General features: G+C 41.5%; 1 protein-coding gene and 1 pseudogene across 8 annotated transcripts; one reads left to right on the forward strand and one right to left on the reverse strand.

Moving 5' to 3' along the window:
• Positions 1–127,896: 127,896 nt before the first annotated feature.
• LPP (LIM domain containing preferred translocation partner in lipoma) lies at positions 127,897–837,604 on the reverse strand. 7 transcript variants are annotated; one of them, XM_082624542.1, is made up of 13 exons: positions 835,915–837,604; positions 798,405–798,574; positions 765,689–765,805; positions 652,767–652,830; positions 598,705–598,905; positions 527,518–527,630; positions 497,251–497,373; positions 403,682–404,374; positions 304,445–304,571; positions 249,993–250,162; positions 150,565–150,743; positions 144,602–144,722; positions 127,897–143,093 (listed from the first exon to the last, which is right to left on the reverse strand). In XM_082624542.1, the coding sequence occupies exons 5-13, from the start codon at positions 598,895–598,897 to the stop codon at positions 142,965–142,967; spliced, it is 1,848 nt and encodes a 615-aa protein (XP_082480668.1). In that variant the 5' UTR covers positions 598,898–598,905; positions 652,767–652,830; positions 765,689–765,805; positions 798,405–798,574; positions 835,915–837,604; the 3' UTR covers positions 127,897–142,964. The 7 variants fall into 7 exon arrangements, with proteins under 7 accessions (XP_082480668.1, XP_082480667.1, XP_082480666.1 ...); XM_082624541.1 differs by having other exon boundaries at positions 798,405–798,599; XM_082624540.1 differs by lacking the exon at positions 798,405–798,574.
• On the forward strand, positions 826,241–826,848 carry LOC309806769 (large ribosomal subunit protein eL28-like; annotated as a pseudogene). Its single transcript has one exon. The product of its transcript is annotated as a large ribosomal subunit protein eL28-like (transcript).
• Positions 837,605–1,153,433: the final 315,829 nt, after the last annotated feature.

Consider the following 1,153,433-nt stretch of genomic DNA (forward strand, 5'->3'; position numbering starts at 1 on the left):
CAGCTTGTGAAATGATCCAGTTTCTAGAGGAAGGTGAGCTCCTCTTTAACCAAGTGAGAGAAAGCAGAAAAGGGAGGAAGGGAGACTGCTGCTGTCCTAAAATAGCTGTGGCTGCTCTGCACTTCAATAACCCCTCCCCCATTCTGTTTTCATCCATCATATCTAGAGCTGTGATGTTATGCAGATAAAGGGCAAAGGGGTCCCAGTTCAAGCTGCAGCTACTTTCAGCCTAAAATTGAGACAAGTTTGGAGACGCCCAGACTTATATAGAGGGGGTGCTCAGGACTGAACAGACCTGAGGAGTCTCCTGGGAAATAAGTCAGTCTAAGGAATGTTGCCAAAACCCAGGCAGAGATACCTGAAACTGCATCTGAACTGGAGAGAGGAATAATATTGAAGACCACCCAATGTTTTCCCTTAGACTCTTCACTCAACTCAGTCCCCAGGAACTTGTACCCAAATCCTGGGGAAAGAAGACTTGCAAGTAAACCTTTAATGGGACTTTTCACCCACTGTCGCCATGAAGTTTTGGGTGTAAGGGGATACACCACCATGGGAACAGTGTAAGAGACAATAGCACAAAGAGGGGGAAGGGATTTTCTCCATCTCATAGACATCAGCAGGAGTAGCACCAGTATCAGTAGTGGTACCAGCTTTAGAAGGCAGGCACAGAAATGCTCTTAATGGTGGACAGAATGGCATTCTGATTCCATTGGTGGATGCCAAGGGCCTCAGCCACAGCAGGAAGCAAAGCAGTTTGCCTGAGGTGGGATTTAGAGGACAAGAGAAAAGCCCAAGAGAACCCTTGGCATAACTCTCTTGGCACCATCCACAGGGCATACCAGCAGCAGGGACAGTGATGAAACTACCAGGGAAACGGGCACTTTGGCAACCATGACTGAGGAGGCTTATTTTTGCATCCGTAGGTGTACCTCTGGGAATGCTTAAAAATAATTGGTGGATGGTTAGAGAGTAGAGATCCAATATCTCACTCTTTTCTTGAATTTCTAGGGAGAGAGAAAAGTCAATTTAGTCTTCATTAATATTAATTCATCTTCATTAAAGTTCATTTTATTCCTCACCACAATGAGGACATCATGTGGAAGATAAGATTTATAAGAAATGTGATCTCACTTCACAGAGGGAGGTGAGACCCAAGAGTTATAACCGGGTCCCAGGGAAACTCTCTTAAGGATGGGACAATGTCTCTTAAAGGAATGGATCAATGGCCTGATTCCAGTAGATTCTTGATATTAACTTATTAGGGAATGGATATTTGTGGAGAGAATTCCATAGCAGTCTAGAGCTATGTTAGTTAACTTTTTGGAAGCCACTTCCAGCTCTAATGTTCTGTGGTTCTTTGAAAAACTAAAAAAAAAAAAAAAAAAAAAAAAATCTGGAATGAGAGGGAGATATCTGAGAATGATCTCCTTTCTGAGGTTCCCTCTGAAGTGAGACAAACTTCACTTATTTTCTTGGTTTTCCTGAAATGGCAGGAAAACAAGGAAAATTTTTGTTTTAATAACTTGGTGTTCAAAACTAGATTTGTGGGCTTCCCTGGTGGTGCAGTTTGATTAAGAATCCACTTGCCAGTGCAGGGGACACGGGTTCAAACCCTGGCCTGGGAAGATCTCACATGCCGCAGAGCAACTAAGCCTGCGAGCCTCAACTACTGAGCCTGTGTGCCGCAACTACTGAAGCCTGTGTGCCTAGAGCCCGTGCTCCACAAGAGAAGATGCCGCAAAGAGGAGCCCGTGCACTGTAACGAAGACTAGCCCTTGCTCGCCGCAACTAGAGAAAGCCCGCACAGCAATGAAGACCCGACGCAGCCAAAAATAAATTCATTCATTCATTCATTAAATTAAAAAAAAATCACAGATCATTACTTAAAAAAAAAAACAAAACAAACTAGAGTTGTGCTAAAACTGAAAAAACTTTGTGGCTCTTGGTACATGTTTTCCCAGCCATATTCACTTATGGAGTTGCTTCCCTTTCACTATGCAAAGGGAAAGAGCAGCAGGGGGTCTCCAAACTTCTAAACCTCCTGTCTGCACTCGGAGATATCATGGATTTCTCTTATTTGGCTGTCCCTGAAACCTATATTCTATCACCACCATCACCATTCTCCTGGGTTAAGAATTGCCTTCATCCTGTGCTAACAACACTTTTTTTAAATGCTCCACTATATTCCTAATACTTTTGATGTATTTAACTTCCTAGATAGTTTCCATAACAGAGCACTGAAAAGTTTGGAGAGTGCCAGGGAAGGGGCAGTATATGGGCCTTGACAGTGTCCTAGGACTAAGGTAGAATGGGGCAATTACACTCCAGATTCAGCAAGGAATACAAGCCTGCAGACTCAGGATAGCCTGCTCTAGCTTTATTATGCTTTGTTTCTTGCTGTTGTTTCCACCAAGCAACATCTCCCGACCCAAACTATAACGCTCTGACTATCCTTGTATATGCCATCTATGGCTCCGTGTAAGTTTCTGTAGGGTATAGATCCAGAAGAGGAATTTCTGGCCATGGGATTCACACATATTCAATTTCCTGACAGATTGCTCTACAGAATGGCTCACCAGTTTACACTCCCACCAGCAGTGCATGGGGATTCTCATTTCCCCACATCTGTGCCAACAATGGTACCATCTGACTTTCTAATTTTTCCCAATCTGGTGGGTGTAAAATGAGTCTCATTGTGATTTTAATTTATATCCCTCTCATTGCTTGTGTTGTTGGGGATCTCTTCATGAACATGTAGGTAATTTGGGTTTCCCCTTCTGTGAATTGCCTATTCATAGTCTATGCCAATTCCTCTCTTTTTATTGTTGATTTGCAGGAATTGCTTAATTATTCTAGATATTAATCCCTTGTCAGTTTTAAATGCTGTAATTATCTTCTCCCAGTCTGTCTCCCATCTGCTACCTTTATGTACAGTGTCCCTTGCTGAACAGAAATTCTTAATTTTTAATGTAGTCAGATCCATTTTTCTCATTATGGTTTGGACTTTTTGGGTACTGTTCAAGAAACATTTCCCACCCCAAAGTCACCAGGCTGTCGTCCAACATTTTCTCACTAGCTTCTAATTTATCTATACATTTAGGAGTTCAATGCATTAGAAATTTTATCAATTCTTATTTTTCTCTATTTATTAAGCCACTTTTGGCAATACTATATGCTAAAAAAAATCCATCTTTCCTTCACTGATTTATTGTATCAATCTAGTACATATAAGGACATCTAATCATTTATAATCCAAACTGAGAGAGATTTGAGAGTAAAGGGGGATATTATTTGTAATTTTAGTAGGCCAACAGGTACAAAGTTAGGACTTTGCCAGGCAAATTGGAATAGTCACCTTAATTTTATACCATATACCATATGGGACTGTTTATGGCTCTTTAATCTTTTCCATTATTCTATTTATCTGTTAATGTTACAGGCCTCATTGTTTCTTTTATGGTTATGTAGTAATACAGAGTACAATAATTATGCCCTTTTGCTTTTCTTTTCCAAAATTGTCATTTACTTGTGGACTTTTATTTTTCAAAATATATTTTAGACCCAGTATTTCAGATGTCTCTGCAGAAGTCTTGCTTACAATTCCAAGTGCAGTTTATTTAAGTTGGGAAAATTTGACATCTTTAAAATGTTGTTATCCCATCCATGAACATGGTTTATCTCTACACTTATTTAGATTTTCTTGTATGCCTTTAGATAGAGATATTAATTTCTCCAAAATCATCTTATACAATTTTTATTAGGTTAATACACATATCTTAAAGTTATATTGGCATACTGTGAATAACAAACACATTTTACTTATTTATTCCTGGTATGAAGAATGCTGTTGGTTGTTGTATCCATCATTTATCCAAATTATGATTCTACACCAAATAGCATAAAAGATTGTATTAGTTTCCATAAACAGTTATGTCATCTGAAACTCTTTCTCTTTCCAATATTGATATCTCACTGTGTTTCTTGCTTTATTATACCAGTTATATTCTGTAGCATTAGGTTAACTAGTAGTGTAAATAAGGCTTTCTTGTCTTATATGAAATATGTCTAAAGTTCCTTCTTTAAATAAGATGTTTGCTGGAAATATTTCATATATAGCTTTTAGCTAGTTAGTGATGTACTTTCCTATGCCTATCTTTGTGAAAAAAATTGTACAGTATGTAAAATTTGAATTTTATTCGGTAATTCTCTACCTCTATTGAATTAAGCATATGATTTATTTACTTAGTAAACTAATATGCTATTTACATTGATAATTTTTTGATGTGAAAAAGTTCTTTCACTGTTGAGTTAAACCACATAAGATCATAATGTGTTTTTTTTAATTAATGTAATTTGTGATCTAATGATTACTTTGGAATTTTTACATCTATGTTTATAAACAAAACTGGCCTTTTTTAACATATAACATTTTTATACAGTCAAAAATCAATGCTACACTAGCCTCAGAAAATAATTCAAACACTTCAGCCTTTTTTATTTTTTCATTATCTAGGACACCTGTATAAAGAGGATTATTTGTTTCTTAATTTTTATTTTAAGAAATCACTTACAAACCATTTAGTAGAGGATAGAGGTTGGGATGGGGACTTTTCCAAGAACCATTTCAGTTTCTTTTATGATGTTTGAATGTTTATTTATTTATTTATTTTTGGCTGTGTTGGCTCTTCTTTGCTGTACGCGGGCTTTCTCTAGTTGCGGTGAGTGGGGGCCACTCTTCGTTGCGGTGCACGGGTTTCTCATTGCAGTGGCTTCTCTTGTTGCGGAGCATGGGCTGTAGGCACGTGGGCTTCGGTATTTGTGGCATGCAGGCTCAGTAGTTGTGGCTCGCAGGCTTTAGAGTGCAGGCTCAGTAGTTGTGGCTCAAGGGCTTAGTTGCTCTGCGGCATGTGGAATCTTCCCGGACCAGGGCTCAAACCTGTGTCCCCTGCATTGGCAGGCGGATTCTTAACCACTGTGCCATCAGAGAAGTCCCTATGATGTTTGAATTTGAAATTATTTTAATTTCAAATTTTCTATTTCTTTTTCTGCTGTTTGTGGATTTTTTTACAAAAATTTAATTATTCCATCTAGGTTTATCAGTTTATAGGTCTTTCATGTATTTACTGTTTTTGTAATCTCCTTTACATGTATAATTATATATTATACCTATAATTATAACCATACATCTGCTCATTACATCTATAGCTATATCTTCCCATTTTGTATTTTTCTAACTTTTCTCTTCTTTTTTTTATCAATATTACCAAGTACCTATATATATTATTTATCTTATCAAAGAATTAAAATTTATTTGTTTATTTGTGCTCATTTATATATTTTTATTGTTTCTTATTTCATTAATTTTATTTTCTTCTTTTTATTATTTCTTTCTTCCTTCCTCATTTATATGGTATAATATTATGTTGTTGCTATTTTTCTTCTTCAGTGGAAAATGTTGTTCTTTTTTTTTTTTTCTTGTGGTAAATGGGCCTCTCACTGTTGTGGCCTCTCCTGCTGCAGAGCACAGGCTCTGGACGTGCAGGCTCAGCGGCCATGGCTCACGGGTCTAGCTGCTCCGCGGCATGTGGGATCTTCCCGGACCGGGGCACGAACCCGTGTCCCCTGCATCGGCAGGCGGACTCTCAACCACTGCGCCACCAGGGAAGCCCAAGTTTTTATTTTTATAGATGTTTTTAAAGCACCAAATTTCCTTCTAAATGCTGTTGTTCCGATCTTTTATTCCTTTTCTTCCTTTCATCTGTTTTAATTAAGAGTTTTCAAGGACTGCCCAACTCCAGATATTAATTTACCTTTATTCCACCATAGTTCTGTCAGTTGTTGCTTTATACATTTGAACATACGTTGTTATGTTGGAAGCAAATATGTTTATGATTGTTATATATCTTCATCTGTTGTTTGGGTTACCAGTATGTTACATCTATCTTTTTTTCCTGATGATAATTTTTCTCTGTTTCTAATTTGTTCAAATTTGAAATTGCTATTCTGACTTACTATCAGATTGTATTTGTCTAGTTTTTTTTATGCCTTATTTTTAATCTTCCTGTACGCTCTTCTTTAAATGTAGCTTATATAGATAACATAATGGTGTTTTTAATCCAAACTGAAAAGGTCTGTTTTTGGTGGGTGAGTATAATCATTTATATTTATTGTAACTACTACTTTGTTAGAACTTACTTCTACCAAATTGTTTTGTGTTTTTTATTTATAAAAATTTTTATTTGTTTCCTATTTTCCCTCCCAATATACCTGTCATTGGATATGTCAAAATTTCTTCTGGCTGTTTGGAAATTATGCCTTATATTTTTAATATACTGAAGTAATTCTTAAATTTTCAGGACACATACCTGTATTTAAATCACCAACAATTTAAAAGCTAATCAATATCTGTATATTTTCCTCAACCAGACAAATGCTTTAATGTGCTCTGATGAACCTTTTGTCTCCCCCTGCATCTCCCCAAACCTTGTGGGTATCACTGATAGTCTATAGATAGAATATTCTACACTTTTTTCTTTTATTAAGAGGGATAGCAATTTTACTGTTACTTGCTTAGTTGTCTCCAATATCTATTCTCCCTCTTTCCTATAGTGAGAGAGCATTGGCTTTTAATTGAGCACACAGCTACTCAAAATAAAGACTACATTTCCTAGCCTCATTTGTAGCATGACTATGTGATAAAGTTCGGGCCAAAGATATGTGAGAAATTATGTGTGCAATTTCTGGAACGTTTACTTCAAGAGAAGGAACATGATTAAATAAGTGGTGCTGGGAAAGCTGGACATCTACATCTAAGACAATGAAATTAGAACTTTTTCTAACACCATATACAAATATAAACTCAAAATGGATTAAAGACCTAAATGTAAGACTGGAAAACATAAAACTCCTAGAGGAAAACATAAGCAGAATACTCTTTGACATAAATTGTAGAAATTGGGGGTGGGGGGGTGGGGGAGGGAAGAATCTGTCTCCTAAAGCAAAGGAAATGAAAGCAAAAATGAACAAATGGGACCTAATTAAACTTAAAAGCTTTTGCACAGCAAAGGAAACCACTGACAAAGCAAAGACAACCTACTGAGTGGGAGAAAATATTTGCAAATGATATGACCAATAAGGGGTTAATATCCAAAATATATAAATAGCTCATACAATTCAACCTCCAAAAAAAAAAAAACCTAATTTAAAAATGGGCAGAAGAACTGAATAGACATTTTTCCAAAGAGGAAATGCAGATGGCCAACAGGCACATGAAAAGATGCCCAACATCGCTAATCATCAGGGAAATGCAAAACAAACCCACAATAAGATATCACCTCACATCTGTCAGAATGGCTATCATCAGAAAGAACACAAATAATAAGTGTTGGTGAGGATGAGGAGAAAAGGGAACCCTGCTACACTGTAGGTGGGAATGTAAATTGTTGTAGCCACTGTGGAAAACAGTATGGAGGTTTCTCAAAAAACTAAAAATAGAACTACCATATGACTCAGCAATTCCACTCCTGAATATATATTCAAAAAAAACCCAAAAACACTAATTTGAAAAGAGACATGCACCCCAATGTTCATAGCAGCATTATTTACAATTGCTAAACTATGGAAGCAACTTAAGTGTCCATCAACAGAGGAATGGATAAAGATACGGTATATATATATATATATATATATATATATATATATATATATATATATATATATATATATATATACACACACACACACAATGGAATACTACTCAGCCATAAAAGAGAATGAAATTTTCCCATTTCATTCTGGATGGACTTGCAGGGCATTATGCTAAGTCAAATAAGTCAGAGAAATACAAATACTGTATGATATCACTTATATGTGATATACAAATATAAAAAATAAAAGAAACTAGTGAATATAACAAAACAGACTCACAGATATAGAGAACAAACTAGTGATTACCAGTGGAGAGAGGGAAGAGGGGAGGGGCAAGGTAGAGATAGCAGTACAAAGATAGAGGTAAAAAGTATTATGTATAAAATAAGTTAGTTACACGAATATATTGTACAACACAGGGAATATTGCCAATATTTTATAATAAATATAAATGGAGTATAACCTTTAAAAATTGTGAATTACTATGTTGTACACCTATAACTTATATAATATTTTATGTCAACTATACTTCAAAAAAGAGAGAGAGAAGGGACATGACCTTTCTTTTCCTTTTCTTTCATCCAGCTGCTTGAAACATATTTTAGTTTTGAGACATTTTTGATCATCAATGTAACCAACATTTTTAAGAGAAAAGATTAACAAGGAATAAGCAGCCAGGATTCTTGACAATCCTGTGGAGCAAAACCATCCCACCAGTCCTATACCACCTACCATTTGATTCTTCTTAGGAAAAAAATAACTCATACCTTGTGTATTAGTTTTCTATTGTTCCTATAACCATCACAATCTTAGTGACTTAAATAAATTTATTATCATACAGTTTTGAAGATCAGAAGTCATAAAGTCATGGTGTAGACAGGGCTATATCCCTTCTGGTGGCCCTCAGGAAGAATCTGTTTCCTTGCCTTTTTCAACATCTAGAAGTTACTTGCATTACTTGGGTCGTGGCCCCTTCTTTTTATCACTCCAATGTCTCCTTCAGGTATCGGACCTCCTGTTCTGACTCTGAGCCTCCTCCCTCCTTATATTACACTGGGCCCATCCACATAATCTATGGTAATCTCTTTATTTTAAAATCTGCAACATAACCCCATCTGCAAAGTCTCCTTTGCCATGTAGTAACAATAGTCATGTGTTACAGAGACTAGGATGTGGACATCTTTCCAGGCACTGTTAAAATACCTTATAAATAATACCTTATTTAAATAACTGTTAACTTTGGATCAGTTTTACACATAGCTAGACCTAAATTCTAATATTCCCTTTTTTCCCAAACTCTATTAGATTCTTCTTATTATCCCTTGTTTTTGTTATTTTTTTGCTTCTTTTCTTGTTAAGATATTTCTTCCAAGAGTGCTTGCAGAGAAGATTGTTGTTTGGAAAACTCTCTTTGACATGTCATGTACAGTCTCTGTCTCCCCACTTCTCAAACAAGAGCTGCCTGAAATTTCCTCTCTTGGTCTTGACCACCCCTCCACAAAGCCAATCATCAACAGTATTAATAAAGAACCCAGTCTGTGCATATTTATATTTCAAGAGCCTAAAACAGTGCCTAGAACACAGTACTTACTCAGTAAAATTTTGCCAAACGAAGCACTGAATTTGTTTTTATGTGACATCCACAGCAAAAAGAGAAAAGCCAACAACATAAGGGATATGGCAGGAGAGACACTAGAAAAAATATTCAGTTATCTCTCAATATTGTATGCCTTGACTTCCAGAGATATGCACATCTATATAAAAAGGCTTGACATAAATGTATAGATATATATAACATCACTCATGCACATATCAAGTACATGTGTACCATATATCCTGTAGATAGGAGTTGTCTTGCCCACTTTTCAACTTTACATAGTTTTCAGTGCCTTTTTTAAATTTTGTATTGAATGTTTGCTCCAGCAGTTGGTGATGGAGTATCAACACTGACAAGAGACCTCTAATATTGTGGTCAAGGGCACAGACACTGGAGCAAGATAGTCTGGGTTCAGGTGCTGAGTTTGTCTTTTACTAGCTGACCTTAGACAAATTACTCAACATTTGTGTGCCTTAGTTTCCTCATCGGTCAAGTGGGATGATGGTGATAAGAGAAGCTAATTGATAGGATTTATGAAGGGTTTAAATGAGTTAATAAACATAAAGCATTTAACTAGTTGCAAGTAGTATGCTCTATAAGTGCTATAATTTTTAATGGCATTTATGAAGCCTTCAATCAATTTTAAATGAGTAAATTAAATCATTTTTCCCTTATACTTTATTGTGAAGTTTGCATGAGCAGCAGCGAAATGGAATCCATCCCATCCCATGAAAGATTGTCATAGACGATAATCTGCCCATTAACTTTTATTTATGCCTCTAAGAGGAGTGGTCCACTCCACTCCCTAGGGTGGACTAGAGTTGGGTGGGGCATGGGAGCACGTTTGGAGTAACCCTTCCAGCTCCTCTCTTTGCTTCTTCCCCTGCAGGGGGATTGCCTGCATTTAATTTTTAGTAATTTTAATCAGGAATAATCATTGCAAGAATGGGAAACTGGTTGTAACTCAAAGCCAAATTAGCCAGTCCAGATTTATTAGGGAAAATAAAAAGCTGAGCCCAGTGTATTTTGACTCCTGAGTCCAGTGACTATTCAAAACTCGTTTGAGAAAAGGGTATGATTGACACCTCAGAGACAGTGTTGCCAGATAAAATACAGGATGCTCAGGTATATTCGAATTTAAATTTAACTATGTGGTGGTTTTGTTTTGCTTTTGTTTTCATCTTTTGCTAAATCTGACAACTCTATTCAGAAATTCCAATAATCATCTTACTCAATTCCCTCATTTTATGATGGGGAAACTGTGACATTGATGATGAAATAAAGTCTCTTCCATCTAGCAAATGGGGTCCAAGAGTCAAACCCAGGTCTTATTATGTCTTTTCTTAAGTGAAGCACAAAAAATGTCAGGAGTATTGAGGTTAAAAAGCAAGTAAAGGGGGGAGAAACATCTCTGGTTTCTACCTCTGACCTAAAAATATCTTAAATTTGGGATTCAGCTTCCCAGTCATTTGTGAAGCCCTATACTACCTTATTGTTGTTCCTAAAATCATTAACCCATTAATTAAGATCTTGTAGGCCTGCTCTGGAAAAGCTTATTGAATTGCTTTTGTCTGTTCTACAATAAACGACAGACAGAGGCAGTTTGGCATTAATTACGTTAAAGCCCTATCCATCTCTATTGATGTTAGCTCACGTGAAATGTTTTATAACATCAATATTTTATACTGTTTATTCCCTGCTCTTTTCATCAGAAGCAACAGCATCATAAAACACTGCACCTCTAAGTGAACCACATTTCCACGAGCCTGTTTTTGACTGTGAAATCACACCTCACACATAAACTGATTCTCTGTTTTTCTCCTTGAACAAATTTAAATTTTGATAAAGAGGTATTATTTTCTCTGGCTCCCTTAGCACAGGCTAGTGGACATTATCATATTAACAACTTTAGGATAGAAAAAAAAGGGTTTAATTTTCATTGAACTTCTTCCACAACTGTTCAATCCTGTTCAACCCACCTAAAAAAAATTCTCACATCCAACCCACTAAATCACTTTGTTTTTTCCATCGAAAACACTTATTCGATTCCATCTCCAATAAGAAGTAGACCATGACTGGGGACATGCAGAAAGTTAAATTAGTCTCCCTTCTCCTCTATTCTAAGATTCTTGCTGTTTTCTCTAAAACGCTTGTCATAATCTGCTCTGGAGGCAAACTATTTATGCATGTGTCTACCTTGTCTGCTGGAATGGGAGCTCCCTGAGGGCACGGGCTATGTTGAACCCTAACCCACACAGTAAAAATAAATTATTGTATTTGTTTATCAGTTCTCTGTTTACAGAGACAAATGACCATGCTAACTGCCATTCATTGAGCTTACCATACTTCAGGCAATGTGCTCAGCATCTTATCCAAAGTATATCACAACAATACTGAGTAGTAAGAAATGTTAGCACACCTCCCTTAAAGGTTAAAGAAAACAAAACAAAACTGAGGCTTCAGGGATAATTCAAAACAACTAGAAAATGCTAGAGCAGGAACTTAAATCTAGATCTCTTTGCACCAGAAGTTCTTTGTTTGCTTAATCATTAGTTATAATTGGTGAAGACCTCAGATGTGAGACCATGACTGTGATCCTTCTCCATCCTTCACTTAGTACCAAGGAGTGCAAAAGCAAATGCATAGAAAGTGATGCTATGGCCCTGGAGAAGAGATCATTAAGTGACATGACTGATCATCTTCCAAAGCTTGATTATCTGGCCTTTCATTATTTTCCCCACCTTTATACAGTGGGCAATATGAAGAATGCCCAAGGGTCTACCTCAAGCGCCAGTGTTACGTGGCAAGTAGGGCACTGGAATGGGGATCAGAGAGCTCGAAGCCTGGTCCTGACACTATAATTTACCAGAGTTTCTCCATCTGTAAAATCATGAGATCAAACTGTATAATCATAATATAGATAATAGCTTCCTGAGAAACCCAGCAACTGGCACACAGTAAGTCCTCAATAATAAATACTTGGATAAAGTAATGAATACATGAGTGAATAACAAAAATATGGCTCTTACTCCAGTTCCTAGGAAACACAAATAAGGTTTTCCTTCACTTCAGTGCATGAGAGAGGATGCGAGCTCACTGTTTGCAATGCTGGTGTTTTTAAGCCTTCCAACACACTTCCATCTGGCCCTGGTTTTCCATTTTTCCGATCTGAAACAACTTTTCCCACTCACTGGAATCACTTCTTTTCTTATGTTTACAAAACAGATGATTTGGTGATTTTACATAATTCATCCTAAACATAGACTAACTCAAACTGAGTCCAAGTACCATCCACCAGCAGCAGGGAACATTGCATTGGATGTAAAAAAAATGATTCTGTATGCCTTTGAAAACCTAGTGACAACTGCAACCTGACAATATTTTTAATCTCAGTAATGTTGCCTCTGTGAGCTTGTCCTGCATACACCCTGCATGTGTTTACATTCTTATACAGGGTTTATAGTGTTTTGGTTCATTACAGACTGGTTGTTCAAGTGAATCCAGAAAAATGAGATTTTTAAGCATAGTTCTGGCTTTCTATTTACTTACCTTACTTAGTCCAGATGTAAACTTTTAGAACAGCTGCATCCCTTAGATGCAAAGGATTTACTGGTTGCTTACAGGCATTTTGGGTTTCTGGTGGGGTATATTTTGAGTTTCTCTTGGCAGGGTCAGTGGAGGCAGAGTGGAGAAGGCTGAAATATAGTTGTTTACAGAAGTAGGCCTGAGAGATAAATGTAGTGGAACCACAGGCGTCATTAAGTGAAAAACTTTTATTTTCTGGTTGGTCAGGGAAAAAAGAAAGTGTTGATTTGGGATTTTTGTCTAGTGCTTTCCCACCTTCACTATATAAGCAAACATTTATAGAGCATGCCAGGTACTTTTCTAAGCACCTTACATATACTGACTCATCTAAAACTCATAACACTTTGATCAGCCCTGCCTTTCTTACAAAGAAACAAAAACCCAGAAAAGTAATGCCATTTGCCTAAAGTTATTCAGTTATATAAGTGGTATAAATCAGGTTTGAAACCAGACAGCCTGGTTGAGAGTCGATGCTCTTACCAACCATACTGTACATACCAAGCTGTGCCTGGACTATCCATTCTTGATTATTTCAGTGGCTTCCTAACTGGCCTCCTTACTTCCCACCTAATACCCACACCTTCCAACTCATCCTTCACCAGCATAATCTGCTTATAATGCAGCTTTGACCCATGTCGTTCCCCAGCTCAAAATTCTTCAGTGGCTCTCAGCCATCTTCCCAAGTCAAGTGATACATCCTCACCCTGCTACTCCAAGGCTCTATAACTTTGCCCCAGCCTCCTTTTTCAACCTATTTCCTGTATCTCTACCTCCACAAGTATGCTATTCCAGCTAAACTTAAACCCTACCTGCCATTCCCAAAACACAGTTTTGATTTTTCTATGTCCATGATCTTGTCCATAGGGCATGGAAAACCCTCCCCAATACCAAGGCTAATATAAACCTCACCTGCCTTCCAATGTGCAAAAATCACATGTTCTCTGTCATGGTCTGAATTAAATCCCCCTAAAATTCATATGTTGAAGCCCTAACCCCCAATGTGACTATATTTGGAGATAGGACCTCTAAGAAGGTAAGTAAGATTAAATGAGGTCATAAGGCTGTGTCTAAATCCAATATGTCTCATGTCTTTATAAGAAGAGGAAGAGACACCAGGGATGCACACGCAGAGGAAAGGCCATGTGAGGACACAGCAAGGAAGTGGTCATTTGCAAGCCAGGAAGAAAGGCCTTCCCAGACCTCTCTGGCATCTTGATCTCGGACTTCCAGCCTCCTCAAGTATAAAAAAATACATTTCCGTTGTTTAAGCCACCCAGTCTATGGTATTTTGTTATGGCAGCCCAAGTAGACTAATGCACTCTCCCTTACTCCTTAAGGTAGGGATTCTCAATCTTGTGTTCAGTGACTGTTTTTGAGTCCTTTAAATTTTGGTAATGCCCTAATAGCAGACTAAAAATTAAAAAACAAAAAAAAAACCCTCAAAAAATCACTATTAAAATCAACACGATCACTTCTGAGGAAAAACAGTGTCTTTGAATGTTTAAATATCACATTTTTTGCACTTTTTCTGGGTCATTGTACTGAACTGTATTTGTTTTTATTTTAGACACGTTGACTGATCTGATAGTACTTTCTTAAATATTTGAAAGACAACATTCTTACATATTCTAGAGAACATTCCAGAAAGCAAGCACAGGCTTGATTATGCCAAGTCTCTTCCTTCTCACTGTCAGTAAGTTTCTCCCTGCTCTTACCCTTATTTCAGGTGAGATGTCAATCACTGGAGTGTATGTAATCACTAAGACCACAATTTAGTTTAACACTGTTCACATTTCATCAGCACTCCTGAAAAGCACACCAGCAAACCAGTTAAGAATTACTGCATTTGGGCAATGACCATCTGAGAATCACAGGATAACACTATAGGTAAATATTAGGCATAAATATTAGATTTATTTCTCTTAGCAAAGGACTTTGCATTAATAAATGAATAGAAACAAAGGACCAGAAAGTGTTGGTAAGTAGAAGGAAAGATTACGGGGTGATTTTAGTGTAGTTTTCTTTTTTTAATGTCTCTCTGCATTTCCAAATTTTCTCTGGTGATCAAGGATTACTTTTAGAATCATGGGGGTGGGGGAGGGAAGGAATTTTTACTGAATAGAATTCCTAGCTCTCTAGTCTCCAGGGTCCTTCCTTATAGGATGTCAATGGGTCTTCCTTCCCTAATTAGCACGTTTCTTGCCCTGCTCCTTGGTCTAGCATCCACCCTTAAGCATCATTTACATTCACCAGGTCAATATCCTTTCCCTCAGGTCAGTCAAATAATTGACCATATTAATGGGAACTAGTGAATTAGTAGGGTTCAGTGCTCTACAACCCCGATTAATACATTTGAATTTTGATCATGCCTTCAAAAAACACCCCCCCAAATTTGGACTTTCTAGCCTTAGTACTAGCCAGTGGTCCATGAAAGTATGGGTGGGGCTAGACCAGCCTTCTAATCACTAACCAGGATGTGGTCACTTATTCAGTAGCTCTTCTCTGTGCCAGAATAAATCATTAGTCCTGTGGTATCAAACAGACAGCTGCAGCACCACGCCAAATTGCAAGGCTCTAATTAATTCCCATAACCTTTCTCGTAACCACTTTTGCTGATCCACTCACTGTCAATCTGGAAAAGTCAAGAGGCCTTAGAGAGACAAAAGAAAGTATTGAGATGTCTATGCCTTACCCTGCTGGGAGACAATATAGCATAATGCTTAAGGACTCTATTCAAACAAACAGATTTTGTTTTGATTTGTTTCGTTTTACTTAGCACATCTTAAATTCCAAATGGACTTGCCCCATGACTGTTTCCTTTACCGTACCCATTTGATGCCTTCCAGAGTCCATAAACCCTGACATGCATCATGCATGGAGCAAGAACAATCTCTGACAGCAAAGAGCACACCCAAAATGAGAATGACATTACTTTAGAGCCTCCCAGGCATCCTCCCAGCCCAAGGAAGACAGTAAAAATTCTTGCTTTGAAAGAAGGCATAGGATACCAGTTAATTTCTCATTGAGACATTCCACTATTTAGTTAAAATAAAATAGTGCCAGAGCTTGGGTTAGAACTATATTTCAGAAACCCAGGCCAGGGTTATTGTCACCACATTAATGATTCTCAACCTTGGCTGCACATTGGAATTACCTATAAAGCTTTAATAATTACCAATGTCTAGACACACCCCAAGAGATTCTGATTTAATTGGTGTGGAGTATGGCCTGTGTATCAAGACCTTTAAAAGATCCCCAGGTGAATCTGATATGCAGCCAAGCTTGCAAACCACTGATCACAGTGTACTGCCTCTCCTAGTGACTAATGGCCAACAATCCAGGTCCCATAGATATAGTGAATGAAATAGTAGATGGACCTACACTTTTCGCCCCAGCTTCCCCTTTCTGCCCCCTCTCCCTATTCACATATGTGCACGTACATACTTAACATAACGAGTTGTTTATTTAACCAGTGGCTGTTGCATGTGTCATTGCATTTGGTACAGTGGCTTTAATTTAATAGATGCCCAATTAATGCTAAATGAATTGAATTAGTTTACTAATGATTTGTTTATATAGGCCTATATTTAAAAATTCCTTCTACTCTTAACCCTTTTAAGAGTAATAAAAATTATCCCCAAGGGTAGAAGAGAATTAGATGACTTTTTTATAAAAAGACAACACATAAAGGGAATTTCCTTCCCAACTCAAAGGAGAATCTCCTTGGCCAAGTGCACATGCCCAGAAACACTTTTGTTAACTACTTAAAATAAGGGAACATAACTCCCAGCTGATTTCTCTTCCTTATAGAATCATTAATGCTTAAAAGGTCACAAAAGCAAAGCTGTCAGCAGGATTTTCCTGGATGAGTAGATGCTCAACTTTGGCTGAATCATCAGTAAAAATGATAATTTCCTCTTCATTTAGAATTTTTCTCGGAACACACCTCAAAATACCCCTGGAGCACTCTGGAGAGGGTCATAAGTTCCGTCTCAGAGCTTGATTTGCAGATACCTCACCCCAGCTCCCCAGTCACCTCTCACCTGCTCCACTGGGAAATCAGTAATTGCTTAATTAAGACTATGAGCCCCCACTATGCATCAGACACTTTACCGGACACCGAGGTGATGAAAGATCTATGAGTTCAAGCAGTTTATGATCTGATGAGTAAGAACAGATGTACAATTCTGAAATGGACTCTAAAGTATTCTACGGGGTGTTGGCTTCAAATTCCAGACAGACAGACAGACAGACAGAGCAAGGTGGGCCAGGGTAGGCGGAGAAAGCTTCCAAGGGCAAATTCCCAGCTCTAGACTTCTAGTGGTACATGTATTTGCACTGAGTACAGGCCTCTGGGCAGGCATTTGAGGAGATAATGGCTAGATGAAGAGGAAGAAGCTTTACTAGCTGGCTCAAAAGGACATCTGAAGAGCAGGTTCCTGAAGAGTTCTGCTCCATGCAATCATTGAGGGGTCCATGCTATCTTGTGACTCTTCCCTCCTCTGCATCCCTGGGTTCCTCACCATTCAGACAGATGGTGAGTCCTAGGAGAGACAGGATCAAAGAGAAAGGTTCTTAAGGGCCAAGCCTGGAAGTGGACACATCACTTCTATTCTTATTCCATTGGTCATAACTCAGTCATGTGGTCACCCTGGACCACAAGGAAGATGAGAAAAATTTGTCTGCATGCTCAGAAAGAGGAGAATAAATCAATATTAAAGACTAGTAACAGCTTGCACCACAGTGTGCTGTTCTGGCCATCAAACTTCCAGTTTACTTTTTTTCAACATATTGAACACACTTACATCCTCCCCAAAAAACACAACACAAAGTCCCATCCAGTCACTGCACCAAACTCAAAGTCCAGGATGTCTGAATCCATCCTCTCTGTCCAATCTGGATATATCTCCTTGTGATCCAGTGACCTACAAGCTACATGGAATATATAATAGTGAATAAGGAAGGATTACCAAAATAGAAATACTCATTTAACAAAAAAGAAGAATGGGAGACATGCAAAAGTGACGCATCCATATTAATTCCTAAATCTCTCTAGGAAGGCATTTTGAAGGCCTCCTACTATGCGGGTGGGGAAGATTAGTTGACTAGATGTTGAAGCTGCCCTTGGGAAGAGCTCTCCTGTCTATTTGTTTCTATGACAGCTGGCTCCCTCTCTGGAAAGTTCTTGCCTGTCCACCACCCTATGGCCATATCTGAAGTGAATGTTTGTGCTCTTTTGGAGCAGTCCAAATTTCACAGCCAATTTCCTACTGGTATAAATATGAGAACCTGAAGAAAATAGAGCAGCTTTTTCAGTCCTGGATCATAGTTTCTCTGACATTACAATGCACTAGAAAATTTGATAGGTTTATAATCTATTTGCTTCTTGTTAGTTCCTCATGCAAATACACACACTCTAAGTCTTTCCTAGAGAGAGGAGAGATGAATGTTGGTGAGCATTACTGGTTTCTGCTATAACTACCCAGTGTGGAAGAAAGGGGGGAGATAAGAATATGCATTTATATTTACTTGTTATTTTAAAAATAAACAGTAGAATGATAAGTACAATGAGCAAGGGGACACAAAGTGAATAGAGACAGGCTGGGAACCAGATTCTCAGTTTATATCTGTTAACACTGTTTGGATTTTTGAAACACATAACTGTAATATTACCATTATGCAAAAATGTATTACTATTTCTAAAAAATAGCAACTTTTAAAATGTACATAAAGAAAACCTGGTGCTCACGTACATCCCAATAGCCTGTCTTCAGCTCTTCAGAAGCATCAGTTCTCTTTGTGGGCTTCACTGACAGTGTTTATTTTCCCTAAATTTTGCTCAGATAAAAATGTGAGCACATTGAATCAGGGGCAAGAACCAGGTGGTAAGATTCACTCCTAAATCCTCAGCCTCTCTCCAGCTCCCCAGAGGAGTGATGGCAAGAACTAAACATACAGCTACAGGTGCACCTAAAAAATTACAACAAGGACAACTCTGAGGAAAATATAAGCCATGGCATTCTCTGGCATACATGAAAGGTCTTTTTTAAAAGTTACAATTGGGGAATTCCTTGACAGTCCAGTGGTTTGGACTTGGCGCTTTCACTGCCAGGGCCCAGGCTCAATCCCTGGTCGGGAACTAAAATCCCACAAGCCACTCAGTGTGGCCAAAAAAAAAAGTCACATTTGGATAAGTAGAGGAAAGGAGAAAGGACTTCTCAGACTAGCCTGCAAGACAAGAGGAAACTGTGAAACCAACCCATCCAAGGGTCAAATGAAATCTCTAATTCATACCCAGACACCAAAAATGAAGCAGGGTTTACACAGGGTCCTGCTCTTAGAAGGGCCCAATCTTGGTTTAGTGCTCACTCTACCATCTTGAAATTCTTAACAATTTCTGAACAAAAAGCTGTATAGTCTCATTTTGCACTGCCTCCCACACATTATGGAGCCAGTCCTGCTCTTAGATAAAATTTTCATATCTTACTATAGCTTATAAGACTTTCATAACTAGGTCCATTTTCTCTGTCTTGTCAGCCACTCATCTTGCTCTTTCTGACTGAAAACACACACACGCACACGCGCACATGCACGACTCAAATATTTGCACCCCATCGCCAACCCTTTATTAAAATACTATTCAATCTGTAGATCTCTGTTTCAACATTATTTTCTCTGCCTTATCACACTCCATTCCATAACTAGTCCCAATCACAGGCTATCTCTGCTGCTCCAATATGTCACTCATCTCCCTCTATGGCAACTGTTATTTGCTTTTCTGTATCTTTCAGAGAATGCTAAGATCCATGCCACTGTGTACTACTTCATCCACCATGTATTATATAGTTCCTATAATATTATGGATATATGTACCTAATACTTCATAGTGAATGGTTAACAAACAGTAATTGTCGTTTTTAATTTTTTTCAAAAGAAATAAATATGTAAATGCTAAATAAAATAAAAATAATGAAGCAGGGAACTAGGCAACACAAAATGACTCTGAAGTCAGTCAATATACTAGGCGCAGCTCTGCAACAGCATTGCACAGTGATTAACTACAATAAGTCTCCATAAGTTTTGAAGGGCGGTGTTAAAGAAGAGGGCAGAAACTTGGTCTATATGGTCCCAGGCAACAGAAGTATAAGCCTAGATGAAAGTTCCAAAGTGTCCCCAATTAAGAAAGTTTAAAAACAGTGGTCCAGGGCTTCCCTGGTGGCGCAGTGGTTGAGAGTCCGCCTACTGATGCAGGAGACACGGGTTCGTGCCCTGGTCCGGGAAGATCCCACATGCCACAGAGCGGCTAGGCCCGTGAGCCATGGTCACTGAGCCTGCACGTCCAGAGCCTGTGCTCCGCAACGGGAGAGGCCACAGCAGTTAGAGGCCCGCGTACCGCAAAAAAAAAAAAAAACAACAGTGGTCCAGATATGGAATGGACTGCTTTGCATTTTGAGGAAAGAGTGCCACAGAGGCCTGGGGCTGCACTAGCTGGAGGAGCTGCAGGAGCCCTTGGGGCCAGGTGGTCTCTCAGTCCATGCCAACCCTGAAGCCCGGGGACTCAACACCTTGTGGGTGACTTTGGCACTGTAACTCTCTCTCATTCTCTCCCTTTCTGTGCCACTGCTTGAACACTATGCCTGGGACGTGGTGTGGACCAAGTAGTAAGTAGTACACAAACACAATCACTGTTTCTGAAACCACAGCTGCAGGCGACAATGGCATGTGAAAACAAAAGTGTTTGTTTCGCCTTTAACACAACTAAGGGGATAAGCTGTGGGGAACACATTACAGAACTTCATTTGGAAGATTCAAAAGCCATTAAAAAGATAATAATAATAACAGCTGATATTATTAAACTCTTAAACATATATGCTAGGTGTGGTTAAGTGTTTTTTATATTTTAAGTCATTTAATCCTTGGAGGAAGTGGCCTTTGAGCAAGTGCTTAAAAAATAAAAAAAGAAACTGACATTCAATATAGTGGGCGGGTAGAATATAATGACTGAATTCATGTCCTGGGTGAAGCCTGTGTTGGTTCAGAGCAAGGTCCCAATAATGTCCTCTAACCCTTTTTGGTACTGGAGAATTCTGGCTCAATATTCATCAGATGAAGGGCGACATCTATAGACATGAAAAATGTAGATTTAGAAAACTCCTTAGGGTCATCATTTATCAGCGTGTAGCTACAGGGAGAATGGAGTAAGCAGAGTTTTGTTTTGTTTTTTGGTTTTTTGTTTGCCTTTTGTTTGTTTGTTTTTAAGTTCTTGAGTTTGGAGAGACATTTGGAGAGCTTGGTATGAAGTATTCTGTTCTATAGCTGGAGCTGCTAAACCTTCATGGATAGACTTACATGTTTTTGTTGTGGTTGTTGAGCATGAAGATAAATAGATTGAGCCAACCTGATTGGCAAGACTCTCCACAGTTCAACAACTCGTATCTAAGAATTACAAATAACTCCAAATCACAAACTCCTAAAAAAGAGTTTGTAGTCTAACAGCAAAGGAGAATGGTAAAGACAGGGACTAGGAGCCAGAGAATCCTGCTTTCAAATCCAAATTTTGCTACAAGTGTTGATAACACTTGGACACAATCTCTAATCCTCCCATTCAGCAAGGCTCTGGTGATGGATGTGAAAAGACATGTCTTTGATCCCCCTGAAAGGAAGGTCTTTTTGACCCAGTTGCTGGGATTGCTGTCACAGGTCACATTCAGCAGTCAACCCTCAGGGATTGCCTCCCATGAAGAGCTGCCTTACCCAAGGTGACACCCTCCCTGTTGTGGCACATATCCAAGAATGGAGGCTGGGCTGTAAAGGCCTGGCCATTGCAGTCAAGGTGGGACAACTCTGATGGACCACTTTAGCTTCAGAGCTCCTTGTGGTATTAGCTGAAACTATCAGGCAACTGTGTTCCCTTATGGCAGCTCCACTTCTCCCTCTGCCTACTCCTGCATTGGCCCCCTCCCTCCCACAGGCACTGATCCCAAGGATGATCCCTAGTAAATATACTGGTAACTAATCTCTGTATTAGTATCTCCCTCCCAGAGAACTCAATCTTCCATGGTCACTAGTATTTATCTGCATCATCCTTCAATAAAACAAAGGTCAAATTTGCATGGAGTGACCTTGAAAAATTAGTTTACCTCTTTGGGCCTCAGTTTCCATCTATAAAATGGGGGCACTGCATATAAGGGCTCTTCTATATGTATGAGCCCATATAATATGTGGAATTTGCCCAGTGACCAGCAGAACAGAAAGCCCTACCTACACAGTGTGAATCCAGAAACTGAAAAATTCACCTTGATTTAAAATATTACATTTCTGACCCAGGTCTCTAATGCCTAAAGAGTCACATTTCTGCTCTATGATTTAGACTTCAGATTTGTCAATAGCTAAAATACATTAAACTCATATAAATTCAAATAAAAATGTTATACTGTAGGATGTAATACGTAACCTTCATGGTAACCACAAAGAGAATAGCTATAGAATACACACAAAAGGAAATGAGAAAGAAACTTAAGCATTTCATTACCAAAAATATAATTAAACACAAAATAAGAAAGCAACACAGGAAATGAGGAACAAAAATGTATACCACATACTGAAAACAAATAGCAAAATAACAGAAATAAGACCTTACTTATCAGTGATTAAATGTAAATGGAGTCAATTCTCCAGTCAAAAGAGAGACTGCATCAGAATTGATGAAAACTCATTACCCAACTGTATGCTGTTTATGGGAGACTCACTTTAGCTCCAAAGACACAAACAGATTGAAAGTAAAAATTTTAACAAAATTGACAAGGCTTTACCCACCTGTACTGAAAGATAAGAGAGAAGAATCTAATCACTGAAATCAGATATGAAAGTGGAGACATTACTATCTACTCTATAGAAATTATAAAAGGGTACTATGAACAATTGTATGCAAACAGATTTGCTAACCTAGAAAAAATGAATAAATTTTAGAAATACAAAATCTACCAAGACTAAATCATGAAGAAACAGAAAATCTGAATTGAATCTATAACTAGTAACGAGAATCAGTATCAAAAATCTCCCAGCAAAGAAAACCCCTGGTCCTGAGAGCTTTACTGATTAATTCTAACAAACAAATAACTAATACCAATCCTTCTCAAAATTTTCCAAAATACTAAAGAGGAGGGAATAGCTTCTAACTCATTCTATAAGGCCAGCGTTACCATGATTCTAAACCCAGATAAAGTCACAACAAGAAAAAAAAACACACAGATTAATATCCCTTATGAACACTGATGCAAAAATCTTCAATAAAATACTAGCCAACCAAATTCAGCAGCATATTAAAAAGATTATACACCATGACCAAGTGGAATTTATTCTTGGAATGCAAGGATAGTTCAAGAGATGAAAACTGATCAATAAAATACACCTCATTAACAGAATGAAGAAAAAAAATATGAGTATCTCAATTGATGCAGAAAAGCATTTGACAAAATTCAACACCCTGTCATGATAAAAACGCTCAACAAACTAGAAATAGAAAGAAACTATCTTAATATAACAAAAGTCATATATGGAAAACCCACAGTGAACATCATACTCAAGGATGAAACACTAAAAGTTTTTCCTCTAAGATCAGGAATAATGCCAGGATGTCAAATTTAAACATTTCTAAATAAAGTAAAATCAAAATGCAATAAAATTGGAAAGGAAGAAGTAAAATCATCTCTGTTCTCAAATGATATAATCTTATATGTAGAAAACTCTAGAAATTCCACACACACACACACACACCAAAACAAAACCTGTTGAAACTAATAAATGAATTCAGCAAAGTAGCAGGATCCAAGGGCAACAAGCAAAAATCAATTGTATTTCTATATACTAGCAATGAAAAATCTTAAATACAAAGACAAGTTCATTTACAATAGAATAAAATACTTAGGAATTAACCAAGTAGGTGAAAGATTTGTACAATTAAAACTACACAATAGTGGTGAAAGGAATTGAAGACATAAGTAAATGGAAACACATCCCATGTTTATGAATTGGAATATTTAATATTGTTAAGATATCAATAGTACCCAAAGCAATCTACAGCTTCAATGCCATCCTTATCAAAACTCCCAATAATTTTCTTGCATAAATAAAAAATCCACCCTAAAATACATACGGAATATCAAGGGACCCCAAATAGCCAAAACAATCTTGAAAAAGAACAAAGGTGCAAGACTCCTGATTTCAGAACTTACTACAAAGCTACAGTAATCAAACCATGTGGTACTAGAATAAAAATAGACATATAAACCAATGGAATAGAATAAAGAATCCAAGAATAAACTCTTGCATATATGATCAAATAATTTTTGGCAAGGGTGCCAAGACGATTCAATGGGGAAAGAACTATTCAACAAATAGTTCTGGATATCCACATGCAAAAGAATGAAGTTGGATCCTTACCTAACACCATATACAAATATTAACTCAAAATTGGTCAAAGACCTAAATGTAAGACCTAAAACTATAAAACTCTTAGAAGATAAAGTAGCACCAAAGCTTTATGACATTGGATTTGACAATGATTTATTGGATATGACACCATAGGCACAGGCAACAAAAGAAAAAATGGATAAATTGAAATTCATGAATATTTTAAAAATTTGTATATCAAAATATCAACAGAGTAAAAAGGCAACCCACAGAAAAGAAAAAAATATGTGCAAGTCATATTTCTGGTAAGAAATTAATTTCCAGAGTATATGAAGAATTCCTAAAACTCAGCAATAAAAAAACAACTCAATTCAAAAATGGTCAAAGGACTTGAGTAGACGTTTCTACAAAGAAGATATACAGATAACCAATAAGCACATGAAAAGATGCTCAATATCACTAATCATTAGAAAAATGCAAACCAAAACTGCAATAAGATACCACCTCACACCCATTACAATGGCTACTATCAAAAAACAAAAACAAGTGTTGGTGAGGGTGTGGCAAAATTGGAACCCCTGTGCACTGTTCGTGGGTGATTATAATGGTATAGCTACTGAGAAAAGAGTATAGCAGTTCCTCAAGAAAATTAAAAATACAATTAACATATGGATGATCTGGCAATTCAGCTTCTGTGTATATACCCAAAAGAATTGAAAACAGGATCTCCAAGAAATATGTGTACATCCATGTTCATAGCAGCATTATTCACAATAGCAAAACATAGATGTGACCCAAGTGTCCATCAACAGATGAATGGTTAAACAAAATGTGGTATATACATACAATGGAATGGCATTCAACCTTAAAAAGGAAGGAAATTCTTCAATATGTTATCACAGGGATGAAACTTGAACATTATGCTAAGAGAAATAAGCCAGTGACAGAAAGACAAATATTGTATGATTACACTTATACGAGGTACTTAGAGTAGTCAAAATTATAGAGACAGACAGTAGACTGGTGGTTGCTAGGGGCTGGGGAGAGGGGAGAATGAGTTGTTTCATGGGTACAGAGTATTTGGTTTTACAAGACGAAAAATGGTTAAGGAGATGAATGTTGGTGATGGTTGCACAACATCACCAATGTATTTAATATCCCTAAACTGTACACTTAAAAGTGGTTAAGATGGTAAATTTTATGTGATGGATATTTTACCATTGGGAAAAAAAAATTTCTTCAAGGGAAAACATTCTTCTCCTTCCCCTTCTTTCGGTTTCTTTGTTTTATTTTTGGTTTTGTTTTTGCTGTTTCTCTTTCTAGCTTAAATATCTCAACACAAATTTGTTGAACCTGAGGAACACCTAAATGAGTGAATACACATCCCTGGTTGGGAAGATTTGATATATTATGTTGTTAACATTCTCCAAAATTTATTTTTACATTTAATATTATTCCAGTCAAAATTTGAAGGTCTTTTTGAAACGAGAGTTCTTTGGAAGACTTATACACCCAGAAATAAAATGGGATTAAAGAGCTATAATTCTTTAAATAGTGGAGCAGGAACACAGAGATGGGTAAATTGAATGGAGAAGAAAGCTAAAAAAACAGAGCCAAACACGTACAATAATTATGTATTTACATTAAAAACGAGGTAGATGCATTGCAGTTTTAAAATCCAGTCATCTGTATACTTATATAGGAATTTTTGCAGGTATATCTCAATAATTTGAGAGGGCAAGCATTTTAAATTAGAGACGAAATAAAAGATTCAATGGTTAAAGTGTATTGATCAATTTAACTATTTTGAAAAATAAAACCTTAGATATTAAACTTATACCATAGACTAAAATAAATTTTAGTTTAATTAACCCTTTAAAAATATGACTGATATTTGTATGATATCAGTATAAGGAAGGCAGCTGTAATATAGTAAAAGATGTACACATTGAATCCAACAACAATCCACTGATCAAATAAATTAGATTGAAGCATATGTAGCAGTAAACAGTTGTTACAAATTGAAAAAAAAAGTCAAATACTCCAATAGAATAATGGCCAATGGCTAATTTTTATATATAACTTTCAGTCTACTCAATACTTTTTAAATATCAGTTTAATCAGTAGGGACATGTTATTTTTTTCTATCAAATTGGTAAATTTGTTTTTCTTTTTCTTTATGATAATGTCCAAATTTGGCTACAGTGTGAGGAAATACACAACTAGTGGAAATATAAACTGGTATAATCTTTGGCAATATGTAGCAAAAGCCTTACGTCTTGCATCTTCCAGGGTATTTGAGCCAGCAAATCCAACTGTAGGAATTTATCTTAAATAAATAATCATATGGAAAAATAGGTATGTATGTGAAAATTGTTTATTAGAGTACTATAGCTAATAGAGATTATTGGAAATAATCAATGTTTGACAAAGGGGAAGATCAATTATATAATCTATAATATATTCATATAATGGATATCATACAGCCATTAAAATAATTTAATAAATGCAATAACTTTCATTTCTTGCCAGACATTCTCCTAAGTGCTTTACATGTGTTAATTCATTTAATCCTTATGAAATCCTATGAGATATATACTACTTATCCTTCATGTGGAAACGAGCAAAGAAGTTAATTTGACCTATATCCATGGTTAGGAAATGGCAGGATGGAGTACAAAGTTGAGCAGTGTAGCTCAAGAGCTACAACTCCTAACCACCTTGCACAATCCCATATTGTGGTGAAGGAATATTTAATACTCTGCACAAATGCTTTGCTCCCTTCAGAATCGTATCTCTTTTTCAGTAGCTCTTATTATAGGCATGCCATGAGTGCTATGATCAATGAAGAGTGTTCAGACACCAAAAGCCACTTTTTTGCTCACGTCAAGAATCCAAGAGGCATCCTTAATTCTTCCTAATCTCCCACCCCTATGCCATCTAGTCCAACAGCAAGTCCTATTATCTGTACCTCCAAAGTATGTCCCAGATATGACCACTTCCTTCCTTCACTGTTCCCACCCAACAACAAGCCAGTTTTTACATTCATTTGAAAGATCTCAATACCTCCCTAATTTGGTCTCACTGCCTCTACTCTTAACTCCTATGATCTTTCCCACACAACAGTCAAAAAGATATCTTTCTTTTTTAATATTTATTTATTTATTTGGTTGCCAGGTCTTAGTTGCGGCAGGTGGGCTCCTTAATTGTGGCATGCGAACTCTTAGTTGCAGCATACATGTGGGATCTAGTTCCCTAACCAGGGATCAAACCCAGGGCCCCTGCATTGGGACCTTGGAGTCTTATCCACTGCGCCACCAGGGAAGTCTCAAAAGATATCTTTTTTTTTTAACATCTTTATTGGAGTATAATTGCTTTACAATGGTGTGTTAGTTTCTGCTTTATAACAAAGTGAATCAGCTATACATATACATATATCCCCATATCGTCTCCCTCCCACCCTCCCTATCCCACCCCTCTAGGTGGTCACAAAGCACTGAGCTGATCTCCCTGTACTATGTGGCTGCTTCCCACTAGCTATCTATTTTACATTTGGTAGTATATATAAGTCCATGCCACTCTCTTTGTCCCAGCTTACCCTTCCCGCTCCCATGTCCTCAAGTCCATTCTCTATGTCTGCGTCTTTATTCCTGTCCTGCCCCTAGGTTCTTCAGAACCTTTTGGGTTTTTTAAGATTCCATATATATGTGTTAGCATATGGTATTTATTTTTCTCTTTCTGACTTACTTCACTCTGTATGACAGACTCTAGGTCCATCCACCTCACTACAAATAACTCAATTCCACTTCTTTTTATGGCTAATATTCCATTGTATATATGTGCCACATTTTCTTTACCTATTCATCTGTCAATGGACACCTAGGTTGCTTCCATGTCCTGGCTATTGTAAACAGAGCTGCAATGAACATTGTGGTACATGACTCTTTTTGAATTATGGTTTTCTCAGGGTATATGCCCAGTAGTGGGATTGCTGGGTCATATGGTAGTTCAATTTTTAGTTTTTTAAGGAACCTCAATACTGTTCTCCATAGTGGCTGTATCAATTTACATTCCCACCAACAGTGCAAGAGGGTTCCTTTTTCTCCACACCCTCTCCAGCATTTATTGTTTGTAGATTTTTTGATGATGGCCATTCTGACTGGTGTGAGATGATATCTCATTGCAGTTTCAATTTGCCTTTCTCTAATGATTAGTGATGTTGAGCATCCTTTCATGTGTTTGTTGGCAATCTGTACATCTTCTTTGGAGGAATGTCTATTTAGCTCTTCTGCCCATTTTTGGATTGGGTTGTTTGTTTTTTTGATATTGAGCTTCATGAGCTGCTTGTATATTTTGGAGATTAATCTTCTGTCAGTTGCTTCATTTGCAAATATTTTCTCCCATTCTGAGGGTTGTCTTTTCATCTTGTTTATGGTTTCCTTTGCTGTGCAAAAGCTTTGAAGTTTCATTAGGTCCCATTTGTTTATTTTTGTTTTTATTTCCATTTCTCTAGGAGGTGGGTCAAAAAGGATCTTGCTGTGATGTATGTCATAGAGTGTTCTGCCTATGTTTTCCTCTAAGAGTTTTATAGTGTCTGGTCTTACATTTAGGTCTTTAATCCATTTGGAGTTTATTTTTGTGTATGGTGTTAGGGAGTGTTCTAATTTTATTCTTTTACACATAGCTGTCCAATTTTCCTAGCACCACTTATTGAAGAGGCTGTCTTTTCTCCACTGTATATTCTTGCCTCCTTTATCAAAGATAAGGTGACCATATGTGCGTGGGTTTATCTCTGGGCTTTCTATCCTGTTCCATTGATCTATATTTCTGATTTTGTGCCAGTACCATTCTGTCTTGATTACTGTAGCTTTGTAGTGTAGTCTGAGGTCCAGAGCCTGATTCCTCCAGCTCCGTTTTTCTTTCTCAAGATTGCTTTGGCTATTTGGGGTCTTTGGTGTTTCCAAACAAATTGTGATATTTTTTGTTCTAGTTCTGTGAAAAATGCCCTTGGTAGTTTGATAGGGATTGCACTGAATCTGTAGATTGTTTTGGGTAGTAGAGTCATTTTCACAATACTCATTCTTCCAATCCAAGAACATGGTATATCTCTCCATCTGTTTGTATCATCTTTAATTTCTTCCATCAGTGTCTTATAGTTTTCTCTATACAGGTCTTTTGTCTCCTTAGGTAGGTTTATTCCTAGGTATTTTATTATTTTTGTTGCAAATGGTAATTTTTGTTCCAAGTGTTTCCTTAATTTCTCTTTCAGATTTTTCATCATTAGTGTATACAAATGCAAGAGGTTTCTGTGCATTAATTTTGTATCCTGAAACTTTACCAAATTCATTGATTAGCTCTAGTAGTTTTCTGGTAGCATCTTTAGGATTCCCTATGTATAGTATCATGTCATCAAAACATACGTATTTTTAATGTGATTCAGAACACATCACTCTCTGACTCAAAATCATGCAGTGTCTTCACCCAAATTCTTTACCATAGCCTTCAAAGCCCTAGCATGCTCTGGTTCCCTTCTATCTTTCTAATATCATATAATAGCATATTTGCTTCCTGTGTCCCAGCCATATTGACCTTCTAGATGTTTTTCATACAAGTCAAGCTCGTTTGCATTTAGGAATCTTCATGTACACACTCTTCCTTTCTCTCAATCTTTTCAAGACTGCCTCCTCCTCATATTTCCAGCTACAATTCACATTCTACCTCCTCACAAAGGTCTTTCTTTAAAACCCAATTTAAAATACACCTCATTACTCTTTATCCACCCCACAATTTTATTTGTATTTACATCTAAATTATGTTACTCTTGTATTTCACACATTTGTGTGTTGGCTGTCTACTCCCACAAGAATGTAAGTTTCACATACTTTAAACCATCAAACCCCCAGAACCTAAAATAGTGTCTGGCGCATAGTAAAAATTCCATACATTTTTAGTTGAACAAATGAGTGAATGAATGAATGTGAATGAATGTGAATTTTTTTATTTGTCCCTGAATTGTTTTCACTCACAACACTTCCAACACTGAATGTGTGTTTTTTTCCTCATGCTAACCAATTCTCACACCAACTGGGTGTCTTACATTTCAATTCTGATGCTAACTACCCCAAGTTAGCTTTCAGGGCTCAGTTCCACAAGACTGTCCCCACTTCAGATGCCAGCCCTAAGTATTGGATCCTCAAGTTACCCATGCTTCTGTCTAACTTGGCTACAAGTTTAAGAGTTCCCATAACCACCCCCCCAACCCCATCCCCCCTGCAAGTTTCAATATTTGCTAGAACAACATACAGAACACAAGAAAATGCTTTACTTACTATTATCAGTTTGATATAAAGTCTACAACTCAGGAACAGCCAATCAGAGGAGATGCATAGGACAAGCTACTGCAGGGTGATGTGGAGGCACAGAGCTTCCATGCTTTCTCCAGGAACACCACCCTCCCAGAATCCTGTTGTTTTCACCAACCTGGAAGCTTTCTAAATCTCATTGTTCAAAAATGTTTATAGAGCTTAATCTCCAACCACACCCTACCCCTTCCTGGAGGTTCATGGGTGAGGCTGAAAGTTCCAACCCTCTATTCTCTTGGTCTTTCTTGTGACCAGCCCCATCCTTAAGCTGTTTAGGAGCCCTATCCTAAATCTCTTCATTAGCATAAACTCAGGTGTTATGAATAAATAAAAGACATTTCTACCGTTCAGGAAATTCCATGGGTTTTAGGAGCTTTGTGTGTCTCAAGAACTGAGACAAAGACCAAATATATTTTTAAATTATATCACAGTCTCTAAGAGTAAAGTTAAATCCTGGTGTGTAGGAAAAAGGTATATCTCTAAGGTAAAGCAAACTGAGGGAGAAGAAGAATCATACATCTCAAACAAGACACTGGGGGAGAAAGTGAAGGGCATCCAGGGATGGCAGGAGGAGGCAAGGAAGATTGCAGATGAACTGCAGAGGGGAAAGCCTCCCTCTTTTGAGTTGGTAATAGGCAACAAGATGTATAGGAGATCACTCCTGAACTGTAGTCATTCAGATGTTCCTTCCCTGGATATATTACCAGGAGCTAGAAAACTAAGAACTCTTTTCAGGAACCTGAAAGTTTATGCTAGTTCTTTGAGGCTGGAGGGTAAGTATCTCAGACAGTGAGCTAATTGGGCAAAATATAGGGTGACCAACACATCCTACTTTACCTGAAACTGTCCCAGTTTTAAAACTGAAATTCCCATGTCCCAGAAACCTCTTCAGCCCCTGGCAAACTAGGATAATTGGTCACCCTAAAAGATCAGAACTTTGCACGTTCATAAGCAAAACTTTATATTTTTCTCTTTGACTTGAGTTCCCTATCGCTTTCCTCAGACTTTGATATATTTAAAAATCCCAGGAACAACTTTCTGCAATATACAGAAATTAAGAGTGTTTAAAGGGGACCGCCTGATGGTGTCAGTGTGATTATAGTGAGTGAGCCCCAGGGGAAAAATGACATATAAGGAAACAGAATTTGTGCTTCTTGGCCTAGCGATTCTCCTACCTATGCCAAATCTTGAAGACATTTTGCCAAGAAAAAAATGAATGGAGAGAAGGAGAAAAACATAAATGATTTGAATTAAAAAGCATATTAATCTGGCACTGATGAACCTCAATTCCTTTGAGTTGTTTTACCATCAATAAAGATGGAATTTATGCCAGTTAATCTGCCCTCTCACACCAAGTCCCTCTTGTGGTCAAGTTGCTCATAGCTAAGAGATGCCAGCAAGACCACCTTCTCAGAGTTTAAGATTCCATTTCATTTGAAAATGTATTTGATAAATTCCAACATTCTTTCCAGGTTAAATATTTTTTTCAGTGGATGGTATCTCATTTTTTTAATAAGCTTTTAAAAAATTAAGGTATAACATGCATACAGAAAAGTGTGCAGATCCTAAGTGTACAACTCCATGAGTTTTCAAAGTAAACACACCCATACAACTAGTAAACAGGTCAAGCAACAGAATATTAACACCATTTCAGAAATCTCTCTTGTTCCTCCCACTTCACTGCCCTCACTCTCACACAAGTGTCCACTATACTGACATTTTTTTAACAGCCTTATTGAGATATATTGACACTTAGTAAACTGCACAACTTAACATTTTGATAAGTTTTGACATGTATATACCTGTCAAACTATCATCACAGTAAAGATAACATGTCTATAACCTTTAAAAGTTTCCTCGTGTCCCATTATAATCCTTCCCTTCCAGTCACCAATTCCAGGTTAAATTTTATAATAAAATCGGAAATAAGAAGAGATGGATATACCATTTTGATTTCTGATCCTTTGTATGTGACATTTTCTATCATCTAGCAGCTTTTAGAAACTTCTGTTTGTCCATGTTATTCTGGATCTTTTTCATTCATTATGATAGGCACCACAAGTACACTTCCAACCTCAAATGTCATGTGTTTTGGATTGGGGAGATTTTATAAAATTGATACTTGAATAATTTCTTCTCCACTGTTCACTCTGGTCTTCTGGAGTGCCTAGTTGTTGGGTGTTAGACCTTATGGTTTGACCTTCTAATTTTCTTTTGTTTTCTCTTGTATTGATGGTCTCTGTGCTTTTATTCTAATAACTGGCTTATTTCCTTAATTTTATATTTCAACTATTTTTCAGACATTTTTATTGTCATATTTTTAATTTCTCAGAAGCTCTGTCTTATTCTCTGGTTGTTTTTGTTTGTTTTATCTTTAAATATATTAATATAAAACATCTTTGTCTTATTTTCGGGATGTTTTATTTTCTCTTACCACTCTGAGGAAACTATTTATAATATTTTAGTTGGCTTTTCTATTAAGCCTGCTTGTTTCAAATTCCTTTTTATTTGCTATTTATTTATTTATTTATTTATTCTGTTTTGTGAGAGACTTTTCTCATATGTTTATCTTTTTCCTTGGAATTGTCTGTTTCCTTTGCCAAATTTTCTGTTAGTCTGAGAATTTCTCTTGGTGCTATTAAAGAACTCTTTATATATTAAGGATATTGTAGGCAATCATTTTCCTACTGAATAATCATTTGTCTTATTTGAGTATCTGTATAGAAAATTTTTAATTTTATGTGGTTAAATTTAGTTGTCATTTTATTCAGAAGTTTGGATAATACTGAGGCAAGCCTTCCATAATCCAAGATTGTATTTCATAAAATGTTACATTTTTTCTAAAACATTTATTTTTTAACATTTACATTGTTATTCCATCTGAGACTAACTCTGGTGTAAAAAGTGAAGTAAAGGTTCCACTTTGTTTTTTCCCAGATGACTAGGTACATGTCCTAACATAATTTATTGAGAAATTCACTGATTTGGTACATTTAGCTGAATATCTTAGAAACCTGATCAAAGTGATTAAATCAAGTAGATGTTTTTCCCCATATTTAACCAGAAAGCTGAAAATAAAAAAGTCTCATAGCAGGTTTTGTAATGTCATTAATATCCTAGTCTCTTTCTATTATTCTCTTCCTTGAACACTTTATTTTCATGGTTGCTTCAAGTCATATAAAGGCTGTCTGACCCCTTACATAAAATCAGCTTATTCAGGGAGGAAGGGAGAAAAGAGAGGATAAAGAGAATAAAGGGAAGGAGAAGTATCTTATGGATCTCCTTATGAGTATCTCATGAACAATATTTGCTGCAAGAGAGGCTAGAAAATAATTTTTTAAACTATATTTATTGCTGCCCTAAACAAATATTAGGCTTCCATTAATAAAAGAGAAAGGGAGAATAAATTTTGGATGCACTACTAACAGTTTTGTGTACTAAATTGTTACCTGTGGACTTGGTAGATGACCTACTGCATTTGACTACATATAAAATAATAATGCAGAGCATTTTATAAAGTTGTTAGAGCACATGGGGATTAATTAGTTATATGTACTTAAAAATGAAGAAAATTAATAAGGCAATCATTAACTCCAGGAAAACCAAAGAACTGTATACAAAAACTCAAGCAATCATGATTTACTATTTATCTCAACAATAAACCTTGCTTCTATAATCATGATAATGTAAATACTGAAGTCCTTCTGACTTCAGGAGAAAAGAAAAAACATTCCAAACAGCCTTTAAGGTTCCCATTTTTCCATCCTTGCTCATCTCCTGGGTTCCAGGTTACAGTGCATCAAGGACCTCTGTGAGGAGACTAGTAACAACAGGAATATCACAGGCTCTATGGATTCAAGTGGACTTCACATCAATTAGGACACTCTCCAGCTTAACTTTTCTCTACAGAGTCCCTGATAAATGGTTACTTGCCTTCTGCTTGAACATATCCACTGACAGGGAGCTCACTATTCCTCCAGACAGTCTATTCAATTCCTGGACAGCTCTAATCACTGCCAAATCATTTCTTATAATTAGGTTAAGGTCAACCAATTCTACTTCACTCTACTCACCCTTTTCTGCTCCATAAAGTTTTACAGTATATGTTCAATTCCTCTTTCACAAGAAAGCAATCAGTTATTTGAATATTATTGTCAAGCTACTCACTCATAATCCTCCCCATGTCAAACTCTTCCCCAGGCCCAATCATTTGATATGGTTTTACATTCCAGTGACATTTTGGACATCTTCTTTTGGATGCACTTCATCCAGTTAATGTCCCTCTTAAAATACGGCACTAGAACAGAACACATGATTGCCAGATGGAGTGGGAAAAAATATGAAATCCAAAGTTTCTGAATTTCACATTATATTTAGAAGGTACCTTGTAATATGTTTCCTTTTGGGGTCTTTTTGGAGATTTTTGGCAAAAGATACGACTGTTTGTCTTTATAAAAACTTATGGAAAACCATGCATTTCATCCCCCAGACTTTTACCAAAGACATCTGTCCCTTTTCACTATCCACAATGCTAAAAAAAATGCCAAAATCTAGGCATGAAGTGAAAGAGAACGGGGTCTGAGTGAGCCATCCTCTCTTTCAGGAATCAAAGGAGAATTGTAAACTAGGATTCTTTTAACAATGTTGAATATCAAAGAAGTCCAGGATGAGATCTTTTTCCAACACCCTGCCCTACCCACAAGAGACCATGTCCCAATTTGCTGGATTCAAACAGCCAGGGTCTGTTTCTGATCTGCAGTCTCTGTCAGTATTCTTTTTCTTCGTATCTACTCATTCCTCTTCTTTATACTCATTTAGAATACAGTAATGGAAGTAGCCTGCCACGAGGCTTTCCTTTTTGCCACTTTTTCTCGGGAAATGTGATTAAAGAACTTGGAGTGGGCTGTTTTACGCACAAATATTCCGACAGTCTCTTAGCAATAAATGGCTGTCGCTTCTATTATCTGTCTGGCTTTGAGCTCTATTATCTGTTGTGAATTGTTGCAGGGCTCTGTAAAACAGTGTTTAAGCAGCCTCATTACTCCCTTCCACACCTTCTGCTCCATCTGAGAGTGCTGCTGCTGTGATTGCTAGGTAATGTTTGCCATTAGACAAGGCACATAGAAGAATCAAGTTATGACTAATTCACTTGATGGCTGTGTGCCCTGTGTCATGCTCATTAACACCTCTCGACTTCATTATTAAAGAGAATCACAGAGCAGATCTCAGTGGGCTCACATTTATACTATAGTATGCTTTATTTTTCCATCTGAGCCACATCCTTAACACCAACTTCTCCTGATCACCCTTACATTCTACCCCAGGCCTATTCCACTCAGCCACACTTAACTAGGTCTTTCACTGAATAAATAAATGTTTATGGGGGTCTGTTGCCAAGAGGCCTTTAGGTTATCTGGAAATGTGAGTTTATGCCCTCTGAAGAATCATCCAGCCAACTTTCAACTGAAAGTCATCAGATATGCTCCTGATGGAAGTCCAAAGGGAAAACAATAACACCTTAAAATATTGAAGTCTACTCAGCCCTTTTGTAATTATTATTTAATTTGAAGTTTACAACAACTTTTTGTGGTAGACTGAGTAAATAGTACTCTATCAGTAGCTTGAACACTAGATTTTCTAACTCTGAAGAAGCATCATATAGAAGACAAACAGGTTATCTACAGTTACAATGCTGGGCAAAATAAAAAGCAATAGTATTATTTATGCTCGACTTTCCCAAGCTTAGTGATCAAAGTAATAGCAAAAGAAGAGAGAGAGTATTTTCCTTAGTACTGTCTTATAGTGTTCTCATCCAAGACTATAGGGGCGTCATACTTAGCTGCCTTAATCATTAACTCCAGCTGAATAGTCATAAGTTCATATGGTAACTATTACTATTGTTCACTATTATCTAGGTATCCTCTACTTCTGAGTCCATGGAGGATTGCACTGATCTGCCTCTTGAAGTTGGGCATGGCCATGTGATTTGATTTGGCCATGAAATGTGAGTGGAAGTGACAAGCATGGTTTTCATGTGGAAACATTTATTTGCAGATGCTTTAATCTATAGCTTAGCTCTTCCCTTGCCATGAGAATTACAGAAGCATGTAACCATATGGCGATACCATAAGATCTAAATAGCCTAAGATACTGAGTTAGCACATGGGAGACAGTAGCTCTGGAGGAACACTTGGACTTTTAGTAGAATATGAATGAGCACTAGACAAAATTTTGTTATGATAAATTACTATGATTTTGGAGTTGTTTGTTGTTACAGAGTGTATAGCCTATACTGACTGATGTAGTTTTCATTTGCTCTAGATGTATCATAAAATTAAGCCATTTGTGGAAAAGAAAAATAGATGCAGCATGGCTGAAGGCAAAAGGAAATAACTGAACTTAAAGTCAAAAGTTCAAATCCACTCTACGACATGAACTCTGCCGGGTACCAAATAATGGTTGGCAAGGTTTTACAATGCACAAGGACAACCATCTGGTATGGACAAGTGACATCTGAAATCTAATCCATGCTTTTCTCATCATGGTTTAGTGCTATGCCCAAGAGCAGGTACCTTTCTCCAATTTACACAAAAGTGCTTTATGTGAAAGCCGATCTCACTTACTTTTAGATGTCCTATGAGACATCAATTAACTTCTCTAAAGTTTTCATTTTTTTCTCATCTTTAACATAGGAACAAAAATCTTCACCTCTTTGTCTGTTAGGAAATTTAAATTAAATAAGAGATATAAAAGTGCATATATAGTATCCATATGATAGACCAATAGCATTCAAACCTGAAGCATTAACTTTGATTGTTGAAAGACCCCTTCAGAAAATGTGGAGGTAATGTTTGTATTACAAATGACCACTTTTCAAACTAAGTGGTTTGGGAAGCTTCACAAATGTGAGTTACATTGCACTTGTTCCAATGTTATGATAATATGTGTTTCCAAGTGACAGAAATCTGGTTTGAACTAATTTAGTAAAAAAAGGGAAGGGGGGGTGAGTGGGAAGAGAGTGGTAATTGGTTCACATAAACAAAACAAGATTTGAGTAAGCCAACCGCCAGAAGAGGAGAGATGAAGCTGGACTTTGAAACAACTAGAATCAGGGACTTGAACATGATCATACACCTCTCTTTTTTCACGTCTTTTTCTTTTTTGCTCTTTTCCTCTCTATTTGTCACTTTCCTTTCCTCTCACTGCAAACTTGCTTGTTCCAGATAACAAGAAACAGAGCTGCAAAGGTTTCTTGACTTACTCTCTTTCTCAATAATATTTCAAGAAATTCTAGAAATAATTCTGATGGCCTAGTCTGATCAAGGACACACACTTAGACCAATAAATCATTTCCACATAAGAAAACACCCTGGGACTTCCCTGGTGGCTCAGTGATTAAGAATTGCCTACCAATGCAGGGGACACGGGTTCAATCGCTGGTCTGGAAAGATCCCACATGCCGCAGAGCAACTAAGCCCATGCACCACAACTACTGAGCCTGCACTCTAGAGCCTGTGAGCCACAACTACTGAGCCCACGTGCTCTAGGGCCTGCATGCCACAACTACTGAGCCCATGTGCTGCAACTACTGAAGCCCGTGCACCTAGAGCCCGTGCTCCGCAACGAGAAGCCACCACAACGAGAAGCTCGTGCACCGCAGCAAAGAGTAGCCCCCACTCGCCACAACTAGAGAAAACCTGCACACAGCAATGAAGCCCCAACGCAGCCAAAAAAAAGAAAAAAAGAGTACACCCTGACTGCCCCAATTTGAGTAATATACCATCCATGGACCAATAAACTGGCCAAAAATGGGATCAGGGTCATAGAAAATCATGGCAGCCCCAAATAAAACCAATCAGTTGGAATGGAAGAAGAAACAAAGAAATGAAAAATATAGATTAGAAAATACTATAGATGTCCAGTTTAGATAGTAATTTAAGGTGAATCAGTTGGGTAATGTGAAAGTAACAAAAACAAATTCAACATTCTGATGGGAAAGGAAGATCAAATTATCTTTATAATGGGTTCAGTGGCAGAATTTAGCAATGTATTTCTAGTTGTTTGAGTAATTTTCCAGAAAGACAGATTGTCTGGGCCAGCTGGATGTTTTCCCATCCATTACTTCTCCCATTATGGGGCACTATCCATTCATCAGGGAGATTTAGATGAACCAGAAGCCATTTAACTACATTTCTCAGAATCCCCTTTGTTCTATAGTTCTAGATAGGGTTTATCAATAAGAAAAGCTCACATGAGATTTTGGAAGGCAGAAGTGATTTAGGAGGTCAAGGTGGCCACACAGAGGGCCAGAGGAAAGTAACATAGCCAACCAAAATACTCGATTGGGAGCTTTCCCTGAGACTCAAGAATTGCAGCAGTTTCCTGGTGAAATTTTTGAAACTACTCATTATAGGGTTTGAGGCTGTTTCTCTGATATTTTAACTGCACCCTTCCTAATCTTCCCTTTCCCAGAAAACTCTCTAATTCCTATATTAAAATATTATTCTATATTCTATATAGAATTCAAAAACTCTATTCTTTATATAATTCAATATTATATACACTTATTTCAATATAAAACATATTCCTGCATTGCTTAGACTGACTCTGTTTTCCTGTCCTAACAAGACTGGTACAGGTGAAGATTCAGTTTGGTACAGGTGAAGATCCAGTTAGATGCAAGTAAAGAGATTCTAGGCTGGTTCACTGTAAAGTACAAGAATCAGAGTGAGTTTAGTGAAGAAAAGGAATGAAAGATAGAGAGAATTGGGGGATTGATCACCCAGTAAAATAATACAGCAAATCTCAGGATGCAACCTGACAGAAAGAATATACTTACCTATAAAATGTCCAAGTTTTTTTTCTTGTGCTACAAAGAATGTAAGTGGGACAACTGGTAACTGTAAGATTAGATAATATTGTATCAATGTTAATTTCCTGATTTTGATAATGTACCACGGTTATGTAAAAGAATATTTTTGTTTTCAGGGTGTACATACAGAAGTCGTTAGGTTTTGCAACTTATTCTCAAATGGTTCAAAGAAATTGGGTGGAAAGAGAGAGAGAAAAGAAGGAAAAGAAAAGAAAACTGGAACTCCCAATTCTACCCAGCAGTAACAAGGAGCTCACCAACTGTGTGTCAATGGAGACCAAGTTGGGAACCTAGCTTCCAGCCCTACATGGCAGTAGCAATGCAGCGTCCTACCCTCCCCGTGCCTAAGTGGACTCAGTAAAAGAAAGCTAAAACAGAAGGTTTTAGTAAGATCCAGTTTCTCATAACATAGTTCAAAAATGTCCAAGTTTCAATTTAAAAAAAAAAACCCACTCATGCCAAGGAAGATCTCAAATTGAATGAAAGAAGACAATCAATAAATGCCAACACTGAGATGACAGTGATGTTAGAACTATCTGACAAATGTTGTAAAGCAGCCATCATAAAAATGCTTCAATGAACAATTATAAACACAGTTGAAGCACAGGACAAAATAGGAAATGCCAGCAAAAAAATAGGTCCCAGCAAGAAACAGAAAATAACTCCCTCCCCAAAATTAACATTTTAGAACTTAAAAATACAATAACTGATATTTTAAAACTCAATGGATGGGTTTAACAGCAAAATGGAGGGAATATATTAATTAGTGAACTTTAAGAACAGTAGAAATTACCCAATCTAAACAAAAGAGAAAAACAGACTGAGAGGAAATGAGCAAAGTCTCAAGTACCTCTCAAAGTCTCAAGCAAAGTCTCAAAGTCTCAAATATAACAAAAGATCTAACATTTGTGTAACTGGAGTTCTAGAAGGAAAGAGAAAAAGGGTGGGACTGAAAAAATACTTGAAGAATTAAGCCTGAAAACTTCCCAAATTTGTCAAAGAAAATGAAAAAAAAAACACAAAAACAACACATAAATTTCCAGATTCAAGCTGAGCAAAGCCAAAGAAGGAAAAAAACAAAGAAATCCCCAACAAGATGTATCATAGTCAAAGTTATGAAAATTGAATACAAAGAAAAAAATATTTGAAAGCAGCAAAAGAGAACCAAAAGCAAACCTCTATGAAAAACACCATTCAAATTACAGTGGATTTCTCAGCAAGAGCAAGTGGAAGCCAGAGCAAGTTGCACAACATTTTCCAGCATAAATAAAAGAACTGTCAATCCAGAATCCAATGTTCAGTGAAAATATTTTTCAGAAGTGAAAGGGAAATCAAGACATTCTCAGAAACAGGAAAATTAAAAGAATTTGTCATCAGAAGACCTACCATAACAGAATGGCTATGGAAGTTCTCTAAACAGAAAAGAAATCATAAAAGAAGGAATACCAGGAAGGGAGAAAGTACATGTAAGAAAAAATATGGATAAATAAAAATAGACTATCCCTCTCCTCTTTTCTAAATTATTCTTGTTTTCTAAATTATTTTTGACAATTGAAACAAAAAATCATAACACTATGTGATGAGTATCTAAAGGTATGTAGAGAAAATGTTTAAGCAAGTTATATTTTAAGTGGGGGAAGGCAGAGAAATATAAAGGGAGGTAAGGTTTCCTATGTCACTCAAACTGGTAAAATGACACCAATAAACAGTGATAAGTTATGTGCATATAATGTAAAACCTAGAGCAACCACTGAAACAGCCATAAAAAGAGATAACATTCAGTTATGAGTCATAATTCTAGTTATTACTTTAAAATGTATATCTCAGAAATAACTAAATTTCCTTGTCAATTGCATTATTATGAACTTTCATCAAATCTTTAACCATGGTCATTTTTAAGTCTTTTGTCATTTACAGACAGTTCTGGGTGTACTCTGACGCTTTTGCAAATATGTTCCTATAAAAAGGTTTCATCTTCAAGGAATTCATGGAAAAGACTCTGACAAGTACATGTTTCTGGTAACTGACTGTACTGCTGAACTGAATGAATAAGCATTTTCAGAACTCTAATGGAAAACTGATGAACTCATAAAAGTGCTAACAAAAGATCAAGATGAAAGAAAAATTAATTACATGGGACTGAGTGAACTGATGAGGATGATTATAATTTTTGTGACTTTCTGTTTGAATTAAAAAAAAAAATCCCACAAGGACTCAGAGGCAAAAATTATACAAATCCATTTTCACTGAAAAGTAAAGGAGCTGTTACAGTGGAGGATTACTGGACTGAATGTCAATATTATGACATAGTATGAGTGTGTTTTATGTTTGGTAATTGCAATCATTGTTGCTTTTGTTGTGGTAATCCATTTACAGTGCTTGGTGTCAGTCTATTTATCTCTTGTAAAAATAAAATACAGTGTGTGTGTGTGAAAAAAAAAATGAGAGGGCAGGATATTCACTCCCAGAAAATGAAGAGGGGGTTGGGGGAAGGAAACCAAGGAAGGATGAAAATCAAGGACATAGTCTGCAAAACAGATGGCTAGCATTTCATATTTTTATGGTTTGGAAATAGAGGTCTTCAGAACACTGAAAAAAAAAAGAGATAACATTCAAAAAAGCTATAGAAAAATCAAAATGGAATTCTAAAAACTTTCAAGTAACCCAGAGGACATTAGGAAAAACAAAAACAGAAACAAAATATAGAATAAAAAGACAACAAAAAAATGGCAATCTTAACCCTAAGATATCAATAATTATAGTAAATGTAAACAGGCTAAATACATTAATAAAAGGCAGAGATTGACAGAGAAGAAAAGAAGAAAAAAGTGATATAAATCATGCTACTTGATATTAAGGCTTAGTATATACTTTCATTAATCAATTCAGTTTAGTATTCATAGAGGAAAAGACACATAGATCTGTGGAACAAGATAGAGAACCAAGAATTAGATTCACAAAAATATGCCCAGCTGATTTTTGACAAAGGTACAAAAACAATTCAATGGAGGAAAGACACCCTTTTCAATGTATGATGCTGGAGTAACTGGACATCTACAAGCAAAAATAAATAAATAAAAAGAACTTCAATATAATCCTCACATCATCTTATATAGAAATTAACTCAAATGGACTTAAATGTAAAATAGAAAACCACAAACTTTTATTTTAAAGAATAGGAAAAAGTCTTCAGTATCTCAGGCTGGGCAAGAATTCTTATAATTGACACTAAAAACATGATCCTTAAGGGGAAACAAATGATAAAGTGGACTTCATCAAAATTAAACTCTTACTCCAGGAAAGACTTAGGCTATAGTAGAACAAGATACAGACTGGGAACAAATATTCACAAACCTCATAAACAACAAAGGACTATTATCTAGGATATATAAAAACTCTCACAACTCAATAGTAAAAACAAACAAACAACCAAGCATATAAAAGATGTCCATTGTCATTTGCTAAGAAATTTAAATCAATACCATAATGAGCTATCACTACACACCCATCAGAATGACTTAAATAAAATGTAGTGACCACACCAAATGCTGGTGAAGCTGCAGAGAAACTGGATCACTCATACATTACTGGTGGGAATGTAAAATGGTACAGCTACTTTGGAAACAGCTTGGCTATTTCTTTCAAAACTAAACATGTAATTACCATACAAACCAGCAATTGTACTCCTGGGCATTTATCCCAAAGAAATGAAGACTTGTATTCATTCAAATCCTTACACACAAATGTTTATGGCACTGTGTTAGTTTCTAGTGCTGCCATAACAAAGTTGCACAAACTGGTGGCTTTAAAAACAAAAATTTATTATCTCACAGTTTGGGAGGCAGAAATCCAAGATCAAGATGTCAGCAGAGTTGCTTCCTTGGGAGGGTTGTAAGACAGACTCTGTTCCATGCCTCTTACCTAGCTTCTGGCAGTTTGCTGGCCATTCTTAGTGCTTCTTGACTTGTTGAAGCATAACCCCAATCTCTGACTTCATGTTCACATGGTGCTCTCTCTGTGTGCATGCCTGTGTCCAAATTTACCTTTTTTATAAGAAAAGTCAAACTGGATCAGGGCCCATCCTATGACCTCATTTTTACTTGATTACTTCTGTATAGACGCTGTTTTCAAATACAGTTATATTCTGAGGTACTCGGGGCTAAGACATCAACATACGAATTCTGGGGAGATGCAATTCAATTTATAACAAGCACCTTTATTTGTAATATTCCATTACTGGAAACAATCCCAATGTCTTTCAATAGGCAAATATTTAAACAAACTGTGGTATGTCCATACCATGGAGTATTACTCAGCAATGAAAAGGGGGAGGGGGATCTATTGATACACACAAGAACCTGGATGACTCCCCAGAAAATTATGCTAAGTGAAAAAAGCTAACCCCAAAAGATTACATACTGTATGATTCCACTTCTGTAACATTCTCAAAATTATAAAATTATAAAAATAGAGAACAGATTAATGGCTGCCAGGGGTTAAGGAGGTAAGAGGGCAAGCCAGAAATGGGTATGGCTAAAAGGGGAATAAGAGGGATCCTTGTGGGAATGGAATGTTCTGTATCTTGACTCTATGAAAGTCAAAAATCCTGGTCATAATATTGTGCTATAGTTTGGAATGTCTTACCATAGGTAGAAACAGGGTAAAGCATACACAGGATCTCTCTGTATTGTTTTTTATAACTGCATGTCAATTTTAAGTTATCTCAAAATAACTTTTTAAATATATACATAAATACATAAATTAAATGTTAGTTTTAAGTTTGTGCTATTTTTCTCAGCTTGCAATAAACACATATGACAAAAGCTGAAGACTTAGAAAATAAAGGATAATACATGGGGAAACATTTTTAAATCACTCATAATACACATAAGGTTGGACTGTTATTTCTAAAAAGTAATGAGGTTACAATACATACATCTGGGATCACCCTGCCCCTTAAAGGGTAGATAAGATTGAGTCAAGTACATCCTTACTTCCATGTCCCTTTCAGTGTTCTATAAAAATTGAAACAGTCTCCCCCGATTTCTGTTCTTGCCTGGAGGTAGGAGCAGGAAGTGATTAGAGCTCACAGATGCCTGTGTTTCTGAAGTCCTGCTTCGGTTGAACCAGTTCTGTTTGTGGATCATCTACCAATTCTGCTCATGACATATCCAAGTTGTTGCAGTCCCACCCCTTTCTGAATATTCTACTCTCTTGAGATAGGTGTGTGCTTAATATGTTTTACTAGTGATCAAAGGAAGGTAACTGAAGAGAGAACTACATCACACCAACAAAATTGTATTCAAACTGAACACCAGACTTCTTTGCTCTAGGAAGCCTTTGATTCTTCCACAAATGGATATTGTCACTGTCCAACTTTCTCCTGAGGTCTTCAGCCTTATGCTACCTTCTAACATCTTGTCTTTTCCCTCTTATTTGTTCACTTTTCTTCCCACATTCCCAAATTCCTATTCATCATTTATTCAAAGACGGTTTCCTTCTCCTTTGTTTTTCTAACTCCTGGTAGCCCATGACCTCTGAGTATCACTTTTCCAATAAGCATCTTGTCAAGGATTTTTCTAAACTAAGACATTATTTTCCTTAAGAGAAATTCCTGTACCATTTGTTAAGGAAACCCATTTATTTCACTTACCACAGTACAAAAGTGTATGCTCTCAGTGGATTCTGACTAGCCATGTGTCAAGGGACATTATCTAGAGACAGAGGTGATCAAATACTCTGATCTTTGGTTTCTCTGTATCATTTCTAATATTGGCCTGTTCCAAACTGGTTAAGTTTGGGGAAATGAAGGATTTAAACAATCATTACATGAAAAAATAATAATGCTAATAAGTGAGGATATCTGTTACAGTCATTCTTCCTTCTTTCTTGTTAACAAACCCCAATGTTGCCTGAGCAGTAATATGCCAAATCCCAAAGTATCAATCATAATGGATATTATGAGCTGGATTGTATCTCCCCAGAACTCAGACTATATTGAATCCCCATTACCTCAGAATGTGACTATATTTGGAGATAGGGTCTTTAAAGAGGTAATCAAGTTGAAATGAAGTCATTAGTGCATTAGAGTGGGCCTTAGTCCATTATGACTGGTGTCCTTATAAGAAGAGGAGATTAAGACACAGACACACATAGAGGAATGACCATATGAAGCACAGGTAGAAGACAGTTATATACAACCCAAGAAGAGATGACTCAAAAAATAAATAAATAAAAAATAAACAACCCTGTGGACACTTTGACCTTGGACTTCTAGCCTCCAGAATTATGAGAAAATTCATTTCTGTTGTCTGAGCCACCCTGTCTTTGTTATGGGTGGCACTCTGTTATGGCAGCCTTGAGAAACTAATACAATGGCTCCAAGTCAATCATGGAAATGTATTTATATTTTGCATATGGCCTGGTTAGGTATAACAGGTAGTCTTTAAGAGCTTTCCAAAAACTCTTATGTTGTGCTTTAGACATTATTCTATGAAGATATGATGCTTGGAACTGTAATAGCCATCTTGAAAGCATGAAAGAAATACAAAGAAAATTCCAGGAACATTGGTCTTAACCTCTGACACTGATGAATTGCTGACCCAACCCGAGAGCTGTTAATCTCTGGATGTCTTATTTTGTAAGTTTTATTAATAAATCTGAACTGTTTGGATTGGTTTTGAGAGGTACTCACTATTTGCAGCCAAAAGCATCAAACTGTTACACCTGTAAGCATTGCTACAACTGTTTTCATGTGAAGTCAGTCCCATTCTTTGTCTAAAATCTGAAAGACTCATTTTCAGAGGTAATATTAGTATAGCAATCACCAGAATGAATTTCAACACATTTCAGAAAGTGGAGGGAAATGGATAGAGGTACACTAAAAAAAATACCATTAAATTGTATCTAAAGCCTTTTGGTAGAAGGTATTCCCTCCCTAGTCTTGGCATATTAATTCCTTCATTCCAAAAACATTTCCCGAGCACCGTCTACTTATACTATGTTGGTGTCATTTCCATTGAAAGAGATATTGGGCTTATTTATACTTTTTCCTGACTCTGGTTCAAGATTGTTTACTGTGTATATGGAGACTAAATATTTCAGCAAGACCCATTTGGCTGACGAATAGAACCAACTGAGTGAGGTAAAACCTGGCCTGGTGACTTTGGCTCCAAAAGCAGCCAGACACTGTTCCTTCCACTTTCTTCCCCACACCATGATAGAGCATCCACACTGGTCCTATCAGAAAATACCTGAAGAGACAATGTTAAAATGCACAGTCAGTTGGTGGCTACAGAGGGACGGTGCAGCTGTGAGTCTCTGCTCCAGGGAGCATCCCAATGACACAGGCTGCTTTCCAGAGAACAATACCATTTGTAAAAGCATGCTGGCGCCACCAAGACATGGTCAAGCGTCATTCTCCCTTGAGTCTTGCTGCTCCAGAGGTGAGAAAACAGCTGACAAAATTGATGGCAAGTTAACTCATCCTTCTGAACCAAGCAATTCATAGCTAGAGTGAAGAGGGGAAAGTAAAATAAGCCTTGGGTTTTTGTTTCTGTATGTATGTGTGTGATGACAGCCAAGGAATCATTATTTTCTCTCCAGGTGCCCAATAACTGAACAGCCACTTTTGAGGGCGCCAACGCTACCAGCTCAGTATTGTTGTTACCCCATTAAGGGGTGGGTAGAGGCTGGCAGTGAGACAGACTGTTTTAATTGGCCTCCTCCTGGAAAGGAAAGAGCCAAACGTTTGCGGAATGCTTATTCGAGACAGTTTCAAAGTAATAAAAGTGCATCTTTGATACACAGAGAGTTTATGTTCTTCATAAAAATGCTAATTGCAATCTTTGCAGAAAGGAGTGGCTTGAATGCTTACCCCTTCAGCTTTTTAATATGAATACGGTTTACTATGTGGATGACCTTGTATTCATTAACAAGGGACAAGGCTTAAGTCCTCTCTGCAGCCTTTCAAAACCCACTTCAAGGATTCTACCACTGCGAATCTGAGAGCATTCAAACTCTTTTCATGGAAAACTGGAAAGCAATCTATTTGTTTCTTTTAAAAAAAATTTCTTAATACAAATACAGAGGGGGAGTTTAGAATATTTTTTTCCTTCAGTGAGTATGTTTTTCCAAGGTCAATTTGGAGATTCTTCCTATTTGGCTGAGAAAAACTGGAGCCCCAGTAAGCGTGTTCACAGCCCTCTCTGTGGCTTGGAAGCCTTCCACACCTACAGATGCTACAAGAAGTTGCTGATGTTTTTCCAGGGTCCCACTATTTGCTTCTCTCGCTACAGAGAAGGAAGACAGGGTGATGAGTGAGGTTTTATTTATCCTGTGGGATGACTCATTCAACGAGACTTTCCAACCCAGAATCCTCATCTTTCTTTGCTCTATTCATCCGCACCCCCAGCCCCTTTTAGTTTTTGGTCCTTGGGTGGGTTTCCATTCACCCTCTCCTGTCGAGCTCTTCCTCCAATCTCAAAAAAATAATAAGAATTTTTTTTTAAGTTAAACTTCCCACAATTGCACTCAATTTACTCTGGGAATGCATTTAGAGGGCACGGGTTTTGAAACATAATCAACAAAATAATCAGTCTGGGTTACATTAAATACCATCTTTCCAGACTGAGCCAAGCCTTAAGAGGGAAAACAGCTCCCTTCGATCCCTCCCACCATGAATGGGACTCTGTTTCTCAAAAAGGTTTATTGAATATTTCCCGAAATGATGTCGTCTTTCCAACCGGGCCTATGCTCAGTCTTTCTCAGAACCCCGTCCCATCTTTGGTCCAGCTGCAGGCAGGTGTTACCCAACAGTGTTGGGCTTCTCTGCTACTCACAGCGTCTCCACAGCAGATGCTCTGTATTCTCAGGAATCCTGCTCTTTTTTTTGTTGTTGTTGAAAAGGGGTGGGGTGAGGAGACACTAAACAGAAGGGAATCAAAACAAAGTAGACTAACTGGACTGACAAAACATCACATCATCTAACCAGTTTTTATTGCAGCCACACATCCAGGAGATCAAATGTCAAAATCTGGGTTCATAAAACCAATTTCTAACTTCTCTATCATCTTTTCTAATTAATTATAAAACATACAAGATATTGCTCTTTAAATTTTGTCCTTCCCCATCTGCAAATTGGACAAAGAGAAAGAAGGAACACAGAGCAGTAATATTTCTTATGAGATGCTGCTGCCCAGTCACATAATAAAATAGTTATATGGAAATCGTCTCTTCTGCCTGTTCTAGATCTGGCACAGTCCAGTACTGACCAAGGAGCCCAGGTTAATAGTAGCTTCTGTGGACTGCATCTTATAGGAGGTCAGGCTCTACCCCAGGCAAAAGTGACCAAGGCTGGGAGTGATCAGACAAATCAGACTGTGTGTTAGGGAAAGCAGGGGGGGTTTTTGTTTTGGTTTGTTTTGGGTTTTTTGGTTTCTTTTGAGTGTAACTGCTTTACAATGTTGTGTTAGTTCCCGCTGTACAACGAAGTGAATCAGCTATATGTGTACATACATCCCCTCCCTCTTGGACCTCCCTCCCACCGCCACCCCCATCCCACCCACCTAGGTCATCACACAGCACCGAGCTGAGCTCCCTGTGCTATACCATAGGTTCCCACTAGCTATCTACTTTACACATGGTAGCGTATTTCAAAGCAGGGGTTTTAACTCAAGGAAGACATTCTACAAATACCAAGTTTAGGTCAAGGCTAGCATCACAGAGCCAAGAGTTCACAGCCAAATTAATCAGTATCAAATGCTACCATGCTCTCCTAAAGAGAGGACAGGTACTTAATGGGGGGCGGGGGATGAAGCTGGTGAGTATGTTATAGTTGTGAGGAGTGGAGAGGTCTTCCTAGAAGTATTGATACCTGCATTAATGAAGGTGTCTTTAATTAACCAAGTGAAGAATTGCTGGGTGTCACGAGATGAAAAAAAGTAACAAAGGAAGAAAGAACCACAATAGCAAGAGTATGGAAACAATAAACAGCATTGCATGAGGGAGAAGCACAAGAATATATAAATGATGAATTAATGAATGGCACAAAATGAGGAAGTAATGGCAAAGGACACTGATGGCATTTGAGAAGGAAAGCAACACAGTCAGATAAATAAATATAGCAAGAATGTGTTGCAGGATCTTGGGAGAGTCATAAGACAGAGAAACCTGTGACCTCCCCTGTTTTACTCCTGTGGTCACACTATGTGCAGTTTTATAATTTAAAATTTTTAATGTATATCTTCTCCCAGGTACGATTCTTTTTTGTCTTCACCATGTCGGTATCCCCAACACCAGCTAGATATCTAGCACATAGGAAATATCCATCAATGTCTGAGTATACATGAGTATATGTATATACATATACATGAGTATATGGATAAATGAATATATAAAGTGTGTAAAACCCAGAGCAATGACAGCCACGATAGAAACAGAGATAAACCCAGGCAAGTCTCTATGAGGTGTTAAAATCCATAGCACTTGGTGATTGAGTCAATTTGAGGAACAAAGAGGGAGAAGACAAAGGTGACAGTTTAGGAACTAAGTGTCTGAGTAAATGCCACAGGTTTGGGTGGAGGTGATAGGAGGCTACATTCTCAGGACCCAGAGTAAGACCAGGTCCAGATGGAGAGGAGGTTGGCTTTGGTCCTGTTGAGTTAGGGTAGTGACAGTTTTTGCTGAAATGTCTAAAAGAGCTAAAAATACAGAACTGGGGCTCAGAAAAGAGGTCAAAGCTAAAGAGAGAGATTTGATTTTACCTGTGGAGAGTTTGTTCGTTAAAGCTGTGGGCAAGGATGAACTTGTCCAAGAGGGTGGAGAGAGAAAAAAAAGCAAAGACAGAGCCTTAGGGAGGGTGGCAAGATGAGTTGGTGTCTGAAGCTTGGGGACTGTGTCTTGATATCCTGATTCAGTTATCTGATCTCTCAGCCACCCAACCAACCCAGAAAACAGCATAGATCCTTGTCCTGCCTAGGGAGAGGAGGCCTTTAAATGCATGCGGCATTCCAGCCCTTCACTACAATCAACAGTTCCTGCATTAACAATTAACAGCCACAGAGCAGCTCAAAGATTGCCACTCGAGCCTGTACCTTGCAAACTTATTTTTCCCTTTGATGCTATTTAGTGTCTGACAATGTTATTAAAATGAAGGAATTTTTTTAATGAGCTGGAAGGAAATCCATTTAACCAAATTGTTCGAAAAAGGAATAAAACACATCAAGACTCTTTGCTTTGCGCCAATCCACCAATATAGGATCCTGCAAAAACTTTCTTATGTAAATATTTACAAGGAGAGTAAAAAAGGAAAGTGGTTTGGGGAGCAACCAGATGGAATAATACAAGAACAAACTTGAATACAGTCAAAATGGGATTCGGCAACAACAGGGCATCCTCTTAGGGATCTACTATTGCCTGGGGGGAGAGCAAAGAAAAATATAGAATTAAAAAGAAAACCAGCTCTGGGAGAGCATCTCTTGAGCCCCATTTCAGCTAATCTCTGAAAACTGGGTTTTTGTTTTTATTAAAATCTTCAAAAACCAATTATAGTAGGTTCCCTAATAATAACATGTATGAATTAATTCATTATTCATCACTCCTCTGGAACCAACTTCTACCCTCTCCGAAGTCTTTCAAAAGATGCCATTTTGGTGCCTGGGGGTCCATGAGCAGGAGTGGGGCTTCCCCCTGGGTTGTGAGCCTATGATGCTTTCTCAGTTTTCATTTCTCCATCTGCCTTGGGTAGCTTGATTACAAAGAAAGGGTCATTAACAAATATATCAACTATATAATGTTTTTGTAACTGCTTTCCTGCCCTCCCCTCACCTCTCCCTGGGTTCCCAATGCAACCCTCTTCCAACTCAGGGAACATTTGAAGCAAGCTTGGCTCACAATGCATTTTGCAAACAAACCACAGAATAACAGGATGGTAAAAATGTTAGCTGCAAATTTAATAAATAAGGAAATAAATAAGTGCGTAACCACAGAGGCTTGTCTGGTTCCTCGGCCCTCTGACCACAGAGGCCCTCTGCAGCCTGTCCTCACTAGTGGGGAGGCCAGGAAACTGGGAAGACACTTCAGCCTTGCCCAGGGGTCTCAGAGGTGGAAGTTACACAGAAATGTTTTTTTTTTCTCTCTCTCTCTCACTGTGAGGTAGACAGTTCTATGTCAAAGCTATCCAACAACAAAAGACATCACCAGAGAGTGGGAGAGGTGGGCTTCTTGCCACCGTTGTCTCAGATTCACCCACCATTTTTGAGCACATAATAGGGGTCTGTGTCTCAATGCTTTCACAGGACATCTCTTTAGTAAGCTGGGGAAGAGGATATGATTAGTTCCATTATGCAGATGAGCAAACTGAAGCCATCAAGAAACAAGTAGAGGTCAGATGACAACATTTCACAGATGCTATAAAATCTCCCTAATAATTGGAATGGAGGAAGGGAGCATAGAAGAGCCATGTGTGATTTTTAACCCTGCTTTCAAGACTGGCTGCTGACACTATTTATAATAGCCAGGACATGGGCAACCTAAATATCCATCAACAGAGGAATGGATAAAGAAGATGTGGTACATATATACAAGGGAATATTGCTCAGCCATAAAAAGGAATGAAATTGGGTCATTTGTAGAGACGTGAATGGACCTAGAGAGTGTCATACAGAGTAAAGTAAATCAGAAAGAGAAAAACAAATATGTATATTAATGCATATATGTGAAATCCAGAAAAATGGTGTAGATGACCTTATTTCCCAAGCAGAAATAGAGACACAGATGTAGAGAACAAACATATGGATACCAAGGGGGAAAGGAGTGGGGTGGAAGGAATTGGGAAATTGGGATTGACACATACACACCATTGATTCTATGTATAAAATAGACAACTGATGGGAACATACTGTACAGCACAGGGAACTCAATGCACTGTGGTGTCCTAAATGGGAGGGAAATCCAAAAGGGAGGGGATATATGTATATATACGGCTGATTCATTATGCTGTGCAGTAGAAGCTAGCACAACATTGTAAAGCAGCTATACTCCAATAAAAATTAATTTATAAAAAGTAAATGTATCCAGAAGACAAAAAAAAATAGACTGGCTACTGAGATATCGTCATTTACAAAGATTTTGAGATGAAAACACCAAAGTCAAAACACCAGGCTTGCCAAGTTTTTTCCTAACTTTTACTTTGAAATCCTGATGGCCCCAAACTCCTCTTCACCAGAAGACTTCTGTGGCTGATGGGTTCTGCTAAGAGTATGACCACTACAGTCCAATCAAAGATGCAATGGGAGGCTGAGGCTGGGCCTGAAACTGAATAATAGAGTGCAAAATTTTTGATTCAGGGCCCAGAATCCAGTATTCACTAATATTTTATGCCCTAGGACAGGGCTTAAGTATCAGGAATAGAAAACAGAATCCCTCATGTTTAATATTCACCGAGACAGCAGCCTGCTAGGCACTTTAGTCAGACCTCCTGCATCACACAACCATAGAGGACCCCATTCACTGCATGGTCATGTGAATAGTGTTGGGCAGTGTACATGACCTGCAATGCCATTCAGGAAAGTCTGTCTTCAAGGAGATACCAAAAAAAAAAAAAAAAAAAATCAAGAAAAACACAACCTCAAATAAGTTAACAATCAAATGAGGGAGACAGATGTGGATGCAAATGATGCTTAGAGGTGGGGGTAGTTATAAGCACAATGCATAGGCTGAGAATGAAACCACTGTCCAGTTTACTAATTTCACATCAATTAATACCTTTGGTTGTCACAACTACTCCATGAATAAGAGGTATTATCCCCTTTTTTTCCAAAGAGGAAAACAGAGTTTCAAAGTAGGAAAGTGAGAGACTTCCCTGGTGGCGCAGTGGTTAAGAATCTGCCTGCCCATGCAGGGGACACGGGTTCGAGCCCCGGTCCGGGAAGATCCCACATGCCACAGAGCAACTAAGCCCGTGAGCCACAAATACTGAGCCCATGTACCACAACTACTGAAGCCCATGGGCCTAGAGCCCATGCTCTGCAACAAGAAGCCACTGCAATGAGAAGCCCACACACCGCAATGAAGAGTAGCCCCCATCTGCCGCAACTAGAGAAAGCCCGCACGCAGCAACGAAGACCCAACACGGCCAAAAATAAATAAATAAATAAATAAATAAGATTCAATGCTTCCTTGTAAAAAAAAATAACAATAAAAAACATAACAATAGAAAAACAAAGTAGGAAAGTGATTTTTCTAAAATCTCTGGCTCTTAGGTAGGAAGCTAAGCCCAGCCCAGGTCCCGAGGCCCCACCTCAGACCCCCTCCCCTGCCCCTCCCCGCCATGTTGGAAATGCTGTAGATGAGGGAACAATAGCATCAGGGTGCCTGCTGCTAAAAGCCACAGTCAGGGAAGAAGGAAAAGAAACTTTAAGAATGCAGGAGGCATAGAGATGATGCAAAGGAGACTGGAAGATGGGGTTGTGACATACCATGACTCACAGCACTTCTGGATTTATTAAAAGTCAAACCACATTATTCCTTGTCTAGAAGGTAGCATTCCAAATGCTGAAGCTTTCTGGCTTTAATACAAATTTTATTGTAACTCAATTGGGAAGGAACTCTTTCTAAAATCGATTATGCATTTGTCTGTATTCTAAAACAAAGCATAAAGAATATAAATTAGCCGTTTCTGAAAGGACTAGAGGCTGTCATTTTCTTCACTGAACTCTAACGTCAGATGACATTCTAGAGGACTCTCTCAATTTCAGGACTGCTTGACTCCACACTCGACCCAGATTGCTGTGATTTTTCCATTCTTGAGGATTTGTGGTAGGGTTTTGTTTTGACTTTCTGTCTCCTCTTTTATCAAGCCATCCCCCTTGTATTTCTCTCCATTTTCAAGAGCCTACCTGTAGTAGCCCCTTCTCTCACTTTTAATTTGCTGGGTTTGGTCTCCTATGTATTTATAGGTGACCAAATTTATTAGCAGTTTGTATAAACTAAAAGTAATCAAGCTCTGAGTGAAGACTACAGCCCATCAGCAAACCGTAAACATTTGTGCATTAAGCGTGAGCCCTTCTTGTGGCTGTGCCCAAGTCCTTTGCTCTTATTTGCCGGGTTTACTTGTGTTCTTCAGTGAGTGGCCTTCAAGATCGAAGTCAAGTAAAACCTCCTTCAGAAAACATCCCATGAGTCCCCAGCAGAAATCACCTCTGCCTCTGAACTCCCAAACCACCAGATGTGCCTCTGGGGCGGGGCGGGGGGCACACTGCCTACCTCTGGGTTATTGTCAGTGGGGCTGCTCCCTCTACTACAACGGAAGTGTAAAGACATGATTTGCATTTGACTTGTCTTTAATATCTTCCCCCAACCAGGGCTTTGTCCATAATGAAGACATAACCTGTTGTCTTTAAGGGGATTTCATCCTAGTAGAAGAGGCAAAAGGGAGGAGGAAAAAGGGGAAAAGTTGGTGGGGAAGGAAGATAGGGAGGAGATGGGGAAGGGAAGAAGAGAAATAAGAGGTGGAAGACCCTTTCTTCCCTTAGCTCAGTTCGTTTTCCCAAACCAACTATCAGCAGTACCAAGTGGGACCATTTCTGGCATTTCCTGAGCATCTTGCTAGATTCTGTCCAGTGGCTGCCAACAAATGTAGACAGTTGCCACCAGAGCTAGGACAGAGGGCTGAACGTGGGCACCCAGGTGAGCCCCCCCACCCAGGCCTGCCTGAAAGGACACCAAAGGCCAGGAGGCACACACACACACACACACACACACACACTGCCAGGAGGCTCGCGGGAGGAGAGCGCTGCCCCAGCTGGCAGGAGGCTATACAGTCCGGTCACTGCAGGCTCTGCCTTTTCCTGGCTCCATAGCCCTGAGCTCATCCTGGGGTGAGCTCACCAGAGGCCCTCCTGCTTTCTCACAGTTATTCAAATGAGCGAATGTTTTATTTTAAAAGACTTTGTTTAAAAACATGGTCTCAGACCTTTCTCTGTTCCTCTTGCTCTCGTGCTCACCAATGCCAGAGTAAGAAAACTAGGCCAGTTTGAAATCAACAAAATGAAAGCTGTTAAACATTTGGTTGGACTCCCAATATATGCCCTATGAATATCCCCGTTTTGGAACTTCCACAACCTGTCTTCTTCCAGATTTTTTGTTGAGTGAATTGATATTCTGATTCACCACGGTATCTTCCCAACGTGCGAAGCATGGTGTTGCCACATAGTGTTCGCCTTTTAAGCTCTTGTGGCTTGGATGTTGCAAAGTCTCTCTGTTGTTTTGACCTTTCCAGTACCTACTTTCTCCTATTCTGGCAGCAGCACTTCACTTTTCCTTTAGAGAACCACCGCTCCGGCTCTCAATCCATGTGGTTTATGAAGAACTGACCTCACTCCTCTAGGCTCTATTTGTGGAGGAGACCCAGGCTTGGCCAATCAGCATATCTAAACTTGCTGGCCACAGTGAACGACTTAGAGATGGGCACATGCCCGTGTCACTCCATGGAGAGTTAATTGTGGAATTTTTGCCAAAATTACTTGGGGAAAATAAAACAACTTTCTGTTACCGTTTGTGAACTGATAGGATATAAACCTGCAGCTGCTGAGAAACACCAAGAAAAAGATGCTTGATAAAGAAGCCAACACAGAGAAAACCATAGCTGATGGAAAAAAAGAAACATCGTTCTGACTTTCTCACTGGCTATCTGTTTCAATTATTTCGTTAGGTGGCCAAAGCATGATTTTTCACTTAGTCGACTTTGAGTTGGGTTTGTTTGTTGCAACCAAAAGTGTCCTGATTAGTACAGGTGCAGAGACACATGTAATATAAAATTCTTATTGTTATAATGTTTTATAGTTTGTAAAGTACCATCATATACATTATCTCATTTAAATATCATAAAAATTCCCAAAAGTGGCTATTATCATGTTCCCTATTTAATAAATGAGAAAATGGAGATTAATGAAATTACCTAAGCTCCAGTAGCCAGTAGGTACCAGAGCCAGGACTGAAATCTTGTGTTCCTGCTCTAAATCCAGTGTCACCCACCCTTGTTACAATCAAAAGGAGGCAAGGTGAGCCCGTGTATAACGTTAAACAACACAAAACATGACAGTCCGTTCAATGGTAAAATATACCAGACAAGGCAGCATTTGTTTGGCGGTAACATTGATGGCCCTTAGAGTAAATGATGTGTGTCCTCAGAGGGGAGAGAGCTCTGAGGACTGGCCAGCATTAGGAGAATGTATGGAGGGGAAGGGATTGCACTGCTGGTAAATTTTCCTAGAGGATTTTAAGGCATCTTGGGGTATCACATTCAGAAAGACCTCTAAAAAATCTTCTAGTCCAATCCCATCTTTTTACAAAAAAGAAAGAAAGAAAGAAAGAAAGAAAATAAAGAAATAGTAGGATTGGTAAGAGAAAGGGGTTTGTTATTATTATTATTGTATTATTGGTCTTTCACTGACTATCTACCGACTTCCAGGCTCTATTTATGTACATTATCAACACTGCAAGTTAAGTATTATTATCCCAATTTTCCAGATTTGAAAAGCAAAACCCAAAAGTTTTTTCCTTGGTTCTTTTGTACAAGCTGTGCTTTTACCACAGATGCCCTTCCTTTTTTATCCAAATGAGGAGCACCTTCTTATCTTCCAAGATGTCCCTGAGGACACCTTCCACAGAGACTTTTCTACCCTCCACTCAAGCGCCAATGAACCCTGTCAAAGCACAACACTTCATTAGACTTAGAGGTTTGCATTCACCCAGCCATCTCCCCTCTACCAGACTGTAGGTTCCTTGAGGTTAGATACTCTATTTTATTTACCTTTGCATACCCAGTACCTGGCTTAAAAGCTGGCACCAGAGCTGATGAGAGGAGTGAGAGAATGAGAGAAGAAAAAACAGAGGACACAGCCTTAAGTTTAGGGATATGCCCAAAGTTAGGAGGCTGTGAAAGAACTGAAGACGGTCAGGATGGAGATGTTTGAGTAGAACCAGAGTAACGTTGGGTCTCAGGAAACACTGGGAAAGAATGTCTAAAGTATGCAATGCTGCCAAGAGATCCAAGAAAACCAACTGGAGAGAAGGTCAGACAGTGGATAACCATGCTGGTTTTGCAACCTGCTGGTAATTCTTTGGAACAAATTATCAGGGCTTTTAGATTTATTGAGAGAAAAGCTTTCTTCTGCAAGCAATCTGGAGGATTTATAAAGTTGAGTGATGGTATAATTACGCTTCTGTCTGGTTTGCCTAAATGACCAAGGGTGAAAGACCTTTGGGGCTTCCGGTTTGTTTCCATCTTCAGAGCAGAGAGAAGGGTTGTAGCAGCTTAGCTCTCCAGGGGGAAACCCAGCACAAATGATAGTGAAGCACATTTTGTATGCCAAGGATATCAGGGTTCAAAGCCAAAGTGTAAGCCAAACTGATAATAAGCTTCACCAGGGTTTAGTTAAACTCATAGGTGAGAAATTCTTAGTGGATTACTAAAAAGAAAAAAATCTAGAAATACGGGAGCGACTCCCCTCGTTTTAATTGTTGCAGTGAGAGAGACAACCCAGGTCCTTCTCCAGAATACTCTCCCTGGCCACTATCAGAGACCCAGTCCAGGGTGGATTAGCCTTGGGTCTCTTCCTAGGGGCAGGAAAGAACAGTAAACCAGAAGACCTAATTTCAGTGTTTCTTCTGACCAGAGGCGTAGTGGTTATGCAAGACATTCCCCTGCTCTGAACCTCGATGTTTCTACCTGTGAAGTGGGTAGTGTAATAATAGCTGTCCCACAGGACTGGTGTGGGAATCCAGCAAGATACTGGCCTTAAAAATTATTTCTAGGGGCCCCCCTGGTGGCGCAGTGGTTGAGAGTCCGCCTGCGGATGCAGGGGACACGGGCTCATGCCCCGCTCTGGGAAGATCCCGCATGCCGCGGAGTGGCTGGGCCTGTGAGCCATGGCCGCTGGGCCTGCGCGTCCGGAGCCTGTGCTCCGCTACGGGAGAGGCCAAAACAGTGAGAGGCCCACGTACCGAGAAAAAAAAAAAAAAATTATTTCTAAACTCTAAAGTGTTATCCCAATACTACAAATTTCCAGCCTGGTAGAACTGCTTTCGTTACCAGTAGAGGTAAACAGTGGAAAGGGCCCCAAAGTGTGAAGTCCAAGCCCACACAACTCAATCTTTTTTCCATTTATCTTTTGACCTTTAGGATTCATTAATCTCAGTATAAGCATCTGCTGAGATAGGGACTTAACATTTTTATTCTTTCATTGCATATTTACTGAATACCTATTATATGCTAAACAGTGTTCTAAGCACTGGACATATGAAGGGAAGAATAACAATAGTAAAAATAATAATAACGACAACAACAACAAATACCCAGTATTCCTTGAGCGTTGTCTATGTTCCAGGCTCTGTATTAAGCAGTTGACATGTACTCCCACATTTAATCTTTTTAACACAATAGGAGTTGGGCATATTTATTAACTTCATATCACGGATGAGAAAACTAAGACTTGAAGACATCCAGTAATTCACCCAAAGTCACACAGTAAGTGGCAAAGCCAGGGCTAGACCTAGGATTGCCGCAGGCTGCTTGTCCCTAAAGCCTATATGGTCACCACCGTGCTAGAGTGCCGCAGTGGACAGACAGGACCCTTCCTCTCACAGCACTTGCAGACTAACCGAGGGTGCAGACAGGTCGTCGGGCAATGACAGTAATTGCCCCCATGGGGAGCACCTGGGGAGAGCAACCTCTCTCAGGCAGGGGAACATGCAGGCCTGCTGCCCTGTGCCTGCTGGCCAGGGTCTGAGGCAGAAGGCAGCACCTGACTCTAACCGGACACTTTCAGTACAGAATATTTTCCTCTGAAATGGTTACAACCTTTTAGATCTAATCATAATACTACCCCCTCACATTTCTGTAGGGCTTCATGTTTCTGACCTCTGTTTACAAGGTATTTTACACTCATGATCTAATTTGATCCCACAGTGATGTAAGATGGGCAGGGCTGGGACAGTTAGCTCCATTTTACAGCTAAGAAAACGGAGGCCCTGAGAGAGAAGGGTCCCGAGTCATTCCAAGTAGCAGACCGGGACTTCAAACTAAATCATCAGACTCAAGTCCAGGCTCCACCTAATACCATCTAGCATCTTAGTCCAGAAGATGTGACAACACTGAATTACCTCTCTTGTCAAACCTGCAGATGTGTTACAATAGACCTCAGAGTAGGGTTTTGAAGTTCTGCTTTCCATAAACCTATAATTTTTTAGGTAAAGCTACTTTGTAGTTATAGAGTGTCTTTTGTTACTTCTAAACACTTTCAGCCTCAGAGTTCAGAGAATTTTGTACCCCCAGGATTACTTAGCCATTAACTTTGATTTCCCCTGACCTTGTCTCATGTGATCATCTAATGTGATCACCTTAGTAATTTTAAAACATTGCTGATCACAGTACATATCACTTAGGGATGCCTGGCACACACAGAGCACATCAGTATCAGAAATGCACTGTACTTATTCTCTGGGGCAAGGAGAGCCCTCCAAGCAGATTTTTCCATGGGCCTGAGCTTAAGAATAGCATTAGGATATGAAATCGATTTCCAAGTATCATGAAAAAGTCTTCAGAGACTTTGAACACATTTTCTACTTGCTGAATATAGTCAATAGAGTTTTAAATACCAGAATATGTTATTTATTTCCACCATTTCTCTCTCCCTCTTGCCCTTCTTCCCCAAATGGCACCCAGCCATCTTGCCAGGGGAAACTCCATGCAGGCTGCCACTTTTATAGTGATTAACGCTTGGTAAGGACAAAAATTATTACCACTGACTCCTATGTGTCTTAGTAGTTATGAAGAATAAGAAGGTGGTGAATGAGGGGGTTCTATATAGAGGTCTGAAAGCTATTAATGTAAATTTAAGGCTCTTTCTCTTCTAAATCTTATCCAGGATTGTTCATGTAACCAAACATCCTTGAGTTTGATTTCTGTTGGTCCTGGGCATGTCGGAGAGTTTCTGGGATAACCAAGCTGAACCACAGATTCCTTTTCTTAGGAGACCCAGGTTGAAATACTTTGTTATTCATCAAACTCAAAATTTGAATATGTGATCTGAAATGTATACATGTCTTTACAGTGACAACAGAGCAGAAATCCAATGCAACCTGTAAAACCCTGGGCATATGATGATTGCCAGGAGGAGAGGGTGTGGAAGGGAAGGCCCAGCCAGACTGCAATTTGAATGTGTATCTGGAGGACTCAAGGCTACTAGGGCAAGCCACCAGACATTGTAACTGTGTAACTGAGGGCTGCTGAAATCACTACTCTATCCTCCAAAGCTATCCTTTGAAAAGAGCACAGCTCTGATCATGGTACTCAGCAGTTCAAAATGCATCCCTTTCCATCCAACTCCAGAGTGGTCCATGTTGTTTGTCGCAAATGTGATTCCCTCCACCTGGAATGCCCCTATCAGACTTTTTCTCCCTGGAAAACTCCTACATCCTGATCTCCAGCAAGCTCAAATGTCACCCCCTCTGAGAACTCTTCCCTAACTACCAGTACAGTTAGTTGTTTAGTTGTTTCTGCCTCTGTGCCCCCTTAGCACTCTGTACATACCTCCAGGCTAGAAGTAACTGTTGCATTGTAATTTTTTATAGGTCTCTCTCCTTGGCTACGTTAGACAAATATCATACTATATATATATATATATATATATATATATATATATATATATATATATATATATATCTTCTCAGTGTCATACACAATGGCTGACACATAGCAGGCACTTAAATGTTCGATGAAAGAAAGAAAAGAGAAAAAAGGAAGAAAGAGAGGGAAGAAATCAGGGAGGAAGGAAAGGAATGGAGAGGTGGAAGGGAGGGAAAGAAAGGAGAATGAAGGAGGGAGAAGGAAACAGAAGAAAGAATGAAAGGAACTCTGTTTTCCCAACTGATAATCCTACTGTGAAATAGGAATAATCCCTCCTCCCTCTTTGCAGATATGAAGAATCCATATTTATTTCACATTCTCTCAATTAAGTTGCTTATTTGGATCTACTAAGACACTTATTGATTATTGGTTTTCTATTGATTCTGAAGAGATCCTTAGGAAGATTTGATAAGTGTAGAAAAGATAAATAAGTGTACAACTAATAAACTCTAGATTACATAAGCAAACATTACTTAATTACATTCCTATTAATACACAGACTCTGTAATGAATGTTGAGGCATTTAATTATCAATTTGACAAGATAATCTAGGGGTAGTCAACGATTATACCAGTAAATTATTTTTCAAAAATCACTGAAAATTATTAAGTCTTGTAACAGACATCAAATTAACTTGCTGGAGCTGTCTGGTTAAATAGACAGCAGTTAATTATGAGGTACTTACACATGCCTCACATTTTAATGTGCAAGCCTTTTTAATTGTGTAACGTCAAAAATGTTGTGTAGGGGAACAGTTTACCCACGGGGGATATTCCTGTTCTGTGCAGTGTGGCCACTGGACAGCAGGAGCATTATCTGTGATGTCCAGTCTGGCTTGTCCCACTTTTCATCTTGGAACAGAAAGACAGAACTCCCTGAGAAACAATGATTGTCATATGCAGTCCAGCCTCTGGGGCCACTCAAACTCTCTCTCTCAAAAGGAGCGATGGAAAAGTGCTCACATGACAAAAGTTTAGGATAATAGTGGTAACATTTGCCACCTTATGAGCACCAGCTATGGGCCAGACACCATGCAAGATGCTTTACATGGACTATCTCTTTTATGGTCAAAAGGTAGACAATCCCATCAATAGGCAGGTTTCCCTCGGAACGCTTAGTGGAGGAGGAGGAATAAGAAATTACATGTACCAGGCCACTGAGATGACTTCATCTTAGCTCTAAAGAAGGCTGCTGGCCACAAGGTCTGGAACCAGACACAGAGCAATGGTCCCAGTGTTGAAGACATAAACCCAGCCAAAGATCATTTACTCTTCAGGAATCCCAAGTACCTATTTTTCCAACTCTTCTCCAACCTGGATTCTGTGGTCCCAGGAGACACCTCTTTTCCCATGGCTGGGCCGCTTTTTATTTAATGAGCAGAGGAAAGGTGAGATTTTATAAAGCATCTTTATTCTGACCCTCACAGTTCCAGATTTGACATTCTTTCTGGAGACTGACTTATTCACCCTATATCTTACTATCATCAAAACTCACAAACTAAACACTGGCACAAACTAAACACTCAAGAGAGTATTTCTTGAGTTGCCATGAATTGAACTGAATAGGATTGGACTGGATTGGCTTGGATTGAATTGGATTGATATGGTTGGGTTGGATTGGATTGGATTGGATTGGATTGGACTGGATGGGCCTGCATTAGATTGCAATCCATTGGACTAGACTAATGGAATTGAACCTTGTAAGGAAGGAGAACAGACTCTAGAACCTATGTTTCTTTACTTTTAGGCCAAGGCACTTTCACTGATAATAAAGCAGCATGAGAACTATGCAGGGACTCTGTCGTCAGACTACAAAGTCCTAAGTTAAAAGTTCTAAGTTCCTAAGTGGTGATCAGTGCCACCACTTATCAGCTCTGTGACGTAGGGTAAATTCCTTAATCTCCTTGTACCTCCCTGAGTAAAGCTAGGACAATAGTTGTACCTACTTTATAGTACTGCTATGAAGATCTATTCAGTTAAGTCCTTGGAATAATGCCTGGCACATAGAATGCACTATATAATGTTTTTAAAATAAAAATAATTTTTAAAAAATCATCATTTTGAATTGTATTCCACTTTACCTTTTACACAGCCCTTTCACATATGGCAACTCACATCACAGATGCATTGGAAGGATTATCCCTATTAATCCCCATCTTGCGAATAAGGAAACCAAGGCTCATAAAAGCAAGTGCAGATCAAGAAGTCAAGCAGAACGTAAATAACCATAGGACTTGAGCTCAGTTCTGTCTTTTTTTTTTTTTTTTTTTTTTTTTTTCATTTTAAATGACTTGATCTTTATTTTATTCTGGGAACTCCAGGGAGAGAAAATATACCTAGTGAAAAGATCCAAATGGAAACAAATTCTTTTTTTCTTTTTTTCTTTTTTTTTTTTTTGAAATTCTTTTTTTTTTTTTTAATTTTTTGCCTTATAACAAATTTAATCAGTTATACATATACACATGTTTCCATATCCCCTCCCTTTTGCGTCTCCCTCCCACCCTCCCTATCCCACCCTTCCAGGCGGTCACAAAGCACCGAACTGATCTCCCTGTGCTATGCGGCCGCTTCCCACCAGCTATCTACCTTATGCTTGGTAGTGTATATATGTCCATGCCGCTCCCTCACTTTGTCACAGCTTACCCTTCCCCCTCCCTACATCCTCAAGTCCATTCTCTAGTAGGTCTGTGTCTTTATTCCTGTCTTACCCCTATGTTCTTCATGACATTTTTTTTTCTTAAATTCCATATATATGTGTTAGCATACAGTATTTGTCTTTCTCTTTCTGACTTACTTCACTCTGTATGACAGACTCTAGATCTATCCACCTCATTACAAATAGCTCAATTTCATTTCTTTTTATGGCTGAGTAATATTCCATTGTATATATGTGCCACATCTTCTTTATCCATTCATCCGATGATGGACACTTAGGTTGTTTCCATCTCCGGGCTATTGTAAATAGGGCTGCTATGAACATTTTGGTACATGTCTCTTTTTGAATTATGGTTCTCTCGGGATATATGCCCAGTAGTGGGATTGCTGGGTCATATGGTAGTTCTATTTGTAGTTTTTTAAGGAACCTCCATACCGTTCTCCATAGCGGCTGTACCAATTCACATTCCCACCAGCAGTGCAAGAGTGTTCCCTTTTTTCCACACCCTCTCCAGCATTTATTGTTTCTAGATTTTTTGATGATGGCCATTCTGACTGGTGTGAGATGATATCTCATGGTAGTTTTGATTTGCATTTCTCTAATGAGTAAAGATGTTGAGCATCCTTTCATGTGTTTGTTGGCAGTCTGTATATCTTCTGTGGAGAAATGTCTATTTAGGTCTTCTGCCCATTTTTGGATTGGGTTGTTTGTTTTTTTGTTATTGAGCTGCATGAGCTGCTTATAAATTTTGGAGATTAATCCTTTGTCAGTTGCTTCATTTGCAAATATTTTCTCCCATTCTGAGGGTTGTCTTTTGGTCTTGTTTATGGTTTCCTTTGCTGTGCAAAAGCTTTGAAGTTTCATTAGGTCCCATGTGTTTATTTTTGTCTTTATTTCCATTTCTCTAGGAGGTGGGTCAAAAAGGATCTTGCTGTGATTTATGTCATAGAGTGTTCTGCCTATGTTTTCCTCTAAGAGTTTGATAGTGTCTGGCCTTACATTTAGGTCTTTAATCCATTTTGAGCTTATTTTTGTGTATGGTGTTAGGGAATGATCTAATCTCATACTTTTACATGTCCTTGTCCAGTTTTCCCAGCACCACTTATTGAAGAGACTGTCCTTTCTCCACTGTACATTCCTGCCTCCTTTATCAAAGATAAGGTGACCATATGTCCGTGGGTTTATCTCTGGGCTTTCTATCCTGTTCCATTGATCTATCTTTCTGTTTTTGTGCCAGTACCATACTGTCTTGATTACTGTAGCTTTGTAGTATAGTCTGAAGTCAGGGAGCCTGATTCCTCCAGCTCCATTTTTCGTTCTCAAGATTGCTTTGGCTATTCGGGGTCTTTTGTGTTTCCATACAAATTGTGCAATTTTTTGTTCTAGTTCTGTGAAAAATGCCAGTGGTAGTTTGATAGGGATTGCATTGAATCTGTAGATTGCTTTGGGTAGTAGAGTCATTTTCACAATGTTGATTCTTCCAATCCAAGAACATGGTACATCTCTCCATCTATTTGTATCATCTTTAATTTCTTTCATCAGTGTCTTATAATTTTCTGCATACAGGTCTTTTGTCTCCTTAGGTAGGTTTATTCCTAGATATTTTATTCTTTTTGTTGCAATAGTAAATGGGAGTGTTTCCTTGATTTCACTTTCAGATTTTTCATCATTAGTATATAGGAATGCCAGAGATTTCTGTGCATTAATTTTGTATCCTGCAACTTGACCAAATTCATTGATTAACTCTAGTAGTTTTCTGGTAGCATCTTTAGGATTCTCTATGTATAGTATCATGTCATCTGCAAACAGTGACAGCTTTACTTCTTCTTTTCCGATTTGGATTCCTTTTATTTCCTTTTCTTCTCTGATTGCTGTGGCTAAAACTTCCAAAACTAGGTTGAATAAGAGTGGTGAGAGTGGGCAACCTTGTCTTGTTCCTGATCTTAGTGGAAATGGTTTCAGTTTTTCACCATTGAGGACGATGCTGGCTGTGGGTTTGTCATATATGGCCTTTATTATGTTGAGGAAAGTTCCCTCTATGCCTACTTTCTGCAGGGTTTTTATCATAAATGGGTGTTGAATTTTGTCGAAAGCTTTCTCTGCATCTATTGAGATGATCATATGGTTTTTCTCCTTCAATTTGTTAATATGGTGTATCACGTTGATTGATTTGCGTATATTGAAGAATCCTTGCATTCCTGGAATAAACCCCACTTGATCATGGTGTATGATCCTTTTAATGTGCTGTTGGATTCTGTTTGCTAGTATTTTGTTGAGGATTTTTGCATCTATGTTCATCAGTGATATTGGCCTGTAGTTTTCTTTCTTTGTGACATCCTTGTCTGGTTTTGGTATCAAGGTGATGGTGGCCTCGTAGAATGAGTTTGGGAGTGTTCCTCCCTCTGTTATATTTTGGAAGAGTTTCAGAAGGATAGGTGTTAGCTCTTCTCTAAATGCTTGATAGAATTCGCCTGTGAAGCCATCTGGTCCTGGGCTTTTGTTTGTTGGAAGATTTTTTATCACAGTTTCAATTTCAGTGCTTGTGATTGGTCTGTTCATATTTTCTATTTCTTCCTGATTCAGTCTTGGCAGGTTGTGCATTTCTAAGAATTTGTCTATTTCTTCCAGGTTGTCCATTTTATTGGCATAGAGTTGCTTATAGTAATCTCTCATGATCTTTTGTATTTCTGCAGTGTCAGTTGTTACTTCTCCTTTTTCATTTCTAATTCTATTGATTTGAGTCTTCTCCCTTTTTTTCTTGATGAGTCTGGCTAATGGTTTATCAATTTTGTTTATCTTCTCAAAGAACCAGCTTTTAGTTTTATTGATCTTTGCTATCATTTCCTTCATTTCTTTTTCATTTATTTCTGATCTGATTTTTATGATTTCTTTCCTTCTGCTAACTTTGGGATGTTTTTGTTCTTCTTTCTCTAATTGCTTTAGGTGCAAGGTTAGGTTGTTTATTCGAGATGTTTCCTGTTTCTTAAGGTGGGATTGTATTGCTATAAACTTCCCTCTTAGAACTGCTTTTGCTGCATCCCATAGGTTTTGGGTCGTCGTGTCTCCATTGTCATTTGTTTCTAGGTATTTTTTAATTTCCTCTTTGATTTCTTCAGTGATCACTTCGTTATTAAGTAGTGTATTGTTTAGCCTCCATGTGTTTGTATTTTTTACAGATCTTTTCCTGTAATTGATATCTAGTCTCATAGCATTGTGGTCGGAAAAGATACTTGATACAATTTCAATTTTCTTAAATTTACCAAGGCTTGATTTGTGACCCAAGATATGATCTATCCTGGAGAATGTTCCATGAGCACTTGAGAAAAATGTGTATTCTGTTGTTTTTGGATGGAATGTCCTATAAATATCAATTAAGTCCATCTTGTTTAATGTATCATTTAAAGCTTGTGTTTCCTTATTTATTTTCATTTTGGATGATCTGTCCATTGGTGAAAGTGGAGTGTTAAAGTCCCCTACTATGAGTGTGTTACTGTCAATTTCTCCTTTTATGGCTGTTAGTATTTGCCTTATGTATTGAGGTGCTCCTATGTTGGGTGCATAAATATTTACAATTGTTATATCTTCTTCTTGGATCGATCCCTTGATCATTAGGTAGTGTCCTTCTTTGTCTCTTCTAGTAGTCTTTATTTTAAAGTCTATTTTGTCTGATATGAGAATTGCTACTCCAGCTTTCTTTTGGTTTCCATTTGCATGGAATATCTTTTTCCATCCCCTTACTTTCAGTCTGTATGTGTCTCTAGGTCTGAAGTGGGTCTCTTGTAGACAGCATATATATGGGTCTTGTTTTTGTATCCATTCAGCCAATCTGTGTCTTTTGGTGGGAGCATTTAGTCCATTTACATTTAAGGTAATTATTGATATGTATGTTCCTGTTCCCATTTTCTTAATTGTTTTGGGTTCGTTATTGTAGGTCTTTTACTTCTGTTGTGTTTCTTGCCTAGAGAAGTTCCTTTAGCATTTGTTGTAAAGCTGGTTTGGTGGTGCTGAACTCTCTCAGCTTTTGCTTGTCTGTAAACGTTTTAATTTCTCCATCAAATCTGAATGAGATCCTTGCTGGGTAGAGTAATCTTGGTTGCAGGTTTTTCTCCTTCATCACTTTAATTATGTCCTGCCACTCCCTTCTGGCTTGTAGAGTTTCTGCTGAGAGATCAGCTGTTATCCTGATGGGGATTCCCTTGTGTGTTATTTGTTGTTTTTGCCTTGCTGCTTTTAATATGATTTCTTTGTGTTTAATTTTTGACAGTTTGATTAATATGTGTCTTGGCGTATTTCTCCTTGGATTTATTCTGTATGGGACTCTCTGTGCCTCCTGGACTTGATTAACTATTTCCTTTCCCATATTAGGGAAGTTTTCAACTATAATCTCTTCAAATATTTTCTCAGTCCCTTTCTTTTTCTCTTCTTCTTCTGGAACCCCTATAATTCGAATGTTGGTGCGTTTAATGTTGTCCCAGAGGTCTCTGAGACTGTCCTCTGTTCGTTTCATTCTTTTTTCTTTATTTTGCTCTGCAGCAGTTATTTCCACTATTTTATCTTCCACCTCACTTATCCGTTCTTCTGCCTCAGTTATTCTGCTATTGATCCCATCTAGAGTATTTTTTATTTCATGTATTGTGTTTTTAATCGATGCTTGATTCATCTTTAGTTCTTCTAGGTCCTTGTTAACTGTTTCTTGCATTTTGTCTATTCTATTTCCAAGATTTTGGATCTGGGAAATAGAATCTTGGATCATCTTTACCATCATTATTCTGAATTCTTTTTCAGGTAGACTGCCTATTACCTCTTCATTTGTTAGATCTGGTGGGTTTTTATCTTGCTCCTTCTCCTGCTGTGTGTTTTTCTGTCTTCTCATTTCGCTTATGTTACTGTGTTTGGGGTCTCCTTTTTGCAGGCTGCAGGTTCAAAGTTCCCGTTGTTTTTGGTGTCTGACCCCAGTGGCTAAGGTTGGTTTAGTGGGTTGTGTAGGCTTCCTGGTGGAGGGGACTAGTGCCTGTGTTCTGGTGGATGAGGCTGGATCTTGTCTTTCTGGTGGGCAGGTCCACGTCTGGTGGTGTGTTTTGGGGTGTCTGCAGACTTTTTATGAGTTTAGGCCACCTCTCTGCTAATGGGTGGCGTTGTGTTCCTGTCTTGCTAGTTGTTTGGCTTAGGGTGTCCAGCACTGTAGCTTGTTGGTCGTTGAGTGAAGCTGGGTGCTGGTGTTGAGATGGAGATCTCTGGAAGATTTTTGCCGTTTGATATTATGTGGAGCTGGGAGGTCTCTTGTGGACCAGTGTCCTGAAGTTGGCTCTCCCACCTCAGAGGCACAGCACTGACTCCGGGCTCCTCAAATTGGGATGATGTGCTGTCTATTCATGTATTCCACAGATGCAGGGTACATCAAGTTGATTGTGGAGCTTTAATCCGCTGCTTCTGAGGCTGCTGGGAGAGGTTTCCCTTTCTCTTCTTTGTTCTCACAGCTCCTGGGTCTCAGCTTTGGATTTGGCCCCGCCTCTGCGTGTAGGTCGCCGGAGGGCGTCTGTTCTTCGCTCAGGCAGGACAGGGTTAAAGGAGCAGCCTCTTCGGGGACTCTGGCTCACTCAGGCCGGGCGGGAGGGAGGGGCACGGAGTGCGGGGCGAGCCTGCAGCGGCAAAGGTCGGCGTGACGTTGCACCAGCCCGAGGCGTGCCGTGTGTTCTCCCAGGGAAGCCGCCCCTGGATCCCGGGACCCCGGCAGTGGCGGGCTGCACAGGCTCCCGGAAGGGCGGTGTGGGCAGTGACCTGCGCTCGCACACAGGCTTCTTGGCGGCGGCAGCAGCAGCCCCAGCGTCCCACGCCCGTCTCTGGGCTCCGCGCTTTCAGTCGCGACTCGCGCCCGTCTGTGGAGCCCTTTTAAGCAGCGCTCTTAATTCCCTCTCCTCGCGCACCAGGAAACCAAGAGGGAAGAAAAAGTCTCTTGCCTCTTCGGCAGCTCCAGAGTTTTCCCGGACTCCCTGCCGGCTAGCTGTGGCACATTAGCCCCCTTCAGGCTGAGTTCTCGCCGCCAGCCCCAGTCCTCTCCCTGCGCTCTGACCGAAGCCCGAGCCTCAGCTTCCAGCGCTGCGCGCCCCGGCGGGCGAGCAGACAAGCCTCTCGGGCTGGTGAGTGCCGCTCGGCACTGATCCTCTGTGTGGGGATCTCTCCACTTTGCCCTACCCAGGTATGTGGGGAGTTTCTTGCCTTTTGGGAGGTCTGGGGTCTTCTGCCAGCGTTCAGTAGGTGTTCTGTAGGAGTTGTTCCACGTGTAGCTGTAGTTCTGGTGTATCCGTCAGTTCTGTCTTATTTAAGGCATATTTTCAGTTCAGTTCAGTATGATATCCCTGATAGTTTTCATATGTAGTCCTGACTGCAGTGTATGCTGTTAGTTGCCTGATAGACAAGAGTTAAGTAAAGTCATAGCATCCTCAGTGTTATTGGAATAGGCTTTTTCTTACCCAGTACTCAGCAAAGCAAAGGATTGCAGCCTGGACTAAGGTGAAAGGTCTGTGATGTAGTGTGATAGAAATAGCTCGACTAAGGTGAAAGGTCTGTGATGCAGTGTGATAGAAATAGCTCCATTGAAGGAGTCAGGAAACCTGAATTCTGGCCTTGACTCAACCACTAACTTTTGTCATACTGATAACTAACATTGATTGAGGGCTTACTCTGTGCCGTGCCCTGTATGTATGTATGTATCTTTTAAACCTCACAGCAAACTGTGGGCATAGAGACTTTTATTATTCCATTTTTCAGGTGAGGAAACCAAGGTATAGAGTAAATAAGTAACCTGTTCAGGTCAAATTGCTAGTAAGTGCCATAATAACTCTTATTTGTAGAATGAGGGCATTAGACCACTATGACCTCAAAGGTACTTTCCAACCCAGTCCATCCATAATTCAGGGAGTTCTTGCCTAATCCTCACTCCCCTGGGGGGTAATTCTGTGGTTCTGAGCAATGCTACATCAAACCTCAGACATCTCAAGGTCTCCCAGGACACCAAGGTTGAAAAACTAGTGAATTGTTGCATAATGTGGGATTTTTCTAATCATTGAAAGAATGAAACTTAAGTGAAAAATAGTCAGAAAATAAAAAACCCAACTCTTCCCCCACTTACCAATTTGTAATCATGAAGTTCATTCTATTTTGCATTTTTCTTTCTTCCCTTAATTTACTATCACAAACATTTTTCCAATAATTATGGCTAAAATTCTTCATAATTATCATTTTCATGACTATATAAACAATCAGCAATAACTACCAGATGATATTTGACCAAAATATCATAATAAAATGATTACCCCTTTGCACAATTATTTAAGCAGTTTGGGGTGTATTTTTTAAATATATAATGCTGCAATGAACTTATTTGTGCAGTTCATTTTTCTCCTCAGATATGTTGTTTCTATAGCATACATTCCCCAGAAGGCGAGGCTAAGCAAAAGGTGTACCTATGTTTGTGGCTCATACACTCTGTAAAGACAGAGTGTAATGTTGATAGTGACCACAAATGGCCCTGCATTGATGAAATCTTAAGACAATGAACAGTGAATCTGGTTCCAGATTTTGAGTGAGTATTACTGGTTTGCTAAGGTGAACAAACATTAATTTAATAGAGGTTTTGAATGCTGAATTCTTGGTGCTTGGCTTCAAGGGGGAAAAGGTCTGTAAGAAGCGCTTACAAGAAACAGACTTACAGGAGTAAAATGAGATTTTATGGGAAGTTTAAAAAGGCAAAACCTTCAAGAGATTAGTAATCAGGAGACATAAGCAAACCAGTTCTCTTGGACCCCACTGGGATATTTTTATCTTAATACTAAAGAAACACACTGCCATCAGTGTCAGCTAATCAGAAAATGTGGTAAAATTGGGAATCATCTGACATATTTTAACTTAAGACATTCATTTGCCAGTCAGTAGGCCAAGTCCTTTCTTTAAGCATACCTTTTCCAATTCCAGAGTTCCTTCTCATTTTTCTTGACTAAACCACTCCCATAACATATACTCCATTATTTCCAGTTTCAAGTGTTTTTGTTTTTATTTTGTCTGCTTTTGTTTTATTTGTCTTAATGGAGGAAATCTTTAAAAACTTGCAGAATTCTTCTAGATTTTAATTTTTGTCATCCTTTACAATTGTTTCACCCACAAATTAACTATAGAGTATTTTTTGGCAACTCATCCCCTTTAAGCCTTTCCAAAGCAATTAATTATCATTGAAACAATCTCTTTGTTTTCACACTCATACTTCATTTGTTTGCATAATATTTAAGTTATATAATTACATTAACTAATATAATTAGCATAAATAAGTTTGGGGGGGAAAGGTCAACTGATCCTTGGTAAGCATACAGTTCAACTGATGGGAGGAGATGGGCACAGGACACCAGACAGCAGCCTCACAGCCATGACTATTTAGTGTGCTGTGGGCATCTGTCAGAATGCTTTACAAAGGGAATTGAGGGCTTCTGGCAGCTAAGTGGGAGTTACATCTACTGACTAATGAGTGTTCCTCAACATGGAAGAGAAGGAAAGAATGAGAACTGAATTCCTGGACCCTGAATGCAGAAGCAGTGTATACCTGCTGTCTCCAAGTCAACAAGGGGCTAAAGAGACACTAAGTGTAACTCTATGAAAAGAGTTAGAGCTTACGTCTTTCACTTTATTGTAAACCTAATTCTAAGGTTAACTTGGCGATTTATATGAATTTTGGGGTGATCCTAGACCCTTCTGGTGAAATCTAAGGAGGTTTTTTCTCTCTCTCCAAGAAAATTCACAGAAGCGTTAACGACTACATGCAACTTCAGAAAGCTCATAGATCTCCTGGTGCAACCTGGTCCTATAGGATTCTGAAGATCCCAAAATAGGGATTACTATTCCAAAAGGGAGGAGTGCTTTTGTAATGGTAACAGTGCCACCATTTGGGAGGAACTCTGCCAAAATGCAATGTACACTTGAAAATCTTAAACATTAGCTCTGGACCAGCCCTTAGAGATCACGTAGTTTCCCTCGTCTTAATAAATTGGGGCTCAGAAAGGGCAGCAGTTTGTCTGAAGTCGTCTGTCCATGAAACAGTGCTCAGAACAGAATAAATTATTTTTCTGTACTCTACTAGCTTAAGAAAATAACCTCTCTAATGGCTAGTGAACAGGGCCGTAGGTGTATTTGAAGCCTAAATATCTGGCCAGAGTCCATCTTCCAGATTCACTGAAGGTGAGAGATTCTGGAAGGTGTAGGAATTGGATCCTGAAACTAGAGCACCAGCAAAAGGTCCTGGGATCCACTTCAAGCTTTACTACAAAGTCACTGATGCTGGAAGTCATTTCTATTCATGTTTAATTAGTCCCATTAGATAGTTTGACTAGGAAATTTCTAAGACTCATTACCAATTCCCAAAAAGAAGTCTGGGTTTTCCTCCTTTTCTTGGCCTTTTTTTCCCTTTTGCACAACCCAGAGATGATGGCCACTAGGGGTCAGACTTGCAAGAAAGAGCCCAAGTCTTGGGTTTTTTTTGTTTGTTTGTTTGTTTGTTTTTTAATTGGGAGGAAATGAGAGATCTCTAGCCTGGCAAGTAGCACCACATTTAAACTCTTTCAACATGAGAGACTCTATTATATTCTTAAAACTTCTAAGAAACAGAGGTTTCCACAACCCTCTCTTCCAAGAAAGTCTTCCTTATAGTTAACGTAGATCTCTCAAATATAATTTGAAACTCTTACTGCAGTGCTTCAGTGGATACTGGTAATTCCTGGCTGTTATCCTCTGGGTAAGATGCATGTTCTTCTGAGCAAGCATCAGTTTATGTCTCACTCTTTCAATAAATAGCACCTAACCACCTGACACTGTTCACAGGATACACAGACATGGACCGGCCCTCAGAGAGTTTTGATGATCTCCAACATCTCTAGTGTTGGCTCCAAAGTTCAGTGATGAAATGAGATTACGTGTCATTTTCTTATGTAGGGCCTCATTTTACACTTTTCAAAATAGAGGAGTCACAGTAAATGTCCTTTAAGCCTCTTTCATGTCTATGGCTGTAGGATTCTATGGTTCTACTTGCTGGGCTATTCTAATCCTAGTAGCCTTCTTTCAGAATTCTTTCTTTCAACCATCTTAATTATGCTTTATACTTTGTTTCCCCTCAAAATGTGTCCATATTTTATGCCTCAGATGCACCTTTTCTCTAAGTATTCTTCTCACCCAGAGTTTACCATCTGCACTCATTTTCCAGGCTCTGTTCACCCAGGAGCACAGAGGGTGCCCTGGCAGAAGGAAAGCCCAGACACATGCTCCTCAGCTGGACACAGCACAAGACCCACAGCCTCTTCCCATCCCACAAGGAGCTTAGTTTAGTTGTTGTCTTGTTTATAAAATACTTGTTCTATATTATAAAGTCTCTGTACATGTGTAAAAATTTCAACCAGTAAAAAAGTGTCTAGGGCTTCCCTGGTGGCGCAGTGGTTGAGAGTCCGCCTGCCAATGCAGGGGACACGGGTTCATGCCCCGGTCCAGGAAGATCCACATGCTGCAGAGTGGCTGGGCCCATGAGCCATGGCCGCTGAGCCTGCGCATCCGGAGCCTGTGCTCCACAGCGGGAGAGGCCACAACAGTGAGAGGCCCACGTACCGCAAAAAAAAAAAAGTGTCTATGTTCAAGAATAAAATTTCCCATTTCTTCCTCTTGCTCCAATTGCATGTCTCATAGGTAAAAACTATAAACATTTTGGTGACTTTACCTCCATATTTTTTCTTTTTGTACTCACACACACAAGCTTTTTGTTTTTACCAGTTCAGAATTCTCAAGGAGGTATGCGCACCACTTACTAAAGATAGCTTTTTAGTGGGAATGAACAAACTGCCAATACATACAGTAACAAGAATGAGTAATTGAAAACATTATATTGAATGAAATTAGACTTATACAGACATGTACAGACTATATTATTCCATTTATATGAAGCTCTAGAACAGGTCAAAATAATCTATGGTGAAAAAAATCAGAATAGAGTTTCTCTCTAGTTGGGGAAGACAGGGATTGACTGGGACGGGACACGTGAGAACCTTACAGGGTGATGTTAATACGCCATATATCCTAGTAGCGGTTTGGGATACACAGATGTACTATTTGTTAAAATTCAGTGAATGTGTAAGACTGTTCATTTCATTGTATATAAATGTATATTAAAAGAAAAAAGTCAACAAACATGGATCTCTAGCTAATGATATTCATGCTGAAGAATTTAAGAAGTGTACTGTTATCTGCAAATTACTTTGAAATACATAAAGTGTGGATTGATGGATAAAGGAATAGATAAACAGATAAATGATAAAGCAAGTTTGGTAAAATGTTAATGGTAGAATCTAAGAAGTGGATATATGGGTGTTATGAAATTATTTCATCTTTGCTATAGGTTTAATTTTTTTCACAATAAATGGAAAAAAGAGTACCTTAAAAATTTTTAAAACATACAAATAGAATAGACTATTATTGATAATTGATTATTATTATTGATAATAAGAGTAAGTCATCACATTTTTGAGCCCTTAAGAAATAGCATAAAAGCGAGAGGCCCAGTGCTGTCCTCTAGATCCTCACAAATTAGTAGCTACATCATTCACATAGGCTCCAGGAAGAAGAAAAAACTCTCAGGAAATAATAGTAATAGCTATGATATATTGCACACTCCTGCTATAAACTTCCAATACATTATGTTGCTAAACCCTTTCACTTTGAAAAATATTAGTTTTCCTACTTTAAGGAAAAACACGATAATAAGGCTTGGACTTAAGGCAACTAATTCAAAAATCACATGACCAGTGAATGGCTGGGCCAGGATTAAAATTGAGTCTTACATAACCCCAAAGCCCATGTTCTGCTCACTAGAATACACTGTCTCTCACACAATGCCCCTCCTGGCCTCTGCCTGCCAGGGAGAACCACAGACCTGGCATCAAGGAATGCAGAGGATGCAGAGAGAGGGGTCCCCAAAGTTGTAATGGAGCAGTAGCTGTCTTGGTCTCTTGGACCGCTGTGGTGATGGCTAAAGTTAGCTCCAGAAACCCTCAGAATCAATCAGTGCAGGCTTCAACATGAAGTGACAACCTTCAGGCTTTGTAGAGGAAGTTAAAGGCAGTAAACTCTAAGCCAGCAGTAAAAATTAAATGTGTTCTGATGTGTTGGATCAAAACTTGGAAACCTCATGGATTCCGCCCTCCCCCTTCCCCACATAACAGCTGCAAATGTTTGTTTTATTTCTCTCACATCTGGCCAGCCCATGTGTAAACAGAATGAAGGGTCAGTGTGAGGATCTGAACTCCTCATTTCTCACAGCCTCTTAAGGATATGGTGGAATGGGACAGAGCCTGGGTTAGGAAATGTTTTTTAATTTCATTGGGATTTAAGCAGCAGTTTCCAAAGGCACATTAGGATCTCTTACATATGGGTCCTTTTTCACGCCTTTGTAGGGAAGCAGTGTTGGGGAGTGGTGAGACCTCTGGATTGAGAATTGGATGACCCAGATTCCAATCCGGGCTCCTCTAATAACTGCCCTTGAACTTTGGAGAGATTTTTTCTTTCTAGGTCTCATTGTACCATCTGGGTTATAAGAGGGTGAAATCCTCTCTAAGGTTTCATCCAGCTTTAATATTCCATTTTTTCAGCATAATTTCAGTGTTTACCATATTACTGCCTCTATTTATTCAGTAAGTATATTCCTAGCCACTGCCTTTCCATTGTCTGCATGGTACTTCAAAGAGTATCAACCCCCAAAACTTTTTAAAGTTCGGTAACTTTCACCTTGTTTCCCTCCAAAGAAAATGTTAGAACTAAACTCAATGCTAAAGACAGGGTTCAATCTACCAATTATTGCTTCTGTTTAAAAAGCTAATTATTTAAGCAAGGTCTTTTGCCTTGTTCAAAATTATAAGCAGATGAAGTATTTGCTGAGCCTGATTTTTAATGTGAAATGTATGACTTTGATATTCAAATATACTTTTAAAAATTTCAATACATTTTCATTTCCTAAAAACTAGATCAAGGTAAAGTTCTTGTTTAAAGTAAGCATGCTATTAGCCTTGATAAATGAAATGCAAACAAAATAATGCATTATGAATTTATAAATATACCTTGAATATAAGGTAAAGACTGTTGACTTAATTTAGTGAGCAATGAATGGCTGATGACAGTTTTTAACCTAAGGAGTAATACAATCTGAGATTAGAAATTGAGTTATTTTAAGAAATTGCCCTTTGAAACCCAGCCATTAGGCCTCAAGAAAGTAGAATCTATAATTTTATGCCCATTTCACTAGACCCAGTTTCCCCTCTTTAAATCCTATTTTTCCACCCCAAGATGAACTTTTAGGCTGAATTACCACGGTGGATTCTTTCCCCAAATACTAATCAGCAAGATGAGACAAAAGAAAGAAAATTGAAATAGAGGGAATGAGAAATGGAAAGGCAAGAGAACCTCGGGAAATGGATCCATCTTATTTTGAGCTTGTATTTAAATAAGGGGAGCTCGGAGCTTCCCCGAAGGGGAACCCAGGTCTCAAGAAAATCCCAATCCTTTTTCATCCTTTCAGAGTCCCTGTTGGCCCCATTTCCAAGATGGTTGAGACTGCTGGGGCCTGCTCTGGTCCAGCAGAGGGCACTCTTGGAACAGAATTAAGGACAGTGGTGGGAAACTCTGGGAGGACAATCTCAACCTCCTTCAACGCAGGGCTGGCTGGTGTTATCTGAGCCTTCTGCGCTGACCTGAAAGACACATCATTGGTCCTTCTTGCCTTGTCATATAGAATTCTGCCATAGTCCAGTTAAACTGCTGAAGACCCCATTTTCCAGTTCTACCTCTCTTCCCACTACCAAGAAAAAAAAAATGACTAACTGATCCTTAAGAGATAGGAAATGAGTTAAGAAACGTGGCATCCAGGTGACTGCACAGAAAAGCTGCTGAAAGCTGAGAAATCAGGAAAAGGTTAACCAGGCTTGGTATGTGTCAGAGAGAGTCAAAGCAGCTTAAGCAAAATCACCTGTCTGGCTCTCCTTACCTCACCATCCACAAGAAAATACCTACATTTTTTTAAGTGGTGGCAGATATCATGGACAGAGCCCAAATAATGACACAAAATGAACCTTAAATTAGGAATGAGTAGCAGAAATCCACAAAGGTTTTTGAGCCCAAGGATGATGCAATCAAAGCTTAGCAACTGGGTCGCCTAGCAGAAGATTTATCCATTGCAACCCAGCTAGTAGCAAAAAATAAGCACCAAGGAATAGTGCAGATCTGGGGTCCAGCCCTGGCTCTGAGGCTTCTTGGCTCTGTGTCTTGGGCCAAGTCCCTTGGGTAAGTCTCTTTAAGCCTCATTTTCTTTGTCTATCAACTGAAGGAGTTGAATCACACAATCTGTCAGACTCCTTTCACATTTTATATTCAGAGTATGGGTTTCTAGCATCTTAGAATTACAATTTAAAATATTTGGGGGGGAATCCATGTATGGCAGGTTAAGGGTAGCTGTCCATTCATTCAATCACTCATTATTCAGTGAACACACAGGTCCTTCACAGGACAGAAGAACTTGTGTCAGACTTTCAGCCACATCGCCACTCCCCTCCAGATATGCCCTTCATTCACCAGCAGTAGGGGTGTGGTGTGGGGCTACAAGTAAGGGAGAAAACATCAGTTTCTTAGCTGGTTTATAGACTCTGAGGTGGATTGTGGAGCTCCGTCAGTCAACTCATATAGAGACTTGTAGGCAACTAGAACACGAGTACTAAAAGGGACCTCAAAATTCAACTGCTCTCCCCCATCATTTGATAAACACTCAGACACAGATCTCAAGACAACATAGTAATTGATAGAATCAACCTGGATTATTTAGCCCTTATGGGTGAAATGTCACTTTCACCATATAACCTCCATACCTGCTAATCCCATAAACTCACTAGATTATTTAGATTTTCTTCTTCCAATTATTATTGGGTCCTTGCACTGCTTACAGAAAATCACAATCCCTTCAAAACTTCTGACACAAAACGGCAACTCAAACAAAGGAGCACTAAGAAAACAGTTTGAGTAAAGGATGTTTTCACTAGGGATGCTCTGATATTTTGATATTTTGCTTCAACTAAAGTTAGGAGGGCTTCAATCAGTTCATTAGTCATAAGTGGACTTATTTCTCCACTTCACACAATGACTCGGATCAAGCTGAACCCTCATTTATTTATTTATTCACTTATTTACATAAACTTATGTGGAAAAAATTTTTAGGAAGCTTACAATAAAAAGCATACGTATTTTTCGGCTTCCCTGGTGGCGCAGTGGTTGAGAGTACACCTGCTGATGCAGGGGACACGGGTTCATGCCCCGGTCTGGGAAGATCCCACATGCTGCGGAGCGGCTGGGCCCGTGAGCAATGGCCGCTGAGCCTGCGCGTCTGGAGCCTGTGCTCCGCAACGGGAGAGGCCACAACAGTAAGAGGCCCGCGTACCGCAAAAAAAAAAAAATACGTATTTTTATAAGATTTTTTAAAATTAATTTATTAGTTATATTTGTTTGCATTGGGTCTTCGTTGCTGCGCGCGGGCTTTCTCTAGTTGTGGTGAGCGGGAGCCACTCTTCGTTGCGGTGCGTAGGCTTCTCATTGCGGTGACTTCTCTTGTTGCGGAGCACGGGCTCTAGGCCGTGCAGGCTTCAGTAGTTGCAGCACGTGGGCTCAGTAGTTGTGGCTCACAGGCTCTAGAGCTCAGGCTCAGCAGCTGTGGCACACGGGCCCAGCTGCTCCATGGCATGTGGGATCCTCCCAGACCAGGGCCCAAACCCGTGTCCCCTACACTGGCAGGCAGGCTCCCAACCACTGCGCCACCAGGGAAGCCCAAGCATACGTATTTTTAAATCCAACTATAAGACAGGAGCATACATTCAATTATCCCTGAACCTAAAGGAACTATTGCAAACCCCAAAATGGCCCCCAAAAACCCCACTTTTAATAATATATTCTTCTTTACTATATGAGTTCACCAAGGGTTTTCTATGTGGGTCTTTACCTAAGAACCATTAAATAATTTAACAGACGATGTCCCAATAGCACCTTCATAATAAAGAATCTTCTAGGTGCCAGTCTTATAGTGGACCTGGGTAAATGGCAAGGCATATTGTCAAGTCGTATTTTAAAGGCAGAGTTCTGAGGCCCCGAACCATGTAGCCCTGGATGGTATAAGCCTTCCTGGAAACCTAACACAGGAGAGGGTGAGATCCAAAGCATCTTGAGGGGCAGCCGGTTAGCATGAACCTCAATTCAGTCTTCTCAGACAGCAGCTGCCTCAGCCCGACTAGGAAGTAGGCAGCAGACAAGTCTAGATAGAGGTTGCTGACCAGGCCTTAAATCCAGATGTGCTGTGTTGGGACCTGAAGAAAGATCTCTAGGTTCTGGACACACAGGGAGTCCTCCAGACCTGCTTAAGCTCTTAAGACTGCTCAGGCTTCCTACCTGAAGACCAAGGCTGCCAGACATAGCTTTGTGTCTAACAGAGCAGTTACCACCTCCCCACCCCCTCACACACACACGCGCGCGCGCTATTTCCTGACGGTCTTTACTGTAGCATCACAGCATGTTCAAGTTATTCAGGGCCATTTTACCCATTTATTTTACAGAGATGGAAACAGAAGCTCAGATGGAGGAGAGCCGTCATTTGCTTAAAGCCAAACTGGGATGTGACAGATGCCAGCTCCAGAGTCTGCCCCTCCATCTGACAGATGTGTCTCACTAAAACACACTGCAGATTGTGCCGTGCCCCGACTCAGTCCCCTCCACTGATCCCCCGCAGCCCTCAGGAGAGAGTGCAAATGTCCCCACCCAGCATTAAAGCCCTCCGTACAACAGTCCTGTTTGCTTTTTATTGCCATCTCCCTGTTCCCCTTCTTGATTGCTCCCATGACACTCACTCCCACTCAAACAGCCCAGACTCATTCCCACCTCCATCTTGAGACTGATTCTCTTGCCCACTTCCAGTTTCAGAGAGGTCGTTCTCAGTGAACTGAGGTGTTCCAGAAACTAAAGCAGCATCCTAAAATGGCTTCACATACCCGCCATGTGTGCCCCTCCAGAGAGTCCAAAATACACTGACAGGACATTTTTACTTTTAATCATACTTTTTTGTATAATTACCAAGGCCTCTTAAAGCCTCAGCCCCCTCCTGTGTGGTAGGAGTGGCAAATACACCCATTTTATAGGGGAGATGAAGGAAGTGAGACCCAATGCCGAGAAAGGGCATATGATTCATGCTCCAGAAAGCAGTGAGTCAGAGGAGAAGGCGAAAAGAAGACCCAGCCTTCCTGACGCTGGTGCTCCATTCTCAAAGCCAGGCATCTTGCCTGCTGTTATTTCCAAAGGCTTGGTGTCTTTAAAAATAAGTCAACAAACACTCAGCCCAACAGGCTGACTTTTGAGAAAACTTATGATGCAAAAGGCAAGAGACCATATCCTTCCTACCCTCTGAGCCATACCTAGAATGTTAACTATATATTTTGTAATAAAGCAACTCTGAGCTTTCCAAGTTGTGACCTCCTAAGGCAACTACATAAATGAAAGTAATTCTGAAGAGTGGGACTGTTAAAGAAATTGGGCAAGACCACAAATCCAGCTGAGGCTGGAAATGAGGGCTTCATCCCACAGACCGAGTGACCTTCTCTAGCGTTTGATACATATTTCCAACACCTGGCAGCTCTCCGACTACTGAGGGGCTGAGAAGCATAGGAAGAATTGGAGTAAGCCACTTCTAGTTGGGTCAGAACATCTGTAATCTTGGAAAGGCTCGTCAAAAAGAAAGTGGCACTAAGTCCTGTAGTTCTTCCCGAGGGAAGAAGAAGAGAATCAAATGCCTCCAGGCTGGAGAAAAAGGTAGGGCTGAGAGCCCCCAGGGAATTGGGTAAGAAACAGCTCTTATATATTCTTCACAACAGTTCACACATTTATTAAGTCTACTCATGTGCCAGGTACTTGGATAGAGACCCGAAGTAAGGTAACCACAGAATTTACCCTCCAAACCAGAGCACTCCAGAGTGAAAGAGGGAGCCATTAATTATACTAGGGCAACGGGCATAAAGTAGGAAGGCAAACCAGGATATTTGGTCACCTTAACCTTCAGAGTTGAGATCAACAATAAAGAGTCCCTATTCATAGAGAAATGTCTACCCCATAAGAAGGATATAATAAACACAGAGACGGCTGGTTATACTGAGACAGTATTTAAAAGTCCCAAGAAGAGTTGAAAGAGAAAGATATCACATCTCTAGACTCTTTCTAAAGAGGAGTTGTCATTTGAGCTGAGTTTTGAGGGATGCAAAGGATCTGCATGTGTGGTAATGAGAGGTCAGTCTTCCAGGTGACTGTAAAAAAGCAGCTTTGGTCAAGCTCCAGTGACAGGGGAGCGTGGGCCTCCATGGGACATGGTGAGGAGGCAGAGTGGATCTGCTGTGGCCGCAGTGGAGGGCAGAGTGAACCCAGTCAGGGATGGGACAGGAAGAATGCTGATGCCCGGTTGGACTCGGTTTTAATTTTGTGAACACCACCAGGGATGAGCTGTCCTTTCCTAAGTGGGGTTGCATAAATCAGCTTTCCCGGTCTTGGACTTGGGGTGAGACTACCCAGATGTTCAGACTCACAGGGCATAGGCTGCTGCCGTTGTCACCAGGCCAACTGTCTTCCCTCCACTACGTAAGGGTGTCTCATCATTTGAGGAACTGCTCGACCTCTTCTGGTTTCAGTACCAAGCACTTTCTCCCTCCATCCAGCCGCTGGAGAAGTGGGTTTGGACGTTAGGGGGAAGTATCTGTTTGGCAATCCAACAGGGCTAGGCAGCTTGAGGGGGGTGGATTTTAAGGGCTTTCCCCTTGTGAGTATTCAAACCTTTGAAGCTTCTTGGTGAGACTACTTGTATTCCTATTTTTCAGGAGTACACACAAGTCCAGAAGAAGTTTGGACCTTGGGGCTTTCAGAGGAGTCAAGAGAGACAGAGAGAACATCTGTGTATCTGTGACACTTAAGCAGAGCTTTGCTGTTTGTAAGTGACATTCACATTTGAGCCTCACAATTTTGCGAGATAGGTCAGGAAGGTGTTATTGTGGCCGACAATTGACATATAAGGGAATGAAGGAGCAGAGAAATGGGTGACTCATCCAAGGTCACGCAGCAAGTGACAGAGCTCAAGTCTCCTGGAGCCAGGCCCTGTATGCAGGCAGCCACCCCACAGCCTGTTCTCAGAAAGGAGACAAGAGAGGAGGGGAAAGAGGAAGAGGAGGCCGAGTGGGAGGAGGGAAGGAGGAAGAGGGAGCGTCGCAGAAGAGGGATGGCAAACCCTTCCCTCTAGTCGTGGGGTCTGGGACGGACCTAAAACCTTCTCCCTTAATCCTTTCCCACCCCAGTCCCATTTTCCCTCCTGGACCCAATAAAATGGGCCCGAGGCCGTGCGGTAGGGAAGGGCTGCCGGGTAACGTCGTCCCAGAGGCGCGAGCTTGGCCCCGCGGGGTGGCCCGGCCTTTCAAAGGCCACTTGTACACTGGGACGCGGGGCAGGGGCGGCCGGAGAGCCCGGGCCAGGAGGAGGGGCCAGGCCTGCCTTTGGTGCCTAGAAATCAAAGCAGCCAACCTTGGGCTTTTTCTTCCCCTCACACTGAGGCACTTTTATTGGCGAGATGAAGGGAGGCAAAGCGGGCCTACAGTCCTCGCTTTGCTTTTGGAGGTTAATGACCCAGTTAGCAGCTCTTGGCTGCGTTTCCGACATTTTGCAGACATCAAGCCCCGCGTCTCTGCCAAGTACATTCTGTTCCCTGGAGCTCATCCAATGCATCTCAGATTACTATGTAATGCGACAAAGAGGGAGAGGTGGCTGGGAGGGGCGGCGGGGAGGGCGGGGGAGCGGGCGGGAGCGGGGAGGGCGGGACGCCGGAGCGGCGGGGCGGGGTAAGGGGGACGCCAGCCTAAATATAGCTCTCCTGCACACGCAGCCCCAAGGTGAGGATGCGGAGGGCGCCGGGGTCCGGGCAATACGTGAAGGAATCCTGCGGCCGAGAGCCAAGCCCCCGACCCGGGGCGGCGGCGGGGTGGGGGCCGCCAGGGACTCTGGGCGCGGAAGGCGGGGAGAGGAATGATAAGGGGAGGGCCTAAGGGAATAGGCCCCGCCCCGAAGCCCTTCCCCCTGCAGCGCCAGCTGTGGCCGCAGCCCGCGCGCTAATTATAGACGTGAATGGAAAGCGGCAGCTTTTGAATGATCGTGTTGCTCGCGCTGCCTTTGGAGGCTGAGGAGCAGGTGCTGCCCCGCTAGATACAAAGTGATTCATTTAAAAGCCCTCTGTCACGCACGCACGCTCACCGACGTGCACAAATCCTCTGGCTCTCTCCCACCACCTCCAGGCAGTGCTTCCAGAATTGGTTTTAAGAGGCCTGGGCCTCGGGGTGTGGGACAGAGACTGGCGGGCGGGCGGGGGGGGGCTTTTCCTGTCTCTTTCAACCATCCTTCGAAAACTCCCCGTGAATAACAAGAACCTTAGGCCTTTTCAAGCCGTGGGAAAGTAGCATCTTGTTTTACGGATGGAGAAACTGAGGCTGGGAGAGAAGCTGGGATGTACCCAGGGCACAGGATGAGTCAGTGCAGAGCCAAGAGAGCCCGGTCGCCTGACGGCCTCTCCCTTTCCCTTACCAGGGTGGAACCTGAGCAGAGTTCACTTCCGTGACATTCACTTCCAGGCATGGATCCTTCCTACGTCCATCCATCCTCCCCCTCCTTTCCCGCTTCAGCTCCTCCCCCATCCTACCCCGCACCTCCACCCACTCCCACACAGAAAACTTGCTAGCGCCATCTGATTCTCACTGGTAGGTTTAATACTTCCAGGCCTGGGAACTGGGTAACATGGAAACCATGCCCATCTTCCTGTCAGGATTGTGGGAGTCAACCTGATGTGCCCTCTGTCAGCATAACCATGGCATAACCACGTCGCGAGGAATTCCAGAGGCGGCAAAACCTAGACGCGTCTTCCTCAGGGTCTCATGTGCCCCTAGCACCCACAGTGGGCTGAATGCTCTCACTAACATCATGACCTAACCCAGGCCACACAAGCACAGTAGAAAGTCGTATGTCCATTTCACAGAGTCCCTGTAGAAATGGGGTGTCGGAAGGGGAAGTGACCTGCTCACAATCATCTGCTGATGAGTGGCCAAGTTGGGAGCCAAACCCCGGACCCCCACCCATGCCCTGGGGTGTGTCCAGTACTCGTGCTGTGGTCTGCAAGGGGGAGCAAGGATCCACTTAGTCCTAGAGAGGGGTCGCTCAAAGTGACCTGGGCGTCTCCAGCATGACCGCTGGCCTCCCCTCCCCATGATCTTGGGTCACTGCCCCAATATTCTTGCCTCCATCCTAGGCCATGGCATGAAACTGGGCACAAACAGCTGCTGCTTTCCCTAGGGCCAGAAGTCTCCAAGCCTACTCACTGCTCCTGACTCCCAAAAAAAGGCCAGCCTCACTCACTCTGGGACTTATTCTAGCCCCTTACCTTTGCTGACCACTCTGGACATAACTCTTTGCCTGTGTCTCCCCGGTGCCTTCAAGATCTCCACCAGATGGATGGATAAAGGAGCAACAACAAGTATCACACTGAAAAAAACGAGAGAGGGAATAGGTGTGCATATTTTAATTGTTTTGTATTTGCCTCTTGGAAGCAAGGCACTGTATCCTAGTCTTTGTAAGTCCCCACCCTGCCCAACATACACAGGGTCCAGCCCAACGAACTGAGCAGAGCAGACCCACAGATGTTAAAGAATCACAAAACTTTCACACGGCGGAGGAAATTTGTATATACCTAGGCTGGCCATTGTCATGTGTCTCTGACAACACAGATGAGTGGTTCAAGAACATGAGCTTTGCATGTACAAGACCAGGCTCTGCCCCGATCAGTTGTATGATATTGAGAATATCGTACAATTCTAATCTCTAGTTCTCAGTTTTCTCATCTGTGAAATGGGCATGATTATACTTCTCTAGTTCTCAGTTTCTCTCTAGTTCTCAGTTTAATCTCTCTAGTTCTCAGTTTTCTCATCTGTAAAGTGGGCATGATTATACTTCATAGAGGTCTAACCGAGCAGTACTGGCAGTGCTGATCCTATGTGAATGATTGTCTACCTAGTTTGGAACACACATTCAGCTATGGGTAAGTTTTTTAACCTCCACATGCCTTAATGTCCTCATGTATAAGATGAGGATGATAAGAGTACCTCTCTTATAGTGTTGCATGAATTAAATGAGCTGATAGATGCAGAGGGCTGGAAATTGTGCTTGGCACAGAGTAAGTGCTCAGTACACATGGCTGTCCTTTTTATTGGAATTAGATCTAATATATGGAAAGTCCCTAGCATATTGCCTAGCAGAGTGTCAGCACCTAGTAATAATAATAACTATTATTATTTCCTCATCTATAAAATGAGATTGTAATAGCTTCTCTCACACAGGATTGTTCTGAGGATTAACTTAGATAATATCAATATATATGAACTCTCTTTGTAAAACTATACAGGACTGTTCACATGCTTCATTATTAACTGTATTATTGGGGCAGTGATTCAACACATATTGTGTGTTACCTGCACCTCTTATTTGAGATTCAGAGATAAATAATATCCATGTGTTCAAGGGGCAGATAAGCAGGTAAGGCCTAGGACGGGTATAACTATACATAACTATCCCACACCAGGCAGAGGGTGATGAGCGCTCTGACTAGCACAATAAGGTGAATGCCATGAGGCATCAGGGAAGGAAGGCAAGCAGATACACTGAGGCAGAAAGAGGAGTTCAGGAATGGCTGCAGCAAGGATACAGGTGCATAAACAGAACCTGGATGAATGAGCAGGATTTAGACAAGTGAGGATAGAGATGAGAGAAAGACATTCCTAGTAAAGGAATCAGAAAGAGCAAAGGCCCAAAGCAGGAATAGAAAGGGGGTAATTGGAGAACTGCAAGCATGTCCGTGTTCAGAGAACAGAGCCTGACAGAGAAGGGCCGGGGAGGTAAGCTAGGAGGCCAGGCAGCATAGTCCCAGGGAGCCCAAGAGGGCCCTGTGATCCTCACTGATGACATGGAGGAACGATGTGCTGGGGACAGTCTAGGGATGAGGATTCATGGTCAAACTGAAGAATCCCATGTAGCAGAAGTGCAGACAGAATGGAGGAATGCTTTTGCAGGGCCAGAGCTGAAACGGCAGGAACTGGGATGGTTTCATAGCTCCTTCATAGCACCTCTCAGATTTCATAACTGTATATTTACTTTTGTGTTTTGTTCTTTATTTTGACATGTAGGCTCCCTGAGTGATGAGAGTAAGAATCTTTCTTTTCTTATTTATCCCCAGTGTCTGCCATGGTGACTGACACATAGTAGGAGCTCAATAAAGACTCACTGAGCAAATGTATGCTCCCTTGATTCCAAGGCCAAAAGCACCACCCACGTGGTCCAAAAGCAGTCAAAGGATTCTCCGAGGTTTTTCCTACCTTTTGCTTCAGCAAACAGGTGTCCCCAGGGTTAAAAATTCGCTGAACAGGAGAGCCGGACTTATTTCACAATCCTTCAGATAGCTCTATTTTTAGAAAATAAAATTAAAAAAAGAACTGGGAAAAAAGGGAAAAGAAGAAACCTGGAGCAGATACAAAATTCCTCCTGTAACTCTCCATCTCTTACCTAGTTACCTTAATTAGCATCTTCTGTTTTTAGTCCTTGCTTTCTAAAAAAGTAAAAAAGAAGAAGAAGGGAAGAAAGAAAGAGAGAAGAAAAGAAATTATCCAAGAAAGCTATGAGTGTGATCAACTGGTTTTGTTGCCTTCTCTACCCCTCTATGACCTGGATCCCTTCCCAGCTCAAGTTGGGAAGCAGAAAAGAAATCCAACTGGTTTCAGTTGTTAAGGATTTGGGACAAGCATCTGGCTGATAGAAACTTTGCCTATTCTCTTATTTCAGCCTTCTTTAAAATATCAATGTCATTGCCTTTCTTCCTCTCTCTTGGGATGGCAATTTGGTACTATGATTCCTGATCAGAGGCACAGAAGGCCAGAGGTGGAACAAACAGAACCTAGAGGTTATTTGGTTCAACTCCTTTATGTTATAAATGAGAAAACCAAAGAAAAAGAGAGAGGCAATGAATTCTCCAAGATCATCCAGCTCATCTGTGATGGAGAACAGGGCCCAAGACTTCAAATTTCAAGCTGAGTCTCTTTCTATACTCCATGAAACCCCCTTTAATGAAGTAACATTCATATGATAACATATATCACATCATATCTCCCTGAAAAAAAAATAAAGATAGCTTTGAAAGAAGCAGATCTGGGTTTGAATCCCAGTTCTACTATACACTAGCTGTGTAACCTTAGGCAAGAAGCCGGATCTTCTACAATAATAATAGCCATCATTGCTGGGCACTGATCTTGTGTCAAACTCAGAAAAGTTAAGAAACTGGTCCAAGGCGGTACGAGTTTGAACCCAGTCTGTCTTATTCTAAATCCCATGATTTTTCCATTGTACTACACTGCTTCTCTATGCTTCAGATTTCTCATCTGTAAAATATGGGATATTTTTAAGAATAAATGAGATTAAAAGTGCCTAGAACTGTACTTGATGTATACAGTAGGTGCTCTATAAACAGCAGCTATCATTATTTTGAACAACACATCTTGAATACATGTTACACCTGAGGTCTTACCATTTTGATTACAGTATATTACTCAAGAATGTTAGCTACTATCAGTCATCATCACCATACTCATCAGCCTCCCCCACTCCCAGTCTCAGCTTTCCCCTGATGTGTTCTCTCAAGGGGTTGGGTTCCAAACATGGAAGATCTAAGCAGAACAGGTAAGGCAGTGTGGGACCTGAACCCACCTACTGGTGCTGGAATGCTGAGCAGACAACTCAGGTCTGGCAACAGAGCTACAGCCATTCACAGACCAGGCAACTGAGTATCCAAGTACAGATACTCTGGAGGGCAGAGTACAGAGATTTGAGATGGGCAAAGCCAAAGGCAGACAGACCACGGCTTCAAAGACCAAATCATGGGAGCAAGGTCCAAGTTACCATTTCTGGCAAAAGCCAGACAAGATGTTAGCTAAGAGGAAATAAACCTGGGTAGGAAGATCACCAGAAAAAGAACATAAAAACCAGGATTAAAGCAAAAACCAGTTGGAAGCAATCGAGATTAAATGGACCTAGGGGAGCTTCCCTGTTGGCGCAGTGGTTAAGAATCTGCCTGCCAATGCAGGGACCCCAGGTTCGAGCCCTAGCCCGGGAAGATCCCACATGCCACCCGTGAGCCACAACTACTGAGCCGGCACTCTAGAGCCCGCGAGCCACAAGTACTGAAGCCCGCCCGCCTGGAGTCCGTGCTCCGCAACAAGAGAAGCCACCACAATAAGCCCGCTCACCTCAACGAAAGAAAGCCCACGCGTAGCAACAAAGACCCAACGCAGCCAAAAATAAATTAATTAATTTTTAAAAAATTAAAAAATAAGGCTTCCCTGGTGGCGCGGTGGTTGGGAGTGCGCCTGCCGATGCGGGGGGCGCGGATTCGTGCTCCGGTCCTGGAGGCTCTCGCGCGCCGCGGAGCGGATGGGCCCGTGGGCCGTAGACGCTGCGCCTGCGCGTCCGGAGCCTGTGCTCCGCAGCGGGAGAGGCCGCGGCACAGTGAAAGGCCCGCGTACCGAAAAAAAAAAAAAAAATTTAAATTTAAATGGACCTAGGTCCTCTGAACACGACAGATGAGTCTTTTATTCCCCCTCTGATTATAAAATCTAATAAATAACCATGAAATTGTCTTGGTTATATAAATAACCATGATATTATTTGTGGATACATCGTTTGGAGTGAAAGTAAGAAAACATTCGTGGGAATGATACCTACCAAATTCAAATGGTGTTTTCCTTGGTAGAGAGTAGGAGGGAAAGAAGGAGGGAGGAAGAGGAAATGGCAGGTGGGGGCTTTAACTATGTGTGTTACATTTAATTTCTTTTACGAAAAAAGAGATCTGAAGCAAATATGGCAAAATGTTAGCATCTGTTAATTCTGATGGTGAGTACATGACATCTGTTATATCTTTTCTGTACGGTTACATAGTTAATAACTTAAAATAAAAATATAAAGCATAAATGTATTTAAAATCTAATAAATTGTATTAATATGTAATCACTAGAAAATCTGGGGATTTCACGAATAATAACATAGGCAGATAATGAGTTTTAAAAGTTATGATGTTGGTTAGCTGATGTGATATTTCTCAGGTAAGACAATAGGTCTTAATCCAATGAGATTCATAGAAGAAATTCGTGGTAGGTTTGCGCACTGACAGTCCATATATGTGTGTTAGGAGGAAGACTTCAGGATTCTTCAAATCATACTATCTGGCCAACTATTCCAGAAGTGCCCAACTGTTGATCCCTAACCTGGCTGGCCAGAAAGTCCCACTTTAAGATAAGAACCAAGATGTTATACTCTCATATGGAAAGAAAATCTAAAGAGACTTCTGGACCATCAAAGCTAATGTTACAAACTTCACAAACTAGAATTCATGGATGGAAACCCAGCAAGGATATGAAGAACAGAACACCCCCCTCAACCACTGCATCTGATTGACATTTACAGAACACTCTGCCCAACAAGAGCAGAATACACATCCTTTTCAAGTGCACATGAAACATTCACCAAGATGGACTATATCCTGGGTCGTAAACCTTCTGGATGTCTCCCATGAAACAGGGACCTTCAGACCCTCACTCAGAAATGAGTCTCATTTTACATAAAATTGATGGACCATCTGGAGTCTCTGATCACAGCATGACAGAAGAGAAAAACAGAATTGCTTCCCGATGGGCGACACTCATCAGTAATAGCTGGCTGCCAAGCCATTTGGGAGGAGACAAAAGAGCTATAAAATACAGACACAAGGGCCCAGAGCTTAGCAGTCGAGGGCCATCTAGTTCAGGGCCAAAGCATAACAGGCCCAAATGTGCCCAAGGCACTCCTGTACTAATACACTCAGTGGTTTAGTAGAAAGAGCATATGTGAGTCAGCTGAAGAGGATTTGGGCTTGGCTCTACCACTAACCCACAAGAGGCTGTGGGCCGGTCCCTTTCACTTCTCCTTTCTGGGAACTGGCTTCCTTTTGGGCAAAATAGAGTCACTAGAATCTAGTGGCTAGGTCTCCAAGTTGATTTCCACTTCTATCTCTCTGTGACTATTTTTGTGTTCATTCTAATACCCCTGGGTCTTCAAAGAAAGGATAAATAATTCTTGGTGACTTTTGTGTTCGAAAGCAGGGCACAGTGTGAGACCTCAGAGGGCGTGTTTGCTTTCATGCCCTGGCTTGTTCCCCTCCACAGTCGTAGGCATGCTCACAAGTATCCCAAAGGGTTCCACAAGGACATATTTACAAACAGCTTCCAGAAAGCAGTAAAATGGCAAAAACAAGCCTTGCAAGAGAAATTCTGTATACCAGACAATTTAATTCAGAACAATGAACCACATGAGGGTGTATAAATAACTAATTACGCTGGACAACATGAACAGCTTTTGGGGATGATTGCAAAATTGGGGAGGAAGGAAATGTGATGGGTATTTATATATTTGGGCTTCAGTCAAAGATTTCATATTCACTCTTAAGCAATTTGACTTGCAAAATTAGCTCAAACTAGAACACGGTCAAACGACTTGAAACTGGCAGAAAGTCTGCTATCAAAGGGGGATGTTTGTGCCCAAGCGTCCAGGAGACTGGAATGGAGGGCTGGGTGCATGCCCGTGCCGTCTCTGCAGGATGTTCCGTGAGAGGTGCCTTTGTCTCCACAATGACCCTGAGGAGGAAAGACTATTCAGGGACATTTGTAATAAGTAGTTTCAATGGGAAGTCGAGCTCATCTTGTTATCACACAAGCACATATTCCTGGACGCTCAGTTCCACATTTTTCCTGAGTCTGTACTGTGTGATCAGTACTCTGCCAAGTCCTGGAGATACAGGGACTGGACCTCTGTAAGAAGCACTGCGATACCTCACTCACCACTGTATGTCTGGTGCCTACCTCTGCCTCTGGTACCTGTATACCAGGTGTGCAGAAATACTCGTCTGACCAGTGAATTGTTGAATGAAATGAGTAACACACAGTCCTTACCCAAACAGAATGCTCGGTCTAGTGGATGACATAAAACTGGGCAGTTCTCTCTAATACAGAGTGAGTGTCAATAGTGTGATCACCAAGGTGCCAAGGGCTCTGTGAACACAGAGGAGAAGGAGTAGTCAATTCCGACCTTAGGGGTTGGCAAGGCTCTTTCCTTCCTGCTGCAGTGTCCTCACACACCCATTTCCCTGTTGATACCTCTGCTAAGTCCTATTCATTGTCATAACATCACTTCCAGATTTGAGCAGGACCTTGAAAAAGATTCTGACAAAGAGAGATTTAGGAGAATTCCAAGAGGATATGGTAGCATGACCAGAAGCAAAGAAAGAGAAAAATGCAGATAAGAGCGACTGAAATGGTCCCCAGGAGCAGACCTGTCTTCCCCACAAATGACACACTAAGGAATGGCAGGGGGAACCATCAGTGATTTTTGAGGTAGAGAAATAAAAGCACCAGAGCTGAAACTTAAAAAAGTGGCTCAAGAAGCTTTCTGAAGGATTGATTGGTGGAAAGAGAAACTGGAGAGAAAAAGATAGTTAGAAGGCTGCTAAAGTAATCCGTGGAAAAAGGGATGGGGATCTGACCAGGGCAGCCCTAGTAGGAATGAAAAGATCAAAGACAACGCTGCAGAATGATTGGAAGGAATCAACATGTGAGGAGACAGGAGAAGGAGAACCCAGCAAGAACCCTCAAGTTTCTGCCTGGGAGACTGGCTTCAGGGAATTGAACTGTGAGCAGAGATTGCAAAGCAGCAAAAGGAGGACGAGTTTGGGAATGAAGTAAAAGAGTTTGATAGGGACAGCCAGCGTTGGAGGTGCTGAAGAGCCATTAATGGGAATCAGGGAACCACCCCCAGACACGAGGAGATCAGGACTAAGATGTGGACTTAGGCGGCACCTGCCCAGAGTGGGTACCTCCATTTTCCCTGCACAACAGCTCAGCCTGAGCCTCAGACAGTGACCCCAATCCTCCAGGATGCTAGAACCCTCTTTCTGCGCCTTTGCTGGAAACAGCGGAGGCACACCCTGCTTGTTATTCAGTCATTGGCACAAATGGAAGCACAGCTCTTGGATCCTGGAAAATCACCTCTCTAACTTGAAAAGATATTTGACTGTCTCTCCTTCTGCTGGGTTCTTCCAACCAGTGCATGTAGCCTGGGCTGTCCCAGCCCACACTCCTAGTGAGACAGGAAGGAAGGCGGCAGGGCACAACCATTAAAAGAACAACACAACCGTTAAGAGTGGGATACGACATAAACTGGTTAGAACCTACTAGGTCCAAGATGGCAGAAGATTCAACTTCCGGTAGACCTTGAGCCTCATTCTACGCTCATTGTAATAATTAGCATGCTAAATACACACCCGCAGGCATCATGACAGTTCCAAGACTGACCATAAAAGGCCAAAAAGTGGGTGGTGTCCCAATTCCTGGAAATCCCCACCCTTCTCCAAGGTAGACTATTCTTCCCACTCGTTAGCCTATGAAATTATCCAGCCCATAAAAACTAACCTCCCCATATTTCGGGGCCACCTCTTGCATTGTGAGATGGCCCACACTCTGCCGATAGAGTATGTATCTCTCTAAATACAACCGCTTCCACATTACAGTGGATCGATCTTGAATTCTTTCCTGTGGGAAGCCAAGGACCCTCACTTGGTGGCCCGTCCCAGGGGCTCACCCAAGACCTGGGACATGACCACCCTCTTGCACCCCAATTTTCCAGCAACACAAGCAGCCAAAGCTAAATCCCCCCTCACCATGTTGAGCCAAAGAAAAAAATGGACTTGGCAGAAAAAGAACACAAACAAAATCCCCACATAGCTAGAAAACATTCTCCCCCCTAGCAGAAACTTTAGCTTTGACTGACAGAAAGATTACACCCCTAAGTTTTTCCAAACGTAAATAATAAGGAAATGCAGCCAAGTGCCAGATGGCTGTGAAGGAACTGCCCAAGGTGAGGGGCACCACACGGTTAGTTGGTCATGACAATGGACAGAGAGAACATTGCTTCTCACCAGATGTCCAGGGTCAGGCACAGGGAGGGCGAGGCCAGACCGATGCAGACACCCTCAGCTCTCAAGGAGTTTTTCCTTGAAAGAGAAAAACAAAGGCAGGATGAGAACTCCCCCAGCTGCTTCCTCCAGGAGATCTGCTGCGGCAGAAGTCGCCCTTCACAGATCTGCCAAGAAGGAAGCTTTGAAATTACTACTGACGAGGACACAGGGTCAGAAGTTCCTAGAATTACTTCCTACTTGAATCAAAGAAGCGCAGGAAGAGAAGGGGGTCTGCCGTCAGATGTGAGTGATTTTGAAGCCTGGCCCACGCTCCGATCCCCTGGAGAGCTTGACTACCTCTGGAAGTGAAGGGGGATCCTGCCTAGCAGCCTGACAATCAGCACAAGCCATTTGCTCTTTTTAAGGCCCCAAAGGGAGCAAGAACATTACTGCCCTAGGGCAGGGCCACAGCACCCTTCTCCACCTCTCTAAGGGATGCCCATTATTTTCGTCTTAATTTCAAAATTATTTCTCGTCTTTGATGTTGGTATTCTTCTTCTTACTGTGGGAGGCAGCAAATTTGGATTTGGAAAAGGCCCGAGGTTAAAACCCACTCTGGGGCTTCCCTGGTGGCACAGTGTTTGCGGGTCCGCCTGCCGGTGCGGGGGACACGGGTTCGTGCCCCGGTCCGGGAGGATCCCACATGCCGCGGAGCGTCTGGGCCCGTGAGCCATGGCCGCTGAGCCTGCGCGTCCGGAGCCTGTGCTCCGCAACGGGAGAGGCCACAACAGTGAGAGGCCCGCGTACCGCGAAAAAAAAAAAAAAAAAAAAAAACCACTCTGCCACTGGCAGGTCTTTTGGTTTCCCTGCGGAGGGTTCTCAGACCCTTCTGAGGAATAGATAATACTGTATGTGCACATGGGAAAGGGCTTTGTGCCTTTATGCTCTCCACACATCAGAGATCATAATCAGGCACTGACTAAACCTGTCAGGTAAGTTTTCTTCCTCCTCAACTACTGCTCCATTTCCCCTGAGGGTCATGCAATGTGGTAAATGGCCGTCACCTGCCTTCTCCGGCTGCTTTCTCTCTGTCTCTGGCTCTGTCTCCGGTGGAACTGACATGTCTACGGAGCACGAGGCTACTGAGCATCTCCAGTCTGTGAGAGCTGCTTGCGTGGCTGATGTTAGAGCAAATTAGACAGGAAAATAAAGCAGAATGATTCCCACCATTAATATAATCCATAACGAAGCACAGCCAAGCTGATCAGAGGATGCTAGATCAACCAACCTTGCCTAGAATATTTTCAAATAAAGGGAGTTCATTCGCATGGATGGGAACTTGGAGCCAGATCGTCCTGGGTTCCAGTCGCAGAGCCAGTTCTGGCTGGGTCACTCCAACAGGGACACCTAACTTCTCACACTGTCCTTATCAATATAATGTGGTTAATAATAATAACTAATGAAAAGAGTTATCAATATTACATTAAATGAGATAGTAACTGTGGAAGTGTCTGTCACATAATAAGTCCCCAGACTTATGGGTTTCCTTCCTTCCTCACAGGACCAGTAATAGCAACAATGACAGTAGAAGCTAATGTCTATATAGCATTTGTGACATAGCAGGCGCTGTTCTAGGAGCCTTACTTGTATTGACTCAATCTTCACAACTCTTTCCATCCTCATGTGACAGATGGGTGAGCTCAGTGAGATTAAGCACATACTTGAGGCCAATTAGCTCTCAGGAGCAGAGTCAGGGTTTAACGCAGGTAGTCTGACACTCAAGCATTGCGCTTACCCACCATGCTCTAGTGCTTCCCATGATCACGGATAATAACCCACAAGGGCGCTTTCTGCTTAGTTCTGAGATTCGATGCATAGGCTTTTCCCCTCTCATTAATAAAAAGTGGCCTTCTAGAAAATATATATTCTAATTAGTTTTTTTAATATTGCAAATGTGATTTCCTGTCATTTATAATGACTCAGCTTCTGACAAGCTTGTTAATTGAATGCTATTTTTCCCCCACCTAAACCTCCTTGGCAAAGTTCACACGCGTCATGCAGTTATTTATGGTTTCAATATCCTATATGTAAACTGAAGAATGTTTACTAAAGTTAGCATTAACAGTGATTGATTTAATTTCACTGAGTAACTGGGGAACTGAACAGGTAATTTAGTATTTACAGAAGAAGGTCAGGCGTGGTTTCTGGGAGGGGCCACCAGATCTCTTCCAGAAGACTTTGCTCAGCCTTGCCTCCCCCAAAACTACCCCACTGTGGATCAGGAAAGAAAAGCACCGCCTCTACATTTGCTTCTGGCTGATTCACTTTTCTCACTGTGATGGGATCTACTCCGACACCTCCACAGACACTGTTGCCTGTGGAATAAAACCAAGCCTCAGCTAGGCCTCAAGGGTCCTCCACACTTGTCCAATATTCCAGACTGTTTCTCCAAAACTCTCTTCTACCACACTCTAGACTCTGCTCTTCCCCAGTCACTCAATGATCCCTCCTTCCCCCGGGCCTTTGCACAGGCGGGGCCTTCCCCTTCCACTCTGCCAAAGTTCTAGTAAATGTTCAAGACGGTTTAACCTGTGCCTTCCCCACATGTATGTCCCAGATACCCCCAGTTCAGAATTATTTTTCCTGCTTGAGTTTCCCACTGCATAAAACTTTGTTAACATTTTAGAATTCATCCCTGATCATCCTGAGTTGTGTGTGTGTGTGAGCTGAGAGTCCACCCCCAGAGGCTAAACCAGCCAAGGAACTTTTTCCACAGTGACTATGAGACAACTTCAGCCATCAATCTCTGAGAGCTGGAAAGAAAACTCTTCTTCAAGCATCTGGAGCTTTACTTAACTAAAAGAGTCATTCCTCCAGAACGTGTGATTGTGATTTCTCTTATTATCCAGAGTATGAATAAGAATCATTATCATGATAAATTAGTGGCAAGAGTCATTGATTTATACAAAGGAAAATTAATAATGCACCATGAAATTGTCTTTATAGAACCTTATTCAGGCATTCTTTGCACATACTCTCTAATAATAAGACTTTGGACTTCCCTGGTGGCGCAGTGGTTAAGAATCCGCCTGCCAATGCAGGGAACATGGGTTCGAGCCCTGGTCCGAGAAGATCCCACATGCCGCGGAGCAACTAAGCCCGTGCGGCACAACTACTGAGCCTGCACTCTACAGCCTACAAGCCACAACTACTGAGCCCACGTGCCACAACTACTGAAGCCCGTGCGCCTAGAGCCCGTGCTCTGCAACAAGAGAAGCCACCGCAATGAGAAGCCCACGCACCGGAATGAAGAGTAGCCCCCGCTCACCGCAACTAGAGAAAAGCCCGCGTGCAGCAACGAAGACCCAACGCAGCCATAAATAAATAAATAAATAAATAAATAAATAAATAAATAAATAAATACAACCATACGAATATTTTAAAAAAAAAAAAGAGTTCACTCTGTAGCATTTTACAATTGGTATATCAACATATGATTTCATCCTCATACCAATCTAGAGAACCTGGACTCATTGACAATTTACAGATAAGCAAATCTAAGTCCAGAGAGACAAAGAGACAAAGAATTAGTTAGTGCTAGAGTTGGGCCTCAAACTCAGGACCCCTGACTATATGCTGGATTCTCTTCTCCCAGATGTTGTGTTATAGACTGAATGTTTGTGTCCCCCCGCAAAATTCATATGTTGCAATCGTGATGGTATTAGGAAGTGGGGCTTTTGGGAGGTGAATGGGTCGTGATAGTGTAACCCTCATGAATGGGATGAGTGCCCTTATAAAAGGGACCCCAGAGAGACCCTTTGCCTCTTCCTCCAGGGACATGACAGCCATCTATGAACCAAGAAGCAGCCCTTCACCAGACACTGAATCTGCCAGTGCCTTGTTCTTAGACTTCCAGCCTCTAGAACTCAGACACAAATGCCTGTTTTTTAAGTCATCCAGTCCGTGGTTTGTTATAGCATCCTGAACAGACTAGGACACATTGCCAAGGGTGGAACCTCCAAAAGGTACATTAGTCAGGTGAGCAGCTTCCTCTCCAGGCACCAGGGGTCTTCTCCGAGGCCTGGGTGTATATTGTTTGTGCCACCCTAGCTACACTTGGGCAAGCACACTTTAGGTGTCTCAATGCTGTGGAATTTCTCATCCTCAGGTGTTTCGGTATCTATGGCTCTCCAGACTTCTGAAAACATCTCAGGGACTTACTTTCAATTTTTGTATCCAAGTCCCCTACATTCAAGAAATAATGTTATATCCTTAACTCTCTAAACCCCTCCTTCTCCCTGTCACCTTCACCCTGCACCATAAACTGCCTTCTTCTTTCAAATTGAAATTAGTGACATAACTGTACCCAGAGGAGGGGTTGTTCTAAGTGAGCTCAATCTGCATCTAACTCGGTAGAACATTAGTTTACAAGATAAACTCCCCGGTTACATAGAAGAGAGCTCGGCACACAGAAAGCACTCGGTACATATTATTGCTGAGGAAAGTTAAATAAACAAGAAATAATAATATTAATCAGCATGTTATTTAGATTTGGGGAGGTAATCACCATCAAAACTAGAGCCAGGGTCTTCCCTGGTGGCGCAGTGGTTGAGAGTTCGCCTGCCGATGCAGGGGACACGGGTTCGTGCCCCGGTCCGGGAAGATCCCACATGCCGCGGAGCGGCTGGGCCCGTGAGCCATAGCCGCTGAGCCTGCGCATCTGGAGCCTGTGCTCCACAACGGGAGAGGCCACAACAGTGAGAGGCCCACGAACCGCAAAAAAAAAAAAAAACTAGAGCCAGGATGGTTAGACATCCTTGCCTCTGAGTAAAATGACTCATAGTGGGAGGGACATAAATCAGGAGTGTATTGCCTTTATTATATGCCTTCCGCAGTATTTGACTTCAGGGAGGAGTCAGCCTAATCCCAGCCAAAGTCTTTTTTTGGCCTTTCTACCTGTTAACCACATCTTCCCCACCTGAAGATGGAAAACCGCCCACTGGGGAGCCCGATGTTTGCACCTGTTTTAACCATGTGTGGCTGTATTAACTTTAACAAGAATTCAAACATTCAATATATTTTACAAATCAGTCTGTTTAGATGCTTTGCACCTGTGGTTTCTGGGTTGCATAAACAAAGGACCAAAAGCCTCTAGCAAGCATGCTTCCTTCACTCTCCTGCCTGTAGCCTAGAACAATGAGGCCAAATGGAAGAAATAAGCAAACACCAAAAGAGAGACGCACAGCCCTTTCACAAGCTCAACAATGTTTCTTTCAGAATGGTTTACTAAGCCATCTCCCCATCAATTTTCTCATGATCCTGGGCCCAGTGTCCACTGAAGTCCCAAACCACCCCTTATGTCTCCTGCTGTCCACAGTGAATCTCAGGCCTCCTTAGCCCGGGGCAGCCCTGCCCATGCAGAGGGCAGAGGGAGTGTCCCTCCAGGCTGGTCTCATAGAAGGATCCCAGGGCACATCTGTAAGCCTTCTGATTAGCCGGATGCTGAGGCTGAGTGTGGATGACGTGCCACACTGGAAATGACACAATTTAAATAAAAGCCCCAAATAACTGTTTAAATCTGAAATTAAACGAGTGACAAAGTGGAGTGGGTAGAAGGAAGATGTGGGCTCTGGGCCTGCCTCTGCTGCCCAGTGGCTGGGGGTCTCTGAACAAGTCACTCCTCTGGACCACAGGCTGCGACTCCTCACAAGAGGAGGACAAGACCCTGCCTTGCCAGCCTCGTAGGCTGGCTGTGATCCTCAGAGGAGATGGAGGGTGTTAAAAAGTTTGGGGAGCTATCAGCCTCTGTATATTTTGAAAGCTTCTGTTACCATGCATTGGGTTGGAAAGAGGAGAAATTATTTTAGTTTTCCCTGGTCTGGAACTTTGAGTCACAAAGCAGCTAACTCAGCAGCTTTGGGGCAGACTTCGGGTAGGAATTCTGGCCTCCTGCCTCTGGTCCTAGTTGTTAAAATCCAGCACATTGCTCTAGAATAGAATTCATCCTATACATGTTAGCTTTAAAAGCCAGCCCAGAGGGGCCGAGGGCTGCTCGCCAGGCCCTCCCCGCAGGACCCCAGAGGACAGTCGCACTGACTCTCTGAAACCTGTGCTTTCTCCCCAGGCTTAAACTTTCAGAGTCAGGTTCAGAAAAGAGGCATTGAGGGCCTCCTGTTTCTGGGGAAGGTTCATGGCATTTAGCTGAATCCCAACAACCTGTGAGGCAGGAACAATTAGCACCCCATTTTCAAGATGAGGACTGGGGTTGAGAAAGGTGAAGTGAGTTACTCAAGCCTACCTGGAATTCCAGGCCCAGATCTCTTCAGCCTGAGCTCCTGGGCTTTATGGTGACTGGACATGGGGCCAGGAAACCAGCTGTGAGGTATCAGAACCCAGCTCCAGGCTAGACTGGGCCAGAGGTGGTGGATATCCCACCGTCCTCCCTCCCTGCAAAGCACTTACTCTCCAGGGAAGTTCTAGAGGCTTCTGGGAGGAGCTTCTTTAACCCAGCAATAAGAGTGCTGCCAGCTTAGGGGAGACATCGAGAGGGCCTGTCTGTTTCTCTGCTCGAAGGGGCCCTTTCAGGGGATGGTTATACCCACCATAAATCTCCAGGGTCTTCGTCTGGCAGGGTACCCTCTCCGGGTGACCTGCCCACGTCAATTGGACTCAGGCTGAGTGGGCGTGGCCTGCACAGGTTCCCAGCCAGCCACGGCCTCGTCTGAGACATCCGAGTTTCCGGTATGCACCCGGGAACAATTACAATAGGTTCTAGGAGAGGGTCTCTTGGTCTCTGGTCAATACAGGACTCAGGAGAGAGGGCTGTCATCCTGAAGCTGAAGCAGCCCTTATATTCTCTAAAGATCTCTGGAGGCCACGCAGTCTTTGTCTCAGGGTTTGTTCTATCCAGCTCAGCATTTGATATAGGTTCCAGCTCAGGACTAGGGGATACTGGCTCTAGGACACCCTTAAGCTAAGAACTGCATTGAATCTCTGGATCTGGAGGAAGCTCTGGAGCCAAGGCTGGGGTCCCAGATAGAATGCACTCTTCCACTGATAGTGGGTGCGATTGTTCCCACAGGCCTAACAGATAGCCCTGCCCCTGCTCTCTCCAGGTAGCTCAACCTCTTACAGTTATGCTTCAGAGCAGCCCCTGGGCTCTTCAGCTCCCACCTGGGCCACAGGGAGGTAGGTGGACCTCTGGGGAGCGAGAGGCTCACAGCCTCCTCCCGCCTCTCTGACCATGGCCTGGGACTTCTGGGTCTGGGTTTAGGAGAGTCAGTCTGTGGCTCTGGGACCAGGGTTTCGGAGAAGCACTGAGGCCTGAGCCTCTCACCCGGAGCCAGGCACTGCATAAGGAGGGGCTCCAGGAGGGCTGAGGGTATGAGGGGCCAGCTCAGGGTTGCTGTGGGGGAGGATGGCAAGCTACGCTTAGGCTTCTTGTCTCCTTAGCCTCTGGGCCTTCAGGAAGGAAGTTGCTTGGCTTCCCTGACCCCTGGCAGTGGGCTGGCAGGAATCAAATTCTGATAGTGGCATTCTGAAAGGGCACAGCCAGGGCAGGCAAGGATCCTCCCTGGGCCTCTACACATACGCAGGCCATGAAAGGGATCTGTGGGGCTGGAAATGGGTAGGACCTCGACAGGGTGAAGGCTGCAAGGTTGGGGCAGTCACAGATTTTCAGGCCTCAGAGTCTGAGTTGTCTTGGAGGGTTCTGGGCACCAACCTGAACTGGAGGTGATTCAGAGAGAATTTGTGTATCCTCCAGAGCCAGAGAGAGGGAGAGAATTTGGGAAGGCCTGGAACCTGACTGGGTTTGGTTGGAGAGCTGCAGGAGCCACTTCCTTCCCTACAGTCTCTGGAAATAAACCCATGGGTCGGTCTCTCATTCTGGGCTTTCCTGGGTCTAGCAGGAGAGGCCATTGCTGGGCAGAGGCCTGCCAAATTCTTCTGGCACAAATCCAGGAGCCACAGGTGGAGGGACTAGGTTGTTAGAGCAGCTGTCCTGAACAGATTTGGAGGGCCTGGAAGGTTCGAGTAACCGTCAAGCCCTTCCACTCCACAACCCTTCCCCCAAAGGCTACAGAAAGGCCAGGCTTGTGGGCACAAGCACCTTGTCAGGAGAACACAAATCTAGGCAAAGGGAGAAGGCTGCCAGGCCACCTACTAATTCAGGAAGGTCCTTGGGGGGTCCTGGGAGACAAGCAGAGCATGGCAGTGTGGCTGGGGACAAGCAGTGAGCAGAAATTCAAGTAGTGATGGGGGTCAGGGGACCTGGAAGAAAGTACACGTTCCCACACCTGGGTCAGCTTTGGGGGCAGGCCAGGTCCCGCTAAAATGGGAAACGTGAGAAGTCAAGGATATTAGCTGGAAGGTAGGATTCCACTCCATGAGTTTATAAAGGCAGGGCCCCAGGCCGAGGAGGAGCAAGATTGGCCCCAGGTTCCAAACGCAGGCAGAGGAATCACAGCACCAGGGCCAAAGGGGTGAAGTAGCCACGGTGACTTGGTGCTTATTTCCCAGAACTACTGATCCTGGGCTTCTTAAATTCTAATTGATTTTTTCCTTAATAAAAATAACATTTATGCACCAAAGAACCTAGGGCCAGGCTGAGCCATTACAGGGTCTACATGGAATCTGGTACAAGTTACTGGAAAGAGGATGGAGAGCCCAACTCCATCACTAAATCCCTGTTTGGCCTTTAATAAACCCCATCACCCCCTTGGGCTGTCGTGACCTCATGTGTGAAAAGAGGGTGTTGGATCACAGCAGAGGTTTCCAAACTGCTGTCTGTGAAGCCCAGCGATCTGAGGAGGGGTCTCAAGGAGTCAGATAAGACGGAAGCTAGAAAAGGAGGCCAAAGCCCCATACCCACAAATGCCTAGAGTACTTCCATTTTTAAGTTTAATACGTTAGATTTCCATATAAGATTTTATGTGGAAGCTGCAACAAGAAAAGGAATGAAAAGGAAAGGAAAGGAAAGGGGGAAATAAAGACTAGAAAAGAAAAGGAAAGAAAGGAGACAAGACAAATAAGGGTTCTGAGCTGGATGATCTCCAAGCTCTTTCAGTCTTGTCCTTCTCTGACTCACCATGACGCTCTCCTGCTCACATTTTCAAGAACCACTTCTGTTCCTTCCTGCCACCCTCTCAGGGAAGCATCCATACATAAGCCCAGAAAAAGCCACTGGTGAGATCTCATTTCCCAGCTCGGAGGAGTGCTGGCTCACAGAGGAGGAAACTGGGGGGTTTATGTGGGCTGGGAGGGAGGAGATTTGAGGCCCTGAGCTGTAAATCAGGCTCAGAGGTTTGGATTCCCTGCCGCGTGACCTTCAGATGCCCCCTCCACTCCAGAAGCCGGCACGCTAACATCCAGGCCGAGGGAAACATGCCCAGCTCCCAGGCTGCCCCTGAAAGCTGGGCCCACTCTCAGGAATTGTTTTGATTTTTCAGGGAAAACTAGTCCAAGCCAAACCTTCCCTCCCAAAAGCAACACAGGCAGGGATTTTCAATGTGCTTGGGAGATGAAGCCTTTGGGCGGCTCTTTGCCATTGCCCCCGGACAGTAAGACCAACAGATAACATCCATACCTGAATCAGTACAGATGGCTCCTAATTGCGATTTCTTTCTATTCTAAACACCTCCCACTCCTGCCGAGTCTCGGGACTTCCTATTTTAAATGGGTTTGCTCTCCCATTTGCCAGCCTGACTGCATGGTTGCACATCCATCAATAGCCAGCCCACAAGTCCAGGAATTCCACAGTTGCTTGCAGATGTGGCAGTCCAGCTTGAACTGGGGACCTCCTTTATGCGCACACACGCCACCCAGCCAGGGTGCCCTGACTGCCCTCTCACACAAGAGGAGAGTGGGTGGAAACTACCTGACCATGTAGGATGGTGGGATGAAATCTGGATTCCCTGGGGCCATCACAGCTGGACCCTCACTCCATGTGAGCCTCGGTGGATCACCTGCCCTCTCCAGGCCTGTTTCCTCCTCTGTGAAATGAGGGAGATCCCTCACTCACTCAACCAGCATTTACCACGTGCCTGCTTTCTGGTGAAGTGGTTCTCCTTGACCAAGGTCACAGCCCAAGGAATGGCATGAAAGCCACATCAGTCAAATTAACTCTGGAGTTCAGTAAGGTATCTGATGTCAAGACAGTTCTGCCTGTGTAAAGGAAATGAATTAGACGTATTCTCATCCCTGGGAAAGCTAACAGTGTAGGGAAGGAGAGTGTGGCATCGAGGGATAATCACCTAACAGGGTGGTAAATGCTCTGAGAGGCTGCTCTTACAGTGCGTCCCAGAAGAAGTGACAGCTAAGTTGAATTTTAAAGGCTGAGCACCAAGCAGGGGAAACAAGGTGGAGAGAAGAATATGGGAAGGGGTGAGTTTGGAGAGTTTCAAGTAATTCACCAAGGATAGGATGCCATTGGGTGAGAAGGGCAGAGGAAGTGAGAGACGGAGCAAATCAGCTTTCCAGGGGCCTGTGTCCGTCAGGCCATGTGTATTTCAGGTTATGGGCTACTATTTCCGTTGCTGTTGTTGTCAGTGGGGAAACACTAAAATGCAGGGGAATAAGATAATCACATTTGTATTCTAGAAGTCTCACTCTGGCCGTCTTGTAGGGCATGTTTTGGAGAGGAAGAGAAATGGAAGACAGGGATATCACTCTGGAAGCAAGAGCAAGAGGAGATGGTGTCACAACCCATGTCAGGCAGGACGGGAGTGAAGAAGGAAGCGCAATCCAAGAAAAGAGTAAGGGCTGTGACTAGATGAGCATTCTCCACTGCTGACTTTCTAGGACTCGATAGCTAAAGAAGTCTCCCGGCACACATTCCACCTCCCATTTTTATCCATCCCTCCTCCCATCTCCCACACACCGCGAAGTCTGGCCGGACCCTCCCACTCCCAGGCTTGGATAATAGGTGTGGCAACAGGCCCAGGAGTTCCCGCCATCCCTTCCACCAGCATGTTCTGCTGCCTGAGCAGTTGGCTGCCACCATGAGTGTTAATTGGAGAGACATCTGAGGTGACCAGACTGGTGACGCCGCTGCCATGATAGACGCACTCCATCTGCTCCAACAAAGCGCGTCTCCTGCACACAGGAGGCCGGTCCCACTCCCTGGGCCTGGGACTTGTTAGAAGTGAGACTCAAAGAAGTTAGATTCACGGGCTTTGAAACTGAAAAACGCCTCCGAGAACGTTGCACCCAAGCCGCTCGGTTGATGAGGAGGAAACTAAGGCCTATGCCACCCAGGCTTACTCTTGGAGCTCAGGGCTAGGACGGCTGCTGACCTGTCCCCTGTCCTTTCTTTGTAGGTGGGTAAGGTGGGAAGCCGGAGACTGAGCGTCTAAAATCATGAGCTGACCTGTATGGGTCCCTCCACAGACCTGCTCAAACTCTCCACGAACTAGTAAGTGTAGTGACTTGACTTTAGGATGAAATTTTCATGGAATCTATCAATTTCTTGGAAAATTTTTATGGAAGTTTATTCTATGATCTAGCTGGAAGGGACTTCAGAAATAGTCCAGGCCAATGGTTTTCTCACTGGTATTCATTTATTTGGGTTTTGTTTTTGTTTTGTTTTAGTACTAGAGCCTTTTTCAGATAATGAAACTGAGGTTCAGAAAAGGTAGCACTTGGGTAAGATGACATAAGTTTAAGTGATGAAGTTACAAAACATGGTTGGAACTAAGCTCTTGGAACCCCAAGCACATAGTTCACATCCGTTATCTTATTTGGTCTTCGCGACTACTCCCACTGCTGCCCACCCCCAGTTCCACCATGGATGGGGACAGAGAGGAGAAAGTTCCGTGGTGAATAGTGTCTGTCTTATTTTAAGCTCTAAAATCTTCTAGAACAGACTCTATTAATATTGCCTGATCAATGTATGGTATTTTCTAATTAAGTATTCACTTTCACGTATATAATCTCATGTTCACTGTGAAGAATGTCATGTATGCCATTTTACAGAAGGCAGAAAATAGAGAAATGAGGGAGTCCCACCCAGGGGCCCCTATACCCGGGAGTGACCGTGCATCCTGAGAGTACCCCCACCTTCCTCAGTTGCCTTTTGTGGACTGAACTCCAGGGTGAAGGAGGAGAACTGAGCTGCTGAGCTGAAGAGATGCTAAGATGCAGCATCACAAATAGCACTGCAACTTCCTTGATCTTGGTTCATCAACAGGGAGATAGAAGTCACCAAAGAGACCAATCTGAGATCTGTAGTTAACGAGGAGCCAAAGCATCCTGAGGAACCAGCAGTGATTGGAGGTCTCAGTGAAGAGAAGAAGGATGTCTCCTTCCTGAGAGTCAGCCAACACCAGGAAGCCCCAGCGTGGCCTCCTCTGCTGCCCAGAGGCTGAGAAGGTGAATACGTTGGACCAGGCCTGCCAAAGGACAAAGGTGAAGCTACGTGGCAGGCCCTAACATCAGCAGAGGAGGCAGTGCAGGTGAGATTGGATGCCAGAGGACCAACAAGGTGCTCCTAGGAGACCCTGGTCATCTGTGGGCCTGAGGCACATCCTCCATCTGGGTGGGGGATGGAGGACCATGCCTAGGAGGGGCTCAGGACTCTATCAACACCCCTCCGCCTGGAGAGTTTCAGAATAGGTTAAATCTGGCTCTAGTGACCCTGAGAGGGAGAGAAAAACAATGGAAAATGCAGCTATAGTCAGGGCCATGGTTTTTCATGGAAGGGGGCTTCAAATGCATTCTAATTTAGCCTATTTTTGATCATGCAGTGATTGAGTCACTTGGCAATGACAGCTGCCTGATTCTTGGAAGCAGCTAACAGCCCTCCCACGGCAATAATAGTGATAAAAATAATAAGAATAGCAGTGGTAATTATTAGTATAAATATATATTAAAATAACTACTATTACTTTAAGGACAGTTAACAGATATAAACAGCTTTTAGTCCACAGCAGTCTTTACTGTTCATTATAGCATTTGCTTTTCACAAAACTCACAGTTGGTAGGCAAGGCAGGAATGGTAACCACACCCATTTTACAGAAAAAGAAACTGAGGCCCAGAGACTAGGACTGGATTCCCTAAATTGCACAGTACATTAGTGGCAGAGCAGCCAGGATTTGGAGGTGGGAGAAGGGAGGAGGAAAGTTGAATAATCTGGACCTGCTAAGTCCCAATGAAGAGGGATGCAGATTTCCCTTTGGAAGGGATGCATAGTGTTCATCCTCCTGGGTAAGGTGGCCTTGGAAGGATACACTGTTGAATGGGGAGTCAATATCCCCAAAGATCCAGCTGTGTATGTGGAACGTGCCTTAAGAGGAACACCTTAAAAAAGGGAGATTCCCGGGACTTCCCCAGCCATCCAGTGGTTAAGGCTCTGTGCTTTCACCGCAGGGGGTGCAGGTTCCAATCTCTGGTCGAGGAGTTAAGATCCCACATGCCCCGCTGCATGGCCAAGAATGAATGAATGAGTGAATGAATAAATAAGTAAGTAAGTAAGTAAGTAAGTAAATAAAAAGGGAGATTCCGGTCTCTGGGCCTTGAGCACAGAGTGGACAACACTCACAGCTGCCCTGGCCTCACCTACGTGATAGATGCCACAAGACCAATGGAATAGAATGAATAAGCTGCTTATACACATCTCCGGCATTGCTCTTAAAGATCGCGCTTACCCCCTGCCCTGTCGGCTCCCGCTGCTCTGATGGGAGGAGCTTCTTGATGTCCAAGACTTGTTTTCTTCTTTGTCTTTGGTGCCTATTACATTGCCGTGATCAGTACATGTTGATTTCATTGTGCATAAAGAAATAGATGGATATACCAAGAGGCAACTGACCTGGAGGCTGGGGAGACATGAAATGCAACTCTTGACGGAGATAACCTGCTTTTTGGTGCCAAGAACTTGGTCTCTGTGTGTCTTCCCCTATGAGACCACTAATATTTACTCCCTTGGAAAGTTCAGTGGAACAAAAACAACATGGAGTCTGAGAGACAAAAGGTTAAATAGCGGCATGCCCCCCAAGGCATCACTGATAGGCTCTGCTTAATAAATGCCACACAGATGACGTCCCCCTCCACATTAGGCCTGGCATCATTTCTAACCTGATGAAAACCCAGCTACCTGAAATGATGCCTCTTTAGCTGTTCCAGCCCACCTGGCTTCACATGTACAACAGTTACAATCTAGTTCTGGGACTTCACCCAAAAGACCATTTGGTTTAAATGCAAATACCCCAAACAGGGCATTTGATTTAAATTCAAAGGCATAATAAGCATCTACATGTGCAGAGCTCTGTGTCAGGCACCCAGGGGATAAGACCATTAATCTGATTGGTCCTTGCTCTCAAAGAGTTTGCAATATTATGAAGGACAAGATAGTACCAGGCAAATAATAAATAAATGCTAAGTAGAGAATATTAGTTTCTTCTTGCAGCTTTAAAAAATTACCACATACTTCATGGCTTCAAATGACACAAATGCCTTATCATATTGTTCTCTAGGTTAGAAATTTGAAAAGGGGCCACCAGGCTGCATTTTTTCTGGATGCTCTAGGGGAGAATCTCCTTCCTTACCTTTTCCAGCTTAGAGAGGCGACCTGCATTTCTTTGCTCCCGGCCCCCTTTCTCCATCTTCAACAACAGAACGGCAGCCAACAGAATGTCAGCTTCTCTTCTCTCTGAACTTCTTCTACCCTTTTATAAGGACCACTGTGATTACACTGGGTCCACCTGGATAATCTAGGATAACTTTCCCATTTCAAGATCTTAATTGCATCTGCAAAGTTCCTTTTGCCATGTGAGGTGACATGGTCACAGGTTCTGGGCATTAGGACATGGGCATTATTGGGGGCCATGATTCTGTCAAGCACATAAAGGAACAGTTAGAAGCTTTGGGGGTACAAAGAAAGCCATGGTAAATTCCAGCAAGAGGCTTGAGGGTCAGAAGGGCGTCACATAAGACAAAACATTTGAACTGATCTTGAGGGATAGGTAGGATTTTATAGGGTGAGAGGACAGAAGAAACGATGACAAATAATCTGGTGAGAGTGGAGTATAAGATCTATATGGGAGGGAAGCACTGGGAGAAGATGCTAATGGTATTGTTTAGGCCAAACTGAGGAGCACCGCCAATGCCATGTGAAGCCCTTTGTGTCCTCTATGCAGGAAGACCTCAAACATTTTTTAGAAATGTCCTGTCCTTCTGAAAGATCATTTTCGCAATAGCATGGAGGATGTATAAGAGAAGAAGAATGTACAAGAGAGGGTAAGGCGACCAGTTTGAAGTTGTTGTCATAGCCAATGCAATAAAAATGACGACCTTGGCAACGGTCTGGAAAGAGGGGAAGATGTAGAGATACTGAAGAAGTAAATTTGTGAGGACTTGGTAATTAATTTTATAGAGAAGGTTAGGAACATGGAAGAGGTAGAGCTATAAATGCAGTAACTTGAACTGATACCCTTATGTTGATTGTTCATGAAATGAACCATTAGCTAAAATGCATATGGGAAAAGGAGCAGGTTGGGGGAAGGAAGGGGATGGGTTCAGTTTAGGACATGCTGTTGAATCCATGGGGCTTCCAGGTGGAGATGCCAGCAGATAGGTGGAGTTTCAGAATTGGACAATAACTGACAGAGCAAGACCCCTTACATCTGGCTGCCTCCCATCTCTCCGGTACTAGGGTCATAGCTAACATAAGTTTTTGAAATGAGTTGTTGAGAATTGTCATCACACGGCAGAAATTCCAGTTCTCAAGATTGAAGGAAGCATGACAAGAAGACACACTGCCACCTCCAGGCTAGTGATTCTCAGACATGAGATTTTCACATGTCACAACGAGGGAACAATTGTGGGTGCTGTTCTCAAAGAATCAGGAACAGAACCCCTGTGTATCCATGACCAAAGCCAGCCTGTGTGGGGCTCAGGTTATGAGCAGAGGCAGAGAAGAGTGGGTAAGAAGACAGAGCTGTCTAGGAGTGGGCTTACTCTCCTCCATTTGTATGTGTTCCAGCTCAACCCTCCTTCTACTTTCCTGCCTCTATGACTTATGACCTCCCCTTCCACTTAGATTGCTTTTTCTTCTTCCCATCAAGGCTCAGCTCAAAGGCCACTTCCTCTGGAAAGCCTTCCATGGTTCACCTCCAAGGACATAATACTCTTTCCTTACCATTGGTTGTATATTTTTTATGATTTCCTGCCTGTAGTATCTATTACAATCATCTGTGTTATAAGTATTATAATTAGTATTATAATCATCTGTGTATTTAAGGCTCTCTTTCTCACCTAACTCAGAATTTCTTGAGAGTGCAGATTTTGCCTGATCTATTTTTGTGAGCATGCCGGCACCTTACGTAATGCCCTACACACTGTCAGTGCTCCGTAAATGCAGGATGAATGGATAAAAATAGTTGTTTAGGCATTTACGTTATTCCCTCCTCTCTCCCCACCCTTTGATAAACAGACTTTGAGTGACATCCTTGTGGGCAGGGGTCACTTCTTACTAAACTCCCAAAGCCTTTCTTATGGATACCTTTCAAATGACCGGAAATCCATCAAACATTGTTGAACTCACTTGGGTTGATGACTTATGACTTTAGCAAAGAGACATAGAATAATGAGGCCTGGGATATACTTATGTTGAAGCAATATGCCATGAGACATATTTAGGGCAGGAACTCTGCCTGTCTGATTCTTATCAGTAGCCCCATACTTTGTGTTTGTCATATTCTAGGTACCCAATATTTGTTGAGTATTTGACTACCTATAAAATAGAAAAAGGTTGGGGAGTAAGAAGAGATGATTTCTAGGAGAATTCTGTCTCTCCTAACTGTACAACTGTACATGTCAATCTGTATACCTCTGATGCCCTTGGAAATCCTGAAATGAAATATAAATTTACGTCTCCATCATTATTGCAATGACATGGTCTTTGATATGTAGTTGGTGGCCTAATTCTTCTTCAAGCCTCTTGAAAATTCTAACAATAACATTTTTTGTTTTTGTTAAGGACTATAATTTAAAATGCATTTCCTCACTTGATCCTACAAGCACCTATGGGGAAAAGTATTATTATCTTATTTTACAAGTGAGAAAACTCAAAGCTCAGTGGGGTAAAGTGATTAGCCCAGGGTCACACAGCTTGGCTGTGGCTGAGGCTCCAGGTATCTTGATCTCAAGTTCTATGCTTTCCCCCTAGATCTCACTGCATCTTAGCCATCAGTAAGGTAAAGCTCTATACTGTATGAAAAACAGTATATGCAAGACAAATTCTCCAGTCTGCAGTTGCTACCTCGCCCATGCTGGCATAAGCAGGTGGGTTCACTGGGCCAGTGAATTCTTCTGTCTCTCAATGCAAAGTCAGTCCAGCTGTGTCAATACTCTGGCCTGTGAGGCCCAGGGACTCTGGTCATGGAGGTAGAGAACTTTACAGTGAAAAATAGAAGAGTACCTAGATATCACCTACTTTTACCTGAGGCACGAAGAGGAAGTGCCTTCTGAGTTCTCCTGAGTCCAGATCTTTAAGTCATTGTACCATAACTACTCAGTGTCTCATGAAGACACGTGGGGCAATCAAAAGTGGATTCTCTGCTTTAGGAAAAAAGTGAGACTGGCCTGCATTTGCCCTGACCTGGTGGGGAAAGCCTGAATTAATGAGGCAACAAAGACTAAGAGCCCCTTCTCTCTGGGGGTAAAGGAGAGTGCACCCCTAGGTCCTTCAGAGCAAATCCCACAGCAAAGATGCTCTCAGGAGCCTGGGGGAATTGAAGCCTCATCCCTTGAGGAGTATGACAACCTGAGAGTCTCTGCTCCAAGCCACAAGCTGCCTCTGCCTATGCAGGTGGGCTAGAACAGGCCAGGCCCATAGGTAAACCTGAGTGTTGCCCCAGGAGAGGTCTTACCTCAAGATCCCCAGATCTAGATGGCCTCTAGGGGACACAAGGTATGGGACTTGATTTTTCCCTAAATTCGATTAAAAAGTCAAGCTCAGGTCCTCCATTTTCTCCTCTGTAGAGTATGGCAGGACAGCCAGGGGAATTAAGTGATTTCATCATTGACAGACACTAGCCCACTGGAACATTACCGTTTTATCTTTACTTCTAAAACAGCCGACCACTTAATCCATAAACAAGGCAAGAGAAAGGTGTTTTCTGACTTTTGGCATTAGATAGGATTTTCTCCGTTAGTGCTTAAAGCACTCTACACACCGTTGGCATGTTGTAATTTAGTAAATGCTTTCATAGTCATTATATCACTTCACCCTGCTAGTAACTCTTGTGAGGGAGACAAGCCAGGTTCTCATTCATTCACCGGGTAGTTACTAGGTAATGAAAAGGCTTTGCTCTGTGCCAGAAGCTGTGCTAGATGTTGGGATCACGTGTGCAAAAGGTGACAGAAGGGGAAACTGAGGCTCAGGAAGACAATGTGATTTTTCCTAGGAGTACAGAGGTACTCTGCAGGGGAACTGGAACCCAGAGCCAGTTCTGCCATGTGGCCTTTTCCTTGTCTACACACACCTCACTGCCCATTTCTGCACACAGAAATTCAAAAGGATGATCATCTCTCCCTCTTCCTTTCTTCTCCTAATTTACATATTGCTAAATGATGAAATTATACAGTACATAATTCCACACCAACTCTGCTGCTTAAAAAAAATTGGGAATGGAGTAATTAGGCAGAAAGTATTCTCAATTAGGCAGTGGATTCTGTTTCTAAAGCAGTAAATGGGGAAGAGATATTTTTTAACTGTCTCTTGCATACATTGCCACAGAATGATTGCTGCCTTGGAGAGCAGCAGCACGGCTCTGAAATGGAACCCTCTGGTCTGGCCTCCAAGCAGTATTTTGTATCTGAGTTTCCTGCCTAGTTCCAGACTCTCAGATTTCAAAGGTAACCTCACACTTTAGAATCTTTGGAACAAAGTGGCAGTCAAGACCACCACTTAATTCTAGGTGTCTTCTCTAGATTTCTTTGTTTATTTTGAGGTTGGAAATGTGAAAAGTCCAGAGGTCTTGCCAGAACCCTTTGTGCTGGGAAGCAGCAGAAAATGATGGAAAGTATCTGGGTTTTCCGGAGCTGTTGTTGAATTCCTGAGCTGCCACCTCCAAGTTGGGTGGCCTTGAAGAATTCTACCTCTCTGAACTTTAGCTCTCTGGGCTAATGAACACTGGGTGATTCCAGCCCGAAAATAATAGTGAGGATGATGGGAGGTAATAGTAGTAAGTGTAAGGACATGATTTTAGTTCCCAACAAGTCCTTTCCTGGTCTTATCCACACCGGAACATCTATAATCCCCTGTAACGTTCTCTCAAACTATTTCTGAGCAGCCTGAGGGGGTGACTCACACATGCTCTCACACACAGCATCATTTGGAATATGTCATTTTGGCCCTTCTAGTTCCTGCTGTTGACTCTAGCAATGAACTGAGGCAGAATCTCCACACTGCCACCCCAAATTCAAGTTCATGTAACTGTCAAAGGTGCAGACACCACTCATAGTGGTACCCTCAAAGCATTAGAGCTACCTTGTGCTGCCTCCTTCTATGTTTTGTAGGCTGATGTTCCATGGGCCCCTACTGGAGCTGCCTGGCGTTGCTAATCCTTATAGACTTTAATGACACATTGCTTCAGATTTATTACAAGCATCCATTCTCCTGAATTCTGGCATGGGTAGAGGCAAATGGGTACAATATTCTGAGAATGGCCCCTCTCCTTTCCCAAGGTTCACATTCTATGGACCTTTGTCCTCATCCCTCTCCCATCCCTTAGAAGCCTTCCTTCCCAGCAGGTTTCTTGGTCACCACTGCAAATAGTCACCCGCTGACCTATCCCACAGACCTTCCAGTCCTCTGCCAACAGATCTGCATCCTATGCTAGGATGAACTCAGCCTAGCTGCATGTCAACATTTCCATATCACAGATGTCCACACTATATACATACACGTGTATATATACATATACATAAATATACAATATACATATATATATATATATATATATATATATAAATCCACAGATAATAAATTGTTACATTGTGCTATACTGGCAACTGGAGGATACAAGTAACTATGGGGTAGATTTTTAGACTGTCAGGCTAAAGTTGCTTTCTCTCAGATCTTGAAAAGTGCAAGAATCATAGTCTGTTCCAGGGACATGGAATGGGCATCAGCTGTACTGCACTCTTTCAAGTATAAGTGCCACCCATGTGAAATCCATTTCCATAATTCAAATACTCAAGCCAAAGGCTGCTGGGGTATCCTGAACCTCAGCTGGACTGGGACCTCTCAGAGGTGGGTCCTCTCATTTGCAGAAGCACTCAGATATCCCTCGCCAGACCAATGGCCATCCGCCCAGCAATGCCTGGCAAGGTCTGCAGCATCCTGCTTGGAGGTTTTTCTCTTAGAAGGTGACGCAGAAACTCCTTAAATGAAGAGAACTGAAGACAATAGATCACTTCCTATGTCCATTTCACAGAGGAAGACAGTATTTCAAGGAAGCGGATGTTTTATGTCTACACAGATTTCCACTTAGCCTCTGACCTCTTCTACGGTTGCTGTAAATCTGATGACTGCCCAGCTGTCAGCTTCCCAGACGGCATTTCTCTGCCATGCCCCTTTAGGAGAAGAAAAAGTGCACCAGAGGAGAGAGAGACTGTCTCAGGCAAGATCTCTGTGAACAAAGCAAATGGCTGTAGCATGACATTAATGAGAAGCTGAAGGGGGGTGAGGAAGAAAGGGGGTGTGCGTGTGCAGGCGCATGTGCGGATGTGTGTGCCCCTTGAAGCTCTGTCCTTCTAATGATCTTTTCCTCTTGGTACCTCAACTGGGGTGGGAATTGTTGCTTAGGAATCAGTTCTGAGGTTGCAGTTATGGCAATAATTTTGTTTTAGGATTTCAGAATTGGATTTCAATCTTATCCCTAGTCACCAACCAACTAAGTGACCTTGAACAATTCCTTTAACCCCTCGAGTCTCATTTTTTTTGCATAGCTGAGAAAAATGTATTTATCCCACAGCATACATGGAGCACCCACTCTGTACCAGGCTCTCTGCTAGTTGTGGAGTTTTGCGGGAGGAGGGGAAGAAAGGAAATAAGCAACACTTTCTATCAAGTTCTAACGGGACTGCTTGATTCTTAACATTCTCCTCTCTCGGCTTGCGTGGCACCATTTGCTTTCTCTGTGATCAGAACCTGTCTGGCCCCCACTCCCGATCTCACCTTTCCCTGCACAAGCATCTTTCATGTACACATCTATAGACTCTCTCTCCCTTACGCTACCTTCCATATTCTCGCTCTCCTGAACTATGAAGTACGTGTGCTATTTAGATTACCCGACATTTTTCTGCATACACCCTCCCAAAGAACGATTTCTTTCACCTTCTTAGCATTAGCACAGTTATAATTTTATCTTCATCCTTATTCTTTAATTAATGACTATTTCACTCATTTGACTGAAACTTTTCATGTAGATAAGACTCACACCTGCTCTTCTTCACAACTCTATCTGCAGAGCCTAGCACGTTCCCTGGTACCAAGCGGGCACTGAATATCTGTTAAGTGAATGAAGTAATAAACAGTTTGTTTCTACCCTGCTCTTCCATAGATTCTCCTTCGGGTTTATTGAGCCCAGCTGCCTCATTTTACAGATGAGAAAACTGAGTTCCTGGGGGAAAAAAATTTGCTCAACATCACACTGTGCCTTAAAGCCTGAGGGAGAACTACACACCAGGCTTTCTGACTCCAGGGCAAGAAGATAGAATACCTATCATGCTGTTCTTCCTTTCCTTTTGGAGTGTAATTGAAATGCCTCAGGGCTTACCAGTCTGTGACTACCAAAAAACAAAGAGGTAGGGGGAGACTTATTTTTTACTGAAAGTATGATAATACAAACTCCTGGTTGCCAGAAAGCAGCTTCCGTTAAGGTAACTCCCATCTGTAGTTGGGAGTCCCCAAAAAGGAGAGTCACAGGGACCCACAGAGCAGAGTGTCAGCAACAACCACCATTCATCCGCCCTACTCTTTGCCTCTCCGCCCACTTGTCCACAACCGATTTCTACAGAATGAATTCTAGAAACCTCCCGGTTTCCACCCACCATTGCAAGAACATCAATTTTGGTGTCAAGCCTTCTGTCTCCAATGTTTTTAGTCTGCAGGATGCAAGACCGTCACTTGTTTCCTGCAGAAGGAAGGAAAGCAACTCCTCCCTCCCCCATGCCTTATGTACTGTTCTCTGTGCTCAGTCTCACAAAGGCTTGTGTCAATTCTCCAGATCCTATCAGTCTCACACTCTTCTCTCTACAGGAGCCACAAATCAGCCTGAGGACCAGTGAGGGACAGCAGGTACCACTGATACCCTGGATCGTCTTCCCCAGCACAAGCCCCCAACCAAGTCTCTCAAGGGACCTTGATGAGGACTGAGACTGGGGAATGTGACGTGGTGTCTGTCTGCGCTGCCTTAGTCCGAGCTTGGCAGTCAGTAATGTAACTTTTCATCAGTACCTGGGCTGAGAGCGCACAGAAGCTCAGACGTTTAGACAGCAAAGCTGATGACCTTGCTTCTCCTTTGTAACAAAGGCACTTTTTGCTGAAATCAAAGCATCGCAGGTAAAATTACCTATTATGTGTCAGGGACTTCCTTTATATTGTAGTGCGTCTCTCACTGAGTGCAGCCCACTGTGCTTCTCATAGAAGACCCCTAATACATGTGCTTTCCATTTATAGCACATACAGGGTAACTCAATTATTTTGATGCCATGGATTTTGTCAAAACAAACACGTAGCTAAAAGTCATATGCCAAGTTCAAAGGAGAGTGAAATGGAACAAAGTGCTACTTGGTCTCTCCCAGCAAGATCCTAGAGGGTGATGGAGTTTCTCTGCTCTTTTCTCCACCCCTTCATTTATTCATTCATTAGGATTTGGGCTGGGACCTGGGGCTCCCAACATAATAAGACCCAGGCCTTGGCCTCAAGGTGCATTTAATGTCCAACTCTACTGGACACATGAAAACAGAAACAACCTAGCATCCGGCTTGCTAAAAAAATGCTGGCCATGGGGATGTCTGGGGGAGAAATGGCTAGAATCCAGATATCAGAGGAGCACAAGTTAATTCCAGAAAGATCTGAAATAAAGAGGAAAATGCCAAAACAGGAAATTGGATATAATATGGACAAACAAAGTCCTGGAAACTGAATGGGAAAGCAGATGGCCAAGTACGTCCAGACATTAGGTAAGGTCACCAAGCCATGTGTATTTGGATGGCAACAGAACCAAGCCAGGAGGAAAGAGAGAGCACATACAGGATCATAGCCTCTCCAGTCCAGGCAGGCTCCTGGGTAACTTGGGCTGACACAGCCAGGAAAGCGGAGGGGCAGCTCAGACCCTCTGCTGGGCCTCAAAGACCTTGCAGGGCCCTTTGTGGACTGAGATTTGATGTGTGACCCCAATTTAACAATGTTCCCGTCTTGGGGGGCAACTCTCAATCACTTGATCAAGGTCATATTGAAGAAGATTTAGGGCTAAAAATAGGGCCCCCAGACTCCACAAATTCTCCTGGTTGTCTGAGGACTCACAATTCTGCAGAAGACAAGGCCCAGAGAGCTCCCCTCAAAACTACGGATGTGGTAGGGAAGTGGAAACCAAGCCGACATTTGGTGTGTTGTAGCATTCCCAGCTCTGGTTTAACACAAGTGATGTGTTTCGCTCACAAACTGGCACTGAGAGCTCATTTACATTTAAATAAGAGGCTTGTTAATGCCAGCAGGAGGACGCTGTCAATGCCAAGCCTGGCTCAGGATTCCTGCCAAGGAGTTTCTAAGAGCATTGCTCTAGGAAACTCCCCCAGAAGAGAAGAAAGCATGCCTTCTCATTAAGACAACTCCACCACAGTGACATTTGCCTCAGAGCGGCAAGCCTTTGGCTGGGCTGGAAGCAAGTTGTCAAGTCTCAGAAAGTTATTTGTCTCCAAGACTGTCTTTTAGCTCAGTTTGGCTCCATACACACTCCAAGACCACCTGGCACATGTAGGGTGGCCTGGTCAGGAGGGTGGCAGGTTCATTCCTGACCGCTGGCCCCTCCAGTCACATCAGGAGTTACCAAGAAGCACATGCAGATCATCTTGCTACATAAAGAGAAGACCTACCCCATTATTGGACAACTCTTATTATTGGAAGTTCCTTCCAGGCATTGACAGGAAATATGCTTGTCTCTTGTAAGGATGGTTCATTCAAATACCTACATATGCCAAGCAGGGAACATAGAGGATGAGACGGGCTGTTTACAAAACCCTCCAAAGTGGTTGGGATTGTAGCTGTCTAGCCTAAAGGGGAATGCGCTACTCAGTGAGAACTGATTTTGGTTTTGTAAACATGGATCTTGTTCTCTGTGGCTTAAAAACTAATGGGGGGACTTCCCTGGTGGTGCAGTAGTTAAGAATCCACCTGCCAACACAGGGGACACGGGTTCGATCCCTGGTCCGGGAAGATCCCACATGCCACGGAAAAACTAAGCCTGTGCGCCACAACTACTGAAGCCCACACACCTTAGAGCCCGCGCGTTGCAACTACTGAGCCCACTCGCTGATACTACTGAAGCCCACGTGCCTAGAGACTGTGCTCCACAGCAAGAGAAGCGACCACAATGAGAAGCCCATGCACCTCAACGAAGAGTAGCCCCTGCTCACCACAGCTAGAGAAAGCCTGCACGTAGCAATGAAGACCCAACGCAGCCAAAAATAAAAATAAAAATAAAAACTAACGGGGAAGTCAGATAATTAGACAAGAATCACAACACAATTAATGAGATGCTATGATGGGGAAGTAAAAAGTGCTGTGGGGTACACAGGAGTAATAGGGGTACCTAACTCATAATTTAAAGGTCATGAAGGGATTGATGTTTAAGTTCAATCTGAAGGATAAACAGAAGTTACCTAGAAAAAGAGGTTTAGGAGAAAGGGAGGGGCAGGTACCAAGGTCCTGAGGCCATAGCGAGAACAAACTACAATAGAGAACCTAGAGAAATTTTGTATGGGGAGAGCTTAAAATTCAAGGGAGGGAAAGGATGAAGAGGTAACTAGGGACTAGACTGTGAAGGGCCTTCCAAGCCACTGAAGTGTTTAGGCTTTAACCTAAGAGCAATGAGTTTAAGCAGAGGAGTAACAGGATCAGGGTTGATGCTGGCTGAGTCTTCTAAAGGTTAAATACCCCCAGTTCTGGTAAAGGAGGCAGCACAGTGAATAGAGAAGAGCTCAGGACTTGGAGTCAGAAAGCTGTGGCTCTGGATGTAGCTCCATCACTCTGTAAACATGGACAAGCCTCATATATCTCTCCTGTAAAATGAGAAGAACATATACCATTGCTGGTGAAATAATGGTGACAGGGTACTGTCTCACTCTGCTGGTGGTAACGATAAAAGCATAAATTATTATGAAAATGTTGTCGGGGCTGTCTGACAACATGTATCAGAAGCCTTAAAACGTGCATTCTCTTGGACCTAATAGTTCCATTTCTAATATTTAGCCTAAAGAAAAAATTAAGTATTGTTTGCAAATATTTAACTACAGTGGTATTCTATGAAGTGTTTGTAAGAGCCAAAAAAAAAAAAAAAGAGTGTAATTTAAGTGTCTGCTGACTGGACATTCTTCAAGTCCTTTCTCCTGCTGAGGTCATTTTGATATTTAAGCAAGTTTGGCTCAGGGACTCATCTCAAGTGCAGGGAAAACCCTGGGACCCTGATCCCAACATCTCTGGTAGTTCTCGTTCTCCAAGTTGACTCTGCCTCCAAAATCTGTTTAATTCTCCATCCCTACTCTGTTTTTGCATCTGCCCCTACTGTCGCTTTTCTGTCAAGTACAACTCTGCGTAAGACAATCCACCCCAAACATCTTTCACTCTCCCATGTACCTTGGCGAGGAGTACACAGCAAGGAGTGTGGTCAAGTTTTACTAAGGGTTTGGACAGTGAAAGGTTTCATGTTCAGCAGACAACTACCTTTCTCAGTGCCCTCCTCCCCCCATTCTAAGCCTCTTTCCATCTACTCTCTTCTTTGCTTTCCAGGATCCTGCATTCTTGGCCTCTTCTTCGGCTACCCACGCCTAAGCTATTTCCCTTCCCTTATACTTTTCAGATTCATCTGGCTCTCTACTCTTCAATTCCTACCCCGTACTAACCAGAGATTCCTGAATGGACTCTACTCAGTATCTTGTCCATTAACAGCACAGAAGAGCCTTAACTTAAGATTTCTTTCCCTTTCTTGCTTCCTCAATGGTGTCTGTGAACGAAAAGACACACCAGAAAGATTTATTTCCCCATTCAAATGCATTATTCCAAACTCTTCCCATTTTAGAAGGCAAAAGACACACAAAAAATTGGTTTTGGTTTTCATCTTCTTACCACCCTTGGAAATAATCTCCATGTCCCCAAATCAAGGATGAAATCAATCATGTTACAACTGTGCAATGGAGCACAATGAAGAGGGTAAGATTACATTGTGGAACAGATATCAACATGTGAAAATGTTCAGGATCTTTGGTTAAGTGAAAAATGAAACTACAAAACAATATATGTATTGCAACTCCATTTAAAAAATATGTATCACTTGTTTGCATGTAGGAAAAAAGACTGGAAAATGGCATTACTGCTTATCACTAGAATTTTAGTTTTTAATGGGAGTAATTTTGCTGCTAGAGGGCATATGGCAATGTCTCATGACCTGTTTGTTGGTCCAGTGGGGGGAGGAGACAGTGTACTACTGGCATCTAATGGGTAGAAGATGCAGGGATGCTGCTAAACATCCTACAGTGCACAGGACAGCCCTCCAGCTCTGAATGTCAGTAGTGCTGAGGTTGAGAGAAACCCTCCTCTGGATGATGGGCTTATGGAATACTAAAACTTTCTTTTTTGCTTGTTTTTATTTCCTACTTTTTCTACAACGAGCATGTAGTTCATGTGTAGTTTTTATTTGTTTGTTTTTGTAAAACACATTAAGAGAATACTTCTGAAAAAGATTTGGAACAAATCCTTATATTTTTTCTATGGAGATAACTCATATGAAGGTACTTAGCACAGTTCCTCAGGTCTCCTCATCACCACGGTGACTTTCTCTAAACTCACGCTTTTAAACTGGGGCCAAGGGGCAGGGGACCCTCTACCCCAGAAGAAGCAGATGACCCTCTCCCCAGCTGTGCTTCTAGTCAGTCTCCCTACATGGCCTGAGCCTTTGGGCACTGTCATCACACAGCTGACCCAGTGAACTTGCTATTCACAAGTTTGTCATATATGTGGTCTCCGAAGGCATCTCAACAGAACTAGAAGCGAGGCAGGGTTCTGGCAGAGGAGACAGGGTGCCTTGCACACCCAGAGTTCCAGGCTACCAGATCCTCCACTCATGGAGCCACGCCTTGGGGATGCCATTACCTGGGAGAACCTTTGCCAAGGAATGGTTCTTGTGGTAATCAAAGTGTGTTTGCTTAGAAGCTTAATCACTTGAAGAAGTGGTTTATTGCCCCCCACAGACTCCTCTGCTGTGAATGTTAGTCCTAATCAGTAGCTGAAATAGTGATGATTTAGCAGAGCCTCTGTATTTGATGGCTGTGGTTTCTGGGCCACCAATCACAGTTGAAAAGGAAAAGGCAATCATCTCTGCCTTGTAATGAATCCTTCATCCTAACTCCCAGGGAGCTAAAAGGCCCTGTGGGAGGGAGATCACCTTGGTGCTTTGTGACCACCTAGAGAGGTGGGGTAGGGAGGGTGGGAGGGAGGGAGACACAAGAGGGAAGAGATATGGGGATATATGTATATGTATAACTGATTCACTTTGTTATAAAGCAGAAACTAACACACCATTGTAAGGCAATTATACTGCAATAAAGACGTTAAAAAAAAAAAAAGGCCCTGTGGGGACTGGCTTTTCCTTTGACCCTAAACCTGGTAGAAACTGAAAGGCTGTAGAAATGCCTTGCCCCCTGAGAAAAGTGAATCCAACAGTTGGAAGGGGCTTTGGTTGATTTTCGGAGCAGCGCTGTGCCTTCCTATGAATGCATCCAGCTTCTTTCAAAGAAAGGAGCAAAACCACAGAGAGGGGAGATGTAGTATGGGAGAGTTAATCTCCTCTGCCACCAGACTGGTTGGGGGAGAGGAGAAGTTGAGTGGAAGCTAGGAGGGCCAGCAGCCTGGAAAAGTTGGGTGAGGCATGGGCTGGCATCTTCTGATGTTTTGGAAGGAGAGAATGAATGGAGAAAATATTGGGACTGAAAAGCTTGGGTTAGACGATTTCAGCTATCCATAATCTGCCATGATGAGGGAGAAGGGACTCTTCTGATCTTCCAAAGGCACATTTGGTGGGTGTCCTTCCTCTCTGTTTCCACTCTTTGAACACAGTTCTAGGGCTTCGGTTCTGCTCACTTCTCCATTTTCTCTCTGACAGAAGTCATTACCAACCTGTATCTAGTGATCTAGTCCACATGGAAAAGGCTCGGGACCTCTTTACTCTCTGTAAACACCACTCTGCAAAAAAACTTCCCAGAAGGCAGAACTAAGAGGAATAGTCTACAGGGAGATGGAAGGAACTGCTGGCAGCCCAAAGGTGTGAAGGCTTGTTTTGGAAGGAACAGAGCTCCCGAACTAAGAAAAAGGGTGTTTACATCGCGCCTGATGGGGGGGTGGGGGAAATGTCTTGGTGTCCCAGGGACACCACAGATCTCAGGATGGGCAAGGAAAGTGTTGAATCCTCACTAGATGACCTGGGCAAGGTCCCTTCCAATTTGGATTGTGATATTCTTTGTTGCTGTTGTGAATAACACAGGACAATAAAAACAAAAATGAAAAAATCCAAGAACAAAAAGCCATTGCTAAACTTAAGGGAACCCTTGGGAGGTTGTTTTTATTTTTTTCCCTCTTCCATTTTTTTCCCTTTCTCGAGTGGTTATGATGAGCAGCAAATTATCCTGTCCAGACAGCAACGTAGAACAGCCTGGAACATTTCCATTCTACTGAGTCCAAAAAAAAAAAAAAGTGCCAGAGGAAGTAATATTAGTCAGTACTTAGTCACACTTGAAAACAATGGGATAGTTTAGGTTGGCTTGACATCACACATTTGCATCTGGCTATGGCCACGATGAAGTCCTTTTAGTGAGCAGATTTTGTCCCGGGTTTGAAGAGATTCCTCCCTGCCCCTGGATTACAGTAAAGCATACAAAATGGTTCTTCACAGCTCCTGAGAGAAAAAGGGTTGCATACAAACTCAGAAAGACTTGAGAATGAAAAAAAAAAAATGGAGTGGGCAATCTCTCGGCGACAAGAAAGGGCAAGTGTGTACTGGTCAGGTCTTCCTCTCCTCCTGGAGAAGTGTAATTGTTTCCCTCCTGCTCTGCAGCCACACCTCTGTGTCCATTTCCTTTAGGGACCACTCTAGCAAGAGAACATATCTTAACCCTTACCACCCCGTACAGAAGTGCCCATTTACTCATTCATTCATTCATTCATCCAGGCTCCTCTTCATATGCATGTATTCCAGGCCTATTACACCTGGCTCAATGCATACAGGGACGAATAAAACACAATTTTCAACCTTCAAGGTTTCAGTCCAGATGGAAATTTAACTAGAAGAAAAGAAAGAAAATTTTACTTTAGTACAATAAGTATGGGAGCTTTGCTCCCCATTTTCCATTCATCTGCATCTACATTTACTAAAGAAGTTATTCGTAGGATTTTATATAAAAAGTGCTGAAAAGTGCTTAGCCTTCTTCTAAGGCAGGCTTAAGGTCATTAAGGATGTATTGAGCACTTGACTCTGCACTGGAGTGGAAAAAAGAGTTATCAGAAAGCATTTCTTTTGGAATTCCCTGGTGGTCCAGTGGTTAGGACTCCATGCATTCACTGATGAGGGCCTGGGTTTGGGGAACTAACATCCCACAAGTTCTGCAGCACAGCCAAAAAAATAATAATAATAATAATAAGAGTATTTCTTCCTTTTCTTTCTCTCTTAACTATTATATTATGAGATATATGATAGGTATATAACACATATTATAATGTATAATAATAAAATGAAGGCCTATGAACCTACAATCCAACTAAAGAAATCTAATATTAATAACAGCACTGAAGATCCCTTATGCCGTGTTTTTCACCAATCATATCTCCCTCTTTATCCTAACTCCACAACATAATGAGTTTTCTTGTTTTAAAATTTCCTATAAACAATATGATATGAATATATCTGTTTATGAATGTTTTCCTCTAACATTGTTTCTGAGAATTGACCGCATTGATTTATTCAATTATAGATAATTAGTTTTCAGTGTTATGCATCATTTTATTGCAGAAATATACTATTATTTACTTACCAACTCTCCTTGGAAGGACATTTGTCTTATCTTCAGCTTTCTGCCATTACAAACAGTATAGCGCCGTATGTCTTTGTACATGCCTTTGGGTTACATGGGCAAGAGCAGCATTGTTGGTCATGGGATTTCCACATCAACATCTTTATTAGATAATGCTAAATTATTTTCCAAAGTGATTTTAACAATTTATACTCCCACCAATATTGTATATAAATATCCATTGCTCCATGTCATCTCCAATATTTGACATCATCAGCCTTTTAAATTTTTGCTGATCTGGTGGTATATGATACCACCAGATAACTTATATCTTATAACAAATGATAACTTATATTGGTTTTCATTTGCATTTCCCTAATGACTAACATAAGTGTTTCTCTTATGTCAATTGGCCATTTGTATTTCCTTTTCCATAAAATGACTGTTCTTGTCCCTATTTTTCTATTGAATTTTCTTTTTCTTAAGAATTCTTTGTATATTCTGGATAGTAATCCTTTGCTATTTTTATGTCTGGCAAATAGCTTTTCCTAGCTTGAAGATATTATGAGTCTTTTGATTAATTACATTTCTTAATTTTAATGGGGTTTAAATTATTGTTTTATTTACAGCTTTAATGTTTTTTATTTTGTTTAATAATTCTTTGTAACATAAAGATTCTTTTTAGCAGGTCTTAAAGTTTTGTATACATGAGGTAGGCTTTGGATGTTATTTTTTTCCACATGGAAAACCAATTATCTCAGCATCTACCCTTGCCATAGTGATCTGAAATATCATTCATGTCAAAGATTAAGTTACCATAAATGGATGGTTTTGTTTTAGGATTCTCAGCTGTAGTCCATTTAGATTACACATGTCTTTTTCTTATACAAATAATACATTGCCTTAATTACTATAGCTTAGAAAATTTTTATCTGGTAAAGAAAATTATCTTTTCTTGTTCTTTAAAAATTTTTTGGTATTTGGCATTTGGTTTTCTGAGTGAATTTTAGACTCAGCTTGCTAAAGTCCATAAAAATTCTGCTGGGACTTGGATTAGCATTCCATTAAATCTATGAATCAATTTAGGGAGAATTTACATTTTTATGATATTATTTTCCTATCTTTGAAGATGGTATAACTTTCCACTTATTTAGATCTACTTTAATGTCTTTCAATAAAGTTTTATGATTTTCTTCATTTAGGTATTTTATATTTTAAAAAAGATATTCTAGGGTACTTTACATTTTTGGTCACTATTATATATGGTTTATTCAAAAATACATTATCAAACTCTTCGTGGCTATTGCACAGAAATAAAATGCAGTTTCGGTATACTAATGTTATATCTAGCAAACTGTTATGTGTATAGCATACTGATTTGACAACCAAATACATTAAGAGATGATCAACCTGATAAGTCTAGTAACCATCTGTCACCATACAAAATTATTACTGTTATACTGACTATGTTCTTTATGTTGTACATTACATCCCTGTGACTTATTTATTTTATAATTGGAAGTTTGTACCTTTTAATCCCCTTCATCTATTTCCCCCAACATCCACTCTCCTCCCCTCTTGCAATTACCAGTATGCTCTATCTATAAATCTGTTTAATGTTATTTATATATTATTTTGGGTTTCTATATACAGTTTTCTGTAGTTATATCATCTATGAATAATGGCACTTTGGTTTCTTACATTCTATTCTTTATATCTTTTATTCATGTTTTTATTATAACTGTACTGGTTAGAAACTTCAGTACAAAGTTGAATAGAAGTGTTGATAGTGGGTATCCTCTTTTATAATTTAAAATAACTACTTCTAATGTTTCACCATTTGTGGTGATTTTTGCATATATAGACTTTACTCAAGTAAGTTTCTTTCTACTCTTAGTTTGCTAAGGGGTTGTTCTTTATTATGAATGTTTCATTATATTACATTCTTTTCCTGCATCTACTGAGATATTATGATCATAACACTACTATTTTGTTCTGTGAAAGTGGTGAATCACATTAATAGATTTTCTAATGCTCAACTACTCCTATATTCTTGGGATAAACTCAGGTTGAGATTGAACTGTATGATTGCCATTCTCTCTGCTCACCATTCCTTGTGCATCACTGATATTCCTTCCTGGTTTATTTTCTTTCTTCCTGAAATATGTCTTTTAGAAATTTTTTTAGTTATGCTCTATGGACATTAAGCCCTCTCAGTTTTTGTTCATTTTTTAATTGTCTTTCTTCTTCCTAGAAATGGAGATTATATATAAAACTCTTTTTCTACTCTCTTCCACATTATTAAAGCTGTCAGTATGATAGCACAGGACTCAGGGTCAGGCCAGGACACAATATCCAGCCTTGTAATTAAATTACATTGTGACCTTAGGTAAATTCTTTCCTCTCTCTGGGACCTAGTATTTCCTCACAAAATCAGAGAACATGCTCTCTATTTGCCCTTTCTAGCTCTCACATTTGATGAATAGGGGCAAATAAATATATGTGCAGTGTTAAAACACAAAGCAGAAGGGGGCCAAAGAACATAAAGTGAGTAATTTGTGGAAAATAGGGAAAGGAAAGGCAAGTTTACATGTTGTTACATGCCCTTCTCTGTTTACAGCTTTCTGGCAAGAAGTTATGAATACGCCAAGCCCCAGTGATGTATCTACCATTTGTTAATTCAAAGACACACCTGTGTCTTGTACCTTTGAAAACGGTGGCCTCTTGCAGAGCTCTCAGACCCCTCAGCATTTGTAGGCTGAAACATGAGGTTGGAGAGATAAAACCCAAAGCCTAAGTGGGAAGGAGTTTCATGTACCCTCTAGTTCTAGTTGCTCTTATGTTTTAGACTGGACTAGGGGTCAGGGTACTGCATTCTCTTGTAGATCTGTTTAAAAAGTTAAAAATGAGTGTTCAGTGAACGAATGGTGATCTTGGATTGTTAACTTTATTTCCCACATTCTTAGCATATTCATCTATAAAATGTGGGCAAAAATCCTTCCAGATCACAGAGCTATTAAAAATGATATGATAAATAATGAAAAGTTTTGAAAATGCTGACTTATACTCTCCCAAGTGTCTGATTCTTCCTGTCTTCTTACCATGGTTATTTGTCAGCTTTACTAGAGACTTCTTGAAAGCAGGAGTTATGTCTGATTTATATCTGTATCCCTCAAGGAGCCTAGCACAGAGTAGATTCTCAGCATGGGAAAAGTATGCATAAAACAGGCGGAATAAAAGTGTGAAAAGTCAGCCAGCCATTAGTGATGTGAGTGGAGAACTCTCCATTTGCTGCCCCCCACCCCAGGAACTGATTTATTTGGATCCAACTTTAAAAGGGGAAAGTTTTTTACTTGAAAGTTTAAGACAAAGTGGTCAAGTAATTCCTGAACATATCTAACCTTAAGATCTTCTGTGCTAACAGTGGAGAAGAGTGGGTGCCTTCATTCTCTTGTTGGCATCATATTTGCTTTGAGAGACGTTCCCTTTCTCAGAGGACCATATGGAAAGCAAATGATGTCAAAAATGAATCACAGTAAAGGAGAAGAAAGAAGACAGGGATTATCCATCTCAAAAAGAATTCCACACGTAGGCAAGTAAATGTAATAACTTTATTGGATTTCTAAATATAATAAAGTAGTTGCAATTCTTTTACAGAAAAAAAGGAATATGATTTTCATATTTATTCTTATAGAGCATTGGAAAAACATAATTGATAGGAAAAAATTGATAGAAGGTAAATAGAAACATGATTTAATATAGTTGGTAATGTATAAAAACAAAAGAAAATAACCCAAATCACTTGCTTATAACAGGTTTTATTCTCTTATTTTCATAAGGAACCACGAGGGCTATTTTGGATATGTCAGTGATGGTTCATGATGTAGTGGAGAGATGCAATTTGCTAAGAATAAAAAAGAGAAATCTGTATTTTGGGAATACCATGGTTCTGTCAGTATCATACATGTGAAAAAAGGCCTATTCCCTATATGTTTTGTGTGTGTGTGTGTGTGTGTGTGTGGCTTTCCCTAAGTCAGAGAATGTTATTCAGACTCGCAGCTGATCATGGTGGGTCTATGATTGTATTTAGTTAGTAGGAAGTTCTTGTTCTTTGACACATTTAGCACAGAGAAAACCTGGTTTCTCCCCCTTTTCCCTTGATCTGTCTACTTGTAAGTACCATTTAACATTACATAAAACTCTCTCATAGTCACAATCAGATTGAAACCTGGAGCAAAGCCATGCTGCCTCTTTCCCAGTCCATCTTGTTTCCAAGGAGGAAAAACTCTGTAGTATCCCAATGCCCCTTTTGACATCACACAGAGATTGAACTCTTATCTAGTACTAACATCTGATTCTCTAAAAAAAAGAAAGAAAATGACTAGTGTTGAAACTGAATACAGTAAAAATGGAACAAGAACATCACCAGGAAGGGTAGACAGTTTTAGTGAAGAGTATCACTTTTTCCAAGAAGACAAGTGGTCTCATAAAGTGATAACTAAGGAAGGGTGGTCCACACTCTGGAAATTATGAAACCATGATCCGTTCCACCCTCCTCCCTAGTTTAAGTAGTGGAGCCCCTTAGATGGAAAGCAGAATGGTGGCTGACTTCAAGGGCATGGGAAGCATCTTCTACTGCTTGTCCCCCTTTACTTCCATTTGGTGAAACTAGGTGGCATAGGAGACAACTTTGTGACCAAGAGGATGCCAAGAGCTTCCTTGGGGAAAGGCTAAATGGAGGTATCCTGCCTTCCCAAAGCAGAGGCAGAATCAAGTGAATGTGGAGCCAACTGACTTGGGAAGAGAGCGACTTGGCAAGTGTAATTTGCCAGCTGGTTGAGTCAGACGACACATTGAGAAAGATCTTTTTTGGAAGCACGTCCTCCCTTCAACCCTTTTCCTAAAATCGTGCATAGTCTACCTCTTCCTATTTGTCCAGACCCTCTCCTATTGCCACACCTGGGTAAGAATCCAACTTTCTAGGCTGAGCTGCGGCTCCATCGACAATATCTACAGTTATAATGTCAGTGACAGAACCATGGAAACAAAAGCCATTAAATAACATGGGCTACTATTTTTAGGAGTCAAAGTAAAGATGCTCTAAGGATCTGGCAAGGGCCTTTGGCCCCCTGAGCCTCCAATTCTCAGAGCCAAGACTTTTCTTTAGTTTTCACTGATGTTATCCTGAGAGATAAAAGGAGAAGCAATGTGCTGACATGCTAAGCTCACCAATGCTTAGTTTATAAAACACACATATGACACACATCCTAATACAGACCCTGGCTCATTAATTCCCTTAAACAATTTTTTTCCTGACTAAATGTTCCAATTCCATAAAGCATAATATATTCCCTTGAAGTAGATACAGGAAACCTCAGCAATATGCCACCACCCAGTAGGATAAAAATATAAAGTGGCTGTATCAGCAAGGAATGCTCAGGGAATGTGCCTGCAGCCTGTTTCACGGTGCCACTTGGGAGGGGATATTGGAAACGAGGGACTTTGATTTGGCAAGGTTTCCTTATCTTAGCACCTACTCCTTTCGATGGTATGTTTTTGAAGGCTGCACGGTATGACTCTGGGTACCGTGTGTACATACATATGTAGGAATAACGTCTATGTTTCTCAGAATAGGCACTTTTTTGAAGGCAGTAAATCTAAAAGTAAAGTTAATAGAGCCTATATTTAGTGCTCATCTTCTCACTTTGCTGATGTGTATGCTGAACAGAAGATCACAGATTTGAGTCAGTCTCGCAAAGAGGCCGGAGTCGGCAAATGGCTATATTCAGAGCTGGGGAAGTCTTGCCAACTCAACTGTAGCTGTTAAAAGGCAGACTTGGAGAAGGTGCAATCGTTTTTCTCAAAGGTGACAGCACAGAAGGAGAAAAGCCTGTGACAAAGCCATGAAATAAAAGCTGGTGTGTATGGCTCAGAGAAAATTACTATCCTCCAGCTCTGCATCTTCATGTCACATCTACATCATGGCACAGATTTGCAACCCGAAAGTTCTTTCTTTTCCCTTCCTTTTTTGGGGGGGTGCATCTCATAATTGCACATATTCCCAGTAGAGAAAGAGACAGCCCCAAATCTGTTTAACTAATGATAAAGAATGATAAAGGTAAAGTTTAAAAGGCAAAACAAAACAAAAAAAGTAATTAATTGCATAGATACCAAGGCAAAAGTTCAATACTGCATCCTGCTGTGAAAGTTTTGCATTTAGTTTAAATTTTCACTGAAGGCACATTAAATCACATAATTTTATTCATGCTAAATAATCAGACAATCAATGCCATCTTTAATTCTATTTGCTTTTTCATATGTTTCCTGAAAATTAATGAGGACTACTTCAGATTTTTGGGGGGGAAATATTCTGACTTTGTTTAATAAGAAATAATTCTTGGAAAATTTGCTCATTAGCTTTCCCAAGAGAAAAAAATGGGTACTAAAAGGAAGAAAGTCATTTAAAAATGATTTTGCAACTAGTTAAATAGAAGCTAATGATGGGTGACAAGATTTAGTTTCCAGTGTCCTAAATCTCTTTCATCAAGGATACACCTCAGTTAAGATATTTCAGTTAAGTAAGAAGGCTGGTACGGTTTATCCCAGTTTCAACTTGCTACCCAGTGAGGAAGGTCCAAGGCACTTTAACACTTTTTGGCAATTTTGCCCCGATATGTTAATGTAATGACATTCATCTAAAAACTAAGCAGAAGGCATATAGGGTTAGTAAAATGCAAACACTGCCCAAATATCAACTCACCTTCTACTGTTTGAAAGTTAAAATATGAGGCCATTCCTATTGTTGGCATTTGAATGATAAAATCCCTTTTCCTCGCAAAGTCTGTGTTTGAAGGAATGAAGCATGTTGGCAGATACATCATAACCTGGCTAAGCTATTCGCCTACTTCTGGTTTACAATTACTAAGTGATCATCAACTGTCACCCAAAGAGAAAGAGAGATGAAAAGAAACTGGATTTTTTTCCTTTATATTTGTCTCCCAAGAATGAAGAAAAATGGAGACATACATCCAGGAAAACCTAGCTCTCCCCCTTGTGCACTTTCTAAACTAGCTCAGAAATGGAGTGAAATAATTTGGTGAGGGAAGACATTCAGGCTTTAATATTTACTCCCTCGTGATGGGGGAAAAGGAGTCAAAAAAACAACTCATTCGTATGCCTCGGTAGGAAGCAAAGCAGGCACAGTACAAGGTGGCAACACAAATGCATCAAATAATAATCGCCCAAGAATAGTTCTTACCCTTTTCCCAACAGGTAGAAATATAAAGAGAGCCTCAAGCAGCAGAGATAAATACCTTAGTCTCCACCCTCACCTCAAATTGCTTTGGCATATTTTAAGAGATAAATGGATGCATACAAAATTTAAATAGCTTTTTCTTTTCTTTTTTAGCAGTCACTAAAATGGGTCAGGTCTAGGAATTATTAGTTTCTTGGCCTGAAAAATCCAAGTGTTTTAAAATAAGATTTCCTTTTTGAAGGATCAGCCTTCTTGGAAGATGTCTGCATGTGTGTGTGTGCATGTGTGTGTATGCGTGTGTGAGAGTGTGCGCCTGTGTGCAAGCACGTGCATGGATGAGCATTTTGAGGACAACACAATTGTATTTTCCCTAAGTATGGGGGGTAATATTGTGTGTAGTGGAGGAAGAAAAAAAATGCATTCATAATTTCCTTTACATTATGTAAAGATAAATCAGAGTTTGTGGCTCCCTGGATTTTTTTAAAGGGCTGCTTTTTCATATTCACAGCTTCACTGTCCTTTTATTCCCTCTAAGACAGCACAGTTTCTGCCCAAGTGAGTCTCGGCTCAGGTGTACTCACCCAGATAATTCTGATAAGTTCTCAGAATGCTGCTTCTGCTACTCCACTCCTGTAGTGGGGGTTATACCTGTTATTCTACGAGAAATCATTTTTCACTCTATCAGTCATCACATTAATCAAACCTCACAGCAAGATCAGCCACCTTTCCAGTGTCTAAATGTTGCCATCTCAGCCAAGGAGACTCGTCTGCTGGCCTCGCCGGCCCCACCTATATTTCCCAGGTGTGAAGACTGGAAAGGGGTGAGAGGCCATTTGTTATTTAACTTGGCCCTCATTAATCCCGGGGAATTCAGCAAAGGGATGATGAGAACAGCTTGATGGATGGAAGACTCTAGGGAGAGAAAATGCCTAGAAAGCTTATTAGATAAGCTCATTTTAAAGGTTCCCTGCAGTAGATTTAACTCAGATGAAGATATTTTTCAATCAGTGGACAGATTTTAACTTAAAACCAAACAACTATAATGAGAAATGGGAGGAACTAAAAACCCAAGAGCACATATCAAAAGGCACAGCTTCCTAAGGGATGCAGCTCAAGAGAAGGCATGCCCAGTTGTTGAAATGCCATGTAGAGCAGGCTCTAGCATATATACGCAGGCTTCCAAGTAAGTATGCTGGAAACAACATACTACCAAACACCTCATGATAGGCACACACAAATCACAAAACGACCACAGCTCGGTAAGCCCAGGCTATCAAATAGCAAAAGCAAAAGTCGCAAAAGCCAAGTCGCAGAGCGGCAGTCAATCCCATAGCCTTTGTTCACAGACATTTCAAGGTCAAGGTCGGTTGGCTGGCTCGGAAATGCCTGATGCTGTGACATATACTTGGTGGGCCTCGATAAATATGAACTGAGAGAAGAATATGCATTGTTTACCTACAGCAGTTCCTGACTCTGTGGGGCGTAAATCATAGCCCACAGGAGAATCGTCCTAAGGGTCAAGTCACTTCTGCATGCCACTGGATTCTGAATGACATGGTCTTGGTTGATAAACAGAACCTCACAGTTCCAGAGAGTTTTTCAGTTAATGTAAAGTAAACCATGGTCTCTGGGGAAATTTGCTGCAGTGTACTTCAGTGCCACAGTGTTTGTTCTTAGCAGTGGCCCTTCCTCACCGGCTCCATCACACTGCCAATCAGAATACCTAGTAGTTTCCCACAAGATGACACAGAAAATGCATGCAAGCTCTAAATGATCTCAAACACCACAGTACACACATGGCTCTGCCACCTGATAGCTGAGTAACCTATGTGAATTTCCTTGGATGCCCTCAAACAGGGGGCACGGTGGTCTGTGAGAAGCATACAGCGTGCTCTGAGGTATTTTGTGCCCTGAGAGCGGCCACTGGAGAGAGCACTGGACTTGCAAGACCTGGGTATGTCCCCAAATCTACCACTTACCAGCTCTATCGCTTTTGGCAAGTCACTTAACAATTCTGAGCCTCAGCTTTCTCTTCTAGGATAGGGCTATTAATAACCTTCCTCCCAGGGCTGTTTTATGTGTGAAAGCAGTTCGTAAGCTCTCTTAGGAATTATTATTTCAGAGCTCAGAAAGCCACCTCCAAGTCCTGCCCAGGAGCCTGATGACAGGTTCTGCCGATAGGACTCTGGTATTTAAGGCTGGGATAGAAGGGCTGCAAGCCTTGTCCTCCCAAAGACCAAGGAATGGTATTGACACTAAATAGTAACTCGGGACAATATGGAAAGAATGTATAAATTTCTATGTAAAATCATGACATAATGTAACCTCCTTCCTTTCACAGACGACAACTGGCCAGAGGTGATGCATTTCAATAGAACCAGTATTTTCTGCTTTTGACGTTTTCCTTGTTAGAAGTGGAGATCACACGCTGACATTTCCCAACATTTTAAGGTCATTATCAGCAGAATGAATAACAGGAGAGGGTTTCATGTGTTAGTTACTGGTGGAAGGCATGAAGCTATAGAACAACGGTCAGAACAGTTTGTCTTTTGAATAAGAAAGTAAACACAGCAACCCCAAACTCATACTCTAAAACCTAACCCTCAGAAAACCCTTCAGACTATTTTTAAGGATGTTTAAAGGTTTTTATAATCTTCAGCTAAAACAAAAATCAAAGTTTATTCTTTGTAATGTGTTGCCAAAAGCAAAATATATTTGGAAGGAAAACAGAGGGAGGAAGCGACATTTTATTATGTACTAAAGATTAATTTTGTATGGCACCAAGGAGCACCTAAGCCCAGAAGGCTGTTTCTGGGAGCTTGGAACAAAGCATGATGGAGGAAATGGAAGAGCTTAAGAAGTAATGAGCTCCTTGATGCAGGTGATGCTTAAGCAGAGTCTGGATTATCACTTAGCAAGAAATCTATAAGGGAATTTTAACACCAAGTGGAATAGATGAATGTGGAGTCCTTTCCAATTGTGGACCTAGAAGTAATAGGAAAATAGAGGTGTCCTGCTCATTGCCTTGTGGGATCAAAAGATAGGGGTGTTTGGTGCAACAGTGGAGTACAGAATTATGAGCCAATGCAAATGTGCATTTTGTATGTTATCAAAAAAGATTCCTGTTGATACTGTATGGGTTGGATTATAATTTGACAACTTATCCCATCTTACATTTACATAGAGATGAAAATGCAAATTCAATCAATCTTGCTCTATGCTTTTCCCTTCTCACTGACCTTGAATATCTGGAAGCGTTTTCTCCTGTGAAGGACATTCCAGAATCTGTGATACTTAAAGCAGGTCTTCTCTGAACATAACCTATGCTTTCCTTTTGTTTCTGGTGCCGTCAATGTTCTTCTCTAAACTTCTAAATCAAGCCAGTGAACCAAGATTCCTTAACAAAGTTCACTCTTCCATGAAGCCTTACTGATACCACTGGGGAGAATTACTTTTCCTGAAGCTATATTCCTTCCTGTGGAGTGCAGACTGAACCTATTTGATTTTACTGCAGTTAGCTTCAATCAAAGTTACTTAGGGGCTGATTCTCTTAAAGTGATTATTACATTGAAGAGATGAGTAAGGGGTAAAGATGTTAGAAAGACAAAAGTATAGAGAAAACATGGACTCCTAAGGGTAGTTCTTAACTGATCAAGTAGGGAAGCTGCTCACTTGGTCTAGAGTGCAACATCTATAGGTACTAACATTTGAGCCCAGAAGAATGAAAGCAAATCTCAAAACCCAACCAGCCAGAAATATTTATGTGGAACCTGTAAAGAGCCCAGGACTCCTTTTGTGTATTCAGTATGGGAACATGGACAAGAAATGTCTTATTCTTGAGAAGACAAGAACAAAGGGAAAGGGTTGAAGAGAATTTATGAACATTGACCAAGAAGTGGGAGTCTTATGGATGACATATATACTAAATAGCTCACTTCCTCTTTTGACTTTTTGGTAACAACAAAAACAGTAAAGGACATAGTGTAAGAGGACTGTTTTGCACACATGGGAGATCTATCCTCATCAAGCTTTCACTCTCCTGGGTCTGAGTCCTTGGGGGAAGTTTACACATCGAATATCAGTTTCCTTTGGATGACTCCAATTCCACTTACTTCCAACCCTGAAGAAAGTGTTTTTACCTAGCCTGACCCAAAGTGCTGGCCACATTTCACCAAGTAGATTGAAACAAAATTAGAAAATATTGTTGGGTCCAACTGTTCAAAGGAGAAGCAAGAGGGTGATTGGACTTGATACCATGTCAATCAATGAGGAAAAGTTGAAAGAGTTAGTGATATCTGACCTAGAGGCAACCATTTAGACATTAGACATTAGACTCCTTGTGCATAGCTCCAGAGCCAGAGTTTTGTTTAACACGGAAGAACTTTTGTAGAAAAAAGCTGCCCCAATGGTAGAAGGGACTGCCATGAATACTACTACATACTAGCCAGCTTTAAGAAGATGTGAAATGGAGACTTGTCAGGAAAATAACAGGAGATTCAGATCCTTAAAGGACGCATGATTTGTCTAGGAACAGCACTGGGGCTTGGGGTCAGCTATAGCCCTCTACACTGGTGTAGAACACAAGATGACATAATGACACCTGTCTCAGTCTTGGTAGATCATTCTATTCCTGGGGTTGAACACTGAATTTAGAAGCTATGTTCAGTTCCAAGTTGATTGCATTTGTGGGTCATTTAATAAGACTTCTATTTGGGCCTATTAGGTAAATGTCTAACAGAGTTAGATGAATGATGTTTTCTCTTGACCATAAGTGAATAAGTATCCTGGAAAAAGTAGCAAGCACACAGTAGGGAAGGATTAATGTAACCATCTTAAGGTATTACAAAAGAATTAGCTATCGGTTTCCCTCATCTTTCTAGTATACATAACATTTTGCTTGTAGAATCCTACAAAATCTGTGCTATAACAAGGGCTAGGATAAGAGATATTTATTAGTGTGGTTAGAAACTGCTGTAAATTAAGTAACAATCAGGAATAAAGAGCTAAGATTTTAGTAATTTTTTTTTTGTAACTTCATGGGAGAAAAGTCAATGAGTTTAATAAAATGCATCTTCCACACAACTTCCCACAAAATAAGCCACATGCATGTTGGATAACAAAATTATAGAGTCTACAACTTTTTGCACAGGGTCCAGGAAAATAAAAGAGGTAAAGGAGTAAGTGTCTTTCTATATTGAAGGAAAAATATGCCATTTTATATTTCTTCTTCTTTGAACTTAGTAAGCTAAAGTTAGTTTTCTGTGCTTGTAACTAAAAAGGAAAAAAGCAGTACAAATTAATTCTAGCATGGCTGTTTAGGCAGGGCCTTACAGGACGTGGATGACTGGATTTGAACAAGAGGCCCACAGACCAAAACAACGCCTGCTTACTGTGCTCACCAAGTAAGTACATCAGAAGGGATGAAATACTGAATGTGTGAAAATAGAAACCTCTAACCTTCAGAGATGCTTAGGGTGTAGTACAGCTTAACTAAGACTACGTAAGAATATGCATTGCCATCTGTCACAAAGAGAACGAGCTATGGCCCTCTCACAGAGGGATGAAATGACATGTATTATAAAAGTCTTGTGTAGTTATGGCCATGCCATGGGGCTGAGAAGCAGCTCACATTTTAATTCTCTCCTGACAAGGGAAAAATACATGGTTAGCCATAGTGATTTTTAAACACCTCATAAACTTGGAAATATAAATATTTTACTTGTTTAAAAAACTACAATTGCCAATCCTTAAAACCCTTATGAAAATTCTGAGTTACACTGTACAAGAATCTTATTGTTTAAATTGTGACCTGCCCCTTCTCTCAAATTCCTCCTTCCCCGCCAAAGCCCTCTCTTCTTGGAGACAGGTAAAAAAAAAAACCAACCAAACAAACAAAAACCCCAAAAATCTTCTGTCTGTTTATCAAAACAACACATTCACTGAGACTATCATTAATTCTCGGCCAATACATTTGTGTATTGAATTATGTATGTGTTAGTTATGCTTTTACTTTCCTCATATGTGACCCTCTATATAAAAAGGAAAATAAAGATCAACTTGTATAAAGCAGAAGGGCAGAAACCAAAAATAGAAATACAGTCCTAGAATTATAAGCTTTTTCTAAACAAATTTATAAAAAATGGACACGGAAGGCATGTTTTGATCAGTATTAGCCAGAGTTCAAAAGAATCTCAGACTCATTTTAAGACAATGTTTTACCGAAAGACCCAGATTGTTCTTCTCAGGTTGCTTTTTATAAACAGACTACAGGTCTGTAATCTGTGCTTCAGGAAAAACTCTGTTGCTGACCTACTCCCTGCAAAATACTGTGATTCAAGTATTAGGGTTTAATATTATTGTCATGGGAAAAATGCTGATATGTGTAAAAATTCCAGAAGGATAATAGCTTTCCCCTGCCGTAAGGAAAGCTCTCAAGTTTCATTGATCTAAAATAACATGCCACCACTTAAAAATATGATTGTTTTGTTGGTCAAGATGCTTTGGACTAAAAAAAATATCAACCTAATCTTAGAAAGATCACTTTGCCTATAGCTGGGAAAAGTAGGCCAGTCATAAAGGAATTTGCCAAGAACTCTGTGATCTGAGTCCCTGATGAAAACTCATTAAAATAAAACTGAAAGACTCTATTATCTCACCTCACTTTATGAATAAACACAATCTGGAAAAATAGGCACTTTTAAAGAAAGAATTGATGGATGACACATATATTTTGCGGTACAATTCTTCCTTTAATATGATCATAATTCCATATGGATTGTAATGCATTGATTTAACTTATTTATGAAAAGTCCAAGCACGATAACATTAATGAGTAGGAATGGGAAGGAATAAGTAGGGAGACAAGGGGTGGCGGGAGAGAGAGAGAGAGGAAGAACTCTCACCACGCCACACAGCTTTAATGAGATCACTTTTTAAAGGTTGAAATAATAAGTGAACTAAACAACAGCTTCATGAGAAAAGTTATCCGTCAAGGAAATAACTTGACCTGAAATGTTCATGATTGCACCATAATAATGACTCAGAACCAAGATCCTCAACTTGTTCTGTACACTATTAAATTAGAAAAAAAAAACAAACAAAAAATTGTGGCAATTAAAAAAAAAGTGGACATGCCGAATAGATGTTAAAGGCTCAAGTGGAAGTCTGTCTTCCTTATCTAACTAAAATGAGAGTAAGACTGCTAAGTCACTAACAACACCCAAGACATCACCTTGTGGCATAAGAATGTTTACCTAATTGAGGAATCCGTAAGGTACTTCTAAGAGATGGCGAGAACAGAAATACTGTTAGAATACATTAAGATGAAGAGTTCAGATTTCTCTGGATTTTGACTTTTTGATAAGTATATCTTGGAGATTTGGGGATGGTTATTTAAGTGACAGACTCTTCAGTGGAGCATTCATAGTAGTGTAAAGATTCTTTAAAAATAAGGCACAAATACATGTTGCTCTCTGATTGTCTCCCATGAAAGTGCACCAAAAGAGCGATCTCAGGAAATGAACTTGAGGCACATTTTGCAGAGGTATATCTTTTCCAGCCTCCTGGTTTCCTACAGATGGCTAAAGCATGGTATGGAACATGCTGTCATATTTCATTCATAACACACATGTACTGTAGCTCTAGGCAACAGATGGACAATCGCTTGTTTAAACTACAAATGTGAAATACTAAGGTAGAATAGCAATATTTCTAGAAATGTATATGGAAAAAAAGCCTTTCCAAGCCAAGAGGAATGGTGAGAGGCTGTGAGGTTACATCAGTGTTTCCCTGATCTCCCTGGCAGCTGCCATAACTTCCCCAACACCCTGCAAAATTTGATAATGGAGGGATCAAGGGGCAGCCGACACAGATTTGACAAGAGAAGCCCAAACCATATCAAATAGAAATAACACTGTTACTCCTGGCTGGTTCACATTAATAGGATTTTTACTAACTAGGAAAACTGTTGGAAGTTGTGTTTTCAGAGTCCTGTCTATATTCCATAAACCCTCTATTATAGCCCCATGGTAAAATGCTCTTTTTTTCCCCCTGGGACCCAAATATAAAACACTTGAGAGTTTTATATGCTTGAAACATCATCACAAACATCTCTGCAGAATCTTTCACAGTGAGAAAACAATTATACTGCTGATATCTCCACTGTATTAATCAGCATACACTCAATGTAGTAATTTTGATCAGAGAAGTTGCTCTTACAGAAACTATTTGTTAATGAAAGAAGAAAGAACCCACATCTTTGAGCTGCAGAGGTGTTCAGGATCTCAAAGTCTTGATGCACTTTGCTGGGACACATGACTTATTTTTGAGTTTTAAAGGCCGATTTGTTTGCAGATGAGTCTCCACACTGAGTCGCCATGAGCTGGAGATCCCGGCAATGGAGAAATCTAACTGTGAAACGGTCTGCAGAGCCCAAGACACAGTGGGTTTCTTTTTCCTTTTCCATGTCTCTCATGTTACATAAAATTACCAAATATTTGTGTTCTTGACAATTTTTTTTAAAGCCAGTATATTTTTAGTATATTTTTACAAACTTTCTCTTATAGACTCTATGATTCTTTTCTATTATTTATGTATTTAAATGATTAACAATCAAGACAATATATCAAAAGACAGTAGAATTATAATCCTTAAGGTATTAGGTCTTTATATCTCTGTTATAGGCAAAATTTCATGTAGCTAAAACAGTAAAATGTGATTTGGCATTGCTGACACCAAATGATTAATAGAAGATAAGAAAGCAATATAAATCATATATTTAAGAAATCCTGAAATAAAATATTTTAGGATCCTTTCCTTATTATACCTTGTGAAAGAAAAAAAAATCTAAATCTAAATATCTATATATGTAGGTGTGCACATTCATTATTATAAAAGTATGATAAGTCTATATTAAAAAGAGATTTACTTTAAAAATCTTTGGTAAAGATACTCTGAGGTTATGTGATAAAAATGCACTATAAAGATTGTAAGCAAGCAGTATTCTGGCAATGCCACAGTGAGGGGTCTGTGAAAGCATTTTTTTATAACTCTCTCTTTTTTTTGGCATGTAAACATTCAGTTACATAAGGACTTAAATGTAACAAACAAGTAGAATGTTATTGCATTTTTGTAGTATAAATATTTCGTAAATTCTCCCTCCTTTGGCAAAATTCATACTAATAGGACTGCACTTTAAGAGATAAAATCTATCTCTCAATAAACTGGGCTCTTTGCTTTTGACAAAAAGACAATTTCCCCCCAAGTATTTCATAGAAAACAAGTTACTGAAACAATTCAAGCAGATTATATTATCATTATCACCTCAGTTGTCTAATAGTCAGTATTCTTTGAGATCATCAGCATGGTCTGGCCTTTCATTTGGAAGACAGAAATTCAGAGATACAGGTGCCATTGTATCCTAAAATTCACATGCTGCCCGAAGTGGACCCCCTGTATTTCACATTATGAGAAATGTGAGGTCAAGGATAAGGGCAGCAAGGTAAGGAAAGGACAGTGGTCAAAGGACCCTTTGAAAAGCTGTAACTGTGGTGGTTCTAAAACAAAACCGTTTGGTGACCAAAGCAAATGAGCCACAGATTAACTCAGAAGAGCTATAAGCTTAAGAATTTCTTAGAGAAAAAAAAAAAAAAAATCAACCACCTTTATGATTATCCCTACTAAAGTAAAATAAATTTAATTGGGACTCTTGAGGCCTGGGTTGCAATTCAAAACACGCACAATTTTTCATTTCTGAGAGTTAAAATTAAAAATTAGAAACAAAAGTCAGACTAGAAAACTTTATCACTTTCTAATCATGAAAAATATCTGCGGAATCAGGGAAGGGTATACAGGGGAATGTAGCTATATTTGTTATATTTGATTTCTTAAACTGGGTGGCACAGAGATTCATTATATTATCATTTATATTTTTGTGTATATTTAAAATACTTCATAATTTAAAAGTATATACTTGTGAAAAATTTGAAGAAAGTTTTAACTAATCTTAATCCAAGATACTTAATTAGTTTACAAAACGGTAACCTGCTACTAAGAGAAGTGCCCTTCCTTAAAAGAAACATGTTAAAACGTAATAAAGTATATGTGGTCCTGGAGCTGGCAAGCAAGCATTTCACTGCCCAATAAGAGTTTGAATAAAGATTCTAGGCAGAGACTCTGCATATTTTTAGCTCAAAAAGGCAATTTTTTTTCAGTGATTGTCTTTGTAAGTGTGGTGTAAATGTCACATCGATGATATGAAAATGTCTTCTGCAGTATGTAATTTGAGTTGCAGAAGGATTATAAGAATAATGAGACTGTGGTTTCACAATCTTTTCAAGCTTTCCTGTCTTTTTAAAGTAAACTACACAAAACGAACACAATTTTATGTGCCCTGATTTGCAACTGTCAGGCAAAAGGGACCTGGGCCTGGAAAACAAAAATTTTAACTGCTCTTTATAGCTATTTTCCTCTAGAGAAAAAGTCAATTTTGGTACTTGTGTTTGGATATTTTTTAAAAATGGCAATATTTCTGACATGAAAAGCGAAACAGTATTGGAAATGTTATATTCTAGAGAAAACCAAGTTTGTCCATATTATTATGTCCAGGTAGCATGGAAAAGGAAAATCTTAAGATAATATTTTGGGGTAATAATGAGTTTTTCAAATATAACCCCAAAATGCTTTATCCAGCATACCCTATCTGTAATTTCTTTAGAAAAATATTGAAGTTTGGTTCTCTCTCACCAGTATCTGTTTTCAAATGAGCCCCAAACACTGGTCATTATAGATTTTGAATTAGGATGGCTGCAAATTCAATGTGAGCTTCTTTTAACCTATGTAATTTACAGCTTAAATTCTTTATAGCCTGACATATAATTGTGCATGTTTTTTCCCCAAGGGACATGACTAGTTTAGAGCAACAGAAAGATCTATTTTTCAATACACAGAAAAAGAATGGCTATCTTTTATGCTTACTGGCAATGTGGAAGTGATAGGATGGAGCCTTCAAGCCTAAAAGCACCTGTGAGTTGGCAAACTCACCCAGGAAAAGCTGTGTGACAGCAAATACCACACTAAAAAAAGCCATTCAACCAGATGAAAAGTGAGACAAACATAGGGATTAAAAGTTAAAGGAATGCAGAAGTGAATGGGATGGAGCATAATCCGTGCAAAAATGTGCAAGTCCTTGGGAACAAAGGCCCATCAAGGTCCTACATGATTAAATGTGAAATGTGTATTTGGTAAGAACTTTAAAAAATCTCATACTCTATGTGTTTCTAAAGAAAGGTTAATAGTGGATGAAGTAGAGACCATCCCATAGCTTGATTGCCTTTCCTCTCTTTTCCTATTTCTCTTCTTATATTTTTCTTGTGTTTCATCCTTCTCAGAGCCACCAACTAACCGCTAAATAGGTGACTGGATTTAAAGGTCAGTGCTAGCCTTGGCGGTCAACACCCTGATGCGGGCAGAGTTGCAGGTCTTGCAGAGGATGTGTCCATCCAAAGGGTAGCAGCCTTGGTTATCTCCTTCAGACAGGAGACCACCACAATCCTGGAAGAAGGAAGACAGATGGAAAGGATATCAGTGAAAATGGAAACAAATTCCTTTGCTTTCCATTCAAGGCTTCCATAATGAGGCCAACTACTACCTTTCCTCTTCATACACCACCAACCCCTTCAAATCCTTCTGCAGGATATAACATGGTATGTCCTGCATTAAGCTTAAGTAAAGACTGGGGACATCAATATGAACAGGGTGAAATGACCCTCCTGAGATCACTTAATGGGAAATAAAGGTACAGGAAAGGAAGAACCTGAGGGTCTAGGCTCCCAAGTAGTAGTTTTGCTCCCCTCACCCAAACAACAAGAACAAGCACAAGAGAAAATAAAACAAGAATAGATCCCAAATCATTAATTCATCTTTGCCATTTATCATTCATTTAAAGATCTCTCAAAAGTAATATACAGGTGCAGGGACAGAATCTCCTGGTAATTCCAGGGCAGAAGCTAAGTTGTAGAGTGACTCCTGCTAAGCAGAAGGGTCACCAACGGGCTCTACTTACTTATTCCAACTTTAGAAAGAAAATAAAATCTTAAGGTTTGGGGGCAGGGGGTGGAGGGAAATGACCTGCTGTACTTCCTAAAGGATACAGCACAGAGGAGAGGACACTGTTTCTCTTTAGTCATAAAACCTAGTGTAAAAGCTGGAAGTCTTTTATTCTCTTTGCTCATGTGAAGGTCAGAGAGAGGCATGTAGGGCCAAACAAAGCACACTGCATGAAACAGGTGGTCGTTACAGCTCAGGCGGTGAATGGAATGACTGCAGTCCTGGAGAGCAGGGGCCACACTGCCAACCCCACCAGCCTGCGTCTTGGGAAAATCTCCTCTTGGGACTAGAAGAGACAATCTCATGAGGATGTGGTAATAAAGAAGTTCATACTATCTCTCGCAGACAGCTAATGCTAACTGCTGCACTCAGAAGAGCTGGTAGAAAACAAGAAAAGTGCTTTCAAAGAGGGGCTCTGGGCTTCCCTGGTGGCACAGTGGTTGAGAGTCCGCCTGCTGATGCAGGGGACACGGGCTCGTGTTCCAGTCCAGGAAGATCCCACATGCCGCGGAACAGCTGGGCCCGTGAGCCATGGCCACTGAGCCTGCGCGTCCGGAGCCTGTGCTCCACAACGGGAGAGCCCACAACAGTGAGAGGCCCACGTACCGGAAAAAATAAAAAAAAATAAATAAATAAAATAAAAAAAGAGGGGATCTGGGTAAGTCATAGGACGAGGATAAGAAAATGTTTTAAAATCATTCTCTGAATGTTTTTATACCTTTTCATACCCAGATTAGAGGAGAAAGACTTGCTGCCCTTTGCTGTATAAATGAAGACATGGCCCTCGGGCAAGAGGCTTCCCTTGTTACTTCAAGCCTGGATTACAGGCCTCTTGTAAAACACGAGTCCCGTGAACACAGACACTAGGGGCTCCCCCAGATTTAATAATTGCTATATTTATGAAAATTCGGCTCTAGTGGGCCTGGCAGGGTGAGGGGGCACTGACCACAGACCTCACACCGGTAGCAGTGAACATGGAAATCGCGATCCAGAGCCACAATCCGGACAGTCTCTTCCTGGCCGGGGGCTGGCATGATAGGCTCCTTGCACACAGAACAGCGGGGGGCAAACTTCCTGAAAATGGAGAGATAGTTCTGGTTAGATACTGAGCATAGACACTGGCAAAAAAGATGAGACTTGGAGGTGAAAAGAAAAGAGCCAGGACACCTGGTCTGCTGTCTTGTGTGACCTTGAGCAAGTCACTTTCCTTGAGTCGGCTTCCTCAGCTTAAAATAAGAGACTCACACTTGGTGACTGTTGAGGTCCTTCTAGATGATAAGTACCATGATATTTGGTGAGGTAGGGGAGTGAGTGTGTGAACTGCTTCTGCATGAAGAGCTACCGTGGCGTGGGATTCACCTGTGATCGCAAACACAAACCCTGGGCTTGGGCAGGTCAGCCAGAGAGGCAAGGAGGCCCCTACTTGTTTCTGACTTCTGCTTCTAGACTTTTGTATGTGCTCCCCAGGCCCTACCCAAGTATCCCAAGTATCGGTAACTCTGTCTCATTCCCAATTATTAAGCCTCTTCTTTGAAATGTGTCTTGAATTCTAGGAATGAACACAAGAAACCTCAAATACGTATCTTTTCAAAGCAGCAGAGGTTAGCGAGTTTAAATACTCTTTATTCCAAACTTCCTATGGCCAAATCTGCACTTCTTATATCTTGGTTGTGTTAAACTTTTGTTTAAAAAGAAAAAAATTATAAAGCTGTCCAGTTCTCTATTCTTCAAAGGATTTTAGAACTTCCAAAGGGTATGTGTATATGAATACACCACCCAACACACACACACACACACACACACACACATATACATACACACACATATACATACGTTTTTGAGGTTAACTCTTGGTGAGGAATTTTTTTTTTTTTTTTTTTTTTTTTTTTTTTTTTTGCTGTACGCGGGCCTCTCACTGCTGTGGCCTCTCCCGTTGCGGAGCACAGGCTCCGGACACACGGGCTCCGCGGCCATGGCTCGCGGGCCCAGCCGCTCCGCGGCATGTGGGATCTTCCGGGATCGGGGCACGAACCCGTGTCCCCTGCATCGGCAGGCGGACTCTCAACCACTGCGCCACCAGGGAAGCCCGGTGAGGAATTTTAATATTTCCTAATCTCTTAATATTCCTTAATATGACCAATGGCCATAACATTTTTTTTTCTCATAACAGATTAATAGGCTGCAAATATAGGCTGTGCACCCATCTGTATCTTCTGGAAATTAGGTGTGGTATTTATGAAGGTGTGAAATGAGACGTGATTTGAAACGGACATGGATAAGAACTGAAAAGATTAAAAAAGAAAGACTGAGCAGCTCAGTTTGACTGAGCAGCTCAGTAATGGTTTTAAGATTAATGACGTTAAAATTTATCTATTTGTAGAGAGACTTAAAAAGAAATAATGATAGTAATCTAACTCTTTGCAGAGCACTTTATGGTTGTCAAAGCATCTTTACATACATTATACTCTAAATGTACATATTAATTTTCCTGGCAGCACCCAAAAGGCATCTGTATGGCTGCAATCTAAATAAATATGAATTAAGCAGCAGATCAATTGATTGCTATGAAAGAAAAATTTAAAGGATCATGGTACAATTGCGGCAGTAATCAGAGTTGTTATAATTGGTATTTTATGCAAGAAGTTCATACTCAGTGGCAAAAAAAATTGCTTTGGACTACTTGATTATTTTTGAATCTGGGTCATCAGTAGTGAAATAAGCAGCCTTCTGGAATCAGCTGCAAAATTTCCTTCCCCAAACCCACTGGGACTGTAAACTCTGTGAGGTCAGAAGTGTGCCTTGCCTATCACTTTATCTGTGAGTCTTCCCCAATGTCCCCAAGTAGGATTACTAACTCCTTGAGGATAAAATATTTTTCACTGAAATTGCCTATTTTAGCAGTAATTATCTGCGTATCTTTGGAGACCTCAAAACTGTGAGCTTCCAAAGGACAGGATTTGCTCTATTTCTGAGTTTCTAGAAATAACTAGTGTGACTGGTGCAGAAGGTAGAAAGTCAGGCAATATCTAATGGAATGAAGTATTTGCCACATTTCGCATAAAAAGATGTTGCTTAGGCCTTTATGTTCAATCTCGAGGTTCCTCTTTGGAAAGGCACAGACTGTATTCTTGCTGAGTAATGATTTCTTCTTACCAATTGGCCTCATTTCTATGATGGGAAAAGGCAAAGTGAAGAGACAGGAAGTGGTTTCCACCGTCCCCACTGTGTTCCTTGGCCGGCATTTTGAGGATTGTTAAAAATCCCAGGTGGTCTATTTCAAGGCTCAGCTCACTAAGCAGACAATAGTAATAAAATTAATTTGATAAAAACACTTCTGATGGTTAAAACTGTGTGCTTATTATTGTGCCAAGCCTTGTTAAGCACTCTATACACTTAGCCTTATTTTTTACTGATAGCAAACATTATTAAGAAATACTTTTATCATTTCTGCTTTACAGCCATGGGAGCCAAAGCTCAGAGAGGGATGATCTTAATCATGGGGTCCTGGCACATTTCTGGCAATCCACAAATGGATGCTGAGTAAACAAATAAATGGATGCATGTAACATCCCTGATAAGAAAGCACAGATAGTGGAATAAAGACTCAACACAGTGAAAGGGTCAGTTAAATAAATCTGCTTTTCTGAGCTCACTGTCCTGGCGCTGGGAATACAGAAATAAACTCAAACTCCAGCAATCACACTGGTGAGGGAGTTCTACGTATTTCTGCATTTGTTCTATTAACATATATACATATCCTACCATATTGCAAAAATGATTTAAGGGGGTTACTGTAAAATAGCGTGTGTGCCTGTGTGTGTGTGTCTGTGCATTCTTTATTACTAATCAGGCTATGTAAAGTGCTATCTATAGTGAATTTACAAAACTATAAAACATAGAGAAGGAGATATAAATTCAAACATGGGTTTAGGGAGTGTTTGAGATCAGAGGAGGATTATTAGAGCAGATGATAATTGAGTTGGGCCTTGAAAGATGACCATTTAGGTGAAATGGGAAAGTAAGTCTGTGTATGTGTGTGTGTGTGTGTGTGTGTGTGTGTGTGTGTGTGTTTTGGGGGTGAGGGTGCGATACAGACAGTCTGCCAGGGAACCAGTTTGAGCAGTCATCTGAAATGACATATGGGAAAGAGTTTCTGCCTAATAGGATCGAGGATTTGGGCCAACCCTAGCTGATGGCAGTTATGGAGGGGATGGCCCATAAGCAAGGCTTTAAAAATAGCATTTCAGAAGCTTGTTACTCAGAGTGCAGTCCAAGACCACCTGGGACCTTGTCAGAAAGGCAGAATCTTAGGCACTCCCACCCCAGACCTCCTGAACTAAAATCTGCAGTCTAACAAGACCGCTAGGTGACTTGTAAGCCCACTGAAGTTTGGGAAGCACCAGTTTAAAGGACGGGTTTCTAAGCAGGAGAGATAAATCCCTTCTCTTGGGCCTCCTGCATCTCACCATAGCTTCTATTCGCAGGCTGTTCTAGTTTCAGCCAAGCGGATCTTTCTTGAAAGCAGAGAGCCTTTCTTCACTCTGGGCCCTTTGTTATTGCCTGAGTTGTCCCTTCTGCCAAGAATTCCATTTCCCATTTAAAACACTCTGCTTCCAGAAGCCTACTCAGATCCCAGGGCTGAGTAATATCTTCTGGCTCTGACAGCTCAAGCCCTTGCCTGTGCCTCACGTCGTCACCTTTACAGTCTTTTCTGCCTGGTATAACACAGAATCTGCACTTATTCTGTCCCTTCCTCCTGGCAAGCTCCTTGCAGACAGGGGCTTCTCTCTACGTATTTCTACCTATGCAATTTCTCTCCTTTAGCACTAAGCACGGTAATTGGCTCATAGAGGGCTCTTCATAGATGTGGTTGAACAGAATTGAAATACATCTCCCAAATGCTCACAAATGGGAGATCTGTTCAGAATGACCAAGAATCTGCAGAAGGCAGCTACATTCCCCTCTCTGCAGTCCACTCTTCTTAGCCATGCAATGTCCATGGCTAAGACATGGCTAATGGGTTGGACTTGTAGCTGCTTTTTATTCCAGTCCTTTCAAGACTCAGAAACGGAGTTCTGTAAAATGTATCTTTTATTCTTCCTTGGGAAATGGGGAAAAGATCAAAAAGCTTCTCCCCCTGCATACCTGCCAATCAGGCAGACAACATTATTTTTAATAATTTGTATTTTAACTGGCCACTGAATTAGCGGTGATGGAGAGCATTGGGGGTTTCAGATTCTTTTTCCCTTTCAGCTGCTCAAGTCTGCCTTCCTGGAGTGTTCAGACCCACACACATGTCACCAGTCACAAGTCTCTAATTATGCTCCCCACTCCTAGAAATGAAAGATAAATGGCACAGATATAAACTTACATTTGTCAGAATTGATTTCCTGTTTTAATTGAGGGGTGTAACATATCAGTCTTTTTCAGCAACAGAAACATGTGTGCTCTGATTATATCTATCAGTCTTTCTTGGATTTGGGTAAGTCTAAGAAAGGAGAGAAACAGTGACAGAAATACCCTCCCCAATGGTATCTTTTCACTTCCCTTAAATAGATGCAGGTTTTTTTTTTTTCATGTGTAATTAGAAGCTAAAAATATCAATAACGTGAAGTACAATTTATGCTGCGACTGCCCTTTCAAAGTGAGCCCTTTCTTGTATAATTCAGGTCGAGAATTCCTGCCTCTGGGTTTTTTTTTTTTGTTTTTTGTTTTTAATTTATTCAGCCTCACATCTTTTGGTGAGGTTTTCACTTTCCCTGCTACTTGAAAAGTGGTCAGGAAATTCTTTTTTTAAAATATGAGTCTCAGGTCCCCAAACTATTTGTGGCAAGTACCTCCCAGTTGTTGACAATCAACAGAGCGGTGAAAATTAACCCACAAGACTGCACATCTGGAGGCCATAGAACAGATACCCAAACTGGTGAGCCATATGAGCTTCATCTCTCTGAGATCCTCAGACTGTTCTTAAAGCCACTGCGAAGGAAACACGAGCCAGAAACCTCCGTGTCTGCCATTTACAAACCACATCTATAGCTGTCATATGGTTCCTAGAAATATGCAACAAATGTGATCAACCAATTAACCAACCAACAAACTGGCCAAATAAGAATAAGCAAAATGCAAAGCTATACAATTTTCATGAAAACTCCAGCCATAATAAAGAGGGATCTACAAATTAGAGAAGTGAGGAAGTGGTGACATAATTTTCCAGGCCCATCAGTTAAGTGGTCTTGACCTTAAGATTCCACTTTTTAATCATCATCGAAAGATTAGAAAATATCCTGAGGAAGAGAAGACCTGGGTGGGGGAAGAGCTTAGCAGAGGGTGTGAATATGCTGATAATGGCATAAAATAGCCTCCAAATATGTGAGAGGCTGCATTAGCAAGAGGGGTTGAACTGTTCTCTGTGCCAGTCCCTCCCATAACCTTCTATATGCAGAGTGGCCAAGATGTAGAGGTCAGCTCTAGAGAGAACCCTAGGCTGTCAAAGATGGGAAGCTTTAAGACAGGGTCTGGTCTAATGACCAAACTGAAGAGCTCAGAGAAATTGGGCAATTTTTCCAGTCACATATCTTGTTCATGTTTAGGCCAGGGAGAGCTACCCCAGGATCCTGCCTCTTTCCAGTACACATGTTCTGTGGCTAAGTCAACTTCCTCATAATTAGAGCTATACAAAGATGTGATGGATAAGCCCCAGGGAAGTCTTGAAGCAGAGGCCAGGCTGGAGGACTACATGGAGCACCTAATATCAATTCCTGCATTGGAGGAGGGGATAAATAACCTCTTTTTAATGTCCCACCAAATCCGGAGATCCTATAGCTCGGAGAGAGAAGAGTGTGAAGCCCAGATACAGGCAGTAAGAATAGACCCCAAGAGGACAATTAGGCTGCAGGAGGGAGAGTAGGTTGCCTACTTGTGGAAGTCTTCGATGCAGTGGATGAGGCCGCCAGCGTCCACAGTGAACGGGATCCCATCCAGGCTGCGGTGGCACATCACGCAGGTAAAGCAGTGAGGATGATAGGCCTTCCCAGTGGCTCGGAGAATCCGCTCCATGATGGGCTTGGAGCACACGCTGCACTGCTCCAGGGTATTCTGAGGAGGAAAAGAAAAATGCCAACGTTAGGCTAAGACGTGAAGAGCTCCATTTATGTAGTAACTTACAGCATGACAAGCACTGTTACAGAACACAGGGGCTCATGTGCTTATCACAGTATTGGAGGAAGGCAGAGTATATATCTTTATTACAGAGAGAATGAAACACAGATGGATCAAGTGGCTTTTCTAAGGTCATGCAGGTTCTGGGTGGCAAATCTAGGATTTAGAACTCATGTTGTCTGACTTCTACTCGTGTTCCTTTCCAATACAGCAGGGGTAATAGCAAACTTTTCTGTAAAGGCCCATGTAGTAAATACTTCTAGCTTTGTTAGAGCAACTCAATTTTGCTGTAGTAGCAGGAAGGCAGCCATAGACAGTGTGTAAGTAAATGGGCATGACTGTGTTTCAATAAAACTTTATTTACAAAAGCAGGCTGGATTTGGCCATGGCGATAGTTTCTTGACTCCTGAACTACACAATCCGGGTTCTCCACTGGAAGAATACTTCTCTATTACTTCTAAAACTTGATTAGTCATCAAAATCCTCGTGGGGTCACCAAGGACCTTAACATTTTAGAGTGGTCTTTCTGACGACCCAGACTCGTAGAGAGCATGCTGGTTGCAAAACCCAATCAGAGCTCAGCATAATCAATGAGGCTTTTGATCATTTAAAGCCTTGATTCAAACACCATCTCCACGCTTAGTGTTGTGAACTCTTGATGGAAATGTTGAACCTAGAGGGGTTCCAGTTTTGCGAAATGAATTAAGAAAGTCAATTTATTTGGCTTTAAAAATATGCTCAGCTTTAAAAATAAATCCCCCCCCCTTTAAAAGGGATACCATTTATTGAGTCAGGACTCACAAAGATTGATACAATTAGCTGTTAACTTTCCATCTTTGCCTAGAATACCATGCTCTCTTACCAACAGCCAGGTTTCACATGTAATATGTTATATTCCAACTGAGAAGTCTGGATTGACTCAATGAGTTTACGATTTAGAATAAACCTGGGATGGGGATCTGATTAGAAACATGCAGAACTCGAAGGGATGTGGAAATCAAGGAATAATTTCCCTCTTACCACTAGAACCTTTAAATGGGCATGAGGCAAGGCGAGCCTATAGGTAGATAACTAGTGCGATGATGACAACTACAGCAACAGTTCCTGACTGGCTTCTTGTTTCCATCTCTCTTCCTGTAACACTTGCCCATCCTCACAGTGACTTCCAGTTTCCTTTCTAAAACACAGATGTGACCAAGCAGCTTTCTTGCTAGACAAACTTAGATGGCTCCACAATGTGAAAACAGCTCATTCTTTACCTGACATGCAAACTCCCTTTTTAGGCTCAGATTCCCCTGATGTCTCAGACTGCTCACGTTTGTTCAAACCTATGAGAAACTTCCATATTTCTGTGCATTGGCTAATGCCTAGAAGGAATCACAATTTGCTATTTTGACCTTTCAAGGTACGTGTCAGAAGGCATCTCCCCGGTAAAGCCTTTCTCAATGCCTTCAGTTGGAATAAATTGCTTCTTTCTCTCCCCTTCCTGAGCACTTAATTCATGTTGCTTAAAGCACTTACAGTGTTCACTGTATTGAAATTATTTGCACATATATCTATTTCCTCTACTATACTGCAATTCTTTAAGGGCAGGGACTATGTCTTAAGAATGTATTTCTCTGTTCCATGCTTCACCCAGTATACTACCTGGAATAAAAAGAAACTCAGGATGAATATGTGCAAAAAGAATGAAGGAAGGAATATTGTTTACATCCCACTTTGGCATCACAGTGCTGGCCTGATTCCCCTAACTCTGGAATCCAGAGGACAGTAAATCCATCACCGTACTCTCCTCCAAGTTGCGGTTGCTGGAGGTTCTGAAATTGCTTAGTATGCCTCTGGTCACAGTCTAAACTCATGGAAACTATTAACCTATTTTCTCCCCATTTTGAAGTGGTGAAATTAAAATAGCAGAAGAACATAAGATGAGAGTCTGGAGATGACGATGGTCTCGACAATGAAGGCCCTGGTTCTTTTCTACCCTGGTGATCTGAGCTAATGTGGCTGGAAACTGTCTTCCCAGGGTTTGTGTTTTGCTCTTCTGTGGGTTTTAACTTTTTTCTTCTTTTTTTTAAAGCCAACCCTGTAATGGAGTTGAACAAACGAGAAAATGCTTGACCAGAAAATATTTTTGTTTGCATTGAGGCTTGGCTGCAAGATTCAAGCCCATTTACTCAAAACCAGCAGCAGCATATAAGGTAGAGTCAGTTTCTAAGGAAAGACTTTATGGTCCATGTTTAAAGAACAGGTAATCTGAACATTTCTGCTACAAAGGAAGAATAGTGTAAAATATACCTAAAGTGAGACTATTGTAAAATGCCCCTAAATCAGAAAATAAAGGCTCCAAGAATGCATCTGACTAGAAGCTTGGACTAGCAAATGGTTGAGGAGGACATGTGAATCTTCTTGAGTCAGTTCTCTTTACTTCTCCTTTCAGTCTTCAACTGGCCCACTAGGACCCTTAGACATATCTGCTCCTAAAGAAAGGATAAAGACTCTTAAAATGTCTGGGAGGAGGGCTCTGGGAGTTCCTCTAGTCCAGGCCTCTGATTTCCCAGGTGAGAAAACAGAACTGGAAGACTGATACAGCTGGGACCTGAGTCATGGAGATGATTAGGGGCAGAGGATGGGTTGGTACCCCAGTTTCCTGCCTCCCAATAATTCAGATAGGTATCTGATGAATTCATTATGTAGCCATAGAGAGACAAAGTTGCTTGATGAAGAATATGAATTGTCCCTCTGGATTTGTCAACATCTACTGTATGACCTTAGGTAAATGATTTCTTCTCTCTAGACCTTGGTTTTCTCACCTGTAAAACAATGATTAATTCCAACTCTGCAATTTTGTTACTCCGTGATATATCAGTATTAACAGAAACAGGTAAAGGTCAATGTTTCCATTACTAGAGATATACTAAAAACAACTGGACAACTCTTCACCTAAGGCTTGAAATGAGGGTTCATGTGTTAGAAATCTGGACTATCTAAACTTTACTTTACCTTACCACTTGGAATTCCAGAAATTGCTAGTGGTAGAATTTTAAGCACAATAGAGAAAGATCTTTGTGTCTTTTTATAGAAGGTTATTTTAAAGCCAGACTAAAAGATACACTCTTTATATAAACATGAGGCTTTTCTAAAGTAGGTTAAAATGAAACGGTTAATAAATAAAATAGTATTTAAGAAAATAGAAAAAGAAATAACAAGTCTTCAAGCAAACAAGTGGAAGCAGGGTGTCTCTAAGTATATCTACTCCGATTACATCTTGTATGTGAAGCAGGGGTGCCAAGTTTGACAGACGGGAATTAGGAAGGAAGAGGACACTCCAGCATAAGAACCTTCAAAATCAGTAGAGTGCTTCACGGCCTGGCTCTGAACCCATCTCTTCTGGGACCCCACCCGTGGAGCCCACCTTCCAGCTGCCACACTGAGCTCTCTGCCACATCTTTAATAAGCTGTGTTCTTTTACAAACCCAGACTACCTCACATCCTTCTTTGTCTAGAGAAGACCTACTCATTCTTAAAAGTTAAGCTCAAACTTAACCTCTTCTGCAAAACCTTTCGTAATTCTTCCTTTGTTATACTCCAAGCAAAATAAGTCACTTCTTCCACTCCCATAGGATTGTATGATGCTTCTATGACACCGAATATTATAATGTCCTTGATTTAAAGGTTTATGTCAACCTCCGTGACCAAACAGTGGCACCCTGCTCTCCCCGTATGGAGCTATAGTCATAGGTTGAATTTGCTAGGAATCAGATTCTGAAACAGAGCTTTGCACTAAAGAAGTTATTGAAGAGTGGCTTTGAGCTCATGCCTGTGGGTGAGAACAGGAAGCATCTGGATAGAGGGAGGAATTGAACTATGATTCAGTTATAACAAAGGCTTCTGATGGTTTCACAGAGAACTCTGGAGTTAGGATGGCTCTGCAGAATTGTCTTTCCTTGAAGCTAGTGGGTAGGGCTTTTATATCCCTACATCTGCCAGCCAATGGATACGGGCTGCTTGCAAGGAAGAAGAGAGGGACTCAGCTGTGAACCATCAGCAGCCAACAATCCCAGCCAGTGGGGGAGAGAGAGCCTCAGTCCTGAAGGGCGTCTGGGCAGTGCAATACAGCATCCACAACAGTAAGCATCCTTGCCCAGGACCTCCATGGTCCATGACACACATTAGGCAACAAGTAACCAGGTGTGAAACACCTTCTAGATTAAGCTGAATGAAGAGTCTAGATTTTACGCTTTTTAAAAATCCTAGGCCCTGTTTGAAGATTTTTAAAGATTTTTTGAAAATGTTTTAAGCAGTTACTTCATTGAGAGTGTGGTTAACAAGAGATGTTAAGAGTAGCATAAAAACCAAGAAATTATTTAACTGCTAAAAGGCACAGCTTATAAACTTTTCTGAAATGATGGCAATACAATTGTGATTAAAGACAAAAATTTAAGTGAAAGTAAAAATAAAATCACCAACAAATCTTGTACACAAAACTCCCAAATGCAACTGTTTTTAAATTAGAGATACAATCTGGTTGTATCTTTTCTATCCTTGGATATTGTATAAATAACTTCTCTAATTCACAGTCAGAAGAGCTGGAAGAATCATCTGAATCTAAATGAAGCATACAGGTAACAGAAGCATTGACTACTAGTTAGATGATGGAGAAAATAATATTTCTAAAATTTATATATTACTTAGGTGTATGTGTATTCACTGTTGAAGATTTTAAATCAAGAGCCAAATATTTGAAGACTTGGAAGACTATAAAGTACTGCCATTTAGAAATGTTAAAATTTTCATTTCATAAAATTAAAATGTGATCTTATGTTCAGTCTTTATTTATTTATTTTTAGGTACCAAAGCAATACTGGAACAGAAAAGACTCTTGGAAAGATTAAGGGTGACATCTCATGTTCTACATACAGTTTTGGTCTTGTTGAGCTAAGAATAAAAGAAAAAAAAAAGGAGAGTTAGAAAATATGAGACTTTTAAAAGTCTTTAGAGATTATTCTGGTCCAGAAGTTTTCAACTTCCCTCACTTGCCTCCCTCTTCCATAATCCTTTGTTCAGGGAAACAATTTATCAAAGAAGCACATCCAAAAGAGTCCAAAATCACTTCTGGATGAAGAACAGGAAAGGATGGAGCCTATGGGGAATCCATATAGTACAGTTGAAAACCCATCTGTCTGGTCCAACTACCAGATTCAAGAAACTAAGGTGCAGAGAGGGAAAACTACTAGTGGAAGATTTGGAATTAGAGTATAGGTCTAATTCTCCATCCAGTGGATAACCCCACTGCTATACCACAGTATACCTAGTCCATATTTCAGTAGACATACTCCACATTACAAATATAAGGCTGACGACCTGCAAGCTACATGCATATAAATAAAGAGAGGAAACATGTTGAGATCTTAAGATAGTTCGTCTACTGTCAATTTTATTGGCTCCCATGGGTTAAGACAGAAAATTCATTGTTGGATCCCTAGCATCTACAACAGTATCCTTGCATAAAATTGATGCTCCACAAATATTGGTTTCATCATGAATAAACTCTGGATACTTGACATAAAATAAAATTATTCTATTTAATCATGCAAAACAAGTCTCTAGTGCAAAGCTTCTCAACCGGCGGGCTAAGACACAGTGCGCCTCAAATGGGCCCCAGGAGTACCATATTTGGGAGGGTCAGAAGGGGCCAGAGATTCCATAGTCCCTGAGCAGTCACCTTGGGCCAAGAGAAGCCTCATCTACTCACGCCAGTGTGCTGAATGAATGCCATCACTTTCCACATGAATCGTGATGTGAAAAAAGTTGGGAAGCACAGCCTAAGTGTAGGTGTTCCCAACAGAATAGCAACGCGGTACAGTAAGAAGAGAACAGGGCTATGACTCAGCAAGCTCCATTGAAATGCCACTGACATTATTTAAACTCAAATAATTGTATTACATACTTTAATTCTGGAATACAAACTTATTCTTGATTCTGGTAATCAAGGCTTCCCAGGTAATGACAGTACTTCTGGGTTTCCCTCACAAATGAAGACATCATTTTATCTTGGTAATTTTCCTAATAAGCCTGCAGTACAAAACTGCCCAACAGCTCTGCCTCCCAGTGAGGCAGGCGTTACTTATTGAAAGTTTTTGTGCACTTTCCAAATGTCCTTTGCCTATATCTGTATCTTAATCTAAATCTATACTGTATTTATATCTAATATGTGTTTCAAAACAGACTGAAAATAACAATGGTAAGCCTAGTGATACCCCATCCCTATGATTGTGATTTTCCAATTAGAATAAAAATTCCTACTCTGTAGATGAGAATTCTGATTTTTCAAAACAGGAAAAATTTTGAGTCAATTTATCAAATGGCATCAAAACCTCAGATGTCTTTTCTTTTGATGTCATTACCGCCACACACAAAATGACAACTATGAAACATGTAACTGAAAATTCAGTAAAAGGACTTCAACATTCTTATTTTTGTCACTTCTGTTACTCTTTTTGAGCACAACTCTTTGCATCCAATGCCTGTGTTACCTCAGCTTTCTCATAAATACCCTTTAAAAAAACTTTTCACATGATTTTCTGATGAGCAGAGCTGCCTCCCCACATAATTTAACATTGCAGGAAGCCTAAAGAGTGGGACAAAACATTTAACATCCTGGCAGGTACGGCTGAAGAGAGAACAGACGCACACCATGCCTGCCCTCAGAGGTTCCCACCATGGTAGGAGAGGTAGACACTTCTGTAAATAACTGACTAGAGGCGAAGGGGACAACAAATTGCTGTTATAGAGGAATGAGTAATGTGTGATGGGAACACAAAGAAGAGAGTAATTACTTATAAATGGTGAGGGAGCAGGCAATGTGGTGGTGATGTACGATTCTGGGAATCTATTCTAAGTGGGATTTGAGTTGGCTCTTGAAAAAAAACCCCACATTATAACACTTTTTGGAATTAATGTTGTGTTATAATAAAAGTCTTCATTATATAAGTCCCAGATATGCCTACACTGAGGCAAAATTCATTTCACAGGAAGAATATTGTAACAAAATCAGTGTATTGGGCAGCATTGGTAAAAGGGAACTCAGCGTTGCTAGAGATGTGTGTCTTTGTGTTAAACTAACTCAAACAAAACATGTGTGACTATTAACATAGAATTTGGGGAAAACAATTCTTATAAGATTTTCTGTTTATATTTGAACTAAATAAACTGGAGTTAAAATTAAGAAATGTGTCTTAAAACTGCAAGGGAAAAAACCCACAGAAAGGACACAAACATCAAAGCAATTAGATCATTTTATTCAATTTTGCCATGAGCCACAAATCACATTCTTCACAAAGTAAATAATGCCCTCCTGTTTATTCTGAAGCACTTAGGTTGGGCTTACAATCTGAGCTTTAGCGAATTAAAAAAAGAATCGCCATTAAAGGACATTTAGTTTGTCTATACCTTCAGGCCCAGACAGGTGCTATTTTACCTTAAAATGTGTAGCCCTTGTGGAATGCTAGTTCGTTCAAAACAGAAACAGTTATCTTGAACGTCTCCTAACCCTTGAGAAAAATGATGGGGGAGCTGGGACTTGATGGGCGTGTCAGACCTTTATGCCAGAAGCAAAATTAAAAGATCACAGCACTCCACTGAGATTATTGTGAGAGGGGAAAAAAAGAGTAGAATTCCTTTCCTTCCAAGCTAAGTCAGATCATAGATTTCCCTTTACAACATCATTAAGGTACAGTCTGTTGGGACTTGTTAACTCAGGAACCAGAGAAGAGTCTGTGTTATGTGAGGTAAGAGAATTACTGGTAGATTTAAGAGACCTGGGTTTGAAATCTAGGCAATTTTCCTGACCTCTTCGATCTTTTGTTTCCTCATCTAGTATAGGAGAATGAAAATATTTACACGGCAGTGTTGTAAGGACTAAATGAGATCACATATATGAAAACAAGTACACAGTGCCTGGCTGTATAATAAATGTTAGTTTTGTGTAATTCTTACAAATTCTAGGAGAGTAGAACATATATTGAATTAATTTGACATTCCTTGATCATTAAATTATTATATGTAAGCACTACATTTCCAATTTTTTTTGTTTCACTATCAAATCTCTTATATTTTACATCTCTACTTAAAGAAATGGATTATTGAAGGAATTCTGTTCATGATACTCTGGGACAACTGGATTACATAATAACATAAAATGGGCTTCTGGATTTCTAAGAGGTTTCCCCCCTACTTCCATGAGAATTTTGTGGAAAAGGTGTTCTTCCTTTTATGTAAAATTATTATACCTCAAACCCTTAAATATCTTAGTTCTTCATAAAAGCAATTTACATCATTTTATACTCTCAAAACAAAAACTGACACTTTGCTTTGGTAGTTTTTAAAGTTTAGTAACTGTACACAACCAGGACCTCATTTGATCTCCACAACAGTCAGTAGAATGGTAGAATTCTTATCCCTGTTATATTCCATGTGCCTATAAATGTGGTTGGATTTGAAACGCTATGTCTTTTAAGTCCAAAGACAAAGTTGTTCATTCTTCTACTTCACACTGTTCTCCAATTAACAGATTTTTCCTATCTCTTGCTATCTGGTTCCCTTTAATGGCAATTACATTGAATGGAGATATTAACCTTTAGCAAACTGCTGTGCTATAGCCTTTCACAAATACACAGTTTGCTTGAACTTGAAAAAAATTATTAAAATCATCTTGCCCAACTCTCTCGCCTTATATACTAGGACACTGCATTCAGGGAAGTTGATTGCCTAATGTTGTAAACTAGTGAAAGAGCTGAGCACTACATAGAAATCAAGGTTTCTAACCAATTACCTTGGCTTCTAGGTAGTGCTCTTTCCAAACCCCATACTAAATCCTTTTTGGAGTACCAGAACTTCTTTTTGGTGTTCCAGCCCTTGTTAACAATAAGAATATGACAACTCTTGTTGATTAGTTATTGATAATTATTTACATGACCAATGGAAAATCATTAGGTGGAGTATATTACATTACTTGGGTTTTTGTCACTGTCAAAACAAGGCTGTCTCACACTGTTAAGTATAGAGGTTCTCTGGCCAGTAACTCAGAGGGGCTAATCCTAAACTCAGCATCATGGCATGATGTATTAGGTCCAGCTCTTATAATGCCTGCTATTTGCAACTTGTAAACAGAGGTTATTAATAGACATTCAGACCCGTTTCACTGAGGCAGACACTTTGCAGAGTAGCTAGAATATCACGGCATCTTGAACAAAATTCCATAATCTGAGTGTCAATTTTCTCATCCATAGAATGAGATATAATTATCCTGTCCTGTCTACCTCCCAGAATTGTGATAATTAAATGAGATGAGAAATGTAAGACGCACTCTTTAAGAACATAAAGAGATGTAAAAATATTGTCATAAAGTTCTTTTCTCTGGGTAAAATTACTGTTCCACGTGGGAACAGAACCTAATTATTAGTTCTTCAGTTTCTGACTAATCAACTGAGAGGTTACTTTGCATTACTCTTATTACTGGAGAGGAGAAAATATGATCTGTACACACAGACATCCACAATACTATGTATATTGAGTTTGAGAAAATACAGTGTGTTTTTTTCCTTTCATTTTTGTTGTTTTGTTTTCAACAGATATTTTTCTTATTATAATTTTACATACCTGGAACACCTAATAAGTGATGGACCAATTACATATCAGGCACTTAGGATGTACACAGAGAAGCCTCATGGAACATGTAGTTTACTGCAGATACACCTGGCAGGGTCCCTAACTAAACCCCTGATACCTGTGCCTGTGAGGCACCATCTTAATCACCCTCAATCATGTTCTCTTCAAGTTAGAGTAGACAGGAGGTGCTGATGGGGAAAATGACTTGTCTCTGGGTCCAATACTAAGCCCAGCACTATTTGAAACTGGAATTGTTGAAATAGATGTTTATGGAAATCCCACATGGTACAGTGACAAAGAGAAATGACCCTAAGCCAAGGGCTGTGCTCTAGTCTTGCAAAGCCCAGCCACTGGCAGGGAGGCATGTGCAAAGCATTTGCTTCTCTGGGCCTAAACTCCTTGACCTCTAAAATAAGAGACTTAAGTTAATAGACCTCTTGGTCCCTCGAAACTCCATGATTGCTTTGAGGCTGAACAAAACTTTCAATAGGGCAGGGCTCATTGTCTTGTCTACTGCTTCACCTCTAGTTCACTGAAAAATGACTGGCACGTAGAAGGAACAGAATAAATATTTTATTAAGTCAGTAAATGAATGATTGGGAATGAATACTCCCAAGAGTCATCCAATAGCACTTATTCCCATAGACAGACCTGAAATTCCATCACCATCCTCAGATGGCCTTCCATCACCACACTATGTAAGCAGTCCCCTCTCCTGAGCCAGACTCTAGCTCGTGACCCTGTTCCTTTCTTCACAGTCCTTATTACTATCTGATATCACCTCCTGGATTTAGTTGCTGACATACTTAGTGCTTATCTCCCCAGCAGCCTGAGACACGAATGCATTCACAGCCTTTGGAGCAGTACTTAACATATAACAGGCACTTCATAAGTATTTGTTGAATGAAAAAAGTAAATGACACTTAACTACCTAAGGTCTCTTCCAATTCTTGGGTTTTTTGGTTCTACCTCAGCAACAGTATGTTTCTCAGAAAAATCAGTGCTACAAACTTTGCTAAGAATATAAATGATCTGAAGTTAATCATACAACATAGTAGGTAGGACAACACTCTTTTTACTTATTGTATCTGTCTACCATGGGTAACTGACCCATCCAGGGGCAAAATCTAAAACTGGGGTTTCAGTGATGATGTTTTCAGCCCCATGTATACATAGCAATGACTGCCTGCCTGTGCATTTCAGATCAGAATTAAATCTATTGTGAATCATCCATTAGAATCAAGAACTGCAAGCAGAGACTAGAAATGTTCCCAATACCATTCTGCTCACGTGTTGGTTCCCTTCAGAACTGCCTGAAACTCAGCTCTGCCAAGATGTTTATCTTCTACCTGGCTTTATGAATTGCAATTACTTCCTAAATTATAACAAGCCGTAAGTGGTCTGAGCCAAACAACTAGGGTCACAGAAGGTCTCTCCTTGTACTTCTGGGGATGACAGAAAAGCTTGTTTGAACCAAACTTGATCCTCTTTCAAAAGAAAGAAAACTTTAAGCCTTTGACTCCTGGGAGTGGCAAAGAGAACAGCCAGAGGGCCATGAGCTAACTTGGATTCTCTAGAGATCAGTCTAACAGATTTGGCAATGATTTGGCTTCTGGTGAAAACAAGCCCTTCTAATTATAATTCTGCCTGTGGAAGACAAAAGACAGCACCATCACTTAGAAAGACCATGATGACATGGCAACATCATGGCTGTGACTGTGTAGTTTCCTTCTGAGCAGATCACTGTCAATGTATATGTCAAACACTGGGCTCTGGCACCTATTTATGAAGACGTGACCTTCTGAAGAGTACAAAGTGAAGCCGGTGAAGTGATTTCCTTTCCTTCAACTATATCTTGGCTGTAATATTTTCTGACACGAGAAATAAAATAATTCCATGTTTTGGTTCCTCTCTCTACCCTCACTGTGCCGAAAGTGGTTTACATTAAGTAGTTAAGAAAGGCAGAAACAACTAATATAGGGTTTTCCATTCTGTAACTACTGAAGAACAAAGGGGACAGAAAATACAGATGTTTTCTCTTTGCTGCTAAAAAAGCGTGGTGGACTAACTCTTTCAGTGTCTCTGGAATGCAAATTTTCTTTCACAGTTTAGCAGTCTTTTTTGGATTTCAGCACAGTGAACTAACACTTTCCTGGATTCCAAGACCTCCAGAGAACCAGATGGATGAGAGGAATTGGGAAAAAAAGAACCCACGCTACTTGAAAAAGGTATGAATTTCTCACTCTGCATCTAGCCAAAAGCTCTGAAAATTAGAAGAGTGAAATCACTTTGGGTTTGTTCAAATGCATGCCATCCTAGAGTTGTTTGTGGTGGGGTAAAAAAAAAATCTAAAATGATTTGATGGTTTAGAGTCTGCGTTCAGTTTAAACTAGGAAGCAAACTTTAACAGAGATGATATGTTTACTATCAAAGGCAGGAAAGGATGTGGATGGAGATTACACAAGAGCATCATCCAATATGCCTGTGCTCTAAAGCCAGTCACTACTCCCCAGTGCCGAACTTTTTAACTTAACACTCAAGGCCCTTCAGGATATTGTCTTCCCTTCCCTTTCCAGGAACCTACCCCACCATTCCCCCAGTACAGTCTTTAACCTGTCAATCCAAACTTTTTAACACTTCACACGCCTTGTTCTTGCATGATTTTACATCCACTGTTGCCTCTGCCTTGAACATTTCTTAACAAGTTAGATGGCTCAGATTTTATGATCCAGGGCATGTGAATGCAACCTTCCTTACTAATCATTTCCCTACTCTTCTGTTCTTTCACGGCACTGTGCATACCTTCATTATAGCACAGACCCTGTGTAGAGTGTCATCTGTCTATATGCTATGACACAGTGTACTTTCCAAAGATGGGACATCAACACATATCTCATCCCATATACTCCTCTTCTAGTGTGACCCTGACAGTCCATCAGGCAGAGATGGACGCTTGGGAGGACATTTGTAACTGCCTGGCCAATGGAATGTGGTAGAAGTGATGCTGTATGACTCCCAGTGCTACTCATAAAATGAGAGATGGTTTTCTTTTGAGACACATACCTTTGAAGCCCTGAGTTGTCACGTTAGAAGCTGAGCTACCTGGAAGCTGCCACGCTGAAGAGACTACACGCAGATAGAGGGAGATGCCTGAAGAACCCCAGTTGTTCTAGAACAGGTACTCAAGTATTCCCAGGCTGGGCACCAGACGTATAGGTGAAGAAGTCTTTGGGAGAACTCAGATCCAGGAATCTCATGAGGGACCCCAAGCCAGAATTGCTCAGTTGAGATGCTATCAAATGCCTGACCCACCAAAAGTGAGAGATAATAAATGTTGATTGTTCTCTTCAGCTACTAAGTTTTGGAGTGGTTAGGCATGTAGCCATAGTAACTGAACCATAAGCACAGTTTCCATATTTGATTACGAGCTCTTCCAATATAACAATTAAAAATGTATGTTTCTACCGTGAAAGAGGGTGAATGAAATATGGAAGAGATTGTTGAAGAAATACTTGAATGAATAAATATTAACTTTTGGACATGGCCATATAAATTAATATCCTGTAACTTGATGAGGCCAGTTAGGTTTATTCAGCTAGGGCATTCTGAGTAACAATAATGCCCAAACCATATAAATGTAAAATAGATCTTCCTCTTCCATACGGGGGGATAATGTGTTTTTCAAATTTGGCAAGCTATTGTTTATTCCCAGTAATAGCCTGAGAATAAACTGGTACAGAACTATATGTATAGAGATCTTTTTCTTCAAAAGCTTCCAGTACTATTCTTAACATCTCTACATGTGAAAAGATAACAACTTTCTCTTAGTGTTGGCATCAGTTAATAAAGACAAATTACCTATTTAATTGTACTGTCAAAAAAATTAAGGGGCTACAACTTCACATACAACATGCAGTAACATCAAAGTGAGAAGGACCTTAGGGACCATCTGCCCCAGTCAATCTGTCTGATCCATAAATCCCCTCTGTAACATCCTCAGTCAGTCAATCAACACTTGTCCAGTCCCTGGGACTGCTTGTGCCATGTCCAGTCACAGCAGACTGTCTCAGAAGGTGTCCATTCTACCAGTAGGTCTAATTGTTAGAATATTCTTTACTATATCAATTTAAATACCCGTCACCTCATTAGCCCTATTTCCGCCCTCTCAGGACAAGTCCATTGCTTTTTCTATATAACAGCCCTAAAGAATACTAAAAAAAATTGTCCCTCCTCTTAGCATTCTCTTTATTGGGATAAACACCTGGATTCCTTCAACAATTACTTATGGGACATGACTTCTTTCATCTTATCCTCTTGACCATCCTCTTCTGCACCAGTTCCCTTCAATGTGTGGGCCCCAGGAATAAACACATCACTCTAGGAACTACTGTTTCCCCTCTTCTACACGCTCCTATTTATATGAGTGCTGCTGAAGGTGCATTTACTTTGATGTAGTCTTATTTATTATTATTGATCTTGGTGTCAAATTGTCTCCCTTACAAGTCTTTTTTTTTCTTTTTTTTTGACATGAATGTCTGTCAAAATAAATGATCCTCATATGTACTTGGAGAGTTAATTTTTAAAGCTGAGAATAAGATTTGACTTTTGTCTCTCTTATATTTTACCTTGTTGGATCTGGGTTACTGTTCCAGATAATAAAAAATTTTAGTAATATTAATGATCATATTTTACATATTTTCCTCCCATCTTTTACCTCAAACCAGTAAGTTCAAGTTAGATATATTTCAAGAGCTACAATTCTGCTACTATTAAAAGATGTTTGACAGCAAAATCAGTATCAATTTCCCTCTTCCTGCATCCCATGAGGCACCAAGTTCTACTATTGTGCCTACTAAATATGTAAATTCATCAATTATTCTCTTTCTCTACTGTATTATTCTATCATCTCTCACTTAGGTATAATCACAGTAGCCTCCTAATTGGCCTCTCAGCCTCCCTGTTTCTGTCTACTCCAATCTGCCACCATATTGATTTGTTTACAACACAATAGCACGGACTCATCAGACAGCTTTAAAAACTAAAGATTCCCGGACCACTCCCAGACCTATTTCATCGTTATCTCTGGGGTCGGGGCTCAGACATCCATAACTTTTAACAAGTTCTATGATTGTGCAAGAGCTTCCCGATCTTTGAAGACTGTCTGAAATGTGAGTTTTTATAAAGCAAAAAGGAACTGATGATGCATCTAAACAAATTTATTGTGGGTATCTGGAGAAGAGTTTTGTCAAGGATTTAGATTCCTTTCAACGACCTCCTAGGAAACTGAGGTGGCCTCAGAGGAAACCCGAGGAAGCAAGGAGAAAGGAGATGGGAACTAACATTTGCAGCGCTAGATACCTACTTCCTTACTAAGCACTGGACTAGGCTTTTTCATGGGTATTATCCCGTTTAATTCTTAAAACAATGCCACTGATAAAATACTATCATTATTTTAGAGGAGAAAAAACTCAAGTTTATATTTTTAATCCATATGTACCTGAAGTCACAAATTGGAACACAGGAATTAAATGTGGGTCTGCCTGACTCCTATCTACAAGGCCTAGGGATTAATAAATACAAAAATATCTTAAGCAAAGGAGAAACACTGCATGTTGTATGGACACATACAATGATGAATTTATACATTTCAAAGTGGTCTATAGGCTTTAATTAAAGATCACATCTCTGTGAGAAAAATCTAGAGTCAGGAAACAGATAGTCCTGGAAATGTCCTGAATTTGCCATGGTATGCCTTGATAGTTGTTGTTCTGTAGCTGCTCTTCCCATCTTTCTTTAGAACCTCCAAATTTTAGCTAGGTACACAGCTGTCCTGAATAAATATTACATTTTTCAGCCTTCCCTGCAGGTAAGTTTGGCTAGGGACTTGAAGGTGGAATGGAAGTGTCCTCAGAGGGAAGGGGTCTGGTCTCAGTCCACTGGGATGCAGGAGCTGCCATCTTGGGCCCCTCAGTAGGCGCCACAAGCTGAGTAAGGCTGAGGAAACCAGCAGGAGACTGGGTCCTTGCCTACCACTGTCCTGGATCTCTACTTCCTTCCATAGAGAGAAATCAACACTGTTTTGTTTCACCACTGATTTCTGTCACTCCAGCTGAACCTAATTCTACTGAATACACTTGCTTTGTGATGTTCAGTCATCCCCCTTCTTTGTGTTTCAGTTTTCTCATTTATGTTAGAAAAAGGTTGGACTAGATGACACCTAAGGTCTATATCACATTCTCTATGACTGAATGACATGCCCTATAGAAAAGATTCCAAATTGAAATCAGGCTCTCAAAGAGATATCTGCACTTCCATGTGCACTGCACTATTCACAATAGACCATGTATGGAAACAATCCAAGTGTCTCCTGACAGACAAATGGATAAAGAAAATGTGGCATACACACACACTGGAATATTACGCAGCCTTAAAAAAGAAGGAAATCCTTCTATTCACAACAATATGGATAAACCTGGAGGACATTATACTAAGTGAAATTAATCAGTCACAGAAGGACCAATACTGCATGACTCCACTTACACGAGATATCTAAAATAGTCAAATCACGGAAGCAGAGAATACAATAGTGGTTGCCAGAAGCTGGGAAGAAAGGGAAATAGGAAGTGCTTATTGAATGGGTATAAAGTTTCAGTTTTGCTAGTAAATTCTAGAGATCAGCTCTACAACATAAATGCCTATAGTTAATAATATGGTGTTGTACACTTTGAAATTTGTTAGGAGGTCAGATCACAGGTTAAATGTTCTTGCCATGAAAACCAAAGCAAAACAAAAGGGACACAAGGAGACTCTGGATGTTGTTGGATATATCTATTATCTTGATTGTGGTGATGGTATCATGGGTGTTTGCATTGTCCAAACATCAAATTCTACATTAAAAATGTGCAGTTCTTTGTATATCAATTATACTTCATAAAGCTGTTAATGGAAAGAAAGTCCTAATGTTCTAAAAAAAATTCTTACCTCCAGCAGCTTGACACCTGACCTGCTAGTGATTGGCCCTTCAAAATCCATAAGAGGGCTATGTCAGTATCAGTGGAAGCTGCTGGAAGAGAGGAATCCACCCCAGTGCAGAATGCCAGTATAAACAGTTATCAAGCAATTGCCTATCGCTGGATATCCTAATGATAGTCCACTCAGCTCAGCCCCACCTGGAAACTCACGAGACAAGACTTGAGGTTTTAATAATACCCACAGGTCTCAATCTAGAGTTTGTATCACCCCATGGTGGAGACATGCATAAGAATTAGACAAGATTATTAATCATAAATGATTAACTGTAATCAAGGCCCGTAGACTCTCATGGGATGGAGAATAACAGTTTATGATTTGTGATCATAAATACTTATTTGTTTATTTTCAAAATCTGCCTATCAGGGCCAGGATTAAGGTAAAGCAAGTGAGGCATTTAGGGAGCAAAATTTCAGGAGGTGTTCACTTTTAGGTTAAAGGATAAGTGGCTGGACATTCAGCCACTCCTCTTATGTAACCTACAGTCCAGCCAAATCAGATGCTCGCCTTACCCTGAACATGTCCTACACTTTCCCCCTTGATGCCTCTCTTCATATGACTCTTCCCACTTCATCTCAGCCTGGACAACATCAGACTCCAGTCATATGTGCTCTCTTCTCTGATGCCTTACCCGAGTTAGTCCCTCTCAGGTAGAATTGGCTGATACCTCTTTCTTCATCCAGAAAACTTCTGCAGGTGTACTGTTGTGGCATTTCTGAACCACGTTCTGGTTTTGTGAACGTTGATCTCTCCCACCCTATTTTGAGCTTCTTGAGAAGGGACCAAGTTTTACCCATCTTTTGCATCCCCAGCACAGTGTCTGGTACAAAACAATAGGGATGAAATAAGAGTGCTTTTGCTAATGTATGACTCAATAAAAGCTCAAATGCGAGAAAGCCTTTAAGTTGATTTTGTTGAGGTTAACAGTGTGAATCCTCCTTTGGTTTAGTAAAGACTAGAATTCATAGAGAAGAGTTAGGTTTAAAAGACAAAGGGAATAGCCTGGAAGTTTGGGCAGCAACTGTAATCATTTTCCTTATCTGAGGCAAGTACAACAGTAAACACGTTGTAGCCATGTAGCATCTTTCTCCCGTGAGCTCTGAACACATTGCAGACATTATCTTCTTCACCTTGTGTTTGAATCAACTTGCTCCAAGGTCAGAGTCAGTATTTGACAGAAACAGCAGACGTAAGAGCTCTCGATTCCCATGTCAGTGCTCTGAGTTCCAGAGCACACTGTCTCCATTAACAGTGTTCTTCTTGTCAGGGATACACAGTATATACACAGGAGGAAATTTATGAAAGAAGCTGGCTCCAAGATCTGCTTAGATATGCTTCTACACCCACTCATGTTCCATCAAGGAGAACAAATCACAAGCACTCCAAACAGTTACCTGAAGAGAGGACCATTTCAAAATTCTAGACAAATAACGCATCTCTTGCAAGTGAAAATTTACTTTATGGTGTGGATCTTTTTTGTAATTCACTAATTCTCCCTCAAGCCCATTGAATTTCTTAATCTCTCTTAAGCTTTTTACCATCCTCCCCCACATTTTCTGGTGACAGGAGGATAGTTTCCAGATTTGGGGGCTGCCTTAGCCTCGACTACACCATCAGGAGACACCTACCCATACAGAGGTCTTATCTCTGCAATGCACACAGAGTGTGGTCACTTAGTAAACATTCTGATTATGCCCCACCTGGTCCTCCACTGGAAAACAGTGTGTATGAGGCCTTTAAGATATGATTTTCTGGATCTAATCACAATTTGGTAAGCTATAAGGCAATGATAAAAGATCTCAGACTCTGTAAGTGTGCACATGAAATTTACACTTTATTTTGGAAGTTCCAAAGTTAGAGATTAAAACTTCGGGCTTTAATTTTGATGTTATAATGAGGAGTAGCAGAAATGACAACTCCAAAGTAATTGCATTATCACCTTTATTGGGTTCATGCCTTATGTGCCATGAATTTTATATGTATTATCTAAGAACCTCAAAACAACCTTGAAAAATAGAGACTACTATTCCCAATTTACAGATAAAAATATCAAGGCTTAAAGAGGCTAAGTGATTATCCAAAGTTATTCAACTGGAACATAGCTGGGTCAAGATAAAAAAATTAGCCTTTCTAACTCTGCAAGTCCATGCTCTTTCTTGTCCAATATATTGCAAAGAATATACCCAAGGAGATGGATAATAAAAATGATAGATACTCCCCAAATCCATTTTTGCTTAGAGATAGAATTTTGAATTTTCCACTGTATATGAGTAAATATACTAACCTCTAAACTCCCTTGGTATCCAAAATAATTATATTATTTTGACTTAAAAGAAGCTGGAAAAATATCCTTCTTCACTGTTCATCTCCCTCCAGTTAATTTCATTCTAAGGACAGATACAACTTCTTAAAGTGAAGCAAAGTTGCCTTTAAAATAAAAAATTCATAGAAAACATTTCCCGTAGGGAGAATGGTTGTGTTTCAAAGACCCCCTCCCTCTTTTTTTTTCTATGAATTGGGAAGAGAAGGAGAGGAGGTATTAATAAGTTGAGTTCTAAAGTAAAACAGACACTGCCAAGTGAATAATATTAGCCCAGGACTAGCTGAAATATAGGTAGGCCAGCACTTGACTCTCTGGTGCCTAAACTCAGATGACACAACTATTACTACAAACAGGAGGAAAAAACTTAAGTCAATAGTTTAGAATCCACCACCAAAGACAATGGTTCAACATGGAAGGGAGAGAGAAAGTACAAATCCACAACGTAGTTTTGAAGTATGATATAAAATACAATAAAGTATGATATTGCTGATTAACTTTGCAAATTAATAGTATTTAAGAACATGACAAATAGGTGAAAATTTAAGACCCAACACTTTTTAGGGAAATCTTTCTTGCAGCAAGTTCCAGACAACATTTCTTCTCTATGCTCCAAGTCTAGAAAAGGAACGTGTGGGGTGTGGAAGAGGAATAAGGACCAGAGATATTTGTCGAATAATCTGATGCTTTGGATACTTCACCACAGAGATGTAAAAGAGTGAAATCCTAGGACTGACCGATAAGGATGTGATGTGTAGAGCCCAGAGGAAGGATTTGCAAAGAACCATGGGATCTCTGAGATGAAAGAGCTGAAGGGTTATCCAGTCTAACCAGACCATTTTACTGATGGAGAAACTGAGGCTTGGTGATGAAGTGGCCAGTGATACTGCTGAGCGGGGGCAGAGTTGCTGTCTGAACACAAGTCTCTTGACTCTCAGGCCAATGTTCTTCCCAATTCCACAAGACACTAGTGGAAACAATGACGTAATAAACGGCTACTAGGAGAAGCAAAGGTATATATGCCTAATGGTTCAGATTGGTTTCAGGTGACAAACACCTGAGGCCCTTGGGCCTGAACAAAAGGTGGATTTGACCCAAAGATTCAATACTTACTTATATCTCTATGTTTCCCACTTATATAAATTCAGGACCAAATCAAAAACGAGGAGAATGGATAAAGGAATTGGGAGTACGTTCATACAATGGAATACTGCTCAATAACAAAAAGGAACAGACTGATGATACAACAGCATGGATGAATGGGTGAATCTCAAAAGCTGCATGTTGAATGAAGAAGCCAGACACAAAAACAAATACGGTGTGATTCTATCTGTCTGAATTTTTAAAAAAGACAAATAATTTATGGTGACAGAAGTTGGAAAGTAGTTGCCTTTGGGGTGGCAGGTGGATATTGGTTGGAGAGATTCACAAGGGAACTTTCTGGGGTGATGTATACAACTGTCAAATCTCATCAATAGTTTAGAGGCCCCTAACAGAAACACTCATGATCTGAGTATTTTATTGCATGTAAATTATGCTTTTTAAAAATGAGAAAAAAGCAAGAAGCAAGTAATAATATTAAGTGATATTATAAATAAATGCTAAAATATACTAATATAATATTTTAAAATTAAATAAATAAATAAAAATAGGAAAAACATTAACTTTATAGCCCATTTAACAAAATGAATGTCCTAACTAGGCAGGGGGCTTACTCTCAGAGTGCAAAGAAAGAAACTAAAATTGTGCTTTTTCTTTTTATAAGGATGGACATCATTAGAAAGAGATGCTCTATTTCTCTGCTGCCTTAAATAGCTCCTATTCATAACTTAACCTTTTTTTCATAATGAGATCTGTAGCTCTTTCAATCAGCTCTTTCAATCAACATAGAAAAGTTAAAGAACACTTTCAGAGAAGGAAGGGATGCTTGAAATCATCTGGTTCCAACACACAACTGGGTAGTTGAGAAAACAGATTCAGAAAGGGGAGGTGACTTTACCAGAAGAGGCAGGACTAGAAGTTAGTTTTCTAAGTTTTCAGGATAAGCTCTTTTCACCGTACCACACTAGCTCATGACCTTGAGAGATGCCTTAAAGTTAGCCTGCCTTCAGACATTCAGCTTTATAAAGCACTGTCACTGAGAATACTAAACGCATACAGGTACAAGTTATAGAGATTGCTTTTCTAATGTGTCTTCCATGTGGGCTGACAAAAAGAATCCACAAAGATTGTGTCTCACAAGCACATTTTATCGCTAGGCTTGTCCTCATGAAGAACCTATGGTACTTACGGTTACCTACGGTAACCCCAGCCCTGGTGCTCTCCTAATTCTCCTGATAGGTCAGGGGTGATCTGAAGACCCCACAGCCCACAGTAACCCTGTGCATTGGGACCTGAGAAGGAAGGCAAGTCCCAAAGACAGCACCATTTCCCCACGGGGTCTGGATGCTGCCACATCAGACTGCTGCTTCACCTTTAGTACAAACTGAGCCCGAGCTTGCTCTGCGGGCCTGAGGGAGCCAGAAACAAGGCTGGAGGTGGAAAAGAACGTTATTGGATTCTGGAACAAGCCAAGATGCTATTACTGGCTCATGTGATTTCATATCATGGGCAAGTAACTTCACCATAGTTTCCTCATCTGTAAAACAAAGATAATAACGTCCCTTTGTGGGACATAGTGAAAGTAAAATCCAGCTTCTCCAAATGCAGAGATTCACTGTTACAAGGGCCGGCATAACATCTTTCCTTAGCTTGGGGAATAGCTGTATGGCCTCCTTTCCCAATTTCAACATCTGGTCCTCTAGGTCTGAGAGGAAGACATGGTTATGTGCAGGTAAAACACAGCCTAACACAAAGTTGCACACCCAACTATCCCTCGAATTCACAGATACTGGTTCCCAAATAGATAAGGGGTGCAACAAAGATCCAAACATATCATTCCCTGCCTCCACCAACAGCTGGAAAAAGGAAGGGAATCTTGAGTTTCTTCGAATATGAAGGAATAGGAAAACATATGGTGGGGAAAAGAAACTACCTCTGTTTCGTGATAAATCTTTATGCCTTTTAATTTTCTAGGAACTAGAATTGGAATAATATCTAGCACCCTAAATTGACTTGATGGGTGCATTTTTTTTTTTTTTTTTTGCGGTACGCGGGCCTCTCACTGCTGTGGCCTCTCCCGTTGTGGAGCACAGGCTCCGGACGCGCAGGCTCAGCGGCTATGGCTCACGGGCCCAGCTGCTCCGCGGCATGTGGGATCTTCCCGGACCGGGGCACGAACCCGTGTCCCCTTCATCAGCAGGCAGACTCTCAACCACTGCGCCACCAGGGAAGCCCTGGGGTGCATTTTTCTCACATTTTATTTGTAAAGCAGACATTTATAATTTACTATTTGTGGATAGTAAAACTAAAGTTCAGAAAAGTTAAGTCCTTATCCTGGATTGGCTGTATAAACAGTTAAGTGGTGAGACTGGGTTTTATACTTAGGCCTGTTTGATTCATTCCTATGGCTTCTCCCCTTTTCTCTTGCTGTTGACTCAAATAAATAACCCTTTTAGCAGATGTCTGAGCCCAGTCTTGACAATCATTACTGCATTTACTGCTAGTCCTAGAAGTGACGTGCAAAATGTTTGCTAGAACCTTGGGGGCTCTAAGTACAGAATAAACATCAGCTATCCTTGTTGACCTCATAAGGGAGCTGGGCCTTGAAGTCTAACCTAGGGTAACAGCTGACACTTGCAGACAGCTTTTAGATATTTAGGTAAGACTCTATTAAAAGCACCAATAAAACCTTTTTCCTGTTTATACACCACACTGTCCACTAGCTTCAGAGTTTTTTTTTTTTTTTTTTTTTTTTTTTGCGGTACGCGGGCCTCTCACTGTTGTGGCCTCTCCCGTTGCGGAGCACAGGCTCCGGACGCACAAGCTCAGTGGCCATGGCTCACGGGCCCAGCCGCTCCGCGGCATGTGGGATCTTCCCGGACCAGGGCACGAACCCATGTCCCCTGCATCGGCAGGCGGACTCTCAACCACTGCGCCACCAGGGAAGCCCAGCTTCAGAGTTTAAAGAGGCTTTGTGTAGCCCAAATGCCTTTCCCTACTTGTAGGTGCAGTCAGGGTTCTCTCTCATTAAGAATTTTAGGTAAAAAAGACCTCCTCTTTGGCGATTCTTATCAAGTTGTGAGCAGACAGAGGTGTGGGAGATACCACTGCAAATTGTCACTCCCATCCCCCAGCTTGAACGTCCAAAGTCCTATAAGAAATTGCATTTCACATTTTTAAATGGGGAATGAAACCCACTCGTGTGAAATGAAACTGCTTCCAACCTAAAGCCGTATGTTTTCAAGGAATAAAATTCTTTCTGGAATATATTGTGAGAAAGACGAGACAGAGAGGGGTGAGGGGCTGGATAAACCAAACCATTCTCACTCCGATCATGTCAGATGTTCAGGAGCTCCACAGCCTTAGGAAAGAACCTGGGTTTAGGAGTTTCAAAATGTGGGTTTGAATCTCGCCCATTATTCAGAAGCAAACTTGTGTCACTAAGTCCTTTATTCTCCTACAGTCTCTCTTTTTTTGTCTGTAAAATGTAGATCATGATACATCCAATATTCTACTACATTCTATTATTTAATACATTCTAGATTTAAATATAATATATCTAATTAATGTAATATATATCTATATTAACATTCTAATATACTCTATTATTCAGTAATACAATACTAAAGTAAAAGAGAACATTTATTTTAATACTGGAATATCATTAGGTAATATTAACAATAATAGAATGATAAAATAATAAAGTACTGTATAAGTCATAAGATGTTAAATAAATAGTGGCTGTCATTTGAGATTGTTACTCATGGGAAGCTACCTGACCAAAGAAGATTCGGAATAGGAACCACTAGAGATAGTGGTTTTTAATAATATGAGTTTGCATAGGTTAATCCCTGGTCTGAAACTGTTCCACACTTTCCCATACTAGATAGATAGGGCGACAAGGTTTCCAGGGTTCCTGACGTTCCTAAACTCATAAGGCTAAAAGGACACCGTGCAAGGATTCAGACAAGGATTTTATAGAGCTAAGTAAGGCTCTCCTCATTTCCTAGCCATTCTGCCTCCTTTATTTGACTCGAGCAATACCCCTTCCTATTTCCTAACTTGTTAAGTTGTTAATTTTTCTCCAAGTAATGACAGTATTTAGAAAGACCCCTAAGGTGGAAGAGATTTTGGAAAGCAGGGCTGCAGGCATAGCAAAAACAAACCATGGCTTTAATAGTCACTGGCCATCAAACTTGAAATAAGAGCAATTTCAAGATTTGCCAGAAAATATGAACTCGGTCAGCAGAACAGAATGAATTTCTCAGCTGGTTATAAAAATGACTATTGTTCTCTTTTCCCCCGAACAAAAGCAACCTCAATTTAGCTATGAACACAAAGGACAGAGGTATTGCCTGACAGTGAGAATAGCATCGCTGGAAATGAAGCAGGTAGCCCAGATCACTTCTTAGCTCTTCTGTACCTATAGAACCAGTCAGTCTAGGAACAGTCACAAAACAGAGTCATATTACATTTGTATTGAAAAACGTATTGTGAATATATACAGAGTATCTTGATTAGGGAGAGTGCAAACTCTTAATTCATTCCCTAGCCATAAAGAATGCAAATGTCTCAGCTTCGTCATCTGTAAATGATATGGATGTAGACAGGATCTCTAAAAGCCTGTGCAGCTCTGAGAGTTTAGGAATTTAGGACACATGAACACAAAGTTAGGCAACCAAGCTGGCCATGAAACCCAGGAATTGAGTCTCATGGAGTGAATGCCATTTTGTGGGAAGATATTGAAAAGATTAACTCTGTCATTGGAAATATTTTAATTTCTAATCATTTGAGCTCTACTGAAAGTAGAGTAACACAAACCATTCATTTTGGTATTAAAAAGCAATAAGAGGGGATATGGGGATATATGTATATGTATAGTTGATTCACTTCGTGATGCAGCAGAAACTAACACACCATTGTAAAGCAATTATACTCCAATAAAGATGTTAAAAAAAAAAAAGGATAGGATAGTTATACCAAACCTTAAAGAATGGATAATATCAAGGCTGTACAAACTGTTTAAGAGAATTCACAAAGAGGTAAATGGCCAACTTTGTGCTTGCATGACTTGGATACAAAACTGGACAAGGAGTGTATAAGAAAAATATAAATGAATTAATCTCTGGTATGAAAATAGATGCACAAATTCTAAACAAAATATTACCACATTGAATCCAGCAATTTATTAAAAAGTACATCATGACTAAGTAGGATTCACCTTACTATCTCAAGGATCTTTCGGGCATCGGAAAATCTTTCAATACATTTCCTCAGCTTAACAAATTAAGGGGGATAATTCATATGATCATTTTAGTATAGGGAAGGATTTCTTAGGACAGAAAGTCACATTAGAAAAAGACTGATAAAATCAACTACATTAAAATTAAAAATAACATTCATGCTTAGTATAAGACACCACAAAATGTGTTTATAAAGCCACAAACTGGGAGAGATGATTGCAATGTATAACACTAAGAAGGGATTAGTACTACAAGATAATAAACAGACAAAAAAACAAAGAACAAACAAAAACATTGAAACAGTTGACAAAGGCAATTAACTGAAGATGGATTCTGAAAGGCCAGTAAACATAACCTCAGTAACAGTGAAATTTAAATTAAGACCGTTATGAGATACCAATTTATATCCAGTCACCAGAATGACACAAAAGTTCTGATTGATACAAAGTACTGTAAAGATATAGAAAAATAGGAACTCTTGTACACAGCTAATAGGATTATAAATAGGTACTCCATATTCAAACACAATTTAATAATATTTTAAAAGTTTTGAAACGCACATATTCTCCCATCTAGCAATTCTACTTCCAGGGATAGTTCTTTAAAACAAAACTCTAAGAATCTGAAGGATGTTCATTGCAACATTGCTTGTAGGAATACAAAATTGGGAAAAAATAAAATGTCCATAAGGAAGAGAATCACAGTATAAATTTTAGTACAATGGAGTATTATGCTTCAATTAAAATGAAAATACTAGGTTTACAAACATTTATTTGGATGTATCTTGAAAACAATGTTAAGTGAAAAAGAGATTCAGAATTTTACATAAAATATATTTATGTAAATGTAAAACACAGTATGTCCAACATATAATGAATATTAAAATAAAAAGCAATAAGAAAAATGTACCAATTAAATGTCTTATGAAAACCTAGGTGGTGCATCTAACAGAATTAAACAGCTCCTGGAATCAAACTGAAAATTCACCCATGCGTTCATTCATGCATTGAGCCTCTACTGAGTGCAAAGCATAATTATAAGCCCTGCAGGGATAGAGTGAGGAATCAGATCATGGATGCTACCCTTGTCACGTTGCACACACAGAAACAATACAAAGGAACCCCATACAGGCCTGGAAAGTTGACAAAACTGAAAAGTCATGGAACACCAAATGCTTATTGTGTAAGTCTAGGGAAAGTATGAAAGCCCTAAGACCGGCACCAGGAATTGCTATAGAAATATGAACACACAGAAACGTTTTGTGTTTGCCCTCCTCCAAGAATATAGACTAAAGAGAATAATCTTTTATTTTATGCTTAAAGGGACAACATCAAAGAGTTGAAGGCTCAAGATGTGGGGAAGCGAAAGCTCACACAAAGAGACATCAAAACAGTAGTTTGGCAGTAGAAGCTTTTGATACATTTTTCTTTATTATCCCCCTTCTTTAAAGAAAATTAAAATAAACATTTCCTGGAGTTTCAAAACACCTAACATGACCCTACAGTTCTAGACAGAAGTAATATATGAAATTTATCTGAAATAAAAGGCAAAATTGCCGGAAAGCATTTGTTCTAAATCCTGGCAGACAGGTGTTCACAAGATAGGTAACAAAGCCCTTGTTTTCTTTATCAAAAATGAAAAGACATGCACAGGAACAAGATGCACATGGGAGACGATTATAATGGTTTCCCTGCAACAAAAACTATTGTCCTTGCCTATGAAGACTGTGCAGAGGCTCGTCCTTGAATCAAGGACTGTTCCTTATTGTAAACACCTCTCCTGTTAGATAGGGATGGGCACACGCACCCTGCCCACACACACTCTACTGACATCGCAGTGGATGGAGCTTTTCCTCACGGTAGCAGATGTCCTTTCTTGCTGCCACCACTGATGGCTGCTGGAACTCTTTCTCATTTGCCTTATAGCTTATTCTCTAGGGTCAGGACATGTGAATAATTATTTTATCTAACGCTGGATTAAATGAGTTTCCCTGTGGGCTAAGGGATGCAACTAATTGGTATAAACGTCTGTGATAAAATGAGAATAAACCATAAGGAAAATACACAGAACCAAGCAGGAATTAGTTCTGCCACAAACTCTTCCCAGGACTTTCAGTGAGGCAAAGTGCTCCCTCAGGGTTGAGTTGCTTCATCTCTGAAAAGGGAAGGCTGTAGTGAATTCTGTCAAGACCTATGAATTGGAATACTCATTCATCTCTGAACTACTAGAACGTAACTCATCTATAATTTGGGCGCTTCCCATACGGATTGTCACCAATCATTCAAATCCTTTCACTTGGGGTCCCACATGCCATGGCAAAATTTAGGATTGCATTACTGGTCCATGAGAAAAGTGGAACCTATGAACAGTCATTCACTTATGAAATAAACAGTTATGGAACATCAGCTTTCTGCATTGTCTTATGCTAGGCACTGGGGTTATAATGAACAGGACAAGGAGGTTTTCTGCATTGCAAGAGCTTACCACCTAGTGGGGGAAACTGAGGAAGTAAGAGAAAACTTAAAATTTCAATGGTGGGCTTTATGGTAGGTTGATTAAAAATTCTCTAGGCTCAAAGATGAGAAAGCAGGGAACTTCCTTGGTGGGGAAGGCTGGTAGCATGACATCTGAACAACTGAGATCATCAGCCAGAGGAACTCCAAGAAACCAGGCTCAAATATTTCACTCTAGCATTCAGCTTAACACTGGACTTCAGGCCAAAAATCCAAAACAAACAAAGAAAAACAAAAAATGAAAATGAAAAAATAACAATGCAGGTTTGATAAAGGGTGAAGACGCACAATGTAGCACTGACAGCACATTGCTATACGCTCCGGCCACTTGTTACCACGACACGTATTATGCTGACAAGAGAACAGGGTGTGTACAGAGGCAGGTAAAATTCAGACCAAAGGTAGGAAACATTTTTGTGAGACCAAATATAAAAGGCTATATAGATATTTGGCTGACTGAACACTTGTTAATCTAAGTTTTTAAAAGGAGGGGTTTGTGGAGGATTTTGGCTTTAATAATGAGATCTTGGTTTTATGCTTCCTAAAGTGGGCAAAACAATAAAAATATCACTAAAATAAAATAGTGATACTTTTAATAAGAATGTGAACCATACAATGTAAAGATAGATAGCAAACAGCGTCTGTTTTTCTATTTTGCTTTTCCAAATGAGGAGAATCACAATACATAAACGGTCTGTACAAAAAGAATTAGCAGCGCTTTGCTGGGATATCCTTGAATGGACAGATTAAACAGCCTCATAATTTCTTGGGCTCTTGGGGATTAATTTACTTCATCGTGGCTCGTGTTTGTAGGGAGGACTCTTAAAGAAAATAAATGAGTTTGGGGCTGGCTGAAAGTGTGAAGTGGCTGGATTTGTAAGTGAAGACATTTTGCTTAGTGAAATCTCTCAACAGGTAAACTGCCAAGACTCCAACAGTCCTTCAAGAACAGACAAACACGTTCAAACCAGTTTTGCCTGTAGACAGAGCAACGCTAATTGCTTCACCCAGATTCTCTTGAACCTTCCTGCATGCAGAAACATTCAAATAGCCAAGCTGTATACACTGTCTCCAGGATCCAACCCTCCACCTGTGGAAAGGAATTCAAGTTTCAACTCTATCTCGCTGCCACAGGTTTGCTTTGGAGTCTAATTACCAACTAAGTTTGATGACAGTGTAACTGGCTCCAGGGCCTTCTTGTTCCTTCCAAACAAAACGAAAAACAAATTCCTGAAGCAAGACCTGAAATGCACTGCTGGGAATCCAGGGTCAGTGATGCAATTCCCAACAGGGGCTGGTCTCCTCTTATCTTCACATCAGCAGCTTCCCTGGAGAGCCTGTCTTCATAAGCATGGACCAGCTTTAACAGATATTTACTGACAAATGACTATTATTTTAATAATAATAATCATTTGCAATCATTTGCTGATGTACAGCCACCAATATTTTCATAGATGCCATCTCACTTCATGGCCACAATTCTATAAGGAAAATATGCAGAGCAGGGCTTATTAACTTATTTAACTGGGTGAAAGTTTAGACTGCGGCACAGCAGTAAAACTGGGAGCAAGAGATCCAGTGCTATCTACATGTCACATGCATTCCCCTTCAGTCCTCCTTTTATGAAAAAAGATGGCTCTGGACTGTTAGCCACTTGGCATAGTCCAGACCCAAGAGAACTAGGGCCTCCTCACCGGCCTACCTGAATCTATGGCTCATCCTAACCTATGTCTGCAGAGTGTATTACCTCCACAAGAGCTGAGCTTGACAACATGCAAACCTGTTTAACACTGAAATGGGTTGCCCTTTGAAATGGTAGCTCCCTGCCACTGAAGATGTTTAAGCAGAATCTTGGTAACCACTTGAGTTGGCCAACAGTAGAGGGGACTCCTTCACTGGGTGAGGCTTTTCTGAAAAGTATCTGTTTAGAATACTGTAAAGAGTACTGTATTAGCTTTCAATTGCTGCCTAACATTCTTAGTGGCTTAAAACAACATACATTTATTATCTCATGGTTGTTGAGGGTCCATGCATAGTTTTTCTGGGTCCTCTAGTAAATCTCACAGATTTGCAATTGAGATGTTGGCTGAGATGCATTCTTATCTGGAGGCTTGACTGGGGAAGAATCTGTTTGTAAAGGATAGTTGATCCGTGATGCAACAGAAACAATCCAGGATAACCACAGAATCTGAATAGATTCCTGGACTCTGCAATAAACTTGGCCCATAATGCTGAGCCTCTTACTATAACAAGACAGATCAACACATCACTTAGTATCACTGGATTGTACAGATAAATATAGAGACGTCTGGGGCTTGCCCAGAAACAACCTTCTTCACTGTTTCTTAAGTATGTGTGTTCATTGGAAGAGGGGCTATTTTAAAATGATATTTAAACTCTGGAGAGGGGGGTTGTGCATACACTCTTTTTTCAGCCTACAAGCTTAAAAATGCTTTCATAAATTCTATATTCTTTACCATTAGTGTCAAATCTTAGATATACCTGAAAATTCTAAAGGGCTTCTGTTTCCCTGGTGTGTGTGGAAATTATAAAAAGTGTCCATTTCTTTCCTTCACATACATCAGTCATTATATTTTCACAGAGTTTATTCATTCCCCCTGACATTTATACATGGCAATTTATATTTTCTGAAATTTCTTAACATGTCTTTTAATCTTCAAAGTATTCCTGTGAGTCAGGGAGGGCAAGAGTTAGTTTTATTTTACAGAAGTGAAAATTGAGACTTTAAGGCATTTTCCAGGGTCACAGGGTGAGTAAATAGCAAAACTCGGGTGAGAATGCAGGTCATCCAAGGGCCAGGCATGAACTTTTTCAAACTCGATATTATTGATTCAGGTAATAGGAATTCAGATGTTGACTCTGTCTTTTTTGCCATGTGCACTTGGATTTTTCACTTCACTCCTCTGAGCATGTTTCCTTACTAGAAACATGCAGCTGATAATATCTGAAGTTTGTACCTCACACAGTTGTTCTAAGGATCAAACGAGAAAATGTAAGAAATTGATCTTTTACTAGAAAGTGCTGAACAGCTAGAATAACATGATTACTAGAGGTATATGGCATGCATGTGGGTTTTGACAGGGGACTGGGTGACTCCCAAAAGAGAGAAATGGTTAAGGTTGCATGAAGGTGGAATGAGGCTATAGGAGCTGGCTGGATCCACGGTCAAATGATCCTCAAAAGGCTTCTGTGAAGGAGCAGAGGGGTGTGTGAGTCAGGGAGACAAGGACCATGAGTTTGGCCTTCTGTGAGAGGTGGGAAGGATGGTGATGAGAAAGCAGGGAGGGGACGAGGAGAGGATGCAGCTGGTGTTTAGATGTGATATGAGAACGGGGAGAATTAGAGAAGGATTCTAAAAACTGGCTTCCAGGAAAGATAACTGTGTCTAGGAAAGGGATATCCCATTTGTTTCTTTCTAATTTAGCAAGCGAACATAGATTCTTCTGTGTGCTGGGTGCTATGAGGGACACAGAGACCAATGAGAGGAGGTTGTTGTCTTCAAAAGTTCAGTCCAGTAGGAGAAACAGACACAGATGAAAATATAGGTATTTTGAGAAAAATGGAATATTAGAGGCACAACGTCAGATAAGAGTATCATACACACAACATATACACATATATACTATCTATACATCATATTTATATATTATACAATATATAACATCACATTCATAATAATACAAACTAACAATCATTCAGTGTCTACAGGGGACCAGCCCCTGTGTTGAACACTTAACAAGTATCATCTCATGTAATTTCCACAACAACCCAAGAAGATACCCTGAGAAGAAGATTTCTCTTATGATCCCTGATATAAAGACGAGGACTCTGAGGCCCCGTGAGGTCTATTAACATGCCCAGTCACATGACTTGGGTGGATGGAGCTGGGATTCCACCTCCAGCCCATGCTGTCTGACCTGGCACTGAGACCTTTGGTCCCTCCTCCTCTGGAACTCCCTCTTCCTTCCCGGCTTATTTTCTCTCAGCACTTATTACTTTCCCAATATTCTACATAACTTCCAATGATTTTGTTTATTGTCTCCCCCTTTGAATGGAAGCTCCAAGAGGAGGAATTTTTATGTCTTTTGCTCACTGTTGTATCCTCAACAACTAGAACGGTACCTGGGACCAAGTATGTCCCCAATCATATTTTGTTGAGCAGGTACATGAATAAATGTTAAGAGATCACATTATCCTACTGTGGGTCTCCTAGCTAGGGAAGAAGGAGGCCAGATGGAAACATTTGGAAGAAGAATGCGATGTACCATGAAAAGGTAGACGGAAAGGAAAGTAGGAGAATGGAAAAAGTTATGCAGATAAAGAAACACTGAAAGCAGGTGGTGGGGAAGCAGATGGGAGGAGCCGGGGTTGTTTGCAGGTCAGTGAGGAAAAGGATGATGAGAGAGATTTACAGTCCACATTCCACCAGGCACTCAGCTCAGTACACACTCAAAGCTCTGAATTCCCTCACGTCACGCTGTTATATGGTTGGAGAAAGGAATCTTCCCCCTGCCCCACCATTTGGCTCCTGCCCACGTCTCCTTCTACTGCTGAAGTGCAGAACTCCCAGTATTTTCTTCCTGTCTACTCCTCTCCCCGTTGTAGGAATGTCAGCCAGCTCCACTACTACTTCCTTTCGTGCTGTCAATGACCCAACTGCCTGACCTTCACTCATTCAGTCGTTTACCGAGTACAAAATTGAGTAAGACTTGTCTTATCCTCTTACCTGGGTTTCTGATTCAGCTGTGCAGAACCACCACATGATGGAAGTAGTCATGTTTTCCTCTCAAGTTGCTGCTATTTGGTTTGTACTCTTTATATCAGCAAGAAAATAAAGGTATGTGGTGGTGTGCTGTAGGGGTGGGAAATTATCTTCCCATAATCATGTGTCTTGGCAATAGTATGTTTATGTCACTATTATTTTAGCTTTGTTTCAAAAGAATATCCTGAGTGGTTGCCGGATCGGAGTTACAAGTCCTAGCTCTCTTATTTCCTTACTATGCGATCTGGACTGGTCATATATAAATCTTTGTTTCCTCATTTGAAAATGAAGATGGCATGGTAGGTGAGGTGGTGGTAACATTTTGAAGTTCCAGACGACTCTAATATTCCATCCCATTATTAATAAAATTTCTCAAATCTCCTGTATAATCAATCGCTTTTTAATAGCCCCAGTCAATGGAACAACTCACTTCGGCATCCTGCATATGGTTTCTGCCATTTATTCATACACCTATTCAACCAGTAGTCTTTGAACAGCTACAGTGTGTGAGGAACTAAGCCTGCCCTAAACCTGATTAGGAAAGGGGCAGGAGGAGATAAGATGGGACCCTACTATCATCTCAAGGAATTTCATATCTAGTAGGTGATAAAGCATATTCAACTAAAAAACAAATAACACAAGATAAAACGTGGCTGAGGGTATCCTGGGAAGTACAGAGATGACAGTGGAAATTCAGAGGAGAGGACTGTCACTTTCAGCCAGAAAAATTAGGGCAATATCTTTTCAGAGGATGAGGTATTTGAGTTAGGTCTTAAGGGATAGGACGCATGCCAGTGGTGGAGGTTATGGTGGTGGTGGTGATGGTGATGGTGGTGGTGAAGGAATTCCGGGCAGAGACAACAATACAAGCAAAGACACAGTGATGGGAAAACCTATTGCTAATGTGAGGGGATCATGAAGGAGGTTAAGGACATAGAGTTACCAGTCAGATCATGGAGGACCCACAATGCCAATCTAAGATATCTAGATAGTATGTGATAGATATTATTTGACATTGCACATTAAGCCATATTCCTGTTTGCATGCAGTCTTCTGCCTATTAAAATGTCTGTCCTAATACATACTGCTCAATTAAGACTAATAGGCCAGAACTTTCCAGATGAGACCTTGAGCTAATTACTACTGAAAGTTAATGGGGCAAGAATCTACACTGAGGACAGCAAGATGTGTCCAATAAGTAAATCAGCAGAAACCAGAAAGTGTTTTGTTAGTGCCCCAACCCAAACCAAGCATTAATTGGATGAATTCAAAAATGGCAAAAACCCCTCAGCCTACAAGAGAGCATGAGCCACTCTCGAGAGAGCTAACCTGTCCACTAGAGAGTCTGGAAGTGTTTGCAAGTGTACTGTTCTCTTCAGTCCATCTTCTGGCAGCTGCTTCTGAACCCAAATAAGTGACAGGCTATAGAGACTGAGCTGTCTGCCACGTAGAGCGGCACATAAAGACCCAGGGTAGGGGAGGGTGAGAGGAGACTTGAGGGGGTGGAGAGAGGAAAGAAAGGCTAGGTAGGATTATGTCAGCGGGTAGCCTAGGTAACAAGAAAACATCTTGTATATTCTGCTTGAGAGTTCAGTGGCACATGGAAGAAAAATGTGCCCTACTTCTGTCAACACCAACAGCATGGGAACAGGACATCTCTGTGCCTCGGTCAAGGTGAGAGCAGAGCTCTCCGGGACCCTTAAGTCTTAAGCATTTTGCAAAATAAGAAACACACAGATTTGGAGTGTGTGTGTGTGTGTGTGTGTGTGTGTGTGTGTGTGTGTGTGTTGGTGGGTGGGGGGAGGTGGCATTGGAGTGTGGTGGTGAAGAAAGCTCTCACAGTGAGTGGGAGGTATTGTGAAGGTCCCAGAGTATCGGGATTACGTAGTTCTGAAGGCAGCATCTTATCAACTCAAGGGTTGAGTGGATATCCTGCAAGGGAAGGGCTCAACCCAGCTGACAGGGCTCAACTCCAGAGACAGGACATGGAGACACGTTGTTATCATCCTCAGTTTGGCAGACCACAGGGTTCTGGGGCAGAGAGAGAGCACTGGACTTTGTAGGTTCACTAATGAGAATATTAGTGTCCTAATAATTATGGCTAATTTATAGCTAATACTTAATAGCACTTACAATGTGCCAGGAAGTGTACTGAGATATATGTCTGTGAACATACACATACATATATATGCATATGTGAGAATGAGTATATATGTATGAGTATACAGTCAGCCCTCAAGATCTGTGGATTCCGCATCCACATATTCAACCAACCACAGATCAAAAATATTCGGGAAAATGTTCCAGAAAGTTCCAAAAAGCAAGACAAATTTGCTGCATGCTAGCAACTATTTACAGAGCACTTACATTGTTTTTACAACTATTTACTTATGTAGCATTTACACTGTATTAGGTATTAATAAGTAGCCTAGAGATGACAAAGAATACAGGAGGAGGTGCATAGGTTCTATGCAAATACTAAGCTATTTTATATAAGGGACTTGAGCATCTGTGGATTTTGGTATCTGTGTGGGGTCCTGGAACCAATCCTCCCACATATATTTGTAGACATATATAGTCACAGACATTCTCATTTAATCCTCATGGCAATTCTGTTACAGAAACTTACAATCCTCATTGTAGATAAGAAAACTAAAACACAAAAAAGGTATGTAACTATGCCAAGACCATCTAACTAGTCTGTGGTGGAACTGGGAGTTCTACACAGACAGTCAGGTCATGGTCCATATTGGGGAAAAAAGGTGAAACTGCCAAGCATAAAGAAAAAATGTACTTTCACACTTGTGAGCTCTAGTGAGTATGCATGTGCATGCATGCTCATGCACACACACATGCACACACACACATTAAAAGAGATACTCAGGTACCACTGCACCTGTACTGAAATGAACCTCAGATTGTGAAGGCGGCATAAATGGTCACTACTCTATAACTTTATCACAGTGTTGTAAAAAAGAAAAATAGATGATATTAATAATCAGTACTAACTTGGGTATATGGTTTTATAGGTCATAAGCACTTTCAAAATCAGACATTTGCATAGAATGTGGGGGGCGAGCAACCATAAGCAGAAGGGGTATATATTTTTTGCTTTTTATGCAGCTGCTTCTGGTCACTTAAGATGAATTTCTGAGAATCCATAATAGCAACATGATTCTCAGATATGCCCTCACTCGTCATTCCCAGAACCATCATCCCACTTAACTTAAGGCTTCTAAAGTTCAGTACGTCATCCTCACCTTGGCCTTGGATGACTAAATTTATGAAGGAGACTGTGAGGTTTCATTTTGGAACTCAGATGAAGCCAGAGAAAAGTGCCAAAGATGACAATGGACATATGGTACTTAAAAATGATTCTGACAGAATTCAGAATAAGCATGCCCACTGATTTCACATCTGTGGTGATGCAGCTGACATGCCATCAACACAAAGTAACCACCCCCACCTAGCAGGTTCACGATCTTGCACATGGTTCAAGGAGAGACAGAGCTCTCTGAGGGTTGTACTGTTCCAGTAGCTCACAGGCCAACTCAAATTGATACCATCCACACTCAAACAGCAATTCCCAGCACTCTGGAAGGGGCTGTCATTCTAGATCAGTGCTGTCCAACAGAACTCTTTGCAATGATGAACTCTTTGCACTGTCCAGTATGGTAGCTACTACTTATTTGTGACTGTTGAGCATTTGAAATGTGGCCCATGGGACTGAGGAGTTGAATTTTTAATTTTAATTTATTTACATTTAAAGAAGCCACATGTAGCTAGTGGCTACCATATTGGACAATGCAGTTCTTGATCACCTAGACCAACATATTCATTTTACTCCTCCCACAAGTCATCTCCTTTAAACCTGACATCACCCAGATGAGTGAATGCACTGTTCAGAAGACAACACTGTAGTGACAGAGGGTAAATTACTTGCTCAAAATGGCACAGCCATTCCACAGCAGAGCCAGGATTATAAAATAAACCTCCTGATTCTTCTTCCACTTAACTACATATTTCTGAGATGAAATTATGATACAAATAAATAGATTAGTATGAGTCAAATCATGACCATTAACCTCCTCTTTTCTCCTTAAAATTAATGACTTTTGTAGCAAAGTATACTTAAGATCTAATGGTTTTAAGAATTAGCAACAGTGAAAACAACAAAAAAGGTCAGCCACAAAGACTGGATGTGCAAAGGGCAGAATGTAAAAGTTTTATGACTAACAAATGACAAAACTGGTGAGTTGAAGACATAATTTGAAAATCCTAAATTAAAAGTTATTATTAATAGCATAATCTTTTTGGACTAGTAAAAACATGCTAAAAACCCCCATTAGAATCTTTGCCACCTGATTACTATAGTTCAACATCTTACCCCTGCTATTTGCTAACTTTATTTAACTTCGTTTGTTATTTGTCTTTCTGTACTAAAGCAGTTATGGATTGTCATAAAAATCAAAAAGTATTTTGGAGTCATGGGAATGCAAAAAAGCCTCCTCAAAACAAAACATTTTAATTTGTTTTACTTGTTCTTTTTTTTATTAACATTTACAACATAGAAATTGTGTTTGTTTTTTCCTCCCTCCACCCAAATCTGTACCCAATAAAAAATGTTTCCAAACTGGGATGCCAAGTTTCCATTCAAATCCCATTTTATTTTATATCCCTGGGTGAACCCTCCTTAGAACAAAGATTTACACTGAAGCTTGGACGAACTTAAAGTTGAAATAGTGAGATAAACCATCCGGTAGCCATCTGAGTCCTCCCAAGCCTTGACGGCGCTGGGAGAGAAGCCTTCAAAGGAGAAGCGCCAGCTTCAGCAAGGCCAGGCTCTCTCTCTGGCTACTAGGGAAAGCTGCTTATAATCCTGAAGGTATTTATTCTCACCCATCTTCTCTAGAAAGGCTGAGAAATCTCACACCTCTTTGCCATATTATTTTGATTATTATCCTGGTTTGCTCCTCTCTCACAGATTGGCTGGAATTCTGAACAAGATTCTCAGAAGGAAGTACATAACTGAATTATAAAATGTCCAAGTAAAACCTTTACACAAAGAGACAGGCCATCTAACCTGAACCCAAGCCTTTGTGCAGGACTGCTCCCCTCTCAAGAAAGCTACCATAGTGTAAGGTTTACAGTTTCCTGTACATACATGTATGTATATATACACACACACACACAACTATGACAGGGGATTTTACTTTGGAGGGATTTCACATTGACATAAGAAAGAATTTCCTGTACATATGGTCCCCAATTTTAGACACAATGCATTCCTGGAAATTGTATCATAAAGCAGATCACCAGTAGGGAAAGCTGTGATTGTGCCTGCTTCTTTCATTCAACAAACATCTACTGAATGCCCACTATGTCCCAGGCACAATGACAATCTCTGTCCCATTCACATGGTCTTAAAAATGATCCATGCATCAGACTGGGTAAGACTGTAAGAACAGAAATAAGTGTTTAGGAGGCTATGTCAAATGAGAGAGCAGCAGAGCACTGAAGAGTAGGCACTGCCAGGACACTCTTTGGACCACTGAGTTTGGAACTTAATCATGAACTACCCGAAACCATGACTTTTCAAGCAGACTGTCAGCATCCTGTGAACATATGCCATGTCAAACTCAGGTGACACAAGACCCCATGGAATTTCAGTGCTCTCATCAATCTGCTGCTTCCTCTATCACTCTTGACCCATTTCTCCCAGAATTTGGCTCAGACCTTCCTGATGCCTCATACCTCCAAATTCAGGCTCACTTCTCTTAGCCTAAGTAGATGGCTTCAGCCTTCTTTGTCAGAGAAGATAATGTTCATACGCCACCTATTCCCCAATATTTTTCCACTCCACATCAAAGAGTCCTTGCTGTCATTTCATGACCTGTGTTTCCTTTCTCAGAGGAGAAAGTGTAGCCAATCACTTCCAAGATAACCTTGACAGTTAGTAGGGACTCTTTCAAGGCCAAGGTTCAATGCTTCTAAAACCCAGGGCAGGGCTTCCCTGGTGGCGCAGTGGTTGAGAGTCCGCCTGCCGGTGCAGGGGACGCGGATTCATGCCCCGGTCTGGGAGGATCCCACAAGCCGCGGAGCGGCTGGGCCCATGAGCCATGGCAGCTGAGCCTGCGCGTCCGGAGCTTGTGCTCTGCGACGGGAGAGGCCACAACAGTGAGAGGCCCGCATACCGAAAAACAAACAAACAAACAAACAAAACAAACACAGGGCAGTTCTGTATTAAGTTCTGAGTCTACAGGAAGAGCACAAAATAACAATTCCTTTAAATGCCAGAAAGAAATAGGGTACCAGGGAGCTCTCAAGGAGCTGCTACTACTCTCCTTCCTGTGGAAAAGCAGCCCACATAGAAAGGAATCAATAGATCACTCAATATATCCCCAAAGTAAAAACTGGATTAATGCCCCCAAATTGTTTAAGGATGTTTCCTGCAATCTTAATGTATAAGAATAGAAGAATAAGTGAATGGTAGTATAATCATGTAGTATAAATGTTACACAAATGTTGAGAACTAGGTTCTTAGAGAATATTTTTGGGAATATGTGGGAAAACGTGCCTGGAAATAAAAGAGATTTGGAATAAAACCACATACACATATTATCATCAACTTACATACGTAATGTAAAATATGTAAAAAGGTATCCAATATGTAAGTATAAATAAATTTTATATAATATATAACATAAGATCATATATATATATGATTGCAATTTTGTTTTAAAAAGAAACAAAGAAAAAGATTAGCAGGTAAGCTATTACAAAATGTTTGTAGTAATTAAATAGTGAATTATGGAATTACAGGTGTTTTAAAATTTCCTTGTCTTTTTTAAAAACGTGTTTTTGTAAAAAAAATGCTGAGCATCATAATAAAAAAAGATTTAAACCAATAATTCCCCACACGGGAATCACCTAAAGAGCTTCAAAAAATACTGATGCCTAGAACCCACCTTCATATATTCTGTAAGTGGTCTGAGGTGCTGCCTGGGTATCGGAACTTTATTTCTTATATATTTTTTAATTTATTTATTTTATTTGTGGCTGCGTTGGGTCTTCATTGCTGTGCTAGGGCTTCCTCTAGTCGCAGAGAGTGTGGGCTACTCTTCATTGCGGTGCACAGGCTTCTCATTGCGGTGGCTTCTATTGCTGCGGAGCACGGGCTCTAGGTGCGTGGGCTTCAGTAGTTCTGGCATGTGGGCTCAGTAGTTGTGGCTCATGGGCTCTAGAGCACAGGCTCAGTAGTTGTGGCACACGGGCGTAGTTGCTCCGTGGCATGTGGGATCTTCCCGGACCAGGGCTCGAACCCGTGTCCCCTGCATTGGCAGGCAGATTCTTAACCACTGCACCACCAGGGGAGCCCCTGGGTATCAGAACTTTAAAAGCACCTAGGTAATTCTAATGTTTAGCTATAACTGAGAATCAGTTTTAAAAATATGTTTATTTTCAACCATATGCCTTATTTATTTTAAATATACACGTTCAAAAAAGAATTTGACTTGAATTACAAGTAAAAGTCACATTCACTAAGGTTGTTGCAAGTAAAATCTGAAAAAAAAAAAAATCAGAGACTACAGAGAAGAATGGAGGAGAGAACTGTACCAGAAACCTAAAAAAGATAGTTACTGTAGCACAGCATTAAATTTAGGCTTGTGCTTCCTGGTGGCCAGGACAAAGAAAGGAATTTAATATAAAATAAAAATAATTAATTTCTATTAAAGAAACTTAGAACTAAATTCTAAGAGAAAATGACCTTGGACACTGATATAGTGGAAAACATATTTATCAATGTGTCACAAAAAATAGAGACATCTTTTCTTATAAAAGTTTCTAACACTGACTTCTCATAAAAGCCAAAGGTAAAAATAAAAGCAAAATACTATAAAGTGTTTGATATTAATTTTGTGAAACATTTCAGTGGTGGACTGAGCTAAATGGTCTGGGCTTACTGTAGGTGACAATGTATTTCTTTACTATAAAAAGGATTATTCAAGAACACTGGAAACTAAAATGTGTGTCCTTTCCATTGAACTTCCATGTATCTGTAACACAGAAGATAATTTCTCAGTTTGGTACTTTCAGATATGTAAACTGACCAGATATAGGAAATTTAACTTTGGGGCTATGTTGGGGAGTGGGGTACCTTGGGGAGATGCAAATACAAGCAAAGAATGAAATAGTTCCAGTCAGCAAATATGAAAGTAGGTTTTTGGGGAAAAATATTGGTGTGAACGTTTGAGAACTGCTTTCCACCTTTTATACCAATTAACACACACAGACTCAGCCGTAAACAAAAAAGATAACGCACATACTTCTGTGTTTTAGTGATAACTTCCAAAATATATTTATAAACATTTGACTCAAAATAACTTGAGAATTTCAACTTGAGTCTCCTCTGATCTTTACTCAATTGCAAACTCACACACATACACACACGTGCACACACAAGTTTACAGGAGAGCAAAACATACCAGGGAGTAAAGAAATTCTATGGGGGAAAATTTTTGACCTTTAACACAGAAGCAATGATTTATTGCTAACAATCTTTAATGTGAGGGCTTTAGAAAAATACTAAGCACACTTCCTTGGGAGAATCTGCTAAAAACAAAACTGACCCTATCACACAATAGTGAAAATAACTCGAGTCTTGTGGACTCTGCATGTGTAGCTGAAGTCACAGACACTACGTAAACTTTTGCAATCTCTAGTCTGCCTCACCTTAGAGCACAAAGCTTCCTTTTCAGATATGATGGCCAAATATTATATATATATATATATATATATATATACACACACATATATATGTATATACATATAATTGCACACACATATATATAATACATACAATAATTTAATCTCTTAAGGCTTTTAAATTGATGGCTGGCAGAGTTAGTTGCTTAAAAATCCAGGTTTGGTCGTGCTTATTCCACTGCTCACAAACATTCCTGTTGACCCCCAGAGGTGACACCACTCAGGACCCTCCTTGAAGCAGCCCTAAATGTTCCTTCTGATCCTTCTACCTTAATTTTCTACTTCTGTCTTTTTACATTCCTGCCCCACTGGCTGGATGATCACCACCCATGTGTTGATCTTGTCCAACTCTAATCCTCGGCCCAGGCTCTTGGATCTTTCTCCTTCTTTCTGCCCAACGTTATCTGCCAAAGATTCTACTCAGTATTTTTTTTTTTTTTGCGGTACGCGGGCCTCTCACTGTTGTGGCCTCTCCCGTTGCGGAGCACAGGCTCCAGACGCGCAGGCTCAGCGGCCATGGCTCACGGGCCCAGCCGCTCTGTGGCATGTGGGATCCTCCTGGACCGGGGCATGAACCTGTGTCCCCTGCATCGGCAGGCGGACTCTCAACCACTGCGCCACCAGGGAAGCCCTCTACTCAGTCTTTAACACGCAGTTCCCATCTCCTCTACAAAGTATCCTCTCCCTGATCACCTGGTTAAAATAAATCCTTTCTCACCCAATTTTATATTTCTATTATAACACCCTTCAAATTCAACTTTTTTTGTTTTGTAAACAACTTAAGGTTTTTCCTTTCCTCTTACAAACTCCCAGAAGGCAGAGTTTGCTGTGTGGGTCTTTGTAGCACCTACAGTGAAGTGTACCATAGGTATTTGGTACAGATTTTTAAAAAATGTAGTTGGATTTTTAAAACCAGACTAATCAAATAGAGTCATAGAGGAATAACAGAGATGGCAAAAATTTCATAAATTATACACATATAGAAATAACATATGTGTTGCAACTCTTTAAAGATGAAGGGAAACAAATTCTTAAATTAGCTTCAACTGAATTCTCACGACAATTATCAGACAATTATCTTCATGGCAAATTATTTTCTCTTCCTACAACCTAAGTTGGTGTTAAAACAGACGCTGACCATACAAGGATGGGAAGGAAGCTGGTACGTATTATGTGTTTACAAGGAGTCAGGTACTTCACATATATAATCCAGTAGAAACACTGCAAGGAAAAAATTTAACCCAAACTGCCTTGTGCTCTTTTTATTTGAAGAAACTGAGACTAAGAAAGGTAAAAAATTTTGCCCAGGGCCACACTGTTTGAAAACAGCATAAACCCTGGACTGTAGAATTACAAAATCTGCACTCTTTCTACCCCACCAAGCTGCCTCTCACAAATACATAGTTAAGACTTTAGCTGAAGATGAAAAAGAGAATGGTTCTCAAATGACCTTACATTGTTTTATGGCTTTAGAGCAACACCTGTCCAACTGACATGGAACTATCAATACAAAATCCTGACATTTGCTTAGAGTTGTAAGGAAAGAAATAGCTCAAGAGAGAAAGTAACAACAGAAACTACTATAGCACTCAGAAAAGCTTGAAAATTATTAAAATGAGGATGCATGCTTATATCAACTATTAAATAGTTCTGTCAGATTACACATATTGTATGTTATTATTCCCAAAAAGCACAGGTAGATGTACTAGAAAAACAAAAAGGGCATTGATTAGAACTCATGAGGCTGACTTCAGTACAGAAAACCATGGACTCAGCGGTGGTATCTTGAGTAAGTCTTTTCCTTTTCTGGGTTGTCGTTGTGGCCCATTTGTTCAGTAAAGGGGTTGATTACATGATTTCCAATGAACCCTTTGGTTCTGACATCCTGTGAGCCTGAGGCTACTGACTGATATACCTACAAGATCTCACTAACAATGAAGACAGACTCTGCTCATGCCCACCCTCTGAACATTATTTGATGTGCATTGAATTATGATCCACACCATTTTCCTAAACGTATTAACTCATTGTTGATGCTAAGTTAAGAATCAGAAGGAAGAACAAAAATGTGAACGCCTAAAATAGGCCTCTGAAGGCCTTGCTACTTTCCTTTAAAGGGTGCCCAGACACTTCACTGCACTGTAGCATCTATTTCTTCACTTTAGGTTAGGATGTGGAATTTCAGTTTTGAGACAAACACAGGATCTGGTTTTCCACTTTTGTTCTATATACAAAGCATACTTACAACCATTTTGAATTCAAGCAGAACTCCTTTCCATCCCACGAGCCCACAAGAATTCGAACAGGGCTGGGTTTTGTTTTGGGGTGGGCAATGGCAGGGCTGCAAAACTACTTGTAAAATGGAAGAAGATGTGATACGTTGCAGAAAAGGGATGAGCTGCCAGGAGCAGCGAGGATGGAAAAACCTGGCATCCTAACTGAAACAGCTGCAGAAGAGGCATCTAGTTTGTTATATTCATTTACGTATCTTTATAGTGCAGAGCTAAGTGCTTAGGCAGCCCTTTTGAAATCTGAAAATGTGTTTTCCATTCATTCAGAGCTTATACATTGGCTCAAACTAGCTCTTGTTAGGAAGGTCATCTGGGAGGTCATGGCCCATTGTATGCCAGAGTGTGCATTAACCTTCGATAAAGCTCTGGGAAAATAGGGTGAGTGCTGCTGGGAGGATCTGTAGAACTGTACCAATGTCCACTCCCACCAAACCACTCTGGTAGCCAGGGCCCATAACACAGGACATTCTCACAAACAATTATAATGGGGAGATGACAGGAAATGGACTCATTTGCTCAAAAAACTTTGTGTTGGCTTTATATTAATTCATTTCAAATTTATTTGAAAATGGCCCTGTCTTTTCAAGGAGCCCCATTTTCCCCTCTCCATTATTTACAAATGCCTGTTTCCATGCAACAATCAAAGAGGCAGAGGAATGCCAGAGTACTGGTTGCTTCTCACTGCTCCGTTTTGAGGGAGAAAAAAGGAGATCGAGAGAGGCTTTTCTTCTATCAGTGAAGGAGTTGTTATCAATGTTTTATTGCAATATTTTTTGTACCCCTACTGGGTGCTTAGCTCTATGCTAAGTGCTGGGGATTATATATGATTTTTCCAGTATTTAGGAACATAAGATTAGTTATTTCACATATTGGTCTTGACTTCCCAAGTACATTCAAGTTCTGTTTATTCCCAGCAAGTAGATAAAAAGCATAAGTTTGTTTGACACTGAATCCAAATGGCATAGGATTTTAGAAAAGGGGACACTCTCAGGAAAGGTTTCATTAATACTGATTTTAATATATATGATGGGAGGTATAAGCTCTGCCTGATTGAGGAGGGAGAAATGGGAGAGTAAATCAAAAGAGCTTCCCAGCAGATGAGGAGATTTGAGTTCTAGCTTAGATAAAGAGAGTAGAAGCAATGACTATGAGGTACCGAAGTACCTGTGGAGTGTTTTATAATTTATCAATCATAGTTTCTGATTTTACCTCAATGATATCATTAGGGAGAAGGTCAAAAGTGGGCAGAAACTTTACTCATTTGAAAAAAAAAAAAAACCTCGCAAAACTAAAAAATCATATGGGCAGGATATAGATTTATTTTTCTTCTTATGAAATTTACTTTTGGATTCTCTCTGAACACAATGGACATTAAGTGATCAGTAGTTGATGCAAAGACCTTAGTAATGAAATATGCTTCCCTGTGGCCTGTAAGAGCCTGCCTGCAGCCCACCATTGGCTTGAGGCAGAGAACATGGCTAGTCTACCCTGAACAGTTGCCAAGGGAACAGCCAGCAATTTATGACATTATGTTCTGATTAGGGTGAAACAGACTGACCCTGTAACAATGCCAGGAGAAGACCAGCTGCTTGGAAAATCACAATGCTTACCCAAAGTCTTCTTTCAAAAGACGCATGCAGCAACAGAAAATCCAAACCAACATATACGACCATGAAAACAATTGCTTTTTCCAACAAATCCACTGTGGAGTCCTGGCCTAAATATAAAAGTTGATTACTGCTTCTATTTTTTTTAAGCAGTTAGAATCCCCTGATATTTTGTCTCATTCAGAGATATAATCTTAAATCCAGACTTAGATTGTTAACCAACATCAGCCAGAAAGGAAACGAGTCTATGATGAAGTACTCTTAATAGCAAACCTATACCTGTCTCTATAGTCCTTGAACATCTTGGCTTTCCTCATAAAATATTCATGGGAATAGATGCAAAGTCTAATTATGCCTGTATCACATCAGAATGTTTACAGAAAGGCCAGAAAAGTTATCCAGGTGGCCTGGGAGCTGCCTTGAGTTCAAGGGATAGGGTTGAGTTTGGGACAAAATCCAAATGTCATGATGAGGCTTTGTTATCCTTAGGGTAGCCATCAGAGTGAAGAGTTAGGGGCACTAAATTCTAGTCCTTTAAATATGTACCTATGAATAAGTGCCTGGATCTTTGCAGATGTTTAATACATTTTGGCTGAGGTTAACAGTAACTAGTGTTCATTAAGTTTTAGTGTGTGTGAGGCACCGCCTGGCATGTATTTTCTCATTTAATCCTCACAATTGCCCAAAGGGAGGAAAGACATATTATCATTGTCCCCATTTATGGATGTGAGCACTGAGTCCTGGAGACAGGAAGAGTAATTAGCTTGATACTCCATAGCTCACAGGCAGGGAAGCCTGTCTTCTGAGCCCTGCCTCTAACCAGTCTGCTATCTTGCCTCTCAGCTGAGAGACTAAAGCAGTGCAAGGCCCAGCTTCCCACAGTGGGTGACAGATGAATCATATGCTGTTTCTGTCTTCTAAGAGGTTACAAAATAGTCTGTGTTTTAGTGTATATGTGTGTGAATGTGCATTAGAGTAAAAGAGGGGTGGAGAATACATTGTAGAACCAAACTAACCAAACATGGAGTCACTTATGTCAGGGACAGCATGGAGACAGTCAATGCAGGTGCAAAAAGGAAAATTCACCTTGCAGGGATTTACAGCTCTTCTCAGAAATCAGCAGAGGACACCAGCCAATCCCCAAATGCCCAGTCTGTTCACGCCATTTCTGGACCTCTTTGCTCCCCTGACTCAGCTTCCCTGATCCAAATAAGAAAGAAGACCACTAGGCAACCTATCAGCTGAAAAAGCCAAATAACTTCCATATTTGTCCCATACAAATCCGTTAGCCTGCGAGTAACTCGGAACTCACTGGTTCTGTAGCCTTGAGTTTCCTCAGCTTGCAAGTCAAAAGCTTTGTAATAAACTCATGTTTCTGCTTTGTTTTATTCAATATGCAGAGTTTGGGTTTTGACAACATAATGCGTGCAGACAACTCTCATCCAAGCCAGAACAAATCTACTACAAGAGAGGAAAGAAGAATTTGGGGAACAACAAAGAGGAATTTTAATCCCATTGGACCTGCGAGAAGCCATTTAGTTTATTTGAAAGGGAATATAGGAAATTCAGGTGAGGGGGCAGTTGAGTGGAATTTCAATTAGAAGTAAATAGAAAAGTAAATAGAAAAGCTTAATTCTTTAACCCAGAGCCATTTCCATAAGAGTGGACTGTAATACTGTTAGGGTATAATAAAGAAAGGGGGAGGAGGGATTTTTTTCTTTTTTTTTTTTTTGCGGTACGTGGACCTCTCACCATTGCGGCCTTTCCCTTTGCGGCCTTTCCCGTTGCGGAGCACAGGCTCCGGATGCGCAGGCTCAGCGGCCATGGCTCACAGGCCCAGCTGCTCCGCGGCATGTGGGATCCTCCCAGACCGGGGCACGAACCCGTGTCCCCTGCATCGGCAGGCGGACTCTCAACCACTGCGCCACCAGGGAAGCCCCAAGTGGTACTGATTTAATAGATCACTGATATGGTTAAATAAGATCTGGCATGCAAAATGCTCAGCACAAAAACTAGCACAGAATAAAGCATAAAGTCGGTGATATTACTGAAGAACCCAGAGGGACATGCATGATTGAATAAATGGGTGTTGGTGTTGCTGCAGTTAAATAGCTAAGGAATTTGTTCATCTCACTGGAGGCTAATAAGTTCATGCATATGAGAATATATGTAGTGTATAATTTCCATTATTCAAAGACCATTTTTAAATTTAATTCATGAATTCTGTATATATCTGGGTGGCACAATTCTTTAAGCTTTCAGTGCTCCATTTATTATCAGGACTGGTTCCAGAAATTGGGGAAAACAATAGAAAACTTCACACTGATTCAGAAGCTATGCTTTGTTCATAATCACTCATCAATTCCCCTATTCAACTGGGTTCATTCTCCTCTCCTTCCTCTGCCCTCACTGATGGATACTTTAATTTAAACAGAGAACATAAAGGACACTAAGAGAAGTGCAAATTCTTCTCTTGAGTCAAACCTGTACCTGGAACATTAGATGTCTGGAGTAAAGTTTATTAGACATAATATACAAAAACAATAAAATATAATTGGCTCCTGGGGGTGAAGGAAATCTTAAAAATTACCCATGAATAAGTGAAAAATATGTCACTCTGGGCTTAGCCCTTTGAATTATTTAATAATCACATCTACAAAGCCCACACTAATCTACTCCATCAATAAACATTCTGGAAACTATTTAGTTGGTTTTTAAAATATAATCCTAAAAAATCCTCAATATGCACAAGAGAAATGAAAAAATAAACACAGTTGTGAAAGAAACAAACTGAATTGTGCTTTTTTGGGTCCTCCTAGTCATCTTTGCAAATTCCTTCAAAGTATGCATTTAGATCTTTTTATGTTCTGATTACATTCACCATTAAAACACTGGGTAAAATCCACCATTGCTACTATTGTGGAATTGGAGGTTTATGCTAGCTGCAAGAAATAACCTTTCAGAATTCTCTGGTTGTATGGAGACTGTTATTTGCCCACTGGTACTGCAAGTACCAATAAAAGGAATTGGGAAGCATTATAATGAAGAATTTTGTACCTGAAACACACAGAGGAAAAAGAGAATAACCAGGATTCTCCAGGTTTTACTTTATTCTCTGCTGCCTAGATCATCAACTGTATAAACTACCTTTGGTTCTGAACAACGAACTATATTTATAAAATATTTAAAAACTTGCTCACCCTTGCCCTTGAACAGGCCAGGAGGAATTAAGGGAGTAAGAATTCTGTCCTGGGGCTTCCCTGGTGGCACAATGGTTGAGAGTCCGCCTGCCGATGCATGGGACACAGGTTCGTGCCCTGGTCCGGGAAGATCCTGCATGCTGCGGAGCGGCTGGGCCCGTGAGCCATGGCCACTGAGCCTGCGCGTCCGGAGCCTGTGCTCCGCAACGGGAGAGGCCACAATGGTGAGAGGCCTGCGTACCGCAAAAAAAAAAAAAAAGAAAAAGAAAAAGAATTCCGTCCTTATTTTTACAACCACAAAGTTCACTACCCAAGGTTTCACAAAGAATAAAAAGATGAGTAAGACAATGTTCCACCACTCAGAACTTTGCGTACAGCTGGGAGATTTCAACAAGTACATATCTTAGTAGAGTGCAACCCTGGTCAAGTCCTTTCCTCGCTCTGGGCCTTAGTTTTCTCATCTGTGAGAATTTAGGACCTGGCGATCCCTAAGGGACTGCCATTCCTTAATGAATCGTTCTGAGATTAGTTCTTCCACGGGAAAAAGACCCAGATATCCTCAATATCTCCTTAAAACAAGGTCATATATTTCATTCCTGACATAATGACTCTAAATTCTATGAAATCTCTGAAGAAGATGACTCTGAGATCAAATTGATGTAGGATGACGCTGATGCTGATAATGATGATGGCAGCTAACATTTCTTGAGCACTTAAGATATCCATGATGGCGCATTATTTAATTCATGTTGTTATTATGATTATTCACATTTTAAAGAAGGGAAAACTGAGTTTTACCCAGCTGGGATGTGTAGAACTAGGATTCAAGTTAAAATCTCCAGATTCCAGTTCTTAGCTGATATTTATACTACTATACTTGAGGGTCCACATCAAATGCCATGTTCTCCAATATGCTTTTCCTGATTCTTCCAGTCATGATTTCTCTCTCCCCACTCTTTTTTTTTTTTTTTGGACAGAACTTGATCACATCCCTATATTTTAAGCTCCTCAACAGCAGTGACTTCTCCTTCACCTTTCAATTCCTAAGTGCCTATTATGTTAACAGGTTCTCAGTTAATGTTTGAGTATGTGAATATCCATAGATGTGTTATGTTACATTTTAAAAGATGGCCTGTGGTCATTTAAGACAGGTGTACTTTTCTATAAGTTATACTTCATGGAAAATTTTTAATAAAAATAATTTATCAAGATGATACATATATACCTTATAATACATATGTATGTATATATATGTACTCTATAACTCATCAATTCTACTCCTGTGTCTATATCTTACAGAAATATTTATATATGTGCACTAAAAGACATGTGATCAAAGAAGCATTATTTGAAGTATTGAACCCAACTCTAACTAATACAAACTTCTCTCCATAGTAGAATAGAAAAAAATTTAATACTTTTTTCATAAAATGGAAAGCTATACATATAAAAAAATGAATAAACTGAGATCGATGGCTTCTTCATAGGATGAAGAAAGCTGGAAAGACCACTGCTACCATCCTTACAACAAAAAAACACGCCAGACAGTCTGCAAATCCACTTTTGAACCCATTAGAGAAGTGAGGCTGTTGAGTAACCAACTAACATGAAATCTAAGGAGAGACAGATGCCTCCAAGGAAAGACAGGATACCTGAGGCAAATGCCTCTGAATGCCATCCTATCTGGTAAGAAGAAGTCATCTAAAATTATTAACACATTGTTAAAGGCTGGTTGTGGATGAGTATAAGAACACAGAGCTCCTGGGCAGTGAAGATAGAAGGGAAATTTGATTCACGACCCCTTTGTAGCATTTTCTGCACAGAACTCACCAGATTCTCACAAGAACAGCCTGAGGTAGGGTGAGAGTCCTGATAAAGTGTCTGTTCTGGTGTAAGCCTAGGGAGGGGAAGAGCATCAGCCCTGCAAAAGGCCTAAAGCCCTGCCCAGATCCTTCTCTCATATTTCCCTTCAGAACAAAAGCCTTAAGCCCTTGGGAACAGGGCAGTGAATCCTGTTGCCCTTAGAGCACCAGTGAAAACCTACTGTGGCTAGGGAAGGAAACAAAATAAGACTCTAGTCCTAGGGGAGAGGCAGGATCATCGAGACAGCTTGCTCCTGAGACCCACAAAGTGCTGCCCTAAAACTGAGATTGAAACAGAATGGAGAGCACCTCTCTGGCTTTATGAACATCAAGTAAAACATCATAGCAGTCTAGTATTGGGAGAGAGACAAGAGAGAGTTCTCTGAGGTACAGGCACAAAGAAAAGACCTGAATCTGAGGGTGGGACAGATACTGAGAAAATCCCTTTGGCAAACCACTCCCCACTGCAAAGACAACATTAAAGGAATTTGAAACCTGTGTTGCACTGAGGGTAACCGAAGCAAAAAAACAAAAACACCCCAAACTAAGGGCAACTCATGACTAGGCTGACTCAAGCACCCTACACTAAAGGCCTAACAGAAGAAAAGATATGTCTATTTTCAGGCACAGAATATTTTGGCCTAAGTCTCTACTATCCTATACAAGATGTCTGGCTTTCAAGAAAAAATTACAATGCATATAAAAAGCAAAAATAACATTATACCTTATAGTGTATATAACTCTATAACCCATCAATTGTACTTCTATGCCTGTACTTTGTAGAAATATACATATGTGTGCACCAAAAGACATCTGATCACAGAAGCATTATTTGTAGTAATGGACCCAACTCTAAATAATATAAATTTCTCTCAGTAATAGAATAGAAATAATTATGTTATTTTTTATACAATGGAAAGCTATACATACAAGAAAATGAATAACTGAGATGGAGGGCTGCTGCATAGGATGAAGAAAGCTGGAAAGACCACTGCTGCCAGCCTTACAACAACAAAACATGCCAGACAATCAAGAGACAAAGCAAACAGCAAAAACAGACTCAGAACACAGATATCAAACTGTCAGGGAATTTAGAATAACTGATTAACATTAAAGGCTTTAATGGAAAAGGCAGAAAACATGCATGATCCGCAGAGACACAGAGACTATTAACTATGAGACTATGTCTTGTTGTCTCTTATGAGAATAAACTGAAAGTGCTAGAAATGAGAAACATAGAAGAAAAATGCTTACAATAGGCTCATGTGTACTCTCAATAACTGAGGAAAGAATCATCAAAAGTGGAGATAGGTCAATAGAAATTATGCAAACACAAGCATGCAAAAGAACAGAGCACCAAAGAGCCCTAGGACAATATCAAACATACATGTAGTTAGAATCCCAGAAGGCGAAGAAAGAGGGAATGAAGCAACAAACAACAATTTGAAGGGGTAATGTCTGAGTATCTCTAAAATTAAGGACAAACAACAAAGTGCAGGTCTGAGATGCAAGAAATTAAGGGACCATCAGGAAGGATATGTATAAAAACTAAAACTAAAATAAGAAAATGAAAAAAACCTATAAATATACCATTTTCAAACTGTTGAAAAACAAAGAAGAAATCTTGAAACCAAAGGAGAAAAATATATACTGCATAGAAAGCAAAGAAGAAAAATTTTACAGAGACTTCTTGTCAGACATTATGCAAGTGGGAGAATAATGGAATGACATCTTCAAAGGGAGGAAAGGAAAAAATCTGTCAACATAATTCTATACTCAGTAAAAATATCTTTCAAAATGAAGGAGAATTGAAAACAAAGATTAAGGGGGAATTCATTTCTCACAGACGTCTACTGCAAGAAATGTTACAGGAATTTCTTCAAGCAGAAGGAGTATGACACCAGACAGAAACCTGATTTACACACACAAAAGGAAGAGTGCTAGAAAAGCCTAAATAAATAAAGTTTTTCTTACTTTTAATTGCTCTAAAAATTGTCTAAAGCAAAATTAGCAGCAATGTGCTGTGTGTTCATAGCATATCCATAAATAAAAAGAAATGACAAGAGCATAAAAAATGGCAAGGAGAGTGGGAATATTCTATGGTAAGGTCCCGATACAGTACGCATAGTGATATATTATTTGAAGGTGGACTCTGATTAATTAAGATGTATGTTGCAAATCAAAGGACAACACTAACATTCAAATCAAGAGTATAAATAATTGAAAAAGAGTAAGAATAACATAGTTGTGAAAAATACACAACCCAAAATAGAAAATAGAAAAAGAATCCAAATATTTAGAAATTAAATAATATAATTCTAAATACCCAGGGGTCAAAAGGAAATAACAGAGAAATTAGAAAACATCATGAATGAAAATCAAAGCGCAACATGTTAAAATTTATAGGATGCAGTTAAAACAAGGCCTTTCAATTAAATGTTTATATTAGAAAAGACAAAAGACCTCAAATCAATGATTGAAGATTTAACTTTAAGGAAATAGAGAAGAGCAAATTAAAACCAAGGTAAGAAAGAGAAACAAAATAATAGAGCAGAAATCAATGAAAGTGAGAGCACAAAAACAATAGAAAAAATTATTGATGGAACCAAAAGCTGATTCTTTTGAGAAAAAAAAAAAACCAATAAAATTGCTAAACTCTATCCAGACTGATCAAAGGAAAAAAATTAGATAAGACATAGATTTAAACATCATGAATGAGAGAGAAAACAATACCACAGTACCTACAGACGTTAAAATAATAATAAGGGAATACCGTAAACCATCATTGTGCCTATAAATGCAGCCAGTTAGATTAAATAGACCAATTTCTTGAGAGACACAAACTGTTAAAATTCACTTAGGATAAATTAAATTTGTAGGTAAAAGCTTTCTAACAAAGAAAATTCCAGGTCCAGATGGCTTCACTAGCAAATTCTGCCAAACATTTAAGGAATAATACCAATTTCCACAAATTCTTCCAGAATTTAAGAGAGGATGGAACACTTGTTAATACCTTTTATAAGACTAGTATTACCCTGATACCAAATCCAGACAAAGACATTACAACAAACGACAACAACGATAAACTATAGACCAGTATCCCTCATGAAGATAGATGCAAAAATCCTTAACAAACTACTAACAAATTAGATCTAACAATACATAAAATGTTCAGTACAACATGACCAAGCAGGTTCTAAATGATCAGTGCTCTTTCCCCCAAGTTATCTCTCTGATATCATCTCCTACTATCCCCCGGCTTGCTCACTTCTCCATGGTTACTCTGGACACTGATATTCCTCCAGCACTGAAGGCACGCTCCTGGTCTAGGGTCCCTTCCTTGCAACTTTCAACTCACTGTTCAAAGATGGTCTTCTCAAGTCTGACCCTGACCACCCAATTAAACGTTGCAACTTCCACTTGTACTTCATTCTTGATTGCTTGCTTTTTTTCCTTTTTCCTCTCCATTGCATATATCATTTTCAAATATGCTACATAATATACTTTTGTTTCAGGTTTATCATTTATTGTATATCTTCCCCTGCTAGGAAGGCAGAGGTTTCTGCTTCTCTGATGCCTACAAAGACCCTGGAATATCTGCTGAAAGAACTGAATGAATAATTTTGAAGTAACTCTAGATAACTATATATCTTTAAAGGAATAAAGAAGATTTTTGAGTATGCAAGAGTAAGTTATCTTGTAATATAAATATCTACCACTTTCCCATTTAAAAAATCTATTTTAAATAAGCCTGTGAATTAATCTGTTATACTGTCTTATTTAATGAATAAACTGGTATAAAAGAGTCCTGTAGATGACTGCAGAATTTAGCCCCTTCTTAAATGAACCAACATAGAAAGAAGCATTCAAAAGAATGTCCTCAGCTACTACCTGGACCATTTAGAGTTATTACTCTGCTCTTATTTAAGAGAGAATGAAAGAATGAGAGCCATAGCTACATCTTTTTATTTTTTTCTTTCAAGTCTAAAAAACTAAACTGGGAAAAATCAAGCCCATTTCAGAGGAGATGAGTGCTAAAATATCAATGCTAGTCTACATGATATGGGGATATGTTAAAACACATTTAATTACCACAGTTCCTGTTCAAACTAGCAGTCCTTCTTTCAACACCATAATAAAGGGCAATAGATACTTGGATTATTCCTTGCATTTTTGTAAGGTACTATGCTATTCACAAAAGGTAAGAACATTCATTATGTCTCTACTCTACCCTAGTCAGGATGACAATGCATGCATTAGTACTCTCACTGTAAAAGAGAAAAAAAGAACTGAGGTTTAGAAATGCTAAGAAGATCTGCCCAAGATTAACCGGCAAAGAATGGCAAAGTAGGTAAAATAGGAGTTAGGACTGCAGTAGGAGTCAGGACTCTAAGGATCTGGGTACTTCTCTGGTATTAACTAGCTGAGGGTCCTCAAAGATTATCTCTTAACTTATAGAATTGAAAGCTTGGTCCAAATAAGCTACTCATAACTGTGGACAGCAGATTCCTGCTGGGCCTTGAGTCAGCAGGGTCCTCAGATGAATGCATCATCTACGAACTACATAAAGTAACAGATAATAAAGAAATAATCAAAATAATAAAATAAGTCCTGAGCATTGTCTATAGTCATATGCATACTTTCAGTTTCAAATATATGTTGAACAAAAATAAACAAATGGGATCTAATGAAACTTAAAAGTTTTTGCACAGCAAAGGAAACCACAGGGCTTCCCTGGTGGCGCAGTAGTTGAGAGTCCGCCTGCCGATGCAAGGGACACGGGTTCATGCCCCGGACCGGGAGGACCCCACATGCCGCGGAGCGGCTGGGCCCGTGAGCCATGGCCGCTGAGCCTGCACTTCCAGAGCCCGTGCTCCACAACGGGAGAGGCCACAACAGTGAGAGGCCTGCGTACCACAAAAAAAAAAAAAAAAAAAAAGGAAACCATAAACAAGACAAAAAGACAACCCTCAGAATGGGAGAAAATATTTGCAAATGAAGTAACTGACAAAGGATTAATCTCTAAAATTCACAAGCAGTTCATGCAGCTCAATATCAAAAAAACAAACAACCCAATCCAAAAATGGGCAGAAGACCTAAACAGACATTTCTCCAAAGAAGATATATAGATGGCCAACAAACACATGAAAGGATGCTCAACATCACTAATCATTAGAGAAATGCAAATCAAAACTACAATGAGGTATCACCTCACACCAGACAGAATGGCCATCATCAAAAAATCTGCAAACAATAAATGCTAGAGAGGGTGTGGAGAAAAGGGAACCCTCTTGCACTGTTGGTGGGAATGTAAATTGATACAGCCACTATGGAGAACAGTATGGAGGTTCCTTAAAACACTAAAAATAGAACTACCATACGAGCCAGCAATCCCACTACTGGGCATATACCCTGAGAAAACCATAATTCAAAAAGTCATGTACCACAATGTTCATTGCAGCACTATTTACAATAGCCAGGACATGGAAGCAACCTAAGTGTCCATCGACAGATGAATGGATAAAGAAGATGTGGCACATATATACAATGGAATATTACTCAGCCATAAAAAGAAACGAAGTTGAGTTATTTGTAGTGAGGTGGATGGACCTAGAGTCTGTCATACAGAGTGAAGTACGTCAGAAAGAGAAAAACAAATACCGTATGCCTACACATAGATATGGAATCTAAAAAAAAAAAAAAAGGTTCTGAAGAACCTAGGGGCAGGACAGGAGTAAAGATGCAGACGTACAGAATGGACTTGAGGACACGGGGAGGGGAAAGGGTAAGCTGGGACGAAGTGAGAGAGTGGAATGGACATATATACACTACCAAATGTACAATAGATAGCTAGTGGGAAGCAGCCACATAGCACGGGGAGATCAGCTCAGTGCTTTGTGACCACCTAGAAGGGTGGGATAGGGAGGGTGGTAGGGAGATGCAAGAGGGAGGGGATATGGGGATATATGTATACGTATAGCTGATTCACTTTGCGATACAGCAGAAACTAAAACACCAATGTAAAGCAATTATACTCCAATAAAGATGTTAAAAATATATATATAAGTTGAAGATATTATGAAGAGTAAAATAATTATCAGTATTAGGTATTATGGAATTCATGACAGCTATCTGTCAGCATCTTATGTGTATCGACATATATTAACAGATTTAGGTGTTTGTAATGAAATTGGAACTTAATGTTTACTTTCTAAGCACCCTTCCAATTTAAAAATGCTAAGTTGTAGAGCCTGAGACAGATCACTATGACAAATCTAGGGCTGTTTCTCCCATAGGAGTGGTTTTTCAACATCTTTTTAGACCCAGGAGACTTTTTTTTTTTAAGTCTTTATTGAATTTGTTACAATATTGCTGGTGTTTTATGTTTTGGTTTTTTGGCTGCGAGGCACGTGGATCTTAGCTCCCCGAACCAGGATCGAACCCGCACCCCCTGCATTGGAAGGCGAAGTCCTAACCACTGGACAGCCAGGGAAGTCCCCACGGGAGCCTTTTTAAAATCTCAAGCCCAAAGTTCAACATGAAATGCAAGTAAAAACTGGGCAACTCTGTTTGATCAATGTCTCTGTGTAGCTGAAGTAAGAAGGGGGAGGTAGGACTCTGGAGAGCCCAACCAGTCAGGTCAATTCTTCCTACTCAGGGTCTTCTCCAAGGAACCCACGAGGCTCTGCGGGGCAGTTTCAACATAACCACCAACAAAAGGTTAAAACTCATATTACTTCCGATACATCCATAAGAAAAACATAACTCAACCAAAAAAAGGACAAAAGATGTGAATAGGCAAATGGCTACTAAGCATATGAAATGATGCTAAACCTACTAAAAATTATAAAAATGGAAAATAATCCCATTTTGGGGGTAGAAACTTAAAATATGAACATGTACAAGGTCAGGGAGGGTATGTGGAATCAGATATTCTTATACACCATTGAGAAGAATGAACTGGGACCACCGTTTTGGAGGACTATTTCAGTAGGTATCAAAATGGAAATGCACATACACTTTTGACTCAGCAAGTTCATTCTAGAGATCTATTCCACAGAAAGTCTCAAAATTGCATAAAGATAATTGCACAAAGATATTTGCTTTTTTTTTTTTTGCAGTACGCGGGCCTCTCACTATTGTGGACTCTCCCGTTGCGGAGCACAGGCTCCGGACGCGCAGGCCCAGCGGCCATAGCTCATGGGCCCAGCCACTCCACGGCACATGGGATCCTCCTGGACCGGGGCACGAACCTGCGTCCCCGCATCGGCAGGCGGACTCTCAACCACTGCGCCACCAGGGAAGCCCGATATTTGCTTTTAATGGCAAAAATGGAAACAATGTAAATATCCATTGGTAGAGAAATGACTAAATTATGGTTCATGCACCCTATAAACACTATGGCACATGACAAAGGTAGATCCATATATACTATCATTTTCAGAAAGATATCAATCCTCTATTAGGGGAAAAACAAAAGTCCTGAGATATAGAATATTACGTATGCTGTGTCTGTATGAATACGTATGTACACGTATGTGTTTATAATGTATAAAAAATTCTGGATTCTGGAAGTAGATACACAGAACTGCTAACAATGGCTTCTAGGGAGAGGAGTTGGGAAGAATTTCACTTTTTATTTTAGATATTTCTGCGTAATTTTATTTTTTACTAGAAGATCAATTACTTTTACAATTAAAAAAAAGAACTCTACTGTATAGCATGCTGCCTCTCTACATAAACATTGCTTGAATGAGGAAATGTAAGCCTAAATTACACATGAAGTGCAAGAGACAATTCTGAACCTCACTTCCATACCCCTTTGCTGATAAAGTCTATAAAAAGAAGGTGACAGGCACACTTTATGGGAATTTCAGCCCTTTACACATTCTGAAGATAGAAAACACTAAATACTACTAATGATGGAAAGAAAAAGGATGTCAACAACAGTAAAAAAAAAAAGATTTAGTGGCATTAATAAAGACCTTTGTTAAAACAGCAAGACACTACTAAAATAATTAATAGGGTGAAGAGGACATGGAAACGGAAGGCAGTGAAGAGTGGAGCCTGGAAGTTTGCAGTGACCCCCATGTCATGCTTCTACAATTCTTGTGAAACGCATCTCTGAGAAAAACGAGATCAACGTACAAGCCCATAAAAAAGAGAGGTTTAAATTTTAAGTGGTTTTGTATCTGTTGAGAATACAAAGGTTAAATGGGTATTAAAAGAGCCATAATTCTTTCTGATTAAACTTTGATCCAAAGATAGAAGAAAATGTTCAAAATGAAGTGAAGACTTTATTAACAGTTACAGGAGATGCTATGAGAGTTAAACAAAATCTCACTGGCTGTGGGGGAGCTCTTCTTTCTTTTTTTTTTCCAGCTAAAGGTGAGGTTGTAAAATTGGAACCTTCTTGCTGTGCCAGACTGAAGGAAAACCTGTTAAAAGGCAGTTGACTAATTCTGGATTATTTTTTTATTATTGAGAAGACTTGGCTTACACTGAAGGGGAAAGAAGCAAAACAACTACACACATGTAGCTGAACTGGCAATTAAATAATTGTTCATCACAAATAGTTAATCACCCTTTTAAGTGAAGAGGGTGGAACTCAGCTGCAGCTGTATTTTCACACACTGAGCAAGAACATTCAGCAGCAAGTGACAGAGTTCATAAAACGTAAACCTGTAGAGGCTTCACAGAGGGTGAAATCTGCCTCCTCTTAAGCATCTTTCCCTCATTTCTATTCAGCATCTTCCCAGCCTGGGCCACCCAAGTGATGGTGAGTACTGACTCAAGTCAACAAGTGGCTACTTCACGGTCCCACTGAAGTGTTCTTTGACACCAGGAACTGTAACTTCTATTTCTGCCACCTCTCTGAGTAGTATTTCAAAGCAGCTATATCTTATACTTTAAAAGGCACATAAAAGAATTGGAACCTGTCCAGGGCAAAGAGACCAAGATGAACACAGGGAGAGAGCAGAAAATCTGACCTGTGAGGAAAGACAGGATGGACTTGGACTGTTTACTTTCCAGAGGAGGCTGTGTAGCGGGGAACTGAGATTTATCCTCGAATGTCTGGGAGAGTGAACAGACTTTATTATGTCCCTGGACATGGCTAGATTTACGAGTTGCATTGCCTATTTAAGTGATAATTCAGCTTGGAGAAAGTATCAAGAAGGCAGTGTCAATAGCACAGGTCCCGGAGTCTGACTGCCCGAGTTTAAGTTCCAGTACCTCTAACATCTGGACAAATTACTAAGCTTCTCTAAGTCTCAGTTTTCTATTTTATAAAATGGGATGGATCAGAGTACCCATCTCAAAGCATGAAATGTACCACATACGTATTTACTAAATATTAAAATTATTATTTACAAGATATTTTGTATTTCGCATAAACAGAACATACCAACCACAGACATATCAATGTGTGCAGGATATAAACTACCCTCTTTAAATACCTACCATAACAAAGTCCCACACCAGGAGTTCTCTTATAAGTCTTCTCATTTATTTCTCACCATAGATTCTCCTAGTGAGGAATTTAGGAGATTTAGATAGGTTAAGAAACTTGTCCATGGTCATAAATAAATGTTTTAATCATAGAGCTCTATTTGAACTAAATTCTTACTGACCTCAAAACACTTTGTCCCACTAGAAGGAGCTCTAGGAAACACAAATGTCAAGAAAAGTTACAGGCTCTTCTCTCAAAAGCTGCTCTTATGGAGAATATAAGACATACACATATAAAGGCATAAGTATATCAATAAAGATAACCTATGTCATAAAGTGAGTAGGAGAGAAAGTGATTACTTCCAAACTGTGAGACAAAAGGAAGCTTCAGGGATGAGATGACACTGGAGTTGGCCATGTAAGATTTTGACATAAAGGTGAAGGGAAAGGCATTTCAATGCAGGGCACAGAATGAACAAAAGCAGAAGGTCAGAAAAGGGTAAGAGTTTTTTGAGGAATACAAAACAGGTCAGGACAGCTGAAGTACAGGATGTATGAAATGAGATGAGATTATCTGCTTTTTGATAATTCGGGTCATATGAAGGCTTTGATTTCTCCAACTCTTCTCTATCTAGAAGTCTAGAAGATTCCATGATTTTAATCTTTAGGCAACACTGAATCTGTAGGAATGAACATTCATCAGGCAACATGGATGGGATGGATTGGATTAACTGCAAGACGCCTTACTACCATTTTAATCACCATGAAGCTCAACCCTCTGGCACAGGAAGCATTACTATGTATGGACTGTAATACATGGGCTGTATCAGCTCATGTACTGAGGAAGAACACTCAATAATAGCTTGACCATGGTTTTCCAGCAAATCCAGGCCAAAGATAGCCTTTGAGTCCTGTCAGTTTCTGTCTTTCCCTGCTTTGTTAAATCACCAAAGTCCATACTCCCGAGTTCAGAGCCCAGACTTGTGTTATCAAGAAAAATAGCTGAAGACAATTCCCTCAAGCAGGTTTTCTATTCAGTGGGAGAAGAATAAAATCAACAAATTTGTCCTCAGAGCAGATTTTGTGGAGATGAGAGTCTTGAGTTCCAATTTGAAAGTTAGTTCCAGTTTTAGAAGGAAAAGAAAGGTCATCTCAGTGGGAAGAAGAGGGGATAAAGAATAAGTGGCCTGGTTCAATCAGAAAGGGTGTTTTAAAGATTATGGAGAAGGGAGAACTACAATTGGATCTGTGTGGAAAAGTGGAAAGTATATTGGACTAGGAATCAGAAGGCTGTAATCTAGACCCATTTCTGAAAACAACTGCTGGAAAGTTGCTGATAAGTTGGAATTGGGTGGCAGAGGCAAGGCCTGGAAATATGACTCCAAATCCAGTTGTGTCTCTCTACTGAATCATGTAGTAGATGATGCAGACAGGGATCACATTTGGAAGAGGAAAAATCCTTCACTCTGCAGGTTGTGTTCTTAACTAAGTCATGTTTCCATCAAGCTTGTCTTACTCTTAGCTCTAGGAAATAATGAGGAGAATTGGGGACGTGGAGAATGCATGGTGTGTGGCTAAAAACCACAGCACTTAGGGAAAAGGCTCTGCCATTCACTTACTCATGATGTTGCTTTCATATCTCCCCTATTGCCAAAGACCTTTCAGGAAAAGCCTATGATGGATGAGTGGTGTAAGAAGTAATGAAATGGCTGGGCTTTCCTTTACTTTTGGGAGAGTGGCTAAAATCCTTAGCATGGCCTAAGTCGTTCATGGTTTACCTCTGAAAACCCACCTTGCATCATGCTTCTCCCTCAGCCTCTGAGCTCTGACCACACTGGCCTTCTTTCAGTTCCTCAAATCAGCATGCTCTACTGTCTGAGATGGCCAAACTCCACTCACTCCTCCTGCCTCAGTGAAGGAGCACTTCTTCAGGAAGGCTTTCTTGACCCCTCCGTCTAGGTCAGGTTCCTTTGTTTTAATCCTTTTAAGACAATCTTCTTTTTTTAAAAAAAACACTCTGTCCAGTTCTCTGTAGAACACAGACTTCCTGAGAGCAGGCTGCTTGTCTGTTTTTGCGCACCACCGAATATCCAGTTGCTGACCTGTGGTGGGCTCTCAATGAATATTTGGTGCATAAGTAAATAAACATTTTCTTCCTCAAACATAAGGTACATCCCACATAGAGGGATTACCTTATGTTTGAGGAGTTAGAGGTTAAATTATGGGCATGGAGGAGTTAGAGGTTAAATTCTCTAGTTGGGGCCCATGGAAGCTATTTGTTAGTCATTATTTTAAATCAAACCAAGATAGAAAACATATACAGGAATAAAGATAAATTACATTATGGAAAAGTGTCTTTTACATACTTTGTTAAGCTAAGTGACCCACAGAGTTTGATTTGGAAAATTCCAGGAAAGTACACTGATGATGATGATGATTAAAGCATGGCTAGACATATACCAAACCACTTCCTCTTCCTTTGGGGCACATGGTGGCTACGTTTCCAAGCATTCTTTGCAGCTGTAGCCAAAGGACTGAGTCCCGGCCAATGGAATATGAGTAGAAAGGAAACACGTTACCCAGTCTGGACCAAAACCATCCTCACCATCTCATGAGATCCTCAATGTTCTCTCTTCCCTCGTCTGAGAATCTAGTATGGGACCTGCAAACTCTAGGGAATGGTGGAGCCAGTGGATGGAATAAGGCAGAGACTCTACCTCCCCAAATGGAAAGCACCTGCCAAATATCTGATTTTATCAGAGAGAAATAAACTATTGTGTTAAATCACTGAGATTTGGGAGTTTATTTGATACAGCACTCAGCACTACTTGCCCAAACTAATACACCAGGCATGGCATTAAGAAAATTATATTTTTAAAGTTATCTTCCTCCATAATATTTGAGGTGAAATCATAAGGGTAGATTTCAAATCAACTTTCTGCCCAGTTCTACTGCTCCGTTTTTTTTGGTGCTTGTAGATTCCCCAGGGCTGGACAAGATCTTAGGGCCATTTTGTCTAGCTCCTAGCCAATGCAGAAAGTAATCTTTGTCATCACAGGTCACCAATAGTCTCAGCCAAGACCCTCATAAGAGAAGGCAGGAGGACCCTTGAGATGGCTCTTCTCAGCCTGTATTGATTGTTATAAAATCGTTTCTTTTTTCTTTTCTTTTTTTTTTTTTTGCGGTCCGCGGTCCGCTCACTGTTGTGGCCTCTCCCATTGCGGAGCACAGGCTCCGGACGCCCAGGCTCAGTGGCCATGGCTCACAGGCCCAGCCGCTCCGCGGCATGTGGGATCCTCCCGGACCGGGGCACGAACCCGTGTCCCCTGCATTGGCAGGCGGACTCTCAACCACTGTGCCAGCAAGGAAGCCCTATAAAATCGTTTCTTATGCTGAACCCCAAATCTCTCCTTTGGCTTCTTCCAGTGAATTATTCTTTTAACACTTAAAGAAATGGGTTTAAAAAACCATGTGCCCCTCCTTGCCTTCTAATATAAATCCAGTTAAACATAAATTGGGAGCATGATAGAGTGGTGGAGGACAACCACAGTCACTTAAACCACAGTTGCAGAACATGCGAGAAAGTTTGAGAAAAGAAATCTAAATTCACCTGTTTTGCTGGAGTCACTTAGGAGCTGTAGAGTTACCTTCCTTACAAATGAGCCGCTAAAAGTCAGATTCTTATGTGATATTTGATTATTAATGATTTGAAGTAATATATTGCCGATGCCTGGGCCTTACTTTTAAATATTCTGATTTCATTGTTCTGGAGTGGGGACTTAGCATCAGAGTTTAAAAAAAATTACCTTTTTTGTTTGTTTGTTTTTTGGCTGTGTAGCTTGTGGTATCTTAGTTCCCTGACCAGGGATCGAACCCACGTCCCCTGCAGTGGAAGCCCAGAGTCCTAACCACTGGACCGCCAGGGAATTCCAATTTTTTAATGATTCGAAAGCACAGCCAGAGTTGAGAAACAGTGAGATACACTTCTATCAACTATCAATATAAATTATCCATGTAGGAATACTGCAGGGAATAAAATGTAAGATTGCTTACAAAGATTCTTGCCCAAAACAGCCCCTAAAATCAGGATGGATTCATGGACTGAAGAAAAAAAAAAGCATCTTTTCTTGCCATGATTTTCACTCATTATCCAAGCACCCTAAATTGGAGGAGGATGATGAGTCTTGATGAGAAAGGCCTGGCTGGAGGTCAACCAAGACAAGGACTTATGTCCTGCAAAGCACTTCCAAAGGAAATTATGCCAGCAAGTCACTTTATGTATTACACAGGAGAAGCCCAGAGCTCCTTACAGACATGGGAATGTGAGTTCCAGGAGGACAGGGACCAGTGTACCTTGCTCCCGGCTCTATTCCAACATCTGCAACACCGGCCCCTAAGCACCTAAGGGTGCATGCAAATTCTTTTTATAGGTTCTTTGAATGATATTGAAGCTAGTTGGATAAGAAACTAGAAAAGCTGTCCACTCACTCATAGGAAGAAAAGAATGGCTTCTAAGAGATCTGGAATACCCCTTTGCTAATTACTAAAGCTCATATGCCCTAGATGAGCAGGCTTCACTTAAAGGGTGGTCATTCTGGCTTCAGAGCCAGAGAGTGAAATGATTGGTTACATCCCTCTTCTGGGTCTCAAATTCACTATCGGCACAATGGGAAAGGGTATCTTGAGTCCTTTATCTTGACAATCTCTTCCTTCTAGATTTCTAAATAACAAGAAACTCCTCTGTGCCTCTGACTGCTATGTGCCAGCCCCTCGGAAGCTAACAGCCACCACAGCTGGGCTCGCTCTGATGTGGACCAGTGCCCACTAGAGGGACTAGAGACACATTCACTCGCAGCCCACAGCCCTGACTTCTTCCCTTCTTCAGATGCTTCAAGATGCTGTGGCTTCTACTCTTTATAAAAATCTTCTCTTGCACCAGAAAGTGAGGGAGTTTGAAACTAAATGTAGCGTCGTCTTCATCTTCCACTCTCCCACAGCTAATACTTGAATGCAGTACCTCATTATCCCAGAGGTCTTATTAGCAGGGTAGGGTGACTGAGCAGAGGATCCCACTTTGATTTTACCTGATTTCTGATTTCAACACACATTATGAGTGAGTGGGGAAGAGGCGGGACAGACTGATCTAAACCACTCTTGTCTGCTTTTTGCTGTTTCTCCTCTGCCTCAGAGTCAGCCAGGTAGGGTTGTTTACTTTTAGAAGAATCTGTGAACTTCTAGATGGTTTTGACTGCACTGCCTTAGAGAAGCTGGTCCTGCCAGGAACAGGAGTCCTTCAGAAGAAGAGGGAACAAGTGATTCTAAAATTCTGCCAGTGCATATCTGAATTCTTGTCTTAAAATTTTTAATAAGAGGTTGACTGAAACCCTAAACAGAAAGGTAGGATACACGGTCCCACCTCTCACCAGTGTCCAAACTGGTAAGGCCCAGTACAATCAGAGGTGGAAGTAGTGAGCTGGCCTTGGGTGGGGGGGAGAAGGGTTATCATGGTGCCACCCCCTGAGACCATAATATTAACTGACATGTGATAAAGCCATCTGATTGGAGCTGAAATCAGGAAAGATGGAAAGCAATTCTCGAAGTGAGAATGATTCCAAGTATTCTAGCCCTTCCCTATTAAACAGAATCTTGAAGGACGTTAAATTGTCAGCTCCTATCCTGCCCTAAAAACTCTGAGGATATACATGATCATACTGGGCACAGTGCTTGGGCTGTGGGAACAGAACAAGGGGAAGGTAGTGGGAAGAGAGCCCAGTGTAGGAGCAAAAGCAGGGTGCTCAGGCTCAGAAGACGTGGGGTCTGTCTGATCTAAAGCTTATCCATGCAGTCCACGCTGATGATGCATCTACTGTGTGTCAGGCACCAGGTCATGGCAAGGGATGTAATAGTGCCTTCAGTACAATCGGAGGACAGAAACTTTCCCTGTCCTCTAAGAGTGGGCTGCAGACAAGCAGAGCCCAAATCCAGAGTAAAAAATAGTAGGTGCTATGAAGGGAGACCCAGAGTGCTATGAACTGCACACATTGGCAGGACAAAACTGTCTCGAGAGGCCAGGGAGGCTCCATGGAGGAAGTGAAAAGTCAACTGAGATCTGAAGGATGGCAGAGAGTATTCTAGGCAGACAAAGATTATGCACCAAAGGCTGTGGGTGGACCAACCATGGTGCAACTGGAAAACTCAAAGTATCTGAAAGTAACCCAATGCGGTCAGAGTGGAGAGTGAAGGGATGAGGCTGGAGAGATACAAAAAGTCTGCCTTATCTCAGCCACCTCTTTGGGCAGCTGACTCATTCAACACATGTGTCATCGGCTCAAGGCCAGTGACAAAAGGTCCCATAAACAAGGGCACATTTAAATACGTTAAGAAGCTTTGCATTTATATACAGAATAACTAGGGACAGGGAGCACTGGGGAGAACTGATTGAAGGGTTTGAAATAAAGGAGCAACATGATGAGGTTTGAATTTCAGAAAGATCATTCATTCTTCCATTAAGAAGATATTCTGGAGTAGGCGGCAAGCCCATGAATCTAGGTGGCAAAGGCGCCAGAAGGAGCAGAGAGTAGACAGGCACTCATTTGTCTCAGATGTAGGGCCTTCATCTGCAGAAGGAGGCTATTGTTGAGAGGTGATGTGTGGCCTCTCGGGTCCTCCCACGCTGAGGCCTACGCTCCATGACAGCTGACAGATCACACGGTGCAGGAAAGGCCAAAGATTAGTCACCTGCTTGCTATGATGATTTGGGGTGAAGGTGGATATTCTGACTTGCTGAGTGGGATTATTAATTTTTTCTTACTTTAAAAGTCATATAAATATAAAGCTTCTGAAGTGTGTTTTTTCTTCTTTAAGGTTTTTCTATTGTAGTCAATTAAATTGGGCAAACCAATGAAACCCACTGCAGCTCACTGAAATAAGAAAAACTGTCTAAGCTGAATGCTAACTTTTCAAATTTTTATATGTATACACATGTATACTCATTTAAAAATCAAATTGGCACAGAAGGATATAAAGTGAAAAATAAAACTCCATCCCAGAGGTAACCACCCCAAAATTGATGATAACTACAATTTTTCTATGCCTGTACATAAATGGGTGGTTGTGTGCACGCATGCACACATGCACACACACACACACACACATACATTCACACATAAACACCCTTTTAAAAAGTTGCTCTTGGGCCTCCCTGGTGGCGCAGTGGTTGAGAGTCCGCCTGCCGATGCAGGGGATACGGGTTCGTGCCCCGGTCTGGGAGGATCCCATATGCCGCGGAGCAGCTGGGCCCGTGAGCCATGGCCGCTAAGCCTGTGCGTCCGGAGCCTGTGCTCCGCAACGGGAGAGGCCACAACAGTGAGAGGCCCGCGTACTGCAAAAAAAAATAAAATAAAATAAAAAGTTGCTCTTTAAACACAAATGAGATCCTTTATGTACTGTTCTGCTCCTTGTTTTTTCTTTAAGGAGTTTTTCTTGGGTGTCTTTTATAGCACATATAGATTTATCATGTCTAAGTCTCCATGTTGTCGTATGAATTTGCCGTATCTTATTTATTTTGTAATTTTATTTAACTAGTCTCTACAACGTTACAAACAATGCCACAATGTATATTTCTGAACAGGTACTGCTGTGCCCTTGTGCAAATCAAACAGCATACTGTTTGAAATTAAATCATAGTGTCGAAATATGGGTATAATTAAAATTTTGAAAGATAGTACCAAATTTTGTTTCCAAAAGATTGTATAAATTTATACTCTAATCAAAAACACACAAGAGTACCTGTTTCCCTCAGCTTTGCCAAAAGCAGGTATTAAACTTGTAAATCGTGGTCATTTTGATGAGGGGAAAATTGGTATTTTAAACTGCATTTCTTTAAATAAAATAAGGCTGAACATCCTTTCATAGGTTTAGCAGCTATTTTTATTGTCTCTTTTGTGAATTGCCTGTTGATGTCCTTACTCTTTTTGTCTAATGGATGATGCTTTTTAAATCAATTTTCATGTGATCTTTATATAAAATCAAAACTATTTGTTCCACTGTTTATTATTTTTGTTCACATGAATAAGTCACTGAACCACAGTTTCCAAATGCGTGAGGATTAAATGAGATAATGGATATGAAAGCATATTGAGAAGTATAAAGCACTACAGACAGATAATTCTTAGACTTTACAAGATTTCTTCACTGGAGTGCTCCAAATCATTGCACACATATAATCTAGCCACACAATGGGACACAATGAGATGTGTTTACTGCCATAAAATAAAGACACCCTTTAAAGGGATGGGCACGTCAAATGCTCCACGGGAGCCCCTTAGTCAGCGGCAGAGCCAAGTGGGTCCAACTTTCCTGATTTCCAGTTCAATGTACTTTCCACTAAGCCAGACGTGTTATAATAACTGTTAAAAAACAACAAAAACCCCCGACTCTCTATGGATGAGGTAACATATTAGGTGAAATAACCATTGATGTTGGAGGGACGACAAACTGGGAGGATTAGCCACGCCCTACTGCGATGAGCCAGCCAGCAGAGTAGCAGCCACTAAAACTGAGAAGGAGCGCCAAAGACTCATGATGTCACACTTAGAGTCAGTATCGGTTAGACCCTGAGTCATTCTGGTCTATACAGTGTGAGAGAACTTGCAAAAACAATTGAGAAGAGGGCTGGCAAGATTCACAGGAAGTGACTAAAAGGTCTGGAAATCAGGGGCTGTGCAGTGGAGAATCATTCATCCAGTACACGATCATTTACGCCACAGCTGTCCCTATAGCACTTATGCGTATGGCTTTGTGTTCAGTGATCTCATCTTTGTTCAGTTCAGTCCAACCCAGCAGTCAAGGAACATTTGAGTGCTTACTATAGGACACATGAGGAACAGGATAACATCTCTGCCCTTGGGGAGAGTTTATAGAGAATAGGGTACATGAGAAATACATGGGTCATTGAAACACAATCTTCTAAGTGGTATGGTAGAGGTAAAGCAGAAAATGCTACCACAGTGCACTGGGGAGGACAAGGTACAAGGACCACACTTTTATTGATGTCTAAATTGAGGTCTTAAGGAGGATAATTCTTGGCTAGGTGATGAAGATGGAAGTGAGAAGGTCACGTATTCCAAGAATGGAAAGTATTTGCTCAGCCACAGAGGTAAGAGAGTCTCCCTGTTTCAGAAAACTGTGTGTGTGTGTGTGTGCACGCGTGTGCGTGCATGCGCACACATGGGCATGTGTATGTGGGTGCATGTGGCTATGGGCTTTTTATACGACACTCTGAGCAGTGTGAACTTTATCGTGAAGGCAGTGAAAAGTCACTGAAGGATTTCTGAAGGTAGATATAAAGGAAGCTAAAGTATTATATCAGAATTTGGTGAGTGATGGATAAGAGGAGACAGTGAAACAAGGGCAGGAATCAGGACAGCTCCTGTGCCTTTAATCAGGGAACGCAAGTGGTGTCATTCACCGTGGAGGAACGCAGGAAAGAGCTTTTTTAAAAGGGAAAATCGTGTGTTCTGTTTTGAAAGTGTTGAATTTGTGGGCCTAGAAGCCAATTTATGAAGACTGGTAAGCGGATAGATACATCCTCTGGAGCTCAGAGGGAGCTCTCAACTGCAGATCTTGGCCAGAGAGTTTTCAGCACATAGATGATATTTGTGGTCACGGGAGCCAATCACTTAGGAGAGCGTGGAGTGAGACCAGAAGGGGGATTAGGGCAGAACTCAGAAAAACATCGAAATAAGGAAGGAGGAAGGAAAAGGAAATCTGTTAAAAAAGAGTGGGAGCTGTGAGTACAGAGGTAGAAGGAGAACCCAGAGTGGATGGTGTCACAGAAGCCAAATGAAGAACACGTTTCGAGGAGACGGTGTCAACAGCTTTAAATGGTGAACAGGGTTCAAGCGAGATAAGCACAGAGCAGTCCCCAGCATATTTAGCATCAAAGAGGTCACTGGTGGTGCTGAGGAGTGCAGTGTAAGTGGAGAGGTGGGGACGGAAGCCAGATTGCAGGGGGTGAGTAGTGAGTAGGAGGTGAGAGAGCAGAGAGAACAAAGCTTAGATGTGTGTGTGTGCACGCACCTGCACGCACACACATGCACATATTTATTTCTAGGCAATTTTATTACATGTATACATGTAATATGTCCACCACCACAGCCAAGATACAGGATGGCTCCCTCACCATAAGGATCCCTTCCGTTGCCCTTTTATAACCACATCCACTCCTACCCATCCTTAACCCTTGAGTTCTCCCCTCAACTGTAACCCCTGGCAAATGGTGATCTGTTCACTGTATCTAGCACCCTCTCAAGAATATTATATTAGTAGAATTATGCAATATGCAACCTTTTGGGATTAGCTTTTTCCACTCAGCATAATTCTCTTGAGATTCATCCAAGTTGTGGTGTGTATCAGTAATTCATTCCTTTTTTATTGCTGAATAGTATTCCTGGGTAAGAATATACCACCTGTTGAAGGACATCTGGGTTGTTTCTAGTTTGGAACTATTATAGATATAGCTGCTATGAACAGATTTTTGAATAAACACGTCTTCATTTCTCTGGAATAAATGCCCAGAAGTCAACTGCTGGCGTATATGGTAGTTATATGTTTAATTTTTAAAGGAACTTCCAAAGTGTTTTCCAGCATGGCTATACCATTTTACATTCCCACCAGCAAGGTATGAGTGATCCAGTTTATTCACATCCTTTCCTGCATACTATCATCATTGGCCATTAGGGAAATACACATTAAAACTATAATGAGGGGCTTCCATGGTGGCGCAGGGGTTGAGAATCTGCCTGCTAATGCAGGGGACACGGGTTCGAGCCCTGGTCTGGGAGGATCCCACATGCCGCAGAGCAACTAGGCCCGTGAGCCACAACTACTGAGCCTGCGTGTCTGGAGCTTATGCTCCGCAACAAGATAGGCCGCAATAGTGAGAGGCCTGCGCACCGCGATGAAGAGTGGCCCCCGCTTGCCACAACTGGAGAAAGCCCTTGCACAGAAACGAAGACCCAACACAGCCAAAAATAAATAAATTAATTAATAAACTCCTACCCCCAACATCTTCTTTAAAAAAAGAAAAAAATAACTATAATGAAATATCACTATACACTTAGAATGGCTAAAATGAAAAACAGTAACAACACCATCCAGGTACCTATTTGAGACACGACAGCATACTGATGGTACTTAGATGCCTGGGAGGAAATGAGAGTGACTACAGAGAGAACTGAGGGAGAAAAGGAGCCAAGAAAAGCTAAACAATTTAGGGACATGCAAGAAGGAGCAAGACAGCGAACCTGAGAAGTAGATAAATAGAAAAATCAGAAAGCTGGAGATGTCAAGGGAGCTGGGAGGATAGCTTTTTAAAGATGAAATGTCCATCCCACCCCCTGCTGAGATATCATGTCAGATGAACACTGACTTTGATCTATGGTTCTGGCAATGTGGAAGTCACAAGTCACAGATGTCCTCAGCCAGGGTAGTGGAGGTAGGAGTGCTGGGGAGAAAAGCCAGAATGTGAGCTAAGGAAAAGGAGGCAGCATGTGTAATGAAAAATCTTCTAGAGTCTGGCTTTGGGGAGGAGATAATGCAACAGCTAGAGAGAGCTGTGTAGGCAATGGGGGCGGGGGGTGACAGGGAGGGGATCTACGCCATGCTAGAACACAACTGGATGCTAATGAGAAGAACCCAATCAAGGACCCAATCAAGGACAGGATCCAGGATGAAGAACAGATGAACAATGGAGTGAGGGTCCTCTCAAGATGAAGGAAACGGGATCAGAATACATTTATGCCAATTGGTGTTTGTTTGATAATCTGACGAGCTCTTCTGCTTGTTGTAACAGAAGGAACAGAGAGGACAGGCACAAATTTGACAGCAGAAGCTGAGGGAGTGTCTTCTGGTGGCTTCCATTGTCACTGCGGAGAATGAAGCAGTCATCTCTTAAGGAGGGGGGAGTGGGGATGGGGTGAAGATACTGGGGGGTAGAGTAGAGAATGTAGGTAACAGCTGAGAGCAGCATGTAAGAATGTAGGCTGTGAGTGGGGTTAAGGTGGGTCACAATTTATTCTGCTATTAACATGCCTGGATGTGTGCTTTTCTCCAGCGACATCCAGCCACTTTGGTGAGCAAAAGACAAGTGGTTGAGTTCATCCAGATTACAGTATCGCCAGGAAAGAGTGACAGGAGAGAAAAGCAAAGGATTGAAGGAAGACATTATGATGTAAATTTCTATGGTATACTTACAATCTATTTTCCAGAGGAGGTATGGTATGATAAATGTCTTCAGGGTGCATCTCAGCAACAACAGATAGCATTTATTAAACACCTATTAGGAGGCAGGCACCGTGCTTGGTACTTACATGAACTCATTTAACCTTCCCAGGGGCCCAAAACTGTAAGTATTATCAACCTCCTTTCATAGCCTTGCTTTAGAGAACTAAATAACCTTGACCCATCGCAAAGTACAGAGTAGTAAAGTCTGGGTTCAAACAAATTTCTCTTTGATTCAGTCTGAGTTCTGTGCATTGCCTTGCAGCCTTCAGTTCAGGTACATGGAGACTGAGCCAAGTGACAAAAATGGTCCCGAATGTCACAAGACACTGAATTTGGATTTTTCATCTTGGTATGTCCTGATGTGAATTTGCAGTTGCAGGTGCAGCTCAGTACCCTTTAACTAAAAAAGGCATTAACTGCTATTGTCATAGTATTTCCATGCAGGGCACATGAATAACTCTGCTACTCTTTAAAGAAGACAGGTATACCATGTGGGCTGTGGATGCAAGCATGTCGGGGCTTTATGGACAAACAGGTCCCTTTCCTGTGTTCGACTTTCATGTTGGGGAGACCGGTAGAGGTCATTTTCTCCACGGCCCCTTCCTTGACAAGAGTCGTCTCTGATGAGTGATCATCTAGAACCTGCTCCTTTCCTTCCAGTGGCAGGATGCTCCTGTTTGACATGCTGTGTTCAGTCTCTTTGGGGATCTCTCAGGTATCTGCCTTCCTTTTTATGCAGTACATGTTGCTGAGGGCTGAACATGACCCAGGAATGGCAGTAGCCATTGTCTCAAAAAGTTCTATCTGATATTCACAAAACCCTGAAAAATATTGTTATAGCAATTTTACATGAAGAAGAAAGTGAAAACCCTGTTTACCTCTCCCAGTGAGTTCTATCCCATGAATACACACAGGACCAATCTAACAGCTCTTTCACCCAAAAGCTCTCCAGTGCTGTCACAGTCAGGGTCCAGATGCATGCTTTAAATACAACTTGAAAATGAGGTTGCTTAATCTCCTTTGAAGGGGTGAGCATTGCTTAACAGCTGGAAGTGTCTCCTCCATTACTGGAATTGGCTGCGCAGTATGGTGGTTACTGGAATGGGCTTTATGGCTGGGACACTTAATCAAATGTGGAAAATTTCAGGAGCATTCTGAAAGAAAGAGTGGGTCCCATTTGATAAGGACATGAACCCAGAAACAGAATGGTGTGATGAGAAGGCTCCCCGGGCAATGGTGAGGTGGGATAGATGTGGAGTGATGGTGGTGAGGTCAGAGAGGCAGTGAGGAGGAGGTTTTTCACTAGAAGGGAGAAACAGGTAGAAGCATTGGACTTTTACTGCAAGTCCAGACTAAGCATAAGCTTGGGCTTCTGGACGACTGCGTCCGGGTGGCTGGGGAAACTGGCTGGAGACTAGGAGTCCCGAGCTTGAGCTCTTCCCCTGACCCCATAACTTATTTGTTTGGGATCATCACTCTTTTCACTGAAGTCTCACTTCTCCCACTTGTGTTTCAGAATTTGGATACAAAATGAACCTGTTGCTGGGAACCTTTAAAGAGGTTCCATTTGCTGTCTCAGTTCTGGTCCTCACAGACCACCCATTCCCCCAAGTTACCGCAGATTCATTTTGGACAGAGAGGCTACAATGCTCCAAAGAAATGCTGCTCTAATGCAGCTCCTAGAAACCCAAAGGATTACTTTCAAATTTACCAAAAGCCTTTGAATCTGAGTAACACCTCCGGCAAGGGTATAGAAATCAAAGCTCTCCCTCCCCCCCAAAGCATTTAAAAATACATTCTACCCAGGCAGAAACCAAGGAAGAGATAACCAACTAACCGATGCTCTGTTTAAATGACAAAGTTTAGAGCCACAATGTCTTACATTCAAATCTTCTGACCGGCTCTGCATTTTTGAGTAAGTCCCTTAAACCTTCTGAGTCTTGACTTCCTCATGTTAAAAAACAACAACAACAACAAAACATACATACAAAAACAAAACCTGTACACCAAGCTCAAATTTAGATTGGAAATGTTTTATAAACTGGAAAGCACTAGGTATTATTATTATTGTTCCTTAATTCTAAACAATTAATGGACATCACCTATACCAAGACAGTGCTGACTGCTAAAGGTGCAAAGAAATAAGTAAGTTACCCCTGGATAGAGATGAAACATGTACTTTAATGTAAGTTAGAAAATGATAAATGTCGTAAATCTCGTTTTACTTCTTATTAAAACAGATTGAAGAGAACAAGATCTAATATGCAATTATACTTTATTCCAGTAGAATTGGGCGATGGGTTATAAAATTTTCCAACTTTAAAACATGTATTGTTACTCAGAATCTTCTTTTTTGTTGTTGTTATGTATTTGTCTTTTAAATCAAGTTCTACGTATCCCAAGAGGTCAATTTCTTTACACAAGGCAATGGAAATTCTAAGTACTACACTGGAAGAATGATATTGATATGCTGGACGAATCCATTAGAAAGTGGTCAGGATGGAGAATTTCAACATTCATTCAACACATGAATGGAGAAGAAGAGAAGATTTAGATGGACTTGAGAACTTTCTTCAAATACCTAAAAGGCTTTCAGATGGAAGATGTATTAGCTGTCTACTTTGTGGACAGATGAGTAGCTGTTGTAAGGAAAGAGACTTCCGTCTAAAACAAGAAGTAACCTTATAACCTTTAGAGAATTCAACAAAGGAAAAAGCTGCCTTGAGAGCTAGTAAATTTCCCATCACTGGAACTACGCTTATTTAAAAAAATAAAATGATAAATCCATTGCAAAACAACTTTGCAAACTCCACAGCAAAAAGACTTCTTTTGAAAAGTGAGTAAGCACACCTCTGTTTCTTTCTTTCATAAACTGTTCACTTGCCTAACTGGCACAAAATGAAAGTAGACCTCTATAGGCCAAGACCCACCCAGAGAAAGAGAACCAAATGGCACACTTGATGAGTTTGAAGGGGCCTTTTATGTACTACTCAAGTGAGCCTCTGTCATCATTGGATCCCTGTGCTCCATCTTACATTGATCCACAACCCTTCCTGATTTTCTGCTGTCATTTGTACTAAATGCAATAACTTATTGTCTATAAAGTCTGCTTTACAATCTGATTTTACTCATCAAGGGAATGTGTCTGCAGTATGTACTTTCTCCAACATCCCTATCTCTTGACAACGTTATCAACAGGTACTTTTTCAGAAAGGGAGGTGGCAAATTACTTCAAACTGCATGAATTTCTATAAGTGCAATAACATTCCTCAATTTTTAAAGGGCATCTTTTTTTTTTTCTTTTAAAGTTGTCATTTGAATTCAAACTCTTTGGAAAACATGCGTAATAATCTTAATGATCCCACTGAGCAGTTTAAATTCAAATTGTGGAGCATCTGAAACACCATGCTGGCAGCACTTTCCATAAATTACTTTCAAATTCAATACACACACACACACACACACACACAATTTAACCAGTACCACACTCAAAAATATTTAAATTACACTTTCTCTTTTCTAGTCCCATTTAAATTGTTATTTGGTTGATAAATTAGTGTCATACTATCTGCTTATAAATTTCCAAATTAATTTTCAAGAAAATAATTTTGTGGTAGGCATAAATTTTTATTTGCCCTCAGGATAAATGGAACTTTGCTTTGTGGTAGGGTTCCTGGCTTTGGTGTGAGCTTGTGCTTGTGCTTGTATGCACACATGGGTGGGTATCTTGGTGTTTGGTATATCAAGTCCAGTTTACTCATTTACCTTGCAATTCACTCTGTACACTATCATTTTTAGGAAATGCTGGGAGACAATCAAAAAGGCCACTTTTGCTAGAGAGACTGCTCAACCTAGATTCTTTATAATGAGCTCCTATCTACAGCAGAATTGAACTAATTACATCTTGAGAATTTAATGATTAAAGGAAACTCTTAGATACATGAGAGAAAAACCTCATTTTTGCTTTATTTCTAGTATCTTTGAAATTAATATTTGTTCACAAAGCTTGCCAGTAACATTTCAGAAACCAGGAAATATATATAAGTGAGCTGGGAAATATTCTGTTTGTAATATATGGTCGAAATAAAGCAATACAAAATGTGGGCATTGTGCAGCAGAATTCCAAGCTTGTGCAATTGACACATTTAATCACAACTTGGCTATGAGGAAAAATTTCCCCATAATTTTGAAAATATGGGTGTTCTTTGGCACTGAATAGCACTGAAATCCATCCCCTTCCTGTGCAACACAGTTGCAATGTTTGATACCACTCAAATTATCAATGAAACAGTAATGATTAGATACTTGGGAATAATTAGAATTTTAAAGACTGATTAAAGGCTGTTTTGATGTGTTAACAGCCCCTAATGAAAGATACAATTCACTGACTGAAGAAGAGAACAGTCATACAAGTACAACACTCTAAACTGCAAATGTTGGGCAAAGACTGGTTAAAATAGAGGATCTACTCTATTGAGTATGTTAGTATTTAGAAGCTATCTCATAAAGTTGTTTATTTTTCTTAAAAGTGATTTTTAAAAGGCTAACTCAAATTTGTAAATTAAACTCTGCTCTACTCAAGGGCCAGCTGGAAACGTCTCCAGCGTGAGAGTCAGAGGGAAAAATCATCAGCATCATCAACAACAGATATTGACTGAACGCCAGCAGAGTATGAGGCCTGTGCTTGGAGTCTCGGGGGAGACAGAGACACATGCCATGGTAAGATATTTACAATCTAGCTGGGGAAACAGGACTGTGACATGCTTAGATAAACAGCTACAAAATTATTCCCCCAATCTTATGTGTCCCCCTTCCCTCAAAGACCCAGTATGCACTTAACATGCTACATATTTGTTTGAATGGCTATCTCCTTCAAATGGGGAACTCCCCAAGGACTCGGGGTTGTATCTTTCTAAACTTTGTAACCCTAATGCCCACTACAATACTTGAAATATAGAAGGTGCTTAGTAAATACTCAGTGGTTGGATGAATGACTGAAGACCATTTAGTCAGGCAACTGAGATGCCAAGGTAAGAAAACCAGACTCCCAGTCAGAAGATGGAAGTCAGAGCCCATTTCAGTTTCTTAGCTATATAGGCTACTTTCTCTGAGCCCTAGTTTTCTCATGTTTAGTCTAGGAATAACACCTGCCTTGTGGAATTGTTGTGAGCATCAAATGAAAAACAACTATAAAGGTACTTTGGGCACATGCATTTAAGTATAAGGTATTATTATGCTAAGCAACTGGTACAGGTGGTAAATGCTAAAAGATATATAATTATCATAGCTGGACAACAGGTAGGTTATTAAGTGAAGTTGCCTAATACCATCCAATAGTAACTTAGGGAATTGGGAGTCAACTTATTCCGCCCTGAAAGCCTAATCATTCTCTTCCATGTGAAGGTAACACAAATACTTAATAATAAACAGGTTGTTATGTGATTTAGGAAGTTCACTTGGCTCTCTTTCACCTAGAAAAACTGTATTCTGGGCTTCAGTTTACTAATATGCAAAAAGTGGGGCTTGGTTAGAGAGTCTTCAAGGTCCTTTCAGGTTTCAATGGCATCAATATTGACTTCCACTCAATTCTACTAGCAAAATGGACTTAAACCGTCTAAAGGTATAGTAGCACTTTTTCATAGCTTTTAAGTACCCACTTTTTCCAAAAAGGAAGAACAGCATCAACATGGCTTTTCCATTGGTTGCTGTTACTGGTGGTCTCAGGACAAAGGAACTTGGCCTTTGTAATAAATCCAATTAAGATGCCATCAGAAGAAGGTAATGAGTCCGAGACTATCTTGTTGCGTATACAGAAAAACCCATGAACCAGAAGATATTCTTTACTTCCTCTGTTCCCACTTTCTCTGCAGAATAATACACATATAATGAATGTTCAACAAATCCTTACTTAGCAACAGGCTGGTTTCTTTTCCTTTTATCCCAGGTGTTGTAAAGGAGTTCAACATGGAAAACAAGTGTTTAGAAATTGGAATTATTTTTGTGCATTCTTTTCCCCCTATCATATCCAACACTACTTTCAAGCCCTAGCTCAAATGCTGCAGCATCTGGGAGGTCTTTCTTGGTGCTGGTGCCCTCCAAACCCACCCTTTTCTGAGCTCTCATCACTGCCTGAGTCTCCCTCACAGACAGATTGTGCCTTATATTATACTTGTATATGTGTGTGGTGCTGCTTCTCTGTCTAAGGGCTCCATGAGAGCAGGGATTGCACCTCATGCTGCTCGTATCCCCCACAGCATTGTACAGCCCTCTGTACACAAAAGGTGTTCATTCGATGGCTCTCACAATCAGCAAATAGTTTATTCTTCAGTTAAAAATATTCAAGAGACATATGTTTAAATGCTTGCTTTTCCCAAGGCAATGGAGACAGTAATCCTCCCCTCCATCTCCTGGATTCTATTCCATAAAAACTCAGAAACACTCTTGAGCAAAGTCTGACAGCACAATTTCACAAAAACAACCTTCATTTTATTTTACTTTGAACTTAATTAATAGTAATGCTTAACCTACCACCTCTTAATTACATTGGCAAGTTGGTGAGGCTTATTGATCTGTGCCTGAGGAGTTAATTCCAAAAGAGACTTTGACAAAAAGCACTGTATTAGAGAACACATCGTTATTCTGGCAGCTTTTCTGGAATGACCTGAAGACACTGCCTGGCCAGACACAGGCCAGTTTGGCTTCCTGCCACTTGTGCCAATTTCCTAATGATCTAATAGGAATGCACAGCAATTCTCCAAAGAACCAAGTTTTTCTCTTTTCTCTGGTCTAAAAAATGAGGTAAGATCTAGTGGGTAAAAGTGTAACCTTAAAGGAAAATGCAGCAGGGCTATATGATGTTTTAAACATTAATAGGCCCCTATTGAGGGCCCACTAAAATTCTTTAAAGGCAACAGGATACGCAAACACCTGTTAAATATCTCAGTATGTAGCTTCTATATCTAGAAACACAGGATATTCTAATCACCACTCCATCAACCAGGACCAATAATGCATTTACAGACCTATGGCCAAAAGGTGTAGTTCACTGTTATGGACTGAATTGTTTCCTCCTAAAATTCATGTCCAAGCCCTAACTCACAATGTGATAGTATTTGCATATGGGGCGTTTGGGAGACAATTAGGTTTAGATGAGGTAAGAGGGTGGGGTCCTCATGATGGGATTAGTGCCCTTATAAAAGCAGACACCAGAGAGCTTGCACTCTCCTTCTTTCTCCCTGTCATGTGAGGGCATAGTGAGAAGTCGACCTTCTACAAGCCAGGAAGAGGTCTCATACCAGAAACCCACCATGCTGGCAGCTTGATCTTTGATTTCCAGGCTCTAGAACTGTGAGAAATTTCTATTGTTTAAGCCACACAGTCTGTGGTATTTTGTTATGACAACCTGAACGGACTAAGTCATTCATTTAAAAAGAAATAAGTACTAAATACCTCCCAGGGTGAGAGGTATTGCTTTGGGCACTATTTTGGAAGATGTGGAGTAAGGTTTGGGCATGAATAGGAAAGAGACACAAAGAAGAACAGGAAAAAATGAGCCTGCTTCTTAAGGAGCTCACAGTCTCTATACTTGAGGGTGAGACTCTCTGCCTAATGTAAGGTTAAGACAAAGGTGAATGATTAAAACAAAGGTATAGATAAAAGCTCTGGGGAGTCAGAGGAGGAAGTGCTTATCTTCAGCTGGAAGGACACAGGGAAGGATTCTCAAAACAGTGGTAACCAAACTGGGACCTGAGGGCTGTGAAAATAAGAGAGAAAAAAAAAAAGCCTTGTTGATTAAAAGAAGACCTATCTGATGACAGGCCATCTGTTAACTTGAATTTATTTAAGAGAAAGGTAGAGGCTAAGATTTAGAATGAAGGAGCTCAAAGTTCTGCTCTAATCCTATGCTAATTCCTCATTTTCCAAAGCCCTTGGTTTTTTTACGCCTTGATTTTGTTAATTTGTAAAAAGGAATAGTAACAGTTCTCACTCACCTGTCAGGGTAGAAAAAGAATAAATATGTGGTATTAGAAGAAACTAAGATTTACCATGTGACACACTGGTACTGGTCTCTTCCTCCACGAAGATGCTCTTGTTGAATTCCTCCTTTTTCCTCCAAATGTCTCTACTCCCTTCCCTTAGTTCTTTCCTCTGAGGCCCGAGCACATTCAGTGCTATCTACTTTATGGAAAAACTATTTGTCTATTGGTTATGCTTTTATAATAGAATTTACTTAGAGTTTTTGCCTAAACTAGAATAAAAATATAAACTTTCACTTTTTTAGGGATACATTTTAGAAGGTTCAGTTTTATTTTAACTACTGTGTCCCAATGGCTTTATTGATATAAATTGCCTCAAATATCTTTTAGCATTATTAAAGAGCCCATAAAGTAAAAGTAACTTCTGTGGAAGATGTTTATAATCCAAAATAACTGATACAATTTAAAGACTCATCACATATGTGCATTTGTGATTTTCAGATTTCTTAGAGTTCTCAGTGCATCTATGCATTCATGACATCCCAAGCAAGTCTTCTCCCCTCTCCTGGCATCCTATTTTCCTGTATTGTAAATGTAGGAGACTGAATCATTAAATAATCTTCAAGTTAAAAAAATACTTTTCAAAGACCTATCAGGTATACCAGATATACCAGGCCCTTGTCACTACGAAGGGTTCAAAAAGAGTACCTGCCTTGCTATAAAGATGATGCTAACCTCACCTGGCATCCCCTGACTCTGCAGGGAGGTGAGTAAAAGAGAGGTTCAGGAAGCAATTTTTTTTTTTTTAAGTAAGCCAGGCTATGGGAGATAATTACCATGTCCCATTCAAAGTCATCAGAACATCAGAGAAGCTCCACCCTAACTCCCCGGCAATTTTCCTGTGTGTTTGACCTTGAGTACAGCAGCTCATATGAAGATTCTACAGCTGGAAGCAAGACAGCTGGCTTCACTCTCACATCCCTCCTTTCAATCTTTTACATTTACATTTCAACAGTGACTGCTCCCAGGCTCCGGAGCCAAGTTCCCTTCTTTGCTTCTTATACACACATAGAGTTCCAAATCCAAGGTATAGCAAAGGGCAAATGGTCAAAGACTCTCTCAGCAGACACTGTGATCTAGAGGGAAACCCAGTCCCTCTCCAGCCCCTCTCATCCCCAATAAATATCAGAGCAGCCATAGGCTCGCATGTTGGGACAAGAACTAAGAAAAAGAAAAAAATGAATAAAATCTGATACCCCCCGACTCTAACATACCCTCTCTCTCTCTCTCTCTCTCTCTCTCTCTCTAAGGATTTCAAATCAGTAAGGAAATGTGCCAGAGTCTCAAATGACTATAATACCAGTTGTAGAGGGTTAAATCCTATAAGAGCAGGAGAAACAAAAGCCTTGCATGTTCAGGAAAGGCCACATCTATTTGGGGAAGTTCCAGGAAAGCTTTTTAAGGTTGGATGACACAGATTTTCAAATGATGGAGACGAAGAAAGGTACAAGACAGACAGCAGTCTGGGCACAGAGAGAGAAGGCTAAGATAGCAATGTCTGGGAGAAGTGTCCAGTTTGGTCAAATGTTCGAAAGGAATGTGTAGGAGAGAGATGGGGATAAAAGTGAAGTATTTGGGGGACTAGTTCTTACAGAAACTGGGGCTGGAGGTACAGGCACATGGATCTCAAACCTGAGCATGCCTAAGAATCTCTCCTCAGAGCCTTGTAAAAGATGCTAATTTCCTGGCTGGCTGTGCAGGGATTCTGGGGAGTGGTCCAGAATTTTATTTTTAATGAGGACTTCAGGGTGATTCCAAAGCCAGTGACCTCTGACACGTTTGGAGAAACCAAGTTTCCAGAGTCTCGTGACTGGCCACTGCCCTTCAGACTCTTAGAGCTCTCAAACCAGTAGTGTGCAGGTAACATTGCAGAAACTGAAATGCTGGAGAATAACCGTCCTTTGGTGATGCAAGTTAGGCAAACTTCCTTTGCAGGTTTTGTAGGTGTGTCCCTGAGGCTTCGTCTGTGCAGTTATTTACTGCTCAAAGCCCCCATACCTTGAGCTTTATTCAGCCCTGTCAACCTCTCTGAACCCTCACTTAGCCACTGAGGTAAGAAATACCACTTTCATTCTATTTGTGAGGAAACTTAAGCTAAAAGAAATGAGGTGAATGCAGCATAGTAGCTGGCCAAGCTGGGTGTGAATGAGGTCTGACTTTAAATTCCATATTCTTTCTCATTTGCTGCTTCACATCAGGTCCCCTAAGTGAAAGACTGATATCTTACCTAGGACTCTTGAACTTATTTTCAGGTTTATTTTTAAGATCAATTTGAAAGCATAAACTCTCTCTCTCTCTCTCTCTCTCTCTCCCCTCTGCCCAAATCCTTTTTCTGCCAATTGAAAATGCTATTTCATTTGTCTCTTCTGAGGGTATGGAGTAGTTCAGAAGACCCTACTAATGCAGGTTCCAAGCTGCAGCTGGGTAATTATCACTCCTTTATCCTTTAAGAGATATAAGATAAATATGAAAGAAAACGAGGAATAGACTCCTTCCCTATTTTCTTTCCATCCTTTTATCTCTAAAGTAGGAAGTTTACTGAACCACTGCCAACAATTCACTCAGCCTAATGAAGTATATAAGTAATAGGATTAAATAATCTTAAACCATTATTACAGTGGCCTGATGCTGACATTCATCCAAACTCTGGCAAACACCGAGTGGTGAGTTCATGCTTGATTTAAAAATAAACAAACTAGGGCAGTGGGAAGGTTCTAGCATAAAGTTTCAGAGGCATTTAACCTGGAAATCTGAGACTCTCCATCTTGGTTGGGGCTGAAGCAAATGCTGTCCTATTTCTAAACTCTCCAACCAAAATTTACGCAACCAACATTTTCTAGGGATGTTTCTCCGGGGCCTGTAGCCCCATATGGTTAAATCTCTTGATGTCAGTCACAAAGAAAGCAGTTCTTTGAAGGCATCATCAAGGCTCATGGTTTCTATTTCTGCCCCTGACATTAATAAACCATATAACCTCAGGCAAATCAGTCAGCTTTCTTGGGCTTTAGGTTTTCTTGGCTATGAAAATGACGTTATTGAATTTCTAAGGTTCCTCCTGGCCCTTAAAAAAGCATTCTAATTCTATGACAACAGAAATGAATATAGTTTGGGATAGGAACTGGAGGAAAAGGTTTTGTTCAGCTAGGTCTCTTTCTTATTCCGGGAGGTCTACTTACAGGTGTGAGCTTTACTACCCTTATCAAGGACTGCCTTGAAGCCTGCAGGGATGTGGTGGGCAGTAATCCAAATCAGCAAAGGACTGGGGGCTATCTGGGGAAAAGGGCTAAATAAAAACCATTAGCAGAGGACAGTGCAGTAACTATTCTTCTCCCACTGAAAGCTGTGCTGTTGTATAATTACAAGGTGCTGATATAAATGCCTGTTAAAGTGAGAGGTGCTTTCCAAACCATATTCAATCCCCAAATCATTTTGCTCATGAGTTAATTATCCTTGTAAAATTTTATAGCATTCTTCACTTAGATCATTTACACTTTGAAAGGTTTACCTAGGTGTTTCATATTTTTTGTAACTTCTGTATAGGGATTTTTTTTTCCTGTTATATTTTCTAAACTTAAATTCCTGATTTTAATGTTGGTAGGTTACTAAACTTTTCTTATTCTAATACTTTAGGTTTTCTCAGATTTTCTTAAACAATAATCTTATCATCTGTAAACATTTATACATCCTAGTCTTATAATTTTGAGTGAAAAAATCTCAGAAAGATAGGCATGATACAATGCCATTCATTTAAAATTAAGAAACACTGTATACAAACAATACTATATATATATATATTTATATTATTTATATTTATAGGTATAAATATATATTTTAGAGATATGTAGTAAAACTACAAAGAAATGCATGGATATGATAAAAAAAACAATTTAGCATAGTAGCTACCTCTGTACAGGAGTCTTGAGAATGTGATTAGTGACAAGGACCTAAGGGATTTGAACTGAATTTCTAATATTTTATTTCTTAAATTGGATAATGGATACATGGAATTTCATCTTATTATGTTTTTTAGCTTTATCTGTGTTAGAAATATTATGTAATTGAAATATATATAAAACAAAGAAAGAGTCATATATATATTTATCCTTTGTTTCTAAATTTCCATTACAAAGACTAGAATGTTAAGAATAATATTGATATAATAGCAGGGATTCTGTGCATATCTAGGAAAATCTAGGAAGAAGGCTCACTATTGGTTTATTTTATCCTGTTGAAATTATACATCTTTTTTCTTCTATTTTACTTAGAGCTCATTTTGAGTTACTGCAATTGTTTCTGTTTTTAAACAAGAACGTGTGACAAATTTCATTAAATACCCTTTTGGCATCTATGGAGATGATTATCTAGTTTTTTTTTAAATTTGATATATCAATACAATGAATTATGTTAAAACATTCCTGATACTATTCTAACATTGGAATCATGGAATAACCTGGGTTGTTTTATTATGTGGCATTCAATTTGCTAATATTTCATTTAGGATTTCTGCATTTGTGAAAGTTTGATTAGCATAGAGTGTTCTTTGGGGGTGAACCTAGGTTAGGTATTATTATTCAGGGTCAGGCTAGCTTTACAAGATGATTTGGGAAGCTTATCTTCTCTTACTAAGCTCTGAAAGTTGAAATAGCACAGGAATCAGCTGTTCTTCAAAGATCTGAAAAATCCTGTTAGTGAAATTTCTTGGTTCTTTCTCAGGAGGTAGCTCTGCATTTCACCCATGTTTATGAGGTTATTTAAGTTTTCTTCCCCTGTATTTAGATATGCACAGAAAATAGCCTCTTTTACATAAAATCTTAAGTGCAATAATTTTTATATGTCTTCTATACCTATGCTAAAAGCTTCTTTTTTCATTCCTAATTTTCTGTAAATTTTGTTTCTCCCTTTTTTTCTTGATTATCTTCACTGGATGTTTATTTTATTGTGCTTTTCAAAGAATCACCTCCTGGACCTGAAAATTCAGTATTTTTCAATGTATCAATAACTGCCTTTATTTTAAACTAATCCCTTCTCCCTGTGGGTTGATTTTGTTGTCCTTTTCTAGCTTTTTAGGTTCATATATTTGCACTCTTGTTGCAATTAATGATTCTAACTTTACTTGGAATTCAAGTTTGGCTGCATCTCATCCTCCTGTCATACGGTGTTATCATTATCACTACTTTCTAAGAATTTTTTAACCCAAGAGTGTGTTTGTTTATCCTTTTATAGATTTCTTGTCTTACTATAACATATGTACAACTCTGCCTGCCAAAGTAGGAACTGTCTACATTTTCCTAACAGACTATATTATGATGCTTTTCTAAATCTTCCACAAAGATTTGGAAAGACATAATCTCTTTCGTTGTATGGACCAAAGAGATTATATTAATCATATTAATCATATTTTCAACTTCTATAATTGGTTTGTCAGAGACTGCAAGAAATGTGTTACAGTTTTATAAAGACTATGGTTTTACCATTTTCATTTCATATTTCATCAATATTTTTATATCATATATTTCAACATAATGCTATTTAATGAAGAAAGACTCAGAGCTATTCTTTGGAAACTGTGACATTTATCAATAAAATAATGTTCTTTGGCTTGATAGTTTTGTCCTAAATTGTATTTTGTCTGCTATATTTTTTTCTCTCTCTCTTTTGTTTATTTGGCTGTGCTGCATGGCTTGTGGGATCTTAGTTCCCCCACCAGGGTTTGAACCCGGGCCCCCTGAAGTGGAAGCATGGAGTCTTAATCACTGGCCACCAGGGAATTCCTGTCTGCTTTTAATATTATAGTTAGTAGGTAATTAATATTATTTTCTTTTGGTCTGAATTTGCCATTACATCTTTTCCTATCTCTTTATTTATTTATTTATTTATTTATTTATTTAACATCTTTATTGGAGTATAATTGCTTTACGTTGTTGTATTAGTTTCTGCTGTATAACAAAGTGAATCAGCTATATGTATACATATATCCCCATACCTCCTTATTTTTACCTATTAGTTTTATTGGTTCATGGCTTATCACCAATTTATTTGCTCTGGATTTCCCACACACTTTTTGATTAATTTATTTGTCTGCTGGAATATTTCTTTGAGTCACTTTTTCAGAAAGGGCATGTACATAATACACATTCTTTTTGAGTGTCCATGGAATATTTAAAAGAAACTATTTCTGTAGAAGGCAAAGTTTGATACACTATTAAGTAATAAAAGCAAGTTATTAATTCATAAGAATAGCATGACCTCATTGTGTTTGTGTACATGTGTAAACATTTATACAGATGTGTGGTTACATTTATAAGCATATATCCATACAGAGGTACACTGAAATAGAAAAGGAATACGTAGTAAAGAGTAAACTGTTATAATATTTAGACGGGAGAGCTACATACCTTTTAAAATATTTTCCAATTTTTCTCTAATAAGCATGTAATAATTAAAAACTGAGTTTTCATTGTTTTTTTAAAAAAAGTTACTACCATAATAAAAAATATTCTGAGCTGAATATGGTAATAGAGAAAAAAATTAATAGGAAAAAAGAAGTCTAGTAATAACAAATGAGATTTTTTAGTGATTTGCTGGATATGTGGAAAGAGCTGGACTTGAGAATCAAAAGCCAGGGTCAAGTCCTGGATCTGACACTCATGCTCTGTGGAACTGAGCAGGCTGATTTTTTCTAAAACTCAGTTTCTTACTACTGGAAATGAAGGCAATAATAACTGTACCTATTTTCTAAGATCACGAGAGAGTGACATGAGATAAAAGAAAAGTGATTTGTAAAAGTTAAAGCACCACAAAAAACGTTAGTTATTCCTATATTATTTTTAACCATAAAAAGAGGCTTTTGTCTTAAAACCTGAGTCATTTCAAAGACAGCAAAAAGTAAATGCTCAAGAAAAGACAGGGCTATGGTTTTACGTTGGTAGAAGTTCAGCCTTTCAGGTTCTGTAATACTGGAAGGCATGACTCACGTGGTCATCAATGAAAATCGTGGGAATCGAAGGCTATAATCCCAGGCGGCTGTCAGTATCTGCACATTTTTAGGAAGCTGAACACTAGTTTCAGGGTGGCAGTATGGATCCAGCCATAAAATGCAAGTTAAATCTGTTCCCTAGTCTTCATTTTTGTCTTTTACTTTGAAAATATCAAAGCCACTGTAAATGGGACTAATAATCTTCCCCTTGTCTGTTTCACAAGATTCTAATAGGTATGGTAAGGTGCAGTAATAGAGGCTCAGGAGCACTGTAAAATGTAAGGGGCTGTACAAATGGAAGAGATAATTATTCATAGTAGTTAGCATGGTTAAATCTCTCAAGAGCATACTTGACAAATTCTCTTCTCGCTTGAAGCACTTTTCTCCTTCCTGGGTGAGTGCTTGTGGGATGATGACATAACATTAATTAGAAAGTGTGTGTGTGTGTGCACCCATGTGTGTGTGTGTGTGAGAGAGAGAGAAACACTCCTTGGAAATGAGAGAGCAGAGGTGGGCAATTAAGAAAAGAGGAGGAGGGAAGTTCATGTGAATTTTTCAAGTTTAGTCCAAACTCCAAGTCCTTTCCTAATACCCACATAAAGCACTGGTCATAACTGCTTTTAAAACATTTTATTAGGAGGAATTGAGCATATAAAAGGACAACTTTCCTGCAGTGGTACAAACCTACCTCCTAATGTAGCTTGAAAAGTTAGAATGTTTTGACTGTAGCCATTTAGTGACAGAGGGAGCAAATGGCTGTTAGTGTGTTGGCCACGAATGCGTCAAATTCAGGAAACTTCAAGTGTTTAGTCTCCTGTGGAGTTGGCCTCCTATTTCCTGAGGTCTTTTAATCACTTGGATTGTAACTATAATAAAAATGTCTGTACCAACTTCCACTGCTGGAGAGTCAGGAGGTGGATTTCACCCACTCTGAGTAAGAGCCCTGGTTTAGGGGAAGATCTTTGGCTGCCATTTCATAAACAGACTTTCTGAGAATCTCTGATGCACTGTGTCTCTAGGCCCAGACTCTTTGCCAATGCTGAGAACACAGCAATTCTGTTGTAAATCTGTACTTATGAGTAAACCCGTCTCATTAAGGGCAGAAGGACACATAAATGGGAGGCATGGCTGCTGCCTATACCAACACAAAAATCTTCTTAAGCAAAACATGAACCTCTTCTTCTCATATATGTCCTCATATTCTTTCTATGACATCTATTTATTTCAGTATTTCCATAGCAACTGCAGCAATGAAATTACCCCAGACATAGAGGATTTCTAAATTCTATCAGATTAAGCTAAGGGAAAAAGCAATGATAATAATGTTATTAATCAGATTAAGCCCTTATATTAGTAAACAATTTCTTCATGATGTACAAAGTATGACACTTGTTCATTCCTTCCCTTTGAAGACAAGGAAGAAGTTAATATCTCCCTTTAATAAAAGAGGATACTGGTACCCAGAAATTAAATGACTTATCTAACATCACACCAGGAGAGAAAGGACTAGAACCAATGTATTCTATTTACATCCCTTTCCTTCCCAAGGAAGCTTAGTGCTCTTAATTTTAATTTGTTCATTGATCCAAATCCATAAGAATAATCAAAACTAAGCTTTTAAGAGATCTATCATCAAAGTAGAAAAGCTTCTCATTGATTTTGCTAATCACAAAAACTCAAATTAAAAACTATTACATAATGCATCTATTAAAAATTGGTTCAAAATAAATGTAAACAAACCTCTTCAGTAGTGGATAGGGTATAGTTTAACATTTGGTCTCATTATTGCTCATGGTTCTGAAAATTGGAAAAATCTTTTAAGGTAAATCCAGTAAAAGTTCTCCAAATTGCCATAAAGTAAACTTGGTAACATAAATCAAGGGATTTATGTTAAGAACATAATTCAAAATAAAATAACATAAAATTTTTTACTCATTTATAGGCATGTTATGTACAATACTAAAAGTTTGGAAAATACCCAATATCTTCCTAGTGGCCAATGGTTTTAAAATGTGGTGTGTAAACATAATGTAAAACTAAACAGACAAAAAGCTAAAATGGAAATTATTAACAATGGAAAGCTATATACATATTTACATTAAGTCAATCAATAGAACATACAAAGGAAAGCATGTATAAAATGATTAAAGAGAATTACAATGCCTTACTAAATCCAATTTGTTTGATTACAGCTATGTACATGTAAGGATTAAGGATTCATGAGATCATAGGAAAATATGAATAATCATTAAATCAAAGATAAAGCCATAACTGGTATAGTCTCTCTCCAAATTATGTAAATGTTTAATTTAAATATGATCTTAAGTTGATCAGTAACCAACATAGGCAAGAATAAATTAAATTTATATTAGACTGGTCTCCTTCCTGAACTCAGAGCATCAAACAGGGTGGTCCTTACACAGAAATAATTAACTAACTAAACCACTATCTTCAATATTCTGATTCCATCAACCAAAAAGGAAGAAAAAAAGAAAAAAAAAAGGAACAGACTGAGCCCAGGGCTTAGGTTTTCTCTGTTTTGTACAGCATGTCTTTCAGACATCTTGTTTCCACTAGTGGAACAAGAGGCAATTTGAATGAATGACATTGCTCTATCCTAAGGGCTTTGGTTCCAAGAGAGATACATACAGCACTAGGGTCCTCCTTAAACAAACTCTATTTTCAAAACAAACTTATTTCATTTTATTCTCCCAGCTTCCCCAACCTCCCCCAAAAGAGAGCTCTTTACATTTTTCGTGTGGCAGCTTATTGGACTTATGAAAGTTCAGAAGAACTTAAAATGCTAAAACATCCATCTGAGGGCTTGAGGGCTGTGCTGAACTCTGAAATCAATATCGAACCAGGAAAGGTCTTTCAGTAAAGCTTAACTGAATTCCGATAAGAATTAAATTACATTTAGAGTCACCACGGATAGATCTCATTAAAGAAAAATCTTGATTAAAGTTTCTTCAGAGGGAGTGAAGTCAAAAAGGATGGTAAGAATTTCCATTATTTGAATTCACCTACTTCTTCCAAGGATGTGATTAAATATCACCCAGATAGTGCTCCTAGTCATGAGCATAGTATAGTAACAGGCAACCAAGTCCTAAGGAAACACATCCTAAAGAATCACTGAGCTGCTCCGCCTGGAATGGAGATGGAAACCTCAGTCCACCACTGTAGAAGCTCATAATTAGCCAGCTTACACTTTCTTAAGTTTTACTATGCCCTCAGGAGAGCAAGCAAAGCATTTAAAAATGAGAGAGGGGTTAAGTCTGCGATTTCCCAAGCCCGATGCATCTCACCTTACACATGTAAGGTGCTCACTTTCAGAAACGCTAAATAGGCCAGAAATCTTATGAATATTAATCTCAGAATAACGTTAATTCCATTAGCCTTCCCTGAGCCAGACAAGTGTACTTTACAAGGACTGCCTCATTTCATATTTGCAAGTCTGGGGAGAATCCAGCAATCATCACCATTATATATATGAGGAAACTGAGGCTTAGAAAGATCAAGGAACTTTCCCAAGGAGTCAAAGTACTAAGTGATGCGGCATGCCTCAGGCTGGTGTAACGTCAAGCCAGCCTCTGCCACTGCAGGCTCGACTCGCATCCATACACCTCCCTCGCCCTGGCCTGAGTGAGCCAGAGCCCCCGAATCAGCGGCTCCTTTAACCCCGTCCTGTCTGAGTGAAGAACAGGCGACCTACACACAGAGGCGGGTCCAAATCCAAAGGTGAACCCGGGAGCTGTGTGAACAAAGGAGAGAAAGGGAAATCTCTCCCAGTAGCCTCAGGAGCCACGGATTAAAACTCCACAATCAACTTGATGTACCCTGCATTTGTGGAACACCTGAGTAGACAATGAATCATCCCAAATTGAGGAGGTGGATTTTGGGAGCAAAGATATATACATATTTTTCCTTTTTCTCTTTTTGTGAATGTGTATGTGTATGCTTCTGTGTGTGAATTTGTCTGTATAGCTTTGCTTTTACCATTTGTCCTAGGGTTCTGTACATCCATTTTTTGTTTTTTTTCTACTTAAAAATTTTTTTTCTTAATAATTATTTTTTATTTTACTTTATCTTCTTCCTTTCTTTCTTTCTTTCTTTCTCTCTCTCTCTCTCTCTCTCTCTCTCTCTCTCCCTCCCTCCCTCCCTTCCTTCCTTTCTTTCTTTCTTTCTATTTTTACTCCCTTTTATTCTGAGCCGTGTGGATGAAAGGCTCTTGGTGTTGCAGCCAGGCATCAGGGCTGTGCCTCTGAGGCGGGAGAGCCAACGTCAGGACACAGGTCCACAAGAGACCTCCCAGCTCCACGTAATATCAAATGGTGAAAATCTCCCAGAGATCTCCATCTCAACGCCAAGACCCAGCTTCACTCAATGACCAGCAAGCTACAGTGCTGGGCACCCTATGCCAAACAACTAGCAAGACAGGAACACAGCCTCATCCATTAGCAGAGAGGCTGCCTAAAATCATAATAAGGCCACAGACACCCCAAAACACACCACCAGACGTGGACCTGCCCACCAGAAAGACAAGATCCAGCCATATCCACCAGAACACAGGCACTAGTCCCCTCCCAGGAAGCCTACACAACCCACTGAACCAACCATAGCCACTGGGGACAGACAGCAAACACAACGGGAACCACGAACCTGCAGCCTGCGAAAAGGAGACACCAAACACAGAAAGTTAAGCAAAATGAGAAGACAGAAAAACACACAGCAGATGAAGGAGCAAGGTAAAAACCCACCAGACCTAACAAATGAAGAGGAAATAGGCAGTCTACCTGAAGAAGAATTCAGAATTATGATGGTAAAGATGATCCAAAATCTTGGAAATAGAATACAGAAAATACAAGAAACGTTTAACAAGGACCTAGAAGAACTAAAGAGCAAACAAACAATGATGAACAACACAATAAATGAAATTAAAAATTCTCTAGAAGGGATCACTAGCAGAATAACTGAGGCAGAAGAACGGATAAGTGACCTGGAAGATAAAATAGTGGAAATAACTGCTGCAGAGCAGAATAAAGAAAAAAGAATGAAAAGAACAGAGGACAGTCTCAGAGACCTCTGGGACAATATTAAATGCACCAACATTCGAATCATAGGGGTCCCAGAAGAAGAAGAGAAAAAGAAGGGGAATAAGAAAATATTTGAAGAGATTATAGTTGAAACCTTCCCTAATATGGGAAAGGAAATAGTTAATCAAGTCCAGGAAGCACAGAGACTCCCATACAGGATAAATCCAAGGAGAAACATGCCAAGACTCCTATTAATCAAACTATCAAAAATTAAATAAAAGAAAAAATATTAAAAGCAGCAAGGGAAAAACAACAAATAACACACAAGGGAATCCCCATAAGGTTAACAGCTGATCTTTCAGCAGAAACTCTGCAAGTCAGAAGGGAGTGGCAGGACATATTAAAAGTGATGAAGGAGAAAAACCTACAACCAAGATTATTCTACCCAGCAAGGATCTCATTCAGATTTGATGGAGAAATTAAAAACTTTACAGACAAGCAAAAGCTAAGAGAGTTCAGCACCACCAAACCAGCTTTACAACAAATGCTAAAGGAACTTCTCTAGGCAGGAAACACAAGAGAAGGAAAAGACCTACAATAACAAACCCAAAACAATTAAGAAAATGGGAATAGGAACATACATATTGATAATTACCTTAAATGTAAGTGGATTAAATGCTCCAACCAAAAGACTGGCTGAATGGATACCAAAACAAGACCCATATATATGCTGTCTACAAGAGACCCACTTCAGACCTAGGGACACATACAGACTGAAAGTGAGGGGATGGAAAAAGATATTCCATGCAAATGGAAATCAAAAGAAAGCTGGAGTACCAATTCTCATATCAGACAAAATAGACTTTAACATAAAGACTATTACAAGAGACAAAGAAGTACACTACATAATGCTCAAGGGATCAACCCGAGAAGAAGATATAACAACTGTAAATATTTACGCACCAAACATAGGAGCACCTGAATACATAAGGCAAATACTAACAGCCATAAAAGGGGAAAGGAAAAATCACAGCAGGGTACTTTAACAGCTCACTTTCACCAATGGACAGATGATCCAAAATGAAAATAAATAAGGAAACACAAGCTTTAAATGACACATTAAACAAGATGGACTTAATTGATATTTATAGGACATTACATCCAAAAACAACAGAATACACATTCTCCTTAAGCGCTCATGGAACATTCTCCAGGAGAGATCATATCTTGGGTCACAAATCAATCCTTGGTAAATTTAAGAAAATTGAATCGTATCAAGTGTCTTTTCCGACCACAATGCTATGAGACTACATATCAGTTACAGTAAAAAATCTGTAAAAAATACAAACACATGGAGGCTAAACAATACACTATTTAATAACCAAGAGATCACTGAAGAAATCAAAGAGGAAATCAAAAAATACCTAGAAACAAATGACAATGAAAACACAATGACCCAAAACCTATGGGATGCGGCAAAAGCAGTTCTAAGAGGGAACTTTATAGCAATACAATCCTACCTTAAGCAACAAGAAGCATCTCAAATAAACAACCTAACCTTACACCTAAAGCAATTAGAGAAAGAAGAACAAAATAACCCCAAAGTTAGCAGAAGGAAAGAAATCAAAAAGATCAGATCAGAAATAAATCAAAAAGAAATGAAGGAAATGATAGCAAAGATCAATAAAACTAAAAGCTGGTTCTTTGAGAAGATAAACAAAATTGATAAACCATTAGCCAGACTCATCAAGAAAAAAAGGGAGAAGACTCAAATCAACAGAATTAAAAATGAAAAAGGAGAAGTAACAACTGACACTGCAGAAATACAAAGGATCATGAGAGATTACTACAAGCAACTCTATGCCAATAAAATGGACAACCTGGAAAAAACGGACAAATTCTTAGAAATGCACAACGTTCCGAGACTGAAACAGGAAGAAATAGAAAATATGAACAGACCAATCACAAGCACTGAAATTGAAACTGGGATTAAAAATCTTCCAACAAACAAAAGACCAGGACCAGATGTCTTCACAGACGAATTCCTTCAAACATTTAGAGAAGAGCTAACTATCCTTCTCAAACTCTTCTAAAATATAGCAGAGGGAGGAACACTCCCAAACTCATTTTACGAGGCCACCATCACTCTGATACCAAAACCCGACAAAGATGTCACAAAGAAAAAAAACTACAGGCCAATATCACTGATGAACATAGATGCAAAAATCCTCAACAAAATACTAGCAAACAGAATCCGACAGCACAGTAAAAGGATCATACACCATGATCAAGTGGGGTTTATCCCAGGAATGCAAGGATTCTTCAATATGTGGAAATCAATGAATGTGATACACCATATTAACAAACGGAAGGAGAAAAAGCATATGATCACCTCACTATATGCAGAGAAAGCTTTAGACAAAATTCAACATCCATTTATGATAAAAACCCTGCAGAAAGTAGGCATAGAGGGAACATTCCTCAACATAATAAAGGCCATATATGACAAATCCAGAGCCAACAATATCCTCAATGGTGAAAAACTGAAAGCATTTCCACTAAGATCAGGAACAAGACAAGGTTGCCCACTCTCACCACTCTTATTCAACTTAGTTTTGGAAGTTTTAGCCACAGCAATCAGAGAAGAAAAGAAATAAAAGGAATCCAAATAGGAAAAGAAGTAAAGCTGTCACTGTTTGCAGATGACATGATACTATACATAGAGAATCCTAAAGATGCTACCAGAAAACTCCTAGAGCTAATCAATGAATTTGGTGAAGTAGCAGGATACAAAATTAATGCACAGAAAACTCTGGCATTCCTGTACACTAATGATGAAAAATCTGAAAGTGAAATCAAGAAAACACTCCCATTTACCACTGCAACAAAAAGAATAAAATATCTAGGAATAAACCTACCTAAGGAGACAAAAGACCTGTATGCAGAAAAGTATAAGACACTGATGAAAGAAATTAAAGATGATACAAATAGATGGAGAGATATACCATGTTCTTGGATTGGAAGAATCAACATTGTGAAAATGACTCTACTACCCAAAGCAATCTACAGATTCAATGCAATCCCTATCAAACTACCACTGGCATTTTTCACAGAACTAGAACAAAAAATTTCACAATTTGTAAGGAAACACAAAAGACTCTGAATAGCCAAAGCAATCTTGAGAAAGAAAAATGGAGCTGGAGGAATCAGGCTCCCTGACTTCAGCGTATACTACAAAGTTACATACAGTAATCAAGACAGTATGGTACTGGTACAAAAAGAGAAAGATAGATCAATGGAACAGGACAGAAAGCCCAGAGATAAACCCGTGCACATATGGTCACCTTATCTTTGATAAAGGAGGCAAGAATACACAGTGGAGAAAAGACAGCCTCTTCAATAAGTGGTGCTCGGAAAAGTGGACAGGTACATGTAAAAGTCTGAAATTAGAACACTCCCTAACACCATACACAAAAATAAACTCAAAATGGATTAAAGACCTAAATGTAAGGCCAGACACTATCAAACTCTTAGAGGAAAACATAGGCAGAATACTCTATGACATAAATCACAGCAAGATCCTTTTTGACCCACCTCCTAGAGAAATGGAAATAAAAACAAAAATAAACAAATAGGACCTAATGCAACTTGAAAGCTTTTGCACAGCAAAGGAAACCATAAACAAGACCAAAAGACAACCCTCAGAATGGGAGAAAATATTTGCAAATGAAGCAACTGACAAAGGATTAATCTCCAAAATTTACAAGCAGCTCATGCAGCTCAATAACAAAAAAAACAAACAACCCAATCCAAAAATGGGCAGAAGACCTAAACAGACATTTCCCCAAAGAAGATATACAGATTGCCAACAAGCACATGAAAGAATGCTCAACATCATTAATCATTAGAGAAATGCAAATCAAAACTACAATGAGATATCATCTCACACTGGTCAGAATGGCCATCATCAAAAAATCTACAAACATTAAATGCTGGAGAGGGTGTGGAGAAAAGGGAACCCTCTTGCACTGTTGGTGGGAATGTAAATTGATACGGCCACTATGGAGAACAGTATGGAGGTTCCTTAAAAAACTAAAAATACAACTACCATACGAACCAGCAATCCCTCTACTGGGTATATACCCTGAGAAAACCATAATTCAAAAAGAGTCATGTACCACAATGTTCACTGCAGCTCTATTTACAATAGCCAGGACGTGGAAACAACCTAAGTGTCCATCAACAGATGAATGGATAAAGAAGATGTGTAATGTGGAATATCACTCAGCCATAAAAAGAAATGAAATTAAACGAAATTGAGTTATTTGTAGTGAGGTGGTGGGACCTAGAGTCTGTCATAGAGAGTGAGGTAAGTCAGAAAGGGAAAAACAAATACCGTATGCTAACACATATATATGGAATTTAGGGAAAAAAAAAGTCATGAAGAACCTAGGGGCAAGACAGGAATAAAGACACAGACCTACTAGAGAATGGACTTGAGGATATGGGGAGGGGGAAGGTAAGCTGTGACAAAGTGAGAGAGTGGCCATGGACATATATACACTACCAAACGTAAAATAGATAGCTAGTGGGAAGCAGCCACGTAGCACAGGGAGATCAGCTCTGTGCTTTGTGACCACCTAGAGGGGTGGGATAGGGAGGGTGGGAGGGAGGGAGATGCAAGGGGGAAGAGATATGGGAACATATGTATATGTATAACTGATTCACTTTGTTATAAAGCAGAAACTAACACACCATTGTAAAGCAATTATACTCCAATAAAGATGTTGAAAAAAAACAAAAGAAAAAGTATTAAGTGATGTAATCAAATTCAAACCCATGTTCTTCAAAGCGTGTTATAGTGTTTCCCAGTATTGTTCATGTGATTCCTAGGTCATAAGAGATAAAAGAAAACTGAAGGAAGCAGCCATAGGAGCATCATTCAAGTAACAAGAATCAACAATGCAGTCAAAAAAAGGGTGAAAAATAGACACAAGAATTACAAAAAACAGTGTATTCTGTGGTCACTTAGTGTATGGAGAAACAGCCATAGGTGTTTCTAGAGGCTGAGCTCACTGTAATAAATAAATTCACTGTGGTCCTAGATCAGTGTGAATGACAATCCACACAGTCTGTTTACAAAGGCAGGGGATTTTGTAATTTTCTCATTCAAGAAAGATTTCTAAGAGTGATATTTGAAACATTTTTACATCCTAAAGAGGCATACTTTTGTTCACTAGACTTTTCCTGATATGTAACTGTCCCTTCCAAAGCAACGGGATATCACTGTGTTTGTGTTTATGTTCTGGATAAAGCCTTGTGGTGTGTTTATGTTCTGGATGAACTAAAGCTTTGCAGTGTCTGCAACAAATACGAGACTAGTGTGACCAACTGAATTTAATCCTGGCTTTGACACTAATAAAATAAGTCATTTTGTTCCCCTCTGTGTATTCTCACTTCTCTTTTTTTTTTCTTTTTCTAAATTTATTTATTCATTTTTGCCTGCATTGGGTCTTTGTTGCTGCATGCAAGCTTTCTCTAGTTGCGGCGAGCGGGGGCTACTCTTCGTTACGGTGTGCGGGCTTCTCATTGTGGTGGCTTTTTTTGTTGAGGAGCACGGGCTCCAGGCACGTGGGCTTCAGCAGCTGTGGCACGTGGGCTCAGCAGTTGTGGCTCATGGGCTCTAGAGAGCAGGCTCAGTAGTTGTGGCGCACGGGCTTAGTTGCTCCGCGGCATGTGGGATCTTCCTGGACCAGGCCTCGAGCCCATGTCTCCTGCATTGGCAGGCAGATTCTTAACCACTGTGCCACCAGGGAAGTCCCTGTATTCTCACTTCTAAAGAGAGGAGTTAGACAAATGATCTTAAGCTTTTTTTTCCAGCTCCAACATTGTGTGGCACTACAATGATGTTTTATGTGGCCAAGTTGCCCTTGGGGAGGAAAATGAAATAAAATTGAACTTAAGAGATGCAAAACAATATTTAATCCTGCAAGATCTTAATCTCGAAGATATTTCAGATCATTGCTACAGATTCCAGGGCTGCAATGAGTTTGAGCTGTCAGGTTATGGGAAAATCCCAGTGAGGCCAGAAACTTCTGCAATAAACCTGAACCTTGGGGCTCTGCAAAGCTATGTGTATAACTTCCAATACCTCGCACCCAAGGTTTCTCTTACGTTGAAATGCCGGGGGTGCTGAGGGCCAAATCATGCCTCTTGTGTGGGTTTGCAAAAAAGCACTACTTTTTCCACTAACAAGTGTTCAACAGAGCGATAAAATCGTGTTAGAAGGACAGCAAGGAAATTTACTTTAGATTAAAAAAATTTATGTTCATTTACCAAACTGCTCTATCAGAAGATAGCTTAACGTGTAGATTTAAGTAGCCTGACAAACAGCTAAGATAATGTGACTATGAGTATTTTTTAGTCACCCAGCTATGTTATTAAAATATAGTTGTGTATTTAAAAAAAGGAGACAATTATTAGCTCAGTCAGCATGACTATTTATTTCCCTTTAAGGTACTCTATAATAGTTTCTCTAACTGCATCATGAAAACCTGTTGGGTATGACAGGTAAGAGAAATTCTGGGCAGAAAAAAGGTGATTCAAAGGACCCAGGAGTTTGAAAGAGCACTCACAAGTCCCAAGGCCCTGCAACGTTTCTCTACAAATACGACATCAAATACGGAGTGAGATCTAATAAGAAGTGGTGTGACTCTGCTACTTGGGAAACCTTCTGATGCTTTAAGGGGGAGCGCGCTAGCTTGTACATATATGCTTGTAAGCCACAGGGTGATGATCTTCCTGGCAGGCCACTAATTGAATGGTAGCCCCATCTAATGAACCCTTTGACCTCATATGAACAGGGGGCATGTGGATAAAAATTAAGATATACCAATTTACACACATGCATATTTTGAAATCTGATGAGAAGCAAAGATCTGATGGCTACGTTTGAGCTAGGGTGACTGGCATTTTGCCAAATAAGTCATCTTTGTAAAGGACCTGAGGACCAAATCTGAACTTACGATGTAGCAGGGCTCACAGTAGGCTTTCTTCTCCACCGCATAGAAGGGCTGCCCTCGGAGCTTGTTGTTACAGATGATGCAGGTAAAACAATCCACGTGGAAGACCTGATCCATGGCAGTGCATCCTGTACCTTCCCCTACTACATTTTCCCCACAGCGAGCACAGCGGCCTGAAAGAAAAAAGGGGTTGACTGTTAAGAACACCTTCAGTCCTTCTAAAGAAGACAGGGTGTGGTGGGGACAGCACATTTGTAATGTCAACAGTGGATGGGATCACCACCACCGCCATCACCATCATGAGCAGGATGACCACTACAGCCCCCATGAGGCCAGCATGACGGGGATTTGACGAATCAGTTGAGAAGTTGACCCTCACAGCCAAGGTCCCATGGAGAGTGACTGAGGAGAACTCAGGTCTCCTGATGTTGAGGCCAGTGATCTGCCTCTAATCTCACACACAAATTAAGAGGAACATGACTCAGGATGGTAGGAGTGGAAGGCATAATCTAGAAGAGTCTTTCTCCTTGGACAGACTATGTGTCCAGCTAGACTGTGAGGGAACTGGGTCCAAACTCAAACTTCAACTCCTTCCACAAAAGCCTGGCTTGCAAAACCTCTGCATCCAGCCCTCAGTGACAGGCAGATAAAAAAGTAGTCCCTTTTATTTCCAGATAGCGCTGACTGCTAGAAAGTGTTCTTGTATTGAGCCAGAACGCTTCCTCATTCTGTTACCCAATAGTCCCAGTTCTGTCCTTTAGGAACTCAAGAAAAAAGTCTCATCTCTTACACTTGACACCCTTTAAGATATTACAACTTAGCATTGCCTTCAAGTCTGTTTATAGTTTGAATATCCCTTAATCATGCAACATTTCCACAGACTGTAGGATTTTGAGTCCCTCATGGCCTTGGTTGTCACTGTCCAACCCAGTGTTCTGCAAATTTTCAGCATGATTAAATTGATTCGTGGGGCTTCTGACCACATATGGACACTGTGTTTAGGTTAAAAAAAAACTGCATTAAAATTTGAATAATAACATTAACATGTAATTTACACACAAAAAAGTTATGTCATTGAGAGGCACTGTGCTGGCTGCAGTCTGTATCCATAGCTGGCTTCACCATGGTAATCTTGAGCCAGAGGTCAGAGCCGCATTCAGTTTCCCTTCTTATCCTTTATTTCTACGAAGGTAAAAAGTTTTAACAAGTAATTACAAGTCACTGGGAACATCAGCAAGAATCGGCAGGCTTTTACAGATAGGCTTTAGCAAAACTAGTGCTTCCTATGGGTCAGGCATTTTCTGTGTGCTTTACGTATACTAACTCATTTCATGTTCACAGCAACCTGTGTGACAAGTACTATTAGTATCCCTATTTTACAGATGAGGAAACTGGGTTACCTAAGTGGTTGACTACCTTCTAGCTCAAGCAGTCTAGCTTCAGTGTCGATGGTCCTAACCATTCTGCTGTCTTGCTTCTGCCTAGTTCTGTGCATCAGGATTGAACACAGAGCTGACACTATGGAGAGATTTCTCACTAAAGGCTGCCCTCAGCCCTCCATCACATTGGATTGACGACTATTTCACACCTAGAAGGGAGGAGGTTTTAAATGTTACAAACTCGGGAGAAAAGAGGCAAATGTGTTTCTAATCTTCTCTTACGCTGGCCCTGGAAAGTATTTCTTTACATTTTGTTGCAGAATTTGAATGCATCTTTAAAATATAGCCCAAACTATAGAACATTTTCCCCCTAAAGAATGAGAAATATCAAGCGCTGAAAAAAGAGTCAAACTTTTGGAAACTGAGCCACTTTCACCACAGTTGATATTTTTATTAAGTCTCGACATCATATTCTTGACATTTGATAAACTTTTATAAAATAAATGTTTGTAATAAACTTTGTGGCTTGATTTACAAACTTCTACCCAAGAGTGAACTTGTGTCTGTTTTTTATTAAAAGATGTACAACCTTAGAAAGGTGCTTTAAAATTTTAGACTCTCATTGCCTTTAGTATCAAAATTAGGATTTTCATATGGCACTATTTTGTGATTATTCAGAAAAAAAAAACTTCATTGATTTACTAGAAAGTTCACTATACTATGTTTGAAAAGGATGCTGAAAGTCTGAGAGCTTCATGTCACTATCTGACAACATTTCACTACAGAGAACATATTGGGAATTACAGGCGAATGGATCACCAATCCATAAAATATAGGTGAATTGATCACCAATCTATAAAATATAATTAAAAAAATTACATCATCATCATCATAGCATTCCAAATTTTCTTTTTCAACTGCTTGTGCAAAATAATCACATTCATCCCAGTGTATATAGATTCATTTCCAATATTTATACTGGAATTGTCTTCACTAATGTTTACATTTGTAATATTAATCTAAAGTGGTATTTATGGGATTATCTTTACTACTATTTTTTCTACTTTCAAAGAATCACATGCAAATCACTGATCTATTTTGGCGAACTGAAGAAATAGGGTAATATAGTAATGATAAAAAAATGTAGGTTTAGCAGCAGTAGAAAAAAAAACATACTAATGACATGAAAATGCTGTGAGCTTAATGGCAATGTTACTGAACGTTGGATAAACAACACCGATCAACATAGGTTTGGTGGTACATATGCAATCTTTAAGAATGTGATTCATTAAGAGCATATTGGATTCCCGTGAATATTGTAGTTTTACAATTCAGATTCATTAAATGCAAGTCAACAAAATAATTATTTACTACTCTTTCCTTTTCTAGACACCAAACTGGACTCCTTGATACTCCATCAGGGACTACCAGTGATCTGTGGACCACACTTAGGAAAAAAAATCTGTTCTGGCCAAATGTGATTGACTATTGGTCATGGTAATCGATGAGACAGGTAGAGGTAGCAATTATGATTCCAGACCATGGCTGCCCAATGCGTAATATCTGGAATCCAGGAGGCTGAGCCTACATGGTTTATGGAGAGTTTGAGAACTACCCATGAGGATCTAGGAGAAAATTTCAATCACTGATTAAAGGGAAAGGTTGGAGCAGAGCCCTAAAGGGCAGGATGAAAAGCTAAGCTTTGGAATTCTCTTTGTATTCAACAGGCATTCCCCAGGTATTTACTCTTTGCCCAGTACTGTAATCTGTATGATACCCAGAAATGAATCAGGCGACGTCAGTGCCTTTCACATTAATTATGAGACTATATAACATCCTACAATCACATGACAAAATGTGCTGTCATCTGAGAAAGTGCTCTGGAGATGTGGGAGGAACATCACACTTGAGAGGGCTCAGGAAAGGTTTTGCGGAGAAAGAGGCATTTAAGTCCAACCTTAAAGGATGGAATTTTGACAGGTGGGGATGGAAGAGAAAAAAACATTCTAGTTTTTCCACATAGTGGATGAGTGGCTGGGTTTCCTGGTTCCAGAAACTCTGCAGTGGCTTGGTGGTGGGACAACAAGGTTTTGTCCTCTCAGCTATGAAAGCAGATGGACTGTGTTTACAAGGAACAATCTTTTCCTTTATATTTTGGAGAATATTCTTCCAGAGTGGGTCAGGCTAATATGCTGGACCCAGACATGACCAGCTTGCTGCCTCCCGTATTTTTCCTATTCTTGGGAGAAATCGGGGACACCATGCTCGAGGGCAGTCAGTCTGGCACCTTTAAAATCACAAGCACAGAAAAGGGCAAAGAACAAAAATTTAAAATAGCGCTCTCTACACTTTCTGTCTACAGCAGGACAGAAAAGATGCCCGAATGTTACCTTTTCACATTAACAAAAATGTACAAACTATACCTTTTAGGGAGACATTCACAATGGAAAGAAAGTCACTAGAGCATAATACGTCCTTGCCCCTAGAGGGGCTCATGCTACACATCATTAAAAGCATCCAGCAATCTTGCTGCCCATCTTGGAGACAAGTATCTCAGCGCTTTTAAATGAGAAAAACCAGGGGAATGGTACCAGACTTGGAGGCATGAGAGTATGAAGGAAACATTGTTGATTAGGGGCCAGTGGGAAGCTCAGGGTCAAGTTCAGACCCAGGGATGGTATGAGGAGCTCAATGGCAAAGCTTAGCACAGTAACTTAAAAAATCCAAGGACAGGGCTTCCCTGGTGGTGCAGTGGTTGGGAGTCTGCCTGCCGATGCAGGGGACACGGGTTCGTTCCCTGGTCCGGGAAGATCCCACATGCCGCGGAGAGGCTGGGCCCGTGAGCCATGGCCGCTGAGCCTGCGCGTCCGGAGCCTGTGCTCCGCAGCGGGGGAGGCCACAACAGTGAGAGGCCCGCGTACCGCAAAAAAAAAAAAAAAAAAAAAAAAAAATCCAAGGACAGAGGGTTAGACAGCCTGGGGAGAACTTTGTCAGTGAACTGAGATGCCGGAACCAAAAAAAGTTTGTCCATGTATTATCGTTTGTTATATATCGATAACGCTTTGTATCGATTGTGGAGCCAGTCAGGGACTCTTCTCACCCCTCCCCCTCCTTCTTTCCCACTCCCACAACTATTACAACCTCTGCAAAGTCTCTGAAATACTTCTCTTCCATCACAGGTCTGCTGCCCAGATTGGGCTTATTATCTTTCATGGGTCATTGCAATGACTTCCTGATTGTTCCACTAGCTCTGACTTACTCCCTCTTACAAATGGACAGGCTTTATGGTGGTCTTACTACTTGAGCTAAGTCTGGAAGTTTAGATAGTTTTTGAACAAGCCATTTTAGGAATGGCATGGGTGAAGGGTGACGTTACAGGCAAATCTACAAGTTAAGCAAGACAGGTGGAGTAGTGGGACATGGGTTTTCATATTCACTGGTGCCAGCTTTCTCTTTCTGTAATGTGAATTTATTTTCTTTATAATATGAAAATAAAATTTCATTTAAAAATGATGTTCTTGTGACCAGTACACCATTAATACGATAGGCCATAGACCCTCTTCTGCAGATACTGCTTGTTTCTGAGGTGAGACCAAAAATGTCCAGTCATTTTGAGCGTTGGTGGCATGGTGACGGGGGGTGACATACTCTCAAACTTGTGCATCATTCAACATCAAAAGCAAACTAGTACATTTATGCAGACATAAAGCCAGGTCACATATGTCTCCATCTCCTCCTTGCCACTTGCCTTGTAACAGAAATTTTTGGCATAAGCAAAATTAATAGTCTATCTTTAAATATTATAATGAATTGAAACTCTATATGCCAATTGTATGATCTATCAGCTTTCTCACTAAGCACCTTTTAAAATATATTCTGAACAAAGTCCTGCTCCAAAAGTTGAATCAATAAAGTTATATCAGAGTAGTGAACTGATAGCAAATTATTCCTAGAAAAAAGCTTGCTCCAATTTACCCTACATGTGTCCACTGGAGTTATTTTCCTAAAGCACAGGCTCCATTAAGTTGATTCAGAAATTATCTTCCACTGAAAGTACAAAAAGATCATAGAACAAGTTTGTACTCTTTATGTGACAAGTCCATATGACATTCACTGAAGTCTAAGATGATGGCATTTTCTAATCACCAAAGCTTTTACTTTATGAAACCCTGTAGTGTTAATGCATGGCATAATAGACAACCTGTTTTTTAAGCTGTGTTAAGTCCTAGGACAGTGATTCTCAACCTTGCCTGTATGTTGGAATCATCTGGGGAATTAAAAAAAAAAAAACTGATCTCTGGGTCCCAGCTCCAGAGATTCTGATTTCATTGGTCTGAGGTGTGATGTCTTAGGATTGGAATTTTTAAAAGCTCTCCAGGTGATTGCAAGTTAAGCCACTGTTCCAAGGGGTACCTATTTCTGCACTGCTTGTCAGAATAACAGCTGACAAGAATCGCCCAGACAGACCTCATCTGCACGCAAAACAGTTAGGGGACAGACTGCTAACTATGAGTTGGCTGAAGAAAAGAAATTTCTGTGGCATCATAATATATCTTGCTTTTCACCAACAAGAGTAATTTCCCTAATGCTGTCTCTTTATGTCTTAGTTTGAAGAGTTTTCAATGGCTTTCCATCCATTGATAACATACATGAAGAGAATCAGCTAAGTTTTACCATAAAATACTTTGACAACATTAAGCCAGAGAAAGCAGTTCACATATATTAATTACAAGTATTCCTATAGAAGAGGCTTCTTTTGTGCTGTAAATAAATTTATCATATGGCACTGCTATGTGGCCTTAGACAATACAGAACACACAAAGAATGTCAACCGATAGCCTTTTAAGGTAACGATACCACATAGTATACATCATACATCAAATCAAGTTTTATATATTTTCTTGGACTCTGCCTTTAAATACTGTACCAATATCCGGTCTCCTATGGTTAGTGCTATTTAGCTCTGTGAATCTTGGGATCCTTAACATATATTAAAAGCTGGATTGCAGGACACATCTAATTTTGTCACTGCTTGTGTGTATATAATTGTACTATACTACTTCACTGTTACTGCTTAGATGGTCCTTGCAGAGACGGCTTGCAGATTCAATGGGCACATGGATAGGAATGAGAAGCAGAGGGCACATAGCTGTTCTCCTCTCTTTCTCTTCTCTGTTCTGTCTCTCTCTCTCTCTCTCTCTCTCTCTCAGGCACACATGTGCACAGGCAGACAACAGGAAAAGGAGCAATGACTACAATAGCACTAGAACCAACGGTAGACATGTGGAGCTTTCAGAAGGAGACAAAATAAGAAGCATTTTAGTATAAAATAAGAAATTAAGCTAAGTAACAAGAAAACAAAACAAAACAAACAGACTCCCAAAAATTGTCCAAGAGAATGGTTTGGGAATTGGTGGACAGAGGCCTGGGCAACAAACCAGATGAGATGGAGTCAGAAATGAGTGACCTGGTAAAAGGAAGTCATTACAAAGTCTAACCATGAGGTGATTCATTTATAGACACATATTTGCTTAGGTTGGACCTTCAGGTAAGGAGGTAAATTGGGAGGGGAAGTCCCACATAGGGCTGCATAAGCAAGCATGTTTCACTGATGTAAATACACTGCATTGTGAAGGAGCATAACAAAAACATAAAAGAAAATGACTGTATTTTTTCCATTGGGTCAGACACTGCCTTAAGCTCTCTACATGCATTCTCTCGTTTAGTCCCATCAACATTTTTCTATTCTTATCTGATAGATAAGAAACCAGGGGTTAAGTCTCTTGGCCAAGGTCTCAAAGGTAGAAATGAGGTGAGGCTGGGATGGGAACCAGGTCAGACTTCTAAAGCCCATCTTCTTAATCAGCTTGTGGTTTTCTAGGAATACACTTCATTATTCAATCATAACTGTGATGTTTTTGGCATTGCTGAGGAGTGGGGTGTGTTCCCACTCCCAGGGAAAGAAGAGCCAGTAAAGCATCACTTCTCCAACACCCCAAGCCTCAGGCGAGCTTAGTGAAGTGTCAGAATCAGCTACACATGGTGAAATCAGTACAGCTAAGGGTCCTTCAAAGACCTTTGGTTGAACCCTAACCCTTACCCTTTGTTGAATCTCAAACTCTGGCTTCCCACCAGGAACGCTTTTAAAATAATACTGATGGCCACACTCTGCTTGCAGAGATTCTGATTTATTTGGTTTGGGGGACGGGCCCTAAAATCACGATGCTAATGCGCAGTGGGGTTGGGGACCATTGTTCTAAAGGGAACCACGCGTTCATATGTTCCACAAAGTGGAGTTCATCCTAGAGTGTTCTTAGAAAGCAGTGATGTTTGGGACCAAAAGACCTGACCCTAAGGAGCTACATCCTAGGAAACTGCAGAAGGAGCAAGTTCGTCACCATGTACCCTGGTCCTAACCTTCACTAAACTAATATACACAGGCACAGTGGTCAGGAAAATTACTTTCTGACAACAACTTCCAGTCTCAGGAGGAGCAGTAAAAACATAACCAAAAACCAGACAACAACAAAAGCAAAACCAAAAAACAATACTGCTTTGCAGTTTGGGATACAATATATGGTGCCCTTTGAACAAAATTATATATTCCATGGTATAAAGGCAATCAGACAGAATTGCGAGTCTTGCCTGTGTTACTCACTAGCTATGGGAACTTGGAAAAGTTTCCTAAATTCTCTGATCCTGAAGTCCCTTGTTTTCAAAACAAGTAGTTGAGTCATCTATCCAGTTATTCTTCTAAGAAGAATAACTGTGCTAAGTCCTGTGCACAGGGTTAACTTTTTCTCAGCCTCTGTAAAAAGGAATGGATAAACAACAAGGTCCTACTGTACAGCACAGAGAACTGTATTCAGTATCCTGTGATAAACCATAATGGAAAAGAGTATAAAAAATGTATATACATATATGTATGTATAACTGAATCACTTTGCTGTACAGCAGAAATTAACACAACACTGTAAATCGACTATACTTCAATAAAAAAAAAAAGTCAAGACGATGACTGCCTTGACTACCGGGTCACCAAGTTCAATGATGGGAACAGCTACAAAGTGCCTAGTACAGTCCCTGCTTATTTCCCCCTCCAACTAAGGAGGTAGAGAAAAACTTCAAAACGAAGAGCTCATTATGACTAGGACCAGAGATGGTGGTCCATGAGCGGGCAAGAGGAAGCTGCATCTATGAGGCAGTTACGTAAGATTTATATTTACCAGTATGGTATTAATAGAATTCAGTGCTCGAAATTCAATCCCAATCTTGAAAAAAATCTGTGGACCCCAGAGTGATGATAATCATCAAGATTTATTCAGCACTTATTATGTGTCAAGCACTGTTTTAAGTATTTAAATATATTATCTCAAGTAATCCTTCCAACAACCTGATGACGTAGGTCCTCTCTTTATGTTCATTATAGTATAAGAAATGGCAGCCTAGAGAGATTAGGTAGCTTGTCCAAGGCCACAGAGTTAACTACTGAAGCTGGAATTGGGGACCAGTCGGTCTGGCCTTAAAGCCCACTTAACCAGTCCTTTAACCTGGCTTTTGACTTTAGAATTCCAAAATTCTTAAAAACATCTGGCCTGGCAGATGTAAGCTTGCATAAACCTTACAACATTCCTAACAGGAATATTAGTATCTGTTTTGGCTAAAGCAAGATTTCTTTTCACTTTAATTTTTACACACGGGCATGTTCATATCCCGACTCTTAATTTTTAATCTATTCTTCTATATTTAAAATTTATTTCATGATTGATCTGTTAACGGAAAAAAAATCAGTGTTTACTAGTACAGTTAAAACTGCTACTGCAGTGTTTATTTTTGAATTATGATTAAAATGTGCTCTAGGGTATCTCTGATGGGAATGTGCATTTCCCTCAGCCTCCACTCAAAGCTGAAAAAAACTTTGTTTGCCATGTTACTTTTAGTTTGATTGATGGGAAATCTCCGAATGTATTTTGGTTATTTAAGAGCAAACCTAACACTGGGTGTTCCCGAAGCTACTGTATTTCAATGCCTAACAATAGCCATAATTTTCTCCTTATAATATTAACAAGCACTCTTTATATTTATATATTGCCTTATAATAGTAAATGTACTTTCTTACCCGACGCTACCAAAAAGAGCAAAATGAAATCTATAATTAACACTACTTCTTTTAGCTTTCTGATATATGAAGAATGAAGAGTAACCCTGCAAATTCACATAAAACTTCATCGTTTCCATGTTCTCATTTGAACCTTACAAAAACTAAAAGCCAGATAAGACAATTATCCTCTTTTAACAAATGAGTTAGCCTAGGAATAACCTTGTGCATGACTTGAAAGGTAGATAATAGAGTCGGAATTCAAGCTCAGTTCATCTGACCCCAAGACTACTGATCTTTGAGCTGGACCACGTTACCTGCTTGCATGGTGCTGGACCCAGAGATGGGTGATATTCTCACCTGACACGTCCCAGGGAAGCCAATTAGTCTTACTTGGGTTTTGGATTTTCTACTTAGTGCCGAAATGCCCATAACACATTGTTAGAGGATTTTAAAAGTCCTAAAATGTAAGAGCATGTGAAAACTTAGAAACCATCCAGTGCAACCTCATTTACAGATGAAAAAGCAAAGGCTCAGGCAGAGGCAGCGCCTAGATTAAGACCCTACAGCAAGCCAACAGCAGGTGAGACCTGAATTCAGGCCTTCAGGCTCTCAGTACAGTGTGCTTTCAGCTGCACAAAACTAATTCCCAATGTGCTGCCTCAGCTGTTAGTTTCTTTCCACTAGCAGGCGCTGTGGCCTGAGCATAAGGTAAAGTTTCACTGTATCAATAAATCAAAGTACTGTGTGGGGACTGCAGTCCACAGGATGACTCCTACATGATTCCAGAACAAGGTTAACGCCATTACCCTTGAAGCAGCACAGTCATTCCATTTCTGTCTGAAACACCTGGTATACTTTGGATTTGTACATCTGTGTGTTCTGAAAATGGAAAAAAAAGGCAGCAGGATGTGGGGTACCAGGTCCCGCAGAGGTACCTTGGGAACAAAGAAGGCCAGGTTCTGGTTCCTGTTTGACCATAGATGGTCTGAATTAATTTGGTTTGTACATTTGAGTTACATTCAATATTCACTTGATAGGTTTCCAGTTTTATTTTGTTATTTATTATTATTTTTTTAAAGACTAAGAACCACTTGAGTGAAATAAGTGGCAGATTTGTGGTTAGAAGAACTGGGTTCTTGTCCTAGAACTATCATATCTGTGGCTTTGGGTAAGTAACTAGGTGACTCAAAGTGTTACTGGGAGGAATATACATATACTAAATTATAAGTGACAAGAAGATGTAAGGAATTCCTTCAAAACATATCACTGTAAAATAAATTTTGTTATGAATATTAATACAAATCACAGGCACAACAGAGCAGAAAATATTTACGTATCTGGGACTTGCATCCAGAAATCACATTCTAAGGAATTCCTATGCAAAAGCTACAAGATGGAATGCAGTACTGGATGTGAGTGGAGACGTTGTGAGGAGCTAAGCTTCTTGGAAATGCTGGCAGTGCCATTTATCTTCGCAGTGGAGTGGGCAGATGGATGCCATGAATATTTGACACATGATGCTACATCGGAGCTCAGAGGGAGACCCAGGCGTGAAGTCTTAGACCTCAGGCCATCTTCGCCCTTGCGTGTCTGTAAAATCCTCATTGCTAAACTGCAGTCGGCATGGATTCCATCTCTGGCACTTGCATAGCAACACTGAGCTCTCTGAGCATTGAACTGACATCTTGGGAACAGTTATTAATACATGTATGTATGCACACAGTATGTGAAAATATGCAAGATTGAAAGCGATTAGTGGATTGCTTTTAGGTAATACTTCCCACCGGGACTATGCTCCTGGAAAAATTCCTCTCTCTCAAAAAGCTTGCACAATTGTCTGCTATCACTTACCAAAATGTTTGGGATAAAAATGGTGTCAATTTTAAGGAAACACACTTCTCAATTTTCTTTGTTAACATCTGAATAAAACATGAGAAGGTTCCTACTTTTCCCCTCTCCTCTTTCATTCAGAGAATAAGTCCCTTCACAACCTTGCTTTAAGTGAGAGAGGAAATAAATAGTCACCCTTCTTTGCCACCTCCAGAATAGCACTATCACTAAGTTTAAAGGTAGAAAAGTTTAAATTCCATTCTAATAAATTCCACTGGCTATCATCATTTCTGAGGTGCAGTGCAATGTTTTATAAAAAGAACAGAGCAAGAAATCACATTTCTACCTTGTAGAAGCTTATGGTCCTGTGAGATCACGGGAGAGCAGCACAAGAAAGGCACAGAAAGTTCTACAGGAAGGATCTGGTTGGGATTGAAAGAACACTTTCTGGACCATATGAGAGTTTGAGAAAAATATGGAACATTTCCTTAATGTAACTGGGCTGGACATATACTTTCTATCTCCTGTTATAAAATGAATACACTGAATTAACTGTCAAATGTTTTTCTAAGCACTCTCCCAGTCTTCAATTTTTCATTCTAAGGTACATTTTATAAGATGAATATGCAAATTGAAGTTAGATTAAGTCTGCCTGAGTGTAAGGAGAATAAGCTCCATAATAATCTTTGGACAGCTTTTCAAGACCCCAAATTTGTTGAAAAACTACAAAAGTTATGAACTAAAAAAAAAAAAAAAAAAAAAAAAAGAAAAAAAACAAGAACACCAGGCAATAGGCATGTTCTATTTATGTCAGCAGAGTATTTCTGGTGATTCCTCTTGTGCTAATGTAGTTTCCATTTTTAGATTATCATATTTGGTAAACATTTAATTTTTACAGGATGACTAATACCCAAATGCCTCATATCTAGTGAGATAAGTAAAGGGCTCTTCCTTACTAAGGCTTATAGGGAGCTCCCAGAAACCAAGTAAATCCACAGAAACTGCACAAAAACAGATAAGCTCAGTAATGGGTTGCTGCATCGGCTCCTGAGTATGTGCTTTTATTTGTAGTTCTGTCTTGGGCAAGAGATACCACACAAGGGGAGTGCAAAGTTGAAGGTCTTTAGCAAAAATATGGACTGTAAACACAGCCTGGCATTATCAGCATTCTGTTAAGTTCAAAGAAGAGATAGTTACAACAGATACAGCTTGCTTTATTTCTGAAACAAAACTGTGCACATATTTGTGGCCATACTACTAATTAACCTATAGATTGTTCCTTTCATCTATTCAGAGTGTTTTTCTGCCCCCTGTTACAACATGTTGGGGTTATTTTTTCCCACCTGGAATATCCTCAAACTGTTCTCTTAGAGGCACTAGAGAGAAGAATGGTACAAATATGAAGAGACTAGAGACACTGACTTGTACAAAAAGATTAGAGGAGCTATATCTGTACATATAACGTGGCCGAAGGATGACTAAGGAGTGCCACGATAATGGTCTATAAATATTTGAAAGGTGTAAACACCGAGGAATAATTTAGCTTGGTCCAGGTGGTACAATTGGAAGCCATAGTGTATCTTAAAGAAAAGGGAAGATCTCCATTAAAGAAAAATGTTTAAATAAATATAAATGTTTAAATGTTTCAGATGTTATCCATGGGATTCAGCAAAATTGAAACAGAAAGGCAGTTTAAAAATATTAGCATAAAAGTCAGAAGACATGGGCTTATGGGTTGGCTTTACCATACATACACAGCAATGTGACCTTAGGTCATTTAACCACCATGGGCCTCAGATACCTGTTTCATAAAGTGTGAGCCAGAATTAGATATTTTTAAAGTGTGCTCCGAAGAACCTTAAGGGTTCTGAGGATTCAGCTATGTTGGATCCTGAGAAAAGAAAGAAGACTGGAGGGGAGTGATGATGACCAGAGCCCCTTTATCAGTTTCATCTCTACACCATCAGCTTCCTCAGAATAAGTTTTTAGGAATTTCCTAAGTTAAAGAAGTTTGCACGAGAAACTTTCCAGCTTAAAAACTTTGAGGAAGGTATTAGAGATCAGTTTTAGACCCGTTCTTGTTCAGAAGACTCCTGAGAAGACAGAAGACTCATTAAAATTATGCTTTCACAAAATGTTTACTGAGTACCTACTATGGGCCAACATAGTTGATAAAGCAGTAATGCAGATACACCCTTGTGGAATGCACATTCCAAATTCAATTTTTAATATAGAATTGCCCAAAATTCTAAAATGAATAGAGGCTTAACTCATGTAATTCCATGTAAGATTGAAAATAATTCAACACTTATTGAGCACTTAGTATCAAATCCTTGAGACTCATGATATATAATATAGAAGGTAAACATTCAAATTAAGCAGATGTTGAGCACATACTATATGTGAGGCACTGTGTGACAAACTAGCAATCTTCAGTTTCCATCCCAGTGGCCACTCAGTCGTGTGTCTTTGTGCACAACCAGTGAACATCGCCATGAGCACAGCCTGACTCATGCTCCAACCTGCTACCAGAGTCAGCTGGATTTGATCCTAAACCTACTCATATCATTTGAACTTGTTATTGCAATTAAGCTATTTAATGAACTATTATGTAAGTTAGCAAAAAAGTGAAAATGTTTTAATTTTTTAAAATAACATCTAAATACAGCATTTTGGAAAAGTTCCAGAGAGACATTTCACTTAGGGAAAAAAAAATAAATTATTCAGTAAGGTATGAATAAGCAACTTTAAAATATTAGGAAAAAAAGCTTAAAAATTGTAAAGCATTCTGCACTCACATTATTTCACAAGTGTTTTTAAATTCTTGCTCTCCGACAATTTCCAAACAGGTTGGAAATTGTTGGGGACCCATTATGACATTATGCACAATGACACAACAGACACAAAGCTGACAGACCTCACTCAAATATGTCTTGTTCATATTTCAAAAAAAAGGTGAAATATGCATTTTATTTATTTATTAAAATAAACTTTATTGAGGTATAATTTACATGTAATAAATGAACTCATTTTAAGTGTGCATTTTGATAAATTTTAAGAAATTCATAGGCCCTTGTAACTATCACCATAATCAAGTCCTAAAACATTTCGATTACCCTGAAAAGTTCCCTTGTGTCCCATTAGAGTCAATCCTTTCCCCCAGTTTCAGAAATCCACTGACTGTTCTCTGTCACTATAAATTTGTCTTTTCTATGATTTCATACAAATTGAGTTATATAGTAGATACTTTTTTTTTGGCAGGGGAAGAGGTCTGGCTCATTTTGCTCAGCATAAAGTTTGTGAGGTTTTCCCACGTTGTACTTATTGGTAGTTCACTTTTTTATTAATGATGGGTAGCATTCCATTCTAAATATATAGCACAATTTGTCCTTTGACCTGTTGATGGGCATTTGAGCTGTTTCCAGTTTTTGGCTATTGCAAATAAAGCTGTTATGAATTTTTATGTACAAGTCTTCGTATGGAAAAATGTTTTCATTTCCCTTGGGTCAACATATGGGAGGAAAAATGCTGGGTCATATGATAAATATGTGTTTTATTTCTTTAAGACACTACCAAAGTGTTTTCCAAAGTGGTTGTACCATTTTACATCCTCACCAGCAATGTATGAGAGTTCTAGTTGCTCCATCTACTAGTTAACACTTTGTAATGTCATTCCTTTAAATCTCAGTTATTCTAATCAATTTGTAGAGGTAGCTCACAATTCGTACTTCTCTTAAGACTAAAGGTTTGGAACATTTTTTAATTTGCTTATTGGTTTTGTATATTTTATTTCAATAAGTGTGTTCAAATATTTTGCCAATTTTTAAATTGAATTGTTTGCCTTCGAGTAGTAAGAGTTCTTTCTATATTTTGGACACAAGTGCTTTGTCAGATACGTATACATTGCACTTATTTTCTCCCAATATATGGTGTGTCATTTCATTAAAAATTTACTGAGGTGGGCTTCCCTGGTGGCACAGTGGTTGAGAGTCCCACTGCCGATGCAGGGGACACGGGTTCATGCCCCGGTCCGGGAAGATCCCACATGCCGCGGAGTGGCTAGGCCCGTGAGCCATGGCCGCTGGGCCTGCGCGTCCGGAGCCTGTGGTCCACAACGGGAGAGGCCACAGCAGTGAGAGGTCCGTGTAATGCAAAAAAAGAAAAAAAAATTTACTGAGGTAACACTAGTTTACAAAATTATGTAAATTTCATGTGTACAACATTATATTTCTACATCTGTATACCCTACAGCATGCTCACCACCAAAAATATACTGATGGTCATAAGAGGGGAGGAGGGTAAAATCAGATGGTATTTGTCTTTCTCTTTCTGACTTATTTCAGTCAGCATAATACCCTCTAGGTCCATCCATGCCATTGGAAATGGCAAGCTTTCACTCTTTTTATGGCTGAACAATATTCCATTCTTTTTTATCCATTCTTCTGTGGATGCACATAGGTTGCTTCCATATCTTGGCTACTGTAAATAATACTTCAATTAGGGTGTATATTTCTTTTTGAATTAGTGTTTTTGTTTTCTATGGATAAATACCCATAAGTGGAATCACTGGATTGTACGGTAGTTCTATTTTTAATTTTTTGAGGAAACTCCATAGTTTTTCCCATAAGTGGCTATTCTAATATACGTTCTCACCAACAGTCCTCTAGGGTTCCCTTTTCTCCACATCCTTGCCAACACTTATTATTTCTTGTCTTTTTGATAATAGCCATTCTGAGAGGTGTGAGGTGATATCTCTCACTGTGGTTTTGATTTGCATTTCCCTGATGATTAGTGATGCTGAACATATTTTCATGTGCCCATTGGCCATGTGTATTTCTTCTTTGGAAAAAATGTCTATTCAGATCCACCGCCCACTTTTCAACCAGATTTTTTTGATATTTAATTGCATGAGTTCCTTATACATTTTGGATATTAAGAATATCATTTACAAATATCTTCTCCCATTCAAATTGCTTTTCACTTTGTTGATGGTTTCCTTCACTGTGCAAACATTTTTAATTTGATGCAGTCCCATTTGTTTATTTTTGCTTTTTTTGCCTTTGACTGAGGAAACAGATTCCCCACCCCACCCTCCCCACCCAAATACTGCTAAGACCAATGTCAAAGAGTGCATTATCTATGTTTTTTTCCAAGAGTTTTATGGTTTCAGGTCTTATATTTAAGTCTTTAATCCATTTTAAGTTTCTTTTTGTATATGGTATATGAAAGTAGTCTAGCTTCATTCTTTTGCAAGTAGCTGCCCAGTTTCTCCAAAAACATTTCTTGAAGAGACTGTCTTCCCCATTGTTATATTCTTGCCTCCTTTCCATAGATTAATTGACCATGTAAGTGTGGGTTTATTTATGGGCTCTGTTCTGTTCCATTGATCTATGTGTCAGTTTTTGTCCAATATCATTCTGTTTTGATTACCTTTGCTTTGTAGTATAGTTTGAAATGAGGGAGCGTGATAACTCCAGCTTCTTCTTTCTCAAAATTTCTTTGACTTTTTGGGGCCTTTTGTGCTTCCATACAAATTTTAAGATTTTTTGTTCTAATTCTGTGAAAAATGCCATGGGTATTTTGATAGGGATTGCACTAAATCTGTAGATTGCCTTGGTTATCCTAGGACTTGGGGCACGCTGGGTGACCTTAGCAGATAGGCTAGAGCACCTGGACCATGTTCCTGCAATACTATAAGGTGGAAGGGGAATGCAAAAAATGGCACTCTCTGGCTCCTCTGACACCAGAGAGAGTTCCAGCAGTTTCCTGACCATTTGGCAGATGCATTAGGGCTAGCAAATGGATTTTTTTCCCGTACACTCTAGGTGTCCTTTAAACTGCTCCTTTTTCACTGTGCTTCAGAGTGGGTGAGTCTGTGTGCAGGCCCCTCAGTGATGTCCCTTTCCACTGCAGGTTTCTGCTTTGAGGGTGGGGTTCCTGTCAGTACTGTATCTCCATCTGTCCTACCCATCTCTATGTGGTCCCTCTATCGTTTGTTGTGCAGAAGCCACTCAATCAGCTCTCAGTTCTTCTTCAGAAGGAACTGCTCTATATGCAGGTATAGATTTAGTGTGTCTGTGGGAGAAGGTGAGTTCAGGGTCTTCCTACATTGCAATCTTGGACTGGAAATTCATTTCATTTTTAAAATGGGGTCTTTGAAAAGCCAAAGTTTAAAAATTTTTATGAAATACAATTTACTGTGTGTGTGTGTGTGTGTTTATTTTTTTAAATTTGGCTTGTGGGTTATTTATTTTTTTTTATATCTTCTCTAGGAAATCTTTTCTTCCCCCAACATCATAAGGATTTTCTATGTTTTCTTGTAAAAGTCTTATAATATAGCTTTGACATTTAGGTCTATGACCCAAAACATGTGTAAGACCCTGACAATGAGAATCATAAGACATTGCTGAAGGAAATTAAAGAAGATCTAAATAAAGAGAGAAATATGCCATGTTCATGTATTGGAAGACAAGTTAAGGTGTTATTTCTCCCCAATTTTATTGGCACAAATTGGTAAACTGATTGTAAATTTTACATGGAAATGCAAAAAATGCAAAATAGTCCAAATAATTTTTAAAAAGAACACAGTTGGAGGACTTACATAATCTGATATCAAGATTTGATCTAAAGGTACAGTAATTAAGACAGAGGAGTACTGGTACAAGGATAGTATAAAGGTAAAAATATTAAAATTAAATTATGTAATCTCTCTCTCTTTTTCTCAACTGGGACTCCCCAATTCAAAGTGCATTTTGATTAGCTCAGTGGACCCAAATGCATTGAAGAAGGTTCTATTATATTTCTTTTCTATAAAATTTTGCCATGAAATTTCAAGGTTTTTTGTTTAAATAGCATGTTTAGGAAAGCATCACACTTCCTTTACTAATTTCCTCTATAAGGATACTAAAAACTAGTATTTTGATTTTTTTGATGGTTCATACCAGTGAAACATACTAATGCCTTTTTATTTGTTTTCCTCTCCAGAAGAACATTTGTACATATTTTATCAAATATATTACTATTGTCCCTCAAATTGTTTTATTTGCTAAAAAAAAATAATTGTGTATGGTCATGGAAACTGAGAAGAGGTAGATGATCAGCAGAGAGGTTTTACATTCTGTCAAAAGATGGAATTAATACCTGGTTTTTGATGTTAAACAAACAAAAGAACAAACAAAACTACACACTTTATTTTCCTGGTGTGGGAAAGATGATAATCATTTTGCAACTCACAGATTCAAATTTAAAAGTATTTCATTACGATGAAGCCTTTTTTTTTTTTTTTTTTTTTTTTTTTTTGCAGTACGTGGGTCTCTCACTGTTGTGGCCTCTCCCGTTGTGGAGCACAGGCTCCGGATGCGCAGGCTCAGCGGCCATGGCTCACGGGCCCAGCTGCTCCGCGGCATGTGGGATCCTCCCAGACCGGGGCACGAACCCGTGTCTCCTGCAGCGGCAGGCGGACTCTCAACCACTGCGCCACCAGGGAAGCCCTGAAGCCATTTCTTATGGATCACTACATAAAGATATGAATTTTACAACCTGCTGAGCATATCAAATAAGTTTAACTATATGATCAAAATCTGAAGACAAAAGACTTCTAAATGGTCCTTACCCTATGAATTCAGGCTTATTTTTCATTTCTTACCATTTATTGTGCCTGAAATATTTAAAGTAAGTTATGAGGGCCTGAAGTATGAAGCACTCCTTATAAAGGAATATTCTTCACTAATAAGTGAATGTAATTTTTCTAACTCTGTGGAATAAAATATTCATAATGGATTAATGTGAAAGGATAGAGACACAATTAAATGTAATTTCTCCTTATTAAAATTGATGTCAGATATTGGGCTTAGATAACTATGCTTTAATAAAAAATATGAATGTAGCAGAGCATAAAATATGTTACTATATTACCTTTTTCTTGCAGTCCTAAAATGCAAGACTACACTCGGAAGTCCGCAGGTAGATCCATTACTCATTGCTATTATTATGAGCAAATTAAGGCTCACAGCCTATTAGGTACCATAGTCCCTATTACAAAAGCAACATTTAGTAAACAAATTGGCTTGATGATGCCTGAGTTAACATCCACATTAGCTCTCTATTGACAACCTGGAGGAAATCACCTTCCAGAGTCTGTTAGTGCATATGGAAATACATTTTGGCCCTGGATAGACATAGATAACACCCTTGCAGAGTTCTGTGGGCATTCAGACTGAGAAGCAAAAGGCAAATTTTTTATTACTTTTTAGTATCAACAAATTTGAGACAATGATGGCCACTGAATGATAATCGTTGATCATTTACCTTTATGAAATGTGAGATACACGTGAAGACCTAAGAAGCAACTTTCAGAGATTATTATAAAAAGGCACCATTGTCAGTCAAACTGTTTTATCAAGCAAGAGTAAGGGATTACTCCCAATTCTGGCCTTTAGCAGGAGATAAAGATAGGATGATGGCAACTCAAAGGACTATCAAAAATTCTGGTCTTTAGTAGGCTTATAGATAACACTGTTACATCCACGTCAACCTGGTTTATCAAGAATATTTGTGACCCTGAAGTAACTAACTCCCATATTCAGTTACAAGGCTCTTCTATCAGATGGGAACAGATTTTCAGGAACTTCTGGATTTATCTTATCACCCCATCCCCAGTTTCCCAGAATTCATCTTCTAAAGAATCATGCAACGACACACCATTTGAAATGAAAAGTCCTCCATTATAGGAATATAGAAAGTTATCCCTATACAACCTCCTAAGAACCAGCATAGATCCTTCAATATTATAGAGAATTACGTGTTTCCCTCCTGACTTCTGTTTTCCAATTGCTCCATGTTTTCCAGCCTCTATGTCTTTGCTGAAGTTACTCCTACCTTCTTCATTCCCTGCAACCCCTTTTCACCAATCACAAGTATAAGTAATTATCCAAAGCCTGTCTCAAATGCTGCCTTCTGACAGAAGCCAGACAAGAAACCAGTCCTTTCCTTCTCTCTTTCTGATAAACACTGCAATATTCCCCTGCTATGAATTGCCTGTTTAAAACTTTGACCCATTTTTCTGTTGGGTCATTCAGGAACCCTTTCTTTATACTCCCAAAGTATATATAACATCTCCCTTCTTCAAATTATTGTAGAAATTTTGGCTCTTTTCAGGCAATCATATTAATTCAGTTTGTGTTACAGGGATTTATATAATTGACTGATCCCCACGATAAGATCTTGAGAACCTTTACAGCAAAAACATTTATTTATGTACTCCATGGGATCCCAGCCTGTGCCTGATAGAAAGACTTCAAATAAGTATATACAATGGTAAGCCCCCATTTTTAAGAGAATTTTTTGAACAATCAGGACAGCAAGTCTTTGCAAGAAAGGAGTTTGATATTTAGGCCAGTTAATGTTCTCACGGTGAGAGTTGAAACATACATTGCTCCTTGGTTTATAGGAATTATGTCTTGATAGTGCCAAATGAAGGAATAAAATGAATATAACTTTCATATCAAAAGTCAAATAGACATAGCACCAGGGATCCAATTAAATGTTCAAAGTTAAGAGTTAGGGGACACCAGAAAACTTGTGTTATCAACAAACATTTGTGATTAAAAGCAGCCCACATTCTATCAAGTGACTATGTTTGGAAATGGGAATCCCTTGTACCTATATAAAGCACCACAGTAAAATAGAGAGCTTTAAACTCACCACTAGGGTAGACTAAAATTCTCCAAATGGTCTCAGTCACATTACTATATTTAGAAAGGAGCACTCAGGAGCAAGGTTTCTGAAGTCAGATTATCTGCCTTTAAGACCTGGCTTTGTCACTTACTGGTGTGTGTCCTTGGGCAAGTCACCTAACTAACCTATCTGGACATAAGTTTCCTCCCCTGGTGAAGCACATATAATGTTTTATTATATAATAATATTATTATTCAATATGTTTCAAAAGGTATAGTCATACCTACTTAAGCAGAGTTGCTGTGGGAATTACATGTCAATGCATAAAAAGAGCTTTGCAAAGCACCTAGTGCATCTATAAATACCATCTTTACTGTTATTGTTATTGCCAAAGAGTCTGCGGATACCCTGCATGACTGATCCTCATTTGGAATAACACTGAGAGCTTGTTTGTTATGAAGTTTAATTTCCTTATAAACAGATCAAGATGTGGGACTAAGAACAAAAATGCAGTCCCTGACTCTACTGAAATAAGAGCATACAGGTACCAAAAATAATAACAGCAAAAAGTGGGGGAGGTGAGAAGAGGAAGAAAAAGAGAATGTATGTTGGGTAGGAAGGTTACAACAGACAAGATATTTCAATTTATGTCTGGAATTTTTAAAAAAACAAACAGCAAATGAGAACAGGTTGCCACAAGATGTGGAATAGGCTACATCGTAGAATAAGGTAGGTTGGAGCTAAGAAAGAGGTAAAGTGAAGGCTGAACTGCAGACCATTCTAAACTAAAGGTTTCTGGACATGATGACTACAATTTCCATCTGAATCGCAGGGTCGGAAAAGGTGGATTTACACTTCCTTAGTCCCATACTTAGAGGGCACTGCCACATTTCCTAAGGCTATTAAACATTTCAAAATCCATGGTGGGTATATTCAGCAACAAACCACAGCCAACGCCAGCCAAAAATCACTCTGATGTTGAAGTGGTGTGAGGGTCTAGAACTGCCTAAGAGCACAGATATTACTGAATATATGCTTTCCCCATCTCAAAGCTGATGTCAACTGGGAAGGGGACAACTGGCATCAGTAATTTCTTAGTTCTCTTCCAGAAGAGTGAAAAAGGATGATCAGTGGGAAGGAGTTCAGAAATTCATCCACAGGAAATTTAGTCTGGGCTACTTATTGTCTACCAGGGTTGGCAGGCCCATGGGTATACAGGGAAGGGCGCTTGCGTAAAACACTGGCTTGTAGAATCTTTGAGCCAAAAGAGACAATCTCAACAAACCTCTCTGGATTCTAGAATCCAGGTCCCCCCACTTCCAATCTAGAACTCTCTTCACTATCTCACTCACAACTTCATTTACTTGTTCTTTCTTACATTCTTATTTTGCTAGTTAGTTCTATTTCTCTTTTTTTTTTTTTTTTTTTTTTTTTTTTTTTGCAGTACGCGGGCCTCTCAGTTGTGGCCTCTCCCGTTGCGGAGCACAGGCTCCGGACGTGCAGGCTCAGCGGCCATGGCTCACGGGCCCAGCCGCTCCATGGCATGTGGGATCCTCCCAAACCGGGGCATGAACCCGTGTCCCCTGCATCGGCAGGTGGACTCTCAACCACTGCACCACCAGGGAAGCCCTATTTCTCTTTTTTAAATGTATTTTATGATTACAAAAAAAGCACATGTTCATTGTAGTTACTTTGAAAATTAAGGAAAATTATGAAGAAAGTAATAATCATATGATCTGATTAGTGAGAACTAGTCTGTTTACATTTTAATGTGTTTCCTTAAAGAACTTCTACACGTATTTTTAACTTACGTTTGATCATACTAAATACACAAGTTTAAACCATTCCCCCTCCCACAGAAGAGCATTTTCCTAAATATATTAAATTCTTCAAATACAGTATTTTAATATTGCATCATTTGGGATCTACAATATTTTATAAAACAGGTCCCCTACTTTTGGTCATTTCAACTTTCAATTTCTCATTATAAATTATTCCTCAGTGAACATTTTTGTAAATAGGTTTTGTTTAAATTTCTATTTCCTTGGGATAGGTAGATGATATATGTGTTTATATGTGTATCTATCTCCCTGTCTGCCTGCCTATCATCTATTTGGATTGAGAAATATGAAACATTTAAAGTTCTTGAAGAATATTGCCAAAAAATTTTCCAGAACTACTGGGCGAATTTATACTCCTACCAGCTGCAGATGAGGGTAGTTTTTTTTCCCTAAATCTTTGCTAATTTCATATGAAAAACTAGACTTCAGTTGCTTTAATTTTTGTTTCATTTTAGTGAGAATAAAATTTAAGTTAATCATCCACTGTACTTATTCTGTTAAGAGTTATTTACAGCCTTTGTGTTTCCCTATTGGGATTTCTCCAACTGTGTAAAAGTTTTCGTATCATACATATCATATATAATAAATATTTATTATCATATTTATTGCAAGTAAAATTCCCATTTATTTTTTCTTAATTTTAATCTCTGACATTTATAAATACTTTAATTTTTTCTCAAATCTATTGCTAATATCTTTTGTTATTGTCCTTATTGCTTTATAAGCATAAAGCATAAAGAACATCCTTTCTCAATACTAGATCAGATCAATTCAGATCTGATTACATTTCACCAGAGGTTATTTTTAAATTGTTGTTAGTTTTTAAACAGTGAATTCTTTAATTCATCTGGATTGAGCAGATAGTATGAGTTAAGGAACTTTTTGTTTTTCCAAAAGCACTATTCTTTGGATAAGCCATAAACCTTATTTTTAAAGTAGGTTTAACTTTCAGGAGAGGTTTGTGACAGGTCCTGTCTACCTCTCCTAATTTCACTCATCCAAACCACCTCTTGCATGCAAGGCTAGCGGGTCCCTAAGTCAGAATCCCTCTAACTCTGCTACAATGGTTAAATGAATCAGTTGGCCTATCCCATGTCCACCTTTGCAAACTGGCCATGGTTGGTTTATAACTCCTTATGTCTGACATATTCTGAAAAGATTTTGGGGCATTTCTCTTCCTCTATGACTTTAAAATAGATTAGGACATTACATACAATGAAAATTGGATCACAATTAAGGTGATTTAACTTGGTTAATTCATTTAAGCATTTTGCCTTTGTACCTATAATACCTTTAATGTTGATATGCTTAGGGCAGCTCTGCTGAAAGATTAATCAGACCATTTAACTGCCTGAAACGAAAACACAATAACCTCTGAGGAACAAGGTTAGAAATGTCTAGGTCAGTGGTCACTGCATCATGATCTGGCTTAATGAGAAGAATCAGACTCAACAGCATTTGAATTTATAGATATGGATCAGTTGGGCTACCTGCTAACAAAAAAAGAACTCTGCTTGTGATCAAAGATTTGAACTACATATGCATATAACTTTCAAGGGTGGAATAACTGAATGCTGGGTTCACATGTAGAGGATGGCCTTCTTGAATTCAGGGCACAGGGTGACACTGAGTGGCTACAATTTCAAGAAGGGCTGAATACCCTCAGGCTCTTGACCATATGCTCCCCAAACCTATCAGTGTTTCTCCTGGACTCTTTTCAAACTCAGCAAATGCATCCTTTCCACTGAAGTCACTGGGATGGATGAAAATCTTCACAGGTCATCTAATCCATGCACCTGCCTTTAGGCAGGGCTGCTCTTAAAACCACCCAAGACAGATGGTTCTTTACTGTTCTCAAAATTCCCCAGGGAAGGAGGTTCCACAGGCTGCCACAATAATCCATTCCCATGTCTCCCAGTCACCCGCAGGACACTGAATCCTAAGTATTTACTTAATAGCAGGTGGCAATGAGACAACTCTTTGTCTCTCTCTGAGGAATTGGAAACTGGCCAAATTAGCCATGGGGCAATTGCCAAAGTGTACAGGAACCCCAATGTTGCTCTGAGCTTTACAGATATCAAGTTAAGTGAGGGTATTTAGTGTTCCCAGCTGACAAAACACCAAATCCAGCAATGAGCTGGGCACGTTTTATAATGCTCAGTCTGGAATTTATATGTCAGTAATAAAGTTCAAGGCTTAATTTCTTTCAATTTAAAAAACAGAAAAATAAAAAGATGAAAATAACTTGGGAATAAATTTCTAAATAATTCTTAGATGGAAGAACTGATATAAAATATTTATAATAAATCTAAAAAGACATATCAAAAACCCATGGGATACAGATGAAGTTAGAGGAATATTTATAAAATTAAATGCTTTCATTATTAAACAAAAGAGACAGAATAAATGAACTAACATTCAGATTAAGATGCTACAACAATGGAAAACTAAGTGAACTAAAATAAGGTAGGAAATATAAATTAATAACACACTAAATGTAATGAGTTAGAAAACAAACAAACAAAAAACAACTCCAAACACACATACACATATATACATAAGAAAACTCTTAGAAGAGCTTGGCTAAAAGGAAAACAGGGAAATTAGGCAAAATTTTTAAAAAGATAAATATAGACAAAGATATTTTAAAAATTACAAGTGAGTAATGTGCCTACATCATGCTAACACAGTTAAAAATGTTGATGAAATGGATGAGTTTTTACAGCATTTGGATATAAACTACCAAATGAATTCCAAGAGAAGTTTAAACCCTTCAGCAACCCCATAGTCACTGAAGAAATTTAAAAGTTTGTTAAAGATTTACCAATGAAAAAGAGATGACTTTAAAATTCAGTTCACCCTAATGTTTAAGGAAGATATAATTTCTAAATGAATCAAACTATTCTAGACCATATTAAAAAATGGGAAGCTTTCAAACTGCTTTTAGGAGGTTAGCCTATGCTTAATACCAAAATATAATATTGTGCAAAAAGAAAAGTAGAGCTCAATCCTAATTTATGAACATAGGTACAGAATTCTAAATGAATAGCATTAACAACTTGAAGCTATCAGTTTATTAAATAGTAAAAATTATAAAGTAAAATGTAAACCAACAATGTAAGGATGGGTCTACTTCAGGGATTCTACTAACATAATTCATTTACATGAATAAATAAAAGAAAAAAAATGTAAGTAAGGTTAAGTAAATCTGAAAATTTAATAAAATTTAATGGCTATTTCTAATTTAAAAAATACAAGAGAGAAATAGATAGAAATCTCCTATAATAAAAAAGTATTTGACTGAAGCTACCAGTAAACATTATGTCAAAATATGAAATGCTGAACTCATTTCTATTGAAATAAGTAACAAGAAGAGATGTCCAATATCATTGCTACCATTCAGTAACATTTTAAAAAACTATAGTAAAGCCATAGGACAAGAAAATGAAATAAGCAGTATAAACATTGGAAAAGAAAGGACAAAATTGGTAAATAACACTGTATGATTAAAAGAACCCATGTAACCCCAACAAAAGAATTATAGAACTAATAGCATAATTCAGTAATGTGTTTGGATAGGTAAGTAAAAGTCAAGAGCTTCCTTTTATACAAGCAATTAACATTTAGAAATGGAAACAAATGAATACAAAAATTGCACAATAGGAACAAAAATTGATTTAGTTTACTGAGGAAAGATATATGACTTAGATGAAGAAAATTATTTAAAAAATGTACTGAAGGGCATGAAACAAAATTTAAATAAAGGGAGAGAATATCACAAGGAAGCCTAATTTTTTAAAAAATTGACTCTAGTACAGAATTATGGAGCAACATGCAAATAGTAACTTATTTTTCAGAAGTATTATAGAATTGTTTAGCTTTTTCACAGATTTTTTGTGTGTGTATGTCTGCATGCATATTAGCATGGATATACGTATACAGAGACATACATATACACAGACACATACATACATACACACATTTTTGGTGAAGGAAAATAAAATAGGATGAGTATACTTTACTGTAGACATAGTCACTCTGCAGCACAGAAATATAGGAATGTTCCATTTAGGCTATGCCTATTGCACAGTAACAATGAGACTTGGGTTAGAATTTAGGACTATAAAGGTAATCATCCCTAAAGAAACAAAGTTCAAACCCTCTGCGGATTTGACTATGGCAGCAGGAGCTCAGAGATAGCCAGTGCTGGTGCTTTTTCACCAAGTCTGACTTCCACTTACTCTCCCACTTTGATACCCATGGCCAAAGTAGTGGCTAGACCAACTTTTCTCCCTGGCTCAAGTAAGAGAAAATCAAGTATCTCTGAGGTGAAACAACAGAATAAAGAGGAGGAGAAAGAAGAAATTTTACAACTCTAATAGTTTAAAGAATATTTTTCACTGATATTATTCAGTTTGATCTATATCTCAGTACTGTAGGAGACATATTTAACAATTTTATGAAGAAGAAATATGAATCAGACACCTTAAATTTTTTTTACTTTTCTCTTGTCTGTAGGATATACTTTTATGATCAATATTGGTTCATCTAATTGTTATAATCAGTCAGCATTAATATGGCAACTTACAGTGCAGTGGTTCCTGGAAGAGGGAATTTTGGATGTAAATGCAAGTGTATCTTGAGGACTATTAAAACGCATCCCCTTATTTCTCCTCCTACCCAGACCTCAGAATAAGTTCACTCATTTCTGAATTCTGTCTAACCTGATTCTTATGGTCAGAAATAAGCATTTCCACTTGGGAGCCATGTTTGTTTTCTAATTGCGAGAAAACCCATGCTTTGATGAACACATCCTTCCCCATAGTACCAGTCATAAGATTCTTTATTTCCCTTTAGTGTCTTCCATAGAGCTACTACTCAATTCTGGAACTCTTGGCTTAACTATTTCCAGGAAACACAACCGTTTTATAGGGCTACCTAAGACTGGCAGGGGGTTGGGGATACAGAAGCTTTCCTCCTGGCCTCTTCTCTTTACCCATAAACTCTTTTTTTTTAACATCTTTATTGGAGTATAATTGCTTTACAATGGTTAGTTTCTGATTTATAACAAAGTGAATCAGTTATACATATACATATACATATATCCCCATATCTCTTCCTGCTTGCACCTCCCTCCCTCCCACCCTCCCTATCCCACCACTCTAGGTGGTCACAAAGGACTGAGCTGATCTCCCTGTGCTATGTGGTTGCTTCCCACTAGCTATCTATTTTATGTTTGGTAGTGTATATATGTCCATGCCACTCTCTCACTTTGTCCCAGCTTACCCTTCCCCCTCCCTTATCCTCAAGTCCATTCTCTACTAGGTCTGCATCTTTATTCCCATCTTGCCGTAGGTTCTTCATGACCATTTTTTGTTTGTTTTTTAGATTCCATATATATGTGTTAGCATAAGGATTTGTTTTTCTCTTTCTGACTTACTTTACTCTGTATGACAGACTCTAGGTCCAACCACGTCACTACAAAAATCTCAATTTCGTTTCTATTTATGGCTGAGTAATATTCCATTGTATATAAGTGCCACATCTTCTTTACCCATTCATCTGTTGATGGACACTTAGGTGGCTTCCATGTCCTGGCTATTGTAAATAGAGCTGCAATGAACATTGTGGTACATGACTCTTTTTGAATTATGGTTTTCTCAGGGTATATGTCCAGTAGTGGGAATGTTGGGTCGTATGGTAGTTCTATTTTTAGATTTTAAGGAACCTCCATACTGTTCTCCATAGTGGCTGTATCAATTTACGTTCCCACCAACAATGCAAGAGGGTTCCCTTTTCTCCACACCCTCTCCAGCATTTATTGTTTGTAGATTTTTTGATGATGGCCATTGCGACCAGTGTGAGATGATATCTCGTTGTAGTTTTGGTTTGCATTTCTCTAATGATTAATGATGTTGAGCATTCTTTCATGTGTTTGTTGGCAATCTGTATATCTTCTTTGGGGAAATGTCTATTTAGGTCTTCTGCCCATTTTTGGATTGGGTTGTTTGTTTTTTTGATATTGAGCTGCATGAGCTGCTTGTAAATTTTGGAGATTAATCCTTTGTCAGTTGCTTCATTTGCAAATATTTTCTCCCATTCTGAGGGTTGTCTTTTCATATTGTTTATGGTTTCCTTTGCTGTGCAAAAGCTTTGAAGTTTCATTAGGTTCCATTTGTTTATTTCCATTTCTCTAGGAGGTGGGTCCAAAAGGATCTTGCTGTGATTTATGTCATAGAGTGTTCTACCTATGTTTTCCTCTAACAGTTTGATACTTTCTGGCCTTACATTTAGGTCTTTTATCCATTTTGAGTTTATTTTTGTGTATGGTGTTAGGGAGCATTCTAATTTCATTCTTTTCCATGTAGCTGTCCAGTTTTCCGAGCACCACTTATTGAAGAAGCTGTCTTTTCTCCACTGTGTATTCTTGCCCCCTCTATCAAAGATAAGGTGACCATATGTGTGTGGGTTTATCTCTGGGCTTTCTATCCTGTTCCATTGATCTATATTTCTGTTTTTGGGCCAGTACCATACTGTCTTGATTACTGTAGCTTTGTAGTACAGCCTGAAGTCAGGGAGCCTGATTCCTCCAGCTCCATTTTTCTTTCTCAAGATTGCTTTGGCTATTCAGGGTCTTTTGCGTTTCCATACAAATTGTGAAATTTTTTGTTCTAGTTCTGTGAAAAATGCCAGTGGTAGTTTGATAGGGATTGCATTGAATCTGTAGATTGCTTTGGGTAGTAGAGTCATTTTCACAATGTTGATTTTTCCAATCCAAGAAAATGTTATATCTCTCTATCTATTTGTATCATCTTTAATTTCTTTCCATCAGTGTCTTATACTTTTCTGCATAAAGGTCTTTAGTCTCCTTAGGTAGGTTTATTCCTAGATATTTTATTCTTTTTGTTGCAATGGTAAATAGGAGTGTTTTCTTAATTTCACTTTCAGATTTTTCATCATTAGTGTATAGGAATGCTAGAGATTTCTGTGCATTAATTTTGTATCCTGCTACTTTACCAAATTCATTGATTAGTTCTAGTAGTTTTCTGGTAGCATCTTTAGGATTCTCTATGTATAGTATCATGTTATCTGAAAATAGTGACAGCTTTACGTCATCTTTTCTGATTTGGATTCCTTTTATTTCTTTTCCTTCTCTGATTGCTGTGGTTAAAACTTCCAAAACTAGACTGGCTGAATGGATACAAAACCAAGACCCATATATATGCTGTCTACAAGAGACCCACTTCAGATCTAGGGACACATACAGACTGAAAGTGAGGGGATGGAAAAAGATATTCCACGCAAATGGAAATCAAAAGAAAGCTGGATTAGCAATTCTCATACCAGACAAAACAGACTTTAAAACAAAGACTATTACAAGAGACAATGAAGGACACTACATAATGATCAAGGGATCAATCCAAGAAGAAGATATAACAATTGTAAATATTTATGCACCCAACATAGGAGCACCTCAATAAATAAGGCAAATACTAACAGGCAAACAAGGGGAAATTGACAGTAACACAATCATAGTAGGAGACTTTAATACCTCACTTTCACCAATGGACAGATCATCCAAATTGAAAATAAATAAGGAAATACAAGCTTTAAATGATACATTAAACAAGATGGACTTAATTGATATTTATAGGACATTCCATCCAAAAACAAGAGAATACACATTCTTCTCAAGTGCTCATGGAACATTCTCTAGGATAGATCATATCTTGGTTCACAAATCAACCCTTGGTAAATATAAGAAAATTGAAATCATATCAAGTATCTTTTCTGACCATAATGCTATGAGACTAGATATCAATTACAGGAAAAAATCTGTAAAAAATACAAACACGTGGAGGCTAAACAATACACTATTTAATAACCAAGAGATCACTGAAGAAATCAAAAAGGAAATCAAAAAATACCTAGAAACAAATGACAATGAAAACACGATGGCCCAAAACCTATGGGATACAGCAAAAGCAGTTCCAAGCAGAAAGTTTATAGCAATACAATCCTACTTTAAGCAACAAGAAACATCTCAAATAAACAACGTAACCTTACACCTAAAGCAATTAGAGAAAGAAGAACAAAAAAAACCCCAAAGTTAGCAGAAGTTAAGAAATCATAAAGATCAGAAATAAATGAAAAATAAATGAAGGAAATGACAGCAAAGATCAATAAAACTAAAAGCTGGTTCTTTGAGAAGATAAACAAAATTGAGAAACCATTAGCCAGACTCATCAAGAAATAAAGGGAGAAGACTCAAATCAATGGAATTAGAAATGAAAAATGAGAAGTAACAACTGACACTGCAGAAATACAAAGGATCATGAGAGATTACTACAAGCAACTCTATGCCAATAAAATGGACAACCTGGAAGAAATGGACAAATTCTTAGAAATGCACAACCTGCCAAGACTGAATCAGGAAGAAATAGAAAATATGAACAGACCAATCACAAGCACTGAAATTGAAACTGGGATTAAAAATCTTCCAACAAACAAAAGCCCAGGACCAGATGGCTTCACAGGCGAATTCTATCAAGCATTTAGAGAAGAGCTAACACCTACCCTTCTCAAACTCTTCCAGAATATAGCAGAGGGAGGAACACTCCCAAACTCATTCTATGAGGCCACCATCACCCTGTAACCAAAACTAGATAAAGATGTCACAAAGAAAGAAAACTACAGGCCAACATCAATGATGAACATAGATGCAAAAATCCTCAACAAAATACTAGCAAACAGAATCCAACAGCACATTAAAAGGATCATACACCATGATCAAGTGGGGTTTATTCCAGGAATGCAAGGATTCTTCAATATACACAAATCAATGAATGTGATACACCATATTAACAAATTAAAGGAGAAAAAAACATATGATCATCTCAATAGATGCAGGAAAGCTCTCGACAAAATTCAACACCCATTTATGATAAAAACCCTCCAGAAAGTAGGCACAGAGGGAACTTACCTCAACATAATAAAGGCCATATATGAGAAACACACAGCCATCATCGTCCTCATTGGTGAAAAACTGAAACCATTTCCACTAAGATCAGGAACAAGACAAGGTTGCCCACTCTCACCACCCTTATTCAACATAGTTTTGGAAGTTTTAGACACAGCAATCAGAGAAGAAAAAGAAATAAAAGGAATCCAAATCAGAAAGAAGAAGTAAATCTGTCACTGTTTGCAGACGACATGATATTATACATAGAGAATCCTAAAGATGCTACCAGAAAACTCCTAGAGCTAATCAATGAATTTGGTAAAGTAGCAGGATACAAAATTAATGCACAGAAATTTCTTGCATTGCTATACACTAATGATGAAAAATCTGAAAGTGAAATGAAGAATACCCATAAACTCTTTAATACATTTGTTTAACCCTCATCTTTCTTCCCTTAATCTTCTCCTTCCTTTCTTCCAGCACTTCTCTGTAAGTGAAAAGAAGGAAAGAAAGGGCGATAGGGAGGGAGAGAAGAAGGAAAGAATGAAGAAAGGAAAGAGTTAAGATATAGTAAGGGAAGGATTGGAAAAGAGTGAGCAATGTTGAGAGAAACCATAGCTTCGTTTCTAATAACTTATGAGCTTAAATGTTCCATCAAAAGGATCAAGCTTACCAGGGAATCAGAAAATTTGTTTTAGATACTCCAGGACCTTCCTATGGTTGTTTAAGTCAGAATGACTTTTTTCTCGCAGTGGAGTTATCAGCACAATAAAATTTGTAGACAAATCTCAAGTTTTCCTGTACTACAAGATTAGAATCCATAGGAAGAGTTGGGACCCTTAATAGATAGGTTTTGGGGGCACCTCCATCCATGTCCCAAGGATGAGCCTAGCAGTGTAATCTCTAGAAGACCACCAGAAATTTACCAGAAGAGAATTTTGGTAGGGAGCATAATGGTTTCCATATCCTAATCCCTAGAACCTATGAATATTTTATGACAAAATATAATACATGACAAAAGGGATTTTACAGATGTGTTTAAGGATCTTGAAATAAGGACATTATCTGAGATTACCTAGGTAGGCCCAGTCTAATCTCAGAGGTCTTAAAATCAGAGCGTTCCCAGTTGCGGTCAGAAAGAGACTTGACTATGGAGAAATGATCAGTGATGCTATGTTGCAGGCTTTGAAGATGGAAGAAGGGGGCTACAAGTTAAGGAATATGAGCAACGTCTAGAAGTTGGAAAAGGGAAGGAGGATTCTCTCCTGGAACCTCCAGAAAAGAATGGAGCCCTGCTAACATGTTGATTTTAGCCCGCTGAGACTCATGTTAAACTTCTGACCTACAGAACTGTAAGATAATAAATGTGTATTGTTTTAAGTCCCTATGTTTTTGGTAATAGGAGCAATAGAAAACTAATACAGGCCTCATAAACTAGTTCTGACACAATCCTTTATAGTTGATAAAATACCCTTTCATGTCACATCAAACCAATTTGAGAATGAAGAAGGGAGGAGAAGCCCTCACGTTCTGCTTACCCATGCCCTACCTTCTTCCCCTTGTGAAAGATGATTTGAACCAAGGTTGCTATGATAAATCCAATCATATACTTCCTTACCAAATTCCTCTAATATTCTTTTCTTATTGTTTCTACGTTCACAAATGAGTACCAAGATATCTGTTACCTTAGGATAACTCACTCAATCCATAACTACCAAAAACTTTGCAAATAAATGATACAATAAAATGAAGTTTCTTTCCATTTTTATAATGAATTTATAGTAATGGAAAGAAACAAGTTTTAACCTGGGCACTGCTACTCGGTGGCTGTGGCTTGGACTACTGCTTCTCTCTGGACATCATTTTCTTTATCAAAAAAATGACAGAATTAGGAGATGACTTCAAGATACTTTCTATGCTAAACACTTCATCTATTTTAAATTCTTAAGGAGGAATCCATACCTTGAAATGTTTTCTGCTTGAAGGTAGGACCAGCACAAATAACACACATGCACATACACAAACACAGAATGATTTTCTGAGGATCTGTGTATTTTTTGAAAGTTGAGAATCATGTTTAAATTTGTAGGTTCATATGATCACTTTTAAAATCTGCTGATCCTCCATCAGTTGAATCTGGTGAATTATTCACATAGCAGTACTCAGCAGCAGTATCGCTGATGTGCAAAAAGCAGAATACACACAAAATACACCAAGAACACAGTTTCCTTGACTTGCATTTTTGCATACCTAGGCACTTCCTGTTTTGAACTATGAGTAAAAAGATAGCCATTTCTTTTTTCTCACTCCACAAGTCACTTAAATCTGTTCTCATGAAATCTCCAGCTTCATTATCCCTTGTGAACTGGCTCTATAAAGTTATCTAGGCCACTAGTAGTGTTACATGGCAAGAGAAGTGGCTATCCCCTCAATTTTTTATAAATCACTAATCTGATATTGCCCTCTGTTTAACAATAGTTAACAATTTCCCATTCTTCCACAAAAAAGATACAAAAGTTCCTTTCTATGACATCACACCTGATCTTTCATCACTGCCCCTCAGGTTCTCTATACTCCCATGTCCCAAGACTTTTCCCTCAACTCAACTTTGCTTTAGTCCCAGGGAGCTTCTGATATGAAGTCTGTAATGCTTCCTGTTCCCCAGTACCTCCTGCTTTCCTACCTCTATTCTTTTGAACATGCTGTTTTTTCTCTAGCATCTTTCCTCTCCTTTTCTACTTGGAAAAATTCTGTTCCTCCTTGAAGACTTGGCTCAGGTATCACCCAGTAATCTCCGCACTCACCCACAGACCTCCAGACGTTCTCACAGCCACATGCACAAAGCTCCTTCATAACATGTATCACATGGTAAAAGGATTATTATATATTTTTTACTCTTTAACCTCTAGTAGTCTACCAATCTCTTGGGAGCAGAGATCTCTCAACTTAATTACTTATAGCACATTTTTCCCCCCAGAAAAGATTTATAACAACTCTTGATTCAACCCACCTAGGTCAGTGATGGACATACAGTAGGCTCTCAATAAATATCTACTTAACAAACAAGCCAAATAACCTTAGAATCTACTGTGTCATTACTAGATACACTGATTCACTAGAGAATAAAGATCACAGAAAATCTAGGAGATAATTCTCCTTCTGAGTTTTGTCATCTCTGCTATTTGTTCTGTTATCAAAGGAACAGAAATTGAAAACAGACACAAAAAAAGCTATGCAACCCACAAACCTACTATTATGAAATTGTGCATTCCATATTGATGAGCTGTTACTTTACTAGAACCAAGTGAATAGGTGGAGAACAGCATAATATAGCAAACTAATCCTCTCTTGACCAACTGATTTGTTATGGGAACTTGGGCAAATTAATCACTCCCTTTGTTTTGCCTTATATTCCTCTAGAACTATCAAGGAGGGCATAGTGCATTCCACAAAGGCAGTTCTGAGGAATAAACAGGAAAATTGCCTAATACCGAAAGTCAGAGGGCCCAGGTTCTACAGGTAGATGTGAAATAAATGAGCTGTGATCTTGGGGAAGTTACTGTCACTCTCTGATTCTCAATCTTTATGACATGAAAATTTATCAGCAATTCTCAAGCCACCCCCCTCCTTTTTTTTCTTTCCACCACCTGGGAACTATGGCACACTCCATCAGCTAAATTTTCTCAGAGTAATAGCATGTTCTCAGTGGAGGTGGGCCTAAGGTTATGTCAGAATCACAATGTGTGTACAAGGTAGGTGTGTGTGGGTGTGTAGGTTTAGTGATAAAGTTCCCTCAGGTGATTCTTAGTCTTCAAGTTGAGAACCAGGAAACTCCCTCCAGATCCTGCCAGCAAAAACAACCTATGATTTTATAATTTTATGAATGAATAGTATGAATGGCACAGAAAGGACAGTAGTGTAAAATGCAGACTGCCTGCAGCATAAGTAACTACTTAAGAAAAAGTATCATCATTAAAAAGTCATGTGCTGAACAAACAAGAATGGACTGGTTTATGAAAATTTAGTCTGTGCCTCTTACTATCTTATTTGTGTGACCTTGGACAAGGTACTGAACTGCCTTTGGACTGAATTTTCTCATCTGTAAAATCCAGATACAAATGCCTCCCTGCAGTGGGATTAAGCATGATCAACTATGTAAAACATTCAAGCATGGTGCTTGGAACATAGTCAGTACTTATTAAATGGCTGTCAACAGTTATAGGCCAATCTGTGCTAGATGTACATAAATGGATCCTGATGTATTCTTGTCTTTAAAGGCTAGGGTTCCATTTCTGGTTTAGAATCTCATATAACTCAGTTCTAGAATGAACTGTCTAGAACTAATGTGAGTGAAATGAATATCAAAGTTATTTTAATATGTTCTATATTTACTCAGTGACCCAAAGGAACTTGTTAATATTTTACTATATTAACTGGAAAATCCAGAAGAACTTATGTATGGCCATCATCACAGACTGGCTTCAAGTTTATACCCAAACATACAAAGTCTAAATAAGCTGTATCATAATGTTCTAATACTCTTAGTATTGTAATAATATAGTGAACATTTTCTGAACAGTAACTGTGTGTCAGGCACTGCTGTGAGTAATTTACATGTATTAATATTAACTTTAATCCTCAAAAACACTCTCATAAATACTATTATAATCATCCCTATTTTGCAAATGAGGAAACTGACGCAGAGAGGTAAAAATTCCTTAAGGCTGCTGTGGCAAAGGAGAAATTCAAACCCAGGAAGCCAGATCCCAGATCCCAAGCTTTGGGTCTGTCTGGTACAGTGGATAATGGTAGGAATTCTAGATGAACTGTTAGGAAACCTAAATGCTAGACCTACCTGGGTGTCCTCAAATAAGCTATTTTCTTTCTCTGTCTAAACTAAAAGATTTGGATTAAATCCAAGGCTCTCCAGCATTAAAATATCAGAATTATTATCCTGGTTCAAATATTCTCTCTCTCCTTTCTGTGAAATTCTAATTCATACTATCCAGCGTTTTGAATGACAAAGATTAGTGTCTGAGGGAGCCTCCGGTTTTTTACTTTAAAAAAATATGTATTTACTTTTTTTTGTGGCCTCTCCCATTGCGGAGCACAGGCTCCGGACGCACAGGCTCAGTGGCCATGGCTCACGGTCCCAGCCGCTCCGCGGCATGTGGGATCTTCCCAGACCGGGACACGAACCCATGTCTCCTGCATCGGCAGGCAGACTCTCAACCACTGCACCACCAGGGAAGCCCTATATTTACTTTTTTAGCTGCTGTTTTCTTTTGTTTTTCTTGGCATGTGTTATGTTGGCAACACAAACCATTGTGTCTACATTTCTGTGTTTGTAAATGTTTATGTTGCTATTTATTTCCTTTGTTTAGGAGAAATAACAATTTATAAAACACAAATGAAAAGGAAACGAAATTAGGCAGACCAGATTTCACCAGCAAGAGGAACCTCACAACTACATTTGTCACATTTTTACTGTGTTACTTCTACCCCAACCACCAATGCTGCATTCACTGTCCCCCTTCTTCTGCTCAATTTTTCTCTATAGGATACATCACCATCTGACATAGGATGTATTTGACTTATTTATGTGTTGTCTTTCCTTACTAAAATGGAAGCCCATAACAGAGGCTTTATGTCTGTTTTACCCCTGCTTTGTGTCAATGCCTACAACAGTGCCTGCACACAGCAGGTGCTCAATAAGCACCGACAGATAGAACTACATTGCTTCCGGATAAGGAGGATCTCGGGGGGCTGAAGGCACGTCACTACTGAACTTCTTCTGTTTTCTCACCTCACTTAATGTCATTATCCACCGAATACAGAAGCTCGGGAATAAGCCTAAACACATCCCTCTTACTCTCCCCTGAATTGTCACAACATGACTGCCTTGGCTCAGGCTCTTTATTGTCCCCATATACTGAGGCAAATGACCTTCAGTCTCCCAAATCACCTCCTGTTCAACGCCAGTCTCCCCAACAGTACCCAGCATGATCTTTAATCAACGTCTATCAGATCATGTAGTTCCCTTGCGTAAATCCTTCATGGATCCTCAGGGCCTTCAGGACAGACTCTAGACTCTTTAGCAGGAAACAAAAACCCCTTTTGATCTGACCACTGATCATCCTTTTAGTCTCATTTCCCCACTACATTACCCTAGTCATTCTGCACTTTTTGTAATCCTCTCTTGGTCTCTTTGTATCCACTGAGTCGTTTGTCTGAAATGCCCTTAAATTCATGGTTTACCTGGGAAATTACACCACATTCAGCCCCAACATCACCTATGCTGGAAAACCTTTCTCCACTTTTCCAATCACACTAAGCATTCTAACTTTTTTCCTCCCATAAGACTCTTCACCTAACTCCAGTAATACATTTATCATATTGTAATTCAGTTATTTTAAAAACTTCTCTTTCTCTTTTGTAGACTAATGTTTAATGGAAATTAACACAGTGCTTGGCACATAGTAGGCCGTCAACAACTACTGAATAAAGAAATGAACAAACAAATACCATAAATGTCCTATCTAGAAATCCTTATCCTTCTCATTTAAAAGCATGTTTATAAACAAATCAGATCCCAAATCCTTACCGACGAGACAAAAAAAGTTTAGAATTTTCCTAGTCTTACCTAAACACATCTTGTGGCCTGTCTAAGGTATCTCTTGACTTTGACAGTAACTGCAGTGCTGAGGCCATTCCTTCCATAGGTATCTTCTTACGTGATCTCCAAATGAAAATCCACCTTGAACCTAATGTATCAGTGAGAATGCTGCTATGACAGACACACGGTGGAAGGTAACCAGATGCACACACCTGAGTTGTATTTCCTTGGTCGGCCAGAGGAGAACCAGAAGCAATGGTATCCCCACACCACCTGTGACCAGATGTAGAGCAGGGGAGATGCCAGGATAGTAGGATGTGGGGTAGACTGTTCCCAGGATTGCTTTAGAAGCACAAGAAAAGTTTTCTTTACCATCAGCGTATCACAACAGCTTCCTGAAGACAACACACATCCAAAATTAGGAGTGGGAACTAAGTCGAAGAATCAGTTAATCAGTGTCTGGCTTCCTGAACCACCTTAATGAAATAAAATGCCAAAATTCATAGATACATTGACACTCCCAGCTGACAGCCTAAAATAGCATCAACTTCCGACTGAGTGAGCCAATTGCTAGCTATTGCATAGAACTCTTCTATCTGATGATATGTCAATAGGGTGACCTTATTTTCAAGATAAATTCCCTTCTCCTTGCTGTCTCTCATTTCTGCTTTGACAGCGAGACTGAACTTGGCTTTTTCTAAGGCTCACTAGATTAGAAGATGCCACTGCAGATGGATTGCTGAAAGTTAAAAGTAACTATTTCCATGTGTGAAAGAAAGCTTCACTGGATTGGGATGAAGCATTGGGGGAAGGGACTTTCTGGATTTAGATAATGTTAAAATCACAAGAAACAGGTTTCAATTTCAAGAGGGAACAGAGGAATAGAAATGTACATTTCAAGTGCTAACAAAAATAGTTTTACATTCAGCACTTGTCTTACATTGTCTGGAGTAAGTAGCACACATGGGCACTATTATCCTTGTAGGGGAGCCAAGACGGTATCCCTGAAGACATCTGGTAGACTGCAAACAGAATGATGGCATGCAGGGATTTCTATCTGCTGCCTGGCCAGTTGTGGGACTCTTCAATCAGAGGAAATCAAATCATACTAAAAAAAGTCCCCCAGGAGAAGCAGAGGGAGAAATAGAATGGAATTTGGCAGAAAAGCCATATGATGAGCACAGGCTTTGTGGCCCAATCTTCTGCCAGGCCTAGTTAGCTGACCTTCTGCAAGCTATAGTCATTGACAAAGTACATACAGTGGTTAGGAGGCAGACTCTGGGTTCAGATTACAACTCCAATAATTACTAGACCCTGGGAAAATTATTTACCTTCTTTTTGGTTCAGTTTTCTCATCTGGAAAAGAACAATGCCTACACCTCACAGGGTTATAGTCAAGAAATGTGTATAATGCATGTAAAACTTGCAGTACATAGTAAGTGCTCAGTGCATGCTAGTCTTATTGTAAACAGAACCATTAATGGGGATATTTAGAATCAAGTCAGACTAGAGAAACTCTACTGCAAGCAAAAGTCTTGATGGAGGGGCATAGGGAGATTTAAGAACTCATCTAGCTCTATCTCCTTGTGGTGCTCTTCGGGGAAGAGCATGATAAGGAAGAGGTGGACTTTCTTCACAATGATCTTATGGTAAGGTAGAAGGTATAGACATATAAACATATATTATGTATATTACATAGTATATATAACATATATACACATGTGTGTATGTATATATAGATGAGAAATAAAGGCCATAAAAATTATGAATAAAATACAACAGTAACAAAAATTTAAATGAAATTAATGCTGACTTAGAAATTGGAGACTATATCCTAGGGTAGGTTACAGTGCCTTTCTATCTGTACCAAACCCTTTTTTTAAAAAGCTAGTAAGCTACCTTTGCAAGTAAGGTAGATTATACATCTGAATCCTGGACTCCAGCAGGACAAAGCCTTCATTTTTCTTTAATCATTCACATCAATAACCCAAGTAAGTTAAATTCAAGGAAGCAGCAATTATACCCTGGCCAAGTTTCTGTTATTTTGCTGTCACCCTGCTCCCTACTGAACTGACAAAGGAAACTGGGATCAGATGTGGTCCAAGCTTGTCCCATCTCTGACTGGCCTCTAATTGCTCAATAGAGATCACAGGTACATTTCTGAATGCTTTGGACAACTTCTGATGAGTCCCAAACTCTCCTGATTGGAATGCTCTAAACAAAGCAGGAAAAAAAAATCAGCAAAGAAAAAATTAACCATGTTTTCTACTACCTGCAATTCTTAGCCTAGTAGTAATACACTCTTTGTTCTGTGGAAAAACACTCTATATTGATTCTGCTGACACTGACAGTAAAGCTGTGTGGTGGCTGGCTTTATTTTAATTTATTTTTTCTTCACATCTCAGATGAGAAAGTGGGTTATGATTCATCCTGCACAATCTGAGTCAAAATTCATTTTTGTCTCTTTTCAATTAGTTCTTCTTCATTCCACATTAAAAAGCAAGAGTAGTTTGCTCAGCAAATGAGAACACTGTGGTATGTCTGTGTGTTGCTTTCTCACACACAATGACTGAAAAACATTTTTTGTAATGATATTCCAATAACAAGAGAACATCATAAGAAAATTCAAAGTGTTAATTTAAATAGAGATAAACAGTGACATTAAAAATTCAGAGCGGCTGATTATTACACACTAATCATAAGCGGCATAAATCAAGCTAGATGCTGCACTGGGAAGCAATACTGACATCTCTTAAATTTTTGATTTGTTATGGTTTAGAATACATTTTCACATATATTTCTTTAACTTGGTCCTCACAATAATTATATAAAATAGATAGGATAACCTTTATTAATAGGTGAAATAACTGAAATTCAAAATGCTTAAGAGGTTATATAAAGTTGCTTAAAGTACATGTAATTTAATCCAGAAAACCTACATTAAGAATTTGGTTCCATCTCTTAACTGGTCCTTGTTTAAGCTGATTTCTCTCCAATCCTAAAACTGTTAAAAAAATGTTTTCAGGGCTTCCCTGGTGGCGCAGCGGTTAAGAATCCGCCTGCCAATGCAGGGGACATGGGTTCAAGCCCTGGTCCGCAAAGATACCACATGCCACGGAGCAACTAAGCCCGTGTGCCACAACTACTGAGACTGCGCTCTAGAGCCCGTGAGCCTCAACTACTGAAGCCCACACGCCTAGAGCCCGTGCTCTGCAACAAGAGAGGCCACCGCGATGAGAAGCCCGCGCACGGCAACAAGGAGTAGCCCCCGCTCGCCACAACCAGAAAAAGCCCGTGCACAGCAGCAAAGACCCAACTCAGCCAAAACTAAATTAATTAATTTAAAAAAAAGTTTTCAAATAACGCATAATATGTTCTAAAGCACATTTCAAATGTCAAATGTCACCAATGTCACACAGAGAAGATACTTGGATTTCCTGACTCCAAGTCCAGTTTTGGTGTCACTATGCCATGTAACAACAGATGAATTATTTATTTTTATGACAATGCTATATTATACACTGAAGACCATGATCACATTCATGGTTACTAATATTAATATTATTTATGTATACAAAGTATCATCAGGGAACAACATATTAAACCAGGAAAATCCTTAAACAGTGATGCTAGAATATCCAACTCAGTACACAGTGTTCCTTATGTTCTACAATCTTAGTTTATGTTTGTTAACTGACATTTAAAGCTACTTCAAATGATGTGAACCTTCTCGTAAATCTTAGGAAATGAGGAACAATACTGAGCAGAGTATAAAACAGTCTAGGAAATATAATTCTTGGGTTTCTTTTCCAATTCTTCTGAAGCAAGCAGTGTTGTAATTCTACATAGGGCAGCTATTTTCCTACCCACTTATGTTTTAACAGTGTATAGAGGACAGTATATGAAAAGTATTTGAGGTAAGTAAATTAAAAGGCCAAAGGATCCCAAGAGATCATGAATCAGTCTATGAGAGATGAGGTCCATGGAAAAGAGGCTGGCCTAATATGTCACAGCAAGATTGTGGGACAGTGACTGGCCCAGAATCTGGCCTCTGGTTACTTGATACCTGGCTCTTTACACCACTACACGGCCTCTCATGATAACATGATGATGCTGGGTATAAAAAAAATTTTTTTTTAGTAAAACTTAACTCAGTGGGTAACCTTTGACATCATTTCACCATAATATTCCATCAATTTATCTTCTGGTTGAGTTATACACACATTTCTCAGTATTTGAACATTGGAGGGTTCATGAATGAACATTTTAAATTTAATTATGGTATTTAGTTTCATGCCTTTTAGGGGAAAAAAAGCCACAAGTACTTTAATCCATAAAATCAAATTATGGATATTATTGACATGAATGAAGACAAAATAGGTTAAAAAATAAATGAATTGATTTAAACAAAAATGTTAGGCAAATAATAGTACAGATGGTTTGCATATGTGGTGAAAATTATGAAGCTGGCCTCCAATGACCAAAGAATGGGAAGCTTTCAAGTTGGAAGATTTATAGCCGGCTCTCTAACTGTGCCATGATCCTAGGGCTGAATGGTGTGTGTGTGTCTGTGTGAGTGTGTGTGTGAGTGTTTCTGTGTGAGTCTGTGTGAGTGTGTCTGTGTGTCCCTGTGTGTGTCTGTGTGAGAGTGTGTGTGTGAATGTGTCTGTGTGTGTCTGTGTGAGTGTTGTATGTGTCTGTGTGAGTGTGTGGAGAGCGAGACAGTAGATGTTAGTAACTGTTTTCAATTACCTCCTCCTACTGTATCATCTTAGCCTCCTTCAACAAGTCACTCCTGCACAGTGTTTGTGTTCCTTCTTGTTGAATTTTAACAAATGATGTTAACTTCCAGGTAGGAGTGGAGCCAGGTCCAGGACTGATATAAATTAAAATTTTGATAGTCAGAGAACCAAATGTGGACTGAGATCAGAACTGTGCAGTGCTGTAATGAAACTGGGAGAATTTAGTGTAACATGACTGGCATCAGCGTGAGAACTAGGAAGAAAATCAGGATAAGGTCATTAAATTTGGACCTGCTTGTGGGATTTCCCAGTTTATCGGCCTTGGATATTTTCTGCTCGCTTTTCTCTTAAAGCATTCAATTGTCTTTGCTGAGAACTCTGTCCACAAACAGTGCTTCACCAATAGGTCTCTCTATTCCCCAGCAATAGGTGGACTCCTCTGGCATTTTATCTGGCACAGGCCAGCTGGCAATAGCGGCAAAAGCCCCTGAACCTGAATGAAAAAGAATGTATTTTCCACTTCCAGTCATGAAATCTGTTTTCCATCAAAGCCCTTGGTGCTAGAGGATTGAACAAATGCTTTCTCTCCTTGGTCATTATGTTACCTTATTTCTTTTCTCTCCCATAGCACACACTTCAATGATTGGTGTATTGCAAGCACTCAGTAAATATTTGAAGATGAGTGAATCGGTTCAATTGAAAGTACAACAGATGCCTACCAAGTAGAACTCTGCAGATGTTCAAACAATGGCTTTGCTGACAGTCAATTAATTATGCCTTCTGACAATTCTAATGTCACTTCAAAGTCTGGAAGGAGATGATTATCTGGTTTTAGAGAAAGTTGTGGGGAAAGTTCAGGTTGGGGGAAAGGAGCGTGGTTTGCAAAGGAAAGGGAGTTGAGTTCACAGTTATCTGTATTTGTGTGTTTAAGATCAGAAAATGCGTAATTAGCACTTGTAGGTTTGGGTCGCAGCTCTGCATGTCTCAGTACACAACCACAGACAACCTACAAGTTGAAACTTTCTTTTGCCATACACATTGTGTGCCCCTCCAGCTCTTTCTCTCTCAGGACATCAAGCTTATTTCCACAGTTATTAGGTAAAGGATGCTTGATTTTAAAGTAAAAATCTCTTTTATACTTTTTTTTCATTCTTTGATAAAGAGAATGGTGATCCCAATGCAACAGAATGAGTGAGTATCTGCTGTATGTATGAAACACCAATCCTGGGTGAGTCTTCCCAGCCTTGAAGGGGTGGTAATATAAGAGAATGGTCTTTTATAACTGGTTGCTAGGGAAAAAACATGTAAACATGGAGAAAGGATTTTTTTTTCAGTGTGATGCCCCGCCCATCTGACCCAATTAGATTAGAACAGAAGAAAATTGAGGAGGTAAGAGATTGTCTTGGGAACCAAGGACCACAAAGGAATCCCAGAGGGAAGAAAATATGATATAGAACTTAAAAAAGGAAATCCTAACTATGTAATCTATCCATTGACGAATTTCAATCTTTAATTTTCAAAGAAAACACACGGAAAAGAGATCAAGTCCAAGGGTATCAAGCTAATTTTGACTGAAGTTCAATGATCGTAGCAACCATGTGCTGTTCTACCTTAAACATTCTCTAGTGTCTTTACGTGATTTAAAAAAGGAATGAGAAAGTCTGAGTTATAATCCATGGCTCTGTTACTAATTAGTTTGTAAACCTAGAAAACTCCCTTATTCTCCCAATATCTAAAAATGAGAGGATTTTCCTAGATAGTCTTTAAGATTCCCTCTAGCTGTAACATTTTAAGATTCCATAAGGTGTTAAATAAATGAAGTATTTTCCCTCTGTAGTTTATACCATGTCCTGCCACAAGGAATATGGAATGTCTGCTCACAATTTTTATTCATGATTTAATTAATTAATTAAACATTAAATATCTACTATGTGCCAGGAATTGATCTAGGACCAAAGATGGGGTCACAGCAGTGTACTAAACAAAAGCTACCTTCAATCAGACTTATATACTAGTGAGGTAAACAATAAGGACTACAAGTAAGTGACTTGATGAGTATGAGAAAAGAGGATATTGGCAATCTCTTCAGTTCATTTATATTTGAAAATCAAGGAGATAAGGACAGTATATGTACAAAGGTTCTAACAAGTTTTTATCATTTTATTTTATCATTTTTAAGGGCAATGTGTTCTTAACTCAAATTTGAATAAGGTGTCACTGCGTCTGGGTTCACAAAAATAGCAGGCCCAACCTACTCCCTTACCTTTGTGAACAGCCCTGCCGTTCCTCTTCTTACCATCAGAGACTAATTTCTATTCTTTGTTCAGAAAAGAAATTTTGGCCATAGAGTTCAAATCACTCCCAGCTGTATGACCTTGAACGAGTCATTTGGGCTTTAGTTTTCTGGAACATGAAAGGTTGTCCTAGATAGTTTCTAAGATTAAATTATTCTTTATGATACTACAAGTCTAGGTTTCCAAATCGATGCTTAAAAACACACTATGTAGCCAAATTAATTAAAAATTAACGTGTGCTAAGATAGAACACATAAAATGCTTAGGATTATTATTTATTTAGTGCTGTGACCATATATTGCCCCAAGCAAACATTTTACCAGAAATCACTACCACAAAAGGAAATACATCAAATATGTCTCATTAATAGAAAACATTCTATTCCCATGACCCACAGAGACCTTAAACAAAAAGCTAGAGAGAAACAAAACCAAGAAATCCATTTTTTTTCCCAAATCAATACCACCTTTTCTCTAAACCACTTATTTTCTACTTATTCTTCCATTGTGGTTTTGGGGTTTTTAATTAATTAGGTTATTTTTCTGTGAAAATAAGATCCTTACGGTTTCAGGTTCCATCTGTACTAAAGGCAGCTCCCACTTGGAATCACTTTCTAGTTTGTAATTGACAGGAGCACTTTGGAAACCATTTCCTTGACACAAAATAATAAAAACAATGAAATACAAATTACTTAGCACTTGCCAGTTGAAACCCTCTAAAAACTTTTCAAAGCAATCACATTGTTCCTTGTACCGATGAAGAAGCTAAAACACAGAGTATGTTCACTGATTTATCTCATAGTCTATGACCAATCCAGTAACATTGTGCTAAGAGAGCATGATGGGGTGGAAAGAGAATAGGATCTGGGATCAGTAGGCCTGGGCCCCTGTGGAATTCTGATGCTAATGGGATCTATGACTAGCAGGGGCGGCAGAGGGCTCTGAGGCATGGGGAGTCCCTTAATCACACAGATCCCGTTTCTTCATATACCAAATGGAAATAAACATACTGTCTGCTTTGCAGGGCTGCTGTCTAGTTTAAATTAAATTATATAACAAGTATAAAAGTGCTTTACAAAGCACTATATAAATGTTAGTTGTAATCATGTAATAATCATGATAAGCTGGGGGTAGCACTAGAAGTTAGATGCAAGAGCTTGATTCCCACGCAAGTTGAGACACCTAAGTCACTGAATATCAGAGTTGGACAAGTATTTTTGAAATCTAATCTAATAGTCCATTGAATGCTTGAGTACCTTTCACCACTTCCCCAACAAGGGGTTACTGGGCTTTGGCCTAAGCTCTTCCAAGAAATTTCTTCTGTCTGTTAAACATGTTAATTCATTATACCAAATGTAAATTTGCCAGCTTCCCCTCACTTGCCTTTGTAGCTAACTTTGGAATAACACATATTAAGTCTAGTACCTTTTCGACATGGCAGTTCTCCAATAGCTTTCAGGGCTCCAGGTTTCCTTTTCTCCACTCCTTCAACTGTAGCTCAAATAGTGGTTTCCAGTTTCCTAAGCCTCTTTGTCCAAGTCCTCTAGACATGCTCACTTATCCTTTGGTCTTACTAGAATAGAAAAGAAATAAACCATCTTCCCCATTGTTTGGGGCATTCTGCTTCTACTCACGAACATCCTTTGGACCTCCATCTTGCTCTCAACTGAGAAGATATATAGTACCAAGCATGGTGAGGTCGTTTTATCAGTAAAGTACTCATAGCACACTCCCCTCCATGCTTTTCTTCTCTTAGGGCTTGACACATGCCAGGTCCCCACTGCCTCATATCTTCCACCCTGTCCACCTGTCCTTTGAAGCAATAAAGCCTACTTCCCCTAGAACCAACTTCTGGCTTTATGCAAAAACTCACAATATGCCTCACTAACAATGCTCAAGAGATAAACAAAAAAATTCTTAGATAAATGCCAAGTTCTGTGAAGAGAATTTACCTAGTGCTGCTCTAAAGGCATAGGGATTCTTCAAATGGCTCACTAAACAATATTAAGACTCACACACTTCAGTTTTTTTTTGGAAGAAGGAATAAGACAACACCATGTAAACACTGCCAAGATAATTACAGCTTCCTGCTTAAAAATAAGCTGGTAGATATTTTTAGTCCATCCTCAGATATATAACATTGTTCATTTCCAGAGATACTGTATTCCAAGATTGTTGCCTTCTGCCTTAGGGTCTGTACAGCCAGAACGCCATTATTTTGGAGAGAATCATGCCATGGTCACAGACTGAGACATGGAACTTCTCACCTACAAACATGCTTTCTCTTTCAAAATGAATGAAAACACAAAACTTAGAGGCTCTAGGTATACCAACCAACATGGAGAACACCTGCATAAATTCACAGACATGGCTCAAGGATATCTAAAGACAAACTCAACTTTCCTTTACATTTCTCCCTCAAAACTATCTGAAAAATATAAGCTCCAAATGCTGGCCACTAGCCCTGTAAGCTCCCTAATTTTCTAGCAACGAAAACTTTCTCCCCCATTAATTTTAATAGCTAATTTAAAAATCCTCCCTCTCCTATTTTAAGTTCTGAACTTTACCCTAAATTATAGTAATTTATAGTTCATCACCCCCTGTTCTTTCTATGTATCTACCCCTGTCACTGAGAATCTCCTCTAGTAGAAACATAGTTTTCTAGTTGCCCAGGGAAACAGGTTGCTCCAAGATGCAAGCACTTGAACCAAGGCCTGTAGTCTTGCAAATGATGTGAACTAAAGATCTACTGCCTGGTTAACTGAATTAGATGAGAATTTCTCCTTACCTTCAACTTTCTTCTATATTTCCTCTCTTCCCCCTATAGCACAGCATTCTAGGCCCACTCAAGTACACCCTTGCTAATGGAAAGACACTTAGGAATCGGCTACAGCCAAAATTCAAGTCCAAGTAGATGAAAAATGTTCAGAACATGAGAGGCTATCTTCCCTTCAAAGATCTGGACTTATCATACTGCTCTACTATGATTCATCTGCTATGGCAGTTAGCTAATACTGTAATGCAACAGATACAATTTTTGATGAAGATGTAAAAGGAAGGGCATGGAAGCACTAAAACTAGCACATTTTCAGAAGAAATCATTAAAAAAAAATCAGCTCAGACTTAATTGAAGGTTCCAGCTTGTAATATTTTATCAAGAAATGACTTGAGGAAACAATCACTATAGCTCTTAGTGGTTTTTAGTGATTTGCTTTCCCTTAAGGTCAACAGTCAGCTAACATGGCTGATAGAGAGGCATTAGATGGGTTATCTCCCTACAGTATGTATCTGAGCCATGGCAGAAAGCCTATGCTTAGTGTCACATCAGTTAATTCAGGAGTTAAAGATAGTCAAAGTATATTGCCAGTGACACTGAAGTCTGGGCTACAGACGCCCTCGGAACAGTTGGTCTCTTACTTAAAGATCATGAGTTCAGGAGGTAAAGGATGACATGAGGCAGGAATAGCTACCTACAGGAACAGCTTATGCCTTTTTGTAACGGTAATGAATCAGAATGGACTTGCAATCTGAAGAATAAGTCAAAATCCTAAAACTTATAGCTGTGTGACTTGAACAACTCATTGAGTCTCTCTGAATCTCTGTTTCCTCATCAGAGAAATGAAAACTTCATGGCCAGATATATGAGTCAGACCATGACTGGGAGTGGGCTTTTTAAACTTGTAGAGCTTTAAGTAAATATAGCTTTCATCATTTCCACCACAATCGTTATCATCTCACCAACAATAGAAAGGGTATGTGTCCAGTAGAAAATAAAGAAACAGATAAACAAGAAAGGGAAATTTTAAAACAGTCAAGTTTACAAGATATAGGAATGACTCTCTACTTCTCCCGCCCAAGAAGGGAGTGTTAAGATGATTCATTTGTGGGACTTTCCTGGCGGTCCAGTGGTTAGGGCTTGGTGCTTCCACTGCAGGGGGCACAGGTTCGATCCTTGGTTGGAGAACTAAGATCCCGTATGCCGTGTGACACATACAAAAATAAAAGATAATTCATTTGTGATAGGCTTCAATACTCCTGGGGGGAGAAAGGGTATCCTTCGTAGCTGTGCAGTTATAGTATCTCTCATTGTTATAATCTGAAGTGATTCTGCCCTCCTCATAATATCTCTACATCTATCTATCTTGTTTCAAATAAGTTGCTGACATAATGACACTTTACCCTAAATACTTCAACATTTTGCTCCTAAAAACAAGGATATTATCTTATAGAACCACAATGCCATTACCATACCCACAAAATTAACATTGATGTATTATCTAATATATAGTTCATATTTAAACTTCTCTAAACTTGCCCTAAATACTTTGGGGTTTTTTTTGTTTGTTTTTCTTTTTGTTTTTTGTGGTACACGGGCCTCTCACTGTTGTGGCCTCTCCCGTTGTGGAGCACAGGCACCGGGCGCGCAGGCTCAGCGGCCATGGCTCACGGGCCCAGCCGCTCCGCGGCATGTGGGATCTTCCCGGACCGGGGCACGAACCCGTGTCCCCTGCATCGGCAGGCGGACTCTCAACCACTGTGCCACCAGGGAAGCCCCAATACTTTGTTTTTTTGATCCAGATTCAATCAAGATGCATGCCTTGCATTTGAATGGCATGTCTTTTTTCATTTTCTTTAATCTTGACGTTTTTAAAGAATTCAGGACAATTGTCTTGAAAAATGGCACATCATTTGGATTTGTCTACTTCCTAATGGTTGGATTTCAGGTTAAATATTTCAGCAAGACTATGTTACACAGGTGATGCTGTGTACTTTCTACTACATCATATCAGCTGGCACATGTCATTTTGTCCCATTATTGGTGATGTTAAGTTTCATCACTTGGATTAAGAAAGTTTCCAAACTCTCTATTTGTGAAGGTATCTTTTCTCCTTTGACTTAAGTCACCTGTGAGGTGATATTTTGATATTTCTCCCCTACTTTGAAGCATGCCATAATTATAGTTCTTCAAACAAAGAAAAAACTGCTAAGAGTAATGGGAAATTCCATAATGAAAAACAAAACAAAAAACAAATATATTTATGAATTATTCCACTCAAGGAAAAAGAAAATAGGGGCTGCACAGAAAAAAATGAACATGACCACAGGGGAATCTATTCCATTGACACCATTTATTTACATTTTGTTCCCTCTCACTCACTGGTGCAGCTCATAATCTAGTAGGAGATCTTTGACATGAAAGCATTTAATGACCTTCAGCAAATCAGCTGTAGTGTCAATGAAAATTCCAGCATTAAATAGGCAAAGTGATAGAAAAAGTGAGGGGGTTGAGTTGGGGCTGGGCATGTTAACACAAGAGTGAAAAGTTCTTTTAAGGTGGTGATTAGCAATGCTATTTCCAGCCCAGAATGGAACTCAGGTAAAATTCTGATAGAGAACAAGAGATGACTCTTCTTCATCTCCCTTGGGTCAGGCCCTTCTGTTGCAAACACATTATCATGTAGCCTTCCTTCTCTCATCTTCAGACTTAACTCTGTCTTCTATGCTCACCTAGTGTCTCAGGCAGACCCAACACAGTGCTGCACCCCTTGCTGCACTGACATTCCTTACATACCTGCCTCTCTCCTGTCCTTCCCAGAACTTGTGAATCCCCTGAGGGCAGAGACTCTGCTTGGTGTCCCTTGCACACAGCAGCAGGCATGGAAAACATGTTCGGGAAATGTTTAATGTTTGAGTAGAACAGTAAACCATAGTTCTGTTAACCCATCCTTTGCTTCCTGCTTTTATCTAGCCAGTGAGAGGTAGAGCTGGCATTCAAACCAAAGCATTCTGGCTTTGGAACCCACATTCTTAACCACATTTCATCAAACAGTTCCCATAACCTTTGATCTCAACGTGCAGCATTCATTGTATAAGATAAAGTGCTTAGTCTTTAGGCCATTGGTCCCAGCCTACCTCTCCTACCTTATTTCCCAAAATTTGTTCCGTCCCACATGGGTACCTCACTCCAATGATTTTATTGCCTATTATGTTAAAATTCTACTCCTCAGAAATGACATCACTTCTCTACTATCATCGCACTTCCAAATCTCTATTGCCATAGTTTTAAAAACAACCCAAAGGCTATCCACTCCACAAACACTTTTCCATTCCTGCCTCACAATGTTCTCTCTCCTTTCTTCTCAGTTCTCAAAGTACTTTGGCTGAACTTCAAATAAGTTACTGGTCGCTTTCTGCCTCATGTTAGGATTAAACACCACAACGCTGTACACATCCTCTCTTAAGACTATAAACTCCTTTAAAGGTAAGACCCACGTCTCCCTAGCTCCACATGTCTCCAACACCTACCTAGCACAGTAGCCTGCACATAATAGGCCCTTGGTGGATATCTGCCGTATAAAGTAATTTTCCTTAAAAAATCTTGGCCTCAATTTATATTTTATTCATTCTATCTACTTAGAAGAGAATGCCCTTCTCTTATTTTCCATCTGTCCAAAGCTGATCTCCTCTGTAAAACCCTTCCTAAATATCCAGACTAAACTTTGGTTGTGGTGATGGCAAATATAAGCGTACACATACATCCAAACCCACCAAATTGTATACATTAATTATGTGACTTTGTTTACTTCAACAAAGCTGTGGGAAAAGTTTTAGAAGAAAAAAAAAGTATAGACCTGGAGTTTGGATTCTAATCCAGTCCTGCAACTTATTAGCTGTTGGTATTGGGCAGATTACTTAACATTTCTGTGCCCTGATTTCCTAATCTGGAAATAATAATAGCATTTACTTCACAGGGTTATATTTTTTTCTGTAAGGATTAAATGAGTTAATTCTTAATAAAGTACATACTGTATAACAGTGCTGCCATATTGTAAGCACTCAATAAAACTTATCATTATTCCACATTCTCTCTCATGGTTTGTAATACTCATTTGGCAATGATTATTTACCAATTGGTGACATATGTTCTATTTTTGCTAGGAACTTCAGTTTAAATCACGTATTATTAATGGCTTTTTAATGGGCATATCTTGTTTTCTTTAGTAAAGCATGGGATAACTTTGATTATTGAGCATATTCTACATGCCAAGAACTTGGCTAAGTGCTTTCTATAAATATTTCATTCAGTACTCACTATAAAAGTATAAACTAGGCATTATTTCCACATTATAGATAAAGCAAAACAAAAAGACGTAGAGAATAAGCAATTTGTTCAAGTTGTCTAAGCTAGTGAGTAGTAGAGCTAGGACAGTTCTTGAAGGCAAAGATAATATTTAATTGATCTCCCAGAGCGATTAATATATACTCATTAACACAGTTACTACCTATGTTCAATGTTTTTTATTGGTATCTATTTTGTTGCTGTGAAAATTGAAGCATATATATTTGGTATGTTAGTTTTTGTGCTTGGTATACCTTAATACAGAGGCCTTATTTTTCACTCTTAATAAGCTTTTTAAAAAAGTTACCTTAGGCTCCAATATAAGCCCTTCTCCCACGTCAATGACAAGAGCGTGATATACTTTTAGTATATTTTAACATAACTAGAGACTTTTTTAAACTATTCTCTATGCATTTGTGCTAATCTATATCAACTTACATTTAACTTTTAGCTTTATGTACTTCTCTGCATTAATGCTGTTTCTACAGAGAACTTACTATGAAAGAAATGCTAAAGCACATTTGCTTCACACCTGTGATTCACCAAGGTGGGAAATGGGGTTGAGGCAGTTGAGGAACGGGCCAATATTGCTTAGCTGGTAAAAGGCAGAAAAGGAACCAGAACCAGAACTCTTTATCCCCACTACTGTGCTCTTTTAGCTAAGCTACACTGTCTCCTGCATACAAAGAAATGTCATGTTTTTCATATTTTAACCCAGTGCATTTATGATGTGGCTTTGTGACCTCAGTTTACCTGTCATTACATATTCCCAAATAGGAAGCAAGTGGGAAGACAGCAAAATAGGAAGTATATGAAGAAGTAGAAGTCCCGTGCAATTTTTCCACCTCTATGCCTTTGCTTCCACTGCTCCCCAAATGTAATATCCTCTCTCCAGATGCCTGAAAAGCAGTGCTACTCAGAATGATCTACAGATTCCTATCTGACTAAGACACTCTGCGATGAGACAAGTACAGACAGTATTTAGAAAATATGATAGCAATTTAATAGATTAATTTATTCCTGTTAAATCTAATAATGGTAAAACTCATTCTTCCATTTTGTATTCTGTTTATTTCATTTTCTTAGTAACTAATTTTAATTGTACTCTATGGAAATATTGGTCTCCAACAGATTAGGGAGAAAACAGAAAATCTGAAAGGCACTGCTTTGAGTCCAGGTTCAAGAACCACCAATTCTTCTCAAAAGCATTCCCGATGTTCTCGATGAATAGAGCTTTTACATTTTGTAATATTTGACCTAAGCCTCTCTTATGCCTCATAGCTTTCTACCTAGATTAGCAATTGTTTGTTTTTCTTATCTTTTCTAAATAATTCCAACCTCCCTGAGGATAGGTTATGTATCTTTAACACCTCATACTTGGCGTATAATTCATAAATTCACATTACACAAATGGACTGGATGGATTAACCATTGATAATTATTCACAGGTTTGGAGAGAGAAGTTAAAAAAAATACAAAGGGAACAACTTTTCCTAAATAGGGAACGGACTGAAAGCACAAAGTTTAGATACTACCCGATTTTACATTTTGTAAATGAACATTTAGATCAGTGAGAGACCTGAACACACACAGAAACCCTATTTCTGCCTAATAAGAAGCTAATAAATTGTCAAAAATTAACTTTTAAAATCAAATTTATATTCAAGAAACTCTGCATTGCCCCTGAAATTTTAGTCCAAGCTAAACAGACATCATATTTACGGCAGTCTCACAAAGCAATTTCCAGAACACCCAGGTGTGTGTGTACATGCATACCAACTCCAACGCATCCAGACTCAAAGCTTTTACCAGTGGAGCCGGTACTATTCCTAATTACTAATTAAGGAAAACAGAACAGAACCTTTACTTCACAACTCAGCCCTAGACCCCACTCACCAAAGTATTCATCGGCGGGTGGATTTTCCATGTCATACAGCATCTTCTTGGTCAGATGCTCGAGCTCATCTTCAGGGCGGAATGAGGAGGGGACAGCCGGAGGCCCCATGGATCCTGTTTGTCCACTCTGAAAGGCAGAAAACACAGAGTCCTTTAAGTGCAACCTAGACATCAACCAAGGCAATCAGGTAGTGTTTGCACTGTAGAGGAAAAAGCACTGGACGGGGCTATTAGGAGGCCTGGGTTTAGAATTGGTTTTATCAGCTACTCAGTGTCTGACCTTGGGGGCACTACTTTACTCACTTGCCTTATATAGATGAGCCATGTATCAGGCTTAGAAATCCATGTTTACAAAGAATAGGACTCTATTTCATTCAACAGTTGCTAAGCAGTCATTATGTGCCAGTTGTAGATTTATAAAAAAAGATGAAGAAACTGAGTCTCTTCCCTTACAGAGCTTACGGTCAAGTAAGAGATAAAGGCACCCTAGTAATTAAAGATAAAGCAACTGTAGAAAGTGCACAATCAGAGCACAAAGGGGACTCCCACGTGGCTGGAGAGGAAGAATTCCAGAGGAGAGGCATCAGCACAGACTAGGATTTATTCAGCTAAAGGAGAGGAACCATAAACGTTGAAGTTTTTTTACATTCAGGTGAGGAAGAAGCCAGGTGGCATACGGAACTCCTATGTATAAAGTTTGAGATAAGAAAAGAGATGAATATTATTGGGTACATGGGGTCCACAAAGTGAAGGGCCTTGTGTTCCAGTTAAGGAGGTTGAGTAACCCCCCTGCCCCACCCCACCAGACCACCCCTGCACTGCAAACAACCAGATGTCAAGTGAGGAGGTAAATCAGCAGCAGTAAACACTGGATTGGTGTTAAATAGGCGGATGTGCCTGAATTAAAGCAATGCAAGGGAATAATGTCAGGTGAAAGAACACTTGAGGTGATCAACCAAGAATCTAAAGTATGTAAAGAAAGAAGAAAGACCAGAGGCCAGATGTAAAATAGCTGGTGCTATGTAAATAAGAGGGAATTTTTTATATTTTCCTTTGCCTATATTATAACTTTGACCACTTCTGATATTACACCCCAGTATCTTCAAAGTATTAAAAATAAAAAGACTGTTAAAGGTTTAGAAATATCAGTGATGATATTCCCCATGGCAAATGGAAAGAGCTGACATTGGGAATGCACTGCCTTGATCTTTATGCGCTCTTAAAATTGTTGACCAAGAGTTTCTCCTTTCATGAATAGTTTACAAGAATCAGTTCGACAAGACTTGAAGCTGCATATTCATTCACCCGTTATCTTCACTATACCAAATGAGTTCTTGGATGTGACAATCCTGTGAAGAACAAATCCTTGTACAAAAGTTTCATTATTATTACCAGCAACATTTCAACAACTAAGAAGGGTATTAATTACTTGTGTTATGGCTAGGGCAAGAAATGCCTTCTAAACATATGTGAAATTGTTGATTGGTACCTATTTGGCCTTTTCTCTCTAATTATCTTTCATCTGGCATCTGTAGGATCATTACCTCAACCTACTCATTGTGAGGTAAAGAAATTGACACCCAGAAAGATCGGGCAGGGTTAATTAGGATAAAGCCAGGACAAGAGCCCATCCTAGACTCACTCATTTGTCCTAAACATTAATCTCAGGGCCTCCTCTAAACCGCAAATAATGCGTGCCCTATTGAGTTAGTGTGAGGGTTAAAGAAGTTCTTGACTCATTCATATTTGTTTTGCTTATTAGTTTATGCACACATTCTTACAGTGCCTATTTTGTGTACCCTCTGCAAGCATCAGGGAGGAACACAAAGACGTATTTGACACAGTCTTTGCCTTTGAAAGGACTGGAGTCTAGTGAGGGTGAAAGGCAGACACAAATGATCATCAGTTCTATAAAGCACACTATATTGGGGGGAGTGTATGCAGATATAAGCATTGGAGGAGTGATTTGCTAGTATAATTAAACTTCAAATTGCTCATATATGCTATCAACTTTCAAGAAAATTTTACAGAAATATTCATATAAGAACATAAATTTATTATGGCCAGAGATAGCGAAGGGATATATGGTGTAGCAGTGGCATTGTGGCTGGAGACAGATTTAATGAGATGAGCTTGTGAACCTGTCTGAACTTGAGACCCCCTTCTGTAAAATGGGCTTGCAATGCTTCCTCACAGTCTTTGTTAGAATAAAGATGAGATAGCTTGCATTTCATGCTAAATAGAGCTTAACTACTTTCAAGCCATGGCAACCAAGGGACTCTAGATCCCCCAACCTGCCTCTGAGGGAGGGGACTATCCCAGTTCAGGTGACAACATTGAAGACAAGATAGGAAAATTATCTACAACTTGTTTTTTGCAGGTTTGCAATTAAGAGAGAACTTGAGCCTCAAATTTGGTATTACCTGACTCTAAATTCTATGTATTCTTTTCCAACCAAACATTGCTTTCCATAGAGAAAGTGCTAGAAAAGTATGAAATATTAATGGTGGTGGCTGTTTTAATTTAAATCAACAACTAGTAGAGAAAATCTGATAATTCCTGCTTCCAGTCTTAGGGTGAACCCTCAGGGAATGGACACAATTTATTATTGTTTGGCCCTAAAATCTGCTGGCTTCCCTTTTCATATAAACAAAGGCAGCAAGAAAGCCAAGTCTGTCCTCTGTAAATAGGAGCCAGTAATTGAGATTCTACCTTTAGCACTTACATTTCAAGCAGAGGCATAATTTCAAAGTACTTAACTTGTCAGTATTTCACAGATTTTAAGAAACAATACGTATAGTATACCTTTTATTCTACAAATACTCCTTCCTATTTGCTTGTGATACTGTTTCTGAAGTTTGGAAAGGCTCCTTTCTTTTAGATTCTAATCTCATATATTGCTGATCTTGGATTCCTGGTATTCCTTCTGAATAAAGACCCCAGGAGATCATCTTTCCAGTGTTTCTGGACCTTATTTGGCTAGAGAACTCTCCCCACTGCCCCCACCTCCAGTGGGTAATACTCAACATCTGTGGAATACATAGTGGTAAAAAGTCAAGTTCTTCCCAGTTGTCTCTCACACCCAGGAAAATATAGCTCAGGACTTTCTTCAGGGTTCAAGTCTCGTAAGTAGTAGTTTAGCACTTTCTCACTGGGATGAAGAGATCCCTTTCAATTTCTCTCTCCCGGGAGTGCTTAGGACTCAACACATCCTAGGAAAAATTAATAATTGTGTCCAAATCATTTTTAAATAAGCAGCTTCTAAAATTGTGTCTGGGCAATAAAACACAATTGAAAATTTATAAGTGGGGGGTGAGGGAGGGCTGGCAGGGGATGTGATAAATTATTTTGTTTTTTATTTCTTCAGAAGTAGAAATATGAATAGTATCAGCAGTATATTCATTGTGACATAATAACAGTTCCTTGTATCCATATGACTTTTTCAAAGTGCCTGCTTTCACATATGTCATCTCAAATGTTTATACAACAGCCCTGTGTGATATATAATCCTATTTTATGGATGAGGAAATTGAGGCTCAGAAAAGATAACTGAGCAATGCTGTGCGCAGTACCAGCCCTGAAAGCCAGCAGAGCCCTGACTGAGACTAGGTATGCTGAGATGGCCGTGTTTTGGCTCCACTTCAATGCCTTGCTGGATTCCAATATTGTTATTTCCAAGCTGTCCAGCTCTATCACTATAGTCATTTGGATTTTAAAATACTGATTGTATTATCTAATAAGCAAAGATGTTTTTCAGAGTGGAGGCTTACTGCTAAATAGTGAAACAAAAGCACTACAAAACAAATATAAACACAGCCTCTGGCCTTTTCTAAGAAAAAGACATTCTTATAAGTATCAATATTAATCACTAATATGTGCATTCCTTGAAATGCCTGGATCTCCTAGTAAAGGCAAAAAAAAAAGAAAAAAAAAGACATTACATGACCCACAGATGAAATTATTGAGAAATAAATTTCAGAGAATTCCTTCACAATTCTCTTAACATACTTTTCCTAAGGGAATGCCAAGTACTAAGCACTATCATTATAAAGTCAAATTATTCAGGATTCCTGCCTCTGACAACTCAGTTTAGGAAGAGAGAGACATGAAAATAGGTAATTACCATAAAGTGTAAGTACAAAAACACAGGCATGAATTCAGTGTTCTGAGATAACAGAACACTGCCAGAAAGGAGGTGACCACTTAGTTTGATATTGAAGGATAAACTGGATTTTACCAGATGAAAGAAAGGAAGAAAGAAAGACAGAGAGAGAGAAAGAGGGAGAGAGAGACAGAGAGAGAGAGAAAGAAAGGAAGGAAGAAGAGAGAGAGAAAGGAAGGAGGGAGAGAGAGGCAGAGAGAGAGAGAAAGAAAGGAAGGAAGGAAGAAGAGAGAGAGAAAGGAAGGAAGGAGAGAGAGAGAGAAAGAAAGAAAGAAGAAAAGGAAAAAAGAAAGAGAAAAACAGTAAAGATATTCCAAGAACAGTATGTACGAAAGAACATGAATATTAGCAAAAATGTTAAGAAGTAGAGGAAGAACAGAGCTAGGATGAGGCTAGAGAAATGGGTTGTGGTCAAAGTCAAGACTGTTTTAGGCAACAGATAATCTTTAGGAGATTTAAAATGGTGGGCTGACGTTACTAAAGTCATGCTTCTGAAATATGCCTATTGGCAAATATCTCAAACCCAAAGCCAATGATGACTTAAAAAAATGCAACCAGACATCATGGTATTTCTGAGCAATTTAATGGTTAATATGCTTTAAAAGAACTTTGATATGTACTATGTAAATTTGCTAACTCCTCAGCAAAATGTGTTTCCTCTTCCTTCTGAGCACATAGCTAGATTATTTTCCATTCTCCCTTACAGTTAGATACAGCCATATGAGGCATAGGAAGAAAGGAGCTCACTCCTGGAGGAGAGCCATCCACTGACCAGGCTGGCTTGCCTCGAACTGTTACAGAAGGGAGACTGGAAAGAAATATGCTCAGAGGTTAATGGTTAAAAGTGATGGGCAGTGGTTTACATTCCTTTTATTTATACTTTCCTTTTTCTACAATGAAGATTTTTTCCTCAGATGTGAAAAAATATATATTTTTTCCTGACACAGAAAATATCCAAGTATCTACAGCAGACTCTTCTCTGCCATGGTTCTTTCCTTGCTAGGGGCCCAGCTGATTATCATTCTGGGGAAGGCCTAATATGAATACCACAGCCAAATTTGGATCTAGGCCCCTGGTAAAGGTTATGGATGAGACTGTGCAAAAATAAGAACTGTTTCTGCAAATAAAATGCATATGGACAGAATCTGCTTGGTGAGAAAAAACACTCTGCCAGATTAAGAATAGCACAAATAACTGTATCCATCATACTTATATAACACTTCATGGTATTTGAAGTGTTTTGTATTTTCTTACATCAGAACCTATTAAGTCAAAAGACCTATTTATCTCTCTAATCTTAGTTCCACCTTTAACTTGTCCAGTCATTTGGATCAAATCATTTCTATTCCCTGAGCCTCGGTATGTTTATGCGTAAAATGGTGTTTTCAAAGATTCCTTTGATTTTAATTCTATCACATTTTTGTACCCATAATATGCAGATATTTACAGATATTTATAGTGAAATCACAGGTATACATATTTATGGCAACTTTGTAGTTTATAAAAACAGAAACACTGAGCAAGTGGAGACCTCATTATTATAGAGATTTCCATTTACATGAGGACTTAAACCACTTGTCAGCAACCCCTGAAACAATCTAGAACTTCATTCAGCATTCTAAATCTGAGTAAGCAGCTGGCAGGTCACAGGGTTTCTGCAGCCTACAGAACTTTCACTACACATGGGGCATGAAATCAAGAACATACAAAGGTTAACCACCCTTTCCTACCACCACCCTTCCTTGGGTGGGGAAAGCAGAACTGTCCCTCCTAAAGAGAAAAGGAAGCATGGTAAACAGCCTATGCTAAGGTGCAAACAGCAAAGACCCCTAGGAGAACACCCACTTCCTTGAATCTTCGTTACACCAACTTAACTAATTAAATAATATGTGTTAAGAATCCATATTACAAAATGGCTACCTAATCTGTCATCACATCAGCCTTCTGGGTTACTCTGATGTTGACCTCACCATGGGCCATTTTTCTCCCATGAGTCCTTACCTGCTGTTGATTTCCTAGTTACAGAGTGCTAGGTAACTGGAACTTAGTGCAAATCTGAACCTTACCAGAAAATCACCGCCCAGGCAGATACAACACTGGGAAAAGGCAGCCAAGATATTCAGAGGGATTACATGATAATGAATACTCTACCACTCTAGGTACCAGAGCTTCTCATTTTTCTTGTCCACTTGCAATGATGTACAAGAGGTTCCTTCTCTCAGAGGGAAAATAACTTCAATTACGTGTTCTTGAAAAAAGAAACACTGAAATTATCTTCTTTCAAACCGTAGAATTAGCCCCGTTTTGAGCTGAAAGCCTGCCAGAAAAAATATATTTCTGATATTTTCGTTCTTTTTTTCTCCCCTTATTTAACTGTGTCAAGTTTTCAGTTTGCAATTTCCTGAGGCTGCTTCTACTTTCTGACTCTCACTGAATTACCACACTCTATGCTCAATGTCTCACTGTTCAGTGGAAGGGGCACCCCGCTTCAGGCCAAAGGCAGAAGATGTGCTGGACACCCACCCTGCTTCAGGTTTAAAGCAATGGGTCTCAGAGAAGGAAGGGGGAGGAGGAGAACCACTTATTAACAATTAGAAACCCACCAATGAACAATCCTCACAGCTGCATGGGAGCAGAAAGGCATGTGCTTAGTTCTTCTATTCCTAAGGTCCGTTTTCTTGGAGAATGAATGGTTAAGGGCACAAAGAAGACCATCCAGAAAATGTGACTTTAAAAGTTTGATTTTACCTTGGACATCCATGCCAGTTAGTCTTCAACTTTCAAAAGGTTTGTTTTCTTACAACCTGTTTTTCATATTCCCTTTCTCATGCCATGCATGGATGCCCCTAAATCACCCTTCTTAGGCCAAATTTGGAGTCATAGCCAAGGACTGATGATTCTGAATGACAGCCTGGTGGAGTTGCTGGATGTCACCGCAGCCAGGGGAAAGTGCTGGGTGTCCACCTAGGGGCTGTGGTGTTTGCACACCAGAGAATTACGGTAACGTAGGCTGAGCTGAGAGGTAGTGGCTTCTCTCCATGCCCACTCCACCAGTCCCCAAAGTATCAGGGTAGCCTTAAGAGTGCCTCGCTTGGAGCATGCTTATTTCTGGCCCTGACAGCTAGGGCACCATTTCAGTTCCCTAAGGGTTTGTTTCTAGATTAGACTTTCCCATCTATAAACTGGAAGATACTAATATCTAATTCATATGAAGAAGCTCTGTGAAATATTAAACATAATATTGTGTTTAAATTACAGTTGCGGTTACCAGGAGGGACACCTTACAAACCACTAACAAAGATGATTTTCTTCTTGGAAGTGGAATGTTTGCAGATAATAGTATCTCTCCAGTAACTCTTCACTCTTCTATCTGCTGATAAAGTACTTCAGTCTAGTCTATTTGAATTTCACATTAATTGTTGTAGCAAGAGATGTAATTCCTCTGAGTCTTTTTAATTGTAAACCTTGAAATACATGACATTTGGTGAAGGTATGCTTTGCTGGCTCTCCAAATTGTTAAACTCTCTACTTCTTAGCCTTTGGCACCAAAGATAAACAGTAAAGCAGAGCTCATGTTTGGTTATTCAGAACGAAGTAGCCTCCCTTATGTGTTCCTGCCTAGATGAGCTCCAAGCAAAAAAGGCATAACCACATATGCTCTCCCACCTGGTAGGCAGGTAGGAAAGGTCAGAAGCAGGAGTCCCAGATACTCAGGGTCAGGGAGAAGCTAAAGCAAAGATCTCTTACCAACCTGCTTCATAGTTCTCGTTTCATGACTCTTTCTCTCCATACTCCCATATTCTCCATACTTTTCATCCTTCAAGAAGGCAGGCCTTCCTTAAAGGAGAAAGCCAGTGGCCTCTGTGGCAGGTGATAAGATCTCTATTAATTTGCTTCCTTCTTATATACCACCATACATGATTCCTACACAAGGCTACTAGAAGCTATTTCCACAGCACGAGAACTAAAAGCTACCTGCATTTCTTTGCTCCATTAATTAGGCCTATGTGTGCTATGCAGAAGGGATGTGATACAACAAAGGAAAGAAAATGACAAGACATTATTTCCATTGGTAGGTTTCACCTCAACAAGACTCAAGACATAAAAAGTTTGATGAATGGGATGAACTGTTGTTCAAGGTTGCGTTTTCAAACAAAACGAGGTCTTGGTCTTTGCTGTGCTCCACTAGTACCTGGCAGTGACTTTCGCTGAAAAGACATTTCATCTTTATTTGATTGCCTGGAACAATGCAAAGGGCTAGCTGCTCTAACACTGGGAAGAAAAGTGTTACCACAATGCACTACTTTCCATGCACTGTCCCATAGAAAAGCCATCCTCAACCAGACATCTTACTGTTTCTCTTACCAGGGCTGCAGCCTTGACCATGGTTCTAATTCACTGGGGCTTTACCAATTCCTTACTGTTACATATTTAGATTGTTTCACAATTCTTGTCATTATCATGTTAAAAAAACCCCAGAAAGATATTAAAATAGTACTATCTGATAATTCCAAATGTATACAAATATATATGTAAGGGTGCCAGCATGTGTGTCTATGTAGGTATAAAAAAACAGATACTGGAAGAAAAAAATACCAACATGTTAACAGCTCATGTTAGGATGATGGGAATATTATTTTTTTTAAAATATTTTAAAATTATCTAAATATAGTAAAAAAATGGATGACCCTTAAAAAATAAGAACTATTCTTTACAAGACATGGGATTTCAGTCTTTTCTTTAGCATTTTCAGACACAAAGCCAGAAGAAAAAGAAGAATGTAAAGTGGGGACAATTTGTTGAAAAAAATAAAGGCACCTAGATTTTCAGTCAGATATGCACAGAAACACTTTCCTATTATACAAGCTGTTTCTATCTAAGTGGGCTTGACAGATGCCTGAACGTGACACAAGACACTGAAATAACATGCAAATCAGTTTTCGGTTTTAATATGCAAATATGACGCTTGGCACATCACTTTCCATGGCTGAGGTGAATTTCTGTTTTTGAGTTTTTCGTGGGAAATGCACGCCAGCAAACAAATGGTTAACTCCCCATATTTCACCTAACACAAGGTGGTTTTCGTTTGAGTCAGAAAGGTTCTTGCTCAGCAATCCAAGGCACTTAGGATGCAAAGGAAGGGCATGTGTTTTGTTCAGTAACAATGCCACCCGCAGCAAACAAGTCCATCCACTGACAGATGCGCTGATCACACTGGATTTCTGGGCCTTGGCGGGGAGGCAGGCGAAGTGTGTCCATGAGAATAACAGAGAAAAGGTTTTTTGCTTGACCTGTGAAAATCAAATCAAAGTAGCTCAACATGGTGGGAAGATTAGCTTCTGGAGACAAAGACAAGCAAGGAGTCAAAAGTCCTTGCTTCCAGGATACTGAAGCAGTGTGAAAAACTGTACCCTCGGTGAAATCTACATTAAATTATCCACAAATACTAGTAATTAGGCATTATGGCAATCATCAAGATAACTGAGGTGTATTCAATATCTCAATTACTGGAATTGAAATTCCAGTTCAAGGAATTTATAATTCAGTCAAGAAATCAAGGCACATGAGGGAGAAATAAAGAACGAAGCAAAACACTGACTGCTGATGGTAATCAGTATGGTTTAGACACTTAAGAGTATAGGCTCTAGGGGCTGGCTATCTGCTTGGATTCAAATCCCACATCCACCACTTACCACTAGTGTGACTCAGGGCAAGATGCTTCATTTTATGAAGTATTAGTCGCATAAACCATAAAATGGGGTCAATAGGATTTACCCCATGAGTTAAATGAGATGGCCCATATAAATCATTCACTGCCTGCACTGATTAAGAGCTTATTCTTTTTTTTTTTTTTTGTGGTACGTGGGCCTCTCACTGCTGTGGCCTCTCCTGTTGCAGAGCACAGGCTCCGGACGTGCAGGCTCCGCGGCATGTGGGAATCTTCCCGGACCGGGGCACGAACCCGTGTCCCCTGCATTGGCAGGCGGACTCTCAACCACTGTGCCACCAGGGAAGCCCTAAGAGCTTATTCTTATCCTTAAAGATATGCTACACAGTAATAGATAGCACGTGAATACTCCAATGGATGATATGAATTTAGAGGAAAGAGAAGTTACAGTGGACTGGGGCATACCAAAAACACGCCACGGGGGATGAGAAGATTGCATTGGGACTTGAAGCAAAGGAAGAAAGGCCTTTGCATTTCCACGCTCCTTCACAGGCAACAAGGAACTCTGGGGCAACACACACGCACGCTGCATTTTATTTAATACTTTCCAAGGCAGGACTGTGTGTCGTCTGTACAAAGAAACAAACAACGTTAGTGGTTTGTTAAGTGACTATGTTAAGTGACTTAGCCAAAATCACACCCATAGGAAGTGGCAAGCCAAGAGTTAAACATGAGTCTTCTGATCCAAGCTCAGTGTTTTTCCACTAATTTACAGCTGCCTCTATATATTCATTTAGAAATATGAAACTTACATGATCTGTCATAAAGATTAATCAAGACAGTCAACCTCACTGATTAAAGAATGATGCTAATTATATCAGAGGTTGGAGACCAATGTGGCCCCATTTACTTTCAGAAACATTGATTGTGGTGTAATGGAGAAAGTGTGGGCTTTGGAAGCAGAAAAAGCTGGTTCAAATACCAAGTTATATCCCTTATTTTGCATAACACTTCACAAGTTTTTTTAAACTTCTCTTAGCATAAGCATCTTCATCTGTAAATGGGGTCAGAGGGCAGGCAGGGAACAGGGAATGCTTCCATTTCAGGGCTGTTGTAATACCTAAGATGATACATGGCATGTGCTAATATTTAATCGGGGCTCATGACTTGTATTAAATGCTCACAAACAGTCTGTCAAATTTGAGCTATGGCTGCCTTTCAAATGTGGCAGAAAGGTGGATGAGGGAATATGAATGGCTCAGTGCCATTCATCAGCACTGCAGCAGAGGGGGAAATAGATCATGCTCTGATACTGAATCTAAAGGGCAATAGCACTGAATATTTCTAACTGATCAGCAACCTTGATTCAAATAACAGTAATTCTATTGAAGGAATATCTCCTTCCATAAACTCTGAAAGGTAGAAATATGTAAGTATTTAATTTATATATTTATTGATTTATAATTGATGACACTGAAAATAATTAAGGTATACTGAATAGTTTAGCAGGGACCAGACAATGTTCAAAATATGTTAACTCATTTAATCACTGCAGCAGCTCCATCAGATCAGAGATTCCAATTTTACAAATGAGAAAACTGAGGCACAGAGATCACCTTGACAGTACCTGGGGACTTGGAATCAGAATGCAGTCATCAATCCAGAAAGTGCATGCTTAACCATCATACAATTGCCTCAGCCTCTCAACCCATCTACATTTTTTTTCAGAGGGATTTTATGACCTATCTACTTATGTTTAGGAGAATTTAATCTTGTATTATGAAGTCTTGAACTACCAAAGGAAACTTCCTAAGGGACAAATACCAACAATTTTTTTTAATTGAAGTATAGTTAATTTACAATGTTGTGTTAATTTCTGGTGTACAGCAAAGTGATTCAGTTGAATATATGTAAATATATTCTTTTTCATATTCGTTTCCCTTCTAGTTTATTACAAGATATTGAATATAGCTCCCTGTGCTATAGGGAGTAGGACCTAACAGGAGTAGGACCCTGTTGTTTAACTATTTTACATATGGTAGTTTGTATCTGCTAATCCCAAACTCCTAATTTATCCCTCCCCTGCCTTTCCCCTTTGGCTTCCATCAGTTTGTTTTCTATGTCTGTGAGTTTGTTTCTGTTTTGTAAATATGAAGTATTTACTGTGTAGAAAGATGGCAACCTAGAAAATAACAAGCGTCCTGGGTAATTCTGATGTAGGTGGACTGAGCACAAGAAGTAGAGAGACAGGGCCACTTTTGATGAAGCAAGAGAAGTAGAACTGCTCTTCAAAAGACTACTTCCTTTATCAATCTCTGACACAAGCTGGGGGGTAATGCTAAATCTTAAAACAGTAAAAAGAAATGATAACTAGCACTGTACTGGAAGTGAGCAAAGGAAAAATCATGTAAAGGGTCATTAATACTCTGATATAAAAAACTAAAAGATAATACCATTTCCTAGTGACCAAAGTAATAATTTTTTTCTGCTGGGTTAAAAGTCCAAGCATGAATAAAACACTATGCAATATTCTATTCTAGAAGAACTTGGGTCTCACCGAAATGTAAAACGCTGTAGTCTGCGTTAGTCTACTGGGAGGTAACTGTAGATCCCCGGCACTCTCTGAGCATTCCAGAAACAGAACACACTAGACATCATTTAGTGGTAGGTGAATCCCCTCATTTATAATGAGAAAACTGACAGTCAAGGAGGGGAACTGAGCTTTCCCAGGTCACCTAAAAAATGAGTGGTTCAATCAAGAAGGGCTCAAATCAGGAAAGAGGTCTGTTTTGAAACTAGTTCGTTCTTTTTCCACCGTGAAAGATGCACTCAGCACAGTGATGCATTCTCGATGCCCTATAAAGTATGTTCCCTCTTGGCACGACTTTGGGAGCCCTCACCTCCATTTATGCAGCATTCTGAGATCCTGAGATGGAAGCTGCTTTAAAGTGAAAATCATGGCTGTTATTCTCGGCGAGCTTGCACAGACTGACAACAGCTGGCACAAACAGATGTGGTCCCCAGAGGAGTCTGCAGGCTGTGCTGGTGTCACCCCTGTGCCAGTCTCCTTTTCCTTGACTTAACAAAAGGTGTCTCGCCTCACATGATGCAGACCCCACAAGCCACTTATCGTCACAGGGGAGTCCAGAGTCCTAGACAAGTTGGCCTCAATATCGCCCCTCTCTTTTTGTCTTATCCATTGTTTCCTAATGACACACATGGCTTTCTGAAAGAAATACTTCCTTCTGGTAAGAATTTTCTTGATCCAGGGCCTTATTCAATTGCCCAGGGATTATAATAATACCGTTTATGGAGTCACTTACTGTCTACATGTGTTATCTCATTTAGCCTCTGAAATAATCCAACTACATGAACACTTTTGCTACTTCACTTTACAGATGAGGAAACAGACACAGAAGACTCCAAAGAGCTTTGCTCAAAGTCATGGAGCTGGTGTGAGAAGGAGCTTGGATATGTATCCAACCACACTGATTCTAGAAACCACCTCTCAAGTTCTAGTAACTAGAGATTAAGACCCAGAAGGATGGGGTTGAAAGTGTCACTATAATGAGAATGAAGTGGGGTGGTTAAGAATCCACCTGCCAATGCAGGGGACACGGGTTTGAGCCTTGGTCCGGGAGGATCCCACATGTCGTGGAGCAACTAAGCCTGTGTGCCACAACTACTGAGCCTGCACTCTAGAGCCCGAGAGCCACAACTACTGAGCCCACGTGCCACAACTACCGAAGCCTGTGCTCCTAGAGCCCATACCCTGCAACAAGAGAAGCCACCGCAAAGAGGAGCCAGTGCACTGCAACGAAGAGTGGGCCCCGCTCGCCGCAACTAGAGAAAGCCTGCGCATAGCAACAAAGACCCAACAGAGCCAAAAATAATAAATAAATAAAATTTTTTAAAAAAGAATGAAGTGGATTTGATATCATTAAGTGCCCAAAACTTACAAACAGTTATTGTTATAACACCACCATGAATATCATCAAAAACTCTATATGTTTCATCATTCTAACTACGCTCACTGATAGGTAGGAAGCAAGTTATTACTGGCTTTATTCTTTTTCTAACCAAGAGACGTATGGCAGTGACTGACCCAGGTCACTCGGCAGGCAGTGCCTCAATCCTCATGACAATGCTGAATGTTATGGACTCAGCTCACATTGCTTCTTGAATATAAAATGAGCTTGTGGGAGAAGAACAAGTATAAGATGTTATAGTACATCAAGCACATTAAAGATCACATTGTTTCACATATGAGATGCAACCTAGCAAGTTCCTAATAGCACAGAAACTAAACATAACTGAGGAGATGACTGTAAGTAATACATTTATTCAAAGCACAATTGCCGAGTGCCTAGCAAGTGCTAGAGCTAAAGAAATTAAAGAAATAACTGAGACATGGCCCTGCCCTCTAAGAGATGTAGTAGGAAATATTAGACATTTGGAAATATCCAAAAGTAAAATATCCAAAAATACAATAACCAAAGTTAAATGTTTTAATCAATGCTACCAGAACACAGAGAAAGAGGAGGTGGCTCACACTGGGAAGATGAAGGGACATTCACAAGAGAAGGTGGCATTTTAATCACGTCTTGGATGAATAAGGAATTTGGATATCCAGAGATGTAGCAAGAATGACATTCCAGGTGAAGACCCCAAGGGGGACACACGAGAGAGTCAAGTTGATAAGTTATCATCTTTCATTTCAGGTAAAAATCACATGTAATTGACCTTTGGCTCTTCTGCCCTCTATGTTCCTTTTTGTTTGTTTCACTGTGCTGTGCATGAAGATGTCCGTACTACTTTAGTGAAAGTGAGGGAATTGTCTACTGGGACATCCACCCCTACATGAGGCTGCAGGAGAAGAAGTCTACAGATCAGCCCATGACCCCGGCACAGCAGGTCAGCTGCTCCAGACTCGAGTGCATACTACTCACTGAAATGTTTGCTTTTTGCTGCTGATCTTAAAAAAATGATTGCTTTAGTGAGAGGCTGAAGAAAATGAGCGTACAAGTGGCTGTGATGATTTCTGATGCCAGCAACTCAGTGCCTAGAGGAAGGTCAGAGTAGAGAAACATGGGGGCCCGGGGATTTTGCTGCAAGGGCTGTGCGGACACATAAAAGATGAGAATCATGATGGAAGCTGTTTATGTATTTGTTTATTTGCTTTTGCAGGTTCCACAGAGGGATATGCTGTCTTTACGTAAAGCTTGGCTGTACGTTTTCAGGAATCCTCCCCATTTGCCCCTTAGAAATCTACATAGGTATCTATGTTCCAGTTGATATGAAACACTGTCATACAAAACCAGATTGAACAAAAAAACTAAATGTGCTTTACTGTCTCTTTAGCTTAATCTGCAATCTCGGATAGTAACTAGAGTCAAAAATTACTTTCTCCAACTAAGAAGTCTATATAGGAAACAAACACAGAGCAGCCTGGTGGTTAGGAATTTTAGGTCCCTCTTTGCCATAAACTTGCTAAATACAACTTAGATAGTCATTTCCCCTCTCTGGGTCTGGTTCTCTCCAATGGGTATAATCTTCAGTCTCCGAATGCATGTTTCTTACGGCAAACAAAGGGAGCAGGAGAGGTAAAATCACTCACGTAATTTGTGAACAGCAACATGCATAAAGGGGACACACAAATCATGCGCATCCTCCTCTTCCTCATCATCACAGCTAAGATTGATTGAGTCAGGACCTGTTCTAAATGCTTCAAATGCACCTCACCCTCCCAACCTCCTGCTCAGGTAGTTACTCTTATTGTCCTCATTCAGCGATGAAGAAGTTGAAGCCTGGAGTTGTAAGTATAGTGCTCAAGGTATCACAGCCAGAATTCAAACACAACTACAGTCCATGGCCTTGACTGCTACACCATGTGTGGTATTGTGAGTGTTGCACTGTCAGTGTTTTCTCTTCTCTATTTTCTAAACTTTGGGCTATGTTGTTATGTTGCTCTCGTAAGTTAAAATTAAAATTTATTAATCCAAATCGTATTTACTGAGCTGGCACAAGGTGGCAGATACTGCATGAGTCAGCACTTTGATTAGAAAGGTGAAGATGAGAAATGCAAAACACCCCACGACACGGTAGCATAAACTGACGTTAAATGTAGCTGATACTATTTCTTCTCTATGGAAAAGACACAGACAGACGTATCCTAAAGGGTAAGAAAAAGGGTCTTGGATGAAGATAAACAACAGTGGTAAGAGGTAACCATAATTACCAACGAAAAATGTCCAGGCATTGTACTAAATCAACGTTCTACAAATTACATGAAATAGTATTAGACCTCTTTCTCCAAATGAGGAAAACAGAGGCCCTGGAAGGTTAGATAGATTGTCTACAGTCTTGCAGGTAGTACAGGGAGAGCCAAGATTCAAATCCTGGACGGTCTGGCTCTAGTGTTTGTGTTCTTAACCATGAAACTACCTCTAGAAGAGGGAGGAGGATGGGGAAGAGGAGAAGAATGCCGTGACTGTTCTCTTATTCTACCTGGTTCCGACTACAGGGATTTTGGTGAGTATTTATAGAACCCATCTATATTTCACACTGCTATTTATCATCCTTTAAAATGTGTTATTGCTTGTGCTCGAAGGGAACATAGAAATTAGGCCAACCTCTCACTTCCAACTTGTAGATTAAAGAAACTTGGAACATTTTGCGGAATGTTAAAAAAATTAGAGGTAAAATTGGGAAATAAATGAAAACTTCTCTTTAAACAAGTGGAGCAGTCCCTTTAAAGCCACATATTTTTCACTTCGAAGGGTATATCACACCTGCATCACTATGGCAAATTTAGAAGCTTGTCAGTTTAGCTTTGCCAAGTTCTAACTTCCAAAGGGAAAGCCTAACCCACAGCAAACAGCAAGGAGGTCAGATGGAGGCTGAGATGTCAGATACTATAACAAATACCGGAGTCAGAGCCAGAGGACTAGGATTTCAGCCCTAAATCCGCCACATACTAGTCACATGACCCAGCATGTGTCACCTGATCTCTCTAGACCTTATTCTGGACCAAGTGGGTTCTACCTATACTTCACAGAGTAGGTTTGAAGATAACTACCCTTGGAAGCATTATAGAAATCTTTAAGAGTTTGTCAAACGTAAATATGGTCAATATATTGAAGACATGGTCTATGATGGAATAGGTTTACCTTGTGATCAGTCAGGGAAAGAGAGACAGCGATTTCACAGGTCAGAGAAGCGTATCAATCTTAAGAACCCCATTCTGCGCTGCCTACGCTCACTGACTGAGCCAAAAAACGAACCCAGATCTCCTGACATACCATCATGGGTTAATCAGACAAAAATGTACTAGTATCTTTCCTCACAGTTTCTCTGATGTAACAGCAAACCTCTTACAAACACATAGCACAAGGAGCTTTATGACTTTGGGCAAGTCAGTTTACTTTTATGGGTCTCAATCTCCTTGGTGACTGAATGAATACAGTAAAGTGTTCAAATTCCAACCACATGGACTTCAGAGAGATTTTATTAGGAATGAGTGACATCATGAATTGTGAAAATGCGAAAACAACAAAATGTCAGACAAAGACCAGGGACAGCCAACACCACCCCTTTAAGCCACTGTGAGAAGGACTCAGTCACTTGCGAATACAATTATAAGCACAGGCAAATCAACTTCTCTTGCCAAGAAGTTTTGTTGCCCTTGATGAAATGATAGCATTTTGGCCAGAGAGAAAATTTCGTCATTTTCCTTTGACTTTGCTTCTGACTTTTACAAGATGCATGCCTGGGATTCAGGGACTGAGGATCCAGAAGGCAGTACAGTCCTGACTGCAGTTCACAGCCTGGAGTAAGCAACTTGATCACTGCCCAAGCAGAGGAGAGATCTGCCAGCTACAGATCCTAGGCTGAAATCCCCCCAACCTCCAAGCACCAGAGTACACAGGCCTTCCAACCAGCCAGACATCAGAAGTATACTTCCTGAAGCCTACCACAGGCCAGGCACTGTGATACAGAAAGAAACAGATTACAAAGCTCCTGCTGTGTCAAGCACATCCTATCTTCTCATTTAATCTTTCCACATCCTCAGTGAGGCAGGCACTAAGAGCCCTGATTTACGGATCAGTGAACTGAGGTGCATACAATAAAAATAATAGAGCTGGGATTGTAATCCAGGTTTAACTCTGAAACTTGCACTTTTTTTTCAGTTGAACAAAAGTGCCTGCCCTCCAGGAGCTCACAATCTAGTGGGAAAGTCAGAAAGGCAACTCAATAGACTGTGAGCTCCTTGAGGGCAAGGACCATTTTTTATTCTTTCTTGTATCTTCAGAGCCAAGCGTGGTATCTGCCATGCAGAAGGTGCTTAATTATTGTCTGCTAAATGGATAAACCATAATCAGATGTTTTCTCTCTTCAAATACAAATCCACTTACACCACTCCTCTGTTCTCACACACCTCTGCTGGGTGCTCTTTGCCAATCCCCTGAGAATGACTTGACAAAGTTCTTTGCAGCCCTGCCTTCAAAGCCTCAACTTTCACTATTCATGCCCTTCCATATGCCCTGTGCTCCATTTCCCTAACCTCCAACCACCTGGCCATGGAGGTGGCAGTCAACAAATATTCACTGAATGAACACACGAATATGAGAAGGGAACAATCAGTGCTATGTATGAGCCCTGAATATAATAATGCCTTGTGAACACCAGGATTAGATTTATCCATTAGGAAGCTTCACAGAAGACAATGGATTTGGGCCATCTAACTCTAAAATCGCAAAGGCTGGATGACATTGCATAGGGAAAATTCAGTCCTTTTTTCTTTTACTATTAATTAGACAAGTGACATCAGAACAAAACATTTTTCTTTAAATCAGAATATAAGCTGTGGCAAATTGTATCTTCTCCTCAAGGATCTGGGTGCAGGGCCAAAAGCCCATCATATGCATTATTGTTTTTCCTCTCCTAAGTACTCAGGGAAAATTGAGTCTCATCTGGCATGCGGTTGCTCTCAGCAAGGTCATGGTTCTTCTGCGGTGGTGCCTAGGGCAGTTAAGGTAAGAACTGTGTTTTCAAAAGGAAGAAACTTCAGTCATCTTTGAAAATAAGACACATGGTTAGCCAGGATGGCATGGGAACAGTCCAGGCTTTGGTCAAGAAAACAGAAGGAGTAGGAGAAAGTTGGAGACACTCCTAAGTTAGCCCTTCCATCCTTGAACCCCGTATTGAGTAGACCATGGTGCACTGCCCGAGGAGACAAGAGATCTGTTGCTACAGGACTGTGAGATGTCGGGCATCACTCAGTTTGCTCATCTCTAACACGAGGCAGCTGGAACTGAACTAGATGATTTCCCATAATTTGGAAACTGGAAATGAGAAAGCACGGAGAAAAGAGATAAGCTGAAACCAAGCCTATAAATCTAAAGACTCGTTAGAAAGCCACAGAATTCCTTTATTATTTTGACAGCAAGCCAAATTAAGAAAATCTGTCCTTTCAGAGAGCCTGACATTGAGACACTCACATCAGTACATATACTTCACCTCAGCACGCACATACCAGGTGCCTTCGCTGGTCTCCACGCTAGAGTCATAAAGCCCCTGCTTACTACCTATTTGAAGATTAGAAGCAACTTTCATATCCTTGATGTTGACGTCCCCTTGCCCCTGCTTTTTCTGTACTGCCTGCAAATGTGGCCCAGAGATAAGAGATGGAGCAGAAGCAAAGCTCCAGCTCCCTGAGCACTTGATGAGTCTGTCTCACATTGATTCTTCTCGTGGTTGACGTCAGAGCATTTCCATTTCCTCCCTCGGTTCCCCCATCCTCTAAGTCATGGGTTCTGAAGCCTGGCTGCCCATTGGAATCACTTGGGGAGCTTAAAAAATAATAATGCCACTCCCCACCCAAGAACAATTAAATCAGTATCTCTGGGGATGAAGTTCAGGAATTGGTGTGTTTAAAAGGCTCCTCAGATAATTCTGACCAGCAAATGGGGACAAGAACAAGTGCTAGTTTAAACATTGGAAGTCATATACCAAGTTAACTTCTCTCTTTTTTACTGTCTGGCATTCCTCATGGGAATCCTCTATCCCTCCTGCATCCATGATGCCCATTAGATTTCTCCCCAGAGCCATCAGTCAGGGTAAGAGTTGCAAGAACGGCTGTGGGGATAAGTTGGAGTCACTCAACTTAGTTTAAAGGAGGCTAGAACTTTCTATACCTTCTCCTTATCATCATTGCCTTTCGTATAGGCCTGTGGCTACATAAAATAAAACCATCCAGAGGAAGAGCTGGTACTTTGATTGGTATGATTCATCTTTCATGTTGTTATCAGTATTAATAATGCCTACATTTATCGGACACTGAGAGTGTGCAGGCACTGGGCTAAGTGTTTTATATAGATTATTGCATTGAATCCAAAACCCCTGTGAGGCAAGTACAGATAATATCCCCATTATACAGATGAGGAAACTGAGGCTCAGTGAGGTGAGCTATGCATAACACACTCTGGCCCAGGCTGCCTGCCTTCAAAGCCTGTAATTATACACATTAGGCCATGGTGATACCCTGACTGTATCACTGTGTTCACAAAGATGGAGGGAAAATGAAGCTCTCAGTATGTCCACGTTTGGCTCCAAGAGTAAAAAGCCATCCTTTGGACCTGTTTGTGTGCCTAATAATACCTCTGACATTGGCCTAAATAATGGCCAAAGTGAGTGAAGAAAAGGGAGGTGGTGCTTGGTAGAGGAAAGAGAACCTTTAGAGGAAAATCGGTTGTTAAATTAAGAAAAATTTTAAGCATAGGTGATAAACTAAGCATGGCAGCTAAACTCAGCACAGGCTGTGATATCAAATGTTTTTTCAAAAGATTTCAAGAGGCATCTGAAAAAGGGAGCTGTGCAGCTCCCAGGCAGCGGGTTCGTCTTGCTGGTTGATAAAGCCAGCACCGTGGAGAAGGGAGAAGAGCTGCAGTTGTGTGTAAGCCATTGGAACTGATGCCCAGGCGGGCAAAGAAGCTTTCCTCAGCACTTTGCCCTGCTAAAGGGCACCCCCTTCAGGGGGCTCTTTACTCCTGTCTCTCCTTTTCTCAGTGGAGACTCATACGTACCTAGGAAGGGGAGACCCAGAAATTATTTAAGAAGGGTAGAGAAGGTTGACCAGGGGAGCAAGAAAAATGTCTACAACTCAGAATTCCTTGGCTCCAGTGGGACATGGGTTGTACTAAAGCAAATGGGTTGAATTTGGAAAGCTTCCTTCACCAACAGAGAGGTGAATACCTTTTAGGGAAGTGGTCCAGCTTGCTTAATTTGGTTTATGCAACTGGGGTGCTCTCTCTCAGGACGGCAGGTATTAGCAGTTAGCTTCTCTACCTTGAGCAGAGTGCTGCAGCAGACGCAGGTGTGCTCGCTTGCCATGCTGGTCTTAGATCTATAATTGCCTAGTGGCCTCACACAGACAAATGAAATTACTACTCTTTCAACACAACCACAGAGGCCATTTTCCACCTCAAGGCTACCGCCCATATTATGTCCACTGTCATGAATGCCAAGGGCCAGACAGTCCCAAACATCCTCTGTAGGGTCAGTGCTACTTGTCTTCACATCCTACTTCAGATGCCTCATTCCTTGATCGTGAACCCAAAGCAATTTCTTCTTCCTCTCACCTCTCAAAGCATAGCATAGTGCTTATGAGCACAAACACCAGAGCCTACTGCCTGGACCCGTTGCTATTAACTGTGTGACTCTGAGCAGATGACTTACCCTCTCTGTGCATCAGTGCAAAATGGAGATAATCACAGAGCTCACATTTCAACGGGCTGTTTTGAGGATGACATGAGTTAATAAATAGAACGGTGCTTGACACGTAATAAGTGCAATATAAGTACTTGATAAATGAATAAGTGCCCCCTCTGAGGCACCAATTACTGTACATAAAGTAGTGTACATTATATGTTTTTAGCACATTATAGGAACTCTTTTTTAACATCTTTATTGGAGTATAATTGCTTTACAATGGTGTGTTAGCTTCTGCTTTATAACAAAGTGAATCAGTTATACATATACATCTGTTCCCATATCTCTTCCCTCTTGCATCTCCCTCCCTCCCATCCTCCCTATCCCACCCCTCTAGGTGGTCACAAAGCACCGAGCTGATCTCCCTGTGCTATGCGGCTGCTTCCCACTAGCTATCTATCTTAAGTTTGGTAGTGTATATATGTCCATGCCACTCTCTCACGTTGTCACAGCTTACCCTCCCCCTCCCCATATCCTCAAGTCCATCCTCTATAGGAACTCTTAAGTGTTTGTTTCGGGATTAGTAGTGTCCATACTTTCACAGCATGGACCCAGCACCTGACCCAGAGAAGGCAAATAGTAAATGTTCACTGAAATGAATTGTGTTGAACTAATGAGTATCAATGCCACATTCCTATGATTCTGCAAACCGAATAGCAAAGCAAGAGGCTTTGGCTAAGATTGAGCACCTTTGTTATCCTATAGCATCTTCCCAACAGCACACAGAGAAAACTAGTAAAAAGGAATTTTTGTTTTCTTTTCAGTGTTGTATAATTTTGGTCTCATGTTAACATGCCTCGGGGAATAAAATATGTATTTACATAAAATTTCTGGTAATGGCATCTTGAAAAGTAATTAAATGAAACAACAGATTCTATCTGCTGAGGGCTCCGTTTCTAACACTAGGTGTGTGATGATGTTCTGGGATGTGACCTGGACAGCTGCTCCCCCCAGTCTACCCATGAACCACAGGGGAGAACCTGGCTCATCTATGACTTCAGGAAGCCAGAACTATCTTAGGAATATGCAAGAACCTGGCAGACCTTAGGCCCACTGACATAACTCCCTGGGTAAGGTGAACATAGGTGTTCCATAATTAAGAAGACATACTTCCTTCTCCTTCTCTGCCAGCTTTCACTCCCCAAAAGAGTTTGGGAGAGAGTTCAACCTAAGAACCTGGAGAAGATTTTAGGAATCATCTAGGTTAATGGTCCTCAACCTTTTGCCCCTAGGGCCTGGTGTGCCATGATACCTGTATAATAGAGCTTCGGGATGACTTCAAAATTTTAAAAAGCCTAGGGCTTCCCTGGTGGTGCAGTGGTTGAGAGTCTGCCTGCCGATGCAGGGGACGCAGGTTCGTGCCCCGGTCCGGGAAGATCCCACATGCTGCGGAGAGGCTGGGCCCGTGAGCCATGGATGCTGAGCCTGCACGTCCGGAGCCTGTGCTCCGCAACGGGAGAGGTCACAACAGTGAGAGGCCCGTGTAACACACACACACACACACACACACACACATACACACACACACACACAAATTTTAAAAAGCCTAAAATACATAAGTATTTGGCTGGGGTTAGACTGTTTACTGATAAGAGTATCAACTCATTGCAGTGACATTGGTTATATCACTCTATGATCAAAGTGTCTGAGCTGGAGTATAAAAACTGGAAACTGGATATGTAATATCTTTTATATGTAATATCTTTGCATCTATAGAATAAGATTTCTTGACCCTCCTATTGTTCACTTACACTGGCTTACTTGCTGTAAACATATAGACAACTAGAAACACACAAACACAAACACTGCCCTCCCTACCTCCCCAACTGTGATTTCCTAACTGACCATTCATTTTCATAAACTTGTTTTTAAGAAATTTCAAGAGTTTTCCCTCATTTCACACCTTGTGCCTTTCTGTCAGATTAGGAAATAATCAGAGTGCACAATCAAAAACCCAAGCGGGCAAGGCAGATGGACCAAAAACACAGCAGTTTGACAAGCTGTTTCCCTAGGAAACCAGGCAAAAAGCAGGATTTTGACCAAATATAGAACTGGCAGTCAAAATGTGGAAACAGAAACTTCCAGTCGTGGATGGGTGGGAAACCCAAACAGCCCACCTCTGCAAACCACATACAGGAGGTGAAACCAAAGGAGAGGCGTGCTTCATTGGGTGAATCCAGTAAGCTCAGAGGACATGCACTTCCACGGTGCTAATTCCAGGATGAGACACTCACATGGGTCTCCAGTGAGTCTCCTGAGCCATTTATGAGAAAGGAAAAAGGAAAGAAATGAGTCCTACCTACACCGAGCACCCCAAGTTCATGGACTACAGCCTGACTCATGGTCTAATGGAGAATCAGACTCATGAATGTGTAGACATGCCTTTCACCCCATTATGATCTGTCTGAGTGAATAAGAAGAGAGGCCTTGGGGAGTTCTTGGGCTACTCACTGCCACTGCCACAGAGTCTGTGACTTAAGATCTCCTTTGTACAGTTTTTTACTGACTCATCTCTCCCCTCATGGGCTTCGGATATAAGCAAATGCTTGTTTTCTCTTGTACTTCAGTGTAGGCCTGTATCACTGTATACCTTATTCCTCTTTGTAGTCATCCTGTTTTAGGATAAAAGCAAAACAGAGCAGTGCCTGAGAATAGAAAGTGACTGTTGCTACACCTCAATTTGCTGCCAAATGTCTCCAGGTTCTTCCATGCATCAGGGCCTTAAGGGGTGTCCTTTCCTGGCTGGTGTGTATGCACCAAATCTGTCTGCAATGATGGGGGACACGGCATGTGATGCCTGGCTTCTGTTTCAGTAAAACATGATATTTCATTCAGATTGCATGGTGATTATTGACACCCTTGGACACTCAGTACAACTTAGTAATTTGCATGGATGTTTATTGTGTTTGCCAATGTGAGCTACAATTAGGGTGAACATAAACTTTTGACAACAGCCCAGCCTAGTTCTACTCCTGAAATGCCTGCTCTGCTGCTTCCTTCAAGCCCTTTGCACTTGCCAAAGGGACCATAACAAACCCTGTTGCATGTCACTTGGCCTTGGCCTGACCAAGCAACAGCCCTGACAGGTACCAGTGCTATCAGGGCAGGGAGAGTCTATAAGAGGAATTAACAAGGGACTGGAAAAGTACAAGCTGAGAGCTGCAGGGTGTGTGTGTGTGTGTATGTGTGCATACACTGACACATATGCTAATAAAGGCAAGAGGATGGAAAAGAAAGGCTTTTCCTCCCCCAAAAATCACACAATCTGTGTTATCATTGGATTGAAAAGTCAGTAATTTCTTGTGTACGCATCATGCATTTAAATTTGGAAACAAATTTTCCTTGTGTGACTTTTCTTGCTTTGCTACTAATATAGCAAATTCCCAGAAGACAGAAGGGAAAGGATATGGAAATAGAAAATCTGAGTTCAAGTCTTGGTTGTGCCCATGACTGGCTATGTGACCTTGAGTGGTCTCGAGGCTTTAGGTTTGCTACCTGCAAAACAGGAAGACAAGCATGGTGTTGTATTCACCTCCCAAGGTTTGGATGACCAAAGAGTTAATATCTTCATTCATTCATCTAACAAATATTTATTGAGCTTCCCCTCTTTGTCAGGCACTGTTCAAGTAGCTGGGGATAGAGTCATGAACACAACAGTGTCCTTGCCCCAAGACAGCTTATGCTTGTGGGTGCACACAAAGTGTGTGTGTGTGTGTGTGTGAGTGTGTCAGAGAGAGAGAGAGAGAGAAGCAGAGAGAGAGCAATATACACACATATTAAAAAGATACACAAACAGATAGACACTACACACCCATGTACACAATATTAGGATAGTGATGAATGCTATGGAAACAGTGCAAAACTGTACGTGGTAAAAATGGCATACAAGTCAAAAGTGTTATTTAGCGTTATTACATTAGGGCCCTAGATATAAGCATTCTATAGTTGTAATATATCCTTCCTTTCAGCTTTCCCACCTTCCCTCCCTTCTCTCCCTTCCTTCCATAAATATTGGTTAAAAGCATACTTTGAGAATTGCATTGGGGTGCAGGTTCATAAGGGAAGCAGATAAATTAGAAGCAGCTCCTGCCCTCAGGAAGCTTGCAGATGGCATAAAGATAAGGCGTTATGTAAGTTACCATCGTTGTAGGTACATCGTGATCAAAGCGATTTCAGAGAAGAGTAGGTCTAATGCCTTGGAGATTTCCCCCAAAGAGATCACTTGCGCTTGGGAGGGCAACAGCTCAGGAAGTACCTCCTGGAGGCGAGGGGGAGGCAGAGCCTGCGGTGGGGAGGGCTGTCACAGGAAGAAAGGAAGGAGGGAGCAATAGGAGTGTGTCCTAACATGGACTCCTGACGCTGACTGTCTCTCAGGACGTAAACGGGAAGTGAACTTGGGAAGATGCAGTGGGGATCCATCAGCCCCGCACCGTGGAGAATCAGCCCACTTAATGTTCTCAGCTCCATTTTCTCTGTAACAGGAAGTCCTCACTTCTTCTGGGAAATTAGTTTTCCAGCCCCTAAGTTCTGGCCTTAACCAGAGTAAAACGAGATCTGTGTTTCATAATGAGATTTTCCCTAATCTCAAGGTTTGGGTAACTATTACACAGGCTCCTTTTCAGTAACAATGACACAATGATCCTTTCACACATGACTTCTAAGTAAAATGATAAGTAAAGGCATCTTCCTCTATTGGGTCTGTATCTCTACTTACTTCCTAAAGTTACACTTTGAGGAAAGCTGAGGCCTTTCCTATAAATTGAAGCAAATGATTCTTTCTTTTCTTGCTGCTGTTTGAGTCTGAATGTGTCACTGTCATTTTCCGCTGCTGATTTGGGGATAAGGCTGGGTAGTAAGGAAGTGTTCTTCCATTACTGCAAGCATCTGTAATATGAAGTTAGAGAACTAAGTTATGCTCTTTGGCTTGATTTCAAATACCCTTCTTATTATGAAGGGTGTGAACTGGAAATAAAGATGTCTTCTTTCATTTGAAAGATTGTGAGCATTCCTGCTTGATAGTCCAAATAAATGGATGAAAGCTGCCAACAGTATGTGGCTTCAAATTAGCTTGTTCTTAAAGCCACAGTGAACTGAGACAATCAGCTGTGATCCAATTTAGAAACACTCCTCTAATTGTTACGACTGAAGAACAAAATCTGAGCAGAGGGTAAGGAAGCATATAGTCAGAGCCTACATTTCCCATTTCCCTGAGAGATGGAAAAGAAAAGAAGAAGATGATGATGATGAAGAAGCAGCAGGAGGAGCAGACTCAGCTCTGTGTTTGTAAAATAGCAATTTGAAAAAAATGCCAGATCCCTCTAAACTACCAATGGCATTTTTCACAGAACTGGAACAAAAATTTCACAATTTGTAAGGAAACACAAAAGGTCCGCAATAGCCAAAGCAATCTTGAGAAAGAAAAACAGAGCTGGAGGAATCAGGCTCCCGGACTTCAGACAATATGACAAAACTACAGTAATCAGGACAGTAGAGTACTGGCGCAAAAAAAGAAATATAGATCAATGGAACAGGACAGAAAGCCCAGAGATAAACCCAAGCACATATGGTCACCTCCTTTGATAAAGGAGGCAAGAATATACAATGGAGAAAAGACAGCCTCTTCAATAAGTGGTGCTGGGAAAACTGGACAGGTACATGGAAAAGAATGAAATTAGAACACTCCCTAACACCATACACAAAAATAAACTCAAAATGGATTAAAGACCTAAATGTAGGACCAGACAGTACAAAACTCTTAGAGGAAAATATAGGAAGAACAGTTTTTGACATATATCAGAGCAAGATACTTTTTGACCCACCTCCTAGAGAAATGGAAGTAAAAACAAAAATAAACAAATGGGACCTAATGAAACTTCAAAACTTTTGCAGAGCAAAGGAAACCATAAACAAGATGAAAAGACAACCCTCAGAATGGGAGAAATTTTTTGCAGATGAAGCAACTGACAAAGGATTAATCTCCAAAATATACAAGCAGCTCATGCAGCTCAATATCAAAAAAACAAACAACCCAATTCAAAAATGGGCAGAAGACCTAAATAGACATTCTTCCAAAGAAGATATACAGATTGCCAACAAACACATGAAAGGATGCTCCACATCACTAATCATTAGAGAAATGCACATTAAAACTACAATAAGGTATTACCTCACACCAGTCAGAATGGCCATCATCAAAAAATCTACAAACAAAATGCTGGAGAGGGTGTAGAGAAAAGGGAACCCTCTTGCACTGTTGGTGGGAATGTCAATTGATACAGCCACTATGGAGAACAGTATGGAGGTTCCTTAAAAAACTAAAAACAGAACTACCATATGACCCAGTAATCCCACTACTGAGCATATACCCTGAGAAAACCGTAATCCAAAAAGAGTCATGTACCAAAATGTTCATTGCAGCTCTATTTACAATAGCCAGGACATGGAAGCAACCTAAGTGTCCATCGACAGATGAATGGATAAAGAAGATGTGGCACATATATACAATGGAATATTTACTCATCCATAAAAAGAAATGAAATTGAGTTATTTGGAGTGAGGTGGATGGACCCAGAGTCTGTCATACAGAGTGAAGTAAGTCAGAAAGAGAAAAACAAATACCGTATGCTAACACATATATATGGAATCTGAAAAAAAAAAAAAGGGTTCTCATGAACCTAGGGGCAGGACAGGAATAAAGGTGCAGACATAGAGAATCCACTTGAGGACAGGGGGAGGGGGAAGGGTAAGCTGGGACAAAGTGAGAGAGTGGCATGGACATATATACGCTACCAAATGTAAAACAAATAGCTAGTGGGAAGCAGCGGCATGGCACAGGGAGATCAGCTCGGTGCTTTGTGACCACCTAGAGGGGTGGGATAGGGAGAGTGGGAGGGAGATGCAAGAGGGAGGGGATATGGGGATATATGTATATGTATAGCTGATTCACTTTATTATAAAGCAGAAGCTAACACAGCATTGTAAAGCAATTATATTCCAATAAAGGTGTTAAAAATAAATAAATAAATAATTTTAAAAATGCCAGAATAAAATGATTCTTTCCTCTGATGGCTGCTCCTCTGGGAGCAATGAGCATTCAGTGCTTATTGGCTCATATTCACCAACAATTCTAATGATCATTTTGCTGCTGCTTCCTCATACCAGAGGAGATTAGAACCAGTAAACATTAGAAGGTGGTGGGAAGGACTGTGAGAGGCAGTGCAGTGACAGCAGAAATGGCAGCTGACAGCCTGAGGGGACAGGAGAGACAAATTCCTGCATTACAGCAAAGTCAATAATAGATGGTCATGACGATGACCTTGAGTCATCAAGAGGTTTCAAATGCTTAGAATCGTCTCTATGGACGGAGAGAAATATGAAATGTATTTGAATAAGGTTTTCAAAATAAGCCATTACAACTGCTTTCCATTATTATTATTATTACTACTAATTTTGTCTCTGTTAGAGGAGAAAGCTTAAGCTTTGTGGAAAAGTCAAGTGTAAGGTACAAAGTGGCTATATAGAGCATGTATATAACACATTCATGAGTACACAGAAATGCACCAGTTCTCCACTGAGACCACATGTTTCTCTCTCTCTCTCTCTCTCTCTCTCTCTCTCTCTCTCTCTCACACACACACACACACACACACACACATGTATTCAAAGTCTTGGCAAACTAAAGCAAGATAATCACAAATACTGAAATGTGTATTTGCTTGGCTAGAGTGGACACGGTAATAGACATGATTTTACAAACAGGTGAAAGGGCACAATCTTAAAGAAGGTGGCTCCTATTATATTCCTGATAGTAAGAAAACTAATGAGTGAACTTTCCCATAGATTTTCATGATTTACAGCCACACCTGTGTTGTTATCTGCATGTTTTCTAATCACCCTGTGAGGTGGGCCTTCCAATGATCTCCATTTTACACCTGAGGAGTCTGAGGTGTCTAAGCCTTGGCCCACGGTCACATGCTGCTGGGTGACTGGAGCCCAGGTCACTAGTTACCACCCCACATGGCTTCTTCTGTCCAGCACTACTCCTCCCTTAGTCAGGGGCCTCTCTACCAAACATACCCCAAAGCTCACTTTGCTACTCTTACTGTGGATTGTCTATTCAATGCCAGCCACTCCCCATGTCTTCTCATTCAATCTTCCCAACCAATCTGTAAAGCAGATTATTAGCCCCCATTTTTCACATGAGGAAACAGTTCTCAGAAACATCAAGTTACCTACCTACATCAGCAGATTTATAATCTAACTGCACTCACTTGAGCCTGGCCTTCTTCTTGTGCAACTTTTTCTTTCTTTCCACAAAACTCAGAATTTTCACTTCCTTAATTATCTTTTTCCTTATAAGGGCAAGATCTAGGCCTTATTTATCTGTGTTCCCTCATCATATCTAACATGGTACATGGGACATAGTGGATGCATAGAAAATGTTAGCTAAATATACGTCTGTGCATAAAGGAAAGAGTATAAAGTTTGGAATCGGCAAGACTAGGATTTATATCTCCTCCCTGGTATTTTTGAGCTTTGTGTCCTTGGGAAAGTCTTCATAAGCCTTAGGAGTTCTCTGCTAACTAGTAATGCAGAATTGTGTAACGTATTCTGAACCCAGAAGATAATCAATACTTTCTTGGAAGATAATCAATACTTTCTTGGTTAAGTTACAGTCCAATTGATTTCCCCATATTCTTTTGGGTGACCTATTCAGAACGTTTTAGAAATAGTTTAACAAAATGCTTTTAACTCATAAAATAAATCTGAGCTATATGTAGCTATAACAAATGTAATGTCCCTCACGGGAAGAAGAAAGTGGTTTGTCTTATTAACATTCAAGCATACTTATCTGCTCATTCATTTCCTTTTTCACTCATTCATTCAAAATTGAGGGAAACGAGCTGTAAGGCAGGACCATGATGGAAATGGAAGGTCCAAGAAGAGGGGCTCTGCTGATACTGGAACAGAAGCTGGAATGATGTGATGAGTGTTATAAAGATAGAAGTATGAAGTAGTGTTTCCGGGAACTTTCCAAATAGCTCTTTATCTTCCATTTGGTTGAGTGAATAAAGAAATGATAGAGAGCTTAGTTGAAGGTTTGGTAATTTCCCATGTAAGTCAGAAGAGGCATGACCATACTGGGGCCATATTGGGGTTACTCCAGGGCTACAACTTGTTTCAGAGTATTAGGAGTATTAGGATCCTCTGTCATTTCCAAACTGTCAAGCCCCTGTCTTCCAGCAAACTACACCTGGGGGTCACCTAGGCCCGCGGGAGATGAAAGAGGCGGCTCTGATACAGACACATCCTTCTTTTGGCCAGTTTGAGTGGCTGCCCTACTTCCCTAACATTCTTCAGGCTCAACAGTGACCTTGTAAAATGGTAGTTTCATTTTAAGCCTCCTATTCTCGTGATTTTTAACTGAATTTCACTAGAATGCAGATGATAGAGAAGCTCAAAGCATGACCTCCACACCCCATTTTCCAGTAGGAAAAGTTCTGATATACCACCTATGGCTCAGAAAGATTTAAATACAGCTCTCAGAGAAACTCATCTTCATATAATTCAACTGGATTCAGCAAGGATGTATCAATGATTTTCATCCTTATCCAACTTCCTTATAACACATAGTCAAGGGACATCTCCTTTGAAGAGATACTGGAAACTGAGAAGCACATTTAAGACCAACACAAAGCCACAGATAAGTCAATTCCTAAATAAAATACCCTCAATGATTCTGAAGATGGGGTAACAAGCCACTTTGACTTAGTAACTATTCTGAAGAGAATGAAAGATGAAGAAAATGGTGGATTCTAAAAATAACATGATTGTATTAACTATTGATGCACACTGATAAAAACGTAGTGGAGTGAAACAACGTACATTTATGGTCTCAGTTTCTGTGGGTCCTGAGAACCATCGTGGCTTAGCTGGGTCCTCTGCTTCAGGGTCTCACAGGCTGCAAGCAAGGTGTCTGCCAGGATTGTGGTCTCACCATTAAGTTCAACTGCGGAAGGATCTGCTTTCAAGTTAACATGGTTGTGGGCAACATTTAGTTTGTGCAGGCTGCTGAACTGAAGGCTTCAGTTTCTTTTAGCTACTGGCTGCCCTGAACTCCTTGTCACATGGTCCCCTCCTACGGCAGCTTACAACATGGCAGCTTGTTTCTTCAAAGCCACCAAGGGAGAGAGCCTCCTTGTAGGACAGATATTACAGTCTCATGAAGCACAATCCTGTATGAGTAATCTTGTACATGCCATCACCTTTGCTTTATTCTATTGGTTAGAAGCAAGTCACAAGTCCTGTCCACTCTCAAGGGCAGTGCCATACACAAAGGTATGAAAACCAGGAGGTGGGGATAATTAGGAGCCACCTTAGGGTCTATCTGCTTTCATGACATTTTCTGCCTTCTGAATAAATATCTGTCTAAGAGGCTGCAGTGGTCTTAAATACAAGAGAGCGGTTTTCATTTTCCAATTGAGAAGGAACTGCAGGTATTGATGAAGATTTTGCCCTGTCATCATTTGTCTGATACAGAACACTTACTTTTTCCTCTGTTAAGCACAAAGACATATGATAAAGAACGGAGAAGGGGCTTCCCTGGTAGCACAGTGGTTAAGAATCCGCCTGCCGATGCAGGGGACGGGGGTTTGATCCCCGGTCCGGGAAGATCCCACATGCCACGGAGCGGCTGGGCCCATGAGCCATGGTCGTGGAGCCTGCGCGTCCAGAGCCTGTGCTCCACAACGGGAGAGACCACAACAGTGAGAGGCCCACGTACCGCAAAAATAAATAAATAAATTTATTTAAAAAAAAAGAATGGGGAAAACATTTTTGTTGTTTTTGTTTTAAATCCTTCACAGTGTAACCTCTGGACAGAGTTAGAAAACTCAAGGGTTACTTTGAGACGCATTAATCCTGCTCTGAAGTCCAGCCCTGGACTCAACTTCAGTGCTAATGGCCTGTCCTATACCCACTTCAAATTACCTAAGAGGTGGGGAAACAGAGTAGGTGAGTGAAAACACTTAATTGAGAGTTGCTACAACCTGCCCTTAGGATAAAGTGTAGCTGTTTCAACAATTTGGTGTATACTCCCAAAAAGTACAAGGCAGGATTTTATCAAGAACATTCCATGAATAGACAAATATTCAAGGGTTGGAGTCCACTAGAATTTGGTAGTGACTGCTACTTACTTTTTCTCCAGCATGTTCCCTTTTCTAATGCTTTCTTCTCAAAAATATTATCTTTTTATCCAGTCTATCTCAAATTCTGAATTAGAGATGAGTCATCTTTCACTCCTAGTACTCTTTCTCATTAATAAATAAGGGGATTTCACTCGTCAAAACTTAAAACTGGCTTCCAATGTAAAAGGGAAGAACACCAAAACTTAAAACTGGTGACTATTATAAGAAAAAGGAACACAGCAGCAGAGACATTAAGGTACAAAAAGGAAAACTGAAAATTATGAATTTTGAAAGCATGATTCCAGAATGTTTTTTATAAGAAGGTCAGCCCTTAACATTTTTGAGGAGAAAGAACACACCTCTTTTGATGCATACTAAAGTAGTTAATATATGTCCCTATACTGCAGTGGGCAATCAAAGCACACTACGAATTGTAAAATCATTAAATGCTAGAGCTGAATTAGAACTTTATGATCATCCAGCCTAATCCCTACAATTCCAGGAGGACGCTGGGGAGCTGAGAGGTTATACACTAACAGTAACCTGACGGTAGGAATGGAATTAAACTCGGTACACTTGGCTTCTAAACTTAGTCGATTTTACCACCACCACTTTGTGATGTGTTGTTCTTCATACCCAAACAGCCATACATATACCAGGAAATACAGACTCGAAGATATTTCTCCTATTTGCTGGAGCTATTGTCTCCTTCTTTCTCCCAATCTCCTTCCCTCCTTTGTACTTGTGTTTTTTGGTGAAGTTTTTGAACAGGGAAGGAAGTCAAATGATGGAAATGGAGACCCAGGCTACCCATTCACATCTTATTATTCCTCAAAACTGGTTAACATCCACGCGCTCCCTCTGCGAGGCTCTCATTATACCCCAGCGAAAAGTGACTTGACACACTGCCTCATCTCTGTAAATTAACCTAATCAGTGCCAGTTATTTGATTGTTTCAATTCTTCCATCTTTTTATCTACCATCCAGAAGGACTATTTTTCTCCTTTTATATTATACAAATAACTAAGCCTAGTGCTAGGCATGTAGGAATGGCTTAAAAAATATTTCTTGATTATTCCGATGCCCACATAATCATAATTATTTTCAACGGGATTGGAATGGTATCAAAAAGTCATTTTGTCAATGACTTACACAACAGAATACCAATATTTCATTCACACATCTCTAGTTGCTAAGGCAGGATACATGCTCTGGGATTACAGACTTTGAAGTAATAGATATGTCATAACTGCTGAAGCTTCCATCTTGATCTTCTGTATGGTTTCCCATGAGGTGGAAAGAGCATGGACTTTGAAGTCAGAGATGTTTGGGTTCATAGCTCACCTCAGACTGTATCCTCAGGCAAAATATTTAGTATCTCCGAGCTCCAGATTCCACATTGCAAAGTGGAATGGTAACCCACACTTAGCAGGGTTACCATGAAGATTAAATGAGAAACTGTATAAGAAGAAGCCTAGCCCAGTGTCTGTTGCAAACTAGGTACCCATTATATGTTACTTTTCCTTCCTTACCTTCACTGAGAGTATGAGTTAACTCAGTACTTGGGCACAGCAGTATCAACAAAACCAAGTGAGGTTTACAAAGGAAGAGTTTCCTAATCTAAATCATATTGTGGTATGCTAAAAGATTCAAATGCATTACTGTGTATCCAAGACAGGATGGAAAAGAGGGCGGAAAGCCAAGCCACTTCTGCAATGAATGAAAAGTGAGAAGAAAGAAGGGAAAGAAATCAAGCAAAAATAGTAAAAATTTACCCTAAGTGTCTACAGAAAAGAGGTTGGGAAACAATGAATTGAAGAGTAGTAGGAAGAAAGATTATTAGGAATTTGAAAGCTGGGAACTCCTTTGTGCCAAAATTAAAAGTTAAAGAGTTTCCAACCACATTTTTGTAAACCTAGCGTCCCTGAATGTACTAAGTGAACACTTAGCCAAATATGACTAGCTCGGCTCAGAATGCGGCAATTCCATAGGGAGGGCTGTCAGGCTAATTCGGTAAACCAAGAGTTCAATAATATATTCCAGAAAGCGGTGGTGTTTGTTATGACATGCCCATGGTTATAATGGGTTGGGAATGTTCTTCCTTATACTCTACAGGAATGAGATGCAAATAACCCAAGGGGTATATTTCATCAGTCATCTCCCGGACAGACTGAATCTTACTCAATCTTCTCTGAAGGCAAGACAAAGAAAAAAAAATTACCAAAAAAAAACCAAAACAAAACGAGGCTCTAATTTTCCTCAAGAGACTGGGTGTCGGTCTTGGCCATATTCCAATTCATCGCTTTTCAGTTACTCCACCAATACACCACCCCCGCTCCAGTTTCAGCAGGGCATGTTAAGTTTTCATTTCTTGTCTTCAATATGGAAAAGCAGCAATGTGGTTCATTTCTTTTATGCCAGGAGGGGCAGGAAGGTGCACAGAATCCAGAAGCATAGCTTCAGGGAGAGCTAGAACAGTTGAGATCAGCTGGTTAAATTAATCCTTAGCTGATAAATGAATTCTGCCAAATGACCTCTCCCCCATGATGTCTTAAAAGCCTCAGAGACAGAAAACATGAGTCTAGTTATCATCGATATTATAGATCCTAATTTAAAATGGGAAAGTATCATAGAAGTGCTATGTCCATTAATTATAGAGGCTGTATGCTATCAAACCATATTATAAATATTTAACAGTTTACATAAATGTTGATGGCATGAACACATCTTTATCTTTCTTTGACACTATTTTATAGTTTTTGTTTGTTTGTTTGTTTTCACATGCAGGGCCCTCAGCCATTCAAGAAATGATGTAAACTGACCAAGCTCACAGGGGCCCTCACATGAAAAAAAGAAAAGAGGGCCTTCTTTATCATAAAATTGCTTGGCGGAAATAAGCTTTCCTGGCTAGCAATAAGCTTTCTCTCACTTGAACCTCCACAGGTTGTTTTATGTGTACCTCCCTAAGCATTCTCATCACTTGTAGGAAAGTTATTTATATGATATTTCATTTCCTCTATTTGAACAAACAGACCATGTGGTCTCCATCTTAGTGCCCAAATGGGAGTTAAGACAGTTGGAGAGTCTCAGTAAAGGAGTGCTGAATGGAAGCAAAACAAAAGAACAAATGAAAAAAGAAATCAGTTTTGTCCTCAGATATAGAATTTGTGTTAAACTTTATGTCATGAAGTCTACAGCAATTCGTACACTGTATCAACTCCATTCTTCCAGTTCCTGTCCTTTCAGGGTCCAGACATTTAGAAGAGAAGCCATTCTTTCTTTTAGCCACAGTTCAGGGAGCAATCCTAGAAGGTATTGTCAAAGCAGTGAAGAGAATGAACAAATTTTTTTTGTGGAAAGAACAGGTGACTCAAGAGTAGTGAAGGTGCAGACTGCAGTGGCATGGAGTAGGAGGAAGGCACCTGCCAGCAGTCCCTGGGGGCAGGGAGTGAGTTGGCAGCAGCGAATAGAAACAAAATGGTACATGTACAATCATTTTCAGGCACACTCACTGAATATGAGAAAGGGCAAAAGACAAATGGTATTTTTACTTGTGTCTTTCCCATCTCTGTACAATAACAAGAACAAAGACAAAACAACTAATCAAAAAAGTTGCATATATTAAAATAAAATAAGTGCAGCCCCTGTGGACAACAGTATGGAGGTTTCTCAAAAAACGGAAAATAGAACTACCATATGACTCAGCAATTCCACCCCGGGTATACATCCGAAAAAACCAAAAACACTAATTTGAAAAGATACATGCACCCGGATGTTCATAGCAGCATTATTTACAATGGCCAAGATGTGGAAACAACTAAGTGTCCATCAACAGATGAATGGATAAAGAAGGTGTGGTATATATACACAATGGAATACTACTCAGCCATAAGTAAGAACAAAATTTTGCCATCTGCAGTCCATGGATGGACTTCGCATTATGCTTAAGTGAAATAAGTCAGGCAAAGACAAATACTGTCTTATATCACTTACATGTGGAATCTAAAAAATACAACAAACTAGTGAACATAACAAAAAAGAAGCAGACTCACAGATGTAGAGAACAAACTATTGGTTAACAGTGGGGGGCGGCGGAGGAGTGGGCGGTACAAGCTATTGGGTATAAGAGAGGGTTAAGGATGTATTGTACAACACAGGGAATATAGCCAATGTTTTGTAGTAACTGTAAATGGAAAGTAACATTTAAATATTGTATAAAGATTAAAAAACAAAACAAGAGCCTAGAAGACAATGTACCAAACTCAGCAGGGTGAGCCCTGGGGAGTGAAGGCTGCTAACGGTGACTTCCACTTTTTCTTTCATATATTTTTGCATTGGTAATAAAAAAAAAATAACATCCTTTATAACAATTTAAAACTTAAAGACAAAAAGCTCACCCTAAACAGCATTTGGAAAACAGACTGCCTTTTTTTTTTTTTTTTTTTTTTTGCGGTACGTGGGCCTCTCACTGTTGTGGCCTCTCCCGTTGCGGAGCACAGGCTCCGGACGCGCAGGCTCAGCAGCCATGGCTCACGGGCCCAGCCGCTCTGTGGCACGTGGGATCTTCCCGGACCGGGGCACGAACCCGTGTCCCCTGCATCGGCAGGCGGACCCTCAACCACTGCGCCACCAGGGAAGCCCCAGACTGCCTTTCATGAAGTACCATGAAAGATTATAATAAAGCTGAGCCCTGCCTTCCAGGAATGCAAATAGCTTCCTCATTTCTGCTCCTCCCAGTTCTTACTTAAATTCTTGTACAGTCAGTTCAGACTCATTCAGTCCCTTGATACCAAAAGTGTGAGCAGGAAAGCATTCAAAATGCAAAAATGAAGATTAATGGAGGATTTTCAAGCACTTCTATTTAAACAATGTTTTGCACAGAGTGCGTTCTCACTCTTCGGCGGCAGTGTTGCTAGAGACCACTGAAGAATACTTATTTTTTTCATAATTAGATGTCCCACAAATGCAGCAAATGATGCCAAAAGAGCGCAATGTTCAGAGCTGTCCTTTATGGTCAAATAATTAGTCGACATTACATTCAAATGCTACCTCTGGTATTACAGCCTGAAGGGTTCTGTATTTCACTGAATGCAGGGACCTATTCCAGTAATTTGTCTAAAATAAAACTCCTTGCTTTCTGGAGAGAATGGGTCAACCCCTCTAAACCAGTTACATTTCAAAATGCAAATAAGGAACAGCACAGAATTAAGTAGAAGCTTTTTCCCCCTAAAAAATAACATATGCAACTACCTCTCAATTGCTTTTCAGTAAGTAATCTCCTTTATTTAAACCACATACACATATGCAAACATGTATGCACACATATGGGTGTGCATATACATGCTCAGTGAAAATGTTAATTAGGTTATCTTCACTTCGGAAGCAAAATTATGTTTGGTATGCAGCAGATTACCAGGCAACTCTTGAAAAATAGATGATACATGGGTATTCAAATTAATTCGCTCTTTGATGAGACATTTATTGCACCTCTGCATGCAGAAGACCTTGTGCTATATAATACCATGTGGGGAAATCAAAAGATACAAGGGACCCCCGTCTGTGCAGAAGTGTACAAGTACAGGGACAAGTAATACAAGGTTTAACACAGAGTGACTGTGTGCCTTAGCTAGGTTTTAGTCCCGGAGTTTTTCCAAAACTCAGTTATTACTAGTAATACTAGATGTAAAATGGTAAGTAATCTTAAACATCTATAAAAATACTATAGAAGCTCAGAGTACGAAGGCACTCTGCCAGTCTCACATAGAAAATGGTGACATCTTTGATTCCTCTCTGCCTCTCCCGCCCCACACCTAATCCAGTGGCAAATCCTGTCAACTCTACCTTTGAAATATAGACACAATTGGAACACCTCGGCTACCACCTGAGTCCAAGACACCATCACCTCTTGACCAGTCTATGGTAATAGCCTCTTAACTGCTCTCTTGCTACTGTCCTTTATCCCTACAGTTTATTCTCTGCAGAGCAGCCAGAGTCATTCATTTAAAAACTGGTCAATATGGCACATATACACAATGGAATATTACTCAGCCATAAGAAGAAATGAAATTGAGTTATTTGTAGTGAGGTGGATGGACCTACAGTCTGTCATACAGAGTGAAGTAAGTCAGAAAGAGAAAAACAAATACCGTATGCTAACACATATATATGGAATCTGAAAAAAAAATTGTTCTGAAGAACCTAGGGGCAGGACAGGAATAAAGATGCAGACATAGAGAATGGACTTGAGGACACGGGGAGGGGGAAGGGTAAGCTGGGACAAAGTGAGAGAGTGGCATATACATATATACACTACCAGATATAAAATAGATAGCTAGTAGGAAGCAGCCGCATAGCACAGGGAGATCAGCTCTGAGCTTTGTGAGCACCTAGAGGGGTGGGATAGGGAGGGTGGGAGGGAGATGCAAGAGGGAGGAGATATGGGGATATATGTATATGTATAGCTGATTCACTTTGTTATAAAGCAGAAACTAACACACCATTGTAAAGCGATTATACTCCAATAAAGATGTTAAAAAAAACAAAAAAACAAAAAAAACTGGTCAGCACATGCCATGCTTCAGCTCAAAACACACTATGCCTTCTCAACTCATTTAGCATAAAATCCAAGTCCTTCCATGGCTTATAAAACCCTACAGCGCCTGGTTCTTGGCTGCCTCTCTGACCTCATGTCCTTCAACTCTCCCCCATCGTTGCACTCCAGGCACCTGGCCTTTCTTGTTTCTGCATATTTCAAACCTGCTTGGGCTTCAGAGGCTTGCATTTCTGTTCCCTCTGCCTGGCACGTTCTTCCCCAGATCCTTCGCACATCCTACATGTCATTCAGGTCTCAATCCAAATGCACCTAATCAAAACAGCACTTCCATAATCTACCCCACTGCATCCATACTCCATCTTCTTAATCTTTGTTTTTCTTCCTAGCATTTAATATCATTGAACCGTGTGTGTGTGTCTGTGTGTGTGTGTGTGTGTGTGTGTTAACTGCCCTTTTCTACCCTCTAGAATTTAAGTTCCATGAGAGCAGGAACTTTACTTTGTTCACTGCTGGGGTGAACACTTCAGCACCTAGGACAATGCCAACCATATAACAGGAGCTCAAATTCTGGTGTAGGTCCTTAAAGGGTGGAAGGATCTAGACATGATAAGGATGGAAGCAGTATCCAAATTATTCAACCAACAAATGTAAATCAAGTTCCAGTGCTTTGAGGACACTCATTCATTCAAACTATATTGAACGCCAACTTTGTGTGAGGCACTGTGGTACTCTATGCATAAAAAGGCCAAAATGGAAATTATGGGTTGTCTATGAGTAGACCAAACTCCAAGAGGCTGGGAGATGTAAAATACCTCTCAAGGAAGTTGGAATCAGGTTAACCACTAAGGTCTACAGTGTTAGTTATCACCTGAAAGGAGAAGGCTAAGAGCACTTGATGTATTGAGAGTAACATCAATCCAATCAATAACCTCATTATTCAACCCGCCTTATGATGCCAGAGCTGCACAGACCCTCAGTGAACCTCCTGACCAATCTTCATTTCAGGTGGCATGAAAGTTGTATTTTCAGAACATGTCACTTTACTTCCATTGCCTAATCAAGCAGTTCTGATGGAGAAGCTGTGACATTTAACACTGATCAGAGCTGCCCTGACCCATTTCACTCTAGTGTCACTCAAGTTTGAGGAGTGAGCTAGGTTAGATTCTGAGAATTCATGAATTTGTGGATAAAGGGGGCAATGGGACAAACTGTTAATATTAACAAAAATGTTTCTCCTTTTATCATATCAAGATATAATTCTTCCTATTGCTATTGTGAAGGAAAAGGGGAGGGGAGGGTATTAGTCAATCGGATTTGTGCTTTTTGTTGAGAAAATTGCCAATTTTTACTTTTCATTTTCAGTGAAGTAAATATTGAAACATGATAAACTGAAGGAAATGCTGACAGCTTTGCCAACACTTCTAGATGTCAACTTTTATAGTTTTTAACATGATTGCAAAGAAAGTCATGTGAAATTTTTAGGGATATGGGATAGTATGCCAAAATAATTTATTTCCCATATATTTATTAAGTGAAAAAAAGGCAATGCTAGGTTCAATGGAGATAGTAACTATAAATACAAACTATTTCTCTTTTCAAGGTTGCAATATCTAGTGTCAGTATAATAAACTATAATCCAAGACAGGCTTTAATAAATGCCATAAAAGAGGCAGAACCATTTTAGCCTGGATGGTGCTTGATCTGAGACTTAAAAATTGGAAGAATTTTAAAAGGTAAAGAGAGCATCCCAGGAAGAGCTAAATTGCATGAACAAATGTGTGGAGAAAAGGCAACTGCTGTGGAATATGTGCTGGGGGCTGGAGGTATTAAAATTGGTCCATTAAGTTGGAAACATGTAACTGACAAGTAGCAATGATGGGCGCCAAGGCCAAAAAGGTCATGAAAGACAATTATGGAATGCTTCGGATGGCAATGGGGCCAGCAGTAATAATGGTACTGACTGAGATAAAAAGTCTGTGGCCATGAGATGTGACAGTTCAGAACTCCTTGACTTCATTTTGCTCCCCTGTCTCCTACCCCTATCCAGTTTGGAGGCAAAGGAAGCTGCATCCAAAAATAAGTAAAATCTTCAAATATGTTTGTGGTAAAGGCCTTAGCTCCAACCACATGTGTTAAATCCAATAGCAAAATTATAAAGGGGAAGAGGAAGTAATATGTGTGCCAACACAGAGGTGAGTTTAGTTCAGCAGGAGATCCGTCTCAAAAATGCCCTCAGCCAGAATTGGTTCAAACCCCAATGGCTGGCCTGAAGTAGCCTTGGCTAACAGTGGACACAAATATGAACTAAAAGGGTGGAGACTATTGGCTTAAATAGTGGGCAACCTGGGTTCTCATCTTGTGTTTTCTATTAAATAATGTAAAACGCCTATGTGACCATCGGCAAATCCCTTCCTCACCCAGACTCTTGCTTTTCTCATCGGTAAACAAGGAGCTTTGACTAGACAAATTAGGGCAGTCTTTTAACTCTAATAATCTGACTTCCTATGCTGTGTGCTCTGAGTAGGTAAGACTCTACAACCACCTGAGGGCCGACATGGAGTAGAAATGGCCTTTTCTCTATCATGATCCCACTGCCGTTGCCCAATATCAAAAGGCTCCCTACTTCCCTCCACAGTTTTCCTAAAATTATACCTTGTTCCTTCTCTCCTAGTCTATATATCACTTAAATATCCCACTGAACTCGTGTTTGTATCTGATAGAGCTCTTAGTACAGGATCTTACAAATAATGTTCATTCAATAAATATTTGTGGAGTGAATGAATGAAATGTCAGAGTTTTTGAGTAACATAGCAGATTATATTTCCAGAAAAATCTTGAAGTATTAACAATAAATATCAAGGAAGATTACACATTGTTGCTCCCATTATTATTATTTTACTTTTGTATATATCTTAGACAATTGGCCCCAAAAGAAGTAACTGTCCAAAGGAAAAATCAGCAAATCACTCAGCAATCGTGTATTTCCATACCAGATTGTGATTCGTAGCTAAAGTCTTTATCCCCAGATTCATGCATCAGAGAAGGATGAGATGTGAGGATCTAACTTCCAGGCTTGCCTCTTATGCTCACGTATCTATCAAAGAGGCCGATTACATATTGACTATTTCAGTGCCACTGGTGATTCTGGAATTAAGAGTTGTTCAGCACTGAAAATTACTTGTTTGTAAGCAATTACACATACTGCACTTCTTTCTAAGTTATCTAACACCTATTTAATACCTGAAGAGTTACATAGTTCACAAAGAAACCATACCACTGAGTTACGGTGTTTGCAGTGAACACCTCCCAATACCCACTCTGCATAACACACAGTGGGTGTAAACTAAATGACTTCCCATTGTACACTGTTCATGTCACAGGCGTAAAATCATAAGAGTTTCCATCTTCAGAGTCAAAAAAAAAAAGGAAATAGGAAAAAAAAAGCCCCTAATTTAACACATCATCTTTAAGAATAAATGAGGTTACAAATCTACATTTGGAAGAACAGAATCTAGTCCATATGTACTAGATACCATTTTTTTTTTTTCAAACTCAAACTCCGGATTTCAAAATGTATACTCTCTCTCTATACTGAGGTAACAGCTTGTCAGAGGAATGTGGCAAAAGCAACAGCAGGACTAGCACAGCAGATGGGTAGTATTTTTATACTGGCTTTTAAGTGATAATGTGAGTTTACATAGGGTCATCCTAAATATTGTTTAAGTGCATGGAATGACTTGAGTCACTGTCTAACCTTGAGTAGGCTGTTTTGCTTTCAGTTTTTGTCTAAATTTGCTGCCGTCAAGGCTTCATCGAGAGAAGTCTATCTTTTCTTTGAAATGGGAACTGCACAAATTTCTCAGAAACCCTCTTTTCCGATTCTTGTAAATGTTTTAAACTGACATTAAGAACATAGGGAAGAAAACAGCTATGATAACTTCTCTAGTTAACACAGTGGACTAACTCAGTCTCCGCCAACAGGTCACAAAGGATATGTGTGCTGGGAGAAAAAACATAAAGCCCTGCAGGGTGGTTGGTGACCCTAAGTTTTCATTTCCACTCTCCTCTGTAAATTGGCTTCAAAGAATCTCTGAGCCTCAGTTTCCATATCTGGAAGATATGCTTATCAATAACTACCGTACAGAGTTGTGGGGGGGGGAGGTATCAAAAACAAAGAAAGCACCCACCAACGCACTCAGGGTTCACACCCTTCCCTTCTTGCACCTGGGTCTAGTTCACTTTATGATAAAATGGAGGGAACAGTCTTGCTGACATTTAAGTTCAATTTCAAAAGATTTTATGGATTTTTAAGCAATCCTATGTAATCAGAACAAAAATTTCATCTGGTTCATTTACAAGTAATGTACATCAATCTTAAGAAAATCTTAAGGAAGCCTTAGGATGGTAACTATTTTTTTTTTTTTTAGGATGGTAACTTTTATCAACACCTTTTCTGTGTGGCAAACCCAAGGGATAGAACACACAAGGACTAGAAACAGTGGCTTCCTTTATAGTGAGACTTCTTAAATGTGGATGGGTAGGTTGGAAGAGAGTGGAGTGGAGGTTTCAGGATTTTGGCAAGGTGTTAGATACTAGTTCCTTTGAAAAGCTGGGATACCCAATATAATACAGTCAGAATGAAAGCACCCAGGAGGCAGCTATTTTTTATTATTGTGTTCAATACTGTATCTCCAGTGCCTAGAAGAGACACACTCAAAAATATTTATTAAAGGACTGTTAAATAAATGGCAGGCTCATTCAAGCATATCATTTTCCCTCTTCCCTACCGAAAAATCATGGTCTTAAAGAGATCTGTGAGGTATGCTCTTTTTCCCAAATAAGAAAATACTGTGTTCAGAATTAAACATCTTTCCTAAGTTTACATATCCAGAGAGTGCCTGAAGCAGGATGCCACCCCAACTTACAGTTTCCTATTCTTTCTCCTAAGCCAGGTTACCTTGATGAATCTTATAAGTTGAAAGGCATAAGGTCAACTCATTTGACCACAGACAAGGCTGTGAATCATTCTGACCTTTCAAGTTCCACCCCTGTAAGGATGAGTTAATAATGTAGTACTTCAGAGAATCACTGGCTCAAAAGAGATCAAATTATAAGTGAGTAAATGGAGAAATAAGAATGTGTTCTCAGGTCTCTTGGGTACAAATAGGAATATGTGACTTTGCTTTGTAAGTGATAAAATACTATAGAAATATTAATAATTACTGACATTATGATTCTTGGTTTATAAGCTTCTTTAGTTGAGGCACTTATTCACCTACTCATGAACGAACTGGCCAGCACCTGATAAGCAGTGTCTGGCAAAGTTGGCATTCTGAGATTGAATGACTGGATAAGTGAATAAGAATGATAAAATCTTAGAGGGGTAAATGTAACTGACTATATTTCTGGTAAAACATTAATTGTAGAATTATAGGATGGGTAAGATCCTTCCAAATAAGGCAGAAGTTAAGATAAAATGATGCACTAAATGCAAAATTCATAGGTCCCCATTTACTTCTTCAACAAAACTGATCCTTGTTACAAAGGAAAAGACAAGTTGGCCTCAAGATACGTATTTTTAAAATTGTACTTAGGAACAAAGTAATATGTTAGCTATATTTAGAGAGGAAATTACAATTTTCTAATAAAACAGTAACTACTCAAACATGAATTGTAGGAACTATGATGAAATAAATTGATTTACCAGAATCTTTCTTTCCTTTGTCCTAAAATTCTACCCTTTAGATTATCTGAAAATTTTATATTTTCTAGAACTTAATGTTCAGCACAGAAAAGGGGGTTGTACTATTTACAACAATATTCAACATATTCAATTCCATTAAAATGATAGTTTAAAAGGTCAAACAGGGCACACAGTAACAAAATCTGAATTTGAGAGGAACCAGCGAAAAGAAAAACAGCACAGGATTCTCAGGCAACCCTTGATCACAATCAGTGTTAAGAGTTCCATAAATCCAGACAGTGGTTCTCCAAAGACACCAGAGTGAGAGGATCGATTCCTTCAGGGGGCTTAATGCACTGGGAGTGTTTTTGGTTGTCACAATGGGTGTGTGTGTGACGAGGTCGTATGGGCATTTAGTGGGTAGAGACCAAGAACGTCAGTGTGCTTCCATGCACTAGACATTGCCAAAAAATGAGGAACTCTCTTGCCCTAAACGTGAATAACACCAGTTGAAAAACACCAGACTACACCCTACTTTACTCCCAAGTTTTCCATAATTTTGATCCCTAGTAATATTTCTGTAGCTAATCTGATGGTTAATTTGATGTGTCAACTTGACTTGGCTAAGGGATGCCCAGATAGCTGGTAAAATATTATTTCTGGATTTGTCTATGACGGTGTCTCTGCAACCAATTAGCATTTGAATCAGTAGACCAGTTAAGAAGATCTGCCCTCACCAATGTGGGTGAACCTCATCCAATCCACTGAGTGTCTGAATAGAATAAAAGGGTGGAGGAAGGGCAAATTTGCTTTCTGCTGGAGCTGGGACATCCATTTCCTCTGGCTCTCTGGTACCCATGCTCCGGGTTCTCAGGCCTTTGGACTGAGACCACAAATTAAACCATCAGTGCCTCCCCACCACCAACCATACTGCTCGCCCCCCCCACCCCGACTCTGGTTTGTAGACCTTTGGATTCTGACTGAATTAAACCACCACCTCTCCTGGTTCTCTAGCTTTCAGACAGCAGACTGTGGGATTTCTCAGCCTCCGTGATTGCTTAAGCCAATTCCTAAAATACTTAAATATATGGATAGCCTACTGGTTCTGTTTCTCTGGAAAACCCTAACACACATTTCACCTGAAAAATCAATCTTTGATCAAAAAGATCACTAACACAAAACACAAAACAGACGATATTGACAGTCTCAAAATTATTTAGAATTTTTAATTTTTTCACATAACTAGAGGACATAGCCGGTGTAATGGATCTCTCTCTCTCACACACACATTCTCTTTCTCTCTTTCTCAAATGGTAAAGGTAAGTAAAATTTTAAAAATTGTTTTGATCAGGCCACTGAGTATATGAAGGTGTTAGAATACACAGGCCTTCAACTTCACAGTTTTAATAAAAGCAGACATCTTGATAGTCAAAGAAATAGGTCAACTTGAAGCACACTGTGTGATTTTCTTTGTTCATTCATTCAAACAAGGTTATGGAACACCTTCTAGGTTTTATGCACTTAGCAGCATACCAACATAGGAAGCAGGAGATTAAAACTTCCATTAGAGGTGTATGATCAAGGGCAAGAGGAATTCAGAGAGGGCATTCACTTTTAGCTCAAGGAGCTGAAAAGGCTCACTGGCTAGGTGGCACCTGAAAACAAAATGTTCCTGCTCTACCCACCCCGACACTCTGAGTATGGCACATGGTGGTGATACACAACTTACAATGGACTGGGTGTGCAAACCAGGTAACATTTAACTGTATAAATTCTAAAGCCAATTTCATTATAGTACCTTACAAAGCATTTGCCCCAATTACAAAATTCCACAAAAATCATCCTGAAGACACTAAATGACAACAGTTGGCTTTTTCCCACTTACCATAGTTTTTCACATTGCATCAGAAAACAAGGTCATGGCAGTGTGTTCTAAACATACGTGTAATATTTATCAAGTGCACACATACCGCATGTAATAGCCATGCTACTTGTTGTATGTAGCTTTAAGCAGTAACATGCTTGATACTTAATATGACAAAGTAGGGTGGAGAAGAGAATAGCAAAAACTTGTTTGAAAGAACTAATTTTTAATTTATTAGGTGCAAAGGGATTTAGAAGGCCAAAAAAAAAAAAAATAGAGCCTCCTGTGGAAACACTTCATTTACCTAACAGCTTGAAATCTTTACTGTGGATTATCTTTAATGTGAGTTCCCCCACCCCTTTTTGAAGTTTGTATACTGCAATTAAAGGAAATATGAAGCCTAGAAGCCAGGGACACCACGGACCTTTAACCATCCAGATCTGAGATGCCTGCACTTGAAACAAGAATGGGACGTCCACGCAAGGTTCACGTTCAGATAGAAACGTCTTCCAGTGATTTTCATGCCACCCCCACCACTTGTCCTGGGTTTTTTCTTCTCTCTTGCTTCTCCTTTCCCTGCAGTTTTTCTGGGGACTTATACTGTCTTCTGTTCCGTTTGATGACACTTTGTCAATTAGATGCATTCCGTTCAGTTCAGAAGTTCATGAAATTCAGATAACACACCATTCTTGCAAACTGACTGATGTTTATTAATGTAACATGTGAAACGGGTAATTCACCAGGGAATCTGAGCCATTCTTTGCATCGCTCAGACACCTAGAATAATGCAGTGTGTCTGGAATTCATCAGGGACGTTATGATATTATTTACACATTTAAAGAATCCTTGAAAGTCACATGCCTCTGAGAAATTCAAGAATGTGTGCATTGTGCAAAGATAAATCAGATCTAGGCAATATGCTGATTCACAGCCCTAAACAGCTTTGATTTTTGTGTCTGCATTGTGGGGGCTGGAGAAGGAGAGGGGCAGGGGAGAGGCAATAAGAAGTTCTTTACATAATTAAGCGCTGGGTTTTTAATAAGATGTTTGAGATTTTTAACAGCTAACCTTTAGGTTAATAACATTAATCTTTAAATTTAAATAGTAAGTGCAATTTTCAAAGTTATTTTCCTCTGTTTGTTATGTCATTAAGCTGGGGTTTTCTATTATGTTTTTCTAAAGAATAAAAACAAACATAAATGAAACAAATATTAACTGATCCAGTCCTTAGTCACATAATCTTGCTAGCAGGAAGGATTTCCAAGTTACATGGAATTGAAAGAACTGGAACTCAGGGAAGGGCATATACCCACCAACCATCTGCTCCCTCAAATCTTTATAACCTTCTGTGCCAGTTGAGCCCATTAAGACAAAGGTGGTGAGCTGAAGCCCAATGCCTACCACCTGCTGGGCACTCTTAGATTCTCTTAGATAAATCTCTTCCTCTTTGGAAGCTCACAGTTTAGGAAGAAATAAACAAGTACCATGTGTGCATAACTGAGAGCAATTATTTAAATATTGCTAATGTTCCATAGATAAGCAAAAGACTGAGCTGATGATTCTGCCTTCTTTTCCTTCCTCTCTCCCCTCTCTCTTTCTGATGACACTCACTGCAGGCATTGAAATGTCATCGTGTGTACAAGTTTGTTTATTGCAGTAATGATCAATAATTTTACTTAAGAGTTAAAAAAAGAGAGATTAAGCACTCACTGAGCATCAGAATATTCTTGTATCCCACCAAGGCTGCTTTTTACTACATGAATCAAAGACAAAAGGAATATAGAGAACTCAAAGAAAAAAATCAGCTGCTTGCAAGTAATCTTTTAAACCCATTTCAAGATATGCTATAAACAAGGGATAGTACACTGGAGCAAATGTGGTTGGACAAAAACATCTTTGTCAAGGGGATAAGAAGACAAGCACAGATGGAAAGAAAATATTTGCGAAAGATATATCTGATAAAAATTGCTATCCAAAATATACAAAGAACTCGTAAAACTCAACAATAAGAAAATGAACAGCATGATTAAAATATGGGAAAAGACCTGGACACCTCACCAAGAAATATATACAGATGGTAAGTAAGCATGTAAAAATATGCTAAACATCTAATGTTACTAGGGAATTGCAAATTAAAATAACAATGAGATACATTACATATTTGTTAGAATGGTCAAAGTCCAAAACACTGACAACACCAAATGCTGTCCAGGATATGGAGCAATAGGAACTCTCATTCACTGCTACGGAAATGCAAAATGGTACAGCCACTGTGGAAGACAGTTCGACAGTCTCCTACAAAAATAGATATACTCTTACCATAAGATTCAACAGTCACACTCCTTCATATTTCCCTACATGAGCTGAAGACTTCTGTCCACGCAAAAACCTATACATGGATGTCTGTAGCAGCTTTATTAATAATTGGTAAAACTTGGAAGCAACCAAGATATCCTTCAGTAAGTATATGGATAAATAAACTGTGGTACATCCAGACAGTGGAAGATTATTCAGCCCTAAAAAGAAAGGAGCTATCAAGCCATGAAAAGTCATGGAAGAAACTTTAATGCATGTTACCAAGTGAAAAAAGCCAGTCTAAAATGGCTACACTAATGTACAAGTTCAACTATATGACATTCCGGGAAAGGAAACACTAAGGAGACTGTAAAAAGGTGGCTGATTGCCAGACATTAGAGAGGAAGAAGGGATGGATAGGTAGAGGGTTTTCAGTTAAGACTTTCAACGGTAAAACCATTCCGCAGGACACTATAATAGTGGATACATATCATTATACATATGTTCGTACACATGGAATGTACAACAATGCGAGTGAAAGTTACGTGAACTTGGGTGATTATGATGTGACAATGTAGGTTCACTGATTGTAACACATGAACCGTTGTGGTGCAGGGCGTTGATCGTGGAGGAGGCTGTGTGTGTGGAGGCAGGGCGGGTGGGAAACCTCTGACCTTCCTGCTCAATTTTGCTGTGGTCTAAAACTGCTACAAAAAGTAAAGTCTTTTCAAAATACACACACACACACACACACATCTTTGGAAATTCACTTCAGGCTGGGAAAGACAAGAAATCCTATGATGCTTAGCACTGTAGCCTACAATAGTTGAAAGAAAGAGGCTTTTAAGAGAGAAAGGATGGATTGACTCCAGGTTCTAGTCTCTACTAGTTGTTTAACAACTTCTCTAATAACCTCCACATCTGTAAGATGGGATGAAACACCTAAGGGGTTCTGTGAGCATGAGAATGAAGATAATGGACACACAAATGCTTCACACTTCAAAGCATGTGCGTGTTACTGAACGCTTCTGCTTTTAGGTGGTTGCAGTAACTTTCTTAAAGAACTGATTCCAAAGAACTTAGGTTTTCTGTTTGCGTATGCAAAAAGAGAAAAAATATCATGCATTCATGGCGGGGAAATAAAATTGGAGTAGGAGGTAAAAGCCCGGTGATTGGTGGTCTTAGAAGGATTCCCACCCATCCCAAAGACAGAGGCAGAAATTAAGGAGGTTGGGGGCTCCCCTGGTGGCGCAGTGGTTAAGAATCTGCCTGCCAACGCAGGGGACACGGGTTCGAGTCCTGGTCCGGGAAGATCCCACATGCCGCAGAGCAACAAAGCCCATGCGCCACAACTACTGAAGCCCGCGCACCTAGAGCCTGTGCTCTGCAACAAGAGAAGTCACCACAACAAGAGGCCCACGCACTGCAACGAAGAGAAGCCCCCGCTCGCCACAACTAGAGAAAGCCCACGTGCAGCAATGAAGACCCAACACAGCCAAAAATAAATTTTAAAAAAAAAGTCCTAAAGAATAAAAAAAAAAAAAAGAAAGTAAGGAGGTTGGGAATGTAAAATGAAAAGCATGTACACAAATGCACACATATGTGAGTTGTGTCATGTGTCATTCCACATCCATTTATTCTCACATCCTTAGGCATTAAAAGATCCAACCAATGTAGTCTAGAATCAACTCATTTCTGTTATACGTAAAATGAAAACAACTTGGGCAAGAGATGAAGAATGAAGGGAAATAGATTAAGAACAATAAGGATTAAAGACAAAGGTTAGCAGGATTGCAAAATCCTTTCCAGCTCTCAACTTGTGTGTGTCACATGAGTGTGTGTGTAGGATCCAATCCACAAGGCAGAAGCAATAATATAAAATTAAAACTGAATAAACTAATCAGTGCAACGCAAGAAGCCTGATGGTGAGAACCTTTGCCAAGCTATGAAATGAAGGAAGGATCTGGAGCAATCCTGCAAGGGGGGTACTCTGGCAGCACTTCTGGGCTCTAGTGGGGCCTCCCTCCAAGCCCCCAACACACCTGTTTCTCCACCAGACTCTTATTTAGTATAAATCGAACTTTGATAAACAACTGTGGCAACATTTGTTACATAAGTGAATAAATGAATGGCAAAAGAATATATTGAAGGCCACCCCAGATTCCTTCCTTTATTAGCAACTTGTGAGCCACAGAGATAACCAAGTATACTAGCTCATCTGATTGTTACACAAAAATGATTCTAGGGAATGGATTAGTAATGCTATTTTATAGATGAAAACTGAGGCACTGAAAGAAGATGTAACATGGGAATATGGCCTTTCTAGAAAGCAGCTGAGTCCAGGTCTCCGGACTTAAATAATAATGTTCTATCCACTGTATCATATTCCAATCATCTCTAAACAAAGATCATTAAGTTCCTGGGAGGCAGAGGGCAGAGAAATATATCACATATAACCAATTATTCCCAACACCTAACAGGTTATTTTATACCATAAAGAATCGATCAAGATACACTGTTGTTTTGCAACACTTATTAAGTATCTAGACTATATTTGTTAACAAAACTGAGATGAATATAGGCTGCCAGCTCTGTGGTCATAAGAGTACCTTGTATTTCTTGTAAGGACATTAAAAATTTCCAAGTTGTTCTATCATTATTTCTCCTGCAACTTTCAAGCCTTAGTGTTGTGGGGAAATGGGGCCCTAGAGGATCATCAAGTAACTCTTTTGGCTCAAAGGCAAACATAATCAGCCTAAAACACCAGGTCAGCAGGCCAGCAATGAAGCCAGCAGCAAAAAAAGGACCTCATTGTCACAGTTTCCTGATTTTGGAGGGAGAAAGGCTAAAGCCCCCAAACTGAGAGGCTCTAAAAAGTCAAACACACATACAGATGGAATATTCATATCCTTTGTATTGTTAATCCACAGTTAATGTCTAAAATTCATGAATCCTCAGATAGAAAACATGCCCTTTTTTTTTGAAACAGGGAGCAGTGCAAATGCCAGGGAGAAGCAGCTAAATGTTATTTGCAAAGTAGGACTGGGAGATTGGAGAAGAGTGGAGCATAAAAAGGATATTGTTTGTTTTACACCTATTAGTCCTATTAGGCTTGTTAAACTAGAAGAATGTATTACTTTAATTTAAAAAAAGAGAGAAAAATCTTGAGAAATATGGAACATTTAAATGACAAGATTGCACAGCAAAGGAAACCATAAACAAAACAAGAAGACAACCTACGGAATGGGAGAAAATAATTACAAATGATGAGACCGACAAGGGATTAATTTCCAAAATATACAAACAGTTCATACAGCTCAATATCAACAAAACAACCAACCAAATCAAAAAATTGGCAGAAGACCTAAATAGACATTTCTCCAAAGACATACAGATGGCCAATAGGCACACAAAAAGATGCTCAACATCGCTAATTACTAGCAAAATGAAAATCAAAACTACATAAGGTATCACCTCACATGGGTCAGAATGACCATCGTTAAAAAGTCTACAAATAATAAATGCTGGAGAGGGTGTGAAGAAAAGGGAACCCTCCTACACTGTTGGTGGGAACATAAACTGGTGTAGCCATAATGGAGAACAGTATGGAGGTTCCTTAAAAAACTAAAAATAGAGTTACCATATGATCCAGCAATCCCACTCCTGGGCATATATCTGGAAAAGATGAAAACTCTAATTTGAAGAGATACATGCATCACAATGTTCATAGCAGCATTATTTACAATAGCCAAGACATGGAAGCAACCTAAATGTCCACCAACAGATGAATGGATAAAGAAGATGTGGTATACACACACACACACACACACACACACACACACACACACACACATACACACACTGGAATATTACTCAGCCATAAAAAGGAATGAAATGATGTCATTTGCAGCAACATGGATGGACCTAGAGATTATCATAGCAAGTGAAGTAAATCAGAGAGAGAAAGACAAATATGATATCACTTTTATGTGGAATCTAAGAAAATGATACAAGTGAACTTATTTACAAAACAGAAATCGACTCACAGACATAGGAAACAAACTTATGGTTACCAAAGGGGAAGGGGGGAGAGGGATAAATTAGGAGTATGGGATTAACAGATATACACTACTATACATAAAAGTGATAAATAACAAGGGTCTACTGTGAGCACACTCTCATAGGGCTATAAGAGAGGTTCAATAACGTGCTGGGGGCATGCAGAGGAAGAAATTACTTCCATCTGGAGGAATCTGTGAAGGTGTCATAGAAGTGGTCTTTTTGAGTTTAGCTAACCTAGATTGAAAATGAAAAAAAAAAAGGAGCATTCTTCACAGAGGGACAGTTTAATTAAAAGCCGAGAAATAGATGACTAGTATGCATAAGGACCAGCACTTTGATTGGATTGGGTAAACTATGGAGACTGCAAAGGACAATTGGCAAAAAGTAATGGAGAGAGAACAACAAAAAGTCCATGGATATCAGGCTCTGCAGTGCAGGCTTCCTTCCATTGTCATGGGAAGCTGTTCAGAGCAAAATTAATGAGTAGCAAAGTGACTAAAGCAAAATGAAAAAGCATATAAAATATAAAGTAAGTAGTAGTAAGGCTAAATTTATATCAGCCTGTGATCGATGATTTAAAATACTGAGGAAGGGACTTCCGGGTAAGATGGCGGAAGAGTAAGACACGGAGATCACCTTCCTCCCCACGGATACACCAGAAATACAGCTACACGTGGAACAACTCCTACAGAACACCTACTGAACGCTGGCAGAAGACCCCAGACCTCCCAAAAGGCAAGAAACTCCCCACATACCTGGGTAGGGCAAAGCGGAGAGATTCCCGCACAGAGGATCGGTGCCGAGTGGCACTCACCAGCCCGAGAGGCTTGTCTGCTCGCCCGCCAGGGCGGGCGGCACTGGAAGCTGAGGCTCGGGCTTCGGTCAGAGCGCAGGGAGAGGACTGGGGCTGGCGGCGAGAACTCAGCCTGAAGGGGGCTAATGTGCCACAGCTAGCCGGCAGGGAGTCCGGGAAAACCCTGGAGCTGCCGAAGAGGCAAGAGACTTTTTCTTCCCTCTTGGTTTCCTGGTGAGCGAGGAGAGGGGATTAAGAGCGCTGCTTAAAGGGGCTCCACAGACGGGCGCGAGTCACGACTGAAAGCGCGGAGCCCAGTGACGGGCGTGGGACGCTGGGGCTACTGCTGCCGCCGCCAAGAAGCCTGTGTGCGAGCGCAGGTCACTGTCCACACCGCCCTTCCGGGAGCCTGTGCAGCCCACCACTGCCGGGGTCCCGGGATCCAGGGGCGGCTTCCCTGGGAGAACGCACGGCGCGCCTCGGGCTGGTGCAACGTCACGCTGAACTCTGCCGCTGCAGGCTGGCCCCGCACTCCGTGCCCCTCCCTCCCGCCCGGCCTGAGTGAGCCAGAGTCCCCGAAGCGGCTGCTCCTTTAACCCTGTCCTGTCTGAGCGAAGAACAGACGCCCTCCGGCGACCTACACGCAGAGGCAGGGCCAAATCCAAAGCTGAGACCCAGGAGCTGTGACAACAAAGAAGAGAAAGGGAAACCTTTCCCAGCAGCCTCAGAAGCAGCGGATTAAAGCTCCACAATCAACTTGATGTACCCTGCATCTGTGGAATACATGAATAGACAACAAATCATCCCAAATTGAGGAGCCAGGAGTCAGCTGTGCCTCTGAGGTGGGAGAGCCAACTTCAGGACACTGGTCCACAAAAGACCTCCCAGCTCCACATAATATCAAACGGCGAAAATCTTCCAGAGATCTCCATCTCAATACCAGCACCCAGCTTCACTCAACGACAAGCAAGCTACAGTGCTGGACACCCTATGCCAAACAACTAGCAAGACAGGAACACAACGCCACCCATTAGCAGAGAGGTGGCCTAAAATCATAAAAAGTCCGCAGACACCCCAAAACACACCACCAGACGTGGACCTGCCCACCAGAAAGACAAGATCCAGCCTCATCCACCAGAACACAGGCACTAGTACCCTCCACCAGGAAGCCTACACAACCCACTAAACCAACCTTAGCCACTGGGGACAGACACCAAAAACAACGGGAACTACGAACCTGCAGCCTGCAAAAAGGAGACCCCAAACACAGTAACATAAGCAAAATGAGAAGACAGAAAAACACACAGCAGGAGAAGGAGCAAGATAAAAACCCACCAGATCTAACAAATGAAGAGGTAATAGGCAGTCTACCTGAAAAAGAATTCAGAATAATGATGGTAAAGATGATCCAAGATTCTATTTCCCAGATCCAAAATCTTGGAAATAGAATAGACAAAATGCAAGAAACAGTTAACAAGGACCTAGAAGAACTAAAGATGAATCAAGCATCGATTAAAAACACAATACATGAAATAAAAAATACTCTAGATGGGATCAATAGCAGAATAACTGAGGCAGAAGAACGGATAAGTGAGGTGGAAGATAAAATAGTGGAAATAACTGCTGCAGAGCAAAATAAAGAAAAAAGAATGAAAAGAACAGAGGACAGTCTCAGAGACCTCTGGGACAACATTAAACGCACCAACATTCGAATTATAGGGGTTCCAGAAGAAGAAGAGAAAAAGAAAGGGACTGAGAAAATATTTGAAGAGATTATAGTTGAAAACTTCCCTAATATGGGAAAGGAAATAGTTAATCAAGTCCAGGAGGCACAGAGAGTCCCATACAGAATAAATCCAAGGAGAAATACGCCAAGACACATATTAATCAAACTGTCAAAAATTAAACACAAAGAAATCATATGAAAAGCAGCAAGGGAAAAACGACAAATAACACACAAGGGAATCTCCATCAGGTTAACAGCTGATCTCTCAGCAGAAACTCTACAAGCCAGAAGGGAGTGGCAGGACATAATTAAAGTGATGAAGGAGAGAAACCTGCAACCAAGATTACTCTACCCAGCAAGGATCTCATTCAGATTTGATGGAGAAATTAAAACCTTTACAGACAAGCAAAAGCTGAGAGAGTTCAGCACCACCAAACCAGCTTTACAACAAATGCTAAAGGAACTTCTCTAGGCAAGAAACACAACAGAAGGAAGATACCTACAATAATGAACCCAAAACAATTAAGAAAATGGGAATAGGAACATACATATCGATAATTACCTTAAATGTAAATGGACTAAATGCTCCCACCAAAAGACACAGATTGGCTGAATGGATACAAAAACAAGACCCATATATATGCTGTCTACAAGAGACCCACTTCAGACCCAGAGACACATACAGACTGAAAGTAAAGGGATGGAAAAAGATATTCCATGCAAATGGAAATCAAAAGAAAGCTGGAGTAGCAATTCTCATATCAGACAAAATAGACTTTAAAATAAAGACTACTAGAAGAGACAAAGAAGGACACTACATAATGATCAAGGGATGGATCCAAGAAGAAGATATAACAATTGTAAATATTTATGCACCCAACATAGGAGCACCTCAATACATAAGGCAAATACTAACAGCCATAAAAGGAGAAATCGACAGTAACACAATCATAGTAGGGGACTTTAACACCCCACTTTCACCAATGGACAGATCATCCAAAATGAAAATAAATAAGGAAACACAAGCTTTAAATGATACATTAAACAAGATGGACTTAATTGATATTTGTAGGACATTCCATCCAAAAACAACAGAATACACATTTTTCTCAAGTGCTCATGGAACATTCTCCAGGATAGATCATATCTTGGGTCACAAATCAAGCCTTGGTAAATTTAAGAAAATTGAAATTGTATCAAGTATCTTTTCCGACCACAATGCTATGAGACTAGACATCAATTACAGGAAAAGATCTGTAAAAAATACAAACACATGGAGGCTAAACAATACTTAATAACGAAGTGATCACTGAAGAAATCAAAGAGGAAATTAAAAAATACCTAGAAACAAATGACAATGGAGACACAACGACCCAAAACCTATGGGATGCAGCAAAAGCAGTTCTAAGAGGGAAGTTTATAGCAATACAATCCCACCTTAAGACACAGGAAACATCTCGAATAAACAACCTAACCTTGCACCTAAAGCAATTAGAGAAAGAAGAACAAAAACATCCCAAAGTTAGCAGAAGGAAAGAAATCATAAAAATCAGATCAGAAATAAATGAAAAAGAAATGAAGGAAACGATAGCAAAGATCAATAAAACTAAAAGCTGGTTCTTTGATAAGATAAACAAAATTGATAAACCATTAGCCAGACTCATCAAGAAAAAAAGGGAGAAGACTCAAATCAATTGAATTAGAAATGAAAAAGGAGAAGTAACAACTAACACTGCAGAAATACAAAAGATCATGAGAGATTACTACAAGCAACTCTATGCCAATAAAGTGGACAACCTGGAAGAAATGGACAAATTCTTAGAAATGCACAACGTGCCAAGACTGAATCAGGAAGAAATAGAAAATATGAACAGACCAATCACAAGCACTGAAATTGAAACTGTGATAAAAAATCTTCCCACAAACAAAACCCCAGGACCAGATGGCTTCACAGGTGAATTCTATCAAGCATTTAGAGAAGAGCTAACACCCATCCTTCTCAAACTCTTCCAAAATATAGCAGAGGGGGGAACACTCCCAAACTCATTCTACGAGACCACCATCACCTTGATACCAAAACCAGACAAGGATGTCACAAAGAAAGAAAACTACAGGCCAATATCACTGATGAACATAGATGCAAAAATCCTCAACAAAATACTAGCAAACAGAATCCAACAGCACATTAAAAGGATCATACACCATGATCAAGTGGGGTTTATTCCAGGAATGCAAGGATTCTTCAATATACGCAAATCAATCAACGTGATACACCATATTAACAAATTGAAGGAGAAAAACCGTATGATCATCTCAATAGATGCAGAGAAAGCTTTCGACAAAATTCAACACCCATTTATGATAAAAACCCTGCAGAAAGTAGGCATAGAGGGAACTTTCCTCAACATAATAAAGGCCATATATGACAAACCCACAGCCAGCATCGTCTTCAATGGTGAAAAACTGAAACCATTTCCACTAAGATCAGGAACAAGACAAGGTTGCCCACTCTCACCACTCTTATTCAACATAGTTTTGGAAGTTTTAGCCACAGCAATCAGAGAAGAAAAGGAAATAAAAGGAATCCAAATCGGAAAAGAGGAAGTAAAGCTGTCACTGTTTGCAGATGACATGATACTACATAGAGAATCCTAAAGATGCTACCAGAAAACTCCTAGAGCTAATCAATGAATTTGGTAAAGTTGCCGGATACAAAATTAATGCACAGAAATCTCTGGCATTCTTATATACTAATGATGAAAAATCTGAGAGTGAAATCAAGGAAACACTCCCATTTACCACTGCAACAAAAAGAATAAAATATCTAGGAATAAACCTACCTAAGGAGACAAAAGACCTGTATGCAGAAAATTATAAGACACTGATGAAAGAAATTAAAGATGATACAAATAGATGGAGAGATGTACCATGCTCTTGGATTGGAAGAATCAACATTGTGAAAATGACTCTACTACCCAAAGCAATCTACAGATTCAATGCAATCCCTGTCAAACTACCACTGGCATTTTTCACAGAACTAGAGCAAAAAATTTCACAATTTGTATGGAAACACAAAAGACCCCGAATGGCCAAAGCAATCTTGAGAACGAAAAATGGAGCTGGAGGAATCAGGCTCCCTGACTTCAGACTATAATACAAAGCTACAGTAATCAAGACAGTATGGTACTGGCACAAAAACAGAAAGATAGATCAATGGAACAGGATAGAAAGCCCAGAGATAAACCCACGCACATATGGTCACCTTATCTTTGATAAAGGAGGCAGGAATGTACAGTGGAGAAAGGACAGTCTCTTCAATAAGTGGTGCTGGGAAAACTGGATAGGGACATGTAAAAGTATGAGATTAGATCACTCCCTAACACCATACACAAAAATAAGTTCAAAATGGATTAAAGACCTAAATGTAAGGCCAGAAACTATCAAACTCTTAGAGGAAAACATAGGCAGAACACTCTATGACATAAATCACAGCAAGATCCTTTTTGACCCACCTCCTAGAGAAATGGAAATAAAGACAAAAATAAACACATGGGACCTAATGAAACTTAAAAGCTTTTGCACAGCAAAGGAAACCATAAACAAGACCAAAAGACAACCCTCAGAATGGGAGAAAATATTTGCCAATGAAGCAACTGACAAAAGGATTAATCTCCAAAATGTATAAGCAGCTCAGGCAGCTCAATAACAAAAAAACAAACAACCCAATCCATAAATGGGCAGAAGACCTAAATAGACATTTCTCCATAGAAGATATACAGACTGCCAACAAACACATGAAAGGATGCTCAACATCTTTACTCATCAGAGAAATGCAAATCAAAACTACAATGAGATATCATCTCACACCAGTCAGAATGGCCATCATCAAAAAATCTAGAAACAATAAATGCTGGAGAGGGTGTGGAAAAAAGGGAACCCTCTTGCACTGCTGGTGGGAATGTGAATTGGTACAGCCACTATGGAAAACGGTATGGAGGTTCCTTAAAAAACTACAAATAGAACTACCATATGACCCAGCAATCCCACTACTGGGCATATACCCTGAGAAAACCATAATTCAAAAAGAGACATGTACCAAAATGTTCATAGCAGCCCTATTTACAATAGCCCGGAGATGGAAACAACCTAAGTGTCCATCATCGGATGAATAGGTAAAGAAGATGTGGCACATATATACAATGGAATATTACTCAGCCATAAAAAGAAATGAAATTGAGCTATTTGTAATGAGGTGGATGGACCTAGAGTCTGTCATACAGAGTGAAGTAAGTCAGAAAGAGAAAGACAAATACTGTATGCTGACACATATATATGGAATTTAAGAAAAAAAAATGTCATGAAGAACATAGGGTAAGACAGGAATAAAGACACAGACCTACTAGAGAATGGACTTGAGGATATGGGGAGGGGGAAGGGTAAGCTGTGACAAAGTGAAAGAGCTTCATGGACATATATACACTACCAAACGTAAGGTAGATAGCTAGTGGGAAGCAGCCGCATAGCACAGGGAGATCAGCTCGGTGCTTTGTGACCGCCTGGAGGGGTGGGATAGGGAGGGTGGGAGGGAGATGCAAAAGGGAGGGGATATGGGAACATATGTATATGTATAACTGATTTAATTTGTTATAAAGCAAAAAATAATAAATAAATAAATAAATAAATAAATAAGAAATAAAAAATAAAAAATAAAATACTGAGGAAGGCCAAGTGTTTCAAATAACATAAGGGCAAACATTTTTGAAGTTAAGGTTGTAATGACAGTCACCAAATTCTTTGCCATTTTATATTGTTTCTTGCCCAGGTCAAAGTAAAACAACTATAATAAATGTCTTACACGCTCTGTTTTTGGGTATACATTCCTTGACAGCTCTGGGAAACTCAGACATCACTACAGTATTAAGGGGAATGTGCACACTGGAGGGGAAAGAGGAGAAAATAACTGAATTCAGATATGATATCCTGGGACAACTTAAACCCCCCAAACAATTAGGCAACTAATAACGTCCTTGAAAACTTGTAAAACATCCCATGGAAATGGGCCAACACGGACCCTATTTGGAAAGCCCTGTGAGAAAGTAGGAATCTGGTATTATTTTCAAAGGAGGTAACAGAATCTCCTTTTCAAGAGCTATCAAATGGGTGGTTAGCTAGAAGCAGGATCATGTAGTAGAAAGAACAAGTGATGTGATACCGGAAAGCCTGGGCTTGAATTCTCGCTTCATATTCTACTGGTCCTGTGATCCTGACAAAGCCTCTTCTCTAATCCCCAGTTTCCTCACCCGTTCCACAGGGCTGTTGTGAACCTCCAATGTCAATGTTAGTTATTAGTCACTATTATTCCCTCAAGTGGAGAATTTTCATGGAACCTTCATTCCAAACGGAGAAAATGAGCTTGATTTGCTCAACCTCATACCTCTAGCCAGTGGGAAAGTCATGTTAAGAGTGACGGCTCCAAAACCCCTCCAGATTTAACCACTAGAAATGGCTCACCTGCCAGGAGGGCACGGTCTGATGTCATTTGCTGTAATTGGGGAAAAACAGAAACTTAGCCACGAGGCCTTGGCAGGTGAGCAAAAAGGTTGTCGCTGTTTTTTCCCAACACTTTGTTTTTAAATGTAATTGTTTGTTTGCTTTTTTTGAGTCTACACAATCTGTTCTTTGATTTGGGATCTCAAACAGTTTGCTATTACTTCACGGCTTTGAAGATCAGCTTCAAGAAACGAAATCAACGAGCTGTCACAGACAATGAGCATTAAAGCCGCCAGTATTTGCAAGCATCACCAGAGGAAGGAGCCCTCAAGTCCTGTCTTCAGGACCCTTACTTAGAGGCCTGGCAGTACCCCTCACCTTAGCACTGCTTGGCATGGGGCCTCTTCTTAAATCAAAGTGTTTTCTAAATGTGAGATTTTTACTGCTTGCAATTTGGGCAAGGAAACATCAACATCACATGTTGATGTTTTCTGAAGTCACAGTTAAAAGCTGCATACAGTAAATTTTGCCTGAAAAGTTCAGACCAATGTCAGGATTATCTAAGATAAATAAATCTGCAGTTCAGCCAATTCTCTATAACCTCTAGTAGATACCTTTCTCTATTTATTCTTTGAGAAGAACTCATTTCAGTGACTAGAATCTTGGAATCTTGAGGCTGGAAACAACCTCCATGGTGATCTATTCAACCCCCAACCTCTGCTTCACTTGATGAATCCCCACTGCAATCTTCCAGTCCAGAGATGGAAATCTCACTACTTTCAAAAGCAATGGCACTTTATCTCAGACAGCTATGTTTTGGTCTTCCTGTCATTGAGCTAAGCTATCGTTTCTTCCATGTACCTTCTTCCACTGATCATTATTATACTGTCATGTTTATTAAGCAATCTCCCTAATTCTGTCTGCCAAAATTTTGCCTTATTCATTTTCTAAAACCCACTTTAAATTTCATTTTCTCCTAGAAACTCAGCAGGGCTATTCTACCCTTTTCGTATATCCCTTCTCTCATCTCGAACCTGATGGTGCTTACCAACCTCTGGGTTCTTTTCTATTCTGGACCTTCTTACCCTGAAGTTAAGAGGGGAACAGGGGCATATTTTAGACCCACACAGATATTAGGTGACTGGATCATGCAGATGTGTCAGTTAAAGGGATAGTACATCATACCCTTCACTGCAAAACAAAACATAAGCCTAAGAACACCTCATTTTGCATCTTCTGTTCATAGTTGGCTTTCCAACGATATACATGCCTTCACCCAATGAATAACTTCTACCACTTTATTTTATACATATATATGTTTTTTCCATATAAATTATGTCTCCTCCCACCCTACCCCAGGGCAATTTTCCCCTTCTACAGGATGCCAGCCGAACACTATGAAATCCCTGGACTGAAACTACTGATTGCATGAGTCTGTTCTCTGAGTATGATTAGGATTATTTTCTCCCTACTGGTGTAACCAAGTTGAAGCTATTGTCCTCATTACTGACTGATTAAAGGGACTGCAGGTGGGTGTGGTCTAAAGTTCATCTGGGAAGGGATCCTGCTACCTGCAGATGTAGATTCTCCTATCCTCAGCCACTAATCCAGGAAGGGACTGGCTAAGCTGTTGGAGACCACGAAGAAACTCAGCAGGACTGAGAAATATTGATAGATTTCATCATTTTGCTGAGTGCAGTGCTTAAGCATGCAGTTATTTGCAGAAAACTGTGGAAAACTGCTCCACTTGGCATTGTCATTGATTTGTGGAAACGTGTGGAGTTTGCGTATGTGTGTGTATGTATACACACCAGTTCAGAGAGAAAGAATTTGATTGTCTGCATTTTGAGGATTTGCTGATTTTTACACTAAAGTATGTGGGAATCTTAAAGTAAACTGTGGCAATATTAATAAGAGGTGCCACTTTTTTTTTTTTTTTTTTTTTTTTTTTTGCGGTACGTGGGCCTCTCACTGCTGTGGCCTCTCCCGTTGCGGAGCACAGGCTCCGGACATGCAGGCTCGGCAGCCATGGCTCACGGGCCCAGCTGCTCTGCGGCATGTGGGATCTTCCCGGACCGGGGCACGAACCCGTGTCCCCTGCATCGGCAGGCAGACTCTCAACCACTGCGCCACCAGGGAAGCCCCAAGAGGTGCCACTTTTAAGCCATACTAGCAAGCACAGGCAGCTTTAATCTCCAGAATTCTCTGTCTCTCTAAGTATACTCAAACCATTTCCTCTATCAGGAATATCACTCTCCTAATACTCTGTACCCTGAGGTCACTGATTGCCCAAGCACAGTGGTAAGACCCAATCAACACCACTTTCCTCTTGAAGCTCCTCTCAACTCCCAAAGGACATTGTTCCTCTTTGGGGCACTTAATATACTCTGCTTTCTGTACACATTTTATATTGGTGCAAGTCTATTGGATTTATCTTTTGCATAAACCTCAGTATTCTTGCTAGTTCCAAACATGATGAGGTCCCCAGCATAACTTATATTTATAAAGCATAAAATAGAGGTCATGGACATTTAATAAAGCAAGCAATGAAGTACCTTCATCGAGTCTAAGCTCACAAAGGACAGGGGATGCTGGTATGGTAACCTCTCACCCCATTCTAGCACCAAGCAATGGCAATAGTGGCAGATCACTAACCGAGCTCAGTTTACAAGCCTGAGGACAGATACGATAGGATAATCAATTAAATATCTGTCGGTTTTATATGTAAAACCCATGAGCAGATGCCATCCAACTACTGGCAGTCATTCCTTAATTAATGAGGAAATGGACATGGTCAAAATGTATAAAAGCAAAAGCCAACAAAGAAAATACATTTACTTCATAAACCAAATGACTGAGGGCTGTATACATGACCATGATTGGTTGCATTGGGGCAGGTGCTTTAGAAATGCCTGTCTTTGCAGACTTTGTTATCTTTCACCATCTGGCTCCTTCTTCAAGTTGGAGCATCTCATATAGATGAGTGACTTCAGTCCAAGAGTTTCTCTGTAACTTATCTTTTGGATATCAGGAATTCATGCTTTCATAAAAACAGTGCTCTAATTGGAGGTTAGGCTCCAAGGCTAACCCAAAAATTCTATTAAACCTGTGATTATGTGAATCATATTTTCTGAACCCCAAATAGAGACATGGTATGAAAAGTTCAAGGAGAAGAGAAAAACAATGATAATAACAATACTAACTAAAGCTTGCACAGCCAGGGACTGTCCTAAGAACTTATCATGTGCTCATTTAATCCTTACAACAGCCCGATCAGGAGAGTCCTTACCCAGAGACATTGGGAGATGTGCTTAAGGTCCAGGCTAGTAAGTTAAGTAGCAAGATTGAAATCCTGATCAACTCATTCCAGAGCCCATCTCTTAACCTCTATACTTTATGACTTCCAGCTAAGAAAAAAATGTACTGAAAGCTCCAATTTATTTTTTTCAAGGCCACTCTTGTTGGGATAAGAATTGGCAGTAGAATCTGTTCCTTTAGTTGCGGAAGAGCAGTGGGAAGACAGACATTTCTAACACACATTTACAATACAGTGTTAGAGGTTTCCATGGTCCAAGTCAGACAACTAAGGAGAAAATAGAGGTTTTGGGGGGTACAGAGCTTGAACATTTGAAGCTAGGGATCTGGAGAGATGACCGAGCACATAAATGGAGAAGAGACATCTGGAACAGGATTTGGTAAGGGGAGTGGGCACAAGGTCAGAAGCCCATGGTTACCAGACCGTGAATAATGGGACTTGGTGAATGGTGGCTTTTGAGGCCCCTCCCACTTCTCTCACATTCTATGAGGTGTTGGCATTTCACCAGATTCCCCACCCTCTGTCCAAAACTCCCTTAGTGAAGGAGGGAACTGTGTGATGAGGGGGTACAGGGTCTATGTGCTGGTATCCACACCAAGGAAGGGAAAGAGGGATGACAGAAAGCCAAGAAAGCTCCAAGTCAATGGAGAAGAAGAGAATCCAGTGACAATCCAATGAGGGCAGCCATACTTATATAAGAGGAAAGCATATGGAGTCCCGACCATGGTTACTTCAACCAGCAGCATGTACAATAATGCCAAGTGCAAAAAAACATTTCTTAGCAATGTCTGAAATAAAGCAGGTTACTTTAGTGCAGACAAAGTCAAAGGCCCCTTTCTCCCATCTTTCAGACCAATTACAAGTTCCAGGGAATATTTGTAGACTTAAGTCAGGGAAGTTTGACTCAGGGGGACAGTCTTGTGGCTCTGGAGCCAGAAGAAGTAGGGTCAGGTCAGTTTTACTGTTTACAAGCAATGGAAATTTGAACAAGTAACTTATCTGTCCTGATCAACTCTCAGTTCCTAAAAAAAATAGAAAATTATTATAACTAACTTCCATTGTAAAGACATTACAGATGAATAGTATTTCATAAACTGTGATGCCATTGCTAGCATACCAAATTATTTCAAGGTAGAGTTGAAGCTACTAGAAATAAAATATTTGTTTCTACCCTTGATCATCTATCAAGGCTCATCCTTTCAGATGCAGGTGAAATTTTAACAACCCTGTGATATCTTTCCCCAAAATTACAAGAAGTCAGGCCAGCCCTACTCTATGCATTCTCTCGGCCTCCTTATTCTATCTCCCATACAGCATCTATCACTGTGAGAGCATTTGCTGATTTGCATGTCTGTCTCTGCTAACAGACTGGGAGCTCAGACTGTGTTGTATTTGCCTGAATATCCAGCATCTGGCAGAAATTCCTGAAACATGCAGTATCCTCAGAACAAGCTGGTAGAAGAAGATGAGGAATTATACTCTATGGATTTCTTGTCCATCATCTCTTAGCTTGGGTTTTCTGTTTTAAGTTTTTTTCTCTTCTTAATTGTTCTGAGTTTTATTCATGGAGAGTTTCAGGACCACATGTTACATAAATAGAAAAGTATGATTAGGGACATTAGAATTTTTGTTTTTTTGTCTGCTTTCCTTCAGAGATTCATAAGTTCCCCTAGTTTGGCAAACTTCTTCTGTAAAGAGCCAGATAGTAAATATTGTAGGGTTTGTGGGCCATTTGGTCTTTGTCACAACTACTCAACTCTTTCTGTAGAGAGAATCAGCTACAGACACATACACAAACGGGTATGACTGAGTTCTGATAAATATTTACAAACACAAGTAGTGGACCGGATTTGGCCCAGGAGCTATAGTCTGCTGCTCCCTGTCCTAGAAACTAACTGAAATCTTTTTTTCTACTATTTCCAACAGCTCCAAGTCACTTAGATAATGTGAAACACTATGTATCAAATGCCCTATTGCTCCAACAACTGATCCTAAGTTGCAACCAAGTGCTTAACACTGGTGAAAATGCTCGCGTCTTGATTTTCAGTCTTTTATCTTCTGACAGCACCTGGTATAGGTACACTGAAACCCAACCACAAGGACGAAGATAATAGGAAAGACAAACAGCGCAACCAATGTGTACATATCTTGGCTAAGATGAGCAGAAGTAAAGGTGCAATCACAATGGCAAGCATTCAGGGTTAGAAACAATGTCTCATGATAGCGGAAGAATGTATGTCCTCACTTTATGCTAGTACAGTGTCTGACATGGAAGGAATGCATGGTAAACTCTCAAAAGATAGATGGGGAAATATGATTCTGGCTCACAGGCATCATTCACAGTAGAAAATGCCTGAGTTTGTGATTATAATGACACCATCTTCAAGAAGTTCTATGTGTCTCTTTTTCTTTAACTCTTTTATAGATTCATAACATTTACTCAGCTGTTTTTGTCTCCGTTACTAACTCACAAGTTATTCCTAACCGAATTCTTTATCTCCATTAGGATATAGAAAAATGTCTGTCATACTGAGGGTATGAACTTTTGCAGAATGAATGGATGGATGGATGGACGGATGGATAAATGGATAGACAGATGCTGTGTTATCATGTGAGGAATCTTTCCCAATATGAAACATATCATTAGGTGGTAACTCAGATAGATAGATATATAGATAGACACATACATAGGCTATAAATAGTAAATGACAATAATGATATAGAAAAAGGGCAAGGTAGAAGCCAAATTCATAATTATTACCTATGACTGAGGCAAATTCCTTCAGGAAGAATTCATCGAAGTCTCCTATGTGCTTCCTTGGTATCCTGTTCATTATACCTAGCTTACAAATTTGGAAATAGCAATTTACACATCTGTCTCCATTCCTCGATGATGAGCTCTCTGTGGACAGGAATCATAGCTGACTCAGGAATCATAACTGATTCATCTTCTGTCTCTGTCTCAGATGCTGCTTCATTTCTTCTGTAGCTCATTGCAAGGCCTGATCTAGTAAAAGCCTCCATAGCTATTTGAAGACTAAAAGCTCTTGGATGCCTGACAGAGGAATGTAGGGATTTTGCTATCACCTCAGCACTATAACGATGGTCTTTATCTAACTCACAATTTCACCTGTGGTTATCATTTCCCACAGGGGGCTGGGTTTCACTGCAGGAGCTCTGAGTTTTCTTACAGTCAAGTGCAGTCTCCTTTGGGGTGGCTGAGATGAGGGCTGGTTTGGTTACAACTGTTAAAACTAGAGAAGCATTAAATCAAAGTACCTCAACTGTCATCCAAAACCTGGAGGCCATTCTGGCAAAATAGCCGTATCCCCCGTTCCTCCAAGGATTTTTTTTTTTTTGCTTGAGTAGTTACAATATAACAATAGTCTGGATTAAGCATCATCGTTTACCTGTAAGTGGTGCTCTCAGAGCAAGATGTACTGGAAGCTTAAAGCTATTTTAAATTTAGGGTTTCGAGAACTGTAAAACTAATTAGCTTCTATTACTTTTTTGCATTTGAAATTTCTTTTGTTGAATTTACGTAAAATATGGAATATCCTTGGTACAAATAGAACATTCCTGCTATTAAGCTGAAAATGACAATGACGATAGCACTTTGACAAAATAACACGGTGATAAAAGCATTTTGTAGCAAACACTTCACATGCCAGAATTAGAATCAAGCAAACACTCCTCTCCTATCCTGAAACATTACAGAAAAGAGGGAAGACCTTTTCAGAGAGAAGGAAAACATATTTTTTGACATGTGCATCTTAGCTTGGTTACAAGAGCTAAGAAACCAACACAACCTAGCAACATGCTGGCCCAAACTGGCCAACAGTAAAATAGAAAGGGGAAAAAATAAACCCCCATGCCAGATCCGCCTCAAGCGGAAATCTTCTTGGTGCTTGACCACCAAAGTCTGCAGTTAACTCTGGAGAAATCCGCCAGCCTCAGGAATACTGGAAACAAATACCTAAATGATGGTGTCATTTATTTAAAATAAGGGTACCATGAAGAAGATGGTTCTAGAAGCATGGGAGCTGGAGAGAGCAATGGAAGGAAAGGGAAAAAATGAGAGACCAGTAGGACAAGAGGACAGAGCTTTTACTGCAATGGGCCAAAGCTGATGTCTCGAAGAGAGCCGAGTCAGGCCTACAGCTATGTCATGGTTCCCTCCTCATCCATCTTCCTTTGTGAGTATTCATTATCTGAAAAGAAAGACCCCATGAGCCAGTCATAAGCACACACCAGGATCTAACTTCCCATCCTGATTTGGCATTAGGTGAACCCCTGCTAGCTCAGTGTATTCCCAGGGGCCTGTGCACGTCATCTATAGAGTGGAAATAAGTAAGGCACAGCCCTTTGGGAGCTCATACTGGTGGTACAGAAAGAACTCAACATCCTTCGTCTAGCCTGCATGGCCCAGAGAATTACACCAGTAGCTCATCTTCTCCAAGTAATTCTTAGGGAAAGTTTAATCTGAAGTCGACTGCATCATGTGCTCAGATCAATGCAGAGTGTCAATTTATTAATGGAACATGAGAGAAGTCCAATACTAATTTTCCTATTTATATAGTGCTCTATTGTCTATGAAGCACTTTCTCACTGAGTCTCACATTTAAACCTCACCATAGCAGAGTGAAATAGACAGGCCAAATGTAAGTATCCTGGATTTCCAAATCAAAACACCAAGGCCCAATAGGACCAAATAACTGAAGTCCTATCTTCTGACCACAGGCTCTGTGTGCTGGCAAACTGTGCAGCTCCCTTCACTGGTGCTGCCTCGTCTTTAATTATGAAAGAGTAATACTTTTTGAGAAGTGAAAAATATGCTAGGTTAGCTAAGGCAGAGCAGAAAAGGATCAGGTCAGGACAACAGTGATACATTAGGGAAATGACCGGCAGTGACCCTTTTCTTGGAAAAATGTGCTTGAGGGAAATTCAGGTGCTCAGATGGTCTCTGTTAAGTCCTTGTGGCCAGAGTGGAGGTAATGTTTCTTCTGAGGCCCCCATAATAACCAGGACTCATGTGAACGCACACTCTGTCTCATACCCACACACCTTTTATTGTCTCTTAAAGATGTTCAAGGGGGAATGGGGAGGGAGGGCGACGGCAGAGAAAGGTTTCTCTTAACCTTGGAAGAGCCTCAGTAGCAGCTGTGTCCTGAGGTGTAAACACACTAAATTAAACAAAAACTAAGAGAGGGCAAGAGAAAAGGAGCAAGTGAATCAAGTCTTCTCTTCTGTTTACAGTCCTTCCTGGCAAATATTTTGTCACTAATGAAAGATCCATTCATGAAGCCCTATCTCCTAATTAGGTAGGTGCTTCCAACCAGGCCCTGCAGCAGAAGCCCCTTAGACTGGGCCAGGCCCCCTGATACTAAACACTGTATGAGGACCACTGTTAGGGTCCCAAGGTAGGCAGTGGCCTGCACAGGACAGACCCAGAGCCATCATGGTGGGACTGGGGGGTGGGAGGTGTACTGTGCTCATCTCCAAGTGGGGTTACACAGGGAAATACAGAAATGAATAGCCCAGAACAGCAGTCCTAATAGCATAAGAGGAGGATTGAAGGGAAGAAAGGAGGTAAGTATTAGTGGAGCATCCATTATGGGCCAAGCATTAAGCCAGACACTGACATGTTATCTTACTTAATAAAGGCCAACACCCTGCTTGGCATGCATTATTCACAACGAGGCTCAGGGAGGGGAAGCAACCTAACTCTACAGACATGCCCAGGAAGCAGTAATGAGATCTGCACTGAGGTCACAATGATTCCTTGGTCCTTTTATAGTTTCCTGATGCTTTCCTGTGTTTATGCATCTAACGCTCAGCACAATGTGATATAAAGAAAACTTGTGCTTTATTTCCACCTCAGAAACAATTTAGCCTTCTTCTGTCAAGTGAGGGCATCAGAGGAGATGATTTCTAAGGAAAATTTCAGATCTGGTAATGTTCCAATTCTGTGGAACTCTAGGGGCTTTCTGTACCTAAATGTAGCAAGCTACCGGTGGTTTTGAGGTCATGCTTCACAACATACCAGCTTACCAGGGGTGATTCTACTTGATATCCTTACCTTTATAAGCAACCTTACTTCTGTGGGCTTCAAATGACTCATCAGTAACACAGAGACAAAAATAACCCTGCCTTAACTAACTCAAATTTGCAGGGAGTTTATATTACTTTGTATACAAAAAGTCATTTTGTAAATATTATCAGCACTCCTGCTCCTCCAAGGGTTAGCCTATAGAGTTCCAGAACTGCCTCAATTTGCAAGACGTTGGGTATGGTTCTGTCTAACGCATTGCTGCTCCAGGCAGTGGACTGAGGTTCTGATGGCCATCGTTGGCCACTCCCCTGCATAAATCCTAAAGGACCATGGAGGGCAAACAGATATTAGGATCTTACGGTGAATGAATGAAGCTATATAGTATATTTCCCCAGCATAATGCCTTATCATATCCACAATATCACTCCTTCCTGACAACAACCCTTAGATGTAGGGAAAGAATATTTTCTCTACAGGTGAGGGGACGTATATAATGTCAAAATCAGAAGAAATATCAGAAATGATTTAGTTTTACTTCTTTATTTAAATTTAGGAAAACAGAAACCCAAGTTTTGGAAGATATGGGCAAAGGTATGAGATATAAAGATGTTTGGTACTCAACATTTATCTAATGACTAGAAAATTTTATTTTCTGCCAATATTGTTTAGAACTGCATTCATTCTTTTGATCTAAGTTATTTAAAGATTTTTTGGGGGAATTCCTTTCTTTTTTTTTCTGTTTTTGTTCAAGGAATGATATTTGGCATTGGTAAAAGGAAGCACACAACACATTTCTTCTAAATGTACTATCCCTTTACAAATATTTTATGACCAATGAAAGAAGGGCTCAATAGGTTTCTCTGAAGCTATGCTCAGTTACAAGGGACCACACGGCAGAAGTGATGTTAGAAAGAAGGGATCCAGGTGCCTACACAACAGCTATTATTGGGCACCTATCACCTAATGAGAAGAAAGTGACACTGCACTCCACTGGTGAGTCCACACCTCAAGGACAACATCTGATTTTGAGCCATACATTTCTTAACACGGATGAGGGCAACACCCTGAATACAGATGTGGTCCTCAAAACCATATTAAAAAAGAACCATTTAAGAATTGGCAATGGTCACCCAGATGAAGAGAATATTGAAAACATTTATGACTACTGATGTCAATATACTAAAAAGAAAGCCATGTAAACAGGTATGCCCTCCCTTCCTTCCTTCCTTCCTTCCTTCCATCTTCCCAATATCAGAGAAAAAGTTCCAGAGCTTAAAAGTAGCACCAGGGTTTAGAAAGCTTTCAGCTTAATAAAAGCAGAATAGATCTATTCAAAGATGGGATGAACTGTTTTGGAAGGTAATAAGCATCTCATCACTGGGAATAATTAAGCTTATAATAACTAAAGTAACCATTAACTAAGTACATAGTATGTGTCCAACAGGGCTACCTGTTTACATGTATTTTCTCATTTACTCTTTACCACAATCCTATAGGTACATGCTATTATACCGCTTTGCAAACAAAAAAGCTGAAGCTTAACATCACATAGTGAATATAAGGCAAAGAAAAATTCTGAGCCCAGTTCTACCTGATTTCAAGATTTATACTAACCTCTTTCTTCCTATTCCTTTCCTTCTCCGCACCCTATACCAGGCCACAGCCACCTAGGAATGGATCTCTCCAACAAATATAAGATTCAGAAGAACTGATTTTCCTTTTGTTGAGTTCATGAGTCTGCCTATAGTCAGTTTTATGCCACCCATCACCCATAAGTATGGCATTTCCTCCCAATTGTTGATCCCTTGAGTTAAAGACACCATCGTGCCATATAGCAAAGCCTCACAGATGAAGCCAACGTATCCCGAATCCTTAACATTAAAAGTTAATCTCCTAAAGGGAGACCTTACCAAACACTGAATGAGGGCATTTATTCCATTTCTTAGTCCGGCACTGTGTGTGGCTTCAGGAAAGTTGTTGACTACTAAACGTTAACCAAACATCCTATTTTTAGAAGAATATTTAGCTCCATCTTTATAGTGTCTGGACTTGTAACTACCCATTTCTCTAACATTAAGCTGAGCCACACAAGAAAATTACTACAGTGATAGTATTTCCAGGGCACACTGAGTCACTGTCCAATGTCTAAAATGGGAAATAAATAATTTGTGAACATTTGTTGGCACAGTGAGAAGGAGGATACTCCACTGTTGCTGTTCCGTAGTAAACCTCAGGGTTTAATGTGGGGGAAATGATCTATTTCCCCCCAAAGGGGGTTGCTATCTTGTTTTTTTAAATAATACTTCAGGTTTAGGAATAAGAAAGTAAGAGTGGGCCAGTACCATCAATAACTATCACGCGTCACTGCTGTAAAAGCAAAGATGCAGTTTGCTTCTGATGGTAACAGGCCTTTTTGGGAGAATGAATGATCAGAGTCACCCTACCCAGCAGCCAGCCAGGAGACAGGCCAAGGATCAAAGGCCTCAAGATTCAAATCCCAGGCCACACAGAAAGAAAAGGGTGTCTATCAGAATAGGCCAAATGTCACAGCTATTGTGGGAGGTTGCCCTGCCCCCAGATGAAGTAACAGAAGTGTTTTGTCTGTACTTCGTCCACCCGAAACCTTCCTTTGCTGCCAGCTTCACCTCCAAAGGAAAAGAAGAAGAAGAAAAACAAAACAAGCCCAACTGATTATACAGGCAATGGTAATGTACCAGTCTTCACTGTGGCCAACACTATTTTGATCAAACCTAAGCTTCTTCTTCTTTATTTTTTTAATTAATTAATTTATTTTTAACATCTTTGTTGGAGTATAATTGCTTTACGATGGTGTCTTGGTTTCTGCTGTATAACAAAGTGAATCAGCTATATGTATACCTATATCCCCATAAACTTAAGCTTCTTTTAAGATAGTTCTCCAACAAATATTTCTCTTCAATTTTGATCTTCTCATAGGTGAAGAGAAAGGAAAGGATAAAAGAGACAAACAAAACTCAAAATACGATTCACTCTCCCAGCAGAGCAGCATGGTGTAAACAAAAATAATAGTTACGCTCCTGGGTTCTGAGCCCTCACAGTGTTGCTGTAGAAAATAATTTTAATGGAGAGCCAGAGAGTCTTGCAAAACACATAACGAAGCCACAATAAAGTGGGATACTTCTCCTGCTGCTCCGATTAGACCACTTCCATTCAATGGTTGTAACTAATGGCTTGTTTTTCCTCTGGTATTAGGAGCCCTATTACTGTGCTGAACATAACATACCTCATTTTGTTTTCCTAGCCATGCTTGTCTCTTTCCCTGATGACTACAATTCTATATTTATGAAATCACATAAAAATAATCTATAATCTTCCTTATTACTCCCTCCCAAATAGCATAAAATTATTCAGAGGACAATAGATTAATGTACACTCCAATGCAAGTACCCTTTTTTTCCTAACCACTTCTAACTGACAGTCTTTATCCCTCTCTCTCTCTCTCTCTCTCTGGCTGGAGAACACACTGTACATTAGAGATAATTGACTGTGGAATATGATGATGTTTATTCAAAAACAGGTCACACAGACTGCAATTTGAGAGTCTTCCTTTATCCTCCTTACTTAGTCTCATCCAAGGGAAATGCATAATACTGTTTCCTGCCAATCAGAAATATGGAGCCTTAATTGCTCCTTTAGATTTAACCTACTGAGCAAAATCCACTGCAAATGTATCCACCTCGAGACTGGCGACATTTAGAAAACTCACTTCCGATTACTCATGTGTAACAAACTGGGATGAGATAGACGGTGCACTCATATCACTTTAACAGTACGTTCTACTGTTTCTAAACAAGCACATTATGACATTTAGACTTGTCTTCTCAGGAATTTCACAAATGGACAGTAACCGCTGAGCGGGAAGGTATGGTTGGGGGGAAAACATCTCGGGCTATCAATAACCTCTGGCAACGGTATGGACATGAAGACTGGTCTTTGACCTTGGGGTAGAGCTTTTCCTCCTGTCTGCTGCTGGTACATTCTGACTAATTCAAGTAAAAAATGGAGTTGTCCAAAAGGCAACGAGAATTCTGTCACTGAAAGTGTACTCATGTAAATCATTAATGCTTGTACAAAGAGGCAATCATGTTGAATGGGTTGAATTTCACCCTAAGGTGACATTCATAGGGATCTAGTTCTCAATCTATAATACCATTCAACTTTTAGGCCAGACACTGGGTAGAGCAGGTGACTAGTAGCATACTGTCATCACACACACACACACGCGCACACACACACACGAGTCCATCACTTTCCTGCCACTTCTTAATGTAGTCTAATATAGGCCTGTGTTTAGGAAATGGGGTCAGATCACAATCACAATGATCTCATTCATTATAGTCTTTTAATAAATGTGTACTGAGTACTGGGCTAGGTGCTCAGAAATATGCTAGGTCTAGAAACATTAAGGGAATGAGATATAAACCTGGAGTTAGTTAAGAACTTGTTATTTGAAACATCATTGTGATATGTCCTTGGTATTTATTTAGAGAAGTTCTCAATGAACTTGTGAGCTAAATACTAAGCATCTTGATTCATAGGCTCTTTAGGCACTTGTAAAAGAGAAAGGAGTCCAATTTCCTTGTTTCGTAAAACTGAAGAAAAGAGAGATGACTTGTCTAAAACCACTTATGGATTATTAACTAGAGCTAGAGCCTAGGATTTTTGACCTAGAAAAGTCTACTTTCCTATATCCCACACCACTTCATTTTTTAATTTCAGTTCGGTCACTTAAATCTGGTATTGACTTAACAAACGTTTATTGAGTGCTTATTGTGCCATTTGAATGCTGAGGAATAAATTTTCATTATTTCAAGGGAAGTACACATCGGTTCTTCCATCCCCCAAGGCATCCTCTCATTTCCCATGGCATCAAATTCCAAAACAGAGAACATCTAGACTCCAATATATCAGAAATGGTACCCAGGATGTTGGTGTATTGAGGCAATTCCCAGTCCCTGCATACTTGGAGTGGGGTACCCCAGGGACTCCAGCAGCGTTGTCATGTTCAGCCCACATGTGGTTCAAAACGCCCTGAGTATGTCGAAATAGTCTGACAAAGCCTGCTCTCACCATATTTGTGGTGGGCTAGAAACAAACGTGCTGGGAACCTCTTGAGAACAAGCTCTCTTATGAGATCTATGCTCCACAATTCAAATGAAAGAGCTTGAGAAACACATCCAGACTCTGTTTGGGTAGATGCAATGCAGGGTTTCTAAACTGCCACTACCGATGGCCAAGAAGCACTGTCACAAAAGGAAACCTTTCTAACAGCCCAGAATGTGAGACAGAGGCTTCTGAGATCTCAGATCACTCAAAACTCTATCCTTTCTTTTTCCAGATGTCTTTGGAATTAATACTGAACACCAAAATTCATAAATTTGAAGCATAAAGTTTTGACACAGAGCCCGTGAAGTTTGTAACTAGGAACAAGAATAATTTCAATCCAGCTGCAGATTCTCTGCGATGTCAGGGGTTAGGGGGATGGAGAAGTCGTGGAGAACCAGAACTGAATGGTAGGCTGAGAGACCTTGTGCTAGTCTCCCTTCTGTCCTCTATGCCTACAAGGCCTTGAGCACTGGGCTCTAAGCATTACTTTCCTTGCCTATTTCCTACCCGACTGAAGTCTTCACAAGCAAGGACTGTGTCTTCTTCATCTCGGTAGATGCAACTCCTAGCACAGGGTCTGGCACATGGTAGGAGCTCAATCAATGTGTGTGGAGTAAATGAGAGGAATAAGGGCTTGAACTAGATGTTACCTAAACCCCTCTCTAGCACTTTAGTTTATTAGTTCAACTGAGAAAATATCAGGGTGGTCGCTTGAAGGTCTGAGAAGAGGGACAATAAGGAAGAAAGCTTTGATTCCAGAATCTGAGGCACTAAGTGCTTCCTGGTACTTTCTTTTTATTAAGGTTTATGGAACTACACTTTATATGGAAGATTTTCATTCAGCCTTTTGTAGAGATCTCCTTAAAATATACCTTGTGCTGAACCTCTAGACTGACTGAAACAGGTAGTACGGTTCTGGTCTAATCAAGCTATGCAGTTTATCTGATAGTTCCATGGCAGACAGAATGACCCACGTCTGGAACAGAGCAAATAATGAGATCACAAAGTGAAAAGACTTCAAATGAATTCTTATGACCAAAAGCAAAAGAGAAAAAAAAAGAGGAATGCTATGTCACATTAGAAAATATTTTGATGAAACATCAGTCAAAGACAGAACTGTGATAGTTTGAAGAATTACTGTATGAGTGATATACAGATATATTTTTCAATTATATCCCTGCTGTTTTACTTGTAAATATTGTGACTGCATTACTCGCCATTTGTCAGAAGAGGGATTGATTATTTTTATTGGCATATTCCCCTCACTCCACTCAATTTTATTTTAATATACTCACGCCATTAGAATAAGTTATCTGGAAAAAAAAATCACCATGGGGAGCAAAATTATGTGAGACACAAATGTGCTCGAGACAAGTGTGTTCATTCAGAATAAATGGAAGAGTAGTGTTTGTACCGTCTTTCCTATTATTATTCCTAAAAACTCAGTACACAGACAGCCATTCCCACCAGACAGTAATATTAATAGTGCTCACAGGGCTGCTATCTGCCACCATTAACCCTTACAATACCAGGTACGTCAGCAACTGATTCATCATTACCTTTACTTCTCAAATTACAGTAAGAACTGTCATGGAAGCCACAACAAAAATCAATGTAACATTTACTGAACATGTGCTCTGTACAAAGAACTGTGTTTCCACAGTGAAGTGGGAGGCACCCCGGCTGGGTTCTGTTTAGACCTGTTGGTGCCTATGCACTACCAGTTACCAAGGTATTGTGCCCTTTACTACAGAGTTCCTTACTCTCAAGGGACTCACAGTCTAGTATGTTGACAGCAAAATGTCTCTTTCGCGAAGATTAAAATAACCAACAGATCTATATGACTTGGCAGAATGATGCAAAGACGACTGAACATGCAAATATCCCTATTGGTTCCGTCATCACGTCACACTGGGTGATGCCGGGCCAATCACTTGCCTCAGATCTCCTGTGAAAGAGAAATTTTTCTAGACTCTTCTCCCCCTGGGCCACGGAAAGCTCAGAAAGAAGGCTGTGCCTAGACTGTCTTCTATGGGAGACAGAAGAGTCGCTGGAATAACTGAAACAAAGGAGCAAATGGGAGTGGCGAAAAAAAAAGGAAACAAGCAAATACTAAATTTGGGAGAGAGTTGAGGATTAGTGAGAGAAAAAAACAGCAAGTCAAAAATGGAGCATCAACATTGCTACTAAATATCATTGAAGAATAGATTCTACCTGTCCATGGGTGGTAGTACTGAAACACGGGGTCTTAGTGAAAGGGTTGTCTGAAATCTATCTCTGGTGAAGTAGACAAAGCTATTAGCTTAATTCCTTCAGATGCTGTCACATAAATGACTTAAGGGATCCCACAATAAAGATGTGATCAGATGTTCTGAACCTTGAGCCTTAAAAGAGGCACCAAACTCTGGTAGACATTTCTCAAAAGCACAGAGATGGCCACCACATCAGGAATTTCCCCTTAGTCCATTTGTTTTGACCATGTTACCAAGTAAACCTTTAAATGTTACAGATACAGAAAAAGGTCCTGTAGGGGTGCAGCCATATGCAGCATCGGCGGTCTGGAAGGCTCTTTTGTCTTCCCAGTATCACCAGTCCCAATCCTAGCCATCCTTTAGGCTAGATCAAATGCTGCTTCCTCATAAAGACTTCCCTGATCGCTCAAGCTGAATGTGACCCTAAATCATCTGATACCAGTAGATTTTTAACAGCTTTGGCTACCCATCATTTTATCCTGTGCTGTAGGTATCATCATATGTGTTTTATCCCTCCTAACACGGGGTCTGGAATATGGTATGCACAGAATAAATATTTAAGAAAGAGAAATATGGAAGGAGGGAAGGAGGCAGGAAGGGAAGGAATAACTCTTCCCAAGCAAATACCCAGAGTAGAAGAGATACTTTTAAACAAACATGGATTGACAAGAAATGAAGCTTCAGGGCCCATCACTTCCTTCGGCCCCTTCTAAGACCTTCGGAGGGTCCAAGCAATGTGTTCCTTGCTGCCTCTTTCCACTCTGACTGTCCTCTGTTACATATTCATGTGGGACAGTGTTGGAATGGTGTCAGGAATTTGGGGGTTTGTTTAGGGGAAGATGAGTTGAGGATACATTTAGTTGAGCATCGTCGGATACATTTATGTACGGTTTGCTGTCACTACAGTGTGTGCGTAAGGCATGGCCAATTACCATTGTGTAGGAATGACTTCCTGGCATACTTTCAATGCCCCTGGGTCCACTACTCCCCTAGCTCTGGGACTCAGGGGTATGGAGCCAAAAATCCTGTGACAAGAATGTGTCCTGCAACACCCAGCATGTGGATTATGCTGGTAGAGGAGAGAAACAGGGTGTGAAATGTATGGAGCCAGAAGCTAGGTCAGCAGAAAGTGCTACCAATTGTCAGATGTGTAAAAGTATACACACAGAGAGGACTACTCAGTACTCAGTGATGCAAAAACAGATGCTTTCCCTTATTAGGACTGTACTCAGTGATGTACTAGAAGCAATTATAAATGTACCACTGACTTGATTTTCTTTTTTGATGTGGATTTCACAAAATAGAATGTATCAGTGTATGAACTTACAGCAACAGTATATGTATTTTTGTAACAGCTTTCAAATAAAAGAAACTTGATAGAAGATTCCCCAAATTTGACAATCATCTTAAGTTTTAGGACATTACCAACAACAGTTGTACAGATTAAAGGAAATTTTCCAAACTTTTAATAGTAATAATAATAAATTTCTATTAACCATTTAAGAAGAAAGGGTGAAATTATCTTTCTTTTCTCCTTATGGAAAAAAATTACAAAGTTGGGTTGCATGGAGAGGTGACCAGAGAGCATGCAGCCACAAAATGTAAGAATTTGGGGCATTTAATTAATTAATTAATTAATGAAAATGATATTTTTCTGGATTTTGCGACATTTGTCATATTTCCCAGATTTTTAAAAACAATTTAAAATATGTTTCATTCGCTTTTCTCACTTGAAATAAGTATTCATTTTCTTACATAATTGTTTTGGGGTGAATTATGTCCCCCCAAATTCATATGTTGAAGTACCCTAGTACCATAGAATGTGACTGTATTTGGAGATAGGATCTTCAAAGAGGCACTTACGTTAAAATGGGATTGTCAGGTTGGGCCTAATACAACATGACTGATGTCCCTCTAAGCAGAGGAGCTCAGGACACAGATGCACAAAGAGGAAAGAGCAACTGAGGACACAAGGAGAAGATGCCCATCGATAAATAAGCCAAGGAGAGAGGGCTCAGAAGAAGCCAACCCTGCCAGCACTGCGATCTCAGAATTCCAGCCTCCAGAAACATGAGAAAATAAATTTCTGCTGATTCAGTCATCCAGTCTGTGGTACTTTGTTATGGCAGCCCTAGCAAACTACTGCAATAATTTTCTGGTCATCATTTTGTATTTTTAAAAGAAGTCCCCCCAAAGTGATAAGCTTCAAAGCTTTAGGTCCCACAGAATCTGAATATATCTACACACACACACACACACAATCTCACTATTAACTGCTGGGTGTATTAACTATAGTAGCGAAAGCCAAGGCTGTTTTGTCAGAAATTCTTACTTTTTATACATACTTCTTTACAAAAACTTTCTATCTTGAACAGTCATTTATATTGTAGTAACTACCAATTAGGATTCAATCATTTAATCAAAAGGTTTATTTGGCTTCTGAGATTTGTGTAACCTTGGCATCTACAGAGACATCATCTGTACAGCCTTCCCAGATGGAGCACTGAAGAACACCTAGATATCAGTAGATATCAGCCCCAGCCTTTTATTGACTGTCCTGTTTAATGAATTTCCTATTTTTCAATCTAAATTTTAAGCAACTGCAGAGGGCATTCTGTAAACAGAAAAGCTGGGGATTGCCATTCCTTTTAGTTCCAAGTTGCATGCTATGGATTTTATAGACAAGGGACAAGGATTCTATGATTTATACAGTGTGCAAAATTGGGGAAGTGACTTGGATTCTCTAAAATTGTGTCATCATCTGTAAAAGAAGATAATTGCCCACTCTTTGTCCATCTCAACAAGCTTTGTTTTGAGGAACAAATGAGACAATGGATATGAAAATGTATTACGTTAAAAAGTTCACTGTTATTTTATCGAAGGCAATGGTAAAACACCTATCAATGTAGACATAGGATTGTTCTTGATCTCCCATATCTAGAGGTTTAAAAATTGTTTTAAAGTCCTGCCTGTGAGACCTTGGACAGTCATTCTCTGGGTCTTAATTTCTTGTAAATGGGCAAGATGGCTTCTTAGGAAAGCAAAGGGACACATTTCATCTCTGACAGCCTAAAAATCTGTGAACTTCCCATTACTGAGAACATTTTTGTGGTAATTAGTGTGTTCCATAAGATTACTGGGAAAGCTTGTTTTCATTTCTAGGACTTTTTTTTTTTTTTTTACTTTGTAATTGGTTAACACTCAAAGTAGAAAACTAGACTCCTGTTGTTTTTTTTTTTTTTTGCCATACGCGGGCCTCTCACTGTTGTGGCCTCTCCCATTGCGGAGCACAGGCTTTGGACGTGCAGGCTCAGCGGCCATGGTTCATGGGCCCAGCCTCTCCACGGCATGTGGGATCTTCCCGGACCGGGGCACGAACCCGTATCCCCTGCATCGGCAGGTGGATTCTCAACCACTGCGCCACCAGGGAAGCCCTAGACTCCTGTTTTTAACAGGGACATTTAGCGTGGAATAAGCATGGAACCAGAGGATATAAAATGGAAACCAATGACTTCCTCACCTGAACACCTCTTGATAAAGGAAAGGGTCCTTTGTAAACATGATCCATGCAGTTCAGAAAAAAAAGGAAAGCAAGCAGCAACAGCCCACTTGTGCTCCCTCTATTAATAGCCTGGTACTAGAACTCATAGAACTGCCACAGAAGGCTGAACAGTCCTGGGCTTTGTACGTGACCACGTTCACACTTCCACGGTTCATTCAGTAAGGCTTTCCAAACAAACATGGCCTAGGCTCACTCATTTGGCATTTCTCTTGTAGGAATGCAACTCAATGCTCTACCCAAAGGTTCTAAGAACGACAGTTTGGGATATTTATTGATTGATTTAATCCTCTCTCAGGACCAGCTCATTTTGAATCAATGGCAAATGTCACAAGTCAATGGAACATTCACTTTGTCTGGTTTTGTACTTTGGATATAAGTGGGTTGGGTTTTACAGCTTATTTTAACTTTTTCTTTCCCCTTACCCTTTTCTGATCAGCTCTTCAAAGACAATGTCAATTATTCATGCCAATGTACAAAACAATGTTACTCCTGGCATTTTGCAAGCAGTTAACATGTTTGGGGGGAATTATATCACACTTGAAAAACTGGGCATTGTTGGTTTTGTTTTCTCACTTGGAGACACCATGCTGATGCCACACATTGGCTCTGAGGAGGCCTTCATATCTTCATGCATCTTCATGCAACTTGTCCTGCAGCTCTCAGAGCTCAGTAGTACTTTCCTCTCGGAGATTCAAGGCTACTGGCTAGATTCTTGCCTATGACATTCCATTTGGCTCCATTCCATAGCCCACCCATCACACCCCTCACGCTGATGCTTCGTAAGTACCGGGCAGGAGAGACCAGTAGATGAGGAATGAAGAAATGAACTTATATCATCTATTAGAAAAATAATTAGGAAAGCTTTCCTGGCAGATAACCTCTCAATAGACTCATGCTAAGAAGAGGGATCCTCAGCAGCTTAGCATACGGGTCCTACTCATGATCAGAAAAGAACGTGATTTAAGGTTTACAGCTGGGTTGCTGCTCATTGGGGAGGATTTTTGTTAATATCCTTTTATAGAGAATTTGTGTAGCATCATGCATGGCTAAGAGCTTGTCATGTGGTCTTGGGCGAGTAGCCTAATCCCTCTCTATCTTGGTTTCCCACTTAGTAAAAATTCAGGATATTAATAGTACTTTCTTTTATACTTTCTTCCAGGACTAACCGAGCCAACGCACATGAAGGCATTGCAAAGAGAAATAATAACTCGCCTTGGGTGATATCTAGCATTCATATTTGAAAGCAGGTTTGAAAACTTCAGAACACACATACATTTTGCCACACTAGATTTTCAAGCATAAAGTTTCTCAAGTGATTAGAATGTGCTTGCTGAGGGGACATGAGTTCCCACTAGTTAAAAATCACTATTGTTAATATTCATCATTTATTAGGTATTACTTACCCACTAACTTTGGTAAGTAACAAAAAGCTATGTTACGGTCTTCACTAGGCATGCTTGTATTTTTTTGTTGTTGTTCATTATAATTTCTAAAAAATTTTTATTGAAATATAGTTGATTTACAACATTGTGTTAGTTTTAGGTGTACAACCAAGTGATTCAGTTATATTGATACATATATATAAAATATATATGTTTACTTTTACATTCTCTTCCATGATAGGTTATTAGAAGATATTGAGTATTGTTGCCTGTGCTATCTATACAGCGCAAGCTTGTCTTGCAGTTATAACATGTAAAGATGTAAGTGGTGAGCCAGCCCTTTACACTTATCTTATTTTTAGAAGGTAAATGTCAAGAAAAATGGAGAATCAGAATGGCAGTCAATTAATATTGAAATAAATCTAAGTTAAGGAAGATCTTTTGATTTCTCAGCCATTAGAGGCTCTAGATAATAAAACAATCTAATAAAAAAATGTTTTATGAAAAAAAATAAATAAAAATAAATAAAACAATCTAATCTTGGCTACTTTCCCACCCCTCACTTTGAATCCCACTGATTCAAAACTAATAGAGGTCACATCCTACATGAACCCTTGCAAAACTGAAGATCACTACCTCTTCTGAAGGTCACTAGAACTCTCTCAGGCCCTTTCTTTTAGCATTTACAATACCTGTTTTGTGTGAACTATTTGTCCATAAGTAACTGATCGTGGGGGGAAATGCTCTACTCTCTAAGCAAGTGGGAATGCTAGCTCTATTTTTTTTTTTTTTTGTACTTCACACTGATCAATAAGAAGGTAAGAATGGTCAGAGACCAGTGTCACCAATAATACATATCTCAAGCTCTTTGAGGATGAACTAAATTTTAGTTGACTTTTTGCTTATATTTTGGCATCTAGAAAAATGGTATATGTTATTTGTTGAAAGTAAAAATTTAAGAAAAATAGGTCTATGCAGCAATATACTAACATTGGTACTTTGTAAGCAGCTCTTGAGCTGCACAGAAAGACCTTAAGATATCCCCAAATTGCAGGTGCTGGGAAAGCGGTCCCCTATTGATAAACACTTTAGGCCATTTATACAAAGAATCGTTATAAAGACTGCAAAGTATTGCGGTAGTAGTCGTTTCAAGGCAAAGGGATAACCTGAAAAGATAACTTGAAAGAGGAGGGTGAGACAAAATATCGAGCTGATGAGAAGCACATGTCAAGGTGAATGACATGTGGTGTGAACAGAAAGTCTTGAAGAATGCAATGTCATCATCATCTGCCTTTTATTGGTTATACTGCCACCAGGGGTGGAGACTGGATGAGGAAGAAGGTCCCTGTTATCCTAGTGAGCCTGTCATAGAAATAGAAGAAGATAAAACTCTCATCCCTCACTCATGTCCATGCTGTCTTTAACTGAGTATTCAGTTTTTAACTGCTCAAGTGCCATTTAAAAAATATATATATAGTAGTGTCATACTATATCTTTTTTGGTGAAGTAATTAAAACCAGAAGATTTTGAAAAACAGTCAACTCTAGTTCATCTCCTAAACGTCTTGAACCATCATGGCTTCCATTACTACCTATCTTGGGAAAACTTGCCCTGCCACTTGTGAGAGAACAAGTGGTGTGTATTTGCTATTTCCACTTCTCATTCAACAACCACCCTCCTCCACTGTCCCTAGAGCCAGAGACTGTGAGTCTGTTTAAGTACAGAACTATAGGAGTCTGCAGATATAAACTCTGTACTCACAAAGTGGCCCATACCTTTGCAGTTTCTTAATATAAAAACTTTTCTATTTGCAAATAAGAAAGTTCATAAGCCCATCTTTTCAATAGTTTTAAGGGAAACCACAGAAGCATCAGAACCCAACAAATCTTCCTACAACCACTTTGATCTTACACAGTGGCTGGGATTATCTTAAAACAAAACCAGGCCCTATCAGTCCCTTGCTAAAACGCTCCAGTGGATTTCCATTTCATTTAGAATAAGGACAAACTCCTTACTACAGTCCATAAGATCTGGACCCTGCTCACCTTTATCACCTCATTTTATTCATTCTCTTCCAACAACTAAGTTCTAGCCTCCCTGGCTTTCTTTCTATTCCTGTAAATGCCAAGCTGAGAGGACTCATCCTTGCTGTCCTCTGCTTGTAATATTCTTCACCCAGATCTTAGAACGGCTGGCCTCTGTGCATTATTCAGGTTTTGGCTCAAAGGTCATTTCTTCAACGACTTTCCTGAGTTGGCTATCTAAACCAGCCACTCTCTATCTCATTATTAAAATCTTTTATTTTATCCACAGAAAGTATCACTGCCTAAAATTATGTCTACTGCCTCTCTTCTGAAAACACTACTAGAATATAACCTTGAAGAGGAATGAAATATTACCCTCTGACTCTAACCCAGCACCAAAAGTAGACATTGAGTAATTTTTTAATGAACGTACAAATAAGCCATGTGTTGGCTTCCAAAAAAATTGACCTAATTTGCTTTAACTCTTAACTTTGTTTATATTCATGAAAATTTATAAAAGAAAGAGTTTCTGGATTCAGTAAACTACTTAATCTCTCCAAGACTCAGTTTTTATCTGCAAAGTGAAAATAATAACACTGTCTACCTGAAAGTGTTACTGAGAAGGTTGCATGAGCTAATCCACAGAAAGTGCTTAGCACAGTACCTGATATAGCTTTAAAATATTTAACAGCCCCATCTATCACTTAAGATTTTTGGTTCCCCTCCTTTATCCTAAGTCCTTCAAATTATAATAATAACCTTTCAAATAGCTGCGGTATTTTATAATCAAAGAGTACTTGCCCATCTGTCATCACGCAGGACTTTCTTTGTAGTTTGGACTCCAACCTCAGATTTGATATCAAATACCAGGGTCTATCTACCATGTCAACATTACCATGGTGTCAAAGGGAGGGCTGGGGAGCTCAGGTAGTAGAAGGCAGGTGGGATGGGGAACACGCAGTTTGGGGAAATCACACATAAATGGGTGGCATATATTGGAAGACCTGAGGGCTTTGCACCCTTTTCATATAATGAAAGTCACTGTCACATCACTGCAGACTTATCTGGATAAAAAAATAATGGAGGGAATGATCCTGTGCCCAGCATTTGTTCATTCATTTTTTTCTGAGGACTTGCTACTTGTCAGACGGTGTTCTCCATATAGCAGTTAACTAAACAGAAAAACAAACAAACAAAACTCTGCTCTCGGGATACATTCTAGAGGGAGAGACACAAAAAAACAAATGATTAAGATACACAGTATGTTAGATGGAAATAAACATTACAGGGGAAATTGGGAGATCGGGATTGACATGTATACACTGATGTGTATAAAATGGATGACTAATAAGAAAAAATAAAGAAAAGAAATCAAACCAAGCACACTGTGGAGGCTCCAGATAGCTCAGAGCAAACAGTCACTATATACGGACTGCATGGCCTGCACTAGCTTTTAAAATTGTTATGTTTTTAAGCACTTATCTATGTGCCTGGTACAAACGATAAAAATACGTGGTCTCTGTTCTCTAAGAGCAGGAATGTGCAGTGAAATCATAATGTAACAAAAAAAAAAAAGAAAAAAACAAAAAACATTACAGGGGAATAAAATGAAGGTAGATAGGGACACTTTTGGGGCAGTGGAGGGAGTTTAGGGTGGTCAGGGAAGACTTCTCCAGCAAAGTAACCTTTGAGTGAGGTCCCACAGGAGGTGTGAGAATAGGCCACGTGGATACCAGGGGAAAAGGGCTCAGCAAAACACAGGCCCTGAAACAGGAGTGTGGCTGGAGCAGAGGGAGGGGGGGGGCGGAGCTAGATGAAGTCAGCCTATTAATGGGTGGAAACAGTGGGGCCTTGTAAGCACAGTTCCGGCTTTTTTTTTTTTTTTTCCCTTGGCTGAGATGGGAAGCTGTTGGAGAGTTTTGAGCAGGACAGTGAACGAATGTGACAAACAGGATCCCTCTGGGTTGAGAACAGGGCAAAGTGGAACAAAGGTGAGTAGAGCAGAGCAATAGGAGGGGGTTAAATGACCCAGGCAAGACGTGCTGGGGCTTGGACAGGTGCAGGCAGTGGAGGCGCTGAGACAGGGTGGGGTTTTAGACACACTTTAAAGGTGGAGATGAACGCGTTTTGCCGTGTGAGAGAAAAGAGGAATCAAGCATGACTTCAGGTTTCAGGCCTGAGCTCCTGGAAGAGCAGAATCACTTCTGAAGAGAGCAACAATGCCATGTGGGAGAAGGTGAGATCAGAAGGTCCTATTTCCCTCAGTGATGAAAAAAGCTTCTTTAGGTTTACCCATAACATGAGGTGTATGGGACAGAGACAAGAGCAATTTAAACTGACCACAACAAAGGAGGGAAAAACCACAATGATGTAGGCTGGGAAATTAACAAGGACTAAAATAGACTCCATCTGAAAGACGATTAATCTACTGGTAATACAAGCTAGGAGCTAAAGACCAGGAGAGACCAGGAACACAGCTAGAATAAAAAAAAAAAAAATTAAACACCTATAAAAGCGCAGCTATTAAAAAAAACACAAAGAACCCTCGGTAATAAGAACTGTATGTGGGTCCATGTCCATCATTTCACTTTGATTGATTCTTTCATTCATGAGTGCCTGACATATGCAAGATACTATGTTAGGTGTACAAGAAACACAACTGAATTAGACATGATTCACACCCTTGAAGAACATAGATGTCTACCTGGGGAGGCAGACACGTAACATGATTAAAATCAAATGGGATGTGGGGATGTGGAGGAACTGAAATGCCCATACACTGCTGGTGGAAATGTAAGATGGTATAGCTCCTTTGGAAAGCGGTCCAACAGTTCTTCAAAAGGTTAAACAAAAAGTTACCACATAACCCAGCAAGTTCACTGCTAGGTATATACCCAAGAGAACTGAAAGCAATGTCCATACAAAAGCTTGTACTCAAATATTGATAACATCATTCATAATAGCCAAAGTGGAAAAAACTCAAGCACCTATCAACTGATGAAAAAATAAATATAGTGTAGAATGTCCACACACTGGAATATTATTCAGCAATAAAAAAGAATGAAGTACTCATATGAGCTACAACACAGATGAAACTTGTAAATATTATGGTAAGAATCCAGTAAAAGACCATATATTGTATAATTCCAATGTCCAGATTTGGAAAATCCACAGATAAAGAAAGTAGATTAGTGGTTACCAAGGGCTGGAAGGTTTGAGGGAAACGAGTGACTGTTAATGGGTAAGGAGCTTTTTCCTGGGATGAGAAAACTGATGATGGTTGCACAACTCCATGCATACACTAAAATAATAATAACAATAATAACGATTGAATTGTACATTTAAAATGAGTAAATTCTATTGTGTATGAATTATATCTCAATAAAGTTATTACCTATTTAAAATATCCAATAAGACGCATGCTATAGTAAAGGAATTTTAAAAAGTGCTGTGAGAAGAATTCAGAAGAAAGACAAACTAATAATATGTGGGGACTGGGTGAATGGTCAAGCTTCTCCAAGCACTTAATATTAGAGATAGCTCTTGAAGGCTAAAGAGTAGTTGACCAGGCTGGGAAAACAGGAGGGATGCAGAATCTATTCTGTAAGTAGCAGGTTAATTTGGAGTTTTGATATTTAATTCTTCCCTGCCCCCAGATTCCCACCAATAACCTCCGGCTCAAGATGTAGTATATACTGGCTAAGAAAAATATAGCTGAAAAATATTCAAGCAATTTTAATGAGAACCTAAATTTTGCAAAGTCATTTCCATATTTTCAGTAAGGGGTTGATAAACTTCTTCTGTGAAGGGACATACAGTAAATGTTTTGGGCTTGGAAGATCTTACAGCTTCTGATGCACCTTCTCAATTTTACTGTTGTAGTGTGAAAGCAGCCACAGATAATATTTAAGCAAGTGAGCATGGCTGAATTTCAAATAACACATTATTTACCAAACCAGGGGGCAGGTGAGATTGGCCCATGGATTGCAGTTGGCAGGGCCTTGGTCCACGTTCCCCACCTGCCTTGCTTAACTCTTCTCTGGTTCTCTGCTGGTCACTAGCAATTTCCCCACCCCTGCAGTGATTATCAGCCTCAGCCGTCTCATAGAGAGCCTGCTTAATACTCTGCATCCTTTGGATGGGATGAAAAGCAGGATTAAAAATGGGGTTTCCGGCTTCCCTGGTGGTGCAGTGGTTGAGAGTCCGCCTGCCAATGCAGGAGACACAGGTTCGTGTCCCAGTCCAGGAGGATCCCACATGCTGCGGAGTGGCTGGGCCCATGAGCCATGGCCGCTGAGCCTGCGCGTCCAGAGCCTGTGCTCCGCAACGGGAGAGGCCACAACAGTGAGAGGCCTGCGTACCGCAAAAAAAAACTAAAAATAAATTTAAAAAAATAAAATTACGGGCTATTAAAAAAAAATGGGGTTTCATCTGGTAAAGATTTTAAGTATCATCTTTATAGTAAGTCTATCTAAATTCATGTTAAAGATTGCAAGTATGAACCGTGAAAAATACACTTAGCTAATAGATCTATAAAGAATACAAAGCACACCGCTACTCTCTTATCCCTTTTCACAACAATACCTAAAGGTACATAAAAAATAAACAAGGTGTCTATGTTTGAGCAACAAATATACCAAGTACTTATAAAGACAGAATAAAAGGGGGCCTGTTATCTGGAACTTATATTTAGTATATAGCTTCAACTCCTGGACTCTTGATATAATGTTGACTGAATCTTGGGTTTCAAATGTTAAGTGTGTTACGTCCCAGAAATACAACTCTAAGCTTTTAACCCCTAAAGTGTTTGGCCCAATGAATATTTGATGTTTGGATAACTGTACAGTGAGCTAACACATGTAAATACAGACAGCTACGAATGAAGGCAAGTGTCACAGAGTGGAAAGAACATATTGGGTTGGCAGTCAGAAGACCTAAGAGCTTATCCTTCCTCTGACATTGGGTATTGGTATGATACTAGGCAAGCTGCCCCTGGACATGTTACAGAGTTTTCCCCACATATGAAAGTATTTGGTAAATTTTGTAAGGGGTTACAAAAATGCTACATGTTATTGTTACATAAACTAAGATGTTATAGTTAAGTAAACTTCTGAAATAAACCATATTGTATTTTTCTGAAGAACAGTCACTGAATTCTAAGGATGAAATAGAGCAAACACTGTACCATTTGCTAAGAGTATATCCAAAAGTTGGGTTTTCCATATTCCAGAAAATCAAAGACCTAACATAACAAGTAAATATTTCTGGGACAATGGCAATTTTGGAAAGTTAACTATATGACTTTCACTCTGGGATACTTCCCAATATTCTGTGTGTAACATCTGTCAAAGGTTTTATATTCACCACTAATTATTATACATTGATAGTGGTTGAGTGTCTTTGTTTGCTGGGGAGGAGAACAACTATAGTTTCTCCTCTGAAATAGGACAGCATGGTTGTTTGCAGCTGGCCAAGAAGGAAAGGAGATTTCTAGAGGGACATATCACTGGGTCCACTTGCAAAATGAAGTGCATTCTCTTGCTCTTAAACACAAAAAAATTACTTATTGCTAGAGTCGTTTGTTAAAACTATTTAATTTTCCAAAGAGATTAGGGACCTGGGATACTTTCAAACATCTAAATCTATGAAAAACATTATACAAGTAAAATGAATAAATAATATTCACAGACATGTCTTAGTGTACTAAGACATCCATCCTCACGGTAACTTTTAAAATCAGGGGAAGGGGCTTCCCTGGTGGCACAGTGGTTAAGAATCTGTCTGCCAATGCAGGGGACATGGGTTTGAGCCCTGGTCTGGGAAGATCCCACATGCCACGGAGCAACTAAGCCCGTGCACCACAAGTACTGAGCCTGCGCTCTAAAGCCTGCGAGCCACAAGTACTGAGCCTGTGTGCCACAACTACTGAAGCCCACTTGCCTAGAGCCCATGCTCCACAACAAGAGAAGCCACTGCAATCAATGAGAAGCCTGCGCACCGCAACGAAGAGTAGCCCCTGCTCACCTCAATAAAATAAATAAAATTAAATAAATTTATTTTAAAAAAACTCTAATAAAATAAATAAATTAAAAAAATAAAATCAGGGGAAGGAGAGATGACAGACTGAGTCAAAATCATAAAGACTCTAAGAACCAGTCGTCTCACTGGAACAACTGTGAGCCTGAATGAGGAACACCAGAATGGCCTCCATTTTCTATTATTAAGAGGCCTTACAGAATTAGTGTGGAGGTATAAGGCCAGGAGATCAGCTCCTTTTAACAATAGTTATTATACCTTTTAAAGGTCCTTTATACTTCCGATCTCATTGGTCTTGAACCAATGTAGAGAGAAATTGTGATTTAGAAAAAAGTGTTAAGTTTTCTACTCAAATGTGCCACTTACGAGTTGTATAACTAACTCTTCAGGTCACTGTAACTCTTCAGGCCTCAGTTTCTCATCTGTAATTTTAAGGGATTATAACCTACTGATTCTGAAGATAATGTCTATGTCTGACAGTTTCAACAGGCCAGTCTAGAGGAACGGAGAGTAAAGATTTATTTATTTTTTTTTCCAATTTCCGTCCTTCAAATTTGTAGGAAACTGTCTCTTCTTCAATCAAGAAGCAAATCTTCCAAACAGAAAGGTGATGGATAGACTCTTATCCATAAAGGAAATAAACAGTTGAATCAAGAATTTATTTGTAGATGAAATGATCAGGTAGAAAAGCCTAAGGAGTCTTAAGAAGCTAGTAAAACTGTTAAAGAGGTCATAAGATGCAAGGTCAATATTAAAAAATCAATGGTATTTGTATACACTACAAAATGACTGCAAATTAAGAATTTTTTAAAAATACCATTTATAATGCACCCAGAATATGAAATAATTTAACAAAATACGGGTAAAACTACAATACATTGTTGAGAGAAATTAATTAAAAGCATAAATAGAATGAGAGATATACCATGTTCATGGGTTGGAAGACTCAATATTGTTACGATATCAGCTCTTTTCAAATTATAGATTCAACAAAATCTCAACTGAAATCACAGCAAGCTGTTTTGTGGAAATTGACAAGCTGATGCTAAAATGTATAAGGAAATGGTAAAGACTTAGAATAATCAAAGCACTTTTGAAAGAGAAGAAAGATGGAAAGCTTATATTGTCAGATTTCAAAATCTTGTATAAAAGTCAGAGATCAAGATAGTGTGGCACTGGCTTGAGGATAGATATACAAATAAATGGAAAAGAATAGAGTCCAGATGGACCCACACATCTGTGGTCAATTGATTTTTGTCAAAGGTGTCAAGGTATTTCAATGGAAGAAAAGAGTCTTTTCAATAAATCATGTTGGAAAAACTGTGTATCTCAATGGGGGTAAATGACTTTTGACCCTTATCTCACATAATACACAAAGATTAACTCAAAGTGAATTATAACCTTGAATTTACCTGTAAAACATCTAAAAGAAAGCACAGAATAAAACCTTTATGACCATGAGGAGGCAAAAATATCTAAGGAAACAGAAAGCATAAACTATAGAAGATAAAAGTGATAAATTGACCTCCATCAAAAGTAAATACTTCTGCTCTTAGAAAACAACATTAAGAAAATGAAAAGTCAAGTCACCGACTGGGAATGCATATATCTAAGGACTCTTACGCAGAATACATAATGTACTCTTCCAAAAAAAAAAAAGAAACAATCCAATTTAAAAAATAAACCAAAAATTTGATGACACTTCACAAAAGAAGACATACAAATGGCTAATAAGTGCGTGAATAATAAGTGTTCCACATTATTAATCAAAAGGAAAATGTAAATATAAACCACAATCAGATACATCTGTACAGCATGAAAATAGCTAAAATTAAGAAGGTTGACAATACCAAGTGCTGCCAGGATTAGGGAGCAACTGGACCTCTCATATATTGCTGGTGAGATTGTAAAATGGTACATTTAGGAAAACAATTCAGCAGTCTCTTATGAAGTTAAATATTTACCACACAACCTAGCAATTCCTCTGCTAGGTATTTATCCAAGAAAAATGAAAACTATGTTCATATAAAGACTTGTACATGAATGTTCATAGCAGCTTTATTAATAATCAAAAATGGGAAAAAAATGCCCCCAAACAAGTGAATGGATAAACAAAATGTAGTATATCCATGTAATGGATACATACACAAATGAAGCTCAAAAAAATTATAGTGAGTAGAAGGAACCTAGATGCGAGAGTGTATACTATATGATTCTATTTATATGGAATTCTAGAAAGGGTAAAAATAATCCGTGTTAGAAAGCAGAAAGTTTGCCTGGGGCTGAGGGTAAAGGGGGCTGACTGCAAGAGGGCTCGAGGGAGCTCTGTGGGGTAGTGGAAATGTTCTCTATCTTGATTTTGATGGTGGTTACCCAGGTGCATAAATTTGCCAAAGATTCACTGCCTTGTGCATTTCAAATGGGCACATTTTACTGTATATAAATTGAACCTCAAAAACGTAATTAAAGAATCTGAATCAACAAATTCTATGGACATTTGGCAAATGCAAAAAGTAAAAAAGACTGTGTACATAACAGCATACACATACACACATGTATCCCAGAAGGAATGTAAAACATTAGCACAATTGTGAACATGAGAAACTATCTAGCTACTTTGGATACTGAGTTGCTCATGTGACAATGTGTGTGTTACTGAGGTCACCTAAGCTAATCTGGTGGTGTAGGTTTGGGTTTTGGCATTTTGATCAACAATCTGCTAAGTTCTAAAGCAGGACTTACTCCTTATTTTACTAGGACGTAGGAAGTTTCTTCAAGTACCTTCATTAAACAAGAATGTATCATGTACTGTCTTAGTTACTCTGGCTGAAACAGTGCTCAGATACCATCTCTATCCCCCAAATCTCAGAGTCTAATATATGCTAGGGCATAGGCTCGTGAAGGACAGGTACATGAATGATTCTAGTACAGTAAGTGTGTGAAAATTTACATAAGAGAGGGTAAAATAATGTACAACTTAATTTTTGAAAGAGAAGGCTTCACAAGAGAGATTAACACTCTAGTTTGGTTTTAATGGGTCATGTTGGATATGCAAACATTTAATTTATTTGGGGGGAGGTCTGGGAAGGCATTCGAGGAAGGAAGAAGTAGCTCCACGATGAAAGCTATAGAGATGATAAATAACTAGGAATGTAATTTCTCAGCTGGAAGCTGGGATGCTTAAAAGGGGAGATAAAACTGGAAATCTAGGCTGGGGTTTCAATTCATTCCATAACTGGGTGGGGACTCCTGAAGGTTTTTGAGAAAAGGCAATTAGTGACGAGTGCAGAGCTGTGGGGTAGAAAGGTTAATCTGATAGCATGTGTAGGATGAACAGGTGTGGAGTGACTAGAGGTGGGGACACCCAATAAAGGGCCATTTTCAATGGCTCAGGTGAGAAACGGGGACAACTGAACCAGGACAGTAGCAAAGGGGGTTTCAGTAAGAAAACTGATTTGAGATACTGTGAACGTAGAAACACTGGAATAAATTGTACACAGTGATGGGAAAGAGGAAACATAGCCCCAAGGTGCTGAGCCTGGGTGCCCAGCAGGGATTTAACGGCGCTTACCCTGCAGCTGTTGATCTCATGACACAGCACCGCAACTGCCTGAGCCTATTGACATGTCTGCCTGTGATGTGGGCCATAGCGGAGCCACGCCCAGTGGCTGCCAATGCTGATGTGGCACTCCCCCCATCCAAACACCAAACCAACATCCATAGTTTACCAGGTGGAAAGCATAAGGACAAACCTTCTGAAAACCTGATTTGGAATCGTGGCTCACCCATGAATTTGACATACGACCTTAGGTGAGTGACTCTCATTATTGAGCTTTTGAACCCCTATCAGTAAAAGAGAGACAAAAATCCTCTACCTGTGCTTATCGCTTATGTTTTTTGTGAGGTCCTCAAAGCATTGTGGAAACTGAAAAACCCTGTGCAAAGGGGAATTACTAATATTACAGTCTGTCCTCCTCAAGCAATCTCTTCCATCCTCAGCTTTATACAGACCTAGGTATTATTAGCACCTGACTGGAGGCCTATATCCACATCTATCCTTCTCCCTACCCTAACTAACACTTCTTTTTTGTTTCTCTGATCCTGGAATTGAGAGATATTTAGCCTAGGGTTTACCATAAAGATAGTTTTCTCCCAAATGCCACCAATTCTTGCAGGGCACCCAATATATACAACCTCCATTTCACTGTGGAAAAGACCACAATGAAATGAAATTTAAATATTTTGATATTACTTGAATATCTGAAATGCTACTATATCAACATTCTCAAATATTTTCTTAATCTCAACAATTCCCAGGACTTGGGGATCCGTCAACACTGACCCTGGTGGTTAACTACCTTCACTCTCCTCTCTGATGCATTAAATATCCCCAGATTCAAACACTAAATGAACAGTAGTAATCTGTTCTGACTCTGGATAAGATAAACTTGGTGTTGGATTTATTGAAAGGTGATTGGTTGATCTCCAAATTCTCACTGTCCTGAAGGATTTTTCCAAGGAAATTTTAATAGATGGTTTTAGAATATAACTTAACCCCCCCACTAGTTGGGTCTCCACAGCTTTCCAGAGATGCACAGCACCAGCACTCTTAACATACTGCAGAGGAAATACCTGTCTCTGCAACAGAGCCGAGGCTGCCATAGATTAGGTTTATGACAAGGAAGAGGAAGCTAAAGCTACCTGCCACTGTGGGCCTGAAAGTGATGACTGCCTCTAGGTCCTGGCTCTGGGGCTTTCAAGCTGACTCACCTTACCTGAATATTGGAGAAAATACACATCCTACCTCACGGGAATGTGAAGATAACACACAGGACAAAAGTTCTGTGAACAACACAACAACCAGCAGATATCAGCTTTTATAAAATGGCAAAGAGAAAAGATTCCACTGTGTCTTTAAGAGGATTTCCAGTGAGAAGAGAACATTTCTCTCTTATAAAGACTTGCTTATAAAAATATTTTTCAAGGAATTCAGCTCACATGGTCCAGGAAACACATTATGGTCTACTGTAGCATGCAAATTCAGTGCTCAGCACATTATGGAAACACAAATATAATCACGATCCCCCAAGGCTTGTAGGTTCTGATTTGGTCTCCTTCCTTTCTTCATTCTTTTCTTCCTTTCTTTTTTTTCCTTTTATTTCCTACTTGCTCCTTCCCTTCTTCTACTTCTTCTTCTATATCACACCATGGCGTGGAAAAATTAAAGCAGCTTATCTCAAACCTAAAGGAGATTTATTTCTTTCATTGTTTGAAAACTTTTTCCTTAATGGGTTAAATGCCAAACTCCTAAGAACTTCTCAATGTAACAAAAGGTAATTGTTTTAAGGCACCGAGGTATGCTTTCCATCAGTGCCTAAAAAATTGGAAATAAATGAAAGCCAGTGAAAAAGCTGAATAGTCCTCACTTGGCAATTATTCAGCCCTTGGAGATTTCCAAGCCTTTTGCAATCATTAATTAATTAGTGAAGACGACATTCCACTTTACTGAGGCTGGGAGCATGACATAAAGAGGTCTAGAGGCTTTCCTCAAGCTCAAAGAAGAATATCAAGGGAGGAACTGGGATTAGAATTAGGAGCTCACTTCTCAAGCCAGGAGTCACATCGCTAAGCCAAGCAAAGTTAATATTTGAGACAATAAGGTGCTCTGTGCACAGGTGCAGTTGAATACAGTAGTGTTCTGCTCAAAGACCAACTGAGAAAGAGCCCACCCCTTCATCCACCAATGCTCCCACAACACACACAGACGACAGATATCTGTAGCTTCATCAGCCTCTTTCCCCTTTCCCAAAACAAAGACAGATGGCTAAATATCAGTCTCTAACCACTCTCCTTAATAATCACAGCAAAAAGTACATGATTTGATTTTCATTTTTTAAATGCACAATATGATGTTAAAACACATGACACTGTTGAAAAACAAATATTTCATAATTTTTTTTAAATGACATGAAATCCACTGATGTCCAGAATCCTTAACAAGGTAATAGATCATCCTGAATAATTCTTTTACTCCAATAAGAAGGAAAATCAAGTTTCATGCTTTCTGGAGAGTGGTTAGTAAAAGTTCATTCTGTTAGCCCAAGTAAGTTGATGAAGACAGACCAAGTACTAGTGATGTTTCTGGACCTAACATCTTAGAACCAGGTCTTGCAGCGGGTGCTGATCCTTTTGTTTACACTACTGGATTGGCTCCAGAGGGCCCAGTAACATGATGGGAAATCAGGAAACTCAGAGATTGGCTTTGTACTTCACCAGATCATTCTCTCCACCTAGACATACTTTTGCTCTGTCTCATGTCTGTTTCCCCAGGTGGGGTAATAGGATCCTTAAATAACTCAGGGCCCATCTCCTGCTCTTAGGAACATCACTCAGCCATCCTATCACAGTCAGGCTGCTTTGGACAGGGCAAAACTGCATACCTATTGGAACTTAAATGTTGATGGCCATTGTCCCAACCTAAATTTTTAATCTTCTGTAGGGGAATTTGTTGCAATTGTACCAAAGTGAGGTAAAGTTGAATAACCCCATTTTCTTCTGAACCGATTGCTCTGGGGTCAGGACAGACGAATGCAAATATACTGCAATGTTAACAAAGGGCAAGGTTGTCCAGCTTGGCTATTTTGGGCAATATTTATTTTAAAAACAAAACAAAACAAAAAAACCTTAATAACATTTTTCATAAAGAGATTTTTGGAAAGAAAGTCCTTCCAAGAGTAATGTTTCAAAAACACTTAACATTTTCACTTGAAATCTTTATGTTGGAAGATGATCATGGCTTGGTCCACTTTCATGTAATGGGCAATCATAAGGTTGATGGATGCCTCCAGCTACCCACAGGCCCCACTTGCTGGGAAGGGCTCTTTCCTCTAAGGAACCTAAAATCCATCTGCATCATTAACAGAGCAGATGCTTTCATGTGAGAATAGTGATTTAGTAAACTCCCTACCCAGAGAGTAAGTACCTCACTAAATTCTGTTATAATGTTGAAAATGTGAATGGATATGCCTGGAAATTGACAAACTCAACTGTGTAAAGGATTAAAAAACAAACAAACGTATAGTCCAAACTTCCACCCAGTACATCCTCCCAATTTATCACTGAACTTCTTGATAATAAAGGGCTCTCCAATTTCTGATTTCTTACAGTTCTTACTATGGGGAAGGGAGTGCTCGGTTCTAACACAATGGCTGGAAACTAGATTGGTTTCTCCATCTATCTCCTTCCAAGTAACTCTCCTTGGTTCCTCTTTTCACGGTGGGAGGAAACATCATCATATTGGTTCTAGGACACATGAAAAATCCAAGTTGTAGGTGAGTAGGTGTGTATAGTATTATATCTTACCTATTCACAGGAAGTAATTGAACATGTTGACTTAAAACACATACATGCTTGAAATTAAATCAAACAACAAAAAAGATAATTGTCATAAAGAATTTTTTTAAGTTGCCTAATAGGGTTAATGGTTGGAGAGTAATATTCTTCTTGGAGGATCATTAATGTAGATAAACAAGGGGTAATAAACAACTGCCATTCTCCTACAGCCCCTTCCCAAAGAAAACTAGACAAGATATCTGCATTACCTTAGATCTCCTTAGCCTCACCTGTCTCCTGCGCCCTTGTCCACTTGTTCATCCCCAGCAGTCAGTATGGTACCAACTTTGCTTGGGTTCTGACCGCCTTCACATGAGCCCAGACTGTCATCAACTCATCTCATGTTGCCCTGAGCACCTCTCACCTCCACATGTGGGAATTCCCTGTCCCTGCTGAGAAATCAGATACTTCAGATCTATTTAGTGACCAAGTAAATGCAACATCTAAGTGTGAGGAAGTCTATGACCCACAGAAGGAAGCTCTGACCAACAGGAAAGGAGCTGGAAGATAAATTATTTTCCCTTCCTCTCCCCAAACAGATTGTCCTGAGCTGCTATGGTTCATATGGTCTTTTGGAAGATGGTCCTTCAAGATTGAAAAATTAGTTGTACTTGATACTAAACGAAGCCATATTGGTAACATGCCCCCATATCCCCAAATAGGATCTCCCCATTTTCCTGCTTCGCTCATGCACTTCCTTCAGATTGTACTTTCTAATGAAATAAAAGTAGCATATATACTTCTGCCTTAGGCTCTGCTTTCTGGGGAAGGCAGACCAAGACAGGTACCCCCTTATTCCCATCACTATATTAATGAGTTCCCTACCTTTGGTTGCAGTGGTGGTGCACAGGGGGCTGAAACAGGATCTGTGATATAGGTCTTCTTGGGACCAGCAACTGGATACATCCCAGCAGGGTTCTGGTTCCCGGTGCCAGAAGGAGTATACCCTTGTTCCCGCTTCCAGGTATTTGGGTGACCTTGTTGACCATAGGCAGGATCAGAGTCATTTTTGCCCCCATAGCCAGGCCCCGCTGCACAATAGGGTTCATAATAGCGTCCTTGGTTGGGGGCATACCCATACCCAGGCTCAGGCTGAAGTCCTGGGGGTGGAATATACGCATAATCCATGCCTCCCCGTGTAGAAGGAGGTGGACCCTGCCCAGCGATAGGAACTGGTTGAGTGTTATAGCCCTGGGCCCCTGGCCCTGAGCCATAAAATTGTCCTGGTGAAGGGGCAGCCATGTAATGAGAGCTGGGCTGGGCTGACTTCACCTGCACATTGAAGGTAGGCCTTGAAGGGGTAGATGCCGTAGTGTAGGAGGCTGGGACGGGCTGAGGCTGGGGTTTTAGCGTTCCAATTGGAGCCACGGGGATGGGTCCAGCCTGGGGTACGGGCTGTGGCTTCAATGTAGACTTTTTCGTTGCCGTCAGAGGGGGCTGGTTTGGTATGATCATTCTCTTATGTCCTGTGACAGGGGTGGAGACTGGAGGAGAAGCTGTTGTTGAGCTAGTAGAGCCCTAAAGCAGAAAAGAGAAAAGGAAAAAAAAAAAGACAAAGATTATTGCTAATGAAAAATAAAAATACATAAACCGACAAATATTAATAAATGCCATTATTACTTTTGTATTAACTCGGCAAAACATAAACAAGGCATGGTTCCTGCCTTCTAAGAGTTCACAGACAACACAAAAATCAGTTGCGCTTCTGTGTACCAATTCCACTTATAATAACATGAAAAAGAAAGAAAAAACTTAGGAATAAACTTAACCAAAGAGGTGAAAGTCTTATACACTGAAAAGTACAAAATGTTGCTGATAAATTAAAGAAGATACCACTAAATGGAAAGACATATCATGTTCATGGATTGGAAGACTTGATATTGCAAAAATGTTAATACTACCCAGAGCAATGTACAGATTTAATGCAATCCCTGTCAAAATCCCAATGGAACTTTTCTGCAAAAATAGAAAAATCCATATGCAATCTCAAGAGACTCTGAATAACCAAAACAATCTTGAAAAAGAAGATTGGAGCTCTCACACTACGCAACTTCAAAATTTACTACAAAGCTATAATAATCAGTGTTCCATTGGCATAAAGACAGACATAGACCAATGGAATAGAATTGAGAGCCCAGAAATACATCCTTGCATACATGGTTTGATTTGACATGGGTGCCAAGACCATTTGATGGGGAAAGGATAGTCTTTTCAACAAATGGTGCTGGGAATACTGGACATCCACATGCAAAAGAATGAAGTTGGACCCTTACTTTACACCATATACAAAATGTAACCCAAAATTCTAGCTCTAAATGTAAGAACTATAACTATAAAACTCCTTAAAAAAAAACACAGAAGAAAAAGATTCATGACATTGGATTTGGCAATGATTTTTTTTAATACAAATAGAAACATCAAAAGCACCAGCACCAAAAGAAAACAGATAAATTGAACAATGGGATCTCAAACAAACTACCCGAAGACTTGGTCACCATACTGCTAAAAGGCAATACTAGAGAAAGAGAGCTGAAGGACTAAGCAGAGGGAACAAAAAAAAGCAATGAGGGGTGTTGGGAGAAATAAACAAATACTGCTGGTACAACCAAAGAAATACTAAATTTAGGATCAAAGATTCCTGTCAAAGAGTGATTTACCAAAGATAACTCAAATGCAGCCTCCTCCCTTTACATCTTTCTGTTTTTTATCACATTCATTTGTTCAATTCGGAAATACTTACTGAATGCCCTAAAAATGTCCTAAGGCCACAAAGATTAAAAGACTTTCTGCTGAACTGTGAGAGGTCTTGGTTAGGCTGGGGATAAGTAAAGGCTTAGGGAAGGTTTGAAGATCCAAACATTCATCCTAAGGCACTAGCCTATTAGGGATCTGTAAACATTCCAGTGACAGAATGTCTTAATTTTGCTCTGGCTTACTATGATTAGATTTGTTGATACAAGAAATGAATGACCACACCCTAATTCGGTTGTTCATTAATTTCCAGGTCAATTCTAGTATGTATAGGAAGAAACGACACAAGACTTTATATTACTCTAGTGTCATTTGCCCACACCAAGCCATTAGAGATACATACATGTGGGGCAGATGCTAACTGCTTCCCCATACCCACTGCCCTTCTTCATTACTCAAAAAAATTCAGTTTTGTTTGGGGCAGCAATGTGCCCACTCTTCCCTAGATTACTTTGCAGGTAGGAGTTGCCATGTGACACAGTTCTGGCCAATGGGATGTATGCGAAGCATTTCTGGAAAAGCTAGAGCTCTCCTGACACAGCACGATCCCTTCCTACTTTTCCCTTTTCCTCCTTCCTGCCTGGGGTGTGGATGTGGGGCTGGAGATAGTACAGCTATCCTGTCCCCACCATAACATACAAGTATACTGATTTAGACATATGGCTTTCTGGGAATAGCTTTCTGGTGATCTAGGTTGATCCAGAGATAAAGATCAAAACATCTCAGGGATGTTTGGTTAACATATAGTAGTTGTCTTTTTTTTTTTTTTTTTTTTTGGCCGTGCCGTGCTGCTTGCCCGATCTTAGTTCCCGGACCAGGGATCCGGGAACTAAGGGATCAAACCTACGCCCCCTTCAGTGGAAGCATGGAGTTCTAACCAGTGGACTGCCAGGGAATTCTCTGTATAGCGGTTCTCAACTGGAGAGGAAATCACCTAGTGACCAGGGAGAGTTTAGAAATGTGTGGCAATGTTTTTTACTGTCACAGTGATTAGGGGATTCTATTTTCACTGAATGGTTAAAAGGCAAAATGACATCATTGTCAAACCCAAGATGACAACAGTGCCCCTGTTGAGAGACACCAGTAAACTCTTGAGCCACATGTCTTCTGGGAACCTGATTGTGAAGTTCCCAGCTGTCAGCCAAGGAGGGTCACTGGTCCTTTCTAGGATCTCTCTTCTACCACACTCTCTCCTCCTATTTAAATCACTGCTCTCCCCCTTGGTCCTCTTGAACCTAGGGAGATGACAGTTCTGACTCTGCTAGCCCCAGATTATCACTTTGTCCCTAATGGCTTCTCTATACCCAAGTGGACCTATGTACACAATGCATTTATAAATCAGCTCCTTGAGAGGGACGAGTTTCTGTGTGCTCTCATTTTCATTGGGATCTGACTGTGACAGCTATCTTTTCCTGTCATTTGTGATTTGTCTCAATTGTAGTTTCCTAGAGATTTTGTAATTCTAGATTTAGTTTTCTGTTAAGTTACAGAAAGCTGTTGAATAATCTTTTTTTCCTTTTTTGATAGCCTCTGAGGGAGCAAACCTGCCATTTCCTTTTGTAATTTAAGCATCATTGAGTATTCTTGTCTTGGTGGAGTAGCCTTTCCCTTCTGTATGAAGGTGGTCCCAATAGTACCCAACAGAAGATGCAGTTTCCACATTAAGTGGTTTGTTAAAATATATATCCTGAAGAAATTCCTAAATAAATGCTCAGTAAGACCCTGACATTCTGTAGCAGAGAGTATGGAAGAGTCAGTTTGAACCTAAAAAAAAAAAAGTAAGGTTAGATTTTTCTAGTCAACCATGTCAGTCTTAAAAAATGTCCGCATTGGACTGACTCTTCCCCCCATTAGCGTGGTACTGGTCACTGAACAGAAAAGAAGCCCTGGCTCACACCTGGCTCTGGCCCTAGCCCCTCCATCTCCAGCCCCACCTCCTACCAAGGTGATAGCTGCCAGCACACCCTGGGGAAAGATGTAACTCGTGCTCACTTCAGATACAGTTCTCCCACCAAAGCCACTGGGCAGACTGTATAGGGATGCTCCCACACAAGGACACGTCTTCAAGACTGGGATGGGTAACTGTTTCATCAAATTTCATTGAGACAGAGAAAGTTAAGCAAAATGAGAAGGCAGAGGAATTTGTTTCAAAGGAAAAAAAAAACCTGAAAAAACAACTAATGAAACAGAGATAATTTATCAAATAAAGAGTTCAATCAAGGCTTTAAAAAAATGATGCTACTGTGCTATGAAATTTTGATAAAAGCATTGTTTTAAAAGTGCTTAAGTGTTTATCAGTGTTTAGGTGTACAGAATTGTGCAAAATCACTGATGGAGTATTTTTGAAAGATGATGATAATAATAATTGTTATTATTATTGTTAACTATAATAATTACAGCTTAAAATAGTTTATTGTGTTACACCCTCTACTAAGCAATTAACAAATCTATCATTTTATTATAATTTGTTAAAAGTTCCTGATAAATAAAAATTAAACTTGATAAATGTAAAAAAAAAAAGTCCACATGGATGGAACTGAATATAAGAAGGAATAAAGCTTTGCTTTACTTTGATGACTCAAGATCAGCAGAAACCCAGAGTTCCTATTTTAAACACTTTACAGACCCAACTATAAATGGAGACAGTGACTGAGCAACTGAGCTAATGACAGGCATACTCTGGGACGCAGCTGGAAAGGAGTCGACCCCAAAAACAGATACTTCAAAAGTCACATACTTTGAAGATGAAAACCAATCACGTTAATAAAGTAAACAAAAAAGAATGTAGACCTAACTCCTTAGAAGCAACTTTTTTCAACAAATTTCTCTTTCACTTTTTCTTTCTTGGTGAACATGCACACATGTGCACACACATTCACTACTTACAGATTCCTAAAGTCTTTGAAGGAAGGCATCAGGGAGCAATTTCAGGAGCAATTGCTATCTTCTAGGAAATATCTCCCTAGATGAGAAGGTTTCTCACAACTTTATTATGAATTCTGCTATGTATGTGCCGGCATGTTTCTGAGTATTTTCTATTTCAAAACTACGTGTGTGAAAATAGCACATTTAGCTCTATTTTTTTTCCTTTGCAATTTTAAATTCTTTACCTCATTGGAGGTGGAAGGGGTAAAGAACAGGAATCATTTTAAAGCATACTTATTTATGTTCTTGATGATAAAAGAAAGCTATGGCAACACTTTCTTGGCCCACATATTCAATTAAATACACAGCCAATCTTTTCTACTTACTGGATTAGTAGGCACTTGCAAATATTTATTTTGGGCATTTCATTTCTTTTTTGTTCTTTGCAAGAATTCTTGAAGTTTTATCATGATTTAACATTTTCATTTTGAAAAACAAGCACATTTTTAAAATTACACTCATACAGATATATATATTATATATATATATATATATATATATATATATATACACATATATATATACACATATACACGTATATACATATTTTTTCCCCTGAGACTTGAATGTCTCTGTAGCAGTGTTTTTATGTGGTTATTTTTCCATTAATTGTTTTCTAAGCATCTTCAATATGGAAAGCTCGGTGAGGTTAATGGGAGGAGGATAGTGTCCCAGGATGAATAGCACATGTCTTCCTGTCCCCCAGGAGTTTGTATGTAGTCTGGTAGAGGGACTGATCAATTACTGTTTGAACGGATGTCTCCACTACCAGGCAGAACTGGCTGTGGCCATGAGACAAGAACAGACAAGGGGCTGTAAGAGCACCTCTCGTGCTCACCTTTGGGAGCAGGCCCTCAACTTCCTTTTTGCCCAACTCAGAATAACATCTTACATTCCTATATCCCTCTTACCGTTGACCCGCCCATTCCCTGAACACACCCCGCATGTACGTACACACACACACACACACACGCACACCCCTAATCTACTATTATGTCTTCTATATAAGCCCTGATTACTTCTGGCATCCCTGTACTTTACCTCGGTCTCACTTTCTCTCTCCTAGTTCTGGCTCCCATCATCACTTCTCAGAGCTGTTTACTGCCATGATCTAACCTCACTTCTCTCTCCTATCTCCTCTTCAATACTGTCACAGTGATCTCTCTAGCGTGACTATCTGATCCCGGCTCTCTGCTGATCCAGATTTGCCAATGACTCTGCCTTGTGTGCAACTCTTTTTATCATGGTGTACTCTCTCTCCCTTTTTTAAATATACTTTATAAGGACGTTCCAATCTAGCCCTTGCCTTTCTGTCCAGACACCTCCTTATTTCCTATATTAGTCACAGCATATTAAGCCTAGTCTTAGGCTTATGTAGAGACGGGAATAGACCATACACTCATGTGTGTACTCATATCTGTCCACCAGCACCTCCTTCTATAGTCTATGATTTGTTCTTTATGACTCTCCTCCATGTTTCTCATCTGCAGCTCAAACATAGCCATCTTCTGCCTGGAAGTTGCCTACTGATTCTTTATGTCTCTGATCAAATGGTGCCTCTTCTGTAATGTCTTTCTGGAAGTCTGGAGACATCCATTAAACAGTTACTATGTATTAGCCCCTATACCAGACTATAAACTGCTGGGGGACAGGGAGACATCCTATCCTCTTCCCGTTAGCCTAACAGAGCTTTACATGTTGAAGATATTTACAAAATAATTAATGGAAAAATAAAAGCATAAAAAGACATAAAAATCCCCTGGAAGGATTTTGGGGGTTTTCTATGGTCCTCTGGCTATACCGCCAATGGGCTTTGTATATACCTCCATTAAAGCAAATACCTTACAGGGTTTTCATAACTGACTTGCATGTTTTATAAGTTGGGAAGAAGTCAAACTGTAAGCTACAGAAAATCAAATTATCATAGATAGAAATCTATCTACGGTCATAGATAGAAATTTGTCTTTTGTAATAGAAAGGGCAGCCAAGAACCACTATGTCTGTTCAACAGTGACAGCAAGGACCCAGGCTCTTGCTAGCTTTCTGCTAGAAGTACTTTTCCAATCTTTCTATAAAAGTGCTACTGACAACATTAGTCAACATATTGCCCAATCGCCCCTGAATAAAGATCCTTTTTATCTGACACAGGACCTCCTCTCCTCTATTAACTCTCTCCAGGACCACGCCCACAACTTGAAATAGCTCCTATGTATGATGACTCTCTTGAAGTTCTCTCTCCAGAATCCATCTGTACATGAAATGCTAGACCCCAATATTCAACTGTCTATTTCATGTGTTTACATGGAAGTTTCATTTGCTCTTCAGGCTCAAGATGTTAAAAACTGTTTCATCATCTCCCTTGAATCTGCTTTTCATGCCTTTCATCTGGTTTTCTCATCCACCCTAGCACTGTTCAAATGAGAACACTAGGAGTTATTCTTCAGCCTCTCCTTCACATCCCATTCAAGTACCAAATCCTGTGGATGCTATTCCCTAAATAGGAAATTCTATATCTCTCAAAGTTGTCTGCATTTCAACCATTTCCTCTGCTGTAATTCAATTCCAAGACACCACCACCTCTCACCAGGAATTATCCAACAGCATCCAAACTGGTCTCCCAGTATCTATGCTTGTTCCCCTTCAATGAATCCTTCATTCTGTAGGAAGAGTGATTTCTCTCAAATGCAGATCTAATCACATTACTTTCCTGCTTAAAAATCTTCAGTGGTTTAGTAGAGTGATTTGGACTCAATCTATTTCTTCTGTCTCTCCTTGAGAGGTACATGTCATGTCACTCTCGAGAAGTACATGTCATGTTACTCTCAGACACTGACTTCCTTTCATATCTGATGTGCTAGACTCTCTCCTATCTCATGGATTATACCTCTGGGCCTTCCCACCTCTCTCTGGATTCTATGTCAAGCTAATTCCTAGGAACCCCTGAAGTCTCAGCTTGAGTGCCAGGTTCCTCAGTGAACCTTTGCCCAAATCCTCTGGCACAGTGAGCTCTTCTACACATATCACACTTGTGTATGTCTGTTCTCATAAAGTTAGAGATTGTCCCTTTTATTCGCTGCTGCTTTTCCACTGGCTTTTTCATATCATAGTACATAGTAGGCATGTAACAAACATTTGGATAAATGAGTAATGGTCTCCCAATAAAAGTGCATTTCTCTTGTCAGATTACAACCAAATATGTAAAATATGAGCTATCTCATTTCTCTTATTACTTGACAATCAAGGAACTCTGATATAACACATTTTTTTAACATCTTTATTGGAGTATAATTGCTTTACAATATTGTGTTAGTTTCTGCTGTATAACAAAGTGAGTCAGCTATATGTATACATATATCCCCATAGCCCCTCCCTCTTGCGTCTCCCTCCCACCCTCCCTATCCCACCCCTCTAGGCAATCACAAAGCACCGAGCGATGCAGCTGCTTCCCACTAGCTATCTATTTTACATTTGGTAGTGTATATATGTCAATGCTACTCTCTCACTTCATTCCAGCTTACCCTTCCCCCTCTCCGTGTCCTCAAGTCCATTCTCTAGGTCTGTGTCTTTATTCCTGTCCTGCCCCTAGGTTCAACAGAACCATTTTTTCTTTTTTTTTAGATTCCATATATATGTACTAGCATACAGTATTTGTTTTTCTCTTTCTGACTTGCTTCACTCTATATGACAGAATCTAGATCCATCCACCTCACTACAAATAACTCAATTTTGTTTCTTTTTACGGCTGAGAAATATTCCATTGTATATATGTGCCACATCTTCTTTATCCATTCATGTGTCGAGGGACACTTAGGTTGCTTCCATGTCCTGGCTATTGTAAATAATGCTGCAGTGAACATTGTGGTACATGACTCTTTGAATTATGGTTTTCTCAGGGTATATGCCCAGTAGTGGGATTGCTGGGTCATATGGTAGCTCTATTTTTAGTTTTCTAAGGAAACTCCATACTGTTCTCCATAGTAGCTGTATCAATTTACATTATTTAACACATTTTTGACTGGAGGCGTATTATGGCCACAGGCGTTAGTTTCTGCAAAAATCCCCCAGTCAATAATGTGTTCATGCATGCTTAATTACAGTAATCTCATTAGTCTCTCCCTCCCTCTACACAGTTTAAGGACTTTACTTTTTGAATTTATTAACACTACTATCTTTCAAAGAAGCATTTGAGGTGCTTATTTTCATTTCAATGGTCAGATTGTATATGTAAGTTCTACTTGATGCCAGACCAAACTCCTACAGAAATAGTCAAAGGGCAAATTTTAAATAAAAGTACCATGAAAAGAAAGAGACTAAAGCATTTTAAAATAGTCTTTAACATGTACTGAAAAAAAAAAACACATTTTGAATTAACTATCAAAGAATTACAATATCCCAATCTCCTCAAATTTAATGAATCCAAGGTATTTATTAAACAAAAATTTATTGAAATTCTGCTGTGTCAGGCACTGAGCTAGTTGCTAAAGTCACAATAAGACAAAGTGAATCAAAGTCACTGCACTCAAATAATTCTTAATTCATTCAATTTTTTGACAAAATTTGGTGTAATGAGCAAAAATGATTTCTACTTAGAAAGGAAACTTTCTAAGGTAACAAAGGGGAAAATATACAAAAGCTAAAGCCTGACATATACACAGCAACATAAAACTCAAAGCTCCTTCATTACATTTTGATTCCAGCTATTACAAAGACATGAAAACATGCTTAAGATGCTAAATGAAAATGTAAATATTAAATGAAAAACATAGAATGGGAAATCAATCATGTGTACAATACAGTTGAGGCTACACAGAATGGTATTTCCATATGGACAAGGACCAGACAAACTATGGAAAGAGAGATGGTTGATTTGTTAGAAGATAGGGTTACAAATATTTCAACTTCAATTTTCTTTTCATGACAACTGTTTCAAGTTATTTGAACAAGACCTGATGACCATTTGTCACTTGTAGTTATGTATTTTATCTGTATATCACTGTGGCAGTAAAAACAAACTACAATACCTCCTGGTATCTTTAAAAAGATGTATAATAATAGTAAACACTTATGTAACATTTACTTTCCGTAAATATTTTGTATTCAATGCAGTTAATACTTACTCCTCACAAGTACCCTTGAGACAGAAACTACTACTTACCCCTATTTCCCAGATGAAGATACTGAAGTACAGAGAAATTAAGTAACTGCCCAAGGTTACACAGCTAGCAGGTGTCAGATCCAGGACTCAACCCAGGTAGCCTATTCCATAGTTCGAAGTTTTAAAAAACAATTCTACCTCTCTCGGGTAAAGAAAAAGTAAAATAAACCACATATGAGAAATTCACAAAAACACAAACAAGAGGCCTTCTCAGTCTATGTGGGTACAGAAAAATATTTCTCTCCTAGAAGAAAAATAATGGAGTAAATGGGACAACAGACAGCAAGTGATACTCAGTGTCATTATCTGGGAAACAATAGAGTGACATGAACTGTATACAATAAGAGTTCATAGTCTAAGGCAGCTGCTGTACTGCGCCAGCTGATTGCTGTCGTATAAAAAATGGAGCCGACATTCCTCTTCTGACTTTAAAGCTTTGCTCATGATTGATTGATTGATTGCAAACACCAGGAAGCCAAATTTTGCAACTTCCATTCTCAGTTAAGGACACTGGCAGATAGAAATATCACCAGGGAGGATGAACAATTAAATTGAAGGGTCATGCAGTAGAGCTCAGGGAGAAAACAATTCCAGCTTTGCCACTATTTAGAATTCAGTGACATTGAAAAATTCGTGTTATTTCTCCAGACGGACTCCTCATCGGAACAACAAAGAAGACCTAGGAATACTGTCATTTTCTCCTCCTATCTTTTTCTTCAAATAAGAGTCTTTCTATAACCCAAACAAGAAATGAGCTTCACTGGACAAGGCACAGAGTTGAGTGGAGCATGTCACACTTCTTGTTCTTCTAATACTATTTATTCCTCTACAAGAGAAGTCAGAAGGACATTCAAAATCCAGTGATTCTAAGAGTAAATTCTGAAAATTTGCAGTGAGTTTTACTGGCCAAAAAGAGCTTGATCTCATCATAAGGATTCACACCAGGTAGGTACCTAACAAATCATGACTGGATAAATGAATGGACAGGCTTGGTGTTTGAGTTTATACAGTGAGGGAAAAAAAAAAAAAAAAGAACCACGGCTTACCCATTTCAGTTATAAAGCCAGGCATACAGTATTTGCTACTTGTTTTTTGCTCGAGAAAAATTACTTAACATTTTCTCCAAGGCCTTAGTATAGAAAATAACTTAATTTTGCTTTATTGAGTCCCCTCACTGATTATCTTCCATAATTCAGGGTTTAATACTCACGGCTCCATTCCTCACTCATTCGAGTCACACCCTATCCACTTGATAGATGACCCCATGAGCTAGAAAACAACCCAACAGACTAAGAGTACAATATATGAATATGCTACTCTACATTTAGAGAAGCGCTTTTCAAGTCTGACTGCACAACAGAATCATTGAGCACTCTTTAAATACAAAGTATCTTGCATTTAGAGCTTTCTAGATACAAATTATCTTAGACCCAACCACTTGGGGAGTGAAATCTGGAAATTAAAAAGGGGAGGAACAAATTATTTTTTGTTGAGACCAGAGTTAAGAACCACCTTTTTAGGTTCTGTTGTTAAGCAGAATAGGGAATCATACCTGGAGTTGGGGGCTATGGGTGACGGGAGGCTTTTATCCCAATTGTCTTCAAAGGGCAATGTGTATATAATTTAGACTTAGGAACCAACGTGATATTTGTTTCTATAAACTTCCTATGGGTAGGGCTTCCCTGGTGGCGCAGTGGTTGAGAGTCCGCCTGCTGATGCAGGGGACACGGGTTCGTGCCCTGGTCCAGGAAGAACCCACATGCCGCAGAGCGGCTAGGCCCGTGAGCCATGGCCACTGAGCCTGTGTGTCCGGAGCCTGTGCTCCGCAACGGGAGAGGCCACAACAGTGAGAGGCCCGCGTACTGCAAAAAAAAAAAAGACTTCCTATGGGCAATCTGTGGGTTAATTTGGTGATATGTATCAGAAGCCCTAACAAAGTCTGTACCTTTCAAGAATTTAACCTAAGGAAATAACCATGGATGTGTAAATCTTCAGATTTCAAGAAATGTTCATGGTAATGTAATTTATAAAAGTAAAAGATTATATGCAATTTAAATAATCAATACATGGGGATTGGTTAAATAAATGATGGTATATTCATATAATGGAATACTGTATCATTAAAATGTTTCAAAACATTACCAACAATCTAGCAACTCCACTTCTGGATATATACCCCAAAGAGCTCATAGCAGGGAGGGACTCTAACAAGCATCTGTATACCCATGTTCATAGCAGAATTATTCACAATATCCAAAAATGTGGGAGCAACCAAAGTGTCCACTGACAGATGAATGAATAAACAAAATGTAGTATAAACATACAATGCTGTATTATTCAGCCTAAAACAGGAAAGAAGTTCTGAAACATGCTAAAACATGAATGAACCATGAAAACATTACACTAAAATGAAATAAGCCAGTTACAAAAGGGCATATATTGTATGATGCCAATGATATAACGTACCTAAAGTAATCAAATTCATGACGACAAAGTGGAATGTGGTTACCAGGGTGGTCATGGGAGGGGGAAATGAGGAGTAATTATTTAATTGATATGCATTTTCAGTTTGGGGGGAAAAAAAGTTCTGAAGACGTATGGTGGTGATGGTTGCACAACGATGTGAATATACTTAATGCCACTTAAATGTGTCCTTAAAAATGATTAAGGTGGTGAATTTTGTTATGTATATCTTACTACAGTAGAAAGGAAAGAAGGAAGGAAGGGAGGGAGAGAGGGAGGGAAAAGAAAAGAAAGGAAAAAAGAAAAAAAAATCAACAATTTAATACATTTTAAAATCACATTAGGGAATATTGTTTTATATGTGTTAATCAATATATGCATCTATCTGTATCTCTCATATACACATACACATGTATAGAGCTAGAAGGATTTGTTCCCAAAATGATAACAGTGGTTAATTTAAGGGGGTGATTTTGGAGTATATACTTCTCCTATTTTCCAAAGTTTCTAACACAATCACATATTGTGAAAAATATATATAGATCTTCCTCTGCTGTGTGCATATATACATACATACATACATATGCATGTAATATATATTTTAAATAATATATGAAATAAATTACTTTAAAAATTAATAGACACCAAAAAATAACATTGTAGTATCCCAGCTCGGGTGTGTTTGCGTGTACATAGAAAAAAAGGAAGGGACACAGGAAAAATTAAAAATGATTTTAAAATACTTTTAAAAGGTTAAAAAATGGCATCAGCTGATACAATTAACAGAAATTTTCATTTTTGTCTTCATATGTTTTTGAATTTTCTACATTAAAAGAAAAAGTTACCTCATGAATAGTAGTGGAAAACTGGTGAATGGTTAAAATGATCTCAAAGATTACTTTTGAATTAAAATCACCGTATTTTAACTGGTGCCACTGAGTTCAAAACAATGCTGCCAATATGGGGATGGGGACACTACTAATATGCTAATTTTCAGTCACTGATGGACACCTAAACCACGCACACACACCTGACGAGTCCCCCAAAGAGCTCTTGTCAGAGAGATACAAAAATGTCTTACTTCCGTGCATTGTATCAGAACTTGTTCACTTCACACTGCGGTGTTTTCGGAACACATACAACAGCTAGCAAGGGGCTATTCTCAATAACTTCAGAAGGCTGAAATTGAAAAAGCAGTATAGTCTGGTATGGTAGTCCAGGGCAGTTTTTGTCTTAGAAACTCTCCACTTAATTAATTCTCACAGCATTCTGAATGGTATAAGATACTTCAAAGACAAAGGGCTCCCTGGACTACTGAAGACATGGATGCCAGTACATCAACTTTCTCAGAAATAAAATCAAGGCAGTTGGGAGCACCAAGATGCTGCCTGAAGTCCTCCTTTCTTAATCCCTAACTATTCAACAGAGAAGCAATGACCCAGGTGGGCCATTCACATGTTCACATCTTCACCCACATGTTCATAAAACTAGCATGTCATCATGTTAAAGCCAAGAAAGCCAGTATTTTAAGGAGTGTTTCCCCCCCAGTAAACATCAAATAAGGTGGTATGTCAACAGTTTTGACTTGGAGAGGTGTCCAGGGCTCCTATTTATATAAATACCTGTACAGTACAGAACACTTAGTCCCTAGCATGCATGGGACTGGCACTGGATAAAACGCCGTTGTGATGAGGGTTAATTCAATCTGAGTGTGTTCTATAATCTAGGAATGTGGCAAGAGAAGAGCCTACTCCCATAGCAAGTGACCTCATACACTGAGTCATCCCCTCAAGGGCCTATGTGCTTTTCTCCAATAAGGCCAGGGGGTTAGTGAAAAGCACCTAGAGTTGAAGCTCCTAGTCAAGAAATAATAAAACACCCTCTCTGTGAGAATATGATTGTGCAGGTGCATTATTACATGACTGGTAGCACCAGAAGTTGGAATAATTCCTTTGGTGGGTAAACTGGCAATGAAAAGCCATTAAAATGCCCATAACTTACACTGATTGTACGTTTAAAAATAGAATATTAGAGGATGCTTGAGAAAAACATGGTGCATTGTTCTGACGGAACGTTATACAACTGGTAAGCAAGGAAGCAGGTATTCAAAACAATGGTCTATAAAGAAAAGTAAAATAAGAGTGCAGATGTATACTGATAAAACTGTAAACCAGTAATATTTAAGGTTAGTAGGTATTTCAAAGACTTATAGTAATGTGACTGAATGTTATAAATATGGCCATACTAATTTTTCTCCCCTTGGTATTTTAAAGGTTGTTGATTCCATCTCGTAATTACCTTCAGCCTTTCCAGTTCTCACTATTGATGTGTTGATACCCTAGTTTTGTCCACCATCACTGGTGCCCTAGTTTACTGCAAAATGTATACATACATATATATGTATACTGCATACATACACACATACGCAGATATAGGTATTTTTAAATATGACCTCTTATTGGTCACTAGTACACTCTGCTGCAATCAGAATATTCCTAAAATCTAAGTTGATCGTTGCCTTCTTTTATTAAATCTCCCAAAGGTTCCCATTGTTCTTAGGATGAAGTTCATTTTTTTTTTTTCCTGATACAGCCATCGCTTTGCTTTCCAGTCTCCTCTCTTCCTTCCCTCCCCCTGGGACTTGATGCTCCAGCCATCCTGCAGTTACCGGATTTGGACGCTTTCCAACCTGCCTCACCTCCCAACTCCTAACCAATACTCATCCTTCAGGTTTCAAATGAATGACACTCTGGAAAGCCAGTCAGTCCTGAGTCCCCATGTTTCAGTAAGGTATCCATCACTGGTGTTCCTTAACAGGCCATACTTCCCTTATGATAGCCCTTGTCCACTGTTTTGCAATTCCTTCTTTAATGTCATCTTCCCCTCTGAGCTTCATACAGACAAGGACTTTGTCTTTCTCATTCAACATATACTTAATGTCCAGCAAAAATATACTCCATATGTATTTATTCAATGAATGAATGATTTCAAGAATGCATTATTGACAAACCCTACAAAAGAGAGGTTCAATGAAATAAAACAAGAATGGCAGTAGTTGGCTAAATGTTAACCACTCCATACTCTTCTACTTTCCCCACCAGCTTTTTTTTGCCAAGCCGCACAGCATGCAGGATTTTAGTTCCCCGATCAGGGATTGAACCCACGCTCCTGTAGTGGAAGCATGGAGTCTTAACCACTGGACCGCCAGGGAAGTCCCTTCTCACCAGCTTTGTGAAGCCAAACCCTTAGTTATTTACTCAAGAAGTATTTAAGTATGATAGAGGATTCTGTAATTCAATCTAATTTTTAAAAAGTATTCTGAGTTAGTTTATGCATTTTAGGTTTCTTAGCTGTAGGTAATAGGAAATGTGGTGAGGCTGGTTCAGTAGCTTTTGGTTATAATCAACTACCATGATAGAACCGACCATTCCAGTCTATTGCTGCTACTCAGAAGCCATTAAAAGAAAGATAAATAAAGGAGTGAGATCCTTTCAGGAAACCCCCAAGTCCTATAGGGGTTTCTCATTGCTGAAGTTTGCCTGTCAGGGTGGAAGTTAAAATGTGGTCACCTTTGAGACACAGTCTGAAGAGAGCTATCTGGTGCAGATGTAGACACAAAGGAATTTATAAGAAGAAATAAAGTTGACTTATTTGTATATCAATAAAATACATGATATTCTTTACAGAATCACAGAGTATTAGAGCTGGAAGGAGTTTGAAGGTCATAAATTTCTACCTTCTCCTCAAGGAAACTAGGCTCAGGAAAGATTCGCCCAAGGTGATAAGGCCTTGACAGGTCAGAATTAGAATCCAGTTTTCCAAGACCACTGTTGGAACTCTAATACCAGTGTTCCTGCGATCACACCAGTATGACCCGACTTAGTAACAAGCTTACCAAAAGGCAACAAACCCAGTTTTGTTTCGTAACAAAAGTGAACCTCAGTATATAGACACTGGGCAGTATTGCGTGGAAATCACCCACGAGGCTCAAATGGGGACAGGTTGGGTTGCTGTGTTTTCATACAGGAGTTTCCAAAATAGTAGTGGAATTCAGTGAGGGAAGCCACCAGTGTGAGCAAGTGGCTATATTTGCTTCAGTGGAAACAAACAGACCCTTCGTTCACATATGTCCAAAGGAATCTGGGTGACCGAAAGCAAGTAAAAAGAAAAGGAATAGGTGGTGTGTTACAGTTCTCAGAGAATACGGTGAGCAAAAATTTGCTAAGACCTATTGAATATTTCAAATAAAATGCTGCAAGGACACCATATTTACAGTACAATAAGCTCATAGCACAGTCACTAGATGTTTGCTCTGTTTTTTTTTTCCTTTTTGCAGAAAAAATGCTCATTTTTAAATGATCACTGCATTATTATGATTTGAATATACATCATCCATATTATATATTGTATGGGAACATGAAGTTTCTCTTCTCCTAACATATTTGTTCTCAGAAATGGAGGCTGTTTGTCCAGTTATTGTAGACAGATAAAAGGGCTGAATCACAGAAGAGTATAATTTCTAAGGAGAGAGCACTTTTGCCACCAAGTAGGAGAAAGAGTAGAAAATGTTTTCGTAAAAAGCAACTATTATGGACAAATAAAAGCTCTAGTCACCAAACCTGTACATATCCCTTTATCCTTGTAAAACAAGCTATAAAAGCACATAATGACTAACTGCAGCAAAATTACTCACATTCTAACTTTGCACAATCGCTAAAATGGTTTTGGTTTTTTAACCCTCCCCCTTCAACAATTCTGCACTCCTAAAAATTTTTTTTTTCAACCACAGCACAAATGGTTATAGCAAACGAGTGTACCAGGCACATCTGCTGTTCCAGAAAGAATTCACTCTCCTGTGCCAAATCCACGTCTATCGGAAGAAATAAAAATAAATTGCGAGCAGGTTCAGCAAATGCCCGGATAAATCTCGCAGTGACCACATCGGGGTAGATTCATTTCTGCCCATTGGTGTGGCCAAAAAAGGGTGAGGCAATGGAGGAGTTGATCTGGAAGCAAAGGTTTCTCTCACGCCTGTCTTTGTCACTCAATCACGGAGAACACACTTAAGGTAGCTCCCTACTCGCTTTCTCTGGACAACTATTTAGATAATAGGATTGAGTTTTTATAACTTCAGATGTGAAGGGAAATTGGCACAGTGTTTTCCAATATATGGATAGTCTCCTTAAAAATACCAATGACAAGAGCAAAAATAGTCCTAGTGTGCAATGGCGCCCCAAACCACCCAACGCTATTCTGTCCATTTATATTTTTGAAAGCTTTGCACATAGAGTCCATATGATATTTTAGATCATGCAGTGTGGTAAATGTGCTAAAATTTGAAGTAGTAAAGAATTTGTTTTCTCTTTTCTAGATAGACATTGTCAGCTAGAAATTTGAAGATGGCTCATGGGAGGAACCACCGTTATTTTGGCCATGGCACATGGTGACCGAGCCCTAAGGAAGAGCAAGGGAATGATGGCTAGGCCAAGATCAGGGTAGCAGCACCACTACTAAAACCCTTCAACAGCTGAAATCCTACAAATGGCTGACAGAGTTCAATCATTTGGGGGCTCATTTCCTCAGTGGAACTTCCTTCCAAAGGTAAAATGAAGAGTTGTTTTATCCTTTTTTCTTTCTTTTTAGCATTACAAAATAGAAAACAATAACAAATACAGATAAATATTCTTTGGGACACAAATTTAAATTGGGACAACAAGGTCTGAAAGTCCTGGGTCAAAACAAATTCACTTATGTTGTTCTTTGGGTCTCAATCTCCTCAATTTCATCTTATAAAAAGACGAGGGGATTTGAATGGAAGAATTCAAAGATCTCTGGTTGCACATAGAGCATCTCAGGAAAGCCTTTGATCCCATGAACTCTGATACCTGAGGTCCTCTGTGATGGTGTATAAACTGAGACACTTCTCATTCTGATACTATTTTCAAGATTCACTTCGATACATCTCAAGATCTATATACTTACAGAATTCTAATCCCCTTATGTTATAACGTTACAAGAAAATAAAAGGACATAAACTTGTACATATAGCATGACTTAACTCCAATATCTGAATAAGAAAAAACACTGAGTGGTTATTATTAAGAAAACAGGTATTTTTCCCTTTCATTTTGTTTTATAAAATGAATGTGTATACTAATATTTAAGATAAAATAGCTTTATTTACACAGAAAAAGAATCGTACCTCCAAATATCTTTTCCTTTCAGAGAACACGCTGCATTTTCCCAAGCCACACAATAGCAGAGAAATACATTAGTTGCCCCTAAATATATGACTTAAAAAAATTTTTTTTTGAAAAATGGTGTCATTCGTACAGTCATCAACCATTAACTGACCACCTTCTAAATGCCAGGAATTTTGCCAACTGCTGGGTAACAAGTTATGGTTCCTGGCCTCAATGAATTCAACTATAGCCAGGGAAAACAGGCAGAAAACCAGTGGAAACTTCTCAGATTCCCAGAAGTCTGACAAACGCTACTTGGAAAACACTGCTCCACTGCAACCCATTCATTTTTTAAACAGAGAGCTGAGTTCGAGCCAGCCAAAAAGCACTGTCTTCAGAGGCCAAGGGCCAGGGTCCTTTATTCTACTCTGTAACTACTGGAAGACATTAGGCAAGTCCCTATCTTCTCCATTCCTCAGCTCCTTCTGCCTCAAGTGTTGGCTAAAAATCCTTCTTTTTTGAACATCACATAAGCAGCTGAATTCAAACATCTTCCTCTAGCCTGTTCTTCTTCTGATATCCAATGTATATCAGATAAATGCCATTATTTACATAATTCTTATGCACGCTCAAGTTTAAGAACTGTGGTGCTAAACAATGCAAGTTGAGAGTAGGGACTGTATTCTAATATTCATCTATTATCCTTTCATAACACTCAGAACATGGTAGCACAAAGATTAAGGCATGGCAGGCTATCAAAACATCATTGAGGAAAAAAAAATCATTGAGGAATTAATGAATTAATAAATAAATATATTTAAGAATGAAGTAACTATGAAGTTATCCTCCTTTTTCTTAATTTTGTGTGTGTGTCTGCCCTTGTGGGTTCTAGGTATCAAATATATCACTATTTGGTGATAAAAAAGGAAAATCACAGGAATAAAAAGAAAAATTACCACAAATGATCCCAGGCATCAGAGATGTAATCCATAGAGCTTTTCATTTTATTGCTAGATTTCTTCACTCAATACCCCAGTCATTTAAAAAAAAAAAAAAGCAGCAAAACATACAATTTCCCAGAAGCACTGATCATAGATAGCAGGCAGTAGAACTATTCAAAATGTTATTTTACCTTATAAAAAGATAATTCAACTTTGACTATTTATTGTGTCACTCCATGATTTTTTAGTGATGTTTGAACAAAATAATATAATTCATTTTTGAACAAATTAATATAATGAGTGAATAATATAATTCACTCATTTCTCACTGAATGAGAGCGCTAGGTGAGCCCTCATGTAAGTTGCAGTTTCCTCATTAAAACAGTAATACTCATTGTAGAAAATACAGGAAATATTAACAAAATTAATAAAGAAAATGAAAAAACTCATAATTCAAAACCTTAGTGACAGTAATTATAAATTTTGGTTAATTTCAAAGCTTTTTTTTTCTATGCATTTACACTTATTTTTTTGTATTTACATGTATGTTTGTGTGTGTGTGTCTGAGTATGTTTGTGTGTATGTGTGCATGTGTGCAAGTGTGTGGTTGGTATGGGTGTTGGTGTTTAAATGTGAACACTGTTTATGTGCAATTTTATATATTACTTTTTCTTTTAATATATCATAAATGATAAATATAAAAATTCTTCAAAAAAGCTGTTTACAATGTGGTAACCAAGTAGTCAACCTGCTTTAACAGATATGAACACTCAAATGCAATAACCTCCTATTTAGCATACATGTTTAACTGCAAAACCAAGACCAGGATGGAAAGCATTAAGATTTTCCCACTGTCCTGAATTATGCTATATTTTCTTGACAATGTTTCTGATAACAAAGATTTGAGGAGGTGCAATGGTTTATCAAAACACCAAGCATGCACTTCTAACAAAATGTCAACTCCCCACCCACTCACTTCTCATGTTTATCAGATGATCTTCTTTCAATCAGCCACGCTACACCCATGCATTCAGACCCACGCCAAATACCTCAATGTTAAACCCTCTGATATTGAATTCCACTCTGTTATCTCAAGACATCTGATATTTGAGATGGAGCATCTAAGAGCATTCACTAATTATTATTGCCATCATTATCATCATTATTATATTCCTTCTATCTGTATAACAGGTAGATTGTTATGAAGCCACATGTAGAATGATAGGACCAGGACTGTGTTAAAGAAATATTAATCTAGAAGCCATATATTTATGAAGGGCATAAAGGAAGCCAGATGAGAAGCTATGGCAATAATCCAGGCAAGGAATGATGAGGCCCAAATGAGGGGCAAAGTTTGAAAGAAAAAGGCTCCCACAGCGTCAACTAGAGAGTTTATACCTGTACAAATTCTGTCCCAGCAGATTTTTTTCTAGCATCTTTTATTTTGTACAATGCTATTTCCAAACATGAATAAGTACAGAGCAAATGAGATCCACTGGTGTAGCTGATTTGATGGAAACCAAGAAAATATAATTGAAACGATCATTGTTCGGACACCTAGGGTGTCAGAACAGAGAGAAACAGAATCATGGAAAAGGGCTGTAAAAACTGAAGGTCTCAAGTCTGGTAGTTAAAATTAAGTGATATTTTTCACATTAAGTAATCCATGGTTCCTTTAACAGAGTGAATGATTTGTTTCTTTTGGGAAATCCAAGTACTACAGCAGTCATACATATGTTTTAACAGAGGGGCTAGACAATTTTGTGGGGAAGCACAACATACGTGTCCCAAATGACCTAAATGATTTGAGTGCAGCCAAAATCCAATGATATAATCTTGTCTCTGATTTGGAACGCTATCATCTGGTTGTGGAGATTCCTATATAAACCCTCAGGGGGGAGAGGGAAAAAACCCAAATTATACTGTATTTATTTCACATACTTATTAGACTTTATCTAAATAGTTCAACCAAAATTGGGATTTGGCATTAGAAAAGCATGACCAATTTGGTTTTGTTAAATAAAGCACTAACTGATTGTTTTCCAGTGATGTCAAATCTCAAATTAAGTCTTAGAAGTCACAAGCCATTTAAGTAGAACTCAATCCCAGGGATCTAGCAACACTGAGTTTGCACTGCTACATGCAGCTTGGGTTACAGCTGCCATACTCCCTCATCACTTCCTAGTATTTCCCAATCAGAAGCAAGGTGTCAGTTAACCATATATCTCCTTGCTTGTACTGTGGTTTTTTCTCTAATGAAGGGTAAAGTGAAATACCTCGTTTGCAATAACTTGTCTATCTGAAAAATGGAAAGAATATTTGCTTTAAGAAATATGGAAGAATATGTAAATTATTCTTAGGTGTGCTCTATGTAAACAAGAAGCATCTATAAAGAGAAAACCTAACCTAAAAAGCCATTATGAAACAAACCATACTTTTTGGTCTGCTTTGATCACTTACCTGGATCTATGATGATGAAATTACAGCCCTAGAATAAATGCATTATCATTTAGCAATGAGAAAACATAGAGATTTTTTTAAACCTATGTACAAGAGTGCTGTGCAATGCAACAGAAACAAGAAGCAGACACGGAAACGTTGTTGCAAAAACAAACAAAAAAACAATGACAAAAGAAAGCAAAAATAAAATCAAGCAAAAAATGCAGCTAATAGTAAAACCTTCATATTTTCAAACAAGATATACAAGCTATGCATTTCATGTCTTTAAGTCAAATTTTGTTATTTTTAATAAAGTCTACAGCCTTTAAAAAATCCAATAATAAAACATTTCCCAATAGAATTTGCCACACTATCATGTTTTATGATTTTATGATTTGATTTTAAAATATAATCAAGTAGCTTCAATGTTTAAAGATTAAACTGCTTTAAGGCTCACAAGTTATCAGCGTAAAGAAATAACGCAACATAACTTTTATCATGGAATATAATGTTAAAATATTCTTTCAGAGTATAATATTTTTAAAGACATAACAGCATTAGAGTTTCCAGAATGTAACTGTTGGTTTACAACCCACATGAACATCACACACAAAAAATATATCATTCAGGCACAGAGTTTCTTGTACAGTTTTCAGAGTATATATGTGCATTAACTGTACATATAGTATTTAAATATTTTGTCTAATTATCCATCGATAAAGAACATCATTCACAGAAGTAACAGATCTGCTCTCATTTTCTTTTAATAAGGAATTTGTCATTCTTTTCCAAAACTATTGAGAGCTAAATGAGGGAAGGAAACACAAGAGGAACTCACATATTGCTTAAATGGACTAAATGTATCTATTTTGGTTCCTCCTAATTTTCTGACCTTTGCCAATGCCCAGAAGTGATAGGATTAATGTAAAAATATAGAACACATCATGTACATTCAAAAGTGTTTCAAATAAGATATAAAGAAAAGCACTCTTTGCTAATTAAATAAGCACAGCAGATCACAAGACAATGGGCTCTTTGGAGTAGGGTGAAATTCATCACGAGTTCCCTGGATTCAAGGAGCTTACATACCAGCAAAAGAGGCAAAATAACACTAGCAAATGCCTATAGCATAACAGTTGAGAATACTAAGAAACACAAGAGAAGTTATTAAGGTTTCAGATGCATTAGCCCCAAACGGCAGGTAAGAGAGAGGGGCTCTCTGAGCTGTCTCATGGAGTGGACACAAAGATGGCTTCGTGTTTACACTTGCACGTGCCTGCCTAGCAAGAGGAGGGCGGATTCTGTTTCAAGCAAAAGATGTGAGCAGTGGCACAGACAAAAGGATAGGGCACACAGGAGAGCAATCAAGTTTGGCAGGAATTTAATAATAGCTGAGACATTCTATGTGCCAGTCCTTACCTAAGTGCTTTACGTACAGCAAAGGGCCTGTTATTCCCATTTTATAGATGAGGAAACTGAGGTCTAGTGAGTTTAAGTAATTTGTCCAAGGTTACAGAATAATCTAATATTGGTGTCTGAAGCTACACTTTGCAGTTCCAAAGTTGTTCTGTTAGCCACTTCCACACTAAAAGCAAGTACCTAAAACAAATCTGCAAAATGAGATCAGGACAGATTGTGAAGGGTAACAGCTGTCTTTAACTGTAGTTGACAACTAATCTGATAGAATTAAGGGACAAGTATTAGGGCAAAAGAAGGGCAGGAACGGGACTCTCAGTGCCGAGAAAAAAATACGTTGCAAGGAGAACAATTACTTTCTGAAGAGAGACACTGTTGTTTCATGAAGAGTAAGGACACACACACCTCTGATGCAAATTACTTCTGTTTAGCTGAGGGTGACATTTTCAGTCTTGAAAAAGGCAGCTTACAAACTATTTTTTTTATTAAAGCCCTATCGTCATAGCTAGATACATTATTCTGTATCCACGTACAATCACAGTCTAAAAGATAATATTTTTAAATATCAAAAATTTTCCTCCATGTATGATGCCATTTAAAATTCTTTCCTCACAGGACACTGGGGGAATTTAATTATCATGTTAACACATTGTGAAAATTAAAACAACATCAATGATGGCCACAGAGCCAGAAGCATGACTTTCCATTTATTAGGAACCATCACAGTGCAATGTACTGTATACTTCTTGAAATTAACATTATTTAATATTGCTTGGGGTTTTTAGAAAGAGTTAGAGGGAGGGAGACAGCAAAAAGCCAACAGATGAACTTTTCCCTAAATATCTTAACTAGTGAGCCCAATGAAAAGCAAGAAATCTATTTTATTTTAAAAGAAGAAAAATAATACAAGATCCTTTATTAATGTAAAGTCCTGAGTACATTGCAGCAGATAATTCTGGCCGTCAATCTCTTTATTTAATTCAAAATTCAACAGACACAAAGCACATTACCACTTTAGGAAAGGTTGTTTCAAAACACAGTGCTTTTTTATTACCCTATTACACAAAAATCATGGTAATTTCTTAATGAAGTTATGGAAACAGGTCACACTATTAACTGTATTGCAAATATAGTATTTAATTAAAGATACATTATGCTGATAGGATTTAACATCTGGTGCTTGGGCTTTGCAGACCGCGTAGAGTAACAACATGAAAATACTCACTATAAATGACCTCTTGTGTTTCAGTCCTCAGTACAGTCAACTTTCTTTAGAACAACAGTTAAGGTCTATTATATGTTGTGGAAAATACCTAGGACTAAGGGAGAAACTCATTTGCAACTGCCATGTATTACATCACCCAGTTTTCTGTGGGTCCCCTTCTCTTGGGAGACATAAACAGCTTTTCTATAAGCATGTTAGTGACATGGGTGCTGTTTTGTGGACACTCACATACAATCAACTGTTTCTAAATTTAAAAATAGATACTCTAAAGACTTACATTAGTGTAACATCAAGTTTTCTTATGTATACTTCCCAAAGTTTTCCAGAATCTAATGTCAATTCGATTCTGGAAAACTTTGGGAAGTATATGGTGGACTAATGAGACGTAATTAGTAGTGATTCATCATTTACTGCACTTGTACTGTTGCCTACAGGGCTTTATTTCTCCCACTAAACCACAGTCATATCTCATTAGTATTGCTTCACGACTACATTCTGGTCTAAATTTTGTTGCTGGCACTTGGTTAAGTAAAAGATTTTTCCATAAAATCTAAAGAACCTTTTCCATTTAAAAATGTCAAGTCACATATATACACTACCAAATGTAAAATAGGTAGCTAGTGGGAAGCAGCCGCATAGCACAGGGACATCAGCTCCATGCTTTGTGACCACCTAGAGGGGTGGGATAGGGAGGGTGGGAGGGAGACGCAAGAGGGAGGGGATACGGGGATATGTGTATACGTATAGCTGATTCGCTTTGTTATAAAGCAGAAACTAGCACACCATTGTAAAGCAATTACACTCCAAAAAAGATGTTAAAATAAATAAATAAATAATAAAAATGTCAAGTCAAAGTGTTCCTAACTTAAAAATACTACAGTCAAATTAAGACGATTAATCTCAACAACAATAATAAAAACAACAACAAAAGAGGTATTTTTTTTTTCCTTCTGGTTTAAAAAGTATTCCAGGGACTTCCCTGGTGGTGCAGTGGTTAAGAATTCGCCTGCCAATGCAGGGGACATGGGTTCAAGCCCTGGTCCGGGAAGATACCACACGCCATGGAGCAGCTAAGCCCATGCGCCACAACTACTGATCCTGCTCTCTAGAGCCCACAAGCCACAACTACTGAACCCATGTGTGACAACTACTGAAGCCAACGCACCTAGAGAAGCCACCGCAATGAGAAGCCCATATGCCGCAATGAAGAGTAGCCCCGGCTAGCCAGAACTAGAGAAACCCCACACGCAGCAATGAAGACCCAACACAACCAAAAACAAATAAATAAAATAAATACATTTATTTAAAAGAAAAAGTATTCCACATTGTCACGAAAACTTGGACAAGCCTGCACACAGCCACTTCTGCAGGTAGCAGTGACCCTGCTCTGCTTAAAACCAGAATGTAAAACTCTCCATACCTCATCCTGCCCCAAGGAGACCCCCTCCAAAAAACTGTAATCTTTTATTACAAGATGCAGTATGTGACAGCATTTTGAGATGGATAAAGAAACTGTAGGAGTGTTACCTAATAATGCTGCTCCTTATGTAGATTTATATATGTATATAAATACACAGATATGTGTTTCTGTGTGTGTTTGCATGTATTTCACACACATTTAATGAAGGAACAGAAATAATCTTGGCAATTCAGATATAAAACAGTGCATTTACAAGTCCTCTATTTATTCCCTCATGAAATACTGATACCCCTCATATACAGTAATAGTTAGCTGTAAATGGAAAATAGGTTTTCAACTGTAAATGGTTTGGACATTTTCAACTTCAAAATTTTTAAGTTTTGTACCCCAGAGGCAAAAGCAGTATTTATATTCAAACTCTAGGACAGAAAGAAGAATGCCAAGACCCCTAGACTGGTCCATCCGGCTTATAGAAGGGACCCATTTCTCTATTTCACTGGGGGCCACGCTATCAGAGTTGTGAGAGAATCCTCTCTACTCCCAGGAGTCCATTCAGTTGCCAAGGGAATGGTTCAAGCTCAGAAGTCAGTCTTCAGAAAATAAGGAGAAGAAGAAGAAGAAGAAGAAGAAAAAAAAAAAAAAAACAGGAAAATAACCTGACATACCCTAACATAAAATAGTGAACCTTCAAAGAAGTAAAATGTAAAACAAAAAGGGTAAAGCCCGTGCATTTCAACAACCCATATAAACTTGTTACTAAAAAAAAACAGGCATTAATATGCTAAAGGCAACAAATTTAATAAACTTCTAACAAGTTATTCTACCTTCTTGAGGACTCTGAATTCTCTAAATGAGTCACTGGTTCTCTGTAGAATTATAAAAAAGTTGAGTCATGCCATGCCATGTAATTTATTTCTTTATTTGTTCCTTTAGGTTGCCAGCTGAAATGTAGGGTCCCCAGAGAAACGTTCAAATGACATGTATATTTGCCAGAATTCAGTGGAAAAGCTTTCCATCTCCAAGTCCTGTTGTAAATAAAACATGAAAACATATTTTCTAAACTCTTAAGGCAATGATGTTTCATTTCAATTATACCAAACAATTTTTGTTCAAGTTTTTTAAACTGTTGTAGAAATGTTACATGAATGAGATTTTTCAGAGAGGGAGAAATTTATATCGCAGAAGGAATGCAGACCATCTTCACCAGTTTGAATGTTAAAAAAGAAGTTGGTTGAAGAAATCTGGGTTTGAGAAGTGAGATGATGTGTAGCGTATTAAAAAGTAAGACTCAGATATAGAAATATGAAAGAAAAAATTGAGGGAACAGGATGTAAAAGTGAATAATTTAGATATAAAACATAAGGCATGAACCATGCCAATAAATAGACATAATTTAAATAGAAAATGTCCTGTGATTGTTTTAAGCCATGACCAAATTCACACAGATGCAAAAAGACCACAAGTAAAAAACAACATCGAAACTTATTTTTTCCTAGTCTAAAACTGGAAATAGGAGCTTACTTTTTAAAGGAAAAAAAAAAAATCCCTCATTTAATTCTTGTTCTTATCAGAGAACCTTCTTTGTCAGTTTTAACAGCAGATTAATCACTTTCACAACCTACGGAAAAAGTTTTCTGGAAAGCATAACAGCCTGCAAGTGTAAATGACAGTATTACTTTTCCTACAGCTCAGCCGCCTACAAATTCTCTCTCATCCATGACTCAGCATGAGGTAAAAGGAGCTAATGAAAAGGGCCACATTTCCTTTTAAAATTTGTGAACTTTCTTTCAGCATGTAGAACTGCTAAAAAAAAAAAAAAAAAAAAAAAAATCTCCCCAAAAGCTCAACAGGAAAGTAAAGCAGCTCTCCATGAATGCTTGTCAGTTATATACCTAGGAACTTCCTTCCAAGTAATGCTAAAAGTAGGTTTGTCGTTACCCATCCAAGGCTGAATGTTATAATCTATTGGGGATTTAGTGTAAACACATCTCTGTATTACATTTATAGGATTCTGGGGAGAGCATAAAAATGTTGCTATGCTGAAACCAAAATTTCAAAAGGAAAGACAGAAAACATAGAACTTCGTGGTCAAGACAAGGGACTTGTCCTGGGGCTTTCCCTCCTAGCAAAATACCACTTGATTTGATTGTGTAAACAGCTCTCTAGAAGCAGTCAGGTTCCTAGGGAGACACCACAGAGGTAGGAGAATTATATTTTTTGGCATGTTTTCTCCCACAGAAGGAACAATGTGATCACTTTGTTGGAAACATAAGTGAATTCGTGAGAGCATCTTGTGAACATTCATCAAATATTCACTGAGTGCTCAAACTTTGCTAGACACTGTGCTAAGCACTGGACAGCAGGGACAGGAAGCTTAACAAGATGGTCAAGGTCAGTAGTCAATATCTGCACAGAACTTACAGTGGGTGGACACTGGATGATCGAGTGGGAGGAGAAGGCAGTGAGTAAATGAGCATTCACAGGACAGGACAGAAAGTATGTGGATTAGGAAGTTCAAGGAAAAAGATACAGGAGCACATAGCAAGAGCACCCAGACTACATAAGAGCAGAGGGGGCTGCTGAACAATTTCTCAAAGGAAATGACATCTATGTTGAGACATGGCAACAGAGGGCTGGGAGCATGGATAGCGTTCAATGCCTTTGGGGATCTGAGAGAAGTCCAGTGTGGCTTCATGGAGCATAAGAGGGGCAGCAGTAAAAGAAGTCAAAGGGCATAAAACATCTTAAAAAACAAAAAAAAGTAAAGAAGAACAAAACAAAACAAAAACAACCCTGCTATCCCTATTCCTGTTTTACATATGGGAACAAACCATTAAAACTGGTTACCTGTCCAAGATCACACAGCACATAAGTGAGATTCAAACTCATTTCTATTTGATTCCAAAGTCTGTTTTCTTAATCATTCTGTTATACTACTGGGCTAAAAAGATAAGGCATTAGGGGAATTGTACAGTGAGATTTGCATTTTAGGAACAGAGTAGGTGGCAGGCAAGGGGCTAAAAGGAAACCAGTTAGGAGCGTATGGCCAATGCCATACATATGTGGTACATGTGAGAGCCCTCAGAGTCAGTGGAGATGGGGAGAATTAGAAAGTGTGTTTAGGAGGTAAAATTGACAATAAGGGAAAGAGAGGAGTGTAGAAATGGTACGCAGATTTCTGGCTTAGGAAAATGGTTAGATGGTGACACCATTAAATTTAACAGCACAAGTGGAGAAGGAATTCCAGGGAGAAGTTGATGAATTTATTTTAGACATGTTGAGACTAAGTTTTCTGTGATATATACAAATGCACCTGGCTGATAAGCACTTAGAAAGGTCTGGATCTGAAGTGCTAGAAAGCTTGCTGAGACACATCTATATAACAACATTACAGCACAGGTATTTGAGGCCACAGAATTGAGAGTTTCCAAACCAAACTGGGAAGTAGAACAAGAAGAGACTCCAGGAAAAACGTCCCCCACCCCTGGTCCCCATCACCACCACCACCAAAGAAAACGAATCTTCTGGCAGAAGAAGATGAGCTAAGGAGATCCTTAAAAGTGGAAGTGTTCAGAAAAGGAGGCAGAAAAACCAAGAGAGCATGGTATGTAAAAACCTAGGAAAGTTGGCAAGATGGCCTAAGTGCTGCACATTGAAACAGGGCAGGTACACAAATGAAACTCCGGAAAAAACTCCGGAAAAAAAAAAAAAAAAAAAAAAAAAAAAAAAAAAAAAAAAACTGGTGAAAGAAAGTCACCAGCGGGAAGAATGGGCTGAAGTATTGAACCATAGAATCTAAATTGGATAAGAAGAAATACAGTCAGAGACTGATGAGGAAATAGAAATAAAGATAATGGAAGGCAAAGATGCTGAAGAAGAGTAGAGTATGAGTTGTCTAAGAGTTAGAAGAATACAGGGTCGTGGTTTTGTTTTGTTTTGCTTTGTTTTGTTTTGATTGTTTGATTAATGAACAAGGCAATAAAAATATCCAGGTTGTAACCCTAGGATCGGTGGCTACAGTTGAGTGGAGATAAGAGTCACAGGAGATGTGAGATCAAGGGACTGAGAAGCCAGCGAATTAAGTCCTGAAATCTTCCAACAAGGCTAAAAGCCTGGATCCAGAGGAGAGACAGTGAGCCATTTGCCAAGAGGTCAGTGAGTGACAGCCAGGGCCAGGAGACTAGGGGATGATAGCAATGTGGAGGAAAAAGCATTTTAGCCAAATGCTTTCAACTCTGAAGAAGCATATAAACACGTTACAAAGTTGTATCGATAACTCAATACAGAACGCAAAAGAAACTACAATCAACTCTGATGTTTGGAACTTAGAACTAACACACAGGAATTATTTGACAAGCAATAGTTCTATTCCCAGAGCAGGTAGGCAAAGCCTTTTCAGGTCTCAACATGCATGAGGTAGAACACTAGTCTGTCCACATTTACTGTCCCATATACCTATCATCACTCCGCCACCAATCCCAATGATGCTGCTGGGATTCTCAAGGCTCCTCCTGCACCTTTCCTGCTTTCCCTGTTTCTGATATCAGTGCCCATGGCTTCTCTACCACAGATTGATCTTTTGTAGAAAATAGCTAGCCTTATGTGATGATCAGTTTTGTGTGTCAATTTTGCTAGCCTACATTCTCACCAGTTATTGAATCAAGCACTAATCTAGGTAGGGCTGTGAAGGCATTTTGTGTAAGTGATTAGAGTCCATAATCAATTGACTTTAAGTAAGGGAGATTATCCTAGATAATGTGGGTTGGCCCGATTGAAAGTTGAAAGGCCTTGAGAGCAAAGCAGAGACTTCTTTAAAGGAAAAGAAATTCTACCTGTGGACAGTAGTGTCAGTTCTTGTAGCAAAGTTCCAGCCTGCCCTTCCTAACAGCCTACACTACAGATGTTGGATTACTGAGCCAGCCCACACAATCACATAAGATAATTCCTTGCAATGAATCTCTTAATATTTATCTCCTACCAGCTCTGGTAAAACATTGACTAATATACCTTCCATAGGCATCACCAGTCACACTGGTTGATCTTTGACCAAACAACCATTCATAAGGTCTGCTAAAGTTGCTTCAAGACTCTATGCAGGGATTGGTTCAAGATGGTGGAGCAGAAGGATGTGCTCTCACTCCCTCCCACGAGAACACCAGAATCACAATTAACTCTGAACAATCATTGACAGGAAGACACTGGAGCTCACCAAAAAAGATACCCCACATCCAAAGACAAAGGAGAAGCCACGGTGGGATGGTAGGAGGGGCGCAATCACAATAAAATCAAATCCCATGACTGCTGGGTGGGTGATTCACAGACTGGAGAACACTTATTCCACGGAAGTCCACCGACTGGAGTGGAGGTTCTGAGCCCCACGTCAGGCTTCCAAACCTGGGGGTCCAGCAATGGGAGGAGGAATTCCTAGAGAATCAGAATTTGAAGGCTAGCAGGATTTGATTGCAGGACTTCGACAGGACTAGGGGAAACAGAGACTCCACTCTTGGAGGGCACACACAAAGTAGCATCGGGACCTAGGGGAAGGATCAGTGACCCCATAAGAGACTGAACCAGACCAACCTGCTAGTGTTGGAGGGTCTCCTGTAGAGGTGGGGGGTGGCTCTGTCTCACGGTGAGGACAAGGACACTAGCAGCAGAAGTTCTGGGAAGTACTCCTTGGCGTGAGCCCTCTCAGAGTCCGCCATTAGCCCCACCAAAGAGCCCAGGTAGACTCCAGTGCTGGGTCGGCTCAGGCCAAACAACCAACAGGGAGGGAACCCAGCCCTACCCATCAGCAGTCAAGCAGATTAAAGTTATACTAAGCTATGCCCACCAGAGCAGCAGCCAGCTCTACCCACCACCAGTCCCTCCCATCAGGAAACTTGCACAAGCCTCTTAGATAGTCTCATCCACCAGAGGGCAGACAGCAGAAGTAAGAAGAACTACAATCCTGCAGCCTGTGGAACAAAAACCACATTCACAGAAAGATAGACAAGATGAAAAGGCAGAGGCTATGTCCCAGATGAAGGAAAAGATAAAACCCCTGAAAAACAACTAAATGAAGTGGAGATAGGCAACCTTCCAGGAAAAGAATTCAGAATAATGATAGTGAAGATGATCCAGGACCTTGGAAAAAGAATGGAGGCAAAGAACGAGAAGATGCAAGAAATGTTTAACCAAGACCTAGAGGATTAAAGAACAAACAAACAGAGATGAACAATACAATAACTGAATGAAAAATACACTAGAAGGAATCAATAGCAGAATAACTGAGGCAGAAGAATGGATAAGTGACCTGGAAGACAGAATGGTGGAATTCACTGCTGCAGAACAGAATAAAGAAAAAAGAATGAAAAGAAATGAAGACAGCCTAAGAGACCTCTGGGACAACATTAAACGCAACAACATTCGCATTATAGGGGTCACAGAAGGAGAAGAGAGAGAGAAAGGACCCGAGAAAATATGTGAAGAGATTATAGTCGAAAACTTCCCTAACGTGGGAAAGGAAATAGCCACCCAAGTCTAGGAAGTGCAGAGAGTCCCATACAGGATAAACCCAAGGAGAAACACACCGAGACACATAGTAATCAAACTGACAAAAATTAAAGACAAAGAAAAATTATTGAAAGCAGCAAGGGAAAAATGGCAAATAACATACAAGGGAACTCCCATAAGGTTAACAGCTGATTTCTCAGCAGAAACTCTACAAGCCAGAAGGGAGTGGCATGATATACTTAAAGTGATGAAAGGGAAGAAACTAAAACCAAGATTACTCTACCCGGCAAGGATCTCACTCAGATTCGATGGAGAAATCAAAAGCTTTAAAGACAAGCAAAAGTTAACAAAATTCGGCACCACCAAACCAGCTCTACAACAAATGCTAAAGGAACTTCTCTAAGTGGGAAACACAAGAGAAGAAAAGGACCCACAAAAACAAACCCAAAACAATTAAGAAAATGGCAATAGGAACATATATATTGATAATTACCTTAAATGTGAATGGATTAAATGCTCCAACCAAAAGACAAAGACTTGCTGAATGGATACAAAAATAAGACCCATACATATGCAGTCTACAAGAGACCCACTTCAGACCTAGGGACACATACAGACTGAAAGTGAGAGGATGGAAAAAGATATTCCATGCAAATGGAGATCAAAAGAAAGCTGGGGTAGCTATACTCATATCAGATAAAATAGACTTTAAAATAAAGAATGTTACAAGAGACAAGGAAGGACACTACATAATGATCAAGGGACCAATCCAAGAAGAAGATATAACAATTATGAATATATATGCACCCAACATAGGAACACCTCAATACATAAGGCAACTGCTAACAGCTATAGAAGAGGAAGTCGACAGTAACACAATAATAGTGGGGGACTTTAACACCTCACTTACACCAATGGACAGTTCATCCAAAATGAAAATAAATAAGGAAACACAAGCTTTAAATGACACAATAGACCAGATAGATTTAATTGATATTTATAGGACATTCCATCCAAAAACAGCAGATTACACTTCCTTCTCAAGTGTGCACGGAACATTCTCCAGGATAGATCACATCTTGGGTCACAAATCAAGCGTCAGTAAATTTAAGAAAATTGAAATCATATCAAGTATCTTTTCTGACCACAGTGCTATGAGATTAGAAATGAATTACAGGAAAAAAAGGTAAAAAACACAAACACCTGGAGGCTAAACAATACGTTACTAAATAACCAAGAGATCACTGAAGAAATCAAAGAGGAAATCAAAAAATACCTAGAGACAAAGGACAATGAAAACACGACAATCCAAAACCTATGGGATGCAGCAAAAGCAGTTCTAAGAGGGAAGTTTATAGCTATACAAGCCTATCTCAAGAAGCAAGAAAAATCACAAATAAACAATCTAACCTTACACGTAAAGGAACTAGAGAAAGAAGAACAAACAAAACCTAAAGTTAGCAGAAGAAAAGAAATCATAAAGATTAGAGAAGAAATAAATGAAAGAGAAGCAAAACCAAAAAAAAATAGCAAAGATCAGTAAAACTAAAAGCGGGTTCTTTGAGAAAATAAACAAAATTGATAAACCATTAGCCAGACTCATCAAGAAAAAGACGGAGAGGACTCAAATCAGTAAGTTAGAAATAAAAAAGGAGAAGTTACAACAGACACCACAGAAATACAAAGCATCCTAAGAGACTATTACAAGCGAGTGTATGCCAGTAAAATGAACAACCGGGAAGAAATGGACAAATTCTTAGAAAGGTATAACCTTCCAAGACTGAATCAGGAAGAAATAGAAAATATGAACAGACCAATCACAAGTAATGAAATTGAAACTGTGATTAAAAATCTTCCAACAAAGTCCAGGACCAGATGGCTTCACGGGCGAATTCTAGCAAACATTTAGAGAAGAGCTTACACCCAGCCTTCTCAAACTGTTCCAAAAAATTGCAGTGGAAGGAACACTCCCAAACTCATTCTATGAGGCCACCATCACCCTGATACCAAAACCAGACAAAGATACTACAAAAAAAGAAAATTACAGACCAATATCACTGATGAATATAGATGTAAAAATCCTCAACAAAATACTAGCAAACAGAATCCAACAACACATTAAAAGGATCACACACCATGATCAAGTGCGATTTATCCCAGGGATGCAAGGATTCTTCAATATACGCAAATCAAGCAATGTGATACACCATATTAACAAACTGAAGAAGAAAAACCATATGATCATCTCAATAGATGCAGAAAAAGCTTTTGACAAAATTCAACACCCATTTATGATAAAAACTCTCCAGAAAATGGGCATAGAGGGGACCTACCTCAACATAATAAAGGTCATATACGACAAAACCACAGCAAACATCATTCTCAATGGTGAAAAACCGAAAGCATTTCCTCTAAGATCAGGAACAAGACAAGGATGTCCACTCTCACCACTATTATTCAACATAGTTTTGGAAGTCCTTGCCATGGCAATCAGAGGAGAAAAAGAAATAAAAGGAATACAAATTGGAAAAGAAGAAATAAAGCTGTCACTCTTTGCAGATGACATGATCCTATACACAGAGAATCCTAAAGATGCCAGCAGAAAACTCCTAGAGCTAATCAATAAATCTGGTAAAGTTGCAGGATACAAAACTAATGCACAGATATCCCTTGCATTACTATATACTAATGATGAAAAATCTGAAAGAGAAATTAAGGAAACACTCCCATTTACCACTGCAACAAAAAGAATAAAATACCTAGGAATAAACCTACCTAGGGAGATTAAAAACCTGTATGAAGAAAACTATAAGACACTGATGAAAGAAATTAAAGATGATACCAACAGATGGAGAGATATGCCATGTTCTTGGATTGGAAATATCAATATTGTGAAAATGACTATACTACCCAAAGCAATCTACAGATTCAATGCAATACCTATCAAATTACCCATGGCATTTTGTACAGAACTAGCACAAAAAATCTTAAAATTTGTATGGAGACACAAAAGACCCCGAAGAGCCAAAGCAGTCTTCAGGGAAAAGAGCAGAGCTGGAGGAATCAGACTCCCTGACTTCAGACTATACTACAGACCTACAGTAATCAAGACAATATGGTCCTGGCACAAAAAACAGAAATACAGATCAATGGAGCAAGATAGAAAGCCCAGAGGTAAACCCACGCACATATGGTCAACTAATCTATGACAAAGGAGGCAAGGATATACAATGGAGAAAAGACAGTCTCTTCAAAGTAGTGCTGGGAAAACTGGACAGCTACATGGAAAAGAATGAAATTAGAACAGTCCCTAACAGCATACACAAAAATAAACTCAAAATGGATTAGAGACCTAAATGCAAGACCAGACACTATAAAACTCTTAGAGAAAAACATAGGAAGAATACTCTTTGACATAAATCACAGCAAGATCTTTTATGACCCACCTCCTAGAGTAATGGAAATAAAAACAAAAATAAACAAATGGGACCTAATCAAAGTTAAAAGCTTTTGCACAGCAAAGCTATAAACAAGACGAAAAGACAACCGGCAGAATGGGAGAAAATATTTGCAAATGAATCAACGGACAAAGGATTAATCTCCAAAATATATAAGCAGATCACGCAGCTTCCTGGATCCCTTGGAAGCGTCTACTTATCCCACAAGAAGGTGGGGGAGCAATTACAAGACATAGAAAGCTAATAAAAATGTCTTCATACTCTACATACAAAGTGAAGTAATTAAAATAAGGAAGAGGGCAGCAATGGGTAGTAATAACAGTGGAGAAAAACATATAATTGAAGAGGCAGAGGTAGCAGGCATCACTGATGCAACGATTCTTTATAGGTTTTATCCGCATATAATTATAAATAAATACTAAATGCTTTGGGTCATATTTTTTAAATTGGGAAAGGAGGGGTTTATGGAGAAAAGCAATACTACAACCGTTATAGTATTACTCTCATGAGAAATACGAGAGGATTTATGATAAAATAGCTCTTGGAGCCTTGTCAATTGCATTGCATATAGTATTATAGTTTGTACAAGCTATGGTTTGAACCTGAGGGTCTTTAAAAGTATAATTAGATCCAGAATTGATATATCCTGACTAACTAGAAATACTATACATGTATTTTTTTCATTCTCTACAATGGGATTGCTTTTGTTGTCATCGTTGTTGTTTCATTTATTTTAGTTTAGTTAACACACAGACATGATGAACATGTATGGCCTTTCTGTTATAGAATAATCTAAAGCACAGTATATCAATGATGAAAGATCTTGGTCTGATATCCTTATTTTACACGTGATTAAATGCCAAGGAAGGTAAGTAACTTTTACAGTATGATGGAGATTAGGTGAAACCAGGTCTAGAATGCAGGTTTTCCAGCTTTTAGCCAGTGTTCTTTCCACCACACACTGCTGGTAAGAAAGCTTTAAAACATATTCACATACACACCTCCACATCCCTGGTTTTCCCTAACCGTAATAAAATCCCAAGGGATGCTTTCCGCAGGATGCAGAGATTGCTTTGGCAACTCTAACCTCATTCCTGGAATCCATTTGCAAATGCTGGTCAGCAGAGCCTGCTTCATTCCCTTTTTGGTATTACTCACTCAGTAAAGGTTAAGTATATGTGAATTATCATAAGTTTATTTTTATTCTCCCACCACCCCCTTTTTTTGGTAAGTGATCAGTGACTACAAGGCACAGGAAATACATTTCACTGAATGATTTTCTAAAATCAAAACTCCATCTGGGCTGGAACTGAGACAGACTTAGGGATGATCATTTATAACATTAATACCAGCTACAACAAGCCATTCAAAGATATCAGAGTGAGAGAGGGGTCTCCATCTTTTCCTGAAAGTACTTTCCAGGCTGAACCTTGGACACCACACTGTCTAGTGTGCCAGGTGGAAGAGCATACAAGCAGCTGGTGATCGCATTGTGACTCAGTGCACCTTGGGGAGGGGGGCCACAGGAGGAACTCACTCAGAATTGTAGAACACGAGTCTCAACTAGCAAGTACTAAATGTGGTCTCCTTAGATGGACAGATCAAATTGAAAAAAGAAAAAAGTGAGAGGATAGACTACTAAAATCAGTCTCCTTAAGTGAGAAATAATATTTCCCCTTAAAAAATTCAGAGAGACACACAAACAGTTGCTCCCTTCGCTCTGGATTAAGTTCATATCATAATAACTAAAATGAACGGTATCACATGGACTGACAAGGGAAACACTACACAAAGAAAAAAGCATAAGTAGAGCAGGGTGGTCCCGTAGCAGATATCTGTAGAGAAAAAGTAAAGTGTATAAGCTTTAGTTATTAGGACCCAAACTCCTGGCTGCTAAAAGCTAATGAACCAAGATCTTGCAAACTTGAAAAGAAAGGAAAAGAAATCATCATGGCCACTGAGAACTATAAAGGGCACCCAACCTGGACGAGTGCTACTAGAATCACCAGACTTGGGTTTAAGTGTTCTGTTCTCTCTCATCAGGGTGGTTGGGAAGGAAAGTCTATTCATTAAAGACTGAACTTAGTGTTAAAAATCATAGCTCTACTTTTGTTTTGAGATAGGTTCAATACCATGATGATATGTGGATACAAGGACAAGACATCTCCTCTCAGAACACACATTCTATTTTTCTAACACACTGTATTTAAGATCAATATTGTTTCAGTTTCTATTCTGAAAGGTGCTAAAAAGGTGCTGGGCAGGGACAAAAGAAAGAAAGAAAAAGGGATGGAGGGAGAGATTAGATAGATTAATAGACTGACAGAAAGAAGAGGGAGAGAAGAGGGAAAAGGGAGGAAGAGGGGAGGGAAGAAAAAATTAATGGTTTTAAAATTTTCCCCTGTAGATGTTTACTGTTAAGTGGTGTTTTACTTTGCCAAAATACTGTATGTGTGTGTATATACATACATACACATATTTATACAAATTTATGAAATGAGACATTATATATACATTTACCAAAACATTTATATAAATTACACTATACCTGTAAAACAAAAGCAAAGTACGTTAATTATAGAAACCTTAAAAATACATAGAATATAAGAAAGAAGTCTTATCTCCTATGACCCCCAAAATAACTGTTAGTGTATTTATCACTTCAAATGTTGTAAAATATGCATAGGTACTTGTATGTGTATGAAAATATATGTATGTCACAATCCAAGTAATATATAGATTCATATCTAATTAAGAGGAAATATAATAGATGTGGAAGTATCAAGGGTGTTATTTCTCATTTCACATGGAGTAAATTAGAGAAGAATTGTCTGTCAGGGAAATAAAAACAGAGTCAGGATATTAAAATCTAAGTCCGTACAGTTATACATAAGGAATATCAAAGATACTCTCAGACTGTTTTACACAACTAGAAAGTATTGGGGTAAGGAGAGAGGTGAATGTGAAAGATAGCTGGTAATCACAAGAGTGACACTACTACAGTCTAGGAGATTCCTTCTTTGCAGCGGAGAAAATACTTCTCACTCATTTCTTCACAACCCAACATACTTATCCAATATTATTACTGTTCCATTTTTCTCATGGGGAAATGAGGCCTGAAGACATCAACCAGAGTAGTTAAGGTCACTAAGCCAGTAAATGCAGGAGCCAGGACTTCAGTGAACGTCTTTAATTACTGACAGGTAGAAAAGCTAACACAGAATGTAGAATGTTTTATGAAGATGCATAATTCTCTTCACCATTTTGAAGTTCTGCTTCTGGAAATCTGTTCCCTGGTGACAAAGTGAGTCATGGGAACATCCCTTCTCCAGGGGTACACAGTAAGATGCGGCCCCCTCTCCTCCCTGGTTATTATCCTTCTCGACAGGATGTGCCAACACTCTTTTCAAGACAGAAATAGTTCTGGCATTAGAACTTCAAGAACTCAGATTCAGTGTTTTTAATCCTTGTGTTGTTTTCTGAGATACAGAAGATCGACCTTGACACAGTATGGTATAAAGAAAACACTGGACTCCAAGTTAGGAACTTGTGCTCAAAACTCACCATCATAACCTCACAGCCCTGCAAATGAGCAAGCCGTCTCTTCCAGCTTCTCCTTTACCTCCTCTAGAAAACAGAGCTAATAATAGAGCTGATGAAATTCACTGAAGTAATAGGTAGTGCACCTGACACAGTGCGTGATACATGCAAGGAAGTAACACAACATTCCACCAGCCTACCAGTTACCATCTCAGGGAGCTTACAGCCCACTGGAATAAAGAACATCACTTCCTCCAAGCTGGTGTCACTGGGGTAAGCACTGACTATCTTCAGTTCTATGTAAATTCTGTGTATTTAAAGGAAACTCACCAATCAAATCACTGTGAACCAAAGCAAATTCTTTGTGCATCAGAAGTCTGTAAAGGGCCAAAGAATATCGAAGAGCTGCATCTTTTCCTGAACCAAGTCTGGATATAAACCAATAGGCTGAAGTGGGATAAGAACCACACAAACAGATGACCATGAGCCTTGGCCATTCAGATCAGAGCCCTAAATCAGCAGACTGTGGTGGGGTGGGCGTGGCTACTCAAAGGGCAGGCAGAATCCAGTCAGGCTTTTCCCATGCACTTCCATGCTCTCCAGCCACTGCTGAAAGCCCATGGTCCAAAAAGACAATCCTTGTGTAACTCTCCAGTCCAATCAATCACCCAAAGGAGCATTTTTTTGTTTGTTTGGTGGAGTGAAAGAATGATTCCAAGTGCTCCTAAGAGGCAAGAACAACTGGTGAGAACCCATTTCTTAGCACCCTTCCATCAAGAAGTCCACGTCATCAGAACGCTAATTTAATAAAACCGGAACGGTGGTGCTATAATTGGATTGCCATTCTAGCTAGTGGGTTTCCAGGGTAACCGTGTTCTTGACATAGATGAAATGCACCTAGTAGCACAAAGATTAAGGGTTTGGCAAGAGTCAGTGTCAAACAAGAGGTCAAGAATTCAGGCTGAAGAGAGCTAGCTATACCGAAAGCAAATTAGTGAAAGTGGTCTAGATTCAAAATCGCAGCCCTGCCACGTCCCAGCTGTATGAATTCTGAAAAAAACAAAACAAAAACAAACAAACAAACAAAAAACCTTTAACTTCTCTAGGCCTTGTTTCCTCATCTGTAAGATGAGCATAATCGAGGCATCTGTCTCATAGGGTTGTTACAAGGATAAAACAGGGAACTTAAAACAATAATTGGTACATTTTAAACTCTAAGTAATGTTAAAAAAAAAAAAAAAAAAAAAGCTATGACAGATGTCTCTAAACCTAGATATTCAGAGGCCTGAAAAACTAGAACAGTAATTTTTGTTCTTTTCAGTTTAGTGCTTCGGAGGGAAAGACCCTGAAAGCTTCCCAAAGGAGCCTGGGATGGCTTTAAATCCACGTTGCCTTAAGGTCGTGCTCATGTTATTCCTGCCTCCAAGGCCCTGACTTCTGGGAATATGCTGCCATGTCAGAGGCAATCCAGCAAGTCTTAATTGAGGAGGGACACAGCTTTTCAGGCCACAAATTCAGGATCGGGAAATCTCCCTTGCTTAAGGGGTAGCAGCTAACAGGAATGGTTCATAGCCATAAATACAGTGGCCAACTTAGCATGCTTCCCCCTCAGGGGAGAGACTCAGCTGCTGTAAAAGTAACACTTATGAAGAAAAAGAGAAAAGGGAAATTTTCCTTTTGAATGAGAGAATGCATTTTGGGGGGCGAGAGGAGGCCGCATACCTTCCTTTGTGTCTGTTACAGTTAGAACAGGTATCTGAAGGTGAAAACCTAGAATTAAGTTCAGCTGTAAAACCTATCATGCTGGGACACCCCCACCCCACCCCCACACACAACAGGAAGTTAAGCTGTCAAAGGAGAAAGAGAGCCACTAATAAACGTCTTTTCTCACACTCGCAAACTTCCAGGCAACCAACAGCAAAGCGGCGACGAAGATGAAGTTTGAGAGCAAGAACATGTACGCACAAAAAAAGTTTCTGTTGTCCTCAGATTAAATGCTGAGGCAGGAAGAGATACTATTCTTGAATCAAGTGAGAAAAGATGGTAAAGTGTGATATTAAAATGCAGCACACTGGAATAAGTTTGCCTCTATAAAAACTGTTATGTTCTGTATGTGATTTAAATTAATGCCTATATTTGTTGGAGATAAAATTAAAATGAAGATAAACGGTGCCAACATATAACGTGTTTGCTGGAGCAATAAATAAGGCAGTGAAAGGTACTTTACATTTCAGTCACATCTATCCGAGCGGGCAGCTCACAGCATTTGAGGAACATTTGTTAATTGAATGCTATAATAGATTTGCGAGGCCCCCGGATGGTTAGTATATGCATCTTTCAAAGAGACAGGGAGGTTCAATGACCCAGCGTCCTCTGGATGCCGCTCATTTGGAAGCCCAGGGCGGTCAGGCAGTGTGCTTTCTAGTTCAGCGGATTCTCTGCCTGATGGTAGGGCCCAGAACATAGAGCTCCTTTGCCCTGCCCCATAACAGACATAAGATGTCCAGCTCTCTGTTTATTAACTATCTCAGTGGTGGACAAGACTGCAGTTTTAGCTGGGAAGAAAGGCAATAATTTTGACATACATTAACAACAAATCTCTCCTCTCCCCACTTACCTTTCAAGACTGTCCCATGAATGATTAAATACTGTCACATCATTTATCCTCAGCTTGAAAACTTGTCCATTGAGTGATGCCCTGTCTTCAAATCAACCTCTTCAATCCCGTCCTCCCCATGTCCTCACTAAGCCTGCCCAGCACAAAGCTGCCAACTAGTCACCGGCTTTCTGTTTCGTGAGTCCTATACTCTGAGTCCCACAAACTCAAGGACCTCAGTCTATGTTCAAAGGTCTACTTGATAGGTGGCCAGATTAACTTATGAAGCTAAGTCAAGCAGGATTGGGTGAGCACTGACACTTGTGTATGGACAACTGATAAGTTGGTATACTGGGTTCACTATAATCTTCTATTTTTACATGTGTTTGAAATTCCCAAATAGAAAAGTTCAAATAAGTCAAAGACGGAACATTCACAGCAACCCTGGCGGCCCATTTACTGGGACAACACTCCTCTCCTGAGCTACTAGGGGAAGTGTGCTGGTCAAGGAGGGCCCCTGGCTTCTGAAGATGAGGTTGCAAAAGAAACAGGGGGGTCACCTTTTTTGCAGGTCATTTTGGGATTCAGGTGAAATTTTGGGGGGCCTTAGGGATCACTTAGTCCACACTCTTGTTTTTCAGAAAAGAAGAAATCTCAACTGTATCTTCCTTTTACAGTTTAAAAAGATACATTCAATCCCATCAATGCAACAGATCCTGCAACAGCCCTGCTCTGCCTCTGCTGCACAGGTTAATCTACCGCTTTTCTGCTTCGGTTTCCCACCTGTACAATGGCGATCATGAGCATATATGCTTCCCAAGGGCTAAAGGACTCCACATCTGGAAAGCACTTATAATGCAACAGTTCCTGGTATATAGGAACCATTATTATTATTATTATTGCCAACTTTGTGGTAGTCATCAATGCTACTTTCCAATATTTCCAACTCTGCTTTCTGGCACCCTTATGGCTAGATGGAGCCATATGAAGAGTTTTGGCTGACAAGCTGTGAGTAAAGTCCACATGTGTTACTTATAGGCCAGAGCATGCAATTGCCAGGTAAAGACCCTCAGAGGTCTTTCACTCTGGGATGGGGGCCAGCAGTGTTTGAGATGGTGGCTATTCCATCAGCCTGCAAAGAAGTTCTGACCCACAATGAACAAGTAACAGAAGCAAAAAATAAGCTTTTGTCTTAAGCACTAAGATCTGGAAAATATTTGTTAGCACAGCATTGCCTGAACTATCCTGACTGATACTTCTTACTATGGTTTACAAACTGCTTTCACTTCTATTATTCAACTTAACTCTCATAATCAAGAGAAAAGGGCAGTATGTAGGTATTTAGAAGATGTGAATGTCGGCCCAAGTTAATGCAGTATCCACTGAATGAATGTAGGCAAGTCTTACTGATATAGCTGCAAGTCAAGTTCTCTAGACTTTAGGTAAATCCAAGGTATTCTTTCAACACACTTGACTCAGAATCAAAGGCCTTAGGACTGTTAACTTTGACAATGTACCTACCCACATTAACCTCAACCCCAATACTAATTACAACTGCTAGCATTTTCTGAGTGCTTACTACAAGGTCCCATCAAAAAAGGTGTCACCAATTATAAAATGCACCAGTAATTATTGCATCAGTAGAAACAAAAATACTCTGACAAGTTACGACAGTGTTTTATTATCAGAATTGTTGTTATATGTTATTGAAAGAAATGTTTGAAAATTATTTAGACAGTTTTTTAAAAACCTGTCACTCCACTGCACACATACAAACATATATAATACATGTGAAACAAACTGAAGCATTCCAAAAGCTTCTTCATATTCAGAGTTCAACCCTTTGAATCACTTTTCAACGGAAAATCATGGAAGTTTTATGCTTTTTCCCCGTAATACTGTTCACTGGGCCATCCATAACAATGACAAAAGAGGGTTCCATTACCACCCGCAGGATTTTCTTCCAAACAAGTGTTGATGCGCATTTGCAACAATGACAACTATGTCATTGTTAATTATTCACCAACAGTAATTAGTCAGCAATGGTTCAGGATGTGAATATGGGTTTTAGAATTGACAAAATATAAGTATGTGAGAGACACAGTGCTTTACTGATCTAGGTGTAGTAGTGTTTTACTCCTCCTAACAGCCGCATGAAGTGGGCACTGTATTATTATAGCCATTCTGCAATCAGGAACTGAGAGGCACAGAGATACTACATTGCCTGCTGAACTTCACACAGCTAGTAAGTGGAGGATTCAGAGTTTTGCATCTAAGGTAGCTTCCATCTTTTGAGTAACTATTCTTAGCCACTATGTGGTACAGCTTCTCATTACAGCAATCAGTTCAGCACTTTTTTTTGGCGGGGGGGGGTATGGGGTGGAGAGTGGAGGCATAAGAATTACAAACTCAAAGTAAGTGCTCACTTGTCTCTTAAAGTTTACACATTGGTCTGTTTTGTTTAAAGCAAACCAAAGGGGCTTTGGGGCTTCCCTGGTGGCACAGTGGTTAAGAATCCGCCTGCCAATGCAGGGGACACGGGTTCGAGCCCTGGTCCAGGAAGATCCCACATGCTGCAGAGCAGCTAAGCCTGTGCGCCACAACTACTGAGCCTGTGCTCTAGAGCCCATGAGCCACAATTACCGAGCCCGCGTGCCACAACTACTGAAGCCGCACACACCTAGAGCCCGTGCTCCACAACAAGAGAAGCCACCGCAATGAGAAGCCTGCACACCACAACGAAGAGCAGCCCCCGCTCACCACAACTAGAGAAAACCCGTGCACAGCCCAATGCACCCAGAAAGAAAGGAAGGAAGGAAGGGAGAGAGGGAGGGAGAGAGGGAGGGAGAGAGGGAGAGAGGGAGGGAGAGAGGGAGGGAGGGAGGGAGCGAGGGAGGGAGGGAGGGAGGGAGGGAGGGAGGGAGAGAGGGAGGGACGGAGGGAGGGAGGGAGGGAGGGAGAGAGAGAGAAACGAAAGAAAGAAAGCCAAAGAAAAACTTGTATTACTGCCAACTTTTTTTTATATACTAAATGGACAATTTAGCAGATGTCTTGGCCTCCTTTTGGTTATCTTCAAAGAATTATTGAAAAAAACCTGCATGTAGCTTTATCTTTTTAAAATATTGGGATGTATGTGCAGTGAACACAGATATATAACATCTATACCTACACAGACATACACGCTGTAGCTTTTAAAACACATTTTAATCACATTTAGTTTTATTAGTGTCTATATTTCTACATGAATATTATCTTTGGATAGGCAAAGTAATCACCACTGTTGGATATTTGAAGACCAAATGTGTGCTTGATCCTTACAGAGCATGAAATTAGACTTAGTCTATGCCCAGAGGGGACAATCTTACTGAACAAGTATAACAGTTGATTTTTTTTCAGCAGTTCTTTGTCTCTTCTCCTTTAAAAAGGACAGTTAGCACAACAGAACAATTACTTAGGAGGTACAATACAAAGCTTTGAGTGTAGCTCTTTATATACTCAAATGAGTATTATAATTTGCTATAATTCTTCCTCCTGATTACATACAGTAGCTATTTCATTCTCTAAATAATATCTTATACTTTTTTTTTTAGAAGTTGGTTAAATTGCTTAGGAAGAGAATATTAGGCTCAGTTTCTTTGAAGGGTAATACAGTGGGAGTGACTGTATAATTATCTCTACCGGGCTCTCACCCACTATACAACGTTGTCTACTATATCTACTGCTTTCCTGTTGGGAACTCCAGTTAATCCTAACTAACTAGCACACAGGAAAATGAGGCAAGAGGATTTTATTTTTAACTTGGGACTGAGAAAATAAGAAAAAGAAATGCTAAGATTGATGAAATCTGGTGCATTTGCAATTTTTATTTTAAGCCATTTTAGATATATGAGCTACCAAATAGGTACAGTAATTCAGGCCGAACAGTTACTTATGTAGCAGCATCCTATCCAGTACTCTCTGCCTGAGACCAATTGTCCTTTAAGCTACTGCACAGCTGGGCTATTTTATGTCTGGCAATTACTACTCTATTCTGGATGGGGAGTTTTATTTTATTTAACATTGATGTGGATTTTATCCTCAAAATGCCAAGCAGTCCAAATGCTTCATACATACTAGATTTTTATAAACAATTCAATGGCTTCCAGCAGAAAGAAGTTTAACACAAGTCCTTCAACAAATACATCAAGACTTCTAGACGAATTCCATTCCCCAGTGTTGTTCAATGATGTGTCTATTTATGTGTCGGCATCTCCAAAAGACAAATGAACTCAAGTGTGGAGCCTGGAGCAGTCTTACTCATATGCATATGACTAATGACTGACACAGGGCTGGCACTTTTACACTTCTCTGCCCTAAGCAGATGTTAGAAATTAGAAGTTCAAACTATGTTACACTCCTGAGTTACTGAGTAAGCCTATCAGATTGCTACTATTCAAAACAAACTGTCACTAAAATGAAATCACATTCATTTAAAGACTGATGACCACTAAAGCAGACTGGAGGTTACATAGGGTTAGAGGTGAGAATAGAGAGTGACTACAAACTGGTATGAGATTTCTTTTCAGGATGGAAGAAAAGTTCTAAAATTAGATAGGGGTAATGATTGCAAAAGATTGCAAAATCATTGAATCATTCAGTTGTGAAAAAGACAAAACAAACAAACAAACAAAAAAAACTGCCCCCAAATTCCTCCTCACCAACACAATTACTGTTAGTATTTTTGATTATGCATTCAGTTGTCAATTCTTATAATTGGGCTTAGTAGCTAGACTGTTTTTGGCTCAAACACCAGCTCTTCCACTTACTAGTTCCAGGTTTCACCTCTCTAGGCCACGATCTCCTCATCTGTAAAATAGGGGGAAATGATAGGCTGCCTCATTGGGCTTTTGTAAGGATCAAGTGAATTAATACATGGAAGTGACACAGTACATTTTCAATGAATGTTGGTTAACCTTTCCATATCTCTTTTTAATTATAATTTCCTCATATTAGAAATTATTGAACACTGGTGCAAAGGGTAATTGAATTTTATATAAAATGTTAACTAGAAAAACAATAGAGATGGCATACTCCTAAGTTTCATTTACAACCCTGGGCTCCTCTGATTCAAGTAGAGCCAGAGTTATCTTAGAAGATTAGAAGCATACTTCTGATTTCTTTTCTCAAATCTTCAATGTTCTAGTCTTCTCTCAAACTGCGGTCCCTACCCTCCACCCCCAGCGGCCTACAGGATGAAGAGCACAAGGTACAAATTCATTGCACTGCACGGAATCCATCCATAAGCTGCCCTTCAACCCTCCCCAAAGTACTATTTTGGCTCTGTTCTTTCTCTGTTTCACTTACCTCATCTTCCAAGCCCTTCAAATTCCTTACCCGACTGAAAACACCATTGTTTTACACACATCTATTTCTACAATTGTAGTTCCTTCTGCCTGGACTAACTGTAGACTGCCTCAACAATCTCCTAGACATCCTTTGTGACTCAACTCAAAGGTCACATCCTCTAGCGGACCTCATCCTCCTTTGTGACCTCATAGTAAGGCACACTCCGGCACACATTGACGGACTCTCTGACCTTCAGACCCAGCAGAAACTGTCCTTCCCACACCGTCCCCCATGCTCTAACTCTACTGAACTGCCATGGGTTACCTATGTCTCACCTCTGTGCGGTGGCATGTTCCTTTCCTCCTCCCTAAAAACTCTCCCTTCTCTTTTGTCCCCAGTCATCAACCCAGCAAACTCTTAACAGGCTTCTCAGATTCTGTTTAGAGATGACAACCTCTCAGAAACCTCCCCAGTTCTCCCAAGAGTGGGTTTTCTTTGTCTCTCTGATATATTCCCCGAGTACCCTTTGCTGACACCAAATGTTGGTCTTTAACACCATACTGAAGAGCCTATTAAACAGATCCACGGACACAGAAAACTTATGGTTACCAAAGGAGAAAAGGGGGTGGGGAGGAATAAATTAGGGGTTTGGGATTAATACATACACACTACTATATATAACATTGATAAGCACAGGGAACTATGCTCAATATTCTGTAATGACCTATAAGGGGAAAGGATCTGAAAAAAATAGATATATATATATGTATGTATAACTGAATCACTTTGCTGTACCCCGAAACTAACAAACACTGTAGACGAACTATACTTCAATAAAAAAAATAAAACAAAAGATTCTGTTGATGGACATTTTGTGAGAGGCTAGGTTTTGTAGAACTACTGTCAGTCTCTCTAACCTCAGCACCTAAACAGTCCCTGGTACATAGCAGATGCTCATAAAATACTTGTTGAGTAAATATATAATCATCTCCTTTAAAAATAATTTGAGTCAGTGAATTGTACAGTAAGTGAATAATATATCCAAAAAATCTGTCGTAAAAAAACTCTGAGTTACCAATCCGTGATTTTCACTATAGTTTAACCTCTTAGTTGCTGGACAGAGGTCTTATAGGCTTTGCATCCCTATTGTGGAGCCTAGTACCTATAAGATGATCAATTATATTTAATGTCATGATTTAACAAAAATGAAAATGTTAGCTAGATTCTAAGCTACTGAACCACTTTCTACAAATGTCCAATTTATATGATGTTTCTCAGTAAGTAAATTAAGAGTGATATCACAAATCATACAGCTAGAAAACTCATTTATTTCAACATCCACATTTTATAAATAAGGAATCAGGTGAAATAAAAAAAGCAAATTACCCAAGATCACGTGGATAGGATCCCAAAAGAATGCTTCCTCCAAAATCACTATCATTAATGGTGTCTGACTTAGAAAGATGCATGTCACTGTTAAAGTCAGATCGAGAGTTATGAGTGTAGACTATGCAAGGACCTAATACTGGTGCTAAAAGCTATTTTTAGAAATAATAGATCACCAATTTTTATATATGATCAGATTAAACAGCTGTTGATAATCATGAAAAGAGGAATAAATAAACTCTTCATGACCTAGGTCTTTCATTTACCAGTTGTGTGTCTTGGCTTGACATGAGTCATTATCTGATGGTCTGTTTCAAGACAGAATTGATATTTCTAAACAGCTGATACCAAGAGAGGCAATACCAAAGAACCACAGAAGTGGGGAAAAAAAAATCACTAATGATTTCTTTTACAGAACAATTCCATACACTGTGAAAAGTTACCATTTACAGATCTGTAGTATCGGAAACTTCCACTTGGAAGAGTGTAGGCTTTTAAAAACTCTCCAAAAAAAAAAAAAGAACAAAAACCTCCAAAACTGACACCTAGGCGTACGTATGCTTGGCAACTAGATATCACTAGCACTGTACAACATTAGAAAACTAACTAGGGAAAATCATTTCATAGCTTGTTCTTCAGTGTACTCATCTAGAAAAGAGGATAAAACAACCCATGTGCTTATATCCCTCTCTAGAATATAAGAACTTCCCTAAAGCACTCAAAAAAAATAAGCTTATAAGGTATGGTAAAGAATACCCAAATCCTTTTCTCCTGAGAGACAAAACTCAGCATCTGCTATGAAGCCTAAAATCACAGCCACCTTAGGACTGTAGGCATCTATCCCCCCTGGTCCACCTGACCCATTCCATGTCCTTAAAAGATTCAAGCTCATTTCTGTCTCAGGCGTGTACATTGTTCTGCAACTGCAAGTTCTCAACTTGACATTGAGTTATCACTTCACAAGTCAACTCCTCAGAGAAACATTGCCTGACCTTCTCAGCAAGCATCCTTTCAGACACTCCAATCTGTACTTTGTTTCCTGTTTCACTGTCTAAATTTGTTTACTGACTCGTTGTCTATGTCTTACTTTCCTCTCGCCTCTCTTCAGCATTTAAGGTCAGAGAAAAAAAATAAAAAACCTCATCTGCCTTAGTTATCTCTCATCCTCAGTACCCAGAGTTTATACTATGTAATAAGACTTAATAAAGGTGAGATAAATGTAGTATAAATAAAACAACCTAAGTTCACGGCCTAGGTCTTTCACTTACCAGTTGTTTGATCTCTGGCAAATATTCCTGGCTCTATTTATTAAAATAAAGATCAGGAATCATAAATATATCTGCCTCATGGTGTAGAAGTCAATGAGATTAGGTACAAATATCCTACAAACCACAAATATGGCATTCAGACAATGATAACAGTATCGCCCTGGAAGACCTATTATGGGCCAGGCTCTGTTCTAGTAAGCACTTTACACATGCAATATGATGCATTTGATAGTAAGATGCATTTTTTTTTTTTACTGGTAAGAAAGAAATAACTGGTTTCTATTAATCTGCAAAACAATGAAATCTTATCAAATCAATCACAGTGTGCATATCAATCTCAAAGAAATTAAACCATGGGAAAAAAAAGGTGCTTCATAAAATGGAAGGAATATAATTTTATACATTTAATGCTTTAACAATCCTATGAGATGTCCTACTATCATCCACATTTTCCAGATGTGAAAACCGAGGCACAGAGAGGTTAAGTAGCTTGTTTAAGGTTACACAATGAGTTTTAATGATGATAAGACAAGCAGAAGGACTCGTGAAACTCTGTGGCTTCAGCTCTCCATAAAATATCAAGAATTAGATTTGCTTTTTTTTTTTTTGTGCAGTATGTGGGCCTCTCACTGTTGTGGCCTCTCCCGTTGTGGAGCACAGGCTCCGGACGCGCAGGCTCAGCAGCCATGGCTCACAGGCCCAGCCGCTCCGCGGCATGTGGGATCTTCCCGGACCGGGGCACGAACCCGTGTTCCCTGCATCGGCAGGCGAACTCTCAACCACTGCGCCACCAGGGAAGCCCTGCTTTTTTTAATGATACAATTCAACCAGGAAATTTTCTTCACCAAAGTGTAGGGTGTACAAAATTCTAACAATTCTCATGGCAAAGTATTATGAAAATAAAAGTAGAAAGATACCAGTTTTTTGGGTTTTTTTTTTGTGTGTGGTACGCGGGCCTCTCACTGTTGTGGCCTCTCCCGTTGCGGAGCACAGGCTCCGGACGCACAGCCTCAGTGGCCATGGCTCACGGGCTTAGTTGCTCCGCGGCATGTGGGATCCTCCCAGACCGGGGCACGAACCCATCACCCCTGCATCGGCAGGCAGACTCTCAACCAGTGCGCCACCAGGGAAGCCAAGATACCAGTTTTAAATACTGAACTTCGCGTTCTTAATTTGCATCTTCTTTGCATTTATATAACTCAATTCTTACCAGACCAATTTGCACTCATTTAGATTTTGCTTTTAAGTTTTCTTAATCCTTTCATTTATCTGTTTTCTATATTCGTAAAGATATGGGCAGCTATTCTGGAGATGACAGTCTATTTGGGTTTAGATCTAATTTCTGCCCTTCACTCTCCACGCTTTTTGCTCTGAGCTTAGTAGGCATTAAATAAAGGTTGCTGACTAATTAAAAGCAAAAAAGAGATCTGATTTGGGATATTTAAAAAAAAAAACACAACTCAAGCAAATATTATTGTGAGCTTCCCAAATACGATTAGTGGCAATATTAGTGTAATTTACGTAAAGAGAGATATGGCTTTTTGAACTAAACAGAAAAATCCTGGGGTGTGGTATGTATGGGGGGGGGAGTCAAAAGCAACACATAACAACACTTCAGAGATGTGACTGTAATATTACCAAGACTTGATCATTGTTCTTAGTCTGATCATAGTTGAGATTAAAAAAAAAAATCTCAGTTATTTGGTGAGGTTATAAAAATAGCTAATGAGGGCTTCCCTGGTGGCGCAATGGTTGAGAATCCGCCTGCCGATACAGGGGACACGGGTTCGTGCCCCGGTTTGGGAGGATCCCACATGCCGCGGAGCGGCTGGGCCCGTGAGCCATGGCCGCTGAGCCTGCGCGTCCGGAGCCTGCGCGTCCAGAGCCTGTGCTCCGCAACCGGAGAGGCCACAACAGTGAGAGGCCCGCGTACCGGTAAAAAAAAAAAAAAAAAAGCTAATGAAGCTAACGTATGAAATATGACCCAGATTTTAAAGAGCACGGTCCCCATCAATGCTCATTTTGAAAACAACGTTCTTTTATATATAAAATCCCTCAAAGTACAGAAAAGTTGTTTGCCAAGTCCTGCTCCCACATACGAAAGTCAAGACGTAATATTCAAAATCACCTGTGAAATTCTAACATACATATTAGGAAAAGCAGACAAGGTGTAAGCCCTTTCATATTGCCTTATAATCAGTAAGGGAAGATCAAAAAGAAACACAGTTGTTAACTTCTGCAATTGTTCGTCATCAAAGATCTTGGCTAGTTGAAGTTACCGAGAATATAAAATTAAACCTTATTAACCCATTTTTCTATCATATGAAAAGTTCTATTAACTACACTGTAAAAGCTTCCTTGCGCATACACAGGTTAAGAACTAGAGGCTGTTCCAAAGTCATTTTGTCTCTAAATCCTAAATGACAGTACACAATCGCCCATCCACACCATCTCTTAGTGGCAGGTAGAGATGATTTGCATATTCTGGCAAAGAGCTTTATCCACATTTGCAAAAATTTGAGAGTTTGTGAGTAAAGGAACTTGTACACATTTTCCAATAATACGTGTTAATAACAATAACCTTGAGGTATAGTAAAAGTCCCTTTTGAGTCATCAAATATTGAATGTTTTCAATTAGTTTAGTATCAAATATATCTTATTCTATTTGGTTCTTTAATTCTTTCCCCACAATCCATAAGACACACAATATGCACCTGACAACATATTTATGAACAAATTAAAATTCTATTCAGCATAAAAAAAAAAACTACTAGAAATTTTAGCTTTGAATGGACAGAAATGGAATGAAACCTTTTGGAAGTTGTCAAAGCTGTGATGCTATCTCACAATTGTTTTCTAAAGGGCTCACTGCTATGCTAATTGTCTTTATCAGAAATCTGTAAAGTATGTGTGTATGTATTGCTAATTCATCCCTCTTAAGGAATATTGGCACTTTGAAGAAAGGTTTACTTGGACAGGAACTTACTAGCCCTATACTCACAGGTGTGTTTGTATATGAAGAGGCCTCTGTGAGGAACTGGACATTTCACATGATGGAATTAGCAATGTGAAAGTATCAAGGGAGCCAGTTTTTTCTGCAAGGATTTTACTGTTTGAGCTTTGACTAAACTTCTTTGGCTGTTAGTTTTACATTCTCTAAAAAGGCAAATACAAAAAGTTGTTCTTGAATACCTTAAAGAGTCACTAAGATGTGAACATTACTTCAAATGCACATCTTTAGTAATGACAGTAATTTCCTTTATTAATCATGCTCTTATGGGAAATTTTCCATTTTAGACGCTAACTAAATTTCACCGAGACTGCACGTCAGAAACCTAACGATTCTTTTTCATGCCCGGATCAGCCAAAATGACTATTTTACAAACTCACTTGAAAATCTCTGAAAGTAGGCACAGCTGATTGCAGATAAGGGAACGAGGCTCTGATGTGATAACTGCCATTGGAGGCAAGCCCAAACGAGCTTCTGCATAAGTTGTAACGTTAGGAAGAATCATGTAGTCTACACTGCCTTGCAGCAAACCTAATACAGCGATTGTGCTACCCAACAGTTTTGAAACCACAGTGAAAACTAAGTACTCATGGAACCTGCACCAGGAGCCCAAGGCAGAGGCAAGAGGAAAATGAGAGGAGCAGATATCTAAGTTACAGAACTTGTTAGCTTGCAAGCATGGGGGAGAAAGCCCACCTCAGATAGTCAGTTCACCCTGACTCATAATTCCTCCCTCTTTCTTACCCCACTGGACACTCAAGTCCACTCAGCAGTACCCACCACCCAGCTACATTCCAGACCTCACTTCCACCTCTCACCACACTTCCTCCAGAATAGGTGCCCCTTTAATCCTCTTTGCCTTAGCCATGTGGAGTCTCTTTTGTCTTTACAAGACATCAAATCACTCCACCTTCATCCAATCCCTCAACACCCCATTTGGAACTGCCATCACTAAATGAAGGGGGAAAGTTAATTCCATACTCGAGTTTTCCACAAGGAGGGACCTTCCATGAAGAAACATTCCTATCGTCGGTTTATGCCCCACTCAACCTCCTGACAAGGAGCAATGGCTTAACCTTGTACTTTGAGGAAAGAAACAAGGCAGGTACAGTTCAGCCCCTTTCCGAGCTCCACTCAGAATGGGCTGCCTGCAAGATCATGATTTTCTCTACTTCTTCAGGCTCAAAATTGTTTAGGGGAAGGGGGAAGGGTGTGGAAGACAGCTTCACTTCAGGAGGAGCCTGCAGGTGACAAGTGCTGACCACTATCAAAGGGCCACCTGTCTATTCAGAGGTAAAACAGTAGTAATTTCCTTGGACCTAAAGGTAATGGCAGTCATCCAAGGTACTTGTTTTTTTTTTCTTTTTTTTTGCGGTACGTGGGCCTCTCACTGTTGTGGCCTCTCCCGTTGCGGAGCACAGGCTCCGGACGCGCAGGCTCAGCGGCCATGGCTCACGGGCCCAGCCGCTCCGCGGCATGTGGGATCTTCCCAGACCGGGGCACGAACCCGTGTCCCCTGCATCGGCAGGTGGACTCTCAACCACTGCGCCACCAGGGAAGCCCCCAAGGTACTTTTATCTGTCATAAGGCTGACAGTTTAGTCTCCAACTATCTGATTCCTCTATTTCTCAATGGCTGATGAAGATGGGTAGAAAGGAGGGTACTATTTATTGTGTTCCCTGAAGTCACAACAATTAATACTCAATTAGCCTTGTTCCCTTGTTTTTCATCCAACGTCTCTGCTAACCTTTAACTCACAGTCACCTACAATGTCTCCTCCTTCCTTTCCTCCCTCTCTCCCTTCCTTCCTTCCTTCCTTCCTTCCTTTTATTTTATATTTTTGGTAGCTGTCTGGGATTGTGCAGATTCTTGAGAAGGGCAAGAAATAGTGCAGACCTCATCATTAGATTTCAAGTGGGCCTCAGTGCTACACCACAACCTTTTCATGGATCTCTTTATTAAACATCCCCCAAAGGGTCCATCTGAATGTCCTTGGCCTCACACACTCCCATGCCCTCTTTCTGCACATAACTTCCCTCCCTACTTTGGAGAAGAGTAAGGTTCTATTAGCACAAATGTTCTCCCCTAGTCAGTCACTTCTCATCAACCTATCTTTGTTTCCATAGATGTACTTGTCTCTCTCTGTAGGAACAGAGGAAAAATACACCCAATCTCCTTGCTAAGCAAATCCTTCCCATTGTGTTCTTGATTCCAGCCACTACTGCCTCCTCTAGAGCCCAGTTCCCTCATTCCCTCCCTTCTCCACACTCATTAGGATCTTCCATGGCTCCCACTCCATGGGTGCGTTTCCAAGGGAATACAGGTCTCACTTTTACTTGGGGGCAGAGGACTGTGGGCACTTAGCCTCAGTCCTCCTCTTCTCTTAAGCTAGCTTTTTCCTTTTTTACAGTAAACTTCTTGAAAAGATGGGTAAACTGAAGCTTAGAAATGAGAGCTGAACTACAAGAAGCTCCAATGCTTGTTGGAGTAACGTAAGAACCAGAATCTAAGTCTTCCAAATGTTTCTGGAGCATGTGGACTTGAATGCTGCATCTTCAAAACCTTCCAAATGGCTGAGTTAAAACCTCACCATGATAGAGGAGGGCATAAAATGTTGAGTCTCTACCACATCCACAGCTCTGTTTAATGTGAGAGCCTCAAAAAAAAAATTTTTTTTTTAAATAAATCCACTACCACATCTTTGTAAACAGGTAATTCTGAGTTTGGCCCACAGCTAACTGCATCAGAGACTGAACCAAAACCAGCTCCATGAGATGTGCTGGAGGAAGACGTGTTTCCCAATTTGTACTGGACAGGAACCAGCTAAAATAATGGATCCCATTGCTTCGAGTGCAAGGCATACAGAGAAAGAACAGCGGGTAGCAGAAATAGAATGGGGCAAAATCAAGAGATATACAGAATGGTATGGAGAAGCCCTAAGGCAGGAGAGGGCATTATAGAGTGAACATCACAGTGTCCAGAAGAAGACTAAACAGAATCATCAACAGGAGCACCAGTAGGAAACGGAAAGAAAAACTGAGTGAAGCTAAGTGCTAGGAATGGAGACCCACTGGTTAAGGAAACATGGGGTGTTTACTTGGAGGGGATGACAAAATCAGCTACTGTTGTGTCCTCAGTGATCTTCCAAGTTTCCATGGGGCTTGGTTGTCTGGCTGCTGACATGGTTTTTGAACTTCTTTCCTTCTCTTTGTAGCCTTTCCACAAATTCCCACCATCTAATGTCATCTGAGGTAGCTTTAAGCACATCTTGGATTCCTGCAACCGAAAAGGACCTAAGGACAACAAACCTGAGAAATAATTTCTTTATTTTAAAAGAACTTAGGCAAACAGGATTCTGACCTATAGTGGTATTTATGGTTTTTTAAATAACTAAAGCCTTTTAACAATGAAAAAGAAAATAGAAGGACGGGGGAAAGGGAGTTTATTTTGTGTCTCTGCTTGTCACACATTATTCGTGATTTGGGAAATATCTGTGAGCAAGCTCTTCTGCAATCTATAAACTGCACAAGAGCTCTCTTCTCTTACATACCCACATTTTCAGACTTTAACCCTATTAATTACCTCCAGTAGGAAGCAGCAAGAAAATGTGGAAAGAGACAGGATGGTTTGGAAGGTAGAATTGACTCTCTGCACACTCATGTAATATAACTGGTAGACAAAGTTAAATCATATTTTTTTCAAGCCTGATTATGAAAAACTCTTGTTTCTTAACAAAGAATAAATTCATGGTAGTTTTGAGCACATGGCACCATTTGCATTTTTAATTCTGATAAATATTTTCATTGCATTAAGTAACTTCTTCTAGCTGAATGAAGAATGTGGCTGTCTTGAGTAAACAAAATTGTCACAAGAATACCTTACTCTTCTTCCATGGTGAGTGCCACCTGTATGCAAGCCACAGAGCCTTGGAAAATAACCTCCCCAGCATTTACTCTCCTGGCCACAAGAGTCTGTTTAGAGAAGTGTCTAGATTGTTCCGAAAAACACATCCTTGAACAACTAAGTGGAAGCTCAGGTCTATAACATGGGCTAATATGAGGATTCTAACATTTGGGATGGTGGCTGAAACTGACTTCTGATAAACCTGGAAATTCCAAGCAATTCCAATTCCAGACATTTAATTATGGATTCACACAAAAACAAAGATACCATGCAAGGAAACTCATCTTAATATGACTTATAATAAAGAAGAGCTGAAGCCCATCCTGAATGCCTATCAGTGCAAAAGAGGTACATGATGGTGCATTCAAACTATGGAGCACTGAATGGGTGTTAAAAACAATATGGCACATCTCTGTTTATTGACATGAAAAGGTCTGGAGGAAAAGAACAAATTAGAGACAAGAGATAATATCATTCTACTTATGTTTAAAATAAATGTTACCTAGGACTTCCCTGGTGGTGCAGTGGTTGAGAGTCCGCCTGCCGGTGCAGGGGACACGGGTTCGTGCCCCGGTCCGGGAGGATCCCACATGCCGCGGAGCAGCTGGGCCCGTGAGCCATGGCCACTGGGCCTGCACGTCCGGAGCCTGTGCTCCGCAAAGGGAGAGGCCACAACAGTGAGAGGCCCGCGTACCGCAAAAAAAAAAAAAAAATGTTACCTATACAGCCATAGCCATGTATTGAATATATTAATGTATTGGTAAAAAAACTGGGAAGATGTACAAAAGGAATATAGTTATTACTTCATGAAAAAACAGTACGGAGTCGGTGTGGGTAGAGAAGAAATAAATAGAGTGGTTAGTGAGGGATGACTTTGAAGTGCTATTCTACATACTTCTGATTGTTGGGGTAGTGTCATGAGAGTTTATCCACATACTCCATTCATACATATGTTTCAATAAAGTTAAGGAAAAGGATGCCTCCCATGTACTGCACACATATTTGACTGATGGGCCAGTACAGAAAATTGGAGGAATCACTGGATTCAAAATCAAAATCAAGGGACTTCCCTGGAGGTCCAGTGGTTTAGACTCCTCGCTCTAAATGCAGGGCATAAGTTCCATCCCTGGTCAGGGAACTGAGATCCCACATGCCGCGCAGCCAAAAAAAAAAAAAAAAAAAAAAAAGAATCAACATCAAAATCAACAGGACCACTTCAGGAGCAGGCGTTTGGGGCAATCCATTCAACCTGTGTGTATTAAGGGGACAGTAGTTTCTGGCCAGGCAAACTCACAGACTTGTTGTCGGGATAGGGTGAGAAATGAACACAAGGCCGCCCTAGAAGCTGCTCAGCGCTCTGTAAACCTCAGCTACCAATAGTAGTGTTTGCAGTATTTGACCTCTCCAATTTCCCTAGAGAGAAACTGACAAGTTTGTGATAATAGATAACTTATTGTAAACTCCTCTGTTTGAGCCACATCTTTTTATCTCCTCTGTCTCCTCTCACTGAGGTCTGAAATGAAAACAAACATCAAATGATGCCATAGGATTCTATTTTATCTGTCACATACTGCTGTCATTAAACACACTTGAGATGAGTGGGTTTAGTTCATATAAAACTGCTTCTTTCTCAAGCTCAACAAACACAAAGTGGGGAGAAAACGAAGTCTGCACTTGAATCGCGCTTAGAAGCGCTACACTTCAAGGAGATCCATCTGGCAGGCTGACACAGTAATAAGTTCTTTTAATTGTCAGGTCAGGCAGATTACAGATCCAGGCTGTCAATTCTTTCATTGCAGTTTTATTTTGTTACTGGTAGCTCATTTTTTAACAAAAATTCTCCAAGTGGTTCAACATAAGAAAAACCACCTACTTTCTCTCCTTCCTAGGATTTTAGGCAGGCAGCAATTCAGTGCAACAAGCATTTCCCACCGAGCACCCACTATGCTGGAACCATGCTTGGTGCTGGATATTCAAGAAAGAATATATACAAAATTCTGTCCCACGAGAAGTCACTACCAACAGGGGAGATAAACTCTTACAATCCCAAATGACAATCATATGGCTCAAAGATGCTGGTATACCTGATTTTCTCCATTGTTGTAAAGGAGTTACTTCTCAGATGTACACATCTACTTAATCTTAACAGTTTATCTGCTTGCTGAAGTAAAAAGAGCAACAGTCAGGAGACCCTTAAAAGAGGTGTGTATGTGCATATGCGTGTGTGTATGTGTGAGCATGCCTGCAGTACACACTGTGGAGATCCCCCAAACTCACGCCAAACTGCCCTTCCTCACAGCCTTATCTCTAACTGCTCACCTCCACGCATATAGATCCTCGGTGACACCTCATTCTCAATAGAACCTGCACTTTCAAACTGTCCTATCATTACTCATAATTTCCTCTTTTGGATGTCTCCCTCCTCCAAACTTCCATTATACCTTAATTATATTTCTCATAGAATGCACTCAATACATAGCTGTAAAGCCTCCTAATTTTACATGCAACAAGCATTTCCCTGCAAAATGCAAACAATGACAGATAGTATTCCAATAAGTTACAAAGGAGAAAAACTTGCTGAAGAATTTACCAATCATTAGAGTTGAAAAGAACCTTAGAAAAGATTTAGTTCAATGCTTCATAAAAGATAAATGAGATGTTCAGCTAAGTGAAGTAATTTTTCCAAAGTCAAATAATTAGTGGAAGAGAACTTGGAATCTGCTCTTCTGACTTTTAGCCCAGTGCTCTTTCTACACCATACTGTTCCCTTACATTTTTGAGTAATGACAGGGACGTGTACTGACAAGCACAGTGGATCATTAACCATGGGATGGCGTTCCATTAAAGAGAGGGGAGAAAAATCAAGGGTGCTTATTAAAATAAGTGTGCTTTCTTTTACCGTGACTGCCTCTAGATAAACAAAAGCATAAATAATCTATGCAGTTCTCGGGAGACCTTAAGGGATAGGACCGTCATTTAAATATGTAGAAGGAAATGGGTTGGCATAGGTCAAACACTAGGTGAATCTGAGAGTTAGGACTGGAGTCCAGGTCTGGTGGATCCCACACTACCTTATGGAGACTGAAACAACAGAAGCCTAAGAAACACACGAGGAAACTGACATCACAGTGCTGAAGAGATCTGCTGGGGAGTGATCTGAGGCCTCACTAACCTGGATGGGATCCTGAGCGGTGGTTGCCTGCCATTTTTCCTAACTTATCAGAGCAGTGGAAGACCCCTTGGGGATAGAGTAGCAGAGAGAAAAAGCAGGTGAAGCAACAGAGACCACGGGCCATCTGGAGGAGGGGAGGCAAACCTGCACATACTATGGGTCATAGGATGGACCCATGCATGAATAGAATGCTTTCTATGCATTCTTTCTCATGATTCTAGCCACGTCAATAAGTAAATGTAATCATTCCTCTCTTACCAATGAGGAAATTAGGATCTAGAGAACTTCAATACCTTCCAGCACTCACAGAGCTGCTGAGTGGTAGAAGAGAATCCAGGTCCAGGATTATCAGAGTGAGACCAGGAGCTCTTTGTGCTTTGCCAGATGGATGGCCCCAGCCCTGTCCCAGCCCAGCAGGCAGAAGGGCCTGAGATGCTGGAAGGAGGAGGTCAGGAGAGCTGCTGTGTAGACAGCTGGCATTCAAAGGAGAAAGTGGTTTGGGGAACAGTGTTACATTCACATTTTCTGAAGTGAGTTTATGCGAGGTAAGTGTTTTTATTTTCTCTGATGGGAAACTGGGCAATTCTGGGTACCTTTTTCAAAGGAAAAATATTTCTCTTTGTGGCACTGCTGTGGTTAAAGAATAATAAAATATGCAAAACTATAAATATAACTGGTATGAGTCAGGAGCCAGAATGACTTGGACAAAGAGGCTAGCAGGAAGCTTTGTTTTCCAGTTTTGAGCGAAATAGTTGATTCTGTGAACATAGAGATTCAAGAATGAAAACAACACATGATCATTGGTTTTCCTTCCTACGGACAGTACTGCATATGGCAGCTCAGGCTTCCTGTAACTGGAGCTCTTATTACACCATCATCCCTAACTCACAAAAATCAAATTGTATTACTCCCTTATAATGTTCTTTCTCACTTGGTGCATATGTCACTTATCATTTTACACTCTAATGAGATACTGAATAGGTTACATTACATATACATCTGATAGAGTATTTAGGACTCAATTTTCACCATCACTGAACAGCTTTATGCAATTCATATATTCAAAAATGTGTGAATAATCAAGTACTTGTGATCATGACGGTGGGCCAATTAAGAGCTGAAGGTTGGGTCATATGTCATCAGAATGAATTACTCCTCAATCCCAACCTAGAATTCCAGGTGGAGGAAGCAATGGAAATTAACTACTTCCACTCCCTCATGTGACATCTGGAGAGACTAAGGCCCAGAAGGGGCAGGGACATGTTAGGGTCACATGGCTAGGCAGGAGCATAGGCAGAGCGCTGCACTGGAACACAGACATTTTGTTTCCTTATGTCTGTGGAGATCTGTGTCTCCCACTGGAGACAAGAAGTCAAGCTCTTTGTTGTAACAGTAACTCTTCTTTTACCCCTGAGTTCAGAATAGGACAAAGGCCATCGCTGCTCCAAGAAAAGCAGAGTCCTATGCCCATCACTAGACAGAAAGTTAATCAAATGTAATCAGTGTGGCCCACTATCCTTTAGATCATCACATTCATTTATGACCTTTGGGGAACCTGTAGTTTTATTTTGCTTGTATTTAGAACTGTAAGTGGGAGGTAAAAATGGCAAAAACAACCATGGCCTCATAGTCCTGGAAACTCTATTCGCTGAGTTGTTTTAATAAGTGTTGAAGCAGCCGCACAGCACAGGGAGATCAGCTCAGTGCTTTGTGACCACCTAGAGGGGTGGGATAGGGACGGTGGGAGGGAGGGAGACGCAGAAGAGATATGGGGATATATGTATATGTACAGCTGATCCACTTTGTTGTAAAGCAGAAACTAACACACCATTGTAAAGGAATTATACTCCAATAAAGATGTTAAAAAAAAAAAGTGTTGAAGGTTTAACTCCCACCACCCCCGCCACCCTTTGTCTTCATTGGTTCAGCAAACATCCACTGAGAGACTAACCCATACCAAGTATTTTTGTTAATTTTACTGATTGTTTTATTCCATTTACGGGTCATTTACTATGTGACAGATACTGTGCTAAGTGTTTATCTCATTCAATCCTCCCAATAACCTTATGAGGTGGATAATATAATTTCCTCCCTTTAAAAAGAAGCACAGACAAAGGTAAAATAAGTTGTACACACTTAAAACAACCAGTAGATATGGAACGAGGATTGGACTCCAGGCAATGTAATTCCAGAGTCCTTGTATTTAACGATAATTTAGTGTGGGTTCCACCTGGACAAAGGAAAAGTGAAGCAAGTGTGAGCCAGCAGCTCAGAGGAGTGGTGAGAACTGCTTGTGTCCAGGTAGCACCCATCAAAGGTTTAAATCCGGTGGTCCATTTTTAGTCCTCATGGCATTTAACCCAACAGTGCAGGTAACTGGCTCACTCCCTCTCTCCTGAAGCACCTTTTCCACAACATTTTTGGATGGCTCTGTCTCTTGCTTCTCCTCCCACCTCAATACCCCTGTTCATGACATCTCTAATGGTTCCTCTGTGTCTCCAAGAGACCTCAAAGTCGTGGCCTCACAGCTTAATCCAGCACCTGACATAATGTCACTCAGTGCCAAGATTTTAAATTCATATCTCCTGACTCCTAAATCTATATCAAGTCAACACTTTGCCCTTGAACCCCAGACTCAAATATATAATCGTCTACTCAACCACTACTTGGAAGGCTAACAGCTCAAATTTAACATCGCGGAAACCAAATTTCTGATCACCTTTTCTTCGTAAAACAAAACAAACAAACAAAAACAAACCACAAAACTAATTATCTTTTGTCCTCCTGACATCTCTCTAAATCGCATGTCCATCCTTCTCATTGCTCAGGCTTAAAACCTAGCAGTCATTCTTGACTCTTCCTTTGCTCCTATATGCTACATCTAATCTGTCCACTAAACTGGTTGATGATACCATCAAAATATATCCAGGGGCTTCCCTGGTGGCGCAGTGGTTGAGAGTCTGCCTGCCGATGCAGGGGACACGGGTTCGTGCCCTGGTCCGGGAGGATCCCGTGTGCCACGGAGCAGCAGGGTCCGTGAGCCATGGCTGCTGAGCCTGCGTGTCCGGAGCCTGTGCTCCGCAGAGGGAGAGGCCACAACAGTGAGAGGCCTGCGTACAGGAAAAAAAAATATATATATATATATATATATATATCCAGAACCCCACTACTTCTTAGCACCTGCTCCATAGCTACCAACCAACTATCATTTCTAGCCCACATTCAATTCTCCACAAAGCTGCGAGAGTGATCTTTAATGTAAGTCTGATCACATGACTCCAAGTGGTCCCCATCTCGCTCAGAGTAAGAGTCAAAGTCATCAGAACAGCCTACAAGGCCCTGTGTAACGGTCCCTGTCACCTCCCTGCCCTTATCTTTTCTCACTCTCCTTAAGATCACTCAGCTCCAGCTTCCCTTGCCAACTTTATTCTTTCTCAAACAAGCCAGTTGCCAGCCAGGCTCCTTCCCAGTGCTTTCACATGTGCACTTTCCTCTGTCTGGAACACGTTTCCCTCTGTTCTAAATACCTGCATGGCACACTACCTCACCTACGTGCCTTCCCTAAGCTTCTCTAACTGCCTGATGTAAAACAACCACAGTTATTCCACTCCAACCAAGGCACTCTCTCTCCCCTTTTTGTCTTGCCTTATTTTTCTCTACAGCACTTAACTCTATTGGACTTAAATGTTTATTCATTTATCTGCTTATGATACCTCTCCCTAGAGGAAAAGGAACTGTTTGAGGAAATACACTTTGTTTTATTCATAGATGCACCCTCAGCCTCTAGAAGAGACTTGTCACCCAACAAGTGTTCAATACATATTTGAAATGATCCTGAATACATGGCTCCTCTTGTTACTCTTATAGGGGTTCTAGAAATAAGACTCAACTTGAAGAATCCAATAGCATAAAAAGTAAGGCAGCAGTGTAAGCACTTCTAAAAGTGGCTTGTTGATTTAGAATCAAAGTAACATATTATATGTCACCATAGATTTGGACTGTGAGTCATAGACTATTAAACTTGGGAGGCAGCTGTGCTGGACCAGAAAGAAAGTAACTGGGAGTCAGGTGATGATGGCTCCAGCCTTGGCAGTGCTACTGACCTACTGCATGACCTCAGACAAGCAGCTTCAGTCCTGTGGGCTCTCCTCATTCATCCAAATAAAGAACAATTCACCTCAAATCTCTAACGTTTTGTAGTTTGGTATGAAATTCAACTACTACTTGTTCAACAGATACCCCTTCTGAGTTCGGGTAGAGAGGATCAGTTCACTGTTGTCAACTCTACTTGCAAGTTAGGAAAGAAGTCACATTTGAAATTGCATGCCTTCTCTGAAAAAATACATAATTAACATCTAAAATGGAAGACAGAAGCTTCTTCCACTCCATGCACCACAGTGGATGTTAGACATTATCAACTACAGCACAGAAGGAACAAGTATTCAGGATGCTAAACTCTTCCAGATACACACACCTACACACACATATGCACACACATGCATGCACATGAAATTCACACAAGGGAAAACAACTTGCAGTTTTCCTTCAAATATGATCATTTCCCATTCTTGATATTCAGTCTCACATAAGCATAAAATGTGTTTCCTCATAAGTAATAGAGATGACCTTTAAAAACACAACCCTCTCTTTATTCCCTAGCCTGCAATCTCATGAAGATCAAAGCCAGTTTGCTCTTCTGCATCAACATTTCTGCGATCAGAGATAATGTGGGCACCCTGATTCTATCTGTGTTAAGGCATCATCTCACAAGTGACTCACTTGCTAGATGATCAGGCATTGAACACGGCTCTGACACCATATCCTTTGAGGTTGATTCCCCCTTGGTAGTATCACAAGCCAACATCCTGTTTAGCTGCTTTCCTCTGCAAGACAACAGGGCAATTGGAACTGACTGAACAATAAATCTCAATTTCCCTGTTCCATCAGGAGAATCTTTGAATTTACTAGGCTCCTTCTATTCAGCAATTCCTCCTCAGGATTACGAATCATTCCTGAATGAGTATACAAGTTAACTGCCCACTTTTACATTAAAGGCAGAGGGTAGCAGTGCCAATTCTCTCATTAGACTTCCCAGATCTGTTCCTTGGGGACCCAAGAGAAAGCTGGGGGTTGCTCCTGGGTTGAATATATGAAGAGGCCATCCACCTCCTCACTCAGGCTCTGTCAGCTCCAGGAAGCACGAGTTCTATGTACCGCTGTTCCGAGGAATAGGCATCTCTTTGTCCACCTAAGCACCCCTTGCTGCTACCAAGTTCCAGTTTCCAAAATCTGAGACAACTTTGCCCGAAGAAAGCCATCCTGAACTTTTCACCCAACAAGTCATAGACCATGAATGGCATTCCTTCAGCCTCCAGAAAAACTAAGTAGGGAGAGAGGGTAGAAAAGAACATGGTACAAAGGAATGGGGAATGTAATACTATGCACAGGACACAAAATATATCCCAGGATACTAAGTTCAAAAATAGACTTAATTTTCCCATAGAAATAAATGCAAAGGATTGTTGGGTACCACTGAACTTCTTACTTCAATAGCTTAACTTCATTATAGATTAAATATCCTTGTACTAAAAAGAATTGACTAGCTCCCTGTTGCCATCAGGTTACTTTAGAACTCTACATAAAGCACAAAACACACTTCATGATCTGGCTACTTCAGCTCCTCTCATTTATATCCTCACTCTCTATACATTATTAACAATGTGTAATTATTTACATTCCCATAAAAAGACTATGGCTGACAGAATCATGGTTCCCCTGTAGATACCCACACTCTGATTTCCTGGAACCTGTAAAAGCATTACTTTGTTTGGCAAAAGAGACTGCATGTGTGATTAAGATGAAAGATCCTGAAATGAAGAGATTATCCTGGATTATCCAGCTGGCCCTTACCTAATCACATGGCTTCTTAAAAGCAGGGAACCTTTCTGAGCTGTGGTCAGAGGGAGACATAGCTATAGAAGAATGGTCAAAGAGGTGCAGTGTTGCTGGCTTTGAAAGGAACTGGAATTTCCTTTTGAGAAAAATAGGCCACAAGCCAAGAAATAGAGTGTCCTCTACAAGCTGGAAAAGACAAGGAAAGTGATTCTCCCCTAGAACCTCCAGAAAAGAATGCAGTTCTGCCAACACCTTCCTTTTAGCCAACGAGACCTGTACTGGACCTCTGAACTACAGACCTATAAGATAATAGAGAACTGTGTTGTTTTAAGTCACCAAGTTCATGATATTTTGTTACAGCAATAATAGAAAACTAATACATATACCAAGCTCATGTCCTCTTTCTGGCCTTTGCCCATAATGTTTCCTGAGCAGGTAATTGTGCTTACAGAATCCTCTACTTACTTCTCATAGAGTTTTCCAGATCATATTTAAATCAGAAACACATGACTATTCTCCCAACCCCAGTTCCCACTGGACTTCTCATAACTTGAGTTTATTCAGTGCTGGGCCCCTGGGACCTAGCACAGGGTGCTATAGATCTACTGTAGAACCACTGCAGTTCTATTATAAATATGTACTGAATAAATAATTCTCAGTGGGAGATTAAGATTGAATAATTCAAGGAATTAGGAAACGTCAGAGATCATAGTCACAACTTAGAAGTTAGAAGGTAAAGACTCTCATTTGATAGATGAGCAAATTGAAGCTCAGGGATGGGAAGTCCCCATGGATACAATGTCATTTTCTTTCAGTGAATCAGTGAATATTCAAACTATTTGCACAAGTTTTTCCACCTGACTTGCAAGGACCTTCATGATGGGATCACATCTTTCTAATCTGAACTTTTACCATTCCTTCCTCCTTGTATCCTACTCCAAATGAAAAGCTGAACTGCTCAGGGTTTCTTGAAATTGCTTATGCTAGAGATCTCTGTTCCTAGAGCAGCACTATAACCAGTATCACTGAATGCTCACAGTTAAGAAAATACAGGCCAGGCTCAAACATGATTTTTTTCAGTGTTGATTTTTTTCAACAATCTCCCCGGCAGAAAGTGACTCTTCAACAGCCACCACCATCCCTCTCACCTCCCAACACCCATAAGCTGTATATTCTCCATTCACCTCTTACAGACCAAAGCTCCTCCTCTCTATTCTCTGTTACTGTATATGTAATAGTTTCCCTACTAAAAGGTAAGTTTCTAAAGGGAAGGTTTCTTTTTTACAGCCTGGTGACTAACATAGTATCTGTTCCATACATATCTGTTAGTTTGATGAGAGGCCAACATATTTTTTAAATATTTGGAAATATTAGATATTCTATAAACAACTAGGTTTATTATTAAGTTTGATATTACTTCACTAGGTAGAAATTTATACAATTCTTACTGAAAATATCCTATGATCCAGTTTCTTACTGTAGATACAACAAGCTCCCTAAGGATCATAAGGAGAAACTTTGCCAAAAGATCCATGGACACCAACTAATATATGGAGACATATTTATTATGTCTTTCATTGATATCATCTCATTTAACACACAACCCCATGAGTTAAGAAGCACAGATACATTGTCTCCATTCTAGAAATCAGGGATATTCATTCATACAGCTTTTCTCACCATGATCTATGTTTCTTACCATCTCTAACCAGCAGCCTTTCCGGTCAACTCTCTAGTAACCTAAAGCCTGTAAGTGCAATGGACTAGCTGATCTGTGCTTTATAAAGATCTCAATTACCAAAAATAAATGAGTGCTTAAGGCTTAGCCACTATGGTTAATACCCCAAAACCTGGTTTGTCTTATTTTTCAAAAACTGTTGCACTGCTAGTTTTGGTTTATTTGATTTCTTATTCTGCTCTATCTTGAGTTCTACTTTTAAAACGTTGCACAAATCACTATTCATAACACACAGGATGTTTTCAATTTAAAAAGTTGTGGAGAGTGTCAAATGGGGAGAAGGAGCTCTGTTAAGATTCTGATAAAGTAAGATTGCCTTTGAATTCCCTTGGTCACATTAACACCAAAACACATTCCTTTTCTTTTACCATAGAAGTACCTTGTCAATATACTATCAATACATCATCGGAGACCTACACGAAGTTCAGGAAAGCTTCATGACCAGTGTGCAAGTGATGATGTAAATACAGTGACAGAGGTCACAAACACTACTTTCCACAAAAGTAGCAATGAAAATTTAGCACTAATATATATATATTTTTTCCGGTACGCAGGCCTCTCACTGTTGTGGCCTCTCCCGTTGCGGAGCACAGGCTCCGGACACGCAGGCTCAGTGGCCATGGCTCATGGGCCCAGCCGCTCCGTGGCATGTGGGATCTTCCCAGACCGGGGCACGAACCCGTGTCCCCTGCATCGGCAGGCGGACTCTCAACCACTGCGCCACCAGGGAAGCCCAGCACTAATATTTTAATGCACACCAACCTTGAACCTCCATGTGTTCATCAACTTCCAAGGTAGGAATGATGAACTAATGAAAAGACAACTTGACTGGTATGCATAAGTCCTATTTTACTAAATCCCCTATCTTCTAAATATTCTAAATACTCTGTAAATTTAAGGCAGTGATATGTCTCAGTGTTCTCAGTTATAGTAAAGTGCAACATATATGTGGCAGTGCTCTGGAAAAGAAATTGCTGAATAAGCCTAAGATACTGGTTCTTGCAGGGAGTGGAACTGTACACAACAGCTAAAAGCTGTGTCTTGGCTCTGAATATCCCTGCAATGAGGTAACAGTGAAGCCAGTCCAAGTGTTTGCTAGAATAAACAAGAGGCCACTGATGAGATCTGACATGGCTTCCCCCACCTCCCCACCCCCAGGCAAACAACTAGTCAACAAGGTCAACAGCAGAAGATGGTGTGAGAAGTAAGGGGACAAAAATAGCCATACCACAAATGCAGATATTTTTGCATGTTTTCCAACAGACCTCTTATGGGACCATCTCAACAGAACTTAATTACACCTCTATGTGGTTATAAACTGAATTATTTTCCCATAATGTACCTGCCCAAAATCACCAGAAAGAGACAGAGAAAGTGATAAGGACCTAGATGTTCTGATTTCTAGTCCAGATCTATTCCTACCATAATAGGTCACCTCCCTGTCTGGAAAAGTTACTTAATATAAATCTCAATGTGCAAAGAATTCTGATTGATTGATTGATTGATTGATTGATTTTGCGGTATGAGGGCCACTCACTGTTGTGGCCTCTCCCGTTGTGGAGCACAGGCTCCGGACGGGCAGGCTCAGCGGCCATGGCTCATGGGCCCAGCCGCTCCGCGGCATGTGGGATACTCCCGGACCAGGGCACGAACCCGCGCCCCCTGCATCCACAGGCGGACCCCCAACCACTGCGCCACCAGGGAAGCCCTGATTTATTTTTGAAGAGTCTTTCAAGTGGCCAAATCTTTTCTCAGGACTATCTCAGAGTACCATCGTGTAGTAGATAGAAGCTTGGGCTTTGGAATCAGACAGCCACCGCTGTAATTCCTGCTTACACAGTCATGGGCTGTGTGACTCTGGAAAACTTACTTAACCCCCTCTCACACCTCAGTTCCCTCCTCTGTTCAATTGGGATACTACTAGTACCACCTCCTAAGTATAAACGTGAAACAAGATGATGCACGCAAAACATTTAGCAGACTATGACTATTACGTCTTCAGACGGTAAAGATCACACCTCTAAGCAGTGCTCAGAATGTATGGGTATCTGTGTGTGCGTCTCTGTTATATGTGTAAGGTGTGTGCATAGGCATGTTAAGTGCAGAGGGGGGTGTGTTGCACATGTGTATGTCTGTGTGTGACTGTGTGTACATAATTCTATATGCACACGTATGCTGCATAAGCGTAGGTGTGTATATGATGTGTTTGTATAAATGTGTAAGTATGGGGATATAAGTGAATGTGCATATGCTTGTGTGCATGTAGAGGTGGGGAAGCTAGGAAAGGGGTGAAGGAAAAATTAAAGAACTCAGGGTCAGGTAGATGGGAAGAAGCTAGTTTCCAAATAAAAATAAAGGCCTTGACAGATAACACTTTAGAAACGCATATCCTGTGTTAAAAAAAAAAAAGCAGAAGGGCAGTTAGATATCTCATAGCACAGTAATGACACATCTTTAGATTAAGTTTCCAAATCTATCTTCCCACTCTAAGGCCTTTTCTTCTCCAAAATAGCTGGACAGGGAACGAGCATAAACCTGTGAGCCTGTGCTCAGATGTTTCTTACCCACTTCAGGAAAAGGCTGTGAGGTGGTCATAAGAATATAAACTTAATTGTTCATGAAGAACTTCATTCCCCCATAAAGAAAAGGAAATGGGTGGTGGTGGAGGCCTCTGTGCTCTTCAGTCTCAGGTAAGCTGAGTTTATATGTATTGGGTTTATCAGTCTTTTCTTCACCTCACATGCTATACTTGGAGATGATGAGATAAAGCACAATTCTATAGCCTTCAGTGGTAAAGCCAGACAACTCTTATAAAGCAGAATTATCTGGTAATCCGGCTTGGAGCTACCAAAGATACATAGACTACATAAAATTATTTTTTAAAAACCACTGTTTGCAGGTTTCTGAGATACCAGTCAAGTCGACATCCTCTAATGTCTTCAGATGGTGTCCACGGCATCAGAAAAAAGGATTTGGAGAGGTAGAATTACCACAGTGAGGCCTCATCAATTTATATCTTTCTTGGATTTTTTAAAAACAATATGGAGCTTTAATATATGAGGGGAGATAGTATATTCCAGTACTGCCATATCTTACGTTCCAAGTCAAAAAAACAAAACAAAAATGGAATCATTAATGAGTAAAACAAAACAAATACTTCTCTTAAAACTGTCCACCAACATCCAGCTTATATGGGAAACTGCTTTGTATTGGAACATCTCATAAATATAAGTTCAAGGGTTTTAAAGTTCAAGGGTTTTAAACACGTTAAGTACATTCCAGAAATGAGAGCGGCACCTGTTGGTATCAAAATATAAAGCTCATGGTTTTCTTTTCCTGCCATTCCTGTGGGAGTCTTTATTTCTTCTCAGTTAGGTCTCACCCCTAGCACCAAGCACCTGTTAATGACTATTTAGATGGACCCACAGTTTTCTGGGACATCTTAGGACCACCTGGCCCCTGCACCCACCGCTTTCCAGTGGAGGCCATTCTCTACAAACTACCCTGTAAAAAGAGTGTGCAGCAGCATTGTGAGTGGGCATGTCAGTCTCCAGCTCAGGACTGGTTGTCCTCCTCTTTAAGATTGAGGGGCTTGATCCAGAAGACTTCCAAGGACCCTTCCCACATTGTAGTATTGGACAGAGGAAAGGTGAAATATGTAGCCTTTTACAAAGGGCTCTGCCATCAATACCATCCTACCCCTCCTGGTGTCTACCTTGCCCTCCTTCCTGCTTTTTATTTTTATTTTATTTTATTTTTTTCTTCTTTTTGCGGTACGTGGGCCTCTCACTGTTGTGGTCTCTCCCGTTGCGGAGCACAGGCTCCGGACGCGCAGGCCCAGCGGCCATGGCTCACGGGCTCAGCCGCTCCGCGGCATATGGGATCCACCCAGACCGGGGCACGAACCCGTATCCCCTGCATCGGCAGGCGGACTCTCAACCACCGCGCCACCAGGGAGGCCCTCCTTCCTGCTTTTTAGATCTGAGTCAAATCTGTCCTGATTCTTATAGGACAAGAGATACAGTGGCTGGCAATGTTTTCATTCATAGCCCTTCTCCTTTTCTGCCTTTCCCCTCCCTCTTCTTCACCCCCAGGATTTCCTCACTTATTATCCCCACATTCAAGGCAGCAATATAAGGCAGGAAGTCTAATGAAATGTTTGAACCCAATGAACCAACACATGGACAAAAAGTGAGTAAGTACTTAATTCCTACATGATGATAATTTATCCAACTCAGGAGGCCAAGCTCTATCCATGAAACATGACACTTCTGAAGTATCTACCATAGGACGTCATGAAAGGGAGTAGGAAACACTAGGGTTGATCCTTTTGGGGTCTGAGGTAGGACAAACTATGTGTCTTCCTCAAGGAATGAAGGCCTCATGGAATATTTTCTAACAGAACCCGAGGGGACTTGGAATCCAAATCCTTCATTTGTGAATTGAAATGCTGGCACAAGAGAAGAGAAATAGCTTGTCTGCTAAAAATCCCTCAGCAAGTTAGGGGGAGAATTAAGATAAGAATTCACATGCTCTGCCCGCTGCACCAAACTGCCTTCATCATCTTCTGGTTCTTTTACTCTCTCATGGGCTGGGCTTTGAGCCACAGGAACTCATAGTAGGATCAGTGGGAAAACGGTGTGACTGACCCCACATGGGCAGTGAGTGACTCGTGCCCCTTGTTAATCCCACCCTCAGAAACAAAATGATCATTTGGTTTTTCCTGAGGGCTCCAAGGAAGGACATGAAGAATTAGCACAGTGCAATGGGACTGGTTTTCACGTTAGAGATGGAGATGCCTCAGGGCAGCATCTGGAGTGAGCAGGATGACACTCAGCAATGCTCCAGAGTCCCAACGCCATATTTTTTTTTTTTTTTTTTTTTTTTTTTTGCTATACGCAGGCCTCTCACCGTTGTGGCCTCTCCCGTTGTGGAGCACAGGCTCCGGAAGCGCAGGCTCAGCGGCCATGGCTCACGGGCCCAGCCGCTCCGCAGCACGCGAGATCTTCCCGGACCGGGGCACGAACTCATGTCCCCTGCATCGGCAGGCGGACTCTCAACCACTGCACCACCAGGGAAGCCCTCCCAACTCCATATTTTAACCAGAGCTGTTTCACTTTAGCCATTTTATATATCAAGTTCCAACTCAGAGTTCATTTAAACAGAGATCGCACTATAGAGGACCACTGATGTACTAGAAATGTGTTGGGACTTGGAGACAGAGGATATGCATTTAAGCAATGATTTCTCCTGTCTCCTTTTCGTGAGAATTAAGGCAAGACATTTCATATTTCTGGACCTAAATTTCATCTTACGTTAGACGGATTAACAACCTATATGTGCTAAATAATCAAAAAGACACTGTACGGTAAATGTGATTTTTGTGCAGTGAAGCACTTCCAAATCATGACTGTTACCACAGGACACTGCTACAGACAGGCCCAGCAGCTTTATAAAGAAGGGACGTGAGAGGAGAGGCTGACCCTAGTGGCTCCAGTGACTTATGACTGGTGTGATTTTACCCTGATGGGACACATGACTTTCTAGCCCCCATCCTGACAGCGTTTAGGTGAGTCATTGGCAATGAGGTATTTGCACTGAGGACAGACAGATAGAGGGATCACAGAGAAATGTAACACTGTGTACGTTTGTTGTCTGTTGCCTGAGATTCCCCATCCTGAGTCATCACTGTGTCTATAAGGCAGATAGGAAGACAGAATGAGGGAATGCATTTGCAGAAACATTTACCTGCCTTCCTTTCCAGGCATATACCATGACATCTGCCCTACGCACCCTGAGTTCCAACCAGGCTGAACTATTTCCAGTTCCTTAATATATCTACGTAAATGCCACCTCTGGAAAGCCTCCTCTGACCTCTCCAGGAGGGGACTGGAGCATCTTCCTCTATGAATCCATAAAGTTTTGTTCATTCCATTAGTCATATACCCCTGTTATCTGTTTAGGCATCTGTTTCCTACATTAGAAGTCCCCTGTGGGATGGGGAACAGTGAGAACTGTGATCCCCTTGATTTTAAACTGCAGCATCCTGTACTCAGCATGGGCTTAACAATTGTTGCTTGAATAAAGAAGTGATACGATTTGATGAATACATAAGTTTTAAAAACTGATACAAATTAATACATAATTATCTGTAATTTTCTCAATTTGGGGCTACACTTTAATAAAAATTCCAACATAGAAACCAATTCCAATATAGGATTTAGTTTGCTGGATAGGTCACCAGGCAGAATACCAAGTAGCTGAGCTTTGGTGGGACAAGGATAGATTCCCCTCAATTTCTTTAGTTTTCCAATATTGTCCCCTGTTGTCCATTTTCTCTTCTCATCTGTCTCTTCTTACTCAGCTGCTCTCCCTGGCTTTCCCCAGACTCCCATATGTCTTTTTAAATTAAAGGCAAAATCATCATACCACTGAAATTTCTGGATGGAACCAATGGCATGTTGTTTCTTTTCTTGGGGCCTCCTAGCATTGGTCCCTGGAGCACCCGGGGACAGGCTTAGACCCATCACTTTCAAGGGCAGTACTGCTCCTGCATGCGATCCCTCCCTATTAATATTGCTTCTCCAACTACCCACTCTTTTTAAGGTAGATAGATGGAGATGGGGATGGAAATGGTGTGGGCAAGAGCATGGTACGGGGCTTCCCTGGTGGCGTAGTGGTTGAGAGTCCGCCTGCCGATGCAGGGGACACGGGTTCGTGCCCCGGTCCGGGAAGATCCCACATGCCGCGGAGCGGCTGGGCCCGTGAGCCATGGCCGCTGCACCTGCGCGTCCGGAGCCTGTGCTCCGCGACAGGAGAGGCCGCGACAATGAGAGGCCCGTGTACCGCAAAAAAAAAAAAAAAAAACAGAGCATGGTACGGACAAGGATCTGAGATATAGATAAAAACGTATTAGTCATCAGGTAGAGTGGTTAAAAGTATGGGCTCCAGAACTAGATCAGATTAGAATCTGATTAGAATCTGAATTCTGCCACTTATGAGCTGGTTTGACCTTAGGTAACTTACTTAACATCTTTGTGCCTTGGTTTTCTCATCTGTGAAAATGAGAATAATGATTACTTCATAAGATTGTTGTATAAATTAAGTGAACGCTAAGAGAATTACAGAACTTACAACATGTCTGGCACTTAGTAAATACTCAACAATGGAAACCAATAAAATGTAACATAGGCCATTATAATATGATAGGATAAACTATGACATGATACAGTATAGTACAATACAATACAACAACAGATTATATTTTCCAAAGATGGCCACAACAGTATCTCTTGTACATATGCTATTGTAGAACCTTGCCACAACCCCATCAAAAGGTGGAGTCTAGGCTTCCCTGGTGGCAAGAGAGTCCGCCTGCTGATGTAGGGGACACGGGTTCGTGCCCCGGTCTGGGAAGATCCCACATGCCACGGAGCGGCTGGGCGCGTGAGCCATGGCAGCTGAGCTTGCGCGTCCGGAGCCTGTGCTCCGCAACGGGAGAGGCCACAACAGTGAGAGGCCCCCGTACTGCAAAAACAACAACAAAAAAAAGGTGGAGTCTATGTCTCTTGCCCTTGAACCTGGGTGAGTCTTTGTGACTATCTATCTTAACCAACAGTGTACAGTGGAAGTGACACTATACGTAACTTCTAAAACTAGGTCATAAAAATGCATGCATTTCCACCTTGTTCTCTTGGGATATTCACTCTCGCAACTCAACCACCATGTTATAAGGAAGCCCAAGTAGTGTGTGGAGGTATCCACGTGGGGAGAAACCATGATCCCTGATGCACAGCTCTAGCCAAGCTCCCAGCACCAACCTGCCAACCAATAGTCAGATATCTTGAAAGTGAATGTTCCACCCCCATGTCAAGCCACCCAGCCATATTTCACAGAGATAAACCATCCTCATGGAGCAGTACCAAAATTATAGATTTGTGAGCAAAATAAACAATACTATGTTTGAGGTAGTTTATCATGTACCAATAGATGACAGATGCAGATATAGAAATAGATAAAATTATCTGTATTTTTATGAACTGATATTCACCCTTTCTGGGAAAAGGGGGTGTTTGTTTTGTGCACATTTGTTTCAACAAAAACATAGTTTTTTCTAAAAGGCTGTTATAGGTTATAAGGAATTTTCACAAACAAGAGTCAATGTGTTCATCACACATAAATAAGTATACATGACAAATGATAGCTCCATGTTACCAAGTGAGTAACCATATCTTAAGAAAGTAAATCAGTCAAGGTCACACAGCTACTCAGAGGCAAATCAAAAATCACGAAGCCACATCTTTTTACCCCAAGTCCAGAGCTGTTTCCATTGTATCATGCTGACAATCTGGACAAAGAGGTTTGAAGACTTGATCCAACTATCGGCTCAGTTACAATCCCTGTGGCCTGAGCAAGGCCCTCTATGAGCCTTGGAGTCCTTGAGAAAATGAAGTGTTTAGATCAAAAGACCTCTAAAACCCCACACAGCTCAAATATTCTCAGAGAGTAGAAATCCTTCTACACCTGTTACAGCCTTTCATTACCTCTTATTCCTTCCAGATTGGATTCTTCTCTTGATATCCTACCTGCCTCCTCTGTCCTTGACTCACACATCCACCAGATTCCACAAGCAAATTCACGTTTGTGTTAAATCCCTGTGTACAAGAAGTCTTACTTCACCCTCTCCTATGGTAGGCAGGTTTCTAAGATGGCCCCTAGTGATCCCTGCCTCCTGGTATTCACAGCCTTGCATTATCTCCTGACTCTGAGCGTGGTCTGATCCCAGTCACTTACTTCTAACCAACAGAATGTGGTATATGTGATGGGATATCACTTTCACAATTAGGTTTCACATGATTATGACTTATATCTGGTGAGCAGGCTCTACCTTTTGCCTTCTCAGATTCCATGCTTTGATGTAATGAGCTGCCATGTTGGAGAGCTGCACATGACCAGGAGCTGAGAGCAGTCCCCAGCCAACAGCCAGCTAGAAACTAAGGCCCTCAGTTCAAGAACCCAGGAGAAACTGAACTGCTGACAACAACCAGCTGGGCTTGGAAGCAGATCATTCCCCAATCGAGCCTTCAGATGAGACTGTAGACTCGGGGGCCAATACACTTATTGCAGACTTGGGAGAGACTGCAAACTGATGGTCCAACTAAGCTGTGTCCAGATTCCTGGCCCACAAAAAAAATGTGAGAGTGTGTGCTGTTTTTAAGCTGCTAGATTTTTAAGCAATCTGTTGCACAGCAATAGGGAACTAATACTTTTTACTATGCATTAATAATAACAGAGATCCTCTGAATATCACTGAAGGGAAAAACTCACTAAAAACATGAAAGCCTTGCCTCCACCCACACCACCCAGCATCTTTATCTCAGGGGATCCAAAACAAGACACAGTCTTGTTACATTTTCAATCATACCAACAGAATCACAGCCCTAAGAAACCCAGTCAGACCCTGAAGGAAAGGGATGGTGGAGTTATACTGCATCATATGAAATGCAAACAGCAGTTAGGCCTGAGGCATGAAAAGGAAAATATACTATTAGAATAGATCCAGGTCAATGTGGACACTCTGTTCACAGTTTCTCAAGAAGGTGATAAATACCATTTAAAAGCTGCCTTATAACTCTAATACCATAGACACTATGAGTGGAAGGAATGAGTAAGATCTGGCCTCATTTACAAATGGGGACCTGAGCCTTAGACAGAGGAATTGACTGGCTTTACACAACCTGTTAATTGCAGAACTGGGAGCAGAATCCATTTTTGTTAGCTCAATTCAGTTCTGTTTCCAACGCAAATGCAAAAAAAAAAAAAAGATTCATTTCAAGCAAAATAGCAATTCACGTATTTCATTCTTAATAAATGTGACTTGCAGGTATCTTACATAAAAGGATACCAGGAGAAAAATTCATAGTACATGCATATGTGTATGACAACATCTCACATACATGTAAGTATTCAGATGCATAAATAGCTAAATGACAATTTCTAATTGCTTAGTTTTAAAAGCAGATTAGCAGAGAAATCAATGTTGGAAGGAAATGAAAAAAATTCTGTGCAAAAGGTGACAGGTTTATAATGTACTACTTCCTCCCCAAATCTGTTACAAATGTCAATATTTACCCTAGATGAGTGAGAGAATGATGTGCCTATCATAAAATATATTATGTTTAACATGATATTGCATCTGAAAACTGGAATGAGTTTGAAAAATATTTGTATAGCACTTCATAATTTACAAAGCACTTTAATGCACAGTATGTCATTTACTTCTCACAAAACCATATATGGTAAGCAGAGGAGGTATTCATATCGTGGATGAAGAAAATGAGGTTCAGAGAGATAAAGCAACTAAAATTCATACTTCCTAACATGGCAGAGCTGGAATTGGAATGCTAGTTTTCTAAATCTAAATGCTTAGTCTAAGAATTAGAGATGCAAATCATTCTCAATTAAAAACAAAAATCTTCCAGATTCTGTCAATTTACTGTGTAACCAGGGGGAAATACTTCTGAGTTTGGGTTTCCTCCTCTAGAAAATGAAGACATTAGGCTAGTGTCCACTACTGACACTACAGCGAGCCTTCAGAGAGTACAGCTGTAGATGTGAGACAAAGGAGGGAAAGGATGCTGCTTATAAAACATTTGACTGACAGATCAATGTTTGCTTTAAAGGGCTCTCAAAGTATGGTCCCAACATCAGCACCATCTGGGAACTTCTTAGAAATACGAACTCTTGAGAATCACTGCAGATCTACTGCAACAGAAATTCAGAGAGTGGAGGCCAGCACTCTTCTCAACAAACCTGCCAGGTCATCCAGAAGAAGAGTAACTTGACCATAGCTGTCCACGCTTTAGTCTCTGTGCAGGTGATAAACAATGAGAATAAACTATAACAATAGTCCAATATTAGGCTTATTAAATTGTGGCAAGTTCATAATCTATGAATCATAATTTTTGTTTTTAAAGTGAACCTTATTTGGTTATCAGAGGGATTACCCTACAATCCACAGAAATAGATGTTGATGATTCATGCATATGTCAGATGAAAGGTTATTTGCTCTAGCATTGGCTTTAGAATCCATGCGTTAGAAGCCACTAAAATAACCAAAAGAAATGGACAGAAGCTGAGGAACAGCTAGACCCACACTCTTTGGCATATTGTAAGAACGATTTCCGCTATATGTAAGATAGATAATCTGTTCAGAGTTGTATAGTGATTACAGACCAAATTTATAAACCAATCTTTTTTTTACATAAAAGCAGCAACTTGGACAATTTTAAAATAGGCATTAGCATTTAATTCCCAATAATAAGATCTGCTACTGCAAATGGTGCTCACCATATACCAAACACTGTTTTAAGTGCTTTACACATGGTAACTCATTTATTCCTCATTACGATCCTATGAGGTGGATACTATAACTATCTTCATTATAGAGATGAAAAAACTGAGGTACAAAAAGCTTCAGTGACTGATCTCAGGTCACACAGAAAATGGTAGAGTTGGGATTTGAACTCAAGGCAGTCTGGTCCAAGAATCTATGATTTTAATCACTACAATATACAGCATTTTGAATAATCTAAAATTCTATGAGGCTGGTTCCAAATCATCCTGAACACCATGAATCTGGGTTCACATTATCTTGAAAAACATGAACTTGCCCCTTCAATTTGCAGACACTTTCCTCTGGTTGCACATAATGACTCCCAGAAACTTCAAACCAGTCGTATTGAAAAAATCTTCTATAGTGAAATAATAAAAGAACAGAAAGAAAAATCAGTCTATACATATTTTTTCTTTTATACAGGGCAAAAGCCATACCAACTCAAAGCTGAAAACACCATGAGAGATCATCTCATTCCTCAAGTCCAGTTTACAGATATTGAAACAGACCCAAAGAGAGGTAGTGATATCTTGGCCAGTCATGGAAATTCTGGAGCTTGTAAGACATCTTAAATAATTGTTTCCAGAGGTCTAACCAAGTTGTCCAACTTGTTTTTAAGAGATGACATGTTTTTGCAAGGTTGAGGAAGTAGTGTCTTTCTGCTTCACCCTCACACTGTTTCACCTATAGCCCTTCTCAGTGTTCATTCGAGTACTGCTGATATTCGTAAAGACCATCTTCCAAGGTCATTGAAAGTTCTTGTCAGTAACAGTTCTTAAAAAAATCACACATCTATACTAGCTATTATAGCAAACAGCACAAAACCATTATTGAGGCTGAGTAGTTTGTCTTAGACACAGAAATAGTCAATTTGGGGGCCTGGAATAGGACCAAGGTCTGTCTTTCCTTCCAAGTTTTATATCAGGGAACAGAAAACTCCAAACCCTGTGACCAAGAATGAGAGTACCACAAAATCTTAGCATCATTCAAATCAATTCTCCCATCTGTTGCCTGAATTCTTTTCCCAGCATTATTGCCAACATTCATTTGATAATGATGATGGTGGTGAGAGCGAGAGTAATAACAGTGTCATTAAGTGCTAGACAGCGTATCCACACATTATACACACACCCATTATTTCATGTGGTCCTCATGTAAACTCTGAGATGTATTATTAACTCAGGTTAATAACCGAGGTTTTAGAGAGTTTAAATAACTCACTTGGTAAATGCCAGAGTATCATTTCAACCAGCTCCAATGAAGGCAAACTTGCCATTTTCTGAGGCAGCCTGCATTGAACTTCAACTGTCCTTATTGGTAGAAAGGTACTGTCCTTATACTGTATTGCCGATTCCCTTTCTTGGCTTCTAAATATTAGGCTTTGTTCTGCTCTCTGCAGCTGCATAGAGGTCTGTTCCTATCTGCAGAGATTCCTATCCAAGTTAACGATGGAAAGCACAGACAGCTTCCACAACATCCAGGCTGAGTTCTACCTCTTCCTCTTCCAGAAGCATTCTATATGTGTTTCTTTCTTAGGATGTATACTCTGTGCTGTAATTGTCAGTTTGTATTCTCCCAAAGAGACTGTGAGCTTCTTTAAGGCGGAGGCCATGCACAATTTTATCTATGTACTCCAGGCACACTGCTCGATATAGAGCTTTATTTGTTAAACTTTTAAGTGAGATATAATTTACATACCACTAAATCCACTCTTTAAAAATGTACAGTGTTCCTTAATATATTTATATCACTATCTAATTCCAGACTATTTTGATCATTCCCAAAATAACTACTGTCCCCACTGGTAGTCACTTCGTATTCTCCCCACTCCTCAGTCACTGGTGGCCACCAGTCTTTCTCTCTCTCTCTCTCTCTCTATATATATATATATATTAGCCTATTCATATAAATAGAATCATGCTACATGAAGTTTTTTGTGTCTGGCTTCTTTCATATAGCATAACTTTCAAGATTCATATATGTTATAGCATGTATCAGTATTTAATTTATGATTAAATAACATTCAATTTTATGGACATCCTACATTTTGTTTATTCATTCTTCGAATGATGGATGTTTAGGTTGTTTCCACTTTCTGGCTATTATGAATAACGCTGCTATGCATATTCATTGACAGGTTTTTGTGTGGATATATGTTTTAATCCTTTTGGATATATAATTAGGAATACAGTTGCTTGATCAGATGATAACTCTATGTCTAATCTTTTGAGGAACTGCTAGACTTATTCTAAAATGGCTGTACCATTTTACAATCAACCAGCAACGCATGACAATTCCAATTTCACTACATTATTGCCAACATGTGTTACTGTCTGTCTTTTGTATTGTAACCATCTTAGTGTGGGTAAAGTGGTATCTCATTGTAGTTTTGATTTGATTATTTCCTGGATGACTAATAATGTCAAGCATCTTTTCCTATGCATATTAGCTTCTTGTATATCTTTGGAGAAATGCCTATTAAGATCCTTTGTCCATTTTTTAATTGGATTATTTGTCTTCTTAGTGAGTTGTAAGAGTCTTAATATATTCTAGATACAAATCTCTTATCAGATATGATTTGCAAATGAATTCTCCCAGTCCATGGGTTGTTTATTCACTTCCTTGATGGTGTCATTTGAAGCACAAAAGTGTTTAATTTTGAAAAAGTCTAATTTATCAAAAACTTTTTAGCCGTTTGTACTTTTGGTATCACTGACTAATCCAAGGTCATGAAGATTGCTCCTATGTTCTCCTCTAAGAGTTTTATAGCCTTACTCCTGATATTTATGTCTTTGATCCACCTGAAGTTAATTTTTGTATATGATATGAGGGAGGTGTCCAACTTCATTCTTTCACATGTGGATATCCAGTTGTCCCAGCATTATTTGTTGAAAAAACTATTCTTTCCCCATTGAATATCTTGGTACCCCTGTCAAAAATCAATTGCTATAAGTGTAATGGTTTATTTCTGGACTCTCAATTCCATTCCATCATCTTATATGTATACTTTATGCCAGTACCACACTGCTTGATTCCTGTAGCTTTGTATTAAGTTTTGAAATGGGGTAAACCTCTGCATTTTTCTTCTTCAAAATTGTTTTGGCTATTCTGGGTCCCTTGAGTTTCCATATGAATTTTATATTTTACCTCCCAACCTCTACAAAGAAGAAAACAGGAAAATTCTGACAGGAATTAAATCTGCAGATCAATTTGGGGATCATGCCACCTTAACAATATTGTATCTTCCAAGCAAAGAACCCGAATATCTTTCCACCTATTTGGGTCTTCTTTAATATCACTCAACAATTCAACAGAGATTTTATGTTCAGTTATAATCAGTGAACAAAAGAAAAAACTAAATACATCAGTGAACAAACCAATCAATGAATAAGAGAGCTCTTAGTAAAACATACACAATGGCCACCTTCTCAAATCGCATTTCCCTTTTCAAAAAGCCACCCTTTATTAGTCCCAGTTTTCAAGCTACATTTCTGTCTTTTCCTCACATTTTTGTTTCTTGGTTTTTGCTTTTTTTTTTTTTTAATAAATTAAGGGCAGACGCGCCCACTAAGCAACTTGAGGCAGGGACAGCAGCACATGCATGGCAGGTTTCCATGAAGATTTTCTTTTCTTTTCTTTTCAGAATGGATATTTATTTATTTTTGGCCCCCTCACAGCATGTGGGATCTTAGTTCCCCAACCAGGGATCGAACCTGTGCCCCCTGCAGTGGAAGCAAACAGTCCTAACCACTGGGCCAGCAGGGAATTCTCACATTTTTGGTCATAAATTTTATAGTTTCTTTCTCTTTTTTCCATTGATATGATGCAGTGTGGTGGAGAGGTGATGGCTGAATGATGCACCTCCATTCACATCTTTCCTTCAGAAGGTCCTCCAGGAAACTTGTTCTAACACAGCTGCCAGCACACCACCCTGAACCTCCCTCTTTTTTTCTCCATGCACTGGTTGTGAGGTCTCATCTACAAATAGACTTCCCTATAAACAAAGTAAAGCAACATAATTTTTAGCTATGCTAGGCTGGCTGATGAGAAAAGGAGCCCTACAATTAGGATTACATAGAATATTATGTCATCCAGGATGCTATTTGTAAAATCTGTTCCCTGGCTTTGACTGCCTTGGTAAGGATCAATTTAACATCGACCATTTAGGAAATAAAACAGCACTCTGTGTAGGTTGGGTGGCAGAGAGAGCCAAGAAGACTCCTTACTACACCTCCAGCAGTACCTGAGAAATAACATTTTCCAGTATTTTCATATAAGTAGTACAATATCAAGGTGGAATTCAAAACAGTTCAAGACAATTTACAAATGATTCGGGTAATAGGCTTACATGTCTCACTACTAGTCCTTCAAGCTTTCTGAAACACCACATTTCTTAAAAGGAACAAATAAATATTCTGTCTCTTTAGCCCGCTTTAATTCTTTTATTTTACTTACACAACCAGAATATGTTACTTTAATGGATCCACTGTTTACCATCAATATAAGCAAAGAATCCATTTAGACTTAAGTTATCTCTTTAAAATAAGTATGGAGTTTACTTTTTTTTTTTTTTTTTTTTTTTTGCGGTATGCAGGCATCTCACTGTTGTAGCCTCTCCCGTTGTGGAGCACAGGCTCCGGACGCGCAGGCCCAGCGTCCTTGGCTCACGGGACCAGCCGCTCTGCAGCGTGTGGGATCTTCCTGGACCGGGGCACGAACCCGCGTCCCCTGCATCGGCAGGCGGACTCTCAACCACTGTGCCACCAGGGAAACCCTGAAGTTTACATATTTTTAAGGATGTTCACAGGGACATATAGATAGAAAGTTTATTTCCATTTAAAAAGCACAAGTTAGGTTAAGGCAATTAATTAGTTGTGAAATAGTTTATAATTGGCATATACTTATATCATTTCAAATATCGTGTCAGGAGGTATCAGAAATAATGTGGTAAAGGAAGGAGATGAATCATAGAGTCTCAAGCAAAAGTCATATGATAATTCTGCAGACTTTTGCTTTTTTTCTGAAAAAAAGGAAGCATATATCAGCTCATCAGTCAGGTAACTTTTTGTCTCCTATCACTGAATTCAAAGAATTGATTGTGTTGATCTTTGTTTTAGGCAACACTGAGTAACATGAAGGTCTTCTCTTTTCAGCAGTTCCTTAGAGGATACAGAAAAGAACTTGATGTTTATTTTTATATCAACCCAATAATAAGAGAATAGTTATAGTATTGAATTATAACCCCAGATAATATCATCTTTTCAACCAAGTGCATTGCCTTCAAGTGATATAAGGCAGTGCAGGGGTAAAGGTAGAAATTTTAGCTGATTCAGCAGCTACCATTAAGTTGTCCTTATAAAACTCATTTGCCTCAGCTGTACTATTTTTTATTGGTGCAAATACCTGTTAATTATGGAAAAATCAGAAAGCAGTTATAACTATGTCATATACTAACTCGGTATCAATTCCAGAGTGGGTTCTCTAGCAGATTTCTAGGGTGTGAATCCTTACATCAATATTGGATTTGATGACAATATTTACTTATTTATTCAGCACATATGAATTTGTATGTCTCTTGTTCGCCAGGAAACGAACAGATAATCTTGCCTCAAGGACTTCATACTCTGGTATTTAACACAATTATATTTTTACTGTTCAAGCTTAAGGCATTATGCACTTTTATACTGTCTCTGTAAGGTATAGTCTGTGAGGTACAATTATTAGAATTTTTACTTTATATTTGAGTAATTTGTGATTTAGAACAACAAAACATAATCCAGTTGTATTCTGTGGTCTTGAACTCCAATATGACAGCACAGATTAGGTGCATGTTTGGGTGAGGGCCTGGGACCTCAGAGAGGTCAAATTCACAGAGAGGCAAATTCTAAAATTCACAAGTGACCCTGTCTGCATTTACAGATGAAAATTATACTTACTGGCTCAACAGCAGTAAGTGCCCAATTTGTACCTTTTATTTCAATAAAATTCCAGTTTGTAGTTTTATGTAAACTGGAAATATGTATGTTCAAACTATGAAACATAACAAATTAAACTTTCATATTTGTAGTTGATATATTCACTGAAAGGCGATGTATAACTTTCCTGGTAATTCTTCCACAGTGTGAAAGGAAACTTAGCAATTATACTCCAACGTGGTATTTTGTGGAGAGGACAGACCAGTTACTCACCATGACAAATGGTGATATGTAGGATTGGTTATTAACCACCTCCAACCTTCTGTCTAGAGAGGCCATCGTTATCATCATTATACTTTAGTTTGGCATATAAAGGAAATGGATGTCAAAATGCACAAAACAGTGACAATATCTTATCTGAGATTCAGCTTTTGCTCTTAAAACACAATATTCCCATGTATTTGCCATGGTAAAATCTAATCATCTCGAGTAAAAAATACAGCCGGATTTGCATTTTGTTGTTTATTTGCTTTTAAATTAAAAAAGAAGAAGAAGAAGAAGAAGGGAATAAAGGGAACCATGGGGTTTGAGACCAAGGCTACTACCAAAATAGATATTTAAACAGTGGGAGAGGAAGACAGAAATAAGAAAACCAGTCCTGACAAGAAAGCTCTTTAATTTTGCAAATGTGATGTGTGTGTCTGCATGGACATAAGGCTAATTATTTCCACTAAGATGCTGTTGTAAAATGGAGAAGCTCAACAGGCATCTTTGTGAGTTTCTTTTTAAACCAATGCCTGGATGGAGTGACTAAGTGTAATGTAACACAATCATCTCTGAGCCAAGGTCTTGCAAACATATCACAGCTAAAGGTTACCCCAGGGACCATGGCCAGGGTACCATAGAAGACTCCCCCCATTCCTGCCCTAGGCTCCAGCAGAGCTGGCTTCTCCTGGGTACTCTCGGCAGCAGCTGCCTTGCTTACCTTCCTCCTATTTCACTGCTGGGAGCTAACCTACACCACATACTCAGAGCACACCCTTACATTGGGACAAGTAAAATGGGCATTTTGGGGCAAAAGTTTTGTAGAGGTTCAATTCAAGGTAGATCTTCAACCTAAAGTTCCACTCTGAAAATGTGACATTATCATGGTGCTCAAAACAAGATTAAAAGTTAACTTTATTATGCTTGTCATATAAGACACAAACACAAACATCACCCTCTTAAAAAGGAGGAGGAGGTATACATGTTATTGAGATGCAGTTATATACAATCTAAAAATCAATTGCCCATCATCAAACTCACGGCATGCAACTCTGAGTCAGCTAAGGGCTCCACCACCTCCACCTCATTGTTACTTAATGTTGAGGCTTCCTGGCAGGTACAGACTAATTCAAAATAACCCAGATCTTCTAAATATGGGCACCGCAAAGAATTAGATCCCCTGTTCTTTTAAAATGGTATTTTTGTCTCTATTATTTTATTGGACTCCATTTGGTATCATATATGAGGTTTCTACTATATTTCAACTTTGACCCTAGCTCTCAGAGAAAACTATTAGTAAACAGACAGTACAGACACATAGACAAATCTGTTTTTCTTTCTTAAGCAAATCACAGTATGCACCTCATTTTTTCCCAGTTGAATATGGGAAGAGAAAATGACACTATCCACACCTCTTCTCTTTTTCAAGAGTATAATACCCAGTTCCTATCTCCATTCCCAAGAAGCCAAACAAAGCAGCAGCAAAGTCCCAGTGTGCAGGGATAGTCTACATCTTACCACACAGTATCAGCATGTTGCAGCCTTCATCTCCCAGTGGCCTACATGTTTGGGTTGCAACGAATAATATGGAATATTAAAAACTTAATTCCTAATTAATCTCCCCTGCAGCTGCTCATGGCTTTTGCAGGCTAGAACATGGAGCATAAGAGAATATAAGATCCATGGCACCATAAGACTCCACCCTGATTATGCTGCCTGCAAGCCCTCAGGCCACATGAATTCCAAATAAAAAGCCTTCCATGCAACACAGACGCACCTGAAATAATTTCTTAGGTTGCCTCATAGATTATTGCTCTATGAAAGGGACTCAGTGTGGCAGCACTGGAATTTCAATTTGAGATGTGTCCATGTGACCAAACAGCATGTATGTACTCAGTTTCCAAATAGACTAAGAAATTACAATACTTTTTAAATGCTTTAAATGAGAAAGATAACTATATCATTGATAGCGCAACCAGCATTCAGAAAGGATAAACCCCAAACCTTCAAAGACCTGAAGCTTCAAAGTAAGCTCCAGACACAAGCTAGCAATCCCAAAACAAAAATGGGAAGGATTGAGTGGACTGTTGCTCAAAGCCAACATCTTATTTCTTGTAACTCTAGAACAATATGGTATCTCTGCAAAAGGGGAAAAACTGTAGCTACCATGCCCATTTTAGAAATATAGAAAAGGAAGCTAAGACTGGTGATGTGGAGAATTCACACAGTTGGAGCTCTTATAGAGAGGTGATCACAAGGAATTGAGAAGATAGTGCTCTTCTTATTGGCAAACTTGGGAGCCTAGACTATCAAACTAGGTCCAACCTTATTCTTATCCCTGGAATCTCTCCAATTTTTTTCATACTAGTCTAAATGAGGATAGTGAAATTTCAATTGCAAAGAAATTTGATTCAAAAATACTAAATCCCCAGTTACAATTAATATACAATATCTGAAAGTTCTTCCAAGTCACCTAGGTGCCAGCTCCAACCCTACTAAACTCACTTCAGGGAAGAAAAGGCAGCTTTGTAGTAGGAATTAGAAGGCCAGCACTCCAGGCCTGGTTTTGTCAAGAGAAGGGAAAGAAAATCGTAAGTCCATAGATTTATCCTTTGTCTTCTAAGAAATCAAGAGAATTTCAATGTGACCCCGTGTGGCTCTTCCCAAGAGTCTAAGCTGTACTTTTATTAACAGTAGAAAGCCAGATGGGTGGGATCTAGACACATACTAATTCAAAGACACTATACTATCATAAATTTTCTGTTTACCTTTATGTTTTTGATCTGTCTACTCCTTTATGTTTCCAAACCATATTTTAGGGAAAGTACCACAAAAGAAAGATATTTTGGAATAAACTAATTGAAATGCTAAAGGAAACCAAGGTGTCCCTTGGTTGCTCTTAGCATCCACAGGGAACCATTACCTCATGGTTCAAGCAAAACAGAAAAAAATCATTCATCCTACCTCTAGCTGAGCCTCACTGAGCAATGCTCTTTCCTTCCCTAGACAAAAACTTTCCTTCTGTAAAGTAAGAGTTTGGCTACATGACCTCTAAGCTGTGATACTCTCATATCATACTGAGTCTGCAATTCATCCCACAACCACTTCCAAGCTTCTCACACCTGTTTTTCTAAAACCACTCCCTAATACACACATTTTTAAATGATCAGAAATTTTACTGCTAAACACTAAGGTAGGTTAATTGCATTACTCTGGGCAGTGGCTGGCACAGATGTATAATTTATATCTTCTGTAAAACTTGCTAAAGCTGTTACCCCCAAACCCACTGTAGCCAGAAACACTGCTGCTACCCGCCCCTCCCCCCCAAATTTCTCCTTTTACTGAGAGAGTCCTTGGGCATCAAGGCTACTTAGGTATTAAATTAATGCCTGTGATTTCATCTGCCATTCATTTTGTATTCCACATACCCTATATCATAATTGAACTACCTTATTCTTCCAACAAGGCATTCACTTTCAACATTGCTTGACTTTCTCATTCCTGTTATTCTCTCATTTGAATCCCATGCCTTTCCCATGACATATGCAGCCAAGGGAACTCAAATTCTACCTGCTCTGTGCAGTCCTCCCTGACACTTCCCTAGAAAAGTATAAAATATAATGTTGATGAACTTCCCTGGTGGCACAGTGGTTGAGAGTCTGCCTGCCAATGCAGGGGACACGGGTTCGTGCTCCGGTCCGGGAAGATCCCACATGCCACGGAGCGGCTGGGCCCGTGAGCCATGGTCACTGAGCCTGCGCGTCCGGAGCCTGTGCTCCGCAATGGGAGAAGCCACAACAGTGAGAGGCCCGCGTACCTCAAAAAAATATATATATAATGTTGATATTCCTATCTTTGATTTCCCAACAATTTCAACATCTGGTGAGTCACACAATAACTTAAAGTAGTACATCCAACAAAGCCCTTCTTTTGTGTCCCTCTGAATTGTTTATGCATTTGTCTCTTCTGTAAGACTACGGATTACTCTAGAGCAAGAACATGCTGACACACTAACCTCTATATTTCCAATGCCTAATCCACAATGGGATCTCAGTAAATGTTAGCTGAATGAATGAAAAGGTGGAATGAAGCCATATTTCCCAAATAAAAATATGGATAAATAAGTGAACAGAAATAAAGTTGGGAAATCTGAGAGTGGAAATTGCCCCTTTCGAAAAAGGGAGAAAATGCCCCATAAAAATATATTTTCAAGAGCTCAGATATTTTTCAAAGTTGTTATGTGAATAGAACAACTTTGGACCACTTTTTAGTAAGGGAGAAAATGCCCCATAAAAATATATTTTCAAGAGCTCAGATATTTTTCAAAGTTGTTATGTGAATAGAACAACTTTGGACCACTTACTGTACAAACATTCCACCTATATGATCATTTTCTGCTCAATCCATGAGTCAAAGCAGCCTTGCAAAGGTGATTCAGAGGTGGGTTCGGGGAAAGCACACAACACATGCTTGAATATTGAGAAATCACAGACCTGCTAGCCTACTTTAAGTAGTCAGGTGATTCAACAGGTTTTGCAGTTTGCTTTGGATCAAAAATGGAAACATCAAAATTGGGCAGTAACAGTCTACATTTCTAGGACTTTTCAAGTACCTTTTGATTACAACACAACACAGACTACTGCAGACATCATCTTCTCTTAGCACATACTTTTAATATTTTAAGTGTGTGATTATTGTTCTCACAGCATATAATTATGTTAACCAATAAATACTAACACATCTAATTTAGTTCCACCAGAGTAAACATAATTCAGAAGAATGAGCTGCTTCTCCCAATTAACTCTTGCTTTCCTAAATTAGAATAATAAAGAAGTTAGGATGGATCACTCTTTAACTTCTGAATGGAACAGGCAGCTGAAAAGTGGAATTCTCAACCTGTTCTGCTTAAGAGTTATCATTATTAATTTTTTTAATTTTTATACAATTTTTAAAGGTAATTTTCCATTTACAGTTATTACAAAATATTAGCTATATTCCCTGTGTTGTACAATATATCCTTGAGCCTATCTTATGCCCAATAGTTTGTACCTTTCACTCCCCCACTCCTATATTGCCCCTCTGCCCCAATTTTTTTTTACCCTTTGAATATTCTTCTTTTTATGAGAAAGCCATACTCAAGGGACACTGTTACTCATGTGACTGATCAGTGTCCCTTGAGTATGGCTTTCTCATAAAAAGAAAAACATTCAGAGGGATATTCTCAATCTGGTTCTAGAACTTAAAAGTCAAACACAGGTCTAAATTCAAGGTCCAGCTGTGCTCACATTGTAGTCATATGTCCTAACTTAGTTTCCTCATCCACAAAATAAGCACACCATCTATATCTCAGAGTTGAGATATATGTATTTCACTGAAGTGTGAACAGATGTGAAAATGCTTTATTTTACAATCAGTAAAGCACTGTCCAAATATCAGTGATTATGAATTTGTGTGCACAGTGAGATTGCTCAAACAAAAATGTGGCTACTGAATAAACCCATTAAAATGCAGTGGTTGGGCTTCCCTGGTGGCGCAGTGATTGGGAGTCCGCCTGCAGATGCGGGGGATGTGGGTTTGTGCCCCGGTCCGGGAAGATCCCACATGCTGCAGAGTGGCTGGGCCCATAAGCCATGGCCGCTGAGCCTGCGCATCCGGAGCCAGTGCTCCGCAACGGGAGAGGCCACAACGGTGAGAGGCCCGCGTACCACAAGAAAAAAAAAAAATGCAGTGGTTTATGGGAGGCATGTGTAGACACAGTCTTAAAGGATGAAGGCTATATTAAGCAAAAACCTCTATGCAGAATCTCCCCAGTGTATATCAGGGTGTGAGAATTTAGGAGGGGGAAAAAAGAGCAAACAAAACTCCTATTTAAAAAGGGGGAGAGGGCATAGAAGTATTTACTCACAAAATGGATGAGTCCAGGGGCAAAGTCAGTGGCCTTGCTGTTCCGAGAAAGTGGGCTTGAGGTATTTGCTTGGGTGGAATTGGAAACATGCTTAACATCAAACTACAGTTTGCTGGAAAACATTTCTGAGACCTGGGTCCATCCTCTTGCATCTTTCCAGAGTTTGTTTTATTTCCTATGTTCCTTTTTCAGGATGAATTATAGCTTTCCCCTGCTTGAAAACTTTCAACTATCACCCATTATTTATAAAAGGCAGACCAAAATCTTAATCTGGCATTCAAACAAGTCCACAGGCTGTTAGCAGGAAACCTCCAGGCCTGTAGTCCACTTGAAGCTTTCGATGGCCTCGTCTGCAGCCACCACGCTGCTTGCAGTTCTCTGAATGCAGCCTGGACCTTCCTGCCCCATGACTCAGGCTGCTCACTCTCCCCTCTTTCTTCCAACATCACCGTTCCACCCATCCCTTAGCTGAACGTGCAGATCTTCAGATGAAACTTCTCAGATGTTGCCACCATTAAAAGAATATCTCGCTCTTTTCCTTGTGCTTCTATATATCTGCCATTGTTGAACTTAGGATACTATAGCCTCCTGGAAGATTACAACTCGGTCCTATTTTTCTCCCTTTCAACCTCCTAACAGTTCCCCCAAAGACCACAGCCCATGATACCTACCTGCAGCTCAGCACGTGTTTACAGAAATAAAGTGCATTTTCACCACTCACAGGTCTAGTGGAGCCAAGGGTAACGAGAGCTAAGGAAGAGCTAAGCTCTAGTGTGTTTTGCCTTGTGTCCCTACATAGCTGACAGTCCCATTGTATGTCTAGAAAAGGCAATGGGAACATGTCTAAAGAGGAAAGCACCTTACAAAGTTCTGTGTTGAAATGACTGACAGCAGAGAAGCAGGACTGGCTTTTAATCTGTGAAATGAACCATTGTGAATATAGAGGCTGCTGTTGAAGAACTGGAGTGCTGTAGGTCAAGCAAACATCACACGAGAGTTAAACAACCCAGTGACAACAGTGCCAGTCCAAGATCTGCATGCAGAGTCCTGCTGGCTGTCTTCTGAGGACTCACAAGCCCTGAAATTGATTTGCCGTTACTTTCTCAAGACTGGAGGGAGGCAGGGAATGACCACAAGCAGTGCAAGGTCGGCTTCCAAAATGCAGATAATAAATGAAGGTGCATGAGGATACGGGGAGGGGGAAGGGTAAGCTGTGACAAAGCGGAAGAGAGGCATGGACATATGTACACTACCAAACGTAAGGTAGATAGATAGTGGGAAGCAGCCGCATAGCACAGGGAGATCAGCTCGGTGCTTTGTGACCGCCTGGAGGGGTGGGATAGGGAGGGTGGGAGGGAGACACAAGAGGGAGGGGATATGGGAACATATGTGTATGTATAAATGATTCACTTTGTTATAAAGCAGAAACTAACACACCATTGTTAAGCAATTATACTCCAATAAAGATGTAAAAAAAAAAAAAAAATGAAGCTGCAGAAGAATAGCCATGCTCCAAAGGAAGCCAAAGGCCACAACGAAGAACTGGTAACAAGGCACCATTTGCATTAAAAAAAAAAAAAAAAAAAAGATTAATTGCTGTCACCAAATTCTGGTAAGATTGGGGAGAAACTGATATATTCAAACTGCTGGTGCCAGTATAAGCTATGTACCACCAGTGGAAAGAAAAGTAAAGAAAGCACTCGTAATCCCCAATGTAGAAATCCCGCTCCAAAAAAATCTGAGTTAGGGAAATAGCTCCAAAGAAAATAGACACGAAAATGCCCCACATAGCATTACTTCCAACAAGCAAAAAAGCAAGCCGCCTCAATATCCAACATAAGGAAGTTCTTAGAAAAGATGTAGCCCTCACCCTAACTTTAACATAGCCATGCTAAGCCATATTTCTGAAGATTATACCAACATATAACAAAATATCCACCTAGACAAAGCCAGAAAAAGAGCAGGGCAATGGAATAAGAGATTTAATTTTAGAACGTTTGTGTTTAACACCGTTGGGTTATTTTAAAGAAAATACTAATCAAATCAATGAAAGAAATGTCTGTTACCTAACACATGTTGATATTAAATAAAAAGACAACTTAGACTGTTGACTCTGAGAAAATCCAAAAAGAATGGAAGGGATAAAAGAAGCAGCTTGTTCTTTCAGATAATTGCAGGTTATCTGTGGTGCCTATTTGCAGATAGCTCTTACCTGTGGAGGCCGAGGCTTGTAGGGGGAGCTGCACTCCAGGTCAGCCAAGATGCTGGTCAATGAGTCGATCTCAGCGTCCAGGCTCGAGCGTCTCTCCTCAAGGGTCTTGCCTCCAGGATTTCCCTGTGAGAAGCAACACAGTCATGTTAAAAAGGGAAATTTCCAGTTTCCATCCATATCAATCTGAGTTCAAATTTCTCAAGTTATACTATGACTTTGTCCAACTTTTTCTGCACCTCATTTCTTTTAGCTTTTATAAAATCTCAGTGAGGTAGGCTGGAGAATTATCCCTCTTTGACAGGTAATAAAACTGAAATATATGAGGTGATTTTCCTAAAGTCATACTCTTATTTAGAGGATATTTCCTTTGATGAATATCCAAGTTAAAGGAAGTAAATGTCTCCATCCCTGCACTCAAGGAGCAGATCCAACTAGGGACATAATGCAAATTCCACGTTCAGAAACCACTGTATAGAATGATGACATTTTAGTTGGAGCAGGAAAAGGCAAGGAGAGACTTACAGTCCAGGAAGAGGAATGGAATCAGTGTGAGATCAGTAGACTAGGTGTGTCTGTGTCAGAGAGAGATGGCAAGCCCCAAGCGATGCCCCTAAAAAGTGAACTAGAATAAGACCGCTCAGAGTCCTGGCCAAGGGGCTGCAGAGGAAGCATGTGGCAGTGACCACTGATTATGAACCGGGGGATCTGTGGATTTCATATGTCAGTGTCCCATGTTAGCACAAGCACCGACTGCTACCGGCATTGAGAATTCATGTGGAGCGAACAGAGGGCAATAACACCGCCACAAGGGCATCCCCAGGAACTGGGAGCAAGCTTAGGAAAAACAAGCAAACAGTTTGCCTAGAGCTTAAGGCAAGGAAATAGAGAGTGAAATACAAAGGAACCATAAAGGTCGCCCTAGAATTTGGAAGCAGGGTGAGTTAAAATAATTTTTTAAGGTGACAATGTAATAAGGATCATGGACATGTGATGAGACTGTGTCTGAAGACCCCATCAAGAAATCAAAGTGAATCTGCAGTAAGGCCCAGTAGGAATGAAATAATGGGAAGTTAGTGTAATTGAATTAACTCTATTGCACTTGTCTAAGGAAGTTAAATATCAGTATAGTGTCTGGAAGAGTTTAGAAAAAAACCAAGAAACCAGAGTTTCCTCAGTGACAACAAAAACTAGGGTACCCTGACAAGCTAGCATTAAAATCTTACAATTCTCTAGGTAAATGTATCTTTTTAATGAATATGATGCATCAGACAATGATAGCATAATGGTATTTCCAATTAAGACCATTAGTTTCTTTTCCCTTAGAAGCTTGTTCCCAAAACCTTCCCTGAGTTCTTATACCTATTTAATTCTCTGCATAAAACATCTCTATTGGGACCTAGCATATTGGTCAGTCTCTTGTGAATTTGGCCAGCATGAGTTAATCCCTCTGGACCTTATCTATCCCAGGCACGATGATAACATCAAGATGTATGAAGCTATAGCCCAGTCCCTTGGAGCCAAACCCGAAGACTGCTGCCTGCCCCGCAGGCAGTGGCATCTGTTCTTGTGAGCCCTCTTTAACTATGGGTACATTTAATCACATTATCTAAAACAACCTTCTCATCATTTTCTCTTTCTGGATGCATCTGTATGACCCCTCTATGGCACTCTATCCCCTCACCCTGTTTTGCTTATTTTTCTTGTAATATCTATCACCATCTAACATTATATTTTATGTATATTTGTCTGTCTATTATCAGACTCCCCAGGAGAATGTAAGCTTCATGAGGGCAAGGAATTTGTCTGTTTCCCTCCTCATTATTTCCCCAGAATCTTGCTCAGGGCCTAATCCATGAACGTGTTCAATGAATAATTTGAGTAAACAAATGAATAAGTAATGGCAGACTCTGCCATAGGTCCAGCCCATAACCTTTTCCATATAAACATCTTTTGGGTAAAATCAGCTAAAAGTACAGCAGGATCAGTGGATACAAGGGAAGCAAAAAGGCTCAGTGTGCCTGTGTGTACACACTTGTGTGTGTCTGTGTATTTCACGCTGTACGGCCCAGATTTGAAGCTTCGTCATCCTTGTGAAAATTGAGAGGCTCTCCTCAGCCCTCTTGCTACAGCCAGAAATGGGAAAACAGTGAAATGACAGGTTGGTTGTGTCTTCTCAGAGTCTGAATTTCCATTTGACCAAACCCTCTAAGACTAGTGGGTCTCTGCCCTGGGACCAGATGTTTTCAAAGAGCTAATCCCTCTATTAGAGGTGATCTCATCTTTACTTCACTGAGTATTAATAACTATGAAATACTGTGGTATTATTAAGAAAAAAAGATCCTCAACAATTTAAAATTCAAGTGAACATTCTGGCAATGGATTCTGGTACAAGGAAAGTAGGATCTCAGTTGCGTTATGGAAGGCAACTGAGAATTGTGTGAACCTGATTCTCTTATATGCAGTTATAAAACGTGATTATTAACATGAATTTGATCACTATATTCCCATATACTCACAGACAGCACAAAATATTGGTAAGGGTGGTGGACTGGAGTCTAGTTAAATTCTTCCCTGGGCCATAGTTTCCTCATCTCTAAAACTAGGAGAACATCACCTGCCCTACCGAAGCCAGAGGGACATTACAAGACTCAGATAAGAAAATAGATGGGGAAAACACTCTTTAAATTGTAAAGCACTATGATTATTATGATTTTCATAAACTGCATTAATTATAGCAACCAGTAACTATAAATTAATATGAATAATATAGCTATTGTTAATTCTTCTTCTTAAAGGGAGCACAATTCATTAAGTATTCCCTTGGGGTATCAGTAAAGAGACAGGATTTAATCAGGTCTTCAACATCTGTACTTCACTGTAGCAGACAGCACAGCAACTGCCCAGGCCCTGAGTAAAGGGATACCATGGAGCCTCAGAAGTCACAGAATTACCCTGAGCCATGCAATGAAACAAGTAATTATAGTGTCCAACCAGACTGTGCATGTAAGACCTCTGAGTTGGGACGACTCCCCATTTTCAGTTTCTCGTATTAGGTTGATGCCAAGTTCCAGCCTAATGCTGTGAGATTTTTCACCCAAGACCCCCCTTGCTGCCCTACCTGGCTTTCTGATAAGAACTTTGTTCCTAAATTTCAATCCCCATTATGGACTAGGATAGGCTTCTTTCTCACCACTGATTCTCTACTTAATGTCTCAGTTCAAACAACTAAAGTCCTGCACAAGTCTCACCACCAGCCCTTCTCTTGGTGCTTCATCTACTACCACAGCACCTTTAGATCCGGGAACTACCTTGCTACTCTCAACACTTTAAACTACACACTGGAGGACATAGTCCTATAACCAGCTAATGGAATCCTACACACTTACCTACATGTCTTCTCCTTAACTCCCTGTCACTGCAGCCTTACCAGTCACCTGACAGTTGAATGACCTGCCCGAGGCCAAGTAACAATAAGGAAGAGTCTCCTGACTCTTGGCCTAATGATTTTTCCAGATACCAAAGGGCCTCCTATAAACTGGTCACTATAATAATAATGATTCTTACGCTCTTCAACAATAAGTAGAGAGATTCCATTGTCTTAGTCCAGGATCTGCCGAAAACAAAGCCTGAGACAAAGGCTTGTGTGCAGGTCATTGATTTTGGGAATCAGTCCCAAAAAACAGTACTGAAGGACCAGGCAAGTTAAGCAGGAGAGGAGGGAAAGCCAATTCAAAGGTGCTGAATTGAGCTGGTCACCAATACGGATAACTAGGGCTCCATTTTCCTGGGAGCCCTCCATGGATCTCCGTGAAAAGTGCCTCAGATTTTCCCATGTAGGGAATGAGAGAAGAGAATGTTCATCCTCTGGCTCTAGTTCTCTATTGGTTTAGAATCACCTACAGGGATATTAACTCCCTCATGCTTGTCCCAAGAAGTACAGAGGTAGCAGAAAAGTCCCAGGACAGAGAGTGAGAGAAAGGTTTTACAGCTGAGGCTGTGCTGCCTCAGGTACTGCTAGGTCATACCTATGCAGTGGTGGTTGCCATGGCAATGGCTGGCATCTGAAGGTGGAATGACAGGGTGAGAAGGAGGGCACAAAGGGTGTCTAGTGACTGCGTCCCCTTATTAACAGCTATACAACTCACATGAATAAGCCATTCATGGAATATTATTTCCTATAAGGCACTTAATTTCATTCATTCAATAAATATGTATATGATAAAAGCTCACCAAATCACAATCAGGGCTTATTATAATTTGGAAAATCATAATCCTTAGTGCCACTACTAGAATTACAGGGTGATGACTCTCCCACTGTAAGTACACAGAAATATACTTTAAAATAGGGCCCAGAACCAGAATTCATAGCATGTGAGGCCATTTGGGTTATACTGCTAGTCCACTAACTACAGGTGATAGATAAGGAGTGCCAGCAGTGAGTCATGAAAGAGCATTATTTATATTTATTTATTTACTCACTCTTTACATCCAAATATCTTATGTAAAAAAATAACTCATAGAAAAGTTGAACAAGTAGCAAAATGAACTCCATCCACACCCCCTTCACCCAGATTTATCAATGGCCAACATTTTGCCTCCCCTTCTAATAACAAAAATATATTTGCTTGCTTGTTATTGTAGTTTAACTATTTGAAAGAAGTTGCAGAAACTTCCTCTCCATATACTTCAGCTTACATATCCTAAGAACTAACTTTTCAATACCATTGTCACACCCAAGAAATGTAATGTGGGTGGCAGTAATCTGATGCACGCATGTTCACATTTCACCAGAAGTCCCAGTAATGTCCTTTTATCGATTGTTGCTAAGTTCCATCCAGAATCCAATCAAAGATCATACACTGAGGTGACATGTCTTTTTAGTCTCTTAATTTAGAACAGGCCCCAGCCTATTTTCGCCTTTCATGAAACTGACTTTGTGTAAAGAATTCAGGCCAGGTGTCTTATAAAAAGTTGAACAATATGGCTTTGTCTGATGATGAGATTCAGATTACACAAGTTCGTCGGGAAGAGTCCATGCATGATGCTGTGCTCTTTCCACTGCATCACATCAGGAAGCTCATAATGTTATTTGGCCATTTAGTGGTGACAAGTTTGATGACTTGGTTAAGGTAGTGTCCACCAGATTTCTTCACCGTAAAAGTGTCTTCTTCCCTTTTAAATCAATACACGATGTGTGAGGTGACACTTTGAGACTCTGCTAATATTCTGCTCATCACAAACCTCTCACCCAATGATTTTAGTATCCATAGATGATTCTTGCCTACATGGATTATTGCACTGGTGGTTGCAAAATGGTGAGAGTATCCATTATTAACAAATGGAAATAAATGGATCCTGCTTAGCATAATAACAATTTATTTGTTAAGTAGTCATTTCCTTTTTGAGGTAGGGAGCAGAACTAACTGCCAAGTCCTCTGCTCTGAGAAAACATCAGGAACCTAATGACCAAATCAGCATTGTTGAAGAGAGAGTTCTCCTTCACGCTGTTAAGAAAAACAAAGGATTGGGGAATGGTCTAGTTAATTAAGAACCACTCTCTACCCTAGGAGGTTAACATCCTAGAATTAGAGCCAATCCACAGTGGCACACTCCAAACATGCAAGAACTGACCTAATCCTCAACAACATCCAGAATCTTTGAGGTGGCCAAGCGATCACACTGACACATCGCAGAAGGGGGATTTGAAGAGCCAAGATCTGCATGTGACTGCTCAAAATCATCAGAGAGACCACTTGATGTTGGAGGTACTAAATCTGTGATATTTACATTGCATTTCAGAAAGCTCACGAAACTCCTCGGGGCAGACCCTATGTGTAACACTAAGGGACTCCCAACCCCTACCTATGCCTGGACTTCCCTTTGTGGTCCATTAGAGAAAAAAGCAGCTCTCCCTGAGAGCTGAGCAATATAAAGCTATCTCATCTTAGGGAGCCCTAGGAGGCAAGTGGCACAAAATAGTATATTCCTTTTACATACAATTTTGATTTTCTTTTCAATGGTATTATTTCAGTATTAATAATACAGTGTGAATTTCACTTCATTTTTTTCACTTCATTCCTTTATGGTTAATAAAGTTCATTATTCCCTTATTTCTAAATTAATGTTAAAAAGATAATGGTTGGTGAAAACAAAAAGGATACAAAAAAGCTGTATTATCTCTAAGCAACAAAACTAAGTATCTATCATTTATCCATCATCTTTCTTTCTTTGATGAAGCTGAGAATATAATCAATGAATTTCTTTGTGATCATTTTAATTGAATTCTACTCCCAAAGCATCCTTAACAAGAAATAAGTAGTGGTGGGACTTGCCTGGTGGCGCAGTGGTTAAGAATCCGCCTGTCAATGCAGGAGACACGGGTTCGACCCCTGGCCCAGGAAGATCCCACATGCATGCCACGGAGCAACTAAGCCTGTGCGCCACAACTACTGAGCCTGCGCTCTAGAGCCCACGAGCCACAGCTACTGAAGCCTGCGCGCCTAGAGCCCGTACTCCGCAGCAAGAGAAGCCACCGCAATGAGAAGCCCGTGCACCGCAACGAAGAGTAGCCCCCGGTCGCCGCAACTAGAGAAAGCCCACGCGCGGCAACAAAGACTCAACGCAGCCCCCACCGCCCCCCCCCCAAAAAAAGTAGTGGTGAAGGCTCTGGAGTCAGACTGGAGGGGTCTGAAACCTGTATCTGCCATTTATCAGTTTTGTGACCTTAAGCAATTTACCTAAGGTCTCTGGGTCTCAGTTTGTCATGCAGTTGTAAAGATTAAATGAGTTCATACATGTCAAGTACCGTTCACATCTTAAGTATTCAATAAACAACAGCTACTCAGTCATTACCTTGATCACAGTCTCAAAATAAATGCTTTGGCTGACATGGTCAGTCAACTGAGTAGGTAACTTTTTTTTTTTTTTTTTGCAGTACGCGGGCCTCTCACTGTTGTGGCCTCTCCCGCTGCGGAGCACAGACTCCGGACGTGCAGGCTCAGCGGCCATGGCTCACGGGCCCAGCCGCTCAGCAGCACGTGGGATCTTCCCAGACCGGGGCACGAATGTGTGTCCCCTGCATCGGCAGGCGGACTCTCAACCACTGCGCCACCAGAGAAGCCCATCAGTATGTAACTTTTCAAAGCATTTTGATTCAAAGTAAAAATCAGCTGCTGGGGGCTTCAATTTAGATGGGGCACCTATGCTTCTTAACACATGATGGTGCTAGGAATTAACTGTGAAGCATATAATTCTGCATCAGCAGTTCTCAAACTTTAGCCTGTATAGAACCACCTGGAGAGCTTGTTAAAACACAGATTATTGGATCCCACTCCAGAGTCTCTGATTCTTTAAATCTTGGGTGAGGCCCAAGAACTTACATTTCTAACAAGTTCCCGAGTGAAGCTGATGGTGCTGATCTGAGGACCACACTTTGAGAAGCACTGCTCTAAGTACATTTCTAACACAACGAACATTTGATAGGGTAAACAGTGTATATTTTATATGGTTATGGATGCCATGAAAATGCCAATAGGCAATCCAAATAATGAGTAAGAGAAACCTAGATCAAAATAAAACGGAAACAATAGCACCGCTTTTTAATATAATCCCGCACGTTATATAATAGTGTGAGCATCCTCATCACACTGATTCCGGTAATGCTGGGTTGGGACAGGCAGCAGTCAGCAGCAAGAACTCCAGAAAATATGGCCGAGTTTATCTAACAGAAATGTCACTTTATTGAATTTGGAGGAAAATGTTGAAAAGAGAAAGAAAATGGTTTAGTTCATGTGCATTCTTCTTCCCACTCATTGAGTTGAAGGGCTTACCTTTCCAAAAACCCATCTATCTCATCGTATATACTCCTCCAGGAGGGCATCACTGATAGCCCAGCTTATATGATAATTGACTCTTCTTTGTCTAATTCTCTCTGATAGCAGAGTTCACAGGGTAACTCATTGCTGGTTCACATGAATGGCTCTTCTCCCACGCTGCTCCATGAAAACTTTGCACTACGTAGCAAGCAGTCTAAGGAAGGCATGATCCCCAACCTCAAGAAGCTACAATCTACTGGACAATATGACTTTCACATCTGCCTAGTGATATCAAATACACTTATGTTCTTTAAGACTCTGTAAAGCTACACGGAGGAGGCAGAGATTTAAACAAACAAACAAACCTTCCCTAAGAAGCTTATTATCCAATGGCTGATAGAAATACAATTCAGCTTTTCTAATGTGCAAAAGCTAGGCTAAAACTGGAGCCTCATTATTATGTAAGAAGAGCCATCTACCCCACAGGTTAAGGACCGTTCAAGGAAAGGTGTCATAAAAAGCCATCTTTGGTGCAAACACTGTAGCCTGCAAAATAGAGACAACATCTTCACAATTCAAAGTAGAACAATAGTTTGGCAACTGAGAGTATGGCAATGAATAAACAGAAAGTAAGGTGTCAACAGGAAACAAAGAGAGGTCTTCATGGTTCTAGCATACTTGGAGCAAAAAACATCAAGATAAAACTTCAGCACTAGGCTTGACACAGGCCTCAGTTTTTTCCTTCCTATTCCCTATCATCCCATCCTTTTCAGGCCTAGAACACTCACCCAAAGTTGATAATGTTTGGTCAACCCACATCTCTTTAAAGGAAACAGTCTTGCCCCCAGACCTTGTTGCCAAAAGGCCATGCTTTGGACCATGGGACTCCACTTCACAGCACTGTGACCCACAAAAGCAAGGCTGGACAGCCCATCTACAAACAGCCTGGTGAATCTAACCTTTGGTCTGTGACAAAAAGATGAGCTAGGCAATAAACCTCCTTCTCTTATAAATATGAACTAAGCAACATGTGACAAAACTGCCATGAGGATGAACTGTGGTCATGATAAAACAAAGAGGATCATGTTCATGGCTAATAATCAGAGCATGTAAGAAGGTAAGATGCAATTATTGGAGAGAGGAGATTAATGGGAATGCAAATAATAGAGAAGAAGAGGATCAGAGAGTGAAGAAAGGAAAGGAAGAAGAAAAAGGGGAATAAAAACGAGAGCGATATGGTCCCATCCTTGAGCCTTCTGGTGTCAGATCTCATCCACATGGATCCTTAAGATAAACTCCTTTATATGGAAATACCCCAAGTGGCCTCTGCTTCACAGTCAGCCTTACTGAAGCAGCCAGCACAAGACCCACTCATTCACAGGGATGACAGCAAGAGGCCAGGTCTACTTGTGACACCATCAGGGAGTCACTTTTCCTTTCTGAAACCCAACTTGCACTTCTATAAAATGAAGGGTATGAACCTGCCAGGTCCACTTTTATTTTTTTTTTAAGCTTGAACATCGCATGAGTCTATAATGACATTTCACAGCTTGCCTGCCACTATCTTTGCTGCCCACTCGCAACCAGACCCAAACCCACCAGAGTTAGGCCCACTCAGAGTTTAAGCCAACTCAGATGTAAGGAAGGACAGGGCCATGGTTAAAGTGGTCCGTGCTTGAGTACACACAAGCAGTCCCTTTGTTCACTGCTCCATTCAGAAGCAAAACGTATACACACACAAATAAGCACACGCACACACACACAATATGGAATTATTTCTACTGAATTCTAATCTTCATAAAATAAATATTGATAATGTACTCTTAAAGTAGTCCCTTAAAATTAAAAAGTCAATTTGTATGAGAATAGCTATATAACATAGAAAATACATACAGTAACTATCCATCGATAAAATAAGAGCCATAAAAATAACCATAATAAGATTAATTATTTGACAGAAAAAGGGACATTTGGCATACCTCTATTAAGCAGCAGAACCCTATGGAGAAAATAAAATCATACGCAGAACCCCATTATTTAAAACAGATAAAAACAGAGCTGCTCTGGTTCAAGTACAAACAGGGAAGCGTACGATTCCACCCACTGGGTTTTTCCCATTGCCTCCAATAATGTCTGCTGAAGCAGTTCTATAAAAGATACTTGGAAAATCACTGCTGCTGATTTTCTGGGCGAGCTACAGAGGAAGAAACAGGATCCTTAGGGGGGCCACCTTGCCAGTCAGTCCACACACATAGTTTGGCAACACTGTACCAAGCTGCCTTTTCTGCACTGTGTGTGCCTGTGTGTACGTGTGTGTGTGTAAAAAGGAGATATAGTCAACTGAAATAGCTATAAAGATATCATCATATAGTGTCATGGAAACTTTCCCAGGAATGCTCTGCTAATACAAATAACACAAAATAATACAAGTATTAGAAGTTTTAAAACGTAGAGGAAAAAAGAGTTTGGTTTGCCCTTAAGGAAATAATATCTGAGCGGGGAGGGGAAAGAACAATTATCCTTCAAACCTACGAAACAAATAGACTGACGAAATATTTTTGGTCCCTGCTATAGCATGCAGTAGAAAATAGCCCATGCCAGGTATTTTTGCTATTGATTTTGTTTTAAAACCTCGTGGAAGATAGTTTTCTGATTTTGCATTTTGATAACACAGGACCAATGGGTTGGGGCATGATAAATTCCAGAAACCACTTCCTCACACTCCCCAACAATGCAACAGAAATACCAGAAGCAAATATTCAAATACTTAGAAATGTGATGGTAACATTATATATTGGTTCATCATCCTCACACCTTTTATCCTTGAATCCTTTCAGGACTCCTCAAAACGTTACCAAAACTGAAAACGAAGGGAAGTGTTCAGTTCCCATGTCAAGCACTCCATGTCAAGTACCCAAAGCTATAAAGCCAAGGGGCTTGTTATCGAAGCAGATAAGGGGTAAGAAATTCCTTTAAACTTTTGTGCTTCTGAATCTGTGTGCTAAGCACCATCAACCAGGACTTACAGATAAGAGAGGTTTGGCGAAGTGTGAATAGATTATAGATGATTAGCATAGAAAAGGTAACTCAGCCTCAGAAATATTAGAACTGGAAGGGGAATTGAAGCAGTCATTCCAGCATTTTCACTTAAATATAATAAAATGCCCCCAAAGAAGTAATTTAGATGTCAGCGATAATAATTCAGTGAAAGGACTGAAATCAGTCTAAAAACTGAACATCTTGTACTGTGAGAGATCTTCTCCAAAGCTATTTCAACTGTTCTTCTTAAGAATTCATGAAATAAGCAGAAAGTTACTCTCATCCCATCTTCCAGATGTGGAAACTTTATGGAAAAGAGGAGCACAGGCACTGTCTGAGGATTTCCAGCCTCACCTGTGGGACAAGATCAACAAAATTAAGCAAGGACTCCATCCTCCAACTGGTGGAGAATGCAATATGGACACACAGGTGCAAACCAGTGCTACAGAAATTCCTAGAAGAAAGACACCAGAATGGATGGAGACACTTAGATTCATTGAAGTGGCATTGAAGACAGGAAGATCCTTAGCTAACATCTATTACAATATCATAATCGTACCAAAAAGGAAACAAAGGCCCAGAGAGCATAAGTGATTTACTACTGGTCAAACAACCAAGTGATAAGGATGGCACAGGGAGACCTGAATCAGTGCTTCCTTGCCCCAGTCCTCCCACTCAAAACTCACTGTCAAGTAAATGAAGACAGGATTGTAATTTTCTCCTAAGAAACTAGTAAGTACACTAATGTCAGAAGATGACTGAATATTTAGAAATGTTGACCCAGAAAAGTGACACATTATCCACCCAGTGCAACCACAGAAATCCCTTTAGTGAATACTGAGGCGAATGTGTAGGCAAGGAGAGTAGAGAAACAACAAACTAGGCATTTTGTCTTGGTTCTGCCTTAATTCAGTAGGGTGACCCTGGGCAAATCATTTTCCCTTTCTAAGCCTGTGTCTTCTCAACAGCAAAATGATGGGTTTAGACCTGATCTTTATGTTTTCTTTTAGTTTAAAAGTTCTGTTATTCTAATACATTCATATAAATACAACCTACCTAACATTATAAGGAGTTTAAAGTTTTTCATTGTTGTTGTTGTTTTTTTCCCTTGTAGCCACTTACTGGAACCAAATTACTCTGTTTCTACTTAGTGTAAGTGTACTTTGATAGTCAACAATACAGAAGATATAGCGCAGATACTAACAAGATACAATTTGAAACACTCGTTTCAAAAATAGTGTTACTGATAACAACTTCAGAGAGGAAGCTGCATTCAGTTGTATTGTTTTCAGAGTCACTAGCTGACTAATGGAAATGGAAAAAGATAAGTGAGAGTGACAACATCCTAGCAAGCAGGCAGGAGGGGAAAAGGCAAAACACACGTCATGTCTTATCTCAAAGGCTAAGAATGGAAAAAATATGGGGGAAATTACCTAAAATGGCAGGAATCATATTTTCTAACAATCAATGATGCATCAGTTCCCTAATAATCATTCTAGATCTGTTCATCATTTTCTCTTGGTCAAACTCTCTGTTCCAAGACGGTTCTGGGAAATATCCTATGAACCTGCAGAATTGCTGGCCAGCTACCCAGTCCACTGTACACAGCCTGGGACATAGTAACTGCTGAGAACATGGAGAAAGAAAATGATAGCTCCCTCTCTCTACGCTGCCATTATCAACAGAGAAGTGCCTAAGTGTAGAAAAGTGCTTTCATAAATATTATCTCATTCAATTCTCCCAGCAATCATAGAGACTGGTAGCTATTATTCCTATTTTACAAAAGAGGATACCAAGGATCAGAGAATAAAAGACTTTTCCAAGTAACTCAGGTAGAAAACAGAAGAATTAAAATTAGGGACTCAAACATTTTGCTCCAGAGCTCTAATTCTTGTACTGTCCATGACACTAGGCTGGAAATGTTAAAGGCGAAAGGTCTTCCCTTCAAACATGAAACGGAGAGTATAAGGGCCTATTAGGTTACCATGAATTAGGTCACGGCTGCAGCTACTGTTAAAAGCCAAGCTCTGTTCCTCCCTCTCGCCTTCTATCTCCCCATTTAGCACAGTTTTCATTCACTTTTCCATAAATATGTATCAGATATTCACTACATATTGATATGAAGGACAGGAATTACTTTAAAGAATAAAAAAAAGGAGAAAGGAAAATCATCGATTCTCTGTCCTCCAAGGGCTTACAATTCCATTAGAGAGGTTAGTTCGTCCACATATAACCATACTATAGGGCTGAATACAGGCAGGTAAGTATTAAAGTATATGAAACACAAGATGCTAGAGCAAAAAAATAGAAAATCAGAGAGGGCTGCATGGATGCAGTGAGAAGTGAGACGATCTTAGAGGGAGAAAAATATTTAAGACGTATGCCACAGGAACATAAAGATATAGAAGGAAAACACTGAAATGTGCACTAGCACTTGGCAAATACAAGTGTCCTTTTAGGTAAAAATAGAGGAGGATCAGCTGTGGTCAGATTATGCAGGTGTGCAAACCCTAGGCATATAAGAAGCTTGGGTGGTGTCCAGGGAACAGATATCCAAAGGATAAACATGGTCCTCATGACGAAAGGAGAGAGTGGGCAGGGGTCATTGTAACCTGGGAACAAACACATCGTATGAATCACACATATTTTGGGCCGTGAACAGACAATTTACATGAATGACACTCCCAGGTGAAATTCCTAGTTTTACGAAAAGGTTGCCATTGATAAAAAGTGAGTATGGGACCATAGCAGAAAGTTGAATTCACCTTCATCAGGAATGAATGTGAGTCTGCAAGAAAACAAACATTTCTGCCTTTGACCTCGGGAATACAAATGAACAAGTGCTATGAAAAGTCTGTTATTACCCCCAACAGAAACTAAAGAAGCCAAAGGAGGCAAGTGATGATGCTGTATCAAGCCTCGGCGTTCTCATCTCCACTGAAAAAGCCTTCCTCTACTCCACAACTCTGCTCATGCCTCTTATCAGGCTTTCCTGAGACATGTTTCCCTTTCGTAGAATATTCAGAGTCAAGCCATAATCAAATGGCTCCTATTTACTTAGTGATGGTTCAATACCTAGTCTATATTAAAGAACCAGGACAAATAAGAAGGAAATAATGAAAAACTGAATTTGTCATTGCGACCATTCCTGCCCTCCTCTCACCTACTGCATCCTGAACTTTCTTCTTTATGACACATTCCACTTAAACCAGTTCTAGATGCTCTGTCCCCAACTGTTGTTCAAAGTGGAATCCAGGCCCCCACTTGGATTTCAATCAAAAGGGTTTAAAGAAGTGAGATATCTCACCAAGTCATATCCCCTCTTGGTTTTAGTTCCCACCTGTGAAATAGAAAAATAATAATACAACTCCCACAGGGATACTTTGAAAACCAGGTGGGCTAAGGTCTTGGGAACCACATGTCCTGTAGAATGCTAAGGGTACAGTAGGTTCTTCTGTCAGTGCTGGCTCACAGGGTGTTTGGAAATGAAAGGATTGCAGGATTACATGAAGCGAAAGGTAGGAGACCCTACAGATATTAAATCACAAGTCCTGGTCTCAGGATGAGGCTAGATTTTGGTGGTGAAAGAAAGACCCTACAAGAAGGAAAAGGCGGAGGTTTTGAAGGGACACTGAGCCACCTCTGAGGACAGAAGCACCTCAGATGCCCATTAAAAGGGAAAATCCTTAGGCCCCCTCCCAGATTTACCAAATCTGAACTTTTGGGAGCAGGGCCTAGTGATCTGAATTTAACAAGCCCTTTGCAACCCCTCCCCTAATTCTTTCCCACACTCAATTTGAAATCTGCTGGCCTAGAATTTGGTTATTGGGTGCTAATGCAAGTGCTAACAATAACTGGAACAATTTAATTAAAATCCCACAACTCTGAACACATTTAAGGAGAACTCTCTACTAATGTATTCTAACCCAATTCCCGGGGACAGGGAAAAGACTTTTCTCTCCCTCGACAGCTCTGTGTTCTCACCCACGGTGCCAACAGTGCAAACACAATCCACTTCACTTGTCCTCATCTGTGGAATGGCAGCAGCGTTCACCACCTTGAAGGGCTGCTGTGAGTTTCCATTTCCTGGCGTTTATAAAGTCTTCTGAGTGTTCTGATAAATCAACTATAAATTGCCATTACTCATAGCACCCTGTTGGAGCTTAATACATATTCAATTGGAAAGCAATGACAACAATACAGCAATATCCACAAATTAGCATTCATTATAGCAATGTATGATTCTCGCCCTACCGTCACAATTTTATCTAAGCAGAGCTGTTTCTGTCTGGAGACTGAAGAGTCCCTCCCATTAATGGGGAGTAATCTTTGCTCAGTGGTATCCACATTTCCTCCAGTAAAGTTCGCATTACACTTGCCTCAGAATTCTGATTTTTCAGAAGAATTTCCTATTTGGCAAACACTAGGGTAGAAAGCAAATGTCTCTTTCCTGAAGAAAGTCAGGATCCTGCAAAGCATCTTGGACCCCTCCATTTCCCATCTGCCCTCTTTCCAAATGGCTCTGGACTCTAGCTTCCCTTCGCCACGGTCATGGCCACCACCCCATTTCAGGCTCTGGTCTGCCTCACTAGACTCTTGCAGCTGACTCCAAACCATCCTACCATTGCCACTTCTGACCAGTCAAGGACTTCTATATTATAGAAAGCCATCTAAATGGAGACCAGGTAATTTTATTCTCTTTCATAAAGTTCTTTATTGTTCCCAAATGATAACTAGTATAGCCTCAGATTGGGAAAATCCCCAAACTGTCACCTAAACAGCTAAAAAGAAGTAATTCACTTACTTGAATTAGGGGAGCGGCTGTAAGGCACTCAGGGAAAGAAAGAGAGCAGAGAGAGACACTCAGGCAGAAGGAACAGCTTGAGCAAAGGGCTGTAACACTAGGTGTCTCTTTATCTATGTAGTTCAGAGTTCAGCTTTCTCCAGGGGCAACATCTGGTAGCCGGCCAAGACTCCACTGATGGAGGTGTCTCCCTCCCCTCCCCCTGCCTTCTCTGCCCTGACTCTCAGGAACCAGAGCACATCTTGCCATCCTCGGTTTTGCTGACTCCAGTCTCCTCCTCTGCATGAGCCTTTGACATGCATAGTTGAGGTTGAGGAATCTGTGCCTAGTGGGTTTGAGGTTTCATCAAGAGAAAAAGAAGGAACTTATGTGATTTCACTGAGTAACTATTTTCACTACAAAAAATTCCCATATTTATTTTTTTCCCTTTTTGAAATGGCACTAAAGAAATGCATGCCAGACTGCCATGAACAGGGTTGTACTTTCCAAACAGTAGCAAGGACTAAAAATAGAAAAGCTTGATTTGCTCAAGATGTATATAACATAACTTCCTCTCCCGTTTCCTTTCCCCACCATGCTGAGCCAGTGCACAGAAGTGTACATGTTGGACCCTTTGAGTGTTTACAACAGCATCAAAAGCATCAAAAGGGTGATAAGCCTATGTATAGTACATACTCCATAGAGGTTTCCAGAGAATTCTCACTGCCAAGACAAAGACTGAATCAATCAATCCACAAGTATCTACCAAATACCCCTCAATGAGATAAACACTATGGGTGATACAGGAATGTGAGCTGTGATCCAACCTTCCGACAGTTTCTAAAAGGGGAATAACAAGAGAATAATAGATAGCATTCAAATCTGTGAGTCCAGAACTTCCAGTTGGGATGGGGGTTGGGGTCACCTCTCCTACTGTGTCACCCTGGGCAGTTGACTCAAGAAATCTGGGCACCCATTTCCTCATCACAGGAAAGATGAAATGGATGACGATCCTTTCAAAGCTGAGGCTCTATGATTTGTGATGTTAAGTGATTTCCACAGGTCTCCCCCATGTCGTATTTTGATTCTGGCTTTATGATATAGAGTTTGGAGGCACATGATATAATTACATCAGTCCACAAACAGGCATATATTCAGTGGCAGGAAAATGAAACATAATTAACTGATTTATCCATTAACTGATTCACTGTAGCCTTTACTATGAACCAGATACTACTGGATACTCTATACTCTTTACCTTAACTAATCCTCAAAATAACTTTCTAAGTGATCATTCCCATTTTGCATGTGAAGGTAACTGGTAAGCAATAGAGCAGAGCTTCCTGGCACTAAACCCTAGGTTCACGTCACTTCACCACACCACTCAGTCAATAGAGTCAGGATGCAAAGAAGGGAGAGATGGGGATGACATATCTGGCGGTGTCAGAGGGTACGAATTAGGCTTTTAAAAAATGGGGAGGATTCCTGATCAGCTGAGAGCTGAGGATACTTCAGGCACCAAGAAAGACACAAGGAGAATTAACTTACATGGGAAACTGACAGGGACGCCATCAGCCTCGCAAGAGCAAAGATGAAAAGAGCACAGTGGGAGATGAGGTGTACTTTAAAGGATGAGGTAGGTCTTGGAGTACTCTGAAAATCAACTAAGAGAAGAAATTTAGTGTGGCAGTCAAAAAAAGCCATAGAAGGAAAATAACATTTTTCGAAGACTAATTGGTTAGGGAAATGCTGCTGGAAGGGAAAAAAACCACAAAGCAATGAGTCTATTGTGATACGGAGAAGGAATGAACTAGGACATCAAAAATGAAGAGACTAGAGCAAACCTGAGAGTCATTTTGAAACAAACAAACAAACAAAAAATCAGATGTTGGTGATAGATATATTTTAAAAGCAAGACCCATCAACAGTGACCACAGAGTTTAGAATTTGGGAGCCAAGAAAATATGGTGGTACCTCTAACAGAATGGAAGTTTTGGGGGAAGTCGTGAGTAGAATTTGTACACCTATTGAATGTGAAGGGGTTCCCTGTGGAAAGATTTTCTATGGATAAATGGCACAGTAGTTGTCAAAGAAAGACACAGTGCCAAGAGTCGTAACTAGTCCAAGTCATTAAATAGACAGGGATGGAAATGGACTCTGTGAGAGTTGTGAATTCTACTGAGAGAAGACAGAAGGTCAAAAGGGAGAACACTGAGTGGGCACCTAAAAAATTCAGGACAGAAGAAAAGAAAAAGGGAGTTCTAAGATAGAAAAGGAATAGCTGCAGATCTAGCAAAGGAACCAAGGAGGTTCTTTTTCTTTTTTTAATATTTATTTATTTATTTGCACTGGGTCTTAGTTGCAGCAGGTGGGCTCCTTAGTTGTGTCACGGGCTCCTTAGTTGCAACACACATGTGGGATCTAGTTCCCTGACCAGGTATCGAACCCGGGCCCCCTGCATTGGGAGCATGGAGTCTTAACCACTGTGCCACCAGGGAAGTCCCCCAAGGGGGTTCTTTTTAATGAAAATTGAAGGAGGAAGCAAGGAGGTTCAAGTCATCAAGAGTGTTCCTTGCCTGACAGAGGTATAAGAACGTCTCAGAAAAATAACAGTCATTAGCAAATCAGGGATTGGTGGGGTTGGGGTGGGGGTAGGTGGTAGCAGATGCATACAAGAGCCATTTCAATAGAGTTAAAATGACTTAAGTTCATGGTAGGACTGTAACTTAAAATCGGAGAGAAACATGGTGGAAGGGAGGGGAGAGAGCCTCATTTGCTGAATCTGTAACTGTGGAAATAGTTTTCTGTAGTAGTTGCCATGCCCAAAAACTGGTTTCTGTCCCCACTGGGTCAGAAGAGAAATACTAAAGTGACACTGTATGGCTTTCAATGAGCTAAAAGGAAATGGAAACAATCCAATAGGCACTTTTCAAGTTACAAAATGGCTTGATGTAAAATGATAATAAAAATGATGAAGTTCTCTGAATGTGCACAGTGAAATATTCTTCTGGTTGCTGTATTTTTTATTTAGTTGTTTGATCATCTCTCAATGGAATACCTGAGTCTCAGCCAGCCACGTCCTCTGTGCAGTTCTGAGACGGGTTTTCTGAAGTCAGGACCCTGACTCTCAGGTGCACATATCGGCGCAGTAAACTATGGCGTGAATCCTTAAATCTGTGTTCAGGGGACAGTTTGCCATGCTCTTTTCAATACACATCATACATCAAACATACTATTGAAGGCCATTCAGTTAATCATTGCTCGAAATATATAATTTCTAATAGAAAGAATTAAAGCTCAAGGATGCTAAAATAATGTTATGAAAAAAATATATTTTAAGGTAAATCCTTTAATTACTGATTCAGAAAGTGCTATTTGGGGTTATTTTCATCTGACTGTCCAAAAAAAAAAAAAAACCCAGAAGATGAGAGAAATAGAATTATCATACTAGTTCTATGACTGAAAAATTTAGAGATCTGGCTCTTAGAGATGATCCTCCCCAAATCACATATCATATGGATGTGTCATCTACAGGTCAAAACAGAAGGTGGTTTTAGGATAGGCACAGACTCCTTTAAGCACTAAAGGAAATGACACAAACTATGGGGAAAGGAGGGAGTGTCTGGGCTCTTGCTCTCGTGCCCTCTCTCTCTCTCTCTCTCGCTCTCTCTCTCTCCTTGTTTACACCAGGTACCACCAATTTTACTTTTTTCTACAGTAATAAAAATTGACATCTTTACTGAAGTTTATTGACAAAATAAATATAAAAACAAACAAAAAATTTGGAAAAAATTCCATTTTAAAGGCCTACAAGCAGCTTTCCTGTATTTTAATGTCAAACTACAATCTTCCAATCTGTAAAGATGCAGACAATTTTAAAAAGGCTAAACACAATATTGCAATAGAGGATTTTACAACCAAACTCATAAAAACATGGGCTACCAATTAATGAAATTACTTGGACAGGAACATGACAATTGGTGTTTTGTGTCCTTCATTGAAAAACAGTATAAAGGAAGAGTAACAATAAAGCAGTGCTGCCAAAAGAGAAAGAAATGGACTGGCGTGACTCAGAAAAAGGTAGGGTCTCGTTCCTGCCCCAAGACACCTAATACTATGGAAACCTGGACTACTACCTAACTCTCTGAGCCTCAGTCCCTTCACTAGCACAAAGTGGAGAATTATCCCTACCCTTCCCCTTCATAAGTTATTTAAAGCCTCAAGTGAGATAAAGTATATGAAAGTCTTTCATTAAAAACAAAACAATGTCAATTTTGGAATTTATGAAATTTACAGGGTAGGAGCCTTGGACAGGTCAAACTCACAAAAGTTAATGATAAAATAATGATAATAACAGCTTAACCCCTCAAGGATTCATATAAGTACTGCATGCAATAATATATTTTCAGTTTTAAATACCTGACTTTTGAATGGATCAACCCAAATTAGCTATGCACAGAAAATCCTAAAACATTAGAGTTTCAAAAATAAAATATGAGTTAATGCCCTCGGTTTTTGGTTTTGGCATCCTCTATGCCCACTTTTACCCCTTCTTTCGGATCAAGTTGTTTTGTGCTCATATTGAGTGGATTACGTAAATTACAAAGGAACTAAAGGATCTGTGAGCCCAATAGGGCTTCCTTACCAAATCCACGGATAAGAAGTACAGGGTACAATCGGTGAGGGGATTGCCAGGGAATATGCCGGAGGCTGGGATGGAAGATGTGCTTATTTCCACTAAAGAATTACAAAGAAAGCTATCTTGGTGGCCCCTGGCCACTAGCCATAAACCCATATTGTTGATGACTTTGGCTGCTTTTTGAGAATTTAAAATGATCTGCCTTCTCTCATTTGTAGGGATTTGATACTAAGCCAAGAGGCTTAAAAGTCCCCCAAATGCATTTTGTTTTTGTTTTTATCCATTCAAAAATAAATCACTGCTTCCGTGAAACTTGCTGTGAAATCTAAGCAAGCTGCCTCAAATCTCTGAGGCTTAATGTTTTTTGTATTTGTTAAATTAAATGTGTGCTATTCTTACTTGTGAAGATCAAATTCAATAATATAAAGTATTTTGCAGTTTGTAAACAACTGTGAAGTTATAAAAAGCTAATATTTTATTATTGGTAATAACACCTTGGGGTGTTGAATTTTAGAGTCATAAGAGAGCTAAGATTATTTAATTCAATCATTTTGACGAAAGAGCTTGTGGGAGTATTTCTTTGGTAAAAAGCCTTAAAATCCTCAAGTGAACCTTGGGGAGGTGTGGTACATCATTAATGAACCTTGGGGAGGTGTGGTACAAAGCAAAGGACAGCAATAACGATGCCAGAATTCAGCACAGAGACCAGTTAACATAGAACAGTGTAACCATAATCGCATCAATGGTAAACATTTACTAAGCTCTAGGCTATGGCAGGCTCATATGATATTCTCTATGTAACCTCACAACAACCCAAAGAGGTAAGTACAACAATTACTCCCATTCTACAGATAAGCAAACAGGGGCATGAAAAGGTTAAATAACATGATCATAGTCACATAGCTAGTGAGTGGGGAGCCACGTGTGACCCCAGGTAGTCTGGATCAGCACTTACAGTGTTCGCCATCATACTATGTTGTCCCTGAAGTTTTACTTGGCATAGATGATGCAATCGGGGAGGGCTTTTCTGTGGTGGCGCCCTCAAGGGCAGCAGCGTGAGCTTGAGATAAACAGCAAAAGATAGTAATATCTGAGCTGACTTCAAACTGCCTCGACAAAAAAGGTGAGGGGGTGGGGAAGCCTCTCAGAAAAGGAAGTTTGGGGCACATATTGAAAACCAGTCAAAACAGCAGTGAAATCACTTAATGAGTTCATTCTTTCTAATAAAAGGTACTTTGCCACAATCCCTGACACTCCTGGTGACACAGTCATCGAAAGGCATGAATGGGGAAAAAGTGAGGGAGGAAACTGAAAATTCAAGCAGAGAGCACCCCGCAGAAGGGCTGGCCACAGCCTACTGCTGCCCTCACTGGGCATATATGTACATCATGTAAAATAGGGGCTTTGCTACCTGCCAATGGATCTTCACAACTAATAAATAGCCTTGATGCTTGTTGTTCTGCTCTTGGCATGTGTATCCAAGGGAAACCTGTTCCCTGGCCTCCCACACAGTGACGACTGGATGCACAAGCCCTGTGGCTGACCTGATATTTAAAGGACTATATGTTGAGGTAGGTTCCCTCTATGTCCACTTTCCAGAGAGTTTTTATCATAAATGGGTGTTGAATTTTGTCGAAAGCTTTCTCTGCATCTATTGAGATGATCATATGGTTTTTCTCCTTCAGTTTGTTAATACGCTGTATCACACTGACTGATTTGCATATATTGAAGAATTCTTGCATTCCTGGAATAAACCCCACTTGATCATGGTGTATGATCCTTTTAATGTGCTGCTGGACTCTGTTTGCTAGTATTTTGTTGAGGATTTTTGCGTCTATGTTCATCAGTGATAATTGGTCTGTAATTTTCTTTTTTTGTGATATCTTTGTTTAGTTTTGGTATCAGGGTGACGGTGGCCTCATTGAACGAGTTTGGGAGTGTTCCTCCCTCTGCAACTTTTTGGAAGAGTTTGAGAAGGATAGGTGTTAGTTCTTCTCTAAATGTTTGATAGAATTCGCCTGTGAAGCCTTCTGATCCTGGACTTTTGTTTGTTGGAAGATTTTTAATTACAGTTTCAATTTCATTACTTGTGATTGGTCTGTTTAATCACTTCATTGTACAGCAGAAACTAGCAAAACATTGTAAAGCAATTATACTCCAATTAAAAAAAAAGTGGCAAGTAAAGGACTGTATGTTTCTGATCTAGATAAAAGATAAAGTTTGGAGTGCAAGTGAACTAGGTCTACCAGAACAGCAGATTCAGAGCGGCCCCCAAGCACATTTTCTCCCTAAATTCAGGTGTATATAGCATTTATAATTTGAGAGTACATCATCACCACAAAATTAAAAATAAAGAAAGGAAGCAAGCAATAGGGATTCTTCCATATGGTAGAACTACTGAAAAAGAATACCAATATGAAGAATGGGGGAAAAAATCCAAAACCATAAAATAGGGGTTCCATAAGGGAGAAGATGGCAAATGAAAAATTAAAACTCATTTTCCCAACATCACAAGAAAATCCCCCTTAGCTAAATAAAAACTTGACTCCTCAGATCAAACAGATTCACTGAATGCTGAGTAGAAATATTGGGGTGAGGGTGAGGGAAGCTGTATCTAGAAACAGTGTAGTAAAATTGCTGAATCCCACAAAGCTTACAGTTCAAACAAGAAAAAGTTACTAAATTGGAAAAAGAATCAGACTGGCATCAGATTTCTCATCTGCAACACTAAAGACTGAATGATACAAAGTAATAACATAGAAATCTTTGTTGAATATTGAGGTAAAGAACATTTGACCCTAGAATTCTACTTGCAGCCAAACTTTTACTTAACGATGAAACCCCCAAAAAAAGTCATTTTCAGATGTGCAAGGACTTAGAAAATATATCATCCATGTAGCCTTTCCCAAATAAATAAATAAACAAATAAGTAAGTAAGTAAATAAATATTTTATAAAGTATTGTAGGAGGAAGAAATTTTTTTAAAAAAGGACAAAAAAGAACGAATATGATCAATTCAAGAAAAAGAAATAGCAAACAAGAAACAATGCAATAAACAAAAGCTATAGTTTATTAATAATGTGATGGTACAATTTAATGTGAGAAATAATTCTTTAAAAAGAGGTGTTATATAGTTTAAAATATTGCAACACATTCTCCAAACTGTGTTAATAATACTTTAGATGAGGCAGGAAAAGGAGTGCTCAAACTTCATATGGTGTATATATTAGGAGTGGGGCACACATGCATATCATAATTTTCCCTTGATAGAGAAACATGTTTGAAAATATTTACTCCATATTGTTTGATTTATTTACATTACTAAGAAAAACATGCACTACTTTTTAGATGTACGAAAAATAAATAAATGTATTTCAGCTTTGAAGGAATCACTAAGATTCTTGATGGGAAAGACAAAATGGGATAAAAACTTCCACTGACTCAGAAAGAACCAACTTAAGTTTCACTTAATTTGGGCACAGGAAATTTTCTGAAATATGCAAATATTGTAAATTACTCCTAATAAAGAAACTCAGGAGCTAAAGCAAATCTAACCTCATTGGTTATCTCAACACACGACAGAACTGACCGCAACCTATTTCCCCATAAGACTTTTCTTGTCCAGCAATCAGCCAAACTTTCACTGCAGAATACATGCATGTGTCCTAGATTATTGCAAAAGAGTAGCAGCAGTGGTAATTGAGTTGATATGGGTGAATGAGCGTGTGTGTGTACACATACTCCACTATCGATCCCTGGGAAAGGGTTTACCTTTTAAAATAGATTCTTAAAGAACAAGGAAGAGAAACTATGACATTCAAGAAAAAGGGTCAAATTACTAAATGAAACATTGGAATACTCCCTATCGGCTGTGGCCTGCTACTTTCAAAGAAGTTTTTATAAGTCTACACACCAAAAATATCTCATTTCTCATCTGAATACCCAATCAGAGGATGATTCAGAGCGAAAGGCAAACAGGAAAACTCCGACATTCGCTTCTAGAGAGTCACACTGCCCGGAGGCTGTGACATGCCTAGGAACCCACCAGCCCTGCTAAACATGCACTCCTCTACATGTGGGGACCGTGAAGGGAGGAGATAATCATGAAGCAAGCTGCTGCTGCCACTGTTGTTGCCAGGGTCACAAACAACCCTACAATTCAACTAGGGCCCCTCGCTAACACAAGACCCAAAGGAACAAGGCAAAGGGCCAGGAAGAAATAAGCATCACGGTCACTCCTCTGGTATGTTTTCATGGATCAAGATATTCTTATATGCTCACTACACAGGAAGGGTAAGCACTTCAGAGTGGATTAAAGCTTTTGCTGAGCATTTTGGGTTTTCTCTGGCAATATTGCATCTCTACTCTTAATTTTTGTAGACTGGATCTCCTTTTTCACCCAGCCTCTTCCTTCCTCACACCACTACCAGGTAGCAGAAGGGATGACTTCTATGGTAGGGTATGTCCAAACCATATAAATAAAGCAAGGCCTGCTGCCTATTTCTGTGAGCTCATGAATGAATGTGCCCATGGCTGGGGGCCTGAGTTCTCTACGTCTACAAGTAAAATTCTGTCATTCCATACCTGTGATCATGATAGCACTAGACTAAGGGTCACAGGACACAGATTTCAGTTCCAGTTCTACTGAAACATCAATAGATTTTTAAGCTATTATTGATAAATGAAATACATAAAATGAGTAAGTAGATAAATGACTACAATCCACCATTCACCCTACACATCTATGAGCTTTGAAATTGTTTTCACAAGAGTAGAAATGACTTGGCCCACAAACTTTTGGACCCTGACTTTAAGACAAGACAATAAAGGATTTCAGAAGTTTCTCCAGAAACAGACTCATAAACATAGAGTACAGACCTGTGGCTGCCAAGGAAGGTTGGGGGAAAATGGGAGGGAGGGACAGATTGGATCCCAGGATTAGCAGATGCAAACTAATATATATAGAATGGATAAACAACAAGGTCCTACCTTAGAGCACAGGGAACTCTATTCAGTATCCTGTGATAAACCATAATGGAAAATAATATGAAAAAGAACGTATATCTAACTGAATCACTTCACTGTACAGCAGAAATTAACACAACATTGTAAATCAACTATACTCCAAATCAACTATACTCCAATAAAATAAATTTTTAAAAATTAAAAAAAAAAAAAAGTCTCTCTTCTTCCTTCTCTTTTCAACAAACTCTGGGCATTTCCCCAAGTTCAGTGAATAGCTCACATGACACTGTTTTCATGCTCTCCTTAGAAAAGTGACCTCTTTCAGGAGTTTTATGGATCACCCCCTTGAGACAGACACCACCTCTCTCTCTCCTGGCCTGACAGTTCCTTTGAATGCACATCATTTTCTAAGAGGGTAGGAAGAAAATCAGTATGAGGAAATCATAAAGGGACAAATTTCAGTTCAATAAGAGAAAGTACATTTGTAATACCTGGAGTAACCAGCAATGGATGAGACAGTCTGTTTTCTGAGGTGGAGGCGCTGGAGGTACCCTAGCAAAGGCAGCCACCTGCCTGAAGGGATGGAAGAGCTGATGGGAACTAGAAAGGTAAAAGCCCAGGGTCACAGACACGTAAAAGCAAGCCACAGTCTGGGCCACAAAGAGAGAGGCAGAGTGAGGAGGTGTCAGCTGGTGGTCATGAAGAAAAAGTCAAGCAAACATGTCATAAAAAGAGGAAGTTAAATATCGGGCACCTGAACTCAAAGCCATCAGGTATCAGCAGGTAAACCCCTGAGGAGCTCAAGGAAGTCTACCAGACAACTCAGAGCTATTTGCATAGGGCTTCCCACAAGGGCAACACGTTTTGTCTGATGGTGTGTTAAAAGCACCACTTGGCACCCAACAACAGACCTGGGGATGTTAACCTTATATTTCAATAATAACAAATACCTGCAATGATTTCAGAATATTCTTCAGAATATTCTGTATTCTTATACTTGTTGCTTTATTGCCTAAAATTCCATTCCCCCATTTGAAAATTAAGATCCTAATTAGCCATCAAAGTTCAGTTCAATTGAAATTGTTTCCAAGAATCCTTATTGCATGTCTCTAGACATGTTAATAGTTAATTTATTTTCCCCACCCTTTACCTCAACAAAGGACTAAGATTGTGCTTCTGACCAAAGCATGATGACTAAGGAATAATTTACTAGGAAACACCTTAATTTAGAAGTTGGGTATATATGCATCTTCCAAGCTTGAATCAGAGGTTGTATCTGATCTATTCCTTGGCCTTCAACATTGCCTCAGCTGTAGTAGTCACCCATAAACATTTTGTTAAATTGAAAAAAAATTAAGAGAGTTAAACGACAGAAAAGGCACTTAGTTATGATCTCTAATTCCCTTGCAAACCTGAAATTCTATGACATATTCTGCCTCTTTAAAACTTCTCTAAACAATGCTATATGCCTGCCCATTGGCTGGCTGAAATAGAAAGGAATTACCAATTGTGGCATGAGATCAAACAAAGCTAAAAGTTCCAACGTTGAGACTCAGGGCACTAGACCCATGATGACAAGTTCTAAGGCTATGAACCCCAGCATATGTGTCTGACTTATAGAAGTTTTTCAACTTATCATGAATGAATGAATAACAAATGAATGAAGTGACTGCTAAATGGTCACCCCAAACCTTACAGCCACTATGCTCGAACTGATACTGACAGAAAAGAAAATCTCTCATTGATTTTCCAAGATTCATCTCTTCCCACAAAAATGAGAATTCTCAAAACAAGAATTCTTGACACTAAATATTTGCCTTTTGCAAAGGAAAAAGAAAAAAGTTTACAGCATACATCAGAAATTCAGAGACAAGCAAAACTCCAACAACACCTGGTCCTTCCAAACAAAAGCATGTTACCCCCTCATTGGAACCTCAGTCTTGAGAGGCCTGAAGCAAAATCACGTGCACAGTGAAAGGAAGGACAGATAAAGAGTCAAGATTTCTCAAAAGAGTTCTGTCAGAAACTATAGGATCCACATCTTCTTGGGTCTCAGTTTCCTCACTTGTGAAGAGAGGGAATTAATTCATTCAGCAAGTATTTGAAAAGCTGTAACCAGATGCCTGGCACCAGGTTTAGACTCAATGATCTCTTAGGTCCCTTTCAGCTCTGAAAAATTTATAATTCTTAGAGTCACACTTAATAGAGGTTCTTTTGGCTCTGACCTGAAGATCTGGCTGGAAACATAAACAGATTTCTACATAAAAACACCCATTTACCAGCTATAATTTGGACTTGGCAACAGGAGTTTTCACCATTGGCTGGGAGAAAAACGTGCAGAATTTTCTCCTGTGATTACATTACTCTGAGTTCCATCGTAGCTCAAATCTAAAGTTGGGGCAAATATGGCCAGAGTGGGACCAAGCCTCTATCACATCACATCACCAACACACAAGGAAAGGACATGCCCATTTTCTTCTTCTTTTTTTTTTTAAATTTATTTATTTTATTTATTTATTTTTGGCTGCGTTGGGTCTTTGTTGCTGCACGTGGGCTTTCTCTAGTTGCGGCAAGCGGGGGCTACTCTTCCTTGTGGTGCGCGGGCTTCTCGTTGTGGTGGTTTCTCTTGTTGCGGAGCATGGGCTCTAGGCACGTGGGCTCACTAGTTGTGGCTCGCGGGCTCTAGAGCGCAGGCTCAGTAGTTGTGGCTCACGGGCTTAGTTGCTCCGCAGCATGTGGGATCTTCCCGGACCAGGGCTCGAACCCGTGTCCCCTGCATTGGCAGGCGGATTCTTAACCACTGTGCCACCAGCGAAGTCCCTGCCCATTTTCTTTTGAACTTGCCAACAATCTTCCACATATTCAATAACAACACACCTCTCTTACCAGATCTGCCCTTTTCCATTTGGCAAAATCTGTTTTATTTTTTTATCCTTCTTCCTTCTGTTTTATAGAACATAAGCCAACATGGCAACAGGCTTTTTGTTTATTTCCTTCCTTTTCAAAAACAAAGTCATAGTTTGGATATAGTTAACAGGACAAGATCTATACAGAAAAAGACTTATTGTAATTTTATGAAAGCCCCAGGTTTGATTTTTCTTAAGGAAACCCTTGGCAAGCCTTATTATTATTCTTATTGCTGTTACTTTTATATGGCGACAATTATAACATCAAAATATCTGTAAGGTGATTATAGTTCAGTACATTCAAATCCATCTGTATTTCATTTAATTATTAGAGATAGATACAGTTATCTTATCTTTAATTACAAGAAAAGTGGGCCTTAGGGTGACCTGGTCGAGATCATGTGACAAGAATAAGCTGCTCAACTAGTATCAAACACAACTCTTCTTGTCACAAGGTCAAGCAAACTTTTCAGAACTCAAGATTTTAAATGCTTACAAAATAGTTACATAACTATTCAAGAAAGAAGATAGACTAAACAAAATATTTAATTGCATAAATTAAACAATATGCAAAGAACAGCCCTTACTAACATGTAAGTTTCATAAGGGCAGAACCCTGTTTGTCTTTTTTGCTATAGAATACGTAGTGCTATAAAGGTGCCCACACAGAGCACAGAAATATTTGTTGAGTGAATTAATCATTTCTACCTTTGTCTCCTCTAACCTGAAATCTAAGAGAAAAAAAGTCACATGATGAACTGAACTACTTAAGCAGTTACTTTCTATGGCTTTTCCTCTTTAAAATTTATCATGGGAAATCTTAAACATATACAAAGGTAGAACAAATAATGAATTAAACCTCCATGCACCCAACGATTATCAACTCATAACTAATATTTTCTCACCTATATTCTCACTCAGTAGCTCCCTACTCTTACGATTCTTTTTTATTGGAGTCTAGTGGATTTACACTGTTGTGTTAGTTTCAGGTGTACAGCAAAGTGATTCAGTTATATGTACATATATATATATACACACACATATATACATATATATATACACATACCCACTCTTTTTTAGATTCTTTAGATTTTAAAGCAAATACCAGGCACTATTCCACTTCATTCACCAATCTTGCCGACATTTCTCTAAAAAATAAGGATTTTTTTTCTTTGACATATCCATAGTAATATCATCACCCCTAAAAATATGACAATAATTTTATGACAATATTATTTAGTTTTCCTTCCTGACATAACTGGCATTTAACTGCCTAAACAGTGGCAGCTGGTCACCAGTGGCTCTACATGAACACAGGCTGAGAAATTATTATTATTATTATTATTTTTTGCGGTACGCGGGCCTCTCACTGTTGTGGCCTCTCCCGTTGCGGAGCACAGGCTCCGGACGCGCAGGCTCAGCGGCCATGGCCCACGGGCCCAGCCGCTCCGCAGCCTGTGGGATCCTCCCGGACCGGGACACGAACCCGTGTCCCCTGCATTGGCAGGCGGACTCTCAACCACTGTGCAACCAGGTAAGCCCCTCAGGCTGAGAACTTTTACTGTTGCTTCTGAATCTAGCCCTGACTCACTTTGCTCTCAACACTCCCTGGAGCACAAATACTTCTAAATAGTCAACACACACAATACTGTGCACGCCTGACCTCACTGAGAAGAGAAAACCTAAGAAATTTTGCTGTTGCTTTTGCTAGAAAGATGTTGCTGACCAATTAGTACCCACAGTGACCAACCAGAACCTTAAAATATCAGCCTTACTCATTTAGAATGCAATGTCTGTGGAAAGAGAAAAAAGGCAATAAAAAAGCCTGGTTGTGTCTCCAGGATAACAAGAAAATGTGGACTTCTCAAATGGCATTCCTAAAGAATGACTTTCAGTTTCAAAATAAAATTAGTAGGTAAAAGGATTTCCAGGGCTTCAGAGGGCAAGCCAGCAGAACTCTGGGAAGCTTGAGCTGGCAGTTGGCATTAAAATGCCTTAGTGCTTTGTGAGGTGTAAAGCTCTCTGTAGGCTCTGGATAAATGTTTATCCACCACAGAAACAATCTCAGAATTCATGATTCCTAGCATGGCTTATAAACATGACTTCAACCCCAGATCTTACCTGTGCCCTGAAAGCACTGTCATCAAGGGGAGGTGGAGGAGGGAAGTTCCCAGAGCCCGATGGAGAAGCACTGGAATCATCTAGAGGTGGAGGCGGGGGTGGAAGAAAATCACCTGTGGAAAGGGAACACACACATGAAATTAACACAGATGCAATACTATAGCACTCTTACAAATACACACAGTCCCCAACTTATGATGGTTCCACCTATAATTCTCAACTTTACCATGGTGCAAAAGCAACAGGCATTCAACAAAAAACGTACTTTGAATTTTGATCTACTCCTGGGCTAACCATATGGGGTGCAATACTGTTGTGATGCTGGGCTTCGGCAGGCAGCCTCAGCTCCCTGTCAGCCAGGGGATCGCCAGGGTGAACAACCCATACACTTACAACCAATCTGTGCCCTCACAACCATTCTGTTTTTCACTTTCAGTAGAGTGTCCAATAAATGACATAATATACTCAACTCTTTATTATAAAATAGGCTTTGTGTCACATGATTTTGCCCAACTGTAGGCTAAATATAAGTGTTCTGGGCATGTTTAAGGTAGGCCAGGCTAAGCTATGATGTTTGGTAGATTAGGTGTATTAAATGCATTTTCCACTTAATATTTTCAACTTACAGTGGGCTTTTCACAATGTAACCCCATCATAAATCAAGGAAGATTTGCATTAGCTGGCATTTTACTGCTTTGTAATTGGCTTTGGCACATAATTTTTTGTCCTACACAGCAATTATTCCCTAAGTTCTCCTCAGTTAATTAGCATCCTTAACTTTCAGAAGAATGAGGACCAGACAGGATACTTAGAAGTGACATAAAGCTGGTGTAGAAGCGTGTCAAGTACATTTAGCCAGAACAGGGAAGGTGCTTGGAGCGGTGGATTACTGAGGTGTATTAGACTTGTTGCTTGTCCTCAATGAATTTTCAGTCAAGTAGAGATGGAAAAAATGTGTAAACAGGTAAGGTAACACAAGATGCAATTTATTAAGCTCTACAAACTCTTTTAGAAGTTAAGATAAAGGAAAGCTTACATTCATTTGGAGTAACAAGGAAGCTTTACTGGAGTATTTAAATTGCCCCTGAACATTATGATGTAGATAGTAAGTTCATGCTACACAGAAATAAAGGAAAATAGAGGCATAATGGTAAAAAAAAAATCAGGGTCTAGAGAGTAAAAAGCAAGTTACAATATAGCATAAACATAGGAATGTAAAATAACACTAGTAGGTTATAAAAATTAAAGCAGCATGAAAATAAGCTTTTAAGTGTGTTCCACATCTAGCATAGTGTTTGAATTTTATTGTGCATGCAGTGAGGATCCATTAAGGATTTCTGAGAAGCAAACACTTCTAAGAATATGATTTTCTAAAGACTAATCTAAAAGTATGTGCAGGACAAGATTAGGAGAAACTGGAATAAGAAACATCCAATTTGGAAATCTATACACGATCCAGGCTTTAGGATACTAGGAAATCTAACGTCGCTATGGGTTCTAGGTATGGAATCTTTTTAAATATTCTTTGCAGTAAATTCTATTAAGAAAAGGAAACCTTCATTTTCTAAAAAAAATTTCTCTATGTGCCCTTTTCCTTTTAGCAATAATGTTTTAGACATGTTGGGGAACTGTCCTCCTCTATGGATACATAGTTTTTCCTTGCATTTCAGCTGTTCAACACTTAGTGGTATAGTCTCTACCACTCAATGAGTCACTGTTGGATAGTACCAAAACATCACAACTTAGGTCTTCAGAAAAGAAAGAGTCTAAATCTCACAGTGGAAGGATGGTGACTTGGACTGATTGTTCTGATACACCTTTGAGATTGTTCAGTTGAGCTCCATTTGCCTTATAATTAACAGTCTTACACAGAGAACAGATTTGTGGTTGCCAAGAGGGAGGGGGAGGTGGGGTAGGGATGGATTGGGAGTTTAGGATTAGCAGATGCAAACTATTATATATAGAATGGATAAACAACAAGGTCCTACTGTATATAGCACAGGGAACTATATTCAATATCCTATGATAAACCATAGTGGAAAAGAATATGAAAAAGAATGCACATATATGTATAGCTGAATTACTGTGCTATACAGCAGAAATTAACACATTGTAAATCAACTATACTTCAATAAAATAAATTTTTAAAAAGTAACAGTCTTAGAGTTGGAAGAGTAGCTAACAGCTGTCAAGTCTAGCTCCCAGCCATATTCAGGGTACCAAGAAGTCAAACACACTATCTTTAGAGTACTCTGTGTTTTGGACTCTCACCATGCACCAGGCACTGTGCTAAGATTTTCCTAGGCTACCTCTTACTCCCGCAACAACTCTATGCTGATGGTTCTGAAACTTTAGAGCTCACTAGGATCGCTGGACAGTCTGGTTAAAACACAGATTGCTGGGTCCCACACCCAGAAGCTCTGATTCAGTAGGTCTGGGTCAGGGTCTGATAACTTGCATTCTTAATAAATCCCCAGGTGATGCTAGTACTCCTGGGCCTGGGACCACACTTTGAGAACCACTGCATTAAGCAAAGTGTCATAGTATTCCTACTTTGGACCCCATAGAATTGGAAAGGTTCAATGGCATGTCATATAGAAATATCTCTACTTTTCTCATTCTTCTGGGTGTGCACATCTGAAGATATATGTTGTCTATATCCTTATTAAAATTATAAGTCTCATAAATCTTTATTAACTCCATCTAAGAGTTCTAAACATTGGCCAGATACTAGAATCACCAAGGAATCTTATCTAAAAATGCCGATGCCCAAACTCTATCTCATACCAATGCATTCAGAATTTCAGGGATGGGGAAAAGGAATGGGGAGAAGGGATCAGATGCCCGTATTCCTTTAAAACCCAGATAATGCTAATGTGCCGCCAGGACTGAGAAATTCACTGGCCTTCAAAAAAAAAATGAAATACCTGTCAAGTAAAAAGGATCGTCACCAAGATCTTTTCTACATTTAAAAGTCATAATGTATGAGATGAAAGCTCACAATGAAGTTTTAGGTGATCAGCAAAGAAGTCTAGGTTGATGGAGACTTGATGATCAAATTCTACTTCACGGCTTAATTTTCAGGTTCAAATGTTCTATCTGGACCTATGTCTTCTTCATATTCAATTTAAAAGAGAATTTCTCAGCACCTTCTTATACTACCAGATTCTTTATGTCATAGGAGTTGTCAGACCATTAAACAGTATCAGAACTGACCAAAATCTTGGAGATCATATTATGAAGGTAGAAACAGAGGCCCACAAAAGACACATGAACTGCCCAAATTCTAAGAGCAAACTTGTCTTAGAATAAAAAGTACACCTGCCTGTCTCTGAGGTCCCTTCCAACTATATCCTTCTTGACCCTATACTTCTGTCATAGAAATTAAATATAGTGAGGTGCAGGTTAATGAGAGTCCTGGGAGGGTGAAAAGGAACCGAGAAAGAAAATACAATGTATTTTTTTAAAAGAAATATCTTGAAAACAACATAAATCTAGACCATGTGTTCTAGGCAAGATTAGGCAGATTATTAAAGTCACAGTGATAACCTCATAATAAGTATCTGCTTATTTTAATCAGTTACTAAGTTAGACCAAAGTTTTCCATCTTTCAGGCTCAATCATCATAGGCTTCCTGCTACATTGTTTAGAGTGGAGCTCACTTTTTAAAAGGATGTGGAGGACTGGGTAAACGTCTAGAAAACAGACACACACACATGATAAAGGGATAGAAAATGGGTCCTTTGAAGGGAAGCATGACTAGTTAAGACAGTTGCAAAGAAAAACTCTTCGTAAAGAGTTTTCAATCAGACTAAGGACTATTATGAGAATTCTGACTTAAGGCTCACCATTTTAACAGGCAGGTCAACAGAGGGAAATGCCTCTAAGTAACAGTAAGTTCAGCTTAAGAGAGAAGGTACACTTTCCATGTTTAAGGAAGATGGCAAAAAGGAAAGAACAAAGCATGTGTATATAAATGTTGCGGGGGAAGATCCTTTCCTCTTCAGTAGATTTCTTCAAACGATGAAAGAGCACCTGGCTGAGATGCTTGCGGGGCAACCCTCCTAGAGGAAAAAGCACCTGGACGGAATCAGCTGTAGTATCTTACAACCAGCAATGCTAAGCTGTAGACCTTCACATTAGTGCTTGCCCTGCCCTCTGGGCTCGCTGGGGAAATCCAAGTGAACTCCCAGACCCTGTGAATTACAGGGGCACTGAAAAATCAAACAGGCAAGCCAAAAATGGACACACATCAGGCAACTGGGGAATGTGGTGATACATAAAAGCTAAGAAACAAATATTTAGTTTTATTATGAGTAGAGTACTCACAGACACATGTCTATAAACCTGGTTTCCTCCTTACCCTTTTCCTCACCATACAAAGCCTACCCAACACGCAAAATACATTTATTCCCCAATTACCAGCTAAAATGATTTACTCCAAAGTTATACTGCTAGTGAAATACAGAGCTGGAAATGGATGTTCACAATGCCTTGGAGAGAAGCAAGGAAAGATCTTGCTTAATTTGCTCTATACCATCCCATCTCATTCAGCTAATATTCAAAAGGTTTTTGCTTTGTGCCAGATGTAGCACCATGAGGCAGTTAAAGGGTGAGTTCGGCAAATAAGGTATTATATCCCTGATTCCCAAACACTACTTTATTCCAGTTGACATCAGAAAATAGCCCGTTATGCATACCATTAACTTGAAGAGAGTGAGGAAAAACTCCCAGAAACCCAGCTATTTATAATTTCTCAAGCTACCCTTTCTAGTCTAGGGGTAAAAAGGCAGTGGCACTGAGAAGCAGATGTGGCTACTTGATTGTAACTGAGTTATCACCCACCGTAGTTACCCCAGTAACATGGCTCAGGCATATATAAAAGGCAGCTACCTAAAAAGAGTTTGCTTAGCCCTTCATGATATGAAGTCCCCCAGAGAGGGAGAAAATAACAAGAATTTACCAACAAAGAAGACGGTAAGTCACTGGTTATGTATGATTGTAGTGCAAAAATACAAGGGAGTAATTAAACTCAGATCATCAATAAAGTCTGGATTCATTTACTATGGTTTAAAAAAAAAAAAGCAAGTATCATTCTCCTTCTTGATCCAAATATCGATGTAAACCTACATACACACACACATACGGATTTAGATAACAGCCCCTTTTGTGCCTCATACAGGTTCTATCCCAGCATCTATAATACTTGATTGCATTTATGTGTTCATGGCCATTCTCTCCTAGTAAGAACTGAAACTCCTAACAAACAGAGCCCACTCATAACTTATCTTTATATCCCCACCACTTGGCATAAAGTTTGGTTCATGTCATCCCTCAGTAAACATATGCTGAAAAACTAAATGAATAAAAAGCCATTTAATCACTCAATTGTTTTTTTTTTATTAAATGACCTGGTGTCTTAGGTGCTTTTCAAACATCAATGTTCAAATCACCAAAAGGATCTAGCTAAAATGCAGGCTCTGATCCGCCAGGTCTGCGGTGAGGCCTGAGATTCTGCATTTCTCACATGCTCCCAGGTGATGCTGATGTAGATCTGTGGACCGCACATGAAGGGCCCTTGCAGTTGGCAGATGTTGGCTCTCTAACTTTCTTAAATGGAGAAATTCTGGTTGTTCAAGGAAAATCTAAACTTTAAGGTAATTATAAATAAAATTACTTTGGAGCTCCTCAAATTAAGAATTTAAATTATGAGTACACAAGAGATTGGGTTGGAACACATACATACACACACACACACACACACACACACACACACACGAAATAAAAATAATTATGGTGACCAAATCATAAGCTTCAAGTAAAGACAGTTACTCTTTTCCATTAATAGTAACTAATAGAGAAAGGAAATATGTTCCAAAGAAAATAGTACAAAATTTCAAGCCCAAAAACTTAAAACACAAAGCTTAGCTCTACCCTTTACTTTGGAAAAGGCAGTGCTACCATCTCAGGTTCAGTTTTCTCCACCTATTAAATGAGTATAACAATAGCCACTTCACAGTGCCACTCTGAAGATCAACTCAGTTAAAACTGAGACTCTGGACTTTTTTTTTTACTACAACCCAGAGTAAAGAAATAACCTTTTATATGATGATGCAAAACTCCTATCTGGACATGTGTAAGTACATGTATATCTGAAACAAGGGTTTCATGAAACCATACTTATTGCATGTAATCTACACTAACATTTTCTCTGTTATTTATTTACTTTAAAGGTGTTGTGTGTGACCCACTAAAGTGACTGTGACCCATAGATAGGTCTCAATCCACAGTTTGAACACTGCTAAGCTAAACTATATGTAAGTGACTTGTACAATGTGTACATGATAGACGACATTTTTTTCTTTTCACTTATGCACAAAAGAGCAGCTAAGTCTAAATTTGCCCACTCAGTAGAGAAGACCAAATCTGAGAAGACGAAGCTCTCTGAGCAAGGTTGAGAAAAGAGAACAAGTGAGAAGATAAAATAAATAGAACAGGAGTGAAAAATCTCTGTAAGGTGGTTGAGTTATATCACAGCTGTAGCATTCTCCTCATAAATGAGAGGCAATTTATTATGAAACCAAGGAACTGAAGACTTTGTTTACAATTTTACCCTCAAATCCATCTTCAGTTTGCATTAAAACACATGTGCCACCAAGAAAACTCCATCAGAAAGCACACTGGGTAAAATCTTTAAAAAATGAAGTATCAAGGTTTATGACATTAAGTAAATGTTATTTGTGTGATAACATACATACATATATGCCTGTAATATCAGGGAGTATCTTTTCAGTAGATTCCCAAGAAATTGTTAAAGGCAAGTTGCTTCTAAGAAGATCAATTCTGCAACTGGGGAACAAGAGTGGAAGAGAAACTCACTTTTCGTATACAAATTTCTAACCAGTCATTGTTCTACCCACTTATTTTAAAATGACACATACACACAATTCAAAAGAGAATTTTCAGTACTTAGAAATGTGTCATAAGTTTTTAAAAACCACCAGGAAGTATTGGGATATGGCAGAGATCAAGGAACCATTGAGGATAAGTCCCATTTAATGCATCACCTCCCAGTCTTCTCAATCTATTTACTACCCATTGGTTGTAACTAAAAATATGAAAGGAGTTGCACTGATTTACTCAATGTGTGGCTTCTATTACAGATAGGATAAAAAGCCTGCTTATTCCCAGAGCCAAAGCCTAAGCACCATCTCAGAGTGACCACAGACCTCTTTCTTGGATTAAGCACTCATGGAACTACTAATAAGGCAGCTCCCGAATTTCCATTTTTTTCCTCTTCTTTCAGTGTGCGGCCCCTTTGAGAACTCACTGGCAGAAGTGATAATTATCAGGGCAAGGTTGGGCATCCCTGGTTCCCTGTCCTCACTGTCATCAAAATAGCAACAATACTGCCCCCCTTAAATGACACATCTTCATCTGTAAATGAGAAGATATGTGACCTCAACCAAGTAGCTTCAGTCCTCTAGTTCTCACCAGAGACATTTTTGGAGTTCATGCTTTTATTATATATAATTATATATTAGAAGAGAAACTTTTCTTCCATTTTTACTTTCTGCTGCTTAACTAAAAAACAAACAAATTTTTGATTCTGATAGTACTTAATTTTCTAAGTCATGTTATTTAAATGAAAGGTCAAAATTAAAGAGTGATGAAACACAATAATGGTATAAGATGATATAAGAAATTCAGCACTCTTGTATGCTACTTATATATAAATAGGAGTGTTGAAGATAAAACGTTCTCAAGAAAATTTGGCAACAGGTATCAAAAGCCTTAAAAATGTTTGTACACTTTGATGCAGCAATGCCACTTATAATAAATTATCCTACTAAAGCAGTGACTAAAGACTATACAGGGAAGCATGTTAAAGAATCTTAATCACAGTGAAATACAATGGAAATGATCAGACTATTCATCAATAAAATTGGGGTAAAAAAAATCAATTGAAGTCAGTCACACACTGGAAAATTGTGTTGCCATCAAAATGATGACGTTGATCTAGATCTGACATCTATTTAGTCACTGATTGGGTGCCTTCTATGTGCCAGGGATTATTTTAGACACCAGAGGGAAACATCGAACAAACAAATAAATAAAACAAACACAAAGAGCTGCACTCGTGTAATTTATACTCTATCAGGAGAAGAACACTTAAAAAATAAATTACATAAAACATACTTGATATCAAATCTTGATAAGTACTATACAGATATATAGGACAAGGAAGGGGGAAAGGACTGCTAGGGTGATGGTGGAACGTTGCAGTTTTAAAGAAAAAGGTTGGAAAATGCCTCATGGAGGTGATATTTGAACAAAGACTTAAATCTAGTGAAGGTGTGAGTCATGGAGTATCTGGGAAAAGTACAAGAAAAACTGTTTCTGATGTATTACCTTGTGAGAAAAAAATGGGCTACTGAATATTGTTTATAATATGGCACTATTTCTGTATAAACATTTTGTATACGTTAACAATGTTGTCTATAGCTCATGGGATGGTTGTCTACAGCTCATGCCTTCTCCTTTTGGTTTAATTGTTATACAATAAATGTGAATTATAGGCATGTATTTTTTAAAAATCAAAAGGAAGATACTTTGAAATGAATTGCAGAATCTACTTAAGCCAGTGTTTAATTTTAATGCATCACTATATTTACCCAAGCCAAAATGTAATGTCTCCGTCATCCTTCTAAATAGCTTGAAATGCTCTTTCAGATTCTCAAATTAAAAGCAGGAAGAATGATTATCCTAAAGTAGATGAAGTGTCCCTGATTTTCAGATGGACAATTTCACTCTACATCTAGCTAATAAGGAATCCCTGGGTCGTCACTGAGTTCAATAGTCCTCATGTTTGACCACAAATAAATAGTCTGTGTGAAGGTGAAACACCTTAGGACATCATACCTAAGTATACTGTATTTCTCTATCACATAGTGGTTTCCATTTGTTGAAAAACAAATTCACTTTCTTAGTTAAGAAACATTGAATGATTTTCAAATAATATGAAATTAGGAGGACAGTCTGGTTCTGCGAAATGGACTAAAACCAAATAGCATTTTTGAATCCACCAAGTGTCAATTGTCTTACAAAAAGACAGTAATTTCAACCGGTGCAACAAACCACACACCATATAATTTGGCTTCCAAAGATGGGCATTGAAAATAAACAGGGCAATGATTTAAGCCTAAGCATCAATCTTCTACCAACTATTGAGATACCTTTAGCCCCACACCAAAAAGTGAAATTCTCTCAGTTTAAAAATTAAAAATTCATGCCGTGGACACAGAATGAGGCAACAGTCTAGAGAAACAAAAAATCTTAACTTACCACTGAAAAAAAGAAGCTGGCAAACAAATATCAATGTGCTGAGAGACTATTCCAAAAATACTCTTTTTTCTTGGAGATGGGACGTCACCCTGTGGCGGCCACTGAGGCCAGAAGCTTACCTTCCTTCCAAAGATGGTGATGGAGCTGGAGGGATGATAGTTTCTGAATAAAAACACTTTAAATAGCTCATTTAAACTTATTTCACCGCTGCTATATCTGGGTAGAGTGACCCATCATCCCCTCCAGTGACAACATATTGCTCCTTCCTGATTTAGCTCTATTGGAGCACGTATTCTGCTCTCTGTTAGTTTAATTGCGTATCTACTGGTTTCTCCTACTAGACTATAAGCACCTTGAGAGCAGGCTCTCTGTTTTAGAGGGCACAGAGAGCACACAGGAGATGCCTGATGAATAGTAATAATATTACTATTGTAAATGATTATTATTATAAATCTATATTATATTAAGCTGAATTAACTCTGAAAAAATGAACATATGTATTTCTACCATGCACCATTTTGCCCCTTTTCAATTACTGGCATAAGGTCGATACACTACAGTCCTGGGGGCAGGGGCGTCATAGGTTCTGCATGATGCTCATAGCTGGACAGTTAATAACATTGGTCTTAAAGTAGCCACCTAAGTTTTGCTGTTGTTGTCATTGCTATTGTTGTTGTTGCTGTCACTGTTTTTACACATTAACTTACTCGGAGCATGTCTTCAGGATACAGGCCCTGAGTCCTCATCCCTAAGTCACCACCTGGCTACGGGGACACCCTCATCTCAAGAAACACTGCAATCATGTGTACTGTACTTGATCTTTCTTCTGCAATAAAAGGTCTGTAGGTAGGTCTTAACAGTATCTTATCCCACAATGTGTCTAGAAAGTCCTTCAAATCCTCCAGAAATGTTGGAGGGTCAGGTTTCTGTCCATAAAGGAGACTTGGGAATGGAAGAGGAACAGGGAAGTGAAGGAAGTGGAAGGAGAGATGTCATGTGAATAGAAACACAAAATGGTAGCGCTTGAGGTGTTGAAACAGCTCTGACTTTTAAACGAAGGCACGCATCAGCATCTCAGGAAGCACTTTCTTTTACTGCATACAGCGAGGCCCCACTCCACGATTCTTAGATCAGAACGTTTGGGGTTGGGACCCAGACACAAGTATCTTGACAAGCTCCCCACATGATTCTGACATGTAGCCCTGGTTAACAGTCACTGACCTTCATAAAAGACAAACTACGACTGAGAAGCTATCCTAGCTTAAAGAAGACTAAGGAGACAAGGCAACTAAATGCAACTTGTGATTCTGGACAGGGTCCTAGACCAGAAAAAGAATCTTAATAGAACAACTGATTAAATCTGGATAAAGTCTATACATTAGCAAGAAGTATTGTGGTCAGTGTGTTAATTGCCTAATTGTGGTAACTGTACTATGATTATGTAAGATATCAACATTTGGGGAAACTGGATAAAGGCTAAGTGAGAATCCTTTATACTATTTTTCAACGTTTGTGTGAAGTCTGAGATCGTTTCAAAGTGAAACGTAAAATTTTATTTTTTATTAAACTTTAAGAAAAAAAAGTCATTGATCTAGTCCAATAACTTTTATTTCACACATGGAGAAATTTCAACCAGTTTGGTAAAGAGAAACACATATAATGTAGAACCATACCAAGAAACCCACTGTGACCCTGTATCCCCTAACTTCTGGCTGAGGACACATTTACCACGATAGGTGGCAAATTTAGTGTGAGAAACTGAGGCTGCTTGAGAATACGGAGGAAACCTGCTCGTCCCCTACAACTTCAGAAGACTATGAAGAAGAGAAGAGGTTCTTACTATTTAGGAGACTTGGATTAGATGATCAGAAACATGTGAAATACCTTCAATAACACCCAGGCTAAAGGCAACACGGATAGGCTGGGAATCCTAGCATGACGATCAGGAGCAATGAAATCCCATCACGCTTCCTTGGCCTGACTGTGTGAGCCCATTTCCCTGCCTCAGGAGACTCCCTGGGGATAAGAAGGGCTGTCTGAGACCAGGGGCTTTGTGTGATTTCTCCAGTCTTCATCTTTTATGCACAAATGACTTCAAATCCTTCTCACTGAGAAATTCTTGTTACTATTTATATAAAATGATGCCAACGTTACTCACGCTCCTTCAACCCTGCCATTTCATCGAGACTGAGGCTTAAGCAAATGCATAAATGCTTTAAAAATAATCAAACAGAGACACTCATTTCATCTCAAGGTGGTTGTTTTTTGGCATGTTTTTTTTTTTTTTTTCCCCAAAAGAATACTGGAGCTGACAGGTACTTGCTCTAAAAATTTACTTCACCACCTGCTAGCTGAAATATTGCTTTCAGGGGTTTATATTGTATTAAAAGGTCACTGGCTGTTTAAGTCTTAAACAGTTTTAATCATTCTAAAAGTCTCTTAACAGTAAGAAAAGGAAGCTCAGAACAAACAGCAGCAGGGACTCTAATTAAAAGGGCCAATTCATTTAATTTTATTTGGGGTTAATTATTCAGGATTCATTCTTTGATGTGTAAGGAATAGCAATTAGTAATTTTAGTGATTTGAGAATCATTGGAGGTGTAATCAGTTAAAATGAGTGAGTGTTTACAACACAAGATGGTGAATTAGTCTCTCTCAGCTGGAGAACAGGAACATTAGGCTCCAAGAGATCAAGGCTAAGGATTAGAGACGCTGGTAATAACAGTCACTTCAAAATAAAACACATGTCAACAGCATCTAGCATTCTCTTTCCTCTGAGCTAAGGCAATGCACAGAAGCTTCATGAAATTACCTTTCACCAGATCTCCATCTTTGCTGCTCTTGCCAACCACGTCCCTTCATTTGGCTCTTGCCACCATGGTAACCGTAAATGCATTACATTAAAAAAAAAATTCTACACCATTTATAAGCAACATAAGACCCAGAATAACCACGACACTCAGTTATTCCATGTCGGCATCTGTAACTGATGGCTGGGCATCCCCATCTGAACCTCTAGCTCAGTGTTCAAAACTGAATTCAGATTCCCTAACCCACAGACTTGCTCAGCTCCTCTTGTGTCCTTTATTTTTCTATGTATTTCAGTACAATTCTTCCAATCACAAAGGTTGGGAGAAAACCCCTTTTCTCTTTTTTGTCTCATTCATTCACACTGAATATAGCAAGCCATATTAAATTATTCCAAATATTCCAAATCCATTTACTGCTCTCCAACTCGACTGCCACCAAAATACTTAATGACTAGTTACCTCATATCTAGACTTATGAAACAGCCTAAATAGTTTTCATTCTTCCCAGCCTAGTCCTTTCCAACTAATCTTATACACTGTTGCCAGCTTGAAAACTTCCATTGGCCCCCAAATAACCAAAACAATCTTGGGTGGGGGGGAAAAAGGACAAAGTTGGAGAATTCTCCCTTCCTGGTTTCAAAACTCACCACAAAGTTACAGCAATCAAAACAGTATGGTGCTGGCATGAGGAAAGACATAATGACCAACAAAATAGAATAGAGAGCCTAAAAATGAACCCTCACATACATGGCCAATTGAGTCAATGGCAACTGAGCTGGAGTTTTAGAGAAGGATGGCTTGGGAATACTAGAGGTTTGGTAAGACCCCTGGTCCAGGTTTCCCAAAATCTGACAGCACCTCATCTGGCACAGGCAGAATCCTTAAACAGGATGGGTCTCTTAGGAGAAAATGGAGAGCAATGTGACAAGTTCACTCCACTGTATACCCTCCTGGAGTTCTCCGGTGAGTATGCATTCTTTGAGATCACTGCTGCCAACACCAGCTCTGCCAAGTTTAGCACTTCAGAACGCTGACTTTTGCTCAGCCACATGCCCAGTCACATATCTGACTACGTTCCTTGACTCTAATAATTTGCTCATGCCTTTGTCTGCATGAAGACCTCCCTCTCCACCATTTTTCATTTTGAAACCCAAGCTCTTCTTGGAGCCCAGGTCACCTGCCAACCCAACACAGCCTTTCTTGGCTGCCTCCCGACAAAAGCACCTTCCCAACTCTCACCCTCCAAAGCCCTTGGAGAGCATGTTCATGATGCATCTTGTTGAGAATACAGGACCCATTTACCTGCACCGTGTGTTCCTTGAGGGCACACATCATGTATGATTCATCACTCTATCCCAAAAGTACCTCTTCCCATGCCTCAGAGATTTGAGATGGACAAGAGTTAATAAAATATTTGCTGAGTGGGTATATGCACAAATTCTTGACAACTACAAGTTGAATCCCAGCCAAATTAATTTATCCTTTAAAGGAAGAATCTGAGTGGTTATCAATCTCAAAATAAGTGTATGTATGTATGAGGGAGAGAGAGTGAGAGTGGTGCAGGGGAAGGGAGGAGAGAGAGAGAGACAGAGAGAGACAGAGAGGCATAAGAGTGTAACTAAAACAATAGCAGAATGAAGTCCTAGCAGCCAAATAAACAAATACTGTGCTCTCCCCGGAATGTTTAGAAATCTTGGAAAGGAACCACATAAAAAGCCCTGAGGTGGCACTAACTTGGCACATCAAGTGCTTCTGTGACTGATTAACCCAACATTTCCTTGGGTCTGGGAGTATTACTAGGTCACTTTTATTATGGACAAACTGTTCTTGAACAATTTGTAAGACATAAACAAGCTATTGTGATGAATCAATCAAAGAGGTCAGTTTTGTCCTGAAAACCTGCCGAAATAGCCAAGGCAAAACAACCACCACCATCACAACCAGGCAGCCAAACAAACAAGAACATCCCCAAACCCCAGTGCCTTTCGCTGAGGTCTGAATGGGCTCTTCTTGGCCCACGTTGACCTATAAACCCACGCCCTAACACCTACAATGGGCAAGTCCTGCATCACGAGAAAACGTCAAAAGGCATTCAAAACCTATTAGATGCTGCAAAATCTATTAGATCCATAAACTTATGTCTTTTCGAATTAGAATAGAGAATTCAAACAGTAATCTCCTGAAAAGTCAAATTTTGTCTCTAGGGAGGCACTCCAAGAAATACCTCATTCTTTGTATTTCATTCACTCTGCTTTCTTCACTTCCTCAGATTAGGAAGTCATGTGATAGGAGACGGTCCCCAGTGCAAAGTTTGGTGACGTGTTCTGGGCAGAAGTTCAGGCACTTTGTTATTTTAACAGACCTGGTCTGGCTGCCCAAAGACATAATTTTGCTAAATGTGGACCTCGGCCCCTCCTCCTGCTTCATTTGGCTAGCTGTCTCAGAAGGTCTTTCATTCTGGAGGGCAATGGATTTATGGTTCTCTTTTATTTCTCCAACAGCAGTTCCACTTCTTTTGAGTTTCAAGTTCAATGAGCTCAGCCTTGGCATTCAAGGTTCCCCTTATGTCTCATCCTTAAGAGTGTTTGTCCCAGGTCCGTTTGTCAAGGACTTGGTGGCAGTTCCCTTCCTGACACTCAAGCTGGCAATACCATGCTTCTTCTTATAAACAGACCCATCCCATTACCTGAGTTACCTCTTCAAGTCCTACTGGCACTTGCATGGCTTAACTGGCACTAATGGTACAACTTTATAAACTCACAAAATCATCAGGTTAGAAAGGAATTAGAATGGAATAAGGAGGTTCTGCTAATCTACGAGTCAGCAGACAATGGCCAAATCCAGACTGTCTCCTGTTTTGTAAATAAAGTTTTATTGGAACACAGCTACAGTCATAAACTCATTTTTCGTCGATGGCTGCTTTTGTGTTCTGTTGGCAGAATTGAGTAGTTGAGACAAAGACCTTACAGCCAGCAAAACCTAAAATATTTTCCATCTTGACTTCCAGAAAAATTTGGCAACCCGGATACAGCCCTTGAACCCATTTCATACATGAGAAGATTAAGATTTGGTAAGGTTAAACAATGTTCCTAGGGAGTAAGCAAAATTTGCAAAGCACAATGATTAGGACAATGCTGAGTATAAGGTACATACACACTTGGTAAATACTAGATCTCTCCGGTGTCTGACAGAAAATTTTACTCCTTTAAGGTAGAATAGTGCTAAGTTTTTTTTTTTAATGACAACATTGTTGCCTTTGAGAAATGCATTGTCTAGAGGAGAGGAGAGACATAAACAGGTAATATCAACATAATGTTGTATCAGTTTTCTACTGCTGCTGCAAAAACTTACCACAAACAATTGTTTAAACACAACACAAATGGATTACCATACACTTCTGTAAATAAGAAGGCTGTCATGAGTCTCACTGAGCTAAAATCAAGGTGTCAGCAGGGTTGCATTCCTTGCTGGAGTCTCTAGGGAATCCATTTCCTTGCTTTTCCAGCTTCTAGAGGCCACCATCATTCTGTGGCTTGTGGCCCCCTTCCTCCATGTTCAAAGTCAGCAAAGGCTATTGAGATCTTTCTCAAATCACATCACTCCAAAGACCTCTTCCATCTCCATCATTCATTTCTACAGACCTTCATGATTAAGGACCCTTAATTCCATCTGCAACCTTTATCCCCTTTGCCATATAATGACATACTCACACGCTCTGGAGGTTAGGACATGGACAACTTTGGGGCCATTACTGTGCTAACCACAGGTGTCATAAAGAAGAGAAGTGTGCACACAGTGCTATAAACCTCAAAGGACAGTTTGTCTGCATAGGAGCACAGTGTAGGCAAGAGTCAAAGCTCTTTCATGGTACAAGTTTTCTGGAGTTTCCCACAATTTTCTGAAAATGTCATCCTATTTCACCATATTTTAAATTTAAATGTATTATTTAAAGTTGTTTCATTTTGTTCCACACACATAGTTCTCTTCTTTTGGCAACCATCATCCTGGTACCACATTTAAGAAAAGAAACCCTATTAGATATTAGGTTGAGGACTTTTAAGAAGGAAGTTTGAGTTAGAATTTCATACTCTCCCTGTGGGATGGCTTTTCTTAGGTCAATTCTGTGGATAAGGAAACTTAGATAGACTAGGAACCTGCCCACACAGACCCCAGCTAAAGCCTAGAGAAACTTATTTCATCTCTCTGAACCACATAAACAGAATGAAAAATGTTAGGGCAATGTTTTTACGATGATCTACATGGCAATGCCTTAAAAAGCCAGGGGTGGGGGGGTGATAAAATCTACTACTTTGAGAAAAATAAATGTTATGATTTAGCAAAATGATAGAGCTATACATTTTATTTCAAGTATAGTTAGCTCTTTAGACAAAACTATAACTGAGACTAAAGGACATAAAAATATGTCTTTACTGTTATTAAGATGTAGAAAGAAAAATTAAGTTTGCTTACACAAAATGTTAAGAATTTCACAGAAACATTAACAAATGTCTATCAATGGAGTGTAACTGCATTTACAAATCCTAAGGCATAACAGTGAAGACTGAAGAGAAATTACCTGGTTTGAGAATGTGTGAGTGACAAGTGACTGGAAGTGTTCAAGTAGAGGCAAGAAAACTACTTGATGTGTACATTATAAAGATCTGAGGGGCTTTCCTGGTGGCACAGTGGTTGAGAGTCCACCTGCCGATGCAGGGGACACGGGTTCGTGCCCCGGGCCGGGAGGACCCCACATGCCGTGGAGCGGCTAGGCCCGTGAGCCATGGCCGCTGAGCCTGCGTGTCCGGAGCCTGTGCTCCGCAACGGGAGAGGCCACAATGGTGAGAGGCCCGCATACCACAAAAAAAATAAAAATAAAAATAAAGATATGAGCTTTATAAACCCAACAGACCTAGTAAAATGGTCTTTAAAGGCCCTCTCAATACTGGTAGTTTGTGACTTCATGACTTAAAGTACCAGAGTCAATTAATGGCAAGAGAAGACTGAAGTTTCTTTTTAATGGATATAGTCAGAAAATGCCCTCTGATGCCATGATAGGACAGTTATCCCAACTACAAGTAGGTGCTTACCAAACATAGGACATAAAATAATTCTTGAAGCAAGATCCCACTAAAAGCAACTTGTAATGTAGGCAATACCTATGGTCTGACCCTGACTCCTGTGTCTCGCTGCCTCACTGAAATGAAGCTATTTGTATTCAGAATTTCCCCAAAAGTTATATTTTACTCACTATAAGGCCATAATTTTCCAAAGGACAAATGAGTGCTCACCTAAGCAGTGTGAAGGGGAGTACCTAGGCTGTCAATTCTGGCAAATGTTACCCCTCGGGAATCCATAAACCTGCTTCTTGGAAATAGTTTATTCCCTTTGACTTAATAAGTATATAAAAATCTGGTAGAGAGGGTTCAAAACATGTGAGAACTTTCTGACCTGGCCCTTGTTAACCAAGATGGAGGTGATGCAACAATATTTCTTAAATTAAGGGGTACACATTTCCACCCTTTACAATAAAACCAAGTAAAATACCAAATTACCAAGACGGAAAATTCCCACCATAAACAACCAGAGCTACCCAGAAGAGAAAAACAAGACATCCAGTCACAGGAATTCAATGCTCTCCTGTTTAAAGAAAATATACACACATTCCCACGCAGAATCCTTTCCTTGTGAATAGAGCTCAAGGTGCAGGAAATAGTTTGATAGAGACATTATATTACTTAGACAAAACTGAACTAGATTATCTGTTTGTTTATTAGATTATGGCTTTAGGCACATTGTTCTTCACTAAGAGCTCTTGACATGAGCAGACACACACATTCTTTGGAATGAAGGCTTTTGTGAGAGTATTTTATGGTACTTAGGCTCTTGAAAAGACTTGCGAAAGCCTTCACACCAGAGGATTAAACCCAGTCTTTGGGGCCACCACATTAGGAAGGTACAGTTCACTTCACACAGCCTTAACTAGGACATGTGAGCTTTCTTGGACATAACGCCAAAGGGTTCCAACTCATTCATTGTGGAATTTCTCATGTGGACCCCCACCAGCTCATCTTAGTCACAAACCAAACACCAGGTCTTGAGTGCTGGTGGATGAAACTGAAAGCAGACTACTCTAGAAATGGAATTCTACTAGGTTTCATTTCTATCTGTCACTAAAGAGGGGGGGGGGATATACTCTTGGTTTTATTTTTATTTAAATTTCAGTCAGAAATAATAAATAAATAAATTCTTAAAATAATAAGTAATAAATAAAATAATAAATAAATTCCCAGAACATATCACATCACATGTTCTAATTCTATATCTGCCTGTGAATAAAAGATCATGGATTAAAGATCATGGCATCCACACAGGTTCTACTTTGATTTTGTTGGTTTGTTTTCAATAGTAGGGCTTTTTCAGCCTCGAATTGGGTCTAAAATTAGACCAGTGTGTTGAATTCAAAGAGTCTCATTTTAAGCTTCCTTAACATTTAAAGGGCTCAGAATGACTGTTCATCCCAAGCTGTCAGAGGTATAAATGTAAAAAGACCACGTACTTCTAGATACAGAAAGACCTCAACCCTTTACTCAAACACCTGCAGCCTTTGTTTCTCTAGTATTTAAGGTGCTGGGCTGTGGAGAGTCTCTTAATCCCCTCAGTTATAAAATGAGTATAGTAAGTATTGATCTACCCTTGTAGTAAATGATTTTTTTATCTTGTTGTTCTGTTGATTATTGTCCATGAAATCATTTGAAATCATGGCATATCTCTATCACTGTTTCATCAATCATTAAAGAAAGAGTTCTTTGACTAAAACTTACAGAACCCCATAAGGTACACCTCAATACTTCTTCCTTTTTCTTAAATCTTCTGTCTGTAGAATCACGTATACCAATGCTGTACAACAGAAATTTCTGTAATTTTGGAAATGTTCTATATTGTGTCAATACTCACCAAATGTCGCTCTCTTGAGCACTTGAAATGTGGCTAGTGACTGAGAGACTAAATTTTTAAATTCTATTTAAGTTTAATTAATTCAAATTCACATTTGTACCTTCCACATTGGACCTCACAGATTTTGTCATATTTTACTTAGAATTTTACTCCCTACCGCCCCCAAAAAAATGTCTTCTATAAAAGAAATCCAAGATTTCAATAGCAAATAACTTAAACCGTATAAAGATTTTAGATTACGAGCTGGAAACATAAACACACACCTGCATTTCTATTTATTTAAATGGAGCCACACCTTTGGGAAGAAGAATTATGTCTCACTTTCTCTCAAAACTCCAAATCCAACACTGTTTGAAGCACGCTTACAAATGAAAGACTGTAAACGGGAAGAGTTTTCTTAGTATGCACTGGTATAAAAAGCACAAAGCAGCACAGGGGCCAGTGCTGGCTCTGTCATGGGCTTGCTGTGAACCTGGGACAAATCGGTCCACAGACAGTTCTCGTGCTTCCATTTAATGAATAATCTTACCTTTACTCATTAACTTTGCTATCTCTTTTTCTATATATGTGTTTAGTGTACAGGCTTGCATATTTTGTTCCATTAATGTCTGTCTATTCTTGTGTAAACACCTCCTCATCATCAGTGTAAGGATGTTAATGATGATCAAATTACAGAAAGGATGCAAAAGTGTCTCAGGAAAGCCTAGAATAGAACTGGCAATGAACACAAGCTGGCTAAAGTCTACTCTCCACCTCACCAAAAGGTGGATGAGCAAGAGGGCTGCACAGCTGGTGAAGTTCCTACTCAGGTCCTATCCCAGCCATGACAAGCTAGCACACTGCTCATGTCTTCTGACACAGAGGAGAACATCTAATAAAATTAAGTGGGCAGAACTGGATTCCTGCAAGTTCACTTTCTGTGTAAAGACACTGCAAAGGTGGCTAAGAAAATCTAAAATGAAACTGATGAGGAGGAGGTGTTTACACAAGAATAGACAGATGTTAATGGCACAAGATATGCGTGCCTATACGCTAAACACATACACAGTAAAAGAGATAGCAAAATTAATGAGTAAAGGTAAGATTATTCATTAAATGGAAACACGAAGACATATACATATGCCATTTAAAAAATTATTTTAGATCCTCACCTTAAACCAAAATTAGTTCCAGTTTGGTTTAAAAGCTGAATATTTAAAAAAAAAAAATTTGAAACCAACTTGTATATGCTTCCAAATTGGAACACAATTGAAAATAAACACCCAAAAAGGTAATGCATACATACATTTATATACAAAGCACAAATTGTCTAAAGACGCTAACACAATATACAAATGATTTTAAAAAGTTCAACGAAAAGGATATACATGTGAGAGACAGTAGAGTATCAGACTAGAGACTAGAGAATTTAGAACCACAAACATGCCACTAATTAGCTTCATTACATTGGGCATGTTACTTAGTGTTCTGTTTCTCAGTTTCCCCATCTGAAAAATGAGAGAAATAGTAATAATAACAACCTTTTTAGAAGTTAATTTAAAGCAGCAGAAGAGGTAGTGTATAAAGACAATTTAGCATCATGGCTGATTATATGTACCAAAAGTATAACTGGTTTACAAATATGTGAAAAAAAGTTGCCATATTAATAATTCAAGAAAAGGAAAAAAAATAGTTTCTCATAGAATTAGAGTATTTTTTTTTAATTATCAGCATATGGTTAAACAGGCACTATCAGCATATGGTTAAACAGGCAGGTAAAATAAATCCAAAGTTTTAAAAATGCATCATACCACTAGATTTAATAATTCTACAAATGCGAGTCAATCTGAAATACTGGGTGGGATGATGAGTGTAAAGAGATGGGGGTGGAGGGGGTATGGAACTATATGCCCAAAGACTTTAATAGTGAAAAACGGAAAACAACCTAAATCTCGAATGTTAGAATATTGGTTACATGGACACTAAAATTCTGCCTATAATTACTTATTTCATAAGGCTAGGCATATATAGAAACTTACCAAGAAGAGCACTGCTATTTAAGCTTGACTCAAAAAGTGAAGAACAGGGATTAAAAATACTTGGTAATACTGTATGGCCCCTATTATATTACAACTTCTTTCAACAGTTTCTCATAAGACGTGGTATCAAGCACTCTCTCCACCTTGGCTGGTTTTCTCTGGATGACAATATCTGTTTCACAGTGGAGTGCTCAGAAGTGAATAGCAAGTTTCCCAGTGGAGGTCTGGTTGGGGGAGAGAAAACTTAGACACAAGGCAAACTCTATTCCATTAATGGACACTCCTTGCTCTATATTGCTAACTCATATCAAGTTCATTCCAGGAACACACTCCTAATCACACAATTTCAGACATCACAGACTGGCTCCTTATCATCTTAATTATGCTCCCTGCTTTCAACTTTACCAATGTTCTTTCAAAGTAAAAGTTTAGAAGTAAAAGTTATACATATGGTCTTAGAAACTAAGAAAACATAGTTTCCTGAAATTTTACCATAAGTCATAAATAAAGAATCTGGAATAGCCCATTCTCTTACACTAGGAAAAGGAAAAATTAGGGCTGATAATGAGGGCAAAGGATTAAGGAGAATGCTGGTCCATTGGTCACTGTCCCTGGAAAAAGTCAAGTTTTCTGTGACGAACAAAGCCAGGTTTTCAAGTCCCACTACTGTCTCCAGGAGATGTTTAATCCAGAGATCAGTCATTTGAAGTCTACAAAGACCAAACTGGAGAGAATATTTAAGGAGTACCTTGTTCAATCTCCTTGTAGAGAATGGAGGAAACCAAATCTAAAGTAGAGATGCCATTCTCAAGGGCACAAGCTCTTTGTGAGAAGAACTCTGAATGGCCTCGATATCTGCACTCCAATTCCACACAACTTTAAGAACTATATACTCTTTGTTTATGGATCCTGTTCAGACTCAAAAACAGGAAAGGCAGGCACAGCCAATAAAGTTGGTGGTTAGTGTTGATGAACAGAAAGATGTCTTTAAATTAATGAGGCAGCTGTTTATATTCCAAAAATTTTCATCATAAGGCAGACAACACTAAAGCTAGAATTTTTACACAATTGACTACTCTACTCAATGTGCAGGAAATGAATTCATCAAACTGCTGCTATGAAATTGTCAACCAACTCTCCATCTTTCCTTGAATGTAGACATTCCAATCTCAAGCAAGAGATTCATGAACACAAGAAAGATGAAAAAACTGTTGACTAAGACAAAACATGGACACGTAACTGGGCATTCTCTTGATCTCAAAATGAAGGATCCCAAAAGAATAATCAACATATATTACTAAGAAGAAAATAGGTATGCTCTTAGCCTGATTCTATTGCTGACAGTCAGACATAAAAGCTCAGAACTACATTTGGTGTGAATATTATGAAACTCTATCTTTCCCTTGAGGTCACATTCGATTAGAAAGGTCCTCATGAAAGTGGATTCTCAGAATTTCCTTTTCCACAATTTTTATTTTAAAAAGCAAGACCATACTGAAAATAACTATTTTGGAAAATAGAGCTAATGAAGCAGGTTTCGTGGAAAAGTCCACTCTGGACAGGAAACTCACTGAGCAATGGGGAACCAGAACCAGTGTATAAATTCTTCTCCCTTCCTCCTATAAGTGGACTATTTTGAGACACTCTGATGGGGGATGGAGGGGACGGGCCTTTTGTGAAGACATGCTTTGAAACCAAGCCATCAATTCCACTTGTTAGGAAGTGTGGTCAGCTTGCTAATGTGGCCTTTATATCTGCTCTCCCTCCTTCAGTGTCTCGCTCTTCTTTTCCCCTGCTTTCCTTTCTTGCTTCCTGGGGGACTGCTCCTTCCAGTCAAGCAAGTTTTGCCTCAGGCTCTGTTTTCTAGGTAATCTGTACTTGGTACTAGGCTTGGTACACAAAGACCGACTTCCTCAACTCAGGGAATGGGAGGAATCACCGTAGTCAAGTATTAAAGTGCACTCAACCTGGGCTTACTTCAGTAACTTTACTTACAGTGCTTTTTTTATTTTTTTTTTTTAAGAAGATGTTGGGGGTAGGAGGGTTTTTTAAATTAATTAATTAATTAATTTTTGCTGTGTTGCATCTTCGTTTCTGTGCGAGGGCTTTCTCTAGTTGTGGCAAGCGGGGGCCACTCTTCATCACGGTGTGTGGGCCTCTCACTATCGCGGCCTCTCGTTGCGGAGCACAGGCTCCAGACGCACAGGCTCAGTAGTTGTGGCTTGCGGGCTCTAGAGCGCAGGCTCAGTAGTTGTGGCGCACGGGCCTAGTTGCTCCGCGGCATGTGGGATCCTCCCAGACCAGGGCTCGAACCCGTGTCCCCTGCATTAGCAGGCAGATTCTCAACCACTGCACCACCAGGGAAGCCCCTTACAGTGCTTTTTAAATTAAGACCACAACTCTGCTACAAATAGAATACTAAATGATACTCAGATAATTTAAGAATGCTAGCTGTTTGGGCTTCAGGGCAAAAGGATCGCTAGTGTTAATCTAGTTTACCTGATTAGGCAAATACACATAAACTTAGACTAACCTGCTGTCTCTCCCAACCACTTATAGTTTAAACCCTCATCCAATAACACCCTCACAGTGTGCCCCTAAAGCTAAACCTACCTCAAGAAAGCAGAGAAATGGGCAAAACAAAAGACTGCCTTTTCTAATCTCCTCTTCCATAAATCAGTAGCCACTCTCATACCAAAGCCACAAGATCAATAAATAAGCCTCTTTCAAAAGAGGCTTCCTAACATGTTCTTCATGGCTGTGAGAAATCTTTTAGACGCAACTACTAACAATGAAAATTTACAACAGCAATTAAATTATATGGTAGCTGGGATTAGCTTTAAAATAATCTTGGGTGCGGGAAAGAAATAGGTATATAGATGAAACAAGACTGGCCTAAGTCAAATCATTGCCGAAGCTGGATAATATATTCATGGATGTTTATTGCAGTATTCTCGTTACTCTTGTATATGTTTGAATTTTTCCATAGGAAAACGTTTAAACAATGAAAAGTAAATATTTTTAAAAGTTATAATAGCAACCCCATCTCTCCTAAGATTAAGAAAGGTAATGAAGCTTAACTGTTCACCTCATTTCTTAGCTGAATGTGCTGCCCTCATCTTGTTTTACAAAATAAAAAAGACAACTCTTCAGGATCAAGAAAAAGTCCATCTTCAAGCTAGTCTCAAGCCAGTATGTTTAATGTTTCATGTGGGTTGGAAGTACCTCAAAGCCTTGCTGAATCTTTTATACACATACCCAATTTACCCTATATACAAGTTCTCCTTCAGTTTTCTCTTCAGAGCTTGAAAAGGCATCTAGTGCATGCAAAACTAATAGTACCACTTGGTTCATATTTACTGGAAACTGTCTGCACTGGAATTCTAACTTGTGAACGCCTGAGGTAACTGTGCAAGTACAATATTTGCATTTGCCTAAGGAAATGAACTAAAAATACAATATCTACTGCTCCATATATCAGCTCATAGTTTAATTCCAATATGCTGCACATTACATCAATAATACCACCATTATTTGTATAGCACCAATCCAGTGACCTCAGAGGATGAGGGGAACACTACCATATTTTAATTCTCAAATCATCCCCCCAGAGAAGTGCAAGTGTTGGGAGAAATGACACTTAAACAACGCGATTCCAAATATGGGAGCATTTCATGTGTTTAGACCCAACATAGTGAAGAGCTAGTATTTTGCTCTCAGTGGGAAACTCTAGGCAAATTCTAGCACTTTAGTTTCTTCCTCTCTTTAAAAAACAAGATGGAATTAAAATTAGACTGGCACCCAAATGTCCCAGTATCCCAGTACATTTTTTCTGTATACTAGGATCTTTTGAAAATTATTATTTAACTGTACAACAAGATAGTAAGTTTAGGCTGAGGGGATGGGTTATAGAGTAGGAAAAGATCTGAATGCCATGGTGCCAACCTCTTACCTTACTGAAATATCTCCTCTCCCAGCTCACCCAGGAACAGTATTGTCCAGACTCCAAGACTTCAGTGCCTTCTGAGGAACACTGTCCCATTTTTTAACAGGACCAAATTCTGGGGAAGATTCACTCCAAGTTGACCACCCATGTGTATGTGCCCAGAGAAAACTGAAGGCTTCTTTCTAATAGTTCTCAAATGATTCTCTTCCAGATGTGAAATTCTGTGACTCTTTAGTACATTTCTGATTTGGATACCAAAAGGCAGTGCTAGAGTTTCTAAAGAGTTAATGCAAATACTAGAGCTGCCTAATTTTCTGCAAGGAGCAAGGCCAGCTCTGGTTAGTTACCTCTTGCCCTTTCCTCACAGGATTCAGGGACTAAGTGCCTGTCGCATCCTCTACACAAGCAATCTTAAAAGTAATTAGAGACTATTATCATGTCACTTCACGCACTTTCTTCATTGGACTTAGCTCTTTTTCTCATAAATCACAGGCATTCCCTAAAGCCCCAGCTCCATTGGTTTCGCTTACTTATTTGCTCAAGGTGCTCACATTCTTCTTAAACTCAGAAGCTGAGGTTAGCTCTGCCATCAGTGGCCAAAAGAAATGCAATGCTTCTTTGAAATATCACGGAATGTTTCCTCACCTTGAACCATATCAACACACACCAATCCCCACCCTGACTCTCATATAACAAACCCCATTCAGAATTAACCAACTGTTCAAGTCCAGCACAAATGTCACCTCCTCCATTAAGCCTTCGCTGATTTCTCCATTCAAGTTCTTTTCTGTTTTCACTGCATTCTCATAGCAGATATATGTGTCATCCTTTTGGCATTATCACTTTCTACCTTGTAACTGCATCTAGACCTATTTATGTGTAAGTTCCCTGCTGAGGGAAACTGTGACTGATTTCTATGACCCCCCACCATCCCCACAGCAGTTTCTCAGATATACTTGGCCATCAACCAGAAAAAGAAATGCATTTTACAGAGATCCAACACAACCTAAGTACATGTGATTGTGCACCCACCCACCCCTCCCCCCCCACACACAACTGAAAAGTTTTCCCAAACAACACTGACCCTCACTACACGTGACATGTTTATTTTTGCTGGGCAATATCACAACCCACTAATTTGATTTGTTACCTACTAATTGGCTGTAAACCACTTTGGTAACGTAGTACGTAGTACAGGGTTTCTTACGTAGTGTCAAACAATGCCAAACGAATGCATGAGTCAGCTAACAAAGACAGATTTACTTTTTCACAACCGTATTTGTCAACTATACTTCTCTTTGTTCCCTTAATAAAAAGATTCCCTGCAAAATGATGGACAAAACTAATATCCTTTTTACAGGTCAAGAACTGAGAGCTGGTTTTAGCATTTACCAGAGCAGGTCACATTCATTTTTTTGCCCTGAAAAGTTTATCAACATTGCCGTTCTCCTCCTTAAGTCATTATATTATGATAAAGAGATCACTTTAAGCATCATATTTAAATCAAGTACACATATCTACTGTTTTCAACCTTAACCTGTCTTACATAGAACAGGTGATGGATAAAATTCCACTGAATTAAATCTCATACATGATATCAATGACTTCACCAATCAAGGGAAGCAAGGATTTGAGCACTCTTCCTCTGAGGGTGTTTTATTTATTCCAAACATTAATTGAACCCTATTATCAGGAACACATAAAACCTCATCTTCAGCTTCAAGGAAATCACACTCTCCTGAGTGTGTGGAGATTCCATTTTACATAAACTATATAAAAGAATCTTTCTAGGAAGACAAGGCCAAGAATATCAGGTTAGTACCTCCCTTCCCCCGCCTTGTCTGTGCTTATCATGGTAACACTTTGCTCACACCCAAATTTTATTATTAATGATGATCTTGAGATTTCATCAGGCTCTCACCTAAAAATTTCGTTATATAAGCCACCATAAAACCACCCAGCTTAATGAAGTAACACCTATATTATCTATTAAACCGTCTTCTACTCTAATTGTCTCGCCCTAGAACTATGATTCTATTCTAGCTCAGCTCTTATAAAGACAAACATAAAAACAGGGTATTAACAATCTGTGTCATCTCCCTTGTATAAAGGCTACTTCTCCAAATGTTCAAGACTAAGAGAAGTTGTTTTTCCAATAACATATTGTGAATACCTTCTAGAACATAAGACAAATAGTTAGCTTATCCTTGTGTATAATGCCTAAAAATTGAAGTTGTTTGCAAATCATATAAATAAAGATTTTATGGCTGAATTATTTGCAGGTAGGAAAGTTTTACTAGTTTATCGTAAATTATAAATTTCAAATTCCACAGCTGAGAAATCTTTGAAAATGTTAAAGTCTTGAAACACAAATCAAAGAGATATGTTAGTTTTCCACTGGGATAAGTTACTGAGAAATATCATTGCCCACAATTCTCAAACATTATTAACTGAGAATGTCAGTGGCTTTAGGCTTCTATTTTGAGCCCCTGCTCTCCTGTAGCTTTGCAGGGCAATTAAGAGCATAGGCTGTGGAGCCAGACTCCTGGGTTGGTGTTCTGGCTGTCACGTGCTGGCTACATAACCTTAAGACAAGTTACCTAACCTCTCTCTGCCTCACATCCTCATATGTAAAGTGGGAACAGTAAGATCAGTTGCCTTAAAGAATTTCTATGCTGATTAAATTAAATAAACATTGAAATATGGAGCACAGTGGCTGGAATACACTAAGCACTCAAAAACAGGTAGACATTACTCCAGTACCCTGCTCTCAACTGTATTACAAAAAGGTAGGACTATACAAAAAGGAAAGAATGGGGTATGGTGGAAAGAATTTTTCATTAAAATGTGAAATTAGAGGGACTTACCTGGTGGCGCAGTTGTAAAGAATCCGCCTGCCAATGCAGGGGACATGGGTTCAAGCCCTGGTCCGGTAATATAGGACATGCCACAGAGCAACTAAGCCCGTGCGCTACAACTACTGAGCCAGCGCTCTAGAACCCGAGAGCCATAACTACTGAGCTCGCAAGCCACAACTACTGAGCCCACGTGCCACAACTACTGAAACCCGCACACCTAGAGCCCGTGCTCTGCACAAAGAGAAGCCACCGCGCTGAGAAGCCCACACACCGCAACGAAGAGTAGGCCCAGCTCACCGCAACTAGAGAAAGCCCACGAGTAGCAACAAAGACCCAATGCAGCCAAAAATAAAATAACTAAATAAATCTGTTACAAAGGAAAAAAAATGTGAATTAGAACCTCTACAGTTCTACCTGCTCTATTTGTGACCTGGAGTTATTTAAACTGAGTCCTGTCTCCTCATCTGTGAAATGCTAAGAAATAAAACAGAAGTACCCGAAAATGTAGCAGAAACTCAAAGGAAATGAAAATAACTCTTAGCTAAGAAATCAGAGGAGACTTCATAGAGAACGTACTATCTTGATATAGATCGTAGAATAGACACGTGGAAGTAGAAACATTGAAAAGTGTGTTCTAGACTCGAGGAAGGAAAGCATGGCATGTTTTCAGAGAATAGCACATGGTCCAATCTGGCCAGCACAAAGAGTGTAAAGGGAAGCAGCTGGAGTTGAGGTTAAACAGGCAGATTCCATGGGCAAGGGATCATAGGTTCCTGGTTGGATTGGGACTTATGCCCATAAACATGTGAATACAATAAAGGTTGCAATAGGCCATTAACAGGATCGGGTCAATAGTTTAGAAGAAACAGTGCAAGGTACAGAGTGATTGGAGGCCCAGGGCCTGGAGATAAGGAGTTCCAGAATCTATACAGGGTCTAAACAAAGCTACTGCCAAAGAATGGAGGGGTGTGATGCCATGGAATGGCAGAGAGGATGGGGATGTAGAACAAGTTGATCTCAACACCTGAGGAAGAAAGAAGCAAAAAAGAAAAATGACATAGCTGTGCAGTGTCATACACAGATGCCTGCGGAGGAGGAGATTTAAAAGCGATGAAACCAAAGAAGCCACAAGAGGTGGTCCACCTAAAGAGAAATCTTAAACAACCAACCACAGTCTCTTTCCTGTGTGCCACTGGACACAACTGAGAACCACATTCATGTACAGTATGTGAGCTACCTTAACGTAGAAGTGAGTTTGAACCTAAAGATCTAGGATCAAGAAAAGAACTGGGATTGGGGGAATGCTTGGAGAACAGAGATGTAGGAGCTATAACGAATGAATAAGATGTAACAAAACAGGGTTTTTTCATAGGACACAAACTAACTCCATCAAATAGACAAGATAAGGCAAAACCAGGCTATGGTCTCTCTCCCATGAAATGGACCATTTGCATTATGTATTATGCCTACTCCATCCCTTAGAAAATGAAGCAAGGGCCAATAACAAAATCTCCCCTCAACATCAGCCATTTTCCACTCACAAACATTGATGGTCGGGGGCAAAAGTGGTAGGTGGAAAACATTAAACTATAAGGTCGGGAAGTCAGGAGTGGGTAGAAACTGTTCAAAAACATATGTTTTTGTTGTTTTCCCTTTACATCACGTGTCAGTTAAAGGAAAAGGAGACTTCTGCACCCCTGGACAAAAAAATAAACTTAAAGAACTGTTAAGCATTTTGCATGACAATACTGACTGAGCAAACAAGAGCCTGACTTTGTTCCATAGCAAGTGCAGTCTTCCTGGGGACAAGAAGAAACAAGAGGTGTGGAGATCAGTCAGCTAAACAGCAGACTCAGAGCCCAAAAGCTATCTATTTTTATAGCAGCTCCACACAAACAAACTATGTGCCCTTTAACAACACATACTTTTGATATATTGCTGGGCTTATGGCAAAAGAAGAAAAATAAGAAGTGATATTTGCTGATAATAGCAAGGAAACTTAACAATGGAATGCACCTCCTCGTGATAGTAAGATTTCAAATCCTACAGGCCCCTGATGAAGAGGGTCTCAGACAAACTGTACCATCTTCTGATAAAGGTAAACAGAAGGTTAAAAGAGACCTGAAACCCAATCATTAAAAAACAAACAAAAGATCACTGGAACATGGGCTGCTTGAATTAGAGAAAAATCAAGGGAGATAAGTGCAGGAAAGAACCCCTTGCCTGCCTTCCCAAGTTCATCTCACTCACTCCTCAGTGCTATGTCTTGTTCACTGCCATATTCTGGACTATAGTAAGCACTCAACAAAAGTGTGTTAAATAAATGAATAAAAGCCTTCAAAACAACACTCATTTTTCCCTTCATTGAAGATACCAGATTCCCTCTTGCCTCTGGGTCCCTGCACAGGTTATTCTTTCTGTCTGAATATTCTTCCTCAGCACTTCACCTTATCCTATAACTTTCCTGACGTACAGCATCCCCACACACTTGCATCACATAAATATAAGTACGTCAACTACCCCCATTATATACCAGAACTGCTTCTGCTTCCTCTTCATAGCACTGGTCATGGTTCATGTTGACATGAGTGCTTGATTGACAGCTATCCCCCCAACTAAACTACAGGTTCCAAGAAATCAAAGGTCATATCTATTTTGCCCCCAATTGTGTTCCCAAGTACCTGAAAAAGTTCCTAAGATGTGGTTGTCACTCAATAAATTTTGGAAAAAATAGAGGAATGAAATGAAATAAGGACCCCTCAGTAACATCAGTAGAACAGTTTGCCTTGATAACACCACTTCCTCAGAGAATCTGTTCCTATCCACGAACCCTGCTGGCAATTTGCCTCTCATGACCACAGTCCTAGAGATCTATTTGACCAGAAATGGACACCTTGCCACTGTGAAACAAACCTGTCACCCTGGTAGTTTTGAGAGAACAAGTCTGTTTATTATGTGTAGAACAGAAGCAGAAACTAGAAGCTACCACTCTACACCCATCGTATTAGTAAAAAGTATAAAGTCACATGATACTGTGTGTTGGAGACAACAAGAATTCTAATGTTTTACTGGGGGAAATGGACCCCGGTGCAGCCTGCAAGTAAAAAAATTTGGCAGAACCTAGTGAAATTGAGTATGAAAACGTACTGGGACCAAGCACTCTACTCCTAGCCACAAAGCTGAGCTAAGTTCTGCCAATCCTTGAGAACACTTGTACAAAGATGTTCAACACAGGTCACAGGTCTGTGGGAGCAGGGAATCGGAGGCAGCTTTGAGGTATATGAAAGGACAATATCTGAGGGAAATGAATCCATGAAATGCAGTAGATACATACTCCAGAATACCCTGCAGTGTCAGAAGCAGTAAACCTCCTTGAGGGGCAGCAGTGTAAATATATCTTTAAAAGACAACGCTGATCATATAGTCAAATGCAAATTAATATAATTGTTTAACCTATTAGTAATAGTGGAGCAGTAGTTCCCATTCTGGGGGTAAGACTGTATATCAGAGATACTGCAAGGGTCCTAACGCTCACTGAGCGTTATTTGTGTATATGATTAAATATACCTCACACAAGCTTCCCAGTTTTGAAGTGTAGGCAATTTTTTCTCATCTGTTAAAAAAATTAATACCAATATTTTAGCGGTATTCAAAGTGAACAATCTAACCCATACGAATAATGTCTGATAAAACCTAAACACTCTATGAATGTTATCTATGTATTACAATTAATAAAAATACTACTTAATTTGGGGAGCACAAAAAGACTATACTGAGCCACAATAACAGCAAAAAAAGATAAGAAATAGGACTGGGTCTACAGCAGAGTACCATGATCTATGGGCACAAGAGCAAACTAGCCAAGAGGGAGATGTGCAAAGTCAGACTATGTGGGGTTTGAATCCTGGCCCTGCTACTAGCTTGCCATCCATGTGACCTTGGGAAAGGTACCTTCTCTGTGCCGTTTTCTAACCTATAAAACAGATAAGATAATAGTCCCTGCATCAGAGTTTATTGTGAGAATTACTGAAGTTAACACAAGTAAAGGACTTGGAACTGAGCTTAGCAAGTGGGAAACAGATGATAAACATTAGGCATTATTATTAGGTAAATTAAAGTGCTATATATTTGTAAAGATTCATGCATATATAAGGACTATTCCAAACACATTAAAGCAGGAATCTATGGGGTGGAAGGGAAATGGCAATAAGGATGAAGGATGAGACAAAGAAAAATTAAAAAAAAAAAGATAAAAATAAGAAAGAGGCTCTTCAAGAACCAACTGTGGAAATTTACCATCCTTGGAGTCATACAGTTAACTCAGTCTAAAGGAGGAAAGAGCAGAGATGTACATGGACTCGTGGGATGGAGGGGCAATAGAGTGAAAGTCTTGAAACTCTAGTTTCCGAGGACCCCAGAGCTACTGAGGTTCCCACCTTCATGGCTTTTGACCTCTCTTGAATTTTCTAACATACAGCAAACCAACCTTCACTTGGCTTGTATGAGTTGGTTTCTGTTTCTTGCTACCTTAAAGCATTTAACTAAGAAAGGCCCTCAAGTGGAAAAGAGATCAGACTTGCTCTGTGTTACCTCAGAAGGCGAAAGACTTGAGAAGACAGAATCCAGTATAAGAGACATATTTCCGGCATATGATTCACCCAACAAATAAACAGGCTGCAGGGAGTCATGAATCACTTATCACCTTGGATGTGCAAGCAGAGTCTATGCAAACATTAATCCAGGATGCAAGTCCTGGATGGGAGGCTGAACTAGTTAACGTCCAAGGTTTTTCAGGAATGCATGATTCTAGGACTCACTAAGATCTTTATGAGCAGAAAAAGCCTCAGGTATACTAAGGAATAGTGCAAAACGCATCTGTGATACAAATGTTGGAGGAGATTTTGTTGCCTTACAGGCACTGCGCCTGTTTCCTCCCGCTGGCATCATGTGCCATGCATGTTTCACAGGTGAGACTTGTCCATGGTCTGCCACCTAAACTCCAGTGAACGTCCTAAGCAAGACTGACAGAAATCACCCTTGTGATTTGGCCACACACTTAGTCCTGTCTCCATTGCTGCAGCAAATCTTAGACAGACCTGCCTTACTTCCAAATCAATTAACACTTATTCAGTATCTATCCTGTGTCAGCTTTCACATGTGTCATCTTGAGGAAACTGCCTAAAACCCAGGAAGAAGGGAAAATTTTCTCCATTATAAAGACAGGGGGAAAGACAGCTCAAAAGAAACAGAGTTTTCCCAAGTTCCCAGACCACACAAAGCCAGAATCAGAACTTGAACCCAAGATATTTGTCAACAAATACGACATCTTTACAATATACCACAAATACCTCTTAGGAACACATCCCACATTTTGAAGTATCAAGCCCTAAAGCTAAACCCTATGATCCCCTCCTTGGGAATCTATACACACCCACTTATCCAGATTCCCCTTAACATCCTGAGTCAACCACCTGCAAACACTCCCTGTTGATAACATTGATGAGTTGGAGCACTGAACACCCACCCTCCTGTCTACTCTCCTGTGTGATGGAAGCTCGGGAATTCTCCCCACCACCCAGGCGCAGAGGAGACAACCTGGCCCTCACCAAATGAGAGTCAATGGCAGTAAATGCAGTGGAAACAATGCCTACTATAGATCAGGAGACAGATGTTCTTGTCCCTATTCCACGGTCATACTGCTATGGGAGCCCGGGCAAGTCACCTTTCTCCTTGTAAAATCAGGTGGTGAGATGAACTCAGTGATTCTCAAACCAAGTTTCCCAGACCATATTAGAAACTTTGATAAAGTACTGATGCACAAGCCCACTGCAGAACAGTTAAATCAGAATCTCTGGTGGGGAAAGCCCTGGTACTTGTAGTTCATAAAAGCTCTGTTCCTGATTCTGAGGTAAAGGCAGGGTTGACAGCCCAGATGATCTTCCAGGTTTTTCCTCAAGACTTTCTAAGGTTCTTGACCCAAAAGAATCAAAGAGTTAGACCCCTCAGACCGCAAAGGCACTTCAGGCTTTCTGAAGCTTCCATGCTTTCACGCCTCAGAAAGCCTCTTTAAGGCCAACAGCCGAAGGAGAGACACCTTCTTGTCCTCCGATAGTCATGTGGTCACCAGCATCTGCAGTTTAGAAACAACTGTGAAAACAGCAGCTCAGCAGTTCTACGGCAAATAGGACATGTCTAGAAAGCTTAGAAATGAGAATTAGGGCTAAAAGGGGCACAGAGGAAATGTAAAAATGAGAAATATAAATTGTCCAATCCTACTCTGGACAACTCTACCTCACTGTCATTTTGAAAACATAAATCTTAGCAAGCAAAGGTTTTTGAAGAAGGAGAAGGCGAGCTGGGACTTGGAGATGACACGGAATGCAAGGCACCAAGAAAGGCTGACAAGTTTTGGAATAAGCTCAGTATTTTCATCAGTCAGTAAAAAATTAGGAAAGCTCAGGGAAATGAGGTTAGAAAAGTAGAGTGGGGCTAGATTATTAAAAAAACAAATAAGAAACAACAAAAAAATAAAGAAAAAGAAAACCCACAGAAAATTTCAGACACACTATAAATGCAGTCACCTTAGGAGTGACTAAGGCAGAGAAGTTTCATGTCATTCACCGTAACCAACAGGTCACAAAGACGCTTTTACAAAGAAAGAGCTGAAATGATCTATGGTCCATTTCATGAAGTGTTGGCCCTGATAGCCCACTGGCACAGAGCCTGGAGAGTGGCAGAAAGAGACACATTTCAGAAAAACTAAAAGCCAAACACCACCTGCTACTTTCACTTGTTCATAAAGGCCAGGTGAGATTTGAGTAGCAGAAGGAAGCCAAACCTTCAGGCTCACTTCAAGTGATGAGATGATCCTGGTGTGCTTACTAAAGAGAGCTGATTCTAGTCATTTCAGTGGTGCCCCACAAGCCTTTTTAAGGTAAGTATTGTGGACAGGACTCTCCTGAGATTATTAAGCACAAAACACACATGCAAGACCACTGCCTTGGAGCAGAGTATGAGAAAGTTGTTTTTACTGAAAACTGAAAGCATTAGGTGCAAAAGTGGCAGACAACTCCACCCCCCATGAGATGGGACATGGAAGGACCAAACGAAATCATTCATTATAAGAAGAGAGGCCTTTAAGGATGATGGGACTGATGGCAAATCATTACATCTGTTCTGTATCACAAATGACTGGGGAATTCTTTATCTTCTTACACTGATGGAAAACACACTGATACGGGTGTGTGTGAGAAAGATTTTCACCACCTGAGCCATTATACACTTATTTCTACATAGTCTATCCTCCTCCTTTTTACAGCATAAAATCCAGGAGGGCAAGGGCTTTGGTCATTGCTTATTCCCAGTCCTAAAACCGCACCTGGCACATTTGAGTTCTCGATGCTCGACAAAATGAATGAATGAACAAATGAGTGAAGTAGTGTCTTTTGTCTTCTATATAATGAATTTATGCTTGCATCTTTTCCTTCACAAAATCCTGAGAACCATCTCATTCAGGTATAACAGATATGTTTTCCTAGTTAATATGTAATCAGAGAAGCGGACATCAACCTTTTGATTTCAAGTTTAGTATTGAGATGCACAGCTAAAGTGATAAGACGATTTCGTCCATAATTGTGTCTTAATGTCTCAAAATGTATACCTCTACTCCACTTTCTTTTCAAAACATACATGCAGAGATACAAACTCAAACACACATAGATACAAATGGATTATCTGTATTATTTGAAGAAGAAGACAGCCCAACCGTATCAATGCTGTAGAGGCTGAAAATATGTCATCCCTGTAGTTTAAAAGATTGAAATCTTTCATTGTTCTCTTCAAAAGAAGTGAAAAAATGTCTGAATTGCCAAAGACGAAATTTCCAGGTTGGAACATTTTAATGAAGAGAGGAAAAACACAGATTCTGAACAGGTTTGCGACAGATTTAAAGGCGTATTTGAAAATTAGGCACTGTACATTCTTTATACACATGCTGACAAAATTAAGGGCATACCATCCTTTGCTGAATGAGAGCTTATTAGAAGTGCTGGTGTGAGCCATTTCCTTTTGTTCCCTGGAGAAAAAGCTAAGGCTTGAAAAAATACTTTGTTAATGAATCATCTTAAGCTGGCGAATTTAAGTCAGTAAGACTGATAAATTAAGGTTCTGATGGCAACACGATTCTTTCCTGTCATGCACATGGTAGAGCTATAACAGGAACACTAGTTTCCATCTTAAGGATCTGGGAGGATTGATACAACGCTGAGATTCAGCATTGCTAATTAGGAATGTCAGCAAAAGTTCTGACGCTCTCTGTGTTGCTGAAGTCAAAATAGCAGAGAAAGGTACATAAGATTCATGCTCGCATCTTCTCCTTAGCCAGGGGGTGAAAAATAACAGCCCCTTCATACTCGTTCAGCACTTGCAATTTACAATTCACTTCTGAACACAACTACCATCTGAACTGTATTGAATGTTCAAAACATACTGTTTATGCCCATTTGATATATCAGGAAACTGAGTTCAGTAGGATAAGTGACCTCTCCCATGTCACAGAGCCTGCAACTGATAAAGCCAGGCCTCAAAGGCAGGCCAGTACTTCATTTCTATATACAAGGCTGCACTGAATTACAGCACCGGCAAGAACTTGCCTTCTACTCTTTTTTTTTTTTTTTTTTTTTTACATCTTTATTGGAGTATAATTGCTTTACAATGGTCGCTTTGTTTCCATTACTTTCAAAAATAAACAGGGATTGCCATTTCTGTTGTTGGGACAGTGGTAAATGAATGAACCAGTAAATGGAGCCCAAGTATGGAAACAGCTTCTACATTTAGCAAGCATTATGTGTCCCTTTGTGTATAAGTGCATCGGTCGTAAAAGCATGGAAAGTCAAGTTCAAGTAGTGAAAATCGAGTTCTGAGAGGACAGATCACAAACATGCTTTCATGACTTGTCCATCTGCCTCTATCCTGCCTTTGAAACAGAAAGAAGAAAAAAAATTGTCTTTCTTAGAATGCTTTTTGCCATCCCCAAAATGGTTTTACAAACAGACACATAAACCCCTGCAATGTGTTGTTAAGTAAGGAGGCCCTGGGAGCCCGGGAGAGCTTCTCATGGTTACTCAGATGCTCCACTGCTTTGTAAAGCCAGGTGACATCCTCAGGACAAAACACCACAGCCTGACATACAACCGTGAAAAACACTAGGCATCTTGGCGGAGCAGTTTCTATTAAAAAAGGGGCTTATATAAAAAAAAAAATGTATTCATAGAGGTTAAGTTTGGGAAACTCTCCACAGTGAAAGTATGAACTGAAGCCATAGCCACAAAACAGTCTAAGCAAGAAAAGCCAAAGAAACCTACTTCAGGAAGCACCTCACTTGGCCTCGTGCTATGAGTGACAGAAAGTGTGGGGCTGCCCAGGCTGCCTACCTGTCACATTAATATATGAACAATCTAAGTGTCAAATTCTGACAAGAAAGACAGAGGGAGAGAAGAGTAAGGGAGAATGGTGGCATGGATAGTTAAGACAGGGGTTAGAGAAACACAATAACAGATGGATAAGGAGAAATAATGAACACATTTAACTTTGCAGAGTCACTCTGAGCCCTGACATCAGTGATCACAATTCCCACTCTCTCTCTATTATGACCCGGTGATTCATCCTCATGATCCATTCGCTAAATATACTGTTCTTTCTAACATTGTTCCCATTCACAAAAAAACCTACTTTCCAAGATCCAGATGAAATACATCTCCAGGAAGCCTTGCCCAATGTCCCTGATCAGAAAAAGTATCTTACCTCTCTCTGCTGTTCGCAATAGGCTTTGCCCAGAGCCCTGCTCGAATTCATTTCACATATTTTAAATGCCTCCCCCCCCAATAAATTATTAGTTTTTGAGGGTGGAAACGATGTCTTGTTTCTCAATACAAACTGCAAAGCATCTATGTCAGTGCTTGGAATAGAGGTTTTTAGTAATATTTTATTAAGTTGAATTCAAATACTTAAAGGGCTCCTTGTAACACTGACATTCTGGACTTAAGAAGTGTGTATCCATCTTGCTTAATCATTTATCCATTCATTCATTCATTCATTAAACAGTTATTTACTAAGCACCTATTGCCTGCCACCCATTGTGCTCAGACCCCTAAGATGCAGTGGTGCCCCCTTGGAGTTTACAGTTGAGTCTGGGCAGTGATCAAATAATTATGAAATTAAAACGGTGGTAAGTACTGCAATGGAAAAATTTAGGAGGATTTGTAAAGATCCATTCAGCTCTAACACTGAAACTTACAGGGACTAGTTATCAAAACACAGACAGAGGCAACTGTGATAAAAACAAGAAAAGGAGTATGAAAGGCCTTAAATGATGACAAATGCAGCTTCAGTTCAGTTTTATTTGTATTAGGAACTTAAGCAACGTTACAAAAGAAGAAGTAAATGTTCAACTTCATCTTATATCTGCGCTTCTAAATTGTCTTCTGATATATTCTCATACACAACATGGTGAAAGTCCTGCCTCAGGACTTTGAAAATCTGTTCAGCCCTTGCTCTAGAACACATCAGCTGTTGACTCTGACCTTCCCCATCTGCAAAATGGAGACCATAAATTCTGCTGTGACAACTACACAGGGTTGATGTGTAAGGATTCAATGACAGTGGAGTATAAACACATTTTATAAAGTGCGTATCGTGTGCACACAGAATTGTCAACCCGAAAGTCCGATATATATATATAACCATACAAAATATATACACATATTCATATATATACACATAAATTCATATATATATAATGTATATAGTTGGATTTTGCATTATGTTACACAGTTTTTTCATCATGGCAATTTTTCAGTCACTCTGTTGTTCTTCTTTACATTTTCTCTGCCAGCAGGGAATGGGAGAGGGAGGTAAGAGGATATCAAAGTCTTTCTGCCTGACTCCTCTGCTCACAGCCAGGATAAACAAAGGACAGAGAACCAAGGACCTGAGTCAAACCCCAAAGGTCAAGCTGCACCGCTGGATGATGGTACCAATTAACAGAAGCTCTTGTAAAATTGTTGCCAGCAATAAGTATCTGGAAAACTTCTGAGACGTTAATGATACCATGAATTGACATCGAGGGGAAACGGTAGCATAGTTTTTACCTAACGTTTTGTCAGCAATCACAGAAGAATACGAAACGTATACAACTGAAGCAGCATGTTTATATCTAGTTTCCTATATAAAGAAGGCTGACGTAAAATCCTAGACTGCATGTCTCTTCTCTATCCATCATAAAGAACGGCAAGAAAATCCTAGAAAGAAATGCTAGCACTTCCCAAGCAGCAGTAAAATCATTTATTGATGATAACATGTAGTAAATGCTTACTAAATGCCAGACACCGTTAAAAGAACTTTCAGTACAATAATATCCAACCTTCACAAAACCCTAGGAAGTAGGAATAATTGTCCTCTTTTTTTTATTTTTACAGAAGAGAACACTGAGACTCTGAGAAGTTCAGTAATTCATCTAAGATCACACAGTCAGCACTGAGCAAACACACTAAACAGTACCATTTATCTGGCACTGTGCTAGGAGGCCAGGACAGGTGAGGCAGGGAACAAGTCAAAAGGGAGACATCCTTGACCCAGAGATGAGTCATAGACTGCTTCAATCCAAAGAATCTGCAGCAACGCTGAGACATGAACATAAATGACTATAATCCAAGGTAGAAAATTTTAAGTACCATAAAAAATGCACAGTTAAGTTCCATCTTGCTATTTATGGGTACGCAGGCGGGGCGGACGTAAGGAGTATGTGCGCAGCAGATGAGATGAATTCTAGGCCGAAAAAAATTACAGAATTAACGTGAATAACCTTATTCTTCACAACTTTACAAACGTCTGGGGCTTGATTCCTTTAGGATAAGCCTATGGACTATGTATTCTCTGAGTTTGCTTCCTGGGGTAATTCAGTAATACTGTTCACAGTAAGTAGACTGGAAGGTTCCTGAGGACAAGTGCTGTCTGTACTGTATCCTCGTGCCTAGGATGCTGTCTAGGACACAGAAATATGGAATTAGGGGTCGAATGAATTAATGTGTTAGTTAAAAAGAGCAAATGAACGAATACAGAAGCACAAAGTCAAGTGTACACTGTTAAGAAGTATAGACCACACTGGAGTTCATGAACTCAAGTTCCCTGACTGCTAAAGCCCTGTCCCCAGGTGTAACTTTGCAAACACGAGTGCCAAGGGACTTTTGCTAGACAGCAGGTGGGAGTTCTCTTAACCGAGAGACCATACTGGTGACCCACCTGGTCAGTGATTTGAAGAATACCAGGAAGCAAAGCATGAACTCTTGTTTTATTCCCCATTATGGCAGGAAGCACGGAGTGAACCACAAAAGCTGTATTATCTAGAACTTTCTTGAGAGCTATAAAGTAACTCATTTGCAGGAGTCGTTGATTTCGTACATGGGGGCTGTTTGGTGAGACCGAGGAAGCCAATGATGGCTGACTTCCTGGAGTGAGTCATGGCCGTAACCCCCTTTGACAGTATTAATAGAACAGGGGGAAAATTTCCAGGAAACGTCAATTACCACAAGCACCAAAATAGAAAAGACGGCTAGTGACTTAATCACTAAACTTTTGGGGAGACTGCTCCCTTTCTTTATCAGAAAAAGCTAACAATACATCAAACTAACACATTTTGAAACTAGTTAACAGCAGCCTTTCATAGTTTGCAGAGTTATTTTTTAATTCTACACAAAGATTTTGCTTTAGCAAAATGACCATGCATACTCTGGGCTAATTCCAGTTAAACCAAGGTTCCGAGGTCAAGATTTAGACCTCCAAGAAACAGACATATGCACTGAATGAATCACTCATCCATTCATTCTTTCCTTCAAACCTTAAATTAATAGGTACTTAATGGGCATCTACTACTATGTTCCAGATTCATATTCCCTAAGAAACAAAGAAATAAATAAAAGAGATAATAACTATAATAAATGTCTTGATCTCTGTTCACTGTTGTGGCTAAATCTCTTCACATTGTTTGCAGGTTATATCATCATTAGGGTTAAGACATTACTTCTGTTTTGTAGCCTCAGAAAGTGCTAGGAATCTTAGGTCAATCTAATAGGTTTAAAATCCTAAGGGGTTTAGTCCTACTCTAAAGACATGTCATATCTGCCTTCATAGCTTCATTTCCTCATAACCTGGCAGCATAGTGTAGGACCTATGTGTACAGGTTCTGGGACCCAAATGTCTGGGTTCAAAGCCTAGTTCTGCTACTTAATAACTATGTGATTTAGAGCAAGTTATTCCAGGCCTCTGTGCTTCAGCTTCCACATCCAACAAATGGAAATGAATGGCAGCACTATTTCATACGATTATTATAGGGATTAAATGAGTGTACATATATACACACACACACACACACACACACACACACATATATATATATACACACACACACATATATATAATCAGGAGATATATATGTATATTTATATGTTTGGAATGGTATCTGGAACATAACACTTCAGAAAATTTCACTATTTTTCTCATTACTATTATTACCCCCACTTAGTCCAAGAGGGGGCTTTTTCATTACTCTGCACAGGAGCAGAATCAGTTGCACAGCTCTAACCCTGGTCACATATGCCAACTGACCTCTGTCTGCTCACTCACTTGCAATGATCTCTGTGCTCTGCCGTCCTGACTACAATGAGACCACATGCGCCAGCCCAAAAGGATATTATATCCAGGCAATCCAGTTGGACCACCTTTCCCTCACTGCAGTTGACTTGCTTCCATTGCCTATTTAAATTCAATAAGTGTGGCTAAGGAAATAGCCTGCCCATCCCATGCTCACCCACCTCAAACACATAAAAACCTTCTCGACTAACCAGTTCCAAGCATCCTTTTTGGCCCCCAAGTATTTCACTACAGCTGCTGTACTAACTGCAGAATGGAATTTAATTAAAAGGATATTTTGGCAAGAACCAGTAATAAGTTGGTCATAAACATGTTCCCAATTTCTTCAACATGCTCTTTCCTTAAAAAGCTGTAGCTGTGAAGACCTTCACTATGTTCTCTAACAGAAAACACTGGAAGCAACGTATATGATTGGCGACATGGCAATATTTGAATAAATTCTGAAGTATCTACTCCAAGGACTGTAATACCATTGCTAAATACGATGATGGAAATTCTTATTCTATAACGCTAAACGAAAAAAAAATGCAAAATTACATCTCTCCCGATTACATATTATAAAAACTACAGACCCATGTTACTGAAGACATAGAAAATTGGGTTGATGTGTTAGGGAAGCAGTATTGTGGGTATTTTTTAAATGAGTTTATTTTCTTATTCTTATAAAAAGCACATGTGCACATTTTAAAATATATCTCAATAATCTTCAAATTTACCTAAAGTCCACAAAGAAAAAAAATATCTTAAGAAGGATTTATACGATTGAAATACATTAGAAAACTTCAAGTGCAAAACACATCATCCTAATAAGCAAGAACTTTTCCCTCTGAAGGATACAAAAGTACTCCCAAAATTAAATCCAGGCATTACTCAGCACATCACTCAAATGCAGGCGCTTTGGGACGGAAGCTCCCAGATCCACCTACGCCTGAAGCCCGCAGAAGCAGCAACGTGCCTAAATCTCATTCATCAGCAGCCTCAAGTGCTACTTAGGAAGGGTGTCCACAACCAAGAGCATCATCTTAACTCCTAATTACTAGCATGTGAGTGGCTGTGTAAATGGCTGGATGACTCCCTAACTCCAAGGAGTTTTCATCCTTAACTCACACTATGGTTCTAGGCTCCAGGCTGGAGGGCTGGCAGTGTCTTCTCCTTTCCTTCTCTTTCATCATTCCTTCCACACCTAGGAGACCAGAACTCCCTGCTGGTGTAGTAGGCACCTCCTACTGCCATCGTAGTCACACATCTCTCTTCAGCTGACCACCCGTTCCACCCCAGTTCTGCCTGCTTACCCCTCACCATCCCACTCCACATCTCTCACCCCATGGCCAGTCTGTATCTATCCAACCTTCAGCACCACCTACTTTCGACTATCCAGGCCTAAAAACACACACTCTTTCTCAAAATTCCTACTGAACTTGAAGTCTGGATTTTTTTTTTTTGCGGTACACGGGCCTCTCACTGCTGTGGCCTCTCCCGCTGTGGAGCACAGGCTCCGGACGCGCAGGCTCAGCAGCCATGGCTCACGGGCCCAGCCGCTCCACGGCACGTGGGATCTTCCCGGACCGGGGCACGAACCCGCATCCCCTGCATCGGCAGGTGGACTCTCAACCACTGCGCCACCAGGGAAGCCCTGGATTATTTTCTAATTGGTTCATCATTTTTCAAATCTCACCAAAAGCACTTTTGAGCATTTCAAATATAAATCCCAGGTGTTAAGTTTTTGTCGTTGTTTGTTCCCAAGGCAATTAATAATACTGGACAAATATTAGGGCCTAAGTAAATATGTGCTTAAAGAATACTAATTATACATAGAAGATGTGGACAATAAAGAGGAGTTATCTGTGAAATGCACACATACTTCTCAAGTAATACGAGCGCTGTACAACGCTATGATCAGAACAGGAGACCTGGAGAGGGGTAAATCTGTGAGGTACTATGTTAAACCCCTGAAACAAGGAATTGAAGACCTGCTTCTGTGTACTGACCTCCAAAACACTAGGAATTCCATTTCTCTCAGCCTCAGTTTCCTCACCTAAAATTAGAAGTGTTCAAACAGATCATCTGAATTGTACATTGGCTGTGACCTTCCACAATCTACCTGACCTCCCTTGGCTCAGGAGTCAGGAGCTCTATTATTCTGGTCTTGGTACCGTGATGTTATAGGTGAGTCATAGGAGATGACATCACCTCTGGATACTTCAGCTGAGACATCTACAAAATAGGAAGAGTATCCCCTGCCATTTACCTATCAAAGAAGAGTTCTAAGGATCACATAAAATAATGGCTGTGAATGTTTTTCAAATGTAAAATACCACGTAATGTTAAGGAATTTTATTTAGTCCTGTTAACTAAATTTGCTAACATTAGGTTTGGGCCAGAGGAAGTATCGGGAGTATAATCTATGGGACAGTTGCTCTAGAAGAGACCTCTGAAGAGAAAGCAGCTCAGTAAATGAACTTCAAGAGGGCAATGCACCTTTCTGTCTCATTACACCAATAAGAAAACTTCAGAGAATTGGATGGTTGAGTAAGATATGTGAGTGTCTGGCGTTTCCTCAAGGAAAGGCACAAAACGGAAGCACAATTACAAACCCAAAGTCCTCAGATTCATTCTGGTGTTTGCACTTAAGTCCCTTAAACTGACTTAACCAAACCAGTCTCGTTCAGAAAGTGACATCACTGAGAACATTATTTCCAATATCACCAATAGTGCAGGGTATTTCCATGGTTTATAAACTACTAAAAGATCAGCTCAAACTAAATAAGGTCCTGCCTAAAGGGGAAAAAAAAAGAAAAAAAAATGTTCAAGCATTATTTGTTCTGAAAAAACCATAGGTATTAATTTGTATTTCCTTATTTACTTTCTTCACCCCCAGGGGTGAAAAAATTTGTAATAACACCTTGTATTTATATAAGCATGTGTCTCTTAGCAGCAGGGAGTGCTGTACAGATATTATTTAATCAAACTTCACCTTATCACTAGGTAGTGGGCAATAGGTCATTATTAAGGGGTCATGTTCGTTGGGAAGAAAAATGTCATAAAATATAGAAAATTTCAGGGTGGGATTGGGGGTGGGAATCAGCCCACCATACTGGGTTCAACATACTGAACTCATACTGGTGAGTTCAGAGAGGTCAAAAAACATAACTCAGAGGCGGCAATTAAGACGCCATTCTTCCATTACTTACAACGTTTAGTCTACCTGCATGACTACTATCATCAATCTCTGCGTGTATGAATATTTTTCCCCCCGAAGTCCAGCCCCAAAGCTTCCTCCTCCTATACTAATGTAATCTTCAGCCTTTACCTTCCCAGTCAGATTAATTTATCCTTTCTTGTGATCTTTTATATTTTAATTCTACTCTAACTGTAGTGTTTAATAAGTTGTGGGTTGTTTTGTTTTCTTGTTTTTTGCCACGCCGTGCGGCTTGTTAGATCGCAGCTCCCCAACCAGGGACTGAACCCTGGCCACAGCAGTGAAGGCCCAGAGTCCTACCACTGGGCCACCAGGGAACTCCCAAGTTGTGTCTTTTTTAACTTAGTTGTGTACACGTCGTTACTCCTATACCAGACTAAGACATTTGAGGTGAGAAACTAGGATTCAGTCTTTTGTGTACATTGCTTCCTAACACAGAGCCTTAGATTTAGGAAGAAGGGAGTCTGTCAATGTTCTTTTTCTCAAACTGAATCTTGGAGATATAGCGATTAGACTGGATAATTTCTGGGGTCCCTTCCAGCTACAAATTCCAAGATGTCACAGTCAGAAGGAATTTATGACATTATCTAATGCAACCCCATCACTAATCAAGGGGCTCCAAGTGAGAAAAGAATGTGTCCAGCTGGAACCAAGTCTCCTGAGCCCCATCCCGTGCTTCCCGGCCACACTATGGCACTTTTTCTAAACTGTTGACAGGCCATGAGGAATCGCCTCAGGTCTATTCCCCTAAATTTCAAGCCAAGATTTTAGGATGCATCTACTTGACAGATGACAAGAAAATATTTAGCTTAAATAACCGTTACTCAGAACATCACAATGCTGGCCAAGGCCTCCTCACCATGGCTGAACTCGCTGCTTGGCATCATTTTAATACAATTAAAATGGAAGGCAAATGCCGCCCCGAGACTAGTGTTTTTCAAACTGTAGAAAGCAACTCATTAATGGATCATAAAATCAATTTACTGGATCCCCAAAAGTATTTTAAAAACTGAAATAGAATAGAAAACATCAACGTGTATCATGTAAAGTAAGAGCATGTACAGTGAAGTGAAATTTTCTTTCACATCTTTATCTATATCTATATGTGTGTGTGTGTAATTATTAATGTAAAATCTATTTCTTACTGCCATTTGTGTCAAAAAAAAAAGTTTGGAAGTCACTACCTTGGACCAAAGTCTGTAGTGATAAACAGTAATAGCTACAGAGCTGACTGCTACACAGTTAACAAGCAGGGCAGGCAAAAACAGATCTTATAAAACTAATAATAGCACCTCTAGACTTTGCATTCCTGTTCCTTGGAGAGCATTCTAGTATTGCCAGTCTCATCTGGAAACACTGGGCACAATGAAATGACACCACCTCCCTCCCCCAGCATCCTCTCGTGCTTGGGGCCACCAAGTTCCTGTTTTAGGAGACAAAGATTCTTTGGTCCCTGCCCACCCTTGGCCTCTTTCTCCCTCTTTCTGAGATAAGTTTAAAAACACAAATTACCACAAGAGAGAGGAAGGAAGGCAAAGAAAGAAAGGTTTCTGTTTCAGATATTTGTTTGTTTCTTTACTTATTTATTTCTTACTTTCCTTTTAAAAAAAAAAAAAAAAAAGAGAGAGAGAGACCCAAGCCAGCCTATAGGAGCTGCCACGTAGAAATCATGTTCCTGAGCACTTTCAGCAGGCTTTCAGACTATTTTTCTTGCTACTTCCCTGGCTGGATGGCCAGGTTTGAGTAATTTTCTCTTTCTCCTGGGGTTGGTTGCTAAGAGACACTCTATTACTTCTCTTTCTCTTATGACCCGATTACTGTGATCAGCAAAGATGGCATGCAGACAACACCCTGACGTGTCTCATACAAGATCACTGGGCCTGGTTACAAAACAGTAGACTCTCTTTAACCCTCTCACAACTACAAAGGTGTAAGGATTTTCCTATCTTCCTTTAAATGGTGGCCATGATGGATCAACTGTATCCATCATTACAGCAGCCAATATTCATATTGAAATATATTTCCATAACAGTTCCATGCCATCTCCTTACTTTTAATATACATTTTTTTTTTAATTTCACAAGTAACCAAATAGACCAAAAAATACTCTGGGTTTATTGTCCTGGATAAGGACAATTGTCCTGGATAAGAACAAAGCTGAAAGGAAACTCTTAAATAGCTTCTTAGCCAGAGTCCTCCTGCCTTCCCTTCTTTGGCTCAAATACACAGCCAAAGTAAAGTTCCCACGTTGTTTACCTCTAATCCTACACAGCTCTTGGGTGTGTAGGATTAAATGTCCCAGGTGCTCAATGGATGTTTGCTGAATGAATAAATGAATGAGTGTTCAGATTAGGCTTTTATTCCCATTTCTGGAGGCTCCTATCCACTCCCCCAGCACCCACCACCTCCCGCTTTTATTTCAGTAGAAAGAAAAAGAAACAGTTACAGGTTCTTTGCTAAAGGTTTTGATACCCTCAAAACAGACTAGGATTTTTTTTAATAAATAAGTTTAAGGAAGTAACAAATATTCTGAATCTTTATCCAATGCATCTTCCCTAGTTTATGTTTCCTATATACTACCTCAAAGAATCAGGTAGCCAGCCATTCACCCATTCTCGCCTCCTGATCCCAAGGTTAACTGGGAAGAACTTCTATTTTACCACACTTCTTGCCACAAGGCCAAGTTCCTATATCATCTCTAGTATATATCCATAGACATCATGGCCCCCAGATTCCTCTCCTGGTATCTCCTGATATCTAAACTTTTATCATTAGAGCCTCATGCCTTCAGTTTAAGGTTCTGATTTCTATTCAAAATAGAAGTCCTTCTGGCAAGGTTCCACTTTGGCATACTCTCAAAGATGTAGACCTCCCTCTTTCTGATAGCTAGTTAGCTAGCTGGATTTGAATATACAGATAGAGGTAGATATATATCTGTATCTCAGTGTGGGCACATTTAACAAATATTTCTTGTATAGATTTTGGGAGTCAGCATACAAAATACAACAGAAAGATCATGAAATTTGGATTTAGAGATGGCTGGATTCAAATCAAAGATGCATTATTCATTAGCCAGGAGACATCAGGCAACTTATTTACTACCTCTCTAAGCCTCAATTTCATTATGTGAACATTTGAAATATTAGTACCAAATTTCAAATAATGATATAAAGATGATATATCAGAGACCTGCCATATAGTAGACACAAATAAAATGTTAGCTTCTTCATGAACTATATGTAGTTAAGAACATGAATTTCTATCGTGCTCTGGTGTAGGAAAAAGAATGTTTGAGGACATTAGCCTAGAATGGAAAACTTGAGAGGGCATGCAGGCGGGTGGCAGAGGAACATGCGGAGGGCACACAGAATGGAGAACCTTTAGCCCATTTCATGGTCTTACTAAGTGCATGATATTCCATGGGAACAATTTTACTCCACGCCTCTTAGGAGTAACCAATTTTACGCAATTTCTGTAGCTGAATCATATTTTCATACAAGTTTAGAACAGGAAATGAAGAGATAATATTGTTCAATCTCACTGTTTTACAACTGGGAAAACCAACCCCGGGTGGTTTGGTGATGTACATAGGCCATAAGTGCGTAGCTAGGAAGTGTCCTTTCCACTGGACCACACTTCCCTCTGGTCAGCTCTTGTCATGTGCAGTCGTTGCCTTCTTGATTGGCTGGCGCTTCCTTTTTGGTGTAGCTAAGGTAAAAATTTCCTTTATTCTGGCAAGTTATCTGTTCTCTCCTTTCAATTGAATATCCACACAATTCTGAGGTTGCATTCAGAACAAAGTCAAACTTTGCAGTAGATCCTAGCTATTAACTAGGATTCACGGTTCTTTATACTCTGGGGAAGAAATGACAAGTGCTACTAGGGTTGAGTTTATTTCTGAAAACAGGATGTTTGAATGGTGCCCACCTTCTAACTACAAGCCTTTGCCCTAGCATTCCCTCTGTGACTCTAGCCTTGCCCTTCCTCTACTTCCAGCAAATGCCCAACTAAGGCACTGATCGACTACCAACAAGTGTCCTGGCAGCTGTTGAAGAGAAGGAAAATTCCTTGTAATACCCAAAGTGAGCATAGATCCTAAGATATCTCCTTCTTCAACCTTAGGCTGATACTGTTTTCCAGGATAAGAGGCACCAATGCCCGATGACAATTTCAGTCTACAGCTGGCAATATTATCATACAGGTTAATTTTTATCTGGGCTATATCTAATATAGAGCAAACTGCATGGGACACACTGCTTAGGAATGTTATAGATTCACCACTCGCAAAACATGATGCCTCAAAAAACCCTATCTTTAAAGGGAGCTATGGCTGAAGCTCTCTGAAACAGTAACATTATTTGGAATCCAAGATGCCTGAGATAAAAAAAAAGAACTTAATTATGACATGGTTAAATGAACTGAAAGGAGATTATTGGCACAAATTAAATCTATATACCCCCCAAAATATCTACATTAAGGTGTGTGTGGGGGGGTGTTGGAGGGCTCAATGCCATCAGTGATGATGTAAAAGTGTTTTCAGTTATATTGAACTTGGCCTTATCTATGTGACTTTGAGTTTGAAGCCTGTGCCTATGCCTCTACCTTATCAGGTTGCCACAGGAAGATCTTAGAAGTTTCAGGAGACAATCTCACCAGTACCACCTCTCCAGATGTCTCTGGGTGTTGAGTCATCTGCCTCTATTACTCTAACTATGAATTCTTTACATTCTAAACAAATATATGGGATAGTAAATCACAAAGGTAAGTATAACTGTGGAATGAATGCTGCCACTTCATCACCTTAACTCATAGGCTGAGTTTTAAGAGTTTTGATGTTCACTTTTTCAATTAACCAATGTTTTAGGCATGCTACAACCAGGTAGGGGTAGCATGTAATTGCAACACATGAATAACAAATCACTGGCATAGGCAGAGGGAAAGTAGCAGATTATCCTTCACCCTTAAGAAAAATACAATAAAAAGAATAAAAATTAAAGGTCTGTAAAACAACTTGAACCCATGAACAAGATAAACCAGGGAAAGCTATTGCAAAAAACAATTACATGGGCAATGCTGATAATCTTCTTAATAATCTTAGTTTTGCCTTTACTATTACTCATTCTGAACTCTAACTTTTCCAATTTGTCCCCTCAAAATTTAGACTTGAGTCCCGTGAACTGCAACTTATTTATTGAACTACAAATACTATTTGCCCTAATCTAGCTACTTAATCTAATCACAAGAAAGTTCTAAATTCATTTGTTGACCTTACTACCCCCCAAGACCTTGTATTCTTTTCCATTTATAGTGAAGGAAAAAGAGTATTTTCAAAAGTATACACATGAATTTTTTAAAAGTCAACCATAATAATACCACATAGACTAGTCCTATAAGTAAGCCTGACAAACTGTGCTGAAGTTGTAACGGCAATCCTTGGTACTTGCACCTTCGTTTAGGAAAATGAATTCTCTTAGAGGATTTTGCTATTTTCTATCTGCACTCGGTAGCATTAAGTTCTGTTCTGGGTCCTGACAAATGACGCTTTCCAGGATAGGCTAAATATAATAAAATAATTAAAAGCTTTAGAAACCTTACAATGTAACTGTTCAGCTTGAAGGGGGGTAAGAAGATGGGGTGAGGGACAAATCACTATCTTGTAAGGCTCCAAGGCCTCACATAGGGAAGAGGATTTTTCTTTGCAATTCACCTGAATATAGGAAAATATCTTTTAATTCAAAAGAAACACGAGTGACTCTATAAATAAAATATGCTCCCACCTCCACCATATATTAAAGCCAAAGCAAACTTCAGATTGTCTAAGAGGACAGATCTACAACAGGGGGATTGCTACTGCGTCTTATGTCATTCCGGAGGGACTGAGGGTCATTATTTTGTTTTTGTTCTTGTTTGTGTGGCTAGAGAAGTTCTGTTACCTCTTATTAAATTTGTGCCTAGGCCTTTTAAGCTTTACTCCCTCTGCTAAAGGGACCTTCTCTCACTATATTTTCTAAACTATTGTTACATTTAAAACTATCAGTTTTGTATATTTAATCTGAGCCACCTTCATAAATTTCATACATATTATTTATTCAGTAAATATTCACTGAATGCACCTTAATCGTGTTAGGCACCGTGAATTTAATGGTGACCAGCATTCCTGCTGGTTCCTGCTCTTAAGGCCAAATCAGCTAGTTGGCAAGGTAACTCTGATGATGCCTCACTAGAATAAGTGCCTGCTTAATTTGTTTCTCTGTTCACTCTTCACCGTTCCTTTCCCAGAGATTCGTAACTCAAAAGTGGTTCCATTTAATGACAACTGGATCACAACTAGGGCAATGCAATTAGATTGTTACAGATTTTTTCCCCCTGAGGGTACATGCTTACAACATTAAGTACTAACTAAACTCCATGACAAGAGATTATAAATTTATAAGACTAAGTGATATGGCCACTGATTTTATGAAAGCAGATTTTCAAACCAGAATAAAGATGACCTTTCCAAAAACTCAGAACTGTCCAAAGACAGAAAGGCCAGTTTCAGTTTCCTGCACTAGAAATATTCAAGAAAAGCCTGAAAAACACCTTGTTAGAGACAGTAGAAACTCAAGTGTCAGAAGAGAGACTGACCTGCCTCAGTGGTTCTAAAGCTTCGAAAGTGTCTTTAAAAAAAAAAAGGAAAGGTGCCCAGATCAATTATATTAGAATATCTGAGGGTGAAGGCCAAGTCTTGGTATTTTTAGAAGCTCCCCGAGGTGATTCTTTTGCATGTCATGAGGGTAGAGAACAACTGAGAGACATTTAAATCGCTCTGCAATACAGTGCGGGCTGTTTTCTAAAATGTTTGTAGATTTTAAGCCCCATAGTAAAGGGAAAATATGGTGGAAAGACAGTGGCATAACCTCTTCCACTTTAGCAGGGTCATCAAAGAGAAAGGCAATAGGTAACGACATTGGCTGTAATAAAAGAGTCCAAGTTCTAAGATGGGTTCATGAAGGAGAAAGGTCAGAGCTCTCAGTAAGTAATACATTGAATGCAGACAGAGAAAGGGAGACACACATTTTGAGATTCCAGAGACGATTACTCTCTCAGGCTCTACATGGAAAAGTTATACTGAGTAAGATATGCATTTCAGATTGTTAGGAGTTCTTGCTCCTTTTCTTCCCTTTATTTATTTATTTTTTAAACCAGAAACTCCCCAGTCACAGTCTCACCTCTTCCAAAGCTGCAGTTATGTTAATGAGATGTTTGCAGAATTCACTGGAATTTGGGGAAGACTGGCAGGAGAAACAGCTTAGCAAAATTATTTTATCAAGGGTAGAGCTGTGGCTTTGGGTATTGAAAACAGATCTACCAAAGGCATAAAAGTAAATGTAAAATAAGCTCAAGGCCCCCACTGAATGTCTATGATTTCCAAGTACCATAATATGCTAACACTATAACACTAGAAAACAGCCTATTTTTAGTACTTGAGGTTGTTTTTGAAAATCACTGTGCCATTGAACCTTTTTTTTTTTTTTAGACTATATCTTTTCCATCCCTTCAGAATTACTAGTGATTATTAACCGAGATACCCTATAGCCAAAGGCAACAGTGGTAATAAGGTTGACAGAACCTGGGAAGGGAAAGGTCCACCTCTCCCCTTCAGTGACTCAGAGGAAGAGAAAGGTAAATGGGGAATAGAAAGGTAAGCACATTGGTCAAGGCCAGAATGAAAGCTGGCACTGGCCCCAAGAGAAAAATGCAGAAGTTCTGACTCTCAGCCTTATTGCAAACCACCAGCCATTCTCACTTCCCCTGCCAACAGAGCTGACTTTTGCCAGGGAGGGAAGAACTAGTTTCACAAACAATTATCACAACAAGAAACAAGGGTGGGGTATGAAGGAATCATAACCATGGTGGATTGTTTTTTTGACTATATGATTCACTGCCAGGCTTTCAAAAGAAATCAATTTGTTCCTTCAACATTTTACTAGACCAGTTTATAATAAAATCAAATCAGTAATTGTTGCTTGTGTTGATGTAGTTGAACTTTCTGTTTAAGAGTACAAAAAAGCTCCAGAGGATGGAGAGAGGGAAACTTGACCCAAACAGTTAACCTTCAAAATATAAAAGCTGCCAGAAGAGCCACCACAAATGAACCAGGGCAGGAAAGCAAAAGGGGATTTTCTACAGCCATTAATTGCCATATTACTATTATTATCATTATATAACACAGTAGCATATGGGGAGTATTAAATGGTGTACTTTCCAAAGAGACTCTGGCCAACTGGGTTAGGCAATGGCCTCCTTGAATCAAAACCTATTGCTCCTTGAGGCTTGCATAGCTGCCTTGATTAAACACAGCGGCAGGCTGCAGTTGAAGGGATGATTCTTTTTTTTGAAGGGAGGTAGAACAGAGTAATCGCCAGATGTTTGCAATTTTAGCTATAAAAAGATGGCTGCTTTCCATTCCTGAGTATGTTGAATCTTTTTTTTTTCTTTCTACCCAAGCTATTGTGGTTCGCTAAAATAGGCCACTGCACTGATGAATCATCATTCAAAACTGCAATAATGGAAGCAGAACAAATATGACATTTTAAATTCACATATAAGAGAAATAAGTAAAAATGTATGGGTAATAATTATATGCTAGGCAACAGAAAGCATGTTGCAGTATAAAGAACTCAAGAATCTCCTCTTGACTACTTTCTACCTGTAGGACCAGGTATAGTCAATTTCATTACAGAACCTCCATCTCCTCAACCATCAGATGGGAATGAATACCCCTGTGTGGTTAGAGCAAAGAGCCCATGCCTTATCCATCTCCATGCCTCGCCTTACATATGCACAGCCCAGAGGAGATGTGCAAATAGATAAAAATGTGTATCACAACCATATATCATGAGATAATTGTGTATATACGGTGTATGTTATATTGTACATTCACTGTAATTTCTAATATAATTATTAGAACCTGCACCACCATCACCACCAAATGCTCAGTTCTCTCTTCAGACACTGCCTCCTACATTTGGCAAGAGGAAAAGGAAACCCTGGCTTTTATTTAAGCAGCATTAATATTACTGGCTTGGGAGACTGGTGACCTCTTAGGCAGGGGATGTTGTCTTGCTTAATGAGTGAGTTAAGTAACTCTTTGAGGATTTGATGACATGTGGACCCTTTCCCTGAAAAAGACATACACATGGACCAAGTTTAAATACAACTTCAGGAGACAGGCTAAATTCCAAGTATGAATCCCAGAGATAAATGGGACCCAACATAAAATTCCTAAGCAAAGTAATTAATTATTTTTCTGTGATGATATAATTAATAACATCTCTAAAATCTCTCTGCCTCATTTAAGGATTTAGAAAACAAAAGGGTTTTTAAATTAATAAAAATGGTTTACTTTATATAGTTTGCTTTATATAATGTTCACTTATGTTATTATCTGTGATACTAGTTCAATAATAAAAATGTTCCTTCTTAAAGAGATAACATACATATGAATCCTTTTTCTTCCATATTGACATGGTTAAAGTAAGGCCTCTCTCTGAGAAAGGTGTTTTGCAAATTCCAAGAAGGACATATAAACACATCACAATTCTACCAGGAATAAGACAAGCTGATCCTAAAATGTCAATTAGCAAAACATTATCATAGAACAGATAAAACCATGGTTATTTTAAAAAATAGCCAGTAAGAATTATATTTAGACAATTATGATTAAAAATCTATAGATGAAAAAACTATGGATTATTACTCCCAGGGTTAATGTTCATGCTTTAATTTTAATAATAATAGCAACAATAATGCTGGCAGCTTCCATGGATTTCACCTTTATTTTGTGCCAGATACTATGCCAATTTATTCACTTAATTTTGAAAATTTGAGATACGTGTATCTCTATTTTAATGTAAGAACATATTGAGAGAGCTTAAGTAGCTACTTAACCTAGGTAGCCCAAGTTCCTAGAGAAGTAAGGGGCAAAATCCAAACTTGAACCCAGATCTATCTGATGTGAGTCAATGTGCTTAACCACTGCCTCCTCTGAGCCTCCCCTCTTTTATCCTTCCAATCCTGTCCCGGCCCCAAGTAGACTCTTCTTTCTGAACCCTCTGAGAAGTTAACCATAAAGCCACTTCACAGACAGAATTTATAGCTTTATATTGTTAGTTACCTGATCATTTTCATATGGCAGGTTTCTAATGAAAATATAAACTGCTTAAGGGCTAGCATGTGTTTTCACTCTTTCCCTATCTACTATAGAGTTCTGTTCAATAAAAATGGTATAAGGTGCATCTGAACTCGGCCGAGTAGGGGAATTGAAGTAAAGGCAGAGGGTGAGATATGAAAATGCAAATTCAGTCTACTGGGAACCATACTGGGTGGGTATGAATGACACCTCAAATAGTGATGTTTCTAGATACACATCATATAACTTGGAGATTTCTTTTTCCAGTAAATATATTTTTTACAAAGGAAGCACTTAATAAACTACAAGTCATTATTATATATGAACAGATCAATAACAAAAATATCTGCAAATCCATAATTCACCAGAATTCATGGATATTTCAAATGGTTATTCCAAAGGCTCTCTGAAATAATGTCTTCTTGGTAATGACTTACAGAGATTACTTTGGCTGTTTTACACTTTCATACATCATCCCATACACATCCATGCACAGGTGATTCTAAGTAATTTTCACATATTTTTGGACAAATTCAATTTTAAAACATCTCTGAATGGTAATGACTAGGGAAAATAATTGTGAGAATTTTCTTCTTTTAAAAAATAATAATAGCATTAACATGAGATGCAATGTAGTGCCAAGGAAAACCTCTGGACTTGGAGTTAGGAAGCAAGGATTCAAATCCCAGCCTTGCCCTGTGCTGGCTGTTTCACTTTGTATTATATTCTCTGTAGATTGGGGGTGATGATACCCATCTTTTATAGTGTAACTGAAAGATTAGGTTAACAATGAAGCAGATGAAACAGACTAATAAATCCACTAAAAAGTCTTTCACATCGTTACAACAAAGTTCTCCCAGAGAAACTGTTTTAGTAATAGCAGTGGTCAACAATTATTATGCACTGGTTATTCTATATTACCAATGCTTTACTTAAGGGAAAACACTCACGTTTGGTCAAATGTGGCTTCTACATTTATAAGCTTCGCTGTGAGTCCTCTGAATCTCAAATTGTTCATTTGTCTCTAGGAACCTTAATAATACAGGAACCATAATAATGTTACAGGATATGGTGGTAATTAAATTAGATACTATGTGGGAAAGTGCTTCAAAATCTATCCACACACACACACACACACACACACACACACATCTTTAAAGTTGCAAGTTATAGTGAATATTTCATAATAAAGTTCTTCCTTCACCGCTTCCTATTTTCTCAGGATCACCCCAAAAAGGAGATAAACCAGAACCAAAAAAAAAAAATGTTTTAGTTCCCTCACATCTCACATTCTTAAGGATGAGTGTTTGACTAGGTAAAAAAGGCTACTTTGACCTAGTTTGGCGAGAATTAAAAGAGACTTGTTTTTTTTCCCCTGCTTTTTTGACTTAGCATCTGTACAGACAGAAACATTTCATTCTCAAGCATGATAGACGCTTGGAGAGAAATGGCCTGATCCTTCTGGCCAAGACCACCAGGATAGTAGCTCTTGCCCATGGTGTAATAAGATCAGTATGCTTTGTTTCTTGGTGCTTCCTGCCTGTAGCTACCCAACTTCCTGGAGCTATTCCTAGAGATATGTGTCAAAGCACACGAGATGTTGAGTCTGCTCAGAGTGAAGTTACTTTGCTCATATTGTGAAGTTCCCAGGAGCCCCGATGCACCACCTAAGGACGTCAGCAAAGAGCTGCTAAAATTACAAGGGTCAGAACCGGCACCTTGCTCTGCATTTGCATATGCCGTTCCCTTTGCTTGGCATGTCATGCTGTCCACCACCCTCTTCTGCCTGGCTAACAACTAACTCACTCTCCAAGACTCAGCTCAGATGTCCCCTCCTCTGTGAAGCTTTCCCCAATTCCTCCTACACCACATCCTTCATCTTCTTTTACGGCACTTAACTTACAGAATTCAACTTCTGCTATTATATGTCTACCTTTACTAGCAGACCATCTATTCTGCTTAAAAGCAGCAAGATACAGAACAACATACAGAATGGATAGTAAGAGAGAATGCTGGAAGGTCAAAGTGCTAGCAGGGTCTAGGTGTCACCCCTCAGGGATCTGCCCTCCTCTCTCTCTGGTGCTGTCCTCAGCTGTCCAGTCTCTGGATACTGTAAATTTAAGGAAGGATGATAAAAATATAACAGTATGATCTTTCTTTTATAGCTCCTAGGGTCAATCATTGTTCCAGGGTATGATTTCTTTATATGGCACATTTGCCCAAAGGCTTAGGTGTCAGATTTATTTTTATAATATTCATAATGAATCCATTTATAGATGATTTACATAGGCCTGTTGTGACCCAAAATCGGCTGACATTTCAGGCATTGTTACCTGAAGTTACACAAGAGCAAGTGCTCTATAATGAAAAAGTTTGGGCACTGCTGAGGCATTCTAGAAGAATCTTTTTTATTTACATCTTCTTCTGTTTTTGGATTCCAATTAAAATTCCTTGGAACAACATATGCAGGAAACTGGTATTTATGATGAAAAGCACAGCATCATGAAGGACAATTCGAGCCCCTGAATTGCTACATTGTTCATACGATAAAAGATGCATAAGACTTCCACAGCCACTATCCTTTACTAAGGAGAGAGTCTGTACCCACAGGACCTGGAGAAGGTTCAAGGGCATTAAAAGATTGGCCCCTGGAGTTACTGAAATAAACAAATGGTTCCCAAACTTTGGTTGAGTGTCAATCAGAATTATCTGGCGAGTTTTATTTCATTGTGTTTTAATGCAGATTTCTGGGACCCATGCCCTGAGATTCTGATTCTGTAGGACTGACGTGAGCCCCAGGGACCATGTTCTTTTTTTTTTTTTTTTTAATGTTCCCCAAGTCTTTCTGATGACTGGCCAGCTTTGAAAGCCACTGGTGTAAACCACCATTATAACAGTGATCTTCAAATGGTGCATGCAAGATGGCACCTTGAGAAGGACAAGAAAATATTAAGAAATCTATATGTATGTATTTACCTTATTGTTCTGAAACTTTTTATTTTAAAATATAGACTCACAGAAAGTTGTAAAAACAGTATAAAGAGTCCCATGTACTGCTCATCCCGCCTCCCCCAATGGTAACATCTGATAAAGATATAATACAAAATCCAAGCCAGGAAAACTGACATTGTTTCATTACTGTTAACTAGCCCTTATTCAGTTTTTACCATATTTTAACCTGCATTCCTTTGTCTGTGTATCTAGATCTATGCTATTTTAACTCATGTATAGGTTCATGTAACCACCACTGCAATTGAGATACAGAACTCTTCCACCACCATTTCCCTGTTGCTTTTTCTTGGTATGAATTCCCTGCCCCATTGCATCCCCAATCCTGTCCCCTAACAACCATTAATCTGTTCTCCATCACTAGAGTTTACTCATCTCAAGAATGTCTTATAAATGGAATCATATGGTATATGTAATCCTTCAAGATTGATTTTTCTTTTTTCATTAAGCATAATGCTCTTGCGGTGAATCCAGGATGCTGCATGTATCAATAGATCACTCCTTCTTATTAATGAATAGCACTATTCCACTATATGCATGGACCTGAGTCTATTTAAACATTTACCCATTGGATGACATTTGAGATGTTGCCAGTATCTTGCCATTATGAAAAAAGTTATGAACACTCATGTACAGGAGTTTTTGTGAACATAATTTTTCATGTCTCTGGATTAAATGCTCCAGGGTACAACTGCTAAATCATATGGTTAGTACACATTTATGTTCATTTTAAGCAAAAAAGCTGCCAAAGAGTTTTCCAGAGTGGTTATACCATTTTACATACAACTACCAGCAATGTATGAGAGATTCAGCTTCTCCACACCTTCGCCAGCATATATGATTTTTTATTTTACCTGGCTTAATGGGTGTATGGTGACGCCTTATTGTAGTTCTACATTTATTTTTATTCTTGAAAAAGAAATTAAGCTTTCTTCATATTTAAAACATGGAGTGAAAATCGTATCACACATTTATATAATTTAAAAATGAAGATTAAAGAGCACCTCGCCACACAATATTGCATTATTCACAGTTTTTGGAGTCAGACACGGATGAGGAGTCTACCACCTCATGAAGGCATTCACTTCAGCAGTTAATTAAGCTGACAGGTTACAAAATAAAAGAGATTTTTGTCAACAATTCATGAATTTGTTTTTGTTCTAAAACATCTAATCCACTCACTCTGTGCACATACATTAATTCTATCATGGTAGGTTCTAAGCAAGTCACCCAAAACACTTCAGTGACACAGAACAGTGGCCATAATGGAAGGATCCACAGGATCCAGACTCAGCTTCACCACTTACTGTTCTGTAATATTGAACAAACCACCTGACTGCTCTGAGCCCTTAAAACTGAGGTAATAACCCCTGCCTGTATTCAACAATTTTGATTTGTTATTTACAGCATTTCTAGAGAAAAGGTCCTATACCTCCTAGAAATGTATTAGGGAATTAACCATCCTTATCTGAGAAATGAAATTGTATTAGATAATTTTTTTTTCTTTTTTTTTGCGGTACGCAGGCTTCTCACTGTTGTGGCCTCTCCCGTTGCGGAGAACAGGCTCCAGACGCGCAGGCTCAGTGGCCGTGGCTCAGGAGCCCAGCCACTCCGCGGCATGTGGGATGTTCCCAGACTGGGGCACGAACCTGTGTCCCCTGCACTGGCAGGCGGACTCTCAACCACTGCGCCACCAGGGAAGCCCTGTATTAGATAATTTTTAAGATTCATCCTGGTTCAAGAATTTTATAATATATACAATACTGAGGCACTGTGATTCCTATCACTGTTATTAGAGGTTAATACTGTTTACCAGTATTTATGAATGTTATTATTAGTAATAATTATATTTATATTACTATATATTTATTAGTCTTAGAGTACTAGTATTATAATTTAGAAAAATTATTAGTAATAGTGTGTATAAAATTATGAAATGCATTTATTAAATAAATACTGTTTTATAATTTTATCAATATTACTTAATATTAATAAAAGCAACTAGTTATTTTTATTATAACAAGAAATACACTCTATGAGGGCAGAGATCAATCTCTGTTTTGCTCATTACTTCAGCCCCTAGAAGAGTGTCTGGCACAAATTCTGTTTTAAGTAAATGATTGTTGAATAAGTATGCAAAAGTAATTCCTAGAGTCTTAAGGTATTTTATAATTTATAAAACATTTTTACACTCACTGTTATATTTGATCCTCAAAACAATCTGGTAAGATAATTAATATTAACAACTAGTTTTACAAATTAAGAAATATGGAATAGAAAATTGTCATGCCCAAGGTCAAGCAGTGAAACTGAGGCTGGCATGTAAATACCCTGACCACCAAGTCAGCACTGAACCTTGGCTCTTTGGAGTGTCAATAAGGCCTATGAATATTTAGTAAGATCTGATTTCACAATTTCACCCAAAGAATTACAAGTTCTTTCCTCTTCAGGAAGGTGCAATGTAAAGATCAAATTAATACAATTATTACCCAACCCCTTAATGAATGAACAGCTTGTCCTTTTTCCCCCCTGAGGCTCTGAAAATTAAAATGCATGTACTGGCACTCCACAGTGATAGATGAGGCTCAAGATGCTTACCCTGAAACAGAAAAGGGACATGCCAGTCAAACTCGAGTCTCATTAGAGTTCCTGATGTTTCAGTGAATCTGCGACTGTCCTCTTGACAGACCATGCATGGTTATAACAAACAGTCTGAGAAGTCTCGAGTGTTCTTCTGTGATGGCTGGCAACTTAACAGGACTGTCAGAACTACATAAAGAAGATGTTTCCCATTTGTACCTCCAAAATCACAGGCCAGATTCACCTTTCATGTCAGGGAAGAGAGACGATAGGACTCCAGAGACAGGAGCGTGAAGTGCAAGTATAAATATTTCGACATCACCTTGTTCAGAGCTCACCATCAGTCCTAATATATTTTCTACTACCAATTATTCCAGGTGTAAAAAAGAAAAAGCTTTTACTAACTGTAAGAAGAGAAGCAGCATCACATTGGCTTATACGGGCAAGATTAAAAATGGCAGAAAAAATACATTCTAAATTACTTCTTCAAATATATTGCCATAGGTGGCCATCCGTTTCCGTCACATTTTAGCTATCTGTTGAGAAAACAAATATGTCCTGCCTGACCAAGTTACATAACTTCATATCACTAAAAGCTAGTTCTGCACCAAGTAACAATAATCAGACTCATCAATTCCTAGGAACCAAGCCCCAACATTGTCTCTTGCAATCTAAGTCAGTGGAGACCCAATGGAATGAGCACATTTAGGGCCTGAGTTCTGGAGCCAGTTCAGCCCCAAACTCTTGGGTAACCTTGGGAAGACATTCTCTTCGCTCTCAGACTCAGTTTTCACATCTGACAAGTAAAACAATTGGCCTAGAAAACCTTCAAACACTTTTCTAGTTCTGCTGCTCAAAGACTTTGTGATTAAAACATGAAGAATGGCTCTGGCAGGAGAGTGGAATGGAAAACAAGCTTGGCTGCCATTTCCATCATGGGAGATCAGTTGCTTATGAGGACATTTGTTCTGGTTACTATGTTTACCCCAGATTATCAATCGCCTATAACTATTCCCTCTCCATAGAATGGGTTAGTAATCTCAGGTAGTAGAAAGCACAGAGAGATCTAGTAAAAAATTTCCAGGCTTAGGACCCTCACCGAATAGAATTCACTTCACCTATTCTGATTTGACTTTACAAGTCAAGGTGAAGCAAGGTAGGCAAAGCTTGAAAACAGAGGCTTTGTTTATATTTTACAGAAGTGTGTAAGGTAATATACATAGGAAAAGTTTGTGAAAAGAGCAACCATTTTGAAATTAATTTCAAAGAAAAATCATGAAATAATAAAATAATGGAGTTAAAATAGACGAGGCTGTCTAGCCCAATCTCTAATAAATAGAAACCTTTAAAATCAGCAAGAGCCCTAGATATAAAGAATAGAGGCTAGCTCTACAATTTTACTAACTACATGACTATGGAATAAGTTATTTCACTTCTGGTGGTTTACCACTCAGTAAAATGGCAATAGCAACTGTTCTACCTAACTCAGCGAGCTACAGTAAAAACTCTCTTTTGAGAATTAAATAACAATGAATATGGAAGTGCTACATGAACTACAAAGGAGTGTACAAGTAAAAGGAATTCTACTGAAAGGGTCACTTGGAATTTGTACCCTATGGATTCATTTTTTTTAAAAATCTTATATAAAAAATATTTTTTAAAAGAAACTTCAGACACTGGAGAAAGTCAACCTCAAGCCGTAAGATAACTCTAACTTTACAAACTTGCAAACCTTACAGATCATTCTGTATGATAATCTATTGTAATGAGGGATACAAAATATTATCAAATGTCATTCAGCCAAACTACTGAGAGAGAGAGAAAGAGACAGAGAAAATTTCCAACTGCCCGAGTTATAACAGTAGGAAAATTTCAAAACCATCTCCATAAAATAATGTATTAGTACAAGAAAAAAGCTCATGTACTTTGGTATCTACCAAGGATAAAAAAGAAAGATCTATACCCTATTCTGCCATCAAAGTCTAAGGCTTTTGGGAATTTTTGAAAATTTGAAGCAAAGAGAGGACCTGATTATAGGAAAAAGAACACTACTGCTGGGTGGGGCTAATGGCAGACTCCGGGAGGGCTCACGCCAAGGAGTACTCCTCAGAACTTCTGCTGCCAGTGTCCTTGTCCCCGTAGTGAGCCACAGGTGCCCCCCACCTCTGCAGGAGACCCTCCAACACTAGCAGACCTTGTGTCGAGAAGCAAGAACAACTACAATCCTGCAGCCTGTGGAACAAAAACCATGTTCACAGAAAGACAGACAAGATGAAAAGGCAGAGGGCTATGTACAAGATGAAGGAACAAGATAAAACCCCAGAAAAAAAACTAAATGCAGTGGAGATAGGCAACATTCAGAATAATGACAGTGAAGATGATCCAGGACCTCGGGAAAAAAATGGAGGCAAAGAGCGAGAAGATACAAGAAATGTTTAACAAAGACCTAGAAGAATTAAAGAACAAACACACAGAGATGAACAATACAATAACTGAAATAAAAAATACACTAGAAGGGATCAATAGCAGAGTAACTGAAGCAGAAGAACAGATAAGTGACCTGGAAGACAGAATGATGGAATTCACTGCCACGGAACAGAATAAAGAAAAAAGAATAAAAAGAAATGAAGACAGCCTAAGAGGCCTCTGGAATAACATTAAAGGCAACAACATTCGCATTATAGGGGTCCCAGAAAGAGAAGAGAGAAAGGACTCGAGAAAATATTTGAAGAGATTATAGTCGAAAACTTCCCTAACATGGGAAAAGAAATAGCCACCCAAGTCCAGGAAGCACAGAGAGTCCCATACAGGATAAACCAAGGAGAAACACGCGAAGACTCATAGAAATCAAATTGGCAAAAATTAAAGACAAAGAAAAATTATTGAAAGCAGCAGGGAAAAATGACAACATACAAGGGAACTACCATAAGGTTAACAGCTTATTTCTCAGCAGAAACTCTACAAGCCAGAAAAGAGTGGCATGATATACCTAAAGTGACGAAAGGGAAGAACCTACAACCAAGATTACTCTATCCTGCAAGGATCTCATTCAGATTTGATGGAGAAATCAAAAGCTTTACAGAGAAGCAAAATCTAAGAGAATTCAGCACCACCAAACTAGCTCTACAACAAATGCTAAAGGAACTTCTCTAAGTGGGAAACACAAGAGAAGAAAAGGACCTACAAAAACAAACCCAAAACAATTAACAAAATGGCAATAGGAACATACATACCGATAATTACTTTAAACGTGAATGGATTAAATGCTCCAACCAAAAGACACAGGCTCTCTGAATGGATACAAAAACAAGACCCATATATATGCAGTCCACAAGAGACCCACTTCAGACCTAGGGACACATACAGACTGAAAGTGAGAGGATGGAAAAAGATATTCCATGCAAATGGAAATCAAAAGAAAGCTGGAGTAGCTATACTCATATCAGATAAAATAGACTTTAAAATAAAGAATGTTACAAGAGACAAGGAAGGACACTACATAATGACCAAGGGATCAATCCAAGAAGAAGATATAACAATTATAAATAGACATGCATCCAACATAGGAGCACCTCAGTACATAAGGCAACAGCTAACAGTTATAGAAGAAAAAATCGACAGTAACACAGTAATAGTGGGGGACTTTAACACCTCACTCACACCAACGGACACATCATACAAACAGAAAATTGATAAGGAAACACAATCTTTAAATAACACAATAGACCAGATAGATTTAATTGATATTTTTATAGGACATTCCATCCAAAAACAGCAGATTACACTTTCTTCTCAAGTGTGCACAGAACATTCTCCAGGATAGATTACAGCTTGGGTCACAAATCAAGCCTCAGTAAATTTAAGAGAATTGAAACCATATCAAACATCTTTTCTGACCACAACGCTATGAGATTAGAAATCAATTACAGGGAAAAAATGTAAAAAACACAAACATAGGGAGGCTAAACAATACATTATTAAATAACCAAGAGACCACTGAAGAAGTCAAAGAAGAAATCAAAAAATACCTCGAGACAAATGACAATGAAAACATGATGATCCAAAACCTATGGGATGCAGCAAAAGCAGTTCTAAGAGGGAATTTCACAGCAATTCAAGCCTACCTCAAGAAACAACAAACATCTCAAATAAACAATCTAACCTTACACGTAAAGGAACTAGAGAAAGAAGAACAAACAAAACCCAAAGTTAGTAGAAGGAAAGATGAGAGCAGAAATAAATGAAATAGAAACAAAGAAAACAATAGCAAAGATCAATAAAACTAAAAGCTGGTTCTCTGAGAAGATAAACAAAATTGATAAACCATTAGCCAGACTCATCAAAAAAAAGAGGGAGAGGACTCAAATCAATAAAATCACAAATGAAAGAGGAGAAGTTACAACAGATACCACAGAAATACAAAGCATCCTAAGAGACTACTACAAGCGACTCTATGCTAATAAAATGGACAACCTGGAAGAAATGGACAAATTCTTAGAAAGTTATAAACTTCCAAGACTGAACCAGGAAGAAATAGAAAATATGAACAGACCAATCACAAGTCATGAAATTGAAACTGTGATTAAAAATCTTCCAACAAACAAAAGTCCAGGAACAGATGGCTTCACAGGTGAATTCTATCAAATATATAGAAAAGAACTAACACCCATCCTTTTCAAACTCTTCCAAAAAATTGCAGAGGAACACTTCCGAACTCTTTCTATGAGGCCACCAAAACCCTGATACCAAAACCAGACAAAGATACTACAAAAAAAGAAAATTACAGACCAGTATCACTGATGAACATAGATGTAAAAATCCTCAACAAAATACTAGCAAACAGAATCCAACAACACAGTAAAAGGATCATACACCATGATCAAGTGGGTTTTATCCCAGGGATGCAAGGATTCTTCAATATACGCAAATCAATCAATGTGATACACCATATTAACAAACTGACGAATAAAAACCATATGATCATCCCAATAGATGCAGAAAAAGCTTTTGACAAAATTCAACACCGATTTATGATAAAAACTGTTCAGAAAATGGGCATAGAGGGAACCTACGTCAACATAATAAAGGCCATATACGACAAAACCACAGCAAACATCATTCTCAATGGTGAAAAACTGAAAGCATTTCCTCTAAGATCAGGAACAAAACAAGGATGTCCACTCTCACCACTACTATTCAACATAGTTTTGGAAGTTGTAGCCATGGCAGTCAGAGAAGAAAAAGAAATAAAAGGAATACAAATTGGAAACAAAGAAGTAAAACTGCCACTGTTTGCAGATGACATGATACTCTACATAGAGAATCCTAAAGATGCCACCAAAAAACTACTAGAGCTAACCAATGAATTTGGTAAAGTTGCAGGACACAAAATTAATGTACAGAAATCTCTTGCATTCCTATATACTAATGATGAAAAATCTGAAACAGAAATTAAGGAAACACTCCCATTTACCACTGCAACAAAAAGAATAAAATACCTAGGAATAAACCTACCTAGGGAGACAAAATACTTGTATGTAGAAAACTATAAGACACTGATGAAAGAAATTAAAGATGATACCAACAGATGGATATACCATGTTCTTGGATTGGAACACTCAATATTGTGAAAATGACCCTACTACCCAAAGCAATCTACAGATTCAATACAATCCCCATCAAATTACCAATGGCATTTTTTACAGAACTAAAACAAAAAATCTTAAAATTTGTATGGAGACACAAAAGACCCCGAATAGCCAAAGCAGTCTTGAGGGAAAAAAACGGAGCTGGAGGAATCAGACTCCCTGACTTCAGACTATACTACAAAGCTACAGTAATCAAGACAATATGGTACTAGCACAAAAAACAGAAATACAGATCAATGGAACAGTATAGAAAACCCAGAGATAAACCCACACACCGATGGTCAACTAATCTATGACAAAGGAGGCAAGGATATACAATGGAGAAAAGACAGTCTCTTCAAAAAGCGGGGCTGGGAAAACTGGACAGCTACATGGAAAAGAATGAAATTAGAATACTCCCTAATACCATACACAAAAATAAAGTCAAAATGGATTAGAGACCTAACTGTAAGACCAGACACTATAAAACTCTTAGAGGAAAATATAGGAAGAACACTCTTTGACATAAATCACAGCAAGATCTTTTTTGATCCACCTCCTAGAGTAATGGAAATAAAAACAAAAATAAACAAATGGGACCTAATGAAACTTAAAAGCTTTTGCAAAGCAAAGGAAACTAGAAGCAAGACGAAAAGACAACCCTCAGAATGGTAGAAAGTATTTGCAAACGAATCAACGGACAAAGGATTAATCTCCAAAATATATAAACACCTCAATATTAAAAAAACAAACAACCCAGTCCAAAAATGGGCAGAGGACCTAAATAGACATTTCTCCAAAGAAGACATACAGATGGCCAAGCGGCACATGAAAAGCTGCTCAACATCACTAATTATTAGTGAAATGCAAATCGAAACTACAATGAGGTATCACCTCACACCAGTTAGAATGGGCATCATCAGAAAATCTACAAACAACAAATGCTGGAGAGGGTGTGGAGAAAAGGGAACCCTCTTGCCCTGTTGGTGGGAATGTAAATTAATACAGCCACTATGGAGAACAGTACGGAGGATCCTTTAAAAACTAAAAATAGAATTACCACATGACCCAGCAATCCCACTACTGGGCATATACCCAGAGAAACCATAATTCAAAAAGACATCCCAATGTTCATTGCAGCACTATTTACAATAGCCATGACATGGAAGCAACCTAAATGCCCATCAGCAGATGAATGGATAAAGAAGACGTGGTACAATGGAATATTATTATACAATGGAATATTATTCAGCCATAAAAGGGAACTAAATTGGGTCATTTGTAGACACGTGAATGGATCTAGAGACTGTCATACAGAGTGAAGTAAGTCAGAAAGAGAAAAACAAATATCATGTATTAACGCATATATGTGGAACCTCGAAAAAGGGTACAGATGAACCGGTTTGCAGGGCAGAAACTGACACACAGATGTAGAGAACCAACATATGGACACCAAGGGGGGAAAGTGGTGGGGTAGGGGTGGTGGTGTGATGAATTGGGAGGTTGGGATTGACATATATCCACTAGTATGTATTAAAAAAAAAAACCACTACTGCTAGTACTTTAAAGATAACAAGAAAAATTGCATCATCTCATTGCTCTCATCAGTAGAGAACAGAACGTGAGGAGACAAAACCATATATACATACCAACTTCATTCCATAGAAAAATACGTAAACACTTAACATGGTAAAATGTGCAAGAAGACAAAACAATAAAAAATATATATGGGCTCATAAGCATATAGTACAGGATACAAAGAGGCATTTGGAAATGCAGGGGCATTCCAAGACACACAAGTTGTTGAAAAAAAAATCAATGAAAAATGAGAACAATGGTAGTAAAATAAAAGGACCCTAAGGCCTAAAGAGCTACTAACTTGGAAAAAAAGTACACCTACTCTTAAATGTGCCAAAGCCCTTTAGAGAAAGTTATTAGCAAAATACCTTATAAAAAAATTATAACATATGGTATCACATAAATATAAGGTGATGTGGAAAACATGTGGGTACTTTTTCTACTTTCACAGTCAGAATTTAAAAATGAGAAAGCAAACCCCAGAGATTACAGACATAATAATACAAAGGTGAGAAATGTAATCGGTAACTTCAAGGTAGCAGTGGTTAAACAAATCCTGGGCTAAAAAGCTCAAGGAATGGGGAGAAGAGGTAAAAAGAAATTCAGACAGAACCATAAAGCCTAAAAAGTGGTTAAGAAGCTCGAATCTGTGCCTGGAAAAGCACGCTTATATTGCTGTAGTTTAATTATCACCGCAAACATCATTGAGTAGCTACTAGGTGTCAGGTGTCCTGCTGGATGCTGTTGGGAGTAAAGAAAGGCATGACTCAGGCAGACCCAGCCTCTTAAAGGTCCGAGTCTACCAAAGGAGACAGGACCATACACAAGTAAATCTATTAGAAGGACAGCTGTGAAAAGGATTGTATGAGACGCATAGAGGTTATGGCTGAGGGACAGAGTAGAATATAATACAAGGTCCCGATAACCCTGGACTCAAACAAAGCGGACCTGAGGACTGGTACCAACTTGACCACAAGCAGGCTGTGCATTTCTGAAACAAACACTCACACTCTCTGCACTGCAGTTCTCATCTTTATACCAGCAAAAGGTGGACTGTGTGATTTCTGTTAGTTCTACACTCTGCCTTTGTGGCTGAGGTTCTTGGAAGTCAGGGCCTGAATTAAGCTATGAATGTTAAGGCTTTATGGGCTAGAAATTGAGGGCGCGTATGTTCAGAGGCAAGGAATGGCAATGGCGTGAGCTGAGACATGAGACCTCATCAACTCACGTGGTAAATGAAAACTGTGTTACCTACTACCTGGGGATTTCACTAATGGTAAAGAATATTCTAAATGGACAAAAAAAGAAAAAGAAAATGGATATAAACTTTAGAAAATGTATAAAAAATTAAACAAAAATAACATGAATTATAAAAACACTGAGAGCAACAGAGGATGCACTAACATTTAAATTAAATATAAAGGAAAGCAAATCTTACACTTCTAACAAATATCATGTCATAATATATAGCAGATGAAGAGATGGAGCTATATTTTAAAAAAGTCTGAATATCCATGAAACTTTATCCATGTTTGTCTTTAAAATGTATATATGCAAGGGAAATTTCTTCCTTTACGTATTCAAAAAAGGTTATATTAAAAAGAAAGAGGGATTGGCAGAATTGCAAGAAAGACTCAAGACTTCAGAAATTCAGTGAGACTGAGTTGCTTCGAGAGAGGATGCCACATTCCAAACTGTTTATTGCAAGAGAAGAATTACTGAGCAGTGCACTCACCCATGCAGCCATCCGCCATCCATCCAAATGTATATACACACAGGAACATACAGACATACATTTGACCATACACAATCATTCCCACTAAAAACACAGTAGCATAATAAGAGCCAAGAGGAACATAAGGATGAGTGAGAAACCACGTCTTGTTGCTTAAATGGGGAAACAAAGCTTACATTCTTATAAGGAAGTAGGGAAGTATCACCATCATATGGGGCCCGAGTGCCACATATGCCAGGAAGAGAAGGACCAGCAGCAGAGCAGACTGGGTGAAGACAACAGCCTCACTTCAGAAACTTTGTAGCCACAAAACCACAGAGAATGTCACCTCTTTTCTCTAAGCTTCCATTTCTTTATGTGAAAAAATACTTAGTTCATAGGGTTATAGGGAAGGCAATAAAATGACAATGAAAAGCATAGTGCCTCAGACAGACTATCCGGTCAATAGTGGCAGATTAAGAAGAGCAGGAGGGGGCTTCCCTGGTGGCGCAGTGGTTGAGAGTCCGCCTGCCAACGCAGGGGATGCAGGTTTGTGCCCCGGTCCGGGAGGATCCCACATGCTGCGGAGCAGCTGGGCCCGTGGGCCATGGCCGCTAAGCCTGCGCGTCCGGAGCCTGTGCTCCGCAACAGGAGAGGCCACAACAGTGAGAGGCCTGCGTACCGCAAAAAATAAAAATAAAAAATAAAAAAAGAAGAGCAGGAGGAACAACAAAAGAAGTAGGAAGTTGACAGTCAGAATAAGATGTATGTGGAAACCCAGGGAAGGGAGTGATTACTTAGGATCTAGGTCAAGTCCAGACACTGGAGAAGGTGATACAAATAGGACTGTGACAGGTGACAGAAGGGTGTGAGGTGGCGTGTTAAGAAAGAACAAACAGTTGAGCAAAGAGCTGCAGAGGATCAGAGATGACGCCACTGTCCCTAGAGAACCAGCTAGACAGTGGGAGAACCTCACAGAGTACAGTGACGAGGATGGGGCATCTCAATGCAGGAAGAGTCGGCCAAGGGGACAACTCACCAGAATTCACAGCACTCAGGGTGAATCTGACCCCTTGTGGAGGGGTCTGAAGTGCAACCATTACCTGCTTCTCTCCTCCCTCTCACATACGCCAACACAATATAGGACCTGCCCCATCCTTCCCCTCGGGTGTGCATCAACTGTCATACCTACTAGACTTCCTCACACCTCTGCCTCCTTCTCTATAAGAAACCCTGTCTTTATTCCCTTCACATTAGAGGGGAGTCCACTGTTTGGCAGCATTTTTGGACACATGTCCATTGGCAAGAGGGAGGGACGACTGGGTGGTAGACACACTTCTACAGGACAGTGGGATGGGGATGGAGGACACAGCAGTAGAAGAGCACTGAGCTATGAATGAAGAGATGAGGGTTCTAGTTTTAGCTCTGGCCCGAATTCACTGTATAACCACAGTCATATAACCCCTAAGAGATCTCAATCTTTATGCCCAAAAGAAGAGCTGCCTAGATGGTTACTTGATGCTTTTTAACCTTTGACAGTCTATACACTATGATAACCACACCACAAATTCTTGAGCTACCTTGTTCCAACACAACATTGTACTGCAAATCACTTTTTATTATATTGAACTCTCCCATTTGGGGCACCCACCTCTGCAATCCTTCACTCACCTTCACCGCCAGGTTGCTTGTATGGGTTGTACTTGGGCTTTGGAGCAACGACTGGGGCAAACTTCTTCGGTGGTTGTTGTGTGGACACTGAAATGCTGGGGGTCCCAAAGGAATGGGTGGTCTCCATCCGTGCAGACACGTGGCCAAGGGGCTCAGCAGAGCTTTTGGGTGGCAGCCAAGATGGGTGAGACATTGTTGAATCTGGAATTAAAAAGAAACAAACAACAGTTGTTTTTAAAGAAACACAAAAATGAAGGCAATATACTTCACTTCGTTATTACTTCTTCTTAATCCATACTTAATAAAATCTTGAAAAAGGACTCTGAGAAGAAGGAGAGAAGGAAGGAAGGAAGGAAGGAGGGGGGGGGAGGAAAAGAAGTAGGAGAGTTATGAAAAACTTGCCTTAACTGGAGGAGGAGAAAAATTGAACACTCCCCTCAACCAATCTGGAATTCCTCTCTTCCAACAGTTACCTATTTTAGTGCCTAGGACTCTTCAGGAAACAGACATGAGTAAGAAATGGTCCCTAACCTTAAGAAGTTTCTACGGTAGGAGAATTTTATACTAGCAAGGTTGGAAAAAAGCTTCAATTTTATTAATAATCTATTAAAATGATTACCATATCAATTAAATGGTGGTAAGTTACCTAAATGAGGTGATATTATCTAAATGAGGTAAAAAAAATAAAGTGTTGCTGGAATGTAGAAAAAGATAAGATCACTTCTTGCAGGGAGCAGGACTAAGACCTCATTAATGAGGCAACCTTCAGACTGGGCCTTGAGTGCTGAGGAGAGGTCGGGCCTGAACAAAGGAGGCAACCTTGCATGAGCAGAAAAGTACACAGCACTTCATTTTAGCATGGCTGTGGGGGAATACGGAGAAGTAGCTAGCAAAAGAACTAAAAATGTGGGGTGGAACCAAAGCACTGACAGCTTTGCATGCAAGCTTGAGGAGTTTGAATTTATTCTGCAGGCATTAAGGAACCCCCAAAGGTTTATTCTTGAAACAAGGGTATGACTAATGCATGGCAGGACATTGAAAATGATCCCTCTAGCAGGAGCAGTTCTGCTCCTCACCAAGGGGCACTTGGAAATTGCAAGGAGGGACATGGTTTGCCACAATGCCTAGGACAATTACTGGTACTTAGTAGCCAGGGTCTAAAATATTCAACCCCTATAATGCACAGGGCAGCCCCATATAACACCCATCAGGAACTCTGCTGAGCGGATACCATACAGGACCTTTAGGAAGAACTCAGCTAGGAAGGGGATACACCAGCCAGTCCAGGGGCTATCCTACTGGGATTAAAATATACTCTGTGAGGAAAGAAGAACGATGTCTTGGTGTCAGGGTAAGCCAACCACCCCTACAGGCAGCCTGCAGGCTGGGGCCAAGCCTCACAGACTGCCACTGAGGAGGGCTCTCCAAGTCTGATTGCAAGAGCTTTCCAGCGCGGGGAGGCCCGGAAGGCTCCCTCACCCTCTCCCAGCCCCAAATCCATCCCATAATTTATTAATTGGACTGAATTAATTGAGAGGGCTCCATGATTACCTCCAGATGTCTGTAACAACAAAGAAAACTGGAAATGCAGGAAAAAATAAAGGCCTCAGCACGTGGCATGGCCAGGGAGAGATGGGGTGGAGGGGGAGAGATGGGGCCCAGCGTGGCCTGGGTAGCATTACACCACGCCAGGAGGGGTGACATGACCCTGAGCAGCTCCACTGCCCTTATCCGCTGTCCCAGGTTCCCCTGCTCCCTGTCCTTAACTCACAGAGTTTCATGACAACCAATGAGATGACAACATTAAAGTGTTTTATATACTGTCAAGTGCTAAGCAAAGTGAGGGGAGGAAAACTGTTGGAGGTGTAGGTCTCTCAATCAAAGAGGACAACATGAAGCAATGAGGAAGCCTCTAAATTAGGAATCAGGAGGGCTCTGTTACTTAAGCCAGTGGGGACACTGGCTTTTCACTCTGGTTGCAGGGCCTTATTTTCCTCCCCTGCACCTTGTATACATGCTCATGTACACAGACACTTGGTAAATTGTAGGTTCCTTGGAACAGCGGGGATCATATTTTATACATCCCTAAACCACCATTAAGGCCCAGCACAAAACCAATACAGAAAAACAACTGTGAATCTGGTTTACTCCTGGTTCTTAAAACTGGCTGCACATTTATAAGTCTTGGAGATCTTTTTTTTTTTTAGATACCAAAACCAAGCTCATGTCTCAGGGTTGAGAAACATTAATTTTGGTTTTGTTTGTTTAATTGAGCCTCAGTTTTCTACTAAAAGGGAATAAAGTGTCTGTTCTACTCTCAACAAGACCAAAGTGAGTATAAGTGGGGAACAAGCAGGATCAAATAAAGATTTGAAAATTTTAACGTGCCCTGCACATTTGTAGTATAAATTTTATTTGCGGATTTTTTTAAAAATGGGTTAATATTATCCTTGCAAATTTTCTATAAATCTCAAGTTATTCCAAAATAGAAACTTTCAAAATGGGTTAATATAGGATACAGTGATTTCTAAAGCAAAGAGGCACATTTCCAGAGCAATCACACATTGCCAATTGACTGTAGAATCCTGGCCTTTTCAGAAATTCTGCAGATATAAAGGAACAGGAAACTTCTGGGAGAATATGAAAAATGAAAATGTAAGCATCCATGTGCAAACCATGGACCCCACCATATTTTCAGTTATCCCCAGCACCATATATCACCCTTCCACTGTACTCTCCATGGAGGCAACCCCAGTAACACCTCCAGTGAGTGCCAGGGTCTGGCCAAGTACCTGTCTGCATAAGACCTTAACAGCATTTTTTCAAACCTTTCTTCTATATGTTACCAATGGCCCAGTGACACCACTCCCAGGATTTATAATGAAATGTAATGACCCTGAAGACTTGCTCATGCTGTGTCCACCATCTATAATGCCATTACTTTCTACCAAGTACACCCCCCCCCCTTTTTGTTATCTTGACCCAGCTGAAATGTCTCTGATGCTGTGAACATTTCCCTAGCTCCCTCCAGAAAGAGTAACTTAATTCCCAGGCTCTTGTTTCATACTATTAACAGTCCACATGTAAGCTATTTCATCACCTACCTATCTACCCCAATGAGCTGGAAGTTCCTAAGTGGTCTCACTATACCAGCACAACGCCTGGCCAGGAAGCCCTTAGAAAAATATCTTATGCATGAATGGGTGAATGAATAAATGCTGATCTCTTTGGTTACTCCTCCCTTTCTAGAATCTGCATCTCCCTTCTTAGCATCCACTGACGGAATCATCTCTTTTTTCCCCTCCCTTCATTTAGAGATGTAATGAATTGTGTTGATAGATTTCTAGATATTGAACCATCTTTGTAGTCCTAGAAAAAAATCCTACTCAGTCACAGTTGTCGTGTTTTGGTATATTGATGAATTAAATATTCTATTTTACATAGAATTTCTGTACGTATAATACGAAGTAAAATCATTCTGTAGTGTCTTCCTCTACTTGCTTTACTTATCATTATTAGGTTTTGATATGGGGGTTCTGCATCCTCTTCTACTGTTTGGATTAGTTTACTGATAAGATTGGAACTATCTCATCTTTAAAGGTTTATCAGAATTCAGTGTAAAGCCATCTAGATATGAAACTTTCTTTAATAATAGAGCTTAATCATATTTCCAAGAACTTCTACGATAATTGTAGCAGTTTCATACTTCTTTTGAGGTCATTTTTCAGCATTTATATTCTGCTGGAAATTCATCCATTTCCTCTAGGTTTTATCTCTGCTCCCCTTCACCCAAGCTACCTCTCGATTAAAAATGATGTCTCATGTACTATGTGTCATTTAGATCTGAGCATCACTTTCTACTAGTCCTTGAAGACATAATTCACATTCTCCGTCCTCCAGTTCAAGCTATGTCCCCTTTCACTACATTTCCACAGCACCTGGGATACTGCCGTCATCACTCCCATCACATGTCACTCTGCCTCTCTGCTTGCCTGTATCACAAACTAAACTCTTCAATCCTTGAGAGCAGAAGTAATTATCATGCTCTAACCTCACGGCCTAATACATAATAGGCACTCAATAAAAATGTCCATTAATTTAATAAATGAATAAATTTATTTGCCAAGCCCTAGAGCTCCAGATAAAGCAAAGTCTCATCCTGTACTCAGATGGTTCAGATTATCATCCTGTTTTCAAGGAGGTTAAAGCCTACCTGAGGAAGATATATTTTTATATGTGAAAAGAGAAAAAGGGCAACACAAAGTATACAAAAACAAAAAAAACCAATTGGGGTATGTCACAGGATCTAGCACAGGGGTACTCTGAAAGCTAGGGGGCTCTGAAAGACAAAGGGAATAAGCGAAAGGACAATGCTTGAAAATTCTGTGAACTGAAGGAAGAAGCAAGGCACTTCTTTGAGAAGGCAGCAGACCAGCTGAACTGAAATGAGGGACTTAGCATATTTGGGGGAAAGACTTGGAAGGTTAAAATGAGCCTTGCTCATTTAAAGGTCTTATACAGAGAAATAAAAAGCTAGAACTTTTATCTTTGAGCAGGAATCTAACAAGAGTGAAAATTCTATGTAAGAAAAACTAATCTATGCAAAATGGATCCAAGGAAGGAGATAAATACAATAGTATAGTCATAGAGTCCCTATGACCCCAGTTCTAGTCTCAGCTTTGCCAGTGTGACCTTTAACAAGAGAGGATGCTCATTTGCAGAATGAATGTCTGTAAAGTCCCAATCAGCTCTAATATTCTAGAGTGCTTTCCTTCTCTGAAATCTTAATTACAGCCCTTCATTTTGATAAATGGGTTTGAGAAAACCTCACAAGTTTAGTGAGCGGATGAACTAGAACATTTCCCTGGGGTTTCTCAGCTTCTCAGAAAGAGACCCATGGTAAACAGAGAGATAAGCACCGGTGAGAGCTGGTTTTGCTGGACCAAAACTTACCCTGCTCTTACTTCCTCTGGTTCTCGATTGGTTTCACTCTAAGCATATAATCATCATGAAAGCAAGAAGTGAAAGGGAAGATCTACACAGAGGCTCTGAAAATACACAAACACCATCAGAAGAGAGGAAAACAAGAGAAGTGGCCCTCCTCTAAGCAAGATGCCTACTGCTGATGGGAGTTAAAAAGCTGGGGCTCCCTAAGCACTGGTCTTTCAGGAACTGTCATCAAATGCAAAGCAATTAAGAAGAACCTAAGAGGTTTCACTTATTGCCGCTCTGTCGCTCTTCTGTCTTCTCCTCCTAACTGTTCAGTGGGTACAAGAAAGCTACAGACTGACAATAAATAGCAAGTGTTTATTGAGGACTTACTATATGCCAAGCAATTTTCTACTGGCCACATAATCATTCTGACTATTACATGAGGTAGGGTTATCTTTCTCCATATTTAGCAATCAAGAAAGTAAGGCTCGGGGCTTCCCTGGTGGTGCAGTGGTTGAGAGTCCGCCTGCCGATGCAGGGGACACGGGTTCGTGCCCCGGTCCGCAAAGATCCCACATGCCGCACAGCGGCTGGGCCCGTGAGCCATGGCCGCTGAGCCTGCACGTCCGGAGCCTGTGCTCCACGACGGGAGAGGCCACAACAGTGAGAGGCCCACGTACCTCAAAAAAAAAAAAAAGAAAAGAAAGAAAGAAAAGAAAGTAAGGCTCTAAGAGTTAAATAACTTGCTCAAGGATACACAGCTAAGGAAGAGCAAAGCTGAAGCTTGGACACAAGTCTTGGACCCAAAAGCCATGGTCTTCACCATGGTACTACCTGTCTATTTGCAGGAAAAAGAAAACACCATAATCCAAAGAAAGTCATCACTTAGAAACAGGAGATTTTGCTTTCACATCCATCCCTAGCTCCTACATCCCACCTGCCATAATGTCTTCTCTATTTTGTTCCATCAAACCTAACTATCATGAGCCCCAGGATCACAAATGGATGAAGCCAAAAGTCTAGCCAAATTGATCAGACACAAGAAAACACAAACAACTGAAAAAGGCCATGTGACGTCCAAGACCCTTCCTCTATGGGTGGGAAAACCTACGGCTACAGGTAAGGTGACATTTAATACTAAAAATGGCTACCAAGCCTCTCTAAAGATAGCATGTGAATGACAAATCACTGTCATCCACAAAAATAGAACCAACTAGTGCTTGCTCAAGTTTTGCTTCTTTTCTAAAATCAATAACAAGGGAGTTCCCTGGCGGTCGAGTGGTTAAGACTCTGTGTTCCCACGGCGGGGGTATGGGTTTGATCCCTGGTCAGGGAACTAAGATCCCATATGCTGCATGGCGCGGCCAAAAAAAAAAAAAAAAAAAAAAAAAGGCTTAAAATCGATAGTACTCTTCTTTAAACATTTACATAGCTCACCAAACTTTAAAAACAACCAAGCCCCGTTGTATGGTATTATCTAACACCAATTGCTATAAGCTTAAAGAAGTGGTTTTTAAAACTGCACACTAGACTCATCTGGGAATCTTTATGTATGTATTCTGATTCAAGGGTTGGGAATAATTGACTTAACTTAGAGTGTTTATTTTAATCTTTAAATTATGTTGCATTAGTCCCTAAATCTCCCTTGGCAATTAACCCAAGTAAGGCCTGGCTCTTGGTCAATGTTTGCTGAATAAATGAATAACACTGAAGGAAGAGACAGGTATGAACAACACTATTTTATTGGTAGAATAATTGAGAGGCTGAGGGGCTTTGTGACTTAAACATCAGAAGTAGTTGATAGCCGATTGAGTTTAGGATTCGTGTCCCTTAGCAACATTTTCTCCACTTAAACAAGCAATTAAGATTTAAATAACACTGTCCTACACCTTTGGAGATTTTTCATGATCTTTCCTCTTTGTATAAAAGTCAGTGCCTTCCTAGAGTTTCAAAACTGCTTTCTTAAGGGGCTGTTAAAATGGTACACTGTGCCTCCCTTCCTAGACTACAGTTAATTATCCTTTTCTACATCTTGGTCCTCAGATGCAAGATACCTGATCTTCTGAATTCAGACCCAGCTCCCAGTCTCAGCTCTGCCATGAGCTCATAGTGCAACCTTTGCTCTCTCTGGGATCACAGTGGCCTCCTCTGAAAATGATGTGACTCGATTATTAGATGAATGCTAATGACAACTCTACGCACAAACTCATGAGTCTAGGGAAGATTCTGACTGTAGAACTAGCCAGAAACAAGTAAAAGTCAGCCATGGAGACTCCAAATCATCCATAATTCTCCTCTTAGATCATCAGTGAGGAAACACAGCCCTCTTTTTTGTTGTTGTTCTTCTTCTTTTTTTGTCACCCATTTCCCTGTCTCTTCAAACCTCCCCATTGTGGGAGGGAACCTTAGAATGATCTCAGAGATTACCAAGGTATCAATCAAGATTTATTATGCACAAGTAAATAAGTACTTTAGGCAAACTTTTTCCAAACGGTGTAGGTAAGTCCCTACCAGTGTAATTACGAAGCAGATATGCTGTGGCATGTGACGGAAGCATGGGAAGACAACATTAAACAACAAGGCTGGCTGAAAATTGAACACAATTGTTAGTTGAATAGCAAACGTAATCACTCTTCCTCTGATGAGAGCTGGAAGGGCAAACAGGATCTGCCATGGGCTGAAAATGTCAATGCATTCACTCTACTTCTCTTTACAGGCAACTCTAGTCCCGCACTAGCTAAGTGCTCCACTCTCTGCATGGACAGCTGCCATTACTCGGAAGGGGTGACGAGAGAACAACTCTACAGAAATGCCAAACATTTATATAGACTATCTGACAGACAGATGGAAATACTGGAAAAAACACTGGACTGAGATGCAGAGGACTTGGGTGGATTTCCAGCTCAGCCACTGACTGGCTCTATGACTTTAGTCCCTTGACCTCTTTGAACCTCAGTGTGTCTCCCTATCTGTAAACTGAAGATGAGATGCCTGCTACCATTCCTTCCAACCCTCATGTTCCATGACTCCCCCTACAAGTCTGCCAGCTGAGTGAGCTGAGGTTTCTTACAAATTCGTCTTCACTCCTATGAGTCCCCTTGACTGGGGGTGGTAGAGTGAGGGGAGGCAGACCAGGAATCAACAGGTTAAATGCCAACCTGCCTTGCACAGAGTTAGTACGAATACAAATCAATGCTAAAGGTGCAATCCCTATGACTGGCAACACAGCTGGTGGCAAGAAAAACCCAACTACATTTGCAGATGCCAGTAAACTAAGAAGCAGAAAGAGGGAGAAGCATCAGTCCGTTCAAGTAAACATTTGTCTCTGATAAAGAAGTGAGGCGGAATAGAGACATAATCCACATTGCACTGTCACTTCAGATTCAGAATATCACACGGAAAGGGAACAAGCGACCCTGACAGGGAAACAACAGCACTGGAAGACCAGGCCTCTCAGAAGACGGTAAAGGAGAGAATGGAACCAAACCAATTACTACCTCATGGGCTTTTATTTGCCGCAACTGGATGACAACAGCCAGGACAGGCTATTCAATGGCTCAGAAGTCACAGGGAGTTGCACCTGGATTCAACCCAGTTGTTCTGCTTCCAGAAGGTGTTTGTGGTGGAAAAGTTTCACTAAACAAGTGAGAAACTCTTGCTTATTCTTGGATAATAACTAGAAAGAGTGGGTAAAAAGCACTGAAATAGACATAGGATTAAGGAATTTCTCTTCCAAAAGAGTCAGCACCCACGCCATTGGAGATCAGCACTGAAGTCATGAGACCCCAACTTTGCACTCTAGGTCACCTTTAACGACAATGGTTCTACTTGGCTAAGTGAACAAGAAAATATGTACCCTGTCTGGACCTCAAATTCTCCAGCTCTGATCAGCTCTGTGCTTTGTGACCACCTAGAGGGGTGGGATAGGGAGGGTGGAAGGGAGACGCAAGAGGGAGAGGATATGGGGATATATGTATATGTATGGCTGATTCACTTTGTTATACAGCAGAAACTAACACACCATTGTAAAGCAACTATACTCCAATAAAGATGTTAAAAAAAAATTCTCCAGCTCTAAAATAATGAGCATTAAGAAGATGATCTCCAACATGCTATGTTCTGCAATGGTATGGCTAGTCTGGGGAGTGTGCTGTGCTTATTTTTAAAATGTACTCTTAAGGAGCTTTCTCTAAGTCTCTGATTCTAGCAGACTTTTCTGTACAAGGCCAAGAAAAGGGGGCAAACAATACCTTGAGCCCTTTGAGTTCAGTAAGTCTACTTCTAAAAGTGGAAATCTGGATTTACAAAGATGAGATTCTGAGTGCCTGATTCATAAGGGTTTAAAATTCTGGTTTATACCCTGCCCCTCCACCAGGATGAAAAAGTGACCATGGGAAAAATCGCCAATAGCATCTGTAACAAGGCCTAGCAATCTCTTTGGTGGTATCTGGCTGGAATCCTCTCATTCCAAACCCACTGCCAAGTGGGTAGGTCCACAAGTTAATTGCCGCTCACTGTCTGCTTTCCCCTGACAGCTTGTTCAAACCTGCATTAACATACATGAACACCGTGTTTTAGCTATCTGTTTACAAGTCCATTGTACCCATTAGACAGATCAGAGACTAGCACTTGAGGGATGTTTTCATTGATTTTAATTTTTTAATAATTTTTTTGTTCTTCTTTATTACAAATTCACTTTGATATTCCAATACAACTATATTGAATAAGAGAAAAAAACTCTATTTTAGATATATCTTGAAAAGTAGAAATATTTCACTTTGTCTTCAATGAATATAAACCCTCTATTGACAAATCTCAGGCCATATTTACATGACACTACTATATGTGACACTGTGAAGCAATGTTTGCTCAGACCATATAACCTGCCAAGAGTAATCACAGCAACAAGACACAGAGTTAACTGTTACCCTCCAGCCTTCTAAACACTATATTGCTCACAAAACTGTCACCTGTCAACGCTGTTTGTATCCTAATATCTCATTACCGGTTGTAAACTAGTTCAGAGCTTTTGCATAGAGTTTGGATGCTGTAATTTGAATTAACATTATTGAATTTGGATAATATGATTATTTGGATAATATGATTATTACAAGTTAAAGTTTCCAAATTAATCTTTGTTTCTCTAATACTTAATTTTCATCTTAAATTTCTGATAAACCCCAAGTCTACTTCATTCTAAGGTTAAAATGTAAGGATATTGCTAAATTAAATTAAAATGCCCAGTCACTGGAAAAATAAAGGGGGAGGAAGGAGAGGCACAACTTTTCATCCTTCAAAGATCATAAGATACAGCTTTAAAGAAGAAAGAGACTCAATGTATTATATGCTCTGAAATAAAAATTTCCGTTTAACACCAATCCAAGAGCCTGGAGAAATTTCTCAGTATTTGAAATGGTACGAAAAACAGGCAGGCTTCTCATTAGAATGTGTTATAAATTCAAATTATGTAAGAGAGGCTAGTTTTCCAATTTCACATTTAATAGCAAAACAATTGAAACCATTTTCAACTGGTGACCTTCTCCTTAAGTCATGTTGGAAGCTGTTCCACCTTTATTTCAAGATTTTGAAACAGAGACAAAATCTGTAAGAGCATCGACCAATAGTCGCTGAGTAAAAACGAGCCAGGCTCTTTCGGATCAGTTTCAGAATGACATGGGTGGATGTTATTCCCTTTCAAATTTCTTTCGATGAGAGTGCTGATGTTATGCCTTCTGCATTTTTATTAATTACTGACTACCATGCAAAAAAGGCAATGCCATGTGTGAAGAATGTACTAAATTGGCTAATATTCTGGGGAAATAAAACACATACATACACATGCACTTTAGACATATGTAAGGCAGTAGCTACCAACTTACGAATATAGACGTTTTAATATCCAAGAAGCATGAAATTGTTAATGAAGTTATTTCTTCTAATATGGAGCTGAAGTTGAAAGTTAATCACCTTCTGTAAGTGTGCTTGTCCAAATCAATGACAAGGAACTTATTACCTCACAAGGCAGCCCCTTCCATGGCAGGAAAGTTATAACTGATAGAAAGTTACGTGAGGCTGAAAACTATTCCCCTAAGAACCACCGATCAGTCCTGCTTTTTCCTTGGAATCACAAGCCCTCTTATACATGGAAGCCCTCCAGATACTTAATTTTTTTTTTTTTTTTTTAGTTTCGTACGTAACTTTTTCTGTGTCCCAAGTTTAAAAAGTCCCATTCTGGACTTCCCTGGTGGCGCAGTGGTTGAGAGTCCGCCTGCCGATGCAGGGGACACGGGTTCGTGCCCCGGTCTGGGAAGATCCCACATGTCGCGGAGCGGCTGGGCCTGTGAGCCATGGCCGCTGAGCCTGCGCGTCCGGAGCCTGTGCTCCGCAACGGGAGAGGCCACAACAGTGAGAGGCCCACGTACCGCAAAAAAAAATAAAAATAAAAAATAGACAAATTGATAAAAGACTTCCTCGGATTTATTTAAATCTTCATCCTTTGGCAGAATACACTTCACTTGTGGGGGAAGTATAAAACGTATTACTTCCTTAGCCATCCAATGAGAACTATGCTATGAGCCAGGTTGAAAACCCTCTGCTCTAAAATCTTACAGTGATTGTAAGGAAATAAAGAACACAGACGGTATCTTCCTTTATTTTCCTAGGGCCTAATACAGAACCTCTCCCATCATCAGTGCTTAGCACGTGGTTATTATATAAAAGAGAAGGGAAACTTAAAGATTTGGGAATATAAAGAGTTAAACTCTGCTTCTGAATCGTGTCAGTTCACATTTCAAGCACTGTTCTCCACAATTCCTTATAATTAGGGTGACCATACATCCAATTTATGCCTGCTGTTTCAGTGTAATTATTAACAGTGTCCCTTTTCACTCTCGGAAGTGTCCCCATTTAGACAATACCTTATATATAGTCACTTTACTTATAACAGCAATAATGAGGTTTTGGTCACTGAGTCCAAGAGAATTCTGAATATGATAGGGCCCTCTCCCAAAGGCTCCATATGGCCAAAGACTTTCCAACTTTGAGTCTATTACTGCAATTGCTAAGAGGGCAGAGCAATTAGCAGTGAGAAGGTCTTGGGGGCTTCCCTGCTCCAGAAGCACGTGCTTCCCAGTAAGGATGGAAGAGGGTACCAGAATGATTGAGCAGGAGTAGAAAAATACAGGATACAGGAGAAATAAAGAAGAAGCTAGTATCAACTACCCTATTCACTCAGCCTCTTTCTCCTGAAGCAAAGAATATCACCTTTTCCAAGAAAATCAGATTATTTACTTCAATTATATATTTACCACCTGCCCACTCCTGTCCCCATGACCATCAATATTACCAGTGATTTTATGTCTACTCTGTTTCAAGTAGAAGGACAATTCGGAACAGGAAAAATTAGGGAGTGGGCAAGAAACAGAAATAAAATGTGTCCAAATGTATTCACTAGGGTACAAGAGTAAAGATGGAGGGGATTACTTATAAATGTTTTACATTTTTAAATAGGGGTTGGGGGAAAGTTAAGGGAAATGGAAGTCAAAAGAATTCATTGCTGGCCCATAGGCTGTATGTCAATTTAATTTATTTTAAATAAACGATTTTATAGTGATTTCCCTTGGAAATTCAAAATGTATATTCCACAGGGGCGGGGGAGGAGGCAAAGCATTCAAAGTGGAAAGTTGACAACCCCTGCCAAAGACGGAACTCCCCCCAAGACATGGTAAGCACTGTCGTATCATAAAATCGCATGTCTCCTTGTAGTACCTTCCAAGACGTTTGAAACCAAAACAGTTTAGAATACTCTCCCAGCTCAGGATCTTCCCTCCTTATGGCATTTTTTCTGACAAATAGGAATTCCCCTTAGGGATTCCCTAAAGTAAAACTCTTGCCTTCCCTTCTGTTATATAATTAATTACACTGACAAATAGAGATCTAATGGAACATCATTGTTAATCCATTCTCAATTTAATATCAACTACACACAGAGCCTTATGGAAGGCATGCCCAAAATGTGGCAACAACAACCCTTACTGTGTTGGAAATGGTGGATGAGCACTCAACCTTGCCATATTGCAGAGGCTGCCTGGCAGGGTAGGGTTTGATTGCAAAAGAGATTTTGCCAAAATATATGTACCAGCTTGAGACTTGGAAGATAAAAGTAAGATGGAAGCCACGTTCTGCCACTTTGGCTTGCTGTCTGCTGGAAACACGGTCATGGAGACAGAGGGTTTTTCTGCATCCACATTCCAACATTCAGTCTTCAGCCTTGTGGTTGTCAAGAAGCAGCTGCGGCAGAGAGAGCAGCTGGACTCCAGGTTTTAGGGTCCAGTTACTACCTTCCCGGTCGGGGCTTCTTAATCTCTGGTTCACAAGTAGTGTGCCGTATTCCTGACCACAGCAGTTCCATGGTAGCCTCATGAATCTCTGCTGTCCCACACACAGTAATTTTATGGGGTTCTGAGATTTACTATTGGAAGCTCAGTACACTCCTTCCAATGATTTTGAAGCAATCATAGCCTGCTCTGTACACTCCTGCTCTGTACACTTCTTCCAATGATTTTGAAGCACCTAACACCCTGAATTAAAACCTTTCTGCTTCAGATATCTAGAGTGGTTTGTTTCCCAGAGTAAACCCTGACTAAACCCCACCTCCATACCCTTAAAATTCCATTTGCCAATAGACAGTAATGATATTTTATCAATGAGACAGGTTCAAGTCACTCACTGTGCGAAGAAATCTTGAGTGCCTATGCAAAGCCCTCTGACTTTCACTAGGGAGCAGAACCATGCCCAGGGCAGACACAGTGCCAGCCCTCTCAGAGCTCAGAGACTGGTAAGAAGAGACATGACACGGCAGGGGAAGTATGAAGCGACATGCAACAAGCCAGCAGAGAGCCAAATCTAACTCCAGCAACCTAGCCTCTATTTTATCAGTAACTGGCCACGTTTTCAAATCAAGGGGGCTAGATGGATGAAAGTCCCTTGAAACTCTAACATTCCACAGTTCTATGAGTCTTTGTACTCATAAGGGAATTTACTTGGATTCAAGTCCTAACAAAACTTCCTAAATTTTCAGTTCCCTAAATCTGAAGGTCAGAGCACAAAGGTCACATAACACACAAGCCTCGTAGAGTGAAAATAGGAACAGGAATCACTGAGCCCCAAATGTGAAGCATTATAGCAGCCTACAACTAGAAAACCTCAGGGAAAAAATCCAAACTCATGACTGCAATGGTTGTTAAGAATACCAAAGAACAAACACAGTTTCTTCAGGGTCTCTGTCTTCTCTGAAAATGTCTGCCTCACTGTCTGAAAAAAAAGGGGAATATTTACATGTAACTGTCTTCTCTGAAAGTACTCAGGCCAATACGTGAAAGAAATATTAGGCAAATGTAATAATGCTTAGATCTCTCAAGAAAAGTCACCAGTTTCTTCGTTTCTTGGACAAGAAAATCCCTGAAACCCATAAAAGAGAAGCAATTTCGTGGACAGGAAGAAAAATGTCAGCAGAGTCAAGGTCATGCATTTAAAGGCAGTTCTGCTACCAGCTCCAAGGTCAGTTCAAGGCCAGGGCCTTCCAGACCTCGCTGGGCCTTCGTTTCCTCATCTGTAAAATGGAGACAACAATCTCTGCCCTGCTTACCTCATAGGTGTTGATGAGGATTAAGTGTAACACAGGACAGAAGAGCATTTCATAAACAGCAGATGATACATATATATGAAGAAAGATTATTAGTAAAGGAATTTCAAAGGAAAGCTGTGAATGGTACTTCACAGCAAAAGGAAATATAAATATAGCTATGATTTTACAATTTTATAATCAGGAGGAAGAAATAGTGTTCAGAATTGTGACAAACAATGATGTCCAAAAGAGAAGAGAAACCAGCTTGGCTCTGTCATAATGGTCTCAGTTCCTGTAGCACACGCAACAATGGAAAGACTGCAGGGAGGGGCCGAGGCACCCTTTGTGATGGCAGCTCACCCAGGACATGAGACCCTGGACCAAGAAAAGGACGCTTCCACCTCAGTCACTATCATAATCTCACGGTGTGTGTCCTCTAAGAACTTCCGTGTGGCTCTGTGCAAGTCACTTCACCATTTTCTCAGTCATATCTCTTGGAAAACAGAAATAACCATCATCACTCAGGAGTGAAACATAATTCTGATCATTCTTTAAAGTAGTGCAATTGGAGGGAGGGAGGCTCAAGCTCTAGGGTTTCTCACCAGGATAGACAGAAATGCAAAGGTAGATCTTGCCCACGATTGGATTTCAGGCCCCAAAGGGCATAGGTAGGTTCAGGTAATACTCAGACAACAACTAACTCTAAAGGAGCTGGAAGCAGCAAAGCACCACTCAGGATGGAGAAACAAAGTGGTCCTCCAGCCTCAGTCTACTGGCAAGTAGCTGGCCTAGGACATGGGTAAGAACTGAACTGAAAATCAAGTCCCAGGCCCTTGAGCACAAAGTTACAGGAAGAGTTATCATTCATGACGCAAAATGGTGCCCTGTTAGTCTGCACTGGTCTGGAGATACCACAGGTCTCCAGGGCCTTGAGACATCAAGACATCAAGATAAAATAAGTAAAACAAATTAACCCTACTTGTAATTCACTGAAGAGGAGACCTCAATGGAAAACAAATATAGCAAATAATAATAATAATAAAATACACATAATAATAATAAAAATACACATACACAACTTCAACAGTAGAGAAATGCAAATTAAAATAGCAAGGAGATACTACTTTTCACACACTGGCAAAAAAAATTAAAAGATACATAAAATTCACTTTGGGAACAGATGTGTGAGGAAACTGACACAATATTATGTTTCTTCTTACAAACAGATGTGTTCTCTATTTCTTTATTAGATGTGTGACTTGGCTATGGCTGCTTTGGTGCCACAATGGCAGAGTTGAGTAGTTGTGACAGAGACACTCTGGCCTCAAAGCCTAAAATATTTGCTACCTGGTCCCTCACAGAAAAATTTTGTAAACCCCAGTTCTAAATTTTAAAAAGTTATTATTTCCAATTACTAAAGATATAATCAATCTGTTCATTTATTAAAGCTTTTCTCTAGTTGTCTTTTTTTTTTTTAACATGACCTTTAATTCATAGCAAGGTCTATTCTGATATATATTCATGACACAACTCTTTCTTCATTAATGCCTACCAATTATCCCAATGCCATTAAAAGAACCCTCCCTGATCAGCTCAGTGCTTTGTGACCACCTAGAGGGGTGGGATAGGGAGGGTGGGAGGGAGGGAGACGCAAGAGGGAAGAGATATGAGAACATATGTATATGTAAAACTGATTCACTTTGTTATAAAGCAGAAACTAACACACCATTGTAAAGCAATTATATTCCAATAAAGATGTTAAAATAAAAAAAAAAGAACCCTCCCTTTTCAAAATGTTTCGAGGTGGTCCCTTTATTGCATATTGAATTCGACCTGCAGTTGCTCTGTTTCTGGGTGAGTTATGTCACCCCAATGGCCTTCATCTATTCGAGCACCAACACTTCACCACTTCAATTATGGTTCCCTTATAATCTACTTTAGCATCTGGCCAGGCTGGTCCCTGTCCCTCATTACTCTTGTTTTTCAAATTTCTCTTAGCTGTTTTGCCTGTTTATTATCTAGACCAGGTTAGTATTTTTTTGTTAAGATTCAAAAACAATTAACTTGAAAGTTGTGCTGAGATTACATAAAATGTAGGGGTACATAACTACTTAACAACCTTACCATTTCCATTTATGAATAAGGTATGTCTTTCAATTTATTCAAGGGCTCCTTCCTATGACTCAAAAAATTCTAGAACCTCTTTGGACAAGTCATGTACAATTCTCATTAAAATACTGATTCTTCATTTTGCTGTGAAGAGGTTCCCATAGATCACAAAGTATTCATTTTCAAATGCCATAAAAAAATATAACTAGACATGAGACATGAGGACAAACATTTAACCTCACAATAACCAAAGAAATACTAGTACCAAGAAGACAACGTATCTAATGCTGGCACCACTGGGGAGACACTGACTCACTCACTCATTCCTGCTGCAATTACAGAAACATCCCTTGTAGAACACAAGTCATCGGGGAATTTGAATAACCATAAAATGCTAACCTCTGACCCTGAGATCTCAACCCTCCAACATGTTTAAGATTTTTGACGAACTAAGCTATATTTATGCATAAAAATGTCAATCACAGCAATACATAAAAATATTGGAATAATTAAGTAAGATATGGTGTAACCACTCAATGAAATATTAAACAGTTATTAAAATTGTAATCTTTCAAGAATATGCAGCAGTACAGAAAATGCTTAATATATGATGCCATATATGTATATGATACATAGCACTATGGTAATTTTTGCCTAAGAGCTAAAGACTGGAAGGGAATATACAAAAATGATAGGTTGTACTTAACAAGATGGTGGAATTATGGGTGACATTTTTCCTCCTAAATGGTCTGAGTTTGATATAATGTTGCAAATTTACTTAAAAAATTTTTTAAAAGAGAGGACCAATTTTAGGTGCCTTCCAGATCTAAGGTTTGCAATTCCTTTGTTATTTAAAGTGGAAAAATGAGACTCAGGTGTGTGATCTGACTTTTCTAAGGCCCACAGATCAAGTCACAGACAGAATTGGGACTAAAACCCAGGTCTTCAGACTTGAGAGGTAGTATTCTTTCCTACACAGCATTTTGGTGTTGTCGTTTTTCTCAAACCAACTCTAGGGTCATTTAAATTTTTTTATACATTATTAATATATAAAATAACAATGAAACAATTAATATAAATGAAAATAACAAAGTTCAATTACTTCTCAAAGAGAGCAACTGCTTTTAAAAATCCTACAAAATGCTTTAATGTGCTAGAGATTGAATTAAACTTTTCTAAACATGGCTATTCAATACAGCAGAGGGTATCAAAGTATGTCTTTTCTACAAAAGCTTGCTTAGTAGAAATAGTCATTTCTGCATAAAATCATAAAGCAATTTCAGTGAGTTAAGCATTAACTTAATAAAAAGATAAACTCCGCCTTTGGACGCTTACTTTAGAAACTGTGAAGTCTCAACCTGCAGTATTATTACTCTAGAGGAGAAAATACCTTCGAAATTCAAAAGCTAATAAGAACTAGTTCCTTGACTTTTCTCACTGCATCCTGACAACAAATTTGGCAGGAGAGGTATTTATATACCTGTATACACAATGGATAACCATAATTAGTTTGTAATATTCCATAATACCTAAAGATAACATTTGGAACCCACATGTATTCTAATGTTCTGTGAATTTTGAGAGGTTCTAACTAGGTCCCAACGGAGGTAATATTTGGAAAAGAACAAGGTAAAGGAAGTCATCAAATAAAACAGAGTTAGGAATAAATGGTTAATAAGGCAGAGAGACTGGTGTGTGTGCATGTTTGTGTGCGTGCACACGCTGTGATTTAAGCATCATCTGTTGAAAGCACACTTTCCAAGAGTCTGAGCAACCACTTAGAGCAACTGGTGAGATAGCTTCCTGTTTCCTGATATGCTACAGACCTCTCTCCCTAATTCCTATGGTTTTCTAAACATTGACATACACATCAATCATCCTCATACTTTTTCTTGTTCATCTTCTGAAAAAAAAACCCATAAATCTTTCATTCTGCTTTGATACTATTCAAATCATAATAAAATTAAAATTAAAAGACTGAGAGTTAGAGTGAGACAAAAGCCAGGTAAAATTTTGTATAATATATAAAGAATATATATATATATATATATATATATATATATGCACATATACGTGTGTGTATATATAGTTTTAGTTTTAAATTTTATTTTAAAATTTTGTATTACATATAAAGAAGAATCACCTCAGGCAAGGAGAATGTGGGCGCTAAATACACAATGGTAAATGAGTATACTGGCAACTTCATGAGAGTCCCCACTCAAGTTTAATCTTTTCTTTTCACATACTCCAATACACACTTTTGTGCCTTTACTGTTGAAAGCATCCTAGCCCAACCAGTGCTAGAAACTTCCTGTTAAAATATCTGTCTCTTCCACTAGATGTAGAGCTCCTTGAGGGCAGGAACTACACCTTAACCATGTCTCAAGTCCTAAAGCATCTTACATGGTGTCTGGTTAAAAAAAAAAAAAATTAAGTGGCAAACCATGCTAAGGAGGTGAGGAGAAAGTAAAGAAAACTGAGAATAATATTTACCCAAAAATCAATTAAAATGGATTATGTGGATCCATACTGGAGACATTCAACACAATAAAACAAACAGTAAAATTTCCCCTAATACATGGCAAAATGTTTTCTACGCCTGGTGTCATTCCTGATTATGTCTAGGAACAAACGCACCACAAAAGGGCGAAAAGGAGAGTGCAATCTGAGGTAGAATAGGATGGAACTGGGTTCAAAAACAGAATCCTAATGAAATTTTAATGTGATAAAAGTCAGTAATTTCATCCCAAAATCTGAAAAAAAATTAAAAGGCAAGAAGCTAAACAAACATCAGTAAGCCTGAGTGGAAAGCACAGAACTAGCACCGATCTGAAACCAGGACCCACACTGACCTGAACCAAACATGGAGGAACCCTCTCTGGGCCTTAGTTTTCTATGAAGCAGTTGGACTCTATGTTCCTATAGGATTTAACTGTCAGCAGACACACTATCGGCATCATTGCTGGGGCAGAGTGAGAACATCAGGATATCAGGAGAGACCCACCTGATGGCAGGAGGACAGCACACCAGCAGAAGGTGAGACACAAGGGAGGGGACCAATAAAGTCAAAGAATAAATTCTTTATAGAGGAGTTAACACCCCACTAACATACAGGGAAAACTTCTTCAAAATAAATGCTACAACAACAACCAAAAAACAAAAAGCAGAAGAAAAGAAATAAGACTCTAATAATTATTGTGCAATGAATGTCTAATACATATAGGTACTGAGGAAGCTTAAAAGGAAAAAAAATGTATATGAGAGGAAAAAGTGTATATAAATGCAAAGGGACTTAGAGTTTACCTGGAAAGTGAAAACAAACATCATAATTACTATATTATAAATGTGGGGAAAAATTACAAAAGGAGATTTACAGGAGTTCTGGGGCTGGTGGACATTGCCCAGGTTAGTGACAAAGGGCTATCTGGGCAGATGGGACTTGAGATAGATGTCACCCTCCAGAAGGAAAGGAGGAAGAGAACTTTTCTCTCCTCAAAAGTTCCTTAAGCCATATCGTCTACTGCTCTGCTTTCACTGTATCCTGACAGTTCCCAACTTTAGTCCTGATCTTTCATCGAAATTTTAGTTCTGAACATACAATAATTCATTTGCTAACCTTTCAAGTCTGAAAAGCTAAAAACAACTCCCATTCTGCCCTATACCCACATAACAGAGGAGCTCCCTTCAGTACTGCCTATTTCAATGACTGCCACCATCCAGTCTCCAAAATTAGAAATCAGGGAGCCTCCTCTGTAGGAGGGTAAGACGTTGGCTCCAGGTACTTTGCTTTCCCTCAACACTGTTTCGTGTGTGACAGCTCCACCAACGACCTTCTGGGATAGCGACGTGTTGACCACAGAGGAGTAGGATAGTTTCCAGGTCCCCCACCACAAAACCATCTTGGGAACATTAAAACACTCAATTACTAATGATTCCATCTTAGCTCAGTGAGGTAAGTGCTCAATAATGCTTGTTGAACGAAGAAAGGAAGGGGAGAAAGGAACGGAGAGAAGGAGAGGGAAGAAAAGGAGACAAGAAGGGGGGGTGGTGCTTCCCTGGTGGCGCAGTGGTTGAGAGTCCACCTGCCGATGCAGGGGACACGGGTTCGTGCCCCGGTCCGGGAAGATCCCACATGCCGCGGAGCGGCTGGGCCCGTGAGCCATGGCCACTAAGCCTGTGCGTCCGGAGCCTGCGCTCCACAGCGGGAGAGGCCACAACAGTGAGAGGCCCGCGTACTGGAAGAAAAAAAAAAAAAAGAGAGGGGGGGAAAGAGAGAGGATGAGGGTCAGAAGCAGAACCAAAAGGTCAAAAAGGAGCATTTTTATTTTAATTTTAAAATGTGTGTTAAAGTCTCATGGTTTGACTTCGGGTCTGTTTGTATCATTGTCACATGTTGACAGGCATGTGTTCTTAATCACAGCACCAAATTGAACGTGTTTGACTTCTCTCTGGGCTTCTACTACCCCTTTATCAAAGGAGGGTCAATCAACTCCAGAGTCTAAACAAGGTAAAAGAGAGAAATGCAAAAGACATGCTTGGTGAAAAGGCATAAGCGTGAGAAGCATGGGCTCTGGCGTCTGACTGGAGGGTCTGAATCTAGGTTCTGTCACCTACCAGTTCTGTGACCTTGGGCAAGGTGACTTAATTGCTGTATGACTCAGATTCGTGATCCATGAGGGTGAGTTGTAAAGATTTAATAATATAAGCAAAGGAGCTCAATATGATTAGTATGGAAGAGATTTTTCCTCTTTGGAGGGAAACAAACCACTTCAGAATCTTACAGGCACTGGGGGGAAGGAGATAATGCCGCCACACAAATTTAGAGAATTACACAATTTCAGGAGGCTCATGAACCACTAACCCTTAGGTCAACAGTCCATGAACCAGATGATCTCCAAAATCCCTCCTCTTGCAAAAGCCTGTGACATAAGCAGCTCAGAAACAAGTAATTTCTGTAGGCTTTAAGGGAACCAAACATTTACCAACTACACTTGGGATACCTCTGACTTTCATTTGATTGGCAGGAATCTATCAAATGACTATAGGGAACATAGCCAAGGCCACAAGTCCAAAGGAAATCAAAACAAAGTAAGACTCTGCTACAGACTGAATTGTGTTTCCTACAAAATTCATATGTTGAAGCCCTAACTTCCAACATGATGATATTTAGAGATAGGGCCTTTGGGAGGTAATTAGGTTTTGATGAGGGTGGGAGGGCCTGATGATGAAATCAGTGCCCTTATAAGAAAAGACACCAAAGAGTTTGCTCTTTCTCCCCTCTCCATGTGGGGACACAGTGAGAAGGTGGTCCTTTACAAGCCAGAAAAATATACCGCACCAGAATCAGACCATACTGGTACCCTTATCTCAGACTTCTACCCTCCAGAACCATAAAAAATAATAATAATAATGATAAATTTCTGTTGTTTAAGCCACCCAGTCTATGGTATTTTGTTATGGCAGCCCAAACTTACTAATACAGACTCTGTATCCAAAACAGCACATGACAGGATACTGCAGAGGCAAGCAAATGGGCCAGAGGAGAGCCTGTTTCCTCTTGATGTGATAAACAGACATAGTGGGCTTTACCATGAAAATATCGCCTTATCCCAAGTGTCCAAGGAACAGCATTTTTAATCATAACCTATATAGTTTTATTTTTTACATGCTTCTAATAGTTTTTTAAAACAACTATAACAGAAAAAGTCACCTGTACTTTTTTACTCACTCCAGCTAAAAAGCAAGAGGCAGAGGCATAAAAAGCAAGAGGCAGTAGAATGTGAGGAAAAATTACTCGGGAGTTAGGAGTTCTTGATTTCACACCTGGCTTTCCACAACCAACCTAGGTGACCTTGGGAGTTTTAATTACCAATGTCTCTTTATCTTATATCTATCAAGTCATAGTACTCCCCTTTCAAAAACATCTACAACCTGAAAGAAGTTCAAACTTACTCCTAATTTTCATACTCTGCTCCAAAGTATATTTCCGTCTATATTTACCATAGGTTCCCCAACCAGCCCTACTCTGCAGACCCAAAATTCTACTTTCAACCCCTCAAACACAACCCATGCTTTCTTTTCTTTTTTTTTTTCTTTTTGCGGTATGCGGGCCTCTCACTGTTGTGGCCTCTCCCGTTGCGGAGCACAGGCTCCGGATGCGCAGGCCCAGCGGCCATGGCTCACGGGCCCAGCCGCTCCGCGGCATATGGGATCCTCCCAGACCGGGGCACGAACCCGTATCCCCTGCATCGGCAGGCGGACTCTCAACCACTGCGCCACCAGGGAGGCCCCAACCCATGCTTTCTTAAGGTCTTTCTCTTACCTCACCCTAGTGCATCATTTTGGGGTGAACTTCCTTGTTCTCCAGCAATCAAAAACCTACTCATCATGCCACAGCATGGATGCAACTGGAAAATATTACGGCAAGTGAAAGAAACCAGTCACAAGAGCACCCATACCATGTGATCACATACCTATGAAATGTTCAGACTGGGCAACTCTACAGAGCAGGAAGTAGATTAGTGGCTGCTTAGGGCCAGGTGAAAGGAGGTTTGGGGAAAGAAGGGGAGACTGCCCATAGGTACAGGGCTTCTGCTGGAGGTCAGAGGTCAATGCCAAAATTGATTTTGGTGATGGTTGTGCAACCCTGGAAATCTAATAAAAACCACTGTATTGTATACTTTAAAAGAGCTAATTGTATGATATATGAATTAGATCTCAATAAAGCTACTATTAAAAAAAAAAGAAGAAAAAACTTGCCCATCCAACTTGGCTTTTCAATTGCTGTATAAATTTACTCTCCCCACCCTGTCAGAATTAAAATCCTTCAATTAAGCCCCCTCGGCCTGTCATGTGTACCTCTGATTAACATATTTCCTTCTGGTTGGCAGTATAATTATGTTTAGTTATTCCCATGTCTGTCTCCCCCACTAAACTATGAGGGCTTTCAGAGAAAAACAAACCTGTGTCAGACATTTCCATACTCAGGCCTCTGCTAACCACTAGGTTCTTTTGAACACATTAGAAAAATGCACCCGGTCTTGGCTTGGCAAATAGAGGAGGGGCAGGATTTGATGCCCACTTGCCCCCCTGCCCTGGAGCAGGATATAATCCGAATGGCAGCAACCAGCAGCTCTGCCTCTCCCCTTCTCCTTCTCACCTCCAGAGGTCCATTACAATACCAAAGGGCCCAAGGGAGGCACTCTGAACAGATAAATAAATACATGCAGAATGAAAATGATACATCGGAAACCATTTCTTATGATAAGACACTCCCAGATTCCAGCAAAAAGCTCAAGGCATTGGTATTTCAGTTTTTCTCTACTGTTATTTATTTTTGTGTTACTTAACAATGACATGAAAAGTGTTTTTCTTACCAATTGGATTCAAGGACTTTGGGTGTACACATGAAATACGGTGAATTATTTTAACACATCTAGGAAGTAGTAAGGAAAACAGAGAGGTCTTCTTAAGTCAATTTACAATTACTAAACCAGGTCATGATGTTACAAAAGCCCACCAGTTATAGGAGGGAAAAGCACGGAAATATTCTTTTTTTTTAAATAAATTTATTTATTTAATTATTTGGGGGGGCTGCATTTGATCTTTGTTGCTGCGCACAGGCTTTCTCTAGTTGTGGCGAGTGGGTGCTACTCTTCGTTGGGGTGTGCAGGCTACTCATTGCGGTGGCTTCTCTTGTTGCGGAGCACGGGCTCTAGGCAGGTGGGCTTCAGTAGTTGCGGCACGTGGGCTCAGTAGTTGTGTCTCGCGGGCTCCAGAGCACAGGTTCAGTAGCTGTGGCGCTTTGGGCTTAGTTGCTCTGCAGCATGTGGGATATTCTCAGACCAGGGCTCGAAGCCGTGTCCCCTGCATTGGCAGGCGGATTCTTAACGACTGCACCACCAGGGAAGTCCAACAAGGAAATATTCTGAAAGGAGTTTTATCATCAAACCATTTTTTTTTTTTTTTTTTTTTTTTTTTTTTTTTTTTTTGCGGTACGCGGGCCTCTCACTGTTGTGGCCTCTCCCGCTGCGGAGCACAGGCTCCGGACGCGCAGGCTCAGCGGCCATGGCTCACGGGCCCAGCCACTCCACGGCATGTGGGATCTTCCCGGACAGGGGCACGAACCCGTGTCCCCTGCATCAGCAGGCGGACTCCCAACCACTGCACCACAAGGGAAGCCCCAAACCAGTTTTTAAAACATCCTTCCTCACCTCAGCTTCCACAGTACTTGAGCTGAGCACTGACCATTTTCTACCTTATATGAGAGGTATCTGTCTAAGCCCACTCCCCTGTGCCCATCTTTCCCTGGCTAATTCCGCTTCTTTCGGGAAGCATACCTCGCCCACAAACTAGGCCAAGGGGAAAAAAAAAAAAACTGTTTAATATTCCCACCACACCTTTACCTTTGCTTTGTGGCACCTATCACAGCCATAATTATATAATTATCTGTGAAATTATGAATGTGGTGGTTGTCACTCCTGGACCAGAAGTCCTATGATGAGCGGGCTTGTATCTGCTGGTATCCACAGTTCTGATACTCGGTCATGGTGGGCACTCAAGAACTAACTGTTGATTAACAAAGTGAATCCTCCCCCCTTCAAGGTATTAGATCCTTATAAACAGGGATAGGGTCACATTTATTTTGGTATCACTATTCTGTCTGATAGGTAGGTAATATCACATAATTCATATGTAGGTGAAGGAATAAGTGAACTCCAGAGTGGGTCACTTATGGGGACTGGAGAGACCATCCACTGGAGAGGTGTGTTAGTGGTAAAATCTACTGAGTGGATTAGGAGTTAAAGGCAACCCTCCAAGAAAGCTGGTCCCAGTAAGAGATCTTGGAACAGCATCACATAAAGAAGGAAGGCAGAGTCAGAGAGATGGAAGATGTCTGTGACCTAAGATTTACGTCAATGTCCTTGGGCTCTAAGAGAGTCAATTTTCTCCCAATTTCAATGGGTGTGACTCTTTCCCAGATGCAACTGGGCTACAAATCTTGGATGGTATGCAAGCAGAGCCCAAGAAAACCAGGCCTTCAGAAAAGTAAAATAACAGCACAACCAAAACAATCTGAAGCAGCCAGGAGACTCTGGTGGAGAATCTTCAACCAGAACTCACTCAGATAAAAGTTAAGCAGGCATGAGAAAGTCGGAGCGCGCACGTCACGCGGAAAACAAATGGGCGGCAACTTGAAACTTGCCTCCCCTGTGGAGACTTGTCCAGAGTCACACCGCAGCAACCTCAACTGGCTTTTGATGTGAAAAGGTCATTCCGTCAAACACACTTTGGGGAGATGCCAATGGCAGGCCTCCCTGAGGGGTTCAAAGACTCTAAGGTTGGCCAGAAACCAAACGGTGCACATACAGGGAGATACTACCCACTGCCAAACCCTGCATCAGACATTGGAAATACACATTCCAGCACTGAAAACCTGCAATCAAGATTCTGGAAATCTAATGTGGCGTTAAATGACAACCACCACCAAAAACCTAAAGAGCTAAATGATAATCATGGAGCTGATTAGATGAGGACTCTGACAACAGGACACACCTGGGATCGCTGGCGAGTTCTTCAAATCTATCTAGCTGCCGTCATTCTGGGGCACCAGAGCAGAGTTTGAATCCCAGCTCTGCCACTCACTGGCTGTGCAGCCTTGGGAAAGTTACTTGAGCTCTCTGTGCTTATGTGTCCTCATTTGTAAAATGAAGATGATGATGGCCCTCAGTTTAAATGTGAGCTCTGATTACTGATCAGCGACTGAACCTGTGAGGGGTAAAAGAACTGCTGAACAGAATCACAAATCCCAGAACAGAAGGGCCCTTACATTCGACCAGAGTCCAAGTGCTTGTTTTACAAAGAATACATCTCAGGCCCAGAGAAGGGAGAAACATACCCACAACCATTGAGTAAATCGCCAGCTGATCCAGGTAAGCAGCCGCCTGGTGATTTATGATGCCAGGTGCTATTCACTAACACACAGATCTGCTGTCAGAATTGTGAACTAACAGAAGTACAAGGCTTAAAATGGTACCTGGCTCAAAAGCAGCAGTGTACTTGTGTTTGCTATTATTATCGCTTACCTGATTGCTATAAATATGCTTACAAGTACTTATAGGGTGCTCTATAGTTTACAAAGCCTTTTCATATCCCTTATCTCATTTAATCCACACAATTCCAGGAATCATGATTCCCCGAGCCCCAGTGAAGAGATTGGGTCAAATGAAGCTCAGAGAGGTTTTTTGGTTTTCCCAGGATCCCATAGCTAGTTAGCAGAGAAGTGCAGCCCAGAACCCATATTTTCCACTGTTAACTTTAAGGCCCTTGCCTTCTTCACATGATACTACACCACCGTTATTGCAAGCACCAGACTACAGATTCTGCAGTAGCTTTTTAATGGGGAATTTCCTAAGATCTCTAACCACCAAATCCTTCTACCTAAAGGAAAAAACTCAAAGGCATGAGAATTTTTTTTGCTTTTTCTACAGCTGGGTGAAACCTCACAGAAGGAATGTCTTCCTTGTATCTGAGCTTTCTTTCCTGTCTTTGAAGCGAGATAGCCCTCCTGCTGAAGACATGGGCAATGGAGAAAGAAGAGAGGGGCTGAAACTGGGAGAAAGGGGGAGCGGAAGAGGAGAGAAATAACCACACAATGATGTATAACTAAGCCATAGCCCTCAAGCACTTGGTGACAGCCAGTTCTTCTCCCTATGTCGAAAACCTTAAATACCCCCTTGCTGTAGTGAATCTCTCAGACTGAAATAAGAGAAATTAAAATGTTTGGCATGACCCTCTTTTTCACACCTCTCTCTTCCATGGAAGTGAATCGATTTCTCAAGTGAACAGTATCAAAGACCTGGCCTGAGGTGGGTAAAGTTCTTTATTTTTTTATTTATTTATTTTTTTGCGGTATGCGGGCCTCCCACTGTTGTGGCCTCTCCCGTTGCAGAGCACAGGCTCCAGACGCGCAGGCTCAGCGGCCATGGCTCACGGGCCCAGCCGCTGCACGGCATGTGGGATCTTCCCGGACCAGAGCACGAACCGGTGTCCCCTGCATGGGCAGGCAGACTCTCAACCACTGCGCCACCAGGGAAGCCCGGGTGAAGTTCTTTAAAAAAAAAAAAAAAAAAAAAAGGAGACAACCAAGGAACTATGGAGGGTCTTCTTACCTTGAGGGTAAAAGAGTTTCTAATTATGAGCATCTATCTATCATCTGTGTAGGTACATATCTACCTACCTACTATCTAATCAAGAGAAGCAATTAACTCCTTTCTTTTTAACAGAGTGTACAATAAATAAAAAGTTACTAGGCTTACTTTAGTAAGTAAGTGAGAGTTCTTGATTTTTAGTTCTGGTTTTGTCACTAACTAGTAAAGAGACTTAGAAAGGTCACTGAAGCCTTCTGGGCCTCTATTTCCTCATCTGTCAAGTGCAGGCTGGGAAAAGATCAACAAGGACCCTTCCAGCATTTAAAAAAAAAAAAGCTAATATCCCAAATAAACAAAAAAAAATGCCATGATGGTCAAGCCAACTGTTTCAGAAAAGTTAAAGAAAGTATTGTTTCCTCCACAAGCCCTGGTTTTGAATGCAAGAAACATGTCAGTTTAAAAGTACCCATATTTGTGCCTTTGATGGTGAAAAAGTCCCCCACCAAAAGCCATAAAAGTTTTGCTTAAAAACAACCTATTTTCAGGAACAACTCTCCAAGTTAAAGCCCTAATTCACAAAATTGGGTTTGGCTGGTATAATACTGTCTTCTTTCTGCAATTATTAGGCTCTAAAAGGGTTGTTGTTTTTTTTCTCCTAACAACATTTCATTTGAAAGTGTTTGATCCTGAAATAAACCTGTAATTTCTCCTATGGAGAAGGGAGGGCAGGTGAAGGTCTATAGTTTAGCCCAGATGACTTTATATTTCACACAAGATTATTACAAGATGACAGATGTGAACCTTAAGAATTTTAACAATAAAGTCATGCTATCCAAAGAATGTTCCACAGAACACAAGTCTGGGAAATCATCCACAAAATGGTTCCATGATAAAATAAGTTTGACAAAGCCTGAATTTCACATTACAGAAAGGAATGGTGTGGTTATTGTTTTTTACCTATAGGTCTTCTCAGAGTTAATCTTGCTAAAGGTACATGAAGAATCTCCAAAATAGAGATTGCAATAAAAGCAACTGATTCACAACCTGATTTGGCCATTTGTAGAGCTAGTATACCATGGAGCACACTTTAGGAAATGTTGCCAATGGACCATGACACGGACAAAGCTTTATCCCTGACAAAATCCCTACCCCTGAAAGGTAAGGTCTACAATTCAATTAGGAACTTGTATGTTTAACTCTATCTTTATGTACACTAGATTTTACAATAGATGTAACTATAACCAACTAGAAACTCTGATAAAGTGATTTCTGTCTTGAAACTTTCTTGTAAATATAGAAGGAGCCTCATGCCAGGAGGGCTGGGTTTTCCCCGTGCTACAGATACACTCTGTAACGTAAGGCAATGCTAAAGGGAACTTTTTCCCCTCTCCCCTTCTCTCTCTTTTTTTTTCTAATTATTCATAGGCTTAACACAGAATCAATTTTCCTTAAGGCAGAGAAACAATGAGAAAATAAGCAGAGAGAGCTAACAAGGTAATTGAGAACGGATGTTTCCCCATCTAAGGGAAAGACCCCACTGTACACATCAATATTTGTCTCAGGGCCTCAGTTTTCTCCCATTCAGAATGAGGTTAGTGGATTTCATGGTCTCACACTTCATGCTTCTATGACTTTTTAGGGTGGCTCATCAGTATCTCTGAAGGCGATTCCAAGGATGCTTTGAGCAGTGGAAGCAACTTAGGACCAAGTGCTCCCTGTGCTGGAATGGTACCCCCACAAGGCGTGCTACTTGCATCTACATGTTCCAGGGTGTTGGCTAAAACTCCAGTCTCGTTATTTTGCAACATGCCATGTCATGTTTGGCCAGCTCACATTATGGTGCCTCATCTTGCTAGAAGTGTCAGTAAGTTTAAAGCCAGCTTGCCATGGCGGTGAGCTGATGGAGAGCAGCCACAGTGCTGAAACACACTCACCGACCTCCCACAGGGCTGCTGGTAGCATCCTGACACATAGTGACCTTCCTCTACAGGAAAGGCATTTAAATACCCAGATCTATTGCCCAGCGTATAACGTATTCCAGGAAATACTCATACTTCCTGCCCAGATTTATTTTTAAGGGCAGAGGATAGAGTGATGTTAATACTTGTTCTTAAAAAAAAAAAAAAAAAAAAAAAAAAGAAGAGACAAGGAGAAAAAAGTGACACTTTGAGATATATATATATATATATATATATATATATATATATATATATATATATGCAAAAGCACCTACATCTCCCCTAAAAGTGATCTGAGAAAACATAAAGAGCACTCACTTGGCCTTCATTATAATCCCTCTACAAACATCCAACATTTCCTGCCTTTGTCTCTCCCATTCTTCCTCTCTTACACCGCCTTTAAAAGACATTCATTAGAATGGCTCCTTTGTCCATTTTTTATACAGGACCTGGGGACTATGAAAGCCTCACTCACACACTCACTGGCTTTCCAACTGAGGTCCCACCTGCAATAACAGCTCTCCAAAGGGCCTGAATAGTGGCCAGAGGGCAGCACGAGGAAAACGTGAGAAAACCAAGTACAGTTCACACGCTTCACTTAGCCTGGGAATTCTTTTCCCCTTTTCACTCAGGTCAAATTCTACCCAGCATTCAGGTCCCAGATCAAATCCCTCCTCCTCCAGGAAGACTTCCTTCATTTTCTCCACATTTGCATTCAACCCCAACCAAAGTTAATGTCTCTCTCCTCTAAGGACCACAGATTCCTTAACTAGACCTCTTAATATTTAGGAATACTATTCAAATATCTTAACTCTCATTGGTGCGATCTCTAGTCTATCTCCAATAAGAGTTATCTGCATTAACTTTCATCAACCCCAATTTCCCCTTCAAAAAGTCCCTTAAGGGCAGAGACTGGGTCTTGTTGAATTCATCAAATATAAAGATAAAACCTGTCTAAAGAAAGACTTAAGACAAGTATACAAATAATTATCTTACAGGAATGATTCTATTAAAGATAAAACGACAAGGATAGATGAAGGATTCCAGACTAGAAGTGAAGCAAGTCCGTGTGGGATGTGTACTAAAGACCTTCACACACAGAACAGTACATTGCCTTATAAAAATGAAGGCAGCTAACATTAACTGAGCACCGGCTATGAGTAAGGTAGAGCCTTAAACATTTTCCAGGTATTAACTCTCTTAATCTTCAAAGCAACCTTGGAGGTAGGTACTGTTTTTACCTCCATTCAATAAAGGGATGAGGCAAAGAGAGCTCACACAACTTGCCCAAGCAAATAGAAGAGCTGGCTTCACACTTCAGCAAAGAGACTCCAGCTAACGTGCTTGACCACCACACTCTCCTGCTTCTGCAAAAGACTGTCCACATCCTGCACAATGGAAGAGGGAGGTGGTACTCTCTAGAACCCAGTCAAAGGAGGTACTTTTGCAAAAGGACCCAAGAAGTAACAGCATACCGGTAAAGGAAACTTTAAGGATAAACATCACATTCTAGACATCTCTACCTGCACAGTTTGAAAGGAGAAGACTAAAGCCACTTTAAAGCTGTAGCTTTTTCTAATTTACCTGACTTCCTCAAACTGGAACTTACTCATTCTTTGCTGAGAGCAGTGAGGCTGAACTTCTTTTTCCTTGCACTGTTATTTTATGAGCGAAAGAAATGGGGTTGTTACCTTGACTGCTAATGTTAGAGATGCTTTGTGATGACCTGGTCAGTATTTTCCTTCCAGAAAAGGGGAAAGGCCTTTTAGCAAAGAACTGGATGTGAAAAATCAAACTTTAATGATGAAAGAGAGCATCTTGTGGCCAATCTTAATGATACTTAATTCTCAGATGAGGAATTCTGTAGTAAACAACCTCTTGATTCTGTGCAAAACATTTTTAATTTCATGCCCTGCTAATCACACAGCTGTTAAATTTCCCTTCCCATCAGTTGTAAAAAAATAAATAGATAATAATTGTAATAATAATTTAAGAAACAGTTGGGCTTCGAACAAAATTTGAGCCATAATGAATTTCCCCATCTGGAATTAATAATGTAGTGGATAGTGAAATTGATTCACCATCAATTCAGTGGATTCAGCTGATATAAACTTATATTACATGATTATAAGTATCAAAATGTAAGGCTCTAAACATCAAAGGCTTCTGACATGCAGGCCACAGAATGTAAAGTCAATCTACACTGCATTCCCAGACAAGTCTGGCACCTGATGTTTCTTCCAACAGATTTTAACAACCTGTTTCCTTTCATTGTGACCTTATCTCCTCTTGGCCACAACAGGCACTATATGCATATAAGTACCACCTAGACTTGGTGTTACAGGCTTGGCATCCAGAGCCTGGAGAAGAGAAAAATTAGTGTGAACACATCAATCTAATCAATACACGGACATTTTTAAAAGGCAATCGTTAATGCTGCAAATCAAAACAAGAGTGAGGATGAAAGGGCGTTTTTAAATAGTTGGGGAACAGAGAAAGAGGTGGTCCAAAGGAGTATGATGATATGGTAGCAAGAGTGAGCCAGCTTTGCAGGCAAGAGAGGCTAAGGACCAGGAAAGAAAACACCAGCAAGGAAGTGGCAAAAAGGAATAACCTGTTAAGAAGGAGGTGACAAATATACTAAAGGAAATAAAATAAGCATAGTCAGATGGACCAGAATATCAGCAGGGGATCTTCAAAGAAGATCTTCTGTTTCTGTGCTTCAATACTTTTCCCATAACCTTGGCTATAAAACACTACAGGAAATGCCTGGAGTCTCTTCATCTGGCTTGCTCCAACCTAAAGTTGGTTTGCTGAAATCCTTTCAGTTCTTCAAGGCATTCTCACACACTACCTCCTTCAGGAGCCCCTCCTCCGGGTTCCCACAGCATGCCACCTGTGTGCCTCACCTTTGTCACCTAGCTGGTTTGGCTTTGTGAAACAGCTAGTTGTGCGTGTGTCTGTGTCTCCCACTGGACTGTAAACTCTGTGAAAGAAGAAATTACACATCCCACCATATTTTTATTCCTCAGTGCCTGATCTAGACTTTGTACTGTAGGCACTTAAGGAATGCATATGCTATCTTAAGAAAACCTAGAAGAGGACACTTCCTGTTTTAGGTATTCTTGTTACAGAAAACAGAAATTTAAGGGTTTATAAACTTGGCCACTAGCAGTCACCCTACAAACCCCTGTAAGTGACAACCACTATGAATATTTCATCACTCTTCTCAAGTTTACATGAGAAGTTCATAAAATGAACACAATTTTCATAATCATTATCATGGCCTACCTGAAGAAAAAGTTCAATATAAAGGCACGCTGCTTTTCTGACCTGAGCACGGGCTTATAACTGTCAGTGTCAGTGTGAGAATCATTTCCAGGAACTGAAAAGAACTTTCCTGAAATCTCAGCATCACTTCAGCCCCACCCTCCACTCTACATCTCATCAAAAACCAACAGCATTTCCTTCATACCTCATCATTAGTGATAAAGTGAATGAGTCAACTGCACAAAACAAAACACCAACAATAATTTACTGTGAACATTGTTGCATTTGTACCACACTTTACATACCCACTCTCTCATTTGATGTTTTCCATGAGCTTCTGCAGCAGGAGGAAATGGAATAATTATTTTAGAGGTGAGAAAACTCAACTCTACAAGATATGATTTGCCCCAAAACACAAAGGTCATAAGCAGCTATGACAACCTGTGAATTCAGGATTCGAGATTCTCCATCCGGACTTACCTTCATTTATTCAACGTTGTCTCGATTATCTAAAGCGTTTAAGCGGACACAAGAAGTTGATAATGAAGCCCCAGAGACTTACATAAATGAGAAGTTATCTAAATCAGATAGGGCCTAGGTGAGTTCCATTAGAATATGAAAGAAGGAAAGAAAAAGAGAGAGAAAGGAAGAAAGAAACCACTTTGCTTAAAGATAGTTAAGTTTCCTGGAAAACAGGGGTCTTGAACTGTACTTTAAAGGTGTATTAATCAAAGTGAGCCCACAAACTGACAGTTTCAGAATCATCCGGGAGCTTGTTAGAAATACAAATTCTCCCACGCTGTGTTCTCAGACCTCCGGGACCATAGCTTCTGAGGGTGAGATTCCCCAGGTGATTCCAATGCACAGCAAGTTTGAAAAGTGTCACTTGAAAGTTAAGATCAGACCTGAGCAAATAACAAGAAGGTAACAGGTAGGTTCCAGGAAGCGGGGGGTGGAGGTGGGGTGACATTAAAAATTCAGAGGCCCAGAACCCAGAAAACTCAAAATATGTCAGCGAAGAAGGCCCAGAACTCTGGGCTGGAGAAGAAGTATCCTGTAAAGGATGGGGTCTGAGTGAAGTTACGATGAAGTCACACAGTAGAGAAAGCCGAATGCAGGCAGAGCAGGGCAGCTCTAGAATCACTCAGGCCCCAAGTCTGAACCTTGAGAGAAAGCTTGTAGCCCTAAGCAACAAGAGCACCATGCAGTTCAGGACAAGAGGTCCCACGGGGTTAAGAAGGCCTTTAAAGGAGAAGCTCTTTTACAACCTGGAGAAACACAAGTTCACCAGGCAGACAAGGATGGAAAGGAACATGGTCAACGTCCAAGATATAAAACAATGTGATCTATTCAGCACCACTGAGACACCCTGGATTCGGTGTCATCATCTATACAAGAAGAGATTAATAATCCTAATCTAGGGCTTCCCTGGTGGCGCAGGGGTTGAGAGTCCGCCTGCCGATGCAGGGGACACGGGTTCGTGCCCCGGTCCGGGAAGATCCCACATGCCGCGGAGCGGCTGGGCCCGTGAGCCATGGCTGCTGAGCCTGTGCGTCTGGAGCCTGTGCTCCGCAAAGGGAGAGGCCACAGCAGTGAGAGGCCCGCGTACCACAAAAAAAAAAAAAAAAATTCTGACCTAGTGGGATTGTTGAGGGGATTAAGTGAGAAGGTGTTACAGGACGACTCCGAATGTGGTGTCTGGGAAGGAGTAGACACTCAACACAGTCCACTGCCTTTCTTCCCCTTTCAGGACAATGCAGCACATGAGAGTGAGCTAGGCTCCTTGCCCTCTCTGGGGCTGGCTGGCAAGCTCCTGACTTGAAGGATGTTTTCTCATAAATGTTCACAGGGCAGCCTGCTGGGGGTGGTCCTGTGGTTGCGATCTATTGCACTCAGACACATTCCAAGACCTAGGGTTCCTTCACTTCCTGCTTCTCACTCTTACTTTTTCAGAGGGGCTGCAGGTTCTCAAGGTTATCTTGAGCACAGCTTTCTTTCTAAATGACACATAACCATTTCTACAGGCAAAAGTGCTCTGTGCAACTTCTTCTTTCAGAATGGGACTTTGGGCTGCCCTGAGAGTGGATCTGCTTCTCCTCTCAGAGGATCTGTTGGACAGCAGACACAGATCAGTCCAGCTGGTGGGCTGGAGGTCTCTGGGTGTCTATCTACTCGGGGATGTTAACTAGGGTTGCTCAAAGGGAAAAACCAAGTTCCATAGTCAACTGAAAGTAAGCTGACGGCTGTCCCACAGGGCTTCCTGAAAGATTTAACAAGCTAACATACATTGTCAATACCTAAGAGGGCGCCAGAGTATGCTGCATTCTGCAGGCTTACGGGGGACACCTCTTTTTAGACTGGTATCTCCTTGGACTAGTATTTATGGACCACGCACAAGAAAATAAATTGAGTCAAAGCATGATCTACGTAAGGCAGGGATCATCTATTTGCCTAGAGTTGACTCCCAGAAAGATGATGAAGATGGCAGTTTTGGGTTATGCTTTTCCATCTTCCCATTCATTACCTTACTCGCCATGTCCTCCCCTTCCTCCACACGCCCCTTCCCTTCCCTGTTCCTCAGTGCACACTGTTCTGGAAAGAATCCGCTAAACTCATCAGCATCTGATGAACTAACGCCTTCTTTTTCACCACCCTGCACTTCGATGAGTCTATTCCACTGTTCATTCCATTTGCTCAGAAAGCCTCCCCCTTTATCAAAATCCCGCTCAAGGCCAACCCAAGTGTCACTTTCCCCAAGAAGCCCTCCTTAATCCCCTGCCCTCCACCCCAGTTGGAAGTGATCATTCGTTTCTCTTCTCCGAACTTTCTCAGCAAGTTTCTACTTCCTACTTCATAGTTATTTGTGTGCTGTCTCACCTTCACCTGTTGGTTCACCCCTTTCCTAATCCTTTCACACCTATCATCCTGTTTCAGCCTCATGACATGCTGGGAGGTAGAACAGGCATGTATAATTACACCCACAGTATGGAGACAACGTAGCTTAGTGGTTAAGAGAGCAGCTGCTGGGGACAGACTACCTGAGTTCAAGTCCTGGGCTGTACCTTTTGGTTTGTCCCCATGTCATCCCCTCTATCCAAACAATCCTTTATACTATTCCACTTCGACCAAAACTACACACAAAATGCTTCCTGTTCCATTGAAAGCTGGATGTCTAGAGTTTGACATTGGTTTAGAACATTTTGCCTCATCTCACCAGTTTCTTTAAGGAACAAGTCAGGAACTACTCCTTGTATTTTTCTAATTATCCTATACATGTATTTTGGGTCATCCCTTCCCCCCCAGCCCAATAAGCTCAGGTGCATCCCCAATGGCTGATATGTGACTTAATAAAAGAACATCCTGTCTTGGCACTCACCTACTGCTTCTGGGCTTACACCGTTTTGATGAGATCCGTTACCAAAGGGCCATTTCACTATAAGGAACTGTCATGACAAAACTGTACATTTGACCATTCTCTCCCTTCACAATTTCAGATATTAGGAGAGTTAAACTAATCCCCGAACTTCATCCCTGAGGAACTTTGAAAATGATGCTTCTGAATGTCTAGCAAAATAGACATTCATCCTCTCTCCCATTTTTAGGACACATTTTTTAATCTATGAGAAATATTTTCTCCAATTTGATTTTATTATGTTCATACTTAAAGGCTTTTCTAAAGTCTTGCTACGTCACATCCCTTGATCATTTATCATTCTTACAGTTTTTTCCTTGATTTGTAATTCACAACTTTTTAATTCACCTGCCCCATCATTCTGGAGAATATACACAGGAATATGTCCTACAGAGTGGATCTAGGCGGTAGTGTATGGGGTGGAGGGAAGGAGAAAATAATGGATGAAGTAAAATTTCAAGTTGTGGGTGCTCACCCTCCTCCCCATATCGGCTGAAATGCTCCAGCTTAAGGAGTAACATTCATATCCTCAACCAAAAGCAGATTAAATACCTGCGAAAGCTTCTATATCTTCCTCCGTCTGTACTTGTTCTAAACAATAGTCTTTGATGATGTAAAACTCTGCCAAATTGGAAAGTAAGTTTATTAAGACTAAAAAGCTGCAAGGATTAGAATCAGACATAGATGGGTCCTCAGTTAGTGGCCCTTCCCTCAAATCTCACCATGGAGAATCCTTTGCCATTGAAAGAACTTCCAAGGGCTTCCCTGGTGGCGCAGTGGTTGAGAGTCCGCCTGCCGATGCAGGGGACACGGGTTCGTGCCCCGGTCCGGGAGGATCCCACATGCCGTGGAGCGGCTGGGCCCGTGAGCCATGGCTGCTGAGCCTGCGCGTCCGGAGCCTGTGCTCCACAATGGGAGAGACCACAACAGTGAGAGGCCCGTGTACCGCAAAAAAAAAAAAAAAAGAAAAAAAAAAAAAAAAAGAAAGAAAGAACTTCCACAGAGGCCACATGGGTGCACAGGCAGAACCTGAGGCCAGATTAGCCAAGGTCTGCTGGTGTGACTGCCAACTGATATCTCTCAGGAAATGAGCTGCAGAATCAGAGAACACTGACTTTACATCGCATAGTAGAGTAGCTGCCAACAGGTAGGCAAGTTGGTCACTTAAGCAGTGGAGCCTTTTATTTAAATGAAATAGTATATAAAACTAAATTAAAACAGATCTAAGCGTGAGCTGCTCAGGCAGAAGGGCCTAGAGTCCTCGCCACTCTCCCCGCACCCCATCAACTGAGGCTGTACATCCACCCAGAACTCTAGGCTCCTTGAAGGTATAAGTTTAAAAATTCACTAATCTAATCTAATTTCAACCTTAACAATTCTTCAGAGGAAACTGAGGCCCAGAGATTGAGTGTGGTCCTTGTATCCAGAGCTAGTAAGTAGCATAGCCACAAATTCTTCCAAAGGAAACCATGCTGCTTTTTCCCAAGCATATAATATTTATGTCCTAGGATTCTGACCTTTTATTAGGATGAAGAAGTTGGTATGATCAATGTGCCAAGTAAAATTCAAAAATGCACCCAAGGTCAAAGAGTAAGGACATCTAAATTAAACCTTGGGAAACCCAGCTTGGAGAAACACAAAACATCCATTCTATCAAGGTTTCATGTGATGGCTTTGCAGTGAAAACAACAAAATTACAGTAGGGGAATTTTCTTTTTCTTTTAGCTTCTATACATAAATGTGTCAGGCACAAAAGTCAAACTACTCTGAAATGTTAAATCCATTCAGTTGTAAGTAAAGGAAAACATAGCAGCATTTGTGTGAGCTGTGGGAGACACATAACCCAAATGTGTTCTTTGGGTTAGTAACTTGAACTGGGAATTCATTGAAAAAGTGCAAGGAGCCTACAAGAAAGAGAACTGAGCAAAAAACACTGTGAGACACGTTTGATATAATAGTCATATGATTAACAAACTGTCACATCAAACTTTCCCACAACGTGGGAACACTCTGACACTTCATATTTTTAAAACTGACATTTTGATTCATTACTGTAAATAGCACATTGGGTTAAATATTGTGACAAGGAACAGATCATATATATATATATGATCATATATATACATATATATATGTATATATATATTCACTCTATATATTACATGTGTATATTTTTCCTAGCTCTGTAACATTTTAGAATATACGCAACCTTTTCTTACAGTGACAGTTTGGGCCAGTATGTAAACAGGCTATATTGCACTACTTAACTATCCATTTTTCTTGCAAGTAGGCAGATGGACAACATTTCTTCATTCCACAGAAAGTATATGAAGCAGAGGAATTTCAAAAGTAATGGGATGACTTCTAAGAAATTCTGAATAAGCCTATCAACTCCAAATAAAGGATGTTATCAAAGTTGTTTTGATTTACTGCACTTGAGTTCACAAAATCATTGTCACAAACATGCATAAAACATTTCTCTTGTCTTCAAGGTGTTCCCAATCTATTTAAAGAGACACAAACATATGCAATTCTAAAGCAAGGCAGACTGCTTCACACATGCAAGAAAAGTGCAAAGTGCTGCTTCTTTTTTTCCTTTCCTTTATTTATTTAGTGTGCATGTGCATTGCTTATAATAAATAACATGTTTTCTAAGCCATAGCGCAGTGTAAACTAATTCAATCAAATTAAGCAAAGTATGAGCATCAGTGGGGGCTGAAGAAATTTAGAAAGTTTGCAAGAATACTCAGATTCCCAAGCCAAGCTTTCTTCGCAAAGAAAATATAAAGATAGTGTTTGGTTTCCATCTAACACCACACAATACATTCTTCTAACCTTTCACTTTACCTACAGCTCTAAAACAAAACATAAGATATTCATCCCCTTAAACATCCAAGTTTTGATTTCAATTTTCTCTGGTAATTCCAAAGTTATTATGTACTTTCAAAGTATAGACAACTTTATAAAAAGACTGAGCTAATCACACACACACACACACACACACACACACACACACACACTACATAAATAGATTCCATGCATATTTGTTTTATGTATTTAACTTTCTCTCTGGACATTATACCATGATTATTCAAATCATTCTCTTATTTAAACACCTTGAAAGTTAGACACAAAAAGGAAACATGAGATCTATATACATCAAGATATTATGCTCACTACAGATAAGCTTTGCCTCTGTACTGAAATTTAAATTAGGCAACGGTGGTCTTCCAAAGCACATACATAAAAAAGGAAGACTGCTCCACATTTATGTTTTTTCAGAAAGGATGCAGGATGCTATCAACCAAATGCATCCAAATCCTATGAGAGTTAGGAGGCATAATGGATATCATTTAATGTATATGACAAATATTGAGAAAAACCTACAAAACATGAATATCAACCAAAACCCAGGCTTTAGTGGCAGCATGAAAAAATTCTTGTGGCCTTCACTCGTAACCAAAACAAGTGCTCTGATTTTGTTTTTAGCTAAACTAGTCAATTCATTTAGGGCAGAAGGCCTTTTTATCCCCATATTCTGGATGCATCCAAATGTATTAAAAGTTCAAAGAGTCTTACACACCATTTCAAAGTTTATTTCAAACTAAGCAAATTAAAGAATATAGAAATGTGCTATATTTCCCTCGGCTTGCTGGAAAAAAAAAAAAAAAGGCAGCCTAACGTTGTCCAAACCATAAGTCACTGTTTCAATCTGAGGACTCATACTTACTTTTCCAAACTCTTAAGGGGGTAGGTTACAACCTTCAAAGGTTGGAGACTCCTGGATAGAAGGGTGAACCACTGTCTATGGAACAACTGCTCTTCCATAGTACTGGGGAAGCGTAAAAGCAACATTATAACATTTGAAGACAGGAGATCTAGATGCAAATCAAATCTCACCATTTACTCCTTGAGGTGAATTGCAGCAGGTCACTTGGCTTTTGTTTCTTAATTGTAAAATGAGGATAATACTGGACAGTGTACTGGGTTTCATGAAGATTAACTATAGGTGTACAAGAAATCTCACTGAATCCTAATTGGTGAGAACACTATTCCCCCAAATTTTTATTTGCCAATTTTTACCATCCACTAATAAAAATGTTAAGAGGTCATCTGAATTCAACTAAGTTCAACTCAACAAAAATTTACTGAATGCTCATTGTATGTGATTTCAGTCTTTGCCAGGTGCCATGATTGAAGGAGGGCAGGGGAAGGAGGAAGAGAAGGAGGGAGGAAAAAGGAAGGGAGGAAGGTCCAGCAAAGACACAATTTCTGTCCCCTAAAACCCTGTAATCTTGTGAAGGAGACAGCATTTCACATATGAACTTTCTGAAGAATACTTAACACTATATAATAAAGTACCCCAGGGGCTTCCCTGGTGGTTGAGAGTCCGCCTGCCGATGCAGGGGACACGGGTTCGTGCCCCGGTCGGGAAGATTCCACATGCCGCGGAGCGGCTGGGTCCGCAACAGGAGAGGCCACAACAGTGAGAGGCCCGCGTACCACAAAAAATAATAATAATAAATAAAAAAATAAAGTACCCCAAAAAGGGTGGTGCTGACAATGGCTTTTAATGGTAGTTTTATATGAGGTGTAACGTGAAGTAAGGAAAGTGTTCAGAGCAATAGAGAACGTGACCTAATTATTCCCCTGCCCCTGTAAGCATCGACTTCTCAGTGGACCAACCTGTGGAACCTGATAGAAAAGAGTCTCTTCGGATGGGCCGTGCTGAGGGGCCCCTCGGGCGTTTACACTGGCCTCTGTCACCCCCACGCTATCCGTAACCCCCTCCTTTCCTCATTCCTCCCTCTGCACTGAGCTTCCCCCTCTCTCTCCACCTCCTCTTCCCATTCCTAGGGAAGCCATGTCCCCGGGTCTGGCTCATCTCCATCCACAGCCATCTGGGCTGAAAAGGGCCCTGAGGCAGGGGTAAGGGTGGCACAGTTGGAACATTAGAGCACCGAGGATCAAGAGACCTGAGTTCCCGTCCCAGCTCTGTCCCTACTTCACTCTGCGCCCTTGAGCAAGTCACTTCCACTCAATGGGCCTCAGTACCCTCACTCATCAAAGGAGACTAGAGGCTAGTTAACAGCCTTCTTGCTCCTAAATGTTCAGTGTCTGTGACCTGACCTACAGCTTCCAACAGTTTCCAAGTCCTAACTGGGGGCCCACCAGTCCCAGGCCTCCTGGAGAGGCACTGACATGACCACATCAACCGTTTCTACTGTGGGGAAGGTCAGGGACTCCTTCAGAAAAGAGCTGATCTAAACAGAGCCCAAGGAGTGTCATGGCAACACCGCTCGCACGCTGCCAGAGGTAGGGAGGAAAAGCAGCCAAGATGCATGTGCAGCTGCCACATTTCAGCACAGCACTCAAACCTCGTTAATATCATCTTGCTTAATACCGAGTCCCATAGATCAGAAGCTATTTTTACTGTGTATTTAACAGATTTGTGTACCGTCTTCCCTGCCAGCGTTTTCACAGTCCAGTACAGGAGACTCTGCCATCGGAGAGCCTTCAGAACCTGAGGCCACCCAGGGTTAACTCAGGAGAGGGAGGGAGGGGGAGAAGGCGAATGAATAGAAGGGAGAAAAATAGACGCAGTGGGGCTGGAGGCTAGGGGAGAGGCGGGAGTAAGATGTAACCAGAGCAAGAACGAGCCAATACTACCAACCCCCAAGTGTGAGGCATTCTTGTCTCAGTTCTCCAAAGACTCAGGGATGCACGTGTGGAGGAGAGAGGGGGAGAGCTGAGTCCTCTCTTATACTTGGGGGAGTACAGGTCCTCCCACGGCAATTGTGATCACCACCTCGGCTTGCTTTCATTGGTCTCCCCCATCAGTTCCCCTTAGAACAGCCAAGAGTACCACTCTGCAGAGCCCTCTGCCCACACTCTAGGAGGCAAAAACCTATCCACTACCGTGCACTCTTCAGAGCTTACAGGGAAGGGCTCTGGCTAAATGTCCTGTTTCAACCTGTCTCCCGCGTGTAGGGGTGGGAATTCTAGATGATGATGATTGACCAAGCTGAATGATGTGAAAGCACCTGCCACGGGCGTGTCACATAGTACGTCACAGTAGACACCCAGTAAACGTCTGCTTGCTTCCATCTGTTTCATACGGCAACAGCGTCACGAGTACCACCTTTATCCCTAACATTCTTCGTAGAAAGAAGGAACCCAGCCAAGGCTTGCCAAGTGGTGAGCAAGAGCTCAGGTCCCAACCATCCCTCTCCTGCTTGGTCATATGGGGGCGCCATTCTCAGACCTGCCACTAATTGGGCAGGCAAAGTAGGGTAAGCCATTTCTTCCCCGGGGTGGGGGGCTCAACTAGAAAGAGAGTTTTTAAGTTCCTTTCCCGTTCTGAAATTCTATAAATCTCTAAGTGTCATATCCATCTTAAAAACAAGCAACAAGCAGAGGGGAAAACCGTTGAAGAACACAGTTGTGTGTTTCTTTATTGAGCACGATACAGAAGGCACTGTGCCAGGAGCTAAAGGAAATTCAGAAAAGCAGAATGAAGTAGTCCTTAGATTCAGAGCCCTTATAATATATGTATATTGGCGAGGGAAGATAAGAGGAAATACAAAAAGATGGCAGTACAAAATAAAGTCAATTATAAAACAAAGTCCAATTCTAAGACTATACTTCTGAGCCAAGGGGTGGAGAGAGAAGGCTTCCTCAGGAGGAGGGATGTGTGCTGGTCCTTCAGACAGGAAAGCAAAGCCCACAAAGGCAAAATGGAGGAAGGTAGCATTTTATAAGAGTGGACCCTCTCCAGTGGAAGGGTCATCAGGTCTGCTGTAAGATGGTTAAATATCTTGTCTGTTTTATGTCTTAGATTATTTTAAAATTCTGTGTTTCATACATTAAAGGATAGAATAATAATAGTCATCCCACCCACTCATCATCATAATGCTCTGTGGGGTCACAGGAAGAGCAGTGAAATAGGAAACAGGACACTTGGGTTCTGAGACCTGCTCCATTGCCACTATGAGCTGACAGCCTTTAGCTAAATGGCTTATCTAGCTGTGGGATAGGAGATCTTGAAGAATTCCAGTTGGAGTTCTTGAGGCTTCTTGAGAACCAAATTGTCCAAAGGTCATGTTTTGCAGATGAGGAGACTGAGGTCTGCCAGAGAAGAAGTGATTTCTCTCAACTACATATTTCTGTCATCTGTGCCCAGTTCTCTGGGCAGGGCTGGTACTCACTTGCTTCTGGGACTTGCCTCAAGCTGATTCTTGCCTGACAGAGATTTCCTCTGAAGTCCCTGTAATATCCCATCAAAGTCCATTCAATCATCCTTCAAAGTCAATTCCAGTCCCTGGTTTTATATGAAACCTCCCGTAGAAAGAGCTCCCATATTCTCTCACTCACGAAGTATAATTTCTGAGCCCACACGTCACACTGAGTCCTGGCTGGCCCTGAATCAAACTCACCTCCACACACCTGCCAGCTCCCTCCTTCGATGTCTTAGCGAGCCACCTTTCTCAGTAAGTGCTAAGTAAATGCTTCTCAAGTTAGGCTGGTCTGCACCTCGGTTTCCTGACACTCGGCTAAGTACCTTCTCAAACATATCATGCTGCCTCTGATCATCACAAGCCTGGATGTGTGCAATCCCCAGAGCAGCCAAAAGAGCTTCAACCACCTCCAAATCCATCAAGCTATTTACCAGATCGACTAAACACACAGCAAGAGAGAAGAGACATAAAGAAAAAAGAGGAGGAGCAAAGGGCATGGACTGCAAATCGGATAAAGAGCCATGCCTGCGAGCTGAGATGCACTGGAATCACCATTCCGGGTTTACAAGGGAGAAATCTGCAGTGCAGACACCAGTGGGGGCCCAGAGTCTCACACATAGTCCCCAGTGGAGCAAGGAGGTCCAGTGCTGCAGTCTGAAAGGATGCCGTGGTAAACTGAGAGATGGACAAAGTCTCAATACCTAGCCATCGGTTAGGCAGGTCCGTTCCGTCTACTGCAGAGAGAGAGAAACATCTGGAAAGGAAGAGCATGGTAGCCCTCAACTGCAAAGGTTTTATACTGAGTGACGCTCCACCAGTAATGTCAGAGTGAAACATGGCAGAAAGATTCATGAGGTAGAGCTGTGCAACCCCAGAGGCAATCCAAGGCACACATCAGATGGGAATTTTAAATAATCCCTTTAAACACACGAGGACTCAGATGCCAGCACACACAGTGATGGCCCCAGCCAGACAGCAAAGGCATATTGGCACCACTGTAATTTGTCCATTCACCAATATGCTTCCGGAAAAACACCCATATGCTTTCTTTTAGCTTCCATATGCTTTTTTAGCAAGGAAACTAAAATATTTCATTAGTTTTGAGTAATTAATAATTACTTATTTCACAATAGTCTCCCTCATTAAAAAATGAAAATAACTGATTAAGCTGCAGGATCCCGGCTTTCAGCTCAAGCTTTTTAATTTAATTTAATTTTAATTTTTTTAATTCTTCCCCTCTAGGAATTGAGTAATAGAGTAAAACAGCAAGTGTGGAAATACTGGCACTATGGGAAATGAAGAGTTATCATCCACACAGCCCAGCATTCCTCCTGACTGAGACATCGTGGTTTAATGAAAAGAACACAGACTTTGGGAGCCCAAAGCCTTGGGATCCAATCCCAGTTTGACCCCTGGTGAATAGTACTTCTGAGGAAATGAAGGGCGTTGAAAAGATAAAGCCTGCTGGATTCCTGCAACCCGGCCTTCCATTACTCTCAGGGAGGGACTTCACAGGGCTCCCTCCTGTCTCTCAAGGCTTGGGGAAGGCATGTCACGAATGCTGGCTCAGACTCAGCCAGTGTCAGCAGGCCTGTGGCCAACAGTCTTGGAATTGGTCTCCAGTGGAAAACAATGCTTCGCAAACTCTAATGAGCCTAGGAACTACCTGGGGATCTTATTAAAATGCAGATTCTGATTAGGAGGTCTGGAGTGGGGCCCGAGGTCTGCATTTCTAACAAGCTCCCAGGTGATGCTGATGTTCCTGGCCTTCAGACCAAACTCTGAGAAGCAACTTGACCTGAAAAGTATCAAGATGAAGTTAGGAAGTAGAATCTGTAAGAACAGGACACGCGTGCCTGCCTCACTGGGATAGGATGAGGACTGTTAATCATATGGACAATAATACTTCTGTGTGTTGTACAGCACAATGGTATTTCACTTACCCTCACAACAGTCCTGCCAATAGGGTGTGATTTCCATTTTACAGACAACAAAACTGAGGCCCAAAGAAATCAAGTAATGCATCCAAAGTCATGCAGCTAATAATGCTAGGCTCCCAATCCAGTGTCAAGTATGAGCAGGAGCCGATGGAAGACAGAAAGTTTAAGCAGCTATTACTGTAGGGCGCCAGTGTGAAGGCTGGTTCTTGTTCTGCTGCCCCTTCTCGGGGCCTCCGTCTTCCCATCCAAAGCTGTAGCCCCTGAAAATCTCCAAGGCCTCTTCCACGTCTAACACCGGCCTTCATTCCCAGGGCTCCCACATAGACTCACAGTGGGTCACCAGGCACTGAGATTAAATTCACACATGTGGCAGTCATTACATCTTGGCACGATCCAAATTCTAGCTGCTCACATCTGCATTTGTGCTGATCTGTGCACTGCCAGAAGTCTATCTCTGGTAAAAAATCTCACGCTCAATATAACAGGGAGAAAACAACCAACGGAGTCCCCAAAGCATCGAAATTCCAATTCAGTTGATAACTTGCAGTATGGTCAGGGCTCTGTGACCCTAATCACTGTCTCCTCCTGCACTCACTTACAGAAATGGAGAGTCTGAGACCACTAACCTGATAGAAGTTTGAAAGAAGAGGAAAAACATGAGTTATTTATAATGCAGTTTATACAATTGCCCAGCTTTTCTTATTCTGCCTTAAGGTACCAGAAGGGCATTTAATTAATGAATTATCGTATAAATGATTCAGGATATGTGATCTTGTCCTTCTCTGAACTCCCAGAGCACACATTCACTGTACTCCTCAGGGGCCCACTGGCCATTTTCTACCAGGAATTTCTATCGTTTATAGAATTGTTTCATTGGCCCTATTCACATTCAGTGTTATCTCTGGAGGTATTCACATATTTTCAAGCAGATCTGGATTTGAATCCAAACTTTGCTATTCATTTGCTGTATGACGTTAGGCAAATTACTCAACCTCGCTGAGCTCAGTTTCCACGTATGAAAAGTGGGAAAAAATAATTTTCTATTTTATGAGATTAAATGAAATGATGTATTAAAATGGATAGCACTTAACAGATTCTGGGTTAAAAGTACATTTGAGTGAGTGAGTGAATAAATGAATAAAGCAAGCAGAATAAGAATTTCAATATTAAAACATCACTCAACAGTTTGAAACATAAATGTCCAGAGTCACACTCATAAATGAGTCTGACACTCAGAACAAAACAATAGGTGAATTGTGGGAGAAATCCAACAGCAAAGGAAATGTGTTACCCAAATGTCATCTCAAACTTCGCACATTGAGAAAAGTCTTTCGCTGGCTTCCCTGGTGGCGCAGTGGTTGAGAGTCTGCCTGCCGATGCAGGGGACACAGGTTCGTGTCCCGGTCCAGGAAGATCCCACATGCCGCGGAGCGGCTGGGCCCGTGAGGCATGGCCGCTGAGCCTGCGCGTCCGGAGTCTGTGCTCCACAACGGGAGAGGCCACAACAGTGAGAGGCCCGCGTACCGCAAAAAAAAAAAAAAAAAAGTCTTACGCTTAACCTAGAACCTATGTATGGCCTTCAGAAGGTTTACAAACCTCATGAAATTGTAGACAACATTCTATGCAGATGTGCATTTTCTAACTAGTTCATAGATTCATCCGAGTTTCCAAATATTCCGTAATCCTCTCCCCTACCACTACACGCACACACACGCACACACACACACACACACACAGGGACGAATTAATAACTACTGCCTTAGGCAAGTCCCTTGACAGAAAGGTATCTGCCAACTGAGAGAAAAAAAGTTCACTTAATAAAACAAGGCTGAAAGATACAAGCATGCGGTTTAGAAAGTACGGACAGTGGAAGTTTTTATGATAAGCGCTCCAATCCAGAGAAAAGAGCTCTGAATCTAAGACTCAGCTTGGCTGCAAACTTGCTACAGGACCTTAGGCAAATCAGAGACTCAGGAAAACCAGGATTTGGGGAACCTTTGACATCCAATCTATTTCACCCTCCTCCTCCTCCTCGCACCTCATAGATGGAAAAACTGAGGTTCAGAGGAAGGTAATGCCTTCACCAAAGTCATAGCAAATAAAGTAGAGCCAGGATTTGAATCTCAGACCCAGTAAAATGATTTCCACTAAGTGTGTCATTATTATGAAGTACAAGATAAGTGTTTAGACCCAGTGGCCTCTAAGTTAACTTCCAACTGATAGATAATTACTACTCTCTTCTCTGGACCTGGAAATCTCATGAAAACATTAGTTTGGTTTTGGCAAAGATCATTCTAGCTGCTTCTCAGCCCCAGCCCAGTCCCACTAGAACAAGGCAGAGAGAAGAACGGAAAGAATGAGAGATGCTGCTATTAATCTTGTGTAGCACAGAGACTGGGAACTGCAGGCCTTGAACTAGATTTCACTGTGTTGGCTATTACTCACCTGTCCTCCTGCGTATTAATCCTGCATCTGTCTTCTCTTTATTAATGTTCCCAACTATGCACAGTACACAGCCAGCTAGGAACTCATCCTTAGCTTCCTATAATTCATTGGATCAGAAAAGGGCAGGAGGAAACAGTGTGATGTCAGGGTCAAGTAATCTCTTACAGGAAGAACTGCAAGGGAATCCACAGCCTCCTAATAAACACAGAGAGCAGAGGCCAGCCAGAATCCTCTATTCCATGCTTCATGGAATAAACGATTAAGTCTGGCATCCACTTATGTTTCAAGGGCATCTCACATCCCTGCGTTAACAATAGGATTGGTTTTGCCTGAAAGATAATGTCCCTTTAAATGGTAGGAAGAGAAACGATACTTCACATAAACAGAGATTCCTCTCCTAAAGCAGAGGTACAACTATGGAATCAGAAGAAAGAATTCTAGCCTAGGATCTGCCACGAAAAGCTTAGACAAATCATATTCCCTCCCTGACCCCAAAATCTCCATCTCTGAGGTTTGGCTAGATGGGTCCTTAAAGTTCCCTCTGCCTTTGACATGCTGACCTCTCCTTACAGGTCACTGGCTCAACCCTGGAAAAGTCAAACAACAGAAGAGGAACCTCCCTATGTTGCTAGTGAAGTTTACCAGAGCCTCAAAACTGAGACCCAGATTATCAAGCACAGAAACATGAAGGAAGATAGATTTTTATTTTTTCCTTTCTAACCAGAAACTGAATGTTGCTGGGGGTAGGGAACAAGCAATGCATAAATGCCCAATCACAGTGTATATATAATTCAAATCACTAACTGCCCTTCAGGTATGTACAAGCATCAAAAGCTAAAAAGAACAACTATTTTCACACACTGAACTCTCCTATGACTTTGGAAAAGTGGAAGTAGTAGGAAGAAAGAATTGACCAAGAAATAAAATCATAGATATTAGGACATGTGACTAGAAATAATGCCATAAGCACGTGATCCAACTCTACCTGTTGTTAGATACTGAAATGGACTCCAAAGAGGGAAAATGACTTGTCCAAGGTGACACAGCCAGAGCTGGGAGTAGAATTTGATTCTCATGACTCCTCGTTCATAGAACATAACCCATAACACATTACTTCGCTCCTGCAAGCGATGAGACTCTATCCAGGTAACTAAGAAAATAATTTCAAATATTTTGAAATAACAATAACTCATAACTCAATGACAATAACTCTACCTCAAATAACAATAACTGATTTATTGGATTTAAGGCAGACTAAGGCTGTTTCTATCAAATTATAATAAACAATTCACTGTAGCAATATAGACAAGTCCATGAGAATTAATTGTGCATTATTCATCCTTGCTAATGAATCACCCTGTGGAAAACAGGGATAATCAACAGTCTACCAAAGGCCAGAAGCCTGTTCTTGCTCAAGTACAGATCTTCCCTGTTAAAGAACATCAGGTATCAGCTCTAAATAGTAAACAGGGTATACAGTTTCAGATTCCATGGAGTACAGCTTTAAATAGATTCGGTTTGGAAATGGGACATGGAACACACCAAAGGCAGTGGATCAACGTTGAAAGCTGAGAAAAACAATGATTACACTAATTAAGTGGCTACCTGTTGACACATCTACTGTCAAGTCTAATTATTTATTTAAACTGTTATTCTTTCTTCATTACTGCCACTGCCACCAATTATTACCACAAGATTATTTTAAATTTCTTGTAGCATGCCCCCAGAATATTGACTTCTCTACCTTCCAAAGGCTATGTGAGAAGATTTTATCCTTTTTTCCCACCAAATCCACTTCCAAAATAAAAAAGATAGATGAATAGATGAATGGATAGATGGATGGATGGAGTGATAGAGAGATAGAGACAGATGAAATTCCTCTTTCTCAAGAGCAGTTTTTCATAACCTTTACAGCCTTGCTTAAACTCTTCTTTGTAGCTTCAAGATGGGTTTCAGTGAGGAAATGGGGACATAGCTAACCACTTTTCAAATTTTATTTTATTAATATTTAACAACCGGCATTTGGAGGAAAGTTAATATAATAACTGCAGTTTCTAAGTGAACAAATAGATCTCTGCCTAACAGAGCGACCAAAAATTATGATATCACATGTTTATAGTACATTCTTCTCTGATGTGTTTATCCCTGAAAATACATGAAGTACATAGGAAAGGATTTTTTTTGCAGAGGTGTTTTATGGACTAGAGAGGGACAAAAAGATGGGCAGGAGTCACTCCTGTATTTTTGGCTACCATCTTTTTTTTTTAGTAAACCTCTCTTTTGTAGAAATGAGCATAAAGTCTAAACAACACAGGTGGCTTCTAGGTCTGATCTGCTCATAGAAGAGTTTCACAGTCCATATGTCCCCTCTCACCGGCCTTCTTTGCACATGACCCCTTCTTATTCCATGTGTATGATGAATATCATCTTTGAAAACCGTATTAATGTAACACCAAAATTTCCACTCATTTCTAAATTGCTAACTCCTGCAAATATGGGTCAGTACCAACAAACCTCAATTCTTTCAAAGGTCTGTGTAATTAAAATTATGTTTAAACTACTATATATAAAATTGATAATTAATAAGGACCTACTGCATAGGAATTCCCTACTGCAGGGAACGCTACTCAGTACTCTGTAATGGCCTATATGGTAAAAGAATCTAAAAAAGAGTGGATATATGTATATATATAACTAATTCACTTTGCTGTACACCTGAAACTAACACAACATTGTAAATCAACTGTACTCCAATGAAATTTTTTTAAAAAAATTATGTTTAAGATCATGGAAAGAGGGACTTCCCTGGTGGTCCAGTGGCTAGGACTCCAAACTCCCAATGCAGGGGGCCTAGGTTCGAGCCCTGGTCAGGGAACTAGATCCCACATGCATGCTGCAACTAAGAAGCCCGCATGCGGCAACTAAGAGATCCCACGTACCGCAACTAAGACCTGGCACAGCCTAAATAAATAAATAAATAAATATTTAAAATAAAAAAAAAAGATCATGGAAAGAACATACCAAAGGGATAATCAAAATATTCATCAGAACAAATGTTTACAGTACTTGAAATGCTGATATCAAATCTTCCACAAAGTTGCTATTCTATAGGGCCTGCAGTTAGGATCACCATAGTGACTACTTCACCTCTTTTTGGCTAAGACTTCTAGAAGATTACAGAGAGCATAGAGGAGCTAGCTGGGAAGTACAGATATCAGCTAGTTATCTGCAGAGGAAAACTCACATTTTGCAAATTTAAAAACTTTTTATGCTTCCTTAAATACATAAAACAAATTTTATGCTTCCTTATTTTTTTTTAAACTGGTCTTCATTTTCTTTTTCTTTTTTTTTAAACATTTATTGGAGTATAATTGATTTACAATGGTGTGTTAGATTCTGCTTTATAACAAAATGAATCAGCTATACATATACATGTATCCCCATATCTCCTCCCTCTTGCATCTCCCTCCCATCCACCCTATCCCACCCCTCTAGGTGGTCACAAAGCACCGAGCTGATCTCCCTGTGCTATGCGGCTGCTTCCCACTAGCTATCTATTTTACATTTGGTACTGTATATGTGTCCATGCCACTCTCTCACTTTGTCCCAGCTTACCCTTCCCCCTCCCCGTGTCCTTAAGTCCATTCTCTACATCTGTGTCTTTATTCCTGTCCTGCACCTAGGTTCTTCAGAACCTTTTTTTTTTTTATTCCATATGTATGTGTTAGCATACAGTATTTGTTTTTCTCTTTCTGACTTACTTCACTCTGTATGACAGACTCTAGGTCCATCCACCTCACTACAAATAACTCAATTTCGTTTCTTTTTATGGCTGAGTAATATTCCATTGTACATATGTGCCACATCTACTTTATCCATTCATCTGCCGATGGACACTTAGGTTGCTTCCATGTCCTGAGTATTGTAAATAGAGCTGCAATAAACACTGTGGTACATGACTCTTTTTGAATTATGGTTTTCTCAGGGTATATGCCCAGTGGTGGGATTGCTGGGTTGTACGGTAGTTCTATTTTTAGTTTTTTGAGGAACCTCCATACTGTTCTCCATAGTGGCTGTATCAATTTACATTCCCACCAACAGTGCAAGAGGGTTCCCTTTTCTTCACACCCTCTCCAGCATTTATTGCTTGTAGATTTTTTGCAGATGGCCATTCTGACTGGTGTGAGGTGATACCTCATTGTAGTTTTGATTTCTCTAATAATTAGTGATGTTGAGCATCCTTTCATGTGTTTGTTGGCAGTCTGTATATCTTCTGTGGAGAAATGTCTTTTTAGATCTTCTGCCCATTTTTGGATTGGGTTGTTTGTTTTTCTGATATTGAGCTGCATGAGCTGCTTGTAAATTTTGGAGATTAATCCTTTGTCAGTTGTTTCATTTGCAAATATTTTCTCCCATTCTGAGAGTTGTCTTTTTGCTTTTTTATGGTTTCCTTTGCTGTACAAAAGCTTTTAAGTTTCATCAGGTCCCATTTGTTTATTTTTGTTTTTATTTCCATTTCTCTAGCAGGTTGGTCAAAAAGGATCTTGCTCTGATGTATGTAATAGAGTGTTCTGCCTATGTTTTCCTCTAAGAGTTTTATAGTGTCTGGCCTTACATTTAGGTCTTTAATCCATTTGGAGTTTATTTTTGTGTATGGTGTTAGGGAGTGTTCTAATTTCATTATTTTACATGTAGCTGTCCAGTTTTCCCAGCACCACTTATTGAAGAGGCTGTCTTTTCTCCACTGTATATTCTTGTCTCTTTTATCAAAAATAAGGTGACCATATGTGCGTGGGTTTATCTTTGGGCTTTCTACCCTGTTCCACTGATCTATATTTGTTTTTGTGCCAGTACCATACTGTCTTGATTACTATACCTTTGTAGTATAGTCTGAAGTCAGGGAGCCTGATTCCTCCAGCTCCGTTTTTCTTTCTCAAGATTGCCTTGGCTATTCCAGGTCTTTGTTAAGCTGGTCACTGTTTTCTTGACAAACTCAAGAAGAATGAATTTTTCTGCCAAAGTCCCAACTCCTTCACAATGGTTCCCCAGGAGAGTGGAATGCAGACACTACAGGCCCTGGGTTTCAAAAGACTCTAACTCATGTCCTGTATTCTTAAGATTTTTTTTTTGTTGTAGCCTTAGATTATGTCCTTTTGAGATGTGTTTTGGGCAGTTAAGAGGCAGTGACAGACCCAACGAGTAAAGTTTGGCCCCTTCAGAGCCAGGTAACACTGGTAGCATAGTGTAGTGAAAAATGCACTCAATTGACAGCCAGGAAACTGGAGAGAAAGCCCTCCTGCTATATACTCACTGGGGATACAAGAAGGCACTAGATAAGAACATCCTAGGTAGAGAACAAACATATGGATACCAAGGGGGAAGGCAGCGGCAGAGGAGACTATGATACTATTATACATAGTATCAATAGTGTATATATGTCAATCCCAATCCCAATTGGAAGACTGGGATTGACATATATACACTATTGACTCTACGTATAACATAGATAACTAATGAGAACCTACTGTATAGCACAGGGAACTCTACCCAATGCTCTGAGGTGACCTAAATGGGAAGGAAATCCAAAAAAGAGAGGATATATGTATATGTATAGCTTGATTCACCTTGCTGCACAGCTGAAACTAACACAACATTGTAAAGCAACTATACTCCAATAGTAAGTAATTAATTTTTTTTGAAAAAAGGCCATCCTAGGACATGGCATACTATGGACACTTAAATACTTCCATGTTGCCCAGACTTTTGTGCTTTTGATATGAACCTTAAAAAGCTAGGAATTGAAAGAGAAATCAAATCAAGAAGACATAAAAGGGGCAAAGTTCACTCCTGGCCATTTTTCAGGTTTTGATGCTCATGAAATACCTTACTATTTCTTCTGTTGGGAGTGACACCTACCTTAAACTTTACTGGCTAAGATGACTATCAGCATTTCATAAACATGATGATGCCAAGCCTCTCTTACCTTGGACAGCTAGCTCTTGGAATGATCAGTGGACACAAGGTTCAGCAAACTGCAATGCTAGTGTCTGTAAATGAAACAGGTAAAGGTTACTCTTAGGTTCCAAGCTCTATTTATTCATTAACAGTCATAAACTCTTCTATCTATACAGCAGTTTCTTGTTTGCAAAACACTTCCACATTCATTATCTCATTTCACCCCATGACAACCTGGTGAAGAAGCAGGAAGAGATTATTCTACCCACTTCTTAGGTGAGGAGACAGAAGCTCACAGAGTGAAAAGGACGTTGAGAAGGGAACTAACATCTCTCTCTTGATTAACTTCACAAATATCATGGGAAATGGGTATTATTGTCTTGATTTTACAGATGTGAAAACTGAAGTTCAGAAAAAGTAGGTGACTTGTCCAAGACTACATAGTACAGTACATGGCAGAGTGAGAGTTTGGACCCTCTGAGCTCTGCCTGTTCGTCCAGTGGTCTTTCCTTTATACCTAGGATATTAGGTGGGAAAACACAAGGACAGACAACTCACTGACTAGATCCACAAGACTTAGTGGAAGAGGGAATAATGAAATAAAACCAGCTATTTGACTGATGTGAAGAAGTAGCAAAAACACATGGGATTTAGAGCCAGTCAGCCCTGTCTTCCTCTTACCAATGGTCTTAGGCAAGTTACTTAAGCCCCAAATGTCAATTTCCTTACACGTAAATGTGGCATATAATACCTACTTCATAGCCAAAGATGAGTTAAACTTTTTGTGGAAGATTCTCCTCCATTATTTCATATTCATAGGCATGGACAGCGGTGGTATACAAAATAGTAACATTTCTTCCTATGAGCCCACACTTATATGATCAAAGAATGTTGCTCTAAGCATGCAAGGCTAGATGATATCTCTGGGTTGGGTATTTCCTTGATTTGTGACCCTAGTTTTAAAATACCACAATATTTATCTATATCAATCTTAACATGGCCTCACCTAACAGCAGCACAAAGAACTTTTCTTCCAAATGGCAAAACCTCAAAGGTTAAGAATCATGTATCCCCCTCAACCCCAAAAAGCAAAAAAACTGCTTTAGGTGAATGGCCTGCAGGTTTATCACAGATCATTCTAAAGTTTGTGCCTGTATCATGCTTTAGGTTCAGAGAGATGGAGCTTCCAACAGGAGTTCAAGAACAAGGGGATTTGTTTTAACATAAGGATAGATTTACTGAGAAGTAAAGACCTCTGAGAAGTTTTATGAATATATCCCATTTTTTTACAGGGCTCAAATCAGATGATATGAATAGAGCATGGTTGATAGGATACTCTGCAAGAAACTCTTATCATATGCCACCAATATCAAGACATTAATCATCTTTAACATTATGCTTTATAGTTTGAAAAGTATTTCATGACCATGCTTTCTCAAATCATCCTCGACATATCCCCAATGAAACCTTACTATCCCAATTCCACCAATCAGGAAACCAAACTTCAAAAATCACGTGGTTAACACGGAACAGATAAAAGTTTAACCTTGTATCTTGATCCCCAAACAAGTAAAGGACTCTTCTACTACACGATGCATCCTCCCATTTGGGGGCGCTCTATTTGGAGGGAAAGGTAAAATGAGTATATACCCAATAAAAATCCATTGTCAAGGCACCAAAGCACATTTAGTATTCAGTCCTGCTTCACTGGCAAGTGAAAGGAGAGAGACTTCACATCTGTGGTCTAACCAGAAGGTGACACATTACTAAGCTGAGGCAAAAGAGTGTTCGATGCAGGGTTACCATGAACACTTTCTCAGCTCTCCCCAGTGAAGTTTCAGAGATGTGACATCCTTGGGCAAGCTATTGAAACACAAGCCACAGAAACAACAGAAGGCTGTACCACTGAATTTTCGTAAAGGGGTCTCCATCACTAAGTTTCATCTCACACCGCAGAAAAGCTGAAACCTTCTAGCTAAGAAGTTCACCGTCCTCTTCTCACACAGTTTGAGTGGCACGTGTCCTCAGTAACTCGAGTATTTCCCAGTGCAGTGGAGTTCTACACTAGGCCCATAAAGACATCTGGGACAAGTGACAAATCCCACTCTAGCGTCTTGGTAATAAACTCAGTTATCCTTGGCTGCCTCTAGATTTTATGACTGCTGGCCCAGAACCTGGCAGGTCTGTATCCTCTATCAAATCACCCATCCTCTCCCAAGAAAACTGTTCTCATCTCCAGAAGCAATTTCAACCAAAAATAAAGAAATCAGTATGATCAACCTCTAACTTACAAAATTTCAACTTATTAATTAGAATCAGTGCAAAAGCAAGACTCACCAAACCTAGCTGGGACTAGTATAGAATAATTCATCATTTCTACTGTATTTGGGGGAAAATAGGAGATAACAATGGAGCCAAAGGAAAAGAGAGAGAGAGAGAGAGAGAGAGAGGAAAGGAAAATGATGGGGAATAAGGAAAAAAGAAGAGAGGAATGGGAAGACATGAGAAATGAAGAGAGCAGAGAGACCTGTTTTGACAGGTTTTTCACAAACCATGGTAACCTCTGGATTGACCACTGCACCCCAGAACATTTTTTAGGCAACATAACTCTAGATGATGATCCTGACATTATGAACAAAAATTCCAACCAAATGGCATGAGAATCACTAAGGTCAATGTATAGATGCCCCTTGATATTTTACAAGTGCTACAGTACAAATAAGCAGTTGACAGAGCCTTGTAAAAACTTCCTCTAAGCCAATAAACAAGTAAGTTTTCAGTCTTGTGGTCCCAGGTTTTCTTTCTGAACAAGGGGGGTTATCTTGAAAAGAACACTAGAATGGGGAATGAGGACCTGAGTTCTGGTTTTAGCTCTACAATTCCCAAGTCTTTTAAATCAGAAGTTATATTAAATATACATTTTTCTACTTCTCTTTCCATGGGTCTTGACCATGGTTATCCCTAAACCACTGTGAAAAGGCCAAGAATTATTTTGTCTAGACTTTGTGCATTTTGGTAAGTTTTATGGATTGATAAAGGTGGTGGTGAGAGGATTATTTATAAATTAAACAATGTCATAATCTTAAACATGATTATTAGGAAGTCTGACCCCAAAAGCAATTGAAATGTGAGATTAGGCCAAAGGCTTTAGATGACAGACATGGAATGTCCTTCATTCCCATCATCAAACCCCGTACGAAGAACGTTTTTATTTTTTATTTTTTTATTTTTTGCGGTACGCGGGCCTCTCACTGCTGTGGCCTCTCCCATTGCGGAGCACAGGCTCCAGAAGCGCAGGCTCAGCGGCCATGGCTCACGGGCCCAGCCGCTCCGCAGCATGTGGGATCTTCCCGGACCGGGGCACGAACCCATGTCCCCTGCATCGGCAGGCGGACTCTCAACCACTGCACCACCAGGGAAGCCCCTGAAGAACATTTTTAAATGCACGCTCACCTGATACCCTAAGACGTTTATCAAGAATACAACGTACTCCATGGCTTATAAACAATTTGGTTGTCTCATTAAAGTAATGTTTGCCAGTATTTAATTGCTTCCCTCCCTGATTTTAATTTCCTCACCTGTCAGCATCTATCAAAGGCACTGAGATCTTCTGACATCCTGGCTGATTGTGTTGAAATTAATCAGATTTTTAAAAAGTAAACTGCATGGGGCCTCCCTGGTGGCGCAGTGGTTGAGAATCCGCCTGCTGATGCAGGGGATACGGGTTCGTGCCCCGGTCTGGGAGGATCCCATATGCCGCGGAGCGGCTGGGCCCGTGAGCCATGGCCGCTGGGCCTGTGCGTCCGGAGCCTGTGCTCTGCAATGGGAGAGGCCACAACAGTGAGAGGCCCGTGTACCACAAAAAAAAAAAAAAAAAAAGTAAACTGCATGGCCTAAAGGTAATGCTCATCTTCTTCATGTGATTTTTATAAGGGTTCTATCAGTGGAACTTATAATCTAGAAATTAAATCAGAGGCTTTAGGAATGCTAAGCAGAAATATAAGTAGCTCACAAATTTCCAGCACTGGACTTCAGAAGATCGGTACTTTAAAAAATTCAATCAACAAGTGTTTACCGAACATATTACACTTGCCAGCAGTCACTATTAGGTAAACAGAAGAAAGTAAGACAAAGCTACCTCAGAAAGTTTAAGAAACAGTGAAAATTATTTAATTAAGCTGAAGTGACCTTGACAAAGTAGCCAACAATCTGGTCACTCAAAAGATACATTTTGTATTTTCAACTGTGATCAGTTATATATACTGTGTTTTCACATGGGTTAATGATTTTATTGTTCACCTCAAGCCAATGAGGTGAAATTGATACTATTGTTAGTAATAGTAGCAATATTCCTATTTGACAAGTGACAAATGTGAGGCACAGAGTAGAAAAGGGACTCTTTCTTAGATACCTGGTTATGGGCAGAGCTGGTCTGTGATCTAAATAAAATCAGACAATACAGTATGATCACTTTGAAATAAAGAGAGAAAAAATTATTTGTAAATCCTCCATACATAATTATTCAGTGCTAATTCTTGTGCTAATATCTATCTGTAATAATGCTTAAGATACTCACTAAGGAAACCCACAGGCACTAACCTGTTCTATAAGAACAGGTGAGATGAGATGTTGGATGGGGAAAGACTTTGTAATGTGTCCTACCATCATGAGATTATTTTTATGTATTTATGTTATTATTCCTACTTCGGAATACAGAAATACGCATTCATGCAGTAATTAGGTCCCAAACACTGGTTCTAAGGCCCCAAAACTAACCAGAAAAAAGGCAAATGTTGCACGTATGCAATTCTGGGCAGCAGGGGTGGGGAAGTCAATGATAACACATAGAATTTAGAAGTTGGCTTTATAACCAAACATAACTAACTCCTAGTATATGGGTCTTATCTTTCCAGTGGACTCTAAGCCCCTACTCAGCCTTTAAGCGTATCTCCTACTATGAAGCTTTTCCTGACCCAAAGGGGTTTGCTGAAGCAATCTCTCCAAAGATGACCATAATGCCTAGTTTCATATCTAGATCACTAAAATTTTCACACTGTTTTATAACTTTTCCTTGATTCTATGTCTTGAAGGAGAAACCTTGTCCAATTCAACTTCTTGAAACCAAACCCCAAATCCAGAATCTGGTCCTTAGCACGTACTCAAGAAAATGTTTACTGAATGACTACATGAACAAATGATAAAAGTGTTCTATGTAATTTCTATAGCATTTAGATCAATACATGTCATATAACAAGTGCTTAGTAAATGTCAGTTGAATTGAAATTAACTGAACAGTTAATTTGAAAAGCATATTGTTCAACTAAATGATTCTAAAAGCTACTAAGTGAGTGGTTCAGTGAAAAGTTAAGTTAACCTGCAGTGGCCCAGCCATCATTAACCCAGTAGAGGGGTGAAGAAATGTTCTTCACAGGAAGAATAATAAAGGCTAGACATATGAACAGAAATGTAGGCAGGAGTTGAGAAAATTCATGTAGAGGAAAACAGTACTTTTCAAGAAAACCATGCTAAATGATAAAAAATTTAAAAATAGAGGGGGAAAATAATCTAGAGATAATAGAAATGTCTTTTAAAAGTATAGGTATAAATAAAATCCAAACAAGGAACAATGGAAAAAGAAAGAGGAAGGAGAGATTCTTGAAATAATGAACACTAAAAACCAGGTCATATGTGGGGGAAAAAAAAATCAAAGACAGAACGGGGGGTGTGTGTGTGTGTGTGTGTGTGTGTGTGTGTGTGTGTACACACACATATATATAAATATATAAAACTATATATATATAAAACTGAATCACTGTGCTATACACCTGAAACTAACATGATATTGTAAATCAACTCTACTTCAATAAAAAAATGAAGATTTTTTAAAGAATTGATCAAGTCAAAAGTAATATCTATTACATGCTATGTTTCTGTAACTGAGCTAAGCCCTTCACATATTTTAATCCTTAAAAATATTCTTATAAGTCATTATATTTCCCTCTTGCATCTGAGTAAAGGAATGCTTAGAAGAGTAAGTAATCTGATCAAGTTCACACACCTAGTAAGTTATGGTACTAGAATTCATATCCCAGCTTTTAGGCCCCCAAACTCATACTGTTCTCAGTATAATAACAAAGAAAAGAAGTCGGTTTGAAAGAGGCATTTAGAGTTGGATGGCAAGATGGAACTCTAGAAAGTGGTATGAAATAGGGAAGGCATAAAGAATATGAGCATCCTGGGACACAAGTAGCAAGAAAAAGACTGAAGGAGGAAAGAAGATGGTTGGGGAATCAAAGCTATCCTGAGGTATCTGAGGATGTGGATGAGGATGTTGAATAATCTACAGTGCTGGAACTATTAGGGTTGAAATGATAGAAAATCCAGTTTCAGAGCAATGCAAAGGAGAACATTAAACATGAAGCTGTCCAGCAGCAGAACCAATTGCCCCCAAAGAAGTAGAAGTGTTCAAGTAGAGGCTAAGTGGCCATCTGCCATGAAAGGCATGCATGACATTTGGTGGGAGGGATTCGACATGAGAAGACGGGCCAGTGCAGCTCTGTGTTTCAGAGATTTAGCTGGCCAATACTGAGATATAAACAATAGCTCAGATCACTAGATAAAAATCTGAAGAATGCCCTTTGAAGAAGAGGTAAAAATAACATCCACTCAACACATCCACGGAGCTCCTATGATGCACCAAGCTCCAGAAGTTCCGACAAGACAGCGGAAAACATTGTGAAGAGTTAGAACTATTGCTAGGCAATTTTTGAGCCTAATAAATGGCTGGGGAAAAACATAACTAGAAGTCTAAAAAAGAAAGAAAAAAAAGACTTAATGGTTTGCAGGTAACTAAGGGCCGGAAACATCAGTTTTGTGGAAAGAAAAGGAAGTTACCAAAGGCCTAGATTTAGGGAAGAGTTGATTCACAGGGTTGACCAAAGGCCAAATCTGATCACATTTGGGGGTAATGAAAACAGACATGGGGGAAGAATCAGAAAGTTAGAAAACAAAGTTTAGCTCACAAAGTTCACAGGTAAGGGAAAGCAATCAATGTTGGATGAGAAATAGGAAAAAAATGACATCTTGCAAAAGAACATCCAACTTATTTGAAAATGAGAGAACAATACACGTGAGGGTCTGCAAACCTACTTTTATGGCTTGCCAGACATACTCATTTTCATACACTGAAACTGCTTTCAACCCCCAACCTCCCTCAAAACTACTCTAAGACAGGAGGAAGGTATTCAAGAGAAAATGCAATGCCTAGATCTGGTTCTCCTGCCTCTCTCAGCATCCTTCATTACAATTTCAAACTCTGACCAATTTTTATTGAAGAAGACATCACATAAAACATTAACATAAGCAAAAGCAAAATTAAGAGTAATTTTTATTGGACAGCCTCCCTCCTTCAGGAAAGGGGAGAAGGAAAGTGAGAGAGAGGGAGAGAGAGGGAGAGAGAGGGAGAGAGGGAGAGAGGAAGAGAGGAAGAGAGGGGGAAAGAGAGAGACGAGCTTTAATAGAGAATTGAAGGTTGAGGGTGGCTGGCTGGTGAGATGATTTGTCGTGATATGAAAGATAATGGTTGTGTGTACAATTTCCTTTCCTGTGACTTTTAACTAATCTAGGTGAAGAAGGAAGTCGTTGCTTCAGCCCAAACTCACTGATTCTTTTCTCCCCACAAAGCTGGAATTCTAAACCAGAAAATGAATAAGCAGTCAACTGCTCCCTCACCTGCTCTCCACTTGGCAAAGACAAAGCATGCTCTGTTTAAAGAGGCAGCAGTGGTAACTACTGAAATATTGAAAAGCAGAAGAGAGAGCAGTGGTGAAGTGGTGAGTACAGAGTAGGGAAAATATGCAAAGGGTTTAATACGCAAAAGATTATAGAAATCTTCCTAAATATGTTCAATAATTATATACTTTGGCATTACCATATTCACAAAAGAACGTCACGAACATCTACCTTGAAATTTCTGAAACTGAAACAGGAAATCAAAAGAAAAAAAGAAAGAGGAATGCACTAACAACTGAGTTCTTGTCCCTGTTCTACAACTAACTGGTGGGGCTGTCTTGGGTTGGTCTTTTCCAGCTCCCCTCGGTCATAAAATGAAAAGACTGGATTAGATCAGTGACTCTCAGTGTGTGGTCCATAAACTCGTAGGTCCTCTAGACCTTTTCAGGGGAGTGTAAGTTCACAATACTAAGACGTTAGGAACCTTTTTCACTGCGTGGACATTTACACCAATGGTGCAAAAGCAATAAGTGGGTAAAAATGGCTGGAGTTTTAACATGGATCAAGGAAGTGGCACCAAATGTACTGATAGTCATTGTGCTTTTCACCAAGCACCCACAGTAAAGGGGGGTTTCAGGGGGATTGTTTCACTTAAGACTGTCCTTAATGCATTGAAAATCCTTAATTTTATTAAATCTCAGTTGTGAGGTTTTCACATCTTCTTTGTAAGACTGATACATCTTCTTAATATTCTGTGTGAGACAGAATTCAGATTCTGCTGAATCCCAAACTATAATGGTTGCCTCCAAGAAACACACATGTGTGATTGTTTATATTGAGAGATGAACTAACAGCTCTTTGCATGAAACACCGTTTTTATTTGAAAGAATGACGGACAAACTGTGGTCATTCTGACTTGGTCATATCATACATTTTCTCAAAAATAAACCAAAAGAACCTATCATTTCAAGAAAAACAACTAACAGGATTTATTGTCGTTGATAAAACTCAAATGTTAAAGTGAAAATTAGAATTTTTAAAATCTTGCATCTACTATTATGCACTTGACATCTTCCTAATACTTAAAATACCCTTTTTTGATGAAATCAGTGGTGATATTAATGAACATAATTGTTTTTTTAAATGCTAAAGAATAAAACATGTCAACATTTGGAAGATATGCATAACTCCACGAACCAATTAACCAGTGAATGATGTTACACAACCATAGGTGAAAATCAATTCAAAGTAAAAATTAGACCAGTGGATTTTAATATAATGGATTATAAAAAGAAAAAGATTTATTGGGCTTCCCTGGTGGCGCAGTGGTTGGGAGTCCGCCTGCCGATGCAGGGGACACGGGTTCGTGCCCCGGTCTGGGAGGATCCCACATGCCGCGGAGCGGCTGGGCCCGTGAGCCATGGCCGCTGGGCCTGTGCGTCCGGAGCCTGTGCTCCGCAACGGGAGAGGCCACAACAGTGAGAGGCCCGCGTACCGCAAAAAAAAAAAAAAAAAAAAAAAAGATTTATTGATATGAGTTCAGACTTCACATTGCAACTAAATAAGAAGCTACCACTTGTCAAATTTTGGTGTATTATCAAAGAAGAAAATCCACAATTACCTCTTTTTTACTTCCTTTTCCAATCCCTTCTGTAAATCCTTTCTGAATTTTCTTCATAAATTTTAATCAAAATACATGTTGCAAAAAAATACAACGCAGAGGTAAGAATCCAGATGCCACTTTTTTCACTAATTTCTTTATTTTGGAAAATGTACTTATTCTCATACAAATATTTTTATTAAAATATTGGTTTTATTTTTGTTTAATTTCTAAGATAATGAATAGCATTAGCTATCACTCACATAAACAAAAACTCATTTTTAAGAGTGTAAATAGGTCCTGAGACCAAAACACTGGACTTGATGGGATTTATGTCTGCTCCCTTCCCACCTCATACTAATCTTCTTTGGTTCTAAACCTTTAGGGAAGATACAGAGTGGCCTCGGTTCTGCGTTCAGATCCTGCTACCTGTTTACCTTAACGCAGCTGCAATGTTAGTGAGCATTTAGGAACACTGAAACATCTGTATGGTTTCACCATGGAGTAGTCCTTTGGTTAGTCAACAGACATTCACTGGGTGCCTTCCGTGGGGCACCCACTGGTTAATACGGCACGTGGACCAGAATCCAGACTCCATTACTACTTAAGGGATGCTCTTGGTCAAGATACAAAACCTCTCTAAACTTGTTTCTTTAATGTAAAAATGAGCATGACATTAGGACCCACTCAAGATTACTGTGTCGCTCCAGTGGAATGATCCACTGAAAAGCTTAGTATACACAGCACCTGGCCTATAGTAAAAACTCAGTAAATCGTACCAACTGTTATTATAACTAGGATGTCTCTTACCAAAACAGACTGTTTGCCATGAACATGAAAGAAATAAAAACAGTTTAACATATATCTTATCAGAGGCTTAAAACTCAACCCCAGTTACCAAAGCATTCAGCTCCATGGAAACATAGAAGCAAAATTATCCAGGAGCACTTGTTTCTCACTTCAAGAACAAGAATCTGGGGAGTTCCCTGGTGGCCTAGTGGTTAGGATTCCAGGCTTTCACTGCCATGGCCCGGATTCAATCCTTGGTCGGGGAACTGAGATCCTGAAAGCCGCAGCAAGGCCAGTAAATAAACAGATAGATAGATAGATAGATATAAATTTATTTATTTATTTATTTTAAAAATGTCATTCTGTTGTTAAAAAAAAAAAAGAAAGAAAAGAACAAGAATCTTCCTGTGACCAGGAATGGAATCAGGGTTATAATACTGACCCAGGCACTGCATAATTGCCTAAACTTTCTGTGGTCAAACGAGCAAGCAGTTCATACTCAGCATTATTCTCAGCACTGTGGTGACAGGACAAAGGACAAGAGGGGAGTGAGGATTCAAACCAAGTTCCTGATTAGACAAAACATTGACTTTTCCTTTGTTTGAGCAAAAAGTCATATTCATTTTATCTCTTTACTCCACTTCATTTGAAACCCAAAAGGAATAAGGTTGGGGAAAAATAAGGACGCTTGTCAATCTGCGGTCAGACCAAAAGTTGAAAAAAGATGCCCTAATATTGCTAAGTATGGATTATAAGCAGGAGAGAGGAGGTCCTTGATAAGTTTCTTTCTTTTTTTCTTTTTTTTTTTTGTTTTTTTTTTGACTGCATGGCACAGCATGCAGGATCTTAGTTCCCGGACCAGGGATCGAACCCATGCCCCCTGTGGTGGAAGCGCATGGAGTCTTAACCACTGGAGTACCAGGGAAGTCCTGATAAGTTTCTTTAAATAAAAAATATAATCTGGAGGAACAGACAAATACACACTTATCTCCAAATTTTTATAAATATTTAAAGGTACTAATCATTAAACTAGTTATATTGATGAGGCCCAAATTTCACTTTTAAAGGGAAAAAAAAAGACGTCTTTATTTCACTTTATTTCATCAGCTCTAAGTATAACCACTTCTAGTGTCAATATCTTACTAGCCTGATAAGACTTCAACTGCTGATTTAATAGAATGATGTAAGTTATGCTTCCAGAATAATGTATAGAAACGATCATGCCCCCTTAACAGCACTTGGATCTTCAATCAGGAAATTCAATTTTAGCTGCAAAACTATGTTTTGGCAAAAGTGCAATTGAACTCAGTGTACTTGTCACATTTCTAAATATACTCCAGTCACCATGACAACAAGGGAGACTGATGGATCGCTTAAAAGAGTACGGTATATTTAATTGTCAGCATTTTAAACTGACTCAGAAAAATGCTGTGTGATAGGTCTACTCACCATGGTTACTGCCGGCTGAGTCCATAATAATAAAAGGTTCACATACACACGTCGACAATGTGCGCACAAAGAACATAAAACTCGGAAGGCCCTGTATTTCCAACCAGGCCAATTGCCAAACTTAAGGCTTCAGAAAGACTTGTTCTCATTAAGGTGCCACTCAAGAACCTCTCTCCCAGATTTTCAGGACCTGCATCTGTACCCAAGGCCACTAGAGCAAATCCTAAATCAGATTCCAATGCCTGCTCCACCTCTTAGACTAAAGATAAAGACCAACTTAAGGGTAATTTCTCCTGGAACATATCTGGAATAGGGAGGAAAGAGACTCTTCTTTCCTTGCATGTAGATTTATTTCCAAATGACAATCTTCTGGGACCCATTCATTCCCTAAATAACCACTTCCCAAGTGCCTCTCCTATGTAAGGCAATCTTCCACAGTCTGGGGATACAGTGGCAACAGACAAGGTCCCCACCTTTAGAGAGCTGACATCCTAAAACAAGAGGAAGATAAAGATATCAATAAATAATACTTCAAGAGAATGAGATAATCCAATTACCTAATCCATTAGAGTATACTATAAGCAGTGCCTGGTGTATAGTAAGCACTCAGCAAGTATGCAGAAAGGTCACAAGGGCAAGTCATAAAAGTATCGAGACCGTTTCAGACTCTACTGCCATAGTCAAGGTTATGAATGGTGACTTCCACTGGGTCACTACTCTATCCCAGTGCTTCTCCACAGCGCACGCTCATCTGCTTAACCACCTCTTACAAAAGATGTAGTGAGAACAATCAAAACCAGGAAATATTCCAGAGGCAGAACAAACACACACTGGCCGAGCAGAGCAAAGGGGGTAGGTGGCAGCAAGTGGCATTGGATGTATTGGATGTAGGCCATGCAGCCCGGTAGGGAATGTGCCCCAGGGTTCAGCAGGTCTGGAAGGTGTTCGAGATGCTGCCTGTCTAGCAAGCTATGAGGCTTGACGGTGATGCTGTTGCTCGGGGAACCGCAGTTTGAGAACCAGGGCTCTAGGGGAGTCTGGAGGCAGGAACACCAGTCGGGCAGGAGGCAATGAGAACGTGTCTTAGGGCAATAATAGGTGGAACAGAGAAAAGGGAAAATATCCCAGAGATATAGCAAAAAAAGATAATATCCAAAACTTGAGGCCAAACGATCCATGAGCGCAAATATAAAGGAAGATGGCAGAACTGATTCCAAGCTTTCTTTAATGACTTTGTTCACTCAGTAGATAGTTTCCATCTTTCTAGTACAGAGCCCTTTCGCAGCGAAGGTTTCCTGTAGCCACAGTCAATCCCTAGAGGGCAGCATCAAGGAAAATGATTGCGGTGACAATAACAATAACAACAGCAAACACACCAGTCATTTATTGAGAGCTTAGTCTGTGCCAGGCACCTTACTCCATGTGCTACCTCAGCACTGACACAATCCTATCCCTGTTTCACAGGAGATGAAACTGAAACCCAGCATGTAGCTCGCCCACAATCACTCCTGCTTCGGCTGGACTCAAACACAGGAACGGACCCTATAATCCATGACCTTCACCTCAATCTTGCCTGCGAAGTTAAATCTATAGGAGAATTAGATGCCCAGGTAGAGCATTCATCCTCAAAGTCAGGTTTCTCTTCTAATCTGACTAAGCTTTAAGACTGCAAGGGGCAAAGCTTGATCCATGGACTCTGTCTAGTAGCATAGGAGTGAAGCAACCAAGGTCAGCTGGCCTGTCTGGAGCAAGGCTGTGACTCATTTCATACCCTCACAAAACAAACATGGCTTGAGTGTGTCTGTGCTCACACTCACATTTCTATATACCTACTCCATGTGCTTTTCCATGGCCCCAGGCTTACCCTCTCAACTTGATTCTGCTTTGCTTTATACTTTTTTCTGCCCGGAGAGTAACAGGCTCTCTATACATTGATGTATTTGGAGTAAGGATGTGAGAAAGAGGCCCTCGTTTGTGAAGATGCATGGTGAACGGTAGTGGATATTGACAAGGCATCAGCAGGTAAGAAAGATGAGCTTAGACATTTGCCAACCCAGGAAGTGGGTAAGAAATGAACCACAAGATCTTCCTTCTAGTCACCCACACTGTGCTTTCCCAGGATGATTCACAGGTATGGCTCCACAGACCTGACAAAGGGGACTGTCTTCAGGAAGATGAAAGCATGTTTTTATGCCTGCTCTCTCTCTTTTTTTATTTGTTCTTTCTTGAGTAGTAACTATTAATTGTGCTATGCGGGCAGTACAGAGATGAGTCTACCGGGAAACCAACACAAATCCATCAAGTGCTTTTAGTCCGAGCTTTTTAGAAGCAATTGTTTACCACATTTTCCCTGCTCTTTTTCTCACAGCTAGAATTAAAGTGGATTTTACCACATGATCACCGCAGTGCCCTCCTCCCCCACCTCCAAATGAAGACAGAAGATGGCTAGTGGTCTATCACCAGCAAAATCACAAGACCTGTGTGAGAAAACCAATTCATTTAGTCTTTGTAAAGCCTAAGGATTGGCCCCTTAAGTAAGTACTGCACCTTTATTAACATATGAGAACCCTGTGATGTAGATATTGTCCCATTTGAACCGATGAAGAAATTTATGCTCAGAGATAATATGTTGCTTGTCTAGAGTCTGACAACTAGGAAATAGCAGAGCTAGGAAGTAAACACAGGTCTTCTGACTCCAAAGCCAATACTTTTCCCACTCATTACAGCCGCCATGTACACACTTCCAAGAGAATCCACTACCTTCCATTCTGTTCAGCAGAAGAATCAAGGCTTCAAATAGTCTTAGAAATAGGCTGTATATAACCAAAAAAATCTCTTTTGAGAGGCCTTAATTAGAAATAGTGAGCTACAAAGCCATTGTACATTCTATAAGCCTTGCCTCTAACCCAGGCAACATGTCCTGGGCTGCATCTGGACATTAGGTAGAGTCCGCACCATGCATAATGTAAAATCAAAACTCATGGAGGCTCCTGAATTTCCCAACACAGGGCTCAGGCCAAATAACAACATAGCACAAAGCCTGCTCTCTCACCCAGCCCCAGGGCTTATACTGAAGAAGGAACACCCAAGGGAATGAACGTAATGGAAGAGTAAGGGCCTGTAAGTCATGTGTTCACAGAGGCTCTGGCTCAGCATGAAGCAGAATAAAATTTAAAAACCAGATGAAAAGTTAATATAGCCCAAGCTTAAACTCATTTTTCATTAGTATTCCTAGATCCTCCAAAGCATAGGTAGATAATGAAAAGGATCCAACAAGAGGAAAAATAAGAATAATCCAGTCTTCAGGCCCTTAGATTTAATATCTGAACAAGATGAGGATTAATTTGTGCAAGCAGCACCTTTTTCTGTCTCCCCTTACCCAGGGGGGTGGTAAACTTAAGCATTTTGAAAAGATTCTTTATCATAAGCAAAGCTGACAGGGACACCTGATGAGAATGATAATTAAATCAAGAAGTAAATAAACACTGGATCAATGTTCTTTACTTTTCATGACTGACTTAAGAAAAAAGGTTGCCTTATAAAGGGGGATATTTCTCTCTTCCAACCATAAATATAGGGTAGCTTCATAAGGTTTTCAGTTCTTTAAAAGTTATTCTCAACAAATGCCAGTTAACCACCTTCTACGTGTTAGTGTGTGGTTTGGCGGGAAAGGATGGTAGAAAGAGAAAGGACACCATCCCTATTTTCAAAGAGCTCAAAGTCTGGTACCTGAGGCCAAGCACAAAATGTTGTGATTTTTTTTTTTAAGTCAGCAAGTTATGTTCTCAATTATGAAAATACCAAATGTCAGATTCTTCTCCAGTCCAAGCAATCATGTAAAATGAACTAATTCTTCGGAATCAGACTTTTTTTAATGAAAATTATGACTGTTGAAGCCTTTCCTTTTAATGCCAACATTATTAGAACTCAGAGGAGAACACAAGGTCAATTCACTGTGCTCCATACTTTTCCCAGGTTCTAACCACTGTCCAACAGAAATATAATGTGAGCCACATATGCAATTTAAAATTTTCTAGCCACCACGTTTTAAAAGAATATTAAAAAGAAATTTATTTTACAAATAGATACAAAATTTTATTCTTCCAACATGTGGCAGAAGCCACATTTCAAGTGCTCAATAGCCACACATGGCTAGTGGCTGTCATATTGGACAGCACATCTCCAACTTCTCCTCAACCTTCACCTAACAAAGTGAAACATTTGTTGCAGAGAGTGAAACATTTGTTGCAGAAAGGTAACAAGTTTTGCAATAGCTATTAAGATACTCGACTCCCACAGGCAGACCCAACTCACCCAATATTGCAAAGTATTTCTCTCAACCTTATACCTCGAGACCAAGAGACTGTAGGTCACTGTGAAAGCAAATGCAAGAGAGAGAAAATGCTCCATCTCATATGTGAGGATGAGGAAAACCAAAGAGGGCCAAGGATTATGACCAACAAAATAGCAACTTAGGGCTTCCTTAGTGGCGCAGTGGTTAAGAATCCACCTGCTAATGCAGGGGATACGGGTTCAAGCCCTGGTCTGGGAAGATCCCACATGCCACGGAGCAACTAAGCCTGTGTGCCACAACTACTGAGCCTGCGCTCTAGAGCCCGAAAGCCACAACTACGGAGCCTGCGCACCACAACTACTGAAGCCCATGCACCTAGAGCCCGTGCTCTGCAACAAGAGAAGCCACCGCAATGAGAAGCCCGCACACCGCAACGAAGAGTAGCCCCCACTCGCCGCAACTAGAGAAAGCCCGCGCGCAGCAACGAAGACCCAACACAGCCATACATACATACATACATACATACATAAATTTATTTTTGAAAAAAATAGCAACTTAGCCACTCTACCCACAGGGATACTGATATTATCACATAGAGGACCTGAGATTCTACCCTCAAATCTTTTGTGTCTTGAATCAAGTTTGTTTTCCAACTCTAGTCATCAGGACTTCTCTTCCCAACCCGACTGTGTATCCTCTGAGAATAAGACAAGGTAGGTAAAAATTCAGTAAATGTGCAATGCGTCAATGCATGAAGCTACAGAAAAAAAGAAGTGAGAAACTCTTCACCTTTTCATATCTTATGGTTTGGGTCCATGAATATGGAAGATTCCGTTCCCTTGTCAAATGCTAAAGAGCTCTCCCTCTATCACTTTGTCCCCCAAGATAGGAAGGAGGATGATAATGGCTGGCATCCATGAAGCCATACCAATCAAGGAGAAGGATCATCTCCAGAAGTCTGGCAGAGCCCATCTCTCTCTCTCTTTCCTGCCTTCCCTAGTGTTCTCCTTTCTGTTGGAGATTTGGTTTCTAAGGTGGGCCCCAATCCCTGTGTTGTTCACTGGGTAAGAATGCACAAAACCAGCACCGTCGTTCAACTCTCTTCACAGGCAAGGCCCAGGGTTAGGACTGGAGAAATGTTGAAGCCAGTCCCAAGACAAGCCTCACGTCGGAACCACATTTTCTAGCTGAGCTTTGGCAGACACTTGCTTTAGGAGTTCTGCACTTCCGTTAGAATGAAGCTGGTAGCTTGAAGACTAGTCAGTGATGGTCACCATTAATGTGTCAAGATGTCCGAGTGTTAACAGCCCCAGACAAATAGCCTTTAGTTAAAACATAATAAAACAAAACTGACCAACAGCAATGCTAACATCCTAGTGAGAGGTCACGTTAGTATAATGTAGTCCCTGATATGAAGCCATGAGAAGGGCTTTACCTCTATGGTGGTCTTCCCCAAATCCACAAGCCTAGTCTAATTATGTGATAACATCAGAGGGACATTCTACAAAATACCCTGCCCAGTACACTTAAAAAGTGCCAAGGTCATAAAAAGCTAGGAAAGGTTGAGAACGGTTACAGACAGGAGACTAAGAAGACATGATGACCAAACGCATAGGAGTATGCTGAACTGGATTGTGGAACAGACAAAAGGCATTAGTGGAAAAACTGGGGAAATCCAAATAAAAGTTGTAGATTAATTAATCATGTGAACTGATGATACTTTCTTAGTTCTGATAAATGTACTTTGGTTACGTGAGCTATTAACAGTAGCAGAAGCTGGGTGAAGTGTATAAAGGAACTTTCTACTCTTTTCTTAATTCACCAACAGAAACAGGTAAAAATTACTGGGGAAATGAACTCACCAACAGAAACAGGTAAAAATCACTGGGGAATGAACACCCCCAGGCTGCTTCCAGCCAAACCAAAACTCGATCAGGAAAAGAGCTGACAACACTGAACTACGAGAAAAGACATTACATAAAGTGACTTCTTGCTTTTTGTTGTTCTTATAATAAATTAAAAAAACATTTCCAATTAGTTAAAAGATTCACTGCAAGCTAGAAATTAGCTGAATTAAAAAGATTTTTTAATTATAAAGGAATAGAATGTGAAAGGACAACTTGGCCAAAAAAAAATTGGTAACTGAAAAAGTCACATGTTTGCTAATTATTGAAATTTTTAATTTTATATTTGGAATGGCATTATATAGGGAATCATCTTCCCAAATCATGTTTGAAAGTTTCAAAGATTATATTGGCTCTGTTTTACTGAAAAAGAGTCTGTCTCCATCTGTGCTAAGAAGAAAAAATGCTTAGCCAACACATTCACAGGGTTTTCAGATAGCAGTGTGTCCAGACATTTTACTTCCCATCCCAAGTGTCTGTGAAACTGTATAACCTAGGCTGGAAAAAATCCTTTTCTAGGAATCATGACACTTTTTTTTTCTTTCAAATTTTTCTTTCAAAAGTCAGTTTTCCTTCAACTCAGCTGACTTGATTCACCAAACCAACCAAAGTCTAACGCATAAGAGAAACTAAATTATACCATCTTCCATAGATAGGCAGATAGGGAGGGAGGGAGGGAGGTGGGGAGGATAGTAGACAGAGGGAGGAAGGAAGGGAGGGGGGAAGGGAGAGGGAAGGAGAAGGAGAGAAGGAGGGTGGGGAGAGAGGCGGGGGAGAGAGAGAAAGAGAACAAGAATAAAAGCTAAGATTGTCTGAGCCCAGCATGTAAGCTGAAGTCCTCCATTAAAGGAAAAGGACTTTTGGAAACATTTTACTACTTCCCGAAGCCTTGGCACTGTAACAGAAATATCAACATATTCACTGAGAATTTTTTTAGCCCTAGTTTTAGAAAAATGTTTTCCCTTCAACAAAGGTAGTGAGTGTTAAGAAACCAAGTCATGAAGCCCAACACTTTTTGGATGAGGAAACAGTGAAGCTAAAACAGAAATGGAATTACACAAATCAGCTCTTTCCTGTCAGAACCCCTCCTAAACACTCCTTCAGATATTTAACCTTGAATTAAAAAGCAAGGCCCAAAACAATTTTTTTTTTTTAAAGGCAAGTATTGTGAACAAAGTGCTGTGCTAATGGCAGGATACGGAGACAAATAAAGAAGACAAGGCCATCCCTGACCCTAAGGAGCTTTAGAACCACTCTTACACTCCTTGGAGGGCATGTGGAGGGCTTCCTTGGAGATGGCTCTTCTCTGAGGATGCTCTTTTCCCTGCAATCTCTCTGTTTGTGTCTGCCTGTCCTCTCACACTCCAGACACACAGGGTCCAAAGCCACTGCCAGTATTTTTCTAGTCATTCCTTCACTATCACACACCCTGACTCTAGCCTCCTATTCTCCCACCTCTAATTTTTACTTTTACTTTTCCACTGAGACTTCCAGTTCCTAAGATCATCTCTTTCCTCCCTGGGCGCCATCCCTTCGTGGCAGCATTTTTTTTCCTGGTTTAAGGTAGAGCCCACGTACTACATTTCAGGCATTATTTTGGCCCTTTATCTGTCCTAACCATCCCCAGTGTTGGATAAATACAACAATCTGCCTTCCCAGCTCTCAAACCTAGTAAACATAACCTTAACAGACTAAATTATCAACAATGCAAAAATAACTTCAATAACAACCATCTCGATTTACAGTGTAGAGCTAATGAAGCATTCCCTTACTTATTAACCTCACTTGATTCCCACCACCCTAGTAAACAGGCACAAGAGAACTGGATGCCCATTTAACAGAGGGGAAGCAAAGTTGCAGAGATGGGAAGCAACCTCTACCAAGGGTTCACAGGAAAATTCTGGCACTGCTGAAACTGAGACCCAAATCTTCTCATATGTGGCCCAAGACGACTTCCGTTATCCCAAGGTTCTACGATCCCATGAACAACAAACGACACACCAGGAACAGAGAGGACAAATCTTAAACTACACCAGAATTAGATCAGCATTTTTAGTTGGTTTAGAAAGGGGGGGAAACTCAAAGAAAAAAGTTCTCCAACTGACTCTGGTAGAGACGATTAGCAGAAATATCTTGTAAAGAACGTGGGTGTCCTGGAAGACTCATCGTCGTCGTCATTATAATTTCTAATCATGCTATGTGGGCAGGTGTCCGTGCAGCAGAAACACCACTGGCACCCAGATTAGCAATTTCATCAGGGGACTAGAAACTAAGTCTGCAGTTCTTGGACCTCAGAGACTGAATCACAGCTTTCCCCTCCAGGATCAGCAAATAAACTGCCTATGCCTTAGCAAGGATTGTTAAGCCTGCCGAGGGAGGTCATCACATATCAGGTCCACGGCTTCCCTGGTGGCTCAGTGGTTGAGAGTCCGCCTGCCGACGCAGGGGACACGTGTTCGTGCCCCGGTCCGGGAAGATCCCACATGCCGCGGAGCGGCTGGGCCCGTGAGCCATGGCCGCTGAGCCTGCGCGTCCGGAGCCTGTGCTCCGCAACGGGAGAGGCCACAACAGTGAGAGGCCCGCGTACCGCAAAAAAACATATATATATATCAGGTCCATCAAAAAGCACACACTGGTGCAAAGTACAGGAGGCCTCCCGGGAGCCCGGAAATACCACTAAATGCAGAGACAGAAGGCCGGCGTTGTAGTCCCACTTTATGCCTCTAATTCACTGAGTAACTTTGAATGAATCATTTGCCTTCTTTGCATTTTTGTTTTTCATTCTCATCTGAAAATTGAGAGTTTTTGAACTTAAACTATGGTTTTCAAATGAGACATGGGAGGAGGTCAGGAGGGAAAGCGGCCAGCAGTAGGGTTTTGGGCTTCCCTGGCTCTGTGCCCTCCCCTCTACTATAGCAGGTGTGTTTTCATCATTTTACATTCTGGACTTGGGCCTGTCTGCAAGATTTAGCTTGAACAAAGGACCCAAGTCCACAAAAATCATGTGCATGATCTCTGATAACTCGTCAGCTCTCACATGATTCTACTCAAATATATTTTCTCTGGGCTAATCTTTACAAAATTCTTTTTACTCAGGTTTATTTGATTTGGGGGAAATTGTATTGGTAGACTTTAAAAATAAATCTACTAATAACATACTCTGAAAACAGAACGTGAAGCATGTCTAATATTTTCTCATGCCTCCACATTAGTAGATACCGAGAGAGACTGTCCAAAGGCGGCAGAGATGAGCTAGAGCAACAGGAGAGAACCAGCCACAGATACCATAATTATTTCATAGGGTTATTTATTCATACAAAAATATTTCTTAAGCACTTTCTATGTGATAGGTGCTATGGTAGGCTCAAAATGAATAAACAGACAGGTTCCTATCCTCATGATGCTTACATTATAACTGGATCTGGCATTTTAGAAAATTGTACATAGCCAAATAACTAAATCGAAAACAAAATGTATGGCATACAGCTAGAGAAATCTGTAAAGAAAAATGTATTCCTTATTTATATGTATAAGAAAACAAAAATGAAAATACGTGAATTAAGAGTCAAGCTCAATTAGAAAAATGACAACATAAACCTAGTCACAGCAGAAGAAACATACTATTGAAGATTTTAAAGAGAAAATAAAGAGTGGTACAGCCAATAATAAATCCAAGAACTGTTTTTTGAATGAATAATAAAACTTTTGCTAAACTAATCTAAAGGAGGATGGGGGTGGACAAAACCACAAAACTTTAAATAATAATGTGGAAATAACCATAAACAGAGAGGAAATGAAAATAATTACAAGAAATTATTTAACTCCATGCAAATAAATTTGAAATAGGTGACTTTCCTAAAATACAATTAACAAAAGTGCCCACAGAAAAGATATAAAAGAAAATCAGTCCAATTACTATAGAAGAAATAAAAAGTTTTTAAAAAGCAAACACCTCCACCGCTCTAAAAAAGGCGCCAGGTCAAGGCAGTTTCACAGAGGAATTCCAACACACTTTTAAAGAATAGATCACATAAATGTATTTAAACTATTTCAAAAAGGAACAAAGAAAAAGAAAAGCTTCCAAATTATTTTTATGATGATTTAAGCGTAACACTAATAGTAGAATCTGACAATACAAATACACACACATATACACAAACATAATTTTGAAATAGTCTCATTTATGAAAATTGATGCAAAAATTGTTAATAAATCACTGAGATCTAGACTCCAACAACACTAAAATAAAATAATGCACAAACTGTTACAAAGTGGATATTATTCCAAGAACACTAGCATGATTTCCTGTTTGAAAAATGTGTTTATACATTTCACCAAATTTATAGGATAAAAGAGAAAAACAACTCTTTTCTTAGAAAAGGGAAAAGGAGACAATGTATGATTATTTCCATAGTTTCCAAAAAGGTATTAGATAAACATTTAACAATGAGTCTCCACTTAAAAAAATAAAAATAAGAAAACACTCTCAGAATAAGGATGTTAAATAAAATTTAACACAATCTATTTCTCAAAACAAAACCCAACATCACAATGAACAGGGAACATTATGAGCATTCCCAGTCAGAAAGAAAAGGTCATTCACTCTAACACTAACACTACTATTCTATATTCATTCTTCTCTGGGTAGTAGAAAATATAATTAGAAAAAAGCTATGAGTTATAAAAATTAGAAAGAGAAAGGTAAATTATTGGCAGATGATATGATTACTTAACTAGAAACTAGAAAAAATTTAATTATTCAAGTAATAAAAGAATTTAGTAAAGTGACTGTGTAGAAAAAATACTGAAACCAAGAGGCTACACACACACACAATTAGTTAGATGGTATAAGAAATAATTCCATTAACTACAGCAAACAGAAAATACCTAGGAAAACAAACCTAGAAGAAACATGCATGGTCTACATGAAAAATTTAAACGCTCCTAGGGACATAAAAGAAGACTCCAACAAATGGAAATGCATAGTGTTCTAAGAACAAGAAATAACAAATTTACAATGCATAATGTATGAAGTTAATGAATAAATTTAGGGCAACTCCCATAAAAATGTCAACAGGACATTACTTTTAAAACTGGACAAGTTCATTCTAAAGTTCATGGAAAAAAATAAACAAGTGCTAAAAGACAAAAACTTGGGGAAAAAAGGAACTAATCAGAGTGAAGTAGCACCATCAGATAATAAAACATTACACAGCTACAGTAATTGATAATGATGCATGAAGTGACAGGTGAAGGCCCCCAAAATGAGGCAAATTCCTAAGTATTAAATATTTAAGTACTTAAGCACTAAAGTATTTAATATATAACAAAGGTGGCTTTCCAAATGAGTGTGGAAAAGATGGACTATTCAATAAATAGCTTTTGGACAGGTGGATCTGAAAAAATATAAAAATGGATCCCTACCTCACGTGTTTTACCAAAATGTAATTTCAATGAATTGGTGATGACAGAGAGAGAGAGAGACCAGATGAAACAACCAGAAGGAAAATTAGAAGATGTTTTTAAATAAAGTGGAAAAGGCATTTCAAAGTGTTACACAAAACCCAAAAACCATAAAACCAAAAGATTGAACTGACTATATATATTTTTAAAATTTTGATCTGCAAGTTAAAAAGACAAATGCAAAATGGCAGGATATTGCTCCGCCTATCACAGGCTAAAGGTTCATTTTCTTAACTGTAATAAATCAATAAGCAAAAAATCCAACAATACAATAGAAAGGGAGGCAACGGGCAGTTCACAAAAAAGGAAATACAAATGGGGATAGTCTATTTAAAATGATGTCCAAAAATCACTAAACAGAAATGTAAATTAAATCTACAAGATACCAGACACAAGATACTGATACAGAAATCATCTAGATATATGATTATATGAAAAAAGCAAGATGTCAAATAATGCGTGTAGTATGCTCCCCTTTGTGTAAATATTCTATATACACTGGGATATAAAGGAATATAAATACTTATATATGCTTGTTTATACCCAGTTTATTTCTACAAAGAGACATAAGGAACCGATAACAGTGTTTGCCTCTTGGTGGGGGGGGGGGGTGAGGGCACAGGCAGAGTCAAGAGATAAGACATTGATAAGAGTAAGATTTGCTTTTCATTACATGCATTTTTTTTTTTTTTTTTTTGCGGTATGCGGGCCTCTCACTGCTGTGGCCTCTCCCGTTGCGGAGCACAGGCTCCGGACGCGCAGGCTCAGCGGCCATAGCTCATGGGTCCAGCCACTCCGCGGCACGTGGGATCTTCCCGGACCAGGGCACGAACCCGCGTCCCCTGCATCAGCAGGCAAACTCTCAACCACTGCGCCATTACATGCATTTTTGTAACTTTTTAAATTGTGTACTATCCTTTAGTGTTGATTCCTCAGATTAATTTGCAGTTTTCTTTAGAGAAAGTCCGACCAACAATGCATCAGTGAGAACTTCAAATGGAGGGGAAGGAAGCCTGCTAGATGGCCAGCAACCTTCAGACTCGGGCAGCTGAACAGGGTATAGCGGAATGAGAATGACAAAGGTGTCAGGGTTTGAAGCCTAAAGCAGCTACTTAATAGCTTTGACTTTGGGGAAGTTCTTTATTCTTGCAATACTTCAGTTTCTACAGCTGTGAAACAGAAAGCTAAGATTCACACCTCAACAGAGCTGTGGTGAAAATTAAATAAGATAACAAGTATAAAGCTCTTAGCCCAAGGTCTGGCAAGGAATATATGTTCAATAAATGTTAGCTCCCCGTACTATAAGGACTATTCCTGAATTAACAGGAATGATAATAATAATAATCTTTCTAGTGCTGTGCTGCTCAACCACATCCATTCAACCAAACACCCACGCCCCACCCCTGGCCTCAGCTTCCCTTCCCACGGCCATGACACCCCAAGTCCCCATGAAGCAAGAGTTGAATAAATAATCACCAATTTTAAATACCACTCAGGAGAATGACTGGAAAACATCTATTTCAACTCCCACATTTCAGTGAGAAGTGAGCAGAGGCCAGCTGTGGTTAAGTGGCAGCCCCAAGGGATGAACACTCAAGTCCCTGACCTCCATTCCATAGACTTTTCACCACATGTCATGTGTGGGCAAGGAATGGGCCTCTTTCCCTCAACTCCACTGTTCTCTCATTTTTAAAGGGTGCTTTGTTTTACCTCCAGAGAGCTCCCTTTTGACTCTACAGCACACCCCTCAATCCAGCATCTCTGGCCTCTCTCTCCTAGTGAACTTGAATAGTCCCAATACACACAAAGTCATCTGTGTCAGGACGCCCATGAACATTAGAGGACAAAATTACCCTTCTTGCAGTGTCATAAAAGGCCAACTTCGCCAGTCCTCCAGAAAAGGGAAAAAAAGAAAAAAATTGTTTTAAGAAATGCAGGCCCCTTCCCCTAGAATGTGATGACTTAAAAATGGCTAGTTAGAGACCACGCATCCTCTGCGCACTGGGGTTTGTTAGTGGGGATGGTGGTGGTGAGGTTTTTGTTTGTTTATTTTGTTTTATTTTTCTTTCTGTGTTGGGTCTTTGAGAAAGATTCTATTATGGTTGCTATCAATTCTCATTTAGAGAAATAAGGACAACGGTATTAATAATGAAACAAAAGTACTCCTTTTTACTCTCTGTGGTCTGCAAGGAGTTTCATATTCCACTCAGATCAGAACTCCATGTTTTACTGATGTGAAAGTGTGTGGTTTTTGCGATAGCCAAGTTCTTCTAATATTCAACTTTCTGTTGTTTCTTACTTGCGACTTACAGTAAACGAATCCCAATTTTTCCCCTTTGTCAAAATCAGCCCATTTTCAAAACAAGAAGGCCACCTCAGACAGGGCACTCTTCATGAATATCATAGAGGCATGAGCCTATTCAGACCCAGTTTATTGCGTTAAACAATCTTAACTATGAAACAGATTGCCCAAATTGTATCTTTGGACTCCACAGAACGTAACTCTTCTGGAGAAGCACAGAAGGAAGTCCAGTCCCACCTTTGCTTTTCTCCCCTTTCCCCCAAGTCCTCTCAACCTTCACTTTTGGCTACATTTGGACAGAGACAGCAGGGATTATCATTCTACAAGAGGAGAAAGAACACTGCTGTCATCGCTCCCTTCATCATCATCCTTACCTTGGTTACAGTGCTTTGTCTCGCACGGGGGCTTATTTCCCATCCTATCAAGCCTGGGAAGTGAGGGGTCGCCAAAATTACGCTCCCTCACTTTGTATTAGAAGAAACTGAGGCTCAGAAAGGGCAAGTGAATTGCCCAAAAGCTTCCAGCAAGAACTAGCAAGAAGAGGGCCTCAACCCAAGTTTTATCTTTAGGAAACAATATCTCTTCCACTCCCCACCCCATCTGGGGAGAGCGGCCCAGAGTCCCCCTCCCTCCTGTGTACGTCGCTGGCTCTTGGCTGCTTTGTCATGACAGGCTCTGACTCCATTAGCAAGGCTGTACTTGATGGCACAACTGTTTCTGTCAGGGTCGGTTTTGGTGGTTCAGTGCCTGGGCCACACCAGCAGTTAAGTATTTTCACTGTCACCGAGGTCCTTCAGTTGTCAGATGTGTCACAAGCAATTTGTTACTGTCATCGTCAAAGTCCTAAAGTTCCAAATGAATTGTTTTTATTTAGAAACTAGTGCTCTCTCAAGGTTTATCCCTATGATGCTGTCGAGCACACTCCCACTGACTTTCTTAAATGGAAGAACAAGAGGCAGAGCTGTAGTTAGGTCTCTAGTTATTCCATGTAACCTCAGCCTGCCTTCCGTTGGTCACAGCCCATGGTGTTCTGTTCAGCCCATTCCTCTGTTAGAGGAATATTATCTAGTGTAAGAGTCTGTGATAATAAAGGCTGAGAACTACTGCTCTAGGTGGTGGGGGCAGAGTGACCTACAGAAGTTGGCTTTCCTAGAAAGAGAAGAGAATATCTGAATTCCCTGTAGACTGGGTAAACCTCTACCATCAGTGTTGAACCTGTTCTATGGCCTGATCTGTGGGTAAAAAAAACTCAGAATGCCCTGCTTGTAATCTCTAGCTGTCTCACTAAAACACTGTACCCAAACAGGGTAAGATGAGTGTGTTACCTATGACTCAGTTGACACTTACACACACACACACACACACACAACACAGAAGGGATCCAGTCCAGTACAGCAGATGAGCAAAAATGCCACACAGTCCATTCAGTACATGTCAAGACAATTTATCCTAACAACATACAAGTGATAAACAACAGTATTCCAAGTTTCAGTGAAGTCAGCATGACCATCACTGTTATCAGCTTCTCTCATAGAACCAAATATGTATTATCTGTTTTCTTCACTAGAATGTAAGTACCCGGTAATGAAGGACTGATTATTCAATCAAATTAATATTTACTAAGTACCTACTCTGTGCCAGGCGCTAATCTAGATGGTGGGGATACAGCAAAAAAACCTGAATAAATTCCTGCCCTAGGGGCTTCCCTGGTGGCGCAGTGCTTGAGAGCCCGCCTGCCGATGCAGGGGACACGGGTTCGTGCCCCGGTCCGGGAAGCTCCCACATGCTGCGGAGTGGCTGGGCCCGTGAGCCACGGCCGCTGGGCCTGCGCATCCGGAGCCTGTGCTCCGCAACGGGAGAGGCCACAACAGTGAGAGGCCCACGTACCGGAAAAAAAAAAAAAAAAAAAAAAAAATCCTGCCCTCATGGAGCAGACATCCCAGTGGTAAAGGCAAAAAATTCACAAACAGGTAAATGAACACATAACTTTCAGAGAGTAATTAATGCTCTAAAGAAAAATAAAACAGGGTACAGAAGGTCGGGAGTGCCTGATGTGGAGAGAGAGGTTGTTATCTATATTGCTTCTACCTCTAATCACTGATTTGGAGCTTTTTAAAAAATACCTATGCCTGGGTCCCAACCCCAGATATTCTGATTTAATTAGCTTGGGAAAGAGTATTTTAAGGGTACTCCAGTGATTCTAACATACAATCAAGTTGAGAACCACTGGTATGCTTGGTTTTGAAAATGAACAGGCCTGGGTTTGAAACTCACCAGTTACATATGATCTGTGTGATCTCAGGAAAGATACTTAATCTCTCTGAGCCTCAGTGTCCTTACCTATAAATTGGGATAACAATAGTAACAGTACCTCTGGGTTACTGTAAGAATTAACTGAGGGGCTTCCCTGGTGGCACAGTGGTTAAGAATCCGCCTGCCAATGCAGGGGACACGGGTTCGAGCCCTGGTCCGGGAAGATCCCACATGCCGCGGAGCAACTAAGCCCATGCACCACAACTACTGAGCCCGCGTGCCACAACTTCTGAAGCCCACACGCCTAGGGCCCGTGCTCTGCAACAAGAGAAGCCACCGCCATGAGAAGCCCACGCACCGCAACGAAGAGTAGCCCTCGCTCGCCGCAACTAGAGAAAGGCCACATGCAGCAACGAAGACCCAATGCAACCAAAAATAAAAATAAATTAAAAAAAAAAAGAATTAACTGATATATGTAAAGTCCAAAGAAGAGTGCCTAGGACATGGAATGGACTCAGGATGTGTTAGCCATCATTTACTGTGACCTTTAACAGTTAAAAATATGCACAGAAGATGCAAACTGGAGGGCTGCAGGTCAAAGCAGGTCCTTATATGGGTTCTGTTTGCCATGTACAGTGTGGACTTTTAAAGCGCTTTGTTGTTGTTTTGAGCCAAAGTTGATGTTACTGAGTGAGATCATAAGTTGCATTTTTCTCCTTCCAAGAGAAAGTACCTCTTGCAATGTTTTAAAAATATTTGAATGAGTTGCCAACATTCGAAAACCTAAACACTTCACATTAAAAATCTGACCATGCATTCCTATGTGCAATAACTGATCAGTGCCAGGCAGTGCCACCCTTCTCAGAGACAGCCTTCTCAAGCTCCCCATGTGCCCCACTACCCCCTTCAGCTCTCTCCCCAAGACACATGCTCAGACTGTGGCCAAGAACAAGTCCCATTTCATCAGCACACTTGCACTTTTATCTTATCTACGAAAAAAAGGAAAACAAAATATGTCCTGCTCCTAAGACTCTAAGACGGGAGAAGGAAAGCTAGATAAAAGGGCTTTGTGTTTCAAGCAAAGGGACCAGAAGCATTTCTTTGTGGCAGTCAAGGATCTCTGTCTATGAACTGTGCCAATGCAGTGTGTCTGTGTCAAAAGCGTGAAACTTACACATCATCTGCTCCCTCTTTTACATAACTCACATGACTCTGTAGGCAAATGACCTCTCATATCCTGGGCACTGAAATAGGAGCTTGGCAAACATTAGCTCCTTTAATCCCACAACTCCAGGGGTTACTTTCCATTACGACCATTTTCAAGGTGAGGAAACTGACCCTTGGAAAGGATAAGCAACGGTCTTGGGTCACATCAATAATAGATGGCAAAGTTAGGTATGGAACCAGAACCTTCTGACGTCAAAGTCGAAACTTCTTCCACCACGCGATGCTCCCTCCACCCAGGGAACGATTTAGTGTAATTTAACTACTGAGGTGAACAATAACTAGATGGGAAAATTCTTGGAAAGAACACCATTAGTTTAGAACAGGATACTCTCTCTCTGGCCAATATGCTTGCTGTCCATGCCACTGATGACGAAGGCCATCTGTGTCTTTTGGATGTTGCCAAACCTGCAGATGACACAATGAAACCTACTCCTCTCTCTACCTTTTGTCCCATGTAAAGATAGTTCTGCTCTTAAATCTACAGCCCAACAGATTGCAAAAAAAAAAAAACCCAAAACAAAAACCATCACCTTGTGTGTACAGGTGTGTGTGTATGTGTTGTGTTGACAAAGATCAAAACCAGTGGCTAAAATGAAAAAGCAAGACACATTCAGGTTCATCTCAAACAATGCCTCTTGGCTAAAGCCTCCCTCAATTCACCTCATCAGAATTAACCTGCCTCCAGATTCCAGCACAGGTTATTTGTATCTAAGATTTCCATATCACATTATATTTATGTGTTGTATGTCAACATCCCCACCAAACTAGTATTCCCTGAGAGAACGAACCATCTTTTATTCACTTTTCTATGCCGTCCCCAATGCAGCCCTACCCTCAATGTTATGTACAAAGCACGGCACAAAGTCAGATGCAAAATAAGAATGAATTAAGTGAATATGTAAAGATAAGACTGACCATTTTCTATCCATGTTTCTTTAAGTAAATGTATACTTAGTATGAGCACCTACAGAGCTAGGCTTTGTGGAGATGCAAAGATTAATTTTTTTAAAAGCTTTAATTCAAGATGCTCACCATCTCCTGGGAGAGACAAATGTACATATATAATCATAATGCAAAAGAAATAAAAATTAAGTCTCCTAAAGATATACAAACAAAGTTCTGGCAGTTGAGAGAAATGTGCAAGATATGAAATTCTCAGGAGTTTGCTATAATCTTTATTTTAAGTGGTCAATTAAAATATATCTTACCCAAATAAATATGCAATTTCTTTCGCTGATAATTTACTGACATTTTTTTTTGAAGTTACTGACATTTAACTATCAAAAGAGCTGTTAAGAAAGGTCTCAGCCATAATGAGGAATTCAACTTTTTTTAAAAGGAAATTTAAGTATCTTTGTATTTCAGCAATTCTGTAAAAGCCTGACTTTTCTGACAATGTAACTGCAAAGAAACTTGCATCAAAACACACAAGAAACAAAAAGGGTGCTCAAGATATTTCAGGTCTACAATTACTTGCTGAATACATGCTAAAGTGCCAGGAAATACATTAAGCTCTCCAGGGAAACAGAGCTCAGTGTTTATTTGGGGTAACAATGAGATATGGGTCCAAGAGAAGATATTAGGATATAACTTGATGATAAGCAGCATACAAGAGGTATGGGCAAAAGGCTATGAGAGTCAAGGGGAAGAGGAATTATGTAAATTAGCACCTTTATTGATAAATGTGGCATTGCACTATGACAAGAAAACTAAGTTGAATAACTTGGTATTTGCATTATACTCCTGGTTCTGCCAATAATTTGGTGACAGAACTTAAGCAAGTCACTGCTTATGTTTTAGTTCAGCTTCCCCCATCATTAAAGAGACATATGGCCCTCCCAGTGGTCACAGTCTACAAACCTGGGCATTCAATTAAACGACCTTTTGAATTGGAGTTACAGCAAGAGAAAGCAAGTTCTCTACTGTGTTGTTTGAATCCATTTGCCCTCTTAGATGTTTGCCAATCAAGAATTCGAAAGCAATAAATCTAGTAGCTACACAGAATTTGATGTTTTCATTATCATTTATACAACTGACTAAATTACCTGCCATCCCATCATAAAGGCTAGAATACTCCTACAAGATCAGTAGGGGACATATGAAGGTGGGCAGATAATTACGGTGGATATCTACCAGAGTTCCCCCTCCACTCTATGGGCAGAAGGTACAGCACAAATCTAGGTCCAGCTGCCATCAGTCAATACTGATTCTTTTGGAAGGAAAAGTAAAAATTTTATTTCCCATCAGAAATGACCCCAGTGTATCTTTCCTGTGTCATCTCCCACTACTACTTCCTTGCAAACCTTTATTCATAAGCTAGTATTGGCCAAACTTGCCTTACTAAATCAGAATTTCTAGGGAAGGTACTGGGAATCTGTATTATAAATAACAAGCAATTTCAATGATTAGGCAGGTCAGGGAAATCCTATTACAGTCTACATCTAAACTACTCATTATTCATCACAAATGACCGCTTCTTGTCAATGTGTGTGTTTCTTCTGCCTGCAGTGTGCTTCTCCCATCTCTGGCTGGTGACTTATATTTACCTATTCTTCAGGATCCAGTTAAAATACCACCTGATTCCTCTACTCTCATACATGTATTCTTATCTCCTCTCTTGGATTATGAACTCTTAGAGATCAGAGGAGGAGTCTCATTCATTCATTCATTAGTTCATTCACTCAACAAATAGTTATTGAGTGTTTGGCATCTACCACATGCCAGGCACTGTTCTAGGCACTGGTGACATCGCAATGAACAAGACAAAGTTCACAATTTCATGGGCATTCAAGTACTGGAGTTGGCAAACTGTGGCCCACAGACCGAATGTGGCTCACTGCATGTTTCTATTAAAAGTTGTACTTGAAACATGGCCACACTCAGTTGTTTACATGTTGTCTATGGCAGAGTTAAGTATTTTACATATTGTCTGATAGCAGAATGAGTAGCTGTGACAGAGACCACACAGACCACAGGGCTAAACTATTTACCACCTGCCCCTTTCTAAAAAAGTTTGCTGACCCCTGTTCTAGTAGATCCCCACATAGCAGAGTGCCTGGTAGACAGGAGGCACTAACAAATGCTGAGAGAAGAAACTGAAGATGGAAAGTGAGAAATGAGATCATGTAACGCCATGCCACTCTCTCACTTCATCCCAGCTTACCCTTCCCCCTAGAGGGGTGGGATAGGGAGGGTGGGAGGGAGACACAAGAGAGAGGACATATGGGGATATATGTATATGTATAGCTCATTCACTTTGTTATAAAGCAGAAACTAACACATCATTGTAAAGCAATTATACTCCAATAAAGATGTTTAAAAAAAAAAAGATCATGTAAGGCAGGTCCTATTGCAGAGCCTCTTTTATCTACTCTCTACCTTCATTCCTAGTGATGTCAAAATATTAATAATTAATAATTGACAATTTCTAGGATGTTATTAGCAATGTTACAGCTTAGGATGATGAAAAAAGAGGGGAGGGCTTCCCTGGTGGCGCAGTGATTGAGAGCCCGCCTGCCGATGTAGGGGGCACGGGTTCGTGCCCCAGTCCAGGAGGATCCCACATGCCACGGAGCAGCTGGGCCCGTGAGCCATGGACGCTGAGCCTGCGCGTCCGGAGCCTGTGCTCCGCAATGGGAGAGGCCACAGCAGTGAGAGGCCCACGTACCGCACAAAAAAAAAAAAAAAAAGAGGGGGGATAAGTTTTCAAACCTATAGAAAATTTAAGAACTAAATAAATTTGCTGTGTCTTCAAAAGTCATGACTATTTCAGGTCCACCTGTGATCATACCAGCTGGTCTGGCAAAATATATTACAATAGCTGTTATGTCTGGCTTTCCAGAGCTTACAAAAGTTTGAGGAGAGTTGTTACTGTATTTCACTGGTTTGTCTGCTTCATTAGATGCATTTTGTGGATGGGAACTTTGTGTCTTTCGGATCAAGCTGACTAAGAAGACTCATGTTAAATCAAACACAAACACAGAGCTGCACATGACGAAAACCCCATTCTGTCAAATAAGTCAAGTTTATAGATTCAGTCTTATATCCATATCCTCAGAACTGTCTTCTTTATCATGGCCATATGCAAACCCTCTCATCTTTCAAGAAAAGAACTGAAAGGATCCTTTTCAGAGGCTGAGTTACTATAAAATTTAAAGCGGAGAGCTGATATACAGCTAAGGCTTTACAAGTCTTCAGCACAGTGTCAGCGTGGTTTACTGCAAAGAGTAACAGTTTTAGAGCCAAACAAGTCTTAATTCCAAGAAAGCTGTGCCACTCGTTAACCATGTAAACTAGGAAAATTGTTGAGCTTCTTCAAGTCTCTGTCTCTTATCTACATAATGGGAATAATACAAGTTACATCACAGAGCTGATGTGAGAATTGAAGAAGATAGTTAAGTGCAAAGTAGCTTTCTCAGAATGAGAAGAAAATAGGTTTTCATAACAGTAGGTTCCTTTCTTCCCATTAACAAGTTCAACACAGGCCCCTACACCTCAAAAATACCCTTGTTTGATATATCTAAATTCCCTAAAAATGTTACATTTATTAAGGCAATAAATTTGGAAAGATGTCATTTGCACATCTCTGACTTTTAATCCAAACTCAAGAAAATTCTGTTCCCCTCTGAATTTACTACTCAAAAGCTATATTATAGCTCTTGTTTAGTCTATCTCCTGGTGACTGATTTCTAGCGAACTATTACTTGAAACAGCATTCCCCAAAATGCAATGTACTAAGAACCCCCTGATGAGCATCATAGAAGAGGTAATCAGGTCAGTTTTGAACATCCCCTCTGATTTCAAGGTGAAACAAAAATGGTCAAGTTCTAGTCATTTTCACTTTCTGGTTCTTGCGCCCTTGATTCCTACAACCCCCTTTGTAAAATGTAACAAAGAAATGCATGTGCTTCCATCAAAATAGTCACCCTTCACTGTACAGATAGATATGGATAAAGATGAGCAATGGAGACGGAGAGAGATAAGTGAGTGGGTAGATGAAATGGCCAGGGGAGAGATGATTAGATGGATGATTGGATGGATAAGCGGAAGGATGGATGGGGGGGCGTGGAAGTCAGGCAAATGTAGATGACAAGATGCCACACAGACATGTAGAAATTCATAAAGAGGCAAAGAGATAAATCTATGACAAAAAAGCTCAATCTCAGGACTGAAATACTACCACAATTCCCTCTCTAGCCCACTGCTCCTTAAATCTCCATTTTTAAGACTAGCCAAAGGTTTCTCCTCATCATTATATCATCATATTCAAATATATGGTAACCATAGTATTATGTATCTGCCCAGCAATGGAAATTGAACCCTTTGGGCAAAACAAATTGACCATATCCTCCTAGTAAGAGAAAATAAAAATTCTTCCAGAAGGCATCAAGCAACTTTTCTAATGCAGTACATTCATGAGACTACCCTTACTATGTTTCAATGTTTCTCTAATTAATGTTATGTTAATTAAGAGAAGGTGGCCTAATAGATTTTGTTACCATCAGAATTTTCTCTAAATTAACAATTCACAGGTGTAATTTTACCCTAAAACTGAGATCATAACTAAAAGTACTGCTAAACTCCAGCCCAATATATATTACTACAGGATGAGGTAAAATACGTCAAATTCCTCTACTGTAAAAACAGTGTCAAGGGCCCCTGCCTTGTTTTAAAGCAAGTTTTCTTCTTGATAAACAGTCAGCACTTAATAATAGGAACAATGGTCAAATATATCACAATAAATGCAAACACAGCCATCACATAATGCAGTATCATGCAGTGATTAAAATATGTACTTTTGAAGAACGTGTAACGACATGGGAAAATGTTTACACTAAATATTACGTAAAGGAAACATATACAACTGAACATGTGTATCATGCCCCCTCTTTAAAAAAAGAATAGAGTGGTTATATGTGTAAAACAGAACAGTGGTTATCTCTGGATGATGGGTTATGGGGGTTTTAATTATCTTCTTCGTGCTTTCGTGAACTTTAAATTTCTAAAATGAGTGTATATAACTTTTATATCTGAAAAAGAAAGGTTTATTTTGTTTTAGGAAAATGTCCAGCAGCTGTGCTAAGGTAACAAATAGGAAGGGTTTGTTTGATTTTCCTGTTTACATAGTATTTTCATATGCATTGGTAGCTCATCTGATCCATTCAACAATTCAGAGTGATGGGGTCAAGGATCCCCACCGAAGAGCAGTCAAGCTCATTTAGCAAAATGGGACAGAGCAGACCCAACTCAAGGTGTCCTGGTACATTATCGCTTTCTTTACAAGGTCCATTCATTTATCTCAGCAAAAGAGTTTTCTTTTTCAGGGATTTTTTTCTAAAGGGGCTCCAACCTTGTTTTGCTTTCCTCCCAACCCCAAAGTGTCAACATTCTATTAAAAAAAAAAAAAAAAAACTACACATATAAGCATACCTGGGCTCCCTAACACCTCACCCCAGAGTAGGAAGGGAATACTGTTCAAGAATGACAAAATGTCCCACTGTTGCTATTTTCAAAGCATATAAAGCCAATTATCCTAATGGGACCAGTCCAATCTATGAAGGGCATGTCCAGGCACTTTTTTAAAAGACATGGTCTGACCTAGATAAAGAAATCTGAGACAAGGATTCGAAAGCTGCTTAAGATGACAGAGTACTGAGGGAGGCTTCGAGTCAGCAGCATCAAAGAAGCACCTCAGCTCAAATCTTGCTGGTCTTGGGATGACTCACCAGCAGTGCTGTGACGCCTTCCTGCCCCATTCATCAGACGAGTTTTTTCCATTAGAATTTATTGCCGAGGTGCTCCCCAGAAAGGTGGTAAGATCAACTCTGCAGTTTGGGGGGTTTTTTCTTTTTTTTTTTGGCTGCACTGGGTCTTTGCTGCTGTGCACGGGCTTTCTCTATTTGTGGCAAGCGGGCTTTCTCTCTGCAGTGGCTTCTCTTGCTGCAGAGCACAGGCTCTAGGTGTGCGGGCTTCAGTAGTTGTGGTGCACAGACTTCAGTAGTTGTGGCTCGCGGGCTCTAGAGTGCAGGCTCAGTAGTTGTGGCGCACGGGCTTAGCTGCTCCACAGAATGTGGGATCTTCACAGACCAGGGATCGAACCCGTGTCCCCTGCATTGGCATGCAGATTCTTAACCACTGTGCCACCAGGGAAGCCCAACTCTACAGTTTTAAAATAGGGGAGATATGACTGAAAAGTCTAACAGTGATTCCACATACTACACTCAAAAAAGCCCAAGGAGAGTAAAATGTCAGTTGAAGGAACACTGGCCTCCATTTCACCTCCACCACTAAGTAAACACACCAGAGTCTGTTCTGGATTTTTTTTACTAAAGAATTAGCTGATTCTGACAAAACCTGGTGTATTACTAAAGGCATAAGACAGATTAGTTAGGTGGGGAATATATAGATGAAAAGGCTGGGCCTGCTTAGGGACTGCGGGCAGGAATAGAAGTTGTTTTTGTAAAAAGGTTAAAACCTATAGAATAAGATAGAGCCTCATGATTGGCCTCATCTTTAGTGGGAATGAGCTAGAAACTCCTGCTCTCAGTCCCTGTGCTGTGGAAACTTCTAGAACAGAACCCATAGCACATACATGTGGGAACGATGAGAATGTTGTTGGGCAAAATAAACACTCATTTTGGGCATGAGCCTGGGGAACACAAGAAGCGGATGGTCAGGACACTGAGCCTTGGTTCCCTTATAGCATCATCCAGCTTCCTCTCCACCCTCTTTGACTCTCTTTTCAGGCCCTGAGTTTGTCCTTCCCGTCTTGGAATCCACAGCTTAAATATCTTTTTAAAAGCTTTACCTCTGGGCCTCCCTGGTGGCGCAGTGGTTGAGAGTCTGCCTGCCGATGCAGGGGATGCGGGTTCGTGCCCCGGTCTGGGAGGATCCCATATGCCGCGGAGCGGCTGGGCCCGTGAGCCATGGCCGCTGAGCCTGTGCGTCCGGAGCCTGTGCTCCGCAACGGGAGAGGCCACAACAGTGAGAGGCCCGCGTACAGCAAAAAAAAAAAAAAAAAAAAAAGCTTTACCTCTAAGCACTGCACAACATAAGTAAACTGAAAAGAGTAGATTTTAAGCTGGAGTGCCCACTGGAATTACCCAAAAAGGTTTTCAAAATGCAAATGCCCATGTCCATACCCAAAGATTTAGGGATGCAGACTGAAAATCTGAATTCTAGTAAAACTTCCCTAAGGGATGCCGATCCACAAATTCAGGTGAGAAACTATTGCTATAGGGAGCAATCACCAAACTGGGAACTCAAGAGAACCAATGGGAAGAAAAGCAATGGGGTACCTGGGCTAGTGTCCCGAGGAGGACCAAGTGGCCCATAGGTAACCTGCATTCATGGTGGACAAAGGGAGGAAAGGAGGACCAGAGAGTAACCAGGGTAACAGACAGGTACCCCATGGGAAGACCAGTCTGTCCTGTCAAAGATCGCCAGAAAAGAGGATCCACTTAGGAGATATGGAGTGAGATAAACAGGGAAATTTGGACAGGATTTAGGTTCTGCAGGGATGGGTTTGCAAAAGGTATTCACCTCAAGAAGGCTAATTAATCAATTTATACAATATATTCAACTTATTATCTTGAAAACAGACAGGAGATAAAAATAGATGAGTATATCCTCTGCACATTTCTTTAAATATTGCTGTAACAACAAAAGGATCCGGATGAACCCTGAATGGAAAGAAATTTGTCATTAGCCCCCAAATCAAAGATGTATAATCCATCATGGCCACTAAATTTCTACGACAAATCTCTTCAGCCAAAACAAGGTAGAGCGCTTAGCTAATTACAACTCCCTGATCCCTTTGGATGTCAAAACCAAGTCCAATTCATTTGTCTTATGAGGCCCTATAAACAAATCCTGTTGTTTCACTTCAATATGAAAGCCCCAATATAAAACAAAAGATTAATCTGGCTGATGAAACCTAGTCCAGGTGTGCTAGGATAATGATCTTCATATTTGTCTATCATTGTTTCATCTGTAAAATGGGAATAACAGACTTCTCTCCACAGTATAAAAAAGAAATAATACCCTAGGCAGTTGCCAAATAATGAAATACTTAGCTCTAATTGCTAAATAAATGACTTACATAATTAAGATCTACGTTTCCTTTGTTTTTCTAAAAGCAACATCTAGTTCCTAATTTGCATCCTCAACCTATTCAAACCTGAATTGCAAGAATCCCTTCTGCTTTATCCAGAATTCCAAACATGGAATTTATCTATTTGATTAGATTCTCCCACTTCTGTTATTATTATGGAAGCTATGCCTTTACCCTGTGGATTTCTTTATCCTATGACATTCTCTGGAAAGAAGTCTGGGAGGGAAGCAAAGAGTCTGATATTCACATGTGAGGTCTGAAGTTTAACACTGAGGCATGGTTGCTTTTTCTGAAATGGAGGTTGATTCTGTGACTGATGGACCATAGACCCTGAAACCTGTTTATTCTAGTCTGAGTTATCTAAATGTGTCCTTCAGTGTTTCCCAAATAGATGAACCATCCTGAATGACTGAATTACATTATTCTTTGCTCAGAAAACTGTCCCTCACTTCACAATACAGCTCTGTCCTTCCTCCTAGCCTCCCACTACTGCCCCTAAAAAAACTATGTTGGGATCTGGGTAAGAGCTGGGGGGGTGAGGAACCTGGGGATGGCAGAACATCTCTTTTCTACCTTGCTTCATGCCTTTCTGTGTTGGACTCTCTCCACCCCCCTTGTCCACAGGGAAGAAGGGGTGAGTTATCTAATTACTGACTCTGGAGAAGGAACTGGGCATGGGCAATTCAGCCCCTTCCTCCCAGTCTTAGGATGTACCTGACTGCGGGAAGCACACCCTCCCTGCCGCTCAAGGTGAGGAATTTTACAGGCCATGTCCCCTATGGGGGAGTCGTCACAGGTAGAAGATATACGAGAGGAAGAGGGTAACTTTGATCCAGGGATGCTGTGTTAACAAGCCCACTGAGCTAACAGGCCTAAAGCCCATTCTCCAATTAGTCTTTATCTCCAGCTGCCTGACGCTGCATTACCTTCAACTGGTTTCTAGATGAACACACAAGAACAGGAGGCAGGATAGCAAATGGTGCTGGAACTGATGCTTAAGGGCCAAGGCAGAGGCTAGATTAAGCCTCAGCGAACTCCCTCCAACCCCGACATATCACCTAGTCTAACCACAATGAACATACCCGATCTTGCACATCACCTTGCACATGGTACTTTGGGGCTTCTGCCTTCACTCACACTCTTCACTCATGCTCAAACTACCTTTCCAAATCCTTCCGCTGGCCCCACCCGACCCGCAGGCCAGGATTACCCAGCCTTCTCAGAGGCAGCCAACCTCAGGGACCTCTCCATTCCCTGAATCCTCACTGCTCATTCTCTCTTGGTCTTTATCACTCTGTAATCACAGACATTTTTAAATGTAAGTCTAATCTCTGGAAGAGTCTTAGTTCCTTCACGGTCACGTCCCAATCACCTCCTCCCCCTCACTGCTCCACTGGCAAAAGTTAACTAGTGTTTATTGAGAACTTATTATGTACCAGGCATGAAACTAAGAGCATTATGTTCATTACCTTGTTTAATCTTCCCTAGGAAGTAGGTACAGTTATCATTCTCTAGAAGGAACAGGGTCTGTGCTCAGAAAGGCTCATCATGCCAAGCACATCTCACTGTGTCTGGTGTAACTATGGGAGACCTGCAGACTTGAGACAGAACAGCAGATGGGGATGGGAAGTGAGACTCAGGGGGACGAAATTCAGTCCCAAACTGAGGGTTCCACCTTCACTGCCTTGGCCTTGACCTTCACCTACACTTGCCCCTGGCTTTAAGGAGGAAAAGAAGTCTCACTTTAAAAAAAAAGTGGGGGGGGCTTCCCCGGTGGCGCAGTGGTTGAGAGTCCGCCTGCCAATGCAGGGGACATGGGTTCGTGTCCCGGTCCGGGAAGATCCCACGTGCCGTGGAGCGGCTGGGCCCGTGAGCCATGGCCGCTGAGCCTGTGCTCCGCAAGGGGAGAGGCCACAACAGTGAGAGGCCCACGTACCGCAAAAAAAAAAAGGAAGAAGAAAATGGAGAAAATAAAAGTCCAGGTGGTCACTGCTCCATTAAAGGTCTAACTGCTCAGTATGAAAAGGCTCCCCAACCTGAATCCTTGCTCTGAAAACAGAGGTCTGGATCACTGTGGTTTTGCCATGAGATGAATAACAAGCCCCAAGGATTGCTCGAATTACAAGGCCCAGACCAGATCCACTCAAATATAGCTGGAAGCTTTCTAGTAACTCTTACTGTGCATGGGGAATGAGCTGCTCAGAGAAGTGACTCACTTACTGGAATCTGTGCTGCCTGCATTACTCAGCTGATATTAATACACCCACTTGTTCATTAAAGTTTAATTGGCGTTCATGTGAATTGGTTTCACCGGATACTTAATCAAAGAGAAGTGTTTGTGTATGAAGTGTTCACATACAAAGCTAGAAAGCACAGCTCTTCTCCAGCCTCTGCACACTTCCACTGGCTGCTCTTCTAACTCTGTTGACACATAAGTTAGTCAGAGAGGGTGGGACAGTGATCTTGAAAAGAGAAGGGGGAAAAGCTGTCCAAACACAAAACAGGAATCAATGGTAAATCCTCTGTACCACACTAGACACGGTTCCTTAGCTCATCAGCGACAGTCTGACACTGGCCAGGACTCAAATGCCAACTCCTCAATACAAACTTGTTCCTTTTTGGAGTTCATTATCAAAACTGCAGGGCTCCTTTTCTCCCTGGGCACCTGTCTCCCAGCCGTACATCTTTATTTTTCAAATGGGTAGATAAGGAAATTAACCATCATTCAACACAGTCACACACTTTTCCTGTACTGACAAGCAAGCCATGAACGCAATCCCTAACGCCTATTTATACAGTCAGGGCTGTCAGTACCCTGTTATTTCTTATCGGATATCTCACTAATCAACATTCCTAGAAATGTAAGTTTTTAAAGCTCTTGAAAAGACCGTTCATGAAGTTGGGGAGAAAAGATTTCAAGTCTGGTGGCTCTGGTTGTATTATCAATTTTTCCTTAGGGATGGTCACCGTTGGAAAGTACGCATAACTTCCTGGCCCAAAACAAATCAAGGTGGGTTAAAAACTTGACACTCTAGACTAACCCTCAGAGACTGTAGGTTGAAAGGCAATGTACTGACTTTTTTTAATAGCTTTATTGAGATTTGATTCACACACCATACAATTCACCCATTTAAAGTCTACAATTCGGTTTTTAAAATACTCACAGGGTTGTGCAACCATTGCCACAATCTAATTTAATAACATTTTCATTGCCCCAAAAAGAAACCCATACTCATTAGCAGTCACTCCCTACCCCCCAACCCCACCCCTGCCAGCAACCACTAATCTACTTTCTGTCTTTATAGACTTTACGAATTTTCCTACTGTACACTTTTCATATAAATGGAATCACATACTATGTGGCCTTTTGTGACTAGTTTCTTTCACTTACCATAATGTTTTCAAGATTCATTCATGTATCAGGACTGCATTCCTTTTTATTGCTGACTACTACTCTGTTTTATGGATATACCAAATACTGCTTATCCATTCAGCAATCCGCCTTTTAAAAATAAAATAGATCTACCAAAGAATAGCAAATTATTTAGCAGCACTCAGCCTGGCAGATAATTTGCTAATCCCCTTCATGATCTAGTCACCGTCAGACCTGTAAGGTAAGTGGGGTTGTAGTAGGGCTTCACACATGTGGGAGGAGGCGGCAGAGCCTAGTAGCCTCAGCCTTTCAAAAGTGAAAGCTCATCACCATGACCCATCTGCGCATGGCTTCACAGTTTACGAAGAGCTCTCACTGGCGCCATGTAGCCAGGCAGTGGTTCCTTGAGGAAGGAGCTGCCATGTCTGCATCTCTGACTTCCCCAAGGCGCCCGGCATTGCTTGGAATGCACTGAAAGAACAACACGAGCAACCACTTCTCTCTCTAGGAAAGCCACCTTTTTCAGCTTCTTGAGATATGACCCAACTACTTAGTAATAGGCACCTACGATGTGCCAGGCACTATCATGGTGGTTAATAAGATATGACACCTGCCCTACAGGGGTTTAAAATCTAGTAGAAAAGACCAAAGGAATACACACAGGACAAATCAGTGCCAGATGAACAGAATTAAGGGTGTGAGAGAACTGAGAGAAGGAAATCTCTAGCTTATTACATCTCACTTGCCATGCTAGTGATTTCACTTCTAACCTTGTTTGCAGAGTGGGAGCTAATTACAACATGACAATCATAGATAATACATAGACTTTCATGGAGATAGAGAATTCATAGCTATGAGTGTCCTGAAAAAGTACAAACTGGTCTGCAACTGGAGCATAAAACAGAGCCAACTTCAGCACGCACACGATTAACATCACCAGATAATGTAGACCAAAAAAACAACCATCCAAGCTTCCCTGGTGGCGCAGTGGTTAAGAGTCCGCCTGCCGATGCAGGCGACACAGGTTCGTGCCCCGGTCCGGGAGGATCCCACATGCTGTGGAGCAGCTGGGCCCATGAGCCATGGCCGCTGAGCCTGCGTGTCCAGAGCTTGTGCTCTGCAACGGGAGAGGCCACAACAGTGAGAGGCCCGTGTACTACAAAAAAAAAAAAAAAAAAAAAAAGGAACCATCCAAGATGGAAAGTCAAGGGGGTCACCTGTCCAAACCAAAGGAATTTCTGCCTCCTTCAAAGCAGGCTTTTTAAGACACTGTCAGGAAGCTGGCAATTCACCCAGAACTTGCCACCTAAGAAACCATATACTGTGAAGGAAAGAAATAGGCTTCCAAAATACATGTAATCTGACCATACTTTGGTACATGAGGCCAATAATACAGCACTGGGCTTATTTGGTGCTATATGTCTAAGGGACTCAAAGACATTTGCCAAAGAGAACTCAGTCCTTCCCACCCCCTAAGCAAGTGTAGAGTTGACTCCTAGTCATTAAGAAGCTCAAGAGCATCTTCCATTCCTCTGTCCTGTATTCTGAGGACACACCTGAGCTCCCAGATAAAGGTACTTTGCCATCAAACGAGAAGTCCAACTCATGTTTCTGTTTTTTGGAGTGTAGGGATGTATACATTCCTTGGATCCAACTCATGGAACATGAAACATTAGGTTTTCACACAAACCAAAAACAATTGACACACTTAATGAGAGCTTCTTTGACTTAAAATTTCTACCAGCATGAAACCCTCTTTAGTATATTCATCCAGTTTGTGCATCAGTACAAGTGTTCCTTTTTAAATTCCTATAGCAAGTTCGCACATCCTGTCTCCTAATTACCTCATGCAAAAAAGGGAATTTTACCTTCACCTCTCTTGTTCATTAAAGCAAGTTTCAGGAAATACTTTGACATTTGATTTTTTAAAAATACATGCTGATTTAACAGAAAGTTTTGGAGATTCATTGCTGCTTATACTTGGGGAGAAACAAGTTAATATCAAATCATAGTTAACTTTTTAACCAATGGGAAAAAAGAAAAATAAAGGGGAGCATTTTTCAGGTTTATTGCAACTCTATATAACCTAGATAGCGCTTGGTAAGATCCCATTACACCCAAACAAGGGTGGTGAAGCAGAAAGCAGCCCAGAGTTAAAGGTTCTAGGTTTGCATCCATTACTGCTTTAAGAAAACTCACCTTATCTCTCTGAACCTCAGTTACATCATCTCTGAAAGGGAAATGAATGACAAGCTCTGCCTTGCCTACCTTATGGGGCTGTCATAAGGTGCACATAAGAAAAGGTGTATTTAAGTGCTTTGCAAACCGCAAAGTCCCATACACAATGTGAGGTATTCATAATATGAGGCATTATCTCAATATCCTTTCCTATAAAGACATTTTTAAATGACATGAGCAAACACGTGTGCCTTTCTGTTTCTATTTTGAATAAGCCAAAGAAACACCCCCAAAATCAGCACTACCAGTTCCAGGAAGCTTCTCTCTCTCTCTCTCTCACACACACACACACACACACACATGCACATGCACATGCACACACACACATATAAGCTTTTTAACGATAAGTGCTGTATAAGACAATAAGCCCAAGAAAGCACCAGCTCCTGAAGAATTTTCCATCTCTGAGCTATCCTCATGAGCACAACTTTAAAATTAGTGTCTTTCAGTGTATCTTATTTTTTGAAGGTGTGTGAAATATCTTAGAGTATATCACCTTTCAAAAACCGTTATGCCAAAATCCCTACCCACCTCTTCCTGGTGCAGGAGAAATGGTCCCAGAAAGAAGTGGCCCCAGCATATCAATGTCTTCTGGAGAGGAGGGAAATGGGAGTCAGCACTGAGGACAGGACCAGGCACATGCAGACTGAGAGAAGACAGAACCTGCCTGGGTGACACAGGAAAAATTCCACCCTACAGGCCATCTTGGATCAGCAAACTGACCCTCAGAGCCACATGGCAACGCTCCAGGAAGCAGCTTTATCAAGGATGTGGATGCCTTCAACTCCCCACGCGCACTCTATCATCTGAAGTTGACTCTCTCAACTACCATCTGCAGATAAGCAAAGATCAAGGACAGAGAAGCCAAAACTTTTCCAAGGTCCTGAGTGGCTGTGCAAATGCAATTCCTATGTCCCAGGCTAAACTGGTTCCCAGTCCTTGAGTGAACAGGCCAGGGTCCTAAAACAGGCCTAAATCGTTCACTTGGTACCTGTCCATCATTGTAGCAGGACGGAATAATGAGAACTAACACTTGCAGAGGGCTTGCTGTGCCAGGAACCATTAAATATGCCTTACACACATTTTTAACTTATTTGTTAGCTTACTGAACCCTTACAACGACCCTATGAGCTAAGTATATGAGATGAAGAAACCGAGGCACCAAGAGATGGAGTTGTTTGCCCAAGGTTCTATAACAACACGTAGTGGACAGATTTAAACACTGGTGGTCTGGCTTTGATGGCCGTTCTTACCCGCACACACTCTGCCTATCCCTGGGTACTTCCCACACTGGCTGAACACCCACCAGGAGCCAGGCACCACTGGAGGCTCTCACATATATTTTCTAATTTATTCTCACAGTGGCATTGGGAGACAGATTCTATTATCTGGAATTCAAAGAAAGACACAGAGACTCTAGGAGGTCACTGAACCAAGGTTTTAACAAACACTTAGAAGCACACTAGGATTTGAACCCCTGTCCAGTTTCAAGTTTGGTGCTCTCTGTAAACATCCAGGTTCCGCCCCAGCTCTGACAGCAGCAAACTACACAGTCCTCTAATCATCATTAGCACTGTCATTCTATATCTACCTAGCTATCTACTCATTCAGTTTATGACAAGTGGTGCAGCGGAAAGAACATGTGTTTAGGAAACAGGAAGACCAGAGAGGTTCCATCACTTACCAGCTGTGTGACTTGGACAAGTTATTTAGCTATTCTGTGCCTCAGTTTCCTCATCGAACCAATAAGAACAATGATAACAGTACCCACCACCACCTCAAGGATTGTTATAAAAATTAAATGAGATGATGCATGTACAACATTATGACAGTGACCAACACATCATCAGTGCTCAATAAGAATTCACTAATAATTGAGTGAAACCTGAAGATTAAATGGCATAATCTAAGAACAATTCCTAGTAGAGTTCCAGTCATATAATAGCTGCTCAAAGACAGAACTGATCTTCATTTGTTGTGCATTTCCTCTGATAGTCTAAACATGTCTTGTCTCACAGCCCTCTCTGACTCAGTCCCTAAACCCCACCACATAACTTGCACATTAGAGATGTTCCTTAGATGCTAATCTAAGATGCTAACTTCTCTGAAAGATCGGGAGCTTCGGTTGTCCATTTTCACCGGAAATGTTACCTTCAATGTGAAAATTACTACCCATAATTGAAGTCCTAAAACACACTAAAAGGCCTCAGTTGAATGTTCCTATTTATTTCTGATACATTTCTCAAGAACTAAAGAAGAAAAATGATTTCCCAACCTCCACATTTTTAAACTTTGTGTCTGTCTTCTCTACAAAGACTACAGCATTACTTATAAAATTATTTATTTTGCATCAGGTCCTTCACAGATGGTAATCACAGGGCTTTCCTCAGTCATTCACTAGTGAGCAAAAGAGAGGAGAAAGGGAAGGAAGGAAGGAGGGAGAGAGGGGGAGAGAGAGAGATGGGGAGGGGAGATTGTAAATACAAGAAATAGAGGACATTTGACATTAAAAGAAAATTCTTATGGCAGAACTGCTTCAACCAGGACATGAAAGGAAAAACAGCTGTAAGAGTACATCATTAAATTTGGTGGAAAGGAAAAAAATGTGTGTGGGGGGGGGGGACAGCTATGTGTGTATGTGTGTTTAGGTGTGTGTGTGTGTGTGCATGCACATATGCACATATATGAAAAAGAGCTAAGATGAAAACTATCCACCACTGGGCGGGAGAAGGGGTGCCCACACCAGGAGTTTTGGGCAGCGTGCAAAGGGTCACAATGCTGCCAGGGCCCTGGGGCTGGAGGACTAGATTTGCAGCCCAGCTGTGCTGTGCCATCCAACTGCCCCATCTGGAACAAGCCATGTCAACTCAGTCTCCTATGCTCAGAATGGAGCCCTCCCAGGACTGGTGTGAGACCTAAGCAACAAAAGAGATATGAAAGTGTTTTGGAAACACCTGTACAAACATAAATGGGCGTTACTAACCCGTTTATTCCAATGCCAAGGAGAGCCACTTTTCATCTGAGCCACCGTTTCTCAGAAGTAGAATCTACTCCCATCCCAGCCTGCTTTCAGCACAGGAAGAAGGGATATAGACAGTTTTCCAGAGAGGTGATGCTTTTTAATTTCTCTATTATTTCCACAACAAAATAGCAAAAATCTTCCCCCCTTTTGTTTTTCCAAATAAAATAAATGATAATCCTAACTTGCTAATAAATGCAGGTTGGAGCTGTCCTTAAGTAAAAGCTTTTGATAACAAATTGCCTGCACTAACTGCTATTTTACTGCTGAATTTTTTATTGTTGCTTAAGCACAGCAATTATGCTAATAAGCCTAGGAGGATGGTACATCGAGTATTGAATCTGACAGATAAAATACTCAATGAAATGCTAATCTCACCTGAAAATTGGAATCAGACAGGCTTATTAGTATTTATGGATATGGCATCTTAAACGTGTTTTTTTTCAGATGAATATATATGAAATCAATGTTGTCTCCTAATACAGCCTGCCATTTAGAGGCCTCTGTGTGCTTTAAATTCAAGATGACGATTCCTCATTGCCTCAGCGTTGCTTCTTGACAGAGAAACGAGAACTTATTGGTCATCTCTGCCACAGAAAGAATCAGGCAATAAAATGTGTTTCTTCCTGCACCTCCCTCCCTCTCTGCCCATCCCATCTAATGCCCCCAAAAAGGGAAGGTAAGAACTGTCTTTCTGAGCAGAAACAGGAGGCAGATTTGACAGCAACAAGAACCATTTGTCGGGCCTCCCTGGTGGCGCAGTGGTTGAGAGTCCGCCTGCCGATGCAGGGGATACGGGTTCGTGCCCCGGTCTGGGAGGATCCCATATGCCGCGGAGCGGCTGGGCCCGTGAGCCATGGCCGCTGGGCCTGCGCATCCGGAGCCTGTGCTCCGCAACGGGGGAGGCCACAACAGTGAGAGGCCCGCACCGCAAAAAAAAAAAAAAAAAAAAAAAAAAAGAACCATTTGTCAAACCATCTGGCTTCTCTCTTCACCTGACAGGAGGGAAGAGTGATGTGTCAGAAAGAACAGGGAATTGAGGATCCAAAGAGCTGGCTTCTCATCATGAGTTTTGCCATTTCCTCCATGGGAGGACTTGATGGGACTCCGTTTCCTACAAAGGGACCTTCAGAGCCCCATGATCAAGTCTCTCTGAGAAACAAGTCTCCACGACAGACATAAAAAATGGGGGCCAAATCCCCAGTGTCTATGAAGAATGAAATATTATAAGCCAAGGTAGACACATCATGAGAACCTGAGATTCTAGAACTTGTGCTTTGATTTATATTTACACGGTCCCTCCTTACCGTGTATCCCCAGTATATATTTGAAATGGTTCAGCTTAAATTCAGAGACCTCAGACACCAAATACAAAAAAAATAAACAAGACTGGACTGTTTACCAACTGTCCTCAGGAATTTAATTGGTTTTCTTCTTTGGTATCAATACGTTACTTCTGGGAGGGAGCAAAGAAGAGAAGTCAGCTGCCTATTTTAAGCAGCAGAAACTAATGCTATCTGAATATTGCATTATTTATTTAAAAAATCCTTCTTTAGGGGCTTCCCTGGTGGCACAGTGGTTGAGAGTCCACCTGCCGATGCAAGGAACACGGGTTCGTGCCCCGGTCCGGGAAGATCCCACAAGCCGCGGAGCGGCTGGGCCCGTGAGCCATGGCCGCTGAGCCTGCGCTCCGCAACGGGAGAGGCCGCAACAGTGAGAGGCGCGCGTACCACAAAAAAAAATCCTTCTTTCCTTTGATTTCCATATGAACCCCATAAAGCAGGAAAGAGAAAATCCTCTTCTCCAGAAGCTGCTGTAGATAAGAAAATGAAGAATCAGAGAGGACTTCCTCATCCAGCCAGAGTACACGGGTTCTGGGGTTAGGATGAGCAGTTTTGCCTTCTGACTAATTCCAGCCTGCCGCCAAGCACACTCAGGTCCTCTGGGTCATGGGCCTGTTGACTCACCCCAAACCCAAATACCCAAGTTACTAGTCACTGCTGGACAAGAGAGGCAGTGAACAGGAACCTCAACACCTGCAGCAGCCACATCAGTGACTTCTCCCACCACCTTCAAGGTTTCAAAGGGCTGACACCCCTTCCAGAAGTTTCTATCTCCCCCGGGTAGGTCGTAGGCATGGAAAAATTCAAGCTTGCCTGGAATGGAGGAATTTGACATGTTGTGACAAAACTGGGCACAGATCCCAGGACTCCAATTCACTCTGGGGCCTTGGAGAGTCCCCTTCCTCTATAAGCCCGTTTCTTCCTCTGTGCCGCTTCGCCTTTTCAAGACAAAAGATGTCCCTTGGCCATTAGCAGAAAGGAAAAGAGAGAGAAAATGGGCTTCAAAAATACAGAGTTCAATGCAACTTACAGAGGGCCCTCACAATCCTTTCTTCAGCAAACCCTCACAATGCAGTCAAAGCTGCACTGATTATTATCCCCATTTTGCAGATAAAGACGTAAAGGCCTAAAAATTCAGAAATTCCCCCCAGATAACACAAGAGCTAGGAGATCCTCAGCCCATAGCTGGGGGTTAGGGGGAAATGCTGGTACAGGTGGTCAGCCCCAAGGCAGGGTAGAGCCAGTAGATTCTATAGGCGTTAATCATAATGTTCCAAGACACACCACCTCCAAAAAAGAGAAAATTCTGGTATTCCTTTAATATTAGTGATCCACACCACCCACGGGAGCTGACCAACTCGCTACCATCCCCCTCTGCTTCACACACCTAGAAAGTCCAGACACCCCTTTACCTTTATCATACGAGGACCAACACTGCAATTTGCAAAGCATCATTACAACAAATTCATCAAGTAGGAATCAAAAAGCCTAAGAATAGACTAAGAAGTCTATTCACTCACCCAATTTTCATAGGTCTCACAAAGCAGGGCCAGCACCCAGACCCAGGCCCCCTGTTCTTTCCACTTGATTAAGCCACCTCTGAATTGCCAGGGCCACCATCTCTTTAGTAAACAACCACAGCAGAAAGTCAGCTCTGAACTGAGACATCTCCCAGCAGAGTAACGATTCGAGTCATACTTCGAGGAATAATTTCTGGGAAAGCAGAGGAGGTGATGCTATCAAACAGTGAAACCTAAAACTCCTACTCACTACCTGCCTGGGACGGAGCAGGAAATGGGGCTGAGGCCCTTTCCCTACAGGCTCCCCCTTGCCCATTTCTGTCGCTCACAGTCATTACTAAACTTAGCGCTTTAAGCAAATGAAAGATGTTTCCTAGCTGCACAGCCTTGGGTAAATCCCCAACCTCTTTGGTCCTGTTCCTAATACACACTTACGCACACATGCACATACACAGATGCATGCGTGCACACACACGCACACATACACACACACACACACCCTAGGACCATCCCTTCTTTTCCCTAGTGGGATGGTGACAACAGAAAGCTCCTGTCCTGCTTATCCTGCGAAGTCCCGCAGCTACACCATAATTGTTCATGTGTCTCCAGCCTCTGCACCCAATACTCTGACCAGAACCCTCCACCTCTTCCCTGGGCTTCCTAATTCCCATCCTCCTTCTGCTAAGCCCCACTTCTCCATCCTCACCTGCCACTCTCCTCTGTTAGGCCTGGTCACCTCCACCCTGGACCAGCACTAACTTCTCTCTCCATCACCAATCTCAACCTTCCCCTCGCATCCAAAATCCACCTTTCCCTAACTGAAATACTGCCAGCTCGCCAACAAACGAAAGCTCTTAAAACATCCTCCACTGGACTGGCTGTACCTCTCCAGACATGCTCTGGTTGGTATCCTCCTAAAATCAGCATCTCCATAACTAAGTCTATTCTACAGGTCTGGTTTCTAGAGAGAAAGGTTTTGTGCCCAGGACACAGGAAGGAAGTATGGCGCTAAGGGGAACTTCAGTCAACACCTCTGAGACACATCGCCCCACAGCGTACATCTCACCACTCCAGAGAAGCTGGGGCAGTGGGGAGGGTCAATCCCCGGGCCAGATGCTGAGAAACACCACCTTGCTAGGGCTTTTACAAACATTCTCTAATCTTTACAACTGAGCATGCAAGGTATATTTAATGCCAAATAAAATCCATTTAAATTGGGGCTCAGAGAGGTTTAGTAACTCAGTCTCACTGAAGTTATGTAAATCATCCTAATTCAAACAGCTACTGGAGCCCGGTTCATAACCAAGTCGATACAATTTCACTGAGATTCTCTGTTGTTGAACCATGTCCGGTGCTCTGCCAGATGCTTTGCCTAGATAATCTCAGTTAACATACATAACAACCCCTCCTAGTAATTATTAGTGTCCCATTTTACAGATCTGGAAATTAAGGCCACATGCCACACAATATGTCTCTGGCACATTTAGGACTGGAAGCAGGGGTCCTGGACTTGCTCTTTTTCTCTCTCCTCTGTATCACACATCTTTTTCACACTTGAAGTCTCCATCTTTATCTGTGATCTGTTAAACATAAAGGGTTTTTCTATGCATGAGTCACTAGAAGCAACACTCAGTAGTCTATGCAGAATCTACACTGCAAGTCAGGAAAAGGTGTTTCACAAGCAGCAACTGAGTTAAGATCCCAATAGTGATGGCGGAAGGTGGATTTCTGGAGCATGCCATGTGCGTACAGCCTGACCCTGGACTGTTCCCAAGGGTCAGAGTCACAAGGCAAGGCTGGAGTTTCACTCAGTTTCACAAAGCACACCTTGACTTGTCCACCTTCCTTGTAGCAGGGGCAACCGCAAAGTCTTTTTCAAGAAGGTTCATAACCAAAGTCAGAAATCCAGAGGTCATCACATAAACCACTTCCTCCTCTTCAAAAGGAAATCTTGGGCTTCCCTGGTAGTGCAGTGGCTGAGAATCTGCCTGCTAATGCAGGGGACACAGGTTCGAGCCCTGGTCTGGGAGGATCCCACATGCCACGGAGCAACTAGGCCCGTGAGCCACAACTACTGAGCCTGCGCATCTGGAGCCTGTGCTCCGCAACAGGAGAGGCCGCGACAGTGAGAGGCCCGCTCACCGCGATGAAGAGTGGCCCCCGCTTGCCACAACTAGAGAAAGCCCTCGCACAGAAACAAAGACCCAACACAGCAAAAATTAATTAATTAATTAATAAACTCCTACCCCGAACTTCTAAAAAAAAAAAAGGAAATCTTTTCCTTTGTTGAGGAGCACGGGCTCTACGCACGCGGGCTTCAGTAGTTGTGGCACGCAGACTCAGTAGTTGTGGCTCACGGGCTCAAGAGCTCAGGCTCAGTAGTTGTGGCACATGGGCTTAACAAGAGAAGCCACCGCAATGAGAAGCCCGCACACTGCAACAGAGAGCAGCCCCCACTCACCGCAACTAGAGAAAGCCCGTGCACAGCAATGAAGACCCAACGCAGCCAAAAATAAATAAATTAATAAATAAAATATTTTTTAGAAAGGAAATCTTTTCTGATAGAAGGAAGGTTGATACTCCAAGAACTTGAGAGCTAGAAGAAGACATGGTGCATTTTGACCTATCTCACTGGGAATGTCACCAGCATCTTAAGCAGACATCACCTTTCCCTCTGCCTCTGGAAAAACAGGATTAAGAAGGAGCCGGGGGAAAGCTGATAGCTGCTCTTAAGAGTTACAGGTCCCTAAATCAGCTCCCAGGAGCCCTTCTAATTCCTTGGGTTAACTGTAGATAACCTTCCAACCCCTCAGGCCTCCTAAGTAATTCAATTTAACACATATTTACACAGTGCCTAAAAATGCCAGCTACTGAGCTAGGCTCCAAAGGCTCAGAGGTACCCGCCTTCTGCAGATCAGAGCTCAGAAACAGATATCACCCATTAAAATACAAGATGGTCTGAGAAAGTGTTTCTGAAAATACAAACCATGGGATGGGGAATATAGGAGCAAAGAGACTGATTCCAAATGGGAAAGCTGATGTTTCTGAGAAGGCGGAATTTGTGCTAGGTATGGAAGGATGCTGCCTGGCATCCATAGCCAGCCAGGCAGAATGGCCCTCCATGTGGGATGAAGAGTATGAGCATGGGGTAGATAGGGGGAGTCAGAGAGCAGGGGGAAAGGCAGCCTGAAGTCAGATGGGGTAGGGCCCTGTGCAGGCTTATCACATATATTAAGGACACTGGGAGGCCAGAAAAACACAAGGCAAGTCTCATGACAGAGGCTGTGAGCTCACTACTCTCAGGCCACCCCACCAAAATAAAACCTACCCCTCCAAAAAACAAAGGAATGTGCATGTATATGCAGCCAAACTCCTAGCATGCCACAGACAGAACAAGGAAAGACATGTTGTCACTCACTCATGCCCCAATATGGCCTCTTGAGGCTGGACATGGTACCACAACCTCCAGTGTTAAAGACAAGGAAACAGAAGCCCCATAAAATATATTGGTGAGACCTGGAAATTCAGAGCTGGAACTGGGTGGCCAAAGCCTGATTCTCCAAAGGCCTATAACATCATGCAAAGTATGGTCTCTAAGACCCAATTTAAGCTAAGGACAGAGATTTTTAAAAATGAAAAGAGGAAGAAAGGTAAGAAGGTAGATAACCAGGGAGGGAGGGAAGGAAGGAAGAAAGGGAGGGAACAGATGAGAAGGGAAGGGTAGGAGAAGGAAGAAAGGAAAGTCTCCCAAGGTCACAGTGAGAAGGGAAAACAGTATAGGTACCACTGCCTACAGATAAAGAATGATTATACATAAGTCAAACATAGGGAATTCCTTAAAAAAACTAAAAATAGAGTTACTGTATGATCCAGCAATCCCACTCCTGGGCATATTTCCAGTGAAAACTCTAATTCGAAAAGATACATGAACCTTAGTGTTCACAGTAGCACTATTTGCAATAGCCAGGACATGGAAGCAACCTAAATGTCCAACAAGAGATGAATAAAGAAGATGTGGTACGTATATATAATGGAATACTATTCAGTAATAAAAAAGAATGAAAAAATGCCGTTGGCACCAACATGCATGAACCTAGAGATTATCATACTAAGTGAAGTAAGCCAGACAGAGAAAGACAAATATCATATGATATCACTTACATGTGGAATCTAAAATATGAAACAAATGAACTTATTTACGAAACAAAAATAGATAGGCTCACAGACATAGAAAAAAAAAAAACTTACGGTTACCAAAGGGGATAAAAGGGTGAGAAATAAATTAGGAATTTGGGATTAACAGATAACATAGATAAACAACCAGAACCTACTGTATGGCACAGAGCACTATATTCACTATCTTGTAATAACCGATAATGGAAAAGAATCTGAATCTATAATAGAACTGGATCACCTTGCTGTACACGTGAAACACTGTAAATCAAGTATACTTCAACTAAAAAAATAAATAAATAAGTCAAACATGGCACTGCAGCTCCAAGTTACCGTTTCAATTTTGATAGTCCTGGTATTCTTTTGAAAAAACAAAGAACGTAAACTTTTTACAAACAATTTTTGAGGGTTTTTTTAAACCAAGAAATAAATATATATTTATAGCAATATAAATGTACAGGGGAAAACTAGACACATACTACATTTTTAATGATGGTTCCTTCTTGGGAGAAAAAAAGGATGAGGGAGTAGGAAGGGGTTTGGTAAGCTGCAGAAAGGTTCACAAACTCACTCACTCCCTGCATCCTCACCCTTGCAATGTAAGTTTCAAGCTTCTCTACCCATGTTACTACAAAGCGTGTATTCGTTCATGGACCCATAAATTAATCCACTGCCTGTTTCATAATCCACCCTACACGTCTCCATGTTATCTAAAAATATGTAAAAGATTTTAAATGCTTTATTAAATTCAAAGGTCCCCATACTACGAGTAACGATAGCAACATTTACTGAACGCTTAATATGTGCAAGGTGTTGTTTTAGGATTTCACATGCATTATTTCATAGAGTCTTTCTCTGTTCTATCATTAGCCCCACTTTATAGAAGAGGGAGCTGAGTCACAGAAATTAAGCAACTTGCCTAAGGTCGTGTAGCTACTAAGCAGAGGATGCTGGATTTAAACCCAGACAACCTGACTCCAAAGCCTGCCCGGTCTACACTACGTCTATGATATCACTCTAATCCACCAGCTGATTAACTCAAACAAAAAGGGAAATGGCGAGGTGACCCTGTTCCAGCTCCTGGTGAACACAGCTTCCTTTCAAAGACTCATAAATCACCTGTCGAAAAAGCGAGTCTAGAATTATACCGGGAATCACAATAAAGTCAGCAGATCCTAGACTCCGGATACTGGTTTGTTTGGGTTTTTTAGTGTTTTTTGTTTTTTTTTTTGGTAACTGATATCTATTTCCTCAGCTCTCACTTCTGGCATTTCTGCTGATTTCCAGGTTTCCTCAGAATTACTGGCCGCCCTTCCACAGTCACCATCAGATGTTCTCTGTATCCCGAGATGCAGTACATGTGGCCCATGAACTTTGAAATCATTTAGTAGAGCAAACTGCTCTCTTGCAACCTCCTCTTCTGTCGAGGACATCAATTTCTTCTTAATAACGTCGATTCTACCCTTCCTAGCTCACAGATCATCCCCTTTCCCTTGATAGAGATGACTGACAGAGGCAGAAAACAGTCATCTGGGCCATTACATCACCCTCTCCAGGTTACAGAATACTAAAGGACTCCCTCCCCTGGAGCCCATTCTAATCCCATCCCTGTCCAAGAAGTAACTGGAAACGAAAGGCTGTGATTGGCTGCCAATTACATCATTGCTCTACAGGCCTGACTGAACTCTTAATTAAGTGAATGCCACTTTACTTCCTCACCTGACTCCACGGATGAATAAATAACCACAAAGAGAACAACATGGGGTGAAGGCAGTAATAAACTATAGCCTCTGGCTCAGGTAGGAAAGAGGAACCATTTGCTGGGGTCACCTGTCATTAAGAACGCTTTGGTCACCAGGTGAGGACATACAGTTCTCTATATTAAATTAGAGGAATGATTCAAAGGGGACCAGTTTCAGCTGACAAGAGCAAAAAGAAAATCAATTTCAGGTTGCCAGGACAACTAGACTTTTCCTGCAAGAATAAATTTGATACAGCCCTAAAATCTGACAACTAAATGTTTCCTCACATTACATCATATCCCCAAAACGTTTGTTGAACCAGTTAGATAATCAAGCCTACTAATTACTTTCTACAACATCCATAAGACACAGGACTGATGCTCTTGGCTCCAGTCTGGCTTTCCTCTAGCAGCTCCACTCAGTACCTTAGTTTTACAGTGAATGAGGACTATGTGCTTCTTCAAATAAATCTGAAGGCTTATCATTGTCAGGTTGTCCTTGGATCCTGGAAAAGGGAAGGTGAACACCTTTTTAATATACATCCCCTAATGGCTGAGATCTATACCCATGTTCCCTGTCATATCATTCACCAACTACCCCTTCCAAAGAAGGGGCCCAAAGTCATAGAATTATATTTAGAATTATATTTAGTCCCTTTAGACAATGTTGGATCTAAAGGGACTTGGGAGATGGCCCTTGTTTTACCAGAGAGTGAATCCAAGATACAGATAGGCAAAGCGATGGCTCAAGGTCAATACAGATGGTCAACAGCCAAGTCAGGACTGGAATCCAGGTCCTCTGATAATGGCTTCTGGGCAATTTCCTTAAATAGCTACCATCATTCCACCTCTGCCTTAGAGACTCTGGGAGCTAAAGTAAAGTCCACTTGGTCTCCTATTAATCCTCATGAGGCAATGACCCCAAATGGCCTTATCCCAGGAGTTCAAAGTCCTGACCCCAGATCCAATAATATCTGATGAGATGAGCCTTCTCTATGTGCTTATGTTCTCATAAGGTTGAATATCAACTTACCTCCAGGGGCTATTAAAAACAAGAAGAGCTAATAAATCACTGGAAAGCACTTTGCAAATGTAAAGTAATACAAAAATGCTAAGCACCAATAATATAAGTGTCCCAGGCTGAGGCAGGTCCCTGGAGAGCAGATGATTTCAAGGGGCTGGGCTGTGCTCACCATCATCCACCAGAAGATGTGAAGGCCACGCCTCTCTCCAAACTTCACTCTCTTTTCTTAGACTGCTCCCAAAATCTCAACTATATCTCTAGATCTTATTATAACATATTGTATCATGATGGATATGCAGGAAGGTACTTGCTATCAGTTCATACGGTCATAGAGTCTTCGCTAAGTGTGGAGAAACACTGAGAGGAGATCAGAATCCAACAGACAGGAAAGTAAATGTCAAGCTGTCCCTCACTGGTGATAAACCAAGTAAACCATGAAAAACAATGAACCCATTAGAAGGTGCCTGTCAGCAAATTCAGCCTTGAGAGCCAATTTAGAATCTGATGAGAGGTCAGAAGAACAGAGGGCTCTGGCTACAGGTGCCAATGGGAGAAAGAAGTGAGGACAGAGCATTCCTTCCATCCAATACCTGGTCCTTGACTCTCATAAGCAAGGTGAGCAGAAAAGGGCGGGAGAGGAAACCAGGGGTGAGTAGACTAATTCAGAAATAAAAGCTGGTGCCAAGCCCTGTCATCGCATTTTGTGTGATGTTGGGCAAGTTACTTAAACCTCTCTAAGCCTCAACTTCCTCATCCATCCAACATAGATAATACTACTACCTATTACACTGGCTGGCTATGAGGATTAAATGAAAGGAAATATGGAAAGCAATTTAGTCAGTGCCTCACATTTAGTACATGTGCAATAAACAAGAGTTATCATGCTAACCAGAGAGACTGGGGGCTGGAATCCAGCACAGAAACAAAATTCAAAAAGTAAAGCATGGGACTTCCCTGGTGGTTCAGTGGTTAAGAATCCACCTGCCAGTGCAGGGGACACGGGATCGAGCCCTGGTCTGGGAAGATCCCATATGTCATGGAGCAACTAAGCCCGTGCACCACAACTACTGAGCCTGTGCTCTAGAGCATGCAAGCCACAACTACTGAAGCCTGTGTGCCTAGAGCCTGTGCTCTGCAACAAGAGAAGCCACCGCGATGAGAAGCCCGCACACCACAACAAAGAGTAGCCCCTGCTCGCCGCAGCTAGAGAAAGCCCACACGCAGCAACGAAGACCCAACGCAGCCATAAATAAATAAATAAATAAATTTTTTAAAAAAAGTAAAGCATGATGTTAGAGGTCAAGATTATGGGAACAGAGAAGAAAATCTCTACCCTACCAGTTCTACTTTGTATCTACCAGGGAGTTATCATGGTCGCATTCCCAAATATCAGATTTAGGGGTAGATGACAATAACCCAGAAATGGTCAGTCATCTGCAAACCTCAGACTTGAGTGGAAATCCAGAAGCACTTGAAAATTCAACCACTTGATCGGTGTAGTGGTCAGCTCTCTGCATTTGAGCCACTAAAATCTAGGATTCAGTAATAAATGTGGCTCCAAGAGTCTCATCCCAAAACAAGAAACAAATTTTAGTTTTTGTAAAATGCTCCCCCTCCCACCCCCAGTTCATTTAACAGACTTTAACACACATGGACACAGTCCATGCTTCCTAGGGAGGTGAGAAATGGGCACAAGAACCATGAAATTAAAGAGTAAGTCCCATTAAGTCAAGCCCAGATAAAGAGACATGAGACTTCAGAGAAGCAAAAGAAACTAAACTTACTGAGCTTCTATTCTGGCAAAGATGCACGATAAGAATTGAGAGGAGAGAATCAAGGAAGACTTCCTGAGAGAAGCCCCTATGAGCTGATCATCTGCTGGAGTACCTAGGATTTGGGGCCACATCCATCTCTTCAACAGGATCCTGACAATGCAGTGCTGCTGGATGGGCAACCAAAAGCTCCAGAGCCACCAGCCACCCTTCCCTCCAGGTTCCAATTGTCAGCATGGGCATCTACCCACCACTCCATGCCTGGAGGTGAAGCAGGAGCACAGGGAAGCGAGGGTGTGAGCACAAAGTTGGGAGCAAGCCAGCATCAGGGCTCATCTGCTGCACCCCCATGTACAAGGCACAAGCAGACATGGAGAGGAGACAAAGAAAGGAATGAAGAAAACATGGGCTTCTTGGTAAGACAGGGTGAGAGAATAAAGGGTGTTGAGCCAGGTTACGAAGAGAAAAAAAAAAAGAGAGACAAGAGAAAGGGTAGGAGCAAAGGGCAGAAGCAAAGAGCTGGTGTGTTGTTTGTGGTGTTTATTTCTTTAAGCCTACTTCTGCCAAATCATTTTTTTAAAAATCACACTTGTGTTAAATCCTTCAAATGTCAGCTTGAGAGGACTTTGTTTTATTCGCTGACCAGCACTGAGAAGAGTTCCTGGAATATAGTAGGTGCTGAATAAATATTTACTAATTGAATGAATAATGCTCAGCTACAGTGGGTCACTGTTGCTGAGAAGAAAGAGGCTTTGAAAGTCACCAAGAAAAACAGCAAGATTCTGTTTATACTGCAGTTCACTCACTTTCATAAGGTGGGATAACACAGGTGAAAACGTAGTTCATGGCCCCTGGTGGGCAGTCACCGTATATTCACCAAATTTGAATCAGACTGACCCACGCTTCAGGACAAAGGAAAGGCAGGCCATTCCCTGGATGAAATCCCTCTTATACTGATGATTCAAAGGCAGGATGGGCCCTGACCATTCCACTGTCTCCTTTGGAGAAAGGTGCCATTTTCCATCGCTTGAGAATACCGATGGTCTGGAAGTAAAATAGAGGTGACTACAGACTCCGTAAAAGACATAACAGTTGAGGAAGAGGACAGGATCCAGAAAGGACTGGATTTAAGCAGGGAATTAAAGCCTTGCCTATCAATTAAAGACTTGCCTATCAATTTTCATGATGTTCCTTCCATCTCTCTCCTAACGATAATTGGAAGGCTTAATGCCTAGCCAGTTCAGAAAGTAACTTTGCCCACAATGAGGAATATACGGTGACTTGAAGATGGAAACACTAATTGCAAAATGATGAAAGGGGTCAACACCAACCATTTCACTCTACCACCGTAAGATCTATCAGAAGTTTCTATAGCCCGTTATTATTTATTACACATGAAGCACTTTCTATCTGCAAAGTGCTTTGGAATCGTGTTTTATGAGTTACTCAGCATTCTTAAATCTAAACACAGCTAAAGCCCTAGCGGAGGGGGGTTAACCCCCTGATTTACTTATTCATCACACTCAGTGGGTCCATACAACTCCTCCCAATGACTGAACAAGTTGAGGAAGGAGCAAAGAAAGCACAAAAACTGAGAAATCCAATCAATCCAATTCTTTTGTCAAGGCCCCCTGGCACTGGCAGTAAGAGGTACAGAAATATATCTGACACAGCTCTTGACCTCAAGGAATTTATAGTCTAGGGCTATCTGAGGGAATCTTTATGCTCCCTTGCAACTTGAAGAGTTTGCATTTCTAAGAAAGTATAAATAGTTTTCAAATACCATGTGCAGAAACATGTTCCTACATGATCCAAAATTTGAGCAATTATACAGATATAATTCTGGTCCCAAAAATGGAGTTGAAAGAATACAATACGGGCTTATTTCCCCCAATTTTCACCTTCCAGAATCAAGATAAGAAGCCCCAAATCATGTAAGAGGAAATTTTAGGAGAAATGAGAGCTAATAATCTCTCTCAAGAGCAGACAGCCAACCCAAGGAACTTACTCTAAGAAGAAAACATAAATTTAACAGAAGGATTCCATTTTCATAAAGCCACTTAACAGATGAATAAATTAACACTGATGGAAGTTAAAAATAGTTTGGGTATTTCTCTAAACGTTAAAGATCAAAGTGTTTGGAGCAACTACCCCCTACAATAAGAGATCACATGAAGTAGTCAAGTACAGTTGGACACATCACCTGATGAGAATAACAGAGGAGGGATTGATGGATGAGAGGAAAGATGGGGTATTCTACACGCATTTTAAAGTCCTTCCCAACCCTTGGTTTACGATTCACTTCTACGGATTAGCATCTAGCACTAAACCTGGCACATATTAAATGTTTGATAATTTTTAGTTCTTTGCTGTCTTAAGTAAATGAAAGTACACATGCAAGAATGAACAGTCCCAAACTAGAAATCCTCAGTTCTGTTCCCTGTCATAGTGCCCTAGTTGAGAATTCAGCTGTGAAAGTGAACTGACTGTCACATCACCCTACTCATCACCAAGACTGATTCACCAAATGTTATGGCTCGCACAATTCACAACTAATTAAATACCACTTCTACCATCCTCTGATGGGGGAGGTGGGTGTGTATGTATGTGTGTGTGTATGTGTTTATCCTGATTTATTGGATAGGCTGAAGCTTCAAAAAGAAACACGGTGCAGGCATAAAAGCACTAGACAAATCTCTGCCATGCCATCTCTTTACCCTGTGACACTGGGGCAGCCTCTTCAATTTTATTTGAGCATCAGTTTGCTCTAAAGTAAAGTGAGGGTATATTCTTTAGCCTGCCACCTCACCTATGAGGATCTGATGAGTTAATGGGTATGGAAAAGGGTTAGTCCACTGGAAAACCCTGTAGAAACCTACATCACATATTATACTCCCCGAAGGATTAGTCACAGCCAATAAATTATTACTGTTTATATGATTGGTCTTCCCTGTGGTTTTCTCATAATAGCGCCAAGCATTTGTAACCATTACAATGTATGCTTTCTACCAAAGCAGAAGATACACTGTGCTCAGTTTCCTTAAATATCCCCTAACTCACTGGTAGAGTCTATCACAGAGGCCCAGGATCCTAAGTTATTCTTCTCAATTCCACTCCAGCCCCAGTTACGTTGCCTGGTCATCGTGCACAGTCTCCTCTTTTTATACACACACCTATCTCTGTGGCACCAGAGGGCTCAAAGTCAAGATGAAGGCCACCCATGCAAGGAAAGGCTGCTGAAGCCCCCATTCCCCAACCCAGAACCATCAGTTGGAACTAGACTGTGAAGGGAGTTGAATGCCTTGCTAAAAAATTTGGTCAAAATAGTATAATGGGGGCTTCCCTGGTGGCGCAGTGGTTGAGAGTCCGCCTGCGGATGCAGGGGACATGGGTTCGTGCCCCAGTCCAGGAAGATCCCACATGCCGCGGAGCGGCTGGGCCCGTGAGCCATGGCCGCTGAGCCTGCGCGTCCAGAGCCTGTGCTCTGCAACGGGAGAGGCCACAACAGTGAGAGGCCCGCGTACCGCAAAAAAAAAAAAAAAATAGTATAATGGGGCTTCCCTTGTGGCGCAGTGGTTGGGAGTCCACCTGCCGATGCAGGGGACACGGGCTCATGCCCCGGTCCGGGAGGATCCCACGTGCCGCGGAGCAGCTGGGCCCGTGAGCCATGGCCGCTGAGCCTGCGCGTCCGGAGGCTGTGCTCCGCAACGGGAGAGGCCATGACAGTGAGAGGCCCGCGTACCACAAAAAAAAAAAAAAAATAGTATAATGAGTGGGAACCCACAGAGGAGCCATCCTGTCTTTGTTCTGTTGGACGTTAAAGAGGACTGGTCAGAACTCTGTGCAAGTTGATGAGCTCAGTATAACTGGGGATATGAAGTGGGAGCAATATGAGACATGCAGCAACGATCTAGAAATACGTTCAATTAAAGAACCTCCACGGCCCACTAGCATTTCACTTTCCAGATAGAGAAATGAAGGCCTAGAGACCTGAAGCGTCTTGACCAAGTCACAGAGAAAGCCCACGGCACAGGTGCCAACAGAACACAGACCTCTTCGCTCCCACTCTCTCTGGAGCAATCGCTCTCTGCTTCCTCAGTACTTGCCTGTCTCCTCCTCCACCATCTAGGACTTAGCGTCTATGCGGGAGCATTTATTGGTCCCCTCGAAGGGGCCATCGCAGCAAGGCAGAGCGGCACCAGAGCTGAGCCTCAGCAGGGAGAAGGGGCTCCCCTGGATGCCTGCTGAACCACCGTGGGCTCCTCCAAACAGCACCTTTCCATGACCGCTCAGCGTGCTGGTGGGCATGGGCTGCCATCAAGACGGGAAAGCCCGAGGGCTGGAACGTTTGGTCAGGGAACAGAGAAGCCTCCCTTTATCTCAACTGAGATAAATGAGAGAAAGAAAGAAATCATGTCTGGTCTCATAAAGTAGAAAGGACTGCGGTCCTCTCGAGGGCCAAAATTTTGTATTTTTCTTTCTTTCTTAACCTTCTTAACATGTGTGACAGGCAAGTGACTCATCCAGTTACTAAGTGGAAAGCCAACACCTCAATTTCACATCCCTAGTTCCATTTCCTGAGGTGTGAGGAAGTTTCTGGAGCTGCCTCCTAACAGCCCCGCTTCTCCCACAGAGGAGATGGAATTTATAAAAGACGCAGACAACTGGTAAGGCCACTACAAGGCTGCATTTGCTAAGTGCACACCTGTTCCTACAACTCTGTGTTGGGCATACCTGAATTTCTTCTCCAACAGCAAGAGGGACCAGCAGAGGGGGAAGACCTTGAGGATGCAGTAAATGCAACCATCTCCACCCTCAGTAAGAAGCTATCTGCCAAGTGAAAGGCTAACAATGTGTCCAAGTTATATTTAAGGAAATCACAAAGAAAAATTCAAGACCAGGGTTTTTATTTTGTCTTTTTAAGTTCAAACCACAGAAAGTATTTGGAAGAATTAGAAACTACTTTCTGTGGGGAATTCCACAGGAACTGGAAAATCTCAGGCAAAATTAGAACCAAAGGCAACAGAAATAGTAGAGATCTCAGAGATCATCATATTCAGCCCTGTCACTCTGACAATGAGAAAAAACAAGCCAGAGAGTTTCACAGCTGGATGGCAGTCTTATTGGGCTGAGTACCCACATCTGCTGACTCCAAGAATATTTTTTTAGTCCTAGCATTGACTTCAACATTGACTCCAAATTAAACCTACATGTGACCAAAAAGAAAAGGGAAAATAAACTATTCCCTGTGGCAGACGCTTGGAACATTGGCTTCTTTCTGAAAACGTCACAGTTTCATGTTCTGCAGAAGATGGAAACCAATGAGGGTCCTGTTTTGTCAGTTGCGAACGCACACTTCTCAGGAATGCATTTTATGTCTGGTATTCTCCCTCCGCTCCCTCACCCTGTTTCTCTTTTGGCCATATATGGAACTGAGCTCCAATGCCTGGGTCACAGAACTCAGGCCTCGGGTATGAAAGCAATCTGCTTTCTGAGCTGTTTGTCTTTACTGGAAATTCGATGAATCCATCTAGGAAACATTTACTAAAATGCAAAAGCCAGGGAGAATTGGTTCACACCCTGAACTTGGCACAGAGAAAAAGATTTTTCTTTTGCTCACCCAAAGGTATGCTAACCAGACTCTGTGGAGAAAGTGACAAATTTAACAAATGTAAGAGGGTCTCTTGCTCAAGAACTCTGTGTGTGTGTGTGTGTGTGTGTGTGTGTCTGTGTCTGTGTCTGTGCGTCTGTGTCTGTGAGTGTCTGTGAGTCTGTGTGCCTGTGTTTGCGCATGCTGACGTGTGTCTTGGGGGAGGGGAGGATAGTTGTCCTAATATAAGAATTAGAAAGACAAAATTGACACTGAAAAAAGCAAGACACCACCAGCAAAACAATCAGAATATGTATTAGGCATTCATCTTCCCTGATATGACTTAGTTCCCTCTTCATGTGGTGTCTGACTTTCAAACTTTGGCAAATTGCAATTCAGAAGCAGAAAATCTCTTTGAAAACTGGCATTACCTGCAATTATCATTTCAATTTAAAACAAGCATTTACTGAGCATCTATAATTCCCAACAATATTTTTGAAAGGACTTACACAAAGAGAATTCAATAAGCACGTTCCCCAGACATGTAAACTTAGGACAGAAAGATCAGGAAAGAAAAGCTATTTTGAGTGAGGAAGAAACCAAGGGCCCAGGAATAGAAATGACTTGCCCAATGGTGCACAGATCAGTAATTTCCCATGGTGAGCACATAAAATCTAAAAGGAAAGGAGAAGAGACTGCATAAAGATGTTACGAGCTCCAAGAACAGAGAGAAAATGGCCACCTGTTAACTCTCAACAGTATGCAGCACATACTGTAGCGTGTGGTCACCCACAAACTAGCCTTGTCATTTTCAAGAGAGCACTTTTGGTCTCCCTAGTGAGGACCAAGGATGGGCAGAGATCACATCCTCTATGTGAAAGGCCTCTGGAGGCAAGCAGTCCTGGTTAGAATACGAGGTCCGCTGACTCTGTGAAGAGGAACCTTCAGCAAGTTACTTGTCCTCTCAGTATCTCCAGCGATTCGTCTTCAAACCGGACATGATCATTTCTACCTTATACGGTAGCTGAAGAGATTAAATGAGCTTTTTACAAAGTGCCTCCCTAGCAGTGTTTGACACATAAATAAGCACTTAATAAACAGTAGCTGTTAGTAGCATAGTCATTCATAATTCCTGCTACAAGGAGAAGGAATACTTTGGTACAATGGTATGAGTCAGGGAGCCTAAGGTTCACATCCTCGTAATTCTTCCAACCTGACTATGAGCTGTGAGCCTAACTCTGATTCTACATGTATTACCTCGTTGAGTCTCCTTTGCATCTGCATTATTGTGAGGCTCAAGTGAGATCTTAGCTAGATAAAAAGCTCTTTAGAAATTGTCTTGCAATGTGAAAATGTAAAGTATGATCATAAAGGTCAGAACCTTCTTTGGGGAATAGTAGAGTGTCATACGATTGTAGGTACTGCATAAGTATCAATAGAGAAATGAGAGATGGCCCATGCTTTACTTTTCTGCCAAAAAGCAAATTCAGCATTTAAATTAAAAAAAAGGTTTCCTTAAAAATGGCTTGAATGCCATGTTACTCCTCTCTTAATGTTCCTGAGACAGAGGCTGTGAGCCCAACAATGGTAGCAAGAATTTACTGAGATGACTGCTCAGTGCAGTGCAATGAATAATTATGAGGTGCTGGCCAGGGCAGGCACAGGTCCAGGCCCAGGTGAGGAGGCCTGGGGACTGAGCAGCCACCTGAGAACAATCAGCAGAAGTGAGCAAGCCAAAAGGCCTTCAAAATGTGGGATTTCACAGCCAGTGTAAGATCATGTCTCCCTCTGGGCCCATCTTCCTCATCTGTACAGGTGCCACTTTCTTAACCTTGAGAGATGTCCAGAAAGGCAGAAAGCTTGAAGAAGCCAGAACCATGGTCGCCAGGGCTGCCAGAAGTCTTGAAGCACCTCCATTACAATGGTTTTCAAAGTGGGTTCCACAGAGGCACAGAGTTCTGGATGAGAACTTGGCCCTGGATAGAAGCCTATTTAACCATTTAACAACAGCATCACCATATAACTATACTTTGGTTAGTCTATATTCAGGTATCTTCTGCTTTTCGAAAGTTTTCTTTATAGCACTTTGCTTTTATGAAAGACCTACATTACATTTATTTTCACTAACCAAAAGAAAGCCGAAGGGCTTCCCTGGTGGCGCAGTGGTTCAGAGTCCGCCTGCCGATGCAGGGGACACAGGTTCGTGCCCCGGTACGGGAGGATCCCACATGCCACGGAGCGGCTGGGCCCGTGAGCCATGGCCGCTGAGCCTGCTCATCCGGAGCCTGTGCTCCGCGGCGGGAGGGGCCACAGCGGTGAGAGGCCCGCGTGCCGCAAAAAAAAAAAAAAAAAAAAAGAAAGCCAAAGAGGATTTTCACTTTACTCCATTTCAGCTCATAAAACATTTTATACGAACACTCTACTTCCGGATAGCAGGGGAAACCTGCATTGGGATTTCCCATGATATTTCATGAGGGCCAGTTAATGTCTGGACCACACAGACGTTTCTTGGAGGAAGGCCTGGGAATGAGGGGTTAATGAGAAACAATCAGAAGGGGTTAAAAGCGCTCCAGAGAGCATGCACTGCAATCAGAGAGGTCAACTTCCCCCCAGCCCCAAAAAGGCTGGAAATCTCTAGAAAGATTTGAGAAGCAAGAAGTGGAGAATCATGGGAGCCAGAAGGACAGGTATCCCAGGTCTGGAAGTTCCTTAACTTCTGTCCTCCACACTCATCTCTGGGTCTTCACACCCAGGTCAACCACCCTGGAAGAAAGCTCTTCCTGCATGGTGGCTGGGCCCTGAAGGAGAAGAGCGAAGCTGGGAAAGGAGAGCACACACTCTTCTCTGGCTCTTCAGATGGCACTCTGGCAGCTCAGGTTAAAGTCCCTCTTGGGCGCCAGTAGACTTCCGCTTTGCATTCCTCTACCTTTCCACGGGCCAGATAGGAATAAGAGGATCCACGTCAACCTTAGAGGAGTCTGGCGAAATCGCAGGCAGGACTCTCCAATCTGCTTAGTAACGGCAACAGAAAGTGCTAAATTAGTGAGTCAAGGAATATTTCTGGAAGAGCTATTCAACCGGAATGCTTGGAGATCCACCCGCGTTGCAATAACGCGATCTGTCCTCATCGTTTAGAACACCCATAAGCCCGGGTTTAAAAAAGGGCTTCACCGCTCCTGGGGGGGCCAAATAAATACGTAAACACATAGAAAGCTCTCAGCGGCTGATTGAAGTTGTGAGGGAGAAAGTTATGTTCTCAATAAGGATGCGATCTCTCTCTCTCTCTCTCTCTCTCTCTCTCTCTCTCTCATTTCACATCTTTCCCCAACCACTTTTGGTAGTGAGCAATTTGTCATGCTTCCAAGGGAAGCGACGCAGTCTCCTGCACGGCTGATCCATCTAAAAAACACATCATCTGTCTCTGCGGCAGAAAGCCCAGTTGGAAGAAGCAAGTTCTGTGCGTTCAACTAGAAAACACTTCTTGTTCTCACTGTCAAAATAATTCTGTATTAAACTTCTGGGATATGTGACTAATGTGCTTGGAACCTTTTGGAGCGACTGGTTTATTTATTTTAGGGAGGGGAGGGCTGCTGCTCCTGCTGGGGGTGAGGAGAGAAAAAGAGGAGGAAAAAGGATGGGAAACCGTGAAGAACAGGCCCAGGGTCTGCTCAGACCTCACATCGGCTCCCAGGAGCCGGCCCTGCCACACTTCATTATCAGAAGCCAGACAAGGCCCCAGGCCAGGCCGGAAGAGGAAAGAAAAGACATAGAAAGACAGGCAGTGCACGCTTCCCAGAGTCAAGGTTGCCTCACAGTTCCTAAAAAGACTCGGAAAATTAAAAAGTAAAAGCAAAATAAAACACACACGCACCAGAGTAATCCTATCACAGCTCTTTCTAAAACTCATAATCCCTCCCTTCTGCTTACAGGGGAAAAAAAACCCCAAACATAGAAGGGGGTGGAGGATTTACCCCTTCTATGATTCCTCACCTCCGCAGCCTGCCACTCCCCATTCTTCTGTCTTCCCATGCCTCTGCTGCTCCCTTTGTCTTGAAGACCCATGTCTCTCCTCCTTGTTGATTAAAGTCCTAGCCATCTTTCAAGACCTTTCAACACCACACCCCCCAGTGAAGCTTTCCCCAGCAGCAGCAAACAGCACCTCCAGGTGAACATCAGTTGTGGGCAGCCCAATCTACCTACTCCCTGGCCCCCCCTTCCATCCCCAGAAACCAGAATCCCCACAGCAACCACAGTGCGCATGTGCACGCACACACACAGCCAAGCCCTTGCAGTTACAAGTCCAATTTTCCTATCTCAGCATCCCCCGCAAATAGCTTGAGGCCTGCATGTGCCAAGCACTCAGTCAAGGCAAGCCCATCACTGAAACTTGGTGCCTTCCACACCAAAGCATCTTTAGCAGTAAACTCAAGAGACCAAAAAAAAAAAAAAAAGTCAGCTGAAAAATCTTCAGAAAAAGGCCAGGAATTTGCTCATGTTAAACCTCTAGAATCAGCACTTGAAAACTGCCCTGCTCACTTCTCAAATCCCGTTGTGTGGTCAGTCTCCTCTCCAGCTTTGAGTCAGAAAGTGGGTGGAAGTCTGGGAAAAGCAATGAGGAGGGGTGGCAGGAGGGGAAGCTCCCAGTGGGAAACAGATCAGGAAAACAAATCTAAAACACATCATTTTTCTAACTGAGATTGAAATTATCTGCTTGCCTTGTGTTTTGTTTTAATTTTCCTCCAGCTTCTCATTTGTAATACTTATACGATTTAAAAAAAAAAAAAAAAAAGGAAGAAGGAAAGAAGATGTTTGGAAGTGAAGAATAGGGATGGGAGAGTGACCAGGTCAACGACGAAAGAAAGACAAGAGAAAGAGCGAGTTAGTCTGCTTAGGCAGGCCCTCCCTTCTGAACTTTCTCTCCAGGGAGCTATTTGGCAAGAGAACTTCAGAAAACAGTTTTCACTTTCCTTCTCCAAACTCCACCTCCCTCCCCCACCTCATTTTAAAAATCAGCTCCAACCTCCTAAAGAGGGAAAGATAAAGTGAGACCCAATTCGCTTCACATTTTATACCGCTTAAGGAAAACCATTTCTTGGAGCGACTGCTTTACAGTTCAGAGAATAACCTTCTCTCTCATCCCGTTTCTCTCTACTTCTGCAGTTTTCCTTTCATTCCTGTCTTTTTTGCCTTTCTCCAGCTTGGAAGGGGTTCTCTGCCCTTGGAACTAGCCTCATCCTTCTTCCCATTCAAAATATCTCTTCTCTCTCCCTCTCCCTCTCCCTCTCTCTCTCTCTCTCTCATTTTACAGATAGAACAACACACACAGTGTTGTTCCTATTTTTTTCTATCTGTAAAATGAGAAGTTGGTTCTATTTTCAACACACACAGGTAGAACAACACACAGTGTTGTTCCTATTTTCTTGCCTTTATTAGAAGGTAATAAATACCCACAAAGTGTAACTTTATTCATTCATTTATTCAATTTAAATATAGCTTAATAAGCACCTACTAATAAGCACTCTGCTCTCAAAGAGCTAATATTCTAGTAGGGGAGATCAAACAAACTCATCGAAAACTGTAAAGCAACGTCGATGGTGATGAGTCAGAGGGATGGCAGAAGTGATGGACCTCCCCCAGCTCCAAGAACCATGGAAGCCTTCCTAAATAATGCACCTGGCACACAACAGAATCTCTAAAAAAAAAATCTGTTAAGGGAATAAAGATTATGTGAATTAGTGAAGAAAGAAATGGATAAAGATGCCTTTGAGCCTGGCCTTAAAAGGATGATTAAGATTTGGACACACATGAAATGAGAGAGCCAACATGTTAAAGTTAAGGGTCACAGCTGCCCCGAGGCAGGAGAATGAGGGGACCGTCTCAGGAATGACCAGAAGTCTAGTGCAAAAGGGAAATGCTATCAGTGGAGGAGTTGGAAAGGTACCCATTTAGTAAACAAAGAAAGCACTTTCTATGTAATGGATTAGGACCTAGTCACTGGTAAACCTTTACAAATCCTAACTCATTTACTCCCCAGAACAATCTTAGTGCCATTTTACACATGAGGAAACTGAAACACAGGTGCAGTATCCTGCCCAGGTAAGAGTGCTAATTGGCGGTGGAGCAGCCTGGCTGCCAAGTCTGGCTCTTAACTGCTACGTTATTACATCTCCATATTATATCAGTGTCAAGGATAGATCACAGAGGGCCTCAAATGCCAGGCAGGAGAGCATGCTTTGCTCTGTATACAAAAGGAAACAACTGAAGGTTTGGGGAGTTAGAATAATAGGGTCACATTTAGAGAGAATGAATAATTTGCATTTGTGTATAAGACTTATTGGAGCTCATGAATGAATTACAGACTAAGACGAATACACCTCAACTTCACCCCCTGCCCCACCCACCCCCAGTCAGTCATGCTCATCCATCACTGTTTCATTAAGTACACAAGTTTAACAGGATACGCAGTAATTTTTTTTCTGTATACACTCAGACCCTGAAATTTGATTGAAAAAGTCTCTTCCCATCTGCTTTCTGGGCCCAGGACTCCATGGAGCCTGCCGTAGAGGGAGAGCATATGGCTGCAGTCAGCAGTGAATGGCCTCTTGGTCCAGCCAGAATGCTGCGAGAGGCAGCATTGTACATGTATTGAATAGTCACAAAAATAGCTCTGAGAAAGGACACGGGGAAAAAACCTGCACTCTTTAGAACTGACGTGTTTTTCCTCTTCTCTTTCCACCACTGCTTCTATGACCTAGTAAGGAGGTATCACTGTCGAGTAGGAAGAGCCCTGGACCGGAATTCAGGAGACCTGGGCTGAAGTGTCGATTGCCACTTGTTTTTAATGTGATCTTGGACAAGTTCTAGGCCTCAGTTTTCCTACCTGTAAAATGAGAAGTTGGTTCTCAACCAGAGTGATCAGTCCCCTTTGTGTGAGTGTGTGTGTGCGTGTGTGTGTGTGCGTGTGTGTGTGTATGAGGTTAGCCTGCGTCAAAAGAGATGAATGTGCATTTTGGTTGAAATACAGTATTTTTTTAATCTCAAATGCTTTAAAAATATTATACAAAGTAGAGCTGAGAACTAGATTGTGGAGAGTGAGTTCAGGTAAAAAACCTGGGTCACATAGCCAAATAGAATTCCACAAATAAAATGTCAAAGTAGTGACCTGTCAAGGGTGGGATTACAAGCGGTTTTCTTTTTTTTTCTACACTTTCCTCCACATTCTAAATTGACAACATGAGCACATGTTACTTTTACCAAAAGAACCACTATGTTTAATATTAATTTGATTATTAATTAATTTTAATAACAACCGGAACCATACCTGCAGGGAATATCGGGAGAGTCCAGAAGCTCACTAACAATGTGAGTGCAGTCTTCATTTTGGTAAAGGAAGAACAGAATAGAGACTGTCATGACTGCCCCTGTGGCCCCTGCGCACCCAGCCACCCACCCACCGCAGCACATGCGGCTTCCGGGTGCGCGCGCTTCGGCCAGGCTGAGACCCCGATGGCGGAAGCAGCATCTCCGGCTCTGGTTAATGCCTGCGCCGAGCAGGGTGCCAGCCCCATTCTAAAAGCTTAGTCATGTGATATCACTCATATGTGGAACCTAATTTTTTTAAATGATACAAATGAACTTATTTACAAAACAGAAACAGACTTACAGATATCGAAAACAAACTTACGGTTACCAAAGGGGAAATGTGGGGAGGGGGATAAATCAGGAGTTCGGGATTAACATACATATATTACTATATATAAGATAGATAACCAACAAGGACCTAGTGTATGGAACAGAGAACTCTGCTCAATATTCTGTGATAACCTATATGAGAAAAGAATCTGAAAAAGAATGAATATATGTATATGTATAATTGAATCACTTTGCTGTACACCTGAAACTAACACATTATAAATCAACTATACTTCAATAAAATTTTTAAAAATGGAAAAATAAACGTTTAGTCAATATGTCCTCAAATAACAAACGACCTTGCTTAGAATTACTACAGGAGTAAAGCTGATAATATCCAATTTTATCTAAAGAACTTTTTTTAATCATGAAGACATAAAAAAGGGGAAAGGGTCATTTTAAAAGACATGTAAACAACCGCCACCATAAAAAATCCAGGCTCTTCTTTCACAGAGTTTAAACATGAGCCTCCCTCACCAGTGAGCCTGCAGGGGATATTCTGTAACTAGGTCACCGGATTTCACTCTATCACGGTAGACCTCTCCAAATGTTCACCAACGCTACCAACATCTCATGAGGTTAATTTTGGACAACTGCTGAGTTGAACTAAAAGTAACACATTTACTCAAAAAACATTCAGGGAACGGCTCCAATATTCTCGGCACAGCAGAAGACACCAAAATTAAGAGGCTGCCCCACCCTCCAGAAGCTTACAGAAGGGGAAGAATTATAAACACGCATAAATAAGAATAGCTCAAGGTACAATGTGATAAGTTCTAAAAGTGCTCCCACCCAAAGCAGTGTGGGGTTCTAGGAAAGAAAATGTTATTTCTAGCCTCTGGGATGAGGGTCTGAGGTAATGTTCCAACAGGACGAGAAGGGAACAAAGGCAGGGATCAGGCAGACCCTGGTCCAGGGTACAGTTCAGCTGGCTGGAGCCCAAAGACAGTGAAGAGTGGCCTTAATTCCAGAGTGAAAGACTGGCATCAGATGATGGGGAGAATTCTGAATGCCAGCCTGGGAGGTTGGGTGTACTTCCACCAGAGCAAGATGCAGTGCCTCTGCGTGCATAGTGATCTTGTCAGTTGAAGCCAGTCTTTTCTACGTAGTAGTAAATTCAATCAGTAAACAAAAAGTAAAGAGGCTACATGTAAACATATATCCAAGCTAGTGTAAATAAGCCACAATAGGCTCAAGAGTAAAATCCTTGGAAGTAATTGTAAATACCCCACAACTAGAAAACACACTCCTTCAAACGCTGAAAATCTGGTGCCGGAGTGGGGAGAGAGAGTGAATTAGGAGAGAAGGTGGCAAAAGTCATGGCTCTTTTGGTTGCTCCAGAGTGGCTCACTCCCGCCCTCTAAGGCCACTGATTTCCGTATCTGTGTCTATTCCCGTAACACCTTCTCCAAAGTCTAAGCCACCTCAGAAAAGCATGAATGCTTTGGATGAGTAAATTCAACCTCTCAATGGAATGATAACATCATAAGATTGAGGGTTCACTGAAGTCAGAAGAAAACATACCACATCAACAAAAGAGTGAAGAGAGGGCTTTTCTGCCCCTAACGCATTGATTTTGGCTGGACATTAGAATCCTCTGGGGTACTTATTTTTTTCAAATGCTGATACCCAGGGCCCCACCCCAGTCCATTTAAATCAGAATGTCTAGACGGGGGACACATGCATGGTTATAATTAAAACCCCAGGTGATTTTAACACACAGCCAGGATTGAGAGTCACTGCTAGAAGTTTGGATAAAATGTTCAAAGGAAAGCAAGACAGCAAACAAATGAAAAGGACTGACTGGCAGTTCAACTCAAGCAGCACAGTAATCCCAATCAGGCACCAGCTCCTTGTCAAGGAATCCTCCCTTCGGTTGGGGAGTCCAGGGTGAGCTCTTGGCAGGGGGAGGGGAGGGTCAGCTTCCCCCGGGGTCTGTCAGCAGATGCCAGTGGAGGGTCATCAGCATCCTGTAATTAATGCAGGTATGTCCCCCACATCAGAACACAAGTCAAGGACACCCGGGCAGCAGGAGCCAGCACTGGCTCATGTAAAGTTCTCCCTCCCACTGTACTAGGACAGGAGGAAGGAGGAGTGTGTGGATCTGTTTCCAGACTTCAACGCGGGGGCAGTGTGGAAGTGGGGCTAGAGGCTTTGCAGTTAGGTAAATGCTGACTCTGCCACTTTCTTCCTGAACTTAAGCAAGTCCTTTCATCCCTCTAAGCCTATGTTTCCTTATTTGCAAAATGGGAATTAGAATATAAGCCTTGCATGTCGTTTTTCTTCTAAGGTTAAGAATGCTGTGTGTTTGCAGCAACATGAATGGACCTAGAGATTATCATACTAAGTGAAAGTAAGCCAGACAGAGAAAGACAAATATCATATGATATCGTTTCGATGTGGAATCTTAAAAAAACTGATACAAATGAACTTATATCCAAAACAGAAATAGACCCACAGACATAGAAAACATATTTATGGTTACCAAAGGGGAAAGGAGCAGGGAGATAAATTAGGAGTTTGAGATTAACATATAGACACTACTATATATAGGGTAAGTAACCCACGAGGATCTACTGTATACCACAGAGAACTATACTCAATATTTTGTAATAACCTATAAGGGAAGAGAATCTGAAAAAGAATATATATATACACACACACACACACATATATGTATAGCTGAATCACTTTGCTGTACACCTGAAACTAATACAACATTGTAAATCAACTATATGTCAATAAAAAATAAAATAAAATAAAAATACAGAAAAAAAAGATGTCTGGTACATACTAGATGCTCACTGAATGACAATGAATATATTATTATCATTATTGAGCAAATAAACCGACCTGAAATTGTCCCCAAAATTGTATTCCATGAGCACACCGTGAACTGAAGACAAAAATAAGAAATATATGTGGCAGACAACCAATTTCATCTCATACACCAGGAACAAGTATTATGTGCACTTCCAGTGACAACGAAGAACCAGCCTGTTTGAACCTAGAATGTAATTTATTGCCCTCAGTCATACCCGTCAGCAAATACAAACTGGCGTAGACTCCAACAGTCATCAGGACTCACCTTTCCTCTACTGAGCCTTTATCACACAACAGAAAGACAAAGCTGAAAGGTCTCTGGAGAAGACATGACCATCAGGCTCACTGTGCGAGCGAGAGAGGAAACCAAGGCTGACGGGGACACACAGCATGTAAGGAGCACGTCTGTCCTCAAGAAGGTGGTCAATTTTAATTACACTTAGAAGCTACTGATGTTCAGGATAGAACTGTAAACACACCCTAATTAATGAGTTTACTAACACTTCTTCTCATGAGACAGGCAGTATGGAAATTAAATGCCTTACTCTATGTGTGCCAGGAACAGCTCCAAAGCCAGGACTAAAAGCCAGATCTGGGGGATTCCAAGCACTGGAATGGAGATGGGGTTAAATGTTCAGGGCCCCCCACCACCTGATCCTTAAGGATCAGGGCCTCCCACCACCTGATCCTTAAGGATCTCCAGCAGAATTAGTAGATGGCAACCATGGAAACCATTTGTAAACAAATTAACGGTAGATAAACGTGAGGAATTTGTTCCAGTCTGACCTGGAGACACCTACATGTTGTCTCTAAGTACAAAAGCATAAAAATCCACTGATAGAAGATTTGTACCCATTACCCACTTGGGCCAAATGCCAAATAGCTGAGTGTTAAAAATCAATACAAAGCCAAAACTGAGACTGAAATCTATTACCATCATCATCTAGATTTCCTTGATACAAGAATAAATACAAAATTTCTCTGTGTTGAAGATAATTTATCAATTATTTGTTGTGCATGATTGTGGAGGTTTTCCTGATCACGAAATGTTGCGGGGACAAAGTTGGCAATCTTCCTGTAATTTATCTTTTAAAAAAATTAAACAATTCTTAAATAGGACTTTTCTGGAAAGATTCATGGCCTTACGTAAAATTAAATACTGAAACTTAAAAACAGTTCCTAATAGTCACTCTTTTTAATTATGAATGCATTCACCTACCAATCCTATAATGATTCGAATTATAATCTAATTTAATCTCATAAAAATGCCTCTATTACAATTTATATTTTTATAAACACTTATTAGCTAAGAAAGAATATGTTCTTCCCAAAGTTACCTCACTAATGTACCCTATTAACTAAGATTTCACTAATCTAATACTAGCATTTACTATCAATTTCCCTAATTGTTTAACAATTCAAAAGTTCTTAATAATTATTTTACCCATAAATTTAATAGCTTTCACAATCACCATTAAATATTGTTGCATTTTGCTCTTATATACTTTTATATGTCAATGGATTTGTAGAATTTCAGGGTATAAAACACTTGTAGAAGACTTTTCACTACAAATTACATGTAAAAGATTCATCTATATTTGAAAGTAACAATCTGGAAATTAATTTGCCAGATATTAGGTGGAAAGTAATATCTGGATATAAACAACAAATCTGAAATACATGTTTGTTCATATTGCAAATGGTTTTATGCTGATATGACAGAACTTATGTGATATTAGCACTCAATCGCTTCTGGCACAGAGATGCCCAAAATATTAATGAAGTAGGCATATGGCTATCCTACCCTTCCAAGGGCTGAAGCAGAGATCTAAGCCAAAGAGCATCTTTACACCAAATATTAAAGCAAAAACCAAAGTCAGTGCATCCTTAAAGGCAACTGAGTTGCCTAATTCTAAAATGGCACTTCTAGATTTTTAGTGTCTTAGCATGGAAACACAACATGGGGCAAAAACTAGAATTTTCAATACATATATATCAAAGGCCTGACATGAATCTTACTTACTAAGTAAGATATCTAGAACTCACAATTCAGCACAGGAGACAAATATGTACACAACAACCATCACTGTGTTCATAGAGGTCTGGCACAGAGTGTGTGTGGTGGGGAGCAGGGTGTCAGGAAAACCTTCACAGAACAGGACTTTCAAGCCCCAAATGGAGGCTGCATGTCCTGAATCTATGAACAAGCTCTGAGAAACAGTGGTGCCCTAGAATGGCAGGGTGGACAGGAATAGTGACAAATGTCATGGCTTTCCAGACTTGGCTTTGAGTCTCAGTTTTGTGACTACTACCTCTGTGACCTGGGAGAGTAACATCAAATATATGAGCCTCAGTGTCCTCATCTTTAAAATGGGGTAGCATCTCTATTTTGAGTGGGTGTTGGAGAGATTGTACAAGGTATTTATTGGAAGCATCTAGCACAGTTCCTGGCTGTGGATATGGCATTCTGTGTCTTTTTTGCTCCTTTCCCAATATCGATGCACATGCCTAGTACATGACCGCAGCCAAATGGTTCTTAACCCTGTGGTTGAAACAACCAAGATGTTTCCACAACTCCATCAAGGCAGAGGGTACTTTCCCAAGAGCCATAATAGGAATAACACTTAAGTAAGCCACTCAAACATTTTTTTTTTTTTTTTTTTTTTTTTTTTGCGGTACGCGGGCCTCTCACTGTCGTGGCCTCTCCCGTTGCGGAGCACAGGCTCCGGATGCGCAGGCTCAGCGGCCATGGCTCACGGGCCCAGCCGCTCCGCGGCATGTGGGATCCTCCCGGACCGGGGCACGAACCCGTATCCCCTGCATCGGCAGGCGGACTCTCAACCACTGCGCCACCAGGGAAGCCCCACTCAAACATTTTGTAACCTCCCTGGCATGGGGTGGGAGTGAGTCGGGATGTGAGGGTTTATCTGTGTTTGTCCAGCACTACACAGAGGAGACAGACGCTGTGACTGGTGAGTATGGCTGAGAAAGACAAAGCCTCCAGGGATCTAAATATTTAGGCATCAATTTCTGTTAGAAGTGCTGTTGAGAGGTTACACTCCAGGAAGGCGACTATCCTTCGATAACAGTTGCCCTGGGTGATTTCTGATCCTTCAGCTACACATGCCACATCTTCCACCAAAGGAGAGGCAGTGAAGGAATTTTACCCACTGCATCTGGTGGGCACAAGCTTGTTGGGGCCCTGAGAGGAAGATGCCCATGGAACAGCGAATATTCTCCTTTAGATCCTCCAAACGCTTTGCTCTGATTCTTCCTTCACCATGCAGTGCCTCTAACAACCAATCCCATTCCAACAGCATCCAAGGCAGAGCACAGACACCGGCAAGCCAGTTAATGCAAAGCTCTTGCTCCCAGGCATGTATGAAAGTGGCACTGAGTTGATCCCAGGCTGCCTCATGTATCTGACTAATGCAATTTCCTCCCCATCCCACTACTGAAATCCTGATTCGCTATTTTAAAAAAGGGGAGTGGGAGGTTCCAGGCCTAAAATGATGAGGACCAGATAGATACAAACTGTGCTGACCACACAATAAACTGAGGCCCTGTCTCATAACTGGCAGACACTTTCAAATCAGCAGAGGTAACACCTACTGAACTGGTACAATCTTACTGAACTTGTCCTGCCCTTATAAGGGCACCTTCATCTGTAGTGGCTCTCACCTTCTTCTGTAGTTTTAGAATACATCACATGTAGAATTTAACTTCTTAAGAATAGGTGGGCATATCCAATTCTGGTTTAATGTCTAGTCACTGAAATTCATAATGCATTTATTGAGCAAAAACCATGTGCACAGACGGTCCTGAGCTAGCCCCTAGAAGTACAAAGGTGAACCAAGATACTACCATTGACTCACGTAGCACAATGATTTGCCTTGTAGGCACTAAGTAAAGGTTAACTGTTGAGTGTTGCAATACATAAATATTATAAATATTAACTGTAATGTTAAAAATACAGGACTTATTTAACAATGGAGGACTGGTTTAAAAAGCAAGCCACAGAACAGCAGTCTGCAGTGTGTACACACACACACACACACACACACACACACACACACAGGATAGAACATTATTCACTATAACGTATTTTGAGGTAATAGGATCACAGGCAATCCAAATTTTGTTCCTTATACTTTCCTGTGTTTTCCAAATTTTCTATAATGAAAGTTAATTACTTGTATATTCAGAAAGAACACAAATATAATGTTGAAAATAAAGAAAGAGCTTCCCTGGTGGCGCAGTGGTTAAGAAGCCGCCTGCCAATGCAGGGGACACAGGTTCGAGCCCTGGCCCAGGAAGATCCCACACGCCGCAGAGCAACTAAGTCCGTGCGCCACAACTACTGAGCTTGCACTCTAGAGCCCGCGACCCACAACTACTGAGCCTGCGTGCCACAACTACTGAAGCCCGCACACCTAGAGCCCATGCTCCGCAACAAGAGAAGCCACTGCAGTGAGAAGCCCGCGCACCACAACGAAGAGTAGCCCCCGCTCGCAGCAACCAGAGAAAGCCCGCGCACAGCAACAAAGACCCAACGCAGCCAAAAATAAAAATAAATAATAAATAAATTTTTTTTAAAAACAGTTCATTTAACTTTAAAAAAAAAGAAAAGAAAGAAAGCACACTAATAGCTCAGAATTCTGAGTTCCCAAAGAGCTCCTGTATTAAACCTAGATATCTGACACCTCAGCCCCTCACTCAGATGTGTGTGTGTGCATGTGCATGCACGCACCTAAGTACACATTTATGGCTGATACCAACTAACCTAAAATATGGGATCCTCTGTAAGATCCTGGTTGGGATGGGAAGGTGCAGGGAAGATTGGACAAGCTCCAGGAGATAGGTGGTCATCTTTCAGAGCAGCTGAAACTGGAATACATCAGCGCAGTCGCTGATCAGAAAAGCTATTCAAATCTATAAGATGCATGAGACAGAGAAAACCAACAGTGGTTTCCAGTCCAAGTCCTAAACTGAAAATGCAGAAGGTCAGAGCTCCCGAGCACAGGCATTGACTGGTAAACTAGCTGCTTCTCCCAGGGGCATTTCTATGTGCGTATTTCGGGGTGACAAGCGGCAATGTTTATATCATTTATGTAGTAATGATTCATGATTAAGCTTTACACCTCTAGAGAGGCCAGGAAGTTATACACAGAATTCTTTGCAAATATGTTATCTGATTGTTAGGACTAAAAAGAAAGAAACTGCTGTTTAAAACATATACCTTTGGAAGGGGAACCAAACCAGAAACACTGTAGCAAGATCAATGAGAGCTGACAACTTCAAGCTCAGAAATACTTAATGAGCACCTACTATACTCCAGGCACGGTAGGTATTTGTAGCACAGTAGGTATTTGTAGCACAGTAATGAATAAATGCCTTCACAGAGCTTAACTTCCGAAGAGTTTAGGAGGAAACAATAAAACCAAAAAGGGGATATGGAATCCTGCTACTATATGATACAATATTGCAGCCCAAAAACACTTGATGGTACAGATCAAAGTATCAAAGCTACTAATAGGTGTAAATGGGTTGGGAGGAGGGGGGCAGTTATTTGTTCCTGATTAAAGAAATTTGACAAATTCATACTAAGAGCTATGAGAAGTCCTACAGCAAAGAAATGTGTCTAAATTTGCATAAGCTGTCATTTCTCAAACATGTTTGACCACAAAAATTTCCCTTTTCATGGAATAGCTATCCACAGATCAAAGAAGGCTAACATTTAGCAGAACTCAGTTTGCAAAATGCACAAAAATGGCTGTGCCATCAATATTAAATTATCATCAGGTGAGTTCTTTTAAAGAAGAGGAGACATTTATTATGCGTTCTATAAAAATTAACAAACTTTTAAATTTTGACTCCTTAAGGTATGAAATTTATTTATTTGGAATTCTTCATTCCCCAAAATCTAGGAAAAAGAGATTTTGGTATATTTCCCAACTTGATGGAGATTTATGGAGCTGTAAAGCCAGCCCCCCAAAGCCCTAAAACCTCTGGGATCCCTTCTCACCCCATGTGGCTATGGGCTACAAGCAGAGATGTCACTGAAACAAAGGCAGTTGGCAGAAGTGGGCAAAGTGAGTAAACAGCGTGTGACCAGGTGCTACAGACAACAGACACAGAGTCACAGGTGCTCACCAAAGAGTATGCAGCCAAGTTCTCATAATCTATTTCAGGTAAGAGGAGTGCTTACAGATCACTGAGAAGGAGAGGACAGATAATGCCTAAACCCCTCTTTTGTTTTAAACATCTTTCCTGTTAAATATGTTAGGAGAAATGGATAAGAGAGGTACTTCTGATACTTGACTTATAAAAGGTCAAGTATTCTGGATTGAAAGTGAGGAGATATAGGTTTGATTCTGGTCTCAGTCTTTAGCCAGAACCTCTAAATTTTCCTCTAATCACCCTATATTCCACTGTTCACCATCATTCACTCTCCTTCACATCTAGTCAAGGTATAGGTTAAAAAGTAACCATCAATCTCAAGTCACAAAGAATTGTTTAACTAAATGGTGTTGGGGCCCTAGACAGCCATTTGGATAAAGATAAAATTAGAGCCATTCATCACATCACATATAAGAATAAACTGCAAATGAATCAGAGATCTAAATGTGAAAAGTGAAACTATGGGCTTCCCTGGTGGTGCAGTGGTTAAGAATCCACCTGCTAGTGTAGGAGACACGGGTTCGAGCCCTGGTCCGGGAAGATGCCACATGCCACGGAGCAGCTGGGCCCGTGCACCACAACTACTGAGTCTGCACACCTAGAGCCCGTGCTCCACAACAAGGAAAGCCACTGCAATGAGAAGCCCGTGCACCACAAGGGAGAGTAGCCCCCACTCGCCACAACTAGAGAAAGCCCACGCATAGCAATGAAGACCCAAAGCAGCCTAATTAATTAATTAATTAATTAATTAATTTTTTTTTTAAAGTGAAACTATGCAGGTACTAGAAGATAACGCGAGCGAACATCGTGTCAGGAAATGCTTTCTAACTATGATCAAAGAACAGAAGCAATAAAAAGAAGAAAAGATTGTTAAACTTGTCTATATAAATATAAATGTTGCCTTTTTTCATGACAAAAAGACAAAAGCACTATAAACAAAGTCAAAAAACAAACTGGGATAAAATATTCATAATATATTTCATAAATTAAGGGCTAATTTACAGAGATTTTTTGATGGAAAAAAAAGACCAAAATCCAAATTTAAAAAATGGGCAAAAGATACAAACAGACAATTCACAAAAATGGAATTTATAAAATTAACTAATATGGTCTTTTTTTTTTTTTTTTTTTTCAGTACTTGGGCCTCTCACTGTTGTGGCCTCTACCGTTACAGAGCACAGGCTCCGGACGCGCAGGCTCAGCGGCCATGGCTCACGGGCCCAGCCGCTCTGCGGCATGTGGGATCTTCCCGGACCAGGGCACGAACCCGTGTCTCCTGTACTGGCAGGCAGACTCTCAACCACTGCGCCACCAGGGAAGCCCAAATTAACTAATATGGTCTTTAAACACAGGAAAAGATATTCTACTTCATTCATAATAGGATATATGCAAATTTAAACTACACTGAGATATCATTTCTCACCCATCACATTGGCAGCAATTCAAAAGCTTGACGATACACTCTGTGGTTGAGGATGCTGGTGGGACACCCCCATGGAGAGGAATATGGCACTACCAACGTAACAACATTCTCCCTTGACCCAGCATTCCCATTTCTAAGAATATAGCCTGAAGATACACCTCCAACGTTATAAAAATAAATATGCATAATATTATTCATGGCAGGGAACTAGTCAACTGTCCAAGCATAGGAGATCAGTCATATAAAACAAAGAGAGAGAAAGAGAGAAAGAAAGAAGGAAGGTAAGGCAGAAAGTAAGGCAAAAAGATGGAAAAAAAAGAAGGAAGAAAAGACAGAGAAGGGAAGAGAGAGACAAAGAGAAAGACAAAAGGTTAGACAGAAGAAAAGAAGGAAGGAAGTTCTAAAGAAAGAAGAAGGGAGGAAGAGAGAAAGAAAGAATAAAAGAATTTTTAAAAAGCAAAGTACAAAAGAACATGTACGTTACCTTGTGTGTAAGAAAGAAAAGGAAATATGAAAGACACAAGAAGGATAACCAAGAAAACAATGAGGCTGATTACCTACAAGAGGTGTAGGGAGTAACAGGGTAGAAGAAATATTGGAGGGAGTAGCACTTCTCTGAGTATACTTTTTTGTTTAGTTTTAACATTTGAAGCTTGTTAACATTTTACATATTCAAAAAAATAAAATTAAATCAACAAGACAAAGGTGGGAAGGAGAGAAACTAAAATCCAAAGCCAAATGAAACAGCTGAACTCAAACAAATTTCAAATGAACAGCATAATGACACTGAGAGGTTGGGGGGAAGGATCATAAAGAAAAAAGAACCAATCCAGGTAATTCCTAAACACAGTATTTGACAATATACGCTCAATCCTGGGAAGGTTAAAGTTGGGGGAGAAGATCACAAGCAAACCCTGAACTCTTTTTAGCAGGTTTCTTTTGTGTCATGTACAATAATAAAAATAAAATCATTATTATTATTATTTGTATACACATATATGGATACACATCCATATAGCACAGGTATGTATATATGTGGGTGCTTTATATATATACATATTTGCCTATATACTTTTATGTGTAAAATTTCCCAGCTCTGGCCATTGGAAGGGCACAGGACCACAGGCACCACAGTACCCATGAGCATACGTAGCACTCAAATATTGGTCCCTAACACCATTCTCCACTGAAAAGAACCAGGACATAGTGAAGAAATGGTTGATTTCAGAGCTCAAGCAGAGAAGATACAAGATTAAACTAAAATACCTTTTTATCTGAGCAGGTAAATAAGTGCTACCAACAACAAAGATGGGGACATATCACAAGGACACAGGAGCCAGCTTAAAGGGGCTCCACTGCAATAGTCTGGGACAATTTAAGCATCACAATAATAAAATAGCACTAATGAATTATACAAGATTAAAACAGAAATCTGGAGTCCATACCTATATTTGAAACAGAGAGAAAGAGAAGGGAAGGAGTCTTGCTTAGACTAGACTGCAGAATGTTGCATAATAAACATTAAGAAAGCACTAAATATGGAAAACCATCATTTTGCAAACATCATAGTACAGACTGGTCTCACAAGAATTTAAAGGAAATTTTTGATGAGGAGCAAGAATAAAGTATCTCCTCGTGGACTGCTTAATAACTGCAGGGGAAAAACGGTAACTATATAGTGGAGAAACTGAACAATACCTTGACTCACCATCGTGAGCCTCCAGACAGAATTCCTGAGGAGGACACAACATCACCTACACAGTATTCTAGCGGGGAATGCATAACTGAATCTTAACACAAAGAAACAGTGGACAAACCCAACATGAGGAATATTATATTTCTCAAAAGGGGGGCACTGTATTCTTCAAAAATGTCTACGTCATAAAAAAAGAAGAAAGGCTGTGGAAATGTTCCAGATTAAAAGAGACTAAAGAAACATGACAACTAAATGCACTGCCTGATTTTAGGCAGGATCCTCTACTAGAGGGGAAAAATGCTGTCAAGTATATTATATAACTGGGCAAGTTGACAAAACAGGAGTACAAAACAATAGATTAAAGTATTAAATCAGACTACAGAAAAAGAAAATTACAGACCAATATCACTGATGAATGTAGATGCAAAAATCCTCAACAAAATACTAGCAAACAGAATCCAACAACACATTAAAAGGATCATACACCATGATCAAGTGGGATTTATCCAGGGATGCAAGGATTCTTCAATATATTCAAATCAATCAGTGTGATTGATTAACAAATTAAAGAATAAAAACCATATGATCATCCCAATAGATGCAGAAAAAGCTTCTGACAAAATTCAATACCCATTTATGATAAAAACTCTCTACAAAGTGGGCATACAGGGAACCTACCCCAACATAATAAACGCCATATACGACAAAGCCACAGCAAACATCATTCTCAATGGTGAAAAACTGAAAGCATTTCCTCTAAGACCAGGAACAAGACAAGGTTGTCCACTCTCACCACTATTATTCAACATTGTTTTGGAAGTCCTAGCCATGGCAATCAGAGAAGAAAAATAAAAGGAATACAAATTGGAAAAGAAGAAGTAAAACTGCCACTGTTTGCAGATGACATGATACTATATGTAGAGAATCCTAAAGATGCCACCAAAAACTACTAGAGCTAATCAATGAATTTGGTAAAGTTGCAGGATACAAAATTAATGCACAGAAATCTCTTGCATTCCTATACACTAATGATGAAAAATCTGAAAGAGAAATTAAGGAAACACTCCCATTTACCACTGCAACAAAAAGAATAGAATACCTAGGAATAAACCTACCTAGGGAGACAAAAGACCTGTATGCAGAAAACTATAAGACACTGATGAAAGAAATTAAAGATGATACCAACAGATGGATTCTTGGATTGGAAGACTCAATATTGTGAAAATGACCATATTACCCAAAGCAATCTACAGATTCAATGCAATCCCCATCAAATTACCAATGGCATTTTTTACAGAACTAGAACAAAAAATCTTAAAATTTGTGTGGAGACACAAAAGACCCCGAATAGCCAAAGCAGTCTTGAGGGAAAAAATCGGAGCTGGAGGAATCAGACTCCCTGACTTCAGACTATACTACAAAGCTACAGTAATCAAGACAATATGGTACTGGCACAAAAACAGAGATATAGATCAATGGAACAGGATAGAAAGCCCAGAGATAAACCCACGCACCTATGGTCAACTAATCTATGACAAAGGAGGCAAGGATATACAATGGAGAAAAGACAGTCTCTTCAATAAGTGGTGCTGGGAAAACTGGACAGCTACATGGAAAAGAATGAAATTAGAACACTCCCTAACAGCATACACAAAAATAAACTCAAAATGGATTCAAGACCTAAATGTAAGACCAGACACTATAAAACTCTTAGAGGAAAACATAGTAAGAACACACTTTGACATAAATCACAGCAAGATCTTTTTTGATCCACCTCTTAGAGTAATGGAAATAAAAACAAAAATAAACAAATGAGACCCAATGAAACTTAAATTTTGCAAAGCAAAGGAAACTACAAACAAGACAAAAAGACAACCCTCAGAATGGGAGAAAATATTTGCAAATGAATCAACGGACAAAGGATTAATCTCCAAAATATATAAACAGCTCATGCAGCTCAATATTAAAAAAACAAACAACCCAATCCAAAAAGGGCAGAAGACCTAAATAGACATTTCTCCAAAGAAGACATACAGATGGCCAAGAAGCACATGAAAAGCTGCTCAGCATCACTGATTATTAGAGACATGCAAATCAAAACTACAATGAGGTATCACCTCACACCAGTTAGAATGGGCATCATCAGAAAATCTACAAACAACAAATGCTGGAGAGGGTGTAGAGAAAAGGGAACCCTCTTGCACTGTTGGTGGGAAAGTAGATTGATACAGCCACTATGGAGAACAGTATGGAGGTTCCTTAAAAAACTAAAAATAGAACTACCATATGACCCAGCAATCCCACTACTGGGCATATACCCAGAGAAAACCATAATTCAAAAAGACACATGCACCCCAATGTTCATTGCAGCACTATTTACAATAGCCACATCATGGAAGCAACCTAAATGCCCATCGACAGATGAATGGATAATGAAGATGTGGTACGTATATACAATAGAATATTACTCAGCCATAAAAAGGAACGAAATTGGGTCATTTGTAGAGATGTGGATGAATCTAGAGACTGTCATAGAGAGTAAAGTAAGTCAGAAAGAGAAAAACAAATATCGTATATTAACGCATATATGTGGAACCTAGAAAAATGGTACAGATGAACCGGTTTGCAGGGCAGAAATTGAGACACAGATGTAGAGAACAAACGTATGGACACCAAGGGGGGAAAGCGGCTGGGGGCAGGGGTGGTGGTGCTGTGATGAATTGGGAGATTGGGATTGACATGTATACACTAACATTTATAAAATGGATAACTAATAAGAACCTCCTGTATAAAAATTATATAAAAAAGTATTAAATCAGTGTTATGGGTACTGAATTTGATAACTATAATGTGAATATGAAGAGATGATCTTTATTATTAGGAAATACACACTGCACTTAGGCATAAGGGGCCATGATGTATCATGACATATGCAACTTCCTCTCCATCACTGTAGAAAAAATACTGTAGAAAAAAATATATATGTATATGTGTTTGTGTGTGTGTGTGTGTGTGTGTGTGTATACACATAAGAAGAAGATAGAAATAGAGGGGAGACTGCAAATGGGATAAAATGTTAACAATCGGTGAATCTGATGAAAGCATATGGGTATTCTACCATATGACCCAGCAATTCCACTTCTGGATATATATGTGAAGAAAACAAAAACACTAAATTGAAAAGACACACGCACCCCAATGTTCATAGCAGTATCATTTACAACTGCCACTATATGGAAGCAACCTAAGTGTCCATCAACAGATGAATGGACAAAGAAGATGTGATATAATGGAATATTGTTCAGCCATAAAAAAGAATAGTTTTGCCGTTTGCAACAACATGGATGAACCAGGAGGGTATTATGCTTAGTGAAATGAATCAGACAGAAAGAAATACTGTATGATATCACTTACGTGTGGAATCTAAAAAATAAAACAAACTAGTGAATATAACAAAACAGAAACAGACTCACAGATATAAAGAACAAACCAGTGGTTACCAGTGGAGAGAGGGAAGTGGGTAGGGGCGAGATACAGGTAGGGGATTAAGAGGCAGAAACTACTATGTATAAAATAAATAATCTACATGAATATATTGTACAGTACAGGGAATATAGCCAATATTTTTAAATAACTATAAATGGTGTATAACCTTTAAAACTTGTGGGTCACTATGTTGTACACCTGTAATTTAAATAATATTGTACGTCCACTATACCTCAATAAAAAAATAATTTTAAAAATTTTAAAAGCTTATGGGTATTGTCTGGACTATTCTTTTTTATGTTGGAAATCACTTACAATAAAAAATTAAAGTAATAACCACTGAGAAAGAGAAGGGAAAAAAATGTAGCGATTAAGAAGTAGCTCTGGGACTTCCCTGGTGGCGCAATGGTTAAGAATCCGCCTTTCAATGCAGGGGACACGGGTTCCAGCCCTGGTCCGGGAGGATCCCACATGCCGTGGAGCAGCTAGGCCCGTGTGCCACAACTGCTGAGCCTGCGCTCTAGAGCCCACGAGCCACAACTCCCAAAGCCCGCGCGCCTACAGGCCGGGCTCCGCAACAGGAGAAGCCACCGCAATGAGAAGCCCATGCACCTCAAGGAAGCATGGCCCTTGCTCACCGCAACTAGAGAAAGCCCACGCATAGCAACGAAGACCCAGCACAGCCAAAAATAAATAAAATTTAAAAAGAAGTAGCTCTATTTTCTAACAGGATTTGAAAGTAATTAATAAATTAAGTCAAAACTACTTCATTCCATATAATGTGTCCATATGTTTCACAGCAAAGAATTTTGCACATTTTAATTTCTTAACATGGAAAATTATCCTATCATTTCTTCTTCTAAAACTCCTGGGGTAAATAATACATAACGTGTACAAGGCCACAGTGTATATGTAACCAGGGCTACAATTACAAGATTTGTAGGTCAATTCAAGCCTCTGAAATTCCAGTTCACCACATTTGCAATCCGAGTACTATTTCCCTTCTAGAAAGAGCAAGTTTAGAGTTGGAAGAAGAGCTATATCTAACAAGGTAATAGCTAGTATCAATTTTTTAAAATCTATCAGCAGTGGCCTTTGAGGTTAAGGATCACCAAGTGCACGGTGCTGGGGAGGGGGTGGGCAAGGAGCACTCTTTTTGTCAAAATATAGATTCGGTCACATGTGCTACACAGCTAAACTTCCCAGCAGGAGGAAAAAACAGTGAATCAGGCCTTGCAGTTTTCTTCCTGGATAAGTTTGGAGAGGGAAATAAAAAGATATGAAGGTTAGACATTATGAGGTCAAGAACCATCAACCAAATAGAACTTGATGTTTAAACAGAAACAGGTAAAATATCTGGGAAGGCAGCAGAACTCTCAGCCCTCTGGTTCCAAAACAGGGCCTGCTGACTGGGGGTGGTGGGGGGCCACGGGGAGAGAATATATATATATATATAAATTAAAAATTATACTGCAGCTGAATACTAGGTATTGTTCCTTGCCAAAAAGCATTAAAATATAAAGGTCAGTTAGCTTAAATGGTATTTTATTGCACATACTTTAAAAAGACCTGAACAATTAAAGCAATGAAATATATTCCTTGTTATCATTTTATACGTTCTTAGAAGCATAAAAGAAGACACGTACCAGTGTAAAAAATATTAAGCCCTTCTCTCCCTTTATATTTATTTTAAGGCCTCACAGAACTTATGAGCCTTCTCAAGTAGAGTTCCCAGTGCGTTCGTGTTATTTGGGTGAAATTCTTGGTCCTCCAGCAGTTTCACTTGTGTGTCAGGGGTGTGACAGCCCATGGAGAGAGATATTTACCAAGATACCACCAAAGACACAGGTTAAAGATCAAGACGAGATCAATGGGTCTCCAAGAAGCTCTAAAATAAGACTGAAGCTCAGACACTCTAATTCAGGTGAGCAGCTTAAGGACAGGGTATTTTTTTTCTTAGTTCCTCCAGAGATTTTAATAGGTGGCCAGGCTTGCAAACCACTGGACTGGAAGATTGTAAACTCCTCTGCAGCTCCTAAGCTCTAGGAAAAACTTCAACCACCTGCTGCTTTAGAGTATCCTTAGACTGACACTGACAGCATCCTACTATTTCTCTCCCTGGTTCAGTTTCCACAAAAATAAAATGGCAAAAATGACAAACCAATTTCACCAGGCTAGAGGAAAAAAAGGTGATGGACTTTAAGGTACTTTGTAAATGTATCAGTTTTTATCAACTTCCTTACATAATATATAAAAGCGTTCCTTAACTTTTCAAAGGTATTGCTCTCCTACCAAATAGTCTATAAGCAGTCTAAGCCTCTGAAAATAGCCTCAACCTTCTTTTCCCCACCCAAGTACCTGGCAACTAGTACCTTGGGAGTGGTACTTGACCACAGAATCATAGATCCCAGGGTAGGAAGACCTCCCCAGAAGTTGTCTGGACAGCCCTCCGCTTTCATGTAGAAAAGAGGTCATTGCCCCATTTCACGCATGGGTCAAGTGAGGCTCAGAAAGCTCAAGTGATTTGAGCTTAGTCACACTGATGTCCCACAACTCCACACCAACATGCCTCTCTGATTGCTGAAGGTCAGAGGCTTTCCTGTCAGGCCTTTAAGTATAAGATGACTACAGTTCCTGTTCTAGTTCATACAGGTGACGAGACAACCAGAGTCCCCTCACCAGGCCTTGGTTCACTAACGTCTAGCGAAGGAGGCTGAGACCCCAAAACCTCTCATCTAAGGCCGTAAAATGAAAGAAAAGCCTTAGATGTCAATATGTTGTTGTCACTTAATGGATTAATAACTTTGAGCAAGATATTTAGTGCAAGAGGGAAAGAATACCCTACAGTTACATTTCAAAACATGAGCTTAGGATATGAGAAAGGGCAGAGAATGTTAATCACAAACAAATTAGTGCAATGAAGTGCGGGGTGTCTGCTTCCTAGAGGCATCTGAAAATTACTGAGGCTGATGATTACGTGCGTTAAGGGGTCATCATTCCACTTAAAGGTCAGAAAAATGAAGATGCCTAGAAATATCTGTCCGTTCCCAAAACTCTCAGATACCATGGATTTAATGTTAATGAAGAAAAAAAAAAAAAGTTGTGGAGATCATTTTGATAATCTCATTTTAGAGATCAAGAAATGACAAGGGATAAAGAAACTTCCTCAAGATGACAAAACAATTAAGAAGCAGATACAACACCCAGGGGATACTCTCAGACATTTCTCCATTAGAAAATCCTTACACCATGTCACACTATTTTATGCTATCAGCCAATGCATAAAATGGAAAACTCTGAATATATATTTCAACAGTTACGGTCAAGAAACGGAAATCTTTGTTTCCCCAACATATTATGATTTCATGGACAAAGGAGAACGGTAAGAGCAGCACGAGATATTTACCATTATTTGATTTTTTTTTTTTTAGCAGAGCATACCCAAAAGCAGAGTTTTTTGACCTACAAAAAATGTGGGGGTTGGAGAAGAAAACATGCTTTATTGTTCGATTATTAAGTTTACTTTGCTGTCTTCATTGCACGGGAGGCATTAGCACACAAGCTGCCTCCTAAGACAAGGTAAAAGGCCTGGTGGCCTAAGACCTCATTCTTACAGCCCACGTTTTTTGTCAGCTCAAGAGGGCAAGGACCACACCAAAAGGATACATTAATTCACTGTGGACTTCAAAGGCAGATATAAGAAATTAAGAAATGAAGGAAGAGAGAAAGAAACCATTTGACAACATTTTGTCCACAAGTTTCTCGAAGAACCTTCCCAGACCCTGCCTTCTGCAATCCCAACCCATGTCCTTTGAGGTTTGCTCTCCCATGTTAAACTGCCCCAACTCTCAGTGTTTCCAGCAGTCTCCGACAGCAAAGGTGGGAGAGGATTGCCAATTTCTCGTGAATCCTAAAGATTTCCTTTCTGAGTCATGGGAAACTGAAATAACTCGGGGGGTGGGGATGACTTTAGAAAGAAACACAGTTTTAAATCAGTTCCCACTAATTTGTTCTGCTGTGTGGTATAAGTCCTGAACACAGGAAAAATTAAGTTTCTAGAGTTGACGCAAAAATGGGAGTTTTTGTTAGGTTCTGTCAATTGTCACCGTGGCAATTCTTATTAGGATTTTTCTTACTGTCATTTTTTTGTTAAATTAATTATGGTTTGATCAGTGTAGGAGCTATTTTGAATCCATGGGACTTTCCTCACCAGATTGTTTTGGCATTTTAAAGTCACTCACATTCAGGGCCTAAACAATATGGTAAGTATCTCTTTTCCTCTCTCATTTATACTCTAATTCTAAACAAAGGAACCATCTGTTCTCTCTCTAAAAACATCAGCCCTTGTTTTCATTTCTCCGTTAATAATAATGCCTCAAAGTTATAGCACGTCTTTTTCCAACTTGCTTATTAAAGCATTCTATAGATACTGCCTCATTCATCTGCAACATCACCCCTGATAAACTGGGGAGAAAAGGGAAATGTTTGTCAATTTTTAATTAGATAAGTGACTATCAGATGTTTGATGAGTTTTGTACAAATGACTGCATGTGAGCCTCCGAAAGGACGTGGCCATCACCTGGCCCAGCTCTGACTCTTCCATATGTAAAAGGGAGACCAGAAAGGAGAAGTCACTGCATGATCTATTTTTGTACTTGGTCCTCTATCCCCGACTGTAAGCAGCCAAGGTGAGAACCGTGTCTTACACTTTTTTTGTGTCTCAGGTAACTGATGTGTAAAAAGTGCTCATTTAAATATTTCTTGAATAAATGAAAATGTTGAGGGTAGTTCTGCAGATGGTTGTTGCAGAGCTGGGGTTGGAGCTCAGCTCATCCGCCCTCTTACTTAGTGTGTTATTTTTAAGACCAAATAGACCTAAATGCAAGACGAATCAAATAGGGACACCACCAAAAAGGGGGGGGGAGGCACATAAGATGCAGGCCTGTGTCTAGATGTAAGAAATTTGTTGAACAAAGCCAGTAGGCATCACCAAGTTTGGCCACTGGCCACGCTCAAACACAATCCATTGTAAGGCTGACTCTTCGAACGTTCTACGTTCCCTCTAGTCTCCGAGTACTTGGGGATTTGGTAGAACTAGTCCTTAAACATGACCCAACTGGAAGAAATGATGTGTCTTAATGCCGAAGGACACTATGTCTCTGTAACAGCCCTGAGCCCAGTAAGAGCGCGCCCTCCACCCTGAGATTCCCCCTCATCACTCTCTGTAACCTGAGAGCACTCAGTCTCAGGATCATGAAATCTACCAGCCTAGAGTTTTCCAATGAGCAGAGAGGTCACTGAAATCAAAACCTTTTTTCCATGTGCCTCGCTGGAAATCAGCAACTCATTTGGCACATTTTTCTTATTTTCAGAATGCCCTATTCCCCACTGCTACTCCTTGAAGCCAAAGGGAAAATAAATTGTTTCTAGAAAAGCAAGTTAACTGTGGGATTCTGTCATCCGAATTGCTTCTACACTAATAGTTCCAACAAGGTTGGCAACTCCCTAAAGAGTTTTCAAAAATAGATTTTGTCTGTGTAGATGAGAAAGCTGGAGGTCTGAGGAGAGAAGGAAAATCCCTTTTTTAAGTAAAAGAAAAAACAAAAGAAATCATAGAGCCAAAGAGAATTCAAGTATATTATAATGTGGTCTCACATAAGGTGAACTTGTTTCAGATATGAACAGGAAACAAATTAGTAACAAAATACAAACAGGATTTCCCTGGTGGCGCAGTGGTTAAGAATCCGCCAGCCAATTCAGGGGACACGGGTTCGAGCTCTGGTCTGGGAAGATCCCACATGCCGCGGAGCAGGTGAGCCCGTGCGCCACAACTGCTGAGCCTGCCTGCGCTCTAGAGCTCGCGAGCCACAGCTGCTGAAGCCTGCACGCCTAGAGTCTGTGCTCCGTGGCAAGGGAAGCCACCGCAATGAGAAGACCGCAACGAAGAGTGGTCCCCGCTCACCGCAACTAGAGAAAGCCTGCGTGAAGCAACGAAGACCCAACGCAGCCAAAACAAACAAATAAATAAAATAAAATAAAAATACAAACAAATCCGCATAAATGAACCTTCAAACAATTCGGGTGATTTTTTTCTCAAAGCGGGCAGGTGGGTGGGCATGGTGGGGCGGAGGGGAGAGAAAGACATGGGAATAAGGATGGAGCCACTTGAAGGCCCAACACGCTGTGTCTGACACGGACACAGAGGCTGCGGGCGGTTTCTGGCATTGTCCAGCCCACGGTGGGAAGCATTTATATCAAGCCACAAAGTATCAGCAGGAGAAAAAGACAGCGAGTACTTCAGGGCAGACAGCTGCAGAGAGGGCCCCTGCACAGAGCCGACGCAGCAAGCTGAATGCGTCTCACATCAATGGTCCTTCCCGCGCTCACCACACTCGACTCCTGGAGGCCTTCAGGGTCAAGGCTGTCCCCAGAACCATACATCATTCCTGCCGCCACTACCCGTTGACCCGCTCTCAATATGTTCCTGACAAGTTTGCCCTTTTCATACATACGGACCTTCCTGCTCTCAGGCTACCTCCGAAAATACCACCTTGGACTTTGCGTACATCTCCAGTAATCCAGCATCCTAACGTTTAACGTTTAAAAGTGAAAGGGTCCTACATTAAAGAACATGTAAAAGATCCACAAAATGTTACTTAACTGGCCTTCATCTCCAAACCTAACTTTTTCAGAAGATCATTTGGAAGATGGCCACTGGGGAGGTCGGTCAAGCGTTCATCTGACGTCTGATTAGGTGTCTGTCACGGCTGCAAGAACAGGGAAGACCTGTGCTTGGAGCTGTCACAGCCCTTGACAATCTCCTCCTGGCAAAGCCACCTCTGAGAAAAGAACCCCTAAGAAGGCAGATGCTTCCTCTCACATGAGTGGCCCTACCAGTAAATACGACTTGATAGTGATGATCAGTACTTTTTCAAATAAAAGTCTCTATCAAAGGATGTTGCCGGTGTGATATTCTAACTACTCAGTTCAAGTTGCATGACTGGGGGCAAGGCTCTCAACCACTCTGGACATCAGTTTCTTTTTCTACAAAATAAAGCAGTCCAGTTCAATAAGCTTTAGACTTCCTTCTGGCTCAGAAATCCTGTGCCTAATTATTTAGTTCCTACTGCCAAGTGGTCTGCCCTCTCCCTCCTAGTTTGTTCATCTCCATCCTCTCTCTCCCTCCCCACCCCACTCCTCTTTCTCTCTCTTTCTCTCCCCCCGCCACACACACACACAAACACACATAATCCACCCCAACATCCCTCTTATCCAGTCCACAAACTTGTTATTTAGGCAAACTGCAAGCAATTCCTATCCACAATCCCCATCACTGCTTCTCTGCTTAAGATTTGACACCAAAAGGATTTTTTAATTAGTTTATGAGAGAAAAAAATGGGACACATGGCCCCCCCTTTACACACAGACCTCACCTTGAGATGAGATCCTCTGGGGGCTCCAGCAGTCTCTTCATCCCCCGGCCACAGAGGCTGCCACCTGCCGGGACTCCAGCTGCTCAAGTATGATCTCTACCCCTTACTCTCTGACACCTTGAACAAGTCATTTTACCTCTCTGGGCCTCAGTTCCCCTAACTGTAAAGTGAGGCATTCGGGATAAAATAAATGACAATGTAACTACCAATTCTGACATTCTTCTCTAGAGCTCTGAAATTTCATCAGACATCAAAACAGACACCCTCCAAAGCCCTCTCTCTGATATTGGTGTGGACCTACAGGCTCCCAGATAAAAGCAAGTGACTTTTTGCATGATCTTGCACAATAAGTAATAATAGCGCATCAAATAGGGGCAAGTACTTCTAATTTGTGTTTGTTTATTTGTTTATTTCCAGGCTAAAGAAGTTGTAGGAACCACCTGCTACTGGCCTTGGGAGACCCCATGATGCCTTTTTTTTTTTTTTTTTTTTAACAATGAACCAGAAGTTCAGAAACTATAAAGGTAGACGTGGAAACCACACAGTAAAAACATGGAGCCTGAAGAATTGAGAAAATGATTTAGGGTAAATAATACCACATCCCTCTTAAAACTTTTTTTTACAACAACGAGAGTAAGAGGAGTACTATAAAGTAAAAATAAAATTGAGCACAGAAAAGACTGATTTGCCTAGGATTCCTCTCAGCCATGTAATCAGCACGCATAGCAAAGACCGTATAATACTCATGTTTCTATTTGTTGCCCTCAACTGACATGGTTGGTCGTTTGTTTTGTTTTAAATAAAATGGGGAAGCAACAAATATATTAAATCCATCTGCAAAAAACCCATATTTGCATGTGGAAAACAAATAAGTGGGTGTCTGAATGGGTGATTAGGCATGCAATTGCCCATCTGCACCCGGGGCCCCAGCCTCCCTGCAGGTGCGCCTGACGCAGGAGCAGAGACTCAGAAAGGAGGGTCCTCCACCACGGAGAGCAACAGACAGGAGGGAAACCATACCCTCCGCAACTGGACTTGTTCTGAGCTGCCCCCAGTACTGTCCCAGCTCTCCATCCACTGTCCCTGTATCTTAAAGCTGAAAGCCAGAAAAAACTTTCATCATCCTTTTCTTAGATTGCTGTGGATTCTTTAAATCACAAAGGCAATTTTTTTTTCTGAGCACCTTCAGTACGTGCTTAACAAATATTTGTTGTTGCATCTGTCTTTATGAGAATGGGCGGCCTCCTCTCCTGCACTCTTCACCTCGGTCACTCGACTCCAGCCACGCTGGCGTCCTCACTTTTCTGGAATGCGTCAGGCATGCTTCGGCCTCGGGGCCTTGGCAATTGCTTTCTTTCAGCCTGAAACATTCTTTCCCCTCTCTTCAGCTGACTGCCTCACTGCCTTCAGGCCCCTGTGCCTGTGTACTCGTATCAGTAAGAACTTCTCGGACCAATGAATTTTAAATCTGTGTCATCCCCACACTCTGTGCCCTTAACCTGCTTTATTTTTCTTCTGAAAATAGATCACAACCTAAATATTATCTATTTACTCACTGATTTATGTGTTGTCTGTTCCCATCAAAGAGAAAGTTTGTCTGATTTTGTTCATGGTTCTATTCCCTACACCTGGAATAGTCTAGCAGATAGTAGGTGCTAAATACCCAGTTGTTAGGTTAATGAGTCATCATCATTATTTGCAAACCACTACACTGGGCACCGTGGGTCCTCATATGGAATAAGACAGGATTTATGCTCTTCGGAAGCTTCTACAACCTCGTGGAGAAGGAAGACTGGAAATCTGCTTACATAGCAAAGCAAGGTGAATGCTCCACTGGAGGTATAAGCAAAGCACTCTGATAGTACAGAAAAAGCAAGCTGTTGACATTGGAGGGGGGAGTGGGTGGGGAGCGGATTGAAGGACGCCAACAGAACAGAATTCTTTGGAACCGTCTCGAAAAGAAGCTCAGAAATCATCCTCAGAACTGCATTCAGCACAAACAAGTACTAAGACATCCTTAGGTAGCCTCCTTTCCTTCATCAATAATGCTAAGTGAAACAAGATTGCCCAAGATAAGTCAGCATTTCTGTGTGCCAAGACCATGGAGAAAAGAAGAATCACTTCCCTCCATAAAGCCTTCGCTTTAAAATGGAAATTATTTAATTTGCACACAAAATGCACACAAAACATATCTATAGAAAATTCCACGCTCTCCGGACAGGAACGACCTTAAAGGGCATCTAGTCCAACGTCTTATTTCCTCTGTGAGGACCCATCAGTATCAGCCTCTACCTAAATAACCCTAACGCCCGAAATGGCCCACGCCACTGTGGTCTGCTCTTAATACTAAAACATTCTCCCTCACACTGTCTTGCTGTTGCTTCCACCCACTGCTCCCAGAACTCCTTCTGGGGTCACAAAGAGCAAGTTCACGTCCCCTTCCATGGCAGAGTCCCACTCTGCTCCCTCCTCCTCCACCCCCTTTCTCTCTTCTCCACACTAACCACTTCTGGTTCCTTCTTTCGTCCATCCTAAACGGCCCCCTTCCTTTCCCTCCTCTATCTCTCTCTGTCTCTCACTGTTCCAGGACTTTTTTTTTTTTTTTTTTTGGAGCTGACCTAGTGCTCAAGAAATTTAGCATTCTTTGGAGAGCTGAGCATTTTGTCTGGGGTCTGGGAGAGAGGCATAGAGGATCCAAAGGAACATGGGTTAACTCTGTGAGCCTTGACCCAGGAAGAAGACCCTGGCAGAGTAACCTAACTTTCTGACCTTGACCTTGAAATGCCACCTTTGGCATAAATTAGAATATTGTAGACATTATAACTCTTTGGAAGCAAAGAAGGCAAAGAGGTGAAGAGCATCTCCTGAGCCCACTCCACCCCAAGGACACAAAGAATTTAGGGAGTCTTGTGCCTCTGGTAAACCATGGTCCCTCTAGTCTTGTTAATCCCAGCTTCTCAACTCCCACGGCCAGGCTGCATTAGAATATGTAGTTTTTAACCATGTCTATATCTGAGCATTGGATTCTAACCACTACTTGCCTGTGTGACCTTGGGCAAGACACTTAAAGTCAGCAAATGAAAGCATCCCAGAGGTAAAACAAAAAGAGAGCTCTAAATCATCCAGTCCAAAACTTGCCCAGAGACCTCCTGTGAGCCTCCACCCTCCCTTCCCCACCCACAGCCAGGGCAGACACTGCTAAATGATCACGGACTCTTTCCTTCTCGGTCAGGATACCGCTTCAGAATCCTTCTCAACACAGCATCTCAAAGAGCCACTACCAATCCACCATGAGGCCACATGAAATGAAACCCAAACTACTCGTTCTTCAGATGAGGAAAACTGAAGCTCAAAGATGGGCCATGACCTCCCTGTGTCTCAGTGTTAGGAGCAGAACCAGAACTACAAAGGCCCCCTCCCCGTTTTCCTGAGTCCTTTCTCCTCTGCAAACTCTGATATTCAATCAGTGTTCCTTGCAGTGGGGATGGGGAACTTGCTGTTGTATTAAGTTCTGTGGTATTAAATACAGAGAAAGGGTTTCTAAATAGGAGGCAGAAGCTTCAGAGAAGGCTTGGAGGAAGAGGTGCACTTGAGCTGGCCTGAAGAAGTTTGGTATCTGTAGGAACCAGTGAGCTATATCTGCCTTTTGCCGAAGAAAATTCAGGATCAGGGAAGCATTTACTGTAGCAAGAACAGCATAAGCAAAGGAATGGTGAGGACCATGGTGTGATGAGAGGAGGCTAAGGGCTGCTGAGAGAGCTGTAGCCAAAACAGAGGCCAAGGAGAGCACTGGGGGAGGGGAACAGAGATGATGACAAGACGAGATTAGAAGAGTCAACCAGAGTCTTTGTGGGGTTTTAAATGTTGATTTTTTTTTAATTGACTTAAAGTCCTTAAGACTTACAAATGGGAAACAGAGATAAGAAAGGACTGGAGGGAAAGTAAAGAATCCATCTCTATTCTCAACGGAAAAAAAGCCTTGCCCTAAACTGTATTACAGGAACACTTTCATTATGTAAAAGCCTATTTTGTTTTCATGTCATTCTTAGATTACATCATAGAGTGGCTGTAGCCGGCTCGTACCATATTATAAATAAATCACCAGCTTAATCATAGAACAAGCCAGGGCCCTAGATTTAAGAGGAAAATATTAGATCATTTTTAATAACTGATATAACTCAAGCCAGTCACCACTGAAGCAGGGGGAAGTGATGTCATCCTAAAGGAGTCCAAAGAGGAACCGGAGAGGGTCAGCCCTGGCAGGTCCCAGAGAAGCTTCCATTTACAAAGGAAGAGGTGGCTGATGGTAGCTGAGTGGAACTCATCCTCTGGACTGAACAATCTTGTCATGAAAACCAACAATGACTTCTTAATAGACCTTCCTCATGAAACACAGTGTACAAATAGTTGTTCCCAAAACGACTATATTTCCAAAGACCAGAAAACATGAGCATATTTTGATGTCTGTTATTTACGTCTTGGGAGCCATTGAGCAAAATTATAAATGTTAAGGCTTTTAGTTATTCAGGAAAAGATGAAATCTGGGGTGACATATGCAAATGCTGCAGGTCTGGCCCAAGCCAAGGAGACAGTGCAAAGTGGGGACACTGAGATAATGGTCTGACAAAGAAAAGAACCAGGGTGGTTTCTAGCAGTTACAGACTATTAAGGAGATTGGAAATTAAACCATTTAATGTGCACCAACTATGCATTAAGTAGCATACACAACTGGCACTTTAAATATGTCATGCTGCTTTGTGAGCACAGAAGAATCTGTAAGATAGGTAGTACTGGCACAATATTTTTCAGATATGGAAACCAGTTTAAAAATGATTAAACGACTTAAGTAAGATTATGCAGCTAATATATGACAGTCTCCCTACTCCAATTCTGCTTTATCAGGGACACATCGTTTTTTGAGGCAGGAGCCCGATGTGTCCCCCTTTGCCTGGCAACGTATCAGTAATAAAGCTATCCTTTAAAAAAAAAAAAAAATTTCCACTTAGCTCGTTGCTTTCCCCCAATGAAAACTACTTCTTACTATCGACTTTCAATAAAAGTTAAATAACTGATAAGAAACAGTTTGAAAGTACCAAAAGTAAAAAAAAAATATTGAAATCCAAAAGGAACTGTGGAGTTGGGAATAGTGTTAACATTCTGGCCAGTGACAGTCTCAATGACCAAAGCTGGCCTTCCTTGTTTTGGCTGCAGGGCTGCTAATGAGTTTGACCATCCTTTTAAGTCTCCCATTTCCATTAATTTTTAGGAATGTTAAGGTGGGCTCTAAGGGAACCTGTCACCTTCTATAAAATGTACTGCCGAGCTTGGTTTTATAAAAAGACTATTTTGGTGGGGGGAGGAGACGGATGCTCTGGAAAAGGGCTTTCTGCCAGACAGGAAGTACTGACTGAGGTTTTCTGTCTGATCCTGTCAGTCTCACAGTAACGTTGTGTATTGGTTCACTGTTCTTAATACAAATGTTATTCATAACTGCAGAGACACACTGTCTGAGCCAAGTAATACTGATTTATGCAACTTTTCAGGACACAGCGTGACTCAATAAGAGATGTAGACCCTGAAATTTAACTAAAAGAACAACATCAAGTCTCAAGTCTCCAAATTTTGACCTATTTTCCCCAATCTCTTTCTGGGACAGGATAGAGGCTGCAAAAAGCAGAGAATACATGCCTAAAAGTTGAATGGACTGATTTGGAGGCAGAGACTGTGCGGAGAGGTGGAGGGGACACACTGGGCCAGAGTCTGAGGTGCCTTAGGTGTCCCTCCCATGGCTGCCCCTGGCTCCGTGGCCCTGGAAGAGTCTGTCCCCTCTCTGGGTCTTGGCATCTCATCTGCACAGCAAAGAGCTCAAGTAAGAACATGCAAACATTTCCACCAAAGCAGCCCTAACTGCTAAAGAAGGCAAAGAGTCAGAGGTATAGTAGCACAGCATTAATTAAAAACTTGTGTTCTTCCTCTGAAAAGCCATGCTAGTTTTTCATTCTGTGTGATTACATATCAATGCTTATATTCAGATTTTAAATGGAGTTCTCCCCCAAAAAAGTCTTCAAGTAAAATTGATCCACAGAGGTGCACTGAGAATATGCACTTTAGCACTTGCCATGTAAGCTTGGGTGTCTGAGGCAGGTAGCGCCCAGAGGGCCCCCTGTAACTCCACCTCCTGTGCTTCAGGCCCTTGTGCAGTCCCTCCCCTTGACTGGGCTGGATCTAGTGACTTGCTTTCAGCAAGCAGAACGAGGCAGAGGAAATGGTGTGTCACTTCCAGGATTAGGTTACAAAAAGGCTGTGGATGTGGCTTGATCTGAGGGGTTGTGTCTTGCTCACTTGCTCTGAGGGAAGCCAGCTGCCATGTTGGGAGCTGCCTATGGAGAAGCCCACAAGGCAAGCAACTGAGGGCAACCTCCAGCCAACAGTCGGCGAGGAGCTGAGGCCCCCAGTCCAACAACCCATGGGGAACTGGATCCTGCCAATGATGTGACTGAGCTTGGTGGTGGGTCCTCCCCAGCGGAACCTTCAGATGAGACTGCAACTTCAGGACAGACCTGGAGGTACCCATCTAAGCTGTTCCCAGATTCCTGACTCACAGAACCTGTGACATAATCAATGTTTCTTGTTTTAAAGTGCTAAGTTTGGGGTAACTGGTTATGCAGCAATAGATAGAGAAGACAGCATTCCAATCTGAGAGGTCCAGTCCTGGATTATTTTAAAGGCCCCTACCAACACCACCATTTTTCTTCAGGCTTAGGGAGTAGACCAAAAGAGACTGGCTGTCAGGAACTCTTGAAAGGAACCCGTGTCCCACAGAATGTAGAGATGATTGCTGGCTTGGTAACATATACCCAGGCATACTCTGGCAACCTGGAGGTGACCATGGAAATAATATCAGTGCAGGTCAAAATCAACATGACACTTTCGGCAGCAGTACAGTGATTGGAAATAAACCAGAGACTGAAGCACATGTGGAAGGTGAAAGGCTTCTTGCCTGCCCAGCTGTGTTCTGCCATCAGCTACATCACCATCAGAACCTGTCCAGCCAAACTGCAGCTCCATGGTTCACTGAGAAGTTCTGAGGTCAGGCCCCCTCCTCCTAGAAACCTTCCCCAATGTTCCCAATACTTTCCACTCCCCCATCCTTTCATCTAAGGCCCTTGAGAACTGAAGCTATAACTTAATTACCTCGAGTTCCCAAGCACCTAATATAAGACCTGGTGATCAGAGGGAGACCTTCAAGATGGCGGAAGAGTAAGACGCGGAGATCACCTTCCTCCCCACAAATACATCAGAAATACATCTACATGTGGAACAACTCCTACAGAACACCTACTGAACGCTGGCAGAGGACCGCAGACCTCCCAAAAGGCAAGAAACTCCCCACGTACCTGGGTAGGGCAAAAGAAAAAAGAAAAAAGAGAGACAAAAGAATAGGGACGGGACCTGAACCAGTGGCAGGGAGCTGTGAAGGAGGAAAGGTTTCCACACACTAGGAAGCCTCTTCGTGGACGGAGACTGTGGGTGGCAGAGGGGGCAAGCTTCGGAGCCGCGGAGGAGAGTGCAGCCTCCACAGGGGTGTGGAGGACAAAGCGGAGAGATTCCCGCACAGAGGATCGGTGCCGACCAGCACTCACCAGCCCGAGAGGCTTCTCTGCTTGGCTGCTGGGGCAGGCGGGGGCTGGGAGCTGAGGCTCAAGCTTCAGAGGTCAGATCCCAGGGAGAGGACTGGGGTTGGCTGCGTGAACACAGCCTGAAGGGGCTAGTGCACCACAGCTAGCCGAGAGGGAATCCAAGAAAAAGTCTGGACCTGACTAAGAGGCAAGAGACCATTGTTTCGGAGGGCGTGAGGAGAGGGGATTCAGAGTATCGCCTAAACGAGTTCCAGAGACGGGCGCGAACCGCAGCTATCAGCGCGGATCCCAGAGACGGGCATGAGACGCTAAGGCTGCTACTGCAGCCACCAGGAAGCCTGTGTGTAAGCACAGGTCACTATCCACACCTCCCCTCCCGGGAGCCTCTGCAGCCCGCCACTGCCAGGGTCCCGTGATACAGGGACAGCTTCCCCGGGAGAACACACGGCGTGCCTCAGGCTGGTGCAACGTCATGCTGGCCTCTGCCGCCCCAGGCTCGCCCCACATTCCCTACCCCGCCCTCCCCACGGTGTGAGTGAGCCAGAGCCCCCGAATCAGCTGCTCCTTTAACCCCATCCTGTCTGAGGGAACAGACGCTTTCAGGTGACCTACACGCAGAGGCGGGTCCAAATCCAAAGCTGAACCCCAGGAGCTGTACGAACAAAGAAGGGAAAGGGAAATCTCTCCCAGCAGCTTCAGGAGAAGTGGATTAAATCTCCACAATCAACTTGATATATCCTGCATCTGTGCAATACCTGAATAGACAACGAAGCATCCCAAAACGGAGGCAGTGGACTTTGGGAGCAGCTGTTGACTTGGGGTTTGCTTTCTGCATCTAATTTGTTTCTGGTCTTATGTTTATCTTAGTCTAGTATTTAGAATTTATTATCATTGGTAGATTTGTTTATTGATTTGGTTGCTCTCTTCCTTTTATATATATATATATATATATATATATAAATTTTTTTTTCTTTTTCTCTTTTTGTGAGGGTGTATGTATATGCTTCTTTGTGTGATTTTGTCTGTATAGCATTGCTTTTAGCATTTATACTAGGGTTCTGTCTGTCCGTTTTCATTTGTTTCCTTGTTTTTTAGTATAGTTTTTAGTGCTTGCTATCATTGGTGGATGTGTATTTTTGGTTTGGTTGATCCTTCTTTCTTTCTTTCTTTCTTTCTTTTTTTATTACTTTTTAATTTTTTTATTTTTAATAATTTTTTAAATTTTTTGTTTTAATAACTTTTTAATTTAATTTTATTTTTTTTTCGTTCTTTTTTTCTCCCTTTTCTTCTGAGCCATGTGGTTGACAGGGTCTTGGTGCTCTGGCCAGATGTCAGCCCTGAGTCTCTCAGGTGGGAGAGCCAAGTTCAGAACATTGGTCCACCAGAGACTTCCTGGCTCCATGTGATATCAAACAGCGAAAGCGCTCCCAGAGAACTCCATCTCAATGCTAAGAACCAGCTCCACTCAATGACCAGCACCCTACAGTTCTGGATACCCTATGCCAAACAACTAGCAAGACAGGAACACAACCCCACCCATTAGCAGAGAGCCTGCCTAAAATCATAATAAGGTCACAGACACCCCAAAACACACCACTGAATGCGGTTCTGCCCACCAGAAAGAGAAGACCCAGCATCATCCACCAGAACACAGGCACCAATCCACTCCACCAGAAAGCCTACACAAACCACTCAACCAACCTTAGCCACTGGAGGCAGACACCAAAAACAAGGGGAACTACGAACCTGAAGCCTGCAAAAAGGAGACCCCAAATATAGTAAGTTAAGCAAAATGACAAGACGGAGAAACACACAGAAGATGAAGGAGCAAGGTAAAACCCCACCAGACCAAATAAATGAAGAGCAAATAGGCAGTCTACCTGAAAAAGAATTCAGAGTAATGATAATAAAGATGATCCAAAATCTTGGAAATAGAATGGAGAAAATACAAGAAACGATTAACAAGGACCTAGAAGAAGTAAAGAGCAAACAAACAATGAAGAACAACACAATAAATGAAATTAAAAATTCTCTAGGAGGAATCAATAGCAGAATAACTGAGGCAGAAGAATGGATAAGTGACCTGGCAGATAAAATAGTAGAAATAACTACCGCAGAGCAGAATAAAGAAAAAAGAATGAAAAGAATTGAGGACAGTCTCAGAGACATCTGGGAAAACATTAAACACACCAACATTCAAATTATAGAGGTCCCAGAAGAAGAACAGAAAAGAAAAGGGGCTGAGCAAATATTTGAAGAGATTATAGTTGAAACCTCCCTAATATGGGAAAGGAAATAGTCATTGAAGTCCAGAGAGCGCAGAGAGTCCCATACAGGATAAATCCAAGGAGAAACATGCCAAGACACATATTAATCAAACTATCAAAAATTAAATACAAAGAAAAAGTAAAAGCAGCAAGGGAAAAACAACAAATAACATACAAGGGAATCCCCATAGTGTTAACAACTGATCTTTCAGCAGAAACAATGAAAGCCAGAAGGGAGTGGTAGGACATATTTAAAGTGACGAAAGGGAAAAACCTACAATCAGGATTACTCTACCCAGCAAGGATCTCATTCAGGTTCGATGGAGAAATTAAAACCTTTACAGACAAGCAAAAGCTAACAGAATTCAGCACCACCAAACCAGCTTTACAACAAATGCTAAAGGAACTTCTTTAGGCAGGAAACACAAGAGAAGGGAAACACCTACAATAACAAACCCAAAATAATTAAGAAAATGGTAATAGGAACATACATATCAATAACTACCTTAAATGTAAATGGATTAAATGCTCCAACCAAAACACATAGACTGGGGCTGAATGGATACAAAAACAAGACCTGTATATATGCTGTCTGCAAGACACCCACTTCAGTCCTAGGGACACATACAGACTGAAAGTGAGGGGACGGAAAAAAATATTCCATGCAAATGGAAACCAAAAGAAAGCTGGAGTAGCAATTTGCATATCAAACAAAACAGACTTTAAAATAAAGACTATTACAAGAAACAATGAAGGACACTACATAATGATCAAGGGGTCAAACCAAGATGAAGATATAACAATTGTAAACATTTATGCACCCAACACAGGAGCACCTCAATACATAAGGCAAATGCTAACAGCCATACAAGGGGAAATCAACAGTAACACAATCATAGGAGGGGACTTTAACACCCCACTTTCACCAAGGGACAGATCATCCAAAATGAAAATAAATAAGGAAACACAGCTTTAAATGATGCATTAAACAAGATGGACTTAAATTGATATTTATAGGACATTCCACCCAAAAACAACAGAATACACTTTCTTCTCAAGTGCTCATGGAACATCCTCCAGGATAGACCCTATCTTGTATCACCAATCAAGCCTCGGTAAATTTAAGAAAATTGAAATCGTATCAAGTATCTTTTCCAACCACAACACTGAGAGACTGGAAATCAATTGCAGGAAAAAATCTGTAAAAAAAAATACAAACATGTGGAGGCTAACAATACACCACTAAATAACCAAGAGATCACTGAAGAAATCAAAGAGGAAATCAAAAAGTACCTAGAAACAAATGACAATGAAAACATGACAACCCAAAACCTATGGGATGCAGCAAAAGCAGTTCTAAGAGGGAAGTTTATAGCAATACAATCCTACCTCAAAAAACAACAAACATCTCAAATAAACAGCCTAACCTTACACCTAAAGCAATTAGAGAAAGAAGAACCAAAAAAACCCCAAAGTTAGCAGAAGGAAAGAAATCATAAAGATCAGATCAGAAATAAATGAAAAAGAAATGAAGGAAGCAATACCTAATATCAATAAAACTAAAAGCTGCTTCTTTGATAAGATAAACAAAATTGATAAACCATTAGCCAGACTCATCAAGAAAAAAAGGAGAAGACTCAAATCAACAGAATTAGAAATGAAAAAGGAGAAATAACAACTGACACTGCAGGAATGCAAAGGATCATAAGAGACTACTACAAACAACTATATGCCAATAAAATGGACAACCTGGAAGAAATGGACAAACTCTTAGAAAAGCACAAACTTCCAACACTGAACGAGGAAGAAATAGAAAATATAAACAGACCAATCACAAACACTGAAATTGAGACTGTGATTAAAAATCTTCCAACAAACAAAAGCCCAGGACCAGATGCCTTCACAGGCAAATTCTATCAAACATTTAGAGAAGAGCTAACACCTATCCTTCTCAAACTCTTCCAAAATATAGCAGAGGGAGGAACACTCCCAAACTCTTTCTATGAGGCCACCATCACCCTGATACCAAAACCAGACAAAGATGTCACAAAGAAAGAAAACTACAGGCCAATATCACTGATGAACATAGATGCAAAAATCCTCAACAAAATAATAGCAAACAGAATCCAACAGCACATTAAAAGGATCATACACCAGGATCAAGTGGGGGTTATCCCAGGAATGTGAGGATTCTTCAATATAAGCAAATCAATCAATGTGATACACCATATTAACAAATTGAGGAATAAAAACCATATGATCATCTCAATAGATGCAGGAAAAGCTGTTGACAAAATTCAACACCGATTTATGATAAAAAACCTCCAGAAAGTAGGCACAAAAGGAACTTACCTCAACATAATAAAGGCCATATATATGACAAACCCATAGCCAACATCGTTCTCAATGGGGAAAAACTGAAACCATTTCCTCTAAGATCAGGAACAAGACAAGGCTGTCCACTCTCACCACTATTATTCAACATAGTTTTGGAAGTTTTAGCCACAGCAATCAGAAAAGAAAAAGAAATAAAAGGAATCAAAATCAGAAAACAAGAAGTAAAGCTGCCACTGTTTGCAGATGACATGATACTATACATAGAGAATCCTAAAGATGCTACCAGAAAACTACTAGAGCTAATCAATGAATTTGGTAAAGCAGCAGGATACAAAATTAATGCACAGAAATCTCTTGCATTCCTATACACTAATGATGAAAAATCTGAAAGAGAAATTAAGGAAACACTCCCATTTACCACTGCAACAAAAAGAATAAAATACCTAGGAATAAAACTACCTAAGGAGACAAAAGACCTGTATGCAGAAAACTATAAGACACTGATGAAAGAAATTAAAGATGATACAAACAGATGGAGAGATATACCATTTTCTTGGATTGGAAGAATCAAAATTGTGAAAATGATGGTACTACCCAAAGCAGTCTACAGATTCAATGCAATCCCTATCAAACTACCAGTGGCATTTTTCACAGAACTAGAACAAAAAATTTCACAGGTTGTATGGAAACACAAAAGACTCCAAATAGCCAAAGCAATCTTGTGAAAGAAAAATGGAGCTGGAGGAATCAGGCTCCCAGACTTCAGACTATACTACAAATCTACAGTAATCAAGACAGTATGGTACTGGCACAAAAACAGAAATATAGATCAAAGGAACAGGATGGAAAGCCCAGAGATAAACCCATGCACCTATGGTCACCTTATTTTTGATAAAGGAGGCAAGAATATACAATGGAGAAAAGACACCCTCTTCAATAAGCGGTGCTGGGAAAACTGGACAGCTACATGGAAAAGAATGAAATTAGAAAACTCCCTAATGCCATACACAAATATAAACTCAAAATGGATTAAAGACCTAAATGTAAGACCAGACACTATAAAACTCTTAGAGGAAAACATAGGCAGAACACTCTGTGACATAAATCACAGCAAGATCCTTTTTGACCCACCTCCTAGAGAAATGGAAATAAAAATAAACAAATGGGACCTAATGAAACTTAAAACCTTTTGCACAGCAAAGGAAACTACAAACAAGATGAAAAGACAACCCTCAGAATGGGAGAAAATATTTGCAAATGAAGCAACTGACAAAGGATTAATCTCCAAAAAATACAAGCAGCTCATGCAGCTCAATATCAAAAACAAACAAACAACCAAATCCAAAAGTGGGCAGAAGACCTAAATAGACATTTCTCCAAAGAAGATATCCAGATTGCCAACAAACACACGAAAGGATGCTCAGCATCACTGATCATTAGAGAAATGCAAATCAAAACTACAATGAGGTATCACCTCACACCAGTCAGAATGGCCATCATCAAAATATCTACAAACTAAATGCTGGAGAGGGTGTGGAGAAAAAGGAACCCTCTTGCACTGTTGGTGGGAAGGTAAATTGATACAGCCACTATGGAGAACAGCATGGAGGTTCCTTCAAAAACTAAAAATAGAACTACCATATGACCCAGCAATCCCACTACTGGGCATATACCCTGAGAAAACCATAATTCAAAAAGAGTCATATACCACAATGTTCACTGCAGTTCTATTTACAATAGCCAGGACATGGAAGCAACCTAAGTGTCCATCGACAGATGAATGGATAAAGAAGATGTGGCACATATATACAATGGAATATTACTCAGTTAAACTGAAATGAAATTGAGTTATTTGTAGTGATATGGATGGTCCTAGAGTCTGTCATACAGACTGAGAAAAACAAATACCGTATGCTAACACATATATATGGAATCAAAAAAAAAATGGTTCTGAAGAACCTAGGGGCAGGACAGGAATAAAGACGCAGGCGGAGAGAATGGACTTGAGAACACAAGGAGGGAGAAGGGTCAGCTGGGACGAAGTGAGAGAGTGGCATGGACATATATACACTACCAAATGTAAAATAGACAGCTAGTGGGAGGCAGCCACATAGCACAGGGAGATTAGCTCCCTGCTTTGTGACCACCTAGAGGGGTGGTATAGGGAGGGTGGGAGGGAGATGCAAGAGGGAGGAGATATGGGGATATATGTATATGCATAGCTGATTCACTTTGTTATAAAGCAGAAACTAACACACCATTGTAAAGCAATTATACTCCAATAAAGATGTTATAGAAAAAAAAAAAAGACCTGGGCAGAGAGCAAGCACATGCCCTGTGAACCAGGAGTAAATATTTGGCAGCAGTCTATACAGGACTCATGCAGTTCTCCATCCATTCGCCATCAGCCCCCCTCCACCACATAGTAGCCCAATGGGGGAGAACCTGAGAACTCCTGACAACCTAGGGCTCTGCCCAAGGTAGAGTACAAGTGTGTCCACTGTGCTGAGGTCACGAAATAGAAGCATGTGGAATTAGGAGGAAGGAAACAAAAGAAAGAGCCAGCTTCTCCTTCTACTTACATGGACAGCAAAACATCTCCAACAACACATCCCTTGGTTACAGAACAGCCACAGGGCCTCAGGAGTCTGGATGAGTCCCTGCTCAGACCCAACAACTCCTGTAACTTTTGAAGCAGTAGCATAAAAGCATTAAAGCTGGCTACACAGATGGTCACACATGCCCAGAAATCACCTGACTGACAGACTGGAGGGAGCCAAGACCTTCACCTCTGACGGAAGTGACCAATGCTTTGCTTCCGGTAGAGATTAATACCTGATTCTTCTGAGGACCAAAGAGGAAATATTAAAACTGAAAGCCCTTGGCTACCATCAACAATTGTATGCTAGTATCAACAGAGGGAAATAATTTCCTTCCTGACTCCCACTAGGCCAGTCATGCCTAGAGCAGAAGGTGTGATTATCTAATCAAACAACGCAAGTCCCAAATGGCTAGACTATAGCTTCTAGGGAACTTCTCAAAGCACTGAGACTTCTTCAGTCTCTGAATCTACCTCCCTCCACCTCCTGCTGCCTAGAGCAAAAACAAATAGGGAAAGTAATCATGATACGCAACTTCATCTCAACTTCAACCATGATCATTAAGCTAGGTTCCAGATCTAGCTCCTTTCCAAGACTGAGGACAAATCACTGCCCATCCAGTCCTGGGGATGATGTGGGTACAGAGTTGGAAAGGAAGGATACACACTGAGCGTATACTATGCACCAGGAACAGCGCAAGGGATTGCACATTCCATTGTCTTATGTTTCTTTATATTCAAGATCAATATTTTTCTTTATAGTCCATGTCTTATTTTTCTTTATATTCTTTATGCTGAAACTAAAGAAGAAAACAAGTGTAATGACCTATCATGTATGGACCACACTTTACAGTTTGCAAAACAAGTTGGCATCTATCAACCCACTTGCTCTAAACAAACACGAGAGGTGGGCAGGACAACGATTATTATTCCTAATCCTCTGATCAGGGGAATGAAGGCGGAGGGATGTTGTTTTCTAGGGTTGCACATCTAATATTTGGCAGGTCTTCTGATAACCCATGCCACCATACTCGCTGCCTTTTTATGCACTCTCAAACTTCTTAAGGTGTACTTGGTCCCAGAAGCCTATTTCTGTCCAGTTATTTGTTTCATTCTCATAAAACCATGAAGTTCAGCCTCATCTGTGCTAGAATTCCTAAAGCTTTCCAACAGAGAATTGGCCAGCACCTGATAGAACACCCTCAGGAAAAGGGCCAGTCACTACCTTTGGATTTAGTCTTTCTATCCAGGAAAATGCACTGTGCACCTATTATGTGCCAGAGATCCTACGAGCCTGTGGAGCTACACATATGAGCAGGAGATGCTGCCCCTCTTCTGACTGCATTTTATATTCTTAAAGGCCATTGTCATGTGTGCCCTGCATCCTGCCTTTGCCGGGTCTCATTCCTGTAACAGTGGGACATCATTTCCGGTCCTCTCAACATCCTAGTGTGGATAGGCCAGTTGGCTAATGCCCCTTTCAGAGGAGGAGGTAAGGACTAAAGTCCAACACCCTAGGAGAGCCCCAACAGGAGGATAAAAAAAAGGTTTCTGGTCGCCCACAAAGCCTTAGTCCTCTCTCTGCCCCCTATCAGCACTCACATACTCTTTGGAGGAGCCACCTCTTCTCCACTGTGTAGCTGCCATAAGCTTCCAGGTGACAGCAGGCAGCCAGCTCGTGACCAAGAGGGGAAGCATCCTGAGGATGCAGCCAACACACACACAAGAGGGCACAGCAAGGAGCACTGCAGAGAAGCAGAGCCCAGGTCCTGCTCAAACGGAGCCTAAGGCCCACCTTACCTCAGGACTTGCCGGCTTCTGGCAGGGTCACCCACCCTCGCTGTTCTCTCTGTACTGCAGTCTGAGGCTGCATCAGTGTTTTGGAAGACAAAGGCCACTGCTGGCTCATAATTAGCTTATGGACAACAGACACTTCTGAGTTTCTTCCAACGTGCTCCTGGTAAGGTGCTCTCTCCCATTCTGTCACGACACACTCGACTTTTTGTTTGAATCCAAGTACAGGCTTCATATTCATCACTATTTAATTTTAAGCACTGAAAAAACTCAGGCAGTAGAGCGGAGAACAAAGGTTTACAACTGATGCTCAAAGTATATGCTTGGGGCAAAACATTTCAGACCATGTTTGAAATGTTAACAGACTAAAATGTTTAAGAGTCCAAGCAGTGGTTTCCAGCCTTTCATCTTATGCAGATCCATAGGTGCAAAGAACACTGGGTGTCCTTTTAAGATACATTGATTAAGAAAACAAAGGGTGGGGCTTCCCTGGTGGCGCAGTGGTTGAGAGTCTGCCTGCCGATGCAGGGGACACGGGTTCATGCCCCGGTTCAGGAAAATCCCACATGCCGCGGAGCGGCTGGGCCCGTGAGCCACGGCCACTGAGCCTGCGCGTCTGGAGCCTGTGCTCCGCGACGGGAGAGGCCACAACAGTGAGAGCCCCGCGTACCGCAAAAAAAAAAAAAAAAAGAAAGAAAACAAAGGGTGACAAGATGTAACTGTAAACTCAGCCATACTTTTAAATGAAATTAGGTTTTATGGATCACAACAGCATCTGCTCCCTTTTGAAAAACTACACCATAAACGTGGCAACACATATTATTTATTTGGTAAAAAGCCAGAGGTGGGGCATATAGGGACTGGCCCTGGAGATGGAGAGCAAAAATCTAGAATTCTAAACAGAAGCCTTTCCCAGAATCCCCCAGCTATTTTCCTCAGATCCCCCTACAGCCCAGGGTATCCCATACCATCGATTCTTTTCTAGAATACGATGTTCTACCTGCTATAAACACAGGGGAATTCCAAAACACAAGGGAAAGTTTCCCTTACCTGCTCACCATTCTCCTTTCTGAGTGTGCAACAGGATTCCAAGATTCAAACTCAGATCCCTGTGGAGCCCGTGCAGGCCCTTTAAGACAAAGGTGCACACCCTTGACTAAGAGAATTTAGCTTGCCCTACCTCAAAGGGTTGATGTGAAATACAGTAGCATCACAGAAGAAGCATCTTGCACCGGGGTGAGCAAGAGCCGCTCAATACTACTACTTCTTTTCCTCAGAAACGCCCATAACACTGTTCATTGACACTTTCTTTCTGGTCCTTCAATTTCAAGAACATGTCCCTCCATGACAAAGGAGAAAGAAGGAAGCAATGCAATTATTGGCAATCTAAAATCCTCATTCGTCCAAATCTTCTTCCAATTTCTCTTCCTGCCACCTTCCAAGAGCTGAGTCCTGACTTTGCTTTGCCACACATTTTATTAGCATTATTATATCCTGTCCATTGCCAATGAAATCAACTCAGGAAGAACATTTTTTGTTCTTCTTAGTCCATCCTAGTTACCAGTGCCCATGCTTTAAATGGAAACCACTGATTTTTACAACTCATTAAAATATGCATATTGATTATAAAAGGAAAAAGTTTTCTTCTTTGCATAGGACTCACCAACTGGGGAAAAATATCTACCCTCCGATGAGTATCCTGTAGAACAACGGAGAAAGCACTAAACTGGAATCAGGTGACTGGATTCTGTCTTCAGTTCTCTTTCCTCAATGTTCCCACCTGTCGAAATGGGAGAAGAAGGTTGCTTATGAATCTCTAGGATCTTACCAGCTGTAGAACTTCCCAAGTTTATGAACTTACTGGGCAAACCATACTGGGAATACCAGGCTTGAAACCCGCAAATCTAGTGGCTGACCTCTGTATCTCCTAAGCTGCCAGTCAGCTCCTGGCACTTCTATTTCACTAATGTGCCTTAGAATGATGAGGAAGGAGAATGCTGGTACCCCAGCGTTCATACCTCAGCTTTTGGGGAGAATATGGCTTCATCATAATATCAGAAGTGAAAGAGATAGATCAATTAGATACTCACATTTTAGGCAAGAAAAAATTAACAGCAAAATCTGAACTACAATAAATAAAAAGAGACAAGGAATATGAGTTTGGAGATAGATTTCTAACTATGGGATCTAGTGGCCGCTGTGAACCTTAGTTTCCTTGCCCAAAACATGAGAGCCAGTGAGCAGCAGAGGGCTGGACAACCTTGATGCTTCCTGGGAAGTTCTCATTACTGGAGGACTTTATTTATTTCATTAAGAACAATCAGTATTTTGCTACGGATTCTGCAATATATATTCCAACAGACAATTCCAGGGTAGCTGGTTGTTAAAAAGTGTGTCTTTTGTAGACACAGGGGAAATCCACACACCAGAAAAATGACTACTCCCATTTTCACTGCTGTCATTTTAAACATTATTGAACCAATCATACAATTGTTTTGTGAATATGATCCCATTCAATCTTCAAATACCTGTACAAACTCAAAGTTGAGAGAGACCTTAAAAATGACCCACTTCAACTCTTCCAACTGACAGGAGAAGAACCTGGGGGCCAGAGGAGGGAGGTGGCCACCCAGGAGTGCACCATTAGTGAGTGGCAGGCAGCCCAGGGCTCAAGTCCAGGGCTCGCTCCACTGGACCGAGGTACGGCCACTGTAACAGAAGATGTCACCGACACTCGCTGGCCAGAGACCTGCCATCAGCCACACAATCAGCTTCGGAGGAAAACCAGGACTTACACACCCAGACCTCAGAACACCCGCTTCAAAGCTCTTGCATAAACACATGAAAGGATGCTCACCATCACTAATCATTAGAGAAATGCAAATCAAAACTACAATGAGGTATCACCTCACACCAGTCAGAATGGCCATCATCAAAACATCTACAAACAATAAATGCTGGAGAGGGTGTGGAGAAAAGGGAACCCTATTGCACTGTTGGTGGGAAGGTAAATTGATACAGCCACTATGGAGAACAGTATGGAGGTTCCTTCAAAAACTAAAAATATAACTACCATATGACCCAGCAATCCCACTACTGGGCATATAACCTGAGAAAACCATAATTCAAAAAGAGTCATGTACCAAAATGTTCACTGCAGCTCTATTTACAATAGCCAGGACATGGAAGCAACCTAAATGTCCATCGACAGGTGATGGATAAAGAAGATGTGGCACATATACAATGGAATATTACTCAGCCATAAAAAGAAACAAAATTGAGTTATTTGTAGTGAGGTGGATGGACCTAGTGTCTGTCATACAGAGTGAAGTAAGTCAGAAAGAGAAAAACAAATACCGTATGCTAACACACATATATGGAATCAAAAAAAAAGGTTCTGAAGAACATAGGGGCAGGACAGGAATAAAGACACAGACTAGAGAATGGACTTGAAGACACGGGGAGGGGGAAGGGTAAGCTGGGACGAAGTGAGAGAGTGGCATGGACTACCAAATGTAAAATAGATAGCTAGTGGGAAGCAGCCGCATAGCACAGGGAGATTAGCTCTGTGCTTTGTGACCACCTAGAGGGGTGGGGTAGGGAGGGTGGGAGGGAGATGCAAGAGGGAGGGATATGGGGATATTTGTATATGTATAGCTGATTCACTTCGTTATAAAGCAGAAACTAACACACCATTGTAAAGCAATTATACTCCAATAAAGATGTTAAAAAAAAAAAAAAGTTCTTGCATATAGCCCAACAGCAGAAAGAAACTAAGTTGGGAAAATGGAGTATAATCAAGGTGAGTCCAGCAAAGCAATGTGTTTCCTGAGAGCTAGCGCTCTTGACGGGCATTCGAAATTTCTAAGCCATCTCACTAAAATGAGAGAAAGGCATAATTTCAAACTTGCTGAGGGGATGGAATGTGAGGAGTCCAACACTGGCTCTGTGGACAGTGAAATCTCAAAAAAAATAAAAAAACAAAAAGACCCCACCTCCAAGCCCCAGAAAACCTAAGCTTCTCCTTGCAGAGGGAGATATCAATCATAACAGTTTCTACAACAGCAGCAAACGGTAGCTGGCTTCCCAGATTTTCAAACCTCGCTGAAAGGTAAAGCTCTCCACCTTGGGCCTGGGGCAATGTTTCAGGCACTGGCTAGCTTCTCTCCATGCACAAATGAACATGGTTCCCCGTTTCCATAGTCAACTTGTCTTCTAATTTTTTTTCTTCTTTTCCATAAAGAGAACAAGCAGTTCTGCTAAAAAACCACTGTGAAATGATTGAAGTTCTCAGGCAAACAAACCATTAGCAGAGTTCAAATGCAATTTAAATTACCAGTTGTTAAAGTGCGCCTCGATTTCTCTGTAAGTTTCCAAGGAGAATTACATACTATACACCATTTAATTGGTTGTTTTCTATTTTTTAACATCCATTTATTCCCCCCCATTTTATTTTCAGAAGTGTCTATAAAAGCTTCCCTTTAAAAAATTATACATTGTTGGATAGATTAAACCTGAAGATTGAAAAGTAGCAGAGAAACAGCTGCAGGATTATGCAGCTCAGCAGAAATTGATGGTTTTGACACCACAAGACATGCAGAGTTTTAAAATCTTAGGAGTCACCTGATGGTGCCCTCACTGTTTACAGATGAAGACACTGAAACCCTGAAAGGGAAAGGAAGGCTTGTCCCAAGTCCTCTCACTCGTCAGTGACAGGTGCCAGGTGAGAACTCCCTACCTCCCAGCCCCGTGCTGCCTCTTCCCACTACCACATGTTGGAGGAGATGATGGGAAATGCTCAACAGATTTAATTTCCACCTGTAATTTTTTTCTTAAAGAAAATATGAAGTCACCTTCAAATACATCCCTGACCTCAAAAGTGCAGCTGGCCAATGGCAAATATCTCCCCAAAAGGGAGAAAGAGAAGTAAAGGCTAATGAATGAGTATAGTCAAAGGCGCTCCAAATGAGCAGATTCCTGGCAGGAAAAGTCAAGACACTCTTCTAGACTCATTAAACAAGTTATGGGACATTAAGACTGCCGATTTCCACTGCTTTATCTGCCCCAGAACTTGTGGCTGCCCTGGAATGAAAGGATAAAGGCAGGTCTTGTCACTTCTGTAAATGGAAAGGATTTCTAGAGGCCATCACAAGTACAGGGCGAAATTCAAGGCTTTGCTATGGGACCTGTGTAAATTACTTAACCTCCCTGAGCTCAAGCTTTCCTGTCTTCAAAGTGGGGCTAATATCACCTACCCATCAGGGTGTATGTAATCATTTCTTGGGATGCCGTACCCAGCATGCAAAGCACAGAGCCTGCAGGCAGTGTGCATTAATCAATGCTCACCCCCTCATCTTCCAAAGTTTCTATCTACAATTTTTCAAAGCCTATGGGTCTGTGGTTCTAATTTATTAGAACTATAACTGAGTCTTATAAGCCATGTATGCTCACTAGGTCTGCTAGATACTGTGTGTCCCCTGACTGTAAATTCATTTATTTTGTCATCCAAAAAATAAAGCAAAATAAAATACATGCCTGAAAACTTACACATCCATGCATTTTCCACCAAAAGCAAACTCTCTGGAACTGCTATCTAAAAATGTCCTTCGAATCTAATTGATGAGCCAGACAGTAGTAAAAACCCCAATTTAATGCCCAAGACCTCATTTAAACTGTCCATCAGCCCTATGAAAAAGATTTCCCAATTGTCCACTGAGGAAACTAAGGGTCAGGGAGGTCAAACAACTGTCTAAGATTTGGGGGCTAGTAAATGGTAAAGCCAAGACTTGACCCCAAGTCTTCCAAATCAAGCTCTACGACCTGTGTTTTATTATTTTGCAGTTGAAACTATACTACGGACAGCTCTTCTGCTAGAGGCAGAAATATACCTGAAAAAAAATCTTCTGCTATGTTCACATTTTAAAACAAAGTCTGAACTTTCAAACTAAAAAATGTTCACATTAAAAGCAGATAGATCATTCTTGAATGTCACCTTGCTGTTATGTTCTTTTTTAATTTACTTTATTGAAGTAGAGTTGATTTACAATGTTGTGTTAATATCTGCTGTACAGCAAAGAGATTCAGATATATATATGTATGTATATATGTATATTCTTTTTCATATTCTTTTCCAATATGGTTTATCACAGGATATTGAATATAGTTCCCTGTGCTATACAGTAGGACCTTGTTGTTTATCCATTCTATATATAATTGATTGCATCTGCTACTTCCAAATTTGCAATCCATCCCTCCCCCACCTCCCCTTCCCCTTGGCAACCACAAGTCTGTTCTCTATGTCTGTGAGGCTGTTTCTGTTTCCTAGATAGGTTCATTTGTGTCATATTTTAGATTTCACATGTAAATGATATCATATGATATTTGTTTTTTTTCTTTCTGACTTACTTCACTTAGTATAGTAATCTCTAGGTCCATCCATGTTGCTGCAAATGGCATTATTTCATTCTTTTTTATGGCCGAGTAGTATTCCATTGTATATATATAGTACATCTTCTTTATCCATTCATCTGTCAATGGACTTTTAGGTTGTTTCCATATCTTGGCTATTGTGAATAGTGCCGCTATAAACATAGGGGTACATGTATCTTTTCGAATTATAGTTTTGTCCAGATATACACCCAGGAGTGGGATTGCTGGATCATATGGAGAAAAGGGAACAATCCTACATTGTTGGTGAGAACATAAATTGGTGCAGCCACTATGGAAAATTGTATGGAGGTTCCTCAAAAAACTAAAAATAGAAGCTGCCATATGATCTTGCTGCTATGTTCTTAAGTGAAATAAAGAGCTCAGAGCCCTGGCACTAAGCAGACATCTGCCAGGTATGTGAGAAGCAGGCCTGAGAAAGGTTAGCAATGAGCTAATATCAGGGCAACTCAAAAACATTATTCAAATGTCTGGGCTCATGATCAAATGAATCACGGGTAATCCTAGCATGAGCTTCTGAACACCCCCCGGCGCAACTGTTAGCTGCCACGATGTCAGATGCCCTGCATTCAGAGGTGCACAAAACAGGCATTTGCTGGCACCTCCTGTCCTTAAGAAGGCACAGTGTACGGGCCTCCCAGATATACGCGCTAAGTCAGACATGCCTTAAGCTCTCAAAGAGCTCACAGGTTCAAGAGGGACACACTCACCCGTGACAAGACAGAAGGAAAAGTGTGCAAAGTACCAGTACGTGCAGTGTCCTTTTGAGGGTCAGGAAGAGCTCTGCCAATGATGCCTTCTAAACTGAGCCTGAAGACCCAAGAGGATTTCCACATGTGAGGAGGAGGGAAATAGGCCCAGAGAACACAGTGTGCTAAGGCCTTAAGGAGATGAGTTCAGGGTGTTCTTCTTGGGGAAAGTGACTAATCTGGTGAGGCCAGTGGCAAAAAACATGGAGGGAAGTGGTGGGACATGAGGCTGGAAAGGAATGCTGTGGCCAGAACATGGAGGACCTTGTGTGCCAGGCTAAAACACTGGCTCTTGAGACTCATGGCTACTGCATTTTGGAAAATGACACAAGAGAAAGTTAGGTGGAACTGAATCCCCTTCCCTAATCAGCTTCCAAGCACAGCAAGGGTGGGAGTGTCTAAACGAAAGCTTCCTCTGGAGGGACCCCTTCTCTGTGGCCCCACCCAGAGAAGTCAGAGGAGTGGGTGGCCCTCAGAGTTGCCCCAAACCCACCCCCTCCATTGACACTTTCCTCAAGTCCGGAACACTCACCCATGGAAGACCCAGAAAAGAAACCAAGTCTCGTGTTCCAAACAGGATTTCCATTCTGCCTTTAGGGAAATGTCAGCACTACCCAATTTGATGAACCAGAAGAACGCAGGCTAAACACAAGCTCTAGCCTCTTTTCTGTCACTCAAGAAGCAGGAGCCAGAGGCCTATCCAGCACATACTATGTGTGCTCAAAGCTCCATATCACAGAGCTCCCAGCCAGGCTGGCACCACGTGACTGGGGCCTTGTAATGAGCCTGAACTGAGTGATGCCACCAGCGATGTTATAAGGAAACCTTTCCCTTAAAGGAGACTTTGTGGCAGGTCCCATATGTCAAAGGCACAGGCAAGATGTGACCCTTCCCGGGCCTCCCTGGTGGCGCAGTGGTTGAGAGTCCGCCTGCCGATGCAGGGGATACGGGTTCGTGCCCCGGTCTGGGAGGATCCCATATGCCGCGGAGCGGCTGGGCCCGTGAGCCATGGCCGCTGGGCCTGCGCATCCGGAGCCTGTGCTCCGCAATGGGAGAGGCCACAACAGTGAGAGGCCCGCATACCGCAAAAAGAAAAAAAAAAAAAAAAAAAAAAGATGTGACCCTTCCCGCCCTTAAAGACCTCCCAGTCTAGAAATAGAGATAAAACATAAAGTAGGTGATGGCAGGTGCCATAGAAGAAGCACAGATAACAGTACAAATCTTCACAACAACCTGTGGGTTGGTGTGATTATTTGTACCCCCTTGACAGATGAGGCAACTCATCAGGTTAACTGACCTAACAAATCACACAGCTAGGAAGCATCACAGCCAAAACTCAAATCCAGATCCCATGCCTGTAAGCACCACACAGGTATACTTTATTGCCTCCTGGCCCACTGTGTTGTGAGTTAGCAGAACAGAGAGATCACTTATAGGGGAGTATGGATGGTAGGGAACGGATGGTGATCAGAGGTTACTTCATTCAGAAGGTGGCATCTGTGCAGAAGTTTACAGGAGAAGCAGGAGTTCTAGGGATGAAGATGGGAGAGGTCATCTCGGCTAAAAGAACAGCATGAGTTACAGCATGAAGGTGAAAAAATGACTGAGCAAGAACATCAAGGGTGTTCACAATGGATAGGTACTGCTGTCTGGTTATGATGAGCCCTTGGCAGCAGGGGCAGGAGTTTTTACTTAAATGCCAGAAATACTAGGAAAATGTTATGAGTAACAAAATAGGTGAATTTAAAGTCAGGGAAATACCGCTGAATATACTAGGAAAATAATAAATGTTTCAAAGCAGGACTGTGGCATAGTCTCTGCTTTCCTTGGGATTGTGTGCTTCAGTGCTAAGACCATGCACTAGCCTTTCAGGACCTGGGCCAGAGTCAGGAATAAAGGGCCTTCAGGTCCTTTCAGGTCAATGTACAGCGGGACACTGGACCCTCTAGAGGTTAGGACTTCTATACCTATCTCATGGATCCTGACCTTCTCGAGAAGAGTTTCTACAGATAACTAAATGAATTCCAGGCCCTCGCTGGAGCATAAGTACCCCCAGTTGGTAAAAAGAGCATGGAGTACAGGACGGGAGTTATAGAATCAAAAGACCTTACACTTGATTCTTGGGTTCTCCACTAATTAACTATGGAATGCTGAGCAAGTCACTTCCTTTTAACGAAGGCACAGTTTCCTCAGTTGTAAAATGGAAATGATCATACTTACATAGCTAGGTTCTTGTGAGCATTAACAAGGAATCTGTGAGATTAAATAAAAGGATATGTGTTTCTACATGTGGGGTGACATGTTTAGAATAGGTGCTCCCCCTGAAAGCCACCACATTGATACAAACAGTATAAAAACTGCCCAATCCTCCTGGTGAAGTATCTAAATCTGGAATTGTCAACAATTTTCCCCCTGTTGAAAATTGAGCTATATTCCCCAGGCAAAGTCATTACATCTTTTTGTGCCAAATTGTTTTCATCTTTTAAATGACCCAGTAATCCCACTTTGGGCAATATACATAAGGGAATAATCCAAAAGGAAAAAAAGAAGGCAATTTGTTCAGAGATGTTATTCATAGTGCTATTTCTAGCTCCTTATATATCCCTCTATTATAGCACTTATCTCACTGTGCTGTAATTATCCACTCCCATACGCCTCCAAATTATCTTTGAATCCATCCCCGGCACCTAGCACAATGCCTGGCATACAGTAAGAACTCAATAAATGTTTGTTGACTAAATGAATGGGTAACATATGAGAGAAATTTTAAAAGAAATTCAAGTGAGCAAAAACAAAGCATTGTTTTTAAGAGATGATGCTAAAAGAGTGTAAAAAAACCCCAAAAAACAGAACAACACTGGCAACTATAGACTGCCAACTATTTGAAGAGGAGTTTGTGAAGAAGCCTCAGGAGTGAATTTCAGATGATTTTGTCTATAACCTCTGAGCATCTCCAGGCTTAGGCCAAGTGCAGTTTAAGACCGCCATGAGACACCCTGGGAAAAGAGGTCACATGCTAGGTCACTTTGGCCTGGTGGCCAGAGCACAAGGCTCGGTCAGGAATCTTGGATTCCCAAACTGACTCAGCCACTACCTAACATTGACTAATCACCTAACTTCTCTGAGACCAGTTTCTCCATTGAAACTTGGAGTACTTACAGGGAAGTCCAGTCCATTAAAAGGAATTACAGGGAGCAGGGCAAGGGCCAGCAAGTGTGAATTCAAATGTAAATAAAAGAGGAGGGCTGAGGGGTACCCTTGGACCAGGGTCCCAAGGCAAGGTGGGGCTTTGAAGCCCCAGCTCTTCCGGGCCCCCACTGAGACTTCTAAATCCATCTGACAGGGTGGTTGAAGGCGCCTCACCACAGAGTTTACCAGAGGCAGGAGTCTCTGCAAGAACAGAGGACACATCAAGGAAAAAACGTATGTTAAATATGGCCCATGAAGTCAACATCACTCTGATGTTCTGCATTCTTGGTGGGAAAGAATGCTTTATACAAATACCCAGAAAGAGCAAAGGAAGCAGCATGTTCTGCGGGGCTCGTGGTGGGGCGTTCCAGCAGCTCTCAGCCAGGAAGTCAGAGGCAGGAAGCCACTGCCCTCCGGTCCTTGGCCAGAAGCTCAAGGCTAGAAACCAAAGCGGGGAGCACTCAGACTCCTTAGTCCAAACCAGCTGCAAGTCTGTGCACCCCACTCCACCTCCATCGGGGTCTCTCAGATTGCTGCCCACTTGTGCTTGACATTTCTCTGGAGGAAACTGCACCTGACATCCTACAGAGTTAGACGATCCCACCATCCCCTTCTCTCTGGTTCCACTTCGACTACCCTCATCACTGGGACTACCACCTTTCACCTGGATTATGGCTTGCTTCTACTCCTTGCAAAGCGTTTCCCCCACAGAAGTCACAATGATGCTGGTAAACGTAACTCAGATGCTTCCATCACACCTCAACTCAGCTCCAAGCCCCTTCTCAAGCTCACTGACACCTACCAGCCACTGCCTTGCCCTCATCTCATGCTTCTCCCCCAGCAGTCCACTACTTTCTGGCACACTGGTCTCCTATGTTCCTCAAACACAAACTCATTCCCACTCCACAGCCCTGGCACTGGCCTTGCCCTCAGCCTACAATGCTCCCTGCCCAACCCCGACTTTCCCATGACTGGCTCCTTGTCATTCAGAGCTCAGCTTAAACATCACTTCCTGGGCTCTTCCTCATTCCCTCATGGGCAGAGCATCCTCTGTGAACCCTCCTAAGCGTTACTTATTATTCTCTGCTGTTTACATGTTCATCTATTACCTGCCTCCTCCACACAACCCTACTAGAATGTAAGTTCCAAGGGATCATCGTTTTTTGTGTCTTTTTCTTCACTCTAAACCCAATACTGGATCAGCGCCCAGAGCACTAAGAGGCACATAATTGGGAATCCAATAGAGACTTAATGAAATTAGATGAATGCATGCCACAGATGACAGAAGCCTCAAAGGCTGCTTCAAGGCAAGTAGCCCAGCACTGCGGCTAACATCCTGGGCTTCGGAGTCGGACGCGGATCACTGATGCTTGCACTCAGGAGCTGTAGGAGTTCAGGCAAGTTTTCCCACTTCTCTAGGCCTTATTTATCTCAACTAAAAAGGGGACAATAGGATTTCCCTGGTGGCGCAGTGGTTAAGAATCCATCTGCCAATGCAGGGGACACGGGTTTGAGCCCTGGTCCGGGAAGATCCCACATGCCGCGGAGCAACTAAGCCCGTGCGCCACAACTCCTGAGCCTGTGCTCTAGAGCCTGCGAGCCACAACTACTGAGCCCACGTGCCACAACTACTGAAACCTGCGCACCTAGAGCCCATGTTCCGCAGCAAGGGAAGCCACCGCAATGAGAAGCCCATGCACCGCAACGAAGAGTAGCCCCCACTCGCCGCAACTAGAGAAAGCCCGCATGCATCAACGAAGATCCAACGCAGCCATAAATTAATTAATTAATTAATAAGGAAAAAAGAAAAATAATATTAAGGGTGGGGCGGGGGGGACAACAGCACCTGCCTTGTGGGAGTGTGGGGAGAATTAAAGGAGATAAACCATGTGGAGCGCTTAGAGCAGGGCTCAGCACAGATGAAATGTTCGCTGTCATCAACTGCAGCCCCATCTTCCAGGCAGGAAAACTGAGACTCAGAAAGGTGCATGCGCCTTCGCCCAAGTTAGACACTGAGTTAACAGCAGAGTCAGGTTAGAAAATCCCCTTTTTAGTCTCTATCCACTGCTCCACAGACCAGTTATTCCTTAGACAATAATAATAACAAAAATACCTGATATCTTGTCATCGATTTATATATTCTGCCTTGTTCCAGAAAAAATCTGAAGTACCTGACAAAAGATGCACACGGTTCATGATTTTTTTTTAAGTAATAAAATTGGGAAGGGAGATGGAAAAATAAGGTGAAGGAAAGGGACAGAAATATAAGCCATATGTCTCATACCATTTGCTAGAGGTGGGCTTCACATTTGGCTCTGAGCTTCCCAGAGGCCAATATAAACCAGAGGGAAATACCTGTGTACATATGGTCCTTGGGAACACTTGGTTACTGAAATGTCACAGCACTGTGTGAGGAGGTGTCACCACCCAGGTGAGAATCACCCTGGTTTTTCACACTCTTGCCAGCTGAATTCCACCATCTGCTTACTCCTGATCACATGCACTCTAAAGCCACACGACCTGGGTTCAAATCCCAGCTCCACTACTGATTGCATGATGTTGGACAACTTACTTATTAACTCCTCAAAGCCTCAGGTTCTTCCGCTATAAAATGGAGGTAAAAAATAGTACCTAAATGGATAAATAAAATGTGGTGGCATATATACAATTTATTACTATTCAGCCATAAAAAGGAAGCACATTCTGACAAATGGTACAACACAGATCAACCTTGAAGACATGCTGAGTGAAATAAGCCAGTCACAAAAGGACAAATACTGTATGATTCCACTTCTATAAGATACCTAGAAAAGTCAAATTCATAGAGACAGAAGGCAGAATGATGGCTGTCAGGGCTGGGGGAGGGGAAAATGAGGAGTAAAAGTTTAATGGGCACAGAGTTTCAGTTTTGCAAGATGAAAAGCATTCTGGAGATTGGTTGTCCAATATATGACTGTACTGAACACTACTGAGCTATACACTTAAAAATGGTTAAGATGATGGGGCTTCCCTGGTGGCACAGTGGTTAAGAATCCGCCTGCCAATGCAGGGGACACGGGTTCGAGCCCTGGTCCGGGAAGATCCCACATGCTGTGGAGCAACTAAGCCCGTGCACCACAGCTACTGAGCCTGAGCTCTAGAGCCCGCGAGCCACAACTACTGAACCCGCGTGTCACGACTACTGAAGCCTGTGTGCCTAGAGCCCGTGCTCCGCAATAAGAGAAACCACCGCAGTGAGAAGCCCGCGCACCGCAACGAAGAGTAGCCCCTGCTCGCCACAACCAGAGAAAAGCCCACACGCACCAACAAAGACCCAACACAGCCAAAAATAAAATAAATAAATAAATATTTTTTTAATGGTTAAGATGATAAAAATCGTTATGTGTATTCTACCAAAATTAAAAATACAATTAAAACAATAGTCCCAACTGAATCACTTTGCTGTACAGCAGAAATTAACACAACGTTGTAAAACAACTATACTTCAATCAAATAATTTTTAAATAAGTAAGTAAATACCCCCCCAAATAGTACCTACTCACAGGTAGCTGTAGCAGTGAATCAATGTAGGTCAAGTGCTTAGCCCAGTGCCTGGTACCCAGAGAGCAGCAGTCAATGCATGTCAGTTCTCCTTATGGGCAGTAAAAGCATTCCCATTGGTACTACCAACCGTAACCTCTTGGTGCCCATGGTCAGCATCACAGCGGGAAAACATCCCAAGCCTCCATGCTTCGAGGTAGGCTCCTCCCACCTGGTGAACAGAGCCTACAATCACGGCCCAGGCACAGCGGGGAGGAGGAGATGGGGTGCGTGCAGGTTCCCGGGAGGGAAGTCCCTGTCTCCCCGTGCTTCAGAGCCGCTTAGAGAGCTGCTTCCCCTCCCTTCCTCACCAACCACACAAGCTCAGGTGTCAGAGCACTTCCTCCCCTCTATTGTGATCTGTCACCTAACGCCATGGGCATCAAAGCACTTCTCCAAAACACATCTCCAACATCCTTCCTGCACTAGAGAAAGGAGCCCCCAAGCTGATCAGAAACTGATCTGACTACGAAGAGTTAACTCACTGGGGTCGTGTAACATCCGGGGGACTGTAGTAGGGTGGTGCCCTCTTGGTCTCTGTCGAATGCTGTTGTCACAGCAAAGAAGGCTAAAGAAGTCTCTGTGTGTGTGTCTGTGTGTCTGTGTGTTTAAAATCTATTCAGAATCAGGGCTCGCCTATGAATGGGAATTATACTCCAGAATTCTTGCAGCGTTAAGAATAGTGGGAGAGGCTTAGATGGAAAGCCCTGATCAGTTTCTTTCAAGGCATAATTTCACCTCCAAGGGTAAAGCTGAAATAAAGGCCTCCACTATTCAGTTTCTCCTCTTGGACAAGCTATCATCCTCTTTCAGGGAAGAAAAAGATAACAGGCAGCAAAGCAGATCGGAAGGTAGCGGCTCACATTCAAACAATATTCACATGACCCAAATAAGAAAAGGGTAAGTAGAAACCAAAGAAGAAGAAAAAAAAAAGTGAAATTAAAAAACCAACAAATTCAGACCTTTGAGTCCATGTAACATGATAGAAAGAGGTCTGACCTGGGAGAACTTGGTTCCAGTTCTTAATTTCTCACAAATTAGATCAATAAGTGTGGGCAACTCTGGCATCCTGAGTCCCAATTTCCTTATCTGCAAAATGGGCATCTTCTCTGCCTTTGTCTGAAGGGGCAGCTTCCACGTAGTAGGAGGAATGACCCGAGAATAAAAAGATCTGGATTTTAATCCCACCTAACTAGCCATGTACCTGCGAGGCAGGTGAGCTGCACTCCTGGGCCTCCCCTGCCCACCATCATGCTGTAAAATGAAACAGATCAATTAAATCATCCCAACTCTGGCAGTCCATCAGATCTACGCAGTGTCCACACACCATGTATTTATTGCAGAGTGGATGCCGTGCAAATGCTATACAGAAACCTTTTGCGTACTCTTAAGTCCAACCATAACTCTGCTTTTCAAGATAAAACTAGCCCTCCCCAAGTGCCCACAAACACCCCTTCTGGGGTGTTACTCTAGTCCTAGCAATCAGACAGACAACAACACTCCCAAATTATCTTTCTCCCCAAATTAAGTTAGGCCTCAGGTGGGAGGAATACCTCTCTAATTTTTAATATACAAATAGAATTTTTCCTCAGGCATAGCCCGTCTCTAAATCCCACTGCGAGAAGTATTACCCTGGGAAAGCAGCTGTCCACACCCCAAATGAAAGCAGCTAGTGCTCCCAGCCACATGCCCCATCACCATGCAAGCGAACCAGCCCTCAGGACTCTGAGCCGTGGGTCTGCAGGCAGAAATGTCACTGGGTCTGGCAATAATGATATACTCACGCGCCGTCAGGCCCCACAGGCAGCTGGCCTTCCGCTGGCCCTCGCTCTCTCTCACACACCCTGAGTCCCACTGCAAGGAGGTGGTCCCCAGGTCCAAGGGGAACAGCACTGAAACCTTCTCTCCTCGGCTCCCAGAACAAGGGGCAAAGGAAAGGAGGGGGAGGGGTGGGGGGAGGGGGCGACTTTGTTTCTGGAAACAAGAATTCAAATCCTGCTTCTCCTAAACCCTGAGTCACCTCCTTCCCTTCCAATAGATCAGTGTGGTGGGTAAACATTTCCATATATGGAGAAGCAGGCTGGAGGATGTCAGAAAAATCACCCTTCTCTCCTCTGGCACTTGAAGAACATGCCCCACTAAAGGACAGAATTCCTTACTTAGAGTGAATGATTAACCCCCAAAGAAGTGGAGTCTCAACTGTTCCACAGGCTCTCCTGTTACAGGAAAAAGGCTCCCCTGTCCAGACAACGAAGTGACTGGTTTGAAAGGCTTTAAGTTCATCTTAGGAATGGGGCCATCTAGAATGCAACTACATTTATGAAGTCAATTAATTAATGGGGAGGGAGGGTGTTTAGGGGGATGCACCTGAAGAGGTCACCAAGAATCCAGCCCACAGTTCTTTCAGTGGCAGATGAGTATGAAAACAACCCTTGGACCCCAATCCCTGACCCCCTTGGGCCTAGAGTCCTCTTGGGAACTTAGTTTCGCATGAGTTCTTCATAGGACAGACACCAGGCAATAAGACCCAGAATAAAACTAGACTTCCAAGAGAAAACTGGGGGGGTGGGGGGGAACAGAAGAGTGACATGCCCAATTTAATTTGTAAGATTCATTCCCTTAGTTTGTAAGATTAATTCTAATCCGAAGGTCCTGAAAAGTGTCCAATGACTAAATTGAACCAGGGGAGTCAATCAGGAATGAATCTGGTCTGAAATGACTCCAGACTGAATTAGAGAAAAAAAGGAGAGAGATGAAATGGCAGTGTGGGGAAGTCGGGGTCTGCTCAGAGAAGGAATCCGTATCTTGGCTTCCTAGTGGTTCTATTCCTCAGCATGATCTTATTCTACTGCTGGCTGTAAAGGCTTTCTGTAGGTCAGATGAGCCATTGTTCAGAATCATCGCCCACGTGCTGCTTTTTGGGCCTTCACCATGAGGGTGCTTGTTCTCATCCCAAGGCAACCTTCAAGCAATAAACATCACTGGTCAGGGAGCAAGGGGACCCAAGCCCTAAGCCCAGACCAGTCACTCCTTACCACTTTGGACAAATCTGTTCTCCTCTCGTAGCTTATATTCTCTCATCTACAGATTGGGTAGATATCCCCAAATTGTCCAACTATGTGCTCTAAAAGCAGCTTCTGTCCAGCCTATCGAACAGTCCTGACATTTATTTTGATCACTTGTTTTCTATTTTTGCAAGCACGCCACAAGTACCTGAAAAAATGGCCAACACTTCTTATTCATTGCATGTTTCATAAGTAAACACAAATATAAGTGATTACTAAATGAGGTAAGGAAACAGGATCAGAAAACCTTCCACCACATGCCAGCACCAGAACTCAGCACAGAATTCTTGCAACTGCAGTACTCCCAAGAGGTCCCAGAAGTAGGCTTGAAGAGGGTAAGGAGATGGTCCTCATTTGTAACTGACACTAAACCAGCCATCAGACTTAGTGTTTCTGTAGAAAGACTGTCATCCTTTCAGGAGCTCAGAGTTCCTTCCAATATTCCAACAGGAGCATTTCAGCAGAGGAAAGAGATATTCCATGGAAAACAGCTACCTAGGGATGACCTGGGAACTGTGTAAACCAAGGACCAAGGAGGGAACTACAGAGACAGGAATGAAAACCAGAATGAAAGGTCTAAAGCTACCCTCCATTCTGCTAGTAGCATTTGGAGATCAGTTTCCATATCCACAAAGCAACCCTTCATTCCTTAATGTATGTGTGTCTTTCTTCCTCGTGACCCCTGACAACCACTGGCTCTGGGATCTCAGGGGAAGAAAAGACCATCAAGGCCACTGAGCCCAATGTCTCTCCTATTTATGAACCAAACCCTCCCCCCATGGCATCCCTGAGGTCTCCAGTGAGGTGGAGATCATTATCTCCCGCAGCTGTAAATTCCATCTTTCCAACAGAAAGTTCTTCCTTATATGGAAATAAATATGGCTTCCGGGCCTTCAACCTCTGCCTCCTTATTCTGCTTCTTTGAACCATACAAACAACCCATGTCTGTCTCATGGGTTTGGAACTTTTGTAGGTGAATGTGGCTACAAAAACAAAGCTCTCCAAGATCTCATTCCTCGGTCACCCTGGCTGCCTCCTGCCAACTTGAGGCCCATCCTTTTTGGATTTTTCCAATAAGCATTAGTGCTTAGTAACCCATTCTGCATATGTACTGCTGGCCCTGTGGGTTCACAAGACGTACCCTATTAAATCCCAGTCACTGAGAAAAGAGAGAAAACAGACTTTGAGATCAGTTCCTCATCCACCTGGACCCCGTCACCCACACCACATTCCCACCCTCCCACCCTTTGTGGACGAAGCTCAGGAATGCAGATCCCCTCCCCAGCTCCCCACTCCTGCTCTCCAGCCTGGCCAACCTAAAACTGTCTCCAGGATACAGGACTGTTTCAAGGAATGTTAAGAGCGAGCTCTGTAAGAAAAGAGCACCTTGCCAACATAAGCGCTCTCAGAAACACAAAGTGGCCTGCAGGCAGGGCAGCAGGGCCAATTGGCTGAGCACAAGGCTGGGAGCTCGTGATCCCTGACAACTGCCGGCACCATTCTCCTCAGTGTCCTTTCAAAATGGGGGGGAAAAATGTTCTTTTCTGCCACAGTTCTGATGTGGCACTATTTGAATTCAAGGTACGTGTGATAATGATGCCTCACATTATTGCATTCTTTACAGTTTAGTAAGTGCTTTACCAGACAGTCTCATTTAATCCCTACTGACAACTATCCCTGGAGGATTATACCCACTGTAGTGATAGGAAAAGTGAGGCTCCGGAAGGTTAAGTATATTCCCAAGGTCACACCGATGGTAAGTAGTGAAAAGAATGCTGGTTTAAGTGTTAGATTATTTAAGATTCCAGTTCCAATTCTGCTGCATACGAAATAAATGACCTCTGGCCAACTGTTTGACTTTTCTAAACCTCAGTTTCTGCAGCTGAAAATTAGAGATGAAAACAGCCCCTCTCCCTACCTCTCAGAGCGGTTATGAGGATCAACTGAGATAAGGCTAGTGAAAGCCCTCTGGAAAATGGGTAGACGTTACAAAAGTATAGGGGATTATTGTGATTACTTGTCAATGACTGTGCATTCCATTAAAAACACAAAAAGCAGCAAGGTCATTCTCAAGACAAAGACACATTAAGGCTCTGGGAATTGAAGGGAAATGATTGGACGTTCTGCTGGGTTCTGTCTATATGCTATTCATTCCTGCAGTTGAAACTCAGCAGCAACTGTCAGATTTTCAGCCCCACGTCACAAACGTCTCCAGGACTGCTCAAGACAAACTCGCCCTTTTGGCTACAAGCAAATGCCAGGCCAAAAGGAGGTAATAGAGATGGGCGCTGGGAAGACCCCCTGAGAGTCTCAGTTCTGAAAACGTGACCTGCAATGTTTTCCTTGGAGAACTTGTTAGAAACACAGGCTCCAGTCTCTCTGCAACAAGCCCGTAGGGAAAGAAATGCAGGGTACGGAGCTATTTACCAGAGAACACTAAGGAAGCTCCCGAGCATGAATTAATCAAGGGTACAGGATATTTCAAGCTGCAGATTCCAAAAGAAACCTCCAACCCATTAAACCTCCGGCCCAGCTCAGAGGCTCAGCCTGGCATTCGGGCAGCCCAGGCTGCAGAGAAGCCCATTTACATACCAGAGGTCCTGCAGCAGGTCACCAGGAGCCAGAAGGCACCCAAGAAGATCTGAGAGCTCAGGTGGGAGAGCCTGGCTTCCTTCAGGCCTCCCCCAACACACCAGTCATCAGGATTCTCTTCAGTTTCTGCAAAGATCCAAGTCATCCATGGCATTTATGGAAGGGCCGGATCTTCCCCAGAAATCCATTCTCAAGGCTGATGCACACACAGCTCAACGATGACTGTTTTCTAGTTTGCATTTGATCATCTGCTTCCTTATGCTTAACGGTGAAGGAAGACCCTACATTATTTTGTTGCACAGATGTGTGATTCCTAGTATGAGTGTGCACCTGCATCCTCAGGGATGCTATAGCAAAGGGCTTTGAGATGCAAACAACTTTGCATCTCAAAGAGCTCACAAGCATGGAATAGAAAGGCTGACCATAATACAGGACAAGAGACTTCAGTAGGGTCCCCCTTGATGGGAGAGATGGATTTCCCGGTCAGCTATTAAGAGGGTAGGACAGGAAAAGGGGGAGGTGAAGGAGTAAAGGACATTCCAGGCAAAAGGAAAGATTTGAGCCCAGGCGATAAGGAGCTATGTCCAGTGAACAGCTAGCTTAGCGGATGTGTAGGGAACTAGTGGGACAGGTGGGCAGGTGAGTGGAGACAAAGAGTAGCTCAGCAAGGTAAACTGAAGCCAAATGATAGCTGGAGGCTAAGGTGGCTGGATTCTAGTTCTAAAAACAGTCTTTTTCTGAGAAGCAATCTTTGATCACACCACTGATCACCTTTTAAAAAATAATCTCTTTGGCTGCTCACTGCTAAATAATCACAATAACAACCATAATTTATGGAGTATTTCATCTGTGCTGAGCACTGAACAAAGCAGGCTGCATACATTGCCCCATTTAACCCCATCAACAACCCTGTGAGCTAGGCAGGCTGGCTCCCATAATACAGATCAGGAAATGAAGGCTTAAAGACAAACTGTGCCAGTCTTAGAGAAAGAAAGTGGGAGAGGCCAGGATTAACTAACTCACAGTGCAAACTCAACCCCTTGCAATCCTAGACCATACTCTCCAATTTCTAACCTTCTTCTTTCCTACTGCCCAGACTCTTCCTATCCCATTTCTATGAGATAAAATCATCCTATCACACATAATAATCCTATATAACAAACATAATGATCTCCAAAAATAGTTGACAAAATTCCTTATTTGATTCTGTTTCCCCACAAAGCCCTTGGAGTCAGGAACCTTGTCTGTGTCTCAGCACTGTACACACAGTGGACAATCAATAATTACATGTTAATCAGTTAGACAACATCTTTGAAGGTTGGGCCGTGGAAGTAACACAATACTGGCTGTAATTTCCACTCTCTTCTACATAGAAATGGAACTAATCTCAGCGAGGGTCCCAAGATCCAAAGGGGAGACATAGCCAAGTTGAATGATACAGGTCAAGAATCATGTGCCTGGAGCAGCCTGAAGGCTCTGCAGCTACTCAGGGGATGCATGACTCTGAACCTACAGCCAGGTGCTCCAAAGGCCCATCAGAAGGAGGTGGACAGGACACATATTTCCTTGACAAAAGGAAAAAGCTCCAGGACCCTCACAGCTGTGACTTGTGCTATGCCACTTTGCCTTTCAGCCTTAGTACAAAGACAGACTGGGCCAGCACAGTGGTTTTCAAACTTTTTTTCCCTAGCAGTAGAGCTTTTCCATTACGCAAAATGCTTTGTGGATGCTTAGCTTGTAACGAACATAAAAGCAGAGCTGCTAAGACTGGGCTCCAGAGCCCCCTTCCCTCCTACTCTTCTGACCATTTGTCGCCTCCCTACCTCGCAGCCCAACCCCAAGGCCCCTCTCGGAGTCTCCCAGGCTCAGGGGAGCACAGCTTGAAAACCAGCAGCCTCTGAGAGCTTCATAGTACCTTCCAGCTCTGATTCTAGTAACTTCCAAGGTCTGAGATGTACGTTCTTTTAAGCAGCTCTGCATTTTTACCAGTGAGACAGGCAATATATGGTGTAGCAGGGAAGAAAGAGGTCTCAAAGTAGAAAACTTGGATGATAATCTATTTAAAGACCTGTGTTCTCAGAAGCAAGTTATTTAAATCTTGCTAAGCCTCAGTTTTCTCATCTGTAAATGGGAAATAATATTGTTATCCACCTAATAAGGCGTTTATGAGAATTAACTAAGTTCACACATAAGTTGCTTAGCAGAATGCAACAATAAATTATGATCACTCCATCTATAAATCCATCTATGTCCACAGATGAAAAAGCAGGTAGCACTGCATCCAGGGCAAAGAAGATGCTCAACAAGTGACAGAGATCCAATTTTTTCCTTCCTTGCTCTCATGGACATTTCAACCTAAACAAACAATATGATGGCAATAAAGAGCTAAAGGGAAGAATACATTTCATGTCCCAAATTCCCTACAGATCATCTTTGAAAATATTACATCTTGTCTCTGGAATCTTTGAAACTCATGGCCATCTCAGGCTTCCAAGGATGTCAATCAAGACAGTCCAGGGTGGAGAAGGTGAGTTTGAGAAAACCAGGGCACTGGCACAGGAGAAAGTGTGAGACTTGGTATCCCAGGATCTGGCTATAAAACTATTATCATTTTTATTATAATCTCAAGTAAAAAGTTGAACCACTGGGGCTTCCCTGGTGGCGCAGTGGTTGAGAGTCCGCCTGCCGATGCAGGGGACACGGGTTCGTGCCCTGGTCCAGGAGGATCCCACATGCCGTGGAGCGGCTGGGCCCGTGAGCCATGGCCACTGAGCCTGCGCGTCAGGAGCCTGTGCTCCACAACGGGAGAGGCCACAACAGTGAGAGGCCCGTGTACCGCAAAAAAAAAAAAAAAAAAAGGTGAACCACTGAAAAAAATAACTTAGAATGTACCCAAAACTTGGGAATCACCTCATCTTGAGGCCCCTGCTCCAACTACAAGATTCCCTGTCTCTCACCTGAGTTTTGCCCCAGGTTCCCTGAACATCCTGAAGGTGCTGCCAGGTTAACCCCCAATTTCATCCCAACTTTCGCAGGTGACCCCTCACCAGTGCTCTGTACTGCACAAAAAAATAATGTCCAACTTCCTTCAGGCCAGCACTCATGGCCTCCAGGATGGGCCTCAACCCATCTTTCCAGTCACACTTCCCATTATATTGTCACTAAGGGTACCAGGCAAGAGTATACCCCCAATTCCTCCCAACTCCAAGGTTTGGCCATGCTTCCCCCAGGACTGTGCCTCCAAATCTGAGTGCCAGATCTCTTTACTGTGCAGTGGGGAAGAGGAACCCTTGGGAGTGTTTTGTGATCAGGATGTAGTCAACAGTGTCTTCACTGCCCCATCCTTTCTCTAAAGATGGTCCCACCAACTACTGGTCCATAGACATCCACATCACGGGAAGAAGAAATATTTGTGTATTTCTTTGTTGTCAACAAAGCTTTTCACATGCCGCACCTTTTTAAACGCTTAATGTAAGATATGACCATGACACCCACTTTATAAATGAGGAAGCTGAGGGTCCAGAATATAGTCAGGAGCTGAACCGGTAGCCAAGCACAGGGCTTTGGCTCCAGAGCCCTTTCACACTACACTCTCCCCCAAGAGCTGAGTGCAACTGAAACCCTGCTATAAAAGGTGCCGTCCTCCTGGCCAGCTCACTGCATGGCCCTGGGCACATCACTTTCCTTCTCTAAGCCATAAAATAAGGGCTCTGAGGTCCTCCCACACATCTACATACCCCTTTCCCTCTCCCCTTGAAAGATTTCTGAAATAAAACCTTAGAAGGGAATTACCAAGGTAACATCTTGTGTATGTGTTTGGTCAGTTCCATCCCAAGCTTTCCATCCCAAACTCCCACACCCAACCCGAAAGAAGGAAGAGTGACTGACCCGAGTGTCAAAAAGCCACCAGGACTCTACAGGACACAGCACAGGGAATGCAGTGTAGCAGGATCACCATACAGACCAGCAAGCTGCTCCCCAAGAACAACTGCAGTCATGGTCACAGTGCATGAACCTTGTCAGCATATTGCTGGTTTGACTGGCAATTTATAATAAGCTCAAGATGCACAAGCATTAATGTGGACAGCACAGTATGCATCTTACATGCCCCATGGCCTATGGGCTCCAAGAGGGAGGGCAATGGAAAAATCCCTCTTTCCTTCAAGATTCTGAAGACATTAGCACATCTCCTCTCTTTAGCACGAGCAACTACAACTGCTGCCTGACCGGAACACTCCCATCCGGATGTGAGCAAGCTGCCGTGCCCTCTCTGTGCTTTCTCCTAAAGTCCAAATGCTGACTGCCAGGCTCTCCCAGGACCATCCTAGATCTGGCAAAACTCAAATAGCAACTGGTCCAACTCCTGTAAACAACTTGTCTGGGGGCATTCATTCATTCAAAAAGCATCACTGATGTCTCCTTAATGCACAGCGATAGGATGAGGCTAGGTTTCTGCTCTCAAGAACCCTGCACCAATATCTTCAGTGGCTTCTCAGTGGCCACAGAACAGTCCAAGCGCTTTATCTAATATCTCAAGTTTATCAATAACTTGGACTCAATCTTCTATTTCCACCATGAACTCCCTCCCACTCCCACTCAGCACGCATTCTTTGCTTTATTCAGACTGAACTCTTAGCTCTTGGTGCTTTTGCTTGACCTATTACCCTTCCCCATGCCAAGATCAGTTTATAGATAATCCTACAAGACCTACTGGTAGTTCTCAACTGGAACAAGATCGCTCGAAGAAAGGCAGTTATTTCAGCAGTGTCTCATGCATTACAGGGTACCGAGCATCTCTGGCCCTGACCACTGAATGACAACAGTGGTCTGGCCTCCAACACTGAGATAACAAAAAACACTCCACCACATTCGCAAATGCCCCTTAAAGGGATGTTACTGCCCCCCAACAGACAGTCACCGGACCACTGTCACCCTGCATGAAACCTCCCTTGCTTCTCAGTCCAGCCAGAATAGTCTCTCTTCTCTGGATTTGCTCAGCCTGCTACCAAGGACGTGGACAGTGACCTTCCTCGTACTATTCTCACTATATACTTGACATACTCCCTTTCCAGGGAGGGCTCCCAGTGGGAGAGTCCATGACTTATCTCTGCCCCTGGTGCCCAAACTAGCACAGCACCAGGCTCATAGTAAGTGTTTAATAAACATTTATGAACAAATTACATAAACAAGACAACTGTCCAGGGCATGACTCTCAAGAGGAGATTAAACCGAGCTGGAAAATCACAAATCAACCAGTGCCGTCAATACTAAGGAGAACTTATTGCAGGGCTGTGACTGAGCAAATGGCCTGCTTTTCGGTATATTAAGTACAGTAATGTTATACATTTTATCTAAATAAACAAATATGACGTAGAACACTCTAGCAGCTATATTACAGTATTATAATTAATTATACACATCAAGTATTTGGGGAGAATAGCTCTGGGCATTTTCAAATGACTGTCAGTGGCTGATACATTCTCTCAATTGGCTCCAAGTTCCCTTACACCCTCTGAAGTGCCTTCCTGTGCCACAGAAGCGATTGCTAAAAACTACATTTCCCACACTCCCCTGAAGCTAATAAACTAGATTCCAGGAATAAGATGTACTTGTGTGAGACTTAGAAGGTGGAAGTGAGGCTGAGGCCTCCTGCTGCTTCTTCTTCTGGCAAGCTACACCTTGTAAGCATACGTCAAAATGCTGTTCCGTTTGCTAATCCAATGTCCCGCCGCCAACCATGAGGACATTGAGAAAAATGTCAGAGGTCTCTGTAGGGGCTTCCTAATCCCATCTCCCTTCTCCCCGGATTGCAGCTGTGGAATAAATTCTTAAACTCAATTGCTATAGATGTAGCCTCCTGGCTCCCACTGCTCCAGCCTTTCCAACAATTTTGTTAGCATCTCTTTCCCCGAATTAATCTCCCTTTCCATTTAAATTATGTGGATGTCTTTCTTGCACTTAAGCCTGAAACACACGCAGGAAGGGGGGAAAAATGATCAATTAACTGCTCATCCATTCATCTATTTCCGATCTGATCGAGACCTCTGTCTATCTATACCTAGACCTTCTCCGTTGCCTGTGTGAGGGGGAGAAAAATATGTCACTTTACTGTAACGAGCCAAACAGACCTAAGGGACATGAGTAGCAGGTGTCATAAACTAGTTGATGATCAACAGAAACTCTAATTCTTATCAAATGAAGCACGCTTATAGCATAATTACTGACTCTTTCCTGAGAATTCTTTGGCTTGACCTCTTTGTTTTCCAGAACTGCCACTGAATCCTTCAGTACCTCAAAGGCACACCGGCTGCACACCTAGCCCATCTGCTCTGTGCAGCCCCACAGAAAAGGCCTCCAGAAATGTCTGTTCCTGTCCTTGTTTCCTTATTTGTAACATAGGGATAGCAATAGTACCTTCCTCGCAGGTTTGTTTAGAGGATTAGGTGGATCACTATGAATAAAGCAGCTACAAGAGCAACTGGCACACAATGACTGCTTACTACGTGTCACCTAGTGTATAACCCAGCAGCAATCTTAGGACACAGGTCTAAGTCCTGTTTTATTGATACAAATGAGGAAACTGAGACTCAGATTCTATAACTCTCCCAAGGTCAAGACGGCTGGTAAGCAAGGCGTGGAGGCAGGATCCAAATCCAGCTCCATGGCCTCCCACCAAATCCGACGCGCTCTGCACCTCATATTAGCAAGCATCCTGCTTGCAAATATGAACACCTAATGGAAAAAGGTATTAAACAAAAGGAGCAAAACCAGCCCAGACATAACGGGGCTGTACCTTGGGAGCTCTCTGGGCATCACAGGATGATAAGGCCAATGTCATAAGCCCTGCCCTTCAGCACAGTCAGCTCCTGTGGATAAAATTAGCTCAGCTGTGCTCCAGTGCTACCTGGAGCCCCGAGGCAAAACTCACCCCAGGCACAGCTCGACCTCACCTGACCCTCACTCTCAGGAAGGGTCTCTCATGCACCTCATTAGGGCCTGAGATGACTCATTTTGCTCTTTCCGGCTCTGGCTGCTAAGGTCACCTCTCTGCTCTCCAGAAAGGCAGCTCCAAAGGAGAAGTAAAGATAAAAAATCAAGCAACCGTCCTGCATTCCTTTCCTCCAGGGCAGCTCAGGAGCAAGGATGGGGTGCCTACCTGCCATGCCAGCTGTGCCCTGGGGGAAGGAGGCTGTGCTCAGTTATACAACCCGGCTCAGGACCAAAGACAGACACTAGCCCAGGTGGACGGACTCCTGAGATTATCCTCCTTATTTTACTCTGGTGATGATGGTACTGACCAGGGGAAGGGCCCAGTCTATATTCCTGTGTGCTGTAGAACACAGCACACTGATGATGACCACCAGGGTCTCCTCTGCATCCTCCCAACCCAGTGCCACTAGACTTGAAGGTGGAGCTCAAATGTCACCTCTCCTGGGGCCTTCCCTGCTCCCATCCCTACCGAGCTAGAATTTTCATCACAATTTCCACAATGCCTTACTCTACCCTTTTTTTTTGGCATTTATTTGTTCAACAAATATCTCTTGCATACCTATTTTGGACTTGAGGATACAGAAATGAAAGGAATAACCCTTACTTTCAAGGAAAGACAACCAACTGCAATAAATAGCCAAAAATGGGGGAAGTGGAGCTATCAGAGGTCAGAGGTACATGCCAAGCAGAGTTGATATCAGAGCAAAGTCTTGAAAGGAACCTGTGAGCTACCCTGATAAGGTGGGAGAGAAGCGATGTTTTGACAAGGAAACAGTATGTTAAGTCGTGGAGGCTACAGAGAATCCCATGTATATTCTGGAGCACAGGATCTGTCCTGGAGATTAGTGAGATGAGGATGAAAGGAGGCAGGGGCTAAATTCCCAACAGTCTTCTGTTTTATGCAAAGGGTTTTGGATTTTACCCAAAAATCATTGAGGGATTTTAAAAACAGAGATTTGGCATGACTGGATTTGCATTTTTTGGAAAATCACTCTGGAAGAACAGAGAATGGAATGGAGAGGGGTGAGAATAAAAAACAAAGAATAAAAAGCAAAGGCCAGTTGAGCATTACTGAAACCCTGCAGAAGAGAGATGCTGAGGGTCTGAACTGAGGCGGGGCAGCAAAGGCGGAGTGGGTAGGTCGGGTGTAGTTACATGCAGTGGGTGAGGAACAGCAGTTACCATGGTTGACTCAACAAGGTCTGAGGATGAATAGATAGAAAGGCGAGGTAAAGGGAGGAAGCATCCAGAAGGAGTCCCAGTTTCCAGGCTTGGGTGACTAAATAGACAGACGTTACTATCATTCACTAAGGTGACAATGCTAAGAGAAAAAGATAACACTAAGATTTCCAGGGCTTTCCTGGTGGCGCAGTGGTTGAGAGTCCGCCTGCCGATGCAGGGGACATGGGTTTGTGCCCTGGTCCGGGAAGATCCCACATGCCGCGGAGCAGCTGGGCCCATGAGCCATGGCCGCTGAGCCTGCGCGTCCAGAGCCTGTGCTCCGCAACGGGAGAGGCCACAACAGTGACAGGCCCACGTACTGCAAAAAAAAAAAAAAAAAAAAGATTTCCAATCGGAGCATCCAAAAGGCACTTACATATATGGCTCTGGGGCTCAGGAGTTCCAAACCCAATATAACCCCCTAGGAGTCATGAGCACAGAGACACAGAAGGAGGCTAAAGACAAAGCTTTGCATGTGAGCAGGGACAAGGGCCAGCAAAGGAAACTTGAGGACAGATGCAGGGAAAAAATGAAAGAAGCAAGAACGGTCAAGAGTGACCATACCACAGAGGCCAGATCAGAGCAGTGCTAACAAGAAATGAACTTGGCCCCATAGACCTGCGTGAGAGCTGCTTCTGTCAGACTGAAATGGGCTAAGAGGCCAAAAGAAGGTGAGGAAGGAGAGAGAAGTGTAAAGACAGAGAAGCAAAGAAGAGGGACGGCATGTTGTTGGAGAAGGTAAAATGAGTATACATCTTACTTCCCCTACTAGCCAGTAAACTTGGAGAACAGTGCTGCCCAGTAGACGGATAATGCAAGTATCACTTGCAATTTGTTATTTTCTAGCAGCCACCTTTTCAAAAAGCTAAGAAGAAACGGAAAAATTAATTTTAATAATATATTTTACTTAACCCAATATACCCATACTCATTGCATAGGTAATAAACATAAAACTTATTAATAAGATATTTTACCTTTTTTTTTTATACTAAGCCTTTGAAATCTGCTATTTTACACTTACAGCACATCTCAATTTGAACTGGGCCACATTTTAAATCCTCAACAGTCACATGTCATTCTGATTTTACTTTGACAAGTCAGGACTCAGCATGGAAGCTGACACATTGCATTTTTTTTAATATGATGAAATGAATGGACAGGTAATGGATGGAAGGATGGATGGATGAACTGTCATACCACTGAGAAAATTACTGAAGTCTCTGTGGTTCTTTGCCTTTATCAACTACACTTTAAAATTCCAGTCTTGGGTCATATTATGACTGGAGCCTTGGTATAGCTTGATATTAATATAAACAGCATAACTTCTATTCCTTGTAAACTTCCTCTCTTCCTTCAAAATTCAAAAACAGTGTCAGTCTCTAATTTTCTTAGAGCAAAACAACTCTGTCAAACACTGATCAGAAGATCTACCACTGACATAGATCTCAAGCAGGTCACTTTACCTCTTTGGGCTTCTGTTTTCCCTACCATAAAAATATAAGCCTAACTCTGCATATCTCATAGACTCATTGAAAACTCAAAATAGTGAAAACACTAAAGTATTACACAGAAGCAAGGTATCACCAAGAAGTTTCCCCTTATTATAAATATAAACCATATGAGCTCATCATATTATAAACTCCAATCGTGCCTACATGCACACATACAAAACAAATAAAACTCTGCGTGGCTACATTAATATTAGTATTTTAATTTCCAATACCACTATTCTTCCTGTCTCCTTGCAAAAACCACAGAAGATGTGGTCACCAGCCTTAAGTAGAGACTTGAAAGTGAGGGTCCAGCATGTGAGTAAGCCTGAGAGATGGTACAGTTGAGGGCTCCATGGCCTTTCAACAGATGGGACACGGAAAATGTCCTGTATTGGACTGACCACTAACAGTTTAACAGTGAAAATCTTCTCCACCCCATTCAACTCCCAAGAGCGGAATGGTAATAACTATTTGCTTTCATTCGGCTTTTTTTTTTTTTTGCGGTACGCGGGCCTCTCACTGCTGTAGCCTCTCCCATTGAGGAGCACAGGCTCCGGACACGCAGGCTCAGCGGCCATGGCTCACGGGCCCAGCTGCTCCACGGCATGTGGGATCTTCCCGGACCGGGGCACGAACCCATGTCCCCTGCATCGGCAGGCAGACTCTCAACCACTGCACAACCAGGGAAGCCCTCATTCGGCTTTTTGAGCGTGAGACACAAATACCGGGGGAGATTAGAAAAGGTGTGAAGCTGAAATGAAGACTTCTTAGGGGTACAGTTGCCAAATGGAGAGAAACAAATTAAGATGATCAGTTTGTTTCTTCTGCTGACCGGGGTCACCATCCACAAATGAGATTTTTTTTAAAAAATTCCTTCAAAACTCTGCAGCTAACTGACCAAGAATGAGGGCCACTCACAGACCCCAGAATGAAGGAGCTCATCTGACCATCCAGCACCTGATTTTAGCGGGGAAGAAACAAGAAGAAGAAGAGAGAACAAGCAGGTCCCTAGTTATAGGGGGAGGAAGAGGGTAAGAGGGGTAGAGGGAGTGGGTTACGCCTGGGGTTACATTATGTGAGAGGCACCGAGAAGCCTTAAACCCTGTTGATCAGAATCCAAATCTTTTGTTGTCTCCCTTTATGTGACCCCTGATTTGTTTAAAAGCCAAATTAAAATTACCCACTAATTAACCCAGCCAGATAAAACTATTGACACACAGCTTGCAGAGTATAATACCAGGAAAAATCTTAAAATACATAAACTTAGCTGTAAATGCCACTTAATCCAACCTCTGTTCTACTAGCAAAAGACAGACCTTTGTTCCACTTGGTATTTCTCAGCCACACATTTTCCACAGCCAGTAAAGTTCTTCTGGCAAACCAGCCATCACAACCAGTCTGCACCCGACCGCCCAACACGTGAACCACCCGACACGTGAACGCATCACCTTTCTATGCTGACCACACAGCAGAAGTCAGACTTGTGCCCTCATCTGCCAGGTTTTAAAGAAAAACCAGAACACACTAATACATCCTAGCCATGGAAGGCAGGGTCCATTTATAAAATATTGCTGTTGTTGATTAACAAACACTTGTTATGTGCCAGGTAATTTTCTAAGCCTGTTACCGATATTAACTCACATAACCTTCCCAACAAGCCCTATGAAGTACATACCATTATCATTATTCCCATTTTACAGATAAGAAAACTGAGGCACGGGTAGACACAGAGGTAGATAGTGGTGGGGCTGGGAACTGAATCTAGGCCATCTGGCTCAACGCCTGTGTTCTTCCCCTCCACGCTACACTGCCTCTCAGTTGGTTTTGTTTGTCCTCCTTGTTTTTATTGTTGGGGGAGAGAACACAAACATTAATGGACAGTAAGAAATATGAAGGGTGCACAACCAGCACATTCTCTCCCTAAAGTCAAGTGACAAGAGAGGCCAAATCTTAATGAGGAACCAAGTAACTGATTTGCTCTGAGAAAGCCCTTTCACAAGACCAGAAATACACAGTGTCCGTGAGATCAGGATACTCCCTGTCAGCATCAGGAGGTGGTCTCAGGAGAGGTGAAGTCAAGTCCAAGTTTCAGGGACGGCAGGAGAGGCAGACTGAAGCATCACCCCCGTGATGTCAGGCTGAGGGGACTGGGAGGCACGACCAAGGCTCTCTCTTCCCCGAGCACTGCCCATGTTTGGAGTAGGGACTCCGATCCCCATTCTGCAGATGAGAACACTGCTGCCCCCAGTTTTGTTCCAAGTTACAAGAGAAGCACCCATTCCTCGCAGACGTCACTACGAGTTCATGGGACACAGTGGTGACACAGTGCAGGGGGGGACCGTTCAGGCTCTGCAGTCAGACAAATCCAAGTTCAGATCCTGTTCCTGCCACTGCATGACACTGTGACAGTTACATGCAGAGTTTTGACTTCTTAACCCGTGAAGTGGGGAAGGATAAAAATCCCTACCTCCCAGGGTTACTAGGAGATTAGAGACAATGCTTGCAAACAGCGTAACACCTGGCCCAGGGCAGCTATTACAGTCCTCCCCGCCTTATCTGCAGTTTCAGTTACCCGAGGTCAGTGCGGTCCAAAAATATTACATGGAAAATTCCAGAAATGAACAATTCATAGGTTTTAAATTGAGGGCCATTCCTGAAATCTCAAGCCATCTTGCTCGGTCGCCCCCAGAGTGAATTATCCCTTCGTCCAGCATATCCCGCGCCTCTTAGTCACTTAGTAGCCGGCTTGGTTATCGAATCTACCAGCTCGGTATCAGCGTTTGTGTTCAAATCATCCTTCTTTCATGTCACAAAGGCCCAAAGCGCAAGTGTAGTGATGCTGGCAATAAAAGGTGAAAAGTTCTCCACTTAATAAGGAAAAAAAAAAAAAAATCGTATGCTGAGGTTGCTAAGGTCTACATACGGGAAGAACGAATCCATGAAATTGTGAAGAAGGAAAATGAAATCCATACTAGTTTTGCTGTCGCACCTCACACTGCAAAAGTTAGGGCTACAGTACACGATACGTACTTAGTTAAGATGGAAAAGGCATTAAATTTATACAAGATATTTTGAGAGAGAGACCACATTCACATAACTTTTATTACAGCATATTGTTATAACTGTTCTACTTTATTATTGTTATTGTTAATCTTTCATTGGCCTAATTTATAAACTAAACTTTATCATAGATATGTATGTATGTGTAGGAAAAAACGTAGTATATAAAGGGCTCAGCACTATCCACTGTTTCAGGCATTCACCGGGGGTCTTGGAACATATCCCCTGCGGATAAGGAGGAACCACTGCATCTTAAATAAAAATAAAAATTGCCTGACACACCCCCTGCCCCTGGATCTTTTCCTTTCCCTCGTGGGAAGGATAAAATAGACGTGGCACTCTTCCTCCTTTCTTCCCTGCTCTTTCAATGGCACTGCTATGCTCACAGTGACCTGGGCATAAAATCCCTTAAGCCCTTCAACCATTCAGTCATGTCCTCTGCGCTTACATACACTGGTGCTCTTATCCAGCTCCTCCCTTTTTTCCTAGAAAGTTTTTTACCAAACTCCTATTCATATTATAAAACCCAACTCAAGCCTCACTGACCCCAGGGAGCCATTCTAATCATCCTTCCTCTGTGCGTCGTATGCACATCAATTATTACAATGATGACACTAAAAGATAACTGAATAACCACGTGCAAAGCTGATATTCAGATTGGGCTTCCCTGGTGGCGCAGTGGTTGAGAGTCCGCCTGCCGATGCAGGGGACATGGGTTCGTGCCCCGGTCCGGGAGGATCCCACATGCCGCAGAGCGGCTGGGCCCGTGAGCCATGGCCAATGAGCCTGCACGTCCGGAGCCTGTGCTCCGCAACGGGAGAGGCCACAACAGTGAGAGGCCCGCATACCGCAAAAATAAAATAAAATAAAATAAAATAAAATAAAAAAAGCTGATATTCACAGCACACAGAGATGTGGCGATACAGGTTGCTAAAATATTTAAATATGTCCTTGCCCAGCTTCTGTTTCGAGGCCCCCAAATGTCCTCACACCACCTCAGTTTTCCCAATCCCTCCCTTAGGACCCCTCAAACCTCCCCGCAATCCAGCAACAAAAAGATTCCCTGTGGCAGAGCTTGTGCCCCTTCAGCACAGGGGATTATACACATATAAATATCACCTCTGTCTGTAGGGACAACTCACCTCTAAACTAAACATTGATTTACATACTTTTTGGAGCAGGACAGGTATTAATTACTGGCTAGGATGCTCCTTGAGAATCAGAAGCACTTGATTCCTCAGCATCCAGAACACGCCCCACAGGGCAAACTTGTAGCAAATGCCCAAGTGATTCACAATGTCTCTCCGATGGTTCTCCCTCCTCAGCCAGGACTTGGCACATAGTAGGCTTTCAGTAAGTACTTGCTGCCCAACGGCCCTGCTGTGTGCAGCTTTGGAGTCAGGCACAGTTTGACTCCCGCCTCCCCCAGCTGCCCAGTCCACCCCCCTGACCCCAGCTGCTGGCCCTCCAGTCCATCCTTACCCCCCAACGACACAACAGAGAGGCCAGCTCTCTGCTCCATGCCTCCAATGGCCCCCAGTTCTGACAAATCCAATCCAGACTCTCCTGAGACTGCACGGGCATCCTCATTCTTAACCTCCTTCTAGGAATACAGAGATGACCAAAGGGCACACCATTCCTCAAAGTACACAAAGGGCAGTGAATAAACATAAGAAGTTACCCTTTAAAAGTTAACCAAAGCTGTTAAAAGCAGCTCCTGATATTTTTATAACGTATTAGGGTTTTAAACACCTTTTACATCAAATTGATTCACTTCCTCCTCCCTCATCATCCAGTGAAGTAGGAAGAACAGGGATTACTTTCTCCAATGTTAGTGATGGGAGGTGACTTCGCCATGTAACACAGCTGAGTCACATCGGCCACGACCGAATTCTAACCTCAAGAACCTCAATCCAGAGCTGTCGGGTTCCCTTGGGTAAGCACATCTCCTTAAGGCACAAGTTTATGGACTAGGATTTGAAAACACAACATACAACTCTGTCGCTCGCTGGGTCCTAAAGCTTCTGTATTCTCCTGTGTAGCACTTTTCACTTTCTGAAAGCATGGATCTGTTTACTTGTCTGTTGTCTGTCTCACTCGCTAGGCTGCCAGCAATCCAAGGCCATGGACTTTGTCTGTCTCCTTCATCACTATATCCCAGCACCTAGAACAGAGCAGGGTGCACTTGACTGTGAAAAGAAAAGAGGATTTGGAGTCAGACCCAATATTGACTCCCTCCACCCTCCCTTACCAGCAGCCTAACAGTGGACAACTAAACCTCTCCAAGCCTCAATCTCGTCATCCTTAAAAGCCAAATGATGACACCTACTCCCCAGCATGCTGGGGAGGGGTGTAAAAAAAAAAATATTTGCCGGTGCTCCACACAAGATAAGCAGTCAATAAATGTCAGTTCCCTTTCTCTACCAGTCACCAGCTGTGCTTCCTTCAACCCCCGCCCACCCCTAAATGTCTCCTCCTATCAGTCACCCCCATCTCCTGCAGCCCTAGGGCCACAAATACGCCCTTCTCCACCTCTGCGCATCAGATCCTTCCTGTGGCCAGTGTCTACGAGAGAAGCCCAGGCTGAGCTCACAGCTGCAAACGACCACATTTTCATGTCTGCCAAGCTCTGACCTACTTCCCAGCCAGACCAAAGCAGGTGATGCTGGTAGTGATTCAGCAAGATCTCTTTTTTTCCCCCAAGTCATCTTGAACATAGGTCATAACACAGAATCATGGGCTCACAGAGCTCAGAGCTAAAAATGTCTACAAAGCCCAGCCCATAAAGTGCAACTCTCTTACTTTACAGACGTGGAATCTGTGTTCTAGAGAATGGAAGTGTCTTAGCCAAGAACAAACCCCCCAGGTTCCCCAAAGATCAGTTAACAACAGCATGGCTCCAGTTATATCCTAAGATACAACCCTGGCTTGACCACCACGTTCCCTCATCTCAGAAACGATTCCTTGTGTCTCAGAGCTTAAATTCTTGCTGACTCCATTCCAGGCAGATGTATTCTCTCCATTGTTAAATATTCTGCATCTCTGTAGATGATGGAATATTTCTCTAATTTTCAACCCCATGAACTACAGTTTACACACCTAGAAATAAAATTGCAGCTGTTTTAAATTACAAGAGATGGTATAAGAAAAGACCAACAGACTAGAAGTGAGGGGGTATGGAGTCTAAACTTGGTTCTGCTACTAACCATTTATATGACCTTGAGTGAGTCCTTCTCCCCTCTGGGTCCCCTTTCTCTCATATTAAAATGGGACTGTTGGAGCAGATCCTCTCCAAGCTGTGATATTCTGGATCTGTGTGTCTCATCATCACCTTCAATATAATATTATCACCCACTATCCAAAATAATTAGACTGTAACTCATTAAGCCCAGAATTTTTCCATAGTGTAACTGGGTATATGTCCTTTAGCATGTGATCAGTGTTGTCAATGAATTGTAAAGCTTTTCAAAAACAAGGGTCGCATGTTCATATAATTATGTCACACAGACTTTGTAAATACCATAGAGTAAATGCTGCCAAACTGATGAAGTTTTAGAGTAATGCATGCTATAGGGTGAGAATAAAACAATAAGACAGTCTCATCAATACATCAAAATTTAGGCTTCCCGTGACTGTGGATTTCTTCACAGTGGTTCCTTTATTCTAATAATCCTGCCATTCTTCAAATCCCTTCCTTATAAACTTTGTGAAGAAGCAGCTGTAGATCTTGTAGAATATTCTTAATGGGAGTACCTCTGATTTTGGAAATGGATTCTTATTTTTCCAACAGTCACTGAGAGACAATTCCAGTGAATAAGGGAGATAATCCAGTTGCAGGGGATCAGGCTGAATAATACTTGGCCAAGAAAATTATCACATGAAGTTTTTGGGTGATAACAGCATCATGGGCACAAGTCACAGAGCCACAGCTGACCCCAGAGGACTTACCTAAAGAGGCTGATACGATACTCAGTGGATTTCTAAGCAGTATCAGGTTTGCAATAAATCACACTAAATCTTCCTAAAGCTGCCAAGAAGACTCAACGTGCTGATTCAGAGGTGGTACTTCTCTCCTGCTTCCTACTGCTCTTTTTCCCAAAAAAGAAAAAAGTTTCTTCATAAATGCCAGGTGAACTCTGTTAGAACCCAACACGAGCATAGTCACTGGAATATGTCCTCAAAGATGATGACACAGGTTCCCCAGTTATCTTTCCCTACTAAGCACTCATAAGACAAACTAATGAAAAAGACCTTATGCGTTAAAATGTTCATAACAGTGTTATTTAGAAAAGCAGGTAATTGTCAATAATCCATGTCCAAAAATATGTAAATGGCTAAATTTTAAAACAGTACATCTACCCAATGGAATATAAGTGGTCATTAAAAATATGACAATTATATGGGACTTCCCTGGTGGTCCAGTGGTTAAGACACCATGCTTCCACTGCAAGGGGCACAGGTTCAATCTCTAGTCAGGGAACTAAGATCCCACATGCCACGTGGCACAGCCAAAAAAAAATAAAAATGAGAATTATAAAATAACCTGAAAGTGTCTATGAATACTCACTGGAGAAAAGAAAAGAGCAAATAAAACTGCCTAGTAAGAATAAGAAAGTACTAGTGGATAATATTTTAATAACATACCTTCTCTTGAATAATAATGATGATGACTAACAGCTAATGGCATGACTCATGACTCCTCCATGACAGCCTGGAAATATCTGAAGCTATGATAAAGACATAGGGGTTTAAATAGAAGGCAATCAGAAACTCCAGAAAAAAACAAAAGACTACATGAGAAATCATGACGCAAATTTGGAGAAACCAGTACAAAAGAAAAGAAAAAGTTGATGGAACTTCAAGAAGAAATGCAGAATAGACTCCAAGCAGGCGGGAGAGCAGTTAGAAAGACAGAAGATATATAGGATATGGTAGAAAATACTTAATTTTCTTTGCCCAATCAAAAAAATACAACCCTCAAAATTCAAGAATATTAACGACAACAACAAAAAAGCAAGAGTCTCAGTGTAGAAATAAAACAAACAACCTGGAATGATTTTAAACAACTAGAGGAGAATTAGAAGGATCTATTAGATTTTGATACTAACTAAGGGAAAGTTCAGTCCCCTGTGAGTGGCTTAAAGGTGGTGACCTCAGAAGCCTAGAAACGGAAATGAAACCACAGCACATGACTTAGCCCGGTATTGAGCAATATTTACCTAGAAATCATAATGTAAATGTTGTTGATTGTTTTCAGTTTTTGAAATCAATCCACAGACACAGCACAGAAGACTCAGTGATGGCTACAAAACTGTATAAAAGTGCATGTAGACATATATCTGTTATAAAAGCTGGAGATGCAAAAGGTAATATAAAACATAACTGACAAATTTTAAGAGTAAAAGTGGGAGAAGAAAGGTACAGAGAAACCTCAACATCTTCATCTTACAAAATGGTGGGTAAAGATACTGCCAAAAGTTGATATGGCAAGGAATGGAGATGAATGCACATTATATAAATTTATAAAGGAAACTAACCCAGAGAGAGTAAAAGAAATGATCCAACTGTCAAAAATTGGGAAGGGGGATGGGAGGTGCCAGCGTGTATGTGAGTTAGTCCTTGCCTATCACAAAAGACAAAAGTCAAACACCTAAAACTAATAACTTAAAAACTAAAGATATAAGCATACTCTTCGGAGATATGATAATAACCACTAGAAGAATTAAAAACAAAAACTGGTTACAAGTGGGGAAGGGACTGGGGTAGGGAGAGATGGGACAATAAATTCTTTTTCTTGGTTTTTTGGGTTTTTTAATAAACGTTTCTGTAGTATTTTATTGTATTTTTACTATGAGTATTTATTTGAACAACATTTAAGATTTTTAAAAATAATAAAAATAATATCTCAAAGGAAAAAGTAATTGCTCCAAATAGCACAACCCAGAGGTCACAGAGGTCGAATGTGGAGGGGACTTCTTGGGAAAATCATTACAAAAGGACACTCTCACGGAGATACTAAATGTACAGCCAGTCCCCTTTTTAAGTCACTTTGCCCCCTTTTAAAAACTTCCCTCTCCCCTTCTCTCCCCAAGCTCTTTAACTCTCTCCTAACATCTTCCTATAAAATTTTGAACACTCTATGTCCCTCAGTTTTCTTCGCTGGCTTCAAAATAAAAAGTAAACCTCAATGCAAACTTGAAAATGTAAAGAATCCCTGAGGAAACCCTAAAATCAACAGACAGCTCAGCCTGTGCAGTCCTGTGGCCTAGAAGCTCACCAGGGCCTGGAGGTTGGAGCTATAATTAGCTGCTTCTGGGCAGACAACAAGGACTCCTGTTCCCTGGAAAGGAGGTAATTAAAGGAAGCAGATTTAGGCCCGAGGTGGCAAGTCTCAAGGAACTGTGGCTCCGGGCAATCCCAGCCTACACCCCAAATGAGGAAATAGGAACCTGCTGGCCTGACACTCCATTCCTAAACCATTTTTTCTTCTCTCCGGTTTCTGAGGCCAGGGGAATGCCAGCCATCAGCCCAATCACTTTTTTTTTGGTCACTTAAGACCAATTTACTGGGCACCCCCTATGTACCAGGCATGTGCTCAGTGCTACAGGGAGGGTAGGGATGAGTCAGACCCGAACCTTGACCTCAGGGAGCCAACAGGGGAGCACAAGCAGAATTTAGAGCACACAGCGCTCCTGACAGACTTTCTCTCCCATTCCTGCAACCACCCAGCAGGGTAAGATGCTTTCCCCGTTTTACAGATAAAGAACCTGGAGCTCAGAGAAGAGAAACCACCTTCCCAAGGTCACGGAGCTGTAGAGTGGGCACAAACTCAAAACCAGGCTTCTCTAGCTCTAAAACCCAAGCCTTTTCTCCCTGTGCCACCAAAAGAAATAGGAAAAGAAGGCATCTCTGCAAAAGGGGCTAAGGAGATAGGGCAGTGACCAGGTATGAACCTTTCTCAGAGCTCAGAGCAAAACTCGTGGATTTTAGGAACTTCCAAAATTCCACATTGCACCTGTGCCAGTGTTTAAAGGGCTCCCTCTCACACCGTCCAACACCTTAGCTGTCACCACCTCAGCATTTAGAGCCTTTCAGAACGTGGGCCCTGGCTCAGCTTTTATCTCCCAGGGTTTGGCACTCCACAGGGTCCTTGCTTTACGTAGGAAAGGATCACCCAGCATGAGCCACCAAAAACCTACAAATCTGAGCTCCATCGCCACAAGCCTAAGGGAGATAGCAGCTCCAGCTTCATGCCCTTGTCTCGTATCTCAGCATCGTCCACCTGAGACCCTGAGACCCTCCAAATACAGTCAGGCTTCTAGGGTGAGTGGCCTGGAACAGCAGCTCTGCCTGGCACATGTCTCTCCTGCATAGGGAGGCCTGCCTTCTGCAGTTCTGTGTCCATCTGCTAATTTTCCCTGCATATCCACCCAAAACTGTCCCCATAAACTTGACAGGGGTGATGCCAAATTTCCTCTGCTTGGGAAAGAGAAGAGGCACAGGGGAGGGGAGGCTTCAGGTAAGACTGGATCGTAACCTTGTCATGAAACAAAGATTTAAGATACAACTCAGCTACTGGATGCACCAGTTTCCCCATTACATGTGGCAACCCCATGATTTAAGGACACTGCTTTGCTATCCTGTACAAAAAAGAAATCTAGAGTTTGGTGTTCAACTAAAAAAAATACAGCCTGAGGACAGTTCTCCCCATATCACATCCACTGATCAGTTCCTCTTACCCCAACCCTTCTTGTAGGCACATGGACATTCCTGGCCCTTTATCTGGGCATCCTGAAGTCAGAACCAAGGTTGGGACTGAGATTAGCTACTTAAATATAGCTGTGCCTTGCAAGTCCTGGCCCATGTTTGTAAGTTTGCTACATATTAGCAAGTGTCCACCTGGCTACCAGCTACCCAGATACCCCCATGAGAATTTTCCATGAATTCTTCAAAACTTTCCAGCCTATGAATTTAAGGGGACTTCCCAGGCATTCCCTCACCCATCCTTAACGGTCTTATATTACAACTGGAGGTGAGAAGTAACTTACATTGGGCATAAGTATATGAAGGCAGATGAGGGAAGTCCTTCATTCATACCTCTGGCAAAAATGTACTGGGCAATTAATTCATGTAGGCACTATGCTGTGTTAAGTGCCTGGATACAGAGCTGAAAACACAGGGAGGCTGCCCTCAAAATATTCAGCCTAATAGGAGGCCAAGGACAAGCAAATAATTGAACAAGTACTGACACAGCAGAAACCAAGCCATCCACTTCCTGACTCCCAGCCTCCTCACGGGCAGCAGTGCACATCTCCCATGCGCCAGCATCCCTGGACCACTCTAACAGATGCTACAACACACTTCAGTTCTCCCAGCTGGAAGTGGTGGGAGGAAGATACAGCACCTGATAGGTTAGTAATACACAGTGGAATCTGTTTCATGCTGAAGAAAAGGGGGAAAAAATAGAGATGAAAAGGAACTTTTCCAAGAGTTTCCTCAGCTTTCAATTACTAGAAGATACCAGACAGAGAGATGGAGACCAAAGTACTGGGAATTTCCCAGCTCTTTCTGGCACCACACACCAAGGCACTGAATCCAGATCAAGATCAAGGAGAGCAAAGAGATGTGGGACCCTTACACACCTCAAGGCCACAGAGGTAACCAAGTCTCATCCACACCTTTACCTACACAGCTCCCTCTTCCTGACAGGTCCCTGCCCGACCTCTCCTTCGAGCTCACCCCTGCTCATGCTTAGAGGTGGGCTTTGCTCGCTCCAGCCACAATGGCCACACAGCAAAGTGCTAATGGAATTAGATAAGACACCCCTGCTCTTTCTCCACTGCTTTGCAAAATAAGAGTTTAACAGATCCTTATAACTTTCGGAAGAAGCCCGAGAGACTCATTCTTCAATTTTTTATCAGCCGAGGCCCTCCACAGCAGGGCCCGACCTGCCTTCTCAGCATACAGTGAGCTCCATCCTAGAGAGTCTAAGCATCCTCATAAGCCCAGTTCAAGTCCAATACTGTTCATAGAACAGTACAATTCCCTGCTCATAGAACCCACCCCTTCCTCTAAGCCTATGGGGCCCACGCTTGTCCGCTTTCCCCACACTATCTGCTCTTGGGCAGTTTATCTTTTCAAGGGAGCGTGTCCTCCCACCCCTACTGGATGGGGAGCTCCCTGTGGGCAGGTCCTCACACCCAGGACACCCCAGAGCCTGACAGTCGTGGTGCATTGGGGGCACTCAGCAAACCACCACAGCACAGCTCTCGCAGCTGGAGGTACGCCACATAAAATCAAAAATTCACCACCTCTCAGTGATCAATCTATACATTTTCACATAATGTACTTTTTATTGTTTTATGACTAGGATCCTCCAATTAGATTTACAACATCTAGGCCAGTCCAATCCCCATATGACAGTCTCCCGCCAAGAGGCTCTCCTTGAACACTTCCAACGACTAGAAGTCTTTCCTCGCTCATTTTTTGATATCTTTTACCATGTATTCTTACATACTGAGTTCAATCTATCTCCATGGGCTTCCTGGTTAAATCCCTAGGAGCAGCAGGTGAAAGGGGGTTAGCACAGGACCAGCTGCAGAAGCAGTGTCACGTGACAACCAAGAGCATGGACTTGGAAATCAAGCAGAACTGGGTTCACCTTCCAGCCTGCCACTTGGGAGAAGGCATCAAACCCCAGGCTTCGGGCTTCCCTGGTGGCGCAGTGGTTGAGAGTCCGCCTGCCGATGCAGGGGACACGGGTTCGTGCCCCGGTCTGGGAGGATCCCACATGCCGTGGAGCGGCTGGGCCTGTGAGCCATGGCCGCTGAGCCTGCGCGTCGGGAGCCTGTGCTCCGCAACGGGAGAGGCCACAACAGTGAGAGGCCCGCGTACCGCAAAAAACAAACAAACAAACAAACAAAAAAACCCAGGCCTCTCATGGCTGTTAAAGGAGTAACAGAAATATAACTCGGGCAGAGTGCCCAGCACAGTGAGCACTCAATCAAGAGCAGCTATCGTGGTAATTAGTTCTATTCCTGTTTCCCATTCCGGCCTGCCGCAGAATCCGAGTGCTGATCGCACCCCTGACCTCTCCGTGATGCCTGTATCCCCTTCCATAGGAGGTCTTTGCAAAACCTCAACCAACATCCCGTTCTGTTTGCCACTGGTTGGCAGGACTGGAAGTAAGGGCTGACCACACTTCTCATTAAAATCCTGGCACCGAGAGGACCGTGAAAAGTTAGGGGGAACACAGATTCTTGAGCTACTGCCTTGAAGGGTGCTGTCCACCCACCCCTCCACCGAGTGAAAGACATCAGATGCCTCAAAAGCTGCCTCGGCCACTTGGAACTGTGGACGGTCCTCAAGCCTCTCCAATCACAGCCCCTAACGCCGGCACCAGGAAGGAGGGCAAAGGTAGGGACGAAAGGGAAGAGCAGCACGTGACCACGTCTGGCCTCTACAGCCAGGCTGCCGAGCCACTCGCCGCCCTGGGACACGTCTGTCTCCTCTTCACCCAGTTTACTTCCCACCCGTCAGCAGCTCAGGAGCTGCGTCCTCGGGTAGAAGACACGGGATCCAGTCCTGGCTTCGGACTAAACTCTAGGTGATCCCGGAGGCTCAGTGATCTCTTTGAGGCTCACTTTCCTCATCTGCACAGCTGGATACTGGCTTAGACTGCTGGTTTGTTAACCAGGGAAGCCTGGCAAAAAATTAGGGAATTTTCCTCTAAGTACTCAGGACCAGGCTAGCTCTCAGAAATTCTGATTCACGACTGGAGTGGCCGCTGGGCATGTATATATTTTTTAAATTCTCTGGCTGATTCTGAAGGTTAAGAATCACTGGCCTTAGTGGGCAAGGACAAATTAGGGGTATGCAATTAACAGGTATAAACTACTATAAATAAAATAGATAAACAATAAGGATTTACTGTACAGGGAAGGGTACCCATTACCTTGTAATAAACTCTAATGGAATATAATCTGCAAAAATACTGAATCACTATGCTCTACACCTGAAACTATCACAATATTGTAAATCAACTATATTTCAATTTTAAAAAAAAGAATTCGGGCTTCCCTGGTGGCGCAGTGGTTGAGAGTCCGCCTGCCAATGCAGGGGACACGCGTTCGTGCCCCAGTGCGGGAAGATCCCACATGCCGCAGAGCGGCTGGGCACACGAGCCATGGCCGCTGAGCCTGCACGTCCGGAGCCTGTGCTCCGCAACAGGAGAGGCCGCAACAGTGAGAGGCCCGCGTACCGCAAAAAAAAAAAAAGAATTCAAGGGGGAAAAAAAGAAGAATCATAGACCTTAAAGATCCCTATGTCCTCTCCAGCTGAGGTCATCACGCCTCAGCCTTGGGAAAATGTGTGTAAAGATCTTGGCACGGGGCCTGGCACACAACAGGTACTAGTTAAAGGCCCACTCCTTCCACCATCACATCCACCCTCCAGCCAAAAGCAACGGCAGCCGCACAGGCTCTAGTAGGCGAGATGGCAGCTGTGAAACAAACTGTGTTAGCCAACCCAGCCAGTCCGAATCAGTGCAGACCCATGGTCCACCCCCAGGAGGTTCCTACCAATGGAAAGAACGGGCAAGGGCTGCCTGTGAATAAACATATGCCCAGAAGAGCGGAGGTGAGCACTAGAGTGATGCTTCTCAAACCTTACGGTACACACACATCATTGCAGGAACTTGTTAAGATGCAGATTCGGAGGTGGGGCTGAGAGTCTCCATTTTTAACGAGTCCCAGGTAATACTGATGCGACTGGCCCGAGAAATAAATCTTGAATAGCAGTGTTCTGAATAGAGGCATTTGGAAGGGATAAACTCACACACGAATTTGCTGAGCATCCACTAAGTACCACTCCACCCTGTGCTGGGGCCGGCAAGACAGAGATGAATAAGATGTGGAAAAGAGACATCTCAGCAAACAGTCGCAATAAAAAATGCTTTAGTTCTACGTCTGAGGCAGAGCCAAGGTGTCCTGGGCATTCCAGCAAGAAGCCATTAATAATACCTGAAACAGAAAACCGTAAGGAGCAGTGAGGAGGTAGTTACCTTGTGGAGGAGAGCAACACAAAGTAGTATGTATGGCAGGGCCCCACTTTGGAGGCTAGAACTGTAAGGGTTCTAGCCAGTAGTGGTTTTTATATTTTTTAAAGGGAAAAAGAAGGAGGGGGAGGGGGACGAGGAGGAGGAGGAGAAGATGTGACATAGACTGTAGGAGGCCTACAAAGCCTGATATATTTACCATCCAGCTCTTTACAGAAAATGCTTGCCGATACCTGGGCTAGAAAGAGAGAGAGATGCGCAGATACGATACACAAATTTCACATTGGTTATTGCAAAGTGACTACAGGTAGTTTTTTATTTTCTTCTCTGTGCTTTTCCATATGTTCCTTATTTTCTTCAGAGACAATGGATTACTTTCAAATTAAGGGTGAAAAAAAGTTCTTGTACTTTGGGCAAGCAATCTCATGTCCAAGTAATCTATCTTGGAAAATAATCAGAGGTGCAGATAAAGCATTTGGTAAAAAGGATGTTCATCACAGTGCTATTTACAATGATGAAAAATTAGAAATTCCAATGTCAGCTACCAAAAAAAAAAAATTAACAATTATGGTATACTCTTATGATAGAATAATATTCAGTCATCAAAAATTACATGTATCAAGAACACCTAACGCCATAAAAAGGTGCCCAGGCTCTACTGTTTGGTGAAATGGTAACATACAAAACTGTATATACTGTTAAGACGTGAAGTCAGTCAAATGCACAGGAAAGTAATGAAAAGCACTACTCAATAATATTAAAAACAAAAGGGTGTTTGAATCTAAATCATGGATTTATGAGTGAGTCTCATTTCCTCCTTTATTTGGTTCTATATATTTGAAATATTTTATTATGAGCATGTACTGCTCTTAGAGCAATACTTATAAAAGTGGGCCTTGTTTTAAGCTTTCACAATTCTTCCTGAGGGATTGAGAGGAGGTTTGAGAGAAGGAGACATCTGTACTACCTTTTGAGGGATGAGCAAGTTGTTCACCAAATAGAAACAAAGGGCCCAAGGCCAAGAGAAAAGCAAGTGCAAAGACACAGGCGTGTGAGACGGGGTGACCAATAACACACTTGCGGTAGCTGAAGCACAGAATGTGACTGGCAGGGGTCGGCAGGAGACACTTCTAGAACCGAGGCAAGGTCAGACGATGGCAGAGCAGAGGTGTGCCCAGGGAAGGATTTTACCCACAGGCCATGGGAGACGGTGAGCGGGAAGGCAGAGGCCAGCTGGGAAGCTGGAGGAGAAATGCCTGCCCTAAAGCAGAGATGGGGATCTCAGAAGCCCAGGCAGACCAGGGAGAAAACTGGTAGGTGAGTGTCTTCCACTCAGTTCCACTCACAAAACGATTCTCCTTCATTTTCTCCTGACAAGGCTGTGCATGTATTTGTGCCTAGAAATAAAATTAATTGGGAAATCAAACCAACACGTTCCTATTGTCCCAGGCATTGTCAAAGGCCATTCTGACTTCCTCCTAAAAGCAGACCCAACTAACCCTCTGTGTTGTTTCACAAGTTACTTCTGAGTGTCAGGCACAGATGCCAGGCAAAGGAACAGGTGCCATTCTGTCCAGCGGACCCAAGGCAGGAGGCTGAGTGGACGAGGAGGAAGAAGAAGAAAGCCTCACACGAGGGGAACAAGGAGGATGAGGTAAGACAGGGCCAAGAAGGGCTGGTCCCTTCTCTAGCAGGAGGTCATGATCTTGGAGGAGAGAAGAGGCTGTGCTAAAGTCCTATTCAAGACTGGCTTCCCAGCAGGATGAGAAATGGGGCTCCAGTAAACCAAAAGGAAGGGTGTTGGTGGGAGACATTAGGACCTACTCACAACAGCTTTAAATGGAAATATGAGAGCAAGGGAGGAATTTAGAAGTGCAGAGCATGTGTTGGGCAAACAAGTGTGTCCAAGATATGGGCACCCCAGAAGGGCAGGGGCTCCGGAATCACAGGGGAAGGAGATCAGTCTGGCCAGCCCTCCCAGCCTCCAGGGGCCCTGGAGCCAAGGCAGGAAATGAGCTGCAGCACTGGGGCAGGAGCCCGGGAGATCGCAGGGCTGCACAGAGGGCTGCCTGGCAGAAATTCACGGATGAGCCAGAGAGGGAGGCAATGCAAGACGAGGCCGCTGTGGAAGATTCTGCACAGCCCTCAAGGATGGCAAACTCAAAAGCCCTGGGGTGGGGCCTCCCTGGTGGCGCAGTGGTTGAGAGTCCGCCTGCCGATGCAGGGGATACGGGTTCGTGCCCCGGTCTGGGAGGATCCCATATGCCGCGGAGCGGCCGGGCCCGTGAGCCATGGCCGCTGAGCCTGCGCGTCCGGAGCCTGTGCTCCGCAACGGGAGAGGCCACAACAGTGAGAGGCCCGCGTACGGAAAAAAAAAAAAAAAAAAAAGCCCTGGGGTGAGCACGCTGCCAAGGTTAACAGGGAATGGGGAGGACTGTGGCTCTGTAGGGCCCACATCAACGCTCGCAAATGTCTCTCTTTCTCTTTTTTGGTGGCCAAACATTTCTGCATGTCTGCAGAGTCACTGATCTGCAACCCTGACGGGCTCTCTCCATCACTCAGCTGCCAGGACGCTTCCTCTGTGTCTTATACACACACACACACCCGGCGCTGCTTCGCCCGCTGCCCCAATCTGGTTTGCATGTCTGTTTCCTGTGTCGACCACAACCTCGCAGACGGCCGAAAGGGTACCTTATTCATCTTCTCAACCCCGTCCCGGGAATGGCAGACAGTGGACACGGGGTCGACACGCGTCCTCTGCTCCACACGTCAGCGACGACTCTCCTTTGACACCAAGCAAAACGCCTGATGGATTCTCACTCTGACTCACCAACAGTGTGACCCATAGTTGAGGGAACCAAAGAGGCAAATGATCACCTAGAGTTTAATTCCAACCAAGGAAGAGCGGTTTGATGCAGTGGGTAGGAGCCAAACGATGGAAGAATGATACCATACTGTCCTGAGTGAAGATCTGAAGAAAGAGAGATTCCAAGACCTTGGAAAAGCACGTGGGAGGCAAGTAGCCAGGAGCTCGGAGTAGTCCCAGGCAGCAGAGAAGACAGACCAACCGAGGTGGGTGGAGAAGGCAAGATATGGGTGGTCGGGCTACGTGGAGTATGGCGCAAGGGGAACCTGCCAGGGGAAGGAGGAGCATGAGGGGAGGGGGCTGTGAGGGGCACGGAGGCCCTTCCCATGGGCATGTGGTGCACTCAGCGGGGGACAGACTTCCCATCGTGGATCACTCCCCCCATCTGTGAAATGAGTGGAATCCCTGAGGTCTCTCCAAGCACAGACTGGCTATGGAGCCACAAGAGAGCCTGGACACCCTGGGAGCACCATCCACCGCCCTGACACCCCTGTCGAAGTGAGACCACAAGAGCCTCACTTTCCTCACCCGTGTGAACCGAGGGTGCTGCAGTGTCCACCCCATCGGAGCCCCCAGGCCCACCTGAGCCGAAAGCTCCATGGATGTGAAAAGAAAAGAGTGTGTACTAAATCAGCCGGGGGCAAGCAACATTCTCGTAGATGCTTAAACCCTACACAGTCCTCACACACATACTCCCATCCTCCCAGCATCCCTGTCCTCCTCTGCGATGACTTCCCAGGTTCCTGTAGCAGCTCCATCTCCCCATCTCTCATGCTTCTGCAGCTCTTTGGGGCTCCCCTAAAATACGAACACCACGTAGGTCTCTGGTATTTCATAACCATGAAGTGTCTTCCCACAGACAAGTACTTTCATTCTTAATCCAGACAGAATGGAGAATATCAGCATAATCACCATCACTCCCATTTTACAGATAAGGAAACTGAGGCTTGTGGGAGACCTCACCTTTATCTTCCCCAGGACCACCCCCACTTCTAGCCAGGCCTCTCCCAGCTCCTGGACCAATCATGAAAGACAGAGCAATCAAATCCAGTACCTCTCTAATCTAATCTATTTGCTGCTAAATACGCCCAGAAACCAAGGTGCCAAGGTCAATCCTGGGTTCTGATCACTGCACTGTCTTTCATCCTGTGCTGGTCCAGAGTGCAGAACCATGAGTGCACCTCCAGGCCCTAGTCCAAAGCAGAGGCCATGACTCTGGCCATGCTCCAATGCTGGCAGCCCCCTCCCTGCCAGTCCTGGGGGCTCTCCACTGGTGGGGGTCCCTGACATGGGAGTGAGGACATCTCTTCGGGGTTGCAGGCGAGCCCCTCTCTGGGCTGGCTGGCCCCGTCCACCAGCACTGGACCAGCCCCAGGCCTGCTGCCCCTTCCAACACCAAGCCTCACGTCACCCAGCTCCTTCTGCTGGCCTCTTCCTCAACAAGAAGCATTCCCCATCAACCCGCAACTTGCACCTGGCAGACAGATTTCCACCTTTTCCCGATTTCTGTCCTTTTTCTTGCTCATTATGCTCTTCTATTAAATAAGCTAAGTCTACCTACTACAAATTATAGCTCAGAGAGGTCAAGTGACTTGCCCAAGACCACACAGCTAGTAAGTGTAGTAAGTGGCAAAGCTGGGACTTGAACTCAGCTCTCCTAATTCCAAGCCATGTGTTTGTTCCACTACTTCCCACTTCCTCTCAATTGTAGAGTTCAGGAAGCCACCTGTGCATGAGAGGGTAGGGACCACATCTTACCATCTTTAGTAATAATGATGGCAACAAAAGCTACCATTCACATAGTGAAGGCCGGGTACATGCTCAGCACTCTACCTACAGTCCTAGGAAGTGTTACTGTTCTCATTTTCAGATGAGAAAATGAAAAAGTAATTTACTCAAGGTCAGACTAATTGAAGCCCATGTTTTCAGACTACCACAATGCTACACCACCTCGGGTTCAAGTGCAATTCCCAGTGCACAGCAGTAGCCAAAAATGTGGATTAACTGAATAAGAATATGTAGGTGGAGACAACTAAATGGAAGGCCATGAAAAATAAATCGTGACTAGATCAGGCAAAGCTGGTGAAACCAAACCATCACCCTGAAGTAGAACTAAAAATAATATTGCTCCTGGACAGTCTCTGGTGACAGTATGGAAATGACTTCAAACCAGGATTCGTGGTTTTCACTCCAGCCTCGCTCCTGACAGCTGTGTGACTCTAGGCAAGTCCTTTCCACATACCTCTGCATCTCATTTCCCCATCTATAAAAAACCAACAGACTAGCGCTTGGACTAGGTCAGTGGTTCTCATCAGCACTGGCACAACCCGTGAGCTTGTCGGAAGTACAAATTCATGATCTACTGCATCAGAAGCTCTGGGATGGGGTCCAGCAAACCCTCCAGGATGACTCTAGTGTTCCTTTGAGTCTGAGAACCATGACACTAGATGACGTTTGGATCCTTTCATCCCTAACCACTCAGAACCTTAAGCGTCCGCAGTTCAGCATCATCAAAGTCCTCCCAATGTTGCCACTCTGATTTCGATCTGACGTGAACTTCAGTCAGCTGGCTCTCTCATCTGGCCATGTCTGACACCTCCTCCTGTGACTAATACAGAAGGCCCCAAGAAACAGACAGTTAACTCCACTGCACTTCTTTTTCCATTTACCACCTCAGCGGTATGCATCCTGTCACTATATTAAAAAAATAAAAGTAGAGACATTAGCAAGGAAGCCCAACCATGAGCACTGTGGCATCCTGGCACCATCTTTAAAAAAACTGGGATGAGGACTTATGCCTAAGGAAGTCAGTAAGGGACTTCCAGATACCCTGGTGCCTTTCTAAGCCCAGTGATCTCTCTTTACTACCAAGCCAGCTGAAGGAATGAGAGAGCATTTGCTTTGTACACCAATGACACATGTAGATGAAACAAAACATTTCTTGCTTGGTTCTTCTGTGTCCGAAGAAAAACAAATTCCAGATAAACCTTACAAGAATAAAAACATATCCCAAAGAACATTCTCTATGCAGACTATCAACAAATGGACCATTCACTGCTTCAACCCTGAAGTAGTGACTGAAAGTCTATTGTGGAATGAATGAATGAATGAACGAATGAATAAAGGTGCACCTTCTCAGTACTGATACTGGGGGGATGTAGAGATTAGCAACTTAAAATCCTACTCTAAAGGAATTAAGTTTAAGAGTACTATGGGCAATGTCAAACCTGTCCATCCATCCATCCATGCATCCGTCCATCCATTCGACAAGTGTTTGCTATACGTCTGCCAGATTCCAGAGGATCGGGAATGAATGTCCTAAAGAAGTTAAAGACCCCAAACAAGATAGAAACACAGATAACTACAATGGAAGGTAAAAAGTGCTCAGTGCCCTGCATGCAGTCCAGATAAAGGGCCATGGGAGATCATAAGATGGATTATGTCCTGCTTAGGGGCAAAGGGTGGAAATCAAGGCCTGTTTCATGGACGAAGTGCTGGCTTTGAAGATCAATTTGGATTCAAACAGGTGATGATGGCAGAAAACAGCAATCCAGACTGAGAAAACGTTCTGATGAAGCAAGAGTGAGGGAAAGTAATGGAGGTTAGGTTCTAAAAGTCAGTTGGTCCCATTCAACACAATCATAAATGGCTGGATAAAAAGGATATATGTGGAGACAATAAAAAGATCAGTGGTTGCCAGGTTTTGGGGAGACAGGTAGGTATGAATAGGCAGATGACAGGATGTTTAGGGCAGTGAAATAATCTGTATGATATAATGATGGATACATGTCACTATACATTTGTCCAAACCCACAGAACGTACCACATTGAGAGTAAACCCTAATGTAAACTATGGACTCTGGGTGATAATGATGTACCAATGTGGGTTCACCAATGGCAACAAACATACCACTCTGGTAGGAGATGTTGATAATGGGGGAGGCTCTGCATGTGTGGAGGGCAGGCGTCATGTGAGAAATCTCTGTTCCTTCCTCTCACTTTTGCTGTGAGTCTAAAACTACTCTTAACAAGTAAAGTCTTTAAAATTTTAAATTTAAAAAATCTTTTAAAGATATACAAAGGGTTTACTTCTCCAGGATTTTGCCACCGCCTGGACTGCCTTCAGCTTCTCCACCCGGTCTCCCCGCTGGAGATGGCCTCCCTCCATCTCTCCTGGCACTGAGCACGACGCCGGACACCTGCTCGCCTCATCCTGGGTACCAGTGCCTGCAGCAGGCTTAACTGTACTTACTATGCCATGTCGTTACACTACTGTTTTCTGTAATTTATAAAACACATACTGCCCACGAGTTTGTATTTTTAATTCCTATAAGAACTTTTGGGATCCAATTTGTGTGAAAGTCAGACTGCAACATAATGTTGTATTATATGATAAAAGCCTCCAAGAATAAAAGCAGACAGTATATACCCCACTTATCAGCAACTCAAACACTGGTTCCATTTCTGAGTGTCACAGATTTCCTTATGAATGACCAGTTTTGGTTTTGTATCAATTTGTCTCCATCTTCTTGAAATCAGTTCTAATGATAAAGTTTCCTAATTTTCAAAGCAACTTTTTTTCAAACATTTACTGAGAACCTACTACGTTTCAGGCTCTACTAAAAGTAAGCATCTTGGCTCATGTAACTTTCACAAGGAAAATGGTGGTACTTTGTGAGTATTAAGTACGGTGAGGTATCACTGACCGCCAAACACACTTTACAGATAAGAACAACTGAGGCATATAGTAGAAGAGCCTGGATCCAAACCCAGATCTTCCAGAGTCCCTGACTGTTGCTCACTCATCCATTCAACAACAGAGACAAGATTGGGATATTTCCATGATCCTTTTTTGACCTTCTCTGGGCTTCCAGTTTCACGCAGCATCATCACTCCCCATTCAGGGGTCTCAGTCTCCTCCCATGAAAACAAGGAGACTGGATTATGGTGATACTTAAGCCCTGTTTTACCAGAGCCTCTTCAAATAGAAAAAGCAGGGAAGGACAAGAAAGGCGGGTACATCCTGCACCATTTCATCCACAGCTGCTCCAGTTTATTCCTTCAGCATTACTTGTTGTAATAGGCTTTTCTATAAAGAATCCCTCTCTAACTATTAAAAAAAAATGAAAGTTTTAGAGCCACTCTAGGCAAGGGAGATATCAACTAAATGCAATGTGCTATCCTGGGTGGTATCCTGCAAAAAAGAAAGGACATTACTGGAAAAACTGGTGAAATCTAAATAGCGTCTATAGTTTAGTTAATAGCCATGTACCAATGTCAGTTTCTTAGTTTTGACAAATGTACCATGCTAACGTAAGATGTCAAAAATGAGAGAAATTGAGTAAGGGGTGTACGGAAATTCTCTGTACAATCTTTACAACTATTCTGTAAACTTAAAACGATTCCAAAATGAAGTTTATTTTAAAAGACAAAAAACAAAAAAACAAGAAAAAAGAACCCACAAAACCTCATTCATCTCTAATATCTTTTCCAAATCACAGTTTGCTGACTTTATAAGGATAACACATAATAACAGCAGCCAATATTTAATGGATACTTGGCATGTGTCAGGCTCTGTTCTAAAGGCCTGACATAGCTCACTTGATCCTCACAACAAGGAGATAGGTAATTTTCTTATTCCCATTCTGTGGATAAGGCAACAAAATCCTAAATAGACTGAGTAACAAATCAAAGTAGTAATGGTAGAGCCAGGAAGCAGCCTAGCTCCAAAGGCCATGCTCTTAAAGTGCTACACAGATCAAAGTTCTCAAATGTTTCTGGATTTTTTTCAAGTAGGCCTATACAACTGGGAAAATCCACAGAACTAATCACAAAGACCAAGAGGTGAGGGTTATGTTTAATACAAAGAAGAGGAAGCCAAAGGATTCTCAAGGTAAATTGGAAAATCTTTCCTGGAGCAGAACCAAACCTCACTGCCATTACCAATGGCGACTCCACATGTGAATGACACCTCTGGGCCTGTGCTGTGTTTTGTGCTCCCTGACACATCATTCTTGATGATTTGCACTACCAGCCCATGTTATGGCCTCTGGTGTGTCACTTACCAGGCTGCCTGCTGACATTTTCATCCCTAAAGTGTCTGTCCGGGTAGATGGTGAAATGAAACATGCAGGCTGCCTTTTCAAGGTCTGCAAAACAAGCTTCAGCTTTCCAAGTGATTAGTTTTCCTAGATGCTTAAGAGTCCATGCCGAGGACCTAACAGTGCATCGCCCAGTTCTAGAAAGCAAAAAACCTTCCTCTCCAATGTATAATGTTCCTCACTCACTATGGTTTCCATCAAGTGTCAACGAGACGTCAGAAAGCTTCTCACTGCCACTGTGGGCTCCCTCTAGGCAAGACTGGTCTCATTCATTGAAGAATATTTGTTCAATAGAGAAACAGTTCTGAAGAACAGATAAGTCTCCTGAAAAGATCTGCAGCTGGCCAGGACCGCCATTCCCCAATCTGCCCCACCATGGTAGTCATTTGTCTTTAGAAGGTTCCAGAGTGGACACTCTCCATGGGTAGAGCCAGAAGGGAAAAAGGGATCTAAGGGGGGGCTGGCTATCCAGTTGGGCAACAGGAGAGGAACATTTACAGCAGGGAGAGTGTTGGCAAAGAATTGGTAAGCTTGAGTGGCAGAGGAGAAGGAGGTATGACTAAAACGTAACAGGCAATATAAGGAAAATGAATCCAGTTGGAGGCTGGGCATAGGAGAACCACACCTCCCATGTATGGACATAGAGCTCTGCCCATTGCCCATTTCCAGGCTCCAAAACATGTCTCATCAAACAGCCCAGACTGACTCCAGCAAATGTTGACTTAGCAAATGCTAACACTCAACATGTTTAGTTGAAAGGATCCTGAGAGCACACTGAGCCTACACCTAACATTTCACAGATGGATAAACTGAGGCTCAGACAGGGGAAAAACTCGTGCCCAGAAATAGAACCCAGGTCTCCCCATTCCTTTGCCTGTGCTCCCTTCTGTACAGACATGGTTAACAAGGTGGGTACTGAAAGAACCCAAACTGAGGGCAAATCTCCCCTGCTATGGAGGACGAGATCTGTAGATTATCCTCCACTTCATCCAGCATGTTCCATCTGCTGGTTGCTCCTGGAGAGGAGAAAAATTCGTAGCACGATTCAAGTGAAGTAAATGACTTGTCAGGAAGAATATAAAGGGTAGCTTGCCTCAGATGGAGAGGATGATACAGATGGATAAGAATGAAAAATGCAGACACAGGCGACTCATCAGAACAAGGGACGCTAGGTTGGAAGGAAAGGTGGAGAGTGTGGGATGTGATGAGGCAAATGGAAACCGGACCTGCCAGACTGAAGCTGTCAATGAAGAAGCAGAGACGCCTCTTCACAAGGCAGAGGCTCTGCCCCAGACGGTGTCAGGATGCCTTACAGAAGGGATCCCTCCCGCAGATGGGCAGTCACTCGTTGGAACAAGGCCTAAAGAGCAGACAGCTCTGCACCAAAAAATCTGCCGCCTCTTACCTCTCCAGATTTAGGCTATAACAAAAATTAACCTAAGTTGTATCCACATGCTGGGGTGTCTCAACCAAATCAGCCATGTCAGAATTTCACAATTGTTCTGTTCCCGATGACTCTTCAGCAATCCTCCGGACCTCTCCACTTACACAAACTGTGTCTCTCTCGAAAGCCCAACTCTCCTCTATGAGGAAAGTTTGCTCTGATTTCACACCTTCAACCCCAGCCAAAAGTCCCTGTGTCTGAAATCACCCACTTTTTTCTGCACACCTTTCATACAAATTAGAACTTCCAACCCTGTATGGGTTACTAGGGTGCATGCCTGAGTACCCCTGCTAGGCTGAGATGCTGAGAGACAGGATCCATGGCTCACAGTGGCTTTTCCCAAAGCACATTGATAGACTAAGACCAAGAAACTTCCGGGGGCGGGGTGAAAGTTGGTGATACAGAGAGTCTAGGATCTAAAAATTTGAGAACAAACCTCTCGGGAAGTCACAATGCACATTAGTTTCCTAAAGATTCAGAAAAGTCCCACAGTAAAGATACCCATTTAATCCTGTTTAACCTGCCAAACTTTCTTGACTACAAGACCTTTTCTCATAGAACAATAAGGGACCTCAGAGTTTCTACAGGAGCACCTTATCCAATATTTCCACTACTGCTCATCTCATACTAGACTACATGTCTTCCTTAACAGCAAGGACCTTGTCTAAATCATCAGGGTATCTCTGACACCCAGCTGAGTGCCTTACAAGCTGTAGGCCAAAAAATATGTGTTCAATGAATGCACTAAATCCAGTCCTCTCATTTCTAAGGTGAGAAAATAAAACCAAGTATGTCAACATGACCTCCTCTGTATCTTCCTAAGTGTCCAAAAGAATGTCTTACACAGAGAATGTGTTCAACAATTCTTGAGGAATGGAATGCAATGGAATGGAATGCAATGCAACAGAACAGAAAAATTTCTCAGCTGCACCCCAAGCCAGAAGTTCCCATAACACAATAGACTCCTACCTCTTCTCCTCCTCCTTTACCCAAGTTGGGTGTCAAGCAGATGAAAATGAAGATGACAAATCAGAAGAGGAAAGCCATGGGAAAACCAAAGGCCCTTTGGGGAGAGAGGTGGGGAAATGGTGTTTGCAAACTGATGGGGATAAACAAGACCTGTCTGTATCTAATTTAGACTTCATAAGATAGTTTGCTGAATGTTAATTAATACTCAGTGGTTGTTACCAACTGTGGTGATTAACTTAATTTTGAATTAAATAAGCAATAAATGCTTAACTGAAGTTCTATTAAATTTTACCCAGCAAGTGAGGTATATGAGGCTCTTAATTGACTTTAAACAAGATAGTTATGGCAAGTTAGTTGAATTTTTATTACCTGAAGATAACTGCCTTATTAAAGCTAAATTGACTACTTTATTTGATAGAGAAATATGTCACCTTCTTCCCATTCACCAAAAACATGTCTAAAAAGGTTCACAGTTGGTCTAAACGGCTTAGATGGGGTAATTTTGTTTTCTAGTCCTATTTTAATAATAAGTGTGCTGGGGACTTCCCTGGTGGTCCAGTGGTTAAGACTTCGCCTCCCAATGCAGGGGGTGCAGGTTCGATTCCTAGTCGGGGAGCTAAGATCCCACATGCCTCACGGCCAATAAACCAAAACATAAAACAGAAGCAATATTGTAACAAATTCAATAAAGACTTTAAAAATGGTCCACATCAAAAAAAATCTTTAAAAAAATAAATAATCATAAGTGTGCTCATTTAAGAATGAATGTAAATGTAAGAGGCAAAGAGCTCTAGGAAGGAGTTGTATATGAGACTGAAGAACCGGGTGATCATATTTTCTAAATCAAAAATCATGACTCTGCTTTCTCAATGTAGATACAGTTTGGAAGTGTTGTCTAGATATCACAATACTGCAATTTCCAGGATATTTCCAAGGCTTAAAAGGCTACTAATACAAAACATATGAAATCACAATTACTGTTCAAATAAATGGTTGGCTCTGCTACTGAACAAGCTGAATGACTTTGGTAATTAATCTCTTTTTTCTAGATCTCAGCCACCACATATATTACATGAGGAGGTTGGAGTGGAGATCACTAACTTTACTCACTTATTTTTTTCTTTGTGGTATGCATAGCCTCTGGAAGAGTGCCTGGCACATAGCAGGTGCTCAGTAAGCATTGAGTGACTGAATGAATGAATACATAAACTAAAGTTTAGGCAACTCAAAACACTAAACATTTTTAGCCCTTTCATATGAACCTTCTCCAGCTCAGACCATTTTTAAATATTGCCATTTGAGAACTCACGCAAGGGGACACACAAACTCTAAACCACTTCTCAGGATATTTTTTCAGTAATTAAAGGAATGCAAATTGAAACAATAATGAAATATGATTTCCTACATATTAAAAGAAATTAAAACTTATTTAAGAAATTAAAACTTATTTAGCCAGCTGATAAACATGTATTTAAGGTCTACCTGCTATGGGTCATACTCTATGGGGAAATACAAGGGAAAGGATCTTGGCTGTCTTATCATCTGGTGGGTGACAAGAGAGAAAAGAGGGAAAAGATAACATTTTCAGCAGATCACATGGCAGGCTTCAGTGCTTTCCTACCCTGACCACAGAATCCCCTCCACAATGACATTACATGGAAGGCACTATTATCCTCTTTCACAGACAAGCAGTTGGAGGTTCAGAGAGGCTAAGTAACCAGTATGATTATATAACTATCAAGATACAGTGCCTTGATTTGAACCCAAACCTGTCTGACTCTCCAGCCATACATGCATTTTCTCCTGCATCCCTGAGGAGATAAGATACATAGTCACATAACCACAAAACACAAGGGACAAAATGGTAACCAATGTGCGGGAAAGTGGAAGTGCCAAAGAAATTATTGTCTTCAGGAAATAACTTAGAAGGAAGTAAAAGCTATTTATTTGTCCACTGACATTTACAACGCATGTTTTAACATACTGAATTGTATTAAATTTCTTTAAAAACTAAAAACTATCCTAGTGTCCACACGGGTAATGTCAATTTCAACAAATCTTTAGTTATATAAAAGATAAATATAGGGCTTCCCTGGTGGCGCAGTGGTTAAGAATCCGCCTGCCAAGTAGGGGACACGGGTTCAAGCCCTAGTCCAGGAAGATCCCACATGCCACGGAGCAACTTAAGCCTGTGCGCCTAGAGCCCGAGCTCCGCAACAAGAGAAGCCACCGCAATGAGAAGCCTGCGCACCGCAACAAAGAGTAGCCCCCGCTCGCCGCAACCAGAGAAAAGCCTGAGCGCAGCAACGAAGACCCAATGCAGCCAAAAATAAATAAATAAATAAATAAAATACATTTATAAAAAAGATAAAGACCAGGCCAAAAGAAGAAAGAGCTTTTCTTGTAATAATATTAAGTGGAAGGAAACATTGTACACAAACAGAGAAGTGGACATGCCCTTTCGGGGGGGTTAAGATCAGGGTTATGGTCCCCTAAAAGATCAGAGAGAGGTATTCAGGTAAAAGAGTTTTGGTGGGAGCTTTTCTGGTGGGTTTTTTTTTTTTTTAATGAAGTTGAGTAAATGTATTCTAAATGAGTTCTTTCTCATTGTCTTTTGATAACAGATTAATTAATGTTTAGAGGAGCTCAATTAAGTTTTTTTATTACTAAAGATATTCTTAAAACTCAAGTTGTCATTTATTACTTCATTTATATTATTCATTCACATGTTCATTCAGCAAGCACTGATTAAATCCTTACCTTACATCAGGATCCACAATGGATTTAAGGTTATCAATAGGAATAAAGCTAGAGCCTGTCTTGGGGATCTGCGCAGGCTGGGAATAGGAGGAATCTAAAATTGTGCAAATAAAAACCTCAAGTTGAAGTCCTGGGTTCAACATCCAGCTAGCTGGGGCCCTGAGCAAGTCATTTAATCTTTCTCAGCCTCACGTTCTTGATAGTAAAACTTGAACAATAATAATAACTGCTCACAGGACTATTGTGAGGATTTACCTGTAATTTGTAGGAAAACACATGATTAACTGTAAAGCACTATAAAAATGGCGATTGGTCGAAAGCATCTTTAACTGTATGGTGGATTCCATTTTGATCAGGATCGTGCTGGCTGGCCTAGGTCACAAAGGTCTCCCTGGTGAGTATTAACTTGCTGCCCCCCAAACGGTTATTCCCTCACGACTCTGCATGAACTATGGCCCACTATTCTTAGTGCCTAATCATCCATTTTTAACTCTCTCTGCCTTTTGTCCAATTTGGCTAAAATCATCCTGAGGAACCAAATGGAGAGAGGAACCGCAGGTAAGACTGGTGTAAGTATCTACTCCAAGGAAGGAAGAAAGGGAAGGAGGGAAGGAGGTAGGAAGGAATGAACTAAAAAAAAAGAGTCAGGGTTAATAGACCTCAAAGATATTCTAGACCAAGTCTTCAACCATTGCCTGAGTTTTCACTGTAACATCCCAATCAGCCACTGCTTGAATATCTCCAGTGATCACAGATTCCATAACTCTAGAAAGAGCCAATTTCATTCAGAGTTAAAGAGATTCCAGGGAACTCTTAAAAGATAAAAAGTGATGGAGATCTTCCTCTTGACAAACAGCTATCTCAGCAACGAGGCACCTGTTACCCTGGGCAGAGGATGGATCACCTGGGGGTTATGATGGAACCAGGGCTGTGGACTCTGTATGTGTTACCTGCTCAGGGCCTGGGTTTCCTCTTGTTTAAATGAGGAGATTGGGTGACCTCTATTCCACCTGTGAACTGTCCCTCAGAGCCAATGCCTCAACCTCATTTCAGCTTCCGTTTATCTGGTGCCTGGACTACAGCAGCACATCTCACCATCTCCAGTACCAGGCCCCTCCAACCATCCATAACCCATCACTTTTCTAAAGCACAGATCCAATCATCTCCCTTCCCTACGTGATGCTCCTTTCACAGCGCAGTCTCAAGTCCTCAGTCAGCAATCAAGACCTTTGTCAATCCGCGTCCCAGCCCACCCCTGCACCCTCATCTCCATGGCCTCTCTACTCCGCAGCCCATCCCCAATGACTCCAGTTTTCCAAGGTGCCATGCATTTTCTCACCTGTTCGTGTTACTTCCCTTGCTCAATGACCCCCCTCCTCCTCTAGCCCACTAGACAAATCCCCGCTCATCCTTCAAGGCCCAATCAAATGATAGTCCTTTTATCTGTGAAGTTTCCCCAGGGTCCCTAGAGTTAGTCGCCATTCAGTTAGAGTCACCAGATATTTCTTCCATATACTTTTACATCCTCTCTTGATTATTTAAATGACCTCTGGAGGCAGGGGTGGCACAGCATTCATGTTTCCATCCCCCAAACCCAGACTAGAGTTTCACTCATTCATTCACAGGTACACCTAGCACCTGGTGTGGAATGAATGAACACACAAACACATCAGATCGATGGACAGATGTATCTGGAGGGTCCTGTCCAGCTGTCATTACTGGAACCCTCATAGTTTCCTATGAAGTGAAGCTGCTGCAGCCAAGAAGAGAAGTCCAGTTTGGAAACAACCAGACTACAGGAAAGCTGACCTGCCTTTCACCTCATTCTAAGAAAAGGTGCCGCTTACCCTCCAGGTCACTTCAGAATTTGCCTTTCCCATGAAGTCAGGGCACACCCTGCCCTCTGGGTAGCAACTCCCTCCTCCAGTTCCTGAAAATGATTCATTTTCATATCACACAAGACAGAAGCTCTAGGTGCCAACTAAGTTTTTTTTATTTCTGGTTTTTTTTTTTTTCTTCCTGGGAACTAAACAAGAACCATATTCTTTGGAAACTCATGAGAAGAATAAGTTACTCTGGTGACCTCTTGGCACAGAAATTGGTACCGCATTAAGCTGCCACAGTTACAGTTAAAGGTCTTTATCAAGATGGGCCATCGTTTAGAAAATAATAGATTTAAAAACCCGGCTACATTACACACATGGGGACTTCCCTGGTGGTCCAGTAGTTAGGACTCTGTGCTTCCACTGCAGAGGGCCCAGGTTCAATCCCTGGTCGGGGAACTAAGATCCCATGCGTGGTGTGGCCAGAAATAAATATATAAAATACACACATGCACAGAGATTCAATCTTATTTCTTAACTATAAGTAGCCAGAGCAATTTAGCTGCCCCATCACATCCTGGACTAAGCGTTCCTGTCTTTCCATGTTTAATCCAAGGCCCAGCCCTTCCAAGAAGCTTCCACACACGTTCCAGAGAACTCAATAAGCCCTCCATCCATACCACTCTCCTGGCGTTTTTTTATATTCTAAACAGGTACTAACACATTTTTATCAACCTACTAAACCCTAACTGCCTACAAGCTAGACATTCCCTTCAAACATCCTCAAACTTTACCTTTATAAAAGTAGTTCACTGAACAAACATTTCTTGAGCACCTACCAGCTCCTCCGACGAAAATAGTAGACGTTTGTTGACATTTTACTTTAGTCCTGGTCTTATACCTATTACTTATACCAGCGGTCCCCAAACTTTTTGGCACCAGGGACTGGTTTCCTGGAAGACAGTCGGTAGCGTGGTGGGGGGACGGGACACGGTGTTGGTTCAGGCAGTAACGTGAGCGATGGGGGGCGGCAGATGAAGCTTCACTCCCTGGCCCGCCGCTCACCTCCCGCTGTGGGCCCGGTTCCTAAGAGGCGGCTGACCGGTACCGGTCCACGGCCCGGGGATTGGGGACCCCTGACTTAACACAACCTCACTCAGTACTAACAAGTAGGGTGACCTCCAATCAGAATACCTCTGAGAGTGGAAGGGGACGCTGTATAAACTGCACCAGGACACAGGCATAAACCAGGGCTGTCCTGGCAAAACCAGAAAGTATGGTCCCTCTACCTCTGCATCAGGTACTGTTGCTACAGCCATTTTTACAGACAAGCAAACCGACACTAACATTAAAGACAGGGTTCCCTTAACGCCCAAAAAGCAGTCTCCGGAAAATGCCAAGGAATTCGCACTACACATGCTCACCGCCATCTTCTCCGAAGCTGCTGGTTGATGGCCTGAGTGGCTAAGGAATGCCGACCACGGCTGCAGCGGAAAAAGTGCCCACTGTGGGGATGGAATGAGGCCAAAACACACTCCTTGAAGGACACTGAAACAACTCTGCCGTGTCCTGACCCTCTTGCCCGTGAAAGGTTCCCATACAAGTTTCCCCACACAAGTTTCTGAGGAAGGCCTGGAACCACCCCTCAGCACCAGCTTTCCATGGGAACTACAGCGGGCTCCGATGGGAGGCCGGGAAAGAAGCACCGACTGCACTAGAAGCGGAGCGCGAACACAGCGCAAACCAACCCCCAGAGAGGCCCCGCCCCGCGCCTGCCTCTTTCCAGCCTCCGCAACCAGAGGAGCTGCCGCCATGTCCGCGCACCTGCAATGGCTGGTCGTCCGGAACTGCTCCAGCTTCTTCAGGAGGCACAAGGAGACGTACAGCACCAAACCCAGTAACCTAAAGGCCCGCAACTCCTTCCGCCACAACGGGCCCATTCACCGCAAGACTGTGGGTGTGCAGCCGGCGGCAGATAGCAAAGGGGTCGTGGTAGCGATGAAGCGGTGATCCGGCCCGCGAAAGCCGGCCACCTATGTGCGGACCACCATCAACAAGAACGCCCGGGCCACACTCAGCAGCATCCGGCACGTGATGCAAAAGAACAAGCACCGCACGGATTGGCGCCTGGCCGCCCCCTGCAGAGCCAGCGCCATCCTGCGCTGCCAGAAGCCTGTGACGGGTGAAGAGGAAGCAGACCTGCCCACCAAGAGCTCCTGAGTGACCCCCTTCCCCAAAGCAATAAAGATGTCAGCCGATTTTTCTCAAATAAAAATAAATTTAAAAAATTAAAAAACCAAGAGAGAGTTGGAGGATCACAATGGAGAAGAAGAAACACTGGACAGCCATTCACTGGTGAGAAACCATCCCTCAGCCTGGAAATGCCTGTGAACGTCTGTGGCACTCACCCCACTTCGCAAAGTGACTGTTGTCAACAGTGATGCCCTCATGAATAAGAAGTCTAAAAATGAGTAAATCAGTACACCAGATCGCCCGTGACCACCCCAGGGAGCACCCTCCCTTAAGTCCGCACGGCTAAGACTTGAACTTGGAGCTGCCTGGGTCTAAATCCCACAATCTCCTCTAGAAGGACAAGGTGCCATTCCTGTAGGCTAGACACCTTGCTGGGCACCAAGAATTAGACACGTGTACCCACTGCACGGCCACATGTACCCACTGCACGGCCATGTTACACGCTATACGACCATGTATAAAGCACTGTCAGGGAAATGTCTGGTTCTCACAGATGCACTGGGACAGATCATATGATCTATAATCGAAGGTAACTGAGGCTCAGGAATGTTCTGGAACTTGCTTAAGATCACAGGGTTAATGTGTGGCTCAAACACAGGTCTTTATTTTCTTACACCAAACACCAAGTTGGTGATGGTACTGCTGAAATGATAGTATCTGAAGCCCATATCCTCAGGGCTCTGGGGTATCCAACCAGATTCTCAGGTGCCTTCCAAAGTCACAGACAGGCAGCTAATGCTACCAATTAGCACACCATGAAATAATAACAGTTTCTCACCTGTGTATAGGGCTTGCTAAGGACTTTCACATCAATTATCTCCAGCTCACCAGCAGAAGAGAAGGAAGGAGCAAGACAGGAGCTTTAGAGCTGTGAGTCTGATTCTCACTCTACCACTTAAGCACCACAGGGGAAGTTCCTTCACCCCTGAACTTTACAAGTTTGATCCTGCCGACCCATCTCTTGGATGGCAATTGTGAGCTAAGTAATAAAAAACAACCGTAAAATGCATTCTCCACATAAAAAGTGCTACAAAGGCTACGAAACGCTAATGGGTTCTATGAGATGGGTTGTGATGGGCAGGTTTAAGACGGAAAGAAAAAACAGCAGGATCTATCCTGTAAGGGATCTAATGCTGGCAGCCTGAAAACCTTTAGGCAAGCAAAAATAAGTAAAAATAAAAGGGGAATGAGGGTGGGGGCCGCCACAGGCAAGGAACCTTAAAGTTATCATGCAGAAGCTTGGTTCCGGCAAATAAGCGACAGGAATAAATAGCAGAAAAAGAAAGAAACCCCCAAAGCACTCGCAGACTGAAACTGAACCTTAATCACTTTGTTTTCAAAGTGCAAAGAACAAGGTTCAAGCCCAGTAACAACGATCTCCAAGTTATAGTCCCTCCCGAATTCTCCCAAGCAAAGCCCCTGGAGGTGGGGTGGGGTGGGGTGGGGAAGGAATGTGTCCAGCCAGGCTCTGCAGAGAGAGAATCAATAACACCCTTGACACAGGGCAGGAAAGGGAGTAAGGGCCACACCCAACTCCAGCTCAGCAGACAAGGGTGTGACTGAGCACTTCTGTCCTTTCCCTGGGGCCTCAGTTTCCTCAACAGCAAAAGGAGGAATCAGGTGGCTCTGGCCACCAAGGCCCCAGCCCACAATTCTAAGGCATGAACTGGCTGCCAGCCTGCTGCTTCCACTGCCTACAAGCTTTGGTGCGGATAAAATAGTTTTTCCAGTCAAGGCTGATAAGCGGGCAAATAATTGGAAGGACAAGAATAGGAACTAAGCTGCCTGATAAGATTCTAACAGTAAACAACTTTTTCCCTCTCTACTCTGCTGACCTGGTGCAGGCTGGTGTTTCCTGACCTGGAACATTTCAGCAGCCTCCTAAGCGGTGTCCCCGCCTCTGGCCCAGAACTGCTATCACTCTGCCACCAGAGTTCTCTGAAACACAGACCCAACGACACCCTCCTTTGCTCAAAAAGTAACAAAAGCCCTCCTGTTCCCTACCCACCACCACTGCTGCCATCGTCCTCAGCTCAAGCTGCCAGCCCTTTACCCTCTAATCCTCCCTGGCCAGCCCCATCTTTCTCAGTGATCTCCAAACACACCCCCCAAACACTCTTAGGCCTCAGGCCTGTGCCTGTATATCAAGGTCTCTCTGCCCAGAAAGCTCTTCCACCTCTGTCCACCATAAGAACTCCTACTCACCCTTCAAAACCCAACCCAATGTCTTCTTCTCCATGAGCATTTTTTCCTGTTCTTCCAGGTAGTCAGTCAGCCATTTCTCACGGCTCCCATTATTTTTTTGTTCATCACTCTAGTAGGGCCTTCCCATGTTCTATTTCAGTCTGTCTCCTAGGCTGGAATGAAGATCCTTGAAGACAGAGCCTTAGCTGTCTTTGTAAGATCAGTTTCCAGCATTTCTGTCTGGCATGGGTAATCACTCAGAACCCGAATGATGTGCTGAACTGAACACGAGACAGAGATGCATGTGATCACACATATAAGTGGGGTATAAGGGGGCTAAGAGTCTGGGAATGGCTTCATGGCACAAGGTGGGTTTTCGCCTTGAACTTAAAAAATCATAGGTCGGGCTTCCCTGGTGGCGCAGTGGTTGACAGTGCGCCTGCCGACGCAGGGGACGCGGGTTCGTGCCCCGGTCCAGGAAGATCCCACATGCCGTGGAGCGGCTGGGCCCGTAAGCCATGGCAGCTGAGCCTGCACGTCCAGAGCCTGTGCTCCGCAACGGGAGAGGCCACAACAGTGAGAGGCCTGCGTACCGCAAAGAAAGAAAGAAAATAAATAAATAACTTAATTAATTTATTTATTTATTTATCATAGGTTTACAACACGCAGAGAGGCCTGGAACTCCAGGTAGAGAAAACAGCATAAGCAAAGGCATGGACATGAAAACAGCAGAATGTTCAAAGACAACACGACCACCTGGCTGTGAGGGAGAAAGGAAAGCACAGTTTGAATCACACTTACTCTTGGGATGGCTAGTTAGTTTAGACACTCAGTTCTACACTCCCACCCCCTAATCTTGACCCTGATGGTGGGACTGCCGAGTACCACCTGTGGCGGCTTCACAGCATCGTGGGGACTCAATCCAGTCCTGGGACCCCACAGGCCCAAACCTCTCAGTCAGTAAAACGTTCCTTTCCCCCATCATTGCTATCTTGTGGTTGCAGTACACTAAGCCAACCCCTTCTTCACCTAACAAACAGTTCCAGGGTGCCTACGCTGTACCAGGCACTCCTCTGGACTGGGGAACATGGCCCTTAACAAAGCAGGCATCCTTGCGAACCTCCTGCCGCTTATTTTAAAGGGGAGGGGAGAACAAAGTCAAGCAAATATATGTGGTCAAGCGTGATCCATGCTTACATTGTATCAGTAAATGTTACTCATTCTAAATGAGTAAACAAGCAGTTACTGAACATCTTCAAGGTACCAGAGATGAGAGGTATTCAAAGAAGAGAAAGCCAAGGTCTTATTTACTTTGCTGGGTGCCATTCCTAGGATCTGTCTTCTCGCCCCTGAAAATATCTTACCTGTAAGTTATCAAAATGCAAATAACCCACCTGAGGTGGGTAGGTCACAGAAAGGACCTTAGTTGATCACTCAGAGTCCTGAGCCAGAAAGCCTTCTTGGAGGAAGAGGTCTGAGTGACCTAGGGAAGGGCGGGATCCAACAGGAGCTATCTGGCTCGACTCCAGAGAACATTGTCCCAGGAGCCATAGATCAAGGGCAATGACTGAGATCAAGACCCTCCATCACTCCCCTACTTTGTTATCCTATTTCCCCAACTGCCTCTCTGTGGGGTACCTCAAATCCTTATTACTCCAAGAGACTGGGGAGAAGGCAATGTTGGGGGGAGGAAGCAGATGCTTGCTAGAGAAGCTCTGTTCTCTCTCCAGTTAGCTTTGCAGAGAGAAGACAGCCAAAGGGTAGAGGGAATGGCAGCATCTCAAGAGAGACCGGGCTGAAGCAGCACCAGTATGGAAGTGAAAAGGCTGCTTGCCCAGGGAAACCCTGGATTATGGTCCTGCTGGGGCCCAAGAATGGGTACTGAGTTAAATTCTGAGGAAGAACATTGAAAGACAGTGGTGACTTTGTGAAATAAAATTCATACTTTATGGCAAGGCAAGAAAATTTAAACATAAAAATGCTTCCCTGCCCTTTGGCCCCCTCTCTCCCCGCAGTGCGCATCGAGTATCTGCATTACGATTCGACCAGACCTCCCCCAGCGGCAGGAATACCTGCTCAACCATCAAGAGCAACATGCTCCTAGCATCAACCAGACAATGCCTTAATAACATTCCTTCTTGATGTTGCAGGGGTCACATGACCCACCAGGATGATGCTTAGATCTGCATTAAGTAAACTGTTGATAATATCAATACATCATGTGATGTACAGCCCTCTGTCTCAAAAAGCTTATATAACCGTGCCTTGACTTCTAACAGGCGGAACAGTTCTCAGAGCGTTCTGAGATGCTCTTCCCGGGTTATAATGCTCAAATTTGGATCGAATAAAATTTTACAGTTCTTTTTTAGATCGACTGATTAATTTTCATCGACAATTTTCACTTTTCCTTCTGGCGGCACAGAGAGAGCAGTGAAGATCAGGGAAAGGTTCTAAACTCGCCATTTCACTTAGTAGTTGTGTAACCTTATTTAACCAAACTCATTTTCTCATCTGCAAAATGAGATTGATAACCATAAAACCTACTTTAATGAATCAGTATGAGAATTATGTAAGTACACGGTAAGTACTCAAATTTTTTAAATTATGTTATTATTAAGAAAGAAGGATCAAAAGATAAACATTTTCTAGCCTCAATTTTGTGGTTTACCTGCTTCCAAGCATGAATCCCATTAACCCCCAGCCACCCACCCACCCTATTTGTAGAAAGTCAGGAGAGGTGAGGTCCTCATCAATGCATCAGTGTCCTTCCCCATTTCTATGACTCGCATTAAGAAGGCACTGCTGGGGCTTCCCTGGTGGCGCAGTGGTTAAGAGTCCGCCTGCGGATGCAGGGGACACGGGTTCGTGCCCCAGTCCGGGAGGATCCCACGTGCCGCGGAGCGGCTGGGCCTGTGAGCCATGGCCACTGAGCCTGCGCGTCTGGAGCCTGTACTCCGCAACAGTGAGAGGCCTGCGTACCGCAAAAAAAAAAAAAAAAAAAAAAAGAAGGCACTGCCATTTCCTCCACGCATCCAAGCCATCTAGAGCAGACTCCCACATCACGATTCCATTCCTTCTTCCCTTCCCCACCTCTGCTTCACACACACCTTCAAGCCCACGGATTTCCACCCAGATAAGCTTCCTGCATGCATCACAACTTTACCTCCCCTCTCCTCGCCTCGGTTTCTTCCAGCTGGGTGCTGCCTTCCAATGCCATTATCCAGGAAGTCCCCACCCAGCAATGCACACGCTGAGCTAGGACTCCTAATTACTGCCCAGGGTCAAAGTCTCAGCTCTACTCAACCACTTACTAAATATGTTACTCTTCTTCCTGCAGTTAGCATCCCAATACCTAATCCCACAGATGCTTCCAGAGCCCTTGCCCAGCCTTGTTTTCCTGCAAATCTCTAGAGAAGCCTTTAATGGCCCCTAGAGCCCACAAGATAAATTTAAATCTACTTAGCAAAGAATGAAAGTCCTCCCTTTTCCCATTTCCCACCACCCTGTTCATGCTGGCCATGCAAAAACCAGCCTCAACTGCCATGCTCCTTCCCTACATTTGTCTGCATATGCCTAACAGGTTCAGCCCTTACCTGTTCTTCTTCCACTTGGGCGATTCCTATATAACCGTAAAGATTCTCTTCAGGCACTGCTCCCTCTGGTAGCTTCCCTGAGGTGGAACCACGTCAGTGCAGCAGAAACATAGCCCTCGAACAGCACCACACACACACACACACAGGTGCTCCCCAAGAACAGGGACCGTGTCCTCCTCATCTTTGTACTCCCAGGGCTAGCCAGTTCCTGCTTCACAGAAGGGAGGCTCCAGAACCTGTGTGCCTCATCCACTGTTCCTCTCCTTTCTGTGTAAAAACAGCAGCGTGCTCCATCCTCTGATTTTACTATGTTACCTGGCATCTTCTATCTCCCTGCCCATTTTCCATTTAATGCAGCAAATCTCTAGGCTAAGGGATCCTCCCAGTCCTCATGAGTTACATTCTGCCCTTGGCCAAACCCCCCCCCCAAAAACCCACCATCATTCCAGCATCTTCAGCCATAGTTCTGAAATCAAATTCAATTTGACCTTCCCATGCCTAATTAACCCGTGCTAGCTCCATAGCAGGGTAAAGTCGCATATTAACATCAAGAGGCAAAGTTCTAGGCTGTCATTTTGAGCACATATCTAATTAGCTCTGTGACCTTGGGCAAGAGGTAAAATCGAGATGACAGGATCACCAGGCCCAACTCTCAGGGGACTTTTGAGATTCAAATGGAATATCTGATGGAAAACTTTTATAAAGTGCAAAGCACTGTACATTCATAAAGGGTATGATCAACAAATTTTATCAACTCTTAGCCATCAAGGGTAAGATGTACCATTATCAACTTAGAATGAAGAGCTGCTCAACTATGACACATCTGTGATTATAAGACAACCCAATTTCAGTGATATTAAAATGTGAAAAAGTATACTTTTTATATGCCTCAATACATACAATGTACAATTTATATGCCTCAGTAAAATAAGGAACCTGCCGTAAAATTTTCATCTTTGCCAATGGCACATAACAGACACTCAGTAATACACGTGGGGTAAATGAGCAACACCCCACCGATAATATTCTTAGGCCAGATTATGGCCTGTCTCACTGGAATGGGCAGCAGAAGGCCTCCCAATGCCAGTTCTCCTCTCACTCATGTCCCAGCCTGCTCAAAACCCTCGACTGATCACTTCAAGTCATATCCATGCCTGGCATTTTTAAGGACCTTCATAATGAAGCCTCCTTTCCCATCTCCCACTGCCTGGAACTGACTGTCCACTGGCATATGTCACTCGAAGAAGGGTCCTACTCAGTCATAGTAACCAGCTCCACAGCTGTTTCTCCTCCTTCTGTCAACCCCCAAAGCCGGCTCTAGGCCTGCCCGCTGCTTACAAGGAGCATGACCCTGGGCAGCTGCCTGACCCAAAGGCCCCAGGCGTGCACCCCTACCATTCAGACAGCTAACCCTGGCTACCTATCTCGCATCTAGAGTCTACAGTCTAGACTCTGAAGGCCTGGGTGTTGGTGTTGGGGGGACTGTCTTGCAAAAATTAAATGCAAGATACACATTCTTGCACCTAGAGACTGTCACACAGAGTGAAGTAGGTCAGAAAGAGAAAAACAAATACCGTATATTAACGCATATATGTGGAACCTAGAAAAATGGTACAGGTGAACCAGTTTGCAGGGCAGAAATTGAGACACAGATGTAGAGAACAAACGTATGGACACCAAGGGGGGAAAGCCGTGGGGGGGGGGGTGTGTGTGATGAATTGGGCGATTGGGATTGACATGTATACAGATGTGTATAAAATGGATGACTAATAAGAACCTGTTGTATATAAAAATAAATAAATAGTGTATTCTTATACTGAGATTAAAAAAAAAAAAAAGATACACATTCTTCCTTTTGACTGAGCCTGGTACAGGCAGAGACCCCGAAAGGAAGAAGGCTGGTCATGGGGTACAGAGAACCCTACTGGAAGTTCTGGCCTCCCACCGGCTACCTTTATTTACTGTAGGCTTTAGAACTGGCACCCGTCTTCTCTGGGCTTTTATTCATGTTTCCCTATCTGTAAGGGCAGGGAGGGTGAGGATGCAGGGGAGAGGAGAGTGTTAGCTGCTCTCTCTCCTTCCGCTTAAAGGCTTTCTTAAAATGCTCTTGTGCTGGGGGAGGTAAGCCATTGCCAAGTCACTAACACCTTCGTGAGAATGAACCACTAGAAAAGGGGGAGGAGGTGGAAAGAGAGACGGGATTGGACACAAGGTTAAGCGAGTCTGGTCCTAGAAAAGCAGCTCAAACGTGAACCTAAATTTTTGCATTTTGTGTTGAGGGCGAGCAGACATTGGGTCACTGGGAAGGGAAAGGAAGCCACAAAGCTCTTTCAGCTCCCCCAGCACCTCAAAGTCCCAAAGACACCCCTCAGGCCCAATTCCACTGATTATCTCATCTCCTGTACCCACGCCTCCCAACCCCGTGCTCCCAGCACAGTAACAGTCACAGCTCCATCCCCACTCTCCACATTTTGAGTCTTCTCTGCTCTGCGGTTGCCTCCCGCACAAGGCCTCGCTCCTTGAGCCTGGCTGCCTTCAGAAAACCCCCCATCCTTCCAAAGCCTCTGATGTTTCCTGAGGGACGAGGAAACCAAACTCTTCTCCGAGACCCTTGAAATTTTACCCTTGCCTTTTCCCCAGCACTTAGCACCTTCTACCTTGGGTCACGTTTGGCTCCTCGGGTTGACTGTGCGCTCCCTGAGGGCAGAGTCAGGGCCCTAAATGCATCTGACCCAGCAACCCGGCATGGCGCGGGCTCACAGTGGGCGCTGGAAAACTGCTTGGAGAAAAGGAACTAGGAGTCGGAAGCCATTTATTTTAATTATGGCTCAGCCTCTAGTGAGCGACTTTGAGGAGGCTCTCCTCCTCTCTGGGCCTCACCTGCCCCAGCTGGAAAATGGGGGAACTTGATGTGAGGGCTCCTAGGCCCCTTCCACTGTGACAACTGTGATTCCGCGAAAGCTCGGAGCTGCTGGGTGTGGCCCCGCCCCCTGGGAGCCCTGAAAAGCCCGGGCAGGGGGCGCGAAGGGAAGGCCTCCACCCGCGCCCAGCCCCCGGTCGACGCTTCCCGAAAAACTCGGGGTCCCCCTCCCCCACGCGTGCACCCCATGATCACGCTGCGGCCGGCACTTCCGCACCGCGGGCCCTGCGGCCCGGCCCGGGCGCGCGCTCGGCGCCCTGCGCCCCGCGCTCCTGCCACCCCGGAGGCGCTCGCGCTCGGGGAGGGCTGGGGGTTCCCGAGGCGCCCGCGGGCGGAGAGTGGGGGGAAGGAAGGAGGATTTGCAACAAATACCTCGGGGAGGAGGCGGCCGGGGCAGCGGCGGCGGCGGCGGCGGCTGGAGGCGGAGGCAGCGGAGAAGGAGGAGGTGCCCAGGCACTCCCCCTCCCATTGTCCCCAGGCCCGGCCCCGCGCCCCGCACCGCGCCCCGCGCCCCCGGCCGCGCAGCCAGCCCTTACCTTGCAGCGCCCGGCTCTCCCCCGCTCGCTAAAGCTACTTATCCCAGGAAAGCTCGCGCGGGGCCCGGGAGCGAACCCACAGACAAAAAGTGAAACTTCGGCAGGGCTGGAGCGGCTGCTGGTTGGTGCCTTTCCCCCTCCTTCCTCCCCACCGTCCCCACCCCCTCCCCTCGGTCTCCCGTGCGGTGCCCTGAGAGCTGGAGGCTGACGTCAGGGGCCTGAATTCCTGACTTTGCCTGCACGCATTTGTCCATGTAAGGTATGGGAAGGCGGGTGCCCGCGGGGCCGCCGCGCCGCGCTCGCCGCCGGGGGAGGGGGCGCCCGCCGCGGTCCGTGGCCTTGCCCCAAGGTGGGCGCGCTGACGACAGTTGATTTCCTGGGAGGAAGGGGAGACGCGGGGATGCGGGGAGACTGCAAAGGAGGAAGGGAAAGGGAGGTGTGGAGGTTTTGCCTGCACTGGAGGAAGAGGAAGGAAACGTAGAAGGAGGAAGCGGCCGGGGAGAGGGGCTGCCGAAAAAATGGGGGAACCTGCGTCCACTGTTAGGGCGCCAGATTAGGGGCCTGAATCTGAGCAGACGAGATCCTGCCGTGGAGTCCCCTTCCGAGATCTTCCTCGTGAGCCCCGCCCCGGATTCCCAGCGAGGTTCGGAGCTGGCCCAGACCAACTTCCAGCCCGTCCACTTCACACATGGGAAAACTGGAGCTCTCGGAGGAGAAACGACTCCTACAAGGTCATGCCCGCCACAGATCCAGGCTCGGGACCCGGATGCTCGGCCTCCCAGCTGTGTTCCTGTCTCCAGGCAGAACCCTGACTCCCTCCTTCCCGCGGAGCAGTGAACCAGGCTAGATGTCAGCGGGCAACGAGGACCACCCTGGGAAGAGATTCAGAGCTTCCCTGGGACCCGGAGGGAGTCAGTCCCTGGAATGTTCTAATTGCCAGTGAGCCCTGGATAGCCATGCCGATCAGTTGCTTCAAGGCAACTCCCTCTATCCGGTGCTCAAATAAACGAAACCCTGGAGTTCACTTCACAGCCCTGCCGGAAGCCCAGAAAGCTTATTCTGTGCTTACAGCTTCAAAAAAAATCTGCGAACTGGGTGAAAGGCAAGCCTGTTCTTGGAAGGTTTGAGTGGGACTTTTTTTCCTCAGACGGTTGTGAATGTGAGCAACCAGGGGACCCACCAATAACGGTGTCAGGGGGTTAAAATGTGCAGCAGACATTGCCTGGAAGGCACTCCAAGGCTGGAGACTGTTTCCTTGTATTTCTATCCTATTCATGTCCTCACCTCAGCACATCATAAAAGCACTTTCTCACTGGTTTATTAGATCTTCTTGTTAGGACAAATTATAGTCCATCGTTTACATTTGAGGTAAAAAGTCAGGTAAAATGACTTACCCAACACAAAATAAGCAACAGAGTAATCACCTGAACCCACCTCCCCCCAGCCAGGTCACCTGACTAATCCCATGATTTCTCCACCCAACAAGGAGGCCCTGACCTCCTAATTTCTGTTAATGAATGTTGAGAGTACACCGTGAGTTACTAATTCATGAAACCTCCAAAACTTGGTTCTTTTGGGATTTGGTGGGATTCTTTTTGACCAAGAATTAAACACAGAAACACATTTCTGCACTTAACCATTTATCGAGCATCTTCTTAGTGCAAAGTCTTTGAATCCAGACATTCTTGGGTCCAAATTACTCCATCTCTCTTGCTCTCAGTTTCTCATCTACTCATACAAAAAATATGAAGATAGAGGTAGAGGTAAGGTCAAGGGTACCTATTCCATGCAATAACGAAATATTTTTGTTTTTGCAACTAATGTAGTTTGAAATAGGAAACATGAGCTCTTAAAGAGATTTTATTCTGGGGCTTTAAAAAGATCATTCTATTACACCACAATTCACTTACTCTGTTCTCAACACTTCGGCAAACCCACATTCTGAGTGCTATTGTTTAACATGAAAAACTGGTATCACACGAACTAAGAATAGATTCACCCATTCCCCATTGGACATAACGGGACTTGACCAGTGCTTCTTTTTTTTCTTCCCTAGTAACCCACTTATAAAGAATAATAGGGTTCTAATGAGGATTAATGAGATTTAATAACGTATAATTAGCATTCATTTCCTTCATCATACACATTGTAAGAGTGCGGTGTTAGATCCAGAAATGCTCCTAATTATGTTGAAACTGTTGTATGAGTGTGTTGGGGAAGATCACTAGGTCTCTCCTCCTGAAATATTTATGAATTGCTCAGGTGGGCCTAGAGTTAGCACAAGCATTATATAAAGTTAATCACAAAAGATAATTTCTGCTCAGGAGGCACTCACCAGGAGTGTAAGAGGCAAAGTCATAAATTGGATGCTTGGGCGAACCACATGCAGTGTTGTCATCCGTGCAAACCCAAATCAAAAGCCTCCTCATTTGCTGATCTGGTTTCTTTTGTATTCACACTTTTCTCAACAACCCTATTAAAACCTGCTGCGTGCAGGGACTTGGGAAAGAAGGGAAGGCTGTGTAAATCTGCAGTCTCAATGCTAGAGAAATACAGGTTTACCAATTCAGAGACTAAAAGAAGCACGGAATTTCAGGTGGGGCGGAGGGCATGTGACTGGAGGATTGCCAGTGATGACACCAAAGACTGAACAACGCTAGGCTGTGTTCCCACCATTTGCTTGCATCCATGACAGTCCCTTTCCCCAAGGCCTTTGTGTAGCTCTTGTCAGTCCTTTCTCTGTCCTCATATATGCCCGGCAATATTCTAAGGATTTTTCATCTGCATTTCACTGAACCCTCAGAAAACCCTTCTGAGGTTGGCATTATTATTTTCTCTAGCCCAAGGAGGTTAAGTAGCCTGCTCTTAACACAGAGCTAGTACCCGGTTAAACTGAGACGCCCCACTGAGCCCAGGCAGCCTGACTCTTCCCTTACCCACTGCTGAGTGGCCATCTGGTCTCAGGTTGAACATTCCAATGTGCAGAACTCATAGTCTGCCATGGCTGACCAAGAGGAAAAGATAGGAAAAGGCTACTGGAGAAATAATAAGAACAGGGACACTGAAGATGGAAGGTAAATACCAACCCTATGTGGCCTCTCCCCAGCTTAAAACCCAGCAGGCCAAGCTCCTCAGTGTAGTTTGCATAGCTCTTCAGCCTCATGTCTGCCAGCCCTGAACCCTCCAGCCAATTGGAGGTCTGGTGGTTTCTCAAACACCTTAACTGACCCTGCTTCTCTGCCTTTATGCGGATTCTTTCTCCCAGGAGCTCTCTTTCTTCTCCGTACACCTGGCAACCCTTACCTAGCTTCTTCAGACCTGCCTTAAATATCACATCCTCTGAGAGGCCTTTTTGCCCCTCCCACCACCTCCAGTGGATGCATTGCCCCTACAAAGTGCTCCCATCACTCTGTGCTTACCCTCAGTCCCTGTAACTCTGCATGATGTCACTGGTCACCTTGTCTTTCTCAGCTACTGGGCTGAGAGTGCAATTTGTCTCTGAATCTCTAACAAAGTGCCTGCCGTTGTCAATGTAGGCATTCAACTGTTGTGTTCTGTTTTTTTCCTTCTTGTTCCTGGTCAAAGGCAGAGGAAGATGCAGAAGGTAAAAGGCCTGGGCATTTAAATAAAATCAGATAACTTCCTCAAGAGATGAAGACTGGATGTAAGCAGACCAGTGGGAAGGGAGAGGAAGAATCAACAGGGCCTGGCCACTTGGAAACAGAAGCAGGATGGGCATGGGGAGGCAAAGGAGAGGAAGGTTTGTAGTCCTTTCCTTGTCCTAAAACTGCTTTGTAACCTCATGGCAAGTCACTTCCTCTTTGGTCTGTTTCTTTATCCACACAATTAGGTTCTCAGACTTTATGCTCTCCAACACTGTCTTCAATTTGAGGCTACTTTCAACCTGTTGACCAAATTCATCTTCCCAGAGCATAGCATGCCACATTATACTCTGAACTTGTAAAGGTTCCATGATATCAACCACATTAAGTCCAAACTCTTCAGCTGCCCCTCCCTGGTTCCATGATCAGCTTTTTCCAACTGTAGAGTGTACCTCCAACCCTCCACCATCACCATCACCACCACACACACACACACACACACACACACACACACACACACGCACAGCTTCCTGCACTTCCTGCCTCAGGACTTTTTCTCATCTAGTTCCCTCTTCTCAAAATACTTTCCCAGGCCCACCTCCATGAATGCAGATTTTACCTGTCCTGCCAGCATCCTCAAGGAATCTCTTCCCTGTTGCTCATTCCCTCCAGATCTCCTCCACTGATATGAAAATAATTTCTCTATATTCTGAAAAAGGCACGCACTGGATTGTCCCATTACATTGTAATTTTTCCTAAGTTTGATCTGCTCCTGTCAAACATACAGCTCTTCACAGTGGGCTCCATGTCTTCTTCATTTCTCCTCCCCAGCAGCCATTGGCAACACCTAGGACTTAACGATCAAATGTTATCCAGTGAGTGAGTGAATGCAAGAATCCTTCATCTTGGCTAGAAAAGCAACACAGTTGCTATCGTCTCTCTGGAAGACTGGTCATGTTATCTTAGACCATGACCCTGGGCAGGTACCAGGAGGGATGAGGGAGAGGGGGAGGATTTAATATTTGTCATTTGTTACAATGTGCCCTGTGTGCGAGATTCTAGAGAAACTGTGCACCTCAGATTGGGACTTGAACCCACATGCTGGGACTCAAACCCAGCCTAAACCCAGATTGGGACTTGAACCCACATGCTGGGACTCAAACCCAGCCTAAACCCAGATTGGGACTTGAACCCACGCGGCCAGGACTCAAACCCAGCCGAAACCCACAGTCTTCCAACTGAGATCACACACCTGGTTTCAGGACTTAGTGAAGTTCTGGCTCTTGATGTCTCATCACAGAAAGAATTCAGTGAGAGACAAAGTGATAGGTAAGAAATGGATTTATTTAGAGAGAAACACTCCACAGACAGAGTGTGGGCCATCTCAGAAGGTGAGAAAGGCACCAGGGTATGGGGTTGTCAGTTTTTACAGGGGTGGGTAATTTCATAGGCTAATGAGTGGGAGAAGTATTCCAGCTATTTCAGGAAGGGGTGGGGATTTCCAGGAATTGGGCCACCACCCACTTTTATTTATTTATTTATTTATTTATTTATCTATTTTTGGCTGGGTTGGGTCTTTGTTGCTGACCACGGGCTTTCTCTAGTTGCAGCAGAGGGGGGCTACTCTTCGTTTCCGTGTGTGGGCTCCTCATTGCAGTGGCTTCTCTTGTTGTGGAGCACGGGCTCTAGACGTTCAGGCTTCAGCACTTGTGGCACGTGGGCTCAGTAGTTGTGGCTTGCGGGCTCTAGAGCACAGGCTCAGTAGTTGTGGCGCACAGGCTTAGTTGCTCCGCGGTATGTGGGATCTTCCTGGACAAGGGCTTGAACCCGTGTCCCCTGCATTGGCAGGCGGATTCTTAACCACTGCGCCACCAGGGAAGCCCCGCACCACCCACTTTTTGATCCTTATGGTCAGTCTTGGGACTGTCATGGAGCCTGTGGGTGTGTCATTTAGCTTGCTGATGTGTTACAATGAGCGTATACTGAGACTCAAGATCTAATGGAAATCGACTTGTCCTACATCTTGGACCCATTTGGTTCAAATCAGCTTACGTTATGTCCTCGAGCTATGTCATTCCTTCAAAGGTTGTGCCCTGCCCCCTTCCCTCCTGTTTCACTAGGTCTTCTCACATTTAGCGTATATCAATTTTAGAAATTATCTAAGGATATAGTTCTGCTCTGGGAGTAGACACAGAATTAAAGCAATGGTTGCTTTGCAACTTTATATCAAATAAATTCTTTTTTTTTTTTCTTTTTTTTTTTTTTTTTTTTCAAATAAATTCTTTAAAAAAGTACTCAAGGGCTTCCCTGGTGGCGCAGTGGTTGAGAGTCCGCCTGCCGATGCAGGGGACACGGGTTCGTGCCCCGATCCCGGAAGATCCCACATGCCGCGGAGCGGCTGGGCCCGCGAGCCATGGCCGCGGAGCCTGTGTGTCCGGAGCCTGTGCTCCGCAACGGGAGAGGCCACAGCAGTGAGAGGCCCGCGTACAGCAAAAAAAAAAAAAAAAAAAAAAAAAAAAGTACTCAAGGTCTACTTTTTCCAGGAAGAATTAAGCACAAGTGACAGTTTAAATACTTGATGTGTCCTGCTCTATAGCTGAGCTTAATTCTCTTCTCAAGACTATCGTACCAGCCTGTGGTGCAAACAAGACCTCTGACCAGATCAGATAAGCATCAGCCTTTTGTAAAGAGTTGAAAACTTGTATGGTAAACAATAGTGGTAGGCTTTTATTAAGTGCAGTATTAAAGATAATGAAGTCTATTACAAAAGGTCTGTTTACTCTCTATTCTTCACATCTCATTGTACAATGGAGAAAAAATTATCTCCATGTAAAAAAGGAATAGATTATCAGACTTCCTAAATGAATATTTTCTCCCTGTTTTGAGAGGGAGAAAAGACTTGGTTTTTTCTTGAGGGAAAAATAGTATCACAAGCTACTTTCTTTATTGGTTTTGAGAAATCAAGCTAATGTGGCCAAATGATAGTTTGTATCTGCCCATGAATTTCTGCACAATTTTACCCAGCTTTGCAGCCCAGTTTTCAGCCAGAGGCTGTAATCATTGTTTGCATTTTATCAGATCGCAGGATCAGATTATCTGAATGCATTCTGGCCCATCCCAACTCACCACTTGCACAAGTCTGCTGGCTTTTGACCTCAGGTAAGTCCAGAACATAGGAGAACTGTGACCACGCATGGAAGCCAGTGAAACTTCAAAGGTCAGGCAGTCTAGTCTGACAGGGGGCCAGTCTGTGGTAGTAGAAATGTTGATGGATGGAGCTTTAATCCCTCTTGGGTCCACTGCCAATGAAACATTTCACAGAGACTCAAACACAAAGGGAGACAGTTTATGCCACCTTTTTATTTTAACAGGTATATAATATGCACTTGCTAACTGTACTAGACCTAGGAATAGTGTTGAGAAAAATAGACACAATGCCAGTTCTACATGTTAAAACAAAGATAAAACAGGATAGCAACTCCAAGGGAAGGAGTAGGTGAGATAGCTCGGCTGAGATCTCCCAATGGACCCCTGGATGGACTGGACCTGCTACTTCAGCCAGGAGCCTCTTTTGATAGTGATGGAGCAGGCAAGGATGAGCCTGGAGACACCCCCCAGGGCCTGTTGAAGGAACACAAACATGGAGCACACATCTTTTTCCTCACAAAACAACAAGAGGTAGAAAATAATGTCCAGAGGTTTGATGTCTGCAGCCTTGGTCTTGGTGGCCTCTCTACTTCCTTTAGGAAGCTGTGTAGAGCTGTGTGACTTCTGAAGAGGGTCTGCTCGTTCTTGATGATCTGCGTATCTGGGGATATGCTTTAGGATATAGTTTGCCTCATTCGTGGCTGTGATACACAGCCTCACCCACTCTTAGGGAATCACAGCAGATATCAGGGCAAGAGAGAGAATCTCTGCCCAACAGTAGGGATTTGATTAGATTTATATTTCCAACTACAGCTTTAGGTGAATGAAAAGAGGTCCATGATATATATTTTGACAGCTTAATTGCGGTATAATTTATATACCATAAAATTCATTCATTTTAAGCATACAGTGATTTTACATAACTTTAAGGAATTGTATAACCATCACTGCACTGTAATAGTAGAACAGTTTCATCATCCCCCAAAGAAACCTTGCACCCATTTACAGTCATTCCCCACTTCTGCCTGCAGCCTCGGGCAACCACTAATCTACTTTCTGTCTCTATAGATTTGCATATTCTGGACATTTCATGTAAATGGAATCATAAATTGTGTGGCTTTGCATCTGGCTTCTTTCACTTAGCATAATGTTTTTGATGTTCATCCATGTTGTAGCATGTATTAATGGTTTTTGTTCTTTTTTATGGCCTAATACTAATCTATTGGATGGATATACCATATTCTGTTTATCCATTATCAGTTGTTGAATATTTGGATTAGTTCAACTTTGGAGCTATTATGAATGGCACTGCTATGAATGTATCATGTAAAACTCTCTGTGTGGTCATGTGTTTTCATTTATCTTGAGTACACAATGTTTTAAAGTGGAAAAAAAAGGATAGGCATATAAAGAGGAATCTGAAAGGATATGAACTTAGGTTTTCAAAGTGATTGTCGTTAAATGGTAAGATGATTCCTTTTTGCTTACCAGAATTTTCTTACAATAAGCTTATGTTATTTTAACTTTTCCTATGTGTCTGGAATAAGACAAAGACAATATAGCGCTCATTTTTTTAAGACCAAAAAAACAACAAATATTTGGACAGTTGCAGTCCCTCTTTTGACAATTGAATCTTCTTGGGAATCCTTAGCAGGTGGTTTGTAGTGAGATATTATTTTGAAATATTTAATGAGATTTTTCTCCATATTTCTAACCGTTAGCCCTTCACTCAACCAGTTAGCTTAAGACATTCTGTGTTAGTGCATTCCCAGAGAAAGGGTGGGATAGACCTCAAATTGAATGCGACTAGGTTTCTCCTACCTTGCAGAATAAATTTAATTTTAATTAGAAGCTCCCAATTATAGACAATTTTCATATATTTATTTCTCACTTTTGAGTTGCGGACTCAAACTAGTGTTCTCTATAGGTTATCCAACCTTTACTTGAGAACCCTCAAACTCAACATGGCTCTAAATTCAACTTCCTAAGTCCTCCCTACATTATACCTCCCTACTTCCAACCATCCCAGTCACAACCCTGAATCATTCCTGACCTCTCTCTCCCCCCAACTCCTCTCTTCAATGAGTTGTTAAGTCTCCAGATTCTGCCCTAAACAGTTCTCTCCCACTTGTCCCCTTGTGTGAGGTCAGGTTCTCATTACAGTGTAGTCCCATCATTGATGCATGTAGCATCCACAAATTCAGCATGAGAGCAGAGAGAGGAGAGAGGTAACCATGGAAATGCCACTGGTGGTCCTTACCACCAGGGTTCTTATGAGCAGGAGGTGCAAGATGTGAACCTGCCCTCCCACACTGGGTCTCCCAGTCTCTGCCCATCTTTTATTGTCAACTCTCCCCCTCTATGATTTTGTTGTTTAATGGTACCCATTTTTTATTCAGCATGGTCCTCAGTTAAAAGCCAGCTACTGCTTCTGGGGCTCAACCAATAAACAGCAATTAATTCCAAAGCTGGAGGAAAAACAGGCTGGGTTGGGCACCAACAGGGCACCTTCCTAAGTATTTTTCAAGGATAATTTCAAGCAAAAATTTTCACTATATGCTTTCATTTCAATCACTCACACTAATATTAGATGGGGCTCCACTGAATGGTCACCAGGAAAATGCAAAGGCACTTTGAGTACACAATATTAGCACAATCCTACCAAAGAAACAAAAAGAATAAAAATAAATATACATCTAGAATAGTAGGTCATCAATTCACGTTTGCATCCTAAAATGATTTTTTTTAAACCAAGAGGGCTTGGTGTTTTCACCTTTCATTTGAACCTTACAAGTTCCCAGTCAGGCACATGATATTTCATTGGTCAGGTTGACTCATAGATTACCCCACTACCTTAATATCTCACCTTTAGATCCTGATCCCCCCTAGTTCCAGATCACCCAGGTGGCTGCAGCTGTGTAACCTGAGGCTCAGATACCTGCAGGGCATTGAGAAGGCTCTGGCAATAAGATATAGCTTCCTTTCTGCAGGTTTTTTATTATAAGTTTTCTCTTTGCTCGCACATATGGTTTAATAGACAGAAAAAGAACAAGAACCCTTCAAGATTTCCTTAGCAGAAAGATAAGCAGTGTGAATGTTTTCTGGTGGCACTTGCAAATTCCGAGTAGGACAGGTCACATATTTTAGGCCCCCTGTACCATGCACAGATGAAGCACTCAACTATATAACTGAGCCCAGGGGAAGATGCTCAGGCAAGGAGTCAAGAGACTTGGGTTCTAGTCCCAACTCTGCTAATAATGAGTGATGAATGTGAAAGCACATTGCAGACTGTAAACACCATGCAAATGTATGAAACGATTGGTATTGGTTTCCATGATTCCTAGCACTGCTTTTCCTATCCCCACTGAACCTTTTCAACATTGTTCTCAAAGTTAGCCTCCAGTGTTCTCTCATGGTCTATTTGACTCTTAATTTGTCAACCTATTGATAACAATAGATCTACTAAACCACAGTTTGACCCAAATGCAATATATATTGAGCCTTGATTTCCCTGAATAGAATGTAGATAAGAAGACTTTCTAGGGCATCAGGCTCTTAAATGGAGGATGACTTAACTGATGCTTAAATGCTCCTTTTCTTTGAAGAGAAAAAAAGTGGGGCTTCCCTGGTGGTGCAGTGGTTGAGAGTCCACCTGCCGATGCAGGGGACACGGGTTCGTGCCCCGGTCCGGGAATATCCCACATGCCGCGGAGCAGCTGGGCCCGTGAGCCATGGCCGCTGAGCCTGCGCGTCCGGAGCCTGTGCTCCGCAACGGGAGAGGCCACAACAGTGAGAGCCCTGCGTACCGCAAAAAAAAAAAAAAAAAAAAAAAAAAAAAGTGGTTGCCGCATTGGGATGATGGCCGAGTCTCCAATTAAATTCTTTAAAGCACATGGCTTTGACATTTTATTCCTACCTCTGATTACAGTTAGAGGATTATGCTTGATCACCATGGCAGAGGTAGAAGAAACAGATTTGATTTTGTTTCCTTCTGTTTTATATTGACTAATGATTACAGTTCAAAAAGTGTCTAAATTGCAATGTTTCCCATTGCATATTCCACACTTAATCAAAAGGAAAGTAGCATTCATTAGGGTAAAGAATAAAAAGAATCAAGAATCCTGGGCAGTTTATCTGATCCTGTTGCTAATCCCCTGCTTACAGTTTGATTCTGAGATGACAAGTTTTCATACTTAGTTTGTCCTAGAGAGTGAGTGTAATGCCAGAAGTTCTCCCTGACCCAGCACCTTTTAGCTTGGTTCCTGTCTCTGGTCCCTCTTAGCCTGCCTCATCACTTGTGGGTCAGCTTTGCATACATATACAGGTATGTAGCCTTTAGAAATCACCAAATCCCATCCTCCACTTTAATAGGTGAGGAAACTGATCCTCTGGGCAAGATCTGTACCCGACAGAGCCCTAGGTAGCTACCCCTTCCCCCATCAGACTTCTGTTTCTGCTTTCTCAGAGCTAGGAAATCCCAGCCCCAACCAACAGACCTGCACAGAATGAAAACCTGAAGACACCAGGAGCTGGGCCAGAAATGGAATATGACATCCAGCTCTCCTCTGAGAATGGGTTCGACCCTGACCCAGGCAGATAGAGTGGAGTCAAGGATTTACTGTGTTATAAAAGCAGATGACCACTCATTTAAAAAATGGTAACCAGAAAATAAGACCACCATGGGGTCTGTTTAAAAGATATTGATCGTATCATGCAGGGTTCTTAGTTGTAAATTAGTTGTGAATTAGTCTCTGACAATATAAACAGAGAATAAATTTATTAAACTGATGTTGAGGAGCTTTCATAGTCTACTTGGAGACTAAAGAGCATGTTCAAAGACTATATAATAAGCTATTTAATTGCTCCCATGGTGACACTCCTAAATGCCACAGCTGGCTATGGACATTAGTGCTTGTACCCGACCCTAGGTGCTGCCTCTAGAACTGCCGCCATGCTGCATCTGGAAACTGGAGTTGGCCAGTTCTGCTCTGCTTCCTTGATCCACTCGTGTTAGTCAGTGCCTAGACCAGAGACATCTAATTGGCAGAGCCTACTCCATGTGCCCTGATGGTAAGGGAGATGGAGAAATTGAGTTTCCAGCATTTTCAGTTTCTATATGGAAAACAAGCTTTGCTCCACAAAATGGGAGATTCTCCAAATGTAGGTAGGAGGAAGGAAGAGATTCAGATGCTGAGACACAAAAAGAATGACAAATGTCCATGACCCTGTAGAACAAGGGAAAAGAGGATATCATCCTGGAAAAACACAGGGAGAACAACCTTTTATTTGCCCAAGGAACCAGAAGAAAATGAGAAAGAAGTTTTTGGTATTCTCTAAAAAGTTAAAGGCAATGCCTTTTGCAACAAGGACATAAGTAATAAAGAGAGATTCCAATATGAAAAGACAACAGGATAACTGAAATGGGAAATGGACAAATATTTAGGAAATTTTAAAAGTGCCAATAGCAGAATTAACATCCACTTTGGGGGCGAGAACCAAGAGCAGAAATCACCCAGAAAAATCTAGCCAATGACATAGAGGATAAACTTAAGGATCTCTCCTAGATTATGGAAAAAAGCCTAAAGAGATCAAAGTAAAAAGAAAAAATCATCTATGTAAATCAGGGGCCAGAGATCCAACCTGAAAATTATCGAAAGTAAGTCCTTAGGAAGAAAACAGGACCTGGCTCGGAAACAATCACTGGTCAGAAACACTGACTAGGGCATCAGTAGAGGAAACTTTCCCAAGCTGCAGAGGTTACCTGGGTGTGCAAGTCACAGGCTCCACACTGCATTCAAGGCAAAACCAAAGACAGGAGATTCACACGCACACACATCAGGGTGAAATGTTTGTAACATGGAGTAAAGCAAAATGACAACAACAAATCCCGTAAATATCTGGGTGGCAAAAGGAGTTTACCTAGCAAGGAATAAAAATCACTTTAGCCTCAGGACTTCCCTGGTGGCGCAGTGGTTAAGAATCCACCTGCCAATGCAGAGGACACGGGTTCAAGCCCTGGTCCGGGAAAATCCCACGTGCGGCGGAACAACTAAGCCCGTGTGCCACAACTACTGAGCCCGCGTGCCTAACGCCCATGGTCCACAAGAGAAGCCACTGCAACGAGAAGCCCACGCACCGCAACAAAGAGTAGCCCCCGCTCGCCACAACTAGAGAAAGCCCACGCCCAGCAATGAAGACCCAATGCAGCCAAAAATAAGTAAGTAAGTAAGTAATTTAAAAAATCACTTTAGCCTCAGCTTTTTGGGCCATAATACAATGTCAAAAGAAAATAAAATAAGATTTATATCATTTTGGGGAGAAAAGTTTTGACCAAATGAACATGGTTTACTTGTGTGAAAGCAACAGAAAGACATCTTAAGTATGAAAAAGAAAATACTCCAAGATCTCGCTTCTGAAAGTACAGTCTGTGGACCAGCAGCACCAACACCATCTAGGAGCTTGTTAGAAATGCAGAGTCTCCAGCCCTCCGGACCTACTGAATTAGAATCTGCATTTTACCCAGATCCTCAGGCAATTCCTATGCGTGTTACTGCCTGAGAAACACTGGTTTAAGACGAACCCTACAGACCAAGAATGGAGCCAAAGTTATGAACTCGAGAATGGTGAAGTGATGGTTTAAATGATTTGCAAACTGCTCTGTGAACTGTCAACAGAGCCCCCACCTCATCAGAAGGTCCCTGAGGAGCACGGTCAAGATCACCCATGACTAAACAGGTGGGACGAAGCATCTGCAACAACAGGAAGCGTTGGTGCCCTCTTGCAGTAGCGTCTGGATCGAAGTTTCCCTTTTATCGCTTTCATTGTGGCATTTTATCTCTTCTGAGACTAATACTGTCGTTGGACACAAGAAATTTCTCTTTCAGGACCCATCACTTAATTATTGAGAAAAACAAGTGTGATTAAAACAATATTTTAAAAAAATCAAAACAGTTATGTCTGTTTAAAAAAATACCGGAAGGAAATAAAGCAAATTATTAAATAATAAAAGTTACTTCTTTTAAAATCTCTATATTTTTCAGGTTTTCTTGAATGAACTGATTATTACAGATTATAAAAATAAATTTAAAAAATAAATGTTTTCTGGCATGGTGAGAATACTTAAGCCAGGAAGCAAATCATAACTTATATGGGATATTTCCCCTAAGCCTTCCTTTCCAGCATTTTCTCACTGTTCCCCTTCCTGCTCTCTGTTCTGACAAAACTACATTATGCTTTGTCACCTCACTGTCTTTACTAACTGGGAAATCCACCTCTCCCAGCCTACCAAAAATATCTGAGGGGACAAATCCTATAGTCTTTCAAAGCTGGTTCAGGTGACACCTTCCCTACAAAAACCTCCCTGATAGTTAGAACCATTGGTATTCTAACCTTCCTTCAACTCCCTGTATGTTTCTTCAGGTCTTTTACACTTTATATCTCATATTATTATGTTATTAATAGTAATAGTAGTATTAGTAGTAATAGTCTAATGCCTTTGCTATACTATGAGCTCTTCAAGGCCTTTTGGAGTTTTGAAAATACCTTGATTACAGTAAACACCAATAGGTGTTGTTAAGTGAATGATTCATCCTTTGTCCTAGGAGTTGAGGCAGGTGCAAAAGATTGTGGAAATATCCCACAGTCTTTTCTTTTTACCAGCTGTGTAGCATTGCTTTGAATTTGGTTAATATAGCAACTGAGTGGTTTTAGTAACAATAGCTTTTTAGGCTTGACAAATAGAAAACCCAAGGAAATACTTGTGTTTCTTTTGTAAAAACACCAAAAAGAACATGTTGTATCTTTCTGTATTTAGAACAACTTACTATCCTGCCTTGGGCAACTTGCTTCCTGGGCTCCAGAGGAACTGTTTACTCTAAAATTAGAAGAAATGAGTTTGGATTCAGAGCTCTTTAAGGCCCCTTCCAAATCTAGCCTTCTATAATCCTAAAAATGATGATAAAGCCAAGTTTGGCTTTTAGGGACTTCAGTTGTTGTGTTCCAAATATTACAATGTCAGAGTGCCATAACTATTAATAATAAATGCTTAGTATTTACAAGAATATGCAGCCTGATTTTTTCTTGATTCTCACATCATCTAGTCTCTGATATAGTATTATTTTTTTCTTTTTAGAACAACCTAAAGCCAAAGGCTTCCCCTCTCATTGTTTGCCTTCTCAAGTGGAGACATGCCTTCTGCAGCCACAACGGTCCCCAATTAATGTTTCTCCTTGCCACCAGTGCACAAGCCCCCATGACTCAGCAACCCCAGCTTCTGAAAAGAGTCCATCGTCATGACAAAGCATCAACCATTAAGCTTTCTTGCACACTAGCTCTGAGTCAGGCAAGTACAACTTTCTTCCCAATGTAAATCTCCAGATCCGATTAAGTGACCAACTTTGAATTCATTCCATGGGAATTTTATTGATAATCTATTAGGTACATAGTTATACCTTGTAAACTGTGGATGATGCGTAACACATAATCTACCATAACACAAACAACTAACGTTTACTTCCAGTTTTACAGTTTAGGAGTGGTTTCCACATATATGTGTGCCATATTGTCTCTTAGAATTCATATCAACGATTGTTGAGTTGACTTTCAAATGTGTTGTAGTTAAGAAATACCAAGAGAGGCCTGCTCCCCACACTCTGTTGTGGTCAACACAGAGCAGAGTCCAGTCGTCAGCACTGCTGCATCAACAGAGATGGGGACATTCTATTCATTCAACCAGAGGTGATCACTTAATATATCCATATATCATCTCAACTGCCCAAGGTGAAACCAAAGTTTTCTTTCTCCATAAAGTCTTCCTAGCTTTCCACCTCTCCAGCCAGAAATATCTCCCATTTTCTGAACACCCATAGTCTTTTCTTATATCTCATCTATTATATTTTTATTACCTTAAAAAAACTTTTTTGAATTTTATTTTATTTATTTTTTTATACAGCAGGTTCTTATTAGTCATCCATTTTATACACATCAGTGTATACATGTGAATCCCAATCTCCCAATTCATCATTTTTTACATTAAAAAATTTTTATTACATTTTTCCTTCTTGTTTGTATTTTATTGCCTCGGCTACTCTGTGAATACCTACTCTAGACCCATTGAGGCAGAGTCTAAGAGGCATCTGTAATGATAAAAAGCCTCATGGTTCACATGTGGAGCCAGAGTCACCTGCGTGAAGGGCAGAAGCCATATACATAAGTCACATATCCCTTGAGAGACAGTGGACACAGCGGTGAAGAGCCCAGGTGCTGGCGTGCCAGACTACCCTGCTTCACAGCCCAGCTCTGCCACTTACAAGTTAGGCCTTCAGCAAGTCACTTAACCACTGTGAACTTAATGTGTGAATGAGGAGATAATAGAACCTGCCTCATGGGTTCATGGTGAGCTTCAATGCGTCAACATGTATAAGCACTAGGAGTGACTGGCTATGCCTGTCAACTCTTATTGTCCCCTATGGAAGCCTGTGCCCAGGAGCTGCTTTCTGATTAAATATAAAAAAAAACCCATAAGCATATAATTTTATTGCTATGAAGCACAACCACATGCATAGACTTGTATCACTTATTTCTCAGGGGACTTAGGCGAACTAATTGATTTAGGTTCATAAATCAGAGCCCTCTGTGATCCTTACAAAGCGTACATACTAGTACATGCATTATTTCTGTTTTTACAACAGTCGGGCCACTTTCCTCTCTCTGTGGCAAAGTTCATTCATGGGCATGTAATTGTTGTCAGCAAGCACAGGGCATTTCTAAAGACTTCATTGGCCCAACCATGCCATGGGTTGAGAGCCCCCAAGCAGAGGAACTTTCACAGGTCATTTCCCAGTGACATGTGACAAACTGGAATCCTAACAGAAGCCTCAGGTGAGTGAGGCCAGAGGGTGCACTGGCCAGACCTGAGGACGCTGTGGGCAGGAGATTAGACTTTATGGTAGCACAGACAAGTGAAGGACTCTGATTTATTTTCACTTTTCCTACAACTTGTATATATTTTAGTTCCCAGGCTGCATTTTTCATATGCTATACCTTGTTTAAATATCAGGAAGTAAGAAAACTTTAAGTATCTTTAAGCAAAAATCGCCATTGGTTAGGGCAGTAGCATGTTTGCAAAGATGGCTACAATAATCTCTTTGCAATGTGACTCTCTCTGCTATTCCTCCCACAAAAAGGTGGAGTCTACTTATCCATCCTTTGAATGGAGGCTGGCCTTGTGACTTTGACTAATAGAAGAATACGGCGGCAGTAATATTTTGCAACTTCTGAGCCTAGGCCTTGAGAAGCCTCGTAGCTTCTGCTCTTACCCTATCTTGCTGTGTTTACAACTCAACTGCATGTGAAAAACCCTGAGCTGGCTTGCTAGATGTTGCAGGCACACAACCTAGACAAAAGCACACAACATTGTAAATCAACTATACTCCAATAAAAAATTAAATAAATAAATAAATACCCCAAATTTAAAAAAAAAAAAAAAAAGGATGGGTTCAGCAACTACGAATGAGTGTAAAGACACTTACATAGCTCGGACAGCTCATTCACAGACAGAAACTAAAGTGAGTTAATGAACTCCCCACCCCTTTCTACACATGTGAACTCAGATTTCCAGACATTTCCAGAACTCAGATTACCACGGACCCTACAGCTCCACTGTTATCTCCATTTTCCACAGGTGAGGGACCTGGGCTGAGAAACTTGTTTGAGATCATTCAGACCGGGCAGGGCTCTAACAGGAGTTCACTGAATCTAAGCCCAGATCTTTTGCACTTGCCAATGATGTTTGGGAATTGGTAACTCTGTTGAGTTAAAGCTCAACCACGGGAAAATTATACACTACATGTATGTCATTGCCCACTATGGTCACCATAAACCAAGATTCATGATTAATTTTTTTTTTTTGGCCACACCACGTGGCATGTGGGATCTCAGTTCCTCGACCTGGGATCAAACCCGTGCCCTCTGCAGTGGAACCTCAGAGTCTTAATCCCTGGACTGCCAGGGAAGTCCCCCATGGTTGATTTCTAGCGAGTGAAATAGCCTGTTTTAACATTCTTGTAGAAACACTTGCACTCAAATGTTAGAAAAGCAATGGCTTTCTTTCTTCAGCAACCCACAGAAAAGAAATGAACCTGCCCTTGTGACCCCAGAGGTGCAGAAGTTAGAATAAAAATTTGGACGTGGCAAGAGGTAGATTGTAGCTTATATTGTTTTAATCCTTTTTTAAAAAATCTAATTTCTGTCATAAAATTGGCATCTCCCATCCCTAAGGTGTCCAGAATCTCGCAGATGGGACTCCAGGGCTAGTCAAGAGGCCGGATAATCTGACATTCTGGATTCCTATAAGGAAGTTTGTAAAAGCTGAGGTCCTTGGACTTAAGTGAGGATTACTGCTTTTATTGACTCTCTGAAAAACCTTGTCCCCAGAGAAAAGGCTTGTTGCATCTGTTCCCCAAACATTGAGGAACCCTTTATTCAGGACCCTTTTGGAACATAAAGATCATTTGTTCTGACTAGGTAGCCTGGCAACTGAAATTCACCAGCCCTTTGTATGTGCACATTACAGTGCCAAAGATATTTATGGCAGAGTCTTTAGGGGTCTCAGATACCCTTGGCCAAATGTCTTCAGTATTGGGGAGACAGGCTTCTGCAAGAGGAAGAGCCACCTGTAATTTTTGTCTATTTCAGTTTTCTCATGCATGTCAAAGTAGGAAGAAGTAAGGTGGGGGAGGGCAGGAAAGAAAGAAACTGGTACTGGTCCTTGAGGGTATGCCAGGAACTAGACTAGGGGCTTTGCAAAAGTTATCTTCTTTAATCCTGTAGACAACCTTAGAGACAGCTGGGTTTATTCTCTTTATTTTACAGACAGGTAAACTGAAGCCCTGAGAGGTTAACTTCTCCCTGGTTCCATAGCTAAAAGGGGTTAGCTGGCTCTAAAGCCCAGCTCTAAAGCCCCTACCTTTCCCTCCAGCAGCCCCGCAGAAAGGCTTTGGTGAAAGTAGCTCAGTCTCTCTCCCGGAGTCCAAAAGAAGAATCATGTACAGTGTTCTTAAACCACGTAATCTGTGTCATACACACAAGCCCTCACCACCTCAGGAGGCCCCCAAGAAAGGGAAAACAGTGTTCTGATTCACCGGAAAGCCCACTGGGCTGACCAAATGCCCATCTCTGCTCTGAATTCCAGTTTGTCCACTTGTAGATAAAGAGCTTTGGACTACTTGCTTTCTTCAGCCCTATTTCTAGTTCTGAAAAATGTCCATGGAATCAGTCAAAGAAATGATTACCTGACTAATGTGTGCTAAGGAATTTCTTTCAACAGTGAGAATCCCTACCTCTGTGAGTTCTATTTTAAAAAACTTTTTTTCATGTGCATACTTGGTAGGAGTAGAAGGTGTGAGAGTGGGGACCTTTATTTATTCCCAGGGTGTCCTTGGCATAAGCAGGATCTGAGAGCTTCTGCCACACATGAGCATCACAGACATCTCCCCCAGGGGGTGTGAGCAGAGCCCCGCTCAGCCTGTGCTGAGAAGCTAGCAGCCTGCCAAGTGGGGCTGGAGGTGACAGGGAATGTGGTGGGAGACAGATGGAAGAGCAGTGTTGGGCGTCACGAGTTGCCGTTCTAGCGTGGGCCCCAACTCAGGGTGTGATGGCAGGTAAGACGTGGCTCTTCCAGCCTCTAGTTTCTCAGCTCTGAAAGAAGGAACTTGGGCTGACAGATGGCCAAGCAACCTAATAAGATGGCCCGTGCATGATCATATAACTTGATTCATTGGTTATAGACTTCAGTTCTTTAGAGCTGGATTTAAAGGTATGCCCGTTGTACCTTCTTTCAGCCTTATAGATCATCTTGGGCTAGTCAAGTTCATTTTGTACACTATGTGTCTGTGAATAAGTTACCTTATGGATCATCCAAGATTCCTACTCCAGGAACAAAATAGATTTTGCTCTTTATTGAGCAAAACTGTATTACTTGAGAAGGTGCAAAGAACCAACCAAAAAACTCCTTGAATTAGACAAAAATGGCTCTGGGGAAGTTACCCACTCATCACTGAGAATGGGGCTCGCTACCCCTCACAGACACTCAAGTAACTGGTCTAGATTTAAGAACCCAGTCTCAAGGAGACCAGAGAAAGATACTAAGCTCAGCTCTTTCCACTAGTGCTCAGACCAAGTCCCAAGTCGTCCAGCCTGAGAACCTTCAGTGAGTCACAACCAGCTGAGAGGCACAGCTTGAAAAGGACCATAGGTCTCTAGCACTTGGAAAGCATTTTCATTAAACCTGTTAACTAGATGCTAGTACATTCTCCCGCCAAATCCAATAATCCCTTCCAGAGCATCCCTGACAAATGGTTGTTCCATTTCTATTTCAACATTTCCAGCAACTGGAAATGTACCACTTCAATGTGACAGCCAGTCCCATTCTTTTCCAGCAATTAGTTAGAAAGTTATACTGTGAGAGCAGTCTCTCTGTAACTGAGTAAAGAATGTCTTTCTATCATTCACTTGTATCAAGCTTTCTAAAGGAGGAAGCATCTCCTATAGAGCTAATCAGGATTGTTAACTGCAAGCAACAGAAACAGACTCTGGTCCCTTGTGAAAAGGTACTATATTAAAGTGTTATTAGGGCTCACAAAACAAGAGGGAGACTGAAAGAATGAGCTTGGGCAACAGGCAAGATTTACAGTCAAGACTGTATTTCAGGAACAATCTGGCCCATGTGTAGGTGCTCTGACTGTCTGAGCTGCAAATGTTTCCTCCATCTATACCTATTCACTAAAGATTCCAAGTCCTAGGAGTAAGTGTGTGATTGGTTAAAGCTCAAGGCATGTGGTTTAGACTTGGAGAACTTACAAGTCAGCCTTTCTTCTAAAGGAGTGACCATAAAGCCTTAGTCATTGAACTCTCTGAGTACATATATACGGCTTACTTCTTTTTACCCTAATTATGCCTTGTACAGACTAAAAGCCCACTCTCTGTCTCTAGTGGAGACACATAGTTCTCCTCCAGGAGGGTTTTTTGCTTTTGTTTTTTTAATAAACTTATTTATTTATTTATTTTTGGCTGCATTGGGTCTTCATTGCTGCACACGGGCTTTCTCTAGTTGCAGCAAGCAGGGGCTACTCTTCATTGTGGTGCGCAGGCTTCTCATTGTGCTGGCTTCTCTTGTTGCAGAGTACAGGCTCTAGGCGCAGAGGCTTCAGTAGTTGTGGCTCATGGGCTCTAGAGTGCAGGCTCAGTAGTTGTGGCTCAAGGGCTTAGTTGCTCTGCGGCATGTGGGATCTTCCCAGACTAGGGATTGAACCCAGGTCCCCTGCATTGGCAGGTGGATTCTTAACCACTGCACCATCAGGGAAGTCCCAGGAGGGTATTTTAGAAAGGACAAGAAATGAATTTTGCCATCCAATCCAGTTGTACCTTTCAGCTTGTTAATGCTGTGTATAACTTTACACTTCTATTACCTGTGCTAAAATGCACCAGTATCACTTAATGAACTTTTTGATTGGCTCTTTAAAATGGTAGTGCGATCAGGCTCCTCATTTGATTCATCCAGAAAAATCTTCAGACAGCCTGAAAGGAAAAATGTGAATCACAGTTTAAATAGATGCTTTTCAACTACTTTGTAAGACAAACAGATGTATTACTTAGCACATACTTTAGGGCATGCTTTATACTTGAAAGGAAAGGAGAACAGGATATCATCTCACAAGAGGCAATAAGAAATATTTGCGTTCCAACCCCAGAAACAAAATGGCATCTTGTTTTCAGAAATGCCGATTCCTGAGAACAATGAATTCAGGGGCTTAGATTAGGGCTCTGAAGGCCTGAACAGGCCAGAAAAATGGTCTCTGGATTTATGGAACAAGGAGGCTCTTGTCTAAGAGGTATATAAGAAGCAGACCTTAGTAATGTGGGGAAAAGCCTTTTAACATAGATATGCATGAAGAAATCCAGTAGTCATAGAGCTAAGACATTTTAAAAGGTCTTTAGTAACACAGCTGTGCTCTTATATGCCAAGAACTTAAGTATAAGGAGATTAGGCTGAAGGTAGAGGCAAAATTCTGGGCATACATGATATTATGCTAAGTGTTATTGAGATAACAGAGACACCAAGGTCCCTACCTTGCAGGAGATTTGAAGGGGTCACATGGACACAGACATGAATTTAATGTAGCATGTTTTCTTATTGTGGTAAATTCATTTTTTTTTCTTTTAACTAAAAGGTGAGACAAACTCTTTTTCTTAAAGTGATGATTATGTGATTCTTTCTTGCCTTGAGTTTCTTTGGCATCCATCCCCACCCACCTTTGGTCATTATTTGTAGGTCTATCTTATTAGATTTTATGCATGAGAGAAAGAATTATGTCTCCTTCCTTTCTTTGTCTCTCTCCACCCCCCATTCTTGCCGAGCACATAGAGGATTCTCAGTATGTGTGTGCAGAATGAAAGAACCATGAAACAGAATCAGGAAGACATAGGGCTCCTTGTAGTCCAGGAAGAATTCTTCCAGTTTAGACAAGGCTGTATAAAGTTGGCAAGGAAATTCACCTCTCTCAGGCCTTCCTTTCAAATGAAGGGGTAAAGTATTGGCTAGATTGAGGATGGTAGTTTTCAACTTACATGCCTACTCAGATTGCTAGTGGCTGAATTGAGCTCTAGTTTGGGAAGGATTTGGAGGCCACATCTGGGCTTAGTCAGGAAGAGGATTGTGATTGAATAGCCATGTCTGTCATGGGCATTGGAGCAGCAAGTAGTTGCATGTGTCATCTCTCTGTCGGAAGATACCTGCATCTAGGACCTTTTAACTGTTACTCAAACTGAGAGCTTCAGTGGGAAAATAAGATGGAGATGGACCAAGGAGATGGTCAATTTCTCTGGGTTCTTTGAATTCTCTCTTTGGCCAAATTGCATACTTCTCATATGGGCAGGCAGGATGCTGCCTGATGGAAAAGAAACAGGACATTCTGAAGCTTCTGTGCATCTGATCACCCATATGCCCTGCTCACCTATAGGTTGTTGTATCTACATTGTTTTATAGAATGAGGAAGTAAATGATTTGTAAAAGAACATTAACAGAATACGAAAGTTATAGGGAAGTCATTGCCTGCCCTTCCATGTAGATAGCTTCTTACCCTCTAGGCAGTTCCCTAGAAAAATCATGTTTATCAAGTATGCTAGTGAAACTGAGCAGGCAAGGTTATGGTATAACGGGATTTCCTAACGGGATTTCCAAATGCAGGCTGAGGGATCCTGATGTACTGACTGATAACCACGTAAGATGCTTGTTTTAGGTACAGCTTCCTGGGTCCTTCCCTAGAACAAGTGAATCAAAATCTTGAGAATAGAGCTTGGGAGGAATAATTACGTTTGAAATATTTTCACAATGATTCTGGTATGAAGCTAGGATTGGAAAGCACTGTTTTTGATTGCTGAATCAGAGTCCAAAAGTGTCTGGAAAGGGTGAACAAACAAGATAAAATGTCAGAGACAAATGTAAATTCCTCAATTTTACAATAACAAGAATTGGGGAAACCTAGGCTGACAACCGCATGTGTAATAAATCTGCAGTATTTGATTTTCTGTGAACTCAGGATGAACTCTGAGACTCAGCCTCCCAAATGGCAACTGTGGTGTTAGGCTAAACGCATATGAATGTAACATCCAGAGCAGGGGAGGAGATCTCCCTTTCCTAGTCTGTACTCTTGGAACACAACTGGATTATGCTGTTGATTTAATAGTAGTAATTGTTATTTTTCAGTAGTAATATCTAGCAGCAGTAATACATTTTTATGTGAAGCATTTCATCGTTTATGAGATTTCTGTGTCCAACATTTCATTTACCATACATAAAAGCTTCAGTTCAGCTGTGTTGATGGAACACAACCCATTGGTAGATGCACAATTCAAACCTAGGTCTTTTGTCCCCCAAGTCCCGTGTCATGTTTGACAGTGTGGAGAATTTATAGACCAGAGGAGTAATATAGCTGAAAACTGTGCCATCAGGAGAACTGGAGTTTCTTATCCTTGAGAAGATGTAATAAGGCCTTATGTGTTGCCTCCAAAGATCTGGTGGGTTTCCATGGGGAGAGAGGATAGATTGCCATGGAGGCCCCAGAGGACAGATCTGACCAATGGTAGAAATTACAGGGAGACAGACCTTGACCTACACCTTGACCCAAGACATTTCTTAGTAGTCAAAGCTCTTTAAAAATGGAACAAGCTGCCTCCAGACAGAGGCTGGAAAACTATTTACTAGGAATGCAGGGAAGAAGTTTGGAGTTGGTGACTTCAGAGGTCCTAGAAAGAACCCTGAGTTGTGAAACCCAGGCCCATCCAATCTTCTGATGATCAGGGTTGCTGAAACAGCAGGTCTGGGGGCAGGGGTTGTTGGGGAGAATGGTGACCTCAGATGTGGGAACCTCCCACTCTGTGCCCAAGTGGAGGAGAGTCTCACCTCTTGCCCTCTGACCTATTGCTGGAGAAGCTCATGCCTTAAGCTGAGCTAGAGCATTGGGAGCAGCCCGATATCCCTTATGCTTCTGGCAACCACAGGGTCTCTCCTTTTCTATCTGTTTAGTGATTGCTGATTTAGTCATAGAACCACAGATTCCCAGAGCTAGAGGGCACTTAGAGGTCATTTGGTCCAACCTGGCCACATTATAGATGAAAAAACAAACAGTGAAATATGTGACTTGAATCACAAACACCATTAAGTATTAGAGTTGGAAGAGGATCTTAGGACCCCCTGGCCACGCCCCTTCATTTCTCTGCCACTTGAGAAGAGGAGTGATTGTCCCACCCTCATAGGGTGAACGATAGTGAGGCCGAGACTGTGGCCCAGTCTCTCAGCAGAGTGATCCCCTTTGTTCCCCACGTCACCTCCTGTTTCTCCCTGGGGATCTTTCCTTTCTGTCCCAGTAAGGACAGTATCCTCTGCTGTGAGATGGATAGAGGCTGGAGCTGAGCTCACGGAATGCCCACCCCATCGTGCCCAGCACCACCTTCGCTCCAAGCTGGGCCTCAGGAAGGCGTGCAACCCTGCCATGGCTGCAAGCAGGGTTCTCCAAGCACGAAGCAAAATGTCGGTGTTTTATAATCTGCAAGTCACATCACTCAGGTTTTCAAGTAAACAGACTAAACATTCTTTTGGATAATTCTACTCATTAATCCTTCCCTGGGTGAGTTTTGTTTGTGTTTGTGTGTTGGAGACCAGAGTTAGTATTATGGGTGGAAAATAGAATTTAGTATAGAATAGAATTTATCCTTATATTTGTTGAGGTTTTTTTAATGGAGTGAGGGGAGAAACAGCATTTGGCTATTTTCTTCCTCCTTCCCTCCCTCTCTCCCTCCCTCTCTCCTTCCCTCCCTCCCTCCCTCCCTCCTCTCTCCTTCCCTCCCTCCCTCCCTCCCTCTCTCCTTCCCTCCCTTCCTTCCTTTCCTCCTGAATTTTCCAACTCAGGGCTGCAGATGCTCATCAGTTGAACGAGTGTCCTCACTCTGAAGACCTAGTGCATACCGCTCTAATTTAAGGATGCTTTATTCTGCCTTTCAGTTTCTTTGCCCGTCTAAGAACACAACTCTAAAGAACTGGGCCATCAGACACTCTTCTTTGCGAAAGGCTATACCCAAAGCCAGTGCAAAATCCCTCTTAAGTCTGACTAACACCCTCATTTGTTCTGAACTTATTATCTCTGCAAGGCCTGGTGTTTGCAGTCACAAATACCAGAGGTTACCAAATGCCCGGCCTGTTTCAAAATTTCTATTTGTGATTGCTCACGGCTCTTTGAGAAATTTTCCTTTCTCCACTAGAATTTTCCATAGAGTACTCTACCTTAAACGTGAATTTTTCTGTTGAGACAATCCGAATATCCCATTTACAGATTTTTTTTTAAAATCATGACTGCGCTTGCCATTTTTAGCAGGAAAAAAAGTCCAAAATCAGAAGGTCCACCTCTCCTACATCTAATTGCCCTAGGAAGCGACTCTCTAGGGTAAGAGTCAGTTTCCCCAAAAGTACTCAAAAAAGAAGAGCTTGGAAACTAGTGATGTCACCTCCTGAGAGAATGGAATGAATGTGGAAGAGCAGGCGCCTCCTTGGGATGGAAGACCTGGGCTCATCTCCTGTTTTTTCTACTCCTCAGAACCTAGACTTGACAGCTCTACTGTTTACAAGCTGTGTGCCCTTGAGCTTAAGTGACTTAACCTCTCTGTACTTCACGTGGGGGTAAGACTGCTCCACACTTCATATGTTTGTTATGAGGAATAAAGGAGTATCTGCATCTAAAGCATGGTGAGAGGGCTTCTTTGGCAACAGAAGAGCTGAAGTGGAGGTCTGGAGGCTGGCGTGAGGTGCCTGTGTGAGGGACAGGATGATGAGAAGAAAGGCCAGCTGATCTGGGCAGGGCTACAGCGAACACAGTGGGGCCGCAGATGGCCAGGGCTGGCCAGACCTGCTCACTGAGGGCCTTGGGAACATCAGGCCAAATGAAGATGTGTCGGAGAGCTGGGATTCCCTCTCTTCAAATGAAGAACTGGAATTCACAGCTGGGAATAGACAGTGAGGTCAATCACTGTTTTAGCAAATAGACCATATAACAAATTACCAGATTTGGAAAAAATGTTGGCCATGAGGACAGGAGATCTCAACCTTGTCTCAGCCTGCTAGGAATCTGATATTTGACTACGGCATGTAAGTAGGCAAGTAACTTGCTCTTTTCAAGGCTCACTTTCCCTGTTTCTTAATAAAAGAAGCAGGGCTAGATTACTAGATTTTCTTCTCTGGCACTGATATTCTGTGATTTCTGATTTATGAGCATTCTCCTTAGTGCTTAACAAGGAGAGAAAAGGTTATGCTGAATTGCAATTAAAAAAAAAAAAAAAGGAAACCCTTAAGCTCTAATAGAACTAGTGAACTGTGCACCATTTCTAGCAATCCTTGGCAAGTGTTTCATAACAGCAGCTTGCTTACCCTTATGGAATATTTGCAGACAGGGAGGTACAGATTGTGAGCAGGAAGACACTCGAGATGTTGAATATCTTTGAACGTCTGATAAGAAAAGGGAAAGGAGGAAATGACATTTGATGGTAATTTTATTCACTCAGTAAACATATGTCAAGTGCACCCTGTGAGCCTGTGCAGCTGGCCCACGTGAATCCCACTTGATTTGGGTCCTCAAGAAGTCACAGTTTCGTGTAGGAGATAGACATGTAATAGAAAACCGACTCTACAGACATAGTGAAAAAAGAGCTGGAGAAAGGAAGGATTCTTCCCAACTGGGGGAGGATTAGGAAAGGCTTTACACAGGGTGTTGTTGAACTAGCCTTTAAACGATGAGTAAGGTTTTGATAGGTGAAAGTGAGAAAAGGGGGCATTCCAGGCTGAGATAATGGCATGAATAAAGGATTGCAAGTGGGAAAGTCTGGGTATTTTTAGAGCACAGAGGTAGGCCACATTGCTGAAACAGCAGCATGGGAGATCTCAGAAAAGTGGCTAGAGGAGAAGGGATGTTTTCTGTTTCTTAGTTGCTTTCACTGAAATTAACTTACTGATGGTTCTTAATAGAGCATTCTACCCGATATTCATTAGAGGGACAAAGAACCATATATAAAATGCTTGGGAAGATGATGTCAATGTTTAATAATCCAGCCAAGGTGTGATCTATGTTTAATAATCCAGCAAGTTTGGAGTACAAAGGCCTATGGAAATGACATATTGTCAAGAAATGAATCTTGGTTTTCATTCTTTGGCTTTCTATTAAGAGTAAGAAATCTACTGCGGACTCAGTGATTATGGTGAGGGGACTTGGACAAGTCAGTTTATATCTTCAGGTCTCTCTAGATGAATGACCTGCAGTGAGTTAAGGGTGACTTTCTTTTTTTTTTTATAATTAATTAATTAATTTAATTTTGGCTGCGTTGGGTCTTCGTTGTGGTTCATGGGCTTCTCATTGCGGTGGCTTCTCTTGTTGTGGAGCACAGGCTCTACGCGTGTGGGCTTCAGTAGTTGTGGCACACGGGTTCAGTAGTTGTTGCGCATGGGCTTTGTTACTCTGCGACACGTGGGATCTTCCCAGACCAGGGCTCAAACCCGTGTCCCCTGCATTGGCAGGCGGATTCTTAAGCACTGTGCCACAGAGAATTCCCAAGCGTGACTTTCAAAAATAAAGATTCTGGGGCCACATATTCGAAGCTCATTTGACCCTGTCACAAACAAACTCTGTGACCTTAGGCCCAATCAACTGGCCTTTCGTTGTCTTAGCTTCTTCCTCAGAAAACCGTGGCAATGCTACAGTGCCCTGAGTCACCGTGGGAGGCCCAGGGTGGGGTGTGAGGAGCCCTGGAACAGCAGCCAGGAGCTGGGTCTTCTAGGGTGGCCTCCAGGCAGAACTCAGGGTCCCATGGCCCTGTGTGGAGGCTGCTTTCCTCATTCTAAGAATAGTGATAGTATTGCTTCTTACATCGTAGGTTTCTTGAAGATTAAACAAGGTCAAGAATAAGTAATAAAAACCATCACAAAAATGTGATAATATATGATTACTTAAAAATTAGCTTAGGGCTTCCCTGGTGGTGCAGTGGTTGAGAATCTGCCTGCTAATGCAGGGGACACGGGTTCGAGCCCTGGTCTGGGAGAATCCCACATGCCGCGGAGCAACTAGGCCTGTGTGCCACAGCTACTGAGCCTGTGCTCTAGAGCCCACGAGCCACAACTACTGAAGCCCGCGCACCTAGAGCCCATGCTCCGCAACAAGAGAAGCCACTGCAATGAGAGGCCCGTGCACCGTGATGAAGAGTGGCCCCCACTTGCCACAACTAGAGAAAGCCCTTGCACAGAAACGAGGACCCAACACAGCAAAAATAAATAAATAAACTCCTACCCCCAACATCTTCTTTTAAAAAAAAAAATTAGCTTATATATATGATTAAAAATAGTTTAAAAACATAGATATGGAGTATATTTAATCAAAATACAAGTTTACCAGCCACATCACATATATTTAGTACAAAATTTATGTCTAATGCAACAATCAGAAAAATTTAGGATGGAAGATTAGAAAGAATATAAGACTTTTCTTGAATATTTTTTTTTGATAAAAAATATAAGATGCAAAAGCACCTATTCGGGTCTAGTTTAAGACCTGCGTTGGATGATGCCTTGGAAATTGTCCCTTTGGCTTAGAGCCAGAGCATTGTTTTCACAGGGTAGACCAGTCCTCCAAGGAGATCCAGTTTCCCTGGGGGCAGCTCTCAAGTTTGAAAGGGTCTTTCTTGTGGAGTTTTTGGAATTTTAGAAATTCAGAAATGAAAGTGCCCTTGGAGTTCATCTAAGCCCATCCCCCAGAGAACACAGAAATATCTTCTACAACCCAGCTCCTGGGGATGGGGGTCTCTGGGCCTTCCAGATGGGTTTCTCAGCACTCCAAGGAGAAAACCATGGCGTTATTGAGCAGGCCTAATTGTTAGAAAAGATGCACTTCTTTCTTGGCCCAGTTTCTCTGAGACCACTGCAGACTGTGTGGCCTTAGGCCCGATTAACTGATATTTGGAATCTTAACTTCACAGAGAAAGGCTTATCTGCCTTCGATTTTATTACCCTTCACATACATGGAAACCCAGAATTATCTGGGTGTTTTTTTTTTCAGCTAATCATTCCCAGTTCCTTCAGGTGTTCTTCATTTCACCCCTTTCCCCAAACCTTTCCTCACTTTGGGCCCCATCTCTTAATGTCTGGCTCAACTGCCTCTCCCCTGACTTCTTCCTGCTTGAGTCCTACCACTCATGGAAGCCTGGGCCCTTTCTTCAAGGCAGTTTCCTTGACCCTCCCCCTTAGAAACAATGGCTCCTTCATTCAGACTCCAGACATACTCTACTGTCTACCATCTTCATTTTCTGCCTTATCTACATATCTGTGACTATATAATGAAAGAAAGGTCACACTTTCTTCTTATTGACCTACACTTTGGGGAGCGTTGAAGTTATCATTTACCTTCAGCTTGAAGAGTATATGACCTTCTCTATGTGTCAGCCTTGGCTAATTATGCTCGTGTTTATATCCATGGAGGAGATGTTGGAAAAGGAGCATTATTCCCTGACTTACTGCTAGAAGGAAATTATGTGGTGTGGCTGCCATCATGTGAGAAGTCATATGCTGTCACGAGCACAAACCGGAAGACATAGATCTCAGCAGATGGACAATCTTGGGTCTGCCACTTAACCTTCTTGTGCTTCATTTTATTTCAACTCCGGGATGTGAATAATAATATCCTCAATATAGGGCTGTCCTGAGAATCAAATGAGGTGCTATGTGACAGCACCTGGCTTATAGGAGCTGCTCCATAATGTTACATGAAGCCCAGTAGAGTAGAATTGCAATTTAGTATGACCCCTTAAATTAGAGAAGTTGACGTGAATGTGCAGGATTATGCTTAGCTGAGGGAAAGGGAGTTCTCTGACAGAAGAGGAGTAAACAGCTATTATACAAGAAGAGGGGATGACAGCTTATGCTCCAAATAAATATCAGAGTGCCATACAAATATCAGGAGGTATTTTGCAAAGAATGCAGTAATTAGAAATTAGCATAAGTTAAGTATTATTTAATGATACCTTATTATCAAAACTCTTTAGGCCTTGTTTATAGTTCTTTGTCTCAACACTATAACTGAGGACCTTAAGCAAAACCATATAGGTTGGAGCCGCAATCTTCTCGTGTGCAAAATCTAGATGTTTGGAAGAAGTGATCTCTAAGATCTCATCAGCTCTAAAATCCTTAGACTCTAGCATTGTTAACTCAGTGCAAAAATTCTTAGATTAAAAAAAATACATATATATATATAAAATATCACTACATTTATGAGCGTTGGGAAATCCTACGGAAGAGCTCTATCAATACCAACCATCAGGCATCAGAAGGATATTACTGTAAGGGTGGGGGTATGGGGGTGTGTGTGACAAGCTTTTTTCCATTCCCAGTGAAGACAGAGCCAAAGCAAACTCACTTCAATTGCATAAGGGAAGTCTTTCCAACTATCTGGGGTGTGTAACCCAGAAACAGTTACCAAAGAGAGCTTGGGAAATCAGACCTTTAAGAAGAGCAGAGCAAAATGTTTCAGCAAATGGCTTTGTGAAGGTCTTTCCAGCCCATTGGCTCTCAGACACATCTCTGTGCTTGGTTGGCTATCAGGCACCTCCCGACTCTACATCCTGGCCTGGTTCAAGCTCTTCTCACTTTCATTCAATGTTACTAGGGAGTGTGACTCAGAGCCAGATGGGTGAGCTGGATTCCTAGTTGCTCAACGTTTTTTATAAGCAGTTAGATGACGCTGTGTTGGTGCTAACATGCTTCACAATGAGTTTCACTAGCTGCTCCTTGCAATTATTTTGAAGGGCGTTTCCCCATTTTTTAAGATGGAAATACAACCGGAGAGATGAGGGCAAAATCAAAGATGGCACTGGAATGCATAACTTCCCAAGCCTGAGTCCTTAACTTGGTCTTCAGCTATCCATGTTACCTAGTAAGTCCTCTTAAGTCCTAATAGGTACCCGTTTAACAAATAGGAAAAATAGAGCATGAGCATGTGAGGGGCAGGAAAATGGATAATCTACACACCAGAGACCTCTACTATACTTATTCCAGAGCTAGAAAGAGAATATAGAAAATCCAGCCAAATGCTGTAAACATTTGGTGTCACTAGAATCACTGGATAGAGGTAAACATGGTCTTTGACCCGTGCCAAAGTTTGTGACCTGGGTGCCCGGGACCATGGACCTGTGGGAGTATGTCCAAAATGTCCTTCCTCGAAATACCCAGGAAAATAATGTGTTGTAGGAGTGGTATTCAGAGACCTCAGTTCGAGTCCCAGAAATACCATGAACTGCTGTGGGAACCTGGGCCTGTCCCTTCTGGCTCTGAGCCTCCGTTTCTTTCTCCATGCTGGGGCAAGTCTGTGGATGTTGGGGGGCAGGAGTTGTGTTCTGTTCATAGGTGAACTGCCTCTTTCTGCTCCAGTGGCATCACTGTGGACGTGTGGATGCTTCTGGGGCCACGTGCTATTGCAAGATGGGTCTCACAGCCTCTGGAGGATCATGAATATCAAGATCATCCAGGATTATCAGACCACAGCCAGCACCACCATGGCACGGAAATGCCATGTACAGAGTGGGTATTCAGCATGTGCCTCTTACGGGAATGCATTGGGCTCAGTTGTGGGCAAAAAAGACCTGAAAAACAGTGGTTTGTATAAGATAGAAGTTTATCTCTCTGCAGCTATATTGTAGGCCTCACAAAGATGTCCATATCTTAATCTCTATAACTTGTGAGTATCTTAGGTTACATGGCAAAGGGGAATTAAGAAGGCAGTTGGAATTAAGTTTTCTAATAAACTGACCTTAAAATATGGAGATCATCCTGGATTATCTAGGTGGGCCCAATGTAATCCCAAGGATCCTTAACAGTAGAAGAGGAAATTGGAAGAGAGAACCAGAGTGATGGCAGCATGAGAGGGAGTGGCCAGATGTTGCTAGCTTTGAAGATAGAACAAGGGGGCCATGACCCAAGGAATGTGGGCAAAATTTCCCCTATGCTTCCAGAAAGGAATACACCCTGCTGACACTTTGATCTTGCCCAGTGAGACCCTTGTCAGACTTCTGATCTATAGAACTGTATGGTGAAAAAAGACTGTGTTGTTTTAAGTCAATGAATTTGGAGCAATTTGTCAGAGTAGCAATTAGAAACTAATACAGTCCCGAAGATCAGGGACCCAGGCTCCTTCTCTCTTGTCACACTAATGTGTGACTTTCATTCTCAAGGCCACCTCAAGGACAAAGATGGCTGCTGCAGCACCAACCATTACATCTGCAGTCTGAGTAGAAGAAAGATGAAGAGAGGAAAAGTTCTTCCTCTGAGAGAAAGAGGGAAAAGGGGAGGGACAGGAAGGAGGTAGGAGAGTTTCTGGAAGTCACACATACATCTGCTGACTTTTCACTGACTAGGACTTAGTCATCTGGGCACATCAAGCAGCAGGACAGGCTGGGAAATCCAGCTGACTGATTCTGTGGGCGGCAAAAACCAGGGTAATTACTGAAAAGGAGACACTAGATGTTTGGAGGCAACTAACAGATCTGGCACGATACTGGCAGTCTTTTTTGCTCTCTCTATAACAGATTTTTAAGGAAACAAGTTCTACTCTCAAAACCTGCTTTTGATGCATGGTGAGAAAGAGTGTAGACTCTCAGTGTGTCAGTTACTTGTCTTCTAACCCTTTCATTTTGGCCCAACACATGCTCTCAGCCTTTCTCTCCACTTAGCGGCCTTTCAGAGCTTATCGCTCTCCGCCTTGATGGCCCCTGTCTTTTTACAGGCAGAGACTTGTCCCCTCTTGTCTGGATTCTTTCTGAAGCATTGGCACTCTGTTGAGGTAGATGATGTAGATATATTATCCCCCATCTCCCCCACCTGAAGAAAGTGACATGCAGGGAGGTGATGTGACTTGCCCAGGATCCCAACTGGTGGAGGGCAGGGGAGCAGTGTTGAAAGGTGTTTGGCTGGGTGTCGGCTGCCTAATTGCACCAGAGTCCTTTTCCATTGCTAACCAGGCCTCTGGGTGGGAAATAAATTTACTGATCACGTTCTGGGATAAGTTTTTTAACTTATCCAAAATAGTGGCAATGTGTAATCTATTATCTGTTATGTAGAGCTCCAAGCAGAGTAGAAGTGGGAGAAGAAGAGATAGAAAACAAGGACAGGGGTCAGCTGTAAGGTAGGCTTCCTCATTCTCAGAATCTGTGTTGACATGCTGGTATTCCCCCGAATGGAACCTCTCCATAAATCCACTGCCCCACCCATATCACCAAAGTCTCTGTGTTTCCAGGCTAGAAACCTTGGGATTGTCTTTTATTCCTCCCTCTCTTACCAGCTCCTTTACCTGGTCCCCCATCATCTAGTTATTGCCAAATCCTCTGGATTATAAGTCAGCAATGCTTCCTTTATCCATGTCCTTCTTGTCATTCCCACTACCAACTGTTTTTCTGTTTCATACTTTGGTAGCTGTCCAAGGGTCTCCCTTCCTCCCATCTGTCCCTCCCTTCTTCTTTCCCGCCGTGCTGTCAAACAGTGCTGTCTAAAATGTAGCTATTGGTTCCACCACTGAGAAAAGTTCAATGCCTCTCCCATTACACCAGAACATAGTCCAAACCTTGCCCTTTCCTGCTTTGCTGCCCTTGTTCACACTATGCCCTTTAAATGGAGTCCCCCTCCCCTACCAACATTCAATAGCCAAATCTTACACAATCTTCAAAACAGGCACAAGTGGCACTTTATCTCTGAAAACTTCTTTAATATCTGTCCCCATATACCCAATGAGGGAGCAATTCCTCCTCCGTCATTATGATCTTCTAAAATTTTATTTTTCTGTTTGTATTTGTATTTGTATATTTATTTGTATAATTTGTATAATTATTTGGCTAAAGTCTACTTCCTCCATTCCTTGTGTAAGTTCTATGAAGTCTTGGTCACCAGGCAAGGATGTGGAGAAAAGGGACCCCTAGTACACTAGTACATTGGTGGGAATGTAAATTGGTGCAGCCACTATGGAAAACAGTATGGAGGTTCCTCAAAAAACTAAAAATAGAACTACCATATGATCCAGCCATTCCACTCCTGGGTATTTATTCGAAGAAAACAGAAACACTAATTTGAAAAGATACATGCACACAATGTTCATATGTTCATAGCTGCATTACTTACAGTTGCCAAGATATGGAAACAACCTAAATGTTCACCAACAGATGAATGGAAAAAGAAAATGTGGTATGTGCGTACACACACACACACGCACGCACACAATGAAATATTACTCAGCCAGGAAAAAGAATGAAATTCTGCTGTTTGCAACATCATGGATGGACCTAAAGAGTATTATGCTTAGTGAAGTAAGTCAGACAGGGAGAGACAGATACTGTATGCTACCACTTACATGTAGAATCTAAAAAATAAAACGAATGAATTAAAACAGAAATAGACTCAAAAATGCAGAGAATATGCCTGTGGTTACCAGTAGGGAGAGGGAAAATGGGAAGGACAAGAAGGAGGTAGGGGATTAAGAGGCACCAAATACTATGTATAAAGTAGATAAGCTACAAGGATATACTGTACTGCACAGGGAATATAACGCATATTTTACAATAACTTTAAATGGAATGTTATCTATAAAAATATTGAATCACTTTAAAAAAAGACATGATCACCATTGTATGACCAGGGCACAGTGCCTCCACATTATACGTACTCCAAAAATATTGACTGAATGAATGAATGCATCAGTTGGATTAGTTCTCATGGTTGCCTGGTTATATTGGTATGCCTTGAATGTTTATATAAATAGGTAAAACATATATATTATATATGTATATAAAGATATCTATAGCTATAGATATATCTACCTCTATCTATAGATATAGGGATATCTTAACACACACACCAGACACACACACACACGCACACATATATCTGTATCTATCTATATCTATACCTATTTCTTTCTATCTATCTATCTATCTATCTATCTATCTATCTATCTTTCGAGAGACTGAGGTTCCTCACATCCTACCTCCCCACCAAATAACCAAATAACCAACAAAGAAATAATCAAAATAATTCTGAACAAGAAATGGAAGTGGGGGCTTCCCTGGTGGCGCAGTGGTTAAGAATCTGCCTGCCAATGCAGGTGACACGGGTTTGAGCCCTGGTCCAGGAAGATCCCACATGCCGCAGAGCAACTAAGCCCGTGTGCCACAACTGCTGAGCCTGTGCTCTAGAGCCCGTGAGCCACAACTACTGAGCCCGTGTGCCACAACTACTGAAGCCTGCATGCCTAGAGCCCGTGCACCACAACGAAGAGTAGCCCCCGCTCGCTGCAACTAAAAGAAAGCCCGCATGCAGCAACGAGGACCCAACGCAGCCATAAACAAACAAATAAATTTATTTAAAAAAAAGAAACACAAGTGGGGAGGAATTCAACTTTATTTTTTTTGGCTGCACCACGAGGCTTGTGGGATATTCCTTCCCCAATCAGGGATCGAGTCCGGGCCCTGGCAGTGAAAGCACCTAGTCCTAACCACTGGTCTGCTAGGGAGTTCCCAAATTTAACACATTTTGAAAAAGCTCCTAAGTGATTTTGATAGGAATGCTTTCTTACCCCACCTCTTGGGCATGCCTTTTGCTGCCCACCCAGACGAAACTCTTAATGGACTAGCTGGAGTCTAACTCATCTCTGTATCTCCACCCTCCAGCACATGGATGCATCACACCCTCAGTAAGTGAATGACAAACCAACTAGATGCGGTGGAGCAGTGCGTGTTGCAAATTGAAGAAATATTGTTTTCTTCTCTTGCCCAGAGCAAAGGAATATTTAGAAAGCCCAACCTCTTGCCTCTGCCAGAGAGAGCCCTTTTGGTAATGAGAATGCTTGGTTATACAAAAAAAAAAAAAAAAAAAAAAATTTAAAAGCAAGGGCCAAACATTTCAAAAGGTGAGCAGATGGCCCTCCAGGTAGTATTCACTGACTAACTGGGATGCTTTCAACCGCCCGAGCTAAAATTGGTGCTAGAGGCTAATGTCTTGCTTGTCTTGCCTCATTAGAAAGTCTTTCTCTTTCTAAGACGTGTTTCAGGAAAAGAAGAAAGAGAAATGAAGGAGAGAAAAAACGACAGCTGCTAGGTTGCCACCGGAGGGGAACAGGGTCTAAAGATGCAGTATGTATTTGAAGATTGGACTGATCCGGCTCACCTTTCATCTCTTTTTATTACTACTTCGCACTCCCATGTCAAGCTTCATTTCCTATTAGGATCCTTCCAAAGAAAGGAGCTTGCCTTGCTTTTACCTCCCCCAAACTTCCAAAGGCATTTCTGATCTCTTTGGCTAGAACTAGCTGAGAGGGGCCACGAACTCTCTCTTTCCTGCCACTCTGAGGAGGAACGCAGAAAGCAGAGGTGAGGGCAGATGACCTACCTTACAGTGGGAGTAGGGAGCGCTCTGCCCAAATTAACATCATAGAGAGAGGCTGAGGCTCTCCTCCCCCCCCCCCCCCCCCCGCCGCCGACGCTGGCGTTAGAGTCTGGTTCACAGCAGCAGTCTGAAGCGGATTCTGTGGGGATGCAGGAAAGAGAAGTAGAAATAGTAGTGTAGTTAATTTCCCCTTCTACACACACACAGAGGCAGAGGGAGGGCAGCAAAGCTACAACAAGTGACAACAAAGAGTGGGTAATCCCAATTCCACATCCATCCACATCTGCTGGAGCATGGTACAGAGCTGGCTTGGGGTCTGGACGAAACATTTGTTATCAATTTTTCACGAAGTGGGTGAGTGAGAATTGACCCAATGTTTTGGACAAAATGTAAAGTTGTGATATTCTTTACACTTCCGACTGTTGAAAAAGTGCTTAATTCAGGGTTGCTTGGCTATTGGAGCATTGATCTTAAACTCACCCCATCCCCCGCCCCCCAGGGCATAACACTGGATTAAAAGGCAGTTCAAAGCATGATGAGAGGAATTGTGATCAGCTTCTCCAGGAGCACTGGCCTCACCGTGAACCTTTCTCTCTCTCTCTCTTTTTTTTTTTTTTTGCAGTACGCGGGCCTCTCACTGCTGTGGCCTCTCCCGTTGCAGAGCACAGGCTCTGGACGCGCAGGCTCAGCGGCCATGGCTCATGGGCCCAGCCGCTCCGCGGCATGTGGGATCCTCCCGGACCGGGGCACGAACCCGCATCCCCTGCATTGGCAGGCAGACTCTCAGCCACTGCGCCACCAGGGAAGCCCTGGACCTTTCTCTTTTGAGTCATTGATGAGTGAAGGATACATCTTATTTAAAACTGTGGCTTGGACTCTGGCCAGTGAAAATGTGTAGACTGGGTCAGGTTTACAAATACCTGCCCCTCTTCATGGGTAGATGGGTGTCTGGCAGAAGCAGGAGTTTCCTCCTCAACACACCACAATGCCCACCTTAGAGAATGGACTCTACAGCAGAAATTCAGCCAGGGAGGTGTATATGCACCGCACTGACACACCACCCCTCCAGCGAAGGTTGTAGAGAAGAGCTCTGACAGAAACCCGGGAAACCTCTATCCTGTCTTTGGTCATAGACCCAGCCTGCAATGACTTCCCCTTATTTGGAGATAATGGAAGAGAAAGACCCCCAATGTAGGCTCTTTAAAAAAATTCCATCATGTGAAAGAAGGACTACATTGTATTCAAGATGTGGAGAGAGGACACACATTTGGAAAGATGTATTGTTGGGCCACCCTGATGTGCAGCCTTCTGGAACAAGGCTGTGAAACCTGGAGCCAGCCCCTGCAGAGAAGTAAATCACATCATGTGAGTTGGGATGCAGGCTACTTTCACTGGGCAGTAGCCCCGTCCTTGGAGGCCCTTCATCTTCAATCTTGCCTCTGTGCCATCCCTGAAGCATGGACCTTATACTCATGGTCCAAGGTAGTGGTCAGAGTTCCATCCATCACATTAATATTCCAGGCATCAGAGTGACAGAAGAAACAAAAGTACACACTCATTATCTTTTAAGCAAAGTTACCAGGAACTGCTATACACTTCTGCTTACATTCTATTGGTCCAATTTTATCATATGGCCACCCTCAATTGCAAGAGATTCATCCTAGTGTCATATTCATTTAAAGTATGCATCCTTAGCTTATTTAAACAAATGAGATCACTCTGCTAGGTAATTTGCATTCTTGCTCAAACTACCTTGCATATGCAGGAGCACTTAGTTGTTTTTAATAGTTGAATGGTATATGTCACCGTATGGATGTACCTTGATTGAATTAATCACTTGATATTTAAATAATCTTCTACCTCTCCTTTCTCCCCAACCACAACCAATCCTGCAGTAAATATCCTTGACTATCCTTCTAGTGTACTTTGTAAGCTGTACTTTTTTTTTTTTTTTTTTTTGCTGTTCTTTGTCTTAGCTTGAGTTCTTCAGAAGTCATAATTGAAGTAGAACTATGTTGTTTTACTTCATTAAGGAATTTAATCTCAGGCAACGTGAGTGTAAGGGAGCAAAGCAGGGAAGGAGGGAGAGCCAATATAAAAATGGTTATTGAGCTTGTCATTACTTTGTGATACTGATTGCTCAATAAATGAGATGGCACCCCAAGCTGCCTTAGAAACTGCATCTACTGACTACCCATTAATAGGGGGAGAAGAGAGAGGACTTTATCCCCTGGCTTCTGTCTCCCATTGGTCAAAGGTTTACTCCACAGAGTGTTAAGTCCCCTACACTTCTGACTAGCGCATATACACTCAGGGCTACTGACCTGGTCGTGCAGCAATCTGTGTAAGGAAGCCCTGAGGTAGGAGATGAGCAGGGTTCAGTGTGAACATGAGATGGTCAGTTTGTCACTCTACAGTTCACCGAATCCACACAAAACTGAAACAAGAAACATGAGGCCAAGAGGATCTGCCCTGGTACAAGCAGTGGACTGTATTAGACATTTATTATGCACCCCCTGCAGCTCTGTTTATTCTCCTTCTTATATCTGGTTTCCATGCTGCAATAGAGAAGGATCTCTACAAGAACAAGAATGCTTCACTTCTTTTCTATTGGGGTGATAAAAGTTCAATGAGTCTTCTTCAAGGTGGTCTTGAAGCCAAAATTGAGATTCATTATATCTCTGTTTAACCACTCTTTCTAAATGTCCCTCTCCTTGGCTGGCACATCAGCTGGTCGGTTTGCATGCCTGGTGGAGTGGCCAATTACACGTCTTACGTGAACATCGCAATGCATCCAGCTGTCCCCTGAGCCACACTCATGCTACCGACCACTACCTCAGTCCACATCTGCTTCATCTCTGCCTCGATTGTTACAATAGGCTTTCAGTTGATCTCCCCAGCTTTCATCTTTTCAGCTCTCCGTTCCATACTCACAACCATTTCCAGACGAAAATGTATAAAACTGCAGATTGGTTTATGTGATTATCCACACAAAAATGGCTGCCCCTTGCTCATGCAATGAAGTCTAAAGTCATTAGCTGCAAACTTAAGGGTCTTGTTAATCTGACTCCTACCTGATTCTTCAGCATTATCTCCTCCTTTATACCCTCTCTGACCTCATGTACTCTAATCCCAGATAACCACTCTTGATTCTATGCTTTCCTGTTGTCACCCCTCTTCTCATGCTGTTCCTATCACATGTGCGCATATTTAAACCCTACTTATCTTTGGAGGCTCAACACAATGAAGATACTTACTAAACTAGGGGATGAGGGATAGAGTCAATGGGAAATGAAGAGAAGGGGTCAGGGATCATCCCAAAGAAACAGGGAGGTTAGTCAATAGCAAGTTTAGGGACTCCTTGCCCTATCACTCACTGGGTACTCTACTGTCTCTAACACCCTAACTATAGTGTTCTTCTTATGAGCTTTTGCGTTTAACATACTTCTCTGGTTTTGATACATCACTCCTCGTTTAGATCAAAGGCTTCAGAACCAGGAGCAGATTTAATGCTGAAAATTAATATACAATATTTTAGACTAAACAAAATAAAAATAATTGCTGTGAATTCTTTGATTTACAAGGGAGACTACACTTACATATTTTCATGTTTAATTGACTATGTCACTTAACTCTGTTTCTATTTTTTTAGATAGACCAATTCAAAAGAGGGATTTAAAAGGCTTTGCATGCATGTATGTGTGTGCTGAGCAATACGTCACATATTTTCTGGAACTTTTTTTGAGAGCATATTCAACAAATATAGTAATAATTATTTATAGATTAACTAGTATATTCTAGGCAATGTGCTAATGGTGAAAAAGACACACACTTTGCCACTAAGGGGCTTACATACTAGTCAATAAAATAGACAAGTGAGTAGGAAGTTAAATATAGGAGGAAAAGTGGTTTTATGGGACACTGCAGAACTAGTAAGGGGTGGGAATGTGTGACACCTGGATAGGGGATTAGAAAAAGTGACAGGTGAGCTGAATCAGTCTAAGAGAGTGTCTCAGTGTCAAACGTTCATTTATCTGTTTCTGTGGTCATTATTCAGTCATTCGCTTTTGTCCCTTCATACAGCAGACCTTTACTGGGAGCTGTGGCAGACACTCTTGGTTAATTAAACTGTTTTATTCTTAATCACCTTCCAAGTAAGAGTAGCCATTTCACCCGATTCTCGCCAATAAGGTGAAAGAATAAAATTGCTGCAGGAGTCCTATACATATTTTGATTCCCTGACAAAGATACCACCATTTTCCTTTCTTCTTTTTTTTTTTAAATTAATTTATTTATTTTTGGCTGTGTTGGGGTCTTCGTTTCTGTGCGAGGGCTTTCTCCAGTTGCGGCAAGCGGGGGCCACTCTTCATCACGGTGTGCGGGCCTCTCACTGTCGCGGCCTTCTCTTGTTGTGGAGCACAGGCTCCAGGCGTGCAGGCTCAGTAGCTGTGGCGCTCGGGCTTAGTTGCTCCGCGCCATGTGGGATCTTCCCAGACCAGGGCTCGAACCCGTGTCCCCTGCATTGGCAGGCAGATTCTCAACCACTGCGCCACCAGGGAAGCCTTTCCTTTCGTCTTTGTTTTTGCAGGATTATATATATATATATGATGGTTGTAGCTGCTGCAGCCAGAATGTAACCATGAGGAAAAAAGCCCAGAGAATTTCAAGTTAAAAGAATTGTGATGACTTTATTGATCCTCTAAGCTAGCACCAGCAATCATCTTCTCGTGTATATTTTATGTGAGAAAAAGAAACTTCAATTTGTTTAAGTTGGCATAGCTGAGTTTTATGTTACTTGCAACTGAAAGCATTCTCAACAAAACTGGGCATGTGCTTTGGGCCAGGCCTTTTGTTTGGTGATCTCTTAATAAAGTTGTCTGTTGCAAACAGCTTGAAAAGGTGAGAGCCCACTACAAAGGAGCAGGTGATATCTCTTCAGTTGTTCCTCTTCAGTGAATGAGGCACTAAGATTTATAACTGGGAGATTGGGACAAGAGTTATAGGTATCTGGGCCCCTGTCTCAGCACCATCGTATATTTCTTTAATGAAGTGTGAGACCAGAACTTCATAAATTCACATAGTAGCAGAAACGGGCAGCAGCTCCTCAGCGTAGCTATTCAGGGAGCCCAGCATCACTCTCTGTGTATTAGAGAAGTTCATTGCTGGTTAAAAATAGGCTTGGAGAGAAATCGCTTTTAGATCACAGCTCATTTTGGATTTCTCTGGAGCTCCATTCTGGGCCACGGTGTATTTCCTTTTTCCTTTCCTTTGAGTAAGAGCACCCAGGCAGTTCCGAGACAATAGATGCATGGTTATCTTTAGGTCTGCTGTGCACTGAAAGCAGAACTAGGGAGAAACAACAGTAACCCCTTGGGCACAGGGAGAATTACAGCTTTTTAATAAATACCCGCACTGATTGAGGCTTCACTGTGGGCAAGGCTTTAAATCCTCAAAACAACCCTATGAGAAAAATAGTATACATAGCCTCTTTTCTCTGAGGAGGAGCCTGAGGTTCAGAGCAGACCAGCAACTTACTTAAGGTCACGCAGCTAGTAAGTAGCAAGACCAGGATTTGAACCAGTGTCTGTCTGGTTCCACTCAGCACCGTGCTCTCAGGCGTGCTCTCAGGCTGGTCACACAGGGCTTTTGACCTCACGTCATTTTGATCCTCAGAGCAGCCTTGTGAAGTAGGCAGGGTGGGGAGATGACCCCAGTTTGTGGAGGAGAAAACTGAGGACCAGAGAAGTGAAATGATTTGCCAAGGTCAACCCACCCATGCGCAGTAAAACCAGGACTTGAACCACACCTTCTGATTTTGTCCTGTGAGCACAGTGCAAGCTGAGCATTCAAGCCCCTCAGTTCTGAAAGAAGAACATCCTGAATTTTGGGGGGTTGACTTCTGAGGTTCAACAGCAGGTCCTATATCAAGGAACCAAATATCTCAGGGTTAACTTGATTTATTCAGAGTCTATGATAGATAACTTCCTACCTAGTACCTCTGTTGAATGATATTTGGTACTGACATTTAAAATCCCCATTGTGGGGCTTCCCTGGTGGCGCAGTGGTTGGGAGTCCACCTGCTGAGGCAGGGGACACGGGTTCGTTCCCCGGTCCGGGAAGATCCCACATGCCGCGGAGCAGCTGGGCCCGTGAGCCATGGCCGCTGAGCCTGCGCATCTGGAGCCTGTGCTCCGCAACGGGAGAGGCCACAGCAGTGAGAGGCCCGCGTACCGCAAAAAAAAAAAAAAAAAGAAAAAGAAAAAAAAATCCCCGATGTAATATTGTTTCACTCTTAATTTAACAGTCCTTCAAATAAAGGCAGGGGGGAATGAGCTGGAAGGGATAGACGTCTTGAATAGGGGACTGCCAATTTAGGTGATAAAGCTAGTATAACATCTCTTTGAACATTTAAATTATCCTGTGACAAGGAAGCTGAGAATTAACTTATGAGGGGGATAGGGTAGGTATTGTACATGTGAATAATTTTTTAAACACCTGAGTTTTGAAAAATAAAAGGGCTCTGCCCACATTTTCATGCACAGTGGTAGTCAAAAGAGAGCTCTATGGAGGTAATAATACCTTGTGTTTAAATACTGCTTGTCTCTGAAGAGCTCAAAGCATGCTGTAATCATTTCCTTACTATGATTCTCAAAGCTTCCTGGGTCAAAAAGTTACAAAGTTTATACCTTAGCTCTCTGGCCTCAGTTTCCTCTCAGAGAATTTGAGGTGAAAAAGCAGGCTGGGGTCTCAGAACTCTATCAGGGCCCAAACCTTCCCCACTCTGCCCCCAACTGCCCCTGCCTGTCTCCCCAGACCCCTGTCCTTGTCATCCTACTACCCTATTTAGCCTACCTTCTTTTTTTTTTTTTTTTTTTTTTCTAGATCTAACTGGTTACTCTCATGACATGGAACCACACAATATTTTAATTAGAAGAGTTCCACTCCAGTGAGCTAGGGCTGAGCACATAGTTCCAGGTGGGGATGGGGGAGGGTCCCTGCAGACAGACGGGTTCCACTTTTATCTGCTTTTAGATAATATTGGAGATCTGCAGAAGATTTCATCTTTAAAGAGGATTTTTGCTGTTAAAAAAATGAAATCTGCCAGTCCAGTCTAACCCCTTCATTTTGCTGATGGAAAAACTGAGGCCCCAAGCAAGGGAGTAACTTGTGTAAGGTTCCACTCCAGTTGTTGGGTGGCCCATCTGTCCTTGAACCCTGGTCTCCGGATGCCAGTCTGGGGCTCCTGGGAGGCCATCAGGTTGCTTTTCCCCCAGCTGTCACTTTCCCTGACATCACCCCAGTCCCAAATGTAGACCCACGGCTGTGGGCTCATACCTAGGTTGACTTAAATGCTCCTGACAGAACAATATCTACTTCCTTTTTTAGAGTTAAAGGGACTTATTTTACCTAGGAAGGTTAGACTAGACCACGAAGGGAAAAGCAGGGAGAATTAGTATGTGCCATTTTCACCTAGTCCCAAAATGGTTCTCCATTTCAACTAGGTCATGAAGAAAAAAAGTATAAGTACAAACATACACATATTTATATAGCCACGGCCTCCCAGTGAGCTTGAAGCATACATAAACACACACACACACACACACACACACACACACATTTTATTAGTTCTCCTCGAGGAAAGGAAGGATAATTATTGCCAGCCTTTTTTGTAGTGAGAAAATCAAGGCACAGGAGAAACTCATCATGACTCAAATCATGGCCTGAATTGGTGGTGTTGGCATAGACTGTCTAAACATTTGTCGTATCATATTGTGCTCCAGGAGCAGAGTCTGGGAAGTTGTAGGCCTGTGTTGAGATGTGACCTTGGGCAAGTCACCCCCTGAGCCTCAGTTTCCCCATCTGGTAAATGGATAGAGGAGGGGTGTTGGCCATTTCCTCTTAATGGATCCTTTCTTTGTACTACGAGTTATGTGTGCAGAGGTTGAAAGAAGCAGGGGTGAGCCCGGGGCAGCCCACGTGGATGGACTGTGGCTGTTGCTTACTTCCCTAACCCTGGGTATTCTAGTCTTTGTAGGGTGTTCAGCTTGCGTTCTGCGGGCTAGTTTTGTTGGGGTCCTAGACCAGACCACATACCAAGGGTTGAGGCTGCTCCACAGAGGGAATCCACATCCCAGCTGCTGTTATATGAATCCTGGGGCTTAAAGTGAGAATGGGGTGTGTTGATGTGTATGGGAAGCGGGGAGGAAAGTTCAGGGGGTAGTGTGTAGTGAGTGGTGTGTAGTGGGTCCATACTCCAAGCGTGGAGATGCCTGAGTGGTTCTGCTGCTGTGGGGCTTGCCCCCCTGGCCTCAAGGAGGTGTGCCAGGAGCAAGATGGGGGACTGGGGCTTCCCTGGTGGCGCAGTGGTTGGGGGTCTGCCTGCCGATGCAGGGGACACGGGTTCGTGCCCCGGTCCAGGAAGATCCCACATGCCGCGGAGCGGCTGGGCCCGTGAGTCGTGGCCCCTGAGCTTGCGCGTCCGGAGCCTGTGCTCCACAACGGGAGAGGCCACAACAGTGAGAGGCCTGCGTACGGCGAAAAAAAAAAAAGATGGGGGACTGGCTCCGTTAGAGACCCCAGAAGTACCCTGGGAGGAGTAGTAATTTTAGGCTGTTTTTGGCTTTCCTTTCCTTTCATTATTCCTAGAATGGTAGGTACTTCACTGTAAGTCATCCCTGACACTGATCCGAAGAAGATATATAAATAGCCAACAAGCACGTGAGAAAATGCTCAATGTTATTTGTCAATAGGGAAATGCAAATCAAAACCACAATGTGATACCACTTCCCACCCACTAGAAGGGTTATAATGAAAAAGAACAAAAAGAAACAAACAAAAAACCCAGAACAACCAAACGGAAAATAACAAGTGCTGTGAGGATGTAGGGAGATGGAACACTTGTATAACGCTGGTGGGAATGTAAAATTGTTCAGCCACTGTGGAAAACTCTGGTGGTTCCTCAACAAGTTAACACACAATTACAATACGATTCAGCAATTCCACTCCTACGTATATAACCCCAAACAGCTGAAAACAGGGACTCAAACAGATACTTGTACACCCGGGTCCGTAGCTGCATTATTCACAATAATCAAAATGTGGAAACAACCAAATGTCCATCAATGCATGAATGGATAAACGTCTTGTGGTATAGACTGACAATGGAATTGTTTTCAGCCATAAAAAGGAAAGAAGTGTAGTGGCTTCAGAATCATGCACTAGATTAGATTAGCTCAGATTAGGATTAGAAATGAGGAAGAGAGAGAACAAAGTCTGGCCCTGGCATTTGTGAAGTCCAAGGCAAGCGTACAAAATGAGGCCCCTGGCTTGCCTCTCACCTCCTCCTTTCCCCACCCCTGCTTGCTAATGCATTGTGAGTGCCTGGCATGCACTTACAATGCATGGGCTCCAGCCTCATGACAAAGATCCACACACAACCCAATCCCCACCCCAGCCCATCCCTGGCACCCTGCACACAGCTGCTGCTTGGCCTAGGAGTACACACACTAACATCATGTTTTGTCCTCCACAGGACAGACCTGGGGAAGCAAGGTCCTAGCAGTAGGTTCAGGACCATGTGGGCAGGGAATTCTGGAGTCCTGGGTTCTATTTTTTTTTTTCATTTTATTGTTTTATTTGGCTGCGTCAGGTCTTAGTTGCAGCACGCGGGATCTTCGTTGCGGCATGGGGGATCTTTCATCGCGGCACACGGGCTCTTCACTGTGGCGCGCAGGCTCCAGAGCACACGGGCTTGGTAGTTGTGGCATGCGGGCTTAGTTGTCCCATGGCATGTGGGATCTTAGTTCCCCGACCAGGGATCGAACCCGCATCCCCTGCATTGGGAGGCAGATTCTTAACCACTGGACCACCAGGGAAGTCCCTGGAGTCCTGGGTTCTTGGACTGTGGTCTAGTAGCTGAATATGACTCTAGGTGGGCATGTCCCCTAGTGCCTGTGGACTCCTCACCTAGTGGAGGGGAGAACACGTGATGGGACGGCCTGGGGCCTCAAAAGTGCCAGGTCCTGCTGGACCAGTCGGGTACAGGGCCCAGGGTGCTCCAGTCTAAAGCAAGGCTAGAAAGAACTAAGATGTATTGAGCCAGGCCATGGCGTGGCACTTTTTGTTTGTCACTGATCATTATCACAATCTCAGAAACTATTACTTTCCCCATTTTACAGGGGAGACTGACAAAAGTAACTTATTGAGGGCCACACAGGGAGTAAGTGGCAGTGATTCTCAAGTCTGTGTTTTTTCAAGGACTGTGCTTTTCCATGTGACAACTGGAGAAGGCACCAGAAAATTCTAAGGACGCTTTCTAGACAGAGGTGGTGTATTTTGCCATCAGAAGTCAGTCTGTGCAGCAGGTTAGATAGGATTTTGCCCTCGCATTTGCTTGGTGATAAGGGAGGGTCTTTGCAGGTTCCCTTTGCTGCTCTGCTCAGGGTACCCAGAGCATGTTCTATATAGCATTCCCGGCAGTTCAGGTTGACAGTCTGACAGTGAGCCTTGATATAGCCACATCTGTCCGGGACCACACAGCCGTCAGTCTAAACACTTCCACTAGCTCAGCTGTGCGAAAGGCACCCTTGAGTTCCCTGGCAAACAAGGCAGGGCGGTTGCCTCAGTGTCTTTCCATCCCTCTCATTCTCATAGGAGATTATCCGCATCACAGTCCAGAAGCCAAGAAGCCTCTGAGCAGCACGATGAGATAAATTAAACCAGAACTTCCCTTTACTACTTTCCTTGCTACTGAAGAAAACGTTTCCTATTCTCATCCCGTGCCTTAGTGTTCTTGTTTGGAAATGAGACATGTAGGCACTCGCTTCATATAGTGAAGGGCTTTAAAGTGGGTTCTTCTGATTGCTGCTTTTTAAATAGTCAGCGTTGTCTACCCAGGGAGGTAGTGAGTTCCCTCAAACTGTGGATTTTTAAACCGATGACGGAAGACTTGACAGTGGTGTGTGGAAGATTCAAGAATTAGGTGCTCTCTTAAGTCTCTTTTAGCCTTATGATTAAATTACAACTATTGTTTTTATAATAGAAGAGAAAATGTGTTAAGTACCATAAAGAAGCACAGATTGAGCCCTTATAAAGACATTACATAAAGAAGAAGCTGATTCTGGCTGGGAGAATTGTAGGAGGATTCATAGAAGGGGTGTCATTTGAAGTTGGCCTGGAGAAATGGCTAGAATTTGATGGGAAGAACAGCAGAAGCAAAGGTGTGGAGCACGGAGCTGCGACGCACGAGGACCGCTTGTACAGTTAAATGGAAGTAGTTTATTCGTTTTGCAATGTGATGTGGAGGGTGGGACATATTGCTGGTTTAGTCACTTCACATTAGATGAGAAGATGGAAGACCTTGAAGCCTAAGACACTTTGCATTTATCCTGAAAAACATAGGAAGTTATCAGTTTATTTGTTTGCTTGCTTGCTCTTTAAGCAAGAGTAATGAAATAGTCATTAATGCTGTTCACTGAATATTTCTGGGTCCACACCTTCTGGACACATGATAGGATTGTACTTCCTGGCCAGCTGTGGATGGGGCCATGAGATCAGTTCTGCCCATTGAGCTGTGAGCAGAAGTGGCCTTTGCCACCTCCAGGCAGACATTGATCTATCAGTGTGAGACCCTCTGGAGCTCTCTCATCTCTCTTCCACAGCCTCAGCAGTGTTTCAGATGGTGGCTGGTTCATCGACCTGGGTCTCAGAGGGGGGACAATAATGGCATGCAGCTGAATCCCCAGCTCCCAAAGATGAACGTGTAGTGAGAGTGAGAAATATGCCTTTGTTGTTTCAAGTCACTGTAACGTTGTGTTTGTCCGTTACCGTGGCATAGGCTAACCTATTCTGACTGATGCAAATAATGACATCGGGGCTGTACTTCAGGGCTATGGTATGCAAGATAGATTGTCTTTAGAAGAGACTGGAAGGAAGAAGCAGAGTTAGGAGAGAGTGCAATAGGCCAAACCAGAGATAAAGAACCTATGAGGAAGGGCAGTGGACAGGAAGATGGAATGCAAGCTATAGACGTGATGGCTTTCAAAGGCGACTCTGAAAACGGAGCAGTCACAGGACCTGGCAAACAATCAGATTTATCTGCGGGCAGATTTTTGACTACTTTCAGCATCCCACTCTGGTGCAACAAACAGGATTCCCTAAAAATATCCCTGGAAACTCACTGTTTTGCCAGGACAATTAATTCTTCGGGACCAGAGGCTCCCCCTTCTCCCAACAGGAGGAACTGCACCCAAATTCAGCTTCCAGTGAGATCTGGCGGGAGGTTTCTTCTCCCAGGTCGGAAGGGCTGCTTTTGAACCCAACTTCTTATGATTCCCCAGGGTTTTCAGGTGCTACCCGGTTATCTTTCTTAGGAAACTCCTGTAAACACTGAAACTCACTGGCATATAAAAGCCAGACAGCCTGGCACTCATGCAGTCCACAGTTACCCTCCCCCAATCCCCAAGTATGCTCTCAAGCACGACCTTTAAAAGGGAACGTTCAGCTACGGTACATCTAGCAGGGTGTCCTGGCTCTGGCATGCCTCTCCATGGAAAAGTAAGAGACTGGTCCACATGTCTTCCACTGCTGACCTTTGCTTTGTAAGTTTTCCTAATAATCCCTGTTGTGAAACCCATATCATGCTCTGAGCCCCGTTGTATGTTGCAAAATAGGTGTGACAACAAAGGGACTCAGCTGCAATACCACCACGGATGCTGATTTACTGTGTCACTCCGGATGAGGGAGTTGGGAGAGCAGGCGTGCAGAGGCCCTGATACGACAGGATGTATCCTGCTGGCCTGGAGTTCCTTCAAGCAGAAAGACGGAGAACACCCCGGATCAGAGTGAAACACAGAGCCTGACGGGAAAACGTAACAGTACTCCGAGATGTATACTCCCCTCCACCCTGGTAAAAATTATTTGATTGTATTCAGTAAATCACCATTTTTTTTTTTTTAAAAAGAGGGCCATTATTGTTCAAAATGATCAGCCTGCACATTTCCATTTTTCAACTCCATCACAGAGCTCCTTGGTGAATTCTTGAAGGATCGCAAGGCATGGACAACTTCCCTGTGAGTTGACTCCTTGGGGCTCAGGGCACATTTCCTAGATGATGCTTTCAGTGTTAAGCAGAGCCCCAGCCCATGTCTCTATGGTCTCTGAGCCCCATAGTATAATTGAAGCATAATATATTTGTGTTAAAAATAGTAAAACCCACTCTAGTAATTTAAAATCTAGGGTGGTATTTTTGTTTGAGTTTTTAGGTAGCACATTGGTACTTGAAGACAACAGAAGGTGAGGGTACTGACAGGACTTTGGTAGGATTGCCAAAGTAACTTCTGGGCATTTTCATGGACTTTAAGGAGCTGATGAAATAAGTTTCTTGTACTGCTCACTTCACAACAAAATGCAAGTCTCCCTTTGCCTTTCAATTGGGGTGTCATCAGCACAGCGCTGAGGGCTGTCAGTCTGAGAGAGTGGTTTAGGGCTCATGCCAGAGTTGATGGAGGAGAAAGAGGGCAGAAGAGAGATTTTCCTGTGGTAAATGGGAGAAAGCTGGAGAAGAGACAGGAAGAGAGGGCCAGAGAGGTTGTGTTTGCACGTGTCAAAGAGAAGTGGCTGGAGGGGCCTTACCTCAGTGGTAGGTGGTAAATGAGGGGAAAGGGGAGCCATATGGTAAATGCAAGATTCCCAGAGGAAGAAGAACCTTGTGGGAAAGCCAGCCTCCGTACCAGCCAGTTCAGTTTCTCCCGGAGTGTGGGATGAACCAGAAGCATTGTGTGGGGCCTATGCCACACGTGTGTGGGATTTTATAGGCTGGAGTGTGTTTCTTCATGACCATAGCAGCAGCGTGGTGTAAGAGACTCCAAATCAAAACCCCTAAGTTCTTATCCTGACTTCTACTTTAATTCATTACACGAATAAGGAGTACCTGTGAGGTGGCCGGCCCGGGGTTGGGTGCTGAAGGGTCAAGAGTGATGTCGCCATCTTGAGGAACTTGGGTCTGAGGAGGAAGCAGCTGCCCCCCCTGCTGTGTTCCGTGGTCATGTCACTTACCCTCTCGGGAGAGTGTGGTTTATGTCTCTGGGGTGAGTGGACTTCCTGATACTGAACCCCGGTTGTGTTGATTTATCCATCCTGCCACAAGCACTGCTGGAAAATAGCAGCCTCTCACAAGCCCAAGGCCTTGGTTGCTATGTTTACACTGGGGCAATTGAGACCACATATGCTCCGAGGGCAGACTGAAGGGGAAGAACTGGAAAGGTGCACAGGCCACGACCCCACTTCCAAATGACCCATCGGGGAAGTGACTGCTCCTCTCTACCCAGGGAGGGGTGCAGGGGGCCTGGGGTATCCCACCTTTGTAGCTCCCTAGACTGAAGGAACCGTCAGAATGGAGAGTAGGGAAAAGGTTTCCCCTCCTAACAGACATGTGGTAGGGAAATTTATTCTAGCCCACAGCTGTCTTATCATTTCCCACTGGGATAATAGTCCTCTAAATTGGATAGGAAATGAGAACAAAATGGGGGCAAAACACATATATGGTGATGTATGCACCTCCATCTCAACACATTCTAGTGGGAAAAAATAATTAAATGCTTGTCAAAAGACTGCTGAAATATATACCTGGCTTCTACTTATTATAAAAAGATATAAATGACATTGACTACTTTCATTTAAAATGTAATAGCTTATCTTATTTGCACATCCATTTTTTTTTGTATATTGTAAAGCTGAGCAACAAAGTTCCTCTAAACTCAAGTAGGTTGGAGCCTTGACATGATCAATAAAAGAAACTTGGCCACAAAGTTTCCCCAAGCTATTGGAGCATAAACCTGAACTGGTATTGTGTCGGTTGCAATTTGCTCTTATTTATCCATCAGCATCTTCAACTAAATATGAGTGTGAAGAGCAGTTGCAGATATAGACAGGCATCGGTGTCTCTAGAATTATTAAGAACCACTGACGTGTGAAATATCAGTATTCAAAAGTACTGATTTCTCCCGTGAGGTACTTTTCATATCTTATTTTGATATCTGAATGCAAATGAGCCTTAGTAAACCCTTCCTCACCTGGGTTCTTTGCATGATGGTGCAACTGCATCTGTTTATTACAGACAATTAACAAATATATAGCCCAGTTTAGATTTATACAAATCGACTGTTAGGTGAGTTACCAAAAAACATATTTGAAGGTGAAATCAAGCCTATCTTTAATTACAGCTCTGTTGATTCTTGGCTTTCTATAATTATCATGATTTGCTACAGTGTGTGGGCATGTTCACTGCCAAGAATGGAGAGTTTGAGTCCAGGCTCTGCCACTTACTAACTCTTGGATCTGGGACAGTCACTTCCTCTGTCTGACCTTGGGAAAATCGGGATAGGCATCCTCTCCGCGCCTATCTTACTGGTTTGCTCAGCGGCTTAGAAAACAGGATAGACGTGATAGCTCTTGGTGAGATTATCCAAACATGTAAGGAGGAGCATGACTCCGCATAGAAGAGCCCTAGAAAACCAGGGACACATCTGCTTGTGTCCTAGGAGATGCATAGACACCAAGAGCTCTTTGGAAAAATTACTTTTGCTGTTATTGTTTCAGTCATTTTCATCATTTAGCAGCCATGACTAGATGTAATAGTAATCCCACCTCTCCCTCTTAGGGGCCTCATACATCTTGCATATAGTTAATTTGACAAAAACTGATGAGGAGCCTACTGTGTACCAGACACTGTTGCAGGGGACCTGGATTTGGGTAAGAAACGTGCTTACTGCACACAAGGGATTCTAATGAAAGGCAGAGGTGCGAACGGGCCTTTGGGGTGGCACAAGCTCTTTGTTGAAGGAGAGCTTCATTCCCATGGGGGTGGGTTGAAGGAGTGCTCATAGGAAAGGTGGGATTTCAGCAGGTCCTTAAAGGGCCTGACACAAGTGTCTGCTAGATACTTCCTAAAGAATGGGCCCCCCCACAAAAAAAAATCACTTTTTGCAGCAAGGCTGGTTGAATCCATCCCTGGGTGGCAAACTTGCTGCAGTCTTCTTTCCTCTTCTTCATGGCTGGATGTCTGGAGTTTAGCAGAGGACCAGCACATAGTGAGCACTCAGCAAATGTCATGGAGGGAATTACTGAGCAAAGTCATACTGCATTTTTTGGAATGCAGTTGGGTGGGTCAGACACTAAAGAGAGGGAGTGCACCTTGCTCCAAGAACTTGACCAGGTCACTTTCCTTCTTCTGTCATCAGGACGCTGGAGGGGCACATCTGATCTGCTTTACAGGCTTGTGAGCTGTCTGCTGCTTGGGAGGTCTCTGGAATCGACCGCCAAGTAGCAAGAATAAAGCCACTTTCTGGAAGCATGCTGGGGACGATAATGACTATCATATGAGACTTAGCATGGGGAGAGAAAGCGTCACGTGAAGCAGCCATCACTGTTTTGTACAGGAGACCCAGCCTGAACACTGATACCAGAATAAAAGAAGAAGGTGATTAACAAAGGTAATTGTCTATTGTGTCGAGGAAAGCTTCCTAGGGCCCTTTTCTTTAAGGAAGTTAATTATCTTCATAGATAGCTAGAATATTAGGGTTATTGGGGGGGAAAACAGCTGATGTTTCATCTGTAATTATTGGTGACATGCTAATGAGTTGAGAAAAAGAAAGCTGATTGGCCCAAAGGCTTGGCACAGAAAGATCACTGGGGAAGAGCAGAGGATGGGTTGGCCAACTTCTGAGTTGTCGCCATGCAGTTATCAAGTAATCACTGCTTCCCGTTTTAGCAGAGATCATGTCTGAGGAGCAGGCAGGGGCTTGTGGGCACAATGATTGTACTTTGTGGGGGAGTCTCTGAAAGGTGCAGAGAACACCGTCCAGAGTAGCCTGTGCCTACATCCTCACCCACCTGCGGGACTAATTTTATCTTTGTTTTAGCTGTTAGTGGAGTCTTTAGAGACTTGGAGCTGCTGGTCTCCCTTGCATAAAGTGTGATGTTTTGTAAGCATGTAAAACACTCTTACATATTTGAATTTGTTTTGTCCCGTTTGCAAGAGTCAGAGAAATGCTGTTGACCTCAGCTTATGGGAGTTGAAGGTAGTGGGGAAATTAAGAGTAAAGCCTCTCTCTGGCAGAGAGACTGGGTCTCCGGCTATGAGGAAATGTTCGCTGCCCTTCTGGAAACAGCTGTCATGCCTTGTGGCCATCTCCTCATCTGTGGAGGCCCCTCAAGTCACTCTGACGTTCTCAGGCCTCAGCTTGTCCTCCATCCTAGCACCTCTTCTTGTCATGGCTACTGACCTCTTCGCTCTAGGTTTCTCTTATCTCATGGCTTCTCCTGTGTGATCTCACTCCTAGGTCTCTCAGAGCCTCCATTTCTGCACCTACTTGTCCCCACTTGTGGTCATACCACCCTTAAGAGAGAAACCACGCGACCTAGAGGATCTCTGTTGGCAGGACTGGCTTCACGGGTGCGCAAACTATGCATTCTCACAGCACCCTGCGCTCCGAAGCGGCCAGCACTGGGTTTAGTTTTCTCCTCTGGAAAGACTCTCAGCAGTGTGACACCTCCATAAAAGCACACATTACATTGCAGTGTCTTTATCTGCTTGTGTATCTGTCTTGTCTCATATACTGTTAGCTCCTTGAGAGCAAGAAACACATCTCTTTCATTCCTGTGTCCCTGGCACCTACCTCAATATTCAGCCTCTATTAGGTGCTCATTAAATATCTGTGGAATGAAAACAAGGGCCCACAGATGGTTGGTGGCAATGGGACTAAAACCAAAGTCTCCCATCTCTCCACCTTGGGCTTCGACAATTGCACCAAATATGCAAATGGTTTTCAGTTGACAGCTGTTATGGTGACTTTCTTCCTTTCTGTCTTTTGTGAGGTGGATTCCTAAGCCAGCCAAACTGCACCTGCTGCTCCACTCTTCCCTGAAAGGCAGATGATGTTCAGGTGAGCTCTGGATTTCCAGCTCTACAGCCACTGCCCCCAAGGTGACCCAGGCTCAGAAGGACCCAACGTGGTTTAGCATGGACCCCACTTGGCATAGTTGCAAACAACAGAGGCACGCAAAAAAAGAAAGCACTAAGAAAATTCCAGTTTGGGAAGCTAGGAGGGAAAGGAAGTTGTGAGATACAGAGAGCTCTCATTCTTTTCTCTCTCCAGGATTCTTGGTTTCTGCCCCAGTTCTGTTATTCAATAGTTGTGTGACCTAGAGCAGGTCACTTAACCTTGATGGAATTCATCAATAAATATGACAGTGACATCTCAATTGCACACCTTGTGATGTCTTAATAGGCTCAAATGAAAGTGCTTATACAAATGCTTTGTAGGGCTTCCCTGGTGGCGCAGTGGTTGGGAGTCCGCCTGCCGATGCAGGGGATACGGGTTCGTGCCCCGGTCTGGGAAGATCCCACATGCCGTGGAGCGGCTGGGGCCCATGAGCCATGGCCGCTGAGCCTGCATGTCCGGAGCCTGTGCTCCGCAGCGGGAGAGGCCACAGCAGTGAGAGGCCCACGTACCGCAAAAAAAAAAAAAAAAAGCTTTGTAAAATTTGGAAAGCATGTTGCTCATATCATGCTGTTATTCCATGTTATTCTATGTAATAACATGTCTGTTATTCCCAAATATACTTATCATACATGTGGCTTTCCACTGAATTTTGGCCAGGCTTGACAATCCTAACTGAACATTGGTTCCTAGGGTAAAAATAGAGATTTGTGGCAGTCATGAAAACCCAGAAGTGCCTTTATTCACATGAAATATAAATGGCAGGCAGGCCTTGTTGTTGCCTCTGGGGAGGACAAATGTTATCAACTTTGGTCTTTATACCTTGTAGAAGTTGTCTGTTGCTCTGACATTTCCCCATCAACCCCACTTCACATAAAGTCAAAACGTATTTACCTATGACCTCGTAGTATGTAACAGCATAAGGGTTAATGTAAGATATCCTGTCTGAAGTCTTAAGAGAAAAACCAGACGCCAACATGATTAATTATAACCCAAGGCAGACCATAAAAGAAGGAACCACAATGGTCTTTGACAGCTTTGAAGAGGAGAAATGATATCCCACTGGAAGGTTGAGGAATGATTCATGGAATCTATCTCTGAATCTTGTCGTTCTTGGACCCAGTCCCTTTGATAAGGAAAAACCCTTCAAGGTTCCTACAGAGCTCATGGACCCATAGGGAGAGGGCATCTTCAGGAATCTTTCTCTCTCGGAGCCTGGGAATAGCACTGTCAGGCTGTTTCAATCTCTCTCTCCCTGTGAGGCCCGGAGCTTTGCAGAGATGAAGTTTGAAATGCTTGGCCTCCTAGAATCTTGACCGGGTTGCCTCTAGGCGAGCCCCTTAGCTTCTCAGTTTCCTCATCTGGAAAATGGACATAATAATACTAACTTCAAAGCAATGTTGTAACATTTAATTGATGTTTGCAAAACCTTCTGAGATCTGCAGATGAAAGACCTTGGAGAAGAACACAGCATGATTATTATATGGGAATTAATCCCTTCATCAGCCTTTGGGAGTTCTCTGTTTGTTCAATCTGTACCCTCTTTGGGGGTCACTGGGCTGTATTTCCAGATGCAAAACATTCTTACAAGAAGAAACAAGTGGTTCTTGATTTCCTGGTCACCCCTGGGAATTTTTCACCTCAACATCATCCCTAGACTATCACCTTCTCTCTTCTTTTTTCCGACTCTTGAGGCAAAGGCCTTACTCTTTCACACTGGGGCAGCGGTCAGCCTGGTCTCACCCTGGAGAATGCTGTGGGCGAGAAAAAGCTGACCCATTAATAATATGTTTGTTAGCTTCAAAGACTCAGTATTTTCTGCTTTTTGAGCTACAGGGAAAATGTTCTGCCCACTCTTGGAATCAGTGACGGCTTCTTAGCCCCTTAGAAAACATAGCTCCCTTGTCCAGAATCTGATACTTTTCATCTCTTCATCCTGAAAATGAGATGAACGTCCTTGGTCTGTGATTCCATAGGAGAAAGAACGAGCCCCCAAATGAAGTCTGATAATTTCCTTTGATTTTATCATTGATTTGCTTCTCTCGGCCTTTCGTTTCTTTAGATTCCTCAGCTATAAAGTGAGTATAATAATTCTTCTCAAAAATTTGTCCTGAGGAGTTAATGAGATCATGTAATTGAAAGCACTTTGTAAACTCTAAAGGACGTGTAGATACACAGAAGTGAAGTGGAGTATTATCTGATTTGTAATGCAGAAATCGTTGGATACACCCAACGCTTACAGAAGTGGATTTGGCATAAAAAATAAAGACATAAAGATCAGCCCCACTCTTTCCAAGTTTGCTGAAAGAATCTCCTCGACAAGCTCCCTGTCTTTTGAACATCTGGCCTCTGAACACCTCTAGTAATGGGGAGCTCACTTCCTATCCAGGCAGTCTATTTCATACTTGCAGGCTTCTCACTGGTAAAAAGTTCTTTCTTTGGCTAAGATGACATGGGTCTCTCTGTCACTTCCAACTGCTTTGCAGTTCTAGTTCCTGATTCCACACCAAAAAAATCAAACCCTCCTTCCTTATAAGCATCCTTCAGATTTGTGAAATCAAGGATCCCATCTCTCCTGGGTTCTCTCATCACCAACTAAAACTCCCCAGTTCCTTTCATTTTTCTCAAGGCACCATTTCCAGGCCTTTCACCATTCCAAGAGGTAAGATCCATGATTTGCCCAAGAAATGGGGGGAGCAGAGGCTCCAGGACCAGCAGTAGAGCAGGGTGGGAGCAGTTGGATCCCTGTGCACTCAAGGTTACAAGGAACAGCATGGAAAGGACATTTTTATCACACTGACTAGAGCCAGCTAGCTCAGCACCCAACATTGTCAGTGCCTTGCACACAGTTGGAGCTGAAGGAATAAATACTGTGAATGAATTAACACAGTGAAAGATTTGTTGTCCGTAATGGATACATATTTTCATTCCTCCAGACCATTGTGATTTTGGAGTGTCTTTTAATAATTTTTCAGCTGCTATATCACTATGGAGGGACAGGACGGCTTTTAGTTTCTTCTTCAGCCCCAAGGTATATCAATTTCATCCAAAGTTCTATCTTTGGGTCTCATACTTTATAGATGCACATGACAAAATGGGGTATGGGGGCAAATTGGAGAGTGGTTCAGATAGGATGCCTTCCCAAGATCTCTCTGATGGATGTTTGTAGCTCTTTCCCATGTCCAGTCTTAGAGTGACAAAACTTTTGGCCTGGAACAGAAATGAGGTCCCAAAGCATTAAAAAGGGGATGGGGGGCTTCCCTGGTGGCGCAGTGGTTGAGAGTCCGCCTGCCGATGCAGGGGACACAGGTTCGTGCCCCGGTCCGGGAAGATCCCACATGCCGCGGAGCGGCTGGGCCCATGAGCCATGGCCGCTGAGCCTGCGCGTCCAGAGCCTGTGCTCCGCAATGGGAGAGGCCGCAACAGTGAGAGGCCCGCGTACTGCAAAAAAAAAAAAAAGGGGTGGGGAGGCCTGAGTCACAAATCCAAGCGGAAGAGATATTGGATGTCAGCCAATCCAGATCAGCTTCTGATGACTGATCTCCTTTATAATGCCAGATTCTATTTGGTTAATAGTTACTGAGAGGTTATGATATTCCAGGCACTCTGCTAGATGCTTTAAAACACAGTCTCTTACTTAGTCCTCCCTTCTATGTGATGAGAAAGGTGTCACAGTCTCCCAGAGTCAAGAGAGATTGGACATCAACGACACTGACCCGCAATTAGTGTTCTCCTACCTTCCAAGGGAGCATGCTTCATTCATTAATCAAGAAATGTCTATAAAGCCCTCAGCAGTGGTTCCCAGACTTGGGATTCTTTTAAACCTATGGAGTTTTTGCAAGAAAATCTCTGAATCCACATGTGTGCTCAAAATTGTCTAGAGACTGCAAAAGACAGGTGCATTTTACTCATATGTACTTGTATTTCTCAAGCATATGTGGGCGCTGTTGTGATTAATCAGATATAATTTTTAAAACCAGGCTACGAAAACCATGGTGGTGTTGTCATCATATACTTTATGAATCATTAGAATTTTTAAATTAATATACATTATTTTTTGAGCAGTTTTAGTTTTACAGAATAGGCAAGCGGGAAGTACAGCAAGTTCCCATACTCTCCTTTGCCCTTCCGCCAAGTTTCCCCTGTTATTAACTTCTTGCATTAATGTGGTATATTTGTTATAGTTAATGAGCCAATACCGATACATTATCATTAGCTGAAGCCATAGTTTACATTAGGGTTTACTCTTTGTGTTGTGTATTCTATTGGTTTTGACAAACATATAACGACAAGTATCCACCCTTACAGTATCATACAGCATAGTTTCAATGCCCCCAAAATCCCCTGTGCTCCACCAATTCATCTCTCCTTTCCTCTCTCTCAGTCACTGATTTTTTTTTTTTACTGTATCTACAGTTTTGCCTTTTCCAGAATGTCATATACTTGGAATCATGCAGTATGTAGCCTTTTCACGTTGCCTTCTTTCACTTAGCAATATGACTTTAAGGTTCCTCTTTGTCTTTTCATGGCTTGATAGCTCAATTTTTTATTATTGAAAAATGTTTTATTGTATAGATGTACCATAATTTGTTTATCCATTCTCCTACTGAAGGACATCTTGGTTGCTTCCAAGTTTTAGCAACTATGAAAAAACTTGCTATAAAAATCCATGTGCAGGTTTTTACGTGGACATATGTTTTCAGCTCATCTGAGAAAATATCAGGGAATGTGATTGCTGAATTGTGTGGTAAAAGCATGTTTATTTTTGTAAGGAATTGCCAAACGTCTTCTGAAGTGGCTGTACCAACTTTTCCATTCCCACCAGCAATGAATGAGAGCTCCTATTGCTCCACAGTCTCATCGGCATTTGGCGTGTACTCAGTGTTCTGGATCTGGGCCATTCTTTTTTTTTTTTTTTTTTTTTTAAATTTATTATTATTATTTATTTATTTTTGGCTGTTTTGGGTCTTTGTTACTGTGCGCAGGCTTTCTTCAGTAGTTGTGGCACATGGGCTCAGTAGTTGTGGCTTGTGGGCTCTAGAGCACAGGCTCAGTAGTTGTGGCACATGTGCTTCGTTGCTCCGCGGCATGTGGGATCCTCCTAGGCCAGGGCTCGAACCCGTGTCCCTCGCATTGGCAGGCAGATTCTCAACCACTGTGCCACCAGGGAAGCCCCCATGGGCCATTCTGATAGATGTATAGTGTATCTCATTGTATTAATCTGAAATTCCCTATTGACATGTGTTGTTGAGCATCTTTTCATATGCTTATTTGCCATATATATTTTTTCTTTGGTGAGATGTTTGTTCAGATCTTTTGCTCATTTTAAAATTGGGTGGTTTGTTTTCTAATAAATAAAATAATAAAATAATAATAAAAACTGGTGTATTTTTGATACCGGTCTTTTTTCATATATGTGTTTTGCAAATATTTTCTCCCAGTCTGTGGCTTATATTTTCATTCTCTTAACAGGGTCTTTCACAATGTAGAAGTTTTGAATTTTAATGAAGTCCAACTTATCAATCTTTTCTTTCATGAACTGTGCTTTCGGTACTGTTTCTAAATAGTCATTGCCAAACCCAAGGTCACCAAAATTTTCTCCTATCTTGTCCTCTTGAAGTTGTATAGTTTTGAGTTATATTTAGGTCTATGACCCATTTTGAGTTAATTTTTGGAAAGATGTGAAGTCCGTATCTAGATTCACTTTTTTTGCATGTAGATGGTCAGTTATTTCAGCACCATTTATTGAAAAGACTATCTTTTCTCTATTGAATTGCCTTTGATCCTTTGTCAAATATCAGTTGACTGTATTTGCGTGAGTTTATTTCTGGGCCCTCTCTTCTGTCCCATTGGTTTTTCTGTTCCTTTGCCAGTGCCACATCGTCTTGATTACTGTAACTTTATAGTAAATCTTACTGTTGGGTAGTGTCAGTCCTCCAATTTTGTTCTTCTTTAATACTGTGTTGATTATTCTGGATATATATATATATATATATATATATATTTTGCCTTTCCACACAAACTTTAGAATCATTTTGTTGCCATCCACAAAGTAACTTGCTGGGATTATAATCCCTTGATTGAGATTGCTCTGACTTTATAGATCAAGTTGGGAAGAACTGATATCTTGACCATATTGAGCTTTCTAATCCATGTACCTGGAATATCTCTCCATTTATTTAGATCTTCTTTAATTTCTTTTCATCAGAGTACTGTGGTTTTCCTCATATAGCTCTTTAACATATATTGTTGAATTTATACATAAATATTTCAGTTTTGGGGGTGCTAATGTAGATGGTATTATGTCATTAAAAGTTGAAAGTATAACTGGTGTCAAGTGGGAGTCTGTGATAGTTTTCAGGTTAAAATGTGGTCTGTATAATCCCAAAGATGAGAAAGTGCTGGCTGACGTGATGTTGGACATGAAGTAGCCGACAGTAGGGCTCTGAGCTCCTGTTGCCAGAAGGGTGTCTAATGGTGTTACGGTGGCAATGTCACGGTACACTGGAAGGAAAAATCTCATTTGCAGCTCAGACTTTAAATGTGAAATAACTTTTTCCATCCAAAAGAGTTTAAAACTCTTCCTCCTTGTCACAGACCCCATAGAGAGAAGTGGGCACCAAAGAGCCTGTGCAGAAGGTCCAGGTTAGAGGAATGCAGAACTGTGGCAACAGCCCACCATTTTATTTTTTTCACCAGCAGAGTTAATAACTCACAATGCTCATGGGATAAAGATAAACATTCTTACCATCGCCCACAATCCTGGAATGGTCGGACCTCTACCAGCCTCTTAAACCATATAGGCTCCCTCCTCTGCTCAGCCACTTTGTCCTTGCACATCCTTTTCTTTGCCACACTTCTTTCCTGGGGCCTTTTCATATGCTGTTCCTCCCTCTCCTTAGCCAGCTCTTGAATCACTTCCCTGATCCTCCTTGGCCAGGCCTCTGAAAGCACAGCTTACTTCTGAGCGCGTATTACATTGTGATTTTACATTTATTTATGTGATTAGCTGATTACAAAACTGTAAATTCCTTGAAGGAAGGCACCGTCTGTATTCCTCACCTTTATGGTCCCAGCGCTGCAGTTGTTGAGCGAATGGATGACTGATGGGATATACTAGAGAATCATGAACTGTGTATATTTCTCAGTTTTGAGTATGGGGACCGCTCAATGAATCATTTAGTTTCCTAAAGGGCTCCTCTAGGTGTTATGGTACATGCAGTTACCTGGTATGGTTGTTTCCCCACCCAAACACTGTAATCAATGTTCTGGTCCCTAGAGCAGTGAAACCTGAGTCAATAGCTTCCTTTGCATAGTGTTGGCTAACTGAGGCTTATAGCGCTTTGGGTAAACATTTATTCTTTTAAATTTTATTTAGCAAACAGGTATTAAATGTCCACTATCTACCGCACATTGTGTTAAATGAGAACCAGGTATGGAACCCCTGCAGCCATGTCTCCACCTGGGAAGACTGGTGTGACAGTGTAGGAGGGGTGTTCACCAATGCAAGCCAAGCTGAATGTTCCAGGGTGGAGTTAGAGTAGGGGCTGTAAATTGTTGGCTCTGGGGCCCAGGCTGCATGCTTTTCTTTTTTAATTTTATTTTTATTATTATTATTTTGGGGGGTATAGTTGTTTTTGCATGCTTCTTTTGGCTGTACAATCTTTCTAAAACTTTTGGACCTGAGTGTCTTAGGTGGGTCCTACATGTTTTGTTCCCTCAATCTCCTACCACTCCCTATTGTCTCAGACCTGGCTTGGGATTTCTTGTGTTTCCGCTGCCTGCCTGATCCCTAAGCGCATCCAGTTGGTGACCCTTGCTTGAGTCCAGTCCTCCTCTGGGGTCAGTGGCCGGCCAGAGAGAAGGACTGCTTTTCACATTCCTATTTTGTACAGGAACTGGGGGAGCCACACAGCTGGATCACACAGGCCCTGCTGAAGAACTCACAGTCCAGTCAAGGAAGTGATATGCACATAAACGGCCAGAACACTCTGCTTCCGAGTGTTTACAAAAGCAGCTTTAAGAGGAGCAGTGACTGGAACACATGCTTCTGACCTGCATGTTTGTGGGTCTGGTTCACAGGACGGTGGCGGTGTGGGCGAAGATGAGGCAAAAGCAGCCTTCAGGCCCTGGTCTCGTCCTCCATCAGTGAAACACACTGTGACTCTTGCTGTGGGTCCCTGCGTGAGTTACTTCAACTTCACCTCTTTGAGCCTCAGATTCTATAACTATAAACTGGAGGTGATGTGAGGGGCAAGAGGGTTGTTGTTTAAAAAAAGGGGTTAAAAAAAAGAATGCCTATGAAAACACTTAGCATGATGCTTCATACGGAAGAGACAAGCGGAGACTGCTGAATTTGAATCCTGCTTTACAGGAACCTTTATAGAGACTGCTGCAGAATATGTCTTGGCAGCTCTTGGACCCACCTTCCAAAGGACGCCTCAGTAGGGGGTCGGGCAGTCCTCCTCTTCGCCCAGCCATCGGCTGCATAGAGCACCCTGTGCCAGCAGCAGGCCAGGCCATGTGACCTCTTCTCCTTCTTGGCTGTTCCCACTGGCAAGCAATGAATAGCCAGAGAGACACCCTCCATCGTGCTGAGAGTTTTCCCAAGGAGCCCAGAGGGAAGAATGTTCTGTGTTTTTGCAAAGCCTGACCCTCTTCTGGAGCCAATTCTGGTGGAGATACAGGAACCTAATTGTTTACTGTTCTTCAGGTCCCCTCCATTGGGGGCCACTTAAGCCCTCCTTTAACACAATGAATGGAATGCTTCAAAGAGTCAGTATCTGACAATCTCAGCTTCCAGTGGTCACAAGAGCACCAGGAGTTTCAGGTTTACAGATTCAGAGAGTGTCAGAGCAGGAAGGTGTCCCAAACTTATTTGTCCAACTCTCTCACTTTACAGCTAAGTAAACTGATGCCCAAAGAGACAAAGCCAGTGACAGACCTAGGTCTCCGGCCTTCCAGTCCTGGGCTTCTGCCATGACACCATGCTGCCCTCCATGTACGGAAAGAAACATTAAGCATAAATATGAGTGTGTGATTCCACTAGTGTCAGTTATCACAAATGATAGAACAGCAGATTCAGCCCCCCCACCCCCCAAAAAAGAGTGTGTGCATGTAGGGGGGATTTATTAAGTTCTGTAACTGAGACGTACAGGACATCTGGCTTTGGCAATGTTATTGGGATCTGGTTTTTCTCTCTCCATCTCTTAGGTCTTCTTCTCTTTTCCTTCAAGAAGGCCATCAGAAGTTTCCAGGGCAAAATCCTTTCAGGATCATGTGCCATGGGAAAATATGAAAGTTCTCTGTCCCTGCTTTGTCTGCAAAAATCCCAAGGTTCACCTTGATTGGGGTTTCTGTATCATGTGCTCTGCTGTCAGCCAATCACGGGGGCTGGAGACTGCAACATGCTAACTGATGTAGGTCTGGGCCATATGCTCCACCCCAGGGCTGAGGGTGAGGCCCACTTAGACCCTGTGGATTGAAAGTGGGGTGCTGCCAGGAAGGGGAAATGGGGTTCAGTGGCTAAAAAGATGAAAAATGTTCTCTGTGCCCCCACAGTGCTCCCATGTCTGAAAATAAATGTGATTATGTCTTAGGTGCATCAAATCTTCCATCTCGTCAATTTAGGGAGTGTTTTGCTCTCTAACAAACAGTGCAGTTGAGACAATAGAAATTAATGAGAAGAGACTGGGGCATTTTGCTGTGAAGTGGAGTTCTGGGGTTTAGGTAACATGACATTCTACAGTCGATCAGCTAACCTATGTCTTATTCTGCATGTACTTCTATGAAGTAAAAAAAAAAAAAGTGACAAGCAGACAAACAAAAATCAAAACCAGCCAACAAATAAACAAACAAAACTACTCAAGGCCTAATCTTTCAGCTTGCTAAGAAAGTCTGATTAAACATACTCCAACATAAGACAGGGGCTACTGTAGCTGTATGAGGGGCTTTCTTGGTACCTAGAAATATGCAACCCACCTCACTGAGTATCAGTTTATTCACCTTATAAAAGTCAGGTAAGGGCTTCCCTGGTGGCGCAGTGGTTGAGAGTCCGCCTGCTGATGCAGGGCACACGGGTTCATGCCCCGGTCCGGGAAGATCCCACATGCCGTGGAACAGTGGGGCCCGTGAGCCATGGCCGCTGAGCCTGCGTGTCCGGAGCCTGTGCTCCACAACGGGAGAGGCCACAGCAGTGAGAGGCCCGTGTACCGCAAAAAAAAAAAAAAAAAAAAAAAAAAAAGTCAGGTGATGTCTAACAGTTGCACAGAGCTAACCGTTTATGAAGCACTTTCATGACAACTATTTCACAGCCTGGACAGACAGGAAGGTGAGGCACAGAGAGGTTGAGCAATTGTCAGAGGTCACCCAGCTTGTCAGTGGTAGATCTGGGAAGCCAGCCCAGGCCCTTTGACCTCAGAGACCATTATCTTTCAGTATGTCATGTTTTCTCTGAAGAAAGTTAACACATTTTAAGTGTTAACACTTTTTATTATTTCCCATTTGAAAGGAAAATATGCTTGAAATGCAAATTAACATCAACAATGCATATTTTATTTTTACTATCAGATTGGCAAAAAAATTAAGAGAATCGATGATATTTAGTTTTAGTAAAGGATATAAGAAAATAGGTCCTCTCCTACACTGTTGGTCAGCCTGCAAATCAATGCAATACTTTTGGAGTCAAATTTGTGTTTCTAAGGTGACACATACAAAAATGTTCATTGCAGCACTGTTGGTGATAGAAAAAAACATAAAGATCACTAGAGGTCCATTCACAGGGGAATGGCTTAACTGCAGGGTAGTAATATGAAATACCAGGGCATACAGTACATCTGTGAGAGCTAACAAGGCTAGAGTTCCTCTATGAGTTAAGTTAAAAAAAATTGTAAAACAACGTACACACCATTAGACCATTTACATAAGGAACAAACTGCAAGACACACTGGGGTATTTCTATATGCACATGTAATTAGTTGCATAGAGTGAAGGACTAAAATGATACTGATAAGTACGAACAATAGGAGTCGGGAAGGGGGTGGGGGTGGGGGAAGAGGAGGAGAAGGGTGGGGAGTTAGCAGGGAGTAGGGATTGGGATCAGGGGGGTCAGTCAAAAGGACATTTGCTTTTAGATATTTGGACATTTTGCAGTAAAACTATATTCATGTTCTATTTGTGTAATTTAAAATATTGAAATATAAAACAACCCGAGGTTCTTACTAAAACATATTAAGTCATTTGTGTTCTCCCGTTGTGGAGCACAGGCTCCGGACGTGCAGGCTCAGCGGCCATGCCTCACGGGCCCAGCCGCTCCACGGCATGTGGGATCTTCCCAGAGCGGGGCACGAACCCGTGTCCCCTGCATCGGCAGGAGGACCCTCAACCACTGCGCCACCAGGGAAGCCCAAGTCATCTGAATTAAGAAATGTTTTATTGGTAGCTGAGTTTAGATGGAAAAGATGCTGATTCTTTTCCCAGTTCTCCAATCATTACAAATGCTTATCCAAAGCCTCCTCAGTTCCAGGTCACCTTGCAACTTTGACGAACCTGTAGATCTATAGAACTTTATGTCAGAAGGAACTTAGGGATCACTGCTGTTCACCTGCAGGGAGGAGGCTACTGGGGACTAGAGGCCAGTTACCTTTCTGGTTCTTTTCCAGATGACTCATCCGGGAGTGAGGTCACGACCACACTCCTGGGACTCCATCTCTAGAGAGAAGAGCTAATCATAATGCTTCCTTCCCTGCTTTCTTGTAAGGATTAAATCAGCCGGTGATTATGAAATTGTTAGGGAGCTGTCAAACATGATAAAAATGTTAGAGAGTGATGTCAATGCTTGTGTTTCCATTGTTCTGAGCCTCAAAGTTGAAGCGATTTGCCCAAGGACACATGGCTGCAGGACAACTTCGGCTCCCTCTTTGTCACAGTCCTGGTGGCGCTTTGCAATAATGCTCGTATTGCACTGTCCACAAATTGTGAATGTGCCTGTGTTCTCTACAAGGTGGGGAGTCCTCTGAAGTCAAAGACCCGAGCCCAGTCATCTTCTTACCCAGCATCTGTCTAACATCTTGCAGGCCTTCAGGGAATGTTATATATGAGACTTTCTGGACTCAGCTTCTCCTTCTCTAAACGAAGAGTGGGATCTAAATTTCTAATATCGGGCTTCCCTGGTGGCGCAGTGGTTAAGAATCTGCCTGCCAGTGCAGGGGACATGGGTTCGAGCCCTGGTCTGGGAAGATCCCACATGTCGCGGAGCAACTAAGCCCCTGCGCCACAACTACTGAACCTGCACTCTAGAGCCCGAGAGCCACAACTACTGAGCCCGTGTGCCACAACTACTGAAGCCCGTGCACCTAGAGCCCATGCTCCACAATAAGAGAAGCCACCGCAATGAGAAACCCACACACCGCAACAAAGAGTAGACCCCGCTCACCGCGACTAGGGAAAGCCCGTGCACAGCAACGAAGACCCAACGCATCCACAAGTAAATAATAAATTAATTAATTAGTTGAAAGAAATTATAAAAAAAATAAATTGCTAATATCCTTTTCACCTGCAAGGGTCTGTGATTTAAAGATCGAGGTCTTCACTTCACTCATCTTTAACCAGATGGTTGACTCACCCCAAATCCTCTGAAACTTGGACATTTCAGCTGGATGAGAAGCTGAAGGACCAGCTGGTCCTTTCCGGTCCGGAGAGAGAGGAGTTTCTGCAGGGACCTGAACTGTGATGTCCTTGGCTGATGTGTACTTGGAGGTAATAGCACCTTGTGTTTATGGAGCCTCTTGTTTCTGAGGTGCTCCAAGGGCTTCCCAGACATTATCTCACTCTTCCTCATGATCATACCCTGGCATGCCCAGCGCCAATGGGTTAAGTGGTTTTCCCATAACCCTCCGGCGGCAGAGTCAGGACCAGAACTCAGGTCGCCAGACCTCTCATTGCATCCTACCGCTTCCAGGATCGATGCTCTGCCTCATGGAGAAGGGACAATTTACCATCACTGTTGTAGGGTTTGGGACAGCTGCTGGAGCCCCTGGGAAAAAAACGCTCTTCTCTCCTCTCCTGCTCCAGCCTCTTGAAGTTGATAATGTATGAACTGATTCTAATTTGAGCATGGGTGATTCATCCTCTGGAAGAATGAATCAGAGACATCTAGTGATGCCAGAGTGCAATATGGGTGGCCATTGGAAGCCTGGGTGGTCTCCCAGGTTCGGTGGGTACTGTGCTTCAGTAATACGACATCAGAAACCTTAGCTGGACCATCCATTTCACTCCTTGATTATTTCCGACATGATAAAATGACATTACGGAAGCTGGGAAAAAGGACTGGATTTATAGTCAGGAGATCTGAGTTTCATTCAAGTATTAGTATGTATTCTGGTGCCATGTGCTACTGGGAAAAGTACTTAAGCTCTCTGTTCTTCAATTTCCCCATTGATGTAAATGGGTAATACCTGCCTCATCAATTTGTTATAAAGAACAAATAAGAGACAGTGTAAGCCAGTTTTGGTTTTCCAAACATTTGGGATACCTGGTAGTGCCAGGGAATACTCTAAGCCACAGTGATATCAACTTCAGCCAAGATTTTGGGGAAATTAATTTTATATTAAAATAAGGACATGTTTATTATAAAGTAGCAAGCTAAAATTGAATACATTTTAAAGATAAATTTTACTTTGCTCCAGAGATGGAGGAGGGCGTGACTGATCCTCTATCTCCCCATCCCACAGAGGATTCCTCTTCTCTCTGACGTTGGGTGCTATTAGGGACACTGGGTGGAGAAGTTTGAGAAGTGTTTGTTTAAATAGTTCATTCCTTTGATTTTTCTGAGTTATTTTCTTGTATCCATTTTGGTTACTTAGATGATATTAGCTCAGGTTCCTGTAGCAATGACTTCACAACTTTTAAAAAATATCATGTCCTCAGATTTTTATCAAGTGTCAGTATAATAAATGGTTGTGTGGAGAATGATTCTGCACTGTCTGCAAAACCACTGTTGAAGATTTGGTTGCTTATGTTACTTAGCGCCTCCTATAAAAGGATGCGGATGATAAAACTCTTCCTCAAATTTTCTGCCCAACAGAAGTTTGTCTCCTTTGAAGAATGAGTATTTGTACTTTTGATCACATAATAAAAGCCAGGTAACTCAGCACTTTTCTAGTTTTGCTTTAGCAGTCAGGAGGCTCAGAGTTGTTTTATTCTTATATTTAGTAAAAATTGAATCCAAGCTTCCTGGCATGATTATTTCCTTTCTTTCATAGCGTGGCAAATCTGTATATCTAGCCATCTGGTATTTTTACTGCAAGCCTTCTCCACGTTCTTGTTTTTGTTTTTTAGAAATAGATAGGATATCAATGATAAGGAAACCAATTCTGAGATAGCCTTATTCCAGAGAGAGAGGAAGAGATGCTAAGACTCACCTTTAAAATGTAAAATCAAATTTCTCCGGAAGAGAGGCCTGAGGCAAACCTGGGAAGGAGCCTGGGTTTGCCTGTGGGCCTTTGAAGTGACCGACTGGACAGCTACAGCCTGGGAAGAGCATTACCACTCAGCGGCCCACTCTTCTTCCCACCACCTTCCAACGTGGATCCTTCACAGCCTGCTGTTCTTTGGCAGCCAGCCCCACACCCCAGCATTTGCAGGTCAGGTATCAGTACAAATGGAGGTTGCTGGTCATACCCCACCGTCCCCACCCCCTCCCCCCTCTCTTCCATCCCCGGCACTGGCGTTGATAGGCATTCGCACCCCAAAGACAAATGCTTTGCAAACTTTTCCACCCAAGTTTTTCTGAGGGCAGGGAAGAGTGGGATGTGGATGTGGAGCATCAATCACACCCCCCATCCCTGGACCACACCTAGGGGTGTGCACCCTGGGGCTGTGATCTGCTCTGGGGATGAGGAACCAGGGGAGAGATCAGGTAGGGCCTGGAAGCAGAACTTGGGCCATTTGCACAGGCTCTTTCAGGGTCCCAGGTACCCAGAGTTTGCTTTGAAAGGGGGATGTGGGCTCCAGGTATACATGTTCATGGCACCATGGACCTCTTCCCTGTAAGGAAGGCCAGAGCTGCCCCTAAGGCATGGGGCCCAGGGCAGGGTGGTGGTGGCCTGGTTGCACTCTTATCTGACAGCCCTCATACTTAGAAAGACTACCCTTGTCATTACAGCTGACCTGCTCCGTGTCTCCTTCAGTCATACGGTCCTGGACTATTGAAGCTGGAAGCAATTATGGAGACTCCTCATTTTAAAGATGGGAATATCGAGGACTAGAGAGGCAACTAACCGACTCCAGTCCTTTAAATTGTGTTCTAAATACTTGTACCAAGTCCTCCAAGGATGGGGGTAGAGTAAAAAGAGAGAGAGATTTATAACATTATGTAATGGTGATAGCATAACCAGATCCGTGTCTGTTTAATACATCTTCGATTAAAAATTCCTAGAGGCTCATGGATGAACAAGGTGTGAGAAATGAAAGGTGGGAGGAGGAAAAAATTCATATCCAACTTCCACCGTCAGAAAAAGTATTTTCCCCCTTGGATATATTGCACGGCAGAGATAAAAATTAATAGCTTTGTCGCCTGTGATCTATTATCAGCCAAAGTACAAGACTGTGGCTCTCAGTAATTTTAATGGAAAAACTGAAGTCGTATTATCAGGTGATAAGGCTGTGTCAGGCGTTATTTTATTCTCTTATCTCGCTTGTTCAAGGCGAGGTGTTCTAGCCTTGAGGGATGAGCCAGGCTACTGGGACTATGACGTTCCCTGTGCCTTGATCTCACTCCACCTTTTAAGATAACTGTGGCAGGTGAGAGAGGGCTCTGGGGCCAGCTGATTCTGAGCACGGGTCCCAGAGAAGGCTGTGACGGCTGAGATCCTTGTCGTAGGAGGCTGGGACAGGTAGCTTGAGAGCTCTGCAGACTCTGTCCCATGGCCCAGGTCACCTACATGGCCGAAGCTTTCACGACTCCTGCAGGAGAATTTATTCAGCCCACACTAATTGGTGATCTTGGATGTTCCCAGCGTTATGTCTGATAGGGAGAGAAAGATGAGTCATGCCGGTTCCTGCAACCCTAGGGAAGCTTGGGAGGACAGACGGTTGCAAGTTTGGTTGCATGGCAAGGAGGCTTGGTCACATCCTCCTGCTTTGGGCTTCTAGAGTCCATCTACCTAGCTGCACTCTGGCTTCCGTCACGGTGTGTGGTCATTTATTTGTCTGCGTGTCTGTTTCTTCTCCTGTTGGAATGTGTGTTCCTCTGGGGCAGAGACCAGACCTTAGACATGGTCTCCGGTCCGTCTTCTGTGCCAGCTGAAATATTATCAATGTTTGTGTACTACATTAAGGTGAGAGCTACTGCATTTATTCATCTGTTCATTCATTCATTTAGTATCCAATGTCCAGTTGCTGATTTCATTATATAACACTACCTCTAGTCAGCCTTGTCACTAATATCAGAGATTTACAAAAGGAGTAGCTCGGCTCTGAGTGTCAGGAGTGGCTCACGGAGGAGAATAAAGGAGACCCCTGCCCCAGCTCCCTTGGCACACCAACAAAGACCCCTGGCCTCTCATCCTTTGCCAGCCCTAGGGGTGATTCAGAACTGGCTCTGGACAAGACCCCTCAGACGTTGTAAAATGAGTGCTGGCCACCGTGGGACAGGCTGGGTTCTGACTGCCCCAGGTCTGCTACTTCTTAGATGGGTGAGAGGGGACAGGTGGCTTCCCCTCCCCGAGTCTCAGTTACTTCACCTAGGAAATGGGGAGGATAGAACTCAGTCTTGCCTTCTTCACAAGGCTTTTGAAAGAGTCATGGGTGTGACTGGTAAAAGTGCACCAGGGGAAGCAAAGATTATTACAGACTCAGGCAGCTCCCTCTGCACCGTGCCATAGGACTCTTCATGTGCTTTGGAAAAAAGCCATCCCATAGGCACACACCATGCCTTCCTTTTGGTATGTAGAATAATTATTTCTTCCCTTTATTATGTTTCTGAGAGTCTGGAGGAGTGGCTTGGCAAGAAGTGGAACCAGTCCCCAAACTGCCACCCCTGATGGCATCCACATTTCACTAGAAGCCCATGTGGAGCTCAAGAAGACTGCATCCTCAGCAGGGGCTTTCTTGTGGAGATTTTATGGTTATTGGCTAGAAAGCCAATGAAACAATGGTCACTGGCTAAAGAGCCAAAGAAAGTCCTCCAGGCCTGCATGACTCAGCACCAGGAGAGGCTCATTGCATGTTAAAATCAAGGGAAGTGTATATATGTCCATGCCACTCTCTCACTTTGTCATAGTTTACCCTTCCCCCTCCCCCATATATACACTACCAAATGTAAAATAGATAGCTAGTGGGAAGCAGCCGCATAGCACAGGGAGATCAGCTAGGTGCTTTGTGACCACCTAGAGGGGTGGGATAGGGAGGGTAGGAGGGAGGGAGACGCAAGAGGGAAGAGATATGGGAACGTATGTATATGTATAACTGATTCACTTTGTTATAAAGCAGAAACTAACACACCATTGTAAAGCAATCATACTCTAATAAAGATGTTAAAAAAAAATCAAGGGACGTGCTGAAGCAAGTCAAGGAACAGGAAACTATCCGAGATAAAAGACAGCATCGATCAAAATACAATCCCAGACTCCTCTTCTCACTCCTGCTGGTATGGAATTGAAATAATCATGGTGTCTCCTTTGAACTGGTCAGAGTCCTAGAGCCCTGGGTTCTGGAAATGACTCTGCGGGAATGATCTTGGACTAGTCCTTGACATGTTCTGTTTTCCAGGCTTTTATCTATCATATGAAGAGGCTGATTAATTCCCAAGGTCCCCACTAGCTCTGGCATCTAATGATTCTAGATATTCAACTGTTTTATGATTCCCGGATACTCTGAGATGATTTACAGGCAGGTGGCTCTTGTCTTATGATTCCCCCAAAGTACTTCTGTGTGGCCTGAGCCCCTGTCTCTACAGGAGGCCCCACATAGCCATTAGCAGGGCCTGGGGGACCAACAGCAGCAGGCTTTTTCCTCCAGAACATGACCCTGCACTAGCACTGACCCCTGTGGGGTTTAAGCTGTAAATTAGACAAGGAAGCAGAACATGGGTTCTAGTCTAGGTCAACTGTGACTCACTTAATCCCTTAAGGCCCATCTCTGGTGAACCCTCTTTTATGAAGCTTTCCCAGATTCACACCTAGAAGATTCTGTTCCTCCCCTGTTGTCCTCTTAAGTTCTTTTACCAGTCTGTGAGAGTGGTAGGGGCTGGTGGAGTCATCTAGCTTCCCACAGGTGCCAGGAGGATTTTGTACATGGTAGAAGCTCAATAAGCATGAATCAGCGAATTTGAGATTGAGATTTGAATTAGATATGGATTCAGATCGACAGATATAGCAAACACATTTCTGTGATTTCCTTGGTGCTTGGTTAATGATTCCCAACCAGGGATCCCTGGTGCCCAGAGATCTATTTAAGTAATAATAAGAGGAAGGAGGGAGTAGATAGAATTATTTGGTTGTAAGTGACAAACACCTGACTTACATTGGCTAAAGCAAAAAAAAAAAAAAAAAGAAAAAGGGGACTTCTTGGGGGCAGAGCTGGCTTCTGGTTTGACAACCAAGGCGCTTGAGCTGTCATCAACTTCTGCTCTCTCACTCTCATCTTTGCTTCCTTCTGTGTTGGTTCGATGCTCAGGCATACCCTTTGTGGTGGCAGTATGGCTGGTAGCAACCCCAGGGAAAACGAAAACCCATTTCTTCCCTAACTTTTTCAAAAGAGTACTGGGCTGATCTCTCAAAATTTATTGTTAGTTAACAGTCTTTATAACCAAAGAGGAAGTGGACTTGGATTGACTTTGGTCCAAGTACATCCCTGGAGCTGGGGGTGGTCTATGGATTGATGTGGTATGGGGTAGGATGGGGAAAAGGGGTTGGTGCTGTAACCAGAAGAAGGGGGATTGATACTTATGGCAAAACCAATAAAGAGTCTTCAAAATATTTTCAGTGTTTTAGAAAGCCTAGCAGAAATAGTCCATTTACTGATGTTAAAGTCACAGACACTAATGAAAATGTCAAGTTTTTTTTACCTTTGTCTGAAATTTGACAATTTCAGCTCAGTTTGAAAACATTGGAAATCTCTTACTGACCAAAAGCTCTTTGCTTCATAAAGAATGGAAAGGAAAGTTAATTTCTGGCATACCCCATTTAATAACACAGATTCATTTTAACCGTAATTACTATGAATTTTTTCCCTTGAAACATGTATTATACAGAGCATATCATAAATATTTCTACCTGGGATTGGAGGGTTAGAATATGCTCTCAGCCAATAAGACATGGATAAACTTGGCTGCGTCCTTTCAGCCAATAATCATTACTGCCCCATCCTACAAGTGGCTCTCAGCCAATGGGCACTCCAACTGTACTTTGAGAATTAAGAGTCTTTGGTGACTTGTGTTTTTTCCCCCAGGACCCTCTCTTTTTGCTGTATATATTGTGCTCTGGTCAACACTTTGCCATGGGACTATAAGTATTGGAGAAAGATGAAGAAACAAAGTTGAGGGCTTCCCTGGTGGCGCAGTGGTTGACAGTCCGCCTGCCAATGCAGGGGACATGGGTTCGTGCCCCGGTCCGGGAAGATCCCACATGCTGCGGAGCAGCTGGGCCCGTGAGCCATGGCCGTTGAGCCTGCGCGTCCGGGCGTCCGGAGCCTGTGCTCCGCAATGGGAGAGGCCACAACAGTGAGAGGCCCACATACCGCAAAAAAAAAAAAAAAAAAAAGAAACAAAGTTGAGTAACAACTGCAGGAGCTTAAAATGCAAGACTCAGGAGGTCTTCAAAGAAGGTGTCCAGAGTTAAGATGTAGAAGCAATTAGGCAACTGTGGGAATCTTTTGACCTTAGGAAGGGCCTGGTGAGCACATCTGAGCCCAGGGGTTAAAACTCTGTAATAATAGGTAGGAGAAGCCATGGCCAGGGCAAGTCATAACTTCAGGGCATTGGAAGGAACCAGAAGATCCACTGCCTAGGAGAGTCAAAGGCTGGGAACAAGCTCTTTTTTTCTGGCCAACCTACAATAGTTGGCTCTTTAATTCTGAGGATTTACAAATGCTAATGAAAAATTTTGTAGCTGCTTTATGTAATCATTAGAATATCTTAACGAAGGGAAAAAGAACATCTCTGCCTAGTATCCCTTATGTTAAAGGAACTCACTCTGTTCAGGTTTTGCTTTTTTCTGAGTAGTTCAAGGTGATTAATCTGGAGTATCACCTGCTTAGTGGACTGTAGATCTGAGGCAGGATTAGGGGTCTAGAGAACCAGGCAGTTCCTGGACATTCCTGCCTGAGGACAGACAGTGGGTTGCAGAGGTGAGGGCCCGCAGACTGAGGACCCGCAGTGGTGAAAAGGAGAACAAGTTAGAGAGCATGCTGCAGATGGTGTGCAGCGGGGAGGAACAGGCAGGGACCCCTGAACCCCTCCATGGTCCACACTGAGCTCTGTGTGAACGAGTACCTGTATTTGAGTTAAATGCTGCTATAAGCACATGGCCCATCTGGGCTACAGAGCTAACCCAGAGCAAGGCAAGGACCCAGCCTGTTCATTCCCAAGTCATAAGAGCTCCGTTGCCTGAATCAGGAGGTGATCTTAGAGATGATCCTTGTCCTATCTCTTCATCCACATATGGGGAAATTCAGGCTCAGAGAAAAGGGGACAATTTGCCTACAGCTGGTAGGATTTTGGCATGTTTGTTCTACCATCTAGTGATATCAGGATCAACTAGGAATGCTGGTTAAAATGCTGATTCTTGGGAACTAAGGCAGACTTAGGAGATTGGATGTCCTGGAAGTGGGTCCAGGAATCTGCATTTTAGTAAGTACCCCAGGTGATTCCTAGACACCCCAAGTTTGAGAAGCACTGGTCTAATGTTCCAAAGCTGGTTCAGTATCGACTCTGTAGAAAGACTCCTGACTCCAGGCTCACTCCTCTGTCTGATACCAGAGGGCTGACAGAGCTGGTGACCGTGGGGAAAGACAGATCCAGGAGAGTGAATTGGGGAGCTATGAAGAGTGAGGTTTTGTTTCTAATTCTTCCTGCACTCTGAGAAGACCTGGTTGCCTTTCTTCAGACTAGATATAAAGAAATGAACCAAATGATTCCTGTTTGTGGATCAGGCACTATGATGTTTGAGTGAGTGTGTCTTGAAATACTCACTAAACTGCAACTGATCATTTGACAAATGAAAAAGCTCACAAAAACTCCCCTCTCTCTCTTTTTTAAAGTTAATAGCTCCTCTTTAGTCTCCAATACTGCATGTGTAACAGTTTAACAGGTTGGCATGCATCCTTCTACTGCGTTCACATCTCAAACTTAAATTGCTGAAAAACTCAAGAGATGATCTCCAAATCTTAACTACAAAGATTAAAATGAAAAGAATTGGTTCTTTTTGTTATTTTTACAATGATATAGTTCTTTACTGATGGTTAAAATAACATTTACCTCTTGCTGTAAAGTTGTGTGTATTGTCTTACGTTTCACTATGTGAAGACTTCTTTAAGCTTTTTAAGCTGGATTCCATTGGGATGTCCTAGGACCCCAGTAGAACTAGAGGTTAGTTGCTAAAATTTTAATTTTCAATTATAAACAGTCAATAAATAGCTCATCGAGTTACTAATAAAGGTTAAACAAAAGAATAGGTTTTATTTTTCTTTAAAAACTCAGCTTGAATGTGTATGTTTCTTTAGAACATTTGACTGGGATTCAGGACAGGGATCCGATGCTGGCTCTGCTCTAAATAGGCTGTGTGAACTTGGACAAGGCACTGCCCTTCTCTGGGCCTCAGTTTCCCCTTCCAGAGAACAAGAGGGTCAGGTGATTTCTGAAGACCTCTTCAGCTCTGAAAGTTTAAGGGCAAAGTACCAAGGGGTTATGAAATGTCACACAGTGTGGGAGGGAACAAATATGTCATGATTTCGTTCCAGTTTAATCTGTTTCACATTTAGTATAGTCCAATCTGAGATAAGTCCTCTGTGGAACACAGATGACTCACTTCCTGTCCTAAGTGGGTCTTCTCTGAGGTGTGGAACAGATCCTTCTTTCAAACGTCAAGCCGGCCAAGGGGGTTAAGTCTATGGGCCTCTGGACAAATTCAGCATGTTCTTTATCTGTGTCAAATTAAACCTGGTAATTAGCACACACAGACAGGCCCCCCCCCCCAACACGGACATTTAAGTACATGGCGGTTTAGAAGCTAGAGATTCCTGAAAATTGTGCACTTCAAGTTTTTATAATCACAATCGCAACTGAAATGAAGATTAGGGTGAAACTTTTTGTAAGGTGACAGATGTCTTTTGTGTAAGCAATTATGAAGGCTGAAAAAGCCCAGCATATTTCAGAAATATTAAGAGTCAATTGTTAAACCATCCTTGCATTTGGCTATGGTGGGCGTACTTACGCATGGAATTTGGCAAAATCAAGACTTTTTTCTTCAGAGAGCCGGATTACCAGTACATCACAGTAAGACCCAGAGTTACCAACTCAAATGCCCTTTGAAGAAAGGAAGTAACATGTATAAGTGATTTGTTCAGATCTAGAACCATTTCTTTCAATGAAATATCAAAGCATGCTGGCCCCTTGCTAGACTAAAATTAATACCTAAGGAAGTCCAGAAACTGAAATTTCTCAATATAAAATATATGTTTATATAAATATAAATATATAAATATATATCATATAATATATAAAATATAAATTACATATTTATAAATATAAATGTGTATTAAATGTATCTATTAGAGGTTATTACAATACATCCAGCTCCCCTATTACTTTCCACATAAATGTTTTTCAATTTGCATGATAGAAAAGCCCTGATGAACATTTTTCCTGAATTCATACAGTCTGTCTCAAGATGAAGCCAAACTTTCACCTCTAATTAGGGAGAGATGCATCCCCTCTATAAGAAAAAGCACTAAGATGTCAGTTGCCACTGTAAAGATTCCAGCCCAGTGTTGCTAGATCTTTTGCTTTTTCAAGAGAAGCCAGAAATCTGGGTTTTAATGAGAAACTTCCCAGCTACTAAAAGTTGACTTAAAATTTTTAAAAAAGCACTGTGGGCCAAACAAAACACTTGCACAGCCTTCATCGGGCCCCAGGGCTGCCAGTGTGTAACTCTATGTGAAAGTTCATGTACATGGACATCCATCTGGGGGAGGGGAGGGACCCACCCCACCTCCAACATGCCAGAAATCAACTTTCTTGTGAACCCTGGCATGTGGCATGTAGATATCAAATTTATTTCATAAAGAAACATTGTTCAAGTGACATACGTTGTCCTCCAGCATGCTGGAGCAAGTCCCATCAGTTACATTTGTTCTTCCCATTTAGCTGTGGGCTCCTCCAGGTAAGCCCCTGGACTGCATCTTTATCTCCTCCAAGCATGTAGTACTGAGGACAGCAAATAGGAGCTTGCTATGGAGGGAGCCTTATAGACATCTTGCCCAGTCTCTTGAAGAAACTGGCGCCCAGAGAGATGAAGTCACTTGCCCTGGGCCTCAAGAGTGAGTTAGGAAAGAACTAGAACTAGCCCAGATCTCTAAATTGTAGATTCCAGGGCTGGAAAGGACCTATGGTTCTCAGGAAATACTTGCTGAATTAATGAGTATGTGAAATAACGATAGAAGAATCAGTGAATGTATGAACGAGTGAGCACTATCTGAAATGACCAACTGCTTTATGGAATAGAGTTTACAATATAGATCACATGAGCTCGGACTTGGTTTCAGTTCTTCAGCTCACTATCATGTTGCCTTAGGCATGTCCTTTATCCTCTCTGGTCCTTGACTTTCTTATCTATATGCTGTCTTATATCTCAGTGTTGTTTCAAAAATCATAAACCAATAGCAATAGTCAAAATTATTGAGTGCTGTATGCCAGCCATTGGGCTAAATGCTTTACAAGGATTTCATCAATGCTTATGATAGCTCTATGACGTGAACACTGTTTATATCACCTCCATTTCATAGATGAAGAAACAGACACACAATATTACAACTAAGCTGTCCAAGTTCACACAATTTGCAAGTAAACAGTAGATGGGATTTGAAGCTAGACATTGTATTCTGGAATTATAACAGCAATAAAAATGTTATGAGAAATGAAAGGATGACACAAATGTATGATCAGAATGTTTTGGGGAGTTTCAGAGACGTGGCATTCCTAAGGCTCTTGAAAAGGATGATGCTCAGAGTTAAAGAGACATTTTTTTTCTGTGTTTCACACTGTAGGGTTGACATTCGAATCAACTTGAGTATTACAATAAGTGACCTCTGGGGAACCTTTTAGAGTGATGAAAAGAGCTGGCTTCTAGTCCTAGAACTTTTTTGGGTAACTTTGAGCAGATCCTCTCAGTTTATATATTCACGGTGGACTGGAACACATTAGAAACTATTTCAGCTCTGATATTCAAAGGCCCTATGGAGGATCTAATATGAAGCTAACTAACATGAGTCAAGATTATTTTGGCTGCAAATGACAGAAACCTAACTAAAATAGCCCAAGCCAAAGAGGGTATTAATTTACTCAGTAATAGAAAAGCCTAAGAGTAGTCTTGCTTTAGGCTTGGCTATATCCAGGGGCTCAGATAATATCATAATATCATCAGGTTTTCTTCTCTCCAGCTCTCTCCACATATGGGCAGGATAATCACCTGTAAGACTCACATTATATCAACTAAGTAAACCCAATGGGAAAAACTAATCATCTTCCTTAAAAGCAGACAAGTCATGGTGAGCCATTGGATTGACTTGCTTTGGTCTCATATTCACCTTCATCTTCATATGGTGACCTGGCCCAGGACATATGTTTGCTTTTTTGCCTATGTGGGAAGAATCTGTTTCCATATATAGTACACAGGATAGATTTTCCACTGAATAAGAACTTTCTATATGAGAAGAAAGAGAGAGGGGGCTGGACAAGAAACAGAGAAGTTGACTCCAAGAAGTTTCACCTCCCACTTAAGAGGAAGACTGACAGAATGGGCATTCTGGGGCTGAACTTTCAGCTCAGAATCACCAGCTGTGCTGTTGGTCTTCAGTATTAGAAATAAGTCATTGCTATATATGTCTTTTGGAAAGTTTTCCTCCATCTTCAGGGACTTTTGGACTTTATTTTGGTTGTTATTTTGGTTGTTATTTTGCCCTATAATTACAGTTCCTTGGAGAAATATATACAGCAATGATCTCAGCACAGGTAATAAATTAGGCAATAAATGATCAAGCTTTGAGCAAAGTTTGCCAGAGCTGTATTTATGAGGAATCAGCCAATTAGGCAACTTGGCTAATGCCTCTGATTTAATTCACCACCCCCCTGGTTTGTACTGGACAGGGTGACCAGCCCCTTTGCCTTTTTTAGCCGGCACAAGTAGTTACTTGTGGTAATCAGCAGTAGGGCAAAGGGGCAGGAAATATCCACCAGCAAGATGTGATGGGTGACGAAAACCTCTCCTGGGCACTGACTTCTAGGACGCTAATGGATAGAAAAGTATTTGATCAGCCCCCCATTCAAGAACACCTACACTTACCATTTGGATACTCACAGCTTATTAGAGCTAGAAGAATGTTTAGACATTACCTGATACAACTCTGTTATTTTTCAGATGAAGAAACTGGGGCCCAGAGAGGGCAAATAACTTGGTCAAGGGAGTGCCGCTAAGGAGTAGCTGAACCAGAACTTCAACCCAAGGCTCCTTATTCACTTTCCAAGTGCTCATCCCTGCATGGCAAGCTCCCTTTGGTTTTGCCCTCAGGACTCTGGTAAACATTTTGAATTGCGGAAGCTTTGCCCAGGAGGAAACTTCATTTAATTTGATCTTCGCTGGAAGTGCAGGGAAGAGAAATAAGAAGTGTCTGTTGCAATGCCTTAGACTTAAATATTCTCAGCTCTCGCTTCTGCAAGCTCAAGGAAGGAAATAATAGCTTGAGGCTCTTCAACATTAGAAAATCAAAAGGTAATTCATGAATCTTTGAAAGGTACAGAAGGGATATAAGTTATGTTTCCTAAGTCTATTTATGTTTAGTTAGTATTAAAAGAGTGCTAAAGGAGGAGTTTGGGGATCTGAATTCTACTTGGATGTGGATCTTGATGGGTAATCTTGGCCAACTCATTCTCTCTGGGTTTTGGTTTCCTCGTCTGTAAGTTTAGCCAATTCTTAAGACTCTGGTCAACCTCAATCTTCAGGGGTGTAAAGAAATTTCTATGCTTTGAGTATCATTGTTATGGGTAGGGAAGGAACTTTTTGGATGGAAGGTAGCCAACCTAAAGCCAGTCTGCCTTTGCAGATTAAGTGCTCTCCTTACTAACTTGGCCCAATGGAGGAAGAACAGGGCCAAGAGCCTAGGACAAGACTGTGCTTCCCTTTGCTCCCTGACCTTGGGCAAGTTCTTAACTTTCTCTAGGCCTTTAAAGAAAAAAAATCTCTCAAATAGTCTTAACGCCTTCACAGGCTTGCCTCACAGGGCTGTAGCCTGGAGCTAAAGGATGTAGAAATGCTTTATGATATGCAGGCTCTTTTATATGTGTGACTTAATACTGAGTTTGCCTTTGGTGACTGAGAACAATGTAAAAACAACCTGTAGATCCAAGTTTCCATGTGGCCAAGACCACACTGTGGGAACTGAAATCTTTTTTCCTCAAGGTCATTTTGTTTTCTTGTTTTTCCAGTAATAGTGCAAGTTGAAACAGGGTTTAATAAAATGTCCATACATCCAGTTTGCCTGGTACAGTCCTATTTGCTATGGTCATAATTATTAACAATTTTTCACATTCAAAAGTGTCTCTATTCTGGCAGTAAATTACATTGTTACCCTTAGACGTAAATATCATTCTATTCAACCTCTTCACTTCACATATTGGAAAATGGAGGCTCAGAGAAGAGAAATGACTTCCCCAATTCACTCAGAGTTTGCCCAGGGCCTGGACTTGACAAATTCTTTCTCCTTGTGCCTGGGAAGAAAGTGAAGGGGAAAGCAGGGTAAGAGAATGCTCCCTTTGTCTGCCCTCTAGCTTCCCAAAGCAACTCCTCAGCAGGAGCAGCCCCGCCTCTCTCTCGATTTCCTGGAAAGTGATCAGCAATCCTGTGGCTGCCAGTGGCCAAGAGGGAGCTGGGGGATGGAGCAAGCATTGCAGGATGCTGGAAAAGGAAGCTTTTTCTCTTCTGTACCCAGAAGAACAACCCCAAGGTGAGAACAACTCCCTATTACTAACTAGCCCTTATTTAGGCACATAGGTTTTTTGAATTAATATTATTGTTCACAGAGCACGTTTATATCCATAATCTTAATCGGTCTAATTCTTACTGCCTTTGGAAAAGGCCTTGGAGGCATGATTTTTCCCATTTTGTAGTTGAGAAATTGAAGACCTACAAAGACAGTTGATTTGCTTTAGGTTTCACAGTCAGTGTCAGAGATGGGAACAGGGCTTGATCTCCTGACTCCTGGCCCAGTGTTCCTTCTACTTCTCCTTGCTTCCTGCAGGGTCTACCTTTAGGCATCTCCTAGGAGAAACCTCATTATAATAAGGTATTTTGGTGTTCAAGTAACTAAACACTTTGGATGCAGCCCAAGGCAGAGACACCTTATACCCTGAATTTGTCTCTGTGGCAAATAGTAGTGTCAGAACACGGTTCATGATTAACCATGGTCTTCATTCTGTTGACATCATCTCTGAGAAAATGAGTATGTGGATGGGGAAAACGATATTGAGTCCCGGTATAAGATTTTTGTCTTTAAAATTATTGCTGGGAGGGCTTCCCTGGTGGCGCAGTTGTTGAGAGTCCGCCTGCCGATGCAGGGGACGCGGGTTCGTGCCCCAGTCCGGGAAGATCCCACACGCCGCAGAGCGGCTGGGCCTGTGAGCCATGGCTGCTGAGCCTGCGCGTCCGGAGCCTGTGCTCTGCAGCGGGAGAGGCCACAACAGTGAGAGGCCCACATACCGAAAAAAAAAAAAAAAAAAAAATTATTGCTGGGATCATGGGGAATAGACTCGCACGACAGTCCTTAACTGCGCTGTGCTTCCAAATCACTGACCTGATAATTTGCCCAACCCCCGTTTCAGAAAGGTTTGTTCTAGCAGAGACTGAAATTCTTTATTTGGAACTTGACACATCCCAGACCTATAAGACCTCAGCATGACAAGATGTGCAGCTACATCCATCATGACTCAGCCCTAAGCAGGCAACAATGCAAGGCAAGGCTTTGATGGGCAAAAGTCAGGGACCCCAGGTACGTCCCGATTGTGTGTGTGACTCGTGTGATGTTAGGAAAGTCACTCTTCTGTTAGGAAGCTCAGTTGCTTCAACTGTCACATGTTGAGATTGGATTAATCAATGTGCTGCTAACTTTGAAAGCCACTTGATTCTTTTTTCTGAGAATGCTGTGGGAACCTAGGATGTAGAAATGGTAAAACAGGTAGGGCTCAGGACTTGGAGCCCCTTCATTTAATCCACCTGTGTTGCCATGTGACATCGGCATGGACGATTCAGTGTGGAAATGACTGGATAATTTCCCAAAGCCCTTTTAGTCCCCAACACTGTTATTCCGAGGACCAGTAATATTGTGGGTAGATTGAACACCCGAGGGCTTGCAGTGAGCCCAGAATTCAGGTTCCAGAGCGCTGGGCAGACAGGGGAAGGGGTTATAATGGCGTCACGAAGAGTAGAATTTGGGGTGGAAGGCAGCATGATAACAGTTGTTACCCTTCACAGGTGCACAGCACTTTTTAGTTTTTGTGCGTCAGTTATAAGTACTTGCGCATCAGTTGTCTCTTTTGGGCTTGCCCAGCACTGTACATTCAGATATTTACACGATGACCATTCATAAGGCAACAGTGGTATGACCCATACTGTGGTCGTGCTCGGAATATAAAGAGGATCCGTTCGATCCTCAAGAAGCTCATCTTCTGATGAAGGAAAAGGCATGTAAACCTATCATTGCAATTGCAAAATTGAAAGCCTCTTAGAGAGGCGCATGCAAATGTTGAGGAGAGAAGAGAAAGAAACGATTCACTTTTCCTGGGGAGGGGAAGAGGCATACTTAGGGTGTGGCTCTGCAGGTGGCGTTCTCTAGGGGGTTAATCAACGTCATTCTACCTGCTCCGTCCAGGCTACTTGAGAAAGCCAGCGGAGGAGAGGGGAAGAGTTTGGGGAACCCGGCCAGGGGGGAGCAAACAGAGGTGAAGCTGTGAAGGTAGATTCACTGGGAAGGGCTTTGCATGCCATGCAGAGAGTTCGGACCCCGTGGCAATGAGCTCTTAGTTTTCCAGTTGAGGAGACAGGCCCACAGGGCCGGAAGGGAACTGCAAGGCCGGCCCAGCCGGCGTCCTGCCGCTCTTCCTGCTACCCTGGGCTGCCTTCAGCAGGCCTGAGCGGAGCAGGCCGTGGTGGGAGAGGCCTCCGGGCTGTCGCTGTCGATCCGGCTCGGCGGCGGCGCAGGCCCCGGCGGGGAATGGAAGTGGGTGGGGTGAGGCCGTGCAGGAGAGGAGGGGCCTGACAACAAGGGCGACATTCAAGGCCTGCACTGCAGCCGGGCGAGGAGAATGGAAAGCTACAGCCTGTCGGAGCGTCCAGCCTTGGCAAGGCGGTCGGGGCCTTATAAGGAAATGTTGTTCTCTCCCGGCCAGAGGCGCTGGGACGGAGCCCTGTGCCCACAGGACAGAGCTGCCCTTGTGGGAGGAGGCCGGGGTGCCACCCGCCCTCGGCTGTGAGTGGGAGCTCTCAATGGGCCACTTCTGCAGGCTCAGCATTCCCTCTCAGCCTCGGCAGGCCAGCAGCCTCCACCGGCTCCGTGCCCTCCCACTCCCCTGTGCCCTGGGCTGATTGGAGGAAAGGAAACAAAACAAAACAAAACAAAGACTTGGCCAGATTTCAGGCCTCAATGCTGTTTGATACCGAATTACCCCGAAAACAGGCTCAAGTCAGATTCCCTCTCCTGTCCCCGCAGGGAGCACGAGGGAAGGGATGGCTCTGTGCCCTCCGTCCCTGCCCTGCGCCCAGTCTCTTCCTTGTGACCGCAGGACTCCCAGGGCTGGGCCCTGTGGGCGCAGAAAGGCAGGACCTGAGGCCGAGAGCGGGGGAGGAGGAGGCCTGGTGCTGGTGCTGAGGAAGGGCAGAGCCATGGGCGCATTCATCGGAGCAGGGCGACTCTTCAGGCTCCTTGCCAGTGCCCGACAGGCCAGAGGGCCTGGGAGACTCGGGAGGCGCAGAGGAAAAACACAGCCAGCCCACAAAGCAACGGAGAGGGCTCCCTGGGAGAGGGCTGTCGGCATTAGCTCCTGGAAGGAGCACCTCTCCATAGCTGTGCCACCGCCGTGAGGAGTGATTAAAAGCTCCCTCGATCCCTAAGGGAGCTCCCTGAACCTGGGATTGGGGGTGGAAGCAGAAAAGATGCTTAACGTGGCCTTTTGCTTTGCCTATTCATAGCCTCACAGGCACATGAAACCCTGGAGCTACCAGGAAACAGGTCAGCCAGCTCAGCTCTCTACCTAAAGCTAACGTAGCAGAACTTCAGGAGGCCTGTGCTCTCCCCGTGACCACGAACGTGGTCCCTCAAGCCAGCCCCTCCGGTATCTACAGGTGACCCTGCATGTCAGCCATCACGGGCCCCCCTGAGGGCACTCTCCAGGGCCTAGCCATGAGAGGCACACAGGGAACAAAATGCTAAGGAGAAAGTTACGAACACTGAGAAAAACACAGAAAAAATGCTCTTAGAGTTGAGAGAGAGGGAAATTCCTCTTGAATAGGTGACCAGAGCAGTGGACAGTAAAGGCCCGGGTGAAGAGAAAACATTTGGGGTGCAGAAAGGCTCGGAGCTCAAGAAGTGACGTTGTGAAAGCTTGGAGAGTAGGGGAGATGGTTTCTGGGGGCTGCTGGCACGGGCAGGCAGGTGGGATGGGATGTCATGGGGCTGGCTTGGTACATGGAGGATCGGGCATGGCTGCTGTACAGAGTTGGGAGAGCGGAGCTTTGTCGCCATCCTGGCTAGCACCAGACTTTGGAGGCCCTGAGTGTCAGAGGGAAGAAGAGATTCAAGTGAAAGACAACGAGAAGCCATGGAAGGCTTTTTTTTTTTTTTTTTTTTTTTTTTGGCGGTACGCGGGCCTCTCACTGTTGTGGCCTCTCCCGTTGCGGAGCACAGGCTCTGGACGCGCAGGCTCAGCGGCCATGGCTCACAGGCCCAGCCACTCCGCGGCATGTGGGATCCTCCCGGACCGGGACACGAACCCGTGTCCCCTGCATCGGCAGGCGGACTCTCAACCACTGCGCCACCAGGGAAGTCCGGAACCCCTTAATTTTTATTGCCACCTCTTAAATTGCCTAGTAACCTCAGCCTCCATTTCAGGGAAATGTCATTGGCAAATCTCTGCAGATTTTCATTTTGTTTAATTTTACCTAACTGTTCATTCCTTATTCACCCATTTATTTGAGTTGGTAATGAGTAGTTCAAAAAAATAGAAAAGCAGAAAGGGAATGCAGTAAAAGTCTCTCTCTTACCCTTTCCTCAATTTCCTCTTGTCCTCCCCCAAAGCAGCCTGTGTTACCATCTGCTTGTGTATCCTTCTCCTCTGTGATGATTTTATGGAAACCATTATCAAGGACTTTTCCTCATCCAGTAGATATAGGTTCAGATTCAGAAAGATGCAAGCTTGTTCAAACAAAAATTTCTAGGGGCAGTTGCTCTCCCAGGTTTGCCTCCCCGGGATGCTGATCCCTGATTCTGGATGTCGGAGAGCCTCACCTGATCCAGGTGTCTATAGAGCAATCCCTGATGTCCTAAAGGACTTTATCATGATGTGCTGAGGATGCCTGAGAGCAGCCTCTTGAATGAGATTTAAATACCACCCCCTGCATGATCTTATAGAAAATGAATCGTACAGAGACTGTACAATGAGTTCTGGTGCCAAATTAGGAAGGATGTGGTATGCAGGTGGCTTGGGTTGAAGGAAGAGTCCCTGAGGGGTTAGCATCCTCTTCTCTGGGGCAGAATTCTCTGGTTCCTCATGGTTTGAACTGGACTGAAATGCCTATCACTTGTTCTAGACTTCTACTTACTGACCACAGAGGAATCTGTGCCTGCTCACCCTGCGACTGGAAGCTCCACTAACGCTGCAGCAACTCACCCATCACACGGGAGCACCACTGGCTCACTGATGGTGCAGGGGCACTCTCTTGTTCAGCGATGGTGCTGGAGCTGCGTTTCCTCAGCGAGAATCAGGATTCATCAGCCCTGGCAGCTCTGGTCTCTGCATACTGGTTGCTGGGAAGGTTTTTAAAGACTCTTTGGTGGGAAGACTTCCTGATCCGAGTCCAAACTGAAAATGGATACTCCATTTGCAAGACAGTGACACTTCCAGTGTGGTATCATCCAACATCTCCCAAGCAACAACAGCCTGGAACATTATTGTTTAACCACTTCTTGCTCAACATTGTGTGGGTTTCACTTACAGAAGGATCTACATGGTAAGTGAGGTAGGAGCAGGTCAGCACAAACAGAACTATAAATATCTTGATAGAGACAGGTGTATGAAATTGAACTCAGTGGGGAAAATAGACGTAGATAAACAGCTGGATAAGAACACAGGCTTGAACCTACTGAAATACTAAGATGATATAAAATATAATATTAAAGAAAAAGTTACCTGTGGTTCTTTTATTTTTTGCAACAATTTTTATTTGCCACAGTCCCTTTAATCTTCTTGTCCATGTACAATGCACATTCTTACATAGCTGCAATCCTATCACATATACTATTCAGTCTGTGTTTTTGCTTAATGTTATAAGCACTTACCATATTGCACCAACCTTAATTTTATGGCTGCAGAAATGCCATTGTGGTGATTCACAATACATTTCTTGTTTTTACCTATTGTTGCAATTTTATGTCTCCAGCTGCTTAGCATTATGGATAATTTGGCAAAGAACATCTTAGGATCCTTTGTGCTTTTGTTGATTTCCTTCAGATCAATTTCGTGGAAGGAGATGATTTGGCCAGAGTATGGACAGCCTTATGAGGAGTAGCATTCCCTCTGGCACAAGGCTAACTGTGTCAGGCAGAGCTCTGAGCCTCATACGGATCTTTTTTTTTTTTTTCTTTTTGCGGTATGCGGGCCTCTCACTGTTGTGGCCTCTCCCGTTGCGGAGCACAGGCTCCGGATGCGCAGGCCCAGCGGCCGTGGCTCACGGGCCCAGCCGCTCTGCGGCATATGGGATCCTCCCAGACCGGGGCACGAACCCGTATCCCCTGCATCGGCAGGCGGACTCTCAACCACTGCACCACCAGGGAGGCCCTTTTTTTTTTTTTTTAAGATTTATTTATTATTTATTTATTTATTTTTGGCTGCGTCAGGTCTTAGTTGCGGCACGCGGGATCCTCATTGAGGCACGAGGGATCTTTCGTTGTGGCGTGTGGGCTTCTCTCTAGTTGTGGCGGCGGGTTTTCTCTTCTCTAGTTGTGGCGTGCAGACTCCAGGGCGCCTGGGCTCTGTAGTTGTGGTACACAGGTGCCAGAGCACGTGGGTTCTGTAGTTTGCAGCACGCAGGCTTTCTAGTTGAGGCACGCGAGCTCAGTAGTTGTGGCATTGGGGCTTAGTTGTCCCGTGGCCTGTGGGATCTTAGTTCCCTGACCAGGGATCAAACCTGTGTCCCTTGCATTGTAAGGCGGATTCTTTACCACTGGACCACCAGGGAAGTCCCTCACACTAATCTTATTGGCCTGCTGCTCTAAGCCAGCAAATAGTATGTCACCTGGCAACTGAGCAGAAGAGCAGAGGTTTACTGGGCCCTGAGGGAGACCTGTTACTGCACAAGTTCTCTACTTTTGACAGCAGAATATATATGGGTGCCATTCCAGGGGTCTGCTTTATTTGCAAAGGTTGTTCATTTGTGGTTGCCATATAAGGGCCTCTGAACCAACCATTGTTTGGGAGCAAAAGCAAACCAGTGCTGAGATCCCAGCTCTTGTACTGTGGCTGCAGGGCGAGGGCTGCATGGGGTATAGAGGTGCAAGTCACTGTATTCATGGTACGAGGACACGATGGGCCTCATCAGTGGCACTGACCTGGGACACAGCCCTTGGGGCAGATGTCCAATTATGTTCAACCCAGATGTTGGCCGAGGCCCTTGGAGATTTCTTAAACTTGACCCAAACCCCAATGCCAAGCCTCGTGGGAGCCTCAAATCCATCACCCTACTTCCGCGAGTGCCCACAGTGTATGTCATCACACCTCGCTCAGCCTCCATGCCCGCTCGTTGGAGTGTGTTATTCAGTTCTGCCCCACATCGGTTCAAGGAGCAAAGCCAAGTTCCTTCCCTGGTCTTCACAAAAATCCCCTTGCACCCAGGCCTTTGTGAATTTGCTAACTTTACTGAAGATGGAGGGTCATGGGGAGGAGTCTCATCATGGACTGGGCAGCCTTTTTTTCTTTTTACCCCCTCCAATCTCTCTTTGTCAACCTCATGACCCCGGGCAGCACGCAGCTTATTTCCCCCTGTCTTCCTCAGAACAGTTCTCCCACATTCAGGCTCCTGTGCCATCCAGGGAAATACATGTCACTCCCTGAAAGGGATTCTGCTGGATAAGATTTCTCTGTCCATTGTCAGTACCATGCCCTTGCTGGAAGCTGGCAAGTGTGGAGTTTTATTTTGTTTTGTTTTTTAAAATGAGATATAACTTCACACAGTGAAGAGGTGTTTGCAGGGCACTTTATAGATATCATCTCATTTAGGTCTCCCAGTGACCTTGACAGGTGATCAATTGGACAGGCATTCTTATCCTGACTTAGAGGTGTGGAAACTGTGGCAAGGAGAGGGGAAAGACCTGTCTTAGGCCACTCAGCTGACTATCTGATGAGCTGAAACTAGAAGCCAGATCTCCCCTGGGCTCAGTGAGTGGTCTTTTTTCACATCACGCTGCCCAGCCATCTGTTTGGGTGCCTCATGGAGCTTTAACCATGGCAGGCATCGATAAATGCCCATTGACCGTGCCATCGCCTTGTGCCTACCTTTAAAGAGTGCAGAGGGAAGGACGCATGAATAAATTGAGGGACTTCTTATTACCCCAGTACCAACTTAGTTAAAACCAGGTGTGATAGACCAAATATGGTATATACATACAAAGGAATATTACTTAGCCACAAAAAGGAATGAAGTGCTGACACATGCTACAACATGGCTAGATCTCAACACATGATTCTAAGTGAAAGAAACAAGACCAAAAAGGCCACATATTCAAAGATTCCATTTATGCGAAGGGTCCAGAAAAGGCAAATCCATAGAGACAGGAAACTGGTGGTTGCCATTCTGGGTGGTGGGGGGGTGGTGGGGGAACTGATGACTGAATGGGTATGAAAATATTCTGGGGGCAGTGAAAATATCTTGGAACTAGATGGAGGTGATGGTTGCACTACACTGTGAATCTACTAAATGCCACTCAGTTGTAGACTTTGAAATGGTTCATTTGATGTTATGTGACTTTTACTTCAATTTTCCAAAAAAGGAAAACCAAGCCAGCAAATAAAATCCAGGTGTGAATTTCATCTCCCCGTCTTCTGCTCTCTACTTCCTTGCCTGGTTCCATGCCATGATGTTCCCTCCCTGCACGAGGAATGAACATGCAGACACAACTCTCAATTCTGTCACTTAGCAGCTGTGTGGCCTTGAATAGTTTATGCCTCTCTCTGGACCTCAGCCTCCAGATCTACAAGATGAGGAGAATGACTCAGATTTTACCCAAAGTCCCTCCTGGTCAGCTTCTGGCATCTGGAGGGAGGAAAGGGGATGATATTCACTGAGGGGAAGGAGGCATCCTCTGAGTTTCTTTTGAAGCTTTCTCTTCTCATCTAGTGGAGTGCGGTGACTTTCAATTTCCTCTGTCCTCGGGCACCAGGGAAAGAGTTACAGAGATAACAGCCTTGGCCCCTGACCTGGCTGGCATCGCCGGGGCTCCCACCATGCTTCATTGAGCAACGTGAGCCCCTCGGTAATCCTGTTAAGCCGCTGGGGCTGTGAGTCATTTCCATACTACCCAAGCACCTTCCTGTCCCGAGGAGGAGAGGCGCTCCGCCAGAATGTTAAGACTTGACCTGCAGCAACATTCTAAACATAAACTGGAGCTTTTAACTGGGCTGTGACTTGGAAACCCATCATGCCTAAATTAGTGTTTAGAAGAGCTCAAATTGTGCTCATTTGTTTACTTATGACCCCTTTTCTGAGCCTCTGTGACATCCCCAGCCCTGTGCTAAGCTTCAGGAAGACACAGCTATATCTGAGCCTCTGTCTTCAAGAAATTCAAGGACCTCTGGGAGAGATAGACTTGTAAACAGGGGGGAGATGTAGCACTACAAAGGCAGGGGAAAAAATGTAAAATATGACAGACAGCAGTCCAGAGGAGAGAAGCATTACCTCTGAGGGCGAAGGGAGGGCTGGGGTGGAAGGTCAAGGAAAGTCTTTACAGATGCAGGGGCACCTAGGCTGGGTTTTGAAGGATGAGGTGGGCTTCCCTGTTCCAGTGGGGCTCCAAGGGAGTGTGATGTTTCAAGTGGTGCCTGAGCGGAGAGAAGTGTTTTGTCCTCGTCCATATTTAGAATTGCCAGTGCAAGGTGCCAATAAAAAGAAGACTAGGGCTTCCCTGGTGGCGCAGTGGTTAAGAGTCCGCCTGCCGATGCGGGGGACATGGGTTCGTACCCCGGTCTGGGAAGATCCCACATGCTGTGGAGCGGCTGGGCCCGTGAGCCATGGCCACTGAGCCTGCGCATCCGGAGCCTGTGCTCCGCAACGGGAGAGGCCACAACAGTGAGAGGCCCACGTACTGCAAAAAAAAAAAAAAGAAAGAAGGCTACATTCTAGTTGGTTTTATTACTGATTTTAAATTCCTACAAACAATGCACCCCCTTATTGCCTAGTCTGGTCCAGATTGCTCTTTCCCCCACTACTACCAGGCATACAAGGTAGGGAAGGGCATTCAAAACAGTGGGAACAGAATGTACCCAAAGCCCAGAAATATGAAGCTTGAGAATATAATTAGTGGAATGGCAAGCAATTTGTTAGGATGGGACATGGGGTATTTGGAGAAGGAGAGCTGGAGATGAACTGAAAATGAAGCCTCTTTCCTTGCGGGCCCAAGTTACTGTGGTACGTCTGGGTTTTATCCTAGAAGGCAATGGGGAGCCATAGATGGTTGTAAGCAGGAGCACGATATAATCGCCTCTGTTGTTGATGTAGCACTTTGACAGCTGATAGGATAGGATGGAAATGAGGATGGAGGAAGGAGACTGCTCGGGAAGCCCTTGCTGTCATCTGGGAGAGAAGATGAGAATTATATCAAAGCTGGGTCCCGAGGGGAAAAGCAGAAGATGGGCTCAAGGGATATGTAGGAACTCAACTCCAAAGGCTTAGAGTCTGATTGGAGGTGTGGATGGGAGAACGAAGGTCTAAATGATGACTCTGACTTCTCTTCCCATGCAAATGTCAGAGTTGGAGGGATGTTCAGGACCACCCACTCAACTGCTGTGGGCCAAGGAAGGGTAAGGTACTTACCACCCAAGCTCTTGAGTCAGTGGTGGAATCAGTGGGAATCCCTGCCTCTAAAGCCCCTGTTGCAGGGCTCTCTTCCACTGTGGCAGCCCTCCTGTTGCCTTGACTCTGCTCTCCACCCACCTCCGCTGGCTGAGCAGTGCACTGGACAGGCCTGCATTCTCACCCAGACGCTGCCCACAGAGTGACCTCCAGGAAGACCCTCCTTTCTTTGAGTCTCTGCCTTTCCATCCCCCAAAGAAAGGCCTGCAAATGTGGGGTGTCTCCATTTTTTCTCTCTTGCTTTCTGGTTTTTGAGTTTTTATTTTGCTACAGTCCGTGGCCATTTCCTCTTGCTTTACATTAAGCTCACTTCACTCATTTATACTCTCTGACTGGACCTGAGGGCATTTGTGCCTGGGAGTTCCTGGGCTGGATCGCTTCCCAAGCCTCTCCGTCTTAGCTCTAGCAATCTGAGCTTCTCCAGGTAGAGGATATGGTTTTCCAGAGCTGGACCTCCTCTCTGGCTCAGAAAGGCTACCTCCTTCTCTTCTGTGTCTCTCCCTAGGTTCTCTACCCGTAGAGCAAAGTCACTGAATGCAGGTGGTGTGGGTCTGTAACTGTGTCTGCTGGGCCCAGCATAGCTCTGACCAAGTTTGCTCAGGAGGAAACAGCTTTGGGGCCTGTGATCTGTGAAGACAGTGTCCTCAGTGTGGATGAGCCCAACTTGCCTGCTCTCTTGGGGCATCACAGTCTCTTGGGTCGGGTGCCTTAGAGGCAGATCTCAAGGAGAGAAAGTGGCTCAGGTGGGCTTCCTCATCTAAACTTCTTCCTCCTCCTTCCTGCCCCTCCCTTCCCAAGTGGCAGGAGACTCAGAATGCAGGGAGGGGTGAGGGTTCCCAGAGGCCCTGGGGCCACCCTTGCAGCCAATGCAGGATCACTTCTTTGGCTTTCCTGTCCTTTAGTCCCTTAGCCTCACTTGAACACTTCATACACTTCATGTGTGCCTGTTTGGGGCATCTTGTCCTGTCCTCGTTTAGAACTGTCTTCTAGATGAAACTGCCTTCTTGTAACTCCCAGTGACTGGTCCTCTGAGAACGTACCAGATCCCTCTCTGGCAAGACCGTCTATTTTTGTGTGTGTGTGGTACGCGGGCCTCTCACCGCTGTGGCCTCTCCTGTTGCGGAGCACAGGCTCTGGACACGCAGGCTCAGCAGCCATGGCTCACGGGCCCAGCCACTCCGCGGCATGCGGGATCCTCCCAGACCGGGGCACGAACCCGTGTCCCCTGCATCGGCAGGCGGACTCTCAACCACTACGCCACTAGGGAAGCCCAAAACCGTCTTTTGAATGTATGAAAAAAAAAAGATTTTATATTCTACTCCCATCCAACTCCATTCTCTTCTGCAGGTTATCACATCTCTTATGACATGTAGTTGCCATACTCTTGCAATGTGGTGCTTCCATAAGGCAAAGATTCCGGATATGGGTTAAATAACTTCTGAAACAAACAAACCAGAAATGCCAGTGGCCTAACACAAAGGAAGTGTACTTCTCCATATATAACTGGTCCTGGCCTGTGGGTGGTCTTCTTCCACACGGTGATTCAGGGTTCCCGGTCCCTGCTAACTTGGATCTCCATCAACCCCTCCCCACTGCCGGGGACAGAAAGGGAAGGTGGAGAGGGCATAGAGAGCCCCCCTGGAAGGGCGTCTCTAGCCCTCCATTCTCATTCCATTGGTGAGAACCAGTCACGTGGTCTCACCTCATACTCACATGAACTGGGAACTACAGTCCCCAGCTGGTCTGCTGTCCCTTGGAGACAAATTTATGAGGGGGAGTGGGAAGGTGGGGGACACCTGGAGGGCAGGAGGCCACCTTGGCCACACCCGAGTCACTCTCCTGCCTCTCACTTCTGAGCACCCAGCTTGGGGGACATGTTAGAGGCTGAGAATGGGGCCCCGTCTTGTTTCTAATTGGTAAGCAGTGTTTTCCTAAGCTTCAGTTCTGCAAACACCACTTTGGAGACTTTGGGTGTATTTGCATAACACCTGTACTCTAATTGACATAATATTCTCTTTAAATTGATTCACTTTTTAATTTAGTTTCACCTGAATAATATATCTAGGAAATCATGGTTTTGATGTGCTAATTATATTTTTCCTAATATACTCTGAAATAAATTTATAGTTACTCCAATAAAAATATTTGCACGTATACCACCCCAAATATTTGCACACACAGGTAGTATGCATTGCACATTTGGGGACATATGAGGATTGAGTCTGTATAAAACCCTTCATGATCTAGCCCTAGACTTTCTCTCTGACCTCATGTTCTGACCCTTCCCACAACCGTCCACATCCACAGATTTTTTTAGTTCCTCAAACCTGCCAAGCTCATTCCTACCTCAGGGCCTTTGCACCAGCTGCTGTCTCTGTCAGGAGCACTCCCCCCACCACCCTCACATCTGCACATGTCTGACTCTTTCTAGATATTAATGTATTAGCTCAGATGGCTCTTCCACAGGAAACACCTAGTCTAGCTGTCTCACACCCTAGTCCACGCCACCCTTCAAAGTCACTCCTCTTGTCAGGCCCTTCAAAGCACTTTTCAAGATCTGACATACTCTGTTTATTTGTTTGCTGATTGATTTACTGTTTCTCTGTGCCCAGTAACAGGTAGACTCTGTAAATGCAGGGATTTTTTTCCTATTCTATTTACCCCACTTTCTCAGCACTTAGCACTGGCCCTGACACATAATACATACTCCATAAATATTTGTTACATGAATAAAAACCGTAGAAAATAGACACATAGGTCACTAGTCAAATGAGACCTAAAATACAATTTTATCAACTGCTTGGTAATCCCTGACATGCATCTCATCAACTGCTGGAGAAGGCAGCTTGGAGATGAGGCCACCATGATGTCTCCAATTCCATCCCTGAAATTCACAGGTGTGCTGGTCACCTGACTTGCTCTCCCAGCCACAGAGAGAGAAGCTGGACAAGGGAGAGCTGGAGGGCCAGACCCACCCCTAGAAGACACTTGCAGCAAGGAGACAAGAGGTGAGGAGAGAACAGGCCAAGGCCCAATCACCCCCGCTTGGGGCCGTGAGCAGCCATGGTGGCCCAGAGAGCCTGTCCACTGGAGCACATGGTCCAGAGGCCATCAACCTCCACCAGGTTGGCTCCTGCCCCTACTCCTTGTGTGTGTGTGTGTGTGTGTGTGTGTGTGTGTGTGTGTGTGGCGGCACTGGTGGGGCTGGAGATGGAGGTGGAGTGTAAATAAGGGATGTCGAAAAACCTGAAAGTGTCCAATCCACACCCTTAAATGGGACCTGGGATCTGGGAAGGGGAGTGAAAGTCTCCTTTCTTTATGAAGAGAGTGGTCATCGTTTTCCTTGCAAAAGGAGTCAGTCCACAAAAGAAATCCAAGTTGCGGGAAAAGGTCAACGTTTCCATCTCCTCCCCTCTCCAGAAGTACATTTGTCACAGATGCCGTGATGCACCTGCCTGACCCCCGTTCAGAACCAAGGTGCTCATTCATGCTACTCACTGCTGCTGGATCACAGCTGAGTCTCTTCCCAGGAGTCGTCCTAGGCCAAAGGGAGCTGCCTTACTCAAGATAATACCCCCAGTCCAGGGACAGTTCACATTCAATGTGGAGTACAAAATCCTGGCCCTTTGCCTCGACTGAGGACAATTCTGAAGGGCCAAGCCCGTTCTAGACCAACCTTGTCTGCTGTCCAATCCTCCCCTTCTGTCCAATCCTGCTTCCTTCTCATTCTCAATAGACTCCTTGTTTCCCAGATCTTGGAGTCTCTTCCCAGGGAACCCTAGGACAACATGGGTCAAACCCTAGTTGGCTCTGTCCTTCACCATCAGTTGCCCTATTGCTTAGGTGAGAACTAATTTCTCACCAAGTCTTTTATTAGATTTGCTTCCTGTACTTGAAGTTAAGACAAGCCACATACAAACAAATGATGTGTGGGTGTGCCTAAGAGAATGGTGGTCATTCCCTTAAAACTACTCAAGACAATAAAGGTTAAAATTAAAGGAAGGCAATAAAAATAAAGAAATATTTCTAGAGTGGGTGACATTTTTCAAATCTGTTTCACATGAAGCATTGGACTCTGTTTATGTTCTGCCCCATTTGTGTGACCCCACCTGTTCCCCCTGGGCCCTCCACCAGTTTTCTCAGACACCCTCACCCTGTCAGGCTGGGCCTGTGCTTGGGCATGACCTCACCACACTCAGTGCATGGGACCCCCACTGTCGCAGCTCCAGTGCCCAGGACCCACCAGACAGGACCATGTAAGCTTGTCTCCTCTCATGGTGTCTAGATGCAGATGGTGAGTCAGATCTTGGATCCCCAGTGGCTGCCCAGAGGAATGGGGTGATACCACCTGGAAATCCAAGAAAGCTCGTTCTCCACGGGGTGAAGTTTGACCATCTAGAGACTGGTAACTGTTATACTCTCACCCTTCCACTGTCCCCTCCTTGCCCTAACAATGGACGCCTAACAGAGGTTCTATCTGTCCTACCCAAGGATGTCTCACCAAATAGCACTGGCCTCATTATCTGGCGATGCTGTGGCCAGTGTGGTGCTCATCTTCTTGGACTTGTTTCCCCTCCTTTCTGCCTCACTTCTCTTTTCACCTCTTGCTACCCTGAGATTACAACTCCTCAGGAAAGCATCAGCATGTAAGCTACGTGTAAGCTTTGCTTTGCGTATTTCTCCCTAGACAACCCACATGAAGACATGACATTTGCTTATTTGATTGATTTTCACAAAAAGTCATTCTATGGGGGGTAGCAATTCTTACTGCCATTTTTCAGTTGAGTAAACTAGAGTTAAAATGAACTACTCAAGACCAAAGCTACACAGTAAGTGGCAGATCAGGATGCAATCTACCTGTTTCGTCTCCACACTGGGTGTTTTTCTTACACTTGAATGTAAGTTTCCATTAAGAGTTACAAGAACCAGTTAACTAGTTCTTTTCCTGTAAAGATGGTGTCTAGGGAGGAGGTGGGGCAGTAATTACTAGAAAGTGGATTATTGAAGAGCATCCTGAAAGGATGAGTTGAGGTGAGAGGCCCATAGACTCTGGCTAGCTTTTACTTTCCATAGGTTCAAGGTCAAATGTATACAGTTTGGACCGATGAGAGTACAGAGAACAGTGTTGCCAGGTGTATTATTTCCCCAGGGTTTCCTTAACAAATTACCATAACTTGGGTGACTTAACATCAGAAATGTATCCTTTCACAGTTCTGGAGGTCAGAAGTCTCAAATCAAGATATTGGCAGGATCGTGATTCTTCAGGAGGCTCTAGGGGAGAACCTCTCCCTTGCTTCTTACAGCTGCTGTTGGTCGTCCATAATCCTTGACTTGTTGGTTGAATCTCTCTCTGCTCAGTCTTCATATGGCCTTTCTCCTGTGTGTCTGCATTATCTTCCTTTGCCTTTCTCTTATAAGGACACTTGTGATGGCATTTAGGGCCCTCCCAGATAATCCAGGGTAATCTCATCTCAGTATGCTTAATTTAATTACATCTGCAAAGACTCTTTTCCCAAAAAGGTAACATTTATAAATTCCAGGCATTAAGACTTAGTATTTCTGGGTGGCCATGATTCAGTCAACTACACTGTATGAGGCCACTTTGCCTAGAGACATCAGTGTGTGCTTAAATATGCTTAAAGACAGTTCTGAGTGTTCCTCTACATTACACTATTTGTCTTACCCACTGGCACAGCGGAGGAGTAATCAGGGTGGTAGAAGTGGCAGAAGCCAAGCTGTCTGCCTATTGAGCAGTGAGCTAGAAGGGGCACCAGAGTGGAATTTGCCCTGCCCCTCCCTCCTAGCCTTAGGTATGGGAGAAGGTCTCCCAGATATTGTTAAGATGGTGACACAATTCCCCTACTGCTGGGATCGTGGAGGACACTGGGCTGTATTGCTTGTGTTTGAATTTTCAGTTGCTGTCAATCACCCTGATCCAAAGTGTGTATTTTGCAGAACTATCTCATGGCAAGTTTTGGAGGAAAGACTCCTCCTAATCACAAGTATTTGCAGTACTTGACCTCTTTGCACTTTGGCCAGTGATGTTGAAAATGGGTCATGTGCTGCCCTGAGGGACCCTACGGACATGTCTGTTTGGAGGGTTTACTGGCCATGCCATCTTCTTAGGCCTCTCTTGGAAAGGACAGAGGGGCTGAAAGGAAAAGAACATGCTGTGCCTGACAGAGGGCCAGATGCCATGCAAAGAAAGTCTTCACAAATCCCAGCTTCCTTCTTTTGTTTATTCTCAGGCAGCTTCTATTCCTAGCTTGTTGAGTGTCTTTTTTTTTTTTTTTTTTAAATCAGGAAATTGTGTTGGATTCTGTTAAATGCTTTTTCTGTGTATTTTGAAATGATCACCATTTTTGTTCTTTATTCTATTAATATGGTGCATTGATTTTCATATGTCAAACCAACTTTCCATCCCTGGGATATATACTGCTTGGTCATGGTGTATAATCCTTTTTATGTGTTGCTCAAGTCTCTCTTTCTCTTATATCTTCCATATTTTTTTCCATTGATTTCTTTCCCTTAGCTGATAAACTTGCTCACATTTCTTTCATAATAACAGAGAACAAAACAAACTTACCTCATGGGCTCTATGCCCCCAAACTACTGTCTTCTCTCTCTTCTCCCATTTTTATTCAAGTTTTGGAAAGGGTTGTTCTCTTTCTGGCTTAATATCGATTTGTAACTTAATCATAATGGAAACTGCTTTCATTAAAATCAGGAAGGACTTCCTAATTACCGAAGTCCTTTTTTTACCAGACTTACATATCATTCTCCAGTTTCCTACTTCCTTCTTCTTTGAAACTTTCAAATTCCTGGTTTTCTTTGTATCTTTTTGATTATAGTGTCTTGCTCTCCTTTGTGGGCACTTTCTCCCCTGCTTATAAAATAGTGGTATTCCTTAATGTTCTGTCTTTAGTTCACTTCTCTTCTCACTTTATACCTTGTCTGGGAAAATTTACAGATACTCATCACTTTTATTATCATCTGCATGCTAATGAGTACTGAATTGTTACCTTTTCTTGGATCCAGCCAGGTATATTCAAACACCTCCTGGACATCGCCACTTGAAAGTTCCACAGGATTGTCAGATATAAGAGGTCAAAACAAAACTTTGAAACTTTCTTATCCTGCCTAACCTGTCCTTCTTCCAGCCTGAGGCAAATCTCTGGAATTTAGGGAAATTTCAATGGCTTCCTAGATGAGGTGAGGATTGCCTTAGTTTACCAAGGCAGGTTGGCAGTCCTGCCTTTTCATTGGTGTGAGATGCTGGGCAACAGAAAGCGAGAATTCAACATTTTACCCTAACTTCAGAGAGATTTTAGTCTTAAGTAAGAGACAGGAAGAGACACAGCTGACTTTATTCCAAGAAAGTTTAAGAAAGAGCAACAAAAATGAATGATAATAGGAGATCAAAGGAGAATGAGCTTGATTCTGCCTGGGAAGGTAGCAGATGGGAGTGGGGAGACGTCCCAGACAGAGATGGTGATTCTGAACTGAGACAAGAAGGTGAGCGGGACTTAGACGTGCAGGAAGGTAGAGAATTGGCTGAGCTTTCATGGGGGATAAATCCAGTATGTTCAGGGAGGAGCATATGGTTTGATGTGTCTGGTGAGAGTTTGAAAAAAGTAGCAGGTATCCAGGTGAGGGCCAGAACTTGAAGGGTCTTGAATGGCCCCATGGAGAATATGAGATTTTATTCTGTAGACAGGAGAGACTCATTAAAGCTGTTAGGTAGTGTGGTGTCAGGGTCTGAGCCATATTTCGGGAACACTCAAAGAGTCCTACGCATCTAGAGTTTACATGCATTTAAAGTTATTCTTGGGCCTCTCAGAGTTAGTGATGTGGAAAAGGTCTTTAGAAGTCACCTGTCCTTGTTATTGCTCTGGAAGGTGTGGTTCTTATATTTAAAAATAAGAAGATAATGAAGCTGCATTGGACATTAGCCTTTGAAAGACTGACCATCTCTGCCTAGGGGCTCTTCCTCCCCACACTCTTCTGGCACTGTGTCCTGAAGTGCCACTGAAATGTGTGTCACTATTTTCCGAGGGCGGTAGGAAAACATATGTGAAACAAACAGGAACAAAAGAGGCCCAAAGAAAAACCCACCAACAGCCATACATGGCAGGTGTACTGACTCTTCCTCATTCAACAGCCTTCCCCCACCCTCCCATCCTGTAAGGTTGCTGAGGTCAAAGTAGAACATGTACAAAGAGGGGCTTCCTCAGGGTATAAAGCACAAAACTCTTTGTATGCTTCATAGCCTCCAGGGCTCCCTCTTCCCTAAAGACTCCCAGCTCTTCTCCAATAGGAAGAGATCTCTCTTGCCTCTGCTTTCACAAGACACTCTGATATCTGTGAAGTTCTCATGGCATTTGCTCCTGACTGCTTGTGAATCCAAGAGCAGGACTGTGTCATCCCTCACTGTATACTCCGTGGCGTTCAGGCTTCTTAGGGCAGTGATCTGCAAATGTGCGCAGCCTTGGGGGATGTAACCAACAATCTTTTGGAGAGTGGGAAGAAAGTATTAGAACTTCATTTATGCTTATTTCTAATCCAAGATAAGCAAGAAATCAAACTTTATTATTCTTTAATATATAGATCGACAAGAGTATGTACATACAAAATACAAATAAATAAATAATAAATGAGGAAAGCTCAAAAAATTTTGTTGTTGAGTTTGATTAAGAAAATGTGATCACAGTTCTAGGTGCTGAGTTAATGATTGTTGCATGAAGCAACTCTAAAGTATTTGACGATGAATAGGAAGTTTATTGCCAAAGAAGAAACTGGATCATTAATTTATTCATTTATTCTTGTCAACAAACAAATACAAGCATTACATAGTGCTTTTTATGTACCAGGCAATGTGCCAGGCTCTGTGGGTTGTTCAAGGATGAATACAACAAATGTACGAATACTTTGAAGAAGTTTTAAATCCACATAATATAATAGAATGGGAGCGAGGTTACAGGGGAGCATATGGGGAAATGGGCACCTTTGTCTCCTCAAAGATCTTTAAAAAGTCCATACATTGACCCAGCAAGTCCACTTCTAAAAATATATCTGAAGTATAATTAAGGATTCGTGCAAATATTTAGCTACAAGAGTGATTATCACAGCATCATTTCTTTTTTATAACGTATATGTATTTTTAATTTTAATAAGATTATCAGATTGCCTTCCCAAAAAGGTTGTCACAATTTCCAATTCTACTAACAATACACAAGTCCTCTTTCCCCTGTATTCCACCAACAATAGATATTAGGAGCTTTATAGTTTCTGCAAGGCTGTTTGGTATAAAGTAATATCTACTACTTGATTTTTCATATCCCTATGAGGGAATTTGTACATCTTTTTGTGTGGTTTTCTTTTTTATTGGGGGAGGGAAATGATGGTATTTGATTTGTTGTTCTCTAAATTGACTTTAGTATTTTTTGCCTATTTTTTTGAGTTATTTTCTTGTTGTCAGTTTGAAAGATATCTTTATTATATATAATAGCTATCATAATAGCTATATATTATATATTACAGCTATTAAGTTATATTTTTATTATATTTTTCTCCAAATATAGTATTTGATTATTGACTTAAACTTTTCTTGCTGTGCATTTTTTTTCTTTTTTTTTAACATCTTTATTGGAGTATAATTGCTTTACAATGGTGTGTTACTTTCTGCTTTATAACAAAGTGAATCAGCTATACATATACATATATCCCCATATCTCCTCCCTCTGTGTCTCCCTCCCACCCTCCCTATCCCACCCCTCTAGGTGCTCACAAAGCACCAAGCTGATCTCCCTGTGCTATGCGGCTGCTTCCCACTAGCTATCTATTTTACATTTGGTAGTGTATATATGTCCATGCCACTCTCTCACTTTGTCCCAGCTTACCCTTCCCCTCCCCATGTCCTCAAGTCCATTCTCTCCATCTGCGTCTTTATTCCTATCCTGCCCCTAGGTTCTTCAGAACTTTTTTTTTTTTTTTAGATTCCACATATATGTGTTAGCATACAGTATTTGTTTTTCTCTTTCTGACTTACTTCATTCTGTATGACAGTCTCTAGGCCCATCCACCTCACTACAAATAACTCAATTTCATTTCTTTTTATGGCTGAGTAATATTCCATTGTATATATGTGCAACATCTTCTTTAACCATTCATCTGTCGATGGACACTTAGGTTGCTTCCATGTCCTGGCTATTGTAAATAGAACTGCAGTGAACATTGTGGTACATGACTCTTTGAATTATGGTTTTCTCAGAGTATATGCCCAGTAGTGGGATTGCTGGGTCGTATGGTAGTTCTATTTTTAGTTTTTTAAGGAACCTCCATACTGTTCTCCATAGTGGCTGTATCAATCTACATTGCCACCAACAGTGCAAGAGGGTTCCCTTTTCTCCACACCCTCTCCAGCATTTATTGTTTGTAGATTTTTTGATGGTGGCCATTCTGACTGGTGTGAGGCGATACCTCATTGTAGTTTTGATTTGCATTTCTCTAATGATTAATGATGTTGAGCATTCTTTCATGTGCTTGTTGGCAATCTGTATATCTTCTTTGGAGAAATGTCTGTTTAGGTCTTCTGCCCATTTTTGGATTGGGTTGTTTGTTTTTTTGATATTGAGCTGCATGAGTTGCTTGTATATTTTGGAGATTAATCCTTTGTCAGTTGCTTTGTTTGCAAATATTTTCTCCCATTCTGAGAGTTGTCTTTTCATCTTGTCTATGGTTTTCTTTTGCTGTGCAAAAGGTTTTAAGTTTCATTAGGTCCCATTTGTTTATTTTTGTTTTTATTTCCATTTTTCTAGGAGGTGGATCAAAAAAGATCTTGCTGTGGTTTATGTCAAAGAGTGTTCTTCCTATGTTTTCCTCTAAGAGTTTTATAGTGTCCAGTCATAACATTTAGGTCTCGAATCCATTTTCTAAGACTTATTTTTAATTTTAGTTTTTTTGTTTTTTTGCGGTACACAGGCCTCTCACAGTTGTGGCCTCTCCCATTGTGGAGTACAGGCTCTGGACGCACAGGCTCAGTGGCCATGGCTCACAGGCCTAGCCGCTCTGCAGCATGTGGGATCTTCCTGGACCAGGGCACGAACCCGTGTCCCCTGCATTGACAGGCAGATTCCCAACCACTGAGCCACCAGGGAAGCCCTTAATTTTAGTTTTTAAATCAACATACTGTAATGTACAATTGTATGAGTTTTAACTATGTATAAATTTGGCTAACCACCACAACAATCAGGACAGCCAGATCTATCACTTCAAAAAAAATCCTTGTGCTGCCCTTTTGAGTTAACCTCAAATCCCTGGCAACCACTAATGTGTTCTCTGTTGCTATAGCTTGGCTTCCAGAATGTCATATAAATGGGGTCATACAGTATATAATTTAAAAACTTACTTCTTTCACTCAGTGTAATGCCTTTGCGATATGGCACTAATAGTTCCTTTCTTTTTTTTTTTTTTTTTTTTCTGTACGCGGGCCTCTCACTGTTGTGGCCTCTCCCGTTGCGGAGCACAGGCTCCGGACGCACAGGCTCAGCGGCCACGGCCCACGGGCCCAGCCGCTCCGCGGCATATGGGATCCTCCCAGACCGGGGCACGAACCCGTATCCCCTGCATCGGCAGGCGGACTCTCAACCACTGCGCCACCAGGGAGGCCCAGTTCCTTTCTTTTTATTGTGAGTAGTATTCCATTGTATGGCTGTACCACAGCTGTTTACTCATTCACCTGTTGAAGAACATTGGTTTTTTTTTTTTTTTTTTTTTTTTTTTACTTTGAGGATACTATGAATAGAGCTATAAACATTTGTGTACGTTTTTTACTTTCTAAAAACCTACCAAACTGTTTACAGATGGTTTTATGTTTATACTTTCTCACCAGCAATGTATGAGAATACCAGTTGCTCTGCATTCTTGCCAACACTTGGTATTGACAAGGTTTTTTCCTTTTTGTTTTTCTATTTTAGTCATTCTAATAGGTGTGCAGTGTTCTCTCATCATGGTTTTCATTTTCATTTCATAATGGCTAATGAAGTGAACATCTTATGTGTTTATTTGCCATCAGTAGATCCTCTGTGATAAAGTGTCTATTCAAGTCTAGTGTCCATTTGAAAAATCAGACTGTGTGTTTTCTTTTTATTGAGTTTTGAGAGTTCCTTATACATTCTTGTTATAAGTCCTTTGTCAGATGTGTGATTTGCAACTATATTCTCCCAGCATTTACCTTGTCTTTTCATTCTCTTAATATTATCTTTCATATAGACAAAGTTTTTAATTTTTATGATGTCTGATCAGTTTATCATTTTTTTCTTTTATGTATTGTGTTTTTCGTGTCATAACTAAGACATTTTTGTGTAACCTTAGGTCATGAAGATTTTCTCTTATTTTACTTCTAAAAGTCTTATAGTTTTACATTTTATCTTTATATCTGAGATCCATTTTAAGTTAATTTTTTTCTAGAATGTGTGAGGGTTAGGTTGAAGTGGTTCATATACTTGCATATAGATCTTCAGTGGTCCCAACATGACTTTTTGATAATAAATTAAATTGCCTTTGTGTCTGTGTAAAATATCAACTGACTATGCTTGTGTGAGTCTATTTACGAACTCTGTATTCTGTTCCAATGATCTCTGTGTCTCTTCTTTTGCCAAAACCACACTGTTTGATTACTTTACCATAGGTCTTGAAATCAGGTAGGGAGAATCCTCCAATCTTATTCTTCTTTTTCAATTTTGTTTTGGTTATTCTAGTTCCTTCACCCTTCTATATAAACTTTAGAATCAGCTCCTTTGTATCTACCAAAAAAAAAGAACTTGCTAGGATTTTGATTGGAATTTGATTAATTGTATATATCAATTCATAAAGAATTGACATCTTCACTATAATGAGTCTTCCAATCCGTGAACATGGTATATATCTCCATTTGCACTAAGATTTTAACAAGGTTTTTGGTTAGGTTTTGGTCGTTTTCTTTTTGCTTATTTGCTTACTTTGATAATGTCTTTCTTTAAATATTTATTGTTATTTTTCATTTAAAAATTGAAAGGCCTTTCAGTAGCAATGGACATGACAGATCAGGAGAAGAGTAGAACTGGAGATTAGAGTTGTCTGTCATGGAGAGTTGGAAGCAGACCCATTTGCCAGTGGAGTGAGGGATTCCAGTATATAAATATATCACCTGGAGAGTATGGTATGGGGTAGCTGTTGTGCAGAATCAGGGAGTACCAGGGAGAAGAGGAGTTTCCAGGAGAAAGTCAGCCAGTGATGAGACAATGTCACATGCTGGTTCAGGGTCTGGACATTGTAAGAGGTTAGGAAGCAGGGTCTTAGCTATTGGGATTCAGGAGGGGGACATTCAGTCTCTCATTGTAGTAGAGATGGTTAGCACAGGCTTGGGATAGGAAGCGGGCATTCTGGATACTAAAAGTGGAGTGACACGGGGGGCTCCGGGAGAGGAACAAGGCAGTAATCCAGATATGGACTTGACATCACTGTGGAAGGATTGACCAGATCACTAAATTCTGAGTCTCTTGGAGATCTAAACTAAGCCTCCTGAAATTCTACTTGACTAAGTCCTAAATTGATCCTAAGAATGGTACAGTGTTAAGCCTGAAGGTGGAATTCAAGTAGCCTCAGTTGTGACAAGAGGAGGAATGTTGGGGTAGAAAGCCAGGTGGAGCATTTCTCACTTGTTCACTTATTCACCCAGTATTTACTACATGAAAGGCATTCTTATTGTTATTGCTACAGTTGACGGCAATGCTGTCTACTTGTGGAATGAGCAGATAGTATGCCTACACACGCTTGAACACACCCACACATTCACACATGCATGTGCACATGCGCACATGCATGGGTGGTTGCACAGAAGGAATGGCAAGCATTGGCCAAATGCCAGCTGGGAAACCCACAGTGATACTGAGCCTTAGGCACTGGGAGCTCCATGGATCAGTTCACAAAGTAGCTGCTAACATCAAAGAGCACTGGGAATGTCTCAGAACTGGGACAAAGGTGGCTGTAACCCTGAGGTGTTGTGACACCAGAGAATAAGTTGATGCATTTCCTTGGGATTAAAAAATATTCTAGGTGGCATTTGAACAGCTGAGCCTAAGGACACAATGAGTTGGCCAAAAATAGGAAGGGAACCTATAAAAAATATATTAAATAGTTCTTGATTTAGGTAGCAACATGAATGGGGTAATTTTTTTTTTCCAACAAGACAGGGGATTAGCAGCTTCTTTTCAGCATCTAAAAGCAAGCAGACAGCCAGTCTCTTGAACCTGAACTTGCTTATTATAAGCCCTTATCATAAACCATCACTCTCTGTGTATCGATTTCTAGCCAGCGATTAACTAGATGTGACCTTAGAGCCTTGATAATAGCTGGGGGACTCACTCAACAGAGGGAAGCCTGCTAATTTTATGAACAAAGCAGGTATTTACAGACCCCTTCAGCCTCAGGCGAGTACTTTTCCATCCAGGTGGCATAAGAAGTCACAAACACAGAGCTCTGATGGGCCCCTGAATATGAGTTTGCGTTGACCATCAGGAAGGATGAGGCAGTCTAGGCCTGACTGGAAATGACTCAGTGCCAAAATTGTGAGACCAGCCACTTGCTATGGAGGGTTGAAATTCAATGCCTACATGCCCATATAATAAGATTACTGATAATAATGTCATTCACTTCTGCATACATTATGCTTTACAATTTTTTTGCATCCTTTATCATAATATTTTTTTATCTATGATTCCATTTATATAAATTTCAAAAATAACTCAAGTAAACTATATTGTTCAGAGATGCACGCTTAGGTGGTAAAACTATACAGCAAATTAAGGAAATGATCACAGTAATGTCAGGAGAGCAATGACTCTTGGGGAAGAGAGCAGGTATGATTGGGAAGGGGCACACACAAGCCTTCTGGGGTGTGGCGTGTTCTATGTCTTCACTTGGATGGAGTTTACACAGGGATATACTTTGCAATAATTTGTTAAGCTGCATATTTATGACCTATGCACTTTGTGCATGAATTTATGTCTTACTTTACACACAACAAACAAAAAGCTGAAAAAGAAAGAAAATCAGTTTCTTTCCTTTGCGTCATTCCAACCATGATTGGTTGTTAGTTATTGAGATTCTAGGCTAGAGATGGCTAAAGCAAATGCAATATTTAACATGAGACTGCCTTGGTGGTATTTTGGATATATTGATCTTTCATATCCCTTCATTAAAAAATATCAATCTCTCTATATAGTCCCAGTCTGAGAGTCCCATGGAAGGAGTAGAGACTTGTTCAAAGTCACCAGCTAATGTCAGAGTTAGAACTCAATCCCAGGAGTTCTGACTCTATATCCAATGCTCTTGGGTGATGATACTCATATTTTATTCCCAGATTTAAAAATTCCACAAATATTTTTATTTCAAATTGAATTGAGTTGGGTATCTTGGCAAATGGTGGAATTGTCTTTTGGTTTTCAAACTTGCTTTAAAAGATAGAGAATGTTTGGCTCTATACTAGTTAGAGATGCAAAGAAAATTTCACTTAGTATTGAGAGTTAATCCAGTAGGAAAGACATGCCTGATTTCCTAGTCACCACAGCATCTTAAAAAATGAAAATCTTTTACATGTAAGATTCAACTCATTATAACATTTTTGTACATCAAATATATTATGCGTTCATTATAAGCATTTAGAAAAATTCAGGAGAGATAAAGAAGGAAATAAAAACCACCCACAATCCCAACCTTCTGAGATAAGCGTTGTTAAATTTTGATGTTTTTAATGTGTTTGATTAAAAAGTGTTACCAAAATTGATATCCTAAAAATACTGTTTTGAAACTTTTTTTATCTTAACAGTATATTATGAACATTTTTTCTTATTATTAATTCTTCTATAACACATTTTTAAGGCCTGCACATTGTACAAATGGATGTATCATGTTTTTCAAAAAGCCAATTTCCTTTTGTTGGCTATTTGTTTCTTTTCCAATTACTTCTATTGTAAATAACACCACAATAAGCGTCTTTGTAAATGAATCTTTGCATATACACATTATTATTTCCTTACAGTAAATTCCTAGAAGTGAAAACATTGGGTCTGGGTCAAAGGGTATACACACTTTAAAGACTTTTGATATATTTGCCAAATTACCTTTCAGAACGATTGTCTCAATTTATACTCCCACAAGGAGTATATAAAAGTGTTTCCCCCAGCCAAGCCAATACTAGATATTCTAATCTGAAATGTAAAAAAAAAAAAAAAAATGTTTACTAATAAGGTTCCATTTTCTCCTGTGGTTTTTTAGCCCTCATGTTGATTTAGTCCTTCAGTCCTTCAAGAAAAAAGTGTATATTATCTCTCTTATAGGAGTCCTGATGATCAAACATGAATTACAGGACTGAGATATCTCTCCTGTCTATGCACGTTTAAAATTTTCCACTTAAAACATGAAGGGAATCCATTATTAATAAAAAGGAGAGTGGATTTTTGTCTGTGTTAACACTACAGTTCTCAATTGAATCACTTATTTACATACCTAATGCCCCATTAGGCGTTCTAAGCACACTTACATATTGTTAAAATACCTAATGATCATTCTTAGAAATGGGAAGTCAAACAAGCCCAGTGTATAAATTTGCCAGATTCAACAAACTCCTTGGCAATGTGCTTACAAGACCCTGTGGGGGACAGCAGTCAGGAATAGGCTAGACATGTTAGTTAGGCTAGACAATAGGCTAGCATATTAGCTTATGAAAAGAGCTGTGGATGCAATCATAATCTACTTGCCTGCATTTCACTGACATTTTTTCTGAGCTTATGGTGATAGAAAACTATTTCCCACATTCCTACTTAGGCACTCAGCAGAACGATAGGCAGTTTAAATCCCCATAAAACAAATCTTGCTATGATGCAAATCTTTCTGTAACTGAAAGAATGTTAGGCCCCAGGTGGAATTCCATGTATTTGAAATATTTTTTGATATCATAAAATCCTAACACAACAAAATAATTGGGACAGTACTTTGGTTTACATTCTGTTGGGATTTGACTTATTAGTGATAGCTTGATTAACAAGGCTTCTGGAAAGAAATCTGCTTTGATTAAAACATCAGCCTGGGGGACAGAAGTTTGGGAGAAGTATGGACTTGCTCTTTGTTATTCCAGAACTCTAGAGGGTAAAACTAAGGTCAATAGGTAGAAACAGAGAGTCTGATTATAGATTTCTTAAGGAATACATTTCTAACAACCAGAACTGTGCCAAGAGTGGCTGCCTTGTGTGGTAGGAAATGCCCCTTTTCCTGTAAGGGTCCAAGCTCCTGCTGGAGGAGTAGGCAGGGATGCTGAAAAGGAGTTTCCTTTATTGTGGGACCCAGGGTCTGTGTTTTTGGAGGGGATCACATGGACATTGTTGGGATGGGTTGCTCTACCACTGGCTGTTTACTAAGTAACAAGAAATGTGAGAAATTTCAAGTTCATATTTTTCAAAAGGCTTATTCTTTTTTGAATAATATGCTAGTCAAATACTGATTGCAGGGCTTCCCTGGTGGCGCAGTGGTTGAGAGTCCGCCTGCTGATGCAGGGGACGCGGGTTCGTGCCCCGGTCCGGGAAGATCCCACATGCCGTGGAGCGGCTGGGCCCGTGAGCCATGGCCGCTGGGCCTGCACGTCTGGAGCCTGTGCTCAGCAACGGGAGAGGCCACAACAGTGAGAGACCCACGTACCGCCAAAAAAAAAAAAAAAAAATTACTGATTGCAAAGGTGAGGGACAATATCAGCTGAGTTAGGCCAAAGTGACAGGTTAGATTACTTTCCCCAAATCTCAAAAACATCTATTTCTTTCTCACAGAAGCTTCATTGAATGCTGGAGGGTCCTCCAAGGCAGCTCTCTTTCAATCAGTGACTTAAGGATTTAATCTAGTTTAATTTTGCATCATACCTCTCTTAACATATGACTTCTAGGGTCTCCACGGCAAGGGAAGAGAAAGCATGGAAGACTTACATACATTTTTCTATTCTTTTACTTATGTCACTTCTACTTATTGTCCATTGGTCAGAACTAGTCACATGGTCCATTGTATTTGCAAAAGAGAGTGGGAAATACAGTCTTCCTGTGTCCCTAGGAGGAGATAAGTGAAGTAGGTCTTGCGAACCTATAGCACTAGTTTTTGCTCCTGAGTTTTCTTTACTTTTATATTCTACCTTGAAGAAAAAGAATGTGAACTTTATCCCATCATAGAACAAGCGGTAGCATGACTTAGCTTTACCACAGTTGCAGAAAGTTTGTCTGGTCTGAGAAGCTGGGGATACGTTTTCTCCATGTGCATCCTTGCCCTCTTTCCTGATGCTTTATTTATTTGGAGTTGGGTTATCAAGAGCCTCTATATAGTTCTAGTATATAGTTCTAATATTTTTCTGACTTTCAGCTCTGGATTCGGTAGTCCTGGGCCTTCTGAACAATCGCTGTTGAGGAAGAGGAGTGTATGAGTTTGCTAGGGCCATCAAAACAAAGTACCACAGACTGGGTAGCTTAAACAACAGAAATTTGTTGTTTCATAGTTCTGGAGGCTAGAAGTCTGAGATCAAGGTGTTCTTTCTGAGGGCTATGAGGGAGAATCTGTTCCATGCCTCTCTCCTAGTCTCTGGTGATTTGCTGGCAGTCCTTGGTGTTCCTTGGCTTGAAGAAGTATCTTCTTGATTTCTGCCTCCATCATCACCTGGCGTTCTGCCTGTGTGTGTGTCTCTCAGTATCCAAATTTCTCCTTTTTATAGAGACATCAGTCATTTTGGATTAGGGACCACCCTAATGATCTCATTTTCACTTGGTGACCTCTATAAAGACCTTATCTCCAAATAAGGTCACATTCTGAAGAAAGAGACCTGAGTTTAGACCTACTTTCCTTTTCTGAGTCTCTGTGCTTTAACCTATAAGAAGAGGAGGATGGACGGGTGAACTTTGAACTTCTAGCCTGATCTGAGCTTCTGATACAGTTAGTGACACTATAAGATATAAAGACATCATGATAGAAGAATTCATGACTAGAAGGGTCTATGTGGCTTTCTGAGTCCCTAATTTCCTATTACAGCATGGCTTAGGTTCAGGGAAAATAGGTCACAAGTTGTGGCTTATGTTTTTAGGGTCTCACCCTGGCAGGCAGGCTTGAATGCAATCTCTCTCTCTCTCTCTCTCTCTCATATACAAACAGTTATATGCACACAGCTTTATTTTTGAATAGAAAAAGGAGATTTTTTTAATAGCTGAGTTTTTTTTTTAAATCCCTCCCTTCTTTTTTTCCTGGAAAAAGATGAAATCATCTATTTATTCTGGACCAATTACAAGCACTAGAAAGCACAGGAGGAAGAGAAAGCTTGATCACAAATAAATATACACTGGGGGAAGGGGGTATGGAGGAAACTGTTATTGATTGGCCTTGCAAAATCTGCTGCTGAATTGATAGCAATTTCTGGAAACGCCAGACGTTTATTTTGTGTGGCTGGAACAGCGGAGATAATAATAAACGTACTTATGAAGTGGGTCTCTTGACACTATTTCCTTGAGCCCCTTATAAGAGCACACATACATAATGGATGTGATAGGTCTACAAGCCATAGTGAATAGACTTCAGATTTAAACCCCAGGCTGAGTTGCCCACCCCAGCCTCTCCACTGTGTTGGACATAGCATTTGAATAAGTCTCTATTAAAGAAACACAAACAATTCTTGCATGAAGAGGTGGGAGAGGTGTCCTCATCAGCTGTGGAAAGGCAAGCCTGGGCTTATTCTGATGCTCAGGGAAGAAAATCAGATGCTGAAACTGCTGGACCCTGCCCTGCCCATCTGAATTTCTGGACCTGCTCTGTTCATTGTTTCTTTCTAACAATGGACAGCATACTTTATCGGGATGCTCCCTCACCCCTACCCATCACCCTCACCTAGTCCCTTCTCCCACTCCTTATGCAAGGGCATTTGATAACCTTGCCAGGGCCATTAGACCTAAGAAAAGACTCAGGGGTGTAACCAAATAGAGAAGTTGCTCGGTGTGCTTCAGCATAGTAAAAATAATTACTGTTTATCGAGTACCTATTAGGTGCTATGCACTTTAAACTCATGACCTCATTTATTTCTCACAACAACATTTTGAATTATTATTCTTTAAACAGTGTTTTGTAAGAAAGTGAAGCTCATTAAGGTTAAATAAGTTACCCAAGATCATGAAGTTGTTACAAAACTGAGCTAGATTTGAACTCAGATCTAATTCTAGATTATTTCCATTCTGCTTTTGCCCGCTGGTGTGTAACAGGGATTGTGGGAGGTGAAGTTATAACAAAGAGGGCCTTGAATGCCTGGTGAAGGCACATCAACATTATTCCTGTGCAATAGGGAATGTATGAAGGTTTCTTTGAAAATGTAAATGGTATAATCAGACTTAAGTTATAGAGAGATCTTTTTGGTGCTTGTGTTTAGGATGAACTGATGCAGGTAAACGCACACGGTGGGAGACCATATAAAGGATACAGTAGCAGATATGGTGGGAGGCAAAGAGGTTCAGACTAGGAGATGGACAATGGAATCACCAAGAAGTGGCTCTTGACAGTAACAGGAGTGGCAAATGTTTCCCGTTTTCCCTACTTTGTCTCTGGCTCCCTGCCCAGCTACCTCACCTTCTCCTATTTTGGGATGGCAGGAGGATTCCCTGGAGAATATTCATTCCCACTCTGGGCCTCTTGATGCAAAGTCAATGTCAAAGATGTTGTTGGATACGGATGCCTGCTGAGCTAGGAATAGATGGAGATCACTTTTCCATCCTGCTTCCTTAATACATCTCCATTTAGTATGGTGCTGCTAAGGAGAATTTGAACCACTAATTTGGATGGTGGGAGATGTTCTTCTATAAACTGGTAGACTTCCAAATCCCTGGTTGTGTCCTGTCTCTTCGCAATGAACCTATATTTTTGTGAGATAGTCTTTAGGCTCTGAAAACCAGTCTTTCCCTTGAGATAGGGATTGGTGGCGACAGTGATGCTTTCCCTCCAATTACTCAAGGAACCAGCTCTTTTCAGATGCTAAATCCCAGTTTCAAGAGCAGGTCCTGAAAAATAGCTCCCTAATTATCTGAAGAAGGGAAGTCAAAGAGACTTCTTGGATGAACTGTCATGTGAGGACCCATATGAGTTAATTCTTTGGATGCCTTTTGTGCACGTATTTTGTGCCATACCCTGTGCTGGGGCCTATGGAGGAAGCCAAGAAGGATCATACAGGGTTTCATCCTTCACAGTATGGTAAGGGGACATAAGTTCATGTTCATAAGTAACTTCTATACAATTTCACACCACAGAACTGCCACAGATAGTATAGGTCATAAGAGTTCCAAGGGAAATAGGAAAGATAGGTTGCAGTTTTCGAGTGGCCCTAGAATGAGCAGAAAATTTATTTATTTATTTATTTTTGTGGTACGCGGGCCTCTCACTGTCGTGGCCTCTCCCGTTGCGGAGCACAGGCTCCGGACGCGCAGGCTCAGCGGCCATGGCTCACGGGCCCAGCCACTCCGCGGCATGTGGGATCTTCCCAGACCGGGGCACGAACCTGTGTCCCCTGCATTGGCAGGCAGACGCTCAACCACTGCGCCACCAGGGAAGCCCCTAAGAAGAAAAATTATTTTGAAGTTGTGAGGTATTCCAGGTGTAGAGAATGACAATAGCCAGGTGAGGCAGTGAGAAAGCACAGAGTGTGCAAGGAATCCCAGAGAAGAATCCAAATTACTGCAAGCCCAATTCACTGAGATTCATGTGGCCTATGGAAGGGAAGAGTAAGAGATTGAAGAGATGGGTTAGCGTCAGATAGAGAAGAATTTAAACACCAGGCAGATGCAATAACTCTACATACAAAAATTTGACAACTTGGATGAAACAAACCAGTTCCTCTAAAACTACCACAGTTTACCCAATACAATATAGACAATTTGAATAGTCCTATAATTATATAGAAATTGTACTCATAATTTAAAAAAGTTTCGATAACAAAATCTCCAGTTCCAGATGGTTCCACTGAAGAATTCCTTCCAACATTTAAAGAAGAGTTAACAGCAATTTTACACATCTGCTAGAAAATAGAAGAGGAGAAAGCAGTCTACAGTTCATTTTATAAAGATAGTATCATCCTGATACTAAAATGACAAACACAGTACAAATAAAGAAAACTACAGACTAACATCCCCCATGAATATAGAAGTAAAATCTTAAAAAAAAGGAAAAAAACCCAGAATGGAACAAAATAGAAAAAAATATAAATTAGAATTTATCAATTATGAAAAGAATTATGCACCATGACCAAGTAGGGTCCAGAGATGCAAGCCTGGTTTAGTATTAAATAATCAGTCAATATTAATCCACCATATTAATTATCTAAAGAAGAAAACCAAATGATCATATCACTCAATGCAGAAAAAGCATTTGGTAGTCAGTAAGATTAAAAGACAAGCAACCAGCTGGGAAGAAAATATTTGCAAATCACATATCTGTTAAAGAACTAATATCTAGAATATATAGAGATATCTCAAAATTCAACAGTTAAAAAACAAACAACCTAATTTGAAATCAACAAAAGATATGAAGAGACATTTTACCAAAGATGACAAATGAACACATAGAAAAATAATTCAACATCATTAGAGATCAAGGAAATGCAAATTAAAAACACATGAGATACCACTATACACCTATCAAGAGTGGCTGAAATAACAAAAAATAGCAACGACACGAAGTGCTAGCAAGTATGCAGAGAAACTGGTTTCATGGGAATGTAAAATGATCTCATTTCTCTGGAAAATAGTTGGGCAGTGTCTTAAAAAAAGAAGTAAACATGCAACACAATGCAACCCAGCAGTCGCACTCCTGAGCATTTATCTCAGAGAGAAGACTTATGCTCACACAAAATCCTGTACATGAGTGTTTATAGCAAAAGTTCACAACTGCTGTAAATTGGAAACAAATGTCTTTCAATGGGAGAATAAACTGTGGTACATTCATACATGAGATACTACTCAATAATGAAAAGGAATTAACTCGATGCACACAACCTGGATGAATCGCCTGATAGAAATTATCCTGATAGGAAAAAGCGAATTCCAAAAGGTTACATATGGTGTGATTCCATTCCTAATTGACAAGATTTTAGAAATGGAGAATAGAATGGTGGTTACCAGGGATTAAGGGGTGGGGGGGTGGGAGTGAGAGGGAATTGGGTTTGTCTATAAATGGGCAACACGAGAGATCTTTGTGGTGATGGAAATATTCTCCGTCTTGACTTATTAACATCAATATATTGATTGTGACACTGTACTATAGTTTTGCAAGATGTTAACATTGAGGGTAAAGGGCGCACAGGCTCTCTCTGTATTATTTCTTATAACTACATATGAATCTATAAGTACCTAAGCATAAAAAGTTTAATTAAAAAAATAGTTCAGAGGAGACACAACTAGGATGCTGATAGTGGTGGTGGTGGTGGAGCGGGGAATGAACTGGGGTTGTTTACATGACTCTGGTTGTTCAGCCTTTCTCTCGTCTTCTCACTTACTTGGTAAAGAACCATGAGGGACTTCTCCACCTAGTGTCCATTGTTGCCTTGGAGTATTGTCCTGTACAAATTTACTTCAATGACTTCTGGAGGCAAATCAAAGGGACATTCATAAGAGCCTTTGAGGGACCAAACTGGCCTCATGTTGGCCCCAGTGTCCAAGGTTGGAGAAGTCACATAAAGAAATTTTCTAAAACTCTCCAAGCCAGTAGATAGGTGGGAGTGGAGGCAGTATGGGCATGAGCTGAATATGAGCTTGCCTGGTAAGCCCATTGGATTAATAAAGAAAAAGAGCAAAAAGTGAGAGAATGCTGGCTTCTGGAGCAGTTGGGAGGTCCTCCTCTACCCTCTCCTTCACACCGATGTCTGCTCCCACACACCCACTCCACCCTCACACACACACACACACACACGCACTCCACCCTCACGGATGAGTCAGGGTCAAAAGCAAGGGTGTTCAAATGTAAAATAGATAGCTGGTGGGAAGCAGCTGCATGGCACAGAGAGATCAGCTTGGTGCTTTGTGACCACCTAGAGGGGGTGGGATAGGGAGGGTGGGAGGGAGACACAAGAGGGAGGAGATATGGAGATATATGTATACACAGAGCTGATTCACTTTGTTATACAGCAGAAACTAACACACCATTGTAAAGCAATTACACTCCAATAAAGATGTTTAAAAAAAAAAAAAAAAAAGCAAGGGTGTTATGGACTCCTGAGTTAGGGAGGGAGCTTTTGCAGGGCTGAGCTGATAGCTTGGATGTTCTATCCCCGTTGCTTGCAGGGGGCAGCTCTACTTGGAGGGTGACTGCCCTGGGAAGGCCTGAGGGAAGAAGGCTCAGGGGGAGTTGTACTGTTTTCAGCCTGCAGCCTGAGCACAAGGGGGCCTGATGAGTCCCAGCGGGCCCAGATCAACAGGAACTAACGGGGGTCTGGGGGCCGGGCCCAGGCTTGTGGTAATACATCGCTCCTCTGCCGAACTTTGCTGCTGCACGGCTCTCTCAGGAAGAGGTCTCGGCAGTTTTTGCAGCCTGGATCAAGATTCCAGATCTGAGAGAAAGAGAGAAGGGGAGAGAGATGGGGCAGGGGGAGGGAGGCAAAACAAGTGAACAGGATATGGTCTTTTTTCCCTTTCTCTTTCTTTCCTCGTGCCTCTCACTTTTTCTTTCCCTCTCTTCCTTACCTAACTTCAATCCTCTTTACATGCTTTTGTTGTTGCTCTTATTGTTTGATTCTGCATTTTACTTCTTTGTCTAGTTTTATTTTAGTTTTGTCTTCTCTGTGTGGTTGGTTTGGTTTTGGCGTTGAGTAAATGATAGCAGATTGTCCAGGTCAATGGCAGGTCTTTCTCACGGCCTCCATGATGCATCCGCAAACTCCACTCTCCCCAGCTTCCCCCTTGTCCGTCCAATCCAGCCACACCTGACTCCTCAATGTTCCTTGCACGCGCCAGGAAGGTACTGCTTCAGAGTGTTGGCACTTGCTGTTTTTTTTTTTTTTTTCTGACACCCCTCCCTCCCAACTCCATATATCTCCATGGCTCATTTGTTCACCTCCTCAGGTCTTGATTTAAACACAACATTTCAAGGAGATGGTCCCCGAACAGTCTGTGTAAACTTGTATCACACCCCTCAACACTTCTTACCTTCTACATTTTTATTCTTCAAAGCATGTATAACTCTCTTACGTACTCTGTATTTTACTTTTATCTCAGTCACTGTCGCAGTGCCTCAACTAGAATGGAAGCTTTAGGAAGGCAGGGCTTTTGCCCATTTTGTTCACTATTGAATGTGCCTAGAACAGAGTGTGGTATAGAGTAAGCGGTCCATAAATATTTGACCAATGAAAGATGGGAATAAGGGAGAGAATAAAAGTCTTTCTGGTGCTAGGAAGACGTGTATATAATATGTAATTTAAATGAAATATATCATTAATTAATTTAATACTTTAAAATATATTTAAAATAAATCTAGTTTAAGTATGTATGTATTGATAGATTGATTAAAAGTCTGTGACCTTCAAAAGAAACTTGGACTGGAGTTTGAAGAGTTGATGTCAGTTCTGGTGTCTTTAAAACAGATCTGATAGGGCAGAAGCATTTCATCTCCCCGCCTCGGTGTCTGCCCTTGTGAAATAGGTATAATGTTCCCTTTGTACCTTACAGGATTATCATGAGAATCAAATAAAATATTGGACAGGGGTGTGTAAAAACTAAAAGGCAAATCACACATACACTCAAACCTCTGCAGGGATAAAACACTGTTATATTAATGTTTAGTTATCACATAATGAAAGGATTCAGAATGTGATCTTCCTTATCCTAATGGTGATAGAAACGCATAATATAAGAGAGCTGGGTATTCTGTAGGACTTAATCTCCACGCGATACCGTGAGGCTGTCTGAGGAACTTATCTTATGAAACCTGAGTGTTATTTGGGAGCTTATCAGGAATGTTTCCTGAGAGGAAAGGAGAACAGAGCTCAACCGTGTCATGGAATATTCCTTCCTTTCTTCCATTGCCCCAAGCCCTGTGCTGTTGCATTTCTTGCTGTGTATTATTGACAGAGGAAATGCTGATTCATGGGTCTGAGTTACAGGAAACCTTGTTTCCTGGTGAAGAAACAAGCCTGGTGGTGCTGCCAGCATCCTCCTCTGCCAGTTGCTGCCACAGACCCTTCTCCCAGGCCGGCACCAGACAGACTGACAAGGGGTAGAGTCAACTTGAGCTTAACCAGTGAAGTTACCTCGCTTGCCACAGAGTTTCGCACCATGCCTCTCTAGACCCTTTGGCTCTGACCCCACGATACTTTTCCAGCTCAGCTCCCTCCCCTTCCTTCTCATATCCTGAGCTGTGGCCACATATGACTACTCCCAGTCCTTTGTGAACACCTAGTATTTTCCAGTCTCATTGCTTTGGCTCATGATGTGCCCTGCCTGGAATGGTCCCTGACCCAGTGTCGGCTCATTGAAATCCTACCCATGCTTCCATCCTGCTCAGCAGCTACCTGCTATGTGAAGCCTGCTAACTTTCCTTCTCTTTGTTTTTATTCTTTTTAGTAAGGGTATTTTCCAATATGCACATAAGTGGACAGAGCTGTATGGTGAAATTCTATGTATCCATCTCCCAGCTTCAACAATGACATGATTTCTTTTAAATAGTACTTGATCCCTCCTTCTTTGAGCTCTTCTAGTAGCTCTTATGTTCTGTACTTAAACCATATTTGCTGAATTGAATAAGAAGAAGGTGAATCGGTGGATTTAGAATGCTCTGTTTACCCACCTGCCACAATGGGGAAACTGAGGCCCAGAAAAGTGAGGTGAGTCACCCAATGTCATAAGACAGGGAGTGTCAAGCTGAGACCAGAGTCTTCTGAAGGACCCCATGGTCTAATTGGAAGACGTGAATAATACACTTGTAACAAGTACATGTTACTGGATCTCAAGCACTACAGGAGTTCAGGTTAAGCGATTAGTACGTGTGTGGTGAGTGAATAAATTAATCTTCTATCCAATTGATTTTTAAAAATAAATTTATTTTATTTATTTATTTTTGGCTGCATTGGGTCTTCATTGCTGCATGCAGGCTTTCTCTAGTTGTGGCGAGTGGGGGCTACTCTTTCGTTGCAGTGCACAGTCTTCTCATTGCGGTGGCCTCTCGTTGCGGAGCATGGGCTCTAGGTGCGCGGGCTTCAGTAGTTGCAGCACACAGTCTCAGTAGTTGTGGCACGTGGGCCCTGTAGTTGCGGGGGGACCTAGAGCATGTGGGCTTCAGGAGTTGTAGCTCACGGGCTCTAGAGCGCAGGCTCAGTAGTTGTGGCACATGGGCTTAGTTGCTCCACGACATGTGGGATCTTCCCAGACCAGGGATCGAACCTGTGTCCCCTGCATTGGCAGGTTGGTTCTTAACCACTGTGCCACCAGGGAAGCCCTATCCAACTGATTAATAAGATGATCTCTTAAGCTTTGCATGGAGCAGCCCCCTGGCCCTCTCCATGCTGTAATCTGATGTTAACATGCTGAAGGCCTTGGAGATATCTGACTTATATGGAAAGAAAAGCCATCTAATTCTAAAGAACACTAAGAGTTTGTGAAAAGTTTAAATTGATAAATATTCTAAAACAAATTCTGTGTTATTACTACATGGATTAGAGAGCAGGCATTCTGTGTCTGAAGAAAGCAACTGATTCTGAGTTAACTTGGACTGGAAAGTAGAGAGAGAAATTAAGGGAGTCTTAAGTTTTGTGGTCTGGAGTACTTGTGCCTTTGGTCATTTGGGAGGAAGGTAGGAAGAGAAAGCGTGGAAAGATAAAGCAAGAACTAAAAAGCCAGTAGGGGAATAATGGCAATTTTTTATCTTGATCCTGATTGGGCTTGAACCTGGATTTTGGAAGGACAGCAAGAGGTCATCTGGATGTCCTGTCTGAGATACCCTGACTTTACTGTGTCAAAGTAGAAGGAAAGTCATCAGCCAAGGAGCTGTTGCCACTGGGGTAGAAAATAGAAAGTGCGTGTGGATTTTCCTCATAAAATGAAGTTAAAAAACAATTGGAGATCCTTGCCTTGATAAAGATCTTTCTAATCAGATTCTTTCTAAAGGTCACGTATAATTAGGGCACAATCCTTGCCTTTCCTTGGTAAGGCAAAATGGGCGTGTGCTGTGGGGAGCTGTAGGGGTCTCTGACCAGGCATCTACCAGGCCATCCGTCTGCACTATCACACTGGCCCGTGAAAACGGTGGCAGTCACGCCATGACCTAGGTCCCAGGGAGGCTGAGGCTCACCCGAGTAACAGACACAAAGAGATTTGTAGGCTGTGAAGCGCCTCACCAAGGTCATGACATCTACCATTACTAGAAGCACAGGAGTAGTAATCTGATGGCCTTGGAGATGTCTCCGGGAGGCAAGAGGGCAGGATAAGGAGACGAAGAAGAGTTATTAGAATCGTGGGCTCATGGTTTATGCTTCAGTGTGGTCCAGAGACTGGGTGAGGAGAACGTAGGAGAGAATTATGAAATTGTGGCCCTTCCCTATGTTTGTCTCTCTCTGCCAGTGTCCCTGTGAAGTTTATCATTAAAAGTGTTGGGGGCTTCCCAGGTGGCGCAGTGGTTGAGAGTCCGCCTGCCGATGCAGGGGACACAGGTTCGTGCCCCAGTCTGGGAAGATCCCACATGCCACGGAGCAACTAGGCCTGTGAGCCATGGCCACTGAGCCTGCATGTCCGGAGCCTGTGCTCCACAATGGGAGAGGCCACAACAGTGAGAGGCCCATGTACTGCAAAAAAAAAAAAAAAAAAAGTGTCGGAAAGAATACGTGGCTGTGTGCCTATTTTAGAGGCAGCAAGTCGAGGGGAGAGTACTCAGGAGGAAGTGGGGTCCTGAGTGATGCTTTGAGTTCTCTAGGTGGTCTGGAATCATGAAGAGAGGAAAATGGGTAGAATTTATGGATCCCGTAGGGAGGAAAGAGGATTTTAGGTTTAACGGGCAGATGGGTTGGGTGTGTTCCCATTTGGGCCGTGGGAATCCGTTCAAGTACAAGCAGGAACAAAATAACTGCTCAAAGGAGACCTGTGATAGTCACCAAAGATAGATAGGATTCCACTACAGCAGGTGATGGTTTACCCGCTAAAATCCATGAGAACACACTTCCCTCACAAAGAAAAATATCCCGCCCTCCACCCCACAACACACATGCTCACCCACCTGTTTTATTTGCTTAATGATTCTTCTTCAAGGGGATATAAAGGTTAAGTGTGCCTGGCACTAAGTAACTATTAGAAACTCCAGATGTGGCCCTCGGTACAGCCGATGTGAATCGAACACCACCGAGGGGCAGGGCACTTTCTCAGGCCTCTGAGGTACACAAACTGGAACAGGATCTGAGCCCTCAAAATGCTAAAGCCTTAGCAAACTCATGTGGTGTAGAGCCTTCACAGAGAAGAAGGAAAGGCAGGGCTTTCTTTTGACCCCTGTGAAAAATTCATCTTCTTCCACGCTCTCTTTGGTAAGAGACATCAGTGTTTCCAAGCCAGACGCATTCATGGGGTAGTGTGAAGGGCACGGGCCTGGAGGGCCTGGAAGATTTTCTTTACAGAGCTCAGGTGAAGGCCTCGGCTCCGGGAGCCTGCCTCATCTGGAGGGAGTCAGGTAGGAAGAGAATGCTTTGGCTGTGCTGAGCAGATCCCATTAGCCGTGGGGCTAATCCTGAGGTTAATGTATATTCGTTAGACTTTTTTGTTTCCTGGTGTCGTGTTTCCACTCTTAAGCTGAAAGTTGTCCTGTAGACTTTGGCATGGGTTTAGCTGCATTCTCACTGAAACTCAAGGCCAGTTTGTCTGCGTAGGCAAGCTTCTGATGCCTTCCCGTAAAAGGATTACACCTGGGTGCTCAGGTCAGATGATCAGGCCCAGAGAAGGTACAGAAAGAATGAAGGTTCCTCACCAGTGTGCATGTAGCTGGTGAACAAGAGACTCTCAGGGGAGACAGCCCTACTGTAGTGTTGGTGATTTCGCCTGTGTAGATAGTCTCACCATAGCCAACCTCAAGCTACCAATATGGTCACTGACTGTGGAGCTGGGAAGAGATGTCAAGAATCAGCTTTGTGCCCTGGTGGGATCCACCCCAGCACACCACCCGCCAGCGGTCAGAATGAGGCACAGCGGCACTGGCCTAGAGGAGCAGGAGGAGCTGGAACCCAGAGACCAGAGGAGGCGATTAAGTAGGTAAGGGTGTGGGCAGGGCCAGCGGCACATGAACATAGACAGGAGATGACAGGCCAGGAGGCAGTCAGCACCAAGCCAGCCATAATAGATGGTCATCCAAAGAGAAACAGCTACTGGGGACAGGGAAGGGTAAGCTGGGACGAAGTGAGAGAGTGGCATGGACATATATACACTACCAAGTGTACAATAGCTAGCTAGTGGGAAGCAGCCACATAGCACAGGGAGATCAGCTTGGTGTTTTATGAGCACCTAGAGGGGTGGGATAGAGAGGGAGGGAGGGAGACGCAAGAGGGAGGGGATAAGGGGATATAGGTATACGTATAGCTGATTCACTTTGTTATACAGCAGAAACTAACACACCATTGTAAAGCAATTATACTCCAATGAAGATGCTAAAAAAAAAAAGAAAGAAAAACAGCTACTGTTCACTGAGCAATACTGTGGGTCAAATTCTCTGCATTGTCACTAATTCTCACAGGATCTCCACCAGGGTATTTTTATTCCCATTTTACAGATGAGAAAATTGAGGCCCAGGGAGATAAAATGGCTGGTCATGTGAGACATGGTGGAGTGAGAATTTAAATCTGAAGCTTGTTTCCACTACAGCATCAGGACAGGGCAGGCTGGGAATAAGCCCTGCTCCTAATCATGCCAGACAGGATATATGGCTGCTGGTGGCTGACTCTGATTCCTGGGATGGCTGACAGTTTTGTAGGAATGAGGGCACTGGTGGATTATGAAATCAGGGACTCAGTATCAGGGATGAGTCATTGGACCTAGGGTGCCAGATCAGAGAGAGATGAACTTGCTGCTAGGTCACAGTAAAGGCCCTCAACCTTGGAGTGGGATTGAAAATTATTAAGTTGGGAACTCTCTGAATGTCATCTGACCAGAGTATCCACCACTAAGTCCTTTTTGTAGCCGTTGGCACTTCTGAAGAAGGACCTTATATAGGATGACTACGGGTACCTGTGTTTTATACCAAGATGATGTCTACAGTCCTTTAAAACTGTAGTACAGTCGATGGAAGCTAATTTGAAAATACAAACGTGTATTTAATTAATAAATTACTTAGGACCCTACACAATTCAAAGACAGAGCTGAGGCTATTGTACAGCTATGTACTGTGTAAGGCAGGGGTCCCCAACCCCCGGGCCATGGCCTGTTAGGAATCGGGCCTCACAGCAGGAGGTGAGTGGCGGGTGAACAAGTGAAGTTCCATCTGCCGCTCCCCATCACTCCCCATCACTCACATTACCACCTGAACCATTCCTGCCTCCCCAAACCCTGCCTGGTCTGTGGAAAAATTGTATTCCACGAAACCAGACCCTGGTGCCAAAAAGGTTGGGGACCACTGGTGTAAGGCATGGAGGTTGGATGAAGGAGGAGCTGTGTGGTCCCTGTGGGGATGCAGATCCAGTGAGTTAGGTATTGAAGAGGGATGCGACAAAGTGTCTGGAAATTGGAGAGAAATGAAAGCCTAAGGATGAGATCCAGAAGAAGAGAGGGAAGAAGCCCACCCTCCAGGTGGAGGATCAAGAAGGCCCAGTTCTGGGAAGAGCCTGTAAGGCTTCCAGGGACTCCATGTGGGGCTGGCTTGAAAGGGAAGCCTGGGTGGGAATAAGTTGCTGAGAAATCATGTTTAACTTTACTGGTATTTCTTATCTGTTTATGTTCTGAAGTTTCTTTCCTGAGTAGGAGAGTTTAATCATATCTCTTCACTTTCAGTATTTGTGTGTGTGTTAATTGTGGTGGCACAAGGTGGGAAATTCGGATATTATTGGAAGGAAAACCCGTAGGAGATTGATGGTGGGGCTCTGCGACGTGGACGTCCTGTCTATGGAGGACTAATCTCCCTTCTCACTCTTGGGTGCTAGTGACCAAAGGCCGTGCCTTGCCATGGGCACTTTCATTTGTGACAACCACTCTATGAGGTAGGTTCTATTACTATCCTCATTTTAACTCATAGACAGGAAAGGTTACTCTGCTAATAAATGTCATGGGGAGGATTTGAACCTCAGGCACTCTTCAGAACCCAAACCTATATTATTAGGGCAAACCATAGGAAATGGTCTTTCTTTTATTTATTTTTTTATTATTTTTTAAATTTTTGGCTGAGTTGGGTCTTTGTTGCTGCGCACGGGCTTTCTCTAGTTGTGGCGATCGAGGGGCTACTCTTCGTTGTGGTGCGCAGGCTTCTCATTGCAGTGGCTTCTCTTGTTGCAGAGCACAGGCTCTAGGCATGCGGGCTTCAGTAGTTGCAGCACGCGGGCTCAGTAGTTGTGGCTCGCTGTCTCTAGAGCGCAGGCTCAGTAGCTGTGACACATGGGCTTTGTTGCTCCACAGCATGTCGGATCTTCCCGGACCAGGGCTTGAACCTGTGTCCCCTGCATTGGCAGGCGGATTCTCAACCACAGCGCCACCAGGGAAGCCCGGTCTTTCTTTTAGATTGAATATTTGTAATTCCATATTGTGCTATTTTTGACCCTCTGGATCCTGAGAGTGTCCTTGAAGTAACCAGATCTTGCTGTTACAGTGAGCAGACCCAGGAACCAACCTCAGCTGCAAGGTGGTGGTGTCCTGCCTCTTTTGTCACATGTGATGCCAGCAGTGGGAAGAGAACTTTTTCAGTAGCAAAGGTGATGAACGTGTGAGATTTTCAAACCTGCAGACGTGACTTGAATGGCTTCCCTTTGGGTAATGGACACTGGCTAGAAACCTAGAAAGGGATCGGCAACAGGGTGAACCACTTGAGAGAGCCAGCATGGTTTCCAGCACATAGTGTCAAGCAAATGGTGAGCAAAGAACTCGTACTTAGGTAAGACTTCACACTGGGATGACATAAAAATATGGCTCTCCCCCGTACATTCACCGTTCAGCAACTCAGCCTCTTGGCACGTGGTAGAAATTGTGGACCAGAGCAAATTTTGGCAGAGCAAATGGTGATGATGTGGAAGAGTCAGCATTTGCCCACATTGTTCTTCCACTGGCTGAGCCAGGTGACTTCAGGAATGTTGCTTACGCTTCCTGGGGCCTCTGTAATGTGGGCAGGCTGATTCTTTCCAGCTTTCTCTCTAGATGGCTGGGAGGATATTAAGAGCTTAGAGAAAGTAAGTCTTTGTGAGCTTAGAAAGACAAAAAGAAAAAAAATTGTCTGAGGTAGAAAACAAAAGGTTTAATTTTGTAGGAAAAAGAGGGAAGCAATATGGTGGCTGGTTTGGAAGTCTGGACAGGTTCACTACTAATGGGACAGTGGATGGGTCAAAGGGGACAGTGAGAAAGCACTCCTGACACTTTGCCCAAACCTGGCCCAGGGCCCGGATGTCTACAGAGGCCACATCCCGTGCTGCTGACTCAGTGCCTTCACCTGCTGCAGAGGGTGACTAATTCCAATGCCCACCACCACAGCTGTGGGCTTCCTGCCCCTGCCTGCCTCCGGGCCCCTCTCAGCCTCATTCCTCCCAGCCTCCTCCCTTTGCCCCTTTTTGGAACAACTGTGCATAATCCGCTCTCCCCTTCCTTCCCCCTCCCCCAACACTCCCACCTGCCCCTCTGATTCAGTGCCAGCAGCTGGTCAGTGAGCAGAGCCAAATCAAACAGATGTGTGTGGGATTGGCCGGCACGTGTCATAGGGCTCCCTGTCCAGACCCCTCCCCGAGCAGGGCTCTCTCTCAACTGGTCAAAGCCTGGGTGTCCCTTTTCAAGGGCACTGCAGGGCTTAAGCTGAGAAGTGGTCAGATGCCTCTGCCTTCTGACCCTTCTTGTCTTTCTCCTCCTCTTGCAATTCTCTTTTTCTTTCTCTTAGAGCAGTATCCCTTCCCCTTCTTGATTGCTTGTCTTTTATTCTATTTTTTCTTAAAAAAAATTCTTCCTCATTAATCAAACTCATGAGCCTTTTAAGGATTACGTTAGAAAAATAAGGCAGGACACCTTCTTTTAAAACAGGTTTTAAAGTTCAAATTCTCGTAGATTCATAAAGGACATCACAACAGGCCAGAAACCAGCCAGAAGGAGAATAACAGCTGGTCTTTTTCACCGCAGCCCGTCCCAGCCCAGGATCTTCAAGACATCACTTCCTTCCTTCCTTTCTTAGTCAGTGGCATGCAAAATTCATGGTAATTCTCAGAAGTAGGTACCCTTGCAAGCAAACATCTTTGATTTTTCTGTGCAATTGGCTAATTCTCCTCACTCCCACCTACCTGTCTATGTGGGGATGACTTGAGAACAGCAGCAATTAACCCAAGAGAGCCCTGTGACAGATCAAAGCCCTCTGGGCACTGAAATCTTGGTGAAAATAAGTTTAGCAGGTCTAGCATAATGATACAAAGATTGCTCTGTTTTCAAGTATATTTATTTTTTTCTTAAAAACACAAGAAGTGAAACAGCTTGCATTCTAGCTGAGAAACAGTCCCAACAGAAATGATAAACAGAAATGATAAATGATAAAATAGTGTAATGTCATACAGATTTTTCTAAAATAATGGTCTTACAGGTTGATAATGGTTACTGGCAACCTGAATGTCTCAAAATTCCACAGTCACGCATGCCTTTTGCTTTTGTTAGATGAATAGAAAATGCAAGGTTACTGGATTAGGCCTTGCTTGGTTTTCTGAATATCGCTTAAGAGAGTGTTAGCATTTGAGAAATATTAAATTATGATAATGTGTTTCCCATCTTGCCCTGACTTCCAGGAAGCTCAGAGTTGAATCTAATGCTTAATCTAACAATTATATTAGCCTTTGCCATTTCTTTTTGTTTTACTCTAAATATCTAGTTCTATCTTTTTATACCTCAGTGTATATCTTCTTTAATGTTATAAATCGTTCAAAATTCTTTTTTTTGAAGAAAGGATGATATACTAAATATGGGGAATTCCATAAAAATGACTTCTAATAATGATGAAGATAATGATTCATGACACTTCACTTTCTACCTTTAATTAGTTATTTATGTACTTGTCCTAAGATCCTCATTAGACCTCAGATTCCCTGAGGGGAGAACCACCAGTGTCCCAGAATCTCCCCTGGGGTGGGCGTTTAGTAAGATTCTGTTGGATAAATACAGCCTGAGGATTAATTTTAGAGGAAACAGAATGAAGTTTTCTTCCCCTTTCTTTTCCATTCCATTCCATTCCTTTCCTTTCCTTTTTTCCTTTTTTTTTTTTTTTTTTGCTTTCCTTAGAGAAGCCTCCATTGATGTGATCTTTGCACTCAGGCAGCTTGCAGCTAATATACGGGGATGCTTCTACTGTGCCAGGTGAGAAGTTATTTCCTCCTCATTCCCCTTTGAAACCCATCGTAAATTTTTCTTTCTCTGTATTGTTCTCTCCCTCTTCCTGCATCATACTCAGTAATGTTCTCCTACATAAATAATAACCACTTACATTTACATAAGCATCAGTAACAGTGGCACATTCCTTCCCAAAAGGATTTGAGATGGCCGGCTTAGAGGATTTTTAAACTTTACAACGCACTCTCAGATGCCATCACTGTTATTAGCTAATATTTATTGCATGCTTGCCATGTGCCAGGCACTAGTCAAGGGCTTTGTGGACACGACCTCTGTTAGCCCTTACAGTAATCCTATGGGGAGGCAACCGATAATATCCCCACTTTCAATGCGAGGAAACTGCGAGGCTCTGGAAATTGCCCAAGGTGGCACAGGGGGAAGGGAGCAGGACTGGGATGGGAACCCTGACCTCCAACTGCGAAACCCAGGCTCCTAGCCTCTGAATACATATAATCCCTTTGGGTCACTGTTTCAACCCAGTGAAATGGGTGAAGTGGGGGTGATTCGCTCTGTCTTACTGATAAGCGGAAAGAGGAACGATGTTTACTGAGGCCTGATGATGTCCAGGGCTTACAGTTTACTCATTTGGTCCCTCCAGTCATCCTACAAGGTAGACATCAATTTCTGCATCACAAATGAGGGAACAGAAGCTTCAAGTGTTTAGTTAACTTGCATTGGCACTCAGCCGAGGAGGCAGGATTTGAGCCCGGTCACTTTGGCTCTAAAGTCCAATTTTTTTTTTTTTTCCATTGTACATGTGGAGGTAACAGCCCAAGTTCACACGGTAGTTTCCCAAAAAAACAAACCAACCAACCACCAAGTTTGGTCAAACTAGAATTCTTTAAACTGCCCTTTTCAAGTTCTGGTGTCCTGCTGGGGTCAAAAAGTGCAGTGTCTGTCTGGCTCCTGAGTGTCTTTCCCCATGTGACCTGGAGAGGGAGGGAGCATCTTATTATGACTTGACAAGAAGAATGCAATTGAATTTCCATCTCATTCAGAGCAGAGAGAGAATAGCTTTGGGAATGAGGCTAGTTTGAAACAAGGGCTCCTGAAGCTAATTAAAAGCTAGGCTGGAGCTGTGCTTTTCATTCCTTAAGAATGTTCGTCCTCATTAAATAGGAAAAAGCAAGTGGAATTTTCTGATGTTTTTTTTTTTTTTTCAGGTTCTGCAGGGGATGGAGACTCTGAGCCAGTGAGACACATTACTACGGCTTTCAGGCTTTCAGTCTGCATGGTGCCGGCATCGGGCATCGACATCACTGATGTGATGGAGACTTACCCTTCTCCAGTGCTTATCACCCTGAAAGGATCGCAGCTTTGTAAAGCAGACGCAGAAGGACACACGCTCCCTGCTTCAGGCTCCGGTTCCCCAGCACTCCATCCCCCCTAGTCACAGGGGGTGGAGGAAGCCTCTGTGGGCTCAATACAGTGGACCAAGTGGTTGGTCTTCATAAAGGCCCCGCCCACAGAACCTGGAGCTAACAGACACTCACAGGCACGAGGTTCCAGCTAAAAGGGACAGAAAAATTCACAGACTCTCCATGTGGCTTCTGGATGGAATAGAAGACTCCAAAATGGACTTAGAACTCACAGTGGGAGCAGCAAGTCAGGGGCCATATGCTCAAGCCACAGAGTTGCCTGGGACTGCAAAGATCAGGCTCACAGAGGCTGAAACTGGAAATCTTTAGGTTTTGATTTAAAAGTTTCCATTGATGGGGCACCTACTGAGGGCCAGGCACTGTGCTAGCAGCTTTGCGTCTATTGTATCTAATCTTTCCAGCCACCCTGCAAAGTAGGCGTTATTATCCTCATTTTAGAAGTGAGGATGCAAGAGGCAAAGGCTACAATTTCCCTTTTCATGGTTCTTGGTCTTTACTAAGTTAGTACAGCATGATCAGAGGAGTCCTAGTTTTACAAGGTATCGGAACTGGAAGGGATGTTAGAGGTCATGTCTACCATCTGAGGATAATGATGAAAAAAGATCCAAAGTGAGAAAAGTAAATTATTTTGCTCAAGGACACACAGCAGAGCTGGCACCTCCTCCTAGGCCTCTGGGCTTGCCGTGTGGACCTGTCTTTTCTTCTCCATGTAACAACAGGGGAACACAGAGATGCCGCTGCTGCCTGCGAGGAATGGAACAAATGTCAAGGCCTGTCTGTCTCTAAGCGGTGATCACCACAGACATGGCCGTTTTCAAATCGATTCTCACTTGATCTGCTCAACATTCCTTAAAAAGGAGGAAAGGGGAAGCTTTGCAGTTTTGGAAGATGAAGCAACTTGCAGATGATGAAAAGGCACATCCGTGTCTATCAAATGTTTTAAGCCCCTCAGAAGAAAGGTGCAGGAGGAGAGTGAACTGTTTTGGTATTTTCTTATTTCCATCATCTTGTGGTCTTAGGTATCACACACTGGGAAATCTTCCCTTCAAGATAGTAATGAGTTGCTTTTTTCACTCCTTGGTTTTCTCCAAACTGCTTGGGGTTGCAGTGGAAAGCTCTTCTAGAAATGTCCCTGTTTCATCTCACCACGTCTCTAGGGAGTGTATAGTCTACATTCACAGCCATAACATAAACCCCAGTCTCTTTGAGCCACATGCAGGATTGCCCAGATGCGGGCATCTGGCAACTCAGAAATGGTTCTATGTGCTGGGGTCTGGCTGCAGCACCATGCGCAGGATGGTTAAGAAACATTAGGGCTGAAAGGGATCTTGGAGGCTATTTCAAACTCTTATTTTCTGAATCACATGGTACCTGTTTTTCATTAAACAGTGGCTTTCAGAAGTTCTCAGGGATTGAACCTGTTAGTATAGTGACGGTCAGGGTCATTTGCAAAGGCACAGAATAAGCAGTTTAGATGCTCGGTTCTACTTTTCACTTGGAATGTTCTTTATGAGCCAGTTTTATTTATCTGTTAAATCAATAAAATACTGGATGAACACATGTTTTTAAATGGAATGAAATATAAAATCCACACAAGTCTTAGTCATGGTCCCTTCACTTCAGTCACTGGTTGACTTGCTGGTCCCTGAAATTATGTCATGACAATGCCCACTAGAAATAAGACTAATAATTTCTTCAATTTGCTATCAGTGCTTTACACTCTTATCACAAAGGACTAGAAGCTTTGAAGTTAAACTTTCAGATCTACTTTCCCACTTAACCTTCAAAAGCACCCTGCAAAGTAGATGGGAAAGGGATCTTTATCCCCCATTTTGCAGATGAGCCAACTGAGGCACAGCCAGGTGAAATAATCAGACCAAGCTCATGCAGTGTGTTAGACACAGGAATAATGGGTCTCCTGAATTCTGATCAAGAATTCTTTCTTCTGTATTATATAGGGTAAGTGCTTAACGCTCCCAGATTTGGAGGATATGTTTGGCCACTAAAGCTTTCTCCCAAGATAGGAAAAACACCTGGCTGCTGCTTGCCCAACACAGTAATGACCCCATACCTCATGTGCACTCAAGCTTCCCTGCCTTGATTCATTCTGGTCCCTCTGATGGGAATGCCCTCTCCTCCCCTTCTCCAAATGACCAGCTCCTCCTAATTCAGTTTCAGGCCAACTCAAATCATACCTCCTCTCCACGCGTTCCCTGATTAAATTCCTTTTCTATGTCTTTGCATGCCTTTGCTACAGCATGACAATGGGCCCTAAGCAGTAGCCAGGCATTTCTTATGGAGTCACAGAAGGAAGAGAAGCCTGTGACCAACTAGAAGTCCAGCCTGTTGAGATCTGGAAGCAGGTCTTTGTTTTTGTATTTTCATCACTTAACACAGTGCCTGGAATATAGTAGATATTTGACCTAAGGTTGTCCAGCACCTGAAAAATAGGCTACTCCTAAAAAGAAACAAGGTGAGAGGCAAGGAGTGATGTAGTAAAAATGGAAACCAGGATCTCAGCCTTCAGATTTCAAGGTGGATTTCTCGGGGCTATGGATAAGTTCCTGCAGTGCTGTGCATCTGAGATGGTTATGAACGCTTTGGAGGCTGAGGGACTTGGAACCTCTTGTGAGATGGATCTGCCAGCAGTTCCTGTTCTGAGTGAATGGGAGCCCACTAATGCCTTGAGGGCTGAATGCTGGTGTGCCATGTACTGTTGCCTTAGACCAGATTTTTTCCTTCTAAGTGTCAAAAACAACTTTAGATGGAGAAAATGAACTGAGTGGGGTGAAAAAACCTATGAGTCCCAGAATAACCTCCAGCTTGGTAATGATTTATCCTATTTCATTGTTAATTTTGCAATTAAGCAAGAGTACTTTATATGCCTGAATAACCCATGGACCGTATCATAATCAAATTAATGTGTCTGTAACAGAAGACTGATTCAGTGTTCAACTATTAGGATAACAAATGATGCAAAGGCCAAGTTTTCTCTCTCCTTTCTCTCTCCTCCCCCAACAAAACCCGCTGACACGAAAGGTCAACTGCCTGAAAGCCTGTTGTTTTGATGACTGATGTGAGATTCTATTGGTTAAAAATGTGAGAGAACTGGCTACCTCCCCTCCCCCCCACTTCAAACCAACTGTATGTATATGTGACAGTGTGTGTGTAAGTTTGGATGAAAAAAAATTGTGGTTAATTCTTCTTGTTGTGTACTTCCTGCCACTGACATTTGTTGCTGCTGCTGTGTAATGACGTTGAGGTTGGGTAGGAAAATCAGATGCAAATGACCTATTTACTTATTCCCCAATTATGACTACCCTTCTCAACTCCTGTTCTTGGAAAACCTGGAAAGCAGAGAAAGGGGGTCAGGAAAGCCATCTGAACATGGCCTTGCCCTGAAACAACCCCTAGAACTTTAGGTCATCCTAGTTGATACGAAATTTGAAAAAATATGATTCTGTTTAATAAAATGGTATATATTTAAAAAAATTATGTCACGAATAATGGCTTTTTAATAAAGATTTTGTGGTTTAGGCCAAGGATCAGGATTTTTGTCTCCCCGGCTTCACTTCATCAGCTTTTACAGGGCCTTCAGCCATATTTTACCATCCTCATCCACTCCATTTTCCACAATTAGTGGGGTAATTTAAAAATATGTTAATCAGATCACGTCTCTTCCCCGTCTCAAATCTTTCAATGGGTTTCCATTCCACTACTTAGAATAAAGTTCAAAGTTCTCGCCATAGCTTAGAAGGTGCAACATAATATGCCCCCTGCCGGGGAAAGCGGTATGGTGGGGGGTGTGGGATGAATTGGGAGACTGGGGTTGACATATATACACTAATATGTATAAAATAGATAACTAATAAGAACCTGCTGTATAGCACAGGGAACTCCACTTTGCTATACAATAGAAACTAATACAACATTGTAAAACAATTATACCCCAATCAAAAAAAAAAATGCCCCCTGCCTTGCTCTCTGGCCTTTTCTTTTTCCCTGCCCCCCTTGAGACACTGGCTGCTTGCTTTCCAGCCTAAGGGCCTTTGCACAGGCTGTTCCTGCTGCCTGCTTGCCCCTCTGCCCCTGTCCTGGCTCACAGCATAATGCCACCTCTTTAGATAGGACTTCCCTCACGTTTCCTTATGCATTCCCCTCTCATGACTATATCATAACTTGTAATTTTATATTTAATTATATAAATTAAATATTGCTGAATTTTATTGTTATTATCTGTTTTCTCACTAGTCTATAGGCTTTATATCTGCTTTGTTTGCCACTGTGTCCAGTTCTGGGCCTATCGTAGGAGCTTAATTAATATTTATTGAAAGAAAGAATGGGCAAACCATTGACTTTCATAATACTTAAAATTCCTTAGCCATAAAATGGGAATAGTCATCTTTATTCTGTGGCTAGCTATGGAATTCATTTTGATATTTGTTTAGCACTGAACTTTGAGATGTTAGGATATTGGTTGGACGTGGAAGGAATGTGAGACTGAGAGTTTCGTTTTCTGTTTTTCCCTCTCTGTTCAAAGTTCACTGGCTCCTGTGGCAGGGATTAGACACAACCCTTATTCTTCATCCCAAGCCTGGCAAGGGTAGCCACTCCATGACTGGATCTCCTTTCCTTCGGCCCCTTGGGTTATTGTCTCTGCCTTTAATGAGCCAGGTAAATCATGGGGAACGTGTAAGCCAACTGTTCAAGACTTGCTCCTCACCGCTCCCCCATTCTTTAGGAGCTTCTCATTGTCTAAATAACCCTGGAGATTTGAAGAGAGGTGCACAAAAAATGTGGGAGAAGATACTAAGTACAAAATGCCACTGTGCCCCCCACCGTCTCTTCTCAAAAGGCTTCAAATCCAGTCCATCTAATTTCTGCTCGGCCTCCCTTCTCTTCATCCCTTTCCAGCCCTGGGATGCCAGAGCCGAGAGTTCCTGTGGAACCCATGGCTCTGCTTTCTTTTTAGCCCTGAAATTTCTTCCAAGGTGGATACAGAAACCTGAAAGAGGTTGAGAATAAAAAGAGTCAAAAGGAGCTACATGTCTTCTGGAAAGCCAGTGAATGTCTCTGAACTTTGATTTATCTATAAAATGGGAGTTAAAAATACCAACATAACAGCACGACTTAAGAGTAAATTAAATCACATATGTAATAGTATTTTTACAATGTCTGATACTCAATGTTCAATAAATATCAACTGATTATTCATCAACCACCTTCACTTCTCCCTGCTCTTCTTTGGCGGCTCCAGAATGCATGTGATTCCTTCCGCCCCGGAAGGGAGGAGACTATCATTATGTTGGCCCCCCTGTTTGTCAAGAAAGTGGGAAAATGGGTTGAGTTTAGAAGATGAATCAGTTAGGAGCATTGACCTCACATTGGATTTTCCATCTCAGCTCTGTGTGTGTGCTAGAGTTTAGCCTCTAGAATTCCAGTATGCGGAGGGGTTTTAATGGTAAGCAAATTCAATCTCCCCCACTCATTCATAACTAACAATCTAGTGAACAAAGCAGTCTTTGTAGAACCATCCCACTGTCTGACTTTGCAAACATGCTCCATTTCCACTTCCCAAGGGAGAAAATCCTAGAAAGAATGTGAGATGACCAGAAGAGAAAAAAAGATGCCACCCCAAAATAGGACCCTAAGCTTGTTATGTTGGCCTAGAGAAAAATAGCTGGATTCTCAAACAGGAAGCGTTCTTTACAAAATCAGTTCCCTTCAAACAGTAGGGTCCCTGACCATCTAGAAGCTAAGTGGATGAGGGATGTGGCAAGATGCTTGTAGAAGACCAAGGATCTGCCTTGAACCATATGATGCCTGTCTGGGAGGCATGACTAGGCTGGTGACATTTGAAAGGGATGAGAGAACTTCCTGGTTTCCAGCTTTTTCCTTCCAATGCTGTGTGCTTTCCAATAGAACTTGGTTTTCCCCATTCTGCCTTTGTTTTTTCCTATGTCTACTATGCAGAATCCTGCTAAGGTTCTCAGGCTGGGAGAAAGCTTCTGGTTCTGTGCCAGACTCCTCTCCTGGGACTCCCCCTCCTTGAAAAGTGCAAGCCTGGGGACTTCCTTGGCAGTCCATTGGTTAAGACTTTGCTTTCCAATGCAGGGGTTGTGGGTTTGATCCCTAGTCGAGGAGCTAAGATCCCACATGCCTTGCAGCCAAAAAACCAAAAAACATAAAACAGAAGCAATATTGTAACAAATTCAATAAAGACTTCAAAAAATGGTCCACATCAAAAAAATCTTAAAAAAAGAGAAAGAAAAGCACCAGCCTGGAATCAAAGAGTTGGCCCATCAGAGTCAGTGGATCTGAGTTCACGTGCCAGCTCTGCCATTTACAGCAGTATGACCAGTCACCTTACCTGACTGTACCACAGTTTCCATATGGTAAATGGAGGAAGGTGGCGTCCACCTCACAGAGCTGTTAGGGGAGATTATGTAAGACACTGAAGAGTACCCGGCACTCGGTCAGCAATCAAGGCTAGTTGGTTTTCTTTCTTTTCCAACCTCCCCTTACTCCACCATGTTCTGTGCTGTGGAAGGAGCCTGGCAAGCCTCAGGAACTATGGGGAAGGTTGAGAAGAAAAATTTCAGGTGGAAATGGTCTCCGGGACTTCAAGATGGAGGTGAGGAGCTCTGTTTATCAGGTTAATTTCTCACATGAAGGAGTCTTGTCTTGAACTTGTACCAAAGTTTGGTTGTGTAGGACTGGGGCCTGGAAATAAAATTGAAGCTGTAGACAACTTTCCTAGTCCAGATTTATGGTGCTACTTTGAAATATACCCAAAATTCCAGGGGAAGAATTCCATTTCAAAACTATATGATTTTTATTTTTCCTCTTGCTGAAAATGATCTTTTCAGCAAAGGAGCAGGAGCATATGAAGTTTATCAGTTAAAAGACTTGTGTGTTGGGCTTCCCTGGTGGCGCAGTGGTTGAGAGTCCACCTGCCGATGCAGGGGATACGGGTTCGTGCCCCAGTCCGGGAAGATCCCACATGTCGCGGAGCAACTGGGCCCGTGAGCCACAACTACTGAGCCTGCGCGTCTGGAGCCTGTGCTCCCCAACGGGAGAGGCCGCGATAGTGAGAGGCCCGCGCACCGCAATGAAGAGTGGCCCCCGCTTGCCACAACTAGAGAAAGCCCTCTCACAGAAACGAAGACCCAACACAGCCATAAACAAATAAATTAAAAAAAAAAAAAAAAACTTGTGTCATGTCAGTATTAGAGCAAATGAAAAGAGATGCCCACTTTGTTGACTTTTCAGTGGGGAAGACAGAATATGAAGTAAGTAGTAATGATGAATTGAGTGAGGGCTCTGAGAAGGGTAGCACACTGTGCCCTGAGAACACATAGCAGAAGCACGAACCTAGTTTGGTGGAGGTGGTTGCGGGGGAGGAGGACAGAGGTGTGGTCAGGGGAGGCTTCCTGGAGGAGGGGCATTTAAACTGAGACTTGAAGAGTGAGGAGAGGAAATCTACATGCAGAGAGTCAGAAAGGTAGAGGAACCAGCATATGCAAAGGCACCCCTGGTGAAAGAGCATGAAACAAGGTAGAGACTGAAGGACATTTGCTTGGGCTGGAGTAGAGGGTAGTAGGTAGGATGAGTCAGAGAAATAGGCAGGGGCCTGCTCATGAACATTCTGGGAAGCCAAGCTCAGGGGTATAGACTGTATCCTAGAACCAACCAAGTGTTTTGCTCAAAGAGTGATCCTAATCAGCAATGCTGGCTGCTGGGTGGGGCATATCTAGACAAGTCAAGCAAGAGAGGCATGTGGCTCGGATTCAGGCAGTGACCACGGAGAAGGAGAGAAGGGGAGGGACCAAGAGATGTTTAGGGGGAACGTGGGCAGGAAGTGGCGGGGGGTTGGATGTGGGGTGCTGGAGGAGGAGGGAGGTTGGAGGAGGATACCCGGGAATCAGCCCGGGTGAGGTTTAGTGAGACAGTAACCCAGAGCAAGAAGCAGGTGCCGGCAGAGAAGGGGTGAAGTTCAGCCTGGGAGCTGGGTTGGGGGGTTTCAGTGTGTACACAAGAGCTAAGATGGAGATAAAGATTTGGAGGTTATCAGCATGTAGGTCATTGTTTCTCAAATTATATTCCAGGTACCACCTGCACCTGCGGTATTCGATCAGAAGAGATGACTGGGGAAGGCTGGGGTAACGGCTAAAGAGTTGTTCAATACTTTGCCCATAAAATGAGCAGAGAGAATATAAATTGGAACACACTTAACGGGAATGGTGTCTGAATATTCCTGGTGTGGTGAGATGGCAGAACCGCTGAAGAAGCGGGAAGGGTTCCTTTCCTCTCCTCTCGTTCTTGTTACCCATTCCACACCCCCTTGCCCCCAGCGGCACTCATTTTGTTTGTTTTGTTTTGGGGGGGAGGAATGGTACAAATGAAGCCCAGCCCCATTCTTTTTTTCTTTTCTTTTCTTCTTTTTTTAGTCTAATTCAGGACAGAAAAAGCTTTCATTGAAACAACAGATGTCATCTGCTTTGGTCCTTTGTGGTGGTTTTATTTTATTTTATAAAAAAAAATTCTCCTGCAGATGAGGCTAATTTAAACATAATGAAGAGGCAACAAGAGACCTCTCACAGAGAAGGCTCAGATTCAGTCTGACTCAGGGGAGGGAGACCAAACAAGACACTGTCCTGTCCACCGGGCTCCCCTCTGTAGGGCCCCAGCAGCTGCATTTCAGATGCAAATGGGAGAAGAGGGTGGGAGCGGAGGAGGGGAGGGGAAGGGCCCAGGAAGCTGACATGCAGGTGTTGAGGATTCCAGACAGCCCTGTAACAACAGGCTCTGAAAACACAGAGCTCACAGACAGAGCGGGCTTGAGAGCGCTTGCTTGGAGGGCTCAAGTGGCCCCGCAGCTGCAATGGACATTCCTTTTCAGAGCCATCAATGGGCCCTGTATTGAAAATATGAGAGCCAGCAAATGGCACGTTCGAAGAAAGGAAACGCTTTGGGAATGGAGCAAACACCAGGCTGAGGGGGCTTCTCTTTGGCCGTGCTCATGATTGAAATCCACGAACAGGCATGAAATAGATATTTGCTGTACGACACTGGCATCCTGGGGCTGGAAGCATTCCAGGAAATCGAGTCCATCCCTCTCATTCTGTAGACGAGAAAATACATGGCAGGGGCCTGCAGGGCTAGCCCCAGGTCACACAGTGCGTGAGAGGAACAGTTAAGAGCACAGAACCGAGACAGTGGCATCTATGGAGCCCTCTCCGTGCTAGATGACATTCAATATTTTGTGCACATGATTTAATTTGCACAACAGACCTCTGAGAGAATTTTCATTATTTCTGTGTTTAATATGGGAAAATTGAGGCTTCAGTGAATTTAAAACTTGTCTCAAGTCAAAAAGCTAATATGTCATAGAGTCATCATCAGGATTTGAACCTAGATGTGTATGTCGGATTCCAAAACTCATGGCTTTTTTTGTTACACTTCATTCCTGATTCCTGGGCAAGTATTCTTTTCTTTCAAGCGCATACATGCGCACGGACACACACCTGTGCATATACAAACATTTTTTCTATTCCCATATATGTAAAATGCATGAATATATATATATATATATATATATATATATATACATACACACACATATACACACAAACACACACACATATATACACACAAACACACACACATATATATCTTGAAAGATGAAACTCTTGACTTCAGACATATAAATATTAAACTACAGCACTATTGAATTCAGTTATGGAAGAGTTATGGTTAAGATTGGTAACAACCCTTTGCACTGTGTCTGGCACAAAGTACGTAGTCAATAAATATTTGGATTTGAATTGTTCCTTTACATTTGAAAAGGTGCGTTTCCTTAGAGACAGAATCTAGTGTCTACTAGTATAATTACTCCTATGAATCCTACATGTTTACATTGTGCCTGTGTTTACAAGACACATTCACATGTATTAGCTCATTGCATTTTGGTAATACCTATGTAAGGAAGGTAAGCAGGGCCACTAGGGCCATTTTATAGATGAGAAAACTGAGGCTCAGGGAGATCAAATAATTTCCCCAGAGAAAGCTGAGAGGTGAGCTCAAGTCTGCTCACACCAGCATGCTGGCAGGAGCTGTTTAGTGAGGGGCAGCTAATGATGGGGGTCAGAGGAGGAGAGCCATCAGAATACAGGTGCACCTGTCTTATCTGCTGAAATATGCTGTGGTCCGATGGGTAGACCTCCAGATTTTCAGACTCTGTGGGTCTGTGAGTGTGGGGTTGGTGCTGGGAGGTATGAGGACCATGGAGATAAGACCTGGGTGTGGTGAGACTGTGTGGGTGACTTCCTTTGCACAGATGTGTCACCCTCTTGTGTCTGCCTGAGGACTGTGGCAATGCCTGTGTGAGTGCCCATAGACAGGCACCCACGGGGGTGGATGATGCCCATGACTTGCTGGGGATGTGGTTAGAGTCCTGGCCTGTGGTGGTTTCTGGGTCCTCTTGTAGAGCACTGGCTTTGAGCAGTTCTGTGATTTCAATTGGAGCTTCTGAGACAAGCCACTTTGAGTGTGGGTGGACCCACAGTCCCACTCCTTCCTTGGGAAAAACAACTCAGCAATATCTCCTACTAATGAGTGGGCTGGGAGTGTGAACTGTGTTATTTGAAGGATGATGCTGTATAAAGTCTGAGGCTGATAGAGTTGTAAGGTATCTGGATCAGATGCCTATTTTATGGATGGAAACACAGAGGATCAGAGGACAAAAGTGACTTTATTATTTCATGCTTGTCTTTAATATTTTATTTATTCAAAAAACATCTGTTACATAGGCATTCTGTGAAAGCACCTGCCTCCAAGTATCTCTAAGTGGAGAGAGACGTGTATAAACAAGAAATCACAGTGCCAATGGGTGCTTAGTGAGAGTGACCATGGTTTGAGAGAGAGCTCAGAGGAGGTACCAGAGCATTTCTGAGTATCTGAAAGGGCCACACAGAGGAGGTGACATTTCAGCTGAATCTAGAGAGATAATGTTTCCAAAGGCAGAGAAATGCTTACCTGTGGAAAGAACAACACGTTCAAAGACCCAGAGGAGGAAAGAGTCCATGTGATACCAGGACGCTGAGGGTTAGCTCCAGTCTAGGTGGTGTCTCTGTGCATAGGATTTTTGAGGTGGGCTCAGCAGATGAAACCAGAAGGTGGGCGGGTCCTGGATCCTGAAGGGCTTCATACACCAGACTGAGAAGTCTGGGCTGTTTCTTGTAGGAATTGGGGAAGCATTGAAGGATGTTAAGCAGGGTGATAACAACATAAGAAGTGAGGTTTGGACATTGCATTCTGTGGACAGTCTGGAAAAGACCGAAGAGAATCAGGGGTCAGGGAGACCAGTTAGAAGAGGCCAGAAAGAGTCGTACTGAATGATGACAAAGGTCCAGCCAGAGTCAGCTGTAAGTGGGGAAGGAGAGGAGGAAATGGAGTGAGATATTCAGGAACTGAAATTGACATGGATCATGGGGCGATGAGAGTATGGGTAGAGGAGAGGCCCAGGAGGGGTCTGTGTTGGCTGGTTGGGTAGATGGTGGTACAGCCAGTGAGAAGAGGAACTGAGGGAGGTGGGCAGGAGGGGGGACATTTTCAGTTTTAAACTTGTTGCACGTGCAATGTTTGGGGATATCAAAGGGGTGGTGAAGGTGGGGAAAAGAGTCTGGAGCCCAGGAGAGAGGCCCAGTTTGGCAATCAGTCAGCTGTCAGGATTAGAACCCCTGCACACTGATTTTGGTGATATGGGACACTTTTTAAAAACCAGTTCTTCAAAAGTGGTATCCAAATGTGGCTCAGTCCTTGGGCTGAAAGTTTCCAGAGGGCAGAATGACACCCAGCATCTGCCCTGGAAGGTCCCCCTGGGCCGGCAGGGTTTAGCTCACCATGAGGTGAGGTGCGGGGGCTCATGAGAGGGTGCACAGGCCCCTGCCTGTCTGCACCATGTCAGAGCCTGGAACTTACCAGGGCCACACACCTTTATCTTCGAGCCATCCTTCATCAGATAGGGTATTCACTCATTTCCTCTCCAGCCCCTGTGCCCATCCCACCACCACTACCTCCTCACCTTAGTCACTGGAGCTGAGTCATCCTGTGAGCCTCTTCCTGTCACCTTCCCCTCCATCGGGAGGGAAAGGGTTTGGGCAGGAGCCACTGGGCATAGGTATTGCCATCTGCTGGCCAGATTGGAACAAGGGAATGGGTCTCAGACTCCAGGTTCCAATCCCTTTTCTATCGTTTGCTTCCCAGGAGGCCGAGGGAGAAGGCTGGCCAGTCTCTGTGATTCCCAGAAAGGAAAGGAGAAAAAGGAACTAATGTGGGTGGAGCACCTCTGGGGTGCCAGGCAATGCCAGACATGTTAACATCCATCCCCCATCACAGTGGCCTTAGGGCAGGGGTGTTATCCTCAGACGGGGAACACGAGGATCATGAGGTTAAGCCATTTTCCCAAGGTCACATAGCAAGTATAACTGAATGATTTCAAAGCTCGCACTATTTCCACTACATTTCTCTACTATTGCTCTATCATCTCTGGGGGGAGGATGGCATTCCAGTCAACACATGTTGAATACCCACTACATGCAAAGCATAGCCCCAAAGTGGTTAATAGAGGCATTTTGCTCTTGAGAAGCTCAACATGTCACGTTGGAAACCCTTGATCCTTTGATTCATTCACTGAATATTTTCTGAGCTCCGCCGATGAGCAGAGCCCGCAGGGGGGCCATGGAGATGGAGGACACAGGGGCTCAGCCCTGGCACACTGTAACACTGACCTCAGGATGCAGTGGGAAAGCAGAGGAAGGGAGTTTTCATATTCTGTGAAGAGTTCAAGGAAGATTTCTCAGAGTCATTTTCGACTGATGTCAAGGTTGAGGCTTTTATAGACAAAGAACGTGGGGAAGGGAAGCCAGGGCTGAGAGAAATACAAACACCCTACAGTGAGGAAGTATAGGAAACAGCAGGTATAAAGGAGAGTAGCATGGCTTAGAAGATGTTGGGGAGATGCTGGATTGTTGAGATAAGCTTTCAAAGCCCCACCAACAAGAGAGAATTACTAAAGATTTGAGTATTTGTGTGTTCGGCTGACCCCTCAGCTCTTCCTTGTAGTCACTCCCTTTACTGCTCCCTTGATATCAGGGGCTGGGTGAGGGGTCTGGGGGACAACAGAGAATAAAAATCAGGGACAGTCTCTGCCATCAAGGAGGTTAGAGACCCATATCAGAAGGTCACACTTCAACAGATGTTTGCAAACTTGGATAGTGCTCGGAAAGAAAGGAAGATGGTGTAAGAGGCCATGGAACAGGGGGACATGTTTTGGGGGGATGGTGGTGGTAAGGAAGAGCTGCTTTGAAGAAATAGCACTTAAATTGAATCTGAAAAAGTATATAGGAGTAATTAGATGGTGTGTGTATGTGTGTGTGTGTTGAATGGATGGTGGAAACGGGGGTAGAGGGCAGAGAATATTATCCCAGTAGGATGGCATTAACAAAGCGGAGACAGATGATATAACAAGCATTCTAGCGAAATAAGAATGCAGGATGGTCTGGAAGCTGTTGGCACCTTGTTGGGATCCCTGAATCCAGTTATTGAAGCCATGCCCTTGTGCTTATCCCGAGGAACAGCAGCTGTGTTTGGTCTTGGTGACATTCCTGGGTTTTGCTCTAGGACTAGGACCTTTGTGTCTCAGCATCTTCATCTGTAGAGTGTAATGGAACTCACCTATGCACTTTTCAGAATACTGATACTAATAAGAAATGACAAAATACAAGTTATCTACAGACATTTCCTGAAGGATTAACAATTTGGAGTTGACGTAAAAAGTCAGAAAAGAGCTTCAGAGGGTTAATTAAATATACATGCCCCTATGGCTGCGCAGCTCAGGAGTTAATGATGTCAGCTACTAGTAGACAAGTGTGGGTCTTCATTTCCATATCCACCTATCTCTAAATAAAGAGGTGGGATTTGATAGAAGCAGGGCATGGACACCCCTACTGTGCTTCTTAGGAAGCTCCTGAAAAGAGAACGCTGCTTTCATTTCCCTCCATTTCTTGTGCGCTTTTCCTTCCTGGGCTACAAAGGGGCTTCAGTTTGGAGCCAAAGCACATCAGACACGAGGATTAGTGTCTGAGCTGGGAGGAGAATCCAGATTTCCACAGCACTGAGCTGCCACTTTCTGAGAGCTGAAGCCCTGGCAGAGTTTTCCAGTTTGTTGTATAAGAGCCTAAGAACGCTTAGACCCTGCAAACTTCAGAGACCAATGAGAAAATGCGTCCATGTTATTCAGCAAATTCCCATCCCTGAGAGTTTAAGGGCAGGGACAGTCCTCAGAACATCAGTGGGCATTTTGGCCTCTAGCCTCGGTTCTGCCACATATTGACGGTATGACCTTGGACACAGTCACTTCCTGGATCAGAGGCCCTGTTTGCCCAACTCCAGAACAAGGTGGTTGGTCCAAGGTCTCTGACCTGCTGTGTTTCTAGGACTTGAAGCCCTTGCAGAAAGACCCTGGGTAGTATTGAACCTGGTTTTGGATCACTGTTTGCCTATGTTTGCCATTGGAAGGGCTCTCTTTCCTGCTCGCTGTTGTCCTATTACCTAATCCCAAGCTTCAAATAAGGTTTTTTCCACACGCTTTCAGTACCAGCATTTCATGGATGACTTCCACATCATTTCAAGATTTTCTGTTGATGAGGGCCCTGGGAGTCTGAACTGATGCCAGATTAAGTTTCATTTTTAATACAGGTAGTACAGTGACCAGTCAGGGCAGGCCGAGTTCAAGGTGATGGATGGCATGATCAAGGAATAGCTGGGTAGGATGGGCAGATTGGTTTGGTCTAAACAACCCATAATTAAAGCTTTCCCCTTCACCCCCACTGTCCAATGCTCTCTTTCCAGCTCCTGATCGAGAGTGAATTTCGCTGACAGTTAAAATTTTGCTTGTGAAATTTGATAAACTAAAACAAAATTTACGGTACTACATGTTTATGTATATATGTAATGTAGTACAATACCTACAGTTATATATGTGTATGTAGGTATATATGTATTATAGACAAACTATATATATACACCATATACATATACACACTATGTATACATATACATATATACATATGTGTGTATATATATATATTTTTTTTTTTTCTTTGATTTGACTCCTGTATATACCCTGATTTTTTTTTTTTTTTTTTTGGCTTAACCATGTGGCTTGTGGGATCTTAGTTCCCCGACCAGGGGATGGAACTCAGGCCCCCTGCAGTGAAAGTGGGGTGTCCTAACCACGCTGGACTGCCAGGGAAGTCCCTCCCCTGATTTTGATACAACTGTGCTTCCTAGAGTTGTAGAAAGTGGTAAAAGCCCCAGTGCTGTAAGAAAGCCTATTATGAAAGAGCTTTCTCACATCTCCAAGACTTATACAAAATAAGAAAATAGACTTCGTCCTCCTGAATTGAATCAGGGTAACCCCCAACTCATATAGTTTTCTTTGGATTCTCATGATAACCCTGTGAGGTAGCTTGGTCTGGATGAAGAAAGAGATCTTAGAAAGTCACCCAGCTAGCAGGTTGCAGCACTAGAATTCAACTGCTACCTTAAGAAAAAAAAGAATAATGTAATTGTGTGTCTCTCATTATGCACCTATTAATCCAGTTTTGCAGATGAGGAAACAGAGGTTCCATAGCTGATCTCCAAAGTGCCCTCTGATTTGTGACTTGGCCTGGCTCTACTGAGGACTTGGACAGATTCCATCACACGGTGGTGCTCCTTTTTGCTCCATTATGAGCATTACCATTCTGATGGGACAGTTTTAGTCACGGCTTGCATGTCTGTCATTCTCTGTCCCTTGGAAAACACATTTCATGGTCCAATAGAGCAGAGTTTCATCCAATAGCACTTTGACTGGGTGGCTTCAAAGTGTGGTACCAACCTCCGGCTGGGTTTGGGGCAGTAATGCGTAACAGTCTGGTAGTTAAATTAGAAACAACAGTAACACAACAGCCAGGTTTGGTCCAAAACCCTAATGATCCCCAAACCTCACTCTGTAAGTGGAAGAAGTGGAAGGGGATGGATGAGTTTGTGACTCTGTAGAATTCCTACCTTATTCTTCTACAGCCAGACAGAGCAAGAAATCCCATTTAGCCATGGACCAAAATCCCACTCTATGGTTGAAAAAACTTGCGCTTTGTCGACCACCTCTCAAGTCTCAATGCTGACAGGCTGAAAATAAATGGGATAATTAATTCTAAAATTATCCCAAAGACAAATCTTTTTTTCCAAAGATATGGGTTGCTTTAGTGTCTGGAGTGTGTGGTATTTGGGTTTTTCTTCCATCATTAATGCAATTATACATCTAGCTCGGGTCCCAGGGCTCTAGGGTCTCCAGAAATGGAGTGTCTCATTTCCAGGTCAGCCCTCACTTGAGTGCCCCAATGTGACAAGGCAGTGGACTTTCAGGGTTTAATCCCCTCAGGTGCTCCGACCAGGGTGGCTTGGTTTGTGGTTCACCTCAGGACAATGCAAACTGAGCTATGCATTTACTGTAATTCTAATCAGGTGACTCTATAATTGGAAGAACACCAGTGGCATTCTGTCTTTGGAATCTTCTCCATTAAGTGACTGAATGAGGGCCAGGGGACATTTGCTTGTCCCAAATGCAGGTCCTGATAGAGATGTTGGGATCTGGGTACTATGTTCCATTCTGCAATAGGATCAAGTTCTTCCTCTGTTGGCAAGATTCTAAATCAGTCTGGAATTGGCACATCGCGTGTATAGCAGTCATTTCCCCTCTGCTTTCAGTAAAGTCTGGCCAATTGCTCTTCTAATAGTAAAGAACAAGTGAAATGAACATAGTGTGTGTGTGGCAGGTAGGTGGGAGATCTGTGCATAAGCTTCATGACAGTGACTGAACATTTTAGATAAACATTTCCAAGTCTAGATCATAATCATATGTGGTCATTGTTGTCTAAAATAACAAGAATAATAATCTGAATTTCTTAATTGCTCTGGATACCCCTGTTAGAGATAGAAAGAAACATTAAAGACAAATGCATCGAGGAACCAGTTTGTAGTAGGAACTTTGCAAAGTATTGTGTGGCTTTGGGAAATATAGAAATGAATCAGACCTAGACCCTGACCTTGAAGAGCTCATATTGAGAGAGAGATATAAATCACTCTCATAAAAATTATAATCCAAGATAGAAAGTACAAGCCCTGTGGCCTTGAGATTTAGAGGAAGGAAAGATCACTCCCTCGTGGGGACATCTGGCTTGACTTCTTGGAGGAGGTGGATTTTGAGCCAGACTTCAAAGAATGGGAGGGATCTGGTTCACAGAAAAACCAGGAGAAGAGGTCGTAGGAGCCAAGCTGAGAGGGGAAATGTGAGGATGTGGGGATTGGTGAGGGTTGTCTTTAGGCAGCCAGGGTGAGGAGGACTTTATGCCCAGGGTCAGGAATCTGGGCTATATTCTTTGTCAGTATTTCTCGACACTCAAGTGCAGACCCATGGGGATCTTATTAAAATACAGATTCTGAAGCAGTAAGTCTGGGGTGGGGCCTAAAATTCTGCATTTGGAATAAACTCCCAGGTGGTGCTGAGGCTGCTGGTCTGAGGACCACTCTAAACAATGAGGAATCACTGAGGATTTTATTTTAAGTTTTTTCTTTTAATTTTTATTTTATATCGGAGTATAGCTGATTAACAATGTTGTATTAGTTTCAGGTGTACAGCAAAGACCACTGAGGATTTTTTTTTTTTTTTTGCGGTACACGGGCCTCTCACTGCTGTGGCCCCTCCCGCCGTGGAGCACAGGCTTCGGACGCGCTGGCCCAACGACCATGGCTCACAGGCCCAGCCGCTCTGTGGCACGCAGGATCCTCCCAGACCGGGGCACGAACCCGCGTCCGCTGCCTCGGCAGGCAGACTCTCAACCACCGCGCCACCAGGTAAGCCCAGTAGTTGTGGCTCACAGGCTCTAGAGCGCAGGCTCAGTAGTTGTGGCGCATGGGCTTAGTTGCTCCACGGCATGTGGGATCTTCCCGGATCAGGGCTTGAACCCGTGTGCCCTGCATTGGCAGGCAGATTCTTAACCACTGTGCCACCAGGGAAGCCCTCACTGAGGATTTTAAACAGTAGGGAAGGAGTTGCTGCTATAATCAGCCTTACACATCCCTTTAAGGAGATATTCTGAGGTTGCTGACACACACACATGTGTGCACTCGCACGCACGCATACACACACACACACGACTGGTACGAAAAGCAGGGTTCATGTGAGCATTTGCTTTCTATCCTTTTTTCCTCAATTGTACTGTCTCAAAATAAAAATCCAGTTAGAGGGTGAAAGTGGAAAAGGGGTGGAAAGATAGTCAAGACCTGGATTTGAGAAACCAGATAGACACAAACCACAATATAAATGCTGTTTTGGCTTCAGAAATGGTTTCTTCTCCTAAACTGTTTGTTGAAGGGCAGAAGTGAGCTGATGAGTGTCTTTGTATTTGAAGCAGCTTAAATACTGGCCCTCTGGCTTGGTCATTAATACAATTTTGCCCTATGATGAAAATACTTTAATTGTACTACGGATGAAAGAATAGAGATTAGAGTCAGGAGATCTGACTTAATCCTCTAACCTTTCTGGGTCTCACATGAAGTTCCTCATCTAGAACATGGGAGAATCATCCTTTCCCTGGTCAGCTCTCAGTTCTTCATAAAAAGCAAATGAGTCAATAGGTATGAAGGTCCTTCTTAGACTGACAAGTGCCTTCCAGGTGACGTGCTTGGCAGGGGCAAGGGCCACCTCTTATTACTACAGATGGAGACATTAGTCTTTTCTCTGTTCTTGGGAATTGCTGGTGGAATGACTTAGCATCTATGGGGAGGGGCCTGTGACAGCCTCAGGGGCAAGGCCTCAGGTACTAAGGTGTGCGAGGTCCTTCCGTGGAGTTTTCATCCCCTGTCACAGCAGGATGCACCTGCAGCTGGTGGGTCAGACTTGCCCTCGCATCTGGCGGTGTAGCTTCCTGTGATCTCTGGGGAAGTGTTATCAGCAGCAATATTGCCGTGCAAAGCATCCTCTGGGAGTGACTTTGAGGCCAGACTCAGGTGCTCGTGAGCTGTTGCCTGAGTTATGTCCTGTGTTCTCTGCTGCCCAAGGAAGGTTTTTCTGGCTCCAAACCCAGAGCTGGTAACACTGGCAGGTGGGGATATTTGTTAAATAAGGGTAGAGTCAAGAACATTAGGGCTCCAAGGGCTAAGAGAAAACAAGCAAGACACCAAGAGGCAGTCTTTGGGCCAGATAGAGAGGAAGGCAAAGAGGTGGCATTCAGGGTATGTGGGGAGAGGAGAAGAAAGCTCCTGAGAGCCAAACTTGCAAAGTCAATAACCTAGACCAGAAAGTTCATTTTTAGGGAGGATTCTACTGCATTTCATGCTTGATAGAATTGGGTGTTCTTAAAACAATGGGCATTAGACATAACCATGGGGTCAGGTTCAATCCCTTCATTTTGTACATGTGGCAACTGAAGTATTTGTCAGGGGCTTGCCCTGGTTAAACTCTAAATTAATAGAAGACCCCAGGGTGAATGCCAGGTCTCTTGATTACCTATTGAAGTTTGAGAAGGATCATCCATTTTGCCTCTCTTGGCCTCAGTTTCTTCATTTGGAAAATGAGGGGAATGGAAGAGCTGTTCTTTCCCTTCTAAAATCTTCCAGCTCAAGTATTTGATGAGTCCCAAGGACCCAGACTCAATATAGGCCTAGGACATTTCCCCCTACAGGTTGTGCTCTGAGGAATCACACCCTCTCCCCTTATTCTTCCTCAGGAATATGCAATAATGCTTAATTCTTGCTCCCAGACTCACTTTCACAAGAGGAAATCAATAGATTCTTCAAGCGGTTGGACCACAGGATGATGCCTGGGCCTAGTCTGTCAACCAGGTGGCTCTGGTGAGGGAAGTCGTATGAGTCATTGTCGGCCAGAAATGTAAATCTAGCCTGAGGCTTCCCTTGAAGCAAAATTTAGGTCATTAATAATAGTGAACGTTACAGCACGTTACAGTTACAAAGCACTTTACATACCTCATTTGTTTATCACAACTATTCAGAGATGTAGGTGTTATTGTTATGCCCATTTTACAGATGAGAAAAATAGGCCTGGCAGGCATGGTAAAACTTTCCTAAGGTGACAGGAAGTGTGAGTGGTCAATGTGGGACTTGGTTAAGTCTTTGGACTTCGTAATCCGTGCTCCATTCCCCACCTCTCTTTACATCAGGCTTCCTACTGCCAATTCAGCCTCCATGGAAATAAACAACAGCAAGTAAGGTCAACCTGCTCAGAGTCATTACCATGAAGAAGTAATGGTGGCAGCACCAGTGTGGGTATGACAATCATGGTGATGGGCCCGGGAAAAGACCTAGGGGGGCTAACAGTTTTACTACCTCTGTCCACCTACCCTGCCTCTTTCACCTTCCATTCCTCAGATGGAAGCCCAAGCCTCCTGATTTCCAAACCAGGGCTTTTTTTTTTCTATTCTGTAAAACATGAAACATAATTCAAACTCATAAAAAGACTGATGAGAACTGTAAAAAATACCCATTGTGGTAAACTTTCTTGCCGTTAGCCAAATATTTCTGATTCTATCCACTGCTGGGCTTATACTTGGGATTGTACTTCCTGGCCCCCGTGAGCAAGGGAGGATGATGTAATTAGTTCTGGCTAATTAGTTGTGAGAGGAGGTGACCATGTCACTTCTAGTCTGGAGCATGTAATTGTTCCTTCTTTTCCTTGGCACAGCTGCCAGCAAGAAGGTGGTGGCTGCTCTGTTAGCCTTGGTCCCTGAGTGACAGCAATAAGCAGAGTCCCTCTGGTAACCCACCATGTGTGAGCAAAAAACCAAATCTTTGTTGTTTGAAGCTACTATGATTCTGATTTTTTGTTACTGCAGCAAAACCTAACCTATCCTGACTTTTATATTCATATTTCTACCACCCTGACTTTGAAGAACATTAACGTTTTCTTACACCTGCTTCAGCTTGTAAAAGAAACAAATACCACCCAAAACAACTGAGTCTCTTTCTAGCTTACCTCTTCCCAGCCCTTTTCCTTGTTCCCCCAAACAAGCACCATCCAAAGATGGGATGCCTCTGTCTTGTCCATGTTGGATACCTTTACTCCATAAATGTGTCCAAGACAATAGATAGTGTTGTTTCATGTTTCTAAAATCTGCATGAATGATATCATGCTGACTTATTCTGTAAATTGCTTTTTTCATTCAATATTATTATTTTAAATATGCTGATATTGGTACATAGTTCATTCCCTTTAACTTCTACATCACATTCCTTTTTATAACTGTGTCACAATTTATGAAGCATTTCTCTACTAATGGCTTTTTTTTTTTTTTTTTTTTTTTTTTTTGCTGTACGCGGGCCTCTCACTGTTGTGGCCTCTCCCGTTGCGGAGCACAGGCTCCGGACGCACAGGCTCAGCGGCCATGGCTCACGGGCCCAGCCGCTCCGCGGCATATGGGATCCTCCCAGACCGGGGCACGAACCCGTATCCCCTGCATCGGCAGGCGGACTCTCAACCACTGCGCCACCAGGGAGGCCCCTACTAATGGCCTTTTAAATTTATTTTACTTCTTATAAGCAACGATGCAGTGAACATCCTTGTGTAAAGCTCTTTGTGTATATGTGCAAGAATTTCTCTGAGTTGTGAACCTGAGAGTGGAGTTGCTGGGATATAAGATATATATATAGCCTCAAATTTAGTAGAGATTGCCAAATTTCTCTCCAAAGAGTCCGTACCCATTTGTAGTCCTATCATCATGGATTTGTGCTTTGCTATTGCTTTATATCATTATATAAACACTTCATATTGTCAGACTTCAAAAATTTTGGCTAATCTGATGGATGTGAGATGGCATCTCTTAATTTTTTTAATTTGCATTCCTTTGATTTTTAGTGAAGTTGAGTCTCTTACCATATGGTAAGAATCATTTCCTTTTCGGCACTTTGCATGTTCATATAGTCTGCCAATTTATTTCTATTGTTTTTTCTTCTTCTTATGGATGTGTAGGATTCCCCCCCCCATATTCAGTGTATTAATCCTTTGTCAGTTACATATTTTGAATATGCGTCTGTGACTTGCTTTTAATTTTATGCATTGCCCAGTTCTCATTCTCTTGCAAGCCACAGGCTGCCTGCTTCTGGACACACTTGACTTTTCAGATCACAGCAACAACATGGTGAAAATGGCTTAAAGGTGTATTTTGAAAAGTCCGTGTGAATAAATGTTCCCTGACCCTAAATATCTGTAGTAGGCTAAGGAATGTGTTCTTACAAAAGAATCGGTGAAGGACCTATTTTGCTTACTCAAGGATCTCATTTGCTAATATAATTGTGTGGTGAAAGCAAAAGAACCAGGTGTAAGTGGAAAAAACCTTAGTCACCAAGGCTTGTTTGGGCTTCTCATTTCTGGATACCAGGGGTGACACGTTCCCCTGCCACAGTGAGTCCTGGCATGATTTGCCTGGCTGTTTTGACATTCTGTAGCCCCAACATATGTGGGAGGACACCTGAGAGAAGTTTCTTACTCAGGTGGTCTCTCCTTCCCCCATACACACCTTGGAGAGCTGTTGCAAGGGTGTGATGATGGCGAGGCTGGGACATGTTCATCAGAGGTAGGAGAAAGCAGTGTCTTGGAAATGCTTCTAGATTTCCAGTGGAGAGAGTCACTTTCAAGCTTTGTTTATCTCTCGGTGCCTCAGCTAACCCCAGGAGAAAACCTTAGCTAAGGACAGGAAGCTCAGAGCACCCAAAAGGATGACTACACAACTCAGGTCTATTTATGTCTGCCTCTCACGTGTCCCTCCATCTCTTCCCCAAGAGGCTGGGCTGCGCAGGTGCTCTAAGGAAGCCTGATGCACCATCACTCCCTAGGAAACCACTGGGCATGGCGGAAGCCGAGCTCTGGGATCAATTACGCTGGTGAAACTACAAAGGCAAGAGATAAGCCAGGAGTGTAGTGGCTTAGGAATGACTTTCTGAAAAAAGACTTGATGTTCCCAGGTGGAACCCAGTGCCCCAGGGGAGGTGACCCTGCGTGTCTGACCGACCGGCTGTAGCGCTGGGGGCGAGGAGCCAGGACACGCCTTCCGTTCCAGTGGACTCACTTAAGTGGCAAATTCTTTTCTCTCGTGCAATCCTCTCATCTTCAAAGGGAATTCAGTAAGCCCCACAATGCCATCAGCACTTGGCCAGGTGTTGTACTGGCCCATTAGGTGTATACAGGCCACTACCCCAGGGAGCATGCCGAATGAGGTGGAGCATCCAGCTGAGACCCGTTGACATCCCCCAAGATTGTCGTGAAGCAACTTCTATAAACCTCCAGCCGTTTCAAACAGTGTGTACGTGGTTCTCAGCGCATGCTGTGTTCTCTCCTCATCCCCATGCCTTAGCTCACTCTGTTCCCTTTGCCTGGAATGCTTTTCCACACTGTGTGCTCAATACCTTCAAATGCCAACTCTTAAGTGGAGTCTTCTCTGATCACCCTGGGCAGAACTGACCTCTCTGAAGTCTATGCATCCCCATCCCTATAGCGTTTTGTATCGTTGTTAATATGGCACATACCATATATGCCAGAATCGTTTGCTTACATGTTTATCTTCCATAATGGAGTCTGAGTTTCTTGAAGGTGGATTCTCTGCCTTATTCATCTTTGTTTCCCCACCAAGAATTCAGTAGGTGCTCAGTAAACATGTGCCAGATTAAATACAGCAAGGGCACAATTCACGCTTTTATCTGATTCCATCTTGTGGTATGACTGTAAGCAGGTCACGGCTCTCTGAGTCTTAGTTTCCTGCTCTGTAAAATGAGAGTGGGGAGGATAAATGATATAAAAGGCTTCTAAGGGGTTTTCTGACTCTATTGTCCATGATTTGAAGATTCTGGTCTCCTGGCAGAAAACTGAGAGTTCATTATAACTCTGTAAAGACCAGGGTAGAGTTCTCATGTACATGTATGAAAGGGCTCCATATTCCTTCCCACCTCTAGTCTGTCACCTTTTAGAAAACGTGTACTACTTAGCATTTTGCAAATTCTCTGACTAAAGTTTCAAGAAGCTGGTGAGATTGATTGATTACAGGAAGTATATACATTTTATCTTCCCTGGGGAATAAAACTGTTGAGCTAAGTGATTCTTTGAAAGGAATTTCTGACTATAATTTCTGACGACGTTTGTCAGCCTGCATGTGTGTAGAAGGGGTCATTGTGTAGCTGTGTATGTCACCCCAGCATCTCTCTTCCCACCGATGCAGGCCTGCTACATGTGTCAGGCCCAGTAGCTCCAGACCCATGAGACCACCGCTTTTCCTATGCCACCTCTCTGCCCCTTGAGTTATAGGTTTGGAATTCCCTGCATGAATAGGATTGAGTGGCTCTCATATTCTGAGAACACATTTACAAGATGCTAATAATACACAACTGTGATCTTTGTAACCGACCTATGAAGTGAGGCAAGACAGAGGTTATTACTGACCCATTTTGCAGATAGAGCTAAGACTCAGACAGGCGAAGTGACTTGTGCAAGGCTGCATGGTTAAGAGGATCTTCTGGGTCTGGCCTAGTGAGATCCATTTATCCTCCACTGTTCTAAATTTTATTGACCTCTTTAAAAATTGTTTAGATTGCTGTTTTCTTGACTGATTGCTCTGAGGCTTATTATCTGGTGTAACCAGAAGCAGGTGAATTCCAGCAGAAGGAAAGAAGGCGTCCTAACCCACTTTTGATTTTGTGGTACCAAGAGGCTGCATTCATTAATGAGGAGGGAAGTCAGATGAGTTAGAGCTGCCCATTGGGGGTTTCTATCATTAACATCTCACTTTGCCAGTGAAGAAGTTGTTGAAGCCTGGAGGGTCTCCCTCTGAAAACCTGAGAAGATTCAAGCTGTAGGGCAGGGTTGGGGGACATCTTAGGAACATGAGGTCTTAGTGCCCTCCCTTTACTTCTCCAAATCCAGCTCAGAGGGGGCATAACTTGCTAGCTGTATCTGTGAACTGGAGATGATACATCCTTCCCAGCTTACTGAGCAGGTTGTTGTGAGGGTCACGTATTATATGGAGGTGACAGTGCTCTGGAAACTCAAAGCGCTGGGTGAAAATCAGGCAGCATCAGTATACTTCCATAGCTACAAATGGTCTTACTGGAGGGATAGGAGCTCAGGCCAGTGTTTTTTTCCTAAAAGTGGTTCCAGGAAACATTATGCAAGAGAACACATAGCATGAAGTATGAATAACCACAGTTCCTGCCCTACATACCTGTCAGAACACTACAGAGGATTAAGTTAGGTAATGATGTAAGGGCATTTTAAAATTGTAGCAATTGCTATTATTATGACATTCTTGTTCCTCAGAGGTTAAAAGGTAGTTCTTCTACAAACAAGACAAAAAGACAACCCTTAGAATGGGAGAAAATATTTGCAAGTGAATCAATGGACAAAGGATTAATCTCCAAAATATATAAACAGCTCATGCAGCTCAATATTAAAAAAACAACCCAATCCAAAAAGGGCAGAAGACCTAAATAGACATTTCTCCAAAGAAGACATACAGATGGCCAAGAAGCACATGAAAAGCTGCTCAGCATCACTGATTATTAGAGAAATGCAAATCAAAACTACAATGAGGTATCACCTCACACCAGTTAGAATGGGCATCATCAGAAAATCTATAAACAACAAATGCTGGAGAGGGTGTGGAGAAAAGGGAACCCTCTTGCACTGTTGGTGGGAATGTAAGCTGATACAGCCACTGTGGAGAACAGTATGGAGGTTCCTTAAAAAACTAAAAATAGAATTACCATATAACCCAGCAATCCCACTACTGGGCATATACCCAGAGAAGACCATAATTCAAAAAGACACATGCACCCCAATGTTCATTGAAGCACTATTTACAATAGCCATGTCATGGAAACAATCTAAATGCCCATCGACAGACAAATGGATAAAGAAAATAAAAAATACTCTAGATGGGATCAATAGCAGAATAACTGAGGCAGAAGAACGGATAAGTGAGGTGGAAGATAAAATAGTGGAAATAACTGCTGCAGAGCAAAATAAAGAAAAAAGAATGAAAAGAACAGAGGACAGTCTCAGAGACCTCTGGGACAACATTAAACGCACCAACATTCGAATTATAGGGGTTCCAGAAGAAGAAGAGAAAAAGAAAGGGACTGAGAAAATATTTGAAGAGATTATAGTTGAAAACTTCCCTAATATGGGAAAGGAAATAGTTAATCAAGTCCAGGAGGCACAGAGAGTCCCATACAGAATAAATCCAAGGAGAAATACGCCAAGACACATATTAATCAAACTGTCAAAAATTAAACACAAAGAAATCATATTAAAAGCAGCAAGGCAAAAACAACAAATAACACACAAGGGAATCCCCATCAGGATAACAGCTGATCTCTCAGCAGAAACTCTACAAGCCAGAAGGGAGTGGCAGGACATACTTAAAGTGATGAAGGAGAAAAACCTGCAACCAAGATTACTCTACCCAGCAAGGATCTCATTCAGATTTGATGGAGAAATTAAAACGTTTACAGACAAGCAAAAGCTGAGAGAGTTCAGCACCACCAAACCAGCTTTACAACAAATGCTAAAGGAACTTCTCTAGGCAAGAAACACAACAGAAGTAAAAGACCTACAATAATGAACCCAAAACAATTAAGAAAATGGGAATAGGAACATACATATCGATAATTACCTTAAATGTAAATGGACTAAATGCTCCCACCAAAAGACACAGAGTGGCTGAATGGATACAAAAACAAGACCCATCTATATGCTGTCTACAAGAGACCCACTTCAGACCTAGAGACACATACAGACTGAAAGTAAGGGGATGGAAAAAGATATTCCATGCAAATGGAAACCAAAAGAAAGCTGGAGTAGCAATTCTCATATCAGACAAAATAGACTTTAAAATAAGGACTACTAGAAGAGACAAAGAAGGACACTACATAATGATCAAGGGATCGATCCAAGAAGAAGATATAACAATTGTAAATATTTATGCACCCAACATAGGAGCACCTCAATACATAAGGCAAATACTAACAGCCATAAAAGGGGAAATCGACAGTAACACACTCATAGTAGGGGACTTTAACACCCCACTTTCACCAATGGACAGATCATCCAAAATGAAAATAAATAAGGAAACACAAGCTTTAAATGATACATTAAACAAGATGGACTTAATTGATATTTATAGGACATTCCATCCAAAAACAACAGAATACACATTTTTCTCAAGTGCTCATGGAACATTCTCCAGGATAGATCATATCTTGGGTCACAAATCAAGCCTTGGTAAATTTAAGAAAATTGAAATTGTATCAAGTATCTTTTCCGACCACAATGCTATGAGACTAGATATCAATTACAGGAAAAGATCTGTAAAAAATACAAACACATGGAGGCTAAACAATACACTACTTAATAACGAAGTGATCACTGAAGAAATCAAAGAGGAAATTAAAAAATACCTAGAAACAAATGACAATGGAGACACGACAACCCAAAACCTATGGGATGCAGCGAAAGCAGTTCTAAGAGGGAAGTTTATAGCAATACAATCCCACCTTAAGAAACAGGAAACATCTCGAATAAACAACCTAACCTTGCACCTAAAGCAATTAGAGAAAGAAGAACAAAAACATCCCAAAGTTAGCAGAAGGAAAGAAATCATAAAAATCAGATCAGAAATAAATGAAAAAGAAATGAAGGAAACGATAGCAAAGATCAATAAAACTAAAAGCTGGTTCTTTGAGAAGATAAACAAAATTGATAAACCATTAGCCAGACTCATCAAGAAAAAAAGGGAGAAGACTCAGATCAATAGAATTAGAAATGAAAAAGGAGAAGTAACAACTGACACTACAGAAATACAAAAGATCATGAGAGATTACTATAAGCAACTCTATGCCAATAAAATGGACAACCTGGAAGAAATGGACAAATTCTTAGAAATGCACAACCTGCCAAGACTGAATCAGGAAGAAATAGAAAATATGAACAGACCAATCACAAGCACTGAAATTGAAACTGTGATAAAAAATCTTCCAACAAACAAAAGCCCAGGACCAGATGGCTTCACAGGCGAATTCTATCAAGCATTTAGAGAAGAGCTAACACCTATCCTTCTCAAACTCTTCCAAAATATAGCAGAGGGAGGAACACTCCCAAACTCATTCTACGAGGCCACCATCACCTTGATACCAAAACCAGGCAAGGATGTCACAAAGAAAGAAAACTACAGGCCAATATCACTGATGAACATAGATGCAAAAATCCTCAACAAAATACTAGCAAACAGAATCCAACAGCACATTAAAAGGATCATACACCATGATCAAGTGGGGTTTATTCCAGGAATGCAAGGATTCTTCAATATACGCAAATCAATCAACGTGATACACCATATTAACAAACTGAAGGAGAAAAACCATATGATCATCTCAATAGATGCAGAGAAAGCTTTCGACAAAATTCAACACCCATTTATGATAAAAACCCTGCAGAAAGTAGGCATAGAGGGAACTTTCCTCAACATAATAAAGGCCATATATGACAAACCCACAGCCAGCATCGTCCTCAATGGTGAAAAACTGAAACCATTTCCACTAAGATCAGGAACTAGACAAGGTTGCCCACTTTCACCACTCTTATTCAACCTAGTTTTGGAAGTTTTAGCCACAGCAATCAGAGAAGAAAAGGAAATAAAAGGAATCCAAATTGGAAAAGAAGAAGTAAAGCTGTCACTGTTTGCAGATGACATGATACTATACATAGAGAATCCTAAAGATGCTACCAGAAAACTACTAGAGTTAATCAATGAATTTGGTAAAGTTGCAGGATACAAAATTAATGCACAGAAATCTCTGGCATTCCTATATACTGATGATGAAAAATCTGAAAGTGAAATCAAGGAAACACTCCCATTTACCATTGCAACAAAAAGAATAAAATATCTAGGAATAAACCTACCTAAGGAGACAAAAGACCTGTATGCAGAAAATTATAAGACACTGATGAAAGAAATTAAAGATGATACAAATAGATGGAGAGATGTACCATGTTCTTGGATTGGAAGAATCAACATTGTGAAAATGACTCTACTACCCAAAGCAATCTACAGATTCAATGCAATCCCTATCAAACTACCAATGGCATTTTTCACAGAACTAGAACAAAAAATTTCACAATTTGTATGGAAACACAAAAGACCCCGAATAGCCAAAGCAATCTTGAGAACGAAAAATGGAACTGGAGGAATCAGGCTCCCTGACTTCAGACTATACTACAAAGCTACAGTAATCAAGACAGTATGGTACTGGCACAAAAACAGAAAGATAGATCAATGGAACAGGATAGAAAGCCCAGAGTTAAACCCACGGACATATGGTCACCTTATCTTTGATAAAGGAGGCAGGAATGTACAGTGGAGAAAGGACAGTCTCTTCAATAAGTGGTGCTGGGAAAACTGGATAGGGACATGTAAAAGTATGAGATTAGATCATTCCCTAACACCATACACAAAAATAAGCTCAAAATGGATTAAAGACCTAAATGTAAGGCCAGACACTATCAAACTCTTAGAGGAAAACATAGGCAGAACACTCTATGACATAAATCACAGCAAGATCCTTTTTGACCCACCTCCTAGAGAAATGGAAATAAAGACAAAAATAAACACATGGGACCTAATGAAACTTAAAAGCTTTTGCACAGCAAAGGAAACCATAAACAAGACCAAAAGACAACCCTCAGAATGGGAGAAAATATTTGCAAATGAAGTAACTGACAAAGGATTAATCTCCAAAATTTATAAGCAGCTCATGCAGCTCAATATCAAAAAAACAAACAACCCAATCCAAAAATGGGCAGAAGACCTAAATAGACATTTCTCCACAGAAGATATACAGACTGCCAACAAACACATGAAAGGATGCTCAACATCTTTACTCATTAGAGAAATGCAAATCAAAACTACAATGAGATATCATCTCACACCAGTCAGAATGGCCATCATCAAAAAATCTAGAAACAATAAATGCTGGAGAGGGTGTGGAAAAAAGGGAACACTCTTGCACTGCTGGTGGGAATGTGAATTGGTACAGCCACTATGGAGAACAGTATGGAGGTTCCTTAAAAAACTACAAATAGAACTACCATATGACCCAGCAATCCCACTACTGGGCATATACCCTGAGAAAACCATAATTCAAAAAGAGACATGTACCAAAATGTTCATAGCAGCCCTATTTACAATAGCCCGGAGATGGAAACAACCTAAGTGTCCATCATCGGATGAATGGATAAAGAAGATGTGGCACATATATACAATGGAATATTACTCAGCCATAAAAAGAAATGAAATTGAGCTATTTGTAATGAGGTGGATAGACCTAGAGTCTGTCATACAGAGTGAAGTAAGTCAGAAAGAGAAAGACAAATACTGTATGCTAACACATATATATGGAATTTAAGAAAAAAAAAATGTCATGAAGAACATAGGGGTAAGACAGGAATAAAGACACAGACCTACTAGAGAATGGACTTGAGAATATGGGGAGGGGGAAGGGTAAGCTGTGACAAAGTGAAAGAGCGGCATGGACATATATACACTACCAAACGTGAGGTAGATAGCTAGTGGGAAGCAGCCGCATACCACAGGGAGATCAGCTTGGTACTTTGTGACCGCCTGGAGGGTTGGGATAGGGAGGGTGGGAGGGAGACGCAAAAGGGAGGGGATATGGAAACATATGTATATGTATAACTGATTAAATTTGTTATAAAGCAAAAAAATAAAATAAAATAAAATTAAAAAAAAAAAAAAAAAAAAAAAAGAAGATGCGGCACATATATACAATGGAATATTACTCAGCCATATAAAGGAATGAAATTGGGTCATTTGTAGAGATGTGGATGGATCTAGAGACTGTCATACAGAGTGAAGTAAGTCAGAAAGAGAAAAACAAATATTGTATATTAATGAATCTATGTGGAACCTAGAAAAATGGTACAGATGAACCAGTTTGCAAGGCAGAAATAGAGACACAGATGTAGAGAACAAAAGTATGGACACCAAGGGGTGGCAGGGGTGGTGGTGGTGGTGGGAGGAGTTGGGAGATTGGGACTGACATGTATACACTACTATGTATACAATAGATAACTAATAAAAACCTGCTGTATAAAAAATAAATAAAATTCAAAAATTCAAAAAAATAATAAATAAAAGAAACTGTCAAGTGGTTTAAAAAAAAAAGGTTACAAGGCAGTTCTGAACCTGAAAGGAATTTACCCAAACCCTCTGTGATGCTATTTATGCTTGTAGCCCTGCCTCATCTTGGGAGCAGTTTTACTTGGCTGAGAAGTACAAACTGGGCTGGGTTGGAACTCCTCTGCTCAGATTTTGTTTCTCATATCTTTTGGATGCTCTTTTTGAGTCAATGGCTCTAACTTTCTATAACGATCTGTAGGCTTCTGGCCCCCTTGGCTCTAAGTGGTCCCTGAGGACTAATTCCCTTTCCAAAGAGGGCTTTTTTTGGTTTGTTTTCACTCTTGTACCTGGGGAAAAATAGTTACTCTCATAGATCGTAAAGAAAAACTCCTCAGGAGGCTAAAAAATATTTGAAGTGGATAGGGTCCAACCTTAGCTTGATAATATCAAATGAAAACATATATACTTTTTATTTCCAAAGAGTAGTAGAGGCAGCTTATGATATGGGACATGCACTGAGGATATTAAATTGTAAATAAAAAATTAAAGCCATAAAAATAGCAAGAAAACAAATATGTTAATTATAAGGCTTAATTAGTATATTATTGCAGTTGAGCCTTAACTATAACTCTGAGCTTCCTGGCAGGCTGGGCAAAAGGTAAACATGATGACTTATGTCCTTTTTTCTGACTGAAGGGAGTGTCCTGATTGTTTAAATTTTTTTTCTGGTACTAATTTTGAAAACAAATTTCATACCAAGTAACCCTCAAGGGTAGTGAATGTCTTTAGCAAGAATTTCACATCTAATGCAGGAAAGTTCTTTTTATATTTCCATCTTGTTCCCCTTTTTGAGTTCAAAGGCCCATATTAACTAGTGACTAAATTTCTTCCCCTAGATATGCCAGAGTCACCTCAAACTGAACAAATACCAAATTGAATTTAACTTCTTTCTAAAATTAGTTCATTCTCCTGGCTTCATTAACTCAGTTGAAGCATCGCATGTACAAGCTGCCCTTGCCAGAAAAATCTCAGGTTGTTTAGATGACTCCAACCCTAACCTCCAGCCTGCACCCAGTCAATCCTGGAGACTCTGTCTTTTGATTTTGTTTAAGTGTCCCCTTTCCTCTTCACTCCCATCACCACTATTTTAGGTCAAGCTCTCACCATGTCTCACATGGGCTACTGCAATGGCTTTTTAACTTGCCTTCTTATTATTTCAATCTCTTCTTCACACTGCATTTCTAGAAACTGATCTATAAAAGATGCAAACCTTCTGCAAACTTTCCAAAGGCTGCACATTGCCTTCATGGTGAAATCTAAATTCTGGGCTTGGCAGGTGAGACCTTTTACCTGCTGAGTTTCCAGCCTCATCTGCTGCCATGGCTCTTACAAATTCTCTAACACAGGCTACTTGTTCCCTAAGCACACATCATGCCTCCTGCCTTTGCACAGCCTATTCCTTCTGCCTAGGAATCTCTCCTACTTTGCAAACTTGGTATCCTCCATCTGGGAAGCTTTTCTGATACCCCTGCAACATCCACCATAGTTAGGTTCTCCCTTCCCTGGATGCCCCAGGACCTGGGCATATCTCAGGTTATATTTACCACATGGTGCTGTAACCACTGGCTTAGTTTCTGAATCCTCCAAGAATATTAACTCCTTAAAGATGGAAATGGAATCTCATTCATCCTGGATTTCCAGCTCTGTATGTATGTCTGACATAGTTGGAGCCTGATAAGTATTTGTTGACCAAATGGGTGGAAGAAAAGAGAGAACACTGTTAGACATGTCCCAATGAGGCCAAGTTCAGGATGTGTTCACTACCAGTACAGGGATCCACAGAACTTTTTCTTTAAGATATCTGGGGGCTTCCCTGGTGGCGCAGTGGTTGAGAGTCTGCTTGCTGATGCAGGGGACATGGGTTCATGCCCCGGTCTGGGAAGATCCCACATGCCGCGGAGCGGCTGGGCCCGTGAGCCATGGCTGCTGAGCCTGCGCGTCCGGAACCTGTGCTTCGCAACAGGAGAGCCCACAACAGTGAGAGGCCCGTGTACCGAAAAAAAAAAAAAAAAAAGATATTTGGAAGAGTGAGTGGATAGACAGCACTTTAGATAAACCTCTCTGAAAGTATCTCTCTGTGCCAGCCTTTGGTAGGAGCTGGTGGCTGACAATGAATGGTTTTGCTGTTTGCAGAGGCCTCAGTGGCTGATATTCTATGCTGACCAGGCAAGTCTGTATACCTTGACCATCCTGTATGTGGGTGGATGGGTAGGGAGAGTATTATTCTATTAAGAGAAGAAAGAAGCCTGACCAGGACATGGATTATGAGGGTATCTCCCTGCACACCCAGGGTTTCCCTCAAGAAGTACTGCTTTCTATCAACGCCCTGGCACAGCATTGATCAAGTCCTTTTCTTGCTCCACTCCATCATCATGTAGCGTTTTTGTCAAACACATCTGAATTAACTGGGGCACTTGTTTAAATGGCAGACTCCCCAGGCCCCCCTCACCCCCCAAAAGACCCCTGCCTCAAAGATGGCCTCCAAGTTGGCTGGGGAAATCTATCAAGCAGGCCCCATTGCTTAGCTCCTTGCTGATCCTGTCCTGGCTCTAGACTGATGGAGCTTGGGCTTGATCTTGTTTTTAACCTCCACAGGCCATTTGGTGTGAAGGTTTGTGGGCACAAGCAATTTCCAATGCCCCTGGGCCCAGTACAGCAGAGCTAAGCTACCCCACAGGCTCCGGGCACCGTTCTTTTCATGTTACACAGGCCCCACCTGAGAGCAGGTCTACTTCAAGGAAGGAATGCGAGCTCCTGTGCAGGATTTGGCCAGCGTGGCACAGGTTGGTAATTCTTATGAATAATAATGTCCAGTAATCCATTTTTGGAAGTAAATAATAATCATTCAAAGCCAAATAGGATTTTGCTGTTATCCAAACTCTTGCTCTTGCGTGATTTCCTTTTATCTCACGATAGCCCTTCGAGGCAGGCAAACCCGGGCTGTTCCCATTGTATAGACGTAGAAACAAGGTGACTTGTACAAGGTCACACAGATGGGATGTTAACACCTGGTCCCAGGTTTTCTGATTCCATTTTCTCTTTTTTTTTTTTTGCGGTATACGAGCCTCCCACTGTTGTGGCCTCTCCCGTTGCGGAGCACAGGTTCTGGACATGCAGGCTCAGCGGCCATGGCTTATGGGCCCAGCCACTCCACAGCATGTGGGATCCTCCCGGACCGGGGCACGAACCCGTGCCCCCTGCATCGGCAGGCGGACTCTCAACCACTGCGCCACCAGGGAAGCCCTGACTCCATCTTCATGCTGCATTCCATTCCACCTTGCTTGCTTATCATCAGATTTGCAAGTTGAGGAATAGGAACGTTACTAAGGATGATAGAACTGTATTTTAGGGCTCAACAATGTCCATAAAGAAATTTGCTATCAAATGCTAGGTACAAAGTTAAATAAAAATAAGAATTTCCATTTCTGAATTGTTGGAGGAACAGACACTGCTGCTGGATGTTAAAACTTAAGCCCCATGTATTAAGAAGTCTTCCAAAATCCATTATACCAACCTAAGCCTTGAGCAAAGTTTCCGGGGTATGCTGCACTCACTAGGGAGAGCCAGTTGTGGCCCTCTTTTCCTCACTTCATGGTTTAGTGATGTCATATCGGTAGCTTGAAATTGGCATGGCGCAAGAATTTACCCCATGGAAATCAGCAAGTGCTACAATTCAGGGCTTCTTCATTCCAGAGAACCAGTTGTTAAACATTTACCAGCACACCACTGCTTCCAGCTAATAGTGACTGGCACAAACTTAGAATCTGAAAGTTCTCCTCTGTCATCTGCATGGGACCATTTTCAGTGTTGATTTCACTTCTAACCACAAGTCATACCCCATTCGTGGGATTATGCCATCCCTTAAATAGGAGACTCTTTCTATCTGAGCTTGCAAAATCAAGGTGGGTGGGCTTCTACTAATAGTCCTTCATGTTTGTATAGTTGGCAAAGTGTTTACACACCCTTCATCACTTCTGAGGTTTGTGTGGTCTGTGGGGCAGATGCCTTCTCCTCTTGGTAGAGAGAAAAGGCCTGAAGATCCCACAAGGGATGTGACCTGTCTCAGGGGCATAGGCCTAGCAAGTGGTAGACAGGGGCTTGAATGGGGTCTTCTGCCTCCTTGTTCTGTGCTTCTTCCCCGTGTACCAGACCCCCTCCTTTACTAGGGACACTTGTAATACCTGCAGCTCAGGCTGCTGTCTGGGGCATAGAGAAGGGACGCCTAGATAAAGTCTGGGGTGTAACATTTCTCTTAGCCCTTGACAGAGGACAGACATGCTAGCTCGGGAATTTTTGCAAAATAACAGCTAGCTCCACTTTACTGATCTCATGCAAGGGGAAAAGCCTACTTTCACTCCCCCTTTTCCTTGATCCTCCCTTTGATTCCTTTAAAAACTGTTATGGGGATCTTGTGTTTTTAGGTCTTTCTCTCAGAAGAAATTTGGAGTCTCCTGGGTGACCGGCATTAATGCCCTGCTTCCCCTCTTGCACAACTCCCACCTTCTCTACTGCCTAGTGATGGAATTATTGATTGGTATGCATTTCACAACACATTTTCAAAACATGCTGAAGGTCAAGAATGAATGACTCATGGGCATTCACATTTCTTTCGCCATGGACCCTCTGTATTATATTGATGAGGCTGGTGAATGCAAGGCATGGGAGAAACTGAGAAAAAGTTAACTCTGTCCAACTCTGGCCAGCAGGACTATTATGTAGCTTGAAAAAATAATTCTTGATCTTCTATTTAGTGCTTGATCTGCTGAATCACTTGGTTTTTAATACCCAGTCTCTTGAAGAATATAAGATGTAATTAAAGGATTTCAGTGCTGATTTTGCCACCAACTTGTCCCAGGGGACCAGAGTACCAGAGAGGTACTAAGCTGAAGAAAAATCTTGGGTTATATCTGAGGGGAATTTTGCTGCTCCAATCGTCCGTGATTGTACAGCAGGTCCTTCAGAGAAGGATAACTCCCGCTCCAGTCTTGTAGATAATTATTCACCTCTCTGCTTGAGGCCAATAAGAGCTCCCCTTGGGACAGTGTGGAAGAACGCCTAGCACAGGAACAGAGAGTTCCAGACCAGGAGGCAAAAGGTCTGGGTTCACTCTCAACTTTGCCACCTATGATTTGCATTCACTAACAAGTTGCTAGACCTATTAGAGCTTCAGTTTCCTTACCTGTGAAAGGGAGACATTGACAAAGACCTTCTTTCAGAGGGCTGTTTCAAAGATCAAGTGATATCATGTGTGTGAACTTTTCAGTTATAAACTCTAATGCATAAAAAGCCCTACAATCTGGTCCTCCATGGGCTGCTTTAAAGGTTTGGGGGCAAAGAATGTCAAGGTGATATTTTTTTCTTCTTGATATGAAAATTTTTTTCTCACCTTTTTTTCCCCCCTAAAGTAATCTAATTTGTAGAATTAGAATTTCTGAATGCCTTTTCAGTAACAATTATGGAACTGAAAATTTCTTAATGATTCTCCTGTAGGTGTTCATAGTCTAAATACCCTGAAGGTCCTTTAATATCATCACAGAAATAAGTGTGATGCAGTTGAAGTAATTAGTGGAGCCTGTGCCTCCTTAGCAGCATGGGCCCTCCCCACAGATACTCCTGTATCTTCCCCCTCTCCAAGCTGTTGTGGGCAGCATTGCTTCCCTTGCTCCCCACTAAAGAACAAACCGGTAAAAAAGGAAGTAAATTCACTTATGTAAAGCACATTCTGGGTGAGGAAAGGCAAGCATGTGTTTTGCCTTGACTGAAATTGCTTTGTCCCACCAGTTTGTCCTCTCTCCAGGACATATCAGAACTTATACAGACCTTGGCAGTCACCGCTCTCACCTCTCCATTGTGAAAAAGAGCCACAAGGCTTAGAGCTGAGAAATGACTTCACAGGGTCACACGTCTAGCTTGGGGAAGAATCAGGATTCAAGCACCCATCACCTGACTTCTCCCTTCTCCTCTCTCATTACACCAGATATGGAGAGAACACAGAGAACCTAAAAGAAGAGAAAAAAGAAGTACATCCTGGTTGAATATCTTGGGCTTCTGGTTTTCAAGGACAGTTTCAAGGACAGATCAGGAGCAATAATGCCTCAAAAGCTATTGTGATTAGCTTGAGTGAACTTATGTAATAAACACTTATCACAGCACATGTGGCATCAAACACCTGCTAGATCTGAGCGTTGGAGCCAAAGCTGCTTTCATTGTCAAAGAAAAGGCGGGGGGAAAGGAACTTGGCTGAACAAAGCTGACAGACTTTTCACTAGAAAATTCAGAGGTAGTTTTTGGAGGAACAGGAACACATTTCCAATGGTTTAAAAAATTTATTTAAATGTGAGTGGGTGAATTTAGTAATTAAAGAAGTGAAGGCCACTGAGAACCATTTGTGCCTTAGGCCTCTTCCAGACTGGTTCCTTCTATCTGCCTTGGTCAGAGTCCTAGAAGCCTCAAGATGGGCAGGTTCAGAGGTTTGCCCAGAGCAATGGCTGATGTTGCTGATTTCCATCTAGGCTCCCACACAAACACATACCAAACCACTCATGCTTCTCCCTGGAATCTCTTCTCATTACTAGAACAAAGTCAGAGAGACAGGGGCCATCTGTCTCTCAAACTGAGTCTATCCATACAAAGTGGATTCTTTAGCCTGTTTTGGAGGTTAACCTGCATCAACAGAACAGGGCAGTTGCCAAATACATGGTCACTTCCCTTTGGCTACCCACAAATTTTTGAACTGCAAGATCTGTTCATTTATTTACTTGTTTGATAGTTATTATTGGGAGAACATTGGATTAGAATGCTTGCTGGATGTGCAGCTCCCTCGACCTGAATTTCCTCACCTGTAAGATGCTACTCATTATCTGCCTCGTGGACCTCGCCAGTTGTTTCAGGCATCATTTGAATGACACATGGAAGTGTTGTTTCAGCTCTAAAGGCTGCCAAGAGAGTGAAGGATTGTTGCTACTACTCTGTGCCCAACAATGTGCTAGGCACCAGGGGGGTTACAAAAGAAACGTAAGAGATCGTCCCTACCCTCCAGGAACTTCCAAACCTGTGTTGGGAAAACAAGACACACCCAAATGAAACAGATATGTAACACCTCAAGGCTGTATTTACTACTTAAATGACAGCTAAAGACTGAGATTTGTAGGAACTCAGAGAAGGCCAAGATCATCAGCAGGCTGGGCAAGTCAGGAATGCCTCTTGGAGGAGGTGAGGCTTGAGTTGGGTGACAAAGCAGGCAGAGAAGACAGAGAAGGTCTCTCCATCAGGGTGTGGCACACCAGTAGTGTAGGGCTTTCTTGGTAGACCAATCTACTTGGAGTTAGACTCCCTGTCAAGCTTGAGTTATGGATTTAAGAACTTGAGAGATTTATAGGAAAGAGAAAGTCAGGAGAGCTTTTAGATCAATGATAGGTTATGATGAAACAATGATTTAGGAGGACTCATATGTGAAGGATGGACTTGTGGTGAGATACAGGAGAGAAGAGGGCTGGTGTAGGGGTCTAGGCTCGGGATGCTGTGGTTTGGACCAGACCAATGGAAATGGTAAGAGAAGGAATTACATGTAAGTGAAAGATAGTTCTCTTTGTAATGGGAGGACAAGTCACATTATTAACCCTTCCTTCTTTGTTCATGTCTACACTTTGGAATTTGAGTTAAATTGGGTAAGGAGAGGCAAAAAATAGGGAGCATCTCTATAAGTGCATTGGAAGAGTCTAGAAAACCCAAATTGGTCTCACAGTGTCTATTTGTCTCTCTATAAAAAAGATTTGAAGTGGCTAGCTGATCCATAGAATGATAGATTTTAGGAGTTGGACAAAACCATAATGTTCACCTGTTCACACCTGTGACCAATTTCAGAATTTCTGCTCCAATACCCCCAGCAAATGCTCATCCATTCTCTTCTTGAACTTCTCTAATGAAGGGTGTTCACTACCACTTGAGGAAGACCTTGCATGCTTGGATGTCTGTAGCTTCACAATTTTAAAATTTTGAGCTTTTGTGAATTTTCCTGATTGGCTCTCTTATTGGCTCCCAGGATCATCCAGAACTTTTTACATTCCTTTCACCTCTTCTGGACTCAGTCATTTTAAATTGAAGGTGCAGGCTCAGGCTTCTAAGTTTTCGTCATCACCCACATTTATAAATTACCTTTTAAATTAAATAAGTAAATTGCCACAAAATCTCATCACTTCTATCTTTAGTTATCACTTGACCCAAAGACAAGAGACTTTGATTCTGGACTTTACAGAAAAGATAAATTAATAAGAAAGGAAGAAAAACTTGTGGGATCCTTCTTATCCTTCTTTCTTTACTTCAGCTGGGGTGTTTTTATGCCCTTGCACAAAAGTCAGCTCCCACGAACCTATGAAATAGGTGTTTTCATCTCTTTCCTTTTTCAGCTGAGCAGTTGGATATCTTTCCAGGGATTCAGTATCAGAAATCAAAGCCAACAAGTGGGAAGTTTGACTTGATTCAGGACAGTCTTGCCAAGTAGCCAAGTGGAGGGTGAAGTCAGGTCAATTAGAGGGGGAAGCAAATGTGAAGCTTTTTAAAAACGTGCTGTATATTTGGAACAGGAAAGGACTTTAGTCAGTAGCAGTTGTTATTAATAAAACATAAAAACAAAAGAAACCATCACCATCATCATCGTCATCATCATCATCATCAACCAGACAAACCCTAAAACGTCTTCACTGACACAGAAGGAAAGAGATCTATATAAACACACTATTGTCCTCAGATGGTCTTTTATCACTGCCTAAGTTATATTGCCATGGTCTCTTTCAGGCTGTGTTGCAGAAAAATTTCAGCATTTACTTTAAAAGTTTAGGGTAGGAAGGATAATCTTTAACAGAACATAGAAAATGCTCCTTCAAATCAAAACCAACAAGCAAACAAACAGAAGCAGGTCAGTTCTCTTTTTGGCACTGGGCAGGACCATATGCTTCCAGAGATGAGAATTTAAAAATAGCCTGTCACACAGCTCACATTGTAGCCCTAGGACATGGTGGGGTGGGAAGGATTGCCTCACACTTAATAATAGTGACACTTCACATTTATACCAACCTCTTTTCAAACTAACTCAGACTACTTTCCAGTTATTTATTTTTCTTAAAAAAAATCGAATCCTTCTGGAGTCTCTAGAAGTTGAGTAGGAGCTGGTACAATTCTTCCCACTTCACAGAGATGATGACTGAGGTATCGAAAGGTAGAGTTACTAACTCAGGATTATAGAGTGACTCAGGGGTTAGTCTTGTGCTCTTCAAAACACGCTGGGCTGACAACTGCAGCAATATCCTGGCCTGTGAGAGCCACGAGTTCATAGGATGTTGCACAAAAAAGAGAGTCAGTTGCTTCCCATTGCTTCTGTTTTGAAATGCACTTGTCTTTCATTTTAAGCATTTCATAAGTTTCCAATTTTAAGGCAAGTAGCTTATAAGCCGTGCTGACCTATATTTGCAGACCAACTTACAGAGGCATCACAATAATGTAATTTTTCACATCTCCACAATTCCTTGCAACTGAGATGGTTTTATACTCGCCATCTCATCAGGTCTGTGTAACGAGCTGTAACTTAGGTAGCGCCAGAGGTATGAGGGAACAGAGGCTCAGGGTATGAGAGAACTTTCTCACCTGGTGAGTGCAACGGACACCGACAGAAACCCATGTCTTTTCTCTGCATGTCTGGGGTGTTTTCCTGCGCCACACTGTCGCCTAGGTCTAAGCCAAGTGGTGAGACTTGCTGTAGAGTGTGTGTTACTAGGAAAAACATCCCCCTCTGTGCTCAGGTTTGACTCCCCCCAGCCCCGGTTTGGTGCCCAATACTCAGTTTCTAATTGGTGGCATAACCCTGAAGAGGGATTCTAGATGTGGCAAAAAACCAAGGGAAGTCAGTAATAAGCTCCCTTTTCTGGGAGAAGGAAAACTCTTGGCATACTGAGAAGCCTAGGCAGACAGTCTGGATACAAGTGGAGTCCAGTGATGTGTTATTGACAAGTCTTAACCCCTATTTCAACCATAACTCTCTCTGCTCTGTGTCATAACCACTGTCTTTCCAATACTCTAAATTCCCTTCCTGCTTTCCCCTTCATTGGGCTAAACCCCAATCCTGGTGAAATGTAATTATTTTCTCTCTCCTCCTTTGCTTGCAACTAAGCAACAGAATGATGTTAAGAACATTGCGGTATTTGTCTTTCTCTTTCTGACTTACTTCACTCTGTAGGACAGACTCTAGGTCCATCCACCTCACTACAAATAACTCAATTTCGTTTCCTTTTATGGCTGAGTAATATTCCATTGTATATATGTGCCACATCTTCTTTATCCATTCATCCGATGATGGACACTTAGGTTGCTTCCATCTCCTGGCTATTGTAAATAGACCTGCAATGAACATTTTGGTACATGACTCTTTTTGAATTATGGTTTTCTCAGGGTATATGCCCAGTAGTGGGATTGCTGGGTCATATGGTAGTTCTATTTTTAGTTTTTTAAGGAACCTCCATACTGTTCTCCATAGTGGCTGTATCAATTTACATTCCCATCAGCAGTGCAAGAGTGTTCCCTTTTCTGGAGATCAGCTCGGGTGCTTTGTGACCACCTGGAGGGGTGGGATAAGGAGCGTGGGAGGGAGGGAGACACAAGAGGGAAGAGATATGGGAACATATGTATATGATTAACTGATTCACTTTGTTATAAAGCAGAAACTAACACACCATTGTAAAGCAATTATACTCCAATAAAGATGTTTAAAAAATGTTTTTTGATCTATTGAGAAAAAAAATAAAAATAAAGGTTTGTCCATTTTGCTTATCTTTTCAAAGAAAAAAAGAAAAATAAACAGATTAAAGAACAACAACAACAACAAAAGAACATTGAGGATCTTGCAGACCAGCTCACCTCACATTTTAGACCACAGTCCTCAAATGGACCCTGCCAGAGCACCCTCTAACACTTTTAGCAAAGTTGCTTTTTCAGGCTCTGGATCTATTCTTTCATACCTTTATCTCACTCCTTAAATATCCACCATGTTTCACTCTCTCCATCCCCCAGAATGATGACTTTCCTTCACTGCTAATAGAGGAAATCATTCCATCTTTCCACCACCAACTCCTTAACTCACCTGCATCTGCACCCACATACACTGCCTCCTTCCTATTAAGTGGAGAAAGTGTCACAACCTCTAAGGTCACCTCTTCCATGTGTCCTCTGGATCCTGTCTCCTTTCACGTACTTCTTTCCTGCAACATTATTTTCGCTTATTCTGTTACATCCATTTTATAAGCAAACAAATATGTCTTCATAACAACCATTAAAAAACAACAACTCTCCCTTGACCCTACACACCCCGGCAGCTACCATTCCATTTCTCTGATGCCTTCACAAAGAACTTTAAATAAGTGAGATCTACATTTCTTCTCTCCTTTGCTCCCATTCTCTCCTCAACAATGCTCCAAATTTCTTCCGATCCTGTCTCTCTACATAACAGCCCTTATCAAGGTTATCAATGATGGACGTTTAGGAAGCCAAAATGTACTGAACTAATTGGATTATTCAGTAGAATTCAAAGTGGTTGATCCTTCCAACTTTGAATGTTTTCTTCTCTAGCCTTCCCGTGATTCCACACTTACCTCATTTGCCCTTAACTCTTGTCTCCTTGTCTGACTCTTCTTCTATATCAAAGTTTGGAGTGCTCTGGGGTTCTTGTCTTAATTCTGTCTATACTCCTCCTAGATAAACTCCTTGAGTCCCATGGCTTTAATATACTATCTATATGCAGAAAACTTTCAATCTCTATCTCTGTCTGACCTCTCCCTTGAGCTCCAGACTTGATAACTCTAATTGTATATCTAATAGGTATTTCACACAAACCATGACCCAAACCAAACAATTGCTTTATTCCTCCCCCACCCCCAATTCCTCCTTCCCAAGCCTTCCCTGTCACGGGAAGTGGCCTTGAACCTTCTAGCTATTTGTTCAGGGTCAATCATCGAATCATTCTAGTTTGCTTTATTTCCCTCAAAACCCCATGTTTAATCCATCTGCAAGTTGCATTGACCTTACATCTAAAACAGGTGTCAACTTAGACTATTTTCGTCATCTCCACAGCAACCATCTTATTCCAACTACCATCATGTTTTTCCCATCTAGACTAGTCAGCTTCCCGTGCAGTTGCCAAAATGGTATTTGTAGAATCATAAATTATAATGTTACCTCTCTGCCAACTCCTCTTACCGTGACCTATAAAACCCTGCGGGACCTGTCCCCTGACTACCTGTCTAGCATCATCTCCTTTCACTCTCAGCCTTGTCCACAATGTTCACTGGGCTTTTTCTCCCTCAGACTTGCTAACGCCTTCTAATCTGAGGACCTTTGCACTTGCTTTCCCTTCTGCTAGATGCTCTTCCTGCACATTTCCAATGACTGCTTCATCTTGTCATTCAAGCCTCAGCACAACTCTTGTCATTCCCTGAGAACCAATTCGTTCGACCCACATTGCTAAGGTAGTCCCCTCTAGGACCAAGTAAATAAGTATCCTTCCCACCTTCCACCACTCTCAAACAGAAGTGTTTTATTTAGGTTGAATTTGGGTGAATTAATTATACCCTCAACTTTCATAGTGAGTCAATATAAGAATTAACATTGAAATTTGTGACTACACTGTCCCTTGTGGTTTAGAGGGCATGATTTGGCATGTCATTAAGTGGTCTTTCTATAAAGCCCCATCTGAGGAATTCTTTTAGGTCTAAGGGCTAAAAAGTTTGTTTCCTCTGAGGAACTAGTAATGGGACACTGACTTTGATTTGTTTTTTGGCTTTGCTAATACAAAGCTCAGAACCAAAATCTTGGCTGCATTATTGCAAATGTGTAGAGCTATAGCACCTGGTTACCTGTCTAGACAGAAGTGTTCAATAGAACCTTCTACAATCATGGAAATACTCCATATCTGCAATGTCCAATAAGTAGCCATCGGCCACATGTAGTCACTGAGCACTTGAAAGGTGGCTAGTGAGCCTGGGAGGCTAGATTTTTAAAATTATATTTAGAGTTAATTAATTTAAATTTAAATAGATATATGTGCCATTGAACAGCATGGGCCTGGGTATCCTATGGTCCATTTCTAAGACATTAGAGTTTATTTTTATGCACGCTTTATTATTGATTATTGGATTTCCTATAAGTTGCTTTGATCCTTTGTGGCTGGTAAAAAAAAAGAAGAAGAAACCATATTTAAATGAGTAATTGAGTTTGCAGGTAAGTTAGTATGTTTAGAGCCTTAGGCGACACGGTCAGTGAATGCAGACAATGAGTCTTAAATCCTCTCTCTCTTCGGGAGCTCTGTGGAAAGGGCAACAGCAGCAAGTCTGAGCTCCAGTTTCTAATCTTTGTTTTGTGGTTGTGACTCCAAGTGAACCAGATATTCAATATGTTCAGATGTAAAATGGGACTTACGGATTGATGACTTGGTGTCTTTGGCATCTGGGATGCCAGATGTGTAGCCCCTGCGCCCATTCCCATGCTTTCTGGAGCCTAAGAAGCTGGCCCTTGGCTACCTACTTGGAACATAAGGCAGACCATCGGGAGGTGATTTCATTCATGCCTGTGCCTAAGGTGGGGTCATTGATAAACCAATTTAAAACAAATACGAAGAGTCCCATCTTCAAAACATCTTTAGGGAAGGAGAACCCACCCTAAGTGCTTAGGTATTTGGATGGTTTTGAATGCAGGAAGAGGTATCATTTCTTTTATTATATAAAAGCATAGGACTGAAATCAGAAGACTTGGGCTCCAGTCCCATCTCAGCTACTAACTAGCAATGTGACCTTGATCAAGTCAGTTTCCTTTCCTCTTAAATGGGAGGATTGAACCAGATGACATTTAATTTCCTGTCTCACTCTAGCCATAACAATAAAAACTAACATTTTTTGAGTGCTTAGAATGTGCTGAGGTGCAATACCTTATTTAGTCCTATGGAGATTGATAATACTACTACTTCCACTTTCCAGGACAGAAGAAACTGAGCTTCATTGTTTCCCGAGAGTTGGCAAATGGTGGATTCTCTATCTGAATCTGGTCTGCTTTCAGGATTCACTTTCTTACCTGTTCTACCTTCTTTAGAATTTCGTGTTTTTCCATAGGCCAGAACACCATTGTTTTTCTGGAGTTGCCTTAATCCTTTCAGCCAATGCTTTCCAAATCTGGGCCCCAATGGGCCCAAATATTGTCTCCTTAGTCCTTGGAGTGACCAGAATAAAGGGGTTGGTTGCCACCATGCAAGAACAGCCATGTTCATTTGCCCAGTATGCTGTACAAACACTGTCACTTTCTAAGGATGCCATGATATGCAAAATGTTGGGAAGCATGTGGACTTAGACATATATCATGACTCATTTGAAGGGTTTAGCTTAGACATTTCACAAGTCATATCACATACATTATACAAGATCTTATCAGGAAGAAATGGTTTATCCCACAAATCCAAATCATCACTCCCTGAGATGGGAGTATCACAGTCATTCCATCTCAGAACCTGGCCTTAAGCTGATCCTCAAAATAGAAGTTATTTTGCTACGTGATAGAGTAGCATCCCTGTGTTGGTTAGAATTCTAGAAAGTTAGAGCCAGAAGGAAGTTTAGAAATTTTAAGTCCAACCCAAAGAGGGTAGAGGATTTTTTTAAGGTCAGTGTCAAAGTTGGAACGAAAACTCTGGTCTCTCTCATGCCCAGTCCAGGGCCCTTCCCCTACCTCTAAACCCCCAACTGATCATCAGAACTGCTTTTTTTGGGAGATGATGCAGAGGAAACATAACTGAAATTTCATCTCGCCTCTGCAGATGTCAGGAGCAATGGAGCACCCGTGGTAGCAGAACGTGCCTCCCTGGCTCCTTCAAAGGCCACAGACCCATGAGAACCATTCAGTGTAGCCTGAGCCACATGCCCGGAGGTCACAGCAGTGCACAGGAAAGTGAGGGGAAGTGGAAACGTGTGAGCAGACGCCTCAAAGCGACGGGCTCACCACCGGAAAAAAAAATAAAAATAAACACGCTCAGAAATAGTGTAACTGATATGCAAAGGAGATCAAAACAAGGGTTTTAAAATATCTTGGCTGCTTTAGAGGAGGTGAGAGTGGTAAATGAAGCGAGGTTACAAGTGTGTGTTAGGGGAATGGGGTGATAAGGGGAGATGGTTCACTGCAGCCTGCTGGGCCATGGGAACCTGGAACACAGGGGTATTTCAAATGAAAATGTGGGAGGTGTAAATCCCCATGGGGAGCTCCGAGGCATGCATGGACCTGGGAGCAGGAACCCCAGAGTCCCATAGCCCCAAACTCCTCCCTCCCTGACCCCCTTGCTCTTCCCTGAGATTCTGCCCCCTTTGCAGTCATGGACATTTCTCCTGGGGCAGGGCATTGAGGCTCAGACGAGCCAGCAGAGGAGGCACCCCGAAGTCCACCCAACTTGGCTGAACTTCAAGGCTCAAGTAGCAGTTTGGAACCAGTGTTCCAGGGTTAAGGGCTGGGGCTGAGCAAACTCACGGAAGACAAATTCCCCAGTCTTGCAAAGTGCAATTCCCTTTCCTTTCAATGGGTCGGGAGGAACTGCAGACATGCACTCTCTTCAAAGGAAAGGTTTTCTTTCGAAACTGGTTCCTGAAATGGGAAGCCCAAAGGTTATAATGATGGCTGTGCAGGCTGTTTATAGGCTCCCTCTGCCAGTGTAACCATCCCCAATAATAGCTCAAGGAACGTGGGACATTTCCAGCATCAGAAGGCCATCGGTCAACAGCATAGGTACAAAAGGGAGCATTTACTCCTCTATAGATCCAAATGGCCTCATGGATTTTAACAGAGGAAAAATACTGGGCAAGAGTGGGGTGGGGGGAGGGCAGAGCCTGGGCTTTGGAAATTAACCATCCCTAGTACAGGTCTAGCATTTATGCTTACAAAGCACATTCACATCTATTATCCAGTGAAGTGGGCCCGGCAGGGGCAGTCACGCACATTTTCCAGTTGAGAAGACTGTGGCTCCAAGCTGAATGGTACAAGGACACCAGTAGTGACCCACAGTGCTGTATGTTCATTATAGGGCCCCGAGGAGCCAGAGGTGGGAATCTGGTCCCTTTGATCTGAACTTGAACCATCCCTCATCCCTCTCCACCTCTTCCTTCTCCTCCCTACTCTTCCTCCTCTTTTTCTGAGAGAAGAGGTGCATTAACTACTTTAGTTATGGAATAGAAGATTTTTACTTTTTATTTATTTATTGGCTGAATTGGGTCTTCGCTGCTGCACGCAGGCTTTCTCCAGTTGCGGCGAGCGGGGGCTACTCTTCGTTGTGGTGCGCAGCCTTCTCCTTGCAGTGGCTTCTCTTGTTGCCGAGCATGGGCTCCAGTAGCTGTGGCACGCGGGCTCAGTAGTTGTGGCGCACGGGCTCAGTAGTTGTGGCGCACGGGCTTACTTGTTCTGCGGCATGTGGGATCTTCCTGGACCAGGGCTCGAACCCGTGTCCCCTGCATTGGCAGGTGGATTCTTAACCACTGCACCACCAGGGAAGTCCAGGATTTTTACTTTTGATCCCAAATTTTTTCTGTGTTTCTTACTTGTTTGGTCATGGGAAGGCAAATCCTACTCCCAACTTTTCTTGAACTTGGTATTTAGTAGAGAACCACCAATAGATGCATGTGACTGACCTTTTTCTGATGTGCAAAGCCTAGCCCTGGGCTGAGGCGGGGAGACAGCAGGTAAAGGCAAGCTTGAATCCTGCCTGATACAGGTTTGCTCTGAGGTCACGGGAGTAGGGTGGCAGACGCAGGCTGAGGAATGTCACAAGGGAGAGTTCACTGTGGGCTGAGGGTATCTGGGGGAGACTTCTAGCAGGAGGTAGCCCTTAATGAAACAGCATCTTGAAGGACAGATCTGGGTTGAAGTGTGGGGAGGTGGTCCAGAGAAGCCACAGGATAAAGGTCCAAAGGTTTAAAAAGTGCAGAGGATATTGTCAGAAATTCAATCAGACCCAACAGTCGGAAGCAGTGGAAATAATGTTGAGGAGACACTTTGGAATCACACTCCGGAGGGCCTTGAAAGACTAGCCAAATCACTGGAATTTTATCCTGTAGGTGGGAGGAGTCTCTGAAGCTTTGTGAATGTAAGAGTAGTTTGAGAAAAATGGTGATCTAGAAAGCTCCTTTTAGCCAAATATGCAAGATGGATAATAAAGGAGTAGCTGGGAGAAGAAAACTTACAAGGAGCACTGGACTTGGAGTCAGGAGGCTGACAATGCTGCTTTCTATTATGTAAACTTGGTCAGATCATGCCCAGATATATGTACAACTACAGGATTGTCTCCTCTTGAATGTGAAAACCTGCCCTGCCCATCCCTCAGGGAGGTCCTGGACATCACATACAATGAGGTTAAAATGCTTTGTAAACTATAAAACTGCAGAACAAACATGGGGGATAATAATCCAGGCTAGCAGGAGGCGGTGGAAGCATGAGTTGGTTGGTGGCTCTGAGGTTGGGCAGTTGGGCGGGGAGGTTGAGTGAGAGGCTCCATTTAGGGGAGAGCATCTTCCCTCTGGAGGGATATCTTTTTTCCTCCCTGGCAAGTCCCGTGTCACCTGGCCCAGACGGGGGGCCAGTAAAAGATGGGGGCGTGTAGAGCCAGCCGTCGAGAGCCAAAGACCAGAAGTCCCCTGGGTCCCTAGTAACTTCCTCAAGGGAAAGAAAGAAAATACACAGCTAGCTCTTCAATCTTGAGCTTGAAATAAAAACAAACAGTTGGGTTACTGTTTTGCAGAGTTGCCAAGTAATTGTGGAAGGCAAGGAAGAGCCGGTTTGCACAAGGTGGTTGCTCAATGGAAAGGTCTTACCGGAGGAGGTGTCTGGGAAGGTACAAGCAGAAGTCAGTGCAGCTGCTCTCAGAGCTTCTGGTTGGGAGAGAATTTTCTAGGCTTTCAGCCAGCCCTGGGCTTCTAGTGGAAGCATTTCACAACCTCCTCCTTTCTCCGCGGGTTATGTCCTTGGATTGAACAGCCAGTGGGGGCTTCTTGAATGAGTGGAAAGTGCACTGGACTCGGGGCCACAGCTCTGCATTCCAGTGTTGGCTCCATCACTGCCCGGTGGTGTGACCCTGCCTCTTGGGGCCAGAATTAGACTAGGCTGCATGATCCCTGGGGCGCCTTTCAATTCTAGACTCCTGGGAGGTGGGGGACAGGTCAGCCTGTCTCTTCAGATTGGAATTCAGAGGGAACAGCAGCTACTGTGAGTGAACTGACCTACGGCCTAGAGCCACTGAGTTCTGTGACCAGGCTTTAGCTCTGGCCACGACGGCAACACGGGGAATTTCAAATGAGATCAGCTTGGGGCAGAGGCAACTGTGTGGTTGCCAACCAAGTCTGGCAATTCAGATGAATCAGAAAGCTGGGATCCTTCCTAGTTCACCTGCAGTGAGCTGTGGAGCTCCATGTAGCTAGGAGGAGAATTTTCCTAACAGATTCCATGTACAAGGGCAGCATCTCCCTTTGAGCCTGGAAGAGCATAAGCCACAGATCATTTCCCTCCCACTCCCATTCTCCTTCCCCAAGTCTTAGGAAATAGGACCTCTTCTCTGCCCCTTGTCCCATTTCCCAAGCAGAGTCTTAGTCATAAATGCAGCACTTTCTCTCCCGTACTCACTTTCCCTATTCTTTCTGGTCACCAGGAACAGCACTGGTCCAGGCTTTGGGAAGTGTAACGTTGGGGCATGAGGGTAAAGTTCACTGAGCTGACCTGTGGGTCCCTTTGGCTGCCCAGGCTGTGCTGTATCCATGCAGGCAGAGTCCAGTATTGAGCAGCTCTGTCTCGTTTCTAAAGAGGGACCCATGCCTCCCGAGCAGCTCAGGATCACCAACAACGTTCTCCGGGCTTCTGTCCAGGATCCAGGGGAACAGTCGAATAGAAGAAACCTTTACTGAGCATCTATGAAATGCTAGAATCCATTTTTAGATGAGACAAAGGATTCAGAGGTAAGTCAGTTTCTGCTTCCAAGGCAGGAGACAGGATAACTGGAAAATCACTGTAAAACCATGTAGAACATGGGGATAGCCATTGTACAGGGACACTTCAAAAGAAGGAGAACTGGTACTTGGTTGGAGATCATAAAAGGTTGTGTGGAACAAATGACTTAAGATAGACGAATCATCAACGTCGTTATGATTATGGTTATGATTATAGCTAACTTTTTTTTTTTTTTTTTTGCGGTACGCGGGCCTCTCACTGTTGTAGCCTCTCCCGTTGTGGAGCACAGGCTCCGGATGCGCAGGCTCAGCGGCCATGGCTCACGGGCCCAGCCGCTCCGCGGCATGTGGGATCTTCCCGGACCGGGGCACGAACCCGTGTCCCCTGCATCGGCAGGCGGACTCTCAACCACTGCGCCACCAGGGAAGCCCCCAATTATAGCTAACTTCTGTTCAACTCTTACTATGTTCTAGGTGCTGTGCTAAGCCAAGCCCTGTGCCTTATCTGAGTTCCTCTTTACGAAAGCCCTTCCCTCTTAACATGAGGCTCGGAGAGGTTAAGTAAGTTTCCCAAGGCCATCCTGTGGGGAAATGATTAGAGCCCATGCTTTCCACGGAGGTGTAGTGTGAGGTATTCCTAGTGGAGAATGAAGAATGACAGCTTGGGGTGGGAAAGTACAGCATAATTTGATGGGGAACTGCGGGTGTTAAGATCAGTGGGACTTGAGGGCCAGTGAGGAGTTTGGCTTTCTTCTGGCAGCTGCAGGGAGACTGGGGGTGTTGGAGCAGCACTTGGCTTAATGAGAAGCTGGCACTTGGAGTGGTAATTTAGCAGGGAGAGCAGGGGGACCGCAGGAGGACTGAAGATGAGGGGACTGAGCTGAGAGACCTGGGTGTAAGGATAGAGTGGTGAGGACTTAAGTTAGGGTGGCAGGGGTGGGAGGAGAGGGGGAGGGGGAGGAGAGGAGGAGGGGGAGGAGCGACCTGAGTCTGAACCCCTCTCCACCCATCCCCCTGCTCTCAGCATCAGCGGCACAGCACACAGAGAAGTGCAGGAGGGCGGCCGCACTCTGGTGAGGATCCACAGGAGCCTGGGGAGCTTTCCTGTCTCTCCAGTCTGACGTCAGGCCCCAGTGAGGTGCTGGCGCTCTTCCCTCATCCTCGGCGAGCGGTGCATCCTCTGAATTAGAACCCTCTGCACATGTCCGATTTTTACCTTTTGCATTACTCTCTTCTCCCCACTCTCAGAACCCCAAAGCAGCAGAACCAAATGAATCACAGAGCTCTTGTAATGGAATCAGGGTCCAAAGGAGAATACCTGGGTGGAACCAAAGAGAGGGTGCTGTGAGTCCTCAGCCACCTTCAAGAGATCAAAGAGGAGGTGGGTCAGAGCGACAGAGGGGGGGCAGGGGAGGAGGGAGAGTGTCCGTGACAGCGAACAGCGAAATCTGATTGAAGCCAGTGCGCAAACTCCATCTCCACGCTCCCGAGGAGCCTGCTGCAGTGACTGTGGCTAAGAAGGCAAGAATGAAAGCTGCAGAGTTTTTGGCCTCGGCCAGGTGAGTGTAGCCACCCGTGGTCATGCTCTTCCTACCGAAGAGCTGGGTTTTTTTTGTTTTTTTTTGCGGTACGTGGGCCTCTCACTGTTGTGGCCTCTCCCGTTGCGGAGCACAGGCTCCGGACGCGCAGGCTCAGCGGCCATGGCTCACGGGCCCAGCCGCTCCGCGGCATGTGGGATCTTCCCGGACCGGGGCACGAACCCGTGTTCCCTGCATCGGCAGGCGGACTCTCAACCACTGCGCCACCAGGGAAGCCCCAAAGAGCTGATTTGACATCTCAGAGTAGCCCAGGGTGGGACTTCCAGGCCTCACTGTCCCAACAAGGAATGCAGTCAACCTGACAGCAAGAGAAAGGGGCCCCTAGAGGCAAGTTAATCCAATCTGTGAGTGTCCAGAGTGGGTATGTGACTCACTGCCACTCATACAGTCGCCTGTCTTCCCAGTTTGCTTTATAAACACATGGTGCTTGTGTGCCAGGCACTATTCTAAGCACTTTGTAAGTTATTAACTTATTCAATTCGCATAATGTCCTGTAACGTGTCTACCTTTACCCTCTCTTAATGATGAGGAAACTGAGGCACAGAGACATGAAATAACTTGGTCAAGGCCTCACAGTAATTGGTAGAATCAGGATCGAGCCTGGGCAGTTCAGCTACAGGGTCCAAACTCTGAACCCCTGAATTCTGTTAGTCTTTATTCTAATTTCCACTCTAAGTCTCTAGCACTCTTACAAAAAAGGGAAATCAGAGCAAATCATTTCTAAAGTTGCACCAAGCTCTAACACTTTGTGATTCAGTGGAATCAGTAAGTGGTTAGGTCTCAGACTGTGAGTTTTCAGTGGGCTGTTAAATATGCTTTGGTGTGACACAAATACCCCGTGTGTGTGCCTTTCCCTGAGTTCTGACGTTGGCTGGCCACCAGCCTGGCTGTGACTCAGTGGATCTGGTGGCCCATTGCAGGGCCCCAGATCTTCACATCAGGGACTCGCAGATTCTGCACCTTTTTGCAAATCTCTAGCCAGTGGGATTGTGAAAACAGCACTCAATCTAAGCAAAGAAGTGAGATGCGGAAGTAACTAAAGATTTGGGCTGCAGGGGTACAGTGATTCAGTGAGATAAGGCCGGGAGGAAACACTTAGCCCTGAGCGCTGGCCGCCGAGGTAGACCAGAGGCTTCGGTTTCCTTAGCAAGGACAGCGAGGCAGGTGATTGTTTGTTGGCAGTGGGGTTACTTGAGTGGAAGAAATATGACCTTTCTAGTGGCCCAAATGAGAAAGGCTCTGTATGGTAATACAATCTCAAATTTCCCAGTTTGTTTAACCATTCAAATGGGATATAGCTAAATTCACATTGTGGATTCCCCGGTGGGAAGGTAGTAGGTAGAGTGGAAAGAACACTGGCCTGGTGTTTGGACATCTAAGTTCCAACCCTGGATCTGCCCCTAGCTAGGTAAGAGGTGTTAGACAAGTCAAGTCCCACCTTGGCCTCAGTTTACCTATGATAACAGTGACAATTTCTTGAGTCGTTGGCACGCTGAGAACAGTTCTCAGAGCTTGACATGTATTACCCTTTCTAATTCTTATAGCGGTGCCGTGAGGGATGCACTATGATTATTGCTATAACCCAGAGGAGGAAAAGGAGGCTCCGAGAGGGGAAGGAACTTATCCAGGGTTATACACTAAGCAGTGGACTGGGAATTGTTCCTAGGGTGTCTAGCTATACCTCCCACATTCTCAGACATGACGCTCTACTGCCCTTGCCTTTATAGAGAGGGGTCAGTCTCTGGAGGGGCTACAAACAAACCTATTTAGGATACTTGTGATGAAGATGGCCCTTCCAGGAGCCTGTCTTTGCTTATGCCTTTGTGCCCGTGGAGTTTGGCAGCTTCCGTCAACCTCCCCTGGCCGGTCAGCTCTGTGCGGGCAGGGCTCCATCACTGCAGTCCTAGTGATAAGCACCATGCTTGATCCGTAGTATCAGTGAATATTTGTTGAATGAATGTAAGGAAGAATCACTGAGCCTGGTGGAGCCGAGGAACAGTTGAAGTGATGGGAAATATGAGAGAAGCAGAATGGAACTAGCTCAGCGGAGTGTGAGCTGGTCCAGACAGTCTGAAACCTGAAGATGCTCACGAAGAGTTAAGATTTGGGCTTTCAGATGAAAAGCTGCAGTGTGACATGTGATCCCCTTGTAATGAACAAACTCTCCACTGAGGAGTTCATGTATGGAAATGTCTGCCCCATAGGGTCTGGCTGCTAACGAAGGGCCTCGAGAGTGAAGCCCAGGTCTGCCAGACCTCAGGGAGGCCTTGGCAAGCCCTTCAGCCTCTCTGGGCTGGGCTTGCCTCCTCTATCTAATTCCTTCTCTAGCCGGTTGGGGTTGGGACTAAGCCCTCAACCTCTTATGACCCCACTCCAGCTTTTCTTCCTGCACAGGGAGCATATCAAGCCCCGTTCTTCCCAGCCACCTACTGCCCATCACAACTTACCTGTCTTGTGTTCTGTGTCTTCAGGATCCTGTCCTCGGCTAAGCGACATTTATCCTTAGCTACTGCAGTGAACACACCTGCTGATGTGCACTTGGGTATTCATGTGCTTTGCCCTGGTAAAATATTCACATTTCACCAGGCCCTTGAAGACATAGTTACTGATGGGACTTTTCAGCCCCGGAAAGGTTTGTGGGGGGCAGATGGTTATTAATCACAGGGACAGCAACTACCAGTACAATGGGCAAAACACTTTGTTGTCCTTTATCTCATTTGACTGCCATGTGCAAGGGCAGGTTGGAGGGGCACCGTGCACCTGTGAGAGGAGACCTGTGTGGCTCCAGCTCTGCCACTCACTGTGAGACTTCTTTCTCAGTGTCTTCTTTTTTTTTTTTTAGCGATACGCGGGCCTCTCACTGTTGTGGCCTCTCCCGTTGCGGAGCACAGGCTCCGGACGCGCAGGCTCAGCGGCCATGGCTCACGGGCCCAGCCGCTCCGTGGCATGTGGGATCTTCCCAGACCGGGGCACGAACCCGTATCCCCTTCATTGGCAGGCGGACTCTCAACCACTGCGCCACCAGGGAAGCCCTCAGTGTCTTCTTTTTGTATGAGAGAAGGTTGATGAGATGATTCTAGGGCTCCCTTGGATTTAACCTTCCTCAAATCTAGTATTAGGGGCTTGTTTTACAGAGAGCAAGTGAGGTTTAGGTGGTTTGGCTGTTTAAACTGCATTCTTACATGGCTTCCTTATGTGGCCTTCTTACTTATGTGGCTCCCCAACGTGTAAAGTGCTGGCCCATGCTGAGACAGGCAACACAGAAGTTATTATTATTACACTCATTTCACAGACAAGGACACAGAGACTCAGAGAGATTAAATGAATTGTCTGGAGCTACACAAAGCAAGACGAAGGCACTGGGATTTAAACCCAGCCCTCAGGATGGCCAACCCTGCCTGTGGGGTTAGTAGCATCTCTTGGGAGCTCTTGGTCTGGTTTTTCTTGTGCTCCCCTGAGACTTAGGGCCAGATTGGCTCCCAGAGAGCTGCAGCAGGGCTCTAGGGTGACTTTACTCTGAGAGAATCGGGCTACTGCTTCCTCCTCAAATCCCAGCCCCTCAGACTCTGTGCTGTGCCCCCTCCACCAATTTCTTGCCTATGGCAGCTGCGAGCAGCTGTGTGCTGGGTGTTCTCTCTGTGACCCTCCACATCCATGCTCCTTCTTTCTCATTCATCCTCTCCAGGAGATCAGTAGTTTCCTCTGCCCTCTGGCTTCTGGTTGGATTCAGCTCAGCACTGATTAGGGGAGCAGAGGGTGGGAGAAGGGAGGATGGTTCCTTCCCAGCCCCTTCTCTGCGGGCCGTAGGTTGGCAATGGCTGCGTGCATCTGTCAAAGGCCACAGAGCCATCTGGACAGCCCTCTCCTAGCTCTCCAGAACTGCCTAGTCCACGAGGTTCTGGCAACTGCGTCTCCCTTTGCCCTTTTAGCCCGAGGACTGGTAACGGCTCCCAGTTATTGTTAGCCTCAGGGTGCATCATCATCTCCTGGTTTTCCTTAACTTTGTCTACACGTTCATAAATTATCCTTTAATTAATCTCTCTTTGGTCACCCTCTTTTGAGTGTGTCCTCTGCTTCCTCCTTGGACCATGACTGATATACACTGCCTCTTTCCTTCATGTCTCTAGTCTTCCATTTCTTAAAGGCACGATGATCCCAGGCTTTTAGCATGAAGGTCTGCCGATATTGCTTCTTGCAGGATTTAACAGAAAAACAAAACCAAGCTAAAGAGCAAAGCAAAAGGTTGAGGTGGCCGGGGGTATGGTAAAGGGCAGTGGGCTTGGACCTGGGAGCTGAAGACCCAAGCTTGCCACTAACAAGCTCTGTCATCTTGCCAGTCCCCTGGTCCTTCCAATAAAAACAAGGAAGAATCATTTTTGCGTTATTTTTCCCGTAAGCCTCTTGGGCAGATCAAATGAGGTGATGCCAGCGGAAGTACTCTGTGAATGCTGAAGCCTTTTCTGGGCATTAGGTGTTACTGTTGTTTTTATCAGGCACGACATGTAGACAAAATCCTCAAAAGGCCATGTGCTGCATTGTCCAATGCACTCAGATTTCCCTGTTGCCCATATGCCTCCTGGATTAGGACATCTGGCATTTGCAGAATCCAAGATTGATGTCCAGGGAGGATTGGCCAAGTCTGGACCCACATGAGCAGAGCTAAAAATACCCTTGACCTCAGCGGGCGCATCTCAGTCCTGAAGAGGATGAACCCAAGGGACAGAGACAGTGAGGGAAATGGCCTCCATCATTCATCGGCTGGGGTTAGGAGAGGGCAGGGAGAGGGTGGCTGTCACAGGCCGTCCTTGTCAAGAGCCAGTGGGAACGCTGGCTTGATCTTTCTCCCTGTCTCTCTGTCTGTCACTCTGTCTGTCTGTGAATAGGATTAACCTGAACCTTTCGTACTTTCCTGTTAGAGTGAAGGCTACATCTTAAAAGCTCTTCCTCATGGCCAAGCCTCTTAGGGGTTTTCCCAGCCTGCCTTGTGGGGATGACAAACACCTCCAGCCAGAGGGAGGTAAGGAGGTGATCCTAGGACCTTGGCTGACTTCCATCCAGAGAAGGAGACGTTAATCCAGGAGCCTTGGTTTGATTTCTCCAGGGATGGGGAGTGGTGAGGTTCATCGCCTCTCTATCCTAAAGATCAGTGGTTTGGGAACAACAATACTTAGAGCTCTAGACTGTCGTTATGTAAAGTGTGGTCCATGGATCACCAGCATTGACATCGACCAGCAGCTTGTTAGAAATGCAGAATTTAAAAAAAAAGAAAAAAAGAAAAAAAGTAATGCAGAATTTCAGGTCCCACCACAGACCTCTAGATCAGAATCTGACTTTTAACCAGATCCACTATGGATGCATACGCGCGTTAAAGTTTGAGAAGCACTATTCTAGAATCCTTCTGAAGAACCTGACGGGGTCACACGGATAGGTTGTCTATGTGGGGTCCCATAAAAGATAACATTTGAAAAAGAAGTTTCACTTGTATTTAAAAAAAGAAGAAAAGGTTGGAACCAATGTGGTCTTTCCCTTTCTCTGATAGGAACTTCTGCTCCCTGGCTCTCCCTCAGTCCCCACGCCCCAGTCCCAGCCTTTCCATTAGATCCTCAGTGCCTGGTGCAAGCCTGGCATGGTGACTGCTCCATCAGTGAGGGGCTATGTTAGGCGACTTGTGGGGAGCGGATTATTTCCCAAGCTGCTTCTCGGCTCCGGGGGTCTAGCCTTGACAGGGCTGCCTGGTGAGGCACTGAGGACAAGAAAGGGGCTTGCCCCGAGCTGGGAGTCTAGGACTCAGCTCATTTCTCTGAAAGGGGAGGGCAGAAGGGTGTGGAGCTGCCTCCTCTGGAGGTGGAATCACTCGGGCAGCTGAGTGTTTGTTGTACGAGGAACAGCCTGGCAGGAGCTGAGAAGAGAGAAGTCTGCCACCAGCTGGGATCTGGGCCCAGCCCCACGGCAGCAGGTTTTCAGGATTTCCAGAGGGAGTGCTTGGCGGCCCGCAGTCTCAGTTTGCTGCAGTTATAAATATCTGTGATTTGCATTCCCTTCACATCCTCCCCTGGAGCTGCTCAGCATGTTCTGCTGTCGCTCCCCGCCCTGCATCCACCCCCAGCTCACACAGGTCCCTTACCAGCAACATTCGTGGCTTCCAGTTCACAGCAGGGGAAACTGAGGCTCTACAAAGCCACCCAAGGGCCTCACCTACATCTGGGCTGACTCAGGGAAGAAACTAGCCCCTTAACACAGCCTCAAAGTCCTTCACACACCAGCCACAGACCTCCTGGCCTGAACTCTAGCCCTTTCTCATCCTGCGTTTACCCTCAGTCCAGACCACCCACCCCTTTTTTTCTTTTTTTTTCCCCTGAGCACGTGAGCCCTTGAGTTGTGCAGAAGTGTTCCTTTCTCTCCTCTCACACCTTGACACCCCAGACACACACCTGTGCCTCTCTCCGGTAGCACGACTGTCCTCCCTTGATTGGAGCCATCTGACAAAGTGCCTCCCCCGTCTGCACCCTCGCCAGCTTTCAAAATCATGGAGTCAGGTGTGTTGCAGGCCCCTAGGTCCCAAGTCGGTGCCATCCTCAGAAAACACTTGTGTAATGATGAATGAACTAGAAGACAAAAATATACAAGCTAGTGGATGAAGCAGAGACAGAGTATTTTATAGACTCTCATGGGTGAAACGAGCATGCCATTCAACAGTTCTGACACTTTGCAGGAGCTCGTGTGAAAAAGATTTGGAGCAGAAGCTGCAGATTCCTAATGAAAAACATCTCTCTGGGTTTCCCCTGGTGGCGCAGTGGTTGAGAATCTGCCTGCCAATGCAGGGGACACGGGTTCGAGCCCTGGTCCGGGAAGGTCCCACAGGCTGCAGAGCAACTAAGCCCATGTACCATAACTACTGAAGCCCACGTGCCTAGAGCCCGTGCTCTGCAACAAGAGAAGCCACTGCAATGAGAAGCCCACGCACTGCAACGAAGAGTAGCCCCTACTCGCTGCAACTAGAGAAAGCCCGCACGCAGCAATGAAGACCCAACACAGCCAAAAAAAAATAAAAAAAGAAAAAAAAAATCTCCCTGTGGCTTAGAGACGTCTTAGGTACAAACCTGACACTAACTTGTGATTCAAGACACTTGAGTTATCTGAGTCCCAGGGTTGGTTTGTTTGTTTTCACCAGAAAATGGACATTCTGAGATTATTTACCGCCTAGTGTCGTTGGGAAGATGAAATAAAGTGAGGTACATGTAAGATGTTTATTAGAGGATAGGCACCTCCTATACTCTTGGCACGTCTCTACCACTAGCTCCTAGGAGGACTCTTCCTTTCTTCTCCTATCCTGAATGAAGCTCAATTATGCCTGAGGAAGAGGAGAGAAAGGTGACAGGTAATCCTGAATTTGGAACTGAGACATTCATTTCAGGTCACAAATGCTCTGGATCTTCAGAACTGGTTTTTCAGGATTCTAAACACAATGATTTAAAAAATGGAGTCTGATCCAGCCCACACTAAGTTCTTCGTTCCAATCATGTAACTATCCACCAGTGCTTTAGGAATTACACAAGCCCAGCCTCTGGGACAGCGGTCTCCATTCTGGCTTCAGTTTGTAGAACCAGTGAAGTGGGGTTGAAGAAGGACTGGCCTGGGATCCTCAGGACCTGAGTTTGTCCTCTGACTCACTTTGTGACCACTGACCGTTCATTCCTCCTTTTTGGGCCTCAGTTTCTCATCTATCAAATGAGGAGACTGGACTAGATGCTTCACAGGGCCAATCACCTTAGATCTACATGGAAAACAGGAGCCTCCATAGCCTCTGCTCTCTAGGCATCTCTGTTTCTTTCTTCTCACCCTGTCTACCTATCCTGATGAGTGGGGTCTGTGTTGAATGAGAATAAGACCGTGAAACAGTGCTTTATGAATTCAAAATGGTTCCATACTCACTCTAGCTTTACAAACACCTCAGTGGGGGACAGATAAGATGAATGTCATAATCCTTATTTTATAGACAACAAAACTGAGGCTCAGAGGAAGAAATGGGCCCCAGGGCACATTGCTCAGCAGAGGCAAAGCAGTGCCTTTGCATTCCCAGTTCTGATTTTCTCTGCCAAGGACTCCCAGGACTGGTGGTGGTTATACTGCTGGGTTGGTTCCTTGGGCCCAAATGAGCCTCTTTTGGTTCCTCCCAATCTCCCTCCCCTGCTCGGGCTCTGCCATCTTGGTCCTTGCTTGGCCTCCCAGTAAGAGAGGGATGTGGTGAACCTGAGTCCCGGGTGAGTACACAAGACGAAGCCCCATGAGGCTCCATTTCACCCCCTCTGCTGCTTCCTCCTGTGCTGAAGTCCTCATCTAGGTTTCACCTGCTGGCCAAACCTCCTTTTGAGGGCACAGAGATGGGGGGCTATTGTTCTCTGCATCTGCAGGTAGAGGGTGCTGAGGACAGAGACAGGGCAGGGAAATGACCTAGGCCAAGTGTGACAGTGAGACTTCTGCACGGTTGACCTGCTCTGATGGGTTGAAGACAAGTAATTGGGCAGAAAGTCACGGACCTGGGAGATGGAAAGATAAGCTTCCAAAGAAGGGGTGGGTAGGTAGTATGACGCCTGCAGTGAATGGGTGTATGAGTTACTGCGGAGATTAGTCAAGGGGATTTGGAAGCATGTAGGCAGCTCTGTGGAAACACTTCTCGCACCCATCCCTTCCTTCCATTTTCACTGCCACCACCCTCTCACTTCTCATCCAGGAGGTTGCAAGTGCCTCTTGACTGGTCTCCCCGCTCCAGTCTCCTGCTCCATTCCACGCCCACTTGCATCCCAACCTACCTGTTGAGCTATCGTCCTCAGAGCTCCATCTGAGCATGCAGCCCTGCTGAACTACAGCTCTTCCTGGCCCTGTACTTTTCCATCTCTGGACATGGCTGGTGTTTTCTTCCTGCTGCTCAGCTCTGCCTGTGAGTGCAAATCCTACTTCATTCACTTCAATGCCACCTTCTCCCCATGATATCTTTCCTGGTCCTGCCCTTCTCCTCTCCTGGGGGAGTGATCCCACGTGGCTTGAGTGTGTATAATACCTGATGGTTCCATCTCTTCTTTTAGAGCGTTTATTGCCATCTACCTGGTATTATAATGATTTCTGTGAGTGTCCTGTCTCTCCTGCTAGACTGGGATCACCTTGCAGTTAGTAAAGAGATTACTTTCAAGTTTGTATCCCTCATGTCTCGGCTGCTATTTAGTTATTGGATGAATTAATAAAGACATAAGTGAACCAGTGCTTGTTTGGACAGGAAACCGAAGAGCTCTACCATCTAAGCTACAAATCAAGTTAACCATAAACCCAAAATTAAACTGAGAAAGTCATTTTGAGGCACGTGTGGAGGGAAATGCAAATAAATACATTCAGAGAAAGGCGGATCAGAAAGAAAAGAGCTTGGCATGAGAGTGCAACCCAGGGGACAGAGAAGACAGGTACGAGGGAGACGACAGTGTTTTATGCCTGGTAACAGGAGAAGTCAACAGAAGCTGGAAGAAGCACCTTAGGGTGGGACCAGAGGAATCATAAGTCTTCCATTTAACCCTTGAATGGCCCCATAGATCCTCCCCCTGGTAGAAGCCGTAGGAAAGAAGAGTGCCCGGCATATTAAAGGGGCATCAAAAGTTATTGAATTCATCCACATTTAGTATTTACCTTGAGTCAGTGAAGAGTAGCAACATGAGCAAGACACAACTCTTGTTCCCAAAGAGTTCACAGTCTACTAGGAAAAAGGTGACATGGTTCCAAGTAATCATGACAAAACATATGGTCAAATGTGTATGTGTATGTATGTGTTTGTAAGAATGTATCAAACATGTGCCTGTGGCACTACGGAAGAGGCAACAAGTTACTCTAAGTAGGGGAAGGGGGAGATGAGGATAAAGATGAGGGAAGACGTTATAGACACCATGCTTGGGAAGCAGAGGCTTCGAGAATGGGCTGGCTTTCCACCAGTCTCCAGAAATTGTCTGTGAGAAGGTAATCAAGGTATGAGTTAAAGTCGTGAGGTTATCCGAGGAGGGCAAACCTGAGTAGGTCAGGGCACAGGAGACTGTCATGCCCAGATAGGCAGCAACAGTGACCTGTCTTTTCTAAGGACAATGGGTATTGACTGACCAGTGTTTATATCTTAGAATGACTAAAAAAGCCCACACTGCTTTGTGTGTGTCTCTCTGTGTGTGTGGTGTGCAGGAAGGCTCAACGAAACTATGAAATGGAAAACTCTACTGAAAAATGGAAAGTAATTCCTCCTTCTTCAAACCTAGTCCTATTTGTACAGGTGGAAGGCAGGATTGAGTCCCACAGGGAGGAGGGTGCTGGAAAGGAAGCCTCACCTTGGCCACTCTTGGCTTAGGAAAAGTGAAAGGCTGAGAAGAATGTGTCTTTTCCCTTTGGGCAGCCCTTGCTTATTCACAGCCTCATCTGCATAGGGAAATCGGAGCGGTCAGCAGTGCAGGAGGAGCCAGCTGTGGCTGTGCAGCTGCATGGAGAGATGCTCCGGCAGCGGCAGTGGTGGGGAGTCCCCAAAGCTACTCCGAGCTATCAGCGCATGCCCTGTTTGGAGCTGAGGGGCAGGAAAGAGGGGATAATGTAATGGGAGACTGTCAGAGAGGAAAGGGGCCCTGGGGACATTTTGGCTAACTCCTTTATTGGGGAAACTTAAGAGGGGCAATGGGCTTGTCCATGGTTTGTCCCACAGTCAGTGACTGTCAGGACCTTGGTGAGAACCCACATCTCCTGGGGGCTAGTGCTGCATCCTGTCCCCGTGCAAGACTGATGTGGAGGAGAGGGACAGAAAAGGAAAATAACCGGGGTGAATAGCCCCTGGGTACCCCATAAGACACACTGGCATTCCCGCCTGACCGGCTGTTCTCTGCCTGTCAGCTTCTGTCTTTATCCCACTCACCTTCCAAGCCACGAGGCTCCCAGGGCCATAGGAAATTAGGGGGCTATATGGCTTCTGTAAGAAACACTTTCACAATTTCCATGAAATTTGCAAGATGTTTTTGTTTGTTTGTGTTTATAAGAATCCTTTTGAATCTTGTCAATGTTGCTTTCATGGGTAAAGAACTTACAGTCACCAATTAAATCTGAAGGTTTTGAGTGGCAGAAAGATGAGCATTAAGACATTCATGCTTGTTCCACAAATTTTACTTTATGTTTCAAAGAGATTAACCCCAATTTTATTGTAGGTTTTTAAAGTAATTAAGCTGAGAGGCAGTTATACTCTACTGAGAAGAGCATTAACCTTGACATCGGAAAACCTGGGTTCAAACGCCAGCTCTGATGTTTCCTAACCTTTTTTATTTTCATCAGTTTCTCTCTCTGAGCCTCAATTTCCTCATCTGAAAATGGGAATATTAATAATTCATTAATATTAATAATTTATATTATTAATGTTCATTTAAATTTATTTAACAGATATTTATTGAGTCCCTATTATGTGCCAGGTGATGTTCACGAGACTGAGATAAAATCATGAACAAGATAGCTGAAGTTCTGGCTCCCTGAGTTTATAATGGAGATGAGATGTGATAAGTTGTTTTAAAGAGCTTAGCAGTATTCTGGGCGTGTAGTAGTTGCTTAATAAATTGTAAAATTAGAACTCTCACAACACTGGGTGCTGGGAGAGCTAGTTTAGTTTTAGTTGTGCCAGTAACCAGCTGGGAAACCTCAGAAGTCTCTGGATACCTAAGTCTTTGGAGTACTGTCTCTCGGCTCGTGTGACCTTCTGTAGCACAAATGATTGGGGATCCTCCTATGTTTCACCGTTCTCATAGGGTTTCACAGACAGAAAACCCCTTTGCTTGTGTAACTCTCATTCATGTAGGGACCCTGGGTTACTGGCTTTAAATATGACCATTGAATAGTCCTTGCCTCATGGATCAGTTCCAAGGTCTGAAACTAAATTTTTAACTTTTTTTCTGTCTGTTGCTTGCTTTCTACTTAACTTTTCCCTGGCTATTAATAAGCAGCTTAGCTAACAAAAGTCTGATGAAATCTGCTCTAACCTTAGATGAACCTGCTTTCACAAGGAATGGGGGTGAGAGAGTTAGTGGCCAGTAATCATGGTCAATGAAATTTCCATCCAATTGTGTTGGTCCATCTTAAGGGACTGATAAAACTCCTTTCCATTGATGGTATATTGAAGAGAGTTTCAGAAGTGGATTGGGGTTTCACAACTACCACTGGCTGACTAAGCTGAAGCCAGAGAATCATGGACAGAAGGGAGAATAAACATTATCATGTTCAACCTCTTTATCTTATAGTTAAGAGAACTGTGGTCCATTATTGACAATCACCAAGACATGGAAGCATCCTAAGTGTTCATCAATGGATGAATGGATAAAGAAGATGTGGTGTGTGTAATGGAGTATTTTTTCAGCCAAGACAAAGAAAGAATTTCTACCCTTTGCAACAACATGGATGGACCTTGAGGGCATTATACTGAGTGAAATAAGTCAGACAGAAAAAGACAAATACTATGTGATCTCACTTATATGTGAACTCTAAAAAAGCCAGAGTCATAGAAACAGAGACTAGAAAGCTGGTTATCAGGGGCTGGGGTGTAGGGGAAAGGGGAGATGTTGGTCAAACAGTACAACCTTCTAGCCATAAAATGACTAAGTTCTGAGGATCTAATGTACAGCATAGTGGTTATAGTTAACAATACTGTGTTATATACTTGAAAGCTGAAAAGACAGTAGATCTGTGTTCTCAGTACAAAAAAGAAATGGTAATTATGTGACTTGATACAGATGTTAGCTTATGCTATGGTGATCATAATTTTGTAATATATAGTGTATCAAATCAACCTCTAACTTACACAGTGTTGTATGTCAGTTATATTTCAGTAAAGCTGGAAACAAAAGAGTAAGGGTTGGAGGGAGAGAATTTGGTGTGGAACATATGGAGAATAAACTGCCTGCTGGATGTGAGAATAAAGATAGCCAAAAGGCATTTGGAAGATGATTCTGAAGGCTAAGGAGCAAGGGATGTGTGTGTGTGTGTGTGTGTGTGTGTGTGTGTGTGTGTGAGAGAGAGAGAGAGAGAGAGAGAGAGAGAGAGAGAGAGAGAGAAAGGGTGAGAGAGAAGGAGAGAGAAAACCTGTGGTCCAGAAATGTGAGGTCCCTGCCCTCTAAGATCCATTTACTAATTAGTGACAGGTAAGTGACATGGACTTCATATAAAAAGTACAGAACACCACTAGAATCTAGGTCTCCTGATTTCCAGTCTAATACTTATTCTTTAGCCCTCTCAAAGCTGGAAATGTGACATTATACTCTTCCTTTAGAATTTTTAAAGTCCCCCCCCAAAACAATTGCTGCCTAAGTATGATTTTTTTTCATGACATTGACTTCAACACATAGGAGCAGGAGCTGGATTTAAACACCTGAAGGAACGTGAAAAAGAAGAGTTTTCAGATTTATTGTGTGGCATCTCAAAGGCAGAGATGGAGCCAAAATGAATGTAGTAATTAGAGATAAGTTTTGTTTAAACCTAAGAAAGCGCTTTTTGATGTGCAGAGCTCTCAACAGCTGGAATCACCTACCTTGGGAGAAAGCGAGCTCTTTGCCATTGGACGTAAACAAGTGGATGCCCATGAGGTGGTAAGTCAGGCCAGGTCGACTTTAAGTCCTCACTCATCTTTAATAAACCCATGTAGAATTTATGAGCCTTTATGGTATTTAAATAATCCCTTCTTAAACCCATTTCTAGCTAGTTACTACCTCTGTGCTCATTGAGTTACCACCTACTATGTAAAGTATACTACCTTTCACTTTCACTGAATCTAACTCTTGCAAACTTTGGGCTAAGGGGAGGTTGGGATAGTTCTGTTTTTCTGAGATTTGCTGATTAAGTACACAGTTCCATTCTATCAAACATTGTAGTATCTCCTCTCAGCCTTCTCTTTTTTGATTGAGGAAATCTAATTTTGTTAAGTCTATCTGTTTTACCAACAAGCTCCATCATACTGATGATCTGAATAGTCCTCCATCCTTTCCCCACCTCCCCAGCTCCACTGAATATTTCTTGAAGGTCCATGACTATAACTGCCATGTTTTTCCTGAGCCCACACACTGCTATCATTTGATCATAGGATAATGTCTTTCTGTTGGCTTCCATACTCTTTCTGGTGAAACCCAAGTGCCTCAGCGTAAGCTACTGGAGTTCAGATTTGTCAAGTTGATCTCCATTTCTGCCCTCCCACTTATTAGCTATGTGACCTTCGACATGTCACTAATTTTCCTTTGGAAATGAGGAAAACTATACTCCAAAAAATTGGTAAGAGACTCAAAAAAGAGAAGACCCATGCAAGTAGCTTGCACAGTACCTGGTACAGCAACTATACTCAGTACTTATTTATAGAAGTGAAATGAAATAAATATATTTCCTGAGTTGTGATACATTACTGTCCATCATTTTATAAAGAGAGATCAGGGTATAAGTTACCTTAGAGCACTGCTTTCTATTTTCCCAAACTGAAGCTCAGTTGTTACATCCTCCCCTCCCCCTCCCATTCTCCTGAGATCTTTATGCCCCTGAGATTTAAAATCAGGAAACTGCAGTCTGAGTTCTTTCTCTATGATGTATTAGCTTTACAATTTTGGTTTATTAACATTTCTAAGTCCATTTCCTCAACTGTCACATTGAGATAATAGAAATGTTTGACCTAGAAGGGCTTTGAACCTAAATAGACTCAGGTTTCAAATCTGAGCTTCACCAGTTTCTGGCTTTGTGACCATGGACAAGTTGCCTAACCTTGCTTAGTTTCCTAATATGCAGAAAGAAAAAATGACACCCACCTCAAAGAGTCATGGTCATAATTCAATGAGACAACTATATAGAGCATTTAATACAGCCCCTCGTCACACACAGCAGGTTCTCAACAGCCAGTTGCATTCCTCCCCGTGTCACGGAGCTATCTAGATGCTTTGTAACTTCTGAAGAGGTGTGCAGGTATTAGAAGCTGTTGTTTGCTGTGGTATTTCTTTGCCCAGAAGCAATACTGTGTAATGAAAAGTGCACTGGATTTGGAGTCCAAATGGGATTCAAGTGATGTAAGGTTTGGAAACACATTCTGCTCCCTGAAGCATGGCTTCCTCATCTCAAATGGGGGATGATAGAGCTCAGTCTGCTCAGCTCACAGGTGCACCTTGAGCATCTGATGAAATATTAATGGTGAAACACGGACCTCTCACTCTTGTGGCCTCTCCCGTTGCGGAGCACAGGCTCTGGACGCCCAGGCTCAGCGGCCATGGCTCACGGGCCCAGCCGCTCCGCGGCATGTGGGATCTTCCCAGACCGGGACACGAACCCGTGTCCCCTGCAGCGGCAGGCGGACTCTCAACCACTGTGCCACCAGGGAAGCCCTCTGGGTGATTTTTGATGTCTGGAGATTTCTTTGTTAATAGTCTCTATCTGGGGAGGTTGCAACAATATTACCATATTATTTCCGTGATCCTTGTGAAAGATGACATAGTATCATGACAAACAATTCTGGAATCAAGCTGCTCTCTGATGTAAAAATTCAGTCACAGGTATCTTGAATCTACGAAAATTGAAAGCCTTGAGTTTCAGTAGTCCCCTACTTAGACCCTAGCCCTAGTTTCTTAGAGAACATTGGTTTGTTAACGTCCTTCTGGTTTTTTCCCCTGATAGGTTGTGCTTTTACATTCCCATGATCCCACTTGTTCTTATGAATTCCAGACACGGCAATGAGGTTTAGTAGCTTATACTTCCCAGGTGGCCCTACAGATGGATGGGAAACCCACTGGCAGTGTGACATTCCTTCTGGTTCAGTGGCCATTTATAACGACTGGATGTGGGTTCTTGACAACTAGCATGGCAATTCTACCCCTGACTTACTCCAGAATTCTTGGGTACATGCTTTCTGGCCCAGATGACTTATTTATTTAGTTTGTCTATTCCATTTATTTGGTGAGGGGTGGGCAGAAGTACATAGCATGCAGCCCTGACTTGAGAGGCAAGAGGTTTGAACTCTTGCCCCCAATATGCTACTAACTTGTTGGAAAAAAACTGAGCAAGTCATTTCTCTCTATGGCTCAGCATCCCCACCTGCGACTTGAAAGTGTTGGATGAAATGATCTCTAATGTCTTTTCCAGTTTTGTCATTCTGTGATTCTAAAATATGCTGTCATTCATAGTTCTTCCTGGCAAGGTCATGGAGGGCGAAGTCTGAGGTAGCTGAAACATCTGATAACATATTTCTCTTTAATGGCCAGCTACTCAGAAGCTCCCCTCCCAATAAACTCTAGGTGGATATCCCTTAAATAAGCACATCAGACTCTGTAGAACTCAGCAACTAGAATGGCAACTTAGACCAGACAGGAGTTCAAAGGAGATGATGGAAAATCATTTGTATTGATCTTCTATTAGTCAAGTAAATTGTAAAAATACCCATGAATGAAAATTAGAGAAAACATTAAAAGGGGAAAGAGATTGCCTGGCTTGCTTCATAGTGCTGGCATTGGAACTATATCTTCATTAGGGCCTTGTACAGAGGAAAGGGACTTAAACTAGACAGTTCGCTGAGTTCCATCCTGACGACATTCCCGTGCTGTGTGACCTCGCGCAGGTCCAGCTCCATGTTCGAGCCCTTATTTCCTCCAGCCCAAGGTGATGAGCATCTTGGGCTAAGGCAGTGGTTCTCAAAGCGCAACGTGCATATGAATCCTCTGAAGATCTTTATCTAAACTGCCGATTCTGGTTCTGTAAGTCTGGAGAGGTGCCTCTGATTCTGTAGTTCTAACAAGGTACACAATGCATCTGCCGCTGCTGGTCCTTCACTCGTTGAGAAGCAGGGGACTAGATAATTTTTAAGGCCCTTTTCAACTGTGAACTCTCCATGATTCAAATAATCCCCCATACTAAGGTGGGAAGCAGAATAGGAAAGGCTCTCTAGATGGTCCACCATCTATATTAAAATACCCTTTTTTTAAGAGAGATAAGAATAGAATTCCTAAACCAGGGCTTAAGCAAGACGGAAGGTGGGCACCGTTGGGAATATTTGCTCTGAAGCCTAAGACAATCTGAAAAGATATTGATGCTTGAAAGGAAAGCAGAGGAGAGAGGCAGAAGGTTTGCTTGAGGCAGGTAGAAAAGTCAGGGAACAACCGTCCATAGAAACCACAAGTGACAGTGTTGGAAATGGTCATAGAAATGTAATAAAGAGCATGATGCTAATTCCGCTGCAAGGCCTGGTTGGCCCTGGGTTTAGAGATATTATCTCATGCACCCTCACAGCATTCCTGCAAAGCTGAGGAGAACAGCAGACTTCTCCCCATCATAAAGGGGAACTAGGTGGAGAGAAAAAGGGGGCCGAAGCTGAGAACACCAGGGAGGTGGGGGTCTCTGGGATCTGGCAGCAGAGCCTTGGCTTTGACATCCCAGCGACGAGCCTGGTGCAACTGTCTCTGCACACGTTTGGGCATAAGCCTCTGAGGCTCTCCCCACGTCACCCCTTTGGAGCCGCCCGTGGGCAGCGGTGGGGGGGAAGGAAAGTGTCTCAGCAGAACCTCGGTTTCACTTCCTGCCTCGAGCACAGAGAGTCATTATATAAATATCAACCTCAGCAGCTGCTACTCTCACCCCTCTTCTCGCTATTACTCCCGAGGCCCAGCTCACAGGCAGGACGCTTGCAGCCTCTCACTTTCCCCTGGTCCCACAGCCTTGCACCGGGCCAACCAGGTGGGTGCCTGGGGCAGAAATGAATCACAACCTCTCTCTGGCCCTCCAGCCAGCCGTGCCCCGTGGCCCTCGCCTCACTGAGCAGGGGAGGTTGTCCTGACCAGTGGCCCACATTAATCAAATGAAACCTCGTTTACAGACGTGACAGGCAGCCAGCCCATCCGTAGAGGCCACAGAATGCATCGTCAGCACTCGTGCTGGTTGAGGTGGGGCACGTTCATATATGTATACTCTATTCTATGAAGTGAATGAAAATCGTCCAACCTTCCAAACCTAAGGCAGGAAGGCAGTGTAGCATGGTGTAAAGAAAAGTCTGGAATGAAAGATCAAAAATGAGTTCAAGTCTCCACTCCACTACAAATGGAGAAAATCCTCTGCTAATCTTCAAATGTAAGAAACTCCCCTTTGAACATTGGCTCATAGTTGTTGACTTATTGTATTTCTGAAGATATTATTTAAAAAAAATGAGCAGAACAAAAATCCCAGGCAGGTACATGTAATCGCCTTGATCCTAAATTTCTTCATCTTTAAAATAATGACGTGAGCCATGCTTCTTCTCCAGGGTTTTTACAAAGACCATACAAGATGTATGATGTCTCTCTCTCTGCCTGAGTGCACTGATTGACATATAATAGTGGGTGTGTGTGCAAATTGAAAGCTGTTATTCCAAGCTATTTTAATTACTCATATCTTAACAATGTTTTAGCCGTGGCCATATTAGAGGCAGGAAAGCCTCTGCAGAACCCAGAAAAATGCCTTCATTGGGCCCTTGAAACAGTCGATGGAAAGCAGTTTTTGGGGGTCTCAACATCTGTGTGTTACTCAACAGATCAAATGTTGTCAAAGTATTACGCTCCTTCTCCCACTTGACCCACTATGACCCAACCAGATATTTGTGATTTATTATTAAATGACAAAAACAGATTACTAGGCAGTTTGTTCAGCATGAATCCATTAAACAAATTATATATATGCTTGACAAAAAGCCTAAAGAAGAATGGATGTTCAACAAGATATTAATTACTGGTAATCTCTGCATGGCAATATTGGGGAGGTTTAAATTTCTGCCTCCATGCTTTTGTGGAATGATTGGCCCCTTAAAGATCAGGGAGGTTAGGTGCTGTTCTTCCTCTTCCCTTAAGCACACATATGAGGTGTCAAGTGAAGGGAAAGCAAAGATGAGGGAGCTGAAGTAAGTTGCCATGGGTCCAAGCAGAGTGAAGGTCTGGAGTCCTTTTTTAAAAAATCTTGGAAACCCCAAGAGTGATTGGTTGATTCCTATGTTTGTCAGCTGTTCATTCATTCATACATCGTATCACCATTCATTCACTTTTAGTCACCAAAGAGTTATTGAATTGCTTATGCTGTGTAGAGGAAGGGCCTGGACTAGTTGTCAGAAGACTGAGGTTCGAGTCCTGCTACCATTTTTCTGAAGCCGTGAGCCCTTTGCCCTTTGGACCACCTGAGGCTCCCCAATCTGTAAAATGGGGCTCATAATGAACATGAAAACTCTTTGAGAACTTCACAGTGCTGAGCAAAGAAAGAGTTTCTGTGAAGTCAAAACACTATTCTAGCAGTGCAAGAGAGATGGGTAAGTCACACAGAACCTGCACTCTTGAGAAGCTTACACTCAGGTAGTCTGCTGGCTTAATGCCAAGTCTAACACTATGGGACATAGAAAGAATCTCTGAACTGGAATCCAGGAAGCCTGGGTTCCAGGTTAGTCTGAGCTGCTGACATGCTGTGTGACTATGAGCCACTCAATCTCCCCCTCTTGACTCTTGACCCCCTCTTGACTCTTTTCCAGCTGTCCTATAAAGGGATTATTAAGCCCGGTTATCTCTAAGGCACCCAGCAGCTTGGACATACCATGAAATGAGTGAAATCAGGAAAAATTTGAAACACGTTAAGATATCCATCATGAACCAATATGCATCATGTGCTGTTTTCTGTTTGTGCAGCAAAGACACAGGAACATTTTAGGTATCACCGGCCTCCCACAGGGCAGGTCCTGGGTCTATGGATGTTGATCTTCTACCGTATCTCTGCTTCTCTGCTTAGCTTCCATCACTTCGGGAGAAAGAAGGAGTGCAAACTCTTCTACAAGATGACTGGGAATCCACCTGCGAGTCATCAATAAACATGATGGGCAGATCTATTTGCAACACCTTTTGGTCATGTTTCTGAGCTCTTTCTCAAGCCTATGATGTGAATCTGAATGGGAAAGGCAGAAAGCATGAGCAGAGGGGAGCCCAAGGTTGCAAATCTAGAGCCTCGGGTCTAGGGTCAGCTTAACCAGGGACTGACCAATGACATTCATTTATTCAGGAAGAATTTATGGAGCACCTACTGCATATGTTAGCTAGTACTGGGTTAGACATTGGAGACAATAAGGACAACATAGTTTACTAGACTATGTGTTTCCTGAAAGCAAGCATCTTGTGCTTATTTCTCCAGGGCCTAAACATGACCTTACCTTAAGGAGCACATAAACCAGTGGGGTCTTTGGACAAGTAATTTCCCTTCCTACAACTCCCTGTTCTCATTTGTAAGATGGTTTTGGGGAAGTGGACTTAATGATCTCCAAGATCCCTTCTAACCTGGGTGTTCTGTTCTGTGGTTGCATTACCTGGTGTCTTACAGTGAGAAAGGTTTGCATACAGAGATGGAGCAAAGGTCACAGAACAATCTGCAGCGGAGGTGAAATGAAACCGCAGAGCCTCCAGGGAGTGCGTGAAGCTAGTAAATCCCCCCCTCGCCGCTGAAATAAGACAAAGCCTGGTCCAGAAATTCAGTCTGTGTGCTCAGACACTGCAGGAACAGTAGCACCGGCTCTGGGTCTCAGTGGACCCTTCCCTTAGGACAGGAGTGGGGCTTATCTGGCAACGAGCTGGACAGTGCCCCAGCCAGCCCTCTGGGCCAGACCAGGAGCCAAAGGTTGAAGCTGAATACACTCAGGACAGAGAACCAGAATCTCTGAGTTCCTGTCGCAATCCCCCACCCCCTGCTTTTACCTGTGTCACCAAAACTCTCCGGGGATGGAGACACCTACTCCCATATTACTGTGATGATTAAATGTGAAAACACATATGAGAGGTCTTCGTAAACTCTGAAGTGCTTTATACATGGAAAATGGAATTAATATTCATGAAGGAGGGAGAATTAAAGGGCATCTGAAAGAATGAATAGGTACCACCTATGTGGATAGCTGTGTGCAAGGCATTGAAATTAGCACTTCATACAAACCAACTCATTTAAACCTCATAACATGAGGCAGGAGTTATTTTTCCCATTCTACAGATGAGGAAACAGAGTCCCTGGGAGTTTAAGCAACTTGATATGGATCACTCCACCAGTAAGTGACAAAGCTAGGACTCACAGCAAGGGAGACTGATTGCAGAATCTGTGCTCTTCACCGATGTGCCCTTCTGCCTTCCTGCATGGAAAAATGTTTTCTAATTCAAGTTAACTCCAGCCCATAAATGTGGCCTGAGAGCCAGACTGAGCACTGGGCACATGACAATGAAGATATAGGAGCAAAAACAAATAAGGAAATACTCCAAGGAATAAGGAAATAGATACCGCCAATATGATCTGTATCAGAATATTGTAAAGAGAAATGTGGAGATGGAAAAGATGAAGAGTGATTCAGAGGCTCTGCATTTATCAGACTAGGGAGCAAAGTGGTGGATAAAGAATAGTTCAAGGTGAGGCTGAAAAGGTGAAGTGTTGGAGCCTTATGGTGAAAGATCTAGGGTGCCAGGATAGAATGATAGGGGTTTAGCCTAGAGCTAATAGGAAATGATGAAATTTCCAGAGCAGGTGAGCAATGCATCAAAAGTGGAATTTTAAGAGAGTTAAACTAACAAAAGAGAAGAAAACCATTCATCTTGGACCAGCACAATTGCCATAGTCTGTGGACTAGTAAAGATGTAGTTAGATGAAAGTGAATTTTTCAAGTTGGACCCCTCATCAGGGAAAAGAGGGGATGAAATTTCAGGGATTTAGTACATCATTGATACTCAAAATGGTGAAGAATGAAGATGTGGTCCCAGAAGATTGGGTTGAAAGGCTGTCAGGGGTGACATGTCTCCATCCCATGCTTGACTCTCCCACTTCATTGTTGCGGAGGTGACCTTGCCTCTGGCAGACTCCTCAGGGGATGGGGAATCGTCGCCCCAGGAAGCAGCCTGCTCTATCCTTGGCCAGCTTCTCCTGCTAAAATGAGGTTTTGTTCTTTACTTTTCCTTCTTATTTAACTACAAAGTGCTCAGCACTGCTTTATTCAAACCTGAGAATATCTTTATCTCAGTATCACCAAGTTGGCAGCCCCCATGGGCCTAAAACCTGCATTAGGTGTCAACAAGGGAACTTTGTGGGTGACCAGAGGGGCTGGATCTGGGAGGCTCAGGACCCAGACAGACTTAGCAGTTCAGGGGAGGAAGTCCAGCCAAGTAGGTGAGACACAGAGCTTAGAGGTGGAAGAAAAGAAGGAGCTACTGTTTATGGGCCTCTGCAGCCAAAGTCCAAGAGCTGGGCTTCAAGAATCACTGTGTTAGTCAAGAAATAGGTGAAGTGCTCCAAATGAAGTTCAACTCTAATTCCTCTTAAGAAGCCTCTATCTCTTTTATCTGTGATCTTTTATCTGTGAGGGAAACCTCATAGATCATTCCTGCAACCAATACCTACTGGGTGTCAGGCAGTGAGATTTACAAGTGGGTTAGGCATGCCTCCTGTCCTGAGAGGCTCACACTCTAGGGGGCAGATGAAGGGGAGGAAGGGGTGAGCAAAAAAAATTATATAAAGAATCTGTGATGTATGCATAGGCAGCCACCAGTCCAAGTTCCATGAGGTCAGAACTATGTCTGTTTCAAATAAGTGTCTGACAGCATCTGATCTAAAACTATAATGAAGTTCTTCTGACCTTCAACTTAATACTTTACTCGCTGTAACCTGGTGATCCTTATGTTGTAAGGTCTCCTGTGAGGCTTGTCTGAGCAGGTAGATATTAACTAATTGAGGATAGGCACATGGCATCTACCGTTTTCTATGACAACACTGCCCATCCCAGTACTGGTTCCCAGGCCACATGTTGAATCAGCAGAAGCCTGACTTGTTGAGTAAACTTGGGCAAGTCACTTAACCTCTTAGAACTTCAGTCTCTTTTCCGTGAAAGAAAGAGAGCATCCTATCTAGTTCACATTGGTTGTTAAACAATTTCATTCCAAGAAAGAGCTTGACCTTGTTGAAAAAGGAACCGAATGGAAGGCAGGCCTTTTTCCTAAAGCAGCTCGATCTTATCAGAACATCCAGACTCAAAGGTTAGCCCCAGGGAGCAGCTGACATTAGAGTGGTATTTGAACCTATGAACTTTTGCCTTAAAAGTAAGAGTTCAACTCTCCCCCGGTTCTCTCTGGTGTTGCAATGTTGGCCAAAGGTGGCTGCTGTACTCAGCGGAAACCCCAAGTTGGGTTTGCATCTCTCTGGCCGAGTTACATTCCCCAGCTTCACCTCCAGATGTTCCACGGGGGTTTGAGTTGTGGAGGAGGGGTTAACAGAGCTCGGTGTCTCTCTGACTGAGGTGAGTCTGTGCACCCGCATGCATGAGGGAGCTGGGGGTTGAGGGGTGTCCCAGCCCACTTCTGTAAACGGGTGCCATAGACTGCCACCGGGTGCTTTAGCCAGAAGGAAAAAAAAGGAAAAAAATGCTTCTGTAATCACGAGACAAAGGTTTCCCCACCTTCTCTCTGAGAAAATTGGGAGGCCATTTCTTTTTCAGCAAGCTGACAAGCTTTTCCCTACATCAGTAATACTTCAATGACTTTTACAAACTCGCCTGCCTGCTTTTTAATAAGCAGGGCTTTGCATTGATGGTACATGTGCAAGGTCTGACCTTTTCATAGGAAAAAACATTCATAACCGAAGCCTATATATAGAAGCTGAAGACGGGAGCAGATAAAGATGTAGGTCATATGACTTTTTGTGTGTGTGAAGCCTAATGCAAGAGGGATGCAGCAGACAATTCAAAACTCATGAAATACTCTCACTGTTTTGAGCCTTCCTAATATTTAACAAAGGCTTTCAATAATGACTTTGTTTTCATCTGGGAGTTATAATGCCACTTTCTATCGCTGAACACAGGACTTTTTCTCGACAGGGGAAATTTACTTAGTTTAAGAATGTATTTCACTATCTGGTTAACTCTTAATGATTCCTGTTAAAGGAAAGAAGAACAGTGACCATAAAAATTTATTCAGTGAATAAATATTTCACATAATATGATTGGTAATCCAAAAATCTGATTTGTGTCAGAGGAAAACATTTCCCCAGGCTCATCATTACCTAGGTGAACAGAAACCAAATTCCTCTGCGTTCAAGGCTAACATGATCAGGAAGTTGCTTGTCTTTCCAACAATCTTTCCAGCGCCCCTTCTTATATGCCTTGTTCCACCAAATCTTATACTCCTATCTATGTCTCCGTGTTCCTTTATCTTTGCCTTTGCTCCCTTTCCTCTCTCTTCTTGGCACCTCCCTTCCTGGACATCTCTGTATGTACAAGTCTATTCTGAAATCTATGGCTCAAACTCTGTTGCCTCCAAGAATCCTTCCTTCTCTCCCTTCCCAAGCTTTTTGTTTTTTTATGAGCTGATCATAGCTTGCTCTGGATTATGCTTCCTGGTGTCCATTATATTCCATTCTGTTAGACTGTAAGCTCGTTGCAAGCAGGGCAAGAGTCATGTTTGAGGCACTCTGAATCCCAAAGCACGTAATACTGAAGATCATGTACCACAGGTAACATCTATAAAATACATTCCTGCAAAATGTTTATTGAGTGAATGAATTTGGCTTGGAATGCATAACGGTGATTTGTGGAGTGTTTACGTATGGCTACTGTGCTAAGCGTTATCTCATTTGAACATCACTAATAAACCCATGAAGCTGTTAGTGTGTCACCTTCCACAGCTGAAAAAACTAAAGCTCAAAGGAGATTTAAACCTCACCAAACATCACATAGCTGACAGAACAATAGGCCAAGATTCAAACTCAGATCTGTCTGGCCCAGTGGTATGCTGGGGGCTGACTTGTTCCAGCTTACAAGAGCTGATCAGGAATTTGGTGAACTGGTTGAAAGCACAGCTACTGTTAAAAATTAAATCATGTAAACATACAAATAAATTACATTAAAAACAATGGTAGAAAATACTCAAAACTCATCGCTTCTTATTTATTTTATGAAATTTTATTATCATACATGTTCTTGAAGTTATTAATATTGCTTTTATCTGCATGTTAGAACCATTACATACTGCTGCGCATCTCTTCCAAACTACACACTCAGCAATTTTGCACTAGTATCTTGAAAGTAGCTGTGGTGGGAATATCTATCTCAAGGATATTGGAAAACACAGCAAGTGGGACTTTCCTCCTACCACACCCCTCCCACTTAGAGCCAGTTGTTAAATATTTACCAGCACACCACTGATCTGGCCCCAAAGTGACACAAATACTTCAGTAAGTAATAGGCTTCGGATCCAATACACATACAGACTCCTCTGTTTCCAGGCTTAACTTTCACCCTGTAAAGTCTAGCTTTGGACCATCATAGATAAGCTGCTTCCTGATGATAGAAAATTGACACTTACCTGGCTCCTTTGGGCTTCAGGGTTGGAATAAAAGTAATTCTTAGTAGTTATGTTTCACCTACCCATCTATCTTAAACCACTAACACAAATTTAATTATGCTCTGCATTACATCCTATACCCAGGAACACATGATGAATCTCTTATAGAGTAAAATGGGAATTCCAAAATATGGATATAAACTTATTTCCCCAAATTTACGTGAATATAATAACCTACTGTTTGATCTACATTACCTCAGAAGCTGTATTTCATGTACACAGTTTCCTCACTATGTATTTTATGTGTAGTTCTCATGAAATGAGGCCTGAACTTTGAATCGGAGGTTATGGGTTTTGGTACTAATTATTTAACTCAAGAGGAGGTGTGTTAGCATTGCTGGGCCTCAGTTTCCTCATCTGTCCAGCGAGGAATTTGGCTTAGATGTCCTTATAGATCCTCCTGGCTCTATTTCTAAATGACACTACATGTTGCTTCTCTTCTCTAGGGCTCAGTTTGTGCATCTGTAACCAATGGGGAGTTGACCCAGGTAGCTCCTAATATCCTTTGCAGCTCATCAGTTTGTGGCTGCATGTGAAAAGCCTTGTCTTCCACCCAATGTGTCATGCCTACCGGATACCATCATGCCTTACTTACCACTGGAAAAATGCCAGGTAACCTGCTGAACACCCAGAACTCGAGTGCCAAGAGAGGACTTGGAGGTGGAGCTGCTTTTCTGGCCAGGAGCTCTAACTGCCACAGGACCGGGCTGCCACAGCCCTCAAAACAAAGGGAAATGCGTAGGCAGAGGGAGCACCTCTGCTGTTTTCTTTTAGATGGTCTAGAAGACTAAAGAAGTGAGGGTGAGACATCTGCACAGGGGTTTTGATTTGACACTCCAGCTGGGTCTGCAGTGAGGTGGGTGGGGGTGAGAAAGGCACAAGACGTAAGACGGGTGACACTTTCTGTTGCACGGGGGAGACGGGGGTGACGGTGGAAAGGAAGGTGAGGGTTCTGCAGGAACTGCCGGGGTAGTTCTCAGGGGGAGCAGGGCACGCAGCTAGCACATCTCCGTCCCTGCCCTTACTTGTTGACCGTGAACCTACAGCTCATTTGTATCCCTATGGAAAATCAAAAAGCGTTCATAACCCCTTATCTACATCTTCATCCTCATCCTCCCCTACACAACCCCTTATGCTTTTCAGGTTACAAGCACTTTGACATCTAACATCTCATCTGACCCACAAGACAACTCTGTGAAATAGGTATTATTACCTGGACTTTTCAGAGGAAGAATCAGAGGTTGAGAAAGGGAACTGAAGTTGTTTTAAGATCACCTAGGTTGTAGAGCTGAGACTGGAATGGAGCCCATTCTTTGGGCTCCAAAATGGGTGCATGCTTCCCATGGCTACAAGAGTTGGAGTAAAAGTAATTCTTGGTGTCAAGACTGTTAGCTGAAATCACATTTTTCTGAGCTGCTGCTCACTTGAGGACTCACAGAACTATACTAGGGAAAGGAGGAATGGACGCATTCATGGGCTCAATGAATCCTAGAAGTGGAGGGGACCCTGCACATCCCCTGCCCGACCTCTTCAGTTTTCATATGGGGGAAACGCAGCCCACAGAGGCACGTGGCACGTCCAAAGTCAGGTACAGAGTTAGGTTCAAGGCTGAAACTTCACCTGCTGGTCATTGCCATCTGCTCAGGCACTGCTCAATTTTGATGGCTTTTAAGCCACCAGCAGCATTTCAAGATCATAATTACTCTAAAAGCCTTCACCATCACTGTGAGGCAAAGTAACATTTTCTACCAGCATGGACACGGACAGAAGAACTGTGGATGAAGGAGGCCAACATTTTCCAACCTCAGCCGTCATTTTGCATTTGATCTCTTCTGTGCCAGCAATTGGATTTATTGCTGGTGAGAACAGTGATTCATGCTCTTTTTTGAAAATTTTTTTTAACATCTTTATTGGAGCATAATTGCTTTACAATGGTGTGGTAGTTTCTGCTTTATAACAAAGTGACTCAGCTATACATATACCTATATCCCCATATCTCCTCCCTCTTGCATTTCCCTCCCACCTTCCCTATCCCACCCTTCTAGGCGGTCACAAAGCATGGAGGTGATCTCCCTGTGCTATGTGGCTGCTTCCCACTAGCTGTCTATTTTACATCTGGTAGTATATATAAGTCCATGCCACTCTCTCACTTCATCTCAGCTTCCCTTCCCCTTCCTTGTGTGCTCAAGTCCATTCTCTACATCTATGTCTTTATTTCTGTCCTGCCCCTAAGTTCTTCAGAACCATTTTTTTTTAGATTCCATATATATGTGTTAGCATACGGTATTTGTTTTTCTCTTTTCTCTTTCACTCTGTATGACAGATTCTAGCTCCATCCACCTCACTACGAATAACTCAATTTCGTTTCTTTTTATGGCTGAGTAATATTCCATTGTATATATGTGCCACATCTTCCTTATCCATTCATCTGTCAATGGACACTTAGGTTGCTTCCATGTCCTGGCTACTGTAAATAGAGCTGCAATGAACATTTCGGTACATAACTCTTTTTGAATTATGGTTTTCTCAGGGTATATGTGCAGTAGTGGGATTGCTGGGTCGTATGGTAGTTCTATTTTTAGTTTTTTAAGGAATCTCCATACTGCTCTCATAGTGGCTGTATCAGTTTACATTTCCACCAACAGTGCAAGAGGGTTCCCTTTTCTCCACATCGGCTCCAGCATTTATTGTTTGTAGATTTTTTATAATGGCCATTCTGACAGGTGTGAGGTGATACCGCATTGTAGTTTTGATTTGCATTTCTCTAATGATTAGTGATGTTGAGCATCCTTTCATGTGTTTGTTGGCAATCTGTACATCTTCTTTGGAGGAATGTCTATTTAGGTCTTCTGCCCATTTTTGGATTGGGTTGTTTGTTTTTTTGATATTGAGCTTCATGAGCTGCTTGTATATTTTGGAGATTAATCCTCTGTCAGTTGCTTCATTTGCAAATATTTTCTCCCATTCTGAGGGTTGTCTTTTCATCTTGTTTATGGTTTCCTTTGCTGTGCAAAAGTTTTGAAGTTTCATTAGGTCCCATTTGTTTGTTTTTGTTTTTATTTCCATTTCTCTAGGAGGTGGGTCAAAAAGGATCTTGCTGTGATGTATGTCATAGAGTGTTCTGCCTATGTTTTCCTCTAAGAGTTTTATAGTGTCTGGCCTTACATTTAGGTCTTTAATCCATTTTGAGTTTATTTTTGTGTATGGTATTAGGGAGTGTTCTAATTTCGTTCTTTTACATGTAGCTGTCCAGTTTTCCCAGCATCACTTATTGAAGAGGCTGTCTTCAATAAAAAAAAGAAGGTGACCATATGTGTGTGGGTTTATCTCTGGGCTTTCTATCCTGTTCCATTGATTTCTGTTTTTGTGCCAGTACCATACTGTCTTGACTACTTTAGCTTTGTAGTATAGTCTGATGTCCAGGAGCCTAATTCCTCTAGCTTCATTTTTCTTTCTCAAGATTGCTTTGGCTATTCAGGGTCTTTTGTGTTTCCATACAAATTGTGGAGTATTTTGTTCTAGTTCTGTGGAAAATGCCATTGGTACTTTGACAGGGATTGCACTGAATCTGTAGATTGCTTTGGGTAGTATAGTCATTTTCACCATGCTGATTCTTCCAATCCAAGAACATGGTATATCTCCCCATCTGTTTGTATCATCTTTAATTTCTTTTATCAGTGTCTTGTAGTTTTCTGCATACAGGTCTTTTGTCTCCTTAGGTAGGTTTATTCCTAGGTGTTTTATTCTTTTTGTTGCAGTGGTAAGTGGTAATGTTTCCTTAATTTGATTCACGCTCTTTTGATGCCAACCAACTAATTTTTCCTGCCATGGCTTAGTAGGTACAAATGTTTAGTACGTGATCAAAATTAGAGACCTCCCTGTCATCCAGGCCCTTATGACTGGTCTTGCCTAAGCCTGAGGACTTTGTCAAACCCAAATCAAACTTTTACCTCAAAAGTAATCGGCTTCATTTCAGGAATCACTGACTTGTAACCCAGCATGAAGGCTAGCATAATATAAAAGGGAAAAGAGTCTCACCTAAGAGTTCCCTGATCCTCATTTTGTAAATTGAATTGCTTTGGAGAGGGTTAAAGTGGGTGACTTTGGGGAATTATCTATTTTGAGGAGCTCCTTGTAAGATCACACTTTTATCAGAGACATCTTGTTACATCTCAGTTTTTCTATATGGTCTTGATATGCTTTGGGGATGAGGTTTAACCTGCATTTTAAATGGGGCTCTGCTCTATTTCAAAAAAGATGAAGAAAGCTAAGAAGAACTATATCTATTTAACCTGTATAAAGTTAACTTCATGATCAGCAATGGAGGGGTGTACAACAAACTTCCGAACTAGACATCACTTAAGCTTTCTTTCTCTCATGACAGTATTTCTTTTGAAACCTACTTTTCAGGTCAGATGGACAGGGCACACACCATAACTATCCAAGAGGTGAAAATGAATTCAGAGGAAAATCCTGCAAGGCTAAAAACAAACGAGATGTTTTATTTTAAAAGTCACAAATAGTTGTCTCAAGATTCAGCCAGCTTTGATCCTGGAGAGCTGGCTGTATTGATTTTTCTAACATGACTCTCAGAACTCAGATCTGAAACTTGGGTCTCTTCATTCACTTATTCAACAAATATTTCCTAAGTGCCTATGCAGTTCCAGGCACTTTATTATGGCTGTGGGAGAACAAGGATAATTTTAATTCCACCCTGATCATAAGGAACTTAGAGTCTTCCAGAGATGATTTGGCATGTGCACAGATTACTATAGTTTCAGGCTGTGGCTTCAATGCCATGAGAAAGCTAGAAGGTGTTCAGAGGAGAGAGATTCCATCTCACTGGAAGTTCTTCCCAGAGGAAGTGGCATCTCCAGTCTTCATGGTGGTCAGGCAAGATTTTAATTCAGTGTTAATAAGCCAGAGATTGGGGAGCTTATGCCTCTGTGATTCTTTTTTTTTTCATCTATAGAATGTGATAAGAATAGTATCAACCTCATAGACTTGTAATATGTGATTTCATGTATATTAAAACTCTTAGAAAAGTTCCTGGAACATTGTAAGTGCTCAAAAACATTCATCATTATTTTTATTCTTAGCATCAGAGTAAAATTACCGAAAAGTTTCTTGCAGTCTCAAGAGAGAGATCTGTGGAGGGAAGACCCACACACAGAGACTTTTTTCATATGTTATGGTGAAATATACTCAGGTCTTCCCAGGTGTCCAGGCTGTGCAATTCACAAGTGTGCTCCCACTTTCTCCTTCTCCCCCAAACTCATCTTTCTGTCTCTCCATCTCAAACACACCACACACACACACACACACACACACACACACATATTACTCTTTCTCTCTGTAGAAGCTGGACTCTTTATCAAAAGCCCCAGGTGTAGGAGTGTTTCAGATGATTTTTGGAAACTGAAATGATTTCAGAGATAATAGGTGTCAAGACCGTGGGTGTAAAATACAAACAATAGGTGAGTTCATAGCGAAATCTTTACATTGAAAAGTGGGTTTTCCTTTTTGTTGCTTTTTTTTTTCCCAAAAGCATCATCATTTATGTGGTTTGAAAATGATCTTTCCTCTGGAAACTAGACTTCGTGACATACAACACAGAGATGTATCTGATTAATTGTATGAACGGCTCAATCTCTTTTGAGCGTGGCTTTGTCCTCCTTCAGGCATGGCAGCCTACAAGAATGAATTTGCTTTGAGTCATATATTTTACATAAACCAAAGAGGTTACCCCTAAGATGAACTGTCTGGCTTACTGTTCCCCACCCCACTGCGTCCCACACACCATCGCAGGAAGGTATTAGCAGTTTCAAAACTTGAACTTTCTCTCAAACATTTCTTTACTTGAACCAAGCAGGATTTCTATATTAAAAAAATGATTGTCACTGTACCAGTTGTAATGAACGATTATGGGCATGTTGTCCTTTTAGATGTAAAGCTAATGGGATAATATTTCTCACTTACCATCAGTGTGGCAAATACTGGGGAGAGGTTTGCCCTTCTGGATCCAGCTGTGTTTTTTGTCTCTCTGGTCACATTGTGAACAAAGACAAACAGTCGCAAGAGGTCGACCATGATTAGGGTTCTTGAAGCTCATCTAGTTTACCCCACACCTCTTCTATTTTGGAAAGATTGAGGTCCAAAGAGAGAGTGACTTGCTGAAGGTCATGGAGGGGTTAGAACCTAGAACTTTTGAATCGCAGTCCAGGATTCTAAAATAGAACAAAAGATTAACAGTAGCCCATAACCACAGTGCTCCCATAAAGCGTAATAACATGATATAATAATATCTGGCTTGAATGGTTGTTATGGGGATAAATAAGATAATGAATGTGAAATTTTCATGTAAAATCTTAAAGCACTACCTAGGTGGTTGATAAAAATTGCCAAACATCTACCTAAGTCAAGGGAAAAATGAGAATTGTTTTCTTCCTGCAAATAAAACAGAACTCCCAAGGTCATTTTAAATGTGTTTGCCTGTATGCCTTCTTTCATCCTGAAGTTCTCTTTGCATAGTTCAGCACTAGGGAGTTTCATGTCATTTTAGAGCAAAAGATAATTTGTCTCAGTCTATCATATAACTAGCGATCTCTAACCAAGCACAAATGTGGCTGAGGTCAAAAGCCGAAACACTACCTTAAACTTGAAGATGGCATTTGCAGACCTAAACCCAGAGCAGGAAGTCTACACTCAGAGTGGAGGATCCCCAATCAAACAGGTAAATAATGTCTTTGGCATCACAAAGACTTCCTCTAGAGCAAGGAAGATGGGAAGAGACGGTGGAAGGTTAGTTCACACGATACTTTGGGCTTGAGAATGGAAGTACACGCTGCTCATGGGACTTTTAAGATAGGGATTTAAGACAAGTCAAGTCACCTGTGAGATTGGCAGCAACACATTGGATGCTTGTGGAAGCAGGATCAGACTTCTTCGGAGCCAACCACAGGAGGAAGTTCTCATGAGACAAAGTGTGGTTTAGAACTTTCGGACAATCTAAACTGTTAAAACATGGAGCCAGGCTGCCTCTGAGAGGAGGGCACATCATCCCAGAAGCTGTCCTCCAGGAGCTGTGGAAGGGATGCTAAAAGGAAGAGTCAAGCTGAGAAGGGCTACAGACCAGATAAATCCCCTGTGCTCTGCCATACCCCAAGAGTCTCTCCAAGAGTCTAGAATTCCTTTTTCCAAAGAGGAAGGATGCTGGAAGAGCCACAGGGGTCAGAATGACAATAGATAGAGTGGAAAATCCTTCAGCGGTCTCACCTTTCTTCTCTTGCGAAAAGAAGATGATGGGATCCTGCTCTCAGGGAAATGAAAGGGCAGTAACTTTCCAAAGCAATCAAAGGAGCTGCCTCTATTTCTATATTCAGGCCACATGTGCAAGTGCTTTCTTTCTGATGGATTGTGGTGGCTTTGTTTCAGCACAGAGTCTTCTGTGGCTGAAGTGATGCAATCCAGATCATGTAGGTGGATTGCTCCATGCTAGGTGGTACCCAGCGTGGAGGACCACCCCCATGCCCTAGCAAGTACAACACTGGAGTGGGGTGCAGCGGGAGGTGGTGGTGCTGCTGGAGTGGTTGCAATATTTCTCTTGGAATCTGTGATGCTGCTTTAAAAGACCAATGGGATCATCAGAGAATTTCCCGCTATTTATCAGTTTATCAAAATGGGCTCCATAGAATATTAATTCCATGAGATCCATGTTCTAGGGCTAACTTAGAGGAATGTTTCACATCCATAGTCTCCCTCCCCATGTAGATTTGCATGTAAAGGCTCTAAGAAGGGCCAGAGCAAAGCAACCTGTTTCATTTTGAATAATCTTGATTTTTTTCTAACTTATTTGACCATGGTAACCATTTTTACTTTATACTACAGTCATCCTGGGCACTGATGTTCCAGGGTGAATCCTTTGGGTAATATTTGTGGGTAATCCCATGGATTCAGTAGTCATTGACACAGGGACCCACAGAACGTTAGATCTGAAAGCAACACAGGATTTAATGCCTTCCTCTACATTTAAAATAAAGAAAGCAGAGACCAAGAAGGGCTGTACAAAAAGTAATGACCAACAGCCATTAACCCTGACCTATAAGAACCTAAAATTTAAAAATGTCGACAAATGACTACATAACATTAGGTCATGGATTATGATGTAATATTATATTATATATAAGGTTAAAAGGGAGTTACAAGAATACTGGGGTTGGAATGAATAGAACCGGCTTCTAATCTGAGGTCTATGGCTTTTCCACTCTCACGGCTTTGGCCCATCACTTTTACTAGCACTGGGTACTCTCTCCTGTCTAAACTGGGGAGGATAATGCTGGATAATTTCACAAGTTCTGGTGAGAATGAACAGAGATAAAGGATGAGAAAGTAGTTTATAAATTGTAAGGTACTATATAAATGGTAGAGATCCTTCTTCCCCCTAATAGGTTGATGTGTCAGCTGGCATTGGGAGGATGTGTACATTTCCATCACTTTCCTGTTTCTTGAGGTTTGCATACACCTCTCCACATGCTCCATCTCTTAACCACTTTCCTGGGCTGGTGAGGTGACCTGTTGTTACCTTCGTGTGGAAGCTCTCAGCAAAGTCAGTTGCCCCCTGGAAAGAGACATGGAATCTGGGACCTTAACTCACACACAGCCAAGCTGACTCGCAAGAGAAAGCAGAAAGCTATGCGCAGGGCCAAACCCTCAGCAGTTTTAGATATTTGGCTCCTACTTCTCATAAACACCTGTGAAGAACACAAAGGCCTCCAAATTCTGTGTTGTCAGGACTGAACAAAAGAAAAAGAAAAAACCAACAACATTAGCACCAAGAGAAAAGAGTGACAGAGACGGAATGACTCGGCTGAGGAAGCCTGGGTATCTTATCTCTGGAATGTTATTGATGATCTGAGTGTAGTGTGAGATCTTAAGTGAAATGAATTGGTGGTTTCAGTTCCGGATATGGTATGCAAAGAAAAAAAAATTGCTCTTTGAAATTCAGAGCTTCCTCGTCTGGGCTTCAGGAAGCCACACGCCTGAAGTTGAGTGTGGAAACTGACTCATTTCTAGCCCTTTGAGATTAGTCTCTCCAGCCCCCAGACTGTGGGCAGGATCTGAGGCCTAATGGGAAACCAGAATTGGATTTGGCCAAGCCTGGAGAAGGAGATCACAAAGAAGGGTGTCGTATGCACACCTCTTTTAAGGTGCTTGGCCTCCCAGAAGGTTCTACAGGCAGTGGACCTTCTGGACAAACTATCCCCAAAGCTTTTCAACTTACAGTTGGTGGTGGGTGGGTGGACTGAAGTGGGAGGAAAGAAAAATTCAAATGCAGCACTTACCTCATTTTCAAAGTCATGTTAAAGCAGGTTGGCTGGCTGACCCACTTGGGGGACCAACTTGACCCTGAAGTTCTGAGTGTAAACGATATCATATGTTTTTCCACACCGTCCAGCCCTCAGAAGCAATGAGTCATTCTCCACAACTGTCCCAACAATCTGTGGATTTGGTATTCTGTGCTCCACTCAGGGACAGGGGAGGCCTAGGAGAGGTATCTTAAATAACTTCTTTAGAAGAGAAAGGCATGTTAGAGATCACATTTCCCCATTTTCCCTTTACACCTCAAACAGAGTTGCACATGTTGTGTCAGTTAAACTGAAGCATGGAACCCCAGGAGGACAGAGGGGAACTCACTTTTTCTAGAAGAACCATTTCAAGCTCAACCCTTAAGACCTTGAATCAGTGGTTTCCAGACTGCCTGCAGACCATCTCAGCAAGAGAAACAACCACTGAGATGACCTTTTGTTTCAATCTGATCGACACATTAAAAAAACCCAAACAACTTGTTTGAGGATAATGAGACGAATGCTAGTTTAAATGGAAGCCAGTGAGAGACAAGGTGATATGGGGAGTGGGGACCAACAAAAGACATGGCTCTGGGTCAGAAGATCTGAGTTTACTAACTCTGTGACTTCTGGCAAGCCACTTAATCCCTCTAAACCTCACTTTTCTCATCTATAAAGGGAGAACACTAATTACAAATGACGGCATATATATGAAGGCATTTGCCTTATTAAGTGGTAAGGACTATGCAAAGGTCCATAGTTGTTATTACATATAAGCTTTTAAATATAAATGATTAATTTGTGTTAGAAATGAAATTTCAGACTTCATCATAGAATAAGCATTCATCTTCCAAACTTTCTCGCCTGGAAAGCACTCATGAAACATATTAACCCACATTATTGATTTATTTGCATGGCACTTCCAAAAAGTATCCAAAGTAACTCATAAGACATAGAGACACAGCCTCATCAAAACACAGATAAAAGATTAAGACCTGGCCAGGAAAGAAGAGGACAGTGAGGAGGAAGAAAACTCAGAATTAGAATAACTTTACTGAAGCGTATAGTGTGATTTTGAGCTTCCCAGCAGCTTAGACAAAAAGGGAAACGCATGTAATATGCAGTCCTTTTCATTCAGTAAAGGAAGAATGACTATGTATGGATTGTGAAAGGGGTCCAAATCCTTCCTGGCCCTAAACGCCACAAGAAATGTATCACGGATATCTTTATTTAAGGGATTTGAAAAAATAAAAAGGGCAGGATCTTCAAAAGGAGATGCAGCAAAGATACTGTTCCAATCTAACCACTAGGCAATATTTCCCTCTGTGAAGCAGTGCTTGCCTTCCCAGAACGAATAAACAGCAAGAAGATTAATAGAAGAAGTAGGCTGCCTTAAAAAATAGGGCAGTGAATATCAGAATGTTTGTCCCTGGCTGGGGCACATACTCACTGGCCCGGGTACTCATGAGGCAGTCACCATTCATTAGGGGAGTACGGTCAACAAGGCAGTCTACAAGGTGCCTTGCACAAGGTCACTTGGTGTCTCTGAAACTGACTCTGCATTCTGAGTTCCTTAATATTATTTTTTAGGTCACAGTGTTCTAGGCAAAGCTCCCTATTGATGTACATCTCTCATGCAAGATTTAGATCACCTCTTTTCGGGCAGAGCTCCATGGAAACACCGCCCATGATTTCTGAAGTGGAGACTGATTGGGTCCCAGTAATGCCTAGCTGGAGTGGACAGTGAGTCTGCAGTTGACCCGTTGCTGGACAGTTGGCAAGCCTGAGACTCCCAGAATCTAGTCTTTAGAGGCTACTATTTTTTTTAAATTTTTTCACACATACACTGTATTTTATTTTTACAAGAGATAAATAAACTGACACCAAGCATTGTAAATGGATGACCACAACAAAAGCAACAAAGATTGCAATTACCAAACACGAAACACACTCATACTATGTCGTAATATTGACATTCAGTCCAGTAATCCTCCACTGTAACAGCTCCTTTACTTTGCAGTGAAAATTGATTTGTATATTTTTTGTAGAGGCTACTACTATTTTGATGCCATGGTAAATTCCCATTTACCTAAGATGGCTAAGGAATGGGGTATTCTGGACAACGGAAAATTCTGGTTTGTCTGTTTACTATCTATATCATTTACTGATGCTTGGCTTCCAAATAGTAAATTACAACACACTTTGCTAAACACTGAAATCATACGCTGGTATGATTTAACCTTTCTTTGATAATTCATAAGATACGTCAACATCTATTCACATTCAATATTAGCATTAAGATCATAACCTCATTTTCTGGGATCTTGGGTTCAAATGCAGAAGGTGTGGAAAATTGGGCTGCTTCTGTACTAACTCCCCACCAGGCCATCGGAATTGTTGTTTTGGTTTAGTTGAATCATTTCGTCCTGGATATCACTATGTTGGTTGGTGAAATAATAAATGTAAACATATTAGCCTAGTGTCTGGTAAATGGTAAGTTATTGTTTTACCATTTTTTTCCCCTCATGGACATCAGGAAAAAAAAGAATCTGATTCATTGAATTGGCTAAAGCATCTGAACAAATTCAATTCACAGTTCATTTCATTAGTTCTGGCAGGGGCCACAAAAATAACATGCCGAATTCCCAGGATTCTTATAAAAGAAAACTAAGGCCCAGAAAGAGAGTGTGACTCTGCCAGTCTCGTGGCTCTTAAGGGTTGGACTTTGTGCAGAACCCATATGTCCTAGGCTAAGGCCACTGCTCTGCCTAGCCGTCTGACTCCTACCACTAGGCAGAGTTTCTGCACAGCGGGAAGTCAAGATGGAGGAGAAATGTCCCCTTTTTGAATGGACTCTGGGAATCCACCATTATCAATACCGTTGGAAGGTTCTCAAAGTCCTCTCTGCATAAAAGCCTGGCCGTGGCTCTCAGACAGTTCACAGGGTAAAGGACCAATGACGTCCCCAGCATCCAGTCAAAATGAAAACTTTTCAAAAATTGCCAAGACACACATTGCGAAGCAATTATACTCCAATAAAGATGTTAAAAAAAAAATAGCCAAGACCCATACAACTCCCCACATCAGCAAGAGTAAACTTATAAAAAGCCACCAGACGAGTTTAAATTCCTAGCATCTTTCTTTGTGTTGCATGTTTTGCAGCTTGATTCATTCCTATTTCTGCCTCTTGGATACTTTGAAAAGTAAGTTTGTACTCACTTAACTTCCAAATTAATTTACGGTAAAGCCACTCCCTGTGTAGGAAGGAGAAGAAGGAAATGAATGATTTTAATGCTGATTATAGTTTTGAAAGGCAGGCTTCAATCCCTTTAAAATGAGCTGCTCTTTGGGTTTAGAAGTGTTTTCTTTTCCATGGTTTCAAATTCTGACTTGTCTCTTTTCCTCTTACCAGTCTCTGCAAGCTCTCTCCTGCCTTTAATCCTGGGCCTGGAATTCTGCTGTTTGCACATGAGCGACCAGAGGGCTAAGATCTCTACTGCCTTCCAGAGGAAATCTCACAGGAGGCCCATCCTAGCGTCTGAGGGCCCCAACTCTTGCTGTTACTATTGTCAGGAAGGTACGTTTGGTATCTGGTGTTCTATATCACATCTTTTTAACTCCAGGAGACTTATTCTCAGAACTGTGTGTGTGTGTGTGTGTGTGTGTGTATCCTGATATTTCCTGTAAAAGTCTTGTGTTGATTATAAATCGTAATTGATCACGTAACCTCCTAGGAAGGGATTACAGAGGTCATATTGGGAAGAGCAAAGTTCTCCACACTGTCAAACTCATCCCCATTCAGGATCCTCCAGTGGGTCCCATTGCTCACAGGATGCATTCTAAACCTTGGATACTGACACGCAAAGGTAGGAACAGGGCCTGGCAAAAATTGGCACCGGATAAAGATTGTGTGAATAAATAATGAGGCAGGTGTCTAACACCTGGCTGACCCCTTCTGCTCCACCTCTTCCAGCATGGTGAAACCTCCCCCTCCCCTTCCTTCTCCTATGAACCTCTGCTGTAGCCAAACACACTGCCCACCTTCCTCTACTGCTCTGACTCCGATCCCTCCATGCCCTTGTTTGAGCACTCTTCCTGACCGACACGGTCAATGCCGTTTCTGTCTGTTGCATACACCTCCTTTTTTGTGAAGTATTCCTTCCTTCCTTCCCCAACTTTCATCCACATGGACTTCCTTTCTTCTGTGCTCCCCAAAGAACTTACGTCTCTTAAGTACACCACTGACCTCCCTCACTCAAGTATAAACTCCTTGAGGACAGTTGGGACCCATTTCATCTCTCTCTGCCTTCTGCACAGCCCCTGATAGAGGGCCAAGCATGTGGCTGCCATGCAGACAGGCTCTCTGGCTTGAACTGAATCTCTGGTCACCTTCTCCTCTAGCCCGATAAGGAGGGAATGATGTGTCCTCACTCTTTTCTCCTCCATGAAAAGCTGAGTTAGGAATTATTTCTGTCCTCACCTCTGACCTAAATCTACACAAGTCTGCCCTGACAACCGCACCCACAGACGATGGCTAAGCAAAAATAGCCACTGGAGCTGTGTAACATAGTGGCTCATGCTTGCCTCTCCAGGCCCTCCCTCGGCCCTGGAAATTTACAGGCATGTATAGCTGTGCTATTGCTGAGCCAGCTCAAAACCTGTTCTGCTTGAGGCTTCTTCCCTCAGCAGTTATGTCAGGCTATGAGTGTTGCCAGCTGGGACAGGAGGGCACCCAGCCCATGCCCAGGCTTTATTTATCCCAGTGCAGCAGGGCTCCAGGGGCTTTTTGATCCTTAATCATGAACCTGGGAGCCCTTTGAGTTCTCTCAAGCAGTCAAGCCAAGAAGGCTTTCTGATTCCAATGGCAATAACCACTCGTGATTTATGGACTCTCAGAACATGGAACATCAGAGCTGGAGGTAACCTTCAGAATCACCTAGTCTGATACTTCATTTCACCAGATTAGAATTGTCTTGCTTTTAAAATGAGGAGGATAGACTGTATTTATCCATTTAGTAATTCCTTCATCCACCTACCCATCCTTCTATCCAATGGTCTATCAATCAACCCATTTGCTAAGTAGCCACTAACAGTAGGTGACCAGCCCTGCTAGACTCTGGATAGAAAGCACAACTAAGGCATGTTCTCTGCTTGCCATGCATACACACACACACACACACACACACAAATAATTACAATCCTATGTAGTATGTTATAATGCAAGTGTGAACAAAATGTGTTATGAGCACATAGAAGGCAGTGACTAATTTGCCCTGCATGGAAGAGTGGGAGAGGACTTTTAAGAAGGGGAGGCATAACCTTAAAGGAAGGGAAAGGGTTTTATAAAGGAGGGAGGAGGGTATCATAGAGTGAGGGCAGCCTGTGCCAATGCCCAGCCTCAGAAGAGTGGGCAGCATGCTAGTAGGGCAGTGAGCATCCTCAGGGGCTCTGGAAGAGGCTGTGTCGGGTGGGAGGTGGGACATGTCCTGGGGCTGCAGCAAAACTGATGCAGAGCCTCGGGTGGAGATCTCAGTAGCTGTGCCTACTGTCTGAACTTGATCTTGGGGGTGACAGTGAGTTTCTGAAAGTTTCAAAACTTTCAAATAAAATTTACATTTTACTAAGACCTCTTTGGCCAGCCTTTGCTAAGGGCTGGTGTAATTGTCTTAGAATAATAAAAGCAGACAGTGAGCTTTCAAACATATAAATCAGATCACATCACCTCCTTGCTTACTATCCTCCGTACTTGTCCACTAACTGTACTCTTCATCACAATCACCTGTTGTTTGTGTTTTTTTCCTCCATAGTACTTACTACTGTATTAAATCATCTTGTGTATTTGTTTGCATGTGAATGGTCTGTCTCCAATCTTAAAACGAGAGCACCATCAGATCAGAGCTATGTGTGTCTTACTCACTACTGTGTCTCTAGGCTTAGTACAACTCCTGGGACATAACAGGTGCCCACAAAGTGTTTACAGAATAATTGACAAGACCTTGACCTCAGGAAATGGTCATGAGGATGGAGAGGAGATGGCCTTAAAGGCAGAAAAACAGATCCTCCCTTTGCAGACTCATTATGTACTTAATGAGTGAATGGTAGATGGTCTTCAGCAGACAGAGAATAAGGTTATGCCCTTAACTGACTGATGTTACTACTCACATCTGAGAATCTTTATGACAGGCAACCCTATCTTTCCTCTTGCTCTCTTCACTCCAAGTGTTCCCACAAATTATCAGTCTCTGGAATATAACCATCCAAGGACCCTCTCCTTGGGCTTCTGTTCTAGACCCGGCTCAGCCACTAACCTTGTGGGGTAGAAAAGATACTTTTCTCAGCACTTCAGTTTCTTTAACTGTAAAATGAGAGTGCTAGCCCAGGACCTATAAGATGCTTGTTAACTTACATGCAATGGTTCTCAAGTTTCCTTAGCTAAGGCAAGAGTTCTCTGTTTTCATTTTTTTAAAGTATATAAACAACGATTATCTACAAAATCTCATAAAACAAATACTTCTTTTATATTTCTCTGTTGTCCCTTTCAATTTCTAGCCATAAGTATTTTCACAGAGTTGTAATCAGAGAGCATGTACAATTTTGCGTTCCACTCTTATCCTTGAATGTTATTTGTTATGTGCATTTCATGTTGTCACAGTCCTTCCATGTATCATTTTAATGGCTACATAATTTTCCACAGAGATAACATATCATAAATTATTTAACCATTCCCAAACTGCTGGGAATTTGGGTTCTCTCCAGGTTTTGATATTGTAAAGGGCTTTGAACATACAGGTTTTTTTCTTTCTTAGAGTTATTTTCCTTAGGGTAAATCCCTCAGAGTGGGATTATTAGATGTGTTTTATGGCTCTTGAAAAGTATTGCCAAATGGCTTTCCAAAAGGATTGTTTCAATTTGTATTCAATTTGTGTTCCATGCGGGAGTGTGCCAATTTCACAGAAACCTTGCCAGCATGTTTTTAAAAACCAATTTTTTTTTAAGTTGAACTTTTATGAAATGGGGCTTCCTGATTGTTGCTGTATCGGAGCTATCATCAGTCAGGCTAAAGTTATAATACAGTGCTTGGCAAATAGAAGCACTCAATAACCAGTATTGTTATTATTATAGAAAGAGAGATCTTAGGAGAGCCAAGCATGCTTGTCCTACCCTCGAACTCAATTTTTTTTCTAACATGGTCTCCAGTTCAGCTCACTGCAGAAACATACCCCTTACTTTCAATGTTTCCTCCAATCAAAGTGCCACCAAGTGCCCTCCATTCTAAGGTGGCCAAGGTTCCTTAGACTTAGAAATCATGGGTCAAGTTCCACCCCTCGCCGATTCTCTCCTCCCTTCAATTTTCTGTCAGGAGATGGTCCTCGCTAGAGATGGGATGCTGACTGCTTTCCCCCGCCAAATGCTTCTTCTATTAATTTGAAGTAATTCTCCATATCTTCTCCCATTCCTCATCTTCCTCAAGATAGCCCACTGACTATTGGAAGATGGGAAATTAGTTCTCCAGTGCGTATTTTCTTCTCCAAGTTGGATATCTCATTTTAAATCTATCCCTTATCCTATTCAGATTTTCACAGTCCTGGTTGCTCTCCTCTGAGTTCCGGTTTGTAAAGTTCTCCCTTTAAGTGTTGGGCCTTTTCATTTATTAAATTTACGGAGCATCTTCTGAGAGACAAGCAAGATATGAAGATGAATAAGCCCTAGTTCCTGGCCTCAATATGCACAGAGTCCAGTGGGTCAGAGTGGAGCCCAGGTGTCCAAGGTTCTGGTCTTAGAGGACTCTTAGGCAGCATTGAAACTCTGAGAAAGGCATCCCAGAGCCTGAATTTCTGAGGTTCCAGCCATGAGAAGAGTTCTAGGAAGAGTAGGGGATAACCACCCACCAGACAGAGCTGATCCTGGGCCACATCGATCATGGAGGCTAAAACACCTAGGCAGATACATTATTGAGGCTGCTGCCTATTCAGGGAGCTGGTACAAGTCTAAGAAAAGCCAGTTTCTTAGGGAGGAAGAAAGGAAATCCACTATTAACCAGCAAGGAGATGAATGGAGAAAACTCTAATCCTGGTCTGCCATTGTTGGGTGACCTGAGTTATGTCACTTAACCTCTCTGGAAGTCAGTTTCTTCATGTGTAGTAATGGGTAGGGTTGGACTATTTATTTGATCTGTAGATGTCCCTTCGAACTCTGATAATTTATGATCCACAGAACAGCAAATCCTAACTTGTCAAATCCCTTCAACGACTCCTCACATGCTCCCTCATCCGTTCCAGAAAAGCACAGAAAAGAAGATGACCTCCTTGGTCACTGGACGGATGTTGGGAGAGTCCATTGGGATTCCATGGCCTCTGTAGCTACTATGGTGACCATGCCCAGTTGCAGCTAAAATCTGTTGCTGGCAGGGTTTATACTCCATTTACTGAGCCTGGTGCTGTAACTGCTGCCTTTTACTTCCTCTCATTAAGGCAAGGCACCATCTTATTTTGTTTTGTTTTCCCTGCATGCTTTGAGTTTGCTGCTTCCCAGCTCTTGTTATTAGAACAGACATAATTAATAACTCCTGGCACACAGAGCAGCCAGATTGGACAGTCTGCCTTTTGCTTTCTTGAACTGTCTTTTGAGCAATCTGCAAGCCTGAATTTATAGCCTGGACCCCATACAGTGGATTGTTTTGTAATCCCCAGAAAGAATCAGGAACTCACCACATTGCCAGCCTGAAAAAATAAAATTCTCTTTGTAGTTCATAGTGGAAGTTTTATCCAACCTCTTCAGTTACAAACTGAAAGCAACATGTGGTCTCATCCTTTATTAAACCTCTCCTGAGAAGACGATTCTGTGGACTTCTTTGATCAGCATTCTAGAATTTTTCACTCGGGATTATCAGGAGTTGGTTCCTAAGGTCTAATCCATTCAACTTCTGTGGCAACCAAACCCACTTCCTTAGCAGAGATTAAAAGTAGAGACTCACGGGCTTCCCTGGTGGCACAGTGGTTAAGAATCCACCTGCCAATGCAGGAGACACGGGTTCGAGCCTTGGTCAGGGAGGATCCCACATGCCGCGGCAACTAAGCCCATGAGCCACAATTACTGAGCCTGCGCTCTAGAGCCCACGAGCCACAAGTACTGAAGCCCGTGCACCTAAAGCCCGAGCTGCACAACGAAGAGTAGCCCCCGCTTGACGCAACTAGAGAAAGCCGCGCAACAACAAAGACCCAATGCAGCCAAAAATAAATAATAAATAAATTTATTTTAAAAAAATAGAGACACCATTCTCATTTTACTTTTTCTTGTGATTGGAAAAAATTACTAAAAACCTTATCAGAGTCCTCTATTTTCACCCTAAGTAATCACAGTTTGTTGGCCTTTTCCACTTCAGGAAACACTCCAAAACGTCAGGCATTTCCAATCCTGTCATTTGGACTTTTGTTAATTTGTCCATGTTTAAATTGTTAGAATCTAAATTAGACAGATGCAATCATTTAATAATATCCACCAAGCTACTACTTTTATCTTGGTGCTGTGAGGGATACATATTTAAATAAAATAAGATTTCTGCTCTCCAGTAGCTTACAGTTTATAATCATAGTACAGTAATTATAATACAAGGCTGAGCTGTACCGACTTACAGCAGTACTACAAACTTGTCTGCACACTGGATCTCCTGGGGAGCTTATAAACTACTGAGGACTGTATCCCAGCCCCAGAGAAGTTCCGATTTAACTCTTTTGGGTGTATGTCTTGGGATTTGGAAGTTTTAAAATATTCTCAGGTGATTCTACTGTGCAAACTACTGTGGGGACCACTGGTATATTTGAAGGACTGAGACACACACACACACACACACAAGACATTTCAATAGAGAAATTGAGAAAGTCTTCACAGAAGAGTTTAGTATACAATTCTGTTGGATATTCAACTTAATAGTGAGGATTAAGTTGCTGGCTTTGAGGTGATGCAAACTAGAATTTGAACATCAGCTCTCTCTTAGTGGCTGTGTGTTCCTGGGTGAGTTACTTACCCTTTCTGAGGGACAGCCATGGGCAAGAGCACACAGAATCTGAAGGAGTGTAGGGGTCATGAAGGAAGTAGTAGGAGGTAAGGTGGCAGGTGGGAGACATTTCCTGCTGAGAAAAGGGGGGGATTTGCAGGAGGGCAGGCTCAGAGGAGACACAAAGGAAGTGGTAGATGATACAGATGTTATAGAGGAGGAACTTTTCCTAAAGTCCAAACATCTCTCCTCTCCATCCAACCCACCCACCCAAATCAAAGCCAGTTCTGTTGACTCCCTGTTATGAACCAGAACAAAAATCTATGGCTAAAGACTCAGACCAGAGTCATGTTTGAGCAACTGATTCCGATGAGCAGAGTATATATGTAGCTTCTTCATCAGCTGCTTCCTGTCTCTCTGTTACTTAGATACTTTGGCATTCCCATTGAGAACAAAGGAAATGATAAAAAAATTATGTAGAATATATAACAAAACGTGGACAGAATTAGAAATTGAGACTGAAAAAGAGAAGGCTGAGAATAAAATACTTCTACTCTGAATAAATCCAGATATGCCCAAGTTAGCACTAATTGCTTTTCATGGTTCCATTGTAAGGTTTATTTAAGTAACAAGTGGTTATTATTCTGTGAATGTTGGTTCCTTAGGTTCTGTTATGTGGCCCATGACTGGGCTAAAAGGAAGTAAACCTACAACTGCAAGTGAAGAACTTGTTTTGCTAGAGCAGATTGATGAATTCCAAGGAGAATGTCACATAAATTGCAAACGCATGGAAGAGAAAGCTGTAGACATTTCTCGGAGTAGAATCAAGTTATAAAATATAGGGGTTAGAAAGGCCTTTGGAGTTCCTCTCATCCAACATTCAAAGTGTACAGATGAGGAGATGGGGGCCCAGGGTAGGTAACGTGATTTGTACAGGGTCACACAGTGAAATAACTGCTGGGGAGAGGAGGAAAATTAAGTGTTTTGTCTCCTGGTGCTCACTTACCAAATTTACCAACAATCTTTTTGGTTTTTCAATCAGGAAGAGCTGGTCTTTTCTGGAATGACAGGTTAGCTTACAACCACTGAAGCTTGTCACATCCCTACAACATGACCAAAGGATTCTGTATGCATTTCGCAAATCAACCAGATTTCTTGAGTCCAGCTTGGTACTCTAGCACCATTACTTGGCTTTGTCTCATTTTCTTTCTTTCTTTTTTTTTTTTGCATTAATTTCACTTTTGTATATTAGAAACATCAGCACAAATTGTCTTAATTCCTTTCTGGAACAAGGTAGGATAAAAAGATAAGTAGCTTTATTGCACTTGTACCATGTTCTCAGAGGAGAGAAGAGAACTTATATTTATTGTTATCAATTATGTGTTTATATACATTATTTTGTTTTAATTCTCTCAACATCACCATGAGGTATGTACTATTATCTTCATTTTACATGGGGAAACTGAGTCTCATAGAATTTAAGAAATTGCCTGAATCTTATAACTGGCAAGTGGGAGGGATGAGGTTAAATCCAGGTTTGACTGGTCCCAACGCTCATGTTCCTTCCCCTACCTTGGGTGACTCTCTGGAGGTATTTACTGTCCTGAAGCGGGAAAGCTGCCCGAGCTCTGCTGAATGGCCCAAGTGTGCTGTTTCCCACAGTGCTTTGCTGCTTTATTCTTTAGAAGTGCCTAATTATTTCACTCAGCGAGACCTCAAATCTTACTCCAAACAACTGGCTTCCAAAGAATTGGCTATTTTCCCTGTATTTAATGTTGGGGAAAGAAGCTCAACCAGCTATTTTTCTTTTTTACTCCATTACTTTACAAGAACAAAAATAATCATATTAAGATGTCGAAAATTAATTTTAAATGTGCAAATGTGGGAGAGAGACACCTCCTGTCTGGGAGAATCCAAAGGAATTTAAATAGACTCACGTGTGTTCTTTGTGTGAAATGCAGTGGCCATGGTTCAAATTAAGATGTTAATAAGACATTAATAAGAATGAGCTGGGGGATAAACACAGGACTGCAAAATAAGTTCATAAAGTCATGTAAGTGAGAAGCACATTATGTGATTGGGACTCTGCACTGTCCTGTCCCTGTTATCAGTGCTGACCCCACAGAGATAGGCTTCCTTCTTGCTACTGCTTCTACCAAGTAGATTGCAGTACCATCTCTGCGCCCAATTCTGAGCCAGATTCTTCAGCAGAGCAAAGGCACTAGTTTGTGCCCTTAAGAACTCCAGTATGGTTGATGAATTTGACTTGGTTACAGTGAGCAAAGCTTATACTCAAGAAACAATTAGAATTCATCTTACAAGTCAGGCTAAGTTTCAGGGCTGAATGAAGTGATGCCACAAGTCTGGACGGCAGTAAAGTCTTGCAGTGATGGAGCTTAAGGGAACCTCAGCGACAACAGTCTGTACCTTCATTTTGTATAGGAAGTTTTCAGGGAGGCCCAGGGAGAGGAAGGGGCTGGCCCAGGGTCATACAGTTAATACATGGTCATAATCATAACTACTTGTTAGGTACCAGACCCTGTGCTACACACTTGACATATTCAACTTCTTATACAATCCATGACAATGCTCTGAGGTAGTTATTATCCCCATTTGGAGATGAGAAAACTAAGGCATAGAGTTGGGAGCTGTTTGCCTGAGATCACACAGCTAGTAAGTTGTAAAGGAGAGATTTGAACATCAGTACAACTGACTGGAAAGTCCGCCTTCCTTTTAACCATTAACAGCAGAGCTGGGACTGGCATCCAGAGTCAGGTTCACCTTGGAAATACTTTCTTTTGCATAGAGAACCTTTGAGTATATTCAGTGATTTATTTGGTTCATATTTTTCTGAGGGTTCACTATGAGCAGATCTTGGGCTAGACCCTGGGGATATCAAAAATTAATAAGTGCAGGTTCTTAACCTCCTGGATCTTAAATAATGGAGTGACTGACCCTTGAATGGGAAAATTACAGTGCAGTGTGGTAAGTGTTATTATGGAGATATAAACAAGTGCTGTGGGAGATCAGGACAGAATAAAAGTTCTGCCTGGAAGGAATGAGGGGTGACCTCACAGAGATGGTGAAATGGGAGTTGGGTCATGACATATGACTGAGTTTTCCAATCAGAGAAGGGAAGAGATACATTCCAGAAAAAGGGAACAGCACGTGCAAAAGCCCCACACTGTGAAAGACATCGATATGTTGGGGTAAGAAGTTCAGGGCAACTACATGAGGTGAGGAGGCAGGCGATAAAGCCTGGGATCAAGTTGTGAAGGGTGTTGTGTGCTCCCATCAAGGAATTTTGTCTCAATTCTATAGGCAGCAGTTCATCAACAGGGATTCCTAAGCAAGAACATGTCTTGGTTAGATTTGCTTTTTGAGAAGATAACGCAAGGAGACATGGCAGACAGGGAGCAGAAGTTGCAGTGGTCCGGCTGAAAACTAATGAGGGCCTGAGCCCAAGGCATTGTGGATGGAGAGGCAGGATGGATGAGAGCTATTAGTTTCTGGAGTCAAGCTCCCAGGGTGTGAAGACTGGCTTGTGGAGGGAGAGGGAATGACGTGTCTGAAGATGACCCCATGATTTCTAGCTCTAGAGGTGGAGTGAATGCAATACTCGTAACCAGGACTGAACACAAAGGATGTGGAGCAGGTTTAGTGAAGCTTGGGTGAGAGGTGGGGGAAAGGGCACTGTCTATTGAGCCTGCTGTTTTAAGCTTTTACACAAACACGCCACTGGAGATGAGGGGTGCATTTGGAAGACAAATGCTGTGGTTTGGAGAGATGGAGGAGATGGAGATAGAGATTCAGGAGACCTCAGGATATCGATGGTACTTAATACTCTAGAACCAAGTGAGTGTCCCCAGGAAGATCTTCAGGGCTGGAATAGATGAAGCCCCAAGGTGGACCATGAGTGTATTCTATGTTCCCTCTTAAGAGTCCCTTAAGCAGGCAGGGATTCCCATAGGTCAGGTTCTCACTGAAGTCACCCTGGCTTCCTTGAGTAGGATGTGGACCAAGAGATCATTCCATGCTGACGGCAAAGTCTCTACTCATTTACAATTTTTTCAAATAATTTTCTAAAATTATTAACCTAATAACTATTTATTGAGAACATCGTGGCTGGCAGGGCATGGAGTGATGAATCAGACACAATCTCTGTCTTCAAGGAGTTTCTGTCTAATATTACAGGGTGCTATACAGCAAATTAAACAGCAAGTGTGAAAGTGCTTAGCAGGGCGCCTGACTTAATAGGTTAGAAATTATTTTCATTAAAAAAATGTTATCCATAAGTATCTGAGAGAAGGGATAAAGATGGTTCTGAGGAAGAGGAGATTCCTAGATTTATCAGAGGCATGAGGGAAAGCTTCTTAGAAGAGGTGGGATACAGGCCTGAGGTGTGGGTAGAGTTGGAGCAGGCAGAGGTGACAGTTGTTGGGGACAGGGACACATTGTCTTATAAGCAACTATGCATACAGGTGGGACCAACTGTTAAGAGAGGCCCCCGGCCATGTAGTGCCTCCTGTCCCACAGCAACGGAGCACGAGAACTGAGACTCACGCCAGACACTGTGTTCACAGGGCTGAGTGACCAGAAGCAAGACTAGTTCCCAAGAAGGGTCAGAGGGCTCCGGCCTCACACTCCCTTCCCCCATCCTGACTCATTGTGGGATGAAGCTGTTTTAGTGCTTCATTTCCCTTGGTCAAACCAGGATGATTTGAATGCACCTGCCTCTCTTCCGTCCCCACAGCCTAGCAAGGGTGGCCGTTGTGAGGGGCAGGGAGTGTTTCCTAATTGTGGTCCTGTGGCCCAAGCGCCACGTGAGGGCTCTTGGCGGTCTCACTCAAATGAAGTGGGGGCCGGCTGACTGCTCAGCCACAGTTGGAGGATGTCTTGGTTATTCCTTCTCAGTAGACTTCTGGTCTGGTTTTGAAGTTGCACATTTCAGAAGCTCACTGCTTCTCTTTAAAAAAGGTGAGGGGAGGAAGCGGGGGTGGCGGGGGGGGTGAACGGAGTTCCACCTGCCAGATGGCTGCCAGGCCTCGGCAGTGGCGCTCTGCATCTCACTCCCGTGGACCCACCATTGAACCTCCCAGCCCCCCTCCTCCCCACCAAATTAGACACACTTGAAATGCAGAGCAAATGGTCTCATCGAAAAAAAGAGAAAGATGAAAAAAACCCCACAACAACAGTAAAAGCTATAAACTATCACCATGCTCCTGAAAGGGTCTTAGGGTCCTTTGACACAAAGTGGATTTTTGGGGGAACGCCTACTTCATCGTGAGAGGGGTCACCCTGTTTACCTGCAAGGGCACAGGACCTTGGCTTCTCCATTCAGAACTCTGCTCCCACCAACCACACCTGCACGGTGGCCAAGAAACCACAGAACACTGAGCCACCATCCCCAGGGACTACGAGACAGTTGGGGTCTATGTTTTAAACACAGCAATTAGAGATGTTGACCTGTTTGAATTCTCTTGGTCTGCGGGGCACTTGATGATGATGATGATGATGATAAGAATGAAGATGAGAATAATGCCATCAATAACTTTCTGTAGTCGTGAGTCATACTGCTACAAAGCACTTTCACATTTATTGACTAATTTTCTCTCAAAAACATACTGGAGATCCCAGCTGCTTTCATAGTATCCCCAAAAGATAAACTACCACCTCTAGCAAAGTGAACTTAAATGTGGATTCATTATTTAGAGCTGCACATGGTGGAACTTTTCAGATTTGCATTGTGGTCTTGCCCTTACATGCTGGGTGACCTTGGACAAATCACTTCACACCTCCTAGCCCTTAGCTTCTTCGTATGTAAAATGTGTTAATAATAACCGTCTCAAAGGGCTATTGTAGGGATTTAAATGACTTCATGTAAATATAAAAGGACATTATAGCCTCTAAAGCATTATGCAAATATTAATTACCATCTATACCAGGGTGCGGTATTTGCAAAAAAATGAACGTAAATATAGCCTTGAGATGGCCAGTATGATGTGCCTGAAAGAGCACTTTACTTGGAATCAGAAGACATGGGTTCTATTCTGGCCTCTACATGTCAGGTGGCAGCGAAGAGTGTGGCTTTCAGACAGACAAACACAGCCATGCGAGTGATACATTTACCAGCAAAAAAACGGCTGCCACCATCCACCTGCCACCTTGTCACCTGTAGTAGGTTGAGTAATGACCCCAAAGGTGCCCATGTTCTAATCCCAGGAACCTGTGATTATGTTACCTTCCATGGTAAATGGACTTTGTAGATGTGACTACGTTAAGGATTTTGAGATGGGAAGATTTTCCTGGATTATCCAGATGGGTCCAATGTGATCACAGAGGTCTTTGTAAGAGGGATGTGGGAGAGTCAGAGTCAGAGAGATGGCTGTGTGACAATGGGAGCAGAAATTGGGGTGATGGTCTTGAAGATGGTGGAAGATGAAATCAAAGAGTACAAGTAGCCTCTAGAAGCTGAAAAAGGCAAGGAAACACATTCTGTATAGAGCCTCCAGAAGGAACCCTCTCTACTAACACCTTTGACTTTAAAGTCAGAAAAACCAATTTTGGACTTTTGGCTTGCAGAACTGTAAGGGAATAGCTTTGTGTTGTTTTAAGCCCTCTATGGTATAATTTGTTACAGCTGCAATAGGAAACATACACCACTTTTACTCTGAGCTCCCCAGTCCCTGAGCACTGGGGTTCCTGTTTTCTTCCTTCCAGCCTGTACCTAGCATCTGAGTAGGCTAGTGGGCAGTGCCCAAGCGTCCCTCTAGCCGCTTCCCAGTTTGGGCGGACCAGCATGTAGCTCACGTATTACTGGGATTGGAAACTGATGAACTCCTTGACTCTGTACCTCTAATTGGCCAGAGATCTTCCTGGGGCACCATGTCTCAGGAAACACACCTTGACTGTGGGTAAGTCACTTAAACCCTCAAACTGTCTATTTTCTCATCTATCATTTGGGGATAAAATTTCCTTCCACCCCTACCTCACAGGGTATTTGGGAAACTTAACAGAAATGCTAGCAATGAAAGCGCTTTGCCATCTATAAAATGCTGTGCAGTGTGCACTCCTATCACTATAATCACCAGTAATTTAGAAACATAGAATTTTCCAGCTTAATCTCTTCTTCACTCAATATATATGTCGTGGCACGTGACAAACTCTCTGATTCTAAAGAGGAGGGGAAAAGTTTTTGGAAGGGGAATGTCCAGTTGGGCATTCAATTTTGGACATCTGGATTACCCATGAACTTGCACTTTCAATAAGGACCTAAAACTATATATATATAAAAAAACCAAACAGATGTTGTGAGGACATTAAATATTGCTCAGTAATATTGCCCATTTGGAGACGGTGAGATGGGGTAAATTTCACTTACCTTTCTCTTTGTGGAACTAAAAATAGAAACGACACTTTGTTAATCAGTAACAGGGTCTTCTGAAAACAGGAGCTTTTAAAACATCTTTCAGCCACAAGACTGCTGAGAGCCGAGAAGCTGTGTGTTACTGCAGACCTGTGCTTGTGCATCTTGCCACCAAAAAATGGAAACCCCCGCTAGTTATGGGCTCTTTCTTAAACATTAAAACCACAATTTACCTAAAACTCACCCTCGACCCTCAGAATGGTTTATGCACCATTCTGACCTCACTAACCTTCTCTGTCTTCATCAGGATCAGAAAAAAGCAAGCAATCGTCTGGTAAATTTGGTCAGAGAGCAGAGAATATTAGAATGCAAGGGGAAGGAGTTGGTGGAAGGGAAAAAACATTTACCAACCACTTAGTTCAAGATGCAAGACTATGCTTTTCTACACATAGTATCTAATTTAATTCTCACTGCAATCTCTTTATGTAGCTATTATTCTCAGTTTACAGATGTAGAAGCTGGGGCTCAGAAAGATTATGTAACTTTCCAGAACATCACAGTAGAACACGGTAGAGATGGCTTTTCAGACCACTTCTAGTTCATCCCTTTACAAAAGAAGGAACAGGAGAGGACTGATTACCCTGAAATCATATATTTACTTAGTGCCCTTACGACTTCCAAAATTTAGGTTCACTAAATAGGTTTTGACTCTCCCCTTCAAAACTTCCTCAAAGCTCTCTAAGTCCCTGCAAACCCAAGAGAACTAAATAACACTCCAGAACCATCTTCCTTGGACCCCAAATTTGGTACTTGATGGTGTATTACCTTGGGTTCTGAGTGTGTTGAGGCCCATGGCTTTCCCATAAGAGTCTGAAGTACCTTCCTTGACTGTTTGCCAGGTTCTTTGTGATGACCAGCACTCACTGGAAGCACTGAGCAGAAGTTTTGCAATTTTTTTTCTCTGTGCCCAATGCCAGGGGTAAAACACATCTTGGCTTTGAAGCCACAGTACTGGAGGTCAAGACCCAGGTTGGCTATTATCTCACTTTGCCATTGTGGGTCAGCCAGGAGTGGGTTAGATAACCTCCCAGGTGGGGATTTCTCACTTCTAGGAGATTAATTTGATTGGGTTGGTTGAAATCCCAAATATATGAGGTTAGTGAGGGAAGCTCTAAATGGATTCTGGCTTTGGCTCTCTGAAATATAAACTCTTGTTCATTCATGGAGAATTCAAAACAATCCAGCACCCCTTCTCATGTTTCTTTGAGAGTCATGATCCAAGGGGAAACTATAAGGCTGTGATCAGCTGAGACTGTACCAAGTTGGTAGAGCTGAAGATGGAGAGAGGGTTGGTTAGAAGTAGCAGAAAAAATGGAGCAGGCTCTTAGGGGAGAGAGATAGGATATAAGTGGAGAGGAAACTAGAGCAGGTTAGAAACCCTGGTATTCCATGGGATGGTGCAGACCAGGGCCAGGTTCCAGAAAGCAGAAGATCTGGACTCTGGTTCTGACTGGACCCAGTGCTCCTTGGACCTACCTAAGTCATTCAAGCTCTTTGGATATCATTTTCCTCCACTGACAAGAGGGATAATGACATCTTCCCAGCTGCCTCATAAAGTTGTTGTAAAGATTAAAACGAGATGGTGTAAGTGAACTTTCTCAGAAGAATGTGGAGTGAGTGTTGTACAATATAATAAAAAGCATTGTCTGTAGAGCCCTCTCAGATGGTGCTATTGGGAAACAATTCTTATTCCCCTTTTTCTGTTCAGGGGAAACCAGGTCTGAGATGTAATCTTACTAAGAGCATTCATGTGGTAGGTGAAGGAACCAGGGTGTTGCTACTAACAAATAGCAGAAGAAAAGGACATGGCTGAGTGTTTTCCTGGATACTGGAGATGCACTGATAGTAACCAGATGCAGCACAGGATGGAGAAAGGGGTATGTGCCAGTCGCTATGGCTGCATTTAGTGATTTAAACTGTGAGTAAGGAGTTTAGTAGCAGCTGGGCTGTATAGTTCTGGCTCAGGGGCTCTTGTGTTGTTTCAGACAGGGACTAGAGCTGGAAGAGTTGGGGAGGGGGTACTGGAGCAGCTAGGGGCAGGCCAGGCATCTCTCAGGAGCCCTCCATGTGGTCCCTCTGTGTGGGGACCACACAGCGTGGCAGATTCAGGGCAGTTGGACTGCTTCTTTGGCAACTCAGGGCTCCATGTGAACAAGGAGGAAAGAGCATCATTGCCTTGAGCGACGTAGCTTCAGAAACCATACATCGTCTCTTACACTGTATTGAAATCATTACCACCCAGTCATAACCCCACTCAGATTCAAAAGAAGACTTAGACCCCACCTTCTAATGGGAGGAGGGGCAAGTTTCTAGAAGAGCACGTGGTATGGGAGAGATTGTTGCAGTCATCTTCAAAAACATGCAGTCTGCCAAGGAAGGAAAGCAACATTGTTGGAATGAAGATTAAGGGCCTTGAATCCTGGGAGAAAGAGCAGTTACTTCTGCACCAAGGATGTTGACTATAAAGCACAGTCACATTGACAGATAAGTCCTTTCATGAAGAGAGACTGAAAAAATACCAGCAATGTCCTATCATGTAACAAAGGAGTGTGTTAAACTAGAAATGGGATGGGGGCATTATTAGAGAAGGTCCTGAAATTATATCTGGGCATATCAGTCAGTTTGTTGAGAGGCTAACAGAGAAGATGTTTATGGAAGCAAACAGGAAGAGCTCTTTACAAATGGTCAGATCATAACTTACAGACTCAACTTCTTTTTTTTCTTTTTTTTTTAAATTGAAGTATAGTTGATTTACAATGTTGTGCCCATCTCTGCTGTACAGCCAAGTGACTCAGTTATACACATCTAGACATTCTTTTTTTTATATCCTTTTCCATTATGGTTTATCACTGGGTGTTGAATATAGTTCCCTGTACTATATAGTAGGACCTTGCTGTATATCCATTCTGAATGTCATAGTTTGCATCTACCAACTCCAAACTCCCAGTCCATCCCTCCCCCAGTCTCCTCCCCCTTGGCAACCACAAGTCTGTTCTTTATGTTTATGCAGACTCAACTTCTTGTTTGAAACCCTTGGCAAGCTCAGGTTTTCTATGTGGCTTAATTATCTTGGAACATCCCTATCTTCCTTTTGGCTTAGCTGAAAGTTGATGGATTCTGGATAGAAATCAAAGACACCTTCCCACCCAATTATTCCTCAATAAAATTATTTTTGAAAAAGAAATATTAATTTATCTATCAGGTCACTATTTATTTAATTAAACTAATTTAAATTTAATTAATTAATTAATTTACTTATTTATTTTCAACTGATATTTCACCTTGTGCAGAGAGAGCACTGTGATATCTCCTGGGACAAACAGACATGAGGAGAGTGTCCTGCCCTCAACAGCCAAGAGCTTCCCCTTCACTAGAAAGGAGGTGAGAGAACAGGGAGTCAAGTGTGGCCTGGGAATGGAAGCCCAGGTCCAGGTTTCTGGACTGTGTAAGAGACTGTGTTGAAATCCTGCTGTGTATATGACCTGGTTTAAACCTTGCTCCAAGCGTATGGTTACTGGTGAGAGTCCTCCTTGGGTCTCAGCAGGCATTAAAAAAATGGTGTATGTGAAGCACTTGGCATGTGGATGGCACTCAGAAAAGTGTACTTTTGTTATTAGGCTGTGTGTTTTTATTATAATTCAATCCTAACATTAAAGTATGAATAATAACTTCCTATTTACAAATTACTGATATTTTTCATGTCATTTAATATCAAAAATCTTGTCATTTAGGCAATGTAATTATGCCCCCGGCCCCCCAGTTTTACAGATTAGGACATTGATGTTCAGAGAGGTTAAGTGACTTACCTGGGGTCTCCTGGCTGATAACTGGCAGAGCTGGGATTTTGAAACAGGTTACCGCCCCAGAGTCACCCCTTTCCACTCTACCGTGTTGTTTCCTAAATTGCCAAGTGACCTTGTGCAAGCATTCTACATCCCGTCCCCCAATCTGGCCTTCAATTTCTACATCTGCAAAGTGAGAGGAATTAAATCATGCCTGAGGTCCCCTCCCAGTCCCAGTGTCTCTGATTAAAAGCGTATGTTCAGGAATGGACGCTGCTTGCTGCCGGGCTCTGAGATGCACAAGGAGCCTGGGCTCAGGGGGCTCGAGACTGGACCTGCGCCCAAACACAGGCTGGCTTGGCGTTCAGTACTGTATCTGGCTGCCAAAAGGCCAGAACTCTCTAGAGAACCCGAGTCCTATCTGGCCAACTTCTGATGGCCTTAAGTTATCCTCTGACCTCGAACTTGTGATTATCTGAAGCTTATTTTTAAAAAGACTTAGGAATAGCCATTCTATCTCTCTGGAGACCTGTTTCCTTTCTTACTTTCTTTATGTTCTTCCAACAACAGGGAATGGGAGCTAGGAGTCAGGCAATCTGTCTGTAATTTTTGCTTCTGCTGCTGCCTTTCTCATGACTCTGGGCAAGTCACATCCAAAGCAGGATTATCAAAAAGTGTTCCCCTGGCTGGAGGGTTTGTGAAGCCACATGGCTTCCTCTTAAAGAAGAAATGGAAGACCAAGGTTATATGGACCTTTAAGATATGAAACCTATCAGATTTACTAATAACGATGTCTGATATTCAGGGCTGGCCCACTTCAATTCCTTCTTTAAAAATAGCTTTTCTACTGTATTACAAAGGAAATAGGTGAGGAAAATGCTCTCTGTATCTGGCCCCAAGAGCAGTTGTAAGGCTCAAAGGTAATACTAGGTTTAAAGCATAATTCCTTTTCCTTCTGCATACCTCCTTCCCCATTTCTGATGGGATGTGAAGTGACTCAAAGTCACTCAGGAAGTACGTCTCTGAGCCATGCTGGATGGAGTCTGTCTGCACCTTGACTGAGTGTTGCTTCTCCTGGGTCTAGTGCCTTGCTCTGGTCTCACCCATCATCTGGTTTCATTCTGCAGAGACTGAAGCAGGAGATCCACCTGCCCCCAGGAGAAGGGCCTTCATACTCCCTGATGCTGGGGTCTGTATAAGCTGAGGCTGAGGGGCACTCTCTTCCAGCCTCTCTGACCTGTAAGTTAAAGAGTTGGTTTTGCTTTGGAAGAAAGAGCCGATTTGATCCTTGCTCCATTTCCAGGGCAAAGGCTGCTCAGACCCCTCTCCCACAGCCCTCTGTGTGCTTGTAATGGCCTAGGCTCATTTCAGACAGAAACTTCAGACAGGATGTTGGGTAAGAGCAGGGTCAGCTTGTCAACTTGGCATTGTATATAGACAAAGAATTGCAGTAACCTCTAAGAGACCCATGTTCTATGTCCAGCTTGGCCCGTAAATCACTTTGTGACCTTGAACAGGCCTCATTTTCCTTCCAAGCCTCAATTTCCCCGTATTTAAAACAAGTTGATTGAGCTAGATAATCCCTAAGGTACCTTCCAGCTCTGCTATTCCCTAGCAGAATATTGCCCAATCTTTTAATTCTTTAGGGGATCTTGCTTAGAAACTAGGAGAATGATCTTTGCCACAGGAAGTCTGAGAATGCTTTCGGGATCATAAAACAAATATTAGGAAAAACATAAGAATATTATGTTGTCCTGTGCTTTGGGCTCATGTTTTCTAAGGTCCATGTCAAATATTTGCAGCATAACCACATTTTAATTTTCATATGCAGAGAGGAAGAAGGGGAAATAGGAGTAACAATTGCTATGGAAATTAGCCATGCTATATCAAAATATGATAGCATCTGGTGGGCCATGGATCCTTAGCATCCTGAACATAAATTCTGCCTTCAGAGCTTATATCTATCAGGGATCCCAGACATAGAGATAAGTAACTCAAATACAAAGTACGGCATTTTAAAGACAATATAAAGGACCTTAGAGGGGAGAGAGATCACTTGCTCTTTAGGGGTATCAAAAAAGTCTTCATGGAGAATTTTGCATTTGATTTTGGTTTAGGGAAAGAAATGGTCATGAGAAGCAAGAGGAGGCCAATCAGAAGAAATACTGTGAACAAAGGCAGAGGCAGGGAAACCATATGAAGTTTGGTAACTAGTAAATGGGTAGTTTGTTTGGCTAGAGCACAAAGCTGTGAAATGAAGTAGTGGGAAAAAGACTACTTAACTTTATGTGTTATATTTCCATAGTTAGCATACACATTATTTTAGGGCAAAAATCTTAGTTCAATTTATCTTTGTAGCCCTATCAAAGATGACACATAATCATCTTTTAAAACTTGTTTAATGAATAGATAAATTATATCACCTGGTACATTTTCCTCTAAACCATCAATGCACTGTGTAGACCTAACTATATCTTAGAATCTCAGAAGTTAAGTTGAAAATGACACTTGTCGTGTTGACTGTCATGGATCTGAAGTGCCATCCCTCAGTCCTATAAATGTAGGTAGGTGATTTCATCTGGGGAAGGAGGTTGTGTCATTTTCATCAGCTTCTAACAGTTAAAATGTGATGTGTATTGGACAAGTACAAGAGGCTGAATTCAGCAACTCGGTTGCAGAAATAAGCCCATCAACCATTGTCCCTTGCAATGGCCTGTGAGGCCAGTTCTAGGGATAATAGAACAAAGGAGACCCTAGAAACACCCATGAGTTGTAACAAATGAAACTAAGGTAATGCACTGATATGTGTTCCAGTGAGTTTCCATCACTTAGCAGTGTAGTGTCCAAACTGCTGCAGAAAGGATGAAAAGAAATCTGGACTTTTCTGTATCTTGACTATGGTACTCAGTAATAAGATTACACATGTGATAAATATGTATACATGTGTATACTAAATGCTAAATTCTCACACAAATGGGAAATACAAATAAGAGAGGTGGACTGTATCATTGGTAATATCTTGGTTGTGATATTGCACTATAGTATTGCAAGATGTATCATTATGGGGAACTGGGTAAAGGGCACGTGGGATCTCTCTGTATTATTTCTTACTCTTGAGTGTGAATCTATAAATGTCTCAGTAAATTTTTTATTTAAAAAATTGGGGCCTAGGTAGATTCAATAGTGAATTCTACAAAACTTCAAATTGTATTAATTCTCTACAATCTCTTCCAGAAAATAGAAGCAGAGGGAATACTTCCTAACTCCCTTTATGAGACCAGCATTACACTAATACCAAAACCAGTCAAAGATGAAGAAAACTACAGACCAGTACCTCTCATGAACATAGATACAAAGATCTTCAACAAAATGTTAGCAAATTGAATTTAACAATGTATAAAAATAATTATATACCATGATGAAGTGAGATTTATTTCAGGAATGCAAGAATTGTTCAACATTCAAAAGTCAATTAACGTAATCCATTATACCAACAGGATAAAAAAGAAAAATCACATGATCATATCAACAGTTGCAGAAAAAGCATTGGACAAAATTCAACACTTTTTCATGATAAAAACTCTCAGCAGTCTAGGAATAGAGGAGAACTTCTTCAACTTGATAAAGAACATCTAAAAATCACCTACAACTAACATCATACATAGTGAAACTCAGTTTTCCCTCTAAGATCAAGAATAAGGCTGCTGTTGGGCTTCCCTGGTGGTGCAGTGGTTGAGGGTCCTCCTGCCGATTCAGGGCACCCGGGTTTGTGCCCCGGTCCGGGAAGATCCCACATGCCACGGAGCGGCTGGGCCCGTGAGCCATGGCCGCTGAGCCTGCGCATCTGGAGCCTGTGCTCCACAACGGGAGAGGCCACAGCAGTGAGAGGCCTGCATACCACAAAAAAAAAAAAAAAAGAAAAAAGAATAAAGCTGCTTTTCAACATCGTACTGGAAGTCCTTACTGATGCAATAAAGCATGAAAAATAGATAAAAGGCATACAGATTGGGAAGGAAGAAATGAAACTGTCTTTGTTCTTAGTTAACATGACTGTCTACATAGCAAATCTGAAAGAATCAACCAAAAAAGCTCTTGGAATTAGTAAGTGATTATAACAAAGTTGCCGGATACAAGATTAATATACAAAAGTCAATTACTTCCCTATAGACCAGAAATGAACAAGTAGAATTTGAAATTTAAAACACTACATTTACATTAGCAATCCAAAAAAAAAATACTTAGGTATAAACCTAACAAAAAATATAAGATCTATATGAAGAAAACCACAAAACTCTGATAAAAAATATCAAAGAAGGACTAAATAAATGTAGAAATATTCCATGTTTATGGTAGAAAGACTCAATATTGTCAAGATGCCAGCTCTTGCCAACTTTATCTATAGATTCAATACAATCCCAGTAAGAATTTCAGCAAGTTTTTTTTGTTTGTTTTTTTTTGGTAAGCATTGATGAATTAATTCTAAAGTTTATGTGGAGAGGCAAAAAGACACAGAATAGTCAACTCATATTGAAGGAGAAGACCAAAGACAGAGGACTAATAGTAACCAACTTTAAGATTTACTCTAAAGCTGCAATATTCAAGACACTGTAGTATTGGCCAAAAAAAAAAAAAAAAAAAAAAAAAAATCAATGGAACAAAGTAGAGAGCCAAGAAATAGATTCTCTTAAATACAGTCAACTGATCTTTGACAAAGGAGCAAAGGCAATACAATGGAGCAAAGATAGTCTTTTCAACAATTGTACTGGGACAAATGAATATACACATATAAAAAAAATCTAGACACAAACCTTCAACCTTTCACAAAAATTAACTCAAAATGGATTGTAGACCTAAATATGAGATGCAGACCTCTAAAAGTCATGGAAGATAGCATAGGAGAAAATCTAAATGACCTTGAGTTTGGCAATAAATTTTTAGAAAAACCATGATCAATGGAAGAAATAATTGAAAAGCTGGACTCCATTAAAAGTATAAACTTCTGCTCTGTGAAAGACAGTGTCAAGAGAATGAGAAGACAAGTTATAGACTGGAAGAACATATTTGCAAAAAACATATTTAATAAAGGATTGTTATCCAAAATATACAAAGAACACTTAAAACTCAAAACTAAGAAAATGAACTAATAGATTTTTTAAAATGGGCAAAAGACCTGAACAGACACCTTGCCAAAGAAGATATATAGAGGACAAGTAAGCATATGAAAAGATGCTTCACATCATATGTCATTAGGGAATTGAAAATTAAATCAACAATAAGACACAACTACACACCTATTAGAATGCCAAAATCCATAACAATAACACCACCAAATGCTGGCCAGGATGTAGAGCAACAGGAGCTCTCATTCACTGTTGGGATTGCAAAAAGATAGAGCCATGTTGGAAGAAAGCTTGGCAGTTTCTTACAAAACTAAACATACTCTTATTGTACAACCCAACGGTTACACTCTTTGGTATTTACCCAAGTAAACTGAAAACTTATGTCCTCACAAAAATTTGCACATGGATGTTTATAGCAGCTTTATCTGTAATTGCTAAAACTTGGAAACAACCAAGATATCTTTCAGTAGGTGAATAGATAAATAAACTGTGATATATCCAGACAATGGGATGTTTTCAGCACTAAAAAATATGAGCTACCAAGCCATGAAAAGACATAAGGAAACGTAAATGCATATTACTAAGTGAAAGAAGACAATCTGACAAGACTACATACCATATAATTCCAACTATATGACATTCTGGAAAAGGCAAAATTAGAGAGACAGTAAAAAGATAAGTGATTGTCAGGAGCTAGGGGGCAAGGAAGGCTCAATAGGCAGAAAACAGAAGATTTTTAAAGCAATGAAACGATTCTCTTTGATGCTACAGTGGCAGATACATGTCATTATACTTTTTTCCAAACCCATGGAATGTACAACACCCAAGGAGGAAACCGAATGTAAACTGTGGACTCTGGGTGATAATGATGTGTCAGTTCAATCATAATGAATATACAACTCTGGTGCAGGATGTTGTTAATGGGGGAGGCTACGCATGTATAAGAGCAGGGTATTTATGGGAAATCTCTCTACCTTCCACTCAATTTTGCTGTGAATCTAAAACTGCTCAAAAAAATCTTCTTAAAAAAAAAAACAAAAGAAGGGAAGTAAGAAATAGCTTGGCCAAAGGAAGCTCCATAGCTGAAAACACTCTAAGATGTGACCAACATGAGAACCATGACAAGTACTGTTCTTTCTGGTTCCCATATTCAAAGTAAATATATCTTCCCAACTGAGAAGTTACCAAGGTTAAGAGACTGTCTATAGATATGAAAAAGATATAGGCCCACCTCTTGGTTTTCTCCAAGGATGAACTTCTTAACTGCTATGCACTGGAAAACAATCAACTTTCCCCCTTCAGGGTTAGGGTGACATTTGCAAATTCCTGCAGGGTCTGAGTCTGATTTACAAATCCCTTTACATCTCTTCCAAGTTAGCTGCTGAAAGGGTGTTTTCCTTTGCAGCTAGCATTCTGGACAGCCTGAACAAGTCATGAAAACAGGGTATAGCTCTAAATGGATTCTGAAGGTCTGGCACTGAAGGCATCACCTTCAGCCAGTAATGTTAGGTTTTTCTTTTTTCCTGTCTCTGTGATGCTTTTTTCAAGGTTCTTAATGAAAATATTTTACAATTTTCTGAGTATTGCTTAGTCAGAAGACCCTTAGAAGGAGCCTGTGGGAAGGGGTGAATGGCTTCAATTCAAGGACAGAGGACTTGATACCAAACAGCTGACCACATTTCCTGCTACCAACTGGAGATGTTCCATGATCATACAACCTGAGAGAGATGTACACCTCTCCAAAATCGTGCATATACAATCCTAGAATTTTAGAGATGAGTAGAGTTTTGAGTCAACCTACCCATTTTATAGATGAGGAAAATGGCCTGAAGAGAGGAAACCACTTTTCCCAGATCTCACAGTGAGCCAGAGCCATGGTCTTCAAAAAGGGCATGTTTAGAGGTGCATCCAACAATCCACTGGGTTGCCACAAAGATATTAGAACTTTTATTTATGTAATTTTTGTAATAATTATGGATTTGCAGGAAGTTGCAAAGACAGAATTGAAGGAGATGGAATTATATCCTTCACCTAGTGGTAGCATCTTGCATAACTATAGTCTAATATCAAAATAAGGAAACCTACATTGGTACAATCCACAGATCCTGTTTAGATTTCTCCAATTTTTACTTACACTTATTTTTGTGTGTGTATATGTATGTGTGTAGTTCTATGTAATTTTCACATATGTAGATTTATGTAACCACTGAGAATTTCTATTTTTATAATATAAATCTAAAAAGGGAAGAAAACTTTATCAATGTTTAATAAGTGGATGGGCACTGCTACCCATATTGGTGCTAATACATACATGAGACAATTGCATTCTTGTAACATACCTGAGATGTCTTGAAGGCAGAATGGGAGTTGAATGGTATGGCAATCACATTCATTCTTTTTAGGCTCTCAGTGTATTGTGACATTCTCAAGTTTACATGAGCCCTATCAAGTAGCTCTATGGGTTATATTATCCAGTTTCAACTAAACTAACCTTTCTGAAATGAACTTAAATGAGTCAGAATAGTTTCTGCCTTAAAAGAGTTTGACAAGCGGTGGATTAAAGAAGATACCTATGTTGCAAGCACAACCAAATAAGGAAATGGAAATACCGACCCTTCTACTCTTTGTAAAAACTTTCTGCCAGTCATATTTCAAGGAAAATGCAGTAATCATCTCACCTGAGCCGACAGGAAGTCAACCAAAAATAATCAAAATTATTAAGATATTTTAAAAATGGATTTAATATTTCTAACCAAAATGTACGTGCATATTGTGTCATGAGATGTATATTGTATCATTGACGGGATAAGCATCATGATTTGTAAGACATCTGGAACATGATGACAAGCCTTTATAAAATTTTCCTCCGTGCTTAAAATCAGGTAATACGTAAGACAAAATACATACCATTAACGAATATTTATTCCTCTTACAATGTAGCAGCAAACTCAAGTGCAATCATTTGCTCACTTATTATCTGTGAGACTTTCGGCATAACATCAGGTCCCAGCCACGGTGCTTTTGGAGAACCCAGGAAGTGAAAGATGTGAACATGCTTTGTAAATGCTAAACTTCTGTGCTGATGGGATACTATTATTATTATTAATTATTTTAACATAAAATTTCAGAAGAAAATTAATTGAACAGGAATTTTATCATCTAATAAGCAACTATTTGAATCTCAGATGAAAAATTTTTTGGTGGTCTGCCTGGAGAAACAATTCTTTGAGGCAGAAAACAATTTTTTTTTTTTTTTTAAAGAAGATGTTGGGGGTAGGAGTTTATTAATTAATTAATTAATTTTTACTGTGTTGGGTCTTCGTTTCTGTGCGAGGGCTTTCTCTAGTTGTGGCAAGCGGGGGCCACTCTTCATCGCTGTGCACGGGCCTCTCACTATCGCGGCCTCTCTTGTTGCGGAGCACAGGCTCCAGACGCGCAGGCTCAGTAGTTGTTGCTCATGGGCGTAGTTGCTCCACGGCATGTGGGAGCCTCCCAGACCAGGGCTCGAACCCGTGTCCCCTGCATTAGCAGGCAGATTCTCAGCCACTGAGCCACCAGGGAAGCCCAGAAAACAATATTTAAGAGTAGCAGTATGGTGGGGTATCTCCAGACCCGGATTTCAGGGCTGACTTACTACTGCTTGAACTTGGGGCAGATTCTTAATCTCTCCGAGCATCTGTTTTCTTGTTTGTAAAGTCTACTAATAAATAACCCATGTCATAGAGTCATCGTGAGAATTGAGTAAGACAATGTGTAAAGAGCCTGGCACAGTACCTGGTACATTGCAGGTTCTCAAGCCTCATTAGTCCTCTTCCTCCTCCCTCTCTTTTAGGAAGCCCAGAAGAAAGCCTCCATTCTACCAGCATTACATTTATTTCCTGTCATCTTAACTGTCCTGAATTTTCTTAGGGGACTGAATCGAGTACCCTAATTCCTCCAGAAAACTCACAACATTGAACAGTTTTCTGCTTGCAGTAGGCATTTAATAAAAGCTTATTAAATGAAAGGTTGAAATTAATGATCTCCAACAGCGAGCAAATGTGTGGCCTCAGGCCAAGGCCCTTTGATCTCAGAATTTCAGACACTGCCTGCCACTGAAGGATTATGAGTGCCCTCCTATCCTGAGCCGTTAGTGGATGGATATAATATAAATGTAAGAATTCCTTTGATTTGTACAGAGCATCACAGTTTCCAAAGTGCTTTCACGTCCGTCATCCTATTTGACCCTCACAACAAACCTTTTGAGTTATTCAGTCAGTATTCCTAAAGAGAAGCCTTAGCCCCAGAAAAATAAAGGGGCTGCTAGGCCAGCCATAGAACACAATACTGGTACCAGCCACCATTTTCTGCACATGTGTTTTTTACCAGGTACTTTATGTAAATTATTTTGTTCAGTCCTCAGAAAAATCTTTTTTTAAATTAATTAATTAATTAATTAATTTTTGGCTGCGTTGGGTCTTCATTGCTGCGCGCAGGCTTCCTCTAGTTGCGGCGAGCGGGGGCTGCGCTTCGTTGTGGTGCACGGGCTTCTCATTGTGGTGGCTTCTCTTGTTGCAGAACATGGGCTCTAGGTGCGTGGGCTTCAGTACTTGTGGCACGCGGGCTCAGTAGTTGTGGCGCATGGGCTTAGCTGCTCTGTGGCATGTGGCATCTTCCTGGACCAGGACTTGAACCCATGTTCCCTGCTTGGCAGGCAGATTCTTAACCACTACACCACCAGGGAAGTCCCCTCAGAAAAATCTTTGATTTGGTTTCTATTGCTGCTTTAAAAACAACCCTAGGGAGTTCCCTGGTTGTCTAGTGGTTGGGATTGGATGCTTTCACTGTCATGGCCCGAGTTCAACCCCTGGTCAGGGAACTTGACCAAGTCAAGTTCAAAATCATTTGCACTATTTAAATTGTCCTCTCATTTTTCTGAGTGCTAATATTTAAATTCCCATAGATTTGATGCATTTTAAAGGGTGGTTGACTCAGAATTGACTCAAGTCAGTCTGACTCCAAAGCCCAAGTGACAGGGTCAGGCCATGTCATGTGGTCAAGACGAGTGACACAGCCAAATAAATAACTAAATAAATAAATAAAATTTGTTTTAAAGAAAGGCCCCAAAACTTGGTGGCATAAAAGAACAATTTTATAACGAGCATTGGTTCTGGAGTTCAGGAGCTCAGACGGGTCACAAAAAGAATAGCTTGTTTCTGCTCTATGATGTCTGAGACCTCAGCTGGGAGATACAAAGGCTGAGGAGCTCAACAGCTGTGGATTGGAATCATCTGGAGGTGTCATGAATCGCATGTCTGGAAGATGCTACTCTTTCCACTGGGATGGGAGCACCTACATGTAGCCACTCTCTGTGGCCTGGGTTTCTACGCAGCATGGTGACTTCAGGGTAATTGAATTTCTTTCTAATTCTATAATAATTTCTTCTTCATGGAGGCTCAGTGCTCTAAAAGCCAGTGTTCCAGGAAAAAAAAGGTGGAAGCTGGGTTGCCTTTTATGACCTAGCTCTGAAGTCAGATTATATTCCTTTTGCTTTACTTTATTGGTTATAAGCAAGTCACTAATCCACTTGTATTGCAGGGGGAAAGACATAGTTCCCACTCTTTGTGGAAAGAGAGCTCAGATGGGATGGCAGATGTTGCTGTGATCATTTTTGGAAAATACAACCTGACTCCCTCCGAAAAGAGTTGAAGAATAAGGAAATCATAGCTCAGGGAGATTGAGAGACCTGTTCAAAGTCATAGCTCATACACCAGAGTAGCATTTCACCCAGTAGGATTTCAAAATCGGTGAATAAGGTAAACATTGCTGATAGTCAAAATTATCTTGGAAACCCTTTAATTTGCCAGTAAAGTACAGTGTATGTGGTTTTGCATAAACAACAGATTGCATAAGTGTGTCTTCTCATGCTTGCTGAGGTACAGTGCTAACTTAATGAAATGATAGGCAAAATCATTTGCACTATTTAAATTGTCCTCTCATTTTTCTGAGTGCTAATATTTGAATTCCCATAGAATTGGTGCATTTTAAAGGGTAGATCCAGAATTGACTCAAGTCAGTCTGACTCCAAAGCCCAAGCTCTTTCTACACTGCTGCCTAGAAACCACCTCTGGGAGATAGGGAAAGAAATCAGAGTTTCAAGCCCACCTAGGCTGGCACTACTGACACAGGTGCAGGTCACCAGAATCAGGCCTCAGTTGCAACCTGGATGTGACATGCAGGCTCTGTCACTGGTTTAACTCTGTGTGTCTAGACTTTGTCCATGTTAAAGATGCAGTTATTTTTGAACCCCTGGATAGTCCCACCCTTCCTGCCCATTGCCTTCTCCCTCCAGGTCTTCATAGATTAGGAGAAAGGGGAGCTGAGATTTGAAAATGAGTGAAATGTCAGCAGGTAAGGATAAGGGTATTTCAGACAGAACCGCATGTGCAAAGGCAGGCTGGTGTGGAATTGCAGGAAGTACTCAGGGATTGGTGAATAATACAGCGCTATTTTGCTGGGGAAAGATCACTGAGGTCCTATAATACCCTGCCAAAGACTTGATCTAGAGATAGTGATGTAAGAAAAGTTTTACAATTTAGCAGTAACACTCTGGAGGCAGTAGGGAGAAGAACTGCAAGGGAGGGTGGGGCTTAGGTCAGGAGACTGGTTAGGATACTACTGCAGCAGCAGAAGCAATTCCCAACCTCTGGTTAATGTCAGGGTGTCTGAGTATGGAAATTTAGTCCTTGCACATGATCTTTACAACAGGTTTGGTACCAAAATTTATGGAATTAGGCAGGTCTACGGGGCTAATGGAGCAAATGGCCACTAAATACATGACTCAGCTCTGCTCAAAGAAATCTCCACCTCTAGGGCCTCAGTGCCTGAAGTCTCCCATTTGAAATATTTCTTTTAGCTCTCAGGGATTTAGAACTGGATTAATCATAATCCTTCTTTCATGTATGACACTATTATATTTACTTATTTAGTTAATCTAATGTATTAAGCATTTGTAAATGACCCTTCACATGTGAAAACTAGGACTTTGACAGTAGCTTGACTGCATCTTCCCCTATGGTCTTCCCCTACTCAATCACCGGCACCCCCTGCCCCAGGGTAACCACCATCATGCATCTTGTATTCATCATTCCCTTGCTTTCCTTTTTAAATAGTTTTGTCTCATCTATAGGTATTCCTTTAAAAAGTGTATTTTATGGGTTTCCCTGGTGGCGCAGTGGTTGAGAGTCCGCCTGCTGATGCAGGGGACGCGGGTTCGTGCCCCGGTCCGGAAGGATCCCACATGCCGTGGAGTGGCTGGCTGTGAGCCATGGCCGCTATGCCTGTGCGTCCAGAGTCTGTGCTCCGCAATGGGAGAGGCCACAACAGTGAGAAGCCCGCATACCATAAAAAAAAGTGTATTTTATTAATATTGTTCTTAATATTACAAAAAGGACATCACGCACAAATAGTTTTGATATTTTTACTTTTTAATTAATATTATGTTTTGAAGACTAGTCCATATTGTTGCTTGTTGTTGTAGTCATTTAATTTGAATATGCTACAACTTATTCATCATTCCCTATTGATGGGAATTTGTTTGTTAATTTGTAGAGTAGTGCAATGAACGTTCTTGTCCACATTTTCTAGTAAACATATGCAAAATTTCCTTTAAGCATAGTCATAGGAGCAGAATTTTTGGGTTATAGAGTCATAAAGTTCAATTTTACGAGATAATACCAAGCTGTTTTTCTAAATGGTTTTACAAATTTCTAGTTCTGGCCGTGACTAATTTTCTCACCAAAAAAAAGGTGAAAGTTGGTCACAAAATCACATCATCTGAAAATAATGGTAATTTTATTTCCTCCTTTTCAATTATTAAGCCTTGAATTTCTTTTTCTTATTGTATTAGCAATATTTAGCTGATATGGTAAATTACGCTTACAGATTTTCTAATGTTAAGCCTATCCTCATGCACCTGAGAAAAGTCCAGTGTGGTATATGATCATTTTGATGCCCTATTGAATTTGATTTACTAAAACGTTTTTTAGGATTTTCACATTTATAGCAGTAAGTGGCATAGTTATGTAGTTATCCTTACAGCTCTTTGCTAGTTTTGGTATAAAGATTGTGATCCTCATAGTATCTGATAGTATTACATCAACGCCAGCTTTATTTTGTTCTACTTGCCTGATTAATCATTTTTTATCCTTTCATTTTTATTTTTTGCATATATGTTGCTTAAGAATGTGTCTAGTGAATAGCAAATAACTGGATTTTTAAAAAAATTTGGCAAGTTAGTTCATTTTCATCTCTAGTAGTTACCATATATTAGGACTTTCTTCTACTTTATTAGTTTATTATTCCAATTTGTCACAATTTTCCCCATGTTTTGTATTTTTTGTTTATTGTTTTAAAGTTGTCTGTGTTTCCTCTCATATTAGATAAGGACATTAATATACTCTGATGTCCCTTGGTCTTCCCCTACTCTATCATACTGAGTTCATCTAGACTTTTACTTCTTTGTTTTTATGGACATGCTTTTGTTTTCTCTTTTCTTTGGTCTCAGTTATTTTTTAAGGCAACCACAAAGTTTAAAAAGATCTTTTATCACCTTTTCTTCACATATTTCTTCCATCATCCCTTATATTGGCTTCTATGTAATATCATTAAAAGATGTTTCATGCGTGGATCTTTGTGTGACAAATACTCTGAGACTGTGTATGTCTTAGAGTATTTTTATCATGCCTCACATTTGAATGAAAGTTTAGCTGGGTATGAAATTCTGTACTTGCATCCTTGCATGTGGTTGAAAACCCTGATATCAAGATTATTCTTATTCCTTTGTAAGGGATCTTCTTTCTTTCTTTCTTTCTCTCTGGAAATTTTTGTTTTTGTTTATGTTTTTTGGTGTTTTTTTGTTTTGTTTTTTACAATTTTACCTTATCTTTGATAAGGTAAATTTTGATATTCTTGAATTTTAACATAATTTATGTTGATATTTGATATCTTGAATTGATATTTGATTCAATATTGATATTCTTGAATTTTAACATAATTTATGTCTAAGAGTGTGATATTCCTTATTGCTCCTCTTTTGCTATGATTCCTATCAATCTGAGGCTTTTCATCATTCATTAATTCTGGGGGAATTATCTCCATTATTCCTTTAAATATTTCCTCCTCTCAATTTGGATCTATTTTTTCCTTTTCCTTTTTTTCTTCCTGGGACTACTTTTGCCTTTTATACCTTAAATAGTTTCCATTTTTAAAATAATTTTCTGCTGAGGAGAATTCCTCAATATGATCTCCCAGTTTACTAATTCATTCCTCAAGTGAATCTATTCTACTAATCACCATCCATTGTGCTCATTATCTCAGCGATTATATATTCATACTCAACATTTCTACTTGATTATTTTTATGGTTTTATTTTTTCTTTATATATTGCTAATATCATTCCTTATTTTGTAAATATAAAAAATTAAATTCTTAAAAATATATGTAAATTCTTGATCTGTCAGTTCTAATACCTCTGGTTCGTATGGAATCTGTAACTCAGTTCGTTGTTTTACTTTGGAAATATTAGTGCTTCTCTTTTCTCCCATGAGCTTCCATTCCTATGGGGTTATGGGCTACTTGGTCCAGCAGTACTGATGGTGAAAGTGATGAAGGCCAGACCTCCATCTATGTCGACACCAATGTGTTCAAAGTGGCGGTTGAGGATGGAGGATAAACCCAGAAGTGGAGGATTCCAGGCATCAGAAAACCAGAGCTAATCACTCCTGGCCCTACCAAATAGCATCTTAGATGTATTCTTCACTTTAGGAAGAATTAGTATCTAGAAGAGATTATAATCCACCAGCCCTGGGGGTTTAGAAGGAGAGGGTGGGGCAGTGACCACCTGAGACCAATCAATCTGCATGTGTTTTTGTCACTTCCACTTGGCATAAGGCTTCTGCACTGCCCTGCTTTACACCCGAGTCACACTTGCTCAAGAAGTCTAAGCTCCAGCCCTTGTCTGTCCCAAGGCAGTAAGGGTGGGGAGAGAGGGGAGATGAAGACCCTAAGAAGAAATGGCTCCTTTCTTGTTTTATTCTGAAACAGCAGCCTTGGATACCCTCTGCCTTAGGTAAGGACCATTTCAGGCACATGTACATGCCAAATAAAAACAGCTTCTGCCTCTCCAGGGAGTTCTTACAGCTTTCCCTGCAACTTAATATTTTTCCTCTGTAGTTCCTCAAAGTGGATCTCGAGGGAAGGAGCCAGTAGGTCACGCTAGTTCAGCATCTTCTTAGCAACCTCCCTTGACTTCTTCAAGGCTATACACTCTTCTTCCCATTCTGCCTTTCTTTAACACATAGATGTCCCTGGGATGGCAGTACACTGAATACTGGTGTGAGTGGGTGCACTGGGTCAGTGTGTCCCCTTGGACTGGAAGAAGAGGCAGCATACAGGAGAAATCGGGGATGGGCTTATGTTCTTTTCAGTCATAGACGTGTTATGTGGACCTAACGCAAATCATTTCACTTCCCTGAGCCTCAGTGTCCTCCTCTGAAACATGAAGTTAAAATAACACCGACCTCACTGGGCTGACACAAGATTAAAGTGAGAAATTGGATGCAAAAGGGGCTTTGTAAACTGATTTTATAGGTTATCTGGAGTCAGGGAAAGGTGTCTAGGGCTGGGCAAAAGTTCACTTGCACAACCTCAAAATTTTACTAAGTGCTGGCCCTGCTAAAAAAGCCTGATGCAACGGAACATTCTCTTATTATAGAAAATGTTGAATCTGTGTTTGATGCCAGAGTTGTCACATTCTTCCAAGAGTACAGATTTTTATGGGCCCCTGGAAGCTCTGCTGGGGACTATTTCTGAGGACGGGAACATTGTGCCTTGTTGGCAAGGCTTGTTAAACCAAGGCCACTTGCGGTCATTGAAGAATCTGGGTCTGCCTTGGCTACACTGGGGGCGAGGCATCAGATCCTATCTGATGTTTGCAGATTTGGATACACGGCTTCTGAACTTGGTGCCTTTAGCTTTGTTGTTTGGGAAGGGTCTTTTTCCAGTCTAGTTAGAGGAGTGAGAAGTGGGAGAACAGGATGGAGTACATCCAAATCAAAGACAAGTAGAGGTAGAAATGAATAAGAATAATGTGTTCTCTCTGGGAATTTATACAAGGACAAAGCTAATGAGACTTTGTTTTCAATTACTTAAAATGTAGTCTGTCATTGAAAAGATGATGTAATGACTTTAAAACAGAACACAAGCCAGAATTCTACAACATATTCAACTATTTGTATTTTTGAACATTTTTGCCTATTTCTCGTTGTCATCATCATTCATGCATAATGCACACTTCATTTTGTGGCCTGATTTTTTTAAAATTGTATAATAGGAATTATTCTTTTAAAACTTGTATATTAATAACTATATACTAATTTTTCATACTGTTTTATAATTAGTAAAGCCATTTCCCTACTTGGGCTCATTTGAGTTGTCTTCATTTTTTTTTCTTTTTAACATCTTTATTGGAGTATAATTGCTTTACATTGTTGTGTTAGTTTCTGCTGTATAACAAAGTGAATCAACTATACGTATACTTATATCCCCATATCCCCTCCCTCTTGTGTCTCCCTCCCACCCTCCCTAACCCAACTCTCTAGGTGGTCACAAAGCACTGAGCTGATCTCCCTGTGCTATGGGGCTGCTTCCCACTAGCTGTCTATTTTACATTTTGTAGTGTATATATGTCAATGTCACTCTCTCATTTCATCCCAGTTTACCCTTCCCCCTCCCCATGTCCTTAAGTCCACTCTCTACGTCTGTGTCTTTATTCCTGTCCTGCCCCTAGATTCTACAGAACCATATATTTTTTTAGATGCCATATATATGTGTTAGCATACCGTATTTGTTTTTCTCTTTTTGACTTGCTTCACTGTGTATGACAGATCCATCCACCTCACTACAAATAACTCAATTTCATTTCCTTTTATGGCTGAGTAATATTCCATTGTATATATGTGCCACATCTTCTTTATCCGTTCATCTGTTGATGGACACTTCGCTTGCTCCCATGTCCTAGCTATTGTAAATAGTGCTACAATGAACATTGTGCTACATGACTTTGAATTATGGTTTTCTCAGGGTATATGCCCAGTAGTGGGATTGCTGGGTCATATGGTAGTTCTATTCTTAGTTTTTTAAGGGACCTCCATACTGTTCTCCATACTGGCTGTATCAATTTACCTTCCCACCAACAGTGTAGGAGGGTTCCCTTTTCTCCACACCCTCTCCAACAAATATTATTTGTCAATTTTTTGTTGATGACCATTCTGACCGGTGTGAGGTAATACCTCATTGTAGTTTTGATTTGCATTTCTCTAATGGCTAGTGATGTTGAGCATCCTTTCATGTGTTTGTTGGCAATCTGTATATCTTCTTTGGAGAAATGTCTATTGAGATCTTTTGCCCATTTTTAGATTGGATTGTTTGTTTTTTGATATTGAGCTACAAGAGCTGCTTGTATATTTTGGAGATTAATCCTTTGTCAGTTGCTTCATTTGCAAATATTTTCTCCCATTCTGAGGGTTGTCTTTTCGTCTTGCTTATGGTTTCCTTTGCTGTGCAAAAGCTTTTAAGTTTCATTAGGTCCCATTTGTTTATTTTTGTTTTTATTTCCATTTCTCTAGGAGGTGGGTCTAAAGGATCTTGCTGTGATTTATGTCATGGAGTGTTCTGCCTATGTTTTCCTCTAAGAGTCTTATAGTGTCTGGCCTTACATTTAGGTCTTTAATCCATTTTGAGTTTATTTTTGTGTATGGTGTTAGGGAGTGTTCTAATTTCATTCTTTTACATATAGTTGTCTAGTTTTCCCAGCACCACTTATTGAAGAGGCTGTCTTTTCTCCATTGTATATTCTTGCCTCCTTTATCAAAGACAAGGTGACCATATGTGCGTGGGTTTATCTCTGGGCTTTCTATCCTGTTCCATTGATCTATATTTCTGTTTTTGTGCCAGTACCATACTGTCTTGATTACTGTAGCTTTGTAGTATAATCTGAAGTCAGGGAGCCAGATTCCTCCAGCTCCATTTTTCTTTCTCACGATTACTTTGCTCTTCGGGGTCTTTTGTGTTTCCATACAAATTGTGAAATTTTTTGTTCTAGTTCTGTGAAAAATGCCATTGGTACTTTGACAGGGATTGCATTGAATCTGTAGATTGCTTTGGGTAGTATAGTCATTTTCACAATGTTGATTCTTCCAATCCAAGAACATGCTATATCTCTCCATCTGTTTGTATCATCTTTAATTTCTTTCATCAGTGTCTTATAGTTTTCTGCATACAGATCTTTTGTCTCCCTTGGTAGGTTTATTCCTAGGTATTTTATTCTTTTTGTTGCAATGGTAAATGGGAGTGTTTCCTTATTTCTGTTCCAGAGTTTTCATCATTAGTATATAGGAATGCAAGAGATTTCTGTACATTAATTTCGTATCTTGCTACTTTACCAAATTCATTGATTAGCTCTAGTAGTTTTCTAGTAGCATCTTTAGGATTCTATATTTATAGCATCATGTCATCTGCACACAGTGACAGTTTTACTTCTTTTCTGTTTTGGATTCCTTTTATTTCTTTTTCTTCTCTGATTTCCGTGGCTAAAACTTCCAAAACTATGTTGAATAATAGCAGTGAGAGTGGGCAACCTTGTCTTTTTCTTGATCTTAGAGGAAATGGTTTCAGTTTTGCACCATTGAGAATGATGTTGGCTGTGGGTTTGTCATATACGGCCTTTATTATGTTGAGGTAGGTTCCCTCTATGCCTGCTTTCAGGAGATTTTTTATCATAAATCAGTGTTGAATTTTGTCAAAACCTTTTTCTGCATCTATTGAGATTATCGTATGGTTTTTCTCCTTCAATTTGTTAATATGGTGTATCACATTGATTGATTTGTGTATATTGAAGAATCCTTGCATTCCTGGGATAAATCCCACTTGATCATGGTGTATGATCCTTTCAATGTGCTGTTGGATTCTGTTTGCTAGTATTTTGTTGAGGATTTTTGCATCTATGTTCATCACAGATATTGGCCTGTAGTTTTTTTTCTTTTTGACATCTTTGTCTGGTTTTGGTATCAGGGTGATGGTGGCCTCGTAGAATGAGTTTGGGAGTGTTCCTCCCTCTGCTATATTTTGGAAGAGTTTGAGAAGGATAGGTGTTAGCTCTTCTCTAAATGTTGTATAGAACTCACCTGTGAAGCCATCTGGCCCTGGGCTTTTGTTTGTTGGAAGAGTTTTTTTTATCACAGATTCAATTTCAGTGCTTGTGATTGGCCTGTTTATATTTTCTATTCATCTCTGGTTCAGTCTCGGAAGGTTGTGCTTTTCTCAGAATTTGTCCATTTCTTCCACATTGTCCATTTTATTGGTATATAGTTGCTTGTAGTAAATCTCTCATGATCCTTTGCATTTCTGCAGTGTCTGTTGTTACTTCTCCTTTTTCATTTCTAATTCTATTGATTTGAGTCTTCTCCCTTTTTTTCTTGATGAGTCTGGCTAATTAATGGTTTATCAATTTTGTTTATCTTCTCAAAGAACCAGCTTTTAGTTTTATTGATCTTTGCTATCATTTTCTTCATTTCTTTTGCATGTATTTCTGATCTGATCTTTATGATTTATTTCCTTCTGCTAACTTTCGGGTTTTTTGTTTTTCTTTCTCTAATTGCTCTAGGTGTAAAGTTAGGTTGTTTATTTGAGATTTTTCTTGTTTCTTGAGGTAGGATTGTATTGCTATAACTTCCCTCTTAGAACTGCTTTTGTTGCATGCCATAGGTTTTAGATAGTTTTGTTTTCATTGTCATTTGTTTCTAGGTATTTTTGATTTCCTCTTTGATTTCTTCAGTGATCTCTTGGTTATTTAGTAGCGTATTGTTTAGCCTCCATTTTTTTTTTTTTTTTTTTTTGGCGGTACGTGGGCCTCTCACTGTTGTGGCCTCTCCCGTTGTGGAGCACAGGCTCTGGACGTGCAGGCTCAGCGGCCATGGCTCACGGGCCCAGCCGCTCCGCAGCATGTGGGATCTTCCCGGACCGGGGCACGAACCTGTGTCCCTTGCATCGGCAGGCGGACTCCCAACCACTGCGCCACCAGGGAAGCCCCCGTGTGTTTTTATTTTATACAGTTTTTTCCTGTAACTGATATCTAGTCTCATAGCATTGTGGTCAGAAAAGATACTTGATATGATTTCAGTTTTCTTAAATTTATGAAGGCTTGATTTGTGACCCAAGATATGATCTATCCTGAAGAATGTTCCATGAGCAGTTGAGAAGAAAATGTATTCTGTTGGTCTTGGATGGAGTGTCCTATGAATATCAGTTAAGTCCATCTTGTTGAATGTATCATTTAAAGCTTGTGTTTCCTTATTTATTTTCAATTTGGATGATGTGTCCATTGGTGAAAGTGGGGTGTTAAAGTCCCCTACTCTTATTGTGCTAATGCTGATTTCCCCTTTTATGGCTGTTAGCATTTGCCTTATGTATTGAGGTGCTCCTGTGTTGGGTGCATAAATATTTGCTATTGTTATATCTTCTTCTTGGATTGATCCCTTGATCATTATGTAGTGTCCTTCTTTGTCTCTCATAGTAGTCTTTATTTTAAAGTCTATTTTTTCTGATATGAGAATTGCTACTCCAGCTTTCTTTTGATTTCCATTTGCATGGAATATCTTTTTCCATCCCCTCACTTTCAGTCTGTATGTGTCCCTAGGTCTGAAGTGGGTGTCTTGTAGACAGCATATATATGGGTCTTGTTTTTGTATCCATTCAGCCAGTCTATGTCTTTTGGTTGGAGCATTTAATCCATTTACATTTAAGGTAGTTATCGATATGTATGTTTCTATTACCATTTTCTTAATTATTTTGGGTTTATTTTTGTAGTTCTTTTCCTTCTCTTGTGTTTCCTGCCTAAAGAAGTTCCTTTAGCAATTGTTGTGAAGCTGGTTTGGTGGTGCTGAATTCTCTTAGCTTTTGCTTGTCTGTAAAGGTTTTAATTTCTCCATCGAATCTGAATGAGATCCTTGCTGGTTAAGGTAATCTTAGTTGTAGGTTTTTCCCTTTCATCACTTAAAATATGTCCTGCCACTCCCTTCTGGCTTGCAGAGTTTCTGCTAAAAGATCAGTTGTTACCCTTATGTGGATTACCTTGTATGTTATTTGTTGCTTTTCCCTTGCTGCTTTTTTTTTTTTTTTTTTTTTTTTTAAAGTATTTATTTATTTATGGCTGTGTTGGATCTTCGTTTCTGTGCGAGAGCTTTCTCTAGTTGTGGCAAGCGGGGACCACTCCTCATCGCGGTGCGCGGGCCTCTCACTGTTGTGGCCTCTCTTGTTGTGGAGCACAAGCTCCAGACGCGCAGGCTCAGTAGTTGTGGCACACAGGCCTAGTTGCTCCGCGGCATGTGGGATCTTCCCAGACCAGGGCTCGAACCTGTGTCCCCTGCGTTGGCAGGCAGACTCTCAACCACTGCGCCACCAGGGAAGCCCTCCCTTGCTGCTTTTAATATTTTTTCTTTGTATTTAATTTTTGCTTAAAGCTTTTTCCTACTTTACTGTATTAAAAACAGTGTTTCAGGCTTCCCTGTTGGCACAGTGGTTGGGAGTCCGCCTGCTGATGCAGGGGACGTGGGTTCGTGCCCCAGTCCAGGAGGATCCTACGTGCCACGGAGCAGCTTGCCCCATGAGCCATGGCCACTAAGCCTGCATGTCCAGAGCCTGTGCTCCACAACAGGAGAGGCCACAACAGTGAAAGGCCCGCAAAAAATAAAAACCAAAGAAAACTAAAATAAAAACAACAGTGCTTCAAATTTGTTTTCATCTGTACTTCCCTGCTTAACAGCAAAGTTTAATATTTTTCATGTGTTTTGTTTTCATCTAGATCATGTTATTAAAATTAAAAATAAGCTGCCATAAATTTTGAGAAATTTTTGAAAACCCCCACCAAAATGTCCCCCAAAATACTTCCTAAGGAACTCAAATTTCCAAATAAATCAGATATAATGAATCAAAGAGAAGTGTCAAATTAATTTGTCTTTCCTTTAGCTGGTTAAGTGTCTTTCATGTGTAATTCAAGTCCTGTTAGGAGTGTTTTAAAGGATATTAAAAATAAGACATGGATTACCTCCCCAAAGTTTACATTCCAGTACAGTTATTACCATATGACTGACCAGGATTCAAAAATTGTTAAATGTTTTAAGAAAAGAACAGAACGAGAGTTACGGGGATTCAAAGAATGGGGAGATTATTTCTAACTTTAGTGATGGGATGTGAAGAGTCAGAGAAGGCTTCTTGGAGGAAATTGCATCTGAGTCGAATGAAAAGGATCTGAGGTAGGGACATATTTCAGGGCGGTGGGGGAAGTGTGTTGGTGAGAATATTTTGCCCATTTTACATGAGGGAGCTCCTGAGATTTTTTTTTTAATATTTAATTTTATTGGCATATAGTTGATTTACAGCATTGTGTTAGTTTCAGGTGTATGGCAAAGTGATTCAGTTATACATATACATATATTCATTCTTTAAGTCTTCTAAGGGATAGCTACTCTTCTTCATGTAGGCAAATGGAGTCAGGCAGGGATGACCAATCCATGGCCAGCAGGTCACACAAAAGGTACAGGTTTCCACCTAAGTTTAATTTTAAAAACAAACATGAAGAACACTAAAATTGGCCAGTTTCAATTACCTCCACAATATTAAAATTATATTATGTATTTTCAAAGGCCTAAAAGTTACAGTGAAGCTCAGTGCTTCCCAGCCCCTTCCAAGACATGATACACGAAGAAACTGATACTACTTCTTTGTTATACTGGAATAAACAGACCAGATGCTACTGGAGGTAAGTGGCTCAGAACCTTGGCTGTTCCAGGTCCTGCTGATGGTGCAGAAGGCTGAAAGTATCAATCTCTGGGCACTCTTGGAACCCATCGGGCAAACACCACATAGAAAATTCTACAGGTAGATAAAGATGATTAATAAAAACAGTTACTGGATTTATTCTGTATAAGAAATAATCAGTGAATTGGGCACAGATATTGGTAAAGAAAAAGGAAGAATTATTATGGTCCTTAATTGGTCTGACTTTTACCAGGCAGTCTACCATGGGATAAAGAAATTTCCAGTATTACATAGAAAGTAACATAATTGAACCCTGAAATTTTGACCATCTGTGTGATCAGATACGTTTCTTTTTGAGTTATCTTCTAGAGAGCAAGCCTTCACTAGTACTCTTTTTGTCTCCCAACACGGATTGTCTCAACAATTGATTAGAAAAGTAGAACCTCATGTTTTGAAGTTATCTTTAAGTGAGATTCTAGTCTATTCTTCTTCCCAATGAAAGTGTCTGTTCTGCAGTTTCCCTAATAAATCACTGGCACTAACAGTCCAAGCTTGAAAATCATCCGGAGACAAGAAATTTAACTATAGAAGATATTATGGGACTGGCTGATGAGAATAATATTTTGCATTTTTCTAGCAGTCTCATTTCAGCAAGTTCAAAACAGGGGATCAAATAATGCTCACGTCCCAAGCAGGTAGAAAGGTAGCAGATAGATTTCTTAGGATCTCCATTCAACAAAGAGTACTTCCGGGCTTCCCTGGTGGCGCAGTGGTTGAGAGTCCGCCTGCCAATGCAGGGGACACGGGTTCGTGCCCCGATCCCGGAAGATCCCACATGCCGCGGAGCGGCTGGGCCCGCGAGCCATGGCCGCGGAGCCTGTGTGTCCGGAGCCTGTGCTCCGCAACGGGAGAGGCCACAGCAGTGAGAGGCCCGCGTACAGCAAAAAAAAAAAAAAAAAAAAAAAAAAAAAAAAAAAAAAAACAAAGAGTACTTCCGTCTAAGTATTTGTTTATTTAATTAAACCCTGTCTTGCTCTAGAAGCTGTTTCAACTAGACAGAATACATTGGCCATCGAGGATTTAATAGTTTAGAAGTTGAAAGGTTAGAAAACAATTTAAAAGATGGTCTTTTCATAATAGAAAAAAATGGATTTGCAAGAATATTTTTTTTATAGTTACACAATTGGGTGCAGTGCTCTTGTGGAAAAATTCCTGAAAACCTTTGGTGTACCACCATACTTATTATTATATTAGAAATTCTAGCAGCTGTGCTTTTCCTCTAAATTAAGAAAATAATGAATATCATGAGCTAATGCCACATCAAAGTGGCATGTTTCAACACTTCAGTGTCATGTGTTGCCAGAGTTGAGTTTTCCAAGAGCCCTGGCTCTCCCCACTCTTCTTGGAGGCCGATGTTGAGGTGGTCACTCCAGGCCAGGGAAGTAGCAATTCTTGGTCCTCCTTCCAGATTGTGGTGAGGCTTTGGATACACTTTATCCCACCTCAGTTTCTCGGGTGAGGCCCTTTACCATGTAAAGGGGTTGTGGTCAAATGGAAATATTTGAAGTGTTGCCACGTGGAAGAGGGATTTAGCCTATTCTGCAAGGTCCCAGAGGATAAAACTGGGACCAAGAAGATGGTAATTGCTACAGAGAGATGGATTTGGACTCTACATGAAGATGGACTGTATGAAAAAAAAAACAGGACTCATTAACACTCCTTCTTACTAGGACAAACACCTCAACTGAACTATTTAATTTAATTCTTTCAACAACCCAAGAGGTAAGAGTCATTAATTTTTACAGACTTAGAAACTGAGACTCGGAGAGAATAAGTCATTTGACTAAGGGCACACCACGACTGAATGAGCCAGAACTGAGACCCAGATCATGTCGAGACTCCAACCTGATCCGTGGTATGGAATTAACTCACAGAATTAACCACTGAGTTACACTCCCTTAAAAAAATGAAGTAGGGGAAAAAATCTCAAAATTAAACATTATTTAACAAGCAGCAAGTTACTATGGGACTTGTGAATGATCAAGATGGACCTAAAGTCTAAAGGCAAAGATTTAGGATTGGAGGTTGGAATACCTGCTGAGGAAAGACATCTACAACCCAGCTGTCTTGCTGGAGACAGATCCCAAGGAAATAGCTGGTAAGCTGACCGCTGATGGTATTCAGGCTTGTTTTAATTAAGGGAGCTGTCAGCTTTCCTTTGAAAAGCTGCTAGTAAATAAAACTGCCCCAGATGGAATTAGCTGCCATGGGAGACACTGAGATCCTTGCTCTTGGGGATGTTCAGACAGAGCCTGGATGGGTAGATGCTGAGATGGAAGAAGATCAAGATGTAAAGACCCTCAGGTCTCTTCCAGCCGAGAGAGTCTGTAATTTCTTCTGTGCAGGGGGTCTGAGCTAAAATATTTAAAAAAAAAAAAAAAAAAAGGAAGAGAAAGTGGACACGTTTGAAAGAATTAGAGGAGATCAAGGTCTATAACATACTCAGGTTTCTGTAAATTTCTGTCCACGCAGTCAGGGTTAAGGCCATGCCCTGCTCCAAGGAATCCCCATGTAAAAATGAGCAGTGTTAGCCACATGACCTGTGTTTTGAAGAAAGAGTCCCAGGCAATGGAAGAGGGACTCTTCCTGCTCCACTCTGTCAAGGAAAAGGAGGGAAGATCTTCCATTCAAGACCTTGTAGAAGAGTGGACCTTGATGACTTTAAACCATAAATGAGGTCCAGAAAAAGGAAGTAACCTTCCCAGCAAGGCAAAGTCAGGCTCTGCATAGGCACCCTGATCTCCTGACTTCCAAGCTTACGGAGTTTCCTTCTTCGGAGCAGCTTTGCTTGCCCATCTCCATTCTTATTGAGGATTTTATTTTGCCCCAGGCTGAAGGCTCTGTGAGGGCACATCTCTCACATCTCTCCCTCATTTTTAACCCCTGCCTGCCCTGTGCTAGGTCCTCTATCTATCCCTGGGACCCCAACCTACTTTCCTAATCTGATTTCCACAGTTCCCATTTGCCAAGCTAAGGTACTCAGCTGACCTAAAAATACCAGTTAGAAATGGAAAATGTCTCAGAGATCATCTAATTTAACCCTGGCATTTTGCAGATGAGAAAACAGGAAGTCAGAGAGAAATAAGTAGGCATCTCAGTCGCTGATCAACATTATGTGAAGTGCTTATTAGCTGCTATGCCTGGTGCTAGGAGGTGCCAGGAGCTACCACAGCCTGTGAACACCAGGCCTCTGCTCCCTGGGAGTTCACAGAGCCTGGAGTGGGAAGGTCCTGGTGGCTGAGTGTGAGAAGCAGGAGCAGGAATTGAGTCCTGGGTGCTGGTGTTTCTAGTGCTGATTCGCAGGCAGACGTTGCATTTTTCCTGGGCTTCAGTTTCTCCAACGATACCATGAGGGAGTTAATGTTTTCCATATTTCTCCTCTCAGGGCTGGTGCAGTGGTGGCAGGATTGTACCTGGGGAATTTTGGAAAGGGTGCCCCAGAGGAGCTGGAGCATTGTTGTATGTTCCACACGGCTCTGTGGAGTGTCCTGCCCGTGAGCTCACCTTGTTAATTCAGGGAGGGCCTGGGGAGAGACTGGGGGATGGAGTGGGGTGTAGTGGGAGTGGGGGAGACTCCATATTCCCACAGGCTCGAAGTTGTAGCGGTCAAACAGATTTGGCCTGGCACATGCCATAACAAAGAGACCCTCCCTGAGTGAGTCACTTCTTTTGGGGAAACTCCCTTCACCCGAACTTGCTCCTACAGGGCAGGGACCTTGACTCAAGGCTGCTCTGGGTACAGAGCTCAGCTCATTCTGGGCACTAACCACGCGTCTAGGGTGTGTGTTTTCCTCCCGCAAGGAGCATCTTAGGATGAGGAGAGACTGTGGTTACTCGCTCCATTTTCTCAAGTTATAAAAGTGTACACCAGTCCACTCTTTTGCAAAGGATTCTAACTGTGTTCTGAAAGTGAGTGGGGTGACTGCAGCTTCAGGGAGGGTCTCCAGCACTGTGGGGCAGTGGAAGAATACTTAATATCTGAGTATTGGGTCTGTGCTGGGAGAACTTAGGTGAGTCACAGACATCTGTACATGGCACTTTATGGTTTAAAATCTTGCACGTACATGATTTTATATCATCTTTACAACAACCCTCTGCAAGTGGCATAATTTCCCCATTCCATCCCATTTTATAGAGAAGGAAAATCAGTCTCGGGAAGCTTAAGGGACTGCAGGGTCCCAGGGGAACACGGCAGTGCTGAACTTGGATGAGTCTTACTAACATCAGAGCTTCTTTCCACAAATGTTCATGTTATAGCCTAGGCCTCAGGTTTCCTCTCTGGAAACAAGAGTATTGGACAATCTCTGCAATCTGGTCCCATTCTGACATTCTGTTGTTCTGTGGAGTGGGTCATGTGCATTTTCTCTCTAATGCTATGTCCTTAGCACCCGAGTTTAAGGTTATACTGCCAAGCTGTGAGACAGAGAGAGACTTCAAAGGAAAAGTGACATGATTGCTATCACCTTCGGAGGGTGGGGTCAGAAAGGGAGAAGGGGAATGGCTTGGAGCCAGACCAAGGCAGGATGAAATCTTGACTCTTCCATTTCTTAGCACTGAGACTTTGAACAAATCACTCAACCTCTCTGAGCCTCGGCTTCCTCTCCTGAATTTTCAAACTGGGGCAATGACACGGATTTTGCAGGTGGATGGTTGTGGAGATCAAGTGAAATTGTTTTAAGAAGGCTGATACACTTATCACCTGTTAGGTAGGTAACGGTGCTTATTGAAAGTTAGTTCCCTTATCTTACTTTCACCTGGTAGATATGCATATCAAACCTGTTGTCAACAACAAGGACTTGCTTAATTTCTGGTAGTCATGACAGTATAGGCTGTATCTATTGGAAAGGGGCCTAAGACTACTGGCCTGCCTATCCACTGGCGTGTGCCCAGGCGCAAAGGAGAACAAATATGCATTATCTGGTTGGAGTTGAGAGCGAATGGACACAGCCAGAAGTGCCCCTGTATGTGAAAAATAATTTTGGGAACCGTTGTTCACCTTAGATCATGTAAATTATGCACATTATTCCATAATATATCCATGTTTACTTTGATAATAAAACAGTGTTTAAAACAGTACCTGGCATGTAGCCAAAACTTGATAAGCATTTGTTGATCAAGTGAATTAATTTTTGAGTAAAAAATAATGTTTGCCATCAGTGGATTGACCTAGAGACTGTCATATGGAGTGAAGTAAGTCAGAAAGAGAAAAACAAATATCATACATTAATGCATATATGTGGAATCGAGAGAAATGAGACAGGTGATTTTATTTGCAAAGCAGAAATAGAGACATAGAGAACAAGGTATGGATACCAAGGGCGAAACAGGGGGTGGGATGAATTGGAAGATTGGGATGAACATATATACATTATTGATACTATGTATAAAATAGATAACTAATGAGAACATACTGTATAGCACAGGGAACCCTACTCAGTGTTCTGTGGTGACCTAAATGGGAAGGAAATCTAAAAAAGAGGGGATATATGTATATGTATAGCTGATTCACTTTGTTTTAGAGTAGAAACTAACACAACATTGTAAAACAACTATACTCCAATAAAACTTAAAAAAAATAATAAAATAAAATGTTTGCCATCAGGTAAAATTGATGTTCCAGGAAGATGAATTGTACTTGACAGTGGCCTCCAGCATCTGACTGCATAGCCCCACGCACCCACCCCAAGGAACACGAACCCCACAGAGGTTCATCCTTTTATCGTACAGTTGAGAAATATAGGTTCACAACTGTAAAGCGATAAGCCGAGCTGGTCTAAAACCCAGGCCTCCCGAACCCCACCCCAGCCTCATACAACTAAATGTTCAATTCTTCATCCTCACGTTTCAAGATCTTCAAGCTTTTGGTTTCCCTACACCTACTTCTTTGTTTCCTCCATACAGTACCTAGAGGCCAGATTAAATTGGCTGGGGCTGTGTTTCACAGTTGTGACAAACACTTTGTTTGACCATGTTTGTTTCCAGAATCTCCCGTACTAACTGTTTGAATATTTATGAAGGGCTTTATGATGGTTTTGATGATTTCTTCCATTTTTGTCTCAAGAGTATTTCAGTAAGACAGCACATTAAAAGGATCATACACCATGATCAAGTGGGGTTTATCCCAGGAATGCAAGGATTCTTCAGTATATGCCAATCAATCACTGTGATACATCATATTAACAAACTGAAGGATAAAAAAACATGATAATCTCAATAGATGCAGAAAAAGCTTTCGACAAAATTCAACACTGATTTATGATAAAAACTGTCCTGAAAGTAAGCATAGAGGGTGCCTACCTTAACATAATAAAGGCCATATATGACAAACCCACAGCCAACATTGTTCGCAGTGCTGAAAAACTGAAACCATTTCCTCTAAGATCAGGACCAAGACAAGATTGCCCAGTCTCACTGCTATTATTCAACATACTTTTGGAAGCTTTAGCCATAGCAGTCAGAGAAGAAAAAGAAATAAAAGGAATACAAATCAGGAAAGAAGAAGTAAAACTGTCACTGTGTGCAGATGACATGATACTTACTATACATAGAGAATCCTAAAGATGCTACCAGAAAACTACTAGAGCTAATCAATGAATTTGGTAAAGTAGCAGGATACAAAATTAATGCACAGAAATCTCTTGCATTCCTATACACTAATGATGAAAAATCTGAAAGAGAACTTGAGGAAACACTCCCATTTACCACTGCAACAAAAAGAATAAAATACCTAGGAATAAACCTACCTAAGGAGACAAAAGACCTGTATGCAGAAAACTGTAAGACACTGATGAAAGAAATTAAAGATGATTCCAATAGATGGAGAGATATACCATGACCTTGGATTGGAAGAATCAACATTGTGAAAATGACTATACTACTCAAAGCAATCTACAGATTCAAGGTAATCCCTGTCAAAGTACCAATGACATTTTTCACAGAACTAGAACAAAGAATTTTGCAATTTCTAGGGAAACACAAAAGACCTGAATAGCCAAAACAATCTTGAGAAAGAAAAATGGAACTGGAGGAATCTGGCTCCCTGACTTCAGACTGTACTACAAAGCTACATTAATCAAGACAGTATGGTACTGGCACAAAAACAGAAATATAGATCAATGGAACAGGATAGAAAGCCCAGAGATAAACCCATGCACATATGGTTACCTTATCTTTGATAAAGGAGGCAAGAGTATACAATGGAGAAAAGACAGCCTCTTCAATAAGTGGTGCTGAGAAAACTGGACAGCTACATAGAAAAGAATGATATTAGAACACTCCCTAACTCAGTATAAAAAAATAAACTCAAAATAGATTAAAGACCTAAATATAAGGCCAGACACTATAAAACTCTTAAAGGGAAACATAGGCAGAACACTCTATGATATAAATCACAGCACCTAGAGAAATGGAAATAAGAACAAAAATAAACAAATGGGACCTAATCAAACTTAAAAGCTTTTGCACAGCAAGGACACCATAAACAAGACGAAAAGACAACCCTCAGAATGGGAGAAAATATTTGCGAATGAAGAAACTGACAAAGGATTAATCTCAAAAATATACAAGCAGCTCATGCAGCTCAATATCAAAAAAACAAACAACCCAATCCAAAAATGGGCAGAAGACCTAAATAGACATTTCTCCAAAGAAGATATACAGATTGCCAACAAACACATGAAAGGATGCTCAACATCACTAATCACTAGAGAAATGCAAATCAAAACTACAATGAGATATCACCTCTCACCAATCAGAATGGCCAACATCAAAAAATCTACAAACAATAAATGCTGGAGAGGGTGTGGAGAAAAGGGAACCTTCACACACTGTTGGTGGGAATGTAGATTGATACAGCCACTATGGAGAAGAGTATGGAGGTTCCTTAAAAAACTAAAAATAGAACTACCATACAACCCAGCAATCCCACTACTGGGCATATAGCCTGAGAAAACCATAATTCAAAAAGAGACATGTACCACCATGTTCACTGCAGCACTATTTACAATAGCCAGGACATGGAAGCAACCTAAGTGTCCATCGACATGGAAGCAACCTAAGTGTCCATCGACAGATGAATGGATAAAGAAGATGTGGCACATATATACAATGGAATATTACTCAGCCATAGAAAGAAACTAAATTGAGTTATTTGTAGTGAAGTGGATGGACCTAGAGTCTGCCATACAGAGTGGAGTAAGTCAGAAAGAGAAAAACAAATACCATATGCTAACACATATATACGGAATCTAAAAAAAAAAAAGGTTCTGACAAACCTAGGGGCAGGACAGGAATAAAGACACAGATGTAGAGAATGGACTTGAGGACATGGGGAGGGGGAAGGGTAAGCTGAGACGAAGTGAGAGAGTGTCATGGACAAATATACACTACCAAATGTAAAATAGATAGCTAGTGGGAAGCAACTGCATAGCACAGGGAGATCAGCTGGGTGTTTTGTGACCACCTAGAGTGGTGGGATAGGGAGGGTGGGAGGGAGACGCAAGAGGGAGGGGATATGGGGATATATGTATATGTATAGCTGATTCACTTTGTTATACAGCAGAAACTAACACAGCATTGTAAAGCAATTATACTCCAATAAAGATGTTAAAAAAAAAAAGAGTATTTCAGAAAGGAGCATCTGGGGGCTTGTGGGAAAGATTCCAATTCTGGCCTTGTTTCTGAGGAGAGAAATTGAGATCCAGAGTGAAGAAAACATCTTAGCCAGATGTAATCCCAAGATGGCAACCTGAGCTCTCTAATTGTGTTCCTTTTGGGGACCTGTAGCAGACAGGTTTGCCTGTTTGTGCACAACCTTCCTGAAGCCTCATCTGGGAAATCTTCCAGACAGAGCCATCCAGCTTTGTTAACCTAGCTGCCACCTTTCCCAAGATCTCCTCTTACCACCATCCCAACCATTTCCTTTTTCTTCTTTTCACCACCCTCCCCCCGCCCCCAGATCTCTTCCTCTGCCCAACATTTCCCTGGCTGTCAGAACTTGTTTCCTGTCAGTTGCCTCTCCCTAGACCTAGATCCACCCCAGTGCAGTATCCTTGACAAAACAGTTGTGGTGATGCAACAGCTCAAGGTGTCAAAGCCATTAGGTAATTAAAGCAGGGGAAGGGTTTCTTCTGTCTAGAAAGACAAACACGCACACTAAGAGAAAATCTAAACAAGGAAGACAATGTCACATTCCCTGGTCTCTTCTCTGCTCCTGGGCCATGATCCCATAGCCTTTGTACCTACAGGGGATCCTCTCAGAGCACTGGACTAAGAACCCACCTGACTTAGAAGGTGTGGCAAGTTTGAACACCAAGGAATAGAACTTTGTCAAGATTTCAACACACCCCTGTTTTTGCCTTCTCTGTTTATTTTCCCATCAGCTGCACCCTAGGCTCCTGCTGCTGCAACGGCCCCAGTAGTGGCTCAGTGCTTTGGATGAGACATTGTTCAAAGGGGCCTGTGGGTGTAGCGGGCAAGTTCTCCGCCCAGGAAACCAAGCCCCTGAGGTCACCTTCCCTTGAAGGTGCATTCATTCTACACTCAACACTTGGTAAGAGCCTGCTATATTCTAGGGATTGTGCTTGGAGCAAGGGGATGGGGCGGGGAGGACTCAGAGATGAATAGAAAATGGCTTCTGTTCTGCAGGATCTCACCGTCTAGTGAGAAGTCTGGACATACAGGCAAGCATCACAGGCTGCTGTGATAATGGGACTCTAACTTAGGTCTGAATAAAGTTCTAGAAGCCTCAGGGGAGTATGTGACCAACCCCCTCTGGGTGTCTAGGAGCCAATGACCCAGGAGGTGACACTTGAATTATAACCTGAAGGATGAGTAAGGTTTCTCCAGACAGGTGGGAGGAAACAGGGTGTTCTAGCCAAAGGGGCAGCGCATTCACAGGTGGGAAAGCTGAGAGAGCAGATTGTTTTCTGAGAATATGGGGTTCATGGAGATTAAAATTGCGGCTGTGCTGGGGGGAGGTGGGAATGGGGGAGATGTCGCTGAATAAGTTGGTTGGTGTAAGATTGGGTTTTTTTTTTTTTAACATCTTGCTGAGGAGTGTGGCCTGTCCTGAAGGCACCAAGGCACCAAAAGAGGTTTTGGCGCAAGGGAGAGATGCGAGTAGATCCATGTGGCAGTGGCAGCACCTCTCTTTCCCAGTCGTCTTCCTGCTGGGGATCCACACTCTCATCTATATTCAACTCTACTGTCCTCAGCCAGCCAAAAGGCAGCTTTCAGCACCAGCCCCTTCCCAGAAAGAGCCTCCCTTCAGATGACTGACTCCAGGGAGCTGGAGATGCAGCCATCAGTCTGGGGTAGGATGTGGAGTGGTTAGGCTAAGAGCCTTGGCTTCAGACAGCCCTGGTTTTATTTTTTTATTTTTTTGCGGTATGTGGGCCTCTCACTGTTGTGGCCTCTCCCGTTGCGGAGCACAGGCTCCGGACACGCAGGCTCAACGGCCATGGCTCATGGGCCAAGCCGCTCCGCGGCATGTGGGATCCTCCCAGACCGGGGCACGAACCCGTGTCCCCTGCATCGGTAGGCGGACCTTCAACCACTGCGCCACCAGGGAAGCCCAGCCCTGGTTTTAAAACGTGGCTCTGCCTCTCATCAACTCTGTTGTCTTGAGCAAGTTGTTTCCCTCTTCTAAAGACTCAGTTTGCCCTTTATGAGATGGGCTTGATGGACAGTGATGCCTTCCTTGTTGGGTTCCCTTGAAGAGGGCCTGATTTGTAGCACATGGAAGTGCTCCATCAACTGTATCTGCTGTAGGTCTGTCCAACCCGGCTATCAGTCCCTTAGCCATGTTACTTATCACATCCATGTGCCTCTTACTGCCCTGAGATCCAGGCAAGAAGGCCCCAGGTTCACCTTTGAGGAAAGATACCATGGCATATCACAAACATGAAAAAAAATAAATCTGAAAAAGATGGCATGGGCTCTTCTGTCATTCAGAAACTGGTACTCAGAGCTGGCACAGCAAGAACCATAACCAAAAACATCAGTTCTTGTGACAAACGTCAGTCAGGTCTCCAGATCTTCAGATCTTTTGCCCTATACTGCTTTGGAGAACAAGGAGGATTTGAATGGTTAAAGTACTTAGGTAAGGGAAATTAAACAATTAATTAACTTTTCACATCCTTCCTCGCAGATGGCATAAATATAACAGACCCTTAATAGGAAAGTAGTGCTGAGTGTCCATTTTCTTGTTTCTCTTTATGCTCTAATTCATGACTCTGGTAGTTCTGAATTAGCATGAATTTCCAGCAGTTTTACATGGCAGTTGAGGAATATTTTGCAAAATAAACAATTCATATTACTCTTAAATTTGTATCTATGTAGGTTGAAACATAATCTCTCTGACAAGTGTGATATAGATTCATAACATTTGCAACTAAGAGGGCATTAAAAGCTGGTATTTTCAATAGTTTAATTTTTTACAGAAATAAATACAATTTGATTAAATTAAAAAATTAAACTTTAAAGTTAACTTTACTTAAATAATTTTTATTTACAATGTTAATATCTATTAATTATAACTTATTTGTAGTTTCCTTTTTAACTGGAATTAATAATTTTTGATATTTAAGATGTCTTTGAAAATGTATATGGAAAGTAATTTTAATTTTTAAATGTATTACATTTACTTTCATGTACTTTTTTCATGAAATTATTTTCAAATGTTATACACTTTGAATACAATTAACAATTTGTTTTGTAATCCTTTAGATCAGTGTTGTCCAGTAGAACTTCCTGCTATGATGAAAATGGTCTACATCTGTGCTGCCAAAATGGTAGTCACTAGACACACGTGCCTACTGAGCATGTGACATGTGGCTACTGGAAATGAGGAACTTTTACTTTAATTTTAATTTCTATTCAATTTTAACTAATTTAAATTTTAAATATCCACATGTGGCTAGTGGCAATTATATTGAACCGCACATTTTTAGATCATTAAAAATGAGAACCTGTCTAGATAATAGAAATAGAAAAAGCACAGGAGGACCTAAGAAAAGATGAAAGTTTGAAGAGAAAAAGAAATAAAGAGGTGGTCTGCCTAATTCTTTAAAATAGAAGTAATGAAAGTGAACAAATTGACTTGTACACAGAAAAGCCTACTTAAGAGTAGGTGGTGGACTGAAAAATTAAAAAGTAGGAAAAAAACAGCAGTTGATAAAATGCAACAGAGACAAAGCAAAGCTAACATTTGCTTTGAAAATTAGTATAAAGTTTTTAGATTAATATTATTTAGCCAATACTCAGCCAAACATGATGGTGCTTTTCACTGTACAAATGGATCAATCTTTCCAGGAAAATTTGTGGATCTAGTAAAAATTTTTTGGAATGAGGAACTGGGATGTTTCAAACATAGAAGACAGATTAAATAGTAACAAGAGGAATTTTCATTATTTGGGATGGCAATTTCAAAATAAGACTATTAATTAAATGGGTAGTAAAGTGCAAAAAATAAAAAAGTAAAATTTTATAAAGTAAATATCATCCAGTACAACTAGATTGCTTCAGGGGCAAAAGTCATGGACAACTAACAATTATTATATATGTCATTGAACTATGCCAGATAGATAGGAAAATAAAGAAATCAAAATTAATTTTCTTGGTTTTACATCCCTTGTTATAAAGTTCAGGTTTTGATTTAAGTAAAAAAATAAAAAGGAATTTTCAGCTTTTGGCATTTATTTAAACAATTGCCTTTTGTATGTCTCCTTTGATGAAATGTCTATTCCGTTCCTTTGCCCATTTTCAAATTAGATTAATTGTTGTTTGCTATTGAGTTGTAGGAGTTTCTTATGTATTTTGGATAATAGCCCTTTATCAGATACATGGTTTGCAACAATTTCTCCCATTCTGTTGGTTGCCTTTTCATTTTGTTGATTGTTTCCTTCACTGTGCAGAAGCTTTTTAGTTTGATGTAATCCCACTTGTCTATTTTGCTTTTGTTGTCTGCTCCTTTGATGTCATATCCAAGAAATCACTGCTAAAGCCAATGTCAGGAAGTTTTCTTCCTATATTTTCTTCTAGGAGTTTTATGGTTTCAGATTTTATGTTTAAGTTTTTAATCCATTTTGACATAATACCACTTACATGAGGAATATAAAATAGTGAAACTCATAGAAGCAGAGAGTAGAATGGTGGTTGCCAGGGGTTGAGGAGCAGGAGAAAGGGAGAGGTATTAGTCAAAGGGTGCAAAGTTTCAGTTATACAAGATGAATAAGTCCTAGACATCTACTGTACAGCATAGTGGCTATAGTTAAAAATACTGTATTGTATTTTTAAAATTTTGCAAAGAGGGTAGATATTATGTCAAGTGTTCTTATCACACATATAATAATAATAACAATAATAATAATAAATAAGAATGGGAAAAGAAACTTTTGGAGGGAATGGATATGTTTTTGACATGGAGTGTAGTGATGTTTTCATGGGTGGATACTTATCTCCAAACTCATTAAATGGTATACATTAAATATGTGTAACTTTTTGTAAGTCAATAATATCTCAATAAAGTGGTTCAAAATAAAAATGATTGCCAAAGGCAAGTCTATAATGACACTAACATGGATGATAAGGAAAAAAGCTTATAAACTGGGATTCTACCCCAAAACCAAAGCACTCTCTGTGCTGTATATGGTTCAGAGTTTAAATTTGTTACTGGAAGATGAGCCTCACTTGGATCCCTTAAACATGGTCTCCCTTAATTTTTAAGCTCTCATGCATTTTGAAGGGCATTGAAATCCACACATTCATAATCTTTCCACTCTTCATATACAGGTATCACTTTGCATGAGGCTTTTGATACATGAGAGGACTCATGAGGTCTATCTTTCCAGGGGAATTATATCCATACCCATGTGTGCATCCATATTTGTATCCATATCCATATCCACATCCATAGCTATGGGTCCAAAGTCTTTCTGACTTTCAAGTACACGATTGCAAACTTGTCACCAGTGAAAGAAATCTAAGCTGGACCTGTGTTTGAAGATGAGGGTTCGGAAAAGATCATGTCTCATGTTTAACCTCTCCGAAATGGCTACTGGGTGCAATATACCTCATGTTAAGGTGTTTTTCTTTTTCTTTTAAGTATCTGGTGAACATACATTTTTTTTATATTATACAAATACATAATACCATGATTATGGAAATAAAAAGCCACCCACAAGGTTTCTATCTTTATAAATCATCTATTTCCATTCTTTCCTGTCTTTTCCAAAAAATCATATTTTCTCACAGTGTTGGACATGCAGCACAAATATAATTTTGCATTCTAATCTTTGTCATAGGCACCACACAATGAGCAATTCCAATGTGGTCTTTATAATGACCCATTTGAATGGCTTCAAAATATAACTTTAGTGAATATATTGTCATTTATATCAGCATTTCAAAATTATCCTGGGACATTGATGCTATCTCCAATTCACTTCTGTTATCAATAATACCTCTTTGGGCACTTTCCTGCCGTCCCTTTTCCTAGGCTTGGATTATTTTCTTAGAATAAATCTCCAGTAGTGGAACTATTGGGCCAAAAGAGATGAGAACTTGATAAAATTGTTGGTTGTTATCTCCTTTAATGTATTTATTTTTAATCATAGTCTTCCCCCCTCATTTAAGCAAACTACCTTACTAGTTCACCAAGTCATTAATTAACTAGCTCAGTGTCCCAGTTTCCTGGTCTGTTCCTTTTCACATCCAACTGGTTCACAGAGTCCCTCATATTTGTTCCTTTCTGACAATGAATCTCTGGTTCACATATTTTTACACAAATAAGTTACAGTGATAATTCTTCCCCCTGAAGCTTTATCTCTTCACAGATCTACTGTCTGGCTTCAAGGAATAACCCATCTGTAAAAGTGTCCATGAGACACAGTTTCAGTGATTGTGAAAGGGTATGCTGATAAACCAGGTAAAGGCTGGGCTCTTGGCCATCTGCTTTTCTGCCTCTTACCAATTAAGTCTCTGCTTGGGTTCTGTCACCAACCTGTTCCACCAGCTCTTGCCAAAGTGCAGGCAACCATGTGAACATGGGCATGAGTACTCACCATGTACCCACTCTACCTAGAATTGGCCTAGATCTCATGAGGGACCCTTTGGACACTCAGATTTAATCTCTACCCTCAAGAACCCTTTGAAGAGATAAGATATATATGCTCTAAGGATATGGCTGAGAGCCAATGGTTCTATAGAGGTTCAGAAGAGATGGACAACATCATGGGCTCTGAGCTGGGGCTAGAAGGACAGATAAAAATAGAAGAGGCAGAAAGGAGTACAAAGGACATTTAGTTTGGAGGCATTAATTTATTCATCATTCAATCAATAAGCATGGACCACATAGCAGGCTCTGTGTTAGGTGCTGGGCATACACAGATGAATTAGATAGTATCCCAGTTCTTCAGGAGATCATAATCCCATGGGAGAGATACTCATAAGATGATCATCAGCATATGGTGTAATGCACGCTATCACAGAGAAATTGACAAATCAATGGTCATGCAATGGTCAGATCTGTCAGGGAAAGACAAAAGGAGTAACAGAAAGGGAAACTTCCCTCCAGACCAAAGGGATCTGGAGTGTTTTATGATCACATGAACAAAATAGAGTGGAAAGAAGACTCTGCTTTTAGCCAGAAGACCTGGGTTTTCACCTGACTCTCCTCCTTTCCAGCTGTGTGATTGGGATCAGGTTCCTCAAAGTCTCTCTTGGCCTCAGTTTTGTCACAAGTAAAATGGGGATCATGATACTTCCACATGAACTGCTGGGTGATTGAAAGAGAAAGGAGGAGATAAAGGGCCAAGTGAAAGAATTTATTATTAATTATTATCATCATCATCACATACGAAAGTACTTTGGAAATTCTCTATCCCAGTACACATGAGCAAAGCTATTGGTGTGATGACTTAATTACCACCATGATTACCTGCTCTTGTCCTCCAGGCATTGGCTTACGTCTGGAAACAGAGAGACTGGCTATGAATGAGTGTGGTTCACTCCTGTCACCCACCACATCTTTTTGCTTTGTGTAAATTTCACCCTGGAAGGCCTCAGAATGTTAACTTTGCATCTGTAAGTCCTTCTGAGCATGATTATCAGCACTTTTTTTTTTCTTTAAGGAAATTAAATCATGTGGAGTTCACTAAACCTAAGGATATTGAAAGTGCATGGAGCATTGGCCACATGCCCAGGATTCACCTAGTCACCCAGGCATTACTGCACAGGCCATTTATTTCATAATTTCTCACAAGAAACCGTGGCAATAGCCAGAGATGACAGAGGTGACAGATGAGTCAAGGAGAGAGGGTGACTCAGAGGCAACCATCTTGGCCCTGCCCGCCACCCCCAACTGGCAGCCTTGAGTGTGCTGGCTTCCACAGAGATCTATACTTTTGTTTGGATGTTGCTTTAAGGAGATTAAAGGATCTGTATTCCTGGAAGCCTCCTTCCTCATTTCTTCCCCAGGGCCCTTCAGACCATGCTCCAGTTCATTCCTTTGTAATGAGAAGAACTCACATTCCTTGGGAATTTATTCTATGCTGAAAATCACACTCTGTCTTTCACACCCATTGTCTTATTTACTCCTCACGACTTCCACACAGGTATGATGGTTAACCTCAACTTACAGATGAGGAAACCATGGCATAAAGAAAGTAAGGAATTGGCTAAGGTGAGTCCAGGAATACCTGGTAGAACTGGATGTAGATTGTCTAACTGCAGAGCCCATGCCTCTGACCGTTCTGAAATTCTGCCTCTTCCAGGCAGGAAAGCCTGGAGCTCCCACGTCACAACGATAATCTCGGTCACCTCTGCTGTAAGTCAAAGCTGAGGACTGTTTCAGGATTGGTTTCTCATAAAGCTAGAACTGCAGAAGAGAGGAAATTAGCTGAAGGATGTTCTACGCAATCTTCATCCTGTGCAGGCAGCCAGAGAAAGCCTGGCTCTGGGAACATGTCCTACAGAGCTCCTGCTGCCAGATGGAGGAGGCCCGTCGTTTACCTTCGTAAGGAAGAGAGAACAATATCTCTGAAAGAGGAAGAGCCAAGTTTAATGACTCTCTTTCAGACTCCACCTCTCTGATTCCTTGTGCAACACTTTTTTTTTCCCTTGAGAATATGTGATCTCGTTTATCACCACAAACACAGCTCTCATCATGCCTCCCACTGTTGAAGGACCTCCAAGAATGATCTCTCTTGGCCCCAGTCAGCAGTCTCCAAACTCATCTGAGCATGGAGCCTCACCAGTTAAAAAGATTTATAATTTGTGTGCCCATATTGATTTATAATATGTGTGTATGCATGTGCGTCAAACCATGCCAATATACTAAGCACCTTATAAAAATAAAGCAAAAATAGAAATGATAAAAGGAGAGATACATAAGAATTAAAGAATGCTTTAAAATATGTGTTAATCTTCATAACATCATACTATCTTTTCTGCCATCCCAAGCCATAATCAACACTGTAGGTGGGGTTCATCATTAATCACAGGAATGTAAACCCATATTTCAAGCATTCTTCCTGAGAATTTTAAGGGTATTTTATTGATTGATGGATTGATTTGCCTAGTGCTTGTTATATGTGATTAGATCATCATTGGCTTTAACCCCTGAAATGTGGCCAGTGACAAGCCAAGAATAAGAGAAAAATCAGCTTTGCCATTTTCTTGTTGTTTGCTTGTATTTGTTACAAGAGTCATTCTCAATCCATGAGTTCTTTGCAGGAATCTTTCAAAACCACTTGTCCATTTTGCAAAGATTTCTTAAGTTAGATCCAGGTAAAGATTCCATAAATCCAAAAAATTAGCTAAATGAGAACAGCAGTGTGGGTACCTCATGGACAGTCTAGGGCATAGAATCCCTACCCCTCCCTCAGAATAACCATAGTTGGAGATGTGACATGGAATCTTTTGACTTATGGATCCAACATGGGTCCCCTAGTCAATCTATAAAGGAAATAATATGAATTTTAACTTCTTTTATGTAAATAAAAGTAAATATAAAAGAAGATTCCAATATGATTTGCACACCCTCCTGGGAGCATGCACTCCTCTTTGGAAACCCTTGTACCAAAATCAGAGCCCTCAGCCTTCTGAGATTGGTGACCTACTTCTTAAGCCATACCTCCAACCCTTGCTAACTCCACCCATTCCCATGATCACCCACACACTGCACTGTACAAACACACAGGGCTGGACATCTTTTTCTGAAAACTTTCTTCCCCTGAGCCTTTGCTCAGAATGTTCCCTCTGCTTTCCCTTGCTAGCTTTTGAAATTTTACTCAGCCCTAGAGGCTCACCTCAGCCTCCACCTTCTGTGGGAAATAATAACAATATCAACTGACATTTATTGACTTCTTACTACATGTTGGATACTGCATTATCTCATTTAACCTTTACAACAATTCCAGGTGATAGGTACTATTATGAGAAAGCTGAGGAATAGGGAATTGCCCAAAGCCACACAGCTAAGAAATGGGGAAACCAGGAACAAAACACAGGGGGACTCAAAATTCCCACACTCTAGCACTGTATGTGTGTTTTAATTTGATTTTATTTGTTTGAGCAGGTAAAGTCTACACTAAGCCCTCCCCCTCTTCCTGCTAGTGGGGAGTAGGAATTGTTCTCTCCTCAAGCTTCCAAAGCAGGATGTTTGTCAATATCGTGCAGTACTTACTTCACTTTGCCATATGTTGCTGTTATGTGTGCTCATCTCTCAAATCCCCAACTATACTGTAACCTCTTTAGACAGGAAGCACTTTGAATACTTCACAGCACATAGCAGAGATGTAGTAAATGTGTCCATTGAGTGGATGAATTGATGGGTGGACGAAAGAATAAATGGATGGATGGAAAAAGCAACAACACCAAAGGTTCTAGGTGGGTGTGATTTTTTAGAATGTAACTTGATATTTTCCTGGTGGCCTGAGGTGCAAACTACAGAGATACACGTGTGTGGGTCTGTAACATATTACAAAGATTTCAAACTAAAATGGAAGACAAACGTTCCTTTTCCCAAGACTTATAAAAGCACTTAAGAGCTGTGTTATACTCTTTAATGTATACTTACTGGTTGATAAAGACTCAAACCTATTTATGTAATCTAACTTCCAAAAAAACTGAATGCAGTAAAAAGCGGTCACCTTACAAACGAGCACTTGCTATATTGGATGACTGGAGAAGAATGTCTGGGCAGACCATTCTAAAGTTGACAGTGGTTAACGCAGTTTACGGAAGAAACTTCCGCACATTTAATCCTGAAAACAATGAGCTCGCACACTTGTACACATACACACACACACACAACCATATACCCCACAGTTCAGGAATTTTTTCCTCCATTTTACTGATTCAGAAACAGGCTTATAGAGGTGAAGTGACCTGCCCAATAATCACATAGCCAAGAAGCAACAGAGCCTATAGCCAAACCTAGGCTTTTGGACTCAAATCCCTTAATCTTTCCCCACTCTGCTTCTCAAACACAAAATGAATCCTAGAATGTCAGGCATCTGAGCCATCAGAAACTCTTTACCCTGGGCATAGAATATATAGCCTCCGTCTGGGTGTCTTTGAAATGCTCTTCCCTATAAGCCTGCGGTCTTGAGGATTGTTCATGGCAGGGAGGGACCAGGGGCTTCTAATCCCTACATGACTAAACAGAAGCTTAGTCCATCTGTGATAAATATCCCTTCCAAGGGTCACAGGTGCACACGACAGAGGTAGCATCTTTTTGTCTGCCTCAGTGCTGAAACCATCATAGAAGCATTTCATCCTCTACTAAGTCAATTAATCCTTCCTTCCTTTCTATATTTTCTTACTAATGTTTTAATATGTCCTTATGCGGAGGTACGATACGCAGCGCTCTGACAATAAACTGCACGGTAAAATGGACAGGCTGCTTGCATCTACTGAAGTCAGGGGGCAAAGGGAGGGCTTCGTTCTTAGTCCTCGAGGGCTGGAAGAGACAAAGGCAGGACCCAATGCCTCAGTGCCACTTTTCCCACCTTCTCTGAGCATGGCATCCACACCAGATCATATGGCACCCGTGGGCTCCCTTGAAAGAAAAGCCATTAAAGCCCCCTTCAAGTACATCCTGTATATAAAGGATAGAAGTGGGGGTCGATGCTAGATTTACTTTGGGGAGTCCCTAGAGGGCAGAACTAGAGAAAAGGGATGAAAATTAAAGGCAACCAGCCTCATAAGGCAGAGCTTCCTGCCAGAGACGTACAACGGAGAAATGAGTCGTCTTCTGGAACAGTGAGCTTGCTATCACTGTAAGCATTCAAGCAGAGGCCGGACCATGCCTCCCTGAGAGTGGTGTATAAGCATATATTTAGGGAGTAGATGGTCTGGCTAGATAACTGCTAAAATACCCCTTCCAGCAACGGCATTTTTTGTGCCTCCAAGTACGGCCCACTTGGATGCTTTGGGAGATGGGTTCAGACAAAGTGCATCTGTTCCATAATACTTGGCCACAGTACAAGCCTGCTGCCTGGTCACGAAGCATTTCATAGGCAGCTGTTACCACGCTTATTTCAGAAATGCGGTGAAAAGGGGATTCAGAGACAGGTGAGGGACCTGCCACCACGTGAGCAGGTGCCAAGAGGCCCCCAGCTCCAGAGCTGCCCAGGGCCTGAGCCAACACTCTTCTCAACTGGATCTGAACTCAGTGATTTCCAACCCTGAGCAATGACCCCAACACCCCTGGGAACGCCTTTGAGTTTTCCCCTTCTAGGTTATAAAGTCCCACAATCTCAGTATTTGAATAGTCTTTGAAGTCATGGAGTCAAGCTCTCTGGAATCCACAGGAAAGTAATGATTCCCGCTGACTCTAGTTGAGAACTAGAAAATGGAATGAGCCCCAGGGAATCCTAAGAAATTCTGTCTGGGCTCAGGGATAAATAGGGCAAAAGTCACAGCCTAGTCTCCTGTCAGCTTGTCCCAAGGAAGCACTGAGCCCGTCTTTGTGGTGGGAAAAGGCTGAGTTCCAGGAGTGGGGCAAATGTAATAAAGTTTGTTAAGGTTGCAAGCATTTGGAGCCACAAGAGACAATAATGACACAACAAGGGGCCCTCTTTCTCTTGAAAGTTCTTTGCATTTCACAGATAGAGAAGCAGCAGGATCTCAGAGAAAGCAATGAACTGAGAATCAGAAAACCTGGGCCACCACTGACTTACTGTGTGATCTCGGGAGAACACTTAATCTCTTGGAGCCTCGGTTTCCTCACGAGGATGGCAATTTGCGCCCAAGCTTGATTAGAGGATCGATGAGGTGAGGAATGTGAAGCACTTTAACATTAGACAAATGGGAGGTGGTGCTAATATGATCATGCCTGCTTCGTGTGCTTTTCTAAAGCAAGTTGTTTTTTTTATTATTCTCCATTTCCAGATGTAGAAATCAGGGCACAGAGATACGAAGGGACGTGGGTCCCGTTCCTTAGCGCCAGGACCAAGAGAAGGGGTCTCCCTACATTGGGAGGGCTCTAGTGCCTCCTCATGGCCTGGTATTTCCTCTCCGTCTGAGACTGACAGGGATCCATACCTGTCTGGGGCAATGCTCCAGATTGGGGAGATTTGCTTCTGTTCAGCTGCGTGAGACACACGTATCCTGGCAGGGAATCAGGTAGATGGCCACTTTCACGTCAACTCGGGAGCCCTGGCGCCTACCTCTCTTCTCCACATACTCCCACTGTCCACCTTCCCCCACCCCCTGCTGTTGGGATGGTCTCTGCTATTGGCCAAAGGCTGCACCCTCCAGTGCTACCTCAGATCAGGAAGTAATCTTTGGCCTCTGTCTGGTTCTCTGCCTCAACCAAGGTCCCACCATCATCTACACTTTCTAACAGTCCCCAAAGCCTTCTCTCTTCTGCTTCTCCACCAACGTGGCCTCTTCTGTGAAGTTCTCTAACCAGGGGTTTCCCCAACATCCCCCCACCCGCAGGCTCCCCCCTCACCATCATCTTCATTTCAGAAAATGAAATAAAAAAGAAATTCGAGTGACTCATCAGTCCACGGGGCAGGAGGGGGAGAAGCAGAGAGAGTGAATCTGTGGGTCCAGATAAGGATGTCTGCAGGCCTCTTGCCTGCTTCCCGTGGTCTGCTGAGCTTCACGAGAGGGAAGATAGAAAAATCTGGGCGATGCCATATTGTCCCCAAGAGCAGCTAGAGTGAAAATGAAGTGTGACTGCCGTCTCCCCAAAATGTAGGGCAGCTCCTGCTTCACGGGCTCAAATGTGGCTCAGCGGCTGGCTGCGCAGCCTCAGGACAGATGCTGCCGTGGCGGTCAGCATCACTGAGCCTCAGCTACCATCCTGGCCCAGGGTTCCCCCAGGCCTCAACGCCACCCTCCCTGATGCCTGAGGCCCACTCCATATCAGGCCCCCTGGGGACACTGAGCAGGGAGCCAACAAGGGGTGCCTTCTTGGGAGCCCACCATCAGCCCGGGGTTTGGCAAGCCCCGAATTCTACGCCTGTCGGCTGTCTGGAGGCCTGCTAGACGGGGGATCATACCAGGCAGAGTGTGCTTGATGGGGAAGAGACAGAGTGGGTGGGACTCAGCCTCTCCATCAACAAGAGGGGCTCTGCTGTAATCCACTTTACATATGGGCATCTGCCTGAGATTTCACTGGGGGGAAAAAAATACAAAAAGAGAGTCCACTGCAATTACAAACCAAAAAAAAGCAAACAACCTTAAAAGCCCCATCAATCTAGCCCAGTGTTCCTCAAACGTGAACATGCCTCAGCTCTCCTGGAGGGCTAGATAAAACAGATGGCTGGGCCCCTGCCCAAAGTTGCTGATTCAGCATTTCAGGGTGAGGCTGATAGTCTGTATTTCTAACAAGCTCCTAGGGGACTCCAGTGTTGCTCTTCTGGGGACAAACTTGAAGAACCATGGATCTAGCCCAAATTTTCCCTTTAGAGCCAGGATAGGTGATCCCTCCAAACTTCCCTAGCAAGTTAGAGATGAGCTAGAATAGACCCCACCCTCCCACAGGCCCCCCCTGCCTTGTCCAGGCCTTATGCATCACCCTGCACCTGCTCCAGCATGACAGGGCCCTGGACACAGAGGCTAGTCTGACTTGGGCTCTCGGGCTGCTTTATCCCTGGGACAATGATCAAAGGGGAGCATCCCTAACCCAGAGCTCATGCTCAGAAGGCCTGTGTCCCCCATTCGGGGAAGTTGCATCATATCCCCAGGTCATCAGGATGCTTCTCCGTACTTCACTTATTCAGGCCTTCATTCATTATTGAGCTTTCCATGATCTCATTCCTTTGTTTCTTTCACTCAACACATCCTGATTGAGACCTTCTAGGTGCTGGGTGCTGTCCTAGATCCTGAGATACAGAGACTTCTGAACCTGAGAGATGGATTCCTCCCTGCTCTCAAGGACTTTGCAGTCAGAGTGGAAAAATAAGTCCAATCAAGTTAGTACATTGTGAAGGGGAAAGAAGGGAGTGTGTTGAAAGGTGAATGAAGGAGAGGAGTGGGGAGGGTTTCATCAGGCGGGCAGGATATTGTTAACAGACAAGAGAGATGGGCATGGGGTAGGGAAGACATATTCAGTGTCAGGATTAAACAATGAGAAGTATTTATTGAGTATTCGCTCGCTGTACATCGATCGCTTTCCATACTTCTTTTATCCTCACAACCATCCCTACAGGAGATGCCATTATTAAATCCTCATTTACAGATGAGGAACCTGAAGCTCGGAGAGGTTATGCAACTTCCCCAAGGCCACACAGCTACTCAAACTCAGGTTGTCTGACCCCAGAACCTGATCTCTTAACTACTGTACCATCTCACCACTCAGCAAGGGAAAGAGACAGCTTGTTCCTGTCTGGAGGGAAGCAAGGAGTAGGTTTCCTGAAGCACTGGACAGGTGTGGGGAGTAGATGGAATGCAGTGGGAGAGGTAAGCTGGGGCTTTGTTTATTGAGGGGCTTGACTGCCAGGGAGGGGAATTTGATTGCAACTCAGGAGGCTGTGAGGCCACTGAAGGATTTTGTGCCGGAGCAGGGTACACAGCAAAACTGTGTTTAGGAAAATTGCTCTGATAGCAGCGGGCAGATTGGGTTGGAGGAGGGAGATAACTGGTGACCAGAGTCTACTGCAGAATCTCAGAAGTGAAGAAAATGAGGCCTGGCTTGGGGAGGGTGGCAGAAGTGGAGGGAGACTCAAAAGCAGATGCTCTTCCTACCACTGTTATTACAAATATTTTTTGACTGCTGACCACAGGCTTTACCTCTATTAACTCATTTAATCCTAAGAGCAGCTTGTACATCTGATCTCTGCCCATCTCATATTTCTTGACCCTCCTTTATCTACACACCCGGCAGTTTTCTTATTAGGGGATCAGGACTTGAGACTTCTTCCTTGAAGACGAATCATGGGCTGAGACGACTCAGGATCAAGAAGTCATGATCAGTTTCAGAATTATTTATTCTCCTCATCTTACAGGTGAGGAAGCTGAGGTCTGGAGGGGATCAGTAACTTGTTCCCTCTGACCAGAGGTGGGAAATCTCCCCCCCCCGCCACTTTCCTCTTTCTCCTGTCCTCCTGCTTCCTGGGGCTAGGCTGGAGGCCCTGCAGCTGCGGTGGATGCCAGATGGCATCTCAGTCACCAGGAAGGATGGCGCCCGAGGACCCTGTGGTCAGCCCCAGGCTGGCAGCCCATCCCCACATCGCCACTGTGGGCACGGGGCAGAGGCAGTGAGTGAAGGGAGCACGTGGGATAGAGAGGGCGGGAATGTGGTGACTCACGTCCTGTGTAGAGCTGCTCACAGCTGTTCTGAGTGCATCCCGGCCCGGGTGAGGCAGCTGCCATCCTCACTTTGTCAGTCACTCTTGGCCTAGGCAGCCACCATGGTAGGAGCAGAGGGGAGGGAGCTGGGCTGTAAACGGGCAGCACTGGGCAGAAGAGCTAGCGCCCACCAGGGAGGTGGAAAACCTCAGCTCCGCACCCAGCTCTGCTCTTGCTCTTTCCAGCGGTGTGAGCTTGGGTATGATGTCACCTGAACTGGATGAGCCTGACTCCTCTCACGTGTTCATGGGTACATTGGAGAGTGACCACTAGGCTAATGCACGGAAGAAAAGATAATAATAAAGCCTTTTGCAAATCTAGAGGGGTTTACACACGTGTTTTAGTCTGTTCAGGCTGCTACAATGAAATACCACAGACTGAGTGGCTTATAAAGAACAGAAACTTATTTCTCACAGTTCTGGAGGGTGGGAAGTCCAAGGTCAAGGTGCCGCCAGCATGGTGGCGTTCTGGTGATGCCCCCCTTCCTGGTTCACAGCTGGCACCTTCTCACCTTGTCCTCAGATGGAGGAAGGCACAAGAGAGCTCTCTGGAGCCTCTTTCATAAGGCACTAATCCCATTCCTGAGAGCTTCTTCTTTATGACCTAATCACTTCCCAAAGGCCCTACTTCCTAAAATCCCCCCTTGGGGGTTAGGATTTCAACATATGAATTTTGGTACTATTATCATTGTGAATGCTAATATTAGCAGCATTAAACATTCTCAAAGTAAACATGGTGGTAAAATGTTAACATCTCTCTGCGAGGGGTGTATTTGAACCCTTTGTGCTATTTTTGCAACTCTTCTGTAAACTTAAAATTACTTCAAAATAAAATGTTTTGAAAACTGTTACATTCTCTATAATTACATTCTCTTTCATTCCAAGTTCACTAGGAGGCAGGCAAACGTCAGGAAGATCACTGCCTCGTAGAGCTGACATCTCAGCAGGCAGAGACAAATAGTAATCAGCACAAGAAATACAAAAAGTGTCCTGTTAGAAGGTGTTAAGTCTTACGAGGGGTAAAAGTAGGATGGATAACAGAAGAGGGAGCAGATGTCCTAGGTTTGAGGTGGTGGGGAGGGACTTGCAGGCTGATGTATCAATAGTCAAGGTGGGCCTGACTGAGCAGACTCCAGGAGGGAGGGAGATGAAGGGATTAACCAAGCAGATATCTGGGAAGAGCCTGTCAGGGGAAAGCAGCCAGGAGGCCAGCATGGCTGGGGCAGCGTGGTCAGGCTGTGGCCATGGAGGGTCATAGGAGATTAGGTCAGAGGGGCACTGTGCAGCCACGTCCCGTGGGGCCTTGAAGGCTATTTGGAGGCCCTGGGATTTCTTTCTGAAAGAAATGGGACACCAAGGCAGGGTTTTCAGCAGAGGAGTGACAGAATCCAATGCACATCCTGGGCTTCCCTGGTGGCGCAGTGGTTGAGAGTCCGCCTGCCGATGCAGGGGACGCGGGTTCGTGCCCCGGTCCAGGAAGATCCCACATGCCGCGGAGCGGCTGGGCCCGTGAGCCATGGCCACTGAGCCTGCGCGTCCGGAGCCTGTGCTCCGCAACGGGAGAGGCCACAACAGTGAGAGGCCCACGTACCGCAAAAAAAAAAAAAAAGGACACCAGTCATATTCGATCCCATTTTAACTCGATTCTTTCTGTGAAGACCCCCATCTCCAAAGAAGGTCACATTCTGAGATGCTAAGAATTAGGACTGCAACATATGAATTTGGGGGGAAACACAATTCAATACATAATATATGGGCAGGACAAAAACAAATTTGAAGGTCAGATCTGACCTGCTGACTGTTCCGGTTATAGTCCATTGTCTAAATTTGGCAGGTATGGAAACTAAAGCACTGAGGGATGCAAGTGGCTGTCTAAAGGTCACAGGTGGAAAAAGGCAGAGGCAGGCCTCAAGCCAAGGGCCTTTCTTATCCTCTTATTACCTCCTCTGACCTGAGGCTATTTCACCCTGTGTGTCATCTTGACACCCTTGGAGAGCCTGTAAGCAGCCTGAGGGTAGAGGTATATCTGGTGCCCCTTTCCAAACTCCCCACAGCTTATAGCATGGGTGAAACACACAGCAGACACTCAGAAAACCCATGTTGAGTTTTATCAACCTCAATTCTCTGTCCTTAGCAGAGGCTCTGGCTGCTTTGGAGCTCAAGGTTAATTGCTGGCTCCTGCACCATCGGTTGGCCTTAGATGCTTTGAGGCCTCTGTTTTTCATTAATGCTTTCTTACTACAGAACAACAAAGTGAGGTCAGAGAGGACAGGCAGTGGGCCTTCAGGATCCTCCCACTCTTGTTGACAGTAAGAGCAAGAAGAGTCAGACAATTTGGTTCAAATCCTAGACCTACTAGAACAAACATCGGCTATAGGGCAATCACTTACTAACCCTCTCTGAGCCTTGTTTTTCTTATCCGAAAATTGGGAACTAAAAATATTTAGCTCACTCAATAACTCATTCATGTGTTCCTTCAACCAACATCTTGGGGGCGTTCAATGTGCTAAGAACCGCGCTATGGACTAGGCTTGTAGTGAAAAGAGACATGGCCTCTGTCCTCACGAAGCTTACACTTTAGTAAGGAAAACAGATTGGTGTCTCATGTTATACTCTGTGGCAAAGCATGATAGAGGAAGAACTGCTGACTGAAGGAACAGGGGATGGGAAAACCTTGGCAAACTTGGGCCAGGCTGAATCTTGAAGGGAAAAAGTTATCCAGGTGACCAGTGGTGTGAGTAGGGGCTAGTGTGGTTCAGGCAGCTGAGGGATTCAAAAAAAAAAACAACAATGTGCTGGACCGAAGTGTTCCCTTGTCCAAAAACCTAGACTAGAGGGAGCTGAGTGGTGAGGATTAATAAGATAATGAGACAATGTACATGGAAAATGTTACCACATAGTTCATGGCACATACTAGGTGCTCGTGAAATGCCACTTGTCCTTTTCTTTTAACAACATACCTATAGATTTTATCTTCTCAAACCCAAGACCAGAGATGTAAGCTTAAGGTGAAAAAAATATATTTCAGTAATAAGGCTTTAAAATGACTGAAGTCCATGATCTAATTTATGATATTCTAATCAAGGCACAGTTTTTTATTGGAAAAACCCATATTTCAGTTTTCAGATACATGGAAGAACATTTTTGAAAAAAAATATATATACATTTGTTTTTGATTTTATTTTATTTTTTGCGGTACACGGGCCTCTCACTGCTGTGGCCTCTCCCGTTGCGGAGCACAGGCTCTGGACGCGCAGGCCCAGCAGCCATGGCTCACGGACCCAGACGCTCTGCGGCATGTGGGATTTTCTCGGACCGGGGCTCAAACCCGTGTCCCCTGCATTGGCAGGCGGACTCTCAACCACTGTGCTACCAGGGAAGCCCTTGAATTTTTTTAGTATGAAACAACCACTCTTCCTTGTCCACACAGGAATGTACTACATTCTGACTTCAGATTTGAGTGAACATGAATGATATTGTTTGTTCTGTAATCTCTAATGATCTCCACCCAACTTTCCCTCTTTGACCATTCTAGGCTTTTTCACACCAGGATTCTTAGCTCAACTGGACCCTGGACTGCAGAAGCTTCATGAAGCATCAGACTGCAGGGAACCCACTGAGGGCTCTGTTAATAAAACCAAGAATAAGAGCACAAACCTCCAATGCATCTGTGTTTTTATTTTTCCTGGAGTTTCTTCATAAAGTATGTGCCACCAGGAAATAAGTCCCCTCTTTTTTCAAAGTAATTTTGGCTTATATTGTACAAATTAATATTACCATCTTGAATGATTCATAGTCTGGTAACAGAATACTAGTGTGAATAGAGACAAGAGGGGGCAGAAAAATCACAAAAGGATTTGTTAGGCAATTAGTTTTTTTTTTTAAGATATTCACACCAGGACTGAAGATAGTCCTCCCTTCCCCTTTCCCTTCTTCCTTCCTTCTTTCCTTCCTTCCTTCCTTCCTTCTTTCTCTCTCTTTTTTTTAAATAAAACAAAATGTCTATTTGTCCAGGACTTTGCCAATGATAACACACATCCTCATTTTTTTCTTCCCAGCACACTGTAAGGAAGGTAGTTCTTATTTTTATCATTGTTCTCATTTTGCAGTAACTTTGACTGTTGGGCTCAGCATTCTATCTCCATTGCTTAGCATAGTGCCTGACACATCAAGGAGCTCAAAAAACAGTTGGTTTTTCATTAAATTGAAGTCCATGCCCTCTATCCCTTTTATTGCCTCAAGAGTTGATGCTGAAGTGATGACTTGTTGAGAGACAATAAGCAGCTGGTGCCCAAGAAGGTGACAAACTAAAAACCTATGTGAGACCCAAGATTAAGAAACTGACAGATAGCTGTGTCAGAGCAGCAAACACAGCATCCACAAGAGCATAGAGATTTATTCCACATGCAAGCATCACCACTGCGGTGAGGGGAGTGGGGTAAGGAGGCTGGTGGGACAACCCCTGACTTCCATTCTTGCATCTTCCTTTCCCTAAAGATGCCACTACAGGATGCTGGAGCTTTGAGGGTTTCCTATAATTTGCTCTAAAAAAATTCACTGGGTTTTTCCAATCTGTTGGTACTTCCTCCTTAAAGCTTTAGCTTCTCAAATTGGTAAGCATTTAATTTCAGTTACAAAATTAGTTGCTTATTGGTATGACATATTAAACTGATAATTTACCCGAGAACAACCTGTTATAATTTACACAGCATTTTCACAAGACAACCATTTTATAAAGAAAGAAGATCAGGCAAGATAAGTGTTTAGCCCTAGATCATGTAGCTAGTAATTTATAACACTAAATCCAGACCTTTTAACTCAAGATGTTCAAGTCATTCCATTATGACATTGCCAGTGTGACATTGGTACTTGTCTACCAAACAATCCATGAAAATAATGGGCTGTAAGGGAATCAGGGAAGCCTACTTGCTACTACTCAGGATCCTTCCTTTATTCACTATGAATTCTACCAACTCAGCCCCCTCTTTCCTAATCCCCCTTCCTATATCCCTCCTTATTATGTCTGCAGTGGCAGTGGTGGCTGTATCAATGTCTGTGAATTCTTAGGGTGAAGTCAGAGAACCTCTCTTCTGAGCATCTTGCTTTCTTATCAGCTTCATGAGAATATTCCCCGGGTGTGTAACCTAGGCATATAAAAGGTTAAGCTCATCATGCTCTCCCCAAACTTTCTCCTTCCTCTGTGGTCCTTAGCCCAGTTCCTGGCCAGCTCAGCCACCAAGTTGTCTAAGTTAGTAACCCAGAAGTCAGCCTAGGCTCTTCTCACTCACTTTTCTTCTCTCCATCATCCATTCCCTAAGACTGGTTGATTCTCCTTCTGAAGTCTTTCTTTAGACTGTGTCCAGTTCCTGACCCTAATGCCACTTTTAAGTCCCTGTTGTATCCCATTTGGGTTTCTCCTAACTGGTCTCCCTGCTGTTACCTCCCATCAGCATCTCTATGAAATGAAGAGTGTAATGTTTGACTCTGCTCTATACATAGTGGAAGGAACAGGGCCAGTGTAAGATGCTGTACAACCCTTTCCAAGAACAGGCAGTAGGCAATGCCTGCCAACTTCCTCCCCACCTATCTCTATCCACATTTTTCTTCAAAGAAACCACACTTCCGAACAACAGTTGGATGTTCTAAAGTAGGACGCTATGCCTGGTCAGTAGAAAGTGATATCCTGACCTAGACCAGAAAGAAGATCACAGGCGACAACATCTAAGAGGAAGTGGACATGACCTCAAAACATACATTACACCCTCGTGCTGGGCAGGCGTTGGGACTCCCCCAGGGAGGTTCTCAGCAGAAGTACCCAAAACATCTGTCTGCAGCATTCTTAGGGAGCTCCCAATCTGCTCTGAATCTTTGTTATTCTTGCTCTGTTCACAATTCCCTCCTCTCTGGGGAGCTATTCCATAGCAGGGACCAGGTGAGGAGGAAGGAGCACAGGATGTAGAGCCAGAAGGCCCCTGGTGAACGTGGCTGTCTTCTCCTCTTGGAACCTGTTCCCCCACCTGTTAAATAAGAATAGTGAGCTTTACCAGCCTCACCTCCTGGGTCACAGTGAGAACTGAGACTCACATAACAAGTTGAGGTCAACATTTGAAAGGGTGGAGGACATTGGTTTTAGAGTCAGAAGATCTGGGGTTTAGATCCAAGCTGTGCTACTCACTGTCTAATTTAGGCCCAGCCATTAAGCTTCTCTGAACCTAGTGTCTTCATCTGTTAAATAAATTAATAATACATCCTTCATGCGGGGCTCAGGCAGGCGAGACAATGCCTGTGAATCATGAAGCTCAATACACGTATAGTGAGATGATATGATTCTAATGTATATGGAGTGCTTTCTAGAGCACTAGATCATCCCAGGGTCCGCTTCACAGCCCAACCCTGCATCTTGCTCTTCAGAGGTGCTCACTCGGTATCTGCTGCCTGGGACTCACTGCACTGAGCCTCTTGACTCCACCTACTAGCGGAGAGCATGTCCCTGGGGTATGTGTGATGCAGGCCTGGAAACTCCCAGTGGAAGGGATCCTGGCTTGTCTGGAGATGGTCTCTTGCTGTTGGGATCTGGTGCAAACGATTGTTAAGCATGAATCAGGCTCCAGCAATGGTGCAAGGACCACAGAGGAGGCAGATCCTCCCAGGGTGGGAGCACTTATGGAATGCCTGGGAGCATTTTGGTTAAGATTGCCTGTTTTCATGTGAGTGCGCTCATGTGTGTGTTTCAGGGGTGTGTGTGTGTGTGTGTGTGTGTGTGTGCACGTATAAGAAGAGCAGACAGTTGTGGCCTCTTTTTGACCCATTCAGGTTCTTCAGCCAAGTCAACCATGCCTTCAGTGGAGGTGGGGGAGGTCAGAAAGAGCGCTGCGCTGGCATCACCAGGCCTGGGCTCCATCCTGGCTCTGCTCTGTCTCTACTAGGCTGGATCTCAGCCACGTTGCCCCCTTTCTTGCCCCTCCTCACAGAAGTCTGCGTGGGTGCCGGCAGGCATTAGGGAGCAGAAAGCCCTCTGTGGAAATGAGAGGGTCCTTCTGCATCAGGGAAGGACCCTTCAGTTCAAGGAAGAACTGTATTTCCAAAAGCCAGGATTTATTTCTACTTGTAGTACGACTAACAGGTGCACCTGCTATGGGAAAAGCTTTGCTTCCACGACTTCTGGGAACTGTGCTCTGTCAGGCCATACAGGGGCAATCTAACTAAGACTCTCACTTCTTTTTGTTTTTTTTTTTTTTACATTGGAGTAGTATAGTTGAGTAACAATGTTGTGTTAGTTTCAGGTGTATAGCAAAGTGATTCAGTTATACATATACATGCATCTATTCTTTTTCAAATTCTTTTCCCATTTAAGTTATTACAGAATATTGAGCAGAGTCCCCACAGGATAAACCCAAGGAGGAATAAGCTGAGACACATAGTAATCAAACTGACAAAAATTAAAGACAAAGAAACAATATTGGAAGCAACAAGGGAAAAGCAACATATAACATACAAGGGAACTCCCAGACTCTCAATTCTTTATGGATCAAAGGTAAGAGTAGCATCGACACATATACACTACCAAATATAAAATAGTTAGCTAGTGGGAAGCAGCAGCATAGCACAGGAGATCAGCTCAGTGCTTTGCGATGACCTAGACGGGTGGGATAGGGAGGGTGGGAGGGAGGCTCAAGAGGGAGGGGATATGGGGACATGTGTATGCATATGGCTGATTCGCCTTGTTGTGCAACAGAAACTAACACAGTATTGTGAAGCAATTATACTCCAATAAAGAGCTATTAATAAATAAATAAATAAATAAATAAATAAATATGAAGGAAATAAGTAGGACACTGTGACCTAAAGACAAATTTAAGAAAACTGTGATCTAAAATTGCTGGGCTTGTAAAAATAAATAAATAAAAATAAAAATCGCGGGCTTCCCTGGTGTCGCAGTGGTTGAGAGTCCTCCTGCCGATGCAGGGGACGCGGGTTCGTGCCCCGGTCCGGGAAGATCCCCCATGCCACGGAGGGGCTGGGCCCGTGAGCCATGGCCGCTGGGCCTGCGCGTCAGGAGCCTGTGCTCCGCAGCGGGAGAGGCCACGACAGGGAGAGGCCAGCGTAACGCAGAAAAAAAAAAAAAAGCCGCTAAGGAGTCAAACTTTACCTAGTAATGAGAGTAAACCAGGAGAAAGGGCGCTGGACCAGCGCTCAGGGAGCCTGTTCTTTCCTGCTCTCCCCAATTTGGCCTGAGGACTGGGTCTTGTTTTGCTCATAACTATCTCACTGTGCCTGGCACATACTAGGCAGTTGATTAAAAGTAGGTACAGTAGTCTTCCCTTATCCGTGGTTTCACTTTCCATGGTTTCACTTACCTGTAGTCAACTTTGGTCTGAAAATATTAATGGAAAATTCCAGAAATAAACAATTCATAAGTTTTAAGTTTTGAGCTGTTTCAAGTAGCATGCTGCAATCTCATGCTGTCCCACTCCATCCCACCTGGGTCATGAATCATCCCTCTGTCCAAGTAGCTGTATATGCTACCTGTCCACTAGTGTAGGAAAAAGCCTAGTATATATAGGATTCAGTACTATCTGTGGTTTCAGGCACCCACTGGGTGTCTTGGGGATAAGGGAGCCTACTGTACTTATTGGCATATTGGAATGATGATACATTCACAATATATCATCGTGGGTGATAAAAGCACTATGGACGATATGTATATATTCCTCTAGGGAGAAGACTGGAAAGATATTAACACTGTTAATAGTAACAGCATTATCTTTGCATGATGTGATTGCAAGCTACTTTAATTTTCTTCCTTTTATTTCTATTCTATAACTTTCTACATATAACATATATTCATTGTACAATAAAAAGTTGAAAGTGTACAGATAAATATATAACTATGTCTTCAATACCTCCTTCAGTTTTTCATTTCCTTTTGGGTGATCACAGTAAACTGCAAAATAGAGATCTAGGGGTTTGAGAAAAAATACAATGTTAATTCATATAAAGATCAAAATGTTGGGCTTCCCTGGTGGCGCAGTGGTTGAGAGTCCGCCTGCCGATGCAGGGGACACGGGTTCGTGCCCCGATCCCGGAAGATCCCACATGCCGCGGAGCGGCTGGGCCCGCGAGCCATGGCCGCGGAGTCTGTGTGTCCGGAGCCTGTGCTCCGCAACGGGAGAGGCCACAGCAGTGAGAGGCCCGTGTACAGCAAAAAAAAAAAAAAAAAAAAAAATGTTTGCAAAAATTGGCATCCAGAAGCAATAATGGAGGTTGTTTTTGTTCCCAGTGATGCACAGAGCACAGTTCAATGTGAGCTACCAACAGCCAGCGGGAACTAAGAAAGGCTTCATACTCTCTACCTGTTAATTCCAATCAAATTGCAAACAACTCAAATACTCAAAAATAAAGACCTGGCTCACCAAATGACAGGATACTACACTCTGAACCACTATAGTGCTTTGAAAGTATTTTGTAGTTTTAAAACATCAAGTATGCACATTATAGCATTTTATAGAAATATTTATATAAAGAATGCTAAGTGGCCTGTATATACTTATTTATAATTCTGTGAAAACTCAAGTTTATTAAGAAAGATCAAACTTCAAACAATGTGAAATGGAATGAGGTATTTTGTTGTATTGGTTAGTTTTATAATTTTTATAAAAATCAAGTGAAAAATAGTGAATGTCTACATAGCAATAATTAAAATATTTTCTGAAGTTCCTTGGAATTCCATAAAATTATAAGCAAAATGTATAGAGAAACTAATGCTAATATATTACACTGTTGCTAAAGATGTAAAAATGTAGAGCCATGAAGCATGACTTGGAAACATAATATGTCAAAATTTTGAAGTGTCATTCTCTTCATTACACTAGCTCTATCTTAAGAATCTCATCCAAGAATAACCAGAGATCCAGAGACATTTATCTCACTATTATTTTTGATGAGAGAAAAGAGGAGTTACCAAAGTGTCCGTCAGTAAGAAATAGGTTGAATGGATAAACCAACAGCATGAATAACTAGGCGCCACTGAAAACATCCCATGGAGGAGTATTTAGCATTATGAAAACAAAGTTTCACTAGAACATGCAAATATTAGATTACCAAACAGAACATGCCAGTTAATTGCACTTTTTTTCAAAGACTGAAGAATGTAAACCAAAACATTGACAAAGGTGGTTTCTAGGTGGTGGAATTATGGGTAGTTTTAATTCTTTCACATTTCTTCTAACTTCCAAATTTTCTATAATAAATATATATTACTTTCCAGTTAATGATTGTTCAAAATAGTAGCAGGTAAAATTTTGAGTTGGACTCTTGATTTCTGGTTCAGCTGAAGATAAAAATATCATCTGCCATATGCAAGTCATTTCTACCCTACCTGCAAGCAAACCCCTTCTCTCCTCCACCCGTCCACGATGTACAAGAAAACTTCTCAGTGCAACCCGGGTTCCTAGCACAAAATGCATGCTCACACAGGCCTGTACACACACAAACACACACACACACACACACGCACTCACTCGATTGGATGCACCTGGCAGGAGTGGTGCCCAGAGACCAGAGACCCTCCTGCAGCCCTAGCCCACCTGACTCCTTGAGGGCACTTAGGCAAAGCATGTGCCTTCTCTGGGTCCCAGTTTCATCCAACAAATGAGTGACTTGAAGTGGAATGTCTCTAAAGGCTCTCTGCATTGGTGCTATTTCATTCCAGGGGAAATGTTCCTGGATGGGAATATTTGTAAGGGAAGTAAATCTCCTTAGCGGTGCTGTCCCCAACCTCTGGGTCCCTTTTCTCCGTTGGATTTGAAGTAAAGAAGGAGCTCTTGAGAGCCTCCTGTCTGGGGGTTTGGGGGTGCAGCAGGGGCTGTTTTGGAAAGCTAGCTCTCAGAAGGTGTGGGAGGAAAGAAAAGAGTTTATGAGTTTGGGCTAAAGTCCCAGGAAGGTTTAAACATGCTCCACACAGGTTGGGCAACAGTATTTTACTGCCAGCAGGACTTCAGGACAGCCCACTCTGAGTCCCTTGCTTTAGCATCCTGCATGGGAGGCGTGGGGTTGCTGTGGGGCTCCAGGTAGCAGGTGGAGCCCTGCGAGGAGGCTGACTGCCACGCTGGAGCCAGAGCCCTGGGTCTCAGCTGGGACACCTTTGCTCTGGGCCTCTTCCCAGGTTGGCTAGTATGAGTCTAGAATCGGAGGATCTACCTCCTCAGAGCCTCAGTTTCCTCATCTGTGAATGAAAGGTTGGACTAGGTCCTCTTCAAGTCTTACCCTGAATAAAAGCCCTGAATTTGAATACTACAAGCCCTTCTGGTTGGCTGATGTAGAACATGTACATAATGTCGACACTGGCCATTAATGGCGCACTAAATATCACAAGGGTTTTCTCCTCTTATGTGAATAGTGGAACACTTCAACTTGCATGAAGCTTCTAGACCTTTACCTGCCTCTCTTCTGTGCCCTAGAACAGCAGTACAGGCATTGTACCTCACTGATGTAGCAATTGATTTTTGTTTCTTACCATTTTTCCTACACATTTTAATTTTTTTCCATTTCTCTCTTTCTTCTTTTTTAAAAAAAAACTTTTGGTATGTTGCACGTAAGATAGAGGCCATTAATTTCCTCATGTCTCTTCTGGATAGGTGAATAGGGAACACCCAATTTCATATTGAACAACAGACTTTACGGCCCAAGATACACTGATGTGAAGTCCAAACTTGAGTCTTCATTCAAATTTGATATCTAGAAACTGGCAAGCACATTAAGAACTAAATGTGAGTCCTAGTCCATGTTTACTTCATACAAAAAGCAGTTTTGAGGTTACATAGAAGTGAAGTATTAAACAGGAATTGTATACCTAGCACCTGGGTGAGAATTCTGCCCTCCAGCTGGGCTCAGCCCTCCAGTCCGGGAGACTCACAGGGTAGAGAGGGCTCCACCCAGGGTGGGGTGTCAGCCTGAGCTGGGGAGAAAAACAGGCTCATCTGGTGGTGTGCCGCATTGTCGGTTTGCTGCTCCCAGAAAGCATGCTGATTACCTTGATGCACACTTCGTGTGTAAGCAGTTCTCTTGTCTACTAACAAGACCTTGACTATGGACTGTTTATAATCTCGCCTTCCAGTCTGGGAGGGATAGCATTCAAGGTATGGTAGGACCCTAGGCTCCAAAGCTTCCATTGTCATCCACCCTCCATCAACTTTGTAGAAAAGTCATTTTATCTTCAGATGAAGTAGATGGATCGTTCTTTCATTCTAGTGCCAGAGTTGGGTAACGAATGAGACTTGTTCCTTGAGGAGCTCGCACAGAGAGGGTCAGAGTGCTGGCTCTGGACCAGGCTGCCTGGTTTTGAATCCTGGGTCTTCCCCTTCCTAGTTGTGAAAGCCTGGGTAAATCACTTAGCTTTTCTGGTCCCTGGTTGCCTTGTCTATAAAATGGGAATAATAATAACATTTACCTCATTCAGTGGTAAGAATTAACTCTGTGCTCAAAATAGTGCCTGGCACAAAGTCAGAACTCAGTACATGTCAGCTATCCCTGCTAATGAGAGAGAGACTTGTCCATCATGAGAGTACAGTACAGTGTGTTGTGTGCTTTAGTAGAAGGGCACAGCCTGGAAATGACTGACTCTGGGGGCTTCACAGAAGACTCCTGATCACTTAGGTTTCCATCAGAGAAGCAAAACCACTTCATGTGGTGTAGAACTAGAGATTCATTATCAGGGCTCATTTCTCACAATTATAGGAACTGCCCATTCAGCTGAGGTGAGGCTGTTGTTTCAGAGTTTGGTTCTGGACTTGGAGTCAGCATGGCATGCAGTTAGGAAAGAGAAATGGGCATGAAGTGGGGGGAGCAGTGATGGACTGCAACCTGCAAGGACCAACTGGAGTCCATTTCCGCCTCTTACTCTCTCTAGGTGATGACCTTGGTGACCTGTAGGAGAACCTGGCCTTCCCCATGGAGCCTTACATGCTGGTCCAGGATTCAGAGGCGCTACAAGAGGAGCTGTGATGGGAATTGGAGGACCTGAGGGCTCAGCTACTGCTCTACCCCAACAGGTAAACCAGCAGATCAGGAACAATATGAATGAGACACTGAGACACGTGGTGCCCTGCAACAACCTTCTAAATATTATAACATAGTAGCTTCACTTCTATATTCCAAATATTGTGAAAAATGTCTCTTGTAGCCAACGCTACTATGTAAGGGTAGTCTGGGAACATAGTTCCAGCTTACCTAAGGTGCCCCAGAACAAATCCTCCACAGTTCCATAGAGGAAGTGATGGAATTGGGTCTGAAAGAGTGTTTGCCACAAGGAGAAAGGGGAAGCATATTCCAGACCCAGGGAGTATAAGTTGCAGAACATGAAAAGGTCTGGTGTGTTCAGGATGTTCATAATGGGGCAGCATAAGGTGTTTTTGTTACTAGGTCACAGAATCAGTCCAACATAACCATGAGCCACTGCAGTTTGAGGAAGTACAGATCTATCTATCCATTCAGTTATAATTTTTCATTAAACAAAGAGTGACTTCTTTTCCTTCTAAGCTAATGTCTTGCCCATTACCAAGGCAATTAGACGACAGCAGTGAAAGGAGCATTGAGCGTAGAGCCAGGAGACCTGGGTTTTAGGTCCAGCTTTGCCCCCCACTCTATGGTTGACCTTAGACAACCCTCCACCTTCTGAACCTCGGTAACCTCATCTCTAAAAGGAGAGATTTGAGATGAAGTGATAGCCATCTCTCCAGAGTCATTTCAAACTTTGATATTCTCTGATTTTTCTGGCAATTACTGGGAGACAAAGTGGGCACAGATATTTCATTTTGGTGAAAGCCAGGACAGAAAATGCAGTGCCCTTTGCCATATCACTTGACTTTTATCTCTAGAGCATGGAGGCAGGCACAGGACAATGCATCCTCCCACAGTTGTTCCTGGGGTCTAGGCCTGACATAGTTTAGGTGTCCAAGGTCACATCAAGACTAAATTGTATTTGTTTTGGTAGCGCTAGTCTTGCCCTGTGCCAGAAGCATCCAGGGCTGTCAAAGAATGTTGGATGAAAGAACTTATGATCTGGTCCCATTTGCTCCACAGATTTGGAGACTGATGTATGGGCCACTTTGAGAAGGCACTATATAGACTCCCGTCTTAGGGGAGTCTCTGAATCAGAAACAGTTCATTCCAGCCCACTCTAATCTTGTCCTATATCCCAGGGAGGACTACAGGATTGAATGCCTAGGGAGGGGGTCAGGACAAAAGCCTGGTGCATGGTGCATTTTTAAAGTAACATGAATTCTAAACGAAGAAAGAGTCACCTCACCTTTAATCCTATGGATATATTAAAAAATATTTTGATTGAAATATTTCTAGACATAGATATCCCCTCTCTTTAAAATTCTTGGGGAAAGTCAGACTAAAGCCTCACATTATCTGTCTGTTTTCAAAGATGTTCCAGTGTCGGAACCCAGGGAAACCAAGGTGTTGTTCTTTGTGGAACTCACTAAAATGCTGATATATTTAATTTCCCTCTCTTACAGAGAGTCAGTTTTGCTCAAGAACAGTATGTCTGTGTTTTCTGCATGCAAATCTTTGATTGTGGAAATTCATGTAGGCTTTGGAGTCAGAAAAACTGGCTTCAAATCTGGGCTTTACTGCTTGTGTGTATACTAGGCAAATTATTTTATTTTTTTCAAAATCTTTAACTTTTTTAAAATTTAATTTTATTTATTTTTTTATACAGCAGGTTCTTATTAGTTATCTATTTTATACATATTAGTGTATACATGTCAATCCCAATCTCCCAATTCATCCCACCACCACCCCCCTCCACCTTCCCCCCCTTGGTGTCCATACGTTTGTTCTGTACATCTGTGTCTCTATTTCTGCCCTGCAAACCAGTTCATCTGCACCATTTTTCTAGGTTCCACATATATGTGGTAATATATGATATTTAGGCAAATGACTTTATCTCTGAGTCTTAGTGCTTTCTTCTGCAAAAAAAGGCATGATAACACTGATTGTTTAAAGATCTTAAATAAGATGCTGTATATAAACTCTGGGAAATATTCAATAAATATTATATTCCTTACTATACTTCAAAAGGAAAAATGATAAAGATATTGTATTTCTGAGTTTTTATGTGCTATTTGTCTGCTATTCATTTATTTGTTGTGTTATATGCTTGCCCTTGCAAGCAGACAAGTGAAAACAGGCATTAAGAGCTTGAGAAAAAAAGCAACGGAAAAAAATAAAACTGAACTTGTATTTTTTTTGCATGCAAATCGCTGAAAGACACTGTTACTCTGTGTTGGATGCAGAACCCATTTATCCCTTACAGGTTGAGGAGCCTTGAGGTACGTCATGGTAGCAGTCAATTTCTGGCTTCAAACGATCACGTTTTAGGCATGACATAGCTCTGAGCCTTGTCTTCTAGACCCACAGGCCATCAGAGCTGAAAGGTTCTTAGAGGTCACCCAGAAAAACCCTCCCATGATGGGGGAAAACTGAGACTCAGAAAGGGAAGTGAGTTGCCCTAGTTCTCTCACATGGTTAGAGATAATGTAAGGATTGGAATTTATGTCTTCTGATTCCTCATCCAGTAACAGGATGTTGCCTCAGAGCCTTTGCTGATTCATCATGAAATCTTGGAAAATGTCCTTGTTTTCTCTCCATTGATCTTTCCATGAAGCAAAAGATGGCAAGGACAGCTCAAGATCCATACCTTATGGAAGTGCCTGTGGATTAGTCACACCCAGGTAGCAATAGGCATTCAGCCCCCTGGAGTTGGGCACAGCCATTAATTATTCATAAAAGACACCTGAGTATTACAAAGGGAGCTGCTTTGTAATTTTCAGGTGGAAGGACCCTCCTTCCACATGGTGGGGAGAATCAATGGTGTGGTCCATGAATGTACTGAGTAACCTACTTGCCTTACCTCAGTTCCATTATACTCATCTGTAAACAGAGGAATATGGTCCAGAGAATCTCTAAGCTTCCTTCTAGCCCTAATAGTCTAACATTCTGTCAGCTTCTTCAATTTAGGAACCGGTCATGGGCTGACTAACTATATTTGACAGTGATAGGGACCCTGACCAAAGTAGAATCACTAGCTAGAAAATCACTAAAGCTAATGAATGAGAATGAAATTGAACATAGGAAAGGAATACTATATAGATTTTAAAGCATTGCTTATCTGTTCTACAATCATAACCACGTAAGAAAACACTAAGTTCTCTTAACCTTGAAGAAGATTTCCAATCAACGTGTGGAAGTATTCCAGGGTTCTCATCTCTCTTCTTTCTCAGGGTAAATATCTTTCCATGGACTCAATCTGTGGACCTGTATTGAAAAGCAGTGATGGGGACTTCCCTGGTGGCACAGTGGTTAAGAATCCGCCTGCCAATACAGGGGACACGGGTTTGAGCGCTGGTCTGGGAAGATCCCACATGCCTTGGAGCAACTAAGCCCGTGCGCCACAACTACTGAGCCCACGTGCCACAACTACTGAAGCTCGTGCGCCTAGAGCCCATGCTCTGCAACAAGAGAAGCGACCGCAATGAGAAGCCCATGCACCACAACGAAGAGTAGCCCTTGCTCCCCGCAACTAGAGAAAGCCCGCGCACAGCAACGAAGACCCAGTGCAGCCAAAAATAAATAAATAAATAAATAAATAAATTAATTAATTAATTTTTTTAAAAAAGAAAGAAAGAAAAGCAGTGATGAAAAGCTAAGTGGGTCCAGGCCAGAATTTAGGACCAGGTTTTTTTCTTTATTTAATTTCACTTTCTCCCAGGATGAAAGACAGCACTGGGGAGAGCTATGAGCCCTGGCCAGGAAACCGGGGAGGCCTGTCACTGGCTGGCTGTGTTAGCCTTGGCCTTGCTTGTTCCACTCTGAGCCTGGTTTCCTCCTCTGTAAGGGAAAGGGGTTAGTTTAGTTAGGTTATATGTTCTTTAAAGTTCATTTAAGAGCTAACATTCCACCATTTTGCTTACCCGGGTTTTTAGAGCAGAGTCCCCAAAGCAAGCATCCTTGACCAAGATTTGTCTCACAGCCCAGAGATCCCCATCTATTTTCCCTCAAGGGCTCCAGCACAAGGATTATGTTTAATCGATTTGCAACTCATATCTGTTTCCTTGCAATGAGTATTTATGTTCCGATAATTTCTTAAAAGCTTGTAATAACTAAGCCAAAGGCATTCCTCAAGGAGCTGCAATTAAAGATGCATTAATGGTAGGGGGTAAAGATAGGAGGAGAGAAAAATTTCAGAGCTGGAGGAGGGGGACTCGGCTTTCCTCTGAAAAGGGAAAAGCACAAGCAGCCACAACTCTGCTGAGTTGACAATGCCTTAATGACATCACCTCACTCTAGCCTCAGTTCAATATGTTCCCACAAGGAATCCTTCATCTGTGAAGACAGGCACAAGTTGACACATTCATAGGGACTTCTTTTAAAAGTAAGCCTAGGGCTTCCCTGGTGGCACAGTGGTTGAGAGTCCGCCTGCTGATGCAGTTGAATCTTCCCTGGTCCGGGAAGATCCTGCATGCCGCAGAGCGGCTGGGCCCATGAGCCATGGCCGCTGAGCCTGTGCATCTGGAGCCTGTGCTCCACAACGGGAGAGGCCACAACAGTGAGAGGCCCGCGTACTGCAAAAAAAAAAAAAAAAAGTAAGCCTAATGAGTTCACTCTCATTTTAGAGGCTTAGGAATTAATCTGTGGATGAAAGAGTTAAAATTTCACTGGCTTGAGCTCTGCATCAGGCAAGCCCCAGCTGAACGTTTGAGGAGTGAACAGGCAGACAGAGATGGGCAAAGTTCTTCAAGTTCAAAGACTTGTTCTGGAAAAGAACACAAAAAGTTCAGATGCTTTTGCTGAAGGTTATCTGATTTTTTCAAGCTAGGAATGGGGGAATGCAGAGGCATTTGTGGAGCCAACCTAACCTAAGATGTGCTCCACTGTCCCTGCCTTTGCCTTTAAGCTTATGAGTGTTTTCAGGGGAAATCTAATCCATGTTTTGATTCCTTTGCAGTTGAATGCATGGGGGTGCTGGTTGGTGAGAAAGCAGCCCAGATGGCCAGGTGATGGCTAAATAGTAGGGGAACTCTTAAGCAGAAATGTGTCAAAGAACAGAGAAGAGTCGTTTCCCCAAGTGCAGGCAGAAAATGAGAAAGAAAAATAGTGGATACAGAGAGGGCAAACAAAGTGACAGGACAGGACAGAGTCTGTGACCCTTTAAGAGGCTGGAGGATAGTACAGAAAACTCTGATTTTGGAATTAGAAAGCTGTGGCTTGAATCTCTTCAGCAACAGTAGCCTTAGTTTCCTCACCTGTAAAATGGCTATTTTCATCAACAACTCCTACTTCATGTGGTTGTGAAGATAAAATAATGTTTATAAAAGTTCATGGTTTTGTGCCTGGCACATAATAGTCACTGAATAAATATTTATTACTTTTTAATGTTTCATTTAAGTTCAAGGCAAATCCTGATTCTTTTATGTGTTTCCCAAACTGGTTTACCCTGTCTCCCACCCACAAATCCTAACTGTCACCCTGAGAGCAGCAAGAAGTACACTCTCCCTAGAAAACAATATAAATTGGCTCACAGATTTTTTTTCACACCAAGTAGCATGATTTCAAAATGCTCAAAAAAAAACAGAGCCAAAGCAAATTCCCTCTCTGCACTCCCACCCCACCCCACCCCCGAACACACACCTGAACTTTTAAACCTTGGAAATCAGATGAGAGAGAAAGGCCAGCCTTCCATTGCTTCACATTGTGCATATATACCGAGTTCACTTCGCAAACACAAGGTGCACTGTCAGAAGTGCCTTGGGCAAAGTTTGTACTTTGCTTGAATTCAAACTTCTGTTTACCAAGGCAATAAACCAGTCCTCTGCTGCTCCAGGTGTAAAGCTATTATGAAAAGGCATATTTGTATTTCACCCCACCTCAGATGTACGGTATGTGGGACATCCTGCACTGTAAGAGCAGCCAGGATTTATTTATAGAGAGAAGCACCCAAGCACGAGAGGAGTGTCGTCCGGCTGGGAAAGGCTGAGCTCTGGCAGAGACGGGCCATCTAACTTTCCTCTTCCTCTTCCACAGGCCCCTCAGATGCCAGCACTTTCCTCCTCTGCGTCGGCAAATAATCCAACCTGCGGGTGACCATCCAGGGGCCTTGGCCATCTCCGTTTAGACAAGTTACATCCTCTTGGGCTTTCTGTCCTAAGCTTTCCAACTGACCCACTACTGACACACTTTGTACAGCCAGAAGAGGGTGGAGAAATGCAGTAGCTGCCAAAACTTTTGCTCCAATCCCGTGCCTGAAAGTCTCCACAGTGTTTCTTCCCCCTCCTTTGTGTGGGGTGTCACCCTCTGATGGGTTATCTGAGGTCTGGGATGGGTGGGAGGAAACTTTCACCCAAATCTCTGACTGAGCTAAATGGCCTGGAACCCATTCTAAATCGTCTACTGCAATCTTGGCATGGAAGGAGGAAAGAATGTATGCAAAAGGGCAGACTTAGAATGCCAGGGCCATTAGCCTGGGCAAGTGGGAGAGTTGCTGAGAGGTCCCAGCCATGTTGTTGTCTCCAGGCAGGTCTGGGAGATCACCCAGAAGCTTGCCCCAAGGCACACAGCATCATAGTTAACAACATAAGCTGCAAGACACAGGCAAAGCTCTCAGTCTTGGGCTTGAACTGGGGCCTCCCTTTTATTTTCTGGGAGGTTTCTTCAGAACTTTGGGTTTCCATGTTTCCTGAGACCCCTACTAGCTACAGAAGCTTTAGACAGGGGCTAGCATATTGTACGTACTCCATAAATGTTTCTGAACAATGAATTAACACCAGCTTCATCCCTTGAAAAAGTAAGATTTGAACGAGATAATTAACCTCTGAACTCAGACTCATCAACTGTAAAATGGGGGTCATAATAGCCATTTCCTTTTGGAGTTGTTATAAGGATCAAGTGAGTGAACCCTCTGTTAACTCTAAAGAACCTCACAAACATTGGTAGTTATAGCGATGCAGAATACCTGCTTAAACTCACGCTTGCAGACCATGCCTGGTCACTGTCTCCCTCATGCTGCCTAGAAACTCAATGTAACACACGACTATCAAACACCTACAAAGGCTGAGGCTCCATGAAAGCCATCGAGAGTCCAGGAAGAGTCCAGGAAGACATTCCTTCCCTGAACATGTAACTACTGAGTATTTAACAGTCAATCATTCAATAGCTACTGAGAGCCAATTATGGACAAGGCTTTGGGAATTCTTGGCAGTGGGAATTGTTTTGGTTAGGACAAGCTAATGTAATGACTCAACACAAAACACATTTGTTTCTTGTTCACATAATAGTCCCGGATGGGTATGCTGGTTGCTGGGGCAACCCTTCTTCACTTAGTCATTCAACGGCCCAGGTTCCTTTCATCTTGTGCCTCCACCATCCCGTAGGGCCTTGTCAACATCTGGCAGAAAGGGGAAAACATGTAGGAGTGTGTATGAGAGGTTTTCATGGGCCAAGCCTGGGAAGCAGCACTGAATGTTTCCACTCCTGTTCCATTAGCTAGAACTCCATCACACCTAACCACAAAGGAATATGACATGAGCCTTACTCTATTTCCAAGAAGAAGAGATAGATTTTGGTGAACATCTAGCCAATGCTGATACAAGGACATCGCAAGCAGCAAGACAGATCCCTACCCTCAAGGAGCACACAGCTTGGGAAAGGTTATGATAAATAGATACACATATAACCAAGATAATTTCAGATAATAATAGCTGCTCTGAAGAAAAAAAAAACGGGAATATGCTGGTGACTTTTGGTGAGGGTATCTATTTTAGATGGAGGAGGGTGTTACGTAAGCTGAAACTCAAATGATAAAAAGTGATCAGTAGGGGAGAGACAAGAGGAGGAAAGTCCAGCAGAGGCTACAACAAACAAGTGCAAGGTCCCAAGGTGGGATTTGCCTGGCATATGGAGGACAGAACAAAGGCCAGCAGGGTTGGGGTGCTGTGAATGAGGGGAGAACTTTATAGGATGAGGGCAGAGAAATTAGAGGAGGGCTAGGTTTTGTCAGGTCTTAGAAGTCATGGTCAAGAATTTGGATTTTAAACAATAAATTATGTTTCAAGATTCATGGTGATCAAAGCAGAAAGGAGGTATGTACCAGTCTGGGGCCTATTCATCTACAAATCCATTAATCCATTCACTGCTGTTTCCCAGCTCTGCTCTGTCCTGCAGGAGGGCTTCCTCCTGTGTACCCCAGGCTCCCACGTTAGCTGCCTTCCAGCTAGTAACAGCCAATGGGAGGTGTTGGTGGGAGATTGGAGGGTAGGAGAAAGGGAGAAACCAGGGTATATATCTCTTTCCCTTTCTGTCTCAGGCAGCTTCTACAGCAGGGCTCTGTTCCCTCCATAGCTCCAGCTCCTGCTAGACAGGCCCACGATGCTCCAGCTTCTACCAGGTGATCCTGGCCTCTGGACTCTGGTATATGATCTCCTCTCTTTGTTCCTCTAGCTCAGCCTACTAGCATCCTAGTAGCAACCACTGTTATGGCTAATGGCTGGACTGCCTTTTGAACTTCTTCTATCGTCTGTATAGCCAATGACCTGCATTCGATTTCCTGTGTTTAGACACTTAGAGTGGCCTCAGTTTCCCTGGTTAGACCCTGATGGCTGATACAAGGTAGAAATCACATGCTTGGGGAATGTTCCCTCAGCACCAGTACCAGGCCGGGTACATGGAGAGTCCATGGTGACAGTCCTGGTTTCCTATGTCTGCTGTAACAGCACAAATATTACAGATCTCGAAGTCAGAACTCTGAATAGGGCTCACTGGGTTAAAATCAAGGAAGCTCTAGAGGAAAATCTATTTTCTTGTCTTTTTCAGATTTTAGAGACTGCGCACATTCTGCCCACAACTGCCTCCTGTTGTCCGTGGCCCCTTCCTACATCTTCAAAGGTAACCTCAGCAGGTCAAGTCTTTTTCACGATGCCACCAGCCTGCTTCTGACTCTGCCTCCCTCTTCCTTATTTAAGGACCTTTGTGAATACATTGTGGCCACATGATTCATCCTGGATACTATCCCTATTTTTTAAGGTAGGCTGATGAGCAAGCTTAATTCCATCCGCAACCTTAATTAGCCCTTGCCATTTAATATAACATATTCACGGGTTCTGGGGATTAGGATGTGGACATCTTCGGGGGCATTTATTCTGCCTGCACAAGTGACTCACTGAGCAAATAAGTCAGAATAGGGGGAGGGAGGTCATGCAGGCTTGCCTAAAGGGGACAGTCGCTTGATGCCCTACCCTGCACACAAGGAGAATCGATGTCCGTGAGCTGAAAGGAACACAGAGGGTCCAGTCCTCCAGAGAGAGCATTTGTGTCCTGTGGTTCAGGGGGTCTCTCTAGAAATGCTTGAAGCATGGTTCGCTGTTGGGAACCCCTCCGAGTCTGCCCTTCCCTGTCACTCCAGGGATTCAATGCTGGGATGCAGCTCCCATTCGTCTCTCACCCAGGATGGCACGTAGGTTTCTTGTTTTCCCAGAAGAAGGTTCATTTGAGAGAGGGGAGTGGGTGAAGGCAAACTGTTGGCTGCAGCGCGTGAGGCCCATCAATTCCAATTCAGGGACAACTGGAGTTGATGCCGGCGCTCCAGCCAAATGTAATCAAGCGCCTCCTGTTGCCAGACGACGTGTTGTTCAGTGAGGAGCTGGCGGGGTTGTTGTGAATCCAAGATGCTGCTGTAACTTTATCAGATGGATCCTGGGAGGCAGGCGAGGAGGGAGAGAAAAGAAGGAAATTCACTGCCCTGGCAAATCAACTTGCAAATCGTAGCCGATTCCTGAAAAACTCTTGCAACTGCCTACAGGGGAGAAAATCCACAGTGAGGTGGTGGCCAGCACACACTCAGAGTGGAAGGATTTGTGACCCTGTAAGCCCCTGGAGCAGCATGTGTCACCAGATCTCCAGGAAAAAACCCTGGGCCACTCCTCCACTTCTTTGAGTGTAGGGCAGGGTGGTGACTTTGACGAAGACAGAGTTTGGTAAGTATAGAGTGGCTTTCTCTATTTTGAGCTAGAATTTAAGGAAATGAGTTTTAAAAAAACTGCTTCATTGGAACTGGGATTCCCCCACCCACTCTTCCTACACGTCCCAGCCCAGCAATCTCCCGAGGGCAGAACAAGATGAGGACGGCCTTGCCGGGTCTGAGCTTGGGAGAAAGAGGGACCTGCCTTTAAGGACGTGCGCCTGGGGTTGATGTGTCTTAGTCACTGCAATCCAGACACACAGACTCTGATTTCAAGCTCTGAGCTTTGTGAAGATTCAGGGAAATCTTTGGGACAGAGATCTGTTGAGGGAGTGTGTCACTGTTGAGAACTTGCAACTGCCTTTGTCAGTTAAGAATGCTCTTTAGGGGGGCTTCCCTGGTGGCGCAGTGGTTGAGAGTCCGCCTGCTGATGCAGGGGACACGGGTTCATGCCCCGGTGTGGGAAGATCCCACATGCCGTGGAGCGGCTGGGCCCGTGAGCCATGGCTGCTGAGCCTGTGCGTCCGGAGCCTGTGCTCTGCAACGGGAGAGGCCACAACAGTGAGAGGCCCGCGTACTGCAAAAAAAAAAAAAAAAAAAAAAAAAAAACCAATGCTCTTTAGGAAGATTTGCAGGATATATAATTCTGATTATGTAACTGGCATCCAGGTGGTATAACTGTATCTTTTATCAACACAGATACATTATATCAGGGACATGTTTTGTTCTTACAGACAATTTTTGGTTCCTGAGAACCTCGAAGGACTAAGGGCTATTAACTCACTCAAAAAAATGGACAGGGGATAAGCATTGGGCTCCTCTTGAAGGAGATCGGGGAGACTTGGGAGAAAGTTGGGTGGTGAGAAGAAAAAGCAAGAGAGAGACTGACTTTTCCCTGCCCACCGTTTGGTGACTTTTAATTTGTGTACCTTATGTATGTGCTATTTATTCTAAAAATAAATTTAAAATGTTTTGTAATAAACAGTCAGTATGGTCTCAACTTCATAAAATCAAACAGGTAGAACAAGAGAACTACAGTGAAATTTAATAGTACCCCACTTGCTATGATGAGGTTGTTTCTCTTATCCTGTACCTTTGGATATTTTTATATATCTTCCTCAATGAACAATCATAATAAATAGCATTGTTTCAATGACTGTGAAAGTTACATTTTTTAAACAGTCAGAAGAAACATTTCCTTAGGCCACTGCTACATTAATCTGTAGATCAGGCCCAAGCTGATAAGTTAGTCCCCACCCAAATGCCTTTTCCATTTTCCAGTTTCTTCTCAGTTTGCCAGTGAGTGGGCTATGTTTCTAGGTCTGATTCATGGATCTCCTGTTGTTCCCTCAGTCATAGCGAAACGTCGTGCGTACATCACCCTTCGTGATGGCTGGGTTTCGGTTCAGTTAACCTCCGTCATCCAGCACCATTACCCACTGTCAGCAAGCTTTTTTCAGTTCAGAGCTGTGTGTTTTTAAGTGCTTGCAACCTTTAGCCATGTGCTATGGGGGATGTGGAAGTGAATCTGTTCTGCCCCCTAAGATGCTCCATAGTAGAAGGGAGAGAGCATATATGGAGTTAACTTCCATTGGAACCAGAAAGTGATGAAACCTTTAAAAGGTACCATGCCGTATTATGACTGGCAGGTGGGAGAAGCAGGAAAGGCATGCTTCAGGGAGGAAACCTTTTTTCCTTTGACCCTCCTGAACTCTTCATCTGAGCTTTTCTCTCTAGTCTTTGTCACAGTCTGTCATGTGTCATGGCTTTATCTTGGTCCTTTCTCTTGCCTACCATGGCCCAAGTGAGTGTCTTGGTGTAACAGAGATACCAGTAAAATGCTGTGGAGCTTGGAGGAAACTGAGAGTAACTCTGAAGGCAGAACTTGTAGAGGAGCTAGCAAGTGAACAGGCTCGAGGGACAGATGGCATTTAGATAGCAGAGATGGAGGAAAGAGTGAGTTAAGACGAAGAGGAAGGCAAAGAGGCGGGGGGTGCTCTGTGGGGGTACACTTGTCTGAACTTCAGTGTCCACATCTGCAGCGTGAAGATGAACACACCACTGACCTCAGAGGTTGCTGTGCACATCAAGTAGCACATCAAACAGTACAGCTAACATTTACAAAGCACCCATTGGGTGCCCACGGACACACAACTAACTAGGAACAGAACCAAGATACACACTCGGGGCTCAGAAGTGAGCACCCTTAGCCACTATTCTATACTTCCCCCAAAGGATGAAAAAGTGGTCCATACGCTAAAATATGTGCAAGTGTGTGTTACATCATTCCTTCTAACTTGAACCTGTCCCTTCGACCTGAGAGGTTTCTGAAATTCTAGATTGTTTCTGAGATAACTGAGCTTCCTGGAGAGTCACCCTGGACCCCCCCCCAATCTGGCTTTTGGTCTGAGGTGTTGGACCATGACTGGAGCCCCTTGACTCCCACGCTGAGGAACCACCAGGCTTCAGAAGCCTCACTTCGTTCTGAAGTTCTCTGTTGTCAAAGATAGGAGTCCTTGAGGCATCTTCCAGGTTGATAGCCTTGTTGAAGAAAGAGTCAGCCCAGGGCCAAGTTACTTCCAGGTACGTGAACAGCTAAAGGCTCATCCTCACCTTTGCCTAATAAATACCACGACACATTCTTTGAGGAGACTTTTCATTTTTACTCGAAAACTGCTAACGAATTCATGGCGCAATGGAAATCCAGTCTTGGAGCTGACAATGTGGCAGTAATTCCCTAAGTATTCTCTGTTATTTGTTCTCATTATTGCTGTGGTGGTACCTGCAATGGTACCATTACTGCTCTTGACAGAAAAATTATCCAGGAATAAATTTCCTTTTCTGTGCTCTCTTAGGAAAAACAAACCTTTAGAGCAATAACACATGTTTGACTTTTTAGCTCACAGTGTCTTTCATATACATAACTTTTGGTCCTCTTAACAATGTTTTGGTGGTGTGTGTGGAGGCTGAGAGAATGGGAGGAAGATGCGTGGAGGAGAGGTACCAATTCTTTCAGATTCATAGGGACTCAGGCTCAGAAATGCTAGCAGTATGATGAACGTCAAAAAGCCAGTCAGCAATAATGTAGGGACTCAAATGCCAACTTCCTGCCTCCAGACCCCATGCACTTCTAACTTTCCTGAGCTCTGTGAGATGCCCCATCCCCAGGCCCTTACAAGTGAAGGGAGACACTGTGCCTGGTTTCCACACCCTCCCAAGTCCATCCTCAGCTACATTATTCTAAGGAATCTGTCATTCCCAGTTGGGAATGCAACTCAGGGCCTATGGTTCTCAACTGTGGGTAATTTTGCCCCCAGGGAATAATTGGCAATTTCTGGAGACATTTTGGGTGGTCACAACTGGGGAGAGGGAAGTGGATGCTACTGGCATCCAGTGGGTAGAGATCAGAGATGTTGCAAGATGTCCTACAATGGAAAGAACAGCCCTCTGTAACAAACAATTGTCTGGCCTCAAGTATTAACTGAGCCAAGGTTGGGAAGCCCTAGGTTAGAGTAAAAGGAAAACCCTCCAATTCCCAGATTCCCATGTACATAAGGAGCTTTCCATGAATGTCTCCTTTTAAAAAACATCCAGAGATGTTTTCATGGATTTTTTTCCCCTCCTACCATAATGAGGATCTACTAAATAGGTCAGAAATGAAAGGGGAAACTGAGGCCCAGAGTAAAGAGGTGACTGCCCAGGGTCACCAGATCATATGTGGTGGAGAAGGAACAGGCCTGTCCTCCTGTCCCGAGTTGAATGCATTTTCTACTTCATCATGCTAAATTTCCCGCTTACCAGCTCTGCTTTGAGACATTTTCTGACTCACTGACTCAACAAATGTTGTGATCTGAATATGCTCACTGACACAGACATGCTTATAGCTTATTCTAACACAGAACAAGGAGATGGGAAACAACCTAATACAATGTGAGAAGAACCTCTTTGATTCTGCCTCAGTGCCCTTTGGGTCTTCAGACCCAGGACCCTGGCACAGCTGCTGGGCAGGGTGGAGGTGGGAGCCTTTTCCTTTCTCCTTAGGAGACAGAAGGTCAAAGCTCTCTACTGGAAATGAAACTGACACCATCTAAGCCCTCAGGCTTCCTTGCAGGAGGCACATTACTGAAAATACCTGAGTTTCTTGGAACTGAAAGATTTTTTTTTTCTTATTTGATTTTTCATAGCTTGTTCTGTTGGTTTAATGTTTTTTACTCAGCTAGTCAGTAACTTTCTAGGGACTGAAGGTTTCACTTTCAGGGGCTGAAAGTTTGGGTTTGGGCTTTTAAAGACTTGATAAAGGCAATAAATTCTTCTAGGCCGAGAGTGAGTTTAAAATTACATAAACACACAAAAAATTGCTTAGACAGTATTTGTTGAGTAGATTCATTCATACAAAATATTTATTCGACATGTGCGCTGTATTAGAGTCTGCCGTGGGCAATAGACATACAGCCCTGAGCCAGACCAAGACGTTTCCTTTCCTCAATTGCTTACCATCTGGCTGGGGAAGTGAATCAGTTAAATAGCTCCCCTCTTCTCCCCCAAAACACCCTTTATTCACTGTATCAGGAACTTAGCTCACTTTTTATTCTCTTACTAGAATACTCTTACCTTTTTTCTTTGTCGGATTCCTCTTCAGTCTTCAAGGGCCAACTCATTCATTCAAAAAACCAATAGAAATCTCCCTAGCTGACTAGGAGATGCTTGTTGAGTATATCTTCAATCTCTTCTCCAAGTGGCTGCAAAACCATTTTACATTTACTGGGGCTCCCCGTAGGGAAGCAGTTTAGCCTGGTTGTTAAGAGGCACCTGTGTTTAAATCTAAATTGTATCACGTACCTGCTGGTGCCTTGAGCAGGTTACTTAGTCTCTTTTGGAGCCCAGTTTCCAGGTCTGCTGCGAGGATAAAATGTCACAGAGCTTGTGCAGTGCCTGGCAGGTGGCAACTACTCAGGACAGAGTCACACCAAGTGCCAGGTGCTAGGTAGGCCCTGTGCTATGAAGGATCCAAGAACCCAAGGGACGTGGGCACTTGCCCCCAAGAGCTCATCATATAGGAAGTAGACAGAAAGTTCACAAAATCTCTGCAGAAGATAGACATAGATGTGTTAGGACATTCGCTATAAGAAATATTTGGGAACAGGTGAAAATTAATTCTGAACAAGTGGATCTGATTCTCTGCAAAAGTTCTTGGAAAGAATAGAAGAGGGTTTGGGATAGAAGTGGGATTGGATATGGGCTGATGAGCAGAGTTAGTTGGAAACACAGTTAAACCTAAACTCTTAAGGGTTTTGAATGCTCAGTATGAAGGTTTGGACTTCCACCCAAGGGCAAAAAGGAGCCACTGAAGGTTTCTGACTTGGAAGGCTGGCTTAAGTTGATTAGATCCCTATCATCAAGGAGTTCACAGTCTAGTCAAGGAGAGAGACAAGTGGAGAATGCACGGTAAAAGGATGTGATAAGTGAGACGCTAGAGGCATGAGAAAAAGTGCTGTGAGGTACATGGAAGAGGGAACAACTAAGGAAGAAAGTTCTGTGAGAGGAGAGGAAGAAATCCAACACTGAGCAGTGTTAGGTCCTCCACTCTTGCAGTTCCATATCGGATTGTACTTATTCTTTAATTTTGTCTGCCTTCCTCTCTGGATTGTGAACTCCTGAAGGGTCCAGGGAGAGTGACTATGCACAGCAAACATTCAAAAAATATTGATTAAAATCAAAGATTGGAGATAACTCTGGGCAGAGCATGCAAGTGGATTGAGAAGGAAGATTATTGAGACTGGGAGACCACTTAGGAAGTTTTTGCAACAGCTCAGGTGAGAGCTAGTAGTCAGGAAGAAGAGTGATAGGATGAAGGGATAGGATGAAGGGCAGGAAGAAGAGATAGGATGGGCCAGAGAAAGAACAAACATTGGGAACTGGTGGAAGGTGAAGAGGGTGAGAGAGGAGGAGGGGTCAGAATTTACTCAAGATGTTGAATCTTGGTTCTTGGAAGGGTGAGATGCTGTCAACCTATCAATGCAAATCAGAAGGACTCAAATCATATAGACATAACACAAGTAGGAATTCAACAAATATTTGTGGAAAGGATGGATGGTTGGATGGATCTTCAACACTAAGCAGGGAATTATGGACTCGTTTATTATTGAGGCTGAAGGGGAGCTTACCTGTCCTCAACTCACTCATTCTATATATGAGTGAAATAAGGTAAGATGGGGGAACTGACTGCTTTTGATCACACAGCTACTAGGTGATAAATTTAGGGCATGAAATTAAATCTCTGGACGCCTAGGCTAGTGTTCTTTCCAGTATGTTATATGGTTATTTTCTTCAATTCTTAAAAAGAATTTCAGAGGAAATGGTATGCATGAATATCATATACCACTTGTAATTTGTTTTTTTTTAACTAAAAGCTACATTGGAATTTCATTTCCGTTTTGCTGATTAAAATAGGAATTCTGAAAATCATGCATATTGAATGAGGAGTCCTTGGCTTTGGGGCCAAATTCTTCCAGTGACTGTTACCTTCTACAGTCCCATTTCCCCAGACATTCCTCTCTGGCCCACCTAGATGCAAAACTTGCAGCTGAAGAATGTGGGGCATGCCTTGGTGAATGTGCGGGAGAGAGGCTAGCATCATTCTGAGGGTAGTTCCAAGGGTATATTCATTACTTTGCAAAGATGAAATTGACTTTTAGATGAATAGCCACTTGGTGATTTAGTCAATCAACATCTATGAGACGCGACTCTAAAGCAAAGGGACTGGTTTCCTTAACCAGTTTCCAACCCCTCCTCCAAAACCCAAAACCAGGCTTGTTATTGTCCCCCACTTTGTATGTACTGAGTGTCTCCTGTGTACCCCTCAACACACTAGTTTTCACGGTGGAAGAGAAAATAAGTTCAAGATATAATTCCTACTTTAAAAGGTTTGCATCCCGATTGAGGAGAGGAGAGTCACAAGCAAAAAAAGCCACACTATAATTTATGATGTAAAAGCGCTTTGGTAACTTTCAGGCATTAAACATATAACAGAGTAAGAGAATCTCAAACTCAGAAGTTTATCACTTTAAACTTCTTTTATTTGAGGTATTTGAGGAGGATAACAGCATCCTAGCTCATAGGTCATCAGTCTCTGAGCTCAGAGAACACACCTTCTCACTTGCTTGTCCTTCAGGGACAGTATTACGGGGAAAGATGAATCAACTAATTAAATGGAACGTCATGAAGAGGTAGTCACAGAGCGCTAGGAGAACAGCCTGGGAGGAGCCACCTGAGCCTCTGTCCTCTCTCCTCTCCAATTCATCTTCCAGGCTGAGCCGGCTGTTAAAGCTTCTGATGGGTCCCTGTTGTGGCAGTGTGCTTTAATCATAGCGATGACCAACATTTATTGAGCACTTACATTGTACCAGGCATGCTTCTTAATATTCTGCACGCATTATCTCATTTTATAGCGACAGCAGACCTGAAATCTTGGTGCCAGCATTGCCAGTACCTAGGTGTGTTATTAGCACTGTTCAGTTCTCGAAGCCATTTCCTCATCTGGCAAATGAGGAGGCAGCTGCAGTGCTGGAGGGCGAGTGTGAAAGAGGCCGTCCCATTCCACTGTCTGTAGGAGTGTAAACTAGTGCAACACTCTTCAAAGGGGATGAGGTAATTCCTAGTAAGATTTTACATGTGCATAGTCTTTGATTTAACAACCTAACTCCAGGAATCAATCCTATAGAGATCATAACGAGGGCACGTCAGGATTCACACGCAAGGAGGTTTGCGGCAGCATTATTTACAAGCAAACAGGTTAAAGCGTCATCAATGTCTATCAACAGGAAAATAGTTGAAAACTTGTGGTCTATCTAGTCTATGGACTAGACTGCATATGAAGGATGGGGATGGAAGTTTTCTCACAACATATTTTTAAATTAAAAAACAGATCAATATGTAAGGCATAATTTCTTTTCTATAAATACGTGTGTGAGTGTACATGTATATATATATGTAGAGGGAGATATATTTGCTTTAACTTGGGAAGATATCTTGACTGATAAATGCTAACAGACTGAAGGAGGAAACTTTAAGTTCGTTATGTAATTTTTAAAAAGAACTGCATAAGGGTAATTTTTACTTTTTGGGGCATTTAGAACTTTTCAAATACAAACTAACATCTGCCCTCTAAGGAAGGAGGATCTGGGCAAACAGGAGGCTTTTTTGTTCTCCAATTACTTACTGTTACCTAAAGGAGACCCAACAGAGAGAATTTTCTGTGACTGGGGCGGGCAGTCTGGAGGGCTGGGTGAAGACTTGAGACGGGAAAGAAGGCAGAGAAAAAACCCTGAGAAGGCAGGAGGCTGGGGGCCACCACTCGAGGTAAAGCAGTCAGTAAAGACAGCCTAGCAGGTCTCTTCAGAGAAGAGGAATCACATATTCAGTTTGAAATTATTTGAACGTTTTATTTTATTTTAATTTTTGGCTGCGCCATGTGGCTTGCGGGATCCTAGTTCCCCAACCAGAGATCCAAACCCGTGCCCCCTGCAGTGGAAGCACAGAGTCCTAACCACTGGACCACCAGGGAAGTCCCCAGTTTTAAATTGTTTGAGTTGCTATCATGCCTCCTTCTTCTGTGTCCAAGCCTGGATACTCTTCAATGAAGTATATTTCACACACAAACGCTCACATTAAAATTAAAAACTTGTGTAACAAGGACAAAGATGACTTCCATCATCTCTAAGCTACCTTCTGACTAAAATTTGGGGTGTCTCTGTGCCTTTATATGTGTCTATCCTTATCTGGACCCACCTCCATCCCACCTTTATCTCCAGAGAGGCCGGCTCGTCTACTAAGGTGTTTCCTCCGGTTCATCCCCCAGGTAAGCCACCTGCCCTTTCACTCTTTCCAGCTTCTTCCTGTGATTCTCTTGGTCTAGGATTCCCCCACTTTCTCTGTCTCGTGGATTCTACTCAACCTTTATGGCTGTACTCCAATGTGCAGTTCCTGGAAAACTTGCTTTTCCTGGGAAACTTGCTTGTCCTGGAAACAGGATCAGTCACCTTTGTGCTCCCAACACACTCCACGCTCACCTTCCTACTGTTAAATTGGGTAGAGAAAGCAAAGTCGTCATTGTTCTCTCCCTGAGGCCAGTGGATGTGTTAACTTAACTCTTCAGCCTCTAGCACAATGCCCCACCCATTGTAGATGCTCAAAAATTGTTGGAAAAATAACAAATGTACAAATTAATGAATCCAGCTTTGTCTAGCTTAGATTTCAAAGTCCTTCCTGGTGCTGAAATCTTTCTCCCTATAACGTGCACCCAGTGATCCAAGATCTAAGGGAACATTCTGCCCCAGACACCTCCTGCCCCACCCACAAATATGCCCTAAGATCACTTTATCAATTGGATGTTCCAGGCTGTGCTGGCCCCCAGAGGGTCCTCGAAACCTGCTCAGATTCCC

Source organism: Mesoplodon mirus (genome assembly GCF_964341445.2).
Source record: "Mesoplodon mirus genome assembly, chromosome: 6".
NCBI lineage: Eukaryota > Metazoa > Chordata > Mammalia > Artiodactyla > Ziphiidae > Mesoplodon > Mesoplodon mirus.

Excerpts from the sequence above, each read along its gene's own strand:
- LPP (XM_082624540.1), bottom strand. The coding sequence starts at position 598,897 with ATGTCTCACCCATCTTGGCTGCCACCCAAAAGCTCTGCTGAGCCCCTT. Across the intron at positions 250,163-304,444 it reads ACCCGCCGATGAATACTTTG|GCCGCTGTGCTCGCTGTGGG; the intron begins GTGAGTGGGGTC and ends TTTTTCTTTCAG. Across the intron at positions 143,094-144,601 it reads TTCACTGCTACCGGTGTGAG|GATTGTGGTGGTCTCCTGTC; the intron begins GTCTGTGGTCAG and ends TCCTTCTTCCAG.